The sequence below is a fragment of the Lissotriton helveticus genome, chromosome 5_1 (assembly GCF_964261635.1).
Source record: "Lissotriton helveticus chromosome 5_1, aLisHel1.1, whole genome shotgun sequence".
NCBI classification, from domain to species: Eukaryota; Metazoa; Chordata; class Amphibia; order Caudata; family Salamandridae; genus Lissotriton; species Lissotriton helveticus.
Window position 1 is genome coordinate 47,796,623 of NC_136065.1, and position 910,995 is coordinate 48,707,617.

At 46.6% G+C, this 910,995-nt stretch overlaps 3 protein-coding genes and 1 long non-coding RNA gene across 6 annotated transcripts; 2 read left to right on the top strand and 2 right to left on the bottom strand.

Annotated features, from left to right (window-relative positions):
* Nucleotides 1-3,243: 3,243 nt before the first annotated feature.
* LOC144754118 (butyrophilin subfamily 3 member A3-like) lies at nucleotides 3,244-606,175 on the bottom strand. The gene is made up of 12 exons (XM_078641685.1): nucleotides 605,709-606,175; nucleotides 579,723-579,799; nucleotides 563,140-563,499; nucleotides 515,510-515,542; nucleotides 496,832-496,852; nucleotides 493,924-493,944; nucleotides 493,815-493,835; nucleotides 392,873-392,893; nucleotides 389,956-389,976; nucleotides 86,688-86,708; nucleotides 85,934-85,960; nucleotides 3,244-14,425 (listed from the first exon to the last, which is right to left on the bottom strand). The coding sequence occupies exons 1-12, from the start codon at nucleotides 605,945-605,947 to the stop codon at nucleotides 13,914-13,916; spliced, it is 1,374 nt and encodes a 457-aa protein (XP_078497811.1). The 5' UTR covers nucleotides 605,948-606,175; the 3' UTR covers nucleotides 3,244-13,913.
* Nucleotides 597,650-598,863, top strand: LOC144752938 (uncharacterized). The gene is made up of 4 exons (XR_013594148.1): nucleotides 597,650-597,726; nucleotides 597,815-598,063; nucleotides 598,147-598,235; nucleotides 598,334-598,863. It is a non-coding gene; the product is annotated as an uncharacterized LOC144752938 (long non-coding RNA).
* Nucleotides 606,176-678,287: 72,112 nt separating the features above from the next.
* Nucleotides 678,288-689,305, top strand: LOC144754116 (uncharacterized). 2 transcript variants are annotated; one of them, XM_078641684.1, is made up of 10 exons: nucleotides 678,322-678,416; nucleotides 678,512-678,578; nucleotides 678,709-678,816; nucleotides 680,049-680,156; nucleotides 681,084-681,191; nucleotides 682,249-682,356; nucleotides 683,027-683,134; nucleotides 684,512-684,619; nucleotides 685,293-685,400; nucleotides 686,390-689,305. In XM_078641684.1, the coding sequence occupies exon 10, from the start codon at nucleotides 686,393-686,395 to the stop codon at nucleotides 687,806-687,808; it is 1,416 nt and encodes a 471-aa protein (XP_078497810.1). In that variant the 5' UTR covers nucleotides 678,322-678,416; nucleotides 678,512-678,578; nucleotides 678,709-678,816; nucleotides 680,049-680,156; nucleotides 681,084-681,191; nucleotides 682,249-682,356; nucleotides 683,027-683,134; nucleotides 684,512-684,619; nucleotides 685,293-685,400; nucleotides 686,390-686,392; the 3' UTR covers nucleotides 687,809-689,305. The 2 variants fall into 2 exon arrangements, with proteins under 2 accessions (XP_078497809.1, XP_078497810.1); XM_078641683.1 differs by having other exon boundaries at nucleotides 678,288-678,578.
* Nucleotides 689,306-784,242: 94,937 nt separating this feature from the next.
* On the bottom strand, nucleotides 784,243-808,314 carry LOC144754120 (uncharacterized). 2 transcript variants are annotated; one of them, XM_078641687.1, is made up of 3 exons: nucleotides 808,236-808,314; nucleotides 808,035-808,122; nucleotides 784,243-791,216 (listed from the first exon to the last, which is right to left on the bottom strand). In XM_078641687.1, exon 3 carries the CDS (start codon nucleotides 785,781-785,783, stop codon nucleotides 784,536-784,538), a length of 1,248 nt encoding a protein of 415 aa, XP_078497813.1. In that variant the 5' UTR covers nucleotides 785,784-791,216; nucleotides 808,035-808,122; nucleotides 808,236-808,314; the 3' UTR covers nucleotides 784,243-784,535. The 2 variants fall into 2 exon arrangements, 1 of the variants encoding a protein (XP_078497813.1); XR_013594665.1 differs by lacking the exon at nucleotides 784,243-791,216 and adding an exon at nucleotides 807,184-807,557.
* Nucleotides 808,315-910,995: the final 102,681 nt, after the last annotated feature.

A 910,995-nucleotide genomic window follows, 5' to 3' on the forward strand; every position in this document is an offset into this window, starting at 1 on the left:
AATGTGAATCAGAAGGAGGGCCAGGACTGACTAATACATGTTTAAATTGGCTGGTCCAACAGAGAAAGTTCCCTAATTATATGGTTAATGGGATTTTGTGCACACGGAGAGTGGAATGACTGGGGTCAGGCCCAAGGATCGTTATGGCGATTGTATAATTATAAACTTCAGATCGCCCCAGGTAGTGCAGAGATTGTTATTTGGCCCGCTTGCCCGACCCAGGAGAGAGTCTATGATTGGGTTATTCTGGCTGGTGTATTTTTCTAAACAATCTTGTTTTAGGCAATGTGATAATTTTGAAAAAAGGCAATGTCTTCACATTGGCCCTGTAAGTATTCCTATTGAGCATGTGATGAGGCATGTTGGTTTAACAATTCCCACCTCGAATCATTTTGATGCACTTAATGGGGTGGAATGGCTAGCCCCTGGCATGAAAGGTTCAACCTGGTTGTGCTCTCTATTAGGGAAGAGCAGGGGAACTATCCAAGGTGATGGGGCACACAACATTGACAAGAGCGAGTCGCAGTTTGGCGTTGCTGGCTTGGCTCTCGACGACAGGTCAATCAAGTTTTTGAGATTTTTGACAAACATGCTCCAAATGCTCTCAAACTTCTGGATCTTCTTCAAGAAGGTCCTTTTGGCGGTTCAAAGTGTCCACAACAACAATTCAAGGTTACAAAAGCTCTGGAACCCTGGAACCTAATCTTTCTTCCCTCACGCTCCCTTTATTCTTCCTCACCCTTTACTCTTAATCGCTTGTTCTATATCTCTTGGTTTTCACCTTTTCTGTGAAATTAACAAGCGATCATGTCCTAAAATATTCACCACCCTGTCTATTTTAGGGTAATCTAATACCTCACGCCTCATGCCTCTGTTTTTATTCCTCATTCCGTATCACTCATCCCTATCTCCTATTTCCTTTGTCCTCGTGACTCATTGATCAACCTCTCTCTTTAACCCTTATTCTTCACTTATCACTCTTCAATTCTTGTTTATCTATACTGGGTGCTTCCTTGTGTCTGGACAAAGTTATACCCCTCTGGAGAGCTCTAATAAGAGCTAAGCATGTGTCAAGGGTTGCTTTTATTTAATTCAAAGCTGTGATACAGTGCCTGGAGTGGTAACACTCTTTTGTTATTTTTTAGCTCAGCATAGATGGCACCAGCTAATCCTATGTCTAAAGTGCTGTAACAATGGCAAAAGACTAAGGGCCTGATTACGAGTTTGGCCGTCCAATGGACCACCAAATCCGCAGAAACAGTGCACTGCCGGTGGTCCGACAGCAGTATTACAATATTAGCGGTCAGACCGCCATAGGACTGCTGCTACTGCCAGGGATCCGTGATCCTTGATGGTCTTGCAGTGGCCTGAGGCAAGCAATATGCTAGTGGTGCCGCCGCAGCACTGCCAAGTATATTACGACTTTCCTCACTGCTATAGTATTCATGACAGTGAGACCGCCATGAAAAATGTGGCAGTGAAGAAACTAAGGAGGCTCTACAGTGCTCCCTGTTGCCTCGGGGCCAGGTGAGGCATGCAGGGGGACACATGGTGTGCCCCCCTGTCTGTATCCATCCCTTGTTACATCACAGCATGGACTTCACAGTACATACCATGCTGGAACACGCTCTGGCGGTCCCATGGCGCTGACTTTCTAAGGCTCACATACGAGCCTTTGAAAGGCACCACTGTGGGCCAGACGCCGCAGAACAACCCCACCTTTATTCCAATTGGAATGCCGTAGGTGGCTAGACTACAGGTTTGGCAATCTAGGAGGGGGGTGCTGGCGCTGCGGCCGCTACAAAGAGCCAAATTCGTAACAGGCCCTTAGTCGCTTTCTACTATTGAGTGGATGGAACTGTACAAATTCTATGCTTAAAAACTTTGCTAGAAAATGGACATTTGAGGTGAGCAGATTCAGTGGTGTTGTAGGGCCCGATTCACAGAACTAACTTAAGACAAAATCCTAAGCTTACTACTTTTGGTATTCACAGAAGGCATTTAGTGATAGTAAAGTTAGGATTTTGTTTTAAGTCTGTCCTAAGTTTGTCTTAAGTTTGTCTTAAGTTTGTCTTAAGTCTGTCTTAAGTCTGTCTTAAGTCTGTCTTAAGTTTGTCTTAAATCTGTCTTAAGTCGGTCTTAAGTCTGTCCAACGTTTGTCTTAAGTCCTACTACTTTTGGTATTCACAGATGGTATTTAGTAGTAGTAAAGTTAGGATTTTGTCTTAAGTTTGACCTAAGACAGACTTAAGACAGACTTAAGACAAAATCCCAACTTTACTACTACTAAATACCTTCTGTGAATACCAAAAGTAGTACGTTTAGGATTTTGTCTTAAGTTAAGTTAGTTCTGTCAATCGGGCCCGATGTGTGCTCTATAGAAGGGAGCTGCTTTCTACCTAAACTTGGGAACTACCTAGAGTTCTCTGCTCCCTTTTTTGCATAATTTAGATGGCATTTTAATCCTGAAATGATAAAGATATATACATATGTGCACACACACACGTGCATGTGTTTTTATTTTTTAATTGAGAACCCCCTTTTTTATTCCTTACCTCCCTTTACCTCTATCCACTTCGTAAACCCTGAAATCACCCTTACCGCCCTTTACCTCTACCCACCTTTAATCCCTAAAATCATCTTTACCTCCCTTTATCTTTATGCGCCACATAAAAAATTATGTTATTTACAAAAATACTTTGCTGTGTGTTAAATTACTGTGTGACAAATTTAGAAATACTTACCTGCATTGGAAATGGACGCGTGGTAAAGCCTGGTTGCTTGTTTTATATTCCCTTAAATGCATGTTATATTAATTTTAGTTAATTCATTTGAGACCTTATCATATCCTTTCAGAATATGTAATATTCATTTCAATATCTAATATTAATTTTAAAGCAAATCAACATATGTGCAGTGCAAGCATATTCATTTAAACAGTGGTCTTATTCATTTAAACATGGCTTGTGTGTATTTTGATATGTGCTTTATATATTTCAAAGCATGCTACATTTTTCTCACATAGTTTCACGTTCATTTAAAAAAGTGCCATATTCATTGTAATGAATATCATAATCATTTTCATATGGCCATATTAATTTCAACAGGTGTCATATTCATTTCAAAGTGGTTCATATTCATCTTAACATGCACCATATTCCTTTAAATGAATGTCATATTTATTTAAATGGATGTCATTATCACCTTACTACGTGTCATAATAATTTTAACATGAGTCATATCTATTTCAGCATAGGTCATATTTATTTGAATACATGCAGTTGTCATTTTGATGTATATTATATTAATTTCATAGCATAACATATTCATTTTGACAAGTTTCATTTTAAGTTCAGTATTGGTTGTATTCATTTTAGGCATGTTGAATCAATTTCAATGGGGCTCATAGTCATTTCAGTGCATGTCATATTCATCTTAACATATGTCATATTCCTTTCAATGGATGTCTCATTCATATTAATACATCTTATATTAATTTTAACATGAATCATACCCATTTCAACACGTATCATAATCACCTCAATGTGTATCATATAACTTTCAAAGCAAGTTGTATTCATTTTGATAAATGTCATGTTCATTTTAGCGTTACTCGTATTCATTATAAAACATGTTAAATTCATTTCAATAAAGCTCATATTCATTCCAACTTATTTCATATTTATCCTAACATTTGCTATATTCTTTTTAATTAATGTTATATTTATTTCAATGGATGTCATATTCATACTAACACTTGCCATATTCATTTTAAGATGCAACATATCTATTTTAACATATACCATATTTATTTGAATATGTATCATATTAATTTCAATGCATGGCATATTCATTTTGACAAATGTCATGAGAATTTCAGCTTTGTTCATACTCATTTCAAAGCATGTCAAATTCAGTTCAATGGAGCTTATATTTATTTCAACATAAGCCATATCCATTTGAAATCATCTCCTATTCATTTCTGTATATATCATATTCATTGCAATCTAAGTAATATTCATTTAAACACACTTCATATTCATTGCACCATGTGTAATGTTCATTTCATTGTATTATATAATATTTTCAATGTGCATTATATTCTTTTCAGAATATAATATGTTCATTTGAATAATTTATCTTCATTTCAATTTGTCCTATTAGTTTCAATGCATGTCATACTCCTCTTGGCATATGTCAGTAATTTCAAGGAATGTACCATTCTTTTTGATGCATATTGTATTTGTTTCACTGGTTGCTATATTGTTTATAGTGAGGGCCATATTCATTTGATTATCTTTGATATATATTTCAGTATATCACTTATTCAATTTGGAGTGTGTGTTATTCAAATTTATCGCTAAGTAGTATATTCACTCTGCCAGGTTTCATATTTGTTTTAGTTCAAGACAGATTTACTCTGTCAGGTATCATATTTATCTTGACACATGTTACATTCATTCTGGTGTGGGCCAGATTCATTTAGCAGCACTCCATGCATTTCAGGAGATGTCTTATATTAGGATCTGTAATTTTGACGTGAACGGCTTCCCATACCTTACAACAGCGAGGAGCTGACAGGGCTTCGATGCGCCCACCAAGCAATGAAAAAACAAACTTACTGAAGTAGAAATCAAGTTATGGAATTGATCTGTGCACCAGGCAACAGTTGAACAAAACAAATGTACTAAACAGAACAAGGAGATAAAGCGAATAGACCTGAGCAGTAGTGTAACGTTTTAAAAAAAAAATCTTTTCAGATGAACTGCTTCTTTTGTTTGTTTTTAACAGAAGAAGCTATCAAATATGCCTAAAGCGACAATGTGTCATAATTCAAGACAACACTATCCAGCTTCCAGATGAGAAGGACAGATGCCAGCACGGGGGATACACAAAAACAAAACTATATATCGAATCACTAACGTATTAACAGACGGGACAGGTATTTTTATTCTGGGTTAGCGTCTGCAAAACCTGCAAAATAATATCTATTAATCACTTTTAAACACTACTTTCGTGTTACAGCTTATATCTGTACTGAAAATGAAGGCATAAATGTACAGTATCGCTAGAAAGTGCTCTCTTTGAGTACAAGACAGGAGAAACAGGAATCGCGTAGGACAGTAATAAGTTGCAGGCTGAAGCCTGTCACAAGTCACATCCAAAGAACCGGTCTGAAAAAAAATTAAAAAGCACATTGTGGTCATCTAATGGGTTTCTGGGCGCTCTGGCGAGCACTCGACCATCTTCCAATATTCATATGCACATAAGGGGGTGGTTGACACTTCTGCAAACTTAGCGGAAAGTCCAGTGGGTTCAATAATATGGCAGGCATCCTTGAAGTGCAGACGCACTCGCAAGGCTGGTTCAGTTCCTTCTTGTAATCCAGGTCCAATAACAAACATTTCTGCCTTGTGATGAGCTCTGTCGCTAGCTTTCTTCTCGTCACAAGCTGGGACCCGAGAAAACCAAAACGTGCCTGGGCTGCCAGCATTTTACCAGCATGGGCATGGTTCAGGTCACTGCCATTTAAACAAGTAAACAATAAAGCGCAGTGCCTTGAAGTATGTTTTCAGGCGGTGTACGCAAAAATCGACTCACAACCGACCCGAGTTTGGGAAAGAATGTGCTGGAGAACAGTTGTGAATACATGGAACAATTCCTAACATTACGCTATTTGAGAGACAACTAACTTCGAACTATTTTGAGCATTAGGCTTTGCGCATTGCTAATGGCTTTAAGGATTATTGCTTTTAAACTTGGGATTTGATTCTGTGACTGAAAGGAAGACATTTTTATGACAAGATAATGTTGCACATAAACATAATATGTATACATGATTGTGCTTAAAATTACTAAGATTTCTTAGCAAGTGATACATGAATTGCTAATGGAAGGCACCAGGGAATATTAATGCATCATTCATGATTCAAGGCCCAGAATGTAGCAGGAGGAAGAAAGGGTTTAAAACAAGCAGCAAGCACTAACGTAAAGGGCAGGAGTGATCGTACAACGGTGGTGGGGGGAGGGCTGTAGCTAAAATGTAAATAAAAACATCACCGTAGAAGCAATGCCAAGTGGTTGATACCGAGGCATGAAGCACTAATAATGTGGCATGACAAATGCTGGGGAAGCTGTAGCGAAAACGAAAAAAACAAGCAATGTCCTGAGCAAATGGTGGGGGCCTGAAGCAGTGGAGTGGGAGAGGTGAGGGGGGAGTCACAGGGAGAATAAGGGACAGAAGGCAAGCGGCCGTGAAGTGCAGGCGGGGGGGCGGGGAGCAGAGCCTTTGAAGAGCCAGAGTCAAATAAGTGAAGTGAATAATTAGGGGAGGAGAACTGGCAGGCTGATAGGCAGAAGGCTCAGGCAAGCTCGTGCACGAGGCATGCACTTCCCAAAATCCGCTGGAGAGCCCTTGGCCTTAAGTAGTGGTTTAGCTGCATTAGGGCTCTTTTTCCTATTCCTGCAGAATAGGAAAGGGGCGAGCCCTAAAAAGAGGATAATATATGATGGAGACACAGGTAGGAGAGTGATAGAGACAACAACAATATTGTCTGATGGAGACACGCACAGAGGAGAGTGAGTGATAGATAATGATTGATGGAGAGAGACAGCGAGGATATTTTGTGATGGAGACACACAGGAGAGCGAGTGATAGAGTGGAAGTGATGGAGAGACTCGAAGGGCATTATCTAATGGAGACTCATAGAGAGTAGAGTGAGTGATAGAGAATGAGTGATGAGAGAGACAAAGAGGATATTATATGATGGAGATACAGGGAGGAGAGTGAGTGAAGAGAGTGAGTGATAGAGAGGAAGTGATGGAGAAAGACACAGAGGAGATTATCTGATGGAGACATACAGGGAGGAGAGTGAGTGATAGAACAACAGAGTGATGGAGGGAGGGAGACAATGTGGATCTTGTATGATGGAGACATACAGGGAGGAGAGTTAGTGATAGAGAATGAGTGATGAGGGAGACAAAGAGGATATTATATGATGGAGACACAGGGTGGAGACTGAGTGAAGAGAGGGAGTGGTGAATAGAGATACGGGCAATATTATATGATGGAGAAACACACAAAGGAGAGTGAGTGATAAACATAGACAGTGAGGATACTGTGTGATGGAGACACACACAGAGGAGAGTGAGTGATAGAGAATGAGTGATGAGCGATACAAAGAGAATATCATATGATGGAGACACAGGGAGGAGAGTGAGTGATAGAGAATGAGTGATGGAGAGAGACAGGATATTGTGTGATGGAGACACAGAGGAGAGTGAGTGATAAACATAGACAGTGAGGATATTGTGTGATGGAGACACACACAGAGGAGAGTGAGTGATAGAGAATGAGTGATGAGCGATACAAAGAGAATATCATATGATGGAGACACAGGGAGGAGAGTGAGTGATAGAGAATGAGTGATGGAGAGAGACAGGATATTGTGTGATGGAGACACAGAGGAGAGTGAGTGATAGAGAGGTAGTGATGGAGACAGACACAGAGGAGAATATTTGGAGACACGCAGGGTGGGGACTGAGTAATGAGAGGGATTGATGAATAGAGAGACAACGACAATATTGTGTGATGGAGACACACAGAGAGTGAGTGATAGAGAGGAAGATATGGAGAGAGACTTGAAGATAATCTGATGGAGACACACAGGAAGGAGAGGGAGTGATAGGGAGTAATGGGGAGAGAGAGACCACAAGGATATTGTATGATGGAGACACACACCGAGGAGAGTGAGTGCTAGAGAATGAGTGATGAGAGATACAAAGTGGATATTATATGATGAGGTCACAGGGAGGTGAGTGAAGAGAGTGAGTGATAGAGAGGAAGAGTTGGAGATGTACACAGATGAGATTGTCTGATGGAGACACACAGGGAGGAGAGTGAGTGATAGAGCAACAGAGTGAAGGAGGGAGAGTGACAGGTTATTGTGTGATTGAGACCCACAGGAAGGAGAGTGAGTGATAGAGAATGAGTGGTGGAGAGAGACAGGATATTGTCTGATGGAGACACAAACAGAAGAGAGTGAGTGATGGGGCGAAGTGATGGAGATTGTCTGATGGAGACACACAGGGAGGAGAGTGAGTGATAGAGCAACAGAGTGAAGGAGGGAGAGTGGCAGGTTATTGTGTGATTGAGACCCACAGGGAGGAGAGTGAGTGATAGCGAATGAGTGATGGAGAGAGACAGGATATTGTGTGATGGAGACACAGAGGAGAGTGAGTGATAGAGAATGAGTGGTGGAGAGAGGCAGGATATTGTGTGATGGAGACACAGAGGAGAGTGAGTGATAGAGAATGAGTGGTGGAGAGAGACAGGAAATTGTGTGATGGAGACACAGAGGAGAGTGAGTGATAGAGAATGAGTGTTGGGGAGAGACAGGATATTGTGTGATGGAGACACAAACAGAAGCGAGTGAGTGATGAAGCGAAGTGATGGAGATTGTCTGATGGAGACACGCAGGGAGGAGAGTGAGTGATAGAGCAACAGAGTGAAGGAGAGAGAGAGACAGGTTATTCTGGGATTGAGCCACACTGGGAGGAGAGTGAGTGATGGAGAATGAGTGATGGAGAAAGACAGGATATTGTGTGATGGAGACACAAACAGAAGAGAGTGAGTGATAGAGAGAAAGTGATGGAGAGAGACTCTAAGCGCATAATCTGTCACCTAAACCCACAAACCACAACCCTTGAGGAAGCACCGACAGCCTTGGAAGCAGACCTGTGGACAGTGGAGTAGGCAGACCTTTTGCCTACCTCCCCAACTCCCCAAAACATGTACCCTGTGGAAGCCTTACATGAAGAGGTCAACCGGAGGGCCCCCTTTCACGTATCCTGCAGGGGGCCCCCCTCAAGTTTCATTACGCCACTGGTGCGAGGTCAGCTTCAATTTCGAAATAATATTAAAGACTTCAAGCTCAGTCATAGGATGGAAAGAAGACCAGGAGACGTTATTTTTTAGTTGCAAGTTGGAAAGGAAGTCACCATAAATAGTAGGAGAGGGTAGTTGAGTGGGCGGATTAGGCGGGAGGGATGGTGTCGAGAGCGGAGCAAAGTCAATGTCCTATTGGGGGCTGGGAGGGGCCAGTGTTGTATTTAAGGATTGATAAATTGATCATTTTTTCCAAAAATAATTTGGCAATTTCCTTACATCTTTCAATTGAGGCTGTCAGCTCTGGAGGGTAGATGATGTTTATCTTCTGAGTATGTTGAAGAGTTCTCTGGGACTGTTTTTGGCACGATCGAGTTGTGCGCGAAAGAAAGAAGCCTGTTCATTGAAGATGTGCTTCTTGTAGGTTGATCTAGTAGATCTAAGGAGGGCGGGATGAGAGGGTGAGGGGTGTTGTCTCCAAGATCTTTCAAATAGTCACAGTTGTCTTCTTTGAGGAGGGCGGGATGAGAGGGCAAGGGCTGTTGTCTCCAAGATCTTTCAGATAGTCGGAGTTGTCTTCTTTCCTGTTTAAGTTCGGGATTGAAACAAGATTTGGATTGGGTTGTCCTTTCTTGTTTGAGTTCGAGTGGGGCAACTTGATCCAGGGCATCGACAATGGCCTTATTGAAATGATCAGTCAGCTCATTAGCGTTCTGGGAAGGAGGTATGAGTTGAAGTTGAGCTTGAAGTTTAGACTTGAGTTCACTTTGAGGGACTTGTTTAAGGTTTCTGGACCGTATCCTAGGTTTGTTGTTAACATATGTGGGGAGAGGGGCGCTGGTTAAGATTTCAAACAGAATGAGATGGTGGTCGGACCAGTCAATGTGGACGATGATGGATAGGGAGATCAAGTCAATGTTAGAGATGAGAGCGTCACGGGATGCAGAGGTAAACCACATCGGATTGATTAGGAAGGAAGTTATTAGAACTCAGAGAAGTGTACAAAGAAGAGAGTGCACAAGGTGATCCCACGGGAGGAGAGTGCGTAGGAAGAGAGTAGGAGGGAGCATCTGGGAAGCGGTAAGGGAGAGGAGGGGATCAATCATTGATAAGAATGGGCGTCAAAGAATTAGACCTAGAGGGGAGAGAAGTATGACACCCAAGAGAAGGCAAATGAGTAAGAAAGGAGTGCAAGGGAGAGTCATGGATGATGGCGGGGACAGGCGGGGTTCGATCGATGTTAAGAGTAGGAGCCGGACAATTAGACATGGAAGCGAGTGTGGAGGGAGTCCCAAGGGGAGGCAGGCGAGTAGTAGAAGAGATGGAGAGGGGGAGGAGGGCCTGAACGGAGGTACGTGGTAAAGACTCATGGGTGCAGGGCAGTTGAGGTATTGAGGGATTATGAGTCGAATGGTAGATTTGATAGGCCAAGGCGCTGAAAAGTCGGTCAAAAATGTTGAGGTGGATATCAGATGCTTGAATGAGGATGTTGCCTGTTCTGAATATGGAAATATTGTTTTTTCCCCTTGAAGGCAGGAGAAGAGATAATCAACATTTTTATTCCGTATGGGATTTTGATAGATTTGGTGATAGGAAGGTGGAGAAGGAAAGTGTTTTTCCATTTAGTGGTGCGTTTGGAGTGGAAAATAAAATCAGTTTTCATTGGACGAGAGAGGCTGTGGTAGGTATCACCTAATAGTGTTTCAGGGTGAAGCTTCAGTAATTTGTGTTTGAAATATTTCTTAGCGTATTTGGAAAGGTTGGTTGGATATGAATTACTCCAAGAGTTAGGGCCATGTCTAGAGAGGGCAGGATCCGGGGGGAAAGGGGGCGGGGGGCTTGGGAGAAGACATGTGCAATGTACCATAAGAATGGAGGTAAGAACAGGATGGAGGCAGGAAAAGGACGGATGCAAAGGAAAAGCGCAATAAGGGAGGAGGTTCTGGAATAAAAAGATACTCAAAGGGGGGAAAGAACAAGCCGGGTAATGGGAGAAAGGTAAAGTCTGAGTAAAAAAACAGGAAAAAAAAACATCCAATGTAGGCACATAGGTAAAGTCAGAGTATTAAAAATATCCAATGTAGGAACACCAAACAGGTAATGGGATAGTGCTAAAAAATACAACATCAACACCAATTTGAGTAGGAATAAAGTTTTTTTTTTTATCATTGTCCCAAATTGTAGTCCTTGATCAAGTAGCAAAAAGTCAGTCCAACTTCTGTTTCCTTAGAGGTTAATATCAGTAGTGTCTTGTGTCCATGACTACTGTGGGAATAAAGAGGCCATCTTGTGAAACCACTAGTGAAAGTGAAAAGAGAGGGGCACACAAAATGGAGGGGAGCCCATGGTCAAACAGAAAGTGATAGAGGCAGTCCTACCTCCGTTTCCACAGAGAATTGTATTACGAGTGTCTTGTGAAAATGAAAATTATGAGATTTAAAAGACCTTCTTGTGAAAAACCACCAGTTACGAGTGGAGAGAGAGGGGTGAACAAAATGGAGGGGAGCCACAGACCAACAGTAAAATGAGCCGCATAAACGACAACGCCGTCACCCACCACTTGAAGGAGCAGAGCGAACCCAGCAGTAACAGAGCAGCTGCACACCGGGGGTCGAGGTGGCTGCAAAAAGAGCAGTTCACCCTCCCTGTGCTGGATAAAGTAGCGCAGAGGATTAAGGTGCCTGCTGCAAAGAACATGTCCTTGTGTGTTCAGACGTTTTCAGGCAACAATAAAAATGTAAAGGTAACATTGGCGATTAATGTTCCTGCGAGAAAATGAAGGAAGTTTTATCTATTGGCTGTTTCCACTCAGGCTAAAGTAGCGCAGAAGATTAAGATGCCTGCTGCAAAGAACATTTCTTTGTGTGTCCAGAGGTTTTCCGGCAACAATAAAAATGTAAAGGTAACTTTGGCGTTTAATATTCCTGCGGGAGAGAGAAAGAAGTTTTATCTAGTGGCTGTTTCAACTCATGCTAAAGTAGGACAGAGGATTAAGATGGCTGCTGCAAAGAAGATGTCCTTGTGCGTTCAGATGTTTTCAGGCGACAATAAAAATGTAAAGGAAACTTTGGCGATTAATGTTCCTGCGGGAAAAAGGACGTTTTATCTAGTGGCTGTTTCCACTCATGCTAAAGTAGCGCAGAAGATTAAGATGCCTGCTGAAAAGAACATGTCCTTGTGTGTTCAGAGGTTTTCAGGCAATAATACAAATGTAACGGTTACTTTGGTAATTAAAGATCCTGCGGGAAAGAGATGGACGTTTTATCTAGTGCCTGTTTCTACTCATGCTGAAGTAGAGCAGAGGAATAAGATGCCTGCTGCTAAGAACATGTCCTTTTTTGTTCAGAGTTTTTCAGGCAATAATAAAAATGTAAAGGTAACTTTGGTGATAATATTCCTGCTGAAGAGGGATCTGAGTTTTATCTAGTGGCTGTTTCCAATCATGGAAAAGTAGCTCAGAGGATTAAGATACCTGCTGCAAAGAATATATCATTGTGTGTTCAGAGGATTTCAGGCAACAATAAAAATGTAAAGGTAACTTTGGCGATTAAAGTTCCTGCAGTAAAGAGATGGACGTTTTATCTACTGGCTGTTTCCACTCATGCTAAAGGATCATAGAGGATTCAGATGCCAACTGCAAAGAACATGTCCTTGTGAATCGATAGGTTTTCAGGCAAAAATAAAAATGTAAAGGTAGCCTCAGCAAATAATATTTCTGCTGGAGAAAGATCGAAAGTTTTATCTAGTGGCTGTTTCCACTCATGCTAAAGTACCACAGAGTAATAAGATGCCTGCTGCAAAGAACATGTTCTTGTGTTTGCTGTGATTTTGAGGCAACAATAAAAATGTAAAGTTAACTTCGGAAATTAAAGTTACTGCCGGAGACAGATCGGAGTTTTATCCAATGGCTGCTACTACTGATGCTAAAGTTTCAAAGAGGATTAAGATGCCTGCTGCAAAGAGCATTTACTTGTGTGTTCAGAGGTTTCAGGCGACAATACAAATGTAAATGTAACTTTGGCGATTAAGGTTCCTGCGTGAGAGAGAAGGAAGTTGTATCTAGTGGATGTATCCTTGAGGGAGTATGTGGGGAGGTGCGGGGTCTACAGCGGAACTAGATTTCACTTTACTAAAAAGTGTTGGAAGAGTTTATTTGGTAATGGGGAGGGGGAGTTTGTGAGGCAAACGGTGGGTGAGTCCAGAGTCTTTCTCTTTGGGGTAGAATTTGTTTTTTTTATTGTATTTATAGGGAACAGTACACTTCAGAGATTTAAAAAAAAGTTGCTAGATCATTGCAATGGGTGACTGTGGGTTCTGGGAAATGGCCGCCAATCGATGTGGTTAGGGATTGAACAATTTGGAAACACAAACAGTAAACGTAAGAGTTACCGACAGGCCGGTAGTTTTGTTGTTTTCATTCGATATTTTACTATTACAAACTTGTTTGATTGGCCCATGGGGCCATGCATATTACATTTACCCTTGATGCCCTTTCAATAGTTTGCAGACAAGCATTATTAATCTAATTACAACTGGTGATTTTTGTTGTAAAGATGCATATGCCACCCACATTCACCCCAGCACACTACCCACATGCATCCCACCAACACACACCTTATAACAACACACCACACCATGCCACTGCCCCACGTCACTGCACTAGACACCAGGTTTGCAGTACGGAGCACAGCAGCCACACTGCTGTACAACATACCTTAGAAACATTGCCAAAGCCAATAGTCTGGCTAAAGACTAATAAGGTCTGAAATGCGAGACCTATTGGCTATGCCAATGCTTGTTTGATTCTGCAGAGACTTTATCATATGTTACATGTTGTTTGGTGCACGATTCACGGCAACTATTGTCTGTCCTTGTTTTAAAAATGTACAAGGAAAAGAGATACATAGTTTCAGGTGAGGCTTCTGGTTGTCATGGAAACAGGTGAGAGGGTCATTGTGAAGAAGGTTCTTTGGAATGTTGGTGTTTGAACTGTGGATGACAGTTGAGGGGGGAGGGGGAGGGGGGCTCACACCAGCCTCAGCTCCGCTCCTCCCCAGAGATTGAAGAGCGGGAAGAGCCTCTGTGTGAAGGGGGCCGGCGGGAAGGAGAAGAGAAGCTCCATGGAGTCAGCATTGTACAGGGACAGAAGCCCCCCCTCGTAGTCCAGATACACCCCCAGCTTCAGGGGCTCCTCACGAGGGGACAGAGGGGTCCGAGGGGAGGTGAGAGCCCAGTACCGACCCCCCGTCCCCTGCACAGCCCAGACTCCCCCCTCAGGTGACCATGGGAAGAAGCCCTTCCTGTTCACAGACTCCGCTGCGACCCCCACCTCCCACCTCCCGTCCTGCAGCAGCTGCACCTCCCAGTAATGTCTGCCGGAGGTGAACCCCTCGCTCCCCAGCACACAGGGGTAGAGGAAGGTGAATCTCTTGGGGGTGTCCGGCAGACGCTGTGCTGTGTCCGTCCGTCTCACACGTCTCCCCCCCTCAGACAGGAGGAGCTCAGGATGAGCCGTGTCAGGATCCAGAGTCACCATCACTGCAGAGAAGAGATTCACAATTAGAGATTTAATGACACAAAGAAAGGCTGTAATTACTGCTTCTGTTTTACATATGATTCATTTACACCACATCTGGAAGGAGCACGTGGCACTAGAGAGTGCGGCACTAGACTGCTCACTACAGTAAAGCGTCCAGCACTAGACTGCTCACTACACCAAAGCGAGCAGCACTAGACTGCTCACTACACTAAAGCGCGCAGCACTAGACTGCTCACTACACTAAAGCGTGCATTCATCCAGAGCACACACTACACCAAACAGCACTACATAGAGAGGACATTCTACTGCACACTACACCGCACCATACTACACACACTGCTCGCAGTCACTACACTGCAGCGTGCGTTCATTTACAGCACACACTACACCAAACAGCACCAAATAGACAGGAAATTCTACTAAACACCACGCTTCATCACACAGCATATTACACACACACGCAATGCTCACTGCACTACTCACTACTGCACCATACAGCATACTACATAACACCACATTAGACTGAACACTGCAGCAGGCAGGACACTGTACTAGCAACTCCAAAAAATGCTGCACTACTCAGTACACTCCATTAGATGGTACTGAGTGACAGAGCTACTCAAAAGGCATCTTTCTCTAGTCAGTACACTGCAATATATGGCTCCATGTTGTTTCTGCTTCTGTACTCTATATTAGATTTTGAACAGTAAGAGAGGTCCTAGAAGGTATATGGTACTGGTCAGTACACTGTATTAGATGACACAGAGTGACTGAGCTACTCCAAGGTATACAGTACGAATGAGTGCACTCTATTAGATGCGACAGAGGGACAGAGCTACCAGCAGTTATACTGTACTAGTCAGTACACTGCCGCGGATGATTCAGCTTGATAGAGCTACTAGAGGTGTACTGTAATAGTCAGTACACTGCATTAGAAGGTACAGAGTGACAGAGCTACTCGACAGTATACTTTACTAGTCAGTACTCTATATTAGATTTTGAACAGTAAGAGAGGTCCTAGAAGGTATATGGTACTGGTCAGTACACTGTATTAGATGACACAGAGTGACTGAGCTACTCCAAGGTATACAGTACTAATTAGTGCACTCTATTAGATGCGACAGAGGGACAGAGCTACCAGCAGTTATACTGTACTAGTCAGTACACTGCCGTGGATGATTCAGCTTGATAGAGCTACTAGAGGTGTACTGTAATAGTCAGTACACTGCATTAGAAGGTACAGAGTGACAGAGCTACTCGAAAGTATACTTTACTAGTCAGTACTCTGCATTAGATGTTACAGAGTAACAAAGCCACTCCAAGGGGGAGAGTGGCCAGCCAGCCAACATGGCGGACGTGAGTTCCTAACGCTCTGCACACAAACCCTCTATTATACTGAAAAACGATTGAATTCTAATCCAGAGGACTACAAAACAAGTCACGATAGGCTACGGAGTGCGAGGTGATATGGACTGGTGAACAGTATGGTTGTATGGCGAAGGATGGCGGTGAGAAAGTACCTAGGGCCTTGCCATCGAGAAACTCACCCATCACTGCAGAAATGGACTGACGACAGAGGCATTGAGCGTGGATGAAGAGGGAAAGACCCAAACGCCGGCAACGGACTTCGAGAGCAGTGCCGGGGGGATCGAGGGTCGTCGGCTGAGAGGTGGTGAGGAGAAGCTGCCCTTGCACCACCCGGGAGATCGCAGGTGCGCCGGCTCTGCCGGACATGACCCCAGGCATTGGCAGAAAGGGTTGCGCTGGACGGGAACCCCCCACACAAGACATCGCTGAGTAGGAGTGCCAGTCAGGAACCCAAAGGACGCGGAGCAGGTAAAAGACCAAAGCAGTCACACGCCATCACTGACTCGAGCGCTGACCGGATGGCCGGCGGGGAGCGGCGATCGGCAGCTCTCGAGGGGCAGGCCTGGGGCCTTGATCCGTCACAAGTTGGGGGCACTGCAAGAACAGAGAAAGTGCATCGAAGGAGGTGCTGGGCCAAGGCATAGGGACGGAATGGAGATTGGGCCCTCCCCACTGGAGTTTACAGGGCCCACGTAGCGCTGCCCAGGGTTCTCTAAAGCAGAGCGCACAAAAAGGGGAGGAAGGTGATCAAGCACCCGGACCAATGAGCTTGAACTGCAGGAGGATATGGAGGCACACCACACGAGGAATGTCAGAACTGCTCCACACATCCTAAGGGGAAACGCACCGGGGCCTAGTTAGGCCTGTAGTGATCCGGGGGCTGGAACAGACTCTTTTCAACGTATATGTACATTAGAAACCTTATGTAATCTAAATATTATTATGTTCCACTTTAGTAGTTTAGGTTTTTCTTTTTTTGTACAAATTCACTAGAGACACGCCATCACCTTTTTGAGTACATATGTGTGGATAATGCTACTGAAATGAATTGTTGATTTCTATTTTGCTTTTGATTGCAAATATATTCATATTGTGTATACACAGCTTCCTTTCTTGGCTTCTCATTTGAATCACCCTCAGTGCCATTGTGCGTTTGTCTTTACCAGAATCTGTTCGTATTTGCCCACAGGAGCCATTGTTTCTTGCTAAACTGTTACCCAGGCTCGCAGTGAGTAGGGTTCCCTTGTCTCCTCTTCCAGCCTCAAGGAAACAGGCAGAGACTTGATGCTAACCTGTGCAGCTTTGCATTTCACACCTGTACGTTAAAATGTTAAAGTAGAAATGCAACACGGCGCAGAATGGAACCCATCATTAGCGTTTAACCGCATAATATGCCACATACTTTTTCTACCCTAGAGGGTCCGCTAGTTCTCAATTGCTCCATAATTCCTGTGGCCTCGAGCATAAGGTGCACACCGATCACACACAGATGCATAGGAATGCTTGACACGCTGCCTCTTCTCACTGCTACTCTGCCAGAGAGCACTTCCAGTGCGACTGGGACTAGTTCAGACGCCATGACCATTCACTCTTTGACACCTTTGCCGATACTGCCAACAGTAATGGCAGTGAGTGCCTATCTCGTGAAAGTATTTTTTTTATAGCAGATGGTACTATCCTAACAGTCCACAAGGGCAAAAAGCAAATGTGATATCTTTTGTATCTCGTTTGGGGGTTTAGCCTAGTGTTCAGGTACAGTGACATACCAGACACAACATGAAATGACCCTTACTGCCGTAAATTGAGAATGCAAAGCATCCGGAGCGATTGCTATGGTGACCAGGAAACGAACAACTTGTGTCTAGAGTTTCCAAACTCTGTCATCTCAAAACGTATCATGTTCATGTTGCATCAAACTGGACTATTCCATTTCATTCTGAAGGAGATATTTGACATGGCTCAGTGTATATAATCAGTAGAAACCGTTGAACAGCCCTGAGGCTTTTCTATGTCTACCTATAGTTGTTTATCTTCATCGCGTCACTATGTGACCCAGTTGTTAAGTACACAGTTGTTTCTGGTTTAGGTCTCGCCTAACATATAGCAGAAGCTGTCTGTTTGTGCAAAGACCCATTATAACTGTGCAATGGGCATAAAGCCCAGACATTGCTTACCATTGGTTGGTGTTAGACGGACCGGGAGGGTCGGCCGAGGATAAGGGGAGAGGTCTCCGGGGAGATCCGTCTCCAGCAATCGTACAGACAAATAACTTCCCCCCCACTGACGTACACCACACAAGGATAAGGTTCAACGTTACTTTATAAGCAATTCTTTAAGTACGGTGAGGTGGTACAAGGAGGTCTGGACTCCGGGGTCCCCTCTATTCTAGTCTCTTGGTTGGGTAAGGGGGTAGCGGGACAGTCTCGTTACCACTCTGGGGGATATGGTGGTAGATGAATTAGCTCACAATCCTCGAGCTCGGCGTTCTAGATGATCGGGCCGCGGCGGAGCCAGCAGGTCCCGGGAGGGTTGAAGGTAGCGACGGTCCGCGGCGGAGCCAGCAGGTCCCGATGAAGATGGGTGCAGAGAGCCGCGGCAGCGCCAGCAGGCAGGTCGGTAGTTCGCAAGGCAGGGCTACGGCAGCGCCAGTAGTCCGTCAAGGATGAGTTCTTCACTGCGTCTCTCGACTCCAGGATACAACTGCCTTCCTGCTCTGGAGCTGCGCCAGTTATAGGTCTGGCGCCCTTTGATGTCCGGACCCTCGCACTGGGAGGTCGGGAGGTCCGGGATGAGGGAGTCCAGACACCCAGCAGGGGGGTGGAGCCAGCGCCTGGGGGAGCTGGGGGCGATCGGCACCTGGCGGGGGAGAGCCATCGACACCTCTTTCTCCCATTGACCTGCCAAGTAGTCCGCTCACCTCCTGGGTGGATGGTGGTGCCGGGATGTCGGGGCCTGGCCAGGCCCAGGGTTAGGGTTGATCGGAGGCCACGCGGCCTCGTGGTGCCGTGTCCAAGATGGCGCCCGGGCCGGGCGAGAGGGCCGGTAGGGAATCGGGCCCACAATGTGGAGATGTTCAGGGGCAGGGGCCCTATAGGAGACGGGAAACGGGTTGTTGTTGCGTGTAACACCTGAGGAGTGGGGCTCGGGCCTGGTCGTGCGGGGAGGGAGCAAGCCTTACACGTGGCCTGTCCAACATGCGTCCCCCCCAGCTGAAGGCGGGGAGAGTCACCCATCCTCTTGGGGACTCTCCTCGTCGAGGCGGAAAAAGCGTGACAGGCCATCTGCGTTGGCGTGGTCTTGCCCGGGTCGATGTTCCACAGTGAAGTCCATCCCCTGCAGGGAGATGGACCAACGTAGTAGTTTCGGGTTTTCCCCCCGCATCTGCATTAGCCATTGCAGGGGTCGATGATCGGTCTGGACCCGGAAGTGGGTGCCGAAGAGATAAGGCCGGAGCTTTTTGAGGGCCCACACCACGGCGAAGGCCTCCCTCTCGATGGTGCTCCAGCGTTGTTCTCGGGCCAGGAGCCGTCTGCTGATGAAAGCCACTGGCTGGTCAAGTCCTTCGGGGTTCAGCTGGGAAAGGACTGCCCCAACGCCATGGTCGGAGGCATCTGTTTGGACGATAAATTCCCGACTGTAGTCGGGGGCCTGGAGCACCGGGGCGGAGCACATGGCGGCCTTCAGCTTCTCGAAGGCCGCTTGACAGTCTGGGGTCCAGTTGACCTTCTTGGGTTGGTTTTTGGATGTGAGTTCCGTGAGGGGCCCTACAATGCTGCCATAGTCCCTCACGAACCGCCGGTAGTAGCCTGTGAGTCCCAAGAAGGCGCGGACCTCGGTCTGGGTGATGGGGGGCTGCCACGACTGGATGGCAGCGATCTTGAGTTGCAAAGGGGCCACCAGACCGCTTCCCACCTGGTGCCCGAGATAGGTCACGGACCCCTGGCCAATTTGGCATTTGCTGGCCTTGATCGTGAGGCCAGCTCGTTGGAGGGCCTGTAGCACCTCTCGGAGGTGGTGGAGGTGGTCGGACCAGTGGCGGCTGTACACAGCGATATCGTCCAGGTAGGCGGCGCGGAATTCTTCGAGTCCTGCCAGGACCTGGTTCACTAGCCGCTGAAATGTTGCTGGGGCATTCTTCATGCCGAATGGCATGACCTTGAAGTGATAGTGGCCATCAGGAGTGGAGAATGCAGATCGTTCTTGGGCCCGGGGTGTGAGCCCGATCTGCCAGTAGCCCGCTGTCAGGTCGAAGATGCTGAGGTAGCGGGCAGCTCCCATGCGGTCGATTAGTTCATCTGCTCGGGGGATGGGGTGTGCGTCTGTTCTGGTGACCGCATTCAAGCCCCGGTAGTCGACGCAGAACCGAAGCTCCGGCGTGGCGCCGGGGGCGGCCGCTTTGGGGACCAGTACCACTGGGCTGGCCCAGGGGCTGTCTGAGGGCTCGATGACCCCGAGCGTGAGCATCTTGGCCACCTCCTCTTGGATGCAGGCCCGTACCCGATCTGGTACGCGGTAGGCCCGATGGCGGACAGGGGGACTGTCTCCAGTGTCCACGTCGTGTAAGCACCAGGGGGTGACCCCTGGGGTGAGGGAGAACAGGGTGGCGAACTGCAGCAGGAGGTCTCGGCAGCCTTGGCGCTGTTCCAGGGTGAGGGCCTCCGAGAGTCGGACCCCGTCCACGGAGCCGTCCTTCTCCCGAGACCGTAGGAGGTCAGGGAGGGGTTCGGAGTCCTCCTCGGTTCCATTGTCGGTTGCCATCAAGAGGCTGAGCTCTGAGCGTACAAAGTGGGGTTTAAGTCTATTAGCGTGGAGGACCCGGAGAGGGTTTCGTGAAGATTCCATATCGATGAGATAGGTGACAGGGCTCTTGCGCTCGATTACTTTGAAGGGCCCCGTCCATTTGTCTTGCAGGGCGCATGGTTCGGTGGGAGACATTACCCACACTTGTTGGCCGGGTTCAAATTCGATGGAGGATGCATTCTGATCGTACCACCTTTTCATGTCCTCCTGACTGGCCTCCAGGTTTGCTTTTGCCATCTCTCTGAACCGTCTGGTCTGGTTGCGGAGGGTTAGGAGGTACTTGAAAACATCTGGGGGGTTCTTTAGAGGGGGCATTTCCCAGCCCTCTTTGACTAGGCTGAGCGGCCCCCGCACCGGGTGCCCATACAAGAGTTCGAACGGGCTGAAGCCGAGGGACTTCTGGGGGACTTCTCGGTAGGCAAAGAGAAGGCACGGTAGTAGCACATCCCACTGGCGACGGAGGGGCTCTTCCAACCCCCCAATCATCCCTTTGAGCGTGCGGTTGAACCGCTCAACCAGTCCGTTTCCTTGAGGGTGATAGGGGGTCGTGAATCGGTAGGTGACCCCACACTGTTGCCAGAGGGACTTCATGTATTTTGAAATAAAGTTTGTGCCCCGGTCGCTGACGACTTCTCGGGGGAAGCCCACCCGGGAGAAGATCCCCATCAAGGCCCGGCCGACTACCGGGGCTGTCACAGTTCGCAGGGGAACAGCCTCGGGGTAGCGGGTGGCGTGGTCCACCAGTACTAGGATGAACCGATGTCCTTGTGCTGTACGGGGGTCCAGGGGCCCCACAATGTCTATCCCCACCCTCTCGAACGGGGTGGTGACCACTGGAAAAGGTTGCAGAGGTGCTTTAAGCTTGCGGCCGCTCTTCCCGCTGGCCTGGCACGTGGGGCAAGATCGGCAGTGTTGGAGTACGTCGTTCCTCATCTTGGGCAAGAAAAAGTGGGTCACCAGGCGACTGTAGGTTTTATCCTGACCCAGGTGGCCAGCCAGGGGGACATCGTGGGCCAGGTTTAGCAAGAAGTCTCTAAAGCGGAGGGGCACCACTAGTACTCGACTGGCCCCTAACTCTGCGATTCTCTGTTCGCTGTACAACAGGTCATTGTCCCAATAGACCCAATGGGTTCCGGAGGTATCCCCTGCACTCTGGGCGAGGGCTTGTTGGCGGAGTCCCTCGAGGGAGGGACAGGTCTTCTGCTCGTGGCGAAACTGTTCTTGGGTGGGCCCCCCCTCCTGACGCCACTGATCCAGGCCGGGAAGGTCCTGAGGCTGAACGAGCCCCTCGGGAGTTTGTTCTGGGGTGACGGCACGGTCGGTGTCTGGAGCGACCGGGGGAGGAGGTGCCGGCCACTCAGGTTCTTCGGGTCGGGGGATGGCACGGGCAGCCATGGACCGGGTGGTTACGCACGCCCAATCCGGGATGCCCAACATCCCTAGGTGCTCTCTCCTCTCTACGGCGGCCCACGGGGAACCCTCAAGATCATTTCCCAGGAGACAGTCTACGGGGGCATCATCTCGGACCGTCACTTCCAACATGCCGGAGACTCCTCCCCACTCGAAGGGGACGCAAGCCATCCGACATAGACTCTCCGAATTGTCGGCTGAACGGACAGGGCAGAGGACGTTCGGCAGAATCTGTTCTGGGGTCACCAGGTGACATCGGACGGCCGTTACACTGGCCCCGGTGTCACGTAGGGCTTCGGCCCGGCGTCCATTAATGTTCACCCATTGACTGTACTTCCGGGTGTTGGCGGGTAGGGGGACCCGCGGGACCATGTCTCTTCCCCCTAGGCACGCTAGAACCATGGCGGCTGGTTCCCATTCCTGGCGTTCTTGCTCACATTCCTCATGTTCTTCGTAGATTTGTTCTTCCCCCAGGGCGGCGGCAGCCATCTGGCGGGGTCTCGGAGTCTGGCTCTGTGGACAATTCGGGTCGTTGGCGTAGTGGCCGACTCGCTGGCATCGGTGACACGTGACATTGGCTCTGTATCCCGGCCGCGCCGGGGTGTTGCCCCGGTTGGCCGGGGGTGGGGTGCTGGTAGCGGGAGCGGCCGGGGCGTTGTCTCTCCCTCGTCCCTGGCCCCCTCCTCCTCCTCGGGGACGGTGCTGACCGTGGTTGTTCCGGTTCTGTTCATGGGGCCCAGTTCGGCCCACTCGGGTAATTTCCCACCGGTCAGCCTCGGCGGCAAGCTGTCGTGGATCAGTTAATTTACTGTCGAGGAGGTGCTGCCTGAGCTCGACGAAGCAGTTGTTTGATAGATGCTCCCATACCATGAGATTGAAGAGTTGCTCGTAAGTCGTTACGTTGCTTCCCTTGATCCACCCCTCGAAGGCCCGGCTGAAATAGTTCACGTATTCCACCCAAGTTGTGCCCGGGATCCGAGTGCAGTTTCGGAACCTCTGGCGGTACATTTCGGGTGTGAGTTCATAGCGGGTGAGGAGGGTAGCTTTCATGTGGTCATAGGAGGTCATCAGATGGTCTGGGAGCTGTAGCAGGGCATCGCGGCCCTCATTGACGAACCTCCCCCATAGACCGGCTCCCCAGTCGCTTCGATCGATCCGGTGGGAGGTCATAGCGATCTCGTAGGCCTTGAACCATTGCTGTATGTCGTCCTCTCGGAAATATTCTCGAACGTCATCCTTGGGGATGTGTACCTTCCTTTCTGTCACCCCCGGGGTGCGCGGTTGCTCGGGCACTCCTAATTCTTTGTTCTGCTTGCGTAAGTCTATCTCAGCTAGTTTGCGTTCGTGTTCGTACGCCAGTCTCTTCTCTTCAAGCTCTCTTTGTCTCTGTTTCTCTTCCCGTTCTTCTCGGAGCCGCAGATGTTCCAGATTTAGTTTTTGTTCGGCTAATTTGAGTTCGCCATCCATTTTGAGCCGGGCCATCTCTAGCTCATGTAGTCGGTTTCTTTCTCGTTCTTGGATCTCATCTTGCGAGAGACCCGTTCTTCGCTCCTTGGGAGCCGTGGTGTCTTTCTCTGCTGTTGCGAGATTTTGGTCCGGGGGTCTGACGGCCCCGGTTTCTGCCCATGACTCAATGGCGTGCTTGAAATCGTCTTTAGTATTCAGACCGGTGGTAGCGATACCTAGTTCAATGCCGAATTGTTTCAACTCACGATGGCTGTATTCTTCCAATTTCTCCATCTGGAATTTTTCGGTGGATCCGCTTTCTTTGGTTGACATTGTGGTTTTGTCGTGGGGTGAGCTACTCTCTGTACGATTACGCGTTGATTCGGATCCCGTCGCTGGCCACCAATGTTAGACGGACCGGGAGGGTCGGCCGAGGATAAGGGGAGAGGTCTCCGGGGAGATCCGTCTCCAGCAATCGTACAGACAAATAACTCCCCCCCCCACTGACGTACACCACACAAGGATAAGGTTCAACGTTACTTTATAAGCAATTCTTTAAGTACGGTGAGGTGGTACAAGGAGGTCTGGACTCCGGGGTCCCCTCTATTCTAGTCTCTTGGTTGGGTAAGGGGGTAGCGGGACAGTCTCGTTACCACTCTGGGGGATATGGTGGTAGATGAATTAGCTCACAATCCTCGAGCTCGGCGTTCTAGATGATCGGGCCGCGGCGGAGCCAGCAGGTCCCGGGAGGGTTGAAGGTAGCGACGGTCCGCGGCGGAGCCAGCAGGTCCCGATGAAGATGGGTGCAGAGAGCCGCGGCAGCGCCAGCAGGCAGGTCGGTAGTTCGCAAGGCAGGGCTACGGCAGCGCCAGTAGTCCGTCAAGGATGAGTTCTTCACTGCGTCTCTCGACTCCAGGATACAACTGCCTTCCTGCTCTGGGGCTGCGCCAGTTATAGGTCTGGCGCCCTTTGATGTCCGGACCCTCGCACTGGGAGGTCGGGAGGTCCGGGATGAGGGAGTCCAGACACCCAGCAGGGGGGTGGAGCCAGCGCCTGGGGGAGCTGGGGGCGATCGGCACCTGGCGGGGGAGAGCCATCGACACCTCTTTCTCCCATTGACCTGCCAAGTAGTCCGCTCACCTCCTGGGTGGATGGTGGTGCCGGGATGTCGGGGCCTGGCCAGGCCCAGGGTTAGGGTTGATCGGAGGCCACGCGGCCTCGTGGTGCCGTGTCCAAGATGGCGCCCGGGCCGGGCGAGAGGGCCGGTAGGGAATCGGGCCCACGATGTGGAGATGTTCAGGGGCAGGGGCCCTATAGGAGACGGGAAACGGGTTGTTGTTGCGTGTAACACCTGAGGAGCGGGGCTCGGGCCTGGTCGTGCGGGGAGGGAGCAAGCCTTACACGTGGCCTGTCCAACAGTTGGGTTTATTTGTCACTCTTATTTCCTTGCTTTTTATTCGTTCGCGTGTGTGGTCTTTCTTTCATCTTCTTATGTTCGTTCCCCCTGTGGGTCGTGACCTCATTACTTCTATTCTTCTAATGCGTAATTTTCAGACCCTGCTTGTTTCTTTTTTGTTAAGCATTCAGTAGTAGTGCATATGTTTCCCAGTGTTCTCCCTTCTGTACTTCGTCTCTCCACAGTCCATGTTGCTCTCTTTTGCGCATGCGCTTCTGCTCCAAGCTCTCCATGCCGGGCTCACCCTCATATGCTTCTGTCCCATGTGTTGCTTTCTTGTCCATGTGCTTCTCTCCCCCAGATCCACAGTGCTTTCTCTCACCCGTGTGCCCCCTTGCTGTCCCCTGCTGTCTCTTTTTCTTTACCCTAGCTACTTCCTCCAGGTTGCCCTACCCTCCATGTTGCTTCTGCCCTTCCCTCCATGTTGCTTCTGCCCTCCCCTCCATGTTGCTTCTATACCTCACCCTACATGTTGCTTCTGCCCTCCCCTCCATGTTGCTTCTGTACCTCACCCTCAAAGTTGTTTCTGTACCTCACCCTCGATGTTCCTTCTGCCCTCCCCTCCATGTTGCTTCTGCCCTCCTCTCCATGTTGTTTCTGTACCTCACCCTCCATGTTGTTTCTGTACCTCACCCTCCATGTTGTTTCTGTACCTCACCCTCCATGTTGCTTCTGTACCTCACCCTCAAAGTTGTTTCTGTACCTCACCCTCCATGTTCCTTCTGCCCTCCCCTCCATGTTGCTTCTGCCCTCCCCTCCATGTTGCTTCTGTACCTCACCCTCAAAGTTGATTCAGTACCTCACCCTCCATGTTCCTTCTGCCCCTCCCCTCCATGTTGCTACTGCCCTCCCCTCCATGTTGTTTCTGTACCTCACCCTCCATGTTGTGTCTGTACCTCACCCTCCATGTTGCTTCTGTACCTCACCCTCCATGTTGTTTCTGTACCTCACCCTCCATGTTGCTTCTGTACCTCACCCTCCATGTTGCTTCTGCCCTTCCCTCCATGTTGCTTCTGCCCTCCCCTCCATGTTGCTTCTGTACCTCACCCTCCATGTTGCTTCTGTACCTCACCCTCCATGTTGCATCTGTACCTCACCCTCCATGTTGCTTCTGCACCTCACCCTCCATGTTGCTTCTGCCCTCCCCTCCATGTTGCTTCTGTACCTCACCCTCCATGTTGCTTCTGTATCTCACCCTCCACGTTGCTTCTGCCCTCCACTCCATGTTGTTTCTGTACCTCACCCTCCATGTTGTTTCTGTACCTCACCCTCCATGTTGCTCCTGCCCTCCCCTCCATGTTGCTTCTGTACCTCACCCACCATGTTGCTTCTGTACCTCACCCTCCATGTTGCTTCTGCCCTCCCCTCCATGTTGCTTCTGTACCTCACCCACCATGTTGCTTCTGTACCTCACCCTCCATGTTGCTTCTGTACCTCACCCTCCATGTTGCTTCTGTACCTCACCCACCATGTTGCTTCTGCCCTCCCCTCCATGTTGCCTCTGTACCTCACCCACCATGTTGCTTCTGCCCTCCCCTCCCCTCCTGGGAGGCCTATAGTCTCAGGTATCGGAGGGCCAACTGAGCGATTGTCACAATATGTGGATAATTTTCTCAGATTTTATGTACAGAACCTACCTTCTTTTATTGAAGATACCAAACATGTACTCAACATAATTAATGACCTGCTCTGGGAGGATGGAATGATTCTGGCTACACTAGACCTTCTGTACCTCACCCTCAAAGTTGTTTCTGTACCTCACCCTCGATGTTCCTTCTGCCCTCCCCTCCATGTTGCTTCTGCCCTCCTCTCCATGTTGTTTCTGTACCTCACCCTCCATGTTGTTTCTGTACCTCACCCTCCATCTTGTTTCTGTACCTCACCCTCCATGTTGCTTCTGTACCTCACCCTCAAAGTTGTTTCTGTACCTCACCCTCCATGTTCCTTCTGCCCTCCCCTCCATGTTGCTTCTGCCCTCCCCTCCATGTTGCTTCTGTACCTCACCCTCAAAGTTGATTCAGTACCTCACCCTCCATGTTCCTTCTGCCCTCCCCTCCATGTTGCTACTGCCCTCCCCTCCATGTTGTTTCTGTACCTCACCCTCCATGTTGTGTCTGTACCTCACCCTCCATGTTGCTTCTGTACCTCACCCTCCATGTTGTTTCTGTACCTCACCCTCCATGTTGCTTCTGTACCTCACCCTCCATGTTGCTTCTGCCCTTCCCTCCATGTTGCTTCTGCCCTCCCCTCCATGTTGCTTCTGTACCTCACCCTCCATGTTGCTTCTGTACCTCACCCTCCATGTTGCTTCTGCACCTCACCCTCCATGTTGCTTCTGCCCTCCCCTCCATGTTGCTTCTGTACCTCACCCTCCATGTTGCTTCTGTATCTCACCCTCCACGTTGCTTCTGCCCTCCACTCCATGTTGTTTCTGTACCTCACCCTCCATGTTGTTTCTGTACCTCACCCTCCATGTTGCTCCTGCCCTCACCTCCATGTTGCTTCTGTACCTCACCCACCATGTTGCTTCTGTACCTCACCCTCCATGTTGCTTCTGCCCTCCCCTCCATGTTGCTTCTGTACCTCACCCACCATGTTGCTTCTGTACCTCACCCTCCATGTTGCTTCTGTACCTCACCCTCCATGTTGCTTCTGTACCTCACCCACCATGTTGCTTCTGCCCTCCCCTCCATGTTGCCTCTGTACCTCACCCACCATGTTGCTTCTGCCCTCCCCTCCCATCCTGGGAGGCCTATAGTCTCAGGTATCGGAGGGCCAACTGAGCGATTGTCACAATATGTGGATAATTTTCTCAGATTTTATGTACAGAACCTAATTTCTTTTATTGAAGATACCAAACATGAACTCAACATAATTAATGACCTGCTCTGGGAGGATGGAATGATTCTGGCTACACTAGACGTAGTGTCGCTATACACTAATATTGACCATGAACTAGGAATACAAGCATTGGATTACTTTTTGAGCCGTAGGTTGGCTGAGTTTTATGAACATACTCAGAAGATTCTGAAAATGACAGAAATGGTTCTGAAAAATAACGTATTCTTATTCGATGGGCACTGGTTCAGACAACGCCTTGGGACTACTATGGGTTCCAGGTTCCCTCCGTCTTTTGCCAACCTATTCATGGGCTGGTTTGAGGCGGAGCGGATCTGGGGCCATGGTGGGCAAAGATGGATACAGTATACATACTATTGGGGTTGTTTCATCGACGATTGCCTATGAATATGGACGGGTTCGGTGGATGAACTGAAAGGCTTTTTTGACTACCTTAATGACAACACTTTCAATCTGAAATTTACGACACATTATGATAAAGACCATATAATTTTTTGGGACATTGAACTATTTGTAGATGAAGACAGATTAGGCAGTAGGATGTACAGGAAACCCACTAGCTGTAATGCTAACCTGCTGCAGGAAGTTGTCATCCAAGTAGTCAAATTACTGCAATACCCTATGGGGAAATGACTAGAGCCAGACGAAATTGTACTAATGAGAATGACTTTGATTACAATTTAAAGGATATGTAACGCAGATTCATCAATCGAGGCTATGACAAACAGACAATTGTGAAGGCTGAGGCAAGAGCCAGGAAACTGAAACGTGACAAAACTTTACAGAGAAAACAGCAGAGCACTATACAGGTGACTGAGAAAGCACAAATGATTACTAAGTATAATGCAGATAGTGCTAAGCTATACTCTATTCTTAGAAGACACTGGTATTTACTTAAACTAGATAATGATTTGTCGCCTTTTCTTAATGAAAAACCGAGTTTGACATTTAAAAGAGGCACTACACTGGCCAATTTGATTAGCCCCAGCTACCCGAGGAAACCAGAGAGTACAATATGGTTAGGAAATAAACTTAAAGGCTTTCACAAATGTGGTAAGTGTAGCTCTTGTAGATGGGCTATAAGTAACTTTTAACTATAATGACTCAGGGAACTATACTATAGATATGTTTTTGAACTGTGATACAACCTATGTGGTTTATGTTATAGTGTGTAGTTGCGGTAAAATCTACGTAGGTAGCACTATTAGAAGACTAAAGGACAGAATGATGGAGCACTTCAGAGCTCTTAAAAATGGTGATACCCGCTACCCGATTGCCTCACATAAGGTTCAAAATAATGAGAATAGAGACCAACATCGATTTAGCTTTCATGGCATTGATCACATAAAACAAGACCCAAGAGGGGGCAACAGACAACTGCAACGGAGAAGAAGAGAGGTGTTGTGGTTAATGAAATTGAAGGCGGTTGAGCGGGGGCTGAATGTCGATAATGAATTGGAATATTACCTTGGCCAAGACTAAAAACAACAGCCACTAAGCATATGTGGATAAATGTTGACCTGTAAGATATGTTTTTGCTTGATGATGGATACGTGTCATATTTCCTCTTTTAAAACTGTTACACTGCAATGTTGATATATTTATGTATCTCTCCTCTCTCCGGAACCTCTCTACCCCTTTTCTGACCTTCAACTATTTTTAACACTATTTTTTCATCATAATTAACCCCCACTCTTATAATTAGAGATATTGGACTTGTCATTTATATAAATTATTGACACCTCCATATACCTATATATTGACTTTTGTTATAAGATATTATGGTCCCGCGGATGATTACCCTTATGATCCTGGTACTGAATTATATAGAACAGAACGATCCTTATCACGTTATAATAGTATCATCGGTGCTGACTTTCCGACTCTATAATGTAACACCCTAATTCGAGGATGCTAAACGTACAGAGATTAATAGGTTAGTATTAGGACTAACGATTATGGTATTCACTTAATTAAACTACAACTAGTAGACTGTATAATATTTGATAGATTTACTCTTTGATAGGATTTGACCATTACAAGATGGCGCGCGCTCTTTCGCCATATGAATAGACACTCTAACATGGCGGCGATACGGTACACCGTGACTTTTCACGAATAGAGACTCTTTTACAGGAGTAAGTGATGGGAGACCATGGCAACTCTGCGAGATTATAAGATTAATGATGACTATAGCAGGTAGACTGTATTAACTCTGACTAATTTATTACTCTTTGATAAGTTTTGACCATTATAAGATGGCGCCCGCTCTATTTTCATATAAATAGACACTCTAATATGGCGGTGATGCTGCACGCCGGGATTATTTATGGATAGGGAGCAGTATACTGAGGTAAGAGACGGGATATAAAGGTAAAACACGGGGGGACCTACTATGATCGAATTGATGACTATATACAACTCTATTTGTCTCTAGGACACGAACACGTGCCTTGGGAATTACTATCGATATACTACGAAGCGGGACTATGTAGTAGAGGTGAGCATTGCTACCAGTTAGCTTGATATGAGGATATGTCATTATAGAGTTTTATCGCTTACATGCGATTTTATATTCCTTAGGATACGGATACATTGTTTAGAAGGTTCTGAAGGAGTTACGATGATTGGCATACATGTCCAATGAGGTGAGCTCTAAGAGAGTACATTGTAGATCGGTACAGATGGTGTGGGGGATAATAACTATAGAAGTCTTACTTTTCTTTTAGAATAAAACTACTGCGCTTTAATGCCCAGAATTAAACGTCATGGTATGACTGCACGCTCACGAGATTGGTGAGTTGACTTGGGAAGATCTCCTAGTTACTGCGAGTACGGAGAATTTGACTCTGCACTCTAGAATTGATTTTTGGTTAAGATTAATCCTCCTTTAATGGAAGAAGGACTGAATTATATGTACCTCCTATATGCTTAAACTGGAAATATGGCAGACTATTTTGTTAGTGAATAAGGTATTACACAATGGTGACTCTGGTTTGGACTTGGCCTTTTGGTTTTCTTTTTCTTTCTTCTACTTTTCACGCCATTACAACACTTGGTGACTCGAGGGTGTATCCCTTAACCCTTTATGGAATTAAGATATAAGTCTACATTACGATGTAGTATTCCTATGAAGTGTACTATTTGTCTTATATGTTGTTGTTTGGGTTGCAGCCCTGAAGAAGTCTAAAAGTCAATAACTGACTAGATGAAACATGTGTTGGCTGCGCTGCCCTTAGGGTATGGGCTTTGAATCTGTTGGATAAAATAAAAAATTGGAAACAGACAACTGGAAATACAAGTGGAGGACTGTTATTTTTACTGCTAGTGCTCGGAGGAATCATTGTTGCAATTTAAGATCACTGGAGGGTGGTTGGATATTGGGTTGTCGTAATCAATCCCATCTTCCTGGAGCACTATTTTCAGACTTTAGACATTACTACTCACCTATATTTGCTGTGCGCTCTTGTTACACTGTTACCTATTTTCTTGTCCAGTTCAAACCGGTTGCAGGGGCTACCAGCCCCTGCTCTGGCGCGAAACTGAACAAAGGGAATGAGTGTAGCCACCCCTCTTTCCAAACCCTCCCATAGGCAGGTCCCCAGAATATGTCCAACCCGCTATCTTAGTATAAGTATAGGGACCCTGTCCTTAGGACTTTAGATTACCCTGGACAAAACTCTGCAACCCATATCCTGGACCTTCGACATTCTATTTTGTCTAGAAGACTGAAGAAATCTCCCTTGGGGTCAAGGAGTGACTCCCATGCTTGGCAGGCACCAAAGAAGCAACTGTGCGGTCTGCATCGCTAAAGCTCCAGCTGGACGCCGAAGTCTTTGCATCACCAGAGGTAAATTTCCAGAATTTTCTGAGGCTACGCTGAAGCCCGTGGCTATCGTGGGTGATATGGAACCGTGACACCTGGACACCATGAACTTTTACTGGTACATCATCTTCCTGGTCTCCCTGAAATTTCAAGCCCAACGGTTAGGTGCTTCTTTGGCACTGCAGGTCAATAGGTAAGTGAGGTTCATAAATCGGTGAACATTGACAAATAAGAGTAGTGATTCATGATTGATGAGGTAAGAAAAGTGGTCCTTTGGGGTGTAAACATCTTGGCAGACTATCAAGTGCTCTACGGATACCAGAAGAGTGTGTGGGGGTGGACAATGGGGCAGTAAAAAAGCACTTTGAAGCGGCAGCTTTTTAGGAAGAAGTAACTCTGACGGGGTGTGGTAAAGGAAGAACCAACACTTATGGGGTGGGAGGGCTTGATGCAACACAGAGTGGTTCAGAGAAAAGAAGCAAGAAAATACATTTAAAAAACGTTCCTCAATCACAGAGCTAGTTGCGGAAGGACCTTAATCAATATGAAGGTATCAGTACTTGGTCAATGCTCCGGCTAAAAGAAGAGGAACTGAAAACAGCTTGCGCTCCCAAGTAGAAGGCAGCACATGAGGGTGTCAATGAAGCCCACAAATGGTAAACAATGGGCGTGCTCCAAGGCACCTATTCAACACAATATCTCTCCAACCTGCAGTCCTTCGTGGTTGGCCTTAACTTTTGACTTTGACGAGAACGACAAGGTAACTGAAATTGGCGTTTTGAGCTTTTTGGTGCTATTTTATATTAAAAATGCAAATAATCATATCCCCGGCTCTACTTGCTGTTTTTTGGTGTTTGGTATAATTTTATTTATTAAAATGTACTCTATGTTTTAAATGTGTGACTCTAGTGGTTCACCCTGACAAGGATTGTGATTATTATTTGAGGTGGTTCTCACTTCCTCAAGTAATTCTTCAATGTCTTACAGGTAGTAAAGCTGACAAACCACACCTGAAGGGATTTTGCTAAATTAAATTATAGATGCATATTCAAGGCACTGTCTTGGCAATGTAGGTGAAGACAGTGCAATGGATGCCTCCTCTGTAAAAATGTTTGTCAAAGACAACAACTGTCAATAATGTCAACAGAACTGCAAGACTTTGGACACTGATACGGCCAGAATAAACCTCTCCTCCCAGGTCACCAAGGATCGATAGCACTAAGTCATATGCTACAGGGTGGAAGAAAGTCTGGTTGCACATGAAGGAGGAAGCCAGGCTTTGCGACACAATATTATTTGAGAAAAATATGGCACATGTAAAGCTCATGCTAAAAACAGAAGGAGAGAAATAGGGTGGTAGTGAAAAGGTATATTCTATAAATGGTTTGCGTCTTCATTTTCCTTTATTTTATTTTCCTCTCGCCTTGCATTCAATCCCTCCATTGCATGTTGTCCTCCCACTTCTTAAACATCACTCGGTTTGTCCTTCTGCCTCAACTCTGCAGTCCATTTCCCTGAAGCCCTTCAGCCAAGACAGTTTCTCAACCCGATTACTTATGACGCTGCGATTGAGTGCATAGCTCAAAATCGAGGGGAAGGGGTGGTCATAAAGTTCACATAAATGTATGCAACGGGATGCAAAGGCTGCAACAAATAAAGTTGCTCTCATAGGGTGCAGGGTGGCACAGGCAGAAGTATTTTAAACTTCACTCATACCATATGCAGAACAGACACCAAACATATAGCAGCATCCCAGGCGTCATGCACACATAAACAGTTAGAATACGGCTAGAAGACAAAATGTTACCACACATTGAAAGATATACCTTAGCCAGCAGCATTACCGGCTTCGCTCACATGAGCAGTAGAGGTAAGGCACAAAGAGCTACGCAAGCTTCCTTCACACACAGAAACATGGGCATAAGCAGCGCAAGCTCTCCTCAGATTGTTTTGTTAAAATGCACCTTCGCGCTCCAAACAATAACATTCAAGGATTTCAGGGATCGCGTCTGCAGGACTATCTTTGCATTTCAAACATTTGTTTTGTTGCATTGATATTTGTAATGTATCAGGAAAGTTGTTCAGTGGCTCCCTTCTTGCTAGACTTCATGAGTGAGAGAAATGCAAAAACTTACCCACACCACAGACGGCGTTGTAGTCTGTGGAAAGTTAAGTTCAGTCACACTGTTTGCCAGTCCCATTCCTCATGTTTGAGAGATACAGGCAGGCTAAACACACCCACAGACTTTCTGTCTGCCTTTGGAATCCCCCGCTCTTTCTCTCTTGTCCCTTTTAATCCGGATTAGAGGCCTGCAGATCTAGTAACATTTTTATGATTTTTCGAGGCCTGCACTGGGTTGGGTGACAGCCTGGCTAGAGTTACAGAAGGGGGACAGGACTTGGTGTGAGATTCATCTGCCAGTGACAAGGCAGGCATCCTTTGAAGCTCAGTAAGGGCTGGGCACAGCCCTCAAGGCTATCTTGACAAAGGTGGAGTTCCCTTCCGCACATCCAGAGCCCCTTGTCCACTTCTGGGAGCAATACACATCTTACCGCAGGGGAGCCATCAGGGGTCAGGTGACAGCTGGGGACTGTCAAGAAAGCCTCTTGGTTTTTAGGCATGGAAATGCCAACTTTTTAAAAGTGTAATTTCCAAAATAGTAATATAAAATCTGACTTGACCATTAGGTTGAACTTTAAATTTCTATGAAACCGTTTTCTAGCTATTTCAAAACTGAATTTAGCACTTACTAAATGAAATAGTGTAAACCAGTGTTGACCCATGGGCAAGCCAGTCATGCAACAATGAAATACGACTTTGGAGGACATGCAAAACATTAAATATACATATCCTGCATTTTAAATGCAATGTACCCTAAGGGGTGACTTATAAGCATTAAAATGAAAAGTTTAGGCTTGGTAAGGTTTATTTTGCCAGGCCATGTCAGTTTAAAACTGCACACCCAGCCTGCAGCGTCAGGCCTAGAAACATGTTCTGCACTCCTACTGTAGTGGGTGGCACAATGGGTACAGATGGTACCATATACTATAGACTTAAAGACAAATTAATGTGCCAATGAGGCAGAGGCGCAACTAGAGCCACATTTTAGGGGGGGGGGCTAAGAAAAAACTTCGGGGGGGGCTGAAACTTTAAGCAGTAGTTAGAGTGGCGCTGCAGGGGCTCTTAGAAGGGGTGAAACATCAACAAAGCCTCTTTACCATGCACATGGTCTTTTAAAGACCTGTGAAGTGCTTAGGTGCGGCTGTGTGTGGCAGCCCGGGAGCTGTCTGAGCCCGGGCTGCCACACACGACGGGGGGGCTGCAGCCCTTTGATTCCAATGGGTGTTGCGCGCCTGCAATGAGGTATATACCAAAGTTACTATGTTGGAAAAAGAGAGCGCACGCACTTTACCTCTGGTTACCAGGTGTTAAGTGCACAGAGTTCTAAAGATAACAAAACAGAGTTCAGAGCAAAGGGTAAAAATCCCAAGTGACCCTGCAGGAACGACACATTTCAAACATTAGCCAACAAGTCAAGTTAAGGGCTCCTTCATCTCTGATGGTCCTGGGGAATGACGACTGAAGGAGGTGGTGGCCTGGTACAGTTTCTATGTGCTGATATATTATGGACGACTCATCAATTACAAACATACAGTGTTGTTTTAAAAATATGGACGTCTTCTGCTGGAATAAACATCTAACAGGAAATATTTTAAAATTAGGAATATCTGTGTGTTTTTGGTCATTTCATGTGCTACAATTAGGTGTGAGAGTCTTTAAATTAGTCATTTAATATCGTTTAAGAAGTGCTGGTTCTATCCATTTATAGTACAATACTTCTGCTGAGAAGTGCAGACATTGTATAATTCTGAACTGTGCCTGGTGGATGAGTGGTTTAGAGCATGCTTTGCAGCTGTCTTTGTTTGACCTCATGGTCAAAGGTTTGAATCCAAGCTCACCAAACCAGACTTCGCCTTAATGAAATAATAAAAGGAATCCCATTGAGTGGGATGATATTAAGCATATGTGTTTTATCAAGCTGGGTGTACATGCACTTTGCAAGTATGCCTTTAATATTACCAACATATTAACGTTAATGTTGAAAATACGATGTAGATGTACGCCATGATATATGTACATACAACAACAAACTTGCATCACTGTTTTCTAATCCACCTGATATGACCTCCCCATCAACCCCGAGTCAGACATACAGGGTCAGGCAGGCCTTGCGACCTCAGCCAGAAGCAATTGTTTGACATATTACAGGTGAGGTGACACAGAGCCCGAAGACAAACCTGTAAACAAGGTAAACCCAGATCAATCACACAGATAGGCAGTGACACCACAAAGCCAGAGAAGATTGGCCACTATAAAACACGTTTGGCCGGAGGGGTGCACGTTGCCAAAACACCATAAAGTTAGATGCCACATGTAGTTAGGAACACTCAGCCAATCAGAACACACCACGCACACTACACGCAGTAATCATGACCTCCCCATGCTGGAGATCTGGATCCGTTACCCACTGTTGAAACCCACCTGTGCTCCTTATTAGATGGTCAAATCCACAGCCCTGTGACTAGGCCTGGAATTCCTGTTCTAAAGGAATGTACAAATTGCTCTGTGACACTTTGTAAAATGTATAAAATGACGGCCAAAACCACAGTACTTTGAGACAGTCTTCAGACGCCGACTCTGTAACTGCTCTCCCGGACGCTGCATTTAATTAAACCAACTGTTACTTTTTGCCAAAGGCTCTTGTCTTTTATATTTTAAGGTAAATCCACATTCGAGCAACAATAAAGCATCAACACTGAAAAGCTTTTAGAGCAAGGGGGGAGGAGACAAGATGGCGGACTGACGTCGTCTATGAAAGCCAGCAAACACAGAGAGGCTCCCGAGGCTTTTGGAGCTAGTGATCTGCGGTTAACATGCGATGAGTAGGAGCAGTAAACACCGAGGAGGAGTAAAATGCAGTAAACGCCGAGAATGCAGAGAGGGTGGTCGCTCTAAGAAACACCTGCCAAATGCTGCTAAAATGCAGATATCTTTCTAAATTGAGGAACCAGCTTTTCGGCTTTTGTTTCCCATTTGCTTTCCTGCAAGCCTGCATGCCTGTTATCTGTCAGTGTCACCGGGGGTTGAGTGAAAAGATCAAAGAAGTGAAAAAGTGAGGGAAAAGCAACCGCACCAGGAGGGACCTGGCGGGTGGCGGCCAGCGGCTGGCTTATCCTCGCAGCCTGCTGATAGCCAGCTGACGTCGACAGCTGATAGCTGTGTTGCAGCTTGGGACTTGTGACCAGCGGCAGGAATCTAACTCTGTTGAAGTGTGCACACACCACTGAGGGAGGCTGCCTGCCTCTCATTTTACCCTGAAGATTTCTACCGTCAAGGTCGGATGCCCCTTCCCAGTGAGTGGCTGTTGACGCTGATGCTAGGAGACTGCCTGCCTCGCTGCCTGCCTCGCTTCGCAATCAGATGATTTCCTCGCCTGAATCAGATTCTCTCTCTAGTTCAAAGACAACCTGCTTTCGCTACAGTGAATCTCCTTGCAGGTGGTGCAGAACGCGGCTGCGCGTGCTATCTTTGGCCTCCACAGACGTGCCAGAGTATCCAGCCTATTGCAGTCGCTCCATTGGCTGCCCATCCGGAAGCGGATAGAGTTTAAGGCCCTGACACTGGCCCATAAGGCCCTGCATGCCACGGGAGCTCAGTATCTCCAAAGGAGACTTGCCTTTTACCACCCGGCTCGCTCTCTGAGATCTGAGTCTCTGTCCTTAGCTGTGGTTCCCCGAGCAAAAAAAGGCTCGCATTGGAGGCCGCTCTTTCAGGCTGCGAGCACCGCAGCTTTGGAACTCTCTTCCACTGTCACTTCGCAGTACATTCAATCTATTGGCCTTCAGGAAGGGCCTTAAAACATGGCTTTTTGCCCGATAGTGTCCTTTTTTTCCAGTGCTGGATCTCTCTACTCCCGGCAGTAGTTCTGTTTTATGTTGCAGATGTCTGTCTTTTCTGGTCACTAATTAAAGCGCCGGGACACTCCTTTGGAGTAGCCGTGCGCTATAGAAGACCAACCTAACATCTAACATCTAACATCCTGAACTCTGCGGCTGCCCGGCCTTGGTCCTGTCAATTCGCCGTAGTATTCCATTGATTACAGAGAGCCTCTGTGGAACTCTCAGTGAGTAGAAACTGCTTTGTTATTTTTTACTATCTGACTCAGCTACAATTGTAGCAGAATTTGCTACTAGCAGTAGGTGTCTGACATTTTCTTTTCTCAACTTCGGGTGCAACCGACCTCAATTACGTCAAAACGTAGATGTGTGCCTCTGACTATACAAGATGGTAATAAAGGAGCATCTTCAGCTCTTCTAATCAGAGTGAACTGGGTATTTTTATTTCAGGCGATTCCTGACTTGAGTAAGACGAGAATGTCACAAAATGGAGGTTTATGGAGGTTTACAAATAAATCATCCCTCACAAATACCAGTAATTGGTGCTCGCTCGTACAGGACTATGGACTGCCGGATTGCCAGCTGAAAAGACTTACCATGCTGGAACCGCTGTACTGAATGCAGGCGATTGCACAAGTTGGACCTAACCGCTTGCCGTCTACGCAGGTGGCTGTTTGTTAAGCGGCTCGACGGCCCTCACTCAGCCTTCGCTATTGTCTTACACTCAGCCCGCAATTACATACGGCGTCCGTGGCATCTTGGAATATGGCTCCTCCATAGAACCCTGCGAGGAGCACCCGAGCAACAAACCGCTGACCGGTAAGGGCCGCTGGGACCATGGTCTGTGATCCGGGTATCGAGGCTCTAAAGGCACTGCTGGTCATACTACAGGGGCAGGGAAGCTTGGAAAGCCGGTACTGCATTTCTTGCAGTCAAAGCGGTCAATGGAGCTACTTTCCTCAGAAGGTGTAATTGAAGTGAGTGATGGCAATAGACTATCAGAGATTGTGACTCACGCTATAAACGAGCAACAAAGTAATATGGTGCCCTTATCCCCTTGCTTCAGCAAAACAAATAGTCCGGTGGAGACTCACCGATTCAGGACCAGCATCAAGCCCGGATTGTAGAATCAAATAGTCAGCACGATAGTGGGAAATCTGATGGAGTATTTGAGGACATTAGGAGCCGAGTCCCTAATAGTCCTGAACATGGAGCAACTTCAGACATCTCTCTTGATGGGGCGGATCAACCCGTAGATAACATAGATATTCTGGGAACAGAATCAGAACTAGAATTAGAGGAAGAGCTTAAAGATGGTAATGAAGTGAAACGGCAGGTATTGCCTTCAGACAATGTCTCAACGGGACTGGGCCAGATAGTAAAAGACGCTATAACAGTTACAGAACCGAGGTTAACTGAGGGCACAGAGGCCGGCACTCTGGCACTGAGTAATGGGCTATATGAAAGTAAGGGTAAGTATGAGAGGTACCCCTTAACAGAAGTCAAGGGAAATAGGGTTAACTAACCAGTGAAACAAAGGTGTTCCCTTGAGCGTAACTAAATGAAATGAGCCAGAGGGTCAAAAAACAATTACAAAACGCAAGTATATATTAAGAATTCTTACAATTAACTGAAAATACAAATATTAAAAAGAGTGGACCAATATTGAACCCACTCAACACAGTTAAAACAATAAAAAAAAATGTTGATCAACATTCAATATTGGCCAGCAAGATTCAAACACAAAGACAGAAAGGACTGTAAGACATAGAATTTGTACAATACTGGTTGTATATTCGGACTCTGTTTTTAACACCTAAGTTATGTACACGACAATACAGTATATCAACAAAGATGTCGAAGTCATGAATTATACTAGGTGATGCGTCGACGCGTTTCGGTAGTTTTCCAAAGTTTTGTCCACCTTTATCAAGACAACGTTTGATTTCTGTCGTGATATAGGGGTCAATATAATTACCCTAAAGAAATGAACATACAATAAAGTTTGATGAGTACATAATAATTTACGATTGTCATCCATAACATTTTTGTCTCTGTAACCTGTAAAAATGGTAAACCTGTATGGAGATACATATCTGCAAACTTCTCTGGTATAATACAGTAAGATATAAGTTAATGTTTATCATCAAGATGACTGGTCAAGGTGTCTTACTTAGTTGAATGAAGGATAGATATACAGTCACTGTTCAGCAGGTTGCAGTTCTTCTTACAGTATATTAAAAAATCTACAGTTCAAATACATGCATATAGAGAGATCGCTTGTTTTCCTAGTTTCTCAGAGATAAGTTATCTAGTTATTAACAATTGATCGTTTCCTATATACCTCTACCTTTGGGGAGGAGCTGTTCTGCTTGGCTAAAAAATAACCAGATTCTGTACGAGAGCTAAAGCTTTCAAGATATGCGACTAATTGTTATCGTACCATCTGCATTAATAAACGTATACCAGATTGAGAAACCAAGGACACTATATTAGTCCTGTATTTTTTACTTCAATAATGTTTATAATCAATTGGACATGACGTACATACTTCCTATTTTGAAGGGTTTTTGATTTCTTTAAGGAAAGAATACATTTAGAATTCTTTAATTCTTTCTAGCATGTTTATATAAGTTAGTAATAAAGTTTACCTTGGAATCCGTATTTGAGGCTTATTTTGGATTTCAATGTTATTCCATATCCGTGTATGAATTATTAAAGCCGCATGTGTAGATCAGGCTACTGGTAAAATGCTCCTGTAAATCAAAGTGATATGGGATTGGGGTGAGAAGAAGGGGCCTATAAACTAAGGCCTTTCTGGGTTTAATTAATGTGGTCATCCTAGTAGCTTTCTTAACGTAATTAGTAAAGACTGGACATACCTGATGATATAGGCTCATGGATGTAGAGTGTGGACAGTCCAGAATTATTGTGCCCGATAATATGTTAATGCTTTTCTTTGTAATAGAACCAGAGGCGCCTAAGTCTTGTCCTTGCAGTGTGAACTTGCGTTTCACTAAAAATACAGGAAAGAGTACAATTGGGGCAATTGGAAACAGTGCTTTTTAACGTGTTAGCGTTCTATACTGCCGAAATGTTTCATTAGCTTACCTAATCATCCGCAGAGGACTGCTCGCTTCTCTTGTTACGTTTAGTCTTTTAGATACAAGACCAGAGGCGCTTACGTCATGTCCTCTCGTTTTAGGATGATTTTCCTAAGGGTCGGTAAAGAAAAGAAAGCACAGCGGTTAGATGTAACCTGCTTGCTTCCGGTACCGCGTCTACCTAAATCCCTATGTTTCTAAAGATGCTTACCTGGTATGTCACGAAGGACTGCCTGCTTCTCTGGTTCCACGGGAGTTGCCCGAGGAAAAAAGGCGCAGTGTTTCAATACAAAGTCTGGCGTGTGGTTGGTCTGAGTCGTGGCCAATCCAGCCGATACTAATAGGAGCCGCGGAATTTGCATATTCAGGCTTGTACTGTTATGTTCCGAATGGCTCGGCTTATGCTGTTGCGTTCCGATTGGCCAGGGGTGTCCACCTATGTTCTGGATCTTACCGAGAAGGAATTAACCGTGACTTTATATTATCGACGATTGTCTTAAGCAGCAATAATATAGTTTATAGAAAGTATGACGCCCGAGATTTAGACCACCACCGCCGCAATTATATTTATAGACCCTTTTTCTAATGGTTAAGCGGTGAACGTAAGATTACGGGTTTGTGTCAAAGCAGTGGGATCTGCAAGAAAGGATAGATCTTGTCCCTGTGTTCCCTATGGGCGAGATATTGGACCTATATTCTAGGATTTGTCACAGAGGGACTTAAGGGTAGTAAAGTCGCACTCTCAAAGGTTTAAATACTAGGGAGGACTGGACAAAATGCATCTAGATCTCTAGTTAATACCGACCGAAGCAGTTTAGACGATAATAATACAATTCCTTGTGTCAATACGCAACATGATATAAAAGCTCTTATAGCGAATGAACTTTTCACTATATCTGTCTTGATGACTAGATTATATGCTTAGCAGTCCAATATTTGTATCCCTGTGAATTCTCGAGCATGCTTTCAAAATGTCTTCATCCTTAGTCTTGTCTTAGTAACCAGGCGATTACTTTTGGATATTCTTCAAAGAAAACGAACAAATCTTTTCGTCATCTTTGTAAATATCGAGGATTGTGATACTTCTATATCGGCAAAAAATTCTCTTTTTTTGAAAATATACATTTGCCGACCTGTATTATAGACTATCATCGCTAGTGCGACTTTACTACCCTTAAGTCCCTCTGTGACAAATCCTAGAATATAGGTCCAATATCTCGCCTATAGGGAAAACAGGGACAAGATCTATCCTTTCTTGCAAATCCCACTGCTTTGACACAAACCCGTAATCTTACGATCATCGCTTAACCATTCAAAAAAGGGTCTATAAATATAATTGCGGCGGTGGTGGTCTAAATCTCGGGCGTCATACTTTCTATAAACTATATTATTGCTGCTTAAGACAATCGTCGATAATATAAAGTCACGGTTAATTCCTTCTCGGTAAGATCCAGAACATAGGTGGACACCCCTGGCCAATCGGAACGCAACAGCATAAGCCCAGCCAATCGGAACATAACAGTACAAGCCTGAATATGCAAAATCCGTGGCTCCTATTAGTATCGGCTGGATTGGCCACGACTCAGACCAACCACACGCCAGACTTTGTATTTAAACACAGCGCCTTTTTTCCTCGGGCAACTCCCGTGGAACCAGAGAAGCAGGCAGTCCTTCGTGACATACCAGGTAAGCATCATTAGAAACATAGGGATTTAGGTAGACGCGGTACCGGAAGCAAGCAGGTTACATCTAACCGCGGTGCTTTCTTATCTTTACCGACCCTTAGGAAAATCATCCTAAAACGCGAGGACATGACGTAAGCGCCTCTGGCCTTGTATCTAAAAGACTAAACGTAACCAGAGAAGCGAGCAGTCCTCTGCGGATGATTAGGTAAGCTAATGAAACATTTCGGCAGTATAGAACGCTAACACGTTAAAAAGCACTGTTTCCAATTGCCCCAATTGTACTCTTTCCTGTATTTTTAGTGAAACGCAAGTTCACACTGCAAGGACAAGACTTAGGCGCCTCTGGTTCTATTACAAAGAAAAGCATTAACATATTATCAGGCACAATAATTCTGGACTGTCCACACTCTACGCCCATGAGCCTATATCATCAGGTATGTCCAGTCTTTACTATTTACGTTAAGAAAGCTACTAGGATGACCACATTAATTAAACCCAGAAAGGCGTTAGTTTATAGGCCCCTTCTTCTCACCCCAATCCCATATCACTTTGATTTACAGGAGCATTTTACCAGTAGCCTGATCTGCACATGCGGCTTTAATAATTCATACACGGATATGGAATAACATTGAAATCCAAAATAAGCCTCAAATACGGATTCCAAGGTAAACTTTATTACTAACTTATATAAACATGCTAGAAAGAATTAAAGAATTCTAAATTTATTCTTTCCTTAAAGAAATCAAAAACCCTTCAAAATAGGAAGTATGTACGTCATGTCCAATTGATTATAAACATTATTGAAGTAAAAAATACAGGACTAATATAGTGTCCTTGGTTTCTCAATCTGGTATACGTTTATTAATGCAGATGGTACGATAACAATTAGTCGCATATATTGAAAGCTTTAGCTCTCGTACAGAATCTGGTTATTTTTTAGACAAGCAGAACAGCTCCTCCCCAAAGGTAGAGGTATATAGGAAACGATCAATTGTTAATAACTAGATTACTTATCTCTGAGAAACTAGGAAAACAAGCGATCTCTCAATATGCATGTATTTGAACTGTAGATTTTTTAATATACTGTAAGAAGAACTGCAACCTGCTGAACAGTGACTGTATATCTATCCTTCATTCAACTAAGTAAGACACCTTGCCCAGTCATCTTGATGATAAACATTAACTTATATCTTACTGTATTATACCAGAGAGGTTTGCAGATATGTATCTCCATACAGGTTTACCATTTTTACAGGTTACAGAGACAAAAATGTTATGGATGACAATCGTAAATTATTATGTACTCATCAAACTTTATTGTATGTTCATTTCTTTAGGGTAATTATATTGACCCCTATACCACGACAGAAATCAAACGTTGTCTTGATAAAGGTGGCCAAAACTTTGGAAAACCACCGAAACGCGTCGACGCATCACCTAGTATAATTCATGACTTCGACATCTTTGTTGATATACTGTATTGTGGTGTACATAACTTAGGTGTTAAAAACAGAGTCCGAATATACAACCAGTATTGTACAAATTCTATGTCTTACAGTCCTTTCTGTCTTTGTGTTTCAATCTTGCTGGCCAATATTGAATGTTGATCGAAATTTTTTTTTATTGTTTTAACTGTGTTGAGTGGGTTCCTATTGGACCACTCTTTTTAATATTTGTATTTTCAATAAATTGCAAGAATTCTTAATATATACTTGCATTTTGTAATTGTTTTTTGACCCTCTGGCTCATTTCATTTAGTTACGCTCAAGGGAACACCTTTGTTTCACTATATGAAAGTAATCCACATACCTTAGAGGAAAATGTTATTGCCCCCACTACCCCCACAAATGATTCTGCTTAGGACAAACAAAACACCCCACTCAAGCCTGAGAGCTCTGTTATGGATCAAGGGCACAAACAGGGGCAAAGCACTACAACATCACATAATCTAATTGCTTCAAAGCAAAAGCAAACTCCACGCTCAGGGGCTCATGGAAAGAAAAGCTCTAAGTCTAAAACATTGAGGGATATGGGGAAAGAAGCTCTAACTGGCTCTGGCCCATCTTGGGGTCAGAAGTCAACGCATTAAAAAAATGCAGAGGTGATTAGCCCCATACGACGATGGGCTCAAACATAAGGGGGTGCGCGAACCCTGATATCTCGACTATCGGGTGCCGCCTTAGTAGATGATGTCTATGGCGCACTAGGCTTGCTAGCGGGCGGAGCACTCGAGGGAACATCTGAGAAAATGCCTGAGGAAACATGCTCCCATCGAGTCACTTGCATGCCCTGTGAGGTAGGAGACTTCCTGGGCAAAGAAACTCAAGCTCAAGCTGGCGAACTGTCACTACTCTCACAAATTTTGCAAACCCTTAAAGAACAAAGGGAGGAAACACAGGAGCTTTTTGCCCAAGTCAGGGCAGATAATCATATTATACAGCAATCCTTAAAGGAAGTAACCTCGAAAGTAGGGACTCTCACAAATGACGTAACGGATTTACAAGAGAGAGTAGTCAGCACGGAAGAGACAGTGTCTAAAATAGCCAACATGGTTCAACCGTACGAAGACTGGCTCGGTGTACTGCAACTAAGAATTGAAGATTTGGAAAATCGTCAGAGGAGACAGAATCTGAAACTTTTGGTATACCGGAAGGGCAAGAGGGATCAGACTCTAGGGCTTTTGTGGTACAGATATTGCAGAAAGCCTTTCCGGATCTCGGGGTTTTGGACTGGGATTGTCAGATACAAAGAGCCCACAGACTACCATTTGTACAACATAGGCAGGATGCTCGTTATCCAAGTCCTTTCCTCATTTATTTTGGAAACTTTTTGCTCCAACAAGCTGTCTCCCTGAAGGCTAGACCTAGATCACCTGTTTCTGTTGAGTCATTTTCTATTTTTCTAACAGATTTTTTCAAAATAACAATGGACAGGCGTTGGCAGCTTCGACACTTGATTGACCCACTAAAATCTACCGGGGCACAAGTGTATTTGCAGGAACCGGCACGCTTGAAGGCCAATCATACTTGTTTGTGTCTGAAATGGAAGCGAAGGAAGCACTTCATAGATGGCAGAAAGGGGGGGTATAAGGATAAGGATAAGGGGCTGGGCATGACTTAGGTTTATGTTGAGAGATAGCTATGATGAAACTTTTTTTATAATGTTTTTTTTCTTTTGCATTACAATTTTTTTTTTTTAACCAATGATTAGAAGGTTAGCCTCAGGAGTCGCTGTGGAGTGTAGTTCTCAGTTAGCTGCCAAATCCAACGGCAGCATTGGGAGAGGATGATTCTTCCTTCTAGACGTAGAGGGGTGGGTAGGCACAGGGGGTTGGTCAGCTTCCTGTGGTGGGTGGGATGGTTATGGGTGGAGAAAAAAAGAGAAAATGTCAACATAAGGATACTAAGAAGTTAAAGTGTATATGGAATTGACGAAAGTTTTATTGAGTTAAATAATTTGGAGAATAAAAAGGCAGGACTAAAGAGTTTTCAAGACGGAGTGGGATAGATGCCTTGCATGGAATGTAGCAGGACTAAACAGCAGAATCAAATGGCAACTAGTTGCAGAAGAATTTTAAATGTATAATCCGCAGATAATCATGCTTGCAGAGACACATATTCCTTATAAAGATCGTGGATTATTAAAAGAACTAGGGTTCGAGGTTGTAGCCCGTACAGAGCTATCTGTCTCTATACAGGGTGTTGCTATTTTGAAGCAGAAACAATTTATTTGCGATATAGTCAAGACAATGTCTGATATAGGTGGCACATGGGCCCCAGTACAAATGATGATAATTGGAAAGAAATATTTCTTCTGTTCTCTGTATGGTCCTAATATAGACGACCCTACCACTATTGATACAATAAATATCGTATTGCTGAACTGGGAGAGGGACTGGGTGGTGATGGGGGATTTAAATTGTAATATGGATTATGCAGTAGATACAACAAACCAAAGAGCTACTCACAGGATGCAGAAGACACAGGCAGCGATAACGGAGCTAGGTTGATTACAGGCGATTAGAAATGAAATGTAGGAAAATGTATAAAGCGCGAATTGCTGCCCAGGGGCGTCCAAGCGCTAGGAATAACAGAGGAGGACCTCGTAAAGTGGCTAACAGAGAATTAGTGAGGAGGGTTGAATAGGAATGTCTTTAACTGCTTGCGGAATAAAGACAGATTGGGTTGGCTCTAAGATGTAGGGGGAGAGTGTTCCAGGTCTTGGAGGCATTGTAGGAAAACGTCCTGCCGCCAGACCTGGTCTTTTTTATTCTTGGGGCCGTGGCCATAAAGGCCTGGCTTGAACGGAGGTTTCTGCTGGGTTGGTAGTGGGTGACTAAGTCACGGGTAATCATGGGACCTGTGTCCCAGAAGGCCTGATGGGCAATGCACATGGCCTTGAAGAGGATTCTCTGACGCACTGGCAACCAGTGAAGGCTGACCAGACCGGCTCTCACTGATTGCCTGCAAGGAAGCTGAAGCAGTGTGCGAGCCGCACAGTTCTGCACTGTTTGGAGTCTGCGTAAGGTGTAATCTGGAGCACCAAGGTAGAGCACGTTGTTAAAGTCTAGGCGGGACTGTATCAGACCCTGGATGGCTACCTGCTTAGCTTCCATGGGTAAAAGGGGGAGGATTTTCTTTAACATCCTAAGAAGGCCAAAACAGGTAGCCGAAAGTTTGTGGCCTGGATGTTGAATGAGAGGGATCTGTCCAGCCACACTCCAAGGCTCTTGATGTTGTCCTTGGGTGCTGGAGGGGGGCCTAGACAGGGAGGCCACAAAGAGTTGAAGAAGCTGGGGTCGGAGAGACATATGGAGAAGGCTATATCCCAAAATACCGGGATATACATATCATTCTGCCCTGCATAAGTCATATTCCCAAATTGATTTAGCGTGGGTGTCAGATTTAATATCATGGTCCGCAGACATGGAAATTTGCCCAAAAATCACCTCGGACCATAATACTATTAGTTTTACTTTCAAGGCTCCTATTGAGAATAAGACAACTAGACTTTTCCTATGTATCTACTGCAGGATTAAGAATATGTTGCTTTGATCAGGAAACAACTTAAGGTATTTTTTATAGAAAATACAGGGTCGGCATCACCTATAGTTGTCTGTGATACATCCAAAGCAATTATTAGGGGCTGTACGCAACAATATATTTGGAGACAGAATAAAAGCCAAACAAGTATGATAAAAGAGACTACTTTAGCTATTCGTGGCGGAGAAGACCAACATGTGGAGGCAGTCTTGAGGGGCTCTGATAATATAGAGCAATTGGGGCTTACATTGATTGATTTGATGTCAGCCCTGAAGAAATCATTCAGGGAGAAAAAGATGGTAAGATTTAGGAAATATCGTTTGGCACAATATGAATATGGGGAGAAAATAGGTAAATTTCTTGCTTTTAAGGTTCCAAACGATAGAGATAAGACCTGTATAAAAACTATTAAGGGGTCCAATTAAATATTGTATGAGCATCCGCAACAATTTCTAGAGCAGTTTGTAACTTACTACCAAAAGCTATATACCCCATCTATCCAACCAAAACAGGACGACATAAATAATTATATTCAGAATAGCTCGATAGCTAATATGGATGGTGAACATCTAAATTTATGGCATGAGACGTCTCAAAGGAAGAAATAGAACTAGCAATCGGTGCTTTGCCATCAGGCAAAGCGGCTGGCGAAGATTCTATACCACTTGAGCTTCATCAAATATTAAAAGACGTTTTATTGCTACCATTTTGTCAGGCTATAGAATATATTGGGCTAAATGGTAAGGTCCTGAGGGGAAACATCCTTTACAACGAAACTTTTATAACGCAGTGCTATTACAACGCAGGTTTTACAACGAAAACCATTACAACGCATAGCGCTGGGGGCGCTCTAGGGTAGGGAATAGTTTTATTTACTATCCAACACCTTCCCTACTATCCACGGGGACTGGAGTTGGAATAGTAAATTAAACTATTCACTATCCAGCACCCCAAAGCGCTATGCGTTGTAACAGCATGCGTTGTAAAAACTGCGTTGTAACAGCATGCGTGGTAAAAGCATGCGTTGTAACGTCATACATCCGGTCCTGAGTCCTGCAATATAACACAAATTGTTTTTTTTTTAAAAAAGGGCAAGCTAGCTGACGAATGTGGGTCTTACAGGCCAATTTGGCTCATTAATGGGGATGCAAAAATATTCTCAAAGATTTTAGCAAATTGCCTTGCTCCAATCATGCCTAGTCAATCATGCCTAGTCTTGTATCCCCTCACCAGCATAGGTTTATTCAAAGGAGAAACACTACTGCTCATGTTAACATGGCTATAGCTGCCTTTGATGTGGCAAAGAGACGGTCTTTTTATCGGCTGCGCTCTTCGCTACTGGGATCAGTGGACGATTTAAAAAGTGGATACAAGCTTTATATGATAGTCCCTGTTCCAAATTAGTATATTCAGGTTTGCAATCCGCTACATTCCCGATTCTCAGTGGTACACGGCAGGGATGTCCCCTTTCACCGTTGTTATTTGCGTTATATATAGAGCCTTTTTTTCCATTCTGCAAAATAATCAGTCAATCTGCCTGTTTAAGTCAGGCACGCTTGCCCTGAAGGCCAGTGCATACGCTGATGATATTGCTGATTTTTCCCCGGAACCTGGAGATGCACCGAAAGTAATAGAGAAAGAAGTCGTTGAGTTTGGTTTATTATCGGGATATAAATTAAATATTACGAAGACTCAAATTCTTCTTAACTTTAAACCTTCGGTCCCAATGCGGGGGTCTGCTCAGTTGTTACTTAACTTGGGGTCAAGCTGTCGGCACAGATTGATAGGATCTTTTCTTTAAACTATGAAGCATTATTGAATGAGACAGCTAAATCATTTAAAAATTGGCCTAAGCTACCTTTAGGCATTATTGGCCGGATTAATATTATAAAAATGAAAATTCAGCCTAGATTTCGTTATTTAGTTCGTTCTATTCCACTACGTGTTCCTAATTTCTTTTTTAAACGTTTAGAGAGTATGAAGAGCAGCTTTATATGGGGGTACTGAAAATGACGAAGGGCAATAGATTTGCTAAAAACTTCCTTTTAGCCAGGGCGGTTTAGAGTTTCCAGATTCTAAGATGTATTTCTGGTCGGCTTTAATTGGACGTTTTCGCAGTCTCCTCAACCCTGATTTCACTACTTTTTGTCATAGGTTCATGTTAGGTGAAGAAAGTAATATGTTCCTTTACAGAACTAACGATCTGAACTATTTTAAAAGGGTCAAATTTAAGACTGTACGAGATGACATATTAATTTGGCGGGCTATTTCGCTCAGGTGTAACAGATCATGTTATCACAAGAAATATCCGCTTTGGGGCAACCCAGGCTTGCCGGAAGTGTTTCATGACACTATGGGTAAATATTGGGCTAGGTGTGGTGTCACATGCTTACCAGATTTGTATGATGGTTGGGGTTTTGCTTCTTTTGGCGTGCTTCAGATACAATATGAGCTTTCCGAAAATATGCTGTTTAGCTACCTTCAAATTAGAGACTATTTTATCCGTCATCTGAAGATGACGAATATCTCTCGTTCAGAGATATGGGAATGTCTATACGCCGCAAATACCAAGTCTACAATTAGTAGGGCATACAAATGCGTGAATACATACAGGTCAGATGATTCAGAGAGACTAGCAGATCGCTGGAGTAAGGTCTTGGGGGAGTCGGTGGCGGCTACTTGATATCGCTAGCTCTTAGCACGATAAATAAATCAGTGAGTTCTACTAATTTAAGGTTGAAACAACATTGTGCGATCTGCTTATTATACTATACGCCTGAAAGAATTGCTAAATGGTCAACTAATAACCTAATTACTGATCGGACAAAATGCCCAAGATGTGATTTACATGCAGCGAATATATTGCATATATTTATAACATGCCCAGCACTATCGATATTCTGGCAAAGGGTTGGTCAAGTAGTATCGCATAAGCTGGGGATTGAATTACCTCTCACAACTAGGCAAATAATGCTGGGTAGTAGGAACTCTAGCTATAAATCAAATGCTATATTTTGTATCTTAATGGTATCTGCAAGATTAGCAATTGCTCGTGATTGGATAAATCCAAAGCCTCTTTCTGTCACTGATTGGTGGCTAATAGTCAGACAAACATATGATATGGAACAAGCATTGGCTAAAACAAGGGGAATTCGTTCTTTAGCTAAATGTAATGCAATATGGATGTCTGTGTTCTAAATGAGATATGATCATACAAGGAGGCAAATGTGGTATTCGTTTGATTTTCTTCTTTTTTATGCTCATTGTGGAAACTTCCATGTACTTAATCTGCTATTTTTTTCTGTTTTGTAACCTGATGTTGACAAATAAAAAAAAATGTGAAATAAAAAAACCACTGAAAAGCTTTAATAATGTTAAATTTAATGTGAGCAACAGAGTTGAGATGTGCTTCTAATACTCCATTTTTTTAAATCCATTTTTTATTTTGAGATCCAGAATAAATAATTATAAAAAAGGCAAGTGTGTCGCTTAACATATTAACATGTAGTCATCCGTCTTCTCCCGCAGAGGTGCGTGCCACATGCGGGGCAGCTGGTTTCTGTGCACCCATTAACATGCCCAGTGGGGTTTTCTTTTCCTCATTATCTGCTTAGATGTCTTTCATTATTTGTCTCGTTTAGTCTGCATTATTTTGGTGCACCAATCGCTGAGATCGCATGTGCACTGGGCACATAAGAGGCGAAGAGGAGGCTCTTTTGTTTAATAGATCCTAAAAAAACAGTGAAAATTGCTAGTAAAGGCAGAGTTCGAAAGCCAGAATCAGAGGAAAGAGCATTCACCATAGAGAAGCGGAGAAACCAGCAACCAAGCAGCGGTCGCTGAGACTGCAAGTATGTGCCCACATAGGAGGAGAGAGAGGGGGCTCTTTTACTACTAGACCCGAAAATGTCACTCATAATGATGCTGTTCGAGTGCCCTGCTCAGAGTGGAGAATTTTCTCCAAAAAGTAGAGAGTAATTGAAATAGGACAGTGGCCCAGGATTCACAGCAAACAACAAGAAGCAATGTTCGCTACCTGGCGTTGCCATGCGGTATCCCCTAGTCTGTCACCTTCTCATTAACAAGATACATGCTTCTGTGCTCCAGGTCTGGCTTCCTCCAGCTTCAGTGGGCTCTCTAATAAGGCAACTTACCCTGTTGTTGATTCGCAAGGAGAATGGCAAAGTGACAATACCAGAAGCACTGAGGCCGCATTGTCAAAGCCACTAGAACCGCCACGGTCAAGCCCATAGCGTGGGTCCAAGAAGCCTACCACGGCCGCCATTTCCCATTGCCAAAAGCGTGAACATGAGGGCGGGCCGGAACAGGAAAAACGGAGATTAGGAGACATGCCTAGGCAGTCCCATCATCTCCAATTCCCTCTGCACTGTAGGTGCAAACTGTGTGATAGCATCGGAAGGAATCAATGGGACCTCGGACCCACATCTCAAGGCATGCCAAAAACATACCAATGCAAATAGAACAATTGATGGACTGACTGCAGAACTATGTCATACATTCACCCCAGTACAGAGATCTGGGCCTAAATCCATTGTTTTTTTTGCTCACCATGCCATTCCAGTTTGGACCCATCCATATGCAAATCAGTCTTGAACCTGCACCCAATGGGAACAGTCCAGCCCTAACTGCCACCCCAGGTCCTCCCTGGACTGGAAACAAGCATCCTTGGACTGGTTTCGGGCTTTCTCCTTGTGTTTGCTTTAAAAACTTATCAAGACATTGAGCTGCTCTAAATTGTTACATACTTAGGGCTCGATTTACAAGTCTAAGTTTAGATCTAAAGTCTAACTTTACACTGTGAGAAGTTGGCCTGGTATATGATGTCCACTATTCTAGTGGGCACCTTGCACCAGTCCAATCGACCCTTATTGATGGTAGGTTATAAAGTTAACCTTATCAAAAGCTATCCTAGTGGTAGCTGTGGAAAGCAACCTTCAGGCTAAGACTTGAAGACGAGTTAAGCAAGTTGTTTTACCATTTATAATCTCTTGAGTACCAAATTAAAGCACACCACACAAGGTATATATCAAATATATATGTATTTATTCTAAAGACATACCCCTCTGCACTCTTTATGAGGTTAGAGGTAAAAGTACAATACATGCTTAATTAGCATACGATAAGTTGAACAGTATACGTTTTGCCCTATTGGCCTCACAAACCATATACTAAAATAGTGGTACAAGAACCACGTGAGGAAAAGAAAGCAGGCCTAGGGCCTGGGGAATCGCTGGGGCTTCTAGGAACAACCAAAGGTTAGGAAGTAGGAGGCCCATGGGAGTTGCGTGCAGTGTCTAAAAACAGCCGTGGGTTACCATTGACTTTTTATGGAGAACAAACAAGTTACAATTTAAAGATTAAGGGTACAAGGAGGTGAACTGCGTTGGAACCTTTTTAGACTAGGACACTTGGAGAGTCAATACCCACGGGAGCACCGGAGTACTCGTGTTACCTCACCCAGGGAAGCCGGGTGCATAGGTGTCTTTTCATGTCGGGTTACGTCGTTGATTCCAATGGAGAGCCACGAAGAAGTGCTGCAGGCGACCAGAGGAAAAGCATCAGAGTGGATCCAAGGGTTGATCAGAGATGTGAAGAACCTGAAAGCAGAGGAGACAGAGTCGGGCCACTAGCGAGTGACCAGGGCTGCGATAGGAAGATGCCACCAGATGTCGGGTCATTTCAGGTGAAAAGGTGAAGTTTGTCCCTTCAGCCCAGAGAACCAGGAGGTGTCGACAAAGACCAGGAGCTGGATTAGAGCTGTGCCATGAAAGATCTTGTTGACTGCGGTGTTGGTATCTGGATTGGGCCCAACAAGCCTTGGCAAACGTAATCCACGCAAGATGTCAAGATTTCACTTTGGTGCAGACCGGCAAGGTCTGGGGCGCTTCTCCTTTGCAGGAAAGCTGGAGAAAGCCTGGAGCAACCAGGAAAGTAAAGTAGTTTCAAGATTGGTCTTCCTGGGGGCTCAATAGCCAATGGACAAGGAACCACGAAGACACATCAAGCTGAAATGCACAAAACAGGCCCACAGGACACTCGTGGAGTGTGGGCCTCTGAGCTTCAGTGCAAAAGGTGCTCGCGGCTGGGGCTTCAAGCACTCCAATGCACAACTTTGGGATACCTCTGGAAGTAGGTGCAGGTTGCAAAATGCTGGATGTTCAGGAGTTCTGGTCCCACGTCTCTCGTGTCCGCCACAGGTCTCAGCTTTGCTGGGAGCACAGGTCAGCATCAGAGATGCCAGGAAGTCCATGTCCTGAGTCACAGATTCTTCGGGATTCGGCGGGAGACTCGAAAATGCAGAACGGCAAAGATGCAGTTGATGCCTGTTTGAACAGGGTGGTCACTCCTTGACCACAAGGGGGATTTCTTCCATCTTCCAGCCGATATGGAATGTCGGAGGTCCAGGATATATGTTGCAGAGTGTTGTCCAGGGTAATCTAAAGCCCTAGGGACTGGGGTTCTATACTTATAGCAAGTTTAGGGGTTGGACTAACTCTAAGGTGCCTCCTACGGGTTGACCTGGGGAGGGGGTGGTTACACCCCTTTCCCTTTGTCCAGTTTCGCGCCAGAGCTGGGTCTGAGTGCCCCAGCAACCGGTTTGAACTGGGAAATGCATGGAGCACTTTGTGTGCCCCAGGCAGTGTCTGAAAAGCATTCACTGAATGCAATCCACCCTGCCCCAATACACTAAAGCCTGTCTGAGGAGGTGCTAGCACCTCCCTGGACAGGAAACCTATTGTCCATGCCTCCCCTGCCGGAGTTTCATACAGCAGCAGGAGGGCAGACTCGTGTCTGTGGCAGCAGCATCCATTTTGTGATGCTGGGGCTCTATTTAACATTAACCGGGTAAACCAGTAACTACATGTCTTCTCCCTCTAGAAGGGTGGAATGCTACCCCCGCCGCCAGAACTGGCAGGGGGGGTAGTATTCCAAAGTGTTTGACACCTTACATGACATGTTTTGATAAAGCCAAACCAAAGTTAGCATTAACCGCGAGGATTATAATGCACTTAAGAGTATATGGTATGTCTATATCATAGAACAGCTATAAGGAGATGGTTCCGAAAGCTGCTGATGTGCTCAGCTCATGCTAGGGCACCCTCTCACACAAAACCAAGCACTCTGCCTCCAGGATTGTCAAGGCCTGCCATATGAGTGACTTATAGGTTAATATGTGTCTATATGTATATATAGATATAGGTATACTATATTTAAGTAAGGGGTGATTACACCACCTTACCCAGACTGTAAGTACAGACCTGTGGTGTCAGTTTGGAAGGCTAACCAGGGGTGGCACAATACATGCTGCAGCCCCTGGTAGGCCTAGGATGCACCTATGCCCTGGGTACCTATGGTACACTATACAGGGGCTCACAAGGGTGACCTAGTAACCAATCGGGTATGTACCTAAAGTACATGGTATCAATGTAGAGACAGAACAGCCAGGCTGTGGGCCTGATTAGCAGGGCCACAGCCATACTAAAGTTAAAAAACCAGAGAATCACAGCAAAAAGTGGGGGTAACCATAGGAAGCAGACCCTACTCTCCTCCACACAAACCTCCCCCCAACGCAGGGACATTAAACTAACCTTGACCACTTGAGTCTTCATGTTCTAAGTGGAAATTTCTGGAGAGTCCATCTGCATTGGCATGGTTACTCCTAGGTCTATGTTCCACTGCATAGCCATCCCCTGTAGGGAAATGGACCCCTGAGCAGTTTGGGATTTTCACCCTTCATCTGTTTTAGCCACAAGAGGGGCTTATGGTCTGTCTGAACTGTGAAGTGAGTAGCAAACTAGTATGGCCTCAGCTCCTTCCTGGCCCAAACCACAGCAAAGGCCTCCTTCTCAATAGCTGACCAATGTTTCTCTCTATGGGTCAGCCTTCTGCTAATAAAAGCTACTGGCTGGTCCTGACCTTCATCATTCAATTGTGATAGCACAGCCCCTACCCCCAACTCAGAAGCATCTGTTTGAACAATGAATTATTTGGAGTAGTTAGGACTTTGCAGAATGGGAGCAGTGCACATGGCCTGCTTCAGGTCATCAAATGCCCTTTGACAGCTGACTGTCCACTGAACTTTCTTAAGCATTTTCAGGGGTGTCACAATGGAACCATACCCCTTGACAAATCTCCTATAGAACCCAGTCAGGCCCAAGAAAGCTCTGACCTGAGTCTGGGTGGTTGGAGCAACCCAGTCCATTATGGTCTGAATTTTGCTCTGTAATGGTTGAACCTGGCCTCCACCTACAAGGTGGCCCAGGTACACCACCTGACTCTGCCCTATCTGGCACTTAGTAGCCTTGATATTTAGGCCTGCCTTTTGCAGGGCCTCCAAAACATTTTTCAGGTGGATCAGGTGATCTTCCCAGGTGGTTCTAAAGACAGCAATATCATCAAGATAAGCTGCACAGTAGTCATCCAGGCCTGAGAGGACTTTGTTCACCAACCTTTGAAATGTGGCAGATGCATTTTTCAGACCAAAGGGCATCACCACAAACTGATAATGCCCACTAGGGGTTGAAAATGCTGTCTTTGGCTTGGCCACCTCAGCTAACCTGATTTGCCAGTAGCGAGCTGTCAGATCAAATATGCTCAGAAATTTGGCAGAGGCCAACTTATCTATGAGCTGATCTGCTCTGGGTATTGGATGGGCATCTGTCTTAGTGACAGCATTGAGACCTCTGCATTCTACACAAAACCTCATCTCTCTCTTACCATCTTGGGCGTTAGGATTTGGCACCAGGACTACTGGACTAGCCCAAGGGCTATCTGAAGGTTCAAGGACTCCCAATTCCAACATCTTCTGGATTTCTGTCCTGATACAGTCCCTGACATGATCAGGATGCCTGTAAATCTTACTTTTAACAGGCAGACTGTCCCCAGTGTCCACTTCATGAGTGCATCAGGTAGTCTGACTTGGAGTCAGTGAAAACATATGTCTGTATGCCGGCAGAACTTGTCTGCAGTCACTCTGCTGCTGGTCAGTGAGGCTGCCTGCCAAGGCTACGCCATCAACTGAACCTTCATCAGGGTTCTGAGAGAGCAGGTCTGGGAGAGGGTCACTCTCTTCCTCCTGTCCTTCATCAGTAGACATGAGCAAGCCCATGTCTGCCCTGTCAACATATGTTTTCAGCCTGTTGACATGACGCACCCTGGGGGGACTCCTAAGAGTTCCTATATCCACCAAATAAGTGACTTCTCCCTTTTGTTCAACAATAGTGTGGGGTCCACTCCACTTGTCTTAGAGAGCTGCTGGGACCACAGGCTCCAACACCCACACTTTCCTGGCTGGTAAACAGTCATTACAGCCTTTTGGTCACGCCGGCCTTTTGTAATTCCTGACTAGCCTCAAGGTTTTTGGATGCCTTTTTCATGTACTCAGCCATCCAGGAGCGGAAACCAAGTACATAGTCCACAATGTCATGTTTAGGGGGTTTCAGAGATAACTTCCATCCTTCCTTCACTAGACACAATGGACCTCTGACAGGGTGCCCAAACAGAAGTTCAAATGGGCTGTAGCCAACCCCCTTCTGAGGAACCACCCTGTTTGCAAATAAAAGGCAGGGTAGCAGGATATCCCATCTCCGCCTGAGCTTTTCTGGGAGACCCTTACTCATACCCTTTAAGGTCTTGTTGTACCTTTCAACTAGACCATTGCACTGTGGATGATAGGGTGTGGTGAACTTATAGTTCACTCCATACGCCTTCCACATTGCAGTCAAGTAACTAGACCCAAAGTTTGCACCTCTGTCTGATACAACCTCCTTAGGGAAACCCACTCTTGAGGAAACTCCCAAGAGGGCTCTTGCCACAACAGGAATAAACCTGTGCCCAGAGGCTGTTTGGGGATCCATTGGTCTAACTATGTCATTCCCAACTCTTTCAAAGGGAACCCTCACCACAGGTAGTGATATAAGGGGGGCCTTTGTGGTGCCACCTGCTTTGCCACTGGCTTGGCAGGTTACACAGGCGCGACAAAATTCCTTGGTGTCTTCTGAAACGCTGCGTTGAACTGGCCCATTTCTTTGCCACAAAGGTTGCCAATATATACTCAGCCTTTACCTCTTTTGACACTACCGAGACCACTGTCCCTTTGACTGTGCCTGTTCCCCTCATTGCACTTGAGTCCTTTCCTGTGTTAGATCTGTACATGGTGGAAAGACTCCTTAGGAATCTTAAATCCGGCTCCCCTTTAGACATTGCTCCGCCATCTGTACTTAAACAGGCCTTGGCCACTGTTGCTCCCATTATTAGGGATGTCATAAACTCCTCTCTGTTGGCAGGTGTAGTGCCCCCTCCATGGAAGCAGGCCAGAGTTAAGGATTTTTAAAAAAAAAACAGCCTAGACCCGGAAGACTGGTCTAACTATCGACCTATTTCTCTGCTGCCAGGGCTTAGTAAAATCGCAGAGAAGCATGTCAACTCTGCACTATCAACGTTCATCGAGAACGAGGGAGCCCTGCATGCCACCCAAATGGGTTTTAGAACTAGGCACGGAACAGAGACGGCTCTGGTTGCTGTGGTGGAGGAGAGTAGGAAAATTGTGGATGGAAGAGGCTGCGCGGCGGTGGTCCTGTTGGACCTCAGCGCAGCCTTTGACACGGTAAACCACACACTCCTGATTCACCGTTTACGGGAGGCTGGCATCGCAGGAACTGCCCTTAAATGGTTCCAGCCCTTTCTGTCGAAGAGATCCTTTTCAGTCTTTGAAGATGAAGCAGCTTCCGAACTTCCGAACAACTCCCACTGCATTACGGCGTTCCCCAGGGATCTTCATTGAGCCCGACCATGTTCAACATCTACATGAGGCCCTTGGCTGATGTGGTTCTTCCCTGGGGAATCCAGTTGGTCACCTAAGCCGATGACACGCAGTTGGTTGTTTCTAAGGTTGGGCGTAGTTCGCGAAGTAGAGCTACGCGAAGCTACGAGAAGTGCACTTCGCACTACGCAAACTTCACGTAGCACTACGCGAGCTGCGGAGTAGCATGTTCGCCCTGTGCAAGATGCGTTTTCAATGATTGCACAGTGCGGACAAGCATCTGGCACTATGCAATCATTGAAAACGGCATCTTGCACAGTGCGAGCTGTCATTTTCTGCTGCTCGAGTAGATTTTTACTCGAGCCGCAGCTTTCTCAACGCGAACTGGTAGTTTCTCATCGCGAGCGGTCACGAGCATGCGCAACCACTCGCAATGAGAAACCTGACCTCCCCGAGTTGAGAATCTCACCGGGATGTCATTTTGCTTGCTCGCGGTCGCGAACATGACGTTGAGGACCACGAACAAGCAAAAAATGACCGCTGCACTACGCTACCCTGCACTACGCGTGTTCGCACTGTGCTACATGCAGCTCGCGTAGTGCGAAGTTGCGCAAACTTCGCAAACTACCTGAACGTAGTGTAATGCTTCACCCAGGGTTAGTTGTTTCCCTTGCTAGGGCGGATGCTGTGGACTCTGGGACTAACAACCTGTCCCCTTATCTTACCAAGGTCCTCGAATGGATGGATGCCTCTTTTCTAAAGCTCAACGGATCAAAAACCGAGATCATGTTGCTGGGATATAAGGTCCCCATTAATCTTGACTCTTGGTGGCCGAGGTGTCTGGGCCCCTCTCCTACTCCGAAGAATCAAATCAAGAGTCTGGGGGTTTGGCTTGATCCCACTCTGGGCTTTCAAGTTCAGGCAAGTAAGGTCGCCTCGACTTGTTATGGCCTTTTGAGGATCTTAAGGAAGGTGCTGACCCTTCTTCCATTCGAGGCGAGACGGATCCTTGTCTAGTCCCTAATTCTCTCGCGACTTGATTACGCGAATGCGGTTTATCTGGGTGCACCCTTAGGCACTATTAAGATACTTCAGTCCGTCCAGAACTGTGCAGCCCGTATGCTCTTGGAGGTACCGAGACATGGCTCGGCGAAGCCTGCCGTGCGATCTCTGCATTGGCTACCGGTGCAGGAAAGGATCCGGTTTAAAGCCTTGTGTATGGCCCACAAGTCAATAACTAATAACGGTCCGGCCATCCTGCGCCCCCTTTTCTGCCATCATCAAGCGTCCAGAGCTCTAAGATCTAACCATCGCAATCTGCTCTCTGTTCCGAGGGTCAAGCGCTCTCGTACAGGTGGCCGCCGGTTCGCAGTTCATGCAGCAAAAAGTTGGAATCAACTTCCATATAATCTACGGCTTGAACCTAATCATCTATTGTTTAGAAAGCGGCTGAAGACCTTCCTGTTCTGTTGAGTGGTGTTGCTCTGTTTTGGGTCAAAAAGCGTTGGGATGCCTCCGGGTAGCCAGCGCTATACAAATCCGTACTCACTCACTCACTCACATGTGGGGCCAGTGAAAGTAAGGGACAAGCCTGTCCCAACTCTTGTTCTGGTCAAGATGTCTTGCTAAGGGAATATCATGGGCTAGTGTCAAAAGGAAGCCCCTGAATGCCAAAGGTATGACCAACCTCCTAGTAGCACCATGCTTGGGGTCTCTAGCCTCTGAATACAGGAGCCCTTCATCCCAATAAACGTTATAGGCTCCACTAGCATTATCTGCAGCCTCAGCAGCAGTTTGCTGTCTGAGGGGTTCAAGAGAAGGGCAGTCCAACTGCGCCTGCCTCAGATCTGCCCTGGAAGGTCCCTTGTCCCAAGAAACTCAACCTGATCAGGTTCAAGCTCTTCTATGACAGTTCATTCTTCAGGCTCACAATCAGCTTCCTCAGAAGGCTGATCCTCATCCTGAGGCAGGGGGGAAGGCACAGCCTTAACACTACTACACCTTTTCTTGGTAGGCAATTGGTCCATTATTCCAGAATCCAGTGCCTGTTCAGTGGTGCAACTTTTGACCTGTCACCTAGTCACTGCAAGAACATGTGCTGAGATACCTAACATTTCTGCATGTGTCCTAAACTCCACTTCAGACCAGGCTGAAGTCTCTAGGTCATTGCCAAGCAAACATTCTACAGGGAGGTCTGAACTAACAACAACCTTCTTAAGGCCAGTTACCCCACCCCAGGAGAAATTAACAACTGCCATACTATGTGTGGTAGTGACATTGCGCACATTGGTCACTTGGTAGGTTTCACCAAGTATGATCTGTCCAGGGTCCACAAAGTCAGGTATCACCATTGTGACACTGGCAGCTGTGTCCCTGAAGGCCTGAGCCTTTTTCTCATTGACTAAAGGAGTTTGTCTGTACTTGCCCAAGTTATTGGGACTCACAGAGTAGGACAAATCCATGCCTCCATCGCAGATCAAAACAGCTTGAGTTGGGACTCTGACTAGGCCAGAGTCCATCTCAGTTGCCAGGGTCAACCCTACTACACCCTTCTGTTGACAACCACCACTTGGAGCTGAACCAGGGGGAACAGTTGCCTTAGGTGCAGTAGTGGTTGCAGCTAACTCCTTTTTGGTGCAATCACTGGTCCAGTGAGAATTAACTTTACAAATCTTGCACCAGGGTTTCTTTGGACCTTCTTTCTTTTTGGATTGTTGGGAAACCCCGCCATTAGAAGCTTTTTGGGGACCTTGAGAAGACTTCTCGTCTTTTGCTTTCTCTCCACCCTTTTGGTCTTGCTTCTTCTGGTCACCACCTTGGTTCTGTACCTTCTGCTTCACCCTGGTTCTGACCCATTTGTCTGCCCTCTTACCCAATTCTTGTGGCGAGGTCAAATCAAAGTCAACCAGGTGTTGATGCAATAACTGGTGCTGACAATTATTAAGAATCTGTTCTCTCATTATAAGGTTATACAGTCCTGTATAGTCACTTACTTTATTGCCCAGTAAGTAGCCTTCCAGAGCCTTAGTAGCACAATCTACAAAGTCTGTCCAGTCCTGAGTCTGTGTCTTCTGGGTGTCTCTGAACAGCAACCTATACTGCTCAGTGGTTAGGCCAAACCCATCTATTAGAGCGCTCTTCAGGACATTGTAATTGCCAGAATCCTCTTCTCTGATAGTGAGGAGCTTGTCTCTACCTTTGTCTGCAAAGAAGAGCCACAAGATTGCTGCCCACTGACTCTGGAGTACCTGCTGTACTTTGCAGGCCCTCTTTTTTTTACTTTTTTATTATTGTGTTTATTGGCATATTCAAAAGTTACAGCAGACATCAAGAGACCAAATGATACATAGTATGGAAAAAGTTGTAGCAGTTTGTACACATCACTTCCCGTAATTGTAATCGTGACATAGCAACATGTAAGTCAAGTACGCATGAACCCCTCCCCTCAACAACAACAGTGGCAGCAGCAGTAGAGCCTCCCCACCCAGCCCGTGTAGATTAAGTGTATATTAAGGTTCCGTAATAGTCCCCGTGTCAGTGTCCGGCTCCGCATCACCCGCACCATCCTTACCTACTACAGATCTCTTCTCCATATACAGCGCCCAGTAGTTCTTGGGGTGACTGCAGGGGGGCATAAGCTCATTGTATAAACTCAACTGTGTGCAGCAATACAACATATCACATGACCACCCAGATATTGTAGGTGCTGGTCCCCTCATCCGTGTAAGAGCCACACACCGCTTGGCAACCAATACTGCCATGTCCACCAATCTGCGATGTTCTGGAATCACTCCTTTAGAATAGCTAGCAGCGCTAACAGCGGGGTAGGGGACAACGACAGACCACAGACCTCGTTTAGTTTGTCAAATACTGCCCTCCAGAAGTCTGCAACTCTCGGGCAGAGCCAGGCAAGGTGCAAAAAATCAGCCGTCTGTGCCGAACAACGCTCACATCTGGGTGAATCACGTAAACCGTACCTGCACAACCGCTCTGGGGTGTAATAAACTCTGTTGAGAAATCTAAAATGCAAGAGACGCTGACGTCAATTCAACGACACCCGTTTAATGTTAGCACAACAGCACTTCCACGTGGCTTCTGGAAGGTCTTGTTCGATGTTAGCCTGCCAGGCCAACCGGGGTTTTGCATAGTGTGTCATCTTCTCAGCTAGTGTGCCATGGTAAAACCGTGAGATAAGTTTGACAGGCGATTTGGCCGTCACTACATAGTCATACACTGTAACAGTCAGGAGCTCAGCCATGTCGTCCCCCAGCAGGCCTCTGAGAGCCAGCCGCACTCTGTGGAACTGAAATTGCGTGAGCGCTCTGGCATCTTGACCGGCTCCCTCACTCACCTCACTCTACTGCTTAACTACCCCGCCCAAAAATAATTAACCAACGTATGGACATTGAGCCTCGCAAGAGCCAATAAGACTCCACGGTCCTTGCAGGGACCGAGATGGCACACCATTCAATCCTGGCTTCCGGGGCGTATAGCAACAAGCAGGCCTGTGCATCCATGAGGTGGTGCCAGGCATGCGTAACTACATTTAGCGAGTCCAGCAAGCCAATACGTCGATCCCGCGGTCGGGCAAGTAAAGCCGGTAATGGTGTCGGTTCTGTAACTATTGTTTCGATGCGGATGTGAGGGGTGTCCATAGGGCCATGCATCCATACATAGGCATGCGCCCCCTTTGCCACCCGGTAGTACAGCTCAAGGTCCGGGGCTTGCAGTCCCCCGTTCTCATATGGGCGTATCGGTATATTCCATGCCACTCTGGGTTGTTTGCCAGCCCACACCAGGCGCAACACCAGCGCATGCAGCTGTTTAAAAAAAACCTGTGATAGCACCATCGGTATGTTGCTGAACAGGAACAAAAATCAAGGTAGTACCGTCATTTTTAACAATTAAATTAAATTCGGCCCATTAAGGAGAGTGGGCGGCTCTTCCATTTTTCCACATCATCCTCCAGTTTGGAGAACGCTACCCCATTGTTCTCCCGTAGGACCACTTCCAGATCCGTATGTAGTTGTATTCCCAGGTATCGGACAGCATCCGTGGTCCATTGTATGGGGTACTCCGACTCTACCCTACCCATGGCTGTGTGAGCGGAAACATTACCGTTTTACTCCAATTAACTTTAATGCCTGAGTGTGAACTAAACAGCACCACCTCCCTCAGCACTCTCGGGAGCTTTCTTCTGGGTTCCTTACATAAAGCAGGGTGTCATCTGCGTATGTGGACACAATTAAATTATACCCTGTAAATCGGATGCCTCGGTGACCATGGTATTCCCTCAACGCACAAGCTAGTGGTTCCGCTGTAAGGGCATATAGGAGGGGGGAAAGCGGACAGCCCTGTCTAGTGCCACGGCAAATAGAAAAGGGTTCAGTCGTAACCGCGCCGATCCGGACCCTAGCTGTTAGTGAGTTATATAGTGTATTCACGAGTTGAAGAAAGAGGTCTCCCACCCCCCATTCGTTGCAGCACTGCTCGCAGGAAGGGCCATTCGACAGAGTCAAACGCCTTTTCCATGTCAAGGAAAACCGCGAGCGCCGGTATGTCCTGACGAGTACGTTGGAATGCTGCAAACACTGTCAGGATGCGGCCTGGAACGAAGCCCGCCTGCTCGGGCGCAACCAGGAATGGGATCAAAGGGCTGATGCGATTAGCGATAACTTTCTCGAAAATATTTGCATCTACATTGAGTAGAGATAACGGCCGCCTGTTATAATGATAGCTTCCCGCATAGTGGGAGGCATCTCTCCGCATTCCGGAACCTGTTCCACCAGTTTTAGTAGTTTAGGAATTAGTAAGTCCGGGAACGCTTTGTTGAACGAAGCCGGAAACCCGTCATTACCCGGAGCACTACTGGCCTTCATGGAAGACAGTGCCAAGACTATCTCTTCCCTCACGAACAGGCGGACGAGGAACTCGCGATGAGTGTCGGTGAGCCAGGGCAACTTAATATACATAAGATAGTCGAGAGTATTACTATCTGGGATTGGTCCCCTGGACGAATATAAGGCGGCGTAATAATACCGAAAACGAGACACCTTCTGCTCATTGGTCTGCTCGTCTCCCGACCCAGATGACTGCGTCACAGGCGGGGGCGGGTGTTGTCTATACTTTTTGGCCAGGTTGGCCAGCACTGTTCCAGGACGCTCGCCCTCCTTATAGGAGCGAGCTATTGCGTACTTCCCTAAATACTTTACTTCCGAGTCTGCTTCCTCATGATATTCTCTCATTGTCTGTGCAAGTTCTTGGGTCAGGTCCGCACTCGAATTTCGTACCAAGTCGAGCCTCCAGCAACTTCAGGCGATCCCTAATGGATCGGAGGACTCCGGCATGCTTGGATATCGCAACCCACTCTTTGAAGGACTCCCACACTGTGAGGAATGAGTCCACTGTGCCCTCGTTCCTACTAAAAAAAGTCTTCTATATCTGTCGCGAGGTCCCCCCGTAAGGCATCATTGAGTAAGGCGTATGGCAGCATACGCCAGGAGAAGGGAGGGGGGCGCTGCCGCATCGCGGTTAGGGTCACCAGCACCGGGGAGTGATCCGAGTATGTGCGCGGGAGTGTCGCACAGGCACGGACTCTGGAGAGGAGGTGTGTGGAAAGAAACCAATAGTCAATCCTAGTGTGTAGATTGTGTTGTGAGGAGGGGTGAGTGTAGCCACCACCCGCCGGGTGCCTGGCCCTCCAGACATCCTGTATACCTAGTCTAGTCATTTCTGCAGTGAGCAGTCGGGAAGAAGCCGAGGGGCGTCTGCTAGGCCCGCACGACCGATCCAAGTCTGGCTGTAACGTAAGGTTAAAGTAGCCTCCCCACAGGACCTGCTCCCCACTAAGGTCCCTGATTTTGGTAGCTAGCGCCGCGTAAAAGGAAGGACAGTCAAAATTAGGGCCATAAGTATTTACGACTGTAAAAGCCATACCCTTATCAGCACATTTAGAGACAACATACCTACCCTCCACATCCGTCGCAAGGGGTGTAAGTGTCAAGCCTGACTTAGGGTTCACTTAGGGTTCACCCATGTGAGCACCCCACTAGCGTTGGATGTAAAACCCGACGCATGCACTCTGCCATGAAGGCCCCTATATCGTAGTGTGGGACTATCGCAGCCGAGGTGCGTCTCTTGCAGCAGTGCAATGTCCACACCATGCCGAATGAAGTATTGAAGAACCTTCCTGACTTTTCTGTGATCATTCAGGCCCCGTATATTCCACGTTATGATCGTTATTGTATCAAGGTCTTGTGCATGTGGGATCTGGGAAGGAGAAGCGTCGCACGCACAATCACTGTCAGCTACCGAGAAGTTTTGGGCCATGGCACTGTCAAAATCCATAACTGTCCGTTAGCATGTCTCTATGTATAAGGAAGCAGCGCGCAATGCATCCTGCTACCGCGCTTACAATGGTCTCTGATGCAATCAACACACTTTCAAAACCCACTATCAGCAGCAACAACCGTGAACATGGAAAAGCATAGAACAACCTCTCCCACGCTTGCCCAACCCCAACATGGCTGCGCCTTTCAACCCAAACACCGCTTCCACCCCCTATCAGTCCTAAAAACAACCCACCCCACACCCCTCCCGCCAATCCCATCCACACTAAGCACCATGCAAAAAACAAAGCAAATTGCGAACAAATCCCCCCAGCACTGAATTCTCGTACAGGAACGTGGAGTTCACACGGGGCGTAGGTGGCCCGCACATGATGAGTCAATATCAAAGCAAAACAGTACAATGTGCCCCCCCAATATCCCGCCCCTCCGTCTCGGTGCGGATAAAAAATAGACCAAAAAGAAAAGTGAATCGCCTGTAGGCAAGCAGCGCCCCCAACATAGTTAACACAGCAGTCCATAGTGTAAACGGAGCATAAAAAAGAGAGAGAAAAAACAAAAAAGAGGCAATATGCATATATACTCAGTGCAACTTCTACAGTCCCCCATGAGCAATCCAGCAAATCTCAAAATCAAATGTTCTCACGGCAGTAGCCGCCATGCTGATCACCCAGCCGCAATGCTGCCCTCCACCGCCCATACTCGCAGGGAAAACCCCAAGGCTTGGCACTCAGCAGCAGTCACGCACAGGAGGTTAGGCTGCGCCTTGGAAGTGGCTCCCCAATCCATAGTCCTTGGTCTGTAAACCCAATGAGGCTGGACTCCACGACACCATTGCACAAAGTCTCAGTCCCAGACGCGCCTGTAAGGAGCGACAGCCCAACTGGATCCCTTTGCACTATGTATCCCGCAATCACAAACTGTGACACTACCAATTTCCCATTTCCCATTTCCCATTTCTCTCCTTCCGTGGGTCAGTAAACTGTTAGAAAAACATATTAACACGTCTATCACTCAATTTTTAGAAAACCATTATCTTCTCCATGATTCCCAAGTAGGTTTCCGTCCCAAACTGGGAACTGAGGCCGCTCTCTTGGCGGTAACTGAATTAGCCAGGAAACAAATGGACCAAGGCGGCACTACAGCAATCATGCTGCTCGATCTTAGTGCCGCCTTCGACACTGTTAACACCAGCATTCTCCTTCATCGCCTTCATAAAATGGGAATCTCTGGGAAGGCCATGCACTGGCTCCAGTCTTTCCTGGAGAATCGCTCCTTTATGGTTGTCGAGGGCACTACCCGCTCAAAATGTTGGCCTTTGGACCAAGGTGTGCCCCAGGGGTCTGCCTTGAGTCCAACACTTTTTAATATTTATATGCAGCCGTTAGCTGATATAGTTCACTCGTTTGGCCTCGATATAGTGACGTACGCCGATGATGCGCAATTAGTCGTATCTATGAACCAGGCGGACTCCTCCTCTGCTAAGTTAAGCAACTGTCTGGCAGCGGTTGCTCAGTGGATGGCTACCTCGCATTTAAAATTAAATGGCGAGAAAACGGAGCTATTGATGCTAGGCAACTCAGTCATTCCCAGCCCTCTACCAGATTGGCCCTCGTGTATGGGCCCCCCGCCCCAACCTAAGTCCCATGTAAAGAGCCTGGGCATATGGCTGGACACTAACCTCAGTTTCCTGCAGCAAGCCACTACTCTGTCCGCCATATGCTTTGGGCTCATGCGTATGCTGAGAAAGGTGTTACCACTGCTCCCTTTTGAAGCTCGCAGAATAATGGTGCAAGCCATCATTTTGTCCCGTTTGGACTACGGGAACTCCCTATACTTAGGGGCTCCCGCTTCTACAATAAGGAAGTTGCAGGTGACACAAAACGCTGCAGCCCGCCTCTTACTAGGCCTTAACAAACGACAATCAGGTACCATGGCCCTGAGGAAACTGCACTGGCTCCCCATAAAGGCCAGAGTGTTGTTTAAATCCCTGTGTATCATGCACAAAGCCATGTGGAAGACTGCACCTACTATGATCTGTTCCCTAGCGGAACCCTATCTTCCTCACAGAACTTTGCGATCCAGCACTGCTTTCCTAGCTACTGTCACTAAGATCAAACGTACTAGATGGGGTGGACGCTCCTTTTCCTGGAATGCTGCAAAGAAATGGAACTCCCTGCCCACCATCCTTCGTAGTGAACCTAGCCTTCTGAAATTTCGGAAGGATTTGAAAACTTACCTGTTCATCTAATTTTTCCTCCTTTCTCATTAGTATGACGGTACATAGCGCTACGAGGCCTCCGGGTTGTTTGCGCTTTATAAAACCCGATTAATAATAATAATAATAATAATAATAATACCTTCCTTTGTATCCATGAGCAGTCTCAGTCTTGTTTCTCCATGGGATCGCCAACCTCTTCTTCCACAACCTCTTCACAACGCATCGCTCTCTCATTGCGTTTCCAGTCCTTCATGGCTTTCTGTAGTGCTTTCGGATCGGTGAAAATGGTAGATCGTCCTTGCCTGTTGACTCTCAACTTCGCAGGGTACAGCATCGCGTAGTCGATCCCCAAATCTTGTAGTTGTCATTTCATGAGCACAAACTGCCGCCTCGCCTCCTGCACCCACGCGGTGAAATCCGGAAAGAGGGACAATGCAGATCATTCATATTGGAGCGGCTGTTTCTCCCGGGCCAATCTCAGAGCGGTGTCCCTGTCCCTGTAGTTAAGGAGTTTAGCCACTATAGGACACGGAGGGGCCCCCGGCTTTGGTCTAGGGCCAAGGGTGCGATGAGCTCTCTCCACGACAAACATTGAGGAGAATGCACCGTCTCCCAGCAGTTTTTTCAGGAGAGACTCCACAAATAGCTGCATATTGCCTGTGGCGACGGTTTCCGGAAGGCCTGTAATACGTATATTGCATCTGCGAGAACGGGCTTCCAAGTCCTCTGCCTTGTCCTGTAGCACCTGTATATGTATGTATATCCCCAGCTGCTTATGCTCCGTGTCCAAAGTTGTGTGTGCCTCCTCTACCTCACCAATTCTGCGTTCAGACATGTCTATACGTTCGGCATGCTTGTCTATCCTCTCCGCCATCCTATCCATTCGGTATGTGAGTGCGTCCATCTTGGGGCCTAATGACGCAATACTGCCCTGCAAGTTCTGCTCCATAGTAAGCAAGAGACCTCAGATGCCAGCCTCTACATTTTCCCCCATGCCAGAGCTGCCAGCGTCATCAGGAAACTCTTCAGGAGGAGGCTCAGTCATTTTAGCTTTTTTGGCATTATCGAAAGTAAGTTTCGGCTGCGATCTATCTGGGCGTCCCATAATGGCACCGGGTGCTTCCCATTCGCTCTCCTGCTGTGCCCAAACGGTGCTGCCCAGCACTCTGTATGCGTCCCCACCAACGTATGAGTATGTCCAGACCCCTCAGGTGAGTGGCAAGGCCTCACCAGGCCTTACGGGCGCTCTCCAGTCGCGCCTACCCTCAAGGCTTGTGGCCGGTAGGAACCTGCAGGGTCGCAAGGGGGGCGTACCACCTCACTCCCCTCGGTTAAGGAAATCACGGCTGCCAGTGACCAAGATCCCGGCGTATCCTCAGATCAGTACAGGCGCCCCCAGCTCCCCGGCTTATCACCTCCAAAAGCGCAGCGAGAACGGGCCCATGTTGTCCTCTCTGGGCACCCCAAGTAATGTGGGTACAGCAATGGAATTCTATCCCAGCCGCAACTGTACGCCGACCTGGGGCGAGTATTGGAGCCCAGAGGCCTAGTCACACCTCGGAGCCGGGGGCTCGATTAGTTTCGCCAGGCCGCCTCCGGCCGCACTTACTGTGCTGATCTCCGGGGCCACGCAGAGCCTCCGCGTCATGGCTCCCGTTAGCTCCACGGCGAGTTCCGGGTGGCTAGCGGATCATCGATGTTGCCGAAGGGCCGCACCATTGGTCTAAGGTGTGAGAAGTTGGCCTGATATATGATGCTCACTAGTTCTAGTGATCACCTTGTATCAGTCCAAACAACCCTTATGGTGATTGGTTGTAAGTCAACCTTATAGACCAGCTATGCTAATGGTAGCATGGACAAAGCAGTCTTAGGCTAAATTCTTTTGGCATGTGAAGCCAGCTGTTTTACCACAATATAACCCCTTGAATACCAGATGAAAGGACACCACACAGGTTGTTATAAAAATAAACAGTATATTTATTAATAACAAACACCTCTGAACTCTTTATGAGGTCAGAGGGCTAAGCACATGACAATCTCTTCTGAAAAATACGATAAGTTGCACAGAATTACAATGGTGCCCTAGGGGCACGACAAACGATATACTAAGTAAGTGGAATGTGAAAGTCGATCGAAGGAATGGAGCTGTCCAGAGGCTGTAGGATCGTTGGGACCACGCTACACTAACACTAGGTAAGTAATAGGAGGCCCACGGAACGCGTGTGCAGAGTGTGAACTCACACGCGAGATGCGTAACAACGTCTATGGACAGTACAGTTCAAGTTAAAGGTGAGTACGGACAATCCTGACTAGGTAGGACAAAAACGTCTATGGAACTGGACACTTGGACAGTTAAACTACCCTTGAGCACCGAAATGCTCTAGTTACCTCACACACGGGCTGCGGGTGCATAGGTGCGAAGTCGTGTTGGGTTCTCGCGTTGAAGTCTATGGAGCCTGAAAGAAAAGATGCTGCAGGCGACCAGGAGGAAGATGTCCGGTGCAATCCAAGGGTGGTTTGGTGAAGAAGGAGACCTGAAAGCAGAGGGGACAATGTTCACAGTCACTAGCCAGTGACTGGAGTGGAACCAGGAAGGAACCAGATGTCATCCTCGCGATCAGGTGAAGAGTGGACGCTTGACTCTGCAGCCACGTGGACCAGGAGGTGTCTTCGACGACCAGGATGGAGGCACGAGCTGTCCCACGCAGGCTCTCACTGTCGGCGGTGTTGGATCCGTAATCGGCATCAACAGGCCTTGGCAAAGGCAACCCACGCGGTGAGTGGAGAAAGCGTCTGGTGCGGACTAGGAGAGTCCAGGGTGCCCCTCTTTTGGAAGGGAGCAAGGGCCAGTCTGGAGCAACCAGACCAGCAGCAAAGATTTCAAAGTTTGTCGTCTAGGAGGCCACTAGCCAGCCGGCAAGTGACTGGACAACGCGTCGAGCAGGAACCAAGCAGAAGGGCCCCACGCAGATCTCGTGGATGCTGGAGGGCTGATCTTCGGTGCAGGGGCTGCTCGGGGCTGGGGCTTCTCAGTCCCCAAAGCACTTGGTCGAGTTTACCTCGGGAGTCGTGCTGGAAGCGAAGTGCAGTTTCTTCCAAGATGGCTGGTCCCACATGTCTCGTCGCACCCACGGGTCTCAGCTTTGCTGCAGATGTGGGTTGAGGTCGGAGAGGTCTGGGAATCCGGGTCTCTTCGGGCTCTGAAGTCTGGATCCTCGAAGGAAGACGACAAAGGGAAGCCGCTGGACGCTTGATGGTGCCTGCTTGTGCAGGGTGGACACTCCTTGCCCACAAGGGAGATTCTTCAATCTTCTGTAGAGCAGAACGTCGAAGGCCAGAGTTTCTTCTTGTTGAATAGTTCAGGATAATCTAATTTGGAATGGGACCAGCTCCTACCTTTATTCTCCTAAAGGGGGCTGCACTACTGACTAGGTCCCTCCCCTGGGTGGGACCAGGAAGGGGGGTGGCTACATCCCCTATCCTTTGTTCGGTTTCCCGCCTGAGCTGGGGCAGGGATGCCCCAGCAACTGGGTTGAACCGGTGTATGCACAGGACACCTTGTGTGCCCCGGGCATGTCTCATTCCTTTCAGGCCTCCCTACCTCAATACACAAAATCCTGTCTGGGGTGGTGCTAGCACCTCCCAAGGCAGGAAACCCTTTGTCCAAGCCGCCCTCGCTGGAAGGACTCCCAGCAGCAGGAGGTCAGACTTGTGTCTGTGGTGGCAGCATCCATTTTGTGATGCCAAGGCTCGAGTTAACTTTAACCGGGGTTCTCAGTTACATACATGTCGTGTCCCTCTAGAAGGGTGGAATGCTACCCCCGTCGCCAGAATTGGCGAGGGGGTAGTATTCCAAATCGTATGACCCCTTACTCGACATGTTTTGACAATGTTACACCAGAGTTGGCATTAACCGCGAGGATTATAATGCACTTAAGAGTATATGGTATAGCGTTATCATGGAACAGCTATTAGGACTTGGTTCCGCAAGCTGCAAACGGGCTCAGCTCATGCCAGAGCACCATCTCACATAATTCCAAGCACTCTGCCTTCAGGATTGATAAGGCCTTCCATAGGAGTGACTGATAGGAATATATGTGTCCATTTTAGGGTTAGATATAGGTATCCTAGATCTACAGCAAAGGGTGTTTACACCACCTTGCCCCAGCTGTCATGCAGCCAGTTGTGTCAGTTTTAGATGGCCAGCCAGGGGTGGCATAATACATGCTTCAGCCCCTGGTAGGCCCTGGGCACACCTATGCCCTGGATACCTAAGGTATACTGTACAGGGACTGATAAGGTGGCCCAGTACCAATTGGTAAATGCACCTAAGGTACATGGTTGTCAATTTAGAGAGAGAACAGCTAGGCTGTGGGTCTGATTAGCAGGCCCACAGCCAGGGAAAGTCGTAAACCAGTGAAGCAAAAAGCAAAAATCTGGGGTGACCATAGGATTGCAGACCCCACTCTCCTACATAAGGCTGCCCTCAGTCTTCGGGTCGGCGCTTCACCGGGGTCTGGCGTCACGTAGGCCGCGTCACCGCCACACACGCGGTCCGTAGCTAAATGCGAGCTACAGCCGCTATGGGCGTCGGAGAGCTCAGAAAAGCCGTCCACAGGCTCCCTGATTGCTCCTACCACGGCAGCTGAGTTCTTGAGGTACGAAGGGCACTGTTACCCCCAGGATTCCTGTTCGGATGGGTTTCGAGACGGAGGAGCCGACGGACTAGGCGGCCATCTCTGTTGCTGGCAAGCTCTGCCCCCACTTTGCAGGCCCTCTTCAAAGCAGTTATCCATTTGTGGATGTCATCCCCACTCTGGTAGGGAGGGACAATCTTGCTTAGGTTTTTATGGTCATAAGACCTATCCCTACCTACCACTAGGGATTTTGCTGCCACCAGAGGGCTCTAGCCCTGCCAGTTTTCTCTCTCTTTCAAGAGCTAGGGTCTCTTTTTCAAGGGCAACTTCTTGCCTCTTGATCCTAAGCTTGACTTCTCTCATTCTAGCATTATGCTCTCTTCTCTCAGGGGATGTTTTCCTCCTGTGAACCAGAATGGTGAGATTCTCCTGAGAGAGATCTCTGTCTTCTAGGTACACCAGTAGGCCTACTTGGGGGCATGAAGAAAGGTCCACTGTGACCATCTCCATCTCTGGGTAGTCCTGTGTCTTCCAGATGGGTTTCAGGAACCACATTCTGGTCATCATCATCATCATCAGAGTCCTGGTGGGTAGCCCCACTAGGATCCTCTTCTGATGATGGATGGTCCCCATCCCTAATAGCCTGAGTATCTGGATCTGATGCTTTTGCTGTCATCTGCCATTAAGATATCTATCAGGTGTTGGTTGGAAAGTGAATGTGTCATATTTAATGTCTGCTCTTTGCTGACATCTGGCAGAGATGCACGAGCTCCTGCCTTTAAAGCCATGACTAGTGAGGTGTGGTGTGTGCACCTACCTACACTACCTGTTAAATACTAGAACCTCTCTAGAAGTTGTAATCAGGGTGTGCTAAGCCCTTACCACCTACAACTGCTAAGTTCCGTAGGACTTATGTATCATAAGTCTTGATATATATGTACCTACAGGTACCTTAATGTGATTTTTCAAATGATATTCTCAAGATTATTTGGTTAAAACAAGTGCAAGCTCTTATCCCACCCGCTGCACACCAATGTGAGAAGTTGTCCTGGTATATGATGTCCACTATTCTAGTGGGCACCTTCCACCAGTCAAATCGCCCCTTTTTGATTGCAGGTTATAAAGTCAACCTTATAGAAAGCTATCCTAGTGGGAGCTGTGGAGAGCAGCCTTCAGGCTAAGCCTTGGAGACGAGTAAAGCAAGTTGTATTTCCATTTACAATCTCTGGAGTACCAAATAAAAGTACACCACACAAGGTATATATCAAATATCTATGTATTTATTCTAAACACAACCCCTCTGCATTCTTTATGAGGTCAGAGGTTAAAGTACAATACAAGGAACTTAAATAGCATACGATAAGTTGCACAGTATACGTTTTGCCCTATGGGTCTCACAAACCATATACTAAAATAGTGGTATAAGAACCAAGTGAGAATTAGAAAGCAGGCCTAGGGTCTGGGGATTCGCTGGGGCTTCTAGGAACAACCAAAGCTTAGGATGTAGGAGGCCCGCGGGAGATGAGTGCAGTGTCGAAACACAGCCGCGGGTTACCATTGACTTTCTATGGAGAACAAACAAGTTACAATTTTAAAGATTAAAGGTACAAGGAGGTGAACTGAGATGGAACACTTTTAGACTAGGACACTTGGAGAGTCAATTCCAATGGAGAGCTGCGAATAAGTGCTGTAGGCGACTAGAGGAAAAGTGTCTGGGTGGATCTAAGGGTGGATCGGAGATGTGAGGAACCTGAAAGCAGAGAAGACAAAGTCTGGGCCACTAGCCAGTGACCAGGGCGGCGATAGGAAGATGCCACCAGATGTCGGGTGATTTCAGGTGAAAAGGTGAAGTTTGTCTCTTCAGCACCGAGGACCAGGAGGCGTCGACGATGACCAGGAGCTGGATTCAAGCTGTACCACAAAGGATCTAGTTGACTACGGTGTTGGTATCTGGATTGGACCCAACAAGCCTTGGCAGACGCAATCCACACAAGGGGGTCCATTAGGATGACGGGCGGATAGTCCACCCGTCATCCGATCATGGATTGGGACCGCCCGCCATTAGGGCGGGGGTCCCGTGGGTGGCATTAGGATGCGGCCGCCACCGTGGCGGACGCATCCTGCATTCATAACATTGTGGTGGGCGGTGCACTCTGCACCGCCCACCACAATGCTATGAATGCTTGCATGCATTTGCATACGCAATGCGGCAGGCTCCGCGTGGTGCCTACCGCATTGCATATGCAAATGCGGGGGGGTACCACAGGTACCCCGTGTGCGCCCCCCACCCCTCCTTCACTTTGGGGACCCGCAGGGGGCCCCCAAAGTGAAGACCGCATGCCGCCACGGAAATGCATCTGTTTCCCCCCATCATAATATGGCTGGTGTTGTCTGTTAGACACCGCCACCATATTATTCCTTTTCCGCCCCGGCCGCAAGGCGACCGGGGTGGAAAAGCGTCAGACGGTCTTTACTATGCCGTGGTCCCCCCTGCCATATTAATATGGCGGGGGGAATTCGGGAAACCGTGTCGGGTGGATTGCCTTCGCCAGGCCGGCGGTGGCTAACGCCAGCCTGGCGGAGGCAATCCGCCCAACATCGTAATGGGCCCCAAGATGTCAAGATTAGCTTTGGTGCAGACCAGCAAGGTCTGGGGCGCTCCTACTTTGCAGGGAAGCTGGAGCAAGCCTGGAGCAACCAGGAAAGCAAAGTAGTTTCCATATTGGTCTTCCTGGTTACTTATCTCACTAGCCAACGGACTATGAACCGCGAAGACGCGTCAAGCTGAAATGCACAAAGCGGGGCTTCAAGTACCCCAATGCACAACTTCAGGATACCTCGGGAAGTAGGTGCTGGTTTCAAAATGCTGGTTTTCCAGGAGTTCCGGTCCCACGTCTCTCGTGTCCACCACAGGTCTCAGCTTTGCTGGAAGCATGCGTCAGAGTTGTCTGGAAGTCCATGACCTGAGTCGCAGATTCTTCGGGATCCCGCAGGAGCCTCGAAAATGCAGACCAGCAAACATGCAGTCGGTGCCTGTTTGAACAGGGTGGTCACTCCTTGACACATTTCTTCTGTCTTCCAGTCAATATGGAATGTCGAAGGTCCAGGATATATGTTGCAGAGTTTTATCCAGGGTAATCTAAAGTTCTAGGGACTGGGGTTCTATACTGTTATGAAGAAAGCAGGTCTGTAAACAGGGTAGGTTCCAGGATAAGGATTTATTTATGGATAAGAAGAACAGCTTTACAACCACGGACTGGCAGAGAGCACAGTCAGGCTCCAACTGACAAAATACAGAATCTTCCCCAAAGAACACAGATGGAACATTCTAAGTTCTAAGAAGCTTGCGTGCCAAGAAGCACACAAGCAGCATACAACATATACTTAAAGCAAGTTTAGGGGTTGGACTAACTCTAAGGTCCATCCTATGGGTGGAACTGGGGAAGGGGTCGTTACACCCCTTCCCCTTTGTCCAGTTTCACACCAGAGCTGGGACTGAGTGCCCCAGCAACTGGTTTGAACAGGGAAATGCATGGAGCACCTTGTGTGCCCCAGGCAGTGTCTGAAAAGCATTCACTGAATGCAACCCACCCTGCCCCAATACACTAAAGCCTGTCTGGGGAGGTGGTAGCACCTCCCTGGACAGGAAACCTATCGTCCAGGCCTCACTTGCCAGGGTTCTGTCCAGCAGCAGAAGGGCAGACTCATGTCTGTGGCAGCAGCATCCATTTTGTGATGCTGGGGCTCTGTTTAACTTTAACCGGGTAAACCAGTAACTACATGTCTTCTCCCTCTCAAAGGGTGGAATGCTACTCCCGCCACCCAAATTGGCGTGGTGGGGTAGTATTCCAAAGTGTTTGACACCTTACACGACATGTTTTGATAAAGCCAAACCAAAGTTAGCATTAACCACAAGGATATAATGCAGTTAAGGGAATATGGTATGGCTATATCATAGAACAGCTATGGTCCTGAAAGCTGCAGAGGGGCTCAGCTCATGCTAGGGCACCCTCTCACACAAAACCAAGCACTCTGCCTCCAGGATTGTCAAGGCCTGCCATAAGAGTAACTTATGGGTTAATATGTGTCTATATGTATATATAGATATAGGTATACTATATCTAAGTAAGGGGTGATTACACCACCTTACCCAGGCTGTAAGTACAGACCTGTGGTGTCAGTTTGGAAGGCTAACCAGGGCTGGCACAACACATGCTGCTTCCCCTGGTAGGCATAGGGTGCACCTATGCCCTGGGTACCTATGGTACACTATACAGGAGCTCACAAGGGGGATTCAGTAACCAATCTGGTATGTACCTAAAGTACATGTTATCAATTTAGAGAGAGAACAGCCATGCTGTGGGCCTGATTAGCAGGGCCACAGCCATATTAAAGTAAAAAAACCAGAGAATCACAGCAAAAAGTGGGGGTAACCATAGGAAGCAGACCCTACTCTCCTACATACACCTCAAGTTCAATTTACACCTGAAGTCTAAGTTTAGACCTGGGTCTAAGGCTTGATTCACAAAGGTAAAGTTAGGACAAAAGTCTAACTAAGACCATAGGTCTAACTTTGCTACTTTTCAGTATTAACAAATGTAAGTTACTACTAGTAACTTTGGTACTAGTTACTAGTTGAAAAGTTACTACTAGTAAGTTTACTTGTAGTAAAGTTACTAGTAGTAACTTACCTTTGTGTATACCGAAAAGTAATAACGTTAACATTTTGGTCTAACTTTACCTTTGTGAATCAGGCTGTGATGGTCTCCAGTACTCTATTTGTTACATGTTTGTTCCTTAAATATATATCACCATGGTGGACTGTTTGCTTCCCAACTTCTGAATGGATGGGGAGGATGTAACAGGCTCTGGATGCTGGACTTGAGCTATGAAGGCTGGAGCGTAAGTTGCACTGAACATTCGATGAAGGCGTAACACCTGAATTACAATTAAATACTGGCAAGAACCAGTGAGCAATAAAAGGCTGGACATAATATGGCTGTGTCTGGGTGTTTTAGGCTGTAACTGTAAATACCTGTTTCAGGCATAGAGCGGCTGTTTCTGGGCATGTGATTACTGATTCTCTGGAATATCATGTTGATACCCTAGTTAAAATGTAGGAGTCTTGAAAAAGGCATTGTGCCTTACTAACTACTAATATGGCTCTTATTATGCAGTTCTTAATATTTATGTCAATTTATGTGATGGTGTGCGGTCAAAAGTCATGTGAAGTCATTTTCTGGGATGACTGTGGCCAAAGGTCATATGATGACAATCCCTATGATGTCACTGAAGTCAAAGGGCAAGATGTCACTTCTGCTACCTCTTGCATTTTGGAGAATCAAGGTCTATGATTCTTCTGTTAGCTTTTCCTACAAGCAGATAAGATAATTTTCAGAGCTCAACTAACATTAGGTTTAGATATTACCTGTCACCAGAGGAAAAAAGAATAAAGGTAAATGAAGGCATTAGTTACATTAAAAAGTATTTACCCAATAACCGGTCTTCATTTTCATAATGAAGAACTTGTATTTGCTGTTGCCTTATTTCTCCACCAGAAAAATATATTTGCTCTTGGGGAAACCCTTTCCTGTACACAACCCCATTTTTACCAGAGTTCCAGGACCATTCCCACTTTCCAAAGGGAAGCTCTCACACACCAAAAATAAACAATTGTGAGAACACTTTGACAAATGCTTGTTCTTTTTGCTTAGAGACCACGCATTGTAAAGAGAGTCTGCCTAGGTTGAAAGTTGTTTTTTGATCAGATGTAACTATGATTGATGTAACAATATGTAGTTATGATTTTTAAAATTTTGTGTTTTTAACTAGGTGCAATAAAACTGTGTCAACAAAAGGAGAGACTACTTATTAACCGTGTCCTGATGAAGGTGGTCGTATAAACTGTTTTGTTAACACCGAAACGAGTCAACGCTTTGTGTGTTGAGAGTTATATCCAAGGAACTTTCGTGGTCCCACCTAATTCCTGAAAAGTGGACCTCTAGACATTCGATTGATTCTAGTTGGGATAACCACCCTATGATGTTTTTAATGTTTCACATGTCATTTGTCGCTCATATATTTTAACATTGTTACGGTTTTTATTTGTTGTGTGAATTGGATTTATGTGATTTGATTTTGTTTTTGATCAAGGAGAATTTTATTCTATGATGAACTATTGATAATTTAAAGAAAATACATTGTTTTTGCAATAACAGTTATAGATTTTATCTTTGTGTTTTTATAATTGTTTTCTGGGTCCATGTTTGTGATCAATGTGAGGTACTGAAGTGTCTTTATAGTTGGCAGTAGGAATATTATTGAGTGAAATTCGAGAAGGAATATGCTACTTACCAGTATGCATCTGTTCTTGGCATGTAGGGCTGCTGACATTCATATCTGTGCATAGATCGCTGCCTAGTGTTGGGTCCGGATGATTGCACCTTGTTGTCCTTGTTGTCATAAGATAGGTGACTCCTCCCCTGGACTACAGTGCGCATGGGCATCCTATCCATCATCAGATTGTTTTTCGCCATTGTGGCAAAGATGGAGTATAGAGAAGTAAGAGATGACCATGTAGATGTATGTAGAAAAGTACTGTAGCTGCGACAGGCACCGGGGAGGAGGGTGGGCGATATGAATGTCAGCAGCCCTACATGCCAAGAACAGATGCATACTGGTAAGTAGCATATTCTGTTCGAGGCATGTGGGCTGCTGAATTCATATCTGTGCATAGACTGTATAGCAGTATCTCCTCTAGCGGTGGTCACCTGTACCAGCTGCAGCAGTTTGAAAAAGAGTTTTTAGGACAGCCTGGCCTACAGCAGCTTGTTGCTTTGCTTGCACGTCTACACAGTAGTGTTTAGTGAAAGTGTGTATAGTAGACCATGTAGCTGCCTTACATATGTCTTCTAGTGGAATGTTTCCTAGGAATGCCATGGATGCCCAACTTTTGCGCGTTGAGTGGGCTTTTGGGGGAACTGTTGGAGTGCGTTTAGCTTTTTGATAGCATATTTGAATGCATTTAACTATCCATCTGCCCATTCCTGATTTCGAAATGGGATTTCCCTTATGTTGAGGAGCGAAAGCAACAAATAGTTGCTTTGTTTTTCTGAATGATTTAGTTCTGTCAACGTAATATAGGAGAGCCCTTCTTACATCTAGTGTGTGTAGGGCTCTTTCAGTCACTGACTGCGGGTTTTGGAAGAAAACTGGCAATTCTATTGACTGATTGATATGGAATGGGGATATAACTTTTGGCATAAACTTAGGGTTAGTACGAAACACTACCTTATTGTGGTGTATTTGCATGAAAGGTTCTTGAATGGTTAATGCCTAAAGCTCACTCACTCTCCTGAGGGAGGTAATGGCAATTAGAAATGCCACCTTCCCTGTTAAGAATTGTAATTCACATGAATGGAGTGGCTCGAAAGGTGGCCCCATAAGTCTGGTAAGTACTGCATTTAAGTTCCAGACTGGTGAAGGTGGATGTTTTGGAGGGATGATTCTTTTCAGACCTTCCATAAAAGCTTTAATAGGTGGTATCCTGAACAGAGACACGTGATGTCTGTTGTGGAGATATGCTGCTATAGCAGCAAGGTGTAGCCTTATGGAAGAGTATGCGAGATTGCATCTTTGAAGATGTAATAAGTAACAGATTATGTCTTGAATAGCGCATCTAATGGATTGATTTGGTTATTGTTACAATAAATTTCAAATCTTTTCCATTTAGCTGCGTAGTATGCTCTAGTAGTTGGGCGCCTTGCTTCCTTAATAATGTTCATACAGTCTGGAGGCAAGTTAAGATATCCGAATTCTAAGACTTCAGGAGCCAGATCGCTAGGTTCATCTGATTGGGATCTGGGTGCCTGATTTTGCCATGGTTCTGAGTTAATAGCTGTGGCGATAGGTGCAGTCTTTGATGGGGAACTACTGAGAGTTCTAGGAGCTCTGTGTACCATGGCTGTCTTGCCCATGTGGGAGCAGCCAGGATCATTGTGAGAGATTGTTGCCTTAGTTTGCGTGCCACTAATGGAATCAGTGGGGTTGGGGGGAAAGCGTACGCAAATTTGCCTGACCAGTTCATCCATATCGCATTGCCTTGTGACAACGGGTGTGGGAACCTGGAGGCCAAGTACTGGCATTTTGAGTTTTCTTTTGTGGCAAACAGATCTATCTCTGGATGTCTCCACTTTTGGAAGAATGGTTGGAGAACTTGAGGGTGAATTTCCCATTTGTGTATCTGTTGGCTGTGTCTGCTTAGTAGGTCTGCAATTTGATTGTCTTTCCCTGGTAGGTGTTCTGTGAGGAGAAAGATGTTTTTTAGAATTGCCCACCTCCAGGTGCTCTGTGCTAGGCGAGACAGCTGCGGGGAGTGTGTCCCTCCTTGTTTCTGGATGTAGTACATGGCTGTCATGTTGTCTGTCCGGATCAACACAGCTTTGTTGTTCAAGCATTTCTGGAAAGCTTTCATTGCTAGAAATACTGCTAGCAATTCTAAGTGGTTTATATACAGTGTCTTTTGCTTGACTGTCCAGAGCCCTTGGACTGTGAATTGATGTAGGTGGGCTCCCCAACCTATCAGTGATGCGTCCGCTGTTAATACTACTTGTGGAACTGGCTCTTGGAACAGTCGCGCTTTGGAAAGGTTTTGTGGGTTCCACCACTGCAGAGAGTTGTAAGTGTGACTGTCGACCAACACTAGGTCTTTCAGTTGTCCTTGAGCTTGGTTCCACTGTTGCCTAAGCATTCTTGTAATGGACGCATTTGAAGTCGGGTATGAGGGACAATGAATAGGCAGGCGTCCATCATGCCTATAAGTTGCATGAACACTCGAGCTGGCAAGGAGTGCTGTGGTCGAAATCTTTGAATGAGGGCCTGCATGTTGGCTATCCTGGCTGGATTTGGATATGCCTTTCCCATCAGGGTATTTAATATTGCTCCCAGATATTGTTGTATGTGGGAGAGTTGCAGATGAGATTTTGGGAAATTTATAGAGAATCCTAGACTGTGCAGCAATTGGATGGTCTGAGACGTTTGTCTTGCACACTGTGCATATGATTTGGCTTTTATGAGCCAATTGTCCAGGTATGGAAACACGTGAATATGTTGCCTTCTGAGGTGTGCTGCTACTACTGCTAGGCATTTTGTAAAAACTCTTGGTGCTGTAGTTACCCCGAAGGGGAGAACTTTAATTGGTAGTGGTAACCCTCTATTGTAAACCTCAGATATTTCCTGTGAGCTGGGTGTATAGGTATGTGAAAGTATGCATCTCTTAGGTCTAATGTAGCAAGGAAATCGCCTTGCTGGAGTAACGGAAGTACCTGTTGTAGAGTGACCATATGGAAATGCTCTGAGAGTATTTATTGGTTTAGAGGTCCGAGGTCCAGTATTGGTCTGAGGGATCCGTCTTTTTTGGGATTAGGAAGTAAAGAGAGTATACTCCCGTTCCTTGGTGTTGAAAAGGGACTGGTTCTATGGCTCCTTTTTCTAGCATGGATGTGACCTCTTGTTGTAACAGCGTGATGTGCTCTTTGGACATTGGAGCGTGTCTGGGTGGTATGTTGGGAGGAGTAGAAGTGAGTTCCAGGCAGTAACCATACTGGATAATTTGTCTCACCCACCTGTCTGTGGTAATGGTGTTCCAGACTGGTAGGAATTGTGTTAGTCTGCCTCCGACCGGTGTTAAGTGGTCTGGAGGGAGCGTGAATAAGTCACTGTTTGGCGGCGGCGGAGGCACTGGTGTTGTTGCTGCCCTGTCCTCTGCCATTGTTATTATTTCCTCTATAACCTCCTCTGTTGGAGCCTTTATTAAAAGTGCTCTGGGAATTACTTTTGAATGTAGAGGACGTTTGGGATGTGTTGCCTCTCCCTGAGCCCCTGAAGGAGGAGCGAAGAAAGGAACTTCTGGATTGCTGAAACTGAAGTGCACCCATAGACTTAGCAGTATCACTGTCTTTTTTCATTTTTTCTAAAATTGTATCTACTGCAGGGCCAAACAAGAAATCTTGGTTAACTGGTTGGTTTACTATGGTTGATTGCACTTCATTTTTGATGCTGGAAATGCGTTGCCACGCGTGCCGGCGTATTAAGACGCTTGTGTTGATGGACCTACCGGCTGTGTCAGCTGCGTCAAGTGCACATTTAATGGAAGCGTTTGTGATAAATTTGCCTTCCTGTATTAGGTCATTAGCTTTAGCTTTGAACGTTTCTGGTAGGTGTTGTAGTAAACCCTCCAGTTGGTCGTAATGTGCTCTATCGTAGCGTGTTAATAAAGCCTGTGTGTTTGCAATCCTCCAGGAGTTTGCTGCCTGGGAGGACACTCTTTTGCCTGAGGCTTCTAATATTTTGGACTCCATGTCAGGAGGGGGAGCATCTCCTGTAGTTTGTGAATTAGCTCGTTTTCGAGCGTTTGATACGACAAGTGAGTCCAATGGCAACTGTGACCTAATATAAGTAGGGTCTGCAGGGGCAGATTTGTACTTTTTCTCAATCCTAGGATTGAGGACACGCGCTCTGGCAGGGTCTTTAAATATGTTGGGCGCGTGCTTTAGTACCCCTTTTAACATAGGAAGTGTACGTACACTTTTCTCTGATGTAAGAAAAGTGTCAAAGAGAAAGTCCTCCTCTATTGGATCGGTGTGCATGTCTATGCCATATCTACTAATTGGTTAAAGACAATGGTGTCGTCAGTAGGCAACGGTTTTGTAGGATATGCAGATCTGTCAGGGATGGGTTGTGGATCATAAGGATCATTGTGGTCCTCCCACGTGTCATCCTCTACATCCTGATCCACAGGTTCGACAAAGTCATCCTGAGGATCTACCCCTATGTTTTCAGTGTCATCACAACCTGAAGGTGTAGGAGAGTAAGGCACAAAAGGCATGTTAGGGAAAAAAGGAGGAGGAGTGAAAGGCCTTGAAGGACAAGTGTTAAAGTCTTTTTCCTTAGTGGGAACAGGTAAAGAAGTGTTAGTGTCCAACTGTCTTTTCTTCCTTTTTGGAAACTGTTATGTGTCCAGTTTCAGGGTCGATATACAGTTTAGATTGTTCAGCGCTTAACCACTTGGATGCTAAGGCCCTGGACACTTTTATTAACACTTTCCATTGAAATCAATGGGAAATCCATGACGAGTTACCCTTGTCATTAGCAGCCAAGTGGTTAATGGATCAGGATGGAAAAGTTCTTCCTCAACTGTCTATGGTTTCGGCGCCGATGCTTTTGGCTTAGTCACTTCTTTTCGGTGAGTCTTTGGCTCGAGCGCCTTCAGCTGTGGAGCTTTTTTCGGCTTGGCCGCTGATTTCGGGTCGGTGACCTTTTGTGGGTCGACGTCCTTTGTTGGTTGTACTGCCTTCTTTGGTTCGGCGACCTTCTTTGGTTCGATGACCTTTTTCGGATCAACCGTTTTTTTCGAATCGATGTGTTTCGGGTCGACCGGGTTTTTCGGATTGACCTGTTTTTTCGGATCGACCATTTTCTTTTGATCGACCGCTTTTTTCGGATCGATGACTCTTTTCGGTTCCCCTTGTTTTCTGTCCTCGGCGACCCCTTTCGGCTCGAGGTTTTTTGTAGGCTTGATGACCTTCTTTGGGTCGATAGTCTTTTTAGTGCGATCCGGTTTTTGTGGATCAACACCCTTTTTAGGCTCGACGGCCTGTTTCGGGTCGACTGTTTTGTTAGCGTTGACAAACGTTTTTGTTTCGACGAGCTTCTTCGGCTCGACAACCGATTTAGGTTGTACAGCCTTTTTAGGAATCGCTTTGCTGGTTCCTGGGGTATTGGAAGGCTTGGGTTTGGTCTTTGGGGCCGAGCCGGAAGGCAGGGCCTCTGAAGGAGTCGGCCGATCTTGGCTAAGGCCTTTAGGCGATGCTTCGACCGGAGCCTTGTCTTGGGGTGGAAGCGGGGTTGGGGGCTTGGTACTCACAGTTTGCCCCGGTGGGATCTGGTCATCAGAATCCAACTGGTCCTCCACGGTGACAATTTCTAGATCGGAGTCGGCCACTTCTGGGAGGTCATGTTCGTCTTCGAAGATGTTCTCCGGTTCCGGTGCCTGCCGCTGCATTTCTTGTCTAGCGGCTCTTCAGTTCTGGATAGTTTTCTTCGCCCAGAACTGAGCACAAGCTGCACAGTTTTCTTCGGTGAGCTCGGGTGATAGGCACTTGTTGCATACTGTATGTTTATCAGTATGTGGGAATTTGTAGTGACATTGTGGGCACTTTTTAAAGGGGGTCCTTTCCATCGGCAGCAGGCCCACGTGGCGTCGAAAAGGCCCAACGGCCCGCGTTGACGACCGGATCGAGATGGAAAGTAAGTTCGAGTAGAGGGGTACCGAACGAGAACAATACAGTCGAGGTAAAAGGCCTTTTGGCCTTAGAAAGTTGGAAAGTTTTGGTTCCGATGTTAGAGTTGAGGAATAGCATCCGAACCCAATGGCGGGAAAAAACAATCTGATGATGGAGAGGATGTCCATGCGCACTGTAGTCCAGGGGAGGAGTCACCTATCTCGTGATACTTCAAAGACTCTTCCAGGACAACAAGGTGCAATCATCCAGACCCAACACTAGGCGGCGATCTATGCACAGATATGAATTCAGCAGCCCACATGCCTCGAACAAATATTTCTTTAATCTGGTCCAAGATAGCTTGCTTTGATTATTACCTGTGGTACCCTGTCTCTTAGATAGTGGGGTCCCTCCCTGTTTTTCTATATATGGCATGAACAGCAAACAAAAAACAGTACATTATAAAAAAAAAGATATAGGGTAGTCGGTACTATAGTTGTAAACACTTTTGACAATTACCATATTGTGCTTTGAAGTTCACAAGAAATTTGTTTCTGTGAATGTTAGTGAATTTTATATTTTTACAGTTGTTTATTTGCACGTTTAATATTCATAATTCTAACTAAAATATTTTGGAGCCTCATAGGAAAGGAAGTCAACATGTTTTGCCCTTTTAGGCACACAGGCCTGAGGCTTTCTCAAGGCTAAAAATCCACTGTCTCTAGGGCCATGGTGTGCTGCATAATTCAGGGTGGAGCCTGGAAAGTTGATTGAGTGTGCTCTGAAATGTACCTTAAAAAATCCATGTATTCCTTCAAATATAAGTACATCAACAATGACCAAAAAGTATTGTTCACTTTAAAACCCTGAATAATGTCCGTTTTCTCTACAGATATTTGGGAAAGAACGTACCAATAGTTCACATTTTAAATGACTGGACATAGCCAGGGGCCACAACTCTCTAAAAATATACTTAAGGCAACTGTCCTGGCATCTAGTCATAGAAGGATTTTCACATTTTAGAGCTTTAGACCAGAAGCCACTAAGGTTCCTGATTATGATGCCACAGAAACTGCTCCCAAGCTTGAAAAAATGAACTGGGATCGATGTTTTTCTGTTAAAGGTACAGCAAAACACCACTTAAAGAGATCATAATTGCTATATTGAGAGAAAGACCTTTTTTATTTTGGGAGAAGGTCTGTGTACACAAAAACTAATTAATATGAGTTCACTAGACTTTGTTTTATATAAGATCCATCAATTCTTGCTAAATTTATAAACTTACCTTTTGCTGCTTTTCTTAATAAATCACCTATCAGAGAATATATAGAGAAGAATATTATAATCTTGTTTTGAGGATATGCAATTGATTTCTACTTTGCCTATCACTGAAACTAGACAGATAAAGGAAAACCCAGAAAGGGTAGTATTGGCTGTCTGGGAGTTTTTTTTAAAATATTTCAATTACTTTTTGCAAAACAAAATGTCTGAAATGTGATATTCATAAAATATTTCTGTTCATAAAGCCATATATATTTCACTTTTCAAACAAACCCATCATGTTTACATTAATTATACCTTTCTAAAATCCCTCAATCATTGGCATGGTATTTTGAAGTATATCATATCAGTTGCCTTGCACTATAATGGTTAGAAGTCTGTAAAATAGAAGTAAATTCAATTTCAATGCAGATTATAAAAGGTTTCTAAGATATGTAATAAACAATATGTGCAGAATTTATAAATCTTACAGCTATTTTTTAAACACCCTACTGTCATTTTCACATTATTTCTTTTGATATGTCTGCTCTGACAGACAACAATAGGTTATGAATTTCAAAGTGGGCCTTTCTGAAGATTTCCAAACTGGCGTCAAAGAGCCTTTTTTGTTTTGTGTTGCTGTGCAGACTAGGCGTTGCCTTTCTCATTGGATAGAGGACTTCTGCTGTTGTATATAGGAGACATAGTCTAGCTAATAGTTTCTCTGTAGAGCAAAATATAGTTCTCCCCCTCTCTTCATTCAATGCAATATCACATACCTTTGTCCTTCTGGAGAGTGTCTGAAATAGGGACAACAAATGTGTTACTTGTGCAGATTTTATACTCCATTATTCACAATTTCATAGGTAAAATTACTAGAGTTATTTCACACTTGAATATTACGACAACAATGTTTGAGTGTAATTCCCTGAACTCAATCTATTCACAAACATTGCGGTATGATGTTAAAAATGATGAGAGTGAAAACTTCCCACCACAATGAACATTTGACAGACAGGGTTAAACAGAACAAATGAATCTGCATTTGGAACTTTACAAGACCTGAACAGTGTGCACCATCTCAGAGACTGTGAAAGAAAATTGTGTATGTGCGCAAAATCAACTTACATGATGCATGCATAAAATTGCACCTAGAAACATATTTTATACAATATTATGAAAGATTGAAATAAGAAAAGAGCTATACATGACATAAATAACGCACACAATAAAGTAATGATACTCAGAAATAGGCCTGGGGGAGCTCACTGAGTTCTACTAACCGGAATTCTGCAGAGCGGCCCATAAACTCAGTGAGATTCTGCGGAATCGAACGTGCGGGTGGGGATGGTCAACAAGCCCTTTCATGCTACGTTTTTGACATTTGGATCTCCTAAAGTGGAGTATTTCTGTTACGGACTGAAGAGGCTGGAATCAAAATAACGTCTCTGCAATTAATTACCTCCCAGACCATGAATTACCACAAACGCAATAGATTACATTAGACGTTTGCAGTTGGTTAACTCTTCATGTGTGGTAATTCTACCTCTATATTCAAATTTGTCGCCTTCAATTGTATTCACGCACGAGGTTCAATTTCCGCATCGGTGATGCCCTTTATTGGGGGGAAGGGACAAATGCTTTGGATAGAGTGCTTTGGTTTCTTCACTTGGGTGTTTGCTTGCATCAGTTTATCTTTAATGTTTTAGGGTAAGATGTATCAAGCAAAATTGCAATTGCAAATGGTGAAATTTGCAGAATTTCATCATTTATGATCTCAATATCGTAGTGTGCAATGTAGGTAAGAAAAAACCCACTTGCAAAATCAGGAATTGCAAAATTTGTAATTCCCTATTTTGCGCACGCATTTAGAGGATCGCAATTTGTGATTCCCTAAATGCTATTCTAGTAGCCATCACAAATTGCGATATAACTTTAAGGAATCGCAAATAACCACCAACTTCAAGTTGGAAATGAGAGTTTTTGGTTGCCGCACTTTGGCTTGCGATTGGACTGGGTTCCCTGCTTCACGGCTGTTGTGAAGCACTTTCTTACCTTTGGGGAACCATGTGTTTAACCACATGGCCCCATAAAGGCAAGAGATAGATGCTTGTTTTCTCTCAAGCTGGGTGAGGAATGCGGCTGCCCGTGACCCACGCAGGGGGTTACCTCGGAGGGCGGCCATCATTAGTTCAATTTAGGCGCCTCCCCATCCAGTCTCGGGACTCCAGGAGGAGTCCCCTTACAGAGGCGCGCTGGACACGTCATGTCCATCGCGCCATGAGATGGGGAGGGGTATTTAGCCCCCCCCACCATTGTTGAGCCTCTTTGCTGCCCGACTCGCTGTCTAACTGTGTCCTTGGTCCGGGAGCTGAGAAGATAGCGCGGTGAGTGTACCCCTCCCCCCTGGGCAGGACACCATGTTGATCTCAACCGGCGGGGGTAGCTTACCTGGACCTCTGGTCGGCCTGCTATATCCCCCACGTCATTGTACCTTTAAGTGGTGGCACTAAGGCCTGGGAGGGCCACAAGAGAGCGTGGGCCGCCTGCCATGGAGCAGAGAGGCTTTTCCTTCACTTGCAGGCGGGCATGTGGGGGCGGCAATGGGGGATGGTGGCCTCAGAACAAAGCCGCTTCCGCCACAGTGTTAGATGGGGAAGAATAATATAGAGTGCCGCGGATCGCATTTCCGCGGTTTGGCCGCACCTGGTTCCTGTAGCGATTTCGTCCCGACGGAAGAAGCGGTTCGGAGTAATTCCCGTTTTCTCGTTGTTGCATAGGAGAAGGAACTACTACTACCAGCAGGCCATGGGGCGCATGAGAGCCTGGTATAGGGCGGGTCCTATATAAGCACCTCCCACACGTTGGGAAGGTGCTTGACAATCCTCCCAGTTCCCGGTGGCTTGGAGTATCCCCGCCGGATTTCAGCCAGAGATCTAACCAACGCCGATCACGAGCCTGCGTGATCAGTTTTCTCAACGCCGATCAAGAGCCTGCGTGGTCAGTTTCCTCTGTGTTCATCGCCGCTTGGCGGACTTCTGCTTCCTGACTTCCGAAGGTTCTTCGGTGACTCCCAGGTATCGTGGAAGGTGTGCGGGCTCGCCTCCTTCCATTGATTATTTATCTTGTATCTTGTTTTATTTTCGTTTGTACTCGGAGCACGAAGGAGTGCATCTATAGTTCCGATTATTTTCCTTTTTTCTCGTGAATAACGAATTGTGGTCCGTGATAGAAGTACTTGCTGACGTCCTACAAGTAGTCGCTTACTCTCGAGTGATTTCTTCTGTCTGGTTCTTCCCTCTTTTGTGTTGTGACGATAACAACACCTATACTTTGGGGATCCTAGTAGCATCCTTCTAAGAAACTATTAGTCTAGGGTGATTTTCTACTGTAGACTTTCGATGTACTTTGTCATTCGTGATACAGTCAAGGCTGTACATCTTCTGGGGAGTTTGAGCGTGTTAGAGTTGAGAGAGAGAGAGAGAGTACCAGAGAGAGGGCGAATTCTAATGTTTGTCTACTTGTTTCCTTGTCCTGCAGTCCAACCCCCTACCTCAGCCGTGCAGTCCACCAGACCAGACCCCGAGGGGATACAGAAGCTACGGCACGTTTATTATTTTCTCCACTTCCCCTTTCCCTTTGCGCCCAATTTCAAGCAGTAGGTACAATACCTCTGCCGGGAGTTGCGACAGAGGGAATAGGGAGGGATATCGTCTGTTATCGTCTCTGCTGGTCACAGGAGACAGGTTAGTGGCGATTTCTATATGCTTGCGCTGCTGACGATCCTGAGAGTTCCAGGTCCAGAGGCTGTTCTGGCCAGGGGTCGCTTAGGAAGGTTCTGCACTTTTACCAAGTAGTCTATATTCTCCCCCATTGACCGATGCCGCCTCCAGCCCGGCCTCAGCCAGGCACAGCCTCCAGGCTGACCGGGTGACACGTGCAGGGGCAGACGGTGTGGGGCTCGTCTAGATGTCTTCGGTGAAGTGGCTACGGCCTAGGGGTGCTTGACCTCAGACCTGGGTTCGAGTCTGGGCATCGACCCTCAAAGTCCGGTGGCCTGGAGAAATCACTTAATGTCCCCTTGCATAATAAAATGTACGCTTGCAAGTGTTGCAATAAGGATACCGGCAATCCCGCGCCATAGAAAACTTCAGAAAAAACAAGGTATGGCTCTCTTTGACACACGTGGGGTCTGTCTGTAGCGGAGCCTGCTGCACTGCCCTCCCTTGGTGGTGCCGGAAGTATCATTTTCCGGAAGAGCCCACGCCGTGCCCCGTCGCCAAACCCCTGGCCTGTAGTATAGCCAGTCATCAACCATCGACGTGGTCCCTTGGGTCGTCCACGATGGGGGCAACGTGGGTCGGGGGATAAAGGTGGCATGCGCTGGTCCGACTCAGCAGTAGACTCAGTGGTGGTTCCTCCATGTGGGCGTTTTGGGTGCCGCCCCCCCTGCTTTCTCACCGTGCGAGAAGCAGAAACAAATGGTAGTTATTGCCGTAATATAACTACCATTTGTGATTTGTTTCTGCCTTCTCGCACGGCGAGAAAGCAGAACTTCCTGGTTTAGAGTGGGCTTTGTGTTACTCAAGGGCAGGGGTGAGTGGCTTGGGGGAGTGGCTTGCCCACTGTTGTTAATACTGACTGTTTGGGCAGCCTGAGGCTGCCCAAACAGACACTATTAACAACAGTGGGAAAGCCACTCCCCCAAGCCACTCCCCCCTGCCCTCGAGTAACACCGCCCAGTCACTCTCCCTGTTCTCTCTGTATGTTGCAGCAGCAGCATACAGAGAGAAAATGACGTAGGGGGGGCAGCCGGCCGCACCAATCAAAAACGCAGCGGTGGAGAGGGAGGCTGCCCGCCGCGCCGCCTTACTGATGACGTGCTGCAGGGCTTGAAAACGAGGACGGCAGGAGTCGAGACGGAGTCTCCGAACGGTAAGTTTTGTTTACTTTATTTTATTTTATATATATTTCTTTGTTTTGTTTCCAAACCCCTCCCGCCTCCCCCCTTATCCCCTCAGGTCGTCACGAGTGCGACCCCATTTCCAACCCCCCCCACCCACCCGTAATGCAGGCCGCGACTGTGGGATTTATGAAAATACTGTTACATGGTGCAGTGGCTGGTGAGAACTCACCAAAAGGGTCTCGTTCGTAGGTGGGTGACTGTCTGACCTGGGGCCGTCGCAATTTAGATGATATATTTCAAGCTAATCCAATTATTTCAGACTGCTGCACACGCGACAGTTTTGCATTGCTTAATGCTTATCCAGCGCCAGGAACTTTAATGTGGTGTGGTGAGAGAGAAAGAGAATGACCTGCACGGTATTCTGTGCCTCAGAGGTTGGAGCAGAGGGGGTGCGGGAGGGCAGGGGCCTCGGTCGGTGAGGTGAAAGCTGTGTGAGTTAAAGAAGCTGTGGAGTAAATAAAATAGCTTGAAGAAGGTAAAGGTTAGACGGGAAGTGAGATCAGCATGTGTCACAAAATGGTGGGCCTGCTCTGTGTGGTTTGACGTGGGGTCTATGACATTTCACGAAGGCTGGCCTCCTCTCGACGCCATCTCCTGATCAGGGGCACTGCAGAGGTGCCTGTGGCATGCATTATTGACTCTGAGTCATGTAATAAGGTAGCGAAGCAGCTAGGCAGAGAACGGTGAGGGAGGGACAATGGATAAAAAGATAGTGAAGGAGAAAGGTAGTGAGCTGAGAAAAAACAAGGTAACTAGGTTGATAAAAACAACTTGATGTGGGGTTGGTGTGGGGAAGTAGCACGCTGGGACGTACGTACAATTCTTGAAGCAGGTACACTGGCACAGGGCAAGAAGTGTGAAGGGCACAATGCACCCAAAATGTGGCTGTCTTTTACTGCCGTGCCAGGAGATGTGGAGCACATTTGTTTTCCTAGTTTGAATTAGGGCTCGTTACGCTCTGGTGCTACCCCACTGCTAGAAAGATACAAAGAAGGACACGGAGAGGAAGCGAGTCAAACAGAAGCAGATGAATATGAAGTGCAGGGCAGAAGGCCAGAGAGATGACGAGAGGAGCGAGGTAGGGAAGAAGTTACTCGATACGCAGGGGGGCCCAATCTCGTCTTGAGCAGTAAGCGCCTAAAATATAATTCAGTGACTAAAAATGACTAATACTCTGTGCGCTTTGGTGTTGCCCTTTGCGTTTATGCAATGTCCACTAGTACTGCGATTGTGAACTCTTATCTAATGCTACTATTTGTGCTGCCATGTTACTCTATGCTAGGTAGGTTAGTTTAGTTCGCTGTGTTATAGATGTAGGTAAGTGTTAATATAAGGAACATTGGCCTATCATGTTAAGCTGCGCTCTTATAACTATGCCTTTTGCTGTTGTTTTATTCTGAAATTCGTTCTGCAAAGTTGCCCCCCCCCCGAACCCCCCTTATTGCCGTCGGGCTCGCTTGCTGCGCTTTCATGCGTTGATTCGTTCTGCATACGCCTCACCAGTTTCAAATTCCACCAGCCGCCACTGAGTAGACTTTAGGAGCCGGCCCGCAGCAAGCGGGGCGTAGGGGTGCTGGTATCTGTCTGTCTCTCTAGCGTCCCTCTCATTCACAGCAGCCCGAAGGATGAGTCTCCTCGGACCCCGATAGTGTGCGCCTTGTAGGAGAGTAGGGTCCGCTATCCTATGGTCACCCCAAATTTTTGCTTTTTGCTTCACTGGTTTATGACTTAATGTGGCTGTGGGCCTGCTAATCAGACCCACAGCCTGCTGTTCTCTCTCTAAATTGATGGCAACGCACTATAGGTGCATTACGAAATTGGAACTGGTTCACCTTATTGGCCCCTGTAACAGTGTACCCAGGTACCCAGGGCATAGGTACTTCCAAGGCCTACCAGGGGCTGCAGCACGTATTGTGCCACCCCTGGACTGGCCTCCATATTTGACACAACTGGCTGATCACTCAGCTGGGGTAAGTCGGTGTAACCACCCCTTACTTAGGTGTAGTATGCCTATGCCTAACCTAAAATGGACACATATGTTCCTATCAGCCACTCCTATGGAAGGCCTCATCAATCCTGGAGGCAGAGTGCTTGGAAATATGTGAGATGGTGCTCTGGCATGAGCTGAGCCTGTCTGCAGCTTTCGGAACCATGTCCTTTAGCTGTTTCATGATACTGCCATACCATATACTCTTAAGTGCATTATAATCCTCGCGGTTAAATGCTATCTTGGGTCTGACTTTATCAAAACATGTCGAGTAAGGTGTCATACGAATTGGAATACTACCCCCTCGCCAGTTCTGGCGACGGGGGTAGTATTCCACCCTTCTAGAGGGACACGACATGTACCTAACCTGAACCCCGGTTAAAGTTAAACAGAGCTTCAGCATCACAAAATGGATGCTGCCACCACAGACACAAGTCTGACCTCCTGTTGCTGGGAGTCCTTCCAGCGAGGGCAGCTTGGACAAAGGGTTTCCTGCCTTGGGAGGTGCTAGCACCACCCCAGACAATCAGACATGCCTGGGGCTTACAAGGTGTCCCTGTGCATGGGCCAATTCAAACCGGTGCTGGGGCCTTCCAGCCCCAGTCCTGGCGCGAAACTGGACAAAGGAAAGGGGGTGTAACCACTCCCCTTCCTGGTCCCACCCAGAGGAGGGACCTAGTAGTTGATCCGGCCCCCCAGATTGGAATAAGAGTGGGAGCTGTGTCCTGAGACTTCAGATCATCCTGAATTAACTTGAAACTAAGAAGACGACTGGACTTCGACATTCTGCTGCACAGAAGACTGAAGTGCATCTCCCTTGTGGCCTAGGAGTGGCCACCCTGTGAACACAGGCACCATCCAGCAACTCGACGTCTGCTTTGCCGCCGCCTCCCGCCGGAGCCCGAGCCCAGAGCCTGACAAGACCCAGACTCCCAGACTTCTCACAACCCGATCCACAGTCCCTGCAAAGAAGGGACCCGTGGAGGCACCGAGAGACGTGGGACCGGACCTCTTGAAAGACCCCCGAGAAGCTGACTGTACAGCACCCGAGGCACCCTCGACGCTGTGCTTTGGGGTTTGAGAAGCCCCAACCTCGAGCAGCCCTTGCACCGAAGATCAGCCCCCCAGCATCTCCATGATCTGCGTGGGGCACTTTCGCACTGTGCCACTGGATGCGCCATCCCGGCCACTTGCCACGTGACTAGCGGCCATTTTGGTGACGAAAACGACAAACTACACCACTGGTCTGGTTGCTCCAGACTGGCCCTTGCTCCCCTAAAAAGGAGCACCTGCTCTGACCTTGCTGGTCCGAGTGAGAAGCTTGAATCACTTCCTGCCTGGCTTGCTTTAGCCAAGGCCTGTTTGCTCCAATCAAGTTGCCGACACTGCCATCAGCGAGAGCCTTTGTGCGACAGCTCCTGACCAATGCCTGAACGTCCTTGACCTCTTCGTGTCCACGTGGCTGCAGAGACAATCTTCACAACATCGCCTGTTTGCACCCGACATCGCCTGGTTCCTTCCTGGTTCCACGGTAGTCACTGGCTAGTGACTTTGAACATTGTCCCCTCTGCTTTCAGGTCTTCACCTCTTCAGATCCACCCTTGGATCCACCGGAACTCTTCACATCGAGCCGCCTGCAGCATCTTCAGCTCCAAGCACCATCGACCTGCGTGACGAAACCCGACACTACTTCGACCCTGTGCACCCGCTTCCTGTGGGTGAGGTAACTCAGCAACGCCGGTGTTCCCACACTGGTACACACCTCTAGTGTCTGTGTCTAAAGTTTCATCCTTCTAGGTCACTCGGAAGGTTCCTTAATAACTAACTTTGTAACTTTTACGCACCATTGACATTGCATTGGTACATGCGTGCACTTTCAGCACTGCACCCGAGTCCCGCGGGCCTTTCCCGACTTCATCACTGCTAGTCTCGAATAGCTCCAGCGATTCCCCAGGCCCTAGGCCTCTTCACTTTCCCCATAGTGGTTCTTATACCACTACTTTAGTATATGGTTTAGGTGGCCCCTAGGGCTCATCCAAAATTGTGCAACTTTTGTATATTTAAACTGTGTTTTGTTTTAATGCATTTGCTTCTGTGCTCATAAGGAGTATAGGGGATATTTGTAGAAATAAATCTATATATATTTTCAATATATATCTGTGTGGTGTCCTTTCATTTGGTATTGAAGGGATTGTGTATGGTAAAACAGCTTGCTTCACAAGCCTTTACAGAGTTTAGCCTAAGACTGCTTAGTCCATGCTACCCCTAGGATAGCTTGTCTATAAGGTTGACTTTACAACCTGCACCATAAGGGTTGCTTGGCATGGTACAAGGTGATCACTAGAACTAGTGAGCATCATATACCAGGCCAACTTCTCACATTGGTGAGCAGCGGATTGGGATTTGAGCTTGCTGTTGTTTTACCATTACAATCTTTGAGAGTATCATTTGAAAGATCATACAGGTACCTGATAGGTACACTAAAACAAGACTAATATACTTAAGTTCTACTGAACTTAGTTGTTGTAGAGGATAGGGAGTAGCACACCCTGACTACAACTACTAGATAGGTTCTGTAGGAAAACACCAGTGTAGGTAGATTGCAACACATCCACCACACTAGAGCAATGTCTGGAGCAGAGGGATCCACTGGACCTATCTCTGTTGAGAGTGACCCTCCAAGGGCACCATCCAAATTTGCTATCTTTCCTTTTAAGGAATTGAGGCAGCTGTGTTCCATGAGAGGAATAAAAAAGGGTCCTACCCCTACAGCTGAACACCTCAGAGAGCTTTTAGACCAGTCTGAAGCTCTAAAGAACTCCAAACCAGGCCCCCCAGGGACTGGTGATGGAGGCTCTCCTTCTGAAGAAGAGAACACTGATGCCCCTGCCCCTGTTATCCACATAGATGAGGAAGACCAGGTCACTGGAGATACTCAGCCAGAGGATGAGGAAGAAGAGGAGGAGGAGGAAGAAAGTGGGTCTGATGATGAGAGAAATAGCCAGGTGTTAGTCAGCAGGCTTAACCAGGCTAACTTAAGCTTATTTGGGACTGAACATGGGTCCAACCCATTCAGACCCCCAAATGGACTTAACCAGTAGCCCAGGAGAAGGAGGAATCACTCAGGTGAATCCAATAACTCCCATGCTTCTAGAGGTTCTCATGGTCACTCCAGAAGGGAGTTGACTAGCCCTCAGAGAAGGGAACATGAGGCCAAAATGAGAGAGGCTGAACTTAGGATCCAGAAGCAAGAATTAGAAGTTGCCCTGGACAAAGAGAAACTTGCTAGAGCAAGGCAGCCTAGAGAGAGTGGATTAGGATCCACTGGTGGCAGCAATATCCCTAAGGATAAAGACAAGTCCTATGACAATAGAAACCTGAGTAAGATTGTGCCCCCCTACAAAGTTGGGGATGATATCCACAAATGGATGACTGCACTTGAGAGAGCCTGCAAAGTACAGCAGGTCCCTCAGGACCAGTGGGCAGCAATCTTGTAGCTCTCCTTTGAAGGTAGAGGCCGAAACAGACTCCTCGCAGTTAGTGATGGGGATTCTAGAAACTACCTGGTCCTGAAGAGTGCTCTGATTGATGGGTTAGGCTTAACCACTGAACAGTACAGGTTAATGTTCAGAGATACCCAGAAGACACAGACTCAGGACTGGTCTGAATTTGTTAAATGTGCCACTAAGGCTCTGGAGGGCTGGTTGCTGGGAAGTAAGGTTACAAACTATGATGGATTGTACAATTTGCTTATGAGAGAACAGATTTTAAATAACTGTCAGAACCAGCAGTTGCATCAACATTTGGTTGACTCAGATCTAACCTCTACCCAAGAATTGGGAGAGAGGGCGGGCAAATGGGTTAGAACCAGAGTTAAGCAAAAGAACCAGAACCAGAACCAGGGTGGTGACCAAAAGAACACAGACCAGAAGGGTGGGGAGCAGAAAGCTAAAGGCCAGAAGTCTTCAACAGGGCCCCAAACTAATACTGAGGGTGGGTCCCAAACTTCCAAGAAGAAGATGAAAGAAGGTCAAAGAAAACCCTGGTATATCTTTTGCAAAAACACCACTCGCTGGACAAGTGATTGTAAAATGGGTAGAGCCCCCAACACTGCAGCCCCTAAGGCACCTGCACCCACTAGTACAGTTAGCAGTGTTGGTCCACAGACTAAGGGGGTAGTGGGTATCACCTTGGGAACTGATGGAGATTCTGGCCTAGTCAGAACTCCTACACAGGCTGTTCTGATCTGTGATGGGGAAATTGATTTCTCCCCTACTGTCAGTCCCAATAATGTGGGCAAGTACAGACAGACACATTTGATTAATTAAAAAGTGGCTCACGCATACAGGGACACATGTGCCAGTGTCACTATGGTGACGCCTAGCTTTGTGGAGCCTGGACAGTACATACCAGGTGATAATTAACTGGTGACCAATGCCAGCAATGTCACTACTACACATAGTGTGGCAATTGTTAACTTTTCCTGGGGAGGGGTAACTGGCCTAAAAAGAGTTGTGGTTAGTGCTGATCTCCCAGTAGAATGTTTGTTGGGCAATGACCTGGAGAGCTCTCTATGGTCAGAAGTTGAGTACAGGACTCATGCAGAGATGTTAGGGATATCATCACATATCCTTGCTGTGACCAGGTCACAGGCCAAAAAGTGCCTCTCTGAACCTCAGGTCTTGGATCCTGGAACAATGGACCAAGTACCTTCCAAGACAAGGAACAGGAGGGTAAAGGCTGTGCCTTCCCAAATGCCTACAAGTGAGGATCAGCGTTCACATGAAGATGATCTTTAGACTCCTGAAGGAACTGTCCCTACAGAGCTTAAACCTGATCAGGTTGAGTTTCTGGGGACAGTGGGACCTTCTAGGGCAGACTTGGGGCAGGCTAAGTTATCCTGTCCTTCTCTTGAACCCCTCAGACAGCAGGCTGCTGCTGAGGCTGCTGGGAATGCTCAAGGTACCCATAAAGTTTATTGGGATGATGGGCTCCTTTATTCAGAGGGTAGAGACCCCAAGCCTGGTACAACCAGGAGGTTGGTCATACCTCTGCAATTTAGGGGCTTCCTTCTTACCTTGGCACACGATATTCCCTTAGCAGGACACCTAGGCCAGAACAAAACATGGGACCGACTTGTCTGTCACTTTCACTGGCCTCACATGTCAGAAGATACAAAGGAGTTTTGTCGCTCCTGTGTAACCTGCCAAGCAAGTGGCAAAGCAGGTGGTGCCACAAAGGCCCCCCTGATACCACTACTTGTGGTGGGGGTGCCCTTTGAAAGAGTGGGGATTGACATTGTTGGTCCAATGGATCCCCCTACAGCATCTGGGCACAGATTCATACTGGTGGTGGTGGACCATGCCACCAGGTACCCAGAGGCAATTCCCCTTGGGACCACAACAGCTCCTGTTGTGGCCAGGGCCTTACTTGGAGTTTTCTCCAAAGTGGGGTTTCCTAAGGAGGTAGTATCTGATAGAGGTACAAACTTCATGTCAGGATACTTGACAGCTATGTGGAAGGAATGTGGTGTCAACTACAAGTTCACTACTCCCTATCATCCACAATGCAATGGGCTTGTTGAAAGATTTAACAAGACCCTAAAGGGCATGATCAAAGGATTACCTGAAAAGCTCAGGTGAAGATGGGATATTCTTCTGCCCTGCCTTCTGTTTGCTTACAGAGAGGTCCCACAAAAGGGGGTTGGCTTCAGCCCCTTTGAATTGTTGTTTGGGCACCCTGTAAGAGGACCCCTATGTCTGGTGAGGGAAGGATGGGAGTTACCTCTCAAAAAGCCCAAGCAAGACATAGTGGACTATGTACTTGGTCTCCGCTCCCGGATGGCTGAGTACATGGAGAAGGCATCCAAAAACCTGGAGGCTAGCCAAGAATTACAAAAAGCTTGGCATGACCAAAAGGCTGTCCTGACTGAGTACCAGCCTGGACAGAAGGTATGGGTGTTGGAGCCAGTGGCCCCAGCAGCACTCCAAGACAAATGGTTTGGACCCCATACAATCATTGAGAAAAAGGGAGAGGTTACCTACTTGGTGGACCTTGGAACTCCCAGGAGCCCCCACAGGGTGCTCCATGTTAACAGGCTGAAAGCATATGTTGACAGGAGAGACATGGGCTTGCTCATGGCTACAGACGAGGGGCAGGAGGAAGAGAGTGACCCTCTTCCAGACCTGCTGACTCAGAATCCTGAGGATGGCTCAGTTGATGGTGTGGCCTTAGATGGCAGCCTCACTGAACATCAGCAACATGACTGTAGACAGGTTTTGCAGTCATATCGACATATGTTCTCCCTGACACCCAGTCAGACTAACTGGTGTACCCATGTGGTGGACACTGGTGATAGTCTTCCTGTAAAGAACAAAATTTACAGGCAGCCTGACCATGTCAGAGACTGTATCAAGACTGAGGTGCAAAAGATGCTGGAATTAGGTGTCATTGAGCCTTCAGAGAGCCCCTGGGCTAGCCCAGTGGTTCTGGTCCCCAAACGTCACACCAAAGATGGAAAGAGAGAGATGAGGTTCTGTGTGGATTACAGAGGACTCAATGCTGTCACAAGGACAGATGCACACCCTATTCCAAGAGCAGATGAGCTCATAGACAAATTGGCTTCTGCCAAGTATTTGAGCACATTTGACTTGACAGCTGGCTACTGGCAAATCAGGTTAGCTGAGGAGTCTAAAGCCAAGACAGCATTTTCTACCCCCAGTGGGCATTATCAGTTTGTGGTGATGCCCTTTGGTTTGAAAAATGCACCTGCCACCTTCCAAAGGTTGGTGAATCAAGTCCTTACTGGGTTGGATGACTTTTGTGCAGCATATCTGGACGATATTGCTGTCTTTAGCTCCACCTGGGAGGATCACCTGGTCCACCTGAAGGAAGTGCTAGAGGCTCTGCAAAAGGCTAGCCTCACTATCAAGGCAACCAAGTGCCAGATAGGGAAGAGTAAGGTTGTGTACTTGGGCCACCTTGTGGGTGGAGGCCAAGTTCAACCACTGGAGAGTAAGATTCAGACCATAAAGGACTGGACTCCTCCAACTACCCAGACTCAGGTCAGAGCTTTCTTGGGCCTGACTGGGTACTACAGGAAGTTTGTTAAGAACTATGGGTCCATTGTGACTCCTCTTAATGATCTGACATCCAAGAAGATGCCCAAAAAGGTTCAGTGGACAGTAAGCTGTCAAAAGGCATTTGATGACCTGAAGAAGGCCATGTGCTCTGCACCTATCCTGAAGAGTCCTGACTACTCAAAAGAGTTTATTGTCCAAACAGATGCTTCTGAGTTGGGAGTGGGAGCTGTGCTTTCACAACTTAATGTAGATGGTCAAGACCAGCCCATTGTTTTTATTAGCAGAAGGCTGACCCCCAGAGAGAAACGTTGGTCAGCCATTGAGAGGGAGGCCTTTGCTGTGGTGTGGGCCCTGAAGAAGTTGAGACCATACTTGTTTGGCACTCACTTCAAGATTCAGACCGACCATAAGCCCCTCTTATGGCTTAATCAGATGAAGGGTGAAAACCCCAAACTGCTCAGGTGGTCCATTTCCCTACAGGGGATGGACTTTACAGTGGAGCACCGCCCTGGGACTGACCATGGTAATGCAGATGGTCTCTCCAGGTACTTCCACTTAGAACATGAAGACACAACTGGTCAAGGTTAGTCTAATGTCCCTGCGTTTGGGGGGGGGGGTTGTGTAGGAGAGTAGGGTCTGCTATCCTATGGTCACCCCAAATTTTTGCTTTTTGCTTCACTGGTTTATGACTTAATGTGGCTGTGGGCCTGCTAATCAGACCCACAGCCTGCTGTTCTCTCTCTAAATTGATGCCAATGCACTATAGGTGCATTACAAAATCGGAACTGGTTCACCTTATTGGCCCCTGTAACAGTGTACCCAGGCACCCAGGGCATAGGTGCTTCCAAGGCCTACCAGGGGCTGCAGCACGTATTGTGCCACCCCTGGCCTGGCCTCCATATTTGACACAACTGGCTGATCACTCAGCTGGGGTAAGTCGGTGTAACCACCCCTTACTTAGGTGTAGTATGCCTATTTCTAACCTAAAATGGACACATATGTTCCTATCAGCCACTCCTATGGAAGGCCTCATCAATCCTGGAGGCAGAGTGCTTGTAAATATGTGAGATGGTGCTCTGGCATGAGCTGAGCCTGTCTGCAGCTTTCGGAACCATGTCCTTTAGCTGTTTCATGATACTGCCATACCATATACTCTTAAGTGCATTATAATCCTCGTGGTTAAATGCTATCTTGGGTTTGGCTTTATCAAAACATGTCGAGTAAGGTGTCATACGACTTGGAATACTACCCCCTCGCCAGTTCTGGCGACGGGGGTAGCATTCCACCCTTCTAGAGGGACACGACATGTACCTAACCTGAACCCCGGTTAAAGTTAAACAGAGCCTCAGCATCACAAAATGGATGCTGCCACTACAGACACAAGTCTGACCTCCTGTTGCTGGGAGTCCTTCCAGCGAGGGCAGCTTGGACAAAGGGTTTCCTGCCTTGGAAGGTGCTAGCACCACCCCAGACAATCAGACATGCCTGGGGCACACAAGGTGTCCCTGTGCATAGGCCAGTTCAAACCGGTGCTGGGGCCTTCCAGCCCCAGTCCTGGCGCAAAACTGGACAAAGGAAAGGGGGTGTAACCACTCCCCTTCCTGGTCCCACCCAGAGGAGGGACCTAGTAGGTGATCCGGCCCCCCAGATTGGAATAAGAGTGGGAGCTGTGTCCTGAGACTTCAGATCATCCTGAATCAACTTGAAACTAAGAAGACAACTGGACTTCTACATTCTGCTGCACAGAAGACTGAAGTGCATCTCCCTTGTGGCCTAGGAGTGGCCACCCTGTGAACACAGGCACCATCCAGCAACTCGACATCTGCTTTGCCGCCGCCTCCCGCCGGAGCCCGAGCCCAGAGCCTGACAAGACCCAGACTCCCAGACTTCTCACAGCCGGATCCACAGTCCCTGCAAAGAAGGGACCCGTGGAGGCACCGAGAGACGTGGGACCGGACCTCTTGAAAGACCCCCAAGAAGCTGACTGCGCAGCACCCGAGGCACCCTCGACGCTGTGCTTTGGGGTTTGAGAATCCCCAACCTCGTGCAGCCCTTGCACCGAAGATCAGCCCCTCAGCATCTCCACGATCTGCGTGGGGCCCTTTTGCACTGTGCCACTTGACGCGCCATCCCGGCCACTTGCCACGTGGCTAGCGGCCATCTTGGCAACGAAAACGACAAACTAAACCACTGGTCTGGTTGCGCCAGACTGGCCATTGCTCCCCTAAAAAGGAGCACCCGCTCTGACCTTGCTGGTCCGAGTGAGAAGCTTGAATCACTTCCTGCGTGGCTTGCTTTAGCCAAGGCTTGTTTGCTCCAATCAAGTTACCGACACCGCCATCAGCGAGAGCCTTTGTGCATCAGCTCGTGACCAATGCCTGGACGTCCTTGACCTCTTTGTGTCCACGTGGCTGCTGAGACAATCTTCACAACATCGCCTGTTTGCACCCGACATCGCCTGGTTCCTTCCTGGTTCCACGGTAGTCACTGGCTAGTGACTTTGAACATTGTCCCCTCTGCTTTCAGGTCTTCACCTCTTCAGATCCACCCTTGGATTCACCGGAACTCTTCACATCGAGCCGCCTGCAGCATCTTCAGCTCCAAGCACCATCGACCTGCGTGACGAAACCCAACACTACTTCGACCCTGTGCACCCGCTTCCTGTGGGTGAGGTAACTCAGCAACGCCGGTGTTCCCACACTGGTACACACCTCTAGTGTCTGTGTCTAAAGTTTCATCCTTCTAGGTCACTCGGAAGGTTCCTTAATAACTAACTTTGTAACTTTTACGCACCCTTGACATTGCATTGGTACATGCGTGCACTTTCAGCACTGCACCCGAGTCCCGCGGGCGTTTCCCGACTTCATCACTGCTAGTCTCGAATAGCTCCAGTGATTCCCCAGGCCCTAGGCCTCTTCACTTTCCCCATAGTGGTTCTTATACCACTATTTTAGTATATGGTTTAGGTGGCCCCTAGGGCTCATCCATAAATGTGCAACTTTTGTATATTTAAACTGTGTTTTGTTTTAACGCATTTGCTTCTGTGCTCATAAAGAGTATAGGGATATTTGTAGAAATAAATCTATATATATTTTCAATATATATCTGTGTGGTGTCCTTTCATTTGGTATTCAAGGGATTGTGTATGGTAAAACAGCTTGCTTCACATGCCTTTACAGAATTTAGCCTAAGACTGCTTAGTCCATGCTACCCCTAGGATAGCTTGTCTATAAGGTTGACTTTACAACCTGCACCATAAGGGTTGCTTGGCATGGTACAAGGTGATCACTAGAACTAGTGAGCATCATATACCAGGCCAACTTCTCACACGCCTGGGGAATGTAAAGCGGGGAGGCTTTGCCGCAGCGCCTTGCAGTAGCCCTGCGTGTGGAGGTGTCGTGTCCTCTGGGGGCATTTTGTGGACGCCCACCCCCCAGTTAGGGGCAGGTGAGTAACTCAGCAGGCGGTCCCAGGCCTTGTCAGCGGCCGTGGATGGCTCGGAGTGCCAACAATTATCGAGCCCACCTAGGGTGACCAACCGTCCGTAAATTTCACGGACAGTCCGTAATTTCGGCCATCTGTCTGTTGTCCGTGAAGGATTCTTTAACGGACGCCATTTGTCCGTAATTTTAACCGGGCACCAGTAGCACCTCCCTAAAGCCGGTCGCACCTCCCTAAAGAAGGCACAGCTTCCACTCACCTCCCTTCTTGACTTGACATGATGCATTCAGGGCAGTTTGCATCTGAATAGATGCCCCAGCTCTTGAAGCTGCAGCCCCCACCCCTCACACCTCCAGCCCTTGATGAGCTGTTAAGAGGTGCTTGAAGGTGACTGAGAGGGAGGGGCTGCAGCTTCAGGAGCAGGGGGCATCTGCTCAGATGCAAACAGCCCTGAATGCGTCATGTCTCTGCAATTTGTGTGAGACATTCCCTTTCTGCCCAGGGCCCCAAACATCCTACAACCGCCGAGGCAGCACGTGGTTCTCTTCACAGCACAGAGCTTAATTACTGTCACTAAATTGTAAACAAACCTCGATTCTTCAAACATGAAGTCTTTAATGTAATTAAATAAAGAAATGGCACAATCACACCACACTGATTACTTAAGTAAGGAGGACAATCAGTTAAATCAGTTCTCTTGGAGTATCTCCTTTAAGTACTGTACATCACAGTGGGGGATGGCAAAAGTAACATTTTGGAAAGAGAGACTGACTTCTCATTGTCTTGTCCAGGAGGGGGTGAGGAGCCCTACCCCACCCTGGAAGAGACCAATATGATACTAGAATACTGCATGCCCGCCCCTGTGCCCACCCTGGTGTATCCTGGTCCCCCTCCTGCCCCCCTCCCCCCAGTGATGGCTCCTGTCCCTCCCCTTCGACCTGTGGTGGATCCAGTCTCTGCCCTGGGTGGCTTCTGTCCCAGTCCAGGAATGGCGCCTGCACCTCAAAAAGGCTCAGCTCAAAATTAATATGAAAAGGTGGGCGAGTGAGTAAGTGAAGGGATGGGTGGATGGCTGGATGAATTAGTGAAAGGGTGAATGGATGAATGTAAGATTGAATAGATGGATAATAAAAGAGGATGGATGGATTGATGAGTGAGTGGTGGAAGGATGGAAGGGAGAAAGGGTAAATAGCTGGATGTATGGGTGGAAGGGTAGCTGGATGGGTAAAAGGGTGGATGGATGAGTGAAAGGATGGATGAGTAAAAAGGTGGAGGAGTGAGTGAGTGGGTGGGTGGATGGATGAATGAGTGAAATGATGGATGGATTGATGACTTGATAAGTGCAAGGGCGAATGGATGGACAGATGAGTGAAAGGGTGGATGTAAGGATGGATGAGTGAGTGAAGAGAGGGTAGATGGACTAAAGGATGAATAGATGAGTGAAGGAGTGAAAGGATAAATGGATGAGAGAAAGGATGGATGAGTGATAGGGTCAATGGATGGATTCATGAGTGGATGAGTAGATGGATGGGTGGGTGGAGGGATGGAAGGAAGGATTGCCAAGTGAAAGAGACGATGGAGAGAGAAAGGGAGGATGGATGACTGAAAAGGTGGATGGGTGGAAGGATGAGTGACTTGGTGGATGGATGAGTAAGGGAAAGGATGGCTGGATGGGTGAAAGGGTAAATGGCTGTATGGATTAGTGAATGGATGGATGGATAGAAGAGTGGATGGATGAGTGTACAGATGGCTAGGGTGAAACGGTGGATGGATGGATAAAGGATGGATGATGGATGGATGAGTGAAAGGATAGATGGAAGGATACATGATGGATAGGTTTGCAAATGGTTGAATATGTTTGGATATGGCTGGGCTTACTTATGTACTATTGCGCGACCTCTGATGTGTCTGTAAAACTTATCCAATTGTCCTGAATTTTGACCTCCTGTCCTGAATTTGTGTCCTGAATTTTAACCCTTTGTCCTGAATTTTTTCAGTCACCGTCCTGAATTTTCACCAATGCCAGTTGATCACCCTAAGTCCACCCCCACCATCAGGAAGGGGTCAGAGAGTGCGCCAACGTCAGCAGGACAGCGGGACTGGGGGGGGGTCTCATGGGAGGGGTCCCAACTCTCAGATCCAGTGGCGCGGCAGTTCAGCGTACGTGTTGGCCCTGGATGCGGGGCTGCAGGGGCCCCAATGCTGAGAGGCATAGCCCATGCCCCCCCCACAGATTCTTGCGTGCACCATTCCGTGGTGCGGGGCAGTGCGCTTGAATGTGGCTAATGGCGCCCCCGCAGCAGAACAACACAACATCGCAACCCTGCCTTAATCGCAGTGTTATATAATCCTAGACTAGACTACTGCAATTCTCTACTTACTGGCCTCCCCAAATCTCACCTGTCCCCACTTAAGTCTGTCTTCCATTCAGCAGCTCGTTTCATTTATGGGGCCAAAAGAAGCGATCACATCACGCCGATCTTATCCACCCTCCGCTGGCTTCCCTTCGAGGCTAGAGCTATCTACAAGACTGCCTGCATTACCCACAAAGCCTTGCACTCCTCATCTCCCAGCTACCTGGCGAATAAACTGAAACTCTCTGGTGGCTCTAGACCCTTACGCAATGCGGAGAATCTACTGCTTGAACCTCCCACTTTCAAGAAGGAAAGAACAATGGCCCAATCCTTTTCAGGCAACGCAGTGAGAATCTGGAACTCCTTTCCACCTCAGCTCCGGACCACCGCCTCCTCCCAGGCCTTCAAAAGGGACCTCAAAGTTCTCCTCCTCCAGAGACACCTCCAAAAGTAACTCACGTCCTCTTGCTATTTGTGAGGAAGACTTCCCACTACTGATAATTTCTACTTTCCATGACCATGGAAGTGCCTTCCCAGTGTATGCCTGTGATTGGAGGGTCTGCCTTTTTGCAGTATTTTCCATGTACTGGTGTTCGGTGCCCTTTTGTAACATGCACACACCACTCTGCCCTTGCAACACACGGCTGCTACCTCTCACATGTCTTTACCTTTGATACTTGCACAAGTGCCACCTTGCCCACGTAACGCTTGTTCCTGAGCCTGAGTGTCTAGCACCTATTGCAGGACTATACCTCTAATTATACTCTGTTTTCTCTTATAACTGCACACTTGTCACTTTCATTTCCTCTTGTGCACTTTTGACTACCTCAGGTATTTTGGTTGCTCACAATTTTTACTCAAGTATTTTGTTTGCTCACGATTGTCACTATTACCTTTACTATCTCATGTATTTTTGGTTGCTCACAGTTTTTACTACCTCATGTATTTTGTTTGCTCACTATTACCTTATGTAAGTAACGTATGTTTTTGCAATCTGTTCCTTTGTAATGTTTCTCATTATGTTTCATTTCTGTTCCTAATGTGAAGCGCTCTGACGCCTTCGGGTAAAGTCCGCGCTATATAAAAAAAGCATAAATAAATAATCCGACTTTCAGAGGAAAGTGAGAGCAGTTTAATTTACCGAAGCGAGCGAGTTGTTGCATTCGGTGCAACAAACCATGCCAACAAGGAAAGCACTGAATTGTTGAAGGAATTCCTTTCTTTTTTTTTATTTCAAAATATTTTTATTGAAAATAAAATGTTTCATATACAGAGCAAAACATTCGTAATACTTGTACTGTTCTTGCAAAGTTGTGGCCTGGCGGGGCCTGAGAGAGAGAAGAAAGGGAAGAGAGAAAGAAAAGAAAGAAAAGAGTGGGGGGGTCACTGTTCCAGGTATGCGTCAAGAGCTTCCCACATGTTGTCTTTGGCAGTATGATTCGCCGTCTGTTGTCTGCCCCCCGGAGGAAGGTTACCCAATTGAACCAGCGTTTGAAGGTGGCTTTGCTGGTGTCCTTCCAGTTACCCAAGATCGTTTTCACCGCAGCCGTCAGAAGGACATCGACCAGGTCTCGTACTTCTTTGGACTGGAGTTCTGTTGCTAGGAAGGCAGTGGCTATTCCCGCTAGTCCTCTTTGTGTCTTACTTCCCGTTACTGTGTCTATGACGTTATAGACCTTGCTCCAGAAGGTCTTGACTCTGGTGCATTCGTATAACATGTGAGATAGATCTCCTGTGGCCCTCTGGCAGTTCCAGCATGTGTTGCTCTCGCTAGCTCCCACTTTCCCTAGTTTCGCTGGTGTCCAGTGCAGCCTGTGGAGTAACCAGTATTTGGTTTGTGCTAGCTGTGGCGTGATTTTGTTTTTGGACGCAGACGTCCATAGTCTGGCCCTCTCTTCCTCATTTAGCGGTCTTTGTATGGTCTCCTCCCAAAAGGCAAGTGTCTTATTGTTGAGAGTTGTGGTGCGTGGTGTGATTAACTTGTAGATTTGTGCTGTTTGGTGGCCTTTCTTGTTTAAGTTTTGTGCGTATTGTATGATGGTGGGTGTTTGTTTCGTGAGGCCTGCTTTGGTGACAGCTGCTTTGATTTTGAGGAATTCGTAGAACTCCTTATTAGGTAGGGATGTTAGCTGCTGTAGTGCCTTGTAGGAGAGTGGGTTGTTCCCTGCTTCTAGTTGTGACGGCGTTGTGATGCCTCTGCTGCGCCATTCCTTGCTGTCTAGTGTTTTCCCTTTGTATGTGACTTTGGGGTTATGCCACAGTGATTCCCATTTGGTGCCTTTGATACTAACTGTCATTTCCCTGTCTACTTTCAGCAGCGCTGTCTTTGTGTTGTGGATAATTGCGTTTTTGGCTTCTGGGTGCTTGTGCGCCGTGAGGGCCATAATTGGGTCTGCGCCACCAAGAATACTCCTTTCCAGGTCCAGCCATACCGGCATGTATTCTGGTGTGGGGGCTATCCAGTGTAATCCCTGTTTGGCCAGGCATGCCGTCTGGAAGGCCTTGAAGTTCGTGAGGTTCAATCCGCCTTGTTCTTTTTTTAGTCTGAGTTTCGCTAAGCTCATTCTTGGTTTTTTCCCTCCCCAGAGGAACATGTTGATGCTTTTGTCTAGGCGTTTGTGGAACTCGGATGTGAGTGTGAGAGGCAACATGGAGAGCAGGTAGTTTAGCATGGGGGTGACCATCATCTTTATTGTCTCAATTCTTCCCCACCAGCTTATGAATTTGGGGCCCCACGTGTCTAGCTTGGACGTCATTTTTTTTTAACATCGCCTCCTCATTGTGGTCTAATGTCGATCTTAGGTCCCTTCCGAAGAGGAGGCCCAGGTATTTTAGGGGTTTCGTTTGCCATGCTAAGCCGGACGAGCCCAGGACAGTCTTGGTGGTGTGACAGTTCATTGGTTTGCATTCGGATTTCTCCCTGTTGAGCTTGTAGCCTGAGACATGTGCATACTCCTCTATTGTTTGCACGAGTGCCTTAATTGACTCTTGTGGGTTGTTTGTGGTGATCAGAATATCATCCGCATATGCAGCTAGCTTGAAAGCTTGACCCTCTATCTGCACCCCCGTGATCCTGGGGTTTGACCTGATCATGTAGAGGAGTGGTTCTAGGGCGAGCAGGAATAGTCCCGGTGAGAGGGGGCAGCCTTGCCTTGTCCCTCTCCCTAGTGTGAGTGTTTCGGATGTGGCTGCGTTAACCACCACTCGAGCCCGGGGGTTTTTGTACAGGGACATGACCATGCCCCTGTACTTCTCGCCCAGTCCAAACTTGAGCATGCATTGATTAAGGAAGGGCCATGAGACTCTATCGAAGGCTTTTTCCGCATCCAATGCGATCATGACAGCCTTTTCCGCGCTGTTGGCCGTGTGGTTAATTAAATGGCATAGCAGTCTGGTGTTATCTTGCGAGAGTCTATTTTCCAGATAGCCCACCTGGGATTTGTGTATGAGAGATGGAAGATGTGCATTTAGTCTAGCTGCCATGATTTTAGCATAGATTTTGCAGTCCACGTTAATTAAGGAAATTGGCCTGTAGTTATGTGGGAACTGGGGGTCTTTCCCTTCTTTGGGGATAACAATAATGTTTGCCTCTGCCATTGAGTCTGTCATCTCGCCTTTTTCCGCACATGCTTGGAATACTCTGACCAGCGTGTCTTTGAGTAATGGTTGAAATTGTTTATAGAAGGTGGCTGTGAAGCCGTCCGGTCCTGGGGCCTTGTTTGGTTTTAGTGAGTCTATGGCCCTCCCTACTTCCGCTTTCGTTATGTTTTGATCTAGGGCCTCTCTTTGTTCGTTGCTGATTCTGGGTAGTTCGAGCTTCTCTAGCAGGCTAGCCCCGCCGTCCGCCTCTAGCGATGTGTCCGCGGTGTATAGGTCTTTGTAGAACTTCCTGAATGTTTCGAGGATGTGTTTATTAGCCGTGTGTGTCTTGTTATCTGCGTCTGTGATCGCCGCGACTGAGTGCTGTCTTTGCTTGGCTTTCAGGTAGCCCGCCAAGGCTTTCCCTGCTTTATTGGCCGAGCATAAGTTTATGGATTTATATTTGTTGATCCATGTGGATGCTCTCGCGCTTAGGATTCTGTTTAGCTCATATTTTTTTTTTGTTAGTGTTGTGAGTGTATTCCTGTCTTTTAAGTTGGCCGTGTGGTTTCTTTCTAACTCCTTGATCTGCTCCTCCAGTTCCTTAATTTTTTTGTTTCTGCCCCTGTTCATGCGTGCTTTGATATTCATGAGTTTCCCCCTTATTGTTGCTTTAAGCGCGTCCCATAGTGTTGCTGCCTCTGTGTCAGCTATGTCATTGTATTGGAGATATTCTTTGATCGCTTCCTCTATTTCTGTGATGTTGGCGGGGGTCTCGAGTATGTCACTGTTAAGGCGCCACCTCCTGCTCGGCGTTTCGTTCTGTTTGCCACTCAAGGAGAGGGATATGTGTGCGTGGTCCGAAACTGTTATGGGTCCTATTTCCGTTATGTCTGTTAGGTGTGTGTGTGTGTTGGACATGAGTATGTAGTCTATCCTGCTGTATGAGTTGTGGGGGTGCGAGTAGAAGGTGTATTCTCTGGCACTTGGGTTTTGTAGCCTCCACGGGTCCGCTAGTGCGAGTTTGGTGCATAGGTTTTTAAGTATGTACTGTTCTTGTGAGGTGTGGCTAGGTCTGTGTGGGTGTCTGTCTGTGGCACTATCCATCGCCTGGTTCATATCTCCTGCCGTGATTAGTAGTTCACCCAGTGGGACCCTGCTAAGCTCAATTTCTAGATCCTCCCAGAATTTTTTGTCCCCTGTGTTTGGCCCGTATATGTTGGCTATGTGTATGGTCTCGTCACCCCTTTTGATTGATGTTATCAGCCTCCTCCCTTCGGTGTCTGCGGCATTGTTGTGAACCTGGAACTTCCCTTTCTTACTGATTATGGTGATGACTCCCCCCTTTTTGTTGACTGCCGGTGAACATAGTACCTCGCTTATCCAGTTGGCTTTCAGTCTGTTCGCGTCCTCTAAGGACACTCTAGTTTCTTGGAGGACGTATATATCAGCCTTCAGTCTGTTTAGGTAGTCTAATGTTTTCCGTCGCTTGACGGGGTGGTTGAGTCCCTTGACGTTAAGTGACACTATTTTTATGTCTGAGGCTATCTGTGCCTGGCCCCTAGTGTCGTGTGTCAACATGGTGTGATAGTTCTGTCGCTGTGCCTTAGTGAGGGTTTCATGTAGCTCCTCTTTGCTCTTTGCTTGCTAGCTAACTGCCGCCACTCATTGGTCCCCCCCTGGGGTGTGGGATGGGATGAGGTGTTGTGTGTGGGTATAGGAAAGAAGAGAAAGAAAAAGAAAAAGAAAGAAGCGCGCTTCCGCCAGGCTATGATTGTCCGTGCTACATGGCCTCCCCCCCGGCCCTGTCCCCCCCTCCGCCCCCCCTCCCCCCTCCCCCCCGTCAACGTACTGTAAACGTGCGACAGCAACGGTTCCCGCCCTCCGCTCCCCCGGATCACTAAAAGTCAAAAACAAGACCCTCTCAGCCCCCTCCCGTGCTACGCCTTTAGGCAAAGGATATTGGTTTCAAAGTGTCCAAGGTCTTGTGTTCCCTGTGTGCGGTAGTCCTTTCCGATGAGCTCGGTGCTGCCCTGCATGGGTAGGAGAGTTCTGTGTCCCTGAAATTGTCCAAGGGTCACATTCCCATTGTTGAGGTAGTTCCTTCTTCTGGTGAGGTTGGACCCTTTTTCATTGAGGTAGTTGTTGTTCTTCCGAGGTAGAGTATTATTTGCCGCCTGCTGCTCCTTTCTCTTCCGTCTCTGAGCTGTCCGATGAGGCTCTTCTTTTTGCCGTTCCGGGAGTTGTTTGTTCCATCTCCTCCTGCTCCGGCTTCCTGAGGTACCTGCGTAGTTCCGCTGGGTCATCGAACATACGTGTGTCCCGCCCGTCTGTTACCCTCATTCTTGCTGGACCAACAAAGCTGAACGTTAACTTTGCTTTCTTCATAGTGTCTCTCAGCGCAAGGAACCCTTTCCTTGCTTCCACCGTGCCCCTTGAAAGGTCTTGGGTGAAGATTATCTTCTTGCCTTTCCAGATGGGGGTTTGGCCTTTGCGTGCGAAGGCGAAGATAGCATCGGTGTGGCTCGATCTTAGGGGTTTGCAGATGATCGTTCTTGGTCCTTTCATGTGCGCTTGTTTTGTGGCGGGTATCCTGTACGCTTTGTCGATCTCCAAGGCTCTTTCGAATTTTATGCCGGTCAGCTTGGGTATCAGTGTTTCGAGTAGCGCCGCGCATGAGCCAGGCCCCTCTTCCTCGTCTTCTGGTATGCCTAGAATCCTGATGTTCCCCTTCCGGTTTTTGTCCTCTTGCTCTGCGAGCTTTCTCTGCATCTCACTGGAGACTTTGGAGATGTAGCAAATGTCCTTATCCATGATGACTGATTTATCTTCTATGTCGCTGATCCTTCTCTCTGTCTCCGCTACTCTGCTTGCTATTTTGTTCTGGTCTGCTCGTATGGCTGTGAGTTCTAGCTGGACGTTGTCCATTGAGATCTTTGTGGCTTTGGCCAGGTCGTTGGCTTCGGTTATTTTTTTGACGAGCAGGTCCATCGCAGTCTCTGAGCATTGCAGGTTTTTCATTTTGATCGGTGATTCCAGATCTTTCCTAATTTTTTTGTTATCCCCGTTAATCATCTCTAGGCCTCTTCTTCCTTGATATATGGACAGTCTCTCCTTCTTTTGCAGGTTGAACTGTGCTTCTTTTGGTGGGGTGGTTTTGGTGTTCGTGGCTGTGTCAGCCTTTACAGTGCTGCCGAAGGTGAACCTGCTTGGCCACTTTATCGACCTTGTTCTGGTTTTCCCGGACGCCAGGGCTACCGTTCAGAGCCGGGTGCTGATCCGGTCTTTGGTCTTAGCGCTCTCTGTACCTCGCGTGTACTTCGCCTGGGCGGTGGCAGGGTGTGTACGCCCTGTTTGGCTAGGGGCTAGGGGGCTACAATGGCGCATTCTGGTGCTTGGTTGCTTTCTAGTGGCCCCTCGCACCGAGTCCGAAACGCTCCGCTGTCTCTGCTTTCTCGCCGGATCCACCTTCCCGCACTGGCTTCCTTCGACCACTTGTGCCTCGAGTCGCACTTCAGTTTCTCTCTCGCGTCTCACTTGTGCTTTTTTCGCGACCAAAGCTTGGTGTGTGCCCGGTTGGTGCTGCCTTTATTTGCGGCGTGTTTTGCCTCGGTATCGTTGCACAAGACTGCCCCCTTCTTACCGCTGTGGTATGATCTGATGTGATCTGCCCCTTCCAAGATGGCCGCCACCTTTGTTCGCCTCTCTGGACGGGCTGCTTCTTAGTGCTCCCCTGTTTGGTGGACGGCGCTTGCAAGAGGACCACCTGGCTAGCGCTGCCTTGCTGCGGTGCGCTTGCGTTGATTTGCTTGCTTGCACATCCGCGCCCCCAGATCGCTGTGTTGTGATGTGGTCCGCCCTTCTCAAGATGGCCGCCGCCTTTTGCTCACCTCTTTCACGGACAGTCACCTCTTTGCTGCTGGCCGCTTCTTTGGTGTTTCCCTGGTTTCGGTGGTTTTTCGGTGGACGGCGCTTGCGAGGGATCTTGTGGGAAGTCCCGCGATGCACGCCCTCCCTGTCCTGTGCCGGCAGGTCCCGGGCCTGCTTCTATAGCGCTGTGTCTCTTGCCCTTTCCAAGATGGCCGCCGCCGTTGGTCCCCTCCGTTTCCCGGTGGGCGCTGCCTCAATCACCGTCCGCTTCACCGGCACCTCGCCTCGTGGGGCGGAACAGGTATGGCTTCGCTTAAACTTCTTGTTATGAGCTGCATTCGCGCTTCTTTATTTTTTTGGGACGTTTCCACTGTCCGTCGTGCCCCGTCTCACCACCGCACCACCCTCGTGTGTGGCCGCTAGCTCCGCTTGCTCCGCTTACTCCGCTCTTTCTGGTTCTCTCGGCAGCGGACTCCCCGGTGGGGGGGGCTTGCTGGGCTTGCTCCGTTGTTGCGCTTTAGATTGTGGTCAAGATGGCTGCCTTTGTTTATCTTCAAGCTCTGCTCGCGTCTTTTGTGTGCGTGTTCGGCCTCCCGTTGTCCTGTGCCGCCGCGTTATGCCTCCACAGCGGATTGTCCTTCACCTGTGTCCACCGCGTGTGTCTGCCTCCGGTGCGCCTTATGGTCCCCAAAACGTTGTGTCTTCACCTTATCCCTTTTATTGCACCGCCATCTTGGGCTCGCCTTCGCTTTCCCTCGATTTTGGGATTTGTTCGCTGTGTCGTTGTTTTGCTCACTCAGGCTCGTCTCGTCTGCTGCTCAGCGTATTCCCCCACACTACTCTCCGTTTCGTGTGTGAGACCGAGGGCTATCGCCGGTTATCTCGCCGTTCTTCTCCCCGGGGTCGCGGAGCTCTCGAACTTTAGCGACCGCCTTCGTTGCCATCCAAGCCACGCCCCCGAAGGAATTCCTTTCTATTCCTCCATAAGTAAACATTGAGACCACTGTCCGGCTGGACATGTCATATTACTATAGAATCAACTGTGTCTATATTTATTGTTCCCTGAAATGTCTTTTGCATGGGACCACTGTTGTTTAAGAAACAAGCACACTGCAGCACCTTACAGCTGGGCACACTTCGTCTCTCCTTTAGGAAGTTTGAATATTTGTCACGTCTTCAGTGAGGTTTGTGCTCCCTACATTTTCAGCAGCGCGAAGGGGCCGTAATAGCTCAGTTGGGAGTGTGTATGAAAGGAGATGGGGTCGGGGAACGTGGACTGCCTGTAACCCCACGCACGGGAGCTCAGGCGGCGTGCTCATGTACCCCTAGCAGCGGCAGTATGGCATGCCTCGCGCATGTTACCATGTTGCCCACACGTGCAAATAACGTTAAGTGCACATCTGTTAAAAAGCGAATACCCACCAGCAGTGCGACCCGTGCCATGCCTCGCTCATGTTACCAATGGGAATACCCCCAATACAAATAGAAAAAAACGGGGGTTGGCGCTATGCAATGTACAAGTTATACAGCAATGCAAAATCATTTGTTAAAAGTAAAAGAATTTCAATAATATACGTTTGCTGTTGCAGTGGAAATACATAAACTGGATTAGAAAACACCTTGCAGGCTAGGCAGAGCTGCCGGTCTACCAGCACGAATAGGGAGAGAGAAAGGCTAGTAGGACAACAGCGCCCTCTAGCGTCTTCCGCCTGCAGCATACCTCATTATGTAGAGAGGTTGAGCAACGAACCTGCAGTGGAGAACATTTACAATTTCTGCATCCAGAGAGCGCACCTTCCAGTGACAGAGTCCACCGGCATCTTCATTCTTCAGAGCCCACACCTCGCCGCACCCGCTCCGCGGGTGCCGCTTCGCTTGTAGTGTTACAGGGCAACTCGGGTGAGAGGCGCTAGCGGGGCTGCGAGCGTGCAGGGACTCCAGGAACCAGGAGTCCCTGCGAGACCGTCCTACAGCTTCCGGTCCGCTCTCCCTGCTGGCCCTCCCCCCGTTCCCCACGCCCCTATAACATCCCTCGTCCCTCCCGCAGCACGGGACGCAGCTCGGGGCGAAGACCGGGCTAAGAGCGGGCCGTTTGAGGCCGTTCGAGGACGGAAAGGACTGGACTGGCCCCCTCCATTTACATCAGGTAGGGACTTTATTCAACTACTTAAAGCAGCATTTTCTATCGTACCTCCCTCGTAGTCCTAACTCCAATTATGACCCACATGGAGACCAGGAGTAAAGTCAACCATGCTGCTACTGCCAACACCCCAGCTGCCCCGACTCAAGGCACAATTGATAACTACTTCCTAAAAGCTGGCTCCCTCCTAATTGATGATATCCACTTATTAGAAAGACGTATCTCTCAAGAGATAGAGTGGGTAAAGCGCTCTTCGATGGGTACTATAGCTATGGCCAAAACCCCTGAACACAGACGCCTCGGAAATTTACAACCAGAGGGATCCCAGGGAGGGGCACAGCAATTTGATGGCCTAGACCTAACTGAGGACACACTAGGGGACCTAGACGATTTGAGTCTTCTGCAACTGCCCTCAAAAGAAACTGCCCAATTGCCTAATGACACAAATCTGGGGGAGGCTACTCCCGCACCGAACAGGGAGGAACCGAATGTTACAACCATCAACCCAACTTTACCAGGGTCACCCAGCACTAATCGAGGGATACGGGAAGGAGCCATTCAAAAAAGGGCACAGGGGAAACACTCAAATAGGGGTAAAAAGTGCAAAAATCCCACAAAACAAACAGGGAATACTACCACTTTACCAACCCCTATCCACAACACTCAGGAGAAAGTTTCACCGGTGATAGTAACCGACCACTCACAGCAGCTACAGTCTAATATCCCAACTGATTATACATCAATCACTGTGGATCATAATCAGGAGCTACCTGAAGACGATATAACTTTAGCTGACATAGGTCACCTCCTTAAAACAATTATAGGCCCCTTAAAAGCACGCTTAATAAAAATGGAGGCAAGAATAATAAAAATAGAGAAAACTGCTATGCAGATTATGGATTCTTGGAAACCTGGGGCCCTAGGTCTTACTCCAACCATCACTGACACACAACATAATAGTAGTCCAGCTATCCGAAACTTATCAGTGATCACACTCACACCAGGTGAAAACACCATAAATACATGTGCCAATCAACAGCCATCAACTGACTCCAATCCAGCCATAAAACCGACCCTAAGTTTACCCAAGCAGCCCCATCCAACAACAAGTCAGCAAACAAATGCAGACAAGTCCAAAATGATACCCATCCCACAAACAATGAACTCCCTAACACCTTCCTCTAAAGTCCTACTGAATAGGGACGATCACAAAAAGCCAAAGGCGCCCAGAACGGTCACTGTAAATTTACCACCTGAGGTTGCCCGTACACAGTCATCTTAGTCGGGGCACCAGAACTAAAAGCAGATTCGTATGAAACTGAAGAATCTCTAAAAAATAAGGTCATCAATTGGCTTTCGACGCACAGACCACTCCCACGAGGCATGACCAGCGACATTCGCATGGTCAGAAGGGTCTCCTGGGTAGGCAAGAGTCCTAAAACAATCAGCGGCGATTGCCTATTGGTGAGCTTTGGTGACCCGGGAACAGCTGCCTTCGTCTGTAATCCATCACTGGAAGACGAAGGTAGCAACATCCAGCCTGTCCCCCTATCCTTTTTTTATCCATCTAATGACCACAAGACCAAGCCCCCTAGTAGAGGACACAAACAGAACTTTAGGGGAAACTGGCAGGGCAACCAAGAAAGAATGAGGACACCCTTTACTCAACCACAGATACCCCCTTTCCGCCCAAACATATTTAGTGACTCTCATGGATGGGAAACTATCCCGAGAAGAAGGATGGGAGGCGGCGGATTTGTAAGAGTTGATCCCTGGCCCCAAAGAGTCTATCATCCACCACCTCTACCGCTGTATAACCATTATGAGTGTCTCGAAATGGTTGATTGACAGCTGGCCTCTACATCTCGGAAGTATGTAGATGGCAATAACCCCCAGATTCAGTTTTCCTCAGTCTGTTCTCAGGAGATGGGCACCTTTGGGGCCATAGAATCTTGTGATGCTCCTCACAAATCAGACAACATTAGAGATCCCCTGAGGACAGATGAGAGGGAAATAACTAGACCTCACTCCCCTGGAAATACAATCTCCATGCCAACCCACTCAGACACCCAAAAATCCACACAATCCTTAAACATTCTTTCATGGAATGTCGCTGGTCTGACAAATAAAGTTGACACTGATGAATGGGCAGAACTAACTCAATCAAACAGTGTCTGCCTCTTCCAAGAAACTTGGTCAAGGGAGGAGTCTCAACGTCAGGGCTTCCATATATTCTCAATCCCTGCAGTATGGGGTGGGAAGGGCAGACCATCTGGTGGCTTGGAAACCTGGGTGGCCTCGGATATAGGATGCCGAGCCTCAAGATATCCAATAGATTCGCCAGATATATTGGCCATTGTCCTTGAATGGCCAGGCAAATTGAAGCTGATGGTCATTAATATCTATTCAAGGCCAGTTAAAAACGGGTCTACCTCTAAAGCTATAGAGCTCCTTTCGTGTACTTTGGAAACTATCCCTGAGAACTTGTCCTATCTAATTGGGGGTGACTTCAATTCTCATTTTGAGCCCTTACCTGGTCTCCTCGATGGACCCTCCCTTGAGGAGGATTCGAGCCGGCAGGTTCCTCGGACGGAAGCACCTCCCCCCAGAGCATGGACAACCTTGGCGGTGCAGATTAACACTCTTAATCTGACACATGGGCTGAGGGCCTGCAACGGTCGTACTCGGTCCGACATCCCCTCCCAATGTACCTTTAATAGACAAGGGAGGGAATCTAGAACTGACTACTTCCTTGTACAGTTGAAGTCATGGAAGTGGGTGGTTAATTTTAAAATATCAACAAGACAGGATAGTGACCATAACACCCTGGAGCTAGAATATTTGATCCCCTGCGAGAAAGTGCTTGGCGAGGAGAAACAGTTAGGAGGACTCCTTCTAGAGAACAATAGGAGGCGGATAAAATGGGACACTATCGCCTCCAGTGAAGAAAGGCTTATCTCTCTTTATGCGGGGATTATCCCCCTTCTTGAAGAGGCCTTTGAACTAGGGGGTACACCGTCTAACATGGAAAGAAATGAGGCTTTAGTCCAGAATCATATCCATCTGACCCTGAAGCTTGAATCAGCTTTTTTTACTAAGGCACGCCCGAAAACACAAGGGCAGTCTAACAACTCCTGGTATAATCGCTCATGCCGTCTGGCAAAACAGGATCTTATCAAAACCATAAAAGTGGGAGGTAGTGCATTACAGATCCAATCTAAAAGACGCGCCTATAAGTTACTCCTGGACAACGCAAGATTGGAGTGGGATATACACCACTGGGAGAATCTGGCCGAGTCTCTAGCTAGCAGGGATTCTCGTAGATTCTGGAGAATCATTAACCATGGCTGCGCAGATCTTCCATCTGCATTCGAACCAAACATCGCAGCCAATGCTTGGCAAGATCATTATCAGGGGCTATATGCCCCAGAGGCAGAGGAGCTACAACTACCCGAAGCCAGTTTCACTAACACTTGTAAACCACTCCCCTTCACATTGAAAGACGTTGAAGTAGCTATAGCGGGCTTGCCATCCGGAAAAGCCCCGGGATTAGACGGGATCCCTGGCGATCTTTTTAGGCAGGAACCCGGGATCTGGGCCCCATATTTGATGGTCTTGTTTAATGCAGTCTTGGAGGGAATGAGGCTGCCAGATACTTGGCTGGGAGCAGAGGTGGTACCGATATATAAAAAGGGCTCGCCTCTGCTCCCAGCCAATTATCGTCCGATCAGCCTCATCGATGTCAGCCAAAAGCTGTTCGGAAGGCTGATCCTGGACAGACTCCAGTGTTGGATGGAGCAGACTGAGATTCTGAACCCTCTACAAGCAGGTTTCAGGAAGGGTGTCTCCACAGTGGACCAAATACTGAGATTAAACATTCTATTTTGGAAAACCGCATACATAAAGGGGGGGTCACTGTATGCGGTCTTTGTGGATCTCCGTGCCGCCTTCGACCTGGTCCCTCGGGCCAGGTTGTGGGCGGTACTGGAGGACATGGGAGTCCCTGAAGACATCCTACAAATTTTCGTTAGGCTCCACACTAACAATTATGCGCGGGTAAGGTATGGAAAGGGAGGGTTGCTTACAGATAGGTTCCCTGTCCAACGTGGTGTAAGGCAGGGGTGCGTACTAGCGCCGACCCTGTTTTGCCTGTTTACAAATGGGGTGATAGAGCATCTCTGTAAAATCGCTAACATCGACGCACCACTATTGAACAATAATAGGGTGCCTGCAATTATGTTTGCAGATGACACCCTGCTGCTGTCAAAGACGCCAATGGGCCTGCAGAGGATCCTGGATGGTTTCTTGGACTTTTGTAATAAAAGGGGCCTAGAAATAAACCCAACAAAAACAAAATTTATGATTCTGAGTCGCAAACATAAAAATTGCCCAAACCCACGTCTAGGGGACACATCTCTGGAGAGAGTTAATGTGATTGAATATCTGGGCATAACACTCAATCACAATTTAACTTGGCTGCCGCACAAAACAAAAGCAACCACCAAATTAATCCAGAGGGCGGGTGCAATCATTAGAATCTCTAAAAAATCCCCCTTTCGCCCATTGGCCCCTGCAATACAAATCTACAAGGCCCAAGCGCGGGGTGGCATTACTTATGGGGCTGAACTATGGGGCCACACACCACTTCATTCAATCCAGGTTGCTGAGAACAATTTTATTAGGCAGCTAACGGCTCTTCCCTTAAGTACACCACTACTTCCGCTGAGGATGGACTTGGCACTGTGTCCAATCACCGAAGAAGTGAGCCTCAAACCATTGACCTATTGGAGGCGCCTATGGAGTAGCCAAGATCTGAGCCATTATAGAAGCGAATTGCAAGAGCTTCTTAGATTGATACCTGTATCCAAAATTCAATGGCTCAAGTACATTAGAGATATGTGTCTGACCCTTGGAGTCCCAGAGCTATGGAATGACCCACAAGCAACATCGCTAAGACTTCCCAGGAAAGCACTTTCGAAAATCTTCTATGGCTTCATGCTCCAGAGATCTATTACCTCAATTCGAGAGGGCTCGTTAACTGACATATTTATCAAAATAAAAGACATCTACAATTTTGAATATGTCCTCGATACAATGTCCCCTGTACATGTTAGGAAAATGTACCTGCAATGGAGATACGGCTCTCTTCCCCTGAGGTCGCTCACCAAAAATTGGGATGGAAAGCAGGGCTCACCAAACTGCCCCGCGTGCAATTATAAACTAGAAAACGATGTTCATGTGGTTTTATTTTGCAATGCCTACCGTAACATTAGAAGATCTTGGCTCAAGCCACATTTAAGGAACATGGGCTTTCGAACTTATGCCCCGGCGTACAGAGTCCTTAAAACTGATCTTTCACCTTCGACAGTATTTGCAATGGCCAAGTTTCTGGCAGTAATGTGGAGAGTACGCGCAAGTATTATAAGTGACTCCCTTGCGCTTGGATTAATTTCTCCCTAATTAATCTTATGGATTTAAACTGTAATAATTGGAAATGAATGTATTTAAAAAAAAAATGCACTTTTTTCACGTCATGGATTTTAAACTGATTAATCGCCTCAACAGTTTTAATCATGCAATGTTGTATGTGTGTATATCTTTTATGATCGCACTGATCGAAATAAAGATTGTTGAGTATAGCAAGACAGAGCGGTTGGGGCTGAAGTGTGCCAGATAATAAATATATATACATATATATAAAGTAAATTGTCAGCCGGGCCTGTAAAGGGTTAGAGATGTGTGCACTCTCATACGTACAAACGGCTGGCCAATGCAACGCTTGCAAAAGTTGAAGGTTGGACTGTAACACACAGAGCAGGCACAGGCAGCGCTATGGTAGTATCCTGGCGCCCCTGGGACAGTGGGAGGGCGCGTACTAGGGCTCCCAAACCATGTGAATTGCGCCAATACAGGTGAGCTTTCCGCGGGGCTGATAATGTACATAATGTACGTGGAACCTTGGAGAGCGCTGCACGCACACAGGCGTGCGGGCAAGCCGATGCACAGATCACTGGGTCTGAAAAGGGGGGTCCCCCGAATGCAATGGAGGCCATTCAGCAACAGTGGACTTCCAAAGGTGCTGCAATGGCCTGCTACTGCAGCAGCAAGTAACCTGGGTTAAAGTGCGCTGCACCGTCACTTTGTCGCCGCCGGTGCTTGTGACAGTCTGCCACTAGTTGGCGCTGTCTGTCTACATGGCCGCTTCAACAGGCATTGAGTAATTCAGGCTTTTGAAATTGCTGTCTTTAATGCCTGGTCTGCACATAATAAATACACTGATGTCGAGGGTGACCAATAACTGGTGTGCAAGAGATGGGCGGTGATACGGGCTCTGCAAGTGCAATTTTTGTTATGCTCTCACTGCCGGTTCTCTAATAGGGGGTTGCTTCCCCAGCGTTTTGGAGACCACCATCAGCTGAGAAGATGGCTCGCAGGAGCAGAGGCATGCACGTGCCTCCTGTGGTGGTCCTGCCCCGCACCAGGAGTTCCCTTCATTGGGCGAGTGTTGCAGGATGGCAGTGTCCAGTGCAGGGGATTGCCAGCATCTCGTTGTCGATGGGGTTTTCTGCAGGTTGCGTGGTTTGAGGGTGTGCCGGACACCGTTGTGGGTGGGGCTGAATAGGGATGCCTTTCACGAGGGACAGGTGTGTGCTGTCCTGGCAAGGGTGGTAATACGTCTGCAAGCAGGTGGTAGATTAGACGCGGCACAGGCACTTATACTGCTTGCTCATGGGAGACACTGGCGCATTTATACTCTCTGGCCGACACTTTCCCAAGAGTCTAGGGAAAGTGTCGGCCAATTTCCGAACACGCACTATTTTGTCACTTAGAACACTGTGCTCCATAGAATCCCTCGAGCCTGGCTCATTCGAAGGTTATTGGAGAGTATTGGTAAATCCGTTCTCTGCTGCACGCTGGGATACCCTGTGCTTTCCATTGGTCGGTACTGTGCACATGCAATTTCTACCAATGCCTTATGCCAACAGCAAGTCCACGGTGCTATATTTCGACCAGGTGGTTTCTGGTGCCCCGCCCCATCACTGAATTGTCAACTCTGGCGCTTGAGACGGCCCGCCACAGGTCCACGCTGTCTGTCTATGTGAGTCTTGACAACAACAGGCATCGGCTATGATCAAATTCCTAAGGTAATAGAGCTGGTCGGGGGGGTGAATTGACCGGGCCTGGTGGCATTGGACTATCACCTCTACTGCAGGGACCAGTGGTTGACCTCTGGGTCGCATGCTCTACTCAAGGAGGATTCACTCAGCCTTCCAGCATGCAATATATGATATCACCACAGCAAGGGAAGAGAGCTTGTGGGGTGTTTTCACACACCGGCCAAGTAACCACTGCAGGAAGGGTTTTTGTTATGTTATGTTATGTCTTCTTTTCATAACAATAGAAGTCTTGTAGGCACTGATGATCGTGCAATGGAAGTCTGTAGAATGTTCACCGGTCACCTGCCTGCCAGCAGCATATTGATCGACTCACAGGGGGTGATTTAGCCACCAGGAGGCACAGTCTTGCTGTTTACATTCGGTTGATAGTGTGTTTGGCTGGTGGGAGCCTACAGTGAGGAAGGTGGGCAAACTCGCAGCATCAAACACATTGTTTTGACACAGAGGTTTGAATTTAGTTGTGGTTTAGTATGGAGGCAAGCATACTGCTAGTGGTCATGCAGAGAGGATATCCTTCCTTGGCGCGGAATCACAGCAAATGTAACAAGCATTTGGAATGCAATAGGTCTCGCATTAGGAAAGTTTGAGCTATTGGTATTGTAAATGACAAATTTTTTATTTATGTTTTGTTTTTGAAAATAGCGAAATTAATAGCTTTGACATTTACAATGCCAATAGTTATAACTTTCGCAAATGTGACACCTATAGCATTTGTAATGCAATATGTGTTGTATTTAAGTGACTTACATGTATTGATATTACAAATAACAATGGCTTTTAATTTTTTTCCAATAATTAATACTTAAATAAAAGTTATTGTTATTTATAATGGCAATAAAAGTTATTGTAATTTATAATGGCAATAGCTTAAAGTTTTGTAAATAACTTTTTTGAAGCTTATGTTCAGTGTGTTTTATTGGGACAAAAATCCAAGAACAGAAGTGAAATATTAACATCTTTTGTTACATTTGTAATAAAGCTTGAAACATTGAGAGAACATATTTGAACCAGGTGTTGTTGAATGGTTGCACAGATTGATGCTGTGGTGGCGCTGCGTGATGTTGTGATGGCGAACAAGTGAAGCTGTGGCGTTCAGTGATGCTGTGGTAGCGCACAGTGATGTTGTGGTGCCCCTGAGTGACGCTGTTGTGGTGCGGAGTGATGCTGTATACTATGCTATGTTTTGTTTTGCTATCTTATGTTTTGTTTTGTTATGCTATGCTATGTTTTGCTATCCTATGCTTGGATTTGTTATGCTATGCTCTGCTGTGTTTTGTTATGCTATGCTATGTTTTGTTCTGCTATGCTATGTTTTGCTACGCTATGCTTGGTTATGCTATGATATATTTTTGTTATGGTATGCTATGTTTTGTTGGGTTTTATTATGCAATGCAATGCTTTGTTTTGCTATGCTATGTTTTGTTGGGTTTTATTATGCAATGCAATGCTTTGTTTTGCTATGCTATGTTTTGTTATGCTATGCTATGCTCTGTTTTGTTGTGTTTGGTATGCTATGTTTTGCTATGCTATTATATGTTTTGTTTTGCTATGCTGTTTTGTTGTGTTTGTTAAGCTATGCTATGTTTTGATGTGTTTTGCTATGTTTTGTTATGCTATGTGTTGTTTTTTTCTCTCCTATGCTTTATTTTGTTATGCTATGCTATGTTTTGTTGTGTTTTGTTATGCTATGCTATGTTTTGTTGTGTTGTGTTTTGCTATGCTATGCTTCGTTATGCTATGCTATGTTTTGTTATGCAATGCTTTGTTTATGCTATGTTTTGTTATGCTATGCTAAGCTTTGTTATGCTATGCTATGTTGTCTTTTGTTATGCTATGCTATGTTTTGTTGTGTTTTGTTATGCTATGCTTTGTTTTGCTCTGCTTTGCAATGCTATGTTTTGTTATGCTATGTGTTGTTGTGGTTTGCTATCCTATGCTTTGTTTTGGTATGCTATGCTATGTTTAGTTTTGATATCCTATGCTTTGTTTTGTTATGCTATGTTTTGTTGTGTTTTGTTATGCTATGTTGTGTTTAGCTATGCTATGCTTTGGTATGCTATGCTATGTTTTGTTATGCTATGCTATGTTTTATGTTATGTTATGTTCTGCTATGTTTTGTTATGTTATGCTATGTTTTGTTCTGCTCTGTTTTGTTGTGGTTTGTTATGCTATGTTTTGTTAAACTATGCTATGTTTTGTTTTTCTATGCTTTATGTTATGCTATGCTTTGTTTTGTTATGCTGTTTTGTTATGCTATGCTATGTTTGTTGCGTTTTGTTATGCTATGCTATGCTTTGTTGTCTTTTGCTTTGCTATGTTTTGTTTTCTTATGCTATGCTTTGTTTTACTATACTATGCTTTGTTTTGTTATGCTATGCTATGTTGTGTTTTGTTATTCTATGCTATGTTTTGTTATGCTATGATGGTGAGGGTGTGTGAGTGTCTGTGAGGGTGAGGGTGTGTGTGAGGATGAGGGGGTGTGAGGGGTGTGGTTCTCAAAAATCCGGACCCTGCCGTTCTCCCGATATCGAGGTCCAATACCCGTGTCACAAAACCTCAACGTACCAAGACGATTTTGGTGTCTATGAACCGATAATAATTAGGACATCATTCCTATGTATTTGCGTCACAATCGAGGGTTGCCAACACCCCAAAATCGTGATTTCCGTCCCCATCCCTTAAAACTCCATTTTGTGAACGGCATCCATCTTGCATCTTGCCCTCATGTTAAGTCAATTAAAGGTCGAGCTTAATCAAAAGGGACACGTCCACCTTCCCTGACTTCCCCCTGACCTGTCCCAACTGACTCCATTGCCTTAAGCCAAACCTGTTCTAGCAGCTCCCCGCCCAGTGGCCGAATGCGATAGCATCAATACATAACATTCCACAAACCATTCACTACATACAGACCATGCTTTCTGCAAACATGCACCTGCCCACGTTCCTTGTTTATGGCCAGTTTTATGACTGGGTTGTACCTTTCTTTATTGAGGTTTCATCGATATCTGATGGGAGTTCCAGGCCTAACTGGGTAATCTATCAATGAACTGGACATCTAAAGTATGGGCTCGCTTACATGACTTCGCTCTTTGTATTATTGTAGAAATATGTGTATAGCCATATCATAAACTCAGGAATTCTTGCTTGCAGCTATTATTTTTGTATATAAGGAGACGGCTGGTTCTGTAAAAATGAACAGTCTCCCGAGAACCTACTCTCCGTGTGGTGTACTTCTGGGACACGTGTTACTTGGTAGCTACCAATAAACCTTGATCTTTGACGGTAACTAGAAGACTCATTGTTTCTGTGGTCCGGAACAAGGGAGAACTCAGAGGTCTTCGGGTGCTACCCCCTGGCACCACCGGGTTCATAAAAACCCGGAACCTCAGTTGGCGCCCAACTCGGGGCGATATCAAGCGGTGACGGTCCAAGCCAGATGTTCGTGAGGAGCTTCGTGTGAAAATTCCGGAGGACGGCCAGCCACTTCAGCGACCCCTGTATGTCGACGTGGTTCCGAAGGTCTTTGCTGCGAGGTTCCCCGCGTCCCGACGGCTACGAAGGACTGCTGCCCTGACTATCGCCTTGTTTTGGACCCAGTGATCCTTGGTAGAGCGAAACGATAGACGAGTCTTCTAGCGACATCACAGATCTTCAAATACTTCAGTTAAGTATAAGTGGAGCGTCTCCCAGTCCTTAGTTTGTCCTTAGTTTTTGGTATCCTTGAGATACGACTTGATTTGGTACTTGCAAGCCCCAAAGCCGAAGGACTCGTGTATTCACGAGAAATATCGTAATAGATAATCCTTTGAAGTTTGAAGCTAGACTAGTGAGCGAAGATGCCTGGTTTTAGCAGACTTGGAAACTTGTTTTGTCTTGGTTGTGGTAAGGACTCCCGATTAGAGGATTCTTGTCCGGTTCCTCCAATTGGAACTCCAACATACGAGCTCTATGTAAAGCATGGCGTAGGTCCTATAACATATAACGAAGTATGGATAAAATACACCCGCAAGGATGGTGTTTTAAAATGGCCCCAATATGGTAGTTTCGACTCAGAAGTTTTAGATAACCTAGAGGTCAAACTGTTCAAGAAGAAAGCCCGACCGGCGATGTTTGACTCTTTCCGCTTATGGCGCAAAGAAGCCAAACAGAAAGAAATAAAATTGGCAAAAAGAAATAAAAGAGGTATGTCGATGGTGCAAGCTGCCGTTGCATACAGAGATAACGAGGAAGAGCAGGAAAGCGAACAAATGCTTAGGAGCAAGAAACTAGCAGTAGATAAATGTTACCCGATGTTACCAAATAAGGGACAGGGTCAAGAAAAAGGATCCGAGAAAGATCCATTAATGTCCCACTTATTAAATTCGCCACCGCCCTATGCACGAAATGCCACAGCACCTCCGCAACCTTTAGTTTCACCTCTGGTAGCTGTTATACAGGCTCCTTTACAGCACTCACCAGCTGCTCTTCAGCTGGCTCCTGTTTCTCTGGTGCAGCCTCCTCAAGGCTCACCGATCACATCTACTTCTCCTACTGTTCCTTCTAAAATTTCGCCTAGCGCACCTTCTAGTCTCTCTGATACTCGTTCTACGAATGTTTCTGTTTCTACTTTGCGTGACTCTGTTCTACAACCAGTTATTCCCCCACTTTCACCTTCCGTCTGGCACAAAATGGCCAGCATTGTTACTAACCTTCCTTCACCACTTTTTCGGTCGCCTAAAACGACCCCTAACACGGAACGAAGACAATCACGAAGCCAAATGCCTGATTATCAGGAAAGAGAATCATTGAATAAGCTAGCACGGAATTGGGCTATTGACACAGCAAGATGTGATGTAGAGTCTGTCTTGAACGTTTTCCGTCAATGGGATGAACAAACGCAAAGATACGTCTTTGAGCAGATGTGTGTTTTTCTGTGTGAGGATTTGGAAGATAATGGTCAGAAGAGCAACCAGCAAGAGTTGTGTAGGGTACGATTTAAATTTGGGGAGGGTATGATAGTTGGTCCCGACGTTGAAAAAGCACTTGAGATATTATTATCACATCGAAGTACGGGTGGTAATTCTGGGTCATCCTCTGAAAGTGGTACATCTAGCAGGAAAAGAGCGAGACAGTACCCCATGAGAGAGGTTCCTCCAGTCTGGAGGGAAGGTGACGCAACTGCAGTTCCACCGGTTCTGCCTCATTTCCAGCGTGTATGGGTACATGTCCCCTGGAAAAGATCAGAAGTTTTAGCACTCAAACAGACACTACCCGATCCCCGTAAAAACCCGACTGGGTATTATAAGGAGTTGTCCCAAACTGCAAGCTCATGTATAATGAATTTAGCGGATATAGACATGTTGTTTGGGAACGTTGTTCCACATCCTTTATGGAGTAAGATACGTCATACAGATCATGACCAAGAATTAGGTGACTCGTGGGCGAACATTGCGACTACAGATGCTAGACAAGTCGGTGGTTTCAAGCCTGAGCCGTTAATAGCTGAACTTCCTGGTAGAATTATTGCGTACATGAAGACCATTATGCCTGAAGTACGCGTGAACTGGGACAAGCTATCCGCGTGCAAGCAAAAGAAAGACGAGAATGTGTCTGACTTTTTCACAAGATTTGAGGAAACTTTCACTGATCATAGTGGTCAGGATATGGCTACCGAGGGTGGCCAAAGATTGTTTGTAGACAAATTTGTACATAATTTGCTTCCTGAACTGTGCACTAAACTAAAAGATTCAGAGAGTGCTTGGGCTGTCTCTACGTCAGCGCAGATTTTAGCAACAGCTCAGTACTACGAAAACAGGCGCAAAGACGAGCTAGACAAGGCAGACAAAAAGACGAAAGATTTAAAAACTAAAGTTCTTCTCCAACAGGCCTATCCGCCCCGTATGGCTAGCCAGCACACTTATCAACAGAATAAGCAGTATTATAGAGACGCGCAAGGTAACGAGTCTTCCCATCAGCGTGTTCCGTATGGCCCGAATCAATGTGCGTATTGCAAGGAAGAGGGTCATTTTAAAAGTAATTGCCCGGCTCTTGCGCAACGCTTAAACGGTGTTTCAGGTGTAAGAGGGAGAGGTGTTCAACATGCCCCCAGAGGTAGGGGCCGTGGAAATTTCTCCCAGAACACAGTATCTATTCCGCCTCAGAATTCCATGAATAGCTTTGACCAACAGAATAACGCATCGTCTAGGTCAGCTCAGTACTATGCTGACGACTACTACACCGAACACGACAATGAGGGTAACGATTGCTAGGACAGCCATGGACAAAGAGAGGGAGTTGTTTCAGTTCCAGTAGATCAGGATGGACCTTATGTTGAGGTAATTACCTCAGGAGTGTCAGAGCCATTTCTGCTGGATACTGGTGCTACAAAAAGTTCTATTATGCACTCAAAACTTCCTGGCGCACCTTTGTCTGGCGAAATGAATGTCTCAGTAGGCTTCTCTGGCGCCCCTGTTAGAAACCCGATCTCTAGTCCTATATCCCTTTCTGTTGGCCCCTGTGAATTAGAAGCACCCCTCATTCTTACAACAGGGTGCGGTGAAAATTTGTTAGGATTGGATTTGCTAAAGAGGTTGTATGCGACTTTGTACTGTTCTCCCTCGGGAGTACAACTTACTTTAGGGAGAAAAGTCATTTCTCCAATGTATTTGTCAAAAGAAGATATTCCAACCGAATTGTCATCACTTCCTGATATACTGTGGGCTAATGGTTCCAATGATGTAGGTCGTTTGGAGATAGCACCGCATGTCATAACTTTTAAAGCCAACGTCGGATTGCCACGTATTCCCCAATACAAAATATCTAACGAATGCGAGAAGGCATTGCTAACGATCGTTTATGATTTGATCGATAAAGATGTTATCGAAGAAACAACAGGGAACGTTTGTAACAGTCCAGTTTTACCGGTCTTAAAACGTACTGATCCTTCACAGCCCCCTGTGTATAGGTTTGTTATTGACCTCCGAGAAGTAAATAAGGTAGTTATCCCGCAGTTTCCAGTCGTCCCCGACATTACCGCTTTATTGACAATGGTTCCAGCTTCAGCAGACTGGTTCTCGGTGATTGACCTGAAGAACGCTTTCTTCAGCATCCCGATCGCCGAAGAGAGTAGAGACCTTTTCGGCTTCAATTTAGGAGGACGAAGCTTCCGCTTCAAATGCGCTCCTCAAGGCTACTGCGAAAGCCCATCAATATTCAGTCAGGCTCTGAAAACACAACTAGACACAATTGTGCTGCCAGATGTGTCAACTTTGATCCAGTACGTAGATGATCTACTGATCACTGCAGACACTAAAGAGATTTGCAAGGAAGCTACGTTGTCGCTACTGCGTCACTTATGTGACATGAAGCACAAAGTCTCCCTTTCAAAACTGCAATTTTGTCGACAAGAAGTAACCTACCTAGGTCACATCTTATCGAAGGAGGGAAGGAGACTGACACCAGAAAGAATACAGGCAATTACAGAACTAAGTGCCCCAAGGACACAGAGAGAGATTCGAGCCTTCTTGGGCATTACATCGTACTGTAGACAATGGATACCGAATTTCTCACTACTAGCCAAGCCCTTGCTGGCACTACTCCGCAAAGACACGCCTACTCCTATGCCTTGGTCTGAAGATTGTCAGACGAGTTTCCACGAGTTGCGTGATGCATTGTGTTCGGCTCCTGTGTTGGGAAACCCCAACTACAGTAAGCCTTTTACATTGTATGTCCACGAAAAAGAAGGTTGTGCATTATCAGTCTTAACGCAACTCTTTGGGGACAAACAGCGCCCATGCGCGTATTTTTCAGCAACTCTGGATCCTGTGGCTAAGGCACTGCCAAGTTGTCAGAGAGCAACCGCCGCAGCAGCTGTCTGCATTCGACAGTCTGCTGGACTAGTCATGAATAACACTCTGATCGTTATGGTTCCGCATGCAGTAGACATTTTGCTAAATAGAACAAAGACACAACATCTTACTAGCTTTCGACTATCCAGTTACGAACTTACCCTGCTAGCAAGTCACATCCACATAAAGAGGTGTGATACACTCAACCCTGCTACGTTATTACCCATCCCGACAGAGACAGACAAAGTTGACAAACATGACTGCTGTTTCAGGACAGAAGAAGAGAAAAAAGGGAGAGTAGACTTACAGGACACTCCCCTTCCCGAATGCAATGATACTTTATGGGTTGATGGTTCATGTTTCAAGTTGCCGAATGGTGATACGACTACAGCATATGTCGTAACGACATTACACACCATTGTAGAGACTGCACGCGTTTCCCACAATTCTGCGCAAGCTGCAGAGCTGATTGCGCTTACTAGAGCATGTGTGTTGGCAAAAGGAAAGCGAGTGAATGTGTACACTGACAGCCAATATGCCTTTGGTGTGGCTCACAGTTTTGGGAGATTGTGGCGTGAACGTGGGTTCCTTACGTCCCATGGTGCAAAGATACAACATGGCCAGCTAGTCAATGAGCTCCTTGAGTCACTCACCTTACCCCTACAAGTCGCCATTATAAAATGCAGTGCGCACAAGAAGATTCAGGATGATGTTGGCCGCGGGAATGCATTTGCAGATGAGGTTGCGAAAGAAACTGCAAGGAACACAATGAGTCGGATGTATGTTATGGGTCCCGCCAGATGGATTGCTGATGTAGGAATGTGTGAGGACACCATTGAAAGCGTAAAATCGATACAAGCCGAGGCCACTGAGAACGAGGTGAATGAATGGAGAGAAAGCACAGGTAGATTGGATGCGAATGGTTGTTGGGTCGAACTATCAGAACACCAGCGATGGCTATTACCTAATGCATACGTACTTGCAGTAGTAACGATGGCACACGGAATTGCGCACATCAGTTCGAAAGGAATATGTAAACTATTGGCCCCAGTATGGCAGAATAGCAATATCCCAAAATATGCAAAGAATGTGGTCGAAAAGTGTATGGTGTGTTTGAAGTACAATCCCGGTAGGGGAACCCCAACTCCAGCTGGTCATTTTGCGCCTCCAACGTATCCGTTCGAGGTTTTGCAGCTCGACTTCATCCACATGGAGAGGTGCAACAATCTAAAGTACGTGCTCGTTGTTGTTTGCGCCTTTTCAAGGTGGGTGGAAGCGTACCCCCTTAAAGACAACACCGCCTTATCAACTGCCAAAGCCCTTGTCAAAGAGTTCTTCCCGAGGTTCGGTATGCCTAGAATTGTCTGGAGTGATAACGGAAGTGAATTCGTAGGATGCGTAATGAAGAGAGTGTGTGAGTGTTTAGGCATCCACCAAAAATTCCACGCTGCAAATCACCCCCAATCAGCCGGACTAGTAGAGTGCTACAATGGCACTCTAAAGCTCATGCTCCTGCCGCTCGGTTTTCCCTGGGCGTTTTAATGGTAAACGGCGCTGTCCGGCCTGTGGCTGGTCGCCCATGTGGACACCGGTCAACGTGTAAAGACCGCCTGAGGCTCGGGTTAAACATCTGTGCCTGTTGTTGAACACGAGATCGCTGGGCTGTCATGCTCTGCATCTATTTGATCTTCTTGTCAGGGAAAACCCTTTGTGTCTTCTCCTTACCGAAACTTGGCTTGGAGAAGCGTCGAACCCGGACATTTTCTCTGCTATTCCTCCGGCCTATAACATCTACCGGCAGGACAGAGAGAAGGGCAGGGGTGGCGGAGTGGCGGTGGTGGTGAGGAAGAGTGTCTCTTGCTCGGTCCTCCCTCTGAACCCCATTGGGAGCTCGGAATCCATTGCCTTCACGCTTAAACTGTCCCCGTCCCAAGCACTTAAGGTGCTGTTGGTTTATAGGGCGCCAGGCCCTATGGGTTCCTTCCTGGAGGATCTGCAGATTGCCACCTCGGAGTTGGCGTTGACTACTCAGCACTGTATAGTGGCGGGCGACTTTAACTGCCATCTCGATGTGACAGTCGACCCGGACACGATTAAACTGCTGGATATAACATCTCCTCTGGGTCTTGTCCCTTATGTGTCTGGTCCCACGCATGAGAAAGGTCACACCCTTGATCAAGTGTTCTCGTCAGTTCCGGTTGCTGACGTCGAAACCTTGCCTGTGCTCTGGACGGACCACAGGCTGATCAAGTTCTCTGTGTTGGAGAATGGGCGGCCGGGCAATATTGCTCCCGTACTACCCAGACCAGCCTCGTGAGCGCTGCATAGAGTGACAGCTGATATGCTAGAGCAGGCGCTCGCGGAACACCCCTGTCAGCTTTCGGGTGTTCTGGAAAAAGACACGGAGGCCTTGCAGTCGTGGCTGATCGAAAGGCTGGACGATCTTGCCCCGCAAGTAGCCCCTCGGTCCACGGTAGCACGGCAATCTGCGCCGTGGTTTACAGAGGCGTTGAGGGTGGCGCGCAGCCAGTGTAAGGTTGCTGAGCGGGCCTGGCGCCTTCAGTATAATGGGGAGGCTAAACTTGCCTATAGGGCGGCTATCAAGGCCTATCATCGGGACATCTTGGGGGCCAAGAAAGAATACCTGGCTAGGAGGATTGAGGCAGCGGCGAACTCCTGCAAGGAGATCTTCACTGTGGTGAAGGAGTTCACGTCCCCCAGCTCCCAGACACCCCCTTTAGTATCATCGGAGGCGTGGGCTTGTGATCTTGCCAGCTTCTTCACCAACAAGATCAAGGCGATTCAAGCCTCTTTCTCGGAGAGCCCCGTGGATAGTGATTGCGCCCCAATGCGGGATGTGAGCTACCGCCCACGCCTGTCGCTGTTTTGACAGACTTCCCTGCTGTCACGAGCGAGGCGTCACGGGTGCTGCTTGCCAGCCTTAAATCGGGTTCGCCACTTGATCCCTGCCCGGCCAAATTTTTGGCACAGATGGCGGCGGTGGTGAATCCTCTGGTTAATCCTATCCTCAATGCCTCCTTGAGGGAGGGGAAGGTGCCTTGTACCTGGAAGAGGGCGATGGTTGTCCCCCTCTTGAAAAAGCCAGGTCTTGATGCGGAGGTCTTGGCCAATTATAGGCCAATTTCACTCCTGCCGGCGTTGGCTAAGATCACCGAGAAACATGTTCATGGCGTCTTGTCGAGCTTTTTAGAAATGAACCATCTGCTCCATCCTTCCCAATCCGGATTCCGTCCGAACTTTAGCACGGAAACGGCATTGTTGGAGGTCTCGGAGATCATCAGGGAGACTTTGGATGTTGGTGGCAAGGCCATGCTAGTCATGTTGGACCTGTCGGCGGCCTTCGACACCGTCCCTCATGCGGCGCTCCTCGCCAGGCTTCATGACATCGGCATTAGGGGGACGGTGTTCAAATGGTTTACATCTTTTTTGGAAGGCCGCCGCCAGACGATCTGGGTCTCGCAGCGCTCCGCCGAGATGCCGCCTCTGGGGGTTGGGGTTCCACAGGGCTCTGTGTTGAGCCCATCATTATTTAACATCTTTATGACCCCTTTGGCGACGGCGGTGGAGGCGTATGGGGCCCAGATCGTGTCCTACGCCGATGATACGCAACTCCTCTTCACATGTGGCAAAGATCAGCCATTTGATGGAGAGGGGATTCGGGCCTGTTTGGCCATGGTATTCGATTGGTTTCAGCGTAACAACTTGAAGGCTAATTCCAGCAAATCGGAGGTTCTCTTTTTTGGATGTGCCACTGACCCTGAGTGGCGACAATGGTGGCCGGCTGAAATGAGCCCTCCGGCACAGTCATCGCTGGTTGCCAAAAATCTCGGGGTTAAACTTGACAATAAGTTGTCATTGAGAGCCCACGTACTGGGTCTGGTGGGCGCCTGCTTTGGTGTCCTGAAGATGCTCCGCAAGTTTCTTCCATTGCTCTCTGCGGAGCATAAGCGGATTACCGTGCAGGCGCTCATTGGGTCCAGGCTGGACTATGCCAATGCCCTTTTCCTTGGCCTTCCAGATTACTTGGTCCAGCGTTTACAGGTGGCGCAAAACTCTGCTGCCCGTGCCATCTTCGGCCTGCATAGACGATCGCGAGCTTCGGGGCTACTTCAGAAGCTCCACTGGCTGCCTATCCGTAAGCGGATTATGTTTAAATCCCTTACGTTGATGCACAAGGCACTGTTCGGCTCTGGGGCCGGGTATTTATGGCGCAGGCTGATCTTTTATCGCCCTGCTCGCCTACTGCGTTCTGCGGCTCTTTTCACTGCCGTGGTTCCTCGCGTGCATAAGGCCCGCACTGGGGGCCGCTCCTTTGGCTTCAAGGCACCTCAGTTGTGGAACTCCCTACCACTGGTGTTACGCAGTACTCCTAATTTGCTTCAATTTAGGAAAAGCCTGAAGACATGGCTTTTTAATGTTTAGTTGTTTTTTGGGGGGTTTCTCTTTTCTGTATGGTTTCATGTTATGTTATTACACACTGAGTTGTTTGTGGAAAGCGCCGGGACACTCTGTCGGAGTAGCCGTGCGCTATAAAAATGCATTTTAACATAACATAACATAACATAACATAAAGCTCAAACTAGCCAAGATCCAAGCCAGTACAGGTCTTAAATGGCCTGACGCCTTGCCTCTAGCACTTTTATCAACCAGGATGACTGTCCACTCCAGATTAGGACTTAGCCCCCATGAGATCGTGTTTGGCCGCCCAGCCAACGTCTGGGGCGTGCCAAGACCCAAGAAACTAGGCGAGATAGAACACCCCGTACTGCTTGACTATTTGTGCGAATTGACAACTAAATTACGTGTTTTACACCAACAGGTTCATGGTTCCTCTCCACCAGCCTCTGACGATCCAGGTCACCTTATCGAACCCGGCTTGTGGGTTTTGGTGCGGAATTTCCAGCGCACCAACAACGGACAGCCGAGGTGGAGCGGACCGCACCTAGTGCTGCTTTCAACGAGATCTGCTGTTCGGGTGGAAGGCAAGAAGAACTGGGTACATGGGACCCACTGTAAACGGGTCCCTCTACCCCTTCCATACGACCGGTGGGTCAACAAAGGACTTGCCGACTCGGAGACAGAATCCGTACCTCGCTTCATCCCTTTCAGCGATGCACGTTTGAAAGAAACTAGTACCGAAAAGGAGAGTGATCATATTTTACAAGGACTTGTGTCACCATCTATGCAATTGGACACTACCGAACCTGAGACGCTGTTTGAAGACCACACCGTACCTGGGAAACGACGGTACGACCTGCGGTCTAAACAAAGAGACTAATAAACGATTGACCTAATGTGATTTCCTTTTCCCCTAAGAACTATTTTTACTGGTTCAGCTCTCTCGTCCCAAGGGAACTAGCTCATTTTTGATTTTTCGAACCGCCATCCGGTTCTGCTGCTAGGGTCGCGGTTGAAGTCTGGGGAGAGCAACTGGGAAGTTCTAGGTCCACGGTTCTGATTGGTCCACGGGAGTTACCCCGGACTGAGCAGAGCGCACCCCCTGGGAGAATCAATCAACCACCGCGGGCAGCAACTAGAGGATGGAGTTTCCAAGGGTAGAGAGACCTATCAGACTAACGAACTTCGGAAAACAGTTATGCACGATACTGTCCAAAAGAAGATTCCTGATACTATGTGTTTTAATGTTATGTAGCATACTTGTGTTTTTTACTGGTTATACTCTATTCGTATGTAAAGTTACATTCTCGAATGACACCCAGACACCACCTCCTCCCACTATTTCTCCACATTACTTTCACCTCTACCTGAACACGAGTCTGCCCGAAGACTCGAATTTGTAAACAACTCTTTCATTCAGCTTCTCCACCAACACCAGTCCATAATGAACACATCAAACTGTTGGAAATGCGGACTCATGCCACACACAACCGATAAGGGGATCCCATACTTCATTTTGCCATTCAGTTACTATGGTTCTCTGTGGGCTTTCCAGACCATGTTCCTATTCGCGCTAGAACCATACCCGACCCGCTCCACTGAGAGCGATTCCAGTAACAAGGCACTAATTGCAGGGATAAGAAATATGAGTAGGGATATCGACACATACCTGACAATACCCAAAGATGAACTCAGTCCCTACACCCGTTGGAATGTGACTAAACATGGGGTTTACCTGATCAAGAGCCAGGCAGCAAGGAAATCCCGCCCAGTTTGGATAGTGCCCCACCGAGGTCACTTATGCTTACAGGGTATTGGTAGGGACCCCACAGCACAGTTAGGAAAGAGCATTTGCACGGAAACATATGTATTTGCTTCCCGAACTTCCCCTATACTTTTGGCAGCCAAAGGCACGTATTTCGTTTGCCACGACCAAGCCTACACGTGGTTGCCCCCTGACTTCTCAGGTACATGTTTCATCTCATTTCTGCTACCTCCCACCTACACGGCCAGAGCAGATTACCATCGGACAAGGACAGCTAGAGGTATCGTGAGTAAAGACGACACCGCGGGTCAGGAATTCGCTGACTTCGCAAAGGGTTTTCTGCCATTTTGGGGGCCTATGGTGAACAGCAGAAATATTCGCCAGTTATCGAGGATAGTTGAATCCGCCGTGACTACGACGGCCGGAGCGCTTGGCAATTTGACAACCGAGCTTCAGTCGGATCGTCTTATGACCCTTCAGAACCGAATTGCCTTAGACATCATACTCGCCGATCGTGGTGGTGTGTGTAGAGTCATCCAATCCAGTTGTTGCATTTTCATCGGGTGATGGGGTTGAGGGTGTGCGGGGGTGAGAGTGTATGAGGGTGAGGGAGTGTGAGGGTGAGGGGGGTGAGGGTGTGTGAGAGTGAGGGTGTGTGAGGGTGAGAGGGTGTGAGGGTGAGAGGGTGTGTGAGGGGGTGTGTGAGGGTGTTTGAGGGTGAGGGGGTGTGAAGGGGTGTGAGGGTGAGGGGTGTGAGGGTGAGAGGGTGTGTGAGGGTGAGAGGGTCTGTGAGGGTGAGTGAGGGTGTGTGAGGGTGAGGGTGTGTGAGGGTGAGGGTGTGTGAGGGTGGGGGGGTGAGGGTGAGGGGGTGAGAGGGTGAGGGGGTGTGAGTATTTGAGGGTGTGTGAGGGTGAGAGGGTGAGTGAGGATGTGTGAGGGTGCGTGAGGGTGTGTGAGGGTGAGGGGGGGTGAGGGTGTGTGAGGTTGAGGGGGTGAGGGGTGTGAGGGGGTGTGTGAGGGTGAGGGGGTGTGAGGGGGTGTGAGGGTGGGTGGGAGGGTGTGCGAGGGTGAGAGGGTGGGTGAGGGTGAGGGTGAGAGTGTGGGTGAGGGTGAGAGGGTGGGTGAGGGTGGGTGAGAGGGTGAGGGTGTGTGTGAGGGGGTGTGAGTGTGAAGGGGTGTGACAGTGAGGGTGAGGGGGTGTGAGGGTGAGGGGATGTGAGGGTGAGAGGGTATGTGAGGGTTTGAGGGGGTGTGAGGGTGAGGGTGTGAGGGGGTGTGAGGGTGAGGGGGTGTGAGGGGGAGGGGGTGTGAGGGTGAGAGGGGGTGTGAGGGTGAGAGGGTGAATGAGGGTGAGGGGAGTGAGGGGGTGTGAATGGGTGTGATCGTGAGGGGGTGTAAGGGTGAGGGTGTGTGTGTGAGGGTGAGGGGGGTGTGAGGGTGTGTGGGGGTGAGGGGTGGTGTGAGGGTGTGTGAGGGTGAGGGGGTGTGAGGGTGGGTGAGAGGGTGAGTGTGGGTGAAGGTGAGAGGGTGGGTGAGGGTGAGAGGGTGGGTGAGGGTGGGTGAGAGGGTGGGTGAGGGTGTGTGTGAGGGTGAGGGTGTGTGTGAGGGTGAGGGGGTGTGAGGGTGAGGGGGTGTGAGGGTGAGGGGGTGAGGGAGGAAGCGAGGCATAGATTAAATATGGCGCTATGGTAGGGAGGCTGAGAGGGACAGGGAGGTAAGAAAATGGACAGACAGAGGGATGTCATTCATAGCACAATCTAACCGACCGTGTCCCAGTATAATCCATCGCCAAGTGCGAAGCTTTGGAAGGGGTCTTTCAGTCGATTATGAGATGCCTGTCGGATTTCAGCTGGGATTTGTGCATGCGCAAAGCTACAAAAACACACACGCATCTCTGTTTTGAAAGTCCCAAAAAAAGTTGTTTATTTTACAAAATCTTGTGTTTCTCTCGCCCAGCACTCCAGCCAATCCGCATTACTTCCCTTTCCGCTCTCCCTTAAGCCTCTCTTTGTGCCCTGCTGGTCGCATTATATATGTTAACATTATATGGCAGCATGATTGTCGGGAACTCTGAAGCTGACTCCCATCATGAAACAATAGACTTGGCTATTGTTGTGTAATTGCATTTATATAGTGCCTACTGTCCTGAGGGGGCGTAGAAGCACTTTAAGGAGAGTAGCACGCTACAGGAAACCAAGGTTAGTATTTTTTGGATAGTGATTTTAGTTTGTCCTCAGAAGAAAGCCTTAGTTACGTTACCCAGTTTTGTGGTGGTATCACGTCGAGTTGGAAAGTATAGCTTGCGGGGGTGGGAGATGTTCTCTCATTTTTAAATTTTGGGTGGGGTGTAGATGGTTTTAACCTTAGGGTCTCAGCCTAATACGATGCCCCCTTAAACCGTACGGGTTCGACCACAACCAAAAACAATGACTCGTGGAAGCGTCAAAAACAGCGCTATAGGGGGGGACACATTGCAGTAAGCGCTTTACTAGTTCACTCAACAAATACAGAGATGGAGAGAACGCGGCTAGAGGTGTGAGGGGCACAGAGACGGAGGGAGGAGGAATACACTGATGAGAGAGCGGCAGGGAGAGAGGCCAGGGATTGAGAGGGCCTGGTGGGGAGGAAGAGCAACAGACTGGGGGTGAAAGGGACGGATGCAAAGGGAGCAACATTAAAGAGTCGGGAGTATACAGATAGAGAAACCTAAGGGGAGAGACAGAGGCGAGGGACCAGGAACATAGACATGAGAGAAAGTTTGAGAGCTCTTACAGAGGAGGAAAAGAGACAAGAGCCCTGCGAAAGCACATCAAGAGGAAGAAGAGACAGTAAAAAGGAGAACAGACATTTTGACGGAAGTTAGAGAAAACAAGCCCTCGGCATTGCTGTGGCGAATGGGGGTGGGGGGGGGGGAGCGTTATCCTTGGAAGTCGGAAGCGTCAAAAACAGCGCTATGGGGGGGACACATTGCAGTAAGCACGGAGAGACGGGGAGCAAATGGGAGCAAGGCATTGTACAGTGGGGGGCGGGGGAGAGTATTCCTTTGAAGTGTGAAGCTCTCGGAATTGCTGTGGTGGGTCTGATGCGATGATGTGAGGCGGCTCGGGGAGCAAATGGCAAGCGCGTGCACGGGCACATGCCCTGTGCGTAATCTGCCTGCCAAAGCCCTCTTGGTAAGCTTTCCTGTTGCACCTCTATATGTCTCGACATCTGCAATGCACAAGCGCATTGGCAGAAGTTGAGACCTAAAAATACCTGGGGAAGCAAAGGCCTCCAAGAGTTTGCCCGGGCCCACCAGTGCTGACCACAGCTGCTCACTGTGGGTAATGCAGTAGTGAAGTTAAAAGTCTACAGGCTACTAATGCTAATCCCATCATCCAGTTTAGGGAGGCTGCTGAGTTGCTTGGGATTGTTTGCTCGTTCCGGGGCTAGTGATGGTTACTTTCCAGGGTAAGGTTCAAAGTCTTAGCTGCGTTTGGATACTTTGAGAGGTGGCCCTTACTCATGCAACACAGCGATAAAGTTGCAATTTTGTGGAGTATTGAACTAGGGTGGACTTGGAGCCCCTGGGCTAAGTCAAAATCTGCCTAGCCACCTAAGGGGTGGGCTGGGTTCAGCTTAAGGGTGTACTCCCTTCTCCTGACTAGAGAGGTGGGGTCAGCCAAACTCAGGCACCCCCCCTAGCCGACCAGGAACTCCATTTACAACATTGGTAGATAATGCCTAGGATTTGTTTGCAGTCCATTTGTAACCGCCCCACAAGGCGAATGTTTTTGGCCACTGGGTTTGTGGAGGGCCCTGGTGTGGGAGTCGTTTGAAGAGCTCAGGTCAGGCTAGGAGGTCTCACGCTTTCGCCGCATGGTTGAGTCCCAGCCACGAGCAGATTGTATTAGGGTGAGCAGGCTGTGGATCAGGAAGCGCCCAGGCATCAGTAGCACTGAGCAGCTTACAGCCAGATGCAGTATCTGATGTAAGTGGCATCCGTTAGAATAGAGCCCTACTCTGGGGTACCGCCTTAAGTGCTTGGAGTTCGGTTGGCACCTCTTTCAACGGAAGCCTTGGTTTAGTGGGCTGCTCTGAGCAGAGCATTTGCAGGAATCCTTCAATAATTTACTCAGATAACTGGGACAAAAGTTAAAGGCAGGCCATATAACTTTCTTGTACCTGCATTAGCACATCTGGTCAGGAGGGATAGTCAAAAGGGATTGCACTTCAGCCAGGTACCGTTAGCATCCATCCACTCCAAGTCTATTGTTTAAGGTCACCTTGGGCCGCATTTACACAGCCCAGTATTAGGCCTTTGTGTTTGTCAGTGCCCTATATTACTACATTGAACTGAACAGGAGGTGTGACCATCGGTTGCAACAGCAGAAGTTTCGGGAGAAGCAAGTCTCCACACATGGTCATGGTGTGGGTTTAATTAATTGGAGTTGGCACTCTTATTTGCCATGGGGTTTGATGCTACATAAGGGCATTGCCGTGCTTCGGCCAGAGCACAGGCACTGGGTTTCCCAGGGGGCAGCAAGTGAAGGCAAGCCCCTTTCCAAATCTGGCACCAGAACACAAACATAGTCAGGGCCAACTTGTCGGTTGGGTGCCTTGTGTGGGCACCTGAGTTGATGTTGCTCCACAAAGAGGTGAGGTCTCTCCAATAGAGTGCCTTTGCATATATTGTTTCAAACCAGATTTGACACCAGTAAGGTGTTCACCAGGGTCCAGCAAACGCAGAGGTCTGTGAAATTGTCTGCTCAATGGCACAGATTAAGTGCACTCTAGAACTAAGGTTAGGTGACACGGGAGAGTGATTCAAGATACACAGGTGGTGTGACGGTAACGCGAGCCTGTCAGCTTATCCTGGGTAGGAGGTTCCGTAACACCAACCTGCAGGGTGCCATGTGGCAAAACCAGTAAATATGTTTAAGAATTACATAGATGCCAGTCAGGAGAGGATTGTCAAAGGATTACACTTCTTGCCAGGCATCGTTACAACCCATCCACACCGAGCTTATTGCTTAGGTTCTTGGGCGCATACACACACCCCGAATTAGGCACCAGCTGTTGTCAGCGCCATGAGTACTAAATTACAATGGTACAGTGGGCGTACTTGCTGGCCAGGGCAGTATTGGTACAGCCTCCAAGGGATGACCAGTCAGACATCAATAGCAGTGAGTGTGGCTGTCCCTCTGTGCAGTTGTTAGGGGTATTAAATTCCAGGTACTTACTACTAACGGGTCTCATGTGTGAGTGGGTTAACTGCTTTAAAAAAGGAATAAAAAGGAGTATGGCAGAACACATAGTCTATTAGGAATTAAATCAGCCATTTGGCCACTTTCGGGTTTCAATCAACCTTTCTTCCTTCTGTGGATGTAAAAATGAATTTCATTAGCGGGGTAAGAAAGATCTCCAATCCAGTGGCAACATGCCTGCGGGAACACTTGCACGTCAAAAATACACAAGTGTCATGCCTCCAACAAGCACTATACACATATAGCTGGGGAGGGAAGTAAGGCGGGCTGGATAATTCCTTTCTTCCCCCTGCATTGGCATCTTGTCAGGAGTCAAAGGTTGCACTTCAGCAAGGCAACGTTAACACCCAGCCACTCCAAGTCGATTATTTAAGGTGGTCTTGTGCCCCATAATTACAGCCCAGTATTAGGCCCATGGGTTTGTCAGCATTGTGAATCGCTAAATTCAGCTAAACAAGGGCGTGACCATGGTTTACACAAGCAGACGTTTGGGAGTGTAAACTCCACCTAAGAGGGTGGCTGGCTGAATTTGATGGAAAACCAATGCTAAGGACCCCTCTCCCCCACTGGACTGCCTGAGATTGTGTGTGCAGTGGGATGTGCATTATTACAGGTTTTCCCACCCACTCTGGGGCAGAAGGTGATCGAGTTTAGTTAAGCAAGCCTGGTATTTGGTGTAAGTTGTCACTCCATACGGTGGCTGTGACTGCAATAGTGTGCGCTATGCGAGCAGTCTTGTTCACCATGGTTTGTTAATCGCAAAGTTCTGTGCACATGTCTAGTCAACCGCAACAGAGTAGGTGCACGCTGCTCCCAGGGCAGGTTACTAGTTGCTCAGTGATGCATAAAATGCCCCGTCCGCATAGCCAGAGTAGATAGGCTGTGTTTGGAAGCGGTCTTCTTAACAAATGTACTGCTGTTCCATAAATTGGGGAAACAAGCGTTAGGGAGCACACATTCTAGAAGAGCTGCAACTACAGGGCAGGAGGTGAGAGCCACTTCTACTTGCAGGGCATGATAGCGATGTTTAAGAGAGCTCCCTCCCGGGAAGCCACCACAGTCTTGCAGTGCTTGTGAGGCACTATTACATTCCAAGAGAAGGATAAACTGCTCCATGCGAAAGTTCGATGAGCAAGGGTCTTTGGCTTCAGCAGGCATGGGCTACACCGGTCTTGGCACGGGGCCAAGTCTAATGAAGCAGTGGAGCATTCCCACAAAGTTTGAATAGTTCTATGCACAAGTTCAGACCAAAGAGGTTTTGGGTTTATCAGACATGAGCTGATCCAAAGGAAGGTGAGGCTATTTTGATGCTGATGAGGTTCAATTATCACAGGTTGGAATGGACCTGATCCTCTTGGACATGCAAGAGACACTGGAAGGAGCCGGTTGCAAGTGAGTTAAGTGCTGTTTGGCTGGTGGGGGGCTCAGTAGGCGACGGGTGCCGCCTCCAGAGCTGTGGCGGAGTTACAGGGCGATCTGGAAGCAGTCTGGGTACAGAAGGATACCTCTCAAAGAGCACAATAAGGATGCCAGAGCCAAATCCCAGGAGCCTCAGGGGAGGGTCCTGGAACAATGATGTCGGCGCCCCGTTAGTTCTTCGGGCGGTTGTGGGCCTGAACAACCGGGGGCTTGCCTTGCTACGGTCCGCCCTGAAAGGGGCGCGAGTAATAAGGGACCAATGCGTCACGTGATCCAGTAAGGGGATCACACCTATAAGGGTAGCGCTGATTGGGTTTTCCACAGTCGCGTGATCCAGTAAGGGGATCACACCTATAAGGGTAGCACTGATTGGGTTTTCCACAGTGCTTGGCTTATCAGGCGGGCAGGGAAGCATAGGTTAGGACGGCTACCTGCCCTTGGATCGCCCGTAAGATAACGGAGAGGTGTGGCGCCGCGGCCAGGGCCACTGACGCTGGAATCTGGGGATCAGGGTTCGATTACCGGCTCCGACGGCAGGTTAGCCAAGCACCATGTGACTCTGGGCAATTGCTCGCTTAATCTTCCCGACGGCCCCCAGCGCCTAGAGACCCTAACGGGTGATTGTGCGCTTTACAAATGTGGATTATTATAACCCACCATAATTTGCATACTGTTGAATGTAATAAACCTGCAGCCATAATTTGCTCCAAACAAAAAGTTGTGTGGTGAATTTATTTATGCATGCCTTTTCTACTTTGGTGCGGGTGGGGATCACCCTGCGCCGATAATGGAATTAATGGCTCTGATGAACTTTGAACGCCTCCACTTCCAGAGGCCCCCTCGAGCCTAAGACAACCCACCGGGCTGTCTTAGGCTCGAGGGACTGGTGAAACCTAGCCATGCGCACGTGATTTCGCATAATCACGTCACACAATGAGAGAGTGATATAGGCTCGCCTGCCTCGAGGGTCAGTCCGCATATCAATCCTTATTGTTCAGCACGTACTCTCGTGCCCAGTCGAGCGCCCTGAAGCTGTAGTGCACAGCGCTGTAAAAAAAGCATCTAAACATAAAGCACTGGATTGTAGACGGTTACAATTGTCCGTCACCATTACTGGCTTCTCTATTCCTCCCAGAACGCTTAGAGAGGAGTCGAAATGCAGCACACAACGCTTGGAAAAATCCATGAAAGACATAACTGCATTAAACTCTGCTGAAGACACCCACAGTTTGTGGCTTTAATATCAGAATTCCTTTGCTCCACACCATCCAATCTTGCCTCAGGGCTGAAGCCTTGAAATCCTCACTCACAACAATTACATCAATTTTATGAACGTGGAAATGATGAAAGCCTCACCTTCTTAATTGACGCTATAGTCCTGGACATCCAAGCGCTGCTTGATGGCTTTGCTAAGGAATACCAGGAATTGCGCTTGGTGGCAACGGATGTATATTTTATTTATTTCCGCGTGCAACAGTGCAACGTGGAGTGGTGTGGCTCACTGGTTAGAGGCGGCAGACCCGGGAGCAGAGGACGGCCCGGGACCAGGGTTCAATTCCCGACGCGGCAGGGTCTTGGACCAGGGTCAACAGACTCGATAATTCTCACCTCGGTGCCTACTCTAACTAGGGATCACACTCGGCAACTCTGGGCATTAGCTTGCCTCATCTCCACAACGGCCCCCCACATACGCTGGGGATGCCTGGTTTCACCTTGGAGATACCCAGTAGGGACCATCTCACAGGGAAAGCCAGGACGGGTCCCCAGCGGTCTACAGCGCAGAGATACTCCTTTGGGAGTCGATTCTAGCGCTTTAGAAACCCACAATCAATCAATCAACAATCAACAGCCCTGCCAGGATTTTTATCCCGTCTCCCTCGAGATACCCTGAAGAGTGAGCAGAAGGCGCTATAGCCCACCGAGCTATCGCCCGATGTATTGCCCGCACCAAAGCGGGATCGAAATGTCTGAGGACGAGGATACCCAGAAGCGCATTGTTGAACCCCGTCTACAAGGCGCTGTAGCTTCTCCCCTATTCTGTGTTGGAATACTATCACAACTACTGGTAACAAGGATGGGATTGGGGAGGAGGACGATACGTTAACTAAGGGCCATGAGGGTGAGACCCCAATCACTGGGGAGGATGGCAACCTCGTAACAGCTAGAGAGGAGCCCACACGCTAGAGGAAGGGTGAGAGTATTACTAGTGGAAGGAGGCTAAGATGGCCGTCACTAGGGAGGATTCTGGTTCCCCATCACTGGGGCGGGTGGGAGTGGAGGGTGAGATCCTAGCGAGCAGGATGACACGAGGGAGCAGGGTGAGACACTGCGACCTCTGGCCTTTCAGTAAGAACCGCCATCTGTCTGCTTAAGGTGATAGCATTATCCATTCTACTGGGGTGTAGAAAAAATGAAAAGTGGGTTTCGAAGTACGGTTTGGGGGGCAGATGGCGAGGCTAAGCAACAATTCGCAATAAGTTGCCCCATAGGAATAGCACCAGGATGAGAGGTGTGCGGAAATGTAGAGTTAGGGTTAGGTAAGGGATATGGGTACTGCGGTCTCCCCTTGGAAATAGAAGAAAAAAGGAATATCAGAGTTATCTGTCTGATTTTCCCAAAACAAAAGGGTCAGAAATTGGTGAAAAAACAATATATCATGTGGGGATGAGTTACGCCAAAATTAATGGCCTGTTATTAATCTCAAACTGATTAAAACATTCAAAAATGCAATGATCCTGTGGAAATAAAATTGACAATTGTGCCCCATCATTTCCCTGTTTCTGCCTGACAGCCATTTTTCTCATTCAGACAAGCACCCATTTTGTGTGTGACATCCATTTTGTCTTCAGACCCACAAGCAAGACACCCTGCCTCTGGCACCCCCGTTCATTGACCACACATTTCTGTGGTTCTGCCAATTCTAGAAACCAGCAGCAGATAGTTCCTGTTTTAAGAAATAGTTCCTGTTCTTGACTGCAAGCCAGAGAGCAGATGGTCTCTGTTTTACACAAGATAGTTCCTGTTCTTGACTCTTGTGGTTCAGCCAATTCCCAGAACCAGCAAGATAGTTCCTGTTTTACACAAGATGGTTCCTGTTCTTGACTCTAAGCCAGAGATAAACCCCCGAATGAGGAAGGGCCTTCAACTGAAAGAGAATACATTTCCACACATCGCATGCCCTCTCACGAGACACAAGACACGCCCCTACCTTGACACATCTGTTGGAAATTACTGCTTTTAAGGTTTATCCCTACTCCAGCGATTCTTATGTCCCCCCTGACTTCAATACCAATAGCCGTAAAACTGGCTCTACATATGGTACATCGAGTTCTGATGATAACACCTCCGGTAGTGACACTGGGAGTAGTAATTTGAACACACGGGGGCGAGGACGAGGTAAGAGGAACCTGCGTAGTGGATGTAGAGGAAACCAACAAAACCAACAACAACAATGGTGGCCACCAAATCCGTGGCAATTTGGAGGGGTTCCTCCGTTTTTCCCTCCTCAACAACCAGGCCTTTTCCAACAGCCCATGGGCCCGTGTATACCCAACTTTCCAAACAATTTTCAATCTGGATTTCAAGGTAATTCCTCTGGACAGCCTTTTTTAGGATTTAGCCGAGGCAGGTCCAGAGGCAGAAGAAGACAGACTCAACCCCAGGTCCATTACAGCCCTCCGTCTACCTCGACGGGAACGAGGAATCTGAGGAGCCACTCCGCCAAGACCAAAGAACCGGCACAGAACAGTGCGGATCCGGGCTCGTAATCAACTTGAGCAGACATGTCTTGACTCCAACAGAAGAAAAGGCCCTTAATAAGGGGCTTGGATTCATCCCTACCCACCAGAATGACCATTTTGAGACTCGTCTCGAGCCTGCAAAATTTCTAAGAAAGATTAGACTACACTTTTTCTTTGCGGATAAGGAAACCACATCACAAGATGAGAAAGACACCAATACTGGATAAAAATGCAAGTCCACCTTTAATCCACCTGCCCACCTGATGCCACCACAGGTTTTAGCCTTCTAACAGGTGATGGAAAAAGAGGTGGAGAGTCTTTTCTTGGAAAACAACAAGATTTTTTGTAACCTACCAAAAGCCGAACATCTAGCACTTAAATCTTTGTCAGCCAATAAAGAACTTACAATCAAACCGGCTGACAAAGGCGGCTCTATTGTCCTACTTGACACTGATGTTTATCACTCTGAATGTCTACGACAGCTCAACAATAGAAATGCATACCATCTTCTTGAATCTGCTCCCACTGAAGAAATTCAAAGGACTATCCGGATGATGATTGAAGAGGCCTCATCGGAGGGCTGGATTACTGAAGCCGAAGCTACCTTCCTGTACACCGAACACCCGATGATGCCCTATTTTTATACCTTGCCAAAGGTCCATAAAAAGCAGAGGCCACCTCCGGGACGTCCAATTATTGCGGGCAAAGGGTCGGTTCTGAAACCATTATCCACTTTCGTGGATCATTTTCTGCGACCTATGGTCCAAGAAATGCCCCCGTACTTTAGGGATACCACGGACGTGTTACGCCTGTTGCCCAACATCGATTTTGATATCACCGCAGATCTCCTGATCTCTTTCGATGTTGAGGTACTTTATACCTCTATTCCACAGGATGAGACATTGGAAGTTATCCATGCACTGCTGGACTCTAAGAATTTGGACAGCATTACACAATCAACTTCATCATGGCTTGCGCCACCTTGGCAATGCAGAACTTCTTTAGATTTGAAAATGACAACTACCTGCAGGTGTCTGGCACTGGCATGGGGAGCGTTTACGCCCCCCAGTCTAGCGAACCTATATGTTCACTCCTTTGAGCAGCAACATATCTTCAACGATAACAACCCTTACATCGCTAACCTGAAAACCTGGAAAAGGTATATCGATGATGTGCTGGTGGTTTGGCGTGGTTCTAGTGAACACTGCCTGGAATTCCTTGAATGGCTTAATAGCAGGAATTCCTTTCTCAAATTTACCATCGAGATAGGAGGCCACAAACTTACTTTCCTTGATCTACTAATTGTAGCCACACCTGATGGTCTACAATCCGAACATTATAGGAAACCCACGTCAAGGAATTCACTCCTGTTGTTCGACAGCCATCATCCCAGGTCCCTAAGGGAAAATCTCCCCTTCGGACAATTTTTGCGGGTTCAAAGGAATTGTTCTACTACCACAGCATACAAAGAACATTCTACCACACTGTGCAATCAATTAATCTCACGCCACTATCCACCAAAGCTGGTACTTCAATCAATGAAAAGGGACATGAATAACAGTCGATCAGCATTACTGGAACCCTCTACACCGAAAGCCCCATTGGAGAGACTTACTTTTGTCCACACGTTTGGGACACTTTCCAACAAAATCCAAAAATCGGTCAGAAAACATTGGCCAATTCTCAACTCTGGACATTTGACCCTCCAAACACCACTGATTTCATTCAAGAGAGGTCCTAACTTGAGAGATAGGATGATTCACACTAGACCTCGTGAAGAACAACCCAGAGCTGTAGGATCATTATGGGATCTCCCTCCTGTTACTGGACACCATCCATGTGGCTCCTGCCAGGCGTGCCCACAAACTAAAAAAACAACTGAGATAGACATAGGAACTTCAAGACCTTGGAAACAAATCAAATTCACTAATTGTAACAGTGAACGACTAGTCTACCTAATCACGTGCCCGTGTGGGTATAAGTATGTTGGCATGACTACACGTAAAATACGTATCAGGATATGCGAACACAAGAGTACCATCCGGTGCAAAAGGCAAGCCACCAAGCTGACCACACATTTTTTAGAAGCAAACCACCCCTCAACTGCATTTCAATGGACAGTTTTGGAACAACCATTTATTCCTTCTCACATTGTGGATGTGACAAAATTTCTCCTTCTGAAGGAACAGAAATGGGTTCTCAAGCTGGACACTCACCACAGGGGGCTGAATGACGAAATCTCATGGTCCAGTCTCTGAAAGCAACAACTTTCTACTATGAATGTTTGTGAGAGCTACTGTCTAGATTAATTTGATATATTCACCGTTCTACATGGCATTTAACTGTGTAGTTATAATGGGTTTAACGTTGAAGTCCCATGGATTACCTTGTATAAGCACTCTAAACAAATGCTTTATACCAGCTGTGTAGTGATAACAAGTTCAACAATGAAATCTCAGTGATTACCTTTCATAAGGACTGTAACCACTGTGTTTTCATTCTTTACACTAGTTTAGTGACTACATCATTCACTATCCATTATCAATGGTTTGATTATAATCAATACGTCCACGCTTCCATTTGGGATAAAACTAGGTTTAGTTACACTCTCCCGAAACCTTTGTTTGTATAATATCGCCCCTCTGCTCACGGCACATGCAATTGGTCTCAGGCTCATAACTGACTCCCTAGTGAGGATGGACTGAGGACACAACACTCTGGTCTGCCATGAAGACGTAGGGTCAGGGTAGGACTCCCGCAATCGATACATGCGACCTGCTTAGACTCATAACACTTGTTTGCTTAGGCTTATACAAAGTCTCGGCGGGCGGGGAGGCTTTAGATAAACAAACCTTTGTTTCCTAGGCAGCGGAGGTCTATCCAAAGAAGAGCGGGAGCCTACCAATGAAAAGCGTTCTCACATAATTGTACTACTGAGAGCCAATGAGTGGCCGCCATCGAGCATCACGTGATACTCGCGCCCAATCAGATGCGCCCTTAAAATGTGAGGCGAGATGATCCTTCGGTGCCTCCCCAGTCGGTTCAGATGCTGGCTTTGAAGCACCGACGGACAGGTAAGCACGAAACGGCATATTGGTCGTAAAGTATGGGCCTTTTTGGGATAGATGTGGAGGCGCAATACTATCGTAAAATGCGGGATAGCAATCCGAGCCTTTTTTAAAGTATGAGCTATGTACAACTGGCTGCAAGTTACTCCCAATACAAATGGAGTATTGATTAATGTGAGCCTATTGTTCTCGCACTGCTAGCTCTAACATGCTTTAACTTCTAGACGCTATTTAGGAACTTTCTGGGTGTGGGTCTCTGTACACAGATGAGAGACATGTTTTCGCTTTGTTTACCTGTCCTCTAGAGCGGCGCTTCACTCTTCTCCTGAGCTGCTGCCAGGTGGGGTGAGGTCTTCACTTCTTACAATCCATGGTAAGATCTTCTTCATTAGGGCATATAATTTTTACATCCCGAAATGGTAAAATATTTACACTACGTATGTGAGTGTCTGAGGCCAGCACCGAGAGTCGGGCTTAGTCTAAGGTCTATGTGCATTAGACCTAGCCATCATGTGTGTTTGTGTGTGCAAGGTCAGCCTTTCTAACATCTGACCCCGTTTGTTCTAACCCCTTTTAGTGAACGACATAGCTGTAAGAAACAAGACAAGACGCTTCACCTAGGAACTGCAGGTGACCTTAGTACTTGTCTTTGAAACTGTGTTTCTTAGCTTTCACTCATTATTATTTCTTTTTTATATATGCAGTAGCATTTCTTTGTTGTAAGGTCCTGAAGAAAGCAAGGACGCCTTTGTCCATATTGCTGAAACATGTCGACCTGGTTCCACCTCTAGACAGCGCATTTCTTAAACTGTCTGAACAAAAGTTTTTTTTTTTAATATTGGCGGAGTGAGTATCACTTGAATAAATATTGTTCTATACTCCCTCATCCAATTTTTTACACTTTGTTTATATGTTTTGTTGCACACCACTTTTTTTGCACTGCACTCCTCCAGTCACACTGCACTCCACCTCTTATTGGTATTGAGAAGTGGTATACCATACTACTGCTCTTTCAGCAGAAGAGATCTATTCCACATCTTGGTCTCTTTCTGCTTGTAAAGAATACATCTGTGTGGATGGTTTTGGAAGACTCCCAAATGATGAAGGGCGGTTCTGAGTGGTGACTGATGGGTATCTCTGGCCTATCCACTAGGATGTCACTGAATACCGTTTTCATAGGTCAGTATAGGGACCTTTTGTTGCCTGTTTGAGTTTTGCACACCACAAACACTTTTTTCTTTCTAGAACCTCTGGTACTCTTTTGTTGTTCGGAAATTACTGCTTGTCACTTCCCTTTTTCTTGTCACTTCTCTTTTCTTCTTTTGCCTATTGACTGAAAACTGTATAAATACTCTAATGTGTGAATAAAGCTGCAGACCACTCCTGTACCCGCTTGGTGCTGGAGCTCTCCCCTTAACTCGAGTTACTGGACCTTTTTTTTGTACTCGAGCACCACGGACTCCTCTCTTTGCTTTGACTGAAATTATGATTATTAAGTATAGAAATTCTGAGATGAGGTAATATTGAATTAATTTACCACATTAATTGGCGCCCGAACAGGAACGTTCCCTTTTCCCCACGCGCCGGCGATATTGGACCCGGTACTGTCCCCTCCTGACCTTTGACGGACTTCAAAGTGCACAACGCTGGGAATTCCCGCTAACTCCCTCGAGGCGAAAAGGGGGACCGACTGCGGCCCGGCATCCACACGAGGCGGTGAGGAAAATTGGGCAACGTCCTTAACCAGAGCCCAACCTGTGAAGAGACGAGTCCGAGGTTCTGCGAGCCCCACCTTAGAAGCTGCGCGCATTTCAAGATCTTCAAGAGGCCTTCCAGTTATTTTTTCGGTGAGTACTGCTGAAAAGTATAAAGACGAACCCACAGCTTTTGTGGGTGCGGTAAAGATACATGTTTTTGTTGGTTTCTCACCTATCTTTGGTGAGGACTGCTAAACTAGTATAAAAGATGGACTCACCACTTTGTGGGTGCGGTAAAGATACATGTTTTTGTTGGTTTCTCACTTATTTTGTGAGGACTGCTAAACTAGTATAAAAGACGGACTCACCACTTTCGTGGGTACTGTAAAGATATATGTTCTATTTGTTAAATCTTTGAAAAGTCTTGCCATCATGCCTATTTTCTCGAAAATACGTAAGATAGCAACCAAAAGGAGTATTCTTGAGAAGGAAATTCCCCTTCCTCCTCGGGGTACTCCAGGACACTTCATGTATGCAAAACATGGTGTCGGTGCAATTATTTATTGTGATTTATGGGTGGATTATACTAAAGACCTAGAACATAGATATAGATGGCCTGAAAATGGTACTTTTGACATGGAATGTATTATACAATTAGAGGAACAGTTGTGGAAGAAAAAGGGAGTCCGCCAGTCACAAAGTGACTCGGTGGAATTATGGAGAAAAGAAGCCCATAGGAGGCAACAGAAGGAATTGCATAAAGTTGAAAAGGGTAAGAGAATGTCAGAGCAGGCCAAGAAAGAACAGTTACAAGAAATAGGGAAAGAAGTAGTTAGTGAAAGGAATAAAAGGGAACAATCAGCCATTTCTACTGGTTTTTATCCTGTATTGCCATCTGCACCTGAAAATCTTAACATTGCACCACCTAAGACACAACCTACCGCCCCATCACCAGAGGATACTTTCACCAATTTCCTCTTAGATACTCCACCTCCATATGAAGTTCCAGTAATTCAGCACCCTCTGCCTCCGCCACCCCTTTTACAACATAACACACCACCTCTCACTCCAGAAGGGGGTGCCGTAGGTCCAGACCCAGGTAAAACAATTCCCGACTGCCCCTATGACCCGACTCCGAGCAACACAGGGGAGGCGGGGCGAATAAGTAAAATACTTCATGACTCCTGGGAAGAAATAAGACATCTACCAGCAATTGACACGTTTCTTCAAGCGGCCTCTGAGTTTCTTCGTACTGGAGAGAACTCACGAGCCATTAACGCTATGACTACAAGAAGATCACACCCTGTAAAAATGCACATGTATAGGTTCCTCATTTGCTGTTTCATAAAACACATACAAGCAGAGGAAAGAAATGTACCAGTTTCACTTTTTGACTTATTAGATTCCGCATCCGACCACACTAGTCTAGAACTTCTAAATGATGCACTAGACAGGTTCACCCGTAAGGTGACCCGTATTCTGCAAAACTTGCAAACAAATGAAGAGAATAAGAAACTTGAGGAGGAAATTACTGAACCTACTGAAAAAGTCCTACCCGTTCGTTCTTCCGCCCCTAATTCACGAACACTCCCGCCTACATTCCTCCAAGGTCACTCTGAACGGTCATCTCCAGATGAGTTATTTGAAAATACATCCAATGCATTAGACTACTGGTTAGACCAGGAACCTCCGCTTACACCGGAGGAGGAGGAAATAGCCAGAACTGCGACCCCATGGGCCTCTCAATATAAGATATATGACAATGATCTCATAGCCCAACTTTTTCCATACAATACAAAATTCCACCTCAAGCTGAACAAGCATTAATGTTAATTATTCAGGACCTAATACAGTCAGGTGTGATTAAAGAAACAACTTCAAACATTTGCAATTCCCCTGTTTTACCAGTTCATAAAAAAGTGGAACCAGGAACACCACCAGTCTACAGACTAGTGGTGGATTTGAGAGAGCTCAATAAATGTGTCATTCCACAACACCCTGTGGTCCCAGACATCTCTACTTTACTCACAGCCATAGATGCAGAAGCAACGCATTTTTCTATCATTGACTTAAAAAACGCATTGTTCAGTATACCCATTCACCCAGACAGTCAATACCTTTTCGGCTTCTCCTTACAAGGACGAAGTTTCCAATTCACAAGAGCTCCTCAAGGTTTCACCGAAAGTCCAAGTGTATATAGCCAAGCGCTGAAAAGACAATTGGATACTATTCAAAAGCCCACGGATACAGCCATACTACAATATGTTGATGATATCCTCATTACGGCCAGATCTGACTCAGCATGTGCTGAAGCATCACTACTAGTACTAGAATTCCTAGCTGCAAATGGCCATAAAGTTTCCCCTGGTAAGCTCCAATTTTGTTTACAGCAAGTGGCATACTTAGGGCACTTGCTGTCAAAGGAGGGTAGGCAGCTTACACAGGAACGCATCCAACTCATACAACAAATACCACAACCAACAACACAGAAACAATTTCGAGCTTTTGTTGGTCTCACCTCATATTGTAGACAGTGGATCCCGCAATTTGCACTCCTTTCTAAACCATTAGTGCAGCTGACAACACTCGAAGCTGGCGCTACTCCACAATTACCCTGGACAGATGAACACACGCAAGCTTTTCAGTCTCTTAAAAAGGCTATGTGTCAAGCCCCAGTGTTAGCAACACCTGATTACACCAAAGATTTTACCTTGTTTGTAACAGAAAACTCAGGTACAGCACTATCAGTCCTGACCCAACTTCAAGCAGACAGACATAGACCATGTGGTTATTTTTCAAGTACATTAGATCCAGTAGCACAAGCATTACCTGCATGTCTAAAATCAGTAGCAGCTACTGCACAAGCTATTAGACAAAGCGATGCTATTGTATTGGGACATCATCTGATAGTCCAGGTCCCACACGCTGTAGAACTTCTGCTAAACAGAACGCAAACACAGCATCTGACAATAGCCAGACTCACCGGATATGAGATGATGCTTTTTCAGCCACATATTGAGATTAGACGATGCAACATTTTAAACCCAGCAACACTGTTGCCACTGACCTCTCCTACTGAACAACTTCACGATTGTATTGACATAATTGATTTAGTGACCAAACCCATACCAGATTTACAAGATACTCCACTTTCTAAGGCAGAAATGACTTTTTTTGTTGATGGTTCTTGCATTAGACTCCCCACTGGAGAACTAGCAGCAGCCTATGCCGTCACAAATGGTACAAACACTTTGGAAGCACACAAGATAGAGATACTGTCGGCACAAGCAGCCGAACTCATAGCACTAACACGAGCATGTCACTTAGCAAAAGGAAAATCAGTTAATATTTACACTGATTCACAGTACGCTTTCGGGGTTGTACACAACTTCGGCACATTATGGAAAGAGAGAGGATTCCTCACATCACATGGGTCTAAAATACAGCATGCTACACTCATCACTGCCCTCTTAGAGGCCAGTCAGTTACCAGCGAAAGTTGCAGTATTAAAGTGTAAAGCGCACACAAAAGGAACCGATGAAATATCAAAAGGAAATTATTCCGCAGACAGTGCTGCCTCATTAGCAGCAAACACAGAATTGAATATACTACACCGCCAATACGCAATACGAGACCCCTTTTCTGACATCCAGGATGTCCAAAGTCACACCACACCACAGGAACTGCTAGAATGGAAGGAAAAAGGAGGGGTCCTTACAGATCAGGGTTGGATGACACCTGAAAGAGCAGTATGGTTTCTACCGGATGCTATGGTACAGGTTATAATAAACACCATACATGGACCAGCGCATCTGGGAGGAAAAGCAATGTTAGACAGCATACAGAACATATGGCACAACAAACATTTGAGAGCTGCAGCCAAACAAAAAGTTAAAACGTGTATGATTTGTAATCAGTTCAACCCAGGTAAAGGCACAAAGGTGGAGCAGGGTGGATTCCAACCCCTGACCATCCATTTGAAGTTCTCCAAATGGACTATATCCAGATGGAGAGATGTAGAGGTCACAAGTATGTGCTAGTTGTAGTATGTGCTCTGACCAGATGGACAGAAGCCTATCCCATCCCAGATTACACTGCAATGACAACTGCCAAGCAACTAGTAAGAGAATATTTCCTGAGATATGGGTTGCCCCGCGTCATCTACTCAGACAACGACCAGCCCTTCTCCTCTGAACTCATGAAGCAAGTGTCTCTTCTGTTAGGGTACACTTGGAAATTTCACTGTGTAAGACATCCTCAAGCAGCAGGTCTATTAGAGAGACACAACCAGACTTTGAAGACAAAATTGGCCAAGATATGTACAGACAAAGGCGTGGACTGGATGGTAGCCTTACCGGTTGCCCTCTTCTACATGCGTATGGTAGCACATTCCAGAACTGGTCTATCACCATATGAGGTGGTCTGTGGCAGACCACCAAATATGTGGGGTACGCCAATGCCTAAAAGAATTACTGATGTAGACAGCAGAATATTGACTGATTACCTGGCTTCCTTGATGTCTGCACTCCAATCTTGTCGTTCACAGGTCGCTGCAGCCTTCCCTGACAAAACCGCCCCTGGAGAACACACCATCCGACCCGGCGACTATGTGATGATAAGAAACTTTGACAGGACCAGTCCTCTCCAGCCCAGGTGGAAGACTCCGAAGCTCGTGCTCCTAACCACGCGGACGGCGGTGAAGGTCGAAGGCAGGAAGGGCTGGCTACACGCGAGCCACTGCCGGAAATATTTTGGACAAAGAGACACTGTTGCCGGCGACACTGCCAACCCTAGTGACATTGTAACAGAACAATCTTTTGTGCCCTTGGAACTGACCCCACAACAAGAATATAAATCAAAGTTGAGGTCTGCCATCCAGACTCTGGCTAATTAAGTCCACTGGGCGCAGGTCCAGTGGTGAAGTGGTTGGAGCATGGGGATGGATTTAAACACCTTGACTATGTGGGAAAAAGATAGAATGAAACGCAGAAACAAGAACTTTAAGAAATTGCGTAGTGGTTCTATCATATGTTTAATGATATAGTTTTTCTTCATAACCATTATGACGTGTCTTGGTTGGATCCTCCACACTGTTTTTCCTCCAACACTACACACCTCTCATGCACCCAACAGCACTCAGGAACCCACATATCATGACCTACCCCCTCACGAACAAGCCCATAGACTAGCCTTGCAAAACAGTACCTTTATACAGATGTTACACTACACTCATCAGGCCAGCAATAGCACAAATTGCTGGATATGTGGCAGCCACCCACCTCATCAGAAAAAGGGAGGGATGCCTCTTTTCCCCTTTCCATTTTCCTATAATGGGACTTGTGAAGCCTGGTTCGCCCTAATAACAGCTGACGATACTACCCCCACCTCCTGCCCTGACGGAAATAATTCATGCAAGTATGGGTGGCCTTGGGGGGACTTAAACAGGGTACTTAATGCTGCCTGTTACCCAAATGAGGATGGAAATCCTCAGGCGACAGGTACAGTCCTAGAAAGTGAAGAATACAAGCAAGGGAACATGACCATGTCCTACAAGATGTTAAATACCAAATTATTATTATTATTATTATTTAAGGATTTATAGAGCGCCTGGTAACCCGAGGGCATCCCCGCGCTATAAAACTGTGAATTGGCTAAGAGGGGGGAAATGAGGGGCGGAACTCTTTACTTGGGGAAAAGCAGCGTTTTAAGGCTGCGGGGAAGCAGGTTCCAACGAGAGGCTGCCTTTACAGAGAAACGACGGCCTCCGGTACGTGCCCTCCTAAACTTGGGAACATTCGCCAGTCGTTCATTGTCCGATTGTAGGGACCTCAAGGCCTTGTACGGGGTAACCATATCTTCCAAGATGGAAGGGCCTTGTCCATTAAGGAGCCTGTGGGCAATGCACATAGCCTTGAACTCGATCCTCTCTCGTACTGGTAACCAATGGAGTGCTTTGAGGGCAGGTCTTGCGGAAGATCTGGAGGGGAGACCAAGCAACATCCGAGCAGCTGCATTTTGGGTTCGTTGCAGCTTACCCAGGGTGGATTCAGGGGCTCCCCAATAGACAGCATTACTGTAATCCAGTCGGGCAAGAACTAGTCCTTGAATCAGTAATTTCCTGGAAGGGGGGGGAGTAGGGGAAGAATCTTGCGGACGGACCGCATGAGTCCAAAGCAAGTACCAGCTGTTTTAGTAGCCTGGGTTTTCATGGTTAGGTCTGGTTCAAGCCAGACCCCCAGGCTCTTAAGTTCTTTCCTGGGGGTGGGCACCTCACCCAAGGAGTCGGGCCAAACAGATGGTGGGATAGTTGTCCATTTCTTGCCCATCAGCATGACCTCTGTTTTAGACCCATTGAGCTTGAGCGAAGATTCGCACATCCAGTGATGGATTTTCTGGAGGCAGAGCAGAAGACTGTCTGGGCGCTGGTCTAAGTGTGACAGTGAGACGACCAATTGCGTGACGTCCGCGTAGCTCACGATCTTAAATTCAAAGGGGGCAACTACATCTTCCAGAGGGGCCATATAGGCATTAAAAAGGGTAGGGCTCAATGAAGAGCCCTGGGGAACCCCATTTATCAAAGGAAGAGAGTCAGACCGGGAGCAGCCATCCCAGACCTGAAAAGAGCGGCCCGAGAGAAAAGACTCCAGCCAGGCCCCGCGCTGTGCCCCCGAGTCCCGCCCTAGCCAGCCGGTGGAGCAGGACACGGTGGTCCACTGTATCAAAGGCTGCACTAAGGTCCAGGAGGATCACTGCCACTGATCCCCCTGAATCCAAAATGCACCTTGCCTCCTCGATGACAGCGAGGAGGGCGGTGTCCGTGCCCTGGCCAGGGCGAAACCCCGTTTGGGACTGACGCAGCAGTTTGTTTGATTCTAGAAACTGGGACAGCTGCGCGTTGACCAATTTTTCGGCAATTTTGCTGATGCCAGGAAGGAGCGAGATTGGTCTATAATTGGCTAGGTCGGAAGGGTCTAGTTGGTTTTTTTTTAGCAGGGCTTTGACAACCGCTCCCTTCCAGCCAGGAGGGACCATGCCTTGAGACAAAGAGGCCTTGATCAGCTCTGTGACTGGAGGAGCGATCACCGGGGCGACTGATTTGAGAAATCTCATGGGTGCGGGATCTAGGGGGGAGCCACTTTTCATTTTGGCCAGGGTCTTTTCGACTTCATCCAGTGTGACTGCTCTAAAGGCATTAAGAGACGGACCAGGGGTGCTTCTTGAGCTGGTGATAGGTGTGATCGTGTCCCGGCGAGTTAGCTGACTAGGCTGTGGAAGTGAGTCCAGGATGGTGGTGATTTTGGAGTCAAAGAATTTAGCAAGTTCTTTACTCCTATCTGGGGAGATGCTGGACAGTGATGGAGGTTCAGGGATCTTTAGGAGTTCTTTTACTATGAGATAAGATTCTCTTGCGGAATTGGAGGCATTTTTTATTCTGTCATCATAGTAGGAGGCTTTAGCGGTTTTCAGGGTGGCTTTATATGCTCTGACAGTCCTTCGGTATGCATCTTTATTGGAGTGAAGCCAGTCCTTCCTCCATAATCGTTCAGCTTTTTTACAATCTTTGCGGAGAACTCTAAGTTCTAAGTTAAACCATGGGGCTGAACCTAGCTTTCCGCTTTTATCTTCCCGAGTTTTCATGGGGATGATAAGATCAAGTGAGTCGGAGATCCACTTCCTGAAGTTATTGTCAGCTGTAACCGGGTTCCCGGTAGGGTTGGGAGTTGATGCTTCTAAAGCAATGGCCCAGTCCTTGATAGGGAGTCTGGACCAAGCCCTGTCTCGGGTGTACGTAATGGACTTAGGAGGCTTCCTGAGTTCTCCTGGTAATACGAGGGGGACCAAAAAATGGTCAGTCCAGGGGAGAGGGCATACAGGTTTGGCCAGGAGGGTATGAACATTGGTGAAGACTGGGTCTAGCAAATGGCCCTTAATGTGGGTAGCTCCGGTGTTTGCTAGTTGGAGACCATAAGCAGCAAGATCTCGAGCCAAGTCGGCAGCCCCTGTGTCTAGGGGATCGTCAAAATGGATATTGAGGTCCCCTAGCACAGTGAAGTTGGAAGTGGAATGGGCAAGAGCTGATATGGAATCCAGTAGGGCGCTAGCAAAGGGGCCAGAATGACCGGGGGGGCGATACACCAGAATGCCTGTCAATGAGGTTACCGGGGACAGGCGGATGTTAAAATGGCAGCTCTCTGAATCCTTGATGAGGGCATCACTAATTCTGCACGGGAGATACTCCCAAACCTAAAAAGAATGCTGGTCCTCCTTCCATCTCAGTCTCACCAGTAAAAGGACACCTGTGCATCCAGAAAAATGGCTCTGTTCCATTAGGACACAGTGACTGTCATACCACTATAAGTTTTGAAGACAGAGGAAAGTCCTAATTTCTAGCATCTCGCCATACTTATTTTGTCTGTGGCCAAACGGCCTATGTGCAGCTGCCCTTGAACTGGGGGGAACTTGCTATATAGCATTCCTGTTACCCCCTGTCTTTGTGGCCCCATCCACTTACCACCGAGACCTCCTAGTGCCCCATGTCAGACATAAAAGAACGATCGATACCTCCTTGGTTGACCAAACAGAAACCTCATGGGAACAGTATACATATTTTAACAAAGGGTTCTTCTTCTTTGTTGGCCCTGTACAGAACAGCAAGCTTATACGCAGGTTGACAAGGACCTTAGAGGCTGTTGTAAACCAGACGGCGTCTGCCCTTAGGAGCTTAACCCAGGAGCAGTCCGTAATACGATTGGTTACTCTCCAAAATCGCCTTGTCCTTGACATCATCCTGGCTGACAGAGGCGGAGCCTTTAAAATTATAGGCTCTTGCTGCTGTATATTTATTCCTGATAATTCTCCATCTGTATACACGGCCATAACAAAATTACACAAGATAGCTGTAAGTTTACATCAAGAACCTGGCACTTGGACGTGGTCTGATTGGTTCTGGAAGATAATATCGTCCTGGGGATGGCAACTGCTGTCAGCAGCAGGTATAATATTCCTGATAATAACTGGATGCTGCCTTTGCATCCAATGTGGTCCTTCCCTGTGCTGTCTATGCGCTGCAAACTGCATTCCTAAACCACTTGTCCAGTAGAGAGAAAGGGAAAGAATTATGCTACAAGAATGTATAGATGATCTCATGCAAATTGAGATATAATGTAGGTACACTCTAGGGCAAGGAGGGAATGTGGAAATAAAATTGACAATTGTGCCCCATCATTTCCCTGTTTCTGCCTGACAGCCATTTTTCTCATTCAGACAAGCACCCATTTTGTGTGTGACATCCATTTTGTCTTCAGACCCACAAGCAAGACACCCTGCCTCTGGCACCCCCGTTCATTGACCACACATTTCTGTGGTTCTGCCAATTCTGGGAACCAGCAGCAGATAGTTCCTGTTTTAAGAAATAGTTCCTGTTCTTGACTGCAAGCCAGAGAGCAGATGGTCTCTGTTTTACACAAGATAGTTCCTCTTTTTGACTCTTGTGGTTCAGCCAATTCCCAGAACCAACAAGATGGTTTCTGTTTTACACAAGATAGTTCCTGTTCTTGACTCTTGTGGTTCAGCCAATTCCCAGAACCAGCAAGATAGTTCCTGTTTTACACAAGATGGTTCCTGTTCTTGACTCTAAGCCAGAGATAAAACCCCGAATGAGGAAGGGCCTTCAACTGAAAGAGAACACATTTCCACACATCGCATGCCCTCTCACGAGACACAAGACACGCCCTACCTTGACACATCTGTTGGAAATTACTGCTTGTCACTTCCCTTTTTCTTGTCACTTCTCTTTTCTTCTTTTGCCTATTGACTGAAAACTGTATGAATACTCTGATGTGTGAATAAAGCTGCAGACCACTCCTGTACCCGCTTGGTGCTGGAGCTCTCCCCTTAACTCGAGTTACTGGACCTTTTTTTTGTACTCGAGCACCACGGACTCCTCTCTTTGCTTTGACTGAAATTATGATTATTAAGTATAGAAATTCTGAGATGAGCTAATATTGAATTAATTTACCACAATCCGACTCTGATGACTCCCTTGGGTATGGGGTCTCACTCACATTACACACGGTTCGATGGCCGACACCTCCAGGAGCTATGGACCTCGCGTCATCCCTGGAGGTTGTGTTCTCGCATACCCAGTATTGGATGTCTGACATATGTAGGCGATGTGGATCTCACGTCATCTGTGTCGGTAGGAGTGGCACTCACGTACCCAGTATTGGATGTCTGACATATGTAGGAGATGTGGATCTCACACCATCTCTGAAAGTAGAAGTGGCACTCACGTACCCAGGGCTGGGTGTCTGACATATGTAGGAGATGTGGAACTCACGCCATCTCTGGGGGCGGGTGCACTCACGTACCCAGGGCTGGGTGTCTGACATATGTAGGAGATGTGGATCTTACACCATCTGTGTCGGTAGGAGTGGCACTCATGTACCCAGGGCTGGGTGTCTGACATATGTAGGAGATGTGGATCTCACGACATCTCTGGGGGTGGGTGCAATCACGTACCCAGGGTTGGGTGTCTTACATATGTAGGAGATGTGGATATCACAACATCTCTGGGGGTGGGTGCACTCACGTACCCAGGCCTGGGTGTCTGACATATGTAGGAGATGTGGATCTCACTGAACATCTCTGGGGGTGGGTGCACTCACGTACCCAGGGCTGGGTGTCTGACATATGTAGGAGATGTGGATATCACGCCATCTGTGTCGGTAGGAGTGGCACTCGCATACCCAGGGCAGGGTGTCTGACATATGTAGGAGATGTGGATCTCACGCAATCTCTGTTGGTAGAAGTGGCACTCACGTACACAGGGCTGGGTGTCTGACATATGTAGGAGATATGGATCTCACGCCATCTGTGTCGGTAAGAGTGGCACTCACGTACGCAGGGCTGGGTGTATGACATATGTAGGAGATGTGGATCTCAAGCCATCGGTGTCGCTAGGAGTGGCACTCAAATACCCAGGGCTTGGTGTCTGACATATGTAGGAGATGTGGGTCTCACACCATCTGTGTCAGTAAGAGTGGCACTCACGTGCCCAGGGCTGGGTGTGTGACATATGTAGATGTGGATCTCATGCCATCTGTGTAGGTAGGAGTGGCACTCACGTACCCAGGGCTGGGTGTCTGACATATGTAGGAGATGTGGATCTCACGCCATCTGTGTCGGTAGGAGTGGCACTCACGTACCCAGGGCTGGGTGTCTGACATATGTAGGAGATGTGGATCTCACGCCATCTGTGTCAGTAGGAGTGGCACTCACATACCCAGGGCTGGGTGTCTGACATATGTAGGAGATGTGGATCTCACACCATCTGTGTCGGTAGGAGTGGCACTCACGTACCCAGGGCTGGGTGTCTGACATATGTAGGAGATGTGGATCTCACGCCATCTGTGTCAGTAGGAGTGGCACTCACATACCCAGGGCTGGGTGTCTGACATATGTAGGAGATGTGGATCTCAAGCAATTTATGACGGTAGGAGTGGCACTCACATGCCCAGGGCTGAGTGTCTGACATACGTAGGAGATGTGGATCTCACGCCATCTCTGTCGGCAGAAGTGGTACTCACGTACCCACGGCTGAGTGTCTGACATATGTAGGAGATGTGGATCTCACGCCATCTGTGTCGATAAGAGTGGCACTCACGTACCCAGGGCTGAGTGTCTGACATATGTAGGAGATGTGGATCTCACGCCATCTCTCACGGTAGGAGTGGCACTCACGTACCCAGGGCTGAGTGTCTGACATATGTAGGAGATGTGGATCTCACGCCATCTGTGTCGGTAGGAGTGTTACTCACGTACCCAGGGCTGGGTGTCTGACATGTAGGTGATGTGGATCTCCCGCCATCTGTGTCGGTAGGAGTGGCACTCACGTACCCAGAGCTCGGTGTCTGACGTATGCAGGAGATGTGGATCTCACGCCATATGTGTCAATAGGAGTGGCACTCACATACCCAGTGTTGGGTGTCTGACATATGTAGGAGATGCGGATCTCACGCCATCTGTGTCGGTAGGAGTGGCACTCACATTCCCAGGGCTGGGTGTCTGACATATGTAGGAGATGTGGATCTCACTCCATCTGTCTCGGTAGGAGTGGCACTCACACACCCAGGGCTGAGTGTCTGACATATGTAGGAGATGTGGATCTCACGCCATCTGTGTCGGCAGGAGTGGCACTCACGTACCCAGGGTTGGGTGTCTGACATATGTAGGAGATGTGGATCTCACGCCATCTGTGTCGGTAGGAGTAGCACTCACGTACCCAGGGCTGGGTGTCTGACATATGTAAGAGATGTGGATCTCACACCATCTCTGTCAGTATAAGTGGCACTCACGTACTCAGGGCTGGGTGTCTGACATATGTAGGAGATGTGGATCTAATGCCATCTGTGTTGGTAGGAGTGGCACTCACGTACCCAGGGCTGGGTGTCTGACATATGTAGGAGATGTGAATCTCACGCCATCTCTGGCGGTAGGAGTGGCACTCACGTACCCAGTGCTGGGTGTCTGACATGGGAAACAACGTTTACAACGCAACTTTTACAACGCACTACCATTACAACGAAACTTTTACAACGCAAAAACTATTACAACGCATATATTTACAACGCATATTTTTACAACGCAGATACCTTTACAACGCATACCATTACAACGGAAGTATTGGTAAGTATATTATTATATTTAAAATGTTATAGTTTTGGGTTTTTGGGTAAAGGGGTATTTTTAGGGTTCAGGGTCAGTTTTGGGTTTTTGGGTAAAGGGGTATTTTTAGGGTTCAGGGTCAGTTTTTGGTTTTTGGGTAAAGGGGTATTTTTAGGGTTCAGGGTCAGTTTTTGGTTTTTGGGTAAAGGGGTATTTTTAGGGTTCAGGGTCAGTTTTCAGTTTTTGGGTAAAGGGGTATTTTTAGGGTTCAGGGTCAGTTTTGGGTTTTTGGGTAAAGGGGTATTTTTAGGGTTAAGGGTCAGTTTTTAGTTTTTGGGAAAAGGGGTATTTTTAGGGTTCAGGGTCAGTTTTTAGTTTTTGGGTAAAGGGGTATTTTTAGGGTTCAGGGTCAGTTTTGGGTTTTTGGGTAAAGGGGTATTTTTAGGGTTCAGGGTCAGTTTGGGGTTTTTGGGTAAAGGGGTATTTTTAGGGTTCAGGGTCAGTTTTGGGTTTTTGGGGTACAGTGCTACAGTGTAAAAATAAAGTAAAATTAAATTTAAATTAAACTAATTTAATGAAATGAAATGAAATTAAATTATATTATATTAATTGTAATTATTTACATTAAAAAAATTATTATATACTTACCAATACTTACGTTGTAATGGTATGCGTTTTAAAGGTATATGCTTTGTAAAAACTTGCGTTGTAAATGTATGCGTTGTAATAGATTTTGCATTGTAAAAATTTTGTTGTAATGGTAGTGCGTTGTAAAAGTTGCGCTGTAACGTCATACATCCGTCTGACATGTAGGAGTTGTGGATCTCACGCCATCTGTGTCGGTAGGAGTGGCACTCACGTACCCAGGGCTGAGTGTCTGACATATGTAGGAGATGTGGATCTCAAGCCATCGGTGTCGCTAGGAGTGGCACTCAAATACCCAGGGCTTGGTGTCTGACATATGTAGGAGATGTGGGTCTCACACCATCTGTGTCAGTAAGAGTGGCACTCACGTGCCCAGGGCTGGGTGTGTGACATATGTAGATGTGGATCTCATGCCATCTGTGTAGGTAGGAGTGGCACTCACGTACCCAGGGCTGGGTGTCTGACATATGTAGGAGATGTGGATCTCACGCCATCTGTGTCGGTAGGAGTGGCACTCACGTACCCAGGGCTGGGTGTCTGACATATGTAGGAGATGTGGATCTCACGCCATCTGTGTCAGTAGGAGTGGCACTCACATACCCAGGGCTGGGTGTCTGACATATGTAGGAGATGTGGATCTCACACCATCTGTGTCGGTAGGAGTGGCACTCACGTACCCAGGGCTGGGTGTCTGACATATGTAGGAGATGTGGATCTCACGCCATCTGTGTCAGTAGGAGTGGCACTCACATACCCAGGGCTGGGTGTCTGACATATGTAGGAGATGTGGATCTCACGCCATCTGTGTCGGTAGGAGTGGCACTCACGTACCCAGGGCTGGTTGTCTGACATATGTAGGAGATGTGGATCTCACGCCATCTGTGTCAGTAGGAGTGGCACTCACATACCCAGGGCTGGGTGTCTGACATATGTAGGAGATGTGGATCTCACACCATCTGTGTCGGTAGGAGTGGCACTCACGTACCCAGGGCTGGGTGTCTGACATATGTAGGAGATGTGGATCTCACGCCATCTGTGTCAGTAGGAGTGGCACTCACATACCCAGGGCTGGGTGTCTGACATATGTAGGAGATGTGGATCTCAAGCAATTTATGACGGTAGGAGTGGCACTCACATGCCCAGGGCTGAGTGTCTGACATACGTAGGAGATGTGGATCTCACGCCATCTCTGTCGGCAGAAGTGGTACTCACGTACCCACGGCTGAGTGTCTGACATATGTAGGAGATGTGGATCTCACGCCATCTGTGTCGATAAGAGTGGCACTCACGTACCCAGGGCTGAGTGTCTGACATATGTAGGAGATGTGGATCTCACGCCATCTCTCACGGTAGGAGTGGCACTCACGTACCCAGGGCTGAGTGTCTGACATATGTAGGAGATGTGGATCTCACGCCATCTGTGTCGGTAGGAGTGTTACTCACGTACCCAGGGCTGGGTGTCTGACATGTAGGTGATGTGGATCTCCCGCCATCTGTGTCGGTAGGAGTGGCACTCACGTACCCAGAGCTCGGTGTCTGACATATGCAGGAGATGTGGATCTCACGCCATATGTGTCAATAGGAGTGGCACTCACATACCCAGTGTTGGGTGTCTGACATATGTAGGAGATGCGGATCTCACGCCATCTGTGTCGGTAGGAGTGGCACTCACATTCCCAGGGCTGGGTGTCTGACATATGTAGGAGATGTGGATCTCACTCCATCTGTCTCGGTAGGAGTGGCACTCACACACCCAGGGCTGAGTGTCTGACATATGTAGGAGATGTGGATCTCACGCCATCTGTGTCGGCAGGAGTGGCACTCACGTACCCAGGGTTGGGTGTCTGACATATGTAGGAGATGTGGATCTCACGCCATCTGTGTCGGTAGGAGTGGCACTCACGTACCCAGGGCTGGGTGTCTGACATATGTAAGAGATGTGGATCTCACACCATCTCTGTCAGTATAAGTGGCACTCACGTACTCAGGGCTGGGTGTCTGACATATGTAGGAGATGTGGATCTAATGCCATCTGTGTTGGTAGGAGTGGCACTCACGTACCCAGGGCTGGGTGTCTGACATATGTAGGAGATGTGAATCTCACGCCATCTCTGGCGGTAGGAGTGGCACTCACGTACCCAGTGCTGGGTGTCTGACATGGGAACCAACGTTTACAACGCAACTTTTACAACGCACTACCATTACAACGAAACCTTTACAACGCAAAAACTATTACAACGCATATATTTACAACGCATGTTTTTACAACGCAGATACCTTTACAACGCATACCATTACAACGTAAGTATTGGTAAGTATATCATTATATTTAAAATGTTATAGTTTTGGGTTTTTGGGTAAAGGGGTATTTTTAGGGTTCAGGGTCAGTTTTGGGTTTTTGGGTAAAGGGGTATTTTTAGGGTTCAGGGTCAGTTTTTGGTTTTTGGGTAAAGGGGTATTTTTAGGGTTCAGGGTCAGTTTTGGGTTTTTGGGTAAAGGGGTATTTTTAGGGTTCAGGGTCAGTTTTGGGTTTTTGGGTAAAGGGGTATTTTTAGGGTTAAGGGTCAGTTTTTAGTTTTTGGGTAAAGGGGTATTTTTAGGGTTCAGGGTCAGTTTTTAGTTTTTGGGTAAAGGGGTATTTTTAGGGTTCAGGGTCAGTTTGGGGTTTTTGGGTAAAGGGGTATTTTTAGGGTTCAGGGTCAGTTTGGGGTTTTTGGGTAAAGGGGTATTTTTAGGGTTCAGGGTCAGTTTTGGGTTTTTGGGGTACAGTGCTACAGTGTAAAAATAAAGTAAAATTAAATTTAAATTAAACTAATTTAATGAAATGAAATGAAATTAAATTATATTATATTAATTGTAATTATTTACATTAAAAAAATTATTATATACTTACCAATACTTACGTTGTAATGGTATGCGTTGTAAAGGTATATGCGTTGTAAAAACTTGCGTTGTAAATGTATGCGTTGTAATAGATTTTGCATTGTAAAAATTTTGTTGTAATGGTAGTGCGTTGTAAAAGTTGCGCTGTAACGTCATACATCCGTCTGACATGTAGGAGTTGTGGATCTCACGCCATCTGTGTCGGTAGGAGTGGCACTCACGTACCCAGGGCTGAGTGTCTGACATATGTAGGAGATGTGGATCTCACACCATCTGTGGAGGTAGGAGTGGCACTCACGTAGCCAGGGCAGGGTGTCTGACATATGTAGGAGATGTGGATCACAAGCCATCTCTGATGGTAGGAGTGGCACTCACGTACCCAGGGCTGGGTGTCTGACATATGAAGGAGATGTGGATCTCACACCATCTGTGTCGGTAGGAGTGGCACTCACGTACCCAGGGCTGGATGTCTGGCACGTGTAGAAGATGTGGAGCTCAATCCATACACTGGGTTCGATAGCTGACATCCTTGGGATCTATAGGCCTTGCGTCATCCCTGGGGAATGAAGCTTCACATACCTGAGGCTGGATGTTTCACATACGTGGTAGACTTGTATCTAACGCCATCTCTGGGGGTAGGTGTTTTACTCACATACCCGGGGCACTATGTATGGCACCCTCAGGAAATATGGAGCTCACACCACCCCTGAAGGCTGGGGGTGTCACATACCCAGGGCTGGATGTCTGACATATGTAGGAGGTGTGGAGCTCACATCTCCCGTGGGAGCTGAGGTCTTCTCTTACACAGGACTAGATGGCCGACATTCTGAATAGATATGGACCTGGTCTCACCATATCTGGGATGTGCAGTAAATGTGTCTCTCACGCCTCCCTCCCCCCGGGGAGTTGCAGTCTCACACACACACAGGGTTCGATGACCGGCACCGTCGAGAGATATGGGTTGGGGCTCCACTCACATAGCAAAACCAGGGTTGAATTGCTGATGTATGTAGTAGATTTGGATATTATATCACTCCTGACAGTTGAAGTCTTACTCACACACACACACAGGCCTGGATGTCTGACATATGTAAGAGATGTGAATCTCACGCCACCCGTGGGAGCTGGGTCTCACTCACATGTATAGGGCTCCTTGGCCGAGATCCTCGATAGATATGGACCTCGCGCCATGCTTGTGGGTTTCGGTCTCACATACCCGGGGACGGATGTCTGGCAAATGTAAAAGATTTGGATCTCGCGCCTCCATGGGAGTTGCAGTCTCCCTCACACACTAAGGTTTCGATAGCCGCCATCATCAAACAAGCATTTGCAATCCAATTGGTCTCGCATTTGTGGAAGGTTGAATTTTTGGCGTTGTAAATGATTTTGTCTTTTTATTTATGTTTAGTTGTTTGGAGTGGCGTGAATGTATGTGATTTGAATTGGAAGTATTAGTTTTTGAATTGTGTGAGGTGGAATTCTGTGGTATGTAGTGTATTTGCTGTGTATGGTGAATAGATAGGAGTGAGAGCTGTATAAAATACATAGAAAGTAAGAATGAGAGGGATAGGTAGTTTGTGTATGAAGAGGTTTAGTGAAGGAAGAAAATGAAAGTAGACAAAAGAAGGAATTGGTGAACGAGAAGGACAGGGAGTATAAGGAGAAGAAGAGTGGGGTTGAGGTGACGTAAGTAATGAAGAGAAGGGAAGGAGGTAAGGAAAAGTGAAAGGAGTGAAGGAAGAGAAGGAGCGAGGAATGAAGCAACTGTAAGCAAGTAATATCTGATGAAAAGGAAGGACATAATGTGTTAGAGCCTGGATGTAATGGAGAAGAATGAGAGAGAAGAGAGGACTAGAAGGTTGTATCATAGAAAGGCAGGAAAGGAGTGGAGTGGAGTGGAGTGGAGTGGAGTGGAGTGGAGTGGAGTGGAGTGGAGTGGAGTGGAGTGGAGTGGAGTTGAGTGGAGTGGAGTGGAGTGGAGTGGAGTGGAGTGGAGTGGAGTGGAGTGGAGTGGAGTGGAGGCAGAAGGAGGCCAGTAATGCTGTACGAGTCTTGTGCTTCATACTGTGATTTTTGTTTTTTTAGGCTGACATAACGGTTCTCCTGTTCTAAATCTTACTTTCACTGAACTGAAGCCCAAGTTTAATTCTATGCCATGTCTGAGCCCTGTTTCTGAATTTGTTTTGAGATCAGAGTCACAACATATAAACCAGCAGACATAGTGGAACTATAGAAACTGCATGAGACAAAGATATTGACAAATAAATATCCCTAGAAATTAGGTTCTCAGCCACAAGTTAATTTGGAATTTCATTAATGTCCTATGTTGTCTAAACTTAGAAGTGATAGGTGAAAACTTAGGAAGCGAGCAGCAATGCTGTGGCCAGGCGTCATGTTAAATTTGCAGTGCCTCGAGGAAAATTCCTTTTTAGCTAATTAACAGCTGTGTTGGATTATGGGTATTTTGTGACATTCATTTAGGGTTAATGTCTTCAAGCACTGCCCGCTTCAATGACAAGTAGGTGCAGTTCAGGAGTGCATAACAGGTGGCGCAGTGACAGGACTGCAGCATTTAATATGGTGTGAGTGCCCCAGAGTTGGTATTTACATTACCTATGAGTAGGGCCACTGAACATATGTGTTAGGGGAGGGCCAAATTATGCGTTTGGTCTAACTAAATTAGGCACAAAGAAAAGGCAAATGCTGCAGCATAATGCAGCACATTTTGTGTAAGTATTAACTCCTAACGTTGGCAATTTTACAGGTTAACACTACATCATTTGGAGCAATTTTGACACCCAAAAACAAGGAGTTGAAGCATGCCTCGGGGCGCCAGCAGCTCTTGAGATCATCCGGAACCAGTGACTGCGTCTTGAGGAGGACGGGTTATTTCTGAACTTTTGCCTGGTTCAGAGAAAGAGCTGGAATCAGTCCAGGGGAGAGGGGTGGGCTACTGCCTGCGAGTGCGATTGGAGACCATAGAATACAATGCAGGGAGTGGTGACCATGGCATATTAGAAGGTGCTGGGGTGAGATGGCAGAAGGGGGCGGGGATGGGGAGGGAGTAGAGGTGCAGAGGGAATTAGGTGGTACAAGCGAATATCGAGGAGTGACTGCCCTAGGATAGTGATGTTGTAGATGTAGCGCTTTTATTGCTGAAGCACTAAGCATGGAGCGCCCCCGAAAGAACATGCTGTGTGTGTGTGAGTAAGTGTGTGTGTGTGTGTGTGTGTGTGTGCGTGTGTGTGTGTGTGTGTGCGAGCGTGCGTGTGTGTGCGTGTGTGTGTGTGTGTGGTTCGGTGTGTGCGTATGTGTGTGTGCGTGTGTGTGGGGGGGGTGCATGTGTGTGTGTGTGGGTGTGTGTGTGTGTGTCTGTGTGTGTGTGTGTGTGTGTGGGTGTGCGTGTGTGTGTGTGTGTATGTGCGTGTGTGTGTGTGTGGCTGGGTGTGTGCGTATGTGTGTGTGCGTGTGTGTGCGTGTGTGTGCGTGTGTGTGCGTGTGTGTGTGTGTGTGTGTATGTGCGTGTGTGTGTGTGTGGTTCGGTGTGTGCGTATGTGTGTGTGCGTGTGTGGGGGGGGGTGCATGTGTGTGTGTGTGGGTGTGTGTGTGTGTGTCTGTGTGTGTGTGTGTGGGTGTGCGTGTGTGTGTGTGTGTATGTGCGTGTGTGTGTGTGTGGCTGGGTGTGTGCGTGTGTGTGTGTGCGTGTGTGTGCGTGTGTGTGCGTGTGTGTGTGTGTGTGTGTATGTGCGTGTGTGTGTGTGTGTGGTTGGGTGTGTGCGTATGTGTGTGTGCGTGTGTGGGGGGGTGTGCGTGTGTGTGTGTGGGTGTGTGTGTGTGTGTCTGTGTGTGTGTGTGTGTGTGTGCGCGTGTGTGGGTCTGAACGCTAGGTTGCATCAGACACGGAGCTAAGGGGGCAGCGCCCACGGGTGCGGGTGTCATGCAGCAGAAGGCAGCACAGGCTTTGTACTCTGATTTCTCTGGTGCGGGATAGGCCCCGCACATCCCTGCACTGCTGAGAGGTATGTAGGGCTGTAATGTAAGTAGGGAGGTGAGCGCCTGCCGGTCATCTCCCGTGGTGGGCTCAGTGCCACGGGGCCTCCCGTGCTTGGAGGGTCAGTCCTCCCCTCTTCTCACTGCTACTCACCCTCACTGCTAAGCACAAGACTGTGGAGTTTAGAGGGTAATCTGTGGTGAGACGACGAGCATCAGGAGCAACATTCAAGAGGGCCCGGACTTTAATGGAGTAACAGGAGCACCATTGAAAGAGGAACTTGTACCCACTGTGCCAGATCAGATCTGCCAGACAAGAGGCAAGAATGTGTTTGTAAATCTTTAGTGTTAGCCAGCGCTTTAAATGGGAAAAAATAAGTGCAGGTACTCATTAAAATGCGCAAGAGGTGTAGTGAGTGGGCGGGGCTAGGGGCGGGGCTAAGGGCAGGACATGATGATACTTAACGACTTCTATAATAGTTGCAGCACACAGCAAAACACATGATAAATGTGTTTATATAAACAAAGCAGGTTAACTCATTACACAAAATGAAAGAGAAATGCAATAATATGTTAACATTTCCTTTTTTTGCAATAGTTGCACCTTCTTAATGCCATACTGTTAATTGCTGTTGTTTAGCACAATACTATATATTTTTGAGCAAGTGAGTAGGAAGAAACTGAAAATATCCCCACTTCGAACCAAAGCTCTTATGGCACCAAGCAAATCATCATGACCCTCCCCAGAAGATATCTCTTGTCTCTTCCATCGATCTATCCATTCATCCTTTCATCCAACCATTTACCTGCTGATGTTCACCATTTACCGTTTACATTCTGTTGTCTATTCAGTTTTTCATCCATCATTCAGTTGATTTTCACCATTCCGTCTGTCCACCCTTCATATCCAAACCTATCCATCCCTCCTTAAACCTATCCATTAATCTTTTCACTCACCCATCTCTTTATCCACCTTTTCACTCATCCATCAATCCTTTCGCTCATCTATCCATCAACCCTTTCACTCCTTAATACCATCCGCCCTTTCATTCCATCCACCCTTTCACTCAATCCCTCCTTTCACTCATCCATTATCCCCTCTTTCATCCATCTCTACCTTTCATTCATCCATCCAATATTTAACTTACCCACCCATCATCGGCCCTTATATCCAATCATCCACCCTCTTTCACCCATCCATTCACTCATCCATCCATTCATCTGCACATCCACCCTGGCTCACTCATCCACCCATCCACTCACTCACTCACCAACCCTCCCTACTACGTTATTTATGAACCTTTGTCGCCGAGCAGACATGTACACACAAAGGGCCACCCATTTTCTTTAAAATAACTCCTGAGAGTTTCTTGATTCTTTCTCTCTCACTTTTTTTTGCTTTAAAGAAACAGGCTTACAAATGCAGGCAAGCAGACAAACATAAGCAGACACACAAAAGATTTCGGTATGTTATAAGCCATGTTATACTCTTCAGTATGACTTTTTTAATTGCCACTGCCAGGGGATTGCCAAAACTGCTAGTTTAGACAAAACGTAGTGCATATTAAGCCCAGACAGACAACTCTAGTGTGCCCATTTGCAAGGCCCCCTGCCGTGCTGGAGCCCCATAATAATTTTCGTAACAAACATTTTAAATGTCAGCAGCAGGAGAATATTAAATGATCTCTTTACAGCTGTCAGAACGATCCACCGAGGAGCTGCTGGCTGGCACCGCGGGGATCTCTGGCCTGTCTCTTCCTCAGGGAGTCAGACAGCGGCCCTGCTGCAGTGTCTCTGCCTGTGCCCTCTGCTCCCACCATGAGACTCACAATGGCGTGGTGAGTCTGGGGCAGAGGTCAGGAGGAGGTGTGCAGGTGCTGAACCCGGACCCTCTGCAGGTTGCAAGTATCCTAGTGTTAGAGTTCTCTTCTGCTGATATGGTAAATGCTCTGTGCCGCGTAAAAACCAGAACACAAACACATTACCAAACATGGTTGGAAACTAGTGTAAGCCTTTTGTAACCATTTCCATTCCAAACCAAAGCCATACAGTGCCCTCCAGGAGACCTTTAGCTTTGCTAATTAACGTATTCACCACATTTACATTTCTTTTAGGAAGGAGGCAGTCTTTCGCTGCCAGCTCTTCCTCACACAGTATAAATATAGTGCGAGGAGCACAACGTGCAAGTCCCATCCACCACCACAACAGGCACCAGCGGGCTCTCAGGAAAGAAAAGCACTTGTGTTGTTTTAACCAGGGCATAGCCTTTATTTTGCACATTAAATTCCAACTCCATGCAGCAGGGGAATTTCATGGGTGCACTGGCGCCGGCTGGCTGGCAGGAAAGGCAACATCCTGCCACAGCCTGGGCATATAAGAAACAGACCTTGAGGCATTTGGCGTTAGGAAGGTGGGCGCCTCAGTGCAGAAAACAGTTAGATTAGCGCTCCAGGGGCCTCTTCCATCGCATAGACAATGCGATCGAAGAGGCCCCTGGAGCGTTAATCTAACTGTGCGGTTAATGCCCAGACAGGGCATTAACCCTCAGATCAAGAGAAAGGACGTGTGAAATTCCGCCGCCCTTTTGTCTGATAACTAAGCATGGGCGTAAAATCCGCTCCGCTCGCGGATTTTTCGGATTTTCGGCAAATTCGCAATCCGCGAACTCTCGCGAATTTGTCGAAAATCCGTGAATCCGCTCGCGGCGGATTTTTTGCTTGGTTGCGGCGCGCGGCGTGGTGCACGGCGTTCACTTTCCGTCATTTTAGCGTTTGCCGAGTTGTTTTTCTTTGCGAGTGACGCGCCATTTTAGATCTTGCTGCGTGTTCCCGCGGGAGTTTGTCGCCCGCGAATACGTACTCGCGGCTTGCCACCTTGCACAGCACACCTCGCGAGAGTTCGCAATTGCGAACACGTAGTTGCGGCGGAAAGGAACAATCTCGCACTTGCGAAATAGAGATTTTGCAATTTCGCACAAGAAAATCACCAGCAAACAGGATAAACCTTCAGAAAATTATGATTTTTATCAGAATCACTCCTCAGGTTGACATTTGCATGGCCTTTTTTTTTGCAAGGAGTCCATTTTGGGGGGGGGAGGAAGGAAGTGCCCCACAGTCTCCAACTTCCTGTTCCTGTCCAGCAGGCTCCTCCCAGTGCTTTGTCCATCTCCTGGTCACTTTCATTTGGATCTGGAGCTGGAAGGATTACTTTTTGTGGGTGCTGCTGGATATTTGGATTTGAGGCCTTTTTGACTGTCTTTGGATCACTTTTGGATTAGAAATCAACTTTCACAAGTAAGTTTGTTTGGGGCATTACAGTTGCTGCAAGTACAATTTTTGAACTTTTTCAGAAAATTAAATAAATTATATTGTGGGTAGCCACAGTATCCAGTAGGACCAGGGTTGGTTATGGGTGCATGATACAACTGTTTTGTTGAATTTAAACACCATTGAGGCCATGGATGGGCTGGGATTGTGCAGATTTTATTGTTTTTTGTCGTTTTTTTGGGCCTGCTGGTGTGGCCCTTTGCCCAGGGGTGGTGAGTGTTGCATGGGCCTAGTCTTTCTGTGGGGTGTCTTCTTGAATTTAAACATAATTGAGGCCGTGGATGGGCTGGGATTGTGCTTATTTTATTGTTTTTTGTCGTTTTTGGGGGGCTGCTGGTGTGGCCTTTTGCTTGCCCAGGGGTGGTGGTGGTGCATGGACTGAGTGTGCCTGTGGTGTGGTCTCACTCTCTTTGATGTAAACATCATGGATGGCATTGGATTGTGGTGATTTCTGGCTGTTTTTCTGTTTTTTTGTGGGTGTACTGTTGATGTGGACTGGCCATGTGGGTGGTGGTGGTGGCCATCTTGAGTGCTGGCTGGTACAGGCAACATGTGCTTGGGGTGTAAGGGGGCCATTTTGAGGAGAGGCAGTGTCTGAGGCCTGCACTTATTTTGCCTACTTTTCATCCCTTATGCCCAGGGGTAGTGAGTGTTGCATGGGCCTAGTGTTTCTGAGGGGTGTCTTCTTGAATTTAAACACCATTGAGGCCATGGATGGGCTGGGATTGTGCAGATTTTATTGTTTTTTGTCGTTTTTTTGGGCCTGCTGGTGTGGCCCTTTGCCCAGGGGTGGTGAGTGTTGCATGGGCCTAGTCTTTCTGTGGGGTGTCTTCTTGAATTTAAACATAATTGAGGCCATGGATGGGCTGGGATTGTGCTTATTTTATTGTTTTTTGTCGTTTTTGGGGGGCTGCTGGTGTGGCCTTTTGCTTGCCCAGGGGTGGTGGTGGTGCATGGACTGAGTGTGCCTGTGGTGTGGTCTCACTCTCTTTGATGTAAACATCATGGATGGCATTGGATTGTGGTGATTTCTGGCTGTTTTTCTGTTTTTTGTGGGTGTACTACTGTTGATGTGGACTGGCCATGTGGGTGGTGGTGGTGGCCATCTTGAGTGCTGGCTGGTACAGGCAACATGTGCTTGGGGTGTAAGGGGGCCATTTTGAGGAGAGGCAGTGTCTGAGGCCTGCACTTATTTTGCCTACTTTTCATCCCTTATGCCCAGGGGTAGTGAGTGTTGCATGGGCCTAGTGTTTCTGAGGGGTGTCTTCTTGAATGTAAACACCATTGAGGCCATGGATGGGCTGGGATTGTGCAGATTTTATTGTTTTTTGTCGTTTTTTTGGGCCTGCTGGTGTGGCCCTTTGCCCAGGGGTGGTGAGTGAGTGTTGCATGGGCCTAGTCTTTCTGTGGGGTGTCTTCTTGAATTTAAACATAATTGAGGCCATGGATGGGCTGGGATTGTGCTTATTTTATTGTTTTTTGTCGTTTTTGGGGGGCTGCTGGTGTGGCCTTTTGCTTGCCCAGGGGTGGTGGTGGTGCATGGACTGAGTGTGCCTGTGGTGTGGTCTCACTCTCTTTGATGTAAACATCATGGATGGCATTGGATTGTGGTGATTTCTGGCTGTTTTTCTGTTTTTTGTGGGTGTACTACTGTTGATGTGGACTGGCCATGTGGGTGGTGGTGGTGGCCATCTTGAGTGCTGGCTGGTACAGGCAACATGTGCTTGGGGTGTAAGGGGGCCATTTTGAGGAGAGGCAGTGTCTGAGGCCTGCACTTATTTTGCCTACTTTTCATCCCTTATGCCCAGGGGTAGTGAGTGTTGCATACTTGCATGTCCCTAGTCTTTCTGTGGGGTGTCTTCAATGTAAACATCATGGATGGCATGGGATTGTGCTCATTTTTCTGTGTTTTGGCGATTTTTTGGGGTGTATAACTGAACTGATGTTCCTCTGTCTTCCATTGCTTTTAGGTGCACAAGAAGACTCAATAGAACCACCAGTGCCAGGAAGAAGTCCTGCAGCGGTGTGTGCAGCATAACGTCACGCGACGTCACGTCTGGACACAGAACCCTCTGCAACTCGTGCAACTGCTGCCTGCTGACCTGCTCTGAAGAAGATGGCCCCAAAAAAAGTAACCCGTAGCTCCTCTAGCAAGAAAGGTGCCAGTAAGGAGCAGAAGAAGCAAGTTACCAAGGACACTGGTGTGCCGCCCGCCCCTTTTTTTGGGAGTAAAAAGAAAAGTATGCCTGCAGCAGCTGCAGCGGGATCTGCTGGGGACCAAGCTGGCAGCAGCACCCCCGCTCCATTGGGCTCAGTGCCACCACCACCACCACGCCAACTTAAGTCCAAGCCCTTGAGTGCTGCAGAGGCAGCCAGTATACTTCTTCAATCACCATCGACCAGTGATGTTGGCTCATCGCAAGAAAGCAGCAGCAATGTCCCTCAATCAACACAGGTTGTTGTAGCTCATCTGACGAGTGTTGAACAACCACAGCCGCAACAACAATCACATGTGCAATTACAAGCCCAAGTACATGTGGAAGGAGAGGCAGCGCAAGGAGATGCGCAAGCAGAGGTGCATGGAGGGTCACAACAAGTGCCCACAATAGTTGTTCCTCCCGAAGTAGGGGCACATCAGGAAATCGACAATCAAGGCGAGGTATCATTTGAGGAAGCCACTCCTCCTGATGATCCTTCATTGTCTTCCACACCCCTAGCAAGGAAGAGATCAAGGGTGGTGTCTACATCCTCTTCAAGCACACCTCCTTCTGATGATACGGATCAAACTTGGAAACAAACAAAGGTAGTTAAGCGTAAAAGGAAGCTCGTCCAAAGTCTCAGAGTTATGGAGTGTGATGAGTCTCAACAAGAAGTGGCGGATACTGCTGCTGATGAAGACTCTGCCAACGACGACCCAGTCATCATAAAGGTCACTGCAGCCCCAGCGGGCATGCAGCAAACAGACATTTTGACCCTAGCCCGAAGAGCTGCTGAGCGTGATGATGATGTTGTCGATGAGGAGGCAGTGGAAACACCACAATCATTGGAGTTAAGTAGTACACCAACTCGTCCCGCTTCCATATTTCTTTCGGGCAAGAAGAGACCTCCGTCAACCTCGACCTTAATTAGTGGCGGTGAAAGTGCAAAACGTACAAAAGTTGGGCAATCCACATCCTCCACTTCATCTGGCATTAGCTTCATGACCACCACCACCAGTATCGCCGCCTCCTCCATGTCCCACAGACACTTCAAGTCCCCAGTTTGGGACTTCTTTACTGTTTGTCCAAAAAATCCAAAGTTTGCCATTTGTACCATTTGTAAGCAAGCAGTTAGTCGTGGTAAGCCAGGTACCAACTATGGTACCGGAGGCCAGAGAGGTCATCTTAGGAGACAGCACACTGTCAAATGGTTTGCGCACCTAGATGCGATCAAGAAAGGCCAAATTCAAGGAAACGTTGATGTTTCATCTGATGATGACGAGCAGGAAGAAGACGTGTCAAACACTTCCCTTACACCCAGTACCCCTGTCAGCAGCACACCCAATGTGAGGCACACTAAGAGTGTTGGAGCGAGTGAGACACCAACGCACAAAAGTTCACCAGCGAGCAAAATTGGGTCAACGAAGTCATTATCAGCCCGTAAATGCTTGGTCCAGGGCAACATTAGAACAATGCTTACTTCAGACGTGCCATATGAACGCAACCACCCACTGACGCGTCTGTATAACACTAAGCTGGCTAAAATGCTAGCTGTGGACCTTCTACCTTTTTCTTTTGTAGAAGCGGTAGGTTTTCTTGAATTAGTGGCAACGCTCTGCCCTAAATGGAAGGTTCCGAGCCGGTTCTATTTTGCCAGAGTTGCGGTTCCAGCACTACATGAAGATGTGCTGCAGGCGATTGGGGCAGCTTTGCAGAAGAGTGCTGTTCACACAATACATCTGACAACAGACATGTGGACCAGTGGCGCAGGCGCTGATTACATGTGCATCACTGGACACTGGGTCTCTTTTTCAGGTGTTTTAGCAAAGCTAAACGCAGGTGTTGACCCGGACAAAGTTTTCAAAGCTGCTCGGAAGCATGCAACACTAGCCATGTTTGGCTTGGAGAAAAGTCACACAGCAGAAAACCTTTTGGAAGAGTTTAACAAAAAGGTCTTGAAAATGCTATCCCCCCTAAAACTCAAGATTGGTTATGTTTCCACGGATAATGGCGCCAATGTAGTTAAGGCCATGCAGATAGGTGACCATGTTAGAGTGCCGTGTTTGGCGCACTGTATCAACCTGGTAGTTCAAAAATTCTTGAGTGATAAAGACAGTACAGCGTTCGAGGTAATGGCCACCTGCCGCAAAATGTGCAACCATTTCAGCCATTCTTTTAAGGCCCGGAAGCATCTGCGGAGACTGCTATTTATACGTGGAATGCCAGTGAAAGTACTCATCCAGGAGGTGGCAACACGTTGGAACTCAACCTTCTACATGCTTGAGCGTCTGTATGAGCAGTATACGGTACTCGATCACTATTTCTTCACAGAGGGTACATCTCAGAAGGAGGACCTGCGGATGAGTGCGGCGCAATGGGACATAGTTAAAAGCCTGACAGACATGCTTCGTCCTTTTGAGTTCTTCACGCGTGCAGTCAGCCAGGAGGACTGTAATTTGGGAAAAGCTATCCCATTGTTGTGCATGCTGGAGCACCAACTGATGGCGGTGTCTTCTGAGTTTGAAAAAGATGAAAAAAAAAAGACCATTTCATTTTGTCTGAGAAATTATTAGAGCGCCTACGTGGTGATGAACGTCTTCAAAAGATCAAGTCAGATCAGCATTACATTTGTGCTACTATTCTGGATCCACGCTACAAAAAGGCGCTGGCAGGCGAAGCATTCTTTCCTTTTGCTGATGCAGATGTTCAAAAGTACAAACATTGGTTAGCCTGGTCAGCCAAGAGGTTTGAAAAAGAACGGCAGGTTATTGAAGGAGAAGCCAGTACATCAGCATCAGCATCAGCAGGCCATCCCCAGTCACAAGAATCCACTTCTGCACCTGTGGCTGGGGCACAAGTGACCTCTCAGCCGTTAAAGACACCGGCAACTGGATCATCTGCACCACACACAACAAAAACAGTGGCTGTTGTAGAGGATTGGCTAAGTTTGCTTGGGTATGGTTCTCGAAAAAATGTCACAGCCACAGCAAAAAGTAAGCAAAGTGGAGGAACCGTTGCTGACCTTGAGTCGATTGTGCAGGACTATCTGAATGACTCAACAGTGGTCTTTCTTAATGATGAGCCATTGCAGTATTGGCATGGCAAAAAACAATTGTGGCCACAGCTCTTCAACCTGGCTATAAACTATTTGTCTTGCCCACTCGCAAGTGTGTCTTCTGAACGTGTTTTCAGTGCTGCTGGTGGCATTGTAACTCCCAAACGGAGCCGCCTCTCGCCCAAAAATGTGGAGCGGCTGACAATGATCAAGATGAATCAGCACCTCATACCACCAGATTACAAAGTACGAGAAAGCACGCCGCATGAAGACGAGGAGGACGGCAACGTAGATGAGGGGATTTGTTCTCTGTTCGGTGTCACTGACCTCATCCAGCCTGAATTCGCAGAGTATGATGACGAAATCTTGTTCTTATTCCCTGACACCGAGCCCTGAAAATGAGACAATCAATCAAGAACTTTCTTTTTCGTCCTTATTCACTTTTATTCCTGTGTGCTTTGTGTCTCTCTTTCTTTGTTTTGCACAGTTAATTTAATTCAAACTTTAATCACCTAATCCCAAAAACAAGACCATCATCAGAACTGTCTTCACTTGTTTGCTTATTGATTTGAAGGTGCCGCAGTCTACATTCCTCAGGTTCACAAGTTCTGAAGAACATGCTCCTCTATCCTCCTCCTCCAGACTGCGATTTCCCTCCAAGCAGAGTGCTGGATTACGCCCAATGAAGAAAGACTCAGCACTTGTGGGGGTGTTGTACTTCTTTGCGGGTGAGTTGACGGATTTGGGCCCATTGCTGTGAAGCTCTAATAATGGACAAAAGTGTTTTGGACCAAATATGAGGTGGAAATTTCTTGCCGTTTTTGCTGACTTGCTTGCCTTTGAGGTGCTCTTTGGCGGGGTTCCGGGTGTTTGTGGGTAATTTTTGGTGTCTGTCGAAGCACTGATGCGACATTCTAATCTTGATTGCATTTGCTTTTCAGGAAATCCGTGGTGGAAAACAGGAGTTATGATGATTGATGATGATGACCTAGCTGAACAGCGCCGCATTTGGACCGAAGGCCGAGAGATATTGTAAGTATGAGATTTAGCTTTTTCGCTGTTTGGGGGTGTTGTCGGGTGCTTTTTTGCGGGTGGGTTGGCGGGTCTTGCCTGGGGCATTCCTGGGAAGGTCTAATACCGGATAGAAGTGTTTTGGACAAAATCCATAAGGAACAGCCTTTTTTTTGCTATTTCTTCTGACATCTTGCTCAATGTAGCGTTTTGGGGGGCTTCCTGCTGTTCGTGGGTGGGTTGCGGCCGGGGTCTCTGTCTTGTCGAAGCACTGCTGCGACAGTCTAATCTTGATAGCATTTGCTTTTCAGGAAATCCGTGGTGGAAAACAGGAGTTATGATGATTGATGATGATGATGACCTAGCTGCACAGCGCCGCGTTTCGACCGAAGGCCGAGAGACATTGTAAGTATGAGATTTAGCTTTTTCGCTGTTTGGGGGTGTTGTCGGGTGTTTTTTTGCGGGTGGGTTGGCGGGTCTTGCCTGGGGCATTCCTGGGAAGGTCTAATACCGGATAGAAGTGTTTTGGACAAAATCCATAAGGAACAGCCTTTTTTTTGCTATTTCTTCTGACATCTTGCTCAATGTAGCGTTTTGGGGGGCTTCCTGCTGTTCGTGGGTGGGTTGCGGCCGGGGTCTCTGTCGAAGCACTGCTGCGACAGTCTAATCTTGATTGCATTTGCTTTTCAGGAAATCCGTGGTGGAAAACAGGAGTTATGATGATTGATGATGATGATGACCTAGCTGCACAGCGCCGCGTTTGGACCGAAGGCCGAGAGACATTGTAAGTATGAGATTTAGCTTTTTCGCTGTTTGGGGGTGTTGTGTCGGGTTTTTTTTTGCGGGTGGGTTGGCGGGTCTTGCCTGGGGCATTCCTGGGAAGGTCTAATACCGGCTAGAAGTTTGTTGGACAAAATCCATAAGGAAACACCAGTTTTGTCACGTTTTGTAAGTTAGGGTTCGTTAGGGTTAGCCCTAGCAGCAGGATTGCATGTGTTTCGGGGGGTTCTATTGCAACGCCGTTCTGTTGTTGTAGAGCACTGTTGGAGCGATGCTGGCTATGGATACTTTTGCTTGCTTGCAAGTGGTTTGAATACAATCCACGGTCTGTATTTGGGCCTACTGTTACTTTCAAAGTACGTTTTGTAACCATTTTTCTGCTAGGCATCGTTTTTGGAGATATGATTGGGGTTCTTCTACATTTTTGCGACTGGCTTTAGTAAGGGTCTTGGTGGGAGCATTGCTGGGAAGGTCAAATTTTGTTCTAAAACACAGTAGTACACCTACCTTGAGGGGAAAGATCCGCTATAATATTTTGGCCATACTTATTGATCCTTAAAAAGGTGACTCAGACAGAGCACGCAATTTCAAAAATATTGTACTGTCTATTAGGGAAATCAAAGTGTCACTTTTTGAACCACACAGCGTACATACCTTTTATTTATTTATCAGTGGTATTGTAATAGCACTTCCTGTTTTCCGTTCAATAATTACAGGCCGGGTTTCAGTCAACATCCGCCAGGCAGGCAGTGGACAGGGTGTCTTCTGTCAGTGGTCACCACATTGATGGACGAAGCGTCAGCTGGAATGGAGGAGTGCCGCCAATAAGAGGAATTGTTTGCTGCATGCAACTTACTTACCAAATTCAACAGGACAACTCCAACAACATACGCAATACAGATACAGTATCCATTGTTGTCTTTTATTCTATGAGTGTGACTGCATGTGCTTACCTTTAGTTTGTAACCAAAGATTGTCTGTATCTTCAATTATTGTTTGTCCATGCTCTGCTTTTTTTTTCTTCTCTCAACAAAACCTACCCAAAAAGAAACCCCCATTCCCATCCATTTTACAAACCCTAACCCTCTTCCCCCGGGCTGTGTTGTTTTGCTTGATGTCTGACTAAAATGACATCAATAATTCCACACACTTGGTGGGGAGGATAAGGTCATAGCAACAGGCTGGTGAAGGAATACGAGGATATCTTCTAGACTTACTCAGCTTCAGTACTATATCTTCTAGTAGTAGTAGCCAATGTCAAATAAATTCAACGCAAGTACTAGTTATACTTGCAAGCAAATACTTTACCATTTGTTAGGCTACATTATGGCGCTGTTCTAGTGTACTGTCACCTGCTATTTTCTCGATCGTACCGTAACCGTTGTAATGCTACAGTAAGGAGGACAAACAAGGTTTCGTTTTCTTTTTTTCCATAGGCATGCAACTGCCACTGTGTCACACCACTAGTACCACCGCAATGAAGAAATGTCACCCGCCCAGGATTGACAACGTTAATCCCCATTTCACCTGGAGCCAGCCCTGGGCCTAGCCCTAATTTCTAACACAAATTACAGGTAAGATAAGCGTTTGGTGGGAGGTAGTATAATGGAGTATTATTTCGGAGTAGACAAGAGATTGACGGTTGTACTACTAAAGTCCTACGACTGTTCAGGAAAACAAAGTTACTGTTACACCCCCGCCCCCCACCCACCAGACTGAAAAGCAGTAAAAAACAGGTATGGTCAGATAAAGTTTAAAAATATATTTATTTAGCCCTAACAAAATAATCTCCCTCACCCACCCTAACCCCAACGATTGTCTTTGAAACGTCCCAAAACGATCCCAACTCCCAAATCCCACCCCCCAAAAGTCTATAAAAAAAGGGCAAGGGACACTCCACTACTGGAGGGTGCTGGTGCTGGTGCATGATGCGGCATGGGCATCATACTCCTTGCGGAGGGTGGCAAGCTCGGAGCGGAGGCCCTTAACCAAGTTCTTATACCTCAGGACCTCCTGCTCCAGGTTGGACATGCGGACTCGTAGGCGGCGTTGGCGGTCCTTGCAGCTCCTGTGGGGGGCAGCTGGTATTTCGGTTGCTTGGCGGTGGCGGTCGTCTTTCTTAGCCCGGCTCGGTCCCGCTGGCTTAGTCACGGAGGAGGATGCAGTGGTCACAGTCGAGGATGTCGTTGTTGCCCCGCTCGACTGCGTGTCCTCCTCCTCCAGGGCCACCAGCCGCCGATATTCGGCGACAGTGGCCTCCAGCCTCCGTTGCCGGGCCAATCTAGCCTGCTCCCTCCTTGTTGTTGATTTGGAAGGAGCAACTATATGAAGAAAGAAAGACATAGTCTGTAACCAATGCTCCTTATTAATAACACAAAGTGATTGAGCCGAAAGTTGGGTCACAGAGTACAAGTAGCAAATTGAAAGCACAGTACATAACTATTGAGGACAGTATCTATGTAACCTCCCACTTCTGCATCCTTGCTCTAACATTAGTGGTAGTTTAATGAACAAATTCTACGACCACTATGGACTTCCATTACAGTCGACTATGACAGTACACCAGTCTTATTCTTCTTCTTCTCTCTTGTTTAGGGAAATTGGTACGTTATCTTATGCAAGCCGGCAGAATGACATGGACAGCACAGTGAACTTGCACCCGAGAAAAAAAGTTGCACACCATGATGAGTGAGACAGACTTGCGTTACTGTACCGGTCCAGTACATGCAGGTGGTGAAGCTATTACTTTTCTATTACGGGTGGCACTGAGAATACTCTGTTACAAGGGCTACTGCTTAATTAATTTACCTTTCACCCTACAGTGCAAATGAGTGCTAGAAAAGGAAAATGAAGAAGCTAACTAATTTGATTATCTATCACTTCACATGGGACGTATTTAATGACAGATGAGATGACTTTAGGTGCTTTGCTTAATATTGAGTGAACAGTGATACACCCACACATGAATGACGTACTACAAGTAAACTAAAGTTATTAAGAGAGGTACGGAGTGTCCACCGTAATAACCAGATATATGCTGTGATTGCAAACGCAATACAAAGTACTGCTACTATTCATGGTAGTATTGGACACATTTACAATTTCTTTTCCTTGCCTTCCCTGCACTGGAACGGACGTGCGGGTGCGGTGGTACATGCTCTTCAAGGTAACACTTACTTCACCTGGCGACCATCTACTCTCTCTAGATACACATGTGCTATCTAAGAGTCAGAGAATACCATGCTCCTGGCATCCATTCAGTCAAAGTATACGCACACATACAGTTTCTGTTTCACCCACCCAGGCTGCTGTCCTTCCACCCATCCTTGCTTCATCATTGACCCAGCCATGCACCATACCATATTCTTTCCTTCCCAGCCACCTCGGGGGCCAAGCAAACACATATCGTTCTTCTTTGCCAGCCATCATACAAGTTCGCGTCCCACTTACTTACACCCTTCTTTCGCTTTTCGTTCATCCCATCCATCACGTTCGTCTAAGAACTTATTGGGATTCTTCTCACCAAAAACTTCACAGCTAAGTCGGAGTACATTTCGAGGAGGCTACTACCTGGTTGATTTGTAATACACCCGTGCAGAAAGCACACTATGCAGTCTTCCATCTCAATAAGTAAGGAATATATAGCTTACCTGTTTCCGCCACCACCGTTTGATCCCCCACAGGACCGTCCGCCGGCTCTTGCACCGCCTCCTCCACAGAGGCCTCCGAGTCCTCGCCCAACACAGCCACCTCCGCGCTGGCCCCGTCACCAGATGTTACACCTACAAAGTACATTTAAGAATGTTAGAATACACCACTCACTACTATATAATATTTGGTCTAGGAGAAATGTTAAAAAAACAGAATACAATGTAATAATTTGTGACTGTCTACTCCATAGTAAAAATGTCCCATTTTCCAGGGAAGGCTGTTGTCTTGCTGCACTTTTATGCACAACTGATGAATGCTTGCTTTTGATTTTTAACACGCACCACTTTTTCTCCTAACAGACAGAAGCTTGACTCCTAAGAACACGACCAGGATCAAGTTCAAACAAGGTGAGAGCTCGGCTCGACCACAAGAAATGTGTCCAATTAATCGTCAGCACTAACCACTTTTCCGTTTTCAGTTAAATAGTTTTATGACAAAGTAGATTTTAATAAATGTGTTTACTTTTAATAAAGCTTTTAAACTTAAATAGACTCTGTGGTTTTTGTTCCTCTAGACTAGAGTGGATGAGCTAAAGGTTTTGGAATTTTTGCAAGCATGAGTGCCTCTGACACTTCTTGACTGTGCTGTGACTCCGTACTACTCTCTTGTCCTGCGTACGATAATCTAGAGATCATTGGGGATCTATAATCGGTGACTTCGGGAGCTGAATGACTCTGCCACACTATCTAGTCAGTAAGGAGACAGTGCATAGAGGTATTGCTGAATATAATGGGAGTCCAATGGAATTGCCAAATGTCCAATCTTAGTTAGCTACACAGACAGACTAATAAGAATAGTCTAGTAATACCACAGGGAGTCATATTCGAGGCAGGATAAGAATTTATATCCAGTCTACAAGAAGATCAAAGACGATTTAGAAAAAATCGAATGAGGAACGCTAGGAAAAAATAGGTACTGTTTATTAAAATGTAAACTTACTGGGGCCAGCAAAGGAGCCCTCGCCTGCCCGATCCTGGCCTGCATCCTCAGCACCCTCCTGCTGTGTCCTCTTGCCCTTGGGGGGAGCTGATGTACAACATGAAAGAAAGAAAAACCAGAAAACATGGATGAGATTTTTCAACCAAATCAAACATTTCAAAAGAACAATAACAAAATATTTTGGAAAAATAGCAAATAGATAGACCACTATTCCACGGGATCTATCTCATGTGGTATACTACGTTATTCGTATTGCCTGATTTGCGGAACGTTGACTTAGAAAGTTCCTATGTAACTCAATAAACAGACTACTAAAGAGGTTTGCCTAGGCCTGGCACTGCAGGCAGCAGTGCGCAGCACGCGAAGTGACAGACAAAGTCCATCCTGCTTGCAGATCAGTGAATACTCAAACTATCAATCCACCCGCCACCACCGCCACTATTTCTTCTTATAGCCATGTGTCTAAAGGAAGGACTGGACTTCAGTCTGTTGGGGCTGATTTAGAAGTCCCTTGCGGAAGTTGCGGCTCATTTTCCTCCATTGTTGCGTGCCTTTTGTGACGCAGCGGCAGAACAAAAGACTCGCCATGGTGTTGGTGCGGCGTATATATATAAAAAAAACACATATGGGCATATGGGCGATGCTTCACGTTGTAAAGCCCTGCGCCATCAGGGGGCGTTCCGGCGCAAGGGAGGGCGTACCTGCGCAGGAACGAATCCTAAAAGTGGCTGAGGGAAATCTACAAGATGTCAATCAGTCACTTTTAGGACAATGATGCATGACTCAAACCCTGCGCGCTTGAAGCCGACGTACGGCTTGATGCAGCATTGGGGAGATAGGGTACCCCAGAGCATTGCTGGAGCTGCGCCATCGTTGGCACGCAACTCCAGCAATGCGCTGCCTTTACGGCACAGATGCGTAAGGCTTCTGTGACGTTTTGGGCCAATGGGTGGTGGTGGCATGGCACACAATTACTGCCGCATCCCTGCTACTTTGCAGGGATGCGCCGGTAATTGAAAATATGACCCTTACTGTCTAGCATTACGCAGTTCTTTTCTTTACACTACACTCATACATAATTTCTCAGGCCAATGAAATGCTTCTGAACACAACATACAAAACAAAGAAGCATAGTAGCAAGCAAGGCTACTGAGAAGGAGAGCAGTGCACCTGAAATGCATAGAAGATTTTGAAATATAATTTACCTCAATGTAATCGGCAGCATTATTGCTCTTGGTAAAGAACAAAGATTTGCAAATAACAGAGCAGGATAAAACAGAGTAGTAAATGTACTACTACTACTACTCACCAAGCCCGGGGACCTCTACGCCGAGCGCGTCCAGCAAGTCCCGCTCCCGGTCCATGACATCGGTCCAGCGGTGGGTGGCCTGGTTATATGTGCGCCGGACCCCAGAGATCTTGTACATGGCCCGGCACACCTTCTCCCACCGCTTGCGACGCTCCCGGATGCCATAGCCAGTCGCGATCTTGCCGCCTCCCAGGATCGTCTTGGGGAGGCGGCGCTGGACGTGGAAGATCAGTGCCGCCACTTCCTCCGCGCTGAAGATCTCCCTCGGGACCACTTGCTCCCCCCTTAAACGCCCGCACGGGAGCCGGGCACGGGGTGCGGGACCCTTCCCCTTCTCAGGGTGCTTCCCGGCTCCCTTTACCATGGTCTGGGCAGAAATAGAGTTAAATGATAAACAAGAAATAGAATAGTGAAGAAGAAAAGAAAAGAGTTTAAAAAAGTAGTTTAAAAGTAACTAAAAGCTGCAGAAAACACAAAAATATAGAGCTAGAAAAATAGAGGGATAGATAATAAGTAAAATTAGATCAAAAAAACTTCAAACAAGCAAAGGATGGCAGAGATTGAGAGAGGATAGAGAAAGCATGCCCAGAACCATAGCAATGAATGAGAAACAAGATGGCCGCGCCCGTTCACGACCGCGTGGGTAAGTTCGCGCGAGATTTTCCTTGCGAGTACGCGCGAAATTGTACTAGCGAGCAGCACACTTTGCGAGATTACACATAGCGGGCGGAAACGGAATTACGTCACGCCAACAAGATGGCCGCGCCCGTGTACGACCGATAAGGTAACTTGGCAAACGTATAGCTAGAAGCGCCTCGCGAACACGCGCAAGATCACGCGAACATACACGTCGCAAAAAAAACAATTTTGTATTCGCACGTATTCGCGGCTTCCGAAATCGATCTCGCACGGATTCGCGCCCCAAAAAACGTGCGAAATTGCAGAAAAAAACGATTTTAGCTAAACTGAAAGCAATGAGCAGGTGCAAAAGTTCAAACTTAACATTAGTAACATTCAAGGTAGTGCTTCCTGATGGGCCCCTCCAGAGTTTGCAACTATTCTATGACCCTGCTATGACCCAAACAGCAGGCTCATAGAATAGCTACAAGTACACCATAAAGGTCCTGTGAAAAAAAAATTTCACTGCAACAAAAAGCAAATTACAGATAAGGAAGGAAGCAGGTGCCAGCCAGACTGGAACTTTCAAAATTACTGACACATTAATGAAACACAAATTAATTGATGGCAGTTGAAGAAGGGCAGGTGTGCTTGCTTTTTTCAACCACCATAATCTACAGTGATAAATAAACCTAATGGGTGGCAGTGAGGATGTACCAGAGGGTGGCATGGGTGTCCCAGAGGGTGGCAGTGGTGAAACAGAGGGTGCTGTGAACCTGTGATGATAAACCAGACGTAGAAACAACATAGTCGCGGCCGTTGCGAGCCGAAAAGTAAGTTCGCAATTGCGAACTCGTCCCAAAATCGGCGCGAACGCGCGCCAACACAAAAAACGGGAAAATCCGCAAATCCGCTAGAGTTCGCGGATCTTCGCGGATTGCGAATCCCTAAATCCGCAAGTTCGCGTACGCGAGATCCGCTAGATCCGCCCATGCTTACTGATAACATTGCGCGCACACTAGCAGGTAAAATGAATCTCCACCCAGCTCTGTCAAGCACAGCATGACAGTGAGCATCGGACATTATTTAAAAGAGCCCTGCTGAATAGCTCAGCTGGGGCTCAGATGGGCGGGAGGGAGCTGCAGAAGCGGCGTCTCGGCTGCCAGTGACATGTCCCACTCCGGCCCACCAGCACAGCCACGAGCAGACCTTTTCATGAGTGCCGGTACTCTCCTCGGGCAGTAGAGAAGTGCCGGTACTCAAAGTGATAAATTTAGGAAGTGCCGGTACTCAGTACCGGTGAGTACCGGCCCATTTAAAGCACTGGTGTTAGCACTGCTGCGAGATGTATAGGTGCAAGCAAGAGGTGCCCCCTACTTTTGGGGTGCAGAAGGGGAGCACTTGTCGGGTCACGGGGGCCCTGGTGCTGCTGCACCTGCTGCACCGAGGTGGCAGGGGTCCCTGTGGAGCCGGATGCACGGGTTGCCTTGGGGAGTCGAGCACCAGGGGTCCCATGACCTTTGGAAGGCAGGAGGGGTCTCTCCATTCTCGGGTTCATTATTTCCTGCTCGGAGGTGGCCGTGTGAGTGGAGGGAGGGCTGTGGGGGTGCGGAATGGGGGTTTGCAGGATGCTAAAGCAGCTAGTAGGAAAGGTTTTGGGCTTCAAGCTGCTTAGCTGGCATTTTTCCGTGGGGAGAGTGTTTCCTGAAAGGGGGTGGCGTAGACAGAAAGGCATACATGGTCGCATTAAATATATGCTTAAAGTCCACTAACTGAGATAGGTTTTGTGGTGCCTTTCACAGTATTTTTAGGTGTTGTTCTACGGGCCGCATTTCTTTTTTAGTTTTATATAGCGCAAACTCGACTTTATGGTATCACAGCGATTTACACCAGCACAAGTAGCGTTCCAGACTGATATATTCTTTTCTTTAGACGCAGGGACGGAGTCTGCCTTAAAGTATTAGGGCAGCCGACATTGGAGCTGAGGAACCCGGTTCGAACCTGACCGGAGGCTCAAGCATCCTCTGATTCTGGGCAAATCCCTTCATTTCCCCACGCCTAGAAATGAATGTGTTCATCTGTAATACAAATGGTGCCCATGTAAAGCGCTCTGATACCTTCCAGTCGAGTTCACGGTTAAAAAAAGATATATAGATTTGCCTAGAATCACAGGATGTTTTAGCCTGCCGCCAGACTCGAACCTGGTTCCCAGGCCCTGAGGTCGGCCGCTTTAGCCATTAAGCCACACCCTCTAAGATCAGCCACATGTCTAGAATGTCGGCGGCCTTCAATGTACAGAAAGACAATTGTAACTGTAGTGAGGGCTGGGACTTCTTACTTACACTGCTAGGTTAGCATGGGCTTATTAGAAGTTTAAACGCCATTTTACCCTTTTGCTGCTTTTGCACACAACACTGCATATATCTGTTGTTGTAAGTCAGGCTGCGTGAAATGCTTCACATGAGAATGGCTTGTTTTCGGCATCCCTAGACTTACATTGTGACTCTAGTCTGCACAGTGAGTACTAAAGCCTCCAAGGTTATCATAACAATGTAGCTGTTGTTCGGGCTGATCGGCTCACGTATTAGCCATAACATACATGCAGCTGCAGCCAACGTGATTCTGGTGCCTTTAATAATGCTCTGTAAGCATGATTTCAGACACTTGGAAGAAGCCCGTTTTTCCAGCGAGACAGAGAGCTTTTGCAGATCCTGATGTGATTCACACCTGCTGATCTTAGAGGTATGGGGTCCCCCAAACAATCCTAAGAGACTTTCTATATTTAATAAAACAGTTCCTATCTAGGGAGGGTGTTATACTCGGCACTATAATACCCGTTTTCACCATCATTGTAATATGATTTCTCCTTTTGTGTTTTATGGAATTGTAACAATGCTGACCATATTATTTCTGACTATATGCCTGCTTATGTTGGCAAAGATACTGCATCTGAGAGCACGTCGTTAAAATAAATGTTTTAAACTTTCCCGTGCCTCTTTTTTAGTCCTGTTGTGGACTGGTATGAGAGTATAACGAAAGAGTGTTCTTGCTTCCAACCATTCCTGATTATAACCTAAGTCGCATGTTTTTGGTTGTCTAATCATTGGTTCCTTTGCTATAGGACAAGGAGCTAATGTGACATTGATACTATCTGGTTAGGGTTTCTAGGCACTAAGGTGAGTTTTTTGGTACACCACAATTCACTGGGGTCCTGGGTCTCTGTGCACAGTTCTGTGTAGGAGCAGAATCCCTGTGACATAACTTTCAAGTTAAAAGAGCAGAAAATGGTGTAAATTAGCTAACAATAGCATGTGCGTTCATACACACTGACTCTTGCCTGATACAAAGGGAGTCAACTGCAGATGTGACGCTGAAGTATTCTCGATGAGTTTGAAGTGCACAATCACAGCGCACAGGGGTTGTGTGTGGGTGTTAGGATGCTCGCTCATGACGCACAGATGTGGGGTGTCGTACTCACTGTACGCAGATGTGGGATGACTGTTTGTATTGTTCTCATGTTACATGCATGCTTGGGGAAGCAAAGCAAAATGAATCAGCACAAGGGCAGGCCATCTCCCCGGAGCCAGATTGCTGAGTGCTGAAACGGAGACCAGAGAGAGAGTTCCGCTGGCTCCAGCAGGGAACATTCCAGATGGTTCTTAGTGTCAAAGTGCCTCAACCAGGGAGTTTAAGGCCCCCACAGCTCCGATCTCACCAGTAGGCTTGTGCCAGTTTGTTTATAAACTTCCCTTTCCTGACATCCTTCAGCTGAAGACATGGTCGCATTAAATATATGCTTAACACAGAAGCCAGAAGACAGAAGACAGAAACACACCAACAGTGGATATAGTTAACCCAAATACGGTAGCTGCTTATAAGCCTGAGAGCGCAGCAATCTTACAAGAGGTGGACAGAAATAATAAGCAGCCTTGCTTCACAGGGCGCAATCTCTGTGACAGCACAAACTTTATGAGCAACCGGGCCTCTTCTTGCGCCAGTTTTCATATAGCATCTTGAAAATAAACTTAACAAGCTATGGAATGCAAATGTTGCTTTGAAAGGCTGTGCACTTCAGCTGGCACTCGGTGTGTTGGCATCAGTGATGGTGAAAAACAATTGAAATCTGTTCTTTCCCATGTTGTCCAAGTACCTCTCAGGCTCTCACTGTAAATCAGTGACAGAGGAAATGCATGAGTCTGTAACTGACAGCGCTTTGTGAGTGCGATTCCTATAACGTTGTATGTGCGTGAGTACAGATGTGTGTACACACACATACACACACACACACACACGTGCACAAACACCCTTCACGATTGCCTATTATAGGGGGCTCTAGAGCCGGTCCTAGGCCTTCTGAGGCCCCGGGCGAAAGGGAAGATGTGAGGCCCCTCTAAGTGCCTTACTGTCTGCGCGAGTGCACGCAGCGCTTTTCCTGCATTTCATGTCGGGCCCCCTGCTCTGTGGTCTCCTAAGCGGGGCCGGTGGCGGGGCCCCCTGAGTGCGAGGCCCTGGGCAGCTGCCCATACCGCCCATGCCTAGGACCGGCCCTCCGCTCCACCAATTATATTTGTGGCCAGTTGCATCTCCTTCCCCTGTCCCCAAGCCCTTAGAAATCACTTCTAGAAATACCGCTGTGGCTGCAATGTTTCAGGTCCACATCCCACGGAGGTCTACTCTGCCTTTCATCCTTCGGAGGTCGATAAAAGAGAGCTCTGTCTTTTATGCAAGCGTAGTTCTGCAGCAACGTTTGTACAGTGCCTAGGCACTTTGGAAAGTGTGTTCAGAGCGGTGGCACCCAGCTGAGAACAGATGTGAATGCTGGGAGCAGTGAATGGGTAGCTGTATGCCTGAGAGGGGGGAGGGCTGTGGAAAATTAGTACGGTTTGGTAAACATTATCTGCGCCATCTTGCCTTTTTCCCCTGATGCCACACTTTTTGTCGTGCGCACCCGCCATTTTAGGTGCCTCGATCAGAACTACCCTCTGCACACCACTGGCCCCCCCAGCATGGCCCTTCGCCCTTGCAAAGCCCGCACACTGACAACCCCCACACTCGCATGCCTTGAATCATAAACCCCCCCCTTCAACGCAGCTCTGCCTCAGAACCCCATCCTGTTCCCAGCTCGACACCTCCCTTCATTCCTTTTCATGGTCCCCGGCCCTTTGATACCAGCCCCCCCCCCCCTTTTCCTGTGTGCCCGTTTGTCTTCCCCGTTCCCAGGCCACCACCTAGCTCTGCGGATACTGTTTATTGCCCCCCCCGTACAGTAGGAAGCTTCCCTCAAATTGATCAAAAGCCCCCACCCTATGAGATCCGATCAACCCCACACATCCCGTGAATCGGCGGGATGTCCAGCTGCGCGATAATCATCACCTGTTGTGACCGGGGTGGGGACTTCAACTGTAAATGTGTGTGGGAACGGGCCTGCAGGGGAGATTCAGAGGATGTCCTTTCATACTTCAAAGCATTACAAGACTGTGTTACCTGCAATAAAATTCATTTTATCTGTGTATAAGAGGCCAGGCATAGGGATACGGTTAGAGCACCTCATGACGATACCTGCTGTCTGAACTGATGTGTTCTCCTCCGGAGAGAATAAACCTTGTTTCCTGCCTTCCAGTCTCCAGCGCCTGCCTCTTCATTGATTAATATTTTGTGGGTTAAAGAGGCGATACCGCCGGGCAAATATTGATTGTCCATTGACCTTAGTTTCAACAATTGGCGTCCCAAGCGTGGGGCCCATCAGTGACTCGTGGATCCAGTGGGAGAGGTCCTGACGACAGAGTGAACGACTGCAACGATCGGGAGAGCTCTTGCCCAATAGACCCTCGTCTGGCAGCCGATCATCCGAACTTCACTGGCTCCGAACAGACCTCTCTCGAGTGATCTACGGTCCTGACTGGGAACCATCAGGAGTGCCGCGAGGAATACGAGGAAAGGAGGACGATCGGGCGCTGGATTCGGAAGATAAGAAACTGTCCATACGGTCCGGGTAAGGTCGTGTAGACACGACGAACTGCGAAATAGTTGTTTAATTGTTCAGAAAATACTAGTATTACTCTTCGTTGACCTATTTGGAGATTCACTGTCTGCAAACGGAGAAACAGTAGGCTCTTTCTCTTTGCAAACAGTGAAGGATAAGTAACGCAGCCAGCGTGCCTATCTTTCTCCCCCACTGATTGATTATTTATTTTGTTTTCGGGAGATTCCCTCTCCCACACTGATTAACTGTTTTTTTGACCCCGAGCTACTGTTCGCGGATTGTTTTCTGGAGATTCTCTGTCTACAAACAGGAAAGAACAGGTTCCCCTTTGCAGATAGTGAAAGGGTAGAGGACGCAGACCTTTGCGGATCTACTTATTCTCCCCACTGGTCGTTTATTTATTGTTTTGATATTGGTTCATGAGGTATTCACTGCCTGCAAACAACGTAGAATAGAAATATTCTGTCTAGTCTTTGCACGCAGTGATAAGATAGGCAGTGCTGACTTTTTGTCCTCTTCGCGAGCCGTCATGTCTGTCTTCTCCCCACTGGTTGATAGCTGGTTCAGCCCGGACCGTTTATTAGAGGTGGATCATCTAGCTCCGCTGGAAGGCACCCCTAATAAGGACATGTTCATAAACTATGGATTAGTTACCATAGCCTATAGTAAACTGTGGCACAAGTATACCAGAGAAAATCAAGAGAAACAGTGGCCACTGATAGGATCCTTCGATCTTGATAAAATAGAAACGTTAGAAATAGCCCTTCGTAATAATAAGACAACGCCTATTATGCTCGATAGTCTCGGTATGTGGCGCAAAGAAGCGATGCAACGAAAGAAAAGAGACGAGGACAGAGTAGGTAAAGGAATATATCGACAGGACAACCCCAGGACACAACGACCCGAAAGTAATCCCCCGACACTGCGCACAGGACGACCAGACTTAGGGCAAAACCAATGTGCTTTTTGTAAATATGCAGGGCACTGGAAAGCCCAATGTCCGACTCTACTGAACGAGAGTAGGAGCAGAGGGCCGACAGGAATAACAGGCCGGCAGAAAGGGAAAAGGCGCGAGACAAAGATGAATCAGACTGACATGGACAGGCCAGATAGAACCACCACGTTCGATTATGCCCGATGGCACAGATTTCGCCAGGCCGATTTCAGCGACATGTTCGAGTCCTCTTAGATCAAACAACGCTAAGACGGGAAACCCAGTCTAGCTCTAAATTAACAGGCCATTAATGAACTCAAACTTCGAGTGCAATGGGACTGATTACTTTCGGCTGCCCCCCCCACTCTGTAAAAAGATAAGAAGCAGGTAAAAGAACTCAGAACAATAAGTATGCGCAGCATACAGAAAAAGATAATTATGGCCAATAACTGTTTTATGTTTGTCTTGGGTCTTTGTATATAATACTTGTACTGTCTCCCCGTCTGAGTTTGTGTGTATGTGATGCATGAATCTACGTCTTCCCTCTGCCTGTGTTTCCGTGTTACTTAACTTGTGTTAACAGAAGCTTTAGCATGAAACAACCTGGAAAGAAAGGAATGGGAAAACGAAATCAGTAGGCCACTGATGAACATGAACCTTTATTTAACATAACGAGCAAGAAACAATACCAATACGTAATAATAACACCTATTTATGCCCTAACAACAAGAAACGTTAGAAACAAGAACGGTAAACTGTAGAAAATGAAAGTCAGCAGGACATCCGCCCCCCTCCCCCACTCTGGAAACTTCCAAGGTGGGGCAAGGTTGCGGCTACGCCCAGCCGGCAGCAACCCATATAAGGCGGGTCCTGCTGCCAACAGTCGGCCAGGAAATCGTAACATAGGGTGGAGCCGGAGGAGAGACAGGGGCCAGCGGGACCCAGCCAGGGGATCGCCTTGACCACACCGGAGAGTTGTAAGGGGGGGAATGTCTATGTCCTCGACCCTCCCCTCTCTCTCCCAGGCCGGCCGCGGTGGCACATGACAGTTGCAGATAGTCCCGCCACATGCTCCCCCGGTCCGGCCACCAATGGCCGGGGACTGGGGCCAACTGGATCCGGCTGCAGCCGATGAGCCAAGGAACCCGTTCATGGGGCCAGAGCAAGGGGCGTCCGGCCGACATCCACCGGAAGCCCGGCCCAGAGACGGACGGGACATTTTTCCTTTTCTCCTCCGTAATGGCAGCGACAACGCGCCAGGCGCCACTTCTTTCTTGAATAATGGCCGTGACAACTCTGGAGGTTGGGCTGGGAGGGAGAGGCAACGCGGACGAGCCTCTCCCACCTCCACAGGTAGGAGGCTTCCCAGCCCCAGTCCGGCCATCACAAATACCTCTGCAGAAATGTGTCCAGGTTGGGCTGGGAGGGAGAGGCGACGCGGACGAGCCTCTCCCACCTCCACGGGTAGGAGGCTTCCCAGCCCCCGGCCCGGCACCGAAATCCTCCAGCCGGGCGGCGCCGATACTAGCGCAGCACTGAACATGCAACGGTGCCAATACTTGCGCAGCACCGAACATGCAACGGTGCCCATACTTGCGCAGCACCGAACACACAACGGCTGCGCCAATACTTGCACAGCACCGAACATGCACCGCAGGTGGCCATACTTCCACTACACTGGACATGGGACTTGAGGAACTCAGGATGTGGAGTGGCCATCATGCATGCCCATGAAAGAGAGCAGCGTGGGGTGCACCGGGAGAGGGAGATGGCGCGAACGAGTCTCCCTCGCCCCCCCAGGTGGGGGCGCCACAGCTACACCCTAGCCAAATGTCCTGCTCCTACGACACAGAGTTCCTTTTCTTTCACTCCAAAAGGTCTCCTCCACTCTTGCAGACTCGACGAAGGGCGGCTGCTGCAGGGCCCCAAAATGGCGTCTGGGCCCCCTGGAAGGCGGGTCTAGGCCGCTAGAGTAACTTTGACCAGCCATGTAACTCGGACGCTTGTCCACCGGGGCACGAGCCCCCACCTCCGACAGCATCCCCACAGCCTTGAAGATTCTACAAAGGTCCCAGGAGCCCTCGGCCCCTGCCGGCTCCCGGCGAGGAACGACTGCCTTGGTCGTTAACGAAAATAACCACGACATAGCCACCCCTTCTGTTAGCACGAGTTTCTGAACTGCCGAAGAGGACTCTGGTCCAACCGCCGGTTATGGGAAACATTTTGTCTCTGATGCTACTTCCGGACTAACCCGGCCCCGCCCAAAATGGCACCGGAATCAATGAGAACATGCGAACGCCTCGTGGTGTTTTTAGCTAAAAAGACTCGATGTTCTGAAATATGTATATGATCCTTTGTACACTTGACGAAAAAGAGGGAGGGTTCACTCGACGAACATGTAAAAGGGTCCCGTGAAAAATGTTTTTTCAAATGTACAATTTATTATGATGTTTATTGTAGCCGATGCATAACCTTGCTTACGACACACGCCCACGGTATACATATAGGAAAATTGATTGCAACTAGTCCAACTGTACTGCCAACTATGAAATAAAATGCCCCTTGATCCCTCAACTAGCGATAGACATTTTAGTTCCCTGCAAACGAATGAATAAGCCTTTTTAATATTCTTAACATCCCCAATACTGCAAAATAACCCTCCTACTGTACGCACTTTAGCCATTGCCATGCCCGGCCAAATACGATTGCACTGTCATATCTACCTGCTGAACGATTGTGCAAATAAAGGTTTTCCGAACTATGAAATGGGTATTGCATGCTTCTTTTCTTTGAAAAATGTGGGGTCAGTGGGAGAGTTTTTCTCTGCATCCTGCTTTGTTCTCTTTTTAAGGTTATTAGAAGATGGTTGCTCAGCTCCAGAGGGAGGATCAAATCTAAGACACGATACCCTGCCTCCAAGTATGCGACTGGCTCTGGAACTAACGCATGGAGAAGGACCTCGACTTCTGAGGACGGGTAACGTGAAGCGGTGTAAATGATAGAACGTTATGAAGGTACGACACTCAAAGGTACTAGGGAACAGAGTTGGCCGAAGAGCTGGTATGCCTTAGACCATCACAGCATTGGAAAAGATTTAAGGGCCCCGATAGCTAGATACATCTACCAACTAGATACCCCACACTAAGAGCCCCTGATTTTTAACGTTTCCCTACACGCGACCTATAAGGACACACTGTCCCTTCGCCCCCCCCCCCCCCTGGCTTCAGAAACCCAGACCCCAGGGATTCTATCCCGAGGAGACAAGACGAGTATGAGGTAAGTAAAGAACTTTCGTGCCTATGCATTTGAAATGCGCGAATGTTGTCCCCCCTCCCTTCCCCTCTTTTCCTCCCCCTACAGGTTACACTGGAGATCACGACCGAGGTATGGTGAAGATCTGAAGCCCCGCCACGTCTGATACACGAAGCGAACTAACGTTGCCAGATGGCACCTAAGCACACCCACAAACTGAGAAAATGTTTTTGTGCGACTGAGGCGCTGACTTGACTGGTCGGCGGACCGAGAGTGCGAGAAGTGCGATACAATGGTGTCTTTCACTCAATGCATGCCCCCTCTACCCTGCCTAAATGCTCGTCCGTCCCAAACTGCATGTTTTCGAAATTCTAACACGGACCCGTAATGTCTTATGTTGTGTAGTGCGCTGAATAGCCTATCTTAATACACGGCCACCCCCCCATGTCGCACGTGTACTATTTAGCCTATTGTTGCACATCTCTCTCTCTCTCTCTCTCTCTCTCTCTCTCTCTCTCTCTCTCTCTCTCTCTCTCCCCTCCACACTCTCACTCTTCCGAACGACTAGCACCAAAATTGGCAAACCGCCACCCCTAGTGCACCCCCCAATTGGCTCCAAATACCGCAAGTATTTGCACAAAATTTGTCTTAGATAAATTCACTTTGATGCCATGTTACTACCTCTCCTTTCTACTAAATATTGATGAAACCTAAAAATTGACCAAAAGGGAAAGGACAGGTAAGACGACTGAGGTTCCCCCATCTGGCCCATATTAAGGGAACTACGTGTCAGTGGCTACTATGATAAAAATGCCTCAGGTAACACGACCTTCCCCGTCCTGAACTATCTCAATGCCCAAACAAATAAAAGGGAATCAAATAGTTATCGCAAGCCCTCCCCCGTTTTCCTTTTATGAAGTAGTCAGGTTGTAAGAGACTATGTAGGAATTAGAATGATGTTCTGCAAAGGTTAAGATTAGACCGAAATGAAGGAATTGTTACGATGAACCCTGGTGAAGGAAAATGTTTAGCTAAAGGGTAGGATGCCTTGGTAGAAACGAAAAATGTTTAGCCTATACTCGTTCCTCAAAAAGATACCTATCAGACCATGGTAACAGCACGTTGCACTTCTTGAAAAATATAAAGCCCTGGAGAACGGTATAGCTTCGTAAGGCTCGTACGAGGGAAATGGGTCTCTACCAGAAGAACTGACATAACTATAATAAGCAATAGGCAATGAATAGGTACCAGATCTCATACCACAACGATGAATGTAACCCCAACAAACACCGAAAGAAATAGTTACGAAGGAAAGTTATAGGAAATCCAACAAGCCCATCATCAATTATTTATATGATGGTTGTGAACCCCAATGTAACGGATGTTTCTTATTTGCTTGGAGCTGGGAGAGAAATAGACTTATGTGATTACCTTCCTCTGCCAATTCTCTAAAGACTGTCTTTTCAAACTCATTTAAGGGTACCGCTGTCGGAGGAAAGAGAGACCGGATGTGGGAGCACGTGGCCTGACTACAGATCGTGGAACATCTGCGACATTGGCCAAGGCGAGACCGCGACAGAAAGGAGTTGCAGGACGAGGCACTGTTTCCGACAATATGAGAGGAAAGGGCTGACCTGATGCCCCTGCTCAATGTTCAACGTGTGCCGAAAAGTCCCCGCTCTCCGAATTCGGTCATGAGCCCGCCTACCTGAAATTTTCCGCCCCCCCCGGTCTGTTCCCGATTTGGCCCTGCTCCATCCCCCCTTTTTTCTCCGACCTACCCTATGGACTACTTACACACGTTCTTTTTCCACCTGAACTTTTTGACAATCGACTCCAAAGGACACAGGGCGAAAAGGACCTTTTCTGACGAGGAAAGCGAGGAAAAGGTCATGCCCTGCAACGCGGAGCTTAGAAGAGAGCTGGACTCATCGCTCCACCGTGACAACAGAAGACGACAAAGAATGCTGAGAACTCACTAATAACGGTCCATGACAATAGGACCTCCCCTTCAACAATGGCGCCTCTGATTATTGTTTTTACTACGTCTCATTTCTCTCCCAGCCACCATTGTATTGATTATGCTCCAACTAAAAATGAACAGAATTTACATACGTAATAACGTATCAGTTCACATTCCGAATGACTACAAGTATCTATGAAATGTACTCAATGCTCACACTACAGAATCGTTTTGTCCGATATTGCATTACTATGACCTTCCTGCAAACGAGTTTATCGATGACCCGCCTCCTAAGACGAAATATTTTAAATGTAATGTTTATAGCTTCTTCACCTGGGTTCCCATTTCTTTGCTTATGTCCGCCACAGTAGACATGAATAGGAAATAGGCCAGCAAGATGTCTTGGATATGTTAAAGGGAGGACTGTGGAAAATTAGTACGGTTTGGTAAACATTATCTGCGCCATCTTGCCTTTTTCCCCTGATGCCACACTTTTTGTCGTGCGCACCCGCCATTTTAGGTGCCTCGATCAGAACTACCCTCTGCACACCACTGGCCCCCCCAGCATGGCCCTTCGCCCTCGCAAAGCCCGCACGCTGACAACCCCCACACTCGCATGCCTTGAATCATAAACCCCCCCCTTCAACGCAGCTCTGCCTCAGAACCCCATCCTGTTCCCAGCGCGACACCTCCCTTCATTCCTTTTCATGGTCCCCGGCCCTTTGATACCAGCCCCCCCCCCCTTTTCCTGTGTGCCCGTTTGTCTTCCCCGTTCCCAGGCCACCACCTAGCTCTGCGGATACTGTTTATTGCCCCCCCCCGTACAGTAGGAAGCTTCCCTCAAATTGATCAAAAGCCCCCACCCTATGAGATCCGATCAACCCCACACATCCCGTGAATCGGCGGGATGTCCAGCTGCGCGATAATCATCACCTGTTGTGACCGGGGTGGGGACTTCAACTGTAAATGTGTGTGGGAACGGGCCTGCAGGGGAGATTCAGAGGATGTCCTTTCATACTTCAAAGCATTACAAGACTGTGTTACCTGCAATAAAATTCATTTTATCTGTGTATAAGAGGCCAGGCCTCAGGGATACGGTTAGAGCACCTCATGGCGATACCTGCTGTCTGAACTGATGTGTTCTCCTCCGGAGAGAATAAACCTTGTTTCCTGCCTTCCAGTCTCCAGCGCCTGCCTCTTCATTGATTAATATTTTGTGGGTTAAAGAGGCGATACCGCCGGGCAAATATTGATTGTCCATTGACCTTAGTTTCAACAGGGCGTCTCCTCTCAGGAGTTCACCGATATTTAACCACAAGGGCAGGCGCCCACTTTGGGACAGAGCGCTGCGCTCACAAGCACGTGCCTCTCACCTTAAAAATGCATGGCATGCCGGGGAACGTGTGGCAAAAACAGTTTACAAAGACTAAAATATATATTTAAAAAAAAGAGCACGGCATTGTCACCAATACACCGAGATTAAATGTGGGCGAAATTGCGTTTTTTCCCACTTGAGACATGCACCACTTTGGTGAAACGTGAGTGTAATATGTGAAATACTCCTGGGCTGTTGTCTGCACGAAAGCTGAGCTCGAGCGGCCCTTGCATGCAGATCCCAGGCCGGACACCAGCTTCACATATCTCCCACACAGAAGCTACAACGCACAGCCAGGGACATAGTTTGTGTAGGATATTTTCAGCTGCAGAAAGAAGAAGAACGAGGACCGTCTCCCTCTTCCTGCCACACTGAAGTGCAAAACTGCGCCCACGCCCAACTCTTCCACGAATACCCCCAGTGCCCTGAGATACTGGGGCAGCGGTGTGGACAGACACCAGATCGAGTGAGGCCAGGGCAGTGGTGGTGGTGGGTAGCAATGGATGTTAGAAGCACGGAGACCCTCAGCAGCACAGTCACAGCTCACAAACACGCTGCACAAGCAGACACAAGGAGCTGACACACAGTAGCATCCCCTTGGCAGATGTTAAAACAAGACCCCATTATAAATAGTAGGTCTCGCCAGCACTTGCTGGCCATTGGCAAGTCTCGCCAGTGCTTGCAGGCGACCAGCAAATCTCGTTGGCGGGAGTGGGCGGGCAGGAAATCTCGCCGGTGCTTGCAAGCGCTCGCAAAATCACGGCTCAAGAGCACAAACTTAAAATAAATTCAGCAAATTCAGCAAGCAGAGCCGAATTTTACACCCAGGCCTACTCAGAAATCCAAAAATAGCTGCCCATCTCACATTCTTGATTTAAAAAAGGGTCACCAAACCCAACACATTAAAAAACCAATATGTATTTGTTTCTGTTTCGCTTCTGTGGACATGGCCATTTCTCTTTATGTCTAAAAGAATTTCAGCATACCGGGCTAATCCAACCAGAAAAGCAGAGGGATTAATGTCTAGGAAAGTTCTAGGCTTAGACAGAGAGGGGGAATACTATCCTTATCTGTGTGATCAACACTGCCTGATGGAGAATCTGTAAGAGACCTCAGGAGTGACACAGACACAGTCTCTAAGGGATTTAACATTATTACAAGTCCCTTATTAACATTTCACACCATAGCCAAGAAAACATCTCTTCATCGTAGCTCTGTCTCTGTCTCATTCTTCTATTTGCATCTTAAGTATCCCCTGGCATAGATGATACTTAAGTCCACTTCCATCAGCAGCAATAACATGTACTTTTAGCTCACACATATATTCCTCAGATGTGCCAATATTTCTCAGATGTGTCAGTTGGGAAGTCCTGTAAGATTTCAGAAGCTACTTGATAAAGGACGGTATCTGGATGCTGCTGAGCCGTATACCCTAGAGAAATCCCTAACTAAGGCCCAGATTTACAAAACATGCGCACAATCAGCGCAGCACCCACAAACGCTGCTTTGCATGAGAGGGAGAGAGAAGGACAGCGCCATATCCACAGAGATATGTCTCTCTCTTCCCCTCTTTTTACCTGTGGTGCACAATCAGGGTGCTGAACACCAAACATTCACTTTTAGGCCATAGTGCAAGGGTGTGTGCGTGAGAATAGCGTAGATTTATTTTGAACTGGTAGGTTACCTTATACTATGGTTAGACTAACTCTAAAAAAGTGCACCACATTGGATGTGTGCTGCACAGTACAGCACGCATGAAAAGTGGGAAGTATTAGGAGAAATGAGGGCATTTATTCTTTTTAGCACCTGCTTCAAAGTGGTGTACTTTGTTGTGCAAAACCCTGTCTTCTGATGTTGGTAAATAGGGTTTTGCATCAAAAAGCATGGATGGTTGCACGGGAATGCCTATGTACCACCCATGTAACTCCTCCTTGAAGGTAAGTAACGCAAAGCGGCGCTTAGCTCTGCTTTGTGTTACTTTTAGGCAACTTTCCAGTGCAAAACAAGTTTTGTGCTGGAAAGTAAATAACAAAAAAAACAACTTTGCTCTGGTCTGGTTCGATTTTATGACACAAACACTGCGCACAATGTTTGTAAAACTGGGCCTGAGATGCTATTGTTCTGGCTTGAACTGTATACAAATCCTACTATTAAAGCTGGGATAAACATGTAAATCCTGTGCTACTAGGCATCAGGTTAGCTAATAAATACACAGGGCTTAATTCACAATGACCCCCACACTTTTGGCAGAGGTCCACAGACGTGGCGGGGGCCTACGCTCAGGTCAGAAACTTTACACTGCCATTACTCATTGTGGAGGTTCAACCAGGAGTGCAGGTCCCCCGCCACAAGTACGGGAACCTGCCACAACTGCGGGACCCCTGCCACGAATGCAAAGGCACTTTGTGAATTGGCCCTACAAACATTAGCCAATACCCAGAGGAAAAAGTCAGATTTGGGTGTCTGATTATACCACCCTAGATATGGAGGAGCACCAGATCGTTACAATATCTGATACATTCCTTAGCGATATAGCATTCTCCATGGCGTCTCTTCTACCCCAGAGTTACAGGGGTCGAATGTATCGCCCCAAGGTGCAAAGAATTAGTCAATGTGTCAGAATGAACTATATGTCCAGTTGCACTGTAACCTATGCATAACCCTGTGAGCAAGACTACATAGGGAGGGTTTTGTGATTAAGATAAGTTGAGTTCAGGGACACAGTGGAATTACAACCCCTCTTCCATTGATGAATAACACATTCAAAACCATTAAGAAACATAGCTTTTAAAATATTTATTTTAAACTACTTACCTAGTACATAAAACACAGAATATAAAAATAAATACAGTGAAGCACGTTATTGAGTCCCTCATGCTTTTTAGAGGTGATATGCTAACTTCGCTAAAGCACTACATAGCAAGACTGCTCTTGGGTTTCTAAGATGCTTCACACAACATACCTGTGATTTTGGTATGGAATAGAAAGTTAGGTATTTTCTATCACAGCTTAGCAGTGTGTGCAAGACTGGAACATAAACTGTCACCAGCTGAAGGCGACATCTACTCAATGTTTGCCTCGATAGCCAAGGCTCGAAGGCGCTCTTTATTCATGATCCTATATCTTATTTTCTATATCACCTCACTTCCGATTTTATCCTATTGTACTTTTTATTCAGACATTAAAGTAAGAATAGGACAAGACAATCAAGCAGCAAATGTGCCAATTCCTTTATCATAGTGATACTGTTAACATTTATAAACAATCCTTCACAGCAGGTAATTATGGTACAAGCATTTCTAATATTTTTAGACATATCAAATACTTCTCACTTTCTATTATAGAAAATGTATGATACGTAAGCCCTCTTTAAAGGACGTCACTGTTAACAAGATGTTTTGTAACTTGTACCCTATAATTTATACCTATTGCAAGAGGTTGTGTCATTTGTATTGAACAGGTTAAATAAACATGGGATCCAAAACTTAGAAATCACAGAAGGGGGAATTTGTTTTATGCCCTATTATAAGTGAAACTCCAAAGAGCTACAGTGAATGGGGCATACCCATTTCACATAAAGGAAGTACGCAAGATTACAACAAACGTTTGCCTTATACTGTAGTAATTGTTTTTTTGAGTGTGTCATGAAAAACAACTCAAAGGTCCAGGTATTCTGAGCCCTGCCATGTGTGCTAATATTATACACCGTCTGGGCTGCCCCCCCTCAGAATTGCAGCAGAAGCTAGAACATGAACAGCAACTGGCTGAATGTCACTTGTCACTGCGGTTGCCTCTGACTGAGGTTTCTGCTACCAGCCTCCATGACCTCTGTCTCAATATCCCTGGAATGAAGCTACTATTTAGCTAAAATCTGATATCTGCTTTTTATAGTATTTGATTGAGGATTATATAAAAATAAGACAAATGATCATTGTTGCAAATGCACCAACTCGATTGTCGTAATTTGGCAGCATCCGAATTAGCATTTAGCTTAGCTACACAAACTTTCTTCGTTAACTTGACCAAACGTGCGGGAGCCATTTTAGATTCCCTGGCTTCCATTTTGTATGAACATGCTGCCTCGTGGTCAGCATGCCCTTTCGTCCTTTCTCTGTCCCTCTGACCATTTGTCCTGCCCAGCAACAGGCTATTTTTAGCACTGGTCAATCTCACGCATGCGCATTCACACGTTTAGACTACCGAGTGGTCATCTCTAAGGAATGTTTTACAAAACTGACCAGTGGTTCTTAACTCCTCCCACATGTTGGCTGTGTTCCAAAAATGCCCTTATATGTACCTAAACTGTTCGAAAATATACCGCCTACACTTTTTATTGCTGTTAAACTGTATAAAAGAGGTCGCACATCGATGTTCGGTGTGATACTTCTTGCATTGCCGAAGGGTACTGTAGGATTGTACCACTACCCCATGGGGTCTTAATAAACTTGTCTTTTGCATTTTCAGTTTCCGTGCCAATTTCTATTCTAAGGTGTTCGGGAGTTTTGCAGAGTATGTAGGTCTGTTGAACCCGAATACGTCAATTGGCGACCATGAAGGGACTCATCGGCGACTCGGATGCCCGAAGGAGTGGTCGTGACGAAGGATTGGAAACTCACCATGGACGCGTACGCTGCCACTGAGTGACCCGAGTCTCGGCACCCACAGAGTTTTTTCCTTTCCTTCTGATCTGACCTTCCAGGTGGTGCCGGTCCTCGACTGAGATCCTGATCGGTTGAGTTGTCGTGCAGTACCCGTTTTGGCTGATTCGGTTAAAAGATCTTGGCAGTTGGAACCTGGACCTTTGAGAATCTTTGGTAAGCTTATGATTGGTAAGGTAGTCTACTGACACTTACTGTGGCTTTTTGAATTTGTTTGAGTTGGCCAACATTTGAACCTATAATTTGATTTATATGTGGAGTGCACCTCACATAGGCAGGCATGTAGGGATATTTCTCTGACTTTGTAATTGTTTGAACGGCGCACCATGTGTAAGACATATTAAACAAAGAAACACACAACAAAGAAGGGTACCATTTGAAAATAGGAGACAACGTACGGTCCCACAAAGTAAACAAACAAGTACATTAGAAACATCCCAACCAACAACATCAAACATAGAAGGTGGATCATCAACAATTACTCCATCTCCTTTTTTAGAGGTGGCCACTGGACCCCAAACAGAACCAGGAGGGGGAAAAAAACAAACATCAATAGAAGGGGTAGCCAAAAATACAAGGAGTCAGAAACTTTAGTCATTAACATATCTAAACACACCATGACCACCGATGAGATACAAGTGTTACAAAAAGGGTCATCATACGTACCAACATATCATTCAAACCTATTGGAGACAAAAGTATGCTTGTACAAGTTTTTAAGATCATTAAGATTGCGCCATTTCTTCACTAACATCATTGAGAAAACTAAATCTTCAGAACCAAAAGAGGACATCATGTTGGGTTTGAGACCTAAGAGCAAATTCATGGCTCCAGTGAGCCATAAGGTTTTAGACGCCTTCGAAAAGGTGGTGATGAAAGAAATAGAAGAAACGTTCAAAAAACCTAAATCAAAACAAACAAATCTCACTGGGAAAGAAAGACAAATCTTACAAAAATTAGCAGACAATCAGGAAATAACAATCAGACAAGCGGATAAAGGGGGTGCCCTTATCATTATGGATACAGAATACTATGAAAATCAAGTGGAAATGCATGTCAATGATCAGGACACATATATGACAATGGACACAGATCCCACCAAGGAATTCCTCAACATTCTGACAAAAATTATAGATAACGCTTTTGTACTGGGAACAATCAATCAAAAAGACAAAGAGTACCTATTGAATACCAACCCTGCAATACCATACATCTATATGACACCTAAAATTCACAAGGATGCCAAAAAACCACCACTACGGCCAATTGTCTCTACCATAGGTTCCATACATGAACCAATAGGTAGGTTCATAGATAAACATCTGCAGAACATTGTCCAGAAGTCGTCAACATATATAAAAGACACGACCCATTTTCTAAACATATTGGAAGAAGAAAAAATAAAATTCACAAAGGAGATGATAATGACAACAGTAGATGTAAAATCTCTTTATACATCCATTCCACATGACATGGGATTGACAGCTGTGGAAAGTTTCTTAGTACACGAAGAAAAGAGTGAACATCTCAAAATATTCATCATGGAACTTCTCCACTTCACGTTATTTCACAGTTATTTTACGTGGAAAGACAAATACTATGTGCAATGTTCTGGTACAAGTATGGGAAATTGTGCAGCGCCGACGTATGCAAATACATTCATGCATCGATTTGAATTGGATAACATACTGAATCAACAGACATGGCAAAATAATTTAATCTTGTACAAACGTTATATAGATGACATTTTCATCTTATGGAAAGGTACCATGGAAAGTTTGGAAAGAGCGTTACTAAGTCTGAATGAAATTAATGAAAGAATTCAATTTACATTCACCATAAACAAAAAGTGCATCACATTTCTGGATGTAGCAATAACCAATGAGGAAGGACAGTTAACAACAAGCGTGTTTACAAAGAGTACGGACAGAAATAATCTGTTACATTACAGAAGTTTCCACCAACCACCCCTGAAAAAACACCTACCGTTTTCGCAACTGGTCAGAGTAAAGAGAATAGCTTCAACAGAAGAGTTATACAACAAACACAAAGCAGAAACATTGAATAAATTCAAAAACAGAGGATATCCCGAACCCATTCTGGAAGCCGCTGCGGAAAGAGCGGATAAATTGCAGAGAAAACATTTGTTAGCATCCAAAACTAAGCAAGAGGAACAAAGATCTGTATTTGTATCAAAATTTTCTACACGCAGTTACAGTATCAAAAAAACAATAATCAAACATTGGCCATTGCTGGCATTGGAGGAAGACTTTAAAGGCATCTTCTCAAATTCACCAATTTTTGCATATGAAAGAACAAAAAATTTGAAAGAAATTATCAAGAATCCAAAGAAGATCAACACGGAGAATTACAAAGGGACACTGCCATGCTACAATTGTGGTAATTGTTCTGCGATCATCAAAGGGAACGTGATTAATCACCCCACTAAAGGTACACCAGTCAAGCTTAAAGTAGCGGGAACGTGTGACAGCAGTAACCTCATATACATGCTAAGATGCCCGTGTGGATTGTCCTATGTGGGCAAAACCCAAAGAAAAATAAAAACTAGAATAACGGAACATAAGAGCAACATAAGATTGAAGAATACCAAATCAACTGTGGCAGTTCACTTCAATGAAGCGAAACACAATCCGGCACAATTAAAATTTTGTATACTAGAACAGGTGGTAATTCGACCTGGTACAGACAATAACACTGAACTCTTAAAAAGAGAAACATTTTGGATGAATTTTCTTTGCACGTTGCACCCGAAAGGGTTAAATGAGAGGATGGAACTCAGTTGCTTCATTTAAATTTATAAGTGTCCAACATTTTGACATATTTTGATGTGATTGGATGACATGTAGATGTTTGTTTTAATGAACAGGGTAAATTTGGAGTAGTTGACAGTTACGTGTAAAAATGGTTATTTAATGTGTTTCTGTCAAATTTATCCATGTATTTACTGATTGTTTACAATGAGGGTGTTCACCCATATTCAATTACGGAGGCACCTCTCCCGACGTACTCAAGTCTAACACAATATGGCGGACACACGATCACTTGTAGTGAAGTCCGTTTTCTAGTTTAGTCATTCACACATCGATCACGTGCTCGGACGAGCGGTGATAGAGTAGAAGTAGGCTAGAGCGACGCACGCTTAACATCGCACTAAGACGGAGGAAAAGAGAAACCGCCATGGGCGTTCGCTTACAAGCTACCCGGTAAGAGGAGTTACAGGGAGAGATTTGAATGGCTCTAACTACCGCTATGAGACCGTTTTGAGTGACTAGGTACCTTTGTTATTGGTTACAGTTACGAAGTCATATTTATGGAGAACGGCGAGTGAAGTTTATATACACACATGTAAGTACAGCTATATTAGCACAGCATGAAGGACATTGGGAAGTAGCCCGGATACACAGTTAACAACAGCAAGGGTTATAAGGTGTATTATTTAGATAGCACGTAATGGAAATGTTTGGAGGTGAATTTAAATCATTGTGTTGAATTATTTTGTGAATACAAGCCTGTAGATACACATGAATGTACCGACATATTGTTATACTTTTACAGAACGAAGTCCCCTGAGGAAGGGCATTTTTGTGCTTGAAATGCATTGGGCAGATTGAAAAGTTTTGAAATCAACATAAAAAAATGAAATGTTAATGATGAAACAATTAACAGAATAACGAAAATTAAAAAGACGTAAACATGAACAATATGTGAAGAAGACATTATTTCACAAGTTTTGAAGAGATCTGAATGTGTGCGATGTGATTGTGGTACTTGGGAGCAAGTAACGCGTGTCGACGTAAGACATATTAAGTGCCATTTTTTGTAATACCACGCTTTCGTGATATTTTGAACAATGCCTGTTTTAAGCACGCTCCGAGGAATGTGCTGTCTTGGAAATGGTACCAATTATCGATTAAATGTATCTCAGCCGGCTCCCCCAGAGGGGACTCATAATCGTGAAATGTATGTAAAATTTGGCCTTCCCCCTATAATGTATAGTACATTATGGAATAACTATACGAAGACAGATTGTGAATTGCAATGGCCACTACATGGGTCATTCGATTTACAAAAAGTTCAATATGTAGAACAGTGTTTGTTTCAGCGCAGGTCTAGACAGGATATGTTTGATTGTGTGCGTATGTGGGAAAAAGCGGTACGTGAACGAATGAAGCGTGAGCAAGCCTTGGCGGATAAGGAGCAGCGAAAGGCTGCTCGTGACAGAGCTTTACAGTTACAGGAAAAGGAATTGCAGGAACAGAAAGAGAGGGAGACTCGAGAACGTAATTTGCAGGTTAATGGTCAGTTTCCTGTCCGGCGTCCTCTCTATCCTGTCCTTACTAATGAATTAGATGATTTTTCATTACTAGATCGTTGCCCGCCTCCGTACCTTCCACCTACGGCCCCGGATGAGGACTCGGATGAGGATGATCAAAATAAACAGCGTACTAGGTTAAATGCCGATCGAACTGCGGAGTTGCGCGGGTTTGCTCGTAAACTTAATATAAATTCTATAACTGTTTCAGAGATTAAATATTCTATGGATAAATGGTCTGACAAAGAACGATTGTATTTGCTAGATCATTTTGGAGATGAAGTTGTTCAACGGTTTAGACGGCATTCCTTTGAATTGGAACCTAAGGATATATCAGTAGGTCGTAATAATTTTCGTAAAGGTCTTTTTGTGCTTGCAGATGCGGATCAGTATTTCCAGCGTTTGATTCATCTATGGGCTGAAGCGTCACGGCTACGGGAGTTGAAAAAGACATCGGGTTTATCTACGTCTGAAACTACGGGACCATCCAAAGAGTGCCTCATTTCTGGAACAGATAAGAGCGCTGCAGTTAATGTTATGCCTATGCGAGAAGCTGCGCCTTTGTATGTCCCTCCTAAAGGGCTAGGCACAGATGACGATAAAAAGTCCCAAGATGCAAAGGGTTATTTTATATATAAATATATATAAAATAATATGGGCGCCAGGAAACCCATGGTGTCAGTGCGCTCTACAAGCACCCCTTACAATACAATACAATACAATATAATTGGGATTATACGCCTTGGAATAGAACAGATGTAATGGCGCTTAAGAATGCTTTGCCTGACCCCCGTAAAAATCCAGCAGCTTTCTATGAAGGGGTGGAAGGTGCTATTACTTCGTGTGTTATGACGTTAGTTGATATTGATCTCTTCTTTGGGTTGATATTGCCTCCTGATATGTGGAGGATGATTCGTAAATTTGACAATAGAACGATTTTGGGTGCAGACTGGAAAACTATAGCTCAAGCCGATATAGACAGGGAACCAGCGTGTAAACCATGTCAATTAATTTTAGACTTTCCAGAGGCTATTTTGAATAAATTAAAAACGCTTGTTCCCCCTAAAAAAATTGATTGGACAATGTTAGCGTCCTGCAAACAAAAACCGGACGAAACGGTCTCTGACTTCTTTACACGTTTCGAAGAAGCGTTTCACGATTACAGTGATCAATTATTAACAGAGGATATGGGTAGGCATTTGTTCGTTGATAAGTATGTGGCTAATCTCCTCCCGGAGATTGCAAAACGATTAAAGACTAGTGAAAGTTCATGGACCACGGCAACCCCTGCTTCTTTATTGACTATGGCTCAGTATTATGAACGGCAGGAATTGGAGGCTAAGGAAAGTAGTGATAAGAAAGCGAAGGATTTGAAAACTAAGGTGATGTTGGCTCAGGTTTATGCCACGCAGTCGAGAGGGAACAATAGGGGTAGACGAGGATCATATGATGCGTCTGCTCCCCGTACCGATATTTCTGTGGATCAATGTGCATATTGTAAACAGTTTGGACATTGGGTCGCGGATTGTCCGGTCCTTCGAGAACAGCGTAATCTGCGTGGGCGAGGAGGTGGAAGGTCTCGGAATAGTTATTCAGGAGCGAGAGGTGGAGCGACTAATAGCGGTGGGTTTGAGGCAAGAGGTCGTGGTCAGGGTGGTTATAATACTTTTGATCAACGAAATCAGTATCAGATAGCTGAGGGTGAGTTTGTTGAGTCACAGGAAAATACACATGCATAGGATTGCGTAGGATGGGGTGTGGAATCAGTGGAAGTACCAGTAGATCAAAGGGGTCCCTATATATCAGCGAATGTTTTGGGTTCTACTGATCAGTTTCTGGTCAATACAGGAGCTACTCGTAGCGCTCTGTCCAAACACTTGGTTCCAAGGGCTCCCCGGTCTGGCGAAACGATTACATCAATAGGGTTCGATGGAACATCTTCCCTTAGCCCACTGTCCCAACCCCTTACATTTCACGTTGATAAATTTGTTGCTCCATGTCCGTTTTTGTTATCTCCAAACACACCAGATAATATTATGGGACTTGATATGTTGAAACATTTTCGAGCAACTATACGCTGTGCCCCTGAAGGGGTGCGAGTTATTTTGAACGAAAATTACCCAGAGGTTGAGACATTGTACCTTATGCAGGAGATTGATGCGTTAGCGTCTCTTCCAAATACTTTGTGGGCCACTTCTGATACTGATGTGGGTCAAATGACTATCCCTCCTGTACGTATTACTGTAAAGGAGGGAGCGTCTTTGCCCCGCATAGCGCAGTATAAAATATCTAGAGAGGGAGAAGTTGCCTTGACACATATCGTAGGACAACCTACTCTTAGCTATTGGGAAGAGTAACAGTAATCTTTAAATGTACTCTTGGCCGCCGACGGGCAGTGGAAAACACACTGCCTCAGCCCGTCCACCAGAGAAGCCGGAAGTGAGTGCTTTACTGGAGGCACATGCCCACATCATGTGAGACGCGAGAGAGAGCAGAGCAGAGCAGCAAGGAGCGAGGAGGCGAGCGGCGGGCCCCCGCGAAGTTGCAGCAGAGTAACCGGAGTGCCGGTGCCAGGGAACGGGTGCCGCCAGCAGCAGCAGCGGAGGATTTACGGGCCCCGCACCGCACCGCCGCACCGCCGTACCGCCGAACCGCCGAACCGCCGCGAAACACGTCAGAGACTTTGGTGGTGTGAGCTGACGTGAGCTGACGCGAGCTGGAGCAGGCAGAAGCGGAAGGCAGAAAGAACACGATTGCAAGTTGCAGGTGAGCACAGGCAGAAGACGGTAGAAATAGTGTTGCCGCAGTTAGTAATCCTCCGCCCTGGTTTCTTCCTCTGCCTCAGCCACACTGCCTCTGTACCCCAGTTACAACCACAGCCCAGCCAGCTCCTTGAAAAGATCCTATTACAACCTGCATCAAAACCCATTAAAAAACTGCTTAAAGCCTACACAAGAGCGGCCACATCCGGCCGGACTTTTCCTCGACTCCAGGGGTTACAGGGGTCACAGTGGGCAATTAGGAGCCCAGAACACAGCACCTCAACCCGGTTGATAGCAGCTGCACAGTTCATGGACCAAGCCACGTGAGAGGAGCGTGCAGGCTGAGATCTTTTGGGCAACAACCAGCACTGGTTCGACCCTAAGCGGATACACTGATATACAGTTTTCATCACCGCTCTTTCCGCCAGGTTCAGCAACATCAAGGAGGAGAGGGGAGGCTGCAAAAGACTGACGTGAGCGCGACTGCCGTTAGAGGCGGTCGCTAAGTAAGAGCCGGGGGGTAAGACCTAGGCAGACGCGACTAGGTCCGACTCTGCCGGCAGGTCTCCCCTGTGTGCTCCGCTCATATCCTGTTCCGCTTACAGCCTCTCTCTCATCCTCACCCTTCCCAGCAGCAGCTGACCCATACAGCTTTGATCTTGAGCAGTGCGAGAACAAGAACGGCACTCATTGCAACTATAGTATTAAAGCTCAGACGCCGTTGCAAAATTAAGGCGACAGCTAAGCACTTACTGGCGTAGACCCACCATGCGGACAAGGAACGCCGGTTGACACAACCCCACTCTAACTACCGTCCTCACAAAACAGCGAGACGCCAAAAGGCCAGGATGTTATATCCTGTGGACAACACAAGACATGACTCGACTGTACAGGACAGGACTATAAATGTTGGGGAACAAGTGGGAGTAGAAAGAGCCAACTCCCCATCAGTTTCTGGGCACATAAGGATAAACAGGACTACCGGCACCTCAGGAACTCCGTGTTACAACGATGACACAGACAGCAGAACTCGTAACAAAAATACAAATGCAAACAATAGCCACATCACTTGCAATAGTAATAACATCAAGGGAGACAACGACATTAGGAAATACTTGCAACAACAACCGAACCAAAGCAACCCTCCAGCACATGGAAAATCAACCAATACATCTCCTGCAGCCCTCAGGTCGGTCACTCACCATTTTAATGTCAAAAAATCTGTAGGCATTACTGAAAAAGCCACACCAAATCACAACTCCCCACTAGCCGTCCCTCTCTCGCCAAACATTCTGATTATTAAAGGCAAGATGAAACAAATTGAAGAACTTCCAAAGGAGCATAACCCAATCAGAGCTAACGATTTAGGAGCCAACATACTGGTTCTCGAAAGCTTGCCTGACGAACCCCCAGAACCACAACTAAATACTGCTGTCCCAGGGGGTAGTGAATTAAACAAACAACTCTACACCCAAACAGAAAACTCTGCCTACCCCAAAACCACTGGTGCATCCCCGGGATCTCAAACGAGCCTTCCGACAATCCTGACAACCCCGCGGACGTCTACCAACCTGGGGGTAGTAGACGATGAGGCGAGACCCCAACGAAACGAATATTCGGTTTCCGGGTTGGAGGAAAGTATAACAACCTTGAACGCACATTTGTCAGTCTGGGAATCCAGTCTGGTCCCACAAAGGGTAGAAAACCATCTTGTGGTAATTAACGAGGCTCTGATATCTATGGGAAATGCGGCACAAATGCATGCCGACAAATTAGATATCCAAATAAACATCTTGCAGTCAGTAGCAAGCTCTATCTCTGGAGTGGACTCAAAACTGGAACACCTAAACTCCTTAATACGCAGAGCGCAGGCGGACACAGAAATAACGATGAAACCTATGGACTGTGGGTGCTCCCCGATACTGCAGTCCCTGGAAAAACTTCCTGAAATAATGAACACCCTAGTCATGGATCTTAAGCAAGAGGTGAATAGGACGAAAACATCAAACCGACAGATCAACTTGCTCCCAAACCAATGCTCAAAGGTCACCTGGAACAGCCTAGAGAGATCCAAAGAAACCCCCAGTAACACCAACTTTGAAACAAATAGCCAACGGAGCCCCAACCTTCTGAATTCAAACGCACCCTCACAACCCAATCAAACAATTAAAATTAGCTCCAGCAACTTGGACGATTTAATTTCACCACTTTCAGCCCAACAACCTTTATCAAGGAAAAATAAGAAAAAATTGAAAAACTCAATAAAGCAAAAAAAGACAAAAGTTACGCAAAAGAGAAAATTGATCACTGGTTCACACCAGCAAACAAGGCGAACAAAGCATTGAACATGGAGGAGGAGAAGGGTCGGGGCTCAACCCCTATAGACCAAAAGAAAGACATACAAAAACAAACAAATGAAACATCCACCATAACAATGGCTCCCAGAAGCCCAACAGGTGCTCCCAGGGAAAACCTGCCCGAAACTTCAACCGATAGAGCTCCCGTGCCACGTAGCCCCCCGAATCACGTACTGGGCATGCCGGCTCACAATTGTGAGAACTACAACAGACCAAAAACAGACTTGATAGATACAAATGCCCACAAGGGCCGCCAGTTGGAATTAACAGCTAACGCTCAAGGGGAACAAACCTCCACCCAAGCAAGAAATAATGGTGACCGATTTCAGGGGGAACACACGATCGCCTCTGGGCCTGTCCCGCATACTCACGCCACAAGAACAAAAGGGACTGACGAGGAAAGGGGCCCAGCGGCCAACTACGCTCATAACTCAAGAGAGCCCCATGTAGCTTCCATGGCGCTATCAAACACAATTAATCCCGCTCAATCGCTAGATTCTGATTCTGAAAATCAAAAAGTATGGCTATATCCAGAATATATCTCGCAAGGGAGCTGGGACTTCCTCAACAGAGGGAACCTCTTGAAACTCTGTAAAAACATTTCGGGTCTGGAGAGTATAAAATCAACGGACATTGAGAGGGTGACCTTTATTGGCCCAGGGCCTAGCGAACAAAATGAAACAACCGAGATAACCTTCGCCAATTCCAATATGGCGAAGGCCCTGAAGGGACACAAAACACAGCTGGATAACTGGGGAATAAAAATCAAATCCCCACCACCGACGAAATATCCGGAAATCTTGAAAGGAAAAAACAGACAACAGGGAGACGAAGATCCGAAGGGGAGGAAAACCATGTACACCATTCGTTCAACTCCACCCACCTGCGGATCTATCTTACATGGTTCATTAGGAGGCACACAAGCAACCGAGTTGGGTAGCAATTCAATACAAATTTTTAAACACACAGTAGGTGGTCATCGATCCTGCTCAATATTGGGGCAGGGCACTAAAGATTGGTCTTGGCTGGCCCAGGCTTTAAACTCCACTTCCTAATACCAACATAGGGTTTCCATCAAATAACCCCTTGCCCACAACAATGAACACGCAGGACACTAGCTGGTGCATCGTACCTGCTTCATACATCATCAGCTCCGACCAAGAGTCCGGAAACTACACAGCTCAAGTAATTCCCAATACTAGCCGAAACTCCAATATCAGTTCCACAAACAATCCAACTATCAATATAATGTCTTGGAACGTCGCAGGGTTACATAAAGCCCTGCAAAGCTCAGACGCTGTAGCTCTCATGGTTGGAGCAGACATAGTTTGTGTTCAGGAAACATGGGCCATCTCAGCAACACCATTACGTAACTATGCCGAATACTTCAAACCCGCAAAAAAGATTAACATCTTTGGGAGACCGTCAGGGGGCATTTCAATTTACATTAGACACGCATTACAAGTGAACTTTGAAGTAATACGGCACAACTCAGATATGTTTCTGGCCAAGATCCTGAAAGGCCTAATAACGCCCAAGGGCCAGACTTCAATTCTTCTCATCAACATTTATTACAACTGCCACGGGTCGAATCCAAAAGATAAATTCACCGACCTACTAAAACAGATTGAAAACCTATTGGTACGTTTTGCGGCCATGGATTCAATTATCTTGGGCGACTTTAATTTGCACGACATAGGGCACCCAACTGACGAAAATCACCACAGTGGAAACACTAGAAGATTCAATGCCCTAATGCGAGCTTACAAATTTGCAACAACACACTACATCTCCATGAAGAACAAACCAACAGTATTGATACCTCCTACTTTTAACAACCAAACAACAATTGACTATATCTTATTAAGCGAATACTTACAAAAGCATATGTCATGTTACACCGTCCAACCTCGGACTGATAGCGATCACGCTGCTCTCAAATTAGAGCTGTCCATGAGTGCAAATTTTAGACAGTCTCTCCATCACTTAGGAACCACAAATGGAGATGAAATATATAGACTGCTTAAAAGAATCAAATGGGGACCGCTCCCGACCCATAAGTTTGATGAATGGAAATCTTCCTGGAAAGGGTGGCAGACTGACCATAAGGATCGGGGAAGAATTGGAGAATGGGGCGTCTTCGCATATGATCTAGCCCAACAGCTCCGAGGGAACACCAATCAAAGAGCACATGATAACACCATATACAAACTGGGATTTCAGCCTGCAATAAAGGATTCCAAAAAAGTGCTCAACTCCAAACGCAGAGCCTACAGGGCAACCGGATCGCTAATCGCAAAAAAGGATCTAAAGGAGGCGGCCAAGGCTCACACAGAAATTGTCTGGCAGGTGAAACGTGAAGCAACCGAGCAAAAATGGTTGATAATCTTCAAATTGCTTGCTCCTAGCAAGTCACAAGAATTTTGGCAATATATAAACAAACTCAGCCATGGGTCTTGTAATAGAGAGAATTCAATTGATGCGAGCACTTGGGTAGCCCATGTAAAATCCCTCTACACTAACGACCCAGAAACAAACTCAAGCAAAAGATCCTCCCTTGATGAACAGTTAACTGACGAATCAACCGAACCAACGCCCCTCCTTGCTAATGTCACATCAGCTGAAAAAAAGGTTTTGAGAGCAATCTTGAAAGAAATACACCCCAACGGGGCACCTGGACCAAATGGCCTGCCGGGCTCTCTCTTCAGAGAGGATATCTTCTTTTAGACCGAGAGCCTGAGCCAGCTGTACGCGGAGTGCAGACTTATGATGGACGTCCCAGACTCCTGGAGGGGATCCCTGCTACACCCAATCCATAAAAAAGGGGCAAGCACTGACCCTAAGAACTATCGAATGATTGCCCTACTGGATGTGGAAGGCAAGGCATATGCAAGCTCTCTCCTTACAGAACTAACACATTGGGCAACTAAGGAAAACTTGCTCCCCTTCTACCAAACAGGGTTCCGTCCGGGAGGCTCAACCATAGACAACATCATAGTCCTCTCATACTTCATACAACAATCAATGGCCCAGGGTGCCCAGCCTCTTTTTGCCTGCTTCATTGACTATACAGCAGCAGTTGATGGTGTCGACCGGAACATCCTATGGAGTAAATTGGCAGGTTGGAATATCTGCCCGAAACTTCTACAAGCCATCAGATCACTGTATACCCAGACGTGGGTAAGAGTCAAACTTTCGAGCAAATCAGCCACGGAAAAAACTGGCACAGATCAAGGGCTAAACCAGGGGTGCGTCCTTGCCCCGCTCCTTTTTAACTTATATACAGCTGATTTGGGCAAAGCTCTTAAGGGAGCAAATCTGGTGACTCCAATGATCGGGGGAACCAGACTCCAATTGATGCAGTTTGCCGACGACCTGGTCTTATTTGACCATACCAAAGTCGGTCTCCAAAAAGGGCTAACTGCACTAGCAGACTATAACGCCAAAAACAAACTGGTGGCAAACCAAGCAAAATCTAAAATACTGATTTTTGGCAGATATCCAAAAAAGAAACTAACAAAATGGAGACTGGGATCGCTCACATTATCTACCACTCAAGCATATAACTATCTTGGAGTATGGCTTAGTGAAACCGGCCGGCCTCACGTTCATCGACTCAAGCTCATGCAGAAAGCCAAAATGGTAACTTATGCAATTTGCAAATTAAACGCAACCTTTGAAAGCGCGACCACCACGGCCATCCAACGGGTCTTGAAAGCAAAGCTATTACCCTCCGTCAATTACGGCATACAGGCGTTCCCAGGAAATCTGTGGCAAGACCTCGAAAAGATCAACTGCGCAGCCTATAAAAAGTTATTTTGTCTTCCATCTTGCACAAGCAATACTCTAATCTGCCTTGAATTTAACCTCACCCGACAATACTTGGAAGAATTGGCAAGCATGGCAAAATATTTCTATTTAACGACCACAGCTCCAGAGAACTCGATGAAGCAAGTAATAAACAAAATATTCACAAAATCTGGCAATCCCTGGTCAGCCAGCCTGACTCTAGCCAAAGAGCATCTGGAATTAGCAATAGAAAACTGGGATCCTAACATAATAAAATACACAAATATCAAAGCAGTTAAGAGAAAGCAAGTAAGAACTCGCTCACGAAACCTGCATATTGAAGCCTTGACGATCAGAGGCTTCCATGAATCTCAAAGCTCCCCGCACACTTTAAATGGTCCAAAACCACATTTGGTACAGTCGGTGGGCAGGCAAGCCCTTCAAAGGATTCTGGCTGCAAGACTGCATGTGCTTCCCTTAAAACAGCTATACCCCTCCGTCAAAGCTGGCCCAGAGATCATGGAATGTCGCCTCTGTCATTACAAGCGTGAAACATTATCTCACATTCTATTATGCTGCCTTGTCCTCCTGTCAGCTCGTAGAATCCATCTAAGACCCATCCTCCTCCAAATAGGAGTACGGACGGCAGAATAGGCTGTTCTCCAATTATACCTGTTGGACACTGTGAAGCATATGGCTAATTTCGCCAAATACATCTATCACGCGCGAACAGCTTTAATGGACAAGACAACCACGGTTGTAACTGACTCTTAATGGGTTGAATCTTCCAAGTAGCACACGCTACCCAAATATATATTACTTTCCTAAATTTTATACTTTCCCCCCCCTTTTGCATTGTTTATATATTTCAAATAGGAAATTCCAAGTTTAAGAATACAGAGCTTTAGTTTTTAAATGGAATATGAAATTGTTCTAAACATGTGTTTCTTTGTACAGATTGCTAAAATTTTAATTAATCAAGCAATAAAGATTACCATACCATATCGTAAATTACCTGATTGCGGCGGGGGTGGTGGAGGAAGTCTCTTATAATGTATGCAACAGCCCAATTCTTCCGATTCTCAAGAAAGACACGGACACCAAAATTTATCGTTTTATCATTGATTTGAGGGAAATCAATAAGATAGTGGTGCCCCAGTATCCGGTGGTGTCCGATATTTCAACTCTACTCACTTTGGTTCCACCCACAGCCACTACGTTTACTGTAATCGATTTGAAAAAAGCTTTCTTTTCGATTCCCATTCACCCTGATAGCCGATATTTGTTCGGCTTCACATTAAATAACAAATCGTATAGATTTTGTAGGGTTCCTCAAGGTTACACAGAAAGTCCTAGCATTTATAGTCAGGCATTAAAAAGGCAGCTTGATTCCTTCCACTTACAGTCTGGGGTGGCTCTTATTCAATATGTGGATGAAATCCTCTTAGCAACGGATACGCAGGAGCAATGTGAGGAGAGTACTCTTTCTTTGCTTTTTTTCCTTGCTCAGAACAAACACAAAGTCTCAAGGAAGAAGTTACAATACTGTAGACCAAAGGTGACCTACCTCGGTCATCTTTTGTCTAAGGAGGGGCGGGCATTGACATCAGACCGAATTCAAGCGATTTTAGATACGCCAGTCCCTTGCACTCAGAAAGATGTTCGTGCTTTCATAGGATTGACGTTTTTTTGTAGGCAATGGATATGAGGATTTTCACACATCATAAAACCTTTGTTAGCATTGTTGTCCAAAGATACACCAGTTCCCATTGAATGGACAGATGAATGTCAGAATGCGTTTGAACAATTGAGACAAGCTCTTTGTTCTGCACCAGTGTTAGGTACACCTGATTACACAAAGATCTTTACATTGTATGTACACGAGAAGGATGGATGCGCATTGTCAGTCTTAGTGCAGACACACAGAGACAAACAGAGACATTGCGCGTATTTCTGTGACTTGAGGACTGCCTGGATGTTTTCGAGCAGTTGCAGCAACAGCAGTGGCCATACGACAGAGTGAAGGAATAGTGTTGTCACATAAATTGTTGGTATTAGTTCCCCATGCAGTAGATGCTTTATTGAACCAAACGAAGACACAGCACTTGACTAGTGCTCGTCTAACAGGATACGAATTGACACTGTTGGCGCCACATATTACACTAAAGAGGTGTGCTACTTTGAACCCCGCTACTTTATTGCCATATCCTGTTGCTGAGACCCAGAAGGAAGAACACCATGACTGTGTTTTCCTGACCGAAGAACAAACAAAGGGTCGTATCGATTTACAGGATACGCCTCTTCCAGATGTAGATGGGGAACTGTGGGTTGATGGATCGTGTTTAAGATTACCAGGTGGCACGACTTCTGCAGCTTATGCGATCACGACACTTAAGACAGTGGTAGAAACAGCACGAATACCGCAGAAATCGTCTCAAGCAGCTAAATTGATAGCTTTGACAAAGGCATGCCAGCTAAGTGCTGGATTATGTGTGAATATCTACACTGACAGCCGTTATGCTTTTGGAGTAGTGCATGATTTTGGCCTACTCTGGAAGGAACGAGGGTTCCTGACATCGCATGGAGTACACATCATGCATGGAGAGTTAGTACGTGATCTTCTGAATGCACTATTATGTCCAAAGAAAGTAGCGATAATCAAATGTAGTGCACATAAGAAAGTGACAGACAAAATAGGACAAGGAAATGCTTTTGCAGATCGCATAGCGAGAGAGACTGCCATGTTGCAGAATGCCTCTCCTATGTATGTGGTGAAATCACAGGCTGAGCGGTGGCATGATGCTAGAGAGGAAATATTAGACATACAGAAATCAGCATCTGAAGCAGAACTAGCAACCTGGGCAACAGAGGGAGTGTTGGACGATGAGGGTTGTTGGCGTAGCAAAGATATGGAACGATGGAAATTGCCTGCCGCTTATTTACAAACAATGGTCCAAATGACACATGGGCTAGCACATATTGGAGCTCTTGCAATTACTAAATTGCTTACACGAGTTTGGGAGCATCCTGAGATTGGCAGTATGGCTAAAAGAGTAGTACAGACCTGTCTGATATGCTTACAGTACAATCCTGCTAAAGGGACTTATACTCCTAAAGGAGGGTTTGTTCCACCTACTGCACCATAGGAAGTACTGCAAATGGATTACATCCAGCTGGAGCGCTGTAATAACCTAAAGTATGTCCTAGTGGTGGTGTGTGCCTTCAGTAAATGGATTGAGGCCTACCCCACAAAGGATAATACAGCATTGGCAACAGCTAAGGTGTTACTCAAAGAGTACTGCCCGCGCTATGGTGTTTGTACGTTTTTGTGGAATGATAATGGTCCTCATTTCGTTGGGAAGATAGTGGAGTACGTCCTGAAAGGATTGGGGATCAAACAAAAGTTCCACGCTGTATTCCATCCGCAGTCAGCAGGTCTGGTAGAAAGATACAATGCAACTCTGAAGCTAAAGCTAGCAAAGATCGTGGCATCCACGTCTTTAAAATGGCCGGATGTTCTGCCTTTGGCATTGCTGTCTATTAGATCAGTGCCACATTCTCGATCTGGCCTCATACCCTATGAAGTGGTGTTTGTAAGGCCTATGAATATTTGGGGAGTCCCTAAGCCTCGTTTGATACATGATGTGCCTTGTATAATGATGAACGATTATTTGGCACGATTAACAAATGATTTACTTTCTATTCATCAACAGGTTCGAGAAGCGCTCCCTGACAACTCTATTGGAGAGGCTCATGATCTTCGTCCTGGAGACCATGTGATGATATGTGCGGTTGAGAGGTCCAGCAGTTTGGAGCCGAGGTGGCGTGGCCCTGAACAAGTACTGCTGGCAACTCGGACGGCGGTGCGAGTTACGAATAAGAAGCGGTGGGTACACTCAACTCATTGCCGTCGTGTTTCTCCGGACCTGGTGAATTCCGAAGTCCTGTATGACTTCCGAGACATCTTGGATACAGAAAAGAGCCCAGCTGTCACGTTCAACGAATCGGAGGGAGCCTTCCTGGACCACACTGTTTCTGGTGCATCGAAGTATAATTTACGATCAAGAAAAGCTGTTGTTTTGACCAAGACTGGCTGAGTGGCCGTTCTGAAGTTGTAAAAACGGAAGCCGAGAATATCAAGGGGGGGGGATCAGTTCTGTCGAGTGTAGCGACACCCGTCTTGAATCTTGGAGAAGACACCAGCGGCAACCTCAGCCCTTAGCACTCATTTTTTTTATTTTTTATTTTTGCTTCGAAGAATTTTGCTTTGTGAATAATGGCATCTGCTACGACAAGGAACAAGAACATTTTTGGTGCTGTGCTTTTTGTTTTGACTATAGTGGTAATAGCAGTAATATCTTGGACTATAGAACGTTTGCTTCCTGCACGAGAATATTTACTGCCTACCACTCCAAGTCCATCTGAACATTTTCATTTTACTTTGCCCTATCATGAAGAGAGACATAGACAGACTTATTTGAACAATAGTTTCATTCAGATTTTGCATCATACCCATAACATGACAAATACCTCTAAGTGCTGGGTATGTGGAATGTTGCCTGGACATCAAAAGAAAGGAGGAACTCCACTTATTCCTCTTCCATTTTCTCACAATGGTTCTTGTAATGCCTGGTACACTCTTCTTTTTACCCTAAGATGGCCAACTAAAGGTGGACTACTGTTTCGATTGAATAAGATCTGTTTTAACGTTAAAGATGGTCACCCGCAAGCAGAAGGAACTAAATTCGAGTGGGAAGAATATCGACCGTACAATGTATCTACACCTCGTATTTTCACTAATCTAAGACCTTTAAATATGTCTAGTTCACATGTAATTACTGTTATCGATACCAAAGCTGAACTATGCGTCCGAAATAAAGGCACTATTCTAGTGGGTAGAAGCGAATGTAACAGTACTCTCACCTTTGATACACCTGTTGGTATTGCTTTTGTGGCATCACGAAACAATTACTTTATTTGTGGGAATAAGGGATACCACCGTCTTCCCATTGGGTGGTTAGGAACTTGCTATATTTCTTGTGTGTTGCCCCCTGTGTTTATTGCCCCACCTATGTACCACAATGATTTTGTATTGTACCATGATTTCATATTGAACAGAGTAAGAGAAGATTAGATCTCGACACCATCGACCAAACAGATATCGCATTACAGCAATATGTAGATTTTAATTTAGGTTTGTTCTCTTTTGTTGGTGCTGCATTAAATAGCAGGAAAATAAGACGATTAACATGTGTTGTAGAAGCTGTTGCAAATGAAACTGCCTCTGCTTTAGGGAATTTAACTGAAGAACTTCAAATTACTAGAATTGTTACGCTCCAGAAGCGAATGGTCCTAGATGTCATACTAGCTGATTGTGGGGGTGCATGCCGCATCATCGGAAGTAGATGTTGCGTTTACGTACCAGACAATTCGCCTTGTGTATATGATGCTATTTCTAAATTGCATAAAATTGCTGCCGAGATACACACTGAAAATGGCACTTGGACATTCTCTAGTTGGTTCTGGACTTTGCTTAGTACTTGGGGTTGGAAACTATTAACGATCCTATGTGTAATTATTAGAATACTTTTCTTCTTTTGTTTATGTATTCAATGAGGCCCTATGTCAGGCCCAGGGGGGCTTGCGGTCTAGGGCACGCCCCATTTAACAACAGTGGCTGGAGAGGTCTTCGGCCGTGTCCGAAACACCTATGTGGAATGGTACATAGGTCTCCCTCAGTTGGTCATAGGTGGCTGCTTTGTTGTAGGGCCTAGACAGGTTAAACACTTGAACTGTGATTTTGCCAGTAATTCACTTTAGTTTCCCTATGGTCCGCGAGATGCGTGAGGTTTGGCAGGGTACGCGAGATGCGTGCACTTTGGCAACCGCGTCCGCGAGATGCGTGCAATTCGGCATGCGGTCGCATCCGCGAGATGCGTAGGGCTTCCTGGTGACGCCGCAAAGGGTGAAATACACGGGTGTGGTTACGTTGATGTACGTGACCACACCCAAGGTTCCATGCTCACTATTCTTTGGATTCTGAGGAGAGAGGGTGCTTCCTAGTGGGCTCTGTGGTTTTGGATGCCATTTTAACCCTTTCAGTAGTTCGAGTTGACAGCGCTGGAGCAGTCCTTCAACAACAGTATCCTGAGGTGGCTGCATTATCGGTAGCAGATGAGAAGGTCGTATTTTGGATGGAATTTCGTCGTGAAAATTCTTTCTTTGGAGGCCAGAGGTTCAATTTCTCCAAAGGTTTGAGAGTAGGTCGTACTCTCAAGGTATGAAGGCCATTGTATCCAAACATTAAGGTTTTTGTTTTGGATTTAAAGAATTCTTGAGACAAAAAGTAGATTTTATTCAGTTTTCAATTGAGAATTAATCCAACAATATCTTTAAGTAGAGGTTCATAATTTAAATACAAAAGTGGATGTAAAACTTTATTCATTTTGTTAATTTATGCAAATGTACAAGAATATTATGCGGGGGTTTTAAAAGAAAAAATACACACACAGTTTGCTTTTGCAAGTAAAGTTTATAATTTTTGATGCTTTTAGTAGAGAATAATTTACAGAAGGTTAATGCGAATTGTACCTCTTCAGTGTGAGAACTGTCTGAGAATTAAGGAAAGTTGATTTGCAAAAAAAGGTTGTTTTAGCATATAGTGTGATTTGTGAAGTGTTTCAATGGCAAGAGATTTAATTGCGCAATATTATATTAATGATTGTAGGGTTACAAGATTCCTAGCTTAAGTAGTTGCTTGAATTCAGAACAGTCTCCTGATTTATAAGGAGCCTAGTATTAGTGTGTGTTTAACTTTTCCTTTTCAGATCTCCCTCCCAGCTGTTCCCTTCCTAACTCCCTTTTCCCCCCGCTTGATCACTTCAACATTCTGTGTAATTATTACAATCAGAATTGGAGGTATCGAGAGGTGGGCCTTTATATCATCACATCAGATTCCGAGGAAGACTTCGTCTGACAGAATAGTGAGCCCACGAATTATTTTCCTCCCGATCTGATTGTGTTGACATAATGGCCACCATGGATGATTTATTAGCAGCAATTGTTAAAATACAGGCAGATTTAAATGAGACTATGGCTGCAACAGCATTGTTGTCTGATAAAGTGGATAATATTCAGATTTTGAATACTCCCCTTCCGGAGGAGGCTCCAGACACTAGAGCTTCCACAAATATTTCAGTAACAGTTCCTCCACAAATACCTCTGGCTGCTCCAGAGCGTTTTTCTGGAGAACCTTCCAAAGTGCAGATATTTTTGACACAAATTGAATTGCATTTTTCTTGTAGGCCTGCAGCTTTTCCCACCCCCCAATCTAGGATAGCTTTCCTAATTTCTTATCTGTCCGGAGATGCCGCTAATTGGGCAGTCCCATTCGTGCGTCAAGATAGCGCCTTATTGTATAATTGGCGGCGCTTTGTAGAAGAATTTGAGAAAGTATTCGACAGGAGAACTGTAACTTTGTTACAATTAAAACAGGGAAATCGAGATCTTATTTCTTACTTGTCACATTTTAACAGACTAGTTGCAGAAACCTCTTGGCCGGAAGAGAAGAGAGCAGCACTTTTCTATCAAGGGTTGAAAGACGATTTAAAAGAGTTGTTAGCGATACTTGAAGCATTCAAAGAATGGAGACATTATATTATGGGAGCAAAATTCACAGTAACAGTGTATACAGATCACAGAAACTTACAATTCATGAGTTCAGCCAGAATGTTAACCCCACGACAAATGAGATGGATGATGTTCTTTGCGGAATATGATTTCATAGTAACCTATCGACCAGGACAAGACAATCGAAAGGCGGATGCTTTATCTAGGAAAGATTCTACATTGCAAAAATGCGAAGGAACTCCACAAGCAATAATAGAACCTGACAAAGTGATCTGTTTGTTGGATGCTGATCAGTTTTTAGACCATATACATAAAAAATTTCCTCCATCTCAATGGGAAAGGTGGAATGACAAGAAGAAAGATCAAACAATAAAAGAAGGAATACCATTTCATGGAAAACAAGTCTACCTTCCAACCAAAGAACTACAAGAAACAGTCTTTAATTGGTTACATTCCCATCCCATGGCAGGACATCCAGGTCCAAAAAAGACAGTAGAAAAGATTCAAAACTTGTTTTGGTGGCCAACTCTCCAGAAGGATGTTTCAGGGATGGAACAAACCTGTGAAACATGTGCTAGATTTAAAGCTGATCATAGCAAACCAAAAGGTTTGTTACAAGTCTTGCCAACACCAATCAAACCATGGGAACATGTTTCTTTAGACTTCATTACGAATTTGCCACAAGTGAATCTTCATTCAGTGATTTTGGTGGTTGTGGACAGTTTAACTAAATATGCCCATTTCATTGCTTGTAAAGGATTGCCAACAGCAGGACAATTAGCTCAAATAATGTTAACAAACATTGTGCGATTACATGGTTTACCTTCCGTGTTATTGTCTGATCGAGGTTCTCAGTTTTCATCTAAATTCTGGCAACAGTGGTGTCAAAGCCTACAAATCACATCTAATATGTCTACTAGTTACCATCCCCAAACAGATGGTCAAACTGAACGATTAAACCAGACATTAAAACAATACCTGAGATGTTATGTAGAAGATTCCAAAATATCTTGGTATGAGTTACTTTGGATTGCTGAAATGGCTTACAATACATCACCGCATTCTTCAACTGGGGTATCTCCATTCGAGGCTCTCTATGGTTATATACCAAATACAATTCCTCTAGTTTTGCCCAAACATGTGAGTGATACACCTGCAGTACAAGATACTATACAGCACATGCAAACAGTTCATCAGCAAACTCACCAACGTTTACTGCAGAGTAAAGAGAAGTACAAACAGCAGTACGATAAACACCATAGACCTGGTCCAAGATATGTTGCTGGAGATAAAGTGTGGTTGTCTACCAAAAACTTAACTTTCAAGCAAAAAAGTATGTTTCATCCCAAGTTTATCGGACCATATTCAGTGCTTCGCCAAGTTAATCCAGTAACGTACAAACTGTTACTTCCAAAAACATTGAGAATCCACCCAGTGTTTCATACGTCCCTTCTGAAACCGGCTAAGCAAAATGTTGCGACAAGACCAGCACCAGTTTTGGTTCACGGTAACTGGGAATATGAGGTACAAGATATAATAGATTCTAAGCTAAAGAGAAACAAACTGTGGTATTTTATCTCCAGGAAAGGTTATGGAGCTGAAAATGATTCTTGGGAACCGGCAGAGAACATTCATGCCTCTCGCTTGATACGACGTTTCCACCTCCTTCATCCCTCGAAGCCGGGCCCTAGACCGCTCCAGGGAGGGGGGAATACTGTCAGGCCCAGGGGGGCTTGCGGTCTAGGGCCCGCCCCATTTAACAACAGTGGGTGGAGAGGTCTTCGGCCGTGTCCGAAACACCTATGTGGAATGGTACATAGGTCTCCCTCAGTTGGTCATAGGTGGCTGCTTTGTTGTAGGGCCTAGACAGGTTAAACACTTGAACTGTGATTTTGCCAGTAATTCCCTTTAGTTTCCCTATGGTCCGCGAGATGCGTGAGGTTTGGCAGGGTACGCGAGATGCGTGCACTTTGGCAACCGCGTCCGCGAGATGCGTGCAATTCGGCATGCGGTCGCATCCGCGAGATGCGTAGGGCTTCCCGGTGACGCCGCAAAGGGTGAAATACACGGGTGTGGTTACGTTGATGTACGTGACCACACCCAAGGTTCCATGCTCACTATTCTTTGGATTCTGAGGAGAGAGGGTGCTTCCTAGTGGGCTCTGTGGTTTTGGATGCCATTTTAACCCTTTCAGTAGTGTTGTATAGCTCCTATATATCCTTATATCGTGTTAAGTTAGCATAGGTACATTTGAGATTTAAACGCCATTTTTCATTTCTTGCAACTTCTGCACACGACCCTTAATTGTTGACTTAGCTTTCAACCTAGTGGTTTGCCGTGGTGTATGTGAGAATAATATGTTATTGCTCTGATATCAGTCTTGTTTAATAAACCATGTCTGCACGGAGAGTGCTGAAGTTTCAGGAGCAACACGATATGGAATTGTTATGAGGTCTGATCTCCACGCTTTCATAGTCATAACACAAGTGCAGCCTTTGCCAACTTGGGCTTGAGGCGGGATTGATATTGCTTTGCACGAGAATTGTTAACACACTTGATGCTGTGCACATGCAGAGAGAGCTGGTGTATGCTGATGTGATTCCTTCATGCTAGGACACTAAGGTATGGGCCCGCCCTAAAACAACCCAAAGAGACCTTCTTAGCTAATAATATAATATATGTGTTAGGGAGGGTGAGATATAAGTGTTGTTAACTCTTATTCATTACAGCATGTTAACATGCTGTCACCATTCGCTTTTTATGTCTTAGTAACTATGCTGATAATTTTGCTACTGATAATAAGTATACTTGTATTATCTAAGATACTGCGCCTGAGAAGACGGCATTAGTAAATAAACATTTCAAATGCACATGTGTCTTCTTTACTCCATGTTCTGGTTTGTAATGATAATATAACGAAAGAGTGTTCATGAGTCCCACGTACCCTGAGGTACTGTAAGTTCATGTTCTGGTTTGTCTAAACATTGGGAGTTTGATATGTCCAATGAGACACTGTAGCTAGCTCGGTAAGGGGTGAGTTGGTTGCTAAGGTAAGTTTTGGGACATCCTAATTTGCCGAGGTTCCACTCCTCTGTGCACAGTTCTGTGTGAGTACAGAAACCCTGCAACATGGCGCCCAACGTTTTCGGTGGTCTTATATCATGACACTCGAATAGTTTATCGTTCATGCCTTAACCCCTTCACGTCCGTTTCCGGAAAACGGGGTGTTGGTGAAACCTACCTATTTTTTGAAATAGGTCTTTATTCAAGCTTGATTCTTACTTAAACGGTTTCTTTGAGTTACTACCCAGTTGTGCTACAAAGTATTCTTTGTGTTTACTTGTTTCCAATTCTGTGATGGCGGCAGCGGTGGCTATTGCACAGCATAGTCGCGTAGCGGTACGCAACCATCTTCAGACGTACCAGGTCCCAGTAGATGGGATGGCTGTGATTTTCGTGGTAAGTGCAGATCCGGCGTTTCCTTACGAGTTGTTTTACTCTTGGGTTACGTTTCCGGCTGTGGACGCTAATTCTGGTTTGTACCACTCCTACACCGCCTCGGATGTCCCGGCTGAATATACGCCATACAGGGCATTGGAAATACCTATTGATCATTGGCAGCATCGAGTTTGGTTTGATGGCGCCCTCCCCCACTCTTTGTCCCGTGCGAGGTTAGGTCCACTCTCAATTCCAGGTACTAATTGGCCTGCGTTGGGTGGCTTTACCCCGCACCCGAATCACGGGGCTTGTACCCTGGCAGAAATTCGCAGGCTGCATGTAGTTTCCATTTCCGTGATTCGTGCTTTAGTGCAATACATCGGTCGACATCTTCCTGGTGGTCCCCAGGGGGGTGCGGCCGCTCCCATGGAACGAGGCGGAATGCGTCTCAATCCAGTGATGGTAAATTCGGTTTTTGGTGCGCGTCCTGTTGACAACGATGACTTCCCATTCTGGCTAGCAGAGAAGTTTGATCAACTGGAGGCGGTTTTTCCGAATTCTACTCCTGCTGATAAACATAGAATGTTGACGATTACTCTACCGAAGGATATTACTCCTGAACTTGCTGACTGTGAAAGCTGGGGAAAAACTTTTGCGGCAGTTTATACGAGGTGCTTCGGCACCCCGTCTATGAATGCCCTGCCTGAAATCATTAGACGTGTTCAGAATGATCACGGTCCAGAGGCAGCGGTGGAATTGGGTATGCGCCTGTGTGGTTCTTTTGAGATTGTAAGTGATCTCATTCTCTCCAATGTTAAAGGAGATGCAGTTAACTTTCAGGTGTCGAATGCTTTGGCTGCTCTGCCCGATGCCGACAAACCCCGCCAGTTAGCAAAGATTGTAGTGGCCGCTTATAAAACGATTAGCCGCACAAGTAGAGGTCTGAAATATTTTCCAGTGAAGGATAAAAAACAACCACAGGGACAATCTGCAGTGACAGATGCCCAGCCCAAGTCCAAGAAATCGAATTGGCCTAAAAAACAGACACAGGGGAAGCAGACAATGCAGACTCAGGGTACTTTTCCTGCAATACAAGCTCCTGCGCCATCCGAAAAAGTTTATGATTTGCGCGACCGCGCGATGATTAAATCACCTGATCGTTTTCAGGGTTCTGATCAACGCTCTCCTCGTTCCTTTCAGGACACATCGGCCCCGAAGACCGGTGGAGGAGGAGGGGGTGGACGTGGACGTGGTGGCCAACAAGGACGTGGTCAGTCCCGCCAGACGGACGGCGCAGTGAAGCAGGAGGATTCTACGCCTAGGCGTCCGCAGTTTGCGAAAAAGAAAGTCGCAGCCTTAACAGCGCATCGATATGCCACAGATAGTGAGAACGCGGCTTCGGAATCTGACGTGGGCTCTGACCTTGCTGGACAGCGCGGCGGAGATAACCATAGTCAGAGAGGCGCTGCGTCCACTACTGAGGGTGACAGCGACTGATGTCTACGTTGTGATAGAAACAGCGGATACGAGACTTGCTCCCCCTGAAAGACTATATGAAATTGTCCTGTTAATTGAAGGTGACATACAGCGTACCGTTAAAGGTGTATTTTGGGAGAATCTGTCTTCTACATATGATATTTTACTTTCGGAGGCTGACTGGCCCCCACCTTTTGTGCTCGCGGCGCCGCGAGGGGAGGAGGTGATCCTACCCAGTTTCGCGAACACTGTCTCGAAAGAGCATGCGCAGCATTTTGCAGAAGAGTGGGCTCGGGCTCTCGCGCCGGCTCTGTACCGTAACCAATGTGGTTGGGATAAATTGTCGCCTTGCCACGAAATTCCGTTGCGGTCTCAGCCGCAGCCTCAACCTCTATATCCCATTCGGCGTGAAGCAAAATCTTCCGTCGCGGAAATCCTTGAACAATTGGAATATCAAGGAGTTATTGAAACGTGTGTGTCACCGATGAATAATCCCCTTTTTACTGTGAACAAACCTGACGGATCATATCGTTTGGTTTTGGATTACCGGCATTTAAACTCGCATTGCCGTAACTGTGCAGTACAGAATACCCACGGCTCTGCCCTAGTGGATAGTCTCGTGCGTAAGCGTTTCAAGACAACGCTTGACATATCCAATGGTTTTTATGCCCACAGATTGGACAGCTTTAGCTCCCAATGGACCAGTTTTACAAGCGCTGGAGTACAAAAGCAATTCCGGCGTCTTCCAATGGGCTACAAGAATAGTCCTGGTATATTTACCGCTCGAATTGTCTCTATTCTGGAGGCACTCGACCCTGATGCTTTTTCGTATGTGGATGACATATATCTCACAGACGACGATATTTGGGAGCATCTGTGTCGTGTAAATTCTCTTGTTTGCAACTTCGCAGACATGGGTTACAAATTCAACTTTGCAAAATCGCACATTGCTGAACACACAGTGTTGTTTTTGGGCTATGAGCTCCACAATGAAGGTAGAGGTTTGGCTCCTCACTTCTTAGAGAAGTGCGCACAATTGCGCGCACCATCGACACTGAAAAAATTACAGTCTTTACTGGGCTTTTTGAATTTCGGCAGAACTTACATTCCGGAATATGCCCAGCGTATCAAGCCTTTGTATGCTTTGATACAACCAACTTTCTCAAAATCATGCTGGCTGCCTGAGCATTCAGCCATTTTGCAATCCTTGCAGGCTGATCTGCTCGCTTCTAAATATTTACTGACTCGTGATAACCACACCAACCTGGTCATAAGAATAATTCCTGGGACGGTGGGTTTCACGTACCTCACTTTTAATGAAGGTGACACGGTACCTATTGCTTACAAGTCACACTTGTACACTTCGGCTGAGATGCGGTTTCCCACAGTGGAAAAGGTTTTAACTGCTGTACAGATGGCAATTCTAAAAGAACGTGCTCTGTCACAGGGGAAGCGCATGCTAGTGGTAACACCCTGTCCTCATTTAGAGGCAGTCACGAAAGCCAGTGTACCAAATTCAAAGGCTTTGCACCCTCGGTGGATTCAGTGGGCTGCGTCATTGTCATCCGCAGATGTCATGTTTATTTTTGACGCTTCCTTACGGTCGCAGGAGTACTTGCAGTATGAATTCGTTCATCCTGCTCCTCTGGCGATGCGACCTTTGGAGGACTTCCATTGCATCATTTACACTGATGGGTCGGCGCAGGTTGCGCATGGCTCTAAACATGCCTACGTTTCCGCATGCGCCATTGTGGTCGGTGCTATGTTGAATGATGAGTTCATTTCCAGGGAGGTACTCACGTTGCCCCTGGGCGATTGCACCGCGCAATTGGCAGAGCTTCGTGCTCTCTTACTAGCTTTGGAGTACGCAGATCCAAGTGTTACTACTCTTATTGTAAGTGATTCTTACTACTGTGTCCAGTCTTACAATGAAAACTTGTTCTTTTGGATTCAAAATGATTTTCATGATTCCAAGGGTAGCACAATAAAACATAAAATGATCTGGGTTCGAGTGGCAGAGCTTAAGGCTATGTTGCCACTCGTTTATGTGATTCATACTCTCGGTCATCAGCGCGTGGGAGTACACGCTGTTGGCAACTCGCTTGCTGATGAAGCGGCGAAATCAGCAGTATCTACATACTTAGTTGCAGCAGTTACTAGGTCTAAAACCAAGATTGATAGCGACATCTTGGCAGCTATTGCTGCCTCTGAGAAGGGAATTAAACATCCTGCGGGATTCCCTTCGAAGTATAAATACCACTTAAGTCCCGAAAAGGTTCCTTTTGTGACAATTCCTGATGTTGGGGAACGGCTGATTCCCAACTCGGATCGCAGAGCAGACTTGATTACAGCAGCTCATGAAGGTGTGGCGTCTGCGCATGCGGGCGTCTCGGCCACTGTAACTCAATTACAATTACGTTTCTGGTGGCGGGGACTGTACAAACAGACGCGTGATTATGTCCTTCTTTGTGACATATGCCAGCAGATTAAACCTTCAACTGCTACGCGTCCGCCTCAGACTCAGTTGTACATTTCTAATAAACCGCTAGGCTGTGTTTATTTAGATCACTGCGGTCCATTTTCATCTGATACTGCGTATAAATACATCTTAGTAGCAGTTGACTCATGCACACGCTTTGTGTGGGTATGGCCACATCGCAGCGCTGATTCACGGACTGTCATTAGAGATTTGCGTATCTTTATAGGGATTTTTGCCTGTGGTACCTTCCATTCGGATCAGGGTCCGGCTTTCGCCTCTAAGGCGTATAAGGATGCCATGACTTCGATGGGGGTCCAAGTCAAGTTTTCGTCACCCTACAGACCTGAGGGTAATAGTGTAGTTGAACGAATGAACCGTGATTTAAAGCAATCTTTGACAGCCCGAGTTATAGGCACTGGCAGAAACTGGCTGGCTCATCTCTATGGCGTGCAGCGTGCTCTTAATAATCTCCCTAGAAGGTCTCTGGGTGGGCGGACCCCATACGAAATGCTCTTTGGCATCAAGATGTTCGTCCCTGACCTTGACGGTCTAGACTCAGTGGTTCGCGCCACTTCCTTTGACGCAGATGAACATTGCAATGTTTTACAGAATCTACAAAAGACCAGAGACACTCTTGCAAAGGAACATTTGCCCTCCGCTTCGGATGATGCGTTGCAGATCCCGGTAGTTGGCTGGCTACCCCAAGTTGGAGACCTGGTTCGAGAGAAGATCGACAACAAGAAGGAGTTTGGTCCCTCCTATCGAGCTCCAGTCCCAGTGCTTGGAGTGAAGGGCACAAGAACAGTCATTTTACCACCACTTCCAGGTCGTAAGGAAAACAGGTTTATTTCTATTGACAATGTCAAGATACACAGAGTGGCCGATTCTTCTTAGCATGACACCGGCTGTTTCCTGTCCTTCCATTGTGAGAAATTCAATTATGCCCACTGCTTCTAATAATGAACCTGAGGTGGCCATCGAATTACCTGCTGTTTCCAGTCCATTATTGAATAATTTACCAGGAACTAACCTTGATGAGACAGACTATACATACCCCACTGATTTGTCCATGCCTGACCTGCAAGCTCGTTTAGCCACGGAATCCAGATTTTCATTTGACTCTGCTTCCCTTGCCTCGAAAAAACCCTCTAAAATTGCAGTATATGCTAGCCTGTTTAAAAAACATTTTTTGGTACCTCCTTGGATATACATTTGGCTGGTCCTTTTTTCAGTTTACCTTTTTATGTCAATTGGTTTTGTGTTTTATTTTTTTCGGATTATGAATGGACACTATGTCGAGGAGAGAACTTGCATTACTCATTTAAATGGAACTTTGGCCCCACTTTCCTCTTCACATTCTACACACAGATTAAAAAGAGACTTGACTTTGGTTAACATCACAGCGTGGCCTGTTCTGGATGGAATCGCGTGGGATGCAGTTCGTTTTCAGATTCATGGCCCAACGGAAGTCGTTAATGTCCCTAATGTACTAAGAGTTAATATGGGGGATGTGGTGAAACAAAACATTCGTTCTGATGATTGGGATGTTAATGCTGTGGAAAGTTTGTTTTCTGATTTGAAATATTATGCTGCTTTTGATGCTGAGGATTTATATTTAGAATCTGCTAATTATGGTGAATTGTTCTGTTACCAACATTATGGCAATCACTTCTTACACAAGACATCTTCCCGAAGGGATGCGGTTAATTTTACTCAGTGGGAACATTGCCCAGCACCAACACAAGGGAGTTCAGAAACGTTTCTTAAAAAGTATACTTATTTCACTGACTTTAATCAGTCCAATCCCGAGTCCTTTTATTTTAAATTTCACAAACAGCCACTGTCCAAGGTTCGACTTACAAATACAAAATTGTTGTATTCGAAGGCCTTCCTGGATCAATTAGTTACTGGGGGGTATGAGTTATGGAGGGATACCATAGACCTTAAATCAGTTTGGGGCTCAAGGGCCTGGCAGGTACAAGGCACTGAGGCTTTGCACCGTGCATGTCTCATCCCAAATCATATGTGGTTTTTAAATGAAACCATTTCCCAGACCACATGCTTTGGATTGGCTACATCTAAAAGGTTAAACACCCCGTCTTTCCCGGAGTTGGAGGAATATGAGAATTGGAGTAATTTTACTAAATTGTCCATTAGAGATATACAGGCTCTGCTTCTGAATTCCTCCTTTAACATTTCCAGTATGAATCCCAAGGGTTGGCTGCTTTGGCACCGTAGTGCTGATTCTTGCCAAAAGAGATTTTTAAATATAACTGACGGTTTTAAGGCTGTTAGATCTGATCCCCGTTTTGATTTGAGTCATACTGTCACCTCTTACTCTGTGGGCAAGTTGTGTCAAGCTTGGCTGAAACATTCGACTTTACCTGCGGTTAAGTATCACCTTTCCAAACTGAATGCAGACGTGGATTTGAATGATTTCATTAAGGGCCCAGCTAGTGGCAGGTCGAAACGTTGGTTATATGGTGTTTACAATGAAATTTGGAAACTCTCACAGATTGAGGCTGCTTCACGCCTTAGGGCTATTGATCAGGCAAATCTTGAGAAAGTTCTTGCAGTTGTTGACAATAGCATTAACGTGCTTTCCTCTAGAATTTACACATTAGATAATATTGTGTCGTCTGTTGTTGATATTGTGCATGATGAAGTATCTGTATTATACCATGGTCAAAATCAATTACGTTCAATCATGCAGTTTGCATGGACACTTCAGACTCTGAAAATGGGTAAAGTTCCCTGGGGATACATGAATGTTTCTTCTTTATTTGCACCGTTTAATTTGACAGACAAACAACGCTTGCTTTCAATGCGTGATGCTTCCTTTTCTATGCTCCATATTGAAAGGTTGGAATCTTTACCTTTTTCTGTGGCAGAAGCCACTGCTGCTACGTGGCTTATCCACGGTTTAATAACGCTGCCTTTTGCTTTATATAAGTTTTCAAATTGTATGAAGTATGTGCCAATAGGTCGTTTTGAACCCTTAGGTAGCGGTTTTCTTCATGAAGTCTGGTCACTCCCATACACATACAGATGTTTCAAGGATGAACAAGAGGTTTATCTAACAGGGGATGAGTGTACTGAGACGCCAGATCATTCTTTAATGTGCAGACACATACAGTTACACGGTTCATGTAACAAGGACCGACCGAATATGGCTTGCGTTTTACAGGGCACGCCAGTTCCTGCTATCATCCCCACGTTTAAATTGTTAGAGAATGGTAGTTATTTAATGCTCAATAATGAAAACTGCTGTGGTTTAATTAAAGGTATAGCTTTCATAGTAACGGTTAGTGAGCGAGTTATTTGCTGCAGAAATGTTCTTTATCCTCCCACACGTGAACGTAGGGAGTCTTCCATTTGGCCACAGATACCGACCTTGGGAGCAGAATTCAGCGGCATGGCTAGAATAAGAGCTCTATTGTCCCAGAAAGAGGTGGCCTTGAGCTCGGCCCGTGAAACTTTCGTGCTTCACATTGCTAACACCCGTACGGAGGTTCAGGCTCTATTAAACACTGATTTGCCTTTGCATTTCGGAGCCATGGTCCGTTCTATCTTTAACGCATCCTCCACAACGGGCCTAGCACATTTTTTTAAAGTTGTTAGCGGTGGTCTCGTGACTTCCTTTGAGAAGATATTTGGAGTCATCCCTGCCTTCTTCCATTCTATTTTTTCATCCTTATTTGGAGGGTTCCCGTTTTTGCTTGCATTAGCGGCTGGCGCATTGGTGGTTTTCTGCCTTTTTAAATATGGATGCCCTTCCTGTGCAAGACCACGCACAGCTACTACTGACGCGGTTTCGCAACCGCATGCTTGATTACTATGGCACACTGCCGTTAGCGACTCTAAGCACGGCGTTTGGATTATCTTTTCGGTTCTCCTATTTCACCTGTGTCCAGCCTGTATTTCGCTGTCTGACCTGCGATTTCCTTTGGCCCATTGATTTGTGTCTCTGCGGACCAGCATCTTCTGACGTCGATTTTGATCAACTGATGAGTCCTATCATTGCTCACGAGTTGGTTTGTTCTGACGAAAGGATTATGGCCTTGGCGGTGGCACATGGACTAATGGGTCCCTGGGATGTGTTGTCGGCAGCGCAAAATTTCTTGGAACTAAGTTTTCTTGAGAACCCACCGAGCTGTCCTCTGATGGTTATAGAGGATCCGGTGCTGGAAGATCACGTATGTTCCTTTCATCTTTTAAATTGGATGGCTGAACTGTTTTCTGATGAGGACAGTGACTTCCTCCTGGAGGCTGTTGCGGCTTACTTTTCATATACAGTCTTATCATAGACACTGCCTCAAATTGACATGCTGATTGATAGCATTTCCTTGATTTTATTGACTTTTTGGTCAAGACATTTTATTTTTGCTTGCCTATTGGCTTGAGCCACATTATACTTGTGGGCTATTTTTTAGCATTAGTTTTTATAATTGAATTTTTATTCATGCTCGTTTATATTTGGATTCTGCTCTCATGTGATGGCACTTCTGTTATCTTATTTAGTCCGTTCTCGGATCATGGGGGGGTGTTGTATAGCTCCTATATATCCTTATATCGTGTTAAGTTAGCATAGGTACATTTGAGATTTAAACGCCATTTTTCATTTCTTGCAACTTCTGCACACGACCCTTAATTGTTGACTTAGCTTTCAACCTAGTGGTTTGCCGTGGTGTATGTGAGAATAATATGTTATTGCTCTGATATCAGTCTTGTTTAATAAACCATGTCTGCACGGAGAGTGCTGAAGTTTCAGGAGCAACACGATATGGAATTGTTATGAGGTCTGATCTCCACGCTTTCATAGTCATAACACAAGTGCAGCCTTTGCCAACTTGGGCTTGAGGCGGGATTGATATTGCTTTGCACGAGAATTGTTAACACACTTGATGCGGTGCACATGCAGAGAGAGCTGGTGTATGCTGATGTGATTCCTTCATGCTAGGACACTAAGGTATGGGCCCGCCCTAAAACAACCCAAAGAGACCTTCTTAGCTAATAATATAATATATGTGTTAGGGAGGGTGAGATATAAGTGTTGTTAACTCTTATTCATTACAGCATGTTAACATGCTGTCACCATTCGCTTTTTATGTCTTAGTAACTATGCTGATAATTTTGCTACTGATAATAAGTATACTTGTATTATCTAAGATACTGCGCCTGAGAAGACGGCATTAGTAAATAAACATTTCAAATGCACATGTGTCTTCTTTACTCCATGTTCTGGTTTGTAATGATAATATAACGAAAGAGTGTTCATGAGTCCCACGTACCCTGAGGTACTGTAAGTTCATGTTCTGGTTTGTCTAAACATTGGGAGTTTGATATGTCCAATGAGACACTGTAGCTAGCTCGGTAAGGGGTGAGTTGGTTGCTAAGGTAAGTTTTGGGACATCCTAATTTGCCGAGGTTCCACTCCTCTGTGCACAGTTCTGTGTGAGTACAGAAACCCTGCAACAGTAGTTCGAGTTGACAGCGCTGGAGCAGTCCTTCAACAACAGTATCCTGAGGTGGCTGCATTATCGGTAGCAGATGAGAAGGTCGTATTTTGGATGGAATTTCGTCGTGAAAATTCTTTCTTTGGAGGCCAGAGGTTCAATTTCTCCAAAGGTTTGAGAGTAGGTCGTACTCTCAAGGTATGAAGGCCATTGTATCCAAACATTAAGGTTTTTGTTTTGGATTTAAAGAATTCTTGAGACAAAAAGTAGATTTTATTCAGTTTTCAATTGAGAATCAATCCAACAATATCTTTAAGTAGAGGTTCATAATTTCAATACAAAAGTGGATGTAAAACTTTATTCATTTTGTTAATTTATGCAAATGTACAAGAATATTATGCGAGGGTTTTAAAAGACAAAATACACACACAGTTTGCTTTTGCAAGTAAAGTTTATAATTTTTGATGCTTTTAGTAGAGAATAATTTACAGAAGGTTAATGTGAATTGTACCTCTTCAGTGTGAGAACTGTCTGAGAATTAAGGAACGTTGATTTGCAAAAAAAGGTTGTTTTAGCATATAGTGTGATTTGTGAAGTGTTTCAATTGCAAGAGATTTAATTGCGCAATATTATATTAATGATTGTAGGGTTACAAGATTCCTAGCTTAAGTAGTTGCTTTAATTCAGAACAGTCTCCTGATTTATAAGGAGCCTAGTATTAGTGTGTGTTTAACTTTTCCTTTTCAGATCTCCCTCCCAGCTGTTCCCTTCATAACTCCCTTTTCCCCCCGCTTGATCACTTCAACATTCTGTGTAATTATTACAATCAGAATTGGAGGTATCGAGAGGTGGGCCTTTATATCATCACATCAGATTCCGAGGAAGACTTCGTCTGACACCCTACCTTATGTTCTGTATGTATTACTGCTTGCATTCCATCCAAACGAGCTGCTGTAGAGCACGAGAGAACGATTAAAAATGAAATAGCGAAATTGATGCAGATAGACATTGATGATGAACATCCTGATTACTTCCATTATGAGGTAGCTTCAGCTAAATGCTAAAAGGGCCGTCTGTCGTAATTTGGCAGCATCCGAATTAGCATTTAGCTCAGCTACACGAACTTTCTTCGTTAACTTGACCAAACGTGCGGGAGCCATTTTAGATTCCCTGGCTTCCATTTTGTATGAACATGCTGCCTCGTGGTCAGCATGCCCTTTCGTCCTTTCTCTGTCCCTATGACCATTTGTCCTGCTCAGCAACAGGCTATTTTTAGCACTGGTCAATCTCACGCATGCCCATTCACACGTTTAGACTACCGAGTGGTCATCTCTCAGGAATGTTTTACAAAACTGACCAGTTGTTCTTAACTCCTCCCACATGTTGGCTGTGTTCCAAAAATGTCCTTATATGTACCTAAACTGTTCGAAAATATACCGCCTACACTTTTTATTGCTGTTAAACTGTATAAAAGAGGTCGCACATCGATGTTCGGTGTGATACTTCTTGCATTGCCGAAGGGTGCTGTAGGATTGTACCACCACCCCATGGGGTCTTAATAAACTTGTCTTTTGCATTTTCAGTTTCCGTGCCAATTTCTATTCTAAGGTGTTCGGGAGTTTTGCAGAGTATGTAGGTCTGTTGAACCCGAATACGTCACGATCATCATAGTGATATTATATTGGTAACATTTTGATACAATCCTAGACAGTAGGTGCATACGGTGGGAACATTTCTAGTATTTTTTCGCAGCTCTAAAACTTCCCGCTTTCTATGAAAAAAAATAACAAAGACTGAAAAAAGCCAAAATTTTTGAAATTTTAGTAAATTGTGTTAAAGTGGGGAAGCTGGGAATAATCCCAGGTTTTATGGTATTACATTGTTCAATTCAGCCACCAGATGTATTTGCTGCGCTTCCCCTACACCCACCTTAACGCTGATCCCCCGTTTCCTGATTGTGAAGCACAAAAACTATTTCCAAGTTTGAACTATGAAGAACATCTACTGTGGACAGTGACAGCAAAATACCACTTAAAGAGATTTTAAAGCATCTAATGCCACTGTATTAGGTGAAAGACCATCACAACTTTGCTGTGTACACAAAAACAAATATGAGCTCACTAGAAGTTGCTTTTATATAAGTTCCATCTAATATTGCTCAATGTATGCAAGTTCAAGTTCAAGTTCAGAAATTTGTATAGCGCACTACTCACCCATAGGGTCTCAAGGCGCTTGTGGGAGGGGGAGCATTATTTATCGAATAGCCATGTTTTAAGTTCCTTTCTGAAGGAAATGTGGTTCTGTGTGAGGCGGAGGTGAGTGGGGAGAGAGTTCCAGGTCTTGGCCGCCAGGTAGGAGAAGGATCTGCCTCCCGTGGTGGATCTGTGGATGCGCGGAACTGCGGCAAGTGCTTGGTTGGAGGATCTAAGTTGGCGGGTGGGTGTGTAGAAGGACAGTCGTGTGTTGAGGCATTCGGGTCCTAGTTTGTAGAGGGCCTTGTGAGCGTGTGTGAGGAGACGGAACGGTATTCTCTTGTTGACGGGAAGCCAGTGGGGGTCTTTCAGGTGGCCGGTAATGTGAGCTTAGCGGGGGATGTCCAATATGAGTCTGGCCAATGCATTTTGGATGCGTTGGAGTTTTTTCTGTAATTTGGCTGTGGTTCCGGCATACAGGGTGTTTCGATAGTCCAGTCGGCTAGTGACCAGTGCGTGGGTGACCGTCTTTCTTGTTTCGGTGGGGATCCAACGGAAGATTTTTTTGAGCATACGGAGTACGTTGAAGCAAGAGGATGAGACGGCGTTAACTTGTCTGGTCATCGAGAGGGAGGAGTCTAGGATGAAGCCCAGGTTGCGTGCGTGGTCTGTGGGTATGGGTGCTGTACCCAGGGCCGGTTGCCACCATGAGTCGTCCTAGGCAGAGGGGGATGATCCTAAGATGAGGACTTCCGTTTTGTCTGAGTTGAGTTTTAGGCGGCTGTTCTTCATCCATTCGGCTACTTCTTTTATGCCTTCATGAACATTGGTTTTGGCGGAGCTAGGGTCTTTGGTGAGGGAAAGGATCAGCTTGGTGTCGTCAGCGTAGGAGATAATGTTGAGGTTGCGTTGTCGCGCGATGGATGCTAGGGGGCTCATGTACACGTTGAATAGGGTGGGACTGAGTGATGATCCTTGTGGGACTCTGCAGATGACTTCGGTGGCCTCTGATTTGAAAGGGGGGAGTCGGACTCTCTGGGCTCTCCCGGCGAGGAACGAGATGATCCAATCTAATGCTTTTCCTTGTATTCCGATGTTGCTGAGGCGTTGTATGAGGGTGTTATGACAGACTGTGTCGAAGGCGGCGGAGAGGTCGAGTAGGATGAGGGCAGCTGTTTCTCCGTTGTGCAGTAGCATTCAGATGTCATCTGTCGCTGCAATGAGGGCGGTTTCGGTGCTGTGTTTGGCTCGAAAGCCGGACTGTGAGGGGTCGAGGGAGTTGTTGGATTCAAGGAAGGCGGCGAGCTGTCTATTGACCGCTTTCTCAATGACTTTGGCTGGGAAAGGGAGGAGGGAAATGGGGCGGTAGTTCTTAAGTTCAGAGGGGTCAGCTGTGGGCTTCTTCAGGAGGGCAGTGAGTTCGGCGTGTTTCCAGATTTCTGGGAAGGTAGCGGAGTTGAAGGAGCAGTTGATGACATCACGGAGATGGGGTGCGATGATGGAGTCTGCTTTGTTGAAGATGTGGTGGGGACAGGGGTCGGTTGGCGAACCTGAATGGATGGAGTTCATTAGGCGGATGGTGTCTTCAGTGGTGATTGGGTTCCAGGCGTTAAGGTTGTTAGAGAGCGGTTTGGTTTTGGAAGTGGGTGGGGTGGGCTGTTCTTCAAAATGTTCTTAAAGCTGTTGTGTATGTCGGCGATTTTGTTGTACAAGAATGAGGATAATGAGTCGCAGAGGTCTTGGGAGGGAGTGATGTCGTTTGAGGCTGCGGTGGGGTTGGTAAAATCTTTGACGATGTTGAATAGTTCCTTGCTGTTGTGGGCATTGTTGTTTAGTCGATCTTTGAATGCTTATTTCTTGGTGGTGCGGATCAATTGGTGGTGTTTGCGGGAAACAACGTTTACAACGCAACTTTTACAACGCAGTACCATTACAACGAAACTTTTACAACGCAAAAACTTTTACAACGCATACCATTACAACGCAAGATTTTACAACGCATATACCTTTACAACGCATACTATTACAACGTAAGTATTGGTAAGTATATAATTATTTTTAAAATATTATATGTTTGGGTTTTTGGGTAAAGGGGTATTTTTAGGGTTCAGGGTCAGTTTTGGGTTTTTGGGTAAAGGGGTATTTTTAGGGTTCAGGGTCAGTTTTGGGTTTTTGGGTAAAGGGGTATTTTTAGGGTTCAGGGTCAGTTTTGAGTTTTTGGGTAAAGGGGTATTTTTAGGGTTCAGGGTCAGTTTTGGGTTTTTGGGTAAAGGGGTATTTTTAGGGTTCAGGGTCAGTTTTCAGTTTTTGGGTAAAGGGGTATTATTAGGGTTCAGGGTCAGTTTTCAGTTTTTGGGTAAAGGGGTATTTTTAGGGTTCAGGGCCAGTTTTCAGTTTTTGGGTATAGGGGTATTTTTAGGGTTCAGGGTCAGTTTTCAGTTTTTGGGTAAAGGGGTATTTTTAGGGTTCAGGGTCAGTTTTCAGTTTTTGGGTAAAGGGGTATTTTTAGGGTTCAGGGTCAGTTTTGGGTTTTTGGGGTAAAGGGATATTTTTAGGGTTTAGGGTCAGTTTTGGGTTTTTGGGTAAAGGGGTATTTTTAGGGTTCAGGGTAAGCTTGGGGTTTTTGGGGTACAGGGGTACAGGATACATTAAAATTAAATTAAATCAATTAAATTAAATTAAATTAAATTACATTAATTTAATTAAAATAAATTAAATGTAATTAATTAAATTAAATTAAATTTAATTTAATTAATTTAATTAAAATAAATTAAATTAAATTAATTAAATTAAAATAAATTAAATTAATTAAATTAAATTAAATTACATTAAATAAAATAATTTAAATAAATTTAATTAAATTAATTAAATTAAATTACATTAATATAAATTAAATTAATTAAATGAATTAAATTAAAATAAATTACATTAAATTAAATTAATTATATAAAATTAAATAAATGTTAATTATATTTTAATAATTGAAATTAATTTCTATTAAAAAAATTATTATATACTTACCAATACTTACGTTGTAATGGTATGCATTGTAAAGGTATATGCGTTGTAAAATTTTGCGTTGTAATGGTATGCGTTGTAAAAGTTTTTGCGTTGTAAAAATTTCGTTGTAATGGTAGGCGTTGTAAAAGTATGCGTTGTAACGTCATACATCCGGTGTTTGCGGGTGGCTGCCTTGAAGGTGGTCAGGTTGTCAATGGTTGGGTTTTTTCTCCATGTTTTTTCGAGAGTACGGCATAGTTTCTTGGAATTCTTAATGTCATTGTTGAACCAGGGGGCCTTTTTGCTACCTTGTTTGATCTGGTGGTTTTTCAGGGGTGCTAATTCGTCAGCGCTGTGAGTGATCCATTGTTTGAGTTTGGTGGCAGCTTCGTTTGGGTCTGATGAGAGGGCGGGAGGGTTTTGGTTGAGCGATGTGAGGAGTTGGTCGGTGGTGATTTTGTTCCATTTTCTTCGAGGAATAGGTTGTGGGGGGTTGTGAGTCGTGGTAGTTTTGTAGCTGAAGTGAACACAACTGTGGTCCGTCCAATAGAGAGCAGTGGTGCGATCGAAGGAGATGTGTTTGCTGGAGGTGAAGATTTGGTCGAGGGTATGTCCGGCTACATGGGTGGGGGTGTCAAGTTGTTTGAGGCCAAGATGGGCCAAGTTGTCAAGAAGGGTGGTGGTGTTGCTGTTGTTTTTCTTTTCCAGGTGGAAGTTGAAGTCTCCCAGTAGAATGTAGTTCTCGGAGGGGAGGGCATGCGGGCTGATGAAGTCAGTGATGTCTTCGCAGAATTGTTTGCGGGTTCCTGGTGGTCTGTAGATGAGGGTGCCTCTAAGTGTGGTCCTGGGGTCGGTGTGGATCTGGAAGTGAAGGTGTTCGGCGGTTGCAAGGTAGTCGTCGAAGCTGGTCGTGATTCTGATGGTGTTCTTATGAACGATGGCGATGCCGCCTCCTGTTTGGTTGGTGCGGTCTTTTCGGATGATCTTGTACGCGTCCGGGATGGCTATGGCGATGTCGGGTGCTGATGATGCGTTCATCCAGGTTTCTGTGAGGAAGGCGATGTCCGGTAACGCAGTGTCGAGAAGGTCCCAGAGATCTGTTGCGTGTTTGTGGGTCAAGCGGGTGTTTAGCAGGATGCATTTCAGGTGGTTAGAGTCGGAGCTGTGTTTAGAGGTCGTGGATTTGGTGTGGGTCTTGATGCAGGCGAACTTGCATGAGTGGCAGGCGAAGGGACCGTGGGTACGTCCTGGGGCAGCCTCGTAGCATTGTGCTGTGCGTCCGGGGTTGAGGGCTAGGAGGGTCGAGGCGTCATACGTTAAGCGGGTGGAGTGGGTTTTGCGAGGGCCAGGGGGTCTGGCGCTGGGCGCGGTCCAGGCACGGACGGGCGTAGACGGGCTTACCTTTGGCGCACCTTCAGCGCGCATGGGGCGCGATCGCAGCGCGTTAACGCTGTGCGCAAATGCATCGGTCATATGAGGATAGTGGAGGGGGAGGGACGAGGGGGGATCAGCTGGGAGGCAGGATCGTGGTGGAGGGGCCGGGCTCCTATTCACAACAACAACAAAAATGGCTGGCGATTCTAAACCGGGACAGGCTGTGCACGATATTAATTAATGCGGAGGCAATGCGAGTCAATGAGGGCACACAAAGCGAGCACCACACCACAGCAGCTGAGAGTTTACTAAATTATGGCGGATGCAGCTGAGGAGGAAATGCGAGCAGCGCAGGCTCCAAGAGAAATTATAGTAAGTTACAGGAATAAATAAATCGGCAGCAGAGTGCAGTGTGCAGCGCAGGCACCAGTGAAAATAGTTATAAGCAGGGTAAATCGGCAGCAGAGTGCAGTGAGATACGATACCCAGGTGGGACCAGGGGTCGTGGGGAGCGTCCGCTTCCGATGATATCAGGGCGGACACAGTGCAAACAAAGGACGGAGCGAGGCAAGGCACTTAGTGGGAGGGGGGATCAGCTGGGAGGCGGGATCGTGGTGGAGGGGCCGGGCTCGTATTAACAACAACAACAAAAATGGCTGGCAATTATAAACCGGGACAGGCTGTGCACGATATTAATTAATGCGGAGGCAATGCGAGTCAATGAGGGCACACAAAGTGAGCACCACACCACAGCAGCTGAGAGTTTACTAAATTATGGCGGATGCAGCTGAGGAGGAAATGCAAGCAGCACAGGCTCCAGGAGAAATTATAGTAAGTTACAGGAATAAATAAATCGGCAGCAGAGTGCAGCATGCAGCGCAGGCACCAGTGAAAATAGTTATAAGCAGGGTAAATCAGCGCTAGAGTGCAGTGAGATACGATACCCAGGTGGGACCAGGGGTCGTGGGGAGCGTCCGCTTCCGATGATATCAGGGCGGACACCTTACCTTACCTCTTGCTTTAATTACCTATCAAGACGATATATAGAAGAATAATTTATTCTTGCTTTGAGGATGTAACATTGCCTACTGGTGAAAGTAGACAGATAAAGTGTTGTATCAGCTGTCTAGGAGGATTTTCTTAATATTCCTATTCATTTTTGCAAAACGTCTGAAATGTGATAGTCATAAGATATTTCTTTTCTCATAGCAATAGATAATTTATGCGTTTCAAACTGACCGACCACATTCACATTCACAATTATTATACGTTTCTAAAATCTCTCAATAATTGGCATTTAAAAAAAAGTAAATGACATCAAGTTGCCTTGCACCATAATGGTTAGGGGTCTGTCAATTAGTAATAAATTCAATGCAGATTACAAAAAGGCTTGAAATGTATGTAACAAACAATATGTTCAGATTTGTAAACCTCAAAACTATTTAAAACATCCAACCATAATTTAGAAATGTTTTTTTTTTATATGTCTGCTCAGATAGCCAACGATAGGTTATGAATTTTATATGGACCTTTCTGAAGATTTTCAAGATGGAGTTGAGAAGTCTAATTTGAGTGAAATCCCTTGGTGTGCATCTAGGTTTTTTGTGTTGCTGTACACAGTGGGCATTGCTGTGATCATTGTGTAGGGATCCTCTGTTTTTGTGTAAAGGAGAAATAGGGCCAAATGTGCAAACATTAGAAATAACGATTTCCTATTTGCAATTGTCTCCTAATCACAAATAGGAAATCAGAATTCCTAATGTACGAACCTCATTCGAATTTCATTAGCGATTACTAAAGGGTCCCAAGCAGAACTACTACATGCATATTAATGTGGTACGTCGCAATTTGAGCCATTAGGAATCATAGCTGAGGTCAGCTGGCCACATTGTCTGTAATTGCTTTTTAATAGAGCAATGATTTTTTTTAATGCCGCCCATTTCCCTTTAAGGAAAATGGGAGGGGTGTTAAAGAAAAAATTAAAGTTTGCTGTCCGTGGTACCATTGCCTGCTCTTAAAAAATATATTTTCAACATGCTCAAAGGGGAATGGTTTCCCTAGGGACCCTTTCCCCTATGCCAACGGATTACTACCAGTTTTAAACTGACAGTAAAGTATTACTGTTTAGTGACTGGAATTAGGCGCAAAACATCAATACCTACCATTAGATTTGGTATTTGGAATCACAATTCACCTATACTACACTGTAAAAAGCTTTTTTCTGGTTGCAAAAGGCCACATTTTGTGAATCAGACAATTTACGATGGCAAAAAAGCTTTGTACATCTGGCCCTTAGTCTGCCTTGTGGTCCCTTTATAGAGCAAAATATTCTTCCTAACATCATCATAAGCCAATGATGCAAGACAGGCAGTTAAAATCATCAGACAAGTTGTTTAACACAAGTACTTCACATTAAGCAGATTTGTGCTTGTCCGCACCCTTGTTTCAATCCAATTTCACATACCTTTTTCCTTCTGGAGAGTGTCTAAAAAAGAGATGACACATGTGTTACTTCTTTTGATTTAATATTCCATTGTTTCAAACTTCAAAGGCAAACTTTCAAGAGCTGTTCCATGCTTGAATATTATGACAACTGCTCTTAAATGTTATTCTCTAAACCCAAGCTGTTCACAAAAATTATTAGGTATGATGTTAAAAATGATGAGATTTAAAACGTCACACCACAATCAGCATTTGACATTCAGGACTAAACAGAATAAATGAATCTGAGCGCTGTGCAAACACCTTTGCGCCAAAGGGTAAGGGTGTGTGCGTGAGTCTTGCATAGGTTTTGTGCTGGAAGGATAACCTTCCAGTACAAAATACTATTCTTAGACTAACTTTAATGCATTTCCCATGTTGCATGGACCGGCGACTGAGAAAGCAACGCCGACCGGGGAGCCCATGACCGATTAAAAACGGTAACAAGAAACAAAAACGGATTTTGGTTTGGTTGGATCATTGCCTTTAAGGAACCAATTGGAATATAATATCTCATGTAAGGAGCCATCATACCCCCCACATCTCACCTTTACAAAAAAAGACCCGACAAGTTTTACAGATTGAATCTGTTAAGGTCCTGAAGAGAATCCCACGACCCACGGGATTCGAAACGCGTCGACCCCATTATTTGAGCCTTTTCATGTGGTGTAAACATCGTTTTTCTGACTTCCCTAAATCTATTAGGCCAATCATTGTTGTAAATATTTAGAAAGAAAATAAATAGTAGATGGCCTAATCACCTGTTTGGAGAACATAAGCATAAACAGTCTCGTTCCCAAAAAAACCCTGAACCTAGGAAATTACTTTTCAGGGTGTTCATCCTTTTCACTCTTTTTATTTCATCCCTCTTACACATCACTCCCTCCTTCCCTACTACTCACTGAGATGAAAGGGTTGCTTGTATGCCTGAATTGTTTGAGAATTTTTTGAGAAATGAAACTGTTGAATAGAAGCTGAATGGATTTTTGTATTGCTGTATAAAGTGCACACCCTCCCCGACACCTCTGTGTATATATTCACCACCGTTTCCTAATTGTTAATAGTGTAAATAGATAGTTCCAACTTCACATTGTCTGTATAAAAATTTGCGAACGTTTTTTTGCAAAATAGAAAATTCAAAAAATCAATAAGTTGAATAGAAATGAAAAATAAAGAATTTGTGATATATTTCTAGACTGAACGTTTGGTCTCTTTAGGTGAGAACGTAGAACCCACCTGTTTGTTCTTGGTTAAAACGATTGAGCAGTACTGGCAAAAATTTTGTTACTTCTTAAGAGAAATAAAAGCATTAATTTTTTTTTAAATCCTGTAACTAAGGGGCATTATTTTTTGGTGCGAAGATCCTGTCTACTAATGGTAGTAGACACTTTAACGTTGTTATTGATTCCTTATTGTCCTAACTCTCTTATGGGTTTAGACGTGTTACTCTAACTTTGCTAAAGAAGAACATGGCAAGTCTGTTGTTGAGTATCTAAGATGGTTCCCCCAACATATTTGTGGTTTCAATATGCAATAGCAAACTGGCTTAACATTTGTTTTGATAGCCATGGTTTGAAATCCCTCTTAATCTATGGTCTGATATCTGAGATTCTGTAGTATCTGAGTTCCAATTTTATCCTATCCTACTTTTTATTTTGAAAACAATAACAGGATTTTCAGACATTAAAGCAAAATACGACAAGACAATCTTGGCAGCATATGGGCCAACTCCTTTATCATAGTGATGGGATCTTTTTAACATTTATAAACAACCCTGGACAGCAGTTGCATATGCTAAAGGCATGTCTAGTATTTCTAGGCATTTCTGATATTTCTAATTTTCTATGAACGAAATAGAAAATAATGAAAAAGGCAAAGAATGAAAAGATCTGAAGTCCAGAAAACAGAAAATGATGTAAGTAGAAAAACCTGAGTGTGAACAATCACAATAATCATGACATCCCATAATGATGATTGACATATCAATTGACTATATTCATGATATCAAACATAAGATCAAAAAAGACTGTATCCACATTTGTAATTAGAAATGTAAGCTAAACAAGTTAATATGACTGCAAACAATAAGTTATTATTTTCAAAATGAGCATTTCTGAAGATTTTCAATCTGGAGTTGAAGAATCTAATTTGAGCAAAATCCCTTGGTGTGCAGCATGGAGTTTTTGTGTTGCTCTGCAGAGTGGGCTTTTCCTTGATCACTGGAAAGAGGTCGTCTGCTCTTTTATAAAAGAGACATTGTCTATCTAATAGCCCTCTATAGAGCGAAATATAGCTCTCAACATCATCTTATGCAAATGATGCTAGGCAGGCAGCAACAATCTTCAGACAAGTCTACCTTGACTAGATTTGTGATTGCTGTCAACCTTTTTTCAATGCAATTTCTCGTACCTTTTTCGTGCTGGAAAGTTTCTGAAATAGGAGCAAACATGTGTTACTTGTGCAGATTTTATACTCAATTGCTCCAAATTTCAAAGGCAAAGTTTTAATAGTTATTTCACACTTGAATATTAGGACAACTGTGTTTGATTGTAGTTCTCTGGATTCAAGCTACAACCACACACACACATTTTGTGTATGATGTTAAAAATGATTTGATTAAAACCTTATCACCACAATGAGCATTTGACAGGAAACTGAACAGAAAAAATTAATCTGCATTTGGAACATTACGAGACCTAAACAGTGTCCACCATCTCAGGGGTTGTGTAAATATCTTGTGTCTGTGCGCAAACTCAACTTACATGATGCATTCATAAAACTGTACCTAGAAATATATTTTTAACAATAGTATGAAAAATTTAAATATGAAAAGAGCTAACATGACATAAATAAAACACACATGGAAGCAATGATACTTGGAAATCAAAAATTAGCTGTCCTTTCCACATTTTTCATTTTAATTAGAGTCACCAAAAGTTAATACAATACAAAAACAATTGTTGCATTTGTTCTTGTTTCGTTACTGTGGATAGGGCCATTTCTCATAATTACATGCAGGTTACTACCAACAACATTCTTTTTATGTCATGAAGCATTTCAGCATCAACCAGAACACCAAAGGATTATTGTCTATGAACGTTTTAGGCTCTGACAGGAAGAATACCATTTGTATCTGTATGATCACCGCTGTCTGTGTCCCTTCTGAGGTCTCTTGCAGAATCACCATAAGGCATAAACTTTGAGGGATCTAAAGTTAATATATGTCTCACATTACCACTTTAAATTGTAGCCAATAAACCATCTCTTCATTGTAGATCTATTTCTGTCTCATTCTTCTATTTAATTATTATGTATCCTCTAGCATAGATGATACTTAGGTCCACTCCCATCAGCAGCAACAAGGCATAACTTGTAGCTGGAGCATATATTTCTCAGGAATGTCGATTGGGCAGTCCTGTAGGATTTCAGAGTACAAAATACTATCCATAGACTAACATTAAAGCAAATGTTTCCCACATTGGATATGTGCAGTACAGTACGGTACACATGCAAAGTGGGAAGCATTACGAGAAATAAATGCATGTCTCCTTTTTAACGCCTGTTTCAAAGCGGCATTACCTTTTGGTGTAAAACCCTGTCTTCCAATGTTAGTAGATAGGTGTGGTCTTTTCTAGACAGAAACACCTACGAAGGTATGGATTTTAGCCTTGTTGAACAAGTTACTTACCTTCGGTAACGATATATCTGTAAGAAACAGTAGTTAGTATTAGATTCCTTACCTTATAATATCCCCAGGCGTCAGTCTGGATCCGGAAACTTTTGCGTAGCAGTACCCCTGCGCGTCGGTAGGCGTCGTCTGCAGGCGTCCCCTGCGGCTCCGCGTCGTCGGCGTCGTGCGCCGTGATGACGTCGCTGGAGTATATAGACGCCGCCTCCGCGCGCTGACGTCAGTTCTTTGCACACAGCTTTTCCGCGCCAGAACACGCAGAGCCATGTGAGAACTAACACTGGTGCCATATGAAACTAGGGCCCTGAAAGGGATGTCCTTAACCCTAGGTATCAGTTCGCAGAACGGGGAGGATGGGTGGGGCGGTAAGGAATCTAATACTAACTACTGTTTCTTACAGATATATCGTTACCGAAGGTAAGTAACTTGTTCATCTGAAAGAAACAGGTTAGTATTAGATTCCTTACCTTAGAATAGATACCCCAGCAATACCAACCCCGGTGGTGGGTCTGCGAACCAATACAATCCTACACCAGAAAATCCTGGAGGACCGAACGGCCAAAGAAGCCGTCCTTCCGGACTTGACTGTCCAGGCAGTAATGCCTCGCAAAGGTGTGCAGCGAGGCCCATGTAGCCGCCTGGCAAATGTCCTGCAACGGGACTCCCCGGCCCAGGGCAGTAGTAGCCGCCGTGGCCCGAGTGGAATGGGCCCTCAGCCCAACAGGAGGCTCCTTCCGAGCCAAAGAGTAGCATGCTTTGATGCACAGGACGACCCACCGAGAGATGGTTCGTTTCTGTACCGCCCTTCCCTTCTTCTCACCCACGTAGCCAACAAACAGTTGGTCATCCACCCGGAACTGGCGTGTGCGATCCATATAGAATGAAAGCGCACGTTTTGGGTCCAGACGATGGAGCCGCTCCTCATCTTTTGAAGGATGCGGAGGCGGGAAGAAGGAGGGTTAGGTGATGGACTGCCCGATGTGAAAAGTAGAAACTACTTTGGGCAGGAAAGAAGGTCTAGTCCTAAGAACCACCTTGTCAGGATGAACGTACAAGAAAGGAGGTTTAACAGAAAGAGCCTGGAGCTCACTCACTCTCCTGGCAGAGGTGATGGCAACCAGGAAGGCCGTCTTTAAAGTGAGAAGACGGAGAGGACAGGAATGAAGCGGCTCAAAGGGAGCACACATCAAGAATGTCAGAACCAGGTTCAAGTCCCACTGAGGCATCACGAACGGAACAGGTGGATACATGTGCGTGATGCCTTTCAAGAATCTCAGTACAATAGGGGACTTGAATAAAGATGGCTGATCAGGTAGCCTTAAGAAGGCGGAAAGGGCAGAGAGGTAGTCCTTGATAGTGCCCAGAGCAGAGCCCTGCTGGGCAAGAGAAAGAAGGAAGAGGAGAACCTCGGAAAGAGGGGCAGAAAGGGGATCCACAGCCTTTGCTGTGCACCATGCCACATATCTGTTCCACCGGCAGGCGTATACCGACTTTGTGGAGGGACGCCTGGCTGCCAGAATCACATCACAGACTTCAGGAGGCAAGTCGAATGGTCTCAACTGTCGCCGCTCAATCTCCACGCATGGAGGTGGAGGCTGGACAGGTTCGGGTGGAGGACCGTCCCCTGCTGCTGCGACAGAAGGTCCTCCTGAAGGGGCAGGCGGATCGAGGGACCGACTGACATGCTGAGTAGCTCGGGATACCAGTATCTTCGAGCCCAGTCCGGAGCCACAAGGATAACTTGGGCCCGGTCACGCCTGATCTTCTTCAGCACTCTGGGCAGAAGTGGTATAGGCGGAAAGGCGTACAACAGACCGCAACTCCACTCGCGCCGAAAGGCGTCGCCGAGCGAGTGCTGTCTTGGAAACTCCAACGCGCAGAACTGATGACATTGCGCGTTCTCTTCTGTGGCGAATAGATCTAACCAAGGCTCTCCCCATTGCTGAAAGAGGCCGTTCGCCACGTCCGAATTCAGACGCCATTCGTGATCCACCGAGCACCGACGGCTGAGTTCGTCCGCCCTGGCGTTCAGAGAACCTGCCAGGTGTTGAACCGTCAGAGTCACGCCCTGACGTTCCAGCCATTGCCAGAGGCGCAGAGCCTCCTGGCAAAGGGTCCACGACCCCACGCCGCCCTGTTTGTTGCAGTACCACATGGCGGTGGTGTTGTCCGTGAACACCTGCACTACACTCCCATTGACAAAGGGGAGGAATGCCTTCAGTGCTAGGCGAATCACCCGCAGCTCCAACATGTTGATATGGAGCCGGGACTCCGCCGGAGACCAGATGCCTCTGATCTCCGCCTCTCCCAAGTGGCCTCCCCAGCCCTGGAGGGACGCGTCCGTCACAACTACGTGCTCCGGTTGGGGAAGGGAGAGGGATCTGCCCCTGACCCAATCGCGGTCCGTAAGCCACCACTGCAACTGTCTCGCAGTGCCCTCCGAGATCAGGACATGGTCGGACAGGTTGCCCTGATGCTGGGCCCACTGAAACTTCAGGTCCCACTGCAGAGCCCGCATCCGCCATCTGGCGTGATGCACCAGAAGGATGCAGGAGGCCATCAGCCCCAGAAGCCGCCGCGTCAACCTGACCGAAACCCGGGACAACGGCTGAAAGATGGGAATCAGAGCCTGAATATCCCGGACCCGCCGTTCCGGAGGATAAACCCGAAACTGCGCCGAGTCGAGAACCGCTCCAATGAAAAGGAGCTTTTGAGAGGGACACAGGTGTGATTTCGGCACATTGATGGAAAACCCCAGCTCGTGCAGGAGGTCTGCCGTCATCTGAAGGTGGTGGACGACTGTCTGGGGCGAGCCCGCCTTCAACAACCAGTCGTCGAGGTAGGGGAAGACTGAAACCCCTAACCGGCGCAGATGAGCTGCGACCACCGCCATCACTTTCGTGAACACCCGTGGGGCGCTGGTAAGGCCAAATGGGAGCACGATAAACTGAAAGTGCTCGTGGCCTACCGTGAACCGCAGGTAACACCGGTGGGCCGGCAGGACGGGGATGTGGAAATACGCATCCTGCAAGTCCAACGCTACCATCCAGTCTCGTGGGTCTAGAGCAGCCAAGACCTGAGCCAAAGTCAACATCTTGAACCTCTCCTTCCGGAGGAAGCCGTTGACGTTCCGTAGGTCCACGATAGGACGTAAGCCCCCTTTGTCCTTCTTGGGTACCAGAAAGTAGTGGGAGTAGCAACCACACCCTACTTCTGGCCCAGGAACGCGCTCGATGGCCCCCTTGGCCAAGAGGGCCGTAACTTCCTCCTGCAGAAGTGTCAAGTGGTCCCCCGACACACGGTGGTTCTGCGGTGGCATTGCTGGAGGAGTGGACTCGAAGGGGAGGGAGTAGCCCCTTCGGACGAGCTGCAGCACCCACCTGTCCGACGTAATCGCGCGCCAGCGGGAGTGGTGATGGCGAACCCTGCCACCCACTGGCGTCACATGGGTGTACAGTCATAATATCGAGTCAATTATTTCGACTGGACAGAATATCGAGTAAAAAATATAGAATGGACATAATATCGACTAGACATAATATAGACAACAAAAATATCGACTAGAGAAAATTAATATCGAATAGAATGGACATAATATCGAATCAAAAATATAGAATGGACATAATATCGACTAGACATAATATAGACAACAAAAATATCGAATTTAAGGTAAGTTAATAATAATTTTTATTTTTTGTGTAATATAAGTCTGTAGCGGGTTGTGGGTTTATAGGGGAATAGGGTGGGAAGTAATTTAATTCTAATTAATTAAATATGTTAATTTATTTATTGATATATATTTAGAATTAATTGTTAATTAATTATTAATTGGTAATTAATTAAAATATAATTGGTAATTAATTATAATTGATTAATTGATAAATATTTTAATTTTAGTAATTTATTTTCTGTAGCGGGTTGTGGGTTTATAGGGGAATAGGGTGGGAAGTAATTTAATTATAATTAATTAAATATGTTAATTTATTTATTGATAATAATTTAGAATTAATTGTTAATTAATTATTAATTGGTAATTAATTAAAATATAATTGGTAATTAATTATAATTGATTAATTGATAAATATTTTAATTTTAGTAATTTATTTTCTGTAGCGGGTTGTGGGTTTATAGGGGAATAGGGTGGGAAGTAATTTAATTATAATTAATTAAATATGTTAATTTATTTATTGATATTTTTTAAAAATTAATTGTTAATTAATTATTAATTGGTAATTAATTAAAATATAACTGGTAATTAATTATAATTGATTAATTGATAAATATTTTAATTTTAGGGTTCAGGGTCAGTTTTCAGTTTTTGGGTAAAGGGGTATTTTTAGGGTTCAGGGTCAGTTTTCAGTTTTTGGGTAAAGGGGTATTTTTAGGGTTCAGGGTCAGTTTTCAGTTTTTGGGTAAAGGGGTATTTTTAGCGTTCAGGGTCAGTTTTCAGTTTTTGGGGTAAAGGGGTATTTTTAGGGTTCAGGCTCAGTTTTCAGTTTGTAGGTAAAGGGGTATTTTTAGGGTTCAGGGTCAGTTTTCAGTTTTTGGGTAAAGGGGTATTTTTAGGGTTCAGGGTCAGTTTTCAGTTTTTGGGTAAAGGGGTATTTTTAGGGTTCAGGGTCAGTTTTCAGTTTTTGGGTAAAGGGGTATTTTTAGGGTTCAGGGTCAGTTTTCAGTTTTTGGGGTAAAGGGGTATTTTTAGTGTTCAGGGACAGTTTTCAGTTTTTGGGGTAAAGGGGTATTTTTAGGGTTCAGGGTCAGTTTTCAGTTTTTGGGTAAAGGGGTATTTTTAGGGTTCAGGGTCAGTTTTCAGTTTTTGGGTAAAGGGGTATTTTTAGGGTTCATGGTCAGTTTTCAGTTTTTGGGGTAAAGGGGTATTTTTAGGGTTCAGGGTCAGTTTTCAGTTTGTAGGTAAAGGGGTATTTTTAGGGTTCAGGGTCAGTTTTCAGTTTTTGGGTAAAGGGGTATTTTTAGGGTTCAGGGTCAGTTTTCAGTTTATGGGTAAAGGGGTATTTTTAGGGTTCAGGGTCAGTTTTGGGTTTTTGGGGTACAGGGGTACTTTGTAAAAATAAAGTAAAATTACATTTAAATTACATTTATTTAATAAAATTAAATTATATTAAATTATATTATAATATTTTTTATTAATTTATATTCAAAAAATTATTATATACTTACCAATACTTACGTTGTAATGGTATGCGTTGTAAAGGTATATGCGTTGTAAAATCTTGCGTTGTAAATGTATGCGTTGTAAAAGTTTTTGCGTTGTAAAAGTTTTGTTGTAATGGTAGGCGTTGTAAAAGTATGCGTTGTAACGTCATACATCCCTGGAGTGGGAATAGTAATTTTAACCTCTACGCTATCCAGCGCTTTCCCTACTGTTGCACCCACTGGAGTGGGAGTAGTAAATTTTACCTCTACGCTATCCAACACTTTTGCTAATGTTGAACTCACTATAGTTGTAACAATAAATTTTAAACATTTTCTAAAATGTTATATATGTTTATTTAATAATATGTTTATATATATATATATTCACTGAAAAAACCATAGGTTATAGACCATATATAGTTAGGAATTAGCATTTAGAAAACCTTATTTTACTCACACAAAACCATTGAAATTCCATATATAGTTAGTTGCACTAACTATATATCGCGCACCCGCAATCCACTGCTGATGATGTCACATATTACATCATTCATGACATGGTCAGTGACATCACTGATGACATCACTGATGACATCTCAAATGACATCACTGATGACATCACTGATGACATCTCATTTGACATCATTCTTGTGCTAATACGATAAACCTCTTCAGACTCTAATATAACCTGAGATACACTCAGTGTATACAGACACTCACACACTGTCACTCATCCATGGAGTTACTCACACACCTAGTCAGTCATGCAAAGAAACAATCTCACCTCCATTTCCTCAACTATACAGTTATACACACCTACTTATCAAACATATACTAACACATATTTACTCTCTTATACAATCCCTGATACAAGTTCACAATGATCCATACAGCCACTCACACATTCAATGGCTCTCATGCACAGTTATTTATATATGCCAACTCTCACATGTACTGTGTTTTACATATGTACTTACTATGACATGTAGCATTGAGATATCCATTCACTCATCAATACACTCATGCACACAGTCAACCGCCCATGTAGCTTTTTCCACATGCACTCTTGAACTCATACACCTAGTGAATCAACTGCTCACACATCTATGCACAGAGTCACACACCTCCCAGCCACCCCCACACAAACTCAATCTCCCATGGAAATACTTGGGCAACCAATTAATAACACATATAGCCTCTCGTATAGCTAATGATCAACACATGCAGCAGTTTACATCACAACAGACATAATGATGCACAAATTAAGACAGTTTAGTCACTAACCCATGCATTCAGTGAGACACATTTAATCACTCACTCATACAGTCAGTCACGCACCTACTAAATCCTTCATCCAGACACTTATACATCCACTCATTCTTCAATATCTAAGACATATTTTAACTTTACAGAAACATACAGTCACTGGATGTTGTCATCAGTGATGTCATTTGAGATGTCATCAGTGATGTCATCAGTGATGTCACTGACCATGTCATGAATGATGTAATATGTGACATCATCAGCAGTGGATTGCGGGTGCGCGATATATAGTTAGTGCAACTAACTATATATGGAATTTCAATGGTTTTGTGTGAGTAAAATAAGGTTTTCTAAATGCTAATTCCTAACTATATATGGTCTATAACCTATGGTTTTTTCAGTGAATTTTCAAGGTTTTGTAAATGCTAATTCCTAACTATATATGGTCTATAACCTATGGTTTTTTCTGTGAATTTCATTGGTTTTTTAACAGCTAATATCTGTAGCTGTAAAATGTATTCTTCTTTAAATCCAAAAATATATTTTATATGTTTATGAATAATTTTTTTTTAAAATATTTTTTTTTCTTCGTTCCCGCTTCGCGAATCGGGAAGCTTCCCGTTAGCTGACCTTGATGCCGCGAAATAGACCGCGAGCCGGTAAACGTTTCTTTACCGCAAGTGCCGCGTTAGAAAACAACATCGTGACGCCTCCCGTCCGCATGACGTTTCACGTTGTCGCGTGATACGTCATATGACGTGCTACGTTAGCGAACTGGTACGCGAAGCGAGTCGCAAAGCGCAGGTTTCTGGAAGCAAACCGGGAGGCCCTGCAAAGCGCTTAACGTAAACACAGCAAGTCATGTGACTTGGTAATAACACTTTTCATTGGTTCATTTCACTTTTGGTTTCCTAATGATGTAAGACTAGGTCATATAATCTAAAATGAACACTTTTGATTGGTTGAGAACTCTTGTTTTTCCCAAATGATGAAAATCCCTCCTTCTTTCCTCACTCTGACTTTCATCATTGTGAGAGAAAGACCCTTTGTGATCACTGAGCAATGGCTTCTTTAGTAGCTTCAGCTGGTGCTTCCCCACCACCTCCACCACATCCAAGGAAGAGTGGACCACCTGCTCAAGTTGTAATTCAACAAGAAGAAGAAGAAGAGGAACAGGAGGACGAGCACGAAGAGAGGCAGTTTTTGCCTGAGCAGCCCAAGACGTCTCACCGGAAAGAAAACTTCATTTGGCAATTTTTTTAAATTCCCAAAGGTCAGAAAAAAGTAAATGCAAGATACGTAACTTGCCTTATATGTCAAGATAGACTGTCCAGAGGGACCGACAAAAAATACAGTTTCGGAAACTACACAATGCATCGCCATATGACTAGGTGGCATCCTAACAACTACAGTGCTGCACAGTTTCGGAACGACCTAGATAATCTCCCTATTATGGCCAGAAGATCTGTTGTACCGGAAGTAACGGGACCAGAGGGCAGGGAGATGGTGCCAAATATACAAATGAGATTTGGTGATGTAAAACACACCTGCGCATTTTGCGATGGATTCATTTCCTACGGAGAAAAAAGCATCACTCTGATCAACAGAGCTATTGACTATCATATGCAAGTTTGTCCGAAACGCCCAAAATAATAAATACTTCTTTTTTTTGTTTTGTTGCTCCTGTTGAGCCCTTTACAATGAATCGTTTTCATTGCCCCCTCCAAGAAAAACCCAAAAAAATATAAAACTGTTCCGAAAAATTCAAAAACAGTAAAAAAATGTTCAGAAAAATAAAAAAAAAAGTTCTTTTCAGAACTACCTCCCCGTTATTAAAAAATTGGTACAATATTTGGAACTGTGCCAACCTCTATTTCTCTTAGTTCGCTTCCTAGTTCGCTCGCTGGTACGCGAACTGGAAGCGAACCAAAAACAGTAAGTATAAGGGAAGGAAACACACACTTATGTTAAAAGAAAGACAGCTATAGGGGAGTAAACTAGAGATACCATTACCCATAATCCACTGCTGATGATGTCACATATTACATCATTCATGACATGCTCAGTGACATCATCAGCAGAGGATTGCGGGTTTTTTGGCAACATGCCTTATCCACGGTTTAATAACGCTGCCTTTTGCTTTATATACGTTTTCAAATTGTATGAAATATATACCAATAGGTCGTTATGAACCTTTAGGTAGTGCTTTTGTTCATGAGGTCTGGTCGCTTCCATACACATACAGATGTTTCAAAGATGATCAAGAAGTTTATCTGAATGGAGAGGAATGCACTGAGACGCCAGATCATTCACTAATGTGTAGGCACATACAGTTACACGATTCATGCAACAAACACCGACCAAATATGGCTTGCGTGTTGCAAGGCACGCCAGTTCCTGCTATCATCCCCACGTTCAAGTTGTTGGAAAATGGTAGTTATTTGATGCTCAATAATGAAGATTGTTCTGAGTTAATTAAAAGTATTCCTTTTATCGTAACAGTAAGTGAACGGGTTATTTGCTGCAGAAATGTTCTATTTCCTCCCACACATGAACATAGGGAGTTTTCAATCTGGCCACAAATACCAACCTTGGGACACGTTTCAACGGCATGGCAAGAATAAGAGCTCTTTTGTCTCAGAGAGAGGTGGCCTTGAGTTCGGCCCGTGAAACTTTCGTACTTCACATAGCGAACACCCGTACACAGGTTTGCCTTTCAATTTCAGCAACATGTTTCCGACTATCTTTAACGCATCCTCCACAAAATCCCTGGCACACTTTTTTAAAGTTGTTACCAGTGGTCTCGTGACTTCATTTGAGAAAATCTTTGGAGTCATCCCTGCTCCCTTTCATTGTATTTTCTGCCATCTGGTTCGTGGATTGGCATTTTTACTTGCATTACCAGCGGACGCTCTTGTGCTTTTTTACATTTTTAAATATGGATGTCCCTCCTATGCAACCTCCGACCCTGCAGCTGCTGACACTGTTCCGCAATCGCATGCTAGAATATTATGGCACAATGCCGTTGGCGATATTAAGCACGGCATATGGATTATCTTTTCGGTTCTCCTACTTCACCTGTGTCCAGCCTGTATTTCACTGCCTGACCTGTGATTTCGATTGGGCCATTGATTTGTGTCTCTGCGGACCGGTTTCTCCTGACGTCGACTTTAATCAGCTGATGACTCCTATCATTACTCACGAGTTGGTTTGTCCTGGCGAAAGGATTATGGCTGTGGCATTGATGCATGGACTACTTGGTCCCTGGAATTTACTGGCGGCAGCACAGTCTTTCTTGGAACAGAGCTTTCTTGAAAACCCACCGAGCTGTCCTCTGATGGTGATAGAGGATCCGGTGCTGGGAGAGCACGTATGTTCTTTTCCGCTTTTAAATTGGATGGCTGAACTGTTTTCGGATGAAGACGGTGACTTCCTATTGGAGGCTGTTGCAGCTTATTTTGCATACACAGTTATGTCATAGACCTTTTTCATGTTTGATATGCTGAGTACTAGCATTTCATTGACAATTCATTGACTTATTTGTCAAGTTTTTATTATTTACCTTGCCTATTGGCTTAAGACTCGATAAAGTACTTGGCTGTTTTATTTTTCTTTAGCATTGAATTTTCCTAGTTTTTAATGCTTTACCTTGCGGACCGTCCACATATAAACTTGCAATCTGCTCTCATGAGATGGCACTTCTATTATCTTATTCAGTTCGTTTCCGGATCATGAGGAGGTGTCATCTAGGTCCTGGATATCTTTACACCGTGTTAAGTTAGCATGGGCTCATTACCGGTTTAAACGCCATTTTTCCTTTTTTGCAACTTCTGCACACGACACTTAGTTGTTGCTTTAGCTTTCCACCTAGTAGTTCATCGTGGTTTACATGAGAATAATATGTTATTGGTCTACTATCTGCTTTACTTGTTAAACTATATCTGTACAGCGAGTGCTAAAGTTTCAAGAACAACACGATACAGAATTGTTATGAGGTCTGATCTCCACGACTTCATACTCATAACATAAGTGCAACTTCTGCCAATTCTGGGCATGAGGCGGGTTTTATATTGCTTTGCCGAACACACATACACAACAGTTGATGCGGTTCACATGAAGAGAGAGCTGGTGTATGCTGATGTGATTCCTTCAAATCTAAGACACTAAAGTATGGGCACGCCCTAAACCAACACAAAGAGACCTTCTTAGCAAATAATATAATATGTGTATTAGGGAGGGTGAGATATAAGCAGCCGCGGGCCGTGGAGGGAGTTACGATGGGGCAGGGAGGCGGGGAGGGGGAGAAGCAGGGTGGAGCCCTCTCTACCTTGCCCCTCCCCCTCCCAGCCTCCCTGCCCCACCGTAACTCCCTCCACGGCCCGCGGCTGCTTATAAGTGTTGCTAACTCTTATTCATTTACAGCATGTTAACATACTGTCACCATTCGCTTTTTATGTACTAGTAACTATGCTGGTAATTTTGATACTGATAATATGTGTACTTGTATTCTCCACCCTGCTTCTCCCCCTCCCCGCCTCCCTGCCTCACCGTAACTCCCTCCACGGCCCGCGGCTGCTTATAAGTGTTGCTAACTCTTATTCATTTACAGCATGTTAACATACTATCACCATTCACTTTTTATGTACTAGTAACTATGCTGGTAATTTTGCTACTGATAATATGTGTACTTTTATTATCTAAGGTACTACGCCTGAGAAGACGGCATTAGTAAATAAACATTTCAAATACACATCTGTTCTTCTTAACTCCATGTTCTGGTTTCTAAGAAATCTATAACGACCGACTGTTCATGAGTTCCACGTATCCTGAGGTACTATAAGTTCATATTCTGGATTGTCTAAACATTGAGAGTTTGTTATATCCAATGTGACACTGTACCTAGCTTGCTAAATAGTTTTTGATTACTAACGTGAGTTTTGGGACACCCTAATTCGCCGAGGTTCCAATCCTCTGTCCACAGTTCTGTGTGAGAACAGAAACCCTGCGACAGGGGCACCCCCGACCCTTGCTGGAGCTTCATCACACTTGCGATACAACTCCAGCAATGCATTCGCCGAGGTTCCAATCCTCTGTCCACAGTTCTGTGTGAGAACAGAAACCCTGCGACAGGGGCACCCCCGACCCTTGCTGGAGCTTCATCACACTTGCGATACAACTCCAGCAATGCGCCACCTTTACGGCACAGATACATCACGCATCTGTGCTGTTTTTGCCCCATGATGCGCCGCATTGTAAATGCAGCACACCATAGGTGACGGAACAGCGGCACAGAATGACTAACACATCCCTGGTGATGCGCCAGTCATCATAAATGTATCCCTATGCTTCTTATCTTGTTAGAGATGAACCGCCATATGTATCATCAAAGTTATTTGCATTTCCTAAATAGCGAACTTTAAGGAATAAATAGCGATTCTTTACCATTCCTAGTTTGCGATGAGCTATTTGCTAATTAGCCGAATGTAGCCCAATGAAGCCCAATGTAGCCCAATGTAGCCCAAAGATGGCCGCCAGACACACAAAAAAACAAATGTAGCCCAAATATCAGCCAGATGTAGCCCAACTATAGCCCAGTGACAGAATGACCAATCAGCTTCGCAAACCTCCGTTACGCGAAGCGGAGCGCTGTTACAGATATATATCTTTTTTTGAACGTTAATTTCTCAAAATCCACTGGAGCACATATATTGAGACCTAGCAAAGGCACATCGGGCTACCAGTCCCTAATATTTTGCCAAGTTTCGTGCAAATCCATTCAGCCGTTCAATTATTATTTTTATTATTTTTTTTTGCCCCGCGGGGCCCTTTTAAAACCTCCACATCAAACCTAGGGGGTCAGCGAGGATCTACTATGCCCCCTTATAGTTATTTCCCCCTTTGTTTTGACCTCCTCTTGTCTCTCGATCCTACCGAGAGACAAGATGGCGGCCGCTACGGACTGTTTGGAATGTTGACAGACGCCGGAGAACCAATCAGCTTCGCTTCACAAAGCTCCGTTGCGCGAAAAGTCCGCGAACCAGAGCGCTGCCTGGTCCGCGCTTACAGATATATATCTTTTTTTAAACGTTAATTTCTCAAAATCCACTGGAGCACATATATTGAGACCTACAAAAGGCACATCGGGCTACCAGTCCCTACAATTTTGCCAAGTTTCGTGCAAATCCATTCAGCCGTTCGGGCTAAAAGTGAGGCCAACCGCCCTATGGAAAACTCAATGTTAAAAACACGTTTTGGGACCCCCCTTTTTTCTCGGCCCCCACTGGACGAACCCCCCCCAAATTTTCAAGGGCTGCTCAGAAACAAAATGTGCCATTTTCCTGAAAATTTCAGCCAATTCCGTCCACAAACGCCAAAGTTATTAGACATAGAATTTTCAAAAAACCCATAGAGAAAAAATCCTAACTATATATACCTACTGGCGACCGCCAGTAGGTAATATATATATATATATATATATATATATATATATATATATATATATATATATGTAATTTTTGGTGATATAATTTTTTTGATTATATAAATTATTTATTAAAATTACATTTTTTTAATAATTATTTCTAAGTTTATATTAAATATATTTATTACTATATTAGTTTTAACTTAATTTTAAGACATTTAAAAAAATCGATATTTTGACAGTCTATATTTTTGTAAGTCGATATTTTGGTACTTACCTGTTTGAAGATAGGGAGTCGATATTTTGTCAATCGATATTTTTGACTCGATATTTGTGTATCTCGATATTTGTGTCGTCGATATTATGTCAGTGATCCGTCACATGGGCCCGAAAGCTCGGACTAGGAAGATTTGGAGGCTGCTGCGGGGGGAGGTGTGGACTGACCTCGCCGCTGTCGCCTACCGCCACCCTGGCGGAATCCACGGCCGCCACCGCGCTGAGGAGCGTTCTGCGGTGCGTGGCTGGCAGCACGTGTGGGACCGCCCCTTCCGTGGCCACGAAAGGAGCGAAACGAACCCGTCTGCTGGCGCTGGGTCGAAAGACCCAAGGACTTGGCCATGACCCTGGAGTCCTTGAAGCTCTCAAGCGCGTTGTCCGCTTTGTCACCTAACAGGCGACTGCCATCGAAAGGCATGTCCATGAGGGCATTCTGGACATCCGGCGAGAAGTTGGCGGATCTCAGCCAAGCATGGCGACGAATCGCCACCGTCGTGGACATAGCCCGTCCCAGCGAGTCGGTCGTGTCAAGACCACATCGTATGGAATACCTCGCCGCGTCCCGGCCTTCAATCAAGGCCTGGTTGAGCTTGTCCCGCACCTCCTGCGGGCATTGCGGCAGACACTCCGCGACCGTATCCCACAGTGAGTGGGTGTAGCGGCCTAAGAGGCATGCGGTATTGCAAGACCGCAGTCCTGCACTCAAAGACGAAAAGACCTTCTTGCCAAATTGGTCATATCGCTTAGATTCCCGATCGGGCAGAGCCGTCGGGAATGCGGACTGGGAAGTGGAGGCTTGGATCACCAGACTCTCCGGGGAGGGATGGGTGGAGAGGAAGGCAGGGTCGTCCGAACACGGACGGTGACGCCTGGCAACGTTCCGGTCAACAGGTGAACCGGAAGCGGGCCTGGACCAGGTGCCCAAAAGGACATCCGTCAGGGCGTCATTTATCGGCAGCAGAGGCTCCTGTGGGCATGACTGCGGTTTAAATACTTCGGTGAGGATGTTAGGCTTCACCTTAGCGACAGGGAGCTCAAGGCTCAAGGCCTTGGCAGCCCTCATCAGTACCACCGAATAGGCAGCCCCAGCCTCCGACGCCACAGTGGGAGGCGAGACAAACCCAGGGTTAGGCGACTCGTCCAGACCACTGGCATCACCTAAGTCACCTACCCAGTCCACGTCGTACTGGCATGCTCGCGACAAAGGGTCCTCAGACCCCTCCCAACCCTCACCATAATCGTCCTCATCGCCATAGGTCGAGTCAACGATATAGACCGGCTCCTCGGAGCCAATGGGCCCCAACGGCGCCGGACTCGGCGTCGGACGATGCCGGTCCGACTCCGCGTCAGGAGTCAGAGAGGGAATGGGGGTGGTGCCGCGCGGCGCCGGCGCCGGAGCCCCGACGCCGGCCGGAACCGACGGCGGAGTCACGGCGCCGCGCGGAGGCGGCACCACGGGTTGCCCCAATGGAATCGGCGCCGGAGAGGCCGGATGACCAGCCGGCGACGACCCTGAAGGGCCCAGCGGCGCCGGGGCCGGAGCCGCCGGCGGCGTCGGGGCCGGAGCACCCGGCGGCGTCGGGGCAGGTGCACCCGCACCGCTCGGGCCCCCAGACGGGACCGACGGGCCCGCAGGCGCCGTAGGCCCCGCCGGAGGAGACATCGCCCTCATAGCCATGAGGAACTCCTCAATCTCCTCGCGCGACGCGCCTTCCCCAGGGACCGACGGGTATGGGGCAGACGGCGTCGGCGACCCACGCGGGGCCGAGGGGTGGGGCCACCCGAACCCCCGGCCGCATCACGCGGGCGTCGGGGGGAGTCGGGGGTACGATGACGACGCCCCGACTTCTTGTGTCGCTTACCTGAGGAACCGGAGGAATGGTGGCGACTCCCGGAGCGCTCATGGTGGCTCCGCGATCGTTCTCTCGACCGCTCCCTCGACCTCCGACCGGACCGGGACCGCTCTCGACGCGGGGCCGACACCCGGAGCTCGAGCAGCTTGCGGGACCGCTCCCGCCTAGCTTTACTTGTCAAGGCCCGGCAGTCGACGCAGGACTCCACGTCGTGGTCCGCGCCCAGACACCGGAGGCAGGCAGAGTCGATGGTGGTCGGTGACCGACATCAGGCGGTCGCACCCGTCGCAACTCTTAAAACCGGGCATCCTACCGGCACCTGAAGATAGAGTTAGATGTAACAAAAAACTTGGTCAAAAGACCGGAGTACTGCTCTTCGGATCTGCGCTAACTGGCGCGGAAAAAAGAAGAACTGACGTCAGCGCGCGGAGGCGGCGTCTATATACTCCAGCGACGTCATCACGGCGCACGACGCCGACGACGCGGAGCCGCAGGGGACGCCTGCAGACGACGCCTACCGACGCGCAGGGGTACTGCTACGCAAAAGTTTCCGGATCCAGACTGACGCCTGGGGATATTCTAATGTAAGGAATCTAATACTAACCTGTTTCTTTCAGATATTTTGTTTTATAGTCTTGCTCATAGAGCTCTCTCTTTCCCAATGGATATCTTCTCATACTCAGGGTTTTCACAGACACATTGCAGTGCTTGATTCCCCTTTTGTTCTTTCCTCACTCTGCCCTGAAGTCACGGGTTCTTTTTCCCAGAGCCTTAGAGGATAGTCATGGGGGTTGATGACCTCGAAAAAAGCACACAACACGGTACGTATTGATTTATTAGGGCTCCCTATTTTTCCTTAGTGCCCACCACCATGTTTGTGACAAGTATAGGGCTCTATCCCTAAATTAATGTCTAGGAAAGTTCAAGGCTTAGAGAGGAAGGGGATTACTACTTTTATCTGTGTGATCAACACTGTGTCACTTCTGAGGTCTCTTACAGAATCTCCATCAGACACAGTCTCTGAGGGATTTAACATTATTATAAGTCCCATATTAACATTTCACACCATAGCCAAGCAGACATCTCATCATAGAGCTGTCTCTGTCTCATTCTTCTATTTGCTTTTTATGTATCCCCTAGCATAGATGATACTTAAGTCCACTTCCATCAGCAGCAATAACATGTACTTTTAGCTCACACATATATTCCTCAGATGTGCCAATATTTCTCAGCTGTGTCAGTTGGGAAGTCCTGTAAGATTTCAGAAGCTACTTGATAAAGGACGGTATCTGGATGCTGCTCAGCCGTATACCCTAGAGAAATCCCTAACTGAGGCCCAGATTTACAAAACATGCGCGCAATCAGCGCAGCACCCACAAACGCTGCTTTGCATGAGAGGGAGAGAGAAGGACAGCGTCATATCCACAGAGATATGTCTCTCTCTTCCCCTCTTTTTACCTGTGGTGCACAATCAGGGTGCTGACCACCAAACATTCACTTTTAGGCCATAGTGCAAGGGTGTGTGCGTGAGAATAGCGTAGATTTCTTTTGAACTGGTAGGTTACCTTATACTATGGTTAGACTAACTCTAAAAAAGTGCACCACATTGGATGTATGCTGCACAGTACAGCACGCATGAAAAGTGGGAAGTATTAGGAGAAATGAGGGCATTTATTCTTTTTAGCACCTGCTTCAAAGTGGTGTACTTTGTTGTGCAAAACCCTGTCTTCTGATGTTGGTAAATAGGGTTTTGCATCAAAAAGCATGGATGGTTGCACGGGAATGCCTATGTACCACCCCTGTAACTCCTCCTTGAAGGTAAGTAACGCAAAGCAGCGCTTAGCTCTGCTTTGTGTTACTTTTAGGCAACTTTCCAGTGCAAAACAAGTTTTGTGCTGGAAAGTAAATAACAAAAAACAACAACTTTGCTCTGGTCTGGTTCGATTTTATGACACAAACACTGCGCACAATGTTTGTAAAACTGGGCCTGAGATGCTATTGTTCTGGCTTGAACTGTATACAAATCCTACTATTAAAGCTGGGATAAACATGTAAATCCTGTGCTACTAGGCATCAGGTTAGCTAATAAATACACAGGGCTTAATTCACAATGACCCCCACACTTTTGGCAGAGGCCCACAGACGTGGCGGGGGCCTACGCTCAGGTCAGAAACTTTACACTGCCATTACTCATTGTGGAGGTTCAACCAGGAGCGCAGGTCCCCCGCCACAAGTACGGGAACCTGCCACAACTGCGGGACCCCTGCCACGAATGCAAAGGCACTTTGTGAATTGGCCCTACAAACATTAGCCAATACCCAGAGGAAAAAGTCAGATTTGGGTGTCTGATTATACCACCCTAGATATGGAGGAGCACCAGATCGTTACATATCTGATACGTTCCTTAGCGATATAGCATTCTCCATGGCGTCTCTTCTACCCCAGAGTTACAGGGGTCGAATGTATCACCCCAAGGTGCAAAGAATTAGTCAATATGTCAGAATGAACTATATGTCCAGTTGCACTGTAACCTATGCATAACCCTGTGAGCAAGACTACATAGGGAGGGTTTTGTGATTAAGATAAGTTGAGTTCAGGGACACAGTGGAATTACAACCCCTCTTCCATTGATGAATAACACATTCAAAACCATTAAGAAACATAGCTTTTAAAATATTTATTTTAAACTACTTACCTAGTACATAAAACACAGAATATAAAAATAAATGCAGTGAAGCATGTCATAGTCAGAGAAAACTGCAAGAAAATTTCTAATATCGTTATTGAGTCCCTCATGCTTTTTAGAGGTGATATGCTAACTTCGCTAAAGCACTACATAGCAAGACTGCTCTTGGGTTTCTAAGATGCTTCACACAACATACCTGTGATTTTGGTATGGAATAGAAAGTTAGGTATTTTCTATCACAGCTTAGCAGTGTGTGCAAGACTGGAACATAAACTGTCACCAGCTGAAGGCGACATCTACTCACTGCCACATAACATTTGCCTCGATAGCCAAGGTTCGAAGGCGCTCTTTATTCATGATCCTATATCTTATTTTCTATATCACCTCACTTCCAATTTTATCCTATTGTACTTTTTATTCAGACATTAAAATAAGAATAGGACAAGACAATCAAGCAGCAAATGTGCCAATTCCTTTATCATAGTGATACTGTTAACATTTATAAACAATCCTTCACAGCAGGTAATTATGGTACAAGCATTTCTAATATTTTTAGACATATCAAATACTTCTCACTTTCTATTATAGAAAATGTATGATACGTAAGCCCTCTTTAAAGGACGTCACTGTTAACAAGATGTTTTGTAACTTGTACCCTATAATTTATACCTATTGCAAGAGGTTGTGTCATTTGTATTGAACAGGTTAAATAAACATGGGATCCAAAACTTAGAAATCACAGAAGGGGGAATTCTTTTTATGCCCTATTATAAGTGAAACTCCAAAGAGCTACAGTGAATGGGGGATACCCATTTCACATAAAGGAAGTACGCAATATTACAACAAACGTTTGCCTTATACTGTAGTAATTGTTTTTTTGAGTGTGTCATGAAAAACAACTCAAAGGTCCAGGTATTCTGAGCCCTGCCATGTGTGCTAATATTATACACCGTCTGGGCTGCCCCCACTCAGAATTGCAGCAGAAGCTAGAACATGAACAGCAACTGGCTGAATGTCACTTGTCACTGCGGTTGCCTCTGACTGAGGTTTCTGCTACCAGCCTCCATGACCTCTGTCTCAATATCCCTGGAGTGAAGCTACTATTTAGCTAAAATCTGATATCTGCTTTTTATAGTATTTGATTGAGGATTATATAAAAATAAGACAAATGATCATTGTTGCAAATGCACCAACTCGATTGTCGTAATTTGGCAGCATCCGAATTAGCATTTAGCTTAGCTACACGAACTTTCTTCGTTAACTTGACCAAACGTGTGGGAGCCATTTTAGATTCCCTGGCTTCCATTTTGTATGAACATGCTGCCTCGTGGTCAGCATGCCCTTTCGTCCTTTCTCTGTCCCTATGACCATTTGTCCTGCCCAGCAACAGGCTATTTTTAGCACTGGTCAATCTCACGCATGCGCATTCACACGTTTAGACTACCGAGTGGTCATCTCTCAGGAATGTTTTACAAAACTGACCAGTGGTTCTTAACTCCTCCCACATGTTGGCTGTGTTCCAAAAATGCCCTTATATGTACCTAAACTGTTCGAAAATATACCGCCTACACTTTTTATTGCTGTTAAACTGTATAAAAGAGGTCGCACATCGATGTTCGGTGTGATACTTCTTGCATTGCCGAAGGGTGCTGTAGGATTGTACCACCACCCCATGGGGTCTTAATAAACTTGTCTTTTGCATTTTCAGTTTCCGTGCCAATTTCTATTCTAAGGTGTTCGGGAGTTTTGCAGAGTATGTAGGTCTGTTGAACCCGAATACGTCAATTGGCGACCATGAAGGGACTCATCGGCGACTCGGATGCCCGAAGGAGTGGTCGTGACGAAGGATTAGAAACTCACCATGGACGCGTACGCTGCCACTGAGTGACCCGAGTCTCGGCACCCACGGAGTTTTTTCTTTTCCTTCTGATCTGACCTTCCAGGTGGTGCCGGTCCTCGACTGAGATCCTGATCGGTTGAGTTGTCGTGCAGTACCCGTTTTGGCTGATTCGGTTAAAAGATCTTGGCAGTTGGAACCTGGACCTTTGAGAATCTTTGGTAAGCTTATGATTGGTAAGGTAGTCTACTGACACTTACTTTGGCTTTTTGAATTTGTTTGAGTTGGCCAACATTTGAACCTATGATTTGATTTATATGTGGAGTGCACCTCACATAGGCAGGCATGTAGGGATATTTCTCTGACTTTGTAATTGTTTGAACGGCGCACCATGTGTAAGACATATTAAGTGCCATTTTTTGTAATACCACGCTTTCGTGATATTTTGAGCAATGCCTGTTTTAAGCACGCTCCGAGGAATGTGCTGTCTTGGAAATGGTACCAATTATCGATTAAATGTATCTCAGCCGGCTCCCCCAGAGGGGACTCATAATCGTGAAATGTATGTAAAATTTGGCCTTCCCCCTATAATGTATAGTACATTATGGAATAACTATACGAAGACAGATCGTGAATTGCAATGGCCACTACATGGGTCATTCGATTTACAAAAAGTTCAATATGTAGAACAGTGTTTGTTTCAGCGCAGGTCTAGACAGGATATGTTTGATTGTGTGCGTATGTGGGAAAAAGCGGTACGTGAACGAATGAAGCGTGAGCAAGCCTTGGCGGATAAGGAGCAGCGAAAGGCTGCTCGTGACAAAGCTTTACAGTTACAGGAAAAGGAATTGCAGGAACAGAAAGAGAGGGAGACTCGAGAACGTAATTTGCAGGTTAATGGTCAGTTTCCTGTCCGGCGTCCTCTCTATCCTGTCCTTACTAATGAATTAGATGATTTTTCATTACTAGATCGTTGCCCGCCTCCGTACCTTCCACCTACGGCCCCGGATGAGGACTCGGATGAGGATGATCAAAATAAACAGCGTACTAGGTTAAATGCCGATCGAACTGCGGAGTTGCGCGGGTTTGATCGTCAACTTAATATAAATTCTATAACTGTTTCAGAGATTAAAGATTCTATGGATAAATGGTCTGACAAAGAACGATTGTATTTTCTAGATCATTTTGGAGATGAAGTTGTTCAACGGTTTAGACGGCATTCCTCTGAATTGGAACCTAAGGATATATCAGTAGGTCGTAATAATTTTTGTAAAGGTTTTTTTGTTCTTGCAGATGTGGATCAGTATTTCCAGCGTTTGATTCATCTACGGGCTGAAGCGTCACGGCTACGGGAGTTGAAAAAGACATCGGGTTTATCTACGTCTGAAACTACGGGAGCATCGAAAGAGTGCCTCATTTCTGGAACAGATAAGAGCGCTGCGGTTAATGTTATGCCTATGCGAGAAGCTGCGCCTTTGTATGTCCCTCCTTAAGGGCTAGGCACAGATGACGATAAAAAGTCCCAAGATGCAAAGGGTTATTTTATATATAATTGGGTTTATACGCCTTGGAATAGAACAGATGTAATGGCACTTAAGAATGCTTTGCCTGACCCCCGTAAAAATCCAGCAGCTTTCTATGAAGGGGTGGAAGGTGCTATTACTTCGTGTGTTATGACGTTAGTTGATATTGATCTCTTCTTTGGGTTGATATTGCCTCCTGATATGTGGAGGATGATTCGTAAATTTGACGATAGAACAATTTTGGGTGCAGACTGGAAAACTATAGCTCATGCCGATCTAGACAGGGAACCAGCGTGTAAACCATGTCAATTAATTTTAGACTTTCCAGAGGCTATTTTGAATAAATTCAAAACGCTTGTTCCCCCTAAAAAAATTGATTGGACAATGTTAGCGTCCTGCAAACAAAAACCGGACGAAACGGTCTCTGACTTCTTTACACGTTTCGAAGAAGCGTTTCACGATTACAGTGGTCAATTATTAACAGAGGATACGGGTAGGCATTTGTTTGTTGATAAGTATGTGGCTAATCTCCTCCCGGAGATTGCAAAACGATTAAAGACTAGTGAAAGTTCATGGACCACGGCAACCCCTGCTTCTTTATTGACTATGGCTCAGTATTATGAACGGCAGGAATTGGAGGCTAAGGAAAGTAGTGATAAGAAAGCGAAGGATTTGAAAACTAAGGTGATGTTGGCTCAGGTTTATGCCACGCAGTCGAGAGGGAACAATAGGGGTAGACGAGGATCATATGATGCGTCTGCTCCCCGTACCGATATTTCTGTGGATCAATGTGCATATTGTAAACAGTTTGGACATTGGGTCGCGGATTGTCCGGTCCTTCGAGAACAGCGTAATCTGCGTGGGCGAGGAGGTGGAAGGTCTCGGAATAGTTATTCAGGAGCGAGAGGTGGAGCGACTAATAGCGGTGGGTTTGAGGCAAGAGGTCGTGGTCAGGGTGGTTATAATACTTTTGATCAACGAAATCAGTATCAGATAGCTGAGGGTGAGTTTGTTGAGTCACAGGAAAATACACATGCATAGGATTGCGTAGGATGGGGTGTGGAATCAGTGGAAGTACCAGTAGATCAAAGGGGTCCCTATATATCAGCGAAATGTTTTGGGTTCTACTGATCAGTTTCTGGTCAATACAGGAGCTACTCGTAGCGCTCTGTCCAAACACTTGGTTCCAAGGGCTCCCCGGTCTGGCGAAACGATTACATCAATAGGGTTCGATGGAACATCTTCCCTTAGCCCACTGTCCCAACCCCTTACATTTCACGTTGATAAATTTGTTGCTCCATGTCCGTTTTTGTTATCTCCAAACACACCAGATAATATTATGGGACTTGATATGTTGAAACAACTATACGCTGTGCCCTTGAAGGGGTGCGAGTTATTTTGAACGAAAATTACCCAGAGGTTGAGACATTGTGCCTTATGCAGGAGATTGATGCGTTAGCGTCTCTTCCAAATACTTTGTGGGCCACTTCTGATACTGATGTGGGTCAAATGACTATCCCTCCCATACGTATTACTGTAAAGGAGGGAGCGTCTTTGCCCCGCATAGCACAGTATAAAATATCTAGAGAGGGAGAAGTTGCCTTGACACATATCGTAGGACAACCTACTCTTAGCTATTGGGAAGAGTAACAGTAATCTTTAAATGTACCCTTGGCCGCAGACGGGCAGTGGAAAACACACTGCCTCAGCCCGTCCACCAGAGAAGCCGGAAGTGAGTGCTTTACTGGAGGCACATGCCCACCTCATGTGAGACGCGAGAGAGAGCAGAGCAGAGCAGCAAGGAGCGAGGAGGCGAGCGGCGGGCCCCCGCGGAGTTGCAGCAGAGTAACCGGAGTGCCGGTGCCAGGGAACGGGTGCCGCCAGCAGCAGCAGCGGAGGATTTACGAGCCCCGCACCGCCGCACCGCCGAACCGCCGCGAAACACATCAGAGACTTTGGTGGTGTGAGCTGACGTGAGCTGACGTGAGCTGGAGCAGGCAGAAGCGGAAGGCAGAAAGAACACGATTGCAGGTTGCAGGTGAGCACAGGCAGAAGACGGTAGAAATAGTGTTGCCGCAGTTAGTAATCCTCCGCCCTGGTTTCTTCCTCTGCCTCAGCCACACTGCCACTGTACCCCAGTTACAACCACAGCCCAGCCAGCTCCTTGAAAAGATCCTATTACAACCTGCATCAAAACCCATTAAAAACTGCTTAAAGCCTACACAAGAGCGGGCACATCCGGCCGGACTTTTCCTCGACTCCAGGGGTTACAGGGGTCACAGTGGGCAATTAGGAGCCCAGAACACAGCACCTCAACCCGGTTGATAGCAGCTGCACAGTTCATGGACCAACCCACGTGAGAGGAGCGTGCAGGCTGAGATCTTTTGGGCAACAACCAGCACTGGTTCGATCCTAAGCGGATACACTGACATACAGTTTTCATCACCGCTCTTTCCGCCAGGTTCAGCAACATCAAGGAGGAGAGGGGAGGCTGCAAAAGACTGACGTGAGCACGACTGCCGTTAGAGGCGGTCGCTAAGTAAGAGCCGGGGGGTAAGACCTAGGCAGACGCGACTAGGTCCGACTCTGCCGGCAGGTCTCCCCTGTGTGCTCCGCTCATATCCTGTTCCGCTTACAGCCTCACTCTCATCCTCACCCTTCCCAGCAGCAGCTGACCCATACAGCTTTGATCTTGAGTAGTGCGAGAACAAGAATGGCACTCATTGCAACTATAGCATTAAAGCTCAGACGCCGTAGCAAAATTAAGGCGACAGCTAAGCACTTACTGGCGTAGACCCACCATGCGGACAAGGAACGCCGGTTGACACAACCCCACTCTAACTACCGTCCTCACAAAACAGCGAGACGCCAAAAGGCAAGGATGTTATATCCTGTGGACAACACAAGACATGACTCGACTGTACAGGACAGGACTATAAATGTTGGGGAACAAGTGGGAGTAGAAAGAGCCAACTCCCCATCAGTTTCTGGGCACATAAGGATAAACGGGACTACCGGCACCACAGGAACTCCGTGTTACAACGATGACACAGACAGCAGAACTCGTAACAAAAATACAAATGCAAACAATAGCCACATCACTTGCAATAGTAATAACATCAAGGGAGACAACGACATTAGGAAATACTTACAACAACAACCGAACCAAAGCAACCCTCCAGCACATGGAAAATCAACCAATACATCTCCTGCAGCCCTCAGGTCGCTCACTCACCATTTTAATGTCAATAAATCTGTAGGCATTACTGAAAAAGCCACACCAAATCACAACTCCCCACTAGCCATCCCTCTCTCGCCAAACATTCTGATTATTAAAGGCAAGATGAAACAAATTGAAGAACTTCCAAAGGAGCATAACCCAATCAGAGCTAACGATTTAGGAGCCAACATACTGGTTCTCGAAAGCTTGCCTGACGAACCCCCAGAACCACAACTAAATACTGCTGTCCCAGGGGGTAGTGAATTAAACAAACAACTCTACACCCAAACAGAAAACTCTGCCTACCCCAAAACCACTGGTGCATCCCCGGGATCTCAAACGAGCCTTCCGACAATCCTGACAACCTCGCGGACGTCTACCAACCTGGGGGTAGAAGACGATGAGGCGAGACCCCAACGAAACGAATATTCGGTTTCCGGGTTGGAGGAAAGTATAACAACCTTAAACGCACATTTGTCAGTCTGTGAATCCAGTCTGGTCCCACAAAGGGTAGAAAACCATCTTGTGGTAATTAACGAGGCTCTGATATCTATGGGAAATGCGGCACAAATGCATGCCGACAAATTAGATATCCAAATAAACATCTTGCAGTCAGTAGCAAGCTCTATCTCTGGAGTGGACTCAAAACTGGAACACCTAAACTCCTTAATACGCAGAGCGCAGGCGGACACAGAAATAACGATGAAACCTATGGACTGTGGGTGCTCCCCGATACTGCAGTCCCTGGAAAAACTTCCTGAAATAATGAACACCCTAGTCATGGATCTTAAGCAAGTGGTGAATAGGACGAAAACATCAAACCCACAGATCAACTTGCTCCCAAACCAATGCTCAAAGGTCACCTGGAACAGCCTAGAGAGATCCAAAGAAACCCCCAGTAACACCAACTTTGAAACAAATAGCCAACGGAGCCCCAACCTTCTGAATTCAAACGCACCCTCACAACCCAATCAAACAATTAACATTAGCTCCAGCAACTTGGACGATTTAATTTCACCACTTTCAGCCCAACAACCTTTATCAAGGAAAAATAAGAAAAGATTGAAAAACTCAATAAAGCAAAAAAATACAAAAGTTACGCAAAAGAGAAAATTGATCACTGGTTCACACCAGCAAACAAGGCGAACAAAGCATCGAACATGGAGGAGGAGAAGGGTCGGGGCTCAACCCCTATAGACCAAAAGAAAGACATACAAAAACAAACAAATGAAACATCCACCATAACAATGGCTCCCAGAAGCCCAACAGGTGCTCCCAGGGAAAACCTGCCCGAAACTTCAACCGATAGAGCTCCCGTGCCACGTAGCCCCCCGAATCACGTACTGGGCATGCCAGCTCACAATTGTGAGAACTACAACAGACCAAAAACAGACTTGATAGATACAAATGCCCACAAGGGCCGCCAGTTGGAATTAACAGCTAACGCTCAAGGGGAACAAACCTCCACCCAAGCAAGAAATAATGGTGACCGATTTCAGGGGGAACATACGATCGCCTCTGGGCCTGTCCCGCATACTCACGCCACAAGAACAAAAGGGACTGACGAGGAAAGGGGCCCAGCGGCCAACTACGCTCATAACTCAAGAGAGCCCCATGTAGCTTCCATGGCGCTATCAAACACAATTAATCCCGCTCAATCGCTAGACTCTGATTCTGAAAATCAAAAAGTATGGCTTTATCCAGAATATATCTCGCAAGGGAGCTGGGACATCCTCAATAGAGGGAACCTCTTGAAACTCTGTAAAAACATTTCGGGTCTGGAGAGTATAAAATCAACGGACATTGAGAGGGTGACCTTTGTTGGCCCAGGACCTAGCGAACAACATGAAACAACCGAGATAACCTTCGCCAATTCCAACATGGCGAAGGCCCTGAAGGGACACAAAACACAGCTGGATAACTGGGGAATAAAAATCAAATCCCCACCACCGACGAAATATCCGGAAATCTTGAAAGGAAAAAACAGACAACAGGGAGATGAAGATCCGAAGGGGAGGAAAACCATGTACACCATTCGTTCAACTGCACCCACCTGCGGATCTATCTTACATTGTTCATTAGGAAGCAACCGAGTTGGGTAGCAATTCAATAAAAAATTTTAAACACACAGTAGGAGGTCATCGATCCTGCTCAATATTGGGGCAGGGCACTAAAGATTGGTCTTGGCTGGCCCAGGCTTTAAACTCCACTTCCTAATACCAACATAGGGTTTCCGTCAAATAACCCCTTGCCCACAACAATGAACACGCAGGACACTAGCTGGTGCATCGTACCTGCTTCATACATCATCAGCTTCGACCAAGAGTCCGGAAACTACACAGCTCAAGTAATTCCCAACACTAGCTGAAACTCCAATATCAGTTCCACAAACAATCCAACTATCAATATAATGTCTTGGAACGTCGCAGGGTTACATAAAGCCCTGCAAAGCTCAGACGCTGTAGCTCTTATGGTTGGAGCAGACATAGTTTGTGTTCAGGAAACATGGGCCATCTCAGCAACACCATTACGTAACTATGCCGAATACTTCAAACCCGCAAAAAAGATTAACATCTTTGGGAGACCGTCAGGGGGCATTTCAATTTACATTAGACACGCATTACAAGTGAACTTTGAAGTAATACGGCACAACTCAGATATGTTTCTGGCCAAGATCCTGAAAGGCCTAATAACGCCCAAGGGCCAGACTTCAATTCTTCTCATCAACATTTATTACAACTGCCACGGGTCGAATCCAAAAGATAAATTCACCGACCTACTAAAACAGATTGAAAACCTATTGGTACGTTATGCGGCCATGGATTCAATTATCTTGGGCGACTTTAATTTGCACGACATAGGGCACCCAACTGACGAAAATCATCACAGTGGAAACACTAGAAGATTCAATGCCCTAATGCGAGCTTACAAATTTGCAACAACACACTACATCTCCATGAAGAACTGATGAAGCAAAGCTTCGCATATTTTGCGGCTTGCCGAAGTCAAGAACCTCATTTATGTGTAATACGGTAACAAGTGTATGTTCTACTAACATTTATGTTTAGTTTGGATAAGGATCGTGAAGCTTGCACATGTGGTTTACTAAAATAATTTACTCGAGTCATCTAAAATGGCCGCCGCTTGTATTTAGTTACTGCGCATGCGTCAGCCACACTCACGTGTCCTGACGCGTCTGCAGAAGTGGAGGGAAAGTTATGCGCATGCGTAATTCATAGCTGTGCTTATCATGTGGTACTGCTCGTGCCACTGCTCTTGTGACTGTATCAATGTGGCTAACATTTAAACGCAATAGTTTTATTTCTTGATGATGAGTTAAAAGTATAAATCCTGTGATGTGTTTTCATAATGACATTACTATGTATTAATTTGTTTTCGCTTACTTTTCATGTACCGCGGGGAATGGGGTTTTGTCTGTGCCGAGAACCATCTTGGAGGTCCCTCTGCGCCTGCGCGACTTGCCGAGGCATGACAGACCTTGACTGATGGAACACAGCCAGTTGGCAGTGATGAGCAAGATGCTCCTGAGAAACGACCCGAAAACTCGGCTGAACCAATCATATGTGCTCACAGAGCAACAATGTTAAAGTTACCATTGTATTTCTGCACCAGTTCTCATGAGAACCCCAATCTAGTTAGGCGGTACCCTATTATGCAAATGTAGGCTTGAAACACTATGTCGTGATTGGTGTGTTACCCAAATCCTACCTTAGGACCAATCGAAATTAAGGGATTCTGACACTTTGCAACATTGGGGGGTGGTACACTGTCCCCAAACTGTATATCTACCCTGGGTTCACCTAGTGAACCGTCCGACTTGTCTGGTTTAGCTGACCTGTCACTGACCCAACGCACTCAATAGGTGACTGAAGATACAGAGCGCTGCGAAGCACTCTGTCCGAATTTGACCATAGACTGAGGTCCTACTGAACCTTAAAGTGCTGGCAAAGCACTTAGCTGGGAGTTCGCTGACCCAATCGGGGTCTTGATCGATAGCTGCAGAGCGGGTGGAGCGCAGGCGTTGCTTCCGAACTGTGGGTTCCGGTCCTGTCCTGAAGAGGGTCCTGTCCTGAGGGTTTGCTGTCCTGTCTTGAGGGTCCTGTCCTGACTCCTATTCCGAGGGTATCCTGTTCTGTCCTGGGTGTCCATTCTGCACCTGCTGTCCTTTGAGGGGTATCCTTCCTTGAGGGTTTCCTGTCCTTAACTGACCCGTGGCCAGGGTTTGGTTTCCACACCTTTCTAGGTAAATATTGCTCTGAAACTCTTAAATCTTGCACCTTCTGAATTTCTAACTTTTGCTTTAATAAAGTTCATCATTGCATATGTTATATTTTCCATGCCTTTCCGCAACTATTGAAAATCAATTACATATTTTTCAAAGGTTTGTTCCTATGTCTTCTCACTGGTTAAAAATTATATTTTGCATTGCAGTTTGTAATTTTCTGATATGGTCTAGAACTTCATTGCCTAGATTGTTCAAAGGCCCATTCACCTTAAGTGAAGCGTGTTACTCTTTATAGGCCCTCCCATAGTTATTCATGCATAAACTGTCCATGCTTAAACATTTCTGAGATTTTATAGTATTTTCCATCTGCATTTCATATTACATTTGAATGATTACCCTGTCATTATTTCTTTATGCCTATATAATTTACGTTATCTTGGTTATTGATTGCCTTATTTTACTGTACCTCATGCAAGAAAATAATGAATTTTAGATAAACATTTTAAAACTTCCAGTTGTCCGTGGTCATTTAAACAGTATTTGAATGTTATTGTTTGGGTTTGTATTTTGCTGCCTTTCTTTTACAGCTAGCTCCCTGATTCATTGTGGTCATTAGGTACCCGCATCGGTGGATGGTAAGTCGGGTGCATTGAAAATTATTAGCAGGGAACACACACACATCAACTTGGTAGAGCTCGTGAAGTCACCTGATTAATGTATATGGTGATTTGAAAGTATATGGGCCCTGAAGCCGGAAACGGCGAAAACTATTGGTCGGGTGGCCTCGCGCGCTCTATCAGTTTTCTGGTAGCTAGAGGATGGTTAGGGACTAGTTGAGAGTAAGGCAGGGATTAGTTGGACTAGTTGAGTCGGAAGCTGCTAGTATATTGATGCTGCTAGAAGAGCGGCTGTTCTAAGAGACCTGATCATTCTCTTGTGAATACGCTGCTGAAACTCATGAATTTTTGCATTGTTATTATTCTTGTTCTTATATTGTTATATGTACTAATCCATGCATTTGTAAACCGTATCGTTTCATGTTGTCCGAACTCCCCGGGGAATTGAAAGGGCAAGTGGTGAATAGAATCCATTGTCCTGAGGTCACAGGCTTGAGGAAAGTTAGGTGCAGGTTAGGATAACCGGGAAGCACTAACTAGGGTTTTTCTGAATACATGTGTGAATAAATGACAGTAACGGGGTTCATTGGCAAAATTCCCATAGTGGCGTAACCTAGTAAGGGTCACATCGGAAGAGTAGCAGGTTCCTCGGAGCTAGCGTGAAAGCAGAGGGGTCCGCTGAGAAACCTTAAACTCGGATTATATCCCGGAAAGAAGTGGATGAGTTTAGGGGAATAACAGGTTCACCGATGCTAGAGTGAAGGGTAGGCGGAAGAGATCTGCCCGCAGTGAGTGAAAAGTAAATGGAAGTAGTTTACTTGCAGTAAAACAATTCTTTCTCTGTCTAGACACTTGAGCACTGTGGCGAATGTGTATTTGTTGTAAAATAACCAAGCACTGAGCACTTTAAAAGAAAGAAAGTTTCCGTTACCTTGTGAAGGGAGGGGGTCAGCCGCGAAGCGTCTCTGACGTCACTCTGTGCCGCGCTGGGATTGGTGGAAGCAGCGGGCGGGTAGCGGAGCTGAGTTTGTAAAGGAGGGGTGAGCGCCGGAGCGTGGGAACTATCTCACGAAGGGGCCGCGCACCCATTGGCCGAGATTATTTAGAGTCGCGCACCCATTGGTTGCACGAATTTCTGAAGTGCGTTCTGATTGGAGGTAGTTTGTAAACAAAGTTTAGCGGAGAAGTCGTATGTGGCACTCGCAGACTACAGGAACTCGACCTGATCCAAGGCACCTAGGGTTTGAAAGGGATCAGTGGAAGACTAATAGATACGATATTATGTACGGAACAAAGAGAAAAATGTCCCTTATAAGTAAGGTGAAAAATTATTTTAAAACGGACAAACCGATTAAATCTAGAGAAGGTGTTCTTGTCCCACCACCTAATACTCCTGCCTCATTCATGATGTTTGACCGAGGGTACAATACCTGTGTGTGGTTGGAGAATTGGGTGAAGTACACAAAAGATGACGGAGTATTGGCTTTTCCGTTAGATGGTACTTTCAATGGTAGGATCCTATTTAATTTAAGGACTCGGATGAACGAATTGCATCCCAGACCGAGACTAACGCAGTATGAGGCATTAGAGGAATGGGAGATTGAGGCTTTTGAAAGAGAAAGACCCCGAATGGACAAGGGTTTGACCAAGTGGTACCCCAGGCAGAAACAGGAGTCCAGGGATAAAAGGATGAAACAGTGGAGGCAGAGCATGATTGTTGAGGGTCTGTTCCCCATGATGCCGGCATGTCGTAACCCTGCAGCGGGTGAGAAAAGTACTGAAAAGTGTAAGCATTGGGGGGCCCCGGGGGAATCAGATGATGAATTGATAGATGACATTTGTACCAGAAGTCCGCCACCTTATAATGAGGGAACCCGTCCTTCCAGTGTAGGAGATGCTCCCCGACGCCACTTCCTCAAGGAAGAAGACAGGTCCCTAGGACTGGGAGGGGGTGGTCAAGGGTTACCCTATTTTGAGAAACCCGAACCGACGGAAACAAGGGAGATATATCCCAAAGTGCCCGTAGGTCAGGAAGAAAATTACTCACGTACAAAAATGTTCCTTCCCAGACCCCTGTATGAAAGCGAAGAGAAACCATCGAATTCAGGACTGCCTTTTGTTCAACCTCCATACGGGGAAGAGCGCAGGTCCTTTAATACTGGGACTTTATTCCCGAAACCAAATTATGGTGGAGGACCAAGTGAAACGCATCCTACTGCCCCGAGTTTTACTCCTCCATTGACCCCACAGATATTACATGACACAACTTTAAGAAGGATACTAGTGGAAAAAGAGCAAGAGGCTCTAACTAGACAAAGGACAGAAATAATTCAGAAAATCTCCCAGTTAAATACCAGTCCTGAGGCATTGACTATTCCAGTAACTATTGGACCGGTGGTCCCGTTATACGGAAATGGTCAGGGAAATCCGATTACTCCAGTTATGACCCCAGTCATGGCACCCCCGAGACAGGAACCGATAATCATAGATGATCAGTCCAGTGAGTGCGAGTCTGAAGTTGCGTTCTTGGACTTGCCAAACAAACCGACCGGAAAGGGATTGCAGCAGAGATATAACCCTTTTAATACAAAAGAAATTAAATTAGAGACAGCAACAGGTACTAGGAATGTCTCTCTGGTAACTCCGGATGAAATTGAGAGTTGGAGTCGTGAATTAGAAAAACAAACTCCACAAACGAAACCTTTGGACCTCTACAAGCTGAGGGTAGAAATAGAAGAATTAATGGCAGGGAATGTGGGGTTGGATCGATTGAACACTTACTCTGAAGAAGAATTGTCGTTCATATGTAAAAGCTTTACAAGGAACACCAGAGTGCTCCACGAAAAACTGACCGAAACAGCAGTTAGTATGGGGGTAGATATCTCAAAATCCAAGCCCTTACAGAAACCGTACAGAGCAGACTTCTCAGACAAAGATATAGAGCACCTGAATGTGGCGGGGAAAAAGCTGCAGATTAAAGAATTAATGGGGGTACTGCAGAAATGGGGAGATGTGGAAAGATGGAGAAGCAGGTGGGCGAAAAAGAGGGAAGAGGTTCGCTCCCGACAAGTGACTCCTGAATTTGCTTTAAGGGAGGTAGAAAAACCTGAGCAGTTATGCCCCATGCGCGAAGTTCCAGGAGGGAAATATGTGCATGTCCCCTGGTCTAGGCAGGATATTGTGTCCTTCACGAACGATTTTCCAAAATTACGAGAGAAACCAGTTGACTGGTACAGGCAGGTGGAGAGGTTCGTGAAGGTACAGAAATGTCTGTGGAAAGACCTGGATGGGTTTTTCGACATTGTGGTTCCGGTAGATTTGTGGACCCAGTGTAAAATAGCCATAGACTGGCCCAGTGAGGAGTACCCAAGAAATAAGGAAACAGGGGAGCCATCAAAGGATGTCATGCGAAAATATGAGCAGGTAATTCAGCATTTGAAAGAAAAGGTGCCCGCAAAAGAAACTGATTGGACAAAAATAGATAGAACAACACAGGAAAGGGACGAGACAGTGCACTCCTTCTATGAGAGGTTATTGCAGGTATTTAAAACATACAGTGGTATTGATAACATCGATTTGAAGGACATGACGCACTTTATTTACAGGTTTGTAAATGGTTTAAGACCTGAAATTTGTCAGTGGATAAAAGATAATAAAATCTGTTGGCATACTAAGAAAATGGATGAGGTCCTGCGGTACGCTAAGTACTGCGAGGACGAGATGGCTGAAAAGAAAAAGGCCCTTAAGGAAAAGGTGATGTGGGCTCAGGTGAAGCTCGCAGAACAGCAGGAAAAACAATTGAGTACCATGGTTAAGAATGCTGAGAACAAAAGTCCTGGGGGAGGGGGTGGAGGAAAGCCCCGGCCCAAATTTAGCAGGGAAGAGGCTATGAAGAAATTTCCCTGCCATCAGTGCGGCGAAATTGGACACTGGCGTAACGAGTGTCCCCAATTATTAGATGATAATGCAAAAACTCCTGATTTAACTCCACAGACGCAGAAAGAAAGACCAAGAAAGACTCAACCCCAGGTAAAAACAGTTCAGGTGCCTCGAGCACCCAAACAGGTATACAGGGGAAGACAGGCAGAGGGTGAGGAGATAAAAGTTTGGGAAAGCGGGGAGAACAGAAATACAGCAACTTCGCAGTATCTGCTAAATGATACCTTCCTTTGTAATGATCAGGACTGACGGGGCCTGAGAGGGGAGGACGAGGAGTGCGTACTTGGCGCTTCCTTGCCGGTAGACCAGTCTGGACCATATATTGAAGGAAAGGTTGACGGAAATGATGTCACCTTTCTGTTGGACACTGGCGCTACCCGTTCTACTGTAAGAACAGTGGACGTTCCAAACCTACCCCTCTCGGGAGAAAATATCCAAGTAGTGGGTGTATCTAATCAATTGATTAGTACTCCTGTTACCGAACCAATGGAGATTTCAATTGGAAATTTTAAACAGATGCATAGATTTGTCGTCTGTGACACCAGTCCAGTGAATCTACTGGGTCGTGATTTGCTGTGCAAAATGAACTGTACCATCTTTTGCACACCAAAAGGTGTTGAAATACAGACCCCAGATGAAGATGCATTTATAAATTATTGTTACTTAGACCTGACTCAGAAATTAAAAGATTGACCCTGCAGGACTTGCCCCAAGAACTCCAGGAAGCAGTAAAGCCAAAGGTGTGGGATTTCACTGGAAAAGATGTGGGGTTGATGAAAGATGTGGACCCCATACAGATAGCCATCAAGGACAATGCAGTATATCCTTACACTAGGCCCTACCGAATGAATGCTGAAGTGAAAGCAGGTGTCACTCTGGAAATACAAAAATTATTAGAAGGAGACATCATACAGGAAGTGATGAGCAGCCCATGCAACTCACCGATTATGGGCATCAAAAAGCCTAGTGGCAAGTATAGGGTAGTGCAAGACCTGAGAAAGGTTAACAAAATTGTAGTTCCTTGCTGACCTATTGTCCCGAACCCTGCAGTGATATTGTACCAGATTCCTTGGGATGCTGAATGGTTCACTGTGATTGATTTATGTCATGCATTCTTTTTGATACCCCTGCACCCCGACAGCAAATTTCTTTTCTCTTTTGCCTTCGAGGGTCACGTGTATTGTTGGAACCGGGTCCCTCAAGGGTATACAGAGAGCCCCTCTATCTTTAATCAGATCTTGAAAAAATGTCTAGAGACTTTGATCTTACCTGGGAACTCTGTGTTAGTGCAGTACATAGACGACCTTCTACTGGCGTCTAAAAGTCATAGGGACTGTGTAGTTGACACCATTGCCCTCCTAAATCATCTGTGTGAGAAAGGGCATAAAGTGGCCCCTGACAAACTACAGTTCTGTGCGAAATCAGTGAAATATCTAGGACACCAGATAGAAAAGGGTGTCAGAAAAGTCACATCAGAAAGAGTGAGAATAATTCAAAAGATGCAGTTGCCCCGTACTCAAAAAGATGTCAGAATGTTCCTGGGTGTATTAGGGTACTGCAGGCAGTGGATTCTGGGATTTGCAGCCTTAGCCAGGCCCTTGATAAAAATGACCACGAGAGGAATGCCAGATATTGTAGAGTGGGACGATGAAAGCCTAATGGCTTTCACAAGACTGAAAAACTGTCTGTGTACAGCCCCTGCGTTGGGAATGCCAGATTATTCCAAAGAATTTGCCTTATTCTGTGACACTCGCGATAATTGCGCATTGTCAGTCCTGACTCAAGAACATGGCACGACCAGAAGGCCTGTGGCCTATTTCTCTGCCACTTTGGACCCAGTAGCTGCTGGGTTACCAGGCTGTCTGAAAGCAGTAGCTGCTACCTGTGCAAGTTTAGAACAAAGTGAGTCCATTGTCATGGGACATCCTGTGACTGTGTATGTTTCGCATGGAGTAGTAATTCTATTGACCAGAACTAAAACGCAGTATCTCACCCCTAGTCGGCTGACTAAATACGAGAGGATTCTTGTGGGTGCAGCAAATGTAAGCATTGTTAGGTGCGGTATTCTGAACCCTGCCACTTTGCTCCCCGACCCCTTGGAAATGGAAGGTGGGGATGATGATGAACATGACTGCATTGACCTGACAGAGTTCAGTACTAAACCACGCCCAGACATAAAAGAAACGCCGTTGCCTGAACATGATAAAGAACTATTTGTGGATGGTTCCTGTCTAAGACATGAACTAGGAGGCCTGAGTGCTGCTTTTATGCAGTAGTCTCTTTTACAAAAATTGAAGAAGCAGGTTACCTATATAACATCAAGTCTGCACAAGTAGCCGAATTGATTGCTATGATAAAAGCTTGCAAAATTGGGAAGGACTTACGCATAACAGTGTATACTGACAGTCAGTACTGTTATGGAGTTGTGCATGACTTTGGCCAATTGTGGCTACAGAGGGAATTCATGACTTCCTCAGGTACTCCCATTCGGAATGCAAAGGTTGTTCATGACCTTTTAGAGGCCATCCAGTTGCCCAAAGAACTGGCAGTGGTAAAATGTGCTGCTCATAAAAAGAGCATGGACAAAGTATCACTGGGAAACGATTATGCTGATCGAGTGGCCCAATGGTGTGCCAAAGATCGGTATATTGTAAATCCAAAACGAGGGGGGCCAGGAACCAGCTGCCAGCTTCAGGTGTTTGAAGAAGTGCCTACATGGGATGAAGTGAGAGAGTGGCAGGAATCGGCTCCTTGGCAAGAAAGAGAGAAATGGAAGGAGGATGGGTGTAGACCGAGACGTGTGGATGGTGTGATTTTGGGCCCAACTGGTATGCCTGTGTTACCCCGACACTTGCTTGGCACAATGGCAAGATTAATACATGAAGGATCACACATTGGTAGGGATGCCATGATTCTGGTATTTCAACAGACTTGGTACAGTAAGAAGTTCAGGAAGGTAGCAGAGTCCCTCTGCCAGAGGTGCCTGTCATGACAACAGATGAACCCAGGCAAGAGGACAATGGTTGAACTGAGCAAGATTGGGAGATCAGGGGGTCCCTTTGTAAGGATACAGATTGATTTCATCACCATGCCCCGTTGTGAAGGGAAACGATATGTCCTTGTCATTGTTTGCGTATTTTCAAAATGGGTAGAAGCTTACCCTACTCCCCAAAGTGACGCACTGACAGTAGCGAAGTGTTTACTAAAAGAACTGATACCTAGATTCGGAATACCATACATTATTGAATCAGATAAGGGTGGACATTTCCAGAATGAAATACTGGCTGAACTCTGTAAGGCCTTTGGAATAAGGCAGAAACTCCATTGTGCATACCACCCAGAGGCTTCTGGAATAGTGGAACAAGTAAATGGAACTATCAAAAACAGACTAGCAAAGCTGACAGATGCTACTGGCATGACCTGGGTGAAGGCCCTGCCTCTGGTCCTAATGGGACTGAGAAGTGTTCCTGACCGCAAGACAGGCCTAAGTCCCCATGAAATCATTATGGGAAGAGTGATGAGACAAGCATGGGTGCCAGGAAGCAAACTGTTGAGTATTACTGATGATTTGGTGCTTGAATACTGCAGAAGATTGGGTGACCAAGTGCGTTCTATCTCTCGCCAGATTGGAGACGACGGCATCCTCAATCCAACGACTCCTCTCCACAACTTGGTTCCAGGAGACTGGGTCAAAATAAAGAAGCACACTCGATCTAATTGTCTGGCACCAAGGTGGGGAAAGAAACGCCAAGTAATCCTGGTAACAACCACTGCAGTGAAGGTCGCAGGTGTTCCCCAGTGGATCCACGCTGGACACACCCAGAAGGTATTACCAGACAAAGAATTTGCAGAAGAAGGGCAACCAGCAGAGGACCCTGCTGGAGCCAGTCCAGAAGCAGCTGACAACGAGCAGCCCAGCACCAGTCAGGTTGCAGGAACAGCAGACGTTGGCCCAGGAGTAGTTGACTACGAACTGCCAAGAATCCAGCCTGCTGAAGAGGTCCAGGAAACTGAGCCAGGAGTAGCTGAAGACGAGCTGCCAAGCATATGGCCAGAAGAATGGATACCGATGATTGATCTGACCGAAGATCCTATCAGAACAAGAGAGCGACTTAGTGAAGGTAGAGAGTGGACTAGTCAGGAAAAGCAAGGCACAGGCGAAGAACCTCAGCCGCTTGAGATTCACATCAAAACTGAGGAAGGAGAAGGTCAGACAGGGACAGAGCAGGTGTTCGATACACCACCGCTAACACCTGATACAGATAAAGGAGAGACTAGAAATAGCGTGATAGTTCGAGCAGAAGAAAATCAAGAGATCGAAGTGCTTGAACAGGATCAGAGAGGGTTAGAAGAACGGGTTCAGGAAACAGAAACAGAAACAAAGACAATCGAAAGCCAAAAACAAAATATTCCTGAACAAGGCCAGATTAGCAACCAGGCAGAAGAATTTGATGCTAGCCCTGGAACTAGCCAGATAGGGGAAGTAGAAGAAGAAAGTGGAGAAGAATTACCACAAGATAAAGAGAACAAGAGAATAAGAGAAGAAAGTGAAGTCCAAGTACCGACTAAGAGACTAAAGAAAAGAAACAACTTTGAGCCTAGGTTTGTAAAAAGATTGAGACTAAGGATAAAGACAGTGGAAGAAAAACGTGCAGAAGCAAGAAGAAGTGCTCGGATAGCAGAGCAAGAAGAAGACTCTTCCAAAAGAAGGAGTGAACGAATAAAAAGACAAAACAAAAAGTACAAGTCTCCTGAATGGACACTGGTTTTGGAAGAACTTGAAGATCTTGATATAACTGACGTGAGCGACGGAGAGCCCGTCCCTGAGTACTCAGCTGAAGAAGAAGACGAACCACCGTGAATTTGCACAAAGTAAGCTAGTTGTGTAAAGCCAAAAAAAGGGGTCGAGAAACTCCTTCTGAGCCAAAATGTCTGATTCAACAGTGAATGGTAGACCTAGTTGCAGCCGTTTTAAGACGTGTTGCAAGGTGTGTATATGTAGTGTAGTAGTACTGATAGTTATCTGGATAGGACTAACAATTTTCATTCCCTTTGCTGTAAGTAAAGATACTAACATTGTCCCTACTGAAGTTGTAAATACTGACAGTGAGGAGCTAACAACACAGAGTGTAGCAAGACATGAAAGAGCCCTGAGACAAACAAAACAAAACTTAGAAGCATCAGATGAGGGAGGACTACATTATCATGGAGTTAAGAACAAGACACACTTAAATGTTTTCGCAAACTTGTTAATACACTATGTAGAGACTATGGAAATTGAAGATTGCTATGTCTGCATGAAGCTACCTACTTCTGTGGCTGAAGGCGTGACATACCATCACCTGCCATTGACATATGGAATCTCCTGTAGCATTTTAGCTAGTTTATTTTACAAAAGAGGACCGTTACAGTACTATTACTCTAACAATGACGTGATCTTTTCTGAACTTCCTATACGTGGGAACTTGAATCCTGTACATACCAAAAGTGACACCATAAGATATATGGGAGACTACTTTCTGACTATAGGTAACATTGACATAGCAGACGCACACAGAGATAACTTGACTTGTTCTTTGCGTGAGCAGGAAAAGATGTTCCTGAACATGGCAGAGAAAAGAAGAATTAAAATTCAAAAGAAGGCTAATGACGAAAGTCAGAAAAAGCCAAAGTGGGCAGAGAACATGGAAGGCACCTCATCTGGTGGAGCGGGTCCTGCTCTGTTGCTGGATTTTGAAAAGAAAGGCAAGCTATGTCTTCACCGCGAGAAGACTAGCTATTATAATAATGTTTTCATTGGTTCCAGTGAATGCGAACATAATTACAAGGTAATTGGAGGTTGGGGTTTCAAAAATGGGTCAGAGCCTGTGTTTCCTGGAATTTATTATATTTGTGGGGACAAGGCTTATTTCAAATTGCCGGATCACTGGTATGGAAGCTGCTACTTTGGTATTGTTTTCCCGAAAATATACCATGTGAATGGGAAAGCTGGAAGCAATGAAGATACTAATGGCTTAGTGCGTAGTAAAAGAGAAAGTATAGGTGAAATTATGGGTAGTATTTTCAGTGCACTGATACCTGGAGTGGGAGTGGTTCTGAACACTCACAGAATTTGCAAATTGTCTACTATAGTAGATGTGCTGTCTACTGAAACAGCTCATGGATTTCTGCTGGTCAATACTGAAATGGTTGCGATCAGATCAATGGTTTTGCAGAATCGACTTGCTCTTGACACCTTATTAGCGAAAGAGGGCGGAGTCTGCCGGATGTTGAAGGCGCAACATTGTTGCACTTATATTCCGGATAAAAGTGTACAGATCAAAAGATATGTGAAAAACATTACTAATTTGGCAAAAGAACTCAAACCACTCGAGGTTGATAGTGCCTGGAAGAGACTGGTAGATGGTCTCTCAAATGTAGGTCATTGGCTTGCTAGCATAGGTAAAAGCTTATTGTTCAAAATTCTGATGCCAATTGGTATTATAGGTCTTATTATACTTTCCATTTTCTTGTGCTGTAAATACCGCAAGCGCACCAAAAAGCACGAGGTAAATGCAAGAGGAGTGAAACGAAGTGTGGATGAGATTGAATTAGAGGAAGTGAATGATCAGATATACAAAAAGGTGAAGACTTCTCACCCTACTAAAACTGAGAGAGAAAAGTTAGAACGGTTGCTGGAAGAAATAGAACTTTATAAAGTGTGAAAGAAAGTTGGCATCTGGTTCCATTATAATTTGTGATGATAGTAAATATCATCAAAGAGGGGATTGATGAAGCAAAGCTTCGCATATTTTGCGGCTTGCCGAAGTCAAGAACCTCGTTTATGTGTAATACGGTAACAAGTGTATGTTCTACTAACATTTATGTTTAGTTTGGATAAGGATCGTGAAGCTTGCACATGTGGTTTACTAAAATAATTTACTCGAGTCATCTAAAATGGCCGCCGCTTGTATTTAGTTACTGCGCATGCGTCAGCCACACTCACGTGTCCTGACGCGTCTGCAGAAGTGGAGGGAAAGTTATGCGCATGCGTAATTCATAGCTGTGCTTATCATGTGGTACTGCTCGTGCCACTGCTCTTGTGACTGTATCAATGTGGCTAACATTTAAACGCAATAGTTTTATTTCTTGATGATGAGTTAAAAGTATAAATCCTGTGATGTGTTTTCATAATGACATTACTATGTATTAATTTGTTTTCGCTTACTTTTCATGTACCGCGGGGAATGGGGTTTTGTCTGTGCCGAGAACCATCTTGGAGGTCCCTCTGCGCCTGCGCGACTTGCCGAGGCATGACAGACCTTGACTGATGGAACACAGCCAGTTGGCAGTGATGAGCAAGATGCTCCTGAGAAACGACCCGAAAACTCGGCTGAACCAATCATATGTGCTCACAGAGCAACAATGTTAAAGTTACCATTGTATTTCTGCACCAGTTCTCATGAGAACCCCAATCTAGTTAGGCGGTACCCTATTATGCAAATGTAGGCTTGAAACACTATGTCGTGATTGGTGTGTTACCCAAATCCTACCTTAGGACCAATCGAAATTAAGGGATTCTGACACTTTGCAACATTGGGGGGTGGTACACTGTCCCCAAACTGTATATCTACCCTGGGTTCACCTAGTGAACCGTCCGACTTGTCTGGTTTAGCTGACCTGTCACTGACCCAACGCACTCAATAGGTGACTGAAGATACAGAGCGCTGCGAAGCACTCTGTCCGAATTTGACCATAGACTGAGGTCCTACTGAACCTTAAAGTGCTGGCAAAGCACTTAGCTGGGAGTTCGCTGACCCAATCGGGGTCTTGATCGATAGCTGCAGAGCGGGTGGAGCGCAGGCGTTGCTTCCGAACTGTGGGTTCCGGTCCTGTCCTGAAGAGGGTCCTGTCCTGAGGGTTTGCTGTCCTGTCTTGAGGGTCCTGTCCTGACTCCTATTCCGAGGGTATCCTGTTCTGTCCTGGGTGTCCATTCTGCACCTGCTGTCCTTTGAGGGGTATCCTTCCTTGAGGGTTTCCTGTCCTTAACTGACCCGTGGCCAGGGTTTGGTTTCCACACCTTTCTAGGTAAATATTGCTCTGAAACTCTTAAATCTTGCACCTTCTGAATTTCTAACTTTTGCTTTAATAAAGTTCATCATTGCATATGTTATATTTTCCATGCCTTTCCGCAACTATTGAAAATCAATTACATATTTTTCAAAGGTTTGTTCCTATGTCTTCTCACTGGTTAAAAATTATATTTTGCATTGCAGTTTGTAATTTTCTGATATGGTCTAGAACTTCATTGCCTAGATTGTTCAAAGGCCCATTCACCTTAAGTGAAGCGTGTTACTCTTTATAGGCCCTCCCATAGTTATTCATGCATAAACTGTCCATGCTTAAACATTTCTGAGATTTTATAGTATTTTCCATCTGCATTTCATATTACATTTGAATGATTACCCTGTCATTATTTCTTTATGCCTATATAATTTACGTTATCTTGGTTATTGATTGCCTTATTTTACTGTACCTCATGCAAGAAAATAATGAATTTTAGATAAACATTTTAAAACTTCCAGTTGTCCGTGGTCATTTAAACAGTATTTGAATGTTATTGTTTGGGTTTGTATTTTGCTGCCTTTCTTTTACAGCTAGCTCCCTGATTCATTGTGGTCATTAGGTACCCGCATCGGTGGATGGTAAGTCGGGTGCATTGAAAATTATTAGCAGGGAACACACACACATCAACTTGGTAGAGCTCGTGAAGTCACCTGATTAATGTATATGGTGATTTGAAAGTATATGGGCCCTGAAGCCGGAAACGGCGAAAACTATTGGTCGGGTGGCCTCGCGCGCTCTATCAGAACAAACCAACTGTATTGATACCTCCTACTTTTAACAACCAAACAACAATTGACTATATCTTATTAAGCGAATACTTACAAAAGCATATGTCATGTTACACCGTCCAACCTCGGACTGATAGCGATCACGCTGCTCTCAAATTAGAGCTGTCCATGAGTGCAAATTTTAGACAGTCTCTCCATCACATAGGAACCACAAATGGAGATGAACTATATAGACTGCTTAAAAGAATCAAATGGGGACCGCTCCCGACCCATAAGTTTGATGAATGGAAATCTTCCTAGAAAGGGTAGCAGACTGACCATAAGGATCGGGGAAGAATTGGAGAATGTGGCGTCCTCGCATATGATCTAGCCCAACAGCTCCGAGGGAACACCAATCAAAGAGCACATGATAACACCATATACAAACTGGGATTTCAGCCTGCAATAAAGGGTTCCAAAAAAGTGCTGAACTCCAAACGCAGAGCCTACAGGGCAACCGGATCGCTAATCGCAAAAAAGGATCTAAAGGAGGCGGCCAAGGCTCACAAAAAAATTGTCTGGCAGGTGAAACGTGAAGCAACCGAGCAAAAATGGTTGATAATCTTCAAATGGAGGGGATCCCTGCTACACCCAATCCATAAAAAAGGGGCAAGCACTGACCCTAAGAACTATCGAATGATTGCCCTACTGGATGTGGAAGGCAAGGCATATGCAAGCTCTCTCCTTACAGAACTAACACATTGGGCAACTAAGGAAAACTTGCTCCCCTTCTACCAAACAGGGTTCCGTCCGTGAGGCTCAACCATAGACAACATCATAGTCCTCTCATACTTCATACAACAATCAATGGCCCAGGGTGCCAAGCCTCTTTTTGCCTGCTTCATTGACTATACAGCAGCATTTGATGGTGTCGACCGGAACATCCTATGGAGTAAATTGGCAGGTTGGAATATCTGCCCGAAACTTCTACAAGCCATCAGATCACTGTATACCCAGACGTGGGTAAGAGTCAAACTTTCGAGCAAATCAGCCACGGAAAAAACTGGCACAGATCAAGGGTTAAAGCAGGGGTGCGTCCTTGCCCCGCTCCTTTTTAACTTATATACAGCTGATTTGGGCAAAGCTCTTAAGGGAGCAAATCTGGTGACTCCAATGATCGGGGGAACCAGACTCCAATTGATGCAGTTTGCCGACGACCTGGTCTTATTTGACCATACCAAAGTCGGTCTCCAAAAAGGGCTAACTGCACTAGCAGACTATAACGCCAAAAACAAACTGGTGGCAAACCAAGCAAAATCTAAAATACTGATTTTTGGCAGATATCCAAAAAAGAAACTAACAAAATGGAGACTGGGATCGCTCACGTTATCTACCACTCAAGCATATAACTATCTTGGAGTATGGCTTAGTGAAACCGGGCGGCCTCACGTTCATCGACTCAAGCTCATGCAGAAAGCCAAAATGGTAACTTATGCAATTTGCAAATTAAACGCAACCTTGGAAAGCGCGACCACCACGGCCATCCAACGGGTCTTGAAAGCAAAGCTATTACCCTCCGTCAATTACGGCATACAGGCGTTCCCAGGTAATCTGTGGCAAGACCTCGAAAAGATCAACTGCGCAGCCTATAAAAAGTTATTTTGTCTTCCATCTTGCACAAGGAATACTCTAATCTGCCTTGAATTTAACCTCACCCGACAATCCTTGGAAGAATTGGCAAGCATGGCAAAATATTTCTATTTAACGACCACAGCTCCAGAGAACTCGATGAAGCAAGTAATAAACAAAATATTCACAAAATCTGGCAATCCCTGGTCAGCCAGCCTGACTCTAGCCAAAGAGCATCTGGAATTAGCAATAGAAAACTGGGATCCTAACATAATAAAATACACAAATATCAAAGCAGTTATGAGAAAACAAGTAAGAACTCGCTCACGAAACCTGCATATTGAAGCCTTGACGATCAGAGGCTTCCATGAATCTCAAAGCTCCCCGCACACTTTAAATGGTCCAAAACCACATTTGGTACAGTCGGTGGGCAGGCAAGCCCTTCAAAGGATTCTGGCTGCAAGACTGCATGTGCTTCCCTTAAAACAGCTATACCCCTCCGTCAAAGCTGGCCCAGAGATCACGGAATGTCGCCTCTGTCATTACAAGCGTGAAACATTATCTCACATTCTATTATGCTGCCCTGTCCTCCTGTCAGCTCGTAGAATCCATCTAAGACCCATCCTCCTCCAAATAGGAGTACGGACGGCAGAATAGGCTGTTCTCCAATTATGCCTGTTGGACACTGTGAAGCATATGGCTAATTTTGCCAAATACATCTATCACGCGCGAACAGCTTTAATGGACAAGACAACCACGGTTGTAACTGACTCTTAATGGGTTGAATCTTCCAAGTAGCACACGCTACCCAAATATATATTTCTTTCCTAAATTTTATACTCCCCCCCCCTTTTGCATTGTTTATATATTTCAAATAGGAAATTCCAAGTTTAAGAATACAGAGCTTTAGTTTTTAAATGGAATATGAAATTGTTCTAAACATGTGTTTCTTTGTACAGATTGCTAAAATTTTAATTAATCAAGCAATAAAGGTTACCATACCATATCGTAAATGACCTGATTGCGGCGGGGGTGGTGGAGGAAGTCTCTTATAATGTATGCAACAGCCCAATTCTTCCGATTCTGAAGAAAGACACGGACACCAAAATTTATCGTTTTATCATTGATTTGAGGGAAATCAATAGGATAGTGGTGCCCCAGTATCCGGTGGTGTCCGATATTACAACTCTACTCACTTTGGTTCCACCCACAGCCACTACGTTTAATGTAATCGATTTGAAAAACGCTTTCTTTTCGATTCCCATTCACCCTGATAGCCCATATTTGTTCGGCTTCACATTAAATAATAAATCGTATAGATTTTGTAGGGTTCCTCAAGGTTACACAGAAAGTCCTAGCATTTATAGTCAGGCATTAAAAAGGCAGCTTGAATCCTTCGACTTACAGTCTGGGGTGGCTCTTATTCAATATGTGGATGATATCCTCTTAGCAGCGGATACGCAGGAGCAATGTGAGGAGAGTACTCTTTCTTTGCTTTCTTTCCTTGCTCAGAACAAACACAAAGTCTCAAGGAAGAAGTTACAATACTGTAGACCAAAGGTGACCTACCTCGGTCATCTTTTGTCTAAGGAGGGGCGGGCATTGACATCAGACCGCATTCAAGCGATTTTAGATACGCCAGTCCCTTGCACTCAGAAAGATGTTCGTGCTTTCATAGGATTGACATTTTTTTGTAGGCAATGGATATGAGGATTTTCACACATCATAAAACCTTTGTTAGCATTGTTGTCCAAAGATACACCAGTTCCCATTGAATGGACAGATGAATGTCAGAATGCATTTGAACAATTGAGACAAGCTCTTTGTTCTGCACCAGTGTTAGGTACACCTGATTACACAAAGATCTTTACATTGTATGTACACGAGAAGGATGGATGCGCATTGTCAGTCTTAGTGCAGACACACGGAGACAAACAGAGACATTGCGCGTATTTCTGTGACTCGAGGACTGCCTGGATGTTTTCGAGCAGTTGCAGCAACAGCAGTGGCCATACGACAGAGTGAAGGAATAGTGTTGTCACATAAATTGTTGGTATTAGTTCCCCATGCAGTAGATGCTTTATTGAACCAAACGAAGACACAGCACTTGACTAGTGCTCGTCTAACAGGATACAAATTGACACTGTTGGCGCCACATATTACACTAAGGAGGTGTGCTACTTTGAACCCCGCTACTTTATTGCCATATCCTGTTGCTGAGACCCAGAAGGAAGAACACCATGACTGTGTTTTTCTGACCGAAGAACAAACAAAGGGTCGTATCGATTTACAGGATACGCCTCTTCCAGATGTAGATGGGGAACTGTGGGTTGATGGATCGTGTTTAAGATTACCAGATGTTATGTTAAACAATTTATACCGCGCACGTACACCGAGACGGTTTCTTGGCGCTCATAACAGACCTGGCGAGCCGGGGCGGGAGACATTACTCAAGAGCCAACTTAAAGAGGTGAGTTTTCAGGGTTTTACGAAACAGTTCATAGGTGGGACAATGGCGAAAGGAAGAAGGGAGGGAATTCCAGAAAGTGGGGCCTAAGAAAGAGAAGCGAAGGCCGCCGTGCTTTTTGCGGCGGATCAGTGGAATGCAAAGAAGATTATCGGCAGAGGATCGAAGATTACGAGATGGGAGGTAGCGCTTGAGTTTAGAGGAGATGAACTCAGGAGCGAGTTTGTGAAGGGACTTGAATAGGGTACAGCCGAGTTTGAAGAAACACCGTTTAGCCACCGGGAGCCAGTGGAGGCTCCTCAGGAGGGGGGAAACATGCTGGTGTTTGGGTTGGTGAAACACCAGGCGGGCAGCCTGGTTCTGAATCAGCTGAAGTTTTTGAAGCTGGTAGGCAGGGATCCCCACATACAAGACGTTAGCGAAGTCAACCCTGGAGATGACCAAGGCCAATATGGCTAGTATGAGTGCCTCTCTGGTAAGGAATCTACAGATCTTGCGGATCCTGCGCAGCTGGAAAAAGCAGGAAGATGTTACTGCTGAGATCTGGGGTTTCATAGATAGATCCTCAGAGATGATCACTCCTAGACTTTTCACGGTGCTGACCGGGCGAGGGGGAGAGCCAAGGGAAGAGGGCCAGAAGTTGTCATCCCAGGGATTGGAAGGGCCGCCCACCAGAACAAGTTCCGTTTTGGACGGATTCAGCTTGAGTTGGCTATGAGCCATCCAATCAGAGATGAGTAGCATTGTAGTTTGGAGATTAAGACGGGAAGAGGGTGAAGTATCCAGAGGAAAGATCAGTTGCAAGTCGTCTGCGTAGTTATATATAGTAGCTGAGGAGTGACGAAGAGATGCCAAGAGCGGTTGCATATATAAGTTGAAGAGGAGAGGGGAAAGAGCTGAGCCCTGGGGAACACCACAAGTGAGGGGGATAAAAGGGGCAGAGAAGGTGGAGAGGTGGACTGCCTGGGAACGGCCTTGCAAGAAGGATCGAACCCAGTCCAGGGCGGCGCCACGAATGCCGGCGTTGCTGACACGGTCGATCAAAATAGTATGATCGACCGTGTCAAAAGCCGCCGACAGATCTAACAATACTAGGGCTTGAGGAATATTATTGTCGGCACCAGTTCTCAATGTGTCCATTACTGCTGCAATCACCATCTCTGTGGAATGCAGAGGGCGAAAACCAGCCTGATGAGGGTCAAGGAAAGAGGAAGTTTCCATAAAGGTACTCAGACACTTGGTTACATATGTCTCCAAAATCTTTCCTAAGAAAGGGAGGAGAGAGATGGGTCTGTAATTATTCATCACAAGAGGGTCTGCGCTAGGCTTTTTCAAAATAGGTAACACTATGGCCTGCTTAAAAGCCTCTGGAACAACTCCTGATGTTAAAGAGGAGTTGAGAAGGGCCAGGGCGGGGTCAGGGCAGAGCCTAAAAATTTCCTTGAAGATATGTGGGGGGCAACAGTCCCTAGGGGAGCCAGAGCTAACTTTATGGAGAATGCTGTGAAATTCAGTAATGGAAATAGGAGGAAAGGTGTGAAATTTAAAGGCATTTTCAGGAGGGAGGGGAAATGATTTAGAAGGGGGAGATGGAGAAATATTGTTTTTAATTGTGGCAATCTTATCCTGAAAGAAAACATTGAGCTCATCGCACAAAGCCTGGGTGGGAACGGGCGGGAGGGTAATACGATCGGGAAGGGAGAGCTCGTTGACAATTAAAAAGATGTCCTTGGCTTTTGAAGCCGACTCAAGAATTTTGCGAGAAAAATAGGAGGTCTTGGCCACCAGAATGGAGGATTTATATGCGTTTAGTAGGTTCGTAAATTCAATCTTGAGTGCAGGGTCGTACTTCTGGCGCCAGCGACGTTCAGCCTGGTGGAGGGCTAGCTTATCAAGTTTCAACTGGTCAGTAAACCATCGCTGGGCATCATGGGGGCGTGAAATTTTGATGGTCTTTAGGGGAGCTACAACGTCGGCAGCTGCCTTCAGCCAAAGCTCGAGAGTGGAGGCTTGATGAGACACAGATTCAAGGACTGGAGGAATTGAGCCTGCCAGGAGAGAATGAAATGTTGTCATATCGGCGTTTTTCCAATTGCGGGCCGTAATGCCAGCACGGCGCGAAGGGCGGTGAAAACTAGGAAGGTCGACAGAAAGGGAGATAAGGTGATGGTCTGACCAGGTACAAGGGGTGATCAGTGGAGGCGAAGAGTCTTGATTGGCCACCCAGACCTGGTCGAGTATATGACCCTTACAGTGAGTGGAAGTGGCAATCAGTTGCTGACAGTTCAAGCTAGTGAGGGTTTCGGTGAACAGTTCAGACAACCTGCTTTCTTGGGGGTCGAAGGGCCAGTAGTTGAAATCACCCAGAAGGAGAATTCTGGAGTGATTTATCAGAAGCTGGGAAAGAAGTTCCCCGACTGAGAGAGCAAAGGAAGGCATGTGGGTGGGGGGTCTGTAAATAAGAACACAGATGAGGGAGGTAGTGATTGAGCGAAGTTGGATGACAAGGGTTTGGGAGTTGGGGATGGGGGTGCAGTCTAAGATCGAAAAAGCGTATTCTTTACGAATAATGGCTGCTACTCCCCCGCCAACTTGCCCTCCAGGACGGTTGACATGAAGGATATAGTAGCCGTTGGGAAGAGCGGCTAGGATATCGGGTACAGAATCTTCTGTCAGCCAAGTCTCCGACAAAAAGAGAATATCTACATTGGTATCGTCTAATAGGCGGTAGATCTCAAGTTGGTGTTTAACCATGGAGCGCGTGTTGAGATAGAGAATTTTAAGGGTAACAGTAGCAGGTGAGGGAGAAGGGGAAACAACGGGGACGGGGGAAGGGACAGATCCAGGCGAGGGAGGACTCACCGTGCAAGGAGAGGTTAAAATCCCGCACTTCTGGGACCTCCTAATGGCCTCAGGGGGCAGTGGAACTACATGTTGTAAAGAACATAGGTCCGCTGACGAATAGCGAAGCGTTAGGGCAGGGTGAGGGGCCATGGGCCGCATCCGGCCGCGGACGGGCGCAGACGGGCAGGACTTTGGCTTGACTTCGGCGCGAAGTCGGCGCTCCCGCTGCGCTCGTCCGCTGCGCTTCCGCCAAGCCACCATATTATGCAGAGGGGGCGTTTAACCACTAAACCGCTAACCTCCGCTGTATGAGGCAGGGCGGAAGTGGAGAAAGGAGGCGGGTGAATGGCGCTCTGCAAGGCGACCCTCCGCGCAAACGGCACTCAGCCGGGGCGGAACGGGGTCTTAGAGCGTGAGGAAGCAGGTGAGAATACTCACTAGTCACAAAAACACATATTTTTAAAATTACAGTATTGTTAAAATGCACACAGCGCTAAATGCGGAAGACCGCTTTAAAAAGCTATTAATCAGCTCAACTATAACAGAGAAAAGATATCGAGTGGTCTGCACAGCCTAAATCGCTGCGTCTGTCAATAGTGCCCCGCAACACTCAAAGATTTATACTACACGGTCAACAGCCACTAAACCGCTAACCTCCACTGTATGAGGCAGGGCGGAAGTGGAGAAAGGAGGCGGGTGAATGGCGCTCTGCAAGGCGACCCTCCGCGCAAACGGCACTCAGCCGGGGCGGAACGGGGTCTTAGAGCGTGAGGAAGCAGGTGAGAATACTCACTAGTCACAAAAACACATATTTTAAAAATTACAGTATTGTTAAAATGCACACAGCGCTAAATGCGGAAGACCGCTTTAAAAAGCTATTAATCAGCTCAACTATAACAGAGAAAAGATATCGAGTGGTCTGCACAGCCTAAATCGCTGCGTCTGTCAATAGTGCCCCGCAACACTCAAAGAACGACTTCTGCAGCTTATGCGATCACGACACTTAAGACAGTGGTAGAAACAGCACGAATACCGCAGAAATCGGCTCAAGCAGCTGAATTGATAGCTTTGACAAAGGCATGCCAGCTAAGTGCTGGATTGGGTGTGAATATCTACACTGACAGCCGTTATGCTTTTGGAGTAGTGCATGATTTTGGCCTACTTTGGAAGGAACGAGGGTTCCTGACATCGCATGGAGTACACATCATGCATGGAGAGTTAGTACGTGATCTTCTGAATGCACTATTATGTCCAAAGAAAGTAGCGATAATCAAATGTAGTGCACATAAGAATGTGACAGACAAAATAGGACAAGGAAATGATTTTGCAGATCGCATAGCGAGAGAGACTGCCATGTTGCAGAATGCCTCTCCTATGTATGTGGTGAAATCACAGGCTGAGCGGTGGCATGATGCTAGAGAGGAAATATTAGACATACAGAAATCAGCATCTGAAGCAGAACTAGCAACCTGGGCAACAGAGGGAGTGTTGGACGATGAGGGTTCTTGGCGTAGCAAAGATATGGAACTATGGAAATTGCCTGCCGCTTATTTACAAACAATGGTCCAAATGACACATGGGCTAGCACATATTGGAGCTCTTGCAATTACTAAATTGCTTACACGAGTTTGGGAGCATCCTGAGATTGGCAGTATGGCTAAAAGAGTAGTACAGACCTGTCTGATATGCTTACAGTACAATCCTGCTAAAGGGACTTATACTCCTAAAGGAGGGTTTGTTCCACCTACTGCACCATTGGAAGTACTGCAAATGGATTACATCCAGCTGGAGCGCTGTAATAACCTAAAGTATGTCCTAGTGGTGGTGTGTGCCTTCAGTAAATGGATTGAGGCCTACCCCACAAAGGATAATACAGCATTGGCAACAGCTAAGGTGTTACTCAAAGAGTACTGCCCGCGCTATGGTGTTTGTAAGTTTTTGTGGAATGATAATGGTCCTCATTTTGTTGGGAAGATAGTGGAGTATGTCCTGAAAGGATTGGGGATCAAACAAAAGTTCCACGCTGTATTCCATCCGCAGTCAGCTGGTCTGGTAGAAAGATACAATGCAACTCTGAAGCTAAAGCTAGCAAAGATCGTGGCATCCACGTCTTTAAAATGGCCGGATGTTCTGCCTTTGGCATTGCTGTCTATTAGATCAGTGCCACATTCTCGATCTGGCCGCACACCCTATGAAGTGGTGTTTGGAAGGCCTATGAATATTTGGGGAGTTCCTAAGCCTCGTTTGATACATGATGTGCCTTGTATAATGATGAACGATTATTTGGCACGATTAACAAATGATTTACTTTCTATTCATCAACAGGTTCGAGAAGCGCTCCCTGACAACTCTATTGGAGAGGCTCATGATCTTCGTCCTGGAGACCATGTGATGATATGTGCGTTCGAGAGGTCCAGCAGTTTGGAGCCGAGGTGGCGTGGCCCTGAACAAGTACTGCTGGCAACTCGGACGGCGGTGCGAGTTACGAATAAGAAGCGGTGGGTGCACTCAACTCATTGCCGTCGTGTTTCTCCGGACCTGGTGAATTCCGAAGTCCTGTCTGACTTCCGAGACATCTTGGATACAGAAAAGAGCCCAGCTGTCACGTTCAACGAATCGGAGGGAGCCTTCCCGGACCACACTGTTTCTGGTGCATCAAAGTATAATTTACGATCAAGAAAAGCTGTTGTTTTGACCAAGATTGGCTGAGTGGCCGTTCTGAAGTTGTAAAAACGGAAGCCGAGAATATCAAGGGGGGGGATCAGTTCTGTCGAGTGTAGCGACACCCGTCTTGAATCTTGGAGAAGACACCAGCGGCAACCTCAGTCCTTAGCACTCATTTTTTTTATTTTTTAGTTTTGCTTCGAAGAATTTTGTTTTGTGAATAATGGCATCTGCTACGACAAGGAACAAGAAAATTTTTGGTGCTGTGCTTTTTGTTTTGACTATAGTGGTAATAGCAGTAATAGCTTGGACTATAGAACGTTTGCTTCCTGCACAAGAATATTTACTGCCTTCCACTCCAAGTCCATCTGAACATTTTCATTTTACTTTGCCCTATCATGAAGAGAGACATAGACAGACTTATTTGAACAATAGTTTCATTCAGATTTTGCATCATACCCATAACATGACAAATACCTCTAAGTGCTGGGTATGTGGAATGTTGCCTGGACATCAAAAGAAAGGAGGAACTCCACTTATTCCTCTTCCATTTTCTCACAATGGTTCTTGTAATGCCTGGTACACTCTTCTTTTTACCCTAAGATGGCCAACTAAAGGTGGACTACTGTTTTGATTGAATAAGATCTGTTTTAACGATAAAGATGGTCACCCGCAAGCAGAAGGAACTAAATTCGAGTGGGAAGAATATCGACCGGACAATGTATCTACACCTCGTATTTTCACTAATCTAAGACCTTTAAATATGTCTAGTTCACATGTAGTAACTGTTATCGATACCAAAGCTGAACTATGCGTCCGAAATACAGGCACTATTCTAGTGCGTAGAAGCAAATGTAACACTACTCTCACCTTTGATACACCTGTTGGTATTGCTTTTGTGGCATCACAAAGCACTTACTTTATTTGTGGGAATAAGGGATACAATTGGGTGGTTAGGAACTTGCTATATTTCTTGTGTGTTGCCCCCTGTGTTTATTGCCCCACCTATGTACCACAATGATTTTGTATTGTACCATGATTTCATATTGAACAGAGTAAGAGAAGATTAGATCTCGACACCATCGACCAAACAGATATCGCATTACAGCAATATGTAGATTTTAATTTAGGTTTGTTCTCTTTTGTTGGTGCTGCATTAAATAGCAGGAAAATAAGACGATTAACATGTGTTGTAGAAGCTGTTGCAAATGAAACTGCCTCTGCTTTAGGGAATTTAACTGAAGAACTTCAAATTACTAGAATTGTTACGCTCCAGAAGCGAATGGTTCTAGATGTCATACTAGCTGATCGTGGGGGTGCATGCCGCATTATCGGAAGTAGATGTTGCGTTTACGTACCAGACAATTCGCCTTGTGTATATGATGCTATTTCTAAATTGCATAAAATTGCTGCCGAGATACACACTGAAAATGGCACTTGGGCATTCTCTAGTTGGTTCTGGACTTTGCTTAGTACTTGGGGTTGGAAACTATTAACGATCCTATGTGTAATTATTGGAATACTTTTCTTCTTTTGTTTATGTATTCAATGTGGCCCTACCTTATGTTCTGTATGTATTACTGCTTGCATTCCATCCAACGAGCTGCTGTAGAGCACGAGAGAACGATTAAAAATGAAATAGCGAAATTGATGCAGATAGACATTGATGATGAACATCCTGATTACTTCCATTATGAGGTAGCTTCAGCTAAATGCTAAAAGGGCCGTCTGTTGTAATTTGGCAGCATCCGAATTAGCATTTAGCTCAGCTCCACAAACTTTCTTCGTTAACTTGACCAAACGTGCGGGAGCCATTTTAGATTCCCTGGCTTCCATTTTGTATGAACATGCTGCCTCGTGGTCAGCATGCCCTTTCGTCCTTTCTCTGTCCCTATGACCATTTGTCCTGCTCAGCAACAGGCTATTTTCAGCACTGGTCAATCTCACGCATGCTCATTCACACGTTTAGACTACCGAGTGGTCATCTCTAAGAAATGTTTTACAAAACTGACAAGTGGTTCTTAACTCCTCCCACATGTTGGCTGTGTTCCAAAAATGCCCTTATATGTACCTAAACTGTTTGAAAATATACCGCCTACACTTTTTATTGCTGTTAAACTGTATAAAAGAGGTCGCACATCGATGTTCGGTGTGATACTTCTTGCATTGCCGAAGGGTGCTGTAGGATTGTACCACCACCCCATGGGGTCTTAATAAACTTGTCTTTTGCATTTTCAGTTTCCGTGCCAATTTCTATTCTAAGGTGTTTGGGAGTTTTGCAGAGTATGTAGGTCTGTTGAACCCGAATACGTCACGATCATCATAGTGCTATTATATTGCTAACATTTTGATACAATCCTAGACAGTAGGTGCATACGGTGAGAACATTTCTAGTATTTTTTCACAGCTCTAAAACTTCCCGCCTTCTATGAAAAAAAATAACAAAGACTGAAAAAAGCCAAAAATGTTGAAATTTTAGTAAATTGTGGTAAAGTGGGGAAGCTGGGAATAATCCCAGGTTTTATGGTATTACATTGTTCAATTCAGCCACCAGATGTATTTGCTGCGCTTCCCCTACACCCACCTTAACGCTGATCCCCCGTTTCCTGATTGTGAAGCACAAAAACTATTTCCAAGTTTGAACTATGAAGAAGATCTACTGTGGACAGTGACAGCAAAATACCACTTAAAGAGATTTTAAAGCATCTAATGCCACTGTATTAGGTGAAAGACCATCACAACTTTGCTGTGTAGACAAAAACAAATATGAGCTCACTAGAAGTTGCTTTTATATAAGTTCCATCTAATATTGCTCAATGTATACAAGTTCAAGTTCAGAAATTTGTATAGCGCACTACTCACCCATAGGGTCTCAAGGCGCTTGTGGGAGAGGGAGCATTATTTATCGAATAGCCATGTTTTAAGTTCCTTTCTGAAGGAAATGTGGTTCTGTGTGAGGCGGAGGTGAGTGGGGAGAGAGTTCCAGGTCTTGGCCGCCAGGTAGGAGAAGGATCTGCCTCCTGTGGTGGATCTGTGGATGCGCGGAACTGCGGCAAGTGCTTGGTTGGAGGATCTAAGTTGGCGGGTGGGTGTGTAGAAGGACAGTCGTGTGTTGAGGCATTCGGGTCCTAGTTTGTAGAGGGCCTTGTGAGCGTGGGTGAGGAGACGGAACGTTATTCTCTTGTTGACGGGAAGCCAGTGGGGGTCTTTCAGGTGGCCGGTAATGTGAGCTTGGCGGGGGATGTCCAATATGAGTCTGGCCGATGCATTTTGGATGCGTTGGAGTTTTTTCTGTAATTTGGCTGTGGTTCCGGCATAGAGGGTGTTTCGATAGTCCAGTCGGCTAGTGACCAGGGCGTGGGTGACCGTCTTTCTTGTTTTGGTGGGGATCCATCGGAAGATTTTTTTGAGCATACGGAGTACGTTGAAGCAAGAGGATGAGACGGCGTTAACTTGTCTGGTCATCGAGAGGGAGGAGTCTAGGATGAAGCCCAGGTTGCGTGCGTGGTCTGTGGGTATGGGTGCTGTACCCAGCGCCGGTTGCCACCATGAGTCGTCCCAGGCAGAGGGGGATGATCCTAAGATGAGGACTTCCGTTTTGTCTGAGTTGAGTTTTAGGCGGCTGTTCTTCATCCATTCGGCTACTTCTTTTATGCCTTCATGAAGATTGGTTTTGGCGGAGTTAGGGTCTTTGGTGAGGGAAAGGATCAGCTGGGTGTCGTCAGCGTAGGAGATGATGTTGAGGTTGTGTTGTCGCACGGTGGATGCTAGGGGGCTCATGTACACGTTGAATAGGGTGGGACTGAGTGATGATCCTTGTGGGACTCTGCAGATGACTTCGGTGGCCTCTGATTTGAAAGGGGGGAGTCGGACCATCTGGGTTCTCCCGGCGAGGAACGAGATGATCCAATCTAATGCTTTTCCTTGTATTCCGATGTTGCTGAGGCGTTGTATGAGGGTGTTATGACAGACTTTGTCAAAGGCGGCGGAGAGGTCGAGTAGGATGAGGGCAGCTGTTTCTCCGTTGTCCAGTAGCATTCGGATGTCATCTGTCGCTGCAATGAGGGCGGTTTCGGTGCTGTGTTTGGCTCGAAAGCCGGACTGTGAGGGGTCGAGGGAGTTGTTGGATTCAAGGAAGGCGGCGAGCTGTCTATTGACAGCTTTCTCAATGACTTTGGCTGGGAAAGGGAGGGGGGAAATGGGGTGGTAGTTCTTAAGTTCAGAGGGGTCAGCTGTGGGCTTCTTCAGGAGGGCAGTGAGTTCGGCGTGTTTCCAGATTTCTGGGAAGGTAGTGGAGTTGAAGGAGCAGTTGATGACATCACGGAGATGGGGTGCGATGATGGAGTCTGCTTTGTTGAAGATGTGGTGGGGACAGGGGTCGGTTGGCGAACCTGAATGGATGGAGTTCATTAGGCGGATGGTGTCTTCAGTGGTGATTGGGTTCCAGGCGTTAAGGTTGTTAGAGAGCGGTTTGGTTTTGGAAGTGGGTGGGGTGGGCTGTTCTTTCGAAATGTTCTTAAAGCTGTTGTGTATGTCGGCGATTTTGTTGTAGAAGAATGAGGATAATGAGTCGCAGAGGTCTTGGGAGGGAGTGATGTCGTTTGAGGCTGCGGTGGGGTTGGTAAATTCTTTGACGATGTTGAATAGTTCCTTGCTGTTGTGGGCATTGTTGTTTAGTCGATCTTTGAATGCTGATTTCTTGGTGGTGCGGATCAATTGGTGGTGTTTGCGGGTGGCTGCCTTGAAGGTGGTCAGGTTGTCAGTGGTTGGGTTTTTTCTCCATGTTTTTTCGAGAGTACGGCATAGTTTCTTGGAATTCTTAAGGTCATCGTTGAACCAGGGGGCCTTTTTGCTACCTTGTTTGATCTGGTGGTTTTTCAGGGGTGCTAATTCGTCAGGGCTGTGAGGGATCCATTGTTTGAGTTTGGTGGCAGCTTCGTTTGGGTCTGATGAGAGGGCGGGAGGGTTTTGGTTGAGCGATGTGAGGAGTTGGTCGGTGCGATTTTGTTCCATTTTCTTCGAGGAATAGGTTGTGGGGGGTTGTGAGTCGTGGTAGTTTTGTAGCTGAAGTGAACACAACTGTGGTCCGTCCAATGGAGAGCAGTGGTGCGATCGAAGGAGATGTGTTTCCTGGAGGTGAAGATTTGGTCGAGGGTATGTCCGACTACATGGGTGGGGGTGTCAACAAGTTGTTTGAGGCCGAGATTGGCCAAGTTGTCAAGAAGGGTGGTGGTGTTGCTGTGGTTTTTCTTTTCCAGGTGGAAGTTGAAGTCTCCCAGTAGAATGTAGTTCTCGGAGGGGAGGGCATGCGGGCTGATGAAGTCAGTGATGTCTTCGCAGAATTGTTTGCGGGTTCCTGGTGGTCTGTAGATGAGGGTGCCCCTAAGTGTGGTCCTGGGGTCGGTGTGGATCTGGAAGTGAAGGTGTTCGGCGGTTGCAAGGTAGTCGTCGAAGCTGGTCGTGATTCTGATGGTGTTCTTATGAATGATGGCGATGCCGCCTCCTGTTTGGTTGGTGCGGTCTTTTCGGATGATCTTGTACGCATCCGGGATGGCTATGGCGATGTCGGGTGCTGATGATGCGTTCATCCAGGTTTCTGTGAGGAAGGCGATGTCCGGTAACGCAGTGTCGAGAAGGTCCCAGAGATCTGTTGCGTGTTTGTGGGTCAAGCGGGTGTTTAGCAGGATGCATTTCAGGTGGTTAGAGTCGGAGCTGTGTTTAGAGGTCGTGGATTTGGTGTGGGTCTTGATGCAGGCGAACTTGCATGAGTGGCAGGCGAAGGGACCGTGGGTACGTCCTGGGGCAGCCTCGTAGCATTGTGCTGTGCGTCCGGGGTTGAGGGCTAGGAGGGTCGAGGCGTCATACGTTAAGCGGGTGGAGTGGGTTTTGCGAGGGCCAGGGGGTCTGGCGCTGAGCGCGGTCCAGGCACGGACGGGCGTAGACGGGCTTACCTTTGGCGCACCTTCGGCGCGCATGGGGCGCGATCGCTGCGCGTTAACGCTGCGCGCAAATGCATCGGTCATATGAGGATAGTGGAGGGGGAGGGACGAGGGGGGATCAGCTGGGAGGCGGGATCGTGGTGGAGGGGCCGGGCTCCTATTCACAACAACAACAAAAATGGCTGGCGATTCTAAACCGGGACAGGCTGTGCACGATATTAATTAATGCGGAGGCAATGCGAGTCAATGAGGGCACACAAAGCGAGCACCACACCACAGCAGCTGAGAGTTTACTAAATTATGGCGGATGCAGCTGAGGAGGAAATGCGAGCAGCGCAGGCTCCAGGAGAAATTATAGTAAGTTACAGGAATAAATAAATCGGCAGCAGAGTGCAGCGTGCAGCGCAGGCACCAGTGAAAATAGTTATAAGCAGGGTAAATCGGCAGCAGAGTGCAGTGAGATACGATACCCAGGTGCGACCATGGGTCGTGGGGAGCGTCCGCTTCCGATGATATCAGGGCGGACACAGTGCAAACAAAGGACGGAGCGAGGCAAGGCACTTAGTGGGAGGGGGATCAGCGGGGAGGCGGGATCGTGGTGGAGGGGCCGGACTCCTATTCACAACAACAACAAAAATGGCTGGCGATTATAAACCGGGACAGGCTGTGCACGATATTAATTAATGCGGAGGCAATGCGAGTCAATGAGGGCACACAAAGCGAGCACCACACCACAGCAGCTGAGAGTTTACTAAATTATGGCGGATGCAGCTGAGAAGGAAATGCAAGCAGCACAGGCTCCAGGAGAAATTATAGTAAGTTACAGGAATAAATAAATCGGCAGCAGAGTGCAGCATGCAGCGCAGGCACCAGTGAAAATAGTTATAAGCAGGGTAAATCGGCAGCAGAGTGCAGTGGGATACGATACCTAGGTGGGACCAGGGGTCGTGGGGAGCGTCCGCTTCCTATGATATCAGGGCGGACACCTTACCTTACCTCTTGCTTTAATTACCTATCAAGACGATATATAGAAGAATGATTTATTCCTGCTTTGAGGATGTAACATTGCCTACTGGTGAAAGTAGACAGATAAAGGGTTGTATCAGCTGTCTAGGAGGATTTTCTTAATATTCTTATTCATTTTTGCAAAACGTCTGAAATGTGATAGTCATAAGATATTTCTTTTCTCATAGCAATAGATAATTTATGCGTTTCAAACTGACCGACCACATTCACATTCACAATTATTATAAGTTTCTAAAATCTCTCAATAATTGGCATTTTTAAAAAAGTAAATGACATCAAGTTGCCTTGCACCATAATGGTTAGGGGTCTGTCAATTAGTAATAAATTCAATGCAGATTACAAAAAGGCTTGAAATGTATGTAACAAACAATATGTTCAGATTTGTAAACCTCAAAACTATTTAAAACATCCAACCATAATTTAGAAATGTTTTCTTTTGATATGTCTGCTCAGATAGCCAACGATAGGTTATGAATTTTATATGGACATTTCTGAAGATTTTCAAGATGGAGTTGAGAAGTCTAATTTGAGTGAAATCCCTTGGTGTGCATCTAGGTTTTTTGTGTTGCTGTACACAGTGGTCATTGCTGTGCTCATTGTGTAGGGATCCTCTGTTTTTGTGTAAAGGAGAAATAGGGCCAAATGTGCAAACATTAGAAATAACGATTTCCTATTTGCAATTGTCTCCTAATCACAAATAGGAAATCAGAATTCCTAATGTACGAACCTCATTCGAATTTCATTAGCGATTACTAAAGGGTCCCAAGCAGAACTACTACATGCATATTAATGTGGTACGTCGCAATTTGAGCCATTAGGAATCATAGCTGAGGTCAGCTGGCCACATTGTCTGTAATTGCTTTTTAATAGAGCAATGATTTTTTTTAATGCCGCCCATTTCCCTTTAAGGAAAATGGTAGGGGTTTTAAAGAAAAAATTAAAGTTTGCTGTCCGTGGTACCATAGCCTGCTCTTAAAAAATATATTTTTAACATGCTCAAAGGGGAATGGTTTCCCTAGGGACCCTTTCCCCTATGCCAACGGATTACTACCAGTTTTAAACTGACAGTAAAATATTACTGTTTAGTGACTGGAATTAGGCGCAAAACATCAAAACCTACCATTAGATTTGGTATTTGGAATCACACTTCGCCTATACTACACTGTAAAAAGCTTTTTTCTGGTTGCAAAAGGCCACATTTAGTGAATCAGACAGTTTACGATGGCAAAAAAGCTTTGTACATCTGGCCCTTAGTCTGCCTTGTGGTCCCTTTATAGAGCAAAATATTCTTCCTAACATCATCATAAGCCAATGATGCAAGACAGGCAGTTAAAATCATCAGACAAGTTGTTTAACACAAGTACTTCACATTAAGCAGATTTGTGCTTGCCCTCACCCTTGTTTCAATCCAATTTCACATACCTTTTTCCTTCTGGAGAGTGTCTAAAAAAGAGATGACACATGTGTTACTTCTTTTGATTTAATATTCCATTGTTTCAAACTTCAAAGGCAAACTTTCAAGAGCTGTTCCATGCTTGAATATTATGACAACTGCTCTTAAATGTTATTCTCTAAACCCAAGCTGTTCACAAAAATTATTAGGTATGATGTTAAAAATGATGAGATTTAAAACGTCACACCACAATCAGCATTTGACATTCAGGACTAAACAGAATAAATGAATCTGTACGCTGTGCAAACACCTTTGCGCCAAAGGGTAAGGGTGTGTGCGTGAGTCTTGCATAGGTTTTGTGCTGGAAGGATAACCTTCCAGTACAAAATACTATGCTTAGACTAACTTTAATGCATTTCCCATGTTGCATGTGTGCTGTACAGCACACATGCCAAGTGAGGAGCTTTAAGAGAAATAAAAGCATTTCTTTTTTTTAAATCCTGCAACTAAGGGGCATTATTTTTTGGTGCAAAGATCCTGTCTACTAATGTTTGTAGACACTCTAACGTTGGTATTGATTCCTTATTGTCCTAACTCTCTTATGGTTTTAGACGTGTTACTCTAACTTTGCTAAAGAAGCACATGGCAAGTCTGTTGTTCAGTATCTAAGATGGCTCCCCCAACATATTTATGGTTTCAATATGCAATAGTAAGTAAGCCATTTCCTATCCCAGGTTAGCAGTCTGTGCTATGCTGGAAGATAAACAGTGGCCAGCTGCAGGCCACTTTTCCCCACTGTTGCCTCCAACAGAGGCTTGTGCTGCAAACTGGCTTAACATTTTGTAGTATTCTCTGTGTTGTGCCTCCCAGGCACCTGTAGATAGAACCTTGCCTTTTTCATGGTTCCATGCTTTTTCTCAGAACGCTGTAGTTTGACAGTTGACCACTGTCATTGCTCCCTGTCGCTGTGCTTCTTCTAAGCTGAATAAACGCTTTATTTCAAATACCTAAGGAGCATTCTTTCAACCTACACTACAAAATTGTTGGCGACGATGCTTAGAAGAAGGTAAAGAACCTGCATTAGCTCGTATCTCCTCGTGTTCCAGCAAGAAAGGAGTAAACTTCGATGGAGTAAGAAGAGCAGCTGCTTTACAAAAGACGTCTTGCCAGCGGATCTATCACTAGAAGCGAGATAAGTAATTTCGCTTTACTTCCAGCGCATAATCGGCGATTTAAAAAAAAAAAGGAAGGCTTAAGCGTACTTTCCAGCTAACGCTCTCGGCGTGTGACGTCACCAGCCTGTCATCAACAGCGTGTCTTGGTTGGCAACGCATCCGCGTAGACTCTGTCTTGTACGCGTGTGGTTGGCAGCACTTTGTGATTCTACACGCGTCACCTTAGCAACGTACGGCGAAGCGGCTCGCGGCTCAGTGAAGACGCGCTCTCTTAGCAACGCGACCTTGGCAACGAACAGAGTTTGTTTGTTACAGCTAGGAGCAGGTGCGCTGAATGTGCTGGGTGGCTAAAGATTAATAATGAATCTTAATGCTCTTTGTCTTCTACACTACATTAGAGCATCTACGCTATAAAAAAAAAAGTCAAGTTTTCCTTTACACGCTGGTGCTAATTGAAGGAGGAAAATAAAACATTGACACTGTCTTTTACCCAGAGTAGTTCAATTAAAATAATGTTTCCTCATCATATATGCAATCTTTTATAGTCAGCGACAGGGCAGGTCAATGAAAATTTGGAATTAAATATCTCTGTGAAATTTTTAAGGAAAACCGCATTTCACTCAAGATGCAGTCAGTTTCTCCTCCACCTCCTTTTCTGGGGACCCCAGGAAATCCACCTATAATTTGGAAAAAATGGTTCGATGCTTTCGAGACTTATTTGGGTGCAATAGGCGCGTCAAGATATCGCGCAGAGAGGAAGAAATGTCTTTTACTACATTCTTTAGGTTTTGAGGGGAGAGATATCTATAAACATTTACCCCCTTTGATAAGAAACAACGCAGAAGAGGATATAGACGAATATACCGAGACTAGAATGAGACTGGAGCTGAGATTTGATGTTAAACCTAGTCTTGTGGTAATTAGACACAAATTCTTCAAAAGGGAACAGCTACCTGGGGAGGACGTTGAAACATATGTCTCTAGTTTAAGACAGCTAAGCGCAGAATGCGAATTTGAAGGTTTTAGGGAACAATTAATTAGAGATCAGTATGTTTGTAAATGTGCAGACAAGTCAATTCAACAAAAACTACTGACGTTGAGCAATCCAACTCTTGAGGAGACTATCCGTATGGTCAAGAGTATAGAATTGTCTAAAAAAGAAGTGAAGGAACTTGAGAAGAAATGTGAAGAAACAGTTTCCATAGTTAGAACTAAGGAGAACAAAGACAACAAAGCGGCTTTTGGTCAACAACGTCTTGAAAAAATTAACTTTCCCAGTTCGCAACGTTTTGAGAGAAATGCTTTCTCTAGGAATGACATTTGTTATAGATGCGGCAATCCTTCATATAACAAGAACAACAAATTTTGTCCTGCCAGTAACTCTACCTGTCGGAATTGTGGACAATTTGGACATTTTGCTAACATTTGTCAAGTTTCCAAACAAGGGAATTCTACTTTCAATAATAAATCTCAAGGACAGGGCAATGTTAATGTGGTTGGGAATGTCACAGAATATTAGGGAGGTACTGGGAGGGACTCAGATCCTATCAACTGTATTCAAGACGACCTTAGGGACATGGTTGTAGTGGTACGGGATGATGGTGTTATCATTGGGGACCCTTCAGAGTGTGTTGACCCTTATGAAGATTTCGGTGTTGGTGATAAAGTCATTTCCTTGTTGGTAGATTCAGGCGCAAAAGTAACAATGATCACCCAAGAATTGTTTAATGAAACTTGGCCTGAAAGGAAGCTCCTGCCACCAGATAGAGCCCCTGTTTCTTATGAGGGACACAGGATAGCTCTCTTTGGTTTTTTTGAGGATATTATTCAGTTCAGGGGTAGGAAATTGTTGGGAAAAGTATATGTTTCTATTAAAGGTTTGAACATCTTGGGGTGGTTTCACCAAGGGTTGTTTAAGACGATTCTAAGACCTGGCACTAAAGAACAGATTAGTATCGATGAATCCTGTGACTATTTTGAAAGTCTTGCAGTTGTAGATTCGAATGAATACATTGAGAAACTAATTCTCAAGTTTCCTACTGTTTTTGGAAACAGTCTTGGTATGATTAAAGATTTCAACCACGAGATAAAAGTGAAGGATGGGGCTATTCCTGTTAAGCACAAGGTCAGGAGAGTCCCTTTCAGCGTAAGAGATGCCTTGGAAAAAGAATTGAATGGGTTGTGCAAGAAAGGGGTCATAGAACCTATAGAGTCGTCCTTGTGGTTGTCTCCTCTTGTTGTCGCCAGGAAAAGGAATGGTGATTTGCGCGTCTGTGTGGACTTGCGCAGTCTCAATAAAAACATCTGGATTGATTCACACCCTTTACCAAAAATTACGGACTTGTTGTCTCTCACCAGAGGTGCAAGGTGGTTCACAAAGCTGGATTTAGCTTCCGCTTACCACCAGGTAGTGTTGAGTCAATCCTCTAAACATTTGACTGCTTTTGTCTCTCCTTTCGGGAGTTTTCAATACTGCAGGATGCCGTTCGGCGCTGCATCGGCCGCGGCAGTCTTCCAAAGACTAATGAGTCAAATGTTTAAAGATGTTCCTGGAGTAATTGTTTTCCAGGATGATGTTTTGATTTTTGGCGAAGACAAGGGGGGTCATGATTTCTCTTTGAATCAAGTTTTAGAAATCATGCAGGACAAAGGTGTTGTACTCAAATCTGAGAAATGTGTTTTCCTAAAGGAAAAAATTGAATTTCTGGGACATGTGGTCTCACATAATGGGGTGGAACCACGTCCTAGTCTTGTTAAAGCCATTGTAGATGCTGCTCCACCTGTTGATAAATCTGGTTTGAAGTCTTTTATAGGGCTCAGTGAATTTTACTCCAGATTTATCAAAGATTATGCATCTAAAGTTCAACCTCTCACAAACATGCTAAAAAAAATGTGCCTTTTATCTGGGATAAGAACTGTCAAGAAATTTTCAATTGGATTAAATCACAGCTAGTGAGTGAAAGTGTGCTCAAACCCTTTGATCCCAATAAGGAGTGTGTTGTCACTGTGGATGCAAGTGGTTTTGGCCTTGGGGCTGTGCTCACTCAGAAAAATAGCCAAATTGACAATACTATTGCTTATGCTTCGAGAGTGTTGCGTGGGTCTGAGGTTAATTTCTCTGTCATCGAGAAAGAGCTTTTAGCTTGCTGGTGGGCGGTCAGGAACTTCAACCCTTTTCTTTGGGGTAGTCATTTCGTGATTCGTACGGATCATAGCCCTTTAGTTTGTATTTTGTCTGGGGAGAAGATCAAAGAACATACTCCAAGAATTGCTAGGTTGTCCACTAAACTACTACAGTATGACTTAGACGTCGTGTATCTCCCTGGTTCGAAGAATGTCAGGGCAGATTATTTTTCACGTTTTCCTATAACTGAGAATGATTCTGAACTTGAAAAGGAGGATGACCTAGAGGACTGTTTTGTTGCTGCGGCAGATCTTGAAGGAATGTGTGCCGTCAATGAGGTTGAGTGGAAAGAGGAGTTGTTAAAGGATGAGGTTCTTGTTCAGGTTGTAAATTACTTGAAATCTGGTTGGCCTAAAGAGAAGAATGTTTCTGGAGATTTCCAGACCTATGTTAAGGTTGCTGATGAGCTTACTGTTGAGGATGGCATTCTCTTGCGGTGTGGCAGACTTATTCCTCCTGAGAGTTTGAGAAAACGTCTTGTTGATGGTGCACATGAAGGTCATTTAGGGAAAACCTTCACAAAGCGTAGGTTGAGGGACGTGTTTTGGTGGCCACAAATGGATGTCTGTGTTGATACTTTGATCGATAACTGTGTCATTTGCAAATCTTCTGACAAAAGTCACAAGGTAAGGACTCCCCCTTTGGAGCCTATTCAATTTCCGGATAGAGCGTGGGAGAAGATTGGAGTTGATTTAGTTGGCCCTTTTTATCTCCTACCTTCTTCTTCTCGTTTTGCCATTGTAGCCATTGATTATTACTCCAAGTGGCCGGAGATTCGATTTGTCAACGAACCTTCCTCTGCTAATGTCATTCTTTTTTTGAAAGATATTTTCTTGAGAGAGGGTTTCCCTTCAGTGGTCATGACGGACAATGGTGTACAGTTTGTTAGCTCTGAATTTGAGTGTTTTCTTAAACAGGGTGGTGTTGGTCATAAGAAGAGTTTTTTCTATCACCCCCAGGCCAATGGCCTTGTGGAAAGGATGAATCGTGTGCTCAATAATTGTGTGCAGTGGGCCATCGCCAGCAAGTGTGTTGTTGAAAATGCTGTACGTTCCATGCTATGGTTTTACCGCACTACTGCGCATTCCTCAACTGGAGTTTCTCCTTTCGAACTTTTAAGGGGAAGGAAACCTTCTACGAAAATTTGTCCAGGTTGGACGTCTAAGTGGGTGAAGATGAATGTGATGGATGGCATTGATGGTTTTGTGAGGGACAATATTTCGGCAGCTCAGAGGAAACAAAACATTTATTTTGATGAAAGGAAAAGATCTGTGCCTCATAATATTTCTGCTGGTGATGTTATTCGCATCAAGAATTCTGTTCATGTCACCAAGGGAAGGAGCAAATTTTCTGAACCACTAGTGGTTGACAAGGTTTGTGGGAATGCTGTGCGAGTGAATAACAAGGATTGGTGGAACATTTGTAAAGTTGTAAAGGTTGGTAGAGATGATGTGTTACCCAGTTCTGTTACTAATAATGGAAATGGTAATGTTGATGCTGATGTTGATGCAACTTTTGTGTCAGAGCCTCGCAGGAGTCTCAGAGTCTGTAGGATTCCTGCCAGGTTCAGATAATTTTATTGTATTCTTTTCTGCTCTCAGTTGTGTCTTCTCACTTTGCTCTTTTACTTTTCCTTCTTTCTCATTTCTTTCTCGCTTAGGTTTCCTTTTCTTCTTTTCCTTCTACTTTCCATCTATCATTGGTTTTCTTTCATTTTATAGAAAAGAGGATAATGTAGTATTCTCTGTGTTGTGCCTCCCAGGCACCTGTAGATAGAACCTTGCCTTTTTCATGGTTCCATGCTTTGTCTCAGAACGCTGTAGTTTGACAGTTGACCACTGTCATTGCTCCCTGTCGCTGTGCTTCTTCTAAGCTGAATAAACGCTTTATTTCAAATACCTAAGGAGCATTCTTTCAACCTACACTACACATTTGTTTTGATAGCCATGGTTTGAAGGCCCTCTTTATCTATGGTCTGATATCTGAGATTCTGTAGTATCTGAGTTCCAATTTTATCCTATCCTACTTTTTATTTTGGAAACAATAACAGGATTTTCAGACATTAAAGCAAAATACGACAAGACAATCTTGGCAGCATATGGGCCAACTCCTTTATCATAGTGATGGGAACTTTTTAACATTTATAAAGAACCCTGGGCAGCAGTTGCATATGCTAAAGGCATTTCAAGGATTTCTAGGCATTTCTGATATTTCTAATTTTCGATGAAAGAAATAGAAAATAATGAAAAAGGCAAAGAATGAAAAGGTCTGAAGTCCAGAAAACAGAAAATGATGTAAGTAGAAAAACCTGAGTGTGAACAATCACAATAATCATGACATCCCATAATGATGATTGACATATATCAGTTGACTATATTCATGATATCATACATAAGATCAAAAAAGACTGTATCCACATTTGTAATTAGAAATGTAAGCTAAACAAGTTAATATGACTGCAAACAATAAGTTATTATTTTCAAAATGAGCATTTCTGAAGATTTTCAATCTGGAGTTGAAGAATCTAATTTGAGTGAAATCCCTTGGTGTGCATCATGGAGTTTTTGTGTTGCTCTGCAGAGTGGGCTTTTCCTTGATCACTGGAAAGAGGTCGTCTGCTCTTTTATAAAAGAGACATCGTCTATCTAATAGCCCTCTATAGAGCGAAATATAGCTCTCAACATCATCTTATGCAAATGATTCTAGGCAGGCAGCAACAATCTTCAGACAAGTCTACCTTGACTAGATTTGTGATAGCTGTCAAACTTTTTTCAATGAAATTTCACGTACCTTTTTCGTGCTGGAGAGTTTCTGAAATAGGAGCAAACATGTGTTACTTGTGCAGATTTTATACTCAATTGCTCCAAATTACAAAGGCAAAGTTTTAATAGTTATTTCACACTTGAATATTAGGACAACTGTGTTTGATTGTAGTTCTCTGTATTCAAGCTACAACTACACACACACATTTTGCGTATGATGTTAAAAATGATTTGATTAAAACCTTATCACCACAATGAGCATTTGACAGGCAACTGAACAGAAAAAATGAATCTGCATTTGGAACATTACGAGACCTAAACAGTGTCCACCATCTCAGGGGTTGTGTAAATATCTTGTGTCTGTGCGCAAACTCAACGTACATGATGCATTCATAAAACTGTACCTAGAAATATATTTTTAACAATATTATGAAAAATTTAAATATGAAAAGAGCTAACATGACATAAATAAAACACACATGGAAGCAATGATACTTGGAAATCAAAAATTAGCTGTCCTTTCCACATTTTTCATTTTAATTAGAGTCACCAAAAGTTAATACAATACAAAAACAATTATTGCATTTGTTCTTGTTTCGTTACTGTGGATAGGGCCATTTCTCATAATTACATGCTGGTTACTACCAACAACATTCTTTTTATGTCATGTAGCATTTCAGCATCAACCAGAACACCAAAGGATTAATGTCTATGAACGTTTTAGGCTGTGACAGGAAGAAGAATACCATTTGTATCTGTATGATCACCGCTGTCTGTGTCCCTTCTGAGGTCTCTTGCAGAATAACCATAAGGCATAGACTTTGAGGGATCTAAAGTTAATATATGTCTCACATTACCACTTTAAATTGTAGCCAATAAACCATCTCTTCATTGTAGATCTATTTCTGTCTCATTCTTCTTTTTAATTATTATGTATCCTCTAGTATAGATGATACTTAGGTCCACTCCCATCAGCAGCAACAAGGCATAACTTGTAGCTGGAGCATATATTTCTCAGGAATGTCGATTGGGCAGTCCTGTAGGATTTCAGAGTACAAAATACTATCCATAGACTAACATTAAAGCAAATGTTTCCCACATTGGATATGTGCAGTACAGTATGGTACACATGCAAAGTGGGAAGCATTACGAGAAATAAATGCATGTCTCCTTTTTAACGCCTGTTTCAAAGCGGCATTACCTTTTGGTGTAAAACCCTGTCTTCCAATGTTAGTAGATAGGTGTGGTCTTTTCTAGACAGAAACACCTACGAAGGTATGGATTTTAGCCTTGTTATTTTGTTTTATAGTCTTGCTCATAGAGCTCTCTCTTTCCCAATGGATATCTTCTCATACTCAGGGTTTTCACAGATACATTGCAGTGCTCGATTCCCCTTTTGTTCTTTCCTCACTCTGCCCTGAAGTCACGGGTTCTTTTTCCCAGAGCCTTAGAGGATAGTCATGGGGGTTGATGACCTCGAAAAAAGCGCACAACACGGTACGTATTGATTTATTAGGAATCCCTATTTTTCCTTAGTGCCCACCACCATGTTTGTGACATGTATAGGGCTCTATCCCTAAATTAATGTCTAGGAAAGTTCAAGGCTTAGAGAGGAAGGGGATTACTACTTTTATCTGTGTGATCAACACTGTGTCACTTCTGAGGTCTCTTACAGAATCTCCATCAGACACAGTCTCTGAGGGATTTAACATTATTATAAGTCCAATATTAACATTTCACACCATAGCCAAGCAGACATCTCATCATAGAGCTGTCTCTGTCTCATTCTTCTATTTGCTTTTTATGTATCCCCTAGCATAGATGATACTTAAGTCCACTTCCATCAGCAGAAATAACATGTGCTTTTAGCTCACACATATATTCCTCAGATGTGCCAATATTTCTCAGATGTGTCAGTTGGGAAGTCCTGTAAGATTTCAGAAGCTACTTGATAAAGGACGGTATCTGGATGCTTCTCAGCCGTATACCCTAGAGAAATCCCTAACTAAGGCCCAGATTTACAAAACATGGGCACAATCAGCGCAGCACCCACAAACGCTGCTTTGCATGAGAGGGAGAGAGAAGGACAGCGCCATATCTACAGAGATATGTCTCTCTCTTCCCCTCTTTTTACCTGTGGTGCACAATCAGGGTGCTGACCACCAAACATTCACTTTTAGGCCATAGTGCAAGGGTGTGTGCGTGAGAATAGCGTAGATTTCTTTTGAACTGGTAGGTTACCCTATACTATGGTTAGACTAACTCTAAAAAAGTGCACCACATTGGATGTATGCTGCACAATACAGCACACATGAAAAGTGGGAAGTATTATGAGAAATGAGGGCATTTATTCTTTTTAGCACATGCTTCAAAGTGGTGTACTTTGTTGTGCAAAACCCTGTCTTCTGATGTTAGTAAGGAATATGCTACTTACCAGTATGCATCTGTTCTTGGCATAGAGGGCTGCAGAGTGGTACATTTATGAATAGATCGCCATCTGGTGTTGGGCTCGGATGATTGCACTTGTTTTTCTCTTGGAGAAGTCTTTGTCGTCACAAGATCGATGACTCCTCCTTTGGGTGCTAGTGTGCATGGGCATCGGCTCCATCCTTAGATTGTTTTGCCAGAGTAGGGTTAGATGGAGTAGTGTAATAGAATACAGAAAGAGATGCCCATGTAAGTGTATCTAAATAGGATAATGTTGGGACAGACACAGGTTTCCAGGGAGGCAGGGAGGGCATGTACCACTCTGCAGCCCTCTATGCCAAGAACAGATGCATACTGGTACGTAGCATATTCCGTTCGAGGCATATGGGCTGCAGATGGTACAATTATGAATAGATTATACAGCAGTTACCTCCCTAGTGGTGGTCACCTGTGTCTGTCGCAACCGTTTGAAATAAAGTCTTTAATACAGCTTGGCCCACTCTGGCTTGTTGTGTAGCCTGCACATCAACACAGTAGTGTTTTGTGAAGGTATGTGGTGTAGACCAAGTTGCTGCTCTGCATATGTCATCTAGGGGAATGTTTCCTAAGAATGCCATAGATGCTCCTAGCTTACCTGTAGAATGAGCTCTAGGAGGAACAGCTAATGTTCTCTTTGCTTTTATGTAGCATATTTGTATACATCTTACAATCCATCTGGCAATGCCCGCTTTAGAGATAGGATTGCCCTTATGTGTTTGGGAAAACGCTACAAATAGTTGTTTAGTTTTCCTGAAATTTTGTGTCCTTTCTATGTAGTACAATATTGCCCTTTTGACATCTAATGTATGTAGGGCCCTTTCTGCTACCGTCTGTGGTTTTGGGAAAAAGACTGGTAGTTCCACTGGTTGATTGATGTGAAATGCTGAAATTACTTTAGGCAAGAACTTTGGATTTGTTCTAAGAACTACTTTATTCTGGTGTAACTGTAGGAATGGTTCTTGTATTGTCAATGCCTGTAATTCACTTACTCTCCTGAGGGAGGTAATGGCTATAAGGAAGGCCCCTTTCCATGTAAGGAATTGTATTTCACACCTATGCATAGGTTCGAAAGGTGGTCCCATTAGTCTGGTGAGTACTATGTTGAGGTTCCAGACTGGGGAAGGTGGTAATCTTGGTGGAATGACTCTTTTAAGGCCTTCCATGAAGGCTTTGATTGCTGGTACTCTAAACAGGGATAGGTGTTGCCTGTTTTGTAGGTACGCTGCTATAGCTGCTAGATGTTCTCTGATAGATGTGTTAGCAAGATTACATTGCTGTAAGTGTAGTAAATAGCAAATAATATCTTTTGTTGATACGTCCAGAGGGTTGATGTTATTACTGGTACAGTATACAGCAAACCTTTTCCAATTCGCTGCGTAGCATACTCTGGTGGTGGGACGTCTCGCCTGCTTAATGATCTCCATACAGTTTGGGAGTAGATCTTAGTATCCAAATTCTAGGATTTCAGGAGCCAGATCGCTAGGTTCAGTTGTTTGGGATCTGGGTGCATTATTTCTCCATGGTTCTGTGTAAGGTGCATGGGTAATATTCTTAGCTTTTGGTGTGGCACCTGTGAGAATTGCAGGAGCGTGGTGAACCACGGCTGTCATGCTCACGTGGGTGCTACTAGTATCATGGTCATTGAGTGTTGTTGCAGCTTTCGGACCACTAATGGGATTAGTGGGAGAGGGGGAAAAGCGTATGCAAATTTGTTGGACCAATTTATCTGCGACAGGTGGTGTGGGTACCTGAATGCGAAGCTTTGGCATTTTGCGTTCTGATGAGTGGCAAAGAGATCTATCTCTGGTTGTCCCCATCTTTGGAAGAATGGCTGCAGTATTTGGTGGTGCAGTTCCCATTCGTGTATTTGTTCTGACTGTCTGCTTAAGATGTCTGCTATCTGATTTTTAACTCCTGGTAGGTGTTCGGATAATAGATAGATGTTTTGAGGAATGGCCCGTCTCCAGATTTCCTGCGCTAGTCTGGATAGTTGGAGAGAATGCGTCCCCCCTGTTTTTGAATATAATACATTGCTGTCATGTTGTCTGTTCTGATCAGGACTGCTTTGTTGGTAACATGCATTTGAAAGGCTTTCAATGCTAGAAACACTGCTAGTAGTTCTAGATGATTGATGTACAGTCTTTTTTCCTGTACACTCCATCTTCCCTGTACTGTATATTTCTCCATATGCGCTCCCCATCCGGTGAGCGATGCATCCGCTGTTATTATCACCTGTGGAATTGGTTCTAGGAATGACCGCCCCTTGGCAATGTTTGTTGTGTTCCACCACTTCAGAGAGCGGTGTGTGCGGTCGTCTACCAACACCAGATCTGTAATCTGTCCTTGAGCCTGATTCCACTGTGTTGCTAAGCATTCTTGCAGCGGACGCATTTGTAGTTTGGCATATGGTATTAGCAGTATGCAGGATGACATCATCCCTAATAGCTGCATGAACACTCGCGCTGTTAGTGAGTGTTGTGGTTGAAATTTTTGAATGACTGTAAGCATTGTTTGGATCCTGACTGGATTGGGGTATACTTTGGCTTTTTCTGTGTCTATAGTAGCCCCTAGATATTGTTGAACCTTGCTTGGTTGCAGGTGGGACTTTGTGTAGTTCACCGTAAACCCTAGCTGGTGCAGTAGCTGAATTGTCTTTTGTGTGTTCTGAAGACATTCTTCTTGTGACTTGGCCTTTATTAGCCAGTCGTCCAAGTAAGGGAAGACATGTATTTGTTGTCTTCTTAAGTGAGCTGCAACCACTGCTAGGCATTTTGTGAACACTCTTGGTGCCGTTGTGACCCCAAATGGAAGGACTTTGAATTGGTAATGTTGTCCTTCTACCACAAACCTGAGGTATTTCCTGTGGGCTTTGTGAATAGGGATATGAAAGTAAGCGTCTTTTAGATCTAGTGTAGAAAGAAAGTCCCCTTTGTTCAGTAAAGGAAGTACTTGTTGGAGCGTGACCATGTGGAAATGTTCCGAATTTATGTATGCATTGAGAGGTCTGAGGTCTAGTATTGGCCTTAGAGACCCGTCTTTTTTGGGGATTAGGAAGTATAGGGAGTATACTCCTGTTCCTTGTTGGTGTTGTGGAACCTTCTCTATGGCATGCTTTTCTAGTAGGGATAGTACTTCTTGTTTTAACAGTGTTAGGTGGTCTTGGCTCATTGGACGCTGTTTGGGGGGGATGTTTGGTGGGGTAGCTGTGAGTTCCAGGCAATAACCATGTTGGATAATTTGTCTCACCCACCTGTCAGATGTGATGTTTTCCCAGACAGGTAGGAACTGTGATAGAGGTCCCCCGACCGGTGTTATATGGTCTGGGGGAAGCTGTATGAAGTCACTGCTTTGGGGTTGGAGAGTTGCGGTTGTTGTTATTTCCGCGACCTCTACCCTTGTTGTTGTTACCTCTGTAACTGCCTCTGGAATTACCTCTGGGTGATGTTGGTGTAAAAGAGGTTGGTTGCTGGCTTGTACCTGTATTTTTGGATCCTCCTCTATAGGTGGACCTACGAAAGGAACCTCTTTGAGTTGGCTGTTGCAATGCTCCCATTGATTTAGCCGTTTCCGTATCTTTTTTCATCTTTTTTAATGCCTCATCTGTCCCTGAGCCGAAAAGTGTTTTCTCGTCAAAAGGTTGGTTCAATAATGATGTTTGTACCTCTTGTTTTAACCCTGAAACTCTGAGCCATGCATGTCTTCTTAGCATGATGTATGTGTTTATGGATCTAGCTGCAGTGTCTGCTGCTTCTAGGGCGCACTTAATGGACGTATTAGGTATTATCTTTCCCTCTTGTATGAGTTGATCTGCCTTCTTTTGGTGTTCTTTAGGGAGATGCATGATGAGTTTTTCTAATTCATCATAATGAGCTCTGTCATACCGTGCAAGTAGCGCTTGCGTATTAGCTATGCGCCAACTGTTTGCCGCTTGGGATGCTACTCTCTTGCCGGAGGCATCTATTAGCTTAGACTCTTTGTCAGGAGGCGGAGCTTCTCCTATAGTTAAAGAGTTTGCTCTCTTACGAGCGTTTGTGACCACTAGTGAGTCCAGAGGAATTTGTCCCTTGATAAATATTGGGTCTTTTGGAGCTGCCTTATATTTTTTATCAATTCTTGGGTTTAATACCCTAGCCCTCACCGGGTCTTTAAATATTTCTGATGTATGATTGAGGAGGCCCTTAAGCATTGGTAGTGTTCCTGATGTTCTTTGTGCAGCAGGTACTGTTTCTAACAGGAAATCCTCTATTTGAGCTTCTGCATGTAGTTCTACCTTGTGGTATTTTGCTGCCCTATTAATTAGTTGTGCAAAACCTGTATTATCATCAGGTGGTGAAGGTTTTGAGGGATATAGTTCAGGGTCGTTATCATTATCTGACCCTACATTATAATCTTCCCATGGGTCTGCATCCTCTTGGACTGTGTCTTCATCATCCCTAGGATGTTCCCCCTCTCCTGTGTCACTTTCTAAATCTGTTATAGGTGTAGATGGGCATGGTGTGAAAGGAGTAGTTGGCAGAGTGTGAGGAAGAGGAGAAGAGGGTGTGTTTCTAGGTTGTGTTGAAGGGGGAGGAGTTGTATTCGTTCCCGTTGTTCTCTTCTTAGTAGGAGGAGTTTTGTCGTCCAACTGTTCATTCTTCCTCTTTTTAGGTAGTTCTGTCACTACCTTGCCAGTTTGTGGATCAATAAACAAAGTCTTTTGTTTGGGATCTGTTTGATGCTCCTGTGTCGGTACCGAAGTTTTTGGTTCCGAAAGGTGCTTTTTCCTCTGACTGTCCATTTGTGTTTTCGGCACCGAAAGTTTATTCGAATCCGATATTTTCGGTGTCGAGGATGTCTTCGACGTCGAAACATGTTTCGGTGTCGACATGGAATGTTTCGACTACGAGCTTTCCTTTGTATGGAGCTTCGGTGTCGATGTCGTGGTGGGCCTCTTTTCGGATCCACCATGGTGGGAGACCGAGTGTTTCGGTTTCGTTGCCGGGCCCGAAGGCGAGGCATCGGAAACTTTTTTCGGTTGTCTGACCGGGCTCGGAGGCGGGGTCGACACCGTGCGGGGTCGGTTCTTTGGTAAAGGGACGTTGTCACTCTAGGGTTTGATGGAAGTCGATTTCCTCGACGTCGGACTCGTCCGCTTCTGACCCCGCCTCGTCCTCTTCTTCTTCCTCCTCTTCGGGGTGCTGGTCCTCGAACAGCTCCGGGATTGCCTGTGACTGCATTCTCGATACCTCGTGTCTTTGGGCTCGACGGTTTCTAATCGTCGACTTGGAGGAGAATGCCGCGCAGGCTTCACAGTCCCTGGATTCGTGTTCAGGGGACAAGCAGAGGTTGCACACCTCGTGTAGGTCCTTGTGTGGGAACTTAGCACCACACGTTGGACATTTTTTGAATGGAGTCCTTTCCATGGACTCCGTCTGGACTACGTCGAGTTTGGTTTTCTGGTCTCATCGACGTAGCAGTTGGAAATCTTGTTGTTGACGTCGAAACGCGTCGAAATGGAAGTGTAGTCGCGTTCGATAACAATACCGTCGAATTGGAAAGGGAATACGCGCCGAATCTAACTTTTTTTGTCGAAGTCGATCCGGAGCGCTTCGATCCTCATCCGAACCCGATGGCGGAAAAAAACAATCTAAGGATGGAGCCGATGTCCATGCGCACTAGCACCCAAAGGAGGAGTCATGGATCTCGTGACGACAAAGACTTCTCCAAGAGAAAAACAAGTGCAATAATCCGAGCCCAACACCAGATGGCGATCTATTCATAAATGTACCATCTGCAGCCCATATGCCTCGAACATAGGGTTTTGCATCAAAAAGCATGGATGGTTGCACGGGACTGCCTATGTACCACCCATGTAACTCCTCCTTGAAGGTAAGTAACGCAAAGCGGCGCTTAGTTCTGCTTTGTGTTACTTTTAGGCAACTTTCCAGTGCAAAACAAGTTTTGTGCTGGAAAGTAAATAACAAAAAAAACAACTTTGCTCTGGTCTGGTTCGATTTTATGACACAAACACTGCGCACAATGTTTGTAAAACTGGGCCTGAGATGCTATTGTTCTGGCTTGAACTGTATACAAATCCTACTATTAAAGCTGGGATAAACATGTAAATCCTGTGCTACTAGGCATCAGGTTAGCCAATAAATACACAGGGCTTAATTCACAATGACCCCCACACTTTTGGCAGAGGCCCACAGACGTGGCGGGGGCCTACGCTCAGGTCAGAAACTTTGCACTGCCATTACTCATTGTGGAGGTTCAACCAGGAGTGCAGGTCCCCCGCCACAAGTACGGGAACCTGCCACAACTGCGGGACCCCGGCCACGAATGCAAAGGCACTTTGTGAATTGGCCCTACAAACATTAGCCAATACCCAGAGGAAAAAGTCAGATTTGGGTGTCTGATTATACCACCTTAGATATGGAGGAGCACCAGATCGTTACAATATCTGATACGTTCCTTAGCGATATAGCATTCTCCATGGCGTCTCTTCTACCCCAGAGTTACAGGGGTCGAATGTATCGCCCCAAGGTGCAAAGAATTAGTCAATGTGTCAGAATGAACTATATGTCCAGTTGCACTGTAACCTATGCATAACCCTGTGAGCAAGACTACATAGGGAGGGTTTTGTGATTAAGATAAGTTGAGTTCAGGGACACAGTGGAATTACAACCCCTCTTCCATTGATGAATAACACATTAAAAACCATTAAGAAACATAGCTTTTAAAATATTTATTTTAAACTACTTACCTAGTACATAAAACACAGAATATAAAAATAAATGCAGTGAAGCATGTCATAGTCAGAGAAAACTGCAAGAAAATTTCTAATATCGTTATTGAGTCCCTCATGCTTTTTAGATGTGATATGCGAACTTCGCTAAAGCACTACATAGCAAGACTGCTCTTGGGTTTCTAAGATGCTTCACACAACATACCTGTGATTTCGGTATGGAATAGAAAGTTAGGTATTTTCTATCACAGCTTAGCAGTGTGTGCAAGACTGGAACATAAACTGTCACCAGCTGAAGGCGACATCGACTCACTGCCACATAACAGTTGCCTCGATAGCCAAGGCTCGAAGGCGCTCTTTATGCATGATCCTATATCTTAGTTTCTATATCACAATACTTCTGATTTTATCTTATTGTACTTTTTATTCAGACATTAAAGTAAGAATAGGACAAGACAATCAAGCAGCGAATGTGCCAATTCCTTTATCATAGTGATACTGTTAACATTTATAAACAATCCTTCACAGCAGGTAATTATGGTACAAGCATTTCTAATATTTTTAGACATATCAAATACTTCTCACTTTCTATTATAGAAAATGTATGATACGTAAGCCCTCTTTAAAGGACGTCACTGTTAACAAGATGTTTTGTAACTTGTACCCTATAATTTATACCTATTGCAAGAGGTTGTGTCATTTGTATTGAACAGGTTAAATAAACATGGGATCTAAAACTTAGAAATCACAGAAGGGGGAATTATTTTTATGCCCTATTATAAGTGAAACTCCAAAGAGCTACAGTGAATGGGGGATACCCATTTCACATAAAGGAAGTACGCAATATTACAACAAACGTTTGCCTTATACTGTAGTAATTGTTTTTTTGAGTGTGTCATGAAAAACCACTCAAAGGTCCAGGTATTCTGAGCCCTGCCATGTGTGCTAATATTATACGCCGTCTGGGCTGGCCCCCCTCAGAATTGCAGCAGAAGCTAGAACATAAACAGCAACTGGCTGAATGTCACTTGTCACCGCGGTTGCCTCTGACTGAGGTTTCTGCTACCAGCCTCCATGACCTCTGTCTCAATATACCTGGAGTGAAGCTACTATTTAGCTAAAATCTGATATCTGCTTTTTATAGTATTTGATTGAGGATTATATAAAAATAAGACAAATGATCATTGTTGCAAATGCACCAACTCGATTGTCGTAATTTGGCAGCATCCGAATTAGCATTTAGCTTAGCTACACGAACTTTCTTCGTTAACTTGACCAAACGTGCGGGAGCCATTTTAGATTCCCTGGCTTCCATTTTGTATGAACATGCTGCCTCGTGGTTAGCATGCCCTTTCGTCCTTTCTCTGTCCCTATGACCATTTGTCCTGCCCAGCAACAGGCTATTTTTAGCACTGGTCAATCTCACGCATGCGCATTCACACGTTTAGACTACCGAGTGGTCATCTCTCAGGAATGTTTTACAAAACTGACCAGTGGTTCTTAACTCCTCCCACATGTTGGCGTGTTCCAAAAATGCCCTTATATGTACCTAAACTGTTCGAAAATATACCGCCTACACTTTTTATTGCTGTTAAACTGTATAAAAGAGGTCGCACATCGATGTTCGGTGTGATACTTCTTGCATTGCCGAAGGGTGCTGTAGGATTGTACCACCACCCCATGGGGTCTTAATAAACTTGTCTTTTGCATTTTCAGTTTCCGTGCCAATTTCTATTCTAAGGTGTTCGGGAGTTTTGCAGAGTATGTAGGTCTGTTGAACCCGAATACGTCAATTGGCGACCATGAAGGGACTCATCGGCGACTCGGATGCCCGAAGGAGTGGTCGTGACGAAGGATTGGAAACTCACCATCGACGCGTACGCTGCCACTGAGTGACCCGAGTCTCGGCACCCACGGAGTTTTTTCCTTTCCTCCTGATCTGACCTTCCAGGTGGTGCCGGTCCTCGACTGAGATCCTGATCGGTTGAGTTGTCGTGCAGTACCCGTTTTGGCTGATTCGGTTAAAAGATCTTGGCAGTTGGAACCTGGACCTTTGAGAATCTTTGGTAAGCTTATGATTGGTAAGGTAGTCTACTGACACTTACTGTGGCTTTTTGAATTTGTTTGAGTTGGCCAACATTTGAACCTATGATTTGATTTATATGTGGAGTGCACCTCACATAGGCAGGCATGTAGGGATATTTCTCTGACTTTGTAATTGTTTGAACGGCGCACCATGTGTAAGACATATTAAGTGCCATTTTTTGTAATACCACGCTTTCGTGATATTTTGAACAATGCCTGTTTTAAGCACGCTCCGAGGAATGTGCTGTGTTGGAAATGGTACCAATTATCGATTAAATGTATCTCAGCCGACTCCCCCAGAGGGGACTCATAATCGTGAAATGTATGTAAAATTTGTCCTTCCCCCTATAATGTATAGTACATTATGGAATAACTATACGAAGACAGATCGTGAATTGCAATGGCCACTACATGGGTCATTCGATTTACAAAAAGTTCAATATGTAGAACAGTGTTTGTTTCAGCGCAGGTCTAGACAGGATATGTTTGATTGTGTGCGTATGTGGGAAAAAGCGGTACGTGAACGAATGAAGCGTGAGCAAGCCTTGGCGGATAAGGAGCAGCGAAAGGCTGCTCGTGACAAAGCTTTACAGTTACAGGAAAAGGAATTGCAGGAACAGAAAGAGAGGGAGACTCGAGAAAGTAATTTGCAGGTTACTGGTCAGTTTCCTGTCCGGCGTCCTCTCTATCCTGTCCTTACTAATGAATTAGATGATTTTTCATAACTAGATCGTTGCCCGCCTCCGTACCTTCCACCTACGGCCCCGGATGAGGACTCGGATGAGGATGATCAAAATAAACAGCGTACTAGTTTAAATGCCGATCGAACTGCGGAGTTGCACAGGTTTGCTCGTAAACTTTATATAAATTCTATAACTGTTTCAGAGATTAAAGATTCTATGGATAAATGGTCTGACAAAGAATGATTGTATTTTCTAGATCATTTTGGAGATGAAGTTGTTCAACGGTTTAGACGGCATTCCTCTGAATTGGAACCTAAGGATATATCAGTAGGTCGTAATAATTTTCGTAAAGGTCTTTTTGTTCTTGCAGATGCGGATCAGTATTTCCAGCATTTGATTCATCTACGGGCTGAAGCGTCACGGCTACGGGAGTTGAAAAAGACATCGGGTTTATCTACGTCTGAAACTACAGGAGCATCCAAAGAGTGCCTCATTTCTGGAACAGATAAGAGCGCTGTGGTTAATGTTATGCCTATGCGAGAAGCTGCGCCTTTGTATGTCCCTCCTAAAGGGCTAGGCACAGATGACGATAAAAAGTCCCAAGATGCAAAGGGTTATTTTATATATAATTGGGTTTATACGCCTTGGAATAGAACAGATGTAATGGCGCTTAAGAATGCTTTGCCTGACCCCCGTAAAAATCCAGCAGCTTTCTATGAAGGGGTGGAAGGTGCTATTACTTCGTGTGTTATGACGTTAGTTGATATTGATCTCTTCTTTGGGTTGATATTGCCTCCTGATATGTGGAGGATGATTCGTAAATTTGACGATAGAACGATTTTGGGTGCAGACTGGAAAACTATAGCTCAAGCCGATCTAGACAGGGAACCAGCGTGTAAACCATGTCAATTAATTTTAGACTTTCCAGAGGCTATTTTGAATAACTAAAAAATGCTTGTTCCCCCTAAAAAAATTGATTGGACAATGTTAGCGTCCTGCAAACAAAAACCGGACGAAACGGTCTCTGACTTCTTTACACGTTTCGAAGAAGCGTTTCACGATTACAGTGGTCAATTATTAACAGAGGATACAGGTAGGCATTTGTTCGTTGATAAGTATGTGGCTAATCTCCTCCCGGAGATTGCAAAACGATTAAAGACTAGTGAAAGTTCATGGACCAGGGCAACCCCTGCTTCTTTATTGACTATGGCTCAGTATTATGAACGGCAGGAATTGGAGGCTAAGGGAAGTAGTGATAAGAAAGCGAAGGATTTGAAAACTAAGGTGATGTTGGCTCAGGTTTATGCCACGCAGTCGAGAGGGAACAATAGGGGTAGACGAGGATAATATGATGCGTCTGCTCCCCGTACCGATATTTCTGTGGATCAATGTGCATATTGTAAACAGTTTGGACATTGGGTCGCGGATTGTCCGGTCCTTCGAGAACAGCGTAATCTGCGTGGGCGAGGAGGTGGAAGGTCTCGGAATAGTTATTCAGGAGCGAGAGGTGGAGCGACTAATAGCGGTGGGTTTGAGGCAAGAGGTCGTGGTCAGGGTGGTTATAATACTTTTGATCAACGAAATCAGTATCAGATAGCTGAGGGTGAGTTTGTTGAGTCACAGGAAAATACACATGCATAGGATTGCGTAGGATGGGGTGTGGAATCAGTGGAAGTACCAGTAGATCAAAGGGGTCCCTATATATCAGCGAATGTTTTGGGTTCTACTGATCAGTTTCTGGTCAATACAGGAGCTACTCGTAGCGCTCTGTCCAAACACTTGGTTCCAAGGGCTCCCCGGTCTGGCGAAACGATTACATCAATAGGGTTCGATGGAACATCTTCCCTTAGCCCACTGTCCCAACCCCTTACATTTCACGTTGATAAATTTGTTGCTCCATGTCCGTTTTTGTTATCTCCAAACACACCAGATAATATTATGGTACTTGATATGTTGAAACATTTTCGAGCAACTATACGCTGTGCCCCTGAAGGGGTGCGAGTTATTTTGAACGAAAATTACCCAGAGGTTGAGACATTGTACCTTATGCAGGAGATTGATGCGTTAGCGTCTCTACCAAATACTTTGTGGGCCACTTCTGATACTGATGTGGGTCAAATGACTATCCCCCCCGTGCGTATTACTTAAAGGAGGGAGCGTCTTTGCCCCGCATAGCGCAGTATAAAATATCTAGAGAGGGAGAAGTTGCCTTGACACATATCGTAGGACAACCTACTCTTAGCTATTGGGAAGAGTAACAGTAATCTTTAAATGTACTCTTGGCCGCAGCCGGGCAGTGGAAAACACACTGCCTCAGCCCGTCCACCAGAGAAGCCGGAAGTGAGTGCTTTACTGGAGGCACATGCCCACATCATGTGAGATGCGAGAGAGAGCAGAGCAGAGCAGCAAGGAGCGAGGAGGCGAGCGGCGGGCCCCCGCGGAGTTGCAGCAGAGTAACCCGAGTGCCGGTGCCAGGGAACGGGTGCCGCCAGCAGCAGCAGCGGAGGATTTACGGGCCCCGCACCGCACCGCCGCACCGCCGTACCGCCGAACCGCCGAACCGCCGCGAAACACGTCAGAGACTTTGGTGGTGTGAGCTGACGTGAGCTGACGCGAGCTGGAGCAGGCAGAAGCGGAAGGCAGAAAGAACACGATTGCAGGTTGCAGGTGAGCACAGGCAGAAGACGGTAGAAATAGTGTTGCCGCAGTTAGTAATCCTCCGCCCTGGTTTCTTCCTCTGCCTCAGCCACACTGCCTCTGTACCCCAGTTACAACCACAGCCCAGCCAGCTCCTTGAAAAGATCCTATTACAACCTGCATCAAAACCCATTAAAAAGACTGCTTAAAGCCTACACAAGAGCGGCCACATCCGGCCGGACTTTTCCTCGACTCCAGGGGTTACAGGGGTCACAGTGGGCAATTAGGAGCCCAGAACACAGCACCTCAACCCGGTTGATAGCAGCTGCACAGTTCATGGACCAAGCCACGTGAGAGGAGCGTGCAGGCTGAGATCTTTTGGGCAACAACCAGCACTGGTTCGATCCTAAGCGGATACACTGATATACAGTTTTCATCACCGCTCTTTCCGCCAGGTTCAGCAACATCACGGAGGAGAGGGGAGGCTGCAAAAGACTGACGTGAGCGCGACTGCCGTTAGAGGCGGTCGCTAAGTAAGAGCCGGGGGGTAAGACCTAGGCAGACGCGACTAGGTCCGACTCTGCCGGCAGGTCTCCCCTGTGTGCTCCGCTCATATCCTGTTCCGCTTACAGCCTCACTCTCATCCTCACCCTTCCCAGCAGCAGCTGACCCATACAGCTTTGATCTTGAGCAGTGCGAGAACAAGAACAGCACCCATTGCAACTATAGCATTAAAGCTCAGACGCCGTAGCAAAATTAAGGCGACAGCTAAGCACTTACTGGCGTAGACCCACCATGCGGACAAGGAACGCCGGTTGACACAACCCCACTCTAACTACCGTCCTCACAAAACAGCGAGACGCTAAAAGGCCAGGATGTTATATCCTGTGGACAACACAAGACATGACTCGACTGTACAGGACAGGACTATAAATGTTGGGGAACAAGTGGGAGTAGAAAGAGCCAACTCCCCATCAGTTTCTGGGCACATAAGGATAAACGGGACTACCGGCACCTCAGGAACTCCGTGTTACAACGATGACACAGACAGCAGAACTCGTAACAAAAATACAAATGCAAACAATAGCCACATCACTTGCAATAGTAATAACATCAAGGGAGACAATGACATTAGGAAATACTTGCAACAACAACCGAACCAAAGCAACCCTCCAGCACATGGAAAATCAACCAATACATCTCCTGCAGCCCTCAGGTCGGTCACTCACCATTTTAATGTCAATAAATCTGTAGGCATTACTGAAAAAGCCACACCAAATCACAACTCCCCACTAGCCATCCCTCTCTCGCCAAACATTCTGATTATTAAAGGCAAGATGAAACAAATTGAAGAACTTCCAAAGGAGCATAACCCAATCAGAGCTAACGATTTAGGAGCCAACATACTGGTTCTCGAAAGCTTGCCTGACGAACCCCCAGAACCACAACTAAATACTGCTGTCCCAGGGGGTAGTGAATTAAACAAACAACTCTACACCCAAACAGAAAACTCTGCCTACCCCAAAACCACTGGTGCATCCCCGGGATCTCAAACGAGCCTTCCGACAATCCTGACAACCCCGCGGACGTCTACCAACCTGGGGGTAGAAGACGATGAGGCGAGACCCCAACGAAACGAATATTCGGTTTCCGGGTTGGAGGAAAGTATAACAACCTTAAACGCACATTTGTCAGTCTGTGAATCCAGTCTGGTCCCACAAAGGGTAGAAAACCATCTTGTGGTAATTAACGAGGCTCTGATATCTATGGGAAATGCGGCACAAATGCATGCCGACAAATTAGATATCCAAATAAACATCTTGCAGTCAGTAGCAAGCTCTATCTCTGGAGTGGACTCAAAACTGGAACACCTAAACTCCTTAATACGCAGAGCGCAGGCGGACACAGAAATAACGATGAAACCTATGGACTGTGGGTGCTCCCCGATACTGCAGTCCCTGGAAAAACTTCCTGAAATAATGAACACCCTAGTCATGGATCTTAAGCAAGAGGTGAATAGGACGAAAACATCAAACCCACAGATCAACTTTCTCCCAAACCAATGCTCAAAGGTCACCTGGTACAGCCTAGAGAGATCCAAAGAAACCCCCAGTAACACCAACTTTGAAACAAATAGCCAACGGAGCCCCAACCTTCTGAATTCAAACGCACCCTCACAACCCGATCAAACATTTAACATTAGCTCCAGCAACTTGGACGATTTAATTTCACCACTTTCAGCCCAACAACCTTTATCAAGGAAAAATAAGAAAAAATTGAAAAACTCAATAAAGCAAAAAAAGACAAAAGTTACGCAAAAGAGAAAATTGATCACTGGTTCACACCAGCAAACAAGGCGAACAAAGCATCGAACATGGAGGAGGAGAAGGGTCGGGGCTCAACCCCTATAGACCAAAAGAAAGACATACAAAAATAAACAAACGAAACATCCACCATAACAATGGCTCGCAGAAGCCCAACAGGTGCTCCCAGGGAAAGCCTGCCCGAAACTTCAACCGATAGAGCTCCCATGCCACGTAGCCCCCCGAATCACGTACTGGGCATGCCGGCTCACAATTGTGAGAACTACAACAGACCAAAAACAGACTTGATAGATACAAATGCCCACAAGGGCCGCCAGTTGGAATTAACAGCTAACGCTCAAGGGGAACAAACCTCCACCCAAGCAAGAAATAATGGTGACCGATTTCAGGGGGAACACACGATCGCCTCTGGGCCTGTCCCGCATACTCACGCCACAAGAACAAAAGGGACTGACGAGGAAAGGGGCCCAGCGGCCAACTACGCTCATAACTCAAGAGAGCCCCATGTAGCTTCCATGGCGCTATCAAACACAATTAATCCCGCTCAATCGCTAGACTCTGATTCTGAAAATCAAAAAGTATGGCTATATCCAGAATATATCTCGCGAGGGAGCTGGGACATCCTCAACAGAGGGAACCTCTTGAAACTCTGTAAAAACATTTCGGGTCTGGAGAGTATAAAATCAACGGACATTGAGAGGGTGACCTTTGTTGGCCCAGGGCCTAGCGAACAAAATGAAACAACCGAGATAACCTTCGCCAATTCCAACATGGCGAAGGCCCTGAAGGGACACAAAACACAGCTGGATAACTGGGGAATAAAAATCAAATCCCCACCACCGACGAAATATCCGGAAATCTTGAAAGGAAAAAACAGACAACAGGGAGACGAAGATCCGAAGGGGAGGAAAACCATGTACACCATTCGTTCAACTCCACCCACCTGCGGATCTATCTTACATGGTTCATTAGGAGGCACACAAGCAACCGAGTTGGGTAGCAATTCAATACAAATTTTTAAACACACAGTAGGAGGTCATCGATCCTGCTCAATATTGGGGCAGGGCACTAAAGATTGGTCTTGGCTGGCCCAGGCTTTAAACTCCACTTCCTAATACCAGCATAGGGTTTCCGTCAAATAACCCCTTGCCCACAACAATGAACACGCAGGACACTAGCTGGTGCATCGTACCTGCTTCATACATCATCAGCTCCAACCAAGAGTCCGGAAACTACACAGCTCAAGTAATTCCCAACACTAGCCGAAACTCCAATATCAGTTCCACAAACAATCCAACTATCAATATAATGTCTTGGAACATCGCAGGGTTACATAAAGCCCTGCAAAGCTCAGACGCTGTAGCTCTTATGGTTGGAGCAGACATAGTTTGTGTTCAGGAAACATGGGCCATCTCAGCAACACCATTACGTAACTATGCCGAATACTTCAAACCCGCAAAAAAGATTAACATCTTTGGGAGACCGTCAGGGGGCATTTCAATTTACATTAGACACGCATTACAAGTGAACTTTGAAGTAATACGGCACAACTCAGATATGTTTCTGGCCAAGATCCTGAAAGGCCTAATAACGCCCAAGGGCCAGACTTCAATTCTTCTCATCAACATTTATTACAACTGCCACGGGTCGAATCCAAAAGATAAATTCACGACCTACTAAAACAGATTGAAAACCTATTGGTACGTTATGCGGCCATGGATTCAATTATCTTGGGCGACTTTAATTTGCACGACATAGGGCACCCAACTGACGAAAATCACCACAGTGGAAACACTAGAAGATTCAATGCCCTAATGCGAGCTTACAAATTTGCAACAACACACTACATCTCCATGAAGAACAAACCAACAGTATTGATACCTCCTACTTTTAACAACCAAACAACAATTGACTATATCTTATTAAGCGAATACTTACAAAAGCATATGTCATGTTACACCGTCCAACCTCGGACTGATAGGACTCTCAGTCCGGATCGCCTGGAGACATCACCACCCCCAACGGACGGTCGCGAGCCTACGGAGGGTCGGCAGTGGTTCTGAAGCTCACCCCCACCCCCCTCCCCCCCTGCACCGGACTGCGGAGCCTACACGGAGGGCCAACGGAGGTTCCGAAGCTCGCCCCCTCCCCCCTGCACCGGATTGAGGAGCCTGCAGCGGACTGTGGAACCTGCATCGGATGGGGGACATAGTGAGTCTCCTGCCTGCGGATCTGAAGCTCCCCTCCCCCCTCCCCCCCTACACCGGAGTGTGGACACCCTGCAGGGCTCTTGCTCCCGCCAAGCCTCGATCCTATGGAGGCTCGGCGGCGGTCGGCTTGAAGCTCATCCCCTCCACCGGACTGTGGATACCTGAAGGGCTCCTGCCCCTGAAGCCGACAACTTCCCCTAGCCCCACCGGCGGCCGGATGCGGGACGACAACGCCATCCTCGTCCATGCCCCACCGGCTGTCCGCCGCTAACCTGAGCCTCCCACAGTGCCGCAGTGGAGCGCAAGCCATCGATGCGCCGGGCTTGGCCTCTGATGGCTTCGCTGGGAATGTATGCAGCGGGTGTCTTGCACCGCGGTGGTGCCGCTGCTGAAGTGAACTACCGGCTCTGAAGCTGGCCCCCTCCCCTGCACCGGAGTGTGGTAGCACTGTGTGCAGAGCGGTTGTCCCGCTCTGCACAACGAAAAGGGCACCGGACCCTCCCCCACTGTCGACCTGAAGCAGGGACCCCTCCCTGAAGGCAACAGAGGACGCAGATAGCAGCACCGGGACACGACAACGCAACCCCCCCCTCCCGCCCTCACCCAGCAAAGGAACGTTGACGGTCTTGAGGGCTGAGAGGGGCCTGGGACGCAGGTTGCCAGCAAAAACAGGCGCATCATCACACTCTCGAGCCGCGGACCCGCGAGAGCTAAGCACAGCTCAACAAACAAAAAAAGAAGAACTTGTTTATAGGAGTGAATGAAATACCACATATACGAAGCGGAAGGGATCATCATCATCATGGGCTAAAGCATTGCTCCGTTATAACTCTACGGGCAAAATTAACAGGCACACAGAAACCTAAGGTATTTACTTCCCCCACCCGCCTGCTCTCTTTTAAAAACTAACTCCTTTGGCTCAAAATGGCTGGAGCCATAAAACTGTAGCAATAAATCCCCCACCTACCTCTGTTGTCCACGAGGCCCCTTAGCCTAACTCCCCCACACAGAGATAAGAATTCCTCCCAGCTAGACTTGAGCTCTGCCTGCTTAAAGAGAAAGTGTAACCCCATCCCCGGTGCTCAAAGTAATAGCAGCAGACAGAGGACTAATATCTCTATCTCCCCTGCATGCATGGTAGTGAAGGGAAGCTGCTCTTCCCTGCTATCGAAACAACTGCAACAAACAGAGGACTACTGTCTCGACCTGTACTACCTGGCGGCCATTTTAGACTAGTCTCTATTGGACTTTAGTACTTTAGACTAGTGTGAAAGAATGTCTGCCTATTATTGTAATATTATACCTCTACCTATATTTTGATCATATGCATCGCGCAGATTGCTACCTCATATATGAAAGATTGTCTGCCTATTATTGCAGTATTACACTCCTAGCTTTATCTTATCTTGATCATTTGTAATGCACAGAATGAGAATACCTTTTCTGCATTTGACTTTTGTTTGCAATTGTATTTGTTACTGACACATGTACCTCACATATTTTTGACTACTCACTACTGTCACTTTCGATTCAGGTATTTTACCACCTGCATAGGTATTTTATTTTTTATTCCAATATATTATTTATATTATAGGCTATCACTAGCGACACTCACTAGTGTCTTCCTTGGCCCTGTAACTAGCGGCTGACAGCTTGTACTATCGTCCTATCTCCTACTCCTAACACCACAGCCTCTCTAAAATGGAGCTTAACGGCAAGCACACGTTTAGAATTAACTACCCCTCCACTCCTCTCTCCAAAAATGCCACTAAACGTTTTAAACACAACTTCTTGAGGGCGCACCCTGAAACACCCTTTGCCGACACTTACTTCTCACCGGGCAATGGAGCCCTGAACACTGACATCATCTTCCACACCTCACGCAGAGCCCAATGGAGAAAAACTTTCCTATCCCTACTCACAGTCTCCACCACCAGGAAAACAGCTCATGGCCTAACTCTCACCATCACACCTTCCCACCTCTTCCCTGGCAGGTCTACCATTACTATCTACAATACCGGGATTGTCCTAATCCAATCCACGGACAAGAATCTGGAACTACTAGACAACCTGTTCCCCAAGTTCAAAGAGCACCTCTCCAAGCTGCGGACCCCCACTCAGAACTCCGCCAGCACTTCCACCCCTGACGTCGCAGCCACCACCTACTACACTTCTACCCCTAACACCCCAGTAAATGGCCCACCTGCTGCTAACGCCCACCACTCCCCATGGACAGTCACAAATAACGCCACCGCACATACTAGCAGCCCCTCTAACATGACCCTTCTTATCCCCACCCATACCCCCTCCATCCCTCCCCCCCCGGACAGAACATCCCCCGCCCACAACACACCACCATCTGAACAAGCCACCGCCCAAAGTTAATCCACCCCCCCCTCCCATCCCCCCCACGACAGACACCTCTCCCTCCCCATCTCCCTCCCTACTCCCACCCACGAGTCTCTCACACCTGACACAACAACTCCCACTCACAACACGCCTACATCTGCACACACCACCACTCGGAGTTTATCCACCCATCCCCCCGCGGCAGACACCTCTCCCTTCCCTGCTCCCTCCCCACTCCCACTCACAACTCTATCTCCCTCCCAACAAAAGATACTGAACATACCTCCTCCCTTACCTTAGCATCCCCCGCTCTCCCACCTCCTATTCTCAGCCCTCACTACCCTCCGGTCTCCCCCACTGTCCTCAGCCTTCACTTACTCTTCTACTCACCGGCACCGTCTCCCACTGAAGTCACTACCTATGATTCCCACCCACCGCCTGTCTCACCTACATCACCCACACCCCTCGCCCACAAACACGGTCACACCGTGAATACCATCCCACTCAGTAGCACCGCGGAACCCCTCAACAACGCTAGTATACCCCCCCCCGATACCCTGCCTGCCCCCCAGCACACTACTCAACCACTCACCAACGGCTCTCTCCACCAACGCCCTCCCCAATGACCCTCCTGACTTGACTTTATCCACCCTCCAACAAGTCAAAGAGGAAATCTTACAAATCAAAAAAGACATCCACGCAATCAAAGACCTTCTCTCCTCACAGCCCAGTCTACCTCCCACCATCCCACTACCCTACAAACGACGCACCCTCCCTACATACCCTCGCCCTCGACGACACCATCAATGGACTACTATCCCCGTTCGCAATAATTCCCGCCGCCCCCGTCGTGTTCTCAACCCCTTGTCGGACCGCGACCTATGCTCTCTCCTGCGCTCTTATGGCCCAGGTCCGGTAAAAGACTTTTCCAACTCACACATCCCCATACCCACAATTCTTACAAACCCTCTAAGGCTCCCAACACTCAACAACAGAGGCTCCGTCCCTAACAACCTCAGAAAAGTTCCCCTCACACTAGAAAGCTCGTCCACCCTTCTCTCTCCCAAACTCAAATGCATCCTATTAAACTGCAGATCGGCCCAGAGACATTCCTCCGACATCGCGGATCTCGTCTCAGAAAGGGATCTGGACTTAGCCATTCTAACAGAAACGTGGCTCTCTGAAGCCTCTACCCCGATTATGGACATACTAGTCCCCCCCAACTATCACATCATTAGGCTGGACAGGTCTCCTGGCAAGATGGGCGGGGGAATTGCATGCATTTTTAGGAGCAATCTCTCCGTTACTCAAGTCACCTCCCCCCCCCTTTCCTCCTGTGAACTACTCTGCCTCGACATCACCAGTGAGGGCAAACAAGTCTGTGCCTTACATCTCATCTATCACCCGCCTGGTGACAATCTCATATTCACCCAACAATTCATGGACCTGATCACCTCCAATGCCGGTCGGCAGACCACCCAAGTCTACCTGGGTGACTTCAATCTCCACTGGAACGATCAGAAAGATACCGTGGTGAATAGTCTAAAAACTCTCCTCAATGCGCTTGACCTCACCCAACTATGCGATAAACCAACACACGACAAAGGCGCGATACTCGATCTCATCATTGCCAAAGAGAACGCTATTCAACTGGAGGCGATTCTACCCTGCGATTGGTCAGATCACCACATTATCACCTTCTTTATCAACGAAAAAGTTAAACCTAACCCTACTCAACCAATCAAAACCAAAACATGGAAAAGGGATTTGAAGAATCTCAACCCCTCTACCCTACCTCCCCACATCGGCAACCTCCTCCTTCCCCCTTCAGGGGCCTCAGATGTTCAATCACTGACTGACCACTACCTGGACTCTATGAATACAATAGTCAATGAAGTCGCCCCTCTGCAACTGAAGAGAGTCTCCACCAAAATGTCTAACCCCTGGTATGATGATAGTCTCAATGACGAAAGGCGTAATATGCGAATGGCAGAGCGCACCTGGAGATCGGATCCCTCAGCACTGCATCTCAGAAAGCTTAAGAACAAGAGAAATGCCTACTTTAGGAAAATAAAGCGCACAAAGTCGGAATTCTTCAGCCGCCAGTTGGACCAAGCGAAGAACAGGCCAAGAAAGCTGTTCGAGCTTATCAAGACTCAAACAAAGGCACAACCCACTCAATCAAACAGCACAACAAATGACACCCCACACTGTGAAGCCTTCTCTGCTTTCTTTAAACTAAAGACTGACAACATAAGAAATGACCTCATCTTGGATGTAAGCCGATACCCCAACCACACCAGAATGGCAGACACTCAACCTAAAAACAAGGCCTCCTGGCAGCACTTCGATACCTACTCGGAAGAAGCAATTCACAAACTGCTCTACACCTTGAAGCCCTCTAATCACCTCACAGACCCTCTACCTGCTAATGCTGTAAAAGACTTTATCCCCTTGCTCCTCCCTCTCTGGACCAAGATCATCAACAGCTCTCTGCAACAAGGCCACATTCCAGACTCCCTTAAGGTGGGGCAAGTCACGCCTATACTCAAGAAACCTACAGCTGATCCAGGTGACCTAAACAACTATCGGCCCATCACCAATATCCCCACCCTGGCCAAACTGCTGGAGAAATGTGTCCAACTCCAACTAACAAAACACATTGATCAATTTGACCTCCTCAACCCTCATCAATCAGGCTTCAGAGCGAAACATAGCACGGAAACAGCAATGACACACATAATTGATGATGCCCTCCAAATTCTGGACCGCAATGAGTCCTGCCTCCTCATCCTCCTCATCCTTCTTGACCTCTCGTCAGCATTTGACACGGTCAAACATGAGAATTTGCTGGAGCTGCTAAGTACTAGAATGGGGCTATCGGGAACTGTTCTCAAGTGGTTTTCGTCCTTCCTTCACAATCGGTCTCAGAGGTTCAAGATCGACAATGTGCTATCTACACCTGTGCCTGCAGATCTAGGTGTTCCACAAGGATCCACCCTCTCCCCTACACTGTTCAACCTCGTTATGGAACCGCTCGCCACCTTGCTTCAAGCATCCAATGTTCAATTTCATATGTACGCTGATGACACACAACTCTATCTAAAGTTACAATCCCCGGAAGATATTAAACATCTGAACTCCACGCTTATCAACACCCAATCCTGGCTGGCCGTTAATCACCTCAAACTAAATGCCCTGAAAACTGAGTTCCTACTCATCTCACCTCCGGCGAAAATCTCCACCACCCAAACCTGGCTCAACAACCTAACAGCACTCAATGTCCAACCTACCATCGTGGACTCGGCGAAATCCCTAGGCATCACACTCGACGCCAGGCTCAACATGCAGCAGCACGTCAGCAAAGCCACAAAAGCAGCTAATTTCCAAATTAACACGCTGAGGAAAATTAAACCCTTCCTCCCAGCCAAAGACTTCCAAACGGCTGTACAGGCTTTAGTCATCCCTCGAATAGACTATGGAATTGCGGCCCTCAGCGGTCTCCCGCTATCCACAACAGCACCCTTAAGAGCCTCCCTGAACGCTGCCGCGAGACTCATTACTGGATCTAGAAAGCATTCGCACATATCCCCAGACTTAAAGTCTCTAAAATGGCTGCCTTTTGAAGCCAGAATACAGCTAAAAATTGCAGTGATGACACACGCGGCCGTACACCACAAGGCACCCAACTACCTCGCCCAAAAGCTGTCTATATCAGGAGGTTCGAGATCCAATAGGAGTACAAAAAATCTACTCCTGAAACCTCGTAGATTCCGGAAAGTGAAAACTTACAAGCGCTCCTTCTCAGGAATGGCACCCAGGATCTGGAATGCGCTCCCGCCTGAAACAAGGCTGATCTCCTCCACTGCACTCTTCAAGAAAGAGGTGAAAACAATCCTTCTGGCCAAGATCTCCTGATCGTTATAGAGGTTGGTTCAGAGACTCTGCATTGCTTCATGTCACTGCTCACCCTATCCCTTGGCACTATACGCTACTTGTTGGGGGCACTACTACGCTCTCACTTGTTGGGGGCACTACTACGCTACGGATACACGTTGGTTTACTGATCCTCCTAAACACCTCTGTAGTGGGATCAATGACTTGTGCTGTCCTATATTACTTCCTTAATTGACTTTATATGGATTGGTTTTATGTATGTTTTTATTATCCATGTTATTACCATGTTATTGACTATTATACTGTTCCCATTATCTCTACTGCCCCTACCCTGACTTTGTGAAGCGCTCTGATATCTGTAAGGATCCTGTTCGCGCTATATAAAACTTTGAATAAATAAATAAATAAATAAATAGCGATCACGCTGCTCTCAAATTAGAGCTGTCCATGAGTGCAAATTTTAGACAGTCTCTCCATCACTTAGGAACCACAAATGGAGATGAAATATATAGACTGCTTAAAAGAATCAAATGGGGACCGCTCCCGACCCATAAGTTTGATGAATGGAAATCTTCCTGGAAAGGGTGGCAGACTGACCATAAGGATCGGGGAAGAATTGGAGAATGGGGCGTCCTCGCATATGATCTAGCCCAACAGCTCCGAGGGAACACCAATCAAAGAGCACATGATAACACCATATACAAACTGGGATTTCAGCCTGCAATAAAGGGTTCCAAAAAAGTGCTCAACTCCAAACGCAGAGCCTACAGGGCAACTGGATCGCTAATCGCAAAAAAGGATCTAAAGGAGGCGGCCAAGGCTCACACAAAAATTGTCTGGCAGGTGAAACGTGAAGCAACCGAGCAAAAATGGTTGATAATCTTCAAATTGCTTGCTCCTAGCAAGTCACATGAATTTTGGCAATATATAAACAAACTCAGCCATGGGTCTTGTAATAGAGAAAATTCAATTGATGCGAGCACTTGGGTAGCCCATGTAAAATCCCTCTACACTAACGACCCAGAAACAGACTCAAGCAAAAGATCCTCCCTTGATGAACAGTTAACTGACGAATCAACCGAACCAACGCCCCTCCTTGCTAATGTCACATCAGCTGAAAAAAAGGTTTTGAGAGCAATCTTGAAAGAAATACGCCCCAACGGGGCACCTGGACCAAATGGCCTGCCGGGCTCTCTCTTCAGAGAGGATATCGACTTTTAGACCGAGAGCCTGAGCCAGCTGTACGCGGAGTGCAGACTTATGATGGACGTCCCAGACTCCTGGAGGGGATACCTGCTACACCCAATCCATAAAAAAGGGGCAAGCACTGACCCTAAGAACTATCGAATGATTGCCCTACTGGATAAGGAAGGCAAGGCATATGCAAGCTCTCTCCTTACAGAACTAACACATTGGGCAACTAAGGAAAACTTGCTCCCCTTCTACCAAACAGGGTTCCGTCCGGGAGGCTCAACCATAGACAACATCATAGTCCTCTCATACTTCATACAACAATCAATGGCCCAGGGTGCCCAGCCTCTTTTTGCCTGCTTCATTGACTATACAGCAGCATTTGATGGTGTCGACCGGAACATCCTATGGAGTAAATTGGCAGGTTGGAATATCTGCCCGAAACTTCTACAAGCCATCAGATCACTGTATACCCAGACGTGGGTAAGAGTCAAACTTTCGAGCAAATCAGCCATGGAAAAAACTGGCACAGATCAAGGGCTAAAGCAGGGGTGAGTCCTTGCCCCGCTCCTTTTTAACTTATATACAGCTGATTTGGGCAAAGCTCTTAAGGGAGCAAATTTGGTGACTCCAATGATCGGGGGAACCAGACTCCAATTGATGCAGTTTGCCGATGACCTGGTCTTATTTGACCATATCAAAGTTGGTCTCCAAAAAGGGCTAACTGCACTAGCAGACTATAACGCCAAAAACAAACTGGTGGCAAACCAAGCAAAATCTAAAATACTGATTTTTGGCAGATATCCAAAAAAGAAACTAACAAAATGGAGACTGGGATCACTCACGTTATCTACCACTCAAGCATATAACTATCTTGGAGTATGGCTTAGTGAAACCGGCCGGCCTCACGTTCATCGACTCAAGCTCATGCAGAAAGCCAAAATGGTAACTTATACAATTTGCAAATTAAACGCAACCTTGGAAAGCGCGACCACCACGGCCATCCAACGGTTCTTGAAAGCAAAGCTATTACCCTCCGTCAATTACAGCATACAGGCGTTCCCAGGAAATCTGTGGCAAGACCTCGAAAAGATCAACTGCGCAGCCTATAAAAAGTTATTTTGTCTTCCATCTTGCACAAGGAATACTCTAATCTGCCTTGAATTTAACCTCACCCGACAATCCTTGGAAGAATTGGCAAGCATGGCAAAATATTTCTATTTAACGACCACAGCTCCAGAGAACTCGATGAAGCAAGTAATAAACAAAATATTCACAAAATCTGGCAATCCCTGGTCAGCCAGCCTGACTCTAGCCAAAGAGCATCTGGAATTAGCAATAGAAAACTGGGATCCTAACATAATAAAATACACAAATATCAAAGCAGTTATGAGAGAGCAAGTAAGAACTCGCTCACGAAACCTGCATTTTGAAGCCTTGACGATCAGAGGCTTCCATGAATCTCAATGCTCCCCGCACACTTTAAATGGTCCAAAACCACATTTGGTACAGTCGGTGGGCAGGCAAGCCCTTCAAAGGATTCTGGCTGCAAGACTGCATGTGCTTCCCTTAAAACAGCTATACCCCTCCGTCAAAGCTGGCCCAGAGATCACGGAATGTCGCCTCTGTCATTACAAGCGTGAAACATTATCTCACATTCTATTATGCTGCCCTGTCCTCCTGTCAGCTCGTAGAATCCATCTAAGACCCATCCTCCTCCAAATAGGAGTACGGACGGCAGAATAGGCTGTTCTCCAATTATACCTGTTGGACACTGTGAAGCATATGGCTAATTTCGCCAAATACATGTATCACGCGCGAACAGCTTTAATGGACAAGACAACCACGGTTGTAACTGACTCTTAATGGGTTGAATCTTCCAAGTAGCACACGCTACCCAAATATATATTACTTTCCTAAATTTTATACTTTCCCCCCCCCTTTTGCATTGTTTATATATTTCAAATAGGAAATTCCAAGTTTAAGAATACAGAGCTTTAGTTTTTAAATGGAATATGAAATTGTTCTAAACATGTGTTTCTTTTTACAGATTGCTAAAATTTTAATTAATCAAGCAATAAAGATTACCATACCATATCGTAAATGACCTGATTGCGGCTGGGGTGGTGGAGGAAGTCTCTTATAATGTATGCAACAGCCCAAATCTTCCGATTCTCAAGAAAGACACGGACACCAAAATTTATCGTTTTATCATTGATTTGAGGGAAATCAATAAGATAGTGGTGCCCCAGTATCCGGTGGTGTCCGATATTACAACTCTACTCACTTTGGTTCCACCCACAGCCACTACGTTTACTGTAATCGATTTGAAAAACGCTTTCTTTTCGATTCCCATTCACCCTGATAGCCGATATTTGTTCGGCTTCACATTAAATAACAAATCGTATAGATTTTGTAGGGTTCCTCAAGGTTACACAGAAAGTCCTAGCATTTATAGTCAGGCATTAAAAAGGCAGCTTGATTCCTTCGACTTACAGTCTGGGGTGGCTCTTATTCAATATGTGGATGATATCCTCTTAGCAGCGGATACGCAGGAGCAATGTGAGGAGAGTACTCTTTCTTTGCTTTCTTTCCTTGCTCAGAACAAACACAAAGTCTCAAGGAAGAAGTTACAATACTGTAGACCAAAGGTGACCTACCTCGGTCATCTTTTGTCTAAGGAGGGGCGGGAATTGACATCAGACCGAATTCAAGCGATTTTAGATACGCCAGTCCCTTGCACTCAGAAAGATGTTCGTGCTTTCATAGGATTGACGTTTTTTTGTAGGCAATGGATATGAGGATTTTCACACATCATAAAACCTTTGTTAGCATTGTTGTCCAAAGATACACCAGTTCCCATTGAACGGACAGATGAATGTCAGAATGCGTTTGAACAATTGAGACAAGCTCTTTGTTCTGCACCAGTGTTAAGTACACCTGATTACACAAAGATCTTTACATTGTATGTACACGAGAAGGATGGATGCGCATTGTCAGTCTTAGTGCAGACACACGGAGACAAACAGAGACATTGCGCGTATTTCTGTGACTCGAGTACTGCCTGGATGTTTTCGAGCAGTTGCAGCAACAGCAGTGGCCATTCGACAGAGTGAAGGAATAGTGTTGTCACATAAATTGTTGGTATTAGTTCCCCATGCAGTAGATGCTTTATTGAACCAAACGAAGACACAGCACTTGACTAGTGCTCGTCTAACAGGATACGAATTGACACTGTTGGCGCCACATATTACACTAAAGAGGTGTGCTACTTTGAACCCCGCTACTTTATTGCCATATTCTGTTGCTGAGACCCAGAAGGAAGAATACCATGACTGTGTTTTCCTGACCGAAGAACAAACAAAGGGTCGTATCGATTTACAGGATACGCCTCTTCCAGATGTAGATGGGGAACTGTGGGTTGATGGATCGTGTTTAAGATTACCAGATGGCACGACTTCTGCAGCTTATGCGATCACGACACTTAAGACAGTGGTAGAAACAGCACGAATACCGCAGAAATCGGCTCAAGCGGCTGAATTGATAGCTTTGACAAAGGCATGTCAGCTAAGTGCTGGATTATGTGTGAATATCTACACTGACAGCCGTTATGCTTTTGGAGTAGTGCATGATTTTGGCCTACTCTGGAAGGAACGAGGGTTCCTGACATCGCATGGAGTACACATCATGCATGGAGAGTTAGTACGTGATCTTCTGAATGCACTATTATGTCCAAAGAAAGTAGCGATAATCAAATGTAGTGCACAAAAGAAAGTGACAGACAAAATAGGACAAGGAAATGCTTTTGCAGATCGCATAGCGAGAGAGACTGCCATGTTGCAGAATGCCTCTCCTGTGTATGTGGTGAAATCACAGGCTGAGCGGTGGCATGATGCTAGAGAGGAAATATTAGACATACAGAAATCAGCATCTGAAGCAGAACTAGCAACCTGGGCAACAGAGGGAGTGTTGGACGATGAGGGTTGTTGGCCTAGCAAAGATATGGAACAATGGAAATTGCCTGCCGCTTATTTACAAACAATGGTCCAAATGACACATGGGCTAGCACATATTGGAGCTCTTGCAATTACTAAATTGCTTACACGAGTTTGGGAGCATCCTGAGATTGGCAGTATGGCTAAAAGAGTAGTACAGACCTGTCTGATATGCTTACAGTACAATCCTGCTAAAGGGACTTATACTCCTAAAGGAGGGTTTGTTCCACCTACTGCACCATTGGAAGTACTGCAAATGGATTACATCCAGCTGGAGCGTTGTAATAACCTAAAGTATGTCCTAGTGGTGGTGTGTGCCTTCAGTAAATGGATTGAGGCCTACCCCACAAAGGATAATACAGCATTGGCAACAGCTAAGGTGTTACTCAAAGAGTACTGCCCGCGCTATGGTGTTTGTAAATTTTTGTGGAATGATAATGGTCCTCATTTCGTTGGGAAGATAGTGGAGTACGTCCTGAAAGGATTGGGGATCAAACAAAAGTTCCACGCTGTATTCCATCCGCAGTCAGCAGGTCTGGTAGAAAGATACAATGCAACTCTGAAGCTAAAGCTAGCAAAGATCGTGGCATCCACGTCTTTAAAATGGCCGGATGTTCTGCCTTTGGCATTGCTGTCTATTAGATCAGTGCCACATTCTCGATCTGGCCTCACACCCTATGAAGTGGTGTTTGGAAGGCCTATGAATATTTGGGGAGTTCCTAAGCCTCGTTTGATACATGATGTGCCTTGTATAATGATGAACGATTATTTGGCACGATTAACAAATGATTTACTTTCTATTCATCAACAGGTTCGAGAAGCGCTCCCTGACAACTCTATTGGAGAGGCTCATGATCTTCGTCCTGGAGACCATGTGATGATACGTGCGTTCGAGAGGTCCAGCAGTTTGGAGCCGAGGTGGCATGGCCCTGAACAAGTACTGCTGGCAACTCGGATGGCGGTGCGAGTTACGAATAAGAAGCGGTGGGTGCACTCAACTCATTGCCGTCGCGTTTCTCCGGACCTGGTGAATTCCGAAGTCCTGTCTGACTTCCGAGACATCTTGGATACAGAAAAGAGCCCAGCTGTCACGTTCAACGAATCGGAGGGAGCCTTCCCGGACCACACTGTTTCTGGTGCATCGAAGTATAATTTACGATCAAGAAAAGCTGTTGTTTTGACCAAGACTGGCTGAGTGGCCGTTCTGACGTTGTAAAAACGGAAGCCGAGAATATCAAGGCGGGGGATCAGTTCTGTCGAGTGTAGCGACACCCGTCTTGAATCTTGGAGAAGACACCAGCGGCAACCTCAGTCCTTAGCACTCATTTTGTTTATTTTTTAGTTTTGCTTCGAAGAATTTTGTTTTGTGAATAATGGCATCTGCTACGACAAGGAACAAGAACATTTTTGGTGCTGTTCTCTTTGTTTTGACTATAGTGGTAATAGCAGTAATAGCTTGGACTATAGAACGTTTGCTTCCTGCACGATAATATTTACTGCCTACCACTCCAAGTCCATCTGAACATTTTGATTTTACTTTGCCTTATCATGAAGAGAGACATAGACAGACTTATTTGAACAATAGTTTCATTCAGATTTTGCATCATACCCATAACATGACAAATACCTCTAAGTGCTGGGTATGTGGAATGTTGACTGGACATCAAAAGAAAGGAGGAACTCCACTTATTCCTCTTCCATTTTCTCACAATGGTTCTTGTAATGCCTGGTACACTCTTCTTTTACCCTAAGATGGCCAACTAAAGGTGGACTACTGTTTCGATTGAATAAGATCTGTTTTAACGATAAAGATGGTCACCCGCAAGCAGAAGGAACTAAATTCGAGTGGGAAGAATATCGACCGGACAATGTATCTACACCTCGTATTTTCACTAATCTAAGACCTTTAAATATGTCTAGTTCACATGTAGTAACTGTTATCGATACCAAAGCTGAACTATGCGTCCGAAATAAAGGCACTATTCTAGTGCGTAGAAGCAAATGTAACACTACTCTCACCTTTGATACACCTGTTGGTATTGCTTTTGTGGCATCACGAAGCACTTACTTTATTTGTGGGAATAAGGGATACAATTGGGTGGTTAGGAACTTGCTATATTTCTTGTGTGTTGCCCCCTGTGTTTATTGCCCCACCTATGTACCACAATGATTTTGTATTGTACCATGATTTCATATTGAACAGAGTAAGAGAAGATTAGATCTCGACACCATCGACCAAACAGATATCGCATTACAGCAATATGTAGATTTTAATTTAGGTTTGTTCTCTTTTGTTGGTGCTGCATTAAATAGCAGGAAAATAAGACGATTAACATGTGTTGTAGAAGCTGTTGCAAATGAAACTGCCTCTGCTTTAGGGAATTTAACTGAAGAACTTCAAATTACTAGAATTGTTACGCTCCAGAAGCGAATGGTTCTAGATGTCATACTAGCTGATCGTGGGGGTGCATGCCGCATCATCGGAAGTAGATGTTGCGTTTACGTACCAGACAATTCGCCTTGTGTATATGATGCTATTTCTAAATTGCATAAAATTGCTGCCGAGATACACACTGAAAATGGCACTTGGACATTCTCTAGTTGGTTCTGGACTTTGCTTAGTACTTGGGGTTGGAAACTATTAACGATCCTATGTGTAATTATTGGAATACTTTTCTTCTTTTGTTTATGTATTCAATGTGGCCCTACCTTATGTTCTGTATGTATTACTGCTTGCATTCCATCCAAACGAGCTGCTGTAGAGCACGAGAGAACGATTAAAAATGAAATAGCGAAATTGATGCAGATAGACATTGATGATAAACATCCTGATTACTTCCATTATGAGCTAGCTTCAGCTAAATGCTAAAAGGGCCGTCTGTCGTAATTTGGCAGCATCCGAGTTAGCATTTAGCTCAGCTACACGAACTTTCTTCGTTAACTTGACCAAACGTGCGGGAGCCATTTTAGATTCCCTGGCTTCCATTTTGTATGAACATGCTGCCTCGTGGTCAGCATGCCCTTTCGTCCTTTCTCTGTCCCTATGACCATTTGTCCTGCTCAGCAACAGGTTATTTTTAGCACTGGTCAATCTCACGCATGCTCATTCACACGTTTAGACTACCGAGTGGTCATCTCTCAGGAATGTTTTACAAAACTGACCAGTGGTTCTTAACTCCTCCCACATGTTGGCTGTGTTCCAAAAATGCCCTTATATGTACCTAAACTGTTCGAAAATATACCGCCTACACTTTTTATTGCTGTTAAACTGTATAAAAGAGGTCGCACATCGATGTTCGGTGTGATACTTCTTGCATTGCCGAAGGGTGCTGTAGGATTGTACCACCACCCCATGGGGTCTTAATAAACTTGTCTTTTGCATTTTCAGTTTCCGTGCCAATTTCTATTCTAAATTGTTCAGGAGTTTTGCAGAGTATGTAGGTCTGTTGAACCCGAATACGTCACGATCATCATAGTGATATTATATTGGTACCATTTTGATACAATCCTAGACAGTAGGTGCATACGGTGAGAACATTTCTAGTATTTTTTCGCAGCTCTAAAACTTCCCGCTTTCTATGAAAAAAAATAACAAAGACTGAAAAAAGCCAAAAATTTTGAAATTTTAGTAAATTGTGGTAAAGTGGGGAAGCTGGGAATAATCCCAGGTTTTATGGTATTACATTGTTCAATTCAGCCACCAGACGTATTTGCTGCGCTTTCACTACACCCACCTTAACGCTGATCCCCCGTTTCCTGATTGTGAAGCACAAAAACTATTTCCAAGTTTGAACTATGAAGAAGATCTACTGTGGACAGTGACAGCAAAATACCACTTAAAGAGATTTTAAAGCATCTAATGCCACTGTATTAGGTGAAAGACCATCACAACTTTGCTGTGTAGACAAAAACAAATATGAGCTCACTAGAAGTTGCTTTTATATAAGTTCCATCTAATATTGCTCAATGTATACAAGTTCAAGTTCAAGTTCAGAAATTTGTATAGCGCACTACTCACCCATAGGGTCTCAAGGCGCTTGTGGGAGGGGGAGCATTATTTATCGAATAGCCATGTTTTAAGTTCCTTTCTGAAGGAAATGTGGTTCTGTGTGAGGCGGATGAGAGTGGGGAGAGAGTTCCAGGTCTTGGCCGCCAGGTAGGAGAAGGATCTGCCTCCCGTGGTGGATCTGTGGATGCGCGGAACTGCGGCAAGTGCTTGGTTGGAGGATCTAAGTTGGCGGGTGGGTGTGTAGAAGGACAGTCGTGTGTTGAGGCATTCGGGTCCTAGTTTGTAGAGGGCCTTGTGAGCGTGGGTGAGGAGACGGAACGTTATTCTCTTGTTGACGGGAAGCCAGTGGGGGTCTTTCAGGTGGCCGGTAATGTGAGCTTGGCGGGGGATGTCCAATATGAGTCTGGCCGATGCATTTTGGATGCGGTGGAGTTTTTTCTGTAATTTGGCTGTGGTTCCGGCATAGAGGGTGTTTCGATAGTCCAGTCGGCTAGTAACCAGTGCGTGGGTGACCGTCTTTCTTGTTTTGGTGGGGATCCATCAGAAGATTTTTTTGAGCATACGGAGTACGTTGAAGCAAGAGGATGAGACGGCGTTAACTTGTCTGGTCATCGAGAGGGAGGAGTCTAGGATGAAGCCCAGGTTGCGTGCGTGGTCTGTGGGTATGGGTGCTGTACCCAGGGCCGGTTGCCACCATGAGTCGTCCCAGGCAGAGGGGGATGATCCTAAGATGAGGACTTCCGTTTTGTCTGAGTTGAGTTTTAGGCGGCTGTTCTTCATCCATTCGGCTACTTCTTTTATGCCTTCATGAAGATTGGTTTTGGCGGAGTTAGGGTCTTTGGTGAGGGAAATGATCAGCTGGGTGTCGTCAGCGTAGGAGATGATGTTGAGGTTGTGTTGTCGCGCGATGGATGCTAGGGGGCTCATGTACACGTTGAATAGGGTGGGACTGAGTGATGATCCTTGTGGGACTCTGCAGATGACTTCGGTGGCCTCTGATTTGAAAGGGGGGAGTCGGACTCTCTGGGTTCTCCCGGCGAGGAACGAGATGATCCAATCTAATGCTTTTCCTTGTATTCCGATGTTGCTGAGGCGTTGTATGAGGGTGTTATGACAGACTGTGTCGAAGGCGGCGGAGAGGTCGAGTAGGATGAGGGCAGCTGTTTCTCCGTTGTCCAGTAGCATTCGGATGTCATCTGTCGCTGCAATGAGGGCGGTTTCGGTGCTGTGTTTGGCTCGAAAGCCGGACTGTGAGGGGTCGAGAGAGTTGTTGGATTCAAGGAAGGCGGCGAGCTGTCTATTGACAGCTTTCTCAATGACTTTGGCTGGGAAAGGGAGGAGGGAAATGGGGCGGTAGTTCTTAAGTTCAGAGGGGTCAGCTGTGGGCTTCTTCAGGAGGGCAGTGAGTTCGGCGTGTTTCCAGATTTCTGGGAAGGTAGCGGAGTTGAAGGAGCAGTTTGATGACATCACGGAGATGGGGTGCGATGATGGAGTCTGCTTTGTTGAAGATGTGGTGGGGACAGGGGTCGGTTGGCGAACCTGAATGGATGGAGTTCATTAGGCGGATGGTGTCTTCAGTGGTGATTGGGTTCCAGGCGTTAAGGTTGTTAGAGAGCGGTTTGGTTTTGGAAGTGGGTGGGGTGGGCTGTTCTTTCGAAATATTCTTAAAGCTGTTGTGTATGTCGGCGATTTTGTTGTAGAAGAATGAGGATAATGAGTCGCAGAGGTCTTGGGAGGGAGTGATGTCGTTTGAGGCTGCGGTGGGGTTGGTAAATTCTTTGACGATGTTGAATAGTTCCTTGCTGTTGTGGGCATTGTTGCTTAGTCGATCTTTGAATGCTGATTTCTTGGTGGTGTGGATCAATTGGTGGTGTTTGCGGGTGGCTGCCTTGAAGGTGGTCAGGTTGTCAGTGGTTGGGTTTTTTCTCCATGTTTTTTCGAGAGTACGGCATAGTTTCTTGGAATTCTTAAGGTCATCGTTGAACCAGGGGGCCTTTTTGCTACCTTGTTTGATCTGGTGGTTTTTCAGGGGTGCTAATTCGTCAGCGCTGTGAGTGATCCATTGTTTGAGTTTGGTGGCAGCTTCGTTTGGGTCTGATGAGAGGGCGGGAGGGTTTTGGTTGAGCGATGTGAGGAGTTGGTCGGTGGTGATTTTGTTCCATTTTCTTCGAGGAATAGGTTGTGGGGGGTTGTGAGTCGTGGTAGTTTTGTAGCTGAAGTGAACACAACTGTGGTCCGTCCAATGGAGAGCATTGGTGCGATCGAAGGAGATGTGTTTGCTGGAGGTGAAGATTTGGTCGAGGGTATGTCCGGCTACATGGGTGGGGGTGTCAACAAGTTGTTTGAGGCCGAGATTGGCCAAGTTGTCAAGAAGGGTGGTGGTGTTGCTGTTGTTTTTCTTTTCCAGGTGGAAGTTGAAGTCTCCCAGTAGAATGTAGTTCTCGGAGGGGAGGGCATGCGGGCTGATGAAGTTAGTGATGTCTTCGCAGAATTGTTTGCGGGTTCCTGGTGGTCTGTAGATGAGGGTGCCTCTAAGTGTGGTCCTGGGGTCGGTGTGGATCTGGAAGTGAAGGTGTTCGGTGGTTGCAAGGTAGTCGTCGAACCTGGTCGTGATTCTGATGGTGTTCTTATGAACGATGGCGATGCCGCCTCCTGTTTGGTTGGTGCGGTCTTTTCGGATGATCTTGTACGCGTCCGGGATGGCTATGGCGATGTCGGGTGCTGATGATGCGTTCATCCAGGTTTCTGTGAGGTAGGCGATGTCCGGTAACGCAGTGTCGAGAAGGTCCCAGAGATCTGTTGCGTGTTTGTGGGTCAAGCGGGTGTTTAGCAGGATGCATATCAGGTGGTTAGAGTCGGAGCTGTGTTTAGAGGTCGTGGATTTGGTGTGGGTCTTGATGCAGGCGAACTTGCATGAGTGGCAGGCGAAGGGACCGTGGGTACGTCCTGGGGCAGCCTCGTAGCATTGTGCTGTGCGTCCGGGGTTGAGGGCTAGGAGGGTCGAGGTGTCATATGTTAAGCGGGTGGAGTGGGTTTTGCGAGGGCCAGGGGGTCTGGCGCTGGGCGCGGTCCAGGCACGGACGGGCGTAGACGGGCTTACCTTTGGCGCGCATGGGGCGCGATCGCTGCGCGTTAACGCTGCGCGCAAATGCATCGGTCATATGAGGATAGTGGAGGGGCGATCAGCTGGGAGGCGGGATCGTGGTAGAGGGGCCGGGCTCCTATTCACAACAACAACAAAAATCGCTGGCGATTCTAAACCGGGACAGGCTGTGCACGATATTAATTAATGCGGAGGCAATGCGAGTCAATGAGGGCACACAAAGCGAGCACCACACCACAGCAGCTGAGAGTTTACTAAATTATGGCGGTTGCAGCTGAGGAGGAAATGCGAGCAGTGCAGGCTCCAGGAGAAATTATAGTAAGTTACAGGAATAAATAAATCGGCAGCAGAGTGCAGCGTGCAGCGCAGGCACCAGTGAAAATAGTTATAAGCAGGGTAAATCGGCAGCAGAGTGCAGTGAGATACCATACCCAGGTGGGACCAGGGGTCGTGGGGAGCGTCCGCTTCCGATGATATCAGGGCGGACACAGTGCAAACAAAGGACGGAGCGAGGCAAGGCACTTAGTGGGAGGGGGGATCAGCTGGGAGGCGGGATCGTGGTGGAGGGGCCGGGCTCCTATTCACAACAACAACAAAAATGGCTGGCGATTATAAACCGGGACAGGCTGTGCACGATATTAATTAATGCGGAGGCAATGCGAGTCAATGAGGGCACACAAAGCGAGCACCACACCACAGCAGCTGAGAGTTTACTAAATTATGGCGGATGCAGCTGAGGAGGAAATGCAAGCAGCACAGGATCCAGGAGAAATTATAGTAAGTTACAGGAATAAATAAATCGGCAGCAGAGTGCAGCATGCAGCGCAGGCACCAGTGAAAATAGTTATAAGCAGGGTAAATCGGCAGCAGAGTGCAGTGAGATACGATACCCAGGTGGGACCAGGGGTCGTGGGGAGCGTCCGCTTCCGATGATATCAGGGCGGACACCTTACCTTACCTCTTGCTTTAATTACCTATCAAGACGATATATAGAAGAATAATTTATTCTTGCTTTGAGGATGTAACATTGCCTACTGGTGAAAGTAGACAGATAAAGGGTTGTATCAGCTCTCTAGGAGGATTTTCTTAATATTCCTATTCATTTTTGCAAAACGTCTGAAATGTGATAGTCATAAGATATTTCTTTTCTCATAGCAATAGATAATTTATGCGTTTCAAACTTACCGACCACATTCACATTCACAATTATTATACGTTTCTAAAATCTCTCAATAATTGGCATTTTAAAAAAAGTAAATGACATCAAGTTGCCTTGCACCATAATGGTTAGGGGTCTGTCAATTAGTAATAAATTCAATGCAGATTACAAAAAGGCTTGAAATGTATGTAACAAACAATATGTTCAGATTTGTAAACCTCAAAACTATTTAAAACATCCAACCATAATTTAGAAATGTTTTGTTTTGATATGTCTGCTCACATAGCCAAAGATAGGTTATGAATTTTATATGGAGATTTCTGAAGATTTTCAAGATGGAGTTGAGAAGTCTAATTTGAGTGAAATCCCTTGGTGTGCATCTAGGTTTTTTGTGTTGCTGTACACAGTGGGCATTGCTGTGCTCATTGTGCAGGGATCCTCTGTTTTTGTGTAAAGGAGAAATAGGGCCAAATGTGCAAACATTAGAAATAACGATTTCCTATTTGCAATTGTCTCCTAATCACAAATAGGAAATCAGAATTCCTAATGTACGAACCTCATTCGAATTTCATTAGCGATTACTAAAGGGTCCCAAGCAGAACTACTACATGCATATTAATGTGGTACGTCGCAATTTGAGCCATTAGGAATCATAGCTGAGGTCAGCTGGCCACATTGTCTGTAATTGCTTTTTAATAGAGCAATGATTTTTTTTAATGCCGCCCATTTCCCTTTAAGGAAAATGGGAGGGGTGTTAAAGAAAAAATTAAAGTTTGCTGTCCGTGGTACCATTGCCTGCTCTTAAAAATTTTTTTTTTAACATGCTCAAAGGGGAATGGTTTCCCTAGGGACCCTTTCCCCTAAGCCAACAGATTACTACCAGTTTTAAACTGACAGTAAAGTATTACTGTTTAGTGACTGGAATTAGGCGCAACACATCAATACCTACCATTAGATTTGGTATTTGGAATCACAATTCGCCTATACTACACTGTAAAAAGCTTTTTTCTGGTTGCAAAAGGCCACATTTTGTGAATCAGACAGTTTAAGATGGCAAAAAAGCTTTGTACATCTGGCCCTTAGTCTGCCTTGTGGTCCCTTTATAGAGCACAATATTCTTCCTAACATCATCATAAGCCAATGATGCAAGACAGGCAGTTAAAATCATCAGACAAGTTGTTTAACACAAGTACTTCACATTAAGCAGATTTGTGCTTGCCCTCACCCTTGTTTCAATCCAATTTCACATACCTTTTTCCTTCTGGAGAGTGTCTAAAAAAGAGATGACACATGTGTTACTTCTTTTGATTTAATATTCCATTGTTTCAAACTTCAAAGGCAAACTTTCAAGAGCTGTTCCATGCTTGAATATTATGACAACTGCTCTTAAATGTTATTCTCTAAACCCAAGCTGTTCACAAAAATTATTAGGTATGATGTTAAAAATGATGAGATTTAAAACGTCACACCACAATCAGCATTTGACATTCAGGACTAAACAGAATAAATGATTCTCAGCGCTGTGCAAACACCTTTGCGCCAAAGGGTAAGGGTGTGTGCGTGAGTCTTGCATAGGTTTTGTGCTGGAAGAATAACCTTCCAGTACAAAATACTATGCTTAGACTAACTTTAATGCATTTCCCATGTTGCATGTGTGCTGTATAGCACACATGCCAAGTGAGGAGCTTTAAGAGAAATAAAATCATTTCTTTTTTTTAAATCCTGCAACTAAGGGGCATTATTTTGTGGTGCAAAGATCCTGTCTACTAATGTTTGTAGACACTCTAACGTTGTTATTGATTCCTTATTGTCCTAACCCTCTTATGGTTTTAGACGTGTTACTCTAACTTTGCTAAAGAAGCACATGGCAAGTCTGTTGTTCAGTATCTAAGATGGCTCCCCCAACATATTTATGGTTTCAATATGCAATAGCAAGTAAGCCATTTCCTATCCCAGGTTAGCAGTCTGTGCTATGCTGGAAGATAAACAGTGGCCAGCTGTAGGCCACTTTTCCCCACTGTTGCCTCCAACAGAGGCTTGTGCTGCAAACTGGCTTAACATTTTGTAGTATTCTCAGTGTTGTGCCTCCCAGGCACCTGTAGATAGAACCTTGCCTTTTTCATGGTTCCATGCTTTGTCTCAGAACGCTGTAGTTTGACAGTTGACCACTGTCATTGCTCCCTGTCGTTGTGCTTCTTCTAAGCTGAATAAACGCTTTATTTCAAATACCTAAGGAGCATTCTTTCAACCTACACTACAAAATTGTTGGCGACGATGCTTAGAAGAAGGTAAAGAACCTGCCTTACCTCGTATCTCCTCGTGTTCCAGCAAGAAAGGAGTAAACTTCGATGGAGTAGGAAGAGCAGCTGCTTTACAAAAGACGTCTTGCCAGCGGATCTATCACTAGAAGCGAGATAAGTAAGTTTGCTTTACTTCCAGCGCATAATCGGCGATTTAAAAAAAAAAGGAAGGCTTAAGCGTACTTTCCAGCTAACGCTCTCGGCGTGTGACGTCACCAGCCTGTCATCAACAGCGTGTCTTGGTTGGCAACGCATCCGTGTACACTCTGTCTTGTACGCGTGTGGTTGGCAGCACTTTGTGATTCTACACGCGTCACCTTAGCAACGTACGGCGAAGCAGCTCGCGGCTCAGTGAAGACGCGCTCTCTTAGCAACGCGACCTTGGCAACGAACAGAGTTTGTTCGTTACAGCTAGGAGCAGGCGCGCTGAATGCGCTGGGTGGCTAAAGATTAATAATGAATCTTAATGCTCTTTGTCTTCAACACTACATTAGAGCATCTACGCTATAAAAAAAAAGTCAAGTTTTCCTTTACACGCTGGTGCTAATTGAAGGAGGAAAATAAAACATTGACACTGTCTTTTACCCAGAGTAGTTCAATTAAAATAATTTTTCCTCATCATATATGCAATCTTTTATAGTCAGCGACAGGGCAGGTCAATGAAAATTTGGAATTAAATATCTCTGTGAAATTTTTAAGGAAAACCGCATTTCACTCAAGATGCAGTCAGTTTCTCCTCCACCTCCTTTTCTGGAGACCCCAGGAAATCCACCTATAATTTGGAAAAAATGGTTCGATGCTTTCGAGACTTATTTGGGTGCAATAGGCGCGTCAAGATATCGCGCAGAGAGGAAGAAATGTCTTTTACTACATTCTTTACGTTTTGAGGGGAGAGAAATCTATAAACATTTACCCCCTTTGATAAGAAACAACGCAGAAGAGGATATAGACGAATATACCGAGACTAGAATGAGACTGGAGCTGAGATTTGATGTTAAACCTAGTCTTGTGGTAATTAGACACACATTCTTCAAAAGGGAACAGCTACCTGGGGAGGACGTTTTAAGGAACAATTAATTAGAGATCAGTATGTTTGTAAATGAGCAGACAAGTCAATTCAACAAAAACTACTGACGTTGGGCAATCCAACTCTTGAGGAGACTATCCGTATGGCCAAGAGTATAGAATTGTCTAAAAAAGAAGTGAAGGAACTTGAGAAGAAATGTGAAGAAACAGTTTCCATAGTTAGAACTAAGGAGAACAAAGACAACAAAGCGGCTTTTGGTCAACAACGTCTTGAAAAAATTAACTTTCCCAGTTCACAATGTTTTGAGAGAAATGCTTTCTCTAGGAATGACATTTGTTATAGATGCGGCAATCCTTCACATAACAAGAACAACAAATTTTGTCCTGCCAGGAACTCTACCTGTCGGAATTGTGGAAAATTTGGACATTTTGCTAAAATTTGTCAAGTTTCCAAACAAGGGAATTCTACTTTCAATAATAAATCTCAAGGACAGGGCAATGTTAATGTGGTTGGGAATGTCACAGAATATTATGGAGGTACTGGGAGGGACTCAGATCCTATCAACTGTATTCAAGACGACCTTAGGGACATGGTTGTAGTGGTACGGGATGATGGTGTTATCATTAGGGACCCTTCAGAGTGTGTTGACCCTTATGAAGATTTCGGTGTTGGTGATAAAGTCATTTCCTTGTTGGTAGATTCAGGCGCAAAAGTAACAATGATCACCCAAGAATTGTTTAATGAAACTTGGCCTGAAAGGAAGCTCCTGCCACCAGATAGAGCCCATGTTTCGTATGAGGGACACAGGATAGCTCTCTTTGGTTTTTTTGAGGATATTATTCAGTTCAGGGGTAGGAAATTTTTTGGAAAAGTATATGTTTCTATTAAAGGTTTGAACATCTTGGGGTGGTTTCACCAAGGGTTGTTTAAGACGATTCTAAGACCTGGCACCAAAGAACAGATTAGTATCAATGAATCCTGTGACTATTTTGAAAGTCTTGCAGTTGTAGATTCGAATGAATACATTGAGAAACTAATTCTCAAGTTTCCTACTGTTTTTGGAAACAGTCTTGGTATGATTAAAGATTTCAACCACGAGATAAAAGTGAAGGATGGGGCTATTCCTGTTAAGCACAAGGTCAGGAGTGTCCCTTTCAGCGTAAGAGATGCCTTGGAAAAAGAATTGAATGGGTTGTGCAAGAAAGGGGTCATAGAACCTATAGAGTCGTCCTTGTGGTTGTCTCCTCTTGTTGTCGCCAGGAAAAGGAATGGTGATTTGCGCGTCTGTGTGGACTTGCGCAGTCTCAATAAAAACATCTGGATTGATTCACACCCTTTACCAAAAATTACGGACTTGTTGTCTCTCACCAGAGGTGCAAGGTGGTTCACAAAGCTGGATTTAGCTTCCGCTTACCACCAGGTAGTGTTGAGTCAATCCTCTAAACATTTGACTGCTTTTGTCTCTCCTTTCGGGAGTTTTCAATACTGCAGGATGCCGTTCGGCGTTGCATCGGCCACGGCAGTCTTCCAAAGACTAATGAGTCAAATGTTTAAAGATGTTCCTGGAGTAATTGTTTTCCAGGATGATGTTTTGATTTTTGGCGAAGACAAGGGGGGTCATGATTTCTCTTTGAATCAAGTTTTAGAAATCATGCAGGACAAAGGTGTTGTACTCAAATCTGAGAAATGTGTTTTCCTAAAGGAAAAAAATTAATTTCTGGGACATGTGGTCTCGCATAATGGGGTGGAACCACGTCCTGGTCTTGTTAAAGCCATTGTAGATGCTGCTCCACCTGTTGATAAATCTGGTTTGAAGTCTTTTATAAGGCTCAGTGAATTTTACTCCATACTTACAAAGATTATGCATCTAAAGTTCAACCTCTCACAAACATGCTAAAAAAAAATGTGCCTTTTATCTGGGATAAGAACTGTCAAGAAATTTTCAATTGGATTAAATCACAGCTAGTGAGTGAAAGTGTGCTCAAACCCTTTGATCCCAATAAGGAGTGTGTTGTCACTTTGGATGCAAGTGGTTTTGGCCTTGGGGCTGTGCTCACTCAGAAAAATAGCCAAATTGACAATACTATTGCTTATGCTTCGAGAGTGTTGCGTGGGTCTGAGGTTAATTTCTCTGTCATTGAGAAAGAGCTTTTAGCTTGCTGGTGGGCGGTCAGGAAGTTCAACACTTCTCTTTGGGGTAGTCATTTCGTGATTCGTACGGATCATAGCCCTTTAGTTTCTATTTTGTCTGGGGAGAAGATCAAAGAACATACTCCAAGAATTGCTAGGTTGTCCACTAAACTACTACAGTATGACTTTGACGTCGTGTATCTCCCTGGTTCAAAGAATGTCAGGGCAGATTATTTTTCACGTTTTCCTATAACTGAGAATGACTCTGAACTTGAAAAGGAGGATGACCTAGAGGACTGTTTTGTTGCTGCGGCAGATCTTGAAGGAATGTGTGCCGTCAATGAGGTTGAGTGGAAAGAGGAGTTGTTAAAGGATGAGGTTCTTGTTCAGGTTGCAAATTACTTGAAATCTGGTTGGCCTAAAGAGAAGAATGTTTCTGGAGATTTCCAGACCTATGTTAAGGTTGCTGATGAGCTTACTGTTGAGGATGGCATTCTCTTGCGGTGTGGCAGACTTATTCCTCCTGAGAGTTTGAGGAAACGTCTTGTTGATGGTGCACATGAAGGTCATTTAGGGAAAACCTTCACAAAGCGTAGGTTGAGGGACTTGTTTTGGTGGCCACAAATGGATGTTTGTGTTGATACTTTGATCGATAACTGTGTCATTTGCAAATCTTCTGACAAAAGTCACAAGGTAAGGACTCCCCCTTTGGAGCCTATTCAATTTCCGGAGAGAGCGTGGGAGAAGATTGGAGTTGATTTAGTTGGCCCTTTTTATCTCCTACCTTCTTCTTCTCGTTTTGCCATTGTAGCCATTGATTATTACTCCAAGTGGCCGGAGATTCGATTTTGTCAACGAACCTTCCTCTGCTAATGTCATTCTTTTTTTGAAAGATATTTTCTTGAGAGAGGGTTTCCCTTCAGTGGTCATGACGGACAATGGTGTACAGTTTGTTAGCTCTGAATTTGAGTGTTTTCTTAAACAGGGTGGTGTTGGTCATAAGAAGAGTTCTTTCTATCACCCCCAGGCCAATGGCCTTGTGGAAAGGATGAATCGTGTGCTCAATAATTGTGTGCAGTGGGCCATCGCCAGCAAGTGTGTTGTTGAAAATGCTGTACGTTCCATGCTATGGTTTTACCGCACTACTGCGCATTCCTCAACTGGAGTTTCTCCTTTCGAACTTTTAAGGGGAAGGAAACCTTCTACGAAAATTTGTCCAGGTTGGACGTCTAAGTGGGTGAAGATGAATGTGATGGATGGCATTGATGGTTTTGTGAGGGACAATATTTCGGCAGCTCAGAGGAAACAAAACATTTATTTTGATGAAAGGAAAAGATCTGTGCCTCATAATATTTCTGCTGGTGATGTTATTCGCATCAAGAATTCTGTTCATGTCACCAAGGGAAGGAGCAAATTTTCTGAACCACTAGTGGTTGACAAGGTTTGTGGGAATGCTGTGCGAGTGAATAACAAGGATTGGTGGAACATTTGTAAAGTTGTAAAGGTTGGTAGAGATGATGTGTTACCCAGTTCTGTTACTAATAATGGAAATGGTAATGTTGATGCTGATGTTGATGCAACTTTTGTGTCAGAGCCTCGCAGGAGTCTCAGAGTCTGTAGGATTCCTGCCAGGTACAGATAATTTTATTGTATTCTTTTCTGCTCTCAGTTGTGTCTTCTCACTTTGCTCTTTTACTTTTCCTTCTTTCTCATTTCTTTCTCGCTTATGTTTCCTTTTCTTTTTTTCCTTCTACTTTCCATCTATCATTGGTTTTCTTTCATTTTATAGAAAAGAGGATAATGTAGTATTCTCTGTGTTGTGCCTCCCAGGCACCTGTAGATAGAACCTTGCCTTTTTCATGGTTCCATGCTTTGTCTCAGAACGCTGTAGTTTGACAGTTGACCACTGTCATTGCTCCCTGTCGCTGTGCTTCTTCTAAGCAGAATAAACGCTTTATTTCAAATACCTAAGGAGCATTCTTTCAACCTACACTACACATTTGTTTTGATAGCCATGGTTTGAAGGCCCTCTTTATCTATGGTCTGATATCTGAGATTCTGTAGTATCTGAGTTCCAATTTTATCCTATCCTACTTTTTATTTTGAAAACAATAACAGGATTTTCAGACATTAAAGCAAAATACAACAAGACAATCTTGGCAGCTTATGGGCCAACTCCTTTATCATAGTGATGGGAACTTTTTAACATTTATAAACAACCCTGGTCAGCAGTTGCATATGCTAAAGGCATTTCAAGTATTTCTAGGCATTTCTGATATTTCTAATTTTCGATGAAAGAAATAGAAAATAATGAAAAAGGCAAAGAATGAAAAGGTCTGAAGTCCAGAAAACAGAAAATGATGTAAGTAGAAAAACCTGAGTGTGAACAATCACAATAATCATGACATCCCATAATGATGATTGACATATATCAATTGACTATATTCATGATATCATACATAAGATCAAAAAAGACTGTATCCACATTTGTAATTAGAAATGTAAGCTAAACAAGTTAATATGACCGCAAACAATAAGTTATTATTTTCAAAATGAGCATTTCTGAAGATTTTCAATCTGGAGTTGAAGAATCTAATTTGAGTGAAATCCCTTGGTGTGCATCATGGAGTTTTTGTGTTGCTCTGCAGAGTGGGCTTTTCCTTGATCACTGGAAAGAGGTCGTCTGCTCTTTTATAAAAGAGACATCGTCTATCTAATAGCCCTCTATAGAGCGAAATATAGCTCTCAACATCATCTTATGCAAATGATTCTAGTCAGGCAGCAACAATCTTCAGACAAGTCTACCTTGACTAGATTTGTGATAGCTGTCAAACTTTTTTCAATGAAATTTCACGTACCTTTTTCGTGCTGGAGAGTTTCTGAAATAGGAGCAAACATGTGTTACTTGTGCAGATTTTATACTCAATTGCTCCAAATTTCAAAGGCAAAGTTTTAATAGTTATTTCACACTTGAATATTAGGACAACTGTGTTTGATTGTAGTTCTCTGTATTCAAGCTACAACTACACACACACATTTTGCGTATGATGTTAAAAATGATTTGATTAAAACCTTATCACCACAATGAGCATTTGACAGGCAACTGAACAGAAAAAATGAATCTGCATTTGGAACATTACGAGACCTAAACAGTGTCCACCATCTCAGGGGTTGTGTAAATATCTTGTGTCTATGCGCAAACTCAACGTACATGATGCATTCATAAAACTGTACCTAGAAATATATTTTTAACAATATTATGAAAAATTTAAATATGAAAAGAGCTAACATGACATAAATAAAACACACATGGAAGCAATGATACTTGGAAATCAAAAATTAGCTGTCCTTTCCACATTTTTCATTTTAATTAGAGTCACCAAAAGTTAATACAATACAAAAACAATTATTGCATTTGTTCTTGTTTCGTTACTGTGGATAGGGCCATTTCTCATAATTACATGCAGGTTACTACCAACAACATTCTTTTTATGTCATGTAGCATTTCAGCATCAACCAGAACACCAAAGGATTAATGTCTATGAACGTTTTAGGCTGTGACAGGAAGAAGAATACCATTTGTATCTGTATGATCACCGCTGTCTGTGTCCCTTCTGAGGTCTCTTGCAGAATAACCATAAGGCATAGACTTTGAGGGATCTAAAGTTAATATATGTCTCACATTACCACTTTAAATTGTATCAAACTCAAAGATGCAGGACTTGCACAGCGGTAATTCAGTGATTATAGTCAATAATAAACTTTATAGCGTGCGAGCAGGGTTGGACGCTGTCTGTACCTCCCAGCGAAACTGAAAACTAATGCAAAGCTCCTCCCAATGGAAGGAGACACCCTGTTGCACAGCTCTGTAATTCAGACTGAAAAGTCTTTCTGATTAATCATCAAAGTTAATTCTCATCTTGGGGTTCCAAAAAGTAGACAGCGTCGCAGCTTGTTGAAACTGTCCAGTTGTCCCCTGAGGAAGGGCTTACATATTAGCCCGAAATGCATTGGGGAAGGAATTATATCTGATGATGTTAATGTTGGATGTACAATCAGTAACTCACATGTTACGGAAACTTTGATGAACAATTAAATACTTTTTGGAACCCCAAGATGAGAATTAACTTTGATGATTAATCAGAAAGACTTTTCAGTCTGAATTACAGAGCTGTGCAACAGGGTGTCTCCTTCCATTGGGAGGAGCTTTGCATCACTTTAAATTGTAGCCAATAAACCATCTCTTCATTGTAGATCTATTTCTGTCTCATTCTTCTTTTTAATTATTATGTATCCTCTAGCATAGATGATACTTAGGTCCACTCCCATCAGCAGCAACAAGGCATAACTTGTAGCTGGAGCATATATTTCTCAGGAATGTCGATTGGGCAGTCCTGTAGGATTTCAGAGTACAAAATACTATCCATAGACTAACATTAAAGCAAATGTTTCCCACATTGGATATGTGCAGTACAGTACGGTACACATGCAAAGTGGGAAGCATTACGAGAAATAAATGCATGTCTCCTTTTTAACGCCTGTTTCAAAGCGGCATTACCTTTTGGTGTAAAACCCTGTCTTCCAATGTTAGTAGATAGGTGTGGTCTTTTCTAGACAGAAACACCTACGAAGGTATGGATTTTAGCCTTGTTATTTTGTTTTATAGTCTTGCTCATAGAGCTCTCTCTTTCCCAATGGATATCTTCTCATACTCAGGGTTTTCACAGATACATTGCAGTGCCCGATTCCCCTTTTGTTCTTTCCTCACTCTGCCCTGAAGTCACGGGTTCTTTTTCCCAGAGCCTTAGAGGATAGTCATGGGGTTGATGACTATCAATGCCATGTAAATCAACATCAGACATGTGAGAAACAGGTTTGCAATAATGATGAGCAAAGGTTCTAGAATTAGACCAATCAGCAGCCTTTAGAATATCATCTAACTTACCACCTGAGCAGAATGACTTACTGGCCATTGCGCCTCTAATAGAATGTGGTTTAAAAATATTCAGATTGATTCCAGGAAGTTTCATGACTGTTTTAACCCATCCAGCAATAGAGCTAGAAGAAATTCCTTTATGGGGTTTAACAAAACAGAGGAGTAACTGAGATACATTCAAAGGACGAAGAGAGTTCATTCTCACATCATATTCTTTCATACATTGAACAACACAGAGTTTAGTGCAAGTATCAAAACGAGGATAGAAAATAGAATCTGACATGGTTTTAGTTCTTCTATGTATTGTAGTAATCCATGTAATGCTTGTTCTGCATTCTCTGTTAGAATTGTTATCTTACATTTCCACTGTAACATTCTATGCACTGATGAGCCATTCTCTACTGGGCTCCTGCTGAAGGTGGTTGTTCAAGCTGTCTGTCCCAATAAAGCTACAGACTTCTACTTGGCTTCTTGGCTCTATTTACTACATAAATTTGGCGACGACTGGGATCTTCAACCCTACATCAGAACTCATCAAAAAAAAAAAGAAAATTCATCATCCATTTTTTTTCTACTTCAAGAAAAGAACCCAATCCTCAAGAGCCTTTCCAGTGAAGTTATGGGACATTGACAGCGTTCACCTGTACAGCTTTAAAGATATTAAGGTATTTCTCTTGTTTATATGTGTAAAGATTGCACCAGCGGCTGTGTTAGCTTTCTGTGCCTTGATTGCACCAGCGGCAGTTTGTGTTCATTCCCCTTACGTTTACCTCGCTATTTCTAGCGACATCTACATGTACAAAATCTGCCTAATGATTGACTGCCGACTTAACGCGACTTTTGTGTCCCAAAACGCCACTTTTCTAGAGTTTTTCTCCTCTTGTTGACTGTTGCCATATTTGTATTTTTTCAAACTCACTTAACGAGCGCTTCTATCCTCTCGAGCGCTTCTGTCTACACGAGCGCTTCCATTCACACGAGCCTGCTTCCACACGAGCGCTCCTATCTACGCGAGCCTCCTTCTTCTCTTCCAGCGCTCCTGTTCCTGTTTCGTCATCTCCGCCTCGTCATCACGCACGCATCACGTTCTCACGTATGCGTATGCGTTCCAGCAACCATTTTGTTTCGCGTCTCCATGGCAACCACCACGATCGTTTACAAACTATAAGTACGATCGTCTCTTCAATACTTCTCTGATTTAACGCGCTTCTAAACTACGTTTGTAGATAAAAACGGACTACTTTCCACAGTGATTCCTTTTCATTTTTCTCTACTTCATGAAAAAGGGAGACATTTGGAAGAAAAACTTTTAAACAACAAAATTCAGAATCGACTGGTACTAACATCTTCAGACAACGGTGACTACTTTTATTATTTTTATAATTAGTCATTTTACTTATTTGGACTGTTCTTCGTTTTTTTTGTGAAACTAGCTTTGAATTATTTACAATGTCTAACAACATTTCTTCTCCTGCACATTTCTTACCTACAGCAGGTGATCCTAAAGTGGAATGGGATCTTTGGTTCCCTACATTTTTGGCTTACGTTGACGTTGTTGAAGAGGATGGTTGTTCTCCCAAAAGGAAGCTAGCATTGTTAAAAAATTGTCTGGGTGGTGCTGGTCTAAAAGAACTACAAAGCTTACCACCCATAGATAGTACTGGTGCTGGGGATTCAAACGTTTTTGATATTGTTATTAAACAACTAAGCACTAGGTATGGCAGAAAAATTAACGTTGTAATGGAAAGATTTAAATTTTATTCAAGAATACAAAAAGAGGACGAGACAATTGAAAATTATGTAGCCGCTTTACGTACCCTGGCTGGGTCTTGTGCGTTTGAAACCATCAATTTTGAACAGGTTTTGAGGGACCAAATTATGATGCGTACTAAAAGTAAGAAAATCCAAGAACGCCTTTGGATGGGTACTGATTCCTCTCTTAGTGCTGTACTAAACATTGCCAAAGGCATTGAACAGTCTGAGCTTTTTGTGAACGAGATTAGAGGCCAAGACACCAAATCTAAAGTTGTCATCCCTGAGGTTTCTTTAGTCAAAAATTTTAATAATTTTAAAAAAAGTTCTTTTCTTCCCAGAAAGGATTTCTCTGGTAGAGAAAATAGGTTTCCTGTTAAAAAATCCCAGATCATTTGCTATAGGTGTGGTGCCAATGATCACGTTGGTAATTACAGAGGTTGTCCAGCTTGGAACAAGGTTTGCATAAAGTGCAAAAAGTCTGGCCACTTTAGCAAAATGTGCAAATCCCCTCAAAAAGTAAATTTTTTGTCTTATGAAGAATGTGATGATACTGAACAACCTTCTGAAATTAATACTCTGTTATGTGTAGGTGATTCTGAATGCAAAGGTTTTCCCACTGATATCATCACCATTGATGGTAAGGAAATTTCAATGTTAATTGACTCCTGTGCCTGGTACACCATCATTGGGAAAGATATTTTTAATCGACATTGGAATTCAACCAAGTTGTTACCACCAGACATAAATCCTGGTGGGTACACTGGTAAGAAAATTAACATTGAGGGCTACATGTGGGCTGAGATCAAATTCAAGGATAGATCCATTAAAGGGAAGGTTTATGTATCTTCCAAAGGAGCTTCCATTTTATGTTGGCCCCATCAGTACGACCTAGGTATAAAACTTGACCCCAATGCTTCCCCTCCGGTATACGTAGTCTCCCCTGAAAACGATTTCATTACACAATTAAAAAACAAGTTTTCATCCATCTTTTCAGATAATTTGGGGACCTTTCTGAATTTCAAACACCGCATCATTCTTAAGGACTCAGCCATACCCGTTCGCCATAGAGTAAGAAATGTTCCCCTGGCTTATCGTGAAAAGCTGAAGGGCATTCTTTCTGACTTGGTAAATAAGAAGATTATTGAGCCTGTTGAGTCCTCTCCATGGGTTTCGCCAGTGGTTTTGTCACTTAAAAGCAATGGCGAACTCCGTCTATGTGTTGACCTACGGAGTTTAAATAAGGAAATTTGGATTGACAGACATCCCCTACCCCACATCCATGAACTTATTTCCACTCTGTCTGGAGCATCGGTATTCTCCACTCTGGATTTAACTAGTGCATACCATCAGGTATTGTTACACGAAGAATCAAAATTTCTAACAACCTTCATCACGCCGGAAGGCATGTTCCAATATTGTCGCATGCCTTTCGGCCTAGCTAGCGCAGCCTCTGTGTTCCAAAGGCTGATGAAAACTGTGCTAGAGGGTTGTTTGGGTGCAATTGCATTCCAGGATGATATCCTCATTTATGGTAAGAATCATGAGGAACACGATATCAATCTAGAGAAAGTCTTCAAGTCTGTTCAAGAAAAAGGTTTAACACTGAAATTATCTAAATGCAAGTTCAGACAGAGCAAAGTAGAATATCTTGGTCATGAGATTTCTTCGGAGGGTATTAAACCTAAGTTCAACCATATACAGAGTATTTTAAAAGCTCCAGCACCGTCTAATAAGGAACAATTAGTCTCATTTTTAGGTTTAACTGAATTCTATAGTAAGTTTGTTCAGAATTATGCCTCTAAAGTACACTCCTTAAGGTCTTTACTAAAGAAAGATGTAAAATTCAGCTGGTGCAAGGACCAGCAGTTTGCTTTTGACACTATGAAACAAGAAGTAGCTAATGCTCCCTTCCTCAAACCTTTTAACCTGGGTAAAGAATGCATAGTATGTGTGGATGCTAGCAATACTGGTTTGGGTGCTGTTCTAATCCAGAAAAATGATGGTGCAGAATATGTAGTCTCTTACGCTTCCAGGACACTGCGTGGTGCAGAATATAATTATTCTACCATAGAAAAGGAACTTCTGGCTTGTACCTGGGCTTGTGAGCACTTCAGACAGTTCATTTGGGGTACCAGCTTTCGTTTAAGAACCGACCACAAGCCTTTAATACATATGTTAGCAGCTGGTGGTGGCAGAACTTTAACCGCGCGTTTGGCCCGTTTGGCTGCCAAACTTCAAGAGTTCCAGTGCATTGTAGAATATATTCCAGGTCGTTTAAATGTACATGCCGATTGCATGTCCAGGTTACCCCTTGTCAATTCTATTTGGCCTCATTTTTCTGACTCTGACTTTGATGTGGTTTTTAACATTGATGATGTATATGAATGCAACAGTACAGGTCTTTCCACTGGTATTTCTGAGGCTGCTTGGAGAGAAGCAATGTGTAACGACACCTGTTTATCCGGTGTTGTAGATTATTTGCAGCATGGTTGGCCTCAAGAAAGGCACTTATCTGGTGACATTCTATCTTTCTTTAAAGTTAAGGATGAACTTATGTTTAATCAGGGTTTTGTGTCTCGCAGCGACAAAATTGTCCCTCCTTCCTCCCTAAGAGAGAAAATTGTTTCGATGGCACATGAGGGCCATATGGGCATGTCCAGTACCAAAAGACGTATCCGTGAATTCTACTGGTGGCCTGGTATTGACCGGATGGTTGATAGGTGGGTAAGTTCCTGTTCTCCATGTGCCAACAGCGACAAAACTGTAAAACCTTTGTCTACAGATATTTCTCCCATTGAGTTTGTTGACTGTCCCAGGAAGAAACTAGGTATCGATATGATTGGACCCCTTTCTATGTCTCCAAACAAAGAAGTTTTTGCCTTGGTTCTAATCGATTACTTTTCCAAATGGCCTGAGCTCAAGATTGTTGACAAGATTGGCTCTACACAGGTTGTCCAATTCCTAGACGAAGTCTTTTGTAGAGAAGGTATTCCAGCCGAGATCGTGTCTGATAATGGTCCGCAGTTTGTCAGTAAGGAGTTTGTATCTTTCCTTGAGAGATGTGGCATAGTCCACAAAAGGGTGTCCAATTATAATCCCCAGGCCAATGGCCAGACAGAACGCTTTAACAGGGTCATCAAGGAGTCTATCCAGTTGGCAGTTAAGAGTAACCTTGATTGGAAGAAAACCTTATGTGCTACTCTTTTATCCTACCGTACCTCCCCTAACTCTGTTACAGGTCTTTCTCCCTTCGAGATGCTTAGAGGTAGGAAACCTGGTTCGAAACTGCTTCCCTGGTGGTTGAAAGTTAAATTTCCTGTTGGCTCTTCCTTTGACCGTGATGAAGTTAGGGATAGGGTGTTGAGATATCAAGAGAAAATGAAAGGCCGTGCCTTGTCTTCTGGCAATTGCAGTAAGAAGATCAGTGTCGGTGATTTTGTTTGTGTCAAGTTTGGCAGATCTGTTGGTAACAGGTGGAACAAATGGTCTGATCCTTGCAAAGTTATTGAAATTTTCTCCAAAGCTGTTCGCGTTGAAGGGGGGAAAGTGTGGAATTTCAGGAGAATTTCTCTGTGTAGGAACCCGAATTTCTTGTCTTCTTCTCCACCCATTAATCCCATTCTGGAGGATCCTACACCTTATTCTCCCATGGTTGACACTTTCACACCGGAGTGTCAGAATACTAGTGTGTCTGTTCCTGTGAGCAACATTTCCTCTCAGTGTGTTCCCTCCACATCTGTTCCTGTTACACCAGTCAATGAGAGTTATGTTCCTCCTTCTCCTATTGCTAGCTGTGTTGACAATTCCCGTGTTCAAGCGGGTGTACCAGTACCTCCTGGTCCTACTACTCATGGGAATAACCCTCCTGAACCTGGTCCCAGGAAAAGTTCTCGTGTTAAACAAATTCCTGTAAAGTTACTTGATTATTGTTGTTGAATTTTATCTTTTCCTTATTCCCTGTTTCATTTCCCCTGGCTTTTTTTTTTTTTGTTGTTTTTGTTTTCTTTTCAAAGGGGGAAGGTGTGTAGTAATCCATGTAATGCTTGTTCTGCATTCTCTGTTAGAATTGTTATCTTACATTTCCACTGTAACATTCTATGCACTGATGAGCCATTCTCTACTGGGCTCCTGCTGAAGGTGGTTGTTCAAGCTGTCTGTCCCAATAAAGCTACAGACTTCTACTTGGCTTCTTGGCTCTATTTACTACAGATATCTTCTCATACTCAGGGTTTTCACAGATACATTGCAGTGCTCGATTCCCCTTTTGTTCTTTCCTCACTCTGCCCTGAAGTCACAGGTTCTTTTTCCCAGAGCCTTAGAGGATAGTCATGGGGTTGATGACCTCGAAAAAAGCGCACAACACGGTACGTATTGATTTATTAGGAATCCCTATTTTTCCTTAGTGCCCACCACCATGTTTGTGACATGTATAGGGCTCTATCCCTAAATTAATGTCTAGGAAAGTTCAAGGCTTAGAGAGGAAGGGGATTACTACTTTTATCTGTGTGATCAACACTGTGTCACTTCTGAGGTCTCTTACAGAATCTCCATCAGACACAGTCTCTGAGGGATTTAACATTATTATAAGTCCCATATTAACATTTCACACCATAGCCAAGCAGACATCTCATCATAGAGCTGTCTCTGTCTCATTCTTCTATTTGCTTTTTATGTATCCCCTAGCATGGATGATACTTAAGTCCACTTCCATCAGCAGAAATAACATGTACTTTTAGCTCACACATATATTCCTCAGATGTGCCAATATTTCTCAGATGTGTCAGTTGGGAAGTCCTGTAAGATTTCAGAAGCTACTTGATAAAGGACGGTATCTGGATGCTTCTCAGCCGTATACCCTAGAGAAATCCTAACTAAGGCCCAGATTTACAAAACATGGGCACAATCAGCGCAGCACCCACAAACGCTGCTTTGCATGAGAGGGAGAGAGAAGGACAGCGCCATATCCACAGAGATATGTCTCTCTCTTCCCCTCTTTTTACCTGTGGTGCACAATCAGGGTGCTGACCACCAAACATTCACTTTTAGGCCATAGTGCAGGGGTGTGTGCGTGAGAATAGCGTAGATTTCTTTTGAACTGGTAGGTTACCCTATACCAGTGGTCTTCAAACTTTTTGATGCCAAGACCCCCTTGTCAAACCTTTTTAGGCGTAAGGACCCCCTTTTGACAAAGTGTTATAGAAGCTGGTTCTTCTCGTCATCAACATATATCGATAACTATAAATGCCCCTGTTATACCTGCCATCTTTTTGGCATGTTTCTCCTGTTTTTATTTCCTTTCTGACCTAGTTTTGCTGGTTTAGTGTCTATGCGCACTTCCTCATTGCTGTTCAGTATTAAAGCGCAAGTGCTCCTATTATAATTTTTATTATGGATTGGTGTTTCCCTGATTGGCATGTTTGACTTACTGATAAGTCCCTAGTAAAGTGCACTGAGGGTACCAGAACCTGTAAATCAAATGGTGCTGGTGGTCCTGCAGTACTGATTGTGCCACTCACCCAAGCAGCCCTTAAAAGGGTTATCAGACCTGCCACTGCAATGTCTGCGTGAAGTTTGTAAGTGCCATGTCGACCTGGCAAGTGCACCCACTTGCCAAGCCCTAATCTTTACTTTTCTTACATAGAAGTCAGCCCTAAGGTAGACCCAAGGTACCCCTGTGGGAAGGGTGCTGTGTTTGTTATAAGTAAGACATGTACTGGTGTGTGTGACATGTTCTGGTAGTGAATAACAGTGTGTTTCATTTTTCACTATGGAAAGGCTATCTGTCCCATAGGATAGAATGGGAGTTTACTTATAACATTATATGAGCATATCCAAATCAAAGGTAATTGAGCATAGGGGTGAAGCCAAAGGTGTAGCTGAAAACAAAAAGCCTTATTTTTGAGGAATTTGCGAAGGACAGCACTGCAAGTCTTCTTGCGGTGCTGCCCAATGCCAATGTGAAAGGGCAGGAAAAAACTGTAATTATGAAATACGGTGCATTCCAGTTCTTTTCCCTTCACAAATTGCTGCCTAGCACTAACGTAGGCAGAATTGTTTTGTACGGGAAGAGGCACCTTCCTTCACCAAAACAATCCTGGGGGACGTTTTCCTATTTCTATGAGAGCTGCAGAATGCAGCACACATGGACAGAGGTAAAAACGAGGAGAAATGAGAAAATTTTTCCTCGTTACGCCTCCACTGGAGAGGCGTCAGTTTTTGGAGCTGCCCCAGGTTTGCATGATTTTGTAAATATGGGGCAGCATCAAAATCCATGGGATTTGCATGGGAACTCCACGCAAAGCCCATGGAATACCTCCTTGACGCAGAGTAAAGCAACGCAGTGACTTGTGCTGCTACATCTTAATGATTACTCCATATGAGGCAATGCAAAGCCATGCAGGGTGACTTTGCACTGCCTCATAGGTATGGTTGAGATGGTTGCGCCACCAGAGCATCAAAAAAAGTGATGCTCTGGCGATGCAAGCCTCTCAAAAATAAGTCTAAAATATTCTTACGTTTTTTAGGTATTTCACCTTTAGGTATCTACATATAAAATAATGGGTAGTGTAAATGAAAAATAAATAAAATAAGTTATTGCTCAGTGGGAAATGCACTGTAGTACATTATGAAACATCTATTAGTTAATGCACTGTAGAGGCCTGTGTGTAACCAGAGACCCACAGAATTGCATCTTGATTGGTGCAGTGGAGAATAGTGATGTGTATTTTTAGTGCTACAAAGTCACAGCCTGTGACAGAAAGCACTGTGAATATGCAAGTCAATTTTTTATACTTGCATTACACACAGGGTAAGACAAAATGCAGCAAAATGTGTGAATAGTTTTACAATTAAATGGTGCTTTCAAAATGTAGGTTTTAATAAGACCAGACCATATGTAATGCAGTTTTTTTTTTTTTTACTTAACAGTCCCTTCAACACCTCTTTAGGGGCACAAAGGTCGGTGTAAATGCAGTTAAAATTAAAAGAAAGAACTTCCCAGCCCAGTAGTTAACTCTTTGCACTTCAACAAAAAAAAACACATATTTGCCTTCACAAAGAGCCAGAACTGCTCCTAAGCATCCTTTACACTTGCAGATCAGAAGCGCATTTGCCTTTCATTCAGGCAAACAGATGATAACGATCTCAATTAGCGGGACAGCAGATGGCTGTCAATTACAGGGACAAGTGAAGCTGGGGAATCTGCGACCCCCTTCCTAGTACTCCAGGACCCCCCTGGGGGTCGGGCCCCACAGTTTGAAGACCTCTGCCCTATACTATGGTTAGACTAACTCTAAAAAAGTGCACCACATTGGATGTATGCTGCACAGTACAGCACACATGAAAAGTGGGAAGTATTATGAGAAATGAGGCCATTTATTCTTTTTAGCACCTGCTTCAAAGTGGTGTACTTTGTTGTGCAAAACCCTGTCTTCTGATGTTAGTAAGGAATATGCTACTTACCAGTATGCATCTGTTCTTGGCATAGAGTGCTGCAGAGTGGTACATTTATGAATAGATAGCCATCTGGTGTTGGGCTCGGATGATTGCACTTGTTTTTCTCTTGGAGAAGTCTTTGTCGTCACGAGATCGATGACTCCTCCTTTGGGTGCTAGTGTGCATGGGCATCGGCTCCATCCTTAGATTGTTTTGCCATAGTAGGGTTAGATGGAGTAGTGTAATAGAATACAGAAAGAGATGCCCATGTAAGTGTATCCAAATAAGATAATGTTGGGACAGACACAGGTTTCCGGGGAGGCAGGGAGGGCATGTACCACTCTGCAGCCCCCTATGCCAAGAACAGATGCATACTGGTACGTAGCATATTCCGTTCGAGGCATATGGGCTGCAGATGGTACATTTATGAATAGATTATACAGCAGTTACCTCCCTAGCGGTGGTCACCTGTGTCTGTCGCAACCGTTTGAAATAAAGTCTTTAATACAGCTTGGCCCACTCTGGCTTGTTGTGTAGCCTGCACATCAACACAGTAGTGTTTTGTGAAGGTATGTGGTGTAGACCAAGTTGCTGCTCTGCATATGTCATCTAGGGGAATGTTTCCTAAGAATGCCATAGATGCTCCTAGCTTACCTGTAGAATGAGCTCTAGGAGGAACAGCTAATGTTCTCTTTGCTTTTACGTAACATATTTGTATACATCTTACAATCCATCTGGCAATGCCCGCTTTAGAGATAGGATTGCCCTTATGTGTTGGGGAAAACGCTACAAATAGTTGTTTAGTTTTCCTGAAATTTTGTGTCCTTTCTATGTAGTACAATATTGCCCTTTTGACATCTAATGTATGTAGGGCCCTTTCTGCTACCGTCTGTGGTTTTGGGAAAAAGACTGGTAGTTCCACTGGTTGATTGATGTGAAATGCTGAAATTACTTTAGGCAAGAACTTTGGATTTGTTCTAAGAACTACTTTATTCTGGTGTAACTGTAGGAATGGTTCTTGTATTGTCAATGCCTGTAATTCACTTACTCTCCTGAGGGAGGTAATGGCTATAAGGAAGGCCCCTTTCCATGTAAGGAATTGTATTTCACACCTATGCATAGGTTCGAAAGGTGGTCCCATTAGTCTGGTGAGTACTATGTTGAGGTTCCAGACTGGGGAAGGTGGTAATCTTGGTGGAATGACTCTTTTAAGGCCTTCCATGAAGGCTTTGATTGCTGGTACTCTAAACAGGGATAGGTGTTGCCTGTTTTGTAGGTACGCTGCTATAGCTGCTAGATGTTCTCTGATAGATGTGTAAGCAAGATTACATTGCTGTAAGTGTAGTAAATAGCAAATAATATCTTTTGTTGATACGTCCAGAGGGTTGATGTTATTACTGGTACAGTATACAGCAAACCTTTTCCAATTCGCTGCGTAGCATACTCTGGTGGCGGGACGTCTCGCCTGCTTAATGATCTCCATACAGTTTGGGGGTAGATCTAAGTATCCAAATTCTAGGATTTCAGGAGCCAGATCGCTAGGTTCAGTTGTTTGGGATCTGGGTGCATTATTTCTCCATGGTTCTGTGTAAGGTGCATGGGTAATATTCTTAGTTTTTGGTGTGGCACCTGTGAGAATTGCAGGAGCGGGTGAACCACGGCTGTCATGCTCACGTGGGTGCTACTAGTATCATGGTCATTGAGTGTTGTTGCAGCTTTCGGACCACTAATGGGATTAGTGGGAGAGGGGGAAAAGCGTATGCACATTTGTTGGACCAATTTATCCATAACGCATTGCCCTGTGACAGGTGGTGTGGGTACCTGAATGCGAAGCTTCGGCATTTTGCGCACTGATGAGTGGCAAAGAGATCTATCTCTGGTTGTCCCCATCTTTGGAAGAATGGCTGCAGTATTTGGTGGTGCAGTTCCCATTCGTGTATTTGTTCTGACTGTCTGCTTAAGATGTCTGCTATCTGATTTTTAACTCCTGGTAGGTGTTCGGCTAATAGATAGATGTTTTGAGGAATGGCCCGTCTCCAGATTTCCTGCGCTAGTCTGGATAGTTGGAGAGAATGCGTCCCCCCCTGTTTTTGAATATAATACATTGCTGTCATGTTGTCTGTTCTGATCAGGACTGCTTTGTTGGTAACGTGCATTTGAAAGGCTTTCAATGCTAGAAACACTGCTAGTAGTTCTAGATGATTGATGTGCAGTCTTTTTTCCTGTACACTCCATCTTCCCTGTACTGTATATTTCTCCATATGCGCTCCCCATCCGGTGAGCGATGCATCCGCTGTTATTATCACCTGTGGAATTGGTTCTAGGAATGACCGCCCCTTGGCAATGTTTGTTGTGTTCCACCACTTCAGAGAGCGGTGTGTGCGGTCGTCTACCAACACCAGATCTGTAATCTGTCCTTGAGCCTGATTCCACTGTGTTGCTAAGCATTCTTGCAGCGGACGCATTTGTAGTTTGGCATATGGTATTAGCAGTATGCAGGATGACATCATCCCTAATAGCTGCATGAACACTCGCGCTGTTAGTGAGTGTTGTGGTTGAAATTTTTGAATGACTGTAAGCATTGTTTGGATCCTGACTGGATTGGGGTATACTTTGGCTTTTTCTGTGTTTATAGTAGCCCCTAGATATTGTTGAACCTTGCTTGGTTGCAGGTGGGACTTTGTGTAGTTCACCGTAAACCCTAGCTGGTGCAGTAGCTGAATTGTCTTTTGTGTGTTCTGAAGACATTCTTCTTGTGACTTGGCCTTTATTAGCCAGTCGTCCAAGTAAGGGAAGACATGTATTTGTTGTCTTCTTAGGTGAGCTGCAACCACTGCTAGGCATTTTGTGAACACTCTTGGTGCCGTTGTGACCCCAAATGGAAGGACTTTGAATTGGTAATGTTGTCCTTCTACCACAAACCTGAGGTATTTCCGGTGGGCTTTGTGAATAGGGATATGAAATTAAGCGTCTTTTAGATCTAGTGTAGAAAGAAAGTCCCCTTTCTTCAGTAAAGGAAGTACTTGTTGGAGCGTGACCCTGTGGAAATGTTCCGAATTTATGTATGCATTGAGAGGTCTGAGGTCTAGTATTGGCCTTAGAGACCCGTCTTTTTTGGGGATTAGGAAGTATAGGGAGTATACTCCTGTTCCTTGTTGGTGTTGTGGAACCTTCTCTATGGCATGCTTTTCTAGTAGGGATAGTACTTCTTGTTTTAACAGTGTTAGGTGGTCTTGGCTCATTGGACGCTGTTTGGGGGGGATGTTTGGTGGGGTAACTGTGAGTTCCAGGCAATAACCATGTTGGATAATTTGTCTCACCCACCTGTCAGATGTGATGTTTTCCCAGACAGTTAGGAACAGTGATTGAGGTCCCCCGACCGGTGTTATATGGTCTGGGGGAAGCTGTATGAAGTCACTGCTTTGGGGTTGGAGAGTTGCGGTTGTTGTTATTTTCGCGACCTCTACCCTTGTTGTTGTTACCTCTGTAACTGCCTCTGGAATTACCTCTGGGTGATGTTGGTGTAAAAGAGTTTGGTTGCTGGCTTGTACCTGTATTTTTGGATCCTCCTCTATAGGTGGACCTACGAAAGGAACCTCTTTGAGTTGGCTGTTGCAATGCTCCCATTGATTTAGCCGTTTCCGTATCTTTTTTCATCTTTTCTAATGCCTCATCTGTCCCTGAGCCGAAAAGTGTTTTCTCGTCAAAAGGTTGGTTCAATAATGATGTTTGTACCTCTTGTTTGAACCCTGAAACTCTGAGCCATGCATGTCTTCTTAGCATGATGTATGTGTTTATGGATCTAGCTGCAGTGTCTGCTGCTTCTAGGGCGCACATAATGGAAGTATTAGTTATTATCTTTCCCTCTTGTATGAGTTGATCTGCCTTCTTTTGGTGTTCTTTAGGGAGATGCATGATGAGTTTTTCTAATTCATCATAATGAGCTCTGTCATACCGTGCAAGTAGCGCTTGCGTATTAGCTATGCGCCAACTGTTTGCCGCTTGGGATGCTACTCTCTTGCCGGAGGTATCTATTAGCTTAGACTCTTTGTCAGGAGGCGGAGCTTCTCCTATAGTTAAAGAGTTTGCTCTCTTACGAGCGTATGTGACCACAAGTGAGTCCAGAGGAATTTGTCCCTTGATAAATATTGGGTCTTTTGGAGCTGCCTTATATTTTTTATCAATTCTTGGGTTTAATACCCTAGCCCTTACCGGGTCTTTAAATATTTCTGATGTATGATTGAGGAGGCCCTTAAGCATTGGTAGTGTTCCTGATGTTCTTTGTGCAGCAGGTAGTGTTTCTAACAGGAAATCCTCTATTTGAGCTTCTGCATGTAGTTCTACGTTGTGGTATTTTGCTGCCCTATTAATTAGTTGTGCACAACCTGTAATATCATCAGGTGGTGAAGGTTTTGGGGGATATAGTTCAGGGTCGTTATCATTATCTGACCCCACATTATAATCTTCCCATGGGTCTGCATCCTCTGGGACTGTGTCTTCATCATCCCTAGGATGTTCCCCCTCTCCTGTGTCACTTTCTAAATCTGTTATAGGTGTAGATGGGCATGGTGTGAAAGGAGTAGTTGGCAGAGTGTGAGGAAGAGGAGAAGAGGGTGTGTTTCTAGTTTGTGTTGAAGGGGGAGGAGTTGTATTTGTCCCCGTTGTTCTCTTCTTAGTAGGAGGAGTTTTGTCGTCCAACTGTTCATTCTTCCTCTTTTTAGATAGTTCTGTCACTACCTTGCCAGTTTGTGGATCAATAAACAAAGTCTTTTGTTTGGGATCTGTTTGATGCTCCTGTGTCGGTACCGAAGTTTTTGGTTCCGAAAGGTGCTTTTTCTTCTGACTGTCCATTTGTGTTTTCGGCACCGAAAGTTTATTCGAATCCGATATTTTCGGTGTCGAGGATGTCTTCGACGTCGAAACATGTTTCGGTGTCGACATGGAATGTTTCGACTACGAGCTTTCCTTTGTATGGAGCTTCGGTGTCGATGTCGAGGTGGGCCTCTTTTCGGATCCACCATGGTGGGAGACCAAGTGTTTCGGTTTCGGTTTCGTTGCCGGGCCCGAAGGCGAGGCGTCGGAAACTTTTTTCGGTTGTCTGACCGGGCTCGGAGGCGGGGTCGACACCGTGCGGGGTCGGTTCTTTGGTAAAGGGACGCTGTCACTCTAGGGTTTGATGGACGTCGATTTCCTCGACGTCGGACTCGTCCGCTTCTGACCCCGCCTCGTCCTCTTCTTCTTCCTCCTCTTCCGGGTGCTGGTCCTCGAACAGCTCCGGGATTGCCTGTGACTGCATTCTCGATACCTCGTGTCTTTGGGCTCGACGGTTTCTAATCGTCGACTTGGAGGAGAATGCCGCGCAGGCTTCACAGTCCCTGGATTCGTGTTCAGGGGACAAGCAGAGGTTGCACACCTCGTGTAGGTCCTTGTGTGGGAACTTAGCCCACACGTTGGACATTTTTTGAATGGAGTCCTTTCCATGGACTCCGTCTGGACTACGTCGAGATGGGCCTCCTGGTCTCGTCGACGTAGCAGTTGGAAATCTTGTTGTTGACGTCGAAACGCGTCGAAATGGAAGTGTAGTCGCGTTCGATAACAATACCGTCAAATTGGAAAGGGAATACGCGCCGAATAGAACTTTTTTTGTCGAAGTCGATCCGGAGCGCTTCGATCCTCATCCGAACCCGATGGCAGAAAAAAACAATCTAAGGATGGAGCCGATGTCCATGCGCACTAGCACCCAAAGGAGGAGTCATCGATCTCGTGACGACAAAGACTTCTCCAAGAGAAAAACAAGTGCAATAATCCGAGCCCAACACCAGATGGCGATCTATTCATAAATGTACCATCTGCAGCCCATATGCCTCGAACATAGGGTTTTGCATCAAAAAGCATGGATGGTTGCACGGGACTGCCTATGTACCACCCATGTAACTCCTCCTTGAAGGTAAGTAACGCAAAGCGGCGCTTAGTTCTGCTTTGTGTTACTTTTAGGCAACTTTCCAGTGCAAAACAAGTTTTGTGCTGGAAAGTAAATAACAAAAAAGACAACTTTGCTCTGGTCTGGTTCGATTTTATGACACAAACACTGCGCACAATGTTTGTAAAACTGGGCCTGAGATGCTATTGTTCTGGCTTGAACTGTATACAAATCCTACTATTAAAGCTGGGATAAACATGTAAATCCTGTGCTACTAGGCATCAGGTTAGCCAATAAATACACAGGGCTTAATTCACAATGACCCCCACACTTTTGGCAGAGGCCCACAGACGTGGCGGGGGCCTACGCTCAGGTCAGAAACTTTACACTGCCATTACTCATTGTGGAAGTTCAACCAGGAGTGCAGGTCCCCCGCCACAAGTACGGGAACCTGCCACAACTGCGGGACCCCTGCCACGAATGTAAAGGCTGTTTGTGAATTGGCCCTACAAACATTAGCCAATACCCAGAGGAAAAAGTCAGATTTGGGTGTCTGATTATACCACCCTAGATATGGAGGAGCACCAGATCGTTACAATATCTGATACGTTCCTTAGCGATATAGCATTCTCCATGGCATCTCTTCTACACCAGAGTTACAGGGGTCGAATGTATCACCCCAAGGTGCAAAGACTTAGTCAATGTGTCAGAATGAACTATATGTCCAGTTGCACTGTAACCTATACATAACCCTGTGAGCAAGACTACATAGGGAGGGTTTTGTGATTAAGATAAGTTGAGTTCAGGGACACAGTGGAATTACAACCCCTCTTCCATTGATGAATAACACATTCAAAACCATTAAGAAACATAGTTTTTAAAATATTTATTTTAAACTACTTACCTAGTACATAAAACACAGAATATAAAAATAAATGCAGTGAAGCATGTCATAGTCAGAGAAAACTGCAAGAAAATTTCTAATAACGTTATTGAGTCCCTCATGCTTTTTAGAGGTGATATGCAAACTTCGCTAAAGCACTACATAGCAAGACTGCTCTTGGGTTTCTAAGATGCTTCACACAACATACCTGTGATTTCGGTATGGAATAGAAAGTTAGGTATTTTCTATCACAGCTTAGCAGTGTGTGCAAGACTGGAACATAAACTGTCACCAGCTGAAGGCGACATCGACTCACTGCCACATAACATTTGCCTCGATAGCCAAGGCTCGAAGGCGCTCTTTATGCATGATCCTATATCTCAGTTTCTTTATCACCATACTTCCGATTTTATCTTATTGTACTTTTTATTCAGACTTTAAAGTAAGAATAGGACAAGACAATCAAGCAGCGAATGTGCCAATTCCTTTATCATAGTGATACTGTTAACATTTATAAACAATCCTTCACAGCAGGTAATTATGGTACAAGCATTTCTAATATTTTTAGACATATCAAATACTTCTCACTTTCTATTATAGAAAATGAATGATACGTAAGCCCTCTTTAAAGGACGTCACTGTTAACAAGATGTTTTGTAACTTGTACCCTATAATTTATACCTATTGCAAGAGGTTGTGTCATTTGTATTGAACAGGTTAAATAAACATGGGATCCAAAACTTAGAAATCACAGAAGGGGGAATTCTTTTTATGCCCTATTATAAGTGAAACTCCAAAGAGCTATAGTGAATGGGGGATACCCATTTCACATAAAGGAAGTACGCAATATTACAACAAACGTTTGCCTTATACTGTAGTAATTGTTTTTTTGAGTGTGTCATGAAAAACAACTCAAAGGTCCAGGTATTCTGAGCCCTGCCATATGTGCTAATATTATACGCCGTCTGGGCTGGCCCCCCTCAGAATTGCAGCAGAAGCTAGAACATAAACAGCAACTGGCTGAATGTCACTTGTCACCGCGGTTGCCTCTGACTGAGGTTTCTGCTACCAGCCTCCATGACCTCTGTCTCAATATCCCTGGAGTGAAGCTATTATTTAGCTAAAATCTGATATCTGCTTTTTATAGTATTTGATTGAGGATTATATAAAAATAAGACAAATGATCATTGTTGCAAATGCACCAACTCGATCATCATAGTGATATTATATTGGTAACATTTTGATACAATCCTAGACAGTAGGTGCATACGGTGAGAACATTTCTAGTATTTTTTCGCAGCTCTAAAACTTCCCGCTTTCTATGAAAAAAAATAACAAAGACTGAAAAAAGCCAAAAATGTTGAAATTTTAGTAAATTGTGGTAAAGTGGGGAAGCTGGGAATAATCCCAGGTTTTATGGTATTACATTGTTCAATTCAGCCACCAGATGTATTTGCTGCGCTTCCCCTACACCCACCTTAACGCTGATCCCCCATTTCCTGATTGTGAAGCACAAAAACTATTTCCAAGTTTGAACTATGAAGAAGATCTACTGTGGACAGTGACAGCAAAATACCAATTAAAGAGATTTTAAAGCATCTAATGCCACTGTATTAGGTGAAATACCATCACAACTTTGCTGTGTAGACAAAAACAAATATGAGCTCACTAGAAGTTGCTTTTATATAAGTTCCATCTAATATTGCTCAATGTATACCTTACCTCTTGCTTTAATTACCTATCAAGATGATATATAGAAGAATAATTTATTCTTGCTTTGAGGATGTAACATTGCCTACTGGTGAAAGTAGACAGATAAAGGGTTGTATCAGCTGTCTAGGTGGATTTTCTTAATATTCCTATTCATTTTTGCAAAACGTCTGAAATGTGATAGTCATAAGATATTTCTTTTCTCATAGCAATAGATAATTTATGCGTTTCAAACTGACCGACCACATTCACATTCACAATTATTATACGTTTTTAAAATCTCTCAATAATTGGCATTTTTTAAAAAGTAAATGACATCAAGTTGCCTTGCACCATAATGGTTAGGGGTCTGTAAATTAGTAATAAATTCAATGCAGATTACAAAAAGGCTTGAAATGTATGTAACAAACAATATGTTCAGATTTGTAAACCTCAAAACTATTTAAAACATCCAACCATAATTTAGAAATGTTTTCTTTTGATATGTCTGCTCAGATAGCCAACAATAGGTTATGAATTGTATATGGACATTTCTGAAGATTTTCAAGATGGAGTTGAGAAGTCTAATTTGAGTGAAATCCCTTGGTGTGCATCTAGGTTTTTTGTGTTGCTGTACACAGTGGGCATTGCTTTGCTCATTGTGTAGGGATCCTCTGTTTTTGTGTAAAGGAGAAATAGAGCCAAATGTGCAAACATTAGAAATAACGATTTCCTATTTACAATTGTCTCCTAATCACAAATAGGAAATCAGAATTCCTAATGTATGAACCTCATTCGAATTTCATTAGCGATTACTAAAGGGTCACAAGGAGAACTACTACATGCATATTAATGTGGTACGTCGCAATTTGAGCCATTAGGAATCATAGCTGAGGTCAGCTGGCCACATTGTCTGTAAATGCTTTTTAATAGAGCAATGATTTTTTTTATTGCAGCCCATTTCCCTTTAAGGAAAATGGGAGGCATGCTAAAGAAAAAAATTAAAGTTTGCTGTCCGTGGTACCATTGCCTGCTCTTAAAAAATATTTTTTTAACATGCTCAAAGGGGAATGGTTTCCCTAGGGACCCTTTCCCCTATGTCAATGGATTACTACCAGTTTTAAACTGAGAGTAAAGTATTACTGTTTAGTGACTGGAATTAGGCGCAAAACATCAATACCTACCATTAGATTTGGTATTTGGAATCACAATTCGCCTATACTACACTGTAAAAAGCTTTGTTCTGGTTGCAAAGGCCACATTTTGTGAATCAGATAGTTTACGATGGCAAAAAAGCTTTGTACATCTGGCCCTTAGTCTGCCTTTATAGAGCAAAATATTCTTCCTAACATCATCATAAGCCAATGATGCAAGACAGGCAGTTAAAATCATCAGACAAGTTGTTTAACACAAGTACTTCACATTAAGCAGATTTGTGCTTGCCCTCACCCTTGTTTCAATCCAATTTGTACAAATTGACTGTACAAAGGAGAAACCACTCTAAAAGCAGCCCTGAGCATGAAACTAAAGAATGGAGTGACGTAAATCCGGGCTGCCTAAATAGCATAAACTGTAAATGTATATCACCTCCCTCCTTATAAAAAAACAAACCTTTACAGCCCCTATACTGACAAGTGCTTAATAAATCATTGACACCTACACTGCTTGTATTATGATCTGTTCAATTAAACTGTTACGCACCTCCCTGTGTCCTGCTGCATCCTCGAGGCGGCCAGAAAGATGTTGCATAATAAGCCTGATATTGCCATGTTTACGAGGGCATGTAAATGCTTATTATTAGATACATAGACGAGACATCCACACAGTGGAAGGGGGCCCATATAATCAGAAGGCAGGATTGGAAGAAATCTTGGTGTACAGCTAGTAGCTGAAAACAGTTAGGCAATGGCAGATTTGCACAATCCTCTTGCACTTTACAAAATGGGACTATATTAATACCAATGGAAAATGGTTACTCCTAAAGTGACGAGCTTAAAGGAATAGTTAATTGAGTCATGACATCATAAGTACTGTACATATGACTAAATTTTAAAGTTTAATATTTATAGGCCTTTTTATGATACACTAGTTAGTTATGCCCAGTTAAACCAATATGAAATTTAAGAATGGTCTGATCAAAAGCATTACAAAAACAGTAGGGCAAATCTAGTGAGGTCAATACATCTCAATGGTGTTAAGACAGGAGGGGAAAGTAATGTACCATTGGTACCCTATCACTCTTAGCATGAAATCAATCAAGAGAAGAGAGAATCTGTATTGTATTCCTCAGCTCTCGCAATCCATTCTTTCATTACAGTACTCGTTTCAGCATCTGTTAATGTCTCTCTAGACGAAATTCCAGAATCAGAGCATCGAGGAATAGAAGGCTTTCAAAATGTGTGAGATTTAGGCAAGAAGCCACTAAGTTTCCTGATTATGATGCCACAAAAACTATTTCCAAGCATGAACTCGCATAGATGAACAACTCTGTACAGTGACAGTAAAATACCACTTGAAGACATTATAAAGCATCCAATGCCTCAATATTAATAGAAAGAGCATCCCACTCACCTTTTTCTTTTTGGAGATGGTCTGTGTACACAAAAACAAATTAATAAGAGCTCACTCATATTTGCTTTTACATAAGATCTATTTATTGTATCTCAATTTATAAACTTACCTCTTGCTTTAATTAAATCACCTATCAGAGAAAATATAGAGAACGCTCAATTTATCTTGTTTTCAAGATGCGTAAAATATTTCATCAAACTCTTTATTCAATGTTTTCAACCATAAAAGTACATAAATATATACTAAATATATACATTACATATTTAAAACTAGAGACAGACAAACTCAATTCAGTACACGGCGCCGTGTCATGCCATTAGAAAATTTCAATGATTGATGTGAGTGTAACTTTATATTGTAATAAATCAAAGTGTCAAAATCCCCAAGAGAACCTGACAATAAATACTTTATTATTAGTTACAATGGGCATTTGAAAAGAGATATAGATAAAATACAACAAATATAGGACACCAAAGGTAAGCGTCATATAACAAACACATAGGTACTGGGAGCCTGAGACAAAGAGGGAATAATGCGTTAGCTAGTCTTGCCAATGACTCCAGCGCCCTGCACCTGAGGAACCATCTCCAAGGAAGGTACTGTACGGAGGAACCATCTGGCAACCTCTCATTGGTGGCATCCAAATTGCTTATATGAAGGGATGAGCCATGTTTTCATGGGCAGGTATAACCAGCACAGAAGAAAATAACGCGCTCTAGTGATTCCTCTGACTGTTGGTAAACTGGACATACAGTGCTTATTGGAGGCAAACGGTTCCACTTTGCTAGTAAAGACATTAATGGTAAAGTGCCATAGAGAAACTTAAGGTAAAGGGACTTTGCAGCTAATGGATTAATAGAATGCAAGAAGGGTTCAAATTGAAAATCAATGTTAAAATGGAAAAAAGGGAAGTAAGTAACCCTTCGGATACATTCTGGAATTCGATCAAGTATACATGGTACCATAATGCATCCTTAAGTGTAGTGTTGGATAGGTAGGTTGTTGATGCTGAGGAGACCCCTAAACTGACTTGTACTAGCAGGTTTTGGATGTAAGATAACCACTTCATTTACGCCAACTGTTCAGTGATACTATGTCCTTCAAGACTCAGGGAGAGAAGTTAGCCTAACGGCTAGGGCGGTCGACCTCGAATCTGGGTAACCTGGTTTGAGGCTCGGTAATGACGCTGAACATCCTGTGATTCTGGGCAAATCACCTAATCTCCCTGTGTCTAATAAAAATGAATATGTCCTCATGTAATGCAACTGGTACTATGTAAAGCACTCTGATACCCGATTCGGGTCAGGGTTGTGCTATATAAATCTCTAGAAAAAAATAAAAGACTCTACGATGGTCGTACAGATCTGCAGAGTGTTTCAACCTTCTTTAATAAAGTAGCAGCCTCAATTGGCCCTCAGGTGTCATTGAATTGAGACCAATATCTTGTCTTAGTGGCATTAGCGGAGTATTATTAGGTGGGTCAGGCAGGGCTCTCAAGAATGTATTCTCTGCTACTGCACATTTAGTCATATTCTAAGCAGCCCATACTTCGGCACCACACAAGGCACTGCCCTCTGCCTTAGCTCTGTACACCTTAAGTGCAGGAGAAATATACCTGTTCCGGGAAATCCTATGATGTCTTACAATTGCAGCAGAGTACTGAGCTAAATTTAGGCTGCTCTTCTCAACCTGTAGTGCCATAACAGATCTGGTTAACCTAACCCCCAAAGAGTCAAACTCACATACCCTATCCAGAGGTTAACCTCTTGAGCATTATCGAACACCTAAATGTTTTGTGAGGGCTAAAGGCCATAACCTATGTCATAAAATGGTTTATTACAAGCTCCAGTTTAGTGCAAAAGTCTTCAAATGTATTCACCAAACATTGGAGCCCACTAGCAGTTTTTGAGATCTAAAGGGTGTCGTCTGCAAATAATAGGAGAGGGTTTTTGCAGACACCAAAGCGAGGGGCATCATTTAATTAGCTTTTCCAGCAGATACGTCTATTATTGCTTAATTTATAAACTTACCTCTTGCTTTAATTAAATCACCTATCAGAGAATCTATAGAGAAGACTAACTTAATCTTTCTTTGAGGATGTGCAATTTATTTTACATTGCCTACTGTGGAAACTAGACAGACAAAGAAAACTCAGAAAGGGTAGTATAATATATCTGGGAGGATTTTCTAAATATTCGTATTACTTTTTGCAAAACTTCTGAAGATGTGATATACATAAGATATTTCTGTTCATATAGTCATATATAGTTTATTTCAAACTGACCTAACACATTTACAATTAATATACTTTTCTAGAGTTGTTGTTGTTGTTGTTGTACTACTTTATTCGATATTTGCATATCATAAAAGTACAAACAATACAAACATAAAAACACATATTTAAAAGATCTAATATTCAATACTTTTCTAGAGCCCTTCGCATATTGGCATGGTTTTTTGATGTATATGACATCAAGCTGCCTTGCACTATAATAGTTAAGGGGGTCTAGATTAGTAATAAATTAAATGTAGTTTATAAAAAGGTTTCTAATATATGTAGCAAACAAAATGTTCAGATATGGTAAACCTCAAAACGATGTAAAAAAACAGCTATCATTTGGAAACTATTTCTTTAGATATAATATCATTTGGAAATTATTTCTTTAGATATGTCTGCTTAAATAACAAATGATTTATGAATTTGAAAATAGTAATTTATGAATATTTTCAAGACGGAGTTGAAGAGTCTAAATTGAGTAAAATCCATGTGTGTTTCTTTGTGTTTAGTGTTGCGGTGCAACGTCGGACTTGCTTTGCTCATTGAGTAGTGGACTTATGGTTTTGTATAAAGGAAACACAGTTCAGCTAATAGTCCGTGTGGAGCAAAATATAATTCTCAACTTCATTGAAAGCCAATGGTGCAAGACAGGCAGTAAGGATCTGCAGACAAGTTGTTCAACAGATGTACTCTATCTTAACTAGATTTGTCCTTGCCCTCACATTATTTTCAATGTAATTTCACATACCTTTTTCTTTCTGAAGAGTGTCTGAAATGGGGAAAACAAATGTGTTACTTGCGCAAATGTAATACTCCATTACTAAAAATTTACAAGCAAACTTTCAAGAGTTGTTCAATAATACTGCAACTGTGGTCGGGTGAAATTCTCTAAATTCAAGCAATTAACAAAAATTACTGGTATGATGTTAAAAATGATAAGATTGCAAATGTCCCACCACAATGAGCATTCAACAGTCAGGATTGAACAGAACAAATTAATCTGCATTTGGAACATTACAAGACCTACAACCATGTGCACCATCTTAGCAGCTGTGTATAAAGTTTGCGCCTGTGCGCACATTCAGCTTACATGATGCCATCATAATGTGATGCATATAAGATATTTTTAAATAAAGTCCCGTATTACTACTTGAAATCATTACCACTGGACCATCCCTTCATGATATATTTGTCTCGGCCTCATTCTTCTATTTATTTCTTATATATGCCGAAGCCTTAGATAATGCTTATGTCCACTCACATCAGCAGCAATAAGGTATAACTTGTGGCCAATGTTTCAGATCCTTCTCAATGAAGAAAAATACATGGATGCTGTTTAGCCACCTACCTTTGTACGAATCCTGCACTAATGGACCATTATGATGTCGGACCAACACCATCTCACTCCTGGGAGCGACCGACTTCCGGTTGGCAGTCCCGATCGTTTAATTACAATGCGACCAAACACTGTTCGGTCACATACTCCCTTCCCTCTTTTTGGTGTAAACCGGCTGTACAGAAGCTCCCATTGAGAAAAGTGAGGTGTTGTTCATCCCTGCACCCTGTGGCAGGCACCACAAGGTGCCTACCACAAGGTGCAGGTCATAATAGAGGGCACCATTGGTGCCTATTCGGACCCCAACTGAAGGCAGTACGTACAAGGGGGCCGTGCTGGGGCCTCCAAACACGCTTTCCGACATGGTTTCAATGTTGGGCAGGCCCCCATGGAAACCATGCCGAAAACTGAACTGTGGATTGTAATCCAAACGGCCGGTAGGCCCGCCCTTGGGGATTACGAGCTGGTTTCGACTGGCCAAACAGCTGGTTTACTTTCCGACCACCTAGGTTGTAATTAGGCGGTCAGAAGGTAAACTAAGGGGTTACGATGCTTCCCTGAAGGTTCTGACCGTCGGTCAGAGCCTTTACGGACTGTAACGTAATCGGCCCCTAGGATCTTATCCATCTTACATGAACTGAAAAGAAATGTTAAAATTAAAGTCACGATAAAAATATAAATCCTCAGCTACTAGGTATCAGGCTAGCTGATAAACACAGCAACATTATCCAATAGATAATGGAAGAAATCCAATTGGGGTTTCTGATTATGCCATCCTCGAGATGGGGGAAGGCAAAATCATTACAATATCTGATAGTTCAGGGACACAGTGTACTCCAACCGCTCCTCTTCAATGATGAATAGCACACTCAACACCACTAAGCAACAGGACATGTATTTAAAAATATTTATTTTAAACCTGTAACTCAGTACATCAAATCTGAATGTTAACAACACAGACTATAAAAATAAATGTAGTAAATATTGTCATGATGAGAGAAAACAGCAAGAATAATTCTAACATCGATGTTGAGTCCTTATCGTACTAATTCCCTCATGAATTTTTAAGGTGATATGCTAAATTTGCTGGAGCATTAAATAGTGAGTCTCTCCTAGTTTCTCAGTGCCATGATCTGAGTTTTGGGAGAATACATTTTAGGTTAGTAAGAAATGCTATTATTCATCAAGTTTGGAGAGGAAATATTTGTTCCAGTGTAAGGTAAACTCCATGTCATACATGAACATGACACGCCATACTTTTCTAACTCGAAAGAATCACCTTTAATTACATAATTAAACATCAAAACAGCTTATCTTAACTTCATTTTGCCTGAAAAAGATGTGGCACATAATTTCAAATGTAACATAGCATCCCTCTTAAACATGGAGTAAGGTAAGCTAACAACAACGGCTCCACAGAAATTTAAAACAGGCCTTTTACTTATAACTCTACATACACATTATCTTTTAATTTTATATCACCATTATTCATGTTAATATGCCACACTCAATGGTTTTACAATATTTCTTAATGTCAGAGGCCATCTGTGGGCCAGATTGGCCCAGTAGGGAATTCCACCGCCCCTACTAAACACTGTAATAAACTTATACTCAGACACCTGATTAAAGAGTAAGGTAACAGCAAGATAGGCCAGGCTACCTAAGATTCTTGCTTGTTTTGCTTTAACATTAAACAACAAGCATTGGAAATGCTGTAGGTCTCACATTTGTTTGAGTTGGAGCTATTGGCATTGAAAATTTAATTTTCTTTTACTATATGCACACAAATAACTTGTTTGAATATTCCTTTGACGCTGTTAATATAAACAACATACTTCAAAATGTATGAATGGGTCCAGTTGTTTTTATTCTTAATGATATACTCTGTTGATGATTGATTGTGCAATAATGCTAACAAAATTGATTGTTCTACTCTGAACCTCTGCTCTTTATACGGCAACGGTGGGGAGAGCATGATCTGTGCCCAACTGTGGCTCAAAACCTGGCATCTTCCATTGACAGGCGTGGGAAGTGACTCCAGTCCTGGTGTACTGGTGCAGAGGGACACTGTGGGAGTTTGTGGCCCCAATCTTAGCATAGTAGCTACTGCAAAGCCTCTCCAGGCAGACACTAAATGCAGCCTGTGCAGTGCTGCTGGTGTGCATGGGTGTGTTGTGCACAAGAGACTAAGTAAATCCACATGAGTAATGACAGTGGACCTGATTATTTGATCTTGTGTTGGGAAGAATATTGTTAGCCTGCAGGCAATGAAGCTGTGGCAAGGGGAAAAAGTCAGCCTCTAAGTATTGTATACTGAGCCCTGGGGCCCTACCCCGAACAAAAAATCTCTAAATAAATGCACTGACGCCTTGAGTGTGGCTGTGCTCCCCATAAGTGCTACAACAAGAAAGGGATTATTTGCCAGTATACAATCTTTCAGACTGACATCACAGTGCATCTGAATAGCCCATCAACAAATGAATGGTAATTATGGGTGTGCCAAAAGCCTACAGAAGAGATTACAACAGGTCTTACAGAAAGCACAAGCGCTGTTGAGGCTTGACCTAAAAATGTATATAGTATGAGAGCTAAGAGGTAGCAGCTCTGACATGGCCGGCTTCATGCAATTTGAGCAAGAGAAAAATATGATTAGCTCACACTCTTTTCTTTGAATGAAATTCAGCATTCAGAGTGTCTTACACTTTATTAATGATAAAGTTTTCTTTTTTACAAATAGTTCGGCAGTAAGCGGTATAAATTGGCCTAGCTCTACACAGGTGTAAATTCACACATAGAATGTTCTGTGCCCAAAGAGAGACACTCATAAGCTCTAGATTATATTTTTCAATTTTGCATATGCCACAATATATTTTTTACGTTATCTTCCTTGAAGATAAGCGTATTATCTAGTGACTTTGGGTGTTTTATAATATTGCGATTTAATCATTTATCTTGCAGTTTTTTTTGGGTTTTTTTTGTGTCCTCATTTGCCTTTCCTTCAATAGGGAGCATACCAACCACCTTGCGCGGCTTGTAGACGCGATTTGATATATTGGTAGTAGAGATGTCCCATAAGAAGAATTATAGATGCTTTTTACTCAATCTAGGTATCTTTCAACCTGTAGGACCTTTAACACGACTTGACTGACCCTGGTCCAGGAGTATAAGAGGCATAATCATTGGACCCGGGGGGAAAAAAGAAAAAAAAAAAACCCGGGTTTATCTCCAGTTAATTAAAAGGTTCCAAAAAGCCATGTGCCTCTTACTAGTTGTTCTTTTAAGGTCCATTTTAGATGTTTCATATAAGGAGGAAAGCCACCGAGAGTGTAATGGGGGTGTTTTCTTACCCAATTTATACAAATCTGTCTTCTAGCCAGCAAAATTGCGTAGAAGAGAAAGGACCTTGCCAATCCTTTGATGTTATCTTCCAATCCAAAAATGACGAGAGAAAGGGTTATTTCTAAAGATGTATTTAGGATAGAATTTAATGTTTCCTTCACATCGATCCAGAATTTTTGGATGTCTGGACATTCAAAAAACATATGTATGTCACAGGCCCCTGGCCAATTGCATTTGTGGCATTTTTTATTTGGTAAGAATTTAGATAGTTTTAGTGGGGTTATATATGAACGATGTATAGAGAATAGATGGTTTTGTCTCAGCCATGAAGGCTTTACTGTTTTGTATAGTAGAGAAAAAGAGTTTTGCCATCTTTCCTCACATGGGGTACCAATTGCCGTTCTCCATAGATCGTCTGGGAGCTGAAATTCCCCATCAATTTCCTCCAACAACTGCCAATACCAGGTAGTTACCTTCTTTCCCCCATAGCTCTTTCCACCTACTTTTGTTCTGTTAAGCTTGTTTTCCCTAGGTTCGCATCAGTGCGAGTCTGAGATCTCACCCAACTATTTAGTTGAATATATTTAAATCTTGACAGTCCTAAACCAACCAGTTCGTATAACTCATCCCAAGCTATAAGGCTGCCTTCTTTGAGTAGTTGACCCCATCTTATAATACCTGTTTGTTCAATTATGGTGGAAAGACTATCCCTCAGACAAAGTGGTAATCCTGGTGAATCCCAAATGGGGGCGTAGTTGGAATAATATGAGAGACCCAGTTTCTTTCTGATGTTGTACCAAATTTTTGCCCATGATTGTACGATTCTGATGTTGTACCAAATTTTTGCCCATGATTGTACGATTATTTATCTTGCAGTTTGTAGTGAGGATACAATGTGTAATAATTTAAAATCTCACAATAAATCCCAGGTTAAATATGAACACCGCAAGTAGGTTAGTTATTTGCCAAGCCATATTCATATTTCTTACGTTGGGCTAGAACATAAGTTACAGATGTGACTCACATGTTGTGCTTGTTGTCTTGGTTGCCAGCTGCACCCTCTTTCTTTCGGCTTTTGTTCACCGAATAGACTGCAGAGATCACCTGCTTCAAAGAAAACAAGCATTTCCAATGCAATAGGTATCGCATTTGCGAGAGTTTCAGCTATCTGCGTAGTAATTATGTGTTTTGAAAACCAGAAAGCGGTGCGTAAACATACACTTTGTATTTAGTTGCTTACGAGAAGCAAGGCTGACAGTAAAAGATGTGCAGTTTGCAGGTTTTCAAAACACATGGATAAAAGGCATAGGGCCATATGTATCTAGCAAATTTGCATTCGCATACGCCGAACTTAGCAGAATTTCGGCGTTTGCGAATTTGCAAAATGGTATGTATTAAGGAAAATCTGGTGTAAAACAAGGAATCGTAAAATTTGCGATTCCTTATTTTGCAATTGCATTTAATGAATAACAAATTTTGTGATTCTTTAAATGCAATGTATGAAGCAAAAAAAAAATGCAAATTGTCCTTAAGGAATCGCAAATTACCACCAACTTCAAGTTGGTGGTAATTTGCGAATTCCTTGAAAAATGCAAATTTTTGCTTTTTTCAAAGTGCCATGTGACACGCATACATGCCCTTAGGGCATGGGTACTCACAAACTTTCTCTCGGGGGCCGAATTTACAGTGGGGTTTGTGGCTGAGGGCCGGTGGGGGCGGGGTCATTTGGTGGTGGGGTCATTGGGGGCGGGTCTAGAGGGGGTAAAAAAAAATCACTGCCGTTTCAAAACATTACTAGACAATGCTGTATTTCCAAAGCAGATGTAACTACATGAAGCACATGTTTATAATATTTTTTAATTAGCAGACAAGAGCAATCTTAAGTGGGATTGAATGGCAATTTGAAGCAACCGGATATTCGGCACATGCCCAGTGCAGCACAGGCTTCAGAGTCCCAAAAATAGATATGTTAAAGACAAACACTACGGGGCGTGGCTTACGCGCCGTCGAGGGACGGCGGAACTCCCGTGAGCTCCGGTGAGCTACAGGCGTGTTTTCATCATACCTTCCTCATTTCCGCCGATAGCTGCCTGAATTTTAGCGGCACAGGTGGCGGAATATGGTCTCCATCCACTGCTGGCAGATTCGGGGACGTTTGTGCTATTTTTGAGCAGTTACGGTCTTCAGAGTTTCTCCTCACCTTAGGACACAGGCGGCCGCCATTTTGAGCCACCGTACCCGCGTTCCTTTGTCAGTCTTCCGGCTCTCTGCAATTGCTGGCGCTGTGGTCCCCTTCAACATTACAGTATGTGGCTACTTTTGTTTTTCCTGTCATTAACAGGTATGCATTGAGAGCAGTTTCCAGCATGCTATGACAATGTATTGTCTCCTCAGCTCTTCTCTCTCTATGGCTTGGGCGGCCATTTAAGGATGTGGACTGGAATTGTATTTTTCTCTGAGTAATCTAGGTCCATGAATGCAATTATCTACCAGGAAACTCTCCACCTTGCTGTTCTTGTTAATTCTTTGTCTCTTCACGACATTGCCGTTGATTTTAGAGCTCCATGAATTTGAATTTGAATTTAAAATATTTATATAGCGCTACATACACCATACGGTTTCTTGGCGCTGTGGAGACTAAATTAGCAGTAGGAACGCAAATACTGGTAAAGAAAACAGGAAATGAGATCAGTTTACATTGGAAAAGGCTTGGGTAAACAAATGAGTCTTAAGATTTTTACGGAAAAGGGAGTAATGTCTGGCCAGACGTAGATGATCGGGAAGGGAGTTCCAAAAGGATGGTGCCAAGAAGAAAAATTGGCTCCACCCCATTTCTTACGTCTGTAACGGGGTACCTGAAGAAGCGATTGAGTAGATGAGCGAAGCTCACGGGCAGGGGTGTACTCTTTTAACAAGGAGGAAATGAAGGCAGGGGCTGTGCCCTGGCGCGCCTGAAAGACCATACAACCTGTTTTGAAAAGGGATCGCTCCCTGACAGGTAACCAGTGCAATGCCTTCAGTAAGGGGGTAGAATGATGAGAGCAGGGGAGACCATGGACCAGTCTGGCCGCCTGGTTTTGAACCAGCTGGAGCTTCCGCAAACTATACGCTGGAATGCCGTTGTCAGTCATTAATGGAATTTAGTTCAGTGACCTAGTTCTAGGACACCCCCGCGCCGCACGGCCACCAGCTGCTGCGTGTGCCCCCCTGCCGGTCTGCCTCGCTGCTGCCGCGTGACCACGCCCCCTGCCTCCAAGCGGCGTGGTCCGTGATCGCCTGTCCTGCCCCTGCTGCTTTCACTGTAGTTTTACTGTTGTTGATATAGCTTTTGTATTTTTGTATTGCCTGTTTTTCTTTTCTTGTAAATTCCTTCCTGGTTTACCTGGTGTCCTACTGCCCGTCGTCCCCCCTCCCCGCTTCCCGCCACCGCCGCTAACCCCGCCCCTTTTTTCCTTCTGTACCCTCCCCGCTCCCGCCTCCCAGCTGCTCCGCCCCCCCGCGCACTTGGCCATATATGGCGACCGTGCGACGCAGGTGAGTGTGACCTAGTTCTAGGACACCCCCGCGCCGCACGGCCACCAGCTGCTGCGTGTGCCCCCCTGCCGGTCTGCCGGTCTGCCTCGCTGCCGCCGCGTGACCACGCCCCCTGCCTCCGAGCGGCGTGGTCCGTGATCGCCTGTCCTGCCCCTGCTGCTTTCACTGTAGTTTTACTGTTGTTGATATAGCTTTTGTATTTTTGTATTGCCTGTTTTTCTTTTCTTGTAAATTCCTTCCTGGTTTACCTGGTGTCCTACTGCCCGTCGTCCCCCCTCCCCGCTTCCCGCCACCGCCGCTAACCCCGCTCCTTTTTTCCTTCTGTACCCTCCCCGCTCCCGCCTCCCAGCTGCTCCGCCCCCCCGCGCACTTGGCCATATATGGCGACCGTGCGACGCAGGTGAGTGTGACCTAGTTCTAGGACACCCCCGCGCCGCACGGCCACCAGCTGCTGCGTGTGCCCCCCTGCCGGTCTGCCGGTCTGCCTCGCTGCCGCCGCGTGACCACGCCCCCTGCCTCCGAGCGGCGTGGTCCGTGATCGCCTGTCCTGCCCCTGCTGCTTTCACTGTAGTTTTACTGTTGTTGATATAGCTTTTGTATTTTTGTATTGCCTGTTTTTCTTTTCTTGTAAATTCCTTCCTGGTTTACCTGGTGTCCTACTGCCCGTCGTCCCCCCTCCCCGCTTCCCGCCACCGCCGCTAACCCTGCCCCTTTTTTCCTTCTGTACCCTCCCCGCTCCCGCCTCCCAGCTGCTCAGCCCCCCCGCGCACTTGGCCATATATGGCAACCGTGCGACGCAGGTGAGTGTGACCTAGTTCTAGGACACCCCCGCGCCGCACGGCCACCAGCTGCTGCGTGTGCCCCCCTGCCGGTCTGCCTCGCTGCCGCCGCGTGACCACGCCCCCTGCCTCCGAGCGGCGTGGTCCGTGATCGCCTGTCCAGCCCCTGCTGCTTTCACTGTAGTTTTACTGTTGTTGATATAGCTTTTGTATTTTTGTATTGCCTGTTTTTCTTTTCTTGTAAATTCCTTCCTGGTTTACCTGGTGTCCTACTGCCCGTCGTCCCCCCTCCCCGCTTCCCGCCACCGCCGCTAACCCCGCCCCTTTTTTCCTTCTGTACCCTCCCCGCTCCCGCCTCCCAGCTGCTCCGCCCCCCCGCGCACTTCGCCATATATGGCGACCGTGCGAAGGCGCAGCGTTGACGCGCAGCGGGCGCGCCGATTGTGCGCCGAAGGCGCGCCAAAGGTAAGCCCGTCTGCGCCCGTCCGCGCCTGGACCGCGCCCAGTGCCAGGACCCCTGGCCCCCACCGACGGAAGCCGACCCGACGAACCTACAACACCGCCGAACTCATCGCACTCAACACCGGCGGCATCCCGGGATGCCACCGAGCCACCCCGAAGCACACCCACGGACCCTTCAGCTGCCACGCCTGCAAGTTCACCTGCATCCGGACCTACCCTGCACCAGCACCCGCCAAGCCGAACACCAGCAGCAACCACCTCAAGTGCATCCTGCTCAACACCCGCTCCGTCCACAGACACGCCGTCGAACTCTGGAACCTCCTCGACACCACAGCCCCTGACATCGCCTTCCTCACGGAGACCTGGATGAACGCCTCCTCAGCGCCCGACATCGCCATCGCCATCCCAGAGGGCTACAAGATCACCCGGAGGGACCGCACCGCCAACCAGATGGGAGGAGGCATCGCCATCATCCACAGGGACACCATCCGCATCACGACCAACACCGACGACACACTAACCACCGCCGAACACCTGCACTTCCAGATCCACACCGACCCGAAGACCCCCCTCAGAGGCACCTTGATCTACCGACCCCCGGGACCACGCACACGATTCAGCGAGGACATCGCCGACTTCATCAGCCCACACGCCCTCCCCTCCGCCGACTACATCCTCCTCGGGGACCTCAACTTCCACCTGGAGAACAACAGCGACCGTAACACCAGCACCCTGCTCGACAACCTCGCCAACCTCGGACTCAAGCAGCTGGTATCCACCCCCACCCACCTCGCCGGACACACACTCGACGCCGTCTTCTCATCCAGCAAAGACATCGCCTTCAGCCACGCAACAGGACTCCACTGGATGGACCACAGGTGCGTCCACTTCACCTTCAAAAGAACGACGATCCACCACCACGAGCAACAGGTTGCCCGAAGAAACTGGAACAAGATCACAGCCGACCAGCTCTCTGCCTCCCTGAGCCAGCACCCTCCGGCCGGCTCAGCAAACCCCAGCCAGGCCGCCGACAACCTCACGAAGTGGATCAGCAAATGCGCGGACGAACTCGCCCCTCTGAGGACCCCGCCCAGCAGAACCGGCAGCAGAAAAGCCCCATGGTTCACCGACGAACTCAAGAGCTCCAAGAAGAACTGCCGAGCCCTCGAGAAAGTATGGAGAAGGGAATCAACAATGGACAACATGACCACCCTCAAGCTCGCCACCCGGAAACACCACCAACTGATCCGCGCCACCAAGAAAAATGCATACAAGGACCGGCTGGACAACAACGCACACAACTGCAAGGAACTCTTCAACATCGTGAAAGAGCTCTCCAACCCCAACGCCGGAAACAACGACATCACCCCATCGCAAGACCTCTGCAACTCCCTCGCCTCCTACTTCCACAACAAGATCGCGGACATACACAACAGCTTCAGCATCCAACCGACGCACGCCACAACCGCAGCAACGCCACCCACCACCACCCTCCGCGCCTGGACTCCGATCAGCACCGAAGACACCATCCGCACAATGAACTCCGTCCACTCCGGATCTCCGACCGACCCCTGCCCTCACCACGTCTTCAACAAGGCCGACGTTGTCATCGCACCCCACCTGCGGGACATTATCAACATCTCCTTCGACACCGCCACTTTCCCTGAGAGCTGGAAGCACGCCGAACTCAGCGCTCTACTCAAGAAACCTACTGCGGACCCCACCGAACTCAAGAATTACCGTCCCATTTCGCTCCTCCCGTTCCCGGACAAAGTCATCGAAAAGACCGTCAACAAACAGCTGGCCGCCTTCCTCGAGACGAATGGATCCCTCGACCCCTCACAGTCTGGCTTCCGAGCCAACCACAGCACCGAGACCGCCCTCATCGCTGCCACCGATGACATCCGAACCCTGATGGACAACGGAGAAACAGCGGCCCTCATCCTCCTGGACCTCTCCGCGGCATTCGACACTGTCTGCCACCGCACCCTAGTGCAGCGCCTCGGCAACATCGGAATCCAGGAGAAGGCACTGGAATGGATCACCTCCTTCCTCGACGGAAGAACACAGAGAGTCCGCCTACCACCGTACAAGTCAGAGGCCACCGAAGTCATCTGCGGCGTCCCTCAAGGATCCTCGCTGAGCCCCACCCTCTTCAACGTCTACATGAGCCCCCTCGCGGCCATCGCATGCCAACACAACCTCAACATAATCTCCTACGCCGACGACACGCAGCTGATCCTCTCCCTGACCAACGACCCCGCCGCCGCCAGAGCCAACCTGCACGAAGGGATGAAAGATGTAGCCGAGTGGATGACGACCAGCCGCCTGAAACTGAACTCAGACAAGACGGAGGTCCTCATCCTGGGCTCCTCGCCCTCCGCCTGGGACGACTCCTGGTGGCCCCCCGCCCTGGGCACCGCACCCAAACCGACGGACCACGCACGCAACCTGGGCTTCATCCTGGACTCCTCCCTCTCCATGACCAGACAAGTCAACGCCGTCTCCTCGTCATGCTTCAACATCCTGCGCATGCTACGGAAGATCTTCTGGTGGATCCCCACCGAGACCAGGAAGACTGTCACCCAGGCCCTCGTCACCAGCCGACTGGACTACGGCAACGCCCTCTACGCCGGAACCCCCGCCAAGCTCCAGAAGAGACTCCAGCGGATCCAGAACGCCTCAGCCAGACTCATCCTCGACATCTCACGAAACAGCCACATCTCCGGACATCTGAGAGACCTGCACTGGCTCCCCGTCAACAAAAGAATCACCTTCCATCTCCTCACCCACGCACACAAAGCCCTACACGACCAAGGCCCGAGCTACCTCAACAACCGAATCAACTTCTACGCTCCCAAGCGCCACCTCAGATCGACCAGCCACGCCCTCGCCGCCGTCCCCCGCATCCGAAGAGCGACAACAGGAGGAAGGTCCTTCTCCTACCTGGCCGCCAAGACCTGGAACTCCCTCCCGACCGACCTGCGCCTGACCCAAGACCACCTCTCCTTCAGTAAGAAGCTCAAGACCTGGCTGTTCGAGCAGTAACGGCACCCCCCCTCCTAGCGCCTTGAGACCCTACGGGTGAGTAGTGCGCTCTATAAATGTCGTGATTGATTGATTGATTGATTGTGCTTTTTGGTCCTTTCCTCAAGGAGTGGTCTGCAGTTTCCTATAGTCTATTGTACCTTTGCTTTGTGCTCTACATTCATCTGTTTTTGGGCTCATTACTCTACGATTTTTAGCAGCCTGGTTTCCTGCATTTCAATAGTCTCAGTATTCCTCTGGATTTTATTGTGCCCTTCTGGTGCCATAATGTCTCATGATGTGGGTACTTTTAAGTCGTCTCACACGGGCACCAAACCTAAGAGGCTAAAAAATGACCCTCCTTCCCCTATTCACACCTCTCCGAATCCCATTTTGGATTCCATCCTGGAGGAGGTACGGGGTCTACAACCTTTTATGGCTGATACTAATGAGAAACTTCAGCAGATTGAGGAGAGATGGGTCATTATGGAAGGTAAAGTCCTTAACTTAGAACAGCTCGTTAGTGCTGTTCAGGATATCTCGTCGAATATCCCACAACTGGAAAAAGAGATCCAATTGCTCAAGCTACACACAGAGGACCTTGAAAATCGAAATCGAAGAAACAACTTACGCTTATATGGTGTTCCGGAGAATGTTGAGGGATCGGATGTGGTGTCCTTCGTTCGTAAATTCTTGTATGAACTTTTGGACCTCCAACCTACGTCTAACCCTCTTAATATCCCGCGTGCGCACGTTTGGGTCGCCTCACATCCAGCGCTTCCAAGCCTCATGGTTTCATCATTCTATTTCTTGAGTTTACTGAGCTAATGACTGTCCTTAAAGCTGCCAGACTTAAGCGACGTCTCTTATGATCTGGGCATAATATTTTTATTTCACAGGACCTTTCCAACGCCACTAATGCCCGACGAAAGGAATTCTTGAATCTCCGCCCTCAAATGCGACAACTCAATATCCAATATGGTATTCTGCATCCCTGTCTGTGCAAGATCACGCACAATGACCATACTCGATCCTTTGATGATCCTCAGAAACTCCATGCTTATCTTCAGTCTGTCTCTATACCCGCTATGGACTCTAATGTTTGCTATTATCTTTTGCGCACTTGCAATTGTTATGGTTCTCTGATTGCTCTGGATAGGTCATGATTTTGTTTTTGTGTCACCTCTTCTTTTGAGGTTTCTCAGTTCTTTTCCTTTTGTCTGTTGCCCGCCTTTGCTCTGCTGGTGCTCGATGGGATCTGATCCTCGTTGGCATCTTCCACCCCCGATGTCTCGGTTACATCTTTCTTCTCAGACCTGGCTCCTTTGCCTTGATCTGTTTTCTTATGTCTTTGCTGTTTTTCTCCTCTTTCCTCTCTTCTCTCTTCCTTTCCCTCTCTTTTTCTGTTTCATCTTAATGGTTTGTGTACTCTTTTCCCTCTATTTATCTGAACAGTTTCTACTTTCTACTTCTCTCTCCCTATCTTTTGCGGGTTATGTTGTCGGTCACAGTGATTTTGGACGCTTTTCTCTCTCTTATCCTGCATGTATTGGACATTTTGTTCCGATGTTATATCTTTTTGCGTTGTGTCTTTTCTTGTAGATGTTCTCCTGCAGTGTGTCCACCCCAACTTTATTGCCCTATCCTCACCTTCCGTCATGTGTAATTTTGAAACGTGGAATGTTCGTGGTCTTGGTCATCCTGTCAAGCGTCAAAAGGTACTGTCTCATTTATCCAAACTTCATTCTCAAGTTGTTTTTTTGCAAGAGACTCATTGTACAGATGTTGAATCTTCCAAACTAAAAAGGAATTGGGTGGGTCAAGTCGTGTTCTCTCCTGCTCTTAACAAGAAAGAGGGTGTTGCGATTTTGTTCCATAAAGGGTTGTCGGTCCAAGTTTTATCATCTCAAAATGATTGTGAAGGGCGCTGGGTAATGGCAAAGGTTGTGATCCATAATAAGACCTTGGTTCTATTAAATATTTATGGTCCGGTTCGCCCAGACCCCAAATTTTTGAATGATATCAAAATTCTTATCTCTACTATAGATTGTCCCAATATTGTGATAGCCGGTGATTTTAATCAATGGCTAGATCCATTTTCTGACAGAGTTTCCTCACACAAATTTCAACCTGATAAGTCTCATAGGTATTTCCAATCTGCCATTACCACGCGTCCCCTTTATGATGTATGGAAGACATGTAATCCTGACTCCTTGGAATATAGCTTTTTCTCGAATGTTCATCATACCCGCTCAAGGATAGATTATATTATGGTTAGTAAATCCCTCCTACCCTCTCTCCAAAAGTCCAATATTGGTTCTATCTTTATTTCAGACATTGCTCCTGTTCATGCGACCATTGACCTTACCCTAACTTCTTCCTGTTTCAGTCATTGGAAATGTAATACTTTTCTGTTGTCTGATGCTGCCTTTGTTAAGGAAGTTACAGGGTATATAAAAAGCATTAATCGTTACAGCACAAACAGTTTTACAATAGGATACAGACCTAGACGTCAGGAGTAAAAACAAACAATATAAATTAAACAGTGTGCAAAAAAAGCTATTTACATCGGGGAAGTGTGATCAAGAAATGCTTTTAGGCATAGGAACAACATAAAACTAAACAGGAGATAAATTACACGAGTCAAGATTCTCAGGAGAAACTGTTTTGGAGCGTTGACAGATACACAGTATACAGCTCTTCAATGAGTGTCGGGGAGGCGACAAAGTACGCAGCTGGTTGGCGAGGGAAAAGGAAAAGATTGATAAGTACAGAAGGGGGGGACAGTTTGGGAGGAAAGGAAGTGAAGTACTAAGGGAGATTCGGGGTTGGAGTCAGGAGGACAGATGAGAGGAAAACCAGGGTTAGGCGGCTGAAAGAGGGGGCAGAGGCGAGGATAATGGACTCCAATATTTTTTGAAAAGGCGCAATTTGAGGTATTTTTTAAAGCTGAGGTAGGGAAGGATAAAGCGCAAATTCCAGGGGAGAGCATTCCAGATCATTGGGGCATTTCCGGAGAAAGACCAAAATTGTGTGGTTTTCATTTTTAACAGTGGGGGGACAAGGAGTAGGGCGATGGTACTTCTCATCATATGGGAGCATCCTGCTTTTTTGAGTTTGTTTGTAAGGTACAAGGGAGTTTGTTGGTGAAGAGCTTTGTGTGTGATGCATGCAGTCTTGTAGGAGGCTCGTCCTTCTACAGGTAGCCAATTGAGGGCTTTGAGGGAAGGGGAAAAGTGGTCAAAACGTTTGCAGTCCGTGATTAGCCTGGCAGCAAGGTTGAGCACAGCTCTGAGGGTTGCAAGATGTACTTTGGGAGTAACGGCGAGGATGGCGTTGCCGTAGTCAATTTTGGAGAGAACAAGTAATTGTACAACCCCTTTGAAGTCATCAGCTGGAATGAAGGGTTTGATTTTTTTAAGATGTCAGAGTGTGAAGAGAGCTCCTTTTGCTGAGTATGTTATGTGGCCATTGAGAGTGAGTTTGTTGTCAATAGTGAAACCAAGTGATTTCGCTGAGTTTGATAAGGAGACCAAGCAGTTAAGAGCATTTAGGTCGAGAGCAAGCTTTGGATGGGGAGCTGGTTGTTGTTCGGAGAGAAGAGAATGATTTCAGTTTTTGTTGGGATTAAGTTTGAGGTGGTTAGAGAAAAAACAGGATTGGATCTTCAAGGAGTTGCTAAGATGGAGAACATTCGAGTGGGATATAATCTTGTAGTAAAGTTGTGTATCATTGACATAGAGGTGGTAGGAGATTCCTGCTTGTTTCAGAATAAGGGTAAGGGTTTCCATGAAGAGGTTAAAGAGCAAGGGAGAGAGAATGGAGCACTGAGGGATGCTTTGGGAGACCGGTTTAGGTTTTGAGAGGCAGTTAAGTATTTTGATTTGCCGAGTTCTGTGTTGGAGACAAGAAGAGAACCATTTGAGGACAAGGCCATTGAGGCCGAATCGAGCTTTAAGTGAGTTAAGTAAGGAAGAATGGTTAACGGTATCAAATGCAGCAGAGAGGTCAAGGAGAATAAGTAGGCAGGACTCACCATTGTCCAGTGACCGGTGGAGGTCATCAACAATATGAAGCATGGTGGTTTCTGTGCTGCATCCTTTCCTGAAGCCAGATTGTCAGAAGTCAAGAAGGTTAAAATTGCAGATGTGATAGTCCAATAGTCGGAGCACACATTTTTCAAGGACTTTGGATAGAAGTGGTAGGTTTGACATAGGGTGGAGATTGTTAAGGACGTTTGGTACGGCAGAAGGGTTTTAAAGAATAGGAGTTATTTGTCCTAATTGTAAAGAGTAGGGGACACAACCAGTGGTAAAGGAGGTGTTGATGATGGTAGACAGGTACAGGGCAATGATGTACTTAAGATCAGGGAGAAGGTTAGAGGGGAGGGGGTCATAGGTGTGGGAGGTTGGCTTGAGTTTGGAAATTATGTTCAGTACTTCATGTTCGGTCAAAGGGTTGAAATTTTGCCAGGAGGCACAGTTTTTCAGCTGTACGTTAGAAAGGTTAAAAATAAAATTAGAAATCGTAGAAGTGGGTCGTGAGTTGAAAGATTAGGAGAAAGGGGCAGGATCGGCAGGTTAGGTAAGACAAAGGGAACGTCATCAGTAAGCCTGGTGGATGGAGGTGAAGAAAGAGTGATCGATTTTGGGAATTTTATCCGAGAGGAAGTTAGCAATTTCCGCACATCTTTCGGTTCAGGCCATCCATTCAGGGGGAGTCGACAATGTTTGTTTCCTTACAATATTAAACTGTTCTCAGGGCCGATTCTTGGCACACTCAAGTTCTGCTCGAAAGACGGTTGCCTTTTCATTGAAGATGTGCATCTTGTAAGTAGTTCTGGTGGATCTAAGGAGGGATAGTGGTGTTGTCTCTAAGTTCTTTCAGTCAGTCTGAGAAAGAGTCTCTCCTTGTTAAGATCTGCGTTGAACAATGATTTGGATGGATTATTTTTTTGTTTTCTTAGTTAAGGGTGGGCTAAATTGTCCAAGACATCTTTGACCGTCTTGTTAAAATGTTCCGGGAGCTTATTGGCATTTTGTGAGAGAGGGTGAGAAGGAGTAGGGCTTGGAGTTTAGGCTCAAGTACGTCTGCAGGGCCACTGCAATGCAGCCATTTCCACAAAAACCTTAACCACGCATGCATTACAACGCATGCGTGGTTACCACGAAAGCCTTTACCACACATGCCTTTACTATGAGATACTTAGTAAAGGCATGTGTGGTAAAGGGAAAAATTATGAAAAGGGGCCTTGGGGTGTCTCACCCCCCCCCCCCCCCCCCCAAAAAAAAACTCACCGGAAGTCACGTCGGAAGTGCAGGCAATCAGGCCTCGTTTGAGAGGAAACGGAAAGAAACTTCCGCTTCCTCTTTACGACGTACGACGTCACCACGGGTGATGGAGAGGACACGACATGAAAAGGTAAGGGAAATTTTAGTTTTATTAAACAATATTTATAAAAGGATTGATGGTTAAGGGCAGGGGTAAATATAAGAAGGATTGGGGCTGGTGGGGGCACGTAAGGGTACAGGGGAGTGGACTAACATCTTATCAATAGGATAGATGAAAGCTTGTGAACTTACTGCACTGTGTTAGCACTGATGCAGTACTAAACCTGTGTTGCGACCACCGAGACTCCAAAGCTTGAGCTGTTGAACAACATTTTTTAAATGTACCATAAACCATGTGACCCTTAATGGATGGTGTTAAAACTACCTCATTTCTACTTCTCATATTGTACGCCCGTAATGTCTCAATTCTGAACTTGACTGCTTCAAAACAACCATGCACTATGGCATATATAACAGCGGAAACAGACGCATTATCCGGTGAGTCTAGTGCACGGTTATTTTGAAGCAGTCGAGTTCAGAATTTAGACATTAAGGGTGTAATATAATAGGTATTCCTTGTCTTACTGGGAAGATTTGCGCATCCCTTATGAGAAGCGCTTTAAGAAGAAGATTGAAGAGGCTGGGCTGCTGCATTTCTGGAACCGCCACTGCTGGTGGTGTGTAGTTTTGGACAGTGTTTCTTTCTTCAGGTAATCATGGTTTTTTGGAATGAGGTAGTTTTAACGACATCCATTAAGGGTCACGCGTTGGAGTCTCGGTGGTTGCAACACAGGAGTAGTACTGCATCAGTGCTAACACAGTGCAGTAAGTTCACAGGCTTTCATCTATCCATTTGATAAGATGTTATTCATAGAGAGTCTTACATTCATGGCACTGGTTTCACTTCGGAGCTAAGCCAGCCTCTTGATTATCGGTATTCTGCATTCAAGTTCTTTCTTAGCCTACAGCCACAGAGTAAGTCACTCTAATCAATATCAGTTTGTCACCGGCCGTTCACAATACTGCGAACGGTCCTCAAAACACGGTTTTTGCGCATGTACTAACAGTTATTCCAGCATTGACGCAGCATGTCACAATTTTCTATGAGGCTTCAGAATTAACAGACATGGTAGAGGCATGTTTTTCACAGTTTTCTTTTCACTTCACTGTTTTCTTTCGACATTGCCTCGAGTAATATACATATAAGGAATTCTTTATTAATCGCTGGTCGCAGAAGACGATGCACAATTGTTTTATTTGATACCAAGTCAACAGAAAATATAAGGGTATTTATTAATGTTTTTCTATTTTCAACAGTTTCCCCTGAAGAAGCGATTAGCTTAATCCCGAAATGCATTGGGCATGGCTGTATTATGCAGGATTTCTAATGGAAAGATTTTTTTCTTGTTCATGATAATCATTTTGTACAATACTGAAGTCATATGTATCTAACCTTTTTGATGTAAATCACAAACATTGTTTATGTTCATTTTGCACAACAAAAATATAAAAGAAGAATAACTTTAAAGTTTGTGTTTAACATAGTGGTTTAATTTACAGGATTTATTTTGGTACTCGTGGTTAAAACAATCCTCAACATTAGTCCAGTGAATGTTAAAATCACCTAGGAAGAGATTTTTGTGGTAGACAGAGCAGATTGTCAAAGAAAGTCAGAGAATTCATCGCCGGAGAGAAGAGGTTCACCCTGAGGATGATACATATTATGTAGTCGGATCGGTGGCGCACCCTGGGTAATGAGTTCAGAGCCCAGGTATTCAAAGTTTAGGTAGTCGCAGTCTTTTAATAGGGAGAGTTGCAGTTTGTTTTTATAGATTATAGCAAGACCACCCCCTATTCTGATAGGACCACCTTTCCTAAGTTTTGAAAAGCCAGTGGGGGTGAGCAGGTCAAGAAAAGCCGTCGAGTGGTCATTTAGCCAGGTTTCCATGAGGAGGGCAATGTCAATTGCTTCCTGAGGATGGTTTTGGATAATTCAATTACGTGACTGGCAGCCGAACAGCAGTTGACGAGCATGCAAGAGAGGGGTTTAGTGTTATCATTGATAGGATTACAAGGTAGAATGGTGGAAAGTTGGGCTGGCAGTCTGGGTGAGTTGGGAGTAGGAGGAATTCTGTTCCTACAATCTCTGGGATCTTAGAGTGAGAGGGGGAAGGTCAGAATTCATAGGTGGAGGAAGGTAGGAGTTGCAAAGGTTGCGGAGGGCGGACGAGGATAGATAGCTCACTGTGCAGAGGGGCCTATGAGCTCGGTTGTATAGGGGTGTAGTTCTCCATGTGTTATAACAGGGGAAGTTAAGAGAGTAACGACAGTCCTGGCGTACTGGTGCAGAGGGGCACTGTGGGAGGTGGCGGCCCAAATCTCAGCATAGTAGCTACTGCAAAGCCTCTTGAGGCAGACACTAACTGCAGCCTGTGCAGTGCTGCCAGCGTGCACGGGTGTTTTGTGCACAAGAGATTAAGAAAACTCACATGAGTAATGACAGTGGACCTGATTATTTGATCTCGTGTTGGAAAGAATATTGTTCTCCTGCAGGCAATGAAGCTGTGGCAAGGGGAAAAAGTCAGCCTATAAGTATTGTATACCGAGCTCTGGGGCCCTACCCCGAACAAAGAATCAGTGCATCAGAATAGCCCATCAACGAACGAATGGTAATGATGGGTGTGCCAAAACCTTACAGAAGAGATTACAACAGGTCTTACAAAAAGCACAAGCGCTGTTGAGGCTTGACCTAAATGTGTATATAGTATGAGAGCTAAGAGGTTGCAGCTCTGATATGGCCGGTGTCATGCAATTTGAGCAAGAGAAAAATATGATTAGCTCACACTCTTTTCTTTGAATGAAATTCAGCATTCAGAGTGTCTTACCCTTTCTTAATGATAAAGTTTTCTTTTTTAAAAATAGTTCGGCAGTAAGCTGTATAAATTGGCCTGGCTCTACACAGGTGTAAATTCACACATAGAAAATTCTGTGCCTAAAGTGAGAGACGCCCATAAGCCCTAGATTATATTTTTCAGGTTTGCATATGCTACGCAAAGTTACCCTAATCATGTCAGTGTTTTGATTATGAAACTACATAAGCAATATATCATATATAGCCAGATCGCTAGGTTCATCTGATTGGGATCTGGGAGTCTGATTTCTCCACGGTTCTGAGTTAGAAGATGGGGTGCGAGGCGCAGCCTTTGTTGAGGAACTACTGAAAGTTCCAGGAACGTTGTGTACCATGGCTGTCTCGCCCATGTGGGAGCAACTAGGATCAGTGTGAGTGACTTCTGCTGCAGTTTGTTGTGCCACCAGCGGAATCAGTGGTGGTGGGGGAAAAACGTACGCAAATCTGCCTGACCAGTTCATCCATATCGCATTGCCTTGTGACAGCGGATGAGGGAATCTGGCGGCAAAGTACTGGCATTTTGAGTTTTCGTTTGTGGCAAACAGGTCTATCTCTGGGTGCCCCCACTGCCTGAAGAATGGTTGGAGAACTTGTGTGTGAATCTCCCATTCATGTAGTTGCTGGCTGTGCCTGCTGAGCAGGTCTGCAATCTGATTGTCTTTCCCTGGGAGGTGTTCTGCCAGGAGAAAGATGTCTTTTGGAATTGCCCACTTCCATATGCTCTGTGCTAAGTGGGACAGTTGTGGAGAGTGTGTTACTCCCTGTTTCTGGATATAGTACATTGCTGTCATGTTGTTAGTCTGGATCAACACAGTCTTACTGTACAAGTATTTTTGGAATGCTTTCAGGGCTAGAAATATCGCTAGCAACTCTAGTTGGTTGATATGCAGTTTCTTTTGTTTGATTGTCCAGAGCCCTTGTACTGTGTAGTGAAGGAGGTGGGCTCCCCAGCCTGTCAGTGATGCGTCCGCTGTTAGTACTAGTTGTGGAACTGGCTCTTGGAACAGTCGCCCCTTGGAAAGGTTTTGTGGGTTCCACCACTGCAGAGAGTTGTGAGCGCGACTGTCTACCAACACTAGGTCTTTTAGTTGTCCTTGAGCCTGGTTCCACTGCTGTGCTAGGCATTCTTGCAATGGACGCATTTGAAGTCTGGCATGGGGGACAATGAATATTCAGGAGGCCATCATGCCTATGAGCTACATAAAGACTCGAGCTAGTGTTGTTATTTACAACAAGGGGTGGTGATGGACAGAGTCTCTGAATTAAGCAGAGTACTCTCACCCAGTCAAGAGATCAGGGCTAGATCCAACACCGTTTTTTAGCTCATTGCACCATCCCAGTTTCAGAACCTGGCTGTATGCAAATTAGTCTGTCCCTGGCCCAGTGCATCATGGGAACAGGGCGGACCAGACTACAAAAGCCAATTCTTACACTGGAAAGGAAACAAGCTTCCGGGGACCGGTTTCTGGCATTTCAGCCGTCTTCGGCCCGGCTTGCTTGAATCCTGTTGGTGCAATGAGCAAGGGACTCACATCTGAGTATACCCTTCCACGCTTAGGGTGGACAAAATTATTTACAACAAGGGGTGGTGATGGACAGAGTCTCTGAATTAAGCAGAGTACTCTCACCCAGTCAAGAGATCAGGGCTAGATCCAACACCGTTTTTTAGCTCATTGCACCATCCCAGTTTCAGAACCTGGCTGTATGCAAATTAGTCTGTCCCTGGCCCAGTGCATCATGGGAACAGGGCAGACCAGACTACAAAAGCCAATTCTTACACTGGGAAGGAAACAAGCTTCCGGGGACCGGTTTCTGGCATTTCAGCCGTCTTCGGCCCGGCTTGCTTGAATCCTGATGGTGCAATGAGCAAGGGACTCACATCTGAGTATACCCTTCCACGCTTAGGGTGGACAAAATTATTTACAACAAGGGGTGGTGATGGACAGAGTCTCTGAATTAAGCAGAGTACTCTCACCCAGTCAAGAGATCAGGGCTAGATCCAACACCGTTTTTTAGCTCATTGCACCATCCCAGTTTCAGAACCTGGCTGTATGCAAATTAGTCTGTCCCTGGCCCAGTGCATCATGGGAACAGGGCAGACCAGACTACAAAAGCCAATTCTTACACTGGGAAGGAAACAAGCTTCCGGGGACCGGTTTCTGGCATTTCAGCCGTCTTCGGCCCGGCTTGCTTGAATCCTGATGGTGCAATGAGCAAGGGACTCACATCTGAGTATACCCTTCCACGCTTAGGGTGGACAAAATTATTTACAACAAGGGGTGGTGATGGACAGAGTCTCTGAATTAAGCAGAGTACTCTCACCCAGTCAAGAGATCAGGGCTAGATCCAACACCGTTTTTTAGCTCATTGCACCATCCCAGTTTCAGAACCTGGCTGTATGCAAATTAGTCTGTCCCTGGCCCAGTGCATCATGGGAACAGGGCAGACCAGACTACAAAAGCCAATTCTTACACTGGGAAGGAAACAAGCTTCCGGGGACCGGTTTCTGGCATTTCAGCCGTCTTCGGCCCGGCTTGCTTGAATCCTGATGGTGCAATGAGCAAGGGACTCACATCTGAGTATACCCTTCCACGCTTAGGGTGGACAAAATTATTTACAACAAGGGGTGGTGATGGACAGAGTCTCTGAATTAAGCAGAGTACTCTCACCCAGTCAAGAGATCAGGGCTAGATCCAACACCGTTTTTTAGCTCATTGCACCATCCCAGTTTCAGAACCTGGCTGTATGCAAATTAGTCTGTCCCTGGCCCAGTGCATCATGGGAACAGGGCAGACCAGACTACAAAAGCCAATTCTTACACTGGGAAGGAAACAAGCTTCCGGGGACCGGTTTCTGGCATTTCAGCCGTCTTCGGCCCGGCTTGCTTGAATCCTGATGGTGCAATGAGCAAGGGACTCACATCTGAGTATACCCTTCCACGCTTAGGGTGGACAAAATTATTTACAACAAGGGGTGGTGATGGACAGAGTCTCTGAATTAAGCAGAGTACTCTCACCCAGTCAAGCGATCAGGGCTAGATCCAACACCGTTTTTTAGCTCATTGCACCATCCCAGTTTCAGAACCTGGCTGTATGCAAATTAGTCTGTCCCTGGCCCAGTGCATCATGGGAACAGGGCAGACCAGACTACAAAAGCCAATTCTTACACTGGGAAGGAAACAAGCTTCCGGGGACCGGTTTCTGGCATTTCAGCCGTCTTCGGCCCGGCTTGCTTGAATCCTGATGGTGCAATGAGCAAGGGACTCACATCTGAGTATACCCTTCCACGCTTAGGGTGGACAAAATTATTTACAACAAGGGGTGGTGATGGACAGAGTCTCTGAATTAAGCAGAGTACTCTCACCCAGTCAAGCGATCAGGGCTAGATCCAACACCGTTTTTTTGCTCATTGCACCATCCCAGTTTCAGAACCTGGCTGTATGCAAATTAGTCTGTCCCTGGCCCAGTGCATCATGGGAACAGGGCAGACCAGACTACAAAAGCCAATTCTTACACTGGGAAGGAAACAAGCTTCCGGGGACCGGTTTCTGGCATTTCAGCCGTCTTCGGCCCGGCTTGCTTGAATCCTGATGGTGCAATGAGCAAGGGACTCACATCTGAGTATACCCTTCCACGCTTAGGGTGGACAAAATTATTTACAACAAGGGGTGGTGATGGACAGAGTCTCTGAATTAAGCAGAGTACTCTCACCCAGTCAAGAGATCAGGGCTAGATCCAACACCGTTTTTTAGCTCATTGCACCATCCCAGTTTCAAAACCTGGCTGTATGCAAATTAGTCTGTCCCTGGCCCAGTGCATCATGGGAACAGGGCAGACCAGACTACAAAAGCCAATTCTTACACTGGGAAGGAAACAAGCTTCCGGGGACCGGTTTCTGGCATTTCAGCCATCTTCGGCCCGGCTTGCTTGAATCCTGATGGTGCAATGAGCAAGGGACTCACATCTGAGTATACCCTTCCACGCTTAGGGTGGACAAAATTATTTACAACAAGGGGTGGTGATGGACAGAGTCTCTGAATTAAGCAGAGTACTCTCACCCAGTCAAGAGATCAGGGCTAGACCCAACACCGTTTTTTAGCTCATTGCACCATCCCAGTTTCAGAACCTGGCTGTATGCAAATTAGTCTGTCCCTGGCCCAGTGCATCATGGGAACAGGGCAGACCAGACTACAAAAGCCAATTCTTACACTGGGAAGGAAACAAGCTTCCGGGGACCGGTTTCTGGCATTTCAGCCGTCTTCGGCCCGGCTTGCTTGAATCCTGATGGTGCAATGAGCAAGGGACTCACATCTGAGTATACCCTTCCACGCTTAGGGTGGACAAAATTATTTACAACAAGGGGTGGTGATGGACAGAGTCTCTGAATTAAGCAGAGTACTCTCACCCAGTCAAGAGATCAGGGCTAGATCCAACACCGTTTTTTAGCTCATTGCACCATCCCAGTTTCAGAACCTGGCTGTATGCAAATTAGTCTGTCCCTGGCCCAGTGCATCATGGGAACAGGGCTAGACCAGACTACAAAAGCCAATTCTTGCACTGGGAAGGAAACAAGCTTCCGGGGACCGGTTTCTGGCATTTCAGCCGTCTTCGGCCCGGCTTGCTTGAATCCTGATGGTGCAATGAGCAAGGGACTCACATCTGAGTATACCCTTCCACGCTTAGGGTGGACAAAATTATTTACAACAAGGGGTGGTGATGGACAGAGTCTCTGAATTAAGCAGAGTACTCTCACCCAGTCAAGAGATCAGGGCTAGATCCAACACCGTTTTTTAGCTCATTGCACCATCCCAGTTTCAGAACCTGGCTGTATGCAAATTAGTCTGTCCCTGGCCCAGTGCATCATGGGAACAGGGCAGACCAGACTACAAAAGCCAATTCTTACACTGGGAAGGAAACAAGCTTCCGGGGACCGGTTTCTGGCATTTCAGCCGTCTTCGGCCCGGCTTGCTTGAATCCTGATGGTGCAATGAGCAAGGGACTCACATCTGAGTATACCCTTCCACGCTTAGGGTGGACAAAATTATTTACAACAAGGGGTGGTGATGGACAGAGTCTCTGAATTAAGCAGAGTACTCTCACCCAGTCAAGAGATCAGGGCTAGATCCAACACCGTTTTTTAGCTCATTGCACCATCCCAGTTTCAGAACCTGGCTGTATGCAAATTAGTCTGTCCCTGGCCCAGTGCATCATGGGAACAGGGCAGACCAGACTACAAAAGCCAATTCTTACACTGGGAAGGAAACAAGCTTCCGGGGACCGGTTTCTGGCATTTTAGCCGTCTTCGGCCCGGCTTGCTTGAATCCTGATGGTGCAATGAGCAAGGGACTCACATCTGAGTATACCCTTCCACGCTTAGGGTGGACAAAATTATTTACAACAAGGGGTGGTGATGGACAGAGTCTCTGAATTAAGCAGAGTACTCTCACCCAGTCAAGAGATCAGGGCTAGATCCAACACCGTTTTTTAGCTCATTGCACCATCCCAGTTTCAGAACCTGGCTGTATGCAAATTAGTCTGTCCCTGGCCCAGTGCATCATGGGAACAAGGCAGACCAGACTACAAAAGCCAATTCTTACACTGGGAAGGAAACAAGCTTCCGGGGACCGGTTTCTGGCATTTCAGCCGTCTTCGGCCCGGCTTGCTTGAATCCTGATGGTGCAATGAGCAAGGGACTCACATCTGAGTATACTCTTCCACGCTTAGCGTGTTGTGGCTGAAATTTGCGAATGAGCATCTGCATGCTGGCTATCCTCGCTGAGTTTGGGTATGCCTTTGCCACTGAGGTATCTATAGTACCTCCCAGATATTGTTGTATGTGGGATGGTTGTAGATGTGATTTTGGGTAGTTTATTGAAAACCCTAGGCTGTGTAGCAGCTGAAGCGTTTGAGACGTGTCTCTTGCACACTGTTGGTACGATTTTGCTTGTATCAGCCAATCGTCTAGGTACGGGAACACATGGAAGTGTTGCCTCCTGAGATGTGCAGCAACTGTCACTAAGCATTTTGTAAACACTCCTGACTGATTTTGGGTAGTTTATGGAAAACCATAGGCTGTGTAGCAGCTGAAGCGTTTGAGACGTGTCTCTTTCACACTGTTCGTACGATTTTGCTTGTATCAGCCAATCGTCTAGGTACGGGAACACATGGATGTGTTGCCTCCTGAGATGTGCAGCTACTGTCACTAAGCATTTTGTAAACACTCCTGGAGCCGTGGTCACCCCGAAGGGGAGAACCTTGAATTGGTAGTGTTGACCTTCTATTGTGAACCTGAGATATTTTCTGTGAGCTGGATGGATGGGTGTGTGAAGATATGAGTCCTTGAGGTCCAATGTTGCTAGGAAGTCTCCTTGCTGTAGCAACGGGAGCACTTGCTGTAGTGTGATCATATGGAAGTGTTCCGACAGTATGTATTGATTTAGGGGTCTGAGGTCCAATATTGGTCTGAGTTAACCGTCCTTCTTGGGAATAAGGAAGTATAGGGAGTATACTCCTGTCCCTTGGTGTTGGAAAGGGACTGGCTCTATGGCCCCCTTTTCCAGCATGCATTTCACCTCTTGTTGTAGCAAGGTGATGTGTTTTTTGGACATAGGACGGAGTCTGGGTGGTATGTTTGGCGGGGTAGAGGTGAGTTCTAGGCAATAACCATACTGGATAATTTGTCTCACCCACCTGTTGTGGTAATTGCGTTACAGACAGGTAGGAATTGTTGGAGTCTGCCTCCGACCGGTGTTAGGTGGTCTGGAGGTAGCGTGATGAAGTCACTGTTTTGTGGCAGTGGAGGCTTTGGTGTTATTGCCTCCACGTCCTCTCCCCTTTTTTTTGTTGCCCCTATAACCTCCTCTGTTGGATTTCTTGTTAAAGGAACCTTGGGTGTTGCCTTTGTATGTAGATGAGGTCTTTGATGTATTGCCTCGTGTAGCTGCTCTGTATGAGGAGCGTCGAAAGGAACCTCTGTGTTGCTGGAACTGCAATGCACCCATTGATTTTGCAGTTTCTGGGTCTTTCTTCATTTTGTGTAGAATGGTGTCAACTGCAGGACCAAAAAGGAAGTCTTGGTTGACTGGTTGGTTAAGAATGGTGGACTGCACCTCGTTCTTAAAGCCCGAAATACGCAGCCATGCATGTCGTCGTAGTAAAATGCTAGTGTTAATAGATCTGGCTGCAGTGTCGGCTGCGTCAAGCGCACATTTGATGGAGGCGTTTGTAATACATTTTCCCTCCTGTATGAGGTCATTAGCTTGGGCTTTAAAAGGCTCAGGCAGGTGTTGCATTAAGCTTTCAAGCTGGTCATAGTGTGCTCTGTCATAACGAGCTAGCAGAGCTTGTGTATTCGCAATTCTCCATGAATTGGAGAGCTGTGATGCTACTCTTTTACCTAGTATTTTGGACTCTTTATCAGGAGGAGGAGCCTCCCCTGTTGTCTGTGAGTTGGCACTTTTGCGTGCATTAGCCACTACCAGTGAGTCTAATGGTAACTGACCTCTGATATAGGTAGGGTCTGTAGGGGCTGCTCTATATTTCTTTTCAATCCCGGGATTGATTACGCGTGCCCTGGCTGTATCTTTAAATATATCAGGCGCGTGTTTTAATACCCCCTTTCGCATAGGTAGTGTTTTGATGTTTTTTTCCGAAGTAGGGAAAGTGTGAAATATGAAGTCTTCTATAGGGTCATTGTGCATGTCTACGTTGTGGTACTGCGCTGCCCTGTCTATTAGTTGGTTGAAGACAATGGTGTTGTCAGTAGGTGACTGCTTTGTTGGGTATGAGGGGACGTCAGGGATGGGATGCGTGTCATATGGGTCAGTTGGCTCCCCCCATGGTTCAATTTGGGGGTTAGGATCCTCTGGATAGTCATAATCATGCTGAAGATCTTCCCCTGTGTCGCCCTCATTGTTCCCATAGTGAGAAGGAGAGTAAGGTGCCAAAGGCGTAGTAAGCATAGTGGGATAGAAAGGAATGAAGGGTCTAGAGGGAGATGTTCCAAAGTCCTTCTTTAGAGGAATGGGGGAATGAGAGTCAGTGTCCAGTGGTGTCTTCTTCCTGTGTAGGATTGTGACTTTACCAGTCTCAGGATTAATATATATCTTAGCCTGGTCGTCTGATCGATCTGGATGGAAGAGTTCTTCTTCCACTGTCCGTGGCTGTGTCTTTGATTTCTTCGGCTTAGTCTGTTTTGGATCGACTATTGCCTCTGGGTCGATACCCCCTTCTGTTTCGACGACTTTTGGTGGCTTATTGGTTTTTCTCGGCTTGGACCCTTTGGTCGGGTCGACGAGTGATTTCGGATCGACCAGGTTTTTAGGTTCGACACGCTTTTTGTGCTCGACAGGTTTTTTCGGTTGACTGTCCTTTGTCGAGTCGATGGCTTTTTTGGGATCGACCGGTCTTTTTGGAGCACTTGTCTTTGGTTCGATAGCCTTCTCCAGCTGGATCACAGGCTTCGATACGGCACTCTTTACGTCGGCGACCTTCTTTGGTTCGGCGACCTTCGGCACAGCGTCCTTTTGTGGCTCAACGGCCTTCTTCGGGTCGACGCCCTTCGGCTCGGTGGCCTTCTTTGGCTCGACGGATTTTTTGAGCTTCGGCGCCTTTTGACTCGACGGCCTTCTTTGGTTAGGCGCTCTTTGGGTCGACGGCTTTCTTCGGCTCGACGCCTTTAGGCTGTACGGCCTTTTCCGGTTCACCGCCCTTCGGGTCGACAACCTTCTTGGGTTCTGGAACCTTCTTTGGGATCACGTTACTTGGCCCTGGGGTCTCTGAAGTCTTAGGTTTCGGAGCTGAGCCGGACGGCGGGGCTGGCAAATGTTTCTTCAGATCTTGGCTAAGGCCTTTTTGGCAAAGCCTCGACCGGAGCCTTCGGTAACGGGGTAATCGGTGTCGGTGGCAGTGTACTCACGATTTTCCCCGGTGGGATCTCATCATCGAAGTCAGAGTAGTCCTCGACGATGACGATATTTAGGTCCGAATCGACAGCTTCTGGAAGTTCTTGGTCATCATCGAAGATGTTGTCTGGTTCCGGGAATTGGTCACAGGCTGGGCAGGTTTCTTCCTTATGGTCTGGAGATAGGCACTTGTTGCATACTGAGTGTTTGTCAGTATGCGGGAATTGGAGTGGCATTGTGGGCACCTTTTGAACGGGCTCCTTTGCATCGGTAGCAGGCCCACGTGGCGTCGAAAAGGCCCAACGGCCCGCGTCGACGACCGGTTCGAGATGGAAATTTCGATCGAGTCAATGAGTACCGAGCGAAAACAATACCGTCGAAGTCGAAGGCCGTTTCGATTCCGAAGTTGGAGTCTAGGAATAACATCCGAACCCAATGGCGGAAAAAACCAATCTGAGGATGGAGAGGATGCCCATGCGCACTGTAGTCCAGGAGAGGAGTCACCTATCTCGTGATACTTCGAAGACTGTTCCAGGACAACAAGGTGCAATCATCCGGACCCAACACTAGGCGGCGATCTATGCACAGATATGAATTCAGCAGCCACATGCCTCAAACAGGGTATTACGATTACAAAAGCCATCAAGATCCTCACCAGAGCTACCAATATCAGGAGGTTGGAACAAAGGTCGGCTAATTTGCCATGACCAGTGATTGTGACCAGTCATTGGGGCCAATTTTATAAAAACAATCACGCACCTCCACAGGTAACCAACATCTGGAGGTTGCTGCAAAGATAAGCCAGTTTATCGTGACCAGTGTTTGTGACCCAGAGAATTAGGGATCAGGGGGCACAGTGATGAGGGAGGCATAAACAGAAAGCAAAATCAGACACTCACCATTTTAGTGGACAGTCACAGTTCACTATCTTAGAAGACAGTTTAACCAGGCCTGTTGTCATTTTGAGGGGTGATTAAGGGCCATATGTATGAAGCTGTTTTGTGATCGCAAACACTGAGAATCGCAAAAAAAACGGTGTATGCCATCGCAAAACACAGCCATGCTCTTATGAGACACATTCGCATCGCATAATTGCTAATCCCTAAATTAGCGATTGTGCAAAACATTGAATATGAGAATAATTTTGCGAATTCACAAAATGTCACACAACCTTTGCAAAAATCGCTAACGGGGAAATCCTAAATCGCGAATTCACAAAATGCTATGCATTCAAAAATCGCAAATAGCGAAAACCTGATATTCGCAAATTTGCTAATCGGAATTCGCTGTCGCAATTACCACCAAGTCTGAACAGGTGGTAACCAGGTGCAACATATTTAAAGAGGTCAACAATGGCACAGTACTTTTCCACAATGGCTTGGCTGAATGTAATAGCCAGAAGGCTGCGACTCAGAGCTGCTGCACAGGGGAGGAGATGACAGAAAAGGATCTCCAGAGCGCGCATTACCCTGTTTCAGCGGACTGAGGAGGATATCCACATTACCTACAGGCTTGATGAAGAGAGCATCCTGGACTTAATTGAGGAGCTCAAACTTATACCTGAACACCCCACACGCAGGACACATACCATCCCCACCCATGTACAGGTCCTGGGTTCACTGCACCTCTTGGCATCAGGGAGCTTCCAGGGGGTGATAGCCTCAGCAGGAGGGGTCTCATAGAGTGCACTTTCGCACTTTTTCCACGCATTCCTGGATGCAATGGTCCAGAGGCTGCCTCACCACATCCACTTCCCCAGCACAGCACATTCCCTGAATATACAAGTGGTGTGCAATGCCAAGCACATTACTACTGACATTGTAACTAAATACCCAGGCAGCACCCACAACTCATTCATCTTTCGCCACAGTGGGATCCACCGTTGACTCACAAATGGGGAGTTTGGAGAGGGCTACCTGCTAGGTAATTGGATAGGAAATAGTGACACAATAGTAAAGTACAGCAGTGGCAGGACAGTGTTTAACCTATTTCCTCTTGCCTCACAGGTGACAGTGCGTATGCTGTCCGGGACTTCATATTGACCCCATACATAAATCCTGCCAACGGTAGGGAGCATAGGTACAACAGTGCCCATACTGCCACCTGCAATTCATTGAGCGGCCCCTTGGTATACTCAAGAGCCGTTTCAGCTGCCTGCATTAGAGTGGAGGAGCACTACAATACAGCCCTGAGACCTGCTGCAAGATTGTGGTTGCATGTGCCATGCTGCATAACATCACCACCAGGAAAGGCACCCCAGTGGAGCTCACCGATTCAGAAACATCAGATGAGGAGGGGCCAGCTTCAGGGGATGCAGGGCAGCTGGTGTCATTGGTGCAGCAGCCGGGCGCCAGTGGCGAGATGACATAACACAGAACTATTTCTAGGTGAGAAATGATGACACAATGCTATGTATTCATGCTACACTGTGTTTAATATTCTTGAGTTCAGGATTAATAACATCACAAAGCCTGTGTACCACACAATGTAGGTTGTAATGTCCCACACATGTTGGCTGCACAGTGCGGAGAAAAAGCAATTGTTCACAGTTGTCTGTGTGTAATGGGTTAATCCACCCATTGCCTTTAGTTAGTCAGGGCACCTCAACAGTGGCGCTGACGTCCCATAGCTCCGGGCCCAGTGTAGACATTGCCCTCTCCAGTGGCATCTGCAGTAGCAACTGTCCGCAGCTGGTCCACAGCACATGTGACCAAGACTAGTCCCCTGGCCAGGTCCTGACTGCAGTACTGCACCTCAAGCATGTTCCCTTCAAGGCCGCTGAGCACTGTCTCCTCTCCTGCCGCAGATGTACTTGGGGATGGACGTGACCTGCGCCTGGATGGAATGAATGGTATGGGACTTGAAAGTACTCAAGGTCTGGGTTGTGGCTCAGACTGTCCCTGGACTTGGTTGTCTTCTTCATCTGTGTCACAGATTCCATCACTGCAATGTGCCGGGGGTGTTTTGGTGGAATGACAGGGCTGCCCTTCTCCTCCTCCTCCTCCACTTGCCCTGGTACTGCTGCGCTATGGGACTAATCCTCCCCTCTGGGCCTCTGTCCCTGTGTTTTCTGTGCTACTGTGGACATAAATGCACACATTAATTTGCTGTTCTGCCTTGCATTGGTAATGCAATAAATTACACTATTCTGTCTGTTACATAGATCCTGTATTTTGCCTTCACTGATACACACATACTACTTGTGCCTAGCTGGGTTTCAGTGCTCTACTGTTTTGGTTATGTGACTACATCTCCCATAATGCATTTCTGTGGTTGCTTGTGTGTTTGCACTGGATTTACATTTATGCTGTGTTCCTGGGTCTCTCCTGGGTGTGGGGGTGTAGTAGGTCGGTCTCAGGGGTGTGATGGCATACTTCTTACCATGTCTTGGTACTGGTGGGTCAGAGCTGTCGAGGTCTGCCACGCCGCTCACACTCTCCGGTAGCAAAGTCCCCTCGACCCTTTCCTCCAGCGGCGTGGAAGCGGTGGTAGTTGAAGTCCCTCCACTGGTCTCTTTTGCCGCCTGGCAGCAACCCTTTCCTTCGAGTGCTGGCGAATATCGTACCACCGCTTGCACAATTCTTCCACGCTGCGGTGGGTGACACCAATTGAGTTGAACTTTTCCTGTATCTCTGCCCATATTCTTCTTTTGCGGGTCTCTGGCACTCTAAGGCATTTTTCCGAATAGCAGCTCATGGCTCACCACCATCTCCTGGATGAGCACCCCCTGCTCCCTTTCAGAAAACTACTGTTTTCTGTTTCTGGTTGTTTCATCCTGCTGCTGCTCCTGTGTGGCCATTTCTCCTGTCTCTGTAGCAGTGCACTGGTGCCTCAGCCCTCCTTCCAGCCTCTCACTCTGCTTCTGAAACTCAGGTGCAGCATGGGTAGTCACACTTCCTGGTTGTGATGTCATCAAGCTGCACCTGAGTTTCCGATTAGCAGATTTGCGATTCCTTAATTGCGAGTTCGCAAAATCAGCAAATACGCAATTAAAAAATCGCTATTTGGGTATTCGCTAATAATTTGCGATTTTTTATGTACATAACAATTTGTGATTCTCAAAATACGATTCCCTACAAATCGCATTCTGAGAATAAAAAGTTTGGTTTTTCATACATATGGTCCTAAATGTTTTAATGACGTGTTTGAAGATAGCTTGAGGAGTCATGGGTTGGGAGGGGTGCTAGGATGTAAAACCAGCCACCGAGCCCCGTCTGCAAGTCGGGTGATCCAAGCGGACCCAGAGAGGCAAGACAAAGGCAAACAAGCACCACCTCCAGCCCACTCAAGGCCGGGAACTCGACAGGAGAGACAAAGTTCCGCACGCCCATTCACAAGGGCACACAACGCCAGGGGGCAGTGCAATCGGGAGCGCACCACTAGAGCACCGATCGAAACGCAGGCCGGTCTGGAAGGCATGGGCCGGTCCGGAGAAGAGGTGCACATCACGTCACTTCAGGGGGCATAACACTGCCCTAGATCACCGTAAATCAGGACAGACCAAATGACACCAATACGTCTGGAGGCCTAGACGTTAAATCGTTAGACCTGAGGACAAATTGAGCAGCATGCCCGTTACAAAGGGCACGGAACCCATAAAGAGTAAAGCGCCACCGGGGGCCATCCGAAATGGCACCGGGGTGCCTGGTGGAGTCAGGGTCTCTATGTAGGACACAAAGCCTGGAGAGCAGCGCAACCAGAGAAGGCCCGGGGCGTCTGGTGGAGTAGAAGCCGCTGTGTGGTCGGTGTAGTGGGCTCGATTTGAGGCATGGCTATGCAGGAAGGCTTGGACCAGGCCTTCTGGCGGAGTCAAGCCGCTGTATTGTCGGTCCGGTGGGCTAGATTTGAGGCGCGGACGGTCAGGAAGTATCAGACCAGGTCTCCTGACCTATTGATTTGCAAATGCTTGTTTACCTATGCTGCAACCATTCACATGCATTTTTATTTGTGTTGAGGAAATGTTCATATTAAATTGTTTGATGAATCTGTAGATAGTGCTGAGCTCACAGAACAAAATTATAAGAGTGCACCACGTGCAATAGATCAAAACAAAGATCATCCAAAAAGGAGCGGTCTTACTTTGTCCACTAAAACAACAGGACTTATCATGGATTACCAATTAAAACACATGCACACCAGGTTTCACACACAGGCTAAAAAATGTTATACATTTTGCCAAGAATGGCATGCACACATATTTCCCTGGCCAAAGGAGGGAACTTTTGAACTAACTCCATTGAATATATGAGAACACAAAAAGAAAGTAATACACAGGTAAAAAAAAAAGGCAGGATAGAGACATTATTAGAATAATGGACCATCATCAAGGAGGCCCAGATCAATAATCCAACACCACCCTATGCAGGTATGGAGGTGCTCCCCCCACTTCACCACGCATTAATATATTCCAATCCACCAATAGCAGGAGCCGACGGGCCTCCCACTGAATGCCAAACAGGTGGGTCCACACATGATAAACTAACAGGGCAGACATTTCCAGTCCACCCCAAGACCGGAGAAAAGGCCCGAGAACCTTGATATCTCGCCCCCGCCCCCGTTTGTCGTATCTCACACATAGAACCCCTGCAGCATGGAGACCACACACTACCACTGGTTCAGGCAAACATACATGAGTGAGAGGGAGATTTGTGTTGGTTCTAGATAGTGATAGAGCAAGTGGGAGTGAGGAAGGGAGCCCCAGTCCCCTGGGGACTGATGACGAGGGTGAGGCTACAGGATTTACCCATGTAGCTAAGGAAACAACAGAGAGTGAATTTAAGAGTTGATGTCCTACTACAAAGAACAATGCATAGCTCAGAAAGAAGGAGGCAAACTACACAGGATTAAGAAGAAAAGCATGAGCTTAGATAAGAGAGGAAGAACTCGCACCCAGGAAGCACAGCATGAAAGCAGAGCAGCACACCCACCACATAAGGAAAGTGGAGGAAGGTACAGGGTACAGAGCAACGATCGGGGAAAAATCAGAGGTAGAACTAAATGAGAGGCTTCTGGGAGGGATCCGAGCCTCACCAATCATTTAACCTAGGAGACAGGCTGACACGGAATTAAGAGAGCAGAGCAGACTGGTACTGACCCAGCCAAGACACAGGAAAATTAAGATGGCACCTTAGTGCACATATGTGGGGAGCAGCAACAAGGACATACGCTGCTCCACCCGAACACACAAGAAGAATAAACTGACTCCAAAGGGGATAGTAGGAAGAGAAAAAGGCGAGATCTGTGTGAACCCATTCTGCCACCTGTTAGCCTTCTGGATCAAGGAAAGAGACCAGTACTATAGACCTTGGCAGGAGGAAGGAAACTTTGTACTAGAAGACATGGATATAGTGGAAGATTGTATCCGACATGGGGGCGGAGAGCCCAAGTGGAACTTCCCCTACATGCAGGAATGTTTAAATAAATAATGCCATGTCAGAGAGAAAACTGTAGAGCTACCTGAAGTAAGACTGTACCAGTGACTACAGAAGGGTATATCAGGGACCATCTATGTGCCATGGGCTCAGATGGATAAGGAGGGGTTAAGTTACAGCCTCATGCTCTGAAAAAAACATTGCAGGAAATTCTGCTAAGTGGTCTAATTGGAGAGCAGACTAAAGCAGTGATCACCCAAGTTTGTATCCCAGCAATTACGCTGACAGCCATCAAGCATTACTCAGCCAAATTCAATTCATACAGGCACTGGATATGGACAGCCCTGAGGATGGACCACCTGGCAGACAGATGCCAAGCATATCATGATTATCAGAGATCTATGGACCAGGTCCAGCCACCGCATAACCCTGAGAATGTTCATCCTCAAATCTCAACACAGGGACACCTGAATGCACCTTCCGTTTAGCCACAGGGAGCTCCATCAACTACAGCACCCCCACAGCAGGGATCGTGTAGTTGGACAAACATGTGGCAGAAGCAACCACAGACAGGGAACTCAGTCCAACAGGGACCGGGCCCACAACTACGGCACGGAGGGCTAACTGTCTGGGGAGGTAATATCTCACATTTGGACTCTGTGTTTGTGTGAAGGCAAGATAAACTCCCAGAATAAATAGCATTCCTTCACCCACATCCCCAAAAACTTACACCAACCCAAAAGAAGGACCAATGAGACAGCGCTGGGAATTCAAACATTTACTCATGGCACTCTATGCAACTCTTAATTTCTATGGTTGATGTGTGGCATACAAGTGTGGCCTTGCCTCACCTGGAGGAAGACCACTGTTCCTAATTGGAAATACCCATCTTAATCCTTCAATGCAGATCCCAAGTGATTGTTAAACTGAAGATAGAGAACCCTATAGAGTATCAATGCATTTTTTACCTGATTTTTCGCTATGTACGGAGTCATTTATGGATTTCCATAATGTGGACTGTGGTGCCTCGTGTGACTCTTTCAAGAAAGGAAACGTACATACAGCAGCTATCCTCTAAATATACTGTGGCATCCATAACAATGACATGGTGGCAGCAGCTATGCTCTAAATATAAGGAATATGCTACTTATCAGTATGCATCTGTTCTTGGCATAGAGGGCTGCAGAGTGGTACATTTGTGAATAGATCGCCATCTGGTGTTGGGCTCGGATGATTGCACTGGTTTTTCTCTTGGAGAAGTCTTTGTGGTCACAGGACCGATGACTCCTCCTTTGGGTGCTAGTGCGCATGGGCATCGGCTCCATCCTTAGATTGTTTTGCCATAGTAGGGTTAGATTAAGTAGTAAAGTAGAATACAGAAAGAGATGCCCATGTAAGTGTATCTAAATAAGATAGTGCTGGAACAGACACAGGTTTCCGGGGAGGCAGGGAGGGCATGTACCACTCTGCAGCCCTCTATGCCAAGAACAGATGCATACTGGTAAGTAGCATATTCCGTTTGATGCATATGGGCTGCAGATGGTACATTTAGGAATAGATTATACAGCAGTTACCTCCCTAGCGGTGGTCACCGGTGTCTGTTGCAACAGTTTGAAATAAAGTCTTTAGTACAGCTTGGCCCACTCTGGCTTGTTGTGTTGCCTGCACATCAACACATTAGTGTTTTGTGAAGGTATGTGGTGTAAACCAAGTTGCTGCTTTGCATATGTCATCTAGGGGAATGTTTCTTAAGAATGCCATAGATGCCCCTAGTTTATATGTAGAATGAGCTCTAGGAGGAACAGTTAGTGTTCTCTTTGCTTTTATGTAACATATTTGTATACATTTCACAATCCACCTGGCAATGCCTGCTTTAGAGATAGGATTGCCCTTATGTGTTGGGGAAAATGCTACAAATAGTTGTTTGGTTTTCCCGAATGTTTGTGTTCTTTCTATGTAAAACAATATTGCCCTTTTGACATCTAATGTATGTAGGGCCCTTTCTGCTACCGTCTGTGGTTTTGGGAAAAAGACTGGTAGTTCCACTGGTTGATTGATGTGGAATGCTGAAATTACTTTAGGCAAGAATTTTGGGTTTGTTCAAAGAACCACTTTATTCTGGTGTAACTGTAGGAATGGTTCTTGTATTGTGAATACCTGTAATTCACTCACTCTCCTTCGAGAGGTAATGGCTTTAAGGAAGGACACCTTCCATGTAAGGAATTGTATTTCACACCTATGCATAGGTTCGAAAGGTGGTCCCATTAGTCTGGTGAGTACTATGTTGAGATTCCAGACAGGGGAAGGTGGTAACCTAGGTGGAATGACTCTTTTGAAGCCTTCCATGAAGGCTTTAATTGCTGGCACACTAAATAGAGATAGATGCTGCCTGTTTTGCAGGTATGCTGCTATAGCTGCAAGATGTACTCTAACGGACGTGTAAGCAAGGTTACATTGCTGTAAGTATAGTAAGTAGCAAATAATATTTTTTGTTGATGCGTCCAGAGGGTTGATGTTGTTACTGTTACAGTATACAGCAAACCTTTTCCACTTTGCCGCATAACATGCTCTGGTGGTGGAACGTCTTGCTTGCTTAATGATCTCCATACAGTTTGTAGGTAAATCTAAGTATCCAAATTCTAGAACACCAGGAGCCAGATCGCTAGGTTCAGTTGTTTGGGATATCGGGGTATTATTTCTCCATGGCTCTGTGTAAGGTGGATGGGTAAAATTCTTAATTTTTGGTGTGGCACCTGTGAGAGTTGCAGGAGGGTGGTGAACCATGGCTGTCATGCCCATGTGGGTGCTACTAGTATGATGGTCATTGAATGTTGTTGCAGTTTTCGAACCACTAATGGAATTAGTGGGAGAGGGGGAAACGCGTATGCAAATTTGTTGGACCAATTTATCCATATTGCATTGCCCTGCAACAGGTGGTGTGGGTACCTGGATGCGAAGCTTTGGCATTTTGCGTTCTGATGAGTGGCAAAGAGATCTATCTCTGGTTGTCCCCATCTTTGGAAGAATGGCTGCAGTATTTGTTCGTGCAGTTCCCATTCGTGTATTTGTTCTGACTGTCTGCTTAAGATGTCTGCTATCTGATTTTGAACTCCTGGTAGGTGTTCGGCTAACAGATAGATGTTTTGAGGAATGGCCCATCTCCAAATTTCCTGGACTAGTCTGGATAGTTGGAGAGAGTGCGCCCCCCCCCTGTTTTGGTGTTTTGCTACAGCCCCTACCTGGTCCTTGGTTCCTTGACGTCACCCTGCGTGCCTGTGCAGTGAGGAAAACCGCAGCGCCTTTCATCATCAGAAGCTGCTGGCTGTTGGGAGCTCTTCGGTGAGGAGCGCGGGGCAGGTGAGAGCGTCGGCGGGGCTGCGAGCACACAGACAGGGACTCCAGTGCCCAGGAGTCCCTGCGCGCCCAATCTGCCACACCTGGGCTGCTCTCCCCGCTGGCCACGCCCACCCGCCTATCAGCGTATGAGACTGCTGTATTCTTGCTTATAGGTGACCAGTGCTACCGCTTCGCGGGAGCGAGCGGGAGCGCGCCGGGAGAAGCCCGGGACAAGGGCGGGACCGTCTGTGGCCGTCCGGGGCCGCAGGAGGCCGGGCTGGGCCCACCGTCTTTTGCCTGCATTTCCCTGATCCCATTTGGACCTTGATATAGGTCTTGGACATGCCATCACCCGCCCTAGAGGGAAAACCGCTGAAGGTGGGAGGAGACAACACTGGGACTCTGGACAATTATTTTAAACCGACAAAGGGTGATGGGGGAAAGGAAACCTCTTTGGAGATGCTTAGGGCGGAGCGTCGTCGCTCTATTGAGCATATGAAAAATAGGCCCCTTAGTGATATTACTCCCTATCCATTCTCCCAAGATGGAGGTTCCCTTAACGCCACTCAGGATTTATCAACACAAGAAGGCATCCCCCTATTACTGCGGGATGATATCTCTAACCATTGCTCATCCACTGAACAGATCACGGATGTTATCCCCCGTCCAAGTTCCAGCAGCATGGCTGTTGACCTAGTCTCCCAAACGCCCCCCGTAGTTAAAACTAGGAAAAGTAAGCCAAAGCAAATTGTTGTGGCAGAGCTACATGGCCCACCACCTAATAAGCGTAGAAGGAAGGGGAGGGGCGGGCAGGGGAAGACCAAGACCCCTCACTCCGACTTTAGTAAAGCATATAAGTCCGTTCCCACTTCCGATAGGCTTACATCGAAAGTGTATATCCCCACCCCTGCCAAGGGTATTAATATCACTGCTTCCATCAACGACCAAGGGGACAATCCATCTAATACACTACCTTCTGTTATTTCTCCAGGGAACATGAAATTTCTACTCAGATCACTCCTGCTGCCCATTAGCGAGAGTCTGAAGAGAGTGGAGATCAGACTTACTATTTTGGAGGCAACTATAAGTAACCTGAAAACCTCGGCTACCAAACAGAGTAGAACACCCGAGTCCAACCCGCCAATAAAATCTTCCCTCAACATTCAAAACCCTTCTATTAATGCGGGACCTCCTTTGGCTACAGCTGCTGCCCCCTTCTTGCAGCCACTCATGGCCAATCTAGCTCCTCTACCACCTAGCAATTTTAATATTCCATCACTACAACCAGTAGGTACACTTTCTCTCGAGCAGCCTCTGGCACAAGCTCTGGGGATTTACCTATTGCTAGTATTGCTCCCCCACCCCCCGACAAGCCTGCTCCCAGACCACGGAGACCCGACTTGCCGCCTGAGGCTAACAGCCTTACAGTGGTTTTGGCGGGTGCTCCCCCTCCCGAAATGGGTGAAGGTGAGGACTTCCACTCACTCAAGAGGAAAATTATCAAATGGCTGAATTGGAACAGACCTCTCCCAGCTCACTTCAACAATGGAATTATCATGGTGAGAAGGGTACCGTGGTTGGGGAAAACAAGAAAATCAATAATAGGGGATTGCATTATGGTGGCTTTCCAAGACCCTAGGACAGTATTGCACATATGTGCTGGGTCAAATAGATCACTCGATTCCACCATACAGACCCTACCAGTGTCTTTTTTCTTTCCCCCTACTCGTATGCACCATGACCTGTCCCAGGGTAATTGGACAAGGGTTGAACGGAGTTCCAGATATAGGGGGTATGCTGCACGACCGGTCTATCAACCTCCGGAGACACCTTTTTTTTTTTTAAATGCTTTTTATTCAAGTTTTATTACATTCCATTCCCCCCCCCCCTCCACCCCTTTGAAGACCAAGATCCAAAACAGAAAATATGTTACATCACCAAGCAAAGAACATCTATGTAGATGAAAACAGCTATATAAATAATATTATAACAGGCATAACATAAAGACAGTAGGCAGCTGAATAAACATAGAAGACAAATTACCCTGGATCCTGAGCCTGTATCCACTGTAGTAGAGGTTCCCATATCAACATACCTCTTTGTTTTTTCCTGATCCCTTTGTTTTTATATATGGCTATCTCGGTGCTACAAATTGCCAATAGTCTGGCCCTCCAGTGTGTTATGGATGGTGGCTGGTGGTCCAGCCAAGCGGAGGCAATACAGAGCCTTAGGACTGCCATAGATACAAAGATCAGCCCCTGCTGGTTTAATGGGCGCTCAGAGCCAGCCAAACCAAGCATTATCTCTTCAGTTGATATGCTCAATTCTACGTTAAATATTTCAGAGATAAATTTAGAAATCTCATTCCTAATAATGGTAAGTTCTGGGCACAAGGCAAACATATGAATATCATCGGCTGCCACTAGCGAGCAACGGGGACAAGCAGTGCCCGTTCCGCTAGCCCACTTAGACATTTTGAACGGGGTGTAATATAGGGCAAAGAATGTTTTATAGAATTGTGCCTGCAATTTTATTGAAATAAGCCAAGTTTGCGATAGCTCCAGCGCACGGGCAGGCGTTCCATGATGCACCGCAAGATCAGAATACCATCTATCCAAATGTTTATCTAAATCGTCAGGAATAGATTTATAGAATTCCTTATAGATTTCCCCAATTTTTGGGGTAATTTCCCTTCTTAAATTGTCTATTCACGCAATATTTTGAAATTTGCCTCGTCCCCCCGTTTTCCTTGATAGGAAATCCCTGACCTGAAGGAATTTGAAAAAATCCCTATTGCTGATGTTATAGTCGTCATAGAGTTCTTGGAAGCTTTTTATCCGATCCGCAGTAAAGAAACAGCCTAGCTTGGTGATCCCGCTCCAATCCACCTAGCCATGCAGCCATCTCGAAAAATCTCTGGAAGATCGGTGTTATCTTTGATAGGGGTATAGTAAGAAAAGCGCCCCAGCCCTAACAATTTACGGATATTAACCCAGACTTTCCAAATGCTCGAAATTGTCTTAAGTTTAGTTTTCTTGAAGAAATTATCATTACTATGCCGCCATAGACATCCTTTACTTCTATCCCCTAGAATCATCCCCTTCTTGCAGCCACTCATGGCCAATCTAGCTCCTCTACCACCTAGCAATTTTAATATTCCATCACTACAACCAGTAGGTACACTTTCTCTCGGCACAGCCTCTATTATTTATTTATTTTGAATATTTGTATAGCGCAACTGATACCTTGCAGGCTTCCTGGCGCTGAAGAATACTCTGTTGACGGTTGACCGGGAAAGCAGTCAGACGGGCATTTATTGGGGGAAGAGCCAGGTCTTAATACGTCTCCTGAATGGCAGAAGCTGAGAAATCTGACGTATGTCGGTGGGCAGGCTGTTCCACAGCTTGGCCGCTGCAACCCTGAAGGATCTGCCCCCTGTTCTGGTTTTATTGAATCTGGGTACCTTTACCAGACAGGCCGAGGATGAGCGTAAATCTCTGGCAGGAGTGTACCACCGAAACAGGGCTTGCAGAGGTTTGGGTCCAAGTCCATGCAGAGCCTTAAAGACAATGCAGAGGGACTTGAAGGCCACACGTTGTTTTAAGGGAAGCCAATGTAGCTCAGCCAGAGCTGCTGTGGCCGAAACCCTCCTCGTCCAGCCAAGAGCAAGCTTGGCGGCGGCAGATTGAATTCGCTGTAGTCGATCCATCAATGTGACTGGAGACTCCAGGAGCAGGGCGTTACAATAGTCGAGGCGACTAAGTATCGTACCCCTGACTATTGACGCCCGAGCTTGTGCCGGGAGAAGTGGCATGATTTTTCGGAATGAGCGGAGCAGGGCTGTGCAGGTCCCCACGATTTTCGTCACCTGTGTTTCCAAACTTAATTTATTGTCAAGCATGGCTCCCAGGTTGCGTACCGAGGCAACCGGCAGAGGTTTGTCTCTGATCTCTGGGGGCCAGAATTCATTCGGAAACTGGCGGGGTATCTTGGTGCCTGAACAGAACAGGACCTCCGTTTTAGAGGAATTGAACTGGAGGGAGTTTCTGTGTAGCCATCCAGCCGTCTCTCTTAGGCAGTCATGGAAGGTGGACAAAGGGATGGCATCCTCACCTTCCCAGGAGAGGATGAGCTGCGTATCATCAGCGTAATTTATTGTTTTGATCCCAAAGGATTTGATTAGCTTGACTAGCGGGATGAGGTACACATTGAAAAAGATGGGGCTGATGGAGGAGCCCTGAGGGACTCCCTGGGGTACTGGTGCAAAGGTAGATTGGAATGGGGGAAGGGAGACAGCCTGTCTTCTGTCCCGAAGGTAGGAGTGAAGCCAGAGCAATGCAATGCCCTCCTGGTTAACCGTATCGAATGCGGCAGACAGGTCCAGCAGTATCAGCGCCACTGGCTGGCCCCTGTCTGCACGCATGCGAAGATCCTCCATAGCTGTCAAGACTGCTGTTTCGGTGCCGTGGGCAGGACGGAACCCGAACTGGTGGTCGTCAAGAAGTGTGTTCTGTTCTAGGTGGGCGGACAGGCACGAACTGACCCATCGTTCGGCGACCTTCGCTGGGAAAGGCAGCAGGGAGATGGCACAAGCTCTGGGGATTTACCTATTGCTAGTATTGCTCCCCCACCCCCCGACAAGCCTGCTCCCAGACCACGGAGACCCGACTTGCCGCCTGAGGCTAACAGCCTTACGGTGGTTTTGGCGGGTGCTCCCCCTCTCGAAATGGGTGAAGGTGAGGACTTCCACTCACTCAAGAGGAAAATTATCAAATGGCTGAATTGGAACAGACCTCTCCCAGCTCACTTCAACAATGAAATTATCATGGTGAGAAGGGTACCGTGGTTGGGGAAAACAAGAAAATCAATAATAGGGGATTGCATTATGGTGGCTTTCCGAGACCCTAGGACAGTATTGCACATATGTGCTGGGTCAAATAGATCACTCGATTCCACCATACAGACCCTACCAGTGTCTTTTTTCTTTCCCCCTACTCGTATGCACCATGACCTGTCCCAGGGTAATTGGACAAGGGTTGAACGGAGTTCCAGATATAGGGGGTATGCTGCACGACCGGTCTATCAACCTCCGGAGACACCTTTTTTTGACTATAATCGATTTAACTGTCTGAATGGACTGGAGGGGGTTGATTGACTATCCTCAAACCCTAACTTAAACCCTGTGACCTTTGATATCGGTTACAGTGAACCATCTGATCCAAAAAGACCAACTTCTGACAATGGTCCTGATGTAATAACTGGTGTAGCATCTGGCACTGGTCCCCCTCCTATTTCTACCTTTGTAATCCCCCCCGTTGTTGCCTCGGCACATTTGAGACTAATTTGGTGGAATGTGGCCGGTCTAGCTAATAAGCTGGACTCACAAGATTGGATAACTTATATTGAGTCTGGGGATGTTTGTATGTTCCAGGAGACGTGGGCAAGGGAAGAATATAGGCACCAGGGCTACCTGTCATTTTCCATCCCGGCTAGGTGGGAGGGAAAGGGCCGCCCTTCAGGTGGACTCACAACTTGGGTGGCATCCCACTTAGGGTGTCAGGCTTCACGCCTACCGGTGCCATCGGATGACATTCTAGTGGTTCTACTGGTCTGGCCGAACTCAGCGAAACTTGCCTTGATAAATATTTACGCAAGGCCAGTGGGAGTTTCGCGAGAATCCTCCACCATAGATGAGCTTTCAGCTTATTTATGTGAAATTCCAAGGGATACACCCTATGTAGTGGGAGGGGACCTAAACTCCCATTTCGAGCCGCTGGCCGACCTTCTAGAGGGACTTCCTATGGAAGAAGACTCTAGGTGGCTAGTACCTTCTGTAGTAGCACCCCCCCCGAAGGCATGGACACCTGTAGCTCTACAGATTACAACCCTAACTTTAAAATATGGAATCAGAGCTTGCAATGGACGTACTAAATCCGACACACCAAGCAAACCCACGTATAATAGAGTGGCAAGCGAGTCCCGCTTGGACTACGCCCTTGTACAGATAGTGAACTCGTCATCTATCATGGACTTTAGGGTCACCGAAAGGTTGGATAGTGACCATAATGCCCTAGAACTAGATCTCATCCACCCCGGCCTAGAAGCCTCCAGTCCAACCAAGGAGGAGAACAAACCTGAACTTCTACTGGGTAACAACAGGAGAAGAATCAGGTGGGAAAAATTAGTGTTGAGCCAAGTTAAACTCCCGAGGCTCTACGCAGAACTAATGCCAATTCTGGAGAAAGTGGGAGATCTAGCTAAAGATGTGGGCAACAAGGATTCCCATAACAAATTATACCAGGCACATGAGGACCTTATTAAGGGAGCAGCCTCCGAACTCTTTAGTAAGGTCCAGAATCCCAAGAGGGGGCAGCACCACAAATCCTCATGGTTTAATGCAGCCTGTAGGAGGGCAAAGGGAGATCTCCTCAGATCCATCAAGGAGGGAATAGGCGGAGAGAAGCTACGAGAATGTAGACGGGCATACAAAAAATTAGTTGCCCACGCTAAAATAGAATGGGAGGAAAACCAATGGGAGGAGCTCACTAGTTCCCTCGCGACAAGAGACTACCGAATGTTTTGGCGAGTGGTAAATGGGGGATCAGGGAGTCTCCTTTCGGCAATAGAGCCAAATATTGCAGCAGGGGCGTGGCAGGCACACTTCCAGTCTCTTTATAGTTCTGAGCAGGGAGAAACTATAACTGACATCGGTAATGGACTGGCTGAGTATGACGGGGACTTGATAACAGTGGGGGAGGTTAAGGCAGCAATCGCAGGACTGGCATCTGGAAAGGCGCCAGGATTGGACGGTCTCCCGGGGGACCTCTTCAAGCAGGAGCCCGATGTTTGGGCCCCATACCTTGTCACTGTGTTCAATGCAGTCCTGCATGGCATGGAAGTCCCGAGTACTTGGCTGGGGGCTTAGGTGGTCCCTATATTTAAGAAGGGTTCCCCCCTGCTCCCAGCCAATTACAGACCAATCAGCTTAATTGATGTGCCCCAGAAGCTGTTCGGCAGGTTACTGTTGAATCGCCTTCAGGACTGGGTGGAGGAGACGGGCGCCCTCAGTCCATACCAGGCGGGTTTTAGGAAGGGAGTCTCTACAGTGGACCAGGTCTTCCGTTTGAATATTATCTATTGGAGGACAGCGATATTCGAAGGTGGCAGCTTGTACACAATATTGTGGACCTGAGGGCCGCCTTCGACCTGGTGCCCAGAGGGAAACTTTGGACCGTTCTGGCCGAGATGGGGGTCCCCCCGGATATTCTGACAATTTTACAGAGACTGCATCACAACAACTACGCCCGGGTCAGATGCGGGAAGCTTGGGGAATTAACGGACAGATTCCCCATTGACAGGGGGGTTAGGCAGGGTTGTGTATTGGCACCGACCCTGTTCTGCCTCTTTGTCAATGGGGTAATCGCCCACCTCAATGGCATTGAATACATGGATGCTCCAAAGCTGAACGGCAGCAGGGTGCCTGCAATCATGTTTGCAGATGATACCCTGCTGCTGTCCAAAACCCCCATGGGAATACAGAGGATCCTCGATTCTTTTGTGTCCTTCTGCACGGAAAGGGGGCTAGAGATCAATGCTATAAAAACTAAGTTCATGGTCCTGAACCCAACCAAAAGATCACGCATGAACCCCATACTGGGATCATCACGTTTAGAGAGAGTCTCCACCTTTGAATACCTGGGTGTAACATTGAATGAAAACATGTCCTGGGGAACACACCAGACTAGGGCTAACCTTAAACTAGTGCAGACCACAGGTGGCATCGCACGAATGATGAAAAATTCCTCATATCGTCCACTGGGGCCGGTCATCCAGATCTATAAGGCTCAGGCCAGGGGTGCTATCATGTATGGGGCAGAATTGTGGGGTCACACATCTTCCCACAGTTTGTCTGTAACTGAGAACAATTTTATTAGACAGATAGTTGCACTCCCGTCTAGTACACCGATCGTCCCCCTGAGGATGGACCTGGGACTGAGACCAATAGCAGATGAAGTGGGTCTCAGGCCCATAGCCTTCTGGCGAAGGTTATGGACTAGTGAAGAACTTTCTACCTACAGGGCGGAACTGAGGGAGTTTCTAATCCACCCCAAAGCTCTACAGATCCCATGGGTAAAATATATAAAAAAATCCTGTGTGAGTCTAGGGTTTCCCGGCCTATGGTCCGATCCAGCTAATGCTTCACTAGGGATTCCACAAAGAGTTCTGGCCAATGCTTACCACGAGCAGAAACTAGCTAGGGCCGTGGAATGCCAGGGTGAGGGGTCATTAACATCTGCATTCATGCAAAGCAAGGATCTATACAGGTTGGAGAGGGTTTTGGATGGTATGACGCCCGTGCTGGTCAGGAAGCTATTCCTCCAATGGAGATATGGCACACTGCCGCTGCGGGCCTTTACTAGCTCCTGGTCAAGACCGCCCTCTACCAAGCAATGCCCTGCATGCATTTGTGCTGAGGAAAGTGACCTACATGTGGTCTTGTTTTGCCCTACTTACAAAGCCGCAAGGAAATACTGGCTCTTACCACTCATCAGGAACTTTGGTTGTAGGGAGTACCTCCCGATGTACAGAATTTTAAAAACTGATGTCTCGGGACCAACGGTGTTTGCATTAGCTAAATTCCTAACAAATGTCTGGCATACCCGCACCCGTATTTTAAAGTCGCAGTTCTCCACCTAATTATAAGATTAAGAATTTTAAACGTATGGTTTTTATCTGTTTTCACTCTAATAGTATCTATTTCTCAGGGTGAAATGATTTTATACTGTATAACATGCGTTGCTGTATATTTGCGATGTTTTATATTGTTTCAAACGTGTTTTTGCCTATCTTTGATGGCCAAATTGGCCGAAATAAAGAAAGAATGATGAATATAATACATTGCTGTCATGTTGTCTGTTCTGATCAGGACTGCTTTGTTGAGAATCTGCATTTGAAATGCTTTTAACGCTAGAAACACTGCTAGTAGTTCTAGATGGTTGATGTGCAGTGTTTTTTCCTGTACACTCCATCTTCCCTGTACTGTATATTTCTCCATATGCGCTCCCCATCCGGAGAGCGATGCATCCGCTGTTAGTATCACTTGTGGAATTGGTTCTAGGAACGACCGCCCCTTGGAAATGTTTGTTGTGTTCCACCACTTCAGAGAGCGGTGTGTGCGGTCGTCTACCCACACCAGATCTATAATCTGACCTTGAGCCTGATTCCACTGTGTTGCTAAACATTCTTGCAGAGGACGCATTTGTAGTCTGGCATATGGTATTAGCAGTATGCAAGATGACATCATCCCTAATAGTTGCATGAACACTCGTGCTATTAGTGAGTGTTGCGGTTGAAATCTTTGAATCAATGAGATCATTGTTTGAATCCTGACTGGATTGGGGTATACTTTGGCTTTGTTTGTGTCTATAGTAGCCCCAAGATATTGTTGAACTTTGTTTGGTTGCAGGTGGGATTTTGTGTAGTTCACCGTAAACCCTAGCTGGTGCAGCAACAGAATTGTCTTTTGTGTGTTTTGAAGATATTCTTCTTGTTACTTCGCTTTTATTAGCCAGTCGTCCAAGTAAGGGAAGACATGTTTTTGTTGTCTTCTTAGGTGAGCTGCAACCACTGCTAGGCATTTTGTGAACACCCTTGGGGCTGTTGTGACCCCAAACGGAAGGACTTTGAATTGATAATGTTGTCCTTCTACAACAAACCTGAGGTGTTTTCTGTGGGCTTTGTGAATTGGGATATGAAAGTAAGCGTCTTTTAGATCCAGTGTAGAAAGAAAGTCCCTTTTCTTCAGTAAAGGAAGTACTTGTTGGAGCGTGACCATGTGGAAATTTTCCGAATTTATGTATGCATTGAGAGGTCTGAGGTCTAGTATTGGCCTCAGCGGCCCGTTTTTTTGGGGAATTAGGAAGTATAGAGAGTATACCCCTGTTCCCTGTTGATGTTGTGGAACCTTCTCTATGGCATGCTTTTGTAGTAGTGATAGTACTTCTTGTTTTAACAGTGTTAGATGATCTTGACTCATTGGACGCTGTTTGGGGGGGATGTTTGGTGGGGTAGCTGTGAGTTCCAGGCAATAACCATGTTGGATAATTTGTCTCACCCACCTGTCTGATGTGATGTTTTCCCAGACAGGTAGGAACTGTGATAGGCGTCCCCCGACCGGTGTTATATGGTCTGGGGTGAGCTGTATGAAGTCACTGTTTTGGGGTAGGAGAGTTGCGGTTGTTGTTATTTCCGCGGCCTCTACCTTTGTTGTTGTTACCTCTGTAATTGTCTCTAGAATTACCTTTGGGTGATGTTGGTGTAAAAGAGGTTGATTGCTGGCTTGTGCCTGTATTCTTTTATCCGCCTCTATAGGTGGACCTATGAAAGGAACCCCTTTGAGTTGGCTGTTGCAATGCTCCCATTGACTTAGCCGTTTCTGTATCTTTCTTCATCTTTTCTAACGCCTCATCTGTGCCTGAGCCGAAAAGTGTTTTCTCATCAAAAGGCTGGTTCAATAAGGATGTTTGCACCTCTTGTTTGAACCCTGACACTCTGAGCCATGCATGTCTTCTTAACATAATACTAGTGTTTATGGATCTTGCTGCAGTGTCTGCTGCGTCTAAGGTGCACTTAATGGAAGTGTTCGTTATTATCTTCCCTTCTTGTATGAGTTGATCAGGGTCTTTGAATATTTCTGATGTGAGATTGAGGAGACCCTTAAGCATTGGTAGTGTTCCTGATGTTCTTTGTGCAGCAGGTAGTGTTTCTAAAAGGAAATCCTCTATTTGAGGTTCCGCATGTAAATCTACCTTGTGGTATTTTGCTGCCCTATTAATTAACTGTGCAAAACCTGTATTATCATCAGGTGGTGAAGGTTTTGAGGGATATAGTTCAGGGTCGTTATCATTATCTGACACTACATCATAATCTTCCCATGGGTCTGCTTCTGGGACAGTGTTGTCATCATCCCTAGGAAGTTCCCCTTCCCCTGTGTCACTGTCTACATCTGTTTGAGGTGTAGATGGGCGTGATGTAAAAGGAATAGCTGGCAGAGTGTGAGGAAGAGGAGAAGAGGGTGTGTCTCTAGGTTGTGGAGAAAGGGGATGAATTGTATTTGTCCCCATTGTTCTCTTCTTAAGAGGAGGAGCTTTGTCGTCCAACTGTTCATTCTTCCTCTTTTTAGGTAGTTTTGTCACCACCTTGCCAGTTTGCGGATCAATAAACAAAGTCTTTTGTTTTTGATCTGTTTGGTGCTCCTGAGTCGGTACCGAAGTTTTTGGTTCCGAAAGGTGCTTTTGCTTCTGACTTTCAACTTGTGTTTTCGGCTCCGAAAGTTTGTTCGAATCCGATATTTTCAGTGTTGAGGGAATCTTCGACGTCGAAGCCTCTTTCGGTTTCGACATGGAATGCTTCGACTTCGAGCTTTCCTTGGTATGGAGCTTCGGTGTCGATGTCGAGGTGGACCGCTTCTCGGATCCAACATGGTGGGAGGCCGAATGTTTCGGTTTCGTTGCCGAGCCCGAAGGCGGGGCGTCGGAAACTTTTTTCGGCTGTCTGACCGGGCTCGAAGGCAGGGTCGACACCGATCGGGGTCGTTTTTTGGTAAAGGGACGTCGTCACTCACAGTTTGATGAACGTCGATTTCTTCGACGTCAGACTCATCCGCTTCCGACCCCGACTCGTCCTCATTTTCTTCTTCCTCTTCGGGGTGCTGGGCCTCGAACAGCTCCGGGATTGCCTCTGACTGCATTCTTGACGCCTCGTGTCTTCGGGCTCGACGGTTTCTAATCGTCGACTTAGAGGAGAATGTCGCGCAGGCTTCACAATCCCTGGATTCGTGTTCAGGTGATAAACAGAGGTTGCACACCTCGTGTAGGTCCTTGTGCGGGAACTTAGCACCACACGTTGGAAATTTTTTGAATGGAGTCCTTTCTATGGACTCCGGGCTGGACAACGCTGAAATAGGCCTCCCGGTCTTGTCGACGTAGAAGTTGGAAATTTTGTTGTTGACGTCGAAGCGCGTCGAAATGGAAATGTACTCGCGCTCGATAACAATACCGTCGAATTGGAAAGGGAATACGTGCCGAAATATAACTCTTTTCTCAAAGTCGATCCGGAGCGCTTCGATCCTCATCTGAACCCGATGGCGGAAAAAAACAATCAAAGGATGGAGCCGATGCCCATGCGCACTAGCACCCAAAGAAGGAGTCATCGGTCCCGTGACCACAAAGACTTCTCCAAGAGAAAAACAAGTGCAATCATCCGAGCCCAACACCAGATGGCGATCTATTCATAAATGTACCATCTGCAGCCCATATGCCTCAAACACAATGATATGGTGGCCCAGTTACAGGCAGACCACCAGGCCAAGAACTCTACCTCAGAGGGATTTGCAAGATTGACAGGGTAAAGTATTTGCCAAGCTATGACAGTTCTTAATGTCTGCCAAACTGTAAACTGCACCTTGTGAAGGGACCGGTGTGCATGACACCAAGAACTTAAAGATGGCCACTGTAGATTCCAAGAAGAGTTGGGAATACGGGTCTAGTTCATCAGCCGTGCAAGTCCATGAGGCCCGCTCCTTTCACAAACCAAAGAGAATATGGGGGATATTAAGGAGAGGGGACGTCAAGTGCACCAAAAGGAAGCGCCGGGACACCCCTGTGTTTGGGGGTAGCTGTCGCGCTTAATAAATGGCAGAATTATTATTATTAAGAGTCACGCTAAACTGAGTTTTGCATGGACTGGAAAGAACAACCAGCAGTATGGTTCCCAGATCGGACTGCTGTGTAAGAGCTGCAGAAATACTCTGAAGACGCGATGGAGAAGAGAGAACCATTCACACAGGAGAACAGTGTACCCCAGATGACTTAAAGCAAAGGGACGCTTTGGTCCAGACCGCTATTGCTCAGAAAAGGAACTGTAGCAAAAGGCAAGTGTTATGGTGCAGGATGTCTGAGTGGCAGTAGAGTCACAATGATTGGGTATCAGAGGTATCCCAAGCGGTCCAGGTGAGGGCCTGGAGGAATATATTATGATACAATGCAAACTTTTACAATGCATGCCTTTACAACGCGCTTTTTACATCGCAACATGCATTACAAAGCATTTTTAGAAAATAAACTTACAACACATTCCATTACAACGCATACCACTACAACGCATGGCACTACAATGTATAATGCACAGTAGTGTAGGAGTTGGACAGTGTAGGGCTAAAAATTACTATTCCCACTCCAGGTAGTGCAACAGTAGGGTAAGTGTTTGATAGTGTAGGGGTAAAAAGTAACTATTTCCCATTACTTACATTGCGTTTTAGTGGCATGTGTTGTAGTGACATGCGTTGTAATGACATGTGTTGTATTGACATGCGCTGTAATAGCATGCATTGTAATGGCATGCGATGTAAAGGATGTTACGCTGTAATGACTGAGTTGGAAAGGTAGAGCGGCGTAATGACTGCATTGTAATGGTTGTTTACCGCCTGGAGACATCCTATGCTGTGCACAGGGGTAAGGTGAATTCCAGGGTGCACCACAAACCACCTTATATTGACAGCGGCCTTACTGGTGACCAGCGGTGGGATTATACTGCCATAATTTAATACCCAGGACATGTTTTGTTTCTTCCCAAGGAACTAGCTTTCCTGCCGGGGACTGCCAGAAGAAAAACAACTGTAAAAGAAGTCCAGAGCATAAAGACTAAATGGAGTGACGTAATCTGGACTGCCTAAATAGAATAAATTGTTAAGTAAGTAAGTATAAGCTTTATTCGATTTTATCAAGAAAATCATAAAAGCATACAGGTACAATTTATACACAAAAATAAAAAAAAATAAAAAAACAATTTGAACAAATTTAGAAAATATTTAAAACATTTCTCTAAAATTTAAAATCTGCACGCGATCATTAAACAAAGAGTCTCATGTTCCGCTGGTCAATACTGGCATGTACTACTTAACACATTGAATTTCTAAATTTCATCACTGCCTTTAAAAAGCAAGAAACAGCAAAGATAATCTCCGCATCTTCTAAAAGCAATAATTTCAGATATGCAAGTTTACAAGTTCTTATCCCCCAGCGCTTAAGTAGTGGTAAAAGGAATAGTTTCCTGGGGTAAATATACAGATTACAAAAGAACATGATGTGAATATTGCTTTGGATTGAATGGTCGTCACATGGACATATTAGTTTCAGCGAGGTCCAGTCATTCTGTTTCGGTAGAGTGACCATGCGGAAGAAAATCCCTAGGCGCAGCCTAGTAAGGAGCATGCGAGGGTAGGGTGCTATTTCAATCCCAAGATACGATTGTAAGCCCTCAATAGGGGTGATTTGCTGATAGCTTAGGATTGTACCTTTGAGTTTCTCCCTGTCCCATCTTGCACTTTCCAGATGTGTAATTAGTGATTTTTTAAGGGCCAGCCTAGTCATGCTTTGTAAACTCTCTGGGTCATCATAAAATTCAGGGTGACCAATGTTAAAGAACATCGTTTGTACATGTCGCAGCCATTTGATTTTTGCTACACCATCCAGACCCATGCAGTCTTTAATGAGGTTTCTATTCAATTTGCACTCCTCGTTGGTCCAAATCTTATGCCAAAGCAGGCATGGTGATATTTTTATGATGTCGCTAAGATATTTAACACCAGTCTCAATATGGGTCATGAAAGTCGACGTGGTTTTTGATACGCCCAGCAGATAACAAATGAAAATGTTCTCACAGATTTGTAAAGAGGACACATTCTCGAAGCCCCAGAGACCAGCGCCATACATGGCCGTGGATATGCACTTTGCCCGGTAGATCTGTATCATTTCTTCAATGGGTTTACCCCCAATTTTACCTGCGAAGGTTCGTAAAGCACCTATGGCGCGAGTGAAAGCAAGTTTCCTTGCTGATACTGCATGTTTCCACCTTCCCCGCCTATCAAACACAATTCCCAGATAGCAAAATGTGTCTGTTATTGCAATCTTTTGTTGGTCCAGAAATATTGAGCATGGGGGTCTATTGGTCTTTTGAGAGCAGGACATTGAAAAAGTTTTCGAAATGTTTACCTTCAGGTTTCTTTTACCCATATAAGATGAGAATTCGGTTACTGCTCTCTGCAAGCCTACTTTTGGCCTTGACATGATTGCCGCGTCATCGGCATATAAAAGAATGGGTACGTGCCTACCATTGACAGCCGGATAATCGCTTGACAGGGTTAATAAACTCTCAGCAATAGAATTTATATAAAAGGTAAAAAGCAATGGCGCGAGTATGCAGCCTTGCCTCACTCCTCTATTTATGGCAAATTTTTTAGAACATTCCCCCTTAGTCCCGAACCTTACTCTGGCCCCTGCATCTCTATATAATTCCTTTATGAATGTGAGAATTGTTGAGTCCACCCCAATGTCCTCCAACGTCGACCAAAGCAGCGCATGATCCACGCAGTCAAATGCGGAGCTGAGGTCGACAAAGGTTACAAATAGGTCCCCTTTCTTAGCCTGCGTGTACTTAGAGACTAATAGGGACAAGTTTAGACATTGCTCAAGTGTCCTTAGTCCCTTCCGGAACCCATATTGGAACTCCGAGATGACCTTTTTCTCTTCTTCCCAGTGTTGTATTTTCTTGAGAAGTATCCTACCTGCGACTTTCATGAGTCCGTCCAATAACGATATTGGACGGTAGCAAGCAGGGTCGTCCCTATTCCCTTTTTTGAATATGGGGACCACGATCGCATCCGACCAGGTGGATACGAACCCGCATTTATTTCCCATATTTAATACGTTTGTAAGTAAAGGGACCCAAAAGTGCGGCTCAGATTTATAAACATCCACTGGGGTGTGGTCAGGGCCGGGGGCTTTACCTGAGGCACTTTCCCTAAGGGCCTCTTCAACTTCTGAGGTAGTAAATACCAATTCAATCGGGTAAGGAGATGCTGGAGAGACAATTAGCTGGTTACCCTGTGTTATACTATCTACAGGTGAAATCGCCCTACATGGGCTCGAGGCATTCCCCTGAATATTATTAGAATAGAGGTTACCGTAATGTTCTGCCCACAGCTCACCCGTAATAGCTACTTCCACAGAGTTATCTCTATCTCTTAAGTTATAAACAGATCTTATAACTTTCCAAAAGGCATTGCTATCCTTATTCCTAGCGGCTTCCCCCAAGGCTTCCCAGGCCTCCTTCTTCAGTTTCGCCCTCTGCTGTTTAATAGCCAGCTTGTATTCTTGTCTCGCCTGGCGGATTTGGACCCTATTTTTTGGGTCGGCGGACAGAGCTTTCTTTAAATTTTTCAGTGTCGATGTGCATCTAGAGTCAAACCACCCACGGGTATGCCTCCTATTATCCTTATGGTTCCTAGTAAGTGCATCTTTTATGTGACGCTGAATGTTAGAAAAAACAGCCATAATGCTCTTTGGATCAGTATCTTCCCCTAGGCAGGCAAGAATGTCCGTGGGACAAGAGGATAGGAGGTTTTGGAAGAAGGATGTTGGATTCATTTTCTCCCATTTAATTGCGTACCCGTTAGTCTTGGTTAGGGTAACCTCATATGGGTATGAATCCCTGCTCGGTTCGTGTGGTTTATCCCCCAGCAGTTTTACCCCGAAGGTGATGGGATAATGATCGCTCATGGGGTCATCCCCAATTTCCCAGTAGGTTATGAAATCGGGATGAGTTGGTGATATCAGCGCAAAATCAATTGTGGATTTACAACCTCTTCCATTGTACGTTGGGACAAAGGGAACCGGGGGGAGCATGCCTGGTTAATAAAAGTGAGGTCAAAGGTAAATATGACATTATTAAGGAGAGATCCCGTGTTGGTGTGTGAGAAGTGCAAGGGACCATCCTCCCCGAGATCTGAGAGGCCGCACAAACCTAACTCACAAAATGGGCAGATGGTACAGTTGAAGTCACCCACCCACAACATTATGTGATCCCCTGTACCTTGTTCTCTCAGTTTGTGGATATGATGGATCATAATGTTCATATTTGATTCCACTTCGCTAATTGGCAAGTTATTATAAAAGTTCACAAGAACCACCCTTTGCGAAGTGCCCCATTTAAATGATATAATTTGGAAATACTGACTGGAGTGAAAATCACAAACTTTTACATCCCCTACATTCGAGATATATGTACACAAGCCCCCTTTATTACGACCCTTGGCTGAAGGCACAGCAGGAGAGTGAAAGGTTCGATAGCCCAGCATGTGGGCTTCCTCTGTAAGCCAAGTTTCCTGAAGACAGAGGATGCCATACTTCTGAGCAATCTCCAGCCAAGGTTTGTGAGTGATCTTACTACCAAGGCCTGCTACATTCCAGGAAAAAGAGAGTGCATTGGGTTTCTACATCCCTGAGGGTGAGGCCCTCCAGTCCCCTTTGTGCCTTTTAGATCTTGCGAATGTGCAGGCTCTTGCGAGTGTGCAGGCTCTACCGGTCGTGCAACCTGGGGAGTAAGATCTTGTTGTTTAGGGGGGGGCTTAAGTCTGGCCCAATGTGACTTGGAACTTGGGATCTAAGCATTAACTTTTCACTAGAATCAGTTTCCATTTGGGGGTTATGGGCATTGGTAAAAATTGGAGCAACACTCATTCCCAGTCAATCCACCTGATCCAGGCACTCAAACCTATTCCTAGTGGGCGCTCCTTCCCACCAGTTGTTAATAGGTTGCCAACCATCCCCGTGTCCTTTCCGTCTTCGATTGCGAACTATTGACCAAGCCCCAGGTGGCTCGACAATCTGTTTTGGAGGGTAGAAAAAAGTAAGTGGTCTAATGACAATGGATTGGTCAGTATCACCTGGGCCCCATGAACTAATATATTGGGCTGTGTGGGGGTCTGCAAATGAAACCACTATACAGTCGCCGGGAATGGATTTATATGTTGGACCCACCCAACCATTAATACCCTACTCCTAAGAGCGTTAGGAAGCTGCCTATTGACATTAAGCCAGTGAATCACCTTATTCCTTAGGGACCACTGGTTCTCCATGGAATGTGAGTCAAGTACTGGTACACCAGCCAATACAACAACATAGGGTCCGGCGTCAGGAGGGAGATCAATGTAACCCCCACGAAAATTCTGCCGACCATGGTGCTGATTGGTTATAGATGCAATAGGAGGCATATTAATATTATTGGGCTTATTGGCAGCCATAGGGACTGGTTTGGGTAAAGTCACGTTCTCAGGGCCTTTTGTCACTGGTATTGAGAGTTTTGATGAGGAGAGATCTAGAGCATTAAGCTTAGACCGGGGTTTGGGTATTGGGGTGGGTTTAGGTAAGGGTGGAGGAAAGACAGGGGGCACCGTTGCAGGGGCAAGGGGACGAATGTCAGTCACTGGGGCCGGATGGATACCATCGTCACCATCCTGGTGAGTACCTTCAGCAATGCGAGGAAAACTTGCTTCCAGTTGCTTCAGGCTAAGAGTGGCCAGGGAGACTAAGGTCTTATCCATCTCTAAAAGATTGTACTCGATGCGTGACAGTCTGAGTTCCAGCGGTGACAGTAACTGTTTTAATGTGACCCAAACTGTTTTGAGAAAATCTTCGTCATCAATCCTCTTGACTCTGTCCCTCCCTGGCTTACTTTGCCCTCCCTCTGTAAGTTTCTCATCATATGTGGAAAAAGGCCCTAAAGTCGGGTCCGGGAGTACATTAAGATTACTGTCTTCATTACCCCCCCCCTATTAGGCGGTTGTCCAAATTTCTGGTTTCTATAATCTCCCCCGTGGTAGGTAGTGTTCGTCTATTATTAAAAAACTGCAACCTTGCGATTTTAGCTTTCTTGCGGGCATAAGCAGACCTCGCATAGCTGTTCTTTATTTTTAGAGTTGGTCCCTCTTTATTTTTATTTTTTGCTACGAGGGGAGGAGGGTCGGATAATTTGGGCAAAGTAATAACAGTCCCAGGCCCAATGGGCACGATTCCCTCGGGGGCTTTAGGGGGCACAGCAATTGGAATGGGTATAGGCTCTGGTTGAAGAAAGAGGGGAGCATGGTGAACATCGGCGTGAATTAACAGTGAGGGTGGGCAGGAAACATGTTGTGGCGAAACAGCAGACGCAATTTTCCCCAAAGAAGATTTTTTGGAATGGGCAAAGGTCTGTGAGAGCCTACGTGCAGCGTCAAGCTCTAATGACACCCTCTTTTGCATTTTTGTAATCTCAACATCAATTGCCAAGTTAGTCTTTACAATAAAATCATCCAATGTCCCGCTGGGCTTACTCAGCCCCATGGCAGTTTTACTGCGGCTACCCCGTGTGTTCATAGTAAGTATGAATCACAATACCAACAAAGTGCTTAATAATTGCAATAAGCAAACTAGCAAACACAAAACCAAGGGGGGTGGGCCAGGCCAGTCCTCTATGTCCTTGAACGGCCTCAAACGGCCCGCTCTTAGCCCGGTCTTTGCCCCGAGCTGCGTCCCGCGCTGCGGGAGGGATGAAGGAGGATATAGGGGGCGTGGAGGGCGGGGGGCGGGCCAGCAGGGAGAGCGGACCGGAAGCTGGAAGACGGTCTCGCAGGGACTCCTGGTTCCTGGAGTCCCTGCACGCTCGCAGCCCCGCTAGCGCCTCTCACCCGAAGCCGGCCTACAGCTGCTGTGCCTTCTCCGGTTTCCCCTGTGCCTCACGACGCGATGCGGCAGCCGCGGAGCGGGTGCGGCGAGGTGTGGGCGGCGAAAGATGAGTGCCGCTTAAGTCCTGGTCAGGTGAGGGTAAAGTGTCTCCGTGCCAAAGTATTGCTGTTTATTACCACCCTCCTTATAACAAACAAACCCTTACAACCCCTGTACTACAAGGTGCAAAATAAATCAGACACCTACACTACTTGCATTGCGATCTATTCCGCTAGCCTGTTACAAATGGATGCAGAAGTGTGATCTCAGGCTAAGGCCACAGGCTTCGGACATGACACAACCAGCATCAATAAGCGCATCAACACAAAAAAACGGTGGTAGGTGCATGAAAGGAAGATTACGTAATTTGCACCTACACACTTTGGTCCTGAGGAAAGCCAGTTTTAGACTACACCTGGATGTAGTAGACCCTAATTAACACTCCTATAACATCCATCAGCCTTTTTTAATGCTAACAGTGACCCAGTTATTAAAATATAATTTACCCTTGGGTACTGGGATCCCTGTATAGCTTTTAAACTTTCACCTTCACGTCACTACACTGCACACTCAGAAACATATCTGCTCCGCTGTATTCAGGCGTCGAAGCACACCCGGGACACACTCGGTGTCACTGGGTGGGCCCTATGATGAAGCATGCCACCAACCAGGTTGGTGGGTGAGGGTTTCATGAACAAACAAAAGGGTTTGTACCCTGTCTTACAGTCTTGAGTCTATGTAAATTCACAAATAGGCTAGTCCTTATTGATTTCACATTTAAAACCCTGGGGATACGGACTAGCTACCTAGTCCTCTCTCTCTCCTTTGATAGTGAGAGATATGCCAAGATATATAACATTCACATAATCCAAACGATGTAACCTACTAGGTTCAGGACCTCTCATTTTGTGGGGGGTCTAGATAAGTTTTTGATAGCTTTAACTTTGTCAACTTGTGGCCTAATCATACTAGCGTTGATTTGATGTCGGATGGAGTCAGCAGCTAGAGTGGACTTTTCGGCATTTTCTACAAGGCCCACCTCTTTGAGGGCTTAGAAGACAGATCCCAATTGCAGGAGCTGAGAGTCCCAGTCAAGACTAATGATCACTATGTCTTCCAAATAGGCAGCTACAAACTTTTGATATGGTCAGAGAACCCATGCCTATCAACTTTTAGAAGGCTACAGGAGCTCAATTGAGACCCAAGGCAGCACTTTGAATTGGTACAAGCCTGAGGGGGTAAGGAATGCTGTCTTTTCCTTAGCAGTTGCAGTAAGTGGGATTTGTCAGTACACTTTTTTGAGATCTAGGGTAGAGTGGAGCTTTGCTTTGCCTAACTGTTCCATTAGTTCATTAACTCTTGGCATGGGGTAAGTATTACATTTTGAGATATTGTTTAATTGTCGAAACTCATTACAAAATCAGATGGAGCTAGGTACTAGTGGATGGTTCTATGATGTCACCTTGTAGCATTGACTCTACTTCCTTTTTTACTGTGGCCCGCCTGGCTTCAGGTATCCAGTTGGGATGTATAACATTACAACGCATGCTTTTACCACGCATGCCTTTACAAAGCGGTATTTACAACGAATACCTTTACAACGCATAGTGCTTTGGGGCGCTGGATAGTGAATAGTTTAATTTACTATTCCAACTCCAGTCCTCGTGGATAGTAGGGAAGGTGTTGGATAGTAAATGAAATCTATTCCCCATCCTAGAGCGCCCCCCAGCGCAATGCGTTGTAATGGTTTGCGTTGTAAAAGGTGATTCGTAAAGGCACTGCGTGGTAAAAGTTGCTGTTGGACTTGGCCCTTAGGGCAGGTTCACCCCTAGACTTTTTGCTTTTAAATGGTGACCTGGCAATGGTGATTTTTGGGGTTCTGCGCACTTTCACTGTGTCCCAGTGGAAAGTGCGTGCGCACTTTGAGTGCATGTGCTGAGCTAGGCCTGCCCGCCCATAGGAATGCATGGGGAATGTATGTGTCCCTGGTAGTTCCTGATGCGTGGGGTGTACAGGTTTGAGTCTGGTATGTGTGAACTCGTGGGAATGAATGCTGCGCAACGGTATGTGCGGCTTGTATGTGTCTAGTGGGGAAGTGTCATTCCTAGACATGGCTGTACGTGTGCAGTGAGGGTGCTGGAGTGTGACAGGCTGGAGCTGGCTGGCATGCCAGGCTCCAGGAAGTCTGGATGGGTCTGCCCGGTGGTGAGTGGGAGATTAGCATGCTGATGGCTGGGGAGGAGTGTACCTGTGTCCTGAATGAGGCTGGGTTTTCCCCTAACAATGCTGGCTCCGCCCCCCTGTGGTGCGTCTAATGACCCAAGCCCTGCCAGTGAATAGAGAGGGTGGTTGAGGTAAACAGAGTACTCAAGAACCAGCTGCGACTGGTTCTGCCCCCACCCTGCACCTACAGACAAAGGAAATGGTGTATAAAAATGGGGCTGTGTCCCCACAGATGTTGTTCTCTTCCAGGATCCTGGGGGGGCTGCTGCTGCAGTCGCTGGGCCAGAGGACCGCCACTTGGAGTGTCTCCCTGCCTGGAGACCCAGTGTGCTGGCTCTGGGCCCAGCCTTGCCCCCCTGCCTGCCTACAAGGACTTTGACTGGGCTTGTTGGCCCCTAGCGCCTGGGAGCGCTTTTTATCGCCTTTTAGCGCAATGTGGAAAAGTAAATTTTGCCATGTTCTGTGTCCCTACGTGTTCCCCACCCTATGTTATATGTGCATGATTAACATGCATATGTATTCCTTTATGATCGATTAAAGACGCAATTCTAGTTGTGTCCAACTCTAGTATGCCAGTTTCCAGTTCTCGTGAAAGCTACGAGTATTAGGCCTATGTAAACCTATGTTGCCACGTTTCACAGTGTGCACGTTAATTCAGTAAAAGTCCCCGTTTCTAGGCCTCAAAAGGGCCCGGACACCAGATTCAGCTCCTGTCTCCTGAACCCTCTCCGAGGAGCGATACAGCCCCCACCTGCATCCCTGACCCTTCACTTACTTCCTGCCTCACAGTGCCCGGCTCGGCCTGGCTCTGCCTCCCAGTCTGCCAAGAGTATGTTATGATTCTAGTTATCAGTCCAGCTCTCCTTCTCTGCATTCCTAAGCTACTGAATCGCATCAATAGTTTCCGTCATAGCCTAGCCTTTATGTCTCCATGTAAGAGAAATACTGTATTAATGGTCATAGAATATTCCTCGACCCGCACTACATGTAGAATAATGCATGCACCAGTCTTAGAGTCTGTTAGCCTTTACCCTGATAACTTTTGGATTCTATCAACATGTTCTCTAAACATCAGATACTAGATAGTGTTTAGGTACATGTCGCTCTGACACTCCAGACTTTAGTCTCCTCTTCTAGCGCAGACGTCATAGCCCCCAGTTCTCCTAGTAACACGTCATTGCCAGCTTGCGCGCACCACTAGGTTAGAGGTCCCGGCTCCTCAGGTAGCCCCCTCCATGTTTCCGCCCCATTTATGACATATTCTGTTACGTTTACATCACATGTCTATGTATACGCCCTGTACACGCCTCTTGTTACACCTACTTTTTGCCTTATCTTTCGCGCCTGCTACAAACCCCGCCTACTGCTACGCCTACTGTACTGAATGCAATGTAATTTGTTTTAGTATATATATGTTATGCACTGTTATTAAAGTTACCCCTTAGCGCTCATCCCAGATCCTGCCCCCGGCAGCTGCCATCCCATTCCTGTACAGGCTGTCCTGTTGCTGTCCCTTATGCTTTATTAAAACCTGCAAACTCAAGATACCTCGAATCCTGACTCTTATTTATTGAGCTATCTGTTTATATTGTATCCAGTCAAAAATAGTACCGGTAATTAATTATTTATTTACCACATAATGGCGCCCGAACAGGGACTTGCCCTTTCCCCACGCGCCGGAGAAGCCACGCAAGCCCCCTGACCCTCTGCAGCCGTGACGGAACCATACCGTGCACGTGCAGATATTTCTGCTTCAAGTATCCCTCAGGCCCACGGAGGAGACGGAGGTTGCGGTCCAGCATCCAGACGAGGCGGTGGAGGAACGCGTCGAGTCTCGACCAGAGCCCAAGCCGAGAGTTCAAGGTCCGAGGTATCCGGAGGCCCACCCGTAACTGAAGTCCGAAGTTCGTAGTCCGTCGTCGTAGCAGTCCAGTCCAGTCCGAGGCCTTCCGTTCTTGCTGCCCGGTGAGTACCGTTGCTGGGGTAGTATCTAGACAGGGTCAATTAATTTGTCTCTGGTCCGTGGGTTTGGGTACGCAAATCCAACACGAAGTGTCCACCTAGGTGGATGCGGGTCCTGACGTGTCTCTTTAAGGGACCGGTAAGTTTCGTACTGTTTTAGCAGTACATCTAGTCATTCTAGTAAGTTTCTGTTCCAGTAAGTTCTGTTCTCGAGAAATTCATGTGTTTCTGTTCTCAGTATTCCAGGTAGTATTTTGTCCGAACTGTTATTTTAAAATGTCATTTCAATGTGTATTCAATGTCGTGGTATGAATGATTTGTTTTTCAGTCATTATTGTGTTTATCGTGTATTGTATTGTGTCTAGATTCCAGTCTAAGTCATGCCTTTGTTCTCAAAGTTACGTCAGTTAAGAACTAGAAAAGGTCTGCTCGAGGAAGCAGTTCCTGTCCCGCCAAGGGACAGTCCAGGTCATTTTATGTATCATAAGCATGGCATAAGTGCCATATTATATCTAGACTTATGGGTAGAGTACACCAAGGAATTAGAAGAGAAATATATATGGCCTGTATCAGGCACATGGGATGCCGAGTGCATCATGCGAGTAGAAGAAGCATTATGGAAAAAGAAAGCCAGACAGTCACAGAAAGATGCCATCGAGTTATGGCGCAAAGAATCTCATAAAAGAACCGAAAAAGAAATCAGAAAGTCAGAATTAAGTAGAGAATCCTCAGAAAAAGCCCAAGAAAGGGAATTAATCGAAATAGGTGAACGAGTTAAAGCCGAACAGTCAGACAGACAGAGGAATGCCCTCATTAAGGGTATGTACCCTCTTCTTGCCGAAGGCTTGCCAAAGGCAACCCCGGAGGCATCCAGTAATTTTCCGCCATCACTAGTTCCGACTAAGCTACGTCACAAACCGACCGCAGCTGATATTTTTCTCTCGTCCTATTTGGACGACACAGTCCCAGAATATGCAAATCCTGCTCCGCACGCTCCTGTAAATAATGTAATTCCTGCTCCTCCAGCCACCGGGGCACCCGTTACAGCACCTGTTACGGTACCCCCGGTCCAGCCCACAGTACAAGTTCCCGCTACATCAGTCACTCTGCCCGCCCGTACAGTACACACTGATGATTCCAGTCTAGGAGCCGCGGGGGGAGGTTCTCCTCGTACCCCGCCTCAACACAGACGTATGACGCTACATGAGCTAGCGGTACAGCGTACACCCAAATTTCAGTCCGTTGCAGATATCAAGCGAGCACTTACCTAATGCCGTTATGATTCAGTCCCAGGCGATGATAATATGGTCATATATTCATTGCGTGTAAGACGGGTGACCGAGTATTTGGACACTCTACCGAACATGAAAGAGGATCTAGACAGAATATATCGTTTCATCCGTACAGGAACAGACCCAGAAAGTATTGGCGAAGCCATGTCTCAAAGAAAAGTCGAGATTCAGCTCATGCTTTTAAAGTTTCTAATTAATTGTCTAATAAGGGAACAAGATTATCCGACTAAAGATCCGACCGAAATGAGAGTTCTGACAAAATGGAGTGATCATATAGCCGAGGGAAGACACAAGACACTCAGTAGTATAGAGAGTATGTACAAGAAAATTCGTAAGGAAATAATAAGGTTACACGAGAAACGCAAAGCAGCACAAGTAAGCGAGAAAGAAGACGACTCTCCTACCGAAGAGGTAGACGACGAGAATCCTTCCAGAATAGCGTATGTAGGTAGAACTAGACTTTCCGACCGACATTCACGTCTAGAACACAAGAAAGTTTTCTCTCTTCCAGCACCAGAACAGTGTTCTCTAGAACAAGTATTTCAAGCTACCGATCACATTCTGAAATCACGAATCGGTTATAGTGAACTTAGTACCATGCATGAACCAGAACTAGCCCGATCAGCAGTCCGATGGGCTACTGATTCTACCACTTTTCCAGACGAAATAGTGGCACAAATGTTTCTGAAACTGCCCCCAGCCGAGCAGCGACTGGTGGGTATGTATATGATCCAGCACCTCATCACTCTGTATGAGGGTCAGCATTCTGATCCAGGTCCGTTACATGATGTTCTGAACGAGTTACTCCAGTATAGATGGAAAGGTCTAGGTACCAATTTAATTAGTGTCATTCTAGAACAGCGCCACAAATACCGAACGTTTCTGAATCCGCATTTTGTTCACGTCTCACCTCCAGAAAGTAAACCATTCTATATAGAAAGACAGCATCCGTTACGAGAAGTACATCCAGTTAGGACAGCGGGTGGTGAAATGCAACGAGTATTTGTTTACACCCCGATTACAAAGATGGAACTCTTAGAGATGAAGAAGTTAATTCCCTGTCACGACAAAGATCCAGCAGGGTTCCACCGTGAATTAAAAGACATGCTCCGTATGGGAGAATACACGTATCCAGATATCATTAAAATGTTAAAGGTCCTGTTGCCTGCGGGCATATATGAAACACTCAAAGAAAAAGAATGGGAGGTGGGAGAGAAAAAGATAGATTGGACAGCTCTAGAAGCTGAAGATAATACACGTGTACCAGGTACCGGTCTAGGAGATAGATGTAAAGAATTACCGGAACTGTTAATACAAGTTTTGCCAAGATTATTAGCCACGAAAAAGGAAGACTGGGATGCAATCTCAGCCTGTAAACAGAAACCAGACGAAGACACTAGTGATTTTTATTCTAGATTCGAGAAATGTTTTATTATTAACAGTGGTCTGAAGACAAGTAGCGAGTCATACCCTCATCTTTTTGTTACTAAACTAGTCGAGAATTCAAGTCCACAAGTTAAAAACCGAGTTCTGAAAGTCGAAAGTACCTGGCAAGCTAATACTCCGTCACAAATGCTTCAAATGCTTCAATATCACCAGAATAGAATCAGAGAAGAGCAAGAACACGAAAGGAAACGTATGAAAGACACGAAAATGAAAGTATTAGTTGCACAATCTGTTCCTCAAGACAGTCAGAAGAGGGGTCCGAATCAAGCCAGTCATCCTGCAGTTCCTGTTAAAGGGACCTGCAATTATTGTAAACAGCCAGGTCATTTTATAAACGAGTGTGCAGTTCTGAAACACAACATAGCTACCGGTAAGACCAAAGAAAGACCACGTCCGTCTAGACAAGAACAAGTTTTACAGACTTCTCAGTCACCACAGAATGCACAACAGACAGTTACAGTACCGCAGCCTATAGCTGCAACACAGCATGTTACACAACAGATGTACCAGTATGCACAGTCCGAGTATCCAGATTACCAGCAGTATTCATGAAACAGCCTAGAGAGGGAGGTAGGCTTGCCTCTCATCGAGATACCTGTAGATCAAGAGGGTCCCTATGTTCACAGTCAAGTATTAGGGAAAGACAGAAAGTTTCTGATTGATACAGGGGCAAGTAGGACTACTATCAGTCATGACGAGGTTCCAGGGGCTCCGCTCTCAGGCTCTAGAAATGTTTCCCTTGGATTTTCAGGAAAGCCAATTGTTAACGAGATTTCCAAACCAGTTTCTCTAGAAGTAGGTCCATTGTCCCGAACTACTGATTTGTTACTTACGAAGTCATGTCCAGAAAATTTGTTAGGCATTAAGACATTGAAAGAATTAGGTGCAGTAATTTGCTGCTCCCCAGAAGGAATACGTTTGTTTTTGCGTGACTTTAAGGGTCACTATGTATTACGTGATTTTGATCCAAGATTACTGAATGTCCCGCAGCATCTATGGGCACAAGGTCCAACTGATGTTGGTTGTATGCAGATCACACCCCATCGTGTGACTCTGAAATCAGGTATAGTGTTACCACGAATCAGACAGTACAAATTGCCACCTGAGGCTGTAGCAGCCTTATCCAAATTAATTGACGAGCTCATTGTTCAAGGAGTGGTTGTAGAAACTGACTCCAATGTATGTAATTCTCCTATCATTCCAGTCATGAAACGTACTGATCCAAATGCACCTCCAGTATATCGACTAGTGATCGACCTTCGAGAACTTAATAAATGTATCATTCCCCAGTATCCAGTAGTTCCAGATATTTCATCCCTATTGACAGCCATTGATTCCGAAGCCACGTTCTTTACTGTCATAGACCTCAAGAATGCATTTTTCAGTGTCCCCATTCATCCAGACAGCCAGTTCCTTTTCGGATTCTGTTTAAATGGAAGGAGCTATAAATTCACCCGAGCTCCTCAAGGTTTCACAGAAAGTCCTAGTATTTACAGTCAAGCACTTAAGAGACAACTAGACAATATTCACATGCCAACTGACACTGCCCTGCTCCAGTATGTCGATGATCTACTGATCACAGCCCGTTCTGAACGTGACTGCGAACGTGTGTCACTTACAGTTCTGTATTTCCTGGCCGAGATGGGGCACAAGGTGTCCCCTTCGAAGCTTCAATTCTGTGTCCAGCAAGTGGTCTACTTAGGACACTTACTGTCCAAGAGGGGTAGGCAGTTGACACCTGACCGTATCCAGTTAATAGCGAGTCTTCCTCAGCCCAAGACCCAGAAAGAGGTACGAGCTTTTATCGGCCTCACTTCCTATTGCAGACAATGGATTCCTCAGTATGCATTTCTAGCCAAGCCACTGATACAGTTAACGACACAGGAGGCAGCCGTATCGACTGTCCTCCCTTGGACATCCGAACATACACTCGCTTTTAATGAATTAAAGAAAGCCTTATGTCAAGCACCTGTTCTAGCTACACCGAACTACAGTAAGCCTTTTACACTTTTTGTCACAGAACGTGAAGGTACAGCATTATCTGTTCTCACACAAGATCAAGCAGGACAATACAAGCCTTGTGCTTATTTTTCGAGCACATTAGATCCAGTAGCCCAGGCTCTGCCTGCGTGCCTCAAGTCAGTTGCAGCCACAGCACTAGCTATCAGACAAAGTGATTCCATAGTGTTAGGACACTCCCTGAGAGTACAAGTTCCACACTCTGTGGAAGTTCTTTTAACCCGAACACAGACTCAGCACTTGACAATTGCGCGTTTAACAGGTTATGAACTGACACTGTTCCAGTCACACATAGAAATCAGACGCTGCAACGTTCTAAATCCTGCTACACTGTTACCGTCAGTTACTTCAAATCCGGCCACACATGACTGTGTGGAAGTAGTTAACACCATGACAAAACCAAGACAAGACTTGACAGATATTCCATTACCAGATCCCGACCTGACACTTTATGTGGATGGTTCATGTATGAGAACAAGTACAGGAGAACTAGTAGCCGCGTATGCAGTGACTACTGACACTGAAGTTATAGAGACACACCGTATTGACACTCTGTCTGCTCAAGCAGCAGAGCTAGTCGCTCTGACTCAAGCCTGCATACGTGCCAAGAACCTGAAAGTAAACATATATACAGATTCACGTTATGCATTCGGAGTCGTACACGACTTTGGAGTGCTCTGGCAAGAAAGAGGTTTTATGACTTCTCATGGAACCAAGATTCAGCATGGTCTCCTCATTCAAGCTCTGTTAGATGCAATACATTTACCGACAGCTATCGCTATTATGAAGTGCAAGGCACATACGAAAGTCACTGATATCATCTCCCAAGGTAACGATCTAGCAGATCGAACAGCCAAGCTCACAGCCCAGACTCCAGACATTCCAGTTAACATGACACTGACACACACTCCAGATCAGACTACATGTATGACAGTTAAGGACCCTACACAAGATGTCATAGATATCCAGTTACATGCTACTCCCGATGAAATCAAGAAATGGTCCGAACAAGGAGGGGTCCAGACAGATCAGGGATGGTTGACGAAGGGAAAAGCCACATGGTTTCTCCCCGACTCAATGGTTCAAGTCATTATCAATACCGCACATAGTCCTGCACATTTAGGAGAAAAAGCTATGTTAGACAGTATCCAGAACATTTGGTTCAACAAGCATTTACGAGCTGCAGCCAAGCAGAAAATCCGTACTTGTATGATATGTTGCCAGTTCAATCCAGGTAAAAGTGTCCCGGTGGAACAAGGGGGATTCCAGCCTCCTGACCACCCTTTTGAAGTCCTCCAAATGGATTACATTCAGATGGAGCGATGTCGAGGTTTCAAGTATGTCCTTGTAGTTGTATGCGCTTTGTCCAGGTGGACAGAGGCATATCCAGTCCCAGATTACACAGCCGCGACCACTGCCAAGCAGCTGGTTCGTGAATTTTTCCCCCGTTATGGACTCCCTAGGGTCGTGTATTCAGACAACGGCCAGCCATTCTCATCTGAACTCATGAAGCATGTTTCCCTTCTGTTAGGGTACCAGTGGAAGTTCCATTGTGTACGCCATCCTGAAGCAGCCGGTCTCGTAGAGAGACATAATCAGACCCTAAAAATCCGCATTGCCAAAGTTTGTAAAGTGAAAGGTGTAGACTGGCTAGTAGCCCTGCCAGTCGCCCTATTTTATATGCGCATGGTCGCACATTCCAGATCAGGTCTGTCCCCTTACGAGGTCGTATTCGGCCGCCCCCCAAATATGTGGGGTACACCTAGACCCCGAAGTATTACAGATGTTTCAAGTAATATGCTGGCAGATTACCTAGCTTCCTTGATGTCTGCCCTACACTCTTGTCGTTCACAGGTTGCCACCACATTTCCAGACAATACCGAGGTGAAACCGCATGAAATCGTTCCAGGAAACCTTGTCCTTGTAAGGAACTTTGATGGTTCAAGTCCGCTGGAGCCTCGTTGGAAGCAGCCGCAACTTGTCCTTCTGACCACCCGCACGGCCGTGAAGTTGGAAGGCCGCAAAGGGTGGGTCCACCTGTCCCACGTCAAGAAATTTCATGGAATCCGTAAAAAGACATTCGAAAAGGACTGCCAAAATTTTAAAGACTGCCTAAAAATTAACTTTGAATCGAAAGTTCCCCTGTTAGAGGAAACTCCGCAGCAGGAGTATAAAAAGAAACTCAGGTCTAGTAAAATAAGTCAGCCAGTTTAATTGTCTAAGTCCCCCTCGGGTGAAGCGGTTAGACAGGTTTCTGACATGTATGAGATAGACCCCCATAGTGAGAGAGTTAGTCAAAACTCAATCAGATGTATCGTTATTCTATGTTTTCTTATGTTTTTGAGTTTGATGGTTACCTGCACAAGTTATGCATTACATTTATGTTTTCCAATTTCTCATGTAAATAAGTTTTCTAATGCTACAGTAGAGCACACATTTAGTGATCTGCCTCCTCACGAGTTATCCTATCGTCTTGCTATGAGAAACAATACGTTTATCAGAATGTTACACTATTCACACCAGACCAGCAATGCCACTAATTGTTGGGTGTGTGGTCGACTCCCCCCTTTCCAGACACCGAAGGGAGTTCTGCCACTCTTTCCTTATCCGTTTTCACATAATGGTTCGTGTGGAGCATGGTCCACGTTAACGTCATCCTCAACTGATATGTCTCTTCTGAACAGTACATGTTTTCCAGACAAGCAAGGTCTCGCCCATAGAACCGGGTTAGATCTAGAAAATGAAGTTTATAATTTAGGTAATTATTCTTCGAATTTTATGGTCCTGAATGTTCAGTCTGATACTACTCCAGATTTACCTGCTATTTCAGTACTACCAGTCAAAGGCGAATTATGTGTCAAAAAGAATGGTTCCGCACATGTAGGACATAGTGATTGTACTACTACTGTCAAGTATAGTGACAGTGGGAAATCTATTTTCAAAGCCTCACGTCATTCTTATTTTGTTTGTGGTCAGACCGCATATGTTCGTCTGCCCCTCGATTGGGATGGAACATGTTATATTGCCTTCCTACTGCCACCAGTTTTTCTAGCCCCATCTGATTATCATAGAAACACACATCTAGTACACATTAGACATAGAAGGGAGATCGAGTCCCCAATTGTCGATCAAACTGAAACTGCTCTAGAACAGTATACAGACTTCAATAAAGGTTTCTTCTTCTTTATAGGACCTATCCAGAATAGTAAGTTAATCCGTAGGTTAACCAGAACCCTTGAAGCAGTAGTGAATGAGACTACTTCTGCTCTAGGTAACTTAACCGAAGAGCAATCTGCTATGAGATTTGTCGTGCTCCAAAATCGTCTCGTTCTTGACGTCATACTGGCCGATAGAGGAGGATCATGTAGAGTCATCGGATCTAGTTGCTGCATTTTCATTCCTAATAACGCGCCGTCTGTTTATTCAGCTATAACCAGACTTCATAAAATTGCCCATCAGTTACACCAGAATCCAGGCACCTGGACATGGTCCGGTTGGCTCTGGAGTATAGTTTCTGCCTGGGGATGGAAAGTATTGTCATTCCTAGGTATAGCAGTAATGATCATATTCAGTTGCTGCCTCTGTTTACAATGTGGCCCTGCGATTTGCGGCATTTGTGCTACATCCTGTATTCCAAGTCCTAGTCCTAAGTCCCGTTCCAAGCCAATTCGAGACGAGCAAATGATACTGTATGAAATGATAGATGGTATCATGAATATTGATGTTTCCTGAGGGAAACGTAGTGACAAGGAGGGAATGTGGAAAAGTAAATTTTGCCATGTTCTGTGTCCCTACGTGTTCCCCACCCTATGTTATATGTGCATGATTAATATGCATATGTATTCCTTTATGATCGATTAAAGACGCAATTCTAGTTGTGTCCAACTCTAGTATGCCAGTTTCCAGTTCTCGTGAAAGCTACGAGTATTAGGCCTATGTAAACCTATGTTGCCATGTTTCACAGTGTGCACGTTAATTCAGTAAAAGTCCCCGTTTCTAGGCCTCAAAAGGGCCCGGACACCAGATTCAGCTCCTGTCTCCTGAACCCTCTCCGAGGAGCGATACAGCCCCCACCTGCATCCCTGACCCTTCACTTACTTCCTGCCTCACAGTGCCCGGCTCGGCCTGGCTCTGCCTCCCAGTCTGCCAAGAGTATGTTATGATTCTAGTTATCAGTCCAGCTCTCCTTCTCTGCATTCCTAAGCTACTGAATCGCATCAATAGTTTCCGTCATAGCCTAGCCTTTATGTCTCCATGTAAGAGAAATACTGTATTAATGGTCATAGAATATTCCTCGACCCGCACTACATGTAGAATAATGCATGCACCAGTCTTAGAGTCTGTTAGCCTTTACCCTGATAACTTTTGGATTCTATCAACATGTTCTCTAAACATCAGATACTAGGTAGTGTTTAGGTACATGTCGCTCTGACACTCCAGACTTTAGTCTCCTCTTCTAGCGCAGAAGTCATAGCCCCCAGTTCTCCTAGTAACACGTCATTGCCAGCTTGCGCGCACCACTAGGTTAGAGGTCCCAGCTCCTCAGGTAGCCCCCTCCATGTTTCCGCCCCATTTATGACATATTCTGTTACGTTTACATCACATGTCTATGTATACGCCCTGTACACGCCTCTTGTTACACCTACTTTTTGCCTTATCTTTCGCGACTGCTACAAACCCCGCCTACTGCTACGCCTACTGTACTGAATGCAATGTAATTTGTTTTAGTATATATATGTTATGCACTGTTATTAAAGTTACCCCTTAGCGCTCATCCCAGATCCTGCCCCCGGCAGCTGCCATCCCATTCCCGTACAGGCTGTCCTGTTGCTGTCCCTTATGCTTTATTAAAACCTGCAAACTCAAGATACCTCGAATCCTGACTCTTATTTATTGAGCTATCTGTTTATATTGTATCCAGTCAAAAATAGTACCGGTAATTAATTATTTATTTACCACAGCTCGAGAGCGCTTTATGGTGACCCAGCGCTTAAGAGCGCTTTAATTGCTTTTATAGCGCTTGGGAGCGCTTTTGCAAGAGGCCGGTGCCCACCCGGCATTGCCCTGTTCCTGGCCGATTTTGAAGCCCCTTGGCAGGTGCCCACCCTGCCAGGGACATTGCCCCCATAGCGAGAGCCCACCTTGCCTTATATTTAAACTAGAGGGTCACCGCCGCAGCCCGGAGTGTTTTGAAAACGTTGCCGGGCCGCTGCCAATTGCGACCCGGAAGTCCCGCCTCCATACCCCCAGGGCCGCGCTGCCATTGGCGGCCCCAGAGGAAGTCAGGCGGATTGCTGCGTGACGGGGCCAGGCAGAGAAGCAGGAAGCAGCCTGCACGTCCTGCCGAGGCTCCCAAGTGAGGAGAGAGCCCCGCAGCCAGCAAAGACGACCCGCCCTAGCAGCTGAATATCCGGAGGAGCCCCCCCCCGCCACAGGAGCCCGCTGAGTGGAGCTGCCCGGGAGGAGGGGGTGGGAGGCCGAAGCTCCGTGGTGCGAGGTTGGGGAAGAGGGGAAGGCGTCGGGGCACATTGCCGGTGCCCGCCCCCCTCTCACTCGTGCTAACTTCGGTTGGGGGCATTGCCTGATGTTCTGAGCCCTGAGAGGCTCCACGTGGCCCGTTTTGTGTGTGAGCCTGAGAGGCTCAAGGAGGGCATTTTTGTATCACGAGCCCCAGAGGCTCAGGGGACATTTTGTGTCTGTTGTAGAGTAGCCCCAGAAGGCCCCACCTTGCCCCACCTTGTTGTGAGCCCTGAGAGAAGGCTCTAGGGGCACATCTTCAGTTCAGAGCCCAGAGAGGCTCCCACGTTGGCCCCAGTATTGTCTGCACAGCTGCCCAGCACTTCGTGGGCAGCTGCTCCGTTTAGGCCCCTGACATTGGGACAGTTCTGGTGTTCCTGCCTATGGACAGTCACAGGTGGTGACTTGTGAGTTTGGCGCCATTGTTATTGTTCTGCACCCTATGAATGTGTTTTTATGCGTCATGTGCCTTACACCTCTGAATGTATTGTTGATGCATCATGTGTTTTCCTCCTTACACCTCTGAATGAATGTTATGCATTGCATCATGTGTTATGTTCTTACACCCCTACAGGTATTGTGATACATAGGTGGTTGTTTTCTCCTATTGCAGGTGGTGCTAGTGAGGTCCTGGTTACCAGTGATGACTGTTTGTGTGATATTTTATGCTAAAGTCATTTTACATTCTAAGTGCTATTTCTGAAAGTGCTACTTTTGATCCCTGACAGTGGTCCAGGTGGCCCTGTCTTGTACATATCCCCTGTAAATTCTGCCCGTGCCTCTGGCACATTGTCAAGTGTGTGTTTTATCTAATGTGTTTTGGTGTAATACAAAGGCTATTTTTATATAACCTTGTGTGGAGTTTCCTTTGTGGTGGGTCCTGGGTGTTGTTGCTGGGGTGCATGCGCAAATACTTAACTTACATCGCCTCCAAGATGAGCCTTGCTGCTCGCGCCACGTTACCTAGAGGGTGAGCAGGGGTTATCTTGGCGTGCAACTCCCTTGCCCTGACTTGGGAGGGGTGGTCTCTGACTGACTTTGGCGAAAGCCCTGGCCAGCCAGGGATCCCATTTCCAACATTGGCGGCAAGCGGTGAGGATAAGGATTTGTGTTTGCGTTGTACCACAGTGGCAACGGGCCATACTACAAAACTCTGCATTTTAGATGACCACATTTTAGGGGATTGTTTTTGAAGTTTCATATTTTCTTCTCCTGAAGGTATCATTGTGCAATTGTGTCAGTACATTTGTTCCCCCGCCCCGCGCCCAGAGTCTGGTACCTGTGTCACATGTGGTCAGGTTGAGAAGTCAGGGGTGGTAGAAACTGCCTTAATAGTCCGAGGGGGGGGTTGTGTGTGGATGAATGGTGTGTGGCACTAGACAAGTGAGTGAGAGTTCTCTAGGGTAGAGAGCTTGCTGATACCTTTGTGAATTGTGTACTCCTGTGTTAGCTCAGACCCCTAGGTTCCCTGTGTGATCTCTTCTCTAGAACGTCCGCCAGAATGGAGCCTGCTTTTGATTTCTGTGATCTGTTTAGGTACAGTATGGGAGAGTTGGTAAGGTTCTGTGAAGAGAGAGACATAGGGGTGGATGAGTCAGACACTCAGTCCGAACTTAGGAGCAGCCTGATCCTATGGCAAAAGGGTCAGTGGGATCTTGAGCGCAGTGAGGAAAGGGCCCGGGCTTCACACCAGGAGGGTGGTGGGTCTGTGGAGAGCCCTGAAGATTCAGAAGAGGAGGAAGAAGATGTCAGCACCTGGACGCCAGTAGAGAGTAGAGACCCCATAGATAGGGAGTCCTTTGCTGGGTCCAGCGTAGGAGGCAGCGCCTCATCCCTTTTCCTGTCCCCAGAGGAGCTGGAAGATAGGAGGAGAGAAAGGGAGCACAGCTGGCTTTAGAAAAGCTCAAGTTGGAGCATGCCCAGGCTATGGCACAGCTGGGCATTAGAAAGCAACAGCTAGAGACCGAGAGGGTCTTAGCGCAGGAAAGGATAGAGGAGGCTGAGAGGGCCGCCACCAGAGGCAAAGTAGCTCTGGAGGGTAGACTATCCCCTGCGTGCAGTGTTGAGTGTCTGGATTCCCCAGGGAGGGTTGAGTCCAGTGGTGGCAGCTATATAGAGCCCAGTGCGAGCAATCCCAGTCCCAGTTCCCCCAGTCTGGTACCTGTTTCCCCAGAAGAGGAGTATAGGTTGAAGTTCAGGGACAGTAGGAAACTGTCTCACCAGTCTTGGGTAGATTTTGAGGATGAATGTTGTGATACACTGTGGGCTTGGGTGCAGGTTCACACGAAAGATGATTTTGATGTCTTGTTTGAGCTGATTGTCAAGGAGCACCTGCTCAGTTGTTGTTCACCAGGGTTGCGCCAACACCTGTTGGGGTGTGGATTGTCTGAGGCATGTGAGCTTGCAGAGGAAGCAGACCGCTGGGAGAGTGCTAGAGGTTCTCTAGAGTCATTGGTGAGTGACTCCAAAAGTAGTGGTTCAGGGATCTTCCAGCCCAGCGTGGTGGAAGAGGCTCAGTGTAGCCCAGTTAGGTCCCAGGATAGCGAGGAGGGTGTAGGGGCTTACTGCCTGGCTCAGTGGAGCAGGAGTAAGTGGGTGACCGAGGGTCCCCAGGTGCCCGATGCCCTGCCTCAGGACTTGGATGGTTTCTGTAGGGAACACCAGGTTGGGGACCTAGGCTGTCCTGTTAGTCCACTTGAGGAGGATCTCCTAGTGAGTAGAGGACTTGGAGCGTCTGTAACCAGAGCTCCGGTGGTTCTAGAGTCTGGCAGTACCGCTCTGGTAGGGAGGGTACAGGAGTCCAGCGTGAGGAGTGATTGGGGGATGAGTTTCCCAGTGGAGGCACCAGTGGACCATGGACTAGCCAGTTGGGCTAGATCTTCTTGGGGGGACCCGGGTGGCACCACTTCTGGTCTGGGGGATCGTCACGCACTGTCAGGTGGACAGAGGGCGGAAGATCTGCGCCAGACAGACAGTCACGCAACAGATGTGTCATTTGTTAGCCTCAGGGGGATTGTGTGTGAATCCCCAGAAGTCCTGGAGTGCCAGGCAATTGTTCCACCTAAGGTTTTAGACCAGAGGTTGGAAGGCCAGGTTCAGGATCAGCCTGACCTGAAGGGTAGGATGACTGTAACCAGTGTCCTGACCGGTTCTTCTTCAAGAGGAACTTCTCCAGGTGGGAGAGGGCAGACCTCTGGAAGGGGGTGCAGAGGGTGGGAGAGCCCACCTCTGACCCCGGTGCAACCTGAGTGGATAAGCCCTGGGTTGGAATGGCGTTCTAGGTGTACCCCTCGTCGGAGGAGGAGGAACCCTAGAAGAAGAGGTAGGGGGAGGAGAGCCTTCCCCGAGACTCCTGGTCCGCCTGAGGTTGTAGGCCCTAGGCTGGAGAACCAGTGGCAGTCTAGTCCTGTCTTGCAGACAGGAAGAGTGGAGAATGGCTCCTATGTGCCAAGGGTTACTACCCCTCGCTCTGCGTATAGGCAAGGACCAGTGGCACCTGGGTGGCCCAGGGCCTGGTCCTGGCCGCGGACAGCTTGGGAGTACCAGTGGGGTAGTCCAGTTGGTCCAGGCAATGTGTTGAGAAGGAATCCCATGGGTTCACCGTGGCGTAGAACAGGAGGGTGTCCCTGCAGTTGCGGGACCGCGTCCGTGTTCTATCGCCCCAAGCAGGGAAGTCCATCACGGTGGTGATTGTTCTCCCCTGCTTTTTGGCTGGAAGGGGGTCGTGTTGGACTTGGCCCTTAGGGCAGGTTCACCCCTAGACTTTTTGCTTTTAAATGGTGACCTGGCAATGGTGATTTTTGGGGTTCTGAGCACTTTCACTGTGTCCCAGTGGAAAGTGCGTGCGCACTTTGAGTGCATGTGCTGAGCTAGGCCTGCCCGCCCATAGGAATGCATGGGGAATGTATGTGTCCCTGGTAGTTCCTGATGCGTGGGGTGTACAGGCTCGAGTCTGGTATGTGTGAACTCGTGGGAATGAATGCTGCGCAATGGTATGTGCGGCTTGTATGTGTCTAGTGGGGAAGTGTCATTCCTAGACATGGCTGTACGTGTGCAGTGAGGGTGCTGGAGTGTGATTGGCTGGAGCTGGCTGGCATGCCAGGCTCCAGGAAGTCTGGATGGGTCTGCCCGGTGGTGAGTGGGAGATTAGCATGCTGATGGCTGGGGAGGAGTGTACCTGTGTCCTGAATGAGGCTGGGTTTTCCCCTGACAATGCTGGCTCCGCCCCCCTGTGGTGCGTCTAATGACCCAAGCCCTGCCAGTGAATAGAGAGGGTGGTTGAGGTAAACAGAGTACTCAAGAACCAGCTGCGACTGGTTCTGCCCCCACCCTGCACCTACAGACAAAGGAAATGGTGTATAAAAATGGGGCTGTGTCCCCACAGATGTTGTTCTCTTCCAGGATCCTGGGGGGGCTGCTGCTGCTGTCGCTGGGCCAGAGGACCGGCACTTGGAGTGTCTCCCTGCCTGGAGACCCAGTGTGCTGGCTCTGGGCCCAGCCTTGCCCCCCTGCCTGCCTACAAGGACTTTGACTGGGCTTGTTGGCCCCTAGCGCCTGGGAGCGCTTTTTATCGCCTTTTAGCGCTCGAGAGCGCTTTATGGTGACCCAGCGCTTAAGAGCGCTTTAATTGCTTTTATAGCGCTTGGGAGCGCTTTTGCAAGAGGCCGGTGCCCACCCGGCATTGCCCCGTTCCTGCCCGATTTTGAAGCCCCTTGGCAGGTGCCCACCCTGCCAGGGACATTGCCCCCATAGCGAGAGCCCACCTTGCCTTATATTTAAACTAGAGGGTCACCGCCGCAGCCCGGAGTGTTTTGAAAACGTTGCCGGGCCGCTGCCAATTGCGACCCGGAAGTCCCGCCTCCATACCCCCAGGGCCGCGCTGCCATTGGCGGCCCCAGAGGAAGTCAGGCGGATTGCTGCGTGACGGGGCCAGGCAGAGAAGCAGGAAGCAGCCTGCACGTCCTGCCGAGGCTCCCAAGTGAGGAGAGAGCCCCGCAGCCAGCAAAGACGACCCGCCCTAGCAGCTGAATATCCGGAGGAGCCCCCCCCCGCCACAGGAGCCCGGTGAGTGGAGCTGCCCGGGAGGAGGGGGTGGGAGGCCGAAGCTCCGTGGTGCGAGGTTGGGGAAGAGGTGGAGGCGTCGGGGCACATTGCTGGTGCCCGCCCCCCTCTCACTCGTGCTAACTTCGGTTGGGGGCATTGCCTGATGTTCTGAGCCCTGAGAGGCTCCACGTGGCCCGTTTTGTGTGTGAGCCTGAGAGGCTCAAGGAGGGCATTTTTGTATCACGAGCCCCAGAGGCTCAGGGGACATTTTGTGTCTGTTGTAGAGTAGCCCCAGAAGGCCCCACCTTGCCCCACCTTGTTGTGAGCCCTGACAGAAGGCTCTAGGGGCACATCTTCATTTCAGAGCCCAGAGAGGCTCCCACGTTGGCCCCAGTATTGTCTGCACAGCTGCCCAGCACTTCGTGGGCAGCTGCTCTGTTTCGGCCCCTGACATTGGGACAGTTCTGGTGTTCCTGCCTATGGACAGTCACAGGTGGTGACTTGTGAGTTTGGCGCCATTGTTATTGTTCTGCACCCTATGAATGTGTTTTTATGCGTCATGTGCCTTACACCTCTGAATGTATTGTTGATGCATCATGTGTTTTCCTCCTTACACCTCTGAATGAATGTTATGCATTGCATCATGTGTTATGTTCTTACACCCCTACAGGTATTGTGATACATAGGTGGTTGTTTTCTCCTAGTGCAGGTGGTGCTAGTGAGGTCCTGGTTACCAGTGATGACTGTTTGTGTGATATTTTATGCTAAAGTCATTTTACATTCTAAGTGCTATTTCTGAAAGTGCTACTTTTGATTCCTGACAGTGGTCCAGGTGGCCCTGTCTTGTACATAGCCCCTGTAAATTCTGCCCGTGCCTCTGGCACATTGTCAAGTGTGTGTTTTATCTAATGTGTTTTGGTGTAATACAAAGGCTATTTTTATATAACCTTGTGTGGAGTTTCCTTTGTGGTGGGTCCTGGGTGTTGTTGCTGGGATGCATGCGCAAATACTTAACTTACATCGCCTCCAAGTTGAGCCTTGCTGCTCGCGCCACGTTACCTAGAGGGTGAGCAGGGGTTATCTTGGCGTGCAACTCCCTTGCCCTGACTTGGGAGGGGTGGTCTCTGACTGACTTTGGCGAAAGCCCTGGCCAGCCAGGGATCCCATTTCCAACATTGGCGGCAAGCGGTGAGGATAAGGATTTGTGTTTGCGTTGTACCACAGTGGCAACGGGCCATACTACAAAACTTTGCATTTTAGATGACCACATTTTAGGGGATTGTTTTTGAAGTTTCATATTTTCTTCTCCTGAAGGTATCATTGTGCAATTGTGTCAGTACATTTGTTCCCCCGCCCCGCGCCCAGAGTCTGGTACCTGTGTCACATGTGGTCAGGTTGAGAAGTCAGGGGTGGTAGAAACTGCCTTACTAGTCCGAGGGGGGGGTTGTGTGTGGATGAATGGTGTGTGGCACTAGACAAGTGAGTGAGAGTTCTCTAGGGTAGAGAGCTTGCTGATACCTTTGTGAATTGTGTACTCCTGTGTTAGCTCAGACCCCTAAGTTCCCTGTGTGATCTCTTCTCTAGAACGTCCGCCAGAATGGAGCCTGCTTTTGATTTCTGTGATCTGTTTAGGTACAGTATGGGAGAGTTGGTAAGGTTCTGTGAAGAGAGACATAGGGGTGGATGAGTCAGACACTCAGTCCGAACTTAGGAGCAGCCTGATCCTATGGCAAAAGGGTCAGTGGGATCTTGAGCGCAGTGAGGAAAGGGCCCGGGCTTCACACCAGGAGGGTGGTGGGTCTGTGGAGAGCCCTGAAGATTCAGAAGAGGAGGAAGAAGATGTCAGCACCTGGACGCCAGTAGAGAGTAGAGACCCCATAGATAGGGAGTCCTTTGCTGGGTCCAGCGTAGGAGGCAGCGCCTCATCCCTTTTCCTGTCCCCAGAGGAGCTGGAAGATAGGAGGAGAGAAAGGGAGCACCAGCTGGCTTTAGAAAAGCTCAAGTTGGAGCATGCCCAGGCTATGGCACAGCTGGGCGTTAGAAAGCAACAGCTAGAGACCGAGAGGGTCTTAGCGCAGGAAAGGATAGAGGAGGCTGAGAGGGCCGCCACCAGAGGCAAAGTAGCTCTGGAGGGTAGACTATCCCCTGCGCGCAGTGTTGAGTGTCTGGATTCCCCAGGGAGGGTTGAGTCCAGTGGGGGCAGCTATATAGAGCCCAGTGCGAGCAATCCCAGTCCCAGTTCCCCCAGTCTGGTACCTGTTTCCCCAGAAGAGGAGTATAGGTTGAAGTTCAGGGACTGTAGGAAACTGTCTCACCAGTCTTGGGTAGATTTTGAGGATGAATGTTGTGATACACTGTGGGCTTGGGTGCAGGTTCACACGAAAGATGATTTTGATGTCTTGTTTGAGCTGATTGTCAAGGAGCACCTGCTCAGTTGTTGTTCACCAGGGTTGCACCAACACCTGTTGGGGTGTGGATTGTCTGAGGCATGTGAGCTTGCAGATGAAGCAGACCGCTGGGAGAGTGCTAGAGGTTCTCTAGAGTCATTGGTGAGTGACTCCAAAAGTAGTGGTTCAGGGATCTTTCAGCCCAGTGTGGTGGAAGAGGCTCAGTGTAGCCCAGCTAGGTCCCAGGATAGCGAGGAGGGTGTAGGGGCTTACTGCCTGGCTCAGTGGAGCAGGAGTAAGTGGGTGACCGAGGGTCCCCAGGTGCCCGATGCCCTGCCTCAGGAATGTGGATGGTTTCTGTAGGGAACACCAGGTTGGGGACCTAGGCTGTCCTGTTAGTCCACTTGAGGAGGATCTCCTAGTGAGTAGAGGACTTGGAGCGTCTGTAACCAGAGCTCCGGTGGTTCTAGAGTCTGGCAGTACTGCTCTGGTAGGGAGGGTACAGGAGTCCAGCGTGAGGAGTGATTGGGGGATGAGTTTCCCAGTGGAGGCACCAGTGGACCAGGGACTAGCCAGTTGGGCAAGATCTTCTTGGGGGGACCCGGGTGGCACCACTTCTGGTCTGGGGGATCGTCACGCACTGTCAGGTGGACAGAGGGCGGAAGATCTGCGCCAGACAGACAGTCACGCAACAGATGTGTCATTTGTTAGCCTCAGGGGGATTGTGTGTGAATCCCCAGAAGTCCTGGAGTGCCAGGCACTTGTTCCACCTAAGGTTTTAGACCAGAGGTTGGAAGGCCAGGTTCAGGATCAGCCTGACCTGAAGGGTAGGATGACTGTAACCAGTGTCCTGACCGGTTCTTCTTCAAGAGGAACTTCTCCAGGTGGGAGAGGGCAGACCTCTGGAAGGGGGTGCAGAGGGTGGGAGAGCCCACCTCTGACCCCGGTGCAACCTGAGTGGATAAGCCCTGGGTTGGAATGGCGTTCTAGGTGTACCCCTCATCGGAGGAGGAGGAACCCTAGAAGAAGAGGTAGGGGGAGGAGAGCCTTCCCCGAGACTCCTGGTCCGCCTGAGGTTGTAGGCCCTAGGCTGGAGAACCAGTGGCAGTCTAGTCCTGTCTTGCAGACAGGAAGAGTGGAGAATGGCTCCTATGTGCCAGGGGTTACTACCCCCCGCTCTGCGTATAGGCAAGGACCAGTGGCACCTGGGTGGCCCAGGGCCTGGTCCTGGCCGCGGACAGCTTGGGAGTACCAGTGGGGTAGCCCAGTTGGTCCAGGCAATGTGTTGAGAAGGAATCCCATGGGTTCACCGTGGCGTAGAACAGGAGGGTGTCCCTGCAGTTGCGGGACCGCGTCCGTGTTCTATCGCCCCAAGCAGGGAAGTCCATCACGGTGGTGATTGTTCTCCCCTGCTTTTTGGCTGGAAGGGGGTCGTGTTGGACTTGGCCCTTAGGGCAGGTACACCCCTAGACTTTTTGCTTTTAAATGGTGACCTGGCAATGGTGATTTTTGGGGTTCTGCGCACTTTCACTGTGTCCCAGTGGAAAGTGCGTGCGCACTTTGAGTGCATGTGCTGAGCTAGGCCTGCCCGCCCATAGGAATGCATGGGGAATGTATGTGTGCAACAAAAAGTATTGTACAGAGTTCCCCAATGGGAGCTAAAAAATTAGCTCAGCCTATTTTCTCTCTCACTCATTAAAAGGTGGGGGTTAAGTGCATAGTGTAGACCTTTTTCAGAATGTAAGGATACCTCACACAGGCTAACGGCAGGACAACTACTGTTATCCCAGCCGATGACCGTCCAGCGTCATCATCGGTATCCTGCTCCTACGACAGGCTGGCGGTGCAATGCCCGTCGGGCAGCAAGGGAAGCTGCACTTTGGCGGAGATCTTCTATTCCGAGCCAACGGGTGTGTGGGTGTGAGGGGCCTATAAAAGGTGCAATAGTGAGCGTGGTGGTGTGTCTTAAAAAAAGTTAGTAGAGTCCTAATAGAGATTTTATTGGTCAGGCTCACTACTTTATTAAAAAAGGATGAAGGGGTATTATGGAGTGGTGAACAATGAGACCCAACCTTTATTCAACCCTTGTTGTGAGAACGGTCAACATGTTTCTCGCCCTAAGGGCGATTCATCAGGACCTTTGTGCTCATATAATTGCTAGTATCCTCCGGATTAAGAGGACACTGGTATACGACCTGTGTAGTGTCGTTCGGAAATGGTTCCTTGCGAGGGACCTCCCGTTGGGATTCCTCTTTAAAGCCTCACGGGCTGTCCAGGTGGGGCCAGCAGCGAGTGAGGAATTCCTCAGAGGTCGCTGGTGGCGGACATCTCTGCACCTACCCCTCCCACTGGAACTCAGATAACTGGACAGCCGGAATGTATGTGTCCCTGGTAGTTCCTGATGCGTGGGGTGTACAGGCTCGAGTCTGGTATGTGTGAACTCGTGGGAATGAATGCTGCGCAATGGTATGTGCGGCTTGTATGTGTCTAGTGGGGAAGTGTCATTCCTAGACAAGGCTGTACGTGTGCAGTGAGGGTGCTGGAGTGTGATTGGCTGGAGCTGGCTGGCATGCCAGGCTCCAGGAAGTCTGGATGGGTCTTCCCGCTGGTGAGTGGGAGATTAGCATGCTGATGGCTGGGGAGGAGTGTACCTGTGTCCTGAATGAGGCTGGGTTTTCCCCTGACAATGCTGGCTCCGCCCCCCTGCGGTGCGTCTAATGACCCAAGCCCTGCCAGTGAATAGAGAGGGTGGTTGAGGTAAACAGAGTACTCAAGAACCAGCTGCGACTGGTTCTGCCCCCACCCTGCACCTACAGACAAAGGAAATGGTGTATAAAAATGGGGCTTTGTCCCCACAGATGTTGTTCTCTTCCAGGATCCTGAGGGGGCTGCTGCTGCTGTCGCTGGGCCAGAGGACCGCCACTTGGAGTGTCTCCCTGCCTGGAGACCCAGTGTGCTGGCTCTGGGCCCAGCCTTGCCCCCCTGCCTGCCTACAAGGACTTTGACTGGGCTTGTTGGCCCATAGCGCCTGGGAGCGCTTTTTATCGCCTTTTAGCGCTCTAGAGCGCTTTATGGTGACCCAGCGCTTAAGAGCGCTTTAATTGCTTTTATAGCGCTTGGGAGCGCTTTTGCAAGAGGCCGGTGCCCACCCGGCATTGCCCCGTTCTTGGCCGATTTTGAAGCCCCTTGGCAGGTGCCCACCCTGCCAGGGACATTGCCCCCATAGCGAGAGCCCACCTCGCCTTATATTTAAACTAGAGGGTCACCGCCGCAGCCCGGAGTGTTTTGAAAACATTGCCGGGCCGCTGCCAATTGCGACCCGGAAGTCCTGCCTCCATACCCCCAGGGCCGCGCTGCCATTGGTGGCCCCAGAGGAAGTCAGGCAGATTGCTGCGTGACGGGGCCAGGCGGAGAAGCAGGAAGCAGCCTGCACGTCCTGCCGAGGCTCCCAAGTGAGGAGAGAGCCCCGCAGCCAGCAAAGACGACCCGCCCTAGCAGCTGAATATCCGGAGGAGCCCCCCCCCTGCCACAGGAGCCCGGTGAGTGGAGCTGCCCGGGAGGAGGGGGTGGGAGGCTAAAGCTCCATGGTGCGAGGTTGGGGAAGAGGGGGAGGCGTCGGGGCACATTGCCGGTGCCCGCCCCCTTCTCACTCGTGCTAACTTCGGTTGGGGGCATCGCCTGATGTTCTGAGCCCTGAGAGGCTACACGTGGCCCGTTTTGTGTGTGAGCCTGAGAAGCTCAAGGAGGGCATTTTTGTATCACGAGCCCCAGAGGCTCAGGGGGCATTTTGTGTCTGTTGTAGAGTGGCCCCAGAAGGCCCCACCTTGCCCCACCTTGTTGTGAGCCCTGAGAGAAGGCTCTAGGGGCACATCTTCAGTTCAGAGCCCAGAGAGGCTCCCACGTTGGCCCCAGTATTGTCTGCACAGCTGCCCAGCACTTCGTGGGCAGCTGCTCCGTTTAGGCCCCTGACATTGGGACAGTTCTGGTGTTCCTGCCTATGGACAGTCACAGGTGGTGACTTGTGAGTTTGGCGCCATTGTTATTGTTATGCACCTCTGAATGTGTTTTTATGCGTCATGTGCCTTACACCTCTGAATGTATTGTTGATGCATCATGTGTTTTCCTCCTTACACCTCTGAATGAATGTTATGCATTGCATCATGTGTTATGTTCTTACACCCCTACAGGTATTGTGATACATAGGTGGTTGTTTTCTCCTAGTGCAGGTGGTGCTAGTGAAGTCCTGGTTACCAGTGATTACTGTTTGTGTGATATTTTATGCTAAAGTCATTTTACATTCTAAGTGCTATTTCTGAAAGTGCTACTTCTGATTCCTGACAGTGGTCCAGGTGGCCCTGTCTTGTACATAGCCCCTGTAAATTCTGCCCGTGCCTCTGGCACATTGTAAAGTGTGTGTTTTATCTAATGTGTTTTGGTGTAATACAAGGGCTATTTTTATATAACCTTGTGTGGAGTTTCCTTTGTGGTGGGTCCTGGGTGTTGTTGCTGGGGTGCATGCGCAAATACTTAACTTACATCGCCTCCAAGTTTAGCCTTGCTGCTCGCACCACGTTACCTAGAGGGTGAGCAGGGGTTATCTTGGCGTGTAACTCCCTTGCCCTGACTTGGGAGTGGTGGTCTCTGACTGACTTTGGCGAAAGCCCTGGCCAGCCAGGGATCCCATTTCCAACAGTTGCGTTGTAAAGGATGTTTCCCATCCAGTTGGGGAGGATTCACAGATGCCACTGACTTTGAGGCTGCGAACCATGGAAGTTAGGACGGATTGCTGAGCGTGCACACGGGCAGTGGCGAGGACGCAGGTTGTGGGCAGGGCGGAGCGAAGTGGAGCTGAGGCGGTTGCAAGCTGCAGGCTGCAAGCTGTGGAGGTGGCGGCGGCGGCGGTGAGGTGCGGAAGAGGCAGTGAAAGCAGCGAAGGCAGGGGTGATGGCGGGGACGAGTAAGTCGACCGAGAGAGTGGTAGTTGAGTAGCCGAGGTCTGGCTGTTACTGTCCGGCGAGCCAAGGGGAGTCCCGAGTCGATTTCAGGACCGCGGATTCCCGGTGCAGCTGTGCGCCGCGCCTAGTTCAACGACAGTCGGCATTGAGTCAGCATTGAGTTAGACCTCTCTCCTTTACTCGGCGCATTGTGTTCCCAACCAACCCTGCCCCTTGCTCTGCCCCCGCTTGTCCCCGAATTGCTTCCGAATCGGCTTGGTTTCCCACCCAGCCGCCCGGCCCGGCGCAACGCCATCTGCCTGGGCCGCTATTCAGCGCCTCTCCCAGCTGTCCAACCTCAGTCCCAGCTGCCCCTAGTCTCCGCTCTGCTCCCCTCTCCGCCCCCCCTCCCTCCAGCCAGCCGCTCTCGGGTGCTCGCTAGTCCGGTCCTGTCAGCCCTGGTTCTGCTCCCCCCGCCCCTATCTACCCATTGCCATCACTGCCATCACTGCTGACTCCACTGCCCAGCCAGGAAATGGCTCGGGCGGCTTACTCAGTACCCCCCCCCCATGCTGCGTCCCCACCTGGTTTTGGCTTGGTCCGCTAGCTGTGGACGCTGCACTTGGGATTGGGTGCCTGGGAGCCAGGCCTAGGCGTCAGGCCTTTGGAGTAGCCTTAGGAGTTGAGGATAGGTGGATGCAGGCAGTGAACGGCGAGGGGTTGTGTCGGGACCAAGAGAGCGGGGGGTGCCTGTGCGCCATGGCCATCGTCAACTGATCTTGCCGCCCAGGATAAGACAAGTTTCAGCAGTCCTGGATTCAGGGCCAAGCTGGTTCTTCACAACCCCCCCTGACCCTTGGAACCACATCCTGGTACGGTTTGCAAACAAGAGAACAGACGGCAGGGGGCCCACCCAAACTAGTTTATTAACTCACAGGCCCCAAATAGCCACGCACAACAACGGAAGTGATGAGGTCCGGGAAAATAAGAAAAGCACCCTCCGCACTAAAACAAAAGAAATCAAAACGGCTGGCCACAGACGTGGAGTGTGCTCCAGTCAACCTCACGAATCCACTGACCTCTACGGTCATATTGAAGGCTCCTAACTCCCTATCAAACGGATGGCAACACAACAGCAACATGCATCCCCCTCACGCACCATCCCGAACGCTTCAAAATCTCTCTCTTTTGGATTACTTCAAAAAAGTACCTGGTGGAGTCAAGCACCCTTCCTCCCCTCAAGCCTCATCAATTTATTGAGCCAAGCATGCACTTGCTTCAACAGTCCCAAACATCAACCAACAAGCCTGTTTTAGTACCAGATGTCTTTATTTTTGGGTCATTAGTTGATGATCAGAACACCGCTTTGGAGTGCTTTACGAGGGCCACTCAAAATCCTTCACCAAGTCACCAACCTTCACCAAGTTAGCTTCTTCCCTCCCACGACATCTGCAAGCAAGAGGCCTGTTTTAACCAACCATCCCCCGCAAGTCTTATTTACAACTCTAGTTTCCAAGCATTGCAATCATTGCAAACAGAATTTTTCGACTACGTTACCACAAAACTCCCTTTTATTTTTTCCACAAATTCACACACAAACAGATCTAGCACCCAAATCCGACATATTTAGCCCTTGTTCAGTACAGGGTTCAAGCTTTCCGGAGGGGAGTTCAGAGTCAACTAAGCTTCAGCAATGACCACACTCACCTCCAGCAGCAGCAACAGTTTTTTCAAAGTCCCCACAAAAAATCGATCCAAATGATCAACTGCTAGCGGACCTGTCCTTTTTCAAAAACTCTCAAAGCTCACCCAATCCCAGATTAAAAACTGAGCCACACCCAGATGTCACCACAACAACGAGTATCTGGCCACAATTACTCCAAACTTTCCAATTGACAGTCACTGCCTTAAACTACCATTCCGACAAATTGGACATGCAGGTTGATCTACTGAACACCTTAGCTCTGTTCACAGCAGGGATCGATAATAAGCTGGATAAACTGAACAAGCTAATAATAGGAGCGCAATCATCCTTAAAATTAGTACAGTCAGTCTGCTGCTGCTCGCCCATCATCGATTCTCTCTCCTCGCTTCCAGTTTCTTTAACCAGTGTGATAAACGAATTAAGCTGTTGAAGGGAGGCCGGGCAACTGAATATCTCGACCAATTACCTCAAAAACCCACAACACCCAACTTAGAATTGGTTAACTCCCTGATCTCACCCACAAATGGGACTCTGGTGAGTGGGGAACCAAAATTTTCCTCGAAACAGACCATCCACCCTCAAGACCCACACCAACACCAAGGCGCTCTATCCTCAGTGGCACTGATTCCACCACCGGCCTTAAGCCCTCAGACAGTGAGTGGGCAACCTCTTACTACCGGTAACATCGTGGTAGGTTCTTGTGTTAAACTAGCTGCTGCTGCTGCACCCAACCCCGAAATACATCCTGCTCCCTTGCCACCCTGTAGCAAGAGAGAGCGTAAACGTCAGCGCAAACAAAGAAACAAATTAAGACTAAATCCAACAGTCGATCTTCCTAAATTATTTCCACTGTTTTCATCCGCTGCCAATAAAAAAGGCTTAAGTGTCTCACAACTACCACCAACGCCAATAAGTTACTGTCAAAGCTCCCTCATGGCCGACTTAACCTCAAGTGCCAGTCAACAGATTTCTGCGTGTCGTCACGATCAAAATACTTTACCCGCAGAAATAGTGGCACTAGAGCCACAGTCAAGCGCTGAAAAAATAAAAAGTAAATAAAATGAATTAACCACAAGGAAGACGACAGTCACGATAATCCAACCCCAACTTGCTTTCCCCTCAAGTCCACCCTACCCTGAAAAATGAAACACCGGACCCAATCCCTAAAGGTAATTTTTAATAACACATCAATTCCACACAAAGACACTCAGACATCCAGGCAAGGTTCACGAGATCCTCCCCAAATCCATCCGGGATCAGACTTAGGCTCCTTAATTGATAAATCCACCCTGCCTAACCTAAGCCCTAGCACCAAGAGTGCTAAAAGCGACTTACAACACTCCAAAATACTTCTTGCCCCTGATTATAAATCAAAAGGTCGGCACGATATTCTCAACATATCAGACATAATTAAATTAGTGAACGGTGCCCCGGGTTTTGAGGCTCTGAATTCAGACGAAATTGAGTCCATTGAATTCCTTCCACCAAGAGGCCTACAACCCTCTGAGGTAACCCTGGTGTCATTTAGATCCGTTATTTGGGCACGAGCATTCTTAGCCCAAAAGCATACTTTTCAGCACTGGCGAATTAAAATCCATCCTTATTTCATCCCAGGCTATCCCACAGTGCTACTAAAGCAGCCAGCCACTCCAACAAGAGTGCAATGTCTTAGGATTGGAGTTAAAAACAGGCCATACTCAATCCTAAAAAATGCCTCAGGCTCAACAGGACTGACTGAAAATTTATGGACTAAAGCCCCTGACCCTGAAAAAACCCCAGATTGGGTTTGGCTTCCGGCCGCCCTGTCCCGCAAAATATCAGACTGACCATTTGAAAAACATTCTACAGACCCAAATTGCAATGACTTGGTCCAATCGAGACCCCAATTATCACCTCCTACAAACCTTCCAAACCCCCAGTCGCAGTCCTCTTTTACACTGTGTTCATGGAACATCAGTGGTCTCCATCAGAAAATGACCAATTTGGAGACGCACAACTTTACATTTGGGCACGATTTAATAGCCCTTCAGGAAACATGGGCCACTCAAAATTGCCCAGTGATAGGCTTTATTGAATACTTGAAACCCGCAATTAGAGACCGTCTTTATGGCCACCCCAAAGGTGGTCTGTCGATCTACGTCTCAAACAATCTTAAAGGCCCGATCGAGTGATTGGATTTTGATGAGGACTGATTACTCGAAGTTAAAATCAGTTCATGGAGCAAACAGCGATCGTTTTTACTTCTTAATCTTTACATTAACCCGAGCACACGTTCAAAAAATGACCATTTAACATGTTTAATGAAAATCTGGTGTGACCTGGCTGCGGATTATCCCCATTCAGACTGTATGATCACCGGAGAGTTTAACACTAACCTCTTTCAAGGAAACCCTGCTGAATTTGAAGGGCTTTTTCCAACCACATCAACAGTAGTAGAGGCACAGTCCAAACCACCAAACCAAGCCTACTGTGGTCTAGGATTGCTTTCTGTGTTGCGATTTTATAGTGCCAGCTTTTTTGTAATGAACGGTAGATCTACGAAAGACATTCCACCAAAGTGGTCTTGGACAAACGGCCGCAAACATTCCTATCTTGATTATACCGTCTGTAATTCAGCCCTGTTCCAACACTTGGGTAACTATTGTATTAATCCTCGATTGGAAAGTGACCATCGCCCACAAGTCGTCACCCTCAATGTAAAGCCAGTGTATCATAAATTTGCCTCAACAACATGCATTGGAAACTTACACCGAAAACCTAAAACGACTAAGATGGAGCGAAGACATCTGCACTAATGTTATGAAGGCATGCTAGGCCTTTACAACAGGAGGCACTGACTTGGCGGCCTTCCCCCACTGTTTCCTGGTCGATCTTCTGTTCCCATTTGATAAGCCTTTTTCCATCCAAACAGCACCCCCATAAGGCTTCTTCTAGTCCCCAGTTTTTGATCTCAAGCCAAACTAGGGTACTGAAGAAATCTAGAAATAACGCCTTGCGCGCCCTTAAGAAATCCCCAGGGAATAGTGAGCTCTTGAAAGTGTATAAAACCACCCAAAAAACATTTAGGCAGGCTCAACAAAAAGACAAACGACTTTACCTAGGCCAATTCTGGTGCAAACTACTATGGGAGAGCAAAAATCGCAACCCAAGAAAATTTTGGGCCTTAGTCCATCGTCAAAACTCTAGTTCATCCACCTTTGGGACCGCAAACATTGAAGAAGCCGACTGGTCCGCCTTCTTGACTGAACACTTCAGGGCCACAGAGGGAACAGCTTCTACAGACATAGGTGCTCTCAACCCGACAAAAATAAGCCCGAGTAAGAGCCGGAGCAGGCCCACCGAATCTTTAGAATCTCCAAGTGAAGTGTAAAGTAGAGATGGAGGCTGTTGTATCTCATAAGGTTTATTTGAGATAAATGATAAAACAGGTGGAGCCAGGATACACAACTAACAGCAGCAGAGGAAAGCTATAACTGGCCTTTCATGGAACAAGAATGCAAGAACAGTAATTGACATTCTACATGGTGGCACGCTCTAACGCGAGCCTTAAAGCAATATACAAGTAATAAAAGAAAGCACAACATAACACATCCCCCCCCCTCACAATAATAGGCAAAAGGAACTGCAAGGGAAAGGCAAGGGAACAAGGGAAAGGAGGAAGGAACAAGGAGGGAAATAATAAACTACTTCACATAATCCTTAAGCCAATAAGGCAACATACGTGTCCTATTAGAAACCTTAACAGTAGGTAGTGTGGGTGTTAAAACAGCATCATTATTAACAGCATAGGTAGTTTCTATTGGAAGGGAAGGTACGTTGTCATGCACATGACCAGTATCAACTGAATTGGGTTCCTGTTCAATACTGTCAGGTTTATGTGAGAATTTATATGTCTGACAACCGTGAGAAAAAGGAGAATCGGTTATCCCCTCCCCCTCCCTTAATTGAGGCAGAGAACTATTTGGCGCAAGTTGAGACTGCAAACTGCTGCCTTGAAAGTAATCCTCAATCCAATCAAAATCAGTAAGTTTGTCTCTCACAATCTCATCTGTATCATGGTTTTGACAAATATCCAAAGCCACATCTTTCAGGTTCCAAACCTTCCCGTCACTCAACCTGACTGAGTTCCTAAGAACTTCAAGAACTTGTTTAGGCGAATCAAATTTGTTCTCCCCCTTCAAAACCCTGTACGGTTTCTTAATCCTGACCCAATCACCATTTTTTATAATGACATTTTTCACGCCATGGCGCTGATCATAGTAAGTTTTACTTTTGTCATGCACTAATTCCAAACTTTTCTTGACCTCAATAGGTGACCACTGCTGGACGTTATCTTTGAATAACCAACCGGGGTTGAATTTACACCTAGGTAATCTACCACGCATCATCACAAAAGGGGAAACTCCTGTGCAGTTATTTAAAGTTACTTTGTAAGACCACACAGCTTTTTGTATTTCCAATTTCCAATCTAAACCTTTGTAATTTGCAGCTTGTAAAATTCCCTTAATGACTCTATTGAAACGTTCAACAGTACCATTTCCACTGGGATTGTAAAAAGAGGTCGTTTTGTGTGTGATACCACATTTTGCAAAATAGTCTTGGGCAACTTTGGACAAGAACTGTACACCATTGTCCGTTAGGATGTTAATGGGTAGACCTTCCACAATAAAAATTTTATCCAAAAACTTTAATACTGTCTGAGTATCTACTCTGTCCACAAACTTCACTACGGGCCACTTGGTAAACAGATCAATGGCAACAAGTCCATATTCCTTTGGGTCACCTACAGGGCCAAAAATATCTACCGCGATAGTTTCCCAAGGCATGTTAGGAATGAGTCCCTCACTCATAGCTGGTCTAAGAGTCCTTAAAGACTTGTCTGCAGAACTGCAGACAGAGCAACCTCTGACAAAGGTTTCCACTTCACTGTCAACTTTGGGCCACCAAAACAAATTTTTAACCGCTAGCTTAGTCCTTACTATACCGAAATGTCCCTCGTGACATAACTCTAAGACTTTTGTCCTCAGCCCAGAAGGCGGAACAATCCTGTCTCCTCTCAGTAGAACCTCTTTTTCAATTGATAATTCAGAACGTATCTCCCAAAACTGCTTCACAGTGCCAGATAAAAATCTCTCTTTTGGCCAGCCGTGGCAAATAAACTTTGACACTTCCACTAATTCTTTGTCAGCATTGTGTTCTCTTAACCAATCTTCCCTGCTAATGGCTGGAAAACCAGAATCATGAATAAATGCTATACTAATGTTTCCCCAAGGATCATCAACGCATTCTTCCAGAGGAGAAGGGAGTCTAGACAAGCAATCAGCGATAACATTGTCTTTACCAGGTACATATGTGATCACGTAAATGTATTCTTTCATCCGCATAGAGATCCTTGCCAACCTGGCAGAAGCAGTAGCTGTGCCATCAGTGGATAATATGTGGACCAACGGTTTGTGATCAGTCCTAATGTGAACCATTTTCCCCCAAACAAATGCACGAAAATGTTCTAAAGCCCAAGCGCAAGCCAAGGCTTCCCTTTCTATAATCGGGTATCTGCTTTCAGTAGGTGACAGGGCTCTGGATGCAAATAAAATTATTCTGTCTTTACCCTTCTCATCAACCTGTGACAAGACAGCGCCCAAACCCTTGTCACTCGCGTCCGTTGTCAGATAACAGTCTAGATTAGGGTCAAAACTAGACAAGGCGCTTACTTTTTGCAATTCCTGCTTGATTTCAACAAACTCTCTCTCACACTCTTTAGACCATTCAAATTTTATATTTTTCTTCAATAGGGATCTGATGTTGTATACCTTTGAGGCAAAGTCTTTGATGAACTTAGCACAATACTCAGCCATACCCAAAAAAGATTTGATTCCTTCTTTAGAATCAGGTGCTGGTGAGTTGACAATACATTCTATTAGTGAAGTTTTTGGTCTGACGCCCTCCTCACTAATTATATGACCCAGATATGAAACATTTCTTTCTCCAAATTTGCATTTAGACAGTTCAACAGTCAGACCAGCAGAACTAAGTGTGGTAAAAACTTTCCACAACTTGTTGTCATGATCCTCTTTATCATTGCCAGCAATCAGAATATCATCCTGAAAAAAACTAATACCATCCATGTCACCAAACAATCTGTGCATTAGGCGTTGAAATACAGCCGCGGCTGATGCAAGGCCGAATGGCATCCTTATAAATTGGAAACAGCCAAATGGTGTGATGAAGGCTGTTAGATGCCTAGACTCAGGATCCAAAACTACCTGGTGGTATGCAGCGGAAAGGTCCACTGTGGAAAACCAAGTCGCTCCCCTTAAGGAAGAAACCATTTCATTAATTTTTGGTAAGGGAAAACGTTCAATCACAATATTTTGATTAAGATGGCGTAAATCAATACATAAACGGATTTTTCCGTTGGTTTTCCTCGCTACGACTATTGGACTAATCCACTCTGAAGAGTCTACCTCCTCGATGACACCTTTGGCTAATAGACCCTGAATTTCCTTCTTGACTTCATCCCTTATCAAAAGGGGAATAGGCCTAACCTTATGCACTTTTGGTTGTGCATTGCCTTTGAGCATAATTCTATGCTCAAAACCCCTAAGCTTGCCTAGCTGTCCGTTTACTACTTTGGTGAATTTATTTTTTAAAATATCTTCTAATTTGCTGCCCTCATCTACGACAAGCACCTTCTCTTTGCTATTCGGGTCTAAGATGATATGGAGATTTTTCTGGTCATACCACCCCAGAACAGAAGGTCCTTTTTTTGCAATGTATAACTTGCCTCTGGTCACTCTGCCTTTAAATATGAAGGTAAGCCATCTGAAACCTAAAAGTTCAATTTTACCCCCAGTATAACTTACTGGATTAACATCTGAGTCATTTAATTTATCTCCTATTTTCTGTGTAAAATTCTTTTTCCATATCTCCTCGTTGACAATCGTGTATGGAGACCCCGAATCTGCATATACTTTAACTTTAACGCCGCCAAAAGAGACTTCACAGATAGGTTTGCCCTCCATTGCTTCATCAGTAATGTTTAACATATAATTGCCTCTCACATTTTTTACACAACCACCCTCATCATCACTACTTCCATCAACACACTCATCCTCATTCCAAATACATTTGATATTAGTACGCCTGCGGCACATTTTGCTAAAATGGCCAATGAGACCACAAACACTACACTTTTTTCGTAAAGCAGGGCATGACTTGTAGTAAGCCATATGTTCTTTGCTACCACAACGGTAACACTTTTTATCTTCCAACTTGTTATCCATTCCTTGGTTCTTGTAAGGTTGACTAAAACTTTTGTTATAAGATTGTTTATTCTGATATTTTGGTGTTCCTTGGATTTTGAAGACAGCCGACGATGCCTTATCAGAATCTTTAACAGTATCTTTAATTATGGTAGCACATCTTCCCGACATTTCTGATTTCCTCATTATTGCGAGTACATCGTCGAGGGGTGCATCGCCATTTACCCAAAGGCGATCTTGAATAGGAGAATTATCATTGTGCATCACAAGCTGATCTCGAATAAGTTCGTCGTGTAAGTCTCCAAATTTGCAATCAATAGCAAGTTTTTTAAGGTCATCAACCCATTCATCTACTAATTCATCCTTTTTTTGTTTTCTTTGGAAGAATTTGTGTCTCACAACACCTATACACACTTTAGGTGCAAAATATCTATCCATATCAGCAATGGCATTATCAAATTCACTTGAATCAGCGTCAGCTAACTTTTGCATACGTGAATATGTTTTTAATCCTTTAGGACCCAGTGAATGTAGAAGTATTCTTTTCTTTTGCTCCGGCTTCATTTTAGCATTTTCATCAATAGCACAGATGTAATTATTAAAATACTCTTTCCACTCCACCCACTTCATGTCTGGTTGTGATCCAGTAGCCCAAAAGGGTTGTGGGGGGCTAATGACAAAGCTTTGTTGAGCCATTATTGTTTCAGAACTATCTTCACTTTGGAGTTGATCCCCAGAATTCATATATGTATATAAGCAATACAAGGGTTTTGTGTAGTAATCCCGTTTAAAACACAACACTTGGTTGATTAACAATTAACAAGTGCCCCGACAGTCTCACCTGTTTATCTTTATCCTCCTTGGTTGAAAGAAACGTTATTCAATAGTGTGAGCCAATGATGGATTAGCGCTGGTTCAACAAAGTTCGTTTTTTTTTTTTTTGTTTTTTTTTTTAATGAAACTGCCTCGGTGACTGAGCTTCGGTAATTGAATCTCCGAGATTTCCTCGACAACCTAAAATGGCCGCCACGCAGGGTCACGCAATGTGACCTAGCGTGATTCTGTCATCACGCGATTAACCCAGGTGTGCGTGATTGACGTAAGGCATTCCGTGGTCGCGCGTCGGAAAATCGTGCTTGGAACTCGGCTCCCGATTTAAAAGATGCCGGCATGCGCGACCAACCGGAGCTTGCAAGTCAGTAAGTCTCCGTATAGTAAGGGAAATTATACGAACCAGCTTTTGAATCCGTTGAATTGTAGATGGCTCTGGTGATAGTAGAGAGAAAAAAATAATTCTTTGTAAAGCAATTCTCTTTTCTTCTTGTTAGACGAAGAAAAAGAAAAAAATAATCCGTGGTTGTAAGTTGCAGGGTGTCAATCCCGATCGTCGCCAATTGTAAAGTAGAGATGGAGGCTGTTGTATCTCATAAGGTTTATTTGAGATAAATGATAAAACAGGTGGAGCCAGGATACACAACTAACAGCAACAGAGGAAAGCTATAACTGGCCTTTCATGGAACAAGAATGCAAGAACAGTAATTGACATTCTACATGGTGGCACGCTCTAACGCGAGCCTTAAAGCAATATACAAGTAATAAAAGAAAGCACAACATAACATGAAGACCTGCAGATTACCCAAAAAATGGTCGTCAAAGTGTTATTAAAAGCAAGACCAGATGGAGCGCCTGGCCCAAATGGCCTACCAAAGAATTGGTTTAAAACAAATATAAACCTTTGGTCGGGATACTTAACAAATCATTTCAACTTTGCATTAAGAAGCTCAACCATACCAGACTCTTGGCGAGGCGCAATAATCCATCCGATTTACAAGTCAGGTTCTCAAGCGTCTCCAAACAATTACAGATTAATTGCCCTTTTAGACATTGAGGCAAAGCATTATGCAGGTATCCTACTGGAGGAGCTGAGAACCTGGGCAGAGCAGAATAACCTGATTCCAAGGAACCAAACCGGCTTCACTGCAAATTCTGGCACCATGACTAACTTATTGACATTGTCCATAATTGTTGATAAAGCATTTATTACATCTAGTGCTGTTTTTTGATGCTTTGTAGATTTTAAAACCACCTTTGACCGGGTCCCCAGGGATGCTCTATGGGTAAAGCTAAAAGAATGGGGGATCCCAGTCAAACGTCTGGAGGCGATTATCCAACTGCACTCAGGCACATGGATACAAATGAAGTTGGGGACTGGCACACATCTCTCCCGAAAAAATCATGACAACCAGAGGTGTCAAACAGGGATGTGTGCTGGCCCCACTACTTTTTAAATTTGTTTATAGCAGACTTACCAGCCACCCTAGAAGAAATAAACAGCCACACACCGAAGAGGGGAGGTGTGTCAATAAGTAACCTTTTATACGCCGATGACTTGGTCCTTTTTAGCCTCACCCGGGTAGGGTTGCAAAGGCTTTTAAACAAACTACACACCTATACCACCATGAATACTTTAGAGGTTAATCTAAAGAAAACTCAAGTGGTTATCTTCGGTAGAAAACGTAACCTCGGTGGTGGATGGCTATATAACAATATGAGCCTCACAATAGGAAAAACATAAATATTTAGGGGTCAATTTTGACTCTAGGGGAACTTTTGCCAAACAACGTAGTGAAATTTCAGTAAAAGCCATGAACCTTCAGGTGAATCTTTCTAAGCTCTCAAAAAAACTGACTGGTCCGAGTCTATCACCACTACTGGAAGTCATGAGAGCAAAAATCGGGCCCACTCTGCCGTATGGCATTGACATTTTTAGGGGAAAACTAAATGCCAATTTAAACCAACATGTGACCAAAATTTATTAAAAAAGTCCTCCACATGCCTAAAACTGCCTCTGCCGCGCAGATCAGACTAGAATTGGGCTTACTAAACTATGGAATTTCTAACACTGGCACGTATTTAAAACTGTGCCACAAACTTAGGGAAGCAGATCCAGGGTCATTGGAGTCATTACTTTGGTTAGACATCTCTCATAAAAACCCAGGTGGCTCTTACGACCGATTTTTTAAAGACTCCGTCCAGCAAATGTCTGCGGGCGACCTCTGGGATCTCAACACCAGCAAGGCAGTATTTAAAATCAGTATTAAGAAACGTATTCGAATGAGGTCCCTTATCACTGATAAAGCTCACTTCGCTAAACGTAGACACGCATGAGCAATAATGAACTCATATGGGCAGGCCTCTCCTTCTTATCTGTCCTGCACTTATCCCTTGTATTTAAAACTTAGCTTTATTGCTCTCAGACTGGGCGACTGGCAATTCTTAAAAGATTTACCCTCCTGGCGTCGAACGTCAGAGGATTTATTGTGGAGAGGGTGTGGCAAGACGGATGAAACTTTGGAGCATGTAGTATGTCTTTGCCCCGCTCTTATGTCACAGCGCATACGAAAACTGAAAACTGAGTGGAATAGGCTGGGAATCCGGACCCTTAGACAGGCAATTATTGCAGCTCTAAATCCTAAAAATACAACTTTAAACATAGGCCTTACAATTTTTGTACGCTATGCATACCGTAATTTCACTCAGTAACCGGTAGGGCCTGTCAATGCCTTTTTTTTTTCAAATAAACAGTCTATACTAAATTGCACTTTATTTTACGCTGCTAAAACTGTTTACATCTGATTGCACTTTACCATAACCTGCTGCTATTTGCTGAATACTTGATTGTATTTTCTAGCACAACATTGCAATTTGTCAGTGCCACAAACTTTCTATGTTTTAACGCCATTGTTGACATTGTTGTCTTGCACATCATGCCTTTTTAACATAAGTATACTATTGAAGTCACCCAAGGCAATTTGGAAGTTCTCATTTACTCATTGTTTTTATGTTTTGCTTCTTTTATAATGACTTGGATTGTTGCTGGTATTTTCGACGTGCTCTTTTATGGATATTTTATATCCAAATAAAGATATTTTACAACAGTTGGGGTGTAACACCTGCATCCCTTACACTATTATGTAGTGGTTTATAAGGACAGTTCTCCCTGGTTTGCCTGAGAACACACCTCAATATTTCTGGAGGACCTTATGTAACTCGCCCCTTTTTGTAGAGATTGTGTGCCTATTTTCAATTCACTTGTTTTAGTGGCTTAACCCTTTGGTGGGAAGTTAATCTCTAATGGTTGGGAATCAGTGAACAACAGCTATCTGGCTTCAGGAGTGTTTGACTCTTTCCATTTCTTCAGAAGATTGATGACCTAAATAGAATAGTTAGGCAAAGCAAAGCTCCTTTCTACCCTAGATCTTAGAAAGTGTACTGACAAATCCCACTTACTGAAACAGCTGAGGAAAAGACAGCATTCCCTATCCCCTCAGGCTTGTATAAATACAAAGTGAGGCTCTTGGGTGTTTAAGTAGCTCCTGCAACCTTCCAGAGGTTGATGGACAGGTTCTTCCGACCATATCGAAAGTTCGCAGGTAAATGTTTGGATGACAAAATGATCTTTATTTTGGGCTGGGACTTTCACCTCCTGCACTTGGAATCTGTCTTCTCTGCCCTGAAGGAGGCAGGCCTTGTAGTAAACACCAAAAAGTCCCCACTAGCCACTGAGTCGATCAGGTAATTAGGGTACCGAATCAACGCTAGTATGATTGGGCCACAGGTGGATACAGTTAAAGCTATCAAAGACTTACCTAAACCCCTCACGAAATTAAATGTTAAGTCCTCCCTGGACCTGGAAGGCTACTGTAGAAGGTTCATTCCCCACTTTTCAGATATTGCTCACCTGCTTACCGATCTGCTGGAGTATGTACAGCACTCAGAAATCAGGGACTGGTCTGCTACACGTCAACAGAGCTTTGCCCATTTGAAGGAGGTTTTATGTCATGTCCTGATTTTAGGAAGCTGTTTATAGTGCAGACTGATGCTTCCGGTTATGGACTGGAGGGTATTCTCTCCCAGGCTTATGGAGAGGGCCTGCTTTGCCATGTTGTGTACATAACTCAGAAACTTCCACCCTGTGAACTCATTATGCCACGGTAGAGAAGGAATACCTTGCAATTAAGGACATGGGGGAATCACTACAATACTATTTGTTGGGACATTCCTTTGTTCTTCGTGCTGATCGTTTACACCTTGTAAGGTTGGCACGTAGTAAACAGTCTAACACTCAGATTCTTAGATGGCTTTTGGCAACTCCAACCAACACTCGTCGGGCTGGCTGCCTTCAAACCCATATTGATTTCCTTTCCCGCCCAGTCTGCTCTGCATAGCCCGATCGCAATGGTTGGGAAAGCTGAGAAAGGTCCAGCATGAGAACTTATAGATGGCTACCATAGATTCCCAGAACGACATAGAGAGTACGGGTGTAGCTGATCAGCTGCACTCAAAATCTGCGAGTCCAGTAGGCCCGCCCCCTTCAGGAAAAAAAGAGAAGATGGGCGACAAGAAGGAGAGAGGGGATGCCGAGTCCATGAGGAAGAGAGGTGACGTGAGACCAAGAGCGGTGACAGGATGGGAGAGAACAAACGGCAGCGCAGTTTCCAAGTCAGACTGCTGTGCGCGAGATGCAGGAATATTCTGGAGTCATAACAAAGAAGAAGGAGCCATACACCCAGCACAACTGTGTAACCCAGGCGACCTTAAGGGAGAGGACGCTGTGGTCCAGACCGCTACGTCTCAGGAAATAAGCTGTAGCACAAGGCAAGTGTTGTGTTGCATGATGTCTGAGCGGGGGTAGAGTTACTGTGGTTGGGAATCAGAGGTAGCAGAAGATGGCGACTAGGTGAGGGCCAGGAGACCTCTGATACTGTACACAGGGGTAAGGTAAGGTCAGGGGAGCACCAATGGTAGTGGGATTATACTGGCAACATTTAGTGCTCAGGACCATTTTGTTTCTTCCAGAGGGCCTGCCTTTCCTGACAGGGACTGTACAAAGGGGAAACCACTCTAAAAGCAGCCCTGAGCATGAAGACTAAAGTGTGGATTGACGTAAATCCGGACTGCCTAAATAGAATAAACCTTAAATGTGTATTACCTCCCTCCTTATAAAAAAACAAATCTTTACAGACCCTATACTGACAAGTGCTAAATAAATCATTGACACCTACACTGCTTGTATTATGATCTGTTCAATTAACCTGTTACACACCTCCCTATGTCCTGCTGTATGCTGCAGGTGACCAGAAAGACGTTGCATAATAAGCCTGGTATTGCCATGTTTACGAGGGCATGTAAATGCTTATTATTAGATACATAGATGAGACATCCAAACAGTGGAAGGGGGCCCATATATTCAGACGGCAGCATTGGAAGACGTCTTGGTGTACAGCTAGTAGCTGAAAACAGTTATGCAATGGCAGATTTGCACAATGCTCTTGCACTTTTCAAAATGGGATTATATTAATAACAAGGGAAAGTGGTTACTTCTAAAGTGGCGAGCTAAAAACAACAGTTAATTGAGTCATGACATCATAAGAACTGTACATATGACAACATTTTAAAGTTTATGATTATAGACCTTTTTATGATACTCTAATTAGTTATGCCTAGTTAAACCGATATGATATTTAAGAATTGTCTGATGAAAAGCATAAAATAAACAATAGAGCAAATCTAGTGAGGTCAATACATCTCAATAGTGTTAAGACAGGAGAGGAAAGTAATGTAACATTGGTACCCTATCACTCTTAGCATGAAATCAATCAAGAAAAGATAGAATCTTTATTGTATTCCTCTAGCTCTCGCAATCCATTCTTTTATTACAGTACTCGTTTCAACATCTGTTAATTTCTCTCTAGACAATATTCCAGAATCAGAGCATCTAGGATAAGAAGGATTTCAAAATTTGAGAGTTTTGGCAAGAAGCCACTATGTTCCCTGATTATGATGCCACAAAAACGATTTCCAAGCATGAACTGGCATAAATTAACAACTGTGTACAGTGACAGTAAAATACCACTTGAAGAGATTATAAAGCATCCAATGCCTCAATATTAATAGAAAGAGCATCCCACTCACCTTTTTTTTTCCGGAGCTTGTCTGTGTACACAAAAACAAATTAATAATAGCTCACTAGAATTTGCTTTTACATATGATCTATTTATTATTGCTCAATTTATAAACTTACCTCTTGCTTTAATTAAATCACCTATCAGAGAAAATATAGAGCACTCTCAATTAATCTTGTTTTCAGGATGTGTAAAACATTTCATCATCAAACACTTTATTCAATGTTTTCAACCATAAAAGTACATCAATATATACTAAATATATACAGTACATATGTAAAACTAGAGACAGACAAACTAAGGGGTCGATTAGGATTGCAGTGAATCCGCGTCCTCTGGGCCGGCGGAAGCCACCGCCGGCCCATAGGATGCGGATTCACCGCTGCGGTACTAGAAAAGACCCCCCGCCACATTAGGATGGCTGGGGGGGTCATCGGTGGACGGGAAGACCGTCCGCCGCTTTTCCGCCGCGGTCGCCTTTCGACCGTGGCGGAAAAGCTCTAATATGGTGGCGGTGTCTATTAGACACCGCCAGCCATATTAGGATGCATTTTTAAACATGCTTTTCCGCTGCGGTTTTTCCGCCGTGGAAAAGCATGTGGATCTTTGCTTCACGGGGCCCACAGACTGAAGGGGGAGTTGGGGTGCACAGGGGGTACCTATGGTACCCCCCTGCATTAGCATGCACATAGCGGCAGGCACCGCGCGGTGCCTGCCGCATTGGGCATGCAAATGCACAACATGCATATTTAACTTTGCGGCGGGTGCTGCTTAAAGCAGCACCCGCCGCAATGTTAAATATACGGGATGTGACTGCCAGGGTGGCGGTCACATCCTAATTCCACCGGAGGGACCGCTGCTGCCCTGCAGACGGTCCCTCCCCCTCGGGGGTGGAGGTCGGACTCAGGTCTGTCCGCCATCCTAATAGGCGCCTAAATTCATAACACTGTGCTGTGTCATGTCATGACAAAATTTCAAAAATTGATGGGAGTGTACCTTTAAATTGTAATAAATGAAAGTGTCAAAATTCCCATAAGAACTGCAACTGATGAACCATCTACAAGGAAGGAACTGTACGGAGGAGTCATCTGGCAACCTCTCATTGGCAGCATCCAAATTGCTTATACGAAGGGATGATCCATGTTTTTCTTGGGCAGGTATAAGCAGCACAGAAGAAAATTACATGCTCTAGTGATTTCTCTGACTGTTGGTAAACCGGACATACAGTGCTTATTTATTGGAGGCAAATGGTTCCCCATTGCTAGTAAAGACATTAATGGTAAAGTACCATAGAGGAATTTAAGGTAAATCAAGTTTAAAATTGAAAAAAGAAAAGTAAGTGACCCTTCGGATACATTCTGGAATTCAATGGAATATACATGGTCCCCAAATGAATCCTCAAGTTTAGTGTTGGATGAATAGGTCGTTGATGCTGAGGAGGACCATTAGTCCCCTAAACTGACTTGTACTAGCAGGTTTTGGATGTAAGATTACCCCAACTGTCCAGTGTTACTAGGTCCTCCAAAGCTCCACGAATGTCGTCCTGGTCTGCAGACTGTTTCAACCTTCTCTAATAAAGTAACAGCTTCAATTGGGCCTCTCGTGTCATTGAATTGAGACCAATATCTCGTCTTAATAGTATAAGCGGAGTATTATTTGGGAGGTCAGTCAGTGCTCTCAAGAATGTATTCTCTGCCACTGCAATGCCCTCTGCTTTGGCTCTGTACACCTAAAGTGCAGGAGAAATATTCCATGATGTCTTACAATTGCAGCAGAGTACTGAGTTAAATTTAGTCTGCCCTTCTCAACCTGGGGAGCCATGACATAGATCTGGCTAACCTAACCCCCAAGGAGTCTAACTCACATACCCTATCCAGAGGTCAACCCCTCCAGCATTATTGAAAACCTAAATGTTTTGTGAGGGCTAAAGGCCATAAACTTTGTCATAAAATGGTTTATTACAAGCCCCGATTCAGAGTAAAAAAGTCTTCAAATTTATTTACCATACATTGTAGTCCACTAGAGGATTTTGAGATCAGAGGGGTGTCGTCTGCAAATAATAGGAGAGGGTTTTTGCGGCCACCAGGGTGAGGCGCATTATTTAATTTGCTTTACCAGAAGATACATCTATTAATGCTCAATTTATAAACTTATCTCTAGCTTTAATTAAATCACCTATCAGAGAATCTACATGGAAGACTAACTTAATAATGCTTTGAGGATGTGCAATTTATTTTACATTGCCTACTGGGGAAACTAGACAGACTAAGAAAACTCAGAAAGGGTAGTATAATATATCTGGGATGATTTTCTAATTATTCTTATTGCAAGACATCTGTAGATGTGATATCCATAAGATATTTCCGTTAATATAGGCATATATATTTTATGTATTTCAAACTGACCTAACACATTTACAATTAATATACTTTTCTAGAGCCCTTCAATTATTGGCATGGTTTTTTGATGTATATGACATTTAGCTGCCTTGCACTATAATAGTTAGGGGGTCTTGTTTAGTAATAAATTCATTGTAGTTTATAAAAAAGTTTCAAAGATATGTAGCAAACAAAATGTTTAGATATGGTAAACCTCAAAAAAATGTAAACAAACTGCTTTCCCTTGGAAATTCTTCCTTTAGATATACTATCATTTGGAAATTATTTCTTTAGATATGTCTTCTTAAATAATTAATGAATGATTTAGGATTTTGAAAATGGTCATTTATGAATATTTTCAAGATGGAGTTGAAGAGTCTTAAATTGAGTAAAATCCATGTGTGTTTTTCTTGTTGTTTAGTGTTGCGGTGCAGAGTAGGACTTGCTTTGCTCACTGTGTAAGGGACTTATGGTTTTGTATAAAGGAAACACAGTTCAGCTAATAGTCCGTGTAGAGCAAAATATAATTCTCAACTTCATTGAAAGCAAATTAAGCAAGACAGGCACTAACGATCTACAGACAATTTGTACTCTATCTTAACTTGATTTGGTCTTGTCCTCACCTTTGTTTCAATGCAATTTCACATACCTTTTTCCTTCTGGAGAGTGTCTGAAATAGGGAAAACAAATGTGTTACATGCGCAGGTTTAATACTCCATTACAAAAAATGTACATGGCAAACTTTCAAGAGTTGTTCAATAATACGGCAACTGTGGTCGGGTGAAATTCTCTAAATTAAAGCAATTCACAAAAACTACTGGTATGATGTTAAAAATGATGAGATTGAAAATGTCCCACCACAATAAGCATTCGACAGTCAGGATTGAACAGAACAGATGAATCTGCATTTGGAACATTACAAGACCTACAACCATGTGCACCATCTTAGCAGCTGGGTAAAGATGTTGCGCCTCTGAGCACATTCAGCTTATATGATGCCTTTATAATGTGATGCATATAATACATTTTTAAATAAAGTCCCACATTACTACTTGAAATCATAACCACGGGCCCGTCCCTTCATCATATATCTGTCTCTGCCTAAATCTTCTATTTGTTTCTAATATATGCCAAAGCCTTAGATAATGCTCATGTCCACTCACATCACGAGCAATAAGGTATAACTTGTAGCCAATATTTCAGATCCTTCTCAATGAAGAAAAATAAATGGATGCTGTTCAGCCACCTACCTTTGTATGAATCCTGCAGTAATGGACCATGGGCCAACACCATCCCACTCCTGGGAGCGACCGACTTCCAGTTGGCAGTCCCGATCGGCTAATTACAATGCGACCGAACACTGTTCCGTCACATACTCCCTCATCTCAATGGTGTAAACCGGCCGTAACACAAACTCCCATTGAGAAGAGTGAGGTGTTGTTCATCCCTGCACCCTGTGGCAGGCACCACAAGGTGCAGGTCATAACAGGGGCACAATAGGTGCCTCCTCGGACCCCCACCGAAGGCCGCACGTACAATGGGGCCCTGCTGGGCGCCTCTAAATTCACTTTCCAACATGGTTTCCACATTGGACAGGCCCGCATGGAAACCATGCCGGAAACTGAACTGTGGATTGTAATCCGAATGGCCGGTAGGCCCGCCCTTGAGGATTATGAGGACCAACAAGCCGGTTTACTCTCGGACCACCTAGGTTGTGTTTAGGCGGTCGGAAAGTAATCCAAGGGGCTGATTACAATGCAGCCCTGAAGGTTCTGACCGTCGGTCAGAGCCTTTACGGACTGCATCGTAATCGGCCCCTAAAATGTTATCAATCTTACAAGAACTGAAAAGAAATGTTAAAATTAAAGTCACAATAAAAATATAAATCCTCAGCTACTAGGTATCAGGCTAGCTAATAAACACAGCAGCATTATACAATACCCAATGGAAGAAATCCAATTGAGGTTTCTGATTATGCTACCCTGAGATGGGGGAATGCCAAATCATTACAATATCTGATAGTTCAGGGACACAGTGTACTCCAACCCCTCCTCTTCAATGATGAATATCACACTCAACACTACTAAGCAACAAGACATGTATTGAAAAATATTTATTTTAAACTTGTAACTCAGTACATAAAATCTCAATTTTAACAACACAGACTAAAAAAATGAATGTAGTAAATATTGTCATGCTGAGAGAAAATAGCAAGAAAAATTCTAACATCAATGTTGAGTCCTTATCGTACTAACTCCCTCATGCTTTTTTGAGATGATATGCTAAATTTGCTGGAGCATTAAATAGTGAGTCTCTCCTAGTTTCTCAGTGCCATGATCTGAGTTTTGGGAGGATACATTTCAGGTTAGTGAGAAATTCTATTATTCATCAAGTTTGGAGAGGAAATATTTGTTTCAGTGTAAGGCAAACGCCATGTCATACATGAACGTGACACGCCATACTTTCCAACTCGAAAGGATCACCTTTAATTACATAATTAAACATCAAAACAGCATACCTTAACTTCATTTTGCCTGACACAGTGGTGCCACATAATTTCAAATGTAACATAGCATCCCTCTTAAATATGGAGTAAGGTCAGCTAACAACAACGGCTCCACAGAAATGTAAAACAGGCATTTTACTTGTAACTCCGCATACACATTACCTTTTCATTTTATATCACCAATATTCATCTTAATACACCCCATTCATTGGATTTACAATATTTCTTAATGTCGGAGGCCATCTGTGGGCCAGATTGGCCAAGTAGGGAATTCCACCGCCCCTACTAAACACTGTAATAAACATATACTCACAAACCTGATTAAAGAGTAAGGTAACTGCAAGATAGGCCACGCTAAATAAGATTCGTGCTTGTTTTGCTTTAACATTAAACAACAAGCATTGGAAATGCAGTAGGTCTCACATTTGTTAGAGTTGGAGCTATTGGCATTGAAAATGGAATTTTCTTTTACTATATGCACACAAAGAAAGTGTTTGAATATTCCATTGACACTGTTAATATATACTAAATACTTCAAAATTGATGAATGGGTCCAGTTTTTTTACCTTTATTAATTTACTCTGTTGATAAATGATTGTGCAATAATGCTAACATAATTGATTGTTCTACTCTGAGCTCTGCTCTTTATATGACAACGGGGGGAAGACCATGGTCTGATCGAACTGTGGCTTAAAACCTGGCATCTCTATTGACAGGCCTGGGAAGTGATTCTAGTGCTGGCGTGCTTGTGCAGAGGGGCACTGTGGGAGGTTGCGAACCCAATCTCAGCATAGTAGCTACTGAAAAGCCTCTCGAGGCAGACACTAACTGCAGCCTGTGCATTGCTGCTGGCATGCACAAGTGTGTTGTGCACAAGAGATCAAGTACACATGAGTAATGACAGTGGACCTGATTATTTGATCTTGTGTTGGAAAGAATAATGTTTGCCTGCAGGCAATGAAGCTGTGGCAAGGGGAAAAAGTCAGCCTCTAAGTATTGTATACTGAGCTCTGGGGCCCTACCCCGAATAAAGAATCTCTAAATAAATGCACTGACGCCTTGAGTGGGGCTGTGCTCCCCATAAGTGCTACAAAAAGAAAGGGGGTATTTGCCAGTATGCCATCTTTCAGACAGAGATCACAGTGCATCTGAATAGCCCATCAACGGACGAATGGTAATGATGGGTGTGCCAAAAGCCTACAGAAGAGATTACAACAGGTCTTACAGACAGCGCAAGCGTTGTTGAGGCTCAACCTAAAATATATATAGTATGAGAGCTCAGAGGAAGCAGCTCTGACATGGATGCAATTCACCTCTTGAATCTCGGTGTAAAATAGTATTAGAGCAAGAAAAAAATCATGATTAGCTCACACCCTTTTCTTCGAATGAAATTCAGCATTCAGAGTGGCTTACCCTTTCTTAATGAGAAAGCCTTCTTTTACAAATAGTTCGGCAGTAACTGGTGTAAATTCGCCTTGCTCTACACAGGTGTTGTATATTCACACACAGAATGCTCTGCGCCTAAAGTGAGAGACACCCATAAGCCCTAGATTATATTTTTCAATTTTGCATATGCGACGCAACGTGTTACCCTAATCATGTCAGAGTTTTGATTATGAAACTACATAAATTAAGAGAACTTAGTAAAGTACAGCAAAACAAAACAAAAACCAACGTGAGCGACTGTCAGCGATATATTGAATATTATCACTCTGCTGAACACTGTCAAATGTGTCAGATTGCTGTTTTTTTCCAGTTCTTTCTGCCTTTGAAATATATCCTATTCTGTTTGTAGAGGGTGTCTAGTGTTGTATTCTGAAGGATGCAGGTCATGTTGAGTTGCCTTCCCTCCCATTGGCCAGGCTCTGGCAGCATCTGAGCTCCTTTAAGACTCCCAGTCCCAGGGCTTGGTGGAAAGGGGGTGTCTAACATCCCCCTCCTACGGAAGCTTTCTGCACTGGTGTTCCCAAGATGCTTCAAATGAAGCTTTCTCATTCACTAAATAATCAGCAAAGCTTCTCTGAACCGGAAGAAAAGGCAAAGTTCACTGCTTCCCCGGAGGAGCTGTTCCTTTTGTAAACGTGATCTTACATGGTCTTCTTGAATAAGGTTGAGCTGTGTTTTCTTGTGCTCTCCTGGGGCCATGGTAACCGCCTGTCGTTGGACAGCCACAAAATTCCCACCTGGCATCGAGCTGCAGAAATGGCATTTTTTAATGCTCTCGTTTTAAGGGGAATCCATTATGTACTGAAAAGATGCTTACATTCTGCAACTTATCTGCAAGGCACCTCTGTCGAGAATGTAAAATGTATCTCGTCACTGCAGGAAATTGAGTGAGGGGATGTTTCTCTTTCTGTTGCCTTATGTTTACAAATCCCCTTTTTTGAGTTTTTTTACACAAATGGGGAATACAGTAAGTGTGTGGGAGAGAGCTGACTGACACGCAGCCCACGACATGTGGTCAGCAGAACATGGGAATAAATAAATAAAACAAATACATTTACAGAAAATAAGAAAGGACACACTGGGATGAGAGCAGATGTGACTCATGTCTCAGTAACCCCTTCGACGCTCATGAGGAGCTCAGCTCGTCATGAGGTACACCTCTCGTATGCTCATGACGTCATGAACCCATAGGTTTCCGTTTTCGCTTAGCGCACAGCGAACATATGCGCCGCACCGATGCGGTTAAGAGATCAGTAACAGCGCCACGTTTATTGTCGTGTCCGCCTTTGAAAAAGGCCTGCAGTAAAGTGTGTGTGCAGGCCTGTCTAAATACCGGTGATGACTCCTATTGTGGAAAGGTACCACCACAAAGACATCATCTGAGCCTCGCAGGGACCCCATGGAGAGGGTGGCTGGGACTGAGACTGGGTCAGAGAGATGCGTGTGGCAATGCAGCATCTAGCCGGCCGAAGCATCAGTTCCTGGTACTGTGGGGTGTTTCCAGCTCTGCCGTGAATCCTGTAGGAGCCAACAAAGGACTGCGGAATGACGCGCCAGAGCTGAACATCAAAAAATTAACCAAACAAAGGACTACAAAATGATGCACACGGATGCCGAGCTGCCGAAATAAAAGTGAACAGCACACCTGAGAAGGGATGGCCGACCAGGAGGAACCATTCTCCCGTAGTGATGGTTCACCTGGAAGAACAATGAGAGAAATCGCCTGGGCGTCAACCAGACACCTGAAGGAGGGACAAGTACAGCAAATGCACCAATAAGAAGGCAGTATATCTGAATGGCCCAGCATTGAGCAAATGGCAATACTGGGTGTGCCAAAAACCTACAGAAGAGATTACAACAGGTCTTTCAGACATCACAAGTGCTGTATTAGATTCCACTGAAAATAGCTCATGGTTTTTAAACAAAGAAACTCTAGAGGGCTTCTTCCTACAAATGTCTAGGGGTTTGGATGGCTGTAAGAGGTCAATCAACAACTCATGTTAAAGGTCAAAAGAGCACCGCCCAAATTCAGATTTTTGCTTTTCAAAGTTTATTACAGTTTCTGAACTCTCCAAACATAACTGCTCTGACAATGGTAGTTGAATATGACTTGATGCCATCATTGACTTTCACGGAGATAACATTGAAAAAATAGATTTGACTACTGGCTAGTTAACTCTTTCCATGCCCATGACGAGCCCAGCACTCCATCAATTTGGCCATGTGCACTACAGCAAGAATTTTCTTTATGAGAGCGAAGTGGGCTTTGATTGAGGAACACAAATGTAAATTTTAAGCTATAGGAGTTGTCTGTCCCACATTGTAAACTACATATGTGTAGCCTGAGGGACTAGGAACGGTGCACAGACATAATATCGACTCCAAAATATCGTCTGGACAGAATATCGAGTTTTAAATATCGTTTGGAGAAAATATCGACTAGACAGAATATCGACAGCCAAAATATCGTTTTTAAGGTAAGTGAAGTAATATCGACTGTAAATAATATAGACAGTGAAAATATCCAAGTATATAATCTAGATAGTAAAAAATATAGTTTTTTAAATAATATTTAATTATTTATAGTGTGTTTATGTTATAATATGTGTGAAAAGTGTCAATTTATTTTATTATTTTTTTTAATTAATTATTTTTTTAATTATTGTGTAATTTAATTCTGTAGCGGGTTGTGGGTTTATAGGGGAATAGGGTGGGAAGTAATTTAATTATAATTAATTAAATATGTTAATTTAATAATTGGTAGTAATATTTAATTAATTGTTAATTAAAAAATGTTTGTTAATTAATTAAAATGTAATTGGTAATTAATTTTATTTAATTGATTAATTGCTAATTATGTTAAATGAAAGGGGTATTTTTAGGGTTCAGGGTCAGTTTTTAGTTTTTGGGTAAAGGGGTATTTTTAGGGTTCAGGGTCAGTTTTCAGTTTTTGGGTAAAGGGGTATTTTTAGGGTTCAGGGTCAGTTTTTAGTTTTTGGGTAAAGGGGTATTTTTAGGGTTCAGGGTCAGTTTTCAGTTTTTGGGTAAAGGGGTATTTTTAGGGTTCAGGGTCAGTTTTCAGTTTTTGGGTAAAGGGGTATTTTTAGGGTTCAGGGTCAGTTTTTAGTTTTTGGGTAAAGGGGTATTTTTAGGGTTCAGGGTCAGTTTTCAGTTTTTGGGTAAAGGGGTATTTTTTCAGGGTTCAGGGTCAGTTTTCAGTTTTTGGGTAAAGGGGTATTTTTAGGGTTCAGGGTCAGTTTTCAGTTTTTGGGTAAAGGGTTATTTTTAGGGTTCAGGGTTAGTTTTTAGTTTTTGGGTAAAGGGGTATTTTTAGGGTTCAGGGTCAGTTTTGGGTTTTTGGGGTACATATACAATATTGCCTATTATTTAATTAAATGTTGTTACTATATATATATGTTTTAAGAAATATGATTAAAAATATATATATTTTTTTACTTTCATTAAATATTTAATTATTAAAAGTTATTTTAAGTATTGTTAATTATATTTTAGTAATTAATTTTTTATATTAATGTAATTAAACATTGTTTTTAGTAAAGTCGATATTTTTTACAACGATATTTTTGTAAACGATATTTTGTAGTCGATATTTTTGTACTTACCTGTTTGTACATACAAACTCGATATTTTTGTAGTAGATATTTTCACCTCGATATTTTGGGTACTCGATATTGTGGTAGTCGATATTCTTTCAGTGATCCACTAGGAACAATTATAATATCTAGGTTTCTTTTTATATCCATAGCCTGTATGAGTATAATACCTAGCTTTCTTTTTATATCCCTAGCCTGTATGATTATTATACCTAGGCTTCTTTTTATATCCCTAGCCTGTATGATTATAATACCTAGGTTTCTTTTTATATCCCTAGCCTGTATGATTATAATACCTAGGTTTCTTTTTATATCCCTAGCCTGTATGTATTTAGTGCCAGATTTGCTAACAAGTCACACAGCACAACACAGCAAGACACCTTACTGCACAGTGTTGTGTGACAGGGAGAGGACAGCAATGCAACATATCTACTTAGATAAGATGCATCCCTGCTAATTTACTGTGCCAACGCAGGCACCCACACTCCACCCATGGAATGCCTTCCTGTGGCAAGTGCAGACCTGGCAATTCTGATTGGACTGTTCTGATTGGAGCAGGGTCAAAACTAATTTGAAAATGGCTGGGTCTAAACTGAGGAGGCATGGTGAGCGAAAAACAATGGATTGGGATGCTGTCCAGAGCGATCACCAGTGGCTGCGATTGATTCAGGCATTCCATCCATCATTTTGTTTTTCGATAACCTAAGTGTGACTGGCATGCCTAAATGCGGATCCCAGTACTCACTGTGCCACCGGAATCAAGGTATACCTGACTGACAAGCCCATAATGAAGGCAGAACCAGTCCTCGGTTGCTTTCGTCCCAGTTAAGGGAGGTCCTGCCCTGGTAGTTGGAATTGGACTGTTCTGATTGGAGCAGGGTCAAGACTGATTTGCACGTTTGGGTCTTGCCTCAGGTGGCACGGTGAGTAAAAAATGATGGATTTGGGCATAGATGAGTGTTAGAATTGGCTGTCTCTAGTTGGCAGAGGTATACACTTCTGACAAATAGGGACCCACCTCCTCTAGTCAGGGCAAGGGGATCACACACTCAGATAACCCCTGCTCACCTCCTTGGTAGCTTGGCAAAGCAGACAGGCTTATCTCGGAGGCAGTGCGTTAAGCATTTATGACCACATACAGTAATAAAGTGAATACACTACAAATGGACACGACACAGTAGTATTATAAAAATAAGGATGTTTATATAAGGCTTAGCACAAGACCAAATAACGACAAAAATATACCACAATCTTAATAAATACTCTTGGAAGGAAAAATGATAGTTTCTTCTTAGCACAAAGTCTTTAGTAACAAAAGCAACTCTTCTTCTTTAAATCGCAGTTCTTGGCAACAATGTAACCCCCACAGGAGTCACACGACGTCGAGGCAAAGTTAATCCAAAGGTTCGGCGTCAACCGCGAGGAGCACTACGTCGAGCCCGGAGTCGAAACAGCCCCCACAACACAGTACCTTGGAAAACGAAGAAACGTTAATCTACGGCGTCGAGATGTCCCGGCGTCGAGTCTTCGGCGTCGATCGTGCCTCGGAGTCGGGGCAATCTGCAGCAGCGTCGGCAGATGTCAGGCAGGAGCAGCGCTCACGAGGCGAAGCAGGATACGGCGTCGGCGTCGATGTCGATGTTGATGTTGATGTTGCAAGAGTGAGCAGCGCTCGCGGCGTCGAGGGGGGATCGGTGTCGAGGTATCGGTAGCGGCTTCACTAATAGCATCGATCGGGCCAGGCGGCCAGCGTCGAAGGTGCGGGACACTGGAGCTGCACTCACGATGTCGAGCAGGATTCGGCGGCGTCCGTCAGCGTCGGGATTGCTGGATTCTTCAGAGGTGCTGGACTTTCATGTTCCAGCAACAAGCACTTTCAGCAAATGGTGAAGTCCTTTAGCCCTGTGACTTCAATAGGAGGCTGGCACTCTTCCAGCCCTTGGAGATTTCCTTGGCAAAGCTTGAGAGTACACACTCAGTTCCTCTCTCCTGGTTCCTTGGCAAAAATAAAGAAGTGACTGCAGGATTCCCCCCAGCAAACAGCACACTGGCAGAAGGGGTAGGCAAGTCCTTGGATCAGCAGACTTCTTGTCCTTGGTTCAGGTTTCCTTGTCAGAATTGATCTAAATCTTTGGTTCAGGAGTCCTTCTCTTATACCCCTTTTCTGCTTTGATCCCTTTGTCCATGCAGGGGAATTCCCCCCCATCCTGGGTTTGTTGTGGGTGTTGCCAGGCCGAGGCACCTGGCCTATTCACTGTGCAGGGCAGGGTCTTCAGCCGCCCAGCAGGAGGTGGAGCCAGCATTGTCACTGGCAGGAGCAAGGCCATCAGTCGCCCGGCAGGAGGTGGAGCCAGGATTGTCCCTGGCTGGCACAGAGCCATCAGTCACCTGGCAGGAGGTGGAGCCAGCATTGTGTCAGGCAGGGCAGGCTATCCGGAGCTACTCTTCCCCTACTCTCAATGCAAATGCCTCACTCACCCCACACTGACTCATTCAGACCCCTGGAGCCACCCAGCTCCTGTCACACACACACCAAACCAGCAGAGACCAGTAGACAGTCAGACAAGAAAATAACCACTTTCTAAAAGTGCTATTTTCAAACACAGAGTCTAAAAACCATCCACCCAAACGGATGCGTTATTAAACTCTGAGTTCAGGGGTACCAAACTCGATATTGTACCATGCTCCCTGAGCCCGCTAGGATTATACCGTTTAATAATCCTGGCAGCCCATTCTAACTTATGGAGAGCAGGTAACCTTACAATAGTGAAAAAACGAAGCTGGCTGTAATTCACTATTAGGACAGGCCACACACATCAGGGCTTGTCCTACCTTATGCTTACAATGCACCCTGCCCTTGGGCCTACCATAGAGGTGACTAACATGAAGTTAAGGGAAGGTTTAGGGACTCGCAATTAGGTGTACTTGCGCAGCCCGCGTGACAGTATCAGACTGCACGTAGGTCTAGCAATGGCAGACCATTAGACATATTTTACCAGGCTGCTTCTGTGGGTGGCACAACACGTGCTGCAAGCCCACTAGCAGCAGTTGTATTTACAAGCCCTGGCACTCCTGGTGCACTCTACTAGGGACTGACAGTAAACCAAATAAGCCAAACATAGAATCCAATCAATATCAATTTCACATAGGGAGCACTTGCACTGTGGCACTGATCAGCAGTGGCACAGTGCCCAAAGCAATATTCCAGCAAAAACATCGTAAACAGAGGAGGCAAACAGAAAAAATGGAGGAGAGAGTCATGCCAATGATGCCAGGTCTAACACGTGTCCCCTCCAGCTGAAATTTGGGGAGAACTACCCTTAACCTAGGGAGTCCTCATCACTAAGGCGGAAAAATCTGGACAGACATTCAGCATTGGCGTGATCTGTACCAGGGCGGTGTTCCACCGTGAAGTCCATCCCCTGTAGAGAAATGGACCACCTAAACAGCTTTGGATTCTCACCCCTCATCTGCATCAACCATCTGAGGGGTCTGTGGTCTGTCTGAACCCGGAAGTGAGTCCCAAACAGGTAGGGTCTCAGCTTCTTCAGCGCCCAGACCACAGCAAATGCTTCTCGCTCTATCGCACTCCACCTCTGTTCCCTGGGAGGTAACCTCCTACTGATGAAGGCTACAGGTAAGTCTCGGCCCTCTTCATTCACCTGAGCTAGATCAGCCCCCACGCCATGCTCTGAAGCGTCCGTCTGGACAACAAATTCTTTAGAAAAGTTGGGTGCCTGGAGTATGGGTGCTGTGCACATTGCAGTTTTCAGGGTGTCAAAGGCCGTCTGACAGGCGTCAGTCCAGATCACAAGTCGTGGCTGCTTCCTGGAAGTCAGCGAAGTCAAGGGGTGCACAATGTTGCCATAATACTTGACAAACCTCCTGTAGTAACCCGTGAGACCTAAGAAGGCTCTCACCTGAGTCTGGGTTTTGGGTGGTGCCCAAGCCAGGATGGTATCAATCTTGGGTTGCAGGGTGCCACCTTGCCGCTCCCTACTTGGTGCCCCAAGTACACTACTGAACCCTGCCCAATCTGGCACCTACTGGCTTTGATTGTGAGGCCTGCTCTGTGCAGGGCCAACAACACTTCCTGGAGGTGGCACAAGTGTTCCTCCCAGCTGGCGCTGAACACTGCTATGTCGTCCAGGTAGGCGGCACTGAAATCCTCCAGTCCAGCCAATACCAGGTTGACCAACCTCTGGAAAGTGGCAGGGGCATTCTTCATCCCAAAGGGCATAACCTGGAACTGGTAGTGCCAATCTGGTGTGGAGAATACTGACCTCTTTTTTGCCCCATCGGTCAAGGCTATCTGCCAGTACCCAGACGTTAGATCAAACGTACTAAGGTACCGGGCAGCCCCTAACCGATCTATGAGCTCATCAGCTCTGGGGATGGGGTGCGCGTCAGTCTTGGTGACTGAATTGAGTCCTCGGTAATCCACACAGAACCAAAGTTCTGGTGAAGCACCAGGCGCTGCAGCCTTCGGGACCAAGACCACTGGGCTGGCCCAAGGACTGCTAGAGGACTCAACCACCCCTAAGGCAAACATTTTGGAGACCTCCTCCTTGATGTATGCTCTGACCTTGTCAGTCACTCTGTAGACCTTGTGCTTCACAGGAGTGCTGTCCCCGGTGTCCACATCATGGACACACCACTGAGTGACACCAGGAATCAAGGAGAACAGATCAGGGAATTGTCCCAACAGTTGGCGGCAATCTTGCTGCTGCTCAGGGGTCAGTGTGTCAGAGAAGACAACACCATCCACTGACCCATCTTGCTCTTTTGCATACAGGAGGTCAGGAAGAGGCTTACTCTCCTCCTCAATTCCAGCATCTGTAGCTAGGAGCATGCCCACTTCGGACCTTTCTAAGTGGAGCTTTAAACGGTTGACATGCAGGACCCGCAAGGGGTTCCTGGGAGACTTCAAGTCCATCATGTAGGTGACATCGCTCTTTTTCTCCACAACCTCAAACGGTCCAGTCCACCTGTCCTTGAGCACACAAGGTTCCACAGGGGACATGACCCAAACTTTCTGACCAGGCTGAAGCTCCACCAGAGTGGCATTCCGGTCGTACCACCGCTTCATCTCTTCCTGGCTGGCCTCCAGATTTGCCTGAGCAAGATCTCTGAAGCGCCGAGTCTGGTTCCTAAAGGCCAGCATGTAACTGTATACATCCTGGGGAGGTTTCCTGGGAGATTGCTCCCAGCCTTCTTTGACCAGACTCAAAGGTCCTCTTACCGGGTGTCCATACAAAAGCTCAAAGGGGCTGAACCCTAGAGACTTCTGTGGCACCTCACGGTAAGCAAACAGCAGGCATGGCAAGAGGACGTCCCATTTACGCCTCATTGGTTCTTCAAGACCCATAATCATGCCTTTAAGGGTTCGGTTGAATCTTTAAACCAACCCATTACATTGAGGGTGGTAAGGAGTGGTGAACTTGTAGGTTACCCCACACTCCTTCCACAGAGACTTCATATAATTGGAAATGAAGTTGGTTCCCCGGTCTGACACCACCTCTCTGGGGAACCCCATGCGGGAGAAAACACCCATCAGTGCCCGTCCCACCACGGGGGCCGTCACTGTTCTGAGAGGGATGGCTTCCGGGTACCGTGTGGCATGGCCCACCAAGACCAGGATGAACCTGTTGCCCATGGCTGTCTTGGGGTCCAGGGGCCCAACAATGTCAATCCCCACCCGGTCAAAGGGGGTACTGACGACGGGAAAAGGTTGGAGGGGAGCCTTCTGCTTCCGCCCGCTTTTCCCACTTGCCTGGCAAATGTGACAGGTTTTGCAATGGATATCTGTATCCCTTCTCATCTGAGGCCAATAAAAATGGGTGACAAGCCTGTCATAGGTCTTGTCCTGCCCCAGATGTCCAGCTAACGGAACGTCATGAACCAAACCCGGTAGGAAGGCTCTGAAGCGCTGGGGTAATACCAGCACACGGGCTGATCCAGGATCAGCAGCCTTAGGCTCGCTATACAGGAGATCGTTCTCCCAGTAGACCAAATGTGACCCTGACTGATCGCCTGTTGTCTGGGCTGAGGCCTGCTGCCTCATACCCACAAGAGAAGGGCACACTTTTTGTTCAGCATAAAATGCTTCCATGGAGGGACCACCATCCTGCTGCCAGTGGGTCAGCTCGGGCAGGTCTCCCAGTTCAGCAACTTGTTCCCCTGTGGGTTCCAGGGCATCCCCCTCAAGGTCTGCCTCCTCCTGGACCACGGGAACTATGGGGGGCGGTTTCCCGCGCCCCCTTCCTCTTCTCGTCACAGCTGGGTCCTGGGCCATACTTTCAGGCTCCGGGACCCCATCAACACCCTTACTTGCTGTCATCGATCGAGTGGTTGCACATACCCACTCTGGCACACCCAACATTTTCACATGTGTCTCTCGCTCCACCTTAGCCCAAGGGGAGTCCTCCAAATCATTGCCCAGGAGACAGTCAACAGGCATGGCGGGCCTCACAGCAACCTGAAGTGTACCCGAGACCCACCCCATTCAAAGGGAACCTGAGCTACCTCACACTCTTTCTGGGAGTTGTCAGCAGCTATAACAGGGTAGAATGCATGAGGGACCGCCTACTCTCTGGACACCAAGTGACACTTGACAGCTGTCACACTTGCTCCGGTGTCTCTGAGAGCTTCCACCCTATGGCCATTAATGGTCACCCACTGCCTATATTTATTAGTGTTACTAGGCAGAGGGGGTGGAGGGACCATTTCCATGTCTCCTAAAGAGACCAGGGACATCTCTGCTGTGCCCCTCCCACCAGGGGCAACCATCTCCTCCCCTCCCAGGGCTACACTTGCCAACTGACGGGGGGTGCACGTGGTGGTGCATTTGAGTTCTTCATGGGACACTGGGGATCATACAAACGGGGTCCCACCTGCTTACAAGCGTAGCAGGTCATTGGGCCCCTATGAACAGGTTTACCTGCCGGGGCCTCTGGCTTCTTCACTGGGGGAGGCTGGGAACCCTTCCCTTGGTTCCCTTGGGGATTACTTTGGGGCCCTTTCTGAAACTCCCTCTGTTTACCCTTGTCTCCCCCACTCTTCTGCTGGGGACCCTGCCCACCTTTGGCTGAGTCTCCCACTGGACCCTCGTGGACCCTGGTACTGACCCAGCGGTCCGCCTCCTCAGCAAGTTTTCTAGGGCTAGATATCTTGCTATCAATAAGGTGCTGGTGTAGCTCTGGAAAACAGTTATTAGACAAGTGCTCCCAAGCAAACAAATCATAAAGAGCATCATAACTTTCCACTTTGCTACCCTTCACCCAACCATCCATGGCTCTGCAAAAAAATGACATATTTAACCCACGTAGTACCAGGCAATTTCTTACATTCTCTAAAGGCTTGTCTGTACTTTTCTGGGGTTAGGCCATACCTTACCATTAAAGCATCTTTCATATGAGTATAAGACATCCTATCCTCAACAGGAATATCCAACAGGGTATCTCTCCCCTCATTCACAAAGCGACCCCAAGCGCTCCCCAATACTTCTCAGGGACCCGGTGGGCCCACAATGCTAACTCATACGCTTTAAACCATTGGCCAATATCTTCATTCTTCTGAAAATCTTTGCTTACATCTTTGGGAAAATAAAACCTACTTTCTGCAGGCACAGATGAGATGCTGCCACCAGAGGGAGCCAACTCTAAACTCTTCGTTTTAAGCTCCATCTCCCTCACTATTTTCTCACGTTCAAAAGCTAACTTTTCTCTTTCAAACTCCAACCTTTTGATCTCCATATCCGCTTCTCTCCTGCCTCTTGAATTTTCTAACTCCAACTGCCCTTCTGTCTTAAATTTTGCCATTTCTATCTGGCATGCTCGCTCCTTCGCCCTGTCTTCTATTTCTTCAGGAGAAAGACCTTTAGAGGAAACACTGCTGCCGGGAGAGGACTCGGACCTATTCACTGGCACCTCCTCTTCCCCTTCCCCTGGCGGTACCACCACCGGAACAGAGGGATCTCTGGCCTCTAACCAGGCCTCCAATGCTGTGAGAAATTCTCCATTATTTTTGAGGCCTGTTGTAGGAACTTTCAACTGCTCGCAAAAGTGATCCAGCTGCTTTCTGTTGTGTTTCTTTATCTTCTTCCTATCAAACTCCTCTACAACAACAGGGGTAGTGACTCCGGCATCACTCATGGTCAAAACTGGCAGTGTTAAAAAAATAAGCTCCAGGAAAGCGGAGAACAAAAATAGAATATCCAACCAAAATAGATTGTGGCTGCGCTATGGTCTGCTTTCACTATGTAGCGCACACTAATCACTGCACATGGGTCATAAATGCAAAGTTCAAATCCTCACCGCTGACCCACCAATGTTAGAATCGGCTGTCTCTAGTTGGCAGAGGTACACACTTCTGACAAATAGGGACCCACCTCCTCTAGTCAGGGCAAGGGGATCACACACTCAGATAACCCCTGCTCACCCCCTTGGTAGCTTGGCAAAGCAGACAGGCTTATCTCCGAGGCAGTGCGTTAAGCATTTATGACCACATACAGTAATAAAGTGAATACACTACAAATGAACACAACACAGTAGTATTATAAAAATAAGGATGTTTATATAAGGCTTAGCAATAGGGGTGGGCGTAGTTCGCGAAGTAGTGCTACGCGAAGCTATGTGAAGCTACGCGAAGTGCACTTCGCACTACGCGAACTTCACGTAGCACTACGCGAGCTGCGTAGTAGCATTTTCGCACTGTGCAAGATGCAATTTTCAATGATTGCACAGTGCGAACAAGCATCCGGCACTGTGCAATCATTGAAAACGGCATCTTGCACAGTGCGAGCTGTAGTTTTCTGCCGCTCGAGTAGATTTTTACTCGAGCGGCAGCTTTCTCAACGCGAAATGGTAGTTTCTCATCGCTAGCATGCACGACCACTCGCAATGAGAAACCTGACCTCCCTGCGTTGAGAGTCTCGCCGGGATGTCATTTTGCTTGCTCGCAGTCGCGAACATGACGTTGAGGACCGCGAACAAGCAAAAAATGACCGCTGCACTACGCTATGATCCGCTACACGTGTTCGCACTGTGCTACGTGCTAGGTATAACAATGAGAATAATCGCCACTGAATGGCATTAATTCAAGCATGCCTAGCAAAAAGGGGGACTCAGTTGTTCCTAAGAAAAGAGTGCTACGGTCAAGGGAGGAAAAGGTAGAAAAGAGGGTAGTGCTCAGTGGAGGACAACCCTGGGCATCCCATTAGTTGGAATGAATGGCCTCACACACTCTTGCAAGTGTCATGCTTCATCATCGGCCGTTGCTCCTCGTTGGACAGGCGGTGCAATGTCCAACGGGCTCACCTCTAGGAGGGGCTCTTTACCGGAGATCTTTTTTCCAACAGCCTGTGGGTGAAGTGCAAGTGAGGGGCCAGGTAAGACGTGAATAGTGCAGGTGGGTGTGTTAAAATATAGCAAGGGATACCGGAGAGCAATTTATTCTGGTGGTTCCCATGCTATAAGTAAAACCAGTGGGTAGCCTATGATCGCCAGAAATTAGGTTCTGTATCACGATCTAGGTCGACAGGGCGTTCTGTGAGGTCAACATGTTTCTCGCTTCTGCAATTCTACTGCGATTCTTCAGGACCTAATTGAATTAATAATACATCTATCACATGGAAAGACCTCTAAGAGTGTCAATCTCTAAACATCATTGTTAGTTAATGTTGTACTACCTGGTTGATACTGCTCTTGCCTACAGGTCAAAGAGTACAGATGTCAACAGTACCCGGTAGGTGTGACTTCAAGGGAGAGAGCCAATAGGGGTTTAATGGTTCTCAGAGCCTTGGTCCAAGCTCTTGTGCCTACCCATCACTACCGGATCCCGGATCCCGGTAGTGATGGGTAGGCACAAGAGCTTGGACCAAGGCTCTGAGAACCATTAAACCCCTATTGGCTCTCTCCCTTGAAGTCACACCTACCGGGTACTGTTGACATCTGTACTCTTTGACCTGTAGGCAAGAGCAGTATCAACCAGGTAGTACAACATTAACTAACAATGATGTTTAGAGATTGACACTCTTAGAGGTCTTTCCATGTGATAGATGTATTATTAATTCAATTAGGTCCGGAAGAATCGCAGCAGAATTGCAGAAGCGAGAAACATGTTGACCTCACAGAACGCCCTGTAGACCTAGATCGTGATACAGAACCTAATTTCTGGCGATCATAGGCTACCCACTGGTTTTACTTATAGCATGGGAACCACCAGAATAAATTGCTCTCCGGTATCCCTTGCTATATTTTAACACACCCACCTGCACTATTCACGTCTTACCTGGCCCCTCACTTGCACTTCACCCACAGGCTGTTGGAAAAAAGATCTCCGGTAAAGAGCCCCTCCTAGAGGTGAGCCCGTTGGACATTGCACCGCCTGTCCAACGAGGAGCAACGGCCGATGATGAAGCATGACACTTGCAAGAGTGTGTGAGGCCATTCATTCCAACTAATGGGATGCCCAGGGTTGTCCTCCACTGAGCACTACCCTCTTTTCTACCTTTTCCTCCCTTGACCGTAGCACTCTTTTCTTAGGAACAACTGAGTCCCCCTTTTTGCTAGGCATTGTATTCTGGGCTCTGACTCAGGTTGGACCTTCCATTCTACTTCCTCGGAATGGTAAATTGAGCCTAAGGGTCAACATTTGATCCCACCCTCGTAACCCCCCTTTTTTGTTACATTAATTCAAGCATTCCATAAGTCACTTTGTTATATGATGACCTAAGTGTGACAGGTATGCCCCGACGAGGTTCTGTGCTCACTGTGTCACCGAAATCAAGGTGTTCATGGTTGATGAGCCCATAATAAGGGTGAAACTGGTCCTGGGTTGCTTGAGATCCACTCTCGGGAGGAACTGGCCTGGCAGTTCGGTCTGGACTCTTTGAAGCAGAGTCAAGACTGGTTTGCAAATGGCTGAGTACAAAATGAGAGTGACATGGCGGGCGTGAAATGAAAGATTGGGATGCGGCCCGGTGAGATCGCCAGTGGCTTAGATGAATTCAAGCTTTTCATCCAAAGCTTTGCTTTTGATGCCCTAAGTGTGACTGGTATACCCAGACATGGGTCCAGTGCTCTCTGTGCTACTGGAATCAAGCTATACCTGGCTGTCGAGCCCATAATAATGGCAAAACCGGTCCTGGGCCGTTTGTTTTCCGGTTGAGGGAGGTCCTAGCCTCACAGTTCCAGCTGGCCTGTCCTGATTGGATGAGGGTAAAAAATGATCTCCATATGATTGGGTCCAAACTGAGGTGCATGGTGGGGGGAAATTATGGATTGGGATGAGGCCCTGAGCGATCGCCAGTGCCTGAGAGTAATTTAAGCATTCCATCCATCACTTTGTTTTTTGATGCCACTACATTTAAGGTGTCATGCGAATCCTGTTTAAAATATACAGTGAAAACACAGGAACAACAGAACACAATGGGTGTTGTTCATGGTGCTTTTTTGGCACTATTTTGTTAGCACACAAGATGCCCTCACATAAAAAACTTGATGCTGCTACTAATTTTGCGCTAACATTTAGCGCAAATTAGCAGATTTGTATATCATTTAATTATGCATAATCTTGCATGATTCTTATGAAATGCCACTTATTTACACAAAAGCAAACTAAATGAGTTTCTAACACCTCTAAAAAGTACTCCTTCCTTCAGTGTGAAAGCATATCAAAACGTATGTGCTTACACTTGACCCATCTCCACAGATTTCATATTTAGCTCATAAATATTAAAATTCACTAATATGTCATTTACCTCTTTCCTTCTCCAGGTCACAGGCTGAGGCTCCTGAGGGGAGAAGAAAAATATCAGACACAATCCACTTTGGAATGTTTCTATCTCATGATGAAGATGTGAGCACACACTGGTACATATCAAACACAACATTCACATTAGTTGCATGGCCACCTTCCCCATTTGGCGGTGAACGCTAAGAGCATCCACTGAATTCACACTTATATGAATCATCATCACCCTTCTTCTACCCCACAGTTAAAAGAGAACCATGGACAACAGACACCATACACTGAAATGTAATTCACAAGAGTAAAGCTCACAGCTCCCCAACAGCAAATCAGAACAAAGGACTATTGGAAGTATCACTGCAGCATATTACTATGTGGTCCTGGTGTGACAGATATTGGCCATGCAGCTGCGCCCCAGAGTCATGCTGCACCTCAACAGAGAGACCCATCAAAGTCGAAGTGTGTCTGGGGGAGTTTAGGGGGGCTGTTTAAGCATTAGGAAGGTCTTGCATAAAGTTGGTTGTTATCTCTAATGATATAATGAACACCACATCATGAACTAGAAGACTGCAAAGAGTCATTTTCAGTAGTAATTCCCATTCAAAAGATTGTATTGTTTTCATTGGCATCTGCCTGTGTGCCAATCCTTTTAACGTAGTTATGAGTACCATGGGCTTTGCCTGCCTACACAGACCTTACCGCACTCTGGAAAATGATTTTACTTATAGTGAAATGTTGTTCATATGAGCACAGTTTTACCTCCCTCTTCCACTAAGCCAATAAATGAGAACAAGAGATGATATAAATTATATGCTGAAATTCAGTTTACAGGAACATAATGTTGAGTCATGCGATGAATCCACGCTAGTAAACGAGGACCACTAAAATGGAGAGTGTACTTCTAAGTGATATTTGTCAGTGTATTTCCAGGGCCACTAGAATTATGTGGCGGGGATGACTAATTTACATGACAGTGGCAATGTTCCTGTATTTTTTGTCTTTTATTTTGCCTTCTTAACAGGTATTTTTACCGTCTGGGCAACGTGGCAACTTATTAATGCCAGGTGCATACCTAAGGACCAATTTATATGTGGTAATCACATGAGCAGATGCTGGTACTGGGAAGCAGAGACGGCGGTGAGGCGTGGAGAGGCTCCAGAAAACATATCTACTCAAAGAGATATCCAATGGCGAGGGTGCGTGCATGAACTCTAAGAGCCTTGAGATCATGGAACAAGCACCTCCCACAGGAGACTTTACTCTCCTTGACCTAGTTATTGACATTAACCAGCATCATCGTATATCAATCAGTGGCGGTTCCTCTGTCAAGGAGGTGAAGCGTTGCCCCACTGCTTTTGGCAGTGAAAAAAAAGGAAAAAGAAACTAATAATAACTCCAAGTAAGGAGTGGGGTGAATTTGCTCTCAGAGCAGTGGGAGGAGTGGGGTGCACTATATAAGTGCACATGAATGTTTGACCAGCCCTCTTGGGCTCATGCGTTCTTTGCATGTTCTCTATGCAGGCAGGATTACAACCTGCATGGAGAACATGCTCAGGCCCTCATTCCCTGTCTGAGCACCGAAGCACGGCGCTCAGACCAATCCCAACGCTGCATTGCAGAGTTGTGATTGGCTATGGGGATGCTGGGAGCACGGGTGTCTACTGTTTCCACAGAGGACGCCAGGAAGTAGACAGAGAGGACGGTGGAGAGGTGGCAGCCAGATAGACAGCTGGCGGATAAGTGATTTGTTTTTTAACTGCCTTCCCCTCTTCCCCGATCCACGCCCCACTGCGGCTTCTGGGGAGCAGATGCCACTGCATATCAACTGCATCACCTGTGAGGGAAGCACTCCTTTGGGCCACATCCTACAGCCTAGGATGCAACTCTTTAACATTACACTGAGAATCTCTTTACCACTTGAAAGACGTCTGCTACTCTATCATTGGAGTTAAATCTACTCTATCATTGAAGTTAAATCTGCTCTAATTCAATCAGTACTCTGAATCATTACAGTGTTTAGAGAGAGTTCTGCCCTCTAATTCGGCTCACTTGAAAAAATCAGTCAGCAATTCAGATCCTATTTTAGATTCTCTCCTGACCATAGTAAAGTCCTTGACCCAGGATAAAAGGGTTTTATCGGATATTACTACCTGGTGCCCCCCCCCCCCCACTTCCATGTAAAGAAAGCGGGAGGGAATCTTTTGCTGTCCCTCACAACCAGTTGTCCAACAGGGTAAATCAAGTAGGGTACCTCTGTCTAGCTCTCGATTCAGGAAGTTTGGACCATAAGCTGGTTCTCTGTATTATCAGAAAAGGAACAACAAGCCTCCATTTTGAAGGCGAATGAGCTGTTCTTCTCCCTGAAAATTTTCTTAGAGCCTTTGTCAATGGAATCAGTAACTGGGCCCACCTCTCTCACCTCAGGCTGTGTCCCAGACTCCCTTCAACTAGGACAAATAACACCCATTCTCAAGAAACCAGGGGCCAACCCTAATGATCTGAACAACCTCAGACCTATCTCAAACCTCCCATTCCTTGCAAAAAAATTGGAGTCATGTGTTCTCCACCAACTCAATAAACACATTGATGAGTTCAACCTCTTTGACACCTTTCAATCGGGATTCAGGAAAGGCTGTAGCACTGAAACAGCCATACTCAACGTCTCGGATGACATTCGCAAAGCCTTAGATGATGGTGATGCCTGCCTACTCGTCCTTATTGACCTATCTGTGGCATTCAACACAGTTATTCATCCAGCTCTTCTAGAGACCTTGTCGAAGCGCTCCGGCATAAATGGTACTGTACTCAAATGGTTAACCACTTTCCTCCAGCATCGCTCGCAACATATTAAAATCAAATCCTGTCTCTCAAAGCCAACTAAAGTCACACTTGGGGTACCACAAGGCTCAATCCTCTCCCCGTCCCTCTTCAATCTCTTCATGGAGCCCCTCACAATCATCTTGAAAAAAGCTGGAGTGAGTTACCACCTTTACGCGGATGACACCCAAATCTATTTCAAAATCAAGTCCCCGATGACATCCAACACCTCAATACCACTCTAACGGAGATCCAAACTTGGTTCAACTTCAATCACTTAAAGCTCAACCCAGATAAAACGGAACTGATCCTATTCTCTCCAAAAAGCAGCCATCGTCCTATCCAAGAGTGGCTCAAGAATCTGGTTGCCCTAAACTTCCCCCTCGTTCTATCCGACTCAGTTAAGTCTCTAGGCATTACTCTTGACAAGAACCTATCAATGGAGGCCCACATCAAAAACTCTGCAAAAAGCGCTCTTTTCTCTCTAAAACACCTCAAGAAATTGAAACCTCTTCTTCCCCATGATGACCTCAAGACAGTAGTTCAATCCCTGGTTCTCTCTAAAATCGACTACGGGAACGCCATCCTTACAGGGACTCCAAAAGTTCACCTAGCCCCTCTAAGGGCAGTGCTGAACATGGCCACTCGACTTGTATCTGGAGTAAAAAGATTTGATCACATCACTCCAGCTCTCAACTCCCTCAAATGGCTTCCGATGGAAGAGAGATGAATTTACAAGCTGGCCTGCATCACACACAAAACCCTCCACTGTCCGGCCCCCAACTACCTGAACAACAAACTGGTAAGAGCAGCTCAAGCCAGAACACTGAGAAGCTCCAACTCACTTCTTCTCTTTCTGCCAAAAATGAAAATGAAAACCACCCAAATACTGTTCGTTTTCTGGCAATGCTCCCAGGATATGGAACGCTCTCCCTGGAGTCCTCAGATGCAACCCCTCCTTCTCCTGTTTCAAAAGGGACCTCAAACTCCATCTCCTTAACAAATACTTGCCTGAACAACGTCAACTAACCTAGACCTCAATATCCCGAGTTGACTCCCATTCAAGGATTGTTGGTGAACGGACTATGCTAATTCACCTTGTTTTCTTTTTTTCGCTCCCCCTCCGTTGCACAGTTATTTATTGTTCATGCTGTATTCTTTATCCGTGGTTTGCCTACTTACTGTCAGCCTTCTAGGTAATGTAAGGCCCTTCGGTTTTGAACAATATGTATGTGAAGCGCTCTGATACCTACGGGTCTAGCTAGCGCTATACAAAACTTTTTAAAAAGTTGATAAAGAAGACAATGTTCCAATGTTGGAAAGGGTGGTTGTTCTTCCCCACAACAGGCTACCAGCCATTCATCGTGGCAACAGGCTGAGGATTTCCTGGCCTCTCCAAACGGAGATCTTCCCCCAGCTGTCTCCTCTATCTCCCTGAATCTACAAGTTAAGACCCTTTCCTACAATGTGGTGGACAATATATTTTATAGTTGAGAAAAAGTGAGGGCCAACATCTTGTATAATGTTTTGAATGTGCCTTTTTCATTGAAATTTATTGGCATCTTGACCAAGAAATCTTAGAGTGCTTTACTAATATTGATGAATGGCAGACGGCTCAAAGAATTATTATTTGCCTCATGCCAATTGAGAACTCATGGGCATCTAGGAGGGCAGAGTAATTTTCAATTTAAAAATGGTATTAAGTTTAATCCTATAAAATTATGACATGCTACACAGTCGAGTCATCAATTTAATTTCCCTTTAGGAGGAGAAGGATAGCAGAATCTCCTTCTCCAAAATCTCTTGGTGAGACATTTTGGCCTTCATACCTCAGAGTATCACCATCACTGTAATCTATGCTAAATGAGAATATAAAAATTCTGCACCTGTCTCTGATAAAGAGGGTAGGAGTGTATCGCTGCCAGGAAAGGAGGGGTGGTGGAACGCTCTGGATACAGAAGATGCGACAGGGAGGTGCTATTTTAAAGCAGTTAATCTTAATTGTAAGAGTGCCATGGGGTTAAACAGCAGTAGACACACCTAGTAATGGCCAAAGCTAAAGACTGCTTTTGTGAAATACAGCAGAACACCTGAGTGATGGTAATAAATGGTGTTTCTGCACAATCTGCTGGCCGATACAATAAGCACCCAGTAAACTTGGTCAACTAACTGTTTTGTGCTAGAAAGGTACTTTGTTTTAAGGTGTGTCACAATCCCCTCCAAGAGGGGGCATGCAAAGGGGGGCATGCAAAGGGGTGGTGTTGCATTTCTTTTGAGCAATAATTTCAATTGACTTGCAGTCATTTTGTCCATGATTGGAATTTAATCCTTGCCATAAAAATATACTTCCACGGCGTCAAAACACCAAAGATTATCTTTTGGTGGTGAACCTATATATCCCCACCAACTCGGTGCATGTCAAGTAACCACATTTTTTACCTTTTTCTATGGCATTAGGGAGTGAAAGGAATGTAAATACATAATATTGGTTGGTGACAGATTTTGCCGTTAAATCCATTTCCTCCTCACAGTATGCTTGCCACAGTGAACGTAATTTGCCATACATCGAAGATTATATTAAGGCTTGCCCTGAATTATTTTGGCTCACAGTCTGGAAACATTCATTGGCACAACTAACTAGGGAGCTTATATTAGACTGCTTAAAATGTGATAGGGGCATGGAAATACCTTGGTTAGCTGCTGTTCACAAAAGCCTAACTAGCGTGAACTATGAGTATTTATTTCTAAATTCTTCAGATTCTGCCATTATAACTAAGAAAACACTTCAAACCGCTTTATATGCATCATATAGAAATGTTAGACACGACAAATAGATTCAGAAAACCTCTGTTGCTAGATATATGCATATTGAGAACATCTCCCACGCTCCATCTAGCTATATCCTGAAACCTATTGGCCGTTGGGGAAGGGGTTTACTGTTTCGGTTGAGGATTGAGACAACGGAATTCATGCTCTGCTTTCCTGTGGGGTACAACCCTAACCTTGATTATTTGCCGTGTCCCTGTAATAGTCAATATAAACAATCTATGCTGCATTTTTTATTCTTTTGTAGTTACTATTTAATACATACTAAAAGGTTTTTGATACCATATTTTAAGGCTGTACCTGTGATTGATCACAAGGCAGCATATGGGAAGGTTATTGCTTTGGAAGATGAAGAGCTAATCTTCCGGGTTGGATCCTTTTTGAAAGTAGCAGTGCGCACCAGTAACTCAATGTGCACCCCCTGAAATATGCTCATTTTATTTTAGTTTAAATCATAATTGTATCCTTGGTAAATAACCCCCCTGATGATATTCTCTTTTGTATCAGTATCTTTTTTTAAATGTTTTAACTGGAACTTGTTGTGCCCCCTTTGCTATTGGATAATTTTTATTGTATATGTTGTTGTCTCTTTGCACTTTTATGGATATATTCTTGTATCCGAATAAAGATATTGCATTGAATTGAATTGCTACTTTTAGTATGATTTGTGAAATGAATGTCAATGATAAATCCCTTGGTGATCTTAAAGCTCTCTCCTTTATTAACAATTTAGTTCAAAAGGGAGTAGGGTCTTGGAACCTCAAAGAAACAACAGCAACATTTGCTAAATCAAATGGTAGAACTCATTGGAATATGAAGCTAACTGCTAAAGTGAAAGAATCTTTGTGTCATTAACTGCGGACTCCCATTTTCTGCACCGAGAGCCATTGTCTAAATCTGAAAGCTATAAAAAGTTCCTGGTGGCTAAACCAAAGTCAAACAAGTTGTTTTCCCCAAAGAGACCACATTATAATCCTTTTGGCCACCTAAATAGGGATTTGAATAGATTTGTGAGAAGTGGTTTGAGCTTAAAGAAGGTGCCTCCCTTAAAAACACAGAAAGATTTTGGGAGATCATTTCTAGCTGCTGTGGTTGTAGAATAAACTCTTTTCCAAATCCAATTAAGGAAGATAAATGGCACATTATATTTGTGATCTGTATACTAGGAATGATGATGTAGAGTTGCCTATTGCCTCTCTCTTGTTTCCTCCCTGTACCTGCACCAGCATTTTGCCCTGAATCAACAAAAAATGGAGATGCGGCTAATATTGGGAGACTGAGAGTCTCTGGGGAGATGAGAAGATGGTGCCCCATGAGATTACCCTCTCCGTAATTAAAATAGAGAACTCACTTTGGGCTACTTTTCTTACTCCTCTTTCTGTACACTGTTACCACCATAGCATAATTCCCCTTTTCTGGACTAGAGCATTCTAGTTCCTTTACATAAAACGGGCCCCAAAATAGCCCCTCTAAGTGCAGTCAAATTGCCATACGTGGTGCGGTAGGAAGAATATTTGACAGAAGTATACTTGATCATCTTTCAGCGTGGGTTGAGGGCCAAAGATGCTCCCTGTTGAACAAGCGTTGTTTGGGATGAATTACAGCATGCTAGAAAGCATCTTTATACTGAAACTAAGGCCTGATTATGATTTAGGGCAGTGGGACCGCAGCCCGACATCATGGCGGTCGTAAGACTGTGGAAAAGTAAATTTTGCCATGTTCTGTGTCCCTACGTGTCATCCATCATATGTTATCTGTGCATGATTAATATGCATATGTTATTCCCCATGTTCGATTAATGACGCAATTACAGTTGTGTCCACCTCTAGTATGTCAGTTGTTCTATATGCGCATGGTCGCACATTCCAGATCAGGTCTGTCCCCGTATGAGGTCGTTTTCGGCCGCCCCCCCTAACATGTGGGGTACTCCTAGACCCCGAAGTATTACCGATGTTTCAAGTAATATGCTGACAGATTACCTAGCTTCCTTGATGTCTGCCCTCAACTCTTGTCGTTCACAGGTTGCCGCCGCATTTCCAGACAACACCGAGGTGGCACCGCATGAAATCGTTCCAGGATCCATGGTCCTTGTCCGGAATTTTGACCGCTCAAGTCCGCTGGAGCCTCGCTGGAAGGAGCCCCGACAGGTCCTCCTCGCCACCCGTACAGCCGTGAAGTTGGAGGGTCGCAAAGGCTGGGTGCACCTTTCGCACATAAAGAAGTTTTATGGACTAAAACCAGTCTCAAAGAACATTTCCCAGGATTCAAAGGACTGCCAAAGTATTATTTTTAAGGACTGTCCCGCAAAAGACATTGCTACGAACCCTTCCCAGTTAGAGAAAACTCCGCAGCAGGAGTATAAGTTGAAACTCCGGTCTAGTAAAATAAGTCAGCCAGTTTGATTGTCTAAGTCCTCCCCTAGGTGAAACGGTTAGACTGTTTCTGACATGTATAAAATAGACCCCCATAGTGAGAGAGTTAGTCAAAACTCAATCCGATGTATCGTTTTTCTATGTTTCATATTATTTCTCAGTATTATGATTTCCTGCACCAGTTATGCGTTTTACCTGTATTTTCCAGTTTCTCATGTAAATACGTCTTCTAATGTTACGGTAGAACACACGTTTAGTGATCTGCCTCCTCATGAACTCTCTTACCGCCTCGCTATGCGAAATAATTCTTTCATCCGCATGTTACATTATTCACACCAGACCAGCAATGCCACTAATTGTTGGATGTGTGGTCGACTCCCCCCTTTCCAGACACCGAAGGGAGTTCTGCCACTTTTTCCTTATCCTTTTTCACATAATGGTTCGTGTGGAGCATGGTCCACGTTAACGTCATCCTCAACAGATATGTCTTTTCTTAACAGTACGTGTTTTCCAGACAAGCCAGGTCTCCCCCACAGAACCGGGTTAGATCTAGAAAATGAAGTGTATAATTTAGGTAATTATTCTTCGAATTTCATGGTCCTGAATGTTCAGTCTGATTCCACTCCAGATTTACCTGCTATTTCAGTACTACCAGTCAAAGGCGAATTATGTGTCCGAAATAATGGTTCCGTACATGTAGGACATAGTGATTGTACTACTATTGTCAAGTATAGTGACAGTGGGAAATCTATTTTCAAAGCTTCACGTCATTCTTATTTTATTTGTGGTCAGACCGCATATGTTCGTCTGCCCCTCGATTGGGAGGGAACCTGTTACATTGCCTTCCTACTGCCACCAGTTTTCCTAGCCCCACCTGATTATCATAGAAACACTCATCTAGTACACATTAGACATAGAAGGGAGATCGAGTCCCCAATTGTCGATTATACTGAAACTGCTCTAGAACAGTATACAGATTTCAATAGAGGTTTCTTCTTCTTTATAGGACCTATCCAGAATAGTAAGTTAATCCGTAGGTTAACAAGAACCCTTGAAGTAGTAGTCAATGAAACTGCCTCTGCTCTAGGTAACTTAACCGAAGAGCAATCTGCTATGAGATTTGTCGTTTTACAGAATCGTCTCGTCCTTGACGTCATATTGGCCGATAGGGGCGGGGCCTGTAGAGTCATCGGATCTAGTTGCTGCATTTTCATTCCAAATAACGCGCCGTCTGTTTATTCAGCTATAACCAGACTCCATAAAATTGCCCATCTGTTACACCAAAATCCAGGCACCTGGACGGTTGGTTCTGGAATATAATTTCCGCTTGGGGATGGAAAGTCTTGTCCTTTCTAGGTATTGCAGTAGCGATCATATTTAGCTGCTGCCTCTGTATACAATGTGGCCCTGCGATTTGCGGCATTTGTGCTACATCATGTATTCCTAGTCCCAAACCCCGTTCTAAAACACGTTCCCAGAAAATTCGTGACGAGCAAATGATACTGTATGAAATGATAGATGGTATCATGAATATTGATGTTTCCTGATGGAAACGTAGTGACAAGGAGGGAATGTGGAAAAGTACATTTTGCCATGTTCTGTGTCCCTACGTGTCATCCATCATATGTTATCTGTGCATGATTAATATGCATATGTTATTCCCCATGTTCGATTAATGACGCAATTACAGTTGTGTCCACCTCTAGTATGTCAGTTCCCAGTTCTCGTGAATACTACGAATATCAGGCCTATGTAAAGCTACGTTCCCACGTTTCTCAGTGTGCACGTTATTCCATTGTAAAGTCCCCGTTTCTAGGCCTCAAAAGGGCCTGGACACCAGATTCAGCTCCTGTCTCCTGAAGCCCTCGCTGAGGAGCGATACAGCCCCCACCTGTATCCTCGACCCTTCACTTACTTCCTGCCTCGCAGTGCCCGGTTCAGCTTGGCTCTGCCTCTGAGTCTGCCAAGAGTATGTTATGATTTCAGTTATCAGTTAGTCCTCCTTCTCTGCATTCCTAAAGCTACTGAATCGCATCAATAGTTTCCGTCATTGTCTAGCCTTCACGTCTCCATGTTAGAGAAATACTGTATTAATGGTCATTTAATATTCTTCATCACGCACTACATGTAGAATAATGCATGCTCCAGTCTTAGAGTCTGTTCGCCTTTACCCCGATAACTTCTAGTTTCTATCAAACATGTTCTCTAAACATCAGATACTAGATACTGTTTAGGTACATGTCGCCCTGACTCTCCAGACTTCAGTCTCTGCTCCTAGCACAGAGTTCGAAGCCCCCAGCTTCTCCTAGTAACACGTCATTGCCAGCTTGCGCGCACCATCAGGTCAGAGGTCCCGGCTCCTTAGGTAGCCCCCTCCATGTTTCCGCCCCATTCATGACATATTCTGTTACGTCTGCATCACATGTCTATGTATACGCCTCTGTTACACCTACTTTCACCCTTATCTTTCGCGACTGCTACGCGTCACGCCTATTGCTCCTCCCACTGCTACGCCTATTGCGATGTAATGCTATGTGTTTGCGTTATGTATATATGCTCATGTACTGTTATTAAAAAGTTATCCTTCCTTCCTAGCGCGCTCATCCCAGATCCAGCCCCAGCAGCTGCTGGGCCCTGCCATCCTATTCCTATGCAGGTTGTCCTGTTCCTGTCCTTTATGCTGTAATAAACCTGCAAAACTCCTACTACCTCGAATCTTGACTCTTATTTATTGAGCTATCTGTTATTCATTTATTCATTCAAAAAATAGATCCGGTATTATTTATTTATATACCACAAGACTGCCTGACATGCAGGCGTTCCGACTGCCAAATTGTGGTATGACTACAGGTGTGACGGTGAGAAATTGTCCTTTTCTATTGTGGCTTGTGCTGAGGCCCAGCTTAAGGGCTGCAGCACATGTCACATCCATCCATGCACCATGTGTCATTGACGTGCTACATGGCACACGGTGCATGGTTGTGTGTCTGTGCACTACATGTGTCCCCAGGGCCACAATTCGGCCCTGTTTGGGACCCCCAAATGCCATTTACGACAGCCTTTCCATGGTAGTGGGACTGCTATGAAAAGGCTGTGGGAAATGGTAATCATAATCCAGATGGTGGTACCTGCTGAGCACCACAGCCATTAAGGGAATATGATTATGACCGTCACCCCAGCGGGATCGTAGATCCTGTCGGAAGCAGTGGTCTTTCCCCCCACAGTTTCTGTTGCGACCGTCGGCATCATAATGAGGGGAGACATTGTTTACTTCACAGGCGTTACATCACATGCCATTACAACACGGTTGTTACAATGACTGTGTTGTTACATCGTGTACGATTACATTGCTAGTTGTTATTACGACTTGCTGTAGGAGGCAGAAGGTGTTGGATTTACAGACCCATCTGGGCCAAATGCCAGAAACATGTTGACCACCTTCATTACGGTGAGGAGACAACAAATTCCCCCATCTCACCGTCCACCTTTTTCATACCATATATCTACCCGTCCTATTTAAATTCATTTGGTAACTGTAATGGTTTTTACTTCACTCTCTTTTCACAGGCCCTTCTAGTTTAGAAGTGCCTCCCTGTTTCAGGTGAAGGCCCACCCTCTACCAGACCGAGTTTCTAGAGGGCAAGGACTGCTGATGATGAAGCATGACATCTGGTGGTATGAGGCCAGTCCTTCACTTTTTGTGAGATATCCACAATTCAGTTTTAGAGTATCCTCGGTCACTGACTGGAAGTGGCCCCATTTGTGTTGAACATTTTGTGTTGGAGGCTGGCCTGCTCCTAGCACCCCGTGCCTCTAGTTTTCTCCCCCAGGATTACCCTGGGGTTAGTGTGGTTCCAAAGTGACTAAGCCCAGCCCAAGAGGACCTAATAAAGAGAACCTGGACCACTGGATGCAGTACAAGGTGGACCAAAATGACCCTGGGCGAAGTAAGGCGCTATGCTTGCGAAGTTTGCGCTACTTCGCACTACGCGAATTGCACATAGCTAAGTGCAAACACGCGTAGCGGTAATTTATTGCTTGCTCGTGGTCCTCAACGTCAAGTTGGCGACCGAGAGCGAGCAAAATGACATCCCGGCGAGACTTTTTCCATGTTCGCGATCGCGAGCTTGGAAAATAAACCTCAGAGCGAGATTCTCAACGCGTATGCTCGCGACCACTCGCGATGAGAAACTACCAGACGCGTTGAGAAAGCTGACGCTCGAGTAGAAATCTACTCGAGCAGCAGAAAACGATCACTTGCACTGTGCAAGATGCAGTTTGCACTGATTGCACAGTACGGACAAGCCTCCGGCACTGTGTAAGCAGTGAGAACAGCATTTTGCACAGTGCACAATGCAGTTCGCATAGCTACACGTAGCTCGCGTAGTGCGAAGTGCATTTTACGTAGCTACTCGTAGCACTACTACGCGAACTACGCCTAGGGTTAAAAATGACTAGGGCAAGAATATTCGAGATGGCCCAAACCAGGATCACTAGGAGTGCTAGTTATATAGAATCAGGTAACAGGGCTTGGTGGATAGGTTGCCAGCATTCCTAGCAGGATTAGGGTGAGGCTCAGTAGTACCAGGATTAGGAGGTCCAGGAAGGGCTAATTAATACAAGGATGAGCCAGGAGTGGGGCCAGGCAGAGCAAGGTCATGTAGGACTGCAACCAGGAGCAACATATTCAGGAAATCAGTACCAAGGTGACCAAAACTAGTTAGACCAGAGCCAGGATAATGATCAGAAGAACTAAAACATCCCAGAGATGGAGGACTTGGAATAGGGATAGGAGTAGGAAAACATCTAAAGGCACAGAAGGACCTGGACCTGAAAGAGAAGGAAGAAGACTGGGAGAAGGAAAACACCAATATGAGTATTGGCCACATCCATTAGGGTATCCCTTTTGTAAATGGTTCTTGTTCATGCTTCCTATGCTGCCAATCCTAAGGAACCGCTCAGCTCACAAAGTAAAACTGGTAAGAATATATTGAAAAAGCAGAGAATGCAAAGTGAATAAAAATCCAGGACTATTACACTTTGACCTCTGAGTGATAGAAGAAAGAGTTTGCTACTAGTGCAGCATTCTGAGGGTATTTCTGAAGATCTAGGGACTGAAACTTGGCAGAAGAGTTTAAAGGTGAATGTGTAGTAATGAGTGTTGTCTGTAAAAGATGGCAGAAAGCTCAGATGGCTGAAGTCAGGAAAAATGGTTAATGGCTAACATATGGCTATGACCCTGGTTTAGGGCCGGTCACTCCACGCACAGCACGGCTCCCCGTGGGTGTGCACAGCCTTTCACCGTTGCACCCGCGAGTTAGCCGCTGCCCCTGCTGCTAAGTATCCTGTGCTTCACTGTATACTGTGCCCTGTGATTTGTCCTGTGCCTCTGTTATTTTCGACTGTGTTTTGTTCTGTGCCACTGGTTTCCTGATTGTGTTGTTGCCCCCTGCCACCCGCTCTCGGGACCGTTTTGCCCACTCTTCGCTCCCCCCTGCCCCCCGCCGCTGCTCCCCTGCTCCCCTGCGACCCCACCCCTTTTCTCTTCTGTACCCTCTCTCCTTCCCATTCGCCGCCCTGCTCCGCCTCCCAGCTGCTCCTCCCTCCCTCCTCGCCATTTATGGCAGAGACCAAACGAACACGCAGCGGTCACGCGCAGCGGGTGAGCCGATTGCGCGCCAAGGGCGCGGCAAAGGCAAGCCCGTCTAAGCCCGTCTGTGGAAAATTAATATGTTTTGGTAAACATTATCTGCGCCATCTTGCCTTTTTCCCGGATGCCACACTTTTGTCGTGCGCACCCGCCATTTTAGGTGCCTCGATCAGAACCACCCTCTGCACGCCACTGGCCCCCAGCATAGCCCTTCACCCTCGCACAGCCCGCGCGCTGACAACCCCTGCTCTCACATGCCTTGGGTCATAAACCCCTCTCTAGCGCAGCTCTGCCTCAGAGCCCCATCCTGTTCCCGGCGCGACACCTCCCTTCATTCCTTTCACGGTCCAAGGCCCTTTGATGCAAAAGAAGCCCTTTTTCCTGTGCCCGTTTGTCTTCCCCGTTCCCAGGCCGACACCTAGCTCTGCCGACACTGTCTATTGCCCCTCCCCGTACAGTAGAAAGCTTCCCTCATCAAAGGACCCCCGAGTTGATCAAAGCCCCCACCCTATGAGATCCGATCGCACACCCACATTCCGTGAATCGGCGGAATATCCAGCTGCGCGATAATCAGCACCTGTTGTGACAGGGGTGGGGACTTCAACTGTAAATGTGTGTGGGAACGGGCTTGGAGCGGGGATTCCGAGAATGTCTTTCCGTACATCAAAGCATTACCAAGAATGTGTTATATGTAATAAAGCTATAAACCTGTATATAAGAGGCCAGGCCTCAGAGATGCAGTTAGAGCACCTCGTGGCGATACTTGCTGTCCGAACCGATGTGTTCTCCTCCGGAGAGAATAAACCCTGTTTCCTGCCTTCCCGCCTCCAGCGCCTGCCTCTTCATTGGTTAATATTCTGTGGGTTCAAGCGGCGACACCGCCGGGCAATACTTAAGGATCTTTGTTCATCAGTTGTCCGTGACCCTTTTTACAATTGGCGCCCAACGTGGGGCCCATCAGCGACTCGTGGATCCAGTGGGAGAGGTCCTGACGACGGAGTGAACGACTGCAACGATCGGGAAGTGCACCTGTCCGATAGACCCTCGTCTGACAGCCGATCATCCGAACTTCACTGGTTCCGAACAGACCTCTCTCGAGTGATCTACGGTCCTGACTGGGAACCCTCAGGAGTGCCGCGAAGATTACGAGGAAAAGAGGACGATCGGGCGCTGGATTCGGAAGACAGGAAACTGTCCATGCGGTCCGGGTAAGGTCGTGTAAACACGACGAATGGCGAAATAATTATTTGAATTGTTTAGAAAATACTAGTATTACTCATTGTTAAGTTATTTGGAGATCCACTGTCTGCAAACGGAGAAACAACAGGCTCTCTCTTTGCAAGCAGTAGAGGATAGGTAATGCAACCGCCGCGCCTATCTTTCTCCCCCACTGATTAATTATCTGAAACTGAACTATTGTTCACGGATCGTTTTTCTGGAGATTCTCTGTCTGCAAACAGGAAAGGCCCCCCCTCCCCTTTTTGCAGATAGCGAAAGGGTAAGGTAACGCAGACCTTTGCGGACCTACTCATTCTCCCCACTGAATTATTTTTTTTACCGAACATTGATTATTTGATATTGGTTCATGAGGTACTCACTGCCCGCAAACAACGTAGAATAGGAATATTCTGTCTAGTCTTTGCACGCAGTGATAAGATAGGCAGTGCTGACTTTTTGTCCCCATTTTGCTCCGTCATGTCTGTCTTCTCCCCACTGATTGGTAGCCTGTTTAGCCCGGACCGCTTATTAGAGGTGAACCATCCGGCCCCACTGGAAGGCACCCCTAATAAGGACATGTTCATGAAGCATGGATTGATCGCTATAGCCTATAACAAACTGTGGCATAAATATACGAAAAAGGATCAAGAAAGTCAGTGGCCACTGATAGGATCCTTCGATAATGACAAAATAAATGCGCTAGAAACAGCCCTTGGTAAAAACAAGACAACACCCACTATGCTTGATAGTTTCGGCATGTGGCGCAAAGAAACCGAACAACGTAAAAGGAAAATTGAGAGTAGGTTGGAAAAAGAGCTGCAAAAAGCAGCCCACCTAGCTGCTCAGAAATTAGAAGAAGAGATAAAGGAAAGGGAGAAAGCCAAACAGAAACTAGAAAGGGAAACCTCAAGCCAGTGCCCGGTTAGAACGTCCTCCACGCTTTACCCCGATCTACCCTCGAAACAACGAGCCAACGATGATCTGCTGTTAGGTCCTCCGATCATCTACATGCCCCCTCCATATGCCCCCTCCCAACCCTTAGCACAACACTCACCACCCCCAGGTACAAACGACGGTAGTACCACAGCTTCGGCCCCCATGGTCTCTGTGCCGGCCGAACCCCTTGCACCAAATACTCCACAAACGACAACGTTAGGCGACCATGAGACCCGAGGGATCGGTTCCGCGAGAACAAACAGGCTAAGCAAAGATGAGCTAACAGGGATCGACAAGATAGTAAGAACACTGGTAGAAAGGAAGGAAGGTGAAGAGTACATCACGGATATGTTTAAATCGTATACTGGGAGTCACAGACGACATTTTACCGTACGACTGTGTTACCATGTCTTGAACGCATACGAGGACCGATATCGAGACAAAGGTCCCGAGAGCCTTACGACTCTGTACCGGAAGGTCGATATCGGGGATGAGGGCGAGTGTGATGTGACGAACCTCCTTATGCGTACGATTGAGGTCTTCCGCCACCTCACTGAACGAGAGTCGGGGATTAAACCCACGACCTCCGTAGTGACCGAGCCACAAACTGAGCAATCTAACACCATGATGCCGATACGAGAGGCTGCCCCTTATTGGGTTCCACCACGAGGTGCAGGGACTCACGATGACGCGAACCATCAAGATGCAAAAGGAAGGGTAGTGTACAACTGGGTCTACCAGCCATGGGACCGGCAAGAGATTCTGACATTCCAAAAATCTCTGCCTGACCTGCGAAAAAACCCCACTGCCTTCTATACTGAATTGGGTACAGCCCTAGGTTCAACAATCATGACCTTGGCTGACATCGACTTGTTTTTTGGGTTATGTCTACCAGCTGATGTGTGGAAGCAAATCCGGAAAGTCGACCACCTTGAGCTGTTCGGACACACCTGGACACAACTCGATACCCTCGATAAACAACGAGGACCTGGACAAAAACCTTTAAAAGCCATCCTAGACCTCCCAGATAAAATTGTACTGAAATTAAAAACCCTGATCCCAGAAAAGAAAGTGGACTGGTCGATAGTAACGGCCTGTCGCCAGAAACCCCAGGAGGATGTATCCGAATACTTCTCCCGGTTTGAAACGGTGTTCTCCGATTACAGCAGCCAGGACATGACCACTGCAACCGGACACCATCTGTTTGTCCAGAATTATGTCAAGGGTCTGTTGTCGGAGGTCTCCCAGAAACTGCAGGCTAGCGAGAGTAGTTGGGCAGCCTCCAAACCTACGGCTATCCTCCAGATGGCCCAATATTATGAACATCAGAAAAATGAGAACGATAGGGCAACAGAGAAAAAGAAGAAGGACTTGAAAGAGAGGGTGATGATGGCCCAACTGCAAGGGGTGGCTATAGGGCGAGACCAATACCGGGGAAACTACCAGACGAACGCCCCTAAGGCTACATCTCCCCAGGACCGCACTTTGACTCCCCACAGTGGACGTACAGACCTTAGACAGGACCAGTGTGCTTTCTGCAAAGGAACTGGCCATTGGAAATCCCAGTGCCCAGTTCTTCTGGAAATAATCAGGAACAAAGACCCCAAGGACGTAGCAAGCGGACCGAGAAGTAAGGGACAACAGCGAGGGCCCCCAAATGACACGACTAACGACAGATCAGGTAGACCAAATATGTTTGATCGACCCCGACAGAACCAATACCAGCAATCTGACTACGATGACGCCCACGACTTTGCATAGGACTGCCAGGGACAAGGGAGGGATCCAGTCGAGCTCTATGTTGACCAGCAAGGCCCTTACGTCACTGCTAAGGTCCTGGGTACCAAGTCTCCATTTCTGGTAGACACTGGCGCAACACGTAGTGCGTTATCTAAACGACTGATTCCGGGGGCACCCTTGTCTGGCTCACTTATAACATCGACAGGTTTCGATGGAACGCCCTCCACTAACCCTTTGTCTGCCCCGATCCTCTTTGACGTAGAAAATAACACCACTGACACCACGTTTTTGCTTTCCTCAAATAGCCCTGACGCCATTATGGGACTTGATTTATTGAAACACTTCCGAGCGACAATCAGATGTTCCCAAGACGGAGTTCGAGTTTTCCTTTACGACAACCCCGTTCTGCTTAGACATTGCCCTCCCCGACGCATGTTTTCCATCACCGATGCTGACACATCCCTGCTCGACACCCTGCCTCCGTATCTGTGGGCCAAAACGGATTCGGACGTAGGGCGCATGTTGATTGACCCAGTACACATTACTGTCCGACCCGATGCAACACTCCCGAAACTTCCACAATATCGGATATCGCCCGAGGGCGAGAAGGCATTGGTAAAGATTATTCAGTCACTAATAGATGCAGGAGTGGTAGAGGAAGTGGTAAGCAACGTTTGCAATAGCCCTATCTTGCCCATCATCAAGAAACAGGGAGAGGGAGATGAGAAGGCATACCGTTTTATCATCGACCTTCGAGAGATCAACAAAGTGGTAGTACCCCAGTACCCTGTGGTCTCAGACATCACCACCATCCTGACTTTGATTCCTTCTACTGCCACCACCTTCACTGTCATTGACCTCAAAAACGCATTCTTTTCCATCCCCATCCACCCAGATAGCCGATACCTCTTCGGCTTCACCCTGAAAAATCGCTCATATAGGTTCTGCCGAGCACCCCAGGGCTACACAGAAAGCCCTAGCATTTACAGCCAGGCCCTCAAGAGACAACTGGATCAAGTCCAGTTACCCGACGGAGTGGTGTTAGTGCAATATGTCGATGACATCCTTTTGGCAGCCGACACCGCTCCCTTAGCAGTCACAGCCACCATCCAACTCCTACACTTCCTTGCGGAAAATGGCCACAAGGTCTCCAAGAAGAAGTTACAATTCTGCCAACCCCAGGTCACTTACCTAGGCCACCTTTTGTCCAAAGAAGGAAGGAAACTCACCCCTGATCGAATCCAAACCATTCTCGAAACCCCTGTCCCTAAGACCCAGAAACAGGTTCGCTCCCTACTAGGCCTCACCTCCTTCTGCCGACAATGGTTACCAAACTTTAGCCTTGTAGTTAAACCGCTGCTTTCTCTGCTAAGTAAAGACGTCCCCTTCCCACTCCCTTGGACCGCTGAGTGTCAAACCTCCTTCACGGAACTACGAGATGCCCTTTGTTCGGCCCCTGTCCTAGGTACCCCCGATTACAAAAAACCCTTCTTCCTTTACACTCACGAAAGGGAGGGGTGTGCTTTATCTGTCCTGACCCAGGCCGTCGGCCCAAAGCAACGACCGTGTGCTTACTTCTCTGCCACTCTTGACCCTGTAGCCAGAGCCTTGCCTGCCTGCCTTCGAGCTGTAGCTGCTGCTGCAATCTCTATCCGACAGAGTGAGGGGATCGTACTGTCGAACTCCCTCACGGTACTGGTACCCCATGCAGTTGACACCCTCCTGAACCAAACCAAGACACAACACCTAACGAGTGCACGACTGACTGGATACGAACTGACTTTGCTTGCACCCCATATCACCCTGAAAAGATGCACCACACTGAACCCGGCAACTCTGTTACCATTGCCAGAGAACGATCCCAATGTGCACCCTGTGCATGACTGCGTGACCCTTACGGACGAACAGACTAGGAGTAGGGTTGACCTCAGAGACACGGCCTTCTCTGACCCTGACGGGGAGCTGTGGGTGGACGGTTCTTACATCAAACTCCCTGACGGCACCACTTCCGCTGCCTATGCGGTCACCACGGCTCGAACGGTAGTCGAGACAGCCCGCATCGCGCAACGATCGGCCCAGGCAGCGGAACTGATTGCCCTGACACGAGCCTGCATTCTGGCAGCAGGAACTACAGCGAACATTTACACCGACAGCCAGTATGCCTTTGGGGTGGTTCACCATTTTGGGCTCCTTTGGAGGGAAAGGGGATTCCTGACCTCACACGGCACCCCCATTTTACACGGGGATCTAGTCTCCGCCTTGATCGAAGCTGTCCCCCTCCCCAAGAAGCTTGCCGTCATCAAATGCCAGGCACACAAAAAGGTGACAGACATTATTGGGCAGGGAAATGCGCTAGCCGACATCACTGCCCGAACGACAGCTGAAAATAGGACGACAACACATATGTACGTGACCAGGTCACAAGCAGAAAAATGGACTGACGCTAGAGACACTATCAGAGACATTCAAACAGCTAGCACACAACACGAGTTGACTGAATGGACACGGGTGGGATTAAAAGACGATGAAGGCTGCTGGCGGACAAGAGACACGAACAAATGGTTGCTACCTGACTCGTACCTGATTCCCATACTGACTATGGCACACTCCCCTGCCCACATAGGATCAGCCCCCATGATTGAACTTGTCTCCAGAGTTTGGCACAATGATAAGATCACAGACTCCGCCAAACGTCTGGTCCAACAGTGTTTGATATGCCTGCAACACAACCCCGGGAAGGGAACTGTAGTACCGCGGGGGGGATTTGGGGTCCCAGATCACCCGTTCGAAGTCCTGCAGATGGACTACATCCAACTAGACAGATGTCAAGGCCTGAAATATGTACTTGTCGTGGTGTGCGCATTTAGCAAATGGGTGGAAGCATATCCGACCCGTGACAACACTGCTATGGCCACTGCAAAAGTACTGTTAAAGGAGTTTTTTCCCCGTTACGGCCTTTGTCGTATTTTATGGAGCGATAATGGCCCCCACTTCATAGCCGAAGTCATCCAACTCATCTTAAAGGGGTTGGGCATCAAACAGAAGTTCCACGCAGTCTTCCATCCCCAGTCTGCTGGACTTGTTGAACGACACAATGCCACACTGAAGCTCAAACTGGCCAAGATAGTGGCTACCACAGGTCTGAAGTGGCCAGACGCCCTCCCACTGGCATTGCTATCGATGTGTTCCACCCCCACCAAACATCACTTGACACCTTATGAAGTCGTTTTCGGCCGACCCATGAGCGTCTGGTCAGCACCGAAACCGACTTCCATTCATGACGTCCCGGACGTTCTAATGTCTGATTATCTGTACAAATTGACTGAAACTCTGTCTGTCATTCATCAGCAGGTGCAGCAGGCCATCCCCGATGCTTCCAGGGGTCCGGGACACACCATCCAACCCGGGGATTTCGTGCTGATCCGAAATTTTCAGCGGTCGAAGAGTTTGGAACCCCGGTGGACGGGCCCCTGGCAAGTGTTAATCACCACCCGGACAGCTCTTCGTGTGGAGGGGAAAAGGCATTGGCTGCACGCACACCACTGTAAGAAGGTCTCCTCAGCCCTGGCCACGACAGACAACATCGACAACCAAGAAGAGCTCCTGAACAAGGATCGACCGTCGCTAACCTGCTATCCTGATACCGAGACACTTGAACTTTCGAGATTTTCTGATCCCACCGTGCCATCCAGAGAAGGGTATTTCCTTCGTCGAAAGGAGGGAGCTTCGGCTAAGTAGACCACAAACCCAGTTGAATCTCAGAACGGTGACCCAAAGCAACCAAGGGTTACCTGGAGAGAAGCTAACTAAGTCTGTGGTTCTGCCCACTACCGAGCACCTTGAAGATGAAGATGATGGAAGCGCCAGATAAGAAGATGATGGAAGCGCCAAATAAGAAGATGATGGAGGCAGCGGGAAATACCCACTACAGAAACCCAAGAACAGACAGACTCCACAGCTCAAAGACAATCGCACTCTTCACCACCATCCTTTTTTGCTTTCTCCTCATGACCACCCTCTGGATTGTGGAAGAGAATGCACCAGCTCACGAAACATTCTTGACCACCGCTCAGCCTACCACCATAAAGGAACATTATCTGATTTCGCTCTCTCCTCAACTCAGAGAAAGGCGAAAGGAGTTCTGGAATAACTCTTTCGTACAGCTCCTTCACCAGCACAATCTCGCCACAAATGCCACCAACTGTTGGATCTGTGGGTTGCTACCCCACGCCACTGGACACTCGATACCATTCATCCCTTCACCTTTCTCAGTTCATGGCTCCTGCCTTGCTTGGCTGATCCTCCTGCAAGAAAGCTATAAGGACAATACCACCTCCAGCAAAACCGTAACGCATTTCTCTCACGGGTCAGGCGAAACAGGACAAAGACACACTTCTGCCCGCAGACCTCCAACGACTCAACCCAAATGGACATCCCTGCTAAAGAGCGAGTCGAAATGCAGGTGTTCAACAATCCAACCAGGCCCACCTTCTCCTATCTGCGGAAACGAACGGCCGCCACCTTGACTGTAGCTCTGTCAGTCATCAACGTCACAGGCCACCTGTGCATAGAAGGACTTGGGACACAGCTGGTGGGTCACAGTGCTTGCCGTTTTACCAGAACTTTGGACTCCATAGATCCACCCTCCTTTGTATCGTCCCCGAACATGTATTTCGTCTGTGGCACAAAAGCCTACACCTGGCTCCCCAAAGGCTGGGGGGGCACTTGTTTCATCTCTTTCATCCTTCCTCCGACTTATGTGGCTCCAGCGAATCACCATAGACAAAAACGAGCCAAGGACATTGAGCAAGCCGACTCGACAGGGGCGCAGTTCCTCGATGCTATGAAGGGACTTGTTCCTCTTTGGGGCCCGATGGCAAACAGCCGAGCCATCCGACATCTAACTCAGGCAGTTGAGACAACAATGAACATCACGGCTGGTATCTTTGCCAACAACACCGCCGAACTCCAAGCGGTCCGCTTGGTGGCCCTCCAGAACCGCCTTGTCCTAGATGTGGTTCTTGCGGACCGTGGTGGAGCATGCCGCATTATTGGGTCCAGCTGCTGTACATACATACCGGACAACTCGCCCTCAGTATACAAGGCCATCGAACATCTTCACAGACTCTCTTCAGAAGTCCACCAGGAGCAGGAAGAATGGTCGCTTGGTGGTTGGTTCTGGAACACTGTTAAGACTTGGGGCTGGAGTCTGTTCACCATTATCCTGATTCCTGTAGTTGTAATATGTGGTCTGTGCCTAGGAATCCAATGTCTGCCACCCCTGTGTTCATTATGCGCAAACTGTATTTGCCCTAAGACTGTGGACTTTGGAAACGAACGCATGGGGGCTTTATATGATGCCGAGGTTAAGAATTTGATGAAGATTGACATTGAGTAGACAAGGTGGCTAGATATGTTAAAGGGAGGACTGTGGAAAATTAATATGTTTTGGTAAACATTATCTGCGCCATCTTGCCTTTTTCCCGGATGCCACACTTTTGTCGTGCGCACCCGCCATTTTAGGTGCCTCGATCAGAACCACCCTCTGCACGCCACTGGCCCCCAGCATAGCCCTTCACCCTCGCACAGCCCGCGCGCTGACAACCCCCGCTCTCACATGCCTTGGGTCATAAACCCCTCTCTAGCGCAGCTCTGCCTCAGAGCCCCATCCTGTTCCCGGCGCGACACCTCCCTTCATTCCTTTCACGGTCCCAGGCCCTTTGATGCAAAAGAAGCCCTTTTTCCTGTGCCCGTTTGTCTTCCCCGTTCCCAGGCCTACACCTAGCTCTGCCGACACTGTCTATTGCCCCTCCCCGTACAGTAGAAAGCTTCCCTCATCAAAGGACCCCCGAGTTGATCAAAGCCCCCACCCTATGAGATCCGATCGCACCCCCACATTCCGTGAATCGGCGGAATATCCAGCTGCGCGATAATCAGCACCTGTTGTGACCGGGGTGGGGACTTCAACTGTAAATGTGTGTGGGAACGGGCTTGGAGCGGGGATTCCGAGAATGTCTTTCCGTACATCAAAGCATTACCAAGAATGTGTTATATGTAATAAAGCTATAAACCTGTATATAAGAGGCCAGGCCTCAGAGATGCAGTTAGAGCACCTCGTGACGATACTTGCTGTCCGAACCGATGTGTTCTCCTCCGGAGAGAATAAACCCTGTTTCCTGCCTTCCCGCCTCCAGCGCCTGCCTCTTCATTGGTTAATATTCTGTGGGTTCAAGCGGCGACACCGCCGGGCAATACTTAAGGATCTTTGTTCATCAGTTGTCCGTGACCCTTTTTACACGTCCACGCCTGGACCATGACCAGCGCCATAACCCCTGGTCCCCGCTGGACCCAGACCAACCAACTAAGATATGACACTGCCGCCCTCACCGCAATCCAACGACCGCCCGCCTGCTATCAAGCCACCCCCAGGCACACCCATGGACCCTTCACCTGCCAAGCCTGCAAATTTACCTGCCTCCATAACCGCTCCACACCCGCCAAACCCAGCACCAACAACCACCTCAAGTGCATCCTCCTCAACACCCGCTCCGTACACAAGCACGCCATCGACCTCTGGGACCTCCTCCACACAACAGCACCTGACGTCGCCTTCATCATCGAAACCTGGATGAACGCCTCCTCAGCTCCCGACATCGCCATCGCCATCCCGGTCGGCTACAAAATCATCAGGAGGGACCGCATCAACAAAACCCGTGGAGAAATCGCCATCATCTACAAGTACACCGTCAGCGTCACAACCAACACCGAAGACACCATGCCCACCGCCGAACACCTACACTTCCAGATCCACACCGACCCCCAGACCACCCACAGAGGAACACTCATCTACAGACCCCCGGGCCCGCGCGCACAGTTCAGCGAAACCATCGCCGACCTCATCAGCCCGCACGCCCTAGCTTCTCCAGACTACATCCTCCTCGGAGACCTGAACTTTCACCTAGAAAACAACAACGACAACTCCACCGCCACACTGCTCGACAACCTCACCAGCCTCGGACTCAAGCAACTAGTGGATTCCCCCACCCACCTCGCCGGCCACACCCTCAACACCATCTTATCAGCCAGCAATCTCATCGCTTTCAACCACGCCACAGGACTGCACTGGACCGACCACAGCTGCGTACACTTCACATTCAAAAGGACCACATCTCACCACCACACATTTCGGATCCCCCACAGATGCTGGAGCAAAGTCACCACGGACCAGCTTACCACATCGCTGGGCCAGAACCCACCCGCAGACACCAATACACCTGACGCCAACACCGCAGCACTCAACCTCGCACACTGGATCACCAACTGTGCCGACAACCTCGCTCCACTAAAAAACGCCCACAGCAAGACCACCACCAGCAAAGAAATCTTGCCGCACCCTCGAAAAGACCTGGTGCAAAGAACGGACAATGGAGAACAGGACAGCCCTCAAAACCGCCACCGGCATATACCACCAGCAGATCCCGAACACCAAGAGGACATCACTCAAGGAACGACTAGACAACAACACCCACAACAGCAAGGAACTCTTCAGCATCATCAAAGAGTTCTCGAACCCGGATGCCAGCAGCAACGACACCACCCCTTCGCAAGACCTCTGCAACTCCCTCGCCACGTTCTTCCACCGCAAGATCACTGACATACAAGACAGCTTCGGACCCCAACCGACACCCCCGGATAACAGCCCAACGACCCCCACCACCATCATCAACTCCTGGACCCCCATCAGCAGTGAAGACACCATCCACACCATGAACACCATCCACACTGGCTCCCCCGCAGACCCGTGCCCCCATCACATCTTCAATAAGGCCGACACCATCATCGCACACCACCTACGGGAATGTCATCAACAGCTCCTTCACGTCAGCCACCTTCCCGGAGAGCTGGAAGCATGCTGAGATCAACGCACTCCTGAAAAAACCCACCGCAGACCCCAGGGACCTCAGAACTTCCAGCCCATCTCGCTCCTCCCCTTCCCGGCCAAAGTCATCGAGAAGACCGTCAACAAACAGCTGACCGCCTTCCTTGAGGACAACAACTTGCTCGACCCCTCCCAGTCCAGATTCCGAGCAAATCACAGCACCGAGACCGCCCTCATCTCAGCCACTGACAACATCAGAACCTTGATGGACAACGGAGAAACAGACGCCCTCATCCTCCTGGACCTCTCCGCAGCCTTCGACACCGTATGCCACCGCACCCTAGCACACCGCCTCACCAACACGGGCATCCAGGGGAAGGCTCTGGAATGGATCACCTCGTTCCTCACTGGCAGAACCCAGAGAGTCCACCTCCCCCCCTTCCGATCCTCAGCAACCAAAATCATATGCGGCGTACCCCAAAGATCCTCTTTCAGCCCAACACTCTTCAACATCTACATGAGCCCCCTCGCCACCATCGCACGAAAACACAACATCAACATCGTCTCCTACGCCGACGACAGCCAGCTGATACTCTCCTTCACCAAGGACCTAGCCACCGCCAAATCAAACTTCGAGGAAGGAATGAAAGAGGTAAATGACTGGATGAAGCACAGCCGCCTCAAACTCAACTCGGATAAGACAGAGGTCCTTATCCTCGGACAAACCCCCTTGGCATGTGACGACTCCTGGTGGCCTTCGGCACTGGGCACAGCACCGACACCCACAGACCACGCACGCAACCTGGGCTTTATCCTGGACTCCTCGCTCACAATGACCAAACAAGTCAACGCCGTCTCTTCCTCATGCTTCAACACCCTGCGCATGCTCCGGAAGATATTTCGATGGATCCCCACTGAAATCAGAAGAACAGTCACCCAGGCCCTCGTCACCAGCCGACTGAACTATGGGAACCCCCTCTACGCTGGGACAACGACCAAACTCCAGAACCGTCTCCAGCGCATACAAAACCCTCCGCACGACTCATCCTCAACATCCCCCAACACAACCACATCTCAACCCACCTGAGAAATCTTCACTGGCTCCCCGTCAGCAAAAGAATCACGTTCAGACTGCTTACCCACGCACACAAAGCACTCCACAACCTGGGCTTGGAATACCTCAACAGCCGACTCACGTTCTACACCCCGCCCGCCAGCTCCGCTCAGCCAACCTCGCCCTCGCCACCATCCCACGGATCCACAGAGCCACCACCGGAGGAAGATCGTTCTCCTACCTGGCAGCAAAGACCTGGAACTCCCTCCCTACCCACCTACGAATGACCGAGGACCACCTCAGCTTCAGGAAGCACCTCAAGACCTGGCTCTTCGAGCAGTAGCAGCTCCTCGCACCCCCAGCGCCTTGAGACCCTAACAGGTGAGTAGCGCGCTCTACAAATATCTGATTGATTGATTGATTGAAAGGGTTTGGGAAATCAGCAAAGGAGATTTCAGGATCAAAAGAAAGTTCCGATGAGCGTGGGGAAAGAAAGGCTCAAGATAGGTGGTCTCAGATGGCCCAAAGAACCCAATATCTTTACACTGACATTCTAAGTGTGTGTGTTTGTGTGCAGCATATGTAGCATGTGTGCAGTAATAAGACTTCTTGTGTGATGAAAGTCTAAGTGCAGAGAACGTCACCACCATATTAGACCATATAAAAGAAGAAGCATGGCGAGTGCCTGAATCAGCTAGAAAGGAGTGTCTCTATGGGTAAAGGTTCTCATACAGCCACTAATGAACATCTTTGAAATTGAAAAAAGTTTAGAAGCTCATCGAAAAGAGAGACTTGGAAGTAAGATCCAGGCGGAACAACATCTGCATAGTTGTACTCCCTGAAACCACTGCCATGGACAAAGTGGACACCTGGTGGAAACCATGCTGATTCTTTGTTCGGTGATCACTTGTCCTCGGTATTTCCAGTTGAATGGAGGCACCAATCCGTAGTCTTCCAGAGCTCTGGCGCAGCTAATAGCGGCCTGCCTTCTGAACTATAAGAGCAGGGACCCCATCTTAAAAACGGCCTGGGAGCGCAGAGATGTACAATATCAAGGGAATGCAATATCTTTCTATCCTGATTTTACCTTGTTGGCTGCCAGTTGACTATTTCTTACATGTAAAAGGCTTCTCCAGAATGCAGGTCTGACACATTTTCACCGATTTTCTCAACCAAACTCTGTGTTCCCCTGAATTTTAAACTTTTCATCGATCCCAAGGTTGTCTTAAAACTCCCCTGCAATCTTGCCTTGGCTCAGGAAACTCACAAAACCATGCCAATCCCTGACACAGAGGACTGACGACATCTTTGTCCTCACCTACCAAAAACTGTTACATGCTAGTCCAGGCTCCAAGTGCTGGTGGCCTTCCACTCTTGGCCACTGCAGCCCTTTACATATTTATCCAATTCTGGTCCAAATGGCCAATGCACCGGCTGGAATGTACTTGCCACCGGAACGTGATCACAGCAGATCCCATACTGTCTTGATATAAGGGCAGTCAACCTCTTTGGTACACAATTGCCTACCTTGTAGCTTCATTGCTGTTTTCAGCCACAACCCTATGCGACTATGCAACTGTGCAACTGTATTAAGTGGTGCCCATCAGCCAAGACTGCAACTGAGTATGTTCTACTTACTCCAGGGGACTCTAACGGTTTTAGAGATTCTATATATCTTCTGGGTCAGTGAAACTTTAAATGCCACTGATTGCCAAACTAACTCCAAAGTTGGACTTATCAACAGCTGCTTCAAACTGAGCTGGAACAGTTCATGAGAGGTCATCAGCATTCAGTATTGTGTCCTACAGATTACAGGTCACACACCCTGGATTGTTTGTAAACTTCTCCATCGCCTTGGTGGTGCATCCACCCACCAGATTTATAAATGGCCATTAAGTTGGCAATCATTTATAAAGCATTGCCAGGAACTGCTGCCACAACGGTTTCTGTCAACGAAGTTCACTGTTTGGAGTTCTCTCCAATGGCAAGGGTAGCGCTTAGAAGTTTTTAATGCCTAGTGTAGCCAGGGTTTTCCTTGAAGTGACAATTGATTTCTAATTCTCTCCATCTGAATCAGGTGGGCGGAATGCAAGAGCTGCCTCCGACAGCCCCACTCCGCAAGGCTTTAATCAAGGCGGAGGTGGAATAGCCTCTGCTGTGTCTAAACCTATAGTCCGCCTGCATCTAAATGGGGAATACAGACCACTATCGTGGCAGGATAGATACTCCATCGCCGTTCAAATCTATTATTTTATTCAAGATTTGGAAATTGAATGAGGTCCTCAGAGAAATAAAAAAAACGGTACAGCAAATTACATAAATAACATTATTATACATTTAAATTTTTTTTATAAAATGTCAAACTTTTTGACAAGTTGGCTGATTCTTAGGAGAAAGTAGAAATTGCAGAGCCTAAGTTGCAGATTTAATATTATTTTAAAAATACGTGGTCTTAAAATATGATGGTGAGGAACCTGCAGTGCAGAACAAACATAAAGTACATGATTAAGATCCTGAATATTGTTATGCCAAAGGTTACACAATGCATCCTTAACTATGGAATTAGACTGGTTTGCGGTTTTGTCCAAAAATTATTGATTCTATGCTCTAGGTCTCAAGATAGATATTCCTGAGCTTTGCGTCACTGACAGGAGGCAGTTATCACCTTACATATTCTCCTTCATTCCAGCGCTTTAACCCCCCCCCATGCTCATGACGAGCTGAGCTCGAGCCACGGCGCTCCGGTGCTCATGACGAGCTCAGCTCGTCATGGCCCGTGGAACGCTCAGGTGCTGGGAGAATTCCCCTCCTGTGCTGAACGTTCCAAGGGAGCCAATGCACCTGTGACGAGCTCAGCTCGTCATGAGCACAGGAGCGCCGTGCCTCATGATGAGCTGAGCTCGTCATGAGCATGCAGGTGAATAATCCCCGCAGCGAAGGGGTTAAAAAGCTTCAAGTTTAATATAAGAGAATAAGCCCCTCAGTTTCAGCTTTAGATCAGATTGATTTTGTGCAAAAAAATGAAGATAATATGTTCCTAACATTGATTCAAGGATTTCTAAGTGCATAAAAACCCTCAGTGAAATCATCTTACCTTTCATAAACTGATATCTCCACCAGATCACACTAGACAGCCGTTCACATGAAAACTTGTTAAGCCAATTTCTTAACTTAGGGCAGGTACTGGGACAGACACTTTTTCGGTCATGCCTTGCATTTTCATTTTTTTCATAGGGTTGGACCATCAACTCTCAAATGTTGTGGAAAATTCTATGAAGGAAGCGTATACAAGGGGCTCAATATAATGTTGAGCGGATCACCACCGACAGGCAGCTGGTGGTGATCTGCCCAACAATCACGGACTCGGTCCAACCGCCTCATTACGGAATATATGTCATTATAACGCATGTGTTACATCGCATGCCATTACAACACAGTTGTTACAACAACCGCGTTGTTACATGGCATACAATTACATCGCAAGTCATTACAATGACTTGTTGTAGGGGAATAGAAGAATTACTTAGGAATAGAAGAATTTACTATTCATAGTCCCTGCCCTGCTTATCTGGGTTTTCTGGTACTACTGGCTAATTTCCTCCCGGTCCTGATCTTCGTAGTCCTCTTTAACCTGCTCCCAATCCACCTGGTCCTCCTGCTCCTTACCCTCATATCCTTGGAACATTTTGACCGTGTACATTCTGGTCTGTTTGGTCATCATTCCCATGTACTCCTGCACCTTGTCTTTGTATCCGATATCTCTGCTTTACAGGCTTCTGATCCTGGACCTTTTCACCTCCTTTATCCTTATTCTCTTCCTAGGTCCTGCACCCCTGGTTTATTTATCCCTCTGGTTTGCCTGTTCCCAATCCTTCTGCTCCAGGTTCTCCTGGCCCATGAAGTCCTGGTTTTAGGTTTGGTATTCTTTTGTCTGGGCCTGGGTCCTCGTGCATTGGATCTTCTGATGTTGGTTCACTGGCCTTGGTTTCCCTAGCACTCCCAGTCCCCCAGTCCGACTGATACATCCCAGTCCTAACAGTTCTCCTGGTGTCCTAGTTTGCCTGTTCCACCTTGTTCTTCTCAATCTGACCCCGATCCCCTCTACCATGGTACTTGAAGTAATGGTCCTCCTGGCTCTGCTCTTGCTCATCTCTCTGGCACTGGTCCTCCTAGTTCTGTTGTTGCGAGTCACCCTGGTTCTTGCAGTCCTTGTTCCCCGTTATAAGATTCTCCCGAGTCTGATCCTAATGGACTTTCTGAAGTTGCTCCCAATAGGCCTAGAATTCCTGGCCCTTTTGTGGTAAATAAATAAATTACTGGTACTATTTTTCTATGCATTAAAGGTAAATAAGGATAGCTCAATAAATAAGAGGCAGAATCCGGGGTATCTGAGTCATACAGGCTTTAATTAGATGGCTCGAGGCAATGGACCATCGGGTTCCATCACCTACGAAGGTTCAGGAAGGGACAGACACAGGGAAAAGAGGGGACAGCCTGCTCTAGCAGCAGGACAGCATCGGGATAGGCTAATATCATATTAACATCATACAGTATATATAGTAAAACAGTACAATTGCATTGAATACAGTAGGCGTAACAAGTGACAAACAGAAGATAAGAACATATGGGCGGGGGAGGAGCTTCACCCGTTGTTTGGGAGTTGGCCCTTTTGCGGGCATTGGCGACCACCAGGGAGTCCAGCGGCAACTGTCCCCGAATGTATGCAGGGTCTGCAGGTGCTGGTCTGTACTTTTTTTCAATACGTGGATTGACCACTCTCGCCCTGGTAGGTTCTTTAAAGATGTCCGAAGCATGTTTGAGGACCCCCTTGAGCATAGGCAGTGTCTTTATAGTCCTCTCCGAGACTGAAAAGGTGTCAAAGAGAAAGTCTTCTTCAACCGGGTCAGCATGCATGTCTACGTCATGATTAGCAGCTGCCCTCTCGATGAGTGCATGAAAACCTGCAGAATCCTCTGTTGGGGATGCACATGCACTGAAAGGTTGTGGGTCTTGCCCCACAGTCTGGGTGCCTTGGTCACCAATGTCATCATATGCATCTGGATGTGCATCTGGTTCATTGATGGGGAAGGTGTATTGGTCCTCTTCATCATATCCTTCACCCTCAGATTGTTCTGGTGAGGGAGTAGGGCTTCTTCTTGGAGGAGGCTGGATAGGCTCAATGAGGTTAGAAGCGTCCTGAGGAACCCTTTTTTTCTTTAGTGGGATGACATAGGAGTCCAGAGGCTCTGAAGTGATCCTCCTTTTGTATAGGGTTAATTTGCCTGTGTTGGCGTCGATGAAGTGCTCAGAATCATCCTCTGATTCGAGTTCTCGACCTGAAGGTGCTCCCGCCGTAGAAGAATCCGGCTTCTTTGGCGTCGATTTTTTGGAAAAGGCCTTCGGAGCCTCTTTCGGCGGCAGAAGGAAGAGAAGCTTACTCTTAGTCTGTGCCGGAGCGTCCTTCGACGTTTGAGGCGACGGCAACGGAGCCGACGTAGCAGCGGCCTTGTCCCTGATTCTCTGTAGCGAAGCGGCGATGGGGGACGCTTCACTCACAGTGGCTTTGGGCGCTGACGAGGATGTCTTGACCTTCCCCTCGGATCCGACGTCATGGTGGCCTTTCTTAGGTTTGGACGCCGATGCAGTTGTCGCTGACCCAGAGTCCTTGGATCGATGCGCAGATGTGCCAGCTGTCGATCCGTGCGCCTGTGTCGGTTCCGTGTCCAGTACGCGACCGACTAACTGAGTCCCAGGCGTAACCGGAGCCGTGCCGCTGGCCTTGGCGTGTTTAGACGGTGTCGTCGCGGTTGATCCGTGCCGACCACCCTTTTTAGAGGATCCCTCCTCTGGCGCCGATTTTGTCCCTGTGGGATCGACCGACTTCTTCGACTTCTGCGGACCGGAGGTCGACGGAGCCGATGCGGCGGCGGGTGCAGTAGTTTTATGTGGGCCGGCCGCCATTTTAGGGACGCTCGAGTCCATAAGTTTCGGTTTCGTTTTCGGGTCGGCCATTTTAGGTGTAGTCGACACCGTAGGTTTCGGTTTCGGTTTCGATCCTGCCTGCTCAGCAAGTATGTCCGTGGCCGGGCCTGATGGCGGGGCCGTGGCTTGCGGCACGGGGTCTTGGGTAAGGCCAACTGGCGATCCCGTGACCCGATCGTGATCTTCGAAACCTTCGGGGCATAGCTCGTCCCCTGAGCTATCTGCCGCGGCCCCATAAATCTCTTCGACGTCCCCTACCTCGTCGACGTATTCAAGGCCTTGACCCACGACTCCGTCGTCGTCCACCGGATCCGCCTCGACCTCCGTTTCGGGTGGGGATATCTGGAGATGATGACCCTGTACATCTTCTTCTTGGTCGCCGAAGATGTTTTCTGGATCCGGGGCCGCTTGTCTGGCCTCCAGGCGCACCGCGCGCCGGAGCTTGAGAGTCTTCTTAGACCGGAATTGAGCGCAAGCCTTGCACTTGCCGTCGTCATGGTCCGGTGAAAGGCATTTGTTACACACCGGGTGCAGGTCTATATGTGGGTACTTAGACCCACAGAGCGGACAGTACTTAAACGGACTCCGCTCCATGCTGGAAAGTTGTGGTCGTGTCGCGATGAGAAGGCCTCGACGTCCGAAGAGTGAAAAACTCCGCTGAATCCGACTCCAAGAGTTGGAAGAACTCGAGACCGTGCGCAAACAATACCGACGCTACAAAATATGAGGCCTTTTGGTCTTAAAAAGTGAGTTTTACTCGGTTCCGACAGAGAGAAGTCGAGACCGCATCCGAACCCAATGGCGGAAAAAAACAATCTGGGGATGGAGCCGATGCCCATGCGCACTGTAGTCCAGGGGAGGAGCCACCTATCTCAGGATACTTCGAAGACTCTTCCAGGACAACAATGTGCGATCATCCGAACCCAACACTAGGCGGCGATCTAATGCTAAGATATGAATTTAGCAGCCCACATGCCTCGAAGCAATGTAACATGTACCATCCCAATCTAGGGGCAAACGTACATATGCGGTCTGACCACATATAAAATAGGAATGACGTGAGGCTTTGAAAGTAGACTTCCCACTGTCACTATACTCGACCACAGTAGTACAATCACTGTGTCCTAGATGTACTGAACCATTTCTTCTAACACATAATTCGCCTTTCACTGGTAGAACTGCTATAGAAGGCGAGTCTGGATTAGTCTCGGACTGGACATTCAAAACCATGAGATTGGAGGAAAAGTTACCTAGATCATAGACTTCATTTTCAAGATCTAACCCTATTCTATGGGAAAAACCTTCCTTGTCTGGGAAACAGGTTCTATTCAGAAGGGACTTATCGTCTAAGGATGATGTCAGTGTGAACCATGCTCCACACGAACCATTGTGTGAAAACGGATAGGGAAAGAGTGGCAGAGCTCCCTTCACTGTCTGGTAAGGGGGGAGTCGACCACATACCCAGCAATTAGTGGCATTGCTGGTCTGGTGAGAATAGTGTAACATGCGGATAAAGGTATTGTTGCGCATTGCAAGTCGGTAGGATAACTCGTTAGGGGGTAGTTCACTAAATGTGTGCTCTACTGTATCATTAGAGGAAAGATGTACATGTGTACCAAGAGGAGGAAAGAATACATGTAGCATATAACTTATACATGTGATCGTAAGACTCAGAAATAACATAAACAATAACGTAACTATACATCTGCTTCGCAGACTTTTGCAATAACGTATTTTCTTGGAGATTCGTCTATCTCTCTCACTATATGGGTCTATCTTATACATGTCAGGAACCTGTCTAACCGCTTCACCCGAGAGGGACTTAAACAATTAAACTGTCTGACTTGCTAGACCGTAACTTTAATTTATACTCCTGCTGCGGAGTTTTCTCTAACAGGGGACGTTTAGAGTCTGTATCGGGTCAGTCCTTGAAAAAGTCTTTGGACGCAGTCCATGGAAACGCTTGATGTGGCTGGAGTGTAGCCAGCCCTTCCGGCCTTCCAGCTTCACGGCAGTCCTTGTGGTCATCAGAACAAGTTTTGGCTCCTTCCAGCGAGGCTCCAGCGGGCTTGAACGATCGAAATTCCTGACCAACACGAAATCACCAGGAACGACCTCGTGCGGTTTCACCTGGGTGTTGTCTGGAAAGGCAGCCGCGACCTGTGAACGACAAGAGAGTAGTGCAGACATCAAGGAAGCTAGGTAATCTGTCAGCATATTACTGTCAACATCTGTTATTTTACGTGGCATAGGTGTACCCCACATGTTCGGGGGACGACCGAAGACAACTTCAAAAGGTGACAGACCTGATCTAGAGTGAGCGACCATTCTCATATAGAAAAGGGCAACCGGCAGGGCTACCATCCAATCTACGCCTTTCTCGGCACAGACTTTCGCTATTCGTATTTTCAGGGTTTGATTGTGTCTCTCGACGAGGCCAGCTGCCTCGGGATGTCGTACGCAGTGGAACTTCCACTGGTACCCTAACAGAAGTGATACTTGTTTCATAAGTTCGGACGAGAATGGCTGTCCGTTATCTGAATACACGACCCTGGGCAAACCATAGCGTGGGAAAAACTCACGAACCAACTGCCTGGCAGTGGTCGCGGCAGTATAATCTGGGACTGGATATGCTTCTGTCCATCTGGACAAAGCGCATACAACTACGAGGACATACTTGAAACCTCGGCATCGATCCATCTGGATATAATCCATCTGGAGGACTTCAAAAGGGTGGTCAGGAGGATGGAATCCACCTTGTTCCACGGGAACACCTTTATCTGGATTGAACTGACAACAGATCATGCAAGTACGCACTTTCTGCTTCGCTGCTGTTCGCAAATGCTTGTTAAACCAGAGGTTCTGGATGCTGTCTAACATGGCTTTTTCTCCTAAGTGTGCTGGACTATGTGCTGTATTAATGATGGCTTGAACCATAGAGTCGGGGAGAAACCATGTGGCTTTTCCCTTCGTCAACCATCCCTGATCTGTCTGGACCCCTCCTTGTTCAGACCATTTCTTGATTTCATCTGGGGTAGCATGTGTCTGTATGTCTAGTACATCTTGTGTAGGATCCTTGACTGTCATGCAAGTCGTCTGGACTGGAGCATCTGTCTTTGTCGTGTTAACTGGAATGTCTGGAGTCTGAGCTGTAAGCTTGGCTGTTCAATCTGCCAGGTCGTTACCCTGGGAAATGATGTCAGTGACTTTCGTATGTGCCTTGCACTTCATAATGGCGATAGCTGTCGGCAAATGTATTGCATCTAACAGAGCTTGAATGAGGGGGCCATGCTGAATCTTGGCTCCATGAGAGGTCATGAAACCTCTTTCCTGCAAGAGGACTCCAAAGTCGTGTACGACTCCGAATGCATAACGTGAATCTGTATATATGTTTACTTTCAGGTTCTTGGCTCGTATGCAGGCTTGAGTCAGAGCGATAAGTTCTGCTGCTTGAGCAGACCTGGTATCAATACGATGTATTTCTATAACTTCAGTTTCAGTAGTCACTGCATATGCGGCTACTAACTCTCCTGTACTTGTTCTCATACATGAACCGTCCACATAAAGTGTCAGGTCTGGTTCAGGTAATGCAATGTCCGTCAAGTCTTGTCTTGGCTTTGTCATAATGTTAATAACTTCCACGCAGTCATGTGCTGCAGGGTTCGGGGTAACTGAAGGTAACAGTGTAGCAGGATTTAATATGTTGCAGCGTCTGATTTCTATGTGTGGCTGAAACAGTGTCAATTCATATCCTGTCAATCGTGCTATAGTCAAGTGCTGAGTCTGTGTTCGGTTTAAAAGAACTTCCACTGAATGTGGAACCTGTACTGTCAGGGAATGTCCTAACACTATGGAATCACTTTGTCTGATAGCTAATGCTGTGGCTGCAACTGATTTGAGGCACGCAGGCAAAGCCTGGGCTACTGGATCTAATGTGCTAGAAAAATAAGCACAAGGCTTGTGTTGTCCTGCTTGATCTTGTGTGAGAACGGATAATGCTGTACCATCACGTTCAGTGACAAAAAGTGTAAAAGGCTTACTGTAGTTTGGTGTCGCTAGAACAGGTGCTTGGCATAAAGCTTTCTTTAATTCATTAAAAACAAGTGTATGTTCCTGGGTCCAAGGGAGGACAGTCGATGTCGCTGCCTCCTGTGTTGTCAACTGTATCAGTGGTTTGGCTAGATATGCGTACTGAGGGATCCATTGTCTGCAGTAAGAAGTGAGGCCGATAAAAGCTCGTACCTCCTTCTGTGTCTTGGGCTGCGGAAAATGTGCAATTAACTGGATACGGTCAGGTGTCAACTGTCTACCCCACTTGGACAGCAAGTGTCCAAGGTATACTACTTGCTGGACACAGAACTGTAGTTTCGAAGGGGACACCTTGTGCCCCGTCTCTGCCAGGAAATACAAGACTGTCAGTGACGCAAGTTCGCAGTCACGTTCAGTACGGGCTGTGATCAATAGATCATCAACATACTGGAGTAGGGCCGTGTCAGTTGGCATGTGAATACTGTCTAGTTGTCGTTTCAGTGCTTGACTGTAAATACTAGGGCTTTCTGTGAAACCTTGAGGAGCACGTGTAAATTTATAGCTCCTTCCATTTAAACAGAATCCGAAAAGGTACTGGCTGTCTGGATGGATGGGGACACTAAAGAAGGCGTTCTTGAGATCGATAACAGTAAAGAACATAGCTTCGGAATCAATGGCAGTCAATAAGGAAGAAATATCTGGAACCACAGGGTACTGGGGTATGATACATTTATTAAGTTCTCGAAGGTCAATTACTAGTCGATAAACTGGAGGTGCATTTGGGTCAGTACGTTTAAGAATCGGAATGATCGGAGAATTACATATATTGGAGTCAGTTTCTACAACCACTCCTTGAGCAATGAGCTCGTCAATAATTTTAGATAAGGCTGTTACAGCCTCAGGTGGCAACTTGTATTGTCGGATTCGGGGTAGTACAACTCCTTGTTTCAGGGTGACACGGTATGGTGTAATGTGCATACAACCTACATCAGTTGGACCTTGCACCCATAAATGCTGTGGTACATTCAATAATCTTGGATCAAAATCTCGTAACACATAATGTCCTTTAAAATCACGTAAAAACAATCTCACTTCTTCTGGAGAACAGCATATCACAGCACCTAACTCTTTCAATGTTTTAATACCAGGTAAGTTTTCTGGACATGATTTTGTAAGTAACAAGTCTGTAGTTCGGGACAGTGGACCAACTTCTAGGGAAACTGGTTTCGATATTTCATTAACAATAGGCTTTCCTGAAAATCCAAGGGAAACATTTCTTGAGCCTGAGAGTGGAGCCCCTGGAACCTCGTCATGACTGATGGTAGTCCTACTTGCCCCTGTATCAATCAGAAATTTTCTGTCTTTCCCTAATACTTGACTGTGTACATAGGGACCCTCTTGATCTACAGGAACCTCGATGAGAGGCAAGCCAACCTCCCTCTCTAGGCTGTTTCATGAATACTGCTGATATTCGGGATAGTCAGACTGTGCATACTGATACATTTGCTGTGTAACGTGTTGTGTGGCAGCTATAGGCTGCGGTACTGTAACTGTCTGTTGTGCATTCTGCGGTGGTTGCGTGCTTTGCGGAACATGTTCCTGTCTAGGAGGACGTGGTCTCTCTTTCGTCTTACCAGTAGCTATGTTGTGTTTCAGAACTGCACATTCGTTTATATAGTGACCTGGCTGTTTACAGTAATTGCATGTCCCTTTAATGGGAGCTGCAGAATGACTGGTCTGATTCGTACCCCTCTTCTGACTATCTATTGGAACGGACTGTGCAACTAGCACTTTAATTTTCGTGTCTTTCATACGTCTCCTTTCGTGTTCTTGCTCCTCTCTGATTCGGTTCTGATGATACTGTAACATCTGTAGAATTTGTGACGGGGTATTAGCTTGCCAGGTACTCTCGACTTTCAGTACTCTATTTTTAACTTGTGGTAAAGAATTCTCAACTAGTTTGGTAACAAAAAGATGTGGATACGATTCACTACTAGTTTTCAAGCCGCTATTAATAATGAAACATTTCTCAAATCTGGAATAAAAATCACTCGTGTCTTCATCTTGTTTCTGTTTACAGGCTGAGATGGCATCCCAGTCTTCCTTTTTCGTGGTTAGTAATCTTGGCAAGACTTGTATTAACAGTTCGGGCAATGCTTTAGCTTTTTCCCCGAGACCGGTACCAGGAACTCGTGTGTTATCTTCGTTCTCTAATGCGGTCCAGTCAATCTTTTTCTCTCCCACCTCCCATTCTTTTTCTTTGAGTTTTTCATATATGCCCGCAGGCAACAGGACCTTTAACATTTTAATGATATCGGGATACGTGTATTCTCCCATACGGAGCATATCTTTTATTTCACGGTGGAACCCTGCTGGATCTTTATCGTGACAGGGCACTAACTTTTTCATTTCTAGTAGTTCTATTTTTGTTAAAGGGGTGTAAACAAATACTCGTTTGAGTGTACCTCCCGTTCCCTTAACAGGATGCACTTCTCGCAGCGGATTCTGTCTATCTATGTAGAATGTCTTTCTTACTGGGGGTGGAACAGGAACAAAACGTGGAGTCAGGAACGTACTGTATTTGTGACGTTGTTCTAGAATGACATTAATCAAATCGGTACCTAGACCTTTCCATCGATTTAAGAGTAACTCGTCCAATACTCCATATAAGGGACCTGGATCAGAATGCTGATTCTCATACAGTGTAATGAGGTGCTGGATCATGTACATACCCACCAGTCGCTGCTCGTCTGGGGGCAGTTTCAGAAAAGCTTGGGCTACTATTTCGTCTGGAAACGTGCTAGAATCACTAGTCCATCGAACCGCTGATCGGGCTAGTTCTTGTTCGTGTATGGTACTAAGCTCACTGTAACCTATACGTAGTTTCAGAACTTTATCGGTAGCTTGGAATAAATGCTCAAGAGAACACTGTTCTGGTACAGGAGGAAGAAAATATTTCTTACATTCTAGGTGTGTATGTCTGTCAAAAGTTCTCGTCCTACCTACATACGCGATTCTGTTTGGATTCTCGGTGTCTACATCTTCGTCTGAAGTGTCATTCTCTTTCTCGGCTATTCTCATTGCTTTCTCCCTTTCGTGTATGCCTAGAATTTCTTTACGAATCTTTCTGTACATGGTTTCTATACAAGCTTGTTTACTGTGTTTTCCTTCTGCTATATTGTCACTCCACCTTGTCAGGACTTTCATCTCGTCTTTGTCTTTATCAGGATGGTCTTGTTCTCTTATTAAACAATTTATCAAAAACTGCAATATCATACTTTGAACCTCGACTTTCCTGTGTGCCATGGCTTCGTGAATACTTTCTGGTTTCTCCCCTGTTCGGATGAAATGATATATTCTGTCTAGATGTTCCTTCATATCTGGCATGGTAGCCAAAAAGTTTGCAACTCGTCGTAAACGTACAGAATATAATATCATGTGATCTTCGCCTGGTACTGGATCGTATCTACAATCTGTAAGGTATTGTTTGAGGGCTGCGTATGTAGCCACTTTTAGCGTACGCTGTAACGCTGCATCTCTCAGCGTCATTCGTTTTACTTGAGGCGGGGTGATAGGGATACCTCCCCCTGCTCCTGCTGAACTAGAATCGTCAATTAATACTGAATGTGCTGGTAAAGTGACTGGTAAAGTAGGCATACGTGATGTGGGTTGGTCCTGGGGTACTGGCACATTAACAGGATTCCCGGGACCAACGACTGGAGGAACAGGAATTACGTTATTAACAGGATGATGAGGTTGAACAGGCGGAGTAGGGTTCGTATTAGCATATTCTGGGACAGTATCGTCTAAATAGGAAGAAAGGAAAATTTCAGCTGCAGTCGGTTTATGACGTAGCTTAGTCGGGACCAATGGTGGCGGTAAATTACAGGGTGTTTCCGGGGTCGCCGTAGGCAGGCCCTCGGCGAGAAGGGGATACATGCCTTTAATAAGGGCATTTCTTTGTCTGTCTGACTGTTCTGCTCTAACTCGTTCCCCTTCTTCTAGAAGTTCCCTTTCTTGGGCTTTTTCTGATGATTCTCTACTTAATTCTGCTTTTCTGAATTCTTTTTCTGATCTTTTATGCGATTCTTTCCGCCACAATTCTATGGTGTCTTTCTGGGATTGTCTGGCTTTCTTTTTCCATAATGCTTCCTCTACTCTCATGATGCACTCGGCATCCCAAGTTCCTGAAACAGGCCATCTATATTTCTCTTCGAGATCCTTTGTATAGTCTACCCATAAATCTAGATACAGTATGGCATCTAAGCAATGCTTATGATACATGAAATGTCCAGGACTGTCCCTGGGAGGGACAGGAACTGATTCTTCGAGTAATGCTTTTCTGGTTCCTATCTGACGTAACTTTGAAAATAAAGGCATATTTGAACGTACTTGAACTTGAACACAATACACAATGAACACAGTAATGAATAGCAAAACAAATCACTCATACCACGACATCAAAAACACATTAAAAAACAGTTCGAACAGACTGCCTAGTACATTGAAAACATAACACATCGAAAACATAATACTGGAATTTTCTCGAGAAGCTATACCAGAGAACAGACTTACTAGAATTACTGGATGCACTGCTAAAACAGTACAGAACATACCGGTCCCATAAAGAGACACGTCATACCGTATCCACCTAGGTGAACACGTCGGACCGGATCTGTGTACCCAAACCCGTCGGACCGGGGACAAATTAATGAACCCGTCTAGATACTTCCCCAGCAACGGTACTCACCGGGAAGCAAAACTGAAGGCCTCGGACTGGACTGGACTGCTCGACGTCTGGTTACTGCTACACACTACGCATGCGCTTCGGGCTTCGGAAACAGGTGGGCCTCCGGATACCTCGGACCTTGCTCTCTCGGCTTGGGCTCTGGTCGGAACGATCCGCCTTCCTCACCGCCTCGTCTGGATGCCGGACCGCAGTCTCCGTCTCCTCCGTGGGCCTGAGGGAGACTTGAGCAGATATATCTGCAGGTGCGCAGTAGGAGTCCGTCACGGCTGTAGAAGGGTCAGGGGGCCTGCGTTACATCGCCGGCGTGTGGGGAAGGGGCTCGTCCCTATTCGGGCGCCATTTCTGTGGTAAATAAATAAATTACCGGTACTATTTTTCTATGCATTAAAGGTAAATAAGGATAGCTCAATAAATAAGAGGCAGAATCCGGGGTATCTGAGTCATACAGGCTTTAATTAGATGGCTCGAGCCAATGGACCATCGGGTTCCATCACCTGCGAAGGTTCAGGAAGGGACAGACACAGGGAAAAGAGGGGACAGCCTGCTCTAGCAGCAGGACAGCATCGGGATAGGCTAATACCATATTAACATCATACAGTATATATAGTAAAACAGTACAATTGCATTGAATACAGTAGGCGTAACAAGTGACAAACGGAAGATAAGAACATATGGGCGTGAAAGAAGGCGTGCACAGGGCGTGCACGGAGGTGTGTGATGTAGACGTCACAGAAGTGTCATAAGTGGGTGGATACATGGAGGGGGCTTCATGGGCAGCTGGAACCTTTAACCTACTGGTGCGCGCAAAACGGGTCATGACGTGTAACTGGGCAGAGCTGGGGGCTCGGACTCCTAGCACTAGAAGAGGAGACTGAAGTCTGGGATGTCAGAACGACCTGTACCTATAGCATATCTGATATCTTGTGTTTAGAGTACGTGTTGCTTGAAACTAAAAGTCATCAGGGCAAAGGCTACTTGTCACTAAGGCTAGTGTGTGCATATACTTCTTCATGTATTGCGCGTGCAATGGATCTTCTATGGATATTAATTCAGTAATTCACTTGCATGGAGACAGGAAGACTAGACTATAGATGAACGTGTTTATGCAGTTCGTTAGCTAGGAATGTGAAGACGAAGAGCTGAACAGATAACTGTAGGCATAACATATTCTTGGCAGGCAGGCAGACCAGGCCGAGCCGGGCACCGCGCTGCTTGGCAGGAAGTAAGTGAAGGGTCAGGGATGCAGGTGGGGGCTGCTTCTCTCGGAGCATTCAGGAGGCCTGAGGCCTGAATCTGGTGTCCGGGCCCTGTGAGGCCTAGAAACGGGTGCATCTCGATAACTAAACGTGCACCATGTAAAGACGTTGGCAACATAAGCCTAAGAGCCTGATTCACGTGGCTTTCAGGGGGACTGGATAACAGACATACTAACGTTGGACACAACTATAACTGCGTCTTTATATTCGGCCATGGAAGGAAATATGCATATTAATCATGCACATATAACATATGATGGGGAACACGTAGGGACACATAACAGGGCAAAATTCAATTTTCCTCACTTTATATCCCTGCGGTCATTCTAATCTAGGGTCTACAGGCCCTGCTAGCCTAGGTCATTTCTGGTCATAGTCTTCCTGGTTCTGGTCAAATTGCTTCTGGTTCTCCTTGATCTGATCTCTACGGCCTTGGCCCTCCTGTCTCTGACCTTTCTTCCCACTGGTCTCCTGGTACTGGTCCTCTTTGTTCTTTCTACCTGGGTCTGCTACTCCTGGCCCTGGTCATCCTAATTCCTCTTGTCCTGGTTGGTGCTCCCAGGCTGTTCTAGCGCTCTTTTTCATTTTGGTCCTTGGCCTTCGGATGTATGACATTACAACGCATGCTTTTACCACGCATGCCTTTACAACGTGGTTTTTACAACGCAAACCTTTACAACGCATAGCGCTTTGGGGTGCTGGATAGTGAATAGTTTAATTTACTATTCTAACTCCAGTCCCCGTGGACACTAGGGAAGGTGTTGGATAGTAAATTAAACGTATTCCCTATCCTAGAGCGCCCCCCAGCGCAATGCGTTGTAATGGTTTGCGTTGTAAAAGTTGCGTCGTAAAGGCACTGCGTGGTAAAAGTTGCGTCGTAAAGGCACTGCGTGGTAAAAGTTGCGTTGTAAAGGATGTTTCCCATGGCCTTCTATTCCTTCTACTTCTGGTCCTTCTGTTACACAGGAATCACGTTTACTGGGTCGAGATCCCCCTGTTCAACAACCGCTTTGCCCTCCTGATCCTTCTCACCCTGGTCCGGGTGCCACTAGTCCTGTATTTTCCTTGTCCTGTTCCATATCGTCTCTTTCTTCCTGATGACCTCTGGCATTGACAACACTGGTCCTCATAGATTATGTCTCAATAGGCCTGGTTTTTCTTGTCCTGTTCCTCTTGGCTCTGTCCGTTCTAGCCCTGCTGGTGGTCCATGTTCTGGTCCTCATACTCCTACTTGTCAGCAACCTGCTCCTAGTAGTCGTACGCCTTCCACCCCCAAACCCTCTCCCTAATGGCCTTTGGTACAAGCTCCAATCCTTTCACACAGATTGTTCTGTTTGTTTTTTGTGGCTTAAATGTTTATTTTGCTGTCAAGTACAGAAACGAGGACGCCGTAGAGACAGGACCTTGTCCACCTAAACACTGTTTAGCATGTTAAAAATCAAAACTACCATTCCCAAGATATATTGTTCAGGTGAAAAAACATGTCAGTGTGTCTGAAGGGGCTACTCATGACATGGGACCAATAAGCACCTTTGCCTGTAACCCACTCCACTGGGTGAATACTATGAAAAAGTGCATTTATTTACAGGCAGCAGAGTGAACTCCTCCTGTGCATTATCCAGGGGCATTACTTTCTTGGCTCCTGCTATCACTTTCCCATTCCACAGAGGCCTCAATGCTCAATGTGCCTCCTGCAAGTGGCCTAAAGCACTGTGCCTCCAAGCACCAACTTCCTATGGTACTTGCCACTCCCTCTGGGGCCCAGATACCACCTATCTGTCGGCATTAACTGCTTGCTGCTGTTTGTCAACTGCTTCTGCATGGCGACATTTAAAAATACTAAGCAAGCACAACCCTCCTTAAAGGGAAAAAGACGTAAAAACAGAGGCTGAGCCACACGTGCAGTTTCTCAAACACGGAACCGCGCTTGCCTTAACCACGCATGTGCGTGGTTAAGGCAGTGTACGGTCTAGATGCTGAGATGGAGGGGCAAAGGAAGTTGAAGGATTGGAAGAGGAAGCGGACAGGTAAGTGGGGCTGAGGTAGTTTTTAGGACCCCGGGTTGGGGTTGTTTTCAGGTCTGGGGGCAGGGTAGTTTTTAGGGCTGGGGGAGTGTGGGTTGTTTCAGGGGCTCAAGGGGTCAAGGTAGTTTTAATAGATCAGGGTGGGTCAGGGTAGTTTTTAGAGCTTATGGCAAGGTCATTTTTAGGCCTCGGTCGGGGGTTGGTACGTTTTTGGCCTCAGGGTGGTTGGGGTTGTTTTTTGGGCCCAGTGTGGGGTCGGGCAGTATTCTGGGCTCAGGGGGCGGTCAGGGTACATTTTAGGGCTCAGGCGTGTTGCCTCTTGTTTGATCTTTACCACACATCCCGTTACTAGCCATTCCTTTACCACGAAATTGTGTGATAAAGCCATACGAGGTAAGGGAATGCGTTGATCACATTTGTTGTTTAGGCAGCCTAGTAGAGGCATACGTGGTTTAGCCATGTGTGCCTCTATCATACAACCCCCTTAAAATGAAGCCTAGTGCTAGCACAGGCATTCCATAAGAAGCCCAAAAACTGTCCAATTCTCAAAAATCATCCAAACCTTTATCCTGATAGCATCATGAACATAAAAAAACAATGAATTCTCATAATTGAATAAAGTATTTAACAGGCTTTAAACCCATACTCGTTAATCTAAATATCTGTCTGCCATAACCTGAAGCTCCTGAAATGAAATTTGATTTCTACATTTTTTATCTGAATATGAAAATAACATAGATAACTTTATTCAAAATAGATGTTACTGTTACTGTTTTTCATCTGTAATTAATTTATGTACTTACCTTTGTACAAACTATTCTATTTTTGTTTATGAACTTACATTCAAATGCCTCACACATGTTGCATCCTTATTACAAGATGTCCACTACCCTACCATTATTTGTGTTCTTTCTTTCCTAATGACAGGCTAAATAAAGACCTTCATCAAACTATTTTTCTGGCAGCCAATCAACCTGCAGGTCTACAACTTAGTCTTCGGCCAGATACACAACAAGGATTTTGTTCTATTTGTATGGCCTCTATCTGGAGTCAGTGTCATTACCCTGTGTCATCTGACCTGCCTGTATGACATCATCAGCCCGATATGGAGTCAGTGTCATCACCCCGTGTCATCTGAATCCACTGTGTAAAGCTATCTGAGCTGAGGATGAAGCAAGAATCATCAGGTGCAGGTACAGGAACTGCAGGAAACACTTTCTACTACCCATAAGGAATCACTGTCCACATAGGAGAAGGCAGGTCAAGAGCATCAGTACCAGGAAACATCCACAAGGGAACCGGATGAAGAGAGAACAAGAGGTTACTATCACAGGAAGTATGGAAAACACTTCCTACTACCCACAAGGAATCACTGTCCACGTGGGATAAAATGAATCAGTAACAACCGACATCCACAGTGGTACCAGATAAAGCGGGAACAAGAGGTTACTAGCACCGGAAGTATGGGAAATGCTTCTAAAACTCAGAACAACTCCATGTTAGATGACTTTGTTTAATGTAAAGCACACCAACACCAATTTGATTCCAGAAGTGCTCTAGAAAACGTAGAAATAAATAATATGTACTGACATAGAAAACCTGGGAAGCCCTTCAACCACTCATAACAACTCCATACAGGCACAGGATGAAATAGGGAAAAAGGGGGTCTGCGAAAGGCACATTTAGAAAGATTTCTACTTGTCTCAGTCACTTCATATTTGGGTGGAATAAACAGAATCAGTCACTAAGAAAGGCACTCCAGGAAGCACTTGTTCAGCAAATACCCACTCCGTAAAAATGCAACGACAAAGCAGCAAACGTAGGAGGCAACGGTTAGTGTCGAGTGTAGTTCATGAAGCAGCTCTACAGTAGTGAAATTTTTTTAGTAGTTTCCGGGGCAGATGACCAGGGGGGCAGTTTTGACTGTTGATTTCCCTGATATTACCACAAACATTGTCTGCATCAAACACAAATGCATGCAGTGTCCAATACCTTGCAAAATACCCATACAGCGCATATAAAAAAGTTCTAAATTGTCTTGATTCAAAATGTGGGTCACTATTTTAGCTTTTGTGCAAAAAGGGGAAGGGGAGCTTGTAGGTCCAGCATGCAATGTTGTTTCATTGAGACGAGTGGGATCGCAGAATAAACTCATTTTGGAGCACCATCTTCCCTCATTTTATTCTCCCACACATTTTCCTATCACATCTACACCACATGGCCCCTCACCCACACTTCACCCATACGGCTTGGGAAAAAGATCTCTGCCAAAGAGCCCCTCACAGGGTGCCCATCAGGCATTGCAGCGCCAGCCTCACGAGGAGCAAGCCCTATGATGAAGCAGGACACTCAACCGGATGTGTGAGGGCTCCACATCCCATATTGAGAGCGACCCTGACTCTACTTTAGAGCAAGGGTGTTGACCAACCCAACCTCCAGCATTTACATCCCTCCCCTATAGGACCTGCATACTCCTTCGTTGCTACGTTAACTATTTTAGCTATCTGGTTTTTCTAACAGGGGCTGCTTTTATTTTGATGTCCAGGCCTATTTTTGTCCCAGTCCAACCCTGCCCCTACCACAAGCAATCACTCCCTATGGGAAGTGAATATAAAGCAGGCACAAGTCTCCGTCACACTGAATCTAGGATAATACTAAATAAGCTACTGCCTTCTGTTTATGTTTATGCTATAAAATGACCACACACAAGCATATACACATACATGCATACATATATTAAAACTGCATATTGACAAAGAATGAAAAAGCATGAACTGGTCCATTCAAAGGAACCATCCAGAGCAGTTCTGACACTTAGAATGAGTTCATACGAGGTGCCACAATCACTCTTTAACACAGATCTCAGTACTATACGTCCATGGAAGCTTATGGTGGAATCAAAAGAGCTACTCTGAATTGTCACATTGCACTAAAACAAAACCATGACAAAACATAATACAAGAACATGGGGGGGGAGGGTGGGGAGACATTCTTGCCAATGTGAAGATCAGCACAACACTTTTCTATCAAAGGATCCTATTCTGTACAGATGATTTTCAAATCCTATAGTATTACAAAACTACAAATGACTCCACATGGGCACTGACCTGCTACCTGTAGCTCAAATTCCGCATAGGTATCCACATCCCGAGTTCTGAAGGCGCACATGTATCGTCCGGCATCGGAGCGGGTGAGATTGATCAATGACACGGCCACGCCTCCCTGTGCAATGTCTTTTTTGATCATTTTTGTCCTCCCTTTATACTGCTCATCTGGCTTATCGTCATATTCCGTCCCATTGTCATAGTGATGCACGAGGTAGATTTGATGTTCTGTTTTCCAGAAGACTTCCATTTCCACTGCACTAACAGGGGGGTTGAGATGGCAGGAAAATATGGTCTCCCCACCAACAATGTCACAAATGGGCTGGCTGGGTCCAACCGCCTCCACAGACTGCACAGCTGCACCTGTCAAGGAAAACAGAAGATAACAACTTTCAGCACAAATGATAAAGCAGATGTGGTTCTGCTCACAGGGTGCACACTGGAAGGAACCAGCCCAGGCATGTGTTATTCTGTAAGGGTTTTATTTTCTACTCTTGCAATCTATGCTAATGTATGTTTCCTTTCATGTAAGCAGGTCTTGTTAAAGGCAGAGAGCTATTTGGCCATTGTGTCATTGGACTCAACAATGTATGTCCTGAACCTTCAACAACCACATCCAATGTGTTAGTTGGGCTATTCTGCACCTGAGTGAAAATTTCTTTAGAAAAGTAGGCATCATTATACAACAGGTAGCAGGGCACTACTGCACAAGCAGGAAGGAGACACCATTTTCCGCCACTGATAGTGGTGAACATTGCCATAGTAACATTTCAGTGCCAATCCACATTTTTATCTATATAAATGGGCTTCTGCCCCCACCTTCCACATGCGCTGCAGGGGAATGCAAAGGTTTATTTGGGGTTTACAAAGCCAGGCAAGGCTGGATTTGCATGGCGTTGTAAAGGAATGCATTGCAACACAGCAGCGTCAGCTGTGTTGCGTTACATTTCTTAGTTCAAATGTGTTTCATGCAGGGAGCATGGGCATTCCCGTGCATCCACCCATGGATTTCACGCAATTACAGATTTACTTAGGTTTGTAAACCTGGAATTGAGTGAAATCAGTGCACCTATCACAAAGAGGGTTAATGCGGAGAAACATGTTTATTTCTCCTCGTTAATTCCTCTTTCTATGCATAATGCATCCTTTGGATTGTTTTTGTGGAGGAAGGTATTTCTTTCGGCAGTAAAATAAATCCTGCCCGTAATGCAGGCACCCTTGTACTATGGTGCATAGGTGCCTGCATTGGCACTAGGCAGCCACAAGAGTGAAAGATCTAGAAGAGAGCTACAGAGTGCCATATCTTGGAAGATAGAGCACTTTTCAGTTATCTCCTGCTCATGTAATGCAGCACAGCAATACCAAAGGGGATGATGGACGGAGCGTTTGAGCAAATCAAACACCCACCCCAAGTCAACTGACCTGGGTTTAATCCATCATAAAATTTTAGCTCGCTCCACCACCCCAGTTCAGACATGGCGATATGCAAATCAGTCTGACCCTGTGCCTCATGGGAACAGTCCACCCCGAATGACTGATTTGCATATGCTTGGGTTCAAACTGGAATGGCTAGGTGAGCAAAAAAACAATGGATTTAGGCCCAGATCTCTGTACTGGGGTGAATGTATGACATTGTTCTACATTCTGTCCATCAACTGTGTTTTTTGCATTTGTCACCCCGAGTGGGATGGGTATGCTCAGACGTAAGTCCCATGCTCTTCATGCCACTGGAATCAAGCTATCCTGGCTGATGAGGGCTGAAAGCCCAAAACTGGTCCTAGGATGCTTGTTTCCAGTCCAGGGAGGACCTGGCTTGGCTGTTCGGGCTGGACTGTTCCCATGGGGCACAGGGTCAAGACTGATTTGCATAGGGCTGGGTTCAAATGGTATGGCATGGTAAGCATACAAATGATGGATTTAGGCCCAGATCTTTGTACTGGAGTGAATGTATGACATTGTTCTGCATTCTGTCCATCAACTGTTATTTTGCATTTGTCACCCCGAGTGGGATGGGTATGCTCAGATGTGAGTCCCATGCTCTCCACACCACTGGAGTCAAGCTATCCTGGCTGATGACGGCGGATAGCCGAAACCGGTCCTAGGATGCTTGATTCCGGTCCAGGGAAGACATGGCTTGGCAGTTCGGGCTCGACTGTTCCCATGAGGCACAGGGTCAAGGCTGATTTGCACATGGCCATGTCTGAACTGTGGTGGTGTGGAGTGCAAAAAAACGATGGATTTAGGCCCAGATCTCTGTACTGAGGTGAATGTATGACATTGTTCTGTATTCTGTCCATCAACTGTTGTTTTGCAATTTTTACTGTGCTCTCCATGCCCCTGGAATCAAGCTATCCTGTCTGAATAGGTCTGAAAGCCTGAAACCGGTCATAGGAGGCTTGTTTCCAGCCCAGGGAGAACCTGGCTTGGCAGTTCGGGCTGGACTGTTCCCATGGGCCAGAGGGTCAAGACTGATTTGCATATGGCTGGGCTCAAACTGGAATGGCATGGTGAGCAAAAAACAATGGATTTAGGCCCAGATCTCTGTACTGGAGTGAATGTATAACATTGTTCTGCATTCTGTCCATCAACTGTTGTTTTTGCATTTGTCACCCAGAGTGGGTCGGGTATGCTCAGAAGGGAGTCCTGTGCTCTCCATGCCACTGGAATCAAGCTATCCTGGCTGATGAGGGCTGAAAGCCCGAAACCGGTCCTAGGATGCTCTTTTTCATTCCAGGGAGGACCTGGCTTGTCAGTTCGGGCTGGACTGTTCCCATGGGGCACAGGGTCAAGACTGATTTGCATATGGCTGGGCTCAAACTGGAATGGCATGGTGAGCATACAAATGATGGATTTAGGCCCAGATCTTTGTACTGGGGTGAATGTATGACATTGTTCTGCACTGTCCATCAACTGTTGTTTTGCATTTGTCATCCCGAGTGAGATGGGTATGCTCAGATGGGCGTGCTCTCCACGCCACTGGAATCAAGCTATCCTGGCTGATGAGGGCTGAAACCATTTTGCCAATGTGCAACATTCCGTCCATCATCTTGTGTGTTTTGCTGTTCGCCCTATGTGGGAAGGGTATGCCCAGACGTGTGTGGAAAAATAAATTTTGCCATGTTCTGTGTCCCTACGTGTTCCCCACCTTATGTTATATGTGCATGATTAATATGCATATGTATTCCCTTATGATCAATTAAAGGCGCAATTCTAGTTGTGTCCATCTCTAGTATGCCAGTTTCCAGTTCTCGTGATAGCTATGAGTATTAGGCCTATGTAAAGTTATGTTGCCACGTTTCACAGTGTGCACGTTAATTCAGTAAAAGTCCCCGTCTCTAGGCCTCAAAAGGGCCCGGACACCAGATTCAGCTCCTGTCTCCTGAACCCTCGCTGAGGAGCGATACAGCCCCCACCTGTATCCCTGACCCTTCACTTACTTCCTGCCTCACAGTGCCCGGCTCGGACTGGCTCTGCCTACCAGTCTGCCAAGAGTATGTTATGATTCTAGTTATCAGTCCAGCTCTCCTTCTCTGCATTCCTAAACTACTGAATCGCATCAATAGTTTCAGTCATCGTCTAGCCTTTACGTCTCCATGTAAGAGAAATACTGTATTAATGGTCATTTAATATTCCCTGCACTCGCACTACATGTAGAATAATGCATGCACCAGTCTTAGAGTCTGTTAGCCTTTGCCCTGATAACTTTTGGATTCTATCAACATGTTCTCTAAACATCAGATACTAGATAATGTTTAGGTACATGTCGCTCTGACTCTCCAGACTTTAGTCTCCTCTTCTAGCGCAGAAGTCATAGCCCCCAGTTTCTCCTAGTAACACGTCATTGCCAGCTTGCGCGCACCACTAGGTCAGAGGTCCCGGCTCCTTAGGTAGCCCCCTCCATGTTTCCGCCCCATTTATGACATATTCTGTTACGTTTACATCACATGTCTATGTATACGCCTCTTGTTACACCCATTTTATGCCTTATCTTTCGCGACTGCTACAAACCCCGCCCACTGCTACGCCTACTGTATGTACTGCAATGCAATTGTTTAACTATATATACTTGTGCACTGTTATTAAAGTTACCCCCCTTATGCCCCGATCCTGCCCCTGGCAGCTGCCATCCTATTCCCGTGCAGGTTGTCCTGTTGCTGTCCTTTATGCCTGTATTAAAACCTGCAAACTCCAGCTACCTCGAATCTTGACTCTTATTTATTGAGCTATCTGTTATTGTATATCCTAAAAAATAGATCCGGTATTTAATTATTTATTTACCACATAATGGCGCCCGAATAGGGACTTGCCCTTTCCCCACGCGCCGGAGAAGCCACGCCAGCCCCCTGACCCTCTGCAGCCGTGACGGAACCATCCTGCGCAGCGGCAGATATTTCTGCTTCAAGTATCCCTCAGGCCCACGGAGGAGACGGAGGTTGCGGTCCAGCATCCAGACGAGGCGGTGGAGGAACGCGGCGAGTCCCGACCAGAGCCCAAGCCGAGAGTCCAAGGTCCGAGGTATCCGGAGGCCCACCCGTAACTGAAGTCCGAAGTTCGTAGTCCGTCGTCGTAGCAGTCCAGTCCAGTCCGAGGCCTTCCGTTCTTGCTGCCCGGTGAGTACCGTTGCTGGGGTAGTATCTAGACAGGGTCAATTAATTTGTCTCTGGTCCGTGGGTTTGGGTACGCAAATCCAACACGAAGTGTCCACCTAGGTGGATGCGGGTCCTGACGTGTCTCTTTATGAGACCGGTATGTTTCGTACTGTTTCAGCAGTGCATCTAGTAATTCTAGTAAGTTTCTGTTCCAGTAAGTTCTGTTCTCGAGAAATTCATGTGTTTCTGTTCTCAGTATTCCAGGTAATGTTTTTGTCCGAACTGTTATTTTAACTGTTATTTCAATGTATTTTTATGTCGTGGTATGAATGATCTGTTATTCAATTTATCATTGTGTTCATTGTGTATTGTATTGTGTCCGAACTCCAGCTTAGTCATGCCTCTGTTCTCAAAATTACGTCAGTTAAAAACTAGAAAAGGTCTGCTCGAGGAAGCAGTTCCTGTCCCGCCTAGGGACAGTCCAGGTCATTTTATGTATCAAAAGCATGGCATAAGTGCCATATTATATCTAGATTTATGGGTCGAGTACACCAAGGAATTAGAAGAGAAATATAGATGGCCTGTATCAGGCACATGGGATGCCGAGTGCATCATGCGAGTAGAGGAAGCATTATGGAAAAAGAAAGCCAGACAGTCACAGAAAGATGCCATCGAGTTATGGCGCAAAGAATCTCATAAAAGAACCGAAAAAGAAATCAGAAAGTCAGAATTAAGTAGAGAATCCTCGGAAAGAGCCCAAGAAAGGGAATTAATCGAAATAGGTGAACGAGTTAAAGCCGAACAGTCAGACAGACAGAGGAATGCCCTTATTAAGGGTATGTACCCTCTTCTTGCCGAGGGCTTGCCAAAAGCAACCCCGGAGGCATCCAGTAATTTTCCGCCGCCATTAGTTCCGACCAAGCTACGTCACAAACCGACCGCAGCTGATATTTTTCTCTCGTCCTACTTGGACGACACAGTCCCCGAATATGCAAATCCTGCTCCGCCAGCTCCTGTAAATAATGTAATTCTTGCTCCTCCAGCCACCGGGGCACCTGTTACAGCACCCGTTACGGTACCCCCGGTCCAGCCTACATTACAAGTACCCGCTACACTGGTCACTCTGCCAACACGAAGAGTATCAGTCGACGATTCCAGTTTAGGGGCCGCGGGAGGGGGTCCCCCGGGAACCCCGCCGCCACACAAGCGTGTAATTTTAGCCGAGTTACATGAACGTGCGTTACAGCGTACGCCCAAACATCAGTCCGTTGCAGATATCAGGCGAGCTCTTACCGAATGCCGTTACGATCCAGTCCCAGGTGATGATAGTATGGTTATATATTCATTGCGTGTAAGACGGGTGACCGAGTATTTGGACACCCTACCGAATATGAAAGAAGATCTAGACAGAATGTATCGTTTTATTCGTACAGGAACAGACCCAGAAAGTGTTGGCGAAGTTATTTCTCTAAGGAAAGCTGAGACCCAGCTCATACTATTAAAGTTTCTAATTAATTGTTTAATAAGGGAACAAGATTCCCCGACTAAAGATCCGACCGAAATGAGAGTTCTGACAAGGTGGAGTGATAATATAGCCGAGGGTAAACACAGGACCATCAGTAGTATAGAGAGTATGTACAAGAAAATACGTAAAGAAATAATAAGGTTACACGAACAACGCAAAGAAGCACTAGTAAGCGAAAAAGAAAGTAACTCTGATACTGAGGAAGTAGAAGACGAGAATCCCACCAGAATAGCGTATGTAGGTAGAACTAGACTTTCCGACCGACATTCACGTCTAGACTACAAGAAAACTGTTCCTCCTCCAGCACCAGAACAAGGTTCTCTAGAACAAGTATTTCAAGCTACCGATCACATTCTGAAATTACGAATCGGTTATAGTGAACTTAGTACCATGCATGAACAAGAACTAGCCCGATCAGCAGTCCGGTGGACTACTGATTCTACCACTTTTCCAGACGAAATAGTGGCACAAATGTTTCTGAAACTGCCCCCAGCCGAGCAGCGACTGGTGGGTATGTATATGATCCAGCACCTCATTACACTGTATGAGGGTCAGCATTCCGATCCAGGTCCGTTACATGATGTATTGAACGAGTTACTCCAGTATAGATGGAAAGGTCTAGGTACTGATTTAATTAGTGTCATTCTAGAACAGCGCCACAAATATAGAACGTTCCTGAATCCGCATTTTGTTCATGTCTCACCCCCAGAAAGTAAACCATTCTACATAGATAGACAGCATCCGTTACGAGAAGTACACCCAGTTAGGACACCAGCTGGTGAAATGCAACGAGTATTTGTTTACACCCCGATTACAAAGATGGAACTCTTAGAGATGAAAAAGTTAATTCCCTGTCACGACAAAGATCCAGCAGGGTTCCACCGTGAATTAAAAGACATGCTCCGTATGGGAGAATACACGTATCCAGATATAATTAAAATGTTAAAGGTTCTGTTACCTGCGGGCACATATGAAAAACTCAAAGAAAAAGAATGGGAGGTGGGAGAGAAAAAGATAGATTGGGCAGCTCTAGAAGCTGAAGAAAATACACGTGTACCAGGTACCGGTCTAGGAGGTAAATGTAAGGAATTACCTGAGCTGTTAATACAAGTTTTGCCAAGATTACTAGCCACGAAAAAGGAAGACTGGGATGCAATCTCAGCCTGTAAACAGAAACCAGACGAAGATACTAGTGATTTTTATTCTAGATTCGAGAAGTGTTTTAGCATTAACAGTGGTCTCAAGACGAGTAGTGAGTCATACCCTCATCTTTTTGTTACTAAACTTGTCGAGAATTCAAGTCCACAAGTTAAAAACCGAGTTTTGAAAGTCGAAAGTACCTGGCAAGCTAATACCCCGTCCCAAATGCTTCAGATGCTTCAGTATCACCAGAATAGAATCAGAGAAGAGCAAGATCACGAAAGGAAACGTATGAAAGACACGAAAATGAAAGTATTAGTTGCACAATCTGTTCCTCAAGACAGTCAGAAGAGGGGTCCGAATCAAGCCAGTCATCCTGCAGTTCCTGTTAAAGGGACCTGCAATTATTGTAAACAGCCAGGTCATTTTATAAACGAGTGTGCAGTTCTGAAACACAACATAGCTACCGGTAAGACTAAAGAAAGACCACGTCCGCCTAGACAAGAACAAGTTTCACAGACTTCTCAGTTACCGCAGAATGCACATCAGACAGTTACAGTACCGCAGCCTATTGCTGCAACACAGCATGTTACACAGCAAATGTACCAGTATGCACAGTCCGAGTATCCAGAGTACCAGCAGTATTCATGAAACAGCCTAGAGAGGGAGGTAGGCTTGCCTCTCATCGAGATACCTGTAGATCAAGAGGGTCCCTATGTTCACAGTCAAGTATTAGGGAAAGACAGAAAGTTTCTGATTGATACAGGGGCAAGTAGGACTACTATCAGTCATGACGAGGTTCCAGGGGCTCCGCTCTCAGGCTCTAGAAATGTTTCCCTTGGATTTTCAGGAAAACCAATAGTTAACGAGATTTCCAAACCAGTTACTCTAGAAGTAGGTCCATTGTCCCGAACTACTGACCTGTTACTTACGAAGTCATGTCCAGAAAATTTGTTAGGTATTAAGACACTGAAAGAATTAGGTGCAGTTATTTGTTGCTCCCCAGAAGGAATACGTTTGTTTTTACGTGACTTCAAGGGTCACTATGTATTACGTGATTTTGATCCAAGACTATTGAATGTCCCGCAGCATCTATGGGCACAAGGTCCAACTGATGTTGGTTTTATGCAAATCACACCCCATCGTGTGACTCTGAAACCAGGTGTAGTGTTACCACGAATCAGACAGTACAGATTGCCACCTGAGGCTGTAGCAGCCTTATCCAAAATTATCGACGAGCTTATTGCTCAAGGAGTGGTTGTAGAAACTGACTCCAATGTATGTAATTCTCCTATCATTCCAGTCATGAAACGTACTGATCCAAATGCACCTCCAGTATATCGATTAGTGATTGACCTTCGAGAACTTAATAAATGTATTATTCCCCAGTACCCAGTTGTCCCAGATATTTCTTCCCTATTGACAGCCATTGATTCTGAAGCTACATTTTTCACAGTCATAGACCTTAAAAATGCATTTTTCAGTGTCCCCATTCATCCAGACAGCCAGTTCCTTTTCGGATTCTGTTTAAATGGAAGGAGCTATAAATTTACACGAGCTCCTCAAGGTTTCACAGAAAGTCCTAGCATTTACAGTCAAGCACTTAAGAGACAACTAGACAATATTCACATGCCAACTGACACTGCCCTGCTCCAGTATGTCGATGATCTACTGATCACAGCCCGTTCTGAACGTGACTGCGAGCGAGCGTCACTTACAGTTCTGTATTTCCTAGCCGAGATGGGGCACAAGGTGTCCCCTTCGAAGCTTCAATTCTGTGTCCAGCAAGTGATCTATTTAGGCCACTTACTGTCCAAGAGGGGTAGGCAGTTGACACCTGACCGTATCCAGTTAATAGCGAGTCTTCCTCAGCCCAAGACCCAGAAAGAGGTACGTGCTTTTATCGGCCTCACTTCTTATTGCAGACAATGGATTCCTCAATATGCATTCCTAGCCAAGCCACTGATACAGTTAACGACACAGGAGGCAGCCGTATCGACTGTCCTCCCTTGGACATCTGAACATACACTTGCTTTTAATGAATTAAAGAAAGCCTTATGTCAAGCACCTGTTCTAGCAACACCGAACTACAGTAAGCCTTTCACACTTTTTGTCACAGAACGCGAAGGTACAGCATTATCTGTTCTCACACAAGATCAAGCAGGACAATACAAGCCCTGTGCTTATTTTTCGAGCACACTAGATCCAGTGGCCCAGGCCCTGCCTGCGTGCCTCAAGTCAGTTGCAGCCACAGCACTAGCTATCAGACAAAGTGACTCCATAGTATTAGGACATTCCTTGACAGTACAAGTTCCACACTCCGTGGAAGTTCTTTTAAACCGAACACAGACTCAGCACTTGACAATTGCACGTTTAACAGGTTATGAATTGACACTGTTCCAGCCACACATAGAAATCAGACGCTGCAACGTTCTAAATCCTGCTACACTGTTACCGTCAGTTACTTCAAATCCTGCCACACATGACTGTGTGGAAGTTGTTAACACCATGACAAAGCCAAGACAAGACCTGACAGATATTCCATTACCAGATCCGGACCTGACACTTTATGTGGATGGTTCATGTATGAGAACAAGTACAGGAGAACTAGTAGCCGCGTATGCAGTGACTACTGACACTGAAGTTATAGAGACACACCGCATTGATACTCTGTCCGCTCAAGCAGCAGAGCTAGTCGCTCTGACCCAAGCCTGCATACGTGCCAAGAACCTGAAAGTTAACATTTACACAGATTCACGTTACGCATTCGGAGTCGTACACGACTTTGGAGTGCTCTGGCAAGAAAGAGGTTTTATGACTTCTCATGGAACCAAGATTCAGCATGGTCTCCTTATTCAAGCTCTGTTAGATGCAATACATTTACCGACAGCTATCGCTATCATGAAGTGCAAAGCACATACGAAAGTCACTGACATCATTTCCCAAGGTAATGATCTAGCAGATCAAACAGCCAAGCTCACAGCTCAGACTCCAGACATTCCAGTTAACACGACACAGACTTACGCTCCAGTTCAGACTACATGTATGACAGTTAAGGACCCCACTCAAGATGTCATAGATATCCAGTTACATGCTACTCCCGATGAAATCAAGAAATGGTCCGAACAAGGACGGGTCCAGACAGATCAGGGATGGTTGACGAAGGGAAAAGCCACATGGTTTCTCCCCGACTCAATGGTTCAAGTCATTATTAATACCGCACATAGTCCTGCACACTTAGGAGAAAAAGCCATGTTAGACAGTATCCAGAACATTTGGTTCAACAAGCATTTACGAGCTGCAGCTAAGCAGAAAGTCCGTACCTGTATGATATGTTGTCAGTTCAATCCAGGTAAAAGTGTCCCGGTGGAACAAGGGGGATTCCAGCCTCCGGACCACCCTTTTGAAGTCCTCCAAATGGATTATATTCAGATGGAGCGATGTCGAGGTTTCAAGTATGTCCTTGCAGTTGTATGCGCTTTGTCCAGGTGGACAGAGGCATATCCAGTTCCAGATTACACAGCCGCGACCACTGCCAAGCAGCTGGTTCGTGAATTTTTCCCCCGTTATAGACTCCCTAGGGTCGTGTATTCAGACAATGGCCAGCCATTCTCATCTGAACTCATGAAGCATGTTTCCCTTCTGTTAGGGTACCAGTGGAAGTTTCATTGTGTACGCCATCCTGAAGCAGCAGGTCTCGTAGAGAGACATAATCAGACCCTAAAAATCCGCATCGCTAAAATCTGTAAGGAGAAAGGTGTAGACTGGCTAGTAGCTCTGCCAGTCGCCCTGTTTTATATGCGCATGGTCGCACATTCCAGATCAGGTCTGTCCCCGTATGAGGTCGTATTCGGCTGCCCCCCGAATATGTGGGGTACACCTAGACCCCGAAGTATTACAGATGTTTCCAGTAATATGCTGACAGATTACCTAGCTTCCTTGATGTCTGCCCTACACTCTTGTCGTTCACAGGTTGCCGCCGCATTTCCAGACAATACCGAGGTGAAACCGCATGAAATCGCTCCAGGAAGTTTGGTCCTTGTCCGGAATTTTGATCGTTCAAGTCCGCTGGAGCCCCGTTGGAAACAGCCTCAACTTGTCCTTCTGACCACCCGTACGGCCGTGAAGTTGGAAGGCCGTAAGGGTTGGGTCCATCTGTCTCATGTCAAGAAATTTCACGGACTCCGAAACTAAACTTTTAATGACATTTCTACAGACATTTCCTTTTCTAAAGACTGCCAGAACTTTAAAAACTGCCCTATTCTCAAGGACTGTCCCGCTACAAACTTTGATTCCAAGCCTCCCCTGTTAGAGGAAACTCCGCAGCAGGAGTATAAAAAGAAGCTCCGGTCTAGTAAAATAAGTCAGCCAGTTTAATTGTCTAAGTCCCCCTCGGGTGAAACGGTTAGACAGGTTTCTGACATGTATGAGATAGACCCCCATAGTGAGAGAGTTAGTCAAAACTCTATCAGATGTATCGTTATTCTATGTTTTCTTCTATTTTTGAGTTTGATGGTTACCTGCACAAGTTATGCATTGCATTTATGTTTTTCAATTTCTCATGTAAATAAGTTTTCTAATGCTACAGTAGAGCACACATTTAGTGATCTGCCTCCTCACGAGCTGTCCTATCGTCTTGCTATGCGCAATAATACATTCATCAGAATGCTACACTATTCACACCAGACCAGCAATGCCACTAATTGTTGGGTGTGTGGTCGACTCCCCCCTTTCCAGACACCGAAGGGAGTTCTGCCACTCTTTCCTTATCCATTTTCACATAATGGTTCGTGTGGAGCATGGTCCACGTTAACGTCATCCTCAACTGACATGTCCCTTCTGAATAGTACATGTTTTCCAGACAAGCAAGGTCTCTTCCATAGAACCGGGTTAGATCTAGAAAATGAAGTTTATAATTTAGGTAATTATTCTTCGAATTTTATGGTCCTGAATGTTCAGTCTGATACTACTCCAGATTTACCTGCTATTTCAGTACTTCCAGTCAAAGGCGAATTATGTGTCCGAAAGAATGGTTCTGCACATGTAGGACATAGTGATTGTACTACTATTGTTAAGTATAGTGACAGTGGGAAATCTATTTTTAAAGCCTCACGTCATTCATATTTTGTTTGTGGTCAGACCGCATATGTTCGTCTGCCCCTCGATTGGGATTGAACCTGTTACATTGCCTTCCTACTGCCACCAGTTTTCCTAGCCCCATCCGATTATCATAGAAACACACATCTAGTACACATTAGACATAGAAGGGAGATCGAGTCCCCGATTGTCGATCAAACTGAAACTACTCTAGAACAGTATCAAGATTTTAATAAAGGATTCTTCTTCTTTATAGGCCCTGTCCAGAATAGTAAGCTAATCCGTAGGTTAACCAGAACCCTTGAAGCAGTAGTGAATGAGACTACTTCTGCTCTAGGTAACTTAACCGAAGAGCAATCTGCTATGAGATTTGTCGTGCTCCAAAATCGTCTCGTTCTTGACGTCATACTGGCCGATAGAGGAGGAGCATGTAGAGTCATCGGATCTAGTTGCTGCATTTTCATTCCTAATAACGCGCCGTCCGTTTATTCAGCTATAACCAGACTTCATAAAATTGCCCATCAGTTACACCAGAATCCAGGCACCTGGACATGGTCCGGTTGGCTCTGGAGTATAATTTCTGCCTGGGGATGGAAAGTATTGTCATTCCTAGGTATAGCAGTAATGATCGTTTTCAGTTGCTGCCTCTGTTTACAATGTGGCCCTGCGATTTGCGGCATTTGTGCTACATCCTGTATTCCTAGTCTTAGTCCTAGTCCTAAGTCCCGTTCCAAGCCAATTCGAGACGAGCAAATGATACTGTATGAAATGATAGATGGTATCATGAGTATTGATGTTTCCTGATGGAAACGTAGTGACAAGGAGGGAATGTGGAAAAATAAATTTTGCCATGTTCTGTGTCCCTACGTGTTCCCCACCTTATGTTATATGTGCATGATTAATATGCATATGTATTCCCTTATGATCAATTAAAGGCGCAATTCTAGTTGTGTCCATCTCTAGTATGCCAGTTTCCAGTTCTCGTGATAGCTACGAGTATTAGGCCTATGTAAAGTTATGTTGCCACGTTTCACAGTGTGCACGTTAATTCAGTAAAAGTCCCCGTCTCTAGGCCTCAAAAGGGCCCGGACACCAGATTGAGCTCCTGTCTCCTGAACCCTCGCTGAGGAGCGATACAGCCCCCACCTGTATCCCTGACCCTTCACTTACTTCCTGCCTCACAGTACCCGGCTCGGACTGGCTCTGCCTACCAGTCTGCCAAGAGTATGTTATGATTCTAGTTATCAGTCCAGCTCTCCTTCTCTGCATTCCTAAGCTACTGAATCGCATCAATAGTTTCAGTCATCGTCTAGCCTTTACGTCTCCATGTAAGAGAAATACTGTATTAATGGTCATTTAATATTCCCTGCACTCGCACTACATGTAGAATAATGCATGCACCAGTCTTAGAGTCTGTTAGCCTTTGCCCTGATAACTTTTGGATTCTATCAACATGTTCTCTAAACATCAGATACTAGATAATGTTTAGGTACATGTCGCTCTGACTCTCCAGACTTTAGTCTCCTCTTCTAGCGCAGAAGTCATAGCCCCCAGTTTCTCCTAGTAACACGTCATTGCCAGCTTGCGCGCACCACTAGGTCAGAGGTCCCGGCTCCTTAGGTAGCCCCCTCCATGTTTACGCCCCATTTATGACATATTCTGTTACGTTTACATCACATGTCTATGTATACGCCTCTTGTTACACCCATTTTATGCCTTATCTTTCGCGACTGCTACAAACCCCGCCCACTGCTACGCCTACTGTATGTACTGCAATGCAATTGTTTAACTATATATACTTGTGCACTGTTATTAAAGTTACCCCCCTTATGCCCCGATCCTGCCCCTGGCAGCTGCCATCCTATTCCCGTGCAGGTTGTCCTGTTGCTGTCCTTTATGCCTGTATTAAAACCTGCAAACTCCAGCTACCTCGAATCTTGACTCTTATTTATTGAGCTATCTGTTATTGTATATCCTAAAAAATAGATCCGGTATTTAATTATTTATTTACCACACGTGGGTCCTACGATCACTACGCCACTGGAGTCGAGCAGAACGAGAGTCCCTTATTGAGGAGATTTTTTTCGGATTCTGTTTGGTTGTATCGTGATAGACTAATGACTAAATCAGGGTTCTTCTGATGCGGTTTCTCAGATTGTATCTGCCACTTCTGTCACTTGCCTCTTCTTGGTCTCTTGAGGTTAAGAATCCGCATCCCCTTGCTCTTGTTCGTCTTGAGCCTCGACCTCTTGTCTTCCCCCTCGGTGTTTGCTGCTCCTGGTAGAGCAGCTTCATCTCCTCTAAAAAAGAAAATTTCCTCAAACCCATTGGTCTTTGTTCCCCATCACTCAGATTCGATTCTGATTCACTTGTTATTTGCCCAGTGGTGGTGTCAATCTTTGCTTTTCTTGTTTCCCATTGTTGTTTGAAAATTTCGAATCTTTTCGCAAATGTGAGGATTGTCCCAAATTCGTAGTCGTCCTCGTCCCTACGAAACTTCCATTGTTTTCTTTCCTGCACCTCATCCTCATGCTTATCCAGATTGCGTTCCATGTCAGCTCATAGTTTTTTGATCACTCCGCTGTCCTCTTTGGTTGCAAATATTTAGTTTTCAATTTCCGCTATTTTCTGATGGAGCTCTTCTATGTCTTTCCTTGCGTATTTTATGATAATCAGCATCATGTATCTCGAGCAATCCATATTATTTTTACCCCATTCCTCAAGCATTTCAAGCTTGGTATCAGGGTGGTTCGGAAGGGTAAAAATGCCCCCGTGGTACCATATTACATTCCACATATTTCTCAAGAGTGATCATTTCCCAGCCTCGGGATATTTCTTTGCGCATTAATTTCTCTAATTGTGTAAATAGCTGTTTGATGGCAGTAACTGGTGGTCGTGTTGATTTGCCCACCTCATCGCTATTTTTCGATGTGGCTGGTCCTCTCTGGAACATGTTTTCTGCTTTAGAAATTCATTTAGCTGCTCTTTCTTCCATTATCTGATCGTGGATTAATCCTGTAATGTTTTATTAGTGTTCATGTATGTCGGCCCTTGTGGCGTCTTACTCCTTCTCGGAATGGTATTTTAGGTCGGTTTTGTTGGGTCAAGTTTCAAAAACACTGAGGGTTCTTTTTCAAGAAAGGGCTGTGGCTTAAATTGCCCTGCGACACGATCCATCTGACACGTAGATCAAGAGCGGTTGCTCGGGAATGAGTTTCAGTTCCCGAGACGGTAGTGCTTTTAAATAGTAATTATTTTATGGCTCCCTTCTTACTGCAGGAAGCGCAACATACAGTCGCAGGCGTTCTCTTACCTGGGGAGACTCTCGCTCGTGTCGGCGTCCTCCGACCCCGCACGTCGGCGCTCAACCCGGTGTCTGCGACGCGATGTGTTGCTTTCTTTCTCCTTCATAGCCATGAATCCGTTTGTCAGTGCCACATTTAATCAGAACTGATCGTGTGTGCGATTGTGGACTAAGTGTCAATATATATATATGTATGTAACAATGCAGACAGAACTGCACAGTGCCATCACACCACAGGCACTGCAATGAATGTGTTGTTACCATGCATTCCATTACAACGCAAGTCGTTACAATGAATTGCTTTAGGGAATCCACCACCTTCTCTACTGTAGCACAGACTGGAGTTGGAATAGTAAAAAATGATATTCCAAAGTCCAGCGCTTCCCTAAGGCAAGTCATTGTAAAGACTTGCATTGTAATGGAATGCGTGGTAGCGACGCATGCATTCTAATGCCCACATTGTAAAGGCATGAGTTGTAAAAGCATGTGTGAATACGTCATACATCCATATATTTATAAACAAACGTTTTGTATGTATTTAACAGAATTAGTGTGAAGCAAAATTTTATTTTTGATATTTTTCTACTTAGTATTAGAAGTACACAGACACCATATTTTAGTAAACAATATTTTTGACACAATATTTTTGACAACTATTTTGTTTACCACAATATTGTGTCAGTGATCGCCTGATGAAGAAGAGTCTGATGAAGAGTTTTTTTCCTCAAGGTGATTTCAAGTCTTTGCAGCCGAAGCCACCTTGTGAGAAAATCCCCCTCCACTGTGGGAGCCATATTTGAATATGAGGGAATTTCTTCAACAAGTGTGGTAGGTTCAGGGACCCTGCTAAACGAGAGGATTGAATGTCTGTCATTGTAAATTCAAAGAAGGCCCAAAATGATCAAATAAGAAAAGAGAGTTGTTCTCCTACCTGAAACATATATTTGATGGTACAGACACAGTAGCAGCAATGGGGGGAGTCGTGGCACGCACAGGAGTGCCATCATTCTGTGAAGAGGAAAACAAATCCCACAAGTTACTCATAGAGATAACAGTGAGGAACAAAACTATGCAGTGATTGAAACAGCTACACTTCTCACTAAGGTTTGTGTGCAGAAGACTCAAATATTTGATGAGTTGTCGTGCTTATACTTCACCTTGGGATGCAGGTACGCATTACCAAAGAAATCTTTACAATAAATGTTTATTCGTTCATAACATTTACAAAATTAGAAATGACATTATGCAATGTCGTAACAATTTAACAAAATGTACAGAGAATAAATTTGTTCATAACAGATGATCTTATGCCTAGTACACAGCTCCCCAATAAGCTACTAACTACACTTTTAGTGTTTTCCTTGAACAGATATAACTTAACTGTCACTCTTAGCAATAGCTATGATCTAAACTGTGTATTGATTACAATTCAACAATACCAATATGTACACGCTAAAGTTCATCTCCAATGGGCCCATGTTCAACTCTTAGGCCATACATCCAACTTTTTACTCACCATCTGAGTGCAGGCATATTGATCTTTATCAAGCAAAATCCTCAAATTATCAGTTTATTTCACTGTGCATACTGCACATACTCAGTGTAAACATTATCTCCAGTTCCACAAAGTACAGCAATCGGTCCTACAGGTCAATGTTTGTTACATCGATCTATTCACAAAACTGTATAATACTTTCATCTGTCACCTCTGCCCCAACTCCAATCGCTCCATGCAGCAAGGCATTCACAGAAAATAATTGGGAAATATAAACTACTTATTTCAATAGCAAGTTACTGAGACCAGGGGCCTCATTTATGAGAAATGACTCATCGCTGCGTGAAAGCAGCGATGCATGACTTCTCAGTGCGCACTCCTTGCGGCATACCTGATGCGTCATATTTAATGTATGAGGAGGAGTTACAGATACGTCAGTATTTCTGACGTATCTCTAAGCGCAAAAGTCACGCATTGCTGGAATGTGTCACAAAAGTCACGCAACTCCATCAATGCGTCCTTTCACATGGGGAAAGCCCAATGTGAAAGGGCTTGCATCAGTCTTACGCCTGCAGTGAGGAAGGCGCAAGATTTTGACGCAACAGCATCCTAAAAGTGACGCAGTGAAATCTTATAGATTTCACTGCGTCACTATTACGAGGATTTTTGCGGGGGACGCAGGTATAATGTAGCGCAGGGGTTTACAAAGTGACGCATCTGCTTAGATGTGTCACTTTGTAAATAGTGCGCAACAGGAGGCATGTTTTACGCAGCCAATGCGTCATAAAAAGTGACGCATCGGAAGCGCAAAACTGACGCAAGGCCTCATAAATGAGGCCCCTGGAGTATAAACTTAAAGAATGTGACTTTCTCCTTTGTTATAAATATGTCCTTTTGTGGGCAAAACCAACCATATAGCATATGCTCTGATAGAAATCGATGGGTAAAGTAGCTGGAGTCGGACCAACATCTTGTTCATGTTCATGGATCATACTGAAGCTTTACATCCACTGCACTTGAAGAAGACCCCTGCACCCATCTCTGGTGTAGGGCATGGGCATTAGGAATGCTTCCCTTGGCGGCTACTTCTAGGGCCTGTTATGGGAGAAACAACAATGATTCCCCTGTGCCAAAGTGCGCTCCTTCAAAATAGCTGTTTGCACAGCTGCAAGGATCTTTTCAATGGAAGTAAAACATGCGTCCGCTAAGGAATACTTGTGAGACTTGTGAGAAATAGGGACGGTCTGTCCTTCGTCCTAAGTCATATAGGTGTAACTATAGCGACTGGATAAGACTATGATAACTAGGTTGGTTTTGTTATCAATGGTTTGAAAATGTTTAGCCTCAAGCATGTCTGCCTGTAGAGCACGCAATTATTTGTATAGCTGTCAACTATATTTTTAAATATAGTTTTTAATTTTAAGCTATTTCTAATTATTCATTTAATTTTTAACAGTCATTTCTAGTGTTGTAGCAGGCGGTAAGGTCCCAGGTCCAGCGGGCTCATAGATTCCTATCTCTACAAGGCAAATAGCTCAATCAAAGTTCCTGCACCCTTGCCCTATCCTTATTTTTGTTGGCAGGGAATTTTTTCTTTAAAGCTCATCCTGCAGCACCTATAACAGTAGTTTTCATGTCCATTTTCGTTCGGTTTGATTTACGCAAAGTTACAATGGGCAGGAGTTGGAAGCTGTGTCACCTAATAGATACACTGACGGCAGTAGGCGCACAAGTGTTTCTACAGGAACCTTGGGCGTGGCTACGGTGCGACGCGGAATGGCTGCCTTGTAAGGGAGCTCTGTGCGCCGGAATCTAACACTTGGCGATTACCATCCTTCCAGCCTCCGTTTATGGCTCGAAACTACACCGGTGGAGCCAGGGAGGGAGCGGGCACAAGTTGTGGCGAAGTAGAAGTGCAGTGACCACGCCTTTCGCCCTGAAATCCTGGCATCTGCTGCCCGCGGGGTGAAGGACAAAATGGTGGACCTGTGCCGAGCGCAGTGACGAGTGACTGGGGCTGCGGCAAGCGAAATCGCAGAGCGGAGGTGGTGGCGGCGAGGCTCGGCCGCCCTGCGCTGGCGGCAACACTCTCTGCCCAGCGGGAAGAATCTTGAAGGTCTGCATTGGCTGCGGGGAGCCCTCCGCCGGTACCCAGCCTCGAGGAACTGAGGTGGTGGTGGTGACCGGCCAGCGAGAGGTGCGCACGGAGGCCTGTGGCGCGGCTGGAGCGGAGCAGAGCAGCGGCGCCGCGTGACGAATGCGGTAAGTGAGGGCGCTTTGTATGGCTGGGGCCGGCTGTGCGGTCCTGGAGGGGCGCACGGGGAGAAGGTTGCGTCCTGTGGTGCCTGCGCGGTGGGTCACTGCGGTCTGGGTCAGAGCGGCGCCCCTCATGGTGCCTTGTTGGTCCCTGAGCTGCCTGGGGCTACTGTGGGGTGTCGTCGGCTGGCTGCTACACGGTGCCCCCCGGAGCTACAACAGACTGGGGGCGAGTGGGTAGCTGGGGCGAGGGCCTTCAGGGGCCTCGGGTGGTGGGGGGGCTGGTGGGAGCACTGTGAGTATAGCCGGTGGGAGTGCGCAGAAGGAGCCTGCTGGTGCGTAGAGGCCTTCTCGTTCTGGTGACGGCTGCTGGCTGATGCGAAGCGAGCGGCAGTGAGGATCTGTAAGACCTGGTGGCCACGGGGTGGTGAAAGAGGCGCCTTGACCTGCATAGCTGCTGGGGGAGCCCGCTACACGACCGATTGTGACACTGTGCAACAGGTGGTCCCTCGGAGGTGTCGTCGCTTGTCGCTATCTCGCTCCTGGATACCGGAGCCATGGGCAAGATGGAGCCCAGGCAGGCCAAATTGGCTTTTGAGGCCAAGCGACAGACGTGACTGATGGAGGAAACGCAGGGGCAGAGTGAGACAGGGGGGGCCTCCTCCGCGCAGGAGAATGTTGAGGATGAAAATCGCATGATCCTCCTTGAACTGCGTGCAGGGATTAAGTCCATTGACAGTAAAATAGATGCCCTAGCGACAGGGTTGGATATTGTGAAGAAGAAGGTGGACAAGCATGAGAAGCGGCTCGATGTCCTCGAAAACAAAGTGTCGGATGACCATGATTCGCAGGCTGAGGCGCGCACACAACTTCTTCACATGGAAAAGATATTGGAGGTGATAAGTGCAAAAAATGAAGATTTAGAAGCGCGGTATAGGCGCAATAATGTGCGGATTCTTGGCCTTTCGGAGACCACGCCGATTGCTAGGATGGAGCCTTTTATTGATGGTATGCTTCATGAACTGTTTGCGCCTGCCTTGTCCAGCGTGATGATAGTCGAGTGGGCTCACAGGTCCCTGGGGCCTAGGCTGAAGCCCGGTGTGCCGCCGCGTCCGATCATTGCCAGGATTCTTAACTACGCGGATCGAGACTCGATCTTGCGGGAGGCCAGGGCGAAGGCACCAGTGACATATAAGGGTGCCACGCTATCCTTTTTCCCTGACTGCACCCCGGCGGTCCAGTCGGCGTGGCGCAAGTTTCTCCCAGTGAAAAAGTTACTCCAGGAGGCAGAGGTGCCCTATGCCATGCTGTACCCTGCGAAACTAAAGGTGACTCATGACGAACAGGCTCATTTCTTCACGGACGCCAAATCGGCATTGAAATTCACAAAACAGATATGTAAGGACAGGCAACACGAGAAGCGGGCGGCGTCAGAGAGGCAAGAGTCGGGTCTGGACGATGCTGACTGAAAGATTGCTACTTGCTATGTTGGACTTCTATCTCAAGTTTGTAATAATGACAATCTATCTTTGTTATAGCTCATTCTGGGAGTTGTAGCTCTAGTCGACCTATGAGGGCAGAAGGGTATGGCACTGATGTATATCTGTTACTCTCCCTGGGATCCTGGACGGGGGAGTGTGAACTCACAGTGTTATTGAAGTAGGAGCCACAGGGGCGTTGGAATGAGAATGATTCCGGCAACCGCACTTCGGTGCGAGTTTACGCGGCTGTACCTCTTCCCCCAATGGGTATTACCCGCAAAGTTGTTGCCAAAGGAGCGGCGGGGGGGGGATGGTCTCGACCTGATTGGGAGGTTGCAGTGGGTGGTGGGTGGAGGTGGGGAAAGTTTTTGAAGTTATTGTTTGTTTTTTGGTTTCCCCAAATAATGATCAATCTTAACTATGCAAGAAAGTAGACTGTGGGACTCGCCGCCTAAACTGCTAATATGTCTATGGAAGGTGCTCATGGTGCCCCTATGTTGCTATCTGGTATTGTTATTCCTTAGTATACACAATGACTGCTGATTGGGCTATGTTGACCTGGAATGTGCGTGGTCTTAACTCCCCCAGAAAAGGACGTCAGGTAGCAGCGCACCTGACTAGGCATGGCATACAGGTGGCCCTATTGCAGGAGACGCATCTGGCCTCGAACGTGATATGTGGGGCGCTTGGTCGATGGGCGGGCTTTCAGTTTGCTGCATCCTATTCCTCTTATGCGCGGGGAGTGTTGATTCTTATTAAAAGGGGGGTTGATTTTCAAATGCTACACACGTATGCGGATGGTGAAGGTCGCTGCGCGATGGTGTGTGGGAAGTTATGTGGCACGCTTATGGTGTTTGTGAACATGTATGGCCCTATTGTGGATGATCCGGCGTGTGTGACCCGCATGTGTGACCAATTGCGGATATGGCCTGCTGCGCCTGTGGTTTGGGGCGGAGACTTGAATACTTACCTAAACGCACAGTTGGACAAGTCTAATCTGGGAACGCACCGCACCCCTAAGGTCGTTGCGACCATATTGCGAGTTATGGAGTAGTTTGGATTGCAGGATGTGTGGAGAGTGAGGAACCAGGCCAGACAAGAGGGCACACATGCTACGCCAGTGCATGGTAGCTGGTCAAGATTGGACTATTGGTTGGTGGGGTAGGACGCTGTCGGACCATAATCCAGTGCGACTACTATTGAGGAATCCTGCTGGAGTGCGTCGCCCCTTCACATGGTGGTTGCGAGCCGAGGCGCTCCTGGACCCAATCTATGTCAAAACTGTGCATGACGCCATCGTGCAGTACTTCGCGCTAAATACGGGCACGGTTGATCAGGCAGCGACGCTGTGGGAGGCCTTCAAGGTCACCATTAGGGGGACCTGTATTGGTACGGCTGCGGGTATCCTTCGGGATATTCGGACGCGACTGCAGACCTTGGAGTCGGAGCTACGTGAGCTGGAGCAAGAGTATTCTCACCGACCAGACCTGGTTACCTTGGCCAAAATCAGGGAGTTATTCGCGGAACATGCTGAGCAAGCGGAGGCGGAGTTTAAATATGTATCGCGCAGGCACGCGGCTTGGTGCTATGGCGAGCCGGGCAGACCAGGTAGGACGTTGACGTCCAAGATCAAAGCGAGGTCGGAGCAGAGCCGGGTAGACAGGATAGTAGACGACAGGGGCGTGGAACATTGCACCCTGGAGGCCATAACAGAGCAGTTCCGTGGCTTCTAGGCGGACCTCTATGGCAGGCGGAGTACGCCATCTACGGAGGACATGGATGAGTATCTAGATGGCATAGCATGCGCAAGGCTGTCGGACGCGCATTGTGAGTATTTGTGCCTCCCCATTGATGAGCAGGATGTCAAGCTAGCGATAGCGGCATTGGCTAATGGTAAGGCGCCGGGTCCTGACGGGCTTCCGGTTGAGTTTTATAAAAAGTACGCTGACCTTCTCGCGCCGCATATCCTGGCGGTGTATGCAGAGGTGCATGAAGCCGGGATGCTCCCTCCGTCCCTTCGAGAAGCACTCATCATCACACTGCTTAAAAAAGATAAACCCCCGGAGAGTTGTGATTCATATTGCCCGCTATCACTGATCAACATCGATGCAAAGATCCTGGCGAAAATTATCGCTACCAAATTGCAGCCCCTAATGCCTGGTCTGGTATTGCCGGATCAATCGGGCTTTGTGCCTGAGCGGTCCACCTCGCACAATTTACGCAAGCTCTTTTCCATGTTCCAGGTGCTGGAACCCACGCTGGAGGCCACGGCAGTGATACTCGACGCTGCCAAGGCGTTTGACTCTGTGGAATGGTGATATATGCACTACGTGCTGACTCGTATGGGCTTCCCCCCTCTTTTCCTCCAATGGATAACGGTGCTGCACACGGCGCCGTCGGCCAGGGTAAGGGTAGGTGGCTTGAGGTCCGAACCACTGAATATAATGTGGGGCACTCGACAGGGCTGCCCCCTTTCGCCCATGCTGTTCGCGATTGTTCTGGAGCCGCTCGCGTGTGTGATACGACAGCGCCACAGGGAGGCGGCGCTGAATTTTCACCACCGCCCGGTTTCAATCTCCCTATATGCCGATGATCTGGTGTTGTTTATGCACGAGCCATCTACATTTATGTTGCAACTGCTGCGAGAGCTGGTACGGTTTGGACGCATATCTGGGCTCCAAATCAATTGGAACAAGTTGTTTATAATCCCACTCACGGAGGGGACCAGATGCCCCGATCCTGAGTATCCACTGGTGTGGTCGGCTGACCCTGTCAAATACTTGGGGGTGTGGGTGCACTGGGATCCGGTGGTTGTCGTCAGGGAGAATTATGGTAGGGCCTGTGCGAGCTTGGAGAGCACGATAGAGCATTGGTTGTTGTTACCGGTATCGCTGACGGATCGCATAGCCCTCATCAAAATGGTGGTGTTGCCTCGGTTTCTGTATTTATTTGTGAACGTGCCTATAGTGTTTACTCTGTCCTTCTTCAAGACGCTTCGGGGGCATTTGCTCCGACTGGTGTGGGGAGGTAAAGAGGCGAGAGTTCAGTGGTCCATACTCACCAGGGGGAATAGCGAAGGTGGCTTTGCAGCTCCGGATTTTTATGTATATTATCTATGCGCATAGGCTCAGTACCTGTATTATTGGTGCCGGCCTCACGCTTTTACGCCACACGTGGCGGTGGAGGAGGGGGATGCGGTGCCGGTCCCGTTGCACAGTGTTGTCACTCACAGCTCGCGGGGTACCCCTAAATCGGAGATCAATTCAATCGATGCCACGGTCGCGGCATGGCAGCGTATAGGGCGGTTGGCGCAGAAGTTACCATTATATGCACCAGACCTGCGATTAGAATGGCATGGGCAGTTGTCGGTCACCAGTGAAGGCCCGTCTATGAGAGTCCTAAGAGAAGTGGGAATTACCCATTTTAGTGATGTCTACCCAAATAGCACGTTCCTGGAGCAGGGGGACCTTGGCCACATACGGAATCAGTCACTCTTGTTCCGCTTCGCGGTTCATCGTCTGAGAAGTGCAGCCAGGGTACACTACGTCACTTTTCCCGAGGAGCCTCCGGTTCTGCAGTCGCTACAGGCGGTTCTCACAGTGCCTAATAACAAACGCCTACTGTCAAAGCTGTATAAGATGATCAAGGATGAATCAGTGGTGGGTGCAGACAAAAGCTGGGACATGTATGTGAACTGACTGGGTCGTTGAGTGCGAATGGTAATCTTAGAATTATCCATTTCAAATTTTTACATCAAGTGTACCACACCCCGGCACGTTTGTATAGATATGGCTTGCGGGAGATGGCGCGGTGTGACAGGTGTGGTCAGGATGATGCTGATTTTATACACCGGGCATGGACCTGCCGACCGGTGGCTGAATTCTGGGAGGCAGTAGTGAGTAGTTTGTGTGAGATGGTTGCGGCGGATCTTCCCTGTACGCCACTGGTGTGTCTTCTCTGTTGTGTGCCACACATTAAGGGAGTGAACCACAGGTTGGTACGATTGGCGCTTCTTATGGCAGCGAGGAGGGTGGCGATGGCGTGGGGGAGGGGTAGGAGCCCGGGCCTGAAGGATTGGCTGGCCGACTTGGTGTATTGTAGAGACAGTCTGAGTGTGTAGGCGGAAGAGCTACCCTTGCGGTCCAGGCCGAAAGACATCTGGGAGCCACTGCGCCTCTATTTGCTTGCACACTACGAGGGGAGCACAGATGGACCTTAATTGAGAGGGGATGGTCGAGGGGGGGGGGGGAGCGCAGGTGGAGGAGGGGCCTTCTTGGTGGCGGTGGGGCAGTCCTGGAGCGCTGCTCAGACATATGGATGGTATTTGGATTGATCAATCTTGTATTCTTGCATAGGGATTTAAACGGGGTTAGTTTTATATTTTTTGTAGTTTCCTTTTCATTTGTTATACGGGGGATTTGTTTTTATATTGCCTCAGGTCATGGTGCACATATGCTAGGTTCTGTATTGGTGCTGTAATGCACCTTCCTTGCACAGGCTAGCCTGTGATTACTTCTTGATTTAACGGATTACAATTGTGTGTTTTCATGTGCGAATTGTAACATTTATTCTACTATATTGCAAATGTGGATGTGTAACGTATCTGTTGCCATGTATGTCAATTTACTATAAAATGTAATAAAAAAAATGTTTAAAAAAAAAAAAGTGTTTCTACAGGAACCTGCACAACTGAAGTTTATCAAGGACGGACAATCACAATTTTTCCACTTTGAATTAGAGGCCTCTCAGACCCTGAGTCACTGGCAATAAGCACTATTGTACTTCAGATATGGGTCAAAAATGTAGCTGTCTCTTGGCTATAGCTGTTTTTTTAATTGTTTCATAATTGATTCAAGGGGGAATATTTTCTGGGAATTAAGCCATTATGTTCTTTTGTGGTAGAAATGGAGGGGCTGATAATTATCATGATTTTTTTTTTATTACGGGCGGCTGATGCGGTGGGGGTGGTTCTGGGGAGTGCCCCCATTGGGCTGTCATATCAGCTGACAGCAAAGGGTGTGGACAATTCTTTTTTCCAGACACGGGTGGGATGGGTGGACTTACGTGGTTTTAGAGGGATCATGAGAGGGGTGATTTTTTTTCTCTTCTACTTGCATTGTTTACTAGAGGGCGGTGGGGTTGGAGTTTGTCTAAAGAGTCACTAAGACTGGAAATGGAAAATTGAATTCTATATAAGACCTGAGAAGGGGAGGCAACTTGAGATTAAATTTAGGGAGGAATGAGACAAGTTAAGATCAATATAATGTCTTGTCTGCAATATTGGAATGTGGCTGGGCTGAATCAAACTTGAAAGCGGCAATTAATCTGGGAAGAATTAAAAGTCTATAAACCACATATTTTGGGAAGAGCCAAAACCCATTTGGCACATAAGGATCGCAAGTGTTAAAACAGCTGGGGTACAACAGCGTTATCTGCAGGTCCCAGACAGTCTCAGTACGGGGGTAGCCATAATAAAATCTAAGAACTTGAAAGTAACCCCGGGCCGAGTAATCCACTCAGCCAGCAGAGTTTGCAGAGCGCTCCGCTGGAAACGCGAAGTTGCGGCAAAACTCTGACTCCGTGGTGGAGTGTAGGAGGGCCCTCAGCCAAAGCCAGCCCCTTTAAAATGTTTTTAAAAACCCACTTACCTTCTCTGTGGGCACCAGTCCTCCTCGCCGTGGTGTCTCCTTCTTTCCGTCGTCCTCCTCCTCACGTCCCCGTACATATTACATCTTGTGTGAACGGCGCACAGTATTCACAAAGGGCGTTTACGAGTTAAAGTTAGACTTTTGTCTCAGTTTAACTTAAGTTTTGGTCTCAATTAGACTTAAGATCAAAACTTAAGCTAAACTGAGACAAAAGTCTAACTTTACTACTCCTAAATGCCCTTTGTGAATACCGTCAGTTCATCTTTAGAACTGGTGTGTATCTTTTCAAGAACAGAGGATCTGGTCTGGTGACTGGGTTTGAAGCAGTATTTGAACTGATTACATCATTCTTTCTTTCTTCGTTCTCCAGCCTTCTTGGAGGATTTCCAATCATTATACTGCTCAGCGGCTGTGGTGCCATCATCTTTCTCCTGTTCCGACAAGGAAATGAACAACATAGAGTACACGTATCCAATTCAACAAGCCTGCAGAGAGACTCTAGCTCGCTACATGGGACGTGCTTGGCTGTCTGAAATCAGCAAGCACTGGATGCTCACCTTTCGCAGAATGGATGCTACACATGTGAAATCTGTGTTCTGGTGCAGAAACTGTCTGACTGAAATCATCTTGGACATACAACTGGAACAGCCCCAGTGGTTTACCATGCACTGGAAACAATCATTTAACCTCTACGTGATCACCATAGACAATGCCGAGCAATGCACTTGCACATTCTACAAAATGCTACTTATGGCAGAGCAAAATCCCCAGTGCAGACTCTGTGTTGGTTTGTATGCTGATTTGAATTGATTAACTAACTACTCTTTTTTCTTTCTGCAATTATATTAATTTTGAATAAACCTATAATAGTGATACTTAGTATTTTTACTTTGTGCAGGTTTTCTTACAGCCTTGGAATAAGTCTGTGAGAGACTCAGACAGTCCAGATCCTGGGCATCAACCATCTTAACTAGTTAAATTGGAGTATCAACCCTCTTGTGTTTTTTATTCAGAGACCAAAATGTACTTGACCTGTTTCCTAAATGGCTGCTCATTTCCCAATCCAACATGGCCGTCATTGACTTCCATACTGATGATCTTTCACTTTGATGGTAAAGGGGTTCTAGCACTATAGGAGTTAGCACTTGCTTTTAGTCATTGTCTTAGTAAAATAACAGTTAAACCCTTCAATTTCTAACTTTCATGTAAGTCAAACTCAAAAAAATCATAAAAGAAAAAGTTGATAATCAAGAAAATCCTAAAATAAATTGATACCTATTAAAAAGTTAAACACAAACAAATAAATAGAAACAAATACTATAAAACAACTAGGTTGAGAGTAAATCAGCAGTCATATTCCTACTCTCTTCCACAGTTTCATTGGGGACACAAAGGCTGTGTTAGTAGCCCGACTAGCAAAGCCATTGTGACCCCAATGAAACCGAAAGCTGGCAATAATACTGTGTTTGCACTGTGCACTTTTTTGAGAGATACACTTCAATGGGGCCATCCACTGTTACACTGTGAAGCATGATTCAATGGAGTCACCTACTACTATCATCTGATATCACCCTCCTTTCGCTCTCTCGGGTGAGGCATTACTTTCAGTTAACTTTTAAGAGACAAACCAGAAGTCCATTTTTATTTTAAACTGTAACTCAGGCTTTATTATGTAAATGTTGGTCTCTGAACTTAGCTAACTATCTTTTTATGTCCAATAGCAAAATAATCATTTTCAAAATTAGAGCAGTGCCCCTGTAATACATATACTACAACAGAATCTTGTGACCACCCTATTTGTTTATTATGTATTCCTATTTATCAGTCATGTATAATATAAACTTTTGTTTTGAGTGAATAGGTTTCCTTGTTGCCTATGCATAGGTGGTGTGCAAAATGTGATTACTTTGTTGTTGCGTAATTATTTGTAATTTTGGCAAATTATGCAAAATTATGCTTAATTACACAAAAAACGAATCTGTTTTAGGGCACACAATGTGTCCACATGTAAATTTCTGAAAGAGTAAGGAAAGAATGTAAAAAATGAAAAGCGCAGTGAACATCTGCTGCTCTTGTTCTGTTGATTTTGTGAGGTCTCTGTCTATTTTTACAACAATTGCATATTCACTGAAATGTTCTTACACATTTGCCTGCGAGCCAGACTGGCCTGCCTGCTTGGCGTCTGTCGTGAAGACATTTCTTATCAGCTGGTTTAATTAACTGTTAGAAAGGCGAACCCGGGGGAGGCAGAAGATGTCTGACTGACCACCCCTAGGTCCACCCCTCCGTCGAGAAGTAGCTGAGCGTTAGCGAGAGGCCTCCTGGGCGAGGGTCCTCTCCTAGGTTCGTACAGCAGAGTAATCACACCACTACAAATGGACATCACACAAGAGGATAAGTTCTTAGGCTTTTATCAAGAATAAAAGGTTGCTTGTCTTCAGCGATATGTACAAGCAGATCGGAGGATCTGTAAAGTCTCGTGATTCAGGGACAGGGTAGCGGGACAGTCTTAGTACTGGGGAAGGAAGGGGTACCCTGCGCACAGCTCTCAATCCTCGAGCCGGGGGGTTCCGAGATGTTGGGCCGCGGCAGCACCAGCAGGCCTCGAGGTGGTTACGGCGAGGATGGGCCGCGGCAGCGCCAGCAGGCTCCAAAGATGGTTCAGCGAAGATGGACCGCGGCAGCGCCAGCAGGCTCCAAAGATGGTTCAGCTAGATGGACCGCGGCAGCGCCAGCAGGCTCCAAAGATGGTTCAGCTTAAGATGGACCGGTTCCAAAGATGGTTCAGCGAAGCTAGACCGCGTCAGCGCCAGCAGGCTCCAAAGATGGTTCAGCGAAGATGGACCGCGGCAGCGCCAGCAGGCTCCAAAGATGGTTCAGCGAAGATGGACCGCGGCAGCGCCAGCAGGCTCCAGAGATGGTTGCAGGTTTCAGGGAAAAGAGTTCGTCTCGGGGTCAGCCGCGACAGCGTCAGCAGGGCTCTCAACTCAGGATACAACTGGCATCCTACTCCGGGGCTGGCCCAGATATAGGACTGGAGTCCTTTGATGTCCGGACCCTCGCGCCTGGGGTCAGAGGGGCCGGGATGATGGTGTCCAGACACCCGGCAGGGGGGTGGAGCCAGCGCCCAGGGAGGCCGGAGGGCGATCGATACCAGGCGTCCGGGGACGGCTGGAGGGCCATCGAAACTCCCCTCCTCTTGGATCCGTTGAGTGGCCACTCTGCCACCCGGGGGGATCTTGGTGCCTCGATGTCGGGGCTTTGCTGGGGCCTTGGCCGGGGCCGAGGCCACGTGCTTGGAACGTGATGGGCCCAAGATGGAGTCAAGCGAGGCCTCGTGCTTGGAACGTGATGGGCCACAGATGGAGTCGGGCCTGTAGGGGTGGTCCGGAGCGGTAGCCGGACCGGCAGTGTTGGGGCGTGCAGGGTCCGCCATGTTCCAGGGGAGGAGAGCCGTGGTGTGTCAGGGGGGTTGCTCTCGCCGGTAGTTCGTGTAGGGTCGGGCCAAGGGGGCGCCCGTGGCCCGATGGAGGGCCGAGGTCGTCCTGGGCCCGCCATGCGGGGAGGGGTAGGACCACGCCATGAGGCCGGGTCCAACACTCGTCCCCCCCAGCTGAAGACAGGGGAGAGTCACCCATCTTCTTGGGGGTTCTCCTCGCTGAGGCGGAAGAACAGGGACAGGCCATCAGCATTGGCGTGGTCGTTGCCAGGGCGATGCTCCACAGTGAAGTCCATCCCTTGGAGGGAGATGGACCATCGCAGTAGCTTCGGGTTCTCGCCCCGCATCTGCATCAGCCACCGCAGGGGCTGGTGGTCGGTCTGTACCCGGAAGTGGGTGCCGAAGAGGTAGGGCCGGAGTTTATTTAAGGCCCACACGACGGCGAAGGCTTCTCTCTCAAAGGTGCTCCATCGTTGCTCCCTAGCCAGCAGTCGCCGGCTGATGAAGGCCACGGGAAGGTCGATTCCCTCAGGGTTTACTTGTGAGAGGACCGCCCCAATGCCGTGCTCTGAGGCGTCTGTTTGGACCACAAACTCTCGGCTGTAGTCGGGGGCTTGGAGCACAGGGGCGGTGCACATGGCAGTCTTTAGGGTTTCAAAGGCTGCTTGGCACTCTGGGGTCCAGCGTACCTTTTGTGGGAGTCTCTTGGAGGTCAGTTCTGTTAGGGGCCCCACAATGCTCCCATAGTTTTTTATGAAGCGCCGATAATATCCTGTGAGCCCCAGGAAGGCTCGGACAGCGGTCTGGGTGACCGGGGGCTCCCAGGCCCAGATGGCGTCAATCTTTGGCTGGAGGGGAGCCACCTGGCCGCTCCCTACTTGGTGCCCCAGATAGGTCACGGACCCTTGGCCGATCTGGCACTTGCTGGCTTTTATTGTTAGTCCGGCCCGTCGGAGGGCCGTCAGGACCTCCCAGAGGTGTGCCAGGTGCTCGTCCCAGTGGAGGCTGTATACCGCAATATCGTCCAGATATGCGGCACTGAACTCTTCTAGCCCCGCCAGCACTCTATTCACGAGTCTCTGGAAGGTGGCCGGGGCGTTTTTCATGAAGAAGGGCATCACTTTGAAATGGTAGTGGCCATCAGGGGTCGAGAAGGCAGATCGCTCTTGGGCACCAGGGGTGAGGCCGATCTGCCAATATCCAGCCGTGAGGTCGAAGGTGCTGAGATACTTGGCGGCCCCCAGGCGATCGATCAGTTCATCCGCCCGGGGGATGGGATGGGCGTCGGTCCTGGTGACGGCATCCAGCCCCCGGTAGCCGACACAGAACCGGAGCTATGGGGGTGCGCCGGGGGCGCCGGCTTTAGGGACCAGGACAATGGGACTGGCCCAGGGACTGTTGGAGGGTTCGACTACCCCCAGAGCTAGCATCTTGGCAACTTCGGACTGAATGCAGGCCCGAACTCGGTCAGGAACTCGAAAAGCCCGGTGGCGAACAGGTGGGCTGTCCCCAGTGTCTACATCGTGGACACACCACCGGGTGACCCGGGAGTGAGGGAGAATAGGTCTGCAAATTGCCCCAGCAGCTTTCGGCAGTCGTGGCGCTGTTCGGGGGCCAGGGTAGAGGAGAGCATGACCCCTTCGACGGAGCCGTCCCTCTCGGTGGAGCTCAAGAGATTTGGCAGAGGCTCCGAGTCGTCTTCAGCTCCGTCATCTGTAGCTAGCAGTAGGCTCAGTTCGGTGCGGGCAAAGTGAGGCTTGAGCCGGTTGGCGTGCAGATCCCGGAGGGGGTTCCGGGGGGACTCCATGTCCACCAAGTAAGTGACGGGGCTCTTGCGCTCCACCACTTTGAAGGGCCTCGTCCATTTGTCCTGGAGGGCACAAGGTTCGACCGGGGACATGACCCAGACCTGCTGGCCCGGCTCAAACTCGATGGACGAGGCGTTCTGGTCATACCAGCGTTTCATCTCCTCCTGACTGGCCTCCAGGTTGGCCTCGGCAAGTTCCCGGAACTTTCGAGTCTGGTTGCGGAGGGTCAGGAGGTACCGGTAGACGTCCGGGGGTGCATCTTGGACAGCCGTCTCCCAGCCTTCTTTGACCAGGCTGAGGGGACCTTGGGCAGGATGCCCATACAACAGTTTGAAGGGGTTGAACCCCAGGGATTTCTGAGGCACCTCTCGATAGGCGAACAGGAGGCAGGGAAGTAGGACATCCCATCTGCGTCGTAGCGGCTCTTCTAGGCCCTTGATCATCCCCTTCAATGTTCGGTTAAACCGCTCTACAAGTCCATTTCCTTGGGGGTGATACGGGGTGGTGAACTTATATGTAACCCCGCACTGTTGCCACAGGGACCGCATATATTTAGATATAAAGTTGATGCCCCGATCACTCACGACCTCTCGGGGGAAGCCGACTCTGGAGAAGATCCCCATTAGCGCTGGCCCCACCACAGGGGCCGTGATGGTGCGGAGGGGGATGGCTTCTGGATAGCGGGTGGCATGGTCCACCAGGACGAGGATGAAGCGGTGCCCCTGAGAAGTGCAGGGGTCCAGGGGCCCCACGATGTCGATCCCCACTCGCTTGAACGGGGTGGTGACCACGGGAAAAGGCTGGAGCGGGGCTTTGACTTTCCCCCCGCTCTTCCCGCTGGCTTGACACGTCGGGCAGGTTCGGCAGTGATTGTTCACGTCGTTGGGCATTTTCGGCCAGTAAAAATGGGTCACCAGGCAGCTGTAGGTCTTGTCCTGCCCTAGGTGCCCGGCGAGGGGCACGTCGTGTGCCATCACTCGGGTCTTTTCATTGAATGCTATACCCTCAATCTTTGTCAGGAAAAAGTCCACATACTTTTTCCTTAAGCCTTTTCTACAAGAGGTGGATTTGTATTTAAGGGATACCACCGATTTTTTAACAAAGATTGAGGGTATATCATTTAATGAGGAGACCCAAGTGATGGCGACACTAGATGTCGCATCACTATACACACAAATTCCCCTAGAGGAGACACTTGAGGTGATGGAACTATACCTCGAACAACGAGATCGTCCCCATCGGGTTCCAACCCAATTCATTATTCAGCTGGCAGAGGTGACCCTAAGAAACAACTATTTTAAATTTGAAGATAAGTTCTATATTCAAATCAAAGGTACAGCTATGGGTTGCCCTTATGCTCCTGAGATGACTGTGCTGTATATGGCGCAATACGAAAAAAGATTTGTTCAAAACAACAATCCTTATAAGGCAAACATTCTACATTGGTTGAGGTACATTGACGACATCTGGCTCCTGTGGCAGGGGAGCCAGATCGAGCTCAATGAATTCTATGGCTGGCTTAATACCAGACATAGTGACATAAAATTCTGTATACAATCAAGCAAAACAAGAATGACCTTTCTAGATGTGGAAGTCAGTGTACATGATCAAAAACTCAAAACATCATTATACAGAAAGGACACTGTCAAAAACACAATTTAACATTTCTGGAGCTCGCACCCAAAGAGCCTAAAAGAGAATCTTCCCTATGGGCAGCTATTGCGCATCAGGAGAAACTGTACAGAGTTGTCCGATTTTGAAAACCATGCAACATCCTTCTGTAATGCGATGACCAAAAGGGGTTACCCCAAGAAATTGTTGAACCATTAAAAAAAACGGGCAAGGTTCACGCCAAGGGATACATTGTTGCAAGTAAAAGAAAAGAAAGAACTAGAAAAACTGGTATGTGTGACCACGTTTGGTCCTCAAACTAATCAGTTCAAAAAAATTGTGCTCAGAAATTGGCACCTACTAGAGAACCTTGAGGTCCCCCTACAAAAACCAATATTCCCCATTAAGAAAAACACGAGTATTGGACAACAAATTGTTAGAGCAGATGTCTCTATTTCCAAACTGAAAAGTGACCTAATTTCCCAATGGAATTTAAAAACCGATACAGGGTCATCGCAAATGTGGCAATTGCGTGGCATGTAATCATACCATTGAAGGTCCAGAATTTACCCATAATGGAGTTAGGTGGAAACATGAGCAATTCACTAATTGCAGAACCAAAAATGTAGTGTATGCCATCCACTGCCCCTGCAGTAAAATATACATTGGCAAAACAAGCCAGCAGGTGAATGCTAGAATAACGCAGCACAGATCACACATAAATAATAAAGTGTCCACAGCACCTATGGTGGAACACTTTCTGGAAGAGAAACATGGGGAAAATGACTTCCAATGGACTGTCTTATCAGTAATAAATGCCTCAAACTGCTCTTCAAATATAGAAACTGCATTACTGCGCAGGGAAGCTTACCTAATAATGAAATTTAACAGCACAATCAGTGGTTTAAATAGCATGAGCGAAATAAACAGAATTTAACATTGGTGAGATGGGTAAAGTGTTGCTAAGCAAAATAATGCTGTACACCACCACCCCTTGGCAACACTACCATCACAAGTAAATTACCATGCATGTGGAAGGGGGAACTACATAACCCATAATTCACAGGGGCGGCATGAGGTCACCTGATTGATCACATGACGCCTTAGAAATGCAAAAACACAGAACACAGTGAATGAAGTCGACATGGCGTCTGCGAGAGGCGACTGACTGTTTGGAACATAAGCATCAAAATCGCGGTAAGTGCCACACGTCTGACATTAGTTTAAATAAATAAAACGACTGACGAAGTAGGATACTTATGGCCACACTGTTATTTTGTTGCAGAATGCAATTGAAGAACAGTTTGTTTGTTTAAACCGCACCCCACCGCTGAACTGGTCGGAGATTACGAGCAATTATCAGCTCATTCAGGTAGCGCTGAATCTCACTTCCAGCTTACAACATTGATTCACGACTGTAGTCCTGGTAGTAAAAAGTATAATGTTTGATTTTCTGAATAAAAGCCCCCTGAAAGCCCACGTTCCACAGCATAAACAAGGTTCAACAGTACTTCACGAACCTCGCCCTACTGAGGTATGTAGTTCCACCATTGAGATACTTGTTAACTGGCAAAGTCGAATAAAACACTGATAGAGGTTAAATATGTTTCCCTGCAGGCAGATGGCGGATGCCCCCTGCACTCTTTAATACATTGACAAACACCGGAATACTTAAAAAGACAAGATATGGCAAACCATTCATTCAGGTACTCTTAAAGGCACTATGGTAGAAAAGTGCATTAATTCAAACAGAGATAGATCCTTTTGTAATGATTATAATGTTGTCAAAACGTTTTACTTGTAGATCAAAATAGCAAAGCCCTGAAGAGAGTTTGGTGATTAAATACCTGGACTCGAAATGCGTCGGCACAAGCCTCGTAGTACAACAAGGCGCAATGATTCATACTCATTTTGAACCGACAAGCTGGTCTTTTTTTCTAAAAAAACTTCATTGTTTAAAATGTATTTATGTTGTAAATCTACTATATGTATTGTTGAATTGAACTCTATCAACCTGCATATGTGTTTTGACAATTATCATTTCATCACTGTATGTTAATTGTTTGTTTGTTATAGATATAATTTTTTTTATTAACTATGAGATTGTGGTATGTGAGTAGAAGTTGATAAGCCAATGGTAATCTTTTTTCACGAACAAATATATGTTCAAAAAAATGAAAATAATGAATGGAATGATAATTAAATTTCCATGGTAAACAGAAGAAACGTGTTTATCATTGTTGCTTTCAGTAATTGCAAAAAACAAAAGTTATGAAGGATAGGCGAATCTCTTGTATTTAACTTAAATTGGCCCTGCTTATCCTTGGTCCCCTCGGGCCTAACTCCCCCTTTTTGCTAGAATTTATTCGTTCACACGGCGCTTTGTTTGAGGGACTGTGCGGCGCTTTATTACCTCACGCGGCGCTTTATTTGAGTGACTGTGCAGCGCTGTATTTGAGTGACTGTTCAGCGCTGTATTTGAGTGACCGTGCAGCGCTGTATTTGAGTGACCGTGCAGCGCTGTATTTGAGTGACTGTGCAGCGCTGTATTAGTTCACACGGCGCTTTGAGTGACTGTGCAGCGCTTTTTTGAGTGACTGTGCAGCGCTTTATTCGCTCACACAGCGCTTTATTTGAGTGACTGTGCAGCGCTTTATGTGAGTGACTGTGCAGTGCTTTATTCGTTCATACAGCGCTTTATTTGAGTCACTGTGCAGCGCTGTATTTGAGTGACTGTGCAGCGCTTTATTCGTTCACACGGCGCTTTATTTGAGTGTCTGTGCAGCGCTGTATTTGAGGGACTGTGCAGCGCTGTATTTGAGTGACTGTTCGGCGCTGTATTTGAGTGACTGTGCAGCGCTGTATTTGAGGGATTGTGCAGCGCTGTATTTGAGTGACTGTGCAGCGCTTTATTCGTTCACACGGTGCTTTATTTGAGTGTCTGTGCAGCGCTTTATTTGAGTGACTGTGTAGTGCTGTATTTGAGTGACTGTTCGGCGCTTTATTTGAGTGACTGTGCAGCGCTGTATTTGAATGACTGGGCAGCGCTGTATTCGTTCACACAGCACTTTATTTGAGTGACTGTGCAGCGCTTTGAGTGACTGCGCAGCGCTTTTATTCGTTCACACTGCGCTTTATTTGAGTGACTGTGCAGCGCTGTATTTGAGGGACTGTGCAGCGCTTTATTTGAGTGACTGTGCAGCGCTGTATTTGAGGGACTGTGCAGCGATTTATTTGAGTGACTGTGTAGTGCTGTATTTGAGTGACTGTGCGGCGCTTTATTCGTTCACACGGCACTTTATTTGAGTGACTGTGTAGTGCTGTATTTGAGTGACTGTGCGGCGCTTTATTCCTTCACACGGCGCTATATTTGAGTGAGTGCAGGGTGCACAGAGTTCCTGCGCCGGGTGTGGTTGGGGGTGGGGCAGGAGACCAGAGGCTCTTCTGAGAGGCGCTATCTTGCTCGACCGGACACGACACGCTCGGCTGGGGGGCTGGCGGGGGTCTTTGGGGGTGTCTTGCACCACAGCAGCGACGGGGAGCAGGCGGCATTGCACATATTACAGAAGTCTCCTCTCTGGGGTCAGCGGCTCTCGGGGGCAGTCTGGGGTTCTGTGTGATAAGATTTGTAAAAGAGCTGTGCTGCAGGTATGATTCCTGCTTTTATATTCGGGGGTGCTGGGGATTGTGATGTGCGCCCCCATAGAGCAGGGTTGGGCTCTCATCGCAGTGTTAGGGGTCCATGGAAAAGGGGCTCCACGTGCCCGAGGTGGGCAGCTTCTAGCGCCTCGACAGGCTCCCACCGGGTCAGTGAGGCTGGTTCAGAGCCAGCTGCGGGGCAGTTTATTTATTTATTTATTTAATGCGATTTTATATAGCGCCTACATTACCCGAAGGTGTCAGAGCGCTGTACAAAAGAATCAGTTGCGTTTGCAAGAGTTACATAAGAGATACAAACAGAAACAAGCATTGGAAATGCAATAGGTCTCGTCTTTGATTAAGTTATTGCTTTGCTAATGGTATTGTATAGCTAAGCAAATGGCTTTAACTTAATGAAAGGCGAGACCAGTTGCATTTTTAATGCTTGTTATTCTTTATTTTCCTTTTCCAGTGTGTTCCTTGCTGCACTAGAAGAGACGCCAACGACACTGCTCCAAAGCATCATTCATCCAGAGTCTCACCTTTTAACTTGGATTCAGCAAATGAAAAAATAGGTATCTGCGTGTTGCACTGCAGGGTGCCATTAACACTTAATTATTGCATCTTAATATTGTGATGATAAGTGTTTTCTATTGTTTGGTGTTTTGGGGTACATCATGCCTGCACAAGAACTGAGACGAGAAAGATGAGTCAGAGAAGTTATGCCTGCAGCAGCAATCTCTGAGGCAGATACATTCCGAATTTATCTTCCTGTAACTTGGCCGTATGTTTCTCTGTATTCAGAGAATTCGGCCTTTATCACTTGTCATATTACATAGTTCATACATTAAACAGCTGAACAGGGCATTTGCAGGGCACATCTGGCATCAAACATTATTCCAGAAGTTAGAGGTGAGTGAGTGCGCTGACCCACCGGTATTCAGAACTGAAGCCACTTTGCTGCAGGGCTCTGTCCATTAATAATGTCCTATTACTTACCGGTAATCTTCATTACTCTGGGTCCCGTAGTCCTCGACACCTTCATACTGAACAAGTGGAGATAACCATCTCCCAACAGAAAAAAAGAGCAGAGGCATGCTGGGACCCTAATTACTGCCCCTCCCACCGGGAGTACATAAGCAGTACTTACCCAGCATCCCGTCTGTACAACCAAGCCCAGACAGGAAGGCCGGCCGTCCGGGAGGGAGGGAGGGGCGTATGAAGGTGTCGAGGACTACGGGACCCGGAGTAATGAAGATTACCGGTAAGTAATAGGACATTACCCCCAGGTCCCTCCGTCCTCAACACCTTCATACTGAACAAGTGGAGAATACCAAAGCAGAAAACCCGGCCTTCCGCACGCACAAGCCCACCCAGGAAACCACAACAAAAGCAGCCACCCAAGGGAGCACCGAGAAGGAGGAAAGGAAGACCGCAGGAAACACCCGGCCCGCAACCCAGAACAGGACAACAGGGACAAGGACCGGAGACAAAGGAAAAGCCCAGGACGGCAAGAAAAGGAGGCTGCCAATCCGAGAAACCAACAACCGGAACTCAGACCAGGACACCAACACCAGCCAAAACAACCCACCGGAGAAGACCGCCAAGGCCAGAACAAGCAGGAAGGGCCACAGGACCAGGCAGACCCACCAGGAAGACGAGACAACCTGAAGAAGCCAAAGAAAGACAAGGCCAACAGAGCGCAGGCACAAGCACCCAGCCCAAAAAGAAGGAGAAGCACAGGGCCGAAAATACGGCCAAACTACCCAAAAAGAAAGGACTCGAGCCCAAGAGAACCGAGGAGGAAAACCGGCCGAGAAGGCCCAGGAAGCAACAAGCACCCAGGAGCCGAACAGGACCGAGAAGCCGGCCCAAAAGACAGGGACGGGGAAGAACCCCACAACCAAGTCAAAAGCCCACCAAACAAGGAAAGGCAACAAGACCGGAAACCTCAACAAAGAAAAGAAAACCAGGTCGGAAACAGAGAAACCAACCAGAAGCCCAGAAAACCCCAACCCCAAAAGGAGGGAACACAAGGCAGAAGGGGAGCACCGAGCAACCGGGAAACCCCAGCAGCCGCCCAACGGAGGACAGAAGGCAGCAAAAGAAGGCGCCCAGAAAACACAGGAACGCCCAGGAACCCCACACCCAAGCCAGGCCGGCAGCAAGGGCAGGAGCAGCAGGAAAAAGAAAGCCCAGGGAGCACAGCACCCAGACCAACACCACAAGGCCCCAACTCAGCAACGCCGGAGAGGAGCCAAGCAAACCTCAAAAAAGAGGACAACAAACGCCAGCACAACCGGGAAGCCAGGACCAGAGCCAAGCAACCCGACCACGCAGGAGGACCCGCAGGCCCAAACAAAACGCGGGAACGAGTCCAAGCAGAGCCCACCGCACAGCAAAAAGGGCAGGGAGAAACCGGGGACCCCAGCACACCACCGCCAGAACCACACAGAAGGGTGGAAAAGAACAGAGAAAACCGCCAAAGTGGAGGCCAGAGGAAGCAGAGGGCCATAAGCAGAAGACCCCAGACAACCCGCAGCCAGGAGGGATAACCCCACCGAGGCAAGAGCACCACAGAATCACACCCCACCGAGAGAGAGGAGGGGGGAGGGCACCCAACAGCCCCACAACGGGAACCAAGGCCGGAGAAAACAAGGGAGGCAGAAGTGAACCAGGACACAAAAACCAGGAAACGCACAGCAGAAAACCCCCAGAGCAGGAAAAACAGCCAGGAAGCCCAGGAGGCACAGCCCGAGGACAACCAGAACGAGCAGGAAGCCCGCAGACCACCGGAGGCAAAGGGCCCAACAAACGCCCCAACACAGGCGAAAGAAAACGCCAAGAACCGCTAGCAGGAAAAAGGCCCCGAAGGACCCAGCAGGGTGCGGTCCCAACAGCAGAGCGCCCCGCCAGGACACAAAGAGAGCCCAGGCAAGGACGCAGAGCCCCAAAAGAAGACCAACACGCAAGAGCAGAAAGCCCTAGCAGACACCCAGCACAGAAAGGCAGCCCAGCCCCAGGCCACCAACCGGGAGAACAGGAGACCCGGAGAGGGGAAAGGCAAGGGCGCGGCACCAGCAAAAGACAGCCAGGCACACACAGCAGCGGCAAGAACACCAATGCCCAGAGAAAACACCACCGGAAAGACAACCCGGGGCGAGGAAGCACCAGGGCAAGAAGAGTAGGCTCCCCACAACCCCAGACAGAGAAGCCAAACCCACAGGAGGCCCCCAACTGGGAACAAACCAGTCAGGCACCCAGGCAGCAGCAGGTCAGAAGAAGGGGAAACAGAAACGCAACCCCAACAGACACCGCCGCCGAGGAAGCGAAAGGCAAACCTGACACCAGAGCAGGAACCCTACAAAGGGCAAGGCGGAAGCCGGCAGGGGAGACCCCCAACAACACCGGGAACCCCAGGAGCAAGCACAGAGAGGGCCAGCAAAATAAAAGGGAAACAGCCACCACAGAGGCGACAGCAACCCACGCCAAACAGAGGCAGGCCACCAAACGGCAAGAGCGAAGACCATCAGCACAGAAGCAGCCAACGAACGCCAGGCAGGGGAGAGAGCCGCACCCGACGACGGGGCGGGAGCCGTGAGCCCAACTCCCCGACCGGCCACCATCTCGCCCCCCCCCCCGGAACTCGGGGCCCGACAGGGGAAGCAGCCCGCCCACTAGGGTGGAAGGGCACACCGGAGGGGCGCGGAGAGGGCGCAACCCCATGGGCACCGGCAGACCCAGCCTTCACCCCCCGGGAGGGAGAGGTGGGCCAAGGCAGCAAACCAAAGGGAGAAGTAAAGGCAACTGAGGGGCAATGCAGACCAAAGAGCACCGAGCCCGGAAACAGGCCAGTAACCCGAAAGACAGGCCAGCCACGCCAAACAAGGAGAAAGGGGCGAGCATCATCAGCAGAGTGGCAACACCCCCCCAGACCACAGAGGGCCGGAGAAGGGGAAGAGGCAGCGGAGGTAAACCCCACGCAAGCCACCTGACACAGCACCACCAACAACGAGCAGCCCCTCAAGACAGAGGAACGGGGCGAAAAGGAGCCCCCGATTCACGCCGAGAGACGAAGCGAACCAGCAGCAGGCACAACCACCAACGCACCCCAGCCCCGGGAGAGCGACTCAGCAGGTCAGCCCGGAGGAGGAGGAAAGCAGCCCGGACAGGAACAACCAGAGGAAACACAGCCCTCCAGACGCAAGGACACGGGCACCATACAGGCAGAGAAAGCGCCCCCACCAAAACAGACACCGGGACAGACACCCAAGGGCAGAAGGAGGGAGGCGGGGGCAAAGAACCCCAGAGAACACCAGGACGGAGAGCACCAAGGCCGCAGCAGGCAACCCAACAGAACGGGCACCCACAGGAAGCGCAGTCGCAACCCAAAGCCTACGACCAGGGCAAGGAGAGGACACGCAGGCACCGACAGAAGCGGGGACTCTTCAGCGGCAGACTGCAGGCAGCGAATGCAAGAGGCCCCGGGTGCATACCCGCAACCCCAAGAGGCACAAGCAGGAACCGAAAATGACCACCGCAGGACACAACAACAGCGTCAGCTGGATCCGAACCCATGTCCAGCGAGATCGTCAGCCACCACAGGGACAAGACTCAACATCGGGCCACAGCTCCCGGCCGAAAAGCAAACAGAGCACCCTGGAAGCTAACACTCCCAAGCAAGGGCTGGCGGCACACCGAGGCGAAATGCCCACACAAAGCGAAAAACCACTCAGCAGCTCCAGGAGAGGCACGAACTCACCCCCTCGGCAAGGCACAGGTCAAGGACTGCCGCAGAAGCCCAGCTGAAGAAGCACTGCGCGTCAACCGAAAAGCCATAGAAGCACACTGAAAACCTTGCAGCCACCCACCACATGGTTTTACATGAGCAGGTCATATGAGTGCTCAATTTGAGCCGGTGGTCACCGAGCTTAGCACCGGCACTCAATTATCAACACAGGTGCCGTATATAAGCACTGATGAAGGACACATACATTCATGGCACGGTCAATTGAGTGACATGCCCGGAACCACAGGGTGCCGATCCAATGCAGAGGCTCGAACTGGGCTCCCCAGCTTGGAGATCAGCAGCTCAGGCCATTATGTCACATTCCCGCCCTGCAGGAGAAACGACAGGAACACCCGACCAACCTGGAATGAAAACAGAGGGAGACAGCACAGAGGGAGAGAGCGTATGTACAAGACCCTGCAAGAAACCATTTGACCCAAACATGAAAGGACAAGTGGAAACAAGGCATTAGCCAGGGAGACAACACATCCCCGAAGCACATACATGGCAAGAGCAGAGGAGCCACACAACCCAGCCCCCAGCACCCCGGGAGGAATGCCGGAACACCGACAAGATCCCCCCCTACCAGCTCAAGGCGCAGGGCACCCACACGCCTCAGCAACACACAGGACGAGGACGAGGCACAGAGGCACGAACCCAGGCTCCAAGCACCAGCGCCGGGCGTGCAAGCAGAGAAGGCAGCACTGAAGAATACAGAAGGGGAAAAAAGAGACCGCTATACGGAACTCACCCGAAGGAAGGCCCGACCCACGAACCAGGGCCCCCCTTCACACCAGCCGCAGGCGCACAGCAGGCACCACTCCAGGGCCGGGCAGGCCGCCGAGAGGATCCGTCCAAAGAAATCCAACGTCCGCGTGAAGGAAGACCCAGCGCCACCAAGCAGGCACTCCAGCACACGCAGAGGACACATCCAGAGGCAAATACAGCGCGTCTCCCATGCAGCCAGGACCCAGGAAGACCCGCCCCCATTACCCGGAAGCGACCGCCAGAGGCCGGCGCACCAGCCGCAAAGGGCCGGCCCGCTACCACAAAGGAAATGGAAAGGAAGAAAACCAGCCCCCCCAGCAAGCCCGGCAAGCCAGGAGGCAGGACAGCAGACACCCCGACCGCACAGCCAGGCAGCCGGACGGGGAGATCCAGGAGAGGGAAGCCACTCAAGCCCAGCAGGAGCAGCACCAGCAACCACAGCAAACTTCTGTCGACAGACAGAAAAAAAGAACAGACAGGATGCTGGGTAAGTACTGCTTATGTACTCCCGGTGGGAGGGGCAGTAATTAGGGTCCCAGCATGCCTCTGCTCTTTTTTTCTGTCGGGAGATAGTTCTCTCCACTTGTTCAGTATGAAGGTGTCGAGGACGGAGGGACCTGGGGGGTAATGCTTCGTTGTTTACAGGAGCCTGAATTTAAATAGTATTTTTACACACCCATCAACTCTTATTTCCTGAATTGTGTCAGCCATTTACCTTTGGTTCCGTTTACGGTAACACCGGACATATTTGAGCCCAACTGTTGATTCATTTCAGCTCTGTATGACTCGACTGAAAATGTATTTTTCCTAAAGCCTCATTTAAGGCAGGAGTTCGTCTGTCTGTCTTTGCCTTTCACCGCTTGGCAAATCAACAAACTCTGCGGCCTCACAAGTGCACGAGGATGGCTGTGTCACACAGTGAAGGCACAGGAGGGCGCGAGGATGGCTGTGTCAGTTAGTGAAGGCACAAGAGGGCGCGAGGATGGCTGTGCCAGACAGTGAAGGCACAGGAGGGCGCGAGGATGGTTGTGTCAGTCAGTGAAGGCACAGGAGGGCGTGAGGATGGTTGTGTCAGTCAGTGAAGGCACAAGAGGGCGCGAGGATGGCTGTGTCACACAGTGAAGGCACAGGAGGGCGCGAGGATGGCCGTGTCAGTCAGTGAAGGCACAGGAGGGCGCGAGGATGGCAGTGTCAGTCAGGGCACAGGAGGGCGCGAGGATAGCTGTGTCAGACAGTGTAGGCACAGGAGGGCGCGAGGATGGCTGTGTCAGACAGTGAAGGCACAGGAGGGCGCGAGGATGGCTGTGTCAGACAGGGAAGGCACAGGAGGGCGCGAGGATGGCTGTGTCAGACAGTGAAGGCACCGGAGGGCGCAAGGATGGCTGTGTCAGACAGGGAAGGCACAGGAGGGCGCGAGGATGGCTGTGTCAGACAGTGAAGGCACAGGAGGGCGCGAGGATGGCTGTGTCAGACCGTGTAGGCACTGGAGGGCGCGAGGATGGCTGTGTCAGTCAGGGAAGGCACAGGAGGGCGCGAGGATGGCTGCGTCAAACAGTGAAGGCACAGGAGGGCGCGAGGATGGCTGTGTCAGTCAGTGAAGGCACAGGAGGGCATGAGGATGGCTGTGTCAGTCAGTGAAGGCACAGGAGGGCGCGAGGATGGCAGTGTCAGTCAGGGCACAGGAGGGCACGAGGATAGCTGTGTCAGACAGTGTAGGCACAGGAGGGCGCGAGGATGGCTGTGTCAGACAGTGAAGGCACAGGAGGGCGCGAGGATGGCTGTGTCAGACAGGGAAGGCACCGGAGGGCGCAAGGATGGCTGTGTCAGACAGTGAAGGCACAGGAGGGCGTGAGGATGGCTGTGTCAGACAGGGAAGGCACAGGAGGGCGAGAGGATGGCTGTGTCAGACAGGGAAGGCACAGGAGGGCGCGAGGATGGATGTGTCAGACAGGGAAGGCTCAGGAGGGCGAGAGGATGGCTGTGTCAGACAGGGAAGGCACAGGAGGGCGAGAGGATGGCTGTGTCAGACAGGGAAGGCACAGGAGGGCGCGAGGATGGCTGTGTCAGACAGGGAAGGCACCGGAGGGTGCGAGGATGGCTGTGTCAGACAGTGAAGGCACAGGAGGGCGTGAGGATGGCTGTGTCAGACAGGGAAGGCACAGGAGGGCGAGAGGATGGCTGTGTCAGACAGGGAAGGCACAGGAGGGCGCGAGGAAGGGTGTGTCAGACAGTGAGGGCACAGGAGGGCGCGAGGATGGGTGTGTCAGACAGGGAGGGCACAGGAGGGCGTGAGGATGGCTGTGTCAGACAGTGAGGGCACAGGAGGGCGTGAGGATGGCTGTGTCAGACAGGGAGGGCACAGGAGGGCGTGAGGATGGCTGTGTCAGACAGGGAGGGCACAGGAGGGCGTGAGGATGGCTGTGTCAGACAGGGAGGGCACAGGAGGGCGCGAGGATGGCTGTGTCAGACAGGGAGGGCACAGGAGGGCGCGAGGATGGCTGTGTCAGACCGTGTAGGCACCGGAGGGCGCGAGGATGGCTGTGTCAGACAGGGAGGGCACAGGAGGGCGTGAGGATGGCTGCGTCAGACAGTCAGGGCACAGGGGGGCGCGAGGATGGCTGTGTCAGACAGTGAAGGCCCAGGAGGGCACGAGGATGGCTGTGTCAGTCAGTGAAGGCACCGGAGGGCGCGAGGATGGCTGTGTCAGACAGGGAGGGCACAGGAGGGCGTGAGGATGGCTGTGTCAGACAGTGAGGGCACAGGAGGGTGCGAGGATGGGTGTGTCAGACAGGGAGGGCACAGGAGGGCGTGAGGATGGCTGTGTCAGACAGTGAGGGCACAGGAGGGCGTGAGGATGGCTGTGTCAGACAGTGAGGGCACAGGAGGGCGCGAGGATGGGTGTGTCAGTCAGTGAAGGCACAGGAGGGCGCGAGGATGGCTGTGTCAGACAGGGAAGGCTCAGGAGGGCGTGAGGATGGCTGTGTCAGACAGTGAAGGCACAGGAGGGCGCGAGGATGGCTGTGTCAGACAGTGAAGGCACAGGAGGGCGCGAGGATGGCTGTGTCAGTCAGTGAAGGCACCGGAGGGCGCGAGGATGGCTGTGTCAGACAGGGAGGGCACAGGAGGGCGTGAGGATGGCTGTGTCAGACAGTGAAGGCACAGGAGGGCGCGAGGATGGCTGTGTCAGACAGTGAAGGCACAGGAGGGCGCGAGGATGGCTGTGTCAGACAGTGAAGGCACCGGAGGGCGCGAGGATGGCTGTGTCAGACAGTGAAGGCACAGGAGGGCGCGAGGATGGCTGTGTCAGACAGTGAAGGCACAGGAGGGCACGAGGATGGCTGTGTCAGTCAGTGAAGGCACCGGAGGGCGCGAGGATGGCTGTGTCAGACAGGGAGGGCACAGGAGGGCGTGAGGATGGCTGTGTCAGACAGTGAGGGCACAGGAGGGTGCGAGGATGGGTGTGTCAGACAGGGAGGGCACAGGAGGGCGTGAGGATGGCTGTGTCAGACAGTGAGGGCACAGGAGGGCGTGAGGATGGCTGTGTCAGACAGTGAGGGCACAGGAGGGCGCGAGGATGGGTGTGTCAGTCAGTGAAGGCACAGGAGGGCGCGAGGATGGCTGTGTCAGACAGGGAAGGCTCAGGAGGGCGTGAGGATGGCTGTGTCAGACAGTGAAGGCACAGGAGGGCGCGAGGATGGCTGTGTCAGACAGTGAAGGCACAGGAGGGCGCAAGGATGGCGGTGTCAGACAGGGAAGGCTCAGGAGGGCGTGAGGATGGCTGTGTCAGACAGGGAAAGCACATGAGGGCGTGAGGATGGCTGTGTCAGTCACTGAAGGCACAGGAGGGCGCAAGGATGGCTGTGTCAGTCACTGAAGGCACAGGAGGGCGCGAGGAAGGCTGTGTCAGACAGGGAGGGCGCGAGTATGGCTGTGTCAGTCAGTGAAAGCACATGAGGGCGTGAGGATGGCTGTGTCAGACAGTGAAGGCACAGGAGGGCGCAAGTATGGCGGTGTCAGACAGTGAAGGCACAGGAGGGCGCGAGGATGGCTGTGTCAGACAGTGAAGGCACAGTAGGGCGCAAGGATGGCGGTGTCAGACAGGGAAGGCTCAGGAGGGCGTGAGGATGGCTGCGTCAGACAGTCAGGGCACAGGGGGGCGCGAGGAGGGCTGTGTCAGACAGGGAGGGCACAGGAGGGCGTGAGGATGGCTGTGTCAGACAGTGAGGGCACAGGAGGGCGCGAGGATGGGTGTGTCAGACAGTGAAGGCTCAGGAGGGCGCGAGGATGGCGGTGTCAGACAGGGAAGGCTCAGGAGGGCGCAAGGATGGCGGTGTCAGACAGGGAAGGCTCAGGAGGGCGTGAGGATGGCTGTGTCAGACAGTGAAGGCACGGGAGGGCGTGAGGATGGGTGTGTCAGACAGTGAAGGCACAGGAGGGCGCGAGGATGGCTGTGTCAGACAGTCAGGGCACAGGGGGGCGCGAGGATGGCTGTGTCAGACAGTGAAGGCACAGGAGGGCGCGAGGATGGCTGTGTCAGACAGTGAAGGCACAGGAGGGCGCGAGGATGGCTGTGTCAGACAGTGAAGGCACAGGAGGGCGCGAGGATGGCTGTGTCAGACAGTGAAGGCACAGGAGGGCGTGAGGATGGCTGTGTCAGACAGGGAGGGCACAGGAGGGCGCGAGGATGGCTGTGTCAGTCAGTGAAGGCTCAGGAGGGCGCGAGGATGGCTGTGTCAGACAGTGAAGGCACAGGAGGGCGCGAGGATGGCTGTGTCAGACAGGGAGGGCACAGGAGGGCGCGAGGATGGCTGTGTCAGTCAGTGAAGGCACATGAGGGCGCAAGGATGGCTGTGTCAGACAGTGAAGGCACCGGAGGGCGTGAGGATGGCTGTGTCAGACAGTGAAGGCACAGGAGGGCGCGAGGATGGCTGTGTCAGACAGTGAAGGCACATGAGGGCGCAAGGATGGCTGTGTCAGACAGTGAAGGCACCGGAGGGCGTGAGGATGGCTGTGTCAGACAGTGAAGGCACCGGAGGGCGTGAGGATGGCTGTGTCAGACAGTGAAGGCACAGGAGGGCGTGAGGATGGCTGTGTCAGACAGGGAAGGCACAGGAGGGCGCGAGGATGGCTGTGTCAGTCAGTGAAGGCACATGAGGGCGCAAGGATGGCGGTGTCAGACAGGGAAGGCTCAGGAGGGCGTGAGGATGGCTGTGTCAGTCAGTGAAGGCACAGGAGGGCGCGAGGATGGCTGTGTCAGACAGGGAAGGCAGAGGAGGGCGCGAGGATGGCTGTGTCAGACAGTGAAGGCAGAGGAGGGCGCGAGGATGGCTGTGTCAGACAGTGAAGGCACATGAGGGCGCAAGGATGGCGGTGTCAGACAGGGAAGGCTCAGGAGGGCGCGAGGATGGGTGTGTCAGACAGGGAAGGCACAGGAGGGCGCGAGGATGGCTGTGTCAGACAGGGAAGGCACAGGAGGGCGCGAGGATGGCTGTGTCAGACAGGGAAGGCACAGGAGGGCGTGAGGATGGCTGTGTCAGACAGGGAAGGCACAGGAGGGCGTGAGGATGGCTGTGTCAGACAGTGAAGGCACCGGAGGGCGCGAGGATGGCTGTGTCAGACAGTGAAGGCACAGGAGGGCGTGAGGATGGCTGTGTCAGACCGTGAAGGCACAGGAGGGCGTGAGGATGGCTGTGTCAGTCAGGGCACAGGAGGGCGCGAGGATGGCTGTGTCAGTCAGTGAAGGCACAGGAGGGCGCGAGGATGGCTGTGTCAGACAGTGAAGGCACAGGAGGGCGTGAGGATGGCTGTGTCAGACAGGGAAGGCACAGGAGGGCGCGAGGATGGCTGTGTCAGTCAGTGAAGGCACCGGAGGGCGCGAGGATGGCTGTGTCAGACAGGGAAGGCACAGGAGGGCGTGAGGATGGCTGTGTCAGACAGGGAAGGCTCAGGAGGGCGTGAGGATGGCGGTGTCAGACAGGGAAGGCTCAGGAGGGCGCGAGGATGGCTGTGTCAGTCAGTGAAGGCACAGGAGGGCGTGAGGATGGCTGTGTCAGACAGGGAAGGCTCAGGAGGGCGTGAGGATGGCGGTGTCAGACAGGGAAGGCTCAGGAGGGCGCGAGGATGGCTGTGTCAGACAGGGAAGGCTCAGGAGGGCGTGAGGATGGCTGTGTCAGACAGTGAAGGCACAGGAGGGCGCGAGGATGGCTGTGTCAGACAGGGAAGGCTCAGGAGGGCGTGAGGATGGCGGTGTCAGACAGGGAAGGCTCAGGAGGGCGCGAGGATGGCTGTGTCAGACAGGGAAGGCTCAGGAGGGCGTGAGGATGGCTGTGTCAGACAGTGAAGGCACAGGAGGGCGTGAGGATGGCTGTGTCAGACAGTGAAGGCTCAGGAGGGTGAGAGGATGGCTGTGTCAGACAGTGAAGGCACAGGAGGGCGTGAGGATGGCTGTGTCAGACAGTGGAGGCACAGGAGGGCGTGAGGATGGCTGTGTCAGTCAGTGAAGGCACAGGAGGGCGTGAGGATGGCTGTGTCAGACAGTGAAGGCACAGGAGGGCGTGAGGATGGCTGTGTCAGTCAGTGAAGGCACAGGAGGGCGTGAGGATGGCTGTGTCAGTCAGTGAAGGCACAGGAGGGCGTGAGGATGGCTGTGTCAGACAGTGGAGGCACAGGAGGGCGCAAGGATGGCTGTGTCAGACAGTGGAGGCACAGGAGGGCGCAAGGATGGCTGTGTCAGACAGTGGAGGCACAGGAGGGCGTGAGGATGGCTGTGTCAGTCAGGGCACAGGAGGGCGCGAGGATGGCTGTGTCAGTCAGTGAAGGCACAGGAGGGCGCGAGGATGGCTGTGCCAGTCACTGAAGGCACAGGAGGGCGTGAGGATGGCTGTGTCAGACAGGGAGGGCGCGAGGATGGCTGTGTCAGACAGTGGAGGCACAGGAGGGCGCGAGGATGGCTGTGTCAGACAGGGAGGGCTCAGGAGGGCGTGAGGATGGCTGTGTCAGTCAGTGAAGGCACAGGAGGGCGTGAGGATGGCTGTGTCAGACAGTGAAGGCACAGGAGGGCGCGAGGATGGCGGTGTCAGACAGTGAAGGCACAGGAGGGCGCGAGGCTGGCTGTGTCAGTCAGTGAAGGCACATGAGGGCGCAAGGATGGCGGTGTCAGACAGGGAAGGCTCAGGAGGGCGTGAGGATGGCTGTGTCAGACAGGGAAGGCTCAGGAGGGCGTGAGGATGGCGGTGTCAGACAGTGAAGGCACAGGAGGGCGCGAGGATGGCTGTGTCAGTCAGTGAAGGCACAGGAGGGCGTGAGGATGGCTGTGTCAGACAGTGAAGGCACAGGAGGGCGCGAGGATGGCTGTGTCAGTCAGTGAAGGCACAGGAGGGAGCGAGGATGGCTGTGTCAGACAGTGAAGGCACAGGAGGGCGCGAGGATGGCTGTGTCAGACAGTGAAGGCACAGGAGGGCGTGAGGATGGCTGTGTCAGACAGTGAAGGCTCAGGAGGGCGTGAGGATGGCGGTGTCAGACAGGGAAGGCTCAGGAGGGCGCGAGGATGGCTGTGTCAGACAGGGAAGGCTCAGGAGGGCGTGAGGATGGCTGTGTCAGTCAGTGAAGGCACCGGAGGGCGTGAGGATGGCCGTGTCAGTCAGTGAAGGCACCGGAGGGCGTGAGGATGGCCGTGTCAGTCAGTGAAGGCACCGGAGGGCGTGAGGATGGCCGTGTCAGACAGGGAAGGCTCAGGAGGGCGTGAGGATGGCTGTGTCAGACAGTGAAGTGAAAGAGACACATGGAATGGCGGCGAGTGTGAGAGGAGAGGAGACAGTAATGGCAAAGGAAAGACGAATCGGGGACCGTGAGGAGGTGTGAGGATTGAGTGCGAGTAGAAGGGGCGAGCCAAAGGAGGAATGCAAATGCTGCCCTGCTAGGACTGGTCGGTGAATTTAAATCATATTTGCTGTTGGTAAAGAGCACGTGTTATAAACGATTGCTATAGATTGCAATTGCCCATGCTCAACACTCGAAATAAAAATATTTTAAATAAATAAATAAATAAATACATAAATAAATAAAATAAAATAAATGTGCGCCTCTCTGGCACACTGAAGGAGCCGTTTCAAACGCAGGAACTTTCACACTGACATCAACACACAAGTGCGTGAAAGAAACCCGCAGGAGACCTGAACTTCGGGCTTTGGAGAGTTGATGGTTTACGATGCACTGCAAATGTTTGTTTGTTTTTTTCGCTGCTTAATATTACAACGAGGCGACCTTACGGAATCCCATCCCAAGAAATGATGTATACTTAGTTTAATTCATTACATACAAACGCACGCGCAGACAGACACGCACACAAATACGTTAAAGCACACAGAGACACGCACAGTCACACACAAATACACCCGGAAATACACATAAATACATTCAAAATCAAGTACTGAGACACACACTGACTAAAACATGCACAGAGGAGGCTTGTGTCTGTTAGACAAGGAGCAGAGAACATTGTAGGACCCAGAAGAAGAGAACAGGTGAGCTGGAAACACGCGCGGCCGCCAAAGTTACCTTCTTTCAGTCCCATAAGTGCTTATTGCAAATTTCTGTATGTTAAGAGTCCTGGGCCCTGGCAGAACATGGCATGATTTCAACTTGCTTAAAAAACCAGCATGAAGGAGCTTGAAAGCAAAGTCTGTGCTTTAAACTAATCAACCCCGCCCACTAGGGCTGATGGAAAAGGCACATTTCAGCTGCCCCTCTTTTGCCCCTTGCTGGGGCATGAGGGGGTGAGGGGAACAGAGTTCAGCCAGAAACAAGGGCATCGCCCCGAACCCCGTATGATTGGCATTGAGAAAGTGTTTTCACTTGTCTCTCGTTTCACACTCTTTCGCCACTACTACTGACTTTGGAGGTTGACAGATTTGAGCACAGCCTCTGCCAGCCTCAGTACTTTACAAACATGCACGGGATACACCTGGCTGTACTTACCCAACCAAGACTGCTTCGAGGCGTGCACGCTTTCTAATGCGACAAGTAGCCTAGGATAGAACAGAGCAAGCATTTACAATGCAATGGTCTCTGCATGATGAAAGGTAGAGCCATTGGCATTGCTCATGACATTTCGATTTTTTTTTAAAATCATAAATAAATGGCATTTTCATTTATATTGCCAATAGCTTAATCGCTTGCATATGCGAGACCTATTGCATTTGCACCCACACACACACACACACAGAGCCCACACACACACACAGAGCCCCACACACACACAGAGAGCCCCCCCACACACACAGAGAGCCCCCCCACACACACACACAGAGCCCCTCCCACACACACAGAGCCATACTCACACAGAGCCCCCCCCACACACACACACACACAGAGCCCACCCACACACACAGAGAGCCACACACACACACACACAGAGAGCCCCTCCCACACACAGAGCCATACTCACACAGAGCCCCCCCCACACACACACACACAGAGCCCCACACACACCCAGAGAGCCACACATACAGAGCCCCCCCACACACACAGAGCCCCCCACACACACACACACACAGAGCCCCATACACACACACAGAGCCCCACACCCACACAGAACCCCCCCCACACACACACACAGAGCCCACCACACACACACACAGAGTCACACACAAACACAGAGCCCCACACACACACACACAGAGCCCCCCCCACCTACACACAAGCCTCGGTCTTCATCATATCTCGGACATTTGTTAAGGCCGCTTCCAATAGGCCTGGGGACGTGTGGTTAAAGAGTGGAATGGTGTGGTCAATTGGACCTCAGAAGTCAACGCTGCAGGTAGGAGGAGTTTCCTTATGCTAGCACCAATGGGAGCACCACAGCGTTATTGAATGCCAGTGCTTGGCTATACTTGACGTGAACTCACGAGAGAAGCGCTTTTGTGTCACACGCGAGTGAACAGAGCGACGTGCTGACCGCGTCTTGTGTCGCAGTACTTAGAGGGGCGAGGCAAACAGAATAAGGAGAGGGGTGCTCTCGGGAAAGGTTACATGGGCTCACTCTTATTAGTTATCTGTGGGCCCTCTACCGACTGCAAGGAGACCGGAGCATCTTCAGTTCATCTCTTCTGCTTTGTCCAGCACTCGTATAAATAATTAATAATAACCCGAACCTCTACTATAGATTAAACAATGCCTGTCTAGTGTTCACGCACTTTGAGTGGCGTTCTAGCACTTCCGGTGTACTAGTGATGCTGATGGCCAGACGAAGAATAAAAGAGCAGAGCCCTGGTCAGCTAGCATTGGTCACTGTAAAGCACCGATCAGCTCCTCGAGCGCAGAGAGCGCAGCATGGAATGCAGCTGCGATCATGGACAGTGATGGGAAAGGGCGGGAGCAGAGGAGCGGCGGCTGAGGGGGGCCGGTGCTCAAGGTCACACAAGCAGGAATGCCCGATAAGGCGCTGGGAGCAGCGGCAGCTGGGCCGGCATGGACGGAGAAGAAGCCGGCCCTGGAGAGCAGGGACTCCCTCCCACACACCCCCCCTCCACGATTTGCTGGAGTAAAACCAAAGCCAGGTCCGCCAGCCTTCAGGTTACCTCACATGACAGACACTGAAACACAGCATTCCCTCTGCGATGCACAGACTCCGACTGATGGGGCTACTGTGGCCTCCAAAGCGGGGTGAATTGTACCCGACTCTTATCTTGTGCATGGGCTTTGTGGAACGAAACACAATTCTACTGTTACAATAGACTGCCCGCCGAGACGTGATGGACTCCCAGAGCCGGCGGCTGCTCTGCATAGGGCAAAACAACCTCGGGCACGTGAAGCAGGAGACAAGCACAGCACACGGGGAGAGTCTACATGGCAGCACTTAGACACCCACACCTCTTCCCCCCCGGAGCCCCGTGTGGCCGGCCCTTATGCCTCCCATGTGGTAGAGATGTTAATACCACACCTGTGCAGGTAGGGCTTACTTGCCCTGGGGCTGTGCTTCAAATATGGCAGGAGTCTGTGCAGGCAGCGTCCCCTCGTTCGCGAAATGACTGTTGAATAGTGTGGTGACAGGGGTAGTAGTGCTTACCTCTCTGCAGCGCTGCAGCGCCGGAATTTAAACACCATTACGCCAAAGCTTCTTTTTCTTTGCGCCACTCTGCCTGGAGTTCCATGAACGTTAATATTTCCCATCCTAAAATGGCCACTGAAGGGTAGCACGTAGCAGGCTGGATCGTCGGCTGTTGAGGAGCTGCGCAGTGGGCCTTGCGTGGGCTCGGATCTGCGTGTTTAACTGGTGTGTGCGGCGGAGATGGCGGGTGCAGCAGAGGAGGCTGCTGCTGCATCGGCGGCTGAGCAGGGAGGCGAGCCGCTACCGCCTGTTGAAGAGGAGGTTGGGGCCAATGCTGGTGGTCAGTGGGGTGCTGGTGAACGTGGCTTTGCTCGGTTTTCTGGTGTTTGGCGCCTGGCGATTGCGGCGGCACTGGAGCGGCCAGAGGGATGAACCAGGCGAGGGCACCGAGGGGGAGGCCCCCGCCCTACCCCGCATGAAACGCCGGGACTTTACTCTTCAGCAGCTGCGGCTATACGGGGGTATACCCTGCGAGAGGACGACGTCGGAGGGGAAGGGTCTTCTGCCCCACCGGGAGAACGCCGCATCCTACTGGCTGTTAATGGGAAGATGTTCGACGTGACCAAGGGCCGCAAGTTCTACGGTCCTGGTGAGGAGGGAGAGGCATAGGAGGATGCTAGTTGTTGGTGCATGTGCATAATGGGTTATTTATTGGCTAAGGACAGTCATCAGTAGGATTTTGTGTACTGTAGAAGCCTGCTCCGGGTTATATGGCTGTGTGTGGGCGCAGCCACATGATATGTTTCAGTAGCATGTGGTTACCAATACATGGAAGGGCAAGGGAAGTGGAAAGGGGTGCCACGGGAGTGTGTGTGAGTCACACTACTAGACTGAGTAAACCCCTGAACAAGCGCTCGCCATTTTTTGAAGCTAAGCCCTTCCTTTTCAGATTGGGAGGGGCGTGTTTTTTGTTGAGTGACGGATGACGTCACGGTGAGAAAGAAAGCAAAGAACACGCCCCCGAATCTGGAAAAGACGGGGCTTAAAGGGAGTGTCGCCCCTCTCCTCCAATGGCTGGCCAGCATTTACGAGGCCAGCCAATGGAGAAGAGGGGCGGGTTCAAGCCCCCATACTAAGAATCATTAAATCTCTGACAGAGACTGCGCAAGCGCAGCCTACGGTCCTCGACCTAAATAGCACAGGGCGCGTTCAGATCAATTAGTAACCTGATAGAGGATGCAGGTGAAGAAATGCAGCCTTCAGCCCTGCATGCCCCTGCTCGCTCCTGAGGAATGCAGCTGTCACCCCTGCATGCCCCTGCTTGCTCCTGAGGAATGCAGCTGTCACCCCTGCAGGCCCCTGCTCACTCCTGAGGAATGCAGCTGTCACCCCTGCATGCCCCTGCTTGCTCCTGAGGAATGCAGCTGTCACCCCTGCTCGCTCCTGAGCAATGCAGCTGTCACCCCTGCATGCCCCTGCTCGCTCCTGGAATGCAGCTGTCACCCCTGCATGCCCCTGCTCGCTCCCGGAATGCCATGAGAGGCCATGACAGGCACCAGTAAACCAAGCATTGGAAATGCAACAGGTCTCGAATTCTTTTTAACTTTAATCACAGGGTTATGCATGTCATTAAATGCAGCAAAACACGTTCATAGCGATAAGGCCGAGGCTCGAATGTGTGCTTAATGAAACCTTATTACCACTTCAAGGTGCAGAGCAAAGTCAGCGAGAGTTTCCACACATCTGGAACCAGGGGTGGAAGAAATCTTCAAATTCCTAACTAAAGTATTGCTTACGGTATGTTTTGCTGGGAAACACCTTGTTAACAAGCAGTGGCAAAGCCAACAGGTCTTGCTTACAACGGTGCCTGATGCTTCGAACAGTTACTCACTCTTAACCCTGTGAGGGGGAGAAACAGTTTGTGTGTAAAATGTGTAAAACAGTCGTCAGTGGCGCTTGGCTGTTCCCTCGAGAGCAGAATACATATAGGAGCAGCGTCACCGCTGCTCTGCGGGGAGTGTCCCATTCAAGCCTGGAGGGGGGCAGCGCTGTCACTCGTGTCTCCCTCAAAGGCTGTAAGTGTGTGAGAATGTTGCCAGTTGTGACACAGCTTGTGTGTGGGGAATGTAAGAGTGCTGCCGGCGGTGGGACGGCTCTGGGCGGAGTTGGGGCGGTTGGTTAAGAGGGTCAGTCTTTCTTTACCAGCTGCTGGTCTTTGAGGGATGTCCGGATTTAGTGCCGTCTGGAGTCTGAGATGTGTCGTGCGTGAGTTGAGACTGCTGTTCATAGTGTGAGACTGCTGTTCATAGTGTGTAACTGCTGCGGTGCGAGAGAAACTTCCTTCCTGCACATTGGTCCACACACAAACAACGCTGAACGCCGCATTCCTTGTACATTCTCAAATTTGGGGGCGGGATAGATAGGTTTTTCGAAAAAGAATCGGGGTGAAGGGAATTGCCCCCATGCGCTTGACCTGACGGGAGTGCAGTTTAGCCTAAAAAAAAAAAAAGTTAAATACAACCCTTCTGCTTGTTTTAAAATCAAGAGTCTCGTTTTAATTGAGAGAGGAGACACGAACTACGGAGGAATCCAACTGCTAAGTATGATAGAAACCCGTAATAAACTATCATTCATATATGACTTACAAGCGTCCTGGCATGAAGGCACTCTGAGCCAACCCCCCCCTGCGCCCGTATCCCCCCCCCCCCCCTTGAGCCATCTACAGGCCGAGACCCCCACGTCTGGACTGCACTCCATGCCCTCTCACTCCCTCGCCCCCAGGGCTCCCCTCTGCCCCCCCTGCCCGCAGCCCAGCGCCTCTCCCCACTAACCACTACTCTGCAGCCCCCCCAGACCCACACCCTCCCCCACCTCACCTCACTCTCTGCAGCCCAGCGCCTCTCCCCACTAACCACTACACTGCAGCCCCCCCAGACCCACACCCTCCCCCACCTCACCTCACTCTCTGCAGCCCAGCGCCTCTCCCCACTAACCACTACACTGCAACCCACCCCAGACCCACACCCTCCCCACCTCACCTCACTCTCTGCAGCCCAGCGCCTCTCCCCACTAACCACTACTCTGCAACCCACCCCAGACCCACACCCTCCCCACCTCACCTCACTCTCTGCAGCCCAGCGCCTCTCCCCACTCTCCACTACTCTGCAGCCCCCCACACCCTTCCCCTGTTCCCCACCTCACCTCACTCTGCAGCCGCAGCACCCCTCTTCTCCTGACAAAATTCCCCGGAGAAATACCTCCCTCCACATTCCTAACCCTGGATTTACGGCTGAGCCCGCCCAGCCCTATCTGCCCCGCTCTTTCCAGCCTCCCTTTCCTCACCTCCAACCAATCCTGTACATTAGTTTTCTGGCTCCACTAAGCCCCCCCCCCCAGCCACTGCCCCCCCTCCAGCCACTACCCCCCCTCCAGGGGAGTGGGGGGCCCGAACCAGGGGCATACTATCAATTACCTGAAGTTTCAAGGCAGAAGAGACATGAAGAGAACGGAAATGTTGAGTAAATGAAGATTAAATGCACACAGAGTCAGAGTGAAACAATGGAATGTTGATCTTCTCAGGGCCGGTCCTAGGAATTGCGGGGCCCTGAGCAAAATGGAAGATGCGAGGCCCCTCTAATTTGCATGTGACATCACAAGAAGTGACATCATAGAAAACCGACATCCAGTGGCGGAGGAGGGTCGCCCCACTGCTTTTAAGCAGTGTCATTTAAGGAAAAAATAATTATAAAAGCTGTTATTTTATTTTTCATTGTTGCGGCAGCTTTGCGGTAGGGATGGGGCGTGGCTGCTCTGCTGACAGAGCAGGCGCATGACGTTTGGCTGGCCATTGGGGCCGGCCTAACATTAATGCGCACTTTGCATGTCCTCCTTGTCGGCTGCATTACAGCCGCATGGAGAACAAGCCCAGCCTCCCATTCTTTGGCTGAGAACCGATCCATGGTGCTCAGACCAATCACAACGCTGCCTTGCAGCTTTAATAATAATAATAATAATAATAAACTTTATTCGGATTATTACAATCCATAAAAGCAATACAATTTAAAAAATCTTCAAAGAGATCTAGTTATCAGTTACTTAAAATGATTGCAGAAAGAAATTTCATTAGTGTATACAGTACAGATATATTTTCTTAAAGGTTTTTCCTATGTCTGTATATACATTTCAAAAAATTAAGGACATGGTAACATGTGGCTTCAGTATCCAAGAGCTGCAGGCTCAACATGGCCACTCTACATTGTCTGAGACCCCACGATTTTAAAAGGGTCAGTAGCCAGAGTTTGCGGTGTTCCTGATAAAATTTACAGAACAGAACTGTATGAAGCGTGGATTGACCTGATATCCCATCACATGGGCATGGAGGTGAATTTAGGTCCCACACGTTTGGTGTTGGGAAAACCACCAGTTTGTGAAATAAGTTCAGTCTGAATCTTATCAGGAGGAATCGTTCAAAGGTACCAATGTCAAGATTTAAATAAGGCTGCATCGAAAGAGTAGATTGAACCAACATGGCGTGCTGCGTCGATTGTTTCCCGGCCTCGACCTGAAGTCTTAGTTTGATCAGATGGTCCAACGCTCGCTGTTTTAAATTCTCCTTTGCGAGTTCTCCAATTTTTTCGGGATTAAAATAATATTTTTCCATTCCAAGATCTCGAAGAAAGGTCCGAATGTAGGCCAGCCATTTAATTCTCAAAACATAATCCAGGGACATTGCGTCCGCCACTATCATTTTTGTGAGGGCGTTTTTGTCCGATGTCCAGATACGTCGCCAAAGTAAAATTGGTTGTAACTTGGCAAGGTCTTCAATATATGGTGCCCCTAGTTCCAAGTGGCAGGCGTAAGTGGAGGAAGTTTTGGGGGCGGATAGGATAAATCTAAAGAATTTATTTTCTGCAGTTTGCAGAGACGTGACGTCCATATGTCCCCATAGTCCTGCACCATATAAAGCTGTGGATTGGCATTTGGCTTTATATATAGTTATCAGTTCTCTAGGTGGACGTTTTCCTAGTTTTTGAGAGAACGATACCAAAGCGGCTAGTGCTCTTTTGAAACAATGGCTTCTGGCTTCTATTGCTGGTTTCCAGGAGAGTTTATTGTCTATCATGACCCCCAGATAAGAGTATTCTTTGGTTGAGTCAATTTTTTGGCTATCAAGGTAAATAGAGTTTTGGTGTTTTTTCCCAACCCCAGCATTCATTACAAAAGTTTTTTTCACATTTATGTGGAGGTCAAGAGTTCTCATAAACTGGGAATAACTATTAAGGGACCTTTGGAGTTCACGGGGAGTTTGTGCGAGAAGGACGGCGTCATCCGCATACAGCAGGGCGGGGATCGGGCGATGTTTTGCCAAGGGGAGATCACGGGCACCCTTTAGTAGCTCAACCTCCAAGTTGTTGGTATAGAGGGAGAAAAGGAAGGGTGCCAGGACACAGCCTTGTCTGACCCCACGCTCTACTGCGAAGGACTCCGTCAGTTCTCCCTTTGTTCCATAACGAACTCTTGCAGATGGATAGGAATAGAGTTCCCTTAGAAAATTCAGGAGTGGAGGATCAACCCCCATCTGTGCCAAGAGGGACCACAATTTTGTATGGGCGACGCAGTCGAACGCCGCCGACAAATCTACGTAGGTCATGTAAAGTTTTGCTTTCTTTGCATGCACATATTTTCCAAAAATTAATGATAAATTTAGGGCTTGTTCCACGGTACCTAATCCTTTTCTAAATCCGAATTGAAGGTCGGATAAGATACCTCTTTCTTCTGCCCAGTCCTGAAGTCTTTCTAAAATCACTCGTCCTGCTATTTTTCCCAATGAGTCCAACAAGGAGATTGGGCGATAGCAGGCGGGGTCCATGCGATTACCTTTTTTAAAAATCGGCACCATAATGGACCTGGTCCAAGACTCCAAGATTCCTATTTTTGCTGTAGCGGTGCAGACTCTTGTTAAAATTGGTGCCCAGAGATCTATTTGATGTTTGAAAAGATCTGCCGGGACACCGTCCGGCCCTGGAGCTTTCCCTTTTTTGGTGGAGTTCAGTGCCACGAGAATTTCGGGAATATCAAAGCTTATATCTATTGGGTATGGTGAGGGTATTTTTTCCTCTTCTTCCAGGTCTTGATCGTGGGTTGGTTTTCGGAAGATGCTGGTGAAATGTGACACCCAAGTTACAGCGTCTATGGCAGCTTCGATTTTTGGGCAAATGTCGTCTGCCAAAAAAGGAGTTCTTATAATTTTCCAGAAAGCTTTAGAGTTTTTTTCCTGGGCACTGGTGTGAAGTTCGTTCCACAGCTCTCGCTTCAGTTCCTCTTTCCTCCTTTTTCTTATTTTTAGATATTCGCTTCTGAGAGTGGCTATTGTTCTAGGATCCCTTTCTTTTTTATTTAGGGCTTGCTTTAGATTTGTATGAGCCTTGGTGCACTCTTGATTGAACCAGCCATTAGGCTTGGATGAGGTAGGTTTTTGTTTTTTTGTTAATAACACCTTAATTTTTCCCATGATTTGGGCGAAGTTGGTTAAAAGATCCGTATCGTTGGTGGCTGTATCCAAACAAATTTCAATTTGGGGATGGACTAATCTTATTAGCTCTTTAGTGAGTTCCTCTGGATTTGTCCTCTCCCATTTTATAGAATACCCATTTACTTTATCCATGTTAATATCTTCCTGAGTCAGTGCGTTAGCTATTATTTCAGGAGAACATTTCTGGTTAATTAATGAGACTTCCAGAGTTAGAATTGCATGGTCGCTTTGGGAATTTGGTATTACTTCAAAGTTCTTTACTCTTAGTTGTAAGGACGCTGATATAATTATAAAGTCTACCGTAGTTTGGTAGCCTCTTCCAATGTAGGTAGGTGCAAGTGAGTTTTCCCCATAATCCGAGGTGTTTGCTATCTGGAGATCCAGATCGGATAGGAGATCATTCATTTGCCTTCCCATTTTATTATGGGAAAAATGAGTGAGTAAGAGGCCTTCTTCCGTCACCATGCCGGGACATTTTCTTTTTGGTTTGGTACAGGCGTGTAGGTTGAAATCGCCTGCCCATAATATGTTTACCGGGGCTCCTTCTCTTTGTTTCATTCTTAAATTAATTAGTTTCTCGTGAAGGTGGGCCAAGACTTTCTCGAAGTCCAATTCATCCAGATTGTTATAAAAATTGATAATAATCATCGACTCTCTTTTCTGGAAGTAAAGACCAAGGATCTGCAAATTTTGTGCCAATTCGATAACCTTTATTTTAACGTTTTGGATAGTGTTGGCTATAAAAATACAGAGACCTCCCTTTGGTCTACCTGTATGTCCCGACTGCGCAAGGGACGAGTACGTTTTAAATCCTTGCAGGTGGTATTCTTGTAGGGACCATGTCTCCTGTAAGCATAGTACTTGGTGATTAAGCGTATGATACAGGATTGTCCCATCCTCTATTTTTGTCTTTAATCCCGCAGTGTTCCACGAGATCAAGCTCAGGATTATTACGCTATCCCTTGAGCTTTTTGTGCTTTTTAATTCATTTCGGATCTCAGGAACTGGTAGAGTCTCTGAAACTGGGGAGACTAACGGGCATTCTGTTTGAGGTTGGGAGTCTTCCTGAGGTTGTGATTGTGGTAGTCAATCAACACATTCCAGGGGGCTGTATCTATTTTCTAATTGGGGGCCATTCCAGCTATCCCAACGTGTGGAATCGTTGCACTTTGTCCGGTGGTCCTGGCCTCTCCATTCGTCCCTATTTCTGCCATGATGATTTGGGCCTAGTGGGTTGAATGGGGGAAGCCATCCTTGCCGCGGCTGTTGCCAAGGATGGATACTAAAATGCGTTGTTTGCTGAGGTTGGTGAGGTTGCCACCCTTGTTGGGAGGTGTGATGTGAATATTGTGGTAGGTTGATGGGGTGTTGGGTTGCATGGTGTGCGAATTGGGAAAATAAGGCCGGTGATTGCCACTGAAAAACTGAATGTTGTAAGTTTTGTGGGAAATTAGGCCTATCTAAGTAGTGTTGGGGATGATATATGTTATTTTCAGGGGGATTTGCAGGGCCGGGGTTTGGTGGATATGCATAAAAGGGAAAATTCTGCCTTGAAGGTGAAGATAAAAAATAAGACAAGGGAAGGGGATTTATTTTTGTAGCAGGACCTCTATTGGGCGAGTTACAGATATAATTTGACGCCCCGATCTCCCTGAATTTGATACTGATGACATCCCCCGCTATTGCCTTCGGGGTTCTACCAACCCAGTCTCCTCTACGTACAGAGAAGATGTCACCCCTAATATGTGCGGGTAATGGTCTGTGGAGTTGGAGCCATTGGGCACATTTGTTCCTCAGCTCTGCAAAAGTTTCTCTCGTACCCTCCTTCAGTGGGGGCACCGCTGTTAGCACCACCACGAGGGGAGAGGCTTCCGGGGGTAAGTTAATAATTTTGGGCCGAGGTTGCTTTGTCTTCAGATCTGATGGATTTTCCTGAGAGGGGGTCTCTGGTGGGATAGTGAGATTCCCTTTTGCTTGTCTATTATTTGTTTTTAATTGACCTACTAAACCTGTTTGTGTGGCAGAAGGAAGAACTACCACCTCCGGAGTATTTTGGGAGACTTCCAAATTGCTCCCTTTTTTTGCTAAAGGAAGTGTTTCTGCCGCTTTTTTAATTTGTGAAATATTGGGATTAACTGTTTTACCTGTTATTTGTTTGGTGCTAGGTGATTTTTGAGGTGTTTCCTTTGCTCCCTGTGTTGGGGCAGGACCGTTTCTACTTAATTTACAACTGCATTTAGTGTTAATTAATGACGTAAGTCTGTCCAGCTTTGATATGAGTGGTTTGATCTGTGCTGTAATTTTAGCTTCAAGGTCAGATTTTAGATCCATAACCATGTTTTCCACCCAACAGGGGATACCTGCCGAGGGATTTGGGGTAGGAGTAATTAAATTATGGTTCTTTATTTTTGATTTTCCCTTGATGATTGGCATTTCCTTTGAGAAAGTAGTGATGATTTCCTTTGTTTTTGTTGGTTCTACATACGTTTCTGGCTCAGGTGGTAAGGAATTACAAATGGGACTTTGGACTAATTTCTCATCCGGTGATTGGCAAGCTTCTAGATCAGGAGTTGCGTCGAGATCAACATATGATTGATCGGAGTCCGATTGGGTTACGGATAAGTCTACTGAGTTTGGAACAGTCACCATTGGAACGATGGTTAGTGGCAGGGGTAAGGAGCAATTATTATTGTTTGCCCCCTGATGGACAGGAGAATTTGCGGTAGCAATTGAGCCGAGCGAAGATCGTTTTGCCTGTATGAGGTCTAAAGAGACTCTTTTCTCCAGTAAGATGATGCTTTTGTCAATGGTGTCATTTACCCTGGATATAAACAGGTCTATAGGGCCGGTCACTTGCGTCACCAGTGTTGCTTTCTTGGACGTGCTTCTTGTTTTGGGACGCATCCTGATCCCCAATAATGTACGTTAAATAATTCAAGGGGGCCCAGAGGGGTTGTCGTGGGGTGCAGGGTGACAGGGCCCGGGCCGTCCTCTGCCGTCCTCGAACGGCCTCAAACGGCCCTGTCTTTGCCCTGTCTTCGCCCGAGCTGCGTCCCGCGCTGCGGGAGGGAAGTGTTGTTTTGTAGGAGGTGCAAAAGGGCGGGGGGCGGGCCAGCAGGGAGAGCGGACCGGAAGCTCTTCCTTGGTCTTGCAGGGACTTCTGGGAAATGAAGTCCCCGCACGCTCGCAGCCCCGCTGGTCCCTCGCGCCCCTTACCGCCTTGGAGTCTTGCTGCCGGTATCCTCGCCTCAATCCTACACGAAGGTGCCTCTACCAGCACCCACCGGCGAAGCGGCACCCGCGAAGCGGGTGCGGCGAGAGGTGGGCTCGGGAGGCTGGGAAACTGATGCGCTGCTTGACTGGTGCGTGGAGCTGATGCCTTCCGCTTGGCTACAAAGTAGGTAAATGTCCCACGAGGTGGAGAGAGAGAGACGCTTTTAGCTGGCTCAGGTGGGCGGGGGGCGGGCCAGCAGGGAGAGCGGACCGGAAGCTCTTCCTTGGTCTTGCAGGGACTTCTGGGAAATGAAGTCCCCGCACGCTCGCAGCCCCGCTGGTCCCTCGCGCCCCTTACCGCCTTGGAGTCTTGCTGCCGGTATCCTCGCCTCAATCCTACACGAAGGTGCCTCTACCAGCACCCACCGGCGAAGCGGCACCCGCGAAGCGGGTGCGGCGAGAGGTGGGCTCGGGAGGCTGGGAAACTGATGCGCTGCTTGACTGGTGCGTGGAGCTGATGCCTTCCGCTTGGCTACAAAGTAGGTAAATGTCCCACGAGGTGGAGAGAGAGAGACGCTTTTAGCTGGCTCAGGTGGGCGGGGGGCGGGCCAGCAGGGAGAGCGGACCGGAAGCTCTTCCTTGGTCTTGCAGGGACTTCTGGGAAATGAAGTCCCCGCACGCTCGCAGCCCCGCTGGTCCCTCGCGCCCCTTACCGCCTTGGAGTCTTGCTGCCGGTATCCTCGCCTCAATCCTACACGAAGGTGCCTCTACCAGCACCCACCGGCGAAGCGGCACCCGCGAAGCGGGTGCGGCGAGAGGTGGGCTCGGGAGGCTGGGAAACTGATGCGCTGCTTGACTGGTGCGTGGAGCTGATGCCTTCCGCTTGGCTACAAAGTAGGTAAATGTCCCCTTGCAGCTTTGTGATTGGCCATCAGGAGGCTGGGAGCGGGATGCATCCTGCTTCCTGCCCTGGAAGAGGGGAAGAGGACCGAGAGGAGGCGGCGGTGATGGCGAGCAGCAGACAGGTAATTGTGTGTTTTAAAAAAAATGTCAATCCCTCTCCCCCGCTCCGTAAAGTATGTTTGTGCTCAGTACATGCAACAAACAAGGCTAAATAGGTGCAAGGCCTGGACCCTTGTGTGTGGTCGCTAATAATTGAGTAATTGGATTGGATAGTAAATCTGTTGACCAACAAAGCCTGGAGAGGAGGCTCGCAAAGGCCTCTGTTCCTTCACAGATGGTAGCAGAATAGTGGAGTGAGTTGCACCCTGGCCGTATAACTGCAGATCAGTAGTTTGAATCTGCACAATCATCCTTCCAGGGTCCATTATCTGAGCGTCATTAAATAGTATAATAGAAACTCCTTAGAAAAAGTGGAATAAAACACTTTTATATGGTAGTGGTAATTCAAATGACAGCCAAAAATACCTTTGGCACACCTCTACATAGGTATTGTTCTTTTCACCACTGTGTTAATACCCAATGTGTTGTGTGCATCTTTGCATGGTAAATATTCTAGGCAAAGGTTCAGAATAACCACCATTAACAAGCATTGGCAAAGCCAATAGGTCTCGCCTATAAGAGCAATTGGCTTTGGCAATATGTATTTGGCATGTTGTACACTAGCGTGGCTGTTGTTCAGCATGGTTAAAAGTTAGTTGCACAGAGTGCCCTTGAGTGGAGTGTGGGAGTAGAGTGTCATAGACTGGATTTGTTGGAGTAGAGTGTTGCAGAGTGGAGTTGGGGAAGTACAGTAGGGTGACCAACTGGCATGGGTGCAAATTCAGGACGGAGAGTGTAAAAATTCAGGACAAAGGGCCAAAATTCAGGACAAAAATTCAGGACAGGAGGTCAAAATTCAGGACAAAACTTCGGGACAAAAGGTACGTTTTACAGACACATCAAAGGAGGTCGCGCAATAGTATATAATTAAGCACATCCATATCCAAACATATTCAACCATTTTCAAACCTGTCCATCATGTATTCTTCCATCCATGATTTCACACATCCATCACCCTTTCACTCATCCATCCATCCACCCTTTCACTTTATCCATCGTTACACTCATCCATCCGCTCTTCCACCCACCCATCCGTCCATCCATTCACTCATCCATCTAGCCTTTTAACCTTTCACCCATCAAGCCATCCTTTAACTTACTCATCCATCCACCCAGTCACTCATCCCTCCACCCATTCACTCATCCATCCATCCTCCCTTTCTCTCCATCGACCCTTTCATTTACCCTTCCTTTTTTCCACCCATCCAGCTACTCATCCACTCATGAATCCATCCATTGACCCTATCAGTCATCTATCCACCCTTTCACTCCTTCACTCATCTATCCATCCTTTTGTCCATCTACCCTCCCTTTCACTCACTCATCCATCCTTACATCCACCCTTTCACTCATCCGTCGATCCATTCATCCTTTCACTTATCAATTCATCAATCCATCCATCATTTCACTCATCCATCCACCCATTCACACGCCCATCATCCACCCTTTCACTCGCCCATCATCCTTCCTATCACTCATCCATCCACCCACCCTTCTACCCACCCTTCTACCCATCCATCTACCCTTCCACCCATACATCCATCTTTTTTACCTTTTCTCTCATCCCTCCTTCCACTCACATCCATCCATCATTTCTCTCATTATCCATCCATTCACTAATCTATCCAGCCATCCACCCTTCCCTTCACTTACTCACTCACCCACCGTTTCATATTAATTATGAGTTGAGCCTTTGTCTGCAGAGTTGCAGATAGAAGAGGCCCATCAAGAACGTCACCCCTGCTCTAGTTCCTAACGCAGGGCGTGGGGCAGGAAGTGTTCACCATGCACTTGCACATAGGCAATCTGAGTCATGCAGGATGCACAGTGCCAGGCCATGAGGTGACTCTGACATGGTGTGTTTTCCAGGGCTTTAAGTGGGATGAAAAAACTGGGGGGGGTCTCTTCAAAGTGGTTGTGTGATGTACTTAAGGGCGTGGCTTAAAACGCCTAAGCTAAAAATCTGTGCTTAATATAGTGTACCGCCTGACTGGTATTGTGCCTCTTGTCATTGTATCCAGATATATAGCACAACAAGTACCGTTACACCTGCAACAAGCCAGAACTATTAGCTTTGTCAATGGTTGTTAGTTGCATTAAAAAAAGGCAGCACTCATGGTGGGGCTAGGGAGCTTGGCAGATGAAGAAGCACGAAGAGAGCTTGCAACTCGAGGGAGACAGCAACAGGGAGTGCTGTAGCGCAGCGGGTGAGTATTTGGCAGGGGGAGAAGCACACAAGGGAGAGGGATAAAAAGTGCATTCTCATAAAGCACCTAAAAAAAAGAAAAAAGGGAGTTCACTAAAAGTGAGCAGTGGAAGGCTAGAAGACAGCCAATCACACAGAGGACAAAGAGAAGATGGACAGGATGGGACAAGTAAAGACACTGAATAAGAAAAAGTAAATGAGAGAAATAATAAAGCCAGCCAATGGGCTGTAAGTCCCTGTAAGTTCTTCGGGCCTCATTTATGAGAAATGACGCATCGCTGCGTGAAAACAGCGATGCGTCACTTTTCACTGCGTCCTCCTTGGGACACCAATGATGCGTCATATTTAATGTATGACGCATCATGTTGCAAGGACTTAAAGACACGTCAGTATTTCTGACGTATCTGTAAGCGCAAAAGTGACGCTGTGAGGCAGGCGCAAGATTTTGACGAAACAGCGTCCTAAAAGTGACGCAGTGAAATCTCATAGATTTCACTGCGTCACTATTACGAGGCTTTTTCCGGGGGAATGACCCCTCTGCATACATTATACCTGACGCAGGTATAATGTAGCGCAGGCGTTTACAAAGTGACCCATCTGCTTAGATGCATCACTTTGTAAATAGTGCGCAACAGGAGGCATGTTTTAGGCCGCCGATGCGTCACAAAAAGTGACGCATCGGAAGCGCAAAACTGACGCAAGGCCTCATAAATGAGGCCCCTGGAGAGCCGGACTGGTAACCAAAACCAGCCCTGGCAAAGTGCTCGGCCGGCCCCCCCTCCCCACTCGGGGGATTGGAGATGCCGCCAAGCGCTTTGCTAGGGCCAATTTTTGGCCGATTTTGTTGCAGGGCCGATTTTGCAGCTATGCTGCAAAAACGGCCCTCTAACAAAATCGGCCCCCAGGAGCTCAAAAACAGCCCTCACCCTTGCGGCGCACCGTGGGATTGCCCGGTGCCCGCTATGTCCAGTCCGGGCCTGCCCACAATCGGTCTTTTGCATCCAGCCAGATTGTGCTGCATAGTACACTCGATCTAAAAACCCCCAGTCCACCCCATCCTTTCCATATACAGACCCAAATATAATGTTCATGCAGTTATTAAAATACTCTAGTAACTGGGAAGTGAATGATCAGATTGGATGGGTTGGAAAGTTGGGAAACAAAAGCAGCAGGGAGAAAAAGCTAGGCAGGAGCATGCAAAACAAGATTGACACGCACGTGTGCACCGCATGCTGCTGTTCGCACGGATTTTTAAGCACAAAACGTGCCACCGGTGCAAAGTGACAGTGCGATGAGCCTTTTCTTACCATTTACAGAACCCTGCCACATTTCATGGAATTTTTATTTAACTTTGTGGAATTCCACAGAGTGAAATTCTACGAGTTCTGCCCAGGCCTAGTGGTGAACCGGGTTCGAGTGCCAGCCTTGACTCAACAGCCTGTGATTCTGGGCAAATAACCTGACCTCTCGGCAACTTATATAGCAGATGCTCATGTAAAGCGCTGTACTGCCTTTGGATCAAGTTTGCGCTGTATATAACTGCAACATAAATAATAAAGCGTCTGGGCACTCCAGTAGTCTCCTGCTCTCCCGCTTTTTTCAAAGTAATGTGAAAGAGAGGCTGGAACTGGGCACCTCTTCTAGATTGGGAGAACGACTGCCACATTATCGAACCTCCACATCCCGGACGGCTGCCATTACTCTCGACTCAGTAGCTTTTTTTTCACTTTTTACTGAATACATTTTCAGCTACAAGTATTGGCAGCAGCTGGAAACAAAATAGGATGGCCGGTCTGAATAGTATGACCATCCTGTTAGAGACATCATTATTAAATGCAAAGGACTTCGTTTGCTTTCTGTGTGGCTAAAAAGGAAACCTCTAAAGGTTTACACCAAATGTAATATTGTTGCTTAAAAGCAGGTTTCTTGTTGAAAAGAGACATGCTTGCTTTCCATCCCAAGGCCAGACTGCCCCATTGACATTCTGTATGTGGCAAGTAGCCTGCATACTGTTCCCATGAGGCACAGGGTCAGACTGATTTGCATATGGCCATGTCTGAACTGGGGTGGCAGAGTGGGCTAAAGAACGGTGATGGATTAAACCCAGATCTGTTGACTGGGTGTGAGTGTTTGATTGGTTCAGATGCCCCGTCCATCACCACCCCCTTTTGTACCTACTGAATGACAATGGGTGGGTGGGGCTGCTCTTGAGCTCGGGGAGGAGTGCGAGGCGCCAGCATCAAGGGGGTGTGAGGCCTCTCACAGGGGAGCAACGCTGCTCCCTGTGATGGCTAAAATTACGGACAAAAGGCGTCCGTAAAAGGGATCCTCACGGACAACGGACGTGAGGTCCAATTTACGGACTGTCCGTGAAATTTACGGATGGTTGGTCACCCTAAAGTACAGTGTCGTACAGTTGAGTAGAGGGGAGTGTGATTCAGGGGCAGAGTGCAGTGTTGTATAGTGTAGTACGTTAGAGTGATGTGCCGTAGAGTGGAGTGGGTTGGGTTGGGTTGGAATCGGGTGGAGTGGGAAAGAAAGGGGTGGATTGGACTGTAGATTGAGTTTGATTGAGTGGATTGAGGTTGATTGGAGTGGATGGACTTGATTGGATTGAAATGGGGTGAGTTTGATTGGATTGAGATGGATTGGAATAGGGTGTATTAGATTGGTTTGGGGTAGGGTGGATTGGATTGGGTGGATTGGATTAGAGTAGGGTGGTTTGGAGTGGGGTGAATTAGAGTGGACTGAAGGGAGTGGATTGGATTGTACTGGAGGCGGTGGATTGGACTGGTGTAGTCGGGTGGAATAGTCTGGATTGGGGTGAATTGGAATGTGGTGGGCTTGAGGGATTGGATTTTGTGGGGTGGATTGAACTGGGGCGGGGTGGATTGGATTGGGGTAGAGTGAGGTGGATTGGGGCAGATGGGGTGGATTGGACTGATTGGGGTCGATTAAAATGAGGTGGGGTGGGATGGACTGGAGAGGGGTGGATTTAAATGGGGTGGGGTGGATTGGAGTGGAGTGTGGTGCACAGGAGTGGGGTGGACTGGAATGGAGTGGAGTGGGGTGGAATGTACTGAGGTGTGGCGGATTGGAGTGGGGCAGATTGGATAGGAGTGGATTGGAGTGGGGCAGATTGGATAGGAGTGGATTGGAGTGGGGCAGATTGTTGTGGATTGGAGTGGGGTGAATTCGAGAGGGGCAGATTGTTGTGGATTAGAGTAGGGCAGATTGTTGTGGATTGGAGTGGGGTAAATTGGAGTGGGGGAGATGGTTTTGGATTGGAGTGGGGTAAATTGGAGTGGGGCAGATTGTTTTGGATTGGAGTGGGGTAAATTGGAGTGGGGCAGATTGTTTTCTATTGGAGTGTAGTGGATTGGAGGGGGGCAGATTGGATAGAAGTGGATTGGAGTGGGGCAGATTGTTGTGGATTGGTGTGGGGCAGATTGTTGCGGATTGGAGTGGGGCAGATTGTTGCGGATTGGAGTGGGGCAGATTGGATAGGAGTGGATTGGAGTGGGGCAGATTGGATAGGAGTGGATTGGAGTGGGGCAGATTGTTGTGGATTGGAGTGGGGCAGATTGTTGCGGGTTGGTGTAGGGTAAATTGGAGAGTGGCAGATTGTTGTGGATTGGAGCGGGCAGATTGCTTTGGATTGGAGTGGGGCAGATTGTTGTGGATTGGAGTCGGGTAAATTGGAGAGGGGCAGATTGTTTTGGTTTGGAGTGGGGTAAATTGGAGTGGGGCAGATTGTGTTGGATTTAAGTGGGGTAAAATGGAGTGGGGTAGATTGTTTTGGATTGGAGTGGGGCAGATTGTTTTGGATTGGAGTGGGGTAAATTGGAGTGGGAGGATTGGAATGTTGTGGAGAGGGGTGGATTGGTTTGGTGTGGATTGTATTAAGTTGAGTGGATTGGTGTGGGGTGAGATGAAGTCGAGTGGGGTGGAATGGAGTGGGGCAGATTGGGGTGTACTGCACAAGTACGTGTCAAAGCATAATTTCAGGAAATACACATAAAAAAGAAGCAACGTTGTGCTTTGCAATAAAATAATCCTCATATTTTGAGAACAGTGTCCACAAGAAAAAACAAAAGAAAGCATGAGTGCAAATTAAGAAAAGAAGACTTGGCAAAATAAAAGAAACTTGACTATAGTAAATAAATCTTTTCAATTGTTTGTCCTGCTGGGTATGTTTATGCCAGTCGCATGCCTTCTACTTGCAAGGCACTAAAAGTTAAACAGAACAGAAAAGTACCTCAGTGACGTCCGGAGCAGTGGACGGGCACTGATTAAGTTGACTCAATCAGTGCTTGGTCTCTGCTCCACAGTGAGGAACAGAAATTATGTTAGGTCAGCCTTGACAAATTACAAAGCGGTACAAAAGGGGGTGGTGATGGACGGAACATCTGAACCAATCAAACACTTACACCCAGTCAACAGATCTGGGTTAAATCCATCACCGTTCTTTTGCCCACTCTGCCACCCCAGTTCAGACATGGCCATATGCAAATCAGTCTGACCCTGTGCCTCATGGGAATAGTCCAGCCCGAACTGCCAAGCCATGCCTTCCCTGGACCGGATTCAGGCTTCCTAGGACTGGTTTCTGACATTGCAGCTGTCTTCAGCCAGGCTTGCTTGAATCCAGTGGCAAAGTGAGCAAGGGACTCACGTCAGAGCATACCCTGCCAACTTATGGCGAACAAAGCGGTACAAAAGGGGATGGTGATGGACGGAGCATCTGAACCAATCAAACACTCACTCCCAGTCAACAGATATGGGTTTAATCCATCACCGTTCTTTAGCCCACTCTACCACCCCAGTTCATACATGGCCATATGCAAATCAGTCTGATCCTGTGCCTCATGGGAACAGTCCAGCCCGAATCGCCAAGCCATGCCTTCCCTGAAGCGGAAACAAGCTTCCTAGGACCCGTTTCTGGCCAGGAGTATAAACTTAAAGAATGTGACTTTCTCCTTTCCTATAAATATGTCCTTTTGTGGGCAAAACCAGCCATGTAGCATATGCTCTGATAAAAATCGATGGGTAAAGTAGCTGGAGTCGCACCAACATCTTGTTCATGTTCATGGATCATACTGAAGCTTTACATCCACTGCACTTGAAGAAGACCCCTGCACCCATCTCTGGTGTAGGGCATGGGCATTAGGAATGCTTCCCTTGGCGGCTACTTCTAGTGCCTGTTATGGGAGAAACAACAATGATTCTCCTGTGCCAAAGTGCGCTCCTTCAAAATAGCTGTTTGCACAGCTGCAAGGGTTTTATCAATTGTAGTAAAACATGCTTCTGCTAAGGAATACTTGTGAGACTTGTGAGCAATAGGGACGGTCTGTCCTTCGTCCTAAGTCATTAGGTGTAACTATAGCGACTGGGTAAGACTATGATAACTATGTTGGTTTTGTTATCCATAGTTTGAACATTTTTACTCTCAAGCATGTCTGCCTGTAGAGCACACAATTATTTGTATAGCTGTCAACTATATTTTTAAATATAGTTTTTAATTTTAAGCTATTTCTAATTATTCATTTAATTGTTAACAGTCGTTTCTAGTGTTGTAGCAGGCGGTAAAGTCCCATGTCCAGCGGGCTCATAGACTTCCTTTCTCTACAAGGCAAATAGCTCAATCAAAGTTCCTGCACCCGTCCCTATCCTTATTTTTGTTGGCAAATTTCTCTTGAGGCTGGGAATTTTCTTTAAAGCTCGTCCTGCAGCACCTATAACAGTTTCCATGTCCATTTCTGTTCAATTCAATTTACGCAAAGTTACAATGGACAGGAGTTGGAAGCTGTGTCTCCTAATAGATCCGCTGACGGCAGTAGGCGCACAAGTGTTTCTACAGGAACCTACGCGACTCAAGTTTATCAAGAACCGATGATCTAAATTTTTTTATGTGGAATCAGGGACGCTTAGGACATATGGAGTAAAATATGGTCAGACGGTTATAGAAATATCCTTCCTCAACATGTTGGGTTATGGTTGCTAATAAGAGCTATTTTATGCGAGTCATTGTAGCCAACCTTATTAGCATGTTTCCGTTGCCTGGGAGTTATCATCATTGACCGAGGATTATATCCCCGATCTTCACCCCCAAATTAGGTCATTATAGGCAACCACACATTAAAAAAACTAATCGACAGTGTCCCTGTTACTTGGAGATAAAGGGTCTCGGTCATGGGACCGACATAAACCCGGTCGACGGTCCTGACTGCCCCATTAGGATGCGACCGAACACTGTTCGGTCACATTCCTTTATTTTACTATGGGAGCATGCATCCTGCCGTGAACCAGCCGGAATGCATGCTCCCATAGTAAAATGGGAGGTGCAGTTCATCTCTGCATCCCGTGGCCGGCACCGCAAGGCCCACCCTTGAGATTACTGACAGCATTCCAACTGGCGGATGGGTTCTCCGAGCCCGACGGAAACTAGCCAGAGTGACCGGTCGGATGCCTTTCCGACCGCCTCCATTGTAATGAGGCGGTCAGAAACTAATCTGACCGGCACATTACAATGAGGTTCAGAAGGAATTTCATCACAATCGGCCGTATAGTGTACAGACAATGCCCTATGGTAACAGGCTCAAAGGAGACAATCAGCATAACCATGCTCAGTAAAGGGAACTTAAGGCACATAACTAACTGTGGAATGAACACATGCTGCTAGGGAAGGACTGATTTGTCAAATATACTTACTCCAGTGATTGCAAATGATGGAATGAAAACAAAATAGAGAAATAATAGATTCAAAAATAGCTCTTTTCTTATGATAATGAATCATCTCACGCTGCAAGCAGTAAAACTTAATTTGCTTTAACTGTCAGGGCTCAGTACAGTCCAACATTTGACATCCTATATTTAGGTCAACGGAGCCATTCATTTCCCTAGTGCTTGGCCTCTGACAGCGCAGTCTAACAAGCATTGGCATAGCCAATCGGTCTCGCTGGTAGGACTTTATAAGTGTTTAGCCAGAGCTATTGGTTTTGCCAATGTCTTTAAGCTAAGGTGTAGACCAGCAGTGAATGTTACCCTTTAATTGATGAGGAATCAGTTGATCGACCAGGAAAGGATAAACTACTGAGTTTACACAACCTGAATAGAATGTGCAGCAAGTAAACCTAAATGTGTACAGAATATGCATTAAAACGCTGGGCTATTTCAAAGAGGAGAGGATAGACATGCCCGCTCCTTAGGTGCAACTTTACTTTATATTGCCAACGAAGGGTCTGTTGTAATTTGAAAGTTAAAGGCTACAGAAGAAAAAAAGCTGATGTGGCAAAATAGTTCCTGTTCTGAGAATTTGAAAAGCTAAAGCCTACACAGACTTGAAAGCGGAGCCAATATTTAGCTTCAGCCACCACTACTTCCTAATTTATGAAATATTCTTTTCCACTTTGCATACTATGTTATCACATTTGCTAATCCTTGGAGATCTTTTGAGGTCTTTTTCACACAAAGACTGTATTGTTGATGTTATTGCCAAGTTGTTTTATCAGCTGAAAGAAAGATAAGCACAGATGAGGAACACTTTAAATAGACAAAACCTGCCCTAGGCGTTGTCTTTGGCAGCATGGAAATAATAATAATATTCTAAATTCACACAGCAGCTCTCCCTGCCTTTACATTTGGTATGGTTGCATACCTTTATTGTTTTAGTGTGAAGTAGCACTGCGGCTACAGCTAAATATAGAGAAGTGCAGGTACGATTCTGCTGGTCACACTCAAAAAATAATAAAAAAAAATGCAGTTTTACTGATAACAACCGAAGTACAAGGGCCAGTAGCCATGGGAGGTTAAGAAGGAAGACAAGGCAGTACTAAGGAGGGACTAACAAACCTATTAACCAATCAGAAGCCTGCATTTACAAAGATTAATGCCACAAGCCAATGACGAATATGGGCGGAGAGTGAGCGGAGATTCTATTCCATAGTCCAGTACAGCAAGTCTTGCAGAACAGTGCATGCGCGCTGACTCTAGGCTCGACCTAAAAATTAAGCCACATTGTGACAAACTCTGAGACCCTGGTGGCATGTGAATGTGTACCTACAGGGGACAAGTTAGTATCACAAAGTAATTTTGCAACTACACAAATACACCAAACAATACCACCGCACACAATTCCATAGCTAATAATTTCAAATCCAACCTACATAATTCCACTCCCCACCACATATATTCACAACACTCCAAACAAAAATACAGCGCCAATAGCTCTAATTCTTGAAAATATAGGTTATATATGACTGTTTGCTCCTCAATGCTTTATATTATGCAAACTAAAGAGTTGTACATGTGTCAGCTATATATTTACTTACTTTTATATGAAAAGATGTGGCCTTCTGAGGGACCTGTAAAATTTACATCTTGACCATACTTATTGGTCTTTAAATTTTATTCTTCAATTACATTTCTTTGTTGGGACCCCTAGACTAAGCCACAATGCCACAATTTTTAGGTCTCAGCAGACAGAGCATTCGCTGTCTCAAGGAGTTGTGCTTATTCTGTGGGCTTCAGCCACCAGCAGGCTTTCCATTTGCTTGCTCCATCATTTGTCTCGTATTCTTTCTCACCATTTGTCCATGAAATGCACGGTTACACCTCTTCTCGTGTTCAACCCTCTCCAAAGCATGGACCAACTACTTGTAAACATCCACCGCTGGGGCATGTCCAAGATGGCGTCCGTGTAGGAGCATTAGCCCGGAGCTCCACCGCAATCACGTGTTGCAGGCAGAACGGGGGGTCGTGCAGCATCTAAGCAGCAGGATACAGAGGCAACTCCTTAGAGAGAGGGTGCTGACTGCCCCTGAGCTCTGCGATGGGCCCGGCGGGAAAAAGGAAAAGGAAGACCGCAGAGCCTGCGAGCTGCTGGCAAGTTGGCGGCTTGAGCTGTCCCCCAGGGGAAGTCCTCTAATTCATCGGTGTGCTCATCGGAGCATATCAGACCACTGGACCGTCCTGGAGTGAGGAGGCGGTGTAAGCGCAGCGGACATCTGTGGGGTCCGGGAGCCACTTTGAAGAGGTGAGCGGTGCCTGGGACCAAGAAGACCAGGGCCTGCTGACGGAGGTCGGAGTCTGGCATATTCACCCTGAAGTACCCTGGTATCTCTGCATGAGTGGAGAGTGAGGTTCCGTGAGAATCGTTACGATGTTTCGGGCATGCTCGGATATGGACGAGTTTAGTATCTATGAACCGTAAATGACGAGTTTAGTGGGTGTACGCGTTTTCGCTACACTACTTGGAAGGGTTCGTCTTATTCGAGGGTTTCTTCATCCGAACCCTCGGGTTCCATTTTAGATACGGCATCCATTTTGTTTTCTTGCCCTCACGTAGTCAGCGAACAGGCAAATGTCTGCTTCATGACCCTGAGTTCCCAAGCCTTACGGAAGATGCATATTCCTTTTGTGCGTCTTTTATGACGAGGGGGATGACACTGCAAAGGTAGATGGCTCCGCTCGAGGGTAATCTTGTCGTGCCGGCCTATTGTTTCAGCCTTGCATGTGCTAGGCTCGAATCCTTTGATCCTGTGGGCACGCTTCCGATATTCCCCCCACACTCTTTTCAAACTGTTGTCTGTCTTCCTTGCACCTGTTTCTGTCTCTTTCTCTCGCCTGTTTACAACTAGAGTGGAATGTGCCTAGCGGCGGGATAATGTGCTTTTACAGTTGGGAACCGGCAATGGTACTGTAATTATGTTCCGGGCTTCTGAAAACATGAATGAAATCCTTTTGAAGTTTACTGTGGGAATTGAGTTGTAACCTTTTTTTCGTATGTCGTGCAATGACGAAAATGTGTATATAAGGAGCGATTCACTTTTGCAATTTGAAGCAGACTCTCAGAACCTACACTTTGTTGTACTTCTAGCGATCTCTGTATCCCTGCAGTAATAAACGCTGATCTTTGACGCCGAAGGAAGTGACCCGTGTCTCTGTCATTTGTACGCCAGAACAGGTAACCCACGAAGGTTTCAGGTGTTTTCCCCTGGCACCGCTGGGCCTTAAATAGCCTAGTTCTTCAAGAGGACTGGGGTGCCCGGGGGCCTCTGTGCCTATATGCCTGGACTGCATTTGACGACTGAGGAGGTGGCGCCTTATTGAGCCCGGCACGGCCCACGGGCCCGTGGGCAGTAGAAGGAGAAGGCGCGCAGCTGCCGTAGAAGTCTGGGGGCGGAGGCCTCTCTTGCTCTGCACACTAATTGGGTGTGTTGCCTCTGCCAGGGAGTGCTGGAAGACTGGGTCAGCTTTGGTGGAGCCCCCCGGATCTTCACACAGGGAGGCCTGTTCCTTCCTTGTCAGCCTGGGATAGGGAGTGGGGGCCTGGCTGTTATGCATGTATGGGGCCCAGACGCTGGGCTTCAGGGAGTGCTGTCTGGCTACAAACCAGGGACTATTTGACTGTGTGGGCACCACTGTGATACTGGGAACTCACCCTGTGTCTTGATTTTGCGACCATGACTGCAATGAGCAGCAGACCATACCCTTCCATTAGAGAGTTGCTCTCAAAGACTCCTTCCAATAAAGCAGACCACGGAAAAGACTCTAGCAAACCTACACAGTCCCAACCAGAATACGCACAGACTACTAAAGTGAGAGAGGGGGTTCAACTTACTGAGGCATCATGTAATCCCTCTTCCACACACTATGAGCTAATATCGCCAATGAAGTTAAAGAAATCTGCCAGAACGTGAATGACCTGAGGCAGCTAGTGGACATTTTGGAACAGGGGGCTGATGCTAGAGAGGAGGAGCTGAAAGCATGCTGCAGCCAGATTCTCGAACTCCGAGACCAAAACTCGGTTCTCTATTACTACTTGGAGGATTTGGAAAACAGATACTGCAGATCTAACATCTGTATTAAAGGGGTCCCGTTGCAGGTAGATGCAGATAAGCTGGAGGACTACGTCATCAGACTATTCGTCACATAGTTCCAGATCTCGCCAACAAGGAAGTGGTCCTTGACCGCACACACTAGGCTGGCTGCCCGTCTGGGCAACCTGGGTCTCTTCAGGACATTCTAACATGTCTGTGTCCAGAGCTACCACCAAAAGGAATTGATTATGTCTGCAAGATGGTACCTAACCCACATCACTTTCGAAGGGACCAAATTATGGCTTTATCAGGATCCCTCCTTCATCACGTTGCAATGACGTCGGGCCCTTAAACCAACTGAATCTTTCCTACATGAGAAGGTGCAGAAGGAGGTGAAATGGCACCCATTCCACATCACTTTTGCTTGGGGCAGAGAAACGCATGTGGTTCGGACGTTGTTGGATGCGGCTCCAATCATGGGCCTAGACCTAGGGGGATTGGATGCAAATTAGCAGTGGCTGCCCCCTTCCTCCTCACGGTGCACATCGGCTCACAGATCGAGACCTTGGAACAGGAAGAAGATGAGCAGACCATCGGCGGAGGTGAGTCTCAGAGAGAGGTCTGCCCTGCTGATTCGGCTTACAAACAGGGGAGTGTCACTAGAGTGGAGTGAGGAATTGCAAGGTCCATCCTCTCCGTGGTCGCTCCAGAATGGCCACACTGATGCGTGGCCTGTCCTGCCATCAGACTGAGCCCTTGTAATTTGACATGTTTGACTCTGGGTGCAGTGCTTGTTGGCTGCTCCCATTCCCCAGGGACTTGAGCAGTACCTCCCTCCTCCAAGATACCTGGATATCATGCTTCTCTGCCAAGGTGGTGGGCTCCCGTGCACCTAAGTCTTCTTGCTACTATCCGGCAAAATCTCCAGCTACACAGACCCTTTATTCCAGACCTGTTGTCCCTCACCTTTGAGTTTAGTTCATATTTCTGCATTATTTATTTTTTGTCGCTGTAAATGCTCGCAGTATTTTCAATATTGTAATTTCCTTGCTCTGCCATGATCAATCACAACACACATCGGAGTGTTGAGCTCTTTCCAATGTATGGTTAAGATGTTAGAGGCTTGAATGCCCCAGCCAAACGATTGGCTTTGTTGTCTCAATCGAAAACCTCCCAGTGTGATATATGTTTATTGCAGGAGACACATCTTCTTCGGAAAGATTGGGATTGTCTGAAATCAAAGTGGTTTGATCATCTATACTTTTCATCAGCTCATGGGAAGAAGGCTGGGGTTGCGATTTTTCTGGGTACACACTATCAAGGTCAAGTAACTCAGACACACTCAGAGATCACGGGCTGCTTATTTTCCCTGTGCTTCTCTCTCCATCACCACAGCTTTACGGTGGCATGCTTGCACACCCCTACACCCCTACACCCCTAAAGATAACCAAAATTCCTTCATTCAGCAGGCACTTGGAGACGTCTTTACCTCCCCAGAAGCTTCGGTTTTGCACCTGATTAGCTTTTCGATCAATCCATACAAATGGCGGGGCCGATGGGGACGTACACCACACAGGGCCTGCAGTAGTTGTTTGAGGCAGGTTTGGGAGGCACTTAAATCCTAAAACTAGGGCCTACTTCTTTTTGTCAGAGGCTCACCAATCTTACGCTAGAATAGACTACTTTCTCGCATTAGCGTCTATAGAGTGGTAGCTGCACAACTCAACAAAGATCATAAGCATAACCGCTCGGCGCTGGAGGCTGCGGTAACAGCATTAGGGAAGACCCATAGAGAGATGGGCTCCCACAAGACACGCAGATAACTTACAATGGCGAGAAAGCAACTTATGGCACTGGACATGGATGTGGCTGAACACCCTTTGCTCTGCACTAGACAGAAGTATTATGCAGGGAGTAACAAGGTAGGCCGACTTCTCGCCGAACGATAGCGCATAGACCCATTGCTGGCGGGTCTCAGAAATCTCTAACTCCTCCAGCCAAGCAGCGAGGGAATGAAGATATTGCAGAAGAATTTGTCTGTTTTTACTCTGCACTGTACTCTGCCGAAACGTCGCTATGGATGCTGGCAGTATTTTCAATATTGTAATTTCCTTGCTCTGCCATGATCAATCACAACACACATGGGAGTGTTGGGCTCTTTCTAAGCCTCCTATGTATGGTTAAGATTTTGAGTCTTAATGTTAGAGGCTTGAATGCCCCAGCCAAACGATTGGCTTTGTTGTCTCAATCGAAAACCTCCCAGTGTGTTATATGTTTATTGCAGGAGACGCATCTTCTTCGGAAAGATTGGGATTGTCTGAAATCAAAGTGGTTTGATTATCAATACTTCTCATCAGGTCATGGGAAGAAGGCTGGGGTTGCGATTTTTCTGGGTACACACTATCAAGGTCAAGTAACTCAGACACACTCAGAGATCACGGGCTGCTTACTTTCCCTGTGCTTCTCTCTCCATCACCACCGCTTTACGGTGGCATGCTTGCACACCCATACACCCCTAAAGATAACCAAAATTCCTTCATACTACAGGCGCTTGGAGACATCCTTATTTCCCCAGAAGCTAACATCCTGATTGGAGGGACTTTGCTTTTGCACCTGATTAGCTTTTCGATCGATCCATACAAATGGCGGGCCCAATGGGTACATTCACCACACAGGGCCTTCAGTAGTTGTGTGAGGCAGGTTTGGGAGGCACTTGAATCCTAAAACTAGGGCCTGCTCCTTTTTCTCAGAGGCTCACCAATCTTACGCTAGAATAGACTACTTTCTCGCATTAGCGTCCCTAGTGCCTGTTGTGTCCCACACAGATATTGGGGAGGTGATTACCCTGCTCTTACCCATCCATAGTACGCAATCACAATCATTGTGTTTTAATCCTAAACTACTAGCATGTGAACCCCCAACTAAAGAAATTAGAGAGGTGATTCAGGGCTACCCGATACTAATGACACCCCCCCAGACACCAATGGCTTTACTATGGGAGGCACTCAAGGCAGTGGTCAGGAGAGCATATAGAGTGGTAGCGGCACAACTCAACAAGGATCATAAGCATAAGCACTCGGCGCTGGAGGCTGAGGTAACAGCATTAGGGAAGACCCATAGAGAGATGGGCTCCCACAAGACACACAGATAACTTACAACCGTGACAAAGCAACTTATGGACCTGGACATGGATGTGGCTGAACACCCTTTGCTCTGCACTAGACAGAAGTATTGTGCAGGGAGTAACAAGGTAGGCCGACTTCTCGCTGAACGATAGCAGATAGACCCATTGCTGGCGGGTCTCAGAAATCTCTAACTTCTCCAGCCAAGCAGCGAGGGGATGAAGAGATTGCAGAAGAATTTGTCGGTTTTTACTCTGCACTGTACTCTGCTGAAACACTTCATCCTAAGGACATTGATTCTTACCTGGTGCAGGCGTCTTTGACTAGGCTTCCAGAGATAAGGTTGTCACTACTGGATGGAGACATCACTGTCAAAGAAGTTCTCGGAGCCATAGGGAAACTCAAACCTGATAAAGCACCCAGCCATGATGGGTTCACCGTTGCTTTTTATAAGACATTTGCGCCCAACTGGCTCCGTATTGACAGAGTGATACAACTTCTTCACTTTTCAAGGTTCTATTACCAAAACCATAAAATCACCCATTACAACGTTAACCCCAAATAGAGTAAAGACCCCAGTCTTTGTGCCCCAAATCGCCCTCTCTATTTATAGAATGTTGGAGCAAACATCTTCACAGGTATCTTAGCTACCTGGCTGGGGCAGTACATGTCTGGATTATTAGATCCCGACCAGGTGGGTTTTATACCTGGGCGCGGCTCCTCATCGATAAGACCACCTGCTCTGGGACCCCTGCGCTACTCATTTCAATCGATGCTGGAAAAGCATTTGATTGGGCATGCTGGCCCTTTTTGCAATCAATCTTAATGGTGATGGATCTAGTCTAGCTACTTAGAGCCTGTGGCGTCTGTGAGAGTCAACGGGGTGTTATCTCGCCCCTTCCCCATTTCTCGTGGAACGCAAGAGGGCTGCCTCTTGTTGTCGCTTTTCTTTGCTCTCTACATGGAACCCCTAGCAGAAAGCTGCAGAGACACGCTGAGATTGTGGGAATCTACATGGTAGGGCAAATCTACAAAGTAGCACTCTACGCATATGATGTGCTTTTGCCTGTTACCAGTCCTCGTCAATCGCTGCCCCTGCTTTTGGAAGAGCTCGAATGGTTTGGTGGGGCAACTGGATTCAAGGTAAACTTCTGTAAGTCACTTGCCCTCGCCCTAAATATTCCACAAACAGACCAGGCCCAGTTGGCAGCACTGTTTCCATTTACTTGAGCAGCACAATGGATCCCATACCTGCGGATTCAACTCTTTTCCTTGCTGGATAAAATAGCAACACACACTTACGAGGATCTGCCCCTGGAGGATTGTTCTATGGTGCAGTCTGCATGGGGACCCTATTTCATGTCCCGGCCAGATAGCTGCAGTCAAGATGTCCCGGCTCACCAAGATCCTGTACCTCATGCAGTCATTTCCACTCCTGCCCCCACCTGATAGTCTACTAAAATTACGATGGCTTACAGAGACCTTTGTTTGGGCGCCAAGCATGCATGCATGATAAGGAGCACTCGTATCTATCTAAGCATCCCATATTTTCTGAAATATTACCAAGCAGCACAATTGCTCATTTTGGTGGAATGGCAGCATCCGGCCACAGAGGAACATTGGTGCCCATTAAACCAGGAGGTTGAGGGTGTCTACATTTGGAAGATCCCGTTGCTCCTGTGAAGGCATCGATCCCGGGGGATATATCTTTCCTGTAGTTCAAACAACACTTGGAATGTGGAATAAATTGTGTGTGTTGACCCAGTTCTCCTCCCACGTCTTTCCACTCATGCCCATTATAGGGAATGCAGACTACCTCTTGCATTACATGGCAGGAGGCCAACTGTTGGAGGATGGGGGACTTTTTCGACGTTCGAAACCTCTTAGATTTCCCACAACTGCAAAGAAATTTTTAATTGCCTGGTACAGAGCATTGGCAATATATTGCGATTTTCCACTGGGTGATGCTTCCACAGGTGCGTGCTTATGCAAGCAGGCCTCTTACTCCCTTTGAGCGATGGCTCCTCTCTTTCAGGATGATAAGTGCCTCCTCTCTGATATTTATGCATTTCTGCATGGCGCTTCGGGCGTCTTGACCTCTCTTGCACGAACGATGGGTGACGTAGTGCGAACAAAAATTCTCAGATAAAGAATGGTTGGGCATTCTGCAGCGAACCCAAAAAGTCTGCATGCAGCGCATCAGGCAGAGAAACTCTTCCGAAGCTTACTCACTATAGGTATCCTACACCCGCGTGTGTGGCATGTGGAGAAGGAGATATGATGATCGCTGCTGGTGCCACTGTCAATTAATCAATCAATCAGGGGGATTGTAAGTGCCCAACTCACCCGTAAGGGTCTCAAGGCGCTGGGGGATCGGGGGCTAAACAGCTTCGTTCAGTCAAAAAGCCAGATCTTGAGTGTCTTCTTGATGATTTTCAGGGACGGGGCACATCTGATGTCGATCGGGAGGTCATTCCAGGTCTTGGCCGCGATGTAGGAGAAAGCTCTTCCCCCTGCTCTGGCTCTGTGGATCCACAGGATTTCAGTGAGGGCGAGGTTGGCAGATTGGAGGTTTCGTTTGGGTGCATGAAAGGAGATTGCCTCGTTGAGGTATTTGGGTATGGTGTTGTGAAGGCACTTGTAGGCATGGGTGAGTATATTGAAGGTGATTCTCTTTTCTATGGGAAGCCAGTGGAGGTTCCGCATGTGTTGAGTGATGCGCTCATGTGGAGTGATGCCGAGGACGAGTCTAGCTGCGGTATTCTGTATGGTCAGGATTTTGCAGAGCAGGGACTTGTTGATCCCGGCATAGATGGCGTTTCCGTAGTCTAGTCTGTTGGTTATGAGTGCGTGGGTGAAAGTCTTTCTTGATTCGGGGGGGATCCATTTGAGGATGCACAGAGTGCTGATGCAGCTGGAGGTGACGGTGTTGACCTGTCGGGTCCATGCGTGGTCCATGGGGGTGTGGGGGCTGCCGAGGGCAGTGGGCCACTAGGTGTTGTCCCAATCAGAGGGGGAGGGTCCAAGCAGGAGGACCTCTGTCTTCTCCGAGTTGAGCTTCAGGCATTTGCTGCTCATCCAGGATGCAACGTCCTTCATTCCTTCCTCGAAGTTAAGCCTGCTGGTGATGGGGTCCTTGGTGAGGGAGAGTATAAGATGGGAGGCATCGGCGTAGGATACTGTGCTGAGTCAGTGCTGTCTGACGATGGCGGCAAGCGGGCCATGTAGATATTGAAGAGCGTGGGACTGAGCGACGATTCTTGGGGTACTCTGCAGTTGATTTCCATTGGTTCAAAGAGTAAGGGAGGCAGTCTGATTCTTTCGGTTATGCCGGTGAGGAAGGAGAGGATCCAGCCAAGGACGGTTCCCTGTATTTCGGTGTTGTGGAGTCTGGCGGTGAGTGTGCAGTGGGAGACGGTGTTGAACACTGTGGAGAGGTCGAGTAGGATCAGGGTTGCGGTGTGTCCTTGTGCAAGGAGTGTGTGGATTTTGTCTGTGGCAGCCAGTAGAGCTTACTCGTTGCTGCGCCATCCGGATTGGGAGGGGGCCAGGGTGGAGTTTTCTTAGATGAATCTTGTCAGCTGGGCATTAACAGTTTTCTCAGTGACTTTGGCTGCGAACGGGAGGAGGGAGATGGGTCGGTATTTCTTGAGGTCCATGGGATCTAGAGGGCTTCTTGAGCATGGATCTGACTTCTGTGCGTTTCCAGCCGTCCAGATAGCTGCCGGTCTTGAAGGTGGTGTTGATTGTGTTTCGTAGTGCTGGTGCGTCTGGCACTCTCACACACTTGTTATGGTATTGCCCTAAACCGCACCACTACTGGACAGAAGTGCTCCTGGACATTGATCAGATGTTTGCCACCGACTTGCTCCGCTTTCCAAGTTACATTCTGTTAGGCCTCCCTGATGTGTAAATCAGTACGGTCATTGATGCCATGGTTGTCTTGCATGCTACATATCACTATTTTCATTATATATTTGCGCCACTTTCATGGCACATAGCGTTTTAGAACAGATTATACCAAAGGTATTATGCAGCTAATATTTTTGTCACGTTTGCCACTAGACTGGTTATAGGTTGTTTGGTCATTTGCTTAATAATCATATTTTTAGGTGGAGCCACCCCCGAGTTGCTTTCTTGTGTGTGCTTCTCTATTGCTATGTTTCTTCTTCCCATGCTGCCATCCATGTTGTTTATCACACGTCCTCCGTGTTGCCTCCACAACAACTCTCTCCTCTGTCACTGTTGCTTCTCCTACCCACCATCCCTTGATTCTCTTCCACACCTGGTCCCCCAACCCGTGTTGGTCCCTCCCAAAAAGCGTCTGCATCATAGGTTGCACACACAAGAGGCACACCCCAACAATATGACGTGACCAGCTGTATCATAGGTTTTGCTAAAATCTTGAACCAGATTCTGTTATTTCAGTCTGTTCATGCACTCCCCTATTTATGCTTCACCTGCTGCTGCACCTTTTACTACTCTCTGACACCACATGTATGGCTGCACATGCACCCCCTATCCTATGCCCCCTCTTTATGCTGCACCTGCGGCTACACATTTCATCATTCTCTGACACCTCCATAATGCTGCAGCTGCACCCCTATCCTGAGCATCTCTCTTTATGCTGCACCTCCTGCTGCACCTTTCACCATTCTCTGACACCTCCCATACTGCTGCACCTGCACCTCCAATCCTCTGCCCTGAAGAACCGGGTTTTCAAGTACCCAGCGGCGTCAGGGACACGCCCAGAGTCCTCTAGGTTCCCTTGCCTTGGTATACAGAGACACGGAATACTTCTAGGTGGCGTCAGAGATCAAATTTATTAGCTGCAGCTAGTAGCAGAAATCCCAGTAATACAGCACGATGTACAACTCAAGAAACTGCTCAATTTTTACTAAGGTGAGACATCCCTATTTATACACAAAAAGGTACATTTAAAATGCACGCCCCTGCACCAAAATTCAACCAATAGAAAATACATGACATCACACAGCATCATACAGTAAAGCTCATTTTACAGTGTCCCAACCCACAAGTTAATATTTAGGCATATCTAAATAATAATCTGGAAGGCCCGCACAAACCCTTAATTGAAAGCGTAACCCATGAAATGAAGAAACAGTCAAGAAAAGTAGTTTCAGATAATGTGCAAGATAACAGATACGTAAAGAAACTTAAAAGTTAACAAATGTCTTGGATGATGATTGGAAAAAGTAAATAACGATCTTGCAGGGAAATTGGCTTGGCAGGGTCAATTCCTAGGTGAAAGGCCAGCTTCTGAAATTAACTCCAATGCACAAAGGAATCCTTGGTTAATGTATATATATATGATTCACAATAGGTCAGACTGCTTTGTTCACAGACTAACTTCTGAGGCCTACATGAAAAGTAACTCCAGATGGCAGTCACGACACATGGCAAAAACCCATGTTTCAGAAAAGAAAGTTTTAAGGAAAGAAACCATTTAGATATTGTTTAAGATAAGATATGCGCAAGGAAATTAAAGGTTAACGAGGTCCTGAACAGTGATTGAAAAACTCAGACAACGATCAACTAGTGAAACTGGTTTTGCAATAGGTCAGTTTCAGGTGAAAAGGGTTACTCTCTCTGCAGTTCATTCAGAGTCAGAGAAACCCAAATTAATATATGCACGAACTCAGAAGGCAGGGCCACTTGTTTTGGGCCTACTTTACTGGCCTACGTGAGGGCAAAACTAAAATGGAGTCAGGTTTGAGAATTACAGAACCACAGCCCCTCCTTTTGCCATTACGTAGGCAATAACCTAAACTCATGTCAATCTGAATCTAGGTCTATATCTATTCTCATCAGGTCATCAAGGTGTTGCTATAACATCATCTTATTATCCTTCACTTCTCTCGGGACTGGTCTTCTCACACAGATCATAGTACAAAGACTACAAATGGCGGGACCACACTGGATGCATAAACAACACGAGAAAAGGATAGCTAACGCCATATCAAGAAACGTCAGAATCTTCCATCCCCATTTGGACAACGACTCCCATAACCATCCCATCAACGACCAGTCTCCTTCGTCCACATGAATAGACTCAGAGATCTTATGTAGTCTAGAGATGGCTTGGTACACTGTCGGGGCATTATCTGGCATGAAAACGCAGCAACTAGATCTAATCAATTTGCATACCCCACCTCTATCTGCAAGTATAATATCTAAAACAAAACGGTTCTGTAATGTCATAAGGCGATCCCCTTGAAGCTCAGCTGTAATATTGCTATGGGCACCTGCACTCTCATTTATAGTGGCCTCAATCACTCTCGTAAGCTGACGAATATTCCTACTATTAGCCATAGGACCCCAAAAGGGTAGGAAACCCTTAAAGAAGTCCCCAGCTTCTTGTGCGACAGTATCTTTCGCATCGATTACACCTCTACCATATCTTGTCTTATGGTAGTCGAAAACAGCAGTGTATGTAGGGGGAAGCAAAAATGCCACATAACATGTACCAGAAAAATCAGATGGCAACCATGTGTATGCTCTATCATGACAAACAAAATACGTGCCTTTAGCTGGCACGAACGGAGGGGATTTCTGGGACGTATAAACGTATGTGTGAACACACACACTCTTACCAAGCTGAGCTCTCAGATTCTGACTATTACCGTGCAAACAAAGATGACCACGGTGGGGTACAATCCAAATAGGAGGAGACCTTCGCTGCCTTTCTTTCTCCGTCAAGCTAGCACTATATGTCGTCTTATTCCAACCGACATATGCTCGCACCTCATCTCTAGGGATAGCGTTATACGCATCGATATCTCTAATCATATCAACTATTCCCCGTATCAAGGCATTATTACTTGCATTGTCTTTGACGGAACGTACAGGAGAGGCTTCATTCGCATAGATAAACATTGATTGTAGTGCCCAAACTGACCCATTAGGCGAAAAAAGGCAAAACCAAATATGGCATTCCCTTATCTGTAGTATGTGGCATAAGACCACACACCCAACAATTTGTGGTATTTATGACTAGCTGATGCTGATGCAACATCTGTATAAACGAATTGTTCACAAATTCTGATCTTCGTGTCTGTTCATGTTCAGGTAATGTATGAAACTCATGTGAAGAAACAGTAGAAAAAGAAAGAGTAGGTTGAGAAGTTGGTGCAGACATCAATTGTGTAGGAGAAACAAACCAGAATATAGTAGCTAATAGAATACATAAAAGTATTAAAATAGATAAAGCTATACCACACTTAGAGAACAACATTCTGTAATATCGGTTTTTCATCTCTTGCTTTTTATCGTCATTCCTCAATACAATCTCCATTTTCTAATGTCGCTCACGCAATCTTGATAGAGTACTTCAGCTGTGATTATTAGCAGGTCGTAGGGACACTGCAAGTCCTGCAGACCTACTGCCACTACTCAGGTCACAAACTGAACCGTTGGTACTCCTACGTGACCCTGCAACTGGCAAATGGTAACCAATCAAAAATTTAACAGAAAACCATATTACAATTTCAGAAAAAAGCAAGAGAAAAAGAAAACCAAAAAGTCAAATGCAAAATACTTGAAGAAATTGTCTCTTTTGGTCTCAGTGTGGAAAAAAAATAAAATAAATGTAATGTTCAAAGTCCCTTTATTTATTTCGAGATCGGAGGTTGTAACGTGATTTAGTCGACACAGTTTGGTTCGTAAACAAAAGTTCAGGTTCGGTAGTGTCCAATCTCAAACGTGGAGGAACAGCTTCTTGCAGCACATTGTCATCCTCGCGTTCTGACCGTGTCCATGTCAAATGAGCATCACTAAAAGGCACGAATGTGGGGACTCGCTCGCAATCTGTATCAGCTATACCATCCCTCACCCACTGATCATACGGTAAAGGCAAAGGAACTTTTTTCGTATGGGTGGCATGCACCCAGTTCTTTTTACCAGCTACTCTAACAGCAGTTCTAGTGACCAGCAATACCAAATAGGGACCAGTCCATCTAGTCTCCAAATTCTTGGTACGCTGGAAGTTCTTGATGAGGACGTATTGACCAGGTTGGATTGAATGTCCTGGATCTGTGGTAGCTGTCGGCAAACTGTCATAGACCTGTTGGTGGAGAACACGTAATATAGCAGTCAAGTCATGTAAGTAATCCACCAACATAGGGTACTCAATACTGCTGTATTCTTTAGGACGAGGCACACCCCAAACATTCGCAGGACGACCAAACACAATTTCATACGGACTAAGTCCCACTCGAGAATGCACAGTCGTCCTTGTTGACAAAAGAGCCAACGGCAAGGCATCCGGCCATGTAAGGCCAGTGCTTGCTTGTACCTTAGCTAATTTCAGCTTCAAGGTTCCATTGTAACATTCAACAAGTCCAGCAGACTGGGGGTGATTCGCTGCATGGAACTTCTGATTTATTCCTAATCCAGCACATACTTTCTTCATGATTTTACCCACAAATTCACTCCCATTGTCCGACCATACGATTCTCGGCAAACCATACCTAGGGAAGTACTCTCTCAGCAAAACCTTGGCTGTAGACAAGGCAGTATTATCCTTTAGGGGGTAGGCCTCTATCCACCTGGAAAAGGCACAAACAACCACAAGGACATACTTCAAATTGTTGCATCTCTCCATATGTATATAATCTAGCTGTATCACCTCAAACGGATACGTAGGAGGAGCAAAATGACCAGCTGGAGTTGGAGTTCCCTTACCAGGATTATACTTCAAACAAATCATACAATGTTTCACCACGTTCTCTGCACATTTCGGGATTCCAGCATTCTGCCAAACTGGAGCCAACAACTTGCATATTCCCTTCGAACTTATGTGGGCCATTCCATGAGCCATTGTAACCACTGGGAGCACATACGCATCCGGCAACAGCCATCGCTGGTGTTCTGACAACTCAACCCAACAACCTGTTGAATCCAACATACCCGTAGTTTCTCTCCAAACACTCACTTCTTTCTCAGTCGCTCCAGCCTGAATCATTTTCACACTTTCTATTGTGTCTTCACACATTCCACCAGCCATAACCCAATTAGCTGGGCCTGCAACATACATACGGCTCATCATGTCTTTCGCCGTTTCCTTCGCAACTTCATCCGCAAACGCATTCCCTCGACCAACATCGTCCACAACTTTCTTATGCGCACTACACTTCACAATTGCAATCTGCTTCGGGAGAGTGAGAGATTCCAAAAGTTCATTCACCAACTGCCCATGCTGTATTTTGGTTCCGTGCGAAGTAAGGAACCCACGCTCTCTCCACAAACGCCCAAAACTATGGGCAACTCCAAACGCATACTGACTGTCGGTATAAACATTCACTCGCTTTCCTTCTGACAACACACACGCTCTAGTCAATGCAACTAGTTCTGCTGCTTGCGCAGAATTCTGTGGTATGCGTGCTGTCTCAACAACTGTATGTAAAGTTGTAATAGCATACGCTGCAGTCGTTTCACCATTCGGAAGCTTAAAACACGAACCATCTACCCATAGGGTACCATCAACATTCTTAAGGGGAGTATCCCTAAGGTCAACTCTAGCTTTTGTTTCTTCCTCTGTACGAAGAAAACAATCATGCTGTTCCTGAGGATCCGTCTCTGTAGAGATCGGTAACAACGTAGCTGGATTCAGCACATTACATCTTTTAATGTGCACATGACTAGCCAACAATGTCAACTCGTAACCTGACAGGCGTGCACTAGTAAGGTGCTGTGTCTTAGTCCTGTTAATAAGGTATCCACTGTATGTGGGACCATCACAATCAACGTATTGTCCAATACCAAACCAGGAGACTGTCGGATAGAAACAGCCGCTGCAGCTGTAGCTCTCAGACAACTCGGCAACGCCTTAGCAACTGGGTCTAACGTAGAGGAGAAATACGCGCATGGACCCTGCTTGTCCCCAAATGGTAGTGTCAACACTGACAACGCACAACCTTCTCTCTCGTGCACGTACAACGTGAAAGGCTTACTATAGTCTGGAGTACCCAACACAGGAGCCGAACACAATGCATCGCGTAGTTCAGAAAAACTTTTCTGACATTCGTCAGACCAAGGAAGAGGTTGCGGAGTATCTTTCAGAGTCAATGCTAACAGAGGTTTCGCCAACAGTGAAAAATTGGGGATCCACTGTCTACAATACGATGTAATACCTAAAAAGGCACGCACTTCTCTCTGTGTGGATGGTACATTCATTTGCGTAATTGCTTGAATTCGTTCTGGGGTCAATCTCCTTCCCTCCTTCGACAAGAGATGACCTAAGTAGGTCACTTCTTGGCGACAATACTGTAACTTTGAAGGTGACACTTTATGATGAAGGTCAGACAAATACCGCAACAAAGAAAGAGTAGCCTCTTTACAAATCTGTTCATCATCAGCAGTAATCAACAAATCATCGACGTACTGAATAAGAGTAGCAATAACAGGTAACACAAAACCGTCAAGCTGAGTTTTCAACGCCTGACTATAAATGGAGGGACTTTCACAATAACCTTGGGGAGCTCTCTTAAACCGGAAGCTTCGGCCTCCTAATGAGAAGCCAAAAATATCCCTGCTCTCCTCAGCAATAGGAATACTGAAGAAAGCATTCTTCAAATCGATGACAGAAAACCAAGCTGCCGAAGCAGGAATCAAAGTCAACAAAGCAGTGATATCAGGTACCACAGGAAACTGTGGCACGACTATCTTGTTTGCCTCTCGAAGGTCAATCACAAACCGGTACACAGGTGGCTGAGAAGCATCAGTACGTTTAAGGATAGGCAAAACAGGACTGTTACAAACATTACCTCTCGTTTCCTCAACTACACCCTTCTCAACCAGATCATAAACAATCGCTAAAAGAGCTCTCTCACCATCACTCGAGATCTTGTATTGGGGAATACGAGGTAGCCTAGCATTCGATTTAAGTGTGACAACATAAGGTGGAATTTGCAACAGACCAACATCATTTGGACCTGTAGCCCAAAGTGTATCAGGAAGCGAACGTAATTCCAGTGGCAAACAATCCTTAGACAAATACATTGGAGAAATCACTTTCTTACCAAGAGTAAGTTCTACTCCTGAAGGAGAACAATGCAATGTCGCATACAATCTTTTCAGCAAGTCCAAACCCAACAGATTCTCACCACAACCAGTCGTTAAAATAAGTGGAGCTTCCAATTCACAAGAACCAATCGAAAGGGACAAAGGACTAGAAACCGGATTACGAACTGGGGCGTCTGAAAATCCTACTGAAACATTGGTCAAGCCAGACAAAGGTGTGCCAGGAAGTTTAGAGTGCATAATAGAACTCTTCATCGCACCAGTATCCAAAAGAAAAGGTTCTACCACACCTGATGTATTCACTTCAACATAAGGTCCACTCTGGTCTACTGGAACTGACACTACTCCCTCACTTTGTCCTTGGCTGTCCTAGTTATCGTTATAACCAGAACTCTCACCTTCGACATAGTAATCCTCAACATAATACTGGGCAGACTGACCACTCGGAACATTCTGTCTGTCAAAATAATTCGCAGAATTCTGTAGGGAAGAGGAACGCTCATTCTGGGGAAACACACCACGTCCCCTACCCCTAGGAGCTTGCTGAAAACTACCACGACCTCTCTGACCAGATACACCATTCGCACGCTGTAACAAAGTCGGGCAACTATTCTTGTAATGACCTTCTTCTCTGCAATAAGCACACTGATTAGGGCCAGGAAAGAATCGCTGAACATAAGGCTCAGGCTTCTGTAACAGTCTCTGAAATTGTGGAGGTTGCTGAAACTGAGGCTGATTCTGACGAGGCGGATAAGCTTGCTGCAAAAGAACTTTCGTCTTTAACTCTTTAGTTTTCTTCTCCACTTTATCCTTCTCATCTTTATCCCTATTCTCGTAATATTGTGCAGTAGCCAATAACTGGGCCGACGAAGAGACAGCCCATGAACTCTCAGAGTCCTTTAACTTATTAGAAAGTTCAGGAAGCAAATTAAAGACAAATGTATCCACAAACAACCTTTGACCACCCTCCGTACTCATATCCTGACCACTATGATCAATAAACGTCTCTTCAAACCTAGTGAAGAAATCAGATACACTCTCGTCTTTCTTCTGCTTACATGCTGCTAACTTATCCCAATTCACTCGTAAAGCGGGCATCATCGTTTTCATCAGATTAATAATTCTGCCTGGTAATTCTGAAACTAGAGGTTCAGGTTTAGCACCTCCCTCCTGTCTACCATCTGCAGCAACAATATTCGCCCAGGTATCACCTAATTCAGCAGCATGATTCTCATGACGAATCTTCGCCCACAAGGGTTGAGGGACTACATTACCCATCAACATATCGATGTCAGCTAAATTCATAATACACGCTTCAACTGTCTGGGACAACTCCTTATAATAACCAGCAGGATTCTTACGAGGGTCAGGTAAGGTCTGCTTAAGAGCCAAGACCTCTGCTCTCTTCCAAGGGACATGTACCCAGACTCGCTGAAAATGAGCCGGAGCGGCAACAATGATGATTTACATTAGCCTGAACTGCTTCTTTCCATACTGGAGGAACTTCTCTCATAGGGTACTGTTTCACTTTCCTCCTAACAGAGGAATCAGGTTCATACAATGTCTGAGGCGGAAGTCTAGATCTGAAAGCAAGTATTGTCTCTACGGCATCTGTAACATCAGATTCCACTATCATCCCCTTGGCAAAATCTGACTGAACATCGAGCACATCCTGCGGAATCGGACCCAACTCATTATCTTCCCATTCCTGACGCAGAAAAGTACACATTACATCAAAAACATATCTTTGCTTAGGTGGTTCCCAATGAAAGAAAACATCCATAACTGCTGGCAAATTATACCTCGGAGCATTTAAAATCCACCTACGAGCCAACAAATCCAACACTGTCCGTTCTTCAGAACTAGGAAGCTGACTACGACTCTGCTTACGTTCTGAAACAGGGGTCATATTCAGTGACCCAAACAATGGTGACAATAAATTAGAAACTGTTTCTGTCATTCGTTTTCGAACAGAAGGAGAAGAAGCAGACATAAGAACAGGAGAATAAGTATTCTGAGGCAAGGAAGGTGTAGGGACAAGAACAGTAGAAATCGAAGATGCAGAAGCAGAAGGCAAAGAAGTTTGAGGCAAAGCTGATAGCAAGGCTGGCGACCCTAGAATGGGTTGCGCAGGAGAAGGCAAAACCATCTGTGGAGCACCGGGTGGCTGAACAACAGCAGGAGGTTGAACAACAAAGGGCGGAACAACCGGGGGTAATAGAGGCGCAGTAGCACCCTGCACATAGGGAGGAGGCAACCTCAGTAAATGAGAGATCAAAGGATCTTTTTCAGGGTCTTCCATCACTTTCGGAGGAGAAGACGGCAAGGCCGGATAACATTTATCTATGGCCATACAACGCTGTCTATCTAAGACTTCAATCGCACACTCTTCTCCATCTTCCTTAAACTGTCTAGCAGCTTGTAGTACTGACATTTTTGTATCTTTCCATTCTCTCTTTGCTTGCTTAATTTCTCTCTGTTTGGCTTCCTTACGCCAAAGGCGAAAAGAGTCAAACATTGCCGGCCGGGCTTTCTTCTTAAATAGCTTAATTTCTAGATTGTCTAAAATCTCTGTTTCAAAACTACCATGTGGGGCCATTGTAAAACAACATCTTTTTTAGTGTAGCGGACCCATACTTCATTATAAGTAATAGGGCCCACTCCGTGTTTTGAGTACAATTCATAAGTCGGAGTTCCAACCGGAGGTATCGGACATGAATCCTCCAATCGGGAATCCCTGTTACTACCACAAACAAACCAATTACCAATTTTACCAAAACTAGGCATCTTGCTCACTAGTCTGGTTTCAAACTTCAAAGGGAATCAAAAAAAAAATGATATACTTTGTAAATATACAAGCCCTTCGGCTTTGGATACTGCAGCAGCCAAATCAAAACCAATCAAATCAAAACCAAGGAACCAGACAAAGTCGTGGGAGCGACCCACTTATACTTAACTAAATATCTGTCACGCCACCAGAAGACCGTCTATCGTCTCGCTTTACAGACATCAATCGGAGGGTCCAAGGCAAGGCGGCAGTCAGGGCAGCAGTCCTTCGCAGCCGTTGGAATGCGGGAAGCCTCGCAGAAAAGTCCTTTGGTCCACGCCGACATGCAGGGGTCGATGAAGTGGGGGCCCTCCTCCAGAATTTCCTCACGTGGCTCCTCGCAAACTTCGGGCTTGGACCGGTACCACTGAAGTCGCCCCGCGTTGGGCGCCAACTGAAGAACCGGGTTTTCAAGTACCCAGCAGCGTCAGGGACACGCCCAGAGTCCTCTAGGTTCCCTTGCCTTGGTATACAGAGACACGGAATACTACTAGGTGGCGTCAGAGATCAAATTTATTAGCTGCAGCTAGTAGCAGAAATCCCAGTAATACAGCACGATGTACAACTCAAGAAACTGCTCAATTTTTACTAAGGTGAGACCTCCCTATTTATACACAAAAAGGTACATTTAAAATGCACGCCCCTGCACCAAAATTCAACCAATAGAACATACATGACATCACACAGCATCATACAGTAAAGCTCATTTTACAGTGTCCCAACCCACAAGTTAATATTTAGGCATATCTAAATAATAATCTGGAAGGCCCGCACAAACCCTTAATTGAAAGCGTAACCCATGAAATGAAGAAACAGTCAAGAAAAGTAGTTTCAGATAATGTGCAAGATAACAGATACGTAAAGAAACTTAAAAGTTAACAAATGTCTTGGATGATGATTGGAAAAAGTAAATAACGATCTTGCAGGGAAATTGGCTTGGCAGGGTCAATTCCTAGGTGAAAGGCCAGCTTCTGAAATTAACTCCAATGCACAAAGGAATTCTTGGTTAATGTATATATATATGATTCACAATAGGTCAGACTGCTTTGTTCACAGACTAACTTCTGAGGCCTACATGAAAAGTAACTCCAGATGGCAGTCACGACACATGGCAAAAACCCATGTTTCAGAAAAGAAAGTTTTAAGGAAAGAAACCATTTAGATATTGTTTAAGATAAGATATGCGCAAGGAAATTAAAGGTTAACGAGGTCCTGAACAGTGATTGAAAAACTCAGACAACGATCAGCTAGTGAAACTGGTTTTGCAAAAGGTCAGTTTCAGGTGAAAAGGGTTACTCTCTCTGCAGTTCATTCAGAGTCAGAGAAACCCAAATTAATATATGCACGAACTCAGAAGGCAGGGCCACTTGTTTTGGGCCTACTTTACTGGCCTATGTGAGGGCAAAACTAAAATGGAGTCAGGTTTGAGAATTACAGAACCACAGCCCCCCTCTTTACGCTGCACCTGCTGCTGCACCTTTCATCATTCTCTGACACCTCCAACCCTGCTGCAGCTGTACCCCCTATCCTCTGTGCCTTTATTTTGCTGCACCTCCTGCTGCACCTGCATCTCCTTTTCTCTGCACCTCGCTTTGCGCTGCACTTTTCACCATTCTCTGACACCTCTGACACTGCTGCACCAGCACCTCCTATGCTCTGCACCTCTCTTTATGCTGCACCTGGTGCTGCACCTTTCACCATTCTCTGACACCTCCTGTTCTGCAGCACCTCCACCTCCTAGCCTCTGCCCCCCTATTTACGCTGCACCTTTCACCATTCTGACGCCTCCTGTTCTTCTGCACCTGCACCTCCTATCCTCTGCACCTGCTGCTGTACCTTCACCTCCTATCCTCAGCAACTCTTTCACTGCACCTGCTGCTGCACCTTTCACCATTCTCTGACACCTTTCACACTGCTGCACTTGCACCTCTTGTCCTCTGCACCTCTCCTTATGCTGCAACTGCTGCTGCACCTGCACCTCCAATCCTCTGCCCCCTCTTTACGCTGCACCTGCTGCTGCACCTTTCATCATTCTCTGACACCTCCAACCCTGCTGCAGCTGTACCCCCTATCCTCTGTGCCTTTATTCTGCTGCACCTCCTGCTGCACCTGCATCTCCTTTTCTCTGCACCTCGCTTTGCGCTGCACCGGCTGCTGCGCCTTTCACTATTCTCTGACACCTCCCACACTGCTGCACCTGCTCCTCCGATTCTCAGCACCTCTCTTTATGCTGCACCTGCTGCTACACCTTTCACCATTCTCTGATGCCTTTCACACTGCTGCACCTGCAGCTCCTGTCCTCTGCACCTCTCCTTATGCTGCACCTGCTGCTGCACCTTCACCTCCCCTCTTATGCCCCTCTCTTTATGCTGCACCAGCTGCTGCGCCTTTCACTATTCTTTGACACCTCCTACACTGCTACACCTACTCCTCATATCCTGAACACCTTTCTTTATGCTGCACCTGCTGCTGCACCTTTCACCACTCTCTGACACCTCCACAAATGCGGTACCTAAGCCTCCTATCCTCTGCTCCCCTTTTTATGCTGCATCTGCTACTGTACCTTTCATTATTCTAAGACACCTCCCATGCTGCAGCAGCTGTACCTCTTATCCTTTGCACCTCTCCTTATGCTGCACCTGCTGCTGCACCTCCCCTCCTATCCTCAGCACCTCTTTCACTGCACATGCTGCTGAACCTTTCACCATTCTCTGACACCTCTCATACTACTGCAGATGCACCTCTTATCCTCTGCACCTCTCCTTATGCTGCACCTGCTGCACCTTTCACCATTCTCTGACACCTCCCATACCGCTGCACCTGCATCTCCTATCCTCCTCTCTGCATCTCTCTGCAGCTGCACCTGCTGCTTCTGTTTCCACTGCACCGGTATCCCTTTTTCTGCTACATCTCTCTTCGCCTGTCGCATTCTGCAGCTCCTGAATATGTCATTCTGTTGAACCTCCTGACATTCTGCTGCATCTGCACTCATTGCCATTCTCCTTGTGCTGCTGACAATGGTCCTCCTCTCATTCATGTGCTCTGTTACTAACTCACATATCCATCCAAGCGCTGAGTTAACTGCACATTCACCCACCCACATATTTCAATATGACCAAATGCACAAACTCAGCAACCAAAGAACTTTATTTAAAAAGGCCGGACCTTTTGTCTTTGCCAATGCTTTCTATGTCTTTTTCCGTTATCTTTTTACACAAACAGGGGCCTGTATCATGGTCGTACATAGTACGTTGCTGTTGCATACATTATTAGCCCTTTCCCATCACCTCTGACTAGACTCACCCTCTGATTCTGTCCCTGGCCCCTTGGTTCACACAAACACCACACACTCACATACACAGCCACCTCCCATCTCAGAATCCACCTATATGCCTTCAATCATGCACAGAGTACCATTGCCTTATTGGTTAGAGTCAAACAAATACCACACACTCACATACACATACACTTTCCATCTCAGAACCACCTCACTGTCTTCCATCATGTACGGTGCTTCAGTGTCTTTCTGCTAGAGTCACACAAATACTGCACACTCACATACACATCAACCTTCCATCTCAGAACCACCTCACTGCCTTCCATCATGAACGGTGCTTCACTGCCTTTCGGGTAGTATCAAACAAGCACCACACACTCACATACACAGCCAACTCCCATCTCAGGACCCACCTCCCTGCCTTCAATCATGTACAGTGCTTCATTGCCTTTTGGATAGGATCACACAAACACCACACACTCACATAAACATCCACCTTCCATCTCCGGACCCACCTCACTGCCTTGGACACGTACAGTGCTCCACTGCCTTTCTGCTAGAGTCACACAAACACCACACACTCACATAAACATCCTTCTTCCATCTCAGGACCTACCTCCCTGCCTTCAAGCATGTACAGTGCTTCACTGCCTTTCTGCTAGAGTCACACAAACACCACACACTCACATACACAGCCATCTCCCATCTCAGAACCCACCTATGTGCCTTCAATCACGTACAGTCCTCCACTGCCTTTCTGATAGTCACACAAACATCACACACTCACATACACAGCCACCTCCCATCTCAGGACCCACCACCCTTGCTTGGATCACGTACAGTGCTCCACTGCCTTTCGGTTAGGATCACACAAACACCACACACTCACATACACAGCTACCCCATCTCAAGACCCACCTCCCTGACTTCAGTCATGTACAGTGCTTCCCTGCCTTTCTTCTAGAGTCACACAAACACCACACACTTACATATACAGCCGCCTCCCATCTCAGAACCACCTCACTGCCTTCCATCATGTACAGTGCTTCAATGCCTTTCTGCTAGAGTCTCACAAACACCACACACTCACATACACAGGTACCTCCCATCTCAGGACCCACGTCCCTGCTTCAATCATGTACAGTGCTTCACTGCCTTTCTTCTAGAGTCACACAAACACCACACAATCACATACACAGCCACTGCCCATCTAAGGACCCACCTCCCTGCCTTCAGTCATGTGCAGTTCTTCCCTGCCTTTCTGCGAGAGTCACACAAACACCACACACTCGCATAAACAGCCACCTCCCATCTCACGCACACCTCCCTGCCTTTCTGCTTTTTTCGCATTTTAAGCCCAGATCAGTTGACTGGGGGTGAGTGAACTAATGAATGAGGATGGATTAGACCCAGATCAGTTGACTGGGGGTGAGTGAGCTAATGAATGAGGATGGATCAGACCCAGATCAGTTGACTGGGGGTGAGTGAGCTAATGAATGAGGATGGATCAGACCCAGATCAGTTGACTGGGGGTGAGTGAGCTAATGAATGAGGATGGATCAGACCCAGATCAGTTGACTGGGGGGGAGTGAGCTAATGAATGAGGATGGATTAGACCCAGATGAGTTGACTGGGGGTGAGTGAGCTAATGAATGAGGATGGATTAGACCCAGATCAGTTGACTGGGGGTGAGTGCTTGCAATGTTCAACACTCCGTCCATCATCCACTTTGGTTTTGCTTTACAAAATACACAACAGCACTGGAAACCTAATGTTTTTTACCACAAGCTGTCATCATGATTTAATAATTCCCCTGTTTTAAACCTCGATGTGAAATATGTTCATAAATGATAGGAAGAGATAAAAAGAGATTTAAATACTGCAATAATAGTTATCTCCACATGTATTAATTGTTGTATTCCACATATTGAATATTAACTAGTTTATTGGACTAATTTATTCCTAACTGTTCATACATTTTGTTTTAAGATCGATTGCCAGGGCCCATCACTCGTGTGACCCATAGAGCTGAACGCTTTACTCACACACTTAATTGTTCATTTAATTACAAAATTGATGCACGATAACTTGCTGTTCTTGTTTAATCAGAAAAGTGCGCATTGCACTGCTGAATAAATGAATTTAATTAAACTTAAAGTGTAATGCCCTAGCCACACTCTCAGTGGAAGCTGCAGAAAAGTAAATATTGCAAGACACTGTTTACCTTCTGTTCCTGGAGTGGTGGCTGGTGATATTTGAAAGTGATGGGCCGTAGTGCTTACCCATAAGTGAAGGACGGCTCCTAGTGTGTGGGGGTGGGGAGGTGGGCAGAGGGTCAGAGGAGGAGCACTGCTAAGAAAAGTTTGAAAAAATCGGGCCAGATAGTACATTTTCAAGCTTTGCTTCACCAAACTTTGCTTGAAAATAACATGCACCGAAAACGCATTGATTGAATATTCATCTCTTTCATGGTGTGCCAGGCCACCTCAACCTCACTGTCCCCAAGATTTGACCCCATTTTTACCAAAACGTGTTGGCTCCGCCCCCATATGTCGAAAAATGACTTCCATCGTGCCAGGTCGTACTGTCATGGGTGCTCCCCATATGCCATGGGCGCCCCTTTAGTCCCAAACTTACATATAATATGCCGCTACTAGAATCTTGCCATTGGTGCCCTTCTTAAGCCACAGGTGATTCTTAAGTCCTCTATGTCATGGCCGAGATTTAGTCATGATTGTCCCCTCCTATGTGCCACAATTGTCCTCCCTTATGCTAACAATTACCCTCTGCGGTATTTTGCTAAGGGTGCCCCCAATTCCAAGAATTTCCAAAAGTATGCCAGCACCAGTAGTTTTCTACTAGTGCCCCTATGAAAAAATTACACCGAGTATGCCCATGCCAGCATTTTGTCATAAGTGTCCACATGTGTCTAGCATAGGTCTGGTGTGCCCTCGTTTGCCAGCGTTTTGTCAATAATGTCCCCATGTGTCTAGTATAGGTCTAGTGTGCCCTCGTTTGCCAGTATTTTGTCATGAGTGTCCCCATGTGTCTAGTATAGGTCTAGTGTACCTTCGTTTGCCAGCATTTTGTCATGAATGTCCCCATGTGTCTTATTGTATGTCTAGTGTGCCCTCGTTTGCCAGCATTTTGTCATGAAGGTCCCCATGTGTCTTATTGTAGGTCTAGTGTGCCCTCGTTTGCCAGCATTTTGTCATGAGTGTCCCCATGTATCTAGCGTAGGTCTAGTGTGCCCTCGTTTGCCGGCATTTTGTCATGAGTGTCCCCATGTGTCTCGTATAGGTCTAGTGTGCCCTCTTTTGCCAGCAATTTGTCATGAGTGTCTCCATGTGTCTCGTTTAGGTCTAGTGTGCCCTCGTTTGCCAGCATTTTGTCATGAGTGTCCACATGTGTCTAGTATAGGTCTAGTGTGCCCTTGTTTGACAGAATTTTGTCATGAATGTCCCCATGTGTCTAGTATAGGTCTAGTGTTCCCTCGTTTGCCAGCATTTTGTCATGAAGGTCCCCATGTGTCTAATATAGGTCTAGTGTTCCCTCGTTTGCCAGCATTTTGTCATGAATGTCCCTATGTGTCTAGCATAGGTCTAGTGTGCCCTCGTTTGCCAGCATCTTGTCAATAATGTCCCCATGTGTCTAGTAAGCGTCTAGTGTGCCCTCGTTTGCCAGCATTAAGTCAATAATGTCCCCATGTGTCTAGCATAGGTATAGTGTACCCTCGTTTGCCAGCATTTTGTCATGAGTGTCCCCATGTGTCTAGTATAGGTCTAGTGTACCTTCGTTTGCCAGCATTTTGTCATGAATGTCCCCATGTGTCTTATTGTATGTCTAGTGTGCCCTCGTTTGCCAGCATTTTGTCATGAGTGTCCCCATGTGTCTAGTATAGGTCTAGTGTGCCCTCGTTTGCCAGCATTTTGTCATGAGTGTCCCCATGTGTCTAGTATAGGTCTGGTGTGCCCTCTTTGCCAGAATTTTGTGATGAGTGTCCCCATGTGTCTAGTATAGGTCTAGTGTGCCCTCGTTTGCCAGCATTTTGTCATGAATGGCCCCATGTGTCTTATTGTAGGTCTAGTGTGCCCTCCTTTGTCAGCATTTTGTCATGAGTGTCCCCATGTATCTAGCGTAGGTCTAGTGTGCCCTCGTTTGCCGGCATTTTGTCATGAGTGTCCCCATGTGTCTCGTATAGGTCTAGTGTGCCCTCTTTCGCCAGCAATTTGTCATGAGTGTCTCCATGTGTCTAGTATAGGTCTAGTGTGCCCTTGTTTGACAGCATTTTGTCATGAATGTCCCCGTGTGTCTAGTATAGGTCTAGTGTTCCCTCGTTTGCCAGCATTTTGTCATGAATGTCCCCATGTGTCTAATATAGGTCTAGTGTTCCCTCGTTTGCCAGCATTTTTTCATGAATGTCCCTATGTGTCTAGCATAGGTCTAGTGTGCCCTCGTTTGCCAGCATCTTGTCAATAATGTCCCCATGTGTCTAGTAAGCGTCTAGTGTGCCCTCGTTTGCCAGCATTAAGTCAATAATGTCCCCATGTGTCTAGCATAGGTCTAGTGTGCCCTCGTTTGCCAGCATTTTGTCATGAGTGTCCCCATGTGTCTAGTATAGGTCTAGTGTACCTTCGTTTGCCAGCATTTTGTCATGAATGTCCCCATGTGTCTTATTGTATGTCTAGTGTGCCCTCGTTTGCCAGCATTTTGTCATGAGTGTCCCCATGTGTCTCGTATAGGTCTAGTGTGCCCTCGTTTGCCAGCATTTTGTCATGAGTGTCCACATGTGTCTAGTATAGGTCTAGTGTGCCCTTGTTTGACAGCATTTTGTCATGAATGTCCCCATGTGTCTAGTATAGGTCTAGTGTTCCCTCATTTGCCAGCATTTTGTCATGAATGTCCCCATGTGTCTAATATAGGTCTAGTGTTCCCTCGTTTGCCAGCATTTTGTCATGAATGTCCCTATGTGTCTAGCATAGGTCTAGTGTGCCCTTGTTTGCCAGCATCTTGTCAATATTGTCCCCACGTGTCTAGTAAGAGTCTAGTGTGCCCTCGTTTGCCAGCATTAAGTCAATAATGTCCCCATGTGTCTAGCATAGGTCTAGTGTGCCCTCGTTTACCAGCATTTTGTCATGAGTGTCCCCCTGTGTATAGTATAAGTCTAGTGTGCCCTCATTTGCCAGCAGACTGAAGAGGCAAGTGTGAGATTGATAGACTTGGAGTTGGAGGCAGATTACCAGGCCATCTGGAAGAGTGACTAACCCATGACTGGCAAAGCAGGTGCGTGCATGGGTTAATGAACACCAAGACGCCCTCCTTATGCTGGAGTCTCCTTCTGGCTGGTAAGAGCTCTTCACTATCGTGAAGGAGTTCTCCAACCCCAGCACCGGCACCGACGACATCACTCCGTCACAAGACCTCTGCGACTCCCTCGCCTCATTCTTCCACCGCAAGATCGCCGACATCCACAACAGCTTCGGCGCCCCACCCACGCACCCAACCGTCGAACCAACGCCCCCCACCGTCACCCTTCGCACCTGGACCACGGTGACCACCAAAGACACAGCCCACACGATGAACACCAATCACTCCGGATCACCGACCGACCCCTGCCCACACCACGTCTTCAACAAGGCCGACTCCACCATCGCACCCCAACTCCGGAACATCATCAACGCCTCCTTCAACACCGCCACCTTCCCGGAGAGCTGGAAGCACGCCGAGATCAGCGCCCTCCTGAAGAAACCTACAGCGGACCCCACCGATCTCAAAAACTTCCGCCCCATCTCGCTCCTCCCTTTTCCTGCTAAAGTCATCGAGAAGATCGTCAACAGACAGCTGACCGCCTTCCTCGAGACGAACGGATCCCTCGACCCCTCGCAGTCTGGCTTCAGAGCCAACTACAGCACCGAGACCGCCCTCATCGCAGCCACCGACGACATCCGGACCCTGCTAGACAAGGGGGAAACAGTGGCCTTCATCCTCCTGGACCTCTCCACTGCGTTCGACATGGTCTGCCACCGCACCCAAGTCCAGCGCCTCAGCAACATCGGTATCCAAGAGAAGGCACTGGAGTGGATCATCTCGTTCCTCGCCGGAAGAACACAAAGAGTCCGCCTCCCCCCGTTTCGCTCCGAGGCCACCGAAGTCATCTGCGGCGTCCCGCAAGGATCTTCACTCAGCCCCACCCTCTTCAACATCTACATGAAACCTCTCGCAGCCATCGCATGCCAGCACAACCTCAACATCATCTCTTACGCCGACGACACCCAGCTGATCCTCTCCCTCACCAGAGACCCCGACACCGCCAGAACCTGCCTACACGAAGGGATGAAAGACGTCGCCGAGTGGATGAAAGACAGCCGCCTGAAACTGAACTCGGACAAGACGGAAGTCCTCATCCTGGGATCTTCGCCCTCCGCCTGGGACGACTCCTGGTGGCCCCCAGCCCTGGGCAACGGACCCAAGCCAACCGACCACGCACGCAACCTGGGCTTCATCCTGGACCCCTCCCTCTCGATGACCAGACAAGTCAACGCCGTCTCCTCATCGTGCTTCAACACCCTGCGTATGCTTTGCAAGATCTTCCGCTGGATCCGGACCGAGACCAGGAAGACTGTCACCCAGGCACTCGTCACCAGCCGACTGGACTACGGAAACGCCCTCTACGCCGGAACCACAGCCAAGCTACAGAAAAGACTCCAGCGCATCCAGAACGCCTCCGCCCGACGCATCCTGGATGTCCCCCGACGCAGCCACATCTCCAGCCACCTGAGGAACCTGCACTGGCTCCCCGTCGACAAGAGGATCACGTTCTGGCTCCTCACCCACAAGTCTCTCCACGACCTGGGCCCCAAGTACCTCAACGACCGCCTGACCTTCTACACGCCCACCCGCCAGCTACGGTCCACCAGCCTCGCCCTCGCAGCCGTACCACGCATCCGAAGAGCCACCGCCGGAGGAAGATCCATCTCTTACCTGGCTGCCAAGACTTGGAACTCCCTCCCCATCCACCTTCGGCTGACCCAGGACCATCTCGCCTTCAGGAAACAACTCAAGACCTGGCTGTTCGAGCAGTAGCATACCCCTCTCCCCAAGCGCCTTGAGACGCTCCCGGGTGAGTAGTGCGCTATACAAATGGCATGATTGATTGATTGATTGAAAGCAGGTGCATGCATGGGTTAATGAACACCAAGGCACCCTCCTTATGCTGGAGTCTCCTTCTGGCTGGGAGCTGTCTGGAGCCGAACACCTTGATGCCAATGCAAAGGGAAACAAGGCACTCAGCTTATTACAAGCACTTCAGCGAAACTGTTGGAGTCAGGTTTTTGTCTTTGTTTCACCCCTGATAGACATGTGCCTGAGTGGTAAGAATGTTCAGCTGCATCTGTAAGACTAATTGCACTACTAAAGAAGTGTTGGAAAGGCGATCCCAGGGGGGACAGAAGGTGTCTGACTGCCCGCCCCGAGACCCACCTCTCGGTATAGAATAGGCCGAGCGCCGTAGGGAGGCCTCCTTGGCGAGGCTCCTCTCCTACAATCGTAACAGCTGTGCAATCACACTACTTACAGATGGACACCACACAGGAGGAATATTCGCAAGAATCTTTATATAAGCAATTACGGCACGTTCTTAGCAGGATAGCAGGCAGGGATCGAGGGATCCGTAAAGTCTTGGTTTCGGGGATAGGGGGTAGCGGGACAGTCTCGGCACCAACCGGTGCGTGAATAGTTCAAGGGGTCAGGCCGCGACAGCGTCAGCAGGGCCTCGAAGGTGGTTCAGCTTGGTCAGGCCGCGACAGCGTCAGCAGGGCCTCGAAGGTGGTTCAGCTCGGTCAGGCCGCGACAGCGTCAGCAGGGCCTCGAAGATGGTTCAGCTCGGTCAGGCCGCGACAGCGTCAGCAGGGCCTCGAAGATGGTTCAGCTTGGTCAGGCCGCGACAGCGTCAGCAGGGCCTCGAAGATGGTTCAGGTAGGGCAGGCCGCGACAGCGTCAGCAGGGCCTCGAAGATAGTTCAGCTTGGTCAGGCTGCGACAGCGTCAGCAGGGCCTCGAAGGTTCCAGGTGCAAGAGTTCAAATCAGGATCAGCCGCGACGAGGTCAGCAGGGCTTCGACTCCAAGATACAACTCAAGCCCTAATCCAGGGCTGGCCCAGATATAGGACTGGAGTTCTTTGATGTCCGGACCCTCGCGCCTGGGGGTCAGAGGGGCCGGGATGAAGGTGTCCAGACACCCAGCAGGGGGGTGGAGCCATCACCCAGGGAGGCTGAGGGGCAATCGATACCAGGCGTCCGGGGACGGCTGGAGGCCCATCGAAACTCCCCTTCTCCGGGATCCGCCAAGTGGCCAATCAACCACCTGGGAGGACCTTGGTGCCTCGATGTCGGGGCTTGCTGGGCCGGGCCCAGGGAAGGCTGCGGCCACGTGCTCGGGACGTGATGTCCCCAAGATGGCGTCGGGCCGGACACGGTGGCCTGGCATGGGCAACCGTCCGGCAGTGTTGTTGGGCGGGGGCCGCCGGGGTACCGGGAAGGAGTAGAGCCGTAGGTTGCCGGGGAGGCTGCTCTCGCCGAGGGTTCGTGAATTTTCATATCAGGGGGTTGATAGTAGGTTGATGGAGGGCCGAGGTCGTCCGGGGCCCACCATGCGGGAGGGGTCGGACCACGCCACGAGGCCGTGTCCAACACACGTCCCCTCCAGCTGAAGGCGGGGAGAGTCATCCATCTTCCTGGGGACTCTCTTCGTCGAGGCGGAAAAACCGGGACAGGCCATCAGCATTGGCGTGGTCGTTGCCAGGGCGATGCTCCACAGTGAAATCCATCCTTTGGAGGGAGATGGACCATCGCAATAGCTTCGGGTTTTCGCCCCGCATGTGCATCAGCCACCGTAGGGGCCGGTGGTCGGTCTGCACCCGGAAGTGGGTGCCGAAGAGGTAGGGCCTGAGCTTCTTGAGGGCCCACACGATGGCGAAGGCCTCTCTCTCAATGGTGCTCCATCGTTGTTCCCTGGCCAGCAGCCGCCGGCTGATGAAGGCCACAGGATGGTCAACCCCCTCGGGGTCAATCTGAGATAGGACCGCCCCGATGCCGTGCTCCGAGGCGTCGGTCTGAACTACGAACTCCCGGCTGTAGTCAGGGGCTTGGAGCACAGGGGCGGTGCACATGGCTGTTTTCAATGTCTCGAAGGCCAACTGACACGCGGGTATCCATTGTACTTTCTGTGGCCGGTTCTTCGAGGTCAGTTCAGTGAGGGGCCCCACAATGCTCCCATAGTTTTTGATGAAGCGCCGATAATATCCAGTGAGCCCCAGGAAGGCTCGGACGGCGGTCTGGGTGACTGGGGGCTCCCAGGCTAGGATAGCGTCAATCTTAGGTCGGAGGGGAGCCACTTGGCCGCTCCCCACTTGGTGTCCCAGATAGGTCACGGACCCTTGGCCTATCTGGCATTTGCTTGCCTTCACAATTAGTCCGGCCCGTCGGAGGGCCGTCAGGACCTCCCAGAGGTGCTTCAGGTGCTCGGCCCAGTGGAGGCTGTACACCGCAATGTCGTCTAGGTAGGCGGCACTGAATTCTTCCAGTCCCGCCAGCACCTTGTTTACTAGTCTCTGGAAGGTGGCCGGGGCGTTTTTCATGCCGAAGGGCATCACTTTGAACTGAAAGTGACCATCGGGTGTGGAGAAGGCTGATCGCTCCTGGACGCCAGGGGTGAGGCCGATCTGCCAATACCCAGCGGTGAGGTCGAAGGTACTGAGGTACTTGGCGGCTCCCAGGCGGTCGATTAGTTCGTCGGCCCGGGGGATGGGATGTGCGTCGGTTCTGGTAACAGCATTCAGTCCCCGGTAGTCGACGCAAAACCGGAGTTCTGGCGGGTTGCCAGGTGCGGCGGCCTTGGGGACCAGGACAACTGGGCTGGCCCAGGGACTGTCTGAGGGTTCGACCACCCCCAGGGCCAGCATCTTGGTAACTTCTGTTTGGATGCAGGCCCGAACCTGGTCGGGGACTCGGTAGGCCCGGTGTCGCACTGGCTGACTGTTTCCGGTGTCGACATCGTGGACACACCACTGGGTAACCCCGGGGGTGAGGGAGAACAGGTCCGTGAATTGTCCCAACAGTTCTTGGCAATCTCTGCGCTGTGCAGGGGTTAGGTCGGGGGAGAGAGAGATCCCCTCGACGGAACCGTCTTTCTCCGCGCACGTTAGGAGGTCGGGCAAGGGCTCGGAGTCGTCTTCGGTCCCATCGTCGGTAGCTAGCAGCAGGCTTAGTTCTGTGCGGGCGAAGTGAGGCTTGAGCCGGTTGGCGTGCAGAACCCGGAGGGGGTTCCGGGGAGACTCCAGGTCCACGAGGTAGGTGACGGGGCTCTTGCGCTCGATCACTTTGAAGGGGCCCGACCATTTGTCCTGGAGGGCACAAGGTTCGACCGGGGACATGACCCAGACCTGCTGGCCCGGCTCGAACTCGATGGATGAGGAGTTCTGGTCATACCAGCGTTTCATGTCCTCCTGACTGGCCTCCAGGTTGGCTTCCGCAAGGGCCCGGAACTTCCGAGTTTGGTTTCGGAGGGTCAGGAGGTACCGGTAGACATCCGGCGGTGCGTCTTGGACTGTAGTTTCCCAGCCTTCCTTGACCAGGCTGAGAGGACCTCGAACAGGGTGCCCGTACAAGAGCTCAAAGGGGCTGAACCCCAGAGACTTCTGCGGTACCTCCCGATAGGCAAACAAGAGGCACGGCAGCAGAACGTCCCATTTGCGGCGGAGTGGCTCTTCTAGGCCCTGAATCATCCCCTTGAGTGTTCGGTTAAACCGCTCCACAAGTCCATTCCCCTGAGGGTGATACGGGGTGGTGCACTTATATGTGACCCCGCATTGTTGCCACAGGGACCGCATATATTTTGAGATAAAGTTCGTGCCCAGATCGCTCACGACCTCTCGGGGGAAGCCGACTCTGGAGAAGATCCCCATCAGGGCTTGGCCCACCACGGGAGCCGTGATGGTTCGGAGGGGGATGGCTTCTGGATAGCGGGTGGCGTGGTCCACCAGGACAAGGATGAAGCAATGCCCCTGCGATGTTTGGGGGTCCAGAGGCCCCACAATGTCAATCCCCACTCGCTCGAAGGGGGTGGTCATGGTCACTACTGGAAAGGGTTGGAGCGGGGCCTTCACCTTCCCCCCGCTCTTTCCGCTGGCTTGGCATGTCGGGCAGGTGCGGCAGTGGTGGTGCACATCGTTGCGCATTTTGGGCCAATAGAAGTGGGTCACCAGGCGACTGTAGGTTTTGTCCTGGCCCAAGTGCCCGGCGAGGGGCACATCGTGTGCCAGGTTCAAAAGGAAGTCTCTGAATCGTAGGGGGACTACTAACACTCGGCTGGCCCCCAGCTCGGCAATTTTCTGTTCACTGTATAGGAGGCCGTGGTCCCAGTAGACCCAGTGGGACCCCGAGGTGTCCCCGGTAGCTTGGGCAGTGGCTTGCTGCCGGGTCCCCTCGAGGGAAGGGCAGGTCTTCTGTTCCTTCCGGAACTGTTCTCGGGTGGGACCACCCTCTTGGCGCCATTGGGCTAGTTCGGGTATGTCGCTGAGCTCGGGGCTGTTTCCGCGGTCGGGCTCCGATGGTCGGGGCTCGGAGTCGGATTCTTCGCCGTCTGCGGGTGGTGGTGGCTCGGGCCACTCCGGCTCTTCGGTTGGGGCGGCCTCGGTCGCCGCCGGGGCTCGGGCCGCCATAGATCGGGTCGTCGCGCAGACCCACTCTGGTAGTCCCATCATCCCGAGGTGCTCTCTCCGCTCGACTTGGGCCCAGGGAAAGCTCTCGAGGTTGTTTCCAAGTAGGCAGTCCACGGGGGCGTCGTCCCGGACGGTTACCTTGAGGGTGCCCGACACTCCCCCCCACTCGAAGGGGATTCGGGCCATCTGGCATAGAGTTTCGGAGTTGTCGGCGGCCCTCACGGGGCATCGTACGTTTGGTATGATCTGTTTGGGGGTCACCAGGTGGCAGCGGACGGCCGTCACACTGGCTCCCGTGTCTCGGAGGGCTTCGGTCCGCCGTCCATTGATGTGGACCCACTGACGGTACTTTCGAGTGTTGCTCGGTAGCGGGGCCTGGGGGACCATGTCTCTTTGGCCCAGGCAGGCTAGGGCCATGGCGGCCGGTTCATAGTCTATCTGATCTTCCTCGTAGACCTCTTCGCCCTCTTCTCCCAGGGCTGCAGCAGCGAACTGGCGGGTCAGAGGCCCAGTGGTGCCGGGACGCTGCTTCATGGGGCAGAGGGGGTCACTGGCATAGTGACCTGGCCACTGGCATCTGTGGCAAGTAATGTTCGGGTGGGGCCCCGGCCGTGCTGGGGGGGTCCCTCTTCTGATCAGGGATGGTGACGTGTTATTCTGGGGGGACCCCCGAGGTGGACTTCGGCCCGGTGTCGGTGGTAAGTCTCGGCCATGGTTCTGGCCTCCTCCGCCGCCTCGCTGACGGGGGTGCCCCCGGCCGTTCGGTCCTGTTTCTCCTATCGGGGTCCGGGGGAGCCGGGTGCTCACCCATCGATCAGCCTCGACTGCGAGTTTTCGGGGCTCAGTCAGCTTGCTGTCGAGTAGATGCTGTCTGAGCTAGATGAAGCAGTTGTTGGAGAGGTGCTCCCAAACGATGAGGTCGAACAGCTGCTCGTAGGTGGACACTTTGCTGCCTTTTATCCATCCTTCCAGGGCCCTGCTATAAAAGTTCACATACTCGACCCACGTCGTACCGGGGATTTTCTTGCAGTCTCTGAATCTCTGCCGGTACATCTCGGGGGTGAGGCCATACCGGACGAGCAGGGCGTCCTTCATGTGGTCATAGGAGGACATCACGTCCTCGGCCAGCTCTAGCAGGGTGTCTCTTCCTTCGCTGACGAATCTCCCCCATAAGCCGGCACCCCAGTCTTTTCGCGGGATGCGGTGCGCGGTCATGGCAACTTCGTACGCCTTGAACCATTGCTGGATATCGTCATTCTTGTAGTACTCCTTGACGATATCCTTTGGGATGTGGACCTTCGGGTCGGCAGGAGGTGGAGGGTTACGGGCTTCCGCGGCGCCAGCCTCTTCGATCTTGGCTTTGATCTCTAGTTCTTTGAGGCCACGCTCGTGTTCGTACGTGAGCTTTTTTTCTTCCAATTCCCTTTGTTTTCGCCTTTCTTCCAGATCTCCCTCTAACCGCAGTTGTTCAAGGGCCATTTTCTTCTCTGCTAATTGGAGTTCTCCGTCCAGCCGAAGTCGGGCGAGCTCTAGTTCATGGAGCCGACTCCTCTCTCGCTCCCGGGCGTCTTCGTGGGAGAGGCCCGGTTCTCTGTTGTCGGTTCTTTCTCCTACGGGGGCCATGACAGTACTCACGGGTACTTCTAGGACAATGTCATTGTTCGTTTGGGGGGTGGCCGCTCCGGTCTCTACCCAGGCTTGCAGCGCTCCTTTGAAATCGTCTTTCGTGTTTAGTCCGGTGGTAGCGATACCCAAGTCTTTGCAAAATTGTTTAAGTTCTTTATGGGTGTATTCCTCTAATCGTTCCTTCTGGAATTCTGTGGTCGTTCCGGCTTCCTTAGTAGTCATCGTGGTTGTGGGTCTCTGTTAGTAGTGACGTGTTACTCGCTGTACGATTTGCGCGGGCTCAGATCCCGTCGCTTGCCACCAATGTTGGAAAGGCGATCCCAGGGGGGACAGAAGGTGTCTGACTGCCCGCCCCGAGACCCACCTCTCGGTATAGAATAGGCCGAGCGCCGTAGGGAGGCCTCCTTGGCGCGGCTCCTCTCCTACAATCGTAACAGCTGCGCAATCACACTACTTACAGATGGACACCACACAGGAGGAATATTCGCAAGAATCTTTATATAAGCAATTACGGCACGTTCTTAGCAGGATAGCAGGCAGGGATCGAGGGATCCGTAAAGTCTTGGTTTCGGGGATAGGGGGTAGCGGGACAGTCTCGGCACCAACTGGTGCGTGAATAGTTCAAGGGGTCAGGCCGCGACAGCGTCAGCAGGGCCTCGAAGGTGGTTCAGCTTGGTCAGGCCGCGACAGCGTCAGCAGGGCCTCGAAGGTGGTTCAGCTCAGTCAGGCCGCGACAGCGTCAGCAGGGCCTTGAAGATGGTTCAGCTCGGTCAGGCCGCGACAGCGTCAGCAGGGCCTCGAAGATGGTTCAGCTTGGTCAGGCCGCGACAGCGTCAGCAGGGCCTCGAAGATGGTTCAGGTAGGGCAGGCCACGACAGCGTCAGCAGGGCCTCGAAGATAGTTCAACTTGGTCAAGCCGCGACAGCGTCAGCAGGGCCTCGAAGGTTCCAGGTGCAAGAGTTCAAATCAGGATCAGCCGCGACAAGGTCAGCAGGGCTTCGACTCCAAGATACAACTCAAGCCCTAATCCAGGGCTGGCCCAGATATAGGACTGGAGTTCTTTGATGCCCGGACCCTCGCGCCTGGGGGTCAGAGGGGCCGGGATGAAGGTGTCCAGACACCCAGCAGGGGGGTGGAGCCAGCGCCCAGGGAGGCTGAGGGGCGATCGATACCAGGCGTCCGGGGACGGCTGGAGGCCCATCGAAACAACCCTTCTCCGGGATCCGCCAAGTGGCCAATCAACCACCTGGGAGGACCTTGGTGCCTCGATGTCGGGGCTTGCTGGGCCGGGCCCAGGGAAGGCTGCGGCCACGTGCTCGGGACGTGATGGCCCCAAGATGGCGTCGGGCCGGACACGGTGGCCTGGCATGGGCGACCGTCCGGCAGCGTTGTTGGGCGGGGGCCGCCGGGGTACCGGGAAGGAGGAGAGCCGTAGGTTGCCGGGGAGGCTGCTCTCGCCGAGGGTTCGTGAATGTTCGTATCAGGGGGGTTGATAGTAGGTTGATGGAGGGCCGAGGTTGTCCGGGGCCCACCATGCGGGAGGGGTCGGACCACACCACAAGGCCGTGTCCAACAAGAAGTAACTAATATTTTTGTAACGTTATTTCTTTAATAGTGCCATTTATGGCACTGGAGGATGTCGGAGCGCTTTTTTACATCTCATATTATAAATAAACAATGAAGCATACACGTATGTGTACAACAATGTCTAGGAAATGTTACATAAGATAACCAGGGTTAAAAGATGCAGGAGTCACATCATCCACACTGGTAGAATTTGACCTTAAAAGTACGAGGTCAGAGGAAACACTTAGGGCCTGATTAAGACTTTGGCGGAGCGGGAGCGGGCAGCATGCCACCGCTCACTGCTGGCCGCACCCCAGATTACAAGTATTTTTGTAGTCTGACGGTGGTCCCTTGGCATTCCCACAGTGGGGCCTTTTCAAAAAGGCTCCGCAATGGAAACGTCAAAGACCGTTCCTGCACGGCGTGGACTGTTAAGTCCATGTTGTACAGGAACAGGGGGTGCATGCACACATGGAGGCACAACATGTGCCCCCTGCAAGTATCCTAGGCCCTGAGGCACCAGGGGGTCCCCCCATGAAAAGTGAGACGGAGAGGAAACTCGTAATATGTAGTTCCCTGGCGGTTGCGGCAGTGCAATGGTGGTTCAACCGCCAAAATTGAAATCAAATCAAATGTGTGATCTGCTTATTACATGTTGTACTTTGCATCATGCACATTACTTCACCAGCTGCTGTGTGAGGATTCAAAATGGCAATTAGACAACATTCAAATATATGTTTTTATTATTAGTCCATGAAAACTGCTGGGCACAAGACCTCAGCATCAGGTGCCTCTACCCTGTAAATCAATCTGAAATTCAGGCCCTTTGTGATCAGCTTTTTAAGGCGAGCGCTGTCTCATTGAGACATGTTGTACTATTCTACGTTGTGGGATTACACCCCGCCTCCTGCTTTCATTTGTCAGTGTCAGTGTCCTTTAAAAACCCTTGCTTCTAAGTGGTTATTGTTCCTATTCGGCCCTCATTAGGTCTCGCGTTAGAAAGCGAGACCTAAAGTAATCTGTATGTTGGCCTAAACTTCATGTCATCTGTTTTTTTCCCTTCCTATTGGCTTACTTGTGGTCTTGTTGCTGTTATCTCTCTTTCTGTTGGCTGTTTGTCATTTGGTAACTTCCGTGAAGTCCCGATTCAGCGGTGCCTAACGACTGTTTTAGTCCTCTCTGTTTGCACTTCCTTTAATTGAAGTGCAGAGTGCCATCTGTTTTTAGGGGATGTATGACGTTACAACGCATACTATTACAACGCATGCTTTAACAACGCAATTTTTACAACGCACAGTATACTACAACGCAATATTTTACAACGAAGACTCTTACAACGTAATATAGAGTAAATAATAGAAAAGTACTATTAAAACGAAAACTTTTACAACGCATAGTTTAAATTTAAATATTTTTTTTTTTTACATATATAAAATCTGGCACGGGATGCAGGGAAATTAGGGGTTTTGGGTGGGGAAGTGTTTTAAAATATGGTGAAAAACTGCACGGAAATACTCAGAAATTAACGATTTCCTAAATTAAATACTCGAGTAATAAAATGAATACTCGAGTAACAATTATTTTAATATTTTATTTTAAGATATATACAATCTGGCACGGGATGCAGGGAAATTAGGGGTTTTGGGTGGGGAAGTGTTTTAAAATGTGGTGAAAAACTACACGGAAATGCTCAGAAATTAACGATTTCTTAAAATAAATACTCGAGTAACTAAATCAATACTCGAGTAACAAAATTAGTACTCGCGTTTATAAAAATTCACAAATTTCACAGAAATAAAAATTATCTTTTCTTTAAAACGGCCTTTAAAACATAGCAACGATTATTAAGTAAATGACAAAGAAACATTTAATATGAACGGAAAGATATTGCTTGTATAGATCCGCCATTTTAAGTACTGATGTTTACAAAGAAGTCCATCAACTATTTCCTTGAAATTAAAGATAAACAGTAGTCTCAAAATGGATGCCAAAAACGGAACGAAAGTATTAAAACATCACTTCAAAACCGAACATTTTAAAATATACGTTTCCACAAAATAAGTCTACATATAAAATTAGAAATCTAACGGTGTAAAGTAAAAAATTAATGATTCTACTGACTAAAAGATATAAATAGGAGTAAGACACCATTTTAAATTCAGTTGATTATCAACTCCCAGAGTAAGCAGACATCAAAAGGTGACTCTCTGACCTCTTCAACTAGATATCAGCAGTAGCCAACTTTAAAGCGTTTATTCGAGGATATTCAAGTAAGTACTTAGAAAGAAGTAAACAAATGTTTCTGTAGAACATTTAATCAAGAATAAATTAAACATTTAATTTTTATTAACACGAATAATAATACTATAGTAGCCATTATTTTAAAAAATACCAAATTATATTTAAAAATTTCTCTGGATAATCCAAAGTTAATATACATGTAATTTTTATAAAAACGTTATTAATATTTCATGTGGCAGTAATTTTTGGAGAAAAATAAGATAACTTGTTTTAAGCAGCGACAAAATTTTATTTCTTTCTGAAACAGTTCTCCAAACAAGTGACACTAATACATAAGCTTCATTTCAACAAAAGCTAATTTTCTACGAATCAACATATCTCAAGGCGAATTACAATAAGGTATTTTTTTAACGATTTATCCAAACTCATGACTAAACATTTTACAAACCTTTCTAAAAAATAATCCATAGGTATATTTTTTTTTTTTCACACAGATAAACCAACTTGGTTTACGAAAAACATCCTTTCAATTGACAACAAGAAAAAAATACTTTTAAAAAGGTAAACTTTTTGTAAAATTAGAAATACGAATACATTTAAGAAAGCAAGAGTCGATTATGCACTTCTCAGTTATCATTAGCTCAAAAAAAATAGTTCTGATTATTCAAAAAAAAATGTGTATTCATTTTAGATACTGAAAATTATCTTTCGAAGCCCTCCAATCAAGACTCAAACTGAAAATACACCTTGACAAACAAAGCCTAAGAAATACTTCAGAAAAATTAGATTTATAACTAAGGTAAGTGCTGGATAGTGTAAATACTCTATTCTTACACGATAAAAGTGCATCAGTAGGGTAAGTGCTGCATAGTGTATGGGTGCCATTTACTATTTTAAATCCATTCAAGTGCATCAGTAGGTTATGTGCTGGATAGTGTAGGAGTGCCACTTAGTATGCAAACTCCATGAAAGTGTATCAGTAGGGTAATTGCTGGATAGTGTAAGGATGCCACTTAGTATTCCAACTCCAGGAAAGTGCATCTGTAGGGTAAGTGCTGGATAGTATAGGGGTGCCACTTACTATTCTAACTCCAGGAAAGTGCATCATTAGGGTAAGTGCTGGATAGTGTAGGGGTGCCACTTACTATTCTAACTCCAGGAAAGTGCATCATTAGGGTAAGTGCTGGATAGTGTAGGGGTGCCACTTACTATTCCAACTCCATGAAAGTGCATCAATAGGGTAAGTGCTGGATAGTGTAGGGATGCCACTTACTATTCTAACTCCAGGAAAGTATATCAGTAGGGTAAGTGCTGGATAGAGTAGGGGTGCCACTTACTATTCTAACTCCAGGAAAGTGCATCAGTAGGGTAAGTGCTGGATAGTGTAGGGGTGCCACTTACTATTCTAACTCCAGGAAAGTGCATCAGTAGGGTTGGTGCTGGATAGTGTAGGGGTGCCACTTACTATTCTAACTCCAGTAAAGTGCATCAGTAGGGTAAGTGCTGGATAGTGTAGGGGTGCCAATGAGTATTCTAACTCCAGGAAAGTGCATCAGTAGAGTAAGTGCTGGATAGTGTAGAGGTGCCACTTACTATTCCAACTCCAGGAAAGTGCATCAATAGGGTAAGTGCTGGATAGTGTAGGGGTTCCACTTACTATTCTAACTCCAGGAAAGTGCATCAGTAGGGTAAGTGCTGGATAGTGTAGGGGTGCCACTTACTATTCCAACTCCAGGAAAGTGCATCAGTAGGGTAAGTGCTGGATAGTATAGGGGTGCCACTTACTATTCTAACTCCAGGAAAGTGCATCAGTAGGGTAAGTGCTGGATAGTGTATGGGTGCCAATGAGTATTCTGATTTCACAAAAAATAAGACATTGTTGAAAAATGTATACATTCAAAAGACAACTTTTTTTACAGCAAACTGAAAAAGAATCATTTAGTAATTTGTGAAACTTTTACATTTTTGAAATAATTAAATTACATGAAACATGTGGAAAACACTTGAAACAATCTCGAATTTCTATTTTAGAATCCAACTTGAAGATCCAAACCAGAGAAACCAATCACCAAAAATCCAAAAAAAACATAAATTAGAAGACCAGGAAGAACAGCAAGAAGCAAACACCAAAAACCAAAGGTAATTTCTCATAGAAATCAATTCTAAACCTCAAAATTAATACCAAAATATAGATATGAAAGTGCATCAGTAGGGTAAGTGCTGGATAGTGTAGGGGTGCTACTTACTATTCCAACTCCATGAAAGGGCATCAATAGGGTAAGTGCTGGATAGTGTAGGGATGCCACTTACTATTCTAACTCCATGAAAGTGCATCTGTAGGGTAAGTGCTGGATAGTGTAGGGGTGCCACTTACTAATCTAACTCCAGGAAAGTGCATCAGTAGGGTAAGTGCTGGATAGTGTAAGGGTGCCACTTAGTATTCCAACTCCATGAAAGTGCATCAGTAGGGTAAGTGCTGGATAGTGTAGGGATGCCACTTACTATTCTAACTCCATGAAAGTGCATCTGTAGGGTAAGTGCTGGATAGAGTAGGGGTGCCACTTACTATTCTAACTCCAGGAAAGTGCATCAGTAGGGTAAGTGCTGGATAGTGTAGGGGTGCCACTTACTAATCTAACTCCAGGAAAGTGCATCAGTAGGGTAAGTGCTGGATAGTGTAAGGGTGTCACTTACTATTCCAACTCCATGAAAGTGCATCTGTAGGGTAAGTGCTGGATAGTATAGGGGTGCCACTTACTATTCTAACTCCAGGAAAGTGCATCAGTAGGGTAAGTGCTGGATAGTGTAGGGGTGCCACTTACTATTCTAACTCCAGGAAAGTGCATCAGTAGGATAAGTGCTGGATAGTGTAGGGGTGCCAATGAGTATTCTGATTTCACAAAAAATGAGACATTGTTGAAAAATGTATACATTCAAAAGAATTTTTTTTACAACAAAGTGAAAAAGAATCATTTAGTAATTTGTCATACTTTAAAATTTTTGAAATAATCAAATTACATGAAACATGTGAAAAACATTTGAATCAATCTCCAATTTCTATTTTAGAATCCAACTTGAAGATCCAAACCAGAGAAACCAATCACCAAAAATCCAAAACAAACATAAATTAGAAGACCAGGAAGAACAGCAAGAAGCAAACACCAAAAACTAAAGGTAATTTCTCATAAAAATCAATTCTAAACCTCAAAATTAATACCAAAATATAGATATGAAAGTGCACCAGTAGGGTAAGTGCTGGATAGTGTAGTGGTGCCACTTACTATTCCAACTCCAGGAAAGTCCATCAATAGGGTAAGTGCTGGATAGTGTAGGGGTGCCACTTACTATTCCAACTCCATGAAAGTGCATCAATAGGGTAAGTGCTGGATAGTGTAGGGCTGCCACTTACTATTCCAATTCCATGAAAGTGCATCAATAGGGTAAGTGCTAGATAGTGTAGGGGTGCCACTTACTATTCCAACTCCAGGAAAGTGCATCAGTAGGGTAAGTGCTGGATAGTGTAGGGGTGCCACTTACTATTCTAACTCCAGGAAAGTGCATCAGTAGGGTAAGTGCTGGATAGTGTAGGGGTGCCACTTACTATTCTAACTCCAGGAAAGTGCATCAGTAGGGTAAGTGCTGGATAGTGTAGGGGTGCCACTTACTATTCTAACTCCAGTAAAGTGCATCAGTAGGGTAAGTGCTGGATAGTGTAGGGGTGCCAATGAGTATTCTAACTCCAGGAAAGTGCATCAGTAGAGTAAGTGCTGGATAGTGTAGAGGTGCCACTTACTATTCCAACTCCAGGAAAGTGCATCAATAGGGTAAGTGCTGGATAGTGTAGGGGTTCCACTTACTATTCTAACTCCAGGAAAGTGCATCAGTAGGGTAAGTGCTGGATAGTGTAGGGGTGCCACTTACTATTCCAACTCCAGGAAAGTGCATCAGTAGGGTAAGTGCTGGATAGTATAGGGGTGCCACTTACTATTCTAACTCCAGGAAAGTGCATCAGTAGGGTAAGTGCTGGATAGTGTATGGGTGCCAATGAGTATTCTGATTTCACAAAAAATAAGACATTGTTGAAAAATGTATACATTCAAAAGACAATTTTTTTTACAGCAAACTGAAAAAGAATCATTTAGTAATTTGTGAAACTTTTAAATTTTTGAAATAATTAAATTACATGAAACATGTGGAAAACACTTGAAACAATCTCCAATTTCTATTTTAGAATCCAACTTGAAGATCCAAACCAGAGAAACCAATCACCAAAAATCCAAAAAAAACATAAATTAGAAGACCAGGAAGAACAGCAAGAAGCAAACACCAAAAACCAAAGGTAATTTCTCATAGAAATCAATTCTAAACCTCAAAATTAATACCAAAATATAGATATGAAAGTGCATCAGTAGGGTAAGTGCTGGATAGTGTAGGGGTGCTACTTACTATTCCAACTCCATGAAAGTGCATCAATAGGGTAAGTGCTGGATAGTGTAGGGATGCCACTTACTATTCTAACTCCATGAAAGTGCATCTGTAGGGTAAGTGCTGGATAGTGTAGGGGTGCCACTTACTAATCTAACTCCAGGAAAGTGCATCAGTAGGGTAAGTGCTGGATAGTGTAAGGGTGCCACTTAGTATTCCAACTCCATGAAAGTGCATCTGTAGGGTAAGTGCTGGATAGTATAGGGGTGCCACTTATTATTCTAACTCCAGGAAAGTGCATCAGTAGGGTAAGTGCTGGATAGTGTAGGGGTGCCACTTACTATTCTAACTCCAGGAAAGTGCATCAGTAGGATAAGTGCTGGATAGTGTAGGGGTGCCAATGAGTATTCTGATTTCACAAAAAATGAGACATTGTTGAAAAATGTATACATTCAAAATAATTTTTTTACAACAAAGTGAAAAAGAATCATTTAGTAATTTGTCATACTTTAAAATTTTTGAAATAATCAAATTACATGAAACATGTGAAAAACATTTGAATCAATCTCCAATTTCTATTTTAGAATCCAACTTGAAGATCCAAACCAGAGAAACCAATCACCAAAAATCCAAAACAAACATAAATTAGAAGACCAGGAAGAACAGCAAGAAGCAAACACCAAAAACTAAAGGTAATTTCTCATAAAAATCAATTCTAAACCTCAAAATTAATACCAAAATATAGATATGAAAGTGCATCAGTAGGGTAAGTGCTGGATAGTGTAGGGGTGCCACTTACTATTCCAACTCCATGAAAGTGCATCAATAGGGTAAGTGCTGGATAGTGTAGGGATGCCACTTACTATTCTAACTCCATGAAAGTGCATCTGTAGGGTAAGTGCTGGATAGAGTAGGGGTGCCACTTACTATTCTAACTCCAGGAAAGTGTATCAGTAGGGTAAGTGCTGGATAGTGTAGGGGTGCCACTTACTAATCTAACTCCAGGAAAGTGCATCAGTAGGGTAAGTGCTGGATAGTGTAAGGGTGCCACTTAGTATTCCAACTCCATGAAAGTGCATCTGTAGGGTAAGTGCTGGATAGTATAGGGGTGCCACTTACTATTCTAACTCCAGGAAAGTGCATCATTAGGGTAAGTGCTGGATAGTGTAGGGGTGCCACTTACTATTCTAACTCCAGGAAAGTGCATCATTAGGGTAAGTGCTGGATAGTGTAGGGGTGCCACTTACTATTCCAACTCCATGAAAGTGCATCAATAGGGTAAGTGCTGGATAGTGTAGGGATGCCACTTACTATTCTAACTCCAGGAAAGTATATCAGTAGGGTAAGTGCTGGATAGAGTAGGGGTGCCACTTACTATTCTAACTCCAGGAAAGTGCATCAGTAGGGTAAGTGCTGGATAGTGTAGGGGTGCCACTTACTATTCTAACTCCAGGAAAGTGCATCAGTAGGGTTGGTGCTGGATAGTGTAGGGGTGCCACTTACTATTCTAACTCCAGTAAAGTGCATCAGTAGGGTAAGTGCTGGATAGTGTAGGGGTGCCAATGAGTATTCTAACTCCAGGAAAGTGCATCAGTAGAGTAAGTGCTGGATAGTGTAGAGGTGCCACTTACTATTCCAACTCCAGGAAAGTGCATCAATAGGGTAAGTGCTGGATAGTGTAGGGGTTCCACTTACTATTCTAACTCCAGGAAAGTGCATCAGTAGGGTAAGTGCTGGATAGTGTAGGGGTGCCACTTACTATTCCAACTCCAGGAAAGTGCATCAGTAGGGTAAGTGCTGGATAGTATATGGGTGCCACTTACTATTCTAACTCCAGGAAAGTGCATCAGTAGGGTAAGTGCTGGATAGTGTATGGGTGCCAATGAGTATTCTGATTTCACAAAAAATAAGACATTGTTGAAAAATGTATACATTCAAAAGACAACTTTTTTTACAGCAAACTGAAAAAGAATCATTTAGTAATTTGTGAAACTTTTACATTTTTGAAATAATTAAATTACATGAAACATGTGGAAAACACTTGAAACAATCTCGAATTTCTATTTTAGAATCCAACTTGAAGATCCAAACCAGAGAAACCAATCACCAAAAATCCAAAAAAAACATAAATTAGAAGACCAGGAAGAACAGCAAGAAGCAAACACCAAAAACCAAAGGTAATTTCTCATAGAAATCAATTCTAAACCTCAAAATTAATACCAAAATATAGATATGAAAGTGCATCAGTAGGGTAAGTGCTGGATAGTGTAGGGGTGCTACTTACTATTCCAACTCCATGAAAGGGCATCAATAGGGTAAGTGCTGGATAGTGTAGGGATGCCACTTACTATTCTAACTCCATGAAAGTGCATCTGTAGGGTAAGTGCTGGATAGTGTAGGGGTGCCACTTACTAATCTAACTCCAGGAAAGTGCATCAGTAGGGTAAGTGCTGGATAGTGTAAGGGTGCCACTTAGTATTCCAACTCCATGAAAGTGCATCTGTAGGGTAAGTGCTGGATAGTATAGGGGTGCCACTTACTATTCTAACTCCAGGAAAGTGCATCAGTAGGGTAAGTGCTGGATAGTGTAGGGTTGCCACTTACTATTCTAACTCCAGGAAAGTGCATCAGTAGGATAAGTGCTGGATAGTGTAGGGGTGCGAATGAGTATTCTGATTTCACAAACAAATGAGACATTGTTGAAAAATGTATACATTCAAAAGACATTTTTTTTACAACAAAGTGAAAAAGAATCATTTAGTAATTTGTCATACTTTAAATTTTTTGAAATAATCAAATTACATGAAACATGTGAAAAACATTTGAAACAATCTCCAATTTCTATTTTAGAATCCAACTTGAAGATCCAAACCAGAGAAACCAATCACCAAAAATCCAAAACAAACATAAATTAGAAGACCAGGAAGAACAGCAAGAAGCAAACACCAAAAACTAAAGGTAATTTCTCATAAAAATCTATTCTAAACCTCAAAATTAATACCAAAATATAGATATGAAAGTGCATCAGTAGGGTAAGTGCTGGATAGTGTAGGGGTGCCACTTACTATTCCAACTCCATGAAAGTGCATCAATAGGGTAAGTGCTGGATAATGTAGGGATGCCACTTACTATTCTAACTCCATGAAAGTGCATCTGTAGGGTAAGTGCTGGATAGAGTAGGGGTAGCACTTACTATTCTAACTCCAGGAAAGTGTATCAGTAGGGTAAGTGCTGGATAGTTTAGGGGTGCCACTTACTAATCTAACTCCAGGAAAGTGCATCAGTAGGGTAAGTGCTGGATAGTGTAAGGGTGCCACGTAGTATTCCAACTCCATGAAAGTGAATCTGTAGGGTAAGTGCTGGATAGTATAGGGGTGCCACTTACTATTCTAACTCCAGGAAAGTGCATCATTAGGGTAAGTGCTGGATAGTGTAGGTGTGCCACTTACTATTCTAACTCCAGGAAAGTGCATCATTAGGGTACGTGCTGGATAGTGTAGGGGTGCTACTTACTATTCCAACTCCATTAAGTGCATCAATAGGGTAAGTGCTGGATAGTGTAGGGATGCCACTTACTATTCTAACTCCAGGAAAGTATATCAGTAGGGTAAGTGCTGGATAGAGTAGGGGTGCCACTTACTATTCTAACTCCAGGAAAGTGTATCAGTAGGGTAAGTGCTGGATAGTGTAGGGGTGCCACTTACTATTCTAACTCCAGGAAAGTGCATCAGTAGGGTAAGTGCTGCATAGTGTAAGGGTGACACTTACTATTCTAACTATTTTAAAGTGCATCTGTAGGTTAAGTGCTGGATAGTGTAGGGGTGCCACTTACTAAAATAACTCTCAAAACTAGTATAAACATGTAAAAATTTGTCCTTTTCTAAAAGATAAAACAAAAATATAGAAAACATATTAATTTTCTTTTCTGTTTTCATTTTTCTCAACAGACAATGTCAAGCCAGGCCACAGCATCCTATATTAAATCCAGGAAAGGAAACAGACTTCTCCAACATTGTGGATATATATATTGTAATGAAAGGATAAGTGAATCAAGGAAACATTGGAGGTGTGTGCAATATTATTCTTCCCGTTGCAGCGGCAGAGCGGTTACTGTTGGTGACAACATAATAAAAACAACCGAACATAACCACTCTGCCTCTGCAATGGAGATAGAAATACGTCAAACAATTAACGAGATGAAAGATATTGCATCCACCTCCAATGAAACTCCTGGTTCAATTTTAAGAGAGGTTGCACAGCATGTCCCTGGTCATATTGCTTGTAATATGCCTATTATACCCAATTTGCGTAGAATTATCCAACGTAAAAAGCAGGCAAGTAACACACACACAGTTACTCCTCAAACTTTTGCTGACATAAATATTCCTCATGACCTTACTCTGTCTTTCTCTAATGAACCTTCCTTACTCTATGACAACCAAAACCCTCTTAAACGTATTCTAATTTTTAGTACTCCCCGCAACCTTTTTAAGTTAGAGAATACTGAAATTTGGATGATGGATGGGACGTTTAAATGTACACCCCATCCATTCACTCAAATTTACAGCATTCATGCACAAATTAACAAAAATGTAGTTCCCTTAGTGTACAGTTTACTTCCAGATAAGCAATCTGCAACCTACACTGATTTTTTGACAGTGATTAAAGAGAAAACATCTGGCAAAAGTCCTCGGAAAATCATTATTGATTTTGAATTGACTATGATCAATGTGATCAACAAATTGTACGTGGATACCCAAATTCAGGGGTGTTTTTTTTATTTTTCCCAGGTTTATTGGCGTAAGTTACAAAAAACATCCCTGGTTACAGATTACTGCTCAGATAGTAAACTACAATTTGAATTAAAAAAATTAACAGCACTTTGTTTTGTACCTCCTGAAAGTGTAGACGAGTACTACACTGCAATTTCTGAATCAGAATATTACGTCGAAAATGAAGAAAAATTGGCTCCCTTGTTAAATTACTTTGAGGACACATGGATTGGACATCTAAGCCGATCAGGTCGCAGGAGGAAGCCACGTTTCCATGTGGAGTGGTGGAACTGCTACTCAACCTGCTTAGAAGGAGGTGCTAAAACAAACAATGCCATAGAGGGATGGCACAACTCCTTCAGTCATACAATTGGTAAACATCATCCAAATTTCTACTCTTTTTTGAAAACTTTGAAGAAGGAGCAAAGTTTTCAAGAAATGAGACTTGCCCAAGCATTAACAGGTAGCCTAAATCCACGACCTTCTAAGCAAGCTAAGGAAATGTCCGAGAGACTATTGGGAGTACTTCAACAATTTTCGTTGACTGTGGCATTAGACTACCTGGAAAATGTTGCTAACATATTACATTTCTAATCATTTTTCATAAATTTACTTTCCTGCTTTGACCTAATTTTTTTTTAGAAATTTAATTTAATTGGCATTTTTGTTAAAAAAAATGTAACACATTTTTGTCGGGTTCCTTTACCTTAAGAAGTGTTTTTTTTTCTATTCCACATTTTTCCAAAGAAGGCAATTCCACTAGAATATTTTTCCTTTTAAAAAAAAACCTTTAAATCCGGAAAAAAGTATCTTTTCTCCTTCTTTTCACAAACTTATGATGATATCCATCGCATTTAAAATGAAATATATTTCTTGTGAAAACATTTTGAACGATCGTTTTAAAATATTCTTTCCTTTCTCACCACTTTTTTTTTCCAAAGTGATGCATTTTATCCCAACTGTTTGATATCTTAAAAACTTTGCTTTAAAGTCTAATTTTTTGACAGTATTTGTCATATTTTTGAAAATGGTAAACTATACTTGTATTTGGTAATGTCAATAATGCATTGTACCTCAAATTAAAAAAAATATTAAAAAAAAAAAAATTCCATCCTTTTTCCTAACGTATTTAGTATATATTTGAAAATGTTTCCTTTTTTTTAACCAAAAATGGACGTCTTTCTAAAGAAATACGTCTTCGTTAGACAAATCCTTAAACCATCTTTTTTTACTAAAATTATATTTTTCAAAAGTTAACGATCCCAGCCTGTAAATTAAATGATTTAATTATCATGTATCACATCCTAACTATTATTCTTCTCACTAACTAAGTCAAATAGTATCACATTCCAAATTTACCACTTTAAAAAAAACGCCAAGAAATGTCTTTGATTTCCAGAACAAATACATTTTAAAGCAATGCATCAAATCTACTCTCTAAAACGAAAAATACAATATACAACAAAGTAAAGCACTAGAACAAAAAGTACCACATTTCATACAAAATAAGTCTCCCTTTTTTTTCTCATACAATTTGAACGAAAGAGTTTTATTTATCAAATACCTTGTGAAAATCAATCATTTTGGAAAAAACAACCAAACTATCCTATTTCTCCACTTCCAATCTTCGATCGATAAATATATCTAAGTTACATCAAAGCATTAAATGTTCAAAATGTTTTCAATAAAACAAACATATATACTTATTTTCAATCTGTATCCAATACATTATTTCTTACATAACCCGACGTAGACATATCCAAGTAATATCATCGGCGACATGCTGAAAAAAACCTCTATACATCTTTTATTAACTACCGCAACCTCTCCTTATCCTTTCATTACAATATATATGTTCCTTATTTTTTTTTATATTATAAAATAACTTTATAAAGTTTCCTACCTGAGCGCAGATCAGCTTCCAGCTGCTTCCAGCAATCGATGCTATCCAAGATGGCTGCTAACGTCGACGTCAACGTAACTACGTCATCAAAATGTACCAAGATAAACAAAGGACTATTTTTTAAACATTATTAATTAAAATATATTATTTTATTATAAATGTTATTTTATGTCGTAAAATTATTTAAAAATATGAAGTATGTCAATAAAAATTGCAATATTTTTTATATATTTTTTTTTTAACAAAAATAAAACAAATTTAAAAAAAAGTCATGGTCTTTATACTTTTTTACTTCATTAAATTTACTCTTAAAGTAATATATATACTACCATAAATAATGTTTTAATTCACTTACCTGTATGCTGTTCTTGTTTTCATCTTCTCTCTCCTACTTCTGTTCTTTTTCGACCTTACTAATCCATTGCGTTGGTTACTATAGAGCGGTCATTGCAATAAACGAAGGACTAAACCTTCCATTGAAATCAATGTTAAACCGTGGGAAAATTTTCATAAATGTATGTAATTATATGTGTATCATTTTTAAAAAATGATATATATTTTAATTAATTAATTTATTAATAAATATATTTTTTTAATAATAATATTTTCCTTCATATAAATAATATATATTATTTGGTACTTAATTGTATTTTTTTTATTAAATAATCATCAATAAAACATTAATCACTTCAAATATTTAAAATATTTACATTTTCGTAAATATTAAATAATTGTTAATGCTTGTATTGAAATTATTTTTTTAACATTAATCCAACATTAAAATTAAATAATTAAATATTTAAATATAAATATAAAATATTCACTACTTATAGTTTAAACATTCACATTTTCTAAAAAGATACCTGAGTATTATTGCTTGTGATTATATACTTAATATCAACATTTATCCAATATAATATTTAATTAATTACAATATATTGAAAAAAAATAAATTTTCTAAAAAGCTACCTGAGTATTAATTTTTGTGATGTTATTAAATAGTTGATTAAGAATTTTTTTTAACATATTTCTAAAAATTTTACATTTTTAAAAAAAATACCTAAGAATTAATTTTTTAAATTAATAAAATGTATCTAACATTAACACCAACATTAAATTTAGATAAATAAATATTTAATTATCAAAATAAATACCAGAGTATTAATGCTTGTGATTATAATCTTTTTATAAACATTTTTGCAATATATTATTTCTTTATTTTTTATAAAAAAATAAAATATATATTTAAAAAAATTACTTTTACAAAAAAGATACCTGAGTAATAATTCATGTAAATTAAATCATTAATAAAATTAAAAATATTTTAAACATTTTTAACATTATTAACTTTAATTTAAAAAATTTTACATTTTAAATTAATAAAATGTATCTAACATTAACACCAACATTAAATTTAGATAAATAAATATTTAGTTATCAAAATAAATACCTGAGTATTAATGCTTGTGATTATAATCTTTTTATAAACTTTTTTGCAATATATTATTTCTTTATTTTTTATAAAAAAAAATATATATATTCACAAAAATTACTTTTACAAAAAAGATACCTGTGTAATAATTCATGTAAATAAAATCATTAATAAAATTAAAAATATTTTAAACATTTTTAACATTTTTAACTTTAATTTAAAATTAATAAATTTACGATGTAAAAGCATACGTTGTAACAGCATTGGCGTTGTAATAGCATGCGTTGTAAAAACATGCGTTGTAATTGTTTTTACGTTGTAATAGCTGCGTTGTAATAGCACTCCGTTGTAATAGTTGCGTTGTAAAGGTAGTTTCCCGTTTTTAGGTCTTGCGTAAACAGCGCATGCGCTGTCGCAAGACCTACAGTAAACACAATATGCAGGGTAATTTGTCCTGTCGCTTCCCATTGGTTGATTCTGGCATTGCTCTTCTTATCTCACCTACAGTTGGCTGTTGATCCGATACCTCACTTCCGTTTTTGTAGGAAGCAGCACCGATCAACTACAGTTTCCCTACACTGTGTGTTTATATATAATTTTGGGGACTACTTCTTTATAGGTCCAGCCTCTCACAGGCATACATGCATACATAATCAGCACGACGCCCTTTTACGAGCGCCGCGCTGTTAATGGTCTTTCATTGTTTCCTCCACCATGCTCTCCGCTCTCACTCCCCCTCCCTTCTCCCCCTCCCTCCTTCTTTTTATAACCATCACGCCTATTCATGAGCTGCCACGCACATAAGTTCATCCAAAACAATCACCCCATTCTTGAAAGCTTTTACAGATCGAATACGGCTGCAGCGAGGGACACTTCTCCCATTATCTGCTCATGCAAAACTGAGCACTCCGTGAGGGGCGGGGCTTGAATAAAGGTGGCCAGCACGAGCAGAGTTGAGCTAAGCCGCAAATTATGCGTTAAGAAGGAGGGAGTCCTGAAGAAGTGGAGGGGTTGCTCTAACCCTTAGAAGGACATTACATGTTAAACCTGTGCGGCTGCCTAGCCCTCCAGCCTCTTATAGTGCCTCCCTGATCGTATCAGTCAATGTGAGCAGGCATTCCGATTGGCTCACCTTGCTCCTAGACGAAGGTTGCTGCAGTCAGACCTTCATGCAATGCCAGTGAGAGGCGTCACGTTTGTGATTTGTAAACAGTTCCTTAGTAGGTGAGGTAATCCAAATATAAACGTGTGCAGCCCCAGACGGCAAAATGAATGCATTGGTAGGACTGCCAAAATGTAAACTTGTAAGAACCCTCATGTGTGGCGTGGAGTGCGACTGTAGAGCAGAGGCCATCTTACGTGTGGTATTGCTGCGGAGGAGCCGATCGGGCGGAATGCGGGATGGTTAAGGCACTAATGTATTATGTTGTATTAATTTGTACTATAACATTTACAAGACGCCAGGGATTTAAATGGGACGAAAAAAAACTGGGGGTGCTCTAAAAGGGGCGTGGCAAATTTCTTAAATGGGTGTGGCCTATCCGAATAAGGGTGTGGTCTAAATCAAGATAACTAGCATTGTGTGCTTAATAAAATCAGGAAGTCGCATCCAGCAAAGGATAATAAAATAGGCAAAAAATTATATTTATTAAGTGTAAGCCATAAAATACCAAACATTATTTACATTACTTAGAAATCTATTGCAGGATTTCCCCAAACCCTTGAAGATATTCACTGTGTCTATTTTGCTGGAGTTTCTCACAACAATTTTCTTCAGCTGACCTTCTACCTTTTGCCAGCCAACTCTTTACATACAGCTTTGCGTCAAATGTTTCAAATGGAGGACTATTGAGTTTTACCCATAAGCATGAAGAAATGGTCTCTACAAGAAGAGAGGCCCTTTTTGGACTATCAATAAAGATCATTGCGCTGAAATCTCTCTCCCAATCCGCATTACTTGCTGGCAGGGTTCCCATGCAAACTACTAACTTTTTTAATGCTTCAGGGGTTTTCTTTCCACCGAAATCTTTGAAAAGTCTAGCAGCTTGGATAGTATCTCTTGCTGGCAGCTGAAACTCTGAATATAGTTTCTGGATCTCTGTTTCACTATAAAGAATGCATTCATCACCAGAAGGCAAGTTGCCTGCATCTAGCACACTGAAGCTGGCTATAAGTTCTTTCTCAGAATCCGGGGCACATCGTTTATTGATATTTACAGACACACTTTGGTAAAACTGATTTGGATTAAGGGCAACAGTGTTACTTCTACTATGGAAAAGAGGAACATTCTTGAATTTGCCCTCGTCAACTGAGAACCAGGGAATGGGAGCAGAAGAGCAATGGCGAGCTGGAGCCCACCTCCTTTGCGCAGCTCTGTTTCAAGAGACAGCAACCCCTGTCTTGGTGTTACAAGGGGAGGAAAGCTGACTGGCTACAGGATTGAGGGCTGTACAGTTAATACTGAAAAACAGAAACAATGCTGGCCCTCAAGGTAATTTTACCTCGTGATTTATGAGAATACAAACAAAGGAAAAACCTTTTTGTTTGTATGGGTTATTTTATTTAAACCCTTTCTTGTCAATTTTTGATCATTTTGAAAAACATTTCATGGGTAAGAAAAACACTAGTAACAAACATTTACAATATTTACAACTATCATACATACGAAATATCATACAATAATCAAAGAATTACATATATACAAATGAATCCACAATTATACAAGCTTCTCTAACAAGAGAAAAACAATAATAATTCGACCATCACAAATAATTAATCTTTGCGAAGATTCAAATCATTAGAATGCCCCACCAGGGTCAAAGAACAGAAACAGGCAACAGAAATTTAGATCGAAACTCTTCAATCAATTAAATTTGAGAAAAAACTCAAAGCTTTGCTGCATCAAAAATTGCCTATTTGCCGTTTTGCCAAAACGGCAAATAGGCAATTTTTGATAGTTGTAAATATTGTAAATGTTTGTTACTAGTGTTTTTCTTACCCATGAAATGTTTTTCAAAATGATCAAAAATTGACAAGAAAGGGTTTAAATAAAATAACCCATACAAACAAAAAGGTTTTTCCTTTGTTTGTATTCTCATAAATCACGAGGTAAAATTACCTTGAGGGCCAGCATTGTTTCTGTTTTTCAGTATTATAAGGTCCAGCTGACCCTCTGTCCCAGGACCAAACTCCGCTTTTGTACAGTTAATACTGGGCATATAACAAGGACTAGGGGGCATATTACCAACAACTAGCGATAATTTTTGTCTCTAACTTGTTTAGAGACAAAAATTATCGCCGCACATCGGCGATTTTTATCGCAGATAAACCTTGCTATTAGCAAGGTTTATCGCAAATGCGATAAAAAACGGCCGCAATGCATGAATATCGCTGAAAAGTCAGCGATATTCATGCATTATCGAGCAAATGCTCTTAGCCATGTTATCCACCTCCCATTGGATAACATGGTGAAGAACTGCTCAGGGCAGGTGTTAGCTTTTGGAGATATTCGCGCTTAGCGCGAATATCTCCAAAAGTTGGTAATAGGAGATAGCGATGTTAGCGACTGTTTCCAGTCGCTAACATCTTGGCACGCCCACTTTGCATGTCATTAGTGATAAATATCACTGACATGCAAAGCGGGGCCCAAGATGGTCGCTATCTCCTATTAGCTGTCACTAACTGGTGTTAGCGACAGCTTGGTAATAGGGAGATAATTTTATCTCCGCTTTCTTGGCTTTTAAAGCCAAAAAAGCGGAGATAAACCCCTTGATAATATACCCCTAGATTCCTTATGAAACAAGCCGTACTGGCTTCAGCAAGTGAGTGGTACAACAGTGACCCGGGAGCGTGCCAGGAATCTGACTGAAAGACCCGGCGCACTGCTGCAAACACACTTGTAAGACCCACCAAACAAAGTAGTCAAGAAGCAGCACTACAAAGGGGCATGGCAAGAGAGGTGCTAACGGGGAACCAAGAAATAGAGAGGGCATCCATGAGCAACTGCGAGGGCTGCCAACCAGATGTGAACTGAATTATAAACTGGAAAGCAAGGGCAGCTATTGGGCTAAAGTCCAGAAGAAGTCTTGAATATGGATCTTCCCCCAGTGGTGTAACAAAGGCCCCCCAGAGACCCCACGATGCGGGACTCCCCAAGCTCCTGAGTGTGGTCAGAGGGGGCCCCCTGCAGGTATTTTCCAGGGGGGCCCCCTTAAGTTTTGTTACGTGACTGACAAGTAAGTAGCAACAGGGCGACCTGTAAAGAGAAGGCAGGCCCGCCGGTAGCGCATGTGATTATAATCTCCCCCCCTGTGCAAACTCCGGTTACCGGTTACCTTAGGATGTGAAGGTCCGCGCTGATCTCCGGTGAAGCCGCTTTCACCGGGTGGATGTGCCTCTGCCTCAGGTTCAGGTGGCTCCTTTCCTCTATGACGAGCACGAGGGAACCCCGGTTGCTAGGGGATGCCTTGCGCCTCTCCAGACGCAAAGTAGCTACGCCTGACGAACCTCTGCGTTGCTGGGGGATATCCTCGTTGCTGAGACCAATCTAAGCGTGGATCGGAAATGACGATGCCGGGCCGGTGGTGTTGAATACTGGCAGGGTGTCAAGGCTCCTTCTCAGAGCGGCAAACCCGGCCTCGGGCACACAACACAGCTTGAGGGGCGGCGGTGGAGTCAATGCGCACACAGCGCTCGGGGCCAAATCAGGTGCTCCAAAGTTCCTCAGCGGTGCGTTAATCTGCACACACAGAGCGTGAGGGACTCGATCTGGGGGCAGATCACGTTTGAGGCAGAGCAGGCCTCACGACCTTACGCCCCAGCTGTGTGCCGATGAGCACACCAAGACAGATTTCACAGGGGTGCAGCTTCACGAAGGCACAGCGCAGAGACCCACACAGCAGCTGGAAGGGTGGGTGCTGGAGAACTTTTGTATTCCTGAGTTCCCAGCTCTTCTTAGGCCCTTGGAGACAGGCAGGCTTCAGAGGGACAAAGCACACAGCACAGCTCCTCTTCAAGTTAGTGGGACACCGCACACAGCAGACAGTACCTTCCTCAGCAATCACAGCAACGGTAGGTCAGCTCCCAGACACTCAGCACGGATTCCTTCTTGATCACAAAGTTTCCTAATCTATTTTTACTGGGGCTCCAGTCCTACTTTTATACCCCAAACGTCTTTGTTCTTCTTGTGTGAGGGGTCCTGGGCCCAATCTAAACCAGTTCTGGGTGCACTCCTCCAGTGCACCTCTTCTTCCTTTGTGAGTGTGGGCCAGGGCCATCAGACGCAATGCAGGAGGTGGAGCCAGCATTGTGGCAGGCAGGCACAGGGGCCCTATTGAGACCCAGGAGCTTCTTCTCCCACCACTCTACATGCAGATGGGTCTATTCTGCCTTGTGCTGGCTCAACCAGCCTCCTGGAGCTGCCCCCAGTCCCTGTCACTCACAAATCAGACAGTCAATACACAACCAGGCAGAAGCACACAGAAAGGTTGAGCAGGAAATTAGCCACTTTCTAAAAGTGCTATTTCCAAACTTAGAATTTAAAAACCATCTTCGCTAAAGGATGTGTTATTAAATTCTGAGTTCAGGGATATCAGATTCCATATGTCTATCTTGCTGTTATGGGAAGATATGCAGGGAAAAATGTCACACAGCATTCCCCATGTTATCTTTTGGGCAAGATAGCCTTTCAATAGTGAAAAACAAAATGGGCAGTATTTCACTATCAAGACATGTTACCTACACTAGTAACACCAAACAAAAACCGTGACATCTGCTCACCCTACCTTTGACCTTTGAGGCCCAAAAATAGAGCCCCCTAGAGCCCCCTTTCGAGGCCTCAAAAAAAAACTGGGGGGCTCAGCCCCCCATACCCCCCCCCCACTTAAAGCCCTGCGAGACGCTTACTACCTTGTCACCGTAGGATGCGGTTCTGTGGTTTAGGCGGTTACCACTCGGCAATTTTTGAAACTTTTCACTTCCGAGGTAATATGCCGTTGCCCCCCCAATGCATCTCCAGTCTAACGACGGTTCTCTCAGATTCACGTGCCACATAGGACTGAGCTCAACCAGCTGTCCCACCAGAGGTCACCTTACAACAATGATTCTTCTGCCAGGTATAACAGGACCCAGCGGTGGAGCATACAGTGCCAAAATGTGACTGCCTCATTTGCACAATTTATCCAAGAATGCACCTTAATTTTTAGGTTGCTTCATTCAGCCAGACATATTGACACATATTGAGGGTTCGTGGTCCCGTGGATGTCTGTTCTTTTAAAATATATTGGTTTAAGAGTCCAGTCGAAGCCCTGCCTTAAGTTTATATATATTCTTAGATCTGACCTTTAGAGTTAACTTGAATTCTATGAATAAGGAAATCGCAGAGGCTTTTAGTCAGCCTTTTTCATCCATTGGTCTCTTATTGTGTCATTTACATTTTTAGGTCGAGCCTAATTTAGACACGATAATGGATGCATTGTTGCACTGACTTTGTTTCACAAAACTCCCAGCACAGTGTCCCACCCTGGAATATAAATGATTGCAGTTGACCTTCTTGTTTGTATTGTCAGCATAATTCGTAATGGCTGAATGGTTCACCAGTTTATGACCAGAGTTCACGATTCTCCACCTTTCTAGGCCATTGCTTTATTGCTGAATAACGGCCATTGAAAGTCTGGTACTTTATTAGTCTCTGTTACACCTGTTGTGTTCCGTAATGGATCGGTCCGTTTTTCAGTTATTCAGTCCCGTATTAAAAAAAAAATGTCACGTAGAGTGTAGATACCAAAAGACTCCACGCATCGGAACAGTAGTAACATTTCTACAATAATTCATACCGCTGACGAGGCACTGACACATTTGTGGACACACCACGCTGCACACTTACTCTGCAGAGATGGCAGTGTGTGGGTCTCTAGTGTATCTCCTATAAAATTTTGCATGAAAACCAGAGTAATGCTCTTATTGTGTTTTTGCTGCTATGTGTTTGTGTGTCATGAATAAAAGGAGTAAGGGATACAATGCTTAGACGCACTAGACTTGTGCACAGGTGGAAAAAACATTTTGCTTTTGTAGGATGTTTAGTATGGGAAATGTTTTAGTCTTGTGCCTTTGGAGAAATCCCATCCCTGTATGGCTCCACTAAAATTGGTGGTATTCCAAGCATTTGCTATGCAGTAGATTTTGCATTACTGTAAGTTTGAACTATTTACGGTGCATTATTATTTGCAACAACAATAGCTCAAACTTTCAGTCGGAGCTGCTGATGTCGCATCTTGGATGTCGCCGCTGTAGTTGTCACATCGAGCGGAAGCTTCATGTATCATGGGAGAAGAGCGTCGCCGCTGGAGCTGTTGCCGTCGCATCGTATGGGTGTTGCTGCTGCAGTCCACGCATCGAACTGAGAGCTTCTCGCATCCCCGAGAATCGTGCCGCATCAGGAAGATCTTCACGTCTTTATTTCTTTGCACCTGAACTTTGCCGCATTTTCCACAGCTGCAACATTGCTTGTCGTGGAAGCGCAACGCAACCTAAGGTACATTGACGCAGAGTGTCGCACCTAAGAACTGAACTGAACTAAGCTTAAATCTACCATCTTAAAGTAATCATAGTGTGTATTTTTGTCGTTTATGGTCTTGTGGTAACTCTATATAAAGTCTACTTATTTTTTATATAAAACCTGTGTGGTGTCCATTTGTAGTGTTGTCACTGGGTTACTGTATGTGGTCACAAATGCTTAACTTACCACGCCTCTGAAATAAGCCTTGTCTGCTCGCACCACGCAGCCTAGAGGGTGAGCAGGCGTTATTTTGGGAGTGTAATCCCCTTGTCCTGACTAGAGGAGAGGGTCCCTGCTTGTCCCAAGTACCTACCTGGGCCAACCAGAGACCCCCAAATCTAACATTGGAAGCCAGCGGTAAGGGTACCGGATTTGCATTTGAGACTCATGTACAGTGACTGGTGAACACTACTTAGTGAGTGCAGACCATAACGATACCACATACTTTCTGGTAGATTTCTTTTTGGATTTTTGTCCTATTTTTTAAAGATGCCTAATTCAGTTGAGAGAGCAGAATCCATAGCCTCTATTGATTGTGAATGGGAAGAAGAGAGGCTAGAAAGCTACAAAGTAACAAAGCTGAAGCAGTTCTGCAAGAAATTCAATGTTTCCACTTCTGGATTTAGAGTGAAGGAAGAATTCTACAAGGCGCTGAGGGCCTGGGTAGAAGCAAGGAAAACCCCTGCAATTGAGGAAGGGGAAGAAAATGCAGAAGTACAACAGGAAGGGCCATTGGGCTTAGGAGGAAGGAGACCACCTTGCCCTGCAGGTAGCAATGCTTTTAACAAAAGTCTGTCTCCAGAGGAGATGGAGTGCAGAGAGAGAAATAGAAGGCATGAGATGGAGCTGACAAAACTGAAGTTAAGTGGGTAATTAGAATCTGAGTTACAAACCAGGAGGTTATCCCTGGAAGAGACGAAAATGCAGTTTGACCATGAAAAGGTTTTGAGGGAGTTGGAGTTAAAAGCTAAACTTTTAGAAGTTACCCCCTCTGGAAGCAGCATGCCATCAGTACATTCAGAAAGTAGAGTGTATATTCCCAAGGAATGTGGTGAAAGAGTTTTACAAAAATGATGATATTGGTCAGTGGTTCAGAGCCAATGAGGTAGCCATGTCTTCCCACCGGGTCCCTGAGAGAGATTGGGGAGCGGGGTTGTGGGAAAGGTTCCTTAGTGAGGGGCGGGATATATTGTTAGACTTGCCTTCTGATGTCCAGAATTCATACAGCCACATAAAAGATGCATTGATGTCTAGATATATTTTGACACCTGAGCTCTATAGGCAGAGTTTCAGGAAATGCAAAAAGTTAGAAAACAGTACTTGGGTTGAATATGTCACTTTCTTTTGCAGAGCATTGGATGGTTGGGTTAAGGGCAGCACGGTTAATGATTTTCTAGGTCTCTTTAATTTGATTGCATGGGAGCACTTGTCTGATAATTGTTTTCCAGAGCTGCGCCAGCACCTGATAGATAGCAAGCTGACTAACCCTAGGAAGCTTGCTGAGGAGGCGGGCCGCTGGGTAAGCACCCGGGTCCACAAGGGTCACATGGGAGACTCAGCCAAAGGTGGGCAGGGTCCCCAGCAGAAGAGTGGGGCGGGACAAGGGTAAACAGAAGGAGTACAGCAAAGGGCCCCAAAGTAGTCCCCAAGGGAACCCCGTGAAAGGTTTCCAGCCTCCCCCTGAGAGAAAGCAAGGGGCCCCAACAGGTCGTCCTCGTCCCCAGGAGTCCCTGAAATGTGACAGGTGTGGTGACCTGGGTCATAAGGTGAATGATACCAGGTGCCGCCTGTTTGGTAAACATGCACCCACTGGTGCTCCGCCCCGGCAGATAGCTAGTGTAGCCTTGGAGACAGTGAGATTGTCTCAGAGGCTCAGCTGCCCAGGAACACTAAGAAATATGGGCAGCGAGTGAACATCAATGGCAAAAATGTGGAGGCTCTTAGAGATACAGGAGACAGTGTGACAGCTGTCAGGTGTCACCTGGTATCTCAAGAGCAGATTGTCCCTCCTGCATTTTGCCGAGTTGTGAACGCCGACAACACAGAGAGTCATTGTCCAATGGCTCCGGTTCCCTTTGAGTGAGGGGGGGTCTCTGGTACTCTTCAGGTAGCTGTGAGGCCTGCCATGCCTGTTGACTGTTTGTTGAGAAATGACTTGGAGAGCTCCCCTTGGGAAAAGGTGGAGAAGACAACTCACTTGAGGATGGTTGGACTGCCTGACTGGGCGTGCGTGACCACCCGGTCAATGTTAGCCAGTAGGGGTTCTCAAGAGGACCTGGAGCCTGAGAGGGATGCCCAGGAACCTGCCAAAGAGAGAAGTGGCAAGGGGCGCGGGATACCGGCCCCTGAAGTTCCCACGGCCCAGGAGGAGGTAGACCCTGAGGGGGATGCCCTGGAGCCTACCGGAGAGCAGATAGCTGAACTGGGAGACCTGCCTGAGCTGACCCATTGGCAGCAAGAAGGAGGTCCCGCCAGGGAAGAATTTTGCAAGGAGCAGAAAGAATGCCCTTCTCTTGTGGGCTTGAGGCAACAGGCTGTAAGCCAGGCAGCAGGTGATCAGTCAGGATCACATTGGATCTACTAGGAGAATGGTCTCCTTTATAGTGAGCCTAAGGTTGCTGAACCTGGGTCTGCACGTGTGCTGGTGGTACCCCAGAAGTTCAGAGCCTTCCTTCTGGGGCTGGCTCATGATCTGCCATTAGCAGGACATTTGGGGCAGGACAAGACCTTTGAAAGGTTTGTCACCCGCTTTCATTGGCCCCAGATGCGCCAGAGTTCTGATACTCATTGCAGGACTTGTCAGACTTGCCAGGCAAGTGGAAAGAGTGGGAGGAAGCACAAGGCTCCTCTCCAGCCATTCCCTGTGGTCATTACCCCCTTTGAGCGGGTGGGCATTGACTTAAAGGGGCCACTGGACCCCAAGACAGCCATGGGCAACAGGTTCATCCTCGTCTTGATGGACCATGCCACCCGGTACCCGGAAGCCATACCTCTGAGGACAGTGATGGCCCCCGTGGCGGGACGAGCACTGATGGGAATTTTCTCTTGAGTAGGATTCTTCGCAAGGTAGTTTCTGACATGGGACCCAACTTCATTTCCAAGTATATGAAGTCCCTGTGCAAGAAAGTGGGGTAACCTACAAGTTCACCACTCCTTACCACCCCCAAGGAAATGGGCTGCTTGAAAGGTTCAACCGGACCCTGAAAGGCATGATAATGGGTCTTGAGGAACCCATGAGAGGTAAGTGGGACGTACTCTTACCATGCGTACTGTTTGCATACCGGGAGGTGCCACAGAAATCTCTACGGTTCAGTCCCTTTGAGCTTCTCTATGGACACCCGGTCAGAGGATCTCTGAGTCTGGTTAAAGAAGGCTGGGAGCAATCTCCCAGGAAACGTCCCCAGGATGTATATAGCTACATGCTGGCCTTCAGGAGCCAGACCAGGCGCTCCAGTGAACTCGCTCAGGCTAATCGGGAGGCCAGCCAGGAGGAGATGAAGCGCTGGTATGACCAGAATGCCACTCTGGTAGAGCTTCAACCTGGACAGAAAGTGTGGGTCATGGCCCCAGTGGAGCCCTGTGCGCTCCAAGATAAGTGGACCGGACCATTTGAGGTTGTGGAGCGCAGGAGTCCAGTTACCTTATTGGTGGACTTGTCGTCTCCTAGGAACCCCTTGATGGTCCTACATGTCAACCGCCTTAAGCCCCACTTAGAGAGGCCTGAAGTGGGCATGCTTTTGGCAACAGATGCTGGGATGGAGGAGGAGACTGAGCCTCTTCCTGACCTCCTGTCAGCCTCAGAGCAAGATGGGTCAGTGGATGGTGTTAACCTCTCTTCCACCCTGACCCCTGAGCAACAGAATGACTGCTGCCAGTTGCTGGGAGAGTTTCCTGATCTGTTCTCCCTGGTTCCTGGTGTCACAGAGTGGTGAGTCCATGATGTGGACACAGGAGACAGCTTACCTGTGAAGCACAAGTCGTACAGGGTAACTGACAGGGTAACTGACCGTCCTGCTCCCAGCAGTAGCGGTCGCTCCACAAGCTGATCCACGCCTTCACCCGCCCTGGTACAGTAGCGATCTCGCACTGCACTGCGTGAGCCTGCAGAACTATTCTAATATACAGCGATTGCCTGCATCATTTTCGGACCTTATTGAATAAGCCTGCATAATTATTTTGCTCTTCGCCAAGAGATACCTGATAGCAGCGCTTCTTGCCAGGGTGCGCTAGTCCAACTGCTTATATTGTTGCCTGCTGATTTAACTTGATTTAACTGATTTAACCTGATTAGCATTAGCCTCGTGCATTTGCCTTCGTGCCCCAGTCCGGTTGTAGTATTGGCTTGCAGCCATCTTGTTTGTTGTTGTTAGAGCCTCCCTGCCCTGATCTCCACCCCGCTCCCCGCCTCCCAGCTGACCCTCCCTCCCACGGACACTATTCACCAAGCTCCACCGCAGCTGCGCTGTGACCGTCCTGCTCCCAGCAGTAGCGGTCGCTCCACAAGCTGATCCACGCCTTCACCCGCCCTGGTACAGTAGCGATCTCGCACTGCACTGCGTGAGCCTGCAGAACTATTCTAATATACAGCGATTGCCTGCATCATTTTCGGACCTTATTGAATAAGCCTGCATAATTATTTTGCTCTTCGCCAAGAGATACCTGATAGCAGCGCTTCTTGCCAGGGTGCGCTAGTCCAACTGCTTATATTGTTGCCTGCTGATTTAACTTGATTTAACTGATTTAACCTGATTAGCATTAGCCTCGTGCATTTGCCTTCGTGCCCCAGTCCGGTTGTAGTATTGGCTTGCAGCCATCTTGTTTGTTGTTGTTAGAGCCTCCCTGCCCTGATCTCCACCCCGCTCCCCGCCTCCCAGCTGACCCTCCCTCCCACGGATACTATTCACCAAGCTCCACCGCAGCTGCGCTGTGACCGTCCTGCTCCCAGCAGTAGCGGTCGCTCCACAAGCTGATCCACGCCTTCACCCGCCCTGGTACAGTAGCGATCTCGCACTGCACTGCGTGAGCCTGCAGAACTATTCTAATATACAGCGATTGCCTGCATCATTTTCGGACCTTATTGAATAAGCCTGCATAATTATTTTGCTCTTCGCCAAGAGATACCTGATAGCAGCGCTTCTTGCCAGGGTGCGCTAGTCCAACTGCTTATATTGTTGCCTGCTGATTTAACTTGATTTAACTGATTTAACCTGATTAGCATTAGCCTCGTGCATTTGCCTTCGTGCCCCAGTCGGTTGTAGTATTGGCTTGCAGCCATCTTGTTTGTTGTTGTTAGAGCCTCCCTGCCCTGATCTCCACCCCGCTCCCCGCCTCCCAGCTGACCCTCCCTCGCCCCTCCCCCTCCACCATCCACATATGACAGATGCTTTCGCGCGCAGCGTTTACGCGCAGCGGTCGCGCCCCATTCGCGCCGAAGGTGCGCCAAAGGTAAGCCCGTCTGCGCCCGTCCGCGCCTGGACCGTGCCCAGCGCCCGTCCCCCTGCCCTATGCCGCTCCCAACCCCCTAGAGTGACTTATGATGCCGCTACTCTCCTCGACCTCAACGCAGGACGCACCCCACTATGCTGCGTAGCTACCCCAGGACGTACCCACGGCCCATTCTCCTGCCTCTCCTGCAAGTTCAACTGCTTCAGGACCCTCACCAAACACACTCCCTCCACACTCAGCTCCGAACCCAACGACTTGAAATGCATCCTACTGAACACCCGCTCGGTCCACAGACACGCAACCGAACTCTGGGACCTAATCGACACTGTGTCACCTGACATCGCCTTCCTCACTGAAACTTGGATGAACGCATCTTCTGCCCCCGACATCGCCATAGCCATACCGGACACTTACAAGATCATTCGAAAAGACCGCACCATTAAAAAAACTGGAGGAGGCATCGCCATCGTCCATAGAAACACCATCAAAATTACAACCAGCTCTGACGACAATCTTGCAACCGCCGAACACCTCCACTTTCAGATCCACACCGACCCCAGGACCACCCTCAGAGGAACCCTCATCTACAGGCCCCCAGGCACCCGATCTCAATTCAGCGACGACATCACAGACTTCGTCAGCCCGCACGCTCTCGCCTCCGAGAACTAAATTCTTCTAGGAGACCTCAACTACCACCTTGACAACATTCTCGACAACAACACCACCACCCTCCTGGACAACATGTCCAACCTCGGACTCAAACAACTTGTCGACACCCCCACTCACACAGCCGGACACACGCTCGACCCTATCTTCACCTCCAGCAAGCACATCTCCTTCGATCGCACTACAGCTCTCCACTGGACGGATCACAGCTGTGTTCACTTCAGCTACAAAACAACCCTGACCCACAACCGTCCACAACCCATTCCCCGAAGAAATTGGAACAAAATCACCACCGACCAACTCCTCGCATCCCTCAGCCAAAACACTCCCACCCTAACAACGGACCCAGACCAAGCGGCCACAAACCTCAGGCAATGGATTACACACAGTGCGGACGAACTAGCACCCCTGAAAAAACACCAGTTGAAATCATTCAGAAAAAAGGCTCCCTGGTTCAATGATGACCTTAAAAAATCCAAGAAGACTTGCCGCACCCTGGAGAAGAATTGGAGAAAAGAACCCACCTCAGACAACATGACCTCCCTCAAGACAGCCACCCGCAAACACCACCAACTGATTCGTTCCGCCAAGAAATCAGCATTTAAGGACCGTCTCGACAACAACTCTCATAACAGCAAGGAACTCTTCAATATCGTCAAAGAATTCACCAACCCTCCCGCAGCATCCAACGACATCACTAACTCCCAAGACCTCTGCAATGCGCTATCCTCCTTCTTCTACAACAAAATTGCCGACATCCACAACAGCTTCAAGAACACGCCCAATGACCAACTCACCCCACCCCCTTCTGATCCCACCCCTCCAACTAACTACCTCAACTCCTGGAACCCAATCACCATTGAAGATACCATTCGCCTCATGAACTCAATCCACTCTGGCTCACCTTCTGACCCCTGCCCCCACTACATCTTCAACAAAGCTGACTCCATCATCGCTCCCCAACTCCGCGATGTCATCAACTGCTCCTTCAACTCAGCCACCTTTCCAGAAATATGGAAACACGCCGAACTCAACGCCCTTCTAAAAAAAACCAACAGCAGACCCCTCTGAACTGAAAAACTACCGACCCATCTCCCTCCTCCCTTTCCCGGCCAAAGTCATCGAGAAAGCCGTCAACAGCCAACTCGCAGCCTTCCTTGAATCCAACAACTCCCTGGATCCCTCACAGAACGGCTTTCGAGCCAAACACAGCACCGAGACCGCCCTCATTGCGGCGACCGACGACATCCGAGCACTCCTGGACAACGGTGAAACAGTGGCCCTCATTCTTCTCGACCTCTCCGCCGCCTTCGACACTGTCTGTCACAGCACACTCATACAACGCCTCAACAACATCGGCATACAAGGAAAAGCCTTGGACTGGATCATCTCGTTCCTAGCCGGGAGAACACAGAGAGTCCGACTTCCCCCTTTCTACTCAGAGCCCACCGAAGTCATCTGCGGCGTACCTCAAGGCTCCTCACTCAGTCCCACCCTCTTCAACGTCTACATGAGTCCCCTCGCCCCCATCGCACGTCGACACAACCTCAACATCATCTCCTACGCCGACGACACCCAGCTGATACTTTCCCTCACCAAAGACCCCAACACCGCCAAGGACAACCTTCACGAAGGTATGAAAGAAGTAGCCGAATGGATGAAACAGAGCCGCCTAAAACTCAACTCAGACAAAACTGAGGTGCTCATCCTTGGATCCTCCCCCTCAGCGTGGGACGACTCCTGGTGGCCTTCCGCTTTGGGATCAGCGCCCACACCCACTGACCATGCACGTAACCTTGGCTTCATTCTAGACTCCTCTCTCTCAATGTCCAGACAAGTCAACGCCGTATCGTCCTCCTGCTTCAACGTCCTTCGCATTCTCAAAAAGATCTTCCGCTGGATCCCCCTCGAAACAAGAAAGACTGTCACCCATGCACTGGTCACGAGTTGACTGGACTATGGCAACACTCTCTACGCCGGAATTACAACAAAATTGCAGAAAAAGCTCCAGCGCATCCAAAACGCATCAGCGAGACTCATATTAGACATCCCGCGCCAAGAGCACATCACCGGTCACTTAAAAAACCTCCACTGGCTTCCCGTCAACAAAAGAATTACTTTCCGCCTCCTTACCCACGCACACAAGGCCCTTTATAATCTAGGACCAGAATGCCTCAACTCCCGACTGTCCTTCTACTATCCCACCCGCCAACTAAGATCATCCATTCAAGCCCTCGCCGCAGTCCCGCGCATCCGAAAAACCACCATGGGCGGCAGATCCTTCTCCTTCCTGGCTGCCAAGACCTGGAACTCACTCCCCACCCACCTCCGCCTTACTCAGAATCACATCTCCTTCAGAAAAGAATTGAAAACTTGGCTATTCGATAAACAATGAACCCCTCCCTCTAGCGCCTTGAGACCCTCTGGGTGAGTAGTGCGCTTTATAAATGCCTGAACTTGAACTTGAACTTGAACAGGGAGAGGGCTTGCATCAAAGAGGAGGTCTCAAATATGCTTGGGCTTGGGGTGATTGAGTCCTCCAGCAGTCCTTGGGTCAGCCCAGTTGTCTTGGTCCCGAAGGCTGCAGCGCCGGGTGCCACACCCGAACTCCGGTTCTGTGTGGACTACAGAGGGCTCAATTCAATCACGAAGACTGACGCGCATCCCATCCCCAGAGCTGATGAGCTCATTGATCGGCTAGGGGCCGCACGGTACCTCAGCACGTTTGACTTAACGTCTGGGTACTGGCAGATCGCCTTGACTGATGGGGCAAAGGAGAGGTCAGCATTCTCCACACCAGATGGCCATTTTCAGTTCCGTGTCATGCCCTTTGGGATGAAGAATGCCCCTGCCACCTTTCAGAGGTTGGTCAACCAGATGTTGGTTGGACTGGAGGAATTCAGTGCCACCTACCTGGATGACATCGCAGTGTTCAGTGTCAGTTGGGAGGAACATCTGCGCCACCTCTGGGAAGTGTTGATGGCACTGCGGAAGGCAAGCCTCACGATCAAGGCGAGTAAGTGCCAGATCGGACAGGGTTTTGTGGTGTACTTGGGACACCAAGTTGGGAACGGCCAGGTGGCGCCCCTACAACCCAAGATTGAAACCATCCTGGCGTGGGAACCCCCCAAAACCCAGACAGAGGTGAGAGCCTTTTTAGGACTCACAGGGAATTACAGGAGGTTTGCCAAGGGCTATGGTAACATTGTTGCTCCCTTGACAGAGCTGACTTCCAAGAAGCAGCCCAAGAAAGTGATTTGGACTGACACCTGTCAGAAAGCCTTTGAGGCCCTGAAAGCTGCCATGTGCACGGCACCCGTGCTCCTGGCACCCAACTTCTCAAGAGAGTTAATTGTCCAGACAGACGCTTCCGAGCATGGTGTGGGGGCTGTTTTGTCACAGATGAATGAGGAGGGCCTGGATCAACCTGTAGCCTTTATCAGTAGAAGGTTACTTCTACGGGAACAGAGGTGGAGTGCTATTGAGCGGGAGGCATTTGCTGTGGTCTGGGCACTGAAGAAGCTGAGACCATACCTGTTTGGGACTCACTTCCGAGTTCAGACAGACCACAGGCCCCTCAGATGGTTGGTGCAGATGAGGGGTGAGAATCCAAAGCTGTTGAGGTGGTCCATCTCCCTACACTGTATGGACTTTACGGTGGAACACCGCCCTGGTACAGAACACGCCAACGCTGAGGACACGTGTTAGACCTGGCACCATTGGCGTGGTTCTCCCTTCCATTTCTGCTGTTGCCTCATGTGTTTTTGCTGGTGTTAGATGCTTTAGGCACTGTGCCACTGCTATCCAGTGCCACAGTGCAAGTGCTCCCTATTGTAAATTGATGTACTAATCAGTGGTTCCATGTTTGGCCATATGGTTTACTTGTCAGACCACAGTCTAGTGCACTGAGTGTGCCAGGGCGTGTAATCCAAATGCTGCTGGTGGGCCTGCAGCACTGGTTGTGACACCCACAGAAGCAGCCTTGTAAAATGTGTCTAAGGTCTGCCATTGCAAAGCCTGCGTGCAGTCTGCTACTGTCATGCTGACTGGGCAAGTGCACCCACTTGCCAGTCCCTCAACCTTCCCTTTTCTTCATATCAGTCACCCCTATGGTAGGCCCAAAGGCAGGGTGCATTGTAAGTATAAGATAGGACAAGCCCTAGTGTGTGTGGCATGTCCTATTAGTGAATTACAGCCATTTTAGTTTTTCACTATTGCAAGGCTACCTGTTCTCCATAGGCCAGAATGGGCTGTTAGAATTGTTACACTTTATAATCCTAACAGGCTCAGAAAACATGGTGGAAATTCGAGTTTAGTATGCCCGAACTCAGAATAATAAAATACATCTTTTATTAAAGTTTATTTTAATATTCTGTGTTTGCAAATACCACTTTTAGAAAGTAGGTATTTGCTTGTCTAACCATTCAAACCTGCCTCCGCTAGGTTGTGTATTCCTTTGTCTGGTTTTGTGAGTGACAGGCCTGGGGATTCCAAGAGACAGGCTGAGTCACACAGTGGTGAATAGAGAGATCTGCATCTAGATGGGAGGGAGGAGTGCACCTGAACTCTGAATAGGGCTGTGCCTGCCTTCCACAATGCTGGCTCCACCTCCTGGGGAGCGGCTGATGTCTCTGCCCTGCACACTGAAAGAAGAGAAGGAGTCCTGTAAACAAAGTGCTCTAGGACTGTACTTGCCTTCCACAATGCTGGCTCCCCCTCCTGTGGGGCATCTGATGTATATGCCCTGCACTGTGAAAGGAAAGGAGAAGTCTGGTAAACAGAGTGCTTCAGAACTGGTTTGGACTGGGCAAAGGCACCTCTCCCCTCAGAGAACAAAGGATTTCTGGGTATAAATATTGGGACCCTGATCCCATGAAATTAGATCACTTTGGACTACAAGAAGAAGCCTTTACTGAGGAGAGGAACCTGAAGAAACTGAGGAGAGACTATTCCCAAGATGAAGTGCTGCTTGTGGGATTGGCCTGCAGTGCTTGCCTTACTGCCAAAGGAAGGAGAAAGGAACTTTGTGTACTTTGCTTTCAACTTGTGAAGGATCTCCAAGGGCACACTTGCTTCCAACCCTCTCACTCCCACCCCTCATACTCCCAACCCTCTTATTCCCACCCCTCTCACTCACATCCCCACCCCTCTTGCTCCCACCTCTCACACTCCCACCCCTCACACTCACACTCCCACCCCTCACACTCCCACCCCCACACTCCCGACCATCATACTCCCACCCCTCACACTCCCACCCTTCATACTCCCACCCCTCTCCCTCCCACCTCTCACACTCCCAGCCCTCTTACTCCCACCCCTCTCACTCCCACGCCTAACACTCCCACCCATCACACTTCCACCCCCACACTCCCACCCCTCACACTCCCACCCCTCTCACTCCCACCCCTCACACTCCCACTCCCACCCCTCTTACTCCCAGCCCTCTCACTCCCACCCCTCACACTCCCACCCCTCACACTCCCACCCCTCATACTCCCACCCCTCTCACTCCCACCTCTCACACTCCCACCCTTGTTACTCCCAACCCTCACACTCACACCCCTCACACTCCCACCCATCACACTCACACCCATCACACTCCCACCGCTCACACTCACACCCATCACACTCCCAACTCTCTCACTCCCACCCCTCACACTCCCAGCCCTCTTACTCCCACCCCTCTCACTCCCACCCCTCATGCTCCCAACTCTCTCACTCCCACCCCTCTTACTCCCACCCCTCTCACTCCCACCCCTAACACTCCCACCCATCACACTTCCACCCCCACACTCCCACCCCTCACACTCCCACCACTCTCACTCCCACCCCTCACACTCCCACCCCTCTTACTCCCACCCCTCTCACTCCCACTCCTCACACTCCCACTCCTCACACTGCCACCCCTCATACTCCCACCCCTCTCACTCCCACCTCTCACACTCCCACCCTTGTTACTCACACCCCTCACACTCACACCCCTCACACTCACACCCCTCACACTCACACCCATCACACTCCCACCGCTCCCACCCCTCACACTCCCAGCCCTCTTACTCCCACCCCTCTCACTCCCACCCCTCATGCTCCCAAGTCTCTCACTCCCACCCCTCTTACTCCCACCCCTCTCACTCCCACCCCTAACACTCCCACCCCTAACACTCCCACCCCCACACTCCCACCCCTCACACTCCCACCCCTCTCACTCCCACCCCTCACACTCCCACCCCTCACACTCCCACTCCTCACACTCCCACTCCTCACACTGCCACCCCTCATACTCCCACCCCTCTCACTCCCACCTCTCACACTCCCACCCTTGTTACTCCCAACCCTCACACTCACACCCCTCACACTCACACCCCTCACACTCCCACCCCTCACACCCATCACACTCCCACCGCTCACACTCACACCCATCACACTCCCAACTCTCTCACTCCCACCCCTCACACTCCCAACCCTCTCACTCCCACCCCTCTTACTGCCAACCCTCATACTCCCAACCCTCTTACTCCCAACCCTCTTATTCCCACCCCTCTCACTCCCACCCCTCACTCCCACCCCTCACTCCCACCCCTCTCACTCCCACCCCTCACACTCCCACCCCTCACCCCACTGTCTCCCACCCCTCACACTCCCACTTCTCAAACTCCCACCCTCACACTGCCACCCCTCTCACGCCCACCCCTCACACTCACACCCACACACTGCCACCCCTCTCACACCCACCCCTCCCACTGGAAGCTAACTGACAAGATCTGGGGAGAGGGCGAGGGCAGGAGTGCTGAGGAGCAGACCAGCGTGCAAAACACGTGCCTGCAGGGTCGGGGACTCTTTTCTCTCATTACATTTTTAGGTTTGGCCTATGCAGGAAAGAGACCTAAAGCTGTTGATTCCCTTTTTGAGGAAAAACCTTGCTCGCGTTCCATTGCCTTCAATGGCAACGCGTGCACGTGCGGAGATTGACATGCGGGAGCGGGCGGCAGCCCATATAGTATCAATTATCGCCGCTGGCTCCCGCAAGGGAATTGGCAGCCCCCTCCCCCTGCTAGCGCGTGCCTGTTTTCTTCTCTCCCCATATGTTCAGGACCACCACTGTAATTTTCAGAAAGTGTGCGTTAACGTCAGAAAAGAGTATACGACTACCATATTTTAATGTTGTACCCTGTGGGTTTTTTTATGGAAAATTGCTGTTTTTGTGTTTTGTTTCCTTCAACTGTGCACATTTTCTGTTGACTATCTTATTCCAGGGAAACACGATGGCTGCCCTCAGAAACTTTCCCGCTACTTCCAGAAAATCACATTCATTGTTTTCACTAATCAATTCCGTCTCGGTTCCTGAGCATTGGGACATGTTAGAAAAATAATGGGTTGCTTCATTTTCAGGTCTCGTCCAACGCAGGGTATTAGTTAAGAAGTAGACACACTTCCTCTCTATAGTAAACTTTATTGCATGAATAATAGAGTCATTCTGGGGTGGTATTACACACTTTCGAGGTATGGTGAGAGTCAGATTGCTTGTTCTGTTATCTGTAGAGGAATTTAATTTCCTCTCCCAAACCCACCACTATGTCTCATTATGTATGTGGTCTTCAAAACACGAGGGAAGATAACTGGGCATAAGCGGAATTTGGAATGCACTGCACTCGAGCTTCAGATCCCTACATGCTGTTCAGAACACGTATGAAAAATGAAACATTAACCATTCTGACTAGCTGTTAATTGAATTCAACACAGAATAGGGGCTATCAACATTTAGTCACTCATGTGTCTGCATGTTAGCCTCCTCTGCCTGCCATGCTTTTGAATTCTTTCGAAGCGTCTGTAAACGTTCTGAAGACACCTATACCTCTTTAAAACTTCTCAATAAATAAATAACTCCACATAAGTTATACAAATGCTATAGGACTGAGTTGCTACTGTGGTTCATAATAGCAATTCAGCTGGTAACTGAGGTTACAAAACACACTGGATGTGCAGGTGGTGGGGGAATACCGTGGTGTAGCAGTGTTGTTTTTCTATGTAAAGCCCCTACTATTTATCACCTTATTTTATAGTTGAATACTGGCATTTTTTTGGACTCTGGGCAATGTTATGTTGCTATTCAGTCTCACAATGCATGTCCTCTGTCCCTATAACCCATGGTAAATTTGGCTTCACCCAACTCGCCTATTGTATTTCTCTGAATGGTAAAGTAAGTTGGTACACAAAATGCACCAGAAGCATGCAATTTGAATGCCACATGTGGGCAGCAGTGTATATTTACAAATGCAACTGCAACAAAATGGCTGCTGCATCAAAATGTGGGCTGGCTAGCTGGCAGCAGCTTAAAATCCTGTGCTAAAATAAATGGGAGAAAAATGTTCTTCCATGCAGAAAATAACTATTTTATACATTGGATAAGTCTGTGATCCCTAAGTGTGCCTTGTACCCACAGGGCTAGGTGCTTAATGTATAAATGTTTGCAATGCTACATACTAAAGTATTGCATGTTTTTACAGTAAACAGCTAAAAAATGTGGTCGTCAATTAAAAGACAAAGTGATGTTATCCAAAGGAGTAGCCTGGTTATGATTAAAAGTGTTGCTCATTGCCTGCTAATTATAGGCCTATAAGTTTAATAGCCACCATGCAGAAAATTGTTGGGAGAATGGTAACAAACCAGCTAATGGACTGGGTAGAAGATAATAGCGCCCTCTCCCCATACCAAGCGGGATTTAGGCGAGCAACTAGTACCATTGACCAGGTCTTCCGCTTCACCATATTGCGGTGGAAGACCGTCGAGTTGGGAAGGGGTAGCCTGTACGTCGCGTTTGTCGACCTACGGGCGGCGTTTGATTTAGTCCCCCGGTATAAGCTATGGTCGGTCCTCCAAAAGCTAGGTATCCCTGCTGAACTGCTAACATTAATCATGCGACTGCATGAATCCAACTCTGCTAGAGTCCAATGGGGTGGAAGTAGGGAAACAACATTGGATTTCCCTGTGGAAAGGGGTGTTAGGCAAGGCTGTTCCATGGCCCCTCTACTTTTCTCGTTATTCATTAATGGGATAGTAGAGAGAATGTTGAAGGCTAGTGTAGATGCCCCATCGTTAGCGGACACCAGGGTTCCAATCCTGATGTTCGCCGACGACACTCTTATTTTGTCTAAGACCCCCATGGGGTTGCAATGTGCATTAAGCATTTTCGATGCTTTCTGCTTGGAGCACGGGTTGGAGGTAAATGTAGGAAAAACCAAATTAATGGTCTTCACTGCAGGACGCAGGAGTAATCCAAAGATAACCCTAAATAATAGCAGGCTTGATATAGTTAATGAATTTACGTATCTGGGAGTGCAGATCGCGGGGGGGAATGGCTGGACGCATCATGTGAATAAAGTAGTCCTAAAGCACCAGCAGCTTTCAGGTGCCCTAAGAGGGGAACATCGTAAATCAAAAACAAAACCTATAAAACCTGCAATGACAGTGTACGATGCGAAGGTTCTGGGTGCCACTTTATATGGCGCGGAACTATGGGCTTGGAATAGTCTGGTGGCTCTCCAGACTTCCGAGAACAAGTTCATGCGCGGGATTACTGGACTTCCACAGAGTACCCCCCTAATCCCATTGTTCTTGGAGTTAGGCAGACGTACGATTGTCGACAGAGCCCGATTGCGACCAGTTCTTTACTGGAGACGCCTCTGGACGACTCCAGAAATAAGACAGTACGCGGAGGGCTTTCTGTGGATAATCAAGGAAGATATCTTCCACAAGATAAAATGGTTAAAACACCTGAAGACCATGTTGGTAAATCTAGGGTTTTCGAATCTTTGGAACAACCCCGAGGGAGAAATCTTCCCAAGTAAAGAAGCCCTCAAGGAGCAATATTGGGATTGGGTGGGAGGCAAGATGCTGAATGACACCAGGGCAGATTCTATGTCTGGTCGCTTCCTGGAGACTAAAATTTTTCCTGTCCTAGAAAAATACTGGGCCAATATCACTGTACCTATGGACAGGAAACTTGTCTTTCAGTTAAGGGCAGGATCCATCCCCCTTAAGAAATTGACATCTGGCTGGCACAGACCCACTAATAACCTATGTCCCGTCTGTGAGAACGCCGAGGAGAGCATAGGCCATTTTCTCTTCGCATGTCAAGCTTATGTAAATCCGAGGAGAAAATGGCTCTCGCCGGTATGCAGAAACCTGGGGACACGAGATAGTGCAGTGGCCCTAAGAATCCTGTGCACAACAAACCAGGATTCGATAGTCATGGGGGTAGCCAAATACATGGGTTGGGCTTGGGCGATAAGACGACGGTCTTTGGGGGGCAGCTGGTAACCAGGGATTCCCTTTTTAACAGATTTTTATGTAAATGGTACAAATTGTTTTATGTGTAATGTAGTATGAGCTGCACTGTGTTTAATGATTTTTTTACTCTGACTATGTATTTTTGTGTAATTGTTCTGATTTTATGTGCTTTTATGAGAATTGTCTCGAATAAAGCTTATACAACAACAAACTGATTAAAAGTGTACTTTTACAATTTTATCCAGCAAATCTTTTGAAACAACTGCACAAGTCATTTGTTTTGGAATGCTGGGCATCCACTTTAACAGAGGGTAGCCTTGAGGAGGCATGATAAGCTCATCTGCCAGTGAAACAACAGGACTGCTTCTGAGACTAGGAAGGGTGGAGTTGAATATTACACTTGGGGGTGGACAAGCATGCCAATACGTCTCGCCTTTGGGACCTTATAAGTGTTTAGCCACGCAACAGTTGATGTTGTTGCACCAAGGATATTGTGCTGCATAACTAAATACTTATAAGGTCCCAAAGGCAAGACCTATTGGCTATGCCAATGCTTGTTTTTCATTCCGTGTCCCTTGAGACAGATCTAACTGATGCTACTCGCAGTACTCTGGTTGTTTATCCATTAGAAGTGAAATATATCCGTATTTTTATTTGAAAGACCACCTCTGCCCTCTCACCTGCTGCGCTGTTAGCCTATGATTCCCTATGAGATAAAAGTAGAAAGTCAAGGGCTCCTCTTCTCTTTGCATTTCACCAGGTCTGCGCCAGATGCCATCACCGAAACTGACACAAATACCATCACTATGTGTCAGCCAACAATGTTGCACGGTGGGGCTGGTATTCTGCTTTTAACAGCTGTCTTGCTGACTCAAAACCACATGTGAACTGTGCCCGGATTGGCCAAAGACATGGACCACTTGACAGCTGTTTTAAAATAAAAAAAATGTCATCTAGTCCGTTTAAAATATGACTATTTCAAACATTAGACCAAAAGTCAACTGACATATTCCATGGTCACTCTTTCTTTCACATCAAATACTAAAACAGGCATTGACAATGCAAATTGTTTTGTCTTTTCTGTAAATAAAGTTTGCTATCAAGATTCACAACACAATGAAGGCATAACGAGGGCACAGAAGGGAAACCCCCAAACACAAAGAATAAGTAAAGGACATGTGGCAGAAGGAACATAACATGATTCTCACACATGCAGGACTTGCTCAGCACAATTAGCGAACACACTAAAGAGGAAGTGAGATGAGTTTAAGGACTGTTGTACGTGCTGCGTAAAAAGACATAAACATATCAGAAATGCCCAAAAACACGAAAAAAAACGACATCCCTCATGGAATTACATACAGTATTGTACTCATGTAGTATCACAAACCCTCACATACACAGCATGGTACGCTTCACCAGGGAAGTATGCCTGCATCTCCCAGCCCAACATGGATCTTCCCTGAGTCCCTGGTGACAAGTCCAGTCTTTTGTCGCAAAACATGTCAGAGAACCATAGCTCTAAAAATTGATTTCACAGAGCTCACAGTAGAAAAAGTTATTACTTGATGTATAAAATGCCTTCATCCATGGATGCATTTCTTGCCACTTTCCCCATTCCTGGAAGAATGGCGAAAATGTCTGTCCTCATTTGAGGGAGACGTTGAGCGGTTGAAATCTAGCTAGAGAGTGAGATTTTACGTACTAAAGACAAAGCCAGCCTAAAATCCTTCAGTTGAAGTTGGCATACCTATTTAAATTATAAAAGATTGAAATGGTTCATAATAATGTTTTTTTCTCATTTTCTGTTCCCTATCTCTAGCTTTCCCTATTTCTGTATGCTCAACATTCCTCAGACGCTTACTTTCTCCTACCACCTGTATCAAATCTAAAGAATTATTATTGATATGGTGGGGTGTTCCACAGCAAGGTTTTGTAAATGTTTTAGATAATATAGTACTGAAAGTATAAACTAGGTCAGTGGTTCTTAATCTTTTAACTTACGTGGACCCCCAATTAATCATTACTGAAGCCCTGGGACCCCCACTGAATCTTTTTTGGAATCTGGGGACTCACTCTGGATAATTACTGGAAGCTGATGACCTTGCGTAAGCATTTTCAATAATTTGAAGAAAAAAAAGACATAAAAAATAATGAAACAAGGATTCAACCAAATATGAAAATGATGAAATATTTCATATTAAAACAATCTACATTTGAATGGGAAGGTTGTAGCTTTCCTAAATGTAATTGAGGCCGCTCATCATCCATTCTTTATGCTGGTTGATACACTTGGGTAACAATATGACTTCAGAGCACTCAAGTACAAAATACAGGTAATGTTCAGCTTTTACTTAGTTCGAGTTGGCGCTAGCATTTGTCACACGTAGTCTGGCCGTGCCTTGTCATGTCAAAACAATGTCTTGGTTAGTGGGATCTAACCAGAGAATGTGCGCGCTATAAGCTTGAAACAGATGTTTCTTCACAATGTTTCATTAGTGGATTAAAGAGTTTATTTCATGCTTCAAAATTCATTATACGAAATAATGTGTTTCCATAATTCTTTACACACATAATGAGATTCTTATGTTGCAATTTCAAGTTAGTTGTCCATGTGAAATCAATAAACCCAATGCATTTCGGGTCAACAACAAGGGGACCCTTCGTCAGGGGTCTGTGAAAAAAGTCAAAACAGGACCAAATCAGTCACTCAACATTATAAACATATTCATCTTGTTTACCAAAAAGATTTGAAAATATCAACATACTTTCTGAGGTACTGGCTCGGTACCAACATAATGTAGATATCTCAGGAAAACAAGCTTAACTGGCTTCGTGCAAGACAATTTATATATAAAGTCAAACATCGGCATTAAAAAAATATAAGGGAAGACTAAACTCAATAACATGTCACCTATTCTAATCACCAGTTGGCATACATATCGTGCATATGTGCTAATAAATGCAAAACAAATCAATAGAAAGCGTTGTTTGGAAAAACTTACTTAGGACCGGACAACGCCGCGTCTCTCGCGTTACGAAAAAAGAAGGTTTTACCTAACGGAACTCCTGATAGGTTGATATGTGCTAGGTTAGATCATGTGACATTTCTATTGAACCAATACGACACACGAATAGAACGCAGTGTGTATCATGTGATGTGGGTGTCGACATAATACGAGAACATGAGAACAAAATATACGAAAGTGTTCGAAACTTAGAAATTATCAGATGTGCACTATTCTGAAACGTATAGTGACAAAATATGTACATGGCTTAATAAAATGAACAGCATAACCGAAAAAAGGAAAAAACAAAAAAACAAGTGAATGTCAGTCAAAGGTATTACATGGTTGTTGGGGCGTAGTGCCGCTTTACAGTCAATGCAATGCATAACAAAGTTCATTACAAAAAACAAGAATGTTCAATCCGATCATTCATCCCAATCGGTTGCATGGAATTTAATTTTTTGATCCAGAAATACTCCATTCTCAGTCGTTGTTTCAAAGGATCCATGTCCCTGCGTTGTGGAGCTGTCTCCAAAACCATGAATCTCAATTGTGAGATTTGATGACCTGCCTCTTTCCAATGACACGCTATTGTTGATTTCATGTTACCTAAGCGAATATTGCTTTTGTGTTCAGTGATACGAACCTTGATTTTGCGCTCTGTTTGTCCCACATAAGTCTTGCCACACGGGCATTTGATGGCATAGATGCAATTATTCGTGTAGTTGTTGTCTGGGTCCACGCCAGATTAGAAAAATGTCGTCAATGTAACGTTTGAACACAATAAGGCCCTGGGTCATGCAGAATGTGATCCGTTTCAAATTTGTGCATAAAGATGTTGGCATATGAGGGCGCCCCCCCAAAGCCCATGGAAGTTCCGTTGCACTGGTTGAAAAATTGGCCCTGCCATTCAAAGTAACTGTAATATAATGCGAATTGCATTAGTTCCATGATGAACATTTTTTGTGACTCCTCAAGATCACTGTGCAGGAGGCTCCATTCGAGAGATTCAATCCCCTCATTGTGAGGGATGGATGTATACAAAGCAATGACATCGATAGTGCATAACCAATACATCTGTTCCTTGTCTAATTTCACAGATTCAAGGAGATTCAAAAATGATGTAGTGTCTTTGATGTATGTGCTGCTTGTTTGCACAATCGGTTGTAAAAATCGGTCAACAAATTTACCAATGGGTTCAGATATTGATCCACAGGCAGAAACGATGGGTCTAAAAGGCGGTTTAATCGGATCCTTATGGATTTTTGGCAACATGTAGAGTTGCGGTCTTCTAGGGTATTTTGTCTCAAAGAATTTGTGGGTCTTTGAACTGATCCACTTCATTTCTAGTGCGTGATCGATGATCCTTTGTAAGATCTGTTGATAAGCATGAGTGGGATCAGTATCCAGAGGTAAATAAATGTCTGTATTCATGACGTGTTCATTCACACTGCTCTCATAAAAGACCGTGTCCATCACGACAAGGGCGCCCCCTTTGTCAGCTTTCTGGAAAGTTAAACTCTTATCTTGAGTTAAAGTTTTTAGAGTGTTCCATTCTTTAGAAGATAAGTTACTTCGTTTTGGTTTGGTGAATCCGATTTGTTGAATTTCTGATGTTACAGATCTTTCGAAAGCTTCTAACGTCTTGTGAGAGAAAGGTGCACAGAAATTGCGCTTAGGTTTGAACTCTTTTCCCATGCATCTGTGATTTCTGTATCTTGGATGTCTTTAAAGAAAAATCGTAATTTTAAATTCCTGAAAAATTTGAACAGAGAAATTTCAGTCTCCGCTTGATTCGAACTGTACGTGGGCACAAAAGAAGTTCCTTTATTCAATAATTGTTGTTGCGCTGTGCTCAGAATTTTAGATGAAATATTGATAATTAAGTCGCTTTTGACAACTGACTCCTGGTCCTTTTGGCGATTTCTTCTGAGGTTTCTTTTGCCCCTTCTTGGGGACTTGCTGACACTGGTGGAGCATTGGATGCTGGGCTTATGTCTAAAAAAGAAGGTTGTTGACTGGTTTGACTGGTCGAAGGTTTCGCGGCTGTTTTACTGGTTATGTTAACTGGTGCCCTTGATTGGGCAATATCTGAATCTGACACAACACTTTCTTGTGAATATGTTGTTGTATTTTTGTGGGGCTGTTGTTGTGGTTGTGGTTGCCATTTTTTCTGATTATAGATCTCAGCCCAGGTATAGACCTCTTCTAATTTGTAATCCAATGTGTCGCGGCAATATTTGCGGACCTTACGTTCATTGACTTCCTTTGCATATCTTTCAAGTTTCATATTGATGTCTTCCAGTGTTTTTTTCATATCAGGAATTTTATCGATTTCAGTTTGAATTATCTTTATTTCTTCTTCGATCTCTACAAGTACTTTTGACAGTTCTTCAACAATTAAAAGAATCAAGTCCAACGAACATTTATTTAGAATCTGGTACCATTTTTCCACAAACTTTTTACTGTTTTTACAAAGCATTGGCTTTAGAGCGATTCTGAGGCCCCTTGGTATTCTTTTGTTTTTGTGGTAGTGAATAAGCGTGGTTGCATGTAACCTTTGATTGATTTCCTTTTTGCTCATATATTCAAATTGTCTTAAAAGTTGAGCCGTGGTAGTTTTTTGTGGAGTGAATGTCCTGGTCTCCTGTATTAACTCATACATTTCTTGGGCAGCTTCAGCTGTGAAACCTAAAGTTTCGGCCTTGTTTGTGGTGAGTAAAGCAATGTCGTCTAGTTGCATGTTTTATGCGGATGGTGCAATCCGGGACAGTAGACTGATCAAAAACAATGAGTAACAATATGATCCCAGAGCACTCAAGTACAAAATACAGGTAATGTGTCAGCAAGTCCCCAAGAAGGGGCAAAAGAAACCGCAGAAGAAATCGCCAAAAGGACCAGGAGTCAGTTGTCAAAAGCGACTTAATTATCAATATTTCATCTAAAATTCTGAGCACAGCGCAACAACAATTATTGAATAAAGGAACTACTTTTGTGCCCACGTACAGTTCGAATCAAGCGGAGACTGAAATTTCTCTGTTCAAATTTTTCAGGAATTTAAAATTACGATTTTTCTTTAAAGACATCCAAGATACAGAAATCACAGATGCATGGGACAAAGAGTTCAAACCTAAGAGCAATTTCTGTGCACCTTTCTCTCACAAGACGTTAGAAGCTTTCGAAAGATCTGTAACATCAGAAATTCAACGAATCGGATTCACCAAACCAAAACAAAGTAACTTATCTTCTAAAGAATGGAACACTCTAAAAACTTTAACTCAAGATAAGAGTTTAACTTTCCAGAAAGCTGACAAAGGGGGCGTCCTTGTCGTGATGGACACGGTCTTTTATGAGAGCAGTGTGAATGAACACGTCATGAATACAGACATTTATTTACCTCTGGATACTGATCCCACTCATGCTTATCAACAGATCTTACAAAGAATCGTCGATCACGCACTAGAAATGAAGTGGATCAGTTCAAAGACCCACAAATTCTTTGAGACAAAATACCCTAGAAGACCGCAACTCTACATGTTGCCAAAAATCCATAAGGATCCGATTAAACCGCCTTTTAGACCCATCGTTTCTGCCTGTGGATCAATATCTGAACCCATTGGTAAATTTGTTGACCGATTTTTACAACCGATTGTGCAAACAAGCAGCACATACATCAAAGACACTACATCATTTTTGAATCTGTGAAATTAGACAAGGAACAGATGTATTGGTTATGCACTATCGATGTCATCGCTTTGTATACATTCATCCCTCACAATGAGGGGAATTGAATCTCTCGAATGGAGCCTCCTGCACAGTGATCTTGAGGAGTCACAAAAAAATTTCATCATGGAACTAATGCAATTCGCATTATATTACAGTTACTTTGAATGGCAGGGCCAATTTTTCAACCAGTGCAACGGAACTTCCATGGGCTTTGGGGGGCGCCCTCATATGCCAACATCTTTATGCACAAATTTGAAACGGATCACATTCTGCATGACCCAGGGCCTTATTGTGTTCAAACGTTACATTGACGAAATTTTTCTAATCTGGCGTGGACCCAGACAACAACTACACGAATAATTGCATCTATGCCATCAAATGCCCGTGTGGCAAGACTTATGTGGGACAAACAGAGCGCAAAATCAAGGTTCGTATCACTGAACACAAAAGCAATATTCGCTTAGGTAACATGAAATCAACAATAGCGTGTCATTGGAAAGAGGCAGGTCATCAAATCTCACAATTGAGATTCATGGTTTTGGAGACAGCTCCACAACGCAGGGACATGGATCCTGTGAAACAACGACGTTTCAGAATAGTGCACATCTGATAATTTCTAAGTTTCGAACACTTTCATATATTTTGTTCTCATGTTCTCGTATTATGTCGACACCCACATCACATGATACACACTGAGTTCTATTCGCGTGTCGTATTGGTTCAATAGAAATGTCACATGATCTAACCTAGCACATATCAACCTATCAGGAGTTCCGTTAGGTAAAACCTTCTTTTTTCGTAACGCGAGAGACGCGGCGTTGTCCGGTCCTAAGTAAGTTTTTCCAAACAACGCTTTCTATTGATTTGTTTTGCATTTATTAGCACATATGCACGATATGTATGCCAACTGGTGATTAGAATAGGTGACATGTTATTGAGTTTAGTCTTCCCTTATATTTTTTTAATGCCGATGTTTGACTTTATATATAAATTGTCTTGCACGAAGCCAGTTAAGCTTGTTTTCCTGAGATATCTACATTATGTTGGTACCGAGCCAGTACCTCAGAAAGTATGTTGATATTTTCAAATCTTTTTGGTAAACAAGATGAATATGTTTATAATGTTGAGTGACTGATTTGGTCCTGTTTTGACTTTTTTCACAGACCCCTGACGAAGGGTCCCCTTGTTGTTGACTCGAAATGCATTGGGTTTATTGATTTCACATGGACAACTAACTTGAAATTGCAACATAAGAATCTCATTATGTGTGTAAAGAATTATGGAAACACATTATTTCGTATAATGAATTTTGAAGCATGAAATAAACTCTTTAATCCACTAATGAAACATTGTGAAGAAATATCTGTTTCAAGCTTATAGCGCGCACATTCTCTGGTTAGATCCCACTAACCAAGACGTGGTTGATACACTTGCACAGCTCCCACAAATCAATCCGAGGATACAACCTTAATTATTAGCTTCCAGTTTCAAATCCAATCACATTTACAAAATGTTTTGATATTTTCAATTGTACATTTTGCTTCTTTAGTTATATTCACTTTATTAGTTTGTTAAAATGCTTAAATTTTCTAAGCAGTTTTGAACCGCTTTAGTAGGATCTGCAGACCCGTAGAGGTATCTGGACCTCAGGTTAAGAACCACTGAACTAGTTCAATCATGACCATTACGATCTCCTATTGCTTTCTCTCTCTCTCTCTTTTTAGGTCTCGCCTGAGCAAGTGCATGCGCTAAGCTGGCGAGACATTTAGTTTGTGGGCTTTAGAAATCCGACCACAAGCTTTTGCCCTAAAGCTTGCGGTTACGCTCGTGGGCACGTGCAAAGCCGCCATCTGGCTTTCCTCGTGGCACCCTTACAACGCGTGATCAGGCGCCATCTGACTTTCCTCTCGCTTGCTCACCCACGTGCCTCGCTCCGCCCCTCCCCCACCAAGGAGCGCGTCTCGCGGTTGCGCGTCTTGTTTTTCATGTGCCTCAGCTTGTTTTCTGGCAATTGAGTCATAAACATTTATGATCACAATTCCATATCAAGAGTTCTGACCCCCGACTGCCGTGATCTTTGGTCGTGTTTGTGTGGTAACACAGATATTGTCTTTAAGGACCTCCCCCCTAGCGCTTGTGTTACTCTGACCCATTGGATGGAGTGTTGACCAAGGTTGGAAGTACATAGAGCATACACATTTTTATTCTACTCGTGTGTCAAACTTTGTTCGGGATCTATTACTTGAGGTGCCAATATCCATGCGTTTCTTTCCTCCTCTCGGATGTTCCCCGCTGCAGTCATTTCGGGTAAGCCTCGCACTCATTGGTCTTACTTAAAAAGGCTGCTTCACTTCGGGGAAAGCGACACATTATTGTTTGCTGCTTCGGATACATTCTTTGTGCTCCAGGAAAACAAAACCCTCTCATCAGACTGGTGCACCTGGCCAAGATCCACAGGGCCTCTTAGCACTATGCAGTAGTGCTGCGACTTCCCAAGACCTTCGTGTTTATTTTTGGGAGGTGATTTTTGTTTGCACTTTGTTTGCTGCTTTGGATACATTCTTTGTGCTCCAGGAAAACAAAACGCTCTCATTAGACTGGTGCGCCTGGCCGAGGTCCACAGGGCCTTTTTGCGCTATGCAGCAGCGCTGTGACTTCACAAGACCTTCGTGTTCATTTTTTGGAGGCGATTTTTGTTCGCATTTTTAAGCAACCCTTCCAGATAAAGAGGGGGTGACCACCACGCTCCTGGTGACACAGTCCTTCGAAACACAGGGGTGCAAAGCGCCCACACACTGGGAGAGCCCTGCATACTTTGGCTAACACCACCACAAGACTATTAACATTTATATATAGATTTTGTTGAGCGCTTGCAATTATTTTCTGGTATTGAGAGAGCAGGCAGGTTCCGAAACTTTCAGCCCTAATGGGAGAAAATATGCTAATCACCATAATGTAGAGTTCACCCTTTGAGGAATATTGATGAATGCAATAAATAAATGTGTTGTTTCTGTTTCCAGACTCGTCTTCCCGTAACATTATCGATTTACTGTCGTGCTATCATCTACAGCATTGAAGGCGACAGTGGAAATGGGTTTGCTCAGTGTTTTTGTTATATTTAACAGATGTTACATTTTGACTACACAGCCGAGGCTCACTTATTTAAGTCAGCATTTTCTCATTCCTCAATTTGGCCAGTACACATGAGCACATTTTTTGGATATCCAAGCGCCGTTTTTTTTACATATTTGTATTATCAGATAGGGGTGTCACTGCGCTACACGGCTTCGAAGCACACATCAAGTCTCTAGATGTAATTGTCATACAGCGCACATCTTGCACTGTTGCTGTGGGTGCTTCGGGTTGGCCTACCAATATCAGATCTAGCCATTCTGTAAATCTAGGCATTTCACCTCCAAATGACAGCTCCAAACAATAATTAGAATATTTAAAATAAAAAATAAAAAGCACTGCTATTTGCTCAACTTTCACTTCACTTTACATCATGCAAGGGGACAGCCCCAACTAGCCACAGAGCGTGTATTTCACAAAGCCCTGTATGTTACGGAAACGTTTTTTGTTTTCTTCAGCATGACTGGGAGCCACAGCAACGAGGATTTCACCTATAAAGCATAGGTGAGTATGGGGGGAGGGTGCACGAGAGGGTAAATATCCCTCTGTGTTGTACCAGAACAGTTACTATAACATTCTTGTGGTAATCAAAAGGAGCTAGCTACCTTGAATGTAGATATAAGATGTGTTTGTGCTGGGAAAACCCTATGGGTTTTATGAAGGCCCTCACCCACCAACCTAGTTGGTGGCATGCTTCATCATCGGGCCCCACCCGAGGCACAGAGTGCGCCTCAGGTGTGCTACGACGCCTGGCTACAGCACAGCTGGTTTTGTAAGGTGAGTGTGCGGTGAAGTTGTTATGAGTGAGGTTAAAATGCTGTCCTAGTGGTCCTTGGGGTTAATTTATTGGTGGTCCCTAGGCAGTATTAAAAACAAGGCTTTATGGATGTGGTGGGAGGGACTTACGGTCTTTCACGTCCAGTGTGGTCAACTAGTTTCAGCCAGGCCTCTATATAAAACTGGCTTTGATCAGGACCTATGTGGTAGGGTGCTATAAGGGACTTCTATGTTGTCAGTGCATTATATGTGAAACACGCGATAAGGTGTTCTATTTGTAAGAGGGGGCTTCCCTCTCAGTTTGTACCTGTAAATAAAAGGGAAAAGACAAACACGTAGACATATGATATACCTGCCCAGTAGGAATACAAATGAACATCAAGTTGTGGCATACATTTAATCACAGTGACCAGGCGGGGTGCCTAGATGTGAGCTAGTCAAACGACAGTGAAATGCGGGCGTGACGGGTAAGTAGGACATTGCCGGGTTCGTATTAAGCGTTATCGGTGCTATAACCTGTAATTAAACATCAAGCATAATGTGGTGATAAAAAACATAGAGAAGGCCTGTAAAGGGGAGAGCTTACTGTCTAACTTCAACGGACAAACCTCATGAGTCTCCTTCCGGGACCCGGAATATTTGCACTCTGGTTAGGGAGCAAAAGAATACAGGTTGAGAGATCAAGAGGAGATGGACTCGCTATGAGCGGTAAGGCAATGCACACTCAGCCGCCGCCCGAGGGCGTGCATGCTGGTGGCTGTACCGCGAGCTGGGTTGATCTCCCCTACTTACTTGGCGATATCACGGGGTGTTCAGCAACACCTGTTGTGGCCGGGCAGGAGCTCCAATGGTGTTTGAGTCGGATTGCCTGCCGGTTAAAGTACTGGGTCCGCCACCGCAGCTGGTGTGTGTTCAGGCTGGGCGTGATCGGCTGAGAGTAGCGTCCATGGTAGCGTCTGTATAAAAAGCATAGACACAGAAAATACACTCGTGTTGTGTGTGGTCTACTCTGTATTGCATTCTACATCGAGGGGGATTTGAAATAAAAACCATTTCAAATGAGCGAGGCTATCTGAACCTCGTAGAAAAAAAACACTGGGTGTGTTCATTCAGCTATCTAATAATCCTACACTGTGAGGGATACAAAAATAAAATTAAGAATGAAGACAGTAGTATTTTAATTTAGGGAAAACTATGCAAACAAGGGGGTATAGGATTATTTTGCGAAAGGCAAACTGGGGCGCACCCTCTTAGGGGCGTGTGGGCTCACACTGAAAAAGAGGCACTAGTAGTGGGGCAGTGCGAAGTGTCTAGATGCAGACAGTTGGCATCCATGTGTGGGAGCCAAAGGGTGGTGGCATCTGCATGTCTGATGGGCATGAAATTATGTGTGGGCACATTAAGGATAGGCGTGGGATACAGGTTCATGTGCTCAACGGTTGAGGCTGTTCCATGGAATATTGTCATTTAGTCTTGAGTCTTTCAGCTAGTTCCGCTGACTGTCTTTGATAATCCGTGGGTTGACTGCAGTTGCAGCTAATGGGCAAGAACTGGCCCAGTGGGAGGTTCTCCCTAAGTGGTCGCGGGTGGAGTCTTTCAAATTGAAGGAGAGAGTTTCTTGATGTGGGCTTTTGGTATGTGGATGTCACAAGTCTGAAATTCTTTGCCTCAATCATGAGGTCCAGAAATGGGAGCTTGTCCTGGCAGGCTGTGCTTGTGAAACGTAGGAAAGGGTCTCTGTTGTTGAGCCATTCCATGAAGAGGGTGAGCGAGTCTGCTGTGCCTGTCCAAATCATCAGGATGTTGTCGATGTAGCGACACCAGAAACCTATGGATTTTGTGTGGAGGTTAGTTGTTGTCAAAATGTGTGTAAGTTCAAAATTATACACATAGAGCCCTGCCACGCTTGGGGCAAAAACACTGCCCATTGAGGTTCCGTTGGTTTTGGAGGTAGTAGGGGCCCTCAAACTCACAATAGTTCTCTTTTAATGCTAGTTTGGCGCATTCAAGGACAAATTCCCTGGGGGTGGTGTATTCCCATGAGGACCTTGTTAGCATCTCGTCCAGCACTACCAAGGTGGCATCTTGGGGGAGGCTGATATAAAGGCTCTCAATGTCTAGTCCCACTAACAGTGGAGTGGAAGGGTCAAAGGTTATGTCCTTTATCAAGGACAAAAGATGTTTAGTATCCTTGATGTAGGTGGAGGCTGCCTGTACCATGGGATTCAAATAGAAGTCACAGAATCTGGATAGTGGTTCCAGAAGTGAATTTATCCCCGACACGATGGGTCGTCCTAGTGGTGGTCTTGTCTCCTTGTGGATCTTTGGGACCGTGTAGAAGTAGGGGATTTTTGGTGGCTTTTTGCATAGAAAGGCCGCTTCTTGTTTGGAGATGTGGTTGCGGTCCTCTGCTATGAGCACCAGATTGGTTATAGTGGTTTGTAGGGTCTCAGTGGGATCCTCTGTGAAACGTCCACATACCAAAAGCCCACATCAAGAAACTCTCTCCTTCAATTTGAAAGACTCCACCCGCGATCACTCAGGGAGAACCTTCCACTGGGCCAGTTCTTGCGCATTCGACGCAACTGCAATGCACCCACGGATTATCAAAGACATTCAGCGGAACTAGCTGAAAGACTCAAAGCATGAGATACCCCAAGAAAATCATCGACACCACTCGCAAACGGGCCAGGAACCATAATAGTGATGCCCTATTGGAAAACAACGAACGCCCAGAGACCACAACACCCTTGACCTGTGTAACCACCTATAATAGTATATCCAACCAGGTGGCAAAGGCAATCCGCAAGAAGTGGAGAATACTCAATACAGGCACCAGGGACTGGGCACTTCCCCTTTTTGCATACAAGAAAACCTCTAGTCTGAAGAACCAACTTATGTCAACCCGGCCAAAAAACACAACACCATCACCAAGGAACACAATACACAGAGCATGAGGTTTACCCAATGTGGTGGGACATTACCCTTGCAGCGATTACAGTGTCTGTCACCTCACCAGACATAGCAAAACCTTGAATTTGGAACCAGGGAAAACCTGGCATCAATTGAAACACACAAACTGCAACTCTGCCAACCTGATATACATGATAGAATGTCAATGTGAATTCAGGTACATTGTTATGACCACAAGGAAAGTCAGGACCAGGACCGTGGAACACAGAAGCACAATCCGATGTAAAAAGAACAACAGCAAACTCATGGACCACTACCTGCGGGAAGGACACACCCTGAACGACATGCTATGGACTGTTATCGAACAGATTCCTGTCCACCAGACAACGAAAAGACCCTCCACACCAAGGAACATCACTGGATTTATAGACTTGCCACAAACAGTCTAGGACTAAATGACAATATTCCATGGAACAGCCTCAACCGTTGAACACATGAACCTGTATCCCACGCCTATCCTGAATGTGCCTACACATAATCTCATGCCCATCAGACATGCAGATGCCACCCCCCTGTGGCTCCCACACATGGATTTCTACTGTGTGCCCTAGACACTTTGCACTGCCCCAATACTAGTGCCTCTTTTTCAGTGTGAGCCCCCGCGCCCCTAAGAGGGCGTGGGCCAGTTTGCCTTTCGCAAAGGAATCCTATACCCCCTTGTTTGAATAGTTTTCCCTAAATGAGAATACTACTGTCTTCATTCTTATTTTTATTTTTGTATCCCTCACAGTGTAGGATTATTAGATAGCTGAATGAACACAACCAGACTGTTTTTTCTATGAGGTTCAGATAGCCTCGCTCATTTGAAATGGTTTCTATTTCAAATCCCCCTCGATGTAGAATCCAATACAGAGTAGACCACACACAATACGAGTTTTTTTCTGTGTCTATGCTTTTTTTTCACAGACGCTACTCTCAGCCGACCACGCCCAGCCTGAACCTCACACCAGCTGCGGCGGCGGACCAAGTACTTTAACCGGCAGGCAAGCCGACTCAAACACCATCGGAGCTCCTGCCCGGCCACAACAGGTGTTGCTGAAGACCCCGATATAACGCCAAGTAAGTAGGGGAGATCGACCCAGCTCGCAGTACAGCCACCAGCATGCACGCCCTCGGGCGGCGGCTGAGTGTGCATTGCCTTACCGCTCGTAGCGAGTCCATCTCCTCTTGATCTCTCAACCTGTATTCTTTTGCCCCCTAACCAGCGTGCAAATAATCTGGGTCCTGGAAGGAGACTCATGAGGTTTGTCCGTTGAAGTTAGACAGTAAGCTCTCCCCTTTACAGGCCTTCTCCATGTTTTTATCACCACATTATGCTTGATGTTTAATTACAGGTTATAGCACCGCTAACGCATAATACAAACCCCGGCAATGTCCTACTTACCCGTCATGACTGCATTTCACTGTCATTTGACTCGCTCACATCTAGGCACCCCGCCTGGTCACTGTGATTAAATGTACGCCACAACTTGATGTTCATTTGTATTCCTACTGGGCAGATATATCATATGTCTATGTGTTTGTCTTTTCCCTTTTATTTACATGTACAAACTGAGAGGGAAGCCCCCTCTTACAAATAGAACACCTTATCGCGTGTTTCACATATAAGGCACTGACAACATAGAAGTCCCTTATAGCACTCTAGGTCCTGATGAAAGCCAGTTCTATACAGAGGCCTGGCTGAATTTAGTTGACCACACTGGACGTGGGAGACCGTAAGTCCCTCCCACCACATCCATAAAGCCTTGTTTTTAATACTGCCTAGGGACCACCAATAAATTAACCCCTGGGACACCTAGGACAGCATTTTAACCACACTCATAACAACTTCACCGCACACTCACCTTACAAAACCAGCTCCGCTGTAGCCAGGCGTCGTAGCACACCTGAGGCGCACTCTGTGCCTCGGGTGGGGCCTGATGATAAAGCATGCCACCCACTAGGTTGGTGGGTGAGGGCCTTCATAAAACCCATAAGGTTTTCCCAGAAGAAACACATCTTATATCTACATTCATGGTAGCTAGCTCCTTTTGATTACCACATATCCCTCGGGGAAACAAACTAGCTACTCTAGTTCCTCTCTCTCTTCTTGATTTCCATATAAAATTCTTACCATTATTTGTTCAGTGTTTTGTCACGGGGAAGTACTATGTAGGAACTAAAGGAATAACAAGTGTATTACAGTGTGTAAACATTGTGCTAACATTTTGTGCCGTTCTTTACAGTGTCTGGCAAAATATCACAAATGTTGTAATTTTCCGTGGAAAAATAAATGTGCATGGGAGCTCTTTGAAAGCACTGACAGCGTTTCTGGCATTTTAGAAACATTTTAGGTGGTAACAGATAGTGCCAACTAATTTTCATTTAACTTTTTCTCCAAGGACATCCTTGTTTTGTTTGGGGGCGGACTTGGATGGGCGGGTGTAGGGGGTAAGAGGTCGCATCCTCACATCCAAACAATTTGGTCCAACTGGCTTTGATTTAGACATGAAATAAGATCCATAACTTCATATTTATAATATGTGCGTGCGAGAAACAAAGTGAACAAATCACACATTCAGCTGTTTGAAATCATAAAAAATTATTTTATATTTTCTTTAAAAAAAAAAATCTTACACATATACATTTTCATTATAGTGGTTTCTCCAAAGAAATGCAAATAAGAGTGTTTTTAGTAGTGCTTGTGTGCAACGTGATCAGAAAGGGAAAGGAAGTAATACAAATTTAAAAAATCTATAAACTTATATAGCATTTTCACAAATGGCTTAGAAAGATCAGCTTAGCCGAAATCAATAGCCTACCTGAAGAAATGGATTCCTTTGTTAAATGTAAAAAGTCCTTATACACAGAGCACTCGTAACTGAACCACACATGCGGACATGTATATTCAATCCAGGCTAAATGATCACTGTCAAAATTTTGACCCGACTGTTGCATGAGGTGAGTTAAGCATTGGCATAGCCAATAGGTCTCGCCTTTGGGACCTTACAAGTGTTTAGCCATGCAACAGTTGATGTTGTTGCAGTAAGGATATTGTGCTGCATAAACGCATAAATACTGATAAGGTCCTGAAGGCGAGATCTATTGGCTATGCCAATGCTTGTTATATATTGGGACCACCTCAGCACCTTTCCAAGATTCTGGCACTGGGCAACCGTCGAATATATCATCGATTAGGAGCCGAATATACCGTGACCAATTCATAGGGTCAGCAAGAAATAGATCTCCTGGCAGACCATCTGGTCCAGGGGCATTGGCAGGGACTATCTTCTTTATCTCTGTTTTTTTTAATTCAGTCAGGGAAAAGGGTTCGCCAGCATGACCCCTCCAGACATGCATCCTCTGTGGCGGAATACAATTTTCCAAAGTGGTCGTACCACTCTTGACTTGTGATATGGTTGGGGAGTGCACCTAAATCCCTATTGTTGCCCTACTCACTAGGGTCCAGAGTAGGTTAGTGTCTTTTTTCAAGGCTGCCATCCTCTAAATCCTGCCAGTGCGATTTGTCCCCCGTGATTTTTGCTTGGTGCAAGGCAGCTCTGTAATCCTTTCTTGCTATCTTAACCAGGGGCAATTCTTGCTTCTAATTGCTAAAGCTAGAGCCTGACTTTTAAGCCTGCATTCTTTCGTGTACCATGGGTGCAGACTTTTTAAAGGTACGCGCAGTTTGCTACTCTTGCTGGGTGCTTGAAAGTAGGAACTCAACTATTCCATTGTACGTGAATGAATAGTAGGGACTACTACCCGGCCACCTGGATCTAAAGCTGCGGCCCGAAGCTCAGGAATGTTTGTGGTCAGGACTTATCGAATACCCGCTATTTTAGAATCTTGCAAAGATACCTTATGCCACTGTAAGATCCGTATTGCAGTTAGATGAAACAACCTCAGTGATAAAAACTGGAATCGATCAGTCTGAGGAGGGTATATGACATCCCACGGGCTCTTCATGTTCACGCAGAGGGGGTTGTGGTCACTGTCAATGGTGGTACGTATGACTATATCAATCATTTTTCCCCAGAGCCTTACGTCTATTAGAATGTAATCAATACATGAAGAACAGCTAACTCTGTTGAAAGTGTTTGCCCCCTGGGTGTCCGAGGGGGTTTTGCCATTAGTTGCTCTCAAGCCAAACTCCATATGAGTGCATTTGGTTGGATTTCTAGCTGAGTCCATCTTTTGACTGGGGGTATGTTAAGTGTGGAGACCGCCCATTTCTGTCATCTTCCTCAACTCCCTGCATGCCCTCTGTGCTCAAAGGCTCGAATGTGCGATTAAAATCTCTGCAACTACAATTTTAGAATGGGGCGAGCAAGTGGCTAGAGCTTGCTCCAGTGTTGTAACAATGGGCGATTAATTACCCCCTTGGTCCCTCTGATATAGACATTAAACAAGCCTAGAGTAACCCCTCCCCTGGGTCCATTATTTTGCACTGCTCAACGAGCAGTGGGGCGACGCTCCTCCGTCTTGGTCGTGGAGCCGCTACTGGTGATGCAGTAAGCTACTTCCTGTTATGTAGTTCACTTATCTGCTTACACTAACCAATAAATACTCCCCTAGTGACGTGAGAACCCGTGATGGCAAATGCAACAATTATGGTGTCAGTGAGCAATAAAAAGTATGACACTGGGGTGAAGTAAGAGGCATGCACGTTCAAAAACCATTTGTCAATAAAATGTAGGTTATGATTGAATATTCAGAGAGCTATTAGTCTACAGAAGGCAACTGCCTTGGTCGGAGAGAAGTCTCATATCAATGAAGTTTCACCTCATTACCTCTGTCTCTTAAAACAATGACCTGAGAATTTTAAATACACTAAATAAGAAAACTTATCCCTGATTATGCCATTGTTAACAACACATTTTCAGCTCCCACCATCGCACTCCCTTTCTCTGAGCAGTGGAATAGAAATAGAAAAGGGTCAAATATGGTACTCACTGTCTCCATGGCAACACAGTGGTCCCAGTGAAAACCAGGCCTCTGAGCTGGTGCGATTGGAGTCACCGACAACTACCTATATGACGGGCAGGTGACCCACGTAGTTCAGTCAATCTTTATCACTGTGCCTGATGGACAGCGAAGAAAGGTACCACCAGCGAGCAGACGGAAGCGGTGTGAGATGTGTTCCTCACCACGTGTAAGCCTGGACCCATCACTACAGCGTAACAATGCGGCGACCTTAGACTCTGAGACCTTTTCAAGCGGTGCCGAAGAGTGAAGGAATCTGATAGGAACATTAGGCCAACATTTCCTTTGAAAAATTAAAACATGAACTACTGACCCTAAATATAATGACCAGCACCATGCCTATCAGCGCCCCTTAATGAAACTGAAGCAAACGGTTATCATAAATGTCCCCGCGTCATTGAACAGTCATAATTAGATACACGTAGGATCCTTGATTGCGCCGGTCATTAATTCATTGAGTTCTATAGGTATAATGCGCGGCAAATCCACTGGGAAAACAGACCCACCTCGAGGCCGATCCCTTCCAGGCAACCACTTGTAAGCGTTGCTAATGCACAACCCCGCTATTGACATACAGTGCCCGACAGCTTACATATGTAGACTAGGGGAGCATTTTTACAACAGAACGGTGGAGCAATCTGTTATGCCATATTTGGTAGCACCGCCCTCCAAAAGTGAGTGGTGAAACCAACTCCGAGACCAACTCCTTGCCCTCATGAAGAAGAAGTGATAGAACTTCTAGGAAGCGTTCTAGTCTTAAAGCATGTACAAGGCCCAGAAAGAAATTGTTACGTCCACTATGTCTCAATCTTGGGCTCAGGCAAAACTTACAAGCTCTAAGGGTCTTAAAAAGGTGCACATCCATGCACATAGTATTTAGCCTGAGCAGTTACTTATTTGGAGTTGGGCTTTTGTGGAGGCAGAAGGGTTTGAATTTTTAAACCTCACCACTTTCCTGAAGGAATTATTGAAAAAAAGATGACTAAGCCGAGCTATTCGTTATGTTTACTATGTGGCATGGTTATTCTAAAAAAACAACCTGAATCTTAAGATTGCATAGACACGTTTTAAAGGTTTAAACAATTCGCTTGCACTTTTTACAGCCTTTACTGCCACTAAGACATGGGTACCAATTGAAGTCGTAGCACAGGAGGCTAAACTTATTGGGAATTTTAAAAATGTTATTCCATGTTTTAATAACACTCATAAATGGAATCTGTTTGCTTATTGCTTATATCATGTTTGTTCTTTTTAAGTTTTCTTTTATTGTTTGTGTGGAGTAAAAGTTTATAGAGTTGGGAACCTTGGTTTTAAATGCTAACAGGAAGTATTATCAATTTTTGAATAGGTAAGAGTAACTTAACTGTGTATAGTAGATTGATTCATTAGTAATTACCAGGGTTGATTAGACCTATTGTTATAAAGAATAATCATTTTTTTTTACTATGACCTTATATTTCATTTCATAATAAAAACGTGGCTTCAAATGACTCCAGCCCACTAGGGAAATGCCCGGTGGATTAAAAGCCAACCCGCCCCCCTCCAGGGCCCATTCACCTGACAATGATTGGCATACTCAGCATTTATCTGAAGTCCATGTTCCATCGTCCCATTTACCTCCAAAGAAGTACATATCTCAGTTCGGACTAGGAGTTCATAATACATTCAAAACTGCCTCCTTCGTCTTCGTCGATGATAACCAGCACAGACCCCTCTCTTGCCAGCAGGGCAGGGGTTGCCAGACCCTATCGTTGAGCCAATAGTTTAGGTGATGTTGAAGGACTGGACTATTTAAGGCCCAGCGGTGCCAGGGGACAACACCTGAAACCTTCGTGGGTTACCTGTTCTGGCGCACAAGTGACAGAGACACGGGAGACTTCCTTCGGCGTCAAAGTTCAGCGTTTATTACTGCAGGGATACAGAAATCGCAAGAAGTACAACAACGTGTAGGTTCTGAGAGTCTGCTTCAAATTGCAAATGTGGATCGCTCCTTTTATACACATTTTCGTCATTGCACAACACACGAACAAAAGGTTACAACTCAGTTCCCAAGGACTTCTTGAAACCCGGAACATAATTACAGTAACATTGCCGGTTCCCAACTGTAAAAGCACATCTTCTCACCATTAGGCACATTCCACTCTAGTTGTAAACAAACGAAAGAAAGAGATAGGAACCGCTGTAAGGAAGACAAACAACAATAGAGAAAAGAGTGTGAGGGTAGTATCGGAAACATGATCACAGGATCAAAGGATTCGATCCTAGCACATGCACAGCTAAAACAATAGACCGGCACGGCAAGATTACCCTCAAGCGGAGCCATCTGCCTTTGCAGTGTCATCCCCCTCGTCATAAAAGATGCACAAAGGGAATATGCGTCTTCCGCAAGGCTTGGGAACTAAAGGGTCATGAGGCAGACAGTTGCCTGCTCGCTGACTACGTGAGGGCAAGAAACAAAATGGATGCCGTATCTAAAATGGAACCCGAGGGTTCAGATGAAGAAACCCGTAAATAAGGCGAACCCTTCCAAGTAGTGTAGCGAAAACTCGTACACTTACTAAACTCATCATTTACGGTTCTTAGATACCAAACTTGCCCATATTCGATCATGCCCAAAACATGATAACGATTCTTACGGAACCTCAGACGCTCCTTTTGCCCTCATGTAGGCAAGCACTATTCAAAATCAGAATCGATTTCAATATTCATCAGATCATTCAGGTGTTGCTGGAACATTATCCTATCCATCAATGCCTCCTTGCTACCAGATGGCCTTCTTATACACGTAGTAGCACAAAGGCCACATAAGGCAGGACCACACTGCACGCAAAGACAACACGTGAACAGAAACGTCACAACAATCCCTATAATCATCAGAATCTTCCAACCCCAAGTCGACATCAGGCCCCAAAACCATCCTAGAAGCGTCCAATCTCCCTCGTCCACGTGTATGGACTCCGAGATTTTATGCAACTTTGAGATGGCTTGATAGACAGTTGGAGCATCATCAGGTATAAAAATGCAGCAACTCGAATGGATGACCTTACACACACCACCTCTATCTGCTAGTACAACGTCTAGAACCATACGGTTCTGTAGCGTCATAAGTCTATCCGCTTGCAGCTCTGCTGTCAGGTTACCAAGGGCGCTTGCAGTGATATTAGCAGTCGATTCAACCACACGAGTCAGCTGTCTCAAGTTCCTACTATTAACCATAGGACCCCAAAACGGTAGGAAACCCTTAAAGAAGTCTCCTGCCTCTTGACCAGCAGTATCCTCTCTACTAATAACGCCTCTCACAACTCTAGTCTTGTGATAATCTGAGGCAACGGTGAAAGTCGGTGGTAGAAGATTCGCGATATAACAGGTGCCTGAGAAATCACAAGGCAACCATGTATAAGCACGATCATAACACACAAAATAAGTACCCTTGGCAGTCAAAAAGACAGGGGAAGAGAGCATCGGTAAGACATACGTCTCAGTACAAGCACTCTTCCCAAACTGAGCTCTCGGATTTTGACCAAGACCTTGCAGACAGAAGTGACCAAGGTGAGGTACGATCCAAATCGGAGACGAGCTCTTAAGCTGCCTGTCACCCACTGATATACTATACTCAGTCTCACTCTGATCCTTATATGCTCGCACCTCCTCCTCCGGGATAAGCGATGCATCAAAAATGTCTCTATCTAAATCAGCAATGGCTATCGCCAAAGACTTGTGATACGGGCCAGGACCAAGGTTTACTGAGCGTGGTTCCCGATGGGGGTAGGAATCTAGTGCACTGCGGAACATAGTTTGGAATGCTCGAGCTGACCCTTGGGAACTATAAGGAAGAACCAAATACGGAATTCCCTTGTCCATGGTATGTGGCATTAACCCACACACCCAACAGTTGGTAGTATTCATCACCAACTGATGCTGATGCAAGAGTTGAACAAAGGAATTGTTCATAAATTCCGCACGTCTGACTTGTTCATGTTGAGGCAGAAGATGAATGGAATGTGGAGAAATAGTGGAGGCAGGATTCAAATAATGTGAAGGAGGAGTAGGCGAAATGGAAGGCAATAATAATTGAATCCCAAAATACGTTCCACCCACCAGCAACATAGAAACAGTTAGGAACAACATAAAAATCTGACACAAAAAACATTTTGTGCGAAACACCTTATGCAATTTAGATCTTTGCGCCAACATTTTCTCTCTTTTCGACAGCATAGTAAATTCCATCCTCTAAAAAACCGTCCGTGACGTTCTTGACGCACTTCGTTCTGAGTAGCAATTATCAATTCCCAGGAGTTCCCAGAAATCGACAAAAGAAATCGACCTAGTGTCAAAAACCTGCTAAACAGAAAGAAGTACCCGCACGGCCCTACGGCCAACCCAGATGGTAGGTTTTAAATGAATTGAACATTCAATTTAATATAAGTCTCTTAGCTGCACGAAAAGAAAAGGGTACACACAATATAAAATGTCCACAATATTCAAGGCAAATGTAAGGGGGTAATGTAAAATCGAAAAAATAATAAAAGTATTTTTTATTAGTCTTTATTGCGTGGTCGAAGAAAATATCGACATCTCCCGGGTCGAGTCTGCTCTTCAAACAACGGTTCAAATGGCAAGGCAGTGTTCGATTGCTCAGACAATAATTCAGGACTTGAACTCTCCAATGGTGATGACGTAGACAAAGTTTCGGTTGATTCAACAGGGATATCTGATTGAACTACGCCGTTCTCTACAAGCTGAGCATCACTGAATGGTATATAGGACAAAGGGGTTTCCGTTTCAGTCGAGGCGACTCCTTTCTTTATCCACGTATCTGCTGGCAAAGGAAGCGGAACCTTCTTTGTGTGGCTCGCATGTACCCAATGCTTCCTGCCTACCAGCCGAACTGCAGTCCTCGTCGCCAATAACACCTGGTGGGGTCCCACGAACCTTGGCTCGAGATTGCGTTTTCGTCCAAAATTGCGGGTAACGACCAAATCACCAGGTTGTAGCCGATGACCAGGACCCTCTGTTTGTGCCGGTAGAGCCTCAAAGACCTGTTGATGAATCAAACTCAATTTAGCAGTCAGATCATAAAGATAGTCAATCAACATTGGATATTCAAGTCTGTCAAACTCCTTAGGTCTCGGAACTCCCCAAATGTTCGCAGGACAGCCAAACACAATCTCATATGGGCTAAGCCCTACTCGAGAGTGTACAGTCGCTCTGGTCGATAAGAGAGCTAGGGGCAAAGCATCAGGCCACGATAAACCAGTCGTTGCCTGAATTTTGGCAAGTTTCAGTTTCAGAGTGCCATTGTATCCTTCCACCAAACCTGCTGACTGAGGATGATTAGCACTGTGGAACTTTTGATGGATCCCAAGGCCACTGCATACACTCTTCATCACACTTCCCACAAACTCACTTCCGTTATCTGACCATACAATCCGGGGCATGCCGTACCTGGGGAAATGTTCTTTGAGCAAAACCTTTGCCGTGGACAGGGCAGTATTATCCTTAAGGGGGTAAGCCCCAATCCATCTGGAGAACGCACACACTACAACCAAAACGTACTTCAAGTTATTGCATCTCTCCATATGGATGAAGTCCAACTGAATAATTTCGAAGGGACATGTAGGAGGAGCAAAGTGACCAGGTGGAGTGGGGGTGCCCTTACCAGGATTATACATCAAACATACCATGCAATTCTTTACCACTCTCTCTGCACACTTAGTAATCCCATCATTCTTCCATACAGGAGACAACAACTTACATATACCTTTCGCGCTAATGTGTGATGTGCCATGAGCCATAGTAACAACAGCAAGCACATATGCGTCTGGCAACATCCATCTCTGTTTCTCTGACAAATCAACCCAACATCCATTCTCGTCTAACTTTCCCGTGCTTTCTTTCCACTGAGTCTTTTCCGTCTCAGTAGCCTCATTCTGTATCTCCTTCACACTCTCAACTGTGTCCTCACACATACCAGTCTCCGTCGGCCATCTTACTGAACTTGTAACATACATTCGGTTTGTCAAATCTCTGGCCGTCTCCTTAGCAATCTCATCCGCAAACGTATTACCGCGGCCAACATCATCTGTCACTTTCCGATGCGCACTACATTTGATTATTGCCACCTGTTTAGGCAATGTAAGTGCTTCCAAAAGATCATTCACAAGCTGTCCATGCTGGATCTTCGTGCCATGTGACGTAAAGAACCCTCTTTCTCTCCACAATCGACCAAAACTATGCGCTACACCAAATGCATACTGACTATCGGTAAACACATTCACCCGCTTGCCTCTAGACAACACGCACGCTCTTGTTAATGCTGTTAATTCAGCCGCCTGGGCCGAATTCTGACTCAATCTCGCAGTTTCCACAACAGTACTCAACGTCACCACAGCATACGCAGTCGTCACTTCACCATTCGGCAACTTAAAGCATGAACCATCAACATACAAAGTACCATCGGGATCTACCAATGGAGTGTTTTTCAGGTCAATACGACCTTTCGTCTCTTCTTCAGTTCTTAAGTAGCAATCATGTGATGCTACATCACCTGATTCCATGCTGACCGGCAACAATGTTGCTGGGTTCAACACATTACAACGTTTTATTTGTATATGACTTGCCAAAAGTGTCAACTCATAACCCGACAATCTTGCACTTGTCAGGTGTTGAGTTTTTGTTCGATTCAAGAGAGTGTCAACTGCATGCGGAACCATCACCGTGAGCATATTATCCATGACCAGACCTGCGGACTGTCGAATAGACACCGCAGCTGCCGCTGTTGCTCTTAAGCAACTTGGCAATGCTCTAGCTACTGGGTCTAAGGTCGAAGAGAAATATGCACATGGACGTTGTTTGTCGCCAAATTGTTGTGTCAGGACACTCAACGCACAACCATCCCTCTCGTGAACGTATAGTGTAAATGGCTTACTGTAATCAGGAGTGCCTAACACAGGAGCCGAACACAACGCATCACGTAATTCAGAAAAAACTTTCTGACACTCTTCAGTCCAAGGCAAAGGAGTCGGAACATCCTTGCATGTGAGAGCTAACAATGGTTTCGCCAATAATGAAAAATTCGGAATCCATTGTCTGCAGTATGATGTAATACCTAGAAAGGCACGTACATCTCTCTGAGTTTTTGGCACAGTCATTCGGGCAATCGCTGCGATTCTTTCTGGGGTCAACCTTCTCCCTTTTTTTGACAATAAGTGACCTAAGTAGGTTACTTCTTGACAACAATATTGCAGCTTAGAAGGTGACACCTTGTGATGTAAGTCACATAAATGCCGCAACAACGATACTGTAGCAGTTCTACAAATATCCTCGGTATCGGCTGCCACCAACAAGTCGTCAACGTATTGAATCAAAACCGCACCCATCGGTAACACAAACGCATCAAGTTGACTCTTAAGGGCTTGACTGTAAATCGATGGACTTTCACAGTAGCCTTGAGGTGCGCGTTTAAACCTAAAACTTCGACCTCCTAATGAAAATCCGAATAGATCTCTGCTTTCCTCAGCGATCGGAATACTAAAGAAAGCGTTCTTTAGGTCGATCACTGTGAACCAGGAGGCAGAAGCTGGAATCAGGGTCAACAAGGCCGTGATATCAGGCACCACAGGAAACTGCGGAATCACGATTGTATTCACCTCTCTCAAATCAATTACAAAACGGTACACAGGAGGTTTAGATGGATCTGTTCATTTCAAAATGGGTAACACAGGACTATTACACACATTTCCCCGAGTTTCTTCAATGACATCCTTTTTGATCAGATCATAAATGATCGCTAGCAGTGCTCGCTCACCATCAAGAGAAATACGATACTGAGGTATACGTGGTAACCGCACGTTTGTTTTCAAGTGAACCACATAAGGTGGGATGTCCAATAGGCCCACATCATTGGGACCCGTGGCCCATAAAGACGCAGGAAGGGAACTCAATTCCGGTGGGAACTTATCGACTGACAAGTACATAGGAGAAATTACTCTCTGACCCAATGTAAGCTCCACTCCCGCAGGAGAGCAGTACAAAGTCGCATATAACCGTTTCAACAAATCCAGGCCCAAAAGATTCTCACCACAACCAGTAGATAAAATCAATGGGGCCTCTGGCTCACGAGGACCAATCATAAGCGGCAAAGGGCTAGAGACAGGATTGCTAACAGGGGCGCCGGAGAATCCAATGGAAACATTTGTTAAGCCGGACAAAGGTGCGCCAGGGAGTCTTGAATGCATGATGGAACTTTTTGCTGCACCAGTGTCTAACAGAAAAGGCTCAACTACGCCAGATGTGGCAACTGCGACGTAAGGCCCTCTCTGATCCACCGGAACTGACACTACTCCCTCTCTTTGTCGGTGGCTGTCCTAGCAACGGTCGTCTGCAACAGTCTCATGTCCTACGTAATAATCGTCCACATGGTACTGTGTAGATCTAACAGACCCCGCATTTCGCTGGTCAAAACAATTATTCGCATCTGATGAAGCAAGAGAGCGCTCATTCTGGTTTTGAGGGGTACCTCGACCCCTACCTCGTGATGGCTGTTGGCGACCACCACGTCCCCCTCGAGCCGAAACATCATTATAGCGATCACGTAAAGCAGGACAATTGAATTTTATATGGCCCTCAGCCCTACAATATGCACACTGATTGTACCCAAGCATAGATCTAAATGAAGAGGAGTCAAAACGTGACTGCATCCGGGAAGACTGTGATTGTGGCCGATACTGCTGTTGTGAATCATTTTGATTCGAACGTGGAGGATACGCTTGCTGCAACAAAACCTTTGTTTTAAGCTCCTTCGTTTTCTTATCTGAACGATCACTTTCTTCTTTCTCCCTATTCTCATAATATTGAGCCGTAGCTAATATTTGAGCAGTGGTTGAAACAGCCCATGCACTTTCTGAATTTTTCAATTTGTTGCTCAGTTCAGGCAACAAATTTAACACAAACTTATCAACAAATAACCGCTGACCTCCCTCAGTACTCATGTCCTGACCACTATGATCGACGAATGCTTCCTCAAATCTAGTAAAGAAATCCGAGACACTCTCGTCCTTCTTTTGCTTACATGCCGACAGTTTGTCCCAATTTACCCTCATCGCTGGCATAAGAGTTTTCATGAGCGTAATGATCTTCTGAGGTAAATCCATAATTAACTGTTCGGGCTTAGCCCCACCAATTTGTCGTCGATCAGCTGCTACTAGTGTGGCCCAGTCACCACCTAACTCAACCAAATGATTCTCCTGGCGGATTTTCGCCCAAATCGGTTGCGGTACGACATTACCAAATAGCATGTCGATGTCAGCAAGGTTCATAATAGAGGCATCCACCAATTGTGATAACTCCTTATAATAACCTGCCGGATTTTTGCGCGGATCAGGCAAAGATTGCTTCGCCTGCAAAACTTCCGATCGCTTCCATGGGAGGTGTATCCAAACTCTTTGGAAGTATGGCGGAACCACAGGATTAGCATTGGGATCACCTGGCATCCATACAGGCGGAACCTCTCTCATAGGATACTGACCAGAGGTTGCTTTCTGAGTATCGGAATCAGTACCAAACAACACTTGAGAAGGCACTACGGACCTAAAGGCCAACAATCGCTCTAATGCACGTCGTACATCTTCACCTACAATCATACCATTCATAAATTGACTCCGAAGTTCAGTTATGTCGGGCGGTACATTATCTAACTCATCATTATCCCACTCTTCTTTCAAGGAGTTGCACATTTCTTCAAACACGAATCTCTGCGTGGGCTCATTGAACTGGGAAAATGTTTCAAAAACCAGGCGCGAAGGGTATCTAGCAGGATACCTAATCCACCTACGCGCCATAGTTACTAGTGTCTCACTCTCCCTTCCACCAGGGATTTGACTTCGTCTCTGAGGAGTTTCAAAGACAGTGGATCAAGATACCGATCCGGAAAGCGGAGAATAGAGGGTAGCAATAGAGTTAGGGATACGATTTCGAACAGAAGGGGAAGAGGAAAAGAGAACAGGAGCAACAACATTAGAAGCGACCGTAGAAATAGTGGGGGTAGCTAAAACAGTAGGAGTAGCAGAAACAATAGGCTGAGAAGGTACAGTCGGAGGAGCAGGAGGAAGAGGAGCAGGTACAGGGACAAGAACAGGACCAACAACAGGCTGACCAGCAGCCGCCATAACAGGAGGAACTACAGGAGGAGCTACAGGAGGAACTACAGGAGCCGTAGCACCCGGTGCGTAAGGAGGTGGCGATTTCATCAAATACGCTAACAAAGGATCCTCCTTCGTGTCTTCTTCCTTTTTATCAGGACTAGATGGTAAGGCTGGATAACATTTATCCACCTTCATGTGGTGCAGTCTAATAGAAGTTTCATTCTCTTTATCTGCTTTATCTCGTTCACATTATTCGGCACGTTGCATCATCGTAACGATACCTTCTCTTTTATTTTTCTTGAACTGTCTGATTTCCTTCTGCTTGGCCTCTTTACGCCATAACCGAAGGGAATCAAACATAGCTGGCCTAGCTTTCTTTTTAAACAATTTTATTTCGAGATTATCTAAAATCTCAGTTTCAAAACTGCCGTGTGGTGGCCAACTAAGGGCACCATCCTTCCTCGTGTAACGAAGCCAACAGTCATTATATACAATAGGGCCCACACCATGTTGACTATAGAGCTCATATATTGGAGTTCCAACTGGAGGTATCGGACACGAGTCCTCCAACCGGGAATCCTTATTGTAACATTTAAAGAAACCAAAGAACCCACTATGGCTAGGCATCGTGCACACTAACCTAGTATCAAACTTCAAGGGTTACCGAAGTACAAAATCTTTGAAAAAATATAAAACCCTCGGTTTTTGGCAATTGCAACTGTCAAATGACAACTAAGAACCAACAACTAAGAACCACAAATGCAATGGAACAATGCAAACAACTAAGTTTCAACAACAACCAAGGACACTGGGACCGACCCACATATACTTAACTAAGAGCACAATGGCGTCACCAGGAAGGCCCGTCTATCGTCTCGCCGTACAAAAGGACTACGCCAGGCGCCGAAAACAGGTCGACAGTCAGGGCATCGGTCCGTCGCAGCCGTCAGGAGGCGGGAAGCTTCGCAGGAAAAAAAATCTTCGGGCCACTTATTTCGACAACAAGATCGATGAAGCGGGGATGCACCTTCCCTCGGAGATTTCACACGAAGTTCCCCACAATCGTCAGGCTTTGGACCGGTACCGCTGATGTCGCCTCACGTTGGGCGCCAACTGAAGGACTGGACTATTTAAGGCCCAGCGGTGCCAGGGGACAACACCTGAAACCTTCGTGGGTTACCTGTTCTGGCGCACAAGTGACAGAGACACGGGAGACTTCTTTCGGCGTCAAAGTTCAGCGTTTATTACTGCAGGGATACAGAAATCGCAAGAAGTACAACAACGTGTAGGTTCTGAGAGTCTGCTTCAAATTGCAAATGTGGATCGCTCCTTTTATACACATTTTCGTCATTGCACAACACACGAACAAAAGGTTACAACTCAGTTCCCACAGTAAACTTAAAAAGGACTTCTTGAAACCCGGAACATAATTACAGTAACATTGCCGGTTCCCAACTATAAAAGCACATCTTCTCACCATTAGGCACATTCCACTCTAGTTGTAAACGAACGAAAGAAAGAGATAGGAACAGCTGTAAGGAAGACAAACAACAATAGAGAAAAGAGTGTGAGGGTAGTATCGGAAACATGATCACAGGATCAAAGGATTCGATCCTAGCACATGCACAGCTAAAACAATAGACCGGCACGGCAAGATTACCCTCAAGCGGAGCCATCTGCCTTTGCAGTGTCATCCCCCTCGTCATAAAAGATGCACAAAGGGAATATGCGTCTTCCGCAAGGCTTGGGAACTAATGAGGCGGACAGTTGCCTGCTCGCTGACTACGTGAGGGCAAGAAACAAAATGGATGCCGTATCTAAAATGGAACCCGAGGGTTCAGATGAAGAAACCCGTAAATAAGGCGAACCCTTCCAAGTAGTGTAGCGAAAACTCGTACACTTACTAAACTCGTCATTTACGGTTCTTAGATACCAAACTTGCCCATATTCGATCATGCCCAAAACATGATAACGATTCTTACGGAACCTCAATGTTTGAACCAATGCTTGTTGGCATGAAGGTCCAGTGCAGCCATTTGAGACGGCAGAGAAGGGCGGGGACAGGATATACGACACAAACATGCGGGTTTGTGCCCCTGCTCCTCTTTGCCTCCTCACCTCATCTGAGCCCAAGGGAAGGGCTGTGTGCAGCGGTGGAAGGGCAGCTGGCTCTGCCAAGGGGACACCCAGCCTAGATGCCACCGGAAGGAGTGTTGTACATGCTGGCTCGTTTTAAGTGGCCTGTACTAGGCCGATTCCATTCAGGTGTTTCCAGGGGCTGTCTCGCTCATCATGGCGGTCTCTGACAGAAAACTGCACAATTATGTGCTGGGAGTACCTTTCTAGCAGATTTGCAATGTCTCACATGAAGTACCACCATCCTACCCCCACCCTGAGGTGCAGGACTTGTATAATGCAATCCTGGATGCGTCCAGTGTATCCTGCACTCTGTAGTGCCAGTATTTTCTGGGTGCGGAGTTACTGCACCAAAAGACCAACCGGGAAGGACAAGGGCCTCAGACTGGCGGTGGATTAGCAGGTGCACGTCTTGCTGTTGTTTGTAAATTGGAAGCATTGTGAAAATGTGGGTCATTTGCGTCCGAAACTGCAGTTCCAGTCATGGCATCCCGAAATGAAAGACCCCAGAAATGCCCCCCACAAACTGGGAGACAACTCTGAGTGGGTGGGTAATCTTAGTAAAATCATTTCTAAAGAGAGGGCCTAGATTTGAGGAGCTGATTTCAGAAATGTCAGGTTTAGTTTGAAGGCAGGTCCGCTACGCCAACATAGCGGCCCTGAAATCACCTTTCCCCATGAAGCAGCTCCCACTCTTACTGCTGATGCCTCTTTGGAAAGATAATGCACCCGATCCCAGAAACAGCCCCCACTGCTTAAATTGCCCCCATGTTCAGACCCCAGCTAACATAATTTTGAAATGTAAAACACTGAACTTTCATTATCATAAGCTGATAACATAGCAACCAACTGAATAACCATATGCTCTCATTTCTACACACCAGCAGCAAACTCCAGGCTTCTTCGGTCTTTCTGCGCAATGCTCACATTGATTTGTCCTTCACTCAAGGTCATCTCCAAGTATCCCAGATTGTCCACAAATTTAGAACAAACATTTGTAATGCAATAGGTCACGCATTTGTGAGAGTTTAAGGTATTGGCATTGTAAATGACAATACCGTGTATTTGTCTGTTTTGATAATTAACACATAAATAGAAAATGCCAGATCAAACAGTGTTAGAAAGCAGATTTCCACATTCTAGATCACGTGAAGAGGTTTCTTAGCCGCAAGGAAATTGCATTCAGCCTCAAGACATTTCTGGGCAAAACTGACTTGTCTCACAAGTAACCCTGGAAGGAGTTCGCGGAGTTGCACTACACGGAACTCCCCGAAGTGGGAAAAAACTCAGCTGCATTATGTGGAGCTCCGCGAGTGAAGGAGTTCCATAGATAAATGCAGTTCGCTGTGATTGCACAGTGCGGATGCTTGTCCACACTGTGCAATCATTGAGAACGACACCTTGCACAGCGCAAGCGGTCCATTCTTTCCTTTTCTGCTGCTCGAGTAGCTTTCTCAACGCAAAGGGGTAGTTTCTCAATGCGAGCGGTCGCGAACATGCACCGCCACTGAGAAACCTGATACCCCCACGTTAAGAAATCTCACAGGGATGTTCATTTTTCACTCTTGCCCTCACCAACTTGATGTTGACGATCGCGAACCAGAAAAAATCTCGCCGGGAGGCTTATTTTCCACGCTTACTGTCGCCAACTTGTTGATGACGAACGCGAGCGAGGAAAAAAACTGCTCCACTACGCGGATCAGAGTTTTTCAGAACTCCGCAATCTCCGCATAATACGGAGTTTGGGAAACTCTGCAAACTCCGCAAGCAGAGTGGAGTTTACAGCCCAGGGTTGCTCACAAGGTACTGATGTTCTCGTCCCAACCATGTACTTTAGAATCGTACTGTGGTGAGCGTGAACTGTGGAAGGGTCAGGCATAATGGTAATTCAATGATAAGGTGTGGACCAGGGTCCACCCCAGCAAGTTTGGAGGCAGTAATGGAAGGACTTGGATGATCTGCGACTGGGATTCCAGCCGCCTGTCTATATCTGCCATCAGATGGTGCTGTAGAGGACATGTGGGGTGCTTGGCTCGAGGTACTATCACTGGGAAGGAGACCTGATTCCTCAGAAGCCTCTAGAACCACCATGACCTACGGCCATGTAGGTCAAGAAGCGGGATTTTGAGAATAATGGGCCCAGTATTGTACACATGAATGATATCGTCCCCTCGTGACCATTCCCTGGGGCCCTTGAGAGGAAGATGCGGACACCTGCACAGTAGTGAAGATTTTGTGTCAGCATTTTTTATAACTTGGCCACATTGGATTGGGAGAAATTGTGTACATCTACTAGGAAGAGTTTACATGAATTTTGTCTCTTCCAACTCAACGTTTTCTAGCAAGAGGCATGACGTTTGAAAAGACAATTGTCTTTTAAGTGTTGCTTTGCATCTGGCTGTTTTGCATTATCAGCTAGTAGGACTTTAGGCTACCAACATGATGTGTTTAACACCAAGTAAAATACTGGGGGAATGTGTAATTAATTGTCTTGGAGGCCAGAGACAGGCAGGTGAAGGGTCGCCCTTGACTGCCCCAGGTGATGGGTCGCCATTGACTGCCCCAGGTAATGGGTCGCCATTGACGACCCCAGGTGATGGGTCGCCATTGACAGCCTCAGGTGATTGGTCGCCATTGACGGCCCCAGGTGATGGGTCGCATTGACTGCCCCAGGTGATGGGTTGCCATTGACTGCCCCATGCCCTCCTAAAGAGACCGCAATGCTACATGACAAGTCTTCTGTCTGAGGAACAAAGAACATTTACACAACTCCAGGAGAACAAGGGCTGTGCAACAGTCACATAAAACAAGTTTGAATGTTTCATTAAGGTGGCAAAGTGAACTTTAATGAAAGACAACACAGAAAAATTAAACCCAAATAAAGGTGGCACATGCTACATCATTTCAACATTTAATGAGACGTATTGCAGTTATTTACATGATTTTTATTTATTAACATGATTAATAACAAATATTGTACCAAGGGAGTATTTGTAGCATGAGTTTAAGGCATAGTTACAACACATCTTTCGTAAAGTATTTCACAAGATGCCCAATGTGAAGAATCGCTGGCTTCAAGCATTTTTATTTATAGCCTCAGACATTCGAAATGAATTAAACTACTTTTGCTGGTGAACTACAGCAAGGTCACTGCCTGCAACATTATTTTAGAAAAAGCACCAAATAAAGAATGTCATAACAATCATTTTAATGTTGCACATATTATATATTCCTTTCTAAAGCGGTCAACATATTTAATTAGCATTATCCTTCATTAGAACAGTATATGCAAATGAGTTTTGGGAAGGAGTTTCAAATGTTAATGAGTCAACCGTTTATCACAGGGGAAAAGTGACGCAAAAGTGGCGCAAGTGGCTTGTAAATCTGCCCCTAGAAAGGGTACACAGACAGCGCAGAATATTAATAACATTCGCCTACAAGCTGACAACTGGCTTATCAAGAACCAGTCCCATGTCTGAAGCAGACACAAGTGCTCTCCGACGGCATCTTTATAACAGAGGCTGAGCTGTCACTCTCCCCTCACAGGTTAAAAACCAAAGAGAGGGGCTCAATCTTACCCAAAGGGAATTAGAGCTCCAATATACTGTCAAGTAAAAAAGAATGTATTCCTTTAGGGAGGTTCAAATGGTCACCACATTCAGTCAACCGTTCTTATTCAAATATACATATACACCTTACTTTTTGGGGAAGTGCTCAATACAAGAAAACCATTTTTGTTATAAAAATATACATGTTTATTTTTGGTAAAAAAGCATAAATCAATAATGAGATACAGTTAAAACACAATTCAATACAGTACAACACAATATTAAAAACCACCTAATGTGGACAAGGAGAAATATAAACACAACATTACACTTTGTCTTTGGTGTGGTTAATTTAAGCACTTGGTTGACAACCCCGGAAGATTTCCTCTTTCTTATACCCGACTCATTTATTGACAACCTCAAATTTAACCTTTTTAATAAAGCGTCAACGCGTTTCGGAAGCTTTTAGATGTTTGTGGCTTCCTTCCTCAGGACAGAATGTATAGTTTTCTCCTCAAAACAATTTTCACCTAGTGCAAACAAAACATTATATTTTATATAACCGCACTCACTTTAAAAAAAAAATTTTTGTTAAAAAACTATTAAAACATTTTTTTCTCATTTCTATGCCTCTTAATTTATCTTGTTTCACCAAAATAGTGGAATATTTTCATGTACATTTTTATAATCACTACAGACTGGCTCGTTGTCGCTCCCAAAAACTTTTTTACAGAGATATGATATTTATCCATTCATTAAATATCATATCTCTGTAAAAAAGTTTTTGGGAGCGACAACGAGCCAGTCTGTAGTGATTATAATAATGTACATGAACATATTCCACTATTTTGGTGAAACAAGATAAATTAAGAGGCATAGAAATGAGAAAAAAATGTTTTAATAGTTTTTTAACAAAATTCTTTTTTTTTAAAGTGAGTGCGGTTATATAAAATATAATGTTTTGTTTGCACTAGGTGAAAATTGTTTTGAGGAGAAAACTATACATTCTGTCCTGAGGAAGGAAGCCACAAACATCTAAAAGCTTCCGAAACGCGTTGACGCTTTATTAAAAAGGTTACATTTGAGGTTGTCAATAAATGAGTCGGGTATAAGAAAGAGGAAATCTTCCCGGGTTGTCAACCAAGTGCTTAAATTAACCACACCAAAGACAAATTGTAATGTTGTGTTTATATTTCTCCTTGTCCACATTAGGTGGTTTTTAATATTGTGTTGTACTGTATTGCATTGTGTTTTAACTGTATCTCATTATTGATTTATGCTTTTTTACCAAAAATAAACATGTATATTTTTGTAACAAAAATGGTTTTCTTGTATTGAGCACTTCCCCAAAAAGTAAGGTGTATATGTATATTTGAATAAGAACGGTTGACTGAATGTGGTGACCATTTGAACCTCCCTAAAGGAATACATTCTTTTTTACTTGACTCTCCCCTCACACCCCGAGGCGGGTCAGGCACACCCTGCCTGCTCCCAGAGTGCCTTGAAGTGACCGACGGGTATCAAGCGCTATAAACACCAACACTGGGGCACAGTACACTGAATGCGGCTGACTGAGATGAGTATCGAGCAGCACAGAGACCAGAAACACGTGATCAAAATCACAAAGTTGAGGTGGAACTTGCAAGACCTGACCCGGAAAAAAAACTTCCGATCACAAATAAATTCATCCAGGGTTAGTTTGTCCTTCTTAGTTGAACAACGCGACGGAGATGGATGACTAAAAATAACAAGTGTTGCCCAAGTTACGAAAATTTGTCAACCTTTATAAGCAGCTGCTGAGCAGAGCTCTCCCCTCCATGTGTGCTTTGACGCGCGGGACATGCGTAGGAGCGTGGAGTGGAAGGCGTAGGACATGCGCAGAAGCGTGGAGTTGAAGGCGCAGGACATGCGCAGGAGTGCCAAGTGGTAGGCGCGGGACAAGCGCAGGTGCGCGGAGTGGTAGGCGCAGGACATGCGCAGGTGTATGGAGTGGAAGGCGTGGGGCATGCGCAGGAGCGCGGTGTGGAAGGCGCGGGACATGCGCAGGAGCGTGGAGTGGAAGGTGCAGGACATGCGCAGGAGCGTGGGGTGGAAGGCGCGGGACATGCGCAGGAGCGTGGGGTGGAAGGTGTGGGACATGCGCAGGAGCGTGGAGTGGAAGGCGCAGGACATGCACAGGAGCGTGGAGTGGAAGGCGCGGGACATGCGCAGGAGCGCGGTGTGGAAGGTGCAGGACATGCGCAGGAGCGTGGGGTGGAAGGCGCGGGACATGCGCAGGAGCGTGGGGTGGAAGGTGTGGGACATGCGCAGGAGCGCGGTGTGGAAGGCGCAGGACATGCGCAGGAGCGTGGAGTGGAAGGTGCAGGACATGCGCAGGAGCGTGGGGTGGAAGGCACGGGACATGCGCAGGAGCGCAGAGTGGTAGGCGCGGGACAAACGCAGGTGCGCGGAGTGGTAGGCGCGGGACATGAGCAGGTGCGTGGAGTGGAAGGCGTGGGACATGCGCAGGAGCGCGGTGTGGAAGGCGCGGGACATGCGCAAGAGCGCGGAGTGGAAAGCGCAGGACATGCGCAGGAGCGTGGAGTTGAAGGCGCGGGACATGCGCAGGAGCATGGAGTGGAAAGCGCAGGACATGCGCAGGAGCGTGGAGTTGAAGGCGCGGACATGCGCAGGAGCGCCGAGTGGTAGGCGCGGGACAAGCGCAGGTGCGCGGAGTGGTAGGCGCAGGACATGCGCAGGAGCCTGGAGTGGAAGGCATGCGACATGCACAGTAACGCGGAGTGGAAGGAGCGGGACATGCGCAGGAGCGTGGAGTGGAAGGTGCAGGACATGCGCAGGAGCGTGGAGTGGAAGGCACCGGACATGTGCAGGAGCGTGGAGTGGAAGGCGCGGGACATGCGCAGGAGCGTGGAGTGGAAGGCACGGGACATGCGCAGAAGCGTGGAGTGGAAGGCGTGGGACATGCGCAGGAGCGCGGTGTGGAAGGCGCGGGACATGCGCAGGAGCGTGGAGTGGAAGGTGCAGGACATGCGCAGGAGCGTGGGGTGGAAGGCACGGGACATGCACAGTAGCGTGGAGTGGAAGGCGCGGGACATGCGCAGGAGCGTGGAGTGGAAGGCACGGGACATGCACAGTAGCGTGGAGTGGAAGGTGCAGGACATGCACAGTAGCGTGGAGTGGAGTGGAAGGCGCGCGCTTCGAAGAGTGCTCACTGATGCGATATATTATTCTTGATGCTCGCGCTCCTTGGAAAATACACTGCGCTGAGTTCTCATCCTTGGTGAAGTGCCAAGTTTTTCTCTAGTCCATGGGAGAGAGGTTTTAGCACTACACTATGCAATAAATCACCCCAGTACCACAACTGCGCAGGGCACTGATAAAAAATAAAAGGCTGCATAGTATAAATGTCGCAGCCAAAACACACTGTAGACCAAAAGCAATCGGCAGCTGTAGGTAAACCGAAAGCTCCCCATGCACAGCCATGCATAAAGAATTCAAAGCGGGCCGCAGCTAGCTTTAGTTAAGTGAAAATGGGCCGTGCCACACACCGGCATTAAAATAAATAAACAAGTAGTCCCCAAATAACAAATAATACTCAACTTGTAACAAGCTCAGCATCTGGAGTGAGTAGAAAAAATGCACACTGACAAAGTAACATAAGAGTATTATGGTTTAAATCTTATTCCACTGTTTTCAGTCTTTTTTGGTAGTAACGTCGCGAGGAGCAGAAAATGACCATAAATGGGCAGTAAATGAAAAACTACTGTTGTGAGGCTAAACTCTAGATCCTGTTGAAAACCAATAAGAATAGCACCCAGAATCTTGCCAGCTTTTTGACCCTTCTGAGGTCGTTCAAAGTACTCAAGCACCATTTTTAACTGGTGAACAATAACACCTGCTTCCTGCCTAGAGAAAGGTTCAGAAACTCTCTGCGGTGCCAAATGTGTCAATTAACTTACAGTATGCTATTCTTATTGGTTGTCAACAAGATCTAGAGTTTAGCCTGATGGCAGCTTTCTAGCCTGGACTTCCATGGCACGTTTGCTGTCAAGAATCATCCCCAGCCTTTTTACTTCCGACTTGAAGGCGGGAGATGTGCTAGGGACTTAGCGGCACATGCATCAAGGTTGGATTTTAATTGCGATTAATAAAGAATCGCAATTAAGGACTTGCAAAAGCCTATGCATGTAGAAATCACTATAAAAATTGCGATTCCTAAACAATCCTAAATTGCGACTCACAATTTGAGAGTCACAAATAAGGAATGGCTCCCCATTTATTCCTATGGGCCTGCAGGCCCATAGGAATGAACAGGAGATTGCATGCGCAATTTGCGAGTACCAATAGGTACTCACAAATTGCGCATGCAATTTCAAGGGTGCAAGGGTGTCAAAAGGATGCCCTGTGGCACTCCTGAAATTGTGATGTGCACCCATGTTGTGCAAACACATGCCCCAAGGGCATGTGTGTGCGCAACATGAAACTTTGAAAAATGCACTTAGCTTTTGCAAATTACCGACCAGTTTAATTGCTCTGTAATTTGTGGCCCCAAATAGCAAAAAAGCTATTTTAAAGTGGGTCTTGAATTGCATTTAAGGAATCGCAAATTGCGATTCATTAAATGCAATCGCAATTTAAGAAATCCCAAAAAATAGTGAATTCTTAAATTGCGAGTGCCTTAACCCCTTGACTGCTGGCTCCATTCCCCTGCTGGGGGGAGGGTGGGGCGCACAGGGCCCCGGTGCTCATGATGAGCTCAGCTCGTCATGAGCCACGGTTCTCGTGTGCTCATGACGAGCTGAGCTCGTCACGACCACGCCCGTTTAATGGAACGCTCAGCACAGCAGGGGAATTAGCCCAGCGTGCGCGCGTTCCACAGGCCATGACGAGCTCAGATCGTCATGAGCACACGAGAACCATGGCTCATGACGAGCTGAGCTCGTCATCAGCATGGGAGGGGTTAAACATTGAGGCATCCGAAAAGCCCCTTTTTTGGGCGCAAACGGCTGATTTTTGTGAATCACACTGTTTGCGCTTGCAAAAAAGGTCGCCTCATATGGAGGGACTATTCCTGACTATCAGTGCCTCCATCTTATTGCCATTAAGTTTTAGGCAACTGGTCGCCATCCAATCTGTAACTTCAGTTAGAGAGGAATTGAGTTTGTGTGATACTGCCTCGGGATTGGGAGAGAGGGAAAGAATGATCTGTGTGTCATCTGCAATGGCAACCATGGGAGAATATAATGTCTGCAAGTTTGCGGACATAAAGATGAAAAAGTGTGGGGTTAATGACGATCCCTGTGGAACCCCACATTTTAGGTGATGGGAGGCTGAATAAAAAAGGTCTTTCACTGACTTGAAAAATTCTGTCGCTCAGAAAGAAAGTGAACAATTTATGTGCAGGATCAACAATTTCCACTTCTTCCAATCTTTAAAGCAAAATTGAATGGGAGACCATATCAGATGCTGCACTCGGGTCCAACAAAATGATTGCAGCAGATCCTCCTTGATCGACGATCTTTTAACTCTTCTGTGGCAGCTAGAAGAGCTGTTTTAATGCTGCATACCCCCGACAGCCTGTTTGAGTAGCCTGCAGTAGATTGTGGGCTCAAAGAAGTCAGAGAGATGTTTATAAGTACATTTCTCCCAAAAAATAATATTACCAGGAGGTGGTGATATTATCCTGTAGCTCTCCGCAAGCCCCAGGTCCATGGTGGAAGTCTAATAATGGCATGTTTCCAGGCCTCCGGAACCGTTCCACTCTCCAGTGACCAGTTGTAAATATCACTCAGCACTGGAAAGTCTATATTTACTCCTTTCCATCGAACTTTAGGAGGTGCTGGGTAAAGCTAGGAACCCGATTTCACTGATTTAGCAAGGTCAATTACGTCTTCCCTTCCTATTGGAGGAAACAAGGATAATTCCTCTTTTGTCAGGGCCCCCAGCTCAGAACCATTGAGTGTGCCCCTGAAGTCTGGCATTGTAGATGCTGCTAAACTTATCCAGAAAGTCATCAGCAAACATGTTGCAGCGAGACTCTGATAGAGGGGTCCAGAGCCTATGTTGGCTGGTTTCATAAAAGAGTTGACTATATCGTAAACCATCTCGGATAAATTAGAGGAATTATAGGTCCTCGAACTGAAGTCATTAATCCAAGCTTTTCTTATAGCATATTGATACTTTTTAATGCTTTTTTGTTCAATACAAGACTGGCCAGCGAGCACACCGGGCACATGCAGCATAGCAACCAAAACAAAATATTTGTTCAGAGAGCAACACACCACAAATAAACTGTTATAACCACACTATGGAAGCGGAAAAGGCATACCAAGGAACTACAATTACACTGCCTACCATGGAATGCTGAGCAATCCCATATACCAGAACACATTTCACGTTCTTGCAATTAGATGGACAGAGACAAGAGGAGTTGAACCACTCATTTGTCAACAGTCCCAGAATTAGAACAATTCAGAGATGGTAGTGCTGTTGTAATTTGGCAGTGATGAGGTTAGCATTAGCAGAAGCCATCCTGCATTTGGAGACTATCTTGTTCGTTTTGTGGAATCCATTTTGTATTTCTGTCAGCCATTTTGTTTGCCATGTGCTACCATGTGCTCTGTCCTACCTTTCTGTTAACTGCTCTTGAAATCTGCCTAGAGACGAACTATATTTAGCATCTTCCACCTTCGCACATGCTCAGTTGAGCTTGCAGCTGTCCATGCAGCTGCTGTTAGTTTATAACTGTCAGGATGTGTTCACCAGAATTAGCAACTGTTAGCTCCTTCTACTTGTTGACTGTGCATTTTCTGTATGACCTTATATGTACCTAAAACCAGCATTTTGTACTTGTATCGCCTTCATTTGAGCCCGTGTGGGTATAAAAGGACCCAGCTCCTTCCATTCAGTGTGCTACTTCATACACTACCGAAGGGTGTTGTGCGAATGTAGTTCCACCTCATGAGGTTTAATAAATCTTGTATTTTCTATTCCAGTTTCTGTGCCAACTTCTTCCTATTGGTCTGAGGACTCTGTGCAGAGAAGGGTGAATCCCTTGCACTGGTAGGCCTTGCTGAGGCTCAACACCACAGTGCCACACAAGGAAACGTGTATGAAATTGTCAGAAAATGGCATAGAGCCTTATGCTAAGCATTGCACTAAAACTAATGTAGAAAATTAGACACCCACAATTTGCAGTAGAATGAGATGCAATATTTAGTGGTTGCTCAATCACCAAACGATTCTTAGTTTTTGATCACAGAGTTGGGAGTGAGTGTATGTGCGTGTGTGTTTTTGTTGCACAAATACTTTACACATTGCTTCTCTTGATAAGCCTGACTGCTCTGCACCATGCTACCAGAGGGTGAGCACAGGTTATCTCTGTGCTGTATCTAGTTTACCCTGACTTGAGTGGTGGGTTCTGCCTGGCTTAGCTGTATACGGTAGACGACCAGAAGCCCCATTTCTTACATAATGGTACAAAGATAAACTTTAGGATAACTTGAGTAGTCTATTTTGTTTCCGTCATGTACAAGCTGAAGAACACATCAATCTGAAATATTTGATTTCCAGAATCTGATAAAGCTCTGGATCCTCCGCCCACTCTGCCGGAATAGTCAGAATCTGGAGGCTGCTGGAGGGGCAGGGAGCATAGCTGGCTGCTGGAGGTGCCGGTGGCATAGCTGGCTGCTGGAGGTGCTGGGGGTAAAGCTGGCTGCTGGAGGTGCTGGGGGAATAGCTGATTGCTGCCAGGATCTTTCACCGAAGGGACCACCCAAGCTTCATCCCCTGCCACGAAAGGGCTGAATAGAACCTCTTGAAGAGGACACCCAACCAAAGGATCCACATCCTTTTCCTCTCGAAGGGGGATGCACTGGAGTTAGTCGTTTCCGATCCTTGGTGGGTTCTTTGACTAATTCCTCCAGATGTGGACTCTGCTAAAGGTGGCCTGTCTGCTCCCTAAAAGAGAAGCGCGATTTACATTCACAGTTATATTTCACAATATGACAGACGAATGTTATCTTATCGGTGGAGTCCATATTCCAAAACATATGTAAAACAAGCATTGGGAAAGCCACTAGGTATCTACAATCAGAGATCCGCTGGGGGCTGGCAATGTAAATTAATGTGTGCATGGCTCTGAGCTATTTCTATTGATATACACAAATGAAGTGCCGACGTCTGGGGCTTCCACTTAGCCCAATGGTCTGGCAGGCTTAGTCATAATGAAAGCAAAATGAATAATGTCAGCAGAAGGCGATGGAGAGCTGTTGGGTCAAGGGCTGGCAGAGCAAGGTCAAGGGCTGGCAGGGAAAGGTCAAGGGCTGGCAGGGAAAGGTCAAGGCCTGGCAGGGAAAGGTCAAGGGCTGACAAGTGAAGGTCAAGGGCTGGAAGGTCAAGGGTTGGCAGGTCAAGGGCTGGCAGGTCAAGGTCAAGAGCTGGCAGGTGTGCAACAGTGATGGACTCGGGAAGGAAAAATGATAGATCAGAGGAGTGGGCAAGAGAGAAATAGAGGAGGGGCAGAGAGAGACAGGAAGGAAACAAAACGATAAGAGGTGAGAAAAAGAAACAAGCATTTACAATGCAACGGTTTCGCCTTTGGAAAAGTTAGAGCTATTGGCATTGTAAATGACAAAATTTGTATTTATGTGTTGGTTTTGAAAACAGATAAATAAATGGCATTGTCACACACACCCAGAGCCACACACACACCCAGAGCCAGCCACACACACCCAGAGCCAGCCACACCCAGAGCCACACACACACACACCCAGAGCCCCCCCACACACACACACCCAGAGCCCCACACACACCCAGAGCCCCACACACACACAAACACCCAGAGCCACACACACACACACACCCAGAGCCACACACACACACCCAGAGCCACACACACCCAGAGCCACACACACACACACACACCCAGAGCCACACACACCCAGAGCTTATTTCAAGGAATGTGGAGACAGCATGGCAAGCAGCACCCTCACCAGCCATTCCCACCCTCCCAAGAGCAGTCACCCGGGCGCGAGGCATTCACGTCAACAAGCCCGCTCGCGCTACTCACCTGGTCTCCTGGTTGCTGAACTTCTTGGGAAGGAAAAATGATAGATCAGAGGAGTGGGCAAGAGAGAAATAGAGGAGGGGCAGAGAGAGACAGGAAGGAAACAAAACGATAAGAGGTGAGAAAAAGAAACAAGCATTTACAATGCAACGGTTTCGCCTTTGGAAAAGTTAGAGCTATTGGCATTGTAAATGACAAAATTTGTATTTATGTGTTGGTTTTGAAAACAGATAAATAAATGGCATTGTCATTTACATTGCCAATAGCTTAATCTCTCGCAAATGTGAGACCTATTGTACCCTACGGACGAGCTCAGCAGACAGCAATTACTACCACACACACACACACCCAGAGCCACACACACCCAGAGCCAGCCACACACACCCAGAGCCACACACACACACACACACACACACACACCCAGAGCCCCCCACACACACACACCCAGAGCCACACACACACACACACCCAGAGCCACACACACACACACACACAGAGACAAACACACACAGACACACACACACCCAGAGCCACACACACACACACACACACCCAGAGCCACACACACACACACCCAGAGCCACACACACACACACACTCAGAGCCACACACACACACACTCAGAGCCACACACACACACACCCAGAGCCACACACACACACACCCAGAGCCACACACACACCCAGAGCCACACACACACACCCAGAGCCACACACACACCCAGAGCCAGCCACACACACCCAGAGCCAGCCACACCCAGAGCCACACACACACACACCCAGAGCCCCCCCACACACACACACCCAGAGCCCCACACACACCCAGAGCCCCACACACACACAAACACCCAGAGCCACACACACACACACACCCAGAGCCACACACACACACCCAGAGCCACACACACCCAGAGCCACACACACACACACACACCCAGAGCCACACACACCCAGAGCCACACACACCCATAGCTACTTCCTGCATGCCCCAAGCTTAAAGCAGTACACAACCACCATGCTTAGCAAGAGAATGGCAACACGGGGCTTCACCCACACACACCCAAGTGTTGGCCTGGAATCCATAACGGAGAAGATGCATTTCTGTCAAACTGTTTTTTCCTAGTTTGTTAAAACAACGGCCTAAGCCACCAGAAATGTCACGATCTTTGGAATTTTATGGGTGGCTTAGAAGACATAACCCAAAAAAAGTTCAAGTCAGCATAGATCAGTGACCCTCGCACTTCAATAAGCACCAACGTTTCGTGAGCTAGATCAAAACAAAAGATTTGAAGTTAGCTGTGCCAAAGACCCCTACATGGAAAAATAGTCACCCATCATGCGCATGTTGCGCCCTCGCGTGCCCAGCCCGAAACGCTCTTCTTGACCATCTGTTATTTTGTGTTCTTCAAATTCTCACCCATGAAGTGTGCACTGCCTCCCTCTGGCGGCTTATTTCAAGGAACGTGGAGACAGCATGGCAAGCAGCACCCTCACCAGCCATTCCCACCCTCCCAAGAGCAGTCACCCGGGCGCGAGGCATTCACGTCAACAAGCCCGCTCGCGCTGCTCACCTGGTCTCCTGGTTGCTGAACTTCTTGGTCACCACCTTGCCCAGTTCCAGGCCGAGCCGGTCGGCCACCTTCTGCGAGAGGTCCTGGTGGGAGCTGCCACTGAACAGCACGATGTAAGGCATTGTTTCTCGCGGGAAGCAGGAGGACAGAGAGAGGCAAAGGAGAGCGGCGGACAAGGGAGGGGCGCGGTGTTACTTATCTTTTTTTTCCCTTATAATGTTATACTTTATTTTGCTTTTTGGTTTCCCCTCCCTTTCCTTTGGGTTCTTTCTCTCCTGCTGCTGCAGCTCTTGCAAGCCCGTGTCACGCGACGGCCATGGAGCTTGGAGAGGAGGGATTTAAGGTACCGGGAGGAAGTGATGCTTTCATTTGCTGTGCGATTCCCTCCCACAACCACTCCCATTCCACACCCACTGCCCTGCCCCTTTCACTCTCTGCTCTTACCTTCCATACGATAATACCTTACGTCACGACGCTGCGGTGTAAAGAACATTTATAAAAATGCCTGTGATGTTTTTGAGGTTCCTGAGAAGGATCTAAACATTCTGGAAAAACAACCAGTAGGTATAAAGTCGAGAAGCCGACTCGGTTCCATACATATGGGTGTAACCCTGCCACATTGTCTTGCACGATCCTCATGACAAATAAAGTTTGAAAATAAGCTTTGGCAATGCCAATAAGTCTTGCAGTATGGCTTTATCAATGCTTTTAGAGATGCTCCTCAGCACTGGCAAAACAAAATGATTAGTGCCAATGCTAAATCGCATCGGAAAAAAGGTGTAATGATGTAAATGTGCCCATGCTTTATCACACAAAGTACGCTTATGCCTCAAGGTGCTACAGCAGCCCCAGCATGACATACATGTGTGCATACAACAGCACCTATGCACCACATGTATACTTCAAAACGGTGCACCTGTTATTGTTTTCTTGCTAATATGCTGAAGCAATATGACATATGTCCATTTTAGAGCAAGAGCTTTCCTGGGGGCAGGGGGCAACAATGAATTGGGAGAGGTTGGTGTGATAATAGTTGATGCTCCAAAATGGTGGGAGGAACAGGGAGAGGAAGTGGAGCAACAGGAATAGGGATGGGGCAGAGTTTTGAAAAAGTAACCAAAAAATGTCAACCAGGATGGGGTGGAGCAGAACCCACCTCGGCCTGGCCGAACAGGGCCCAGGGCGCCAATCTTCAGAGGTATGCAGTGAGCTGTGTGCTTTACGATTATCCAAACAGCGCGCCCCTTTCACCTGTCTCCAGTTAAGTAGTTTAAAGTGGTATTAAAGCTTTATTGACATGCCACAGGTAATGTTTTTCACACCCCATTATTCCTCTTCAATGCTCTCCCTTCACCCCCTCACTCTTGCCAACATACACCAGCAATCCCTTCACCAGCATCCTGTGGCTGTGCTGTGTGTGATTCGGTGAGCTGGGGAGGTCTTGAGATGTTTGTATTCAGAGACCAGTCACTGCTCAGCCAGGGACTAACCGGCGAACACAAAAGGGACTCCCTGTGGACTGTTTGTATTTACAAGTAGCAGCAAGGGTGCCAAATGTCTTTCGTCTCAGTGCTCCATCCTAGTAAACAAAAGTTCTGGCTGGTGCAAAGCTACGGACGAGCTTGGGAAAGGGGAGCGGCAGAGCATGTGGAGACCGTGGGCATGAGGAGGAGCAGCACACAGGAGAGAGAGAGCAGGAAAGCACATGCATTCCCACAGAGTGCCGAAAAAAAAACAAAAAACGTTCCCTGAAGTGGAACCGTAGAAAGATGCAAGTCATCTAATCAAAAGGAAGAAGGAAGCTATGCTCCAGGGGAGGGACAATCACAAGAGGAGGAAAGAAAGCTATCAAATAAGGAACAATCAAATGTGATAGACAAGAAGTTCAATCAATTGTAAGGTACTGGTTGACCTAAGCCCACAGTAATTGTTATTATACAGAGGCGCTTGAAAACGGAAGGAAAAAAACTCCATAGGAAAGACATAAAATGGCCCAGCAACATCTGACCAAACTGATCTTGGAACAACAAATGGGATACAGAAAAACAAGGAACTGGACCTCGGAATGTAGACATCAATGGTGGATCAAATACAGTGGAACCTGGGGCCAGAGGCTTGAAGGACCCGTTGCCTAGCCTGCATGCTGGCCCATCGTGGCCTTGCTATGTTACTGGCAAAACCTGTTCAGTCTGATCAATTCCCTGCCCACTCTTGACATCACAGACCCTACACGGTATTATCTTTGTGTTTGCCAGTTCAGACCGAAGGTTCTATATAAAAAGGGTTTTCTTGGATGTGATGCACACAGCATGTTGTCAACGTAAAGGCACCACCATAGAGAATTCTTACGACTCAATGTGCAACAGAAGTTTTTCGAAATGTGAAAACTTTTTATTGGGAAACCCTACAGCTCCCAATCTATATGATTATGTCAATGACCCGTTTTAGATATTACCAACATATAATCCACCATGTGATTTATTCTCATTCCGAGCCTTGGACTCCCATAGTTCAAATGCTGAGGTGTACCTGCGTTGCCTCAAATAAGTCTTCACGGTCACTAGTTTTGAACTCTCTTTTCACTTGGGCTAGTGCAACCTAAGAGAGGATACGGGGGTGCACATTGATAGGCCAGACTGCCTTGATCGGTTCTAAAAAGAGCACATGCTTTATGTTGACAGCAGGTGACTGGAAAATGTCTTTTTACAGATGCACAAAGTCACTGCTTGCAGGACTGTCCTTAGACGAGGAAGGGGTGTTGTATGTAAGCAGCCTGCAGTACTTGAGGGTTGTATCACTTATATGCTCACAACACATCCCCCTTTATTCTGTTGAAATGATTTCACTTTCAGCTTGAATGCCTGAATTGTTTCCGACATGGTGTAGATACAGTGACATGTTAAACTCACACTAAAACTATTCCAATTTAATTGAGTTGATATTGCTCAATGTAGCGATCACAGAGCGGCAGCACTGGAAGGAGGCGAATGCAGTCGGTGCCATGTGAGCTGCAGCCCTGTCTCTCTGTGTGATTAATTACATGTCACTTTAGGCTGCTGCCTGTGAAACAAGCCTCCCTCCAGGTTTGCTCCCTCCTCGGGTGGGGGCTCGGGGATAATGTCGCTTCACATTAAATAATTGCAGCACACTGAAAGGTCAACCTCCGAGGAGACTTGATAGGAGTTCAGCCTAAACTCTTTACATACCCCTGAAAGACTTGACTGGCGCCATCTCTGTATAGTGATGTCTTTGTGCCCAGCTTGTCAGCCAATGAGCAGCATCGCTTTTCATCATATTGGACCGCACCCACAGCCCGTGCGGTCTTAGTGTGAGGACGAGTTTGGGCATTACGAGGAGGAGTGTTAATCAGATATTGATAAAAGACATGAACCCCAAAATCCGGTGGGCTTTCACATGGTCGGACTGGGACAAAACACTGGTCTCTGCACGAAAATAAAAGCTGTCCTCTATTGGTGAACAAGATAGCTAAAACAAGCACCTACGAGGACACGGGGGCGGGAGAGGACACGGGGGCGGGAGGGGGGCGGGAGAGGACACGGACGGCGGGAGGGGGGCGGGAGAGGACACGAACGGCGGGAGAGGACACGGACGGCGGGAGGGGGGCGGGAGAGGACACGAACGGCGGAAGAGGACACGGACGGCGGGAGAGGACACGGACGGCGGGAGGGGGGCGGGAGAGGACACGAACGGCGGAAGAGGACACGGATGGCGGGAGAGGACACGGACGGCGGGAGGGGGGCGGGAGAGGAAACGAACGGCGGGAGGGGACAAGGACGGCGGGAGGGAGGCGGGAAACGTGCACAGGACAGCGAGGGGGGGGAAGGATCACGGCGCACGCACATTTCTAAACAAAATGCTCCTTACCTGATCGCCTCGTGGGAACTCGAATCCTGCAGCCAACTCCAACAACAAACACTTAGCAAAAGAAGAAAACAGGCGGACTCCAAAAAAAAAAATAACGCACACCCACCACCGTGATGACGAACAGAAGTGGGTGGAGAGGGAAAAAATGTCGGGAACGCCCCCGAATCTGGTCCGGCCTTGACGGACAGATCTCTGTTCCAATGGCTAGCCTCCATTTATGGAGCTAGCCAATGGAACAGAGGGCGGGACTAAGAGTACACTGTAGAGACATAAGATTTCTCCTGGGCGGAGCTAGGAGCTCCGGCCCCAGGCGAAACCTAAAAACGGGAAGTAACAAAAAAGAAAAGGAAGAAGAGGACAGAAGGAAACTCTCCGGGCCCTTGGATTGGGTCAACCTCTGCACATTAGTGGTACTTTTTTGGATTATTGCCCTTCAGAATCATCTGGAAAACATTTTGTTTTTGGAAACTGTTTTACAACATTCCGCTGTAAGATGCACTGTTTGGCCCTTCAAAAACATTCCTAGGAGCAGAGCAGCCTTACGGCGCCAGCACCAACTGTGGTGTGATAAGAGTGAAGGGGGTTTTATGTTTCTGTCTCCTCCCTTCCACGCTAATATTTGTGACTCGCGCTACTCTGTGTCACGAGGCTGGGCAACTATTCCTCTAAAACTTTTATAACAAAATGATGTCAGTTCCGCTTTGACGCTGTTGAAAAGAAATGACATCCCTGCAGTGTGGACGTTTGCATCTGTGCATTACAGCTCCAGGGACACATCATCTGGGCAGAGCACATCACTGGATTTAGATCACGAGGCATTAAAAGAAAGGAATAGATTCCGTCCTCGCGTCCAGAGGAGCGAGTCACAAACTCACACTCGGATTTGTTTCCATTTACGGATCCCAAACAGCAGGCGTCTAAATTCTAATGAGAAAACCTTTGAAGTGACACCTGTACATGGTCATCTCATGGGGTGTCACTCCAGATGTGGTACATGCGTGAGGGTGTCACTCCAGATGCGGTACATGCGTGACTCAGACTTGTTTTGGAGTCAGATAGGTCCTTTTGTACAATTAATCACCCAGCACTCGTCCTGTGGGATGTGACCATAAATCCACCTCATCTCCTCCAGAGAGTTCAGACGGGCCTCTCCATGGTACCCGAAGCGTGATAGATGTTTACACCACTTCTGCACCCCTAGAACGTTCGATGCACGCACTGTGCAGGCGAAACCTAAACAGCTTATTATTAACCATATAGGTGAAACCCAATGCTTATACCAATGCTTGTTTCATTGGCTTCCCGAGTGGTCATTTGAAAAAAGAAATGTAGACATTCTTTTACGAACCTGTGACGACATTGAGGCCTTTTGTGTGGAAGCCGTTCAGGAAGGGTGTGGCATAACGACCAGAGCGGCCGACTTTGACGCTCGGGAACCAGGCTGGAGTCTTTGCTGGAGGCGCAAACATCCTGTGATTCTGGGAAACTCACCTCATCTCCCGGTGTCTAACGAAATGAATGTGTCTGTCTGTACTGCAGCTGGTCGGGTCGAGTTCGCGCGATGTAAAACTGGAACAAAAAAAATAATGCCCGATTACTAACTTTTTACTCGGGTTCAAACCCACACGTAGCCGTTTCGGTGGGAATCCATGAATACTGATTATAGGAGACAACCAATGAGAAAGAGTGTGCATCAATGTCCTCTCTGGTCCTCCTCATGGGTGTTGTTGTGTTGGGGGCCCTAGGCCCCCATGGTAGAAATCACTGCGACACAGACACTGGTATTATACTCGGTTAATGAGCCACGAGCATGTGCGCTCGGCTCTATTTATTGACTGTGTCACGTGACTCGTGACACAGTGGTGGGTGGGTGGGTGGGTGTTTAGTGTAGGTCATATCCGGGCAACAACTATAATGTGTCCAGCAGGACACAACATTCCTCCCAAAATTTGATAAAAATTAAGGAAAGACCAAAAGTCCGAACCTGTGGGAGGAAGTACATAAATATACAACAGTTTCAAATTTACAAGGAGTCTCTTCAGCTGCTTGCTTGATGACGACGGTGGAAATTGCTGCTGAAACTTTAGTTCTTCTGAGCTTGACGTCCTGGTACTTGGTGGGCGTGCTCTTCTGGACTTGCGCCGTGGAAGTGTGTTGGTCAGTCCACTGAGATCTTGCTTTTGAGGGTGACGCCAAACAGGATGACCAGATGTTAGACTTGAAGGATGTTGTCTTCTACTGGTTCGTCGGTTTCTTCACTGTAGGCAGCTTGGCTTCACATTGCGAAGGAGGGAGTGGTTGAAAGACATCCTTCTCACTAGGACGCCCCTCTCGCGGGTGTTCTCCTGCCACGAGATGTCCTGGAGGTCCTTTTCATCAGGTTTCCACTGGGCCGAGTGTTCTCCACAGCGTTGCTCCAACTCCACAGTCTGCGTGTGAATGGAGCAGACGATGAGAGTTCTACCTCACAGAGTCCGTGGTTCCACCTGAAGGGTTGTTGTTGACTCCTGCCTTTGCGCACAAGTTCCTCTTCTTCCTGGGACGTGCAGGGTAGACGGCGATGGATCCATCTCTCTTGTCGGGACCCTCTGCCACCGGTGTCCCTGAGGCCTTTGCCCCTTGGATCTCCACGGGCTGGTGTGGATTGGTCAGTTCTCCTTGTTCAGGCCATCTGAGCTCCCTCCGCATCCAGGTTTCCGCTCGATCCCAAAGGTGGGTGTTGCCAATGGTCCGGCCTGTGCTCTCCTGTAGTCGACGGGTCGTCAGGGTCTTGTGAATAGGTGCCTGATCTGTTCCTGGTGCCATCAGTGTTCTCCTGGACGTGTGGGTCACTGTACACGGTGTTGTGGTGTGTCACCTCTTCTTCTTGTAGGTGTGTGGACTTGTCACACCTCTCTTCACCTTTTCCAGATTTTGTTCTTGATGGCGTTGTGCCACATGACTTCTTACTTCATTTCTTTTCTTCATGACATCGTGCTACTCTTCTCCCTTGTCCTTTTCTCGCGACACGGTGCGGTCACCTTTCTTCTTTGTCTTGCTGACCAGGCTTCTTCAAGCAGCGTGAACTCCGCCTGTTTCCTCTGGTCTTGTCCTGGCTTGCGGTCACTATCTTCTCTCCATTCTTCTGTGACTGGACCGGTCGTTACGATCTTTTCTCTTGCCTCCGTTTTACTTCTTTTCTTCAGGTCGGTGTCATCAGATGTCTTCGTGGTCCCATCCCTGGACCTCTTCTTGATCTTCATATCGGACCTTCTGACATGACATCTTCATCCTGACTTTCTGGCAGAATACCTTCGCTGCGCCTTTATGGCGGGTCAGCATTCCGGCGACCTGTTGGCAGGTCGGTTTTCTTCTTTTTCCTTCTCGGGCGACCATCTGGGTGATCGGCTTTTGTTTGGGCGCCCCTCTGGCTGGTTGGATCATCCTTTTCTTCTTGGAGGATCTTCTTTGCTACCAGATGGGGTGGACAGCTTCCTCTTCGTGAGTCTTCTCGCTATCCGCGATCGTTGGGAGCGCCATTTGTTATGCTGCAGTGCTTTTGCGTTGGCGCAGTTTCTTCTGCGCTCTTCGTGTGCTCTGCTGTTTCCGGAGGGTTACTTCACCGCTCCATGGACCTTCTCCAGTGGGTGCACTTCTCGTGCGCGCTGCCGGTGAGGCTCTTTAGCTTCTTGGTGTGGTGATCTTGCGTCACTCTTTCATTGCACATCATTGTGCATGGCAGTTGCAAGTTTGTGCTTCACTTCGTACCGTCGTGGTACATCTTCAGTGTCGCTTTGTTCCTTGCTCTTCTTTAGCTTCTCTGGCATCATCGCTTTACTCCACATGCATGCTGCACTTCTGCTTCTTCGCTTACTTGGGTACTTGCTGCGTACTTCTTCTAGTACTTGAGGTGTGGCTTCCTTATTCTTAGGCGCTGTCATGTACCATCCGCGTCCGGGGTACGCTGGTGCGCTTTCGTCGGTTGCCTTTGAATCTTGCTGCTTGCGGTAGACGGTCTTGACTCCCCACTACCGTGTCTTCTGTTGCTGTTCTCTTCACTGCGTTGCGGTGAGCACCTGTGGCGCCCAGGCGTCACCTCACCTGTGATGATGGGTCTCTGTCTCCGTCCGCGTCGCTGCAGGCTTGTCTTCCCTCTGTAGGTTTTACCTCGGCTTGTCTTGTGCTTGTTTGCTTCTTGTGGCTTCTTTTGGTGCAATGCTCCCCAGTGTCCACTAGATGGCAGCGTAGACTGTTGGTCTTCTTTCAGCAGCAGCCTCCTCTGCTTGGTGACTTTCTTTCCTTCGTGAAATTTTCTTTTACTGCCCCAGCTTGCAGGACCTGCTTCGTGGACATGCCGGAGGGAGGGGTGCTGGAGCCACTGCTGATTCAGGTAAGTCAACTTTTTTCTCAGCATGGTGGCAGTAGGGCACAAAACACCTCGAGGGAGTTGCAGATGGAGGGAGGATCTTATCCGTGTCCGTGGCTAGCAGCTTGCATTGCTGCATTTGCAGTTCTTTTTATTTCTTTTAATGTTGAAGGTGCTGGCCCTTTGTAGATTTCCCATTTCTCCTACCGGGGCCAGGGGGTGGGGGCATGTCTCTTGTGCCGGCAGCCATACTGTGCTTTTCTTCTCCCTCCCTGCCTGTGGTAGCTTCACATAGTCCTCGCGCAGGCCTGGGGGGGCTGGGGCCACATGTGTAGCCGTGCGGGGTTGGCACCCACCGGCTATTTCTTTTTCCGGCCGCATTTCTGTTCACTTTTCCCGCTCCCTGCCCGTGGCAGCCTCAGTCCCTTAGCGTGCGGGGGGCTGGGGGCCATATGCCGTCGTGCGGTGCTGCTTGGTCGGGCACTTTGGACTGCGGGTGGGCTCCGCTGACGATCGGTGTATCGCAGGTGGCTCCGCTTCACTCCTTTGGGGCCCGACAGCTTTCTTTTACAGTTCATTCACCCCGCCGCCACAGCCTCAGAGCATACACGCTGCGCGGCGGGGGACAGACAACGCTTTTGCAGGCAGGCCGCGGGTGGGCTCCGCTGGCCTTGCTGTTTGTATAGTTACTTTCCGCCGCATCGCACGCGGCAAGGCACCATGGCCTTGCGGGTGGGCACCGCGTCAGCCTCTCATAAGGGTGGGGGGCGCTTCAGGCATACGCGACCCCCCCCCCCCAGGCCATCCACACCCGGGCTCACCTCCGGCCGACGGGCCTTCTCCAGCTGCGGCCGTGGTGGGTGGGCTCCGCCCGTCCAGCACTCCGCTCCGGTGGGGGTCTCTGCTGCTGCGGCCGACTCGGGAGGGCTCCGGTCGGGCCTGATCCAGCGCTCATGTTTGAAAAACTGTCTCAATAATACTACCTATTACCTCAATACTCACCATTAATCATAAACACTTATAAAGGCCCATAATACCAATGAGACAATTTTTGAGCAACTGAATCTAGTGGTATGATTAATCAAAACTATTCACATAATATTTACATTATTATATATAACTGCAGTTTCATCTAATTTCAGCATGGTTTAAAACATTTATTATTTATTAATCAGACCACTATAGGCGATTGGATCAACTGATGGAAACTAGATCATGAATAAACAAGACCAGCTTGTCATTTCAAATCTAATTTTATTATTTTATATTCTTCATAAGGAAAACACATTTACGTTTTAGAATCTTTATTTTATAAGCAATTAGGAAAGCAGCATTTTATTAAGGAAATGAATTAATAAACTGACATTTTCAAAGCAAGCTCAGAATCATGAAATATTAATAAAAGTAACAGTTTCCATCCCCTAGATCTATTTCCCTGACTATTTCTCGCATCACCTAGAAAGGAAAAATCATTCAAAGTCTTCTGTCCTTACATGCGCCAAAAGTCCAACAGCATGTCACGTCATTCAGGAATCGGAAAGTAAGAGTTTTTTCCCTACTCATAGTGTCAGGTTTTATACCTTTCTCTCTAGCTAAACTTTCTACATTTTACATTCTTTTGAGCATTCCCGAGCTTTTCATTGGCTGTCCTGTATCAGTCCATGATAAAATATATTAGGTCATCTCCGATTTTTGACCAAGTCCAGGCTTTACATAAGCCTTATTGTCTTTCACTTTCACGCTTTCAGCTTCCTCAGTTTCGAACATTTACTTCCTAACCTTGGCATACCTTGGCAAATACTTTAAGTTCCTGTCCTTGAGCCTTTTCTCCGAGAGCACGTTTGACTCAATCAAAGAACTGCTTTTTCAATTCATGATGACAATGCAGCAAAAATCTTCACAGCTACGCATGTGCAAAGACTTCACTCTGGACAAGGTTTTGCGTCTGCAGCACTGTCAGCCATGTTTTCTGAACCACCTTTAGGCCTCACTTTGGAAACTATTATTAAACAAACACAAGACATCAATTAGTTAAAGAATTAATTAAAGAATTAAAACCCATTCTGTTACCCACCCCCTTTACTAATTAATCCTGTTAATTATGTTACCTAGCAAAAAGCACAATTAGGCAGCATTATATTTACTTCTCCTTTAGGAACTGCACGAACTCCTTGAGCTTTTTGTCACAGAAAGGACATAACATAAGCACACAAAATAAGCACATGCCATTAGTTAAACAGCCGCATTTAATACTGACAAAGACAATAGACAAAGTTAGTTTATTATTTTTTCTCTTTGCGTTTGCAACATAAAGCACATTAGTTTATCCCGCGGTTATTGATGAATGTATTCTTAAACTAAGTTGATTAGTAATTTCACCACAAGCTTATTAGTTCAATTAACATTATAGGAAATTAACTTCACAAGTTTGAACAAAATTTTGTTCTTCACCTTGCTTCATCAACTCCCTCATCTGGTGATTTCTAAATCACCAAATAATACTCAAAATGTATACATTTTCAACCCTTGAACATGTTTTGGACTTTCTTTATATTAGTATTTCTAAACTTTAGATTCATCTGTTTTTCTGCATTTTTCATATTGAGTTCTCCGAAACTCTTCTAATTCTATTTATTTTTCTTTTCTTAGTTTGCAAATTCTTTTCTTTTCTATTACATGTTTTCTTCTCTTATGTATCATGCAACTAATTTTTAACAAAAGTATCATTACAGCTATGACTATTAAAGGAAAAACTATTTTACCTATGATTGAACTGCCAATCTCTTGAAACCAGTGTTTAATTGCTGCAAATCTTTTACTTAAATGTTCTGAAAAACTTGCGTCTTCTAAAGGTTCAACTTCATCATGTAATTCAGTAATATTTTTTATATACATTTCTATATTCTAACTTTTATCAGGTATATAAGTACAACAATGTTGAACATGCAAAATTCCACAAACCCCACCCTCTTTTGCCAGCAAAATGTCAAGAGCAAGACGATTTTGCATCACCATAGTTCTCATAGCAATAAGCTCTGTATTCACTAATTGAAATCCACTTGCTGTATCTGTTGACAATTTATCAACAATTGTAGACATTTTTCTGATTTTGTTTGCATTCAGGGTTATTCCTACTATAGGTATTATTGCACCAAATATGACTCCCATTACTTCTGTAAAACGTTCCCTTCTAAATCTAAATTCCAGGTAAAATTGGATCTTTGCCTCCTTTAAATCCCCAACCCCCTATAATACGATAAGTGTCTTCACATTGACTCGCATCTACAAAATAATTATCAAACAAAGTATTATCTCTTCTTATACAAAGTTTTCCACTAACAGGTTCATCTACATGAATTGCAACATTTTCATTTCTACCAATAAGCTTTTCATCTTCTATCTGTCAAAATTTAGATTTAGTATGTTTCAGCATCTCATTTCGCTTGTAAATTGCCCTTCTCTCTTCCACCATAATTAAGAACGTCTTTTCTTCTGTACTCAATTTACATGTTAATTTATTTCTAAAAGCATACTCATAAGTGAGTTCACTAGTCACTAGGAAAAATTCCCTCATCTGTTTAGCATATTTCATTTTATTCAAGCTATCTTCAACTTTTAAGTTTGCAAAAATCTCATCAAAATCGGAATAATAATATTCCAAACGTCCAGTTTGATAAAACAAACTAGCTATTACACTACATGTTATACCATAAGTAAGAGGAAGCATATTATACGTAACACCTTCAGACACAGAAGTGGGTAACTTCACACCAATGTAGCAGTCTTTTATGTCCATCACCTTAACATATTCAGATAAAAGTCTTGAAAAGGTATTACTAGAAAAATCTCCCACAGATCTATCTTGATGAATCTCTGGTTTATGTACAATAATTTTACCAGTCTTATCAACTTTATCATGATTAACTACAACTTTACTAGTCATGTTAGTTTTATACATCTCTTTATCTATTCCAAAAGGAAAAATGACAGCTAAAATTAACCAAACTAAAATTATCAAGATTACACATATTGAAGAAAATTTGCAACACCTTTTGAAAATTGAGCATCTCGAATTATTATTAGTAGAAGGCATCTTTACTTTAAAAAAAATTACTAAATATATATACTCCCCTCTTTTTTTTTTTTAACAAATAACTTTATTTTCTAACAGCTTTTCTTTGACCTTATGTCATACATCAATGTGTTTTCCAGCTAACACAATTTCTTCGACCTTGTGTCACCTAACACAATTTCTTCAACCTTGTGTCACTTAATGAGCAAAATCAATCATAATCACTTGCATCATCTGAATTTCCTTGACTACTATTTACTTCTACTACTGGTGGAATTATAATATAGGTCCACTCAGGTGATTTATACTTCAGATTTGGCTTTAATACTCTTTTTGCTCTGCTGTTTATCACTTCTATTTTCTTTCCTGCTTGTTTTTCTCATTTGAGTCTTCTCATTTGAGTGCCGCTCGCAGCCTTGGGAGTGTAATTGAGAGACGCTGTGGTGATTCTTTACGCGGGATATACAAGAACTTTGCCGTCTGCTGCCTGGATTCCCTGAACTGAAGCTGAGAAGCTTGCTGGGTTGTGAGGGCGGGACTGCGAGTCCCAGCAGGAGTAGCGCTCTGGTCATCAGCGCACCTGCGACTCTTCCCGCCCTCCCCACTCCCCCTGCAGTACAAAGACGGCTCGCGGCCCCCGCTCCGCGGGAGCCGCTCGCAGCCTTGGGAGTGTAATTGAGAGACGCTGTGGTGATTCTTTACGCGGGGGATACAAGAACTTTGCCGTCTGCTGCCTGGATTCCCTGAACTGAAGCTGAGAAGCTTGCTGGGTTGTGAGGGCGGGACTGCGAGTCCCAGCAGGAGTAGCGCTCTGGTCATCAGCGCACCTGCGACTCTTCCCGCCCTCCCCACTCCCCCTGCAGTACAAAGACGGCTCGCGGCCCCCGCTCCGCGGTTGCCGCATGCAGCCTTGGGAGTGTAATTGAGAGACGCTGTGGTGATTCTTTACGCGGGGGATACAAGAAATTTGCCGTCTGCTGGCTGGATTCCCTGAACTGAAGCTGAGAAGCTTGCTGGGTTGTGAGGGCGGGACTGCGAGTCCCAGCAGGAGTAGCGCTCTGGTCATCAGCACACCTGCGACTCTTCCCGCTCTCCCCACTCCCCCTGCAGTACAAAGACGGCTCACGGCCCCCGCTCCGCGGGAGCCGCTCGCAGCCTTGGGAGTGTAATTGAGAGACGCTGTGGTGATTCTTTACGCGGGGGATACAAGAACTTTGCCGTCTGCTGCCTGGATTCCCTGAACTGAAGCTGAGAAGCTTGCTGGGTTGTGAGGGCGGGACTGCGAGTCCCAGCAGGAGTACCGCTCTGGTCATCAGCGCACCTGCGACTCTTCCCGCCCTCCCCACTCCCCCTGCAGTACAAAGACGGCACGCGGCCCCCGCTCCGCGGAGGCCGCTCGTAGCCTTGGGAGTGTAATTGAGAGTCGCTGTGGTGATTCTTTACGCGGGGGATACAAGAACTTTGCCGTCTGCTGCCTGGATTCCCTGAACTGAAGCTGAGAAGCTTGCTGGGTTGTGAGGGCGGGACTGTGAGTCCCAGCAGGAGCAGCGCTCTGGTCATCAGCGCACCTGCGACTCTTCCCGCCCTCTCCCCTCCTATTTATTTAACCCCGCCTGTCCACGCGCACGCGGGACGCGCGTGGGCCGCAGCCCGGGGCGAAGCTCGGGCAAAGGGCGGGCCCTCATAGGCCCTCATAGGCCGGGTTGGGTCTATCCTCTTGTTTATGTTATAGGGGTATTGGTTTTTATTTAGCCCCTGTTTCCCACCGCGGTACCATATACCTGCCATGCCTTCACCAGCCTTGGATAGATCTACTGTGAAGCCGGGGGGTGTGAAGAACAGAACCCTGGATAATTATTTCTCACGCCCCTTGGAGGATGGGGATGGGGATATGGACTCCTCCCTTGCAGGACGCAGGGCCGAGCGCCGCCGCTCCATCGAAAACCTGAAACATAGACCCCTGGTAGATACCTCTATCCCCCCAGAGGGTGGCTCTTCTTTGAACATCAGTGAGGAGCCATTATCTCAGGAAGGTGTCCCTTTTCTGTTGAGGGATTGTACTATTAGCCCCTGCCAACCTGCTGCGCAGGCCCCTAAGGTTACCCTTCCTATTAGCCCTAGTTGTACGGCTGTTGATCCCACATCCCAACCTACCCAAACTTCCAAAACTAGGAAAGCTAAGCCGAAACTAGTTACTGTGGTAGAGTTGCACGGCCCTCCCCCTAATAAGCGCAGAAGGAAGACGAGGGGTGGACAGGGTAAATCCAAACTCTCCCATTCCGATTCCGGAAAACCCTCTAAGCCCGCCCCAGTTCCTGATAAGTGTATTAATGCAATGGATCCTGCCACTGCCCCTGGAAATAACCCGCCTAATATACTGCTTCCGGCTGCCCCTCTAGGGAACCTGGAATTCCTACTTAGATCTTTGCTCTTGCCCATCAGCGAGAGCATCAAGAAAGTGGAGATCAGACTCACTATTCTCGAGGCTACACTAAGTAGTATGAAATCACAGGTAAACACCCTTGGTAGACCCTCTGAGCCCAAGCCCCCTCCTACCACGTCCCATATCTCACAACCCCTCTTAGCTAATCCGGGACCCTCCATGGCGACTTCTGCCACCCCTCTTTTGCAACCACTTATGGCTAAACCAGCCCAGTCACATCATAGCAAAACTATCATACCCCCCTCACAATCCCCAGGTATAACTCCCTTAATGATAAACCCCAGTGGGGCTAAAATTGGTGACTGTATTCTACCCCCATTACCAAAGAAACCCGCCCCCAGACCCCGGAGACCTGACCTCCCCCCGGAGGCTAACGACTTTATGGTGGATATGGCCGGGGTTCCCCCCCTTGAGGTGGGGGAAGGCGAGAATTTCCTTTCACTTAAAAACCAAGTAATCAAATGGTTGAATTGGAATAGACCACTCCCAGCATATTTTAATAACGAAATCGTCATGGTGAGAAGGGTACCCTGGCTGGGCAAGACTAGGAAGTCAATAACAGGGGATTGTATTATGGTGAGTTTTAGAGATCCAAGGACTGTTCATTACATCTGTGCTGGGTCGAATAGATCTCCTGAATCCACCATCCGGACCCTGCCAGTATCATTCTTCTTCCCCCCCATACATATGCACCGTGACCAAGCCCAGGGTAATTGGACAAGGGTTGATCGGGGGGGCAGATTTTGTGGGTATCCAGCACGACCTGTTTTCCAACCCCCATTCCCACCCTTTCATGATTACAATCGTTTTAGTTGCCTGAGTGGCCTCAATGGTGTAGATTGACTGCCCACAGCCTTAGACCCCATTATTTCTCCCTCCGATAAAGGGTTTACTGTAACGCCCGGCAGTAGTCCTATTCCTACTCCAGACCCTGTAATGTTCCTGACTGCCCCGGTGCTTCCCTCGGCTTATCCAGTTTCATTGGTCCCTTTACCTGCCAATAATCTTTTAATTACCACGTACCAGTGCCCATTCAATCTCCCCCTTGTTCCCCAGGTCTTAAGTTTGCTAGTTGGAATGTTGCAGGGTGGAGTAGGCAATAGGCATCCCTAGGGTGGAATGAGATCCTTACCGACTTTGATATTTTATGCCTGCAAGAGACCTGGGCAACTACTGATATTAAACATGATGGGTTTGTGTCTTATAATAACCCGGCAGTAAGGTCAGGTATGGGTAGGGCTAAAGGGGGGTTAGTGATTTTATTATCAGTTAAACTCCCAGTATGTTTGATTTCCTACCACCTTGTGGGATACCACTCCCAAATCCTAATATTAGAACATGTAAAGGGCCATGTAATAGTGGTGATTAACCACTATAACAACCTGTTTGATGCCTCAGATACTTCAGTGGTGGAGGAGTTGGGTCCTGCTTTGAGGAACTTACAAAATGATATCAATAATCCAACATATATCATATGGGGTGGGGATTTCAACCTTCGTACTTGTCCCTATTCATTTACTAGAATCTGTGGATATGACGGGGACAACAGGGCACATTATATCATATGGGGTGGGGATTTCAACCTTCGTACTTGTCCCTATTCATTTACTAGAATCTGTGGATATGACGGGGACAACAGGGCACATTTTGTTCACTCACCCTATGGTGACTCCCTTAATTCCCTCGTGTTAAGTATGGATCTTATGATCCACCCCCGGCCGTAGATGCTGATGGCAAACCTGTTCCAACTTTTGTAGGACCCAATTCGGCCTCTGTTATTGACCACCTATTGGTTTCTACGCATCTTACTCCTCATTGTACGGTTCCCGTTGTCACTGATCTTGGAGGTAGCGATCACCATGCTATCACCATGTTTATTTCTGCATGGGGGTCTTCAGTTAATAATGATTATTTGGTAATAGAAGATGTTACCCCCTGTAGACAGAATGGTATCCGTATAAAGTGGAGCTTGGACAACTCCGAAAAGTTGCAAGCCAAAATCCTAAAAGATGGGTTAGCTGAAATCCACAGTTGTTTAGATCCAGAGGCCCTCCATGGATGCATCATAACCAATTTTGTGGCACTTGGTATCGCTATAAAAAGGTGTCTTACCATTACTAAAACCCGAATTAGGAATCAAAATGTGGGCTGGTTTGATAGCTTGTGTACCAAATCCCTGCGGGACCTTAAGCAGGCTCTGACTAAACTTCCGAGAGACAGGGAGGCTATCAAACTACTCAGGCTTACCTACAAAAACAATCTTGTACGTAGGAAGCAGGAGCTTAGGGAACTTGCCTGGGATGCCTTGATTCAAGCATCGGTGCTACGGGACAGCAGGCTTTTTTGGTCCACGGTCAACAGCCCCTTTCTTGCTAACGAAGAGTTTCCAATACTGTCAGCGCAGGTTAGTGAAGCTAATTGGGTTTCCCACTTCTCTGGAATTTTTAATCCACCTAGGGAGGATTCTGTCGGCTCTTTCATTCCGACGTCTGAAACAAGGCTACCTTTGGATATTACCCTATCAGAGGTGGTTATTTCCTTAAGCCAGAGTAAAGGGGGAAAGGCACCGGGACCCGACGGGGTCCCGGTTGACTTGTATAAATCCAATCCTACTCTCTGGAGCCCACTCCTGACTCAGGTGTTTAATGCATCAGTCTTGGAGAATACCCCACCCACCTGGAGTGAATCCATTATTCTACCCATCTATAAGAAGGGAGATAGAGGTGAGGCTAAGAACTACCGCCCTATCTCCCTTCTTGATTCCTCCCTGAAGATTATGAGTAGGGTTCTCCTGATGAGGCTGGAGGAATGGGTAGAGGAAAACAATATTCTGGCAGAATCCCAATATGGTTTTCGCAAAGGACTGGGGACAACTGAGCAGTGCATCAACCTCGACCTCCTCATTGGGAAATACACGAGAGCGAAACAGGGTTCCTTATTTCTCTGCTTCGCCGACCTCTCGAGTGCCTTTGACCTTGTGGACCATAACCTTTTATGGTCCACATTACTGCGTATGGGCGCCCCACCAGCAATCATTCACTTTCTGGCTCGTCTTTACAACAAGTTATCGGCCCAGATACGTTTTGGCCGGTCAGGTGAATGTACAGAGAAAATTAAGGTTAAGTCAGGCATAAGGCAGGGCTGTGTACTGGCCCCCCTGCTATTTTCTCTCTTCATCAACTCCATAGAATTGGAATTGAAGAAGGTTCAGGCTGACTCCCCACAGGTTGGTGGCCACCCTGTACCAGTTCTGCTTTATGCCGATGACACGGTGCTGCTCTCGCGCACTCCTAACGGGCTCCAGAAACTTATGAACACTTTTTATAATTTTATTAATGAGAGGAAATTGAAAGTTAATAACACCAAGACTTTTATCATGGTTTGTGGTAAACGGATGAAGTCCGTTATGCCGTTCCATTTTAATAATCATAATATTGAGGTTGTGGATAGATTCTGCTACCTTGGAGTTACTTTTAACAATAAAGGGACTTGGTCGCAGGAGATTTTAAATGTCAATGGAAGAATGGCCAAAAGCTCATCTGGAATTTTTCGTTTTGCAGCAAAGCTAGGGAGTCGCCGCATACCAGATATGGTAGATATCTACAGGCATAGGTGTGCATCTATTGCACTGTATGGTTCTGGTATCTGGGGCTACTGCCAGCATAGGGTACTGCAAGTTACCGAGAATGGGTTCCTTAGAAGACTTCTTTGTTTACCCCCCTCGGCACCCACTGTATTGTGTCATAGTGAGGTTTGCCTGAACTATTTGACAGATCTGACGGGATTAAGACCCCTCATGGTATGGAGGTCAATTTGGGCTAAAGATGAGACTGCCTTTACCAGGCAGATTATCATTGACTGTTTGAAGCTGGACAAAGCCCTCAAGATCCCCTGGTTAAGTTATGTCTCTTCCTCTTATGGCGATGTGTTTAACTTCGACTTCGTCAAGGACCCTTACTGTGCCGTTACTCTATCAAAAAAGGAACTCAAAGATGTTTTTATCCAAACTAAATCTGATCTGCGTAGGGCGAAGTGTATTTCCATGTCTACCTATGTATTTTATCATACTATTAAGTTGGAAGAAAAGGGCATGCCCATGTATTTAAAATTCATAACCAAGCGATCCCACCAGTTTGTTCTTACACGATTTAGACTTGGTATTGTACATAACCTAGTTGCCTTTCCAGAGATGAAACTCCATAGCCAATCTCCCTGTCCCTGTGATGGCCAGACTAGGCAAAGTACTTTGCATTTTATGCTTATTTGCCCACTCTATATGCATCTTTGCCGTTTCTACCTCAGACCTGTGTTTTTTAAAATTTTCAGTGTATACTACTGCCCAAGCCATGAAATTGTTATTTGCACTTGACTCTGCAGACATCTGTTTTTTTACTGCTACCTTTTTACTCAAAGCCATTTCGCATAGGAAAAGTCTGGTGTTTTAATACCTTGAAATTCTCTTATTGTTGAGTTATTGTTCTCACTGTAATGCTTGTATTGTGTTTTTTTACTGTACGCTTTTGTGATTGTTTTTAATAATCGAATAAAGCATTGAAATGAATGAATGAGTCTTCTTCCTTATGACTTGTGATCTCATTCACCTGCTCTTTTGCTTTATTCACTAATTTAAATTTTAGGCCTTCATTTTCATTTGGCCAATTATCTCCTTTTCTTGTTAATTTCCTTTTCGGTTCCGCTAAATTATATTCCACTCTCCAAGCTCTTTTTCTTGATCTTTTCATTTTTGATTCATCTCCACTATCATCTGTTTCACTTTTTGTGTTATCAGCTGATTCTTTAATAATCAGTTTTATTGTATCAGATTCTTCTCTAGATTCAGGTACTTCTTTACTCGGCAGTTTCACTCTGTTAGGAACAATATCCTTATAGCTGGTACTTGGAATTTCTTCTTCTTCTTCTTCTTCAATTACTTCCAAATCACCAGTTTCAGAATTTTCCAGAGCTTCCAATCTGCTATTCAATACTCTCCTGATCTTGATATTGAATCACTACTTGTTCAGTTTCTTTTTCTGCTTCTTGATCTAACAGATCTTCATCATTTTCATTTTCTTCAGAATCTTGTATCACAATGACTTCATTTTCTTCATTCAATACTTCATTCGCATTTGAATTTTCCAGATGTCGACTTTCTTGTCGATCTTCAGGATCTGGATTTCTTTCAGGTTCTTCTTCTGAATCTGAATCAGCTGTTGTTTCACCTTCGTCAGGATTCTCAGGTGCTGGCACACATATGGTATGGCTAGCATGAATCCATCTCTTCAATCCCCTACACTTTACTGCATTTGTTGTGACTAATATCACCTGTCTTGCCTTCTGCCACCTTGGTACTAGGCAATTTCTTCTTCGATGTAGTTTTGTCCTTACCCAGTCTCCTGGTAACAGATCATGAGCTTGTTCTTTCTCTTTTGTAATTACTTCAGTTCCCACCTGATGGAACACAGAAGTCACCACATCAGATATATTTTTGCAGTAATCCATAATAACGCTACCATTAATGCTCAACAGTTTATCAACTGGAACAAATGGTTGCCTCATGACCCTGCCCATTAGAATTTCATGAGGGCTCAATCCTGTTTTCCTATCTGGAATGCTTCTTAAAGACATCAAAACAAGTGGAAGTGCATCTGTCCACTTCATTCCTGTTGCTAAAAACATTTTTGCTATTCTGTTTTTTATTGCACCATTCACTTGCTCAACAACACCTGATGCTTCTGGTCTGTAAGCACAATGTAATTTTTGCTTTATATCCAGTGCTTCACAAATCAATTTTAGCAATCTGTTTTCAAAATGTGTGCCACGATCTGTCTCGATCGTCACTGGAAAACCATACCTTGGTATGATTTCTCTCAAAAGCAATTTTGCCGCAGTAATTGAATCATTATGACGTGTTGGGAATGCTTCTACCCATCTTGAAAACAAACAGATTATCACCAAGACATATCGGAGTTTGTTGTGAGGTGGCATGTCAATGAAGTCAAGCTGTATTCTGGTAAATGGACCACCCTCCCGTCCTATTGTTCCCATGCTCACAACAGTTTTTCTGTTGGGATTGATCTGTTGACAAATAAGACACCTCTGACCAAATGACTCTGCAATTATTCTAAATTTTGGATTGTACCATGTTTGTCTAAATAATCTAATCATTGAATCTCTACCAATATGTCCTGGACCATGGTACATGCGTGCCATGTCAGAAATCATACTATCTGGCATTACTGGTCTGTCATCTTTGTAAACCCAAATCTCATCTTCTTCTCTCTGTCTGCATCCTGCTTTAACCATGTGTTTTTCTCCTCATCATTTGCCTCATCTTGCAACTGTTTTACTCCCTGCCAAGTTTCAACTATAGATGTTAGCATAAGTGAGTTCAAAACATGTTCATTTTCTTTTTCCCGATTAATGGATACATTATGTTTTGCACAGAATTTTGCTATTGAGTCAGCATATGAATTTCCTTTTGTTATGTAATCCTCACCTTTTTGATGTGCTGTGCACTTTACTACTGCAATTCTTTCTGGTAGCTGGATTCCATCAATCAATCTTTTAATCAACTGAGCATTTCTTATTGGTGATCCCGCAGAAGTTAAATAACCTCTTTGAGACCAGAGCTGGCCATAGTCATGGACTACACCATAACCATATTGACTATCAGTCACTATGGTAATTTTTAACTCTTTTCCCAATTCACATGCTCGAATCAAAGCAATTAATTCTGCTACTTGAGCTGAACGAATTCCTTTGAGACAGGAAGATTCAATTACATCTGCAACTGAACATACTGAATATGCTGCACTCAGAACACCTTCATCTGTTCTTAAGCATGAACCATCAACAAATAAAACATAGTCTGATTCAGCTAATGGGACATCTTTTATAGCTTTCCTTGGTTTAGTGCAATATTCTAATACATCCAAGCATTCATGATCAACCTCATCTCAGATTTCTGTTTCAGTAGTGTCAGGTAATAATGTGGAAGGATTTAAATTCACACATCTCGCAATTGAAACATTATCCGAAGCAAGGCTTTTATATTTTGTTAGCCTATTATTTGTCAAATGTTGTGTTCTGCTTCTAGTAAGGAGAATTTCAACTGAGTGTGGTACATATACTTTTAGAGGAAATCCCATTATTATTCCTTCACTTTGTTCCAAACTTACACTTGTTGCAGCTACTGCTTTTAAGCAACCTGGTAATGCTTTTGCAACAGGGTCAAGAACAGCTGAGAAATATGCTATTGGCTTTCTCACTTTTCCATGTCTTTGAATCAGAATTGATAATGCACATCCTTCTCTTTCACTGCAATACAGCTCAAATTCATTTTCATAATCAGGCATTCCTAATGCTGGAGCTTCACACAAACTTTTCTTTAACTGTTCAAAAGCTTCTAATTCAGTATTTGTTAGGCTAATCGGGTCTTTTATGTCTGCTTTTGTCAGTCTCTGCAATGGTTTTGCAATTACTGAAAATCCACTAATCCATTGGCGACAATAACCTACAATTCCTAGAAACATTCTAACCGGTCTCTGTGTTTTTGGAGGATGCATTGCTTGAATCATTTTTATTCTTTCTGTTGTCACTTGTCTGACTGCCTTTGCAATTCTGTGACCAAGATATTTTACTTCTTGTTTGCAAAACTGTAATTTTGCAGGAGATACTTTATGTCCCTCATCTGCCAGATGATTTAAAAGAATAATGGTATCAGTTACACAATTATCTCTGGTTTTTGCAGCCACAAGGAGGTCATCAATATACTGCACTAACGTAGATTTTCCAGGTAAATCTATATTTTCCAATGATTTCTTTAGCAACTGATTAAAAATAGATGGACTTTCAGTGTACCCTTGCGGGATTCTACACCATGCTAGAATACGCTCTTTGAACCGGAACGCAAACATTTGTTGGCTTTCTGGATGCAATGGAACAGTAAAGAATACATTACACAAATCTATAACCGTGCACCATTCTGCATCATGTGGAATCTGATATAAAATTACCGCTGGATTTGGTACAACTGGGCAACATGGAACTACAATCTTATTAATCTTTCTCAGGTCTTGAACAATTCTGAAAGTTCCATTTGGCTTTTTAATTCCCATAATTGGTGAATTACATGGGCTACTCTCAATTTCTTTTAGAACACCTTGTTTTATGAATTTGTCTATTACAGGGGTAACACCTTCAATCACTTCTGCTTTCATTTTATACTGAGGAATGTTTGGATAATCTGCTCCTTGTTTTACTGATATTTTTACCGGATCTACATTTTTCATCAAACCCATTTCATCTCCAGTGAAATCCCAAATTTTTACATTCACTGTGTCTTTTAATTCTTCAGGTAAATTATTCTTATCAAACACAGGAAATAATTTATTTTCTTCTGCGTCAACCATTGACATTGTTAATTTGTAAAGCCCATCTTCTTCTAGAGTTTGAAGCTCTATACCATCCGGTGAGCAATAAATTGCGCAATTCATTTTACACAGGATATCCCTACCTAATAGATTTACTGGACTGCTATCACAAACTACAAATCTATGCATGTCTTTAAATTTACCTATTTCAACTTCAACTGGTTCAGTTAAATTTGTTTTTATTTGCTGATTAGCTACACCTACTACTTGGATTTTATCTCCAGAGAGAGGAAGGTTTTCTATTTCCACTGATCTAACAGTATAACGGGTAGCACCTGTATCCAGTAGGAAAGTAATTTCTACATCATTCACTTTACCATTTACAAATGGGCCAGATTGATCTACCTCAAGAGTGGCTCCAAGCACACACTCTTCCTCCTCTCTCAGGCACCGTCAGAAGTATTCTTCAGAATCACTCCCTCCATCTTCTTTCAACCAATATTGTTGAGCCACATTTGGCACATTCACTCTTGACGATCTGTTTACCTGTTCCCCTCCGCTGAATCCTGTTTCTGCACTGTATCTCTGCACATTTACACAGTTTGGAAGTGGCGGTTGTGGTAACTGACTTTGCTGAATCACTACCTGTCGCTGTAGCTGTTGCTGCTGATTTATCTCATTCTGCATCTGTGGATTCAATGATGCATTTTTTAAATAAGTTCTGGGCGGATTCTTGCATTCACGCTTCCAGTGTCCAATTTCACCACAATTAAAACATGGGAGTTTCTGTTTTAACTCTTCTATATTTCCCATCAATTTTGGTTTATTATAATTACCTTTAAATTTCCCTTGATTCTGATCAACATTTTTATTTCCAAAAGTTGCTATTTGTTGTTCAGCCACTTTTACCTGTGCCCACATAGCTTTTTCTTTTAACTTCTTTTGTTTAGCATCTATTTCATCACTACAGTATTTTTCTTTTCTCAAGATATCATCTACTGTGTGAGATTGCCAACCAACTATTCCAGTTCTTACCATTTTACTAATTTCAGGTCTCAAGCCATATACAAATCTGTATATAAAATGGCTCATGTCTTTTTCACTTAAATGTTCATAACCACTGTATTGTTTAAACACCAGCAGTAATCTTTCATAAAATGAATGTACTGATTCTTTTGGCTCTTGCGTTGTTCTATCTATTTTAACCCAATCTATTTCTTTTGGGGGGATCTTGTTTTTCACAAACATAATTACCTGTTTGTACTTTCTCATTACCTCTGGTGAAGGGGCACCTGTTACTTTATCTCGAGGGAAATTCTTCTCTAGGCCAATTTATAGTAGTTTTACATTCTGTCCATAAATCTGATGGGACAACTATGTCAAAGAATCCATCAAGATCAATCCACAAAACTTTTGAAACTTTCACAAATCTGTCTACCTGTCGATACCATTCTACAGGTTTTTCTCTTAATCAAGGAAAATCATTTGTAAACAATAAAATGTCCTGTCTTGTCCATGGGACATGCACATACCCTCCTCCCGCTATTTCTCTCATTGGAAACTCATTTACTACTTTTTCTTTTCTATGATAGGAAAAGCTAAACTTGTTCTGTCTTCATCTCTTTTCTTGGTCCATTTCGCTCTCCATTTACTTAATTCACCCCATTTTCTCAAAATTACAATTAAGTCTTTTATATGAGTTATTCTTCCTGTGGTATTCTTATTTTCAATGTCTTTTTCAGAGAAATCCACCCTGTAAGTTTTCTGCAAATTCTTCTGCTTACTTAAATCTACTTCTAATTCAAAAGCCATATCCTCTAATTGATCATATTTGTTTTTCGTTTTCCATGTTATGCTTTTGCAAATAAATGATTATTCATCATCCTGATATGCCTTCAATCTGTCAGTTCCAATCGTTCCAATTATTAATTCCTCTAAATCTGCTTTCAATTTTGCAAATTCAAGTAATTTACATTCTGGCGTTTGTGTTAAATCTATTTTACTCAGACTCTTTTCGGGAGTTCCAGAATCAGATTCTGCACCAGATGGAGTTTTACATGACAAACTTTGATTAAAAGTTAAATCAGGCATCATTATTTTCTCTCGATGTATTTCAGACAAGTCTGAATACAAATTTTCAGTCACCTTCTGTATTTCTGAATTTAATGGAACAGTTAAAGCTGAATGTCTAATTTCCCTTTGATCAAATACTGGAAGAACAGGTCCAATCGTTACAGGTACTGTTACTGCTTCCATGCTTTTAGTTAACTGCTGTATTAATTCATCTTTTGAACGAATATATTCTGAGGTATTTGGTAATTCCTCATACCTTTCTGTTCCTTTTTCATTTCTTGGAGTTTCATTTCTTTGAACTGAGGTTTCAGTATAATTTCTACTTTCTCCTGATATTTTTGAATTACGTCTCGTTTCTACTCTTTCAGGTGTTTTTCTATAATTCGGATTTGTTTTAGGAGATGTCTCATTAATTATTTCTCTTGAAGGGGTACTTGGAGAAGTCCATGAACAAGCTGGTTGATAAGGTGGCGGTTTTCTAGTATAAATTTCTTCTAATATCGCATCCTCTGAATCACTTTCTTCGCTATTTTTCTTTTTCTTTTGGGTACTCTTTTGTCCAGTTACCTCATCAATTAGTCTCACTGGGTACAGACCATCACACATGTCTGCACTTCTCCATCGACGCATTCTATCCTGATGTGTTTCTCTATCACGACCTAATCCTGTTCCTCTTAGTATTCCTCTATTCTCTCGTTCTAATTCCAACATTTCATCTTCCCATTCAACTAAAGCTTCAAATTGAGTAGGTCTAGGCTTTGGTACGAGTTTCATCATTTTTTCTCGTAAATTTTTCAAAACTGCCATGTTAAATGATCCATCTTCTGGCCATGCTAATACACCATCATTTTGAGTATACTTCATCCAATTCTCAATCCAAAGACAAGTATGACAACCATATTCACCTAACATATAAGCTGCAGGTGTTTCGTACTTATGAATTAGTCTTCCACCTCGCGTTAAAATTTTCTTGTCCGGTTTAATTTTATTTATCAATTTCTGAAACCATGAAAGCTTCTTTTTCTCCTTCCTGTAATAATAATCCATGTTTTTAAACAATTTCCCTTACTTCGATAAAGATCGTAACAACTTCCTTGTTATTCTGCAACACCAACCAATCCGTGCGCGAAACTTGCCAACAAACCAATCAAGTTAAGCTTCGTCACTATTTTGCTCAACCAAAAGAATTACTGTTTTTCAGGATGAGCCAATCAGCTGTAAGCTTGCCTTAGTCATGTGAACCAATCTGTGCGCAAATACTGTGACGTATGTTAGCCAATCACAGCGCGACACTTGTGACGTATGCTACCGCTGCAGCTACTCTGTCCCTCACTCCTTAAACTGACACTTCCTTTACAAAAAATGTTCACAGCGCCATATTTACAAATCTTTCAATTGAATTCAGTTAATAACTCCACAAAAACAAACTATTTGTCTGTTTCGCTAAAATTAAGTAATAGCTTTCCCAAACATTCAAGTATTCTTTTTGCGTGAGATAGACGACGCTATTTTCACAGAATATTTAAATTTGTCGATAAAAGTAAGGTTACTTTCCCCTTCTCGCAGGTAATAACGAACTCGTTTCTCTCTAAATGCACATACAGGATATTTTACACCTCCTTAGAGACAATTCAGAGTTTCACTCAATCGTATATTACAAATTCATTTACGCACATTCATACAGAACAATCCCTAACCATGCATATATAAATCTTTAGTAGGACTTTAACCCACTAATAGAAATCTTCACTCGCCAGTAAGATAGACGACGCTTCCTTACCCTTCACTCAAGCTTAGATAAATTGTACAACTCTTTTCACAGTGAGTTTTAAAACAGGACAGAAGTCCCTATACTCGAAAGCTATGATTTCATAGACAATCCTCACTATGCATTCTACCTTACACACCTAAAATCCCTAAACGTGTGCTGTACGACCACAACACTTGTGATATACGGCGATACCACTATTTTGAAACAGAACAAATGCACTGTGTAACTTCACCTGTCGCACTTCTCATGCCGGCACAAACCAGGAATTTTCACACTGCTGGAAAAAACAAACTTAACATGTTTTAGACATTAATCCTATGTATTACCATGTAACATGCTAGTTACCATAGTAACCGTAACTCTGCTACCAAGTAAGTGATCCAGCGCTCATGTTTGAAAAACTGTCTCAATAATACTACCTATTACCTCAATACTCACCATTAATCATAAACACTTATAAAGGCCCATAATACCAATGAGATAATTTTTGAGCAACAGAATCTAGTGGTATGATTAATCAAAACTATTCACATAATATTTACATTATTATATACAACTGCAGTTTCATCTATTTTCATCATGGTTTAAAACATTTATTATTTATTAATCAGACCACTTAAGGTGATTGGATCAACTGATGGAAACTAGATCATAAATAAACAAGACCAGCTTGTCATTTCAAATCTAATTTTATTTTATATTCCTTGATAAGGAAAAGACATTTACGTTTTAGAATCTTTATTTTATAAGCAATTAAGAAAGCAGCATTTTATTAAGGAAATTAATTAATAAACTGACATTTTCAAAGCAAGCTCAGAATCATGAAATATTAATAAAAGTAACAGTTTCCATCCCCTAGATCTATTTCCCTGACTATTTCTCGCATCACCTAGAAAGGAAAAATCATTTAAAGTCTGCTTCCTTACATGCGCCAAAAGTCCAACAGCATGTCACGTCATTCAGGAATCGGAAAGTAAGAGTTTTTTCCCTACTCATAGTGTCAGGTTTTATACCTTTCTCTCTAGCTAAACTTTCTACATTTTATATTCTTTTGAGCATTTCCGAGCTTTTCATTGGCTGTTCTGTATCAGTCCATGATAAAATATATTAGGTCATCTCCGATTTTTGACCAAGTCCAGGCTTTACATAAGCCCTATTGTCTTTCACTTTCACGCTTTCAGCTTCCTCAGGAAAGTAACTTGTCCTCGAGTTTGGAACATTTACTTCCTAACCTTGGCAGACCTTGGCAAATACTTTAAGTTCCTGTCCTTGAGCCTTTTCTCCGAGAGCACGTTTGACTCAAAGAACTGCTTTTTCAATTCATGATGACAATGCAGCAAAAATCTTCACAGCTACGCATGTGGAAAGACTTCACTCTGGACAAGGTTTTGCGTCTGCAGCACTGTCAGCCATGTTTTCTGAACCACCTTTAGGCCTCACTTTGGAAACTATTATTAAACAAACACAAGACATCAATTAATTAAAGAATTAAAACCCATTCTGTTACCCACCCCCTTTACTAACTAATCCTGTTAATTATGTTACCTAGCAAAAAGCACAATTAGGCAGCATTATATTTACTTCTCCTTTAGGAACTGCACATACTCCTTGAACATTTTGTCACAGAAAGGACATAACATAAGCACACAAAATAAGCACATGCCATTAGTTAAACAGCCGCATTTAATAATGACAAAGACAATAGACAAAGTTAGTTTATTAGTTTTTCTCTTTGTGTTTGCAACATAAAGCACATTAGTTTATCCTGCGTGTATTAATGAATGTATTCTTAAACTTAGTTGATTAGTAATTTCACCCCAAGCTTATTAGTTCAATTAATATTATAGGAAATTAACTTCACAAGTTTGAACAAAATTTTGTTCTTCACCTTGCTTCATCAGTCCGGGCACAGTTGCGGCCGGTGCAGATGGGCTTTGCCCGGTCCGCTTCTCCTCCTGCGCTGGGGGTCTAGGTGCGGGGTGAGCTCCCGGTCACCTCGATGTGGACCTCTGGGCCGGGGGCAAGGCACACGCCCCGCGGGCCACTCGGCAGGCTGGCGCCGATCCTGGGGGAGGGGAGGGGGCACGATGTCGCCCTGCTGTTCTCTCCCCCTTCACCCACGACGAAAATGGCTGTGGCAGGCTGGGCTCAGCCACCACCCCTCGTCGCCATTGTTGTGTTCTGGGCCCTAGGCCCACATGCAGATACGAACTGGACACGCACACCGATTGATTGCTGGGTTAATGAGCCACGAGCATGTGCGCTCGGCTCTATTTATTGACTGTGTCACGTGACTCGTGACACAGTGGTGGGTGGGTGTTTAGTGTAGGTCATATCCGGGCAACAACTAGAATGTGTCCAGCAGGACACAACAGATGTGTTGCACGTGAGATGGAAGATACAGAGGTTAGCCATTGGACGCTGCCCTGATCCAATCAGCAGGCGAGTTTGGCAGTTAACTTTCTTGCCATGAACGCACAAGCTTTACGGTTCCTTCATTTTTGCAGTTTTATATAGCGCCAACTCGACCCGAAGGCGTCAGAGCGCTTTACACGGGCACCAGTGACGTCACAGAAGGACACAGTCCTTTTTGGCTGGCGCGGGGTGGGGGTGGGGGGGGAGTCCCAGAATCACAGGATGCTGAGCCGACGCCATATTTATGTCCAATGAGGGCACATCTTTGGTCAACAGTGCAGGCATTTCAAGAAGTACGGATGATAGGAGGCTTGCTATTGGAGGATTTATTGGTCCAATCAGTTCACATGTCGGGGAGTTTCCTCTCTGGTCGGCGTCGCCTGCTAGTGGAGAGTGTCGTGGGTTTACGAACGTAGGAGTTCTGAGGTTTACTCACCGGTCCACACCCATTGATTTACGCTTCAAATTTTGATAAACGTTTCTGATTGGCCGCGGCTCTCGATTAATGAGTGGGCTAACTTCTTACCCTTTCGCGCTGAGAGTAGCGAGTTTTGACACATTCAGACTCCTTATTGGTGCAGCTATTTCAAGGCATTTCATGTCGAGGGCGCCTACACCTAGCTGCCCTCTCTGGTCCAGAAGCAATGCTTGATTTCCACTGGAAGAATGACACGGAGCCCCGGATTGGTGGTTTTACATTTTTCCGTAACATGATTGGTCACATCTCCCTTTTAATATGTTGGTTGAGCATTCGAATTGGGCAAGAAGGCCTCATAAATGCGATGTTGTGCTCCTCTATATGATCTTTGCAGGTTAGTGAGCATGGACTTGGGGACTTGTAATTGGTTTGGGGTTCAGGGAACTCGAGTGGAAAGCCTTAAATGAAATTGGAGCTAAACGATTATATCTTGAATTGTTCGGGTGTGCGAGTGGTTGGAAATGGTAGTTCTTTTTGTGCAGGGATTGGAGGGCAGAGTTGAACATGTGCCCTGATACTGTTCTGTTCTTCCAGGTCCCACTGGGGCGTGGACTATCCAGGAAGCACAGCCCTGCCAAGTACCACGCATCAGGAGTTAGACTGATGATATTAGTGCTGGCGTCCGCATCACCGCACTAAAATACGAGTCACACATTTATAGTTGAGCGTGATCACAAATATTTGAAATCAGATCAAATATAAATTGCAATACCAAATTTGTGATATATGCGATAGAATGTCAGTGTAAAGACAGATATGTCGGGAGCACTATCAGAACTCTTAACCCCTTCTATGCTGATGACGTGCCCCCCGTCCGTCATGTACCGCGGTGGGCGTGTGCTGATGACGGCTGGGGGCCGTCATGATCCCGCCCACTCAGAAAAACGCCGCACAGGTACAGAATCGCGGCCGCGCCCAAGGGGTTAAAGAGAGGATTAGTGAACACATGAGAGCAGTACTACACAATGACATGAGATATCCCGTAGCTGCACACATTGCGACATGTGAGAAGCAGGAAAGGCACAGATTGTTTGGATTTTATGGTATGGAGCAGGTGCCTAGGGACCCCCGAAAGTGAAAGAGAACTCACACCGAGGATAAAGGAGGCGACGTGGATCTTACGCTTGAGATGTGTTGAAATGGGTCTCAATACAGATCATGAGCCCCAATACTTCTTGGGAGAAGGAATATATATTTACAGCATTATGTCCGCTCAGTATGGTTGTAATATGTGATTTACTTATGTATTCTAAGACTATGATATTGACAGATTTCTCTAAACCATTATAAAGTGGCTCTGAATATTAATGTATGGGAATTATACATTGCTTTTAATAACGATAAATGGTGCCATACTACAGTGTAAATTATACCCTGTTACTGTCATAATGTCTCAAAAATGTGTTTAACCTAATACAAATGGGACAGTCCTTTTATAAATAATTGTAAGCATTTTATAATTGGTTTCTAATATGTACATCCCTCCATTAATCTATATCACTTAACTTAATCCCCAATTAGTAATCAGCAAGAGAGACACACCGGACGGTGGATTACCCTTCCTGCACCTCTATGCCAGTTTCCTATTTTGTTAAAAGGACCCGCGCTACAGACCCAGACACCAACCGCCCTATGGTGCCACTGTTTTCCAGATCATAGAGTAATTCTTGAATGGTGTGCGCAGGAATACAAGTAATGTCCAGGAATTTTCTCTGAGAATTTTCAAAATTTCTTTATTGATGTTATTTAAACGGTTCACAGAAAGACAGGGATTTTCAGCCAACGCGTTTCGTTCTCTTGGAGAACTTCATCAGGGCTGAAAGAAGTGGACAAAATACACACATGAATATATACACACAAAGGGAAGAATCGAAAAACGGAACATTTGAATTACATAGAACACAAATGAAAAAATAAGAATTTTAAGAATTTCAAGTGTACACAAAAACAACAAATATATATGACAATATATAACAACCATGTATAGTACAAAAGATTACAACATTTTAAGAAAACAGCCATAATCATTAACTGTTTATACGTAGAGCTCATAGGACAAGGAATTGATACGTTCTAAAAATTGAAAATTGCAGAGACATTTATTCCTGCGTCAATATCATTTAAGGAAAAAAAAGTTTTTTCTTCAAAGTAGTTTTTCGGAAAACAGAATACCAGAGAAAAGGCAAGCAAAGTAATGACAATTCAAAAGGCAAGTTAAAACAAACAAAAAACAAAAGTAATTCAAAAACAGATCCATTGAAAATGCCAATCCATCAATAGTCAAACAAGCTGATTATCCAAGGGGGCAACACCGCCTAATATGACAAACTTTCTAAGAATGTAATCATCCATAATAACTGCAAATCGGCAGTCATAATGTCAAAGGAAAGAAGCCCAAAAACAATAAATGAGTGAAGACATAGCCAAAAGAAAGAGATATGTCCAGAGTTGCAAAAGCCGAAGTATTCACAAAGAAGTATAAGGATATAAACTCACCATCTCAGGGAAATACCCCTCTCGAAGGAGAGAGCATACAAGTTCACAAAGGTTTATTAGAAGAAAATTATCCTAAACAACGATCTGGAAATGACTTGGACAGTGGCGTAACCTGGACGGAGGTAAGGAAAAAAACTTAACAATCTGCCTAGAGTTTTGGCAAAACAATGAAATGATGAAAAGAAAAGAAAGAGTTCCTCTAGCCTAAACAACAGCAGGATTACAAATGTAATTAGAATCCCGGGCTATGTGAGGAGATCCAAGGAAGAGTCTTCTATCAGTAAGGTTTAAGTCAATCCAACCAAATAAAGGGACATTGATTAGAAAATACCCTAATCATTAAACATAGATTAGCTGATGAGAAAACATATTTACATAAGATACTAACCCAAATGAGGAATCGCTGCACAAATGACTTATTACACATCACAGGCGGTTGGGTTTGGATTCATATTGTCTACACACAGACCATAGAATGCTGATGCAATGATTGAAACTTGATACAAACAGTTAGGCAATCGTCTTAGATCTAGATGCAGACATTGGTTCTGGGAATGCATATAAATTGGGAATGATTATGGATGAGCATCCAAAGCATAAGATTTCAACACAATCAGAACATTTAAAGATGGTGCTCACTTGTGATACTTCCAGCGCAGGAGATATAGCAGTCCTCTTACCATTTTGGTGCTTTAATATAATTAGACTCACACGGGCCAGTCTCATGCTGGAACAGGACCATACTTGCGAGCATCATAAAAACAAGCATTGGCATAGCCAATAGGTCTCGCCTTTGGGACCTTATAAGTGTTTAGTTATCCAGCACAATATCCTTGGTGCAACAACATCAAGTGTTGCATGGCTAAACACTTATAAGGTCCCAAAGGCGAGACATATTGGTTATGCCACTGCTTGTTTTGAGTGAGTGGCTCGTGCAGGTATGCCACTGTGAGGTAGAGATTTTGCGAGTGCTTTTACAGGAGGCCCTGTGACATTGCGCCTCTTCAAAAGGTACCTTGGGTCTGGTGTAATACTTCTAGTCCCTATTCCCGTCTTGTCGCACCCAATGCATCCTTAAATGTCCCATGTACAGTCGGGGTTGACACTTCTATTACCCCTGCCCTCCAGTGACACTTTACCTGTCAAGGGTGGTGGTGGACTTGGTGGTGGTGGATGTGGTGGTGGATGTGGTGGTGGTGGTGGACGTGGTGGTGGTGTTGGTGAACATGGTGGTGGACGTGGTGGTGGTGGACGTGGTGGTGGACGTGGTGGTGGACATGGTGGTGGTGGTGGACGTGGTTGTGGTGGTGGATGAGGTGGTGGTGGTGTACGTGCTGGTGGTGGGTGAGGTGGTGGACGTGGTGGTGGTAGACGTGGTGGTGGATGAGGTGGTGGTGGTGGACATGGTTGTGGTGGACATGGCGGTGAACATGGTGGTTTTGGACGTGGTGGTGGTGGGCATGGTGGTGGTGGATGTGGTGGACATAGTGGTTGTGGACGTGGTGGTGCACATGGTGGTGGACGTGGTGGTAGTGGATATGTTGGTGGACATGGTGGTTGACGTGGTGGTGGACATGGTGTTGGACGTGGCGTTGGTGTATGTGGTGGTGGTGGATGTGGTGGTGGACGTGGTGGTAGTGGTGGACGTGGTGTCGGTGGATGTGGTGGTGGTGGACGTGGTGGTGGTGGTGGAGGTGGTGGACATGATGGTGGTGGACGTGGGGGTGGTGGACATGGGGGTGGTGGACATGGTGGTGGACGTGGTGGTGGTGTTGGCAGTGGACATGGTGGTGTTGGCGGTGGACGTGGTGGTGGTGGACATGGTCGTGGTGGACGTGTTGGCGGTGGACGTGGTGGTGGTATTGGCAGTGGACCTGGTGGTGTTAGCGGTGGAAGGGGTGGTGGTGGACATGGTGGACGTGGTGGTCCATGTACAGCTGGGACAATCTGACCTTTGGCTGCCAAATTCGGACGCTCAGTTCATGATCTACCTCCTACGTAACTCGCTGGGCATATCTACGTCAAGCTGGGTCAATCAAGCCTTCCGATACCACATTCTGGTATTGAGGCCTACATTTTCCTCTCTTATAATTATCTGGGCTCGCTTGCATCTGTCCACATGAAGTTAAATTCCTGTCTGTGGGTGCCAGCAAGCCCAACCAAGTGGGAAGAAGTAAGGAAAGAATGACCAAGAGTTAATGTCATCTGTACAGTGATAAATGGTGGGTTGTGAGGCTCTCTTGATGAGCCATTTTGACATAAATGAGAGAAAAGAAAGCCCTGAAGTACATAACCGAGAGAATGCATTTGCTAAGGATCGAGCAGTCTGCCCAGTCCAGCCATCCAGTCTTGTGAAGGAAAGGATCAGCAACAATCAGAGCAGAGCCGAAGAGAGAAGTACTGCATTTGGTCAGCATGCAACTCCAGGGCCTGATCCGTCTAGCGTGGCATCAGACTCAGGCAAAGTTTCAGAAGCACAAACAGTGTGTAAGGGGCACAGCCAAGGGAGTGTTCTTCCCTTAACTGCCAAGCAATGCAGAGAGGTCTGTGCACTGTAGAGAAGTTGGAAATGACTACCCTTCAGTGAACGTGTGGTGCCTATTCACAGCTTGGGAGGTGTCTTACAACAAGTTCAGGACATAATACGGATGTACATTTCCAGAACAGGGCCTCATGCTCTGTAAGGCTCTGATACCGCTACTGAACTTGAAGCTGACTTCTAGGGGCATGTACCAATTCTACCAGCATGAACTATGAGAAAAAATATGTAGTAAACATTGCTTTGTTTACAAAACTGGAGGTAGCCGAGGACTCAATCCTGAAACAGTGACCCATGCATGTGGAAAATGACAATGTATATATACATAAGCGGCGTTCATTTATCTTCACCCTCGCCACTGTTGAAAGTAAAGCGAAAGTCACGAAACAGTGGCTACGCCATCTTGCCCCCTTTTTAGGCCCCATCGTGAACATAGATAGCAGCCATTTTGTGTGTCATGACCTCTCTGCCCACTGCCAATAGCCTGCGCGTCTCTCCCCCTCACTCCCCAGCCTCGCAAGTATTCCCACCCCGCGCCCTAACAGCCCCCGGTCTCTCCTGCTTGGGTCATAAACGCACCTCTAAACACGACCCTGTCTCAGAGCCACATCCTGTGCTGAAACCCCTGCCCCCTCGCTCTTTCATCCCACCCTTAGAACAGGCCCTTTGATAACCCCTTCCTCCTTGCCCAATTGTCCGGCCTGATCCCAGGCCATCACTTAGCCCAACAGATGCAGTTTCTTGCCCCAACAGTAGGACCTCGCCTCACTTCAAAGGAGCAGGGATTAATCAATGCCAATCCGACCGATCACCCGCATTTCTGTTCCCAGCGGAATGTCCAGCTGCGCGATAGCCATCATGCTGAGGTTAGGGGTGGGGACTCCTACTGTAGATATGTGTGGGAATGGGCCTGAACCGGGGATTCCAAAGATGCCTTTTCCGTACTTCAAAGCAATACCACGGATGTCACAAATGTAATAAAGTCATAAAACTGTGTATAAGAGGCCAGGCCTCAGAGATGCGGTTAGAGCACCTCGAGAAGATACCCTGTTGTCTGATTTGACGTGTTCTGCTCCGTCGGAATAAACTCCTGTTTCCTGCCTTCCAGTCTCCAGCGCCTGCCTCTTTATTTGATAAATCGTGAGTTGGGTGAGAAGCGGCTAACGCCGGGCAAACCTTGAAAGGGATAATCGACCTGATCTGCCTGAACCCCTTTATTCCACAATTGGCGCCCAACGTGGGGCCCATCAGCGACAGGTGGATCCAGTGGGAGAGGTCCCAATGACAGAGTGAACGACTGCAACGATCGAGAAGAGCTCCTGCCCGATAGACCCTTGTCTGGCAGCCGATCATCCGAACTTCACTGGTTCCGAGCAGACCTCTCTTGAGTGATCTACGGTCCTGACTGGGAACCATCAGGAGTGCCACAGCAATTACGGAGAATAGAGGACAATCGGGCGCTCGAAGCGGAAGACGAGAAACTGTCCATACGGTCCGGGTAAGGTCGTGTAACACGACGAATTGCGAATTGATTGTTTGATTGTCATTGGAAAATACTAGTATTACGCATTTGATTGTTTTGTCCTGAGAGATTCTCTGTCTACAAACGGGGAAGGATAGGAGTATTCTCCCTTTGCAGATAGTGAAGGGTGGGTAGCGCAGGCTTTTGCCCCCGTTGTAACCCGTCGCGCCTACTTCCCTCTCCATTTGATTGATTGTTATCCAAGCATTTATTGTTTTGGAATTGGTTCTCTTTGGATCATTCTCTATTTGCAAACAAGCACAGAGTCGCAATACTCTGTTTAGTCTTTGCAGATAGTGAAGGATAGGTAACGCAGGCTTTTGCCCCCGTTGTAATCCGTCGTGCCTATTTTTATCCCTCATTGATTGATTGTTTGACCGGACATTAATCGTTCGGAATTGGTTCTCTGAAAGGATCTTCTATGCCTACAAACAGGGAGGAACAGGAAGATCTCTCTCTTTGCAGATAGTGAAGGGTAGGTAGCGCAGGCTTTTGCCCCCGTTGCAACCCGTCGCACCTATTTTATTCCTCATTTGATTGATTGATTGTTTGTCCGAACACTGACTGTTTGGAATTGGTTCTCTCTTTGGGTATTCCCTATTTGCGAATACTGTAGAATAGAAATATTCTATCTAGTCTCCGCAAAGTAGTGAAGGATAGGTAGTGCAGACTTTTGTCCCCGTTGTAACCCGTCATGCCTATCTTCCCCCCATTGTTCAGTAGTTGGTTCAGCCCGGACCATTTATTAGAGGTAGATCATCTGGCTCCACCGGAGGACACCCCTAATAAAATAGAAACATTAGGAACAACCCCTCAGGAGAAATATGAAACTAGTGAGAAGAGCCGAACTCAACGCCATGATGACTGCAAGACAGCCCGGCTCCACCGCCCACCCCGCCCAAATAACGACAAAACCCTACGCAAATATTATAAATATACAACACTCCAGCAAAGTAACATGTTAAAACGTTTTATTGTACAACTATATATCAAGCAACTATTTACATGGCAAACGGCTGCAACAACAAACCCACAATGCATTTCGCCGTCTGCTTGACGCCGTTCCTGTCTCTCCTTCCTCAAAGTAGCAATGTTGGGCTCCTTTGGGCTACTTTTTAGTAGGTTTTTGGGCGTTAGAAAAGTCTACAAAAGCCATCAGCTGGCGAGGTAGCGTCGGCGGCGGCCTGGGGTGGAGGACCATTGCGCAAATAGCCCGGAGGCGACACCACGCGCCGAGGCCTGCCCCAGGATGTACCAGCGTTCCGCTTGACGAGCCCCGCGGTTGGCTGACCGGGGGGACCCGCTCCTGTGGCCGTGGCAAAGAGCGACTGGCCGCCATCGGCCGGAGAAGTCGTGGGATGAATGGCCCGGCCCGGAATGTACTGGTCTTCCCATTCTCTTCTTCTTCCGGCGCCTTGCAGGCCACGGGGGGGATGTCTTGCTTATGCCTCTGACCCCCCCTTCTTTCATCGCCTGGTCCAGCCATAATGAATGTCAGCGAGACGGCGTGGGGTGCACTGGGAGGAAGAGGCGGCGCGGACGAGCCTCTCCCGCCTCCCCAGGTGGAGGCCCCTCAGCTGCACCCCCAACGCTCCACTCACCCGACGAGGGTTCGTCCACTCTTGCGGTGCAGCGACGCTCCACTCACCCGACAAGGGTTCGTCCACTCTTGCAGTGCAGCGACGCTCCACTCACCCAGCAGGGTCTCGTCCACTGTGGCGGTGCAACAACGCTTCGCCCGACAGGCTGGAGTCCGTCTGCTCCTGCGACCCAGTGACTGCCGGGAGCTGCAGAACTCCTAAAAATGGCGGTCGACTCTGCAGGAATGGGCCTGGCGTGAAAAGATGGCCTGGTCGCCTGTCAACCAGAATATAGGCCCCCGTTCAGAAGCGTTCTCCTCAGCCTTGAAGATTCTATGAGAACTGCAGGGGCCCCAGGCCCCCGATGGGGAACGACTGCCATGATTGTCCGCAGAACGACCAAGACGTAGCCACGAGACGTTGGCGCCCTCATGCTGACGCCAGCCTCAGTTTGAATGACCAAAAATACTGCAGACTACCGATTTGATCAGTTCCGGTGGAACACCAGTATGACCCGGTAGGAAAGATTGTTGCCCCCCCTTTTTTTTTGATTGATGGTTCATGTCACCGGTCCCTTCTGTTGCCCTTTAACGAAACTTTTGGACTGCCCAAAGAGGCTCTGGTCCAACCATGAGTTGGTGGAGAAATTTTGACTATACATGGACCTGCCTGACCCCACCCAAAATGGCGCCGGTACAAACGAAACTCGCAACTCCCTGTTGTGTTCCGGATGTTCAGCCTTGACATCATGAGATATGTATGCAGTTTTTTTTTTAAGCGCATGGCGGGAGGGGATGGGTACTGATTGAACATTCGGACAATGAATTTATGTTAAGTTCTGACGCGTCATTGATTACAGTATTTTTGAAAATTCGAATTTTCGACACTTATGGTACTTGCCCACAATGAATTTTCGATATGATTTTATTGCACTTATCGTACCTTTATGTAATCAACGACCACCGACTCCGTTACGTTTTCCTCAAATAAATATGCCCTCATGTACAGTTCCAGTCTGCTCCGTGGCCGGCCCACGTGGTTGTAGGCCCGCATGTGTACGCCAACATTTTTTAATAAAAGTCTTTGTGAAAAGCAAACATAGTTGTAGCACTTGGATTGGTAAGTTTCGAAATAAATGGCCATTGTTTACGATATACGTAAAATACAGGTGAGATAAAGCAATTCGATTACTTAAAGGTTAAAAAGCAAAGTACACAGAAACATTGCAAATGTGAATGGTCCAGGTCTGTTGCGTGTGTTTTTACTTTTGTGCAACGTAAAGCAATCGATAAAGGTCCCGGTATTTAGCCTTTACTTTATATGCCACATATGTCAGGGAAGTTGTTTCAGATGCCCCTAAGCCACTCCGAAGGAATGCCACCTAGCCCCTCTAGTTACCGTGCCTGATGAACAAAAAAGACCCTGTACCACTGTAGACCATCCCTCCTCCTCGAAGGAGAGCACGAGTTCACCCCCACACTTTACACTGACTACCCTTTTGTTTTGACCCTCCCCTACACACGATCCGCAATACCACACGTGGGCGATCTATGCAATATACAGTCCATCAATGATTGTCTCTCCCGCACTACCAGTCCCTCTGGGCTTAAAACGCCGAGATGAAAGGGACTGCATCCCGCGGAGATAGGTCGAATATGTGGTAAGTAAAAGCCTTTTCGGGTTTATGCGCGCGGATGTGTTTTAAAACGCTGCCCCCACCCCTTCTTTTCCCCTTCTTTCTGCAGGTCACATCGGGACATCGATTAAAGAATGGAGAAGACCTAAGCAACACGCCATGGTTCGCGGGGGAAAAATTATATATTATCTATGGAGACTGCCTATGAGAACGTGACGAATTTGTGTGATATGAATGCACGCGTGTTTGCCCGGATGTGTATAACTCGACTGGATACACGTTGCACACGTTTGACTTGATAAGAAAGATGTTTTATGTATGACTTGAGTGATGATTGAACGGCCGATGAATGGGGAAAAAGGGGTCTGAACATGATGCCTATACACGACGAACAAACAAAGATATAATACTCCCTTACTTAGAAACGGTTGTCTCTCTCTCTCTGAACCCAGCGACTGGAAGGGTGGCCTGAAGCAGAAACTTGGCGGGTTATTGCAGTATGACAAAAATATGACTCCAACCGGCACCCCAGATAATGCAACCAAGAATGACGTGCACCTAAGAGTAGATTCATACGGTAACTAAATAGGGGAAAGTTCAGGAATATTCCGGGGTGAGGTTTACCCAAGTACCCTCCTCCTGGAAGACTAGGAATATTGTCGATGTTTAAGATTTACCACCTCCTTCTTGCACCCTCATAGACGTGAAACTCAAAGCTGCCCATTGCTCTCCCGACTGACACCCTCCGTTGCCTCAGCCTGGATACCCATTCGCTAAAAACGATTCGAAGATCCCACCGTGAGTATTAGCCCGACCAGGTTAGTTCCCGAACAATTGACAAAGGTGTAAGTATTTGCAACCAAGGCCAACAGCAAAAGACAGCCAGGTGAATTAAATAGGATACTAAGGATGCGCAGCATGCAGGAGGAAATCTCTTTGGCCAAGTACTGTTCTATGTTTTGTCTTGGGTTTTTGTATATAATACATGTACTACCCGCCCGAATTCATGTGTACGTAGTGTATGGATTTACGTCGTCCCTCAGTCTGTGTTCCTATATAACCTGACCCCTACTGTTTTGTGTTGTGTGCGCACTAAATGGCCTATTATTGTATACGTCTCTCTCTCTCTCTCTCTCTCTCTCTCTCTCTCTCTCCATGTCGTACGTGTACCGAATAGGTCATTTAAAATGTGGACGACTCTCCCTCCGAGGGTCCCCCTGTTCCCTCTTCCTTTGTGTGGTAACGTCGTGCCCCGCCGGCACGAGCCTAATTGGTATTCAAACACAAAGGTGTTCGGCAAATTGACAGAAACTAAAACAATTGTAATTTGCCATATTACTACCTCTCCTTTCTGTAAAATGATGGAACTTGAATTGGCTATGAAGGAAAGGACAGGTAAGACGACTGATGTCCCCTAATCTGGCCTTTTATAGGAGGACTATATGTCAATGGCCTTCTGTTCTCAGCTCGTTAGAAACACAATGTCCAATGCCCAGATTGCCCCACCTCTCTGCACCCAAGTACGGATGTCCAAAACGTCCCTGTTCCTCCCGATTGACCCCAGCTCCATATCCCGAAGTATAACTGATGACCCTGACTAACTGTTGCTCCCCGAGAAAAGAATGTTTAGCCCCTACCCCTCTCTCATGATGATGGAAGACTGCCAGGGCTTGGGTTAGAGAGACGAGTCTCTATCGAGGGATCCGATTTCGAGTTTGAAGGAATACACAGCTGATAGGAGTCTGACCTCTCTCCCTATACGTCATGAATGAACGCCAAATAGACTTAGTACAAACTCAGTAGACATGCCTGTATACATGCTCCACAGTGATAACTTCTGACCGTGACCGATGAACGTACCCCCAACTACTTAGATTTGGGGCAGAAATGAAATGTATAAATGTCCTCTCCTGCCAGTTCTCTAAAACATGTTTTGTACCCATTCAAAGATACACAGTCACCGGAGGAGAGGGACCGGACGTGACGCACAACCTGGCCGCAGATCATGAGGCACGTGTGACCTCGACCTAAGGTGGAGCCGCAGAGCAACGGGACGCGGGACGAGGCACCACTCTCAAACGCAGAAAATGAAAGGATAGAGGGCTGCCTTGAAGCCCTCTGCTTGTTGACCCACGCGTGCCAGAAGTCCTCGCCCCTTTGAGCCCGATTGATGGACCTGCCTGCTCATCACCCTTTGCTCCCTTGGTTTGTCTCGAAGATCTGGTCCTACTCCGCCCTCTCTTCCCTCGATTATCCGACCAACCCCCCCCCCCCCTTTTTTTCTTTTCACGTGGATTTTGACTCAGAGAAGAAGAACAGCATTTAGGTAGAGTAGGGTTTGCCGCGGAAGGAGAAAGAAATGCAGGTGCCCAGCATGAGGCACCCTTAAAAGATTAGTTAGGAAACAGGACTGTGGTCTAACAGCAGAGGACAGATCGCACCCTGCGACGTGTTAAGAAGGATCTGAGCTGGACCTATAGCTCCACCGCCGGTGGTCAACAGCGCCAACGGAAGAAAACGAACTACCAGAGCCTACCAGTGATGGCTCACTACTAAAAAGACACTGTGGCGAAGACCCCCCCTTTTTTTAAAACTTTCTACCCCTCCCCTGACTAATTGCTTGTATTGGACTAATTTCCTCCCTCAACCACTTTTGTTGCCTTCAAAATGTTTCATCGGTCACTGTTAAACACGACAAATGTAAATTCATATGTATTCCATCTCGTATGCCGCATCGACTACACATAGTTATATGCAATCTGCCAGTACTGACAAACGCTATCTCATTAACCACACACGACTATATGTACACCCCGTCAGTTATGATAAACACAGAAATGAACTGACTTATGTTAAAAAGCGGCGACTGTGGAAAATGACAATGTATATATACATAAGCGGCGTTCATTTATCTTCACCCTCGCCACTGTTGAAAGTAAAGCGAAAGTCACGAAACAGTGGCCACGCCATCTTGCCCCCTTTTTAGGCCCCATCGCGAACATAGATAGCAGCCTTTTTGTGTGTCATGACCTCTCTGCCCACTGCCAATAGCCTGCGCGTCTCTCCCCCTCACTCCCCAGCCTCGCAAGTATTCCCCCCCCGCGCCCTGACAGCCCCCGGTCTCTCCTGCTTTGGTCATAAACGCACCTCTAAACACGACCCTGTCTCAGAGCCACATCCCGTGCTGAAACCCCAGCCCCCTCGCTCTTTCATCCCACCCTTAGAACAGGCCCTTTGATAACCCCTTCCTCCTTGCCCAATTGTCCGGCCTGATCCCAGGCCATCACTTAGCCCAACAGATGCAGTTTATTGCCCCAACAATAGGACCTCGCCTCACTTCAAAGGAGCGGGGATTAATCAATGCCCTCACAGCCCTAGATCCGACCGATCACCCGCATTTCTGTTCCCAGCGGAATGTCCAGCTGCGCGATAGCCATCATGCTGAGGTTAGGGGTGGGGACTCCTACTGTAGATATGTGTGGGAATGGGCCTGAACCGGGGATTCCAAAGATGCCTTTTCCGTACTTCAAAGCAATACCACGGATGTCACAAATGTAATAAAGTCATAAAACTGTGTATAAGAGGCCAGGCCTCAGAGATGCGGTTGGAGCACCTCGAGAAGATACCCTGTTGTCTGATTTGACGTGTTCTGCTCCGTCGGAATAAACTCCTGTTTCCTGCCTTCCAGTCTCCAGCGCCTGCCTCTTTATTTGATAAATCGTGAGTTGGGTGAGAAGCGGCTAACGCCGGGCAAACCTTGAAAGGGATAATCGACCTGATCTGCCTGAACCCCTTTATTCCACATGCATGCAGAGAAAAGATATGCGGCCAATTTTTTAATTTCAATTGTATTATCTTTCCTATCCTGTTATTAGGGAAGGCAATTCCAAACAATTGAGATGTGTATGCTTTCAGCAGTTCTGCATTGGCTAAACACTGCAAGCCACTGAGAGCAGAGCAGCCAACAAGATGGGCTAGAGCTGAAAAAGGAAACTATTGCCAAGCCACATGAAATGGTAGAAATCAGTTGTGTAACTCTTGTGAGGTAATTCCACTGGCACTAATCAGCAAATCTGAAAATATGCCGCAATGATGTGGAAATATTGGTATGCTTTCCCAGGCCCCACAGAGTGATCAAAATTTAGATGGTGGTAATACTAATCACCATCACTAACTCAATGGCTCTCACCAGAGTCTTCACTTCAGACTATCCAAATAGATCTCACCGGAAACAAGAGATTAATGGTCTACTGCTATCCAAACAACATGGGAGCAACTGTAAAACGGAGGGCTTTGGCTGTGTGCCCAGTGGTGCAATGCAGAGGTGATGACCTCTAGGTCAGACTAGTGCACTGATCTCGTACTTATGTTGGAACCACTGCTTTGAACCAGGTGTCTGCTGACTAATATTTTTTAGTACGTTAGGTCACCTTAATTATATATATAATACAAACATACCTTGATAGAATTAAACAATTTGACAGTTATCCAAACAGATCAGTGTTTAAATGCTGCTTTCTATTTTACAAAGCAATGAAGATAACAAAAAAAAGAAAGAAAGCTGTTTGTCTACTGAAGCAATGGTTTAGTCACAAATAGGAAAGAGTCCACAAAAACTACAAACATCCCTGCCCTACTTCACGTCTTTGGGGAGGAAAGGTACAAAAAAAGTTAGCATGTGTATTCCCGACATTTTGCCACGCGCATTTTTGTGACAAGGTTCACCGCCCTCGGAAAATTGGAGCACAAAAGCCCTCCATCGCTCCCGTCCCCTGGCATGCCAAACATGCTCCCAGCTCGTTCAGCCCAATGTCTGCACACAATACTGGAGAAGAAGCCTCTCTGTGCTACATTATTCATAAGACCTAGTGACGCTGGTGTTTTCCGGGGTCTGAAGTGACTGCAAGGAGCACTCCAGGGCCCGCGCTCCAGGAAGAACGGACCTAGGCAGAATGTACGACTTGGTAAACCTGAACTGGGAGACTTGCAAAAAGGAAAGACGAGGACAGAAGCATTTCATTAATCAGAGCGGGTGAAAATGGGGCACTGCCAAGCGTGGGTTGGAGTAGCGGACAAGCCCACTGCCTAGAACAGAGATCCACGCTCATTGGTGCCATCTCTGCGCATCACGTGGTGCAGAAAACAATGCTTCTTGTTGGCACCACTTGTCACGTGCAAATATCCCTGCCTGGCTCCGACACCTCTGGATCTCCAAGCGCTAAGCCTCTGGACTCCTCTGTGAAAGGAATGCAATATTTAATTCACTCATGTCTTAGCATTTCTGCAGGAGCGCTGGTGAAAGAAGGGTCCCCCAAATGTAAAGGTTTCACAGGTTCCATTCTGGCGAGAACCATGAGGTTTTGAAATTACCAGATTAAGTAACAAACCGAGCAAAGTAACATCTAACACTAGTCAAATGGCCGCAAGCAAAACCATGAAAGAAAAATGTAAAAACGTTCAGGATTTTATGTTTTAATTTAGGAGGTTTACATTGCTTCAGGCTGCAGAATATTGAAGAATTAGAAGTTTCAAGATGCTGTGTTCACCATGAAACCGAGAGTGCTTCGTACCAACTGCAACTCTGAAAGCATGTCAAGCAGGAGGGTCAGATTGGGAATCTGTGTTTATTTCTTTGAGGATCCGAGGCAAGGAGACAGGAAACAAGTCAGACCTCCACACTCGATGGAAACAAATCAGTACCTTCTAAAACAATGAACACTGCCAAGCCCCAATGGATACAGGGCCTGAGCTGCCAGTCAACCCTGTAGTCAAGCACCGCAAGAAACCATCACTTATCCCTATAGATGCCCACCTGATCCACAAAGAGCAGAAGGAAAGAGAAAAGCTTCACTTCACCAATTTCTCAGCGACTGCTTCCAAAAAGTAAACAAGCGCTCGCGCCTTGCGCAAGTAGGGGGTAGGGGGAGTGTGGCGGAGAGCAGGGACAGTAGCGTTTACCTTGCGGGAGTGCGCGCAATAATTGCTAACACATGGCACTACTCGCTCCTGCAAGGGAATCGTCAAACGCGCACGCATTCACATTCAAAGCAATGCGACGTGTGCACGTTTTTGCCTGCTAGACTGAATCAATTACATAAGGTCTTTTTCCTATTCAGTGCATGCGCGCTGCGTAGGCGAGACCCAAACAATGGCCTTTGTTCCAGTAAATCAGAGGAATTAATCCGTCTCCATGCATCCTCAATGAAATTGACAAAAAATATGACATTTTTTAAAACTGTCCCGGCTTCTTTAATTTGCCACTTTGAGTTAGTGTAGTAGATTAAGCATCTGCTGTAGAGATCTACCTTCATCTTGTAGGTCTTGGGTATAGCACCCGCTAGAAAGCTCAGGTGGTTTATGCATTTGCTGGAGAGATCTACGAGCAATTTAAGATCAAAGGCATGAAGATTCAGAAAATGGCTTTGAGGGTTAACGTGCCTTCTGCGGAACACTGCGTGCGAAATGTAAGTCACATCTCTGTGTTCTATGCAAGATAACTCAGTGGGTTAAAGAGTTTGTTACGTCAATCTGAGTAACCCTTCCCCCAAATAACATCACAGTTCAGTGGCAAACTTCTGCATGGAAACCAGCAGCTGGAATACTTGCAGTATTATTTAGCACACATTGCTATTCTGGTGTCATAACAGGACTTCCGCTGTACAGTATAATGAAGATGTATTAATGAAGGCCAGAAATAATCCCTTTTGTAATATATGTCACATAAATGGTCATGCCTAGTGCAATTGCGCAGACACATTTCAATACAGTACACGCAGACTTACCTATCTTACGTAGAAACGAGTGTCACAAAGTTAGAATCATTTTCAGATAGCAGTTAGTCTGTAAAATAACATGTTATCCGTGTTGTCCCCAATGTCCGGCAGCGAGGCGTGAGCACCCCACTGTGACCTGTTCACGTCCGACATTAGCTCTCAGTCAGTTAGCTGCAATTCTGACAAAAGGACGTGACGTGAAGTGAGGCATTCTGCAACCAGGCGCAGACCGGAGAAGCAAACGATTGGTGCAGCCGTGTCACGTGCCTGCGGGCTGCTGCTCTGACTGCAGCACTCCCTCTGGCTGCTGCTCTGACTGCAGCACACCCTCCAGCCGCTGCTCTGACTGCAGCACACCCTCCAGCCGCTGCATTGACACACTGCCCTGGGGCACACTCCGGGTGATCTGCCAGGGCCTGGTGGACCCGGTTCAGGTTCAAGAACAGCTGCTGGAATGAACTCCAGCCACTCAGGGCCCGTGTCCTATGAACTTAGTGGGCACACACATACCTGAGCAAGAAGTCTGTGGCACTGTGTTTAATCCTTGAAGATGTATTTCAATATTTTATCTAACGGGCTTTAGGTATGGTTCAGAGGGACCAATAGGATGAATCTAATCACTGACGTCCTCACAGTGGTTCACTTTGTGGACTCATTCCAAGTACCCAGTGCTTCTCACACTGTCGGCCCCAGAGCACTCAGGGGTTCCAGGTCCTTGTGAGACAAACTAAATCCATTGCAGGGTTTTACATGTTATTCCAGGACATGTAGCCATGATATATGGGATAAACCTACGTTTGGCACTTCTGGTCATTTGTGTAATCTGAGGTCCAGACACTGAATTGTGGAACGTGAAGCTTAAAGATATTGCAGATTTCACAATTTCCAGGAAAGTGTTTAAAGCCTGTAGTTTAGCAGTACAATCTGGGTGAAGGGGCTTTGAGCTGGTAGGCGACAGGAGGAACTATCTTGTGTCTTAAGTTCGAGTTTCATCTGGGAAATACTCGACACTACATCAGAAAGGCATTGGACTAGAGTGTCACTATTGCCAGTGCCATCGATACTAAAGTAAATAAAAAATCTGAGTACTCTTGGGATCACCAAAAGGTTCTCAAAGTCTATTTCACACTTAGAATTATCAAATTACAATGGGGCAGATTCACACAATCGTCACGTACACTTTCAGAAAACGGACCCTCCTAGGCAATTATAGTACAAAAACTAATTACTACCAAGGTGTATGCAAAATATATATGAATTTATTAAAAACAGTGTTGATTTTTTGTTTAAAATTGAAAAAGACAAAAATCACAACATCATCAGGGTCATAAAAATACATAAAAACCACTTAACATAAATGAGAGACAAAGAAAAAGTGCAATATAATGATTACATCATGCTTGGATTGTTCCACATGGAATTCATTTAATTTGTCTGTTCATATGTCCATCAATGCAATCATTTATTGGGCATGAACATATTCCTTGGATACAATCAGGTGAACAGAAAAATGTGTTGACGCATTTCGGTGGTGTTTCTCTGATAGCAACCACCTTCTTCAAGAGAAGCCAGATACTAGTCTCTCTTGTTTATATAAAACTCATTAAAAACCTAATGAAAACAAAACATAAATATATGCATATCAATATCAAAGAGAAAGACTTATTTCTCAAATACAAATCATTTCTATATTCCTCTTTTGGCACCCCCTAGGGCCTCATCCTTAAAAGACATGAAAACAATGTATATTGACATTAATCCATGCATGTCTTATCCTGTTAAGATATGCACAATAAAATATACAACTCATTGACAGTAGTTGCTCTACCTCATAGGGCATTATCCTAAAAATCCATAAAAGTCTTGTCACATTAAAGTTTATACACAAAGACATGTGTAACACATAGATAGTAAACAATAAAGAATAAAATAATGTACAAAATTGCCTGCATGGTCCACATTTAAACACACACTCCCCACCTATCACATATCTTATGACCTTATGTTCTTAGGGAAACCACTCTAAAATCAATACCTCAATTTCATAAACATGTAGTTCTCAAAAAAATATATATAAAAAGCACTCACCTCATGAAGTCAAGAGGTGGGTAAGGTAATATTACCACTATTTTTCTCTGCGCGAGGCACCTTAGGGCTCCACATGGTGTACAGGAAGCTTATTTATAGGACAGAAAAATATATATTGTCAAATCGGTGCTTATTACGTTATTAGTAAGAAACCACTCTTACATTTCTATCATTGACCAATATCACCGACAGTAAACATACCTAATGGGTGTTCAAGAGCTGCACCTCAAATATCTATGTTCCAGCAGCCCGTCCAGCCCTTCTCTTATATATGGTTCCCTTGTTGATATAAAACAATAATAGATGCCTTGTCAGTACCCATGTTCACATTCTTGTTGGTACCTCGATAATATATTAAAAACACAAACACTCACCGGAAGATAATGCCATTAAGTGGTTATTCTTCCAAAACAACAAGGGAATTTTGGCGCCAATTGCCTGTTAGTCCTAACCACTCCGATATGGAGGTGGGAGTCCTCCTATTTCGCCGTAGTTCGAATAAACCTAAAGACATATGAATAAAATATGCCCCCTGTTATCTATTAATCAATGATAGAAACATATAAGTGGTTTTATACAAATAACGTAATAAGGAACCACAGCAGGACCTTAAAGCGAAACTACAAACATAACAGGGACGGCGGGACAAGGGACCGTGGCATCTGGATTGACAACAGTTCCAGGACCGCAGTCCAAACCACGACAGGAGCATGAAGAACCCGAGGCTCGCTTCCCGCCCAGGGCAGGCCCGGAGGGGCCTCTACTACCAGCAGTCCATGGGATCCGCAGCAGCAGCCGATAGGCCGTGGTGAGTCAAAGGGGTGAAAGGAGGAGCAGAGACGCAGGGGTAGAGAGCAGACTACAATGTGTGTGGCACACACCCCTTAGAGTCTTAGACGGACTGTCCTATCTTACCTCATCTCACCTAAATCTACCTCAAGGTTGCCTCCACTCACGATCTCTCCTTCCTAAGCTCTACTCTCGACTACATTCAAAACTGGATGTCAGCTCATCAACTGATTCTGAATCCCTCCAAAACTGAATTCCTCCTCTCCTCCTCCTCACTCTCTCCTTCCCCGGTTCAATCATGGATGGATCAGATGAATCTACTAAACAATAAACCCATCATTGTCGACAGCGCAAAATCCATTGGTGTCATACTCGACAAAAAACTCAATCTAATCTCCCACATCAATTCCATTGCAAAGTCTGCTGGATACCAACTGCGCCCTCTTTGGGGAATCCGTCGCTTCTTCCCGGAGCAGGACCTTCTAACCCTGGTGTAATCGCTGGTCCTCTTCAGACTGGACTACTGCAATTCTCTTCTTACTGGCCTCTCCAAATCCCACTTGTCCCCCCTTAAATCTGTTCTCCATTCAGCAGCTTGTTTCATTTATGGGGCCAAAAGAAGCGACCACATCACACCAATGTTATCCACCCTTCGCTGGCTTCCCATCGAGGCTAGAGCTATCTACAAGACTGCCTGTATCACCCACAAAGCCTTGCACTCCTCCTCTCCTTGCTACCTGGCAAATAAACTGAAACTCTCTGGAGGCTAGACCATCACGAAATGCGGAAAATCTACTGCTTGAACCTCCCACTTTCAAGAAGGAAAGTTCGATGGCCCCATCCTTTTCAGGCAACGCGGTGAGAATCTGGCACTCCCTTTCGCCTCAGCTCCGGACCACCGCCTCCTCCCTGGCCTTCAAAACGGACCTCAAAGTTCTTCTCCTCCAAAGACACCTCCAAAAGTATTTCACGTCCTCTCTATTATCTGAAGGATGACCCTGCACTATAGGAAATTCTATTGTCCATGACAATGGAAGTGCCTTCCCAATGTGTTCTTGTGGTTTGAGAGTCTGCCATTTATTGCAGTATTACCCTTATACCTGTGTTTGGTACTCTTTTGTAACATGCACACGCCACTTTTCTCTTGTAACACACTGTTTGCTACCTCTCACATTTTGTTTGCCTTTGATACTTGCACAAGTGCCACCATTGCCTACGTAACATTTGTTCTTGTGCCTGAGTGTCTAGCATATATTGCAGCATTATACCTCTAATTGTACTTTGTTTTCTCTTGTAACCTGTACACTTGTCACTTTTTCCTCCTGTGCACTGTTTGCTACCTCATCTATTTTGTTTGCTCACAATTGTCACTTTTACCTCATGTAACTTAACGTCTGCTTTTGTAATCTGTTCACGTGTAATGTTCTCCTCATGTATCAGTTATGTTCCTATTGTGAAGCGCTCTGACGCCTTCGGGTAAAGTCCGCGCTATATAAAAACGCATAAATAAATAAAATAAAAATAAATTTGTGTGCCGCGCACAAACCCCACTGACTGGCGTGCACACAGAATCCACAGACACCCGTTTGGGGTTCCCAGGAGTTTGCTGCTGCTCCCGTCATTATTTGCATACTTTCAGTGAGTTCACTTCTATTTTAATGTGTTCCCAACCACACTGTTAATAATGTCTCAGAGTCACCTCTTTCCCAACGGACCACGGACGTGTATAAAGGCTCTCACTGTTAAATGTTTTCAAATACTATCTCCTTGAATGCTGACAGCGACAAAGCTAGGATATTAGTTTCAAGAACTGCTGTGGCAGTAAGCGCGGCTAGGGCCCGCCAAGAGCCATCCTTTTAGCCGTAGGGGGGCCTGGTTCGCTTCTTTTGACACACTGCTGTGCGATACAAATGGGTCAGTTCTGTGGGACGTGTGCTCCGTTGGGTAGAGCTCCTTAAAGTAAGGCGTGTGCAGCATGGACCTGGGGTAGCCAGCTCAGGCTTGATCCTTGGTTGTAAAGTTGATGTGATGGACCAAGGGGTGCTGCACCATGTGTAAATGATATAGTACAACATCTAGTTTGCCAGTTCTGTATGGGACCATCATTAGCAATAGCAGCTGCTTGTATGGATAGCAGTATAGCCTTTTAGTTCGCCCAGGGTTGGGGCGGGCAAGGTCAGCAGCCGGAAACGGAGTAGAGAAATTCATATCCGGGACGGAGCAATGTGCACTCGGCAGTCAAGCAAACTATGTTTCAACAGAACCCTGATACTCTGTCAGGGATAAATGCAAGGTTATGGGCTACGCATAAATAGGCCTTCCTGTGTGCAGGGGGCGCGAGTGAGCCATTGCCTGGAGGGTGCGATGGGCCTTGGCAGTGCTGAAATGGAGGGGATGGAGCACTAATACGGACATCTCCAGTGCACAGTTTGCAGTGTTAGTTGAGAGGTTCTGATACAGTTCTCAGTCCTGAAGAGCGGCAGAACTGATAAGGGATTTTGGTTGCTGGGCAGCACTGCTGTCCAGAGGAGGAGAGGACATGTCCTTGCTTGAGCCGAGGGAGGCCTCAGAATGAACAGGCTGTAGGTCACTAGGTCTATAGGCCACTCACTCCGCTTTTGAAGCAGCTCTCTTTTCAGCAACTTTTGCGCTGGCTTTCTTTGGTGCATTTAGAATGGGGAGCTAGTGGCGAGATCCAAACAGGACGCATCAGGAGTAGCCTTGTGCAAACGGGATGCTGTCCGGACAGGCGAGGTCCTGACTTTAAGGTTGAGATCTAAAACGGACCAGGAATGGGCAGGAAAAGTTATATTGTTGAACAGGTTGGAAGTTGCCAAGTACTGCCCTGTGCGCCTAGTTGCGAGATACCTGGCGCCGCACCCCCCCTGGCGAGGGTTACCTCCTGATGCATGCTGATGGGACCCCTTTGACCAAATACCAAGTACAGCGCATAATGGTGGTGTGTTTGGAATTCTCAGGCAACAAGGTCCAGGGCAAGCGATTTTGGAGCCACTCCTTTAGAATAGGGGCAGCATCCACGGTTTTCCAGGCAGGCTTGCCAGTGGAACACATAAAACAAGTGGGGCGTTGAGAGTCAAGTTGCTACAAGAAATACATACGTTCTTAAGAGGCAATTTTGATGTGCCATTGTTGTGCGACCTGGAGCCGGTATAATCATGTTTGCAGTGTTTGAAGAATTTGGTTGGTATACATAATAAACAATGTGTACAACATCTGCCTGGGGCACAGGGGCCTGCTGCACATGATGAGGAGGACTTTGTGCGAATTGAGCAACTTGCTGGGGACTTGTGAGTTATGGTGAGTCCAAAATTACCCCGAGGCTATCTTGGCGGGCGCAAGGTCAGGGGAGGCGATGGAGACCTCACGCAGGTGGGTGAACAGCGCAATGCGCAAATTCACAGAGCAAAGAGGATTTGGTTTTGTCAGACATGTGTTGCTACAAGCAAAATGCACAGGGTTCTTTGTGGAAGATGGCATACACCTATCCAAAGTGGGGATGGACCTCTTCCAGCTAGATTTAGCGGAAGCGTTGGTAGCGGCAGGTTGTAAATAAAAGAACTATAGAAGGTGGGGGGGCTCTGGGGCGGCGGGGGCCACATCCAGAGCCATGGCGGAGTTACAGGGTGATCCAACGCTGGAAGGTACAGAAGGGTACCCTCTACAGGAGCACAGTAAGGGTGCGAGAGCCAATTATCCCCAGGGAGATCCTCGGTGGGTTCCTGGAGGAGTGTTGGCACCCCGTTAGTCCTTCGGGCGGTTGTGGACCTGAGCAACCGGGGGTTGCCTGCAACGCTCCGCCTCCCGTAGTGGGGAGGGGCGTGAGTAAGGGGTGGACCAATATTGACAATACCCCGCGGTTAACACCACAGGGGGTTTATGGCTCATCAGGTGGGCAGGTGGCGAGGGGCTGCCTGACCCTGGATCGCCCGAATGATAACCCAACTTGTTGGCATAATGTTTATGCAAATAAAGCTGCAAAAACTTTCTCCAACAAAACATTGTGTGGTGTCTGTTATTATGGGAAATTGTTGTGAGCGGGCTGGGGTATGGGGCAATGTTGGCACTATGCCAGGCTGCCCCGGGCCACCGAAGGGGGCCCCTAAGAGGGCGGCCACCCTTAGTGCCACATGATGGCACAGACCCCAAGGAGCGGTCTAGTGTCTGGGACCTGGAGGGTCCCCAGTGATGTCACATCCGGCGGGGGAAGGGCGAGGCCGAGGGTATATGGCCTGGGGTGGTGGGCCTGGTGCCCTCTTTGATCCCTGGTCGGCCTCGTGGACGGATCCTCCCCCCCCCCTTGACCCCGATGAGCGGTGCTGCGCGGACGCTGTCCCCCTGGTTGCCAATTACACCTTGTGGTCTTCTTCTAGGGTGCATAACCTTGCCCCGTTGCCCAGACAAGTTCACAGTTCTTTTCCATTGTTCCCTGGCAAACATAGCATGGTGTCACAACATGATGGAGGGAATGGGTCTGTGTTGCCTGTTTATTAGAACCAGAATCTTTCGTGAAGGGCCAACTTCGCAGTCTACCCTGCTTGCTGAACCTTCGACCGGACACCGATGCCCGGTCCCTGCTATCAACCTGTGTGTGCCTTGATACTTCCACCAGAATGGTGCCGGACTACCATATTCTGTGTCACCTGCTTCGCTGAAGCCCCTTTGGGAGGGTTCCGCTGGGACCCTTCTGTATCCCTGCAAATACTGCGTCACACACTAGACCCTTTAATGCCCTTCCCTGTCCCTCCAAGACATCTGACAGCCTGATGCCCCCTCGCAGGTTTGGTGAATGGCATTGGGCCCAGCACACCCAGTCAGTGTTTGTAACATATATTTTCCCTAGAGTTACCAGTTGTTTGTGCGTGGCTAGCCCTGTCCTGTCAAAGAATGGCCGTTCCCACCTTTTGGTGACTATCTTGCCACGGGATGTGTATATGCACGTGTGTCCCAGAGTACTTGCTGTGTAATAGGGTGAACTACAAGAACGAATACTTGCCCCTTAATAAGCAGTGGGAATTCCATCGGGTCTTTTAGACTGTCTAGGATGATCTTGAGGATCCATCTCTTAGTGCATGCTTGCCCCCATAACATATCACAATAGTTGGACAGCCCACTGCCTGGCCGCAAGCTTCTCCATCATGCATATAAGGCCAGTTTTAGTTTTGTATAGGCAACCTCCCTGTTAACACTGTGTAGAGTATCTCCTCATGTTTGTCACTTGTACAAGTCATCCCCCTTTGCCTGGCCTTCGTTGGACCCTATGAAGCTTTTAACAAGCAGCCTAAACATCTGCATATACATGTTGTGCAACTAGGGGAACTATTACTTCCTCACTCTTACTTCCTGGCATGTGACCACTGCAAAAGGAAAACCTACTTTAGTACCTGAATAACCACCAAATAAAATACTGTCTAGGTAAAAGCTTACCAGTGGACATAGCCAAGGGCCCTCCACTGCGTGTTAACCCTAGTTGTTGAATTTCGACAGTTAAAAATGTTGCCTGCCATCCTCGAGAACCTTCCAGAAAGTCGGCAAAACCAAACGCCTACCTGGCCATAAACGCACCAACCTGTGCCAAGTGAGATGGAGCCAGATAGAGGCATTGTTGTATCAGCCAAACCCGATGTGGAGCCAGACTTGCATGGTCTTAGTGGGGTCAGGCTGTAGGAGGTATGTGCGGCTAAAGCAGGCCCCAATTCAGTGCATATTGCTCACACATCACCTTAGTGCCGATGTGCCTGTGCATAAGAAACTGGAGATTATGTGATGCAACTTAAGAGAAAGTCTCAGCGTGGGCCAGATTATAGGAGGTATACGTGTGGCTTGTGCAGGCCCAACTAATCAACAGGGCTACCCAGCGTGCTCAGGCAATGTGCTGAAGATGCCTGGTAATTTCCAACTATACCATTGCCTCACAATAAGTACTACAAAAGGAGCACTACCTCTGCAACCAGCCCATCTGCTGGCTTAGTCCATGCTTCTTAGTTGCCTCAAAATAAGAAGCTACCATAACGCATTCTTGCGTAGCCCCCTTAGCGCGAGCCGCCCCCATCTATGGCTGCCAACTTCCAACTGCCATGTGTGACATATCCTCCTATCGGTGCACTATAAGTGACATTTGAAAGACTATGAATGACACTTTCTTGTTAGCAATAAAACCATGGAGATGAGGGAACCTGTTATCACTGATTACGCCCAATTGAACAGCAAGGAACTCTAAGAAGTCCCTGGTACAAGGCTGCTTTTGTGAGATATCCCCGATCTTGTAGTGTGCATGTGTGAGACAGACATATAATAACAATTTGGGAGTCAAGGTGCCCGATACGTAAGGAGACTGACGTAGCTCAGATGGAGCCGAGGATCACAAATATACATAGTCAGTCAGAAGCGCCTGGCACCATAAGTACCGAAGATGGGCACCTGCAAACTACGCCTTGTGCGATCCACAACCCTTCTCTGACGGGGGAGCTGTCTCGTTCCGGCTTCGCCTCAAACTGACTGCGCCACTCACTGACCCATGGTGTCATTGACAAGGTTCCCCCCAAAGGCCCCCCAAGCGGCGGCAGCTGCCCCACGAGAGCCCTGCCCTCCCTAACCGTGGGACGGGATGCCCGTAACTGTCCCTTTTGCGCACAGTGCACCAACCAGGCGAAAAGCTTCAATATGGCTTTTGTGTGGCAGTACTGAACACACAACGGGTCTGGGATGGTAGCACGTCTGCTTACAGAGAACTCAGTCCCTATTAAATTGGCGCTCCAAGTCTCTATTTAATCTTCTCCCTGTGACCGCAAAACTAACACCCATGGTCGCTCTACCGACCCACAGCGGTCTGGTTACCGAGCCCAGTAAGCCTCCCTGCAACGCTTCACCCTGCGCCGCTTGGGCCAAGTGTTCCCCCCTTACAACATCACTAAAAGGTTTCTTTTAGGTCAAAAGAGGACCTCCTATATGCTAGAAGGTAGGGTCACCTATTGATTACATTACTATTTGTGGGCTGCTGCTTGTTTAAAGAAAACGCCTTTCAACTTTGTCACAGGGGATCCCAAATTTGCCCACACGCTGCCACTGCTTACCGAGAAACCCCACCAAATATTGTCCAGTAGATCAACAAATTGCCCAGACTCATCAGTTGTTTAACAGAGAAAACATCCAATATTCCACAGGAGCTACCTGCTCTGCTCAGGCTCACCAGTTGACTACCAATGTATTACTTCCATGGAGCGTAACCTGCGCGCCCCACAACAGGGACAGTAATGACTCATGGGGAGAACCTGGGTGTCCCAGCCCCTAGCTCGCTGGCCCCAGTATGCTATGACCGTTCTACCTGTTGATCGTTCAGGCGGCCCCCGATGTGAGTAGGGCGGTTCTCCAGCGCGGAACCCGTATTTGAGACATAGAACAATAATTAGAAGCCCTACCCCCCCTCATACCCAATAAATATTCTTAACATGAGACAGGGGCTATCAATGCCCCCCACGTTACCAGGGCCCATCCTGTTTGTCAGTTACGAGAACTAAATTGTCCATATTACCTTCTCGTGAAGCGTTGGGTGGGGCAAGCATTTGCAAACCTCCGGCGCCTGAGGCAGAGTGTAGTGTCTAGTCTTGCTACTAAGTCAATTAATTGAATGCAACGTATGATAATGACCATTGCACTTTGGTGTGTGATTAATACACATCTTAACTCGTCCCCTTACCATTCTACCCAGAACACTTCATCCCAGGCCTTAAACCTGACCTCAACCGAAATCAATTTATGCCCTCTATCAATTGAAGGAAGACCTTCCAATATAGAAAGTTATATTCTCCTTGACTATGGAAGTGCCTTACCAGTGTGTTCTTGTGGTTAATAGTCTGCCATAAAGTGCAGTATATCCTACTACCGGAGTTTTGTACTCTTAGTAATATGCACCCATCACTTTTCTCTTGTAACGCACTGTTTGCTCCCTCCTAACATTATTTTTGCTTCCAGTACTTGTACAAGTGCCACCATTGCCTACTTAGCCAACTACTGCTAGCACCCGTCGGTGCCTTCTAAATACCACACAGCATTGCATAAAACCATCCTTGTTAAAAGTAGACTACAAGTCCCAAAATACAGCATACAATATGAATTTCTAACGCTGTCACACCGGTCCAAGGGTTGGAGAGTGTAACAGGCCTATTTCATGTTTGCTGCTGCACTCCGCTATGAGATCTCAGCATTTACCTTGAGTTAGCTCTTCAGACTTAACTTTCACCATTTATTTCTCAAAGATGCTCTGCCATGTTCAACAAATAACCCAGTTGACCCCAAAGTGGAGAGCAGCAGTGACGGCATAAATTACATAGAAATCGACATGGTTGCGTATATCACGAACGAAAGAAATCCGCCCGACTGGGAACCCAGCTGAGCCTGGCCTAGTCCCCGCTGAACAAACGGGGGCGCACACGTGTCCTCCGCCCTCCCAACTGGCGCCAGGGTGATGAAACGTCATTGAGTCCCGGCCCTTCCCTGACTAGTAAGTCTCTAGGACGCGCCAGTGCAACAGGGGGGGCATCCTATTAAAATTAGGGACACCAAAAGAAAACGACAGCGGAGGCCTGCAGCCACAAACCTGGGGACCTAGTTATACTTCGGCAGTGCCAACAGCCGAAGAATGCTGAATAGTTACAAGAATAGGGTAAAAAAGGATAAAAGCGCTCCTCAGGACATATGGCCAACTATTGCAATCCAGATGACCAGAAGAAATTGCAAAAACAAACACGGTGCCTAGAACACGCCTGGGTACTAGTGCGGGCATTTTACAACTTGGGCGCCATTTAAAAAAAAAATCTTAGCTCCGTAGAGGAGGCGGGGCCTCAATCAAGTGGAGGCCATTTTAAAATTCAGGTGGCCCCTTGGGAGAGGCGGGGGCCCAGTTCCTGTGGCGCCATTTTAAACTTTGCTTGTGGCCCCCTGGGTTGGGGGCCCGAGCACGTGGGAGCCATATCGTGAAACGAAAGTCATCTGCCGATACCCGTTCTTGAACCAGGGAGATAGCTCTGCAGCTTAACGCTCTCCCAATTGAGCAAGTGGCTCCATGACATCGCATACCACCTAGACCGGATCAGCTCGATACTAAACCACCGTATCAAAAACGCATCTAGCCCGTGCTGGAGGACAGCAAACCCCCGCAGATAGAACCGAAGAAACACCAGGACACTCGACTCACCGGATCCCGAGTCAGACAAGAGACCCTCCCCACGAGGCCACAAAGAAGCAGCACCCCCGGGCGTCACCAAGCTGAGAAGCGCACGCAACACCACTGCAAAGGCCCGTGTCCATGTCCAGAAGTGGCGAAGTCCGCATGCTGGCTGCAGAGCCGGCAAAAGGGTTAGGAAAGTGAAGAGGGGACTCCCTTCAAAGCCCAGCGTGCACCTCGCACGACCCCACAGCAGCATGACCCAGAACGTTGAACCCCCACCCCTACCCCCTATCCGAACACTAGCCACACTTCACCCGCAAGTGCCGACTCCCATGGCCCTCCAGCGGTGGGACAGGCCATAAACTTGCAAATAGTCGGAGATCCCACCCGGGCATGGCCTGCGTGGTGGGTCACGGGTAAGGGGGATGAGTGTCTCTTCGAAGGATCACTTTCCCTGCACGGCAGTGAAAACCGAATGGCAGACCGAGCTTAGGAGTAAGATGAACCCATGGGAGACACGATGCGACCAACGTTCAACACGACGTGACATCCTGATACCAACTATGTAGGCAAGGATGCGTCATAGAAGCAGTGACTGGGGGGTAAGAAAATTACACTACTGGTTCTAACCTAGGGGGAGGGGCATGCGATGCTAGGGCTCCTCCTAATATGGCGGCCCGTGCAGGCCTGCGCGGCAGAAGTCGGCCCCCCTGCCACGACCCCCGTTTCAAACCCCCGCAACAAATTGCAGCTTACAATGAGCCTTGGCCTGCGAACATGTTTGTGTGCTTGTAAACATTAATTTAGCACTTCAGAAGTGAACGGAATACCCTCTCTGCCGTAAGAGATAGATAGGTGAGCCGGTTCAAGCACGCACACTCGAAAGCAGCATTTGCAGATGTTTTATAGAGCGCTATACAGCCATAAAAGCGCCAACATTTGTCGTTCCGATACCTAAAAGGAAAGAACGGACGTGTTTGTCTAAGGGTAATTGAAATGATAACATTACTACGGACGGGAAAAAATATATTACAGTGCGCCCGAGTTGAAAATATAGAAAGATAACTCTCTATCGCTGTACTGAGGAGCGAGTCCACCTCACCCGCCCCTGCCTTAAAACACAGGACATCGAGCGGACGGGAGGCTCCAACCCGCCTTCCCAGCTCGAAACTCTGATGCCCCCCCCACACCCCTACCTGACGCGCATCCGCCACGCGCATAAAACCAATAACTCGGTCACTAAAAACCTGTGGCAGCTACCCGTTAAACAAGTTCTGAAAAGGGGGGCAGCCGCCTACACTTCAAAGTGCCGAACGTGGTAGACTAAAAGCAGGGGTATGGAGGGAACCCACACGCACAGGCACCAAGCCCCACACAGCGTGCCCTCCAAGCACATGCCCAGTCCACCCTGCCGTGAACACCACAGGGGCAACAGGCCCGAGAACCCCAACTCACCCCAACCAAAACGACGCCCGCGGAACCTCTGGGAAACGAAGACAGACCGCGCGACCAAACGGCGTCAGGGTGAGGGGACAAAGAGGCCGCCAGGTGGGCGGGAGAGGAATATATACCTTTCCCCGCCTCCCACCACGGCCGGAAGTGACGTCCAGGACCCCTTAGGGTCGTGGAACACTGGGCGGCCCGTGTGCCATCTTGTGGCACTAAGGGGCCGCCCTCTTATGAGTGTCCCCTGCGAGGATGTGTTGGTCGGCCCGCATACTATCTCCTTGAATGCTGACAGCGACAAAGCTAGGATATTAGTTCCCAGAACTGCTGTGAGAGCTAATTGTGAATATTACAACAAACAGTTGAGACTGAAATGCTGTCGGAACTGTTCAGTCTCCGCAGTGCAGAGACATAGCGGCAACAGAGAATGTGTTGCTTGAACACTTTCTGTTTCCCAGCCAGTAACTCTGGTTTACTTTGGCCCCAATAAGCCCAGGCTGTTATAAACCTATCCCGTCGCTTCCAGGCCTGCCCGTCCTGGCGCGTGACATTTGCAGCACACATGCTCTCTGGGCATGGTGCACAGTCTGTGACCTCTGCCTGGGGCAGCTCCAGGTGAAGTAGGGAAATGTTGCTGGTTTGTCTGAAAAGTTCTGAATCCTAAAGCATGTAGGTTTTTGTGAGATGGTGTGGGGTTCTGCTGTCTGATACGTGTTTGACGGAGTGCATAGAAAGCACGCTGTTCAACTCTTCCTCCCTGGCATAGGCAGGGAGGAAGCCTTACAACTTTAGCACCATTTGTGGAATATGTATCCCCTCCGGGCTATGCGTTTTTAGTCGGTACAAAGTGCACTGAGGGTTTCACCCTTATCAGGTGTATAAAATGAATACCATATCGGTTTTGGTGAATAGTGGTGTTTGAAAAGTGATATAAAGTGACTATACCCCACCCTAACGCTGTTTAATGGGCAGTTTAATACACGTTCTGTGAATAATTACATTATCGCCTGAAAAACAGAGAGGGGACTGAGTCCATATATGCGCACACCCCTCAATAGTTAGTCTGTTTTGTACTTTGGGCAGGATAAGTGTCATTCAGAAATGTTTGAGTGAAACAACGCGATGCATGCGCCGTTGCTGGCTTTGAACTTTTCGTTAATGGCACCCAGTGGAGAAAGCCTGCACTTGTGTTTGTGTGCGGGGGGAGGGGGGTATTTTTACACGGACAACGTTTGTTACATCTCCAGTTTGATTCACGTCGCCTGCAGAGCCGAACGCACGGCTTCTTATTATTCATGCCTGTCGTTTCAGATCTCAAGGCTTCTGGAGCCCGTGACTGTCCAGCAGGAGGGACTCAGAGCAAGTACAGACCGGAAAAAGCGTGCGATGCGCGCGCTGCAGCCTCTGGGGACAGGAGATGTGCACGCGTACGGATTGCACATCTCCTGTCCATACGCGTGCACATCTCCTGTCTGCGCGTGCCACCTCCTGTCTCCCTTCGCAAACGAAAGCCACAGCAATAGAGCCTCGCTGGGCGAAGCAGCTGCGCTGCATTCGCTACGCAAAACCTAAAAAAACAAACAGTATTCATCGTGAAGTGAGGAAATGAGGTTAATTAATGGCTAATTGTTTGCGCGGCTCAGAGAGCAGCCTTGAGGGCCCATTTTACCATTTCCCCTGAACCTTACCGCGTTGTGGTTCCAAAGGCCTTACAGCTGATGGCTAATTAATGCAGCACAGCGGGGAAGCATATCAAAGGGCCTTTTGTGTCTCTTCTTGGAAAGTGAGTTAGATCGGAAGCATGCATTCTTTTGGTTGGCAGGCAAAGTTGCTCTCTGATTTGGGAATTCACTATCAGACATGATTCAGCGTGGAAAGAATTCGACCTGTGGCTGATGGCAGTGTTGCCGGGGCAGAGCTATGGCTTCTTGCATAACGGGTGTCATTGTTTTCGGCGCGGCGTGATTTCAGACATAACAGCTAAACTCTAAGTGTGCGGAGTCTACTTTCTTTAGTTCACTACTGAAAGCTAAAACACACTATCTAAATTGCCTTCCGCACCGTTTTATTTTGTATGGGTTTGAATCTATCAGGAGGAGGGAAGGGGAAGCCATAAATCTTCGATGGAAGTTACAGGCCGTGTAAAGCAGGGAGTTCCATTGCATCATCTTTATGGAAGACACAGGGCACCTTCACTGAGCAGAAGTGGTTACAGGTTACATCTGGGTCAGCTCTGATCATTCTATAACACACTGCAGGTGCAGAGCCAAATGCTCCTGCCTGTGCAGAGGGTTAACATGCCTGCAACAAAGAAGGTGTACTTTTACATCACCGAACTGGACTTTATGTAGATAGCTCAGCGGGTTAATGCTTTTGCCACAGAGATCCTCTAGTTACTTGTGGTTCAGCCGCACCTGCCGAGCTGAGGGAGGGTGCTGTGCTTAGACATAACTTATGGTGTAAAAGCTCCTGCTGGAGAGTTACTTGTCTAGCAGCAGTTTTGATTCACCAAAAAGTGGCGCAGAGGGTTACAATGCATTTTGCAGAGATCAGTTGCTTTGCACCAGTTTCAAGATCTTAGAGTTTCTCGTTGCTCAAATGGGTGTAATTTCTCATATTTATATGTTTCCTTTTTCCTCATTGCGTGATTTTACCTACGAGAAAGTGTCACTCATAGTTGTTGAAATGTCACTCATGATTACATTGAAATTATGAAAATGTCACACAGAGCAATCTGAAACCTTGGCAGCTATGGAGGAGTGTGTGCATGTGTACTGTAGAAACCCCTTGGCGAGTTGGCTGGTTTCCAGATGTGCGGGCTCGGAAGTGTAGCATTCAGAGCGGACATCTTCTGTGCCCCTAGTGACCCTCTAAGCCAATTTAGAAATCTGATGTGCAGCAGAGAAGAGGTAGTAGTCAGATGGAAAGCGTACTGCTTTCAGTTCCACTTTGGTTCCGAAGAACAAGTAGAGCAATAGATTTGAAGTGTGTTCACCTGGATGCCGTGAGGAAGACAAGTGGTTACCTCACTTCTCACAACAGCTTGCAGGTTTTAACTGTTTCAAAAGCAATGCAGAGCTTTCTTTCTAGTAACTACATAGACCCCTTCAGGCTGATTCTCTTCAAAGGCATTCACACTTTCTGTACGATTCCTTCCAGTATATCATCTCACAGATCAGAAGCATTACTATTGGAGGAGAATCATCTTTTGCAAAAGGGTATAGAGGTAACAAAAGTATGAGGAGCCAAATGGCAATTTGTAGCTCTCAAGTCACCACTTTTCCTAAACCCTGGGTTTGTTTTGAAGCTGCACTCTGATACTTTGTAGTAAAGTAAATAAGGTGTCCCCATCTGGTAAGGCAGGGGAAGCCCTTCCCCAGCCTCCCCCGCCCCTCCCTCCCGATCATCTAATCCTTTAGGGAGCATTAAAACTGTCCGTTTCTGCCCCCCTGGGGGGCAGATCGTCAGATTTTTTTTTTGTATGACCACTAGGCCACCAGGGATTTGTTTTTGATGTTGGGGAGTGGCCCCTTGAACAAGGGTCGCTCCACTTTATGGGAGGACTAGCAGCCCGTCCCGACATTGTCCAGGTATGAATTGCTGCTGCCGGCCAGTAGTATATTGTTTTGTAGGATTTCGTTTTGATAGTATTTCTTATCTGTGACAGGCCTGTGAAACGCTCCGATTCACAGTGCACTGCTGATGCACTTAAGAGTGCGCGTTCAGTAGTGTGTGAACTCGAGTTTCCCTACTTTATTTTTCCTTGCAATATTATATAGCGCAAACTCGACAACTGGCATGAGCACAATTTACATTACAGAAGAACACATTCATTTGCGGTAGGCACGGGGAGACAAGGCGATTTGCCTGAAATCACAGGATGTTAAGCTGATGCCGAGATTCAAACGTAGCTCCCCAGCTCTAAAGTTCGCAATTCTAGAACTTGTGGCGGTAGGTGTCTCTAAAAGTGTATGTCGGTGCTGGCCATCAATGAGAGAGACCTGTTCATTTTTCAAATCGGTGGTGAAAAAATATGAGTATGTTGCTGGAGATGTGGGCCGCCGTACCATCAATTATTCCGCAACTTTCTTTCCGCATACCATCACTCCGCATACTTTCATTACGAAAGTACCATGACTCCGCAATGCCATTATAACGCATGGCATTACATTTTATATGCTTTTACCACGCATACATTTACAACGAAATACGTTGTAAATGCATGAATGGTAAACGCATATTTTTTTTAATGTTTGGATAAGGTAAGTATGGGTATAGGGGTATATGTTTTGGGGTACTGAGGTATATGTTCTGGGGTGTTTGGGTATTTTAAGGGTTCAGATATAGTTTTGGGTTATAGGGGTACAGGGGTAGTTTTAGGGTTTAGGGATAGGTATGGGGTTTGGGGTACAGGGGTATTTTTAGGGTTCAGGGCTAGGTTTGGGTTTTTGGTATAGGGGTATTTTTAGGGTTCAGGGTTAGGTTTGGGTTTTGGGGTACAGGGGTATTTTAAGGGTTCAGGGCTAGGTTTGGGGTACAGGGGTATTTTTAGGGTTCAGGGCTAGGTTTGGGTTTTGGGGTACAGGGGTATTTTAGGGTTCAGGGGTAGGTTTGGGTTTTGGGGTACAGGGTTATTTTTATGGTTCAGGGCTAGGTTTGGGTTACAGAGGTATTTTTAGGGTTCAGCGGTAGGTTTGGGTTTTGCGGTACAGGGGTATTTTAAGGGTTCAGGGCTAGGTTTGGGGTTTCGAGTACAGGGGTATTTTTAGGGTTCAGGGCTAGGTTTGGGTTTTGGGGTACAGGGGTATTTTAGGGTTCAGGGGTAGGTTTGGGTTTTGGGGTACAGGGTTATTTTTATGGTTCAGGGCTAGGTTTGGGTTTTGGGGTACAGGGGTATTTTTAGGGTTCAGCGGTAGGTTTGGGTTTTGCGGTCAGGGGTATTTTAAGGGTTCAGGGCTAGGTTTGGGTTTTGGGGTACAGGGGTATTTTAGGGTTCAGGGGTAGGTTTGGGTTTTGGGGTACAGGGGTATTTTTAGGATTATGGGGTAGGTTTGGGTTTTGAGGTACAGGGGTATTTATAGGGTTCAGGGCTAGGTGTGGGTTTTGGGGTACAGGGATATTTTTAGGGTTCAGGGCTAGGTTTGGGTTTTGGGGTACAGGGGTATTTTAGGGTTCAGGGGTAGGTTTGGGTTTTGGGGTACAGGGTTATTTTTATGGTTCAGGGCTAGGTTTGGGGTTTGGGGTACAGGGGTATTTTTAGGGTTCAGGGGTAGGTTTGAGTTTTGGAGTACAGGGGTATTTTAAGGGTTCAGGGCTAGGTTTGGGTTTTGGGGTACAGGGGTATTTTAGGGTTCAGGGGTAGGTTTGGGTTTTGGGGTACAGGGTTATTTTTATGGTTCAGGGCTAGGTTTGGGTTTTGGGGTACAGGGGTATTTTTAGGGTTCAGGGGTAGGTTTGGGTTTTGGGGTACAGGGGTATTTTAAGGGTTCAGGGCTAGGTTTGGGTTTTGGGGTACAGGGGTATTTTAGGGTTCAGGGGTAGGTTTGGGTTTTGGGGTACAGGGGTATTTTTAGGGTTCAGGGCTGGGTTTGGGTTTTGGGGTACAGGGGTATTTTTAGGGTTTAGGTATAGGTTTGGGTTTTGGGGTACAGGGTATATTTTTAGGGTTAAGATGGGTTAGTGTTTAAGGGTGTTGGGTTATTTTAAGGAGTAAGGGTGGGTTATGATTATAGGGTGCAGGGGTATTTAAAGGGAGCAGGGTGGACACCCGGAGCTGGAATGTACAGAACCTGGGAAGAAAAAATAATGAAATATTGGGTACAACGCTCGCTTTTTTTTCCGTAATCCTGCGCCCTGCACACGCCCCCAGCTCACGATATGAGACATGACATGAAGGGCGGAACGTACCACACGCCCCCAGCGTCTGTCACGCCCCCAGCACACGCCCACAGCACAACGCAGACACGCCCACAAGGGACCACTTTGCTGGCACGGTTCTTTTACCTTTTAAATGTATATGGTGGGCATCTGCATAGACTATGTCCTTCTGCTGCAACTGCCCTTTCCAACGCTGTATTGGGTGTTGTGATTGGTGCTGTGGTTTCTGAGATTACCCGCCTCAAAGGTTTGGGCTCTCTCTTTATTATATTAGTATAGATGATTGTGGCCATTTCTGCCCTCTTTGGGTGGCAGGTCAGCAGTACGTTTTAGGTCCATCTGCTCCCAAGGGGGGCAGAAGCCACTAGGCACCAGGGTTTTTTAAATGTTGGTGTTGGGGAGTGGCCTCTTGGGCAAGGGTTGTTCCCCTTTTACGGGGGTGAATATTTTATTTATACTCTTAGGCCCACCTACCCCTTAGCTTGGCTGGTGGATTGTGTGTGGACTGGAGCATTTTTTGCATATGTGATTGTAATGTTTTTTTTCTCTATATTCTGGTGTAAAGCTTTTGATTCCTGTTTGCGGTTTCGGCAGTGGGTGTTCTGCAGTTTTGCGTATTTGCATTTTTTTGGTACAATTTCTTTTTTGTGGTATTTACTCCAAATGAGTATTATTGTCATGCATGAATGAATTTTTGTTTTTAGTGGTGTCATAATGGCAGCATATTTAGTTAGTGGTTTGAGCATGCAATTCTTTGTGATGTGTTTTGCATAGTCTTAAGTGTCGTTTTCTTTTCTTTTTAGTGGGATATTCTTGATCCTTACAGTTTCTGTGCCGAGTAGGTGGTGGTGGTGAGTCTAGCTGCTTCTGGCAAGTGAGTGGTATAGTGGTGGAGTGTATACGTATTTGTGATAAAGCTACATTTTGTTAATTTCTTTTTTTACAAAGGGTTTGTTGTTGTTGACTTGTTTGACAAGTTACCTTTATTAGTAATCATTATGGCTAGCCATAGAAGGATTGCTCAGCAGGTGGTTGGTATGCTTCTTGAATCTTCCTCCGAGCAGGATTATGAGATTGACAGTGCGTCTGAGGGAGAGGAGGGAGGGGAAGATTCAGGCAGTGAGTTTTCTCTTCACATGGAGTCATCAGATGATGAAGATACTCTCAGTGCGGATGAAGCTACTCTCAGTACGGATGACGTTCCTGTTTTAGAGGAGGACACTGTTGTGCCGATGGTGCAAGAGGCTTCTGGATTGCCGCCTGAGGCTGCTAGGCTTCCTACAGGAAGTGCTGGACTCTGGGTTGATCCAAACATGGTGCAGCCGGTGCTGCCTGCCTTTAGTGGTGATGCAGGGTGTAGAGTGGATTGTGATTTTTTTTTGCCTAAACAGTTTTTTCAGTTGTTCATGGATGATGTATTTTTGGGTGAGATTGTTGAGCAGACTAATTTGTATGCTGAACAGTTTTTGAGGGACAACAGTGCAAAACTTAGGCCGCGCTCTAGAGCTACTCAGTGGACTCCCACAAATCAGATGAGATGAAGAAGTTTTTGGGTTTGACTTCTTTGATGGGCTTGATAAGGAAGCCATCCCTGGCTTCATATTGGTCTACCAGCCTTGATGGCAACAGCTATATTTCCTGAAATTATGAATCATGATCGGTATTTACTTTTGCTACGAATGCTGCATTTTGTTGATAAAGCTTTGGCGTTGCCACGAGATCACCCTGACTGTGACCGTCTTTTTAAGATTTGTCCTGTTCTTGATCATTTTGTAGAGCGATTTTCAGAGATCTATGCTCCAGGCAAAGAAATATCTGTTGATGAGCCTGTGCCATCTTGTCTTTAGAGCCTTTGGTCCAGTTCAAGGGCCGTTTGGTTTTTAGGCAGTACATTCCTAGCAAGAGGGCACAGTATGGAATTAGAATGTATATGTTGTCTGAGAGTAGGACAAGATGTGAAATTGTTTAAGGAATTGTTCAAAATGGACACTTTTGCTTTTGGCACAATCCGCTCTAACCGTAAAGGTTACCCAAAAGAGCTTGTTTGCAAAAAGCTTCAGAGGGGACAGTGCAGTGCCTTGCATAGTGAGGAACTGCTAGCTGTGAAATTTGTGGACAGGAGGGATGTGTTCATGCTGACTACCATTCATGATGAGAGTACTTCACCTGTGACTGTTTGGGGGTCAGCTTGGTAAAGTGTGCAAACCTGTGTGCATTTTAGACTACAATAAGCACATGGGTGGTGTCGATAGAGTAGATCAGAGGTTGGAACCTTACACTGCTATTCATAAGGCTTACATTTGGTATAAGAAGTTGGCCATCCATCTCTTCAATTTATCAACTTTCAATGCATCAAAGATGACTTTTGTTCAATTTCAGGAGTCTGTGATAGGCAGCCTTGTTGTTGTGAGCCTTGTTGTTGTGGAACAGGCAAGTGATCCTAGAGCAGGAGTGGTGGAGGATGTGGCTATATTGAAAGAGCGCCACTTTCCTGATTTAATTCTTAAGCCCAAAAAAAACAATCCCTGTAAGAGATGTAGAATCTGCTTGTGAAGAGGTGTTTTAAAGGCGAGTGGTATGCACTGTGCTGATTGTCCTTCTAAGCCTGGGCTGTGTGTGCCCACGTGTTCCAGATTGTATTACACTCAAAAGCATTTTGCGGAGCAACCATGAGCCTAATAGTCTACTGCCTGGTCTGTATGCTTTTATGTAGTTGTTCAGTTTAATGTTTGGCAATAGAATGATGTCTTTAGTTACTGCTGTTGTTTTTGTAGTTATAGTTTTGTATTTAGTTGCAATTTGTTTGTGTTTTCTTTCTTGTTTGAAAAAAATGTATGACTGTGTGTGTGGACAGGTGCTTGGCTGGTGGTGTGCGTGGACTGATGCTTGGATGGTGGTGAGTGGACTGCCTCTTGGCTGGCGGTGTGCATGGATTGGGGCTTGGCTGGCGTGTGTGCATGGATTGGCGCTTTGCTGGTGGTGTGCGTGGACTGGTGCTTGGCTGGCGGTGTGTGTGGACTGGCGCTTGGCTGGCAGTGTACGTGGACTGGTGCTCGACTGGCAGTGTACGTGGACTGGCGCTTGGCTGGCGATGTGTGAGTAGTGACTAGCTGCTGGTCACTACACACACTGCTAGCCAAACGCCACTCCACGCAATCCATGAGCTGGTGTGGTTGCTGTGTCAGGAACGTGGGCGTCTGCTGGTGTGAGTGTTGTAAAGTGCTGGGCCCGCAGCTGGTGGTGTGAATGGTTTTGTATGTGTCACCTGTATGAAAGGTGTATGAATGGCCTGTAAAGAGGTTGGTGCCTTGTTGTGGCTTTACAGCTCACGAGCTGTGAGTCAATGGTTCAGTTTCTCGTCGTTTCAATTATTAAACGTGCGTTTCATTTTTGTGAACTCTCTGGTTAAAACAACTGTATATACTGAACCATCACTCACCCTCGTGCCAAATTCAACCAGTATGTATGTGTGTTTGTGGAATAGGTGGTTGTGCAGAAAAATTAGTTTTTTCTGTTTTTGTCAAGCAGGGTATACCTTGTCCCTCTTTGTGACTGTTGTAATGTGTTGGTTTTGTGCCTGGTGGTGTGAATGGTCTTGTGTGTATCATGTATGAACGGTGTGTGAATGGCCTGTAAAGCGGTTGGTGCCTTGATGTGGCTTTACAGCTCACGAGCTGCGAGTCACTGGTTCATTTTTTTGTCCTTTCAATTATTGACAGAGAATTACATTTTTTTGAAATCTCTTGTTAACCCCTTGTGTGCTCATGACGAGCTGAGCTCTTCATGGCACACAGTCGTCGTGTGCTCATGCAGTTGAGCTCAGCTCGTCATGACACCCACCCACGGGGGAAGTGTTGGCAGTCCCCCCCCCCCATGGGACTGCAATCTTGGAATTTTTACTGGGGAAGGCAGGGTAAGGACTTCCCCTGCCTCCCCCCGCCACCCCCGTGCTCGTCATCAATGATGTCAGCCGCAAGGCGCGCTGACGTCATTTGAGGTTTCCCTTTCTTCCTTGACGAGCTGGAAGCCATTTGCTTTCAGGGCGTTGTGGAAGAAAGAGGTGAGTTTTGGCTCTGGGGAGGGGGGGATTCAAACGAAAGAGGCATCGGGGGAAAGGAAAGGGTTTTCCTTTCCCCGATGCCTCTTTTGTGCCATCCTGCTGCATGATCGCGTGATGATGCAGCAGGAATGCCCACTAGAACCAGTGATTTTTTTTTTTTAAAGGGCCATACAGTTTGTTATTTGGGGGAGCGGCCCCTTAGGCAAGGGTTGCTCCCCTTATGGCCGAAAGTATATAGGCTTTGTCTGCCCCCATATTATTTATAATCGGCATTTAAATATGAGTGGCATTTAAACAACTGAGTTACACGAAGATACTCTTATAAGTTTGCAAAAGTGCTGTAAAGCACCAGAAATGCAAGGTCACAAACCTGCACTCGTGTGTCCAGAGCATGAGGTCTTACCGTATTTTAACTCAGCATGGGGGGGGGGCAGGAGTAATTCCTGGGGGCCCGGCAGCTGGCAGGAAATTTTAATATAGAGGGCCTCCACATTGAGGGTGATGAGGAAGTCAATTTGGTCAGTATCCTTGTAAAAAATTTTCGAAAGTGTATTATTTGCTGTAAATAGTTTTTCTTCAAAAAAAGACAATAAACAGGTATAATGCGGTATATCATATGTAAGCTATCAAAGTTCTGGCTTTTATGTTCAAAAAAAGAAAAAATGTATTAATTGTGTAGCACTGCTTAACATACATGAATGTTTTATATTATTGTTTATTTCATTTTAGAAACATGATGGTTGTGTCCTGAGGAAGACACATTTCAACGTGTCAAAACGCGTAGACGGAAACCATCTCTCTTCTATATCATTGGAAACATTATCAATATATACTATATATACTAATGATATACTTAATGAAAGAAATAGTTGTATTGTGTGTTTTTAATTCATTATATCAATGAACTTTCATGATCATTTTTATCAAATTTATTAAATTGAATTCTCTATGTCACTCTAGTGCCTTATTACTTATTATTGTTCTGTTTTTTGAAACTTGCCAGTACTTGTGGGTTGCCTGGGTTGTTTATTTGCCGTAATTTGTTTGCCCTGACCCAGGAACTATATCCTTATCAGGGGGTCCTTGTTTACATATAAACATGGGCATCATCGTGACTATTCCCTGCAACTACTCGGTGTCAAAGAATATTGGGGAACAAATCCATCCCAGACGGTGCTAAAGGCAGTCATCAAGTCAAGCGTCCGGCTGTGGTCTTTCTACTCTGACAGGGCAACACTGTCCAGAAGGAAACACGCCTGGGTGGTAATCTCCGATTTTAAACCGGGGGTCGAATCATCTTATTTATCAATCACATCTGCACTTTTCTGGAATCTAAAGTTTATGGCCCTGAGGATGGGAGAATGGCCTTTTTTTAAAAAAAGAATTTGCCCGAGTGGCGCTGCTCCATAATTAGCATCAAATTCAGGGAGTGCTGCTATCACTCCGAAGCAATGGAGCATATAGCCTGCGCTTGTCCCGCTCTACTGATCGACAGAAGGTCCTAACTGTGGAACGAATGGAATAAACTTGGAGTTCGTACCTGTTGACAAGCCATTATTAATGCCCTGAACTCAGACAAAACAAAGCTGAAAATTCGGTTCAATACATTTGTTGACAGAGCGGACAAATTGTTGGGAAAAATCAGGGCCGCAAATCTCCCTCAACCTGGGCGTGCCGCTACGTCGCCTTAGGCTTAACCCACGAATTTCTGTTTGCCCAGAGCAGTCTATTGGATCATTGTTTTTTGCTTAATATTATTTGTTTACTTTTCCTTTTATGGCTCTTTGTAAACGTATGTTTAGCTGTCCTTCTCTAGAATCCCCCCCAAAAAAGCGATGCTTCGACTGATCTGATACTGGCGTCTCTGATAGTCATAGGTAATTAATTATCATTAGGATATTTTAAACCTATCTCCCTATTTTAGATTGTCTTACTATTCATTTGAATCTTTTAAAGCTCTGTTTTTTGTACATAAGCAGCGTATGTCTTTTAAAAAAAACAACAATAAACAAATTGTAATGGTTTTAAGTAATCACACAATAAAGTATTATTATTACTATTTCAAAAGTTATGATACATGCCTCAGTACTGTACTTATAAGTGGACATGTGGAGGTTAAAGAGACAGGCCCAGCTCAGCCCTTTTTTCCATTTTTCCACTAAGGGGCTTTAGCAGTGGCATTTAGACTCTTGCTGGCAGAGCCAGGTGCCACAACTAGCCACAGTGCCAGCCTGTGAGGCCTCTGGCAAGAGGTTTGGGGGAACAGACGACCACGCTGTATAAGGTTTATCCCTATTTGAAAAGGCAGTCTGAGCTAAAACAATTAAATGGAATGCCTGTGGCAAAGATTCATTCTAACATTGCATTCACCCCTTGTTTGTATTTTGCATTATTTAGGGGTGCATTATACCATTGCACAACACCACAGTGGATATTGTTTTTAAAGGGTGCTTAGTCTTATGTTGTAGTAATTAAGTTTTTGTAAATGTAACTCCTGCACTGTGGGAGACAGGGAAGCAGTAGATTAATCCATCTTGAGGGCACGATGTGGGCACAAAATGAGGGTCTAAATCAGTCTGTGAGTTGTTAATAACAGAAGCATTAATGAAAGAATGTAGGTGCTCTGTTTTTAACCAGAGAGAATTTATAGTGGCGGGATCAATTATCAAATTCATAATGCTGAAGGGCTCTGGGATATCACGAGGAAAAAAGAACTCAGCCAAGTTGGGGACTTTAAATAGCAGAGCTACGAGGACTCGGAACAGGGAGTCTGGATGAATGAGAGCTTTGCACGACTAGCTTGTGAATCCAGCACTTCATTCGGGCACCTACATTTATGTGGCGCCACTTTTTTATGTACCTTTAAGGGACCTCCTGAGCCCTAAAAACAAACCCACCCCACCATTGAGCCCTAAAAAGTAATCTGAAACACCCGAGCCCTAAAAAGTTCCCACACGCCCGTCCAAGCCCCAAAAACTACACCAAAGGTCCAGGGCCTGAGAGGCACCTTTGGGGTCAGGAACTCGCTCAAGATGGGTCCAGGAGCTTTTGAGGAGTCTGCTATGTCCTTGAAGCTCAGATAAGGAGGTCAGCAGACTAGCCCTTTGAGTTTCAGGTCCAGTTATTCTTCCCCAAGGAAGGGAGCAGCAGGCAACCAGAAGCACAGAAGTTCCTCGCGGCGCAGCAGTCCAGCAGAGTGGCAGTCCTTGTAGCAGCACAGCAGTCCTTCTTCCTGGCAAGTATAAGTGTATAAGTGTATTGAAGTGGTAGTGTGTGAGTTCCTTCTTTTATACACCTTTAGGGCCCACCTGACTATTGCAGGGCTGTTAGTTTATCGCCCTCCGGGGCCTGTTAAGATATTTAAGGCGGCCCTGATGGAAGCTATGTGCATGCTTGCAATGGGTACAGCCAATTTTAGTAACCTGGGAGACCTTAATTTACATTTTGATCTTGAGCAAGACTTGGATATTTGCAGTCTGCTTGCGGATCAGGCAGCCTGCCAACTAAAGCAATTGGTCTCTGGCCCTACTCATCTAGCTGGCCATCTGCTGGACCCCATTTTTTCTAATATTCCTTCGGCGACTGTGGAGACACCTAAACCTGTATGCTGGTCTGACCACTCTCTGGTATCCATGTTTTTTCCTGCTTTTGAGCCTCTTGATAAGGTTACCCAGCAGCCCGTTTTTAGGCGTCCTTGGCGTAAATTGAGGCCGGGCGACTTTCATGCTCTCCTGGCTGTTAATCGTCGTATAGTGACGCTGATATGGGCTATAGCTCTTTTTGCAATTGGATTGTCCAAGTGTTGGACTCCCTCATTCCAGCTAAATGGTCCAAAGGTCGCCTTTCGGACTCTATGTGGATTGCCGAAGCACTCTATATCAAGTGAAGGATTGTACAGTGACAAAAATATCAAGAAATTACAAACACCAAAATGACAGAATTGAAAAAAGTTCCAATAGATGAGTAAATCTTGGAGTCTTTAATGAAGATTACAGCCAGCCGACACGTGTTTCATCGCCTTCGCGATTCCTCAGGGCTGAAACAAACAAATGAGTAGCGTCTAGCATATTCTTTGTACAAATGGATTAACATACAGGGCCATAATTCTTAGGTCCTTACGAGCATACAGTGAGTGCTTCCTCTTGCAGTGAACATACAGTGATTTATTCAAGTTTGTTTCACTAGTGCCACCACAATACATCCGTGTCGAAAAAGAAGTGTCTATTATCGATGTTTTATAAGGACGTGGATGTGTGTAATCATGATTGTGATGGATCTGTGCAGGGACGGAAAAATCATCAGTTATCTCCAACGACAAAATGACACGTGTTATACCTCTCAACGGAAGTGTCCTAACCGTGTACGGCTCTTACATTCATCATGCCGAATTTAGTGAAATAGTGAACACATGTGTCATTTATAAAAAGCCTACCTAGATGGCCGTGTCAACGTCAGAAGGTCTATATGTTTGTTGAGAAGAAAAAGACAAAAACCGAAAAAATCTCATCACTAGTTGTACTAACGTGAGATTCAGGCAAGATATCACCATAATGAGACTGTCCGCCAATAACTACAAGCAGACTCACCGCTCAGCTGGTGATAATTCCGACCCAGCCGGGCCCTTGACCTGTTGCACTAGTTCGAGTGCGTCCAGCAGCAGTAAAAATTCTTTGTTTCTGTGACAAAGTAAAGGTAGATGTGTCACCTTAGATACAAGTTATTTCGAAACATCATCTCGGTGAGTCGAGTCGATACTTAGCTATGTAATCCAAAGTTTCAAGGATTATCTTGGTAGAACCATTGTCTACAAAATACCTGCCTAGAACTACCCTTTCTAATGTATAGAACTCATTAATTATCTCGATTTCTTGATCCTACTTTGTGTGTCATGCATGACCTTTAAAACGTACTTCTATTCTACTTACATGTGTCTAGATATCACACAAATAAAATGGGGCTCGGAGATCACCCGATATAGTTCACGAAATTTTGAAACTTCCGTTTTCAATAAGATGCTGTCAAGAAAAATGATATTACCGTCAAATTTTGACAAAGTTAGTCATTATTAGCCAAAGTTACATTTCAGAAGGTCTGGGTTAACCTTACCAATTTTGACTTTTCTGTGCGTGGATACCGGTTGCGGTTCCAATTCTGGCATGTGCCAAGCTAAAAGAAATCGAGTGATAAGGAAATATTAGACCTATACTCGTTATGTATAGTGAATCAAGAAGCAACTCCTATTTCAGAATCCGTAACGCTCGCATGATTCACTTACCCGTGTGCGGCTTTCCCGATTGTGTCCGGTGGGTGCACCTCCTCCGAGCCCTGTTCCTGTTGGGACACGTGATTGCGTTTACACTGACGTATATGCGTGCCTGAACGTGACGTGTTCAAAACACTAAAACACTAGAGCGACTACGCTAGTTGCGCCTCGTCCATGTTGGATAGTACGTTATGTTTAGTTACCCTACTTGCTGAGTAGGATTGCCGTTCTTGTAATATTTACAACTCAATAAGATGATGTGAGAGTTGATTCTTGTAGGTTATAGGACAAAAGAATGTTGTAGCAGATGTGCGATCAGTAGGTCGCAATAACAAACGTCCGAAATCCTCTCGTCGCAATATGTCCTATTCCATACATACCATATTACCAGTGGGTATATATCCTAGGGAACGTCGGTATCTTGTAAGGTAGATTTCGATTCACTAGTGCAATGTAACACTAGGTTCCAATATGGTTGTCCATAGTGAAGTGCACACCGTGGTAGATAAAAGTTTCTTTACGAGTGAATAGCCCATTCATACTGTGACTATAAATCACATTACATTGCGTATAATATCATAGGATAGTATTTGAATTTAGAACAATATTTGTAAGTACAGGAGATTCATTCCAGCATTTAGAAAAAAATCTAGGTATTAGCGTTTTCACAGACACAGTTCTGCAACATTTCATTCAACAAAAACTTAATTTTGTGACAATCAGATGTGTAGACAGTATTACAGTATCTCTATTCAATCACCCAAAAAGAATTGCATCTCCTGGTCATAGTTTAACCCTAGCTCCACAGACTTCAAACGCATGATCCAGGTCGCTTCAGTGCGTCTCAGTCTCAGCTCACGATTCCCACCTCTTGTTTCCAAAGGAACAGTTTCTATTCCAAAAAATTGCACATTTTTGTTTCTCTGATCTTTTTAGCAAGAGGCTACATGTAAGGCCACGGGATATTTGGGGTCACCATTCACAATGGCTCTCACATGTTCCATCATTCTCTCTTTTAGTGATCTAATCGTTGTTCACTCAGGGCACAAGCTGACACCAATTACCTTGGTTGCTTGGCATTGCTTGTACACGGTGTACATTTTAAAAGAATTTCCGGTTTTAGAAGACACTGAAAAGACATGGCAGCACGCTGGGGCTAGGACCGTCTGGTTTTGTGGACACTGTAATATACTGAGCAATGATCTCCTCTTACGCTGGTTAGAAAGCAGGGCGTCTTCAAACACAGTGTTAACCTCTGCAAATTACTCTTTAAGCTAAAAAAAACTGCAAACGTCTCTTCAAACTCGTTGAACAGGTTGACTTTAACCGCATGCGTGCTGTGCGGCTTTTTTCGTTTTTCCGCGTTACATGACGAGCTGAGTTCGTCATGAGCATGCGAGCGGCGCAACTCATGACGAGCTCAGCTCGTCATGAGCATGGAAGGGGTTAAGGAACACAACTGTTAAATCCATAACCTCTTCTATTACTTTTAAGTATATGAAAATAAGGAGTTTGAACCGCCCAGGCAGGCTGTCCCGATGTTAGTGGACACTGGTTTGGCTGGGTGGGCGTTCTTCTCCTTGTTTAAAGTTACTTTTCCTTAAATAGTTTCCAGTAGTTTCCAGTATATATAGTCTCATGAAAGGTTAAACTTTTACCTCAGGTAGCCAGCAAGCAGGGTTTCTTAGCCAGATCGTCGCCAATGTAATAAAGTATAATGGTAGTCACGAGGTAAATCCAAGTAGAGATTTATTTAGAAGTTACAGGATCATAGTTGTTGGTTACTAGCAGAATGATGGTTGGTTCAAGATCAATTCAAGCTGGTTCAAGGCACCACCAGGAGCTGCATCTTCACACCTCAGCCCACTCACACCAACAGTCACTCTTCCAGTCCACCAGACATAGCAACATTCCACACTGTCATCAAGCATTTTAAGCTTCCATACATACACACATGCAAACTGGCTGAGCTGCTGTAAATGTAAGCACAACTGAGGACTTGGCAAATCTTTTCGTCAACAAAGTGGACACCATCTATCGGTCTTTTTCACAGGGGTCTCCTCCTCCTGTTGATCTCTGCGGTTTTTCCTCTATCCATCTACTTGTAGCTACTCCCAGTATCACGCAGGTAGAGTTTACTTTACTGAGCAAGAAAGTGAAATCGGGCTCTCCGGCCGATCCTTTGAATCCTGCTCAGTTCAGAGATTCGCTCTCTCTCCTCCTAGACCCTTTGTGTCATGTGGTTAATACTTCCTTCTCCACAGCTGTGGTCCCGGGACTGTGGAAACAAGCAAGAGGTTCACCTATACTTAAAAAACCATCACTTGGCCCGGCTAAGCCTGAAAACTTTTGGCCAATATCTCTTCTACCTTGGGTGGCTAAGATCGCGGAGGCCCATGTTAATAACACACTAACGAGGCATATGAACACAAATAACACCTTGGATCCCTTCCAGAATGGTTGCCGCCCAGGTCACAACACGGAGACTGCTCTCCTGGCTGTAACAGAACATCTGCGGACCATTCTTGATTCCGGTCATACAGCGGCACTGATCATGCTTGATCTGAGTGCCGCCTTTGACACGGTTTCTCATGGGATCCTGCTACAGCGCCTGGAGGCAGCGGGTGTTGTGGGCCTAGCACTGGAATGGTTCAAATCATTTTTGACGGAGAGATCATTCTGAGTGTCGTCGTCCCCGTTTCTTTCTCAGGCCCATTCCATCGGTCAGGGAGTGCCCCAGGGTTCTGCATTGAGCCCTGTTTTGTTCAATCTATATGTACAACCTCGTGCTGCGGTGGCTAGGAATCTGGGCCTCACCATGGTTTTGTATGCAGATGATACGCAGCTGATCGCGGCCCTCTCTGATGATTCGATGCAGGATGCTGCCAGGTTTAGGAGCGACCTGGCTGGGGTTGCAGAGTGGATGACCTCAAATTGCCTCCAGTTGAATGCTAACAAAACTGAGGTTCTGTTGGTGGGGCAGGATAGGAGCCTCTGGAGTGAGCAATGGTTGCCTCCTGCTCTTGGAAGTGCCCCCATGCCTAAGCTAGTGGTTAAGAACCTGGGGGTATGGATGGATTCATCCCTCAGTTTCCAAGAACACACTAAAACAGTTGCTGGCATCTGTTTTAGGCTCCTGCTGGGACTTAGGCCGCTATTGAGGTTCTTTGACCCTCCTACGTGCCAGCTGATTGTTCAATCTGCTATTTTATCCAGACTGGATTATGCTAGCTTGATTCTTTTGGGGGCTAATCAGGCTGAGGTTATGCCTTTGCAGCGTGTTCAAAACGCTGCCGCCAAAGCCCTACTGGGGCTCCCACGTAGGTGCTCCTCTGTGGATGCAATTCTGAGAATACATTGGTTACCCGTGGCCAAGCGGATTCAATTCAAGGCTCTCTGCCTGTCTTTTAAAATCTTGAAGTCTGAATCGCCTGTCCTTCTTGCTAATTTGCTAGACCCATATGTTCCGACTCGCCAACTGTGCTCTATGGGACAGCATCTGGTTAGAGTTCCACGAGTGAAGCGTCTTCTGATCGGTGGTCAATCTTTCCGCTGCTTAGCAGCTAAGCTATGGAATTCCTTGCCTTCCCAGATTCGCAGCTTGGACCGTCTGTTGGATTTCAGGAAAGCTATTAAAACTTTTCTGTTCCCTCGGTCTAGCTTCTACTACGCATCTGTTGGTTGCGTGTCTTCTGGTTTGGTCCCGTGCCTCTTGGTTCCGTCTGATGCTGGCAGTGCTGGGACGCCTCTTTGCTGGGGCAGCTGCGCACTATATAAATTCAGATAACATTAACATACACAGTTGTGCCTTGGAAGTGGGGAGAAGCTTCTGGAGGCATACTTTTGAAATGCACAGATGCACTGCCTTCCCTGCCCTAGCTCCAGTTTAACTACAGGAGGTTTGCAGCCCTTTGTGAGGAGGTGGGAAGACAGCCTATTAAGATGTAAGTGAGGCTGACCCTAGCTCCTCCCTCCCATCCTGCCAGTGATGGCCCATCCAGTCACACCTAATATCTCATTGTGTGTGGCTTTCTAGGAGCGTGCGCTGTTTCTTCCAAGACCTGCTGTAATTACTCAGTAGGCTTGCAGTCAGGTTCTTGCCTCTGGTTGCTAGCATTTTGACTCGTACATTCTGCATTTTGATTTGTTAAAGGCATGTATTTGTCATGCTCTTATACAGTTACCCCTCCCTGAGACCAGCCAGTAATTACAATCTTATCCTGCAGTCAAGAGGATATGGAATAACGGCAACATTTATGTATTCTGGTGCTGAGGATCAAGTTACAAGTTTTGGAACAAGGTTTTAGAATTGATGTTAACTTTACATCCTGAAATTGTGGTCCATTTTTAAACTTCCTTATGTAGAGATGTGTCAGTTTCCTTGCGCCACCATGGATGAGCCATATTTACAATACGGTGCACCATGGCGCAAGGATGCTTCAGAATTTCGGACCCATCTGTTGTCCCAAAAGTCACGCATTGCTGGAGTTGTGTCGCAAGAATGACGCTGTGAGAAGTTAGCCTGGCATATGATGTCACTAGTTCTAGTGGCACTTTGCACCAGTGTAAATCAACCCTTATTGATGGTGGTTGTAAAGTCAACCTTATAGACAAGCTATCCTAGTGGTAGCATGGACCAGCAGTCTTAGGCTAAACTCCAAAGAGCATGTGAAGCTGTTTGTTTTACCAATTATAATCCCTTGAATACCAAATGAAAGGACACCACACAAGGTATATATCAAATATAAATGTATTTATTTCTAACACAACCCCTCTGAACTATGAACTCTTTATGAGGTCAGAGGTAAAAGTACATCACAAGTTACTTAATCATCATACGATAAGTTGCACAAATACAGTTTTGCCCTAGGGGCCTCACAAACCATACACTAAAATAGTGGTATACGAACCACCACAGGAATAGTGAATAGGCCTAGGGAATCGCTGGGGCTACACTAAACAACCAAAGGTTAGGAAGTAGGAGGCCCAGGGGACACGCGTGCAGTGTCTAAACACAGTCGCGAGGTACCATTGACTTACAATGGAGTACGTGCTGCAAGTTACAAAGTTGCAGTTTAAGGGCACTTCCGGATGGACTACGACAAAACCACTTTAGACTAGGACACTTGGATAGTCAATACCCATGGGAGCACCAGAGTACTCGACTTACCTCACCCAGGGAAGCCGGGTGCATAGGTGTCTTTTGTTGTCGGGTTTCGTCAATGTTTTCAATGGAGATCTGCAAAGAAGTGCTGCAGGCGACCTGAGGAAAAGTGTCCGGGTGGATCCAAGGGTGGATAGAAGATCTGAAGAACCTGAAAGCAGAGGGAATAGAGTCTGGGTCACGAGCCAGTGACCGGTAAGGAACCAGGCGAAGTCGGGTGCTTTAAGGTGAAGAAGTGAAGCTTGTCTCTGCAGCCACGAGAATCAGGAGGTGTCGACGACAACCAGGAGCTGGATTCGAGCTGTCCCATAAAGGATCTAGTTGTCTGCGGTGTCGGTATCTGGATTGGACCCAACAAGCCTTGGCAAACGCAACCCACGCAGTGAAGATTGGCTTTGAGTCAGACCAGCAAGGTCTGGGGCGCTTCTCCTTTGGAGGGAAGCTGGAGCAAGCCTCGAGCAACCCCAGTGATGTAGATTCAAAAGGAAGTCTTCAGGGGGCTCACTAGCCAACGGACTAGGAACCGGGAAGAGGCGTTGAGCTGAAATGCAGGAGGAGGCCCCATGCGGCACTCATGGAGTGTGGAGGGCTGAGCTTCGGTGCAGATGGTGCTCGGTGTGGGGCTTCTTGTACCCCAATGCACAACTTCGAGTTACCTCTGGAGTCGATGCAGTTAGCAAAATGCAGGATGTCCAGGGAGTCTGGTCCCACGTCTCTCGTGTCCGCCACGGGTCTCAGCTTTGCTTTGGATGTGGATCGGTGTCTGAGAAGTCTGGAAGTCCAGTCCTGAGTTGCTGAGTCTTCGGGTTCCGGCGGGAGCGTCGATAGAGCAGACTGTCAAGTTACTGGTGGTGCCTGTTCGCACAGGGTGGTCACTCCTTGACCACAAGGGAGATTTCGTCAGTCTTCTAGTCGGTATAGAACGTCGAAGGTCCAAGAGTTCTGTATCAAAGTTTCGTTCCAGGATAATCTAAAGTCCTGGGGACACGGCTCCTATACTTATACTAAGACTAGCAGCCCGTCCCGACGTTGTCCGGGTATAAATTGCTGCCGGCCAGTAGTATATTGTTGTGTAGGATTTCGTTTTGATAGCATTTCTTATCTGTGACAGGCCTGTGAAACGCTCCGATTCACAGTGCACTGCTGATGCACTTAAGAGTGAGAGTTCAGTAGTGTGTGAACTCGATTTTCCCTACTTTATTTTTCCTTGCAATATTATATAGCGCAAACTCGACAACTGGCATGAGCACAATTTACATTACAGAAGAACACATTCATTTGTGGTAGGCACGGGGAGACAAAGCGATTTGCCTGGAATCACAGGATGTTGAGCTGATGCCGCGATTCGAACGTAGCTCCCCAGCTCTAAAGTTCGCAATTCTAGAACTTGTGGCGGGAGGTGTGTCTAAAAGTGTATGTCAGTGCTGGCCATCAATGAGAGAGACCTGTGCATTTTTCAAATCGGTGGTGAAAAAATATGAGTATGTTGCTGGAGATGTGGGCCGCCGCGCCACCTATGTACTTACCGGGGAGGGTAAAAACCCATTCTTCTGCAACTTTCTTTCCGTATACCATGACTCCGCATACTTTCATTACGAAATTACCATGACTCCGCAATGCCATTATAACGCATGGCATTACATTTAATATGCTTTTACCACGCATACATTTACAACGAAATTCGTTGTAAATGCATGAATGGTAAGTGCATGTTTTTAAAAAAAATGTTTGGATAAGGTAAGTATGGGTATAGGGGTTTATGTTTTGGGGTACTGAGGTATATGTTTTGGGGTGTTTGGGTATTTTAAGGGTTCAGATATAGTTTTGGGTTATGGGGTACAGGGGTAGTTTTAGGGTTTAGGGATAGGTATGGGTTTTGGGGTACAGGGGTATTTTTAGGGTTCAGGGCTAGGTTTGGGTTTTGAGGTACAGGGGTATTTTAGGGTTCAGGGGTAGGTTTGGGTTTTGGGGTACAGGGTTATTTTTATGGGTCAGGGCGAGGTTTGGGTTTTGGGGTACAGGGGTATTTTTAGGGTTCAGGGGTAGGTTTGGGTTTTGGGGTACAGGGGTATTTTAAGGGTTCAGGCGAGGTTTGGGTTTTGGGGTACAGGGGTATTTTAGGGTTCAGGGGTAGGTTTGGGTTTTGGGGTACAGGGGTATTTTTAGGGTTCGGGCTAGGTTTGGGTTTTGGGGTACAGGGGTATTTTTAGAGTTCAGGGGTTGGTTTGGGTTTTGAGGTACAGGGGTATTTATAGGGTTCAGGACTAGGTTTGGGTTTTGGGGTACAGGGGTATTTTTAGGGATAGGTTTGGGTTTTGGAGTACAGGGTATATTTATAGGGTTAAGATGGGTTAGTGTTTAAGGGTGTTGGGGTAATTTAAGGAGTAAGGGTGGGTTATGATTATGGGGTGCAGGGGTATTTAAAGGGAGCAGGGTGGACACCCGGAGCTGGAATGTACAGAACCTGGGAGGAAAAAACAATGACATATTGGGCACAATGCTCGCTTTTTTTTCCCGTAATCCCGCGCCCCGCTCACGCCCACACCCCCAGCACACGCCCACAGCACACGATATGAGACATGGCATGAAGGGCGGAACGTACCACATGCCCCCAGCATTTGTCAAGCCCCCAGCACACGCCCACAGCACAACGCAGACACGCCCACAAGGGACTACTTTGCTGGCAAGGTTCTTTTAACTTTTAAATGTATATGGTGGGCGTCTGCATAGCCTATGTCCTTCTGCTGCAACTTCCCTTTCCAACGCTGTATTGGGTGTTGTGATTGGTGCTGTGGTTCCTGAGAGTAGCCGCCTTAAAGGTTTGGGCTCTCTCTTTATATATTAGTACTAGCAGCCCGTCCCGACGTTGTCCGGGTATGAATTGCTGCCGGCCAGTAGTATATTGTTTTGTAGGATTTCGTTTTGATCGCATTTCTTATCTGTGACAGGCCTGTGAAACGCTCCGATTCACAGAGCACTGCTGATGCACTTAAGAGTGTGCGTTCAGTAGTGTGTGAACTCGAGTTTTCCTACTTTATTTTTCCTTGCAATATTATATAGCGCAAACTCGACAACATGGCATGAGCACAATTTACAGTACAGAAGAACACATTTATTTGTCGTAGGCACGGGGGGACAAAGCGATTTGCCTGGAATCACAGGATGTTGAGCTTATGCCGAGATTCAAACGTAGCTCCCTAGCTCTAAAGTTCGCAATTCCAGAACTTGTGGCGGGAGGTGTATCTAAATGTGTATGTCGGTGCTGGCCATCAATGAGAGAGACCTGTGCATTTTTCTAATCGTTGGTGAAAAAATACGAGTATGTTGCTGGAGATGTGGGCCGCCGTGCCACCAATGTACTTACCGGGGGAGGGTAAACACCCATTATTCCGCAACTTTCTTTCCGCATACCATCACTCCACATACTTTCATTACGAAAGTACCATGACTCCGCAATGCCATTATAACGCATGGCATTACATTTTATATGCTTTTACCATGCATACATTTACAACAAAATTTGTGTAAATGCATGAATGGTAAAAGCATGTTTTTTTATGTTTGGATAAGGTAAGTATGGGTATAGGGGTATATGTTTTTTGGTACTGAGGTATATGTTTTGGAGTGTTTGGGTATTTTAAGGGTTCAGATATAGTTTTGGGTTATGGGGTACAGGGGTATTTTTAGGGTTTAGGGATAGGTATGTGTTTTGGGGTACAGGGGTACAGGGGTATTTCTAGTGTTCAGGGCTAGGTTTGGGTTTTGGGGTATAGGAGTATTTTTAGGGTTCAGCGGTAGGTTTGGGTTTTCGGGTACAGGGGTATTTTAAAGGTTCAGGGCTAGGTGTGGGTTTTGGGGTACAGGGGTATTTTTAGGGTTCAGGGCTAGGTTTGGGTTTTGGAGTACAGGGGCATTTTAGGGTTCAGGGCTAGGTTTGGGGTACAGGGTTATTTTTATGGTTGAGCTAGGTTTGGGTTTTGGGGTACAGGGGTATTTTTAGGGTTCAGAGGTAGGTTTTGGTTTTGGAGTACAGGGGTATTTTAAGGGTTCAGGGCTAGGTTTGGGTTTTGGGGTACAGGGGTATTTTTAGGGTTCAGGGCTAGGTTTGGGGTAAAGGGGTATTTTTAGGGTTCAGGGGTAGGTTTGGGTTTTGAGGTACAGGGGTATTCATAGGGTTCAGGGCTAGGTTTGGGTTTTGGGGTACAGGGGTATTTTTAGGGTTTACTGATAGGTTTGGGTTTTGGGGTACAGGGTAGATTTATAGGGTTAAGATGGGTTAGTGTTTAAGGGTGTTGGGGTATTTTAAGGAGTAAGGGTGGGTTAGGATTATGGGGTGCAGGGGTATTTAAAGGGAGCAGGGTGGGATTAGCACACGATAAAAGACATGGCATGAAGGGCGGATCGCACCACACGCCCCCAGCATTTGTCACGCCCCCAGCACAACGCATACACACCCACAAGGGACTACTTTGGTGGCACGGTTCTTATACCTTTTAAATGTATATGGTGGGCGTCTGCATAGCCTATGTCCTTCTGCTGCAACTGCCCTTTCCAACGCTGTATTGGGTGTTGTGATTGGTGCTGTACTTTTTTTTAATTTCAAATTTGTTTTATTAGTTTCGTGAGCGTCAGTATACAAAACATTGCAAGAGAGACATAGTAGGCATATAAGGCAATCAGGCAGAGAAATATGCGGTGTCCAATAATCACGTTTGGTTATTTGCGTTTGGTGAAACAATAACGTAGTACTGGGAGTATGAACGCTCCTTCTGGTGCGGCAATGAAATCGTAAGAAGGAAAAACCCCAACTTTAACCCCCTCCCGCTCCCCCAACCTCCCTCCCCACTCCCGCCCCACCCAGTGTGCCGAACATGTGGGACAAGCAGAGTCATAGTCGTGTAGTAGTCGATACCATCATTCAGATGAATTAGCGAAGTCATTTGTAGTCGCTGTGTGTCGTAAAATGCGCAGGTACTTAGGACATGTGATCTCATTGAATTCCTTGGACAGAAGGGAGAGCAGCGGGAGCCACACTTTCTGATAAGCAGCCGTGGAATGCATGAGCGTGGCGTGAATGCGCTCCATACCTAGGGTAAACCATATTTTATGTAGCCAACCCGTGTGAGTGGGCCTGGTGGTGGAGCCCCACAGGGATAGGACGTGTTGTGTTGCGGCCCGCATGGCAACCCCCATCTGGCGACCCTTCTGAGATTTCAGGGGGAAGGTGAGTGCGTTGGGTAAGCCCAGGAGGATGTATGCCGGGAATCTGGGGATTTCCGTGTCGAATGTGGAGTCAATCTCGTTGAAGATAGCCTTCCAGTAGTCCTGGGCTTCACGGCAGTCCCAGAGGAGGTGAGTCAGAGTGCCCAGTTCCCCGCAGCCCCTCCAACATAGCGCGCTTCGTGTAGGAGTACCCTTATTGAGCCGGACCGGTGTAAGATGCCAGTATATGGCCAGCTTCGTCGCCGCTTCCCTGGAGGCAGTGTTGCGGGTGGTGTGGGCGGCTCTGTAGTAGACAGAACGCCATTCTTGGGTTGATAGGGCCCTCCCAAGCTCCGCCTCCCATCTCTTTTGGCCTGCTGACTTGCCCGATGGGGAAGTGGGAGTAAGTATTTTGTAAAGGTCCGTTATAAGGTGCTTGTCTGAGTCTTTCGTCACCAGCCACTTCTCGAAGGCTGTCATGGGCCTGCCAACCAGGGGTACGACATCAGGATGGGTAAGCCAGTGTTGGAGCTGGAAGTATTGAAATATATGAGGTGAAACAACGTCATAACTTTGAGTTATGTCTTTAAGGGGGAGGAAACCCTGCAAGTAGAAGAGATGACCAGTGGAGAAGCTACTGATGCCTCGCCATTGTGGAAAAGCCCTGGGGGCGTTGCCTGGCGGGAACTCTCGATTGTCCAAAACCGGCGTTAGGGGAGAGGGGAAGGTGGTAAGTCCCCTTTTGACCGCCACCACGTTCCAGACCTGCATGACAGTGCGAGTGATAGGAGACTTTAGGAGATAGCGTGGTCGGTGCTGTCTGAGAAGGAAAGGGACCCTCCAAAGGGAGGTGCCTGCCATTGCCCTATCTTGGAATAACCAGCGCTTCTCGGACTCCGGTCGGAACCATTCCACCAGAAATCGGATTGCGCGGCCTGGAAATATTGCAAAAGATTGGGGACACCCAGACCTCCCTCGTCCGGGCTCCGGTAGGCTAAGTGATTATGTAGGCGCGCCCGTTTGCCCTCCCAAATGAAATGATGGATGGCGGCCTGGAGGGCCTCGATGGTTTGGAAAAAATACAGAATTTTAGGCAGGGCTGAAATCTTGATCGCTGCGACACGACCTAGTAGGGAGAGTGGCTGTTTGGCCCAACGTGCAAGGTCGGATTGAATCCGGGAGGATAGGGCCGTATAGTTGAGAGTCAGCATGGAGGCCATGGAAGCAGTAAGCATGACGCCCAGGTAGGGGAGATGTGCTGCCGATGGGATTCCTCCTCTGTAGGCAGGTGGAGGGGTATGCGTTTGGGCATTCTTGCCCAAGGGTAATATAAGGGATTTCCTTTTGTTGATTTTGAAGCCGGAGACGGCCCCAAAGGATTCCAGTTCTGCTAGAAAGGCGGGGACGGAGCAGTCCGGGCGATCCAGGGCGGCGATGATGTCATTGGCATAGAGACCTATCACGTGGGGCTCCCGACCAAAGGTCATCCCTCGGATGGTGGGGTTGTCACGGATCTTTTGCGCTAGAGGTTCTACGTAGAGGGCGAATAGAAGGGGCGACCCCTGCCTCGTGCCCCTCTGAATCTCAAAAGGGTCAGAGCGCAGACCGCCTATGCGGACACGGGCCTGGGGACGGTGGTAGCAGCTCGCAATCCAGGCCTGAAAACGATCTTCCACCCGAAAGCGCCGCAGGACCTGCTGGAGGTGGAGCCAGTCCACTCGGTCGAACGCTTTCTCCGCGTCAATAGCCAATAACGCGGAGTCCGAGTTCTGGAAGTGGGCTTTATCAATCAGGTGTAGTATACGTTTAGTATTGTCACTGCATTGGCGATTTGGGACAAAGCCGGACTGATCAGGCTCCAGGATCCCGGGCAGGCACGGGCCTAGGCGCGCAGCTAAGATCCCTGTAAAGATCTTCAGGTCCAGGTTAAGTAAGGATATGGGGCGGAACGCGGGGCAACAGGTAGGTTTTTTGCCTGGTTTAGGTAGCACAACAATCTCGGCCGCCAGCATGTCTGGAGGAATAGAGCTCGGGCCCTCGAAGGAGTTGAAGACCCGGGTAAGGACCGGAGCCAACAACTGGCTGAAAGTTTTATAAAACCCGGATGAGAATCCATCTGGTCCCGGGGATTTAAGAGGGCGGAGGCGGGAGATAGCAGCTAGGACTTCATCCAGGCGGATAGGGGTGTCCAAGGAGTCCACATTGTCCTGAGACAGCTCCGTTACCTTTGCAGTTCCTAGATAGTTACGAACATCCTCCGGCGAGACAGAGTCCGCCTTGTACAATGTAGCATAAAACGTCCTGAACGCCTCCGCAATCTGGGTCTCGCCTGAAATGTCCGGACCGGAGTTATCTGTCAGGTTAGTGATCTGGGAGCGTTGGGCCTTCGCCCACAGGGCGCTAGCAAGCAGGCGGCCTGTTTTATTCCTCACGACATAGTAAGAATGACGGAGGCGCAGAGCTGCGTATTCCGCGCGGTCGGTGTCTAAGCTGGCCATTTGGGCCCTGGCGGTCTTCAATTGTTTCCAAACCCGCGGGGCGCCGGTGCGGCTATGGACCCTCTCGAGTTCACAGACCCGAGCTGTGAGGTCGTCCCTTTTCGCTTTGCGGTCCTTGGCCTCTGCTGCCGCGATGGCAATGAGCTCACCTCGGGCTACCGCCTTCAAGGCCCCCCACAGGGCAGTCACAGGAGCCCCGGGAGTGTCGTTAGTGGCCATGTAGTCGGTGAGGCGTGCGTTTAGTTGTTTGGTAACTTCCGGTCGTTGTAATAGGGTCTCGCGCAGCCGCCAAGTACCAGGAGGGCGGGTGGACCTGGGGACCTGTAGTGTTAGTTCCACAGCGTCGTGGTCAGATAACGCCGCAGGGGGTAATGGTTATTTCTTTAAGGATGGGGAGCAATTCAAAGAAGCCCAAGAAGTGGTCTAGCCTGGCATAAGTGTGGTGGACGTGAGAGTAGAACGTGAAGTGTGATGTGGTGGGGAGAGAGGATCTCCATAGGTCCACTAGACCTTTGTCGCGCAGCCAATCCCTACCAGCAGCTGTTATGGATCCCGTGTCCCCATACCGATGGCCCGACCTGTCCATGTTTGAGTCCATTACTATTAAGGGATTGAAAGGATTCGGAAGCAGCCTGTTTCAGAAAGGTTTCCTGACCGGAATTCGGGGCATATAGTGAGGCAATCGTAAAGCGCTGTCCCCCCACGAGGAAAGTGTGTGCTAGCAATCTGCCTTTAATTTCCCCCACCTTGTCCCCCACGCAGCCGCGAAGCCCCTGGAGACCAAAATGGCAACACCTGCCTTCTTTGTCGAGAGCGAGGAGAAGAAATGCTGAGGGAAAGCGTGCAAGCGCATCCTATGCCAATCTTTGAGTAAGAGATGGGTTTCTTGCAGTAAGCATGTCGGCACCGGAATTCTCCAAGTATGAGATCACGGCCCTCCGCTTAATCGGATTGTTCAGGCCCTTTACATTGAGTTAGTACCTTCAAACTGGACTCCATCATGGGAGAGCACGGAGACCTCGAGCTGTGAGAGTGCAATTTCCCTGCGGGAGCCGATGATGAATCGAAGGGCGAATCAGCCCCATACAGTTCCCCGACACACTGGGTCCCACCCTCCGCCCCATCCCCGGTCTTTGTCCCAACTACCCCCCCACAAACATCCCAAAAACAACCCGTGCCCCCCTTCACCCAGAACCTGCCCCTCCCCTCCCTTCCTCAGCATCCCAACTCTCAACCCAGCATCCTCTGCCCAAAGCCCCAATTTGCAAAGCAGGATGGTCATCCCCCCCCACCCAACTCCCCCCCCCCAACCCCCAGATCAGAAAAATGTACAGTCCCAGTCCTGCCAGTCCATACAGGGCCGTGGTGAAGTTACTTATAGGGGTCATCTCCAGTGGCGGCCAACCCGGCCCCCCGCCCATCACCCCCCATCACTTGAGCAAAGTGTGTGCTATGAACAATCTCTCCAATGAGTGCACAAATTATTCAGGAGGTGAAGTCTCTCGGGCCACCTCAGCTACCGCCATTGCCCTTCCTTGTGTGATGACGGAGGCGGCAGGCTTCAAGCGATGTGTTGGGGATCTTCTACGGCCCACCGTTTGCCACCCGCCTCTGGAAGGTCCTTGTGACGCTTTCATCGCTGGTTCATCGTTTTCCATTTCTAGGCCCAGAAGAGCGCAGGTGTCCTTGAGCGAGCGCAGTTGGTGCAGGGAGCCGTTCCATTTAAAAATTAGTCTGAACGGGTCGCCCCAGGAGTATGGGACTTCTTGTTGCCGTAAGAAATCCGTTGCTATTTTGAATTCCTTCAGTTTTTGCAAAGTGATGGCCGAGAGGTCCTGGTACAAGGCGATAGGGTGACCTTTAAAGTGAAGGGGCTGTGCTTGTCGGGCCTCCCTGAGAATCCCCTCCTTGAGCGGGATGTCTGGGAGAAAGGCCAAGATGTCTGGTGGCGGGGCAGAAGCTCTCCTAAGAAGCCCAACTCTATGTGTTCGGTCGATGCGGACGTTGAAGTCGGCAGGTTCCCCTAAGATGTCCCGAAAAAGATCCTGCAGGTAGCTGGTGATGTCCGACTCTTCAGTTTTCTGAAGGACTCCCCGGACCCGTATGTTGTTGCGACGGGAACGGTTCTCGAGGTCCTCTGCATGGGCCTGAAGGTCTACCTGTTGGTCAGTGAGTCGCAAGACCTCCTGCTGGAGCTGTTCGATCTCCTCACTTCTGGACTGGTCAGCCTCTTCAATAGCGACCACTCTCTCTCCGAGACCTTCCACATCTCGCCGGAGTTCCCGGATTCCCCCCGCCACTTCCTGCTTCAAGGACTTAAAGTCCTCCCTGAGGGAATTAAACAGCGATTCCAGAAAAGATCTAGTGATGGGCACTTGATCGCTGGTCAAGTCCGGCGGTGTCCCCGTGGTCTTCGGGGAGGATGGGTCCTTGCTGGATCGAGGCTGAGATTTGGCCAACATCTCCGGGAGCGTCTGGGTCCCTTTCTTCCCCCTTAGGCCCGCCATGCCCCGCACTGCCGATCGGACCGACCTGGTCTGCGGCCTTGGGAAGGGGGGTCAGGGGAAAGCGCGATGGCCTAGTAAGCCCCGGGGGGAAAGCAGACCGCGCTGCGGGTGAGTCGGCGCTCTATTCTGTCCACTAGGATGTCAGCGGGCGATAGCTTCCCGCTTTCCCGTCCCAATCGGGATGCTTCAGAGCCGGCGGGCTCCCAGATGCAATGGCGTCAGTCAGGGCTCGGAGGCTACAGGGGACACCCAAACAGCAGGCTGGTCCTCAGAGGGCACACGCGTATGCCACTGCCGTGATATGCGAAGGATTAGGGGGGTCCTCTGCCGCCAGGTGGGGTGTGGTGGCGAGGCAGGCCTTTCCTCTGAAACACTGTCCCGACTCTCAGATGGCCTCCAGGTGACCACACGTCCCTTCCACACACAGTATATGGTGCCCAGCTGCACTACAATCACACTGGGGGTCGTTGTGTCTGGTCTCCGGCCCTCAGCAGAGCGCAGCCCTTAGGCCCAGCCTGTCCGCCCGCCGGGAGCTCGATTGTGCCCCCGAGCCTTTCTCACAACTCCGTCCTCCACTCTCCTCACCTCCGCCTTTGATGCTGCTGTATCGTGGTGCTGGCGTCTGTATTACACTCTGCTACTGCCTCGGTCTTCCGGCTTCCCTCTCCGCCACCTCTGGTAATTGCGGGCCCCGCAGGGGAGCAGCAGCCCCCCCACTCCAAAGCTATGGCCGCCGTCCTTCAGACCTCTGTGGGGGGCACCGGGTGCTTGCGGCTGTCAGCGGGGGCCGCTCCCGCCCCACCAGCGTCGCCGGGGTCTTCACCTTTAGGCCCCAAAACCGGGGCCTCGATTTTCGTGTCCCCTGGCCGGGCCCTTCCACACCTTCGGCCGGGTCTCGATGTCCCTCCAAAGCTGTGGCCGCTGACTCTCAGGTGTCTGTGGGGGGCACCGTGTGCTTGCGGCCGTCAGCGAGGGCCGCTCTCTGTGGGGGCACTGGGTGCCTGCGGCTGTCAGCGGGGGCTGCTCGCGCGCCACCAGCGTCGCCGGAGTCCTCTCCCCTAGGCCCCAAAGCCGGGGCCTCGATTTTCGCATCTCCCGGCCGGGCTCTTCCACACCTCCGGCCGGGTCGCAATGACAGAGTATAATGCCAAGCAGGGGGCCTTTAGCCCGGGCCAAATATCATGGGTCGCCTCCGCGGGTGTGGCAGGCAGCGGCCCCGCCGTCCGGTCCGCCGAGGCGGGAACAAGAGGCTCTCAAGGCGTCTGGCTGTTTCAGGCGGCCGCCATTACGGGGGAGCGCCACTGGGTCGCCTCAGCCCCGGAGATCTGCGTTTGGTGAAGTAAGTGCTGCGGCGGCGCTCCGAGGGTCGCAGCTGCTGTCGACCCTCGATTTCAAGGTAACTCGAGGGTTTGGAGAGATAAGGCTGCGCAATTAAGGGCTTTTGGCAGGGTTTAGGACGGGGAGCCGCAGAGACTCACGTCCGACTAGGTCGCCATCTTGGACACCGGTGCTGTACTTTTTGAGTTTACCCGCCTCAAAGGTTTAGGCTGTCTCTTTATATTATTAGTATGGAAAAGGGGCTGGATCACCTGCTAGGTCCCTCCTATGGGTGGACCTGGGAAGGGGGTGGTTACTCCCCTTTCCCTTTGTCCAGTTTCGCGCCAGAGCAGGGCTGGAGTGCCCCAGCAACTGGTTTGAACTGGGCTATTCATGGAGCACCTTGTGTGCCCCAGGCAATGTCTGGAAAAGCATTTTTCCATTCAACCCACCCTGCACCAATACACTACAGGCTGTCTGGGATGGAGCTGGCACCTCCCTCAACAGGAAACCAATTGTTCAGGCCTCCCTAGCTGGAGTTTCCCCCAGCAGCAGGAGGTCAGACTCGTGTTTGTGGCAGCAGCATCCATTTTGTGATGCTGAGGCTCTATTTTACTTTAACCGGGGTTAGCAGTAACTACATATCTTCTCTCTCTAGAAGGGTGAAATGCTACCCCCGCCACCAGAACTGGAGGGGGGGGTAATATTCCAGAGTGTTTGACACCTTACACAACATGTTTTGATGAAGCCAAACCAAAGTTAGCATTAACCGCGAGGATTATAATGCACTTAAGAGTATATGGTATGGCTATACCATAGAACAGCTATAAGGAGATGGTTCCAAAAGCTGCAGAGGGGCTCAGCTCATGCTAGGGCACCCTCTCACATAAAACCAAGCACTCTCCCTTCAGGATTGTTAAGGCCTGCCATAGGAGTGACTTATAGGTTACTATGTGTCTATATATAAGGTAGATATAGGTATACTATATCTAAGTAAGGGGTGATTACACCACCTTACCCAAGCTGAGTGATCAGTCTGTGGTGTCAGCTTAGATGGCCAGCCAGGGGTGGCATAATACATGCTTCAGCCCCTGGTAGGCCTTGGATGCACCTATGCCCTGGGTAACTATGGCACACTATACAGGGGCTCACAAAGGTGACCCAGTAACCAATCTGGTATGCACCTAAAGTACATGGTATCAATTTAGAGAGAGAACAGTTGGGCTGTGGGTCTGATTAGCAGGCCCACAGCCACACTAAAGTAAAAAAAAAGAAAATCACATCAAAAAGTGGGGGTGGCCATAGAAGCAGACCCTACTCTCCTACACAACACCCCCCCCCCGCCCCAAACGTAGGGACATTAAACTAATCTTGACCAGTTGAGTCCATCTGCATTGGCATGGTCAGTCCCAGGTCTATGTTCCACTGCAAAGTCCATCCCCTGTAGGGAAATGGACCACCTAAGCAGTTTGGGATTTTGACCCTTCATCTGATTTAGCCACAAGAGGGGCTTATGGTCTGCCTGAATATTGAAGTGAGTACCAAACAAGTATGGCCTCAGCTTCTTCAGGGCCCTTCTGTTCAACAATAGTGTGGGGTCCAGACCATTTGTCTTGGAGAGCTGCTGGGGCCACTGGCTCCAACACCCACACTTTCTGTACTGGCTGGTAAACAGTCAGTACAGCCTTTTGGTCATGCCAAGCTTTCTGTAATTCTTGGCTAGCCTCAAGGTTTTTGGATGCCTTGTACTCAGCCATCCTGGAGCGGAGACCAAGTACATAGTCCACAATGTCTTGCTTTGAAGCTTTGAGAGGTAACTCCCATTCTTCCTTCACCAGACAAAGGGGTCCTCTTACAGGGTGCCCAAACAAAAGTTCAAAAGGGCTGTAGCCAACCCCCTTTTGTGGGACCTCTCTGTAAGCAAACAAAAGGAAGGGCAGAAGGATGTCCCATCTTCGCCTGAGCTTTTCAGGTAGACCCTTGATCATGCCCTTTAAGGTCTTGTTGAATCTCTCAACTAGACCATTGCATTGTGGATGGTAGGATGTGGTGAACTTGTAGTTCACTCCTACACTCTTTCCGCATAGCAATCAAATATCCAGACATAAAGTTTGCACCTCTGTCTGAGACAACCTCCTTCGGAAAACCCATTCTTGAGAAAACTCCCAGGAGGGCTCGTGCCACAACAGGTGCTGTTGTGGTCCTTAGGGGAATAGCTTCTGGGTATCGGGTGGCATGATCCACTACCACCAGAATAAACCTGTGCCCAGATGATGTTTGGGGGTCCATTGGTCTAACAATGTCAATCCCAATTCTTTCAAAGGGGACCCCCACAACAGGTAGTGGAATTAGGGGGGCCTTTGTGGTGCCACCTGATTTGCCACTGGCTTGACAGGTGACACAGGAGCAACAACACTCCTTGGTATCTTCTGACATGTGAGCCCAGTGAAAGTGAGGAACAATCCTGTCCCAAGTCCTGTTCTGGCCAAGATGTCCTGCAAGGGGAATATCATGGGCTAATGTAAGAAGGAAGCCCCTGAATGCCAAAGGTAAGACCAACCTCCTGGAAGCACCTGGCTTGGGGTCTCTAGCCTCTGAATATAGGAGCCCTTCATACCAATACACTCTATGGGTTCCATTAGCATTCCCAGCAGCCTCAGCAGTAGCTTGCTGTCTGAGGGGTTCAAGAGATGGGGAGTCCAACTGCGCCTGCCTCAGATCTACCCTTGAAGGTCCCCCTGTCCCAAGAAACTCAACCTGATCAGTCTCAAGCTCTTCTAGGACAGTTCCTTCTTGGGTCTCACAATCAGCTTCCTCAGAAGGCTGATCCTCATTCTGAAGCAAGGGGGAAGGCACTGCCTTAACCCTACTGCTTCTCCTCCTGGTAGGCAACTGGTCCATACTTTCAGGATCCAGGGCCTGTTCAGTGTTGCACTTTTTGACCTGTGACCTAGTCACAGCAAGGACATGTGCTGATATCCCTAGCATTTCTGCATGAGTACTATACTCCACTTCAGACCAGGCTGAAACTTCCAAATCATATCCAAGCAGACTTTCTACAGGGAGGTCTGAGCTAACAACAACCTTCTTCAGGCCAGTTACCCCTCCCCAGGAGAAATTAACAATTGCCACACCTTGGGTAGTAGTGAGATTGCTAGCATTAGTCACTAGGTAATTTTCACCCAGTATGATCTGTCCAGGGTCCACAAAGTCTGGTGTCACCATGGTGACACTGGCACATGTGTCCCTGTACTTCTGAGCCACTTTATCATTAATTAAAGGTGTCTGTACTTGCCCAAGTTAGTGGGACTCACAGTAGAGGACATTGCTATGTCCCCATCACAAACAGCTTGAGTTGGCATTCTGACTAGGCCAGAATCCATTTCTGTTCCCAGGGTTAACCCTACTACACCCTTCTGTTGAGAACCACCACTTGGAGCTGAACTGGGGGGGAACAGTTGCCTTAGGGGCAATGGTGGCTGGAGAGGTCTCCTTTTTGGTGCAATCACTGGTCCAGTGAGTATTAACTTTACAAAAGTTGCACCATGGTTTCTTAGGACCTTCCTTCTTTTTGGATTTCTTGGAACCCTCTTCATTAGAAGCTTTTTGGTGACCTGGCGAAGACTTCTGGTCTTTTGCTTTCTCCCCACCCTTTTTGTCTTGCTTCTTCTGGTCACCACCTTGGACCTGTACCTTCTGCTTCACCCTGGTTCTGACCCATTTGTCTGCCTTCTTACCCAATTCTTAGGGAGAGGTCAAATCAGAGTCAATCAGGTGTTGATGCAATAACTAGTTTTGACAGTTGTTAAGAATCTGTTCTCTCATAATAAGGTTATGCAATCCTGTATAGTCACTTACTTTACTGCTCAGTAACCAGCCTTCCAGAGCCTTAGTAGCACAATCTACAAAGTCAGTCTAGTCCTGAGTCTGTCACTTCTGGGTATCTCTGCACAGCAACCTGTACTGCTCGGTGGTTAAGCCAAACCCATCCAACAGAGCACTCTTCAGGACAGTATAATTATCAGCATCCTGTTCATTAACTGTTAGGAGCTTATCTCTACCTTTGTCTGCAAAGGAGAGCCACGAAATTGCTGCCCACTGACTCTGGGGTACCTGCTGTACTTTGCAGGCCCTCTCCAAAGCAGTGATCCACTTGTGGATGTCATCCCCTATCTTAAAGGGAGGGACAATTTTGCTCAGGTTTTTATGGTCATAAGACCTTTTCCTATCTCTAGGAAGTATGCTGCCACCAGTGGTCTCTAGCCCACACAATTTCCTCTGTCTTTCAAGGGTAATTTCTTGGCTCTTGATTCTAAGCTTAGACTCCTTCATCCTAGCGTTATGCTCTCTTCTCTGAGGGGAAGTCATTCACCTTAGAGCTGAGGCATTGGACCCTACTGAGTCATCAGAGTGGTCAGATCCACTGGAGAGTGACCTGTTTCTGTGCTCAGTGTTAGGCCTACGCGGGGTTCTGGATTGGATCCCTCCTTCTCCAGTCCCATGTAGTCCTAGGTTATCCTGTTCAGTTCCCTGACCTCTACCTGGCTAGCATCCACATCATCTTCAGCACCCCCTTGATTTTCATCATTGGGGTCATCTGTTGAGGGATGGCCCCCCTCTGTACTACCTGTGTGATCTGGGTTGGATGCTCCTTCTGCATTATACTCCACTAAGATATCTACCATGTGGTTAAAGGTTGTACTCTGTCCTTGTCTCATTCTCCTGAGTGAACATAGGCTTCTCAGCTCTTGAAAAGCCAATGTATCATATTTAGAAGGTGCCCTGGGAGGGTCAACTTCTGGCAGAGGCCCACTAGGCCCTGCTTCAAGGACATTTTCTAGTGAGGTGTGGTGTGTGCACCTACCTACACTAAATGTTAGCTACTAGAACCTCTCTAGAGTTTTAGTCAGGGTGTGCTAAGCCCTTTCCTCTACAACTGCTAAATTCAGTAGAACTTAAAGTATTATAAGACTTGATTTATATGTACCTACTGGTACCTTAATGTGATCTTTAAATGATATTACAAGATTATATGGTAAAACAAATTCAAGCTCTTATCCCACCCACTGCACACTAATGTGAGAAGTTAGCCTGGCATATGATGTCAGTAATTCTAGTGGCACCTTGCACCAGTCTAAATCGGCCCTTATTGATAGTGGTTGTAAAGTCAACCTTATAGACAAGCTATCCTAGTGGTAGCATGGACCAGCAGTCTTAGGCTAAACTCCAAAGAGCATGTGAAGCTGTTTGTTTTACCAATTATAATCCCTTGAATAACAAATGATAGGACACCACGCAAGGTATATATCAAATATATATGTATTTATTTCTAACACAACCCCTCTGAACTCTTTATGAGGTCAGAGGCAAAAGAACATCACAAGTTACTTAATTAGCATGCGATAAGTTGCACAAATACAGTTTTGCCCTAGGGGCCTCACAACCCATACACTAAAATAGTGGTATAAGAACCACCACAGGAATAGTGAATGGGCCTAGGGAATCACTGGGGCTACACTAAACAACCAAAGATTAGGAAGTAGGAGGCCCACGGGAGACGCGTGCAGTGTCTAAACACAGTCGCGAGGTACCATTGAGTTACACTGGAGAACGTACAAGTTACAAAGTTGCAGTTTAAGGGCACTTCCGGATGGACTACGACAAAACCACTTTAGACTTGGACACTTGGATAGTCAATATCCATGGGAGCACCGGAGTACTCGAGTTACCTCACCCAGGGAAGCCGGGTGCATAGGTGTCTTTTGGTGTCGGGTTTCGTCGATGTTTTCAATGGAGATCTGCAAAGAAGTGCTGCAGGTGACCAGAGGAAAAGTGTCCGGTGAATCCAAGGGTGGATTGAAGATCTGAAGAACCTGAAAGCAGAGGGGACAGAGTCTAGGTCACTAGCCAGTGACTGGTAAGGAACCAGAAAGGTGTGGAAAAGTAAATTTTGCCATGTTCTGTGTCCCTACGCCTCATCCATCATGTGTTATGTGTGCATGATCAATATGCATATGTTATTCCCCATTTCTGATTAAAGACGCAATTACAGTTGTGTCCACCTCTAGTATGTTAGTTTCCAGTCCTCGTGAATACTACGAATATCAGGCCTATGTAAGTAATGTTGCCACGTTTCTCAGTGTGAACGTTATTCAATTATAAAGTCCCCGTTTCCAGGCCTCAAAAGGGCCCGGACCACAGATTCAGCTCCTGTCTCCTGAAAGCCTCGCTGAGGAGCGATACAGCCCCCACCTGTATCCTCGACCCTTCACTTACTTCCTGCCTTGCAGTGCCCGGTGCACCCCGGCTCTGCCTCTGAGTCTGCCAAAAGTATGTTATAGTTCCTGCTATCAGTTCAGTCCTCCTCCTCTGCATTCCTAAGCTACTGAACTGCATCAATAGTTTCCGTCATTTGTCTAGCCTTCTCGTCTCCACGTTGGAGAAATACTGTATTTAATGGTCATTTAATATTCTTCACGCACTACATGTAGAATAATGCATGGTCCAGTCTTAGAGTCAGGTTAGCCTCTCCCCTCATGACTTCTAGTTTATATCAACATGTTCCCTAAACATTAGATACCAGATAGGGTTTAGGTACATGTCGCTCCGACCCTTCAGACTTTAGTCTCTGCTCCTAGCACAGAGTTCGTAGCCCCCAGCTTCTCCTAGTAAACACGTCATTGCTAGTTTTCGCGCACCATTAGGTTAGAGGTCCCGGCTCCTTAGGTAGCCCCCTCCAATGTTTCCGCCCATTCATGACATATTCTGTTACGTTTTGCATCACATGTCTAAGTAAACTCCCAGTTACACCTCTTTTTACTGTTATCTCTCGCGACTGCTACGCGTCACGCCTTCTACTCCACCCACTGTTACGCCTATTGCAATGTAATGCTATGTGTTTGCGCTATGTATATAAGTCAATGTCTTGTTATTAAATGTTAGCGCGCTCATCCCAGACCAAGCCCCGGCAGCTGCTGGGCCTCTTTTCCCCTGCTGGGCCCCAGTTGTCCTGCTGGGCCCCAGTTGTCCTGCTGGGCCTTATTGTCCTATTCCCATGCAGGTTGTCCTGATCCTGTCCTTATGCTGTAATAAACCTGCAGAAACTCCTACTACCTCGAATCTTGACTCTTATTTATTGAGCTATCTGTTATGCTATAAGTCTAGTCAAAAATAGGGTATTATTTATTTATTTACCACATAATGGCGCCCGAATAGGGACTTGCCCTTTCCCCACGCGTCGGTGAAGCCACGCCGACCCCCTGACCCTCTGCAGTCGTGACGGAACCATACTGGCCAAGTGCAGATATTTCTGCTTCAAAGTATCCCTCAGGCCCACGGAGGAGACGGAGGAGGCGGTCCAGCATCCGAACGAGACGGTGGAGGAACGCGGCGAGTCCCGACCAGAGCCCAAGCCGAGAGTCCAAGGTCCGAGGTATCCGGAGGCCCACCCGTAACTGAAGTCCGAAGTCCGAAGTCCGTCGTAGTCCAGTCCCGTTCGAGGCCTTCCGTTCCGTGCTGCCCGGTGAGTACCATTGCTGGGGTAGTGTCTAGACAGGGTCAGTCTAAATTGACTCCTGGTCCGTGGGTTGGTGGTACCCAAGCCCACAAACGAAGTGTTCACCTAGGTGGATACGGGTCTTGATGCGTTCCTTTATGGGACCGGTATGTTCCGTACTGTTACAGCAGTGCATCCAGTAACTCTAGTCTGTTCCGTTCTCGAGAATTCTGTTCTGTTTCTGTTTTCAGTATTTTCAGGTAGTATTCTGTTCGAACTGTTATTTATAATGTTGTTTAATGTATTTTCAATGTCGTGGTATGCCTGAATTGTTTTCCCAATTGTTATTGTTTTTCGTGTATTGTATTGTGTTCCGATTCAAGTTTAGAATGCCGCTCTTTTCCAAGTTACGTCAGTTAAAAACTAGAAAGGGTCTGCTGGAAGCAGCAGTTCCTGTTCCGCCTAGGGACAGTCCAGGTCACTTTATGTATCAGAAACATGGCATAAGCGCCATATTGTATCTAGATTTATGGGTAGAGTATACCAAACAGTTAGAAGAAAAGTATAGATGGCCCGTATCGGGTACATGGGATGCCGAATGTATCATGCGAGTAGAAGAAGCATTATGGAAAAAGAAAGCCAGACAGTCACAGAAAGATGCCATCGAGTTATGGCGTAAGGAAGCGCATAGAAGAACGGAAAAGGAAGTCAGAAAGTCAGAGTTAAGTAGAGAATCCCAAGAACGAGCCCAAGAAAGGGAATTAATCGAGATAGGTGAACAAGTCAAAGCCGAACAGTCAGACAGACAGAGGCATGCCCTTATTAAGGGTATGTATCCTCTCCTTGCCGAAGGCTTGCCAAAAGCGACCCCAGAGGCACCCAGTAATTTCCCGCCACCATTAGTTCCGACCAAGCTACGTCACCAACCGACCGCAGCTGATATTTTTATTTCGTCCTATTTGGACGACACAGTTCCAGAATATGCAAATCCAGTTCGCGCTCCACCTGTCCCTGTAAATCAGGCATTTCCCGTTCCTCCAGACACCGGAGTACCTGTTACGGTACCCCCGGGTCAGCCTGTCATACAAGTTCAGCCCACGTTACAATTACCGACCCTGCAAGCACGAAGAATGTCAGTCGACGATTCTAGTATAGGGGCCGCAGGAGGAGGTCCTCCTCAAACCCCACCGCCACACAAGCGTCTATCAGCACTCGAATTACATGCTCAAGCATCACAACGTTCTCCTAAAAGTAATAAGTCTGTTACAGAAATCAGACAAGCCCTTGCCGAATGTGTCTATGACGCAGTCCCAGGCGAGTATAATATGGTTTTATATTCCGTACGCGTAAGAAGGGTGACCGAGTATCTAGTCACCTTACCAAATATGAAAGAAGATCTAGACAGAATATATCGTTTCATCCGTACAGGGGATGATCCAGAAAGTATTGGCGAAATTATGTCTCAAAGGAAAGCCGAGATTCAGCTCATGATATTAAAGTTCCTGATCAATTGTTTAATAAGAGAACAAGATTATCCGTCTAAAGATCCCGCCGAAATGAGAATCCTAACAAGGTGGAGTGATAATATAGCCGAGGGTAAGCACAAGACCATTAGTGCCATGGAACGTATGTACAAGAAAATTCGTAAAGAAATAATAAGGTTACACGAACAGCGTAAAGCAGCACAAGTAAGCGAGAAAGAAAGTATCTCTGATCCTGAAGAGGAAGACGAGAATCCCGCCAGAATAGCGTATGTAGGAAAATCCAGATTTCCAGATCGCCATTTACGTCCAGAACCTAAGTCTATTTTTCATCATCCAGCACCAGAACAAAGATCTTTAGAACAAGTATTTCAAGCTACCGATCACATTCTGAAATCACGAGTCGGATATAGCGAATTAAGTACCATGCACGAACAAGAACTAGCCCGATCAGCAGTCCGATGGATTACTGATTCTACCACTTTTCCAGACGAAATAGTGGCACAAATGTTTCTGAAACTGCCCCCAGCCGAGCAACGACTGGTGGGTATGTATATGATCCAGCACCTCATTACCCTGTATGAGGGTCAACATTCTGATCCAGGCCCGTTACATGATATCCTGAACGAGTTACTCCAGTACAGATGGAGAGGTCTAGGTACCGATTTAATTAGTGTCATTCTAGAACAGCGCCACAAGTATAGAACGTTCCTGAACCCGCATTTTGTTCATGTCTCACCCCCAGAAAGTAAACCATTCTACATAGACAGACAGAATCCGCTACGAGAAGTCCACCCAGTCCAAGGGGCGGGTGGCGTAATGCAACGAGTGTTTGTATACACTCCGATATCAAAGATGGAACTTCTTGAAATGAAGAAATTAATCCCCTGTCACGACAAAGATCCAGCAGGGTTCCATAGAGAATTAAAAGACATGCTCCGTATGGGAGAATACACTTACCCAGATATCATTAAAATGTTAAAGGTCCTGCTACCCGCAGGGGTGTATGAAAAGTTAAAGGAAAAAGAATGGGAGGTGGGAGAGAAAAAGATCGATTGGACAGCTCTAGAAGCTGAAGACAAGGCACGAGTACCAGGTACCGGTCTTGGAGATAAATGTAAAGAATTACCAGAATTATTGATTCAAGTTTTACCCAGATTATTGACAACTAGGAAAGAAGACTGGGATGCAATCTCAGCCTGTAAACAGAAACAAGATGAGGATATTAGTGATTTTTATTCTAGATTTGAGAAATGTTTCAGTATTAACAGTGGTCTCAAGACAAGTAGTGAGTCATACCCTCATCTTTTCGTTACCAAATTAGTCGAGAATTCAAGTCCACAAATTAAAAACCGAGTTTTGAAAGTCGAAAGCACCTGGCAAGCAAATACTCCGTCCCAGATGCTCCAGATGCTTCAGTATCACCAGAATAGAATTAGAGAAGAGCAAGAACACGAAAGAAAACGTATGAAAGACACGAAAATGAAAGTGCTAGTTGCACAGTCTATTCCTCAAGACAGTCAGAAGAGAGGTCCGAATCAAGCCAGTCACCCTGCGGCTCCCGTTAAAGGGAACTGCAATTATTGTAAACAGCCAGGTCATTTTATAAACGAGTGTGCAGTTCTGAAACACAACATAGCTACTGGTAAGACTAAAGAAAGACCACGTCCGCCGAGACAAGAACAAGTTTCACAGACTCCTCAGTCACAGAATGCACAACAGACAGTTTCCGCACCGCAGCCTATTGCTGCAACACAGCACGTTACATCGCAGATGTACCAGTATGCACAGTCCGAGTATCCAGAGTACCAGTCATATTCATGAAACAGCCTAGAGAGGGAGGTAGGCTTGCCTCTCATCGAGATACCTGTAGACCAAGAAGGTCCCTATGTTCATAGTCAAGTATTAGGGAAAGACAGAAAGTTTTTGATCGATACAGGGGCAAGTAGGACCACAATTAGTCACGCCGAAGTTCCAGGGGCTCCGCTCTCAGGCTCAAGAAATGTTTCCCTTGGATTTTCAGGAAAACCCATAGTTAATGAAATATCTAAGCCAGTTACTCTAGAAGTAGGTCCATTGTCCCGTACTACTGATCTGTTACTTACTAAGTCATGTCCAGAAAATCTATTAGGTATTAAGACACTGAAAGAATTAGGTGCAGTTATTTGCTGTTCCCCAGAGGGAATACGTCTGTTCCTACGTGACTTTAAGGGTCACTATGTATTACGAGATTTTGATTCAAGATTGTCTAATGTTCCGCAGCATTTATGGGCGCAAGGTCCAACTGATGTAGGTTACATGCAAATCACACCCTATCGTGTGACTCTCAAACCAGGTGTAGTGTTACCGCGAATCAGGCAGTACAGATTGCCACCTGAGGCTGTAGCAGCCTTATCCAAAATTATTGACGAGCTCATGGCTCAAGGAGTAGTTGTAGAAACTGACTCCAATGTGTGTAATTCTCCGATCATTCCAGTCATGAAACGTACTGATCCAAATGCACCCCCAGTATATCGATTAGTGATTGATTTACGAGAGCTTAACAAATGTATTATTCCTCAGTACCCAGTTGTTCCAGACATTTCTTCCCTGTTAACAGCCATTGATTCCGAAGCCATGTTTTTCACTGTTATTGACCTCAAGAATGCATTTTTTAGTGTTCCAATTCATCCAGACAGCCAGTTTCTTTTCGGATTTTGTTTAAATGGAAGGAGCTATATGTTTACACGCGCTCCTCAAGGTTTCACAGAAAGCCCTAGTATTTACAGTCAAGCACTCAAGAGACAACTAGACAACATTCACATGCCAACTGACACTGCCCTGCTCCAGTATGTCGATGATCTACTGATCACAGCCCGTTCTGAACGTGCTTGCGAGCGAGCATCACTTACAGTTCTGTATTTTCTAGCCGAGATGGGGCACAAGGTGTCACCTTCGAAGCTTCAATTCTGTGTCCAGCAAGTGGTATACTTAGGACACTTGCTGTCCAAGAGGGGTAGGCAGTTGACACCCGACCGTATCCAGTTAATAGCGAGTCTTCCCCAGCCAAGAACCCAGAAGGAGGTACGTGCCTTTATCGGCCTTACTTCTTATTGTAGACAATGGATTCCCCAGTATGCATTCCTAGCCAAGCCGCTGATACAGTTAACGACACAGGAGGCAGCCGTATCGACTGTCCTCCCTTGGACATCTGACCATACACTTAGTTTCAACGAGTTAAAGAAAGCCCTATGTCAAGCTCCAGTTCTAGCTACACCGAACTACAGTAAGCCTTTTACACTTTTCGTTACTGAACGCGAAGGTACAGCATTATCTGTTCTCACACAAGATCAAGCAGGTCAATACAAGCCCTGTGCTTATTTTTCGAGCACATTAGATCCAGTCGCCCAGGCGTTGCCTGCGTGCCTCAAGTCAGTTGCAGCCACAGCACTAGCTATCAGACAAAGTGATTCTATAGTTTTAGGACATTCCCTGACAGTACAAGTTCCACATTCAGTAGAAGTTCTTTTAAACCGAACACAAACTCAGCACTTGACAATTGCACGTTTAACAGGTTATGAATTGACACTGTTCCAGCCACACATAGAAATTAGACGCTGCAACGTCCTGAATCCTGCTACACTGTTACCATCAGTTAGTTCAAATCCAGACACACATGATTGTGTGGAAGTAGTTAACATTACGACAAAGCCAAGACAAGACCTGACAGATATTCCGTTACCAGATCCTGACCTGACACTTTATGTGGATGGTTCATGTATGAGAACTAGTACAGGAGAACTAGTCGCCGCGTATGCAGTGACTACTGACACTGAAGTTATTGAGACACACCGTATTGATACTCTGTCCGCTCAAGCAGCAGAGCTAGTTGCTCTGACACAAGCCTGTATACATGCCAAGAACCTGAAAGTTAATGTTTACACAGATTCACGTTACGCATTCGGAGTTGTACACGACTTCGGAGTGCTCTGGCAGGAGAGAGGTTTTATGACTTCTCATGGAACCAAGATTCAGCATGGTCTCCTTATTCAAGCCCTGTTAGATGCCATACATTTACCGACATCTATTGCTATCATGAAGTGCAAAGCACATACGAAAGTCACTGACATTATTTCCCAAGGTAATGATTTAGCAGACCGCACAGCCAAGCTTACAGCACAGACTCCAGACATTCCAGTTAATATGACACATACTCCAGATCCGATTACATGCATGACAGTTAAGGACCCTACTCAAGATGTCATAGATATCCAGTCACATGCTACTCCTGATGAAATCAAGAAATGGTCTGTACAAGGAGGGGTCCAGACAGATCAAGGATGGTTAACGAAGGGTAGAGCCACATGGTTTCTCCCCGATTCTATGGTTCAAGTTATTATCAATACCGCACATAGTCCAGCACATTTAGGAGAAAAAGCTATGTTAGACAGTATCCAGACCATTTGGTTCAACAAGCATTTACGAGCTGCAGCCAAGCAGAAAGTCCGTACCTGTATGATATGTTGTCAGTTTAATCCAGGTAAAAGTGTCCCGGTGGAACAAGGTGGTTTCCAGCCCCCTGACCACCCTTTTGAGGTCCTCCAGATGGATTATATTCAAATGGAGCGATGTCGAGGTTTCAAGTATGTCCTTGTAGTTGTATGCGCCTTGTCCAGATGGACAGAAGCATATCCAGTCCCAGATTACACAGCCGCGACCACTGCCAAGCAGTTGGTTCGTGAATTCTTCCCTAGATATGGACTCCCTAGAGTCGTATATTCTGATAACGGCCAGCCATTCTCATCTGAACTCATGAAACACGTTTCCCTTTTGTTAGGGTACCAGTGGAAGTTCCATTGTGTACGCCATCCAGAAGCAGCTGGACTAGTCGAAAGGCATAATCAGACTCTGAAAATCCGTATAGCAAAAGTCTGTAAAGACAAGGGTGTGGACTGGTTAGTAGCTTTGCCAGTCGCTCTGTTTTACATGCGTATGGTCGCACATTCCAGATCAGGTCTGTCCCCGTATGAGGTCGTTTTCGGCCGCCCCCCTAACATGTGGGGTACTCCTAGACCCCGAAGTATTACCGATGTTTCATGTAATATGCTGACAGATTACCTAGCTTCCTTGATGTCTGCCCTCAACTCATGTCGTTCACAGGTTGCCGCCGCATTTCCAGACAATACCGAGGTGGCACCGCACGAGATCGTTCCAGGCTCCCTAGTGATGATCAGAAATTTCGACAGTTCAAGTCCGCTGGAACCACGTTGGAAAGAGCCACGCCAGGTCCTCTTGACCACCCGGACTGCCGTCAAGTTGGAAGGCAGGAAGGGGTGGGTCCACCTTTCTCATGTAAAACTTTTCAAAGGATCGAAACCAGTCTTCAAAAACATTTCCAAGAACATTTCCCAGGATTCGAAGGATTGCCAGAACATTGTTTTAAAGGACTGTCCCGCACAAGACATTATTACAACCCCTCCCTTGTTAGAGAAAACTCCGCAACAGGAGTATAAGTTAAAGCTCAGGTCTAATAAGTCAGCCAGTTTGATTGTATAAGTCCTCCCCTAGGTGAAACGGTTAGACTGTTTCTGACATGTATAAAATAGACCCCCATAGTGAGAGAGTCAGTCAAAGTTCAATCAAATGTATCGTTTTTCTGAGTTTCGTATTATTCATCAGCATAATGATTTCCTGCACCAGCTATGCTTTCTATCTGTGTTTTTCAGTTCCTCATGTAAATATGTCTGCTCATTCTACAGTAGAGCACACGTTTAGTGATCTGCCTCCTCACGAATATGCATACCGCCTCGCTATGCGTAATAACACATTTATCCGTATGTTACATTATTCACACCAGACCAGCAATGCCACTAATTGTTGGGTGTGTGGTCGACTCCCCCCTTTCCAGACACCGAAGGGAGTTCTGCCACTCTTTCCTTATCCATTCTCACACAATGGTTCGTGTGGAGCATGGTCCACGTTAACGTCATCCTCAACAGATATGTCTTTTCTTAACAGTACATGTTTCCCAGACAAGCAAGGTCTCCCCCACAGAACAGGTTTAGATTTAGAAAATGAAGTATATAATTTAGGAAATTATTCGTCGAATTTCATGGTTCTGAATGTTCAGTCTGATACTACTCCAGACTCACCCGCTATTTCAGTACTACCAGTCAAAGGCGAATTATGTGTCCGTAGTTATGGTTCTGTACACATAGGTCATAGTGAATGTACTACTGTTATCCAGTATAGTGACAGTGGGAAATCTATTTTCAAAGCTTCACGTCATTCTTATTTTATTTGTGGTCAAACTGCATATGTCCGTCTGCCCCTCGATTGGGAGGGAACCTGTTACATTGCTTTCCTACTGCCACCTGTCTTTCTAGCCCCACCTGACTATCATAGGAATTCTTTCTTAGTACACACTAGACACAAGAGAAATCTCCCGATTGTCGATTATACTGAAACTGCCGCAGAGCAATTCATTGATATAGATAAAGGTGTTTTCCCTTATTTAGGTACAGTTGTAAATAGTAAGCTCATCCGTAGGTTAACAAGAACCCTTGAAGCAGTAGTAGATGAGACTGCCTCCGCTCTAGGTAACTTAACTGAAGAGCAATCCTTTATGAGAATTGTCGTTTTACAGAATCGTCTCGTCCTTGACGTCATACTGGCCGATAGGGGCGGGGCCTGTAGAATTCTCGGATCCAGTTGTTGTATTTTCATTCCTAATAACGCGCCGTCTGTTTATTCAGCTATAACCAGACTCCATAAAATTGCCCATCTGTTACACCAAGATCTAGGCACCTGGACATGGTCCGGTTGGTTCTGGAATATAATTTCCGCGTGGGGTTGGAAAGTCCTGTCCTTTTTAGGTATTGCAGTAGCGATCATATTTAGCTGCTGCCTCTGTATACAATGTGGCCCTGCGATTTGCAGCATGTGTGCTACCTCTTGTATTCCTAGTCCCAAGCCCCGTTCTAAATCTCGTTTCGAGACGAGCAAATGGTACTGTATGAAATGATAGACGGTATCATGAATATTGATGTTTCCTGATGGAAACGTAGTGACAAGGAGGGAATGTGGAAAAGTAAATTTTGCCATGTTCTGTGTCCCTACGCCTCATCCATCATGTGTTATGTGTGCATGATCAATATGCATATGTTATTCCCCATTTCTGATTAAAGACGCAATTACAGTTGTGTCCACCTCTAGTATGTTAGTTTCCAGTCCTCGTGAATACTACGAATATCAGGCCTATGTAAGTAATGTTGCCACGTTTCTCAGTGTGAACGTTATTCAATTATAAAGTCCCCGTTTCCAGGCCTCAAAAGGGCCCGGACCACAGATTCAGCTCCTGTCTCCTGAAAGCCTCGCTGAGGAGCGATACAGCCCCCACCTGTATCCTCGACCCTTCACTTACTTCCTGCCTTGCAGTGCCCGGTGCACCCCGGCTCTGCCTCTGAGTCTGCCAAAAGTATGTTATAGTTCCTGCTATCAGTTCAGTCCTCCTCCTCTGCATTCCTAAGCTACTGAACTGCATCAATAGTTTCCGTCATTTGTCTAGCCTTCTCGTCTCCACGTTGGAGAAATACTGTATTTAATGGTCATTTAATATTCTTCACGCACTACATGTAGAATAATGCATGGTCCAGTCTTAGAGTCAGGTTAGCCTCTCCCCTCATGACTTCTAGTTTATATCAACATGTTCCCTAAACATTAGATACCAGATAGGGTTTAGGTACATGTCGCTCCGACCCTTCAGACTTTAGTCTCTGCTCCTAGCACAGAGTTCGTAGCCCCCAGCTTCTCCTAGTAAACACGTCATTGCTAGTTTTCGCGCACCATTAGGTTAGAGGTCCCGGCTCCTTAGGTAGCCCCCTCCAATGTTTCCGCCCATTCATGACATATTCTGTTACGTTTTGCATCACATGTCTAAGTAAACTCCCAGTTACACCTCTTTTTACTGTTATCTCTCGCGACTGCTACGCGTCACGCCTTCTACTCCACCCACTGTTACGCCTATTGCAATGTAATGCTATGTGTTTGCGCTATGTATATAAGTCAATGTCTTGTTATTAAATGTTAGCGCGCTCATCCCAGACCAAGCCCCGGCAGCTGCTGGGCCTCTTTTCCCCTGCTGGGCCCCAGTTGTCCTGCTGGGCCCCAGTTGTCCTGCTGGGCCTTATTGTCCTATTCCCATGCAGGTTGTCCTGATCCTGTCCTTATGCTGTAATAAACCTGCAGAAACTCCTACTACCTCGAATCTTGACTCTTATTTATTGAGCTATCTGTTATGCTATAAGTCTAGTCAAAAATAGGGTATTATTTATTTATTTACCACAAAGGAACCAGGCGAAGTTGGGTGCTTTAAGGTGAAGAAGTGAAGCTTGTCTCTGCAGCCACGAGGACCAGGAAGTGTCGACGACAACCAGGAGCTGGATTCGAGCTGTCCCATAAAGGATCTAGTTGTCTGGGGTGTCGGTATCCAGATTGGACCCAACAAGCCTTGGCAAACGCAACCCACACAGAAAGTGAAGATTGGCTTCGAGTCAGACCAGCAAGGTCTGGGGCGCTTCTTCTTTGGAGGGAAGCTGGAGCAAGCCTGGAGCAACCAGGCCAGCAGTGTAGATTCAAAAGGAAGTCTTCAGGGGGCTCACCAGCCAACGGACTAGGAACCGGGAAGACTCGTTGAGCTGAAATGCAAGAGCAGGCCCCACGCGGCACTCGTGGAGTGTGGAGGGCTGAGCTTCGGTGCAGATGGTGCTCGGGTCTGGGACCCTACTCTCCTACGGACGCAACTCCAGCAATGCACATTGAGGCCTATAATATTGTACTGCGTCTCTCATTAAGCCTGCTTCAAGCAGGCTTAAGGAGTGACAAAAAAAGTTCACGTTCACAAAAGTAAAGCAACGGCAGGCAAACCTGTCGCTAAGGGCTTGTAAATCTGCCCCTAAATGTTTCTGTGTAATGTAAGAAGTGTTCCTGTATAGCGCTGCAATCTCTTTGCGCTATATACAAATATTATGGTGTAACAGCTACAGCTGCTAACATTGGAGCTGGTAATAAGGTTCACGTTTTGGCATGACATTCATATGATGTAATTCTGGTGAAATAACTTACTTAGTAATGGAGGCTAGTGCTTTCACTGTAAGTAGCACTATGATGTCACAATGAAGGGCAATGTGACTTCTCACTGTAGCAACATAACAAGGGTATTGTACAAGGACTCTGGCATCAAAGTAACAAACAATGTCACATCACAGTAATGAGCACTGTTCACCATAGCAGCGCGCACTAGGACATGATAGTGACGTGCTCTGTGAAATCATAACAAGGGGCACTGTGCCAACAGAGGGAGGCTCATTATAACATCATAGAAAGCCTTAGTGCGTCATCACAGCAAGAGGTGCTGTGACCTCACAGCAACCATCACTGTGACTTCACGGATGGGCCCTTTGACATCACGCCAAAGGGACACTGTGATATCACATCAAGAAGAACTGTGTCGGAGCAAAGAATACTATGACATCACATGAGTAGGTGCGACATCATAGCATTTGCCATTATGTCCTCACATCAAAGATCACTGTGACATCACGTTAAAGGGCAGCCGAGCTGCGTAACATTACAGCAGCAAACATTGTAACATCACAGAAGGAGTAATGCAGCATCACATCATGGGACGCTGTGCCATCACAGAAGGAGTAATGCAGCATCACATCATGGGACGCTGTATCATCACAGAAGGAGTAATGCAGCATCACATCATGGGACGCTGTCTCATCGCAGAAGGAGTAATACAACATCACATCATGGGACGCTGTGCCATCACAGAAGGAGTAATGCAGCATCACATCATGGGACGCTGTATCATCACAGAAGGAGTAATACAGCATCACATCATGGGACGCTGCGCCATCGCAGAAGGAGTAATGCAGCATCACATCATGGGACGCTGTGCCATCACAGAAGGAGTAATGCAGCATCACATCATGGGACGCTGAGCCATCGCAGAAGGGACTCTGCAACATCACAGCTAAAGGCACTGTGACACCACTGAAAGTGCTGCATGACATCACAGCACTGAGAACTGTGACATCACAGAGAGGGATACTGTGTCATCACAGGAAGGGGTAACTGTAGGAAGGTGGCTACCTGACTATGGTTACCCCAGATTTTTTGCCTGTGTTTAGCTGGTTTTTTGACTTAGTTGACCTGGTTCCCTGCTAATCAGGGCCCCAGGCCATCTGCTCTCTCTGTAAAATGGATTCCATGTACCCTAGGTACATACCACAATTGGAAATGGACTCCTTGTCAGCCCCTGTATAATGCACTATAGGTGCCCAGGGCATAGGGGCCACCAAGGCCTACCAGGGGCTGCAGCATATCTTTTGCCACCCCTGGCTGGTTCTTAAATTGACACAACTGGCTGATCACTCAGCTGGGGTAAGGTGGTGTAATCACCCCTTGCTTAGATATAGTATACCTATGTCTAAACCTATATCTGGACACATATAAACCTATAAGCCACTCCTATGGAAGGCCTCATCAATCCTGGAGGCAGAGTGCGTGGTTTAATGTGCGATGGAGCTCTAGCATGAGCTGAGCCTGTCTGCAGCTGTCGGGAACAACTCCCTAAGCTGTTTCAGGATAAGGCCATACCATATACTCTTAAGTGCCTTATAATCCTCGCGGTTATATAGCAACTCTGGTTTGGCTTTATCAAAACATGTCGTGTAAGGTGTCATACGATTTGGAATACTATCCCCTCGCCAGTTCTGGCGACGGGGATAGCATTCCACCCCTCTAGAGGGGTAAGACATGTTACTTTACTTAAATGCGGTTAATTTCTAAAAGGGCCTTAGATCCACAAAATGGATGCCTCTGCCACAGACACGGGTCTGGACCCCTGCAGCAGACCGAAACTCAGCCAAATGGGGCCTGGACAAAGGGTTTCCTGTCGCAGGGGGGTTTTACCACCCTCCAGACAGGAGATAGTGGATTGTAGCAGGGAGGTCTGAAAGAAACCAGACACTGCTTGGGGCGCACAAGGCTGCCCCTTGCATAATCCGGCCAAACCGGTTCTGGGGCACTCCAGCCCTCGTGCCAGGGCGGCCTGGATCAAAGGAAAGGGGTGTAACCACCCCCTTCCTGGGTCCCACCCATAGGAGGGGACCTAGCAGGTAATCACGCCCCCCAGATTCGAATAAGAGTGGGAGCAGTGCCCATGCACTTTAGATTTCCTGAACGAAACATAAGAAACGAAACTCTGGACACTTGGACCTCCTACTCAACGTGGAAGCCCGAAGAATCTCCCTTGTGGTCAAGGAGTGACCACCCTGTGCAAACAGGCACCATCCAGCCCTCGACGTCTACTTTGTTGCAGTTCCCGCCGGAACTCGAGCGACAGAGATCGACGAGATCAAGCTTGCCTGCCTTCCAACAGCCCGATCCACAGTCCCTGCAGAGCTGAGACCCGTGGAGGCGACCGGAAGCGTGGGGCACGCCATCTTGAATTGACCACGAGACGCTGACCGTGCAGCCCACGAGTGACCCTCGAAGCTGTACACCGGGGTTTGAGAAGCCCCCACCCTGAGCCACTCTTGCATCGAAGCTCACCCCTCTACACTCATCGAGTGCTGCGTGTGGCCCTTCTGCTACTTTTGGCTCAACGCGTTGGCCCGGTCACTTGCCAGCCGGCTAGTGGCCCCTGTGCCGACGAAAACTTGAAAACGACTTGTGAATCTGGTTGCTCCAGATTTGCACCAGCTCCCCTGAAAAGGAGCCCCCACTCTGACCTTCCTGGTTCGAGTGAGAAGCAATCTCCCGGTTCCGCGTGGATTGCTTTTGCCAAGTGTTGTTTGCTCCAATCTTGAAGCCGACAGCGCCGACGGCGAGAGCCTGCGTGGGACAGATCGTGACCTGCTCCTGGACGTCGTAGATGCCCCAGAGCCCACGTGACAGCGGAGAGAAGCACCTCGACAGCGACCTGATTGCGCCCGACATTGCCTGGTTCCGTCCTGGTTCCACCCTGGTCACTACTGAGTGACCCAGACTCTGTCCCCTCTGCTTTCAGGTACTTTTCGACTTGAGTCCACCCTTGGACTCCACCGGACACTTCTCTTTCACCCCGCCTGCAGCCCTTTCAGCTTCAAGCACCAAGAGCCTGCGTGACGAAACCCGACTCAACTTCGACCCTATGCACCCGCTTCCTGTGGGTGAGGTAACTTTGCTCTGCCGGTGTTCCCACACTGGTGCACATCTCTAGGGTCTGTGTCTTAAGTTTTGTTCCTCTAGGTTCAGCGGAAGAGTCCTTAAACTTTAACTTTACAACTTTTACGCACCATTGGTTAACATTGGTGCATGCGTGCGCTTTCCGCACTGCTCCCGAATCCTGTGGGCCGTTCCCGACTTCAGCACTGCTTGTCCCGACTGCTCCCAGCGATTCCCTAGGCCCTAGGCCTAACCACTGCTCGAGTGGCATCTCTTATACCACTTGTTTAGTATATGGTTTGAGTGGCCACCCGCCCTCATCCATAATTGTGCAACTTTGTATGTTTAAACAGTGCTTTTGATTTAACGCTTGTGCCCCTTTATTCATAAAGAATACTGGGGATTGTTTTTAGTAATAAACACATATATTTTTATAATATATACTTGTGTGGTGTCCTTTCATTTGATATTACAGGATTGTATGTGGTAAAACAGCTCGCTTAACACGACCTCTTAAGTTAAGCCTTTAGGCTGCTTAGTCCATGCTACCCCTAGGATAGCTTGTCTAATAAGGTTGACTTACAACCAGACACCATAAGGGATTGTTTGGTCTGATAATCGGTGGTTCCAGAATTGGAAACATCACCTATCAGGCCAACTTCTCACATTGGTGAGCAGCGGTGCGGATTTGAGCTTGCTGTTGTTTTACCATTGCAATCTTTTTATCAAATTGAAAGATCACATCAAGTACCTCTAGGTACATATAAATCAAAAGCTTAGCATATTAAGTTCTACTGAACTTAGTAGTTGTAGATTAAAGGGATTAGCACACCCTGACTACAACTCACTAGCAAGGTACAGTAGGAAAACACTTAGTGTAGGTAGGTGCATCACTTACACCACACTAGAGTCATGTCTGACACAGGAAAAGCCTCAGGGTCTACTCCTGTGACAGTTGACCTTACCCAGGCAACTTCCAGCTATGACAAACTAACCCGAAAGGACTTGATTGCCTTGTGCAAATCAAGAGGGTTAAAAAGGGGCAGAAGCCCCACCTGTCCAATCCTGATAGCCATTCTAGAACAGGATGACTTAGAAAGGGCGAAGGGAATTCCCCTAGGATCAGGAGATGGAGAGAATCCACCTGTAACTGGTACCCCTCAGGAGGAAGAAGGAGAAGAAGGAGAAGAGGGGGATGAGGACTCAGAGGTTGAGGACACAGAAGACCAGGATCAGGAGGGTAGCCAGGTTGGAGTTGCCAGGCTTAGCCAGGCCAACTTAAACCTACTAGGGAATGGAGAGGGCCAGCACCTCCCCAGACCCTATAGCATTCTCCCAGGCAACAGAAGAGTGAGATCTCCCTCAGGGGACTCTCATATTTCTAGTGCCTCCAGAGAATCTCAGAGAGGCATGACTGCTTCTCAAAAGTTAGAGCATAGGGCCAGGATGAGGGCTGTCAAACTCCAAATAGAGAGGGAGGAGGTAGCCTTGGCTCAAGCTAGACTTGCCTTGGCAAGAGAGCAAAAATTGTGTGGATTAGATGCCACTGGTGGCAGCAATATTCCTAAAGAGAAACCCAGGTCCTATGATAGTAGAAACCTGACAAAGATTGTGCCCCCCTACAAGGAAGGGGATGACATCCACAAGTGGATAACTGCTCTTGAGAGAGCCTGCATGGTACAGCAGGTTCCTGAGGAACAGTGGGCAGCAATCTTATGGTACTCCTTTTCAGAGAAAGGGAGAGATAAGCTCCTCACTGTTAGACATGAGGATGCAAACAATTACAAAGTCCTGAAGAGTGTTCTGATAGATGGGTTTGGCTTAACCACTGAACAGTACAGGTTGAAGTTCAGAGACACCCAGAAGACACAGACTCAGGACTGGACTGATTTTGTTGATTGTGCAACTAAGGCTCTGGAGGGTTGGCTACATGGCAGCAAAGTACATGACTTTACAGGATTGTATAATTTGATTATGAGGGAGCAGATCCTAAGTAATTGTCAGAACCAGCTCTTACACCAGCACCTGGTGGACTCTGATCTGACCTCTCCCCAAGAATTGGGAAAGAAGGCAGACAAGTGGGTCAGAACCAGGATTAGGCCTAAGAATCAGGACAGTAACCAGAAGAAGGAGTCTACCAAGCCTCAAGATAAGGGTGGGGATAAAAATAAAGAAAAGACTTCCCCAGGGCCCCAAAACTCCAAGAATGGGGGTGGGTCCCAAGACACTTCTTCAACTGAGAAAAAGCCTTATTGTTATGCCTGTAAACAGGTTGGGCATTACAAAACAGACAACTGTTGTCCCAAGAATAGCAATAAAGAGAATATACCTCCAAAGCCAGCTCCAACACCTCCTGTTACTGTCAGCAGTAATCCCCCAGGAAGTGGGAGCACACCCAGGAATCTGGGTGGGTTTACTTTTGGAGCCCAGGAGGACCCTGGCCTATCCAGGTCCCCATCCCCAAATGATCTTGTTTACGAGACTGGCAGGGGGTTTGCCAACTTCTCTGATTGCCCAAATACTTTGAGCAAATATAGACAAGAACCCATCATCAATGGTTTGAAAGTTGAAGCTTTTAGAGACACAGGGGCTAGCATCACCATGGTGGCTGACTGTATAGTCCCCTCTAAGCAACTTCTACCTGGTGCCACATACCAGGTAACAAACATTGATGGCATCAAAGCAAATCATCCCATGGCAGTAGTAAGTCTCAGCTGGGGAGGTGTCATTGGCCCAAAGAGAGTGGCAGTGTCATCAAACTTGCCTGTAGACTGCCTACTTGGTAATGATTTGGAAATCTCAGCCTGGGCTGAGGTTGAACAGGAAATCCATTCTAGAATGGTGAATTCCAATGGAAAGGTTAGTGGGGCTGTACTAGCTACAGCCCCAATCCAAGATGTCCTTCCTGAAAAGGTTGGTAGGGCTGAGAAACTCTCTGCCCCATCTTTAGCAAAAGCTCTTCCTGAACAGAATAGCAAAGCTGTTATGATAACAGCAGAAACCCAAACTGAGTCTCCACCTGAAAAGGTTGGTGGGGCTGTGATGGCCACAGCCCAAACTCAAACTGATATGTGTGTTGTGAAGCCTGAAATGATGGATAACTCCACACAAACTGAGAGCATGGAGGAGGAAGAGAAATCTCCCCCTCACCAGACTTTAGGACAGGATCAGCCTCCTCAGGGAACTGATCTTACCCCTGATGAAGGAACTGCCCCAGAGGTGGTTGGGCCTAGCCTGACAGAACCCCTGATGCCGGTGGACCCTTCTCAGGTGGGACCCAGTCTGGAGCAGGTAACCTGCCCCTCTCTACCTTGCCTTAGACAGCCCAGGGCTGCAGAGGACAAGAAGGACAGTGAGTCCCAGAGGGCCCCCTGTCAAATAAAGCACCCCCATCAACAGATTAGGGGCACCAAAACTAGTAGCCCTAGTGAGGTGAAAACTTTAAAAACTCCTGAGGGAGCCCCCTTAAAAACAGTTAGGGGCCTCCCACAGATGGATTCTGTTGGGCACAGCCAAACCTGGGACCCAAGGGGCCCAAACCTGAACTGTCCCTCCAGCAAGCCAAACAGAGGGACCCAGCCTCCAGCTTTAGGTAGCCAGAGGCTGACCCTGAGAGCACAGTGCAACTCAGTTAAAGAAAGAAAGGCACACATGGTGGAAGATAATTGGAGGAAGCTAAGCCCTAAATTAGTAGAGCCTCACTTCAATACTCCATATCCAAACCAGCCTTTAACTTTGCATAAACACACCCAAGGTAGTGATTCCCTATGGTGGAGACCCTCTAATACCCCAAGGGTGAGGGACTGCTTAGTGGACCATGAGACAGGGGGTACCCATGCTAGTGCAGGTACTTCCTTATATGGCCACTCAGGCAATATAGGCTTACCTGGCCAAGGATAGCCTTATCTCCTTTCGTTTGGGGGGGGGGTTATGTAGGAAGGTGGCTACCTGACTATGGTTACCCCAGATTTTTTGCCTGTGTTTAGCTGGTTTTTTGACTTAGTTGACCTGGTTCCCTGCTAATCAGGGCCCCAGGCCATCTGCTCTCTCTGTAAAATGGATTCCATGTACCCTAGGTACATACCACAATTGGAAATGGACTCCTTGTCAGCCCCTGTATAATGCACTATAGGTGCCCAGGGCATAGGGGCCACCAAGGCCTACCAGGGGCTGCAGCATATCTTTTGCCACCCCTGGCTGGTTCTTAAATTCACACAACTGGCTGATCACTCAGCTGGGGTAAGGTGGTGTAATCACCCCTTGCTTAGATATAGTATACCTATGTCTAAACCTATATCTGGACACATATAAACCTATAAGCCACTCCTATGGAAGGCCTCATCAATCCTGGAGGCAGAGTGCGTGGTTTAATGTGAGATGGAGCTCTAGCATGAGCTGAGCCTGTCTGCAGCTGTCGGGAACAACTCCCTAAGCTGTTTCAGGATAAGGCCATACCATATACTCTTAAGTGCCTTATAATCCTCGCGGTTATATAGCAACTCTGGTTTGGCTTTATCAAAACATGTCGTGTAAGGTGTCATACGATTTGGAATACTATCCCCTCGCCAGTTCTGGCGAGGGGATAGCATTCCACCCCTCTAGAGGGGTAAGACATGTTACTTTACTTAAATGCGGTTAATTTCTAAAAGGGCCTTAGATCCACAAAATGGATGCCTCTGCCACAGACACGGGTCTGGACCCCTGCAGCTGACCGAAACTCAGCCAAATGGGGCCTGGACAAAGGGTTTCCTGTCGCAGGGGGGTTTTACCACCCTCCAGACAGGAGATAGTGGATTGTAGCAGGGAGGTCTGAAAGAAACCAGACACTGCTTGGGGCGCACAAGGCTGCCCCTTGCATAATCCGGCCAAACCGGTTCTGGGGCACTCCAGCCCTCGTGCCAGGGCGGCCTGGATCAAAGGAAAGGGGTGTAACCACCCCCTTCCTGGGTCCCACCCATAGGAGGGGACCTAGCAGGTAATCACGCCCCCCAGATTCGAATAAGAGTGGGAGCAGTGCCCATGCACTTTAGATTTCCTGAACGAAACATAAGAAACGAAACTCTGGACCCTTGGACCTCCTACTCAACGTGGAAGCCCGAAGAATCTCCCTTGTGGTCAAGGAGTGACCACCCTGTGCAAACAGGCACCATCCAGCCCTCGACGTCTACTTTGTTGCAGTTCCTGCCGGAACTCGAGCGACAGAGATCGACGAGATCAAGCTTGCCTGCCTTCCAACAGCCCGATCCACAGTCCCTGCAGAGCTGAGACCCGTGGAGGCGACCGGAAGCGTGGGGCACGCCATCTTGAATTGACCACGAGACGCTGACCGTGCAGCCCACGAGTGACCCTCGAAGCTGTACACCGGGGTTTGAGAAGCCCACACCCTGAGCCACTCTTGCATCGAAGCTCACCCCTCTACACTCATCGAGTGCTGCGTGGGGCCCTTCTGCTACTTTTGGCTCAACGCGTTGGCCCGGTCACTTGCCAGCCGGCTAGTGGCCCCTGTGCCGACGAAAACTTGAAAACGACTTGTGAATCTGGTTGCTCCAGATTTGCACCAGCTCCCCTGAAAAGGAGCCCCCACTCTGACCTTCCTGGTTCGAGTGAGAAGCAATCTCCCGGTTCCGCGTGGATTGCTTTTGCCAAGTGTTGTTTGCTCCAATCTTGAAGCCGACAGCGCCGACGGCGAGAGCCTGCGTGGGACAGATCGTGACCTGCTCCTGGACGTCGTAGATGCCCCAGAGCCCACGTGACAGCGGAGAGAAGCACCTCGACAGCGACCTGATTGCGCCCGACATTGCCTGGTTCCGTCCTGGTTCCACCCTGGTCACTACTGAGTGACCCAGACTCTGTCCCCTCTGCTTTCAGGTACTTTTCGACTTGAGTCCACCCTTGGACTCCACCGGACACTTCTCTTTCACCCCGCCTGCAGCCCTTTCAGCTTCAAGCACCAAGAGCCTGCGTGACGAAACCCGACTCAACTTCGACCCTATGCACCCGCTTCCTGTGGGTGAGGTAACTTTGCTCCGCCGGTGTTCCCACACTGGTGCACATCTCTAGGGTCTGTGTCTTAAGTTTTGTTCCTCTAGGTTCAGCGGAAGAGTCCTTAAACTTTAACTTTACAACTTTTACGCACCATTGGTTAACATTGGTGCATGCGTGCGCTTTCCGCACTTCTCCCGAATCCCGTGGGCCGTTCTCGACTTCAGCACTGCTTGTCCCGACTGCTCCCAGCGATTCCCTAGGCCCTAGGCCTAACCACTGCTCGAGTGGCATCTCTTATACCACTTGTTTAGTATATGGTTTGAGTGGCCACCCGCCCTCATCCATAATTGTGCAACTTTGTATGTTTAAACAGTGCTTTTGATTTAACGCTTGTGCCCCTTTATTCATAAAGAATACTGGGGATTGTTTTTAGTAATAAACACATATATTTTTATAATATATACTTGTGTGGTGTCCTTTCATTTGATATTACAGGATTGTATGTGGTAAAACAGCTCGCTTAACACGACCTCTTAAGTTAAGCCTTTAGGCTGCTTAGTCCATGCTACCCCTAGGATAGCTTGTCTAATAAGGTTGACTTACAACCAGACACCATAAGGGATTGTTTGGTCTGATAATCGGTGGTTCCAGAATTGGAAACATCACCTATCAGGCCAACTTCTCACAGTAACCAAGAAGTATGACATCACAGCAATGGGCACTCTGGCATCACATTAAGGGGTACCAAGCCATCAAAGCAACAAGCACTGTGACATCAGAGCAAGGGCCACGCATAAACCATAAATGGGTGCTGTCACATAACATTTCATATCACAACGAGACACAATATGACATCATTACATTGAACACTGTTATCACATGAACAAAAATTTTGATATCATATCAAGGGGTAACTCAGAAGTGTGCCATCGCAGCAAGAAGCACTGTGGCATAGGACTGGGAGCGTAAAAATGCAGGACAAAGATTAAAAATTCAGGACAAAGATTCAGGACAGGAGGTCAAAATTCAGGATAAAACTTAGGGACAAAAGGTACGTATTACAGACACATCAGATGAAGTCGTACAATAGTGTATAAGTAAGTAAATAGACAACCACCTAAGTACAAGTCAAAAGAAGCTTATATTAGTTTGAGAAAATTGTGCACTTCAAGATTTTTTCAGTACGCTAGCAGGTTTGAGCAACTGTGAAAGTCTTTTTGTGGTATTTCAAATGATGAGAATCTATTTATATGGTTACTACACTTGGTTGTCCAGTCTGATTTTTTGTTTACAATTCATGGTCGTGAGCAAGACCTGCTTGGATAGACATTGTGAGATGTAAAGCGGCACGCATAGGATGCAGCTAATTGGGACCTGCAGTGCTGGACAAGAGTGCAGTCCTCCGAGTGGCCAGCGTTAGGTCAGATCGCTTCAGGTATTCAATGTCTGTTCAGCTGGTGATGAGTGGTATAGGGGCTGGTATAGTGCTGAGTGGTGGATAAGATCCATAGTGTACATGTCTTAAGGGTAAGAGCATTAAGCAGGAAAAGGGAGTTATTACCCAGCCTGCATGAGCTATAGCTGGCTGCAGACGGCTGAGTGTTATCGTATTATTGTGGGTCGGAACGGTTAGATAGTTGACATTACTATAAAATCCTCTGGCTAGTGGCTAGCCATGTATCAGCCCTCCTTATTTTACATGTATATGGGAAATAGTATCACTGCTTGAGCAGGGGCGTAACACAGGCCCCCACAGCCCCTGTGGTACGGGGGGCCCCAAGCTCCAGGGGGCCCCCTCGGCACTGCACTCTGGCCGGAGAGCTCCTGATTGAGCCCGAGGGGGCCCCTCTGCGTACCGTGCTGGGAGGCCCCCTGAATTTTAGTTACGCCAGTGTGCTTGAGCTGTTTCATTTCTGTGAGCTTTAAACTCACATTCTATTTGATGCACAGAAGTGAGCTACAGACTAGAAACTGTATACACTGTAAAGGCATCATTGTAGGGCAGACGGAGGCCCTGTCCTTTACACACAGAACATTTCTATTGAATGGAAGCAAAATGCCAACATGCAGTTTAATGATAAAACTATAGAGCACAAATACTAATGTGTGGAAATGTGGTTTCAGCAAATATGTATCATTTGAACATCACCAAGTAAAGTGTCTTGATTGTTTTAATCCTATTAAACACTCTGTTTCCAGCACACTTCTGAATTACAAACAAGTGGTCCATTTGTGGCTTCATAACTGCTGATATGTTTTGAAACATTTGCACAGTTTATGGACAGATATTTAAAAGTTGATGTGTGCGTTACAAACAAACATATCACAGCCTTTGTTTTCTCACCCCCAAGAAAATCTGAGAAAACAGGGTGCATTCTACAACACATTCGTCATTCTATGTTCAATTGTATTCGCTTCTAAAGCATAGTAAATGATGGATTTACTGTGCAGCAGGATACGCCAATCTTTGATGGGGCTCTCCAATGACTCCCTCACTATCACCGCCCCCCGACAGTGCCTCTCATCTCTCCACAGTCCTCCTCCCACATGGATTTCATTTGTTTAATAGCACTTTACATCACACACACAGAGACAATGAATCAGACGTGTTCAAATCAGTGAATATGAATGAATGAATACGTAGTTAGTCAATTAAAACCATAAACGTTAATAACCCTCACCTCACAATGTGAAATATTTACCTAAAGTGGTTAAAAACATTTCACTCATCAGCAGGAAACCATTTCATATCTTAATTAATAAACAATCTGATTATTTGCATCCCTCATAATCATAATCACAAATCAGAGTATGCACAAATATGCTCATTTTAGGATGGTTCAGAGATCAAGTAGTCCACCATACCTGCCTACAATCTAAAAGAATGTATCATTCTTAGAACAACGTCTTCATATCTTACTTAAGGAGCAAACATATAAAATGGCTATACATACAGGGAGACGCAGTTAAAATGTCAATGTACACGTTAGATAATAGAGCAGGTTGTTAATTTACAAATAGTGTCAATGTGCAAAATATAATACAATGAAAAAACAGCATGCAAATTGGGGGGGTGGGGGGGGGCGTGCCAAGCGTGGCAAAGCATTAATCAAATGTTTTTGTGGTTTGACGGGATAAGGTCAGGTTATGACTTATTCCTCAAGCAGCCCGTCCCATATGTATCAATAGATCTGGTGAAACAGTTATTCGGTCACTTTACACCCCACCACCCCCTACCCCCACCTCCCATAGCCAAACTTAAGCTCCTATTACAGTTTTAAAAATAGTCAGAAATTGCACTAATCTCTTCTTCAGCGTTGGGGTTCGTGAGCCCAATGACCCCAGCATTGCATTCATACAAGTCCTGACTCCTAGGCCGTTAAACACAGGTCTTAATAATCCTTTTTGCTGGTTTACCAGAGCAGGACAGATACATATGACATGTTGTAAAGATCCTGCCACCTGATGGCATAGGCGGCAGCTCTTGTTCTCGCCTGCCCACCTTTCCTCCATTTTGGCATGAAATCCAGTGTAGGCATTTAACCAATCATTAAGGCCAGGAATGTCTGTTTAACCTTCCAATGGTTGGATGCTTCCAAAAGTGAAGATTCTCCTGGGCTTGAATGGGATTTCAATACCAGCCATCCATGGTGGCGCTTTGACAGCTTGTCTTTGTCTGTAATCCAGCTTTGGAGTTTAATCGACTACTTTACCATTTTCTCTTGAACACTTGACCAGAAATGTTAGCGTTCAATAGATCTCCCAGTTCTAAGAGCACAATGCTATTCTCCAAATATTTCTTGTAGACTCCGTTCCCCCTTTGGAGATTGATTTCAATCCAAACTTGTTTAGCCAGCGTCTTATCCGCAGCTGCACGCAGTTTGTGGGAAAGCTTTACAAATGCCGCAAGTCTGGCAAGTGACTGTTTTGTGATTGAAAACTCCAGCCGATCTTGGGCCGGCGAGGCAGATCTGGGCAGCAGAAAGGTTTGTTTATACGATCTTACCACTAATTTGTCAAGAAGGGTAGTCTCATTACCTAGCATTATCTCAGATCCATATGTAATGGAAGGAGTAGTTTCTGTCCTGTAACTCCAGTTCTGTAGTAGGGGTATCTCTGTTATAGTCATAATCTAGTGAATAGTCCCGCCCATGTGCGTGGACCCCGGCAATCAAAAATAATCTCTTAAATTGTCAGAAAATTGTAGACCTGCAAAGACACTCAAGAGAGAATTTAAAGACAAATAATGCAGCCTATATCCACAGGCTACACTGTCCAGTACTTCAACTAGAAATTCCACCAAAAAACACACAAATAGCACAGCCTGCCCAGTTTCTTCCATATAGAAACTTGCCTCTACCAGTAAAAGCCTCTGGAATGATAGCGAGGAAGGCATGGACAGACAAGCCCCATAGGCTGCAATTATGTGGCTTAAATAGGATACTGTGCCTTTAAGAGAACTTTCCAGAACTTCTCCCAGTATCCCAGAATGCACAGCAGGTCCCATTTACTTTCAGTTTTTTTGAAGGCGTAAAACGCCAGACCTGTAGCATTCCTTACATGAACATCTCTCTCCACCGGGGAGGAGGGAGGGCGCTTATGACTATAACAGAGGTATGTTCAGGTGTGGGTCACGCACTCCTCAGTTGAATTCGAAGTAAGCAAGTTGCGGTGTGCCTCAGTGGTATCACCCCCTGACAAGGAAGGTGTAGGAATCAAAATTGGTGGTTGGTGACACCTAGCGTAGGTGTCAACACCCTGAGCACAACCTCTCGGAAACACGTGGTGTTTCTATGAATTGTAATCCAAACAGTTGTCAATAAAGTTGAACCAAAATTGTTGTTGCTTGTCTCATATTTAATTCACAATGAATTTCGTCAATTTCCACGAAGCACCAACATATGTATACATCCAGAAATTATGTTTGGTGATAGTATCCCAATGCATTTCGGACACATGGTCCTTCGTCAGGGGAATCTCTGAATTCAAAGTTGGGTCTCGCATTGAGACAGAACGCCCTTCGCCATTGGTGAACATAATTTCTGGATGTATACATATGTTGGTGCTTCGTGGAAATTGACGAAATTCATTGTGAATTAAATATGAGACAAGCAACAACAATTTTGGTTCAACTTTATTGACAACTGTTTGGATTACAATTCATAGAAACACCACGTGTTTCCTAGAGGTTGTGCTCAGGGTGTTGACACCTACGCTAGGTGTCACCAACCACCAATTATAACAGAGGTATCCCTACTACAGAACTGGAGTTGCAGAACAGAAACTACTCCTTCTGTAGTAGGGGATCTCTGTGTATAGTCATAATCTAGTGAATAGAATGGCAAGCCCATCTCCACACCAAAGCGGCGGTGGAGAAAAGAAAAATAACACCACTATTGTGCGAACAGATTTCGCAGCGAAGCCTGCCCAACCTGAGCGTCTGCCCTGGCATCAGTGTCCAGGCAGTAATGCTTAGCAAAGGTATGGACCGACTTCCAAGTGGCCGCCTTGCAGATTTCTGCAATTGGAACATTACGGAGCAGAGCTGTTGTGGCAGCTTTGCCCCTGGTGGAATGAGCCTTAGGTTTACCCCCTAAGGTCTTATTAGCTTTTTGGTAACATAATTGTATGCAGGACACAATCCACCTAGAGATAGACTGCTTAGAGGTCGCAAGACCCGTCCTGACCGAGCCATAATTGATAAACAATTGGTCTGACCTACGATTATCTTTGGTTTTATCCAGATAAAATTTCAACACCCTCCTAACATCCAGGGAATGCAGGGACCTTTCCGCTGGAGAGGAAGGATTCTGAAAAAACGTAGGCAAAGTTATCGTCTGGTTGACATGAAAATCAGAAATAACCTTGGGAAGAAATTTAGGGTGAGAACGCATAACAACCTTAGCAGCATGAAATACAGTATAAGGTTCTTGGCAACACAACGCCTGAATTTCACTCACCCTGCGGGCCGATGTAAGGGCCACGAGGAACGCCGCCTTCCAGGACAGGTGCTTCAACAAAGCCTTATGAATAGGTTCAAAAGGCTCCTTCATCAATCTGGACAGCACCACATTCAGTTCCCATGAAGGCGAAGGAAGCCTGACAGGAGGGAATACTTTCTTCAAGCCTTCCAGAAAATCTTTGATCACAGGGATCTGGAAGAAGGAAATCTGTGAAGGGCATTTCCTGTAGGCAGTCAAAGCAGCGAGATTAACCTTAATGGAATGAACATTAAGGCTAGACTGCGCCAAATGTAGAAGGTAAGGAAGGATGACATCCTCCTTGCACGTCGTAGGGTCATAGTTCTTAGATTGGCACCAGATACAGAACCTCTTCCACTTGTAAGCATAGGAAGTCCGAGTGGAAGGTCGTTTAGACTCCTTCAGTATGTCCATGCAATCTTCTGGCAGATTCAAATGACTATATTGCACTATCTCAGGAGCCATGCCGCCAAACTCAAAGACGAGAGGTTGGGGTGCAACATCTGCCCCCCGAACTTCGTGAGAAGGTCCAGCCCGCACGGCAGCTTCATGTGAGGAAGGAGAGACCGGTGAAGCAGGTCAGTGAACCACCACTGTCTGGGCCATTCCGGGGCAATCAGTATCATCCGCGCCCTGGACTGGGACAGCTTGATGAGCACTGTCGGAATCAGGGGAATCGGTGGAAAAGCGTACAGAAAGCTGTTCGACCAGTTGATCCATAACGCATTCCCCAGCGTCCCCGGCTGGTAGTACCTGGAGGCGAAGTCTCGGCATTTGCTGTTTTCGGCGGTGGCGAACAGATCTACGTCTGGAGTCCCCCACCTTGCGAAGACTTCTCCTAGTACTTCGTCGTTTATGACCCATTCGTGGTTTTCCTGAATCAGTCTGCTCAGTGCGTCTGCCTGAACATTTTGCACACCCGGTAGATGGGTAGCCGTTAACGTCAGTCCTCTGGCCAGAAGCCAGTGCCAGATCGCCTGCGCCTCCTGCGACAGGGTGTGCGATCTCGAGCCCCCCTGCTTGTTGATGTAATACATCGTGGTCGTATTGTCCGTCTGTACAAGCAGAGAGTTGGTCTGGAAGGACGGAAGAAAGGCCTTCAGCGCCAAGTGGACAGCTCTGAGTTCCAGGAAATTGATGTGGTACGTGGACTCAGTGTTAGAAAGGCGATCCCGGGGGAGGCAGAAGATGTCTGACTGACCACCCCTAGGTCCACCCCTCCGTCTAGAAGTAGCCGAGCGTTATCGAGAGGCCTCCTGGGTGAGGGTCCTCTCCTAGGATCGTACAGCAGAGTAACCACACCACTACAAATGGACACCACACAAGAGGATAAGTTCTTAGGCTTTATCAAGAATAAAGGTTGCTTGTCTTCAGCGATATGTACAGGCAGATCGAGGGACCTGAAAAGTCTTGCAAATAAGGGACAGGGTAGCGGGACAGTCTCAGTACTGGTGAAGGACGGGATACCCTGCGCACAGCTCTCAATCCTCGAGCCGGGGGGTTCCGAGAGGTCGAGCCGCGGCAGCGCCAGCAGGACTCGACAGATGGTCTTTAACGGAGAGGGGGCAGCGGCAGCGCCAGCAGGCCTCGAGGTGGTTTCGGCGAAGATGGGCCGCGGCAGCGCCAGCAGGCTCCAAAGATGGTTCGGCTAAGATGGACCGCGGCAGCGCCAGCAGGCTCCAAAGATGGTTCAGCTAAGATGGACCGCGGCAGCGCCAGCAGGCTCCAAAGATGGTTCAGCTAAGATGGACCGCGGCAGCGCCAGCAGGCTCCAAAGATGGTTCAGCGTAAGATGGACCGCGGCAGCGCCAGCAGGCTCCAAAGATGGGTTCAGGCTTCAGGGTAATGAGTTCTTCTCGGGTCAGCCGCGACAGCGTCAGCAGGGCTCTTGACTCCAGGATACAACTGGCGTCCTACTCCAGTGCTGGCCCAGATATAGGACTGGAGTCCTTTGATGTCCGGACCCTCGCGCCTGGGGGTCAGAGGGGCCGGGATGGTGGTGTCCAGACACCCAGCAGGGGGGTGGAGCCAGCGCCCAGGGAGGCCGGAGGGCGATCGATACCAGGCGTCCGGGGACGGCTGGAGGGACATCGAAACTCCCCTCCTCTTGGATCTGTTGAGTGGCCACTCTACCACCAGGGGGGATCTTGGTGCCTCGATGTCGGGGCTTCGCTGGGGCCTTGACTGGGGCCGAGGCCACATGCTCGGGACGTGATGGGCCCAAGATGGAGTCGGGCGAGGCCTCGTGCTCGTAACATGATGGGCCCAAGCTGGAGTCGGGCCTGTAGGGGTGATCCGGAGTGGTAGCCGGACCGGCAGTGGTGGGGCGTGCAGGGTACGCCATGTTCCAGGGGGGAGAGCCGTGGTTTGCCAGGGTGGTTGCTCTCGTCGGTAGTTCGTGTAGGGTCGTGCCCAGGGGGTGACCGTTGCTCGATGGAGGGCCAATGTCGTCCTGGGCCCGCCATGCGGGAGGGGTAGGACCACGCCATGAGGCCGGGTCCAACACGCGTCCCCCCCAGCTGAAGGCAGGGGAGAGTCACCCATCTTCTTGGGGGTTCTCCTCGCCGAGACGGAAGAACCGGGACAGGCCATCCGCATTGGCGTGGTCGTTGCCAGGGCGATGCTCCACAGTGAAGTCCATCCCTTGGAGGGAGATGGACCATTGCAGCAGCTTCGGGTTCTCGCCCCGCATCTGCATCAGCCACCGCAGGGGCCAATGGTCGGTCTGTACCCGGAAGTGGGTGCCGAAGTGGTAGGGCCGGAGTTTCTTTAGGGCCCACACGACGGCGAAGGCTTCCCTCTCGATGGTGCTCCATCGTTGTTCTCTAGCCAGAAGGCGCCGACTGATGAAGGCCACGGGAAGGTCGACTCCCTCAGGCTTTACTTAGGATAGGACCGCCCCAATGCCATGCTCCGAGGCGTCGGTTTGGAACACAAACTCTCGGCTGTAGTCGGGGGCCTGGAGCACAGGGGTGGTGCACATGGCAGTCTTTAAAGTCTCGAAGGCTGCTTGGCACTCGGGGGTCCAGTGCACCTTCAGTGGTAGTCTTTTGGAGGTCAGTTCTGTGAGGGGCCCCACAATGCTCCCATAGTCTTTTATGAAGCGCAGATAATATCCAGTGAGCCCCAGGAAGGTTCGGACTGCTGTCTGGGTGACTGGGGGCTCCCAGGCCCGGATGGCGTCAATCTTTGGCTGGAGGGGAGCCACCTGGCCGCTCCCGACTTGGTGCCCCAGATAGGTCACGGACCCATGGCCTATCTGGCACTTGCTGGCTTTTATTGTCAGTCCGGCCCGTCGGAGGGCCGTCAGGACCTCCCAGAGGTGTATCAGGTGCTCGTCCCAGTGGCGGCTGTATACCGCAATATCGTCCAGATATGCAGCACTGAACTCTTCTAGCTCCGCCAGCACTCTATTTACTAGTCTCTGGAAGGTGGCCGGAGAGTTTTTCATGCCAAAGGGCATCACTTTGAAGTGGAAGTGGCCGTCGGGGGTCGAGAAGGCAGATCGCTCTTGTGCACCAGGGGTGAGGCCGATCAGCCAATAACCGGCCGTGAGGTCGAAGGTGCTGAGATACTTGGCGGCCCCCAGGCGATCGATCAGTTCATCTGCCCGGGGGATGGGATGGGCGTCGGTCCTGGTGACGGCATTCAGCCCCCGGTAGTCGACACAGAACCGGAGCTCCGGGGGTGCGCCGGCTTTAGGGACCAGGACAACGGGACTGGCCCAGGGACTGTTTGAGGGTTCGACTACCCCCAGAGCTAGCATCTTGGCAACTTCGGACTGAATGCAGGCCCGAACTCGGTCGGGAACTCGAAAAGCCCGGTGTCGTACAGGCGGGCTGTCCCCGGTGTCTACATCGTGGACACACCACCGGGTGACCCCGGGAGTGAGGGAAAATTGGTCTGCAAATTGCCCCAACAGCTTTCGGCAGTCTTGGTGCTGTCCTGGGGTCAGGGTAGAGGAGAGCGTGACCCCTTCGACGGAGCCGTCCTTCTCGGTGGTGCTCAGGAGATCTGGTAGGGGCTCGGAGTCGTCTTCAGCTCCGTCATCTGTAGCTAGTAGCAGGCTCAGTTCAGTGCGGGCAAAGTGAGGCTTGAGCGGTTGGCGTGTAGAACCCGGAGGGGGTTCCTGGGGGACTCCATGTCCACCAAGTAAGTGACGGGGCTCTTGCGCTCCACCACTTTGAAGGGCCCCGTCCATTTGTCTTGGAGGGCACAAGGTTCGGCCGGGGACATGACCCAGATCTGCTGGCCCGGCTCGAACTCGATGGACGAGGCGTTCTGGTCATACCAGCGTTTCATCTCCTCCTGACTGGCCTCCAGGTTGGCCTCGGCAAGTTCCCGGAACTTCCGAGTCTGGTTGCGGAGGGTCAGGAGGTACCGGTAGACATCCGTTGGAGCATCTTGGACAGCCGTCCCCCAGCCTTCTTTGACCAGGCTGAGGGGACCTCGGACAGGATGCCCATACAACAGTTCGAAGGAGCTGAACCCCAGGGACTTCTGGGGTACCTCTCGATAGGCAAACAGGAGGCAGGGCAGCAGGACATCCCATCTGCGTCGTAGCGGCTCTTCTAAGCCCTTGATCATCCCCTTCAGTGTTCGGTTAAACCGCTCTACAAGTCCATTTCCTTGGGGGTGATACGGGGTGGTGAACTTATATGTGACCCCGCACTGTTGCCACAGGGACCGCATATATTTAGATATAAAGTTTGTGCCCCGATCACTCACGACCTCTCGGGGGAAGCAGACTCTGGAGAAGATCCCCATTAGCGCTCGGCCCACCACGGGGGCCGTGATGGTTCGGAGGGGGATGGCTTCTGGATAGCGGGTGGCGTGGTCCACCAGAACGAGGATGAAGCGGTGTCCCTGAGAGGTGCGGGGGTCCAAGGGCCCCACTATGTCGATCCCCACTCGCTCGAAGGGTGTTGTTACCACGGGAAAAGGTTGGAGCGGGGCCTTGACTCTCCCCCCGCTCTTCCCGCTGGCTTGACAGGTCGGACAGGTTCTGCAGTGATTGTTCACATCGTTGCGCATTTTCGGCCAGTAAAAATGGGTCACCAGGCGGCTGTAGGTTTTATCCTGCCCCAGGTGCCCGGCGAGGGGCACGTCGTGTGCCAGGTTCAGGAGGAAGTCTCTGAATCGTAGGGGTCCACCAGCACTCGGCTGGCCCCCAGTTTGGCAATTTTCTGCTCACTGTATAGGAGATCGTGGTCCCAATAGACCCACTGGGACCCCGATGGGTCTCCGGCGGCTTGAGTGGCGGCTTGTTGTCGGATTCCCTCGAGGGAGGGACACGTTTTCTGTTCCTGCCGGAACTGCTCGCGGGTGGGGCCACCTTCTTGGCGCCATTGGGCTAGTTCGGGAAGGTGGCCGAGCTCGGTGAGGTCTTCGTGGTTGGGCCCTTGGGGCCCGGGTTCAGGGTCGGCGTCCTCGGGGACGGCGGGCGGCAGAGGTGCGGGCCACTCCGGTTCTTCAGGCGGAGTGTCTTCGTTCGGGACGGAGGCCCGGGCGGTCATGGATCGGGTGGTCGCACAGGCCCACTCGGGAAGGCCTAGCATCCCCAGATGCTCTCTCCGCTCGACGTGGGCCCAGGGGGAACTTTCCAGGTCGTTCCCGAGGAGGCAGACCATGGGGGCATCGCCCCGGACGGTCACCTTCAGCATGCCCGACACTCCTCCCCATTCGAAGGGGATACGGGCCATCTGGCACAAGCTCTCGGAGTTGTCCGCCGACCGTACTGGGCACAGGACGTTGGGTAGGATTTGTTCAGGGGTCACCAAATGGCAGCGGACCGCCGTCACGCTGGCTCCAGTGTCACGGAGGACTTCGGCCCGGTGTCCATTGATGGTGACCCATTGGCGGTACTTTTGTGTGTCGCCTGGGATCGGGGCTCGGGGGATCATGTCTCTTTCACCCAGGCACACCAAGGCCATAGCGGCGGGCTCCCACTCGGCCGGCTCGCCTCTTTCTTCACCCAGGGCGGCGGCCGCGATCTGGCGGTTTGGAGGACCGGTGGTGCCGGGTCGCTGGTTCATCGGTTATAGAGGATCATTAGCATAGTGACCTGGCCGCTGGCATCTGTGGCAAGTAACGTTCGGACGGGGCCCCGGTCGTACTGGAGGGGCCCCCCTTCGGCCCAGGGCTGGCGAAGTGGAGGTAGGGGAGGACCCCGTGGGGGTGTCTCGGCCCCTGCTCTGGCCTCCTCCGCCGCCTCGTGGTCGGTGGTTCCCCGGGGATCCCCGGCCGTAGTCTCCCATCGGACTCCGGGGGACTCGGGTGCTCACCCATCTATCAGCCTCGACAGCGAGTTTTCGTGGCTCTGTCAGTTTGCTGTCGAGGAGATGCTGCCGGAGTTCGATGAAGCAGTTGTTGGAAAGATGTTCCCATATAATGAGGTCGACCAACTGCTGGTAGGTGGTGACCTGACTGCCTCTGATCCACCCCTCGAAGGCTCAGCTATAAAAGTTCACGTATTCCACCCATGTGGTACCGGGGATTTTTTTACAGTCTCGTAATCGCTGCCGGTACATTTCGGGGGTGAGTCCGTAGCTAGTGAGGAGGGCGGTTTTCATGTGTTCGTACGAGGTCATCTCGGCATCGGGGAGCTCTAGCAGGGCGTCCCTCCCTTCGTTGACGAACTTCCCCCACAGGCCGGCGCCCCAGTCCTTGAAGGGTACTCGATGGGCGGTCATGGCTACTTCATAGGCTTTGAACCACTGTTGGATTTCGTCGTTCTTATAGTACTTGGGTATGTGCACCTTCGTGTCCACAGGAGGGGGCGAGGTCTTGCCCCCGGAGGCGCTGGCCTCATTCGTCTTGGCCTTGATCTGTAGTTCCTTTAAGCCACGCTCATGCTCGAACGTGAGTTTCTTTTCTTCGCGGTCTCTTTGTCTTCGTTTCTCCTCCAGGTCTCCTTCTAGCCGTAGTTTCTCGAGGGCCATTTTTCTTTCCGCCAGCTGTAGTTCTCCGTCTCGCCGGAGTCGGGCTAGCTCCAGTTCGTGGAGCCGGTTCCTCTCTCGTTCTCGGGCATCTTCGTGGGAGAGGCCCGTGTCTAGGGGTGCGGGTCTTTCCCCCGCTGGGGACGCGTCGGTCTCCGGGCGTCCGTTCTGGCCCGAGTTATCTTCATTCTGGGGTGGCGTGTCTTCGGCTTCCACCCATGTTTGCAGGGCTGATTTAAAGTCTTCCTTGGTGCTTAGGCCAGTGGTAGCGATGCCCAGGTCTTTGCAGAATTGTTTCAATTCCTTATGACTGTACTCTTCCATTTTCTCTTTCCGGAATTCTGCAAGCGGTCTGGTTTCTTGAGTAGTCATGGTCGCGGTGTGCTTTTATCGGTAGTGGGTGAATCACTCTCTGTACGATTTGCGTTGGCTCGGATCGCACCGCCTGCCACCAATGTTAGAAAGGCGATCCCGGGGGAGGCAGAAGATGTCTGACTGACCACCCCTAGGTCCACCCCTCCGTCTAGAAGTAGCCGAGCGTTATCGAGAGGCCTCCTGGGTGAGGGTCCTCTCCTAGGATCGTACAGCAGAGTAACCACACCACTACAAATGGACACCACACAAGAGGATAAGTTCTTAGGCTTTATTAAGAATAAAGGTTGCTTGTCTTCAGCGATATGTACAGGCAGAACGAGGGACCTGAAAAGTCTTGCAAATAAGGGACAGGGTAGCGGGACAGTCTCAGTACTGGTGAAGGACGGGATACCCTGCGCACAGCTCTCAATCCTCGAGCCGGGGGGTTCCGAGAGGTCGAGCCGCGGCAGCGCCAGCAGGACTCGACAGATGGTCTTTAACGGAGAGGGGGCCGCGGCAGCGCCAGCAGGCCTCGAGGTGGTTTCGGCGAAGATGGGCCGCGGCAGCGCCAGCAGGCTCCAAAGATGGTTCGGCTAAGATGGACCGCGGCAGCGCCAGCAGTCTTCAAAGATGGTTCAGCTAAGATGGACCGCGGCAGCGCCAGCAGGCTCCAAAGATGGTTCAGCTAAGATGGACCGCGGCAGCGCCAGCAGGCTCCAAAGATGGTTCAGCTAAGATGGACCGCGGCAGCGCCAGCAGGCTCCAAAGATGGGTTCAGGCTTCAGGGTAATGAGTTCTTCTCGGGTTAGCCACGACAGCGTCAGCAGGGCTCTTGACTCCAGGATACAACTGGCGTCCTACTCCAGGGCTGGCCCAGATATAGGACTGGAGTCCTTTGATGTCCGGACCCTCGCGCCTGGGGGTCAGAGGGGCCGGGATGGTGGTGTCCAGACACCCAGCAGGGGGGTGGAGCCAGCGCCCAGGGAGGCCGGAGGGCGATCGATACCAGGCGTCCGGGGACGGCTGGAGGGACATCGAAACTCCCCTCCTCTTGGATCCGTTGAGTGGCCACTCTACCACCCGGGGGGATCTTGGTGCCTCGATGTCGGGGCTGCGCTGGGGCCTTGGCCGGGGCCGAGGCCACGTGCTCGGGACGTGATGGGCCCAAGATGGAGTCGGGCGAGGCCTCGTGCTCGTAACCTGATGGGCCCAAGCTGGAGTCGGGCCTGTAGGGGTGATCCGGAGTGGTAGCCGGACCGGCAGTGGTGGGGCGTGCAGGGTACGCCATGTTCCAGGGGGGAGAGCCGTGGTTTGCCAGGGTGGTTGCTCTCGTCGGTAGTTCGTGTAGGGTCGTGCCCAGGGGGTGACCGTGGCTCGATGGAGGGCCGATGTCGTCCTGGGCCCGCCATGCGGGAGGGGTAGGACCACGCCATGAGGCCGGGTCCAACACTCAGTCTGTGACCATGTCCCCTGAATCTGTAAGTCTCCGGAGTGCGCCCCCAACCGTGGAGAGACGCATCCGTCACGATAGTCTGCGTGGGAATGTCCTTGCGGAAGGGAACCCCTCTCAGGAGATTCTCCGCTGAACACCACCACTTCAGAGACTGAAGAGTATGCAGAGACAGTCGTATCTTGTCGTCCCAAGATCCTTTCCTCTGATCCCACTGGTCCTCCAAGCACTCTTGCAACGGTCTCATGTGCATGAGGTGTTAAGAAGATACACGAGGCCATCGATCCCAGTAGAGAAGACACCGTCCTCACTGTTGTAGATGGAGTGGTCATAAGAGCCTGAACCTTCCGAAGCAGTGAAAATCGTCGCTCCTCCGAAGGTAGTCACGCTTGCTGACAGCGTTTTGATGGAGGCTCCCAAGTACTGTATGCAATGTCGGAGTCGGGACAGACTTGGACATGTTGATGTGCAACCCCAGCTTGTTCAAGAGAACGCACGTCTTCAGGAAGTGTGCTTGCGCTTCCGAGAAGGAGGAGGCCTTGATCAACCAATCGTCCAGGTACGGGTAGACAAACACCTTGTTCTTCCTCAGGTGTGCCGCTACCACCGCCATGCACTTTGAGAATGTTCTCGGCGCAGACTTCAGTCCGAATGGCAGTACTGTGTATTGATAATGATTGGCGCCGACTTGGAATCGCAGGAACTTCCTGTGTTTGTGTGCAATGGGCACATGGAAGTATGCATCCTGTAGGTCTATGGCACACAGCCAGTCTCCCCGTTGCAGCTGAGGATAAATCTGATGCAACAACAGCATGCAAAACTTTTCTCTGCGAATCCACTTGTTTGCTTGTCGCAAATCCAGAATGGGCCTGAACTCGTTCTTGTAGTTTTTGCGAACCAGGAAGAACCGGGAGTACAGACCTCTTCCTCTTTGAGACCGAGGTACGTCTTCTATCGCCCTTTTCCTTAACAGGATATCGGCCTCCGCCTGGAGCTCGCGCAGCTGAAACTGCGAGCTGACCGGAGGGATTGATGGAGGCGGGCTGGTGAACCGAAGACTGTATCCATTGCAAACAATATTCAGCACCCACTTGTCCTGAGTAATTTTTCTCCACTCTGCCAGAAAAAATTGAACGCTTCCCCCCACCGGAGTGGGTAACGGATGTAGGGGAAGTAAGCGCTCAGGGCCTAGACCCGGCCGGGCCTTTAGTCACCGTTGCCGACTGGTGGCCGCCTCTGCCTTTCTGGCGCTTCTGGAACGGTCTTCGGAACTGCTGCGGTTGTTGCTGCTGCTGTTGTCCGGAAGACAGGCCACGAACTCTGCCCTGGCCATCGAACCGTCGCTGGAACGGTCGGTACGACTTCTTGGTCTCCTTGGGTTTTTTCGAAACCCACCGCCGTGAGCGTTTTGGCCTCCGCCTTCATGCGGGCCATTTCGTCATCCGCATGTTTTCCAAATAGGGTCTCGCCAAAGAATGGTAGATCGTCAACCCTTTGTTGTGCGTCCGGTTTTAATGACGTGAGGCGGAGCCAGGCGTGTCATCGCTGGTTAATTCCATGGCAGAAACCATGCGCCGCCAGAAGGGAAGAGTTGGCTGCAGCACTGATGACCTGATTCGCCACCAACACCCCCTCATTCAACACCTCTTGGAAGTCCTCTCGCTTATCACGCGGCAGATGTTCCACAAACTGCTGCAGAGATTCCCAGAGTGCTCGATCATAGCGTCCCAACAAGGCCGTGGCACTCGCAGCTTTCATGGAAGTTGCCAACGTCCCACAAACCTTTCTCCCTGAAGAATCCAGCCACCTAGATTCCTTATCTGGCAGAACTGTGGAGGACGGAGTGGTGGCATGCTGTTTACGAGCCGCCGTCACAATCACAGAGTCTGGAGAAGGGTCCACCCTTAGAAAAGCCGGATCCGAGTCGGGAGCCCGGTATTTTTTCTGCAGTCTCAAGGGGGCCGCCTTAGTCACCGCCGGGGTGAGAAAAAGGTTCATGGCCGGTTCTTCCAGGCCCGGTACCAGTGGCAGTAACGGCCGAGACAGATGTTTCTGGTGCAGCGTCTCAAAGATCACCGACGTCTTGGGTGTGGGCACTGTCAACGAGATGCCCAATTTTGGTGCACCTCGTAAAAGGACGTCATGGAAAGACACCAGATCATCAATCGGTGAAACCCTTGTTTCCGGTGACTCCGACAAAGTCGGGGAATAGTCTCTGGTCCCTGAAGACCTTGTCCGGGAACGAGACCTGTGCCTCCTGTGGAGCCGTCTTGACCTTGTGGATGACCCATTGCGCAAGCGTTCCCTCCTCCGGGAACGTGATCGCGATCTCCCAGTACGTGGGCACTCCGCAGGTTTCCGTGGAGGCGTTTTCCGTGGCCTATCCTGGGGTTTAGGTTTTGGAGTCCCCTTAGGCGGTGTAGGGAGCGAAGGCAGGGACACCGATCTCGGTGGTAGGACAGGAGGCATCTCCGGCCGAGGCGCGGGCCTATGAGGTGGGACCGGTGGCGGAGGTTGTCCCGCTGGAGGAAGTAGAGGAAGTGGAGGCAGAGGAGGAAGAGGAGGATTGATGGGAGGATCCTCCTTAGGCAAAGGAGGAGGCATCTGAGGCCGAGGTGGTGTATAAACCACCGAGTACACCAAGCCCGGTGACTTCTCCGGAGGAGGGGACTGTGAACCAGACCCCCCAGTACATGAGCGACGCCTCTGGCGTCCTTCTCCAGACCCAGTGTGGCTTTTGGCGCCAGAACTCCTTCTGCGGCGCTTAGGAGATGCAGAAAGCCTCAGAGACGGCGATCTCTTTCTCCTCGACGTCGAGCGTTGCTTTTTCGTCGACCCCGTGACTCCGGCATCGAACGCCGCTTCCTCGACGTTGAGGCCTCCTTCCTCGATGCCGAACGCCGCCACCTCGACGACGAACGGTCCGTCCTCGACGACGAGCGTCGACTCCTCCTCTGCGTCGACCGTTTTCTCGCGGTCCTCGACGTCGAGGAGCCCCTCGATGGCGACCGTCTGCTCGACGGCGATGTCGCTTCGACGGCGACAATGACGAAGACGCCGTCGGCGGTGATTTCGACGGCGGCCTACCCAGGCCTCTTGACGTCGCCCTTCCACGCTGTCTCGACCCGGAGCCCCGGGGAGATGGGGAACACACCGTAGTCATCCCTCTCGACGTCGTCGTCGCTGCAATCGACGTAGACTGAGACCGGGACCGTTTGCTGGGCTTCCTGCCTCTGGGGAGCCCCCCAGAGGCCTCAGCAGGGGCAGAGGGAGCCTTCCCAGCCTGCCCAGACCCACCTGCAGCCTGCAGTCGCCTCTCCTCCAGGCCTTGAAGCCTAATCTTCAGCCTGTCCCTCAGGGTCCTTGTAGAAAAGGTCTGGCAGATGTCACAATCTTCAGGTACATGTGCTTCAGGGAGGCAGAGAATGCAGACGTCGTGTGGATCAGTCTTGGCCTTCTTCCTTCCACATGCTGGGCACTTGTCGAAGAGAGCAGGCATTTTAGAGCCCTAAACAGCCTGAACAAATACACAGAAGTGAAGGGAAACACCAAGTACACAACTGAAAACACTTTTGAAGCCAAAAGTGCACAAAAATCCAATAAACCCTTGAAAAAGGGAGAGCTCAATGCACCAGGGTCCTGTTAGCAGGAGCCGGAAAGAAGAACTGGAAGTAAATGGGACCTGCTGTGCATTCTGGGATACTGGGAGAAATTCTGGAAAGTTCTCTTGTAAAGGCACAGTATCCTATTTAAGCCACATAATGGCAGCCTATGGGGCTTGTCTGTCCATGCCTTCCTCTTTATCATTCCAGAGGCTTTTACTGGTAGAGGCAAGTTTCTCTATGGGAGAAACTGGGCAGGCTGTGCTATTTGTGTGTTTTCTGGTGGAATTTCTAGTTGAAGTACTGGACAGTGTAGCCTGTGGATATAGCCTGCATTATTTGTCTTTAAATTCTCTCTTAAGTGTCTTTGCAGGTCTGTAATTTTCTGACAACGTAAGAGATTATTTTTGATTGCCGGGGTCCACGCACATGGGCGGGACTATTCACTAGATTATGACTATACACAGAGATCCCTTACTACAGAAGTTTAAGTTTAGCCTTACGTACTGCTCCCAAAGGTATCAAATTGTGGCCTCGGATGGATCTTGCCCGTGCTGAAAAGGCAGAATTAATTGTTTGGGCTTTCCCCTTAATTGTCTTTCTTTGGGGTACAAATGTTCCACTTGCATCTATTTTTATCCCTAAATATACATAGGTAGATGTCTCATTTATAATAGTGTTGCCGAGGTACCATTCGCAGTTTTTCTTTTTTGCGCGCCGGTTAAAAGCAATCACATTCGTTTTTTTGCTATTTACTGTCAGGCCATTCTACTCTGCGTAAACGCCAAGACTGTTAAGAAGGCTTTGAAGTCCTGTTTGTGTATTGCTAAGTAGTAATACACCATCTGCATGGAGAAGATTTGACAATTGCTGTCCACCCAGGCTCGGGGCATGCGCCGTCAGCTCATCCAACTCCGTCGAGAGATCTGCAACCAAAAGGGGTGCTAACACACAGCCTAGCATTAAGCCCAACATTGATTGAACTTTCTCTGATACATGGGCACCATTTCCAATCTTGATTTTAACCCACGTATCAGAGTATATTAATCTAATTGCTCGCAGGACGGTAGATGGAATTCCCCATCAATGGAGTTTTGCCCATAGACTACAACGTGGAACACAGTCAAAAGCTGCCTTGAAATCAACAAAGCACATATAAAGCAATGTACCAGTTGCCTTTTCTCTATTCAATATCAGGCCCACCGCCATGATGTTGGTAATAGTACTGTGACCCCTTAAAAAGCAAGTTTGATTTGGTGGAAGTCTTCCGTTTTTATGTGCCCAAGATTCCAGATCGTGTAACAGTAGAGTAGAGAGGAATTTAAGGTCAACATCCAAAAGTGCACATAGACGGTAGTTGGTGGGAGAAGATGCTTTTCCACCTTTATAAATGGGATGGATTATTGAGCCCTTTCAGCTTTCGGAGGTAACCTTGCTTGCCAGAATGTTGTTATACAGTGACGACAAAAAGGCTGCCCACCTAGATAAAGAATGCTTAAAACGAGCCTGTGGTAGTTCATTTGGGCCAGGGGCATAATCTGCTCTTGACTTTTTGATAACTTTTTCTATCTTCCCTGGAGTATATAAACAGGGTGCCATGGTATCTTTGTAAGGCTGATGCAAGCTCATTATATCCAAGGAACTTTCTTTAAAATGTGATTTTAAATGCTGAACCCACTCAAACTCGCAAATATTTGCATTATTTGCTGGTCCAGTACGTTTCTCGATATTGTTAATGAGTTTCCAAAATCTTTATGAATCATTTGTTTTTGTAGCTTGCATCAACTGAGCCCATAATGTTTCCTGTTTGGCTTTTTTATATCTCCAGATCTTCCTTTTTAATCAACGTCTCTCATTGCGGAAATGCTTTAATAATTCTGTATCTCCTAAATTGTGGCGCAACTGCCGCTAAAGCTTGCCTACTTTGGTTTTTATTCTTTGAATATGTAGTGGGAATATGTTAGACCTGTGGGTCACCAGTTGTCAATGGTATAGACCTTTGACCAAATAGGGACCCTTGTGTCGAAGTCAGGGAAAGGGGATTACACTCCTGGATAACCACTGCTCACCCCCTTAGTAGCTTGGCACGAGCAGACAGGCTCATCTCAGAGGCAGTGTGTTCAGCATTTGTGAACCCATACAGTAATACAGTGAAAACACTACAGATGGACACCACATTGGGTTGTATAGAAAGAAGTATTCTTTTTAAAGACTTATCACAAGACCTCAAACAACAAAAATCCACAATACTGGAATTACAAGTAATACATTACGATGGTAGAACTAATTCAAGAATAGGTAATTCACTTAATCAGTCTTTAGCAACAGATAACCCCAACGGGAGTTATCACGACGTCGAGGTCAAAGAGTTTCCAAAGTGGGGCGCCTACTGCGAGGTGCGCAGCGTCGGGCCCGGAGTCAAAACCGACCCCAACAAAACAGTACCTTGGAAAGCGAAAACAAAGACTGCTCACAGCGTCAGGGAGATGCGTTGTTGTTGGCACGTTGCAGCGTCGGTTCCTTGCTTCGGGGGAGATGATGCATCAGTGTCCTGGATGCTTCGCAGGCTGGGGAGGCGTTGGTTTCTAACCGTAGAGGAAGTGACGTTATGTTGGCACAGAAACCACCATTCCTTACGATATCACTGTGTCAATGAGTTCTTGGCCACCTTCGTCGATATCGGCTCCGCGATGATGTCGGTTTGGGAGTCGATACGGCACAGCAGCAGGCGTTGGGCCTACGTCGTAAGTCGGAGCACTGCTCACGGCTTATGGCAGGTTACGATGTCGCTCGCAGGCGTCGATGTTGCAATTTCCTTTAGTACCGACTAAAACAGCAAGTTCCATATTCAGGCAAGCAGAAGGGGTGAAGTCTTGTATCCCTCATATTTCAGACAGGAGGCAAGCTCAAATTCAAGCTCTCAGAGAAATATTCTGCAAGATGATGAAAGTTCCTTAAAAGTTCCTTCTCCTTTCCTTGGCAATGAAGAAACCACTACAGGCCAACTCAACACAGCACGCTGGCAGAGGGGCAGTCCAAACTCCTGCAGCCTCCTTTGGATCTTCGCCTTGGCAAAGGTTTGTCTTGTGTTCCCAGAAGTGATCTAAAGTCCTGGAGTCTGGGCCCCAATATTTATACTGCAAAATCTGTTGTCCTCTGAAGGCAGAGGGTGTCTGTGTCAAGTCAAAATCAGTTCTGGGTGCACTCTGCCGGTGCACAACTTCTTCATTTGTCAGTGTGGGCCAGGGTCATCAGACGCACCACAGGAGGTGGATCCAGCAATATGTTAGGCAGGCACAGCCTTTTCAGGCCCAGGTGCTACTCCTCCCACCACTCCTCAGGTAGATCGCCCTATTCAGCCTAGTGCTGACTCACCCTGTATCCTGGAGCCCCCCAGCCCCTATCACTCACAAACCAGACATGCAATTCACAACCCTAGCTGAGGCAGGCTGGATGGTTAGGAAAGAAAATACCTACTTTCAAAAAGTGGTATTTTCAAACACAGAATGTCAAAACCAACTACACTAAAAGATGTATTTTATCATACTGAGTTCAGGCATACTAAACTCGTTTTCTACCTAGTTCCCTGTGTCAGTTAGGCTATTAAGATGTTCTAATCAAACTGCCTATTCTGGCCTCTTTAGACAGGTACCCTTGCAATAGTCAAAAACAAAATTGTCTGTAATTCACTATCAGGTCATGCCACAAACATCATGGCATGTCCTACCTATTACATACAATGCACGCTAACCCTGGGGGTACCTTGGGCCTGCCTTAAGGGTGACTAACATGTACAAAAGGGAAGGTTTAGGGACTGGCAAGTGGGTGCACTTACCAAGCCGACATGGAAGTACTAGACTGCACACAGGCTCTGCAATGGCAGGCCTGAGACACACATTGCAAGCTGCTTCTGTAGGTGGCACAACCAGTGCTTCAAGCCCACCAACAGCATTTGATTTACAGACCCTGGGCACACATGGTGCACTATACTAGGGTCTGACAAGTAAATCACATAAGCCAATCGTGAAGTCACTAATCCATACATCAATTTAACATAGAGAGCATATGCACTTTAGCACTGACCAGCAGTGGTAAAGTGCCCAGAGTCATAAAACATCCAACAACAGGTCAGAAGAAATACAGGAGGAAGGCAAAAAGTTCAGGGATGACCTTGCAAAAAGGGGCAAGTCCAACACAACCCCCTTCCAGTGAAAATGCAGGGTAGACCAATCACTTCCTTGATGGGCTTCCCTGCTTTGGGCGATAGAACATGGACCCAAGCCCGCAACAGAAGGGGCATACTCCAGTTCTACGCCAATCTGAACCCATTTGGATCCCTCTGTCCATACTCTCCGGGCCGACCAACTAACCCATGGGGAACCCTTCTCCTAATTGTGGACACCATCGGTGCAGCACCTAACCTTAGCGTGCTCACAGCTGTATCCCAACCAACAGACAGCAAGCCACAGTGGCCACTGACAGTGGTCAGTGATGAGACCCAGGCCTTATGCCTCTAAGGGCTCTCAAAACTTGGTGGCGTCAGAGAGCGGGGGCAGTAGCCCCAGGTGCTTGGCACCCTTTGTCCACTCTCCCTCCTGTCAGGTATTATATCCTGACACTGACCCACCAGCCCCTGGCCGGTACCCGGCGGCTGGACCGGAGACTTGAGTGGACTTTCCCACACCCGCTCCTCCTCCTCTGGGCTCTGTATCCTCCCACCTGGAGCGGTACCCCCTTCCAGAATTGTCAGGGCACCTGTGGCAGGTGTCCTGCACAATTCGCCCACCAGTTGAGGGGTTCTATCCTGCAAATGGGATCCCAGCCTAGGGTCTGTACCCTTAGACTGGACAGAGGTCAGGGGTGAGGCTGCCCTCTCCCTGTCCCCATTACTGGAGTCCTGCACCTTCCCACGTGGAGCGGTGCCCCCAGAAGACAAACCGGTATGGACACTGATTGCAGTTGTCCTTCCCTCCAGGTCAGGCAGCACCTGAACCTGGCTTCCCAACCCAGGGACGAAACCCTGAGGCTGAGCAAATACCTGGTGAACCAGGACTTTCTGGGGAGTAGATATACCCTCCCCGAGGGTGACACATAACTCATGTGTCATGTGACAGTCTGCCTGGCGCAGATCTCCCGACCCCTGTCCATCTGACAGTGCGTGAAGATCCCCCAGGACAGAAGTGGTGTCATCATGGTCACTCCTTGGTAACTCAGCCCTTCTGACTGGCCCCTGACCCACTGGTTCTTCCACTGGGGACTCTTTCCCCCTCTCGCCCCTCAATCTGGACTTCTGCACCCTCCACTTAGGAGTGACACTGCCAGACACCAGAACTGATGGAGGGCTGATTACAGACACTCCCAGCTCACCTAACACGGAGAGATCCCCCTCAATGGAGGGTCCATCAGGACAGACTAGGCTTCCTACCTGGTGTTCCCGTAAGGAACCATCCAGTACTGGAGACTCAGGTTGGGGCTCGGAATACGACCCAGTCTTACTCCTTCTCCTGTGAGACAGGATGTGAGGCCCTACAACCTCCTCACTATAAGGGGACCTAGCTGGGCTACTCTGAGCCACTTCCACCACTCTGGGTTGGAAGACACCTGCACCATTCCTCTTAGGGTCACTCCCCCATGCCTCTCCAGACCCTCTGGAATCCACCACAAGGTCTGCCTCCCGTGCAAGCTTCCTAGGATCAGAGAACTCAGACTCCAACAGGTGTTGGCATAGCTCTGGATTTGTAGTAAAGTTTGCGAATCTTACATATTCCTTAATTGCAAATTGCAAATTGTGATTCGCAATTAAAGAATACCTCCCCATTCATTCCTATGGGCCTAGAGGCTCATAGGAATGAATAGGAAGACATTCTCAATTTGTGATTCCCAATTATTGAATCGCAAATTGAGAATGCTATTTCAAGTGTGCCAGTGTGTCAAAAGGACGCCCTGCTGCACCCCTGAAATGAGCATGGGTGCTCATGTGGCACACATGCATGCCCTAAGGGCATGTGTGTGCGCCACATGACACTTTGAATAATCCGATCGCAAACGCTAAAGATCTGTGAATGTCAGTGTTTGCGATCACAATTCGCCTTGATACATATGGCCCTAAGATGCCTGCTGCAAAGAACATGTCCTTGTGTGTTCAGAGGTTGTCAGGCAACAATAAAAATGTAAAGGTAAATTTGGCGATTAATCTTCCTGCAGGACAGAAATGGAAGCTTTATCTAGTGGCTGCTACCATTCATGCTAAAGGATCACAGAGGATTCAGATGCCTGCTGCAAAGAACATGCCCTTGTACATCGAGTGGTTTTCAGGCAAAAACTACAATTTAATGGTAACCAAAGCAATTAATGTTTCTGTGAGAGAGAGCGGAAGTTTTTTCTAGTGGCTGTTTTCACTCATGCTAAAGGAGCGCAGAGGATTAAGGTGCCTGCTGCAAAGAATATGTCCTTGTGTGTTCAGAGGCTTTCAGGTGACAATAAAAATGTAAAGGGAACTTTGGCGATTAAAGTTCCTGCTGGAGCGAGACAGTAGATTTTATCTAGTGGCTGTTCCGGCTCATGTTAAAGTGACGCGGAGGATTTAGAGCCCTGCTGCAAAGAACATGTCCTTATATGTCTAGAGGTTTTCAGGCGACAATAAAAATGTAAAGGTAACCTTGGTAATTAATGTTTCTGCGAAAGAGTGATAGGAAGTTTTATCTCGTGCCTGTTTCAACTCGTGTTAAAGTAGCGCAAAGGATGAAAATGCCTGCTGCAAAGAACATGTTCTTGTGTGTCCTGAGATTTTGAGGCAACAATACAAATGTAAAGTTAACTTTGGAAATTAATGTTCCTGCAGGAGACGGATCAGAGTTTTATCCAGTGGTTGTTTCCACTCAACCTAAAGTTTCGCAGAGGATTAAGATGCCTGCTGCAAAGAAATATGTCCTTGTGTGTCCAGAGGTTTTCATGCGACAATTAAAATGTAAAGGTAACCTTTTTTTTTAAACATAGTTTATTAAGATTTTGTGCATGTTTCAAACAGCAAGTGATTAGATTGTACATTAGACATTTCTATTGTATAACTTTATATCCTGTCAATGAGTTACCTTGAACAGCAGTTTAATTAAGCATCACAATATTATAACATCTCACTTGGTGTTCTTACTGCATACATATATCTCTATTACACTCATATTGCCACTACATATATATATATATGACTCTCAACACAATCTTGTATTAGGGCATACAATCCTGTCCATGTTCTAGTCTAATAAACCAAAGTAACATATAATGTAATCCCCCCCCCCAGCTCGGCCTCGCTTATATGCCTCTTAAGAGCAGGAGGCACCATTATATGTCCAGTCCCCTGTGAGGTGCAACCTTAGCATAATACTTGTGTTTCAGTATCAACATCCTTCCGCCCTGACTGCACACACTAATTATATGTATATTTACAATTAAACATTTGTCCTATGTGAATGCATTAATTTCTGTCCTTTTAAACTCCTCCATTAGTACATTCCATTCAAGTGAAATAGGTTTCTTACGTAATCCCCCACGTTCCTCACTTTGTATATCTTTACCTTCAGCTCTACCCATCTAAGGGCTTCGTTATACCAATCTGAAACCGTTGGCGCTTTCTTCGTTTTCCAGCGCATTGTTATTGTTCTTTTAGCCAGTAACAGCATCAGAGTAAGAAAGCGAGTTGTAGGGCTCCCACTTTTTCTTTTAAGACCCACACCTAGCGAGCAGGAGTCTAGTGTATTTATTCGTTTCCCCGGTGCTATCGTAGCTACTATGGTATGTATTGTATACCAGTAATGCGATATTTTAGGCATGACCATATCATGTGGACCATATCAGCATTTGGTTCCTGACAGCGAGGGCATAGATCAGCCACATCCGCAAACATCACACTGAATCTATGGGGGATAAATATGCGCGGTGTAGTATCATTATTTGAATACATTTAAACTTCGGGTTACGCGACACCTTTCTAGGATATTCCGTAATGGTTGACCATTCCTTGTCTGTTAATACCCTGCCTACATTCGCATTCCATCTTTCCCTAAGAGTCTGTAGTGATGTTGCTGTGCGCGATTTAATCCCATGAGCTAAACATTTTGTTAAACAACTCCCATTCCCCATCAAGTATAGCATGTGCACCAGCTCGTGTGTCGTAGGTGCTTGGCCATCCGGCGCGCAGGTACTACGAATAAATCTCAGTATATGTGCATGCATCAAGAAAAGTACGCTTGGCACTTCCTGTTCTCTCACAAAGGTAGAGTGGTCTGACAGCGTACCGTCTGCAAACAGCATTCCTACTGTATTCACCCCTGATTCCGACCAGACCGAAACTCGTCGTTTATACACTATCTCTAGTGGCAAGGGTATGCCTATCAGTGGTAGGTTTGGAGCATACGGTATTTGTTGTTTAGTATAACACAGTGCCTTTCTCCAGTATTGCAAAGCCACTTTTAGTAACGGAGGTGTGTTTGGTGGCACCCTTGCATTTGGCAGAAGAAGTGTATGTAACTTACTCCCATTCCATTCTCTTTGGGACATACCGAGTTTTTGTAAATTCTGGCCCACCAGCCACTAGGCCATCCAGTGTAATTGTCTGGCGTAGCAGTATATTTTAAAGATAGGCACTCCCATTCCTCCGCTTCTATTGTATAACTGTAGCTTGGATAATCCTATCCTGCGCCTTCCAGTGCCCCAAATTAACTCCACCAGTAAGGTGTCAAGTGTTTTAAATATGTGTGTAGGAACTATTATAGGCAGGTTCGTAAAATAATAAAGTAATCTAGGGAGCATCACCATTTTGGTGATTGTTATCCTCCCAGCGTCTGACAAAGGTAAAGATGTCCAAAACCTAATTTGTGATCGAAGTGTATTAATCACTCTAGTTATGTTGCCATCTATCATATTTGCCGTCTGTCTGTAGATATGTATTCCTAAATATTTAAATGTTGTTTGTGGTGTTTGAAAGTTCCATGGACCAAAATACAGCGAGTCATATAACCTTTGACCCAGAAAGGAATATGCGTAGGATTTGGTATCATTGATAGAGAGCCCAGACAGCAATTGAAACTTCTGAAATATATCCAGGAGAGGCGTGTGGTCTTTGCTAAGGTCCTCGAGATACAATCTAATGTCATCGGCGTAAGCCCAAACAATGTGGGTCTCGTTCCCCATACGTGTGCCGTGTTGTGGTGCAAGTAGACGAAGTTTGGCCCACAGAGGTTCTAAGGCCAGGACAAATATTAAAGGAGATAATGGGCAACCTTGCCGCGTACCTTGTGCCACTACATATTGTGGTGATATATAAGGCCCCGTGCGGGCTCGCGCAGTTGGGTTAGTATATAATAAAGCCAACCATTTTATGTATTGCTCAGTAGAGCACGGAACATATAGCCCCAATGCAAAGAGTTGAACGCCTGCTGCAAGTCTAGTGATATACAACCTTGAGTATTCATGTGGGAAGATGCTTTTGTCATTAGTTGGTGGAGTCTATGAATATTTAGGGCTGTACTTCTGCCGGGCACAAATCCACGTTGGTCTGCATGTATTAATTGTGGTATACATTGTTGTATCCTAATAGCCAGTAGCTTACTGAGAATCTTGTAGTCTGTGTTTAACAGTGATAAAGGTCTGTACCCCGACATGTCTGCTATTTCTGCCAGGTTTCAATAGGGATAACACTAAAGCCTGAAGTGTTGTGCCTGGTAACCTGCCAGTTTCTAACAATGCCTGATATCGTTTTTGAAGGTGCAGGGCTAATATTGTCATATATGTAACATATAATTCTACGGGCAGCCCATCCGACCCCGGAGCTTTATGCCTAGGAAGCGCTTTGATTGCTGCTTTAATTCCCGCTTCCGTAATAGGCTTATCTAGTTCTTCCTTATGCCCTGCCAACCATTGCAGAAGCTGGAGGTCCTCAAAGAATGTGTCAAAGTCCCTTTCGGAAAGGAGTGGCGGTGTCATATAGAGTGTCTCGTAGTATAATTTAAATGCTTCATTAATGCCCAGTTGTGTATTTACAATAACCCCCTCTGAGTTAGTTACCCCTATATTAGGAGAAGCCGTCAGTGTATTGCTGATAATTCTCGCTAGTAACACTCCCGCCCTATCTGCTTCCGCATGCTGCTTTTGTGTATACAGCTGGTAGTCAATACTCTAAGGTCTTCTAATAATTCAGCATGTTGTATGTGTGCTTCTTGTAATTCCTCCTTACTAGTGTCATTTGTCAATGCCTCCCTTTCGAGAGTACCTAACCTGTTTTCTAGTGCTGTGAGTTTATCTAACAATGCTGAGGGCTCCCCTACTCTTGTGCTGATTGCAACTTCCCTAATAACTGTCTTAAAAGCATCCCATTCCATCGGTCTTGTGCTGGCAGTGTTGGCATTTTCTGTAAAATAGTTAGTAATCGCCTTGTTTCGAGTACCTGAAAGACAGAATCTTCCAATAACGACGGCTGCAATCTCCATGTAGGTATTGGTGTGGGTATCCGCCCCCATGTGAGGGTACCTTCCAGTGGATTGTGATCTGAAAGGGTCTTCCCGAGGTACGTTGTGTCTGTCACATTGGGCATCAGCCTCATAGAGCAAAATATCCTGTCAATGCGTGTATGTAGGCCGTGGGGGTGGGAGTAGGAGGAGTATTCCAAACTGTCTGGATGCTTCATTCTCCAGGAATCACCAATATTCCATCCCATTGCCCAACTTCTTAGAGCATCCGCCTGTTTACTACTATTAGTACCGTGCAGGGGTGGGTGCGACCTGTCCAAACCGACATCTAACAGCATTAAAGTCCCACGTAAAGGTAACGTTGGCAACAGTGGCGTCACTAGGGGGGTGCGGGGGTGCGGACCGCACCGGGTGACACCCTCACATGGGGGTGACACCATCTGGTTGCGCCCCCCCCTCCCCCCAGCAGGCCTCTGTACATGGCACCCCTGCACCGCACCCGAAGGCCTCGGAGAGACTCGATCCGCTTTAAAAAACAAAAGCGAACAGAGATATTTTCTCACCTATTCGAATTAAAATGTTCTCATTAGTTAAAGTTTGAAAAGTGTAGTAATGAGGGGCCCCCGCCATTTATATGGAAAAAGACACGGTGCTAAAGAGGGGGGGCCAGGGAGGGGGGGGGTATTAACCGCTTGGAATTGGAAATTAGCTTTTACTTTAGCTGTTTCATATCGTAAAATTCTCACGTCTACAAACTCGCTGGTGCCTTGTACACAGATTTCTTTTTGCATTTTGAAAAGCTTTAAAAGAGAAACCATATGAAAGCGGCAGAGAGTGTAATGTGCGGGAGAGGGGGAGCTAGAGGGAGTAAGAAGACGAGAGAGAGAGCGAGCTAGAGGGAGTAAGAAGACGAGAGAGAGAGGGAGCTAGAGGGAGTAAGACAGAGAGAGAGGGAGCTAGAGTGAGAAAGACAGAGAGAGAGGGAGCTAGAGGGAGAAAGACAGAGAGAGAGGGAGCTAGAGGGAGTAAGACAGAGAGAGGGGAGACAGAGGTAGCTAGAGGAAGTAAGACAGAGAGAGAGAGAGGGAGCTAGACGGAGAGAGGGAGCTAGGGGGAGTACGATAGAGAGGGAGCAAGACAGAGAGAGAGGGAGCAAGACAGAGAGAAAGGGAGCTAGAGGGAATAAGAGAGAGGGAGCTAGAGGGAGCAAGACAGAGAGAGAGGGCGCTAGAGGGAGTAAGACAGAGAGAGAGGGAGCTAGAGGGAGTAAGACAGAGAGAGAGAGGAGCTAGAGGGAGTAAGACAGAGAGAGAGAGGGAGCTAGACAGAGACAGAGGGAGCTAGAGGGAGTAAGACAGAGAGAGAGGGAGCTAGACAGAGAGATGGAGCTAGAGGGAGTAAGACAGAGAGAGAGGGAGCTAGAGGGAGCGAGACAGAGAGAGGGAGCTAGAGGGAGTAAGACAGAGAGAGAGGGAGTCAGAGGGAGCTAGAGGGACCAAGACAGAGAGAGAGGGAGCTAGACAGAGAGAGCGAGCTAGAGGGAGTAAGCTAGAGAGAGAGGGAGCTAAAGGGAGTAAGACAGAGAGAGAGGGAGCTAGAGGGAATAAGAGAGAGAGAGGGAGCTAGAGGGAGGAAGACAGAGAGAGGAGCTCGAGGGAGTACGACAGAGAGAGAGGAAGATAAAGGGAGTAAGACAGAGAGAGAGGGAGACAGAAGGAGCTAGAGGGAGCAAGAGAGAGGGAGCTAGAGGGAGTAAGACCGAGAGAGAGGGAGACAGAGGGAGCTAGAGGGAGCAAGAGAAAGGGAGCTAGAGGGAGCTAGACAGAGAGAGGGAGCTAGAGGGAGTAAGACAGAGAGAGAGGGAGCTAGAGAGAGTAAGACAGCGAGAGAGGGAGCTAGACAGAGAGAGGGAGCTAGAGGGAGTAAGATAGAGAGAGAGGGAGCTACAGGGAGCTAGAGCGAGCAAGACAGAGAGAGAGGGAGTAAGAGAGAGAGAGAGGGAGCTAGAGGGAGCAAGCCAGAGAGAGGGAGCTAGAGGGACCAAGCCGGAGAGGGAGCTAGAGGGAGCTAGTGGGAGTAAGACAGAGAGAGAGGGAGATAGAGGGAGCAAGACAGAGAGGGAGCTAGAGGGAGTAAGAGAGAGGGAGCTAGAGGGAGTAAGACAGAGAGAGAGGGAGCTATAGGGAGTAAGACAGAGAGAGAGGGAGCTAGAGGGAGTAAGACAGAGAGAGGGAGACAGAGGGAGCTAGCGGGAGCAAGACAGAGAGAGAGGGAGCTAGACAGAGAGAGGGAGCTAGAGGCATTAAGATAAAGAGAGAGGGAGCAAGACAGAGGGAGAGGGAGCTAGAGGGAGTAAGAGAGAGAGAGGGAGCTAGAGGGAGCTACACAGAGAGATGGAGCTAGAGGGAGTAAGAGAGAGAGCGGGAGCTAGAGGGAGTAAGAGAGAGAGTGGGAGCTAGAGAGAGTAAGACAGAGAGAGGGAGCTAGAGGGAGTAAAACAGAGAGAGAGGGAGCAAGAGGGAGTAAGACAGAGAGAGAGGGAGTTAGAAGGAGTAAGAGAGGGAGCTAGAGGGAGCAAGACAGAGAGAGGGAGCTAGAGGGAGTAAGACAGAGAGAGAGGGAGCTAGAGGGAGTAAGGCAGAGAGAGAGGGAGCTAGAGGGAGTAAGACAGGGAGAGAGGGAGCTAGACAGAGAGAGAGAGCTAGAGGGATTAAGATAGAGAGAGAGGGAGCAAGACAGAGGGAGGGGGAGCTAGAGGGAGTAAGAGAGAGAGAGGGAGCTAGAGGGCGCTACACAGAGATGGAGCTAGAGAGAGTAAGACAGAGAGAGAGGGAGCTAGAGGGAGTAAGACAGAGAGAGGGAGACAGAGGGAGCTAGAGGGAGCAAGACAGAGAGAGAGGGAGCTAGACAGAGAGAGGGAGTAAGACAGAGAGAGAGTGAGCTAGAGGGCTCTTGACAGAGAGAGGGAGCTAGAGGGAGTAAGAGAGAGAGAGAGGAAGCTAGAGGGAGTAAGACAGAGAGAGGGAGCTAAAGGGAGCAAGACAGAGAGAGAGGGAGCTAGAGGGAGTAAGAGAGAGAGAGGGAGCTAGAGGGAGTAAGAGAGAGAGCGGGAGCTAGAGGGAGTAAGACAGAGAGAGGGAGCTAGACAGAGAGAGGGAGCTAGAGGGAGTAAGACAGTACCTAGCGCCGTACATTTCCGACAGAGGTGGTCCATGCTGTAAGTCGTGAGGGGTGACACCATGAGTTACCCGCAACCGGGTGACACCAACCCCATAGTGACGCCACTGGTTGGCAAATAATGTATCTGCGGGAAAGAGATGGGAGTTTTATCTAGTGGCTATTTCCACTCATGTTAAAGTAGCGCAGAGGATTAAGGTGCCTGCTGCAAAGAACATGTCCTTGTGTGTCTGTAAGTTTCTAGGCAACAATAAAAATTTAAAAGAAACTTTGGCGGTTAATGCTCCTGCAGGCGACTGATCAGAGTTTTATCCAGGGGCTGTTTCCACTCAAGCTAAAGTTTTGCAGAGGATTAAGATACCTGCTGTAAAGAATATTTCCTTGTGCATTGAGAGGTTTTCAGGCGACAATAAAAATGTATAGGGAACTTAGGCGATTAATGTAACTGCTGGCGAGAGATGGAAGTTTAATTTAGTGACTGTTGTCAGTGAGGCTAAAGTAGCGCAGAGGATTAAGATACCTGCTGCAAAGAACAT

Excerpts from the sequence above, each read along its gene's own strand:
- LOC144754118 (XM_078641685.1), bottom strand. The coding sequence starts at position 605,947 with ATGGGGGCGGGTCTTCCTGGGTCCTGGCTGCATGGGAGACGCGCTGTA. Across the intron at positions 493,836-493,923 it reads TGATTTAATTAAAGCAAGAG|ACAAGCTCCGGAAAAAAAAA; the intron begins GTAAGTTTATAA and ends TTGTGTACACAG. Across the intron at positions 392,894-493,814 it reads CAAGCTCCGGAAAAAAAAAG|ACACTCTTCAGAAAGAAAAA; the intron begins GTGAGTGGGATG and ends TCCCCATTTCAG.
- LOC144754116 (XM_078641683.1), top strand. The coding sequence starts at position 686,393 with ATGTCAAGCCAGGCCACAGCATCCTATATTAAATCCAGGAAAGGAAAC.
- LOC144754120 (XM_078641687.1), bottom strand. The coding sequence starts at position 785,783 with ATGGATTATTATTACAGGAAGGAGAAAAAGAAGCTTTCATGGTTTCAG.